Source organism: Balaenoptera acutorostrata, chromosome 11 (genome assembly GCF_949987535.1).
Source record: "Balaenoptera acutorostrata chromosome 11, mBalAcu1.1, whole genome shotgun sequence".
NCBI lineage: Eukaryota > Metazoa > Chordata > Mammalia > Artiodactyla > Balaenopteridae > Balaenoptera > Balaenoptera acutorostrata.
Genome location: NC_080074.1, coordinates 40,193,019 through 41,346,451, shown reverse-complemented (window position 1 = coordinate 41,346,451; position 1,153,433 = coordinate 40,193,019). Strand labels below are relative to the sequence as shown.

Genomic DNA, 1,153,433 nt, shown 5'->3' with positions numbered 1-1,153,433 from the left:
AATGTTGATTTTTGGCAAATTTATAGATTATTAAAAAAATGTTTTTCATGTCAGTTAAGATTGTGTTTGGCTGCAAGTAACAGAAATCTGACTACTGTTACTTAATCTAACAGCACTTAATTTTTCTGCAAAAAAAAGGTAGTCCAGACATTTATGCTGACTCAGTGATGCCAACAGTGACCTGAGTCCTTCTCTCAACCTTCATTTGTGTTTTCCTTCCTCATGCTCCTTAGATTGTTGGTCTACTTACAGACATATCATGTTTGTAAAAGATGTTTGCCAGCTAAGTGGGTCTCTTTTTATCAGGAAAACAAAAGCAGACATCATCTTCTGCTTGCAGGACTACATCACATAACCACCCTCCAGTTACACATCATTGTTTCTCACCAAGTGTCATAATTTCCCATGTTTAAACCTCTGCTTTGTCTTGACCAAACTTTAGTCAGACTTCTCTTTCCCAGAAGGCCCAGAACATCAGCTTGCCTCCAAGCCTAAACTAGCAATAAAATGCAGAACACTCCCACCTATCAGCTTATGCTGAGAAGTGGCGGACCACGAGACACATTCCCTGCCCACCCTCACAGAACATAGACTGCATACTCCCTCTTTTTTTACTGACTTCTCTTACTTATTGCTTACCCCCTCCTTCTAAAGAAAACCCTTTTTCTGTTTGATTTGGAGATTTTGATTTCTGAGATTGAAGAGCTCTCCCTATTGCAATAGTCTTTCTTCTAAATAAAGTCTCTCCTTATCTAAATCCAGATTTGTTTCTATTTGACACTTCAGTCTCTGGTTTGGGGGAATAAGGAGAAATGGGGAGTATTGGTATTGGGTATTAGGTCATGTGGAGTGTCTGCTGAAGTTTGTAAGCACTTGGCAGTGTTTAAGCACAAGCTGGCCTATTTACCAGCATTGTTATGTAAGGAAATCATTTATACATTGGGAAGAAGCTTAGCCTAGATGATCCAAATGTTCTCTCCAAATCTAGCAGAGTGTGATTCTAAGCATGGCTCACACATACCCTCAAATCAGCTTTCACTCAGAGTTCATATCTAATTTTAGTCAATTGGGAAAACATTTAGAGACAATAAAATTTAAATTAGACTTTAATCATGCATAGAATTTTGATAGTTGAGACAATAGTGTTACACATTTAGGCAGGAAAACACTCAGGATTTGTAGTTCATTGCTATGTGACTGTCTGGAATCCTGTATCTAACCACCAATGATTTCCCAACTCCCAGCTTTTGTGAAGAGAACAACTAAATTCAAGGTTCCCATACATGTTGATATTTGACCCCTACAAGATACATTCTTTGGTTAAAAACAAAACAAAACAAAACTTTATTATTCCCATTTTAGTTTAATCTAGTCTTGGTGAGAAAATAAAACCAGTATGCAATTTTCTTTCCTCTTGGTTCAAGAAAGCAATGGGATAAAACTGTATCTCGAGCTCATCGAAAGTCATTTAAATCATCCAAAAGCATCAAATATCTAATAATGTTTGGAAATAAGATATGAAAAAATCCTTCACTAATTCTCATGGAAAAAATAATCCTGTTTTATGGGTACTCTGAAAGGTGTTAATACAACTTTCCGACAGAAATATATGTAATTCAGTGTCTTAGCAGAAATGAATGCAATACTTCATTGCAATAAGGCAGAGACTGTTAAGAAAAATACATTGATAAAACTTGAAAAATAGTATTTTCCTCAAAACTCACCTCACTTTGTTTCATAAACACTTTTCAATTACATTAGCTTATTTGTTTCTTTCTGAATGAGTGAAAAAATTGTCACAATTTTTTCATATACTCATCTTGATACTATATATTGACATAATCATTTTAATAAAAAAGGGAGCAGAAGATCATTTTGGAAGTTTTTATCTAAGATTTTAATCCTACTGTTCAATTCTCTTTGTATACTTTAAATAGACTTTAGTATTTCCTGGTCTCAAACAGCAAGTGTTTTTAGACAGGCACCCCACATGAAACATTTCTGTCTTCATTCTAGGAATAGAATTCTTGTCTCAAATTTTACTTATAAAACAGCATTAGTAGGAAATTTATGCCATTGATTCATGAAGTAAAATATATCTTTCTCTGCAGAAACAGGAAGCTCCTTTTACTGATTTGTCTTTGTTTTGAAAAGTTAAAAAAAAAAAAAGGCAAGGTAGAGTAACGTAACAAATACCAGGTGGCCACCATACAAAATTGGCCAATACTGACATGTTAAAGTTTTGCTCTAAGTATCTCTTCACTTATTCATCTTTTGTGTTCTTTAATATTTTATAATTTTTCTTTGTAGGCCTCACATAATTTTTATTAGATTTACTCCTAATAGGTAGTAAAGATAAATATAACTTTCATTGCTATTGTGAATGTTTACATTTTTTATAGCATTTTCCAATTTGTTATTGCTTATTTATAAGAATTCTAATGATTTTAGTATGTTGGTTTTGTATCCAGCAAATTTACTAAACTCTCTATTAGACTGAATGATGTCTAGGATTGTCTTGGATTTTCTATGTAAATAACAACTATTTTGTGACTTTAAAAATTTTTGTATGCTTCATATTTATTTATTTTTTAAATTAAAATATTGGCCAGAATGTCTAGTGCAACATTCAATAATTGAATGATAATAAAACATTTGTTTTATTTCTGATATTAGTAGGAATGATCCTTACATTTTCTTTTAATATAATATTCCTATAGATTTTTGTTAGAACTTTATTAGATAAAAATGTTCCCTTTGATTCTTAAATTGCCGAGAATTTTTCAAATGATTATTTCTACACCTATTTTTCTTCATCATATAAACTTTCAGTTTAATAGATGTTTTATATTGACTTGCCAATTTAAAAAAAATGTGTTGTACAAAACTTGTATCCCAGAATAAACCTTTTTTGGTATTTCTGAGTTCTTTTTAAATATTCTATTGGGTTGAATTTGATTTCCATGATTTCTTTTTATTTCTTCTTGTTTCTTTAAAGGTGAGATTTAACTATAATTTAAGTTTTATGCTGTTGCCTGCTTTCCATATATGTTACATTAGATTCACAATATGAGTAAGATAGATTTTTTAACAATTTTTTTATCTTTAAAATATTTTGGTAATATAGGAATTACTTATACTTTTAGGTCTGCAATGATCTGTATTGAATGGCAATTTTAGAGAAAGTTTTTTCTCCATCTGATTAAATTTTAGTGGCTACTGGTCTATTCAGTTTTTCTACTTATTAAATCAAGTTCAGTAACATATTTCTTATACAGTTTTGCTCATTTCATCTATCCTTTCAAATATATGGACATAAAGGGGTTTATAATATTCTTTTATGATCAAAAAACAATCTCTAAACTACTATCACCATATTGCCCCTTTAAGAAATACTGTTTATTTATATCCTTCTTTATTTTTATAAATTTATTTATTTATTTGTTTTTATTTTTGGCTCTGTTGGTTCTTCATTGCTGTGAGCGGGCTTTCTCTAATTGCGGTAAGGGGGGCTACTCTTCATCACGGTGTGTGGGCTTCTTACTGTCATGGCTTCACCTGTTGCAGAGCATGGGCTCTAGAGCGCAGGCTCAGTAGTTGTGGCTCACGAGCTTAGTTGCTCCGCGGCATGTGGGATCTTCCTGGGCCAGGGATTGAACCCGTGTCCCCTGCATTGCCAGGCGGATTCTTAACCACTGTGCCACCAGGGAAGCCCTTTTTTTTTCTTTTTACTATTACATACTTTTTTCTTTATCAATCTTGCTAGAGGAACCCACATCTAAGCCTGTGACACATATAATTCTCCTAGCCACCATAATTATTTCAGGAATGGACATGTTGGGGAAGAAGAAATTTTCTTCTACTCTTCTAGGTTCTTCTGGCTGGTCCAAGAATGAAATCAACATGAGACCGATTAATAGGACAAAATTAAACTAAAGTTTAATAACATATATACATGGGAGAGATCCAGAAAAACTGAGTAACTCACCAAAATGGCTGAATCCCTCACCTTAAATACTATCTTCAGCTAAAGACAAAAAAAAAGGATGTTGGGGATAATGGGTTGGAACCTCAAAGGGGAGGAAGGCAATTCACATGGAGATGGAAAAGCAAAATGTTTGGTAAACAAACGTTTGCTGGGCCAAGCAGAGACAGTGGGACACAGAGAGGAATTTTAAGCAGTAGAATTTGCTAGATTCCTCCCTGTTTACACCCCAAGTTCATACTATAGTTATCTATGGTGACAGCTCCCTCCCTGGAACAGGTCCTCTATCTCTATTCTTTAGGCAGCTAGAGGGAAGGTCAAAGCTTCTTCCTGAGTCTTTTAGCCTTGATTGTTTTCAGCTGTGAATAATCCTCATGCTGAAGAGATATTTTGGGGTGGCAAATTTTGCTCCCCTACAAACACATACTCTAATATACAATAGTGATAAAGGGGGAAGAGTTTTCTGGAGCTTTTGGAAAATGTGGTCTCTTCCTTAGGAGATAGATACAAAATGAGGTGGTTTCTTCCTTCTGAGCACTTTTGAGCACAGATGTGTGGCCCCAAACTGCTCTAACCCGATTAGTATTACCTAATAAGAAATGGCACTGCTGGTTTTATAAATGAGGGTCTTTTTTCATCTTACTTGGTGATAATTCAAGCTTTATATTTTCTACATAACTAACTGAGATATTTCTTACTCAAAAACTATTATTTTCAAAATAGAACATTCAACTATAACTTTGAGAGGCAGGCTGTATAGTGAAAAATTATGTTGTCTATTCATTCAGCCAGTCTTTCTTTAATATGCATGTATTGGGTGCCTACTAGGTTTTAAGCACTGCAAGAGGCACAAATGATACCAAGAAAAATAAGATTCAATCCCTTCTCTGAAGGAATTTACAATGTAAGTGAGGAATACGGACAGAACCATTCATTCTAAAACAAACAAACAAACAAACAAACAAAACAACGAGTAAAATAGAAACACCAAGAGGGATATCCCTGGGAAAAGACAAAAGTGGCAATTCTGTGTCCTTTATAGTGAAGGAGGGATAATAAACAACAGGGTTTAATTGAACACTAAGTCTTTTGAGGTTCCTTAAATTTTGATGCAAAAGCGGTCAGATGTAGAGTTCGTTAAGACAAGTATCAGTTGTACTCTACCCATGGAAATCAGACTAAAATTGTGAAAACTTTTACTCAGAGGTACCTAAAAAACATAATACATTTAAATTTACAGTGACTAAGGACATAATTTCTAAAGTGATTTAGTAATTATAGCTATTACTTTAGAACCGTTAGTCATTACACTGAGGAATTATGGAATAAACAGTTTCCTGAGAATAGCTAAAATCCATGTTTTCCTTATTTAAAAAAGACTGGATTAAAAAAAATAAAACATTGGCTTGTGTTAATAGACACATTAATCAGAGAATGACTTATGAGCTAGGAAGCAATTTTTAAATTATGCTAATTTTAGGGTAAAATTTTAGGGTATACGCAAACATATAACATTTAAACATCAACTATTCCAAGTATTTATTCAATGTTAATTTAATAACATTGCCATAATGCTGTATTATTATTTATCTATAATTCATCCTTCCTTCCCCCTCCCTGTTGTGATTCATTGTGGTCCTAGTGTAATTCCCTGCCCATTGACTTTGGTGTTGGCCATGTGACTTCCTTTGGCAATGGGATGAAATGATAGTGCAGTGAGAATGTACCAACTCTAAGATGAAGCCTCAAGAAACGTTAAATGATTTTGCTCACCCTTCTTGGAGATCCTTCCCCCCATAAATGAGAAGCACTTGCCCTGGGTATTTGGTGGACTAGAATGACAAATACATGGTTCAGAACCTAATCTTCAGTCTGAAATAGAGCTTTCCCAGCCAATCTATAGACCTGTAAGCATGAAATAAATTCTTGTTTTAAGCTATGGAGATTTGGGGGTAGTTATACAGCCTATGTCGGCAGAACCCTGACAAATACAGATTGTTAACTCACTGTCTCTCAAATCTATCTTTGCATGAGGATGATGAAGAGAAAGAAATTAAACTGGTGCGTTCTCTGTGCTAGATACTACTTTAGGTATATAACACATATTATCTCATTTGTAGTATAGCTCAGTGATCACAATCTTAAGTTTTATCAAGCTTTATCACTTATTACCTGTCTGTCCTTGGGAAAGTTACTTAACACCTTGGTGCCTAGTTTCCCTGTTAGTAAATAGGAAAAATAGTAGAATCTATCTCATTAGTTCCTTTATGGTTTGTATGAGATTTTAAAAAGACAAGAAAAACAATTGCCAGATACATAATAAGTACTCACCAAATGGTAGCTACTATTACATTAATACTCTTTATCCCAGACCAAAGAGGCAAGTTTTGTTAAATCAATTTTAATGATTAAAAAAAGAAGATAAGTAATATTCATTATTCTTGCATGGTTTTGAACTCAGGTTTGCTTTATTATAAAGTTTGTACTTATTACATATACTTGTGAGTTAGAAATCTCTTTCCCCTACAGATCCTACATTTAATAAAAATCTATTAAGGCTTTTATTCATTTAATACCAGGATGCTTTTGCGCTAAGGTATCTAATTATTTCAATATGCTCTAAAATATATGGAAAAAACTAACTAAAAAGATAAAGAATAATTCCTATGAAAAAATATAAAAGGAAATAATGGGTTTTTAAAAATTTTATTTTATTTATTTATTTATTTTTTAATAATCTCTTTGCTTATCATCTTGCTTTGTACCCAAGGTTAAAGCACTGCATGTATGTAAATTTTTTTTTCACACACACACTGTATTTTATTTTTACAAGAGATAAATAAACTGACACCAAGCATTGTAAATGGATGACCACAACAAAAGCAACAATGATTGCAATTACCAAACATGAAACACACTCATACTATGTCATAATATTGACATTCAGTCCAGTAATCCTCCACTGTAACAGCTCCTTTACTTTGCAGTAAAAATTGATTTGTATATTTTTTGCCTCTGAGTCCTTGTGGGATATTTTTTTATTATTATTCAAACAGAAAGTCACAAAAATTATAATCATCCTCATCAGTTCACTCAGTCCCATGTAATTAATGTTTCTTTTTTATCTTGATCTATTGTTAGCACTTTTATGAGTTCATCAGTTTTCCATTAGATTTCTGAAAATGCTTATTCATTCAGTTCAGCAGTTCAGTCAGTTACCAGAAACCTGTACTTGTCAGAGTCTTTTCCATGAATTCCTTGAAGATGAAAACCTTTTATAGGAACATTTTTGCAAAAGCATCAGAGTACACCCAGAACTGTCTGTAAATGACAGAAGACTTAAAAATGACCATGATTAAAGATTTGATGAAAGTTCATAATAATGCAATTGACAAGGAAATTTAGTTATTTCTGAGATATATATTTTAAAGTAATAACTAGAATTATGACTTATTATACTAGAAGATATAAGATTTTTAGAAATTTCATATAACGTTTGAAACATTTATATTAACCTATTTCCATACAAATAACCCAAAGAAAGTTTAGTATTAGTTGTTTTGTTTGTTTATACCACAGGTTCTTTTTTTTTTTTTTTTTTTTTTTTAGCCATGGCTTTTATTTATTTATTTATTTATTTTTGGCTGTGTTGGGTCTTCGTTTCTGTGCGAGGGCTTTCTTCTAGTTGTGGCAAGTGGGGGCCACTCTTCATCGCGGTGCGTGGGCCTCTCACTGTCGCGGCCTCTCTTGTTGCGGAGCACAGGCTCCAGACGCGCAGGCTCAGCAATTGTGGCTCACGGGCCCAGTTGCTCCGCGGCATGTGGGATCTTCCCAGACCAGGGCTCGAACCCATGTCCCCCGCATTGGCAGGCAGACTCTCAACCACTGCGCCACCAGGGAAGCCCCAGGTTCTTATTAGTCATCAATTTTATACACATCAGTGTATACATGTCAATCCCAATCGCCCAATTCAGCACACGACCATCCCCACCCCACCGTGGTTTTCCCCCCTTGGTGTCCACACATCTGTTCTCTACATCTGTGTCTCAACTTCTGCCCTGCAAAACACTCATCCGTACCACTTTTCTAGGTTCCACATACATGCGTTAATATATGATATTTGTTTTTCTCTTTCTGACTTACTTCACTCTGTATGACAGTCTCTAGATCCGTCCACGTCTCAACAAATGACTCAATTTCGTTCCTTTTTATGACTGAGTAATATTCCATCATATATATGTACCACAACTTCTTTATCCATTCGTCTGTCATGGGCATTTAGGTTGCTTCCATGACCTGGCTATTGTAAATAGTGCTGCAATGAACATTGGGGTGCATGTGTCTTTTTGAATTATGGTTTTCTCTGGGTATATGCCCAGTAGTGGGATTGCTGGATCATATGGTAATTCTATTTTTAGTTTTGTAAGGAACCTCCATACTGTTCTCTATAGTGGCTGTATCAATTTACATTCCCACCAATAGTGCAAGAGGGTTCCCTTTTCTCCACACCCTCTCCAGCATTTGTTGTTTGTAGATTTTCTGATGATGCCCATTCTAACTGGTGTGAGGTGATACCTCATTGTAGTTTTGATTTGCATTTCTCTAATAATTAGTGATGTTGAGCAGCTTTTCATGTGCTTCTTGGCGATCTGTGTGTTTTCTTTGGAGAAATGCATATTTAGATCTACTGCCCATTTTTGGATTGGGTTTTTTCTTTCTTTAATATTGAGCTGCATGGGCTGTTTATATATTTTGGAGATTGATCCTTTGTCTGTTGATTCGTTTGCAAATATTTTCTCCCATTCTGAGGGTTGTCTTTTCGTCTTGTTTATGGTTTCCTTCGCTGTGCAAAAGCTTTGATGTTTCATTAGGTCTCATTTGTTTATTTTTGTTTTTATTTCCATTACTCTAGGAGGTGGATCAAAAAAGATCTTGCTGTGATTTATGCCAAAGAGTGCTCTTCCTATGTTTTCCTCTAAGAGTTTTATAGTGTCTGGTCTTACATTTAGGTCTCGAATCCATTTTGAGTTTATTTTTGTGTATGGTGTTAGGGAGTGTTCTAATTCCATTCTTTTACATGTAGCTGTCCAGTTTTCCCAGCACCACTTATTGAAGAGACTGTATTTTCTCCATTGTATATCTTTGCCTCCTTTGTCATAGATTAGTTGACCATAGGTGAGAGGGTTAATCTCTGGGCTTTCTATCTTGTTCCATTGATCTATGTTTCTGTTTTTGTGCCAGTACCATATTGTCTTGATGACTGTAGCTTTGTAGTAGAGTCTGAAGTCAGGGAGTCTGATTCCTCCAGCTCTGTTTATTTCCCTCAAGACTGCTTTGGCTATTCGGGGTCTTTTGTGTCTCCATACAAATTTTAAGATGATTTGTTCTAGTTCCATAAAAAATGCCATTGGTAATTTGATAGGGATTGCATTGAATCTGTAGATTGCTTTGGTTAGTATAGTCATTTTCACAATATTGATTCTTCCATTTCAGGAGCTTGTTATATCTCTCCATCTGTTTATGTTATCTTTGATTTCTTTCATCAGTGCTTTATAGTTTTCTGAGCACAGGCCTTTTGCCTCCTTAGGTAGGTTTATTCCTAGGTATTTTATTCTTTTTGTTGTGATGGTAAATGGGATTGTTTCCTTAATTTCTCTTTCTGATCTTTTGTTTTTAGTGTATAGGAATTCAAGAGATTTCTGTGCATTAATTTTGTATCCTGCAACCTTACTAAGTTCATTGATTAGTTCTAGCAGTTTTCTGGTGGCATCTTTAGGATTTTCTATGTATAGTATTATGTGCTCTGCAAACAGTGACAATTTTACTTCTTCTTTTCCAATTTGTATTCCTTTTATTTCTTTGTCTTCTCTGATTGCCATGGCTAGGACTTCCAAAACTATGTTGAATAATAGTGGTGAGAGTGAACATCCTTGTCTTGTTCCTGATCTTAGAGGAAATGCTTTCAGTTTTCCACCATTGAGAATGATGTTTGCTGTGGGTTTGTCATATATGGCCTTTATTATGTTGAGGTAGGTTCCCTCTGTGCCCACTTTCTGGAGAGTTTTTATCATAAACAGGTGTTAAATTTTGTCAAAATTTTTTTATGCATCTATTGAGATGATCATATGGTTTTTATTCTTCAATTTGTTATTATGGTGTATCACATTGGTTGATTTGCATATCTTGAAGAATCCTTGCATCCCTGGGATAAATCACACTTGATCGTGGTGTATGATCCTTTTAATGTGTTTTTGGATTCTGTTTGCTGGTATTTTGTTGAGGATTTTTGCATCTATATTCATCAGTGATATTAGTCTGTAATTTTCTTTTTTTGTAGTATCTTTGTCTGGTTTTGGTATCAGGGTGATGGTGGCCTCATAGAATGAGTTTGGGAGTGTTCCTTTCTCTGCAATTTTTTGGAAGAGTTAGAGAAGGATGAGTGTTAGCTCTTCTCTAAATGTTTGATAGAATTCACCTGTGAAGCCATTTGGTCCTGGACTTTTGTTTGTTGGAAGATTTTTAATCACAGTTTTAATTTCATTACTTGTGATTGGTCTGTTCATATTTTCTGTTTCTTCCTGGTTCAGTCTTGGGAGGTTATACCTCTCTAAGAATTTGTCCATTTCTTCCAGGTTGTCTAGTTTATTGGCATAGAGTTGCTTGTAGTAGTCTCTTAGGACGATTTGTGTTTCTGCAGTGTCTGTTGTAACTTCTCCTTTTTCACTTCTAATTTTATTGATTTGAGTCGTCTCCCTCTTTTTCTTGCTAAGTCTGGCTAATGGTTTATCAATTTTGTTTATCTTCTCAAAGAACCAGCTTTTAGTTTCATTGATCTTTGCTATTGTTTTCTTTGTTTCTATTTCATTTATTTCTGCTGTGATCTTTATGATTTCTTTCCTTCTGCTAACTTTGGGTTTTATTTGTTCTTCTTTCTCTAGTTCCTTTAGGTGTAAGGTTAGATTGTTTACTTTAGATTTTTCTTGTTTCTTGAGGTAGGCTTGTATAGCTATAAACTTCCCTTGTAGAACTGCTTTTTCTGCATCCCATAGGTTTTGGATCATCCTGTTTTCATTGTCATTTGTCTCTAGGTATTTTTTGATCTCCTCTTTGATTTCTTCAGTGATCTCTTGGTTATTTAGTAACATATTGTTTAGCCTCCATGTGTTTGTGTTTTTTATGTTTTTTCCCCTGTAATTGATTTCTAATCTCATAGTGTTGTGGTCAGAAAAGATGCTTGATATGATTTCAATTTTCTTAAATTTACTGAGGCTTGATTTGTGACCCAAGATGTGATCTATCCTGGAGAATGTTCTGTGTGCACTTGAGAAGAAAGTGTAATGTGCTGTTTTTGGATGGAATGTCCTATAAATATCAATTAAATCTATCTGGTCTATCGTGTCATTTAAAGCTTGTGTTTCCTTATTAATTTTCTGTTTGGCTGATCTGTCCATTGGGGTAAGTGAGGTGTTAAAGTCCCCCACTATTATTGTGTTACTGTCGATTTCCTCTTTTAGAGCTGTTAGCAGTTGCCTTATGTATTGAAGTGCTCCTATGTTGGGTGCATATATATTTATAATTGTTATATCTTCTTCTTGGATTGATCCCTTGATCATTATGTAGTGTCCTTCCTTGTCTCTTGTAACATTCTTTATTTTAACGTCTATTTTATCTGATATGAGTATTGCTACTCCAGCTTTCTTTTGATTTCCATTTGCATGGAATATCTTTTTCCATCCCCTCACTTTCAGTCTGTATGTGTCCCTAGGTGTGAAGTGGGTCTCTGGTAGACAGCATATATATGGGTCTTGTTTTTGTATCCATTCAGCAAGCCTGTGTCTTTTGGTTGGAGCATTTAATCCATTCACGTGTAAGGTAATTAACGATATATATGTTCCTATGACCATTTTGTTAATTGTTTTGGGTTTGTTTTTGTAGGTCTTTTTCTTCTTTTGTGTTTCCCACTTAGAGAAGTTCCTTTAGCATTTGTTGTAGAGCTGGTTTGGTGGTGCTGAATTCTCTTAGATTTTGCTTGTCTGTAAAGCTTTTGATTTCTCCATCGAATCTGAATCATATCCTTGCTGGGTAGAATAATCTTTGTTGTAGGTTCTTCCCTTTCATCACTTTAAGTATATCATGCCACTCCCTTCTGGCTTGTGGAGTTTCTGCTGAGAAATCAGCTGTTAACCTTATGGGAGTTCCCTGGTATGTTATTTGTCATTTTTCCCTTGCTGCTTAGAATAATTTTTCTTTGTCTTTAATTTTTGCCTTTTTGATTACTACGTGTCTCCATGTGTTTCTCCTTGGGTTTATCCTGTATGGGACTCTGCGCTTCCTGGATTTGGGTGGCTATTTCCTTTCCCATGTTAGGGAAGTTTTCAACTATAGTCTCTTCAAATATTTTCTCGGGTCTTTCTCTCTCTTCTCCTTCTGGGACCCGTATAATGTGAATGTTGTTGCGTTTAATGTTGTCCCAGAGGTCTCTTAGGCTGTCTTCATTTCTTTTCATTCTTTTTTCTTTATTCTGTTTCACGGCAGTGAATTCCACCATTCTGTCTTCCAGGTCACTTATGGGTTCTTCTGCCTCTGTTATTCTGCTATTGATTCATTCTAGTGTAGTTTTCATTTCAGTTATTGTATTGTTCATCTCTGTTTGTTTGTTCTTTAATTCTTCTAGGTCTTTGTTAAACATTTCTTACATCTTCTCGATCTTTGCCTCCATTCTTTTTCCGAGGTCCTGGATCATCTTCACTATCATTATTCTGAATTCTTTTTCTGGAAGGTTGTCTATCTCCATTTCATTTAGTTGTTTTTCTGAGGTTTTATCTTGTTCCTTCATCTGGTATATAGCCCTCTGCCTTTTCATCTTGTCTATCATTCTTTGAATGTGGTTTTTGTTTCACAGGGTGCAAGATTGTAGTTCTTCTTGCTTCTGCTGTCTGCTCTCCTTATTTATTTTTTATACAACAGGTTCTTATTAGTATTCTAGTTTATGTATATTAGTTTATATATGTCAATCCCAATCTCCGAATTCATCCCACCACCACCACCCACCCTGGAAATAATGTTGTTTTTTTTTTTTTAAACTTTGGGTTTTTTTTTTTTAATTTTATTTATTTATTTATTTATGGCTGTGTTGGGTCTTCGTTTCTGTGCGAGGGCTTTCTCTAGTTGCAGCAAGTGGGGGCCACTCTTCATCGCGGCGCGCGGGCCTCTCATTATCGCGGGCTCTCTTGTTGCGGAGCACAGGCTCCAGACGCGCAGGCTCAGTAGTTGTGGCTCACGGGCCTAGTTGCTCCGCGGCATGTGGGATCTTCCCAGACCAGGGCTTGAACCCTTGTCCCCTGCATTAGCAGGCAGATTCTCAACCACTGCGCCACCAGGGAAACCCGTAAATAATGTTTTATCTGAGGAAAAAGAAAGGGGAAATGTGGAATCTCTTTCTAATTATATAGAGCATTTTAAGAACTTTTGTGTTTTTTAAAAATATACTAAGGTAAAGAGTGTCATAATCCAGTGTACTCATAATCCAACTTTAACAATGCATGTTCTTGAGGCATATTAAAATTCAGAAGTTAATCATAAGATGTAATAAAACAAGTTAATTACACTTTGCTATGGATATAAAAAAGTAATTTCATTATCTATTGCTGTATAACAAGTTGCCTCAAACCTTAGTGGCATAAAACAACAAATATTTATTATCTTACACTTCCTCTGGGTCTAGGATCTGAACACAACTTAGCTGGGTGCCTGTCCGTCAAGGTCTCTCCTGATGTTTCAGCCTGTCATTTTTTTTTAAACTAACTTTTTTTTTTTTTAATTTATTTTTATTTACTTATTTTTGGCTGTGTTGGGTCTTCATTTCTGTGCAAGGGCTTTCTCTCTAGTTGTGGCAAGCGGGGGCCACTCTTCATCGCGGTGCGTGGGCCTCTCACTATCGCGGCCTCTCTTGTTGCGGAGCACAGGCTCCAGGCGCGCAGGCTCAGTAATTGTGGCTCACGGGTCTAGTTGCTCCGCGGCATGTGGAATCCTCCCAGACCAGGGCACGAACCCGTGTCCCCTGCATTAGCAGGCAGACTCTCAACCACTGCGCCACCAGGGAAGCCCCAGCCTGTCATTTTTGGTCTCATCTGAAGTCTCAAGTGGGGGAAGATTTAATTCCAAAGTCAGTAACATGGTTGTTGGTAGGATTGAGCTCCTCACAGGGTTCAGTTGTTTGATGGCTTGTTAGCAGGAGACTTTCCTCATTTCAGGTGGCAGTATTTAGTTCCTTAACATTTATTGGCCAGAGAACTTCTTTATTTCCTTGCCATGTGGCTCTTACCATAAGTTAGCTCACAATGTAATAACACATTGTGAACAAATGAGCGAGAGAAGGAGAGAGAACAGGCACCCAAGGTGGAGGCCACAGTCCTTTTTTACAACCTAATCTCAGAAATGAAATTCTTGTTACTTTTGTTGTATTTTATTTGTTAGAAGTAAGTAAATGAGTCTAGCCCCCACTCAAGGGACACAGTGTGGGAATACCAGGAAGCAGGATGTTGGCAGCCATCTTGGAGGCTGCCTCCAGCAGGTTAGGTATAACTTTAAAGTCTAAGATGTCCATAAATACAGGCAATAAGCATTAATGAAAAATTCTTCTCTGACTTATATGGTAACTGTGTGATTGGCAGGTGGCAACAGGGTTCTGGGCATGGTTATGGAATCTAAATTCTCTAAGCTCTTTAAGAGGATATCATTATTTATCTTATATCAAACAGACCAGTATTTTTCAGTCAGTGATCTATAAAATCTTTGGGTGTTTAGAAATATTTTCATGTTTCTGTACGTTTAGAACCATAAGGTTTATAAAATCTATTTTTTTATTGGGAAATTTAAACAGTTAAATCTAAAAGAAATTTGTTAAATGAATCACTGAATGAGTGAATAAATGAAACTCACTCATTTGCCTGTTAGGCATGCTGATATGATGGGTATAATTTAGGAGTCTTTGCTCTGACATTAGTCATTTGAAGAAGGAGATGTTCTTTGAGTGAAAATTAATTCTGGTTACTATGCACTCTCTTACAAATTTTCCTAGGACTAGAATATCTAGTAATTGACACAGTATTTTTTAAAAGTTTTTTTCTCTGAAACAAATACTAATTTTCTGTTTGCATTCCTATAAGTTTGCTTTCAAATTATATTGATATTTTGTTGTATTTGAATGACATGAAGGTTTCCTATGAATTGTGAATGGATAAGTTTTGCATTCAGGTCTCAGTTATGTTTTCCCAATGATTGATGACATAGTGAAGTTAGGATTTTACTGCCCAGTGCAAAATCAATTTTTCAACTAGAGTAACTGGCAACTGTAATGAGTTTGGAAAAATCTTTTCTGATTTCATGCTGAGATTCCATTATCTGCATTTAGAGATTGCTATGTACACAGATGCACAGTACCAGTGGAATGCTGTGTTTCTGTAGTTGCCCCAAACCATTCAGTGGCATAAAGTTTAAATGAGTGTCCTAAAATTACAGCCTTTGGAGAGCCTTAAAAGCCTGGGAACAAATTGTGTCATGTCAGTTAATGTAGATGTCTTCAAATCTGGGATTTTATTTCTCCAGAGTACATGTTTTACTTGGGAAACTTCCAGAAATAATAGGCTTCTAGTACCCAGTGAAGTCTCCAACTAAAAATGTTCCTAAAATGTCTGTGTTGAGAGGAAGCTAACTAATTCTTCATTGTTTCTTTGGATGTTCAACAACGCCAAAGCAAAATATATGTATTGCATTTCATAAACTAGAAGGAAATTAGTATTAAATTTTACTTGCAAGTTGCAAATATTTTAGCACTAATATTTTATTCACATTGCCATATTCTTTAGTGTGAATTAGTTCATTTAAAAAATATTTGATGCTGAGTTAATCAAGGGTTTTACTAGTAGCATTGATAGGAAAGTTTAAAATTCCTGTAAGAGTAAATTTAATAATTGAAATCTCAAATCTCTATAGTCATGATAAGTGCATTTTATGTAAGTATTTTTTCCCATCTCTTTGGCTTTCTCTCTTCGATTGCATCCTCATGACACTAATATGTGTTTAAAAGCAAAATAATTTATTTGATCAATTAATCCTCTTGTTTACATAATGATAAAATAATCCACTGTTTTTTTCCCACAAAATTTCTTGAAATCACCAGTATTCTCCATCCTATATTGTATTTACAGACTTGGAATGTTTAAAAAAATTGTTCTGAAGTTGACAAAAGGGAAGTCAATTTAGTACCTCTTGGGGGAAAAATAAATCTACTGCAAAGCATGCAACATGAAGGAAAACTTGTGAAGAAATAATGTTAAAATATCCAGAGGTGAGAGCAGAAAGAAAATTGTATATGACCTTGCATTATCCATCCAACTGAAGCAGGGCTGCACAAAATGCCATTGAGTTTTCCCACTGGATAGAACTCCATCATATTACCTATTAGGGAGGTGACAGACTTTCTACTTACGTTGCCTTTGTGAAAAACTCCCTAGAGTATTAAATTCAGTCCTGGACAACTCAATACTAGAGAAATAGAAAGACTGAGGGGGGTTTTGAGAAAAACAACACATTGTATGAAATATCTTAGGATCATAGGGCTGAAAGGAACCCAGAAAAGTCATTGAATCTCCCAGCCTGCCTCTGGGCATGATTGCATTTAAACCACTGAATCTCCTTTGAGAAAGGAAACTGTACATTTCTACTGTTTTAATATTTCAGATGTGTATTTGGCACACTTAACCTAAAATCATTAGACTATAACTTCTTTGTAAACTTGTTTTTTAATTGCAGTGAAGTGAACAAATTTTAGGTTTAAAGCTCCATGAATTTTACAAATAAATATAGTGGGACTACAACCCAAATCAAAATAAAATACCACATTTGCCCTGGAAGTTACCCCATGATAGCCAATTAAAAAGCAAAAAAAAGAAAGAGAATGTAGGATTGCATGAAGATGCATTTATTGGGAAGGCCTGAAATTGATGTTATTTCTCCACACATTCTGTTGGTCAAAATTTAATTTTGCTACAGGAGTTCCATTAACTATAAGAAGTTGTAATCTTGTTGATTAGCCAGGATGTAGAGACTATAAGTTTGAACACCTAGTGAATCTCTGGCACATACTAAAAAGTATTCTATAGAAAGGTTTTTAGAAAGCAAGGCATCTCAGTATCATAATTAAGTTAGCGTATCTTGACTGTCTCTCTATTAGAATCAAAGCTATGTCTGTGCTTACCATTTATTTCTGATTTTGATTTTCTGTATATATGTGTGTGTGTGTCTATATATATATATATATATATATATATATATATATATATATGATGAATTCATTCCATCTAACTTTTTGTTAAATTGAGTTCCTTTCATATAAATTTTGTTATACTGATTTCTCAGTCTTTTATAGAATCCCAGAGTTGAAAAAGACCACAGAGGTCATCTGGTCCAATCCTCATCCAATGCATAAATCGCCTCCAGCTGGTTAAACTCATTTTTAATTCCAAAGCTATTCTCCAAGCTTCTAGTCATTTCATCAGCAAACTTAATTAACGGGGACTCTATTCAATCTATTGACTCATGAGGCCAACTTAACAAAATTAATAAATATATAATTTGGCTGACTGCACAGTGAGGTGAAAGATTTCAGAGTAATGTGCATTACTTCAATGCCTGTAATTCCTTCCATAACATTACCAAGCAATATTAGATAATCCTAAATTCACTTTGCTGTGAAAAAATAAAAATCTGTCTAGTTACAACAGCATGCTATTGGGAGATCAAAAATATTGTGCTTATAAGTAAAATGTGCTAGATGGGCAAATTAATGTTTCAGATGAACCACAGGAAGCAAAGAACACTTGAAATTCAGTAACTTCATGAATTTTTTCTTGAAAAATGTATCATATTTGAAAAGCTACCATGATTATGGACAAAGCTGCCAATCTTAAGTACCACTGTTTATATAAACTGCAATATGAAAACTATTGGTATTTCCTGGGCTTGTGCAGTTCACAGACATTTGGTCCTAACCAGTATGTTCGTGTATAAAACTCAACAAAGAGTAAAATTAAAAATTTCAACTTGTATTATGTAACATTTGAAATTTAAATAAGGTAACAAAGATGCCATTGAAAATACCTGATCCCTAGTTATAAGGCAAATTGGGTAACTTTATTTCATATTGACAAAAGTATTTTCTTTTTCATTAGCAACATGAGTTTTCATAGGTCATACCATATCCAGTGAAGATTTCTGACTGATCAATTGCATGTGAAAACTTGCTTCCCTACAGAGGCACAATAAAACCCACACTGTGATTGACAATAACTGTTATAAGTTACTTAAGGTGCAGATCATGATAATGATAAATATTTTACCAACTTTTAAGTTTCTTATTGTTAAAGTAAATTTTTGATGGCTTCAGAATGACTTTTTCAGACACAAAAGATTATTCAGAGGTCAACTTTGGTTTTTAGAATATATATTTGATTTCTTAGAGGAGATAGATCTTTAAAATTTAAGCTTAGTTTACAAATTTTTTTTTTTTAAGATTTTTTTGATGTGGACCATTTTTAAAGTCTTTATTGAATTTGTTACAATGTTGCTTCTGTTTTATGTTTTGGTTCTTTGTTTTTTTTTTTTTTTTTTGGCCACCAGGCATGTGGGATCTTAGCTCCCCGACCAGGGATTGAACCCTCACCCCCAGCAGTGGAAAGCGACATCATACCACTGCACCGCCAGGGAAGTCCCAATAAATATTTTTATTCTGCTTGCAAGTCTAACAAATATGAACAATCACTTTTAAGAGGGTTTTTGATTAATATGTAGTCTCCTTCCTAAACTTGGAAAATTAAATCCCTTTAAATATTTTAAATTGTAATTATAAACTTTAAAATATTAAATTTCTTCTTTCTGTACTTCAGTTACCTAAGAGATAAATCTTCTAATCCATTATAATTAACTTAGGAGGGTCTCCACAAGGAATATTTTTAGGGTTACCTTCTTAGCTAACAAATATTGCTTATCAACCAGAGATCTAATTCAGGAATACAACTTAAAGATGCTCAGAACCAGGGTGATTTGAGTGTTTTCTTTTGCATTCTTCTGACAGCTCTAATGGAACCCCTTCTTACAGCCATTTACCACAGACTCCAAAATTTGAAGAGAACATTGGGTTAGGTAGCCAAAAAGGAAGGTTTGAGCCTTATCAAATTGCTTAAATTACAAGTCAGGTTAGAGTCTGTAATCCTCTGTGAGGTGATTATGCCACTGTTTGGATGTAACTAATATATTTTCTAAAACATTTAACTCTGAATTCTGTTTATATTTTCTTTCTTATCTGTTAGAATCTTTTCCTACAAGTAATAAAATAGTATTTTACTGAATTTTAAATATTTTCTCCTGATATATTTGTGCCTTATAGTCCCAGCTTTTAAAGTCATTCTACTGAATTATAAAATTAAACATTTTTGTATTAATTTTACATGCAGTCATCTGCTTTACTAATTTCCTATTTTATGCCTCAAAGTTAGCATAAGTTGGGGTTAGAGAGTAAGGGTGAAGAAACGAAGTCAGCCTTGATCACCAAACACCTCGCAGTTATATTCTTAGATTTCCCTGGTATTTCATCTCTCTTATAGTTCCAGGTATATCTTACAAGGAACTTTCTTAAAGTAGTATGAGTTTTCTATCAAGGAGCATTACTAGCTAGAACACATCCGTAAAATATACTCACACTCTTCCTGTTTATTCAGGGAAGGCATCAGACCAAAGCTCAGTTTGAGTAAAGAGACCAAAGAAGAACAGAGGAATGTATTCTATGTAGCTAGTTCTTCAGTGGCCTGGTTTCATCTAAGGGCAGATTTCAGAGCACCCAGAGTCATGCTTCCCAAACTGGAGTATCTTCCAGATGACAACTCATGCAAATATGTCAATGAGTTTTCACAGCTGTAGGATAACCAAAGCACATTTCAGTTCAATGCCAAATTTCCCTGAGTTATTTAGAGAAAAAAAAAAAAAAAAAAAAAAAAAAATATATATATATATATATATATATATATATATATATATATATTTTAAAAAGTCCTTTAGCCCTGAAGTTGGATCTTTTTTTTTTTTTTAATTTTATTTATTTATTTATTTATGGCTGTGCTGAGTCTTCGTTTCTGTGCAAGGGCTTTCTCTAGTTGTGGCAAGTGGGGGCCACTCTTCATGGCGGTGCACGGGCCTCTCATTATCGCGGCCTCTCTTGTTGTGGAGCACAGGCTACAGATGCGCAGGCTCAGTAATTGTGGCTCACGGGCCTAGTTGCTCTGCGGCATGTGGGATCTTCCCAGACCAGGGCGCGAACCCGTGTCCCCTGCATTGGCAGGCAGATTCTCAACCACTGCGCCACCAGGGAAGCCCAGAGAAAAATATTTTTGAATGTATATTCTCTTTAATGGTATTTTAATGCACACTCATATGCAGTATCAGTAGAATCCCACTTTACTACGTCAGCCAATCTCAGATATGTTTTGACAGTGTGTTCTTTTGTAATACTAGGGAATTCCATGGGATAGTTGTATCAATGTAAATAGGGTATACTATTTTAGAATAAGCAACATATGCCAATGTATGGCATGGATGTGTTGTAATAATTGCTTATTGAAATTATCGAGGATGACATTGAAAGTCTCTTTTTGGGGACTTCTTTGGTGGCGCAGTGGTTAAGAATCCGCCTGCCAATGCAGGGGACATGGGTTCGAGCCCTGGCCTGGGAAGATCCCACATGCTGTGGAGCAACTAAGCCCGTGCGCCACAACTACTGAGCCTGCGCACCACAGCTACTGAAACCTGCACACCTAAAGCCCGTGCTCCACAACAGTAGAAGCCACTGCAAGGAGAAGCCCGTGCACCGCAACGAAAAACAGCCCCCGCTTGCTGCAACTAGGGAAAGCCTGCACACAGCAACGAAGACCCAATGCAGCCAAAAATAAATAAATAAATAAATTTATTTTAAAAAGTCTCTTTTGAAAATTTTATTTATCACTTTATAAACCAGTTAAATTTTGGTTTTCACTTTAATTACTTTAAAAAAACCCTTGACTCTCAAAAATCCACTCATCCTCCTGCTGCAATTATTATAGATCAGATCTTTTGGTTACATGTTGTATTGCTTAGTTCCATTTTCTCAGTGACAGTACCAAATAGTCCGAGGTTGTGATTTAGTTGCATCGATAATTTACCATTTTACTACGCCTTATTTTAAAAATATGTGTTAACTCGAAACAATAATTCAGGAATTAAGAAACTAAAAAACATTAGAAGTATGAGAATGAATTTGCTAAAATATGTAACGTAATACAAAAAGTTCAAAGGAACATTAAATTATTAAGACAATAGCAAAGAAGATACTATCATCATTCTAATCAAACATGAGACTTGATGGTAGGTGGTGATAAACAGTCAAGAAAGAGTAGGATGTACTCACATGCTTATTTAAAATATGAATACAAAAAATGAAATATCATCCCCCTGAGCAAAAATTATATAAATTCACCTCTTTTTTTGTAGTAATAACCATAACATAATAATCATGAATTTAAATGAAAATCACCAAAATATAGGGAAAAGAAGAAAAGTGTTGTTTATAGGATACAATAAAATAATAACTTGATCAAAATAGCAAATAAAAATTGCATGAATCTTATTTCAGGGTCAGCTTTAGAACTACCTAAGATGGTTAAGTTCTAGATTAGTATATGAGTTTGCCTTCTTAGGTCGTTATTATTGTAATTATTATTAAACTATTATAGAAATGGACAAAAACGTTTGGGTCAAAATGAAGCAGCAAATTAAAAAAAATAGTCTTTGTTAAACAATGCTATCTAATTACAATTTAAATGTAGTGAAAAACATGTCGGCACAAGTGGTTGAGAGACTATGGTGATTCTCTCACCATTCTTTCATAGTGATTTACGGTTGTATTACACAATTAATATAAATTATTTGTCCTTTGCATTCATCTTTTTTTTGATAAATTTTATTTATTTATTTATTTATTTTTGGCTGTGTTGGTCTTCGTTGCTGTGCTCGGGCTTTCTCTAGCTGCGGTAAGCAGGGTCTATGCTTCCTTGTGGTACGCAGGCTTCTCATTGCAGTGGCTTCTCTTGTTGCAGAGCACTGTCTCTATGCTCGCAGTCTCAGTAGTTGTGGCTTGCGGGTTCTAGAGCGCAGGCTCGGTAGCTGTGCCATGCAGGCTTAGTTGCTCCTCTGCATGTGGGATCTTCCCAGACCAGTGCTCAAACCCGTGTCCCCTGCATTGGCAGGCAGATTCTTAACCACTGCACCACCAGGGAAGCCCTTATTTGTCTGTGATATATTTATATTTTATGATGATATCTGTGATAACATGAAAATTTGAAGAATGAAGGATGATAAACTACATGATGAAAAAAGATAGGATATATAAAGATGACACTGATTTTTTTAAAAGATTTTTTTGATGTGTTTTTTTAATTTTTTAAAATTAATTAATTAATTAATTAATTAATTAAGGCTGAGCCAGGTCTTAGTTGCAGCATGTGAGATCTTCATTGTGTCATACAGGATCTTGAGTTGCGGCATGCATGCAGGATCTAGTTCCCTGACCAGGGGTTGAACCCAGACCCCTGCACTGGGAGTGCGGAGTCGTACCCACTGGACCACCAGGGAAGTCCCGATGTGGACCTTTTTTTTTTTAATTTTTATTTATTTTATTTTTATATTTTTGCATTGGATGAGACTCAGTTTTGTTGTTGTTGTTGTTGTTGTTTTAATTTTTATTTATTTATTTATTTATCTATCCATTCATGGCTGTGTTGGGTCTTTGTTTCTGTGCGAGGGCTTTCTCTAGTTGCGGCAAGCGGGGGCCACTCTTCATCACGGTGTGTGGGCCTCTCACTATCACGGCCTCTCTTGTTGTGGAGCACAGGCTCCAGACGCGCTGGCTCAGTAGTTGTAGCGCATGGGCTTAGTCGCTCCGTGGCATGTGGGATCTTCCCAGACCAGGGCTCGAACCCGTGTCCCCTGCATTGGCAGGCGGACTCTCAACCACTGCACCACCAGGGAAGCCCCGGACCATTTTTAAAGTATTGAATTTGTTACAATATTGCTTCTGGGTTTTTTTATGTTCTGGTTTTTTTGGTCGCGAGGCATGTGGATCTTAGCTCCCCGACCAGGGATCAAACCTGCACCCCCTGCATTGGAAGGTAAAGCCTCAACCACTGGACCACCAGGGAAGTCCCTGACATCGATTCTTTAAAAACCTTGTTCACTGAAAAAAAAATTGTCAAATTTGCATGAAAACAGACTGGTATGATAACCCACGTTAAGGTCATTGTATATCTTCTTTATTTTTCTTCTTCAAAATTGTCTGGCTATTCTTGTCTCTCTGCATCTTCACTTCATTTTAATAATCAATTTGTCAAATGTCACAGAAAACTATGGATTTTTAATTGAAATTTCATTGAAATTGTATACATATATTTGAAGGAAATTGATATCTTTGCATTACTGAGTCTTCCAATCCATGAAATCCCTCCAACTATTTTTGCAATCTCTAATATCTCTCAAAAATATTTTGTAGTTTAGTGTATAGACTGATTTTCTGTATTTTCCTTTCTTTTACTGTCTTTGCTTTAATCTAAATATATTCTACTAACTTATCTATCTCCAACTAGTCTTCTCTTTAGCTGTGTCTAATCTGCTGTCAATGCCGTCCATTGAGTTATTTTTGATATTTATTGTATTCTTTGCTTCTAGGTTTTCCATAGTTTCCATAGTAATTCTTCTTCATAGATCCTGGTTATATGCTGATATTAACCATTTAACTAACCCCCCCACGTCAATTTTCTTTAATATATTAATCATAGCATCCTTAAAGTCAAAGCCTGATATCTCTAATATCAGAATCTCCAGTAGATTTTTTTTTTTAACTCTTGATTGTGGTAATTCATGTGTCAAATGTAGTGTAGTCTATTGCTGTGTCAGGTTATTTTTGATTGCATGCTGAAAATTATATATGAAAAATTATAGATATAATTTGAATCTTTTGAAGATGTTTTTCTTCATTGAGTATTTCCTCTTGCCTGTAGCAGGATTTAGACTAGGAGAAGATCATTTAAGTCTGTCACAGATTAAATTGGCTTTCTGTCATTATGAAGACCATTTCTGATTCTCCTTTAATTCTTTGGTGTAGCCATTCGTCGAGCATCCCAGTTGAAAATTTGAGAATGTCACCAGGTTCCCTCCTCATTGATAGACTCTATATACCTTTTTTTTTTTTTTTTCCTTCTTTCTAGCCTTTTGAAACTGCTAAAGGCTACTCAGTGGCTCATCCATCACTGATGAACAGTCATATGCTGCCAGGACAAAAAATGCACTAAATGTCAGACTCTCCCTCTGCACTTCTCATCAGGATCTTGGGTATAAGTTTGAGTACCTTAGCAGCTCTCCCATTTCTTCAAACAGATGTTTTTAATGTATATTATCCATCTTTTCCTGTTGTTATTGGTGAGAGGATTGGTCTGATACAAGCTAGTTCATTATAGCCAGAATTAAAAGTGGCGCTCTTACCTCTTCATTTAAGAAAAACTTCAACTAGTATTTATATGAGACAGTCATCATTACTAATCAGTGGTTCCTAGACACTCATAGCAATTTTATGTAACTTATCTCCTTATGAGATGTACATCAAAATTTCCAGTATTAGTGACCTGTTTTACATCATGTTTTCAGTAATACTCTGGGCATTACTCCTGTGTGATCATATTAATCTCTTGCCATATTTTCCCCACATACTAAATTTTATTGTGTTTAAGATAACATCAATTTTAAGAAATAAAATGTTTTATATCATAATGTAAAGAAATAATGCTATCAGTTATAATTATGTCAAAATTTTAAAATGCTTCCTGATTTCAGAAATGCCAAAATGTTAATAATATGAAGCTATATGAACTATAAAACTATATATAGTTTCATACAATAAGAAAAATAGTTTTTTTAAAATTAAACTTGGGATCACAAAATATTGGAAAACAAAGAAATAAAAAATTGCCTATCATAAAAATCTGATACATAATGTGGGTTTTTCTCAATTCAGTCATATTTTTGGAGTTGATAGCTGAACTAAAAAGCATCATTAATTAATGAAGTAGATATAAAATTTAAAAATTCTTTTATGATAATTAATATAAAACTTTTGCATTTAAAAATAAATACACAAACATATATTATGTAATAGGGTACAAACTTTTTTAAACATGACACACCAAAAGTTCTTTTGTGAAGAATTTGAGAATTACTGATTATGAGTAATGGGTAAATTTTGCATCCTTTTAGAAATTCTTTAAAATAGTGATCCTGTAATATATATCAAGCAGTAGTTAACATTATTATTAAACATTAGTATTTTCCCCAGTGAATGAAACATTATTATTCTCCCCAGTGAATGAAAGCTTGTCTGAATGAGTGAGAAGAAGGATATCATAAGTATGCATATATCATTTTAATTCCTGATTTTCATTAATTCATCATGTATTTAATACTACTGCACCAAGCAGTATAATGAATGCTGAAATTACAGTTCTCACTGTATTACCTGGTGCTAGTGGTACACTGATGCATGGTTCTTGCTCCCAAAGTATATAACACATAGTAATGAGAGAATCAAGGAGTTAATATGCCATGTTAAAAATCATATGATAAAGAGTATTATGGCAAAAAAAGCAAGATGGTAAGGGTATAATTCCATAGAAGATGCGCTAGTTCTCCACTGCAAAGTAAAATTCACTGGGCAAATATGCTAGGTTTCCAGTGCTCTAATCTTTGAAGGCACAGAGATATGAGAAAGCATGGCCTATTTAGTCTGACAGTGTTTGGTCTGGCTAAAGGATTAGAATGTTTGAGAGTGAGAACTAGAAATTAGCATTAGAGGGACAATCACAAGCCAGCTTAAGTTTTATGACCTTGTCAAGGGATTGAGAATGTACCATGTAGACTTAGTGGGGCTATTAAAGAAGTGTAGCAAGGGATGGCCATAAATATGATGGGATATGGCAGTTGTTTTCCAAGATCTGTTGATAGTAGAATTGTAGTAGTAAGTGCCAGGTATAGCTCAATGTGTTTTACATGTATGAACTCATTTGTTCTGCATAACAATCCAGTGGGGTAGCCCCACTCTTTCTTATCTCACTTAACAGATGAGGACAGGCTGCAAGAAATTACATAACTTGTCCATATTCACACAATTTGAAAATGTTGAATACGGCATTCAGTTGACATTATAACTTCAGAGCTTGAATTCACAGCCTCTCCTTTAAGCACACACTTGCTACTCAATGGAAGTCCACTAAGCAGCATCACTGACATCTTCTGAAAGCTGTGGGAAATACAAAATTTCAGACCCCACCCAGACTTGCATTTTAACAACATCTGCAGGTGATTTACATGCACATGAAAGTTTGAGAAGCATGGCACACTGCTTCTGCATCCCAGGCTCTTTTTGAAGAAGATCTTTCTGGGATAATAGGCCTAAAATGCCTTTTGTTCCTATGGACTTTGTTCCAGTGTTTCAGTCATAGACAGAGATTACAGCTAAGTAATATCAATAAATCTGGATGAACATTGGCAAACTTACTTTGGATATTTTGCCTGCTCAGTAAAAATGCTTGTCATGTGTCTTCTGCCTTTTCCGTTTAAGTAGGAGCACCAGATTTGGAGGTGAAACAGGCTCAAAAGATACATCATGAAAAAAAAATATAGCATTACTGTGCTTCCCCAGGGGTAAGATAAGTATCACCGGATGTGAGACAGATCATTTTAGTTGGTACATGGACAAGATGTTACACAGCAACAATTGAGAACATAACTCCATTTTCAATTCTCTCTCAATCCTCTGATCAACTCAGATCAAGCATTTTTGAGACTCTATTTCTCTTAACATTTTTCTACCATTGTCCTTCTTAAAAAGAGAGAGAAATAGCTTTGGGCAGGTAATAAAACAAAGTGGGATTTTTGCCAGTGTTTTGGTTTTGTTGCATTTTTGTTTATAATCATTTTATATTTATGGGTTTGTTTTCTTTTTTTTCCCTTTGTTTCTATATTTACGGCTTAAAGGATGATAGATTTGAAATTCCCTTTAAGATAAAATTTAAGTAAAAATCTGTCCTTTTTAAATAAAGTAATTAAGACAGTAATAATATAGTTGATATGTGGATGTGGAAAACACTGTGATGGACGTGTGTTAAAACTGAAGATTAAGACCACTGATATACAGGGAAATCAGTGTTAAAATGTTTTAAAAAAAACTAAACACATGAATCCATGACAGAGCTTATTCTCAAAGAGTTTAAAGCAAGTTTAAGGATCATTTCAATTAACAGTGTCTTTTATTTCCCTTTGTCTAGAGTGTGGTGTTATCTGAATGTCCTTCTAGGAGGGCAAAGGGTTTGGGTCACCCTGTGACTCACCACTCTTCCTTCCAACCAAGATGACACCTGACTGGAAGGAGGAACACAATGCAGTCAGTTGAGATAGGAACACATATTTCCTCTTGACAGGAGCACCAGTCTTTTCACTCTCTGGGAGGATCCCTAAAGACAGTAGCTAGTGGCTTCTCAGCTCACCTCTACCACATCCCTGACCTTGTCCCTTTTGGAGGAGGACCAAGAAATTCCAGGATGAGACAAAGAATAAGATGCATTATATGAAAGATCCTTATGTAGAAAAAGTGCTATACAAATATTGATTAGGCATATGGTTATTATTTTAAGGCAAAACATCTTCCCCATATATAGGTACCAAATGGAATAAGGGGAAATTTGGACTCTAACTTACAATCTTGTTTTTTTTTTTTTAATCCAAAGCTTATTTAAATAACAACTAACTCCTTCTCAGACCCACTAAGATCTGTAAATCACTATACTTTTTAATGCTGAGGAAAAGAAAAGATTACCTCTAAGTGCTTCAAATCCCAGCAGTGTTTTTAATGAACCAAGCTTGTTTTTAATCAATACTTAAGCTATGGGGGTTTTATTTTTTATTTTTTTATGGTGTTGCTTTTAGATTTCTGTGCTTACAAAGAGAAAATAACAAATGCCATGCTTGGAACAGGGAAGTGACTTTGATGCCACAAATCAATGAGAAGCAATGTTTAGCTAAGTATGACAGATAAAAGTGAAAACAAATGCCATTTCCCAATCTTACAAGAAATCACCATTATGAGGCATCATCTGTAGGTGGGCACCGGAAAAGGTAGCTTTTGAGCCTGGAGCTTTAGGTTGTTTGCAGAAATCTTTTCAGGTTAATATGAGTGAAGTGTAATGCCTTCCAGAACATTAAACCTGTCTTTAATTGTTAATCTCTTTTATTTGTAGACCATTTTATTTTGTACAAAGTGCCTTTACCTCACATTGTATCATTTAAATCTCACAACATTTCTGACAGGCAGACAGAGTGGGGTTTTATTATACTCATCTCATAGATGGAAAGTTGGAGATTCAAAGATATTAAACAATTAGCCTAAGGTCATGCAAACTGGTAAATGGTAGAGCACAACGGGTACATAATTCATGTGGAGTCTGAGGAGAGAGAATTTGTTCTTATTTCCTAGCCAAAATGTCCTCCGTGGGTATATTGAAGAGAAGGGGTTCAGTTTCAAATATAAAAGTAATTAGGTGCAAATTAAATTCTTTAAATCCAATGTAATCTTTATTAATTTATTCAACTAATAGTTATTATGTGCTGTCTGCATGCTAGATGTAGTTCTGACGTTGAGAAGAGGGCAAAATCCAAGACAGTAGCAGTCCCTGAGTTTGAGAACTTTACAGTCTAACAAATTATGATTAAGCATGTTTTTAAAATTTATTTATTTTATTTATTTATTTTTGACTGCAGTGGGTCTTTGTTGCTGCATGCGAGCTTTCTCTAGTTGCAGCGAGCGGGGGCTACTCTTCGTTGCAGTGCATGGGCTTCTCGTTACGTTGGCTTCTCTTGTTGTGGAGCATGGGCTCTAGGCATGCAGGCTTCAGTAGTTATGACACGTGGGCTCAGTAGTTGTGGCTTGCAGGCTCTAGAGTGCAGGCTCGGTAGTTGTGGCACACGGGCTTAGTTGCTCTGCGGCATATGGGATCTTCCTGGACCAGGGCTCGAACACGTGTCCCCTGCATTGGCAGGCAGATTCTTAACCACTGTGCCACCAGGGAAGCCCATGATGAAGCATTTTGTTTGAACATTTATTTCCAGTTTTCCTATTGAGTAATTTGACATGTACATTCAAATTTAAAATGGATAAAACTTGACACAGCAATTTTACTTTTAAGAATTTATCATAAAGGGTGACCAACATGGTGGTATAGGAGGACCCTGAGCTCACCTCCTCCCGTGGGCACACAATAATTAAAACTATTTACAGAGTAGCTATATGATAATGACCTAAAGACTAGCAGAAAAGATTTTCCACAACTAAAGATATAAAGAAGGAACCACAATTAGACAGGTAGGAGGGGCAGGGATGTGATACAGTCAAGACCCACACTCATGAGTAGGCAACCCACAAATAGGAGGATAATCATAACTGTGAAGGAGATCTCTGAGTGACCCTTAGAGATATTTTATTTTATTACATTTTAATTTTTTTGTGAAGGATTACACATGTTCATAGCCAAGTGGATCTATTGGTCCATGTCCTGTCTGGAGAGTCCCGGCATCCCAACACCCTTCTTTATTTCATCCTACCTCTGCCCCCTTCAATCCAAGCTGGCAGTATTTCTGCTTAAGTGACTGATTGGATCCATGGGTTACGTGTCTAATATCTCCAGCAAAAGTTTGTACAGTCAGACCTTGGCCCTGTTTCAGATCACACTATCTGAACAGGCTGAAAAATTTCCAAAACATAAAGTTCCTTTTTGCTTAACAGTTCCTTTTAAAATTTATCTATTTTTCACTCATTTGCTATACACAACAAAGAGAAACCAGATTACATCCTCAGCACTTTGCTAGGAAATCTCCTCAGCTAATTATCCAAGCTTATGGCTTAAAGTTCCACTTTCCACTCAATAGCAGAAAATAATTCAGCCAAGATTTTTGCCACTTTACAAAAGAATACATATTTCGAAGAGTGGCCAAGATGGATTCAATGTATAATGGATAAATTCCTAGAAATGTATGATCTCCCATGACGGAATCAGGAAGAAATACATAATAAGAACACACCAATTAACAGTAATGAAAATGAATCAGAAGGAAGAAACTCCCAACAAACCAAAGTCTAGGACCAGACAGCTTCACTTGGGAATTCTACCAAACGTTTAAAGAAGAATTAACACCTATCCTTGTCCAACTATTCCCAAAAAATTGAAGAGGAAGGAATGCTTCTGAACTCAGTCTATAAGGCCAACATCATCCTGATACCAAAACCAAAGACACCACAAAAAAGAAAATTGCAGGCCAATATCACTGATGAACATAGATGCAAAAATGCTTAACAAAATATTAGCATACCAAATTCAGCAATACATTAAAAGGGTCATACACCAAGATCAAGTGGGATTTATCAAGGAATGCAAGGATGGTTCAGTATTCACAAATGTGACGCACCACATTAACGTTTGAAGAATAAAAATCATATGCACCTCGATAGACGCAGAAAAAGCTTTTGATAAAATTCAACATCCATTTATGATGAAAACTTTCAACAAAGTGGATATAAATGGAACATACCTCCACATAATAAAGGCTATATATGACAAGCCCACAGTTAACATCATACTCAATCGTGAAAACGTGAAAGCATTTTTTCTAAGATCAGGAACAAGACAAGGATGCCCATTCTCACCACTTTTATTCAACATAGTATTTGAAATCCTAGTGACAGCAATCCAACAAGAAAAAGAAATAAAATGTATCCAAACAGAAAAGGAATAAGTAAAACTGTCATTGTATGCAAATGACATGATACTCTATATAGAAAATCCTAAAGATGGCACCAAATAACTATTACACCTAATAAATGAATTCAGTAAAGTTCCAGGATCCAAAATTAAAGAAATCTGTTGCATTTCCATACACTAACAATGAACTATCAGAAAGAGAAATTAAGAAACAATCCCATTTACAACTGCATAAAACAAAATAAAATACCTAGGAATAAATATAATCAAGGAGGTAAAAAACCTGTACTTGGAAAACTATAAGACATTGATGAAAGATACTGAAGATAACAGAAACAAATGGAAAGATATACTATGTCATGAACTGGAAGAGTTTCTATTATTAAAATGACAATACTCCCCAAGGCAACCTACAGATTCAATGCAATCTCTATCAAAATACCAATCGTATTTTTCATAAAACTAGAACAAATAACTCTAAAATCTGTATGGAAACCTAGAATAGCCAAAACAACAAGGCTGGGGGTATCATGCTCCCTGATTTCAAATTATTACACAAAGCTACAGTAATTAAGATATAGTACTGACACAAAAACAGACACATAGATCAATGGGACATAATAGAGAGCCCAGGAATAAACCCACCTACTGAATGGGAGAAGATATTTGCAAATGATATATCCAATAAGAAGTTAAAATTAAAAATATACAAAGAACTCATACAAGTCAACATCAAAGAAATAAAAACAACCTGAGTAAAAAATGGGTAGAGGACCTGAATAGACATTTTTCCAAAGAAGACATACAGATGGCAAACAGACACATGAAAAGATGCTAAACATCATTCATTGTCAGGAAATGCACAACCACAATGAAATATAATCTCACACTTGTCAGAATGGATTTGTTTTAAAAAGACAACAAATCAGTGTTAGTAAGGACATGAGGAAAGGGAACCCCCATGAACTGTTGGTGGGAATGTAAACTGGTACAGTCACTATGGAAAAAAGTATGGAGGTTCCTCAAAAAAAAAAAAAAAAATAGAACTACCAAGTGACCTAGCAATTCCATTTCTGAGTATTTTCCTAAAGAAAATAACAACACTAATTTGAAAAGATATATGTACCCCTATGTTCATTGTAGCATTATTTACAGCAGCCAAGATATGGAAGCAACCTAAGTGTCCACTGATAAATAGAAAAGGAAGATGTGATTTATATAGACACACACACCTATATATGTGTATATACATACACACACACAATAAAATGTTACTCTGATTGAAAAAGAATGAAACCTTGCCATTTGCGACAACACGTTTGGACCTAGAGAGCACTATGCTAAGTGAAATAAGTCAGACAGAGAAAGACAAATACTATATATGATCACTTATATGTGGAATGTTAAAAAAACAAATGAATAAACATAACAAAACAGAAGCAGACTCATAGAACAGAAAACAAACTGGTGGTTGCCAGACAGGAGGGGTGGAGGAATGAGTGAAATAGGTGAGGAAAATTAAGAGGTACAAACTTGCAGTTATAAAATAAGTCACAGCATGTACAGCATAAGGAATATAGTCAATAATGTTGTAATAACTTTGTATTGTGACAGATAACTAGACTAGTCTTGGTGATCATTTTGTAATGTATAAGAATACTAAATCACTATGTTGTGTACTTGAAACTAATATGTATTGTAAGTCAATTATACTTCAATTAAACAAAATTTATCATGGAGAATATCAGACATACATGCAATGCATACATTGGATGTTCTCAGAAATTTGTAGTGATAAAATCTGAAAATAATGTATGTTCATCAGTAGAGGAATAGTTAAACATATTATGATATATTCACACAAGGGATTATTATTTCACTATTTTAAATAATTATGTTGATTGATAGTTATGGATATTAAAAGCTGCCCATAATGTATTATTACTTTTAATAAACAAGTTAGAGATTGTATTGCTTGTTGGATCAAATATATGTAATACTATTAGTGTATAAACTTGAAAGATTTTCTGAAAAAATAGCCAAATATCAGCTATTACATCTTTGAACTTTTAGATTTCTACTAATTTTGCTTTGTTTTTAGGCTTTTTGTATTGTTTCATTTTTAAAAATAAGCGTGTTATATTTTATGATTAAAATGATAGCATTTTATTTAAAAATAATTCATTAAAAATCAATTATTTAGGGCTTCCCTGGTGGCGTAGTGGTTGAGAATCCGCCTGCCAATGCAGGAGACACGGGTTCGAGCCCTAGTCTGGGAAGATCCCACATGCCGGGGAGCAACTAGGCCTGTGAGCCACAGTTACTGAACCTGCGCATCTGGAGCCTGTGCTCCGCAACAAGAGAGGCTGCAATAATGAGAGGCCTGCGCACCACGATGAAGAGTGGCCCCCACTTGCCGCAACTAGAGAAAGCCCTCGAACAGAAACAAAGACCCAATACAGCCATAAAAGAAAAAAAAAAATAATTAATTAATTTTAAAAAATCAATTATTTAAAGAACATTCAGTCTTTTTATAAATTTATTTATTTAATTTAATTTATTTTATTTTTGGCTGCATTGGGTCTTCATTGCTGTGTGCAGACTTTCCTCTGGTTGCGGCGAGCGGGGGCTACTCCTCATTACGGTGCACAGGCTTCTCATTGCAGTGGTTTCTCTTGCTGTGGAGCACAGGCTCTAGGCATGCGGGCTTCAGTAGTTGTGGCACACAGGCTCAGTAGTTGTGGCGCACGGAGTTAGTTGTTCTGCGGCATGTGGGATCTTCCCGGACCAGGGCTCGAACCCATGTCCCCTGCATTGGCAGGTGGATTCTTAACCACTGCACCACCAGGAAAGCCCCCATTCAGTCTTATATATAATGAAATGTATTGTTAGGAAAATTGTGATATGTACTTTATGATTTGAATGTATAAGATCTTTTGTTTATATTGCCTTGTTCCATTTTTCAGATTATCTTTTTATTTGAATTGCTCCATTTGGAGTCTGTTAGATTATAGCATATATTTGATATGCTGGAAGGCCATATTGGTATCATTCTTTTACATGAACTGGGTTATTCCTTGGACCGCATAATATTCTCTTCTTATGGTTAGTTTCTTACTATCAATTTTTCTAAAAGGAATAAAAAGGGCGGCTTCTTTTTCAACCACTATCAGAATTGTGCTAAAACCTATGTGAAAACTTTTGATTTAGCATTTAGTTTATATTTCTTTGCAGGTAGAATTTTTCCAGAGACAAGCAATTATTCTTCCCAAACGCCATCTAAGAGGATACAATTTCTTCTACTTTCTAAAACCTGATCTTACACAGTAAAAATGCCAGTTTTGCTTTGTCTGAGATGAATGCAGAAAAGAAGATAATCTGTTTATTTAATGCTTTGGTTTATATGATTCAGATTTCCTGAAGCTTTTATTCCCCCTTTGGAACAGTTTGGGAAAGGAGTTCTAAACTTTTATTTAGTAGAAACTTCTGTAAATTCTCACGTATTGTGTTTAGATTGTGAAAGGTGAAGGCTGTGCCATTCTTGATATAAATGAACAGGTTCTCTTACTGACATGGTACAATACATCACCAAAGTTTATCTACTGTATCAGTGCCAGGGACTGGAAGAAAAGGGGGATATAAATAAAATTGGAGAAGTCATAACTTTGGGCTCCTAACCTCAGGACTCTGGTCAGTAAACTCTTTAATCTCTGTGTTGAGAAGAGTTATGATAACATTGAGGGGAAAATAAACGTGTGGTCTGTATTGCCAACTCCTCATCTAGGGAGTGATGCTTGTTTTGTATTTTGACTTGGTCCAAAAGATCTATGTTTTGAGGCTGGCTTCTCCACTCAGTGTGTATGCTTTAAATGGGAATGAGCAATCATTATTTGCCTTGATCAGAGCCATGTAATTATCTTATTGTAAACAGAATGACATTCTTCACATTTTCTACATGGGGATGGTGACATTGACTCATTAATGGTGGCTACTTCAATGTCTTCCTCATCACAGCTCCAGTAGCCACCATTAATGAATCAATGTCACCATTGGATCAAGGATAAGAATAAGAAAACCAATGAAAGCCAGGAGTAAAAGTCTCCCATTCTCATCCCTGCAAGCTAGACCAGAATTCGCTACTTTCTTTCTGTTACAGAACAAGGAAAGACTGAGAAAAGAATGCCTGTTTCTATCTTCAGAGCCAGCAGAAATTATGTACGGATATTTACCAAACACTTGAAATTGAAAAATTTAAGGCAACAGCAAGTAGGACCTGATTTCTTTGTCTATAGAAATGTATAATAAGACCTATGGAGAAAAGTGGGATTCGAGATACGTTTTAGAAGTAAAGAGCAGAGACAGAATAAGCAACACACTCAAATGACACCACAGGATAAAGGAGGGAGTGAGGGAGTGAGGTCTAGTTCAGGGTGCAGTATAATATCCTACACCCCTCCTCCTGCTAAACCTCTACAGCTTAGGTGAATTGCCTATGTCCTTGAGTAAAGAAATACATAAAAGTTCATTGGAGTCCTGTATGTGTTCAATTCAGATAGCAATGACCCTTGAAGTGATAACGTTGCCTACCCAAACCTGTTTACATAATGGATATCACAGGCTGTTGGTTGGTATTATTGATGGTGAGGTGCCTCTACTCAAGATGATGCAACTGAAGATATTGCAAGCTTGATTCCTGGTCCTCCAAGGATGGTTAGGGCCACTTTGTGGGCCAGAAAAAAGGAGTTTCTCAGGAAAAAAAAAATTAAGAACACTTAAATAATACCTTATTGTCCTTTATTAATGGTTCAGGTAGGTCCTTGGTTATTTAAATGGCAGCATATACTCATCACCCTTATAGTAAAAGTGAGCTGAATAGAAAGTAAGCAGCATATACCCAAAACCCGTTCTGCACACCATAGGACACAGAAACATTTGGAGGTGCAAGCAGTTGCCTTCAGAACAGTGTGGGGCTGAGTCAGCGCTCCTGCCCAGCAGTCTGGAGTCAGGACTTGGTTTATAGGTGGCAGTTGGGGAAAGAAATATAGATGTTCAAGTTTTATATAATGTGTTGGGTTTCTTCTCTCTTTCACTCAGAAACCTAGGTGTCCCTTTTTTGTTTGAATCTTTTAGGTTGCAAAGAAAAGGGATATGTAATGGAGGCTTATTATAAGGATTTGCAGGAGGAAAGGGCAGCTAGAATTTGTGAAAGGCAGCAATTGCCTTTCAAGCAGGCCTTATGGAGACTGGTTTGACATTTGGAAGCTGGAAGATTGTTCAGCGGAACTCACTGATTCCTCAGAAGCAGGCATTTTTGCATGGTGTTCTAGTGCTCTATGATTTGGGTGACTTTTTTTTTGTTCTCCCTGTCTCTCTGCTTCTAAGATTCTGGGGTCTATAAATACTTTTTCACTATTCATCACTCTAGCTTATGTTTATCATAGCATCTGCTTTCTCAAGGTTTTTGCAACTATTTTCTGAGTCTCTCTGCATGCCTTAGAGTTACAGGAGAATCTGGTTCATTTGGAACTTCACCATCTGGTTCAAGGAATACCCAATGAGCAGGGCTTTGTGTCACAGTAGACTGGTGGCTGTCCTATACTTTGGTAAAGTCAAGGGGGCATAGCCAACATGCTTGTGAAAAATTGGACAGTGAGGGCTAGCCATTCAAAATAATTCAGCTGAAGACATTCCAGATTGATTCATGGCTCCTCAGAGAATACTTAGAGATACCCCGGGGGTCAGAAAATAGAGAAACATTTTAGGTGCAGTCAACTTTGGTTAAAGGGGAAGGCACAGCTGTCTATGGTCCTGGATGCCACTTGCCCAGTCAGAGGCAGCAGTGAACATGGACTTTTTCCTCAGAATCGCCTGTAGGAATAGAAGGCATTTGGGTTCTTTTCTTTTTTTTCTTCCATTCCTTCCCAGACTAGAAATAATATAATAATGAAATGTTTATAAAGTTTCTTAAGAATGAGGACCCAGGGTACCAGTTGTGCAGAGAGCTACTGACCAGGAAATGGATGGCCTGGTGGGATCTGCTGGCTGGTGGCCCTGATGAAATGTGGATCCTCTAGCAACAAGAGGTGTGAAGAGAGAGGACCTTCAAGATGGCAGAGGAGTAAGACATGGAGATCACCTTCCTCCCCACAAGTACATCAAAAATACACCTACATGTGGAACAGCTCCTACAGAACACCTACTGAATGCTGTCAGAAGACCTCAGACTTCCCAAAAGACGTGTGGCTGACAGGGTCTTGGTGTTCTGGCCGGGTGTCAGGCCAGAGCCTCTGAGGTGGGAGAGCCGAGTTCAGGATGTGGGACCACCAGAGATCTCCCGGCCCCACATACTGTCAATCGGCGAGAGCTCTCCCAGAGATCTCCATCCCAAAGCTAAGACCCAGCTCCACTCAACGACCAGCAAGCTCCAGTGCTGGACACCCCATGCCAAAAAACTAGCAAGACAGGAACACAACACCACCCATTAGCACAGGGGCTGCCTAAAAATCATAATAAGTTCACAGATACCCCAAAACACACCACTGGACGCAGCCCTGCCCACCAGAGGGACAAGATCTAGCATCATCCACCAGAACACAGGCACCAGTCCCCTCCACCAGGAAGCCTACACAACCCACTGGGCGCAGACAACAAAAACAACGGAAACTACGAACCTACAGCTTGCAAAAAGGAGACCCCAAACACAGTAAGTTAAGCAAAATGAGAAGACAGAAAACAACACAGCAGATGAAGGGCAAGGTAAAAACCCACCAGAGCAAACAAATGAAGAGGAAATAGGCAGCATACCTGAAAAAGAATTCAGAGTAATGATAGTAAAGATGATTCAAAATCTTGGAAATAGAGTGGAGAAAATACAGGAAACGTTAAATAAGGACCTAGAAGAACTAAAGAGCAAACAAACAATGATGAACAACACAGTAAATGAAATTAAAATTTCTCTAAAGGGAATCAGTAGCAGAATAACTGAGGCACAAGAACGAATAAGTGACCTGGGAGATAAAATAGAGGAAATAACTACCACAGAGCAGAATACAGAAAAAAGAATGAAAAGAATTAAGGACAGTCTTAGAGACGTCTGGGACAACATTAAATGCACCAACATTCGAATTATAGGGATCCCAGAAGAAGAAGAGAAAAAGTAAGGCACTGAGAAAATATTAGAAGAGATTATAGTTGAAAACTTCACTAATATGGGAAAGGAAATAGTCAATCAAGTCCAAGAAGTGCAGAGAGTCCCATACAGGATAATCCAAGGAGAAACATGCAAGACACATATTAATCAAACTATCAAAAATTAAATACAAAGAAAAAATATTAAAAGCAGCAAGGGAAGAACAACAAATAATGTACAAGGGAATCCCCATAAGGTTAACAGCTGATCTTTCAGCAGAAACTCTGCAAGCCAGAAGGGAGTGGAAGGACATATTTAAAGTGATGAAAGGGAAAAACCTACAACCAAGATTACTCTACACAGCGAGCATCTCACTCAGATTCAACAGAGAAATTAAAACCTTTACAGACAAGCAAAAGGTAAGAGAATTCAACACCACTAAACCAGCTTTACAACAAATGCCAAAGGAACTTCTCTGGGAAGGAAACAAAAGAAAAGGAAAAGACATCCAATAATAAACCCAAAACAATTAAGAAAATGGTAATAGGAACATACATATCAATAATTACCTTAAATGTAAATGGATTAAATGCTCCAACCAAAAGACATAGACTGGCTGAATGGATAAAAAAAAGACCTGTATATATGCTGTCTACCTGAGACCCACTTCAGACCTAGGGACACATACAGACTGAAAGTGAGGGGATGGAAAAAGATACTCCATGCAAAAGGAAACCAAAAGAAAACTGGAGTAGCCATTCTCATATCAGACAAAATAGATTTTAAAATAAAGATTATTACAAGAGACAAAGAAGGACACTACATAATGATCAAGGGATCAATTCAAGAAGGAGATATAACAATTGTAAATATTTATGCACCCAACATAGGAGCACCTCAATACATAAGGCAAATGCTAACAGCCATAAAAGGGGAAATCGACAGTAATACAGTCATAGTAGGGGACTTTAACACCCCACTTTCACCAATGGACAGATCATCCAAAATGAAAATAAATAAGGAAACACAAGCTTTAAATGATACATTAAACAAGATGGACTTAATTGATATTTATAGGACATTCCATCCAAAAACAACAGAATACACTTTTTTCTCAAGTGCTCATGGAACATTCTCTAGGATAGAACATATCTTGGGTCACAAATCAAGCCTTGGTAAATTTAAGAAAATTGAAATCTTATCAAGTATCTTTTCAGACCTGAACGCTATGAGAGTAGATATCAATTACAGGAAAAAATCTGTAAAAAATACAAACACATGGAAGCTAAACAATACATTACTAAATAACCAGGAAATCACTGAAGAAATCAAAGAGGAAATTAAAAACTACCTAGAAACAAATGACAATGAAAACATGACGACCCAAAACCTATGGGATGCAGCAAAAGTAGTTCTAAGAGGGAAGTTTATAGCAATACAATCCTACCTCAAGAAACAAGAAACAACTCAAGTAAACAACCTAACCTTACACATAAAGCAATTAGAGAAAGAAGAACAAAAAATCCTCAAAGTTAGCAGAAGAAATCATAAAGATCAGATCAGAAATAAATGAAAAAGAAATGAAGGAACTAATAACAAAGATCAATAAAACTAAAAGCTGATTCTTTGAGAAGATAAACAAAATTGATAAACCATTAGCCAGAATCATCAAGAATAAAAGGGAGAAGACTCAAATCAATAGAATTAGAAATGAAAAAGCAGAAGTAACAACCGACACTGCAGAAATACAAAAGATCATGAGAGATTACTACAAGAAACTATATGCCAATAAAATGGACAACCTGGAAGAAATGGACAAATTCTTAGAAAAGCACAACCTTCCGAGACTGAATCAGGAAGAAATAGAAAATATGAACAGACCAATCACAAGCACTGAAATTGAAACTGTGATTAAAAATCTTCCAACAAACAAAAGTCCAGCACCAGATGGCTTCACAGGTGAATTCTATCAAACATTTAAGGAAGAGCTAACACTTATTCTTCTCAAACTCTTCCCAAATATAGCAGAGGGAGGATCACTCCCAAACCCATTCTACGAGGCCACCATCACCCTGATACCAAAACTAGACAAAGATGTCACAAAGAAAGAAAACTACAGGCCAATATCACTGATGAACATAGATGCAAAAATCCTCAACAAAATACTAGCAAACAGAATCCAACAGCACATTAAAAGGATCATACACCATGATCAAGTGGGGTTTATCCCAGGAATGCAAGGATTCTTCAATATATGCAAATCAATCAATGTGATACACCATATTAACAAATTGAAGGAGAAAAACCATACGATCATCTCAATAGATGCAGAAAAAGCTTTTGACAAAATTCAACACCGATTTATGATAAAAACCCTCCAGAAAGTAGGCATAGAGGGAACTTACCTCAACAGAATAAAGGCCATATATGACAAAGACACAGTCAACATAGTTCTTAATGGTGAAAAACTGAAACCATTTCCACTAAGATTGGGAACAAGACAAGGTTGCCACCTCTCACCGCTATTATTCAACATAGTTTTGGAAGTTTTGGCCACAACAATCAGAGAAGAAAAAGAAATAAAAGGAATCCAAATAGGAAAAGAAGTAAAACTGTCAGTGTTTGCAGATGCCATGATACTATACATAGAGAATCCTAAAGATGCCACCAGAAAACTCCTACAGCTAATTTATGAATTTGGTAAAATTGCAGGATACAAAATTAATGCACAGAAATCTCTTGCATTCTTATACAGTAATAATGAAAAATCTGAAAGAGAAAGTATGGAAACACTCCCATTTACCATTGCAAGCAAAATAATAAAATACCTAGGAATAAACTTACCTAAGGAGACAAAACACCTATATTCAGAAAACTATAAGACACGGATGAAAGAAGTGAAAGATGATACAAACAGATGGAGAGATATACCATGTTCTTGGATTGGAAGAATCAACATTGTGAAAGTGACTATACTACCCGAAGAAATCTACAGATTCAGTGCTATCCCTATCAAACTGCCAATGGCATGTTTCACAGAACTAGAACAAAAAATTTCACAATTTGTATGGAAACACAAAAGACCCCGAATAGCCAAAGCAATCTTGAGAAAGAAAAACGGAGCTGGAGGAATCAGGCTCCCTGACTTCAGACTATACTACAAAGCTATAGTAATCAAGACAGTATGGTACTGGCACAAAAACAGAAATATAGATCAATGGCACAGGATAGAAAGCCCAGAGATAAACCCACGTACATATGATCACCTTATCTTTGATAAAGGAGGCAAGAATATACAATGGAGAAAAGACAGCCTCTTCAATAAGTGGTGCTGGAAAAACTGGACAGCTACATGTAAAAGAATGAAATTAGAACACTTCCTAACACCATACACAAAAATAAACTCAAAATGGATTAAAGACCTAAATGTAAGGCCAGACACTATAAAAGTCTTATAGGAAACATAGGCAGAACACTCTATGACATAAATCACAGCAAGATCTTTTTTGACCCACCTCCCAGAGAAATGGAAATGAAAACAAAAATAAACAAATGGGACCTAATGAAACTTAAAAGCTTTTGCACAGCCAAGGAAACTATAAACAAGATGAAAAGACAACCCTCAGAGTGGGAGAAAATATTTGAAAACGAAGCAACTGACAAAGGATCAATCTCCAAAATTTACAAGCAGCTCATACAGCTCTATATCAAAAAAACAAACAACCCAATCCAAAAATGGGCAGAAGACCTAAACACACATTTCTCCGAAGAAGATATACAGATTGCCAACAAACACATGAAAGAATGCTCATCATCACTAATCATTAGAGAAATGCAAATCAAAACTACAGTGAGGTATCACCTCACTTCAGTCAGAATGGCCATCATCAAAAAATCTACAAACAATAAATGCTGAAGAGGGTGTGGAGAAAAGGGTACCCTCTTGCACTGTTGGTGGGAATGTAAATTGATAGAGCTACTATGGAGAACACTATGGAGGTTCCTTAAAAAACTAAAAATCGAACTACTATACAACCCAGCAATCCCACTACTGGGCATATACCCTGAGAAAAACATAATTGAAAAAGAGTCATGTACCACAATGTTCATTGCAGCACTATTTACAATAACCAGGACATGGAAGCAACCTAAATGCCCATCGACAGATGAATGGATAAAGAAGATGTGGCACATATATACAATGGAATATTACTAAGCCATAAAAATAAACAAAATTGAGTTATTTGTAGTGAGGTGGATGGACCTAGAGTCTGTCATACAGAGTGAAGTAAGTCAGAAAGAGAAAAAAAAATACCGTATGCTAACACGTATATATGGAATCTAAAAAAAAAAAAAAAGGTTCTGTTGAACTTAGGGGCAGGACAGGAATAAAGATGCAGACGGAGAGAATGGACTTGAGGACACGGAGAGGGGAAAGGGTGATCTGGGACGAAGTGAGAGAGTGGCATGGACATATATACAGTACCAAATGTAAAATAGATAGCTAGTGGGAAGCAGCCGCATAGCACAGGGAGATCAGCTCAGTGCTTTGTGTCCACCTAGAGGGGTGGGATACGAAGCGTGGGAGGGAGACGCAAGAGGGAGGAAAAATGGGAATATATGTATATGTATAGCTGATTCACTTTGTTTTACAATAGAAACTAACCCACCATTGTAAAGAAATTATACTCCAATAAAGATGTTAAAAAAAAAAAAGATGATGGGCGGGCAGTCTGGAGGTCTGCGTAGGCCGCGTAGGCTGCATGGACGCAGTCTTCCCTTAGGGGAGAAGGATACGTGCACAGCGCCTTCCGCCCAAGAGGAAGTTTTCGCGGGACAACTGAGAAGCATGATCTTCTGTCCCGACTGTGGCAAAGGTATTGAAGCAACATTTAAATTCTGCCCCTACTGTGGAAAACCTTTTCCTACAGAGGAGCATGAAGGGTCCCAGACCTTTGTCAAACCGTTTATGCCATCCTCCCGAGCCCTCCAGCAGATCTCGTCAGCTCTCCCTTTAAAAGCCATGTTGAGGACTTCCCTGGTGGCGCAGTGGTTAAGAATGTGCCTCCCAGTGCAGGGGACATGGGTTGGATCCCTGGTCTGGGAAGATCCCACACTCCATGGAGCAATTAAGCCCATGCGCCACAACTACTGAGCCTGCGCTCTAGAGCCCATGTGCCACAACTACTGAAGCCCGTGCACCTAGAGGCCATGGTCCGCAACGAGAAGCCTTTGCACCGCAATGAAGGGTAGCCCCGCTCTCCGCAACTAGAGAAAGCCCGTGCGCAGCAATGAAGACCCAATGCAGCCATAAATAAATAAATAAATTTATTAAAAAAAAAAAAAGTTGATGGTAATGAGAATACTTCTTTTATTTACTGTTTATTTTGCAGTTATAAAGTAAAATTTTTATGTGAATTATCTTACTTAATTCTCACAACCATGCTATGATATACTCAATTTTATTATATCTATTTTGTAGATGAAAAATTAAGGCTTAGAGAGGTATAATACCTCATCCAAAATTACACAGTTAATTGCCTGAACCTTACCTTAGAGTCTGGCACTTATGTCAAGCTTTTTGGGGAAGAGTAGCGACATGTGGAAAGGAATATGATGAATTAAGCCCTGTGTTTTACATTTTATCTGTAAATTGGCATATTAGTGGTATGTGTCTCATAGAGTTTTGCATATTAAGAGTAAGTAATGTACCTAAAGCATTTAGCATGTTGACTGGACCTACAAAAAACAATAAATGCTAATTATTATTATTAAATTTTTTATGAAATGATTAGGAGTAACTATATTTGGAATAATAGGTGTGCAAAGGTTTTATTTAAGTATAAATAATGTAGTGTAAGCAGAATTGAGACACCGCATCTTGCATCTTACTAGTGACTAGCCACAGGGCAGACTATGGTGCCACTGATGGGAACATCACTTGACTGTCTCTTTACTGTCTAATAACTTTAGTTATGTCTTTCTTTTCTTCATACACTCTGTGATCCTTCTTACTGCCTCTCTCTTTCATCCCTTCCTCCATACTTCTTCACATTGTCCAGCAATTTTCCTATATGTTTTTCTGTGTCATTTACCTCCTCAGCTCTTAGAATTGGCTGTAATATTGCATTTAGGAGCCTGCCTGGGAGTTGTATTTCTCATATAGGGCCTTAGGGATTGATCTCTCCCACCAAAATGTTAATTGAGCAATATAATTTCTAATAGGAGTAAGATGAAAATAGGTAGAAATGCCCTCCTGCATCCAAAATCCTGAAAATTCAGGAGGAAACATTTTATTTTATTTTTTTAATAAATTAATTTTATTATTTATTTTTGGCTTCATTGGGTCTTCATTGCTGCGCGTGGCTTTCTCTAGTTGCGGCGAGCGGGGGCTACTCTTCGTTGCGGTGCGCGGGCTTCTCTTGTTGCAGAGCATGGGCTCTAGGCATGCGGGCTTCAGTAGTTGTGGCTTACGGGCTTAGTTGCTCCGTGGCATGTGGGATCTTCCTGGACTAGGGATCGAACCCGTATCCCCTGCATTGGCAGGCGGATTCTTAACCACTGCGCCACCAGGGAAGTCCCCAGAAACGTTTTAATTTATTTGTGGGGAAATTGTTTTTCAGTGTGGAGTCCCTTTTTTCAAAGTTACGTTTATGTAAAGATATGTTTGATAATGACAATAACTTGCTAGTAGACATATTTAATGATGTTAGTTCCTTGAGAGGAGGCTGTGGTCCTTGTCCTTGTATTTCCAGCACCTAGCAGAGTGCACATAGTAGGTGCTTAAAAATTGTTGAAGAAAAAATAGAGACATAAATAACAATAACTAGTTAATTGTTATGTAAGTAACATTATATTAGCATAATTATAATAATAATTACAGTGTGTGAACCTGTACTCCTGTTTTAGACAGTATACCTATTGACAGTGTTCAAACTCAGGTCTCATTAATTCTGGGAAATCTATGGACAGAAATACATATACACCTCACAAACACAGCCTAAACCTAATTTAATCAATAATTTAAATACTTGCCTCACTCTGGAAACCTAACATTGATGATGGTATGCACAAATCTATATGACTTTCTAAAGAAGCCCAATGAAGCTTTTCAGAACCGCTCTACTCCCTGAAAATGTCCCAGGGATAAAGCCTTAGTGGACTCTTTTTTTCTGTTTGCAGGCATGTTTTAACTGGCCTACTTGAAATATTGTTAAGAAGCTTAGGGAATCCACAGTTATTATCCGAGAATTCCACGTTTATATTTTTGGTTATAGCAGAGCGACTTTAAAATTTGACTTATAAAGAAAGACTTCTGAATACCAGATGATTAATATTTTACATAAACAAGGAGCAAATCGAGAAGCAAAGGAATTCAGTACCCTTACTAAAATACAATGACTAATGTGCAAATATGGGAAAGGTCATTGTATTTGATGCTCACATTATGCATAAAGAGATGAGGCTTCTTTTGAAGTGTTTATTGTAGTGATTTGCCATGGGACTGAGTTATGAAATCAATGCAGAGTCTCTGAGTCCTGTAGTAACACACTAGTGGCTTAGTACAACCTGGGACACACACAATCGGCTATTTGTGAACATACTTTATGTTTAGAGAAGAAAAAGGAACTAGCCATCTATGGACCAGATGAGTAACCTCATGATAAAACGTAACAAAATAAAACTGTGAGACAGTCGACATCTCAATATGATTTGATTTAATCCTATCTAGTGAAAGATCATTTCATGGGCTTTATCATGGGAGTGTTAAAGTAGAGGTTTATTAAAGGGAGCATAGAGTAGTATAGTGACCTGATAGATTTAGTCAGAAGACATGAATTCACTTTATGGCTTTCTTCCTTCTCCTTTTGATAAAACTGGGCAAATATCAACCTCGTTCAGCCACTGATTCTTCATCTTGAAGATGGTGGAAACAATATCTACTCACCTATCACCAAAAAAAATTTTAGGCTAAAATCAAAAAAAAAAATTGTAAAGTGACCTAAAATACTAGTTAATCTTCAAAAGTAATAATTTTCTTTATTGCAAAGGATTCATAAGAGTAAGATATTCTTAAAGACCACACTGAAATAAGGATGGATCTTAGGATACTTGCTGACTTCTCTATGGCTCTTGCAGGATCTGTCAAGTTCTGAAAGATGTTTGTGCATATGTGGCTTTAGTTTCAGTTCTTCATTTGACCTGTTCATTATTTTTTGTGTCACTTTTTGAGGGCCAGATTTCCCAAGCATTTTACCATTTATCTATTTTACCATTTATCTTTTATGCATCTATGCAAGAGACTTATGTGTGCTATTTTTGAATGTTTTTAAAGGAACTATTTGGAATAGTTTTATTCTTTCTATTGATTTTTTTTTTTTTTGGCTCAGTTAATAGGTTGCCACATTACTTAGTGAGTCTAAAATTGAATATCCTGTTTGTATATCTGAAGCAGGTAATGGGTAATTATTATCACCTTGAGGCTGGCAATATTCACTTGAGAGTAAAAATTACATTGATCCTCTGATTTGAGTAAAAATACCTTCTACAGAAAATGTTTATGATACTTTCTTCTAGTCTTTTTTTTTTAACTCTTTATAACTGTCATATTTCAGTTCCACAAAAAAATGAGTTTATAGTTGTATTGAAGACAATTATCTCCAAATAGTCTTTGTTTAGTTATTTAAATCATTTCTATAATTGAGAAGATGTGGATTGGTTTTAGCTAATGACATAATTTTCTAAATACTTTAATGAAATAAACCTCTCCATGCAGTTCAGGTATAACTAGATTATTTAATGAAATACCTTGAGAAAATTGATTCAGCAGTCCTGGGTTACCAGCTGTGTAACATTGGGGAAGTTAGTTAATCTCTCTGACCCTCAGTTTTCTCTTCCATGAAATAGTGAGATAAATAATAATACCCAGTCTAGTTACATAGATTTGTGGTTGAGATCAAATGATGCTTATACATTGTACAAGGATGTACTATAAAGTTTTAAATATTACATACACATTTTAAAATATTAGCAGATATCTTTACCACACTAAAACATCATTTAAATACATTTCAATGTGGAAGGCTCTTTCCTTCTTGAAATGCCTTTGTTGAAAGAAAGGCTACCAATTTCTGACTATCTTTTTTGTTTCCCTCTATTGTATGCTCTTTCTCTGTATCTCTTCAATGTAACTATTAATATCCTTTGGTGTTTGATCTGCCCTCTTCACTCCTTATAGTCCACTGGTTGGAATTTTTCTCTCATTCACTAATCCATCTGGCATGACAGTCTCCTGAATCATATTCCTCATTGTGGAAAATTGTAATGGCATTCATCCAATCATTCATGCCAGAAATATTTCTTCTTTAAAGTCTCTCTCAACTTGGATTGTTACAAGAGCCACTTAATTTTTTTCTTCAGTCTCACTTCAACCCAAATGAATCCTCCACCATTCTGTTTAAGTGAGCTTTCTCAAATACTTTTGGACTCTGCTTTCACATGGTTTGTAATTCCGTATGTTTTTTGATGGGTTCCTGTAGAGGACAAAGTACAAACTCCATATTATGGCAAACATTTTTCATACTGTGTTCCCATATGCACCTCACTCCAAGTAAACAGACCTGGTGGGATTTCCCAAAATAGGGTATGAATTCCAAAACTCTGTACCTTTGTACATGTCCTTTTCTTGAAATGACCCTTCTCCTTTTCACCCCTCATTGCCAGGGAAAATGCTCACCTCAAACATAACTTTCTCGAGTTTTACCTGTGTCAAGACACTACATGCCTTTGTGATTTTATGAAATCCTTCGCACTTCAGGACTACAGCCTTTAAGAAGATTCCATTAGAATTATTTTTCTCACATTTGTGTTCCTCAGTAGGCTGAGCTTATTCTTCTCTGGTCTTTTTTTCTACTAAAAAATGCTTGTTAAATGTTTACTGATAGAATGAATGAGGGGTAATGCAGTTTAGTTTTTCATTTCTTATCACTTCCAAAATAATAAGGCTAGGAGAAGGCAAGGAAACTCAGGAAACAGGAAGAAGGCAAGGAGCTGGTGATAAGCTGCCATCAGCCTTGACGGAAAGAAACCTCTTTCCCTGTTTGTTATGTGCTTCAGAAGAGATTGGTTTTGATTCATGTTGTTTGTGACAAGTTAGGGCCTGTCCTCTGTTCCTCTATTTTGTCTTTAAAGCATATTTGTAGACACCATTATGTAATGAATAATATATCACAATAAGTTTTTCTGAGGCTTCAGATTAGTAAATGGTTTTCTTTTCATGGAAGCATTAAAAACTAGTGATTCTGACAAACAATACTTCTCATTTTTGAACAATAGATTTCCTTTCTCTCTCTAATCTAAAGATCTCGTGGGTACATTCAGTTATTACAAACATCAGATAAAAACATATTCTGAAAGAAGTATACATAATACTTTTTATTTATGCTAGGTTATTTGCCTGTGACATTATATCTATTTTTAAAGACCAAAACCAAATGTCTGAGTAATACATTAATAAGATTTAAAAGCAGCACACTGTTATCAGAGAACCCTGAAGTACAATGGCATGATCATATTCCTGAAGCCCACGATCCATCATGACAGGAAGCTGGTGTATCATATTGTCATGGCAACAGGATGTCTTCTTAGGTTTAAATTTGTTTGTTTGGCAGATCCATAACTTTAAAAGCTTATCCAAAGCTTTTAAAGAGCAACTTGTATTGCTTTCATGGTTCATGCTGTATGCTAAAAATTGATGGCTATTTTGCAAATGGTAATTTGAGCGTTCTTTACTTTTGTTCTTTTTGTCTCTAAAGTGCACAGTTATCAGACTAAAATGGTTATGCCTGAGTGTTTTGTTTTGTCACTTGTGCAGCTTCAGTACAGAACTGTTGGGGGTAAAGATTTGTTTCCCTATATTTGCTATGCAGAGACTCTGGATTTAGGCTTTTGGATGTAAACATGTATATTCTTTCACTGAGGCAATAATGATGAAAAGCAAACAGCTATTTTAACCTCCTGAATATTCCAAACTTAATAAGCTTACCGTGTTGTTCCGAAAAGCCAAAACCTTGCAGCACTCTCAGTGCTTTCTGCATGGCAAAGACAATTCTCTTGCCCAGAGAGTCTCTGTAAACACTGAGGAAAAACAATGATCAATGGTCCTGCTCATTGCTTTAGTAGAATGTCCTTGACACCCTTCACATTGTAGCACAAGGCTGACAGTTGGGTTCTCATTTGGAAGCAGCGAACAGAGAATCAGGGGAGTAGGAGTCACAAAGGGTGAGAAGGAGAGAGTGAGGGAGAATGGAGGGATGGGAGAGAGACAGACAGCGAGAGAGACAGAGGGAGAGAGCCCTTTGTTGTTGCCTTCTTTGCAACTGTTAACCCCTTAGAGTTAGAGATGGAAATTTCCCACATCAACATGTGCTGTATTATCCCCTCCAGTGAAACAAATTGTTTTTGTAAGTTAGCTTTGTCTTTAAAGAGGCATACAGATGAAGGTTATGAAGTGAATGTGAAATAGAAAAGGCCCTCTGTGATGGTGTTAATACTGAATCAGGAGGAAAGGCATCTGCAGATTAAAAAAATTACTAAACTGGGAACTAAACTCGACTGAGTTTTTTTTTTTTTTTTTTATTGCCAATTATTTGTCTCGGGGTATTCCTATATGGGTGATGAAAAAGACAAGATGCAAGATATTCCATAGGTTTTTCAAGTGGATCTTGGGTATTTTTGTCTTGTTCCTATTTTTGTTGTTTGATTTTTTTTTTTTTTTTTGGCTTCTTTCTGGATGTAATAAAGATTACAAGAGTTAAAATCTCGGAATTTTTATGCTTGCGTATCTACTATCAGTTTGCCAAGAAATATGGCAAATGAAATATGACTTTATAACTTTCATAAAGTCAGTTCCATTATTTATAATTTGATTTTACAAAACTCAATTTGTGGGTCTAATTGTAATTAGTATTCATATCTCCTTCTGAAGCCCTTAGCCATATGCTTTAGGAAAGAAAATGAGGAATATTGTGTTAGATAAGAATAAAGAAGCAACCCTTTGTTTGGTCAGCAAAAATTAATCCTTCACGTCTATAGTTGGGAAATTGACTAAGCTTCTAACATCCCTGGTGATGATACAGTATGCCTATTGCAGAAAGATAGTAACATTTTAATATCACATCAAGCCAGACATTCAAGGGCATGGTTTACTCCAGGTTCTGGGTATATATTGTACATTTTTCTTTTTGTTTGCTCAAGTCTGGGATTATTTATGACTATTAGAGTCACTCAGTAGATCTTTGGTGGCTTGAAAGAGTGGAGACTTGCTGTAAACTTCAACTTTTCCTAAGAAAAATGCTTTTGGTAATGGAAAAGTTTTTAAAGAAATATTTTTCTGTTGGGAATAAGTATCTGTTGGTAATACCTTAATAATATTAAGTATGCATCCTTAGAATACTTTTCACAGAGCCAGGATTTTATTTGAGCTGTGTTGGAGGAAAGGTCCATCTGTGTAAAGTACAGCTGGACACCTCTCTATTCCATTCTTCTACCCCAGCCCCCTGACCACACTAAGAGAAGACCAAGCTCAGACTCATCTGAAGGAGAGAGAATCCTCACCAGGAACAGAGACTGTTTCACTTCTTCAGTGACTCTAGTTGTGAGGAATAGTCAATCAAAGTGTAGTTGGTTGAAAGGTGATGTGCCCCCCTCTTCCCCCCAAAAAGAGACACATCCATGTTGAATCCTTGGAACCAATTAATGTCACCTTATTGGAAAAATGATTTTTGCTGATGTGATTAAGAATCTTGAGATGAGATCATCCTAGATTATTGCGTGAACCCTAAATCCAATGACAAGTGTCTATATACAAGAAAGACAGAGGGAGGTTTGAGACAAACAGCAGGAAAGAAGATGATGTGACCATGTAGGGGAGATTGAAGTGATGCAACCGCAAGTCTAGGAATGCCAACTGCTACCAGAAGTTGGAAGAAGCAAGGAACAGAATCTCCCCTAGAGCATCTGGAGGGAGGTTGATCCTGCTGATCCCTTGATTTTAGACTTCTGACTTCCATAACTGGAAAAGAATAAGTTTCTGTCTTGTTTGGTGATGACAAGTTTGTGGTAATTTGTTATAGCAGCCACAGGAAACTAATGCACAGAGGATCACCAGATCTGACTCATATGTGATGGTTGCTGCTTTGCCAGCATCCCTTCTCCCACGCCCGCCCCCATATCAGCCTGTGCAGAATCCCAGGAGGGAAGAAACTAGTTAGAAATTGAGGAAACCATCATTTTGGCTTTGGCTTTGAGTTAATGCCTGCTTCCTTCTGCAAACATTCTCCTTTGGCTGTTATGCATCATCCTGCTCCAAATCCACCAACTTTAGCATCATTGGCTTTTGCTTCTAATTTACATCCTCCCTCTGCGTTCCCTTCTTTAACCTCAGTATGCCAGGTGTTATGTCAATAAAATGTAGTTTCTTCTCAATAGAATATTGTTTGTGTCTCTTAAAACCTCTAAGGTTTTCTTTTTTTTTATTTTTTTTGAATCACAGCTTTTGCAACTTCTGGACTTTTCTCCAAAAAATTCTAGGTTTAACTAAGAATTGATCATAGAGGAATGTCAACCAAATGGAATATATAGAAAAGGGCTGGCTGCCAAATGCAGTCTCTTCTTTTGCTTCTGATTTTAGTGATCAGTGTGGGTTTTTTTCCCCCTTGTCATTATCAATATCCTTTACGGCTAGCACCTGCCATCCTCCTAAAAATCATAGCAGTCTGAATGAACAGTAACTAGTGAGTTTGTTTCTTTTTAGCAATTTTAGGTCAAAAGCTGTTGAAAGATTCTAGTCATAGAAAAATAGGAGATCTTGGCTTGTCTTAATAGCAACAAATATAATTTCTGAAGCATTACATGAAATAACTGACTTAGAAGAGCTGGATTGTTTACTCATGTTTGCTTTCACATCTAGGAGACAGAGATATTACTCTAATGGCAGTGGTTTAAAGGATGGACAAGGCTATAAACTCTCATGGCTTCATCCTTTGCCACCATCTAATACGTAGAAATGTAATGGCAGGGATTAGACTTTAATATATGGTAGCTGATAAAATTGATTTTTTCTGAAACATATTTTGATTATGTGTATAGAGCATAGAGCCTAATGGCTAACAATGGACAAAAGTTTGATGAAAAATTTGATGCTTTCTTTGGTAGCACCAGGTAAAAATCCCATTTAGCAATGATGTGGTTGGTCATTGTGGAACTGCTCTCTTACATAATAGTTGGAAATTGTTTTAATAATCCAGCACTATTCTAAGTTTAAACAGGAATCTGCATGATAATTAAGCTTGTGATCTTTTGAATTAGATAGGATTAAAAGTTTGGCTCTGAAACATATTCTTAGATTTGTGTGTCATCCGACTTAATTATTTGTTCCTCATTTTCCACGTTATCATTGGGATGGTTATAATACCTATGTGAAAGAGTTACAAAAATTAAAGGAGGCCATGTATAGCAAACACTTAGAACAATGGGTGTCATGTAGTAAGTGCTCAGAAAATGTGTATTATTGCTTCTTCTCTGTATCAAACCTTGGAAATTCTTAACTATATTTTTTAGTATAAACCCAGAGAAGATGAAGAGGAACATGTAAACTGGTGTGAGTTAAGCATTTCCTGCCCTGCTCTCAAGCTCTTGACAATAATTTAGGGAAGCAATAAAATCTGAAAACGGAATTGATTAAGATGCAAAAGAAGAGAAGATTTTTCCATGAAGTGACAACTAATTTAAAATCTAATAAAAATAAGGACTGAATTAAAGTCAACTTAGAAAGCTAATAGCATTAAAGAATGCTTAATCAATGGAGGTCTTGAATTTACAACAGTTGTACTTTACTCCAAGATAAAACAAAAGTATGATAAAGCAAGACAACACTTCCCCATAATTTTTGTTTTTATCTTTGTTTTTATGAAATACTAAGATAATCAGAGATAGTAGAAGGAAGAGAGGAAAGAGAAAGAGCAATCAGTAGTATTTCAGGGCTTGGCGATGGGGAACGTTAGGGATTTAGTCCTTCTAAAAATACTAGAAGACAAGTTGCATTACTCTCACTTTATAAGTGAAGGTGTAGGGGAGGAAAATTTTTCCTCTACCCTTTTGGGTTCTTTTGGCTGGTCTAATGAAATTGACATAAAACAGATCAACAGGAGAAAAACAAATTTAATGTTATATATAAGGGAACCCCACATACATGAGTCTCCCAGACAGTCAGGCAACTGAGGCTTATATGCCATCCTGAGCTAAGGAGAAGGGGGTAAGGGTCAGGGCTTCAAAGGAAAGGAAGACAATTCACAGGAAGACAGGAAGAGCAAGTGTTTGGTAAACAAGTGTTTGCCATGCTATGTAGAGATAACGGCACACAGAGAGGACTTTGAACAAATGGACCCTGCCTGCTCCCCGCCCCCCCCGCCCCCCTGCACACCCCCCCCGCCCCCCCACCGCTTACCACACCTAGCCCACACTCTTTGTAGTAATCTCTGGTGATAGTTCTCTTCCTGGACCAGACCCCCCGTCTAAATTCTTTAGCAGTTAAGGGGGAGGTAAAAAGCTCTTCTTGAGTCTGCTTGCTGGGCCTTGATTATCTTCAGCTCAGAATAATCCACATGCCAAAGTGGCACATTCTGGGGCAGCCTGCCCTGGACCCCATCAAAGTAATTGAGGCTCAGAGAGGTTAAATAACCTGTCCAATGTCTTCAGGCTCTAAGTGGTTAAAAAAAGTGCTGTCCACCTTACCGGAGTTTAAGGTTGAGTTGATAATAATCAATGAATAGGAAATCTGGGGAACAGTTTCACCTGGTAGAACTGGGCTTTCTCTTTTTCTTAATGCTCTGAATTTAGTTATCTTAAGGTATTTATTTATTAGTGTTCTGAATGGTGTCATGGGGGAGAAAACAAACAGAATATATGAGAAAACAGAGAACTGTTTTCTCTCTCTTGGATTAAAATTCCTAGAGAAACAATTCAAAGTGGATGGGACATTACCTCACCAAGGTTCATCTCTGATGTCAGTTCAGATATCCTGTTACTTTGGATAATTTAGGCAAGTAAGCCAACAGGTTCACATAAAATAAGAAATTCCAGGCTTTCAAAATCTGAGCTCTGAGCAAACCATATTTTGGTTTGGAGGTTTGGTTTGTTTTACTGGAGGCAGTAAAACATTTAGTCATTAAAAATATATTTAAGAGTGAGAAAATAATTTTAAACTCAGTTCTTGGTGTATACCCTAAAGCCATGGAGTCCTTAAACTGTGGTCCTCATGCCAGCAGCATCAGAATCTCTTGGAAGCTAGTTAGAAATGCATATTTTTGGACCCATCTGTAGAATCAAAATCTCTGGGGTGGGGCTCAGCAATATGAGGTTTAACAAGCCTTAGGTAATTCTGATGCACATTAAAGTTTGAAAACCACTGCCCTAGAGATGCAGATGATTAAATAAAGGGAAGGAGAAGGAGGGAGATCTATGAATGAGAATGCAGAGGTTTCTCTTTCTAAGGAACAAAGTGGAACAGTGATAGGAAAACAAAGGGAAAGGTCATCTTAAAAAAAAAGTCTTTAGGAAATGATATGACTTAGACACACTATCAGGGATCCAAAGGTGGGCATTTGTCTTCTTGCACCTCACTGCGGAGGAATGCAGAGGCAAAAGGACAGAAATCAAAACACAAAGAGAAAGTCAAAAGAGGCCTTGTGCCCACATTCTGCTTCCTAATACAACCAAGAGCAGAAACCTCAGGAGTTTCTGAGCATTGGGATGATGGTGCAGATGAGCATAGATTGCTCCCGTCTTCAGACCTTGCTGAGGGGTCTTGGAGTCAGTACTGCAGGTGACTGAGCTGGGGTGTTTCTGTCTGGACTATGTTCCTGAGGTCTGCCCTCCAGCCTTAGGATGAATGTGTAGGATGTCTGAGGAGCAATGTGAGCACTGTTTCAGTTTGATGGTCTTCAGTGGTCCCTCTGCCCAATGTGGCTGTGCACCTGAGCCTCCTCTCTCATTGCTTTGTGAAATACTGTTCAAAGCCACCTTGTTTCCACCTGTCAGCACCCATCAGAGCACTTTGAAGTAAATGCCAACCAGTTGTGGTATCTGAGAGGAATGTAGTGTTGGTGCTGGAGCTCCTGGCATGATAATGCAGAAATTATAGAATAGAATCATGCAACTAGCCATAGTTCTTGAGATCTAATCCAGACTCCTTGCTTTTCAGTAGAGGAAATGTAACCATGGAGAAATTAAGTGACCAATACAAGGTCACACATTAGTGGAGCAAAGACAGCTCCATGCTTCTGGTTTTAATTTACTCAACAAATGCTGATTAAGCATCTATTAAGCGCTAGGCAGTAGGTGAACAATGATAAATAAGACAGTCCTTTCTCTCAAAACTCTTGCCACCTAGTGGACAAGCTAGGTAAGAAAACAAGCGACTATGTGGAATTTAATAATTTTAATGATGAAGATAAGCCTATGGCACTCTATGATCATGCAAGTGGGGCACCTAAGTCAAATCTGGAGGGTGTTAATGACTGCTGTGGCCCAATGACAGCTCTGTGCTGCCTGTCCCTTTCCTTTTTGAGTGGGATTACCTTTGGCTGTCATCCTATGCTTGCTTCACCATTGTATGTTGGGTGTGTGGGGAACGGATAAGCAAAGAAGCCTTGTTGGTTCATAGGTCTGCAGTTTGAGAAGCACTGTCCCCCAGGAATTGCACTTGAGGCTGATTTAAATGAGAGATCCGGGGCTTCAAATCAATCTCATAATGGGATGAGTCTGTGGAGCTCTTGGGAGGAGGATGAATATATTGCAGTGGCCAGAGGGCAGACTGTGGTCAGTAAATTTCAAAATGGTCATCACCAAGTCCTTCCCTAGCTATATGTGCATGCTGATCTTCACATCAAGATGTGATATCTCATTCTCCTCTTGTTAAACCTGGACTATCCTGTTAAATCAGGTCAATAAAACTCAGCAGAAGTAACCTTTGGGGACTTCCAAAGTTAATTCATAGGAAAGCTCATCATTTCCACCTGGGACTCTGGGAGCATTGTGTTTGACGTGCTCCCTCTTGGAACCCAGCAGCCATGCTGCAGAAACCCAAGCCATATGGAATGGCCACAGTTGACAGCCCTAGCTGAGCTCCTTGCCCACAGCCAGAATCAGCTGCCAACCGTGTGTGTAGATCATGCTGGACATCAGCCTAGGGAAGTCTTCAGATAACTGCAGTTCCAGGCCAACATCTGTCTGCAGCTGCACGAGAGACCCCAAGTGAGAACTGCCCAGCTGTGCCCAGTCAACCTACAGAACCAGGGGAGATCACAGTGACTCATTTAGAGCCCTCGAGTTCTGGGATGGTTTGCTATATGGCAACGGACATCTGAAACACCATGTTACACGTAAGGAAGTTCAGGCCTAAAGACTTTAAGTAACTCGTTAGAAGCAACAGAGTAAGTCACAGAGCCTGAACTTTAAGATTAGAGTTAGATTATTTCATTCCTCTGCATTCCCTCTTAACCATTATATTTTATTTCTTCCTACTGTTAACAGCTCAGACCCTCACTATATGACCTTGATTGAGCCTCATTCTTTATCTGTGAAATGAGACTAGTAAGTACACTTAGCTCATAATTTTTTTTATGCCTGTATGTGTGAGATTAGATGACTTGTCACAGGTTATATAACTTGCAAAAAGTTACAACTAGAATTTGAACATAGGATGTTTCTTACTCCTAAATTTGAGTTCTTAACTATTACACAATACTGCTTCCTAAAATTAGTAGAATGAAGGCCTAGTGTGCCTTCACTGTTTCAAGAACATTTTCATAAACTTCAGCATCTAACTGTGGTAAAATTCAGAGGAATCGAAGTTCTTAGAGTAGCGGTTGGGAAATGCTTAAACCATCCATGAAGAGAGACCAAGATTGGGAATCCCCTTAGTGCCTTTTTTTTTAAAAAAAAAAAGGCTTTATTGAGATGTAATTAACATCCAGTAAAATTCACCCTTTGAAGTGTATAATTCAATATTTTTTCAGAGAAGTGTGCAGCCATCACAACTATCTAATTCCAAAACTTTTCTTTACCCACAGAAAAAGAAACCCTGTACACTTTAGCAGTCATTTCCTGTTACTCCCTACCCCTTAATCTCTTTTTTAAAAGATTTTTTAAAAAAGAAAATATTACCTTCTCTATTTCTTCTTCAAAATATTAATAGATGTTTAAGGGCTGTTAGAGTGTAAGTGCCATGAATGCACAGGGAAAATCTGATTTAATTAGAGCTGTGTCCACCAGAGCCAGCACACAGCAGTAGTACTCAACGCGTATTTGTTGTATGCATGTATGTGTCCTGTAACTGATCTTCCTTACTAGCAGATTTTTGTAATTCCCCAGAATGAAAGCCTCTGCTGAAACCCTAATTAGAAATGGGGTTCTCTTCTATAGTATGTGCAAAAGCCCAAATGACATCCTCACTTTCCTACCTCGCGTGTAACATGCATCAATCGTTAACCCAGGCCTATAAATTTCTTGTTCCTTCACTAGTAAACCCATGTTGGTGTTGGAAACTACAAAAGAGACAGGGTTTCCTATACTGTAGCCACACAGATGTTGTTATGGACTAAATTATGTTTTCCTCCCACCCCATATTCTTATGTTATAGCCGTAGCCCCCAGTATGACTATTTCTGGAGATGGGGCCTTTAAAGAGATAGTTAAGGTTAAGTGAGATCATAAGGGTGGGGCCCTAATCCAATATGACTGGTGTCCTTTTACAAAGAAAAGAGACACCAGGGATGCCCATGCACAGAGAAAAGTCCCTGTGAGGACAATGTGCGTGAGCCATAATGGCTTCCCTGTATGGCAGGAAATATCCATGATGCAGCCTCCTCATCCTTTATCCTGAAGACAGAGATTGAAGTAGCCCTTGTGTTTTTCACTGAGAAGATCATAGGTTTCCCTCTCTGCTGCTCTATTATTGCAGATGACTTAAAATGTTGCATTCTAATTATTTAAAATATTTTTCATTAAGAAATAACTATTCAATGTGCATCCTAGGATAAGTTTCAAACAGTATATAATCCATGCAACCTGAGGAAGTTTCATTTTTAATAATGGCATCAAACTTTGTGTAGTACAAAGTGAATTTAAAACTTTAAAAAATAACCCTAAGATAATGTGAATAAAGTATACCATCTTTACAATAGAAGTTTTACAGAATTTTGAAACAATAATTTCTCTAATGGTTAGACTTAGTAAAGACTCAGAGTGCTCCACCTTATATAATAAATGCAGAGACAGTAAGAATCTGAAATATGTAATAAACAAAGAGGCAAAGTAGGAGACAGAATCATACCAGTGAGGCAAAGAGATTCAAATGGAATTATGATGAGTAGGTGCTGAGCTTATGTCTTTTTAGCTGTCAGTGTTTCAACATTTAGTGCATTTTTTTAAGAAAAACACTCAATACAAATTTCAGAATGACAAAAGCCACTATTTACATATAGATCCATAATTGGAGACTAACAGGATGAAAAATAATAGACTTTGTGTACCATTCCTAAAGGTTGTCAACTTTCAAAGGTGCAAAGCCTGCTGAAGATGTCTTTTCCTAGTTTCCTTGAAGTAAAGTTTTGCTAAAGTTGGAAATAATTGCTATGAAATCCTAGTTCTGGTGAGTCATTCTGGTAGTGTGCAGTTTGACAATAATGGAAAGAGACCATTTTAAATCCTATCTTGCAAGGAAATATGAACCCAATTCCCAGCTAAGGATACAGGGTCTGGGAGTTCAACTGATTTGATGAGGGTCACCCAATGATAGGAAATAGAGAATTCAATCTCAGGCATATCTAATCTTAAAGTCAGGACATTTTCCTACTGTACCTGTCATATGGTCAGAATGTTCTGATGCTAGTTAGGGAGTATTAAATTGTCAAAGGACTCCTGAATGGAAAATATGCAGCAGGTATTGAGATTCTTCCTTAATTCACTAGATTTGAGAACAGATTAAACAGTCACACCAAAACATAGAAGGTATCCACTGTAAAAGCTTATTGTTTTCCCTTGAATAATGACTATGTAAACCACCTGCAAAAAAGCAAATATAAGGAATGTATCTCTGAATATTCTTGTATACTGAAAGTGTCCCACATCAAAAGGAGCAGTTCTAATCCAATAGCAGTTTTGCTATAGTATGTGTTATATAGAGCATGGTTAGTGAAGACAGAGCTATGCTTATTAATGGGAAAGAAGGGATAATTATTTATTTCATTTTTTATTCTGCCCAATGATAAACTCTTGTTCATAATCTAGGAATTATAATCTGGACTATCACAGTGTAAGATATGGCAGATATGGTAAATTCTCCACCCATAGCTAATCGCCCTCTTCTTTACTAACATTTCCCAAATTTGGTCTAGGAGGCAGTGTGCCCAGCTCAAATATTTGCCTCCTGCAATCCCCGTTTAGCTGTGGGTGGCCATCCAAGGCAGTTCTGGGAGACATCTACTGGGTGAGGCTTATGGGAAAATCGCTGTTATCTTGAATAAAAGGTGTAGGTACATTGGTATGTCCCTTTCGTCCTGTTCCATGTGTGTGGCAGCTGTCTTTCGATAATGAGGATGATAGACCCACTCTAAGGATGGCAAGGCAAAGCAAAACAAAAATAAAACAAAAACAGAAGTCTGGCATATGGAGTGACGGTGCCAATCTTAATTTATTCCCTTATTCTCTTCCCAGGCTTATTTTTAGGTGAGAGAAATAAACCCATTTGATTAAAGAAAGTTTTATTATATGGAGTTGAATGCAGTCCCTCAAATGATTCACATGTTGATATCTAACAAAATCACAGTATTGATAATTACCAGTGGCTCTGAATCAACCTCAGTAACATTTCAGACAATAATTCACAGAGCTCTTTCCTATCTTATTTAATGTTTTTATGATAATCTGGTACAATAAATCAAAATCTACTGTGTTAGTAGGTAATAAAAATATAGTTCCACAAAAACATAATGGAATTCAAAAGGAGAAGACATATCAGCGAGTAGGTACTAATAGTAAAGACAGTGATTTACAGTAGCAAATAAATAGCTTAGAGAAACAGTAGAGCTTTTCTTCTGCATCATGAAGTAAATATAAGTTATTGTTATGGTTCTGTGGTGAACAACTAACCTACTTACTAAGTACTTACTACTTCTTACTAATTACTGAATATCACATGGAGGGATTGGAAGATAATCTTTCCATTCTAATTTGCATTAGTCAGACTCTTCCTGGATTACCTCGACCCTCATAGGGTTTTTCAGCTGGGCCTGAGAATTAAACTGACATAAAACAGATTAACAGGGGCAAACAGCATACAGATTTACATTAAGTTTTACATGACATGGAAGCCTTCATAAGGACTGAAGACCCAAAGAAATCATGAAACCTACTAACTTTTATCTCACGTTGAACAAAGAGAGGAAAAGAAATTGTAGAAAAGTGACTAAACTATGTGGGGAACCTAAAGGAACATAAGAATGATTTTAGCAAGGTCTATACAGAATTCTCTCAGTCTCAGCTTCTTGTCCTTAATGATACTACTTTCCTTCTCGTAAAGAGATGATATTTTTCATGTTGGAATTTCATCTCCTGGAAGGAAGATCAGACTGTTGTTCTTGTATTTGCTATTTTTCAAGTGTTTTTAACTCAAAATTGTCAATATGCCAATGTAGGATATTTTGGGGTGACATGCTTCAAACTCCTTCACTGTACAGTTTATGTGCATACTTGATCATTACATTTTAAAGAAATGCTGAGAAACTGAACAGAATCCAAAGGAGAGTGACAGTGACATAATGATTAAAGTGCTGAAAAGTAAGTCTTACAAGAAAAGGTTAAAAGAATTGGCATTTAGCCTGGAGAGGAGTAAGATGGTCACTATGCTCAACTATATGAATTTTTTTTGGTGTGATGCTGTGGTAGACTGAAAAAAGCATTAGTAACTCTTTGAGAGAATTCTTCATTGTCTATTCAATACCCATTTCTTGAATGTTACTATGAGTCAGGACCTGGACTAAGTAAATAAGTCATCGTTCTTTAAGAATTTCACAGTACAGGATACTACACTGATACAGGATGAGGATAGTTGAATTTCTTAGGGTAAAGGCTAAGTTGCTTTATCAATGAGATCCTCAAATATGGTTATTCAAATACTATAGAATGCAATTATCCAGTCACAGCTGGTGAGGCTGACCTGCTCCAGGAGGTGTTAGGGAAATGGTCCTTGTACCAGGTCTCTCCGCCCTCAAAGGTAGTACGCTTGTCTATGTGGTTGAAGCTGGGTCACCACCCACCCGTGGAGGGTGATAACAACCCCAAATGGAGGGCATCGATTTATTTTAGGAAAGTGAGGAGGAGGTTGCTATTAAGCTCACTGGCCTTGTTGTGAATTTAGTCATATGACTATATCTAGTTACAAGGTGAGCTGGGAAATATTGTCTCTAACTGGGCAGCCATATGCTCAGGCACAATCATATTATTATGGAAGAAGGAGAGAAAGATGTTAGGAAACAACTAGCAGTTTTCCATAGATAAGAAATATTAGCATATCAGTATTTCCAGTCTTAAAATTATGTGGCAGGCAGCCTACAATGCTGCTGGATAATTAAGATATACTTTGCCTAAAGGCTTAAGGGTGAGTTGATCTTGTCTATACTATGTGTAAAAGTGTTGGGGTTATTTTTGGCCATTTCTGACAACTTGGTTTTTAAAGTCTTTTTGGTCTCTGAGGATTTCTACCTGGAGAAGTCTAGAGAATACCTAAAATTTCTTAAATTCTATGAATGAAAGATATGATTAGAGAGTGAATTTGGTCTTGGGTTTCTGTGTTTATCTTCTTGCTATGAGGCTTCTTGTCCTAGCGAAACCTCTTCCCCTAACCAATGTAGGATATTAGAACCCAGTTATGTTCTATTCAGCTGTTTTTGTAGACAAAGCACTTGGGTCACCATACTCTCCTAACATCTAATAAAGCTCAAGTGTAGAATTTTATTGAAGTCTCCCTGCAATGGATACTCTTTATCTACATTTTTTGTTTGTATTAAAATAATTGTTTTTCAATTTAAGCAAAAGTTTAAATGGGTATTTTCTACAAAATCCTATCTGATCCTGACATCATATGCAGTACATTGGCAAGGTCTCATATGATTTAATAACGTTGTCAGGCTCAGAATTAATTTAGTTCAATTCTTACAGTTCAAATTCAATAAGCATTGTAACAAACAATTTTATAATACATGGAAAGACTTTTTAAATAATCAGGTCAAAAACCAGACTCTCAAAAACCCTTCTAATGAAATTGTTTTAATTTATCCTCAAGAAGATATTATTTCAAACAGAATAAATCACATCCTGCTTCATGCTGTGTTGTATTTTTTGAAGAATGACATATATCCTCTATGGCTTCATCTTATAACAATAATTGGAGATAAGAATTCTTTGAAAAAAATAAAAAACACTAGTTATTAGATTAGATAAATTAAATATTATTAGATGTATTGGATTAAATTATTAAATCTCATGTTGACTTTCTAAAACAGTGATTTTTAAAAAACGGTTATATTTGCATAATAGACTTTTGAATGAAATATTACTTTAGTTAAATAATCACTTTTTCTAAAAAAAAGAAGGTTCCAGTAAACCCAAACAAAATTAGTTTGACTATTTTTTTGTACAAGTTGGCTAACTGACTAGTCATTTGAGTCAAGATGTTTGTATTTATGGTGCATACAGTTAAAGCCTGTGTATATTAAAGTCCCAGTCTCACTAACTCCCATCTAATAATGTCACAGTTTATATAGTCTTAAGGTGTTGAGACTCAAATTATATATTACAAAGTGATTTAGTCAATCAGATTTCTGTGGCTAAAATATGGTCTCCTGAAAATTTACATTTTCAGAAATTATAGCCTTAGCACTTGCAGGACTATTTTAAATAATCACCGAGGAGAAGAAAACTTAATGTTCTGGGCATAGCAGAAACTATGTGCACTGAAAAATTCAACCTGCCTTTTATACACAGTTGAAGTGATTCTTTTCAAATTGTTTGGTTATTTTAAATACAGTCATAACAAATTTCTAAATAACTGATTCAGATCTGTCACTACAATATCCAGACTATCTGATTGCTGTTCAATTTTTTTCCATCTTTTTGATTTCTTGACAACTGCCTAGATTAATGCCAATGTGATTGGAATAAGATTCCATGTTTTAATGCTGGGATTCACTGCTATGAGTAAATATTATAAGTAACTATTTTCTTGCATTTATGATATTGTAGATAATGGAAATATGTTCCAATACAGTGTTGAGATCAACTATAAGGTTGTCTGGAGAGATGCGTGAGGCCTGGCAATCCTGTCCGGCTGCATCTTAGTAAATCTATTTTGGTGAGGATGAGAATAAGAAGGAAGGTTGTATTTGCTTGTTTGCTTTTAACCACATTTTGCCTGGGATATTTCTTATCTCCTTAGGTCTCTGACACACTTCCAATTTTCTTCTGAGGCAAACTTTTCAGCAAAATTATCTGAGGTAGCTTTTTTTCTCTCTTCTTCCTGACCATCTCCAAAAGACCTGGATATGGTTCAAATGATTCTTCCATCTGTTTCTTCTCCTAATGCCATGACCTCAATCCTCTTCTTTAGAGTTATATCTCCCTTTGCACACTAATTATTGCCTAGACCTGGCTCATGTTTGCTTCCCTCCATCTGGCTTGGTGACTGTGCTGTGCTGGATTCTCTCTAGAGCAGGGAGATCACGTGAATTCTGTTCTCATGCTCCATCCGGGTCTCATGAACTCCCAGAATTCCATGTTGCTACAGCCCAGTCTATGTTAATTTTCTTCTAGGACAAGGCTGGGGCATGTAAAGTTATGGGAAAAAGTGAAAACAGGAAAAAGAAAATCAACCATAGGGTAGTGGTTAAGCCAATTATGGTGTATTCCTGTATTCCCTCAATTGATAGATGTTTTTTGTTGTTTATCTTTCTCAGTCTTTTTTTTTTTCAGTTCTAATTTTATTGATTTGAGTCTTCTCTCTCTTTTTCTTGATGAGTCTGGCTAATGGTTTATCAATTTTGTTTATCTTCTCAAAGAACCAACTTTTAGTTTTATTGATCTTTGCTATTGTTTTCTTTGTTTCTATTTCATTTATTTCTGCTCTGATATCTATGATTTCTTTCCTTCTACTAACTTTGGATTTTGTTTGTTCTTTCTCTAGTTCCTCTAGGTGTAAGGTTAGATTGTTTATTTGAGATTTTTCTTGTTTATTGAGGTAGGCTTGTATTGCTATAAACTTCCCTCTTAGAACTGCTTTTGCTGCATCCCATAGGTTTAGGATCGTCATGTTTTCATTGTCATTTGTCTCTAGGTATTTTTTGATTTCCTCTTTGATTTCTTCAGTGATCTCTTGGTTATTTAGTAACGTATTGTTTAGCCTCCATGTGTTTGTGTTTTTTATGTTTTTTCCCCTGTAATTGATTTCTAACCTCATAGCGTTGTGGTCAGAAAAGATGCTTAATATGATTTCAATTTTCTTAAATTTACTGAGGCTTGATTTGTGACCCAAGATGTGATCTATCCTGGAGAATGTTCCATGCGCACTTGAGAAGAAAGTGTAATGTGCTGTTTTTGGATGGAATGTCCTATAAATATCAATTAAATCTATCTGGTCTATTGTGTCATTTAAAGCTTGTGTTTCCTTATTAATTTTCTGTTTGGTTGATCTGTCCATTGGGGTAAGTGAGGTGTTAAAGTCCCCCACTATTATTGTGTTACTGTCGATTTCCTCTTTTATAGCTGTTAGCAGTTGCCTTATGTATTGTGGTGCTCCTATGTTGGATGAATATATATTTATATTTGTTATATCTTCTTCTTGGATTGATCCCTTGATCATTATGTAGTGTCCTTCCTTGTCTCTTGTAACATTCTTTATTTTAAAGTCTATTTTATCTGATATGAGTATTGCTACTCCAGCTTTCTTTTGATTTCCATTTGCATGGAATATCTTTTTCCATCCCCTCACTTTCAGTCTGTATGTGTCCCTAGGTGTGAAGTGGGTCTCTTGTAGACAGCATATATATGGGTCTTGTTTTTGTATCCATTCAGCAAGCCTGTGTCTTTTGGTTGGAGCATTTAATCCATTCACATTTAAGGTAATTATGGATATGTATGTTCCTATGACCATTTTCTTAATTGTTTTGGGTTTGTTTTTGTAGGTCCTTTTCTTTTTGTGTGTTTCCCACTTAGAGAAGTTCCTTTAGCATTTGTTGTAGAGATGGTTTGGTGGTGCTGAATTCTCTTAGCTTTTGCTTGTCTGTAAAGCTTTTGATTTCTCCGTCAGATCTGAATGAGATCCTTGCTGGGTAGAGCAATCTTGGTTGTAGGTTCTTCCCTTTCATCACTTTAAATATATCATGCTACTCCCTTCTGACTTGTAGAGTTTCTGCTGAGAAATCAGCTGTTAAGCTTATGGGAGTTCCCTTGTATGTTATTTGTCGTTTTTCCCTTGTTGCTTTCAATTATTTTTCTTTGTCTTTAATTTTTGTCAGTTTGATTACTGTGTATCTTGGCGTGTTTCTCCTTGGGTTTATCCTGCCTGGGACTCTGTGTGCTTCCTGGACTTGGGTGGCTATTTCCTTTCCCATGTTAGGGAAGTTTACGACTGTAATCTCTTCCAGTATTTTCTCGGGTCCTTTCTCTCTCTCTTCTCCTTCTGGGACCCCTATAATGCGAATGTTGTTGCATTTAATGTTGTCCCAGAGGCCTCTTAGGCTGTCTTCATTTCTTTTCATTCTTTTTTCTTTATTCTGTTTCGCGGCAGTGAATTCCACCATTCTGTCTTCCAGATCACTTATCTGTTCTTCTGCCTCAGTTATTCTGCTATTGATTACCTCTAGTATATTTTTCATTTCAGTTATTGTATTGTTCATGTTTGTTTGTTTGTTCTTTAATTCTTCTAGGTGTTTGTTCTTTAATTCTTCTAGGTCTTTGTTAAACATTTCTTGCATCTTCTCGATCTTTGCCTCCATTCTTTTTCCAAGGTCCTGGATCATCTTCACTATCATTATTCTGAATTCTTTTTCTGGAAGGTTGTCTATCTCCACTTCATTTAGTTGTTTATCTGGGGTTTTATCTTGTTCTGTCATCTGGTAAATAGCCCACTGCCTTTTCATCTTGCCTATCTTTATGTGAATTGGTTTTTGTTCCACAGGCTGCAGGATTGTAGTTCTTCTTGCTTCTGCTGTCTGCTCTCTGGTCTTTTTCTCAGTCTTTTGCAATTACAGAAAAATATTACAATGAATAGCTCTATAGGTATGTTGTATTATATATATGCATGTAAATTGGCAAAATAAATTCTTAGAAATAGAGATAGATGCATCACACGGTAAATGCACCTTGATTTTAATTTATTTTATTTATATATTTATTTATTTTTGGCTGTGTTGGGTCTTCGTTTCTGTGTGAGGGCTTTCTCTAGTTGCCGCAAACGGGGGCCACTCTTCATCGCGGTGTGCCGGCCTTTCACTGTCACGGCCTCTCTTGTTGCGGGGCACAGGCTCCAGACGCACAGGCTCAGTAGTTGTGGCTCATGGGCCTAGTTGCTCTGCGGCATGTGAGATCTTCCCAGACCAGGGCTCAAACCCATTTCCCCTGCATTGGCAGGCAGATTCCCAACCACTGCGCCACCAGGGAAGCCCCATGTTGATTTTAATAGTCATTTTCAAGTGGCTGCACAGACGTTGCATCATGCTTTACTAATAGTGTATTAGAGGAGTTATTTCCTTACAAATTGTCTAACAGAGCTTATTGTAAATTTTAGATTTTTGCCATATCTATATAGGTTAAAATTATATCTTGCTATAGTTTATAGTTTGCTGTTCTTTTATTCTGGGAGGTTGATTATGCTTTCATATGTTTAAGAGACTAATTTTTCTTTTACCCTATAAACACTAGGTTCATATTATTTGTCCATTTTTCTGTTTGGTGGTGGTTTTTTACTTAATTTTTAGAGCTTTTTATATATTCTTTCTTTGATATTTATTAGGTTTGTTTGTTTGTAATTTGCTTTTCTTAGGGTGTTTTTAATCATGCAAAAGTTGAATTTATAGAACTTTCAGTGGTGTGTGGAATTGAGGTCATAATTTGGAAGGCTTTTGGAGCTCCAGAGGCACAATCAGTGTGTGGTACTTATATAGTTTGGAAGGCTTTCTCTACTTCAGGACTTTAAAGAAATGTGCCCATGTTTTCTTCTAGAATTTACATGGTCTTGTTTTCCCTTCTAGACTTATGTTACCATCTGTTCTTTTGCTCTGTAACAGTGTGGCAATTTACTTCTGACTCAATTTGGGTTCTTATTAAGAAAGGGGTCAATCCATAGTATAGAATAAACACATAATAAAATGGATTTGAGTTAATAAATGTGATTTTCAATCCATTTGGAAAAGTAAGGAAAGACTCCAACATGTTATAAAAAAATGAAAGAAATTATTTCTTGTTGGTTATTTCTGGATAACTGGTGGGAAAGTAAGTATATCATTGGAGTCTATTATAAGACTACTCTCACTGTTTTTTTCAAAGTAGCTGTTTTCTGTGAAAGAAATGGGAGTCTATTTTCAGACAAGAAAGGACTAGAACACTTTTAACTACCTCCAGTTATATTCCTAGCCAGGCATAGAAGAGAATGGTTGAGAGTATGGCACACCAGGCACACCTCCCTATTGGTTAGGTTACTTTGGGGAAGTCATTTACCCCTCAGCTTCAGTTTCCTCATAGGTGAACTATAGAAAATGATGTTTTTTTTCACAGCACTGAGAGGATTAAATGAGATGAGACAAGCACAGTGCCTGGAACATTTATAGTACATATATTATATATTTAATAAATAGCTATAATTAGATATTGAAGTTGGATTTTATTTTAGATGACTCCTTATTTTAAAAAAAGATTTTGAAATATTAATAGGAACATATACATTTATGTTAACCAAAAGTAGAGGCAGCATTGGAGAATATGAGAAAACGAATCTTCAAATGTACTGTTTCATTTCCCTTTTGAAAACGGCAACTTTGGTCTATTAGATGAGGCCTTGGAGATGTTCATTTCCAAGGTATTTGGAGAATAACCATGCAAGAACTCACTAGCTGGTGACAGTAATTCAGTTGGTTTAACATCTTTCTAGTGGAATCTAGAGTAAAATATACAAAACCAGGTGATAAATTTTGAAAGCGGCTCTGGTATGGCGATGTCATGCATTTTAAGTGTACATCAAGCTTTCTGAAGACAGCTGGGGATGGATGGTCCATGTGTTGGTGTCACATTTTTAGACATGTTCCCAAGGTCTCATTATTTTGTCTCTTCATTCTTACACTTCAGCAGCTAGAAATGGTTTTGCTACTTCAAAATCCTGTGATATCTCTTTACCGTAAATTTAGATTTTAAATGCCATTGTCACTTGCTGAATGCATTTGTAAGGAATGTGCAAATCAGCAAGTCTTTTTCAAGTGTATTTTGGCTGAATTATCTTTATTTAATGAATAGTTCCGAAACAAAAGGCATGGGTGATACTCATTATCCTTCTTTTGTTCTTGCTGCCTTGGCAAAACTACAGGAGACAATTGGAAGCAATCAATTGTTCTAATTTATGAATAGTGATGAATTTTTGTTACCGTGGCTTCTAGAATTTGGCTTTGTTCAAGCTGCTGTTGAAGAGCTAGAGCTATAGAAATATAAATGGTATAGTAACAGAGTGAAAACGTATTCACACATAGACACAGATTACACCTTGTTCAGACAGTGACTGATTATTCTCTGTTGATAGAGAATTTATTTCAGTAGTGGTAAAGAAATGTTGAATAGCAATAAAAATAACATTCTTAAAATCCCTATATAATTATAAGGTTTGTCAATTATTACTATTAATAAATACAGAATGCAGCATTCAGCTTTAACATTCATGAGTTGGGTGAATATAAAAAAATTAACTGCTGTGAGCCTCCATTTCCTCATGTGCTCAGTATGGGTAATAGTACCTATCTCCTTAGATGATTATGAGAATATGCATCTAAAGCTGTAAGCACAGTGTCTGGTCTGTAGTAAGCACACAATCCAAGTTATTCATGTAAAGATAGAAAAAAAGAATGCATGCTTATTTTATGGGCATAGATTCTTCATGCCTCTCTATGTGTGCATTCATGTGAGTTTATTTCAGACATGAAGCTTATTGCCATACTTTTATATTTATAGATTAGGTGATTGATTTGATAACAATTATCAAAATAAAAACCATATATAAATTTATATTTACAGCCAGCTTTTTGTTTTGAAAGTCTGTTTTTAAGTCTGTTTGTTCAAGGATTCAAGTTTTACAAAGGATGAATAAAGGTTATAGTTCTTTTTGCAAGTATAAGAATGTGATTATATTCTCTGGAGCTTTAAAAAAAATTCATCGTCTTTTTTTATTCTTGCAAATATATGTTCTATATGGCAACTTTATCTAAAATAGGCCACCCACTTTATCAACATTGAAAATCTGTGGAATCAGGTAGTGCACCAACGTGATGTTCTTTGAGTTTATTTTAAGGCTATGCTATCCAGTAAGGTAGCCACTTATCACTTATGGCTATTTAAATTTAAACATAAATTAATTAACATTTAATGATAATATTAACTTTTAAAATATTATTTGTTAGCTAAATAATATTAGAAATTTAGAAATTTATTAGAATTAGAAATTTCTGTAGTCATACTAGCTACATTTCCAATCTTCAGTAGTCACAGGAGCAAGTGGTTATTGTATTCAACACAGATGTAGAACATTTCCATCATTGCAGATAACATGGTCAGGGTTATCTTAGAGAATCTTAGGATCTACTCCATTACAGATGGAGTAATAGGCTCTGACTTTCTGTGGCTTGAGATATTTTTATAATCAGACCCTTCTCTAATCTTAAATTTAAGGTTTTGAATGAATTCCCAACCTTCTCCTGCATTAACATGATACTAGCTGGCATCTGGCATGGATGCTATTACCTTGATTCAGTGATCCTCAATCTTGGCTGCACATTAGAAGAACTTGGGGAGATTTTAAAAATCTAGATCTCCAGGCCACTGCTACATCACAGACCAGTTAAATTAAAACCTCTGGGGAGGGGCAAGCAGACATCAGGATTTTTAATGGCCTCTCAGTGAGTCCAACAACTGGCAAAGTTTGTGACTGTGGATCCAGCCACACAGATCTGGTTTTCCCATTTGCAACTCATTTTTCTTATCACTTGGTGATTATGTAGTATTGTAAAGGTACACAGCTCTTTCCACACATTGCATGATTTACTCTTTTCCTTTAAGACAGTGCTAGTATGCTTTATGTACATGCAACATTCTTTTCTCACAAATTGCTTCATTTTATTATAACTATTTTCATTCCAAATCGGAAGTCTTCTTTACCAGGAACTTTTCACATTCTCACTGCCTTTGCATTTTTGAAGTGCTGGTGAACATAAGTTCATAAAATACAAAAAACCAACTCTAAACAGGAAAAAATGCAAAATAAAGTAAAAACCAGATTGAGGAAAATAATTTGATCTTATATACCCTTCTTCCAAATGCTTGTAGAGTCAAGAGTTAAGGTGCTTTGCCGCAGAGGCAGCTTTTGTACATGCACAAAGCTTCTTAATTTAAAAGTTTATAAATGTAGGAGTGTCTGTATTGACATCTTTCCAACCAAAATGATTTTCTAGGAACAAGTTTTAAACTACCTGATTATTTTGGGAAGGCTTATGATGCAAAGAAGAGTTTATATTGAGAGCTTTAGGCAAATGCTAACATTTTCTTAAAATAACAGGTGAGGAAAATCTGTGGATGGTGATAATTGAGAAATAAACTTGTTAAATAATATTTTAAGCCCATGTGCCACTGAAATTGTATTTTGTTCATTTACCAAAATAATCCAATTGACAGAAACTGCTAGTTGTTCCCCAATATCTATTCTTCCTTTTTTTTGCGTAGTGGTAACAGTTTCTGTTGACTGTATTAAGATCTTTCAAGAGAGAATGAAAAATAAAATTAAAATTTTATATATTTAAAGGACCAAATACTACACACACACACACACACACACACACACACACACACACACACACACACAGAGGGCAAATGCTGAATCTTTATGGGGATGAGTGAATACATTAGTTTGAATATTGGTTCATCTCAGTAGTAGAGAGCAAAGATAATAGTGTCTTGATCAAAAAGGAATTTTTTCTCCTCCACATGAAAGCCTAGGAAATTGGTCCAGGCTAGCATGGTAATTCTATAAATATCAAATATCCAGGCTCCTGTTTTGTTGCCCTTTCATCTTTAACAAACAGCTTCCATCTCATGGTACAATATGGGTTTTGCTAGTCAGAGGAAGGGAGAATAAAAAGTGGGAAAAAGAGGCTACATTTTTTTCTTTTATGGCCATGATTTGGAAATTGTCCATGATAACACCATTTATATTTCATTGGCCAGAAATTAGTCACAAGACCATACCTTGCTGTGAGAGAAGTTGGGGAATGCTATTTTACATAGAGAAGCTTTGTGATTAAACAAAAATCCTATTACTATGTGAGAAGGAAAAAATGGTTTTGAGAGGAAAGTGTCAGTCTGTACAATAAGGCATTCAAATATCCAGACACACTCCTTCCTCTTCCTTAAGTATCCTTCCCCCAACCCCCTCCTCAAACAAGATATCTACTTACTGAACTCAGCTCAAAATCTAGTGTTTCTGAAGGATATACAGTCTTCCTCTTTAGATCACAAGCCACAGTTTCAAATAAAAATTTTATCCATGGCCAGTTTCAGAGTCTGGCTTTTTGTTGAGAAGAACCCATACAGAGCTAATTAGAAGGGAGAAAACAGCAAGTGTTGCTGTTTAGACATCTTCTGAAAATATTATTGTGCTGCTTGAGTGGCCATTTTATATTGCTCATTAGAAAATGAAAGTTATAAATAGTGACAGTGAGATACCACTATGGGTTCAGTTGTCAAATCACATTTACAAAATCCAGAGATCTGACCCTATATCAAACTTTTCTAATTGTTCAAAGGAAATAGAGGTGAAATATGGTGAAGTCTGGGACTGATAACACAGTATTCTACACCTTTCCTTACAGCATTGGTATTGGGTTGGCCAAAGAGTTAGTTCAGGGTTTTCATAACTTGGAAAAACCCGAATGAAATTTTTGGCCAACCCAATATTGACCTTGGCCCAGATTTAATATATAAAGTCTCTAAGGGATGCATGTAGGGCATTGCTGACACAAAGGGAGATGTGATGGTTATAAAACTCTTCATTTTATACTCTGTTAATTATGTAGCTGACATGGCACTTTGTAGCTGACCATGCCTCATAAATCCATAAATTCTAGGTTTGTTTACCATTAACAATCTGCACAATCAAGTTGGAATCCGTTAAAAGCATGAAGAGATAAGAATTCTCCATTACCTTTGTACTTGTAGCTACTAGGAAGATGTTTAATTAATGTGTTTACTTAGAGATTTAATCCAGTCATTATTCCCAAATAAAGATAGATTATGCAAGGGAAAACTGTAATAGACCATAGAACATAAAAGGTAAATGTGGGATGGCTCCAAGCTTGGTTTAGAGACTTTATTATGACATCAGGGACCCAAGTTCTTTCTTTCTGATCTGCAGTTTCAGTGTGTTGACGTTTATCCATAAGTTTGTTTCCTCATGGTCACTGGAAGTCTGCCACAGCTCCAGGCAGGACATCCTTTTTTTATGAAAAACAAAAATGTTTCCCAGGAACCTATCAGCAAACTTAACCTTGAGTCCCATTGATGAAGACTGAGTCACCTGCCCACGCTCTACCTGAGAGAGATTGAGTGACTGTGTGGCATCTTCTGCCTCTATAGCATGGAAAGTAGAATAAATATCCTAGCAAAGAAGAATAGGACAGACGAGGGAATGGCTATTGTTTAAGCAACTGAAAGTGGCCTCCTCCACACCCTATAAATTTCATTTCTAATAAAAGATATAAAGAGCAAGGTTGTTGTCTTTTCTATAGCTCTGCACAAGGCTTCCTAGCCCAGAGCTAATTTGCTCTACTGAACTTCGGTGAAATTTCATTTAAAACTGCCATTGACTGGAAACATTGAGGGCTACACATGAGAACTCACTTACGGAGTTAACTCAGGAGATCCGTAAACCAAATGAATCTCTAAACAGAGATAAAAAGCAAGTCCCAAAGACGGTTCAGGGGGATTTTTAGAATAGTGGTATTATATTGTCTGTATTAGTATTCACCATCACTATGAAAAGGTCTATAATTTAAAAATAATGCTGACATAATGTATGTGAGCCTGCACACATTATGTGAAAAATAAACTCTAGGTAGTTTTGTCATCATTGAACAAATTAACCTGAAAGTACTTTAAAATTCACAAAACTGTTCTGCATGATGATACATATATTTTAAGTAGGTCATATAAAGACATTCGTTCAGTTACCATTTAAAAATATTTTAATCATTTTTTCTTCTTCATTAATGTTATGGTACCCGCAAAAACTAAATTAAAGTTCATTATACTCAGTAGTAATTTTGTTCATATTAAAAGAAAAACTATGTGACTTTCTCTTCTCTGTAATTGAGGTTCCCAACTATATAAGGAAATTTTGGATCATTCTAATGGTTACCAATGAGACATACCAGTATAGTAGGAATTCCTTAGCATACTGTTTTGTTTTTTTTTTTTGGATAAATTTCTCATACTGATCAAGTTATCAACCAAATTAATTCTACCTGGTTGCTTTCAAGCAAATGATTGTTTAGCATTGGGGCAACACTTTTAGTTAATCACTGAATCCTGCCCCAAGATTGAGGGTTTCTGACACAGAACTGGGGGGAGAGACAACTCTAGTTAATAGGCTGTGACTGGCTTACTGGAGGTGAGAAGGTACAATCACCCTAATGTAACAATTGTAATAGAAATGCAGGATAAGAAACAGTGTAAGGGAGGGAAGGGTGTGCTATAAAAAAGGGCTTTAAATTCTGAGACTTTGAAACCTTTGGGAAAGCTGAAGAGATGATAGTTCTTAAGATTCAGTGAGAAAGTGGAAGAGACCAGTAGTGGATTTGGGTAAAGAAGAATAAAAGGAGACTCAGGAAATGACCTTACTGTTAAGACAAATATTGTCTGTGGGATATAGAATTGTGAGATGGAAGACTTAAATGATGGACTAAATCAATATTGCCTTCCCAGCTTCATTTCCTATGTTCATCCTTTCAGTCTTTAAATACCTATTGCACTTTGCTCATGCATATCTGAATCTCTGGCTCCTTTAAACCACCATACCTATTCTTAGAGCTCACTGCATAAAAAGAGAAACTGATCTCTCACTTCTGGCTGCCTAAGTTCTGAAGTGCTTTCACAATGCAAATCTGATCATGTTACATCTTTGCATCAATGACTTCATTGGCTTTCCACTGGTCTTATGATAAAGACCAAAATTCAGAACATGACCTACAAGACTCTGCATGACCTAACTCTGACCTGTCTCCCCAGCCTTATCACTGCCTGTCTCCATCAACCTACTCTCCTTCACTTTCTATGCTCTTGCCCAACTGGCCTCTTTTTGGTTTCTTCAGTGCCCACTTCAAGGTCTTTGTGCATGCTCTTCTTCTCTTCTCTTTTGCCTACCTCCTTGTCCTTCAGATTTTAGCTCAAATTTACCTCTTCTTTTCACAGCACTTATCAGAATCGGTAATTACATATTTGTGTAATATTAATATTTGTCTCACAACCAGCAGTGAACCTATTTCTAGATATCATAAAAACCTGCATATGTCCAGCAAGCAGTAAGGACCGATCCAGTAGAAACTTATTTGCAAGGGGCAGAGAGTATCCTTAGAGAAAAACTCATTCTAAAGAATAGATTCCCAATGGAGATGGGATAAGGCAGCGTTTCTCTGAAGAGGCACCTCTGAATTACATGGAGGGGGACTATCTTTAGTTGTTGCATATTCTGGCATACCCTTCTCCAGAGATATGGCCCAGTGGATGCAAACACTGTAGGAGGTTATTTATTGTTTGTCCATGATGGGAAGATGGTGTATACTTTAAGGCCGTGAAGTGGAAAAGATCCAGTACCTCCTCCCCATTCTGTAATCTCAGCTTCTTATCACACTGAAGAGTATAGAAAGCAATCAGGAAATAACTTCCACCACATCTACCATGACGCCCCTGCACCTGTATCCCTATGCTCTGTATTCCCTGCTGTTACTATGGATAAAACGCACCTGCTCCTGCCTAAGGCTAACTCTCCTGTTTGCTCACTTGATCCTACCCCATCTTACTCACTGAAGAAGATTTCTCCATTCATTTCCCCCACTCTATCCAGTATCTTTATTTTTCCCACTTGACTGACTTAATCCCACAGACATGAAAACACACTGTGATACCAACCATGTTAAAAATGAAACCACAACTTCTTGATCCAGTATTTATCTCCTGCTGTCCTCCCAATCTCTGCTCATTTATATAACTCTTTGTAAAAGTCATCTATACTCTGTCTTAAATTTCTGTCCTCCCATTTTCTCTTGAATCCTCTCCAGTTAGTTTTTCATCCACACTACTCCACTAAAACACACCTTATCAATGTTACCAAAGACCTCCAAACTGCTAAATCCGGTCAATCTCATCTTATAAAAACCTTGAGGAGAATTTGACACTCAATTACCCTCTCCTTCTCAAAGCTAATTTTTTTACACAGCTTCCAAAGCACTATGGTTACTGACTGTTCCTTCTGAGTCTCTTTTACTGGTTTCATCTCATTCAACTCCTCGCCTCACAACGTTGCTGCACCACAGAGCTCAGTCATGGTACCTCTCTGTCTATGCCCACTCTCTAGAGGGACCTCACTGAGCCTCATGGCCTTAAAAAAAACCGTCTGAAAGACACCACAGATTTCCAAATGTGTAATTAGAAGCAGATTTATATAACCTGCAAATCTTTCAGCAGGTATAACTGGATGTCTAACGGACCCCGCAAACTTAGTAAGTCAAAAACCAGACTACGGATGTTCCTGTCTCTTCCCCCGGTCTGTTTCCACCACAGCAGCCCAGCGGCCACAGAGGTCCCTTTAACACATAAGTCAGGCCACGTCACTCCTCTGCTCAAGGCTTTCCACTGCTTTCTTATCACACCGAGAGTAAACTCTCAAACACGTCCAACGGCTTATAGACACCTGTATCAATCATCTGCACCTTTTACTTTCCTGGCCTTGTATCCCACCATGGTATTCAAACCGTTTTTTCCTAAATTCTATATTTGTCTGTTTGGCATCCATTAATCGCAGGGCCAATCTAATGGCCAAACTCGTTTACATCTCCCCGTAATCCAGTTTTTGCAGGCACATGAAAATCATATTACAAACCCTCTAATCTATACTGACTCCATACTCCTAAGCCCCTCTTTTTTTTTTTTAATTTATTTATTTTTGGCTGTGTTGGGTCTTCGTTTCTGTGCGAGGGCTTTCTCCAGTTGTGGCAAGAGGGGGCCACTCTTCATCGCGGTGCGCGGGCCTCTCACTATCGCGGCCTCTCTTGTTGCGGAGCACAGGCTCCAGACGCGCAGGCTCAGTAGTTGTGGCTCACGGGCCTAGTTGCTCCGCGGCATGTGGGATCTTCCCAGACCAGGGCTCAAACCCGTGTCCCCTGCATTAGCAGGCAGATTCTCAACCACTGCGCCACCAGGGAAGCCCGCCCCTCTTTTATTTAACTCTCACACACCACTTCAGGATTTCTCCTGCCCTAAACCAGTCCAGGGTCAGATACCAGACAACTACAGACAGCCCCAATAATCCGAAGTCCGCTGGAATTATTCAAACTGGCCAATCCTAAAGTGTTTACCCTGCTTTCCTTGTCTTCTCCACAGAAACCCCGGTAAAGGCTGTGTCCCTGTGCTTTCCCCTCATTCATGCTCTGCCTCCGGACCAAACCTAGTGCTTCCCTGTGTGGCTCTGTGTGGTGTGGCGTGTCGTCTTCTCTCCGGAACCATCAGCGGTAAATTCTTCTTTCGCGGACATAAGCCAGTCTGTGTTAGTCATCTTTAGAAATCCACACCCAGGCACACATTACGCTGTTCTCCCCCCATTTACTCCCCGCAAGCCACACCGGTCAATCCCCTGACAGTCCCTCCAGTGAACTAAGCATGCTCCCCTCTCAGGCCCTTTGTCTTGCTCTGTCATTTGCCTGGAATAATTCTCATCTCACAGTTATTCACGGGCTTCAGTACTTCCTTTCCTTCAGAACTTGCTCAAGTATCTTCTCAGCAAGGCCTTCACTGAGTCCTCTTTAAAGATTGTGCTTTCCCCTCACCTCCCCCCACCCTATATGGACACTATTCTCCTTAATCTATTTTGTTTTCCGTAGAAGGTATCCCCACTGAAAATATGACCGATTTGCTTTTCTAGAAACATAACTAGAATATAAGCTCCATGAGGAAAAGAGACTCGTTCACAATGCATCTCCAGGGCATAGAACCATATTTGGAATAAAATAGGCATTCAGGAAATGTTTATTGGTTGGAGGAATGAATAAGTGGATGGATATGGCCACTCCCAGGTTAGCCCAAGAGGCTGTGGACAAGATGATCAGAAACTAAATATTAGTTTCCTATCTTCCTGTCGTAATGATCCCACCTTGCCCCAGTCTCCTATCACCCCTAGATAGGTACATGCTTTAATCTGATTAGAGAGGGGATTGGATACACTTAAATGTGAAAGAGAAAAGCCGCTGTACATAGAAAGATATATTATTCCCATTATAAAGGAATAACTAAAAGCAACAAAACAGAACCAGAAAAGGGAGACAAATAGTCCCCCTTAGGCTACCCTGAGCTGTCTGATAGAATGGCAGTAGCATCCAGTGAGACCCCATGGGGCCCAGGCGACATGAAGACACTAGAAGTTAACTGGCATTTTATTTGTTCCAGTATCTTACAACAGGATATTGAATTGAATTGTGTTCAGAAATATTACATATGATGAAAACAAAAGTCTAATGGTAGTCCTGACACTACCCAGTTTCTTGAGGGCTTCCTCTCATCAGAGATGCTGGCATCTCTGACCTAAAGAGAAATATGAGCTGCAGTGATACTTTCTTTCAAATATTTATACACCGATTTGCATGTAATGGTGTACTTTTTACTCTTTCTAGACGGTAGCAAATTGATTATCATATGGTTTCTTCAGTTTTTCACCCAGGTATAAAATTTAATTTCTGGATTAATTTTCCTGCCTCTTCTCATGCAAAAAATCTTTTCCAGTTTTAAGAACTTATGTTGGCCCACAAGATACACATTTTCACTTATTATTTCTACCCATATATTTTATATATGAACACTGAAGGATTCTGTAAATGAATATGGAGGTAGGCTTTTCATGGTTGTGGTCTTCAATTGTTCCGCAGCTGGGTCACTAAAACCTAGAAAGAACCAAGGCAAGTGAATCCCATTATCTCATTAGTTAATGCTGTGTTTGCAGGCTACAGTTTTTTCACGCTTGACCTTTAAGAAAAATCCACTGAATGATTATGCTGTGTCAAGCAATGTTAGGTACTATTTTATGGCAGCAAGAATGAAACAGTATACATCTATGCTATTATCCAGTGGATGTGTTTTTTGGGTGGTTTAAAATTACATAACTTAGAAATTCAAATAGAAGTTTAAATACAAAAATCTGATTGACTGGAAAGTGGAAACATCAAATTGATGCAGCAGGTGGTTCCAACCATTATGTAGTCATGGCCTAGCTATTTCTTTCTTTAACACTCTTGTTCATTTTTCTCTCCCTACTTTCATTTTCTGATTTAGAGCTTTGTTGGTTTTCTTCCCATCTCCAGTCTTTTCCCCTTTCAATTAATCTTTTATATAGCTGCAGAAGGATCTTTCTACATCAGTGTATTAATATGTGTGTCCCCCCTAAAAATCCTTTGAAGGTATCCCATTGTCAATGAAATGAAGTCCCATTCCCTAGCATGGAATCCAAAGCCCTCCCAACTTCATTCCACTGAATTTTGCTCTTAGGCCTTTATCCTTCCTCTACGTTACTTTTTACTTAAACCACGATATTCACTGTTCCCTCTAGAGGATATGAACTTTTTTTTAAACCTCTTTGTTTTGCTCAAGCTGTTTTCTCTGCCTAGAAGGCCTGAATCCTATTCATCCTTTAAAATTGCCACTCCCTTCATGAAGTCTTTCTAACTACTTCTGGTTGGTATTAGCTTTCTAGGGTTTTGTGGGGTTTTTTAATTTATTTTTTTACAAATTTTTTAATTTTATTTATTTTATTTTTGGCTGTGTTGTGTCTTCGTTGCTGCAAGCAGGCTTTCTCTAGTTGCAGAGAGTGGGCTTCTCACTGCAGTGGCTTCTCTTGTTGCAGAGCACAGGCTCTAGGTGTGTGGGCTTCAGTAGTTGTGGCTCGCAGGCTCTAGAGCGCAGGCTCAGTAGTTGTAGCTCATGGGCTTAGTTGCTCCGCGGCATGTGGGATCTTCCCAGGCCAGGGCTTGAACCTGTGTCCCCTGCACTGGCAGGCAGATTCTTAACCACTGCGCCACCAGGGAAACCCTAGAGTTTTTACCTATAACACTTTAATAGCATTTATAACATTCATCATCTTAACTGTTCATTTCAACGGTTTATTACATTTCACATTAACCTACATGCTTGAAGTCAAAGACCATTACCAATCCATAGCTATGTCTTCTATAGTACCAGTTTAGAACTTTGGATGTATAAGACCCTCAAATATTTACCAAACTGGAATTGATATACTTATATATAACATAATGAAGTTAAATAATCTTTCCTTTGTTCATGAATTTCCATATGTTTGTTTTATTTTTTATTTTTCCTGTCTTTGGAACAGCCTGGCTAGGAATGAGTACATACATCTCCCTGACAGGTCTTCTGTCAACATTTTCTCACAGAGATCTAATTTCAAATGTTTAATGTCTCAGTCCAGTGTAGTATTGAGTAATACTACATTTTAATGCACAGATCATAAGAATCTTAGTAATTAATGATAAATGAATAAATAGAAACACAATACTCACAGGTGATTGCGTCATTTTTAAGTTCCCTCCTTTTGGTCTTGGTTTCGTCTTCCATAATATGATATGGATGATCCCTACTGTCATTTCAGACCTGTGCATCCTGTTTTCATAGTGTCGTCCATGAAGACCCAGTCCAAGTTTACCACTTTGATTTTCATATTTTAAAGTTGATTATTAGAGTTGAGTAAGCCATTTCTGGTAGCAGCGTTGCATTCATTAGAGAGACGATCACATTACCAGCCGTCAGCCCCCTTCTGCAGGAGGACAATAGATGACCTCTCAGGTAGGAGCACATCCATCCCAAGTGGACAAGCCAGCTTGCCAGTATCGTCTCTCATCTGTCTAGAGAAATGAATGAAATTGAGGAAGTGAAACTGCTTAGTAAGGTCTAAAGCAGTTGTCACATCTAGGGGATCATTATTATTAGTTTTGTCACCAGCTTTATAGTGCGATTATAAGGCCATGACATTTTTGTTTTAAGCAAATTTACTAGCAATTATACATCTGAATGAGTTTTAGGCTCTTCAAATAATATTTGGGAAGTTATCTACTTATCTCAATGATGTGGCTATAGCATTCAAACATGATTTAGAATCCATTAAAAAATATAGACTCATCGATGATGGGCTCACTGTGACTGTAAAGAAAACCAGTTGTCTGTACGGCGTCCTTGCACACACTAAAGCTATATAATGCTAAATACATAACTTTGGACAATTAAACATTTAATAAAGGATGAAGAAGAGATGGGGAACTTAACTTCACATAAGAGAGACGATGTAACATTTTTGCCTTCTGATTTGCTGCAGTAAGAACTAATTATACAGTACCACCTATGAACTATTTGCACCAAAAATTTGAATCTGAGTCTTATCAGCATCTAAATACCAAAATAACAGATATACACAGGAGAGATATAAGATATAAAAGATGTACACAGGACATTACATGGTAAGGTGGTATAGTTAGTAAAATCTATAATTTAGAAATTTCTATACGACTAGTAACTCAGGTTCTTTGACCCATCAAAGGGACTATGAAAAAAAAGAGGACCTGGGAATTATTATAGATTGAAACAGATTTAAGTGACAGACCAACCAAGTGCTAAATGTTGAACTTGTTTGTATTCTAAACAAATCAACTATTAAAAGACATTTATGAGACAATCAAGGACAGTTAAACACTGATGGGATATTTGATAATTCTAACAAATTAATTTTACTTTGAATTTACATGTGACAATGGTTTTATGGTTATATTACAAAACAGAACATATCTTTTAGGGGTATGTACAGAAATATTTACTAAAGAAATGTTATAATTAGTCCAGAATTTGCCTTCATATGCTGTAATAGTGTAGAGTGAAAGAAGAAAGTAAGAGACGAAATGATTTCCTGGGGGAAATGTTTCTCAGGTGAACCTCTCCCCATTAAATCTTCAGAAGACAAGATGCGAATGTACATATTGTCTTATTAGAGTCCTAAATAAAATATTTTTATTAAAAAGTTAAAAAAAAAAGACGAAATGAGAATTACAGAATGTTGTAATTGATGAAGCTAAGTTATAGGTGAATTGGTGTTAACTACATACTTTCCTCTAATTTTGTGTATAATTGAAAATTCTCATAGTAAAAAGTTTAAAATAAAAGCATAAAGCAGACATATAAAGAGAAATAAAAGGAGTGAGAATATTTCTGGACCTCACGACACACTAGCTTATAGAAGATAGCCCAGCTGCTGTCCTGCCCTCGGGTTACACAAGATGTCCTCAAACTCCTCTTTCTTTAAATTAAATTTGCACTGAGATTCTATTTGCAACTGAGATCCCTAATACATCAAGCCAGACAAAAAGAATGCTAATGAGCCTCCTTAGTAGTCATATTAGACAACTAAAAATGTTTCAGTCTACTTTAAAAATACCCTGTAAAAGATGTGCTTTATATATATATACAAACTGCTTCCATTCAAGTGTCAATCATTTCTTTAGATGAAGATTCCTGGGCTACATATTGAGCATATTTATAGTATAAACTAAAATTAAATAAAATTGGGACTACTGAAGTAACACTAAGAAAAAAAAAGAAAAAAAGAAAATGAGCTAGAAATACTCAAATTAAATCAGTGATTCTCAACCAAGGATAATTTTGCCCCACAGGAGACATTTTGCACTGTCTGTAGACAGTCTTGATTATCACGACTTTGAGGAGGGGGTGAGAGGAACCAGGGAGGCTAATGAGTAAAGGCCAGGGATGCTGCTGACATCCTACAATGCACAGTTCAGCCTCCCTCCCTCCTCTTCCATATACAACCAGAGATTACCCTAATTTATTCAAAATAGCCTTAGTGCTAAAACCATGACTTTACACGTGAGGCAGTCAGATACTCCTAGAATTTCTTCTTCTTCTTCTTCTTTTTTAAATATTTATTTATGTATTTATTTTTGGATACATTGGGTCTTCATTGCTGAGTGCAGGCTTTCTCTAGTTGCGGCGAGCGGGGACTACTCTTCGTTGTGGTGCACAGGCTTCTCATCGCGGTGGTTTCTCTTGTTGCGGAGCACAGGCTGTAGGTGCGCAGGCTTCAATAGTTGTGGCTCGCAGGCTCAGTAGCTGTGGTGCACAGGCTTAGTTGCTCCACGGCATGTGGGATCTTCCCGGACCAGGGCTTGAACCCATGTTCCCTACATTGGCAGGCAGATTCTTAACCACTGTGCCACCAGGGAAGCCCTAGAATTTCTTCTTTTATTTTAGCACTCTTAATATGTTTAGCACTACTTACATTATGTACATCATACATGAAAATATAGAAAAGCTTTTTTGTTTTTAATTAAATTTGGGAAGCAGATATGTGTAACTGAAAAAAGTTGATCAATAATGATTGCTTCCTAGGAAATCAAAAATTTTCTATCTTTCAAATTTTATCTTTTTACACATTTGGAGTCACTAATTCTCTGCCAGCTTGATGACCTACAAATAGTAATTTTACTATCTGTCAAAGTTAGAGATAATTTCTGTATTAATTTTCAGCTGATCTAGAACACGATTTATAAAATAGTGAAAATATGTATTTTAGATGTTCCTAGCTGAAATATTATTTCATTTTGCAGTCTCTAGACATAAACACTTTATTAATAACTTAATATCAAAGTTGGTTGAAAAGTTATCTCTTATTGTAATAATAGTATAATATTCATTTATATTTAATTCATAAAATATACTACTAAGAAAGCAGTGTCTTATCTTTTTGGAGCCTCAGTGTTTTATTTAAAACCCAGTATGTGTTTTAGATATTAAAACAAAAGGAAAAGAAGAACTAAAATTTTCTCCCTAATTACCTGTTATTATATAAATAATATATGCCACCTTTTAGTGGGATGGGAAATGCTATTACTTAAGCTATTTTAAAAAATAATTTATCAAAATATGCCATGGCATTTTAAAGACATACCTAAAAATATTTTACCCTTAATTTTCTTATAATTCTTTTTCCAAACTGCTTTTCAGACATTCTTGTAGACACCTGGTTATATATGAGTATGCCCTCATATTTCAGATGTATATTTTGTAAATGTTATTGCTAGATTTTAGTTTTTTAAATCCCATCTATCTTTTCTGCTCAACAGTTGAATTTAGTTCATTATTTTTTATAAATGCTATATTAATATTTGCAATTACTTCTACCATCTCACTTGTACTTCCTATCCATTTTCCCTTCCTTTAGGTATTTCCCCATTATTTATTGCCTTCTTTTTTTTTAAATTGAGGTTTTAGTTTTAAATTCTGTTTTCTCCCTTCAACTAATTTTGGAAGTATACTTCCTTTTCCTATTATTTGTTCATCATAGTTTTCACATGCATGCTTAAAATCTGATGTTAATATCTCTATAATATTCTTGAACCTTAGAAAGTTTTACAACCATTCCCCACCAGTCTTAAAGTCATTCATTACAAAATTGTAATTCTGTTATTTTTTACCATAGCCTGGCTGTCTTAAATAACAGAAATTTGTTGTCTCATGGTTTTGGAGTCTAGGTATCCAGAATCAAGGTGTCAGTAGGGTTGGTTCTTTCTGAGGGCTGGGAAAGAAGAGTCTGTTTCAGGCTACTCTCCTTGGTTTGTAGATGGCCATCTTCTCCCTATGTTTCTTTGTGTCATCTTCCCTCTATGCAGGTCTCTGTGTCCAAATCTCCCTTTCATAAAGACTCTAGTCCTATTAGATCAGGGCCCACCCCAATGACCTCATTTTAACTTGATTAGCTCTGTAAAGACCCTACCTCAAAATATGGTCACGTTCTGAGCTACTAGGGGTTAAGGACTTCAGTATATGAATGCCAGGGGGTGGGGGGGGGGATACAATTCAACCCATAACACTACCCAAATTTGAAATTATTATAATGATGATTATTAATTTTTACTGTCAAGGTTTGTTTAAATTTATCCATGTTTATCATTTTATTTTTTCTAAAATGAAATGTTAGATTCTAAAATATTTCTGGATATAATTCCTTACTTCCTCAAAACAAGTTATTTTAGGGAGATTCTATTTGTAATAAACTACCTACCTTTATCTGGAAATGTCTTTATTTAGCCTTGGGTCTTGAATGATAGTTTATCTGTGTACTTGATTCTGGATTGACAGTTACTTTTTCAGAAGTTTGAGGGTATTGTTCTACTGTCTTTTGGCTTCTTTTGTTGCTATTGGAAGTCTCGTGTCAGTGCCATTTTTATTCCTATGTGCGTATTACATCTTTTTCCCATAATTGCTTTGAAATCCCCCCTTTTATGAATTTTTACTGTTATAAGTTTAGGTTTTGATTCATTTTTATGTATCTAGCTTTGGATTTGTTAAGCTCCCTGAACCTGAAGAACTGCATCTCTGTAAATTCTAAAAGTTTTCAGACATTATTTCTTTGAAAATTTTGCTTTTCCTTTTATTTCTCCTCTTTGAACTGCAAGACATTTCTTATTATGTCTCTCATGTCTTTTCATCTTTCTTTTATATTTTCTATCTCTGTTTTTCTATGGCTTTGGAAATATTCCTTACCTTCTTATGAAAGCATCTCTGTATTTGTAAGTATTTGTTGAATTTTATCCAATGTAGGAATTTTGTTTGGTAAGGTTTTTCAAGAAAATTCAGTTTTCCATAAAATTTCATTTCTAATCCCTCCAGAGCTCAGGAGAAGTGTAAAATAGAGGCCTACATATCATATGTGTACATATTTAAATATCATAAATTAAGTCATTAAATAAAATATGTTCTATCCTCCAATCTTGATAAGCCTTTATAATGATGTGAAAAGCCAAGTTTGAATTTAGAATTCTTGTGCTCTTCATATATCTGTGCTAGAATGTGGTGGTACAAAGAAAGCCATGTCCTAGCCCCAGGGCCCCTGGCCTGTAGCCTGCTGCCTGCTCCCCTTCTCCATCCACAATTGCATCCCTCCCATAATATAGGGGATTCCCCCACTTGCATGTAGACGTGACATCCATGCATCCAAGCTCCATCCCTGCCCCCATACACAGCTCTCCCTTAGTTGCCCCTCCAGCCTAAGAATGTGAATACCAGTGGTTCAGTCTGCTCTTAGGATGGTCAACTCAAGGAAGAGACACAAGAAAAATGTGGATCAGGCTAAGGTCACATAGGCATAGAATTTGGTTTCCTATTTACCCAGAGCACGATCTAGAAAAGCAAGGCTAGAGACTCTGGCTGGGTAGGTCTCCTTGAATCTATATTGCTTACACTTTGAAAATGGGCATGGCCAGAACAGGATCATTTCAGGCTCTCCAAAGTGCAGGACTTGGGCATAGGCCTCTCATACTTAGATCTGTGGTCATTATTGGTCTTATATTGCTGAACTATCCATTCCTTAAACAATCAGGAGCTTTTCCTGCTTTATCATGACCAATTCTTGACTCTTCTGAAAGGTTTTTTGATGGCTTGGAAGATAGATGCCAGTCATCAGGAAGTCTCCACTGTGAGCTATCACAGGTGCTCTAGCTCCCAGCCTGTAAAAGTCAGAAAATAAAACTTGCTTTAGCATCAGAACCTGATACTTAAGGATGCCTGTTACTTGGCTTGAGCAAAATCACAGTCCTTGCAAATTGAAAGAATGAAAATGTTTACCCAATTCAGCACTTCTATATTTTATAAATATGGTTGTAATTGAAACGGAGTCAACTTTAAGTTTGGAAAATGCCAATGAGTCAGAAATACAAGATGTGAATGTTTAATGGTGACTTTCCTACAACACTGTTTGTTAAAGTCTCCCCTTTCATACTCCCAACCTTCTCCCTCCTTCCACTCCCACGGCACCATGTTTTCTGGCTGTTATGAGGACTTTCTTAAACTTATGTTTATGCATTCATTTAGGAAACTTTCATTAACGTGTTGTTATGTATGACGCTGTTCTAGATGCTGGTGTAAACAGGATGAACTTGGTATAGGCAATATTCTTAAGGCACTCATGATCTAATAGAAAGGGCAGCTATAAATACAAGCAACTACAGTGCCTGTGTTAAGGACAAACTCTAGGTAAGAGTGAGATTTTAAGGAACCACAGAGGAGTGAGGTAGCAGTGGGATTACTAAAAGGAGGAAACCGATTCCAGATAAAGCAGATGCCATGAACAAAAGTTTGGGCTAGATCACATGTTTAGGCTGATTGAGCATCACTCAGTGTTCAAGTACAAGATAAAGAGGAATGGGATTTGATGCGAACATAGCTTCAAATCCCATACCAGCTTGCACAGATGGAACTAATGTGGTTTTCTATGTAGATCATATGAGCCAAATAACACAGTTAAGTCAGCCTGATTCCTCTCTATGGTGGCCAATGGGAAGCATAGGTAGGGGTAAAGGAGAGGGTGAACATAAAAGAGAAATAATAATTCTAAAACATAATCATTTAAATGCCATCTGTTTGGAATTACCCTTTGTCTTCTAGTAAATGTTAGTAGAAGTATCCATACTTTATGAAATAGCATCTTCTAATGGTAACAATGGTAAATTTGTTTCGGATTTTATACTGTTTTATGTCAAAATACTGGCGCTATCAGACCAGTGATAAGCAAATATGGAGTGTGATTGATAGAATAAAAGTGAAAAGTGGTAAATATGTTAGATACAGTCCTCATTACAGGGTGGGGGGGGCAGCTGGAGAAGGAGCAGAGAGTCCTTGGTATCTTGTCATGATAGGCAGAATAGCACCTGATTACTCTGAAATGGATTCGCTATTTTATATCTGCTTTGGAAATACTTATGGAAGGTTGCGTTTGTTGTTTCTGCAACGAAAACTCTTAATGGCATATGCTATTTTACAAGCAATTTTATTTAAATAACAATAATTAATGAAAAACCCAGAAGCATCAAAGTTCAGCACCAGCACCTTCTCTGAAGAGTCAGTGTATTTCCACAAGCCATATTTTTAAAGTAAAGGTTTGTCTCAGATTCATTTTTGTTTGAACATTTGTAAAACCTTGTTCACTGTTGAAATTTTTATCTACTGAGAATCAGTGTTTATTTTCCTCCAGATTTCATGTAATTCCAAAACGGAAATTTAAAAAAAACCTTTAAAAAGAGGAAAATAATGACTTTTTAAAATATGTACATTTATATTTTTTCTACTGCGAAGCCATATGAAGTACACCCTCAGACCTGTGCTAAGAAAAAGACAGCTGCTTTTTCCTGTCCTAGTCATGTGCTGGGGATAAATCCAGTCTGAAAAGGATGTGACTGTGAGCTCAGAGGGATCCTAAGAATTTGAGGTCAATACTAATAGGGGTATGAATATTTATTTTGAATAACAAAGTAGTAGACTGTAGTTAACCCTGCAAGGTGTGAAACCTGCTGAAACTATTCACAGTCATGTGTTAGTGCCTGCAGGTGCTTGCATCTTTAAGCTTTTTATCTCTGATTATGAAAGACTCAGTATTCAGTTAAAGGCTGATGGGAGAGATTAATTTCCCCTTTCTTCTCTTTTGTCCTCGGTGTTTTGTCTTGTATCTAGGAGTAGGTTTGTTTTTTGTTCCTGAAATCATCCTGTACCTGAGATTATCACCAAATGTAAGCCTCGTTTGGAAATCAAGGATGCAGAATTAGACTGATGGATACAGAGCTTAAACTTGCCTTCTAGACTCATAGATTTAAAACTGGTGGTTTTGATGCATTAATGAATGGAGAAATTAATTTTGTGGGTTTGAATAGCACTTTTATTAGAATAGACTAATAGAAAAAATCGGAGGGTATTACAAATAGTTAGGGTAGGTTTCACGTTAAATTTTTCTTTCAGTTATACATGCAAATGAATGGAAAAGACTGCTGGATTTTCCCCAGATGCCTATTGTCCTCTTCTCAAATGATAAGCAGCTGCATTTTAACTACATTTCTCAGCTACCCTCTAGCTATGTGGTCATATAACTTTGAAGGGTACCAGAATATGCCTCCACAAAATATGCCTCTTTGGCATATGGGTTTATTTTGAGCTAAAGGCCATTGAAAACCAGGGGAGGTAGGAAAAGCTCTAAAAACAGGGTGCCTGTTTTCCCCTTTGTAAAGGAAATTTCCATTTGTAAAAGATGTCTCCCTGTCTCATACCAGGAAGAGGAGAACTCTTACCCATCTGCTGAGAAGGCACCCACTTAAATCTGCATAACAAAGCTTAATAAACAACCCTTGTTTACCATACTTATCTGGTCACCTACCCTTAACTTGCCTCCCCTGCCCAGAAGCCTCAAGCCCCTTTTCCTTTGTTTAGCCTAAGATGGTATATATGCCTAAATTCTAACCAGCCCTTTGGGTTGTGCCTCAATGGGCGTTCCCATGAGTATATGCACAACACACATGTTAATAAACTTCTGTATTTTTCTCTTGTTAATCTGTCTTTGGCCAGTCTAATTTACAAGGTCCCAGTAGTTAAACCCAAGGTGGGTAGAGGAAAAGATTTTTTTTTTTCCCTTCCCTACAATCTAATTCTGGTTAAAGGGATAAGAACAGAAGTGAATTATCCTGCTTTTGGGTTGAGCCTTTGAGGGAAATAAATGGGACCTCTTCCTTCCTCTGACTTCTACCTTAGCTGGAAAACAGACATATTGGTGACCTCTGGAGTAGCCAAAACACTAAATAGAAATCACATATTGAGAATGACTAGACAAGGAAGTTAAATGAGGCTGGACCCCTGATGGTTACGGAACCTTCCTATCAGCCCTGGACTTCCTCGCTGTCTCCTAATTAAGAGGTAAATGAACAACTCTCCTGCTTAAACTTTTATTATTTCAGATTCTTTCTGACCATAGTTGAACTGATATTCCAATTCATACAGACCATGGTACGCAGGAGTGGGGCTATAGGAACAACACCGAAAGTTATTACATGGCTTAGTTATTAGGTGGTATGGAGCGAGGACACAGATATTGGACTGGAAAGCTGTTGATAATAAGTATGTTGTGGCAGAACATTAACCAACTTTGATGTGGAGAGATCTTGGATATAAAGGCTTTAATACGATCAAGCCTTTGACACATATTCTTGTTGCCTATTGGCTATTTATTCTTTTCAGATTCTTTTTTTTTTAAAATTTTGCCATGTGACAAGGCCTATCAGAGAGGTGAACTGAAGTTAGAACAAGCAAGGAGAAAAAAATAAGAGAGAATGAAGCTCTAGCAAGGTAGGCTTTCTGTTTCTTTGGCCTGCAATCTAAATGGACTGAGAGTCTTAAAATACAGGGCTTTATAAATCAGTCCTGACAGGAAACAGAGGTGTTTGTGCCCAAACTGAGGCAGTGATAAAATGAGTCTCTAAATCAAGAAACAGTCTTGGTTGGAGATAAGACTGGACAAACCATTAAGACTACCAGACGGTGGGAGCCAGCCCAGGGGGAACATTTGATTAAGGACCTTGCCTTCCTACTGAAGCCAATTGTTTTATTTAGCCTTAATGTGGTCACTATTAAATTGAGCAAGAGAGTGATTGACAGGGCACAGAAACAAGTAAACAAAAGACCGGAATTTTGGCTAAAAAGCCAACATACAGATGAGAATTTTGCCTTTACTTATTTGCAATCAGATTTGATGGAAATAAAGAGTCCATGGACCTTCTAAATTTTTTTCACTGCATTGTGTTACCAAAGAAATCATGGGCCAGGCTTGTAGAATTCTGTTACAGTTCACCCCTAAAAGTAAACTTTGTCTCCCTAAACCCGTCCAACCAGCACGAATCAACCTACCAACATTCTAAAGCTTCCAAGTTGGGAATATTCTCTAATGCCTACTTGATATGCGGCCATGGAGATAATGGACATGTAAAAACCTCCCTGAAGGCAAAGTCAGACATTGGCAGGATAGTGACCAAGGAGGTATGCCCTACAGAGTGGAACCAAGAGCTGCTAGGTAGCTAGCTCAACACAGGAAATTATTCCAGTGCTGTGATAGTAAGTCCAGCTATTGTGGTGCTGTTCTTATTCTTCCCTTTTTAGAACTGAGTTTTTTTTTTATCATGTGTGTTATATTATTCACCACTTTATGTTAGGTTGGGGGATCAGGACAGATAACTCAATTTTGGCTTATAGACTGTCAATTCATGAGAAGCCACTCCCAGTTTTGATAGATACGCACATCACCCAGAGATGCTAGATTACCTGGAACAGGATGCAGGACCTAGATGGGACTTTGGAGTTGTCTCTCTTGGAGAGTAGGAGGGCAGGAATGTGTCATAACTATGAATGCAAAGGAAAATGTGACCTGAATTGGCAATGAGGGCAAAGACTGAAGTAGACTTCTTCACCAGCTATTCTCCTTTTCTGTTGCAAAGAAAACTCCCTTTCCACTGAAATCCATGCTCCCATTTATAGTAGAGAGTTAATCTTGGGAAGTGGATGCTCAGCCAGGGACTACATTTTCCAGCCCTTCTTGTACCTAGATGGGATCATATAACGACTTGCTAATGAATGCAAGTCCACGTGACATGTGGAGTCTGTCATTTCTTGGCCAAGTTGTTTAAGAAACACGAATACCTTTTGTGTCCTCTCTTCTCACTATCCCATGACTGGAAAGGAGAGTATGGTGCCTCCCACACCCGCAACAGTAGAATCCATATATTGAGGATAGCAGAGCCGTTATTCGCTTAGGTCTCTGAAGACTTGCCAAACGTAAGTGAGAAATAAACTTTTATTGTGTTTGACCTATTTTGCATTTGGAGGGACCTCTCTCTCTTTTTATTTTTTTTAAAAATAGCAGCTAGTATTACCCTACCTTTTACCCTACCCTACCTTTTTACCTATAATATAATATTATTTTGGCACATGGCTACCCAACTAAAGCCTGTGTTTTCCAGTCTCTTTTGTATCTGGATGCGGCTACATGAGTAAGTCCCGCCGCTGGGGTATGAACTGAAGTGATTCGTGTAACTACTGTAGCATGCCCCTTGAGAGAAGAGGTATGTCCTTCTCTTTCCTTTTTCCTTTTTTCTACTAATTGAGTATGGCATGGTGATAGGAAGTAAAGCACCCATCTTAGAAAAAAAAGTGGTCTGATCAGGAAGGTGGAACACCAAGATAGAAGGAGAGGTCAACATTTCAGGCCTGGGCCTCAGATTCGGAATTTTACATGAGAGAAGTGAACTTCTTTCTTACTTAAAGCATCATTATATAACAGGTCTCTGTTACAGCATATGAACAGATAGCTTACTTTATGCATGTACATATGTGTGATTGACAATAAAATTTATTTGTGTTGTGGGTTGTATTTTTAAAAAAGTAAGTAGACTGTTGCATTGTATTAATTCTATTCTTTTACTCTGATGTCCGTTCATTTTTCCTAAGCATGCTCTTCTTTATGTCTCCTCAGTAGATCAAGGGCTCATGAACTCTATGCCTCTCTATGGTAATTATGCTGACATCCTCCCCTAAAAGTGATCTCTAATCAATGTATAGAAGGAAAATTAATTTTCCCTTTATCCTTCTAGGTTCTTGGCTGAGACCCTCCCTGTAATAAAAGACATTAATGAGAGAAAAACAAACAGAACTTTAATAACATGTATACCTTCTGTATACATGGGAGATACCTAGGAAAACTGAGTAACTCCCCGAAATGGCCAAAACCACCACCTTAAATACCATCATCTCCAGCTAAAGACAAAAGATGTTGGGAGTGGCGGGGAGGCAGTTATGGGAGGTTACTAGGAAAAGCACAGTAAACCAGGGTATGGTGGTTATACAGATTTAGGTGTGTGCCTTCTCCATTGATAAGAGTTTCTAGGGATTTGGTCATCCTCCTCTTCCTGGTACAGAGAGGGAGACACCCTTACAAATGGAGATTTTGTTTATAAATGCAAATGTCTCTTATAAAGCGACAACTTTAACTTGGTTTTCAAAGCTTTTCCTTTGTCTGCAGTTTCTTAAAAATAGCCATCCAAGATAATCCTTATACCCAAGGGGCATATTTAGGGGTGGCAAACTCTGCTTCCCTTCATCAATTATTCCAAAGGCTTGGCTAAGGAGTAAGGTTTCTACCTATTGTGCCTAAAGGATTGGACAGGTATAGTAAGCCATGAAGGGATTCACAGGAAGCCTCAGATGTTCCCTGTACATAAGGGTAAGACCCTTGGAAATCCCATTCATTGGAGAGTAAGGTTTAGAACTTTTGAATTTTAATGCAAGTAAGGTTGACTTAATTTTAGCTCATGTCAATAAATTACCCAATCCTTTCTGAATGGGAATAGCATAAAGGTTGATGAATAATAAATGAGTAGCATTACTGATGCTTATATATAGCAAATAAGTTAAAAAATTAACAGAACAAAAAGAAAAATACTTGACTACATGAAGCTATATTTCTTGGTAGTTTATGATTTATTTGTACTTTCCATATAACCCAATGATTAACTGTCTTACTAAGCAGAGGTCAAATAAATGTGGTTTAGTTTTTTTTTTTTTTAATTATAATATTAACTATGCAGAGACCAAAGCTTTTTTGTTTTTCTTTTTAAAATGCAGCAACAGCTCTGAACCTTATGGAAAATAAATATCAAAGACTAATAAAGGATAAGTGCACTAGTCTATAAAATAAGCACATAAATCAATCAGTGCCACTCACTGTTCCACTTTAATATCTTATTTGCCTTCCACCAAAGGAATGTAGGTAATAGAGCCTTAAAATCAACACTTTTGTTGACTCACTTGTACATGTGTTTTACTCCTGGGTGCCTGGCTAAGTGATTCTTTACAAGTTGGGAAGCATCTATGGTCTGGTATTCCTGGGAATAAGATCTTGCAGAAATGAGGACATTCAACTGGGAGATAGGAGATTTGTGTCTTTTGGATCTACCACTAATAAGTTATATGACAGGGCAAATTGCAGCAATACTGGACCCTCATTTCATCATCTCTGCAAGGAGCGGCTTATGCTTGATGAGCCCCCAAACCCCTTTGGGTTCAAATTATGACTTAAAGGCAATAAAATGTAACCAAAAAAGAAAGTGATACAACATAATGACAGAACCCTATTTTGAAGGAAAGAAATGTATTTAGATGTGTATGTATTTTTGCTTTGGGGAAAAAACCCGAAGTGTAGAAACAGGACTCCACACTTATCTTAGAAACAGTCTCATTACTTCCAATTTTTTTTAGGTGGTTATGGGATCTTACCTCTTCCTCTCAGCTCGACAGCAAATGACTGTAAAAATTTTATCCCCCAGGTGGCAGTGCAGTATTCCAAGTTTAGAATGGTCTGGTCCAGTGCTCTGGAAAAAGGCAGAGCAAACTTGTCCCTGGCGCATTTACATGCCATGTTTCTTCCTTCTGGAGGAAATATGCTATAATTCTGATGTAACAAGACTTGAGTAATCAGTCATTTCTGGGTGAACACAGCAGCTATCCATGTTCATGCTTGTGTAGCACCACCACTATATTTAAAATTTTTATTTTATGTGTTATTTTATCAGAATTTGGAAACATTTACTAAATGTAATAGGATTAAGTAACTGCTTAGCAATTCTTTTTAAAAGCTACAAATGAAGTGGATAGCATCCACCATAACCTTTACTTAAAGGACTATAAGCTTCTTGTACTATTATCGTTGCTGAGACATGCTTATGAGACATATAAAAACAAACAAATAAAATAGCATCACATGGAAAGCATGAAAAGAAGTCAGGGAAGGGAAAGGGACACATTTCAGTTTTATGATAAAAAGCATGCAGGAACCATTTGGATCAAAACGATATCTGGTCATTTGTATGATGGTCTAAGAGATTAGAGTGAATCCTTTAAATTTCTACTATTCATTGGAGAAATTAAATTTTATAGATTTATAGTACTAAAGCAATATTCATTGGCAATGCCATGAAAGCAGCATAAGATAGGAAAGTAAAAATTAAGGAGGCTATGGAGGGTCATCTTGAAAATATTTTGTTTTGACGGGTTGTGGAATGTGGTCACTTTTTTTTTTTTTTTCTAGAGATTCCTTTACCTTTAGGTTCAATGAAGTCTTCTGTCCAGTTTTGTATTTCCTAGTAAGAAAAAGGATTCATGTCACAGAGATTATGTGTAATAAAAATAAGCTTATTTTTAACCACAGAATTTGGGTTATTTTATTGGATCTGCTGCTTATGAATTGATCGTCTGCCAATACCAGAAGCATCCCAAAGGAATAGTCAATCATAGTATAAAATCTTATATACTTCTATATGTAGTTTTCCAAACAGTACTATACTTCTCTATGCAGTTCAATTAAGGAAAAATCCATATATGCACTGTAATATTCTAATCACTGCTTGGAATACAAAGAAAAATAAGATATATCTGCCTTCAGTGAGCTTTATACTCTAGTGGGATGATAAGCAAATTGCAAATAACAATGAACAGAGCAGGAATTGTAGAAGAGGCAACATGGTAATAATAGTGGGCTCTGGAGCCAGCATGCTAGGATTAAAATCTTGGCTCTGTCTCCAGTATTTGTGTAGCTTTGTTAAGATTACTTTTTTGGTTTCTTTATAAAGCAGATGATTGGATATTTATCTGAAGGAAATGAAAACACTAACTCGAAGAGATATCCACACCCCCATGTCCATGCAGCATTATTTATAATAGCCAAGATATGGAAACAACCTAAGTGTCCATTGATGATGGACAAATGGATAAAGAAAATGTTACACACACACACACACACACACACACACACACACACACACAATGGAATATTATTCAGACATAAAAAAGAAGGAAATATTGCCATTTGTGACAGCATGGATGGACCTTGATGGCATTATGCTAAGTGAAATAAGTCAGACAGCAAAAGACAAATACCATATGATCTCACTTATATGTGGAATCTAAAACAAAACAAAACAAAAACCAGAAAAAGAACTCATAGATACACAGATTGGTGGTTGCCAGAGGCTGTGAATGGGGCGGGAAGTAGGCAAAATGGGTGAAGGTTGTCAAAAGGTATAAACTTCCAGTTATAAGATCAGTCATGAGAATGTAATGCACAGCATGGTGACTGTAGTTAATAATATTGTGTTAAACGTTTGAAAGTTGCTACAAGAGTAGATCTTAGTTCTCATCACAAGAAACAAAATTTTTTAACTATGGTGATTAATGTTAACTAGACTTATTGTGGTGATTATTTTGCAGTATATACAAATATTGAATCATTATGTCATACACCTGAAACTAATGTAATATTATAAGTCAATTATATCTCAATTAAAATAAAAAAGCAGATGATAAGAGTCTCTATCTCATAGGGTTTTTTTTCATCTTTAAAAATTTTATTGAAGTATAGTTAGTTTACAATGTTGTATTTCTGCTGTACAGCAAAGTGACTCAGTTATACACATATATATACATATTCTTTTTCATATTCTTTTCCATTAAGAAAGTGAGTTAATGGAGTGAAGTCCTTGGCACCTAGCAAATTCATTAACAGTTAAAAAAAAGTCCCGGGGGTTAAGAGAAGGGAAAGACGAGTAAAGGAACTAACAGTTGAAATTAGCCTTTAAAGATACCCTTTAAGGACTGTCAGTGATTTGTTAAAGTGCGGGGATGGAAAGGGCACTGCAGCCTAAGACAGCAATGTGCCAAATGTTAGAGGAAGAGGAAGGAGCTCAGTTTGGCTGCATGTAGAGTAGGGAGGAAGGAAAGTGTAGGTTCAAACCTACGGGTAAAGGACAATTTGCACTGGGCTAATTTGGAGATACTGCTTAATCACAAAATAGGGGATGTCACTGAAGATTCTTTTACACAAAAGATGGATAGTCAGAATGATGCAGTAAACATATCATGCTGGGAGCCCTGTGACAGAGAAACTGAGCACAGGAGGAACTAGATACGGGGAGATCAGAGATGAGAAAGGCAACATCTTTCTCAGAATAGGAGAATAGGAGTGGCTGTTGTCATCGCTTAAGAATCATGATTGATTGGCTTGCCAACTGATGGAAAAATTGCATTATCTACAGAAAGGCCCTTTCAGGATCCTACAAATTTTCACTTGCCTTTCCTATCAGGATGCAGAAGTCTGCTCCTTCTCCCATATATATAGCATTTCAGATGCAGAGTTTAAACATTCTGTTCACAGATAGCTAGATTTATCAACAGGCCTTCTTCCATGCTTCCTGAACACTCCAGACCCAAACATGGAAGGAACCTCATCTTTTTTTCATAACTGAAATTTGTTTTGAGGAAGATTGAACTGGTTGAGGCTTCTAAGAACAATCTTGGTTTTTTTTCCCCACTTAGTTCCTTTTTGGTGTTCCATCAGTGATGAACTTGACCTGCCAGCAAGAGACCTGTTAGATGGAGAGAGCACAGGGTTTGCCTTCCTCCTTTTCTCTGCCTCTTGTTTCTTTCTTTTCTGCCTTATTTTCCCTTTCTACCTGCCTCTGATCTGTTCCTTACAGATGCATGGAGGTACCATCCACTTCTGTCCTCCTGCCTTCTTCCCAAATGTAATCAAAATGTTTTAGCACTTTCCTCTCCTTCTCTCTTCCCACCACTGAAGCCAGAGGTCTTCAATTAGCTAATGGGCCCTACTCTGCTGAACAAACAATGTGAACTGAAATAAAGCAACAGGCAGTCCCGATGGGATAGTGATTCTTGCTCCTTGTTGCAATTGTGGAAGAAGTACGTGAATTACTGAATAGAGACAGTGTGATCTGAACTTCTGAGTCTTCACTAGAATGAGTTCAATGAGAAGTCTCTGGAGGAGGAGTAGTAAATGGCTTTGATATGAGGCCTGCTGTAGGAACTCTCCCAACTCCCAGCTTCCATCAGAAGACAACTGAAAGAAAGACTGAAAAGAAAAGTTTTAATTAATGAGAAGAGAGAACCAGGAAATAGCAGACTTTCAGGAAGCCAAGCTGTTCCATCACATCTTACATCTCTGTGGTCTCATGGTCTCTCTCCTGAGTACTCCGGTTACTCACTTCAGCAGTTTGGTTTTATTTACTTCTGTCTGCATATGACCAAAGGAGGCTGCACGCTGAGCTCCTAAATTGACATGTCCTCAGTTCTGGAGGTCAGCTGAGGAGGATGAGAACCTGGGCCAGCAAGAGTGACCTACTCAGTCGTGGTCCAGTTAACTTGGGCTCTGGAGCCACAAGACAGGACTCATAGGAACTGTATTGGTCATGGTGTGATGCTGCTGTGATTTAAAAAAATCAGTGGATTTTGAGACTTTGGCTTCTCCTACAACGTCAGAGTTCTCCATTGAATCGTCTGCAGCGGGGAAGCTAATGAGTAAAGAGAGAGAGCAAGTGGAGGAGCTCGTGGAAGGAGTTTCGGGCCAACCCTGGAAGAGGCATTCTAAACATCTACCCATTTTCCATCACCAGGGCTCAGGCACTGGACCTATCTAAATGTAAGGGAGGCTGGGGAAGTCAGTCTGCCCATGATCTCAGGAGTAAAGCAAATGGAATTATCTTTGCCACAGGGACCATGCTTGTTGGTCAGCAGAGGAGTTGTTGGAAGAACAGTGTTGGGTGCTGGGCAAATGCACCGAAGATGTCTTCTATTATGAGACAACCACCTGGCTTTTCCTGGGGCTTCAGCAATGCCTTGGTTGACTTGCTCAGCTCCTGCAGTCTAGTTTGAATCACTTGTTTCAATGGAATGATGTTATTTTCTGACTGCGTTCAAGTGAATTTAAGAAATGACTTGACTTCCTTTCACAGCTACTCATCTAGGTTCTCAGACTGTTTACTGGTAATCTCTATTTCTTTTTAATGTCACCTCTAGGGGAGAAAATCCTATTTCAGCCAGGAGATTTCATTCTGTAATTACATCACAAAGAATCACTTCATAAGGAAGGCATTGACTTTGGATTTCTGTCAGCTTCAATTTAAGTAGATGGAAAACTATGGAATGTATACCATAAACAACAATCTTTTTTAAGCTTTACAACCAGGAAGATTTCAGCTCTCCAAGTCAGCTGGCAAGCCTAGGACCTGCTCATCAATCCTCTGCCTGAATAGTTCAACAAATAAACACTTTGTTCGTAAAACACAAAGTGGATATGATATTTCAGACAGGAAAGAACAGAGCCATCTCTCAAAATGAGGTTTCGTTGTTTCAATGCATCAGATTCCCACCCTTCCTCCCTCCAGCTATCCCAGCAAGGCTGGCTGCAATTGCTCTGTGTGCTAAACTTCCAGAAATCTATACTAATCAAAGCTTTAAACTACCTCTCCTGTTTAACAGAAGTCTGCCAGGGGATGTGCTGTGGGAGTGTGGAAGGAATCCTAGCTGTTAAAAACCATGTCAGCCCATCACAGAAATGTGATTTCTACTAGCACTATCATGCCCATATTAAAAATTTAGGCAATGAGCCTTTTCATTTCTAGTTACCCACTTCTGCTGCTAAAGCCAAAAGAGACCCCTTTGGTATGCGTGCCAGTGAAGTCCACAGTGCATTGTAGGAGTACAGGTGTGCGCGCTTGCAAGACTATAGATACTGAATGTGCACGTTGCTATGTGGACAGGAAACTAATCCCTAGGTTGTTTGTCTTTAAAGAAGCCAAATACCGTATCAAGGCAATATGCCTAAGCTTATGCATTTTCTAAGCCATTTAAAACAGTTTAGAATAAATACATCAGGTTTCATGGACCACAGGCAACTGACAGGAGAAAACTTCTTATATATATGAGAAGCTGAAAATAACGGAGCATTTTGTTTTGAATTATAAATAATATATTTAAAGACACCACAACCTCCCCCTTCCCATTTGCTACACCAGAAATCTGGGAGGCATTCTTTCCTCATTTTCCACACCTAATTTGGTTATAAAGACCTACTACTGAGGACTTCCCTGGTGGTGCAGTGGTTAAGAAGCTGCCTGCCAATGCAGGGGACACAGGTTTGAGCCTTGGTCCAGGAAGATCCCACATGCCACGGAGCAACTAAGCCACAACTACTGAGCCTGCGATCTAGAGCCCGTGAGCCACAACTACTGAGTCTGCGTGCCACAATTACTGAAGCCCATGCTCCTAGAGTCTGTGCTCCAACAAGAGAAGCCACTGCAATGAGAAGCCCGTGCACTGCAATGAAGAGTAGCCCCCGCTCACCGCAACTAGAGAAAGCCCGTGCACAGCAACGAAGACCCAACGCAGCCAAAAATAAATAAATAAATAAATTTAAAAAAAAAGACCTACTACTGAGTCTATTTTCTGCAACTCACTTGAATCCATCTACTTCTCTTCCACTTCACTGCTGCTGCCTCATGCAGTCTCCATCATTTCTCACTGGAGATCCTTCTATTTGCTACTCAAAGTGAGGACCTCAGCTCATCAGCTTCAGAATCACTTGGGAGCTTGTTAGAAATATGGAATCTCAGGCCCCACTCAGACCTACAAATAAGTAGGCTCTGTATTTTGAGACGATCCCCAGATGATTTCTGTGCGTGGTCCATTTTGAGAAACACTGATATGTCTCCCTGCCTTCAGCTTTATCTACCTCCATTCCATTCTGAACACTGAAACCAGAGCAATCATTATATCAACAGAATTCAAAACTGGTCGTGTCACTATCTTGCTGAAACCGTTTAATGTCTTCTCCTTGTCTTTTAGCTAAAGAACAAAAGCTTCGAATTAAATTTCTAATCCCTTTATGACCTGGTTCCTGTAGCTTCATCTCATAACACTTTCCCTCCCCATACTTAATGCTGTAGCCATCTTTGTTCCAAATGTGATTTAGTTTAAATGTCAGTTTGTTAGGAACCCTAACCTCTGAACCCCTAGGTCTCATCATATCATCATTTCTTGCCTTGCTGTAATACTCAATATTGTATTAAACTTCTTTAATGCAAATACTTCCAAATAAACCTTAATATCCATGAGGACAAGGACCATGTCTGTCTTGGGCAAAGCAGTGCTCAGGCAGTGCCTGGTACTTAGGACAGCCATTGGCACATGGCAGTTGTGAAAGAAGCACCAAATGAAGTAACTTCTCATGAAGATGAATGGGCAGTTTCCCACATCTTTAAGGATAACAGTCTTCCAAAATTATGATGCGCTGTCACAGGGAAGATGGATCAGACTTATTCTGATGGGTTCCAGAGGGCAGGATGGTACAAGCAGGGCTCGCAAATGACTGTACTGCTACATCTTAGCACATGGTTGGCACGAAAATATCTGCTGAAAAAGTGAACCAGAACCAGTAAATAAAAGTCTTAGGAAGAGAGAAATTCTTAAACAGATAACTTAGTATCATTTATCAGGTGCAAAAAATGGAATTGATTGTCTTGTGAGGGATCTCAGATTGTATGACCACGCAAAGGCAGGATATGGACTAAACATTCTTACCTTAAGAAAGTGGTTGAAGTAGATGATTTCCTAGGTCCTTTGCAACTCTAAAAATCCATTGTTTTATCATTTCCTCTGTAAGGGGAAATGGTGTTAATCGTAAATGCTAGCCTTAATTTTTAAAAATGTGACTCATCATTGTTAATGATTGTATCACTATTTTTATGCAGACACTGGGAAGTAAGTTGTTTATTTAGTATAAGCAAAAGGACACTGACATCAAATATGTCCCTCTTCGCTTGTCACTGGTCCTTAAACTCCACCATTTGAGAGTCATTCCTTGGAAGATGTTTCTTCTTCAGGCACCAAGGTTACAAATGCAAATGTCACAGGAGAGGCAACATATTTGACAATTATCCATAGTTTCCAACTTTGAGTCTTTTATGAGAACCTATTCTTACAATTGAGAGTAAGTGATGGAGGGAATACGGATAGAGTATTAGCATTTAGAATGTCAGAGGACTCGATATATTTTCAGCTAAAATAGTTCTCTATCAGAGACTGCTTTTTGATACCTCAGTCTAAATTATATATCCCTTTATGTGATTTTATTGCCTATATCAACATTCCTCATTCAAAATATATTTATTCAGTGCCTATTATGTACTAAGCACTATTCTAGGTACTTTAGATACATCAGTGAACCCAAGAGACAAAAACAGGCAAAAATACCTGCTGTTGTGAACTTTGCATGGTAGTGAAGTGTGGTCCAAGGACCAAGAATTCCAGCGTCACCTAGAAGTTTGTAAGAAATAAAGAATGTAAGTGTCACCCAGACCTACTAAATCACGTTTGGCCTTTTAACAAGCTCCTCAGATTAATCTTCTGCATGTTTAAGTTTGAGAGACATTCTTCTGTGTACCTGTCATTTATTTTGGAGTATTTTCACATTTTTAAATGACTTCTCTGTTTATTTGCTGAAAGCCTGTTTGCCCTACTAGGCTATAAGCTGTATGAGGTCAAGGATTAGTGGTCAAAGATGGAAGAGATGGAAAAATGTCAGTAAAAAACCTCATCTGTTATTCAGCTCTGCCAAGGAACAGACTTCTCTTTTCAGTCTCAGCAGCTGATTCACCTACTGCTCAGCAGAGAGGGCAATGGAAACCTCTGCAGGGGAATTAGCTAACATCTGTGAATTCTTCTCCACCTTCTGTCTCAGCTTCGTCATTTCTTGTGTTTTTAAAAACTCCCGGGCTTCCCTGGTGGCGCAGTGGTTGAGAATCTGCCTGCCAATGCAGGGGACACGGGTTCGAGCCCTGGTCTGGGAAGATCCCACATGCCACGGAGCAACTGGGCCCGTGAGCCACAATTACTGAGCCTGCGCGTCTGGAGCCTGTGCTCCGCAACAAGAGAGGCCGCGATGGTGAGAGGCCCGAGCACCGCGATGAAGAGTGGTCCCCACTTGCCTCAACTGGAGAAAGCCCTCGCACAGAAACGAAGACTCAACACAGTCATAAATAAATAAATAAAAGAACGTGAATTTCTTTAAAAAAAAAAAACATAAAAATAAAAAAATAAAAACTCCCATGTAAAAAGTACTAGCATAAGAATATTTGTAATAAAATTTGATGGTACTCATTCCCGTAGATTAAAAAAAAAATTCCTGTGGTTTGTGGTAACCCTGCCTCTGCTTTTATCCCTGCAGTCCTCATTGAAGATTTTCTCTTCTATTCTAATTTGTAACATAACTTGGTCCTCTTTAACATGGCTTTGGGGAGTGATAGGATTACCCCTAGATGGTACTTTCTGTAGCCTATATATAGCAGGGATTGGCAAACTATGTGGGCCAAATCTGACTGATCCCCCCATCTATTTTTTTTTTTTAACATCTTTATTGGAGTATAATTGCTTTACAATGGTGTGTTAGTTTCTGCTTTATAACAAAGTGAATCAGTTATACATATACATATGTCCCCATATCTCTTCCCTCTTGCATCTCCCTCCCTCCCACCCTCCCTATCTCACCACTCTAGGTGGTTACAAAGCACCGAGCTGATCTCCCTGTGCTATGAGGCTGCTTCCCACTAGCTATTAGTTTTACACTTGGTAGTGTATATATGTCCATGCCACTCTCTCACTTTGTCCCAGCTTACCCTTTCCCCTCCCTGTGTCCTCAAGTCCATTCTCTAGTAGGTCTGTGTCTTTATTCCTGTCTTGCCCCTAGGTTCTTCATGACCTTTTTTTTTTTTAAGATTCCATATATATGTGTTAGCAAACGGTATTTGTTTTTCTCTTTCTGACTTACTTCACTCTGTATGACAGTCTCTAGGTCCATCCACCTCACTACAAATAACTCAGTTTCGTTCCTTTTTATGGCTGAGTAATATTCCATTGTATATATGTGCCACATCTTCTTTATCCATTCATCTGTTGAAGGACAATTCGGTTGCTTCCATGTCCTGGCTATGCTAAATAGAGCTGCAATGAACATTTTGGTACATAACTCTTCTTGAATTATGGTTTTCTCAGGGTATATACCCAGTAGTGGGATTGCTGAGTCATATGGTAGTTCTATTTTTAGTCTTTTAAGGAACCTCCATACTGTTCTCCATAGTGGCTGTATCAATTTACATTCCCACCAACAGTGCAAGAGTGTTCCCTTTCCTCCACACCCTCTCCAGCATTTATTGTTTCTAGATTTTTTGATGATGGCCATTCTGACCGGTGTGAGATGATATCTCATTGTAGATTTGATTTGATTTCTCTAATGATTAATGATGTTGAGCATTCTTTCATGTGTCTGTTGGCAATCTGTATATCTTCTTTGGAGAAATGTCTATTTAGGTCTTCTGCCCATTTTGGATTGGGTTGTTCGTTTTTTTGTTATTGAGCTGCATGAGCTGCTTGTAAATCTTGGAGATTAATCCTTTGTCATTTGCTTCATTTGCAAATATTTTCTCCCATTCTGAGGGTTGTCTTTTGGTCTTGTTTATGGTTTCCTTTGCTGTGCAAAAGCTTTTAAGTTTCATTAGGTCCCATTTGTTTATTTTTGTTTTTATTTCCATTTCTCTAGGATGTGGGTCAAAAGGGATCTTGCTGTGATTTATGTCATAGAGTGTTCTGCCTATGTTTTCCTCTAAGAGTTTGATGGTGTCTGGCTTTATATTTAGGTCTTTAATCCATTTTGAGTTTATTTTTGGATATGCTGTTAGGGAGTGTTCTAATTTCATTCTTTTATATGTAGCTGTCCAGTTTTCCCAGCACCACTTATTGAAGAGGCTATCTTTTCTCCACTGTATATTCTTGCGTCCTTTATCAAAGATAAGGTGACCATATGTGCATGGGTTTACCTCTGGGTTTTCTATCCTGTTCCATTGATCTGTATTTCTGTTTCTGTGCTAGTACCATACTATCTTGATTACTGTAGCTTTGTAGTATAGTCTGAAGTCAGGGAGCCTGATTCCTCCAGCTCCATTTTTCTTTCTCAAGATTGCTTTGGCTATTCAGGGTCTTTTGTGTTTCCATACAAATTGTGAAATTTTTTGTTCTAGTTCTGTGAAAAATGCCATTGGTAGTTTGATAGGGCTTGCATTGAATCTCTAGGTTGCTTTGGGTAGTCGAGTCATTTTCACAATGTTGATTCTTCCAATCCAAGGACATGGTAGATCTCTCCATCTATTTGTATCATCTTTAATTTCTTTCATCAATGTCTTATAATTTTCTGCATACAGATCTTTTGTCTCCTTAGGTAGGTTTGTTCCCAGATATTTTATTCTTTTTGTTGCAATGGTAAATGGGAGTGTTTTCTTAATTTCACTTTCAGATGTTTTCATCATTAGTGTATAGGAATGCAAGAGATTTCTGCGCATTAATTTTGTATCCTGCTACTTTACCAAACTCACTGATTAGCTCTAGTAGTTTTCTGGTGGCATCTTTAGAATTCTCTATGTATAGTATCATGTCATCTGCAAACAGTGACAGCTTTACTTCTTCTTTTCCAATTTGGATTCCTTTTATTTCTTTTTCTTCTCTGACTGCTGTGGCTAAAACTTCCAAAACTATGTTGAATAATCGTGGTGAGAGTGGGCAACCTTGTCTTGTTCCTGATCTTAGTGGAAATGGTTTCAGTTTTTCACCATTGAGGATTATGTTGGCTGTGGGTTTGTCATACATGGCCTTTATTATGTTGAGGTAAATTCCCTCTATGCCTACTTTCTGGAGGGTTTTTATCATAAATGGGTGTTGGATTTTGTCAAAAGCTTTCTCAGTATCCATTGAGATGACCGTATGGTTTTTCTCCTTCAATTTGTTAACATGGTGTATCACGTTGATTGATTTGCATATATTGAAGAATCCTTGCATTCCTGGGATAAACCCCACTTGATCATGGTGTATGATCCTTTTAATGTGCTGTTGGATTCTGTTTGCTAGTATTTTGTTGAGGATTTTTGCATCTGTGTTCATCAGTGATATTGGCCGGTAGTTTTCTTTCTTTGTGACATCTTTGTCTAGTTTTGGTATCAGGGTGATGGTGGCCTTGTAGAATGAGTTTGGGAGTGTTCCTCCCTCTGCTATATTCTGGAAGAGTTTGAGAAGGATAGGTGTTAGCTCTTCTCTCAATGTTTGATAGAATTCGCCTGTGAAGCCATGTGGTCCTGGGCTTTTGTTTCTTGGAAGATTTTTAATCACAGTTTCAGTTTCAGTGTTTGTGATCGGTCTGTTCATATTTTCTGTTTCTTCCTTGTTCAGTCTCGGAAGGTTGTGCATTTCTAAGAATTTGTCCATTTCTTCCAGGTTGTCCATTTTATTGGCATATAGTTGCTTGTAGTAATCCCTCATGATCCTTTGTATTTCTGCAGTGTCAGTTGTTACTTCTCCTTTTTCATTTCTAATTCTATTGATTTGAGTCTTCTTCCTTTTTTTCTTGATGTGTCTGGCTAATGGTTTATCAATTTTGTTTATCTTCTCAAGTACCAGCTTTTAGTTTTATTGATCTTTGCTACCGTTTTTTTCATTTCTTTTTCATTTATTTCTGATCTGATCTTTATGATTTCTTTCCTTCTGCTAACTTTGGGGTTTTTTTGTTCTTCTTTCTCTAACTGCTTTAAGTGTAAGGTTAAGTTTTTTATTTGAGATGTTTCTTGTTTCTTAAGGTAGGATTGTATTGCTATTAACTTCCCTCTTAGAGCTGCTTGTGCTGCATCCCATAGGTTTTGGGTCATCGTGTTTTCATTGTCATTTGTTTCTAGGTGTTTTTTGATTTCCTCTTTGATTTCTTCAGTGATCTCTTGGTTATTAGGTAGTGTGTTGTTTAGCCTCCGTGTGTTTGTATTTCTTACAGATTTTTTCCTCTAATTGATATCTAGTCTCATAGCATTGTGGTCAGAGAAGATAGTTGATACGATTTCAATTTTCTTAAATTTACCAAGGCTTCATTTGTGTCCCAAGATACAATCTATCCTGGAGAATGTTCCATGAGCACCTGAGAAGAATGTGTATTCTGTCGTTTTTGGATGGAATGTCCTATAAATATCAATTAAGTCCATCTTGTTTAATGTATCATTTAAAGTTTGTGTTTCCTTATTTATTTTCATTTTGCATGATCTGTCCATTGGTGAAAGTGGGGTGTTAGAATCCTCTACTATGATTGTGTTACTGTCGATTTCCCCTTTTATGGTTGTTAGTATTTGCCTTATGTATTGAGGTGCTCCTGTGTTGCATAAATATTTACAATTGTTATATCTTCTTCTTGGATTGATCACTTGATCATTATGCAGTGTCCTTCTTTGTCTCTTGTAATAGTCTTTGTTTTAAAGTCTATTTTGTCTGATAGGAGAATTGCTACTCCAGCATTCTTTTGGTTTTCATTTGCATGGAATATCTTTTTCCATCCCCTCACTTTCAGTCTGTATGTGTCCCTAGGTCTGAAGTGGGTCTCTTGTAGACAGCATATATACGGGTCTTGTTTTTGTATGCATTCAGCCAGTCTGTGTCTTTTGGTTGGAGCATTTAATCCATTTACATTTAAGGTAATTATCAATATGTATGCTCCTATTACCATTTTCTTAAGTGTTTTCGGGTTATTCTTGTAGGTCTTTTCCTTCTCTTGTGTTTCCTGCCTAGAGAAGTTCCTTTAGCATTTGTTGCAAAGCTGGTTTGGTAGTGCTGAATTCTCTTAGCTTTTGCTTGTCTGTAAAGGTTTTAATTTCTCCCTCAAATCTGAATGAGATCCTTGCGGGTAGAGTAATCTTGGTTGTAGGTTTTTCTCTTTCATCACTTTAAATATGTCCTGTCACTCCCTTCTGGCTTGCAGAGTTTCTGCTGAAAAATAAGCTGTTAATCTTATGGGGATTCCCTTATGTGTTATTTGTTGTTTTTCCCTTGCTTCTTTTAATATTTGTTCTTTGTATTTAATTTTTGATAGTTTGATTAATATGTGTCTTGGTGTGTTTCTCCTTGGATTTATCCTGTATTGGACTCTCTGTGCTTCCTGGACTTGATTAACTATTTCCTTTCCCATGTTAGGGAAGTTTTCAACTATAATCTCTTCAAATATTTTCTCAGTCCCTTTCTTTTTCTCTTCTTCTTCTGGGACCCCTATAATTCGAATGTTGGTGCGTTTAATGTTGTCCCAGAGGTCCCTGAGACTGTCCTCAGTTCTTTTCATTCTTTTTTCTTTATCCTGCTCTGTAGTAGTAATTTCCTTCCAGGTCACTTATTTTGTCTTCCAGGTCACTTATCCGTTCTTCTGCCTCAGTTATTCTGCTATTGATCTCTTGTATAGAATTTTAAATTTCATTTATTGTTTTGTTCATCACTGTTTGTTTGCTCTTTAGTTCTTTTAGGTCCTTGTTAAATGTTTCTTGTATTTTCTCCATTCTATTTCCAAGATTTTGGATCATCTTTACTATCATTATTCTGAATTCTTTTTCAGGTAGACTGCCTATTTCCTCTTCATTTGTTAGGTCTGGTGGGTTTTTGCCTTGCTTCTTCATCTGCTGTGTGTTTCTCTGTCTTCTTATTTTGCTTAACTTACTGTGTTTGGGGTCTCCTTTTCGCAGGCTGCAGGTTCGTAGTTCCCATTGTTTTTGGTGTCTGTCCCCAGTGGCTAAGGTTTGTTCAGTGGGTTGTGTAGGCTTCCTGGTGGAGGGGACTAGGGCCTGTGTTCTGGTGAATGAGGCTGGATTTTGTCTTTCTGGTGGGCAGGTTCATGTCTGGTGGTCTGTTTTGCAGTGTCTGTGGCCTTATTATGGGTTTAGGCAGCCTCTGTGCTAATGGGTAGGGTTGTGTTCCTGTCTTGCTAGGTGTTTGGCATAGGGTGTCCAGCACTGTAGCTTGCTGGTTGTTGAGTGAAGCTGGGTCTTGGCATTGAGTTGGAGATCTCTGGGAGATTTTCGCTGTTTGGTATTACGTGGAGCTGGGAGGTCTCTTGTGGACCAGCGTCCTGAACTTGGCTCTCCCACCTCAGAGGCACAGCCCTGATGCCTGGCTTGAACACCAAGAGCCTGTCCTCCACACAGCTCAGAATAAAAGGGAGGAAAGAAAGAAAGAAAGAAAGAAGAAGATAAAATAAAATAAAGTAAAATAAAATAAAGTTATTAAAATAAAAATAAAAAATAATTATTATGAAAAAAATTTTTAATAAGAAAGAAAAAAGAAAAAAACAACGGACAGACAGAACCCAGGACAAATGGTAAAAGCATAGCTATACAGACAAAATCTCACACAGAAGCATACACATACACACTCACAAAAAGAGAAAAAGGGAAAAAAATATATATATCATTGCTCCCAAAGTCCACCTCCTCAGTTTGGGATGATTCGTTGTCTATTCAGGTATTCCACAGATGCAGGTACATCTAGTTGTTTGTGGAGATTTAATCTGCTGCTCCTGAGGCTGCTGGGAGGGATCTCCCTTTCCCTTCTTTGTTCGCACAGCTCCTGGGGTTCAGCTTTGGATTTGGACCCGCCTCTGCGTGTAGGTTGCCTGAGGGCGTCTGTTCTTCTTTCAGACAGGATGGGGTTAAAGGAGCAGCTGACTCGGGGGCTCTGGCTCACTCAGGCCGGGGGTGGGAGGGTGGGGTATGGATGCGGGGTGAGCCTGCGGCGGCAGAGGCCGGCGTGACGTTGCACCAGCCTGAGGCGCGCCGTGCATTCTCCCAGGGAAGTTGTCCCTGGATCATGGGACCGTGGCAGTGGCGGGCTGCACAGGCTCCCAGGAGGGGAGGTGTGGAGAGTGACCTGTGCTGCACACAGGCTTCTTGGTGGCGGCAGCAGCAGCCTTAGCATCTCACGCCCGTCTCTGGGGTCCGCGCTGATAGCCGTGGCTCACGCCCATCTCTGGAGCTCGTTTAGGTGGCGCTCTGAATCCCCTCTCCTTGCACGCCGCGAAACAAAGAGGCAAGAAAAAGTCTCTTGCCTCTTCGGCAGCTCCAGACTTTTTCCTGGACTCCCTCCCAGCTAGCTGTGGCACACTAGCCCCCTTCAGGCTGTGTTCACGCCGCCAACCCCAGTCCTCTCCCTGGGATCCGACCTCCGAAGCCCGAGCCTCAGCTCCCAGCCCCCACCCGCCCCGGCTGGTGAGCAGACATGTGTCTCGGGCTGGTGAGTGCTGGTCGGCACCGATCCTCTGTGCGGGAATCTCTCCGCTTTGCCCTCCGCACCCCTGTGGCTGCGCTCTCCTCCGTGGCTCCGAAGCTTTCCCCCTCTGCCGCCCGCAGTCTCCGCCCACAAAGGGGCTTCCTAGTGTGTGGAAACCTTTCCTCCTTCACAGCTCCCTCCCACTGGTGCAGGTCTCGTCCCTATTCTTTTGTCTCTGTTTTTCTTTTTTCTTTTGCCCTACCCAGGTATGTGGGGAGTTTCTTGCCTTTTGGGAGGTCTGAGGTCTTCTGCCAGCGTTCAGTAGGTGTTCTGTAGGAGTTGTTTCACATGTATTTCTGATGTATTTGTGGGGAGGAAGGTGATCTCCACGTCTTACTCTTCCGCCATCTTGAAGCTTCTCCCCCCCATCTATTTTTTGAATGACCCATGAAGAAGGAATTTTTTTTACGTTTTTAAATGGTTGAAAAAAAATCAAGAGAAGAATATTTCATGGCACATGAAAATTATATAAAATTCAAATTTCAGTGTTCATAAGTAAAGTTTTATTGGAACACAACCATGCCCATTCATTTGCTGTTGTCAGTGCCTGCTTTCCTTCTGTAATGGCAGAGTTGAGTAATTGAAACAGAGACCATATGGCCACAAAACCTAAAATATTTACTATCTGGGCCTTCACAAGTAAAGTTTGCCAACTCCTGCTCTATAGTAGCATTGTCCAGTAGAAACATAACATGAGCCACATTTGTAGTTTTAAATTTTCTGATAGCCACATTAAAAAAAAGTAAAAAAACGAAAAAGACCTAGGTGAAATTAATTTCAAATATATATTTTATTGAGCCTAATATATCCCAATGATTATTTCAATATGTAATCCATCTTAAAAATTATTAATAAGATATTTTGCATTCCTTTTTTGTACTGAGTCTTCAAAGTCCATTGTGCAGTTTACATTTACAGCACACCTCCATTCAAACATGCCACATTTCAAGTGCTAATAGGCACATGTGGCTAGTGGCTACCATATTAGCCAGTGAAGTTTTATAGGATGTAGCTAAAAGTTGAGTAATTTATCTTAATTGTAAGTATGGATATAAAGTTATTATAATATTAAAATTCAATAATATCCATGATAAGAATATGGCAGAAGGAAATTATACCTCATAGCTTATAGCACCCCCATTCTCATGTATCAAGGAGGCAAAACATCATGGGCACATGGGAAGTAACATCATAAAAGCTAAGTGTCCAAACTTCTTGGTCTTCAAGTTTGCATTACAGAGAAATTTTTTTCTAATTTTCTGGAGAGAGCAGCAAAACCTTGATGGGATAGAATTTATTTGCCAGGGGAAAAAAGATGGATTTAATCTGTGGATTTGATTTTTTTTTTGAATGCTCTATAGAAATGAATTAAAGGAAAAAAATGAGAGATACAGAGAAACTTCATCTAAAAAGTGCAATTGTAGCTTATTGCGCAGGGTAATCCATTTTAAACAGACCACTGAGGTGACCACCCACTATTAAAAATAACTTGTTTGAATTAGACTCCTTGAAAATAGGACACTGAGGACATTTTTAATATGGGCCACCCTTTCCAATGAGAACTATTTTTACAGTCTCATATAAGGCAGTATGGCTGGCTCTCAAAGTCTGGAATTTCTTTCGTATTTAGCATGCAGAATAGCACCTGACAGCCTTCCAAGTTACTAAAGGAAGGCCTCTGTCTTAGTCCTTGCCTTCACTTACCATCTGTTCTTTTTCAAAACCCCAGTGCCTCAGCTGTGCTGTGGAAATTGACAAAGTTAATGACTTCTAGCTTTGGCTCCTATTTCTGAGCATTAGGTAGCTCCAGTTATCTTCCACTCTCTCAATTTCTCCACCGGTTAAATGGGGATAATGATGATCGAATGATGTGCACAATGTAAGCAGGGGTTAGAAGTGTTCCGTTTCGTCTGTCTGCTTAGATGGAAAGAACATGGTGTTGTTTTAGTGCTGTAGAAAAACCAGAAAATGCCCTTTGCTATTTAGCAAGTCGTATGCTTCTCCTGGTTTAAAAGATCCAACTTTCCTTAATTAAGTTTGGCAACAAATGGGCATCTCCTTCAGGTAGAACCTGCTTCATAACAAAAATAAAAGGATTTGACAAGGCATTGGGACAGTTCCCAGTTCAGTGCAGGGCATAGAGGATAATTCAATGAAAGGGATATAAGGTCTGAGAAGGCAACGGATGACTCCTAATTTTAGGAAGCAACAAAGCATGTTTGCAGCAGACAAAAGTGAGCCTCAAACAAGAGGATTTTCCTGAGGAAAAGACACTCACACCTGAAGAGGGTTCTAAGTTTTAGTGTTTGTTTGATGTGGCCCTACCCTGTGCTGACAAAAAGCATTTTTGTGTGTGTGTGTTATTCCTTGTGATTCTTCGCTCTTTATGGCCCTGAGCCCTGTAATGATGCATCATTTCTACAGAGGGCAGGGTGTGCCTTATGATGGATAAGAGCGCCCACAGTGAGGGAGATTCATCATCTATTACAGTTGAGTTAATTGAAGTGACTCTGCCTGTGGCCAGTTGCCTGAAAGTACCCTTTAAAAAAGAATCTGGATATGACCTGACATGCACTTTATTTCTGGAATGTGGCTGGCCCTGCCGCAAGAACCTTAGGTAAAAACCACTAACCAAGTGGTCAACTAAAATGAGAAGCAAAACTATGAGAAGATGACCTGTGACAATTTGGATGTTTGACTCCCTTTAGGAAAAGAGTAAAATGTGAGTCCTAAGAGTGCCCATTACTACTAACCAGGCTGGAGAGCAGCTGAATATGTCGTCAAGAGCACCATTTGGAAATATCTGAGTTTAATGGCATTATCAATGAGTTTGTCTTCATAGGTCTGAATTATTAGATAATAACAAAGGATATCCCTCAAAGTGTTCTACTTTGGTATGTAAGATGTAAACTTATCTCTTCAACAAAACTTAACAATATTGTAAGCCTAGAAAAAAAGCCTCTAGTTGAACGTTGCATTACTCTATAGCTAGAAAGCCTGGAGAAGTTCATTAGCCTGATCTGAGCCTTTCTTTCCTAAACTTTTATGTGAATGTACATTGAACCTAAAGAGTTCCAAGGCTGCATGGTCCAGTATGGGAGCCACGAGTCATGTGTGGCTATTGAGCTCTTGAAATGTAGTTTTTGCAACTGAAACTAACTTTCAAATTTAATTTTAATTCATTTAAATTCAAATTTCAAACAAATGCAGTATAAATTTAATATTGATTACTTACTGAAATGAAATTAGTTCAAATACCATATTAAAATTCATTTCTCTTGCGGGGGGGAAGGGATAAATTAGGAGCTTGGGATTAACATATACACACTACTATATATAAAATAGATAACCAACAAGGACCTACTGTATAGCACAGGGAACTCTACTCAGTATTCTGTAATAACCTATATGGGTAAAGAATCTGAAAAAGAATGAACATATGTATATGTATAACTGAATCACTTTGCTGTACACCGAAACTAACACAACATTGTAAATCATCTCTACTCCAATAAAAATTTTTAAAAAACCATACACACACACACATAAATATCTGGAAGAACACACACACACACACACACACACACACACAATTTATTTCTCTTGTTTCTTTTTACTTTTTCTTCAACATGGCTATTAGAAAATTTAGAATTGCATATGTGGCTCTCATCATATTTCTTGTGGACAGTGCTATTCTAGAGAAATAACTTCCGTTCAAAATCCTACTTCTACGGATATTTATAAGAATGGCTATAAATGCTCAGTAGAAATATTAATGAATTATATTTGTTCTCATTTCTATAAATATATATTTTTTTCTTTTTCCCATTTTAAACGTTAAAGCAGTTTTCATAAGAGGGAACATATATTCTAGATGAACAGGGATAAAAATATCACGTTCCTTATGACTATAAGCTCTTTATAGTTACTCTTTATCAGTGCCTCCTCTGCAACTCCGGTAGAGCCATTTATCTTAGATTTAACTTTCCTCTTTTTAAGAACATGCTTCAGACACAACTTTCAAAGATTAAAGACTCCCTTTAAGAAAGTTACTAAATATAATAGTTCTCTCTAAGTTGAAGAACAAAAGTGATAAATGTTTGCCAACTTTGTGTCATTTGAGGAGAATACATTTTCTAGATTTTGAAAGAATTGAGATATTTGCTTTTTCTTCGTCAGCGGGGGGATCTTGGTGTTGCTAGATCTTTAAGAGCAGTGTCTCAACCTTTCCTGCACAGTCCCTGACATTTAAAGGCCAGGGCAATCAAGCCTATCTCAGAGGTGAAAGCTGCCAGTTCAAGGTTTCATCTGCCAGCTTCTCCTAGATGCTGTATCCGTGGCTAGGGATTTAAGATCAGCAGGTCATAATTCCTGGAAAGACAGCACAAAAGAAAATGCACTTAGATGGTTCCATGTGGGCTGTATCTTTCCTGAACAACTAAGATTGATACCTAGGCTGACATTGCACATGCTTGCAAATGGCTATACTTATCAATTCAGATATTATTGAAAATAATATTGCCATATGAAATTACTTTCTTGGCTACATAGTAGTTTGCCTTAGGAAAACATCTTTATTGCAGACATCTTATATTTGATCATGCAAATGGGAAGCTTGTCTCCTGTAGTTCAGAATAATACACTACATTTTTGAGGGTTGAGATGACTTATTTTCTTTGGTATTTTTTCCATGTTTACAAAAACTGGGACTTTAAGTTTTTGTGGCTGCCCTGAACACTGTCTAATCAGCGTCCTTCAAATTTCTCTGTTTAGTTTTTTTATCTGGTCTTTGAGTGAGAGAAGTCTGGCTTCTTTTCTGCATACATTTCTTACTTCTAATGATTGTAATTTCAACTAATTTCCTGAAGATCAAGAAATTTCCTTTACCCTAACTGCTTTTGAAGAGCTTCTGAAGGCTTATCACTCAACAGTGAAACAGCATTGTTATAAGTGACTGCTTATATTCATGAATATTTCACTTCTCTGAAAAGAGAAAAGGTAGAAATGGTTCACTGAACTGAGAGTGTTTTCAAACTCCTTTTTCTCCCCTTTCTTAGAATGATAATCACTAAAAATATCTTTTTCTAGGGCAAGATGTTTGTGTTTTCCTGGCGTTATGACTCTCCTCCATTTGCTGTCCTGGCTGATGACTTGTGGCTGAGGTACGTGAGCACAGACTATCTCTTCAAGGGGAAATCATTTCTCACAGGCAAGTCAGAATGACAGACCTTGCAAATACAGATATTGTTTTGGTACGGATGTGAAAACAAAGCATATCCACAGTCACACTTTGGTTGCCCAGTGTAGCAGGGCATCTACCACGGTCTTCTTGAAGACTAATCATCTGCTATATAAAGATAGAATGTGAAGATTACAGGTGGCCCAGACCATCTTTTTAAACATAGCATGCAATTAAGGCCTCCACAGTGCAGCACAATTAGAGAAAATATCTCGATATTTTTATTTTCTTAATCTGGTCCGGTTTGCTCTTTTGTTGCCTGGCATTTTATAAAACCTATTGAGCTGGGAATATCCACCCATATTTTAGTGTGAAAGAAGATTTCTCTAATTGTAAATCATTCTTAGAAAGTAGATTCTGAAGTTCTTTGTAATATTTTTAAGAGGAAAGGTGATAAAATAAAACATATTAATTCCTTTCCGAGGCTACCAAGCAGCTTATTGGTATGGCTGTTATCTCTCCTTTCCCTCTCTTCCTCTCTCCCTCTCTCCCTCTCCCTTGCCCCTCCCTTCCTCTCTGTTTTTCAGGATTTCTGATGCTAGTATCATTTCTTGTCCTCACGAATGACTGGGCATATGAAAGCGTTTAAAATTTTAACACCATTAATGCCATGGCACCTAGCACCTCCGTTTAGTTTGGATATGATCTATCAGACACGTTATGTGGCAGAAAATAGAACAAATAATTCTTATAAGTCACAATAAAAGGTCATTAGCAACTACCAGAAATGAAGGGAATACTGAGCTGTTTACACTGTAAAATCACTTCTTAGTACCAGCATTTCAAGGACAAAATGAGAAGTGAAATGGAAAATTTGGGCTTTGGACCAAAGAACATTTCCCTGTGTTTGATTTTTCTCGTTGGACCAGGGAGCAGTGCTTTTTTGTTGTTGTTAGAAAGAAAAAATAAATAAATGTATGTGCTTCTTACAGAAATAGGAATAATTATATGTGGCTTCACCAATTATGTTCTTCACTCTTGCTTCTCTGTACGAAAACATTCTAAAAGATGAAAGCTCACATTATTGCAAAGTCATGGATTAAACTTGGGTGTGATAATTTTATTTCATAGAGTTGGATCAAATCAGGTTATCAAAGGGAATTTTTAAAGCAAAACAATCTCTATGTCCTGTTACCACAGTACCAATGATTTGTTCATCTTAAATTAATTCCTTACGATAAATGATCCTATTGAATAACATTTTTTTGAGGTTCTGATATGTGAATAATGGCGAGTCACTCTGTCAAAACAAATCATCACCTATTTTCAAGGCGTATTGAAGAAGGTATATCAGACAGAATAGTCTAGGTAATTCTGTGGCAACAACAACTATAAAATTTTAGTGGTTTACTAGGAAAAAAAAGAGATTTATTTCTTTTTCATGCTACATGTCCATTTCAAGGCAGCTATGGTTTTACTTCAGACATTATCTTTATTCTAGGGTCCATGATCAAGTTGCCATTTTCTGGAACACAGCCAATTGATTGAGTTGACAAAGGCAATAAAGAAAATGCAAACCATGCACTCACTGTTCAGAAGTGCTGCCTGTCACCCTACTCACATTTCATTGGTCCAAACAAGTCACATGGTCAAATTTGTTAAATAGATGTAGCATCCTCCCACAAAGATAAGCTGTGACAGGAGGCACCACATATGTGTGAACATAATAAAATCTACATAGAGACTATATATCTTGCTCAGATAGGGAGATAAGAACTAAAACAAGAGTTAATGCCTTTATAGTTTTCCAAACCAATTTCTTTTACTATTTTTCACCTTAAATACATAATTGCCTCAGCTACACATACCAAAAGGAAATCACCATGTTTATGTTTTGAAAACCTAAGTCAGAATAAAAGAGTAAGTTATATCTAAATGCTTAGAGTAAGGGAAAGTGCAAGTTGAAGTGTGAAGGGAGGGACAGAATCTGATTGTCCCTCCATTAGGATTAAAATTAGGATCAAGTTGTTATTGGTCAATTTACCAAATAAAATCTTGGTACATTTCTGTTCCAGATCAACTAAAAACTAGGTACAACTATTTATTATAACAGAATTTTACTATAGTCCAATATATTTCGAGGTTAAAATAGATTATTTAATAACATTTATTTTGAAGATAAATACATAGGGAGACAATTTCACAGGAGTTTCTGATACTTTGCCATAAATATTTGGTATAATAGTTGTGAAAGGGGCTGTGAAGAATTTATACACTTTTATAGACATTTCTTAATCAGTCACCAGTGTATTTTTACACAGCTATGCCCAACGTTGGGAAATTTTGGAGAAATTTATTCACATTTGGAGGAACGTCTTCTCATACTTCTCTGTTTCCTTATCTGGAAATCACTTCATGTAATTTGGCATTAATATTCTAGTCCCAAGTAATCTCTATGACTGCTCTCTGGGAAAACGCTCTCTCCAGTTCTGTATTCATAAGTTTTCCTCGTTTCCTTATCTTCATCGGATTGCGCATAATGTTAAAGTTGATCAATTTAGCTCCAATAATATGTTTTTTTTACTACTTGGTGGAGTAGGGAGCTTTGTTGTATTTCAAAAATTCAACACTAACAGTAGCTACTATTTTATAATACTTGGTAAATATTAGTGTTTGTAAATACTGGACTTGAAGGTAAGTCAATCCTTAGGTACATGGAAAGAGCTACTGATTGGGGAGAATCTCAGAGGTCCTGAGAATTTGAATCAGAGCCAAAAGATATTGAGGGGCACATGGGAATTGAGAAGCTGAGTCACTGTGACTTCATTTTTTTGCTGTGATGTTTGTGTTCCTCTTTATCTTACTATATATTTATGGAGCATGGCTAGCGTGTTTGGTGATTTATAACAACATATATGAAACATGAATCTGTACTCTCAAGAGCTCAGAAACTGAAAATGAATAAATAAGTAAATAAAAAGAATGGCAGGCCTGCAAATAAACAATGTAGTATGAGGAAAAGTGTGCCTCTTTTTATTTACATTTAATTTTTCAAATCTCTTTTAAATCATCCCTGTGCAAAATATACATTGTCATGCTCTCTTTCTGGCTTATCTTAACTGCAGTGTTGTGGAAAGGACAGATAACTATTTCCTTTCTGCACAGTGTTCAAGGTTATCAAAGCAGGGCTTTGTCTTATTATCCTCAATTTTAGATTTAGAAGTTGACTCTCATTAGACAGTTGTTTCCTACTTTGCATGAAATAAAACTATGATTTTTAAGCCGTGACTGGTTCACAACATTTAATCTGCAGTGGCTAATTTGTCTTTAATATAATGGGTGAACATTTTGTGATCTTAAATGTTTTGGTTTAGATTATGTTATTTTATTTATTTATAAACATAAAATCAGATGAGATATCACAGTTGAGGCTTTGGTTTGTTTATTTATTTATTTATTTTAAAATAAATTTATTTTTGGCTGTGTGTTGGGTCTTCGTTGCTGTGCGCGGGCTTTCTCTAGTTGCGGCGAGTGGAGGCTACTCTTCGTTGCAATGCACGGGCTTCTCATTGCAGTGGCTTCTCTTGTTGCAGAGCACAGGCTCTAGGTGCGCAGGCTCCAGTAGTTGTGGTGCATGGGCTCATCAGTTGTGGCTTGCGGGCTCTAGAGCACAGTCTCAGTAGTTGTGGCACACGGGCTTAGTTGCTCCCCGGCATGTGGGATCTTCCTGGACCGGGGCTCGAACCCGTGTCCTCTGCATTGACAGGCGGATTCTTAACCACTGTGCCACCAGGGAAACCTGAGGCTTAGGTTTAAATAATCGAAATAGACTATGTTAAGAGGGAGACTTCACAGCTGAGGATGAGGTGTGGATTTCGGGTTATAAAGCCCAACAAATATTGTGAATATAACTCTAAGTATACAAGAGAGACTTAGAATTTTTATCTCATGGATATTACTATTTTGCTTATCTGTTTGAAACCAAAATTTAATATCAAATTCAGGAAATTAAAGTAAATATCACTGAGTAAGCATGTGAAGCATAATGTGGTATGGACACTGTATAATTTTTTTTTTGAAGTACAGGGTATTTGTAATATTATATTAGTTCAGGTGTGCAACATAGTGTTTTACATATTTTTATAGATAATACTTCATTTAAAGTTATTATAAAATATTGGCTATATTCCCTGTGCTGTACAATATATCCTTGTAGTTTATTTACTTTATACATAGTAATTTATACCTCTCAATCCCCTTCCCCTGTCTTGCTCCTCCCCACTCCCCTCTCCTCATTGGTAACTACTAGTATCTGTGAGTCTGTTTCTGTTTTGTTATATTCATTCATTTGTTTTATTTTTTAGATTCCACAGATAGTATTTATCTTTCTCTGTCTGACTTATTTCACTATGCATAGCACACTCCAGGTCCATCTATGTTGTTGCAGGTAGTAAAATTGCATTTTTTTATAGCTGAGTAATAATCTATTGTGTATATATATATATATACCATACTTCTTTTTTTTTTTGGCTGCACCACACAGCATGTGGGATCTTAGCCCCTGACCAGGGATCGAACCTGTGCCCCCTGCACTGGAAACGCAGAGTTCCAACCCCTGGACCACCAGGGAAGTCTCACCATGCTTCTTTATCCATTCATCTGTTGAAGGATGCTTAGGTTGCTTCCATATCTTGGCTATTGTAAAGAATGCTGCTATGAGCATTGGGGTGCATGTATCTTTTTGAATTAGTGTTTTAATTTTCTTCAGATAAATACCCAGGAGTAGAATTGCTGGATCATAGAGTAATTTTAGGTGTTTTTTTTTGAGGAAACTCCATACTCTTTTCCACAGTGGCTGCACCCACTTACATTCTCACCAACAGTATACAAGGGATCCCTTTCCTCCACATCCTTGTCGACATTTGTTATTTGTGGTCTTTTTGGTGATAGCCATTCTGACAGATGTGAGTTTAGATATTCCATTATAGTTTTGATTTGCATTTCTCTGATGATTAGCAACGTTGAGCATCTTTTCATGTACCTGTGGGTCATCTGTATGTCTTCTTTGGAAAAATGTTTATTCAGTTTTGCTGTCCATTTTTTAATTGGGTTGTTTTTTTTTTTTGATATTGAGTTGTATGAGCTGTATATATATTTTGGATATTAACCCCTTATCAGTCATATCCTTTGCAAATATTTTCTCCCATTCAGTAGATTATATTTTCATTTTGTCCATAGCTTGCTTTGCTGTGCAAAAGTTTTAAGTTTAAATAGGTCCTATTTGTTTATTTTTGCTTTTGTTTCCTTTGCCTTGGGAGACAGATCTAAGAAAATATTGCTACAGTTTATGTCAAAGAATGTTCTTCCTATATTTTCTTCTAGGAGTTTTATGGTTTCCAGGAGTACATTTAGGTCTTTAATAAATTTTTATTAAAAAAATAAATATTCAAATATTTATTATGGGTTTAGTTTTGGGCTCTCTATTCTGTTACATTGATCTGTATGTCTCTTTTTGTACCAGTACCATGCTGTTTTGATTACTGTAGCTTTGCAGTGTGGTCTGCAGAATGGGAGGGATATACCTCCGGCCTGTTTTGTTTTCTCAGGGTTGTTTTGGGAATTTGAGGTCTTTTGAGGTTCCATGTAAATTTTAGGATTATTTGTTCTAGTTCTGTGAAAAATGTCATGGTTATTTTGATAAGGATTGCATTAAATCTGTAGGTTCCTTTGGGTAGTGTGTCCATTTTAAAAATATGAATTCTTCCAGTCCATGAACATGGAATATCTTTCCATTTCTTTGCATCATCTTTAATTTACTTTATCAGTGTCTTATAGTTTTCAGAGTATAGGCCTTTCAACTCCTTGGTTAAGTTTATTCCTAGGTATTTTATTCTTTTTGATGTGATTTTAAATGGGATTATGTTCTTGCTTTTTCTTTCTGATGGTTCATTATTAGTGCATAGAAAATCAACACATTTTTGCATATTAATCTTGTATCCTGCAACTTTACTGAATTCATTTCTTAGTTCTAATAGTATTTTTGATGATGACGTTAGAGTTTTCTATATATAGTATGTCATCTGCAAATAGTGACAGTTTTACTTCTTCCCTTCTAATGTGGATGCTTTTATTTCTTTTTTTTTTGTCTGATTGCTGTGGCTAGGTTGTCCATTACTGTGTTAAATAGAAGTTGTGAGAGTGGGCATCCTTGTCTTGTTCCTGGTTTTAAGAGGAAAAGCTTGCAGCTTTTCACCATTGAGTGTGATGTTGGCTGTGATTTTGTCATAAATGGCCTTTATTATGTTGAGATATGCTCCCTGTATACCAACTTTGATGAGAATTTTTATTATGAATGGATGTTGCATTTTGTTGAATGCTTTTTCTGTATCTTTTGAGATGATCATGTGATTTTTATCCTCTGTTTTGTTAATGTGGTGTATCATGTTGATTGATTTGTGGATATTTAATCATCCTTGCATCCCTGGAATAAATCCCACTTGATCATGGCTTATGATCCTTTTTATATATTGTTGAATTTGGTTTGCTAATATTTTGTTGAGGATTTTTACATCTATATTCATCAGAGATATTGGCCTATAATTTTCTTTTTTTGTAGTGTCTTTGTCAGGTTTTGGTAGCATGGTAATCATGGCCTCAGAATAAATTTGGGAGTCTATCCTCCTCGTCAGTTTTTTGGAATAATTTGAGAAGGATAGGTATTAGCTCTTTTTTACATATTTGGTAGAATTCCCCCTTTGAAGCTGTCCTATCCTGGACTTCTGATTGCTGGGAGATTTTTTATTACTAATTCAATATCACTGCTAGTGATCAGTCTGTTCAGATTGTCTATTTCTTCCTGATTCAGTCTTGGAAGATTCTGTGTTTCTAGAAATTTATCCATTTGTACTAGGTTTTGCAATTTGGTGGCATAGAACTGTTCTTAGTATTCTATTATGATTTTTTTGTATCTCTGTGAGATTGGTTGTATTTTCTGCTCTTTCATTTCTTCTTTTGTTTATTTGGGTTCTCTCTCTTTTGTTCTTGGTGAGCCTAGGTTAAAGCCTGACCCTCAGGTCTTAAAGCCCGACCCTCAGGGCTTCTGCTTCAGCACCCTGAGACCTGACCCCACTGCTAATAGGGCTGTGGCAGCCACAGAGCACAGGAGAAGCCCCAGCTCACACCTGGCTCTGACTCTAGCCACTCCATCTGCAGTCTCCCCTCCCACCAAGGTGATACCTGCCAGCACATCTATCTGCAGAAACTGACAGAAATATTTTGATTCAGGAAAATATAGCAAAGATTTAACTTTATGCAGATTCAAATGCTTTCTACCCCGTAGAAATGTCCAGATGTGCAAATACAGGCATTTACTTTTATATTGCTAATAAAGTATATATACATTTTCTTGATGAATGTGCTAAAATAATGCAATCACTTCATGATAAATAAAAGAGAAAAAAATTTTCCCAAAGATAAAGTTTTAAAAATCTGAAAAAATTAAGTTTTTAATCAAGGAAAAGAAATTAACATGAGTTGATGACTGCTGAGAACTGTTGACTGTTCCCTTGTATTTGGAATAATGGAATTTCATACTCTAGAAAAAAACTGAATTCACATTTGTCTTGTTGTTTTATAAACATCATTTATATGGTCTATTTTTTCTGATATCTGAATTTCAGACAAGTGCAAATATTTCTCCATATAACTGAAAAGGTATTGTACTTTTACAACCATATATATGGACCAGTAAGTAGCATTTAAGCCAAGATACAGTATTTCTCTTCTGCTTACATAAGATTTTTATTCTGAAGCTTAAGCACTGTTCCATGGGCTAATGTGTTATATGAGAATGGGAAGTTACTGTTTTACATTGAGAATCACTTCTGTAATAAGCCTTGCTATTATTAGCTAGAAAACACCTCCCAGAAGGCTCTGCTCAAGCATTACCTCTTCATTGCACTACTCCAGGCCTCTCAGTCATTGTTTCTTCATCTGTGTCTGTGTCTTCCTAGCATTTTATATATGTCTTTATTATATAACTTAACTGTATATTATGTGTCTTTCTCTTTCATGATACTGGAAGCTCTTATTTTTAACTCTTTCCTTTTTAAAATGATTTGTTTGCTTCCCAAATTTAATGCTATGAAGACAGGTTCTTTAAAATGTTTAACGAATCAAATAGTGAATACTGTTTCTATCATTTAGAAATGATAGAAGGAGGGTAATTATTATCCCCATTTTAAAGAAGAAGAATCTGAGAGATTTTTATGAGTTTATTGGAGGTGTGGTTTATCCAGGTTCATACGGTGAGTAAGTATAGATTTGGGACTCAGATTTACATATTTTGCCCCTAAGGCCTTGTCCTCTAAATAGCAGAAACATGAGAATTGATACCTAAAACATTAAGACAAATAGAGCAAAAGCTAATGAAACATTCAAGGGACTGAAATGATTGTGGGGGTGGTATGGATTAAGATCAAGCTATTGTTTTTATTTTATAAAAGGAACATTTCAAAATTTGGGATGAAATTATTACATTGTTTAATCATTTAATGTACATACCCCCTTCATAATTCTGTAATAAGAAAAAATAAAGACCTTTTTCAATAACTTACTTCCTTAACATTCTCTGATATCTTCTCATTTTGAAATATTACTGGATCATAGAATTAGAAGAAAATGCATTCCTACACTGGGTGATATCTTTGGATAGTGCAAGAGTTTCTAACAGGCAATGAAAATGAGAGTTAGTGAAGACCCTGAAAGTGTAAGAAAAATTTTATACATGTATATGTTTGTATACACATTTTTCTGGGAAGAAGTTTATAGATTTGATGAAATTTTCAAAGTTGTTCATGACCATGTAGAGGAAAGAGCTTTGGAATAAGAATTGCTTGAATCCCATTTACAGACTCCTGTATATAAATTGCTTACCTTATGGGGCTGATGGGGAAATTTAATGATATAGCATAAAAACTGGTTTTGGAAGGTATAAAAATGCATGCAATATATAGTAGTTCTTATCCTCATTCATTGCTTAAGGAATAAAATCTACATTTTCGGCTTGGCGTTCAAGAACATGGATGAATTTTATCAAGCTGCCTTTTCTGTCTTCTTTTTCCCGTACTCTGTTCTCTAGTCAGACTGTATTATTCACTCTCACAGGATACCCACATTCTCACTCCTCTGGGTTCTTGCTAATGTTATTCACTCTGTCCAAATCCCTACCTGCCAATTCATCTCATCTAAATTTTGCCCAAATGTCAAGGCCCATTTCAACAGCTACTACCCCAATTAAACCTTTGTTAATTTCTCCAGGAAGAACTTTTTAAAAAAACTCCTCTCAATTCATTGCACTTTGTAACCTCTAATGATTTTTAATATATTTTGTTTAACAAAAAGGGTATGTATGTATCCTATAATTTCTCTCTTAGCCTACATGCTCCTTGAATCAAAGACCACATTTTCCTCAACTTTATATGTGCCTGAAACTCAGAATAAGAACTTACAATAAGTTCTCTGGCATGAATGATACAGAAATTCAAATTCAAGAAATAAAATATTTCCCTTTCTTTCAGAAGAAAATCCAATGGACCTTGCGTAGCACCTATGTCAGTGCCTGAGCCTACACGTGCACAGTGTCTTAAAATAATTTAAATTTGTGGGTTTTTTTTTTTTAAAGAAAGACATTATAGTATGTTTTATAAAGGTAGTTAACCTTGGCTTCAAAGTAATGAAACTTCCACTAATGTCAACTATAGAACCTATAATGTTTTCCTCTGTGTTACTTTTGGCCATTAAAGTGATTCTTTTGTGAAATTACTTTTGTTTCAGAACTGGCTGTCCAGACTGCCTAATCAGATTACCACCCACTCGCTTCCTCACAAAGTACAGCTCCCTGATCTGCTCTGATTTCCAACTCTCTTTGTTTTTCAGTAGCTGAATATTTCAAAAGAAAATGTTCCAGGGAACACTACTGTAGAATATTAGAAGAAATATCTTGCCAGTGGGAAGTCATTGCTCTTCTACCCCCTCATAATTCCACAGAGAAAGAATGAGAGTTCAAGAATTTTTTTCCCAGTAAAACAGGGGTCTGTAAAAGTATACCCTGTTAATAATCAGTGTTAACAGTGTGTATTGGTTGATGATTTGATACTCTATAGGTGCAACAACTTAGGTGTTGACCTTTCACTTCTATAAAGGTCTTCACTCTGTGTAGCTGGAAACTCAACTTTAAGTACATCCCTACTTTCCAGAGGTCAACATTTGGCAAAGAAGCACCTATCACAGTTCTTAATTACCTTTAGTGTAGTTTTTTCTCCTTTCACCTAAAATGTTTCTTGAAGGAGAGAGAGAGATAGAAAGAGAGAGAGAGAGCCCAAACTATGTTGGGGATAGCACTCAATGAACTTAGGTAGAATAAATTTCTTGCCTGTGATGAAACCAATCAATCTCAGGAACATTGAGAAACTTATTTATCGATCATAAAGAACATTGCAAGGGAAAAGATATGAGGAGAGATTACAGTTATCACAAAATGGCTCTAGAAATTGGCTTCCCTCTCCCAGTGAGTTGCTGCACATTGTCTTTATCTGTTTATCAAAACACTACAGTTGCAACAACAGATGAAACTACAGGAAACAGAAAACAAACAGATACACACACACACACACACACACACACACACTACAAGAAAAAATCCCCAACAACCTTTTAGTGGGAAATAAAACATTTTGATGAGAATTCCTACAAATCTTTAGGTTAAAACAAGATTTGTTTAAAAGCAATGAGATTTTAATAGACCTTGATAAAGCTTGATTTCACCTGCATTAATCAAGTTGCCTCTGCCTGAGAATGTGACGGCTGCACTAAGGTATTTTTAGAACCGTTTTATTACACATTTCATGCCTTTACAGCATGTAGTTGCTAATTTTCTTAATAAGGTCACCTTTCCGTAAATGGCGTGTGTTTTCAAATTCATGTGGGGTACTTGCCTAAAAATTGGGCCAATTTATGTGAGCTGAGGATCCTTATTTTATCCCTTGTGTCTTTCTCATTAGAGTATACCCAAATCTGAAGAAGAAAATGACATTGGCAGCACTAATTCTTATTCATTTCTGTCTTTCTCCTTACAGTCCAATAAAAGAATGAGTCATGTAGGCATTAACTTCTTCCCTAGGTTCTTCATATTTGGAGATCTTCAAAAGCAGGGATAACTTCCCCCTTTCTTTTGTGCTGATACACAGCACAACAGCACAGTTTCTCCATAGAAAAGAGGCTCAATACACCTTGTTGACTTGGGGCTGGAGCCCCATAATCAAGTGGGGAAAGATGAAAGAAATGTTCAGACTTTCTCACCTCAAGGGAGAGGCAGAGTGAGAAAGTAGATCCTGTAACCCTAGCTGATGAGGGGTTAGGCTTACGAAGCAAAGGCTCTCTCATTTGGAGAGCTGGCCAAGTGCATTCCTAGCATTTTAACATCAGCTCTGCCCGAATATATGGACTTGGTTATTTCTCTAAAAAATCAGGAGGGACTGGTGATCACTTCCTCTGAATGTCTTGGCCCAGGTTTTCCTCCACTTGTAATTTTCATCCCCATGTGAGTCCCTTAATAAAAATCCTAAACCTTTTGCCTCTGAACTGTCAAAAAACACATTTCAAGCTGAAGGGTGTTACGATTTCAAAGATAGTTTCCACTAAAGATAATGAGTGTTCTAGAGTGCTAATTGAAACAGCAGGAGAAAATGGTTACTTTCCAGATAACCCAGGGGAGTCCTATGTGCCAAGGTGATGGTATACATAAGCTAGACTAATGGATTTTGGTTTCTTAAGACACAGACCAATTGCAGAAATTTTAAGAAGAAAACTTTTTTATGCCATGAAAATTTGATCAACACTATTTATAAATTAATATAAAAAATCTTTTTAACACAGATGAAAGGACTCTACCATGTGTTAGTACTTCATTTGTTTAGAATCTGAGGTATAAATACTCTTATTTTGATGTGCAAGTTTTCTTTGATATTAAATCATTACTTAGTGGATTATTTTGATTTAATTCACATCTTTAATATCTGAGTGATACACAGAAACTATTTTGCTTTTAACTAGTTCATTCATGAATTAAATATTTATTGGAAACCTACAAAGAAGACAAAGTGAGGTGGCAAAGGTGAATTATACATGAATCCTGCTCTCAAGAATTTACAAATCAGTAGAGGGTAAAACACATATATATAAAACTATAGTGAAAGTAGAAAGTGCTAAATACCATATAACAATACAAAGTACTATTAATTTCAATGTGTTTGGTCAAAAATTTAATGAAAACTCATATCTCCATTGTTTTGACTTGTAAATAAAGCTCGCTAGATATAATTGGCTATTTGAAGTTAGAAAGTCTGCAATTCCCTCATCCTAAATATCAATTCTTATTACACAACAATATAGAAAATAGCAAAAATTGAAATGAGTCAGTTGTAACCTCATAACAATAAATGTAGCAATAATCATCCCGAGAGTAACTGAGTTATGCTTAGATAACTGAGGTATTTCTGTATTATATGTCAGGTGTTCTTAAATAGTGAATAATACATTTTGCCATTCGATTTTAAGACATAGATTACAACCCACAAGGCTGAATGATCTTAGTGTTTTGGGGAACTGAATTAATTGTCATTATAAGAACAAAATTATTAATTTAAAATTATTAGAAATAAAAAAGAACTTACCTGTTATACCACAGATTGCTAGTGTTTCCATTGCTTACAAGGAACATGGTCTTTACCAAGGTTAAAAGAAATTGAATTTCCTTCACTAAAGACAATTAACACAAAAGAAATTCAACCCAAATGGAACTGGCACACAGAGGTGACATTGTGATTGAATAGGATTTATGGTTAGGGGGCCTGGGTTCAGATCCCAGCTCTGTGGATTGGACAAGCCAACCGACAGACTGAAATCTACAAACCCACTTCACAAGGTTGATAACATTAAACAAAAGGGTGTTGGTAAAAGTACATTACAAACATTAGTTGTTTTGTATTTATCATTGTTTTTTCTCTGAAATTCTTGTATCTTACATTTAATATTTATCTTTATACCTAAATGGAGACTTTTTTTCCACAAACGTAATGCCCTCTGATTACTGCTGTCTTTATAGGAGGAGAAATCACCTGTCCTCCTACAGTTTGGTTTATCTTCATTAATTAATTCCAGAAGAGAAAGTATTTTGGGTTCTTATGTATTTTATTAATTTTTTAGGTATATCATAACAAAGTACCACAGACCACATAGCTTAAAAACCAGAAATTTTATTTTCTTCCAGTTCCAGAGGCTGGAAATCCAAGTTATATGCTTTCACTATTTTTTTTTTTTCTTACCAGAAACATTGAAATTTTTATATGGCATTTGCCACTTTATAATTTCACTATGGTTTTGTATGTGCATGCGTTACCCTCTGTTGACTTGTAGATTCCTTGAGATCAAGATTTATGTCTACATATAAATGTAAGTAAAATACTGGAAAGTATTTCTTACTGGAAGATATTCTGTTTTGTTCTATCTTTTAAAGTGGAATTATTGCCCCAAAGCACAATTTCTTTCAATAAGTCAAGAAAAAGAAGGCATCTATTCAAATAGCAAACAAATCAGCAGGCATCTAATGCCAGTCTAGTGCCCTCTGGAGATGCTCTATATTGGCTAGCAGTCTATTTTCTTCTAACCATATGGTTTCGTGCAGATGATTTAGCACGAAAATAGCCTTCTTCAGTGAATAGTGGTGCCGTGTGCAGAAAGCTCGCCCTTCCTTTTTTAACCTCTCACAGAGGTGTAACCCCGCAGGAAAGGCACCGTCCTCTAGCAGTAGTCAAAAACTGGATGTTATAGATTTGACAACTCACTGAAATGTCACGGAGAATCATTTTCTAAATAGAAATCCGGCATTCCTCTGTATTAAGGTTCAGAACTTCAGCAATGAAACACAAGCTCTCTCTAGATATGTGGGGTTATTATTTCATTTCAACACTTTTTAGCATTTTAATATTTGATTCTGCTGGTCCATTAAACCAAGGCAAATGATGTAGCTTGCTATTTTTTTCTCCTTTTTCTTATCTTTTGTTTGTTTAAAGAACGGAGGCTTGTGGCGGATAAATACTGGAAGCATTTATTCACTGTATTGCCACAGAAAGGATACATATAATGCTATATGGTCCTAAATCTCCTTCTGGTTTTATCGCATATTCCTGTGAGACTGGGAGAAAATGAAATCTTTTCAAACCGTAGAATTTATGTTTATAAAATGGAGGCAGGTATAGGAAATTATAGTCAACAGCTAATAAAGAGATTAAATGTTAAAGCCAATGCTAAAAACTAAGTCAACTTAATAGTGGGCTGATTTCTAAAGAGCAGGTCAAAGATCCTGATTAATTTGTTTAATAGTACTATTCAATCATCCATTCACCAAATATATCTTGTGAGGCATTATTCTACACTCTTGGGATATACCAATGAATAAAATAAAAACCTTTGCCCTCATAGATTTTATATTTAAATAAGAGGAGATCTGCAACAAAAAATAAATACAGATACATAAATGCTATAGTTATGTTAGAATGACAAAAAGGAAAGAGGAGAGCAAGTTAAGGTAAATTGGGCATTAATTGGGCCTTGGGCATTGAGCAAGTTAATGAATTGGGCATTTGGACTTGAATTTTAAATGAATGGTCAGATAGGGCCTCAAAGGCAGTCGTAGGCCATACCATTTTAATAATAGAATAAATAGTGCCTAAAATGAATCATTTTCTTTTTTTTTTTTTTAAATAATTATGGTTTTTCCATTTCTTTTTGCCAGGGATTGTTTTCTTTGTTGTTGTTGTTGTTGTTGTTTTAAATTAATTAATTTATGGCTGTATTGGGTCTTCGTTTCTGTGTGAGGGCTTTCTCTAGTTGTGGCAAGCGGGGGCCACTCTTCATCGCGGTGTGCGGGCCTCTCACTATCGCGGCTTCTCTTGTTGCGGAGCACAGGCTCCAGACGCGCAGGGTCAGTAGTTATGGCTCACGGGCCTAGTTGCTCCGCGGCATGTGGGATCTTCCCAGACCAGGGCTCGAACCCGTGTCCCCTGCATTGGCAGACAGATTCTCAACCACTGCGCCACCAGGGAAGCCCAAAATCACTTTCTTATTAATTCTTCTTCCTTAAAAATAAAATCAGTTTTCAGAGTCGGGTATGAAAAGTTTAGCAAAACACGGTTCGCATTTAAGATATTTGATTCCATAGCATATTTCTTTGTACATGTGTTTAATAAATGGTGGTGCTTTACTACTGTAGTTTTCCTTTGTCCCTGTCTGAGAAACCTGATTTGAACTAGCTAACTAGTTTCCCATCTCTATCTCCTAACTTTAAACCTGCCCCTCACAGTTCAGTTCTACATCTTTAGACATGAGAATGTCAGATACTGCAAAAATAAAACAAGACATTTCTTTTTTCTTCCAGGCAACTCTCTGTAGTCTTTGTTCATTTCTGTCTAGATGTCATGTGACATAAAAGGAAAAGAAGGCCAAACTTCAAAATAAAAATTATCAATAATAATGTGCTATCGAATAATCCCAAGGTGCATATTCTTCCAGGTTAATTTGCTCTTAGCAATGCTGGTGCCACCAATTCAAGTTTTTGTGGCCGGGTCTTAAAAGAAAATCCCTAAGCCTAGGAAATGTTAGCAAAAGGGCAGAATTGTATTTTTAACGAGAGAGGCAAAGCAAGATAAAAAAGCACAAAGGCAGAGAGGGTACTTTGCAAATATATAGTGCTCTATGAAGCTGGCAAAACATTATGAGACATCTAATTTCAGCTGTCAAAGGGGCTCACATTGATTTTTGTGTTCATTGTGTGTACTCTTAGGGTCCTCTAAATGGAGTCTTATTTACTTGGCTCTTCTATAACCTATCTTTCTCAGGGGAAAGTTAATAGCACTTTCTAGTAGGAAAATAGGAGCTTAGTTTAGACTGGAATAGTTGAGAGTCCATTTTGCTTCTGTTTAGATTCAAGAAAATGAAAAGGCTTAGACTTTGTCAAGGTAAAGAAATCAACAGAAATCCAGGAACCCTAAATCACTGCTCTAAAAATGCACACGTTTTTGTCCTCCTGCTACATGCTTTTGTTAGTATCTGATCCATCTCTTTTCAGCCTCCCCAACCCCTGATTGCACAAAACTACTTCTGAGAATGAAAGGAATATCATGACTCAGTTAAAAATAGTTCTTTTGTAAGAAAGCGTTTAAAAGCTGGCCAAAAATTAAACCCAGACCCTGACCAAAAGAATCTGTTTAGAAAATATAATCTGTACTAGGGATGACTCAGCTCTGTTGTCACAAAATATTCCTTTCCTAAAATACCTTGGCACTAGCTTATTAAAACAAACCATTTTACTATCTTACTTTTACAGTATGACTTAGTTATTCTAATGGTACTTATAAATAGAAAATGTAATTGTTTTCCTTTGGACATTATATTTTCTTTTGTCATTTTATATTAAGTCTGTTTGTTGCAGACTGCAGGGTTTTGTCTTTAGAGCTCTTGTAATGGGTTTAATGAATCATTTCAACTTCTGATTTGTGTACAGTGTAATCCCAAATATTACACTTTAGAATCTAATCATGCTTCCACTGGTCTAATTGTCTAAAGATAAGACATGTCAAGTGATATTTTACAGTTTAACTACACCAGGAGGAGAATAATTTTGTAAAGCTCCAAAAATGATTGCTTTTCTGCAATCAACCAAACCTTCAGATTGGTGGGAGTATGAGTAACCATTGTGTTTACTAAGTCAAAATGTTCAATCTGTGAGTACTGATACATATACATATCTGGAACAGGGCAGTTTGGGAGTTTGCATTACATCATTCAGATCCCCAAATGTCTGTTTCACATGCTCTGTAGTATAACCCACTTGAGTGGATTCGGAACAAATTTCATGATGATAGACAATGTAGAGAAATCTCTCAGAATTCCTTCATTGGGTATCCCAGAAATCTTAAAAGGCTGCTAATTTGGGGGAAACATTCCCAATTTCACAGATACAGTAGGACCTGTTTTAAATGCATAACAATTCTAGAATGTCAGAAGAGACACCTTGGGGATGACATGTTGGCCCTTTGAACGCAGCAACTCCTAGCACAAGGGTGATATGCAGAAATCTTGGGAAAGGGAGATAAAATAAATAGTGTGGAAGAAGTAGTAAGTGAAGTCCAGTACTTGATGACTGAAAAAATAAGCCTACTTTTTCCTTAATGAGGCAAACTTCTGCAATCTTTACCTCAAAAACCATACCATACCAGTAGCCAGGCCTAGAAGAGGACAAAGAACTATCAGTAGCATCCAGATGGCTGGACCAATATAAGATATCTTTTTCCTTCCTAGCATTTAAAACTCTATGTGAAGATTTGTCATGACAATAAGGATGATTTCATTTGTGCTTTGCAGAGACCTTTAAGGAAGAAGGTATGGGAACTGATGCACCTACAATGCATGAGTGCTTTTATATGCATTACCTAATTTCATCCTTAGATTAACTCCCTGAGCTAAGTACGGTTTCCTTTAGGTTAGAAATGAGGAATATGACGCTCAAGATCATGTAAATTGACCAGTGACAGGCCTAAAAACTGCTGCAGCTAATCATAACCCTGGTTATAAAAGCGTACTCCTTCCACCTCAAAATGCTGTACTGTGCTCAGAACTTGGTTTAGATTAAGTTATTTATGTCACACAGCAAGCTATGACAAAGATATCATGTCTTATTACTATCCCGTATTATCCTCATTTTATAGAAGAAGAAACAATTAGAGGTTTAAAGGAGTGGTTCCCCAAACTCACTCACCATCAGAATCGCATGAAAAGTTTTTAAAAGTCTTGACTCAAGGGATCTATGTCTATTCTTTTCTAATCAGTCTTTACCAAAGCCCAGGGATTTTTAATTGTGTACAATTCTTCAGGTGACTCTAACATACCATTAGGGTTCAGAAATACTGATCAGTGGACACTTTTAATAGTTGGAAGATCAGGGGCTTGAACCCTCATCTGTCTATTTTTTCCTACTATGTGAAGCGGGGACATAGGTTAGATTTACATGTTACTATCAATTTATTGACACCAACTTAACTCTTACAATAATGCTCAGTGGTAAATATTTACCTGCTGGTGCTTAATGGCCACACATACAATTACATGTTGTATTATTTATTGTTGCATAACAATTTTACTGCAAACTTATCAGCTTAAAATAACACACATAGGGGCTTTCTACTTCCAGGAAGATAGAGTAGTTGTATATTTTTTCCTATCCCTTCTGCTAAGTAAAAGTAAAGTACCTGGACATTTATATATAAAGCAAATATCAGACTGAAAGGTAGAAGACAGACCAGCATGGGAACTCAGGTCCTAAAGAATGACATGGTTGTGTGTTTTCTGGGTTTCCTTTTGTTTGTGTGTTTGTTTTTTTAAGATGTCATTGTTTATTTCCCAACATGATAGTTTATAATTTAATCATGTTCTCCTTTTAAAAGCAGCTTTATGGAGATATAGTTCACTTGCCATACAATTAACCCATTTAAAATGTGCAATTCAGTAGTTTTTAATATACTCACAGATATGTGCAGCTATCACCACAGTGAATTTTAGAATACTTTCATTGCTACAAAGAGAAACCCCATATCATCTAGCTATTATCCCCTACTTCCTTATCCCATGAGCCCTAAGAAACCACTATTTTACTTTCCTTCTCTATAGACTTGCCTATTCTGGATATTTCATATGAATGAAATAATATATGTTTTTTGTGACTGGCTTCTTTCACGTAGCATAATGTTTCATTCATAGTGTGGCATGTATCAGTACTTCACTCATTTTTTTTTTTTAAATGATTGAAGTGTATTCCCTTGTATAGATACATATGTTTATCCATTCATTTCTTGATTAACATTTAGTTTGTTTACACCTTTGACTAATATGAACAATGCTGCTAGGAAAATTCATGTGCAAGTTTTTGTTGGAACACAATTCTGGTTTCAATTCTTTGGAGTATATACCTAGGAGTGGAATTACTGGCTCATATGGTAATTCTATTTTTGATTTTTTTTGAGGAACTACCAAATGTTTTCCATGTCACCTGCACCACTTTACATTCTAACTAGCAATGTATGACATTTCCACTTCTCCATATCATCACCAACACTTGTTTTTGTCTATTACTACTACTACTACTACTACTACTACTCTCCAAGTGGGTGTGAAGTGGTATCTCACTGTGGTTTTGATTTGTATTTCCCTGATGATTAATGATGTTGAGCATTGTTTCATGTGTTTTGTTGGCCATTTGTATATATTTGGAAAACTGTTTATCCAAGTCCTTTACCCATTTTTAAATTGGGTTGTCTGTATTTTTGTTGTTGAGTTGTAAGAGCTCTTCATGTATTTTGAATACTAGCAATATCTTATGAGACATATAGTTTGGAATCAAACTAGGAATTGATAGGAAAAAATAGGAAAATTCCCAAGTACCTGAAAAACTAAACAGTGCATTTCTAAATAATTTATAGATAAAGGAGAACATCTTAAGAGGAATTTTAAAACATACATTGAGCTGAATGAAATGAAAATACTACATACTAAAATTTGTGGGATACAGCTAAATCAGTGCTGAGAGGGAAATTTGTAGCACTAAATGAATATGTTAGAAAAGAGTAAAAGTCTCATCTATAATCTAACCTTCCCCCCAAAGAAGCTAGAAAAAGAGGAGCAAAATAAACCCTAAAGTAAGCATAAGGAAAGAAATAGAGATGAGAGCAAAAATCAGTAAAATTTATTGAAAAAAAAAAAAGAAAAAAATCTGTTACCCAATTATGCAAAGAACTCTTAAAAATCAACAATAAGAAAACAATCCAATTACAAATGAGCCAAAGACCTTAAGAGACAGCTCATCAAAGAGGATATACAGATTGCAAATAAGCATATGAAAAGATGTCCAACATCATTTGTTACCAGGGAAATACAAATTAAAACAACATTGAGATACCACCACAAACCTATTAGAATGGTCAAAATCCAGAACACTGGCAATACCAAATGCTGGCAAGGATGTGGAGCAGCATGAACCCTCGATCATTGCTGGTGCGAAAGCAAAATTTTACAGACTCTTTGGAAGATAGTGCAGCAGATTCTCATAAATCTAAACATGTTCTTACTATGTAATCTAGCAATTGTGTTCCTTGGCATGTACCCAAAGGAGCTGAAAATTTAGGACCACACGGAAACCTGCATATGAATGTTATTGCAACTTTCTTTACAATTGCAAAAACTTGAAAGCAAACAAGATGTCCTTCAGAAGGTGAAAGGATAAATAAATTGTGGTACATCCAGACAGTGGAATATTATTCAGCACTGAAAAGAAATGAGCTATCAAGCCATGAGGAGACATGGTGGAAACTTAAATGCATATTACTAAGTGAAAGAAGCCAATATGCAAAGATTGGCTTTTCATATACGGTATGATTCCAACTATATGACATCTGGAAAACTATGATGACAGACAGTAAAAAAGATCAGTAATTGCCAAGAGTTGTCAGGGTGCTGGGGAGTTAATAAGTGGGACACTAAGGATTTTTAGGGAAGTGAAAATACTTTGTATTATACCATAATGATTGATGCATGTCATTAGACATTTGTCCAAATCCATAGAATGCACAATACCAAGACTGAACAGTAATGTATACTATGAATTTTGCGTGATTATGACATGTCATTGTAGGTTCAGCAGTTCTAACAGCTGGTGGGGGATGTTGACAGTGGTGGAGGCTATGCATGAGTGGCGGCAGGGACTATATGGGAAAGCTCTGTACCTTCCCCTCAATTTTGCTGTGAACCTCAAACTGTTCTAAAAAAGGCTTAAAAGAAATGAACCTTGACCTAAGTCTCACACCATCTACAAGATTAACTCAAGATGGCTTGTGGGTTTAAATAAACATAAAACTATATCACTTTGAGAAGAAAACATACGAGGGGATCTTCAGGATACAGGGTTAGGCAGATCGTTTTTAGACTTGACACCAAAAACACAATCCATAAAATGAAAAATAGATAATTTGGACCTCTTTGAAATGAAAAATGTTGTTCTGGGTAAGACTCCGTGGCTTGGATTTTCATCCTCTTAAGAGATTGGGAGACAATATTAGGAAACCATATATCTGACAAAGGCATAGCATCTGGAATATATAAAGAACAATCGACATTCAAACAAGCAAGCAAATTAACCCATAGAAAATTGACAATGGGCAACTGCAAAATGGAAATAAAGAGATATTTCACTGAAGTGGATATACAGATGACAAGGAAGTACATGACAAAATGTTCAACATCATTAGACATTAGGGAAGTAAAACCAAAAAGAAATACCACTGCTCACCAATCAGACTTTAAAAAAAAAATGACCATATTAAACGCTGGTAGGGATGCAGAAAAACCGGATCATGCATACATTGCTGGTGGGAATGTAAAATAGTACAGCCACTCTGGAAAACAATTTGGCAGTTAATTTTTTTAAAAAAACACTAAATATGCAGCTACTATACAACCTAGCAATTGTACTTCTGGGCATCTATCCCCGAAAAATGAAAACTTACGTCCACCAAAGCCTGTGCTGAATGTTTATAGACTCTTTATTTGTAATAGCCCAAAACTGGAAACAATACAGATGTCCTTCAAGGAGGGATGGTTCAACAAATTGTGGTACTTTCATACCATGAAATCAAGACATGAAACAACCTGAGTGAATCCCCAGGGAATTATGCTGAGTGGAAAAATACAATCCAAAAAGTTTACATAATGTGTGATTCCATTTACATAACATTTTTAAATGACAAAATTATACAAATGGAAAATGTATTAGTGGTTGCCAAGGGTTAAGTAGGGGTCGAAGGTGGAAGGGAAGTGACCGTGGCTGTAATCGGGCAGCATGAGGATTCTACGGTGATGGACAGTTTTGGTACCTTGACTGTGTCATTGTCAGTTTTCTGGTTGAGATACTATACTAGAGCTTTGCAGAAATGTTTACATTAGGGAAAACTGGGCAAAGGGTACAGAGGATCTCTCAGCAGTATTTCATACAACTATAAGGGAATCTATAATTATCTCAACATAAAATTTTAAGTAAATACTCACATTTATTAGCTCACATTTTCTGTGGGTTAGGGGTCCAGGAATAGCCAGCTCAGTCCTCTGCAGGAGGACGAAGTGTCAGGCAGGACTGGGTTCTCATCTCAAAGCCTGACTTGGCATGAATGTGCTTCAAACTCAGGTAGTTACGGCCAGCATCTGCTTTTTGTGAATTGTTAGACTAAGGGCTTCAATTTTTGCTGGCTGTCAGTCAGAGACCACCTTCAGTACCTTGCCAGGTGGGTTTCCCCAACATGGCCATTTGCTTCATCAAAACCAGCAAAGGAGAGAGACTCTTAGCTGGACCGATGTCATAGTCTTACGTAGTCATATAATCATGGGAGTGACATCACATCACATTTTCCATGTTCTATCGGGTAGTCCCATCACACTCAAGGGGAGGGGTTTCACAAGGTCATGAGTACCAGGAGGCAGGAATGATTGGGACTTTCTGAGTCCTGAACATATGGTGATACACATTCCTTTCAAAAATCATTGGTTTTTGTTTAATCGGGAGTATGTTTACTGCTTTCTTAAATACTTGGCAGCTGTATAACATGATTTAAAATATTATCAGCTATGTTCTACATTTATAATAGAAATAGAACTGAAAGACGCTAGCACATTTTTACCATAGGAAGTAAGATGTATTCAAACAGGCTGGGAAATATTACGTCTTATTTACATTAGATATTTTTAGACTATATGTTAAATCTTTTGGACATCTAGAGAACTAGTTATATTGCTGTGCTTGTAACTTAGTAACCTGAAGAGTTAATGTAATATCCCAAAAGGCAACATTATTATTTATGCTTTGGATGAAACTTCTATTGTCTTTTCAGGAAACTTCTTAGTTGCCTTGAAAAGCATAGAAATCTTTTCAAAATAGAAAAAAATATTCCACATGACATCTTTTGTAGAGTGAATCCATTCAAGTTCCCAGTGACCCAGTAAATATATTCAAAGTACAAATCACTAATTAATACTTTTCAGATTTTTTGTAAAAATTTGCATTGTTGACCTCTTTTTATATACTAGAATATTTATTAGAAATATTAAAATATTTCCTTTTTAGAAAATTAGGATATGACACTTTCATTCTTCTTGTACTTCTTTTGTGCCCCAGGGTTTCTTAAATATTCCTTATGGTACTTCTGAAAATAATTTTCAGATTAATGCCGAAATAATGTAGATCATCTGGAAGTAATAATGATGATAAAACCATCATCACCATTATCATCACATGAATAATATCTGGGTGGCTCTAATCTCTGTAACAAAAAAATATGTGAGATCAGAAATGAACAACTCCCTCTGCTTTCCTGCTCCTCGAAAAAGAAGAAAAAAAATGTTCTCCTCCCTCTAGCATATTTGGAGAGAAAGAGATTTGTCTTATATCTCTGATGAGTCATTCCCCATATGGTCCTTGCTTCCCTGGTCTAGCCATGCACACTGAAGCTCAGGCTGCTTTGCTCTGAGCCAAACACTGGCCCCTTTTGCATCATCCCTCGTGGCACCACTCAACCAAGACTGCTGATGGGAACCGTCTTGTACTAAAATTTGGGAGATAATAGGGGCATTTGTCACACATTAGTGAACAAAGAATGACTTATAATTGTGATAGTCAGGGTTCTTAAAAGATTTTTAGCTTTCTCTGAGTTGGAGAATGTGTCTTTGACCAGTATTCTTATCTGACCTCTGCCTTTGTCTGACCTGTCTATCTCCTGTTTCAGCTGCCTGGAGGAAACTCCCAGATGTGTTTCTTTATTCTTCAGAGCACTCTACTATCCTCCTAGGTCACATCTGTAAGGCCTTGGCTTTCATAATTCTGAAAGCGCCTATCTAGATGTTTTACTGAGTAAGAATAGTTCTCTGTTTAAAAATAATTCTGGTATCTTCCCAAGGCATCTAACTCAAACTCTTGGTAGGTTTAAAAAGAACAACTTTCCATCCAGCTTCGTAATAATAACCACTACCATTCACTGAGACATAAAATACTCATAATTATCATTTATCGAGCTCTTCCAACATGCTATGGACCTTGACCATCCTATGTGTTTTACACTTTACATATTCTGAGTCATTTAATTCTCAAAATAACTCCATTATTGTTCCATTTTACAATATAGTGATTGTGAGAAGAGGCTGTATGTTTTAAAAGCATGTGTATCCTAACAATACTACCAGATAAAAACTTTAATATCCCAAGGTTTCAAGAGTAGGGAACTCCCATATATGGAGTTTTGATAATTTTCCAGCTAAGTGGGAGAGTCAGGTGTTTCTGGCTACAGAATCTCCCAAATTAATCACAAATTAATATACAAATCTGGATTCCTTTGAAGAAAGCTGTACACTTTTGTGATATTATCTGTTGTGGTAGCTAGAATAATGCCCCCACCCCCCGCCCAGATATCTACCTCTTAATTCCAGCAGGAACCTATGAATAAGTTAGATTACACGACAAAGGGAAATTAAGATCATAGATGGAGTTAAGGTTGCTAATCAACTGATCTTAAAATAAGAAGATTATCCTTGATTATTCAATGGACCCAATGTCATTACAAGGGTCTTTTAAATGTGGAAGAGGGAGAGAGAAGAGTCAGTGTCAGAGTGATTTCATTTAAGCAAGACTTGACTGGCCATTACTGGCTTTGAAGATGGGAGGAGAACTTGAGTCAAGGAACACAGGCAGCCTCAAGAAAGTGGAAAAGGTGAGAAAATAGAATCTTTCCTAGAGCCTCCAGAAAGGAAGACCACCCTGCTGACACCTTAATTTAACCCCATGAGATACAGTTTTGGACTTCAGACTTCCAGAAATATAAGATAATTCATTTGTATTGCTTTAAGCTACTAAATCTGTAATTGATTACAGCAGCAATAGGAAACTAATTCATCTGTTTTGACTTTTTATTATCTCTTAGTCCATTGTTCCCAGCTTGAAAATTATTATGTTTGATTGATGTGTCAGTTGACACATGATACGACACTATCTCTGTTTGACAGTTTTCCTTCCCCTTGACACTTCCAAGTAGCAGAACTTGTATTTTTGTTTCTTCTTGATCCTAACAAATTTCAATGTCCATTTTATTTGTCATTAAAAAACCCAACTCATTCTTCTTTGGAATTTAGGCTTCCATACTTTATTTTAGCCAAGGGAAAAGAAGGTATGGCAACAAAAGTTTCTTTAGATGGATGAAGCCCAGAGGAAGTGAAACATAAAAATTGAGTGAGAGTTTTTTTAGGTAGAAGTTGTCTAAGTAAAGGAGAGGGAGTGGGGGTATAGTCAAGGCAGCCCAGTGCAATAACATGGTCCAAAAAACAAGCACTCAGAGTGGAAGATTACTGGAACAGACACTGTAAATGAGGCAGGGGTGAGAGATGAGATTGGAAAGGATCGTAAGCTAGATTATAAAGGGGTTTGAATATCCTTCTAGGAAATTTGGATTTTATCTTGGAGGCTGTGGGGGATCTGGGAGAATATTTAACCAAAAAGGAACTTGATCATGGTTGAGTTTGGAAAGTAAAGGGTGGAGACAAGGTAGTGAATGGAATTATGATGCAAGACAAGCCTAGAGGCAGGGAAAGGAGTCAAGAGGATTTTGGGTACACTAGGGAAAGGGTAACAGTAGTTACAACACATAGTGGTGGCCCTGGGGATTGAAAGACTTAGAGAGATTGGAAAGATATCAAGAAGACAGAAACAGTAGTACCTGTTGACTAAATATGGGCTGTGAGAATGCAAAAGCAATTATGTTGGTGCCATAGACAACAAGATGTATGACAAGTATGTTCACCAATCTAGTGAATATAACAGATTTATAGAGATAAAGGTGTCGTGTCTGGTTTTGGTTGAATTTGAGTTGCTCTGAATCATTGTGTTAGAAATGTGAATCACTATCACTTTTTCCTGGATTTTTACTCTGTGTTCCTGTTGTGTCCTGCTGAGTTTTCAGGACCTAGTTCTTGCAAGCTGTTAAATGATCAAAGTCTTCCTTTGGCATGTGTTGTCCTAGCCTCTGCCAAGTGATCTGTGACCATGTGCAGACCTCTTTTATTATTTCAAGTCCACTTTTGTGACTCCTTAGCAAATTAATTAAACAAAATAATTAAACATTGAAACATCATAAAGACATAGTGGGGAACCACTTGGAGACTTGATATTTAATAAAGAAGTAGTGGTACACAATGAAAGTTTAAGAAATAACAAAATGATACAGCTGAAGCAAATATGATAGACAGTGACATCACAAAGGCTGTAAGAGGTCAATATGACATTTGGGACAATTGCTGAAAAGATTTTATTGACTGCTTCAATATTGTGCTTCAGCCATAACTAAAATCTGTGAACGATTTAATAATGTCAGATCAATGACAATAGAACCTGTTAACCTACTGTTCTGTTTATTGAGTTGAATGGGGCAATTATTTGCACCTCATAAAGTAAAAATAAATTGTAATTGGACTTGTTCTAGTATTAAAGGCTTCTTGTTAATATTTATTGAGGATTACCTACTAACATCTAGTTCTGTGCTGAAAGTGGTGGAAAAATTAAGAAAAGTATAATACGGGATCCCTGTGCCCAGTGAGCTGATATATCTCTTAGGAGAGACTAGATTAACAAGTATAAGAAACCATTAAAATTATTTAAAAACTTAAATAAAATCAATTATCTATGTTTTATATATGAAGAAATCAATAAATGCTAGCTAAATTCACCTCTAGTATTTTTTTTATTATTATGACAATTCCAGAGAGCAAAATATTATTTACTCTATGGAAATGGTATAACTCCTTGAAAAAATATTTCCTATATATTGCTTGGAAGATTGTAAAGAGTAAGGATTACGTGTTGTTTAGCTAACCAACCAATGTATCAAAAAGGTACATCTACTAATTGCTGATTGTGACATTTCCAGCATGTAACTTTTGTGTAATTCAGGAATATCCTGTATAAATGAGAGGGACGTGATGCTAATTGAGGTTTGGGGCCTTTGAAAATCTCCCTTTATAAACAACCCCAGAACAATGACTTCCTACAAGGGACAGTCTAGGAGAGCCTGTCTAACATGTTAGTCTCTGCTCTGTAGAGCAAATCCTTTTCATGCCTTAAAAAAGATTGTTTTTTGATATAAAGGCACATTTAATCAGACCTTTGAAAGTTTGAAAAGTGTCTGTGAAGGTTTGCTTCTCAGTGGATTGGAAATCTATTAGTATATAGCCAAGAGGTCACTGAATAGCAGAAATAAGATTTTTCAAGGGTTCCGATGCAAAATCTGATGGGACATACCAAAGTACTGTATTTTTAAAAGCATAGCACTGAAGCTCTTCTAACAAAAATAAGACTAACAAAATACATGCTCATGAGCGTATTGCTGTGGTCATGCTTCCTCCATGTTGTAGTAAAAGTTAACCAACCTTGCAGACATTTGAAAAAAATCTGGGAACTTATAAAAAAAATATTACCATCTAGGAAATATTTTAGTGGCATTGGGCATAATATTTAATGATTCTGGCTTCTTCCAAACCCATTATGAAACAAAGTATGTGCTTTATTGTCTGTCATTTAGTTGAGTTGTATTTCTGTACATTTATAAGCCATGTTCGTAATGATGTTTTACCAGCCCACAAGACATAGTAATGCCTTTTGTATCTTCTTTCATTTGGTTTGATGCTGCTAATTTCTAAAGTGCTGTCCCTATTTTTTAGTTTAATTCCATTTCCATCAGTTTTCCACTCTGCCATCACAGTAAACTCTTTAAAATGCAAAGCAAATCATGTTACCTACTGCTTCAAATCCTGCAACGATCACTGTTACCAGGAGGATAAAATCCAACACGAGAAGCTATGAAATGACTAGGGCAAATTACTTGGACAAGCAATCAGTGTATGTACACCAGCTGCCATGCTGGCCGCCACACTGGTCCCCCCAACACAGGAGGAGTGGTGCAACCATCAAAGTGAGATAGCAATTGGGAGATGACAGTTTCTAAGGTACATTTATTTTTATGCCAAGAGTCCAGGTTAAGCAAATTCACCCCATAAATAAAATTTTGCCCAATGTCTCATATAATTAGAATATACTTATTTATAATTTGTACTCAAATTCAAGAAGAGTTAAGTTTGCTTATAATAATATATTTTACAAAGAACTGTTAAAATGGAGATAAAAAGAAAGATGAGAAATCATATATAATATAAGACAGAGGATATTACTTCAGTTACCTTTTTGTTAATATACCCCGATTCCTCCGTGTTTCTCTAATCCTGGATATTGAGTGCTACAAGTAGATATGTCTTCCTTCTCATTTTCCCTAATTTTATTCTGCAGAAGTGGCATCCCTTTGTACTTAGTTATTCCTGTTTACTTCCAATTTCCTCTGTGCTAACTCCTTCCTTTCAGAACTTGGGGTCCACATTCTTCCATGAATAAGGGTCATTACTCTCCACAGATACTACCTCTTTTGAGCTTCTTTCTTCTCAAAGTCACTAAACCTCACAATATCAGTAAAAAAGTTCAATATTCTCAAGGGAGAACCTAGGATTTTTTTTCTTTAATAAAATTCATGCACTCTACTTATAGCACTTTCTTTGCTATCTTGAAGTTACCTACCTACTTCCCAGAGGAGATTTTAATTCTTCTTTCTGCACTGATTTCAACATTTGTTTCATAGTCCTTTATTCTATACTGTATTTTGACTTTGTATTTGAGACTTCTAATTATCTCCCAATTATGCAGACTCCCAATATGCAGTCTTTACTTCTTCTTTTTAATAAAGAACCTGATTAGATTTACCAGAACACACTCAGCCAGCCAGAGACTATATATCTCAGCCTTCCTTGCATCTGGTCAGTGGGCTATGAGCATAAGAGCTGCCCCACTTCCAGATCAGCTGCTTGCCTAAAACTTCCCCTTTGCTTCTTGCAAACTGGTTCATGAACCTGATGGAGAGAGAACTTGGACTATTTGGAAAAGGAAAACACCCTAGGGGATGGTAGAGGAACAAAATAGAGAGAACCTGAATTTCTGGATTACTTTGTGGAGTTAAGCTTCTACCAATACCTGATTGTAAGTTTAGGGAGTAGTATACTTAGTGAGTGTATTTGGGGGCCTGTTGTAAAAGCAACTTAGCCTGTACCCAACATAACTGACAAAGCATCTTGATGATAGTTCTAAAACCTCTGAGAATATGTTCCTTCTATCCAAAGACTACCATTTCTTTTTCCATCTCAGCCACCCATATATTTTAGTAATCTCTGTACTCCAAGAAGTGAAATATCAAAATCCCCTCTCCGGTTGTGATCTATGTACCTTAATTGTTATATACTTTAACTCTCTTCTTAGCACCATAATTCTACACTAACTTGCCTCTTTATCTACCTGGATGCCAATTGAGGAGGAATATCAAGAAATAGAGTAGTCAAGGGAGAAAAAGTAAGCATCTGTTTGAAAAAAGAGGGAGGAGGTATTTACCAATATCACATGCTGCTGAAAAGTCAGGTAAAATGAAATGTGCCCATCAGAGGAAGGTTGTAGATGGATGTAGAAAGTTCAGGGATGTGGTGAGTTTAGTAGTTGGATTACTTGGAGGAATAAGTAGATATAGATGATGTCATTAATTCTAGAGATCTGTAAATGAAGGGGAAGAGCAAGTGAAAACTAATAAATCTTACTCTGTATCACATTTCAATCACGGAATTCCCTTACTTTCCTTACTCTTTAACTCCATTTTTGTTTCCCCTGCGTTTTCCTAACACTTATTTTTACCCAGTCGGTGACTTTGTCTCCCACCTGATTCAGAAGACTGGAATGGTCTGTTGGATCAGATTTCACTGCTCTCAATTATTTCCTTCTCCTTCGCTTAGAAATGTTCTCCATGTATGTGTCAACTGAAAAAAATGTTCAACCTAAAAGTTGAGAGTTATGTTTTATTTGGCAGACATTCTTAGGACTTCAAGCCTTAGAGGAAGCATCTCAAGTAACCAGAGAAAACTGCTCTGAAGAGGTGAGAGGAGAGCTAGGAAATATAGGAGTTTTGCAACAAAGGGCAGGTAGTCGGAAGGACAAAAGATTATTGTTAATTAAAGAAAACCAAATAAGTTAAGGAATTTAGTGCTTTTCTATGTATAGGAAGATGCAAGAGTCTGGACTCACTGAAATCATTCCTTTGGTATGCACCCTCAGCTATCTGGGGCCAGCATCCTGTGTTTTCACATCCTGAGTTTTCTCAAGCTGCACCCTTGGGGTGGCTGCAGTCTGATGACTGCTAGATGGCAGGTATTCTTTGTTTCCTTCCTAAGTTTCCCCAGGGCTCACCATCAAGTGACTGCAATTGCTGGTGCCTGGGACATCTTTTGTTTACTGATATGGCAGATGATATTTTATTTCTCATATGTATAATCTCACTCTTCATTTCCTTTTTCTTTGAAGAAGCCTCCCTCCCTTGTTCGTTCTACAGTCCACAACTGTAAGCATGATTTGTTTTCAACCACTTCCTTAGACTTTGACCTGTCTCCATCCCCAGGCTATCCTTCTATATTGACGCCCTCCTCTTTGCCTGTAGTAAAAAATTCATGTCTCTTCATCCTAAATAAAGTTCTTACCTCAACCTTGATCGCTTTCAAGCTGCTTCCCTCTCCTTTCTTTAGTTACCAAACTTGTTGCAAGAAGAGCTATGACTTGTTGCTTCCTTTTCTCTCACTATTCCAGAGTGCCATGTGACCTGGCATCTTTTCTAATGTTCTCTCTCAAAAATTACAGTGATCTCCTAATCATCAAACAGTATCATCTGTCATTATCTGCCTTAGCCATTCTGTACGCTTCTTTCTTTTTGCCTTTTTTGTCCAAATTTTTAAAAATTTAAACTTAATTTGTCAATAGAAATAATATCTACTTACTGTAAAAAATTTTGTAATATGCATAAAGTCATTAAAGTGACTCATAACATCAAAAATAACCACTGGTAAGGTTATTATAAATGGTTTTGGTTTTCTTTGTAATCTCTCATCTGATCTATTTTAAAAAAATGTTTCCATGGTTCTAAAAATTTTTACTGTGTGTTTTTAAGGTAAAAATATATAAACTCAATTCTACCAAGTACATTGTTAAAACATGTTATTCATTTTTATTTAGTATAAGAAATAATGATGTATACTAAATCTGCCAGTGGTATGGTATATCTGTCAGTTACCCTTGAATTAATACAGATATTTTATACATTGTTGTCATTTAATATGAGCATAATATTCATCCCTATTGCCTTCATTTATATTATGGCTTTCATTTATAAAATGTGACTTTATACATTTGATGAATCTTAAATCATACATTGTCTATTATTAATACTGTCACTCCTGATGTTTTAAAATTCTGTTTATGTAGATTTGCCCATAGTTTTAATTCTATTTGCATACCATTTTGTATCATTTCCTTTCATCCACTTATTCATTAATTCCCTCAAATAATATTTATTTTTGTGTCAATGTTGTGTCTTGTACTAATGATATAATGGTGTATAAGACAGGCCCAGTGCTTGCCTTCAGAGGGCTTATAGTCTAGTGGGTGATACAAATAAGTAAACAGATGATTATAGTACAATTGATAAGCATAGTAGTGGGGAAATTCTGTGTGCTTTGAAAACATGCAATGTGTCTCTGAGCTAGAATTGAAAGAGTAGGAAAAGGTTTCTAGAATGGGGACAATAGGAAGAACTCAGAGCAACAGGTAGGGAATAGAACAGTAAACACCACACAATACATGATTACCCTCTCAACTGTGTAAAGAAAGTTGGGCTTTATACTAAGGACAAAGAGAAACAAACCATGAATCAAAGCCTTTCTTCAAAGGAATGAAAAGATGAAAGTGGCACTTCAGAGAAGATCATTCTGGTTGCATTGTGGAGAAGACTTGGAGAAATGCAAGATCGGATGCTGGGAAAACTGTAGGAGGCTATTCAAGTAATCTAGAAGGGAAGTAATTATGCCCTAAGCTAAGTGGTGGCTCTGGGAATGGAGAGAACTGAAACATTTGAGAGATATGTAGGAGGAAGAATTTTATCTAAATGAAGATTTTGTTAGTGGTTGAATATATGAGTCTGGAGCTTAGGAAAGAGACCTAAGCAGGAGACCAGGATTTGAGTGTCATAAGCATGTGTGGTAGATATTCATTGGAGCCTTGTGGCTGGATGGATAAGCACATCCAAGGAAAGTGTGTAGAACAGAGGCTCTAAGACAAAATCCCAGGGAGGGGCAACATATAAGGATTTAAGGCAGTGGAACTCAAGGCAGAGAAAGGAGTGGAGGTGGTAAAGCGAGTTGAGGATTCCTAGGGCTAAGAGTATGCCCATGGAAAGAGTGGAGAGTGTATGGCTTAAAACAAAGAGCACAGGACTTCCCTGGTGGTGCAGTGGTTAAGAATCTGCCTGCTAATGCAGGGAACACGGGTTTGAGTCCTGGTCCGGGAAGATCCCACATGCTGTGGAGCAACTAAGCCCATGCACCACAACTACCGAACCTGCGCTCTAGAGCCCGTGCTCTGCAACAAGAGAAGCCACTGCAATGAGAAGCCCATGCACCGCAACGAAGAGTAGCCCCTGCTCACCGCAACTAGAGAAAGCCCGCGTGCAGCAACAAAGACCCAACACAGCCAAAAAAAAAAAAAAAAAAAAAAATGAACAGCACATTATTCCTTTGTTTTGGTTTCTTTCCAGTCATATTTATTTTTGAAATCTCAAGTAACATTTATTATTCTTAAAAATAATAACAAGGAGTAAAATGTTTAGGCTATCCAAAGGAGGTAGGTGGCTTTTTAAGAGGTGAGCAATAGAGTGACCTTGGCCAGAGGACTTTGGAGTAGGGAGTGCAGGACTGAATCATCAATAGGAGATGAAGAAATGTTTGAAGGCAGAATTCAGCTGTGAAGAGAGGAGAGTGGTATTGAGCTAATAGAAAGGGGAAGCAGGATTGAATCGGTGAGGTTCCTTCTTAAAATGGGAAACTAGAGAATGTATAACTAGTGAAAAGGAGGATTCAGAAGAGGGAAATAAAGTATGATCTAGAAAACAAGTCACTTCGAAAGAAAAAAAGGGATGTCAGAGCACATGTGAGCATTGTCTTTAGATAAAAGTTGTAACGCCTCTTCCCTTGAAACTGGAGGGAAGGAAGAATGATTAAGTTATGCATGGGTTTTTGAACTTGGTGAAGCTTAGAAGTAAATTTCACTCTTCTGTTTTATCTTAGAATTCTACCTTTTTATAGAGAAATTTAAATAATTTTCATTGTTTTAAACCTATGATGTTTTATTAATCTTATTTAGGTATGCATGTGTGTGTATATGTATATGTTTATATATATATATGTATAAATATGTGTCTGTATGAACATATGTATGTATGAATGCACATATGATTGTGTGTGAATGTGTTTGGTATGAATGTATATATTTTGTTTGCATATGTGCATGTGTGTAGGTTCCAGGGAGCATAATTTGGAGGTTAAGAGTGAGCTCTGACCAGGACCATGTGCTTCTAATCCTGGACTCACCATATACTAGTTGCGTGACCTTGGGCAAGTTACCTCACTTCTTCATACTTTACTTTTCCATCTGTTATGATGAAAATAACAATAGTGTATATTTCATGTGGTAATTTTAAGGGTTAAATGAGATAAGCCACACACAAAGAAAGCAGAGCATATAATAGAATACTCTCTATGTTATAGTTATTATTTAAATTTTTACCCTTTCTCTATTTTACATTTTGATGCTTCCTTTTATTTACTTTTGCTTCCTTTTACATATTTTTGTTTTGTGAAGACTCTGTTGTTTTTTATATTATGTACATATTTTGAAATTAGTATCTTATTTCTAATCCAAATTTTAAAAATAATTTGTCCTATCTATCTGTCCGTCTGTCTATCTACCTACCTACCTTATTTTCCATGTTGAATGAAGATTCTTTAGTACTTTGGAATATAGGAATTTAAAGCTTCTGTGATCTTCAAACTTAGCCTGGTTTTAGGTGATATATTCATTTAAAACAATGTTAAAAATCTCTTTAAATAAGAACTGTGCATGCCTAATATTTTTGCAAACACATTTGCCACATTTTAAATGATTTCTATATAAATACTTTCTGTATGTTTAACTCTTTTCAATGCCTATCACCAGACTTTCCTCCCACAGTTTGCCATCCTCGCACTTGTTGTTACATTCATCAATCACTTATGAATCTTTTTAGAGAAACTTTTTCAAAATCATGGTCTATTTTATGACACTTTATGCAGGTATCACCTTCACATTTGAAGAGCAGCTAGGCAGAATGTAGAAATCATTAGTCTTAATCTTTCCCTTCAACCTCTAGGAATATTGTTCCCTCATGCTTTGGCATTTGTTGTTTGAAAGGAGCGTTGGGCCATCATATTTATTTCTTTTACTGTGTTTGAAGCATTCTTTATGCTTAGAATTTGCCAATGTCATCAGGCTAGTTTGTTGTTGTTGTTGTGTTGCTTTTGTTATTAATTTGCTTGGAACATTGCTAGTCTCTCAATATCAAAACACAGATTTTTAAAAACTGGATGATTTTCTAGGATTTCTCTTTGATTATTGTTTACAGTCTACTTAGTCTGCTTTCTTTTTGGATATCTCTCTTATGTAAGCTGCATTTGCATTTGTCTTGCCATTTTCCTCATTTTCCCTCTCAGTGTACTCTCTCTGCCCTTTTCCTCTGGATTCCTCAGTTTATTCTAAGTCCTGCCCTGTAAGTCACTAATTAAATTTTCTGTGATGTCAGGCCTGCTAATTATTGATTCAGACTAAAGTGTTTGTTTTTTAATTCAATAAGTGTGCTGTTTATCAACAGTTTTTCCTCATCTTTGTCATCTGTTTCTATTTCATAGGGGCAATGTTTCACTGATTTGTTTTTCTTCTATTTTTTAAGGATAATGTGAATCTACCGAGTCAGACGCTGTTCTTGTATTGAAATGCTTTCTTATATGCTGCTTACTTTTTTTTTTGTCAAGTATCTTTAAAAAAAAGAGTACATTTCATATAGTTTTTCAATTATTGTAAATTATAGTATTGCAATTATATATTGCTCTGGGTTTTGTCACAAATTGTCACAGTTCTCCATCCACATCCTTCATAGAGTATCCCCTCAAGTTGCCAGTGCTTCAATCTTCCTCCTGAAAATCTTAACAGAGTGTCTCACTTCTCACATTCAATTAACATGTCCAAACTAGACTAAGAATCATCATCTTCTTCTGAAGTCCCATAACAGTTATATTATAATTCTGTCAGTCATCCAGGATTAATCAGAGTATCTTTCACTCTTCTTTTTACCCTTTTTAAAAGGCAGAATTCCCAGTGTTTCATGTGGTGTTTCCTTTACATGTATGCCATTCCTTCTCATGTTATACATTTACTCCATGAACAGCTCCTTGGTCTTGTCCTACTTCAAAGCGACCTGAGTAATATTATCAGGTTGTTCTTTTTAACACTCAACTCCAGTAATGTGTTTCTTCAGAAGCTTTCAGGTACTGAAATAAGCAGTGAGACAGACCACCCTACAGAACAAACAGGAATTGGCCACAAGCCAGGTGTGCAACTCTTAAGTTGGTCAAAAGATTATCCAGAGTACACAAGGTTCACTAAGTGGAGATTGAGAGGGAGTGGAGAGGAAAGCTATAATGTGAACCTCGGTTCCACCTACCATAGGGAAAATTGGGGATGCTTTTCCTTCACCTAAAGTACAGAAAATGGGGGGAAGTCTTAAGACCACTCCAATATTTTAATAAGCATCTTCTGCAATTTTGGGGGGACAGACAGAGTGGGCAGATAGTTGACTCCTACTTTCAAAATTTTTAAAGTGGGAAAAAAATGACTGGATAACTATTCTAATAGCTAGAGCAAAGAAGCTGTTTTTGTTGTGGCAAAGAATGATGAACGCTTGAGTGTTTTCCAGGAGCCACAGGTAGGTCAGGAATTCAAGGAAGTCCATGAGAATCATCTTAGATCTTGTGTAAAGGGCTGCCTGCAGGAACAAACAGGTGTCAGTTTCTGGAATCTGGATGATGTGGGTGGTGGAGAGAGTAATTGGGTCCTCAGAATAGAGATTCTTTTGTATGGGTTTAGGGAACCCCAGTTGAAAGATTGTCAGTGATTGAGCAAATTCCTGAAAGCCAGTGAAAATGCTAATGAGGGTAAGGGTCTGCTCTAGACAGCTGACCAGCCCAGTGAGTGCAGCTCAGGACAGTAAGGTCTGTCTTTTCTTCTCTTCTGCTCTGCCCTTCCTGGGTTTAACTCTACTGCGATCAGAAACTAATATTTTCCAACTGGGAGAGAGAGGAGCTCAACCATCTTCCTTCCCTTACTCTCAGCTCCCTCTTCTTCTCTGCCTCACCTCTCCACAGTGGATCTTTTGGGTGGGAAGAAAGGATACAAGTCAGTATTAAATCAAGTTGGACTTCATATTTTACTTATAAAACTAAGATAGTAACTTTCATTTGAAGTGACCATTTTCTTCGAATGACCAAAAGAATCATAAGATTGAGTTTTCATTTGGTAGAAAAGAAACAAAAAAATGCATTCCAAAAACAATGGGAGACTAAAATAAAATTGTTTTATGATCATATCTTATGAGTCATACTTGTCCAGTGTACCAGTTACATAAAGAAATTTTAAGAACTTATCTGTATTTGAGAACTATTCTCCACATGCTGAAAGAATAATAATCTGAAGTGGAAGAGATGAATCAGGAAGACCATCCCTTCCTATCTAAGTCTTCTTTATCATCTTTATCTTCTTCTTTATCAAGGTACCACCTCAGACATTAAGACACTACTGATTTCCTTTCATTGCCTTTACCATCCAATCAAAGCTGATCACTCATTAATTCATTCAGTAGATATTTATTGGGTACCTACAATGTTTCAGCTATTGATCTGATGCTTGGAATGCATCAAGGAATGAAACAGATAAAAATCCCTATCCACATGGGGTTTACATTCTAGTTGGTAGAAATGGACAATAAACTGCACACATGATACCCTAGTAACTTTCACAGTACACCAGAAGATAATAAATACAATAGAATAAAGAAAACATTAGAGTAGGGCAAAAGAATTTGAAAAAGATGGTTTGGAGACAGTATCTCAACTTTGAATAAGGGAGTTATTAGACCTCTTTTGAAGATGAGATTTGAGCCGAGTCTTGAGGGAGGTGAGAGTGTTAGCCATGTGGGTATTTGGAGGAAAGAGAGTTCCAAAGCCTTAGTGTGGGATTGTATTTGGTGATTTGTGAAACAGCAAGCAGTCCTATGTGGCTTGCTGGAGAGGAAGAAAACTTTCCTCTACTCTTCTAGGTTCTTTGGGCTGGTCTAAGAATTAAATTGACATGAGACAGATTAACAAGAGAAACTCAAATTTAATTTTGTACATATGGGGACCCCATATGCATGAGAGATTAGAGACAGGAAGGTAAAATGTGCTATATATGCCATCCTGAGCTAAGGAATAGATTAGGGGTTTGGGGCTTCCAAGAGCAGGAGGCTCATTCACAAGACGATAAGAAAAGCAGATGTTTGGCAATTAGATGTTTACCCCAACGTATAGATGGGGCCACTTACATAAAATTTATCTCAGGTAATTACTCTTTTTAAATTGGGGAAAAATCCCCAATTTAAATTTTTTCTCTGTAGTTGAGGGAGGAGCAGTGGTTTCTCTTGAACCCATAGGGTCTCAGTTGCCTTTATCTCAATATAATCCTCCTGCAAAAGTGACACATTTTGGGAAGGCTTGCTCTGAACCCCTACAGGCTGAGCGGGGTGAACTAGGGGGAATAGTATTGGGTTGGCCAAAAAGTCCGTTCGGGTTTTTCGTACTATCCTACGAAAAACCCGAACGGACTTTTTGGCCAATCCAATAGTAGGAGATGAGGTCAAATGTATAATAGCAGCCAAAATGTGTAGAGCCTTGAAGTTCATTGCAAGGACTTTGACATTTATACTGAGTGAGGAAAGAAACAGCTAAGCAGAGGAGTGACATACTCTGACTCATATTCTAAAAGAATTTTTCCTTTCATCTTCTGTAGCCTTTTTTTTTACTAGTCATACCACATTTACCATAGTTGACTTTTTGCAGTGTGGTTATTTGTGTATGTTTCCTCTTTTAAATTACAAATTCACAAATGAAAGAGTCTAGATCTTACTCAACTTTGTATCAGGTATAGAGAATAGCCAGTACTTTGCATATAAATAATAGTCAACCTGCATTTGTTAGAATATGGCTTTACGTTCCTTTAGGTGAGTGATACTGATGTTGTTTGGCATTCAGAGAATTGTTTCATCAACTAGAGTATCTGATTATCCTGGGCTCATTATTCTCTTATGCCAAATAGCATAAAATTGCATTTTCTATATATTTGACTCTAGTATGGAAATTTGGCCATTCTACTCTATCCTATTATTCTCTGTAATAGCAGACGGTTCTTTCAGGTCTCAAATCAGAACTGGATCTGATTTTTTTTTTTTTTTAATTTGTTGTCTTCCTTCTTAATTTTCTGGTTTCCCTATAGGGCCTGAGCTTCCTGAATATCTTGTTCATTGTTGAATCCTTAGTGTCTAGTTCACTGTTTGACACATAGTTAAGTAATCTTAGACATTGTTGAATGAATACATAAAAGAATGAAAATAGTGTCACATTATCGTAACATTCTTTACAACTATAAAGGACCATCCAATTGAATGTGAATCATCCAAGTTTATTTCCATATGTCTCATGGCTAGAGGCAGACTTCTAGAGTAAATCATGACATTTACATTACTTTGAAAGAAATTAAAAAAGAATGAATGAAAGAAGAAAGAAGTAAGGAAGAGGAAGGAAGGAAGGGAAGAGAAAAAGAAGGAAAGAAGGGAAGGAAGGAGAAAGGAAAGAGAGATGGAAGGGAGAGAAAGAGGGACAGAGGGAAGGAGGTGAAGGGAAGCAGAATTTGCCACCTCAAAATATGCCTCTTTGGCATAAGGATTATTTTAAGCTGGGTATTTTTTAAAAACAGCAGACTTGGAAGAAGCTCTGAGAAGCAAGTAGAAGTTACCCTTTTATAAGAGACATTTACATTTGTAAGGGAAATCTCCCTTTGCAAGGGTGTCTCCCTCTCAGTTCCAGGGATAGAAGGGCAACTAAATCTCTAGGAACTCTTATGATGGAGAAGGCACGGACTTCAATCTACGTAACAATCATACCGTTGTTTACTGTGCTTTGCCTGATAACCTCCCATTAACAGACCTTCTCCCACCTCCAACACCCCGCTCCCCAACATCTTTCTTTTGTCATTAGCTGAAGATGATATTTAAGGTGGTGGCTTGGGCCATTTCAGGAGTTAGTCAGCTTTCGTTGGTCTCTCCCTTATAAACAGGAGGTATACATGTAATTGAATTTCTGTTCCTTTTTCTCCTGTTAATATGCCTTTTTATTTCGAGGGGGCTCAGCTAAAACCTAGAAGGGAGGAAGGAAAATTATTTTTCCTTCTCCACGGGAAGGAAGGAAAGAGGAAGGAAGGCAAATTCCTCATTGCTGCTGAGGCTACTTCTCTCTCCATATCCTTGTAAGTTTCTCACCTTGTCTTTTGCATATAATGTGTTCCATATTGTTTTGTATCTCACCATTTTTAATGTTTAAGCAGTGAAAGGTACATTATGAAATAATACTTCTGACTTGCTTGACATTAAGTGATCAAAAAAAAAATCCATTCCTCAGAGGGATTTTTATTCTGTAATAAAGAATAAAAAACTGTGGCTGCTTGTCAAGAAATTGGTGAGATTTACCTAGCCTTTTTTATGTATTAGGCAGCAAGCATGCAGAACACAGCAGCCAAGAACCTAGTGATTAATGTAGCTGACTGTAGAAATCAACTCCAATGAACTCACTTCATTGTAGAATGCTTCTAGACCAGAACTTAATAGATACTTCCTGTTTTCATCTAGTCAGCCTGCTGTGTGCAAGATGAATGCAGGTTTAGATAGATTCATTATATTATTTGGAATGTTCTGATCTAGAGAGGTACAAATTTAAGATTTGAACAACTCAGGTTCATATGACTTTCAGAGATGGCAAGGCACCAGGGCCATTATTTCGATTGCAATGGAAAACACAGGATTTCCAAAAGCATCAAAGAACTGAAATCTTTCCTGCCGACATCTCACACAGTCTTGTAAGTGTCAAAAACATGTTATCTGTGGTTCTTTTCTGAATCTCACATGATAAATATAGCATCAGCTTTGTCCAGGAGGTAAGGAAGGAATCCTGCAGCAAGGCATAAGAGAGAGGTAGAAATACAGAGGTGAACAGAACTGCTTTTCCCTGCAAAGTGTAATTCAGCCTTTTTGAACTAAATTGTCCAGACATTCACCATTTTCTCTGTTATGTATAGTTTAACATTAAAAAAAATACATAAAAGGAAAAAAAAAGAAAATAACAAAATGAGCCTTTTACTGAGACTTTATCAGCAATTTTGTTGACGTGGATCACAATTTCTTTTCATAATATGATCCAGTTATTGCAAGAAACGTTCTGAATGATTTTTGTCTGTATTTTGCTCAAACTCTATTATTGGCAACACTTACCTGACCATATTAAGACACCAGCTTCTTTTATGTCCTGTCATTGTAACAGATGCCAAGTAGACAGGTTCTCATAGGTTAGAGCAGTTATCTTGGAATTAGACAACCTGGATTCCAAGGCTGAGTTAAATTCTGACATGTCCTACCACCCGCTTTTGGTTTGGCTTTGATAAATCATTAATTGTTCTTATCATCAGCTTTGCCATCTATAAAATGAGGATAAGGATAAAACTATCTTTAATGGTTGTTATAAATATTGAAGAGAAAGTGAATGTAAAAACACTTTTTAAACTATTAAGAAGACCTGCATATGTGTAGGGTGATACTACTATTACCATGTGGCCAAACCTTAAGCCCATATTATTTGTGATTGTGCAGAGGTTACCATTTTTTTCCCTGTTTACTTTTAAAATAGATCATTGCTGTAGTGGGTTGACTAGGGCCTCCAAAAAAATATATGCCCAAGTCATAATCCCTGGAATTGTGAATGTGACCTTATTTGGAAAAGGGTCTTGAGATGACACCATCCTGGATTTGGGTTAGGCTGTACATACAATGACAGGTGTCCTCGTAAGAGAATGCTAGAGGGAGATTGGAGACACAGAGATACAAAAGGAGAAAACAAATTTCGGAGGCAGAGATTGGAGTTACGTAGCCCTAAACTGAGAAGCGCCAAGGATAACTGACAGCCACCAGAAGCTAGAAGAGAGGCAGGGATGAATTTTCCCTCAGAGCCTCAGAAGGAACCAACTCTGCAGGCACCTTGATCTCAAACTTCTGGCCTCCAGAATCGTGAGAGAATACATTTCTGTTCTTGTCAGCCACCCAGTTTGTGGTGATTTGTTACGTGGCACCCCTAGCAAACGAATACAATTTCCATGACGGTATTGTTACAGTAACCAGCCTGGACTATTTCTGAGCTTAATGAATGTTCTCTGGATTCACAGTTAATTTTAATTAGGAAAAAAAAAAAAGACTCCAAGATGCTTTTCAAAGTGCATCCCATTTTACACCAAAGGGTATGAATCTGTTTGAGTAGAATGATTTCATCATGGAGATTCTGAAATTTGTTCTCTTTCTTTCAAAGGTCAAATAAGCTAAGCTTCAATTCCAAAAGTTACATTTCATGTTTGAAGTACAGAGTTATACTCTGTTGTTGCAGCTTAAGGAAAAATTATTTGAAGATATTTAGGTTCCTTTGGCAACCCCTTCAAGAGTAAACAATCCATATGTCCATAGTTTCATTTTTGGTATGCATAGATATTCCAAACATTATTTTATATACTTGGCATTATTTGCAAAAATAGTTTTTAAAATCACATTCTTCAGATCACATTACCTTAGTAATAGACTTAATTATTAAATGTAATTTGTTAGAGATTTAACATTTAATTTTTAAAATATTTAATGCATATCAATAAGTAAAATATGTGACCCATTCACATTTCTTAATATAATACTTATATTTTTTTTCATAAAATGAAGGAGAAAAATACTTTCTACATCTTCTATAACAAGCCATGCTCCTGATTCTGTCTTTACTCTTGGGAAAAAAAAAATAAATTAACAAGGTGGAAAAAGTAAAGAGGATCAGTTCTACTAATCACATTTTTTGGATTTGTTTTCTTTTTACTTTGTATAAACAGCTCTTGCTGACCTGATCTCATTTATCTTTAGCTCCTTACGAAATTAGGGAGGATAGGGGTGGGAGAGGTTCATAAAGATAATGTGCAGACATTCAGCAAAAATACTACGAAAGTTCCCTGCTATTCTTCTGGATCAGAGTGGGTCTTGTGAATGAATCACTGTACAGATAAAGAAAGGTTCTCAAAGATTCCTGAAAATGGATCTGTTTGAATCTTGTCAACTGGGAGGAGCTCTAAGGAGAATGCTCAGGCCTGTCCTTGGGCCTTTCTTCTTCTTATGTTTAACAAGAAGCATTAGGCCAGGGGTTCCTAACCTTTTTTGTACCATGTACCCCATTGGCAGTCTGAAGAGGCCTATAGATCCCTCCTCTGAATTACGCTTTTTGTTTTAACTTTTTATTTAAAAATAATTGTAGACTCAGAGGAAGTTGCAAAAATAATACAGTCTGTTAATCCTTCACCCCACTTTCCTCAATGGTGACATTGTATGTAACTGCAGCACAATATCAGAACCAGGAAATTGACATTGGTACAATACTGTTAACGAGAGTGCAGAACTTATTTGATTGTCATAGGTTTTACTTGCAGTCATCTGTGTGTCTGTATATGTATTTATCTGTGTATCATATTTTCGTCCCGCATTGTTGAGATTGTTAACTTTGAATTATTGTCTCATGCTTTATTTCTCATATCAGATCTAAATTTATCATCCAGCTACGCTTTCCACTCTATATTGTCATAATATCTTCCTAACATCATCTTTATAATTGTCTCAGATCTATAAATGCTGATAAAAATTTATTGATGAGAAAATGATAAGAGAAAGTAAAAAAAGTAAAACATAGATCAAATATTCAGCCCACTTGTATGTATAGAACACTTGGTAGGTACAAAGAATTTTTTGCTTAGAAACTGGGAGATTGTCTTCCAAAGAAGAAAAATTCAACTCCCATGGCAAAAGCCATTAGAAATAATTTGTCAAAAAGGAGAGGAGAGTATTAAAAATTTATTGTAAGAATCTTTTATTCTTTTCATGCTATTTAGAAGTTTAGAAGTTAAGGAATATTACTTTGATTGAACACTTGAATTTAAGACCCAATTTTGGCTCTATGGCCTGAGGTAAATCACTTAACCTCTTAGAGTCTCAGCTTATACAGCTGCAAAAGAGGAGACCAGATGCTTTAAAAGTAAATGAACACAAAATAGTTTTTTTTCCCATAAGCTATGACACGTGTATCTTCAGCAAAACCATAAAATAAGGAATGTTCTCTTTGGGATTCTATGTCCCTTTGCATTGTGCCACTTTGAGTTGGCACTTTTACTGAACTTCTTTTTTTTCTTTTGTTGGGGTTTAGTTGATGTACACTATTATGTAAGTTTCAGGTGTACAACATAGTGATTCGCAACTTTTAAAGGTTATATTCCATTTATAGTTATTACAAAATGTTGGCTACATTCCCTGTGTTGGACAATATAGTTCTTGCTGTTCTTACATCCTTCCTTTAAATGTCCTACCATTGTACCCTATTACCTAGTTGGCCTTTTTTTGAAGCATGATATGTCCCAAATAATACTTGACTTCAGACCTCTATACTCCTTTAATGAAAAATTATCACCAAGCCACTTTGGGAAATACTTCCTCAGTCTTTATCCTCTAGCATCAGTATGTTTCTATTTTATGTAAGTATCCCACCAGACCTCCTTTTAGGAGAAGATATCTGTAAACCTATTCATTTTATTCCAATATGGGAGTTGGGGTAATGCTTTTACATACAGCTAACTTATTTGCTTTTTAAAAAATCATAGGCTTCCCAGAGAAAGTGTCTTAATGGAGCAAACTTTTCTTCCATAATTGTATTCTATAAAATATGACGTGCAGGATTTTGGCTATACAAAAAATCTTATTATATAAGAGAGTCTATTTGTAGGCCATCTACGTTATTCTACCACATTTATTTATGCATACTGATCTATTTTTTCATATCATTTTTGTCTTAGAAAACATTTCACTCTCATTTTTGACATTAAAAAAAATCTGATTCCGCTTAATTTTTCAGCTAACAGAAATCTGTTTTCCTGCCTGAGCAGGGGTGGAAAGAGACAAAATCAGACATTTTCATCATGGCAGTTCTTATTCTCTTTCTTAGCTTTCCCAGGAGCTAGCATTGTCACTGCTTGATTGGTGACACACTTGATTTAGGATTGAGCCTCTCCCACGTTTTACATACCACTTCTGAGTTTTGCATCTGATAGACTGATCTGACATCTATCATAGTGGCCTCCTGTCAGCACCTCTTCTACATTATCACTATAAAATTCTTACACATACTTTATATCCTATCATTCTTACAACTATAATGATCTTCTGAAAATTTGACTTTCCAGCCTCAGCATAGACACTCTGGCTCCTGATAGAAAGGACTATAATTGTTGTGACAACCAGAATGTACACAAGATCATCATCAACTCTTTAGCTATAAGACTCCCCATATTGATCTGACACTTTTTCTTCCATTATCTCCCCAGTTTCGCAAACCATACGTGGCAGGTAACATTATTCTTTACAACCTCTTGGAGGAATAGAGAAATTAAATGACTCACTTACCACACAGCAAACCTAGATCTAGTCAGTTCTCCTGTGTTCGAAACAAAGAGTTTTAACTGTAATATCTTCTAGTGCCCCATCTCATATGAGACAAGTCATGTTTCACGTATGAGAGTAAATTTCAGCTTCTAAAACACTCATGCCATATCAACGTAGTATCTTCTACAACTCCATCACAAATATGCCTCTACTCAAAATCTAACAATGGATCCTTATTTTTTTTTCAGATTATTACACTAAACCCTTCCATGATCTGCTCCCTTCTCCCTTAATTTGTACATTGCCTACTACATTTGCCCTCAGTCAATCTATGCCGACCCCACCCCCCACCCTGCCTCCTTGATATTTTTCAAACATACTGGGCACATTTCAACCTCAGGGCTATTGTACTGGCTGTTCTCTCTGCCTGAATTTTTCCTCTCCGAGATATTGACCCCTCAGATATTCAGATGTTTCCTTCTCAATAAGTCCTACATTGTTGATTACTACTTTTAAAATTATAACCCCCTCCCCCACTTCAATCCTTCTCACCTTGCTTTATTTTTTCCATTGCAATGATCATCTTGAATATACTGTGTTAGTTACTTATTTGCTATGTTTATTGTCTGTTATCTGTATCCCTCAACTAGAAGTTAAACTCCTCAGTGGTAAGGGTTTTTGTTTGTTTTGTTTGCTGGTGTCTCCACAGCACCTAGTAGGGCTCAATAATTGTAGGTTGACTTAAGAAACACGCACTCTGCCAGGTTCTCTATAATAGAGGTTTGCAGATGCCAGCTTCGCTTAGAACTCAGGTTTGGGATACTGTCTATGTTTCCCAAGGTAGAGGGTTAATAATCCTGGAGCTCCCTCAGAAGAGATAGTGCCAGAACAACAAACTCACTTTTGCAGCTTGAGGGAAATCCAATTTAAAAAGCCACCATTTTCTATAATAGGCTATAGCTTGATAAAAGATTTTGAAAATAATTTAAAAGCTTCCTGGTCAGCATTACTTTTATCAGCTGATCTATCTCTATACTGTGGCTCTTATTTTCAGCTTGGAAATTGTAAAATGCTTTTTTTCCCCTGGCTCTAAGTCTGAGGAAAACAGTGTCTAAATGCCATTTCTCTTAAGATGGATTGAGTAAGCTATGGAGAGACCCACTTGCAGCATTTTAATTTTTACATTTCTCACTAACTCAAAGGATTGTCTAAATTCATGGGATTAGTTTGCAAATATCCAGTGTTCTTCAGTTAGATATGTATGTGTAAATGCCCTTGTCTCCTCTGTGTGTGTGTGTGTGTGTGTCTGTGTGTGTGTGTGTATCTGGTGAATTTGTCATTTAGGACTTTAGTATTTGTTTCAGTGCCTGGAAGAGCATTTTAATTGTTTTCATCTTGCAAGGGTGCAGTCTCTTCAGAGAGGTGGTGCTTCACTTCTCATGCAGGATACAATGCTCAAGGTTCACTCACCATCACAGAGCAGCGTTTCCAATCAGCCTAAACAGTGATTACTTGAAAACAAATGGGAAATCTTTTAAGGACTCTTGGCTTCTTCTTTTAAGAGATACATAGGAGAGAAAAGATGGCCAATTAGATATTATCCTAACAAGCCCCGTCGGAAGGATTCCTCTCCCTTTCATCAATTTACACCTTGCTTTCCTTAAGATGTCGCCCAGAGTCAAAGGGAACTTATTTCAGCTGGATTGCCCAGAGGAGATGCTAATTGAGAGCAGTGGTATTGTGTAGCAATTCACTGGCTCTGTCATCTGTTCAAATTTGTTGATTTACTTGGAAAATGAGAAATGGAAAGGTGCATTTGTGGATAAGCACTTGCACTTTTTCGCATTTGTGTTGGGCACTGAAAATAGAGGTGAGGAAGTCAAAGAATTACACACACACACACACACACACACACACCCCCAAACAAAAATCACAGGCATATCTCAGGGGAGCTATCTGGTCCAATAAATGACATGCTAATTTTCTCTCTGAGTATTACATTTTTGTTCTCCCTGAAGTTTATCAACAAATAAATGATAACGGCGACTTACTCATTCCAGTGTTTCATGGAGCCTGAGAACAAATACATCTCTTTCTCTCTTTTTTTAGCCAAGCTAAAAAGAAAATTGACTTTCTTTCAAGATGCATATCAAGTGGAGGAACAGTGCACTATTTGGCACAAGCATTAGGTGCCCTATCAAGCTGTTTCTCAACGTAGCTCATTTTCTTGAAAAGTCAGGTTAAATTAGTTAAATCACAATAAGGAGAATGTCTGCAGTTTTAAAGTCAATTGTAGTGATTCTGAAGCATTTTTACAAGTGGAGCAAATTAGGATCTGGCCCCTGAAACATGACATTATTTTGGAGCATCACACTGATGAGCTGAGCTAACAAAGTCTCCTTCCCGTGTGGTGTCTGGATGCGCAATACGAAGGGACCCCACGCTCGGGAGGCGGGGTGCGGTGCGGAGCAGGTAGGGAAGTTTCAGAGAGAGCGATCCTTTCCTATGGGGTGTGAAAACAAAGGTGATCCTTTGTTTTCAAGTAAGGATGGGCAAACCCTTTCCATAGAGGGTCAGATAGGAAATATTTTAGGCTTGGTTGGCCATAGGGTCTCTCACAATCATTCAACTCTATCAAAACTGTACTGCGGAGGCTGGGTTCCAACAGAACATTATTTATGGACCTTGAAACATAATTCTTCAAGCGTCATAATATCCTCCCTTTTAATTTTTTTTTCCTCCATTCAAAAATGTACAAACTATTCTTAGCTCACTAGTTGTATAAAACCCAGGATTTAGACCAGGAGCTGAGCCCCGGGTTGTTGACACCTGTTCTAAGGCAATAGCTGATGTGTGCAAAGACTAATGATGGAGATCTATACGTTTTTAAACTCAACTGGACATGGGTTGAGATTTTAACAAATTGGATTCAGTGCGAACAGTCTATGTTACTGCTAGTCGATCTGGCAAAAGTTAAAATTTTCAGTGGCCCAAAAATTAATAGTAAGAAAGACTTCTTGCCTTTTGTGGATTTCTTTAAGCCCTGATGACCATGAAATCAGCTCTTAATATACAGAGGAACAGTCCTCAATACATATCAGAAGTTTTAGTTACACATCCCTCTTACAGGAAGTAAAGAGAGTTATAATACAGTCTCCTGCATTCATGCTCCTCGCTTCAAATATAATCTCTTTCTCCGGCTCTGTAACAGCAGTTTTCATTATCATTTAGTGACTACAATGTGCTAGGCATTGTAGTAAACACTTCAGAGATGTCATCTTATTTAATCCTCACAACCCTTATGAATGTTTATAATTCTCTCTCTAAAAGTGATGAAACTGAGTCTTATATAGGTTACATAAAGTGCTGGAAACCACAGTGCTAGCACAGTGTGGAACTGGATTATGAAATAGGACTTTCTACTTCCAAAACACAATTTAATGCTATTTTTTCCCCTATAGCTATCAGCACAATATTAGTATATCTATAGGTCTCTAAGGACTCTTCAGATCCTCAGACTGTGAAAGTCTAAAGACGCGTTTCATTTTTAAAGAATGATTAACTAATGTATTAATTTATTTTATTTATTTAATTTTTTAATAAATTTATTTTATTTTTATTTATTTTTGGTCTTTGTTGCTGCACGTGGGCTTTCTCTAGTTGCCGCGAGCGGGGGCTACTCTTCGTTGCAGTGCGTGGGCTTCTTCTCGTTGTGGTGGCTTCTCTTGTTGTGGAACACGGGCTCTAGGCGCACGGGCTTCAGCAGTTATGGCACGTGGGCTCAGTAGTTGTGGCGCATGGGCTTAGTTGCTCCATGGCATGTGGGATCTTCCCGGACCAGGGCTCGAACCCGTGTCCCCTGCACTGACAGGCGAATTCTTAACCACTGTGCCACCAGGGAAGCCCACTAATGTATTAATTTAAAATTTTGATTTCTACTATGTGATGGAAACTAGGGCTGATCAGGTAAATGAATTATGATCCCTGTCCCAAAGGATTGATTATTCTAGCAGAAGAGACAGAGAAATATAATTCTCTATTCCAGCAAAGGTAGGTATAGAAAGTAGATACAGAAACGTAGATTCATGAGTGATTAATTTAACTGAGAAGAATGGAGGGCTCTGGGGACGCTTCACTGAGTTAATGAGATTGATCAAGACCTTGTAAGAATGGAGCATGAAGGAATGATTTCTGCCCACTAGATTGATTTATTTATAGCTGTAGTTTCTAATATTCCATAGTTAAGGCAGCACTTGGACCTGTAATATTTGTTTCAATACTTCTGTAAAAATTGGATTATTTTCCAGGTGTGCATTTTATCTAAATAAGATAAAACACCAAAAGCTTTCCAAACCAGATCAAATATTAACTCTCTTTGGCAGATATCAATTAGAACATCAAGTGAGTAATCACTTATACTTCTGAAAAGTACCATAAACTATAATGGAAAGAATAAGAAGGCTAAAAATAAAGTCCAGTGATACTTTCTTCATACATTTGATCATTTATTTAGCCAAATACTTATCATAGTAAATGCCTGTTGGATGCTCATGACAGTTTTGGGTGATGAAGATATAGTGGTGAATAAAAAGAAAATTCCCTGATTACGAGAGCTTACATTCTAGGATAAGCTAAATAACAATATGTAAAACATGAAATAAGAATTTAAAGAATAAAAAGTAGTCTAAAAAATTTTTTTAAGAACCCAAAAAATTATGGTAATGAGATAGAGAGTGAACTAGAAGGAGAGGGGCACTTTTGATAGGATGGCCAGAGAAGGCTGTTCTGAGAAAATGATATTTCATCTGAGATTTCAATGGATTTAAGAACTCAAGTATGGGAAGCCTGGACCAAGGTTATGTCAAATACAAGGGAAGGAGCTTAGTAGTGTCTTCCAGAATCAGAGAGAAGGCCTGCTTAGTAGAATATACTTACTAAAAGCAAGGGAAATGTTTATGAACTAAGGTGGAAGGTGATATTAATCTTTACCATTATGTTAAGCAGTTTTGGTTTTATTTTAATTGCACTAGGAAGTTATTGAAGGGTTTCATGAAGTGATGTGATATATGATTTATAATTTATTAACTTTGCTGTTGAATGGAAAAATGAAATGTAGTTGAGCAAACGTAGAAGTCTATTGTAGGTGACTATTAATTTGCACTATGGGTGGAAATACTTTGTACCAATTGTCTGCAGTAATAATATAATAATTTTTATGCTCCTAAATCAATCAAAATGTTTTCTTGAATTTGGGGGTAAAGAGAATTGGCCAATTTGCAAATAAATTTGCCTATTGGCAAATGGACCAATTTGCACATAAGGGCTATTAACATTTACAATAAGATGGACCTACATCTATCATAACTGAAACCTCACTGACATGTTTATTGAAGGCAATTATCAAGATTCTAGTCAAAATCTGATTTTAAAATATTTGTTGGATATCTTATTTGGACAAAACACTTTGTTTGGGCCAGGAAGAATATGAAACTTCTTACTATGTAATCCCTATCTTTAAGAGCATGGTGCTTTTGTCCACGTTGCTTGCAAATTTTCCAATTCCTTTCTTGGTAAATGAAATGTTTTAGCTGGCCAGCTCTAATTAATGGTCCATTTCCAATAGCATCTTTTGCTGTGATGAGTGTCACTTTAGTGCACTCTCTCAAGACCCTTCACTCGTCACAGTTAAAGTTGTTTTGACAGTCCTTTATTGACACAATTCAGGACTCTTCATAAGTCCTGGTCTTACAGTGTCTACTAGCTAAGTGCCTGGTGCATAATTGGTGATCAGGAAGTGTGGAAATGAATGATACCAGAGGTTATATAATAACAGCTGTTATGTATTGTGTGCTTATTAAAAGTCCAACACTGTCCTAAATGCTTTTGCAACTCTTTATTTCATACTTCTTATAGATGAGGAAACTGAGACACAGTAAATATAAGTAACTTTCCCAAGTTCTCCCAGCTAGTAATCGGAGCAGATATTGAACCCTGGCAACCTGACCCAATAGGCTGTACAGAGCTGGGTCTTCTGTCCTTTGTCTCCGAAGTCCTGAATTGGGAAGATTTCCTATCCTTTGAGTTACCAGGGCAAAGGGAAACCTGCCCTTGACTACCTCTCTGGCCACACCATTTGTTATATACCCTTTGCACTCCAGGCTCCCTCATAGCTGGGCCATGCCAAGTTCCCTGGATGCACCCCTGGCTCATTCTTTTGTGCCTGAGAACCAGGGCATGCTTTGTGAGCACGCTACCTGTGCAGTTGTATGGGGTCCCACACATAAGAGGGACCGTGCTTGGTTGAATGCTGTGCTGTAGTGCTCTCAAAAGTCTTAATAATGTTATTTTTGAAAGTGTGTTTTATTAGTGAAGTTCAGAGACAAGGGAGCATGAACATGAGTGGAGAGAATTAATACAATATGTGTATCTGACTTTGCCTGTTGCTCTGTTAGCCCGTAGGATTTGAGATGTCCCATGAGTGCAGGATTCTGGTGGACCCACAGTGTGTCAAAGTTCAGCACAGGGCTTCCCTGGTGGCGCGGTGGTTGAGAGTCTGCCTGCCGATGCAGGCGGCACGGGTTCGAGCCCTGGTCTGGGAGGATCCCACGTGCCGCAGAGCGGCTGGGCCTATGGGCCACAATTGCTGAGCCTGTGCGTCTGGAGCCTGTGCTCCACAACAAGAGAGGCTGCGATAGCGAGAGGCCCGCGCACCGCGATGAAGAGTGGCCCCCACTTGCCACAACTAGAGAAAGCCCTCGCACAGAAACGAAGACTCAATGCAACCAAAAATTAAAAATAAATAAATAAATAAATAAATAAACTACTCCCTTAAAAAAAAAAAAAAAAAGTTCAGCACAACTCCAAGTAAAGTACTTGTATTAAGTCTACAACTGAGTCACCAGGGACACAGATAGCCTGAGAGACCACACTTTCCTGTTGAAACACAATTTGCTTTAAACACAAAAGGAAGACAATAGCATTGTGAGAAACTCAGAATAACAAGGGATCCTATCATGTCCTTTGTTACTTGTGTTACTTCCCAGTATTAGCCAACTATTTATGCTAAAAATGATGACATAGAAGAAAAGGGAAAGATAGAACAACCCACAGTTCCTTTTTTTCCCCAATCCTTCTCCTTCCTTCAGTAAGTCTGAGAGTGTTGGTAGACTGTGTGCATATCAAAGAATGACATAAAAATGGTTGAGTTAGATTTTTGCAGCACTTGCATCGTTCTGGTAAGAACAAAATATGTATGCACATGCAAGCTATGGAATACAAATTGTGTAATCCAGTGATTCAGCACAGGACTTAAATGCTCTTACATTTTCATTTAAAACTGATATTACAAAAAATAAAGATGAATGGTACAACTAATGCTAATAATTTAAAATTTTGATTTTACTTAGAATGACATGAAATAGCAAATAATAAACATGATGACCAGTGGAAGAAAGACTATGGAAGAAAGGAAAAGCTTTATATTTTAGTATCTTTAACACTTTCCTCCCTGCTTTTCCAACAAAGGGTCTGATGCCATATTTTCATTTTTTACTAGGTCCCACAAATTATGTAGCTCTACTTAACACATACTGTTCCTATAGTCAGCAAGCCAGGCTTCCCTAGCCTACCTGGCAAATAGCTAAACAAACTTCAGATCTATCTCAGATGATACCTCCTCAGTGATTCCTTCTCTATTTATGTGACAAAATTAGGTGTTTCATTTTCTGTGAACTCACAATAACGGGTACCTCCTAACTCATTCATATTAATTCATTCCACAAATATGTGGTGCCTACTATGTGCCAGGCACTGTTCTACGTGCTTTTTGTACTTTTCTTAGTGGCAGTGTCCTTCTGTTGTGTTTGCTTTTTAATCTTCCTGCTCAATATAATGCACTTGTAGACAAAGACTGTGTTTTGCAGTCGTCAATTTGTTTATTCATTGAAAACACTGTTGAGTGCCTACTAAATATCAGCCACTGGGCTTCATCCATATATATATATATTTTATCCCCTGGAACAGCAGTGTGTGAACAGAAATTGATAATAAATAAATATTTTGTAGGAAACGAAATGGATGAAATAAATAGGAGCCATAAATGCAGCTGAATAAAACTCAATCATCATGGGCTTGAGTGGGAAAAATAAACCTAAAGTAAAGAAATGTATTTATCCATGATGATTTTATCAGTTATCTTTCATCTACATTTCTTAGTTCAATGCCAGTGACTTCAAATAGGCTTCTGACGAGTTCCATCAGTTACCTCTGAGTCATCAAATGGCAAACTTGGAACAGCAGTGGCAGAATCCTGGATGGCAGTGCCTATCAGCAGAGAAGCCTGTCCTGCTGCCCTTGAATGTCACTGAACTGGATGTGGGCAAAGGGCAGATAACAGCAAGATACCCAAGAAATTATTAATACATAAGAAGGGAACAATTTTTTTTAATTTAAAAAATGTCCTTAGGACAACCTGGAGCATAATTTCAGTCAAGAGAGCATAGCTGTGAAATGTTGTGGTGGAGAGCAGCAGTGTACACAGTAAGTCAATATGCACCATCAGAACAAGAACAATTTTTTGATCCAGCAATGGATGAAAAGAGGCAGGACCACAGGCATCAAGTTGCCTTGAATTCAGGCACTGTAATAACAACCCAGAGAGATTTTTTTTACTTTCTTCATGGGAAAACTATTTAGGGAGGAAAAAAGCAAAGTGAAGCAAAGTGAGGTGAAATGTGGAGAGGAATGGATGATGGAAGGTGAGTCTAAAGAGTTATGCTGATGTCAGACCGTAGAGCCTCTTACATGGTGTTGCTAAAAATATTTACTTGTATTCTGAAGTCAGGGAAGGAGTTAGCAGAGGGTTTTACATACAGTAGTTCCCCTAGATAAGAACCTTCGAGTTGCAGACTTTCAAAGATGCAAACATGCATTCCATCAATGTCAGGTGTGAGCGAAATTGCAGCTCGCCTTCTGTCTCCTATTGCTGATGATCCTTCAGCTCTACCATCTCCCACCTCCTCCCCCTCCTCCAGTCAGTAACTCTTCTTGCCTGTTCACTTGATGTCAGCCCCTGTATGCCAGCTGTTGTACTGTACTACTGTGCTTTTCAAGATACTGCACTGTAAGATTAAAGATGATTTCTTTATTTTTGTGTTTATTTTTTATGTATTATTTGTGTGAAAATATTACAAACCTTTTACAGTACAGTACTATATAGCCGATTGTGTTAGTTGGGTACCTAGGCTAACTTTGTTGGACTTAAAAACGATTTGGACTTACAAACGTGTTCTTGGAACAGAACTTGTTCATAGGTAGGGGACTTACTGTAGTCGAATTAAGTGACTATGTTAGCAGAAGGGCAGAGTGATGGAGTACAGTTTTAGAGCTGAATGAGTTTTAAGTGAGCCAGGTGGATATTTTGGGAATAGCATTTCAAGCAGAGGGAACAGTAAGTACAGCTAAGAAACTGCAGGGTGGGTGAAGTAGCTGAAATGGAGTCATTAAAGGGGAGATTTGTAAAAATAAAATATAAAAATTTGTAAAATATAAAAATCATGGAGGCGGTCCAGAGGAACCAGATCACAAAAGAGCTCATAAGTTGTGGTTGGGTCTTTGATGTTTATTCTAATTTTATTCTAACTCATTGGAGTGTTCTGAATGGTTGAATGGCATATCTGTTTTCTATGTAAGGAGAATCAGTTTGACTCTCCTGCATAGACTCAAAAGTAGTAACAGAGAAATTGGTGAGATGATAAGAGACAATAATGGCTTGTTATCAAGATTTTCATGACAGAAAGTGGTGGTAAGTAGTAAGATGTTTTTTACCTGTTAAGTTTGAAATACATGTTAGACAACCCAGTAGAGATTCAACTGGGCAGCTGTATGTGATTTGCATTGGAGATGAAACTATAGACAAAGGAGATCTATTAGAGAATGTTATGGGAAAAGAACACATGCAAACACACATGCACACAACAGGAAGATAAGGTATTTTAAGTCTGTTAGGTACCAAGAATGGACTTCTACTTAAATTGTATTATTTAATCCCCATCATAACCCTGTAGGGGAAAGTAGTATCCCCATGTTACAGACAGGGAAACTGAGATGCAGGAAGGTTAAAACTATCAAGTGGTAGAATTTTTATTCTAAAACCTGTGTTTCTATCATGACACCTAATTACCTTCTCAACAATGAAGGAATAAGCAGTTATGGTATACAGCTGGGGGTAAAATGAAAAGTGACAACCAAAAAGAACGAACAAGTTACAAGTTTTGGAAACACCCATTCTCACGGGACTGTATTCAGAGTATGAAACTATGCAGGGGTACGTGGAATAAAGATGGGTCATTCCTGGATTTTCCCTATAAATGTTTGTCCTGACTGAAGTCAGTACTTTCCATCTTCTTAAAGGTGCTTTACTTTCAAGAATAGAGCAATAATTAGCGTAGACAAAAAAAAAAAAAAAAAAAAAGAAGGGCATAACATAGATTATGTGGCTCAAAATTAGGTCCTTTATCTCTTCATAGAAGTCTGCCCATTTAATAATTGGATATCTGTGATATTACTTGATTAATCTCTGCCTCTTCCATCATAACTTAAGTTGTCTGAGGACAGACTTCTTTGCTTTAACCACAATTATAACCCCAGGCTGCAGCACAGTGTCTGATACATTATAAACACGTATGCAATGTTCATTGAATGAACTAGTGAGGAAATAAAAGACTGTGGCAAAATTCACTTAGATTTCATGGTGCAGCCTGACTCTGCCTTTCTCTGGGATTGTCCTTCCTTATGACAGAAGACCAGGCATGATTCCATTTCCAATATTCTACTATGAAATTCAAGGCAGTGACCAGAAGAAAACTGAGGATAAATTTTAATTTGGTGATTGTGAATGATACTGTTTCTAGAAACATATTTAATAAGCTCTTTATGCATATTTTTTTCTTCGTTTACCACTATATGCTTGACTTCTTCATTTCATATTCCCCTTTCCTAAAAGAGAGCTTGGTTCAACCTCCCAGGATAATCTTAGTAAACATATGTTAAATGAATGAGTAAACCCTGATAGGATTATGTACTGATTTAAAGCTCTGAAAAGCACAAAAACTGCAGTGATATAACAGGTTAAAGTAAATGCAGCTGCTATAATGGGGTATATGTTAGTTTTTATATTGTTCTTTACCTTGTAATGACAATCTGAGGGCCTAGATATTCAGGGACTTCTTTTGATGTGCCTAAACCTTCTTTGATGTGTGAAATTCTTGGAGCTATAACATAAAGCAAAAGTTTGAATATAAGTTATTCAAAGAAAGAATGTAACTGTGATAGGACAGCATGGGCCTTGCAGAATTTTTTAGTGAAGTGAAAAAAGGCTTTTCAAAGCCCAGCAGTCGCTACTATGTATCTCACCCAGTGTTTCAGCCTGCAATTTCAGATGTTGTGCAAACTCGGGTAGAATATACCACCACCAAAAGAACAGTGGTGAACCTTGCGCCACTGAACAAGAACTGAACCTTGCCTCTTGCTGATAAAATATAAAGTGTAAAATAGCAAAGAAAATTTTAGGCCAAGACTTCATCTTCAAAAGACAAAACATGTGGGTTGCTTCTTAGCAGGAGTGAAACATATACATTTCAGTGGGAAAACGGGAAGTCAGAGGTCACAACTGCTGTGGAACACATTTCAAGGTGGAATCAATATCAAAATGATCATTGAAGGTACCATGGAGGGTACAGAGGGCCAGAGCAATAATGTTTCAGGACTGTGAAAGAAGAGGTGAGAGAGGAAAAGCTTTCTGTCTGCCAGGTAAATGTGCTTTTATTTTTTAAAGAGTTTATCCTCAAATATAAAGCACCATACTCTAACAGTTTCAAAAATGTTTTCTAATAAAAATTCCTAAAAGGGGTATAGAAATACAAATATCCCTTCTCTTATCGAGTAGTATGATCCTAACACATATTCACTAGGGCACAGTCATGATTGATGAGGTTGATTTCATGTGGGGCATTGGAGAGTCAGGAGGAGGAATTAAGTATGTCAGGCAAGACTCTGACTTGCGCAACTGGTTAATTGGTGATGCCATTCGCTGAATTAGGCAAGACGGGAAAATGAATTGATTCTGGTGAAAGATGAGGCTTTATTTTGGACATGGTCTGGTTGGGGTATTTGTTTTGTTCCCTACTAAATTACCAATGCTTAGCAGAGACCTGACACCTAGCAGTTGCTACATAAATATTTGCCCAATGAATGAATGAATGGCATAAATGGAACTGTTAAAGATAGAGTTGGAGAGATTTGGGTTGGAGACTTAGATCTGGGGATCATCAGTACTTAGGTGGTAATTCATGGGAATTTAAAAAGAATGAGCGTAGACGGAAGTTATGAGTGAACGACAGCCTTTTAAACTAACCTTTGTTTTCTTACGGGCAACAGATTACTTATCTGTAGTCCCTCGAGTGGGGTAGACACCTTTTAGGCTTTCATCCAGGTATAGGACTTTTTGGAAATGGTTCCATTGAGAACAAGAGAATGTGCTTGGAGTCAGTCTTGTGCCCTGAATGAAGGGCAGGGATTAGGAAGAAGCAAGAGAACAAGATAAACATTTGGAGCTCCTGTTGATATTGTGCTTTTACAGCTTTCACAGCCAAATCATTTAATCATCATATCAACTTTGTGGGGGGGAAGGAGGGCAGATATTAAGCTGGCATTCACCATCTATGCCTATCTGTTCTAATTGTCTATTGTTCTGTGGTGATTGGTTGGAACTTGTACTTTACTAATTGCGAACTATTTTGACCATCACCCTTGAAGGTAGGCATTGTCAGTCATATTTCACAAACAAGAAAAATGAGGCTCGGGGTCTGAAAGTCCAAGGTCATAGGGCTTACAATTATTTCAGCTGAAATGCAAATCTGCTGGACATTTATACAATTGAAGCCCAAAAGCTTCCCTCAGTTTCTTTCCTGGAGCTTCCAGCTCCCTGTTTCTCCCATCCCCAGTGGTAGAGAAGAAACTTGTGTGCTGAGGGCCCAGAACTCTGTCTACATGGACTGTGGTCTCTGTCATGCTTGCCTCCTAGATGAAGATGTACTTAACGGGCCAGTGGTTGTTTCTAGCTGGAACTCCCCATGAAATAACGAGGGGTATTGCCTGTTTCTGTGCAGGTTTGGGGAGTCTTCCTTCATCCTGGCTGGTCCGCCTTCTTACTTGCGCTTTTAAGTCATTGAATCTAAAGAACGTGACTAAAGCTCTCCTCCTTTGTTCTGCTCTATCCTGCCTTCTTGTGGTTGCCCTCAAACCAACACAAAACACATTTTAAACACGGTTTCCTCGCAAGACAGAATAGATCTTACGTAACAAATCACTACAAAGGAGACTCTTGTTGTCTGTGCTCTTTGAATGGAGTCTAGATGTAATACGTTTTAAGTGTGTAGACAATCATGAAAGTGGTGTGTCAGTAAAATACTGAGTAGCATAGTTAAGTGGGGTCTGGAATTACTCTGACAGGGAATGTTCAGAAACAGATGACAGGTACTTAAAGGGATTCATTTAGATAATTTAAATTGCTTGCATATTGTGTATAAAACATTCTATCTTCTTTAATAATGAGCAAAAAGTTGAAAGACTAATGGAGTAGGTAAGACTGAAAAAACCCATTTCCAAAGAATCCTTTGATAAACTTCACCTAAAATTTACATTTTATATTTATTATTCTTAAACATAAACAAGCAGGTAGAGTTTTTGAATTATTTTTGTTCTAACAATTCCAATTTGTTTAAAATACCTTTCGCTGAAACTTCTTTCAAGCTGCAATTAAGGGTATTTTTTAAACAGTTAAAATCAAATAACAGAAACCCTTTAGATAGAGATATTCTTCTCAAGGGCTCATAGGAATAACTTTTTAAAAAGTTTCTGCTGAAAAATCAGCCGTAATGGCAACAACAGTATCACAAATTCACAATTTTAATTTACATTACATTAATTAGCAGCACATAGATTAAAATCCAAGAAAATGTATACCTGTGTGGTTATGTGAGCGGGTATTACTGCAGGTTTGTCAGTGTTTTCATTATTTCGGAGAGATTTAGCATTTACTCATTTGGATCTTATGAGCCTAGAGATTATCTGGGGAAAGTGTGAGTTATAAACTGAAAATATTTCTAACATCAGGCCCAATTGTGCATATAAATGCTAATTTTAGGGGCAGTGGAAGGTAGGATCTCCAGAGTTAGTGTCACCTCCTCTGTCTCCCTCCCCTTCCACACCCAATCCTTTAGATGACCAGTAGATTCTACTAAGTAAATGATTTTGCCTTTACTTCTCCTCATGAACTCTATCAGTTTAATTCAGGCTATAATCTTTTGCCTTGACTCCGTTTTCCATCTCTCCTCACCCCGATTCTTCAGTCCGCTACCAGAATTCCTTCTGTTGTCTGTGTTTTGTTTGTCTTCGATGCTAAGCCTTCAATGCCCCATTTTTTGGCCTTTTCGATGAGGGCACCAAATTCCCCTAACCACTGGATTGTTTTTAGGTGGGCATTTGGCCTGTCTCGATCAGTCATCCTCTCTCTGCTGTCCCCTCTCAACACGCAGCACAGTGATTTGTTCAGGGATGGGACTGTAAACCAAGACGGTACAATCAGATTGACTCTTGGATGTGCAGTATAAGCTACAGAAGAAATACTCTCATTCTGCTCAGGGTAGATCCTGGGAGGATGAGACTCTGGAGTGGTTGGTAGCAGTCTGGCCACTTGAAAGAACCTTGAGATCTGGAGGAGCGCTAAGGTAAATGAACACTGTTTCCTTTTGGATTAGTACCTGGAAAGAATATCGCTCCAACTCGCTGACAGTTTTCTTGCCACCAGGTGGCGCCTGAGATAAAAGCGGCAGGGAGGAAAGCAGAGATGTCAGAGTCTTGGGAGCACAGTTTAAACGCCTGGTTCAACCAGCTATGGAAGCTACTCCCGTGAGACAGTTTTCTTTGAGATTTCTATCCCTTGCAACCAAATATTCCTAGCTGATCCGCCTTTAGACTAAGAATAAAGCACTTAGCAGGGCATTCAAATCCCTTTACAATGAGGCTTCAATCGTTCTTTCAGTATCATCTTTCTCTGCTCAATAGCTACACAATCCACTGCCTAGGCAGGCTGCACTTCTCACCAGTTTTCCATCCTTTAGTATTTGTCTTTGTGTACTTGGTGAACTCCTTATTTTCTGACCAGCTCAAATATCACCTTTTCCAATATTATTTTCCCAAACTCCCCAAGGAGAAATTACTCTCTTCTTTTGATTCCCAAAGTTCTGGCTCATATTTCTGTTATTGTGCTTAAAACACATCTGTTTCTTGTTATTCTCGTCTACTTATAGCTCCATTATTGCAAAGGTAACACCTTATTTATTTTCATATCTATACTGCCTAGTACAGTAACTGGGGAAGCTCAGTATGGTGTTCTAAAGGTGGGTGGTGAATAAGTAAAAAAAAAAAAAAAAAGTCCAGAATATTTGAAATTGCCAACTTACTTTTGGAATTTTGCCATTGAATGCCCTGTTAAAATGCAAGTGAGATCCTGAAGAGTATACGTTAAGCAATTCTTAGCCTTTTGGATTTATTTTAAAAATTTGTCATCTGTTTTAGCTGATTGAGCTCTGGTCCTCCCCAAACTTGATTATCAGAATCACCAGGGATTCTGGTAATCATTCTGAATCATTTGGATTCAGCACATCTAGGATGGGGCCAGATCTGTGTATATTTTTTAAAAATACCTAGGTGATTCTGATTCTCAGACGTGTTGATGAAATACCACGCTGACACATTTAGAAAATGGCATTTTAAATTGGGAAGCTTAAACGATGGAGTAGAGAGGATCAAGAAAATCTTGAGACATAAATTGACTTAGAGTGGGGGAGGGATGCAGGGAGTCAGCACTTGGCACTTAGAGGAAAAGGAGGAGCAATGGGGGGCAGGAAGAGAAAAACAAGATGGAATTAGTGTCAAAGACAAGAGTTTTACTTACTTCTCATTTTCTCCCCTTAAATCGTTTTTGATTTTGCAAAGAATAGTCTTTTTCATGTATTTTCAAAAAATGAAATCATTAATCTGTGGTTGAGTTTAGAGAAGTCACTTATTTATAATTTTACTTAACTTGCTTACCATTGTCTCATATATATTATACACTAAGTCGATCGTGTATTTGATCAATAGAACACGAGGTTGGTTTTTGTTTTTTATTATATTTGTAAACTGGAATCTCTGTATTATAAAAGACCCTGGAGATTATAGCAGTGCTATCAGAGTAGTGAGAAGAAAAGTCACTGAGTCTCTAATAATCTGTTGATAGCTTTGACCTGAGAACCTTTTGTAAATTAGGTTAAATATGCTAACATTTGGAAAAAACTGGAGGATTAACTTTTAAGCTCATTAGTTCTGCAAATGGCTAAGAAGTAATGCCCAGCTGCTAAAAATAGATCAATTTCTTTTTCCTGAAGGCTTCAAATGGCATGTTTATTATGTCTGCACTTAGAACTTTTCTTCCTTTGATTTTCATTTATGTTCTCTCTTGCCTCTTTAAAACCTTCCTGAAATTATCGAACAACTCTATTTTATTTATTTGTTTGTTTGTTTGTTTATTTATTTATTTATTTAGGCTGCACTGCACAGCTTGCAGGAACGGGATCTTAGTTCCCCGACCAGGGATTGAACCCAGGCCCTTGGCAGTGAAAGCACGGAGTCTTAACCACTGGACGGCCAGGGAATTCCCCTGAACAACTCATAGAAATACTAGTAAAAGCAAATGTGAACGCTCACATCTGTAGTCTCCTATCTTTGAAAGCAATATTAAAATTGTATTCATGTTTGACTTAGTTATCTTTTAGGGGAAAATAATTATTCTTCCTAAATTTATAAAATTTCCCATGACTAAGAGCTTGGCAGAATTAAAAGACAAAAATTTAAGCAATTAATTGGCAGACTATGTGCATTTTGACTTCTGAAGTTCACAACTGAGAATGAATTGGCATGTTGAATAAACTTATAAAAAAGTGTAGGCTGTTCAGGGAAATAAATGCCATATACAAGCTCATTTTCACTTATACTGAGAGTTACACCCATTTAAGTAATTTTTAGATCAATATTTTGTTATAAAAGTGTTAGACTAATTGAAAACTCTTTAACTATCAAGGTTGCTAACATAATACTTTCTGAAGCTAGAATTACTTATTTATGATATATATTTAAGTAGCAGGAAAACTTCTAAATTGCAAACTAAGCCAGTTTTGACCCAGCATTTCCTTACCCCACGTTACAGTTATTTGGTATAATTTTCTTTTGTTCCCCAACTTTACTGAGATATAATTGACATTTAACATTCTGTAAGTTTAAGGTGTACAACATGATGATTTGAAGTACATATAGAATGTGAAGTGATTACCCCAAGTAAGTTAGTTACATCCATCACCTTACATAGCGATTTTTGAGTGTGTGTGTGTGTGTGTGTGTGTGTGTAAGAACAATTGAGATCTACTCTCCTAGTAAATTCCATGAATACAATATAACATTGTTAACTATGGTCACCATGCTGTACATTAGGTCCCCAGAACTTATTAATATTATAACTGAAAGTTTATACCCTTTGACCAATATCCCCCATTTTTCCTACCCCCCAGCTCCTGGCAACCACCAATCTACTCTTTGTTTCTATGAATTTGGCCTTTTTAGATTCCATATATAGTAAGGTTGTATAGTACTTGTCTTTCTCTGTCTCACTTATCACACCTAGCGTAATGTCTTCAAGGTCCATCCATGCTGTTGCAAATGGCGGAATTTCCTTCTATTTCATGACTGAGTAGTATTCTGTTATATATATATACCACATTTTCTTTATCCATTCATCCACTCAACACTTAGGTTGTTCCCATGTCTTGGCTATTTTAAATAATGCTGCAACAACAATGGGGGTGCAGATCTCTCTTCAACAGAGTGATTTCATTTCCTTCAGATATATGCTCAGAAGTGGAACTGTTGGATCATATGGTAGTTCTCTTTTTTAATTTGTTGAAGAATCTCCATACTGTGTTCCGTAACGTTTGTACCAATTGACATTCCCATCTGTAGTGCACAAGTGTTCCCCTTTCTCCATATCCTCACCAATACTAGTAATCTCTTGTATCTTTGATAACAGCCAATCTAAATAACAGGTTTGAAGGGATATCTCATTGCAGTTTTGATTTGCATTTCCCTGATGATTAATGATGTTGAGCACCCTTTCTTGTATCTATTGGGCATTTGTATGTTTTATATAAAAATGTTTATTTAGGGCTTCCCTGGTGACACAGTGGTTAAGAATCCGCCTGCCGGACTTCCCTGTTAGCGCGGTGGTTAAGAATCCGCCTGCCAATGCAGGAGACATGGGTTTGAGCCCTGGTCCAGGAAGATCCCACATGCCATGGAGCAGCTAAGCCCATGAGCCACAACTATTAAAAAAAAAAAAAAAAAGAATCCACCTGTCAATGCAGGGGACACGGGTTCGATCCCTGGTCTGGGAAGATCCCACATGCCGCGGAGCAACTAAGCCTGTGCACCGCAACTACTGAGCCTGCAAGCCACAACTACTGAGCCCATGTGCCACAACTACTGAAGCCTGCACACCTAGAGCCCATGTTCCACAACAAAAGAATCCACCGCAATGAGAAGCCCGCACACCTCAACGAAGAGTAGTCCCTGCTCGCCGCAACTAGAGAAAGCCCGCATGCAACAATGAAGACCCAACACAGCCAAAAATAAAATAAATAAAATAAATAAAATTTTAAAAATGTCTATTTAGGTCCTTTGCCCATTTTTGATCAGATTATTTGGGTGTTTTTTTTTTTTGCTGTTAAGTTGTATGCATTCTTTATATATTTTGGATATTAACCCATATCAGGTATATGATTTGCAAATATTTCTGTGGTATCATTTATGTCTCTTCTTTCACTTATAATTTTTTAATTTGAGTTATTGCTCTTTTTCCTTGGTTTGTCTAGCTAAAGTTTTGTCAATTTTGTTTATCTTTTCAAAAAATCCAACTGTTTTTTTATTTTTTTTTTTGTCTTTTCTAGTCTATATTTCATTTAATCTTCTCTGATCTTTATTATTTCCTTCTTTCTACTATCTTTGGACTTAGTTCTTCTTTTTCTAGTTCCTTGAGGTGTAAAGTTAGGATGTTTATTTGAGACCTTTTTTCTTACCATAGGCATTTATCGCTATAAACTTTCCTCTTAAAACTGCTTTTGCAGTATTCCATAAGCTTTAATATGTTGTGTTTCTATTTTCATTTGTCTCAATATACTTTCTGATTTACTTTTTGATTTCTTCTTTGACCTATTGATTAATCATTCAGGAGTGTATTGTTTAATTTCCATGTATTTGTGAACTTTCCTCCTGTTCCTGATTTCTAATTTCATACCATTGTGTTCATCGTGATATGCAGTCAGTCTTCTTAAATTTGTTGACTTTCTTTGTGGCCCAACATTTGATCTATCCTGGAGAATGTTCCATATGTGCTTGAGAAGAATGTGTATTCTGGTTCTGTTGAATACAGAATATGTCCATTAAGTCTATTTGATATGTAGAGTTATTCAAGTCCATTGTTTCTTTATCGATTTTCTGTCTGGATGATCTTTCCAATGTTAAAAGTGGGGTAATGGTTCCCCTACTATGATTGTGTTGCTGTTTATTTCTCCCTTTAGTTCTATTAATATTTGCTTTAAATGAAGCTGTTGTTGGGTCTGCAGTGGGATCAGTGGTTAGCAGGCTTGTTACAAGGGGTTTGGGATCACCTGGATCCTTTATGGTCCCTAGATGAATGGGACTATCTCTAGGACCTTGTTCAGTAGGGTGACACGGGGACAAGGATTCACTTCTGGGTCTGAAGTTGCATCCTTAGACTGCAGGCCTTTTACCAGGTGCATAGACAGGTGGTATCCTGATGAGTAGCTGGGAGGGTTCCTTTGTCAGGTCACTGGGTATGTTCCTGAGTAGGCAAGACTGGATCCAGATTATGGTTGAGAGGGCCTGGAACTGAGTCCCAGGGCTACTTTGGGTCCACAGCCAGGGTTGAGGTCTACACACCTTGCTATGGAGGCACAGATGGGCTCATCTTCTGCCAGGTCCTTGGACAGGCAGCAGTGAACCCTGACCATGACTGGGAGGGACTGAAGCCAGGTTAGAGGGCTGTTTTAGGATCTGTAGTTGGACTGAGGTTGGCAGGCTTACTTCCAGAGGCACAGGCCAGCACGCCTCCTGGTGGGTCTGTGAAAGCCTGACTAAAGGTGGACTGCTTGTGAACCACAGCTGGGAGAGGTTGAAGCTGAGTCATAGGTCCATTTTAGGAGTTGCTATTAGACTGAAGTTGGCTGCCCTGCCTCAGAGGTCACTAACAGGCATGTTTCCCAGGATACTCTGGGCCAGCAGGACTGTTTATGAATGGGGGCTGGAGCACAATATAGGGTAATTTCAGGATCTCTAAGGGGCCACCAGGTTTCCCACCAGGTCCCTGTGCCAGTGGGACTGCTCATGGACTGAGGCATATAACTTTCAATCATATTCTCTGCTTCCACAAAATAATACTTTGCTAAACTAAATATAGTATTACTGAAATAGTAATACTTGAGAAGCAGTGCCAAATTGAAATAATGCGTTTTCTCTCTCTTTTCCCTATACATTTACCATGCTACAAGCAGGCCTGTATAATCCAGTTAAGTTTGAAGAGGGAGTCTAAATCTTTATTTTCTAGTTAAATGGATGGCGTTTCTAGTTAAGTGGATGAATAAATGAGTGCATAAATGCATGAATGAAATGAAGCCTACACAACAATGATGGAAATATTGCTGGCTGCTCGTTTATGACAGTCCATAAAAGGACTAGAGTGCCGATCAATGGAGCTCTTAAATTGCTCTTCTGGTAAAGCAAAAATTTAACCCTGGTGCTGAAAGCCTAACAGAAGGTGTTTCTCTTGGACTTTGCCTTTGATATCAAGCCTGTTTGGTCCACATGATGAACTTAAATTGATTGCATCTAAGATGGTATATGTTAAATCATGAAAACACTGGCCTTCAGAGAATATTATGAATTATTTTTAGGATAGAAATCAGGTTATTTGAGAAGGAGAGAATGAGAGAAAAAGAAACCAAGAGAATAAGAGAGGGAGAGAGCACTTCAGTTGAGCAAAGTCCTTTGGAAAAGTACATTAAGAAAAAAATATACATATATAACTAAGAAAAAAATATATATAACTAGGTCCATCATAGCTCTATAGCCATAATAGTGGTTATATCTGTGTTTCAGATAGTTTTATTTTCTTCCTTTTTGTTTTTGTATTTAATTAGTTTTCTGTTTTGCTTTTGCAATCCATGATAAACAAAATTGAATCAAAAATAGTTTGAATGAAAAATATCTGATGTTTGGTAAATCGTTAAGAGTAAAGTCCTGATGGGTTGACAAGTTCTGTTCTGTATTTAGTACACCTTCTCTTTTAATTTTAACTATAGAAATGACAATAGGCATTGGAAAGAAAAATATCGTTTGAGGCACTTCACCTGAAGAATGATTGCACGCCCTTACTCTTTATATAAACGAAATATAAATGGTCGATGTAAAGTATTTCCCACTTAGTTGTGACTTTAGGAAATAAAGGTTATGGGAAATATTTCCTAAATTGTGTTCAATGGGACATTAATATCCTGAAAATTTGCTAATAGACGTTCCTTAGAACAAGCGTTTTATAACCAAATGAATTTGCGAAACTTGAAGTTAAACAAAATTAAACAGGCCAGTAGTTTCTCAGAGCCATTTCATGTAATAATATGCCTTGTGATTCTCCAGGAAGAGATACAATGTGTAATGTTTCCTAAACTTTCACCAAGAATGCCCATTAATGCTTGTTATAGTACAGTTTAGGGGAAAATATGATGGAAGATTTCTGCAAATACATTCAAGCAAGATGTAATATTTTGCAGTGGTTGGTTATCTCTAATTTTACTTTTAAATTGTTTTGGTTCACCTTTTAAAATTCATTTATATCCTCAAACATAAAATTATCTTCCATTGCTTTCTTTTTATTGAAAATTATTTTTTATTTTTAAGTTTTTTCTTATTTTTTTTTACAGAGCAAGTTAAAATTATTTTATTTGTGTCTTTCCAAGTATTGCTACATATCTGTAAAAGTGTATTTAAAAAAAATTTTAGTGAAATAAAAAAATTGCTAAAATGAAAAATCTTCCTGATGAATAACATACTTTATGAAATTAATTTAAAAATCTGATTAGAACTATTAACATGTAATAATTGGTGATAAGAAATTACAACTCAAAATTTAACTTTAGAAATACATCATTATAAAAGCACAGTGCAGGGTTATAGAAAAAATAGTGAGATAAAAGAGGTGAGAGGTAGTTGTAAAGGAGTTGAGGGCTGGTTGAAATCTTACTGTCTCCTGTTTAGTTATTCTTTTTTTATTTTTAAATTGAAGTATAGTTGATTTACAATGTTGCGTTAGTTTTAGGTGTACATTAAAGTGAATCGGATGAGTATATACATTTTTTTTCAGATTATTTTCCATTAAAGTTTATTATAAGATATTGAATATAGTTCCCTGTGCTATACAATAAATCCTTGTTGCTTATCTATTTTATGTGTAGTAGTTTGTATCTGTTAATCCCATACTTCTAATTTATCCCTCCACCATACTTTTCCCCTGTGGTAACCATAAATTTGTTTTCTATATCTGTGAGTATGTTTCTGTTTTGTATATAGATTCATTTGTATTATTTTTTAGATTCCACATATAATTGGTATCATATAATATTTGTCTTCGTTTGACTTACTTCATTTAGTATGATATTCTCTAGGTCCATCCATGTTGCTGCAAATGACAATATTTTATTCTTTTTATGGCTGAGTAACATTCCACTGGGTGGGTGGCACATATTTTTGTGTCGTTTGTAGTTCCATATAAATTTTAGAATTATTTGTTTTAGTTTAGTGAAAAACGTCATGGGTATTTTGATAGGGATCACATTAAATGTGTAGATTGCTTTGGGTAGTATTGCCATTTTAATAATATTAATTCTTCCAATCCAAGAGCATAGGATATATTTCCATTTCTTTGAATCATCTTCAATTTCCTTTACCAGTAGTTTTTAGCATATAGGTTTTTCACCTCCTTGGTTAAATTTATTCCTAGGTATTTTATTTTATTTTTTGATGTGATTTTAAATGGGATTGTTACTTTTTACTTTCTGATATTTTATTGTTAGTGTAAAGAAATGCAACAGATTTCTGTATATTAATCTTGTATATTGCTACCTTGCTGAATTAATTTATTAGTTCTAATAGTTTTTGTGTGGAGTCTTTAGGGTTCTCTATTTAAAGTATCGTGCCATCTGCAAATAATGACAGTTTTACCTCTTCCCTTCCAATTTGAGTACCTTTTATTTCTTTTTCTTGTCTGATTTATTTGGCTAGGACTTCCAATACTATGTTGAATAGAAGTGGTGAGAGTGAGCTTCTTTGTCTTGTTCCAGGATTTAGCAGGAAGGCTTTCAACTTTTCAATGTTGAGTATTATGTTGGCTGTGGGTTTGTCATAAATGGCTTTTATTATGTTGATATATTACCTCTGTACCCACTTTGGCAAGAGTTTTTATCATGAGTGAATGTTGAATTTTGTCACATGCTTTTTCTGTGTCTTTTGAGATAATCATGTGGTTTTTGTCTTTCCTTTTTTAAATGTGGTGTAACACATTGATTGATTTGCATATTTTGAACCATCTTTGTGACCCTCAATTAATCCAGCTTGATTATGGTGTATGATCCTTTTCATGTATGCTTGGATTCAGTTTGCTAATATTTTTTTTAAAGGTTTTTTGTTTTGTTTTGTTTTTTAATTAATTAATTAATTTATTTTTGGCTGTGTTGGGTCTTCGTTTCTGTGCGAGGGCTTTCTCTAGTTGTGGCAAGTGGGGGCCACTCTTCATCGCGGTGCGTGGGCCTCTCATTATCGCGGCCTCTCTTGTTGTGGAGCACAGGCTCCAGACGCGCAGGCTCAGCAATTGTGGCTCACGGGCCCAGTTGCTCCGCGGCATGTGGGATCTTCCCAGACCAGGACTCGAACCCGTGTCCCCTGCACTGGCAGGCAGACTCTCAACCACTGCGCCACCAGGGAAGCCCCGCTAATATTTTATTGAGGCTTTTTGCATCTATATTCATCAAATATATTGGCCTGTTATTTTCTTTTTTTTGTAACGTCTATCTCACTTTTGTATCTTGGTGATGTTGGCTTCACAGAATGAATTTGGGAGAGTTCCCTTCTCTTCAGTCTTCTGGAAGAATTTGAGAAGGATAAGTATAAGTTCTTCTTTGTATATTTGGTAGAATTCCCCAGTGAAGCCGTCTGGTCCTGGACTTTTGTTTGAAGAGAGTTTTTTAAATTACAGATTCTATTTCCCTTCTAGGATCAGTCTCTTCAAATTATCTGTTTATTCTTTACTCAGTTCTGTCAGGCTTTATATTTCTAGAAACCTGTCCATTTCTTCTAGGTTGTCCAATTTGTTGGTATATAACTGTTCATAGTATTCTCTTATGATTTTTTGTATTTCTCCAGTATCAGTTGTTATTTCTCCTCTTTCATTTCTTATTTTGTTTATTTGAGTCCTCTCTCTGTTCTTGGTGAGCCTGGCTATGGGTTTGTTGATTTTGTTTATCCTTTCAAAAAACCAACAGTTGGTTTTATTGATCTTTACTTTTTTATCTCTTATTTAATATTTCTTCTCTGATCTTTATTATTTCCTTCCTATGGCTGACTTTGAGTTTTGTTTGGGAGGGAACAAATTTTTCTAATTCTTTTAGGTTATAGGATAGGTTGTTTGAGATTTTTCTTGTTTCTTGAGGAAGGCCTGTATCACTATGAACTCCCCTCTTTGAATTGCTTTTGCTGCATCCCATAGATTTTGTATGGTTGTGTTTTCATTGTTGTTTGTCTTGGGGTATTTTTAAAATTTCCTCTTTGACTTCATCATTGACTCATTGGGGTTTTAGTAACATGTTGTTTAGTCTCCATGTGTTCATTTTCCCCCCATTTTTCTCTGTGGTTGATTCCTAGTTTCATGCCATTCTGATCAGAAAAGATGTTTGAAATAATTATACTCGTAAATTGGTTGAGGTTTGTTTCATGACCTAGTACGTGGTCTATCCTAGAGAGTGTTCCATGTGTGCTTGAAAGCATGTGTATTCTTATTTTTTTTTTTGGATGTGGTGTCCTGTAGATAGATGGTCTGCTGTGTCATGTAGGAACTCTGTTGCCTTATTGATTTTCTGTCTGGAAGATCTGTCCATTGATGTCAGTGGGATGACAGTGGGGGTCTCCTACTGTTATCGTATTCCTATCAATTTCTCCCTTCATGCCTGTTAGTGTTTGTTTTATGTATTTAGGTGCCTCTATATTGAGTGTATATGTTTTAACAAATGTAACGTCCTCTCCTTGTACTGATCCCTTTATCATTGTATACTGCCCTTCTTTGTTTTTCTTTACGGACTTTGTTTTAAAGTCTATTTTGTCTGATATGAGTATTGCTACTCTCGCTTTTTTGTCATGTCCATTTGCTTGAAATATCTTTTTCTCCCCTCACTTTCAATCTGTGTGTGTCTTTCAACATGAAGTGAGTCTCTTGTAGGCAGCATATTGTAGGTTTTTGTTTTTTTAATCCAATCTGCCACTCTATGTCTTTTGATTCGAGCACTTAGTCCATTGACATTTAAAGTAAGTATTGATATTTATATACTTACTGCCATTTTAAATCTTGTTTTCCAGTTGATTTTTTAATTCTTTTTTGTTCCTTTCTTCTTTTTGTTTTTCCTTTTTTGGTTTGATGTTTTTCTTTTGTATTATGCTTGAGTTCCTTTCTTTTTGGTTTTTGTAAATCTATACATTATATATATTTGGCTTTTGATTTGTGGTTATCCTGATTTTCAAGTATGTTGACCCACAGCTATATCTACTTACTTTAGACTGATAGTCATATAAGTTCAAGCACATTCTAAAAAATTTACACTTTTTACTCCCCTCTGCCACATTTTGTTTTTATGATGTCCTATTTTACATCTTCATGGTTATCCTTTTGTTCTTCATTGTAGTTATAACTGGTTTATTTTTTATTGTTTTTTAATCTATATACTAGCTTATTTAAGTGATCTTCAATCCTTTTATATATTTGCCTTTCCTATTGTGGTTTTCCCTTTCCTATAGATTCTTCCTTCTTTTCTGATTAGAGATGGCCTTTCAGTATTTCTCTTTAGCCCTTTTGGGGGTGAAGTCTTCTCCCCAGTTGTTGGAGTAGAGCCCTGAGGGTCAGGTTTGATAAGCCTCCATTGCCCTTGAGTACATGCTCTATCCCAAAGGAGGTGAGCACTGAAGCAAGTGAGGCCCCTGTGGTCACAGTGAACCTATGTGCTGCCTGTGCAGGCATACGTGGTTCTGCCCAGAAGCAGCCCAAGGTTGCATCCCTTTCTTTATTGTGTTTGTGCAGACCTAGTGCTAGGCTGTGTTGTCAAGTGGGCTGATGCTGGAGTCTGGGGTTCTGTGGCTGCAGGAATTGAGGTGGTTTTGCTGCCAACAGGCACCTTGGCTGCCTCTGTGTCAGGCCTTTCCCAGGACCTGCCTGCCCCAGAGCTGGCTCCAAGCTGTGGTTTGAGGTGGGTGGAACTGGAGTACTCCTGCCAGGAATGAACAACTGAGTACTCCTTCCCAGGAGTTGTCTGCCTGAGACATGTGTTTCTGTGGTGTCATCCAGCATGTACGCCAACCAAGTGTTCTGCTGTTGGACCTGTCCCTGCTCTGTGAGTGCTGACAATGGGCTCTGAGGTTTGACCCAGACTACAGCCCAGGCCTTTTGGGTTGTCTCCATGCAGCTAGATCAAGTCCTCTCCCAGGGCCCATCTGCTGGAGCTTCAGTGCCTAGTCAGTGCATGTACTAGTAGCCCGATCTGGTCTGTGTTTCGGGCTGGGTAGTGCAGCAAGGTGGCAGACGTCAGCACCAGTCTAGCTCCCTGACTGCTAGCAAGCCAGCATGTGTGCACTCTCGTGAGCAGAGTCCAGGCTTCTCCAGCCCCTCTATCTGTCCCAGCGGACCTCTCAGCAGACAAGGGTGTTCCCCAGGGTGAGGGCCTGCCCCTGTGGACCTTGCCTCCTTCACACATTCCTCCCAGGGGTGCCAGTCCCATCCAGATGCCTATTTTTTCTGTCCTATGCAGTTACATAGAGATCTTTTATGCAGCTCTGGTTGCGAAAGAGATCTTCTGCCAGTTTCCAGCTGGTTTTTGGTGAGAATTTTTCCTCGTAGATGTATTTTTGATTTGTTTGTGGGGGGATGTGAGTTCCATGTCCTCCTACTCCGCCATCTTGATCCTCCTCCACATTCTTGTTATTTTTGAGAAATTGAACGATTATATCCTTTTTACAAGAAAGATAGCTTGTTACAAACTGTATTTGCTCACAGTAAGAAATATACAGAACAGTTATTTATTTTTTAGCTTATTTTTGATTATAAAATTCCCAGGCATATGAAATGACATAAAAATAATATAATGAATACCCGTGAAAATACTAGCTTTAGGAAATAAAATATTACAATAAAGCTGAGTTTCCCTAGTCCCCCCTACTCCTCATAATATCTCCAAGAGGTGACATCTCTTAAATTCCAAAACTTCACGTACAGGTTTTTGTATTTGTACTATATGAATGTTTTATGTGAATGGTACGATTTTGCATGTGTTCATCTGTACTCCCATTTTCCCCCTCAATAGTTTGCTTGTGAGTTCTATGTTAATGCTTTCAAGGCCACCATGATAAAACATACTTGGGGTGAGTGGCAAACTCATAACTTCCTCATGTGGGAGTCTTCATATTGGTTAAGGCTTAGTTTGTAGCTTAATATGTGATAAATTATCATAAATGTCCCCTTTGTTCCTGAAACATCTGTATTCTCCAATTTTGAATGCTGTTCTATGTATATGATACATGGGCATATGTTTTTTTCCTTTTGGTTCAATCTTCTATAAACTCACACATTTATTTTGTCTATTGATCTATTAACTCCTAAGAAAGATATTTAAAAGTTTTCTGCATCCAAGTATATACAATTTCCTCATTTTAACTTAGCTTTGTTAATTTCTCTTAGTAATTCTTTCACTTTGTGCTTTATGTCCTTTTTAGTTTGCATTATTAAGTACAAAGTGATTTAGAATTCTTATATTATGTATACCTGATTAATTAAACTATTTGATTGTTATATTGCGTCATTCTATTTTATCTTTAGCGGTGTCTTTCTTTTTTTTAAGTTTAAGTCTATTTTGCTTGATCGTAATATAGCTATACCAAATTTTCACAGACTTGATTGTTAGTATTTATGGGCCCTTTTGTTTTATATTTCTCTTTAAACAATATAACTAGGAAAATTTAGCACAAACTGAAAATACATATTTTTAACTAATAAATTGGATTACTTTATATTTATTGTGTTTATGAATATATTTGTACTTATTTTTAATAGATGCATTTAGCTTTCAGTTTATCTTGCTTTTTCTTTTTTTTTCATATTAGAGAGACTTCTTTTGGAATGTTTGAGGTATTTTTAAAGTATATGTTTTCCTATACTGATTTGGAAGTTGTACCTTGATTCTATTCTTTAATAGTCACTCTTAAACATTTAATGTGCATATTTAACAAAAACCAAAGTTAATCAATATCCCTGTGTTCCTTCTGAATAATATAGTATTTACGGGCCATTAGAGAATGCTTTGACTTCCATTACTTTCTTTCAATTTCTATAGAACTGTTTTCCAGTGTTCTAATTCCACAAGATCAATTTTGATTTTTGTCTTTCAAATTATCATTAATTTTATTGCATTATGGGTTATCGTTTGCTTAGGTTTACCTACACATTTATGATTTTCTTTGATCACTATTACTTCTTGCATCTCACTTTTTCCTTTTTGGTTCAGTTTCCTTCCAAGAGTTCCTTTATTGAAGGTCTATCAGTTGTTAATGCCCAGGTTTTGTTTTTCTGAAATGTCTTGATTTTACCTCCTTTCAGGATTAACAGTTATTTTCATTCAGAACTGTGTAGCACTATTCCATTCTCTTCTAGCTTCTATTCTTACTCTTGAAAAGTTTGCTTCAGTCTACTTGCTGTTTCTATGATGTATCTAGAGAGTGACAGAGAAAATTAACCATTGGGTCCCTGAGTCATCTTGCACTCAAGAAGCTGTGACTCATGCCCAATTCTCTGTCTATTATACAGAAGTCACTGCTACCTCATTCTCCTGAAAGCCCGTTGATTTAAAAGTGATTTAACCCCATGGGTACTGGGAAATTTTATTAGTAGTCCTTCTCAGTTTCAGCTTTACCTCTTGCTTCCCACACCACTCCCTTCACTGACAGTGAGAGAGTTAAACATCTTTAGATCAAAAATCTCAGAACAGTTCAGATGTAGTCTCTCCATTGGCCATTAGATTGGGAGCAAGCATCCCTCTGAAAATTTGACAATTAGGCCACAAAGGTGCCTTGGTTTTTTGGCTACTAGAGGAGCCTGGAAAATAACCCATCTTTTTTGCTTACAGTGCGATTCGCTAACTGTTTTAAGAGAAGGCTCAGCTAGACTAAAATGACTCTTGAGCCATTTGAAAGAGCTGGATATGCAATAGTGAGGTTTGAGAATCATATAAAGGAATTGATTGGGCTTCTCTATGTGCAATATATTGATGAATTAGGCATTTACTTTCTGAGTCATTAGGGCATGTTAGATTTGGTGCAGGTTAGAGAACACAGTAATGCTGCAGTTTCTCATGACTACCAAAGTGGGTAAAGAGTACATACTTAAATTAATAACAAGACTATTTTGAAGCTAGACCCTTCAAAATTTCTCCTGTTGTTTTAAAAACAATGTGTATAAAGGGGGGACATGCATGCAGATGACTTGAGGCATCTCACAACTTCTCATTTCTGTCCTTTATCTTCTCTGGCTCTTAAGTGGTTAAATTGACACTTGGATTCTTTTCTCAATAACTCACATGCTATTCATGTAATCCATATGGTTTCCAAGGAAATCATATACTACCTGAAATAGTAGGTGCTGTTATTACCACTGCAACTACACTTAGATCCAGGGTAACACTACCTCAGAGGGAAGGCTCTCCTTCTTGAAACGGGAGCTAGTCACCAGGAGGGAGTCTGCACAGACCAGTTAACTTTATGTAGGTTAGTTACAGTCTGCTTCCTACTGCTGCCATTAACCTCATTCTCTCATGGAAGTGGTAGTTCTGGTCATCAGTCACACTGTCCAAGCAAGACCTTTCTTCAGCATCACTCAGCCCTGGCCAACCACAATCTCTTACATATCTTTTCTCCTCCCCTCACTGGCACAAAAGACACCAGCTTTACATTTCTAAGTAAGGCCTTTATCTGTTTCTTGGTTTCCCTGTGTGTTGCTTTTCTTTAACGTGGGCCTTTGTCTAAACTGAGCAACCATTTTTTTCCCATTACCTGGACCAGATTTTATCATGTATTGACCAGTCGCTTTTTCTTCCCCAGACTCCTGTCATTTTCACATGTCCAGTCAGAATTCTCCAATCTCCATCACCTCATAGTTTTTTCATTGCTTGCCTTTGTTTGTTTGTTTATTGAATTGTTTGGGGAGGGGGAAGAAGGGAGTGACTCAATAATTTCTATAATCAAAATCATTTCTGTTTGATTTCCATGATGTTTGCCATTTGTGTTATTGTTATCTGAAACATTTGAGTCTTTAAGTTTTCAACAGTGGTTTAAATAAACAGAATCATTCTCTGAGAGAGACTTCTTTAACACTAAGCTGCATGAAATGACATTGAAAAATGACATGCCAGCTCTCTGAATAGGGCGAATGCATGAGAGTTTTATCATGAACATCAAGAAGGAGGAATGGAATTTAGGCTTGATGTCAAATCAGTGTCAAGGTCAATTAAATCAGTTGATTAAATGGAGGCATTTTATAGAACCTATATCAATAAATATAGTAGGTATTGATGTAGACTTAAGAGACTTGAAATGGAATTGTTGAGGATTTAAAAATACCTCTTGAAGCATTTCTTTTTTTTCCCCCTTAGAGCACCCAATTGAAATTTTGTGGCACATTTGCAAAGTAAAAATGGAATTGCATGAATTATGCACAGTGTTCTTAACTGCACATAGTCTCTGTCACTGGAACCATCGTCACCTACCCCCACATCTTGTCTCTCCATCCAAAAAAGAGACTATTCGCACTATTAGACATGCCATATTGAATTATAGGGAAGAAATATGCAGAATATCCAGCTCCCTACATCCCAAACTGAAGCACTAAAATTGCACATTGAAGGTGTTGTTCAGACAAAACCCACTAACTTCCCTTTGATTTTTATGGTAGTTTATGCTGTCTGGAAATTATGGGCTGGCATTTCAAAGTAACATTTTAGAAGAGGAAAATGGATATTTTAGAAGAATATTTCTTTTGACATACACTGTGTCAGAATGAATATTTTTTTTCCCAATGGTGAAGATCCCTGTGTTCTGGGTTTTATCTTTGAAGGCAGAAGAGATGGAAAATAGTATGTGACTTAAATACATCTTTCTGTATCTTAACTTCCAACTGTTTCTTCATAGAATGGACTGTGAAAGATTAATTTTACAGCTACTTAAAACTGTCTGAAGATGAGAAGTGGTTTCAGTAAGAAAAGTAGAGAGTAAATAAAGCTAACATGCCAAACGTGAATGCCATGAAAACTGAACAGAACACAACATGGATTAACTGATTTGTTCCACTCCATTAAGTTACATTGAAGTTGGAGAAGTTTGTAAGACTTTGATGTACATGGAGGTAAAAGTGGTATGTGTTTTAATCAAACTGAATACTGATTGTTCAAAGGTCTGAAGGTGAATAATGGTAGTGCAGCAGAGTAGTTAGAAGAGTGTGAGCTTCTCATCCCAACTCTGTTATTTACTAGTTAAGTGCAGGCAAGTGACTTAATATAAGTCTTATTTCCCAATCTATCTGCCACAGGGTAACTGTTTATTATATGAAGAATGAGAAGTAAATAAATCATTATCAGAACTAAACAAAATGAAAGAACTCAGCACAATGCCTGGCATCCATATATTAAGTTCTCAGTAAATGCCACTTCTTATTATTTTAATTTATTATTATTATATGACAAAAAGATGATCATACAAGCAATAGCCAAATTCTTATTTTAAACTTTTCCAAATTTTTTTTTTTTAAAGTGAGACATGGTTGTATCAACGCATTTTTTTTTAAACTTTATTTATTTATTTATTTATTTATGGCTGTGTTGGGTCTTCGTTTCTGCGCGAGGGCTTCCTCTAGTTGCGGCAAGTGGGGGCCACTCTTCATCGCGGTGCGCGGGCCTCCCACTATCGTGGCCTCTCTTGTTGCGGAGCACAAGCTCCAGATGCGCAGGCTCAGCAATTGTGGCTCACGGACCCAGTCGCTCCGCGGCACGCGGGATCCTCCCGGACCAGGGCTCGAACCCATGTCCCCTGCATCGGCAGGCAGACTCTCAACCACTGCGCCACCAGGGAAGCCCTTCCAAATTTTTATAGTAAATTAATTCTCATCATAACTTCATAGATGAAAGTTACCATAAACTTGAAGAAACTGTGGAAAAATTATTTTTTGACATTTTTATATTTTCTCAACTCTGCTGTATCCAGTTCCCTGATTATTCATAAGCTGTGTGCATTTCTTCTGAAAGTAAGTACTTGTCAGTCCTCCTAATGGCCTCCAAGGAGAGAGATGTCAAGTAATTTATCTGAAGCCTATTTTGGTGTTTAAACCTGCTGAGCCCATGTCTCTACAATTTGACATTCAGTGGAAGCTATAAATGATGATCATATCATTAGGAAATCAGATCCACTTCTCAAAACATTCCACTGATCCATTCGTTTCATATTCCTGTATGAGGAAATTTGTATACTCAAAATGGGTGTGTGTGTTTGTATGCATGTACATTCAGGATGCCAAGTCTGAATCTTTCAGTGGTCTGAAGTGGAGTCTTCTCATGGAGTAGCTATGTGTTTATATAATTTTAGCCAAATAACATAATGCATTTTATCTGTGTCTTACCACATCCAACACGTCCAGTACTTTGCCTTATTTGATTATATATGAATATGGAGAGACATCTGAAAGGCCTGTTTTTTTTGGGGGGAGCTTTTGACTTGTAAGAATATGTTATTATACACTTAATTTGTTGAACATGCTGCTTAACTTTTTATTTATCTCCATCTATACCCACTAAGATATATGTATATATTTATAAAATATAATTATCACTTGCTAAATACCAGGCACCCTTCTAAGTGCTTTATGTATGCTAACTCATTTCATTAATTCCTATCACAACCTTATGATTTAAGTACCAATTGCTGTTTTACAGAAGGGGACATTTTAGCACAGAGAGATTAAGCAATTTACTCAAAGACACATAGCTAGATTTAAAAAATAGATAGACAACAAGGATATACTGTATAGCACAGGGAATTATAGCCACCATCTTATAATAACCCACAATGGAGTATAATCTGAAAAAGTACTGAATCACTGTGCTGTGCAGCGGAAAACAACACAACCTTGCAAATCAGGTATACTTCAATTAAAAAAAAAAAGTATACATAGCTAGTAAGTGGTTGAGTCAGGAATCAAACACAGGCTGCATGTCAGAAAGGCATATCTTTAATTGGATAAAAAGTTCTACTATTGTAGATTTTCAACTCTCCCTAGATTCAGGACTTCTGATGACATGTGTGAGAGACCAACTTCAACAAGATTAAGAATAGAAGAAATTTATGATAAGAAAGTACAGGACAGAGATTCCTCATGAACCCGAAGGTAGGGTTCAAGTCTCAAAAAGAAGGATTACAATTAGGAATTGGCTGACCTTTAGAAATCTTGTAGTTTATCTCTGTATACCTGTTGTATTATTTCACACTCAAGGGTGAACTACTTTGATTTCTTGGCCTCTGTGGTTTGTGGAAGATGGCTGGCTTACATTTGCATAACCACATTTAAAGGATTGAAAAAAATCTGCTAACTTTGAACTTATTTTACAAGTCTGTAGTCTCAGGGGAGAGAAATTCAGAGAGAGAAGGTTGAGTCAAATATATAATAAGAGTTTAATAAAGTTTGGACATAGAGGTAAGGTTATGTACTGTAAACATGATTCCCTAGTTGCTTCCCTTTCATGTTTTTGAGGAGTTAAATTAAAGGGTCATAATGAGTTAGGCTGATACCATGGTGGAAGTCTCCTACTCTCCCTTCACATGCCAATGTCTCAAGGAAAGCTCTGTGTCTCAGACATTACAGGAGGTGCAGTATTTATTTCATATCCACTCTGACCTCCCCTGTCCCAAGTTTTCCTCACTGTATTTATGCCTTAATCTTTTGTCATAGTTATTTTCTGAAAATTTTTTTGACCTCTTCCAGAATCAACTATTATTACTTTGAATCATATTTCTGCATTCTGTTGATATTACATTTATACCTGAATATGCTGCTATTTATAATTTTAGTAAGGTACTATTTATTCTAATATTTACAAGATTCATAAATACTATCCTTGGCTCCGCTTTTAGAATATTACTCAGTACATTGTCCTGAATAGATATACATATACTGAAGCTATAACTCACCAGGTGGTACCTTTTAAACTTATCAAACAAAAGCCGAGACATAATGAAAATCAGTGTGTGTTTATGTGTGTGTCTTTGTCTTTAGTGGGAGATTAAAGGGGCATAGTGATTTGTGGGAGCTATCAAGCATGGAAGAAATGTCTCTTTCTTCAAGTATATGTACTGCTGACAGAAATGGGGGGAAATAGAACCTGTACTCACATCTCTTAGGATCTTGAGGATTCTGCATAGGTTTTAAAACGTATAAGAATCAACTGAAATGAACGCAATCATCTATTGCAGTGTCTATTTGAGCACAGTTTTAGAAGTTTGAGGTTTTCATGCCTAGAGTTCTATTAATTTGCTTGACACACTATTTTCCCAGACTGTGAAAATGTTCCTACTGTCTACTTCTGTCAGCTCCCTATTTAATAGGAGCTGGCAGTCAACGTGCAGCTTGAGCTAGTGAGACTCCTCAGAGGACTCTTAAGGACATCTGTTGCTAATCTCCATTCCCTCAATTTCCTGAAGATTCAATCCCCTTCCCCACCTCTCTCACTCTTAGCAAATGATTTTACTTACAGCTTTCCTGAGGAGATGAAACTTATCTGACATGGATTGCATCATCTTTAGTTTGTGTTCTCACTCTCATTATTTCCTACCTCTACTGAGACATCACTCTATCAAATATTCTAAGCTTAAATCTTTTTTTCCTTTTGCCAATTAACATGAATAGACTCCCTCTGTTCTAAAAGATATCCCCTAATATCTTTGTATGGTGACATATCTTAACTAGACTTATTGTGGTGATCAATTTGAAATGTATAGAAGTATCAAATCACTATGTTGTTTAACAGGAACTAATGTAGTGTTGTAGGTCGATTATACTTCAAAAACAAACAAACTCCTAGAAAAAGAGATCAGATTTGTGTTACCAGAAGCAGGGGTGGGATGGAGGGGCCATGAGGGGAGGAGGAATTGGGTGATTGGATGAAGACAGTCAAAAGGTACAAACTTCCAGCTGTAAGATAGATAAGTACTAGGGATATAATGTACAACATGATAAATATAATTAGAACTGCTCTATGTTACATATGACATAAATATCTACACTTGCTACACTTGCTAACATAAATATCTACACTTGCTGCCCCCACTTCCTCACTACTGGCGTTTTAATTGGGCCCTTACAATCCACCTTTTACACACTCTACTTTTCTTAACTTGTTTTTACCAGGTAACGAACTACTCTCATAATTTTCCAGTGCTTAGGGAATATATAAGATGCATCTCAATTTTACAAGAATTTAGTTTTAGAAAAAAATAACTACTTTTCATCAAGGTAATTTAAAAGTGTGTTGAGAATAAAATTATTAACTTAATTACAATATATTGTAAAATAAAACCCAATAAGAAGTAATAATTCCTGCCTAAATTGTAAGTCTATTATCACAAGAAACAATTATAAATACAAATAACTGAAAACAAATATAATGAAAGGAAATAATATTGGTACACAGTAGGGCTGTAATACATAAATTGAAAAAGACCTGGGAGGATTAAAAATTTTACACTCTGTCCCTTGCATGCCTTTGTTACCTGCAGCTGTTCCTCCCAACCCCCTATTGAACTTAATCTTATTAATTGTTTCTTTCACCTTCTTGATAAATCAAATTGCCAAAACCATGGCTGTTAAAGTACAAGAACAATTCCTCCCTCTTTAAAACAAATTTTGACCCACTATTTCTTAAATTAGCTGAAATTTAGATAAATCCCTTGCTAAAAAGCTATAGAAAATTCTGCCTTTTTTTCCCAAAGATAATCACTGGTCTTCTGAATAAAGTCTTATAATTAATGGTGATCTGTATGATTTTTTCCCCGCACAAACTGTGAGTTGTTTTATGACATCTTCTGTGTAGTCATAGCAGAGAGAGGTGAGAAGAAAGCCTGTGTTTTTGGTGTCATATCCAAGAAATCATTGCCCAGACCAATGTCAAGAAGATTTTCTTTTATATTTTCTTCTAGGAGTCTTACAGTTTCAGATCTTACATTTAATGCTTTAATCCATTTTGAGTTGATTTTTGTGTAAAATAAGCATTTAATTTAATTTTTTTGGATGTGGATATCCAGTTTTTCCAACACCATTTATTGAAGAGACCATCCTTTCCCCATTGTGTATTCTTGGTACCCTTGTCCAAATTCGACTGATCATATATGCATGTGTTTGTTTCTGGTCTCTCTATTATGTTCCATTGGTCTATATGTCTTTTTTAAATGCCAATACCATACTATTTTAATTACTTTAGCTTGGTAATATACTTTGAAATTAGGAAATATGATGCCTCCAACTTTGTTCTTCTTACTCAAAAGTACTTTGGCTATTCATGATATTTGTGGTTCCATATGAATTTTAGGATTCTTTTATCTGTTTCTGTAAAAATATGCCATTGGGATTCTGATAGTAATTGTATTGAATCTGTAGATTCCTCTGGGTAGTATCAACATTTTAACAATATTATTTCTTCCAATCCATGAACACTGAATGTTTATTTATTTGTATCCGCTTTATTTTTTTTCATCGGTGTTTTATAGTTTTCAGTGTACAAATCTTTCACCTCCTTATTTAAACTTATTCCTAAGTATTCTATCTTTTGATTGTTTATATAATTTTCTTTTTGGATAGTTCGTTGTTAGTATATAGAAATGCAGCTGATTTTTGTATGCTGATTTTGTATCCTGCAACTTTTCTGAATCTATTTATTAGTTCTAGTGGTTTTTTGGTAGGAGTATTTGGCTTTTTCTACACATAAAATTATTTCGTCTTAAAACAGACAGATATAAGTTAACTTCTTCCTTTCTGACTTGGGTGCCTCTTATTTCTTCTTCTTGCCTAATTGCTCTAGATAGGACTTCCAATATTACGTTGAAAGAAGTGGCAAGAGTGGACATCTTGTCTTGTTACAGATCTAAGAGGAAAACCTTTGTTTCTGACTACTGGGTATGATGCTAACTGTGGGCTTTTAATATATAGGGCTTTTAATAATTTATTGTGTTGAAGTAAGTTCCTTCTATACCTAATTTGAGAGTTTTTTTTTTTTTATCATGAATGGGTGTTGAATTTTGTCAGTTGATTTTTCTGCATCTATTGACATGGCAAGTGATTTTTATTCTTCATTCTGTTCATGTGGTGTATCACATCAATTAATTGGTGTATGTTGAACTGTCCTTGCATCACAGGGACAAATCCCATTTGATCATTATGTATGATCTTTTTAATGTGCTGTTGAATTAAGTTTGCTAATATTTTGTTGATGATATTTACAGCTATGTTCATCAGGGATATTGGCCTATAGTTTTCTTTTCTTGTGTTGACTTTGTATGGTTTTGGTATCAGGGTGATACTGGCCTCATAAAATAAGTTTGAATGTTTTCCCTCTTATATTTTTTGGAGGAGTTTAAGAAGGTTTGGTATTAATTCTTCTTTAAATGTTTGATAGAATTCACTTGTGATGCCATCTGGTCCTGGTCATTTCATTTTTGAGAGTTTTTTGATTACTGATTCTGTCTCCTTATTGGTCATATTGGTTAATGGTCTGTTTAAGCTTTCTATATCTTCTTGATTTAGACTTGATAGTTTGTATGTTTCTAGAAATGTATCCATTTCTTCTAAGTCATTTGGAATATAATTGTCCATAATTGCCCCTTGTATTTTTTACTTCTGTGGAATCAGTTGCAATATATCCTCTTCCATTTCTGATACTATTTATTTATCTTATCTCTTTTTTCTTAGTTAATTCAGCTAAAGGTTTGTTGATTTTATTTTTTCCAAGAACCAGCTTGTAGTTTTGTCAATTTTTTTCTTGTTTTTCTATTCTCACTTGATTTATTTCAGCTCTAATCTGTATTATTTACTTCCTTCTGCTAACTTCAGATTTAATTTGTCCTTCTTTTTCTAGTTTTTTGAGGTGTAAATATATGTTGTTTGAGATCTTTCTTCTTTTTTTAAATGTAGGCATTTATCATTATAAACTTCCTTCTTAGTACTGTTTTTACTGCATCATCTAAGTTTTATTATGTTGTGTTTGCACTGTTATTTGTTTTGTGTTATTTTTGAATTGCCCTTTGGACTTTTCTCTTTGACCTAATGGTTGTTCAAGAATTTGCTATTTAATTTCCATGTATTTGTGAATTTTTCCTTTTTTTATAATTAATTTTTAGATTCATCCCATTGTGGTCAAAACTGTTACTTGGAATAATTTCACTCTTCTTAAATTTGTAAAGACTTGTTCTGTGACCTAGCATGAGCTCCCTCTGGAGAAAGTTCTGTATGCATTTGAAAATAATGTATATTCTACTACTTTTGGATGTTCTGTATATGTCTGTTAGATCCACTATACAATGATGTATAGTGTTTTTCGGGTCTCACTTCCCTTATTGATTTTCTATCTGGATCATCTATTTATTTTGGAAAGTGGAATATTAGAGTCTTCTACTGTTACTATATTGCTCCCCATTTCTCCCTTTACATCTGTCAGTGTTAGTTTTATATATTTAGGTGCTCTGATATTGGGTACATATATATTGTAATTGTTCTATCTTCCTGTGGAACTGACCCTTTTATCAGTATGTAATTACAAACTTTGTCTCTTGTGACAGTTTTTGACTTAAAAATCTATTTTGCCCAATACAAGTGTAGCCACCTTTGCTCTCTTTCAGTTGTTATTTGCATGCAAAATTTTTTCCATCATTTCCCTTTTAGCCTATGTGTGTCCTTAAATCTAAAGTGAGGACTTCCCTGGTGGCACAGTGGTTAAGAATCTGCCTGTGGGGAGATTGGTTCAAGATGGCAGAGTAGGAGGACATGCTCTCACTCCCTCTTGTGAGAGCACCAGAATCACAATTAACTGCTGAACAATCATTGACAGGAAGACAATGGAACTCACCAAAAATGATACCCCACATTGAAAGACAAAGGAGAATCCACAATGAGATGGTAGGTGGAGCGTGATCACAATAAAATCAAATCCCATAACTGCTGGGTGGGTGACTCACAAACTGGAGAACACTTATACCACAGAAGTCCACGCACTGGAGTGAAGGCTGTGAGCCCCAGGTCAGGCTTCCCAACCTGGGGGTCTGGCAATTGGAGGAGGAATTCCTAGAGAATCAGACATTGAAGTCTAGTGGGATTTGATTGCAGGACTTCGACAGGACTGGGGGAAACAGAGACTCCACTCTTGGAGGGCACACACAAAGTAGTGTGTGCATCGGGACCTAGGGGGAGGAGTGGTGACCTCATAAAAGACTGAACCAGACCTACCTGCTGGTGAAGGAGGGTCTTCTGCAGAGGCGGGGGGTGACAGTGGCTCACTGTGAGGACAAGGACCCTCGCAGCAGAAGTTCTGGGAAGTACTCCTTGGCGTGAGCCCTCCCAGAGTCCACCATTATTCCCACCAAAGAGCCCAGGTATGCTCCAGTGTTGGGTTGCCTCAGGCCAAACAACCAACAGGGAGGGAACCCACCCCCACCCATCAGCAGACAAGCAGATTAAAGTTTTACTGAGCTCTGCCACTAGAGCAACACCCATCTCTATCCACCACCATCCCTCCCATCAGGAAACATGCACAAGTCTCTTAGATAGCCTCATCCACCAGAGGGCAGAAAGCAGAAGCAAGAAGAACTACAATCCTGCAGCCTCTGGAATAAAAACCATATTCACGGAAAGAGAGACAAGATGAAAAGTCAGAGGGCTATGTACCACATGAAGGAACAAGATAAAACCCCAGAAAAACAACTAAATGAAGTGGAGATAGGCAACCTTCCAGAAAAATAATTCAGAATAATGATAGTGAAAATGATCCAGGACCTTGGAAAAAGAATGGAGGCAAAGATGGAGAAGATGCAAGAAATGTTTAACAAAGACTAGTAGAATTAAAGAACAAACACATAGAAGAATTAAAGAACAAACACTTAGAAGAATTAAAGAACAAACAAACAGAGATGAAAAATACAATAACTGAAATGAAAACTACACTAGAAGGAGTCAATAGCAGAATAACTGAGTCAGAAGAACGGGTAATTGACCTGGAAGACAGAATGGTGGAATTTACTGCCGTGGAAAACGATAAAGAAAAAAAAGAATGAAAAGAAATGAAGACAGCCCAAGAGATCTCTTGGCCACCATTAAATGCAACTACATTCACATTATAAGGGTCCCAGAAGGAGAAGAGAGAGAGAAAGGCCCGAGAAAATGTTTGAAGAGATTATAGTTGAAAACTTCCCTACATGGGAAAGGAAAGAGCCACCCAAGTCCAGGAAGCACAGAGAGTCCCAGGAAGGATAAACCCAAGGAGTAACATGCAGAGACACATAGTAATCAAACAGACAAAAATTAGAGACAAAGAAAAATTATTGAAAGCAACAAAGGAAAAATGACAAATAACATACAAGGGAATTCCCATGAGGTTAACAGCTGATTTCTCAGCAGAAACTCTACAAGCCAGAAGGGAGTGGCATGATATATTTAAAGTGATGAAAGGGAAGAACTTACAACCAAGATTCCTCTACCCGGCAAGGATCTCATTCAGATTTGACAGAGAAATCAAAAGCTTTAGAGACAAGCAAAAGCTAAGAAAATTCAGCACCACCAAACCAGCTCTACAACAAATGCTAAAGGAACTTCTCTAAGTGGGAAACACAAGAGAAGAAAAGGACCTACAAAAACAAACCCAAAACAATTAAGAAAATGGTCATAGGAACATATATATTGATAATTACCGTAAACATGAATAGATTAAATGCTCCAAAGAAAAGACACAGGCTTGCTGAATGGATACAAAAACAAGACCCATATATATGCTGTCTACAAGAGACCCACTTCAGACTTAGGGACACATACAGACTGAAAGTGAGGGGATGGAAAAAGATATTCCATGCAAATGGAAATCAAAAGAAAGCTGGAGTAACAATACTCATATCAGATAAGTAGACTTTAAAGAATGTTACAAGAGACAAGGATAGATACTACATAATGATTAAGGGCTCAATCCAAGAAGAAGATATAACAAATATAAATATACATGCACCCAACATAGGAGCACCTCAATATGTAAGGCAACTGCTAACAGCTCTAAAAGAGGAAATCAACAGTAACACAATAATAGTGGGGGACTTTAACACCTCACTTACACCAATGGAGAGATCATCCAAACAGACAATTAATAAGGAAACACAAGCTTTAAATGACACAATAGACCAGATAGATTTAATTGATCTTTAGTGGACATTCCATCCTAAAACAGCAGATTACACTTTCTTCTCAAGTCCACATGGAACATTCTCCAGGATAGATCACAGCTTGGGTCACAAATCAAGCCTCAGTAAATTTAAGAAAATTGAAGTCATATCAAGCATCTTTTCCAACCACAGCACTATGAGATTAGAAGTCAATTACAGGGAAGAAAATGTAAAAAACACAAACACATGGAAGTTAAACAATACGTTACTAAATAACCAAGAGATCACTGAAGAAAACAAAGAGGAAATTTAAAAATACTTAGAGACAAATGACACTGAAAACACGATGATTCAAAACCTATGAGATGCAGCAAAAGCAGTTCTAAGAGGGAAATTTATAGCAATACAAGCCTACCTCAAGAAACAAGAAAAATCTCAAATAAAAAATCTAACCTTACACCTAAAGGAACTAGAGAAAGAAGAACAAACAAAACCCTAAGTAAACAGAAGGAAACCAATCATAAAGATCAGAGCAGAAATAAATGAAATAAAAACAAAGAAAACAATAGCAAAGATCAATGAAACTAAAAGCTGGTTCTTTGAGAAGAGAAACAAAATTGATAAACCATTAGCCACACTCATCAAGAAAAAGAGGGAGAGGACTCAAATCAATAAAATTAGAAATGAAGATGGAGACGTTACAACAGACACCACAAAAATACAAAGCATTCTGAGACTACTACAAGCAACTCTATGCCAATAAAATGGACAACCTGGAAGAAATGGACAAATTCTTAGAAAGGTATAACCTTCCAAGACTGAACCAGGAAGAAATAGAAAATATGAACAGACCAATCACAAGTAATGAAATTGAAACTGTGATTAAAAATCTTCCAACAAACAAAAGTCCAGGACCAGACGGCTTCACAGGTGAATTCTATCAAACATTTAGAGAAGAGCTAACACCCATCCTTCTCAAACTCTTCCAAAAATTGCAGAAGAAGGAACACTCCCAAACTCATTCTATGAGACCACCATCACCCTGATACCAAAACCAGACAAAAACACTACAAAAAAAAAGTAAATTACAGACCAATATCACTGATGAATATAGATGCAAAAATCCTCAACAAATTACTAGCAAACAGAATCCAACAGCACATTAAAGGGATCATACACCATGATCAAGTGGGATTCATCCCAGGGATGCAAGGATTCTTCAGTATATGCAAATCAATCAATGTGATATACCATATTAACAAACTGAAGGATAAATACCATATGATCATTTCAGTAGATGCAGAAAAATCTTTTGACAAAATTCAACACCGATTTATGATAAAAACTCTCCAGAAAGTGGGCATGCAGGGAACCTACCTCAACATATAAAAGGCCATATAAGACAAACCCACAGCAAACATCATTCTCAATGGTGAAAAACTGAAAGCATTTCCTCTAAGATCAGGAACAAGACAAGGATGTCCACTCTTGCCACTATTCTTCAACATAGTTTTGGAAGTCCTAGCCACGGCAATCAGAGAAGAAAATGAAATAAAAGGAATCCAAATTGGAAAAGAAGAAGTAAAACTGTCACTGTTTGCAGATGCCATGATACTGTACATAGAGTATCCTAAAGATGCCACCAGAAAACTATTAGAGCTAATCAATGAATTTGGTAAAGTTGCAGGATACAAAATTAATGCACAGAAATCTCTTGCATCCCTATACACTAATGACAAAAAATCTGAAAGAGAAATTAAGGAAACACTCCCATTTACCATTGCAACAAAAAGAATAAAATACCTAGGAATTAACCTACCTAGGGAGACAAAAGACCTGTATGCAGAAAACTATAAGACACTGATGAAAGAAATGAAAGATGATACAAACAGATGGAGAGGTATACCATGTTCTTGGATTGGAAGAATCAATATTGTGAAAATGACTATAGTACCCAAAGCAATCTACAGATTCAATGCAATCCCTATCAAATTACCAATGGCATTTTTTACGGAAGTAAAACAAAAAATCTTAAAATTTGTGTGGAGACACAAAAGACCCTGAATAGCAAAAGCAGTCTTGAGGGAAAAAAAGGGAGCTGGAGAAATCAGACTCCCTGACCTCAGACTATACTACAAAGCTACAGTAATCAAGACACTGGCACAAAAACAGAAATATAGATCAATGGAACAGGATAGAAAGCCCAGAGATAAACCCACGCACTTATGGTCAACTAATCTATGACAAAGGAGGCAAGGATATACAATGGAGAAAAGACGGTCTCTTCAATAAGTGGTGCTGGGAGAACTGGACAGCTACATGTGAAAGAATGAAATTAGAACACTCCCTAACACCATACAGAAAAATAAACTCAAAATATATTAGAGACCTACATGTAAGACCGAACACTATAAAGCTCTTAGAGGAAAACCTAGGAAGAGCACTCTTCGACATAAATCACAGCAAGATCTTTTCTGATCCACCTCCTAGAGTAATGGAAATAAAAGCAGAAATAAACAAATTGGACCTAAGGAAAATTAAAAGCTTTTGCAAAGCAAAGGAAGCTACAAACAAGATGAAAAGACAACCCTCGGAATGGGAGAAAATATTTGCAAACAAATCAACAGACAAAGGATTAATCTCCAAAATATATAAACAGCTCATGCAGCTCAATATTAAAAAAACAAACAACCCAATCCAAAAATGAGCAGAAGACCTAAATAGATATTTCTCCGAAGAAGACATGCAGATGGCTATGAAGCACATGAAAAGCTGCTCAACATCACTAATTATTAGAGAAATCCAAATCAAAACTACAATGAGGTACCACCTCACACCAGTTAGAATGGGCATCATCAGAAAATCTACAAACAATAAATGCTGGAGAGGGTGTGGAGAAAAGGGAACCCTCTTGCACTGTTGGTCATTGATACAGCCACTATGGAGAACAGTATGGAGGTTCCTTAAAAAACTAAAAATAGAATTACCATATGACCCAGCAATCCCACTACTGGGCATATACCCAGAGAAAACCACAACTGAAAAAGACACATGCACCCCAATGTTCGTTGAAGCGCTATTTACAATAGCCAGGTCATGGAAGCACACTAAATGCTCATCGACAGACAAATAGATAAAGAAGCTTTAGTACATATATACAATGGAATATTACTCAGCCATAAAAAGGAAGGAAACTGGCTCATTTGTAGAGACGTGGATGGATCTAGAGACTGTCATACAGACTGAAGTAAGTCAGAAAAGGAAAAGCAAATATCGTATATCAACGCATATATGTGGAACCTAGAAAAATGGTACAGATTAACTGTTTTGCAAGGCAGAAATTGAGACACAGATGTAAAGAACAAATGTATGGACACCAAGGGGGGAAACTGGTGGTGGTGGGGGTGGTGGTGTGATGAATTGGGAGATTGGGATTGACATATATACACCAATATGTATAAAATGGATAACTAACAAGAACCTGCTGTATAATTAAAATAAATTTCAAAAAAAAAGAACCTGCCTGCCAATGCATGGGACACAGGTTTGATCCCTGGTCCAGGAAGATCCCACATGCAACGGAGCAACTAAGCCCTTGCACCACAACTACTCAGCCTGAGCTCTAGAGCCTGTGAGCCACATCTACTGAGCCCATGTGCCACAACTACTCAAGCCCGTGTGCCTAGAGCCAGTGCTTCGCAACAAGAAAAGCCCACACACTGCAACGAAGAGTAGTCCTCGCTCGCCACAACTAGGGAATGCTCATGTGCAGCAAAGAAGACCCAATGCAGCCAAAAATAAATAAACAAAGAAATACATTTATTAAGAAAAAAATAAAGTGAGTCTTGTAGAGAGTGTATAGTTCAATCTTGTATTTTTAATATGCATTCATCTACTCCAAATCTTTTGATTGGTGAGTTTAATCTATTTACGTATATAGTAATTATTAATAGGTAAGAGCTTACTACTGCCATTTTGTTGTTTTCTCTTTTGCATTTCTTTTGTTCCTCTCTTTCTCTGTTGCTGTCTTCTTTTGTGACTTACTGTGGTTTTTCCCGTAGTGATATACTTCTTTTCAATTTACCTTTTTTGTATCTACTATCATTTGTATGTGTATGTGTGTGTGTGTTTTCGTGGTTACCATAAGGCTTGCATAAAACTTCCTATAATTATAAGTCTATTTTAGGGTGATAACAAGTTCAGTTGCATACAAAAACTTTATACTTTCACTCTCCCCTACACTTTATTAGTGCCAGAATTTACTTACTTTTATACTGTATATCAAAAAATAATTCTTTGTGGTTATAGTTATTCTTAGTATCTGTCTTTTAACTTTTATACTAGGGTTAAAAGTGACTTATGCAATACCAGTACAATATTTTTTCTCTCTATGTCTATATGTTTATCTTTATTAATGAATTCATACTTTCATGCACTTTTGTGTTGCTGTTTAGTGTTCTTTCATTTCAACTTGAAGAGCTACCTGTAGAATGTCTTGTAGAGCAAGTCTAGTGGTAAAGAACTCCCTCAGTTTTTGTTTTTCTGGGAAAGATTTCTCTCTTCTTTATTTTTAAAAGATAGTTTTGCTGGATCTAGTAGTCTTCATTGGCACTTTTCTTCCTTCAGCACATTGAGCGTATTATCCCAATCTTTCCTGGCTTGAAAGATTTCCGCTGAAAATTCTACTTATGGTCTTATGAGGTCCCCTTGTATGTGATGAATCACTGTTTTTCTCACTACATTCCAAACTCTCTCTTTGTCTTTGATTTTGACAATTTAATTATATTTTGTTTTGATGTAGAACTCTTTAGATTCAACATTTTTGGAGTTCTGTGGGTTTCATGAATCTGGATGTCCATTTTCCCCCCTAGATTTGGGAAGTTTTCAGTCATTATTTTTTTAAATAAACTTTTCACCCCTTTGTCTTTCTTTACTGCTTCTGAGACTCCCATGATTTGGTTCTCTTTGATGGTATCTCATAAGTTCTGTGGGCTTTCTTTATTATTTTTCTTTCTTGTTCTTTATGTCTCTCTGACTAGATAATTTCAAATGACTTGTCTTTGAGTTTGCTGTTTCTTTCTTCTGGTTGATAGAGTCTGCTGCTACTGATCTCTAGTGAATATTTCAGTTGTAGTCATTGTATTCTTCAGATCTAGAATTTCTGTTTCATTCTTTTTTATGGTTGCTGTCTCTTTGTTGAACGGCTCATTTTTTTTAAAGTATTGATTTTCTGATTTCATTTAGTATCTATTTGTGTTTTTTGTGTTCATTAAGCTTCATTAAGATGACTATTTGAATTTTTATCAGGCAATCTGATCTTTATTTCTTTAGGGTCAGTTACTCGAGCTTTATTTTGTTTCTTTGGCAGTGACATGTTTCTCTGGCTTTTCATGATCCTTGTAGCTTGCAATGGCATTTGTACATTTGAGGAAGTGCTCACCTCTTTTAGTCTTTACAGACTGGGTTTGACAGATAAATTTCTTCATCAGTCAGCCCAGTGTGAGATTTTTGGCAGGTCAACTGGTGGAGTCCGTGAGTGCATGGGCCTGGTGCCAGGGCCCATGAGCAGGTGAGCTAGAGGTTTTTATATCTTGAAGTGTACTAACTGCCTTTTATTTTACTCTAATACTTATCTTGGGGTCCCTTTCTGAGAGTATGAAGTATCTACAATATTTTCCCTATGTGAAGGTAGTGGAAATGGAATATAATTTATTGTTAAATTATTTTTATTATGCAATATTTGATACATACAAAAGCATATATTCTATTAAAGATATTATCTACTCAGGTACATAGGGAAAATAAAATGTGTTGATCAATTTTGAATACAACCTCACAAGTTACTTGGTATTCCTTTATGGGCATGTACAAATCTGAGTTCTAAGAATCAGACACATTAAAAAATAGATTTCATGAATCTTGGCTACTTTTGACTCTGTGCAATTATAAAATAAGGCAAATGCTTAGGAATTTTGTATATCACTAAATTCATTTAATTTTTTGAATGTAACAACTCTACCTATCAAATTGTATGGACAACTCCTGATCTTTCTTGGCATCCAGCAGGCTTTTTTAAAATTCCTATTTCTAAAGTGTTCTGAAAAATCGTCAGTGCCTTTGTGGGCCAGTAGCACAAAGGATGTATTGGAATGTGTTTTTGCCTGAACTTTAATAAAGGCTTTAGGAGATGTCCGATGCATCCCAAAAGAATGCAGAGAAATATTTTGCATGTGTCTGATGATAAAATGAAATGTGGTCCCCTGTACGCTGTAGGGAGCAGTAAAAAAGTAGTCATAAAATGTTGTTTTTCTTCCTTCAAAGATACATTTTTAATTTAAGTTCTTTGTTGATTTTCATTATATTTGTATGTAATTTGTTGGGGGTTTCTTTGCCAGCCTATTTCTATACATTTAAAGTTTTACAAGAAAATGAATTCCAATACAATACAATTCCAATATTTTAAAATACAGTTATGTACTCTGTTATATTAGTAATACATTTATTTATTGCAGAGTTACTCAAATCCAATTCAATAACAAATATTTTATTGCTCAGGTAACAGAAAATGTCTGTATTAATAAGATTGTCAATCTTACACTAGGAGAAAATATATTGGTAATGCTGTTATTTCACTGTTAATTGTTAATTAGGTGGGGGCAATGAGAACCTTTGGGTAAATCCTAGAGCCCTGTAAGTCCCCATAAGTTATAGAAGACAAAAGAAAGGGGAAAAATGAAGTTCCTGGCTTCCATTTTTCCTCTAACACTTTGGAATACCCAGCTCCAATTATCATCTCTTTGGGGAAAAAATTGAATCAAAACTCAACTTCCTCAATTTTAAGGTGAGAATAAAAGAGTCTTGAATACTAATAGGAAGTTTTTCCATCTTCCAACTAACTATTTTGCTTTGATTTGTTTTAGATAGTATGTGCACATTATAGATATTAAGTAAATAAGTGTTGATTTGAACTTTATTATATTCTCTACTTTTAAATTTTTTTGAGAAGAAAATTGGGATTGACATATATACACTAATATGTATAAAATGGATCACTAATAAGAACCTGCTGTATAAAAAATAACTAAAATTCTAAAAAAAAAATAAAAGAAAGAAAGAAATTTTCTTCTTTTGCTTCCTGAAGGAACTTATCTTCCTGTAATCCTTGGGACAACCTCTGGAAGCTCACCACTTTTGCTTCCTTACCATTTATTTCCAGTTGAGGCGAAACCTTACATTTCATCACTGCTTGCTTCCTGGTTAAATTTGGGACAGTCTAACTATTCATGGTTTCTTCATTTCAAAGGAGAAGCTTTCTTTTCAGTGCACAGGTATCATCCTTTAGAAAATCAATCAGGTAAATGTGGGTGAAATATAAACATTAAACTCCATGGGTCATGCATTCCAAGTTTAAAAGCTATGTGCTTCAGTTGGATCTGCTGGGGATAACTATTTCATATGCATCTTCTGTATACAATTAGCCCTTGAACAACAGGGGTTTGAACTGTGCAGGTCCACTTATGTGCAGGGTTTTTTTTCCCCCCAATGTATAGGTATTACAGTACTACCCAATCTGTGGCTGGTTGAATCTGTGGATGCAGAACCGAGGGTCAAAGCATAAAGTTATAGTTAGATTTTTGCATGGGGGTTGGCGCCACTAACCCTTGTGTTGCTCAAGGGTCGATTGTACTTCACACTAGACATGGAACAGATTGTTTTACTTGGTATAGAACGTCACAAAGTTTTTTCTTTCTCCAACAGGAAAGAAAGAGATCATTAAAATTTTCATAACAAGTTGGTTCAATTTAATTGATTAATATGGTTTACAACTTAACTTCTATCCTTGTATTAATCACAAAGTTCTTATTAAACTCCACAAGGGAACAATATAAATTTTAATATTTATATGAAACATGAACTTAATAAACAAGATTTTGGCTTTCCTGCATTCAAGTAATCATTTTCTTAATGTAATAAATGACAATCATTTCTATAGATCTTAAAGAATAAAAGTCATTACAGATCATCCTTGATGATCTTAGTACAAAACTTTCTAAGTTGCTTCCCTAAAATACTTCCCACAGAGTATCGTTCTTTCACATCCTAGTCGTAGGTCAAACCAACATACTCCTTTTGGAATAAAGACTAGGATTTCTTGGACATCTGGGGAATTATTATTAAGATAAATATACTATTTATGTAGAGGAAACTATGAGCAACTTTATATAATTATATAAAAAAATGAATGTTGCATTGGACCTTAACATTATGCACAAACTGGTTTCACTTTTTAAAAAATATATAAAGAATGGTAGTTGAATGAAAATGGTCAAATTGTGTGGAGGCAGCTCTAACCCAAGCAGAAATTAAATAGGGCACAGTACAAAGGTTTACATTTTTGTAAGAAGAAAGAGAGGATTCCTCCCTTTTCAACATGTAAATGTGTTTGGCCCAAGGCAAGGCAAGAGAATTACACACTTGGACTTTTTCCTCATAAACAAAGGTGTTGCTGTTTCAGCTCTGTAGCAATTTTCTAGGCTATGGTTTTTTTTTTTACTATTTTTGATATGGAAAAGAAAGACTTCTGATATAGCTCTGAAAGCTGGACAATCATTTTTTGCCACAAGCATACTATATTATCAATTTGGTGCAAGGCTTGGAGAAACTGAGGTGGTCACTTCTTAGTACAGATGGGAGAAAGTTTACCTAAGTCTGCACAAATAAACACTGTTTTCAGCCTTTGTAGAGATCATCAATAATTCATAAATCTTCAGGAAATATTTGAATCAAGAATGGATGTTTCATCTTTTTCTATTATGTTAATTTAGTTGTATATTTTTGGAATGGTTCATTTTATTAACTCTCTATTCATCAAATCCTTGTCCTTAAGAAGCTTTCCTCTAATAGAAATGTCACTTTGTTTTTCTATTCCATGAGATGAATAGTCTTTGCAGCTAATCAGCAAGCAACTATTGTGTGTCTGTTCTACACCACATGAACTCTAGGTATGAATCCCAAACAATACCATTTTAATATACAAGGGAGACAATACAAAAGATCCTGAAGAAATTGGCAAAAATGTAAGATAGTCTATGTAAATTGTGCAAGTTCTGTCTATTTTTAAGGGCTATATTATGTGATATAAATGTATGACCATATGTTACAAAATCAAAATCAGGACCCATGTTCCAATAAATTATTTTTGCTTTATTATTCGGTCATACAAGCTCTCTGAGAGAGGTAGTGTTAAGTGCTTAGTAATGGAATTTTCAGGATATTTTAATGGCTTATGGGGATAACAGATATTTGCAATTAGATTTGTCCCTAAAAACCTGATATATAAACATACTTTGGATTTTCAAATATAACAAAGAATAATGAAAATCAGAACCTTACTATTCAGGTCTTTATATTCATGGGCCATCATAAAAGATGCTTTTCTCATTTGTGTTAGTGAAAAATTTATCGTGGATCAATGTTTGAGAAGCTGGTGTTGGAAGTAATCCAATAAGACTTTATAGACACAATGAGCTGGATTTCTCAAGCAAAATGGATTTCGGTAAACAGAGGAAGGATCAGAAGACATTTCAGGACAGAGGGATGACATGTTTGAAGAAACAGGGTCCAGGAAGAATCTAGCTCTTTTGTAGAACTATGATAAAGGTGGGACCATTTAAGTAAAAAGTACATGTTGTTGGTTAGTAAACATGAGGAATCATCAATGAAGTAAATCAGGATTATGGAAGGCTTAGAAAACCAAAGTCTAGGCATGGTGGATTACCTGGGTTATTTATACATTCCTGTTGCAGTACGGCATAGAATCAAATATAAGATGATTATGATGACTTTATCTTCTTCCTTTAAAAGTTATGCTAATGATGGATTGGTGTATTTCATGATGACTATACTTTGATACTGTTCTAAAATTTGAGTTCCTTTTTTTTCCTGATCATTTAAAACACATAGAAACAACTTCTCCTCTTCCTTCTCCTCTTTCTCCTGCTCCTGTTCATCCTCCTCTCCTATCCCTGTCTCTCTGTTTCTCTCTCTCTCTACACACACATGCATACATATACACATATACAGTAATCAGATAAACTTGACTGACTATAAGAAGACCAGTTGCTTACTTTCACAGTGTTTCTTTTGGTTTTCCTATGATGCTGTAATTTTCACCCTTACTCTTATGTCCAAAGTATGTTTTTGAATAATAGAACAAAAACAAATCCCGCCCTAATTATTGGAAGGTGGTGGAAGGAAAATAATATGTGTGAAGTGAAAGCTACTTGATAATCACTAATCTGGTTGCCTTACCTGCACACATTGATTTAATCTTCTAATCAACCACAGTAAGGAAAAATTATCTCCATATTACAGATAAGAATATTAAAAATCAAAGAGATTAGTCAATTTGCCCAAGAGTACTCAGTAGGTATATGTCAGAGGCTGGACTTGAACCCAGATCTTTCTGGCTCCAAAACCCTTGTTCACTTCTCTGTACAACTCTTTGCTCAAACAAAATACTACCACCATATAGGGTCCGTGATCTATAAGATTAAAATTTCATTAATCTGTTTGAAGTAATTCAGTGAAGTGCGTTTTTGTTTTACATCTTAATTATGGGCCATGAAACAGTCACTTGTCAGTTGTTTTAATGAAAAAAAAATCCACAGTAACTGATTAGAGTCTTTATTTGTCTGTAAGAAGCCGTAAGATAAGTCAGGAACCATGGCACACATGACTTCTGTTTGTAGTTAACAGAGAAAATAAACTACAGGCAGTTTTCCTGATAATAAAAAGTGAAAGCAAGGGTCTAGCAGAAAAAAAGAGTTAGCAAAATAGAATTGTCCTTCTTCTCTTTATGACCCTCTTCTATCCATATTGTTACTTCTAATTCTGTTGTTATCTGAACAGAGGAAGGTACGAACAGAAAAATCACAGTCTAATCACATGCTGAACTTTAACTATGGTACCCTGATCAGTGAATTTCCTGTATAATCAATGCCTCCCTCATCTACTTTATCTCTATGTATCAGGCCCTCCTAACTACCTGATAGTTTATTAAGGAAAAGAAAAAAACTAAGCTTTTCACAGTTCTTTTGTTCTATGCAGTAATTATCATTCTTGCCTCATTCACCAACCCCAATTACTTCCATTGCTTTTCTTAGAGAAATAATATCTGCTAGCATTTGTTCAGCCCTTAACTACATGTGAGTCCCTACTTGAAGTACATTACAGGTGATGGCTTACTTATTACTCATACTTAACCCTACAAGGCTCATGTTCTTTTGTCATTCCAGTTTTATAGATGTAGAACCTGAGGCATAAACTGGTTATGGAGTAGGGATTTGAACCTGGGCACTCTGACTACAGAGGCCAAACAAACCCTACGTTGTACTTTTCAATCTTAGTAAAAAACTTAACCTGTCTCACTTCCATTATTGGTGATTTGTGTACAGTATTTCCTAACTTGCAGAATTGTCAAGATTAAATTAGATAACTTATTAAGATTATTATCATGGTGCCTGACACAAAACACTTATTATATATTTAATTTATTTATTCTATTATACTTATATAATTATATATTAGGCTTAATTATATATTAAATATAAGTAAAATATGACTAGTATATTTATTATCTTCATTATCATTGTGACATGCCTGTTCCCTTCTATTACAGGTACAGGATAGAATTTGTTGCTTACTTTTGTGCTCAAGGTACATAGTTCAGTATCTAAAATATACCAGCTAGTTAACACATGTTTGTTGAACCAATTAGAAAAGTACAAATTACTTAATTAGTGTCATGTGTTTTTTTTTTCTTTAAAAGTTTCTTTCTTTTCTACGTTTTTATTGGAGTATAATTACTTTACAATGTTGTGTTAGTTTCTGCTGTATAACAAAGTGAATCAGCTATATGTATACGTACATCCCCATATCCCCTCCCTCTTGCGTCTCCCTCCCACCCTCCCTAACCCACCCCTCTAGGTGGTCACAAAGCACTGAGCTGATCTCCCCGTGCAATGTGTGTCATGTGTTTTTAAAGCTAGTTTCAAAATTACTTTATAATTTCCACATTATAAACGCTTGTGGAATGAAAGAATTTGATGCCCCTTAAATTTCTTAAGATGGGATATACAATATGTCCTTTAATGAAGGGTAGAGAATAGTAAATTTGGGTTGTTAAATTAATTGATAAATACTAAACATTGGGGAGTATATAAAAATGTTCCTGGTGATGTTTTCTATAATAGCTGTCCTAACAGTGCAACCTTCAGAAGCTCTCACAGATATAAAGCCTAGATATTTATTTCACAGTGGTTGCAAAGTGAGATTTTTTTTGTCCACTTGAAGTAAATAGCAGTAATGTACTTCCTGAGAGTATTTTAATTTAAGGGGAAGGTATTGTCAGATGATGGAATATATTTTTAAAACTGATATATTGGTAGCTTAACATTTAGCATCTATAAATACAAATGTCAAATAATTGCAGTATTGTAACTATCTTATAGTATCATATATTACTGATAATTTTTTAAAGAAGTGACAGTCTTATCAGCCGGTAGATCTAAAGCAAAATCAGTGAAAAAGGTCTGGGGCCTATGAAAAGAGGTCAGTGTGGTGGCACAGTATTGAAAGTAGTAAGTGAATTCAGAAGCACCTGACTTTTTTCCTCTTTTTCCTCATTCACAGTCTCATTCAAGTGTGGAATTTCCCTTTAATTATTATCCTCTTTCCTCCCATAACTCATGTGTTTTCATAATTCTGTTGCTCTCTCCAGTGTTCTTGTGTGGAAATGGCATTTATACATTTGAACAGTTACTTAACAAATGTTTATTTAGTGCCCACAAAATGGATGGATTTTGGGTTGAGACATTCATGGGTTCAAATCCTGACTGGACAACAGAGCAGCTGAGTGATTTTTCTTTTCAATTATCTAATTACCAATTACCTAATCTCTGTAATGGGTATAGTGATACCAAACCTCCAAGATTGTTGTGAGAAATAAAATGTTGCCACATATGGGTGTGGGGTGTGTGTGTGTGTGTGTGTGTGTGTGTGTGTGTGTGTGTGTATATGAATGATGAATATTACTCAGCCATAAAAAAGAATGAAATAATGCCATTTGCAGCAACATGTATGGACCTAGAGATTATCATGCTAAATGAAGTAAGTCAGACAGAGAAAGACAAATATCATATCACTTATAAGTGGAATCTTAAATATGACACAAGTGAAATTATTTACAAAACAGAAATAGACCCACAGACATAGAAAACAAACTTATGATTACCAAAGGGGAAGCAGGGGGGAAGGATAAATTAGGATTTTGAGATTAATGTATACATACTACTATGTATAAAAATCAACAAGGACCTACTGTATAGCACAGGGAACTATACTCAATAATTAGTAATAACCTATAAGGGAAAAGAATCTGAAAAAGAATATATATATATATATATATATATATATATATATATATATATATATATATATATATAACTGAATCACTTTGCTATACACCTGAAACTAACACAACATTGTAAATCAACTATACTTCAATAAAAAAATTGTTGCCAAATGTGAAGAAGACCACTTGAAGTCAACCTTGGAAACAGGCATAAAACACACAAATAAAACAAATAGAAGTGGAAGAATGAATTTTATAAACTGTACAGAACAATTCAAATCTTTGAAGAAAGAGAAGTAGAGGTATCTACCCATTTTCCAGGGATATGTGGCATTTCCTACTTTCAAATCACCGTTGACAGTCTAGGTCAGAGATTATATAAGTAGTGAGAATGCTAAGAAATAAAATTAAGGAGAAAATTTGCTAGTGAAAATTAAATTATTTACAGTAATCAGAGTATGCCAGTCAGGATTTAGGGAAAGAAACATCATGGAATAGGGTAAAAATAGGTTTCTTATACAAGGGGAATTAGAGTGAACACAGCATTATAGTCAGTATGGAATGTGTTCCTACATTTCCAGTGCTAAATCTCATGATTCCTCTTGATTTAGTTCAATTAATCCATTTCATATTTGTGTGAAAGGTGGACTCTAGCAGGATTACAATGGGATCGTAAGGAGAGGGAGGCTTTAATTGTAAAGTGCACAAGAACATCTAGGATTGAAAGAATTCCTCAAATTTAAAAATGATTACTGATGTTGATTATTATTTACCTTATATTGTTAAATAATATTCAGTGTCCATTTTATAATGGACCTTACAGACACCTTTTATGAAAAATAATTATCACAAACATGTCTGACTCTTTCTTCCTTCTCTCAACTCTCTGCCCTCTCTCTCTCTCAAATATTTTGTCATGAACACTGGCATGTACAACAAGCAATAATTCTATAGAGGATATCTGAACAATTTGTACTTTGAACAAAACAGTATGATGTATACTCTTCTTTCTTAGAAGTAAACTTTCAAGAATGTACAAAACCCCAGGAAACATACATAGAGACTCAATTTCAGAGCTATTGAACATGTATTTATAGTTAATGACATCTTTTAATGTGAATCCCTGTATTTGTCTGAAGGCACAAGAGTCTGTCAACAGAGCATCCTAATAAATCCTTGATGCCCTGAAAAAATTTTATATTTTTATTTTTTCTCTTAAACTGTGTTTAGACTGATTAGGAATATATGATTCATGCATCCTTAGCATGCCCTTTTTACCAACAGGGACAGCATCTTCAGATATGTAGGAAAAATATGCTTATTAAGAACACATGGTGGAGTGGACACCACAAATATAGAGTCAGGGGAACAGGGGAAGAGATTATAACTCTGCAACACGACTTTGGTTCTTACAGCTTCTAGTACAAGGACTGGCTTTTGTATCCCATTAGGCTTTTCAAAGAATATAAGAATTCTAGAAACCCATAGAGAAAACACCACTGATCAGATGGCTTAATGTGAACATGAAAGATACTCCCTTCACAGAAATAAGAAAAACAGATCTTTTCTAGAATGATTGGGAAATATCAAGAAAAGAATGGAGGAGGATGTAGAAACAAATTTCCATGATACTAGCAGGTCTGCATAAAATGTGAAAGAAGAGGTATTGGAGTCACAGAATCAGTGGAATGACATGGCAGGAATTCTGGCCATAGCATTGCCTGTAAGTCTTCCTATCTTCTCTTGAGTTAAGAAATCTTCCCCACTCTACCTTATGCCACCTACTGTTCAGTGCTTGCCTACACATCCTTGTAGTCAGGGTAAGCACAAATAAAATGGTCCACAATACAAACCTGAGGGACAGCTAGAAAAGTTCCTCTGACTTAAAATCCTTCTGCTGTAATACTGTCTCAGAGATCCAGTACTTTGGGTTATTAAGCAAACTCCTTTAACCTGCAATACTGTTGGGAAGAACATGTAATAATAATAAGGTAGATTCATATTGGTGTAGCTTTCCAGTTTACAAAAAGCACTTTCTCATTTTCAAATTATTTAATGCAACAGTTCTGGCTTATTATTTTCACTTTGTAGATGAGGCAAGAGACAAGAATGATTAAATAACTTCTCCAAAGTCACACCAGGAACACATAGTAGAACCAAGACAAAAATACAGGATATATATTGTTAAAGGGATTTGTCCTTTTATCAATTCATTCAAGAAATGCTTGTTTAATATCAACCACTAGGCCTTGTGCTAGACACTGGGATACCATAGAAAACAGGATACTCATAGTATACTAAAAAGTCATACAGCCATATAGTAGGGGAAAATATGTGTTAAAGCAAAAGCTATTTTTCTCATCAGAGGAAGAAAGAAAAAAAAAAGAAAGGAGGGGAGGCAGGGAGGGTGGAAAGTAAAGAAAAGTTGAGTTTCATCAATTATCAGGAAGGAAAGGAAATTAAGAAGGTAAAACTAGATTTTGAACATAAAGGTTTTTGAAAAATATTCAGCATCCTGCCTCTTCTCCTTGTTGAAACCCTAGGTCAAAGTGATAGAAATCCCAGAGAAGATTAGGGAGTTCACAGAATAAAACAGACTCTACCTGGTTTCCCAGAGAGTAGCCCAAAAGACAACAAACCTTGTAGAGAAACACTAGACCTACTTGGGGCCTGAAAATAGAGGTATCCCTGCTGATGGAAGAGTGACATACTCCCGATTTCACTAACGTGTGGAGTCTTTAAAAACAGACACCAAATAGCTCTGGATCGAGACAAAGAGGATCTTGAGACTATGGGCCATATTGAAACAGTAGAGTAGCAATAGGTTGTGTCTCATAATAATATTGACCAGAAGAGATGATTTGTGCTTTAATGGAAACCAGAAAATACAGATGCCAGCATCTGGGTCAGATTTCTCCCCTAACCATGGTTCACATCAAGATGATGAGTTGCCTTTATTTAGCACAATTAACTCTTCCATAGTATTTTGTACTATGGAATTCAAGAGTTATATTTAAAAGGGATAAAAAATTATGTTTTATTTTTGCTCAACTAATTAAACCACTATATTAAAATTGATAATGAATATCAAACATCACTATACTTAATGTTGAAACACTAAAAAACATTTTTCAACACTTTCAGCAAAAAGACAAGGATATCTGCTATCACTAAAATTATTCAATACTGTTCTGGAAGTTTATAAAATGCCATAAAAATGCAATAGAAATGATACCCCCCTTTATCACTGCAGATAAAACAACTTTCTCATAGAAAACCAAAAATAATTAACTGAAAAGCTTTTAGAAATTGTAAAACAGTCCCCAAACTGGCTGGTTACAAAGTATACATAGAAAGATCAATATATGTCACAGTATTCAAAAGAATATGATTAAAGACTTAAATATAAATAGCAAAGCTAAAACAATTAGGTGACATTGGAGAAAAAAAATCTTTATGAGTTTTAGTAGATAAATCCTAAAATGAAACTATTTATATTTTTCTTTGGACATTTATTATGTTTTTATTTAATCGTATATTTTAATCATATGTATCAATCTGTCTAATTATATATATGTTGATTTTAGACTGATATATGACTAAATTAAAATGGACACACACATATAATTATGTATATTGATATAATAATTAAATAAAAACAAATAATGTTCAAACACAAATATACTGGGAGAAAAGGTTTGTGGTACACATAACAAAGTATATGTATTCAGAACATATAAAGAACTTTGCATATAGTAGAGTAGATGAGTGTGCAAACCCTGGAGACACCCAGTTCGACTGAGTACCAGCTGTGTGACTTTAGAAAAGTCCTTCAGCCTCTCTAGGCTCAGTCTCCTCATTTTGTAAAATGGGAATAAAAATAGTACCTACCTCGTCGACTTGGTATAAAGACTTATTAAGTTCATATTTATGAAGTCCTTAGAACAGTATCTGGCACATAGTAATTACCATGTGTGTTTGTTAAATAAATTAAATGGCTAATAAAATGATGAAGAACTCACTAAAAAATGACAAATCACTTCTTAGAAAAGGTCATATGAATAGCTAATAAAAATATAAAAAGATACTTGACTTCAACCAGTAAAAAGAAAAATGCAAGGCAAAAATCCATCAGACTGACAAAAGATTTAAAATGTGTGATTATCCAATTCTCAAATGAAGAAAAATAATAATTTGGAAGCAATTTTTGAAGTTTCCATTTAAATTTAAAATAATATAAAATCTTTCTATCTAAAGGAAATACTGATGCAGTAAAAAAAAAAAAATGTACAAAGATACCCATAGCACTACAAACTATAAGAGCAAAAAAAGTGACTAAAATGTTCAGTGGCAAAATGTAAAATGGTATAGCCATGATATGACATACTAAGCAAGGGTTACAAAAGAATAAAGGAAAAAATATTATATATATATATGTAATTATATATAATATATCCTAGGAAAAGCAGGTCATAAAAATGCTTAAATTATCTAAAAGAAAAAACTCAACAAACAATACTATGAGCTTTCTATGACAATTTTAATATTTTAATATGCAGAAAAAATAGGTAAATGATAATACTTATTTCTGGGGAGATGCTATTCATAATATCAATAACATTAGGAATTGAATTTATGAGAAAAAAATCAAGTAAAAATCCCTGTAAAACTTCACAGATTAAAGCAAAAGAAGACTTGAATACATGAAGAGATATACTGTGATTTTGGATTGAAGACTCAGTAGTGAAAATAGACTTTCCCCCTAAATTAATTAATACTATCTTAGAATAGCAATGTTAATTTTGACTTTGCAAAATATTTATAAAGTTCATGTGTAAGAATTAGGAAGAAAAATCACCAAGAAAAACATTTCAGAGGAAAATATGGCTAGAGAGCTTATATTGCCAGATATTAAGGTATATAATAAATATATAATAATTGAAACGTGTGCACCACAAATGTAAAAGGAAGTATTGTATTGTCTATAAAAGTCTGTATTAGTTTTCTATTGCTGCTGTAACAAATTACCACATACTTAGTGGCTTAAAAAAACACAAATTTATTATACAACTGGTTTAGAAGTTTAGTTTTGCTGGACTAAAATCAAGATATTGGCCTACTGGGTTCCTTCTGGAGAATCTGGGGGAGAATTTATTTCCTTGTCTTTTCCAGCTCCTGATGTCTATCTGCATTCCTTGGCTCCTGGCCCCTTCCTTCATCTTCAAAGCAAGCCACTTCAAAGCTAACATCTTCAAATCCACGTGACATCACTATGGCACTCTGCTTTCATCCTTATAGCTTCTCTGACTTTAAGGAATTTTATAATTACGTTGGACCACCTGGATAATCCAGGATAATAGCCTATCTCAATGTCTATTGCTTTACCTAATCACATATACAAAGTCCTTTTTGCCTTGTCTGAGATTCCAAGGATGAGGTTATGGACTTTTGGGGGCCGTTATTCTGCCTACAAAAAGCACATGACAATTTATGTAAAAATAAACAGAAACATGATTATAAAATCTATGTTTAATGTGAAACATATGGAATATGTATTTGCCACCACCTCTGTTAAGATAAGGAACATTTATCTCACCCCCAAAAGTCTGTTATATACCATTTTAGGCACTCCTCTTTCCCTCCACAGGCAATCACTGATATTCTGTCTGTCACTATAGATTTGATCTGCCTTTTCTAGAATTTCATATAAATGGAATCGTAGAGCATGTACCCTTTTTTTTATATCTGGTCTCTTTCATTGTGCATAATGTTTTCTATAGTTTAATCATTGTATGCATCAGTAGTCTGTTCTTTTTTATTGCTGAGTAGTATTTCATGATAGGGATTTACCATTTGGTTTAGTTAAAGATACAGGCATAATTCTAAGACTGTCTCCCAATGACCCTCACTCTTGTATAATCAGCCCCAATCTGAGTGTGGGTGGAACCTGTGTATATGATGAGGTATCACTCCTACAATTATATTACATTATATGACAGAAGGGGATTATTCCTGGTAAGCTGAAATGAAGCATGGGAGCCCTTTAAAAGAAGAGGATTTTCTCTGGCTGGTTGCAGAACAGAATTTAGAGATTCAAAACATGAGAAGGTATTACTTGCCATTTCCGGCTTTAAAGATGGAATGGGCACATACCATGGAATGTGGGTAGCCTTTAGAAATTGAGAGGGACCCTGCATCAACAGCTCGCTGATGAAAACTTCAGTTTTAGAACTACAAGAAACTGAGTTTTGTTAACAAACTGAATGATCTTGCAAGAAAATTCTTACCCAGGGCCTTCAGATTAAGAACTCAGTCTGGCCATCACCTTGATTTTGGCCTTCTGCAGATAATTTACTGGCATCTGCCTGGACTTCTGACCTACAGAGCTATAAGCCAACACAGAGGTGTTGTTTTAAACCACTGAATTTGTTGTAATTTGTTACGATAGAAAATTAATATCCATTCGGCTGTTAATGAACGTTTGAGTTGCTCTCAGTTTGGGCTATTATGAACAAAGCTACAATGAATAATCATGTAAAAATCTTTGTGTAGATGTGTGTTTCCATTTGTCTTGCAAACATGCGTGGAAATGGGATTGCTAGGTCAGTTGGTAGTGTATGTTTTTCTTTTTAATAAAAAACTGCCAACTGTTTTCAAAAGTGGTTGTACTATTTTATATCCCTATCTGGAATGTAGGAGAGTTCCAGTTGTTCCACATCTTTGACAACACTGTGTATTGTCAATGTTTTTAACTTTAGACTTTTTTGTGGGTGTGTAGTAGGATCATCATGAAATCATTACTATAAATCATTATTCTGAGTATCTTTTCATGTTCTTATTAGACGTTTGTTCTTATATTATTTCATGAGTTCTTTATATAGTCTGAATATAAGACCTTTGTCAGACATATAATTTGAATATAATTCTCCAACCTGTAGCTTGCCTTTTCATTTTTCTAAATATATCTCTCAAAAAGCAGAATTTTAAAATATTATTAAAATTTAATTTTTTATTTTTTAAATTTAAAGTTGGTTAGTGTTTTAGGGTGTCCTGCCTTAGAAACCTTTACCTACCCTGATATTGGGAAGATTTTCTCTAATGTTTTCTTCAAGAAGTTTATAGTTTTAGATTTTATGTCTAAAATCTGATACATTTTGGGCAGAATTTTATATTTTCTGTCTGGTATGGTAGGCCAGATTCTAAGATGTCCCCCAGGTTTTCACATCCTTCTGGAATACACCCTGCATAATCCTTGGATCTGTGAATTTGATCTCCTTTACTCTTATTATTATGTCTTTTTAAAATTACTTTTTATTGGAGTATAGTTGATTTACAATGTTGTGTTAGTTTCTACTGTGCAGCAAAGTGAATCAGTTATACATATACATCTATCCACTCTTTTTTAGATTCTATTCCCATGTAGGTCATTACAGAGTACTGAGTAGAGTTCCCTGTGCTATACAGTAGGTTCCTATTAGTTATCTATTTTATGTATAGTAGTGTGTATATGTCAATCCCAATCTCTCAATTTATGCCTCTCCACCTTCCCCCTTTGTAACCATAAGTTTGCTTTTTACATTGGTGACTCTATTTCTGTTTTATAAATAAGTTCATCTGTACCATTTTTAAGATTCCACATATAAGCAATATCAATGATATTTGTCTTTCTCTGCCTGACTTAACTTACTCAGTATGACAATCTCTAGGTCCATCCATGTTGCTGCAAATGGCATTATTTCATTCTTTTTTATGGCTGAGTAATATTCCATTGTATATATGTGCCACATCTTCTTTATCCATTCCTCTGTCGATGTACATTTAGGTTGCTTCCATGTCCTGGCTATTGTAAATAGTGCTGCAGTGAACATTGGGGTGCATGTATCTTTTCAAATTATGGCTTTCTCTGGATATGTGTATTAAGTTATGTATATGGCACAGTTGACTTGAAAACAGAGAAATTATCCATTGACCCTAGCCTAATCACATGAGTTCTTTAAAAGCAGAGAGTTTTCTCTCGTGGAAGATGAGGAAGGCAGGGATATTCACAGTGTGTGAGGGATTTGACCTGAGGCAGGTTCTCCTTTACTGAGTTGGAAGGGCCTGTAAGGCAAGAACTGGAGACTGGCCTTTAGGAGCTGAGGCTATTAGCTTCCTTCTACTTTTCAAACAAAGAAACTGAAACTCCAAAGCTTCGGCTGGCGCAGAGCTATTAAGAATACTGATTCAGAACTCAAAATCCTTTATCTCTGACTCTAAATATTGAAAGAATGCCTTTCCATGTTGCCACACTGACTTCCAAATGTTTAATCTCTCAACTCTGATGTATAAAATGCAATAATCAAGGTGTAAACATTCCTAAATTATAAGATCAGACTGTCACACAGTGCAACAATATACGAAATTAGTACTGGTGTACTTAAGAAAGAGGAATAAGAAGAGTCTAGAAGCTCTTGGTTTCCCAAATTTCAACCCCCCACATTACCGCCACCATCTGATGCTACGCATTTCTCCACTGGTTCTGAGTTTCCTGTCAGAAAGGGATAACCAAAGCATTTGGGGCTAGTTACATAGTAATTGATACTCTTTGTTCTTTTATGTCTATATGGATAACCTGGAGGTTTTTTTAAATTATAGATTTGGGTTCAGTAATTTGGGAATGGGCCCAGGAGTCTGCATTTCTAACAAGCTCTTTGGTACTACTACTGTTCCACAGAACACATTGAATGTTGAGGAGTTAAGAGTGTTTTTTAAAAATCACAGTAGGGAACTTGAATTCGACAGAGTGTAGGAGCATCCCAGCAGAAGTAGAGCCATTTCATGCTCCCAGTGATACTAATATATTCATATATGAATAGCTCCCAAATGTTCAAATAATTTATTCAAATAGATCTTTGAAACTCACCTATTTATTATGTGTAAGAATCAGTAACACTAGAATGAAGTGGGTGGTGGCAAAAGTCATATTTATAGTTCACTGAGATGGTTAGGACTTAGGTTCATATGAAACATTATAAAATTAACCTTCAGGAAAAGTGATATCTTGTCTCTTATGAATTTCATTTTATTTCTTCTTTTATGTTAAAAAACCCGAAATAGTTGTTCATCTGTTTTGTAGCTGAGTTTTAATGACAGAGAAAATATATTGCTAATTTGTGATATAATTAATGTATTTATTTTTGTGTGTGTGTGTGATTAGTCAAAAATTAATTTAGAGGGAGTTTATTAGGCTTTGGTAATAAGCTCAATCTCTGGCTCATGCTTTGGTTTTGAAATGTCAGTGACACATTGTGATCTATCATTCAGTCAATTGGAAAAAAAAATCAGCCACACTTGAATACTCTGAGTACCTTTTTGTTTGTTTTTTAGACAAAAGGGTATTTGAACTGATGCACAAAACATTCTTAAAAGTCATACATTTGTATAATGGAATATATTCCTCCTTTTGTTGATATATTTCTTGGAGTATATAGGTTTTATGGACAATGTCCTATGATGTAAGAATATTTTTTAAATAACGTCTTCAGTAACAACTTCTTAAAGATTCAGTGGAAATGAACCATAATATTAATTACACTTGCAAACACAAATTTATAAATTTTTCTCATGAAAGTCAGATTTTGAGTGTCACAAATTGATGCAGTTTGATTAGTCTCTTTGGGAACCAAAAGAGTATATATATATTATGGGCTTAGGTCATGCTGGGACAGGAAGTCTCTCTGGGGAGAAAATTAGTTTGACTTAACATGGAAAATTTCATAAAGGTGAACTTGTTATTCAAATGAAGATTTTGTCTATAAGCAGTACTTCATAAAACCAAAAAGAGAGTTGTTTACCAAGAAATGCAATTTTAAGAGCTAGTTTATGATGTTTATGAAGTAAACAAAGTTATGTAGTTTCATTATTTCACTTTTCTCTTTTGCTGTGTTACCTGATTTTCTATTTATATTGATAAAAGAATCAAGTCCAACAATGCAATTAGATTGCCAGGGACAAAAATATGTTTTAAAATTAAATTTAAACTTTTGGTCCATTTTATTCTCTTAGGATCTGAATAATCAGCATTCCTTTTTTTTTTTTTTTTAATCACAATTCACTTGTGCCATGACAGCTGCCATGACTAAAACATGCCAGTAGTTTTTTCCAAGTCCTTTGGGAGTTTTCAAGTCTATGTAAGAGATTATTTCTCTTATCATCAATGAGAGGCAAGAGAGGCCCTAATGGCAGTTTTTCATTAGCCTTATCTTTGGCTTGTCAGTGCAGTGCAATTCAAACATCAACAGCTTGAAAGTCAGATTTTTCTGTGTCCCATTTACTAGCTGCATGGACTCAGATGATTCTCAACTACTCAGTTTTCTCAGTCAGCAATAATAATAATAATACCTTTCTCTTGGAGCTATGAGGGTGATGAAAAAGAACATATATAGAGTACCTAGCACGATTTCTGACCCATAATGATATCAATAAACTTATTTATAGTCTTCCTTTTTTTCTATTTTCTGTCCCTCTCCAACTTATCAGGTCCTTAACAAAATAAATTGTATTAATTGTCAGTATTCTGTACTTGGCAGAAAACTTGGTAGATGTCTTCTCCAACTCCTTGGAAAGTACTTTGCATTCTATATTGGAAGAGAAAAGAAACCTGATCCAATTGTGAATCATGTTGAAAGAAAATTGTTTCATGTTCATATGAGTGAGGCTAAATTCATAAACTTCCTAAAAAAGCATATGTTTTACTTCTAAACATAATTTTAAAATATTTAATAGCTTTCCACTTTCAATCAATTTTGAGTAAATGCTTCCTAGTTGTTTTGATGTCAACTCACTTCAAATTTTTTCCTGCCGCTTATTTTGATCTAATAGTGGACTTGTCTGAATAATGTGTTTATTTGGAATACTAAGCATTTGATAATGCTATTTTAATGATAATAAGACATTTTTATATAGACCATTGGTAGGTAGGCATGAGGACGTTCAGGAGAGCATCTGTATAATAATAGCAAAGTATTTTAGCACAGGAAAAGCAGGATAGTGATACGGATTTTCCTCCGATTAGGGCAAATTAGTGGAAGGGAGGGGAATCTCCTACATTTACATTTAAGATTCACTTGATCTAAGTTCCTGGGCTCACCTAAAGGCCAAGGAATCTGGAGAAAAAATGAGGAAACTATTCTAGCATACTTCTATTTAAAAATGCCAGTAGGACCAATCTCTTCATAGAATCTCTAGAAGGACAAAGACAGATTAACTTATTCTGTTAATTCATTCACTCAAATATATTTACTGAGCCCCAACCATGTGCCTGACCCTTTTGTGATACATCAATATGCCAAATAGAGTACAATCCCTGGCCCTATGGAACTTACATTTTAGAGGAAGATTTGGTTGGACAAGCAAAAAGTATTAAATACAATAAATATAAACTTTGCTTAAAGGTGATTAGTGCTTTGAAAAAGAAAGAAGAGGAGGTAAGAGGGCATTCAAATATTATGAAAGAGGGTGACTCATGGATGATGATTTTAAGATTATACTAAACAATGGACTGGGAAGTTTCAAACACAATGAGAAAATGGTTGCTTAGTGTGTCAGTCAAAGTTCTCCGGGGAAAACAAGACAGAAATTTATTAAAGTTTATTAGGTCAGCCAAAGTATCTTCCAGAGAGACAAAGACTAGCCAGGAAGAATCCCCAACTATGCCACATGAACGGTGGTAGAAATCACTGTCGTCCCCAGCCCGCACAAATAGCATAGTTCTGAGTCCACATGGTCTGTACCTACGGTGTTAATACTGTCAAGACCACAGACTGCCACTGCCGCTGCTCTCGAAAGGTCTTACTCCCCGACCCCATGACTCACTGAAGGATGGCCTCTGCACATGTCTACTTCTTGTTTTTCCCTGCTTGTCTCATAAACAGTCCTCTTGTTTCTGCTGGTTGCCTCACACAGGTGTGTCTAACCGACAGAATCTAGGTCACCTGCCTATGTCCTAGCAGCGAGGAAGGCTGGCACAGTGAGTCCTGGGATAGTCCTTGAGAAGGATAGAACTCACAATGTGAGAAATCACCACCTCCCCAAAAGTCATTCAAATGATTTGGGGCTAAGCAAACATGACAAATACACACGACCGCTAGGAATCATTGATTAATTTCTAAGCCATATCATCTTACTTTTATGTTTTACCTTATTCTTAATTATTGATTTTTTTTTTCTCTCTCAAACAGATTCATGAGAGTTTAGCTCTGTGTCTTTTAATTAGCTGGGTTTTGGAACATTTTAGTGTTTCAAGCAACATGGATTTTTCTTTCATGTAGGATAAAGACAGAAAATTGGTTGATATTGATGATGATAATGGTTTTCATGGTGATTATATTTGAATATCTATTAAACGGTGAGAGAAGTTTTCTTAAAGATTACAAACCAGTTGTAGTTTTAAACACAAAACTCTAGATTTTGATATGCTATGGGAAGTAGGTACTCTAATTTAGCAATCTCTCTTTTAATATATTTATTTCTCCCTAGAAACATTAAAAAATATATTCCCCTCTCCTTCACACCTGGTAAGATTAGAGGATAATAGAGTTCAGTTATGTGTAAAGAAATAAATTAATTAAAAAGAAAAAGTATATGCAACTATTGAAAATAACAGTTGTAGAATTATATACTATGAACATCCATGTAGGCATTTTAGTTATGATTTATGAACTATATATTTTCATTTATGGACGATAATATTTTTCTGCTTAGCTTTTCTCCTCCTTTCATTAACTTAAATCTAATCTTAATAGTTCTCCTCTATAAAGTATTTACAAAGAGTTCTTAAATACATACATTATTCATTTAAATACTTTACATATATTTATAAAGAAATCAAGTGCACATAAATAATGAGTTGTTTCATAATTTTTTTTACCTCATTTAAGTAAAATGGAAGTGAGCCGAAAACTGTTGTGAAATATCTTTCCTGAAGAAAGATATTCAGAAGAGAGTTTTCATTATTTAGGTCATCGTTAATGAAAGGCAGGGAGTGAGACTAAAGTCATGAGTCAGAATTAGAAGCGTGGTTCGTGTGAATATGTTGAGGAACTACAGGTAAATTGCATTGGAGAGAGGAAGATCATTAAAGAAGAAACTGTTTGGCATAAAGTGAATACACTGAAGGATGGAGTGCACATTTATTGGAGACAAATTCTTCCTTTGATATCATTTCCAGACCCAAGCTATTTCGGGGCTGCCAGTGTTCCCTACAGAGTCACCCCTTTACTCTCGGGGTGATTTAGTTCATATACCTGACTGTGATGGAAGGAAGCATTCTTTTTTTTTTTTTTTTTTTTTTTTAACACAGAAGGCTGTTTTTTTTTTTTAATTTTTATTTATTTATTTATATATATTTTTTGGCTGTGTTGGGTCTTCGTTTCTGTGCGAGGGCTTTCTCTAGTTGTGGCGAGCGGGGGCCACTCTTCATCGCGGTGCGCGGGCCTCTCACTATCGCGGCCTCTCTTGTTGCGGAGCGCAAGCTCCAGACACGCAGGCTCAGTAGTTGTGGCTCACGGGCCCAGTTGCTCCGTGGCATGTGGGATCTTCCCAGACCAGGGCTTGAACCTGTGTCCCCTGCATTGGCAGGCAGATTCTCAACCACTGTGCCACCAGGGAAGCCCAGAAGGAAGCATTCTAATTGTGGCCTTTGTGAGACTGTAAAGCAAATGGTCCTTACTTCCATGGGCTTATTACTGGATGTTTCTCTGCACCGCTGGCAGAAAATTGGGCGATGCATGAGTTCCTCTTGAATTAGTCAACCAGACTACAACTTAACCACAATTGAAAAGACTTTGTAACAGTTGCCAAGGATGTTTGGACAAGCCAGATTTCCACAGTTCCCACAGGGGAATCCTGACACACTTGTCACTTCCCCAATCAATCAGTGGCCTTGTTGTTTTGCTAAGTTTCCCAATGGCTGGACTGCTCTCCCCAGAGATTCTGAGAGCCTGGCCAAGAGGGGGCTGGGCAGTCTGCAGAAATATGTACCACAGCCAGGATTGTCAAGCTGCATGAGTTCTCCCTTGAGCTAAGAAACTTCAAACACTATCACAATGCAATGCCCAGGACTATAAGCAAAGGAATTTTCAGCATAAAGCCTCTCCGTATGCTTGGCAGTGTAACAGATGCCACATGCAGAGAGATTAATCTGATCATTATCCAAAGAAGGAAACAGAAGGGAGAGCCTGGCCCGGCACGCCTTTAACTACGTCAAACACAACAACAAAGTAAAACAACAACATTCTCTTTGGAACATACTTACTTTATCCTTCTCAGTACTTTCTCACATGTATTAGCTCATTTGACTGTAACGACCTCACACGACTTGAGACAATGTGGTAAGTGGCTGCGCCCAGGATTGGGAATGCTAAAACGTGGAGCCAAGCCACCATTAAACCTGTGTGTCGTTAGCGTCTGAGTGGCATTGTGCCCAAGGTAACGTGAGGATAAATGAGATGAATGAGCCAGTGCTTTGTAAACGGTCTGCAGATATAAGGCAATGATATTATCGTTGAAGTGGACCATACCCTGGTAAGAAAGGCTGTAAATTATTATTCATCTGACCTAGGGCATCTGTGAAGATTCCCAGAAATGTATGAAGAAGGAAACCCAGTCAAAACCCAGAACCCTCTAGTTAAGCAGGGTGAGGATTTGAACTCTCCTTACTTGGGCTTTAAAGGAAAAGATGACCCTTGAAACCTGGAGAAATCTAGGACATCTGGGTTATGTAAGCAATTCTGAAATGCAGCAGTTATTTTTGGTCAGGTAACACTGCAGCAAAGTTTTTGTAATTCTGTTGTATGTGAAATAAACAGTACCTGTTCAGGTACTGGAAGTTGAATGACGGTGCTTATCTGTAGAAGCAGCAGCTATGAGGTAGCAGTTTTGACATGCCTATGAAGCTATGGACATAAGGAGAGAGAGAGAGAGATTATTATCCAACAGACAGTAATTTTATTTTCAGACTCCAGAGCAGTTTAGTTTCAATTTCCCATGATGTATTAAATGTGTGTACATGCATATGCACACACATCACAAATGCAAAAAAAAAAAAATGCTTACTATAGGGCAAGGCTCAGGAATTTGGATGAAATTGTGAACAGCACTATTGAAGCTGCTCTAATTTTAAATTCCCTCTTGCAGCTGCACCATCCTGCCCTATTCTCTATGAATACAACACATTGATTTAAATAAAAATAGTTATCTGCATCATGCTTCCCTGTACCAGCTGCAGAACTCTTATAAACCTTTGATTTACTCTCTATTAGTGGTATAGAAATAAAGCCATTTAAGATGAAAATAGTAATGCCTCCTATTCCAGTTCCCAGATCCTGTCAAGTTTAACCTAATGTCAATTAATGTGACTGGTTTTATATATTCAGCATCTTGTAATAATTTATAATGAAGAAGGATATATATGTGAATATATATATATGTATATATATATATATGAATCACTTTGTTGTACACCAGAAACTAACACATTGTAAACGAACTATACTTCAAAAAAATTTTTTTTTAATTTTAAAAATGTAACTCGTTTTATATTTAACAAAGGAATAAATCTGGTTCTTTCTGTGAAGTAGAGAGGAACCTTTCTGAACTCTTCTCCCGTGTTCACAGGTTTTGTCCTAGAGTTGACTGTAGAGTTGATGTCCTTTAAAGCAGTTCCTGAACACCTCCACATGTTTTTTCTTTCTCCTTGTCCTGCTAAAGCTTCTCTTTCTCCTATTCACCACTGGAAAAATCTGTCTTGACAATACTTTTTATCTCCCCCCTACCCCCTGCCATAGATAGTACACAGAGACAGAAATCTCCTTAAGTGCCCCTCCTTTCTGTTTCCAAGCACTATAAGCCCCTCTCTAGAGTAACACACAGCTTCATTAAACTCCATATGAGCAGAGGCCATACCTGCATTTCCCCCATTGTGTATCCCTAGCCCACATAACTTGGTAGACCCTTAATAAAAAATAATTGAACAGATGGAAGACAGGAATGAGTGTATTGCCTGTGTTCTTGCCTAATACCCTGCCTAGTACAAAGCAAGTGCTTAGTAAGAAATATATGTTGAAGAAGCAAACCCAGTGTGTTAGAGTGGTTTTTCTTATCTGTGTTGACCATAAATGGAAGAGAACAGTGAGGGCAAGAGAGAAGATATTCCCTTCATTGTTCTCACTGGCACTAGAATAAACTTAATAGTACCTATGGTAGTTAACAGCCATCTTGGTTCAAACCTTGCTCACCTATCCCACTTCATCTCTTGCCCCTCACCAGACTTCCACTGCCCACTGCACAGCTGCAGACCTAATGTATCCCGCTCTCCCTTTGCCAGGTCATTGCATGTTTTCCCTTCTATGAGAAATGTCCTTCGTAATCTCTCCACCTTGCTTTCTCAGCCGTCAGGTCTTAGGATCAAAGCCACTTTCTCAGAAGGTCATTTCCTGATACACCAGGTTGATATTAGGTGAGTTTTTCTGTGTTCCTTTTGCATATTGAGCTCACCTTGCTTTCATAGCCATATTTTGTTGTAAATTGTGAGATTTCTGGTCCTTTAGACACTTTTCTACTGGATGACTTAGAGCGTCATTTCATTTAAGATAAAGCCCAAGATTCGTAAGTGTGGAACGCAAGGTTCTAGGGGATCAAACCACTCTTTGCCATTCCAGCCTCATTTCAGCCTTAGGATCTTTGGCCATAATGTTCCTTCAGGTTGAAAAATTCTTCTCCTTTCCCTGAAAATTCCTTTTCATCTTTTAGTCTTCTCTCAAAGCCTCTTCTATTAACCCGGTAACTAGTTAATTCCTAGTTCTAAATAGTCATTGCAAAAATAACTTATCACTGTGCAGCTAACTATAGTGACCAACACAAATAAGATGTAAGCATATCATATTTTAGTTAAATCTATAATGCTTTTACAAAATATTCAGTAACTCTATGCTTTAATAAAAAGGTCTAATACTCTGCGGATGCATCTCAGATTTATGTGGACAGATTTTTACTTCTCTCTTCCTTCTCATTAGGCTGTATAACAGTTCAGACCCAGAGGTTTGTTGTGTTGTTCTTGTCTCCTTATATTAATGAAATCCTTCAACAAGGATATCAAGGTATTTAAAAGGGAAAATGTTGTTTAGCCCTCTGCAGTTGAGAGTGCCCGAGTTTAACGCCCACATCAATAAATAATCACTGCAAGGTTATATTATTCATCTGGACAAATTGTATAAACTAGATACTCATTGTTTTAATTAAGCTCCAGAGCTATTCCAATTAAGACAGCTGTAGAAAAATGTGAAGGGAGAGAAAAATGGAAGTAGGGCATTTGAGTTTCTGAGCAAGGAGAAAATGATGGGGGAACCGAACAATCAATTCTATATTATATAACAAGTCAATTTGAGAAGTCAAATTGCAGGAACTGGTTGTCTCGATTTTCTATACAGCATCTAGCATACTCTTTGCCTTAATGATCTGAGTCCTCCTTGTGCCCAGAAACCTATATAGGAAGGAATCAGAGCAGCTTAATAAGCCTGCTGTGCCGATACATGAAATGTTAGAGATAGGAATTAAAATGTTGCACAGAAGGCACTGGTGAGTCAGTAAAGGGATTTAAAAGAGAAGAATAATGTGTGATTATTTTATTTGAGGTTTAAGCTGATTGAAGTCAGGGGTAATTAATAATACCTCAAAAAAAGATTTAGAAGTATCATGGACTTTGTCTCCTACAGATGTAAGAAATGATAACATTAACTATTCAGATCAACCACATATTAAGCTCCTGCTATATGTCAGTTGTTCAACTATAACCTTTCTATATTTTATCTCTAAGCTTCCCATAACTCTATGAGATTCACATCGGTATTATTATTAGCATTTCAAATGTTAGGAAATTAGTAACTGCCCTCATGTCATATACACATCAGATGTCAGAGCTAGAATTTGAACCCAGGACAATTGCACACCCCAAACCAGGCAATTTCTTAGCCACTTAGCACATATTATTTAATTTATTTATTCTTGGCAACAATCCTGTTGAGACAGCATCATTATCCTCATTTTGTAGATGATAAAGTTGAAACCCAGAAGAGTTCAATAACTAACATAAGGCCATATCCTCAGTCAAGGGTGGAGCTCGGATTTGAACCCAACACAGTTTTTTTCAATCCTGTGCACAGTCTTTCTTTCTACTAGATTAGCTTTGATGTGCTAATCCTATGCCATACTCTAGTGACTCTGTGGGTGAGGAAGCTAAGAATCATTTTACTTTTATATAAGAGAGTGATTTTCAAATGGGTAGGTAAACAGGTCCTTGGAAATTGTGGCTACACATAATAGGGATTTCTTAAAATCAGGCTCACTCACACAGGCTTACATTTCAATATGATTTGCTGTTTCCAAATTATTTCAATTTAATATCTATGCAGAGGAGATAAGTTGATGCCAAGGACTGTTGGATCAAGTTGCTGAAATTCGGAATTGATTTATTAATTAATTTACTATAGCAAAATCTAGCCTCTCCTGACTAAAAAAATATCTGCCTTCTTCATAATTCTGTCACTTTCTTGCCAAGTAACAGTGGGAAAGTTCTTTCATTTTTCCATATTTCAGTACCCTTGTCTGCAAAAAGGAGGTAATAATAATGCCAATCTTATAGGAGAATTGTGGAATTAAACTAGTTAATATACTTATAGTTCTTAGACTAGTGTCAGTACAAAGTAAAAATTCTTCTTTGGCTTCAATCCCCCATTATCTCAGATGCTTGTAGATAAAAAAGGTGAAACACTTTGTATGGTCTAAGAAGTTAACCAGGATCTTCAAAGTAGTCATTTCAAAGCCTCTGCTGAATTTTTGGACATGTAAAGGGAAGACCTAACCAGAGTTGACAGCAGGGACAATGAAGAGCTCAATTGCTCTGCATTAGGAAATGGAGCTTAGTGTCATTATTGTGTTTATGTCTGTAGGTTTTTGCTTTTGTCATGAAAGAGATGAGAAAGGAGGAATGGGTTACATGGAATCACTAAATCTCATAGTGGCCCAAGGACAAGAAATAATAATCAATTTAAAGATGTTTCTGTCCCTCTGATGTAAAACCATATTCATCTCCTCCAAACTTTCAGTCACATAGACACCTTAGTAAATATTGTTCTCTTTGTTTCATTGTTTTAGTGTTTGCCTTTGATTTTTATTTTATGGTTGCAATCATTTTTTGAAGTCAAAGAATGGAGTTGACAGTAGTGCCATAGCAGAGGTAAAGGAGAGTAAATGGTAGTCACAAATAGGAGCCAGAGAAAAATGCTGTAGAATGTCATCTGTAGCCTAACTCTGATATATTCATAGTTGATTGCAGTGTTATCCACTAATATCCTGTAATATCATTATTGGAAACTATAAAAAAGTTTGTTTATTGGATAAGAGATCAAAAAAGGAAATGATACCAATGGCATCATACACCTAGACTCTCCATTCCTCCATCCTTCACCCAGGGGTAGAAGACGCTCATGAGTCTGGTATGCTTCCCCTAGGGATGGATAAAGCTTCTAGACCATGGCTCAGTCTTGGAGGTTTCCATATTTCTACTCAAGAGGTAGCAGACCTTCAGTGGGTCATGAGAATGGAATGAATATATGGTCAACCCAAGAAACTCCTGTCTGTGATTGTTCAGAATTTTCATTGACCCCCTTCCCACTTTCAACCCAAACACCACCTGTCTCTCCTTCCATCAGATGCTAATGATGAAATTAGATCACTTTACTGTAGGTAAAGTGGAAAGAATTTAAAGTCAGACAACTCAAATGTGAACACAGATTATTCCTGAACTACCACTGTTTTCCAAGGCTCATTCTCTGAGATTTTGAGGTATTACTTCATTTCTCAGGGATCTCTCCCCTCAAAAGTTGGAGTACTGATTATTTTCCCCCTTTTTTTTTTTCATAAATCTTGTTACTACTAAGATCCTAAATGAGCTAATATTGATGTCAAATCTTGCTTCATGACTATACTTTTGCTGCTTGTAGTGATATAAAGTTCTACTTTAAATAGGAAGCAGGGGAAGAAAAGTCATTTTGCCCTCACATAAAATTCATATTTAATATGGAAATACCAAGAATCCACTGTTGTAAGGATGAATCAAATGTCCTCTCTTAAAGGAGTTTTCATTACTGTAGGTGAGATAGGTGCACAAAATAATGATAAAATTGATTTGGGTATATTGATAAAATAATGGTAAAACTGATGAGTATAATTTAGAAATTAAAAAAAATGTTATTGGAATACAGAGAAGAGATTGCTGACTTCTAAAGGCGTGGAATGTGATGGAAAGTAAGAAAAACTGTTCTGAGGACGTAGTATTTCAGCATGTTTCATGGGTTTTGGATTAATGATGGATCTGCAGGAAGGGCATTACTAGCACAAGACATGAGCAGATCACAGAAGCAATAAATCAAAGGATCAGAAGCAATATTTTGCCGTAACTGGGAAACGAGGTGTATAAAGGGAAGTAATGGGAATAAAATTGAAAAAAAATAATTTGGGAAATGTTGAATACCAGGCCAAGACATTTGGGTCTGTTTAGTATTCAGTGGAGAGCTATTGGAAATTTTGAACAAAAGACTTACAAGGTCAGAATGGAGATTCAATAATATTAATCTGACAATAAGATCTAGCGTGGATTGGAATGGGGGAGATTTTGGAGACAAGTTGGGAAACCAAGATAACATTTTGGGGGAATGGTAAAGATAATCTAAGTAAGTGCAGAATATGAGAAGGAAATGAGCCTCAGAATCAGATCCAGTAGGACTTGGTCACTAATTAGAATTTGAAGGTAAAGAGAAGAAGGAGTTGAAGATGACTTAATCCTAGAATCAGTAGTAGAATTAAGGAAGCCAGAAAAATAAACAGGATTGGGGAAAGGGAATTGAGCTTGCAATATACTGACTCTGAAGCTTAAGTAGAATATCCAAGTGAAAAAAATCTAAGAGAAATTGGAAATACAGTTTGGACTATGAATTTCTTTGGGGAAGTAAACAGAATATTCTCTTTTGAGAGTTTTAAAAAATTTATTTTTAGATAAGCCTGCAGTTGCAGTTCAACATAAACTAGGAATAGGAATGTTTAGGATGGGGAAGGAACAGTATTGCTTTAAAATTATTGTATTAGATAGCCGATAAATCTGATTGGAAAATACCTTAGAGATGCTTACAATGCATGTTTTCTATTCCTAAGTCAGAGACATCTACTCTCTTAAATATCTCTTGGAAGACAATTTCAATTTATGTTTAAAATTGGAATGGTCAAGAAACGACCATTGTAACTCTTATAATCTAAATCTCATCTGTTGTAATTTAAGACTATTTACACTCATTTTTAGAGACATTTTCTATTGTTAAATTGCATCTTTTACTCAAATCTTATTCATTACTTACTATGATTTTAGATCCGTTTTTGCATTAATCACCTTCATATTTATATTTGCATTAATCACCTTCAAATTTACTGAGATGTATTGCCAGGACTTTCCTATTATTCCTTGACATGTTTAAAAGATTTAAATTCTTCTCTGTTTCATTGTATTTATAGTGTACTTTAGCATAGCATTACCTTGATGTCTGGTTGAAATAAGTTAATGTTTCAGAAATTTAATGAAGGTATTAATGACAGAACACAGAAAATTTCTTTTAACTTTTTGTAGTCTCAAAGATTTGAAGGCAGAAATTAAGGATTACTTTGGAACAACTGCATTTTGGGAATGTTTTCTTTTTGTTTAAGTCTGACCTTAGGCATATATAAGTCTTTTAAGTCTTTAGTGTACCAGGATCCTCCTACTCTACATGTAGTTTTATGATGTAAATATTTTTCTGCATTAGGCAAATAATGTGGCCATTTTATCTGGATATTAACTGTGAAATATATCTATGTATAAAGGAAATCTAATCCCTTCAAAATATGTTAATAATTTACTTTCCTTTGGTCATAACATAGATGCATATCTGTAGAATGCATGAAAATGTAAAATTTTATGTCCTGTTCTCTTGACATTATTTGAAACAATGCTCTCTGTCCTTTCCCTTTTTAATAGACTTTTTTTTTCCACTTAACTTCAGTGACATTGAATACTAATGGTTTTTTTAATATCACTCTGAACTTCCTGATGAACATCTGGTTGACCTTCTCTTTTCACTGTACATACCACTCAAAGAAAGTTTATCAATTCCCATGGCTTCATCTACCTTTGCTAGTGATTCCCTAATTTTCTGCCTGGTGCAGAAATTACCTAGCCATCTTTGACTCTTTTATATGGACATATCCTGTCCATTCTATACCATAAATACTCTCTGTGCACTCCCCACTGACCCCATTGCTGCTACTATTATAGACTGTGATGTTATCATCATTCTGTGGATTGTTGAAATCAACTTCTAATTGACCCTCTTACCCTGTCTCTCATTATCTACCTTGCTATGCTGAAGAATCTAAGACATACCTTTAGCATGCACCCAATTTCCTCCAGAACTTTATTAACACGCCAGTCAAGGCTCTGAACGTGCTTGCCACAAACTTTTTTCAGAGCCAACTCAAATCCTCTCCCCACCTATAAATATTACTCTTGATTGAAGAGAGTGTACCTTGGGCCTCTTGCCTCTATTCCTTTTCTTATGATCTTCCGTATTCCCAAGATATACTCCCACTCCCTTCTCTGCTTTACAAGTTCTTACCCATTTTTAAAGGCTTAGCACAAATATCACCTCCTGTAGTTTTCCTTGATTCTTCTGTCAGAATAACTTTATCTTCATCTGAGTTTCCATAGACCTGTGTATGAACCTCCATTATAGAACTCAGCACGTTGTACTGGAGGGAATAGTTTTCATACCTGGCTAATTATAGTGGACTGAGAGCTTCTTGCAGGTAGATGTGCCTTATTTCCCTAGTCCCCAATGCCAAGTATAGTTTCAGAAATTAGCAGGTTCTCAATAATTGCTTGAATCACTATTTCATCATATGGAGAGGCATAGAAGAAACAACTGTCTCAAAGGAAGGGTGGAGAAACAGACCCAAGAGGATTAAAAGCAATTGAACTTGAATTTTTCTCACAAAAGTATTGCTATAATCAAGACAAATGTCATTAACGGGGTACAGAGAGTGAAGCGGCAGCCCTTTGGAGTGCAAGCTGAACTTGGGGAGGTGGTTCTATTGCTACATGGTGGGGGAAGTGGGTTTGGTGAACAGCTAGCTAGACTGGGCAAGTGAAGGTAGGAGTGAGAGCAGCACATGAGTATTAGCAACAGAAGATGTCCTCTAAATTAAGGGTCTAATTATAAAACAGCTTTACCGAGATTCAGACATACAGACTGCCCTTAGCCACCCACTGGACAAGGTCAAGCCTTTTTGTACTCACATCTCTCTTCCCTGTAATATCTGTTCTCTTATTCTTTGTTCTTCCTTTCTTGTTCACATTCTTCCTCCAGATTAAAAAAAAAAAAAATGTGTATGGGGTAGGGAGGGAGTAAGACTAGGGAAAACAACTGATAAGAAATAGTTTCTTAAGGTTTATAAATGCTGTTCTTGATGCACGCTTTCTTCCTTTGTAAGCTACTTCTCCACACATCATACATACTTAAACACAGTATTATAGGATTTCATGTTTCTTTGTTTCATCTTCGCAACAGATCAGCAGTATGATTCAGGATTCATGTCAGTGGACCAGTGTCCTGTGTGCTCCAGAAATGAAAGACTCTGTCCCTCTAAGTGGACTTCTTCATGCCTTTAGTGTTTGTGATTCTCTCTGCATTCAATATGTCAACTTCAAGTTAAATTGTACCCCAAGTAGCACAGTAATTGCATTTGATGCCTGGAGAGGTGAACATCAATTAGTTACAAGTGTTCAAAAGGCTTCTGACTGGCAGGTTACATTATTCTTGTATGAGGATTTCATATTGCTTTGAAGGCGTTTTCAGTAACCTCAACAGGTGGCAAAACTTTTAAAGGATTTCACCACTTATCTTTGCCACCATTCCCTTAGAGCCCTAGATTGATCTACAGTGTCCAACAAGGCCTGATACTGGCCTTTGTGGATTCAAAGTTTTCTTTCTTTCTTTTCCCTCTGTTTCAATTTTTGCCAAAATTGATAATATAACCATGTGGAGGAAAGAGCTTTAATCATTTACAAGGAAGGGCTCAAAAAGTCAAAGTGATTTACAGCAGCTTCTCAAATTTTCATGTACCTACAGATCACCTGGGGTTTTTGTGAAAATGCACATTATGATTCAATCAGTCTGGGGATCACCTTAGATTCTACATTTCTGAAAAAGTCCCAGGTAATGCTGATGTTGCAGATCTATGGATCAAAATTGGAGTGACAAGAAATAGTATTTCAGTGGTCTGCAAAGCTAAAGGTTAGTCACAGGCTAGGACAGATCCACAAATTTAGGTGTCTCATTTTCTGATTAGTAGAATGAAGTCTAGTATATTGTTTAAAAATATAAATGTTGTTAGATATCCCTGGGTCCACTAGTAGCTACTCATAATTGCTCCATCTTAACCCTTGGCAATGAACAAATTCTAGTGGGAAGCGCCAGCACTCCTGGGATCTGGCCTGAGGAGACTTGCTCTTAAGTTCTGGAGAACAAATGGAGCAAACACGAAATTTGACATAATAATTTGCTTCATAGTTGTATTATTGCATAGCCTCAAAGAAATGTGGACCTATGGGAACGTCCCTGGTATATAGCAGAGTGTCTGCCATTTGTTTATTTCTCAATAAATGTTGAATGAATAAAAGAGTGAAATAATCTCTAATTGTTAAAAGATGTTGCTAACCCATGGCCTACATGGGTTTGAATAGGTTAATCTTCCTGCTAGACATATTTTCTTCTATATAAGTGTATTAAATAAAAGATGTGCTCTCCCCCCAGATAATATGAATGGGCTTGTTGAAAGACTCTCACTATACAAACATATTAGAAATGATGTGGGTTCAGGAAGTAATACAAAAAAGAAATCACCAAATGGAAGATAGGATAACTCAACTAGTAATAATAAGTAAACAAATGGAAAAAGGTAACACAGACAGTGAAGCAATAAGAAGAAATTGCATCTAATTAAAAAATAGGATAACTGATTCACTTTGTTATAAAGCAGAAGCTAACACACCATTGTAAGGCAATTATACTTCAATAAAGATGTTTAAAAAAAATAGGTAAAAAACATTGTATCTAACACCAACTATGCATGGAATGTGTTAAAGAGTGAATGGATAAAGAAACAGTTATTATTCTTTCCCACACCCCCAAACTGAATGCATGTTTTTAGGGAAGAAATGCATATTTCTACAATAGAGAAAGCAAAAACTTTTAACACTAGAAATAATACATGTAGTATCATGTCTGTTATCTCAGTGCTGAAAATTAGAAATTATGCAGCCACAAGTAGTGTAAAAGGGAAACTTTCACTTACAGTAGCATTTGTCTAGGGCTGTCACCTGATGGTCAGAGGAGGCAGGGTGTTTGGTAGGTGATTAGGTCATAAGGGCAGAGCTGTCATGAATGGGATTAGTGCCCTTATAAAAGAGACCACTGGCGAGCTCCCTCACTCCTTCCACCATGTGAGAGGTCTGCAGTTTGCAACCAGAAGTGAGCTCTCACTAGGAACCTGACCATCCTGGCACTCTGCTCTTGGACTTCCTAGCCTCTAAAACTGTGAGGAACAAATTTCTATTGTACATAAACCACATAGTCTATGGTATTCTGTTATAGTAGCCCGAACAGACTAAGACACTAGCTACTTTTAAAGCTCTGATGGTCTTTGTTTTATTCTTTACCAGTCACTGAATGGGTCTATTTCCAGGAGGTGGTATATTTGTTAAGGAGGAAAGCATGTTTCAAGTATCAGTTAAGTTGACAGTAGTCAGATAGTCTCCTTCTATCCCCAACACAAGATGAATGATGCGATTAGGACAAATCTAGGAGATATTTTAAGGGTTGTAAAGATGTAAACTCAACTTGAATGGCAAGAATGCACAGCAAATGTTTCCCCATTTTCTCCCAGTTAAACTATGAACTCTGGTAGAAAGAGGACATGGGAAATAAACAGCAAACAATGTGCATGGTGTCAGATGACATACCTACATATTCTGGATATGATGGACTTTGTCTTGACTATGCCATATATATGAAAATGTTTCCAGATAAAGTTGAAACATCATACATTGTGGGAGATGTTAGATTAGATATATCTATCCATTCATGTATCCATTCATTCATTCAAGAAACATGTATTGAGTGCCTATTGTGTATCAAGCAGTATTCTATTATTCTTAGGAAATAGTAAACAAAAGTGAAAATCCTTGCACTCTGTGTTTGTGTATAAATAGAAATTTATAAAAATAAGTAAATTGTAGTGTCATATAGTATGATATAGTGAATATAGTCTATGGAGAAAATGCCATCAGAAACGGGGAATGAGAAGTGCTGGGAATGTGGGTTGGGAGAGTTGCAATTATAAATGGGGTAGTCATAGAAGGTTTGGTTGAGGAGGGGTCACTGAAGAAGGTGAGGAAATGAGCCATATGAAAATCTGAGATCAGAGGTCCAGGTAGATGAAACTGCAAAGAGTTATAAGGTATGAACGTGCCTCGGGTATTGAGGAAAGGGCAGTGTGGCTGTAGCAGAGTGAGCTAAAGGAAAACTAATAGGAGATGTGGTCAGAGAGGTAAGGTTGGAGGGTGAGGAGAAGATCCTGAAGAAAAACGAATCAGAGACGGGGCATGGGGAGTGCTTTATGTGTGTGCATATGTATGGTGGTGCAATTATAAATCAGGTGGTGATTATATGTAATTTTTGAAATATTGGCTTTAAATTTGAGTAAAGTGGGAAGTTTTGGAAGGGTTTTGAGCAGAGGAAAGACATGACCTCATGCTATGGCAGAATCAATTTGGTCATTGTGTTGGGAATAAATTGAAATGGAGTGATTGTAGAAATAGAGACCAGACTGAAAAAAATCCAGGTGAGAGAAAACTGTGACTTAAACTAAGGGGTTAACAGTGGAGATGGTGAGAGGCAGTTGGATTCTGGATATATTTTGAAGGTAGAAATGGAGATATTTGCTGATGGATCTAACGAGGTATATGAAAAAGATGAAAGAAGTTAATTAAAACTTCAAGATTTGGAGGCTTAGGAAATGGAAGGTCCAGGATGGAGATATAAATTTGGAAGTCATCAGCTTATAGAGACAGTGTTTAAAGCCAGGAGACTAGATAAAAATAATCTTGATATGAAAGAGAAGAGGCTAAAATTCTGAGTTCTGCAATGCTTCTGTATCAATAAGTAGTTGGAGAAATGAGCAGGAACCAGCAAAGGAACCTAGGAGGGAGGGGCTAGTAAGGTAGAAGAATGAATTATTATAGTAATATTCTCAGTGATAAATAACTCCCAGTCATATACAGAAGAAACCTCCAGTAATTCAAAAGTGACAATAATGTTTTCAGAACTCTATGTATCAATATACAAATAGAAAAGAAAGATGGAAAGAAATGTTTTCAGAACTCTATGTATCAATATACAGAATATAGAGAAGAACAGTTAGAAATGTGGTGAGATCCCATCATCATCATTGTTATTAACAATGAAAATGACAAAACAAGTACCATTTAAGTTACAAACTTTATTTAATCTTCATAAAATTGTGATTGAATTATTCACACTTTTTTTGGAAAATGAAGATGAGAAAGGCAATTAACATTATCAAGGTCATTCAGGTACAAAGGACTCAAGAGGAGATGGGAGTTACAACTGGAATTCAGGCACCAAGTGGAGTAGAAGGCTGTAACTTTGAACTTAGAACATGCATTTTAATTAATTTACAGTTGTTCGAGTAGCACACATTCAGCAGAGTGTTAAATATAAGTACAGTTTAAAGAATGATTATAAGGCCAATATTAGTATAACCACCACCAAAAGCATAAAATTGAATATTGTCAGAATTCTGGAAACTTTGCCCCTTCCAGGTCAATACCTTTCTACTCATCCCAGTGGTAGTCACCACCCGGGTTTCTTTATTGTTCTAACTAATTCTTTGTTGTTCTAAGTAATTCTGCGACCTACGAATGAACACTTAAACTATATAATTATTTTGCTTACTTTTGAACCTTATATAAAGAGTGTCACACTCTTTTTAGTATTTTGGGTTGAGAACTTCAACAAACTGCATCAAACATAGCTATTAGGACTAAGAAGTAAGTGTTGTCAACCTGACTTGGTTGTTTGTTCCAGGAAATCTTTGCTCAAAAAAGATAAAACTATGAACCAATGAATAGCACCACTGCTTGCTTAAGAAAATTTGTGCCAAAAAATATGAGACAACTGCTTTAAGACAATTCAAGACCATCACTTTGCTGTGTCTACTAGTCTGGAAGTTTGATGTCACACACTTTGCAAAATCCAGTCAGTTTCCTTACTGGAAAACCTCACTTTAAATTACTTGTGCCAAGACCTCAAGATCCTAGAAATAGCCCTCTTCTGACTCTCACCTTCTCAGTCACTGCTAAGACGTTGCTGAGATAATGTTTTCCCTTACTGCAGTGACTCTGGTAAATTTAGCTTTTCTTTATTAACAGGTTGTCTGATGATGCTTTAGGGAGTTCAGCAAACTTGGGGAACTTTTGGGGGAGTCCCATTGAGATCAATTCAAGACTTCCTCCTTGGCATGTTCCAAGAGGCTTGATTCAGAAATAGTGTGCTTCTCAGAGGTCCTTTGAGCCTTCCACTCAGAGATCTGTGGAATTAGTCTCACAGTGGATCTCAGCCCTGATCTCTTTTCTTTGAGCTCCAAATGTGAGGTTTATTTTGTATCCCAGAAGGTAAGATCATTTAGGGGAGGCTTTTGGTTTCTTGATCAGATTTGAAATCTCTTTCTTTTGGTGGAAACATATCTTGTGCCTGCAAACACTACTGTGTGTTTTGTCTGTCCTTTTCAATTTAGATTGTAAATCTGTAAGAAACATACTATAGGGAGAATATGGACATAAGCTGAATAAGTCTGTCCTCAAAACAAATTCTGAAAGGCTCTTCAGGCGTCCCTTGGGCACACTTTGCCTTGGGTCAGGTTTTCAGAACCTTATAAGCACCTTCCTCAATTGTTTTTGTAACTGACCTGTTTAGTTCTATCTATTTGGATCTGAGAAATTTATTGGGCCCCTGGTGGGTGATAGACAATCTGTTGACTAATTTCTTTATGTATGGGCACCACTCTTAATGACTGTTGCAATTCTCATGGGCTATTCACATTTAGGTCTTTAATCCACAAGGAACTGGTTTTTCTGTAAAGTGTGAAGTAAATATTTAATTTCATTCTTCTTCCATATGTATGCATAATTTCCCAGGACATTTATAGACAAGTATGTCTTTTCCCACTGATCTGCAATGACATTTCTGTCATATAGTGTGTCACTGTATGTGTAGGTCAGTTTCTTGGCTTCCTGTCATGTTCCTTTTTTCTATTTGTCTAGCACAGGATTATCAACCCACTGTTCCAAATATTTTTATAATAAGTCTTGATATATGTTAGTGCAATTCATCCCAATTGGTTGTTCTCCTTTGTGAATGCCTTGGCTGTTTAGATCTCTTTCACTATTTAATGCAGTAAAGAATAACCCTGTCAACTTTGAACCAAAAAAAAAATAATAATAATAAGGAATTTGTTTGGGATGGCATTGAATCCATAAAATAATATGGGGAGAAGTGACAGTTTTTCATTATTGAGTATTCCTGCCATGAACATGGTATATCTGTATTTATTTAGGTCTTTCAAAATATCTCTCAATTAAATTTTATAATTTTATTTACCAAAATTTATATATATTTGTAGATATACTCACAGGTATTTTGCACTTCTGATTACAAGTGGTATATCTAAAAATTTTGTGTTTTAAATACTTGTTGATGATTTATAGAAAAGCCATAAGTATTTATATTTTTACTTTCTTCCTATCAACCTAATTTCTTTTATTAATTCTAATAATTTACTTGTAAATTCTTTTGATAATACAGATCACAACCACAAAATACAGATACCATCACTAAACAATGAGAGTTTTGTTTTTTCCTTTTCAATCTTTAGTCTATTTGTTTATCCTTTTTGCCCTGCTGTGTAGTGAGGACCTCTCAGGTAAATGCTGAATGAAAATGTTGCTGATAGAATTAATTTCTAGTCATCATATAAAGGGAAAGCTCTCAGCATTTCACTGTTAAGTATGATATTTGCTCTAATTACAGTGAAGGTACTATTTAGCAGATTAAGGGATGTTCTTTTTATTCAAGTTTGCTAAGAGCATTATTTGAAAAGTGGTGAATATAAACTTTTATTGATGAATTTTCTCTTCATAATTACACACACACACACACACACACACACACACACACACACACACACACACACTTGGTATCATCCTCCCTGCTCTTCTTCTGATTCTACAATCAGTCTATCTATTGGTCTCTACCTTCAAAATGTCCAGAATTTGACTACATCTCACCATCCTCAGTGCCACTACCCTTGTTCAAGCTGTTATCATCTATCACTTGGTTATTTAAATAGTCTCCAACCTAATTGAACTCTCTGTCTCCACCCTTGTGCAGTCAGGGCAATATTTTGAATATATAAATTAATCAGACCACATGACTTTGTGACTCAAAACCATCCAATCGCTATCCTGCTCACTCAGGATAAGAGCTAGAGTCCTGACCGGGACCATCAAGTCTCTTCAGATCTCCTCCCACGTCTGCCCCGTGTGTAACCTCTCTTACTTTATTCTCTATCCTCTTCCCTGGTTCTCTAGACTCCAGCACAGTAGCATTGTTTCTGTTCCATGGATATGCCAGGCCTGTTCTTAGGTCAGCACTTTGCAGTCATTGGTATACTACTCAGAACACTCTAATCTATCTGCATGCCTGATGTCTTCATTTCCTTGAAGTCTTAACTCACACGTCATGTTTTTATTGATGACATTTCTTTATTGATGACCTTTCTAAACACTATAACTTAAAACTATGCATGTGGCCCATTCATACCTTTCCCCTTATTTTTTCCTTAGCACTTATCAACATGCATCATACCATAAATTTGACATATTTTTTACCTCCCTCTCTGCAAACTAGAATGGAGTCTGCACAAGGGCAAGGCTTTTCATCTGTTTTACCCAATACTATATTTTCCAAGCATAGAACAATGCCTGGGATGTACCGTGGTGGAATGAATTAGTTAATTATTGTATTTTTAAAAATTTCTGAAAATCTACTTTAAGAAATATGAAATGTCACTCTGTACAGTTTCCTATTCTCTGCACATACTTTCACATTTTATTTCTTTAATCTAGTAAGTGTACTATACTTTAATCTGTGTCTGATAATTCCAACATCTAAAATCTTTCTGAGACTTTTAGCTCTTTTATTTCTATTGGTTCTCAAAGAAAGTGTCGTTTCCTTGTGTCCTTAGTTTTGACAGGGAGTTACCCCAGAGAGTATTTGCATTTCCTTCTGACAAGCACCTACAACACAATTTCTCCATACTTCATTAAACTCAATGTGTAACATTAGGGTTTTTGTTGTTGTTGTTCTTGTTTGAGTACATACATGATCTCATTTTGTCATAGAGATCCACAGAGCACCATTTGAGGATTTTTTTTTTCCCCCTTTCGGCTTTGCTTGAAGCTAAGGTGATTTTTCATGCAGTCTCTTGGGGTGGAGGTGGGGGAACGTTTATTTATGACTTGCTCTTTCACTAAAGTATAGACATTTGGAATTCCAGCGTTCTCTTCTGTTGGACTTCCAAGCTTGGCCAGTGATTGTGTTTGATTTTGGCCCCCATTCTCCAGCAGGCTATCAGAAGGAAAACTCAATTTTGCTAGTTTGGTGAATGCTCTCAAGGTAAATGTGGTTTCATTGATATGCTTACCTCTCTTAGTTTCTACCTTCTCTTTGATTTACTATCTTGCCACATATTTAAAACTTTAAAAAGGATTTTTAAAACAATGTGAAAAGCACTTCAGTTGTTTTCAGCAGAAGGGATAGTCGAAATAGCTTAGCTCATCATATTACTGGAAATAGGATTTAAATATTTCTTTTCAATTGTTTTATAAAAGTAGCATAAAAATATTATGAAAGATTTAGAAATTTAAGAAAAGGAAACAAATCATCTAACAATGTATCATACTAATACTAACTGAATTGGCATTTTAATTAGTGTAATATAATTTTTAATTCATAGTTTAAAATATGGTTTTTGAACTTTATGCATGATTTTGCATTGTTTTAATAATTTAATGTCATATCAAGAAGTAGTAAATCTTGTTGCAGCATTAATAAGTAGTTTTTATGTTATAGGGTTGATTAAGAACTCAAAACTTGGAGTCAGATTGCTTATTTCTACTTTTTCACTTTTACTGTGATCTAGAGTAGGCCATTTAAACTCTGTTTCTCAGTTTTCTTGTCTCAAATTTGGTTATCTTCCTAGAGTTTCTGGGAGGAAATTAAATGAAATGAGTGATACATTTAAATATGCAGGAACAATATTTGTCACACAGTAGGGCCTTAGTAAATGTTTATTTTTATAATCAATTTTCATATTTTAATAGCTATATTTAATCTATGCATCAAAATAAAATCCAACTCATAATTTTTTTAATTTTATTGAAGTATAGTTGATTTATAATGTGTCAATTTCTGCTGTACAGGAAAATGATTCAGTTATACATATATACGTTACCATATTCTTTTCCATTAAGGTTTATCATGGGATATTGACTATAGTTCCCTGTGCTATACAGTAGGACCTTGTTGTTTATCCATTCTGTATTTAATAGTTTGCACTTGTTAATCCCAAACTCCCAATTCATCCCTTCCCACCCCTGCCCCGCCACCGTGGCAACCAAAGTCTGTTCTCTGTCTGTGAGTCTGTTTCTATTTCGAAGATGAGTTCATTTATGTAATATTTTAGATTCCACATGTAAGTGATATCCTGTAGTATTTGTCTTTCTTTTTTTGACTTACTTCACTTAGTATGATAATCACTAGGTCCATCCATGTTGCTGCAAATGGCATTTCATTCTTTTTTATGGTGAGTACTATTCCATTATATATATATATATATATATATATATATATATATATATATATATATATATATATATATATTTACCATTTCTTCTTATCCATTCATCTGTTGATGGACATTTAGGTTGTTTCCATGTCTTGGCTATTGTAAATAGTGCTGCTATGAACATTGTGGTACACGTATCTTTTTGAATTATAATTTTGTCCAGATATATGCCCAGGAGTGGGATTGCTGGATTACATGGAAACTCTATTTTTAGTTTTTTGAGGAACCTCCATACTGTTTTCCATAGTGGCTGCACCAACAGACATTTCTACCAATAGTGTAGGAGGGTTCCCTTTTCTCCACACCCTCTCCAGCATTTGTTATTTGTAGACTTTTTAATGATGGCCATTCTGACAAGTGTGAGGTGGTACCTCATTGTAATTTTGATTTGCATTTCTCTAATAATTAGCAATGTTGAGCATCTTTTCTTGTGCCTATTGGCCACCTGTATGTCTTCTTTGGAGAAATGTCTATTTAGGTCTTCTGCCCATTTTTTGACTGTTTTTTTTTTTTATTTTTGTTTTTGTTTTTGTTATTGAGTTGTATGAACTGTTTGTACAGTTTGGAAATTAAGCTCTTGTTTGTCACATCATTTGCAAATATTTTCTCCCAGTCCGTAGGTTGTCTTTTCATTTTGTTAATGGTTTCCTTTGCTGTACAAAAGCTTGTAAGTTTGATTAGGTCCCATTTGTTTATTTTTATTCTTATTTCTGTTGCCTTGGGAGACTTGACCTAAGAAAACATTGGTATGATTTATGTCAGAGAATGTTTTGCCTGTGTTCTCTTCTAGGAGTTTTATGGTGTCATGTCTTATATTTAAGTCTTTAAGCCATTTTGAGTTTATTTTTGTGTATGGTGTGAGGGTGTGTTCTAACTTTATTGATTTACATGCAGCTGTCCAACTTTCCCAACACCACTTGCTGAAGAGACTGTCTTTTCTCCATTGTATATTTTTGCTTCTTTTGTTGAAGATTAATTGACTGTAGGTGTGTGGGTTTTTTTCTGGGCTCTCTATTCTGGTCCATTGACCCATATGTCTGTTTTTGTGCCAATACCGTGCTGTTTTGATTACTGTAGCTTTGTAGTATTGCCTGAAGTCTGGGAGGGTTATGCTCCCAGCCTTGTTCTTTTTTCTCTGGATTGCTTTGACAATTCTGGGTCTTTTATGGTTCCATATAAATTTTAGGATTGTTTTTTCTAGCTCAGTGAAAAACGTCATGGGTAATTTGATAGGGATCACATTAAATCTGTAGACTGCTTTGGATAGTATGGCCATTTTAACAATATTAATTCTTCCAGTTCATGAGCATGGTATATATCTTTCCATTTCTTTGAATCACCTTCAGTTTCCTATATTAATGTTTTATAGTTCTCAGCATATAAGTCTTTCACCTCCTTGGTCAGGTTTATTCCTAAGTATTTTAGTTTTTTGGTGCAGTTTTAAAAGGGATATTTCATTGTCAGCATAAGAAAATGCAACCAACTTCTATATGTTAATCTTGTGTCCTACTACCTTGCTAAATTTATTTATCAGTTCTAGTTGTTTTTATGTGGAGTCTTTAGGGTTTTTCTATATATAGTATCATATCATATAATTATTTTTTATGCTGGTTTATTTTGGATTTTTTTAATTGGTTTAACTAATATAAGTAATACTATGATGGGCACCACTGAATATCACTTTTCCCCATATTTAAATTATTTCCTTAGGAAAATCTCAAAAAAGAGTTATTTTGCCACTACATGCATATGTTTATTGTTTTAGTACATAGTGCCAAATACAAATTCAAAAGGATTACACTAATGTACAATAAAAGCTTTGCCAAGCTTAAGTTTTCTAATGTTTAATTATTACTAATAGAAAAAAATTTTTTTTGTTATTTTGATTTGTGTTGATTACTGGTATGAATGAACATTTTCTCAAATGTTTGTTTAGTATTTGTATTTCTGCTTTTGGAAAGTATCTATTTATTTGCCTGTTTGCCTTTTAAGTTTTTTCCTATTTATTTTATGAGTTTTTTTAGATAATAAAGAGATTAACCTTTGGTCTGTCATATTTCCTGCCACTATTTTACGATGTTGTTTGACTTTTAATTCTAGTTTCTGTTTTTGCATGCTTTTATCATACAAGTATACTTTTAATATATTTGCATCTGTAGACACTTTCCTTTAGACTCTCTCCTCTTGCTTCTAGATTAAGAAGTTTCTTACCCTGAAGATATTTAATAGACAGTATTTTTTCTTGTCTGGCTGAAGTTTAGAGTTTACATTAGACTGTTTGGTTAAAAGTCAGTTTTTTTGGTGTATGATGCTGTGTAGAGAACCAAACTAAATCTTTTTTAGATTGCTAACTATGTATTCCAAATCCATTCATTAAATAACTGCCACTCCATTGATCTGGGATGCTTCTTTTATATTAATTTAGTAGCTGTGTTAAGATTTTTAATGTGATTTTCATTTTTTTCTTCAGTGTAAACCAATATATTTATGGTCCCTGGACTATCTTTATAATAGGTACATTATATTTTGAGATAGGGAAGGAGTCTCTATTAAATTACAAATTTTCAGTAAACAGATTTTGAGGTTATCAATTATGTACCTTTGTGCTGAAGGATAGGTATCCTCATTCATTAATAGCTGCTGAGTGGAAATGAGATCAAATCATTTAATTTATCTTTAAAACTATAGTAAGTTGGATTGGCACATAAAGAAAAACTCTCTCAGTATTAGAGCTTTTCAAATGGAATTGACCACTTCAGGAAGCAATGAGTTCCCCATCACCGACTATAGTTAAAGAAGATGGTTAAATAAGAGCTCATTACCAATTGGAGGATTTTCATAAAGACTCCTTGTTATTTAATACTGGAGGGCTCCAAGGTCCATTTCAGCTTTAAGATTCCATGTTTCTTTAATCTACCTATGAATAAATATTTTTCACAATGTAGGACTTAGAGGACAGGAGTATTTTTGATTAACTTTTGAGTAGCTCCTAAACCACAGAACAAATAAATTGTTTCATTTAATTCTATTGGAATTGCCAAATTTGCATAAATTCTCATCAAGTTTAATACCTATACTTCCTCTTTTTTTTTTCTCAATAATAGACAATAAAGTTCCAGGGAATAGGTCCATACCTAAGAGAAACACAAGCCTGTTTTAGAAGTTCCCTAGGTAGTTTTAGAAGTTGAATAAAATAATTAACTGGATTTACCCAACAGGAAAGCCCAACAGGGGCTTCATGTCATTACTGAAAGGAGAGATAGATGTTACCAGACTTTAAGGAGGATAATGATGATGAATCCGTAAAACCATACATAAGTTTCATTAAAAGCAAAGTTATATCTCATCTATTTAGATAATTGAGGAAAAATACAATACTGGATTATAGGATATTTTAAATAAAAATTTATAAAGCAATAAATCAAAAATTTAATAAAATATGACCATTATAGAAGAAAAAGTACATTTGTTCTGTAAAATAAATTGTTTCAACGAACAGATGAGTGTAAAGTATAATTAATATAGGTACTACATTTAACATAGGTGTTGCATTTAGGATTAAAAAGTTTAATTTCCCTCATCATTTGAAAAATATTGATGGAATTGTAACATATTAATGTGCCTATTAATCTTTTTCTGTGATAACCTAAACATTAGCCTGAACCCTAATTAATCAAAAAAGTTAAGTAGGTGGTTCTCATTGATGAAATTTTAATGCATTGATACATGTACTGTAAAGCAAAGAGGATGCCTTAGAATAAACATCACAGTAGAGGCAAGAGTCTGTGGCTTTTAACATGACTCTCAGGAGAAGCTCAGCCATGAAATTTCTGCATCCCTGACTCCAAGAAACTTGGTAAGCAGGTCACAACAAATTGCATATTTTGGTACCTTCTATTCTGCTGTATGTCTACAGACACAACCTGAACTGCTTACATGGTACAGATGGCTCACAGTTCCTAGAACAAACACAGAGGAATTTGTAATATATGATCATCATTTCAAAAAGTTTGCATTTATTTTCTTCTTTGGAGGAATCATTTTGTATAATGTGACTACTAAAGATAATTTTCATTGTAAAACGTAACACACATTCACAAATGCAAAGTGGTTTTATATTTTTGAAAAAGAGCATCCTTATTTTCAAATAAATTGGCATAGGAATGTAGGTTAAAAATGACAGAAGTAAATAGTGTTTTAATATGATTATTTTGTAAGGAACAAGATGGAATTTTTTTGCATCTCAGTTTACTCAACTATTCAATGAGAATGATGGTAATACCCAGTTCACTGGGTATTGAAAAGATTAATAAATATAAAGCACAAGTGCTATATTAAATGCAAAGCATATATTTATTATTGTTCCTTGAAGTTTAATTAAGTGAGATACATTTTTGTTCAGTTTGATGTATGTTTATAAACTTGTGCTAGGCACAGTAGAGAGGACAGGGTGGAAGAGACAGATATGAGGTTATCCAGTTATAATGTAAGATGGACCATGATGCTAGAATAAATTGACAAGGGAGACATGTTCCAGCCTAGAGGTGGGGGGATGGTTGAGGAAGATGAACTAGGGGGAAAGGTTTAAGCAGTTATCCATGTTGTAGGCTTCCCTAGACCAAAAATATTCCATATAGACATAATCCAAACTTCCCTTTTGTACTCTCTTAAGTAGCCCAATACTCTACCACTAGAGACATCCTTGGTTAGGTTCAGAATCACTTAAAACATATTAATTTTCCAACTCTCTTCCAAATATGTTGTGCCCTTTCATGTCTCTAGGCCTTTAAATGGGCAATGGTCCCTTCCTGGAATGCATATTTTTTCTCCCTTCCTGTCCACTACAGACTTTACCTGAAAAATTTGCACTCCCCCTCCAAAACCTAGCTGAAAATCACTTCCTTTGCATAAAATTCCTATAAAAGAACATAGGCAGAACACTCCTTGACATAAATTGTAGCAATATTTTTTTGGACCTGTCTCCTAAGACAAAAGAAACAAAGGCAAAAATAAACAAATGGGACCTAATTAAACTTAAAAGCTTTTGCACAGCAAAGGAAACCATTAACAGAATGAAAAGACAACCTACTGAATGGAAGAAAGTATTTGCAAAACATATGATCGATAAAGAGTGAATATCCAACATATATAAACAGCTCATACAACTCAATATCAGGAAAACAATCTGATTCAAAAATGGGTAGAAAACCTGAATAAACATTTTTCCAAAGAAGATATACAGACAGATGGCCAACAGGCACATAAAAGATGGTCAACATTGTTAATCACCAGAGAAATGAAAATCAAAACCACAATGAGATATTACCTCATACCTGTCAAAACGGCTATGATCAAAAAGTCTACAGATAACAAGTGTTGGCGAGGATGTGGAGAAAAGGGAACCCTCCTAAGCTATTGGTAGGAAATTAAATTGGTGCAGCCACTGTGGAAAAGAGTATGGAGGTTTCTCAAAAAACTGAAACTAGAACTACCATATGACCCAGCAATTCCAGTCCTGAATACCTAACCCCCAAAAATGAAAACAGTAATTCAAAAAGAAACATGCACCCCTATGTTCATAGCAGCATTGATTACAATAGCCAAGATATGGAAGCAACAGTAAGTGTCCATCAGCAGATGAATGGATAAAGAAGAGGTAGTATATACATACAATGGAATATTACTCCTCCCTAAAAGGAATGAAATTCTGCCATTGGCAACAACATGGATGGGCCTAGAGGGTATCACTGCTTAGTGAAATAAGTCAGATAGAGAAAGACAAATACTGTATGTTATCACTTATATGTGGAATCTGAAAAATAGAATGAATGGATATAACAAAAGAGAAACAGACTCATAGATGTAGAGAACAAACTAGTGGTTACCAGTGAGGAGACAGAAGTGGGGAGGGACAAGATAGGGGTAGGGAATTAAGAGATACCAACTACTATGTGTAAAATGAATAAGCAACGAGGATATATTGTACAGCAGAGGGAAATATAGCCATTATTTTGTAACAACTTTAAATGGAGTATAATCTATAAAAATATTGAATCACTATGTTGTATACCTTAAGGTAATGTAATATTGCAAATCAACTGTACTTCAATTAAAAAAAAAATCACTTCCTCTATGGAACCTTCTTCAAATCCTGCAGTACGGTGAACTGCCCTTTCCTTGGAGTTCTCACAACGCTTTGCTCTGTGTCCTGTGATGTATTTATCAGACCATATATCATAATTTGTGTGTACTATCTAAAACAGTGTGGAGATTTACCCCCAAACAAGGACAGTATCTTACCTATATTGTATTTCCTAAAATCTAGTGTGTACTGTGTTTCTAAGAGATGTTTTTGCTTGAGTTGATGGATATAATAGCTGAGGGAGTAAGAGGGGGCAGTCAGAGATAATGAGAAATCTTTAGGAATGCCAGTTCTAGGAAGACACCTGGAAGCAAGACTCCAATTACCTCTAGACGAGAGGAAGGGTTTCCAGGTGTTGGAAATGGCTGCAGAATGTTAGATAAAATTACAAAACAAAATGCATACTTCTCAACTCTGCCCAGGGCAAGCCCTGAGAAGAAGGTCCTGAAATTTAAATTGCTGTTCCTTGAATTGTACCTCCTCCCAAAAAAAGCCATCAAAGACACATTGTAGTAGACCTTATTGAATTTTACTATTTCTGTTTCTTTTATTCTGATTACTCTCCAGGAGTTTAATTAATGTGTTAAGTTCAATTTTTAAGTGTTCATGCTTCTTATAGTGCTTTTTCCCTTTCTGGTGAAATTTTGCAAAAAAAGTCTTTACAAATTTTAAAGTAAAAAGCTTACATTTCTCATTATTAGTTCAAAAACATGTATTTTTTTTTAAATCAAACCTGAGCTTTGTACCAGATCAGTACTAAGCTAAGTCTGACTGTGAAGGGGACAGAATCATACAAAGATGTCAAAACATGGTGTCTGCTCCCAAGGAGCTCATAAGGTCATAGGATAGTAATGTTTTTTAGCATTTTATAGATAAAAATACTTTCATTTGCTAAGTCTCATTTCACTTTTTTTATACAACTTATTTCTTATCATTTATTTTTTAACAGGTAAGGAGGCTAAAAGTAAGAGATTAAATGACGACTGAGGTCACAGCTATTAAGGGGAAGAATATGGACTTGAAAATGGGTTTTTCTGACTACAGATCACATAGCCTTTGGACAGCATCCTACTTTGTTCTTTTGCAAGACTCATAATCAAATTGATTAAGTCGGACCTCAGAAAACTCAGTTTAACATTGGAGACAGGCACATTTCCAGTGTTACCATAGAACTCATGATATATATATAAAAGACCCAAAAGGGATGAGGAGCTATAAGATTTGGAATTGAGATGAGAAGGAAATTTCCTGAAGGAGTTGATTCTTAAGCTGAATTTTGAAGAACAAGTAAGTTCTAACTTGAAAAGGATTGGGGAGATTGCCTCCATGCAGTGAGGACTGAGTGTATATGTATACAGAGGTATGTAGAGACAGAATACATGTGGGGAAATAGCGGTACTGCAGAGAGACTGAAATAGAGAAAGAAGAGAAAGGAGGAGTGGAAGGCGCTGAGTTAGGAGGCAGACAGATGTTAGCTTTTAAAGAGGCTGACAGACTGAAAAGAAATCTGTTTTTTTTGTTTATGGAGTGCGGACCCCACAGAAGTGTGACATGACCAAATTTGTATTTTGAGAAGTTCATTCATTCAGCACAGTAGATGATTGTTTGGAGGGAGGACAAGGATTGTTTGGAGGCCCAGACAGAAGGAAGCCATCACAGTCACTCAGGGGAGGAGGAAAGAAAGTTTAACACGCAAGAATGGCAGTACGAATGGAAAGGAAAGGACGTGGAAGATTAGGCAGGCAAATATGTATAGAACTGATAAGTGATTTTATGGTTGAGGTGAGAAAGAAAGCAGGATCTATGATAAGTCTCAGGTTTACCGCTTAGAAACCAAATGGATTGTGTTGCTGTGTCCTGAGAGAGAAATTTGGAGCAGGTCTGAAGAAAAGATACAGTGAGTTTAGGATGGCATATGTTGGATGTGATGTATCTTTGAGGCACTCAAGGCAAGATGTCTAGCTATCATTTGTTGTACAGAAAGCAGTAGAACCCAGGACTTAGGATTGCAGTCTGTGAAGCTAAGGTGACTTACATTTCAAGCCCTGCTTACCACCTACCAGCTGCATGACCTTAGGCAAATTATCTAATATCTTAAAATCTTATGTTCATAACTAGTAAAAAAAAAAAAAAATGGGTTTAAAATAATTACCTTAAAATTTATTTTGAAGATTAAATATGATCACATGTGTAATTATTTATGGTCTGTCTTCCCAACTGAATTGTCTGCTTTTTGAGAATAGAGACTATGTCTCTTTTGTTTAATTCTGTATCTCAGTACCTGGAACCATACTTGGAATGTAGTAGGTACTCAATACATACTGAGTGAGCTAAATGACCAAATGCCCAGAGACTCTTCTGTAAATAGCAGGTATAAGTATCATATAGGATGTTGGAGCTTAGCAAAGAGGGTTGGGAAAGAGAATGTATGTAAGTAATTGGGTGTAGGTATGGGTTCATAGCAGTCACTCTGTGGAGTTTGTACACAAAATGTATCCCTGAGGAAAAGAATTTTTAAGGAACAACTGAAGGAAAAGGAATCTCTGCTGCTATGACTCTTGACTATATCCAGCTGTTCTTTTTCTAAGCTTATCAAATCTAACACTCTTAATATCAGAGCTGGTTCCTGGAGACACCCCTTCACCTGTTAACACCAGACTCCACATGGTGAATTCTTCCATGATGTGTGTTGGGCAGTCAAGGGTATGTCCCACTTACAAACTGGTGATCCTTCTTCAGGCGACCTACTGCCCATCTGTCTTCTGAGTTGCCGGGTTCCACCAGTAATATTCAAGAGTGCCCTTGGCTTTAATGGGAGCATTTAGAGCACAGAGAGGAACAGTTGCTCCTTCCATGCATTCCTGAATATAGCAAGCTGTAGGTGTTCCCTCTATCTGGATCCATCTCACAACGAACTTCTGTGCTGCTGTTACTAAAATATGGGACAACTGTGACATCTTTAGATGGGAGAGTCTAATTTGTTTCATACTAGTCTAGATTTAAGTTTATAATTAAACTCAGAGAGGTGACAACATTGTGGGTGTGTGAAGTTGTCTTCCTGCCAGCTGTGTTTCTCTTTTTTGCTTGTGTGGCAGAGAAAGTTGTGCTGTGCTTTGTGAACATGCACAACAGTTGGCTTTTTGTCAACAGCTGGCCGTTTGGGGTACATTCAACTGTTCTTCAGTCAGATGACAGAAATGTCTTAGGGTGGTTCTTCAATCACAACCAAAATAGTTTTTTTTTTTTTTTCTGTATGTCTAACTGATAACAACAATAACAATCATTTTCTAAGCTTCTATTACACTGCAGAACATGAAGAAGACAAGGAGGGTAAGAATGCAGACCTGTTAAGGAGTTGCTTGTTGTGATCTAAGTACAAAGTGCTAGTGACCTGAACTAAGATAGGGACAGTGGGATTAGAGGGAAATTAAGGGATAAAAATGTAGAAGGAGCTGTGAATTTTATGACTTGGTGCTAGATTGGGGGATAATAAGCAAGAGGGAGAATCAGTGATGACCCACTCCCACCCTCAATGATTTTAAGTACCCCATTTACATGCTCTATGCACTTTTCCTCTTATGATAGTCCTAACACCTGTTATTTCTTGTTAAATTTTATTCTTCACTGTTGGGTTGAACCTGAAGGAAGGCAGGGGCCACCTCTGTCTTGTATACTGCAGCAGCTCCTTAGCAGCTGGTAGACTGAATACAAGCCATTCACCAAGGTGTAGACCACAGAGGAAGGGGTGGGTTGGAATTGTGTGAAGAAAATGATAGTTATGGACATATGTGAAACATTCAGATGGAGCTGTGTTGTAGCAAAACTGAGACAGCAGTCTGGACTCAGGAGAGAGTTCTGTGCTGGACATTTAGATTAAGGAACCATCAACATTTAGACAGTAATGGAAATTATAGAGGCTTTGCAATCTATGGAGAATACTTAGGGTGAGAGAAGACAGCCCAGAACTCTGGGAACACTGGGACTTAAGGATAGATAGAGAAAATCCCACTTTCTTTAAAGAAGTTAGATTTCTCTCTCTCTCTTTTTTTTCCCCCTTAAACCAAGAAAAATCATTTATTATCTCATAGATTCTGGAGGTCAGAAATTTGGGAGTGGCTCAGTTGGACAGTTCTGGCTTCGGGTCTCTCATGAGGTTGCAGTCAGATAATGGCTGAGGCTGCATTGCCTGTAGGCTTGACTGGGGTGGAGGGTCCCATTTCAAGGTGGCTCCCTCACATGGTTGGCAAATTGATAGTGGTTGTTGGCTGGAGGTCTTAGTTCCTCTCTACATGGACCTCTCCACAGAGCTTGAGTGTCCTTGTGGCATGGTAGCTGGCTTCCCTCAGAGTGAGCATTTCAGAGAGAGTGCCAGGTGGAAGCTGTATCCTTTTTATGATAGTCTTGGAAGCCACATAGTATTCCTTCTGCCACATTCTATTCATTAGAAGTAAGTCACCAGTGACCCACATTCAAGGGAAGTTAGACTTCTCCTTAAAGAAATTTAAGTCAACTGAGGAATTGAAAGCAACCTCTGGGGTTAGTACCAGAGATCTCATTGATTACCTTGCTAAGGGCAGATTCTATAGGGTTTTGGCAATGAAAATGCATTTGTAACAGGTAATCTGGCTTCTGCCACTGTCTATTTTGTAATGGCTATTTGCCTTTATGCCAATTTAGAATCCTTGTCTTTCTCTCTACACCACTGCTCAGGGTCTATGCTTTCAGTACAGAGCTTTCTTCAATTCTATTCCTAAGGAGGTATACTTTACTCCAGGAGAGATCTTTTAAAACGCTGCCTCTATATTTTACGTGTGACTGTTTTTTTTCTCCTGTTGTGTACATTCGCTCTCTGTTCTTTCAGACATGAACGAGGCACTCTAATGGTTTTCTATGAGTTTTTATGAGTTTCTAATAAGTTTGGTAGACAGAAGTGTCCAAGCTGACCCACAAAAGACTTATATAGCTCTTAGAAACTTCAGTGTGAAATACCACAGGTATCCTTGACTTGAGAAACTCAGTGTTTTTCTATCTAAATTTTAATTCTTCCGTAGGTGAAGACCATTCAAATCCATCTCAGATTGTTTAGGCTAGAGGTAGAGGAATGGGCAAAAGTAATAATCCGCCAACATGCCAGTCACATCTGAACTAAAGTGAAACATATCTTCAGTAATTCTGAACTTTAAAACAGTCATCGTCTACACAGCCATGTTCAAAATAAACTCATCACCAGATGTTCTGTGTATGCAGCTGGAGAAACTGATGCAGGGAATAATGAAATCCATATCAAAGAGCTAACAAAGCATGGCAGGAGAGTTCAGGCAAAGATTTGCTGACAAAGATCTTTGAAGAGCGATAAGCTTTGCCTTGATACACAGCAGGTGTGCCCATTGGACGAGAATTAAGTCATCTTTTGATGCCAGCAAAGGGCCTTGTTTCTACACTGCTATCAGGGAGCATCGACTCCCCTTAGCTGCCTGGAATATTACTAAATTGAATCCTGGCTGCTATTGTGGCAGATAGAGCCTGAATATTTGTAGAACTTCAATTATTGTGGGCATACCATGGGGCTTGAGGAAGAAATTATTTGCCCCCTAATGTTACAAATTTAATTTTCTTTCTGAACACCTGCTAAAGAACTAACTAAATCATTTGCCAGTGTGAAATATATCACACTGAAAGTTGATAGTGGCTGTATTTATTCTCATTGGAACCATATTTCCCAAGAAGCCTGCCACAGTCTATAGAGCCAGGGATGAATTTCTTAAAGAAGGTTTTTACAACAGTTGGATCTTTCCAGGCTAAAGAGAATTGTTAAGTTTTTACAGGTTACACATAGTAGTCAGAATAGTGATTAAAATGTAGAAAGACTTCAGATTTTTTTTTAATGGTACATTTGTCTCACATTTTAAGTCTCTCAGCTGTAAAACCATCATGTGCAATCATTACACTTTTACTCAAAGAAGTCCTGATTGCATTCTCACCAACAGTCTCCACAAACAAGTCTAATAATTAATAGGTAGGAAGACCAAACTGTCCTCCTACTGTAAAAGGTAGGACAGAATTAGGGCAGACATAGTTTTGGGAGGAAACTTAGAAACTTTACCTTGCTTCTTTGAAGTTTCTACTTTGCATCTCCTTGATACTTTCCTAAAATAAAAAATGAGCTACTGAGGCTAAAATTAGAGAAATAAATTATTAATATGTACATTAATTAATATTTGCATTAATTTTGCAAATCTCTGAGCTGTAGAAAAGAGAAAAAAGCTAATTTCATACCTCTGGTATCCTCAACAGTATACATGAATTTGGGGAAAATGTTTTAAATATACCTTGGAACACCTCTGATCTGTAAAAAAATTTTTTTAAATGAAGATAATGGATATAAATCTGATAGTACTGTCACTATAGTTTAGCATACTTATTTACTTTGGGATATATATGCCAATAAAGTCATGTTTTGGGAAGAAACGGAAATACATTTCTAAATTGAAAATGATCTTTAAAGTAATCATTTTGGGAATTACAGACATTTGGTGAATTCCTCTTTGGGAATGCCTTCAGAATCAGAGTCACACATGAAATTCAGGTTTTATTTTATAGCAATATATTTGGGACCCTAAAATGTATTACCAAGATGTCACATATATTATTTGTAGAATTTGTCAGAATACTTTTTATTGATTTAAACCAATCTATTATACTCCCAAAGTACAATATCCAGTATGACCTAAATGTATAATACAGAAAATCATCCCCCCACCCCCAGTCCCTTGCCATTTCTTAAAAACAGATCTAAACTCCGAAGTACGAAGGCCAGGTAAGTCAAACCTAACTCAAGGCAGATCTGGGTCATTGTCAATTTTTAAGTAGTCTAACGTATGTCAGTGGGACACAGGAGCAGGACTTCTGTATGGCAGACTGCCTCAAATTCCATCTGTAGAACTGTAACAACTCTGGAGGTCTACCTACCATGATACCAGAGGAGCTGGAAGCAGTGAAAGTATTGGCAAGAACATAATTCCAATCCTTAGAGGGAAATGTAACGAAGCTCTTGATATGCTGCAGGTTTGGGTCCTCAATATTCACAAACTAAGAAGAGATACCATTATTGTTGCCTGTAGGTAGACAAGGCTGATGCAGATAGGGACACAGAGTGGATGAAAATGGGCCTTGAAATATTTTAAACTAACGTGCTTTAGAACCTAAAGATAACTTTGAAAGAGGTGTATGATGATACAATTTGAATGGAATTATTTGAATTGGAATCAGTCTTCAGACTTACAAGTTTGCTACTTCGAAGTGCCTCATCATCCATCTGGGTGTATAACTTCCAGTACGTTGTTAAAATAATACTACCCTCTTTTTAAGGTCATAATGCTTATGTTCTTCTGCTTCTGCTGTGTGGATTCTAAATTCTCTGCATATTCAAGTTTGAAATTTGCTCTAAAGAATAATAGGCATACTATGCCCCCCAGATCCAAATTGGATTTTTAGTATTTTTTATGCTATTGGAATAAACTATAAGAGCATCACCTGGATCTGCTCTTGCACAGTAAAATTTCTAATGTTTGAGATACCAAGGTTTTATGTATTATATTAAAAATATACTCTCCACCAATAATACTCCAAAAGGCCAGCTGAGATTAGCTCAACATTCCATAATTTCTCCCTTATGACCTTTATTTACTCCTATTAATTGTGTGCATATCTGTCTTCACAACTGATTTTAAGCTCCTTTAGGGGTATGGACCATATTTCACTGAAATTTATATCCTCCACATAATCTAGGGGAGTGTTTTCTATTTTATCATTTTTATTATTAAAATCTTTAGGGCATATAAGAATTCGTGTGGATTTAAGGACAAAGTGCAAAAAAAGAGAAATGTGGGAAGGGTGGGTCCCACCTTATAGTCCCACACAGCTGCTTCCCTAGGCAAACCGCATAAGCAACAGTTGTTTTCCTGAAAGAGCTATGCTACGTATAGCTGCTCCTGTGAGTTTACCACGGCGAGGGAGCTCTTAGGAGACGCTCTAAAATTATTGCAGTGAAGTAGTAGAAAGCTACCTTATAAGGTCTTGTTTGCTATAACTGAAGATAAGACTGGTAGTAAACTGGGCAACAACCAAACTGAATTATTGTTAAACTGAGGACCAATAACCAATAGGAGTTGATGAGCTGAGAATGTATATGTCAGAGGAACAGGACAGAGGAACTGCTGATGTACACACAACTGGACAAAATTAGGAACTACTGCAAGGCTAGTACCACCCCTCCACCTTCATCAGGTTAGAATTTTTCACACCCTGAAGGTTGTGGCAAGATGGAGGTGGAAGCACAAATTCCACTCACATTAAAAATTTTTCACTACATATTTAAAAAAAATTTTTTTTGGATATGCTGGGTCTTCGTTGCTGTGCGCGGGTTTTCTCTAGTTGCGGCAAGCAGGGGCTACTCTTTGTTGCGGTGCGCGGGCTTCTCATTGCAGAGAAGCTTCTCGTCGCGGAGCACAGGCTTTAGTAGTTGTGGCATACGGGCCCTAGAGTGCGCAGGCTTCAGTAGTTGTGTTGCGTGGGCTCAGTAGTTGCGGCATGTGGGCTCTAGGGTGCGCGGGCTTCAGTAGTTGTGGCACGTGGGCTCAGTAGTTGTGGCACACGGGCTTAGTTGCTCCACGGCATGTGGGATCTTCCTGGACCAGGGCTCGAACCCATGTCCTCTGCAGTGGCAGGCGGATTCTTAACCACTGCACCACCAGGGAAGTCCCTTCACTACATCTTAAATGAAGATTGAGCTAAGATGGAGGTAGGAACATGAAGTATTTATGTTTTATGCCTCTTCAAGCAGAAAGCTGAGATTATTTAAAATGTTCATGCAGAGCAAGAAATAGAAACACCAGAAAGGATCAAGTGGCACTGACTTTGGAATATGACCAGGTCTTCAGTTTCAGGGGGAGAAAGAAGAAGAGGGAGCTGCTTGAGGAAAATACTTGGAGTAAAGAAAGAAACAGAAACACTATTCTCTTTTAGAAATATGTGGTAGTTAAGTGCTTCAAGTTTTGTCTTTATAGTTAGCCATCTAACTCCTTAATGGAATTAGAGTACTTAGTTGGTTTCACTGTTTGTTTTACATTTTAATTTTATTTATTTTTAATTTTTCTTAATTTTAATTTCAATCTCTTTTATTTTCAAAACCACTAAGCTTTATTTCTTTTAAAAAAATAGAAAATAGTTGGGCTTGTATTAGTTTTCTTAGCTCTGTTAAAAGAAGATTGAAAATGGATTATGAAGTTGCTCATTCATGAACAATCAAATATTGCATTCTTTGCTGAAATGACAGCTTTTGGTTAATTAATTATGTTGTAGGCATTTACACTTCTTCTGTGGGCAGTGCGCCATAGCACAAGTTGCTCACATGAGCAGCTTTAAGAATATTCTACACTTAATACTCACGTATTATACGGACTTCAGCTAGTTAAAAAGTGTGTTTCTTTTTGTTAATTATCATCCCTTCCTTTTGCTTACTTCTCTGGAATCTTTGCTCACGTAAACCTAAATGTCTACTTGTTCTCACCAAAGACATGGAATAAATCGTTCTCTCAGAAAATTGCACTGTTTCCTAAGCTTTCAATTTCCAATGTATCCCTGAATTCTTCACTCTCTACCCTTGACACATTCTCTCACTTTTAGTTTGTGTCAACAGCTCACCCTGCCTTATCAATCTCTCTTGTCTCTTCTGTTGCAGAAACTGCCCATGTTAGGAGTGGTGGATATAAGATTTGAGCTTTAATTTCCAATTCCATATGCTCTTTGACCGTGTCCTAAGGAAGCTGAGAGATTTCAGTATCCCATTTTTTTTTTTCCCTGTTGCTTTTTTTTATATATATATTTTTTTTAATTAATTAATTTATTTATCTATGGCTGTGTTGTGTCCTCGTTTCTGTGCGCGGGCTTTCTCTAGTTGCGGCAAGCGGGGGCCACTCTTCATCGCGGTGCGCGGGCTTCTCACTATCGCGGCCTCTCTTGTTGCAGAGCGCAGGCTCAGTAATTGTGGCTCACGGGCCCAGTTGCTCCGCGGCATGTGGGATCCTCCCAGACCAGGGCTCGAACCCGTGTCCCCTGCATTGGCAGGCGGACTCCCAACCACTGCGCCACCAGGGAAGCCCCCAGTATCCCATTTTTTAAGCAAGAATTTGTTGTAAATAAGTCTGGCAGACGGCCACAACACCTGGGACAATTAAGCCCCAGGAATGGATGAGTAGTTTTCTAAGGTGAATAGAATTTCCATCTGTTCAAATGGCACGTTAGGGGTTTAGACAAGCCAGTGCTGGCTGCTCGGGGTGTGTGCCTTCCACAAGCCTACTTTTTGGTCCCCCAGATACTTCCTGGCTGTCCCGCTAAAAAGTGGAGAAAGTAGGAAAATAAATACTTGCTCTTTTTACTGCTCTCTGGCTGTTGTGAATGGATAACTTAGGCTTCTTTGGGTTTAAGAAATGAGATCAAACAGTTTTCATGAAATTCCACTCACATTTTGAATGCATGACTTATTTTGGTTTATTCTGTTGTAGAATATTCCAAAGCCAGAAGTAAATGCTAAAGAATAAATTATCCCATTTAAAAGATATGGATGTACCACGTAACAGATTGTGGCCACAAACATTCTGAGTCAGACCTTCCGCTCCAAATGCCCCATCATCCCCTACACCCAGGCAACTCTCTAATTAATGTGTGATGGAATCATACCAAATCAGTGTTAGGAATATATTATTTAGAGCCTAGGTTATTATTTTGAAGGTCTGTTGCTTAGGGTAAGCCACAGAAAATCAGTGAATTAGGCAGGATTTTTGTTTGTTTTCTGTTTGAGGACGTACAATAAGTTGGCTAGTACAAGGAAGCTCTTACATCCTTGCAAACTCCAGTCACATTGCCATGTAAAGTCATTGCCAAGTTTTCAAAAATGAATCTGGACTGCTATTCTAATTCATGACTGTTCCGCCTCCGTGACAGTTGGCGCTCGCATTTGCAGGGGACACAGCTGAAACTGCGGGGTGGAAGTGTCATTGCACTGCTAAGGTTTTGGATTTTGTTGCTCTGAAGAACTCGTATGTCAAAGAATAGCAGCTTCTCGGTCTTCTTCTCTCCCCATCAGCAGCTGGTGTCTACTTTTCTCCCTACTTCCTCCAGACCATCCCCTCCCCAGCATCATTTCTGGACTGTAACTCTGCCTTTCTTTCTGCATTTTTTTTTTTCTTTTTGGTAAGCGTATTGACTTATATGGTTTGCTGATAATTCCTGAAGATGCATTTGCAGCCTTGAATCTCAGTGCCTTTCTGGCTTGAGTATCTGGGCAATCTTATGGCAGTACTTGGAGAACCCTCTAAATGCTGAGACCTGACCTTTCAAACAGTTGAAGTATTGACCACACCAGATTTACACTTGGCTGTGCCATTTGCTAACACTGTAGATTTAGAGCATATATTTGACCTATGCTAACTATCTATTTATTTATTTATTTATTTATTTATTTATTTATTTATTTTACATCTTTATTGGAGTATAAATGCTTTACAATGTTGTACTAGTTTCTGCTGTACAACAAAGTGCATCAGCTATATATATACATATATCCCCATATCTCCTCCCTCTTGCATCTCCCTCCCATCCTCCCTATCCCACCCCTCTAGGTGGTCACAAAGCACCAAGCTGATCTCCCTGTGCTATGCGGCTGCTTCCCACTAGCTATCTGTTTTACATTTGGTAGTGTATATACATCAGTGCTACTCTCTCACTTCGTCCCAGCTTCCCCATCCCACCCTGTGCTCTCAAGTCTGTTCTCTACGTCTGCGTCTTTATTCCTGCCCTGCCACTGGGTTCATCAGTACCACTTTTTAAAATTCCATATATATGCGTTAGCATATGGTATTTGTTTTTCTTTTTCTGACTTACTTCACTCTGTACGGCAGACTCTAGGTCCATCCACCTCACTACAAGTAACTCAATTTTGTTTCTTTTTATGCCTGAGTAATATTCCAATGTATGTGCCACATCTTCTTTATCCATTCATCTGTCGATGGACACTTAGGTTGCTTCCATGTCCTGGATATTGTAAATAGTGTTGCAGTGAACATTGTGGTACATGACTCTTTTTGAATTATGGTTTTCTCAGGGTATATGCCCAGTAGTGGATTGCTGAGTCATATGGTAGCTCTATTTTTAGTTTTTTAAGGAACCTCCATACTGTTCTCCATAGTGGCTGTATCAATTTACATTCCCACCAACAGTGTAAGAGGGTTCCCTTTCCTCCACACCCTCGCCAGCATTTATTATTTGCAGATTTTTTGATGATGGCCATTCTGACAGGTGTGAGGTGATACCTCATTGTGGTTTTGATTTGCATTTCTCTAATGATTAGTGATGTTGAGCATTCTTTCATGAATTTGTTGGCCATCTGTATGTCTTCTTTGGAGAAATGTCTATTTAGGTCTTCCGCCCATTTTTGGACTGGGTTGTTTGTTTTTGTGATATTGAGCTGCATGAGCTGCTTGTATATTTTAGAGATTAATCCTTTGTCAGTTGCTTCATTTGCAAATATTTTCTACCATTCTGAGGGTTGTCTTTTCGTCTTGTTTATGGTTTCCTTTGCGGTACAAAAGCTTTTAAGTTTCATTAGGTCCCATTTGTTTATTTTTGTTTTTATTTCCGTTTCTCTAGGAGGTGGGTCAAAAAGGATCTTGCTGTGATTTATGTCATAGAGTGTTCTGCCTATGTTTTCCTCTAAGAGTTTGATAGTGTCTGGCCTTACATTTAGGTCTCGAATCCATTTTGAGTTTATTTTTGTGTGTGGTATTATGGTGTGTTCTAATTTCATTCTTTTACATGTAGCTGTCCATTTTTCCCAGCACCACTTATTGAAGAGGCTGTGTATTCTCCATTGTATACTCTTGCCTCCTTTGTCAAATATAAGGTGACCATATGTGCATGGGTTTATCTCTGGGCTTTCTATCTTGTTCCATTGATCTATATTTCTGTTTTTGTGCCAGTACCATACTGTCTTGATTACTGTAGCTTTGTAATATAGTCTGAAGTCAGGCAACCTGATTCCTCCAGCTCCATTTTTCTTTCTCAAGATTGCTTTGGCTATTCGGGGTCTTTTGTGTTTTCATACAAATTGTAAAATTTCTTGTTCTGATTCTGTGAAAAATGCCATTGGTAGTTTGATAGGGATTGCACTGAACCTGTAGATTGCTTTGGGTAGTATAGTCATTTTCTCAATATTGATTCTTCCATTTCAGGAGCTTGTTATATCTCTCCATCTGTTTATGTTATCTTTGATTTCTTTCATCAGTGCTTTATAGTTTTCTGAGTACAGGTCTTTTGCCTCCTTAGGTAGGTTTATTCCCAGGTATTTTATTCTTTTTGTTGTGATGGTAAATGGGATTGTTTCCTTAATTTCTCTTTCTGATCTTTCGTTTTTAGTGTATAGGAATGCAAGAGATTTCTGTGCATTAATTTTGTATCCTGCAACCTTACTAAGTTCATTGATTAGTTCTAGCAGTTTTCTGGTGGCATCTTTAGGATTTTCTATGTATAGTATCATGTGCTCTGCAAACAGTGACAGTTTTACTTCTTCTTTTCCAATTTGTTTTCCTTTTATTTCTTTTTCTTCTCTGATTGCTGTCACTAGGACTTCCAATAGTATGTTGAATAATAGTGGTGAGAGTGGACATCCTTGTCTTGTTCCTGATCTTAGAAGAAATGCTTTTAGTTTTTCACCATTGAGAATGATGTTTGCTGTGGGTTTGTCGTATATGGCTTCTATTATGTTGAGGTAGTTTCCCTCTATGCCCACTTACTGGAGAATTTTTATATAAATGGGTGTTGAATTTTGTCAAAAGTCTTTTCTGCATCTATTGAGATGATCATATGGTTTTTATTTTTTAATTTGTTAATATGTTGTATCACATTGATTGAAGAATATATAGAAGAATCCTTGCATCCCTGGGATAAATCCCACTTGATCATAGTGTGTGATCCCTTTAATGTGTTGTTGGATTCTGTTTGCTAGTATTTTGTTGAGGATTTTTGCGTCTATGTTCATCAGTGATATTGGCCTATAATTTTCTTTTTTTGTGATATCTTTGGTTTGGTATGAGGGTGATGGTTGCCTCGTAGAACGTGTTTGGGAGTGTTCCTCCCTCTGCTATATTTGGAAGAGTTTGAGAAGGATAGGTTTTAACTCTTCTCTAAATGTTTGATAGAATTCACCTGTGAAGTCATCTGGTCCTGGACTTTTGTTTGTTGGAAGATTTTTAATTACAGTTTCAATTTCCTTACATGTGATTGGTCTGTTAATATTTTCTAATTCTTCCTGGTTCAGTCTTGGAAAGTTGTACTTTTCCAAGAATTTGTCCATTCCTTTCAGGTTGTCCATTTTATTGGCATATAGTTGCTTGTAGTAGACTCTTATGATCTCTTGTATTTCTGCAGTGTCAGTTGTATTCTTTCCTTTTTCATTTCTAATTTTATTGATTTGACTCCTCTCCCTTTTTTCTTGATGAGTCTGGCTAATGGTTTATCAACTCAAAGAACAAGCTTTTAGTTTTATTGATCTTTGCTATTGTTTTATTTGTTTCTATTTCATTTATTTCTGCTCTGATCTTTGTGATTTCTTTCCTTCTACTAATTTTGGCTCTTCTTTGTTTTTCTTTTTCCAGTTGCTTTCGGTGTAAGATTCGATTGTTTATTTGAGATTTTTCTTGTTTCTTGAGGTGAGCTTGAATTGCTATGAACTTCCCTCTTAGAACTGCTTTTGCTGTGTCCCACAGGTTTTGGATCATTGTGTTTTTGTTGCCATTTTTTTCTAGATATTGTTTTTATTTTCTCTTTGATTTCTTCAGTGATCTCTTAGTTATTTAGCAACATACTGTTTAGCCTCCATGTATTTGTGTTTTTTCCTGTTTTTTTTCCTGTAATTGATTTCTAATCTCATAGCATTGTAGTCGAAAAAGATACTTGATTTAAATTTTCTTAAATTTTCCAAGGCTTGATTTGTGACCCAAAATGTGATTTATCCTGGAGAACATTCCATGTGCACTTGAGAAGAAAATGTATTCTTCTGCTTTCAGGTGGAATGTCCTAAAATATCCATTAAGTCTATCTGGTCTGTTGTGTCATTTAAAGCTTATGTTTCCTTATTTATTTTCTGCTGGATGATCTGTCTACTGGTGTAAGTGGGGTGTTAAAATCCCCCACTATTATTGTGTTACTGTCGATTTCTCCTTTTATGACTGTTAGCATTTGCCTTATGTTGGGTGCATAAATGTTTACAATTGTTATATCCTCTTCTTGGATCGATCCCTTGATCATTGTGTAGTGTCCCTTTTTGTCTCTTGTAATAGTCTTTATTTTAAAGTCAATTTTATCTGATATGAGTATTGCTACTCCAGCTTTCTTGTGATTTCCATTTGCATGGAATATCTTTTTCCATCTCCTCACTTTCAGTCTGTATGTGTCCCTCCGTCTGAAGTGGGTTTCTTGTAGACAGCATATATAACGGTCTCGTTTCTGTATCCATTCAGCCAGTCTGTGTCTTTGGTTGGAGCATTTAATCCGTTTACAGTAAACATCGATATGTATGTTCCTAATACCATTTTCTTAATTGATTTGGGTTTGTTTTTGTGGATCTTTATCTTGTCCTGTGTTTCCCACTTAGAGAAGTTCCTTTAGCATTTGTTGTAAAGCTGGTTTGATGGTGCTGAATTCTCGTAGCTTTTGCTTCTCTGTAAAGCTTTTGATTTCTCCATCGAATCTGAATGAGATCCTTGCTGATTTGAGTAATCTTGTTTGTAGGATTTTCCCTTTCATCACTTTAAATATGTCCTGCCACTCCCTTCTGGCTTGCAGAGTTTCTGCTGAACGATCAGCTGTTAACCTTATGGGGATTCCCTTGTATGTTATTTGTTACTTTTCCCTTGCTGCTTTTAATATTTTTTCTTTGTATTTAATTTTTGATAGTTTGATTAATATGTGTCTTGGTGTGTTTCTCTTTGGGTTTATCCTGTGTGGGACTTTCTGCACTTCCTGGACTTGACTGACTGTTTCCTTTTGCATGTTAGGGAACTTTTCGACTATAATCTCTTCAAATATTTTCTCAGACCCTTTCTTTTTCTCTTCTCCTGGGACCCCTATAATCCGAATGTTGGTGTGTTTAATGTTGTCCTAGAGGTCTCTGAGACTGTCCTCAATTCCTTTCATTCTTTTACTCCCTGGCAGTTTTTTCCACCATTTTATCTTCCAGCTCACTTTTCCATTCTTCTGCCTCAGTTATTCTACTATTGATTCCTTCTAGAGTATTTTTAATTTCAGTTATTGTGTTGTTCATCACTGTTTGTTTGCTCTTTAGTTCTTCTAGATCCTTGTTAAATGTTTCTTGTATTTTTTCCATTCTGTTTCCAAGATTTTAGATCATCTTTACTATCATTACTCTGAATTCTTTTTCAGGTAGGTTGCCTATTTTGTCTTCATTTATTTCGTCTTGTAGGGTTTTACCTTGCTCCTTTGTCTGTAACGTATTTTTTTGTCATTTCTTTTTTTTTTTTTTTTTTTTTTTTTGATGAGTGGGGCTGAATTCCTGTCTTACTGGTTGTTTGGCCTGAGGCGTCCAGTGCTGGAGTTTGCAAGCAGTTGCATAGAGCCGGGTCTTGGTGCTGAGATGAGGACTTCTGGGAGGCCTCACTTTGATTAATATTCCCTGGGGTCTGAGGTTCTCTGTTAGTCCAGCAGTTTGGACTTGGAGCTCCCACCACAGGAGCTCAGGCCCAACCTCTGGCCTGGGAACCAAGATCCCACAAGCTGTGTGGTGTGGAAAAAGAAAAAAAGTAAAAAAGGAGCAATACAGTAACAAAGAATAAAATCAAAATAAAATCAGAAAGATAAAAAATATATTAGGAAAAATAAAAATTTATTTGAAACAACTGCAACAAGGAAAATAAAACCACAACAGAAGAAAGAAAAAAAAAATAAATAAAAAGCCTTGGCTATGGGGGGTGGAGTTTAGGTGGGGGTGGAACTTAGACAGGGGTGGGGTTTAGGGTGAGGCAGGACCTAGGCGGGTGGGGGGTGAATTTTGGGCGTGGGTTGGGACCTAGTCTCAGGACCCAAGCTGATGGAAAAGGCATTCGGGGTGGGGCCTAGGTGGGAAGACGTTCAAGCATGGGGCAGGGCCTCTGCTTAGGACCTGCGCAGAAGGGGAGAGGCAGCACTTCCAAAGGAGGGCCTCTGGAGTGTGGAGTTCCAGAGTTTGGAAGTAAGTCCCTGGGTGAGGTTGTGTGGGTGGGGTTTAGGCCCAGTGCAGTTGGAGGGGTCTCAGAGGGGGTCTCTGAGTGTAAGTTAAGAGCCCTGGGTGAGGGTGTAGGGGTGGGGCTTGGGCTCTGCATGGCAAGAGGGAGGTTCCTAGGGCAGAGGATTGGGCCTGGGAACCCAACAGGCTCCCCATTGCCTAAGTGGACAGAGAAAGCGCCGGCTGCATTCCGTTCCTCTGTGCCCCCCCACTGCCCTGCTACAGTCTCCCACAGGGTCTCCCCTGTCCTGCTGGACCCCTAACCATGGGTGGGTCCTGCTGGGTGTAGGAACTCCTCTGCTCCCCCAGCCCCCCCTCAGGGGAGGCTCGTCCCAGAGGTCCAGCCTTTACTTTCGCTCCCCCTTCCCTCCCTCCCACTCCCTCAGGACCCACATGGCTGGAGGGGGCCTCGGTAGGCAGAGGATCAGTCCCGGGATCTCAGCAGGCTCCCATGGGTCCAAGTGAGCAGGGGAAACCTGGCCATGCTCCCTTTTGATCCTCTGCCCTCCCAATGTTCCCCCAATATCCCCCTTCAGGTGTGGGATCCCTTCCTCTCCTGCAGCCACCCCTCAGGGGAGCCAGTCCCATCCCACCTCCACTTCTCCTCCCCCTTCACTCCCCCCCCATGCCCCATGTCCTACCCAGTTGCTGGGGTTTTCTCCCATCCACTTAGGTGTCTGTGGTCCCCCGCCAGTGCCTGGTAGGCGCCCTAGTTGTGCGGAGACACGAATTCCGTTTCTTCCTAGTCCGCCGTCTTGGCTCCACCTTCCCCCTATGCTATTTATAAAATGGAAATAATCATTCTTTAGAAACCTCACAGGGTTATGAGGCTTAAATGAAGTTGAATCTTTATGTTTGATATAGTAAATGATAAACAATTGTATTCTTCTCACTGCCAATCTCCTAATTGTTGTAAACTTCCAACTCTGGAATTATCCTTAATTTTTCACGCTTTTATCTTCTAAATCAAATCCATCATCATGTTCTATTAATTAGGGTCCCCCTCTTTCTCTGTGTCGATGGCTACATTTTTTATTGGTTCAGACCATCACTGTAAACCAGGAGTAGTGCTGTATTTTATATCCAAATTTCTTTACCTTTTTTTAGCCCATTTAATATAATTAAATTTTCTTTCAATTTAGCAAACATCATTTTGAACCTACTATGTGCCATAAAGATTACTAGGCCATATTGTAAGTGGCCTTGGAAGACACTATTAGTTAGAGCTTGGGCTCTGGAGCTGGATTGCTTGGGTTCAAATGCCAGCTCAACTATTTATTAGCTATGTAACTTTGGGCAAGTTAGTTAATATTTCTTCATTTCAGCTTCCTTGTCTCTAACAAGGATATAGATAATAATCGTATCTCATGTCATAATGATTATCATAAGAAATAAAGGAAATGGTGCATATAAACATGCAGAAAGCACTCAATTATTAATTTTTCTTATTAATTATCTTTGAATTTTTTTTCAGCATTGGCCTCCCATTTTGATACCTACAATGACCACCTCTTCAATATAAATTAAATTGGAGCCTCTGTATTTGAGTTTTCCATTAACTTCCTTTTAATCAGTTCTCACTAAATTCTTTGACACCTGCATAAACACAGGCATCTAGCCTGATGGCATTTAGTCCATCATCCCTAGACTTCCGGTCACCGACAGGGTTTCTCCACAGCATAGATTCTCTGTCTTAGTTAAGCCATTGTACTTATTCATGTTTCTTTATTTTTATCTGATGTAGTTCTAGATTCAGTGCATTTGCCCAAGTCATTCCTGTTTTTCATTTGTTTATTTTTTTGCGAATTTCAAGCATTCTGCTTTGAACTCGTTTTTCAAGAATCTTTCCCTTACTAAGTGCTCCTAAACTAAGCACTCTTATATTCCCTCTGCCTTTAGAATAATTATGTTCTGCTTGTGCTATGTTGAATCCCTTACTCCATAAGCCTAAGTTTTTCTGCTCCAGTCATATTAGTCTCCTGCTATTCCTGAAACATGCCAAGCGTTCATCTATCTTAGGGTTGTTGCATCTGCTTTTCCCTTTAACTGAAAATAATGTTTTTCTCTAGACATATGCATGGTTTATCGTCATACTTCATTCAGGTCTCTGCTCAAATATCACTACCACAGAGAGTCACCCCATCATCCTTACATGCTGTCATTTTTTCTTTGTAGTATTTGCTATAGGTAGATCTGATATTTATCTATTGTCTTTTTTCCTCACTAGGGGGCAGGGCCATTGTTTTGTTTTGTTCCCTGTTCTATCCCCAACTCCTGGCACAGTGCCCTTTAAATAGGAGATTCTCAATTAATATATATTGGATGGATGAATGAATAAATTGTAACTTGACATCCCCCACCAAAAATCATTCTAAATACTTAAAATATTTATGGACAATATATTTGATTTTATAACATACCACTGTATATTGTGATATTGATGAAAACATGCTGGTTTTAGGACAAAACTGACTCAAAATTTCAATTTCTCAATTATTATCTGAGTGAATCCCAGTAAATATTTCTCTGAGCCTCAACACCGTTATGTATAAAATATAGTAATACTCACTGGGACGATTAACTTTATGTCAGCTTGCCTGGGGCATAGTGTCTAGTTATTTGGTCAAACACTCGTCCAGATGCTGCTGGGAAGGCATGTTTTAGATGTGAATAACATTTAAATAAATGGACTTTGAGTAAAACAGATTACCTTCCATAATGTAGGTGGACCTCAAACAATCAGTTGAAGGCTTAAGAGGAATAACTGAGGTTTTCAAAAGGAGAAACACTTCTGCCTCAAGACTGCAGCATAGAAACCCTGCCTGGATTTCTAGCCTGATAGCCTGCTCTAAGGCTTTTGGACTTATCACCCCCACATAATGCTGTTTGCCAATTCCTTGAAATCTCATATATTCTTATTCTCTCTCCCTCCCTCCCTCCTTCCCTCCCCCCACCTCATTCATATATATCCTCTCTCCATATGTGTGCTTATATACATACATACATATCATATCATATTGGTTCTTTTTCTTGGGAGAACCCTGACTAATAAACCTACCTTGCCTGATTGAAGTTGGGATTGAATGAGGCAGATTGTTTAAAACTCTCAGTAAATAGTACTGATTTTTATTACATAGTCAGTACAGTAAATTCTTTTGCCAGGTTATTGTGCCTGCCACATAGTAGGTGCTCAATAAGGATATGATGAAAGAATGAATAAATATTTTCCAGAACAAATATTATTCCAGAAGACTGCAAAAGTTCTTACGTTTTGGTCACCATTAATCATTTCTGAATAGTCTTTTTGGCTGAATGTACAGCACATTGCATTCCCTGTAAAGGTCTAAGGAAGCCTATTCATATGCAACATCATTCACTGAAAATAAGTCAGTATTTCTTTTATGATGGCAAAAGTACTGTTTGTGAATGAAAGGAGGTCGAGTGCCAAATCACTCCATGAATCTTCTAGCAATTTTTAGATAAATCTCATTTTCTACATCTGAAAACACTTTCTAAGAGTGTTTTGAACACTACTTAGCTAATTGGGGCAATGCTCTTTGAAAAAATATACGTATTATACTAATGTTAAGTATTTTGATTCAGATGGAAATGGGAAGTGGCAAGGTATCTTTTAAACGTTTGAGCATCTGGCAATGAAGTACACATATTTGAAGAATATACAAATTCAGATGGGGTTCTAGTAAGAACGTATTTTGTTTCAAAGAACTGAGAAGATTGAAATAGTCACTGTTGAAGTTGAACAGATTTCATGGATTGTAAAGGTATTTTGCAGTATATGGACTTGGAGGCTTATCAGGCGCCATCATATTTGGGGTTTCCCTCAAGGTATCAACTAGAAGACTCGGAGATAGACCCATGTGGCAGGGATGGCAGAACAAATACCAGGACCGTGTTAAGAGTCTTTAGTGCCAACCAAACACATTCACCAAAGGCTAGGCTCTTAAGAGAGACAGTTAGGGAGAAGATGAGAGGAGGAGGGAATGATTGAAAGATCCAAAATGAGACGCTGGAAACCAAATTGCTGCCCTCAGTTTTGCCCAGTTTCCCAGCCAGAGTCTTCCAAAAGAAAACGGTATTTTTAAACTCCATTGACATTCTTACCGTGGTGGAAATATCCTGAAATTCAGCAGAAATTTGAATTTCTACATTGTTAAGCCTTAATGTATGACAAGTTTCTAATCCTACTGCCTCTGTCTTTCCAATGCCCCCGGATTTGATAGTTGGTCGTCAATGTCCTAATGAGAATGTTTTTGTTAATTAGGATAGGAAAATATCCTAAAAATATGAAAATATCTTTACCACTTTTAAATATGCTTGCATTATAAACCTACTCACTGGAATAACCAGCTCCTCAAACATCATTAACTACTTATTTAAAAATTCATTTTTAACACTTTTATATTATATCAAGTTTTATTGCAACAGATGCTGAAATAAGCCTACCAGTTTCATGGGGATTTTAGTGACAAGATAGGGGAAATGTCTAGACTTCAGTTCTTTTCTCAGTACTTGAATTCAGGCCAACTACAGGATATCAGCTTCTACATGTGTTCAAGCTCTCAGATTTTTTTGTTTTAAATGAAAGTTACATAGATTGGAACATCAGTGCATTGGAGATATTTGAGGGAAAGAAAGAGGACAATAAAAGAATAAAAGCGAGTTCGTGGACTTCCCCCTAGAATCCTAGATTCCCTAAATGACATAAAATGTCATGTGGCTATGTGTGGCTAGATAGTGACATTTTGGACATAAATTGAATCCCCTGTTTGAAAGAAGAAGAGAGATTTGTCCTAGAACAATAAAGCTTGCAAAAATGAAGTACTGCAAGCTGAACTGTATTTAAAACTCACTATATATATGTATAACTGAAAAACTTTGCTATACACTTGAAACCAATACAACATTGTAAATTAACTATACTTCAATAAAGAAGCATAAAAAATAAAAGAGATGAAAGAGAAAAAAATTCACACTACACCTTTGTGCCATAAGGATTCGGGAGTTGTCCCCCATGTTGTCTTGTCAGTGCTCATTTGACTTGTAGTGAGCACATGGCAGGGAGGCATCAGAGCATACCCGAGAGCACACACCACCTGGGAAGCAAGTGGAGATGGCAGTAGCAGGGTAATAATTAGGGTGGCCTTGAAGGGGAATGGCGTTACAGGGGGTTGAGACTGTTCTCCATAGCCAATCACTGAGATTTACTGCGGTATGAGGAAGAGGTCAGGGACCAGCAGAGTGACTTAGGAAGAACCATCCAGGGATCTATTCTAACCTAAATGATCTGTAATTTGAGGGATCCAGTCTCTGAATGCTCCCCCAAATATATCATCATTTTTCACTAAGCAACATGAAATTTGCTACAAATGACTGTTCTGTTGATATGCAGAGGTCTGAAGTGCCTTCAATCTGACAACACTGTTCGATAGGCTTTGAGACACCACTCAGCATGCGTATTTTTTAACAGAAATTAAAATAGTTGCCTCAAAAGCTTTCAACAGAGGGGAAGAACTTCCCTGCACCCCTATCTCTTTAGTTTATATCTCTAAGTTCCATTGTTCTGTGCATAGCTGTCTCTTGGGGCTTTTCAGAAAGCCTTGTCACCAAAGTTAAAAATATCTGCCAAACTGGATTCTAAGAACAATGCACATCTTTACTGATTTTTTGCTTGTTTGTTTTCAGTTTTGCTAAATTGCAGATACATCATTCTCTGCACAGCTGGACCCTGTGCTCTTTCAAATACTTTTCCCTTCTCAGAAGTTAAAAAAAAAAAAAAAAAAATATATATATATATATATATATTTGCCAAATTATCTTTCACCAAAACATACCCCCCAAAAATCATTTTATTAATTCTTTTTATGCTTCATGGTGACAGATCTAACTTCAGAAACCTGTCACTAACGGGCTAAATAACCTGGTATTACTTCAGACAGGCAGCCAACGTGTTGGCCACAGGTTTTGTCCAAATGTGCTCAATAAAACCCCACACCCACAGTAGTCATTACGCAATAGAGCTATGGATATTGTCAGAGAATCTAGAGACCATAAAAATCTGTATGTTGTATGCATAAATTTGCATATGGAATTAAAGAGGTCTTCAAGTGGGAAATTGTGACTTCGTGAACTTAATGCTTTGATCTCAGTGGTCATATCTGGACATCTGAAATTTACAACTGGTTGTGCCATGATACTTGGGAAGAGTTGGGTAGGAGTGAGAACATTCTTAACAATTATCAGGGGACTAAGCTTCAGATAATACACATAAGCACAAATGGACAGAAAAGGTCTCTGCTGTTCTGTTTGTCTCCTTTTCCACAGGTACAGGAGTCTAACAATGTAATTTTCTATTTTAATTAATCTGGTAGCCACAGTTCAACACTGGCTAGTGGTAGAGAAAGAACTGGACAGCTCTTTCTGACTTAGTATTTTCGTACTTTTCTTCTATCATATTGTCTTAATATGATAAACCATAACTACAATAAAGGAAAGAATTTGGAGACAATCCACATTAATTTTACAAGTACTTAGATCTCTCCCTCTCGGACCCCACAGGAGCTGCCTGAGTGATCGTTCATGGATACTGAAAATAGCCAACAATTTTTTATTCATACAACTTAGCTTCTGAGAAAAATACATTAGGAAAAGGCTTGCTCTGGATTTTCCAGCATGCAAACTCCATCAAATCAGTTCAACATGCAAAAACAATTTAATAAAGCACTTACAGACTTACTTCCCCTGGGCCCAAGGTCATATGTAGAACTGAGGAATTGAAGGTTTTTCAACACTGTTATTGATTTTCAGTCATTTTTAACTTAGCCAGACCAAGTAATATTGACATGTACTAAATACAACTCTTAATCATTAGGATGATTAAAAAGAACATAACTTTTCTAAACAGTGTTTTACATTACTTTTAATTTTACAATCATAACATTTTCATTTATTAATTTAACACATACTTATTGAAAATAAACTGTGCTCCAGGTTTTGTGAAAAGGTTTGAGAATATAAAGATAAATAGCAAAATCCCATCCCCAAGTTGTTAAAAAAATCTTAGTGCTTAAAAGGAATTGCAGAGAGCTTTTAATCCATTCTGTCACAATATCCTTCACAGTTGCTGTCACATATTTCATGGAAAGGCTGGTGGCGAAAGCCCCGAGGGGGAGAATCAGAAGTCCTGAGTTTGAATCCTGGCTTTGTCCTCTGCTTGCTGAGTCACCTTGGGTAAGTCAGTGAAGACTGAAACTCTTTTTTTTTTTTTTTTTTTTTAAGTATTTGTTTTTATTTATTTATTTATGGCTGTGTTGGGTCTTCGTTTCTGTGCGAGGGCTTTCTCTAGTTGTGGCAAGCGAGGGCCACTCTTCATCGCGGTGCGCAGCCCTCTAATTATCGCGGCTTCTCTTGTTGCGGAGCACAGGCTCCAGACGCGCAGGCTCAGTAATTGTGGCTCACAGGCCTAGCTGCTCCGCGGCATGTGGGATCTTCCCAGACCAGGGCTCGAACCCGTGTCCCCTGCATTGGCAGGCAGATTCTCAACGACTGCGCCACCAGGGAAGCCCCTGAAACTCTTAAATTTGTTTCCCCAATTTATAAAATAGGGACTCGGGATGTAATCATACCTATCACTTAGGGTTATGTAAGAATGAAATGGATTGATACCATGTCAAATGCCTAACAGAGTGGCTTGCATGAAGTCAGCATTATAAATAGTAGCTATCTTCAAGGAGTTAACAGCCAAATTAGACAGCTCACTCTGTTTTTCAACAGTTCTCATTGTCACAAGGTTCTGAAATTTGCCTTCCTGCGAATTCCGACCCCTGGAACTCATTATGCTCACTGGAGCAGATAAGTTTAATTCTTTCTTCCACATGAACACCCTTAAGACACCAGAACACAGTTTCCACCCTTCTTGAATTTTTCCCTGTTGAGCATCTGCAGTGAACTTTTATTGTTGCTTAACTAATTTTTCTCAAGTATAATGAATATATTAAAACCTTCAAAACCATTTACGCTGGAGTGAGAATCAGTATAGGATGGAACGTTTCATACTGAATTTAAATCTGTTTAGTAATTGAAATCAGAAAATAACCTCTCCTCCAAGTTTTACTTAGAAGATAAACCTCCATAAACTTTCACCAAGGCAGTAGTTTCCTAGTCTATTTCCAGCCTGCTTACTGAGTCATGTTCTAAATACAAATCTATTTCTCTATTGGTTGCCATAAATAAAACTTCCCAGCTTACTTAGTACAGTGGTTCCAAACTTTTTGATCTACTAACCCCTTTACACCCTTTAAAGTAATTGATGATCTCCAAAAGCTTTTGCTTCTGTAGGTCAAATCTATATGTACTTACTGTATTAGAAACTAAAACTGAGACAATTATTAATTCATTTAAAATGCAAGAGATTTATTATATATTAACACAAATAACATATATTTATGAAAAATAATATCTTTTCCCAAACAATAAAGATATAGTGAGCAGAGTGGCCTTGCTTAATATTTTTGTAAAATGTTTAATGTTTAGCTTAATAAAAGTCAACTAAATGCTTCTGCATTCAACCTGTTGTGATATGTTGTTTTGGTTGAAGTATGTGACAAAAATCATACCTCACAGAGATTTGTAGTTGGAAAATGAAGGAATATTTTAATAGTCTTTTTCAGATAATTGTGAATATCCTTCTTTGGTATTACACCAAATCTCAACAAATGGTAGTTTCTTACAGGGTAGTTGAAATGTGTGATCTCAAATGATGCCCATGACATTTTTTTTACTCTGTTAAATTAAAATCTATTTATCTAACTTGTGCTTTAAAAGGAACTTTTACCCATGTGTGATCTTGTAATACCATGGTTTGATTATATGAAAAAATTGGTTCACTAAGTTATACAGATATTCCAAAGGTTCATGCATTTCACTATATAATATCAAGAAATCACATTCACTGATACCATCCCAAATCTCATTTTTTTAAAGAAAAATGTTGTATACTGGGATGCTGTTAAGTTCATGGTGGCAGATACAAGTTTTCCAAAATTCTAATTTTCTTTAAAATTTGAATTTTGTCATTGGCAACAAATACTACTAGTTATTTTCCTTACAATGACAAGTTCACTTTGTTCATTTTCAAGAAAATGCCTGCCAAACAAAACTCATTTCAACATGTTGGAACACCCTGAAAGAGTCTTGGGGACCCCAGAGGTCCATAGACCATCCTTTGAGAACTGCTGTCTCAGCTTTTAATAAGATCTCCTACAATTTGCAGCCTACCTTCCTGCCCTACCATATGTCTAATCCTCTCTGGTCTAATCTAATCTATCTTTTGTCTCATCTGCTCTGCTCATTTTTTGGCCAAGATTCATGAACTCTTTCCTGATTTTTTTTCCATGTATTATTAAAATATTATTAAGATAATCACTCCCTCCTTGAGTTGTTACTATATGTATCATGTACTTTCTCTTAGCGTTGACCTTGCATAGTTGCATTTGTTTATATACCTATCTCTTCCTTTTAGACAGTTAGTTGCTCAAACACTGGGACTCAGTCTTGTTAGTATCTATATCAGAAGATAAATACTAGATCTACCAATTATTAGCTTGAACAAGTTTTTTAACCACTCTGTGTCTGATTTCTCACCTGTAAAATGGAGTACCATTACTTACTCCAGAGAGGACTGAAAGAGAAAATGCATATATCAGCTCAAAATACTATTAAGTATGATCATTATTACTACATGTTTTTGAGGGATTACCCCATTGATGAGGTATTTCCTGTTTTAATATCAAAAGGATTAATTATATTTGAGTCTATAACATTGTCTGAGTTTACAAGGGTTTCTTGTCTTGTATTTTTTATTTAGGGCCTAAATTCTAGACAGTGATTTATTGGGGTAATTTTTGATCTATCGTGAGTTCTTTTTGGTTAGCAAACATTTTCAGGTTAGATACCTCTGTCACTGTGTTTATTCTGTGAAGTACCATATTTTAAGCACATGTATGTGGTTCAGGCTCTTACTGATGCAGTCATTCTAGACCCCGTCCTCTACCTAACCAAGAAATCTCTCACATTACTCCTCAACTCTCATCCCTACTGCTACCATTTCAGGGTTGATCCTTATCCCTTCTCTTCGGGACTTTTCCAAATAGTCTCCAGTCTCTCTCACCTACAGTTTAACCTCCATTCAGATTCTGGAGAGTGCAAATTCTTCATAAAATGCTAATATGACTAAAAACCTATTTTAGCTACCTGTCACACACAAGATGAAGTCCAAACTCTTTGGGGTGGGTATTAAGGCTCTTTATATTCTCACCTCTTTATTTCTTGCTAAACTGACTTCTTATTCATTCTCTTAGCCCTACCCCACCCCTCATGCATCTGCTGTGTTGAGCAACTTGCAGTTCCTAGAATATGATATATCTATATTTATTGGCTCCAATTTTTTTCTATTTCTAGGCTATCTTTCTGAAAATTACCACTAAGTCTTCCAGACTCAGCTCTTTTCTGCTCTGATGTCATTCTGCTGTGACTTTCTCCTCTCCCGTGTTTTTAGGCTCTGTATCCTATGTTATAGCCCACACAGTACTTTGTTACCTCTATTTGTGTTTATATCTGTCTTCCTTCATACACTAAGACATATTCACAGAACCTGCCAGTCATATGCTCTTCCAAGAGAAACTATTCCCCCTCAGTCCCTGCTATATAAAGATCTATGACTTGGACCACTAATTCTGTTCTCCTGGCAAGGTCTTCAGACCAACTGACAGGAAGGCAGCTAATCCAAAGGATGCTCTGTGATCTATGACTTAGGACTAATGGCATATCAAGTGTGAACATTTGAGATAGGCTGAACAGGTCCTCTTGCCAAATTGAGTTGGAAAGAACTGAGTCATAACATGAAGTTGAAAGAATTTCTAGGAGTACTTTTATGAGTCTCCTCCATATCTACTCATCTGCTTCCATCTGTGTACATACACCCTGCCTCCCTACCTTTACCAAAGGTGTACTAATTGACCATTCTTAAGGCCAACCTCTCCACTGGAGCACTCAATCCTAGCCTCTCTTATTTATTGGAGAACACCAGTCTAGCAGTTCTCTCCTTTTCTCCTACCTTATCTTTTTCCCCTTCTGATAAATCATTCTCATCAACATACAAATATGCTGTAATTTCTTCACTCTAAATATATATAAATATTTTTCTCCTGAATCTACATCTTGCTTTAGCTACTGTCTTATTTCTCATCTCTCTTCTGTGGAAAAATTTTCTGGAATAAAATAATCTCTAATAGATAAAATCATAGAGTTCTCTACTTTCCTGAACCTGCTCTAATCAAGCTTTTACTCCACCACTGCAGAAGTTAAATTTTGGTCATCTTCTTCCTTGACAATTCAGAGGTATTATACTGGTAGTCAAGTCTTCTACCTTCAAATACTTTCTTCACGTGTCCTTCAGGAGATCACACTCACCTGAGTGGCCCTCTACCTCACTCACCCTCCTTTGTAGCTTCTGTTTTCTCCTTGTCTTCACGCATCAAGGTAATTATTTTCTCTGTCTGTACTGGCTCTGTTAGTATACTCATTGAGTCAGGTGATTCTATAATACACCTATACACTGATGATTCACATATTTTAATCTCCAGTTCACGCTACTGCCCTCAACTCCAGACTCCAAATGCCTCCTAGATATACCCAACTGCATGTCTCCCAGCCTCTGCATTTCTCTCTCCCAACAATAATTTTATTAACGCAGTAGCCAGAGTAATCCTTTTATAAAGTTAGTCAAAGGCTATTACCCTTCCTTTGTAGCCCTCTCATGCAAAATAAAAGTCAGAGTCCTGCTGTGACCTCCAGGTCCCTACAGGATCTGTTCTGCCTCTTTCCTGTTATCTCGCAGACTTCATCTTCTACTATCTTTCTCCTCGGTCTCAGGACTCCCATCAAGCGTGCTCCTGACTCAGGGGTTTTATGCTTGTTCTTACCTCTCCCTGGAATTCTCTTCCCTTAAATATTTCCTAGGGTTAATCAATTCCCTTCAGAACTCTGTTCAAAGTAAAGGATCCTTTATTAGTGAGGCTATCTATGACTCCCTGCTTGAGATGGAACTACCCCTTTAACCACTGTGGTCCATCCTTCTTTGCTTTTTGCTATAGCACTTTATCAGATATACACTTTTATTTATTTGCTTAAACTTTATTTATTTGTTTACCTTTTTATTATTATAGGCTCCTAGAATATAAGCTTCATGAGGGCAGGGATTTTGTCTAATTTTTTGCCTGCTGTATCTCTGACTGATACAGTCTTAATGTTCCTCTCAGCTTGACTAAACTTCAGACAAGTTTATTCCTGACTATGGGCTGCTGACCTCCCTTTTCTTAGAGCTTTTACTTTAGAAAACTTGCAACTGTAAATTTTTTCTCTGCCCCTTTGAGATGTAAATTTTCTCTCAGGCTATTGCCAGTTTAACAACCAAGGGATGACTTTCTCAAGGACCTGGGAACCATGCCTTTGAAATGTAATCATCAAGAAATACAGAACTACTATTCCAGTTTCTGTGGGAGGCCAGGAACCTAACTTCTTTCAACAAGCACCAAGTAGCAAACACAGATGGCCTAATGGCGTAGACCAACTTCCCCCTTAACTTTATGTAGTACTTTTCCACTACCTCATCCCAGTGCTTAAAAACTCTCCTGCCTTTTGTTAATGGAGTTGAACTCAGTTCTGTACTGAAATCCTCTCCCCTATTGCAATAACTCAAATAATACTTGTCATTTTTTAATGTTCCCAGTGAAATTTCTGTTTTACATCCCTGTACTTTCTTTTTAACATTTCACGTACTGTGCCTGCACATATTATGCTTTTAGGAAATGTTTGTTGTATGGGTAAATGGATGCAAAGCCTCATAAAAGCTAAAAATTTGAGAGGGTAGGAAAGAGGAATAGAAGATAAAGACTTCAGTAGACAGAGGGAGAATGAAAGAGTATATGCTTAGAGAGTAGGCAGAGGGAAGGAAGGGGAGAGTGAAAGAGCAAAGCAGAGATGACCTGTGGGCTGCCTCTGTCAGTTCCTGGTTCACATATATATATTATATATATATATGTATATATACACATACATATACACTATTAGAAAGTATTAGAGTATATATGTGTAGTGTATATATGGAATGTATAATAAGGATATATTTTATATATAATTAGCATATAACAGTAAATATATCCTTACAGTACACCTGCTTCTTCTTAAATTTAGTTGAGTGAATTTTCTAAGTCACTGATCCTAGCTACTAGATGAGGCCAATTAGAATTCTCCATTCCCGTGATCTCTTATACAAGAACCCATCTTTGAATCTGGAGTGCCTGGCATTGTACCTACTGCGTATCAAGCATTCACTGGCCGAATTTTAAATTAAAATATAAATATATCAAGTCTTACTTTTCTACTATCCTCATAAGTAAGTCTTCCGTTTATGAGGAGATTATGGACAAAATATATTCTCTGTGGTTAAGATTGAAAAGAGAGTTATTTAATTGTCTTACCTTGGGATAGAAATATTAACTTCAAATACCAGCAGAAACAAATCAAGTTCTCTTGGAGTTGGCTGTTGTTAACTGAGGCTCCCACCAATTTCTGGTTGTTAGAAGTCAGACTTGAGGCAACTTAGTAAACCTCTAGACCTACTAATAAAAGAAAAATATATTTAGATTTCAAGTTCCAATTTCATTATTACTTCTTTACATTTTGCCAACATAGGGTGCCTGGTTTTGCTGGAAAATCCAATCAAAGCTCTCAGAGGAAACAGCCAATAAATATGTAGTATAGAGATGCATTTTCCCTTTGTTTGAATGACCCCTTTACACTATGGCTTTTTCCAATTCTGGAAAATTTCTGGAAAATTATTTTTCCAATCTTCCAACCAAACACGTACAGCTCATTGAACAGTCTTATGGAAATTTCATTAAAGTTACCATTGTCCTCATATGGCAGCAGATCTTGTTCCCTTTTCATATGTATTTGCAATCTAGGAGGCAGAAAGTTGTTCTGCAGAGCTTCATATGCAATCTTTTGCCAGTTGATAAACTCTGTGTCAGTTCACCACAAAACAGGACTGCCCTCCCTCAGAATATGAAAGTCTTTCATATACTTCTCTTTTGACCTCCAAAGCAAAACAACAGGTATCTAAAGGATTCTTAAATCCCCAAAGCTAATTATTGTAGCAGTTTGGTTGAACAGGGAGATTGATTTTATGCTTCTATTTTATCAATCTCTTTCCGTTGAACAACTTCTTGTGTGAAATATTTCTTTTTTTAAGCAGTCAAGGGAGATGTGAGGCAAGCATCTGTTTTTGACTCTTATTCAGGGCTTCTTAAGGACGAGGTCCAAAGGGATAAGTATCGAATGATTCATCATAAGACTAAAGATATGGAATTTACTTCTTTTTCTAAGGTCTGAATGTCAAAGCCAAATTGAGATTCTTAAAGCAGTCTTCAGCCATAGAGCTATAAAGAACAATGCTCTCTACCCAATTCTCAGCCAGTTAGGCCTGCCCCAGTTAAATGCTAAATACAAACCAAGCACAGACTACAAGAAGAGAAGCCCGAGGGGCTGTGTTCTGCAAAGGGGTCAAATACAGCAGTTCAAATCAGTCTCATAGTGTCCTGGTTGCTTAGAAAAGTGTAGTATATTGAGTGTTATGGATGGTCCAGTGAGACTACAATGTGTTTTATTCTGCCCCTATTATGTAAAAGGATTCAGGGAAGGTTGGAAACAAAATACATATAAATCACCCACTTGGGTGCATGCACACGCATGCATTTAATTATCTAATGATCTGCTTTCATTTGACAAAAGCAAAACTATTCAGTGTTAAAGATTGCATGACCCCTCAGGAGACAAGGTTTGGAACATCATTTATTAACGTTACAGTGAAATGCTTAAGTATTTCATGTTTTCATGCTCTATGGGAAATGTGATCAGATGGCAGCAATAAAAAATGGGATTTTCCTGATCCTCACTCCAAAATCTTGTTTTTCTTACTTGTCTTACTTTAGCTTTTAATTATATTTAACACTTATTATTACATATTCACAAGTAGGTAGGGCCTATAACCTGCTGAGACATGTTACATCTGTCCTTTCCTAGGAGAATTTCTTCAGACATTTCAAGTAAACTGTTTAGATGTCTTTTCCACTTTTCAATCTTTGGAAAAATTATGGGAAACTTGTGGTTTGATTCAAGATTTGGATAAATGTAAAATCTCCCAGAAAATATGGCTTGCTTAAAAGTTTAAAATGTCTTATTCATTGCAATTACTGTTAGGAGGAATTTAATTGAACTGTGATAACTGCTATTTAATAAGTGTTATTATAATTTGTACTACTAAGGAAAATATGGTAATCAGGCTTAGAATATGATGTGTGGTCCTGGTTAGCATTCCGGAAATTACTAAGGAGGCTTGAGCAAGGAGTTGAGGCTATAGTGACTGATATGCAGAAAAGTATTAGGACCATGTATCTGGGAAGTAAAAATATGGTCAATAACTTAAATTTCTATACCACACATCATACATAAACATATTGATGTCTCTGTTCTATACACTGAAGGAGTGCAATATTGGTGCAGAAAATGAAAAGTCTGCTAAATTCCCTACTGAAGTCAAGTTTTTCTTGATGATAGACCAATGAATGATAGAGGTAACACTTAGTATTTTTCTGGTAGTTCATTCAGTTTCTGTTAGTCATTTAAGACAGCTTAAAGGAGCTCAGGCTTACTAAGGAAAGTGGGATGGATATGTTTTGGGAGTTATACACCTATGTTATTAATACCAAAGTAAGTAAACAGTGTGGTCAGAGATATTAGAACTCTCTCAAAAATGTTCAAGGGCTTCCCATTATGTTTAGAATAGTTGAACTCCTTAGCATGGCCTTTATCTCCCAAATCACTACCTATGCTTTTCTTCTTGGTCACTTTGCTCCAACTACATGGGTCTTTTAAGTTTTTGATCATTTCAAGACTTTTCTTCAGGTTTCTGTCTAGGCTCCTCTCTCTGTCTGGGCTGTTCCTGCCCTGCCCTCTGCATGGCTCTCTCCTCTCATCCTTCGGGCCTGGTGTAAGTATTGTAGCCACATTGTGGTTTTCCCTAACCCCTTATATAAGCAGGCTTTTCATGTCAGTTTCTACTCTTTTTCTTTGCATATTAGCTTCATTAGCACAATTCATTATCATATACTTACCTATTTATTTATAGGTAAATATCTTTCTTTTCCCATTCTAAATTATAATCTTGATGAGAACTACTATATTAAAAATTCTAATATGTAGTAGGGGCTCAATAAATATTTTAAGAATAAATGTGAAAGAAAGGAAGTGATCAAAAAAAGAGGGTTGCAGACCAATATCACTGATGAACAAAGAGGCGAAAATCCTTGACAATATATTAGCAAACTGAATTCAATAATATATTAAAGGGATCATATGCCATGATCAAATGGGATTTATATGAGGGACACAAGGATGGTTTATTATCCACAAATCAAACAATGTGATACACCACATTGACAAATTCAAGAATAAAAATCAAATGATCATCTCAATAGATGCAGAAAAAGCTTTTGACAAAATTCAACATCCATCTACGATAAAAACTCTCAACAAAGTGGGTATAGAGGGAATATCCCTCAACTTAATAAAGGCCATATATAGCAAGCCCATAGCTTACGTTGTATTCAGTGGTGAAAAGCTGAAAACATTTCCTCTAGGATCAGGAAAAAGACAAGGATAACCAATCTCACCACTTTTATTCAACATAGTATTTGAAGTCCTAGCCACAGCAATCAGACAAGAAAATGAAATGAAATGAATCCAAAATGGTAATGAAGAAGTACAGCTATCACTATTTGCCAATGACATGATATTATATATAGAAAAACCTAAAGATGCCACCCCAAAGCTACTAGAATTCATCAATAAATTTGGTAAAGTTGCAGGATACAAAATGAATATACACAAATCTGTTGCATTTCTATACACTAATAATGAACTATCAGAAAGAGAAATTAAGGAAACAATCCCATTTACAATTGCCTCAAAAAGAATAAACTACCTAGCAATAAATCTAACTAAGAAGGTAAAAGGCCTGTACTTGGAAAACTATATAAATCACTGATGAAAGAAATTTAAAATGACACAAACGGATGGAAAGATACATCATGTTCATGGATAGGAAGAATTACTACTGTTAAAATGACTATACTACCCAAGTCAATCTACAGATTCAGTGCAGTCCCTATCAAAATATCAGTGGAATTTTTCATAGAACTAGAACAAATAATTCTATAGTTAGTATGAAAACACAAAATTCCCCACATAGCCAAAACAACCTTGAGACAGAAGAGCAAAGCTGGAGGTATAACACTCCCTGATTCCAAACTATACTACAAAGCTACGGTAATCAAAACAGTATGGTACTGGCTCAAAAAAAGACACATGGGTCAATGGAACAGAATAGAGAGACCAGAAATGAACCCACACTTATATAGGCAGTTAATCTATGATAAAGGAGGCAATAGTATACAACAGAGAAAAGGCAGCCTCTTCGATAAATGGTGTTGGGAAAACTGGACAGCTCCATGCAAAGGAATCAAGATAAACTACTTTCTCACATCATGAGCAAAAATAAATTCAAAATGGATTAAATACTTAAATGTAAGATCTGAGGCCATTTAAAAAAATGGTCATGAAGAACCTAGGGGCAAGACGGGAATGAAGACACAGACCTACTAGAGAATGGACTTGAGGATATGGAGAGGGGGAAGGGTAAGCTGGGACAAAGTGATAGAGTGGCATGGACATATATATACACTACCAAATGTAAAATAGATAGCTAGTGGGAAACAGCTGCATAGCACAGGGAGATCAGCTCGGTGCTTTGTGACCACCTAGAGGGGTGGGATAGGGAGGGTGGGAGGGAGGGAGACTCAAGAGGGAAGAAATATGGGGATAAATGTATATATATAACTGATTCACTTTGTTATAAAGCAGAAACTAACACACCATTGTAAAGCAATTATACTCCAATAAAGATGTTTAAAAAAAAAGTTCTAGAAGAAAATATGGGCAGTATGCTCTTTGACATCAATCTTAATTATAATTTTTTTTGGATATGTCTTCTCAGGCAAGGGAAACATAAGCAAAAATAAACAAGTGGTACTACATCAAACTAAAAAGCTTCTATTACAGTGAAGGAAACTATCAACAAAACAAAAAGGCCACCTACTGAATGGGAGAAGATATTTCCAAATGATATTATCTGATGAGGGGTTAATATCCAAAATATACAAAGAACTCATGCTACTCAACATCAAAAAAACAACTCAATTTAAAAATGGGCAGAGGATCTGAATAGACATTTTTCCAAAGAAGACATACAGATGGACAACAGACACATAAAAGATGCTCAACATCACTAATCATCAGAGAAATGCAAATCAAAACCATGGTGAGATATCACCTCACACCTATCAGGATGGCTGTTATCCAAAAGACAACAAATAACAAGTGTTGGTGAGAATGTGGAGAGAAGGAAACCCTAGGCACTATTGGTGGGTTGTAAATTGGTACAGCCACTACAGAAAACAGTATGGAGATTCCTCAAATAATTAAAAATAGAACTACCATTTAATCCAGTAATTCCACTCCTGTGTATATTTCTGAAGAAAATGAAAACACTAATTAGAAAAGATATATGTACCCCCATGTTCATTGCAGTACTATTTACAATAACCAAGATATGGAAGCAACGTAAGTGCCCATCAACAGACAAAGGGAAAAGGAAGAGGTGGTATATATATATGTATACATATATATATATGTGTGTATATATAGAGAGAGAGAGAGCAATGTTGTTCAGCCATAAAAAGAGAATGAAATTTTGCAATTTGTTACAACATGGATGAAACCAGAGGGTATCATGCTAAGTGAAACAAGTTAGAGAAAGACAAACACTATATGATTTTACTTATATGTGGAATCTGAAAAACACAACAAATGAACAAGTAGAACAAACCAGAAACAGAGTTGTAGATACAGAGAACAGGTGATTACCGTAGGAGAGGGGTGTGGGGGGAGGAAAGAGTAGGTAAAGACGATAAGAAGTAAAAAGTTCCAGTTGCAAAATAAATGATTCACAGTTATGAAATGTACAGTGTGGGGAATATAGTCCCTAAGTATATCACATCTTAGTATGGTGACAGATTGTACTAGGACTTAATTGTGGTGATCATTTTGAAATGTATAGAAATATCAAATCACATAGTGTTGTAGGTCAATTATACTTCAAAAACAAACAAATGAACAAACAAACTCATAGAAAAACATCAGATTTGTGGTGACCAGAGGTGGAGAGTAGGGAGAGGGGGAGTTGGATAAAGGCAGTTGAAAGGTACAAACTTCCAGCTATAAGATGAATAAATACTAAGGATGTGATGTACAACATGATAAATATAATTTACACTGCTGTATGTTATATATGAAAGTTAAGACTGTAAATTCTAATAGTTCTCATCACAAGGGAAAATATATTTTTTGTTTCTTTAAATTTTTATCAATATGAGATGATAAATGTCTACTAAACTTATTGTGAGAATCATTTCATGGTGTATGTAAGTCAAATCATTATGCTGTACACCTTAAACTTGTACAGTGCTGTATGTCAATTATATCTCAATAAAACTGGAAGAAAAAAGGAAAGGAAGTGGTCACAAAAAGTGGTTTCACAGATATGGTAACATTTTTCTCATTTATCAGTCTCAATCCCATGATTTCTTATAGTTGTTTTTTTTTTTTTGTTCCTTTGTGAAGAAAATTCTTCCAACCAAAGGGAAAGGAACTAATATCCAGGCTAGCACTAAAACACTAAAAAAGCTCTCTCAGAAAGATTAGACTGATCTATTTTACTGTCTATCTATCTACCTCCCTCCCTCCCTTTATCTCCATCTGGGGTACACTTGTAAGGATATTGAACCATAATCATCTCTTTCTAATCATTATGGAACAGCAAATGTTTGTGAAACGATTCCCTGCCACAGGGCAGGAGAGAAAGGACCCTAAAAGGAGAGAAAGAAAGATGGTTAAGGTTTATCACTTCAGTCACTTTGAAATAAGTGAAAAGAAGAGACCACTTCTACCTAATCGTTATTTACCTTGTAATCCTTTACTTTTTGAAAATTCCACCCATAACAACTTTAATCCGTCCCAGTGTAGGAAATGTGATCCACCAAATTCTTATTTCTCTCTTTTAGAGTGAAATAAGGGAAGAAAGAAGTGGTGAGAAGCCATACTCTTTCTAGAGTATGTCTAGCAACCCTTTTGCACTCGAAGAAATGCAAATGGAAAGCGAGTTGTGCTAAATCATGTATCTATTTTTGCATTCTATCTTCAAATCCACTTCTCCTTCCACCAACACGACCATGTCTGGTATTGCTGTAGAAAATCTGGGTTTGACATAAATATACACAAAAATTTCTAACATAAAAAAGAAATTTCCAGCATAAACATAACTTAAAATAATTGAAGTGAAATTTTTATTAGGAAGAAGATAAGGTAGTTATTGCAAGGATTTTCATTATACCTCAGAATAAAAGAAGGTACAAAAATGCATTTATTACTCCTGAGTCCTTGGTAATTAATGTTTGAGGATTTGACAGGTAAGGAAGGTCATTTCTTAGACTAAGTGTGCCAAATCACACTGATTTCTGTTGTGGACCCCTGACCTCATAGGGCAGGAAATTTCCACAAACAGATACTCCATACTTGAAGATAATTAGAAACTCCAGGTTGCTTGGCATCTAGCAAAGCAAAACATCTAGAATATTGATTTGTAAAAGAATCTAGATATTTAGGGATTGTGTAGTCTAAATCTCTACTTAAAGTTGGCAGAAATTGTGTTTTTCTGATGAAATAGATATTTATAAATTCACAGTACCTTTCTCCCTTTTAAAAGTTGTCTGAAATTTTAGAAAACATTAAAAACTGTAAAGTTAGCATATCCTAGTTATATAGGGTATGCTCTTGGCATTGTTTTGTGTAAGTTTAGTCTGTTACTTCACTGTCCTTTATATTTTATTATATAAACCTAAATTACAATTTCCTTGTGCTCCTGCTTTTTTTCTCTTTTATAGTAAATGGCTTCATAGTTCTTTGTAAAAATCCAATCATCTCTCTTGTCCATATAAACCATTTTCTCAGAAGAGGTTATTTGCTTTGAGAGCTCACATCATTCTTGAAAAATTCTGCATGTCTCTCCCTTGTAGTTAAAGGTAAACTGTTGTACTTCTTGGAAAACAAAACTACTGAAATCCTAGCTTGTAAGTCAAATAGTAGGACACAGTGACTCTGCAATGTGAAAGGTCATTTCATCATACCTGATTAGATAAGATATGTAGCATCTGGATAATTGAAATAAAACCTAAATAACAAACCAGTTGAATTTCAGTAAAATTTTGGAAAAAATTGTGTAAGTTGTCCTATATGGAACAAATTAAATGCCGTCTTTAAGTGGCCTGTTCTTATATCAATATATCAACAGAGCAGAATAGGGTTATTTAGTGAACTAAAAACCAAAAATGAGTCACAGTGCTAGTTTTAAAAGCCCACATGTTATTGAAATATAAAGACAGTTGTATAATTTCCAAAAGCTACCAATTATTTGTTTCTAGAAATCAAGGGACCCCTTGGCTACTGAACTGGCTTTCCTGGAAGCAAAATGTGGAAGTGTTTAGGAATCTCTTATATTTGTTTAAAAACTTGATGCTATTTTATAAACAAGTTTGCAGTCGTTCAAAAGAGGTTAAAAAAATAAAAAAAAGAAATAGATGCTGTTAGAGAAGCATGAGTTGGATTATACTGAGATTTTCAGGCCTGAAATGGGCAGGGAAAAAAGTACACAATGCAGATTATCTATGGAAAATGAGAAACCTGGTATCAAGGATTTTGCTATAAGTAGCTGGTTGCCATGGTAGCAAGAAGTGAATGTAGATACTAATGGGGAGCAAAATACCATGTAGTGGTATCAGATAGGATCAGAGTGGCAGGAGAGAGTTTTATTTTCCTTCTAATTAGGAAGGAAAAAAAAAGTGAAGAGTGAGGTTGGCTGGGACAGATTCTAATGCAACTGAAACAAATCCAAAGTAGTCAGTGTATTACTGCAGGCTTATGGGGAGAGCCAGGTCCGGGTGAGAGACTCCTACTCCAAGCTACTAGTGATGGGCTACCTCATAACCACCCTCTAGATGCGGGAGAAAGACAAGGGCTGAACAGTTGGATCCCGGACTTGCTATGCCTCTGGATTTAATACAGATGGTCTCATATATGAGTTTTGTACACATATATTTGTGTCTTTTTAATTTTTTCAGAAGTAGTTATACTTTTAAATTTTAGACACGAGTGGATGAATGATGCATCAGTAATAACTTTTTCTGAGAAAAAAAGTATATTTTACTTTTAATATATTACGCATACAACTTGTTTAAGAAACAATAAAATGTGAAAATCTATTATTTATTTTGTCATGACAGAAGTTCTATACATACACATAACACCGTCTAATGCAAAATATAAATTGTAATCTAGATTAGCATCAAGAAATTTCACATACTATGTTTTTTATTTGCTCTTCAGATTTCTTCAGATTTCATGAACTGTCATCCAAATGGGAATCTTACCACTCTGCTCCCTCTCAGAATCCTTCCCTCTTTACTCCTCCCTCATGTCCCTCACCCAGCCCTGCTCCTTGGTACAAGGAATGAACGTGAGGGGTTAGTGCTTCTTCAGGAATCCCTGGCCTCCTCCCACCTTCTGAAGTTTGAGAATATAGCTCTTTCCGGGACAGTTTGCACTTTCCAAAACACCTTGTCCTCCTTTGGCCAAAAGCCCTGTCCTCTAATGAAAAAGAAGAGCGATCCTTTTGGTTTTAACATGTGCATATAACCAGAGAGGCAGTGACTAATGCAAGGGCTTTGCTTTGGCCCATTTTGTCTCACTGTGCCACGAGGGACACCTCCTAACCATCTGTATGTTTCTGAGATTCTTGCCTTGTTCAGAGACACTTGGCCATATAGGCAAGCATATACACAATCAAGTCCGGTGTGCAGTTTCCTTGCTAAAGCATGAGCGCTCTCTTAGGGGTTTGTCACCCAAGAGGCAGTCCCTTTTTGAAATTTGTGCAAAAGTACCGCCTAGGCTTGTTAGCCGTGACTCGGTGAGCTGCTGGTCACAAGTGGGGAACTTCTCCCCAGATATAGTTTGAAGCAAGGATAGACAGACCTAGGTATGGATGTTATTATATCTAGAAATCCTATAGGAATCTGGGTATTTTTCTTCAGCAGCAGTAGAAGCAATAAAATGATAACAATAAATAAATATCATTCATTCAGCATTTACTATATACCTTCCTCTGTGCTTTATCTGAATGATCTCAAGATCTCATTTAATTCTTAAAATAAACTTGTGAGATGTAGTTTGACTCCTCAAGTTTCAAATAAGGCTTAGGAAAGTTAAGTACCTCATCCAAGGACAAACTTCTAGTAAGCGGAAGAAACAGGATTCCCTCTGAGGGCTGACTGAGGCCAACAGCAGGACTCTTAATGCTTTGCTTTCCTGATGCTTCCAAGTGATACAAAACCAAACTTCTAAGAATTCGCCCTTCAAAAGTGCCAGTGACTAAAGCGCTGTGAGAACATCATAGTCCCAGACACAATGTATCAGTGGATGTCTGCTTGAGAGATGACACTTGTTAAGAATGGAATAAGATCAGAATTCTCCTCAGTCATATGTATTTATGTATAAAGTTAATGGTAAAGGAAGACCATATAGTCATCTAGATAAATGATGTCCCCCTAAAAATATCAGCCAAATTCAACACTCATTCCCTCTAACTCCTACCCACACACAAACACAGAACAGGAAAACTAAAAGAAACATAAAATATTTTTTGAGCTAGAGGTAAAATAAAGCAATATATGTGTAGTCAGTTTCTGAACTGACCTATGTTGCTGAGTAATACATGGTCTTCATCCTTGTGTCTTTTATTGTCTTAAATAATTTAGTATAAGTCCTCCAATTGTGTTCTGCATTTTAAAATTGTTTTGAGACTTCTAAGTCCTTTACATTTCCAGATAAAATTTAGAATCATCTTCTCAATTTCTACAAAAATAATTGAATTACTATTGGGGTTGTGTTATTTATATATATACACATAAATTTGAGGAGAAATGATATCTTAACAATGAGTCTTTCAATCTATAACCATGATATGCACTTCCATTTATTTAATTTCTCTGACCAATCTTTTGTAGATTTCAAAATATAACTGTTGTACATATTTTGTTAATTCACGCTCGGTATTTGATGTTTGTTGGAATTTTTGCTTATTGTTTGTTAAAAATGGTAAATGGCATGTTTTATAATTTTTTGCTAGCAAATGAAACTACAATTGTTTTTTTGTATATCAACTGTGTATCCTGTGTTCTTTCTAATTTACTTATGGTTTCTAGCAATTTTTTATGGATGTCCTAGGAGCGTCTTCATATCTGATATTATTTGCAAATTAAGAAAATTTCATTTCTTCCATACAAATTTATATGCCTTTCATTTCTTTCTCCTGCTTTATTGCACTAGATAGGACCCCCAGAACAATGTTGAATAGAAATGGTGAGAATAAAACTCCTTTCCTTGTTCTTGATTTTAGGGGAAAAGTATTCTGTAGTTCACATTTAAATATGATGTTAGCTCTAGGTTTTCATACATATCCTTTCTTAGATTGAAGAAGTTTCTTATATTCCTGATTTACTGAGAAGTTTATCATAAGTGGGTATTGAACTTTATCAAATGATTTTTTAGTATATGATCCTCTTTGGAAAGACATAAGGCTTTTATTTTTTTAGAATGTTTATGTGATAAATTATTTTGATTGGTTTTTGAATGTTAAACAACCTTATATTCATGTCATAAACTTATTTGGACATAATGTATTACCCTTTTAATATTTTGCTGAATTCAATTTGCTAGTAATTTGTTAAGGGTTTTGCACCTATGTTTAGGAGGGATGTATCGTTCTCTTGCTTTCTTTGCTTGTAATGTCTTTGGCATCAGGATAATGCTGACCTCATACAATAAGTTGAAAGATATCTCCTCCTCTTCTGTTTTCTGGAAGTTTGCATAGATTTGATATCATCTCTTCCTTAGGTGTTTGGTAGATGCCGCTGAAGGCATCTAGCCCTGGGGTTTTTTCAAAGTGGGGAGGCTTTTAACTATGAATCTGATTTATTTAAGAGATACAGGGTCACATAGGTTATCTATTCCTTCTTGGATGAACATCGGTGGTTTGTATCTTTCAAAGATTTTGTCCTTTTCACCTAAATTGTCAAAATTATTGGCATAGAGTTGATGAAAATATTTTGCTATTATAATTTTATAATGTCTGTAATATTTGGAAGGCTATCCCCTTTTATTTCTAGTATTGTAATTTGTATCTTTTCTCCTTTTTAAAAATTAGTGTGGCTAGAGGTATGTTAATTTTATTGCTCTTTCAAAGAAACAACTTTTGGATTTTTTGTTTTTGTTTTCTGTTTTAATGCTTCTTCTTGCTTTAAGTTTAATTTGCTTTTCTTTTTCTAGACTGTAAATATGGGAAGTTAGATTATGAATCTTAGACCTTTCATATTTTCTGATACAAGCACTTATGGTATAAGTTTTTTTCTAGGTGCTGTCTTAGCTGAATTAAATATATTTTGATATTTGTGTTCTAATTCACTCAATCCAAAATATTTTTTGAAGCCCAGGTTCAAAACTAGGAATCATCTTTGATCTCTTTCTTAACTCTTTCTAATAGCTGATCAGTTTTCAAATCCTCTCAGTTCTACCTTTGAAATATTTATTAGTCATAGCGTCTCCCTGTTGCCAATGTCACCACCCTGGCCAAGGCCCAATTATGTTCACCACTGATCTCTTACAACACCTTTAAATCATTTTTCCAGTCACCCATTTTTCCTCATTCACTTCATCTTGTCCATTGATATAAGATGTCTAATAATTAAAAATGAAAACAGTAAGCAACTGGTTTTTTCAGGGCTATACTTAGATTAATGGCAAATGAATCAAAAACCCTAACTTTTCAGAAATCTGATCATGTTCATTCCCTTTCCCCAAAATATTAAAGACATTGATTTCTCCCTAAGTAGTTTCAATTCTTTCTTATAATATTAAAGGCCCCTCATGCAGCTGTGGAGCCCTTTTTTTTTTGCCTCAAAGGATCTTCATTTTCAAATCTGATATTCGAAAGTACTAGGTACATAGAGCAAATTGAATCTGCTACAAGAAAGATAAACAGGCTTCCAGAGACACCATGGCCAGATCTCCTTACCCCTCCCACAAAACTCTCTCCCTTCCACCTCCCCTGACCAGAACCAACTGGTCCCAGTCTCATCTCAGCTGAGCCCAGCTCAGCCTCACGGCCTGTCTCAACACCCCTTTCATGCTTCAGACCAAAAGTCTGGTTTGGTTTTGTCCGCTTGCCTGAGGGTGGAGAACACTGAAGACTGGGAACATACCACCACTTATGGAAGAATTTTAAGTGTCTTTTTTATAATTGGAAGTTCTTGAGGAACAAATGATGTATGCTAAATCTCTTTGAAAATCATGAATTAATATTCCAAAATTAGGACTTACTGGTATTAGGCCTTACCAAACAGAATTTGGCTCTTTATAAGAAAGAAATTTTTGTCAGTAAATGATGTCCAAAATTGAGTAGCTTGGGCAGTGAGTGCTCTCAGTGCCTGGAAGTCTTTAAAAGTATATTTGATGTCAGTGGATGGGAATGCTGTAGAAGAGATTTAGCTTTGATTGAAAAAGTAAAGCAGATAACTTTGATAACCCTGCCAGATATTGAAGTGCAAAACTTCATAAGTAATGTATTCTAACCACTGGAGTGCAGGAGTTCATGACGGTGACTGTTTGTATCTATTTCTGACCAGCTTTATGTTCAGTGGCATCATGTTGACATCTTGAAATCAGCCACAGCAGATGTAAAAATCAGCAAATACTTTCCAATCAGGACATTCCCTCTGATCAGAGGGCCAGTGGGTCAACATTGAAACCAATGCTTTCAACAAAATTCAAGCCAGTAGAATATTTCCATTAATATATCTACCTAGCATTTGAGAATTAGAATAAAATGTAGGTTTTTTCTATAACATAAAATAAAAGTCTTTCCCAAGGACCAGATTAAGTCACTTAGGAGACCTAAACTGAAAAGATTACAGTGCCCAGCAATACCAAATCATGAAAATATGTGTAAGGAAATCCAGCTAAAGTCTTTTTCATCTCCATGCACAAGAAAGAATTTTGACACTTCTTTGAAATAATCACATTTTTTAAAATGTGGTGCTTTTGCTCTTTTAGTGACTAAAATATCTGGTTGATATTTAAAATTAAAGAATTTAAATCTAAGAATTAAAATTATGTTTAGAAAGGAAGACTGACACATTTATTTTCCAGTATATGGCATGGTTAGATGGATGAATGGATAGATAGATAGATGGATGGACGGATAGAGAGATAGCTTGATAGATACATATTGTGTCTTTTAATTTCATTATTAAAATAACACTATAAAAAAGGTGTAACTTTCCCTATTTTTATGTTTGAAGAAAGAGACTCAAAGAGCTCTTAAGGAGCTCTTTTAAGTAAATTAAAATTTTAAATGAATTATACTTATCAGTGTTTAGAGCTTTGATTTTATTCCATCTGACTGAATGCAACTCTTCTTCTATATATTGCATAAACACATGCTTCATTGGATGTAGCTCCTTATAATCCCTTAGGGATTTAATTTTTTATAACATTGTATATACACATGTGACACAAAAGGCCTTCTTGAAGGAAGACATTTTCTTTATTCATTATTGTTTGGCCCACTCTCTTTTTAAGTTCTAGTTCCATTTATGGTATCTAAAAATATTCAGAATATGTTTATTAAATGAATGAGCGGAAGATTAATAGTATTCTTATGTCCTTTCTGCAATGATTACTTCATGACAGCACTGTTCTCTGTTTACTATTTGTAGATATATGAAGCAGATACCCATATACTACTTCATTTTACTCTCACAACTGAATAAAGAGTTGATTCAGCTTATGGATGGAGGACAAATACTTTGCTTAAATTTATTCAAATAGTCAATGGCAGAGACATAATTATAGAGCCAGACAACTTCTTTGTCATACTCTACATGGATACTTTTAATTCTGTAAACCATGAACAATTTCCTTTGAAATTTTATTAAAACTTGAATATATAATTTTACATCAAAATTTTAATGCATAGAGTACATAAATTTAGGACTGGCTACATTTTGGTATAATATGATTTTTGAAACCCAAAGAAATCTTATTTATATCATAAAGAATACTTATTATTACATGAACATTTTGTATATCACCTATACATTTTTTTCAGTTGTTTGATAGTTTCTTTTTCAACTGGCTGTACTTTTCAAAGCAACTAATTGGTAACACATCCTTTTCCAAGCTTTGAAATGATCATCAAATGGAAGAACATGAATATGAGTCATAAAATATTAGTTTTATATTATTGATAGCTCTCTAATTATCTCTGTGTTCACTCCTTTGCTGGAAGCATGTTTTTCTCCTTACGCAGTCATTAATTTTCACAAGTATGAATTTAAACCATCTCAAAATTATTTTCTTTTGGTATGTCACACTCCCCACCAGCAGGGTTGCCTAATTTAATGATGGTGGTGGAAAAAGACTGAATTAATTCGTTTTTGGATAAATACAGTAACTATATATATATTTTTTAAACTTATTTATTTTATTTATTTATTTTTGGCTGTGTTGCATCTTCGTTGCTATGCATGTGCTTTCTCTAGTTGTGACGAGCAGGGGTTACTCTTCATTGCGGTGCGTGGGCTTATTGTGGTGACTTCTTTTGTTGCAGAGCATGGGCTCTAGGTGCGCGGGCTTCAGTAGTTGTGGCTTACGGGCTCTAGAGCACAGGCTCAGTGGTTCTGGTGCACGGGCTTAGTTGCTACGTGGCATGTGAGTTCTTTCCGGACCAGGTCTCGAACCAGTGTCCCTTGCATTGATAGGCAGATTCTTAACCACTGCACCACCAGGCGAGCCCAGTAACAATATATTTAATTTTTAGAAGAATAAATAAAACCTCAGATATCTATAGTGAGAATGAAAATATATTCTACCTATAGTACTATTCCTCTTTCTTTGGATACTTATCTAAGACCTTGTAGATATCATCACACCAAAATAAATATGTACTGGCTAATATCAACAAAGGAAAGAATTTAAAGAATAATTTTTCTTATAAGTAAGACTATACAACATTGTCAGACATTTATAGCATATAAATCTTTGTAGCTTCATAACTAAAATTTACTGTTCTATGAACTTGTCTTCCAGTATATACCAAATAGCATGTAATATATCCATATTAATTCCTAAAACGAATATAACTAATTAAAATAAAATATAAGAATTAAATAAAAGAACATTAAACGTAAAAATATTCAGGAGTTTAGATACATTGTATCATCTTACAGTGTCGGATATTGCAAAACTAGTTTCCATTTGGATTTGCCGATTCTGTTTTTATCAATAGCAAGCAATTGTTTCTGTAAATTAATATAATTGTTTAAAATTTCAGGATCATTAACAGTAATTATCATGAACAATAAATATAAGTAATATTTTGCACGTAGTACTGAATTAGGAGAGAATCTTAAGTGGGGTACACAAGTCAATCATAGAAAATAAACATAGGTATCAATAAAATTGTCAATGGAAAACTTATGATTAGATAAGTAGTGTCCCTTATATGCTAGAGGTTCCTGGCCTCTCATCACAGGGAGAAGAATTCCTTTCCTTCTTCTCTTCCAGTGCTTATTCTTAGGGGAAAAGGCTCCCTGGTATAGCAAAATGAGTAGGGGCTTGGGAATCAAAGGACCCGTCAGTAAGGAAATCCTTGTTAACACTAACTCAATGACAGGACTCTTGGGTAAGTCTCAAAATCTGATTCAGTGTCATTTCTGAGTTTTTTTTTTTTTTTTTTTTTGCTTACCTGTAAAGTGGGAGCAAATAATATCTACCTCACATGGTTGTTAGGATTATTAAACAACAAACACATAAACATGTTACTTTTCCCATCTTAACTAAGCTCTTTCTCTACTCCATTTCCACTTCTACAATTTCCTCATTTCTCTGCTCCCTTTTCCAGCAACACCCCTTGAAAGAGATTTCTATAGTTAGAATCTTCAGTTACTCTCCATTTTCTCTTAAATTCACTCCAAGACTTGTAACCTCTCCAAAGAAACTGCTCTTGTCATATCTGCACTAATGGCCACATTGCTAGATCCAAAAGTCAGTGTTCAGTCTTCATCTTGTCACAGTTGATCTTTCGTCTTGGAAGTACTTTTAGTTACGTAGCTATGATGACATCAAATTCTTCCTACATTACAGGCTACTTCTTAGTATCTTTTGCTGTGCCTTCTCATCTCCCCAATTTCTTAATTTTGGAGTTACTCCAAGCTTAGTTCTTGGACATCTTCTCTATCCACCTAACTTCTTGGTGACCACAGTTTCTATGCTGACAATTCCCAGGTTTTTTCCTTCTAGTCTGTACTCCCTCCAGAACTCTCCAGAATTGTGTATCCAACTGCCTTCTAGACATCTCCTGTTGAGTATTTAATAGATATCTTAAACTTAACCAAGCCAATATTAACCTCCTGATTTCCCCTCCTACATTTTCTTTGTCTGAGTTTTCTCCATCTCACTTAGTGGCTACATCCATCCAGCAGTTCAGGCCCCACACCTTGAAGTCATCACTGACATATCCAGTCAGCTGGGAATACTTTTGGCCCCAACTTTAAAAATAGCCAAAATAAGATATCACTTCCTCTGCGATCTCTCTAGTCCAAGCCGCCATCTTTCTCTCCTGGATTACTGCTATATCCTAAGTGGTCTCTGTTCCTCTTCTTGTCCTCCAATGTTTCTTCTCAATCCAGAATAATAAAAATTTTTTTAAACTATAAGTCAGATCATGTTTTTTATCTGCTCTGATCTCTCTAATGACTCCCGTATCACTCTAAGTAAAAAGTCCTTAAAATGGTCTTCAAACTCTATATAATCTGGTCTGGCATTAATTTTTGGACTTTTTTTTGCAATCATTTTTTCCCATTCTCATTTATCTCTAGCTACACTGGCTTCTTTGCTGTTTAGAGAATATCTCTACCATGTTGCTACCTAAGACCTCTGCTGTCTTGTTTCCATTCCCTAGAATGCTTTTCCTCTACATACCAGCAAATTTTCAGCACTTCTTAACTCCTTCCCCAACTTGATTTATTTCGGTTACACTCATCACCTTGTTACACACTGCATCATTTACTTCCCCAACAAGAATGAGAGTGTAGGCTCCATCAGGTTTAGGATCCTGGTCTACTTTGTTCACTGCTACATTCTCAGAACAGTGTCTGTCATATAGTAAATGATTAATAAATATTTGTTCATGAAATGAATGAATAAGAAGGTACTTTGTGAAATATAAAGCATTATGAAAACAGAGGTTGCTATGTTTTTCCTGGCATTACAGGAAACTATTAAAATAATTAAGCATCTACCTAAGCAGAGCAATCAGCTCTGGAACTCCAGTACATTGCTTTGGAAGGTACATAGGTAGCAGGGATGTAACTATCCTTGCCTACTGTATTTACACTCAGTTATTATATAAAATATACATATTCTATATCTTGTCTACTATACTTGTACTCAATTATTAACAGCCTGACCTGCTATTAGAATATAAGCATTTTGAGAACAAAGACAATAAAAAACCGGCCAGCTCAATGTTATGTGATAACGTCTTAGGGATTGGTTTTAGCCCCATTGAGTAGAAATATATTAACAAAAAAAATGCTATGAATTTAAACAATGGTTAGAAGAATCAAACTAAAACTTACAGCAGATTTAGAGGAAGATATGAGTGAGCTTCCTTAAAAGTCTGTGTTATATTGCTACTTTCTGAAAACTAAGCCTTTTTGACAAGGAAACAGCATTGGTTATGACAGAGAATTTGTATAGTTATAGTGTTCTGAGTGACAACGGCAGTGCCCAGCAACCACATTCATATTTTTATTGACTGTTTCTTATTCACTGTTACATGCCTCGAAGCTCTTTATGAGATATTATGTACCGAATCTTAAATACCTTGGACGAGTGCAAGGGGTAAATCTGAGTGACAGGGTTCCTGTTATTTCTTATATTTACTTTGAAAGCCAGGACAGAAAACTTTCCTGGCAGAAGATTAGCTATAATACAATATTCTGAAATACATTGTGATAAAATTACTGTTTTAAGAATGAGCCAGGAAGAAAGGATTCACAGTATTTTCTTCCTACTCACTGTAACCACAGCAACCACAATTGTGACTTTGTATTGGAAACCTTTCATAAGCCACGTAAGCTTTGCGTGGGGAGAGAGAAAAGTAAACTTGGTAAAACCTCCTCTCCTCAGCTCAACACTTAGCGTCTGAGTTCTGTACTTAGTGTCTTAGTTCTGTATTCATATTTACAGGGTCATTGCCACTGTCTTCTCACTGTTTTTCCTGATTCCAGGCTCAATTCTTCCCATTTTCCATGATGCGGTTGGAGCAATTTTCCTAAAACAATTACGGGTTTGTTTTCCTCTGTTTTAAGTCTTTAAATGTCTGCTACACTACAGTCAGTGTAGAGCACAGGCCTTCCAAGAGCCTACTTCCTCAATCTGAAGGTGATGACGATGATGAAGATGATGATAACAGCTATCATATATTGAGCATCTTATTTATCTAGACACTGTGAAGATACTTTAGATGCCTATTTCATTTAATCTTCACCAGAACATTACACAGTAATTATTATTCTCTTCTTCTAACAAATGAGACTCAGATAAGTTATTTAATATGTTCCAAGTCACCCAGCTAGTGAGTGAGTGGTGGGTCAGTGCTTTGAGCTTGTCTGACTTCAAAGTTCATGTTCTTTCCTCTGCAATCATACCTTACAACTTAGCCAATGAACCTACCTGGAGTTCCCCAGATGCTTCTCAAGGTGTATATGCCCCTATGCCTTTGTGCAGTTTGCTTGTATAGTCTAAAATACTCTCTCTCCTTGATCACTTGGAAAGTCATTTTTCATCCATCAAACAGCTAACACCTCCTTTTTCTCTGAAGCCCTCCCTACTGTCCTTCCTGCTTAGAGGCGTTTAGGTAATCAACTCCCTCCACTGCCTTCAGTAAGTCCTGTGTGTAACTCTGTTATACTACCTAAATTATCACATTAAGGATTAAGGTTTGCATATCTGACTCAATTTTTGGACTATGATTTCCCTTAGGGCAAGTATCATGAATTATTCTTTATACATTTTATGCATTCTATAAAAGTGATTTTAAGAAATTCCAAAGCATTATCATCAAAGTATAAGAAAACTGCTTTGGAAACAATTTCATTTTGCATGTTTTGTGCATTGCATCACCTTCTGTTGTGAGATATTTATCTATGTTTAGTCGTGGAAACCGCTACTTATTTTTTTAATCTACTCTTGTGGCATCTCTGAATTGGATTCTTTGAGGATCAATTTCCCTGATGCTCTAGGCTAGTTAGGGTGTTTCCCTTGTGTTGTTTTGTGTACCTACTTTTGCTTGTGTGGCTGTTGACAGGCCTGAGATGTGTTGGCCTTCGGGTGCTGAGGCTCATGTGTAAGTCTGGGTTCACTGGGGAAACCGAAATTATGGTACCATTCTAGTTAACATAGAAATTTCCATAAAAACTAATAGAATGAGTAGCCATTACTGAATATAGCATGTTGCTCATGTGAATGCAGTCTTTTAGATGGTCAAGGTAGAAATGAAATGTCAAATATCTCTGCTCAGCTATGTTCACTTGTCTGCTGCTTGCTTAAAAGGATAGTGATTTTAGAAGGCACAACTTGTTTCTGTTTTTCTGACCTTGGTTTCCCTTGGTCTAGCTTGTGTATTTCAGTTGTCTCTTTTTGGTCAAAAGGAATCTTCAAGGACCTAATACCTAGGCATAAGAGTGAACAAAGTTTCCTGCCTCTGTAATTTGGAGCAGGAAGGAATAGATGGTGTTACGAGGAAGACCATCCTCTATGATTAGCAAACTTAGACTATGATCTCTCTTTTTTGTACCCTGAGTTTAAAAATACACTCTACAGATACTGAGTAAAGGATAAAATATTTAATACAGAAAATGAGAATTGCATTCTCACTATTACTATAAAAAAGAAAAAAAAACTAGAATTTTAAGCTGAACATCTTTTGAAACTATTTGAGGATTACATAGACAGATATTTATAGTTTTGGATGTGCCTGCATTCAATAAATAATTTATAATAGTTTATGAGTACTTACTATGAGCCTGACATCATGGTAGGTGCTTTAATTACTACAGTAAATAAGATTAATTTCTTCTCTCAACAATCTTTGGATTCTAGTTGATGAAACAGATATATACAAAGATAATTATAACACAATGTAGGGACAGTTGAAATACGCTATCTTATTATAATGCAGATCAATGCTTCCAGAATAATCTTAAAAAATAAAACATGTTACACTCTAGTTTCAAACCCTTGAATATTCTTCTGTTGTCTAATGAATAACCTCATTTTGAGGTTTGCTGTGATCTAGACCCTGAACACTTTGCTAAACTTATTCTTAAAGAACCATTTTAACACTCTGTGCCTCAGCCATACCAAGGTACTGTGCTTGCAATAACCTTCTCTTCCTCTGAAATTGTGTACAAAATTATTTGATGTGATCAGGATATAATATTACACGTGCCAATGAGTTATATGATGTTTGACTCCCCAACTTGTTTTAAATGCTCAGAAAGATAAAACCCATGACTTAGATTTATTCTAGATTTATAGTTTTTCCTGACCCAACAGTTAACAGTACTAAACACGTATGAAGTTGTGCTATACAATATTTAGAGTGATGAACAAAAAAGCAACAAAGAGAAAGGAAGGAAAACTTAGTAGAGAACAAAGGTGAGAGGGAGAGAGAGAATGGTGTTTGGCTCCAAAGACTGAGACTCTATAACTGCACGTGCTGTCCACTACAGTTGCCACTAGTCATGTGTCTATTTAAATATAAATTTAATTAAATAATTAAATAAAATTAAATTACTCAGCCAAACTAGCCACATTCTATGTCCTTGCTCTCTATATGTGACTAGTGCCTACAGTGCTGGAAAATGCAGAACGTTTCCATCACTGGAAGAAGTTCTAATGGATAGCACTGATACGCAGTATATGATCAGTGCTGTTCTTACATGCTGATATATTTCAAAACTTTCAGAAACCTTCAGATATTTTAAAAGTAAATAGCATTCGAGTTTCAAGTAGTGTACAGAAGAGAAGCTTAGTGTATTAAATTAACCCGATATTTATGGTAACTGTTTGAAACCTCTCTTTTGTCTGCAGAAAGCCACATTTTAATAACACAGGTCTGCTATCTAATCACATAATATACCTCTTCACGCACGTACATGCTTTGATTGTTAAGAGAAGACCTGATGGCCCAAGGAAGATTGTTAGTCAATATTAATCGTTTGTAACCACTTATCTTTTAAGAGGTGCTTGGCTATATAAAAGTTAATATATCTTAAACACAAAGTTAATGTAGGGGTGACAGATTTCTGACATACATACCAAATTTTATATTCATTATATTAAAATGGGTATTTAACCCAACAGAATAATCTGTAAACAAATGAAAGGTAAAAAATGGACAGCCTGTTAAGGCAGCAAAATGATTGTGAGGAGAACCTTGAAAAAAATATTTATGTACATTTAGGCAGGTATTCACTAATCCAGTATTTTGGTTTCATCATTTACACAAAGCTAATACCTTGTCTAAAAGTTGGCATACTTAGGGGAGGTAACTGTTTTGATAAGGATGGCTCAAAAGTTGAATCTTAGCAAATGTCCAAACATTTCTAAGGGTCTCTCATCTTACTGAGAAAATAAGATTTGAAATATATGTTAATAAAGCTCATAATCAGGCCATTAGGTGTTAGAAGCACTTCTTTGCAGGGAGTTGTTATATATCAAGTTAAAGCAATATTTGTCCTATGTTATTTATATGAATATCATTTCAAGGATCATTAGTAGAGAAGTGGTGACAAAGATGAATGTCCTTTTGTTGTGAAAGAAAGAGGGTAAATTAAAATAGTGTACTTTGAAGCTTTGAAACTGAATTTTAAGAATATAGTCCTGCTTGCTTTGATAGTTTTGAAATCTGAAGTAGCTGTTAATCATGTCATCCTCAGTCAGGTACAGTTTTTAATGTTGGATGCAGCTCTTATAACTCGTTATGTATTATATTTCACATTAGAAAACTGAAAAGGGCAAACTTGTACATATCTTAAGCATCCAGGTTGACTATCTAGAATTATTTAAGTGACTTTTATTTTGTATTAAAGTTCTTTGAACTTTTTGTTTTTATTCAAAGAGAATGTATTCCAAGGTAGCATTTAAGAAAATCATGATGGGTATTCTTGGGGCTGTTGTACAATTTTTATTCTATTTTTAAAGTATTCACAATAATGTAGCTTCCTGTAGTTATTCCCTGTCTCTGAATTAGGAACAATGGAAGACCTATTTTTTTTCTTCCTTCCTCTCTTTTTCCTCCTTTTCTTTTTATGAAGATTTAGTGAACACCTACTCTGGGCCACAGACTGTAGTAGGTGTAGGGTCATTGGCAGTAAACCCAACAGAGATGTTCTTTAACCTCTTGGAACTTACAGCATGGAACAGGCAAATTAAAAATTTATGATGAGGTGCCGACATAATTCTCACATCATATTATATTATAGAGGCAAATTAATATCACAATTAATAAAAGTTATAAGCTGCCAGAGGAATCCAGTAATACTCTCTAAAATGGATTCTTCACTATATCACTTTGCTTGATATTATTTGCAACCAAGAGAAAATTCAAGTCACTTTGCTTTTAAAAAATAAAGGCTTAAATTACCTCCAAAAATGGCTAAAGCGGGGAGGGTATGTTTCCATCAAGACTCTCACCTCTACTTCATCCCCTGCTGGCATCCCTCAGGCTGGAGCTGTTCCTGGCCTCAGAATAGTACATCATAAAACCAGAGAAGAGAGAAACTTTTTCAGAGACTCTGATCAATCTTTATAATTCTCATCAAATACTCACCAATTGTTCTGTCAATCCCAATAAAATCAGGGCACAGAAGCAAAGAAGGGAAGTTCCTAGAAGTTAACTGGGCTACTCCTGGCAGAAAAAGGAGAAAATCAAAGTTGGGGTGGCCATTAAGATTCATTCTTTTCAGCATACCTTGAAGTGTACTGAACATCAAATAACATAAACTGCAATAACTCTGAAGGTGAGGAAATAAAGGGCAATCCTTTTATAAAAGGCTTGGTTTTATGGTCCTTCTTTTATAAGAAAAAGAGGTATAAAATATTATATTACATACTCTCCAGAAAATTGTTTATCATTTTAAAGACTTAATTCCTAGGTGGGCATTGCATGTAGAAAAACTCTGGCAATGAACTATTAGAAGATTTATCAAATTCAAAACTAGCTTATCCTACTACCTTTAATGATTGTGTATGTTGTAACATGTGGTCCAAAATCTCATTGCCACATCTTGATCAAGACTGGGAATGAGGATTTACAGCCAGTGCTTCACGTATGGTAAATAAAAAGTATATATTGGTTGCTATTAACATTACTGTTACTGTTCGTGTTTGGCCATTCAGTAAAATGCTTGACTTTCACTAATTCACTTAATAACTGTGTGGCTCAGTTTCTTGATCTCAAAAAAAAAATTAGGCTATTGAGACCCTATTGTGTAACTAAAAACATTTCAACGGGCACAAATCAAGATAATGTATGTAAAGTCAAGATAATGTATTGATGAACAATATACAAATGTAAAGTAGTCACATTATCTTTTGATTAATAATGCAGAGCCATAAATCTTGGTTATCAAACATTAGGAAATTTGTTTTGCATATATCAAAGATTTCATATTACAGCGGAAGAGTTGGTCAGAGTAGTTAACAAGTAATTGCCTCAAATATCACTCTTATCTGGGAGCTGTCTGTTCTCCTCAGTCTGACTCTAAAAGTATTCTCTTGGTAGTTCTAGATGATTAAGGCTGAGTTAAACTCAGTGTGTTTTCAGTGCAAAATATTCCACTCAAGGTGCACAAAAGCACTCCTTACCTACACAGCAGCCAGGGCCGCAGGAGGTCAGTGCTCAGTGACGGAGGCGGGCAGGGAGATTTGTTCCCCTTTAGAGCCTCTTCCTAGGTCAGATGCCATATAGGCCTCTGACATTTGAGAATGTATCTTTTTTTTCTTTTTTCGTTTTCTTTCTTTTTCTTTCCCCATACAGCTTTTTCTTTTCTGGCATTGAAGTGTTCTATTCATTTCCCCAAAGAAGCAACAGGGAAATGAACTGTAACAAATACTGTTTATTTCTGGAATGAACACCCTCAAGTCCTAGAGAATGGCCTGGGATTAGAGAAATCACGGATAATCTTAAAAGAAATCATCTTTCCACTGAACCAAAGGAGCAGAAAGCACGAAAGCTGTTGTAAACAAGTTATGATTTTAATATAAAATTGCCTTACTGAAGTGGTTTGAGTTCTTTGCAGAGATGACACAGAAGTTTTAACTAAATAAATCCATATAAAAAAAAGGTAGTTGTAAAAAATATTAAATGAAGAACTTGAGAAGAGGCTAATTTCATGTTGCTTAGATGACAGCTTAGATCAAGTGGTTAATGTTTTTAATTGATCTTTGATGAGAACCCTGAATCATAAATCCAGTTAACATATACATGGATGTATCTATACAATCAAATAAATTTATTCCATATTTTATTAAAATGAGAAGCCCTTCTGGAATTAAAAAAATGTGGATGTACAGAAATGAGTCTCTTTAGATAACCCAATTATGAATTGCTTAAAATAATTTTGTAATAATACCATTGCTTGTCACGTATACAGAATGCTAGTCATCTGTGAATAGTTCAGTTATAATTAAAAGTATTCTACTAAAAATTCGTCAGGAAGATATATGCAAATTAGTACCCTTTTTTATTGCTTTTTTTTTCTTGACAACTGAATTCTTTTCTTTCTCCCAGGTATGAATATAATACCAATAATTTATTTTTAGGGAAATAACTTCTTTAATAGAGAGACAAAGGAATTTTAAAAAAATTTTTTATATAGCACGTTTTTATGAGTTATCCATTTTATACATATTAGTGTATATATGTCAATCCCAATCTCCCAATACATCCCACCACCACCACCCCCAACCACGTTCCCCCCTTGGTGTCCATACGTTTGTTCTCTACATCTGTGTCTCAATTTCTGCCCTGAAAACTGGTTCATCTGTACCATTATTCTAGGTTCCACATATATGAGTCAATATATGATATTTGCTTTTCTCTTTCTGACTTACTTCACTCTGTATGACAGTCTCTAGATTCATCCACGTCTCTACAAATGACCCAGTTTTGTTCCTTTATATCGCTAAGTAATATTCCATTGTATATATGTACCACAGCTTCTTTATCCACTTGTCTGTCGATGGGCATTTAGGTTGCTTCCATGACCTGGCTATTGTAAATAGTGCTGCAATGAACATTAGGGTGCATGTGCCTTTTTGAATTATGGTTTTCTCTGGGTATATGCCCAGTAGTGGGATTGCTGGGCCATATGGTAATTGTAGTTTTAGTTTTTTAAGGAACCTCCATACTGTTCTCCATAGTGACTGTATCAATTTACATTCCCACCAGCAGTGCAAGAGGGTTCCCTTTTCTCCACACCCTCTCTAGCATTTATTGTTTGTAGATTTTCTGATGATGCCCATTCTAACTGGTGTGAGGTGATGCCTCACTGTAGTTTTGATTTACATTTCTCTAATAATTAGTGATGTTGCTCAGCTATTCATGTGCTTCTTGGCCATCTGTATGTCTTCTTTGGAGAAATGTCTATTTAGATTTTCTGCCCATTTTTGGATTGGGTTGTTTGTTTTTTTAACATTGAGCTGCATGAGCTGTTTATATATCTTGGAGATTAATCCTTTGTCTGTTGATTCATTTGCAAATATTTTCTCCCATTCTGAGGGTTGACGTTTCGTCTTGTTTGTAGTTTCCTTTGCTTTGTAAAAGCTTTTAAGTTTCATTAGGTCCCATTTGTTTATTTTATTTTATTTTATTTTTTAATTTTATAGCTACTTTATTTATTTATTTATTATTTATTTTTGGCTGTGTTGGGTCTTCGGTTCGTGCGAGGGCTTTCTCTAGTTGCGGCAAGCGGGGGCCACTCTTCATTGCGGTGCGGGGACCGCTCTTCATCGCGGTGCGCGGGCCTTTCACTATCACGGCCCCTCCCGTTGCGCGGCACAGGCTCCAGGTGCGCAGGCTCAGTAGTTGTGGCTCACAGGCCCAGCTGCTCCGTGGCATGTGGGATCTTCCCAGACCAGGGCTCGAACCCGTGTCCCCTGCATTAACAGGCAGATTCTCAACCACTGCGCCACCAGGGAAGCCCCCATTTGTTTATTTTTGTTTTTATTTCCATTACTCTAGGAGGTGGATCAAAAAAGTTCTTGCTGTGATTTATGTCAAAGAGTGTTCTTCCTATGTTTTCCTCTAAGAGCCTTATAGTGTCCGGTCTTATATTTAGGTCTCTAATCCATTTTGAATTTATTTTTGTGTAGGGTGTTAGGGAGTGTTCTAATTTCATTCTTTTGCATGTAGCTGTCCAGTTTTCCCAGCACCACTTATTGAAGACACTGTCTTTTCTCCATTGTATATCCTTGCCTCCTTTGCCATAGATTAGTTGACCATAGGTGCGTGGGTTTATCTCTGGGCTTTCTATCCTGTTCTATTGATCTATATTTCTGTTTTTGTGCCAGTACCATATTGTCTTGATTACTGTAGCTTTGTAGTATAGTCTGAAGTCAGGGAGTCTGATTTCTCCAGCTCCGTTTTTTTCCCTCAAGACTGCTTTGGCTATTTGAGGTCTTTTGTGTCTCCATACAAATTTTAAGATTTTTTGTTCTAGTTCTGTAAAAAAATGCCATTGGTAATTTGCTAGGGATTGCATTGAATCTGTAGATTTCTTTGGGTAGTATAGTTATTTTCACAATATTGATTCTTCCAATCCAAGAATATGGTATATCTCTCCATCTGTTTGTATCTTTAATTTCTTTCATCAGTGTCTTATAGTTTTCTGCATACAGGTCTTTTGTCTCCCTAGGTAGGTTTATTCCTAGGTATTTTATTCTTTTTGTTGCAGTGGTAAATGGGAGTGTTTCCTTAAGTTCTCTTTCAGATTTTTCATCATTAGTGTATAGGAATGCAAGAGATTTCTGTGCAATAATTTTGTATCCTGCTACTTTACCAAATTCATTGATTAGCTCTAGTAGTTTTCTGGTGGCATCTTTAAGATTCTTTATGTATAGTATCATGTCATCTGCAAAGAGTGACAGTTTTACTTCTTCTTTTCCAATTTGTCCTTTTAATTCTTTTTCTTCTCTGAATGCCATGGCTAGGACTTCCAAAACTATGTTGAATAATAGTGGTGAGAGTGGACATCCTTGTCTCATTCCTGATCGTAGAGGAAATGCTTCCAGTTTTTCACCATTGAGAATGATGTTTGCGTGGGTTTGTTGTATATGGCCTTTATTATGTTGAGGTAGGTTCCCTGTATGCCCACTTTCTGGAGAATTTTTATCATAAATGAGTGTTGAATTTTGTCAAAAGCTTTTTCTGCATCTATTGAGATGATCATATGGTTTTTCTTCTTCAATTTGTTAATATGGTGTGTCAGACTGATTGACTTGTGTATTTTGAAGAATCCTTGCATCCCTGGGATAAATCCCACTTGATCATGGTGTATGATCCTTTTAATGTGTTGTTGGATTCTGTTTGCTAGTAATTTTTTGAGGATTTTTGCATCTATATTCATCAGTGATATTGGTCTGTAATTTTCTTTTTTTGTAGTATTTTTGTCTGGTTTTGGTATCAGGGTGATGGTGGCCTCATAGAATGAGTTTGGGTGTGTTCCTTCCTCTGCAGTTTTTGGAAGAGTTTGAGAAGGGTGGGTGTTAGCTCTTCTCAAAATGTTTGATAGAATTCACCTGTGAAGCTGTCTGGTTCTGGACTTTTGTTTGTTGGAAGATTTTTAATCACAGTTTCAATTTCATTACTTGTGATTGGTCTGTTCATATTTTCTATTTCTTCCTGGTTCAGTCTTGGAAGGTTATACCTTCCTAAGAATTTGTCCATTGCTTCGAGGTTGTCTATTTTCTTGGCATAGAGTTGCTTGTAGTAGTCTCTTAGGATGCTTTGTATTTCTGTGGTGTCTGTTGTAACGTCTTCTTTTTCATTTCTAATTTTATTGATTTGAGTCCTCTCCCTCTTTTTCTTGATGAGTCTGGCTAATGGTTTATCAATTTTGTTTATCTTCTCAAAGAACCAGCTTTTAGTTTTATTGATCTTTGCTCTTGTTTTCTTTGTTTCTATTTCATTTATTTCTGCTCTGATCTTTATGATTCATTCCCTTCTGCTAACTTTGGGTTTTGTTTGTTCTTCCTTCTCTAGTTCCTTTAGGTGTAAAGTTAGATTGTTTATTTGAGATTTTTCTTGTTTCTTGAGGTAGGCTTGTATTGCTATAAACTTTCATCATAGAACTGCTTTTGCTGCATCCCATAGGTTTTGCGTTGTCGTGTTTTCATTGTCATTTGTCTCTAGCTATTTTTTGATTTCCTCTTTGATTTCTTCAGTGATCTCTTGGTTATTTAGTAACGTATTGTTTAGCCTCCATGTGTTTGTGTTTTTTACGTTTTGTTCCATGTAATTGATTTCTAATCTCATAGCATTGTGGTCAGAAAAGGTGCTTGATATTTTTTCAGTTTTCTTAAATTTGCTGAGACTTGATTTGTGACCCAAGATGTGATCTATCCTGGATAATGTTACGTGTGCACTTGAGAAAAAAGTGTAATCTACTGTTTTAGGATGGAATGTCCTATAAATATCAACTAAACCTATCTGGCATATTGTGTCATTTAAAGCTTGTGTTTCCTTATTAATTTTCTGTTTGGATGATCTGTCCATTGGTGTAAGTGAGGTGTTAAAGTCCCCCACTATTGTTGTGTTACTGTCAACTTCCTCTTTTATAGCTGTTAGCAGTTGCCTTATGTATTGAGGTGCTATATTGGGTGCATATATATTTATAATTGTTATATCTTCTTCTTGATTTGATCCCTTCATCATTAAGTATTGTCCTTCCTTGTTTCTTGTAACATTCTTTATTTTAAAGTCGATTTTATCTGGTATGAGTATTGCTACTCCAGCTTTCTTTTGATTTCCATTTGCATGGAATATCTTTTTCCATCCCCTCACTTTCAGTCTGTATGTGTCCCTAGGTCTGAATTGGGTTTCTTGTAGACAGCATATATATGGGTCTTGTTTTTGTATCCATTGAGCAAGCCTGTGTCTTTTGGTTGGAGCATTTAATCCATTCACGTTTAAGGTAATTATCGATATGTATGTTCCTATGACCATTTTCTTAATTTTGGAGGGTTTGTTTTTGTAGGTCCTTTTCTTCTCTTGTGTTTCCCACTTAGAGAAGTTCCTTTAACATTTGTTGTACAGCTGTTCCTAGGTCTGAATTCGGTTTCTTGTAGACAGTATATATATGGGTCTTGTTTTTGCATCCATTCAGCAAGCGTGTGTCTTTTGGTTGGAGCATTTATTCCATTCATGTTTAAGGTAATTATCGATATGTATGTTCCTATGACCATTTTCTTAATTTTGGAGGGTTTGTTTTTTTAGGTCCTTTTCTTCTCTTGTGTTGCCCACTTAGAGAAGTTCCTTTTAAATTTGTTGTAGAGCTGGTTTGGTGGTGCTGAATTCTCTTAGCTTTTGCTTCTCTGTAAAGCTGTTGATTTCTCCATTGAATCTGAATGAGGTCCTTGCCAGGTAGAGTAATCTTGGTTGTAGGTTCTTCCTTTTCATCACTTTAAATATGTCATGCCACTCCCTTCTGGCTTGTAGTGTTTCTGCTGAGAAATCAGCTGTTAACCTTATGGGAGTTCCCTTGTATGTTATTTGTTGTTTTCCCCTTGCTGCTTTCAATAATTTTTCTTTGTCTTTAATTTTTGCCAACTTGATTACTCTGTGTCTTGGCATGTTACTCCTTGGATTTATCCTGTATGGGACTCTGCACTTGTGGACTTGGGTGGCTATTTGCTTTTCCATGTTAAGGAAGTTTTTGACTATATTCCCTTCAAATATTTTCTCAGGTCCTTTCTCTCTCTCTTCTCCTTCTCGGACCCCTATAATGTGAATGTTGTTCTGTTTAATGTTGTCCCAGAAGTCTCTTAGGCTGTCTTCATTTCTTTTCATTCTTTTTTCTTTATTCTCTTCTGCAGCAGTAAATTCCACCATTCTGTCTTCCAGGTCACTCATCTGTTCTTCTGCCTCAGTTATTCTGGTATTGATTCCTTCTAGTGTAGTTTTCATTTCAGTTATTGTATTGTTCATCTCTGTTTGTTTGTTCTTTAATTCTTCTATGTCTTTGTTAAACATTTCTTGCATCTTCTCAATCTTTGCCCCCATTCTTTTCCCGAGGTCCTGGATCATCTTCAGTATCATTATTCTGAATTATTTTTCTGGAATGTTGCCTATCTCCACTTCATTTAGTTGTTTTTCTGGAGTTTTATCTTGTTCCTTCATGTGGTACATAGCCCTCTGCCTTTTCATCTTGTCTATCTTTCTGTGAATGTGGTTTTTTCCCACAGGCTGCAGGATTGTAGTTCTTCTTGCTGATATGAAGGAATTTAAGGTTTACAGTTGAAGTACCTGACCTAATTCAATCAGCTAGTAAATATCACAACCAGGGCCAGGTATCAAGCCCCCAGTTTTCTGTTCTCTTATCTGCCTTATGTTACCATTCATAGAATGAGCCTAGAAATAATTTAAGCCAAACTTCCACTCAACATATGAATGCAGATTACCAAAGTGTGAAAAAGAGACCTTTCTTTCTCTGATGAAACAGAGATTGGCACACCATCACCTATTTCACTTTTAGATATTTCTAACTTGTTAAGTTCTTTCTAATATTAAGCTGACAGTTGCCTTTGGACAACTTTCATTACAGTACATTAAAGAATACATCTTCTTTCAAAAAGTAAAAGTCAATTCTTATAATACTTCCACCCCCCCCCAACTCAGTATCTCATTTTTCAAGTCAAAACAGTTCCATCAATTATGCACTGAATGCAGTAGGCCCTCAAGGATAACCTGTTGAAATTAATTGAAATGAATTGAGTTATTTATGGAGTCTTCACCATGATTTCTTAAGTATAATTCTTTAATTGACCACCTGAAATTTTGCACTTGGAACAAAAACAATTCAAAAAAAAAAGAAGAAAGAAAGAAAAAGAAACACAGACACACAAAAAAAACAAAAAACAAACTTAATTCTAATACACTTTGAGCAATAAAATTATAGTGAGGTTTTTAAAATGTTTCTTGGTTTTATAGTAAGGTGTATAAATGTTGTTCTTGCTGGATAACTTGTGTTCACAGGGATGGTCTTTTGGCGTAGAGCAGAGAGGCTCCAGCTATAAAGTGACCACAGGATTATGACTTCCTTAAATAAATTAGCTATATTACATCTAATACCCCTTAATGTTTACTATATTAAGCCCTACAGTTAAAGACTGCTGTTATAAGAGGCATGTCCCAAAGGGGTTTGCTTGTCTCTCTGTAAACCCCGTTTATTATCTCTCATATGAACTAATAGTAGAACCTAGCCAGCTTGCTTGCCTCAAGTTTCTCCCCCAATTCATTCTCCATATTGATAACAGGATTATTTTTAGAATATACATCTTCTTATATTTTTGCTATAGGTAGAACTTGAGTTCAACATACTTAAAAAAATAAAATTGAGGGGATTGGTCAGATTATGTAGGGCTCTGAATTTCAGGTCAAAGACTGGGAGAAATTATATAGGTAATGGAAAGTCATTAAAACTTTTAGAATAGGATACAAATATGATAAAAATTTTGACCTCCAGAAGATTATTCTGGCAGTGCCTGACGGAAAAAATTCTACAAAAGGTAAACTGGAAGTAAATCAAATAGAAAAATTTCCCTTTGTTCTCTGCTCTGTTACTGATAGACTGGGGCAAATAATTTAAAAAAAAATTAATCTTCTACTTTCTAGCCCATAAAATAAGGTGATTCCACTATTTTATGAAAAACAAATATATGTATTTATGTGATATTTCAAAATAAATGTGTTATCCCTTCAAAGAAAAGATAAAGTAACAAGAATTATGGTGAAAGTATAGTTAAGTACTGCAATTTTTAATATCATTATATAAATATACACATTTCAATATTATAACTTCTCAAATACTCCTTTAGAATTAAAAATAATGAAAATGTAAAAATGATGTCCACATTAGTACATTGATTAAGATAAGTGAGGTTTAAAAGGCATAACCTATTGCTTTGTTGATGGTAATAGGCGGATGGGAAGTTATAGAGTCTGTATGTGAGCATAATAGATAGAAAATAACCAAGAATATGAAACATCAGCTGTACAGCTTTTATAATTTCCATTCAGTTATTAATCCCATCAGTTTAATTTAAAGCAATATACAATGCAGTGACAAAACCAATTCATGGTTACCATGGTAAATTCAAACATATAGAGAAAGCCAGCGGTGAATCAATATTTCAAACATTCAATTATTAACTCAATCAGCTTCGGTTAAAGGACCAACTACTGTATTACACAGGCAATTAATAACTACCGTAGAATAGCCAAGTGTTTTGTACACTTTCTCATTATTATGTGTAAGGAAAGACTTTGACAGTATTATCCACATTACATCACCCACCACAGGGTCACCAGAACTGCAAGTTCTTATTCTAGGGTAGCAAAATATTTTAATTTATAATATAAATAAAAGTAAAAGTTACAAGTATTAACCTAATAGGTTTTAAATATATTTTATATAAAGGATTATAGCAATTGATAAAAAAATGACTATTCTCTTACCTCTCTTAGTCACAGTGAATACTATTATGCATAAGGAAACCTATTACTAAAGTTGAACAACAGCAGTAATTCAAATTTCATGGCTAGATTAGTAAAAAAAAAAGAAAAAACTCATAAACTTTTATCAATCAATATAAATTTACTGATTTTCTTAACTTCAAGGTGCCAATATCAATATCACCCAGAGCTCTCTCCACACCCCACCCAGTATATCTGCACACATGCATGCGTGTGTGTGTGTGTGTGTGTTTAATGTGGACTCAGGGAGCAGAAGAGATGAGGTAGATATTACGCATCATTAGAAGATAAACATCTAGAAGCCAAGAATTTCGGTCCCTTTTGATTACTGTTTTATCCACAGTGAGACACAGAGTATATTAATACAGGATATCTGTTCAATGAATGTAAAGAAAATGGTTTCTGATTAAATAAATGGATTTCTGGAATAAGTAATAATGCTGGTTTTTTGAGGCGTTGGGATCTCATCAGTGAAAATAATTTTAAAAGGGCAATTCCATAGATGTTTGAAGCAAAATAACCTAGTTACATATTTTGCCAGATCAATATCATTTGGATATTTAGGCTCTCAGAAGTACATTCTGTAAAAATTGCTTCTCATTTACATTTACACGTTTAGTTGGTCTTTAGAGTCCATAGTTTAAAAAGAATTTTTAAAGTTCCCTACAAAAGGAAAAAGAAGTGATCTGGCAATAAACAAACTACTCAATAGTCTAGATGTTCACATCTAATCCTTTTGGTTTCTTTGATTCCTTTGTACATAAAGTATCAAGAAAAAGAACCAATATATATTCTTAAAATCAGACTTCTGAGTTGTGGTCAAGATTTTGGTGCACAGGAAAGGCAAATTCCCTTTCAGAATGCCTTTAGAGTGAGAATTTTTATGTTAGTTTATCAATTTTCTTTTATTAATGTATGAACACTACTCAAATTTTTCTCATTTTTGGTTGATTACTATGGGTTTTGCTATCATTTCTAACAGTCTTGGAAGTTGTCCATTCATTATTAATTTAATGAACAAGTACAGACCACCTCTTCTGTGCCATCACTCAGCTAGATGATGCATATTCATGATGCATAGAAGATCTCGTGATCTAGTCAGAGCAGGTAGGCAATTAAATGGTATAGAGGGCAATTTAGGATCCTGATCAGAGAGAGTTGTGGCCTAAGAAAGAATGCTGTGAAAGGTAGATGGTGAAGGCCTGTAAGAGTTGAAGTTGTAAAGTTAGCCAGGCGTAGATCATTTTAAAAACCTGTTTTATTTAGATATTTTCAACAGGCAATGGGCTGCAGAAAATGGCATGACAGCTAGTTTGATGAATGAAAAGTTGGCAACACTGTGGGTGATAAGTGCAAGAGAAAAGACACTAGAGGCAATTTGACAAATTGGAAGCATAATTTGATAGATAAGCCCCAAAATGATGAAAGCCTGACTTAAGTAGAAGCAGTGGAAATGCAGGAAAGAAAACAACCTTGAGAGATGATAAGCTGATATAATTGACAGTACTTGGTCATTCTTGGAGGTTGGTGACAAGGAAGAGTCTGGAAAGAATATAAAATAACTTGGGAGACTGGATGAATAACAATAGCATTCACTAAGATGGGGATAACAGAAGAGAGATTAAGTTTTGGAGGAAAAAAATGATATCAACTTTTGGGTACTAGATTTAAGTTGCCAAATTGCAAGTAAAATTTTCCAGGAGGCAGATAAATGTATAGTGTTGCAATTCAAAAGAAGTCTGGGGAAGGATAACATTTGAAAATGATCAGCATAATTAATAACTAAACTATGGGAGAAATGATGTTATACTGGAAGAGTGATGAAATAGCATTCATTTGTTTGCTTGTTTTTGTGGGAACAGTCAGGAAAAAGTCATGTATCGATAGAAATGCCATTCATTTATTTATTTTTGTGGGAAAAGTCATGTAGAAAACAAGAAAGTTATGTGCCTCACGTGTTAAGACTGCTCAAGCAAATGACTTTTAAGAAATCTGTATAAACAGTAAATAGTTATGGGATGCAGAGAAATTGTTAGGGATATTTGTTCACAAAGAGGCATGCAATTGACTTTTCCCTTCCTTCAGATTTCCTCCTTACTACAGTATAATTTCCAAGAGAAACTAAGGGTATCTTTCCCTTATTCTCTGGCTGCACATTGGAAATGGATTTAAAAGATCAAATTGTTTAAAAGGATTATTGAATTCACTTTTTAATATTTTCTTAAAAATGAAATTCTCCATTCACTACCCTGAGTGTATGAGTTAGAACTCTTCTGCGGCAATGAATGAAAAACCAAAATCAAAATAGTTTAAACAATGAAGAAATGTATTGACTCACATTACTAACGGAGTAGTGATAGGGAGAGGCTTGTTGATCCAGTGATGTAGTGATATCATCAAGGACAATGTGCTTTCCATCTATATGCTTTAACCTTGGCTTCATCCTGAGGTTGGTTCTCTGAATGTTTCCTCATGGTGTTAGGATGGCTGCCAGTAGCACACATGCTTCCATGTTCACATCAGAGGTGTAGAAAGAGGGGCTTTCTGCACCTCTTTTATGAGCAAGAAAGATCAGTCCCCAGAGCTTCCAAATAACCTCTGAGGAGAGGTTAGTATCATTGGCCAGCATTGGACTGCTTGATGGGAATTACTCTTACACAAATCAGACCCGCTGCTAGAGTTGAGGGGTGATGTCAGATTCACTCAGCCATATGACTATTGTAGGAGAGGGTAGAAATGTATACAAATTCAAGATCTATTAGGACAACATAAAGTGGAGTGGTTGTTTAGGTAGTCAGTGTCTGCTGCGAGAAGCTTCCATTCTAAATTATAAATATTCATAAGGCTAATAGTTTAGAAAAATGTATCAAGAAAAGTGCTAGGCACTTTATATGAAATAGCACATTTAATTGTCATAACACTATTTAGGTGACATGATTATATCCATTTTGCAATTGAAGAAATGGAAGTTTCTAGAGATTATGTAATTTACTTGTAGTCCAACAAATGCAGGTCTCGATTCCAGCTTGTTTATCTCCCAAGCTATTTGCTATGACATTTCATGCAAGTGCAAGGAAAACTCTTTATCTTTCTGCCTCATTTCCCTTTTGTTAATAAAGATATCGTTTCTTTCCAAACAATTGGCTGAGGACTGCTTGGTGACCTCAAATCTTCAGATGCCTGAGAAACATCACTCATATAAGAAATCTCCTCTTTCGTATTGTGACTTTCCATCCTAGAGGTCCAGGAGCATAAAGTCACATGTTCAGAAAACCGTGTAGATTCCTGGAGTCTCTCGTACACAACACAATACATGCAGCAGTTATACTGAGAAGCAGGCACAAAAATAATTCTCTCACAGCTCTTCTTTATTAGAGGTGCTCGGAAAGAGGGACAAGCCTGAAGCTTTCTGCTGGAAATATATTTGTTTCACAAATTAGAACCGGTAAGGTGGATCAGAATTTAAACTCAGGCTGCTTCATGACAGCAACTCTTCTAGTTTGGCAAAGCTGCTTAGGGATCCCAGCCTTTTAAAGGAATGAGATAGCAGAAAACCGTTCTTTTTCTTCACTAGCTATCCATTAGGCAAAGTGAAGGAAAATCTCTTTTATATCTGACCTAAAAAATGAGGATGGAGAGTTTCTTTTATGACACGTCTCTTTATTAAAAAATTTTCATTCTAGATGAGAGAGATCTGAGAAGTGAACAAAAATGCTGACTATCAAAGCCTTCATTTGAAGATGCTTGTTATACTCTAATTTAATAAATGGCTAACTTCATTCCTTATATTACTTGATCAAAAGTCCATATATCAAAAATTTGAATTAAGAAAGTCTTGGTTTTGATCATTTTAATGCGGTTAATTGGATAGTTTAGGAAGTGATAGGAAAATTTCAGTCACTAAGCACAATTCCTAGTTGGGAAGGAAGTAAAATGCAAGATAAACCAATGTTAGAGAGGAAGAAGATTAATTATTTTCTCTTTCAATAAGCTATTTAAATATAATTTATTTTGTAATGGAAACTGTTCATTTACTTTAAAAACATATTTAGTACATGCAAGGAGTTATTATCCATAAAATGAGATTTGAATCCTGCCATAAAGTGGCTGATAGTGGATTAGGGAAATGAGATTTGTATTTAAATAACTAAAATACAATGTAAAATTGTAAGTGCCATATAAAAGGTGCCAGCAAAAGTATGGTATTGCCAAAGGAAAAAGTATTCAATTGAGTAATCAGGGAAGATTTGGTGGGCGGGTAGACCTTGAGCTGAATTTGAGGATTTGGACTTGCAGATAAGAAATGAATCTTCTCTGCAGGGAGTAGCAAGGTCAAGACGCAAAATAGGAAAGCAGGGAGTATGAATAGCTACAAGCTGGTACATCAGTCTGACTGGAGGAGGGTTCTGCAGGGCAGTGCCTGGGTCCTTGTTTCTTCTTGGGAGAAGAACCTGACCTTATCTAAGATTAAATTTTTTCTCATTTGGGCTTTAAGAGGTAGTGATATGTTCCCAGTATTAAGTGTTGTCTCCCTAGGCACATGGACAAAAGCAAACCAGACTTTTGGTCTGAAGCATAAAAGCGTTGTCGAGAATGGCAGTGAGGCTGAGCTGGGCTCAGCTGAGTTGAGGATGGGCCCAGTTGGTTCTGGTCAGGGGAGGTGGAAGTGAGAGAGTTTGGTGGAAGCGGGGAGGAGATCTGGCCATGGTGTCTCTGAAAGCCTGTTTATCTTCCTTGTAGATTAGATTTGCTCTATCTACCTAGTACTTTCAAATGTTAGATTTGAAAATAAAGATCGTTTGAGGGGAAAAAAAGACTCCATAGCTGCATGAAAGGGAGTGAATATTATAAGAAAGAATTGGGACTACTTAGGGAGAAGTCAGTAAGTCTTTAATATTTTGGGGAAAGGGAATGAACAAGGTCAGATTTCTGAAAAGGTTGGGTTTGTGATTCATTTGCCTTTAATTCTTCAGTATCTAAGTATAGTCCTGCAAAACCAGATGCTTACTAAGTTTTCATTTTAAATTATTGGACATCTTATATCAATGGACAAGATGAAGTGAATGAGGAAAAACAGGTGACTGGAAAAATGAATTAAAGGGGTTGCAAGAGACTGTGTAATTGGAACTTGGCTAAGGCAGTGACGTTGGCAATGGGGAAAGGCTATGACTATTAAGTATTTCAAAGGTAGAACTGACAGGATTTGAAAACTGATCCGCTATTAGTGTCAAGGAAGAAATCAAAGAGGATTCCTAGTTTTGAACCTGGGGTTTGGGAATTTGATGGTGTAAAGAACATACCTATATAAGGAAGGCAACAGGAATATTTTGAAGAAAGATGAAAAGTTTAGTTTCAAGTATGTGTTTAAGGTGACAGAGATATATTTTAGATGTTTAATAATAAATAGTTGGACAGGCAAGCCTGAATTTCGCATGAAATAAGGGCGAGAGATGAATACTGTGGAGGCATTTGAATCATGGTGATTGAGAAAGGAGAGACTAAATAAAATTGAGAGCCAAGGGCATATTTTGAGGAAATCTTTCTTTAGGAGGGTTTGAGGAAAACTTGAAAAAGTTTTTATAGACATGATTTCAATAAGCTACTTTATTTTTGGCAGTATTAGAAATTAATGAGATAATAGGAAGCAGAAGTTAGGACTATACTTGAACTCTTTCCAGGAAAGAGAAATCCAAATTCAAGTTTAAGCACCAGGATGCAAATCCACAGAAGAGCCATGTTTGACTTATCACTCTCTCTTCATTTTCTTATACTTAGTAGTTCCTGAATAAATATATAAAGGTATTTGAATTAAATGGATTAAATAGGTTAAAAGTCAATAATTTATTGTGAAATAATTACTTTCTCTGTTCTTTTGTTTTTTGGGTTTTATTTTATTTTTTAATTTTATTGAAGTATAGTTGATTTACAATGCTGTATTTAATTTCTGCTGTACAGTGAAGTGACTAAGTTATACATATATATTCTTTTTCATATTCTTTTCCATTATGGTTTATCACAGGATATTGAGTATAGTTCCCTGTGACCTTGTTGCTTATGCATCCTATATATAATAGTTTGCATCTGCTAATCCCAAACTCCCAATCCTTCCCTCCCCTACCCCTCCTCCCCTTTGGCAACCACAAGTCTGTTCTCTATGTCTAAGAGTCTGTTTTTGTTTTGTAGATAGGTTTATTTGTGTCATATTTTAGATTCCACATATAAGTGGTATCAAATGGTATTTGTGTTTATCTTTCTGATTTACTTCGCTTAGTATGATAATCTCTAGTTGCATACATGCTGCTGCAAGTGGCATTATTTCATTCTTTTTAATGGCTGAATAATATTCCACTGTGTGTGTGTGTGTGTGTGTGTGTGTGTGTGTGTATACACACACATACCACATCTTTATCCATTTATCCATTGATGGACATTTAGGTTGCTTCCATGTCTTGGCTATTGTAAACAGCACTGCAGTGAACATTGGGGTGCATGTATCTTTTTGAATTATAGTTTTGTCTGGTATATGCATGGGAGTGGGATTGCTGGATCCTATGGCAACTCTGTTTTTAGTTTTTTCAGGAACCTCCATACTGTTCTCCATAGTGGCTGCACCAATTTATCTTCCCACCAACAGTGTAAGAGGGTTCCCTTTTCTCTACAACGTCTCTAGCATTTACTATTTGTAGACTTTTTAATGATGGTCATTCTAACTGGTGTGAGGTGGTACCTCATTGCAGTTCTGATTTGCATTTCTCTAATAATTAGCGATGATGAGTATCTTTTCATGTGCCTATTGGCCATCTGTATGTCTTCTTGGAGAAATGTCTATTTAGGTATTCTGCCCATCTTTTTGATTGGGTTGTTTGGAATTGTAGGAGCTGCTTGTATATTTTGGAAATTAAGCCCCTGTTGGTCGCATCATTTGCAAATATTTTCTCCCAGTTTGTAGGTTGTCTTTTTGTTTTGTTTATGGTTTCATTTGCTGTGCAAAAGCTTATGAGTTTAATTAGGTCCCATTTATTTATTTTTGCTTTTATTTCCGTTGCCTTGGGAGACTGACCTAAGAAAACATTGGTACAATTTATGTCAGAGAATGTTTTGCCTATGTTCTCTTCTAGGGTTTTATGGTGCCATGTCTCATATTTAAGTCTTTAAGCCATTTTGCATTTATTTTTGTGTATGGTGTGAGGGTGTGTTTTAACTTCATTGATTTACATGCAGCTGTTCAACTTTCCCAACACCACTTGCTGAAGAGACTGTCTTTTTCCCATTGTATATTCTTGTTTCCTTTGTCAAAGATTAATTGTACATAGGTGTGTGGGTTTATTTCTGGGCTCTCTATTCTGTTCCATTGATCTGTATGTCTGTTTTTGTGCAATACCATGCTGTTTTGATTACTGTAGCTTTGTAGTATTGTCTAAAGCCTGGGAGGGTTATGACCCCTGTGTTCTTTTTCCTCAGGATTGCTTTGGCAATTCTGGGTCTTTTATGGCTCCATATAAATTTTAGGATTATTTGTTCTAGTTCTGTGAACAATGTCATGGGTATTGGATTTTATTTTTTAAATTATAGGTTTAACATATGCAAATTGTAAAAAATTCGAACAAAAAGGATAAAGTAAGTAGAAAAAAAGTGAGTAGGACATTACTGTGAATGTTTTGTATTATATTTTTAGACATTTTTATATGCAGTATATATATATATTTATTCACTTATTTATTTATATTGGAATTTACTCTTTAACTTTCACAATATATTATGGGAGATTTATTACATTAGTACATACACATCTATCTTACTGTTTTTAATAGTGTGAATAATGTTCCATAGTGTGATGTACAATGATTATTTTTACCATACTACTAATGGGCACTTAAGTAGTATGCAATTGTATTTGTTCATATTTAGCAATGACAATACCTTGCCCATTCTTATATAAATATCTTTATGTACACGTGTGAATAATTTTGTGAGATAGATTCCTTTTAGTCACAGAATATACTCATTTCAAATTTTGTTATTGACAAATTATCCTTCAAACAAGCAGTATCAATATAAAAATCTTTGCAAATGTACAAGCAAATGTGTAAAGCAACTTGACCACACATTTTTTGCTTATTGCTATTTTGACAATAAGGAATTAAGTATCCAAGCATAACTTTTATTTTAAGTACTGAAAAAAAAATTCCTTTTTGAAATCTGTGAACAATGAACAAGTATTTTCTGTAGTGAAAATATGCCAGACTATTTTTCTCCTTCAGTCCTCAACTCCTGATTCCACTAAAATATATGTGTTCCTTGAAAGGGTTGGGCTGATTGCAGGTGAGTTGACTATCACAGGTGTGGTAATTCTAACAGGAAAAAACCCACGTATGTCCAGGGGACAATCAGTTAATAAGAATAAGTGAAGTTGGCCACAGTTAATACAACTGGGATTCTGAACAGAAAGGATCACATACCTAATATAGCAAAGGCATTAAAATTTAATTTATTTAATTTAATTTAATATTATAGTAATTTTCATATTAATATTCCAAATTCAATGTTATTTAATACATATTTTTAAATTATGCCCATCAAAGCACTAAGGTCTGTGAGACAGATTCTACCAGCATGATGCTAGTCTTGATTCAGTTCTTAATAGTGATGCTTAGGGCCCAAATTGGGTCTGACTGGACGACTCCCATGCTATTCCGGTATCTCTGATATGGAAGACCCTTGGCTACTAGAGAGGAGGGAGGTTTTAGAGGGCTTCTTCCATGTCTGCAAAAGGGTAATTTGATCTCCTCTGAAACCCTAGTATTTGTCTTATATATTTTATATTTATTAAGCAGTGTAGTTAAAAAATATGTAAGTCTATTACTCTGTAAGTTATTATCAAAATTTTATAGCTTGGAAATTAAAGATGCCCAGATAAGTAACTTGCTCCAAGTTTACATGCAAGTAAATGGCACCAACTTAAATTTAATGGAAGATCTAGTGCCCTTTGTAAGATACCACAGTTATTCCTGTGAGTACCTGAACTGATTTCTAGAGTGAAATTCTCTGGAAAAATCCCATATCATATCCCAAGCTTCTCTACATTGCATGTTTAGGCATCAGGAAATTAAAAGGCCTAAGTGGTTCAGGCCTTGTCACTGTGTGGGCACACACAACTGACAAATAACCATTCGGGGTAATTCATTACCTCAGTATGAGCACTGGAGTGTTGTGCAAAGCTAACAACTAAGAAAAACAAGCCACAAATTGTAAGGACTCAATCTTTAAACCATGTATTCCTGTGGAAAATGAGAAATAACAACCAAGTTACTAGGAATACAAAAGTGATAATGTATATTTGAGAATGTTACAGTCCTTTTGAAAGGGCAGTTGTAGAATTTTGTGGAAGTTACTAGAGATTAGTATGTTTCATGGGTAATAAAAATTAAATGAATTCTAACTAGCTCAATAAAATGACCAAAACTAAATTGGAGAAAATAAACATTTAAATAACTTTAAACATGTCTAACCTCTTATTTATATCATCCCAGCAGTGGTGCCCCTCCTGTTTATTCCTGCTTTACAAGTCATTTTAAACTATTGATTCCCTGACATCTATAAAATCAGCATTGTTTCTTGCCTAATGTATTCATATCACCTTTATCCTCCTATCCATCCACATGCACTTCTTATGTTTCCATAGCACTGAAATAAGAGGAAATACCTGGATAAGAAAAAACCTGAAATGGTGAAAAGTAGAACCAAAATTCATTTCATTTGTCTTAGAGACTTGCTATGTAATTCTCTTTAGGGCCAACCTCATCCATTTGAAAATATATACTCATTTAATATTTGATATACACAACAGAGGTATATTTAGTCACCATATGCTAACTGCTATAGCAAACTATTCCTAAATCTCAGTGACTTAATACAATAAGGTTGTATTATCTTTCTTGTGTCATAGACTGTTGTAAATTAATTGTGAGAGGAAAGGCTATGCTCCATAAGTCATTTAGGGACTTGGGCTCTTTGTGTCTACGGCCACATCATCCTCTGAGGCCTTTGAGTCCTCCAGTAGGTACATTATATCCTCATCTACTTTGAGTGTGATCAATCTTTTTAGTTTTAGCCGTGCTACTAAGTTTGACTCGGTAAAACTCATTGTGTTGTTGTTGTTGTTTTTTAACATCTTTATTGGAGTATAATTGCTTTACAATGGTGTGTTAGTTTCTGCTTTACAACAAAGTGAATCAGCTATACATATACGTGTATCCCCATATCTCTTCCCTCTTGCGTCTCCCTCCCTCCCACCCTCCCTATCCCACCCCTCTAGGTAGTCACAAAGCACCTAGCTGATCTCTCTGTGCTATGTGGCTGCTTCCCACTAGCTATTGGTTTTACATTTGGTAGTGTATATATGTCCATGCCACTCTCTCACTTTGTCCCAGCTTACCCCTCCCCCTCCCTGTGTCCTCCAGTCCCTTCTCTAGTAGGTCTGCATCTTTATTCCCATCCTGCTCCTAGTTTCTTCATGACAATTATTATTTTTTTTAGATTCCATATATATGTGTTAGTATACGGTATTTGTTTTTCTCTTTCTGACTCACTTCACTCTGTATGACAGACTCTAGGTCCATCCACCTCACTACAGATAACTCAATTTCGTTTCCTTTTATGGCTGAGTAATATTCCATTGTATATATATGCCACATCTTCTTTATCCATTCATCTGTTGATGGACACTTAAGTTGCTTACATGTCCTGGCTATTGTAAATAGAGCTGCAATGAACATTGTGGTACATGACTCTTTTTGAATTATGGTTTTCTCAGGGTATATGCCCAGTAGTGGTATTGCTGGGTCGTATGGTAGTTCTATTTTTAGTCTTTTAAGGAACCTCCATACTGTTCTCCATAGTGGCTGTATCAATTTACATTCCCACCAACAGGGCAAGAGGGTTCCCTTTTCTCCACACCCTCTCCAGCATTTATTGTTTGTAGATTTTTTGATGATGGTCATTGTGGTTTTGATTTGCATTTCTCTAATGACTATTAATGTTGAGCATCTTCCATGTTTATATATGCCATCCAAAATGTTTTCTTAGGTAATATCTCTATTCAAATATCATGCCTATTTTTCAGTTGAGTTTTGAGAGGTAGCCCTTTCCTCTGATCCCTCAGTAGTAGCTCTGTCCTCTCTAATAGAGGAGATGGCTCAGCACCCTGGACCTGTACCCTCTGGATTTATGTTGACAGCAGTAGCCCTGCAGACCTCTGAGCCACATTTAACATTATTCTTTCATTTTCTTAAAGGAGACAGGTGTTCACAGCTGAGTGGCTCTCTTGGCCCATATCCTGCCTGTAGAGTCCCAGAATTCCAACAGCCTTTTTCATTTCATCTCATCTCTGCCCCCTTCCATCCAAGCCAGCAGTGTTTCTTCTTTAGTGGTTGATTGGATCCATGAGTTGCATGTCTAATTTCTCCAGCAAAAGTTTGTACAGTCAGACCTTGGCCCTGTTTCAGATCATACTATCTGAACAAACTGAGAATTTTCCAGATCATCAAGTTCTGATTCATTTTTGCTTAACAGTTCCTTTTAAAATTTATCTATTTTCTCTCACATTTACTATAAGAAACAAGGAGAAACCAGGCTGCATCTTCAACACTTTGCTAGGAAATCTTAGCTCATTATCCAAGTTCATCACTTAAAGTTTCACTTTCTACCCAACGGCAGAAAATAATGCAGCCCAGATTTTTGACACTTTACAAAAGAAGAAATATCTTTATGTGTGGCCAAGATGATAACGCAGAAAAACCCTGAGCTTGCCTCCTCCTATGGGTTTACCAAAATTACAACTATTGAGTAACTATCTGTGAGAATGACCTGAAGACTAGCAGAAAAGATTTTCCACAGCTAAAGATGTTAAGAAGGAAGCACAATGAATGGGTAGGAGGGAATGAGACACGAATGAGTCAAGGTCCATATCCTCAGGTAGGTGACCCACAAATGGGAGGATAATCACAATTACAGAGGTACCTCCCCAAAAGTGAGCAGGCCCTAAACCTATATCGGGTTCCCCATCCTGGGGGTTCTGCACTGGGAAGACAAGTCCCCAGAACATCTGACCCCAGTGGGGCTTGTTTTCATGAGAGCTGGAGGGCTGTGGGAACAGAAATTCTGCTCTTAAAAAACAAAATTGCACATGCCCTAAGTCCCAGCACACAGGCAATAATTTGAAAGGAGCCTGGTTCAGACCCACTTGCTGATCTTGGAGAGCCTCCTGGCTCTACTGCCTAGGCAGTAGGCAACTAGGACTCCTCCTGGGACATAGATCCTGGCAGCAGCCATTTTGGGGAGCTTATTCTACCACAAAATCACTGGTGTTTCAAGTGCCATTTTGGAGCCCTTCCTCTAATCTATTAGCACTGAAGCTCAGTCTTGCCCACCAGTGGGCTGCCTGGTTGCAAGGTTTGGCAACCAACTGTGCCAGGGACCAACCTTGAATACCAGTGCACCCACAGTAATTGGCTCCACCACAACAGAAGGGCTCGTGCAACCACATAGGAGATACCCCTAGAGCATCTGTAACCAGAGAGGAGTGTGCCTCTGGGCCCTGTAGGACATCTCTGATATAAGGCCACTTCTCTAAGATCAGGAAATTAACCAACCTACCTAATATATACAAATAAACACAGAGAAGTGGACAAAATAGGAGACAAACAAATATGTTCAAAATGAAGGAACAAGACAAAACCTCAGAAAAAGAACTAAGTGAAATGGAGATAAGCAATCTACCCAATAAATAGTTCAAGGTAATGGTCATAAAGATGCTCAACAAACTTGGGAGAAGAATGGATGAATAGAGGAGAAGTTTTACAAGTTAGAAAATTATAGAGAAGAACCAAACAGCTGAAAAATACAATAACTGAAATAAAAAATACACTAGATGGAAACAATAGTAGATTAGATGATATAGAGGAACAGATCAGCAAACTGGAAGACAGAGTAGTGAAAATTACCTAAGCTGAACAGAAAAAAATAAAAAAAAGATTTAAATGAAGATAGTTTAAGAAACCTCTGGGCAACATCAAGGGTGTTAACATTTGCAGTATAGGGGTCCCAGGAGAAAAGAGAGAAAGAAGTAGAGAACTTATTTGAAAAATAATAGCTGAAAACTTACCTGGGAAAGAAAACAGAATTCCAGGTCCAGGAAGCACAGAGTCCCAAACAAGATGTACCCCAACAGGTCCATACCAAGACACATTATAATAAAAGTGGAAAAAATTAAAGATAAAGAGAGAATCTTAAAAGCTGAAAGAGAAAATAAGCTAGTTATACACAAGGGAAATCCCATAAGAACATGAGCTGATTTTTCAGCAGAAACTTTGCAGGCCAGAAGGGAGTGGCATGATATATTCAAAGTGATGAAAGGAAAAAACCCAAAACCAAGAACACTCCACCCAGCAAGGATATCATTCAGATGAAGGAGAGAGAAAGATTATTACAGACAAGCAAAAGCTAAAAGAGTTCAGCAACACTAAACTGGTTCTTCAAGAAATGTTAAAGGGACCTCTCTAAGAGGAAAACAAAAGCCACAAGTAGAAATATGAAAATTATGAAAGGAAAGATCTCATTGGTAATGGTAAAGGCAAACATGCAGTGAAAGTAGTAGGTCAACCACTTATAAAGCTAGTAGAAGTGTTAAAAGACAAAAGTAGTGAAATCATCGATAGCCACAATAAGTAGTTAAGAGATACACAAAACAAAAATGTAAAATATGACATTGAAAACAAATGTGGGGCAGTGTGGTAAAATGCAGATATGTTAGATTGCATTAAAACTTAAGAGATCAACTTAAAATAATCTCATATATATTTGGTTGTTATATACGAACCTCACAGTAACTACAAACCAAAGCCTATAATAGATACAAACACACAGAAAGAGAAAGGAATCCTGACATAACACTAAAGATGCTTATCAAATCACAAGGGAAGAGAGCAAAAGAAGAAGAAAGGAACCGAAAAGAACTATGAAAAGAACCAAAAAACAATTAACAAAATGGCAATAAGTACACACTTATCGACAATTACTTTGAATGTGAGTGAACTAAATGTTCCAATCAAAAGCCATAGAGTGGCTGAATGAATAAAAAAATCAAGACCCATATATATGCTGCATCAAAAAGAAAAAAAACCCAGGGATGAATGAAATGCAATCCCTATCAAAATATCAATGGCATTTTTCATAGAACCAGAGGAAATAATTCTAAAATTTGTATGTAAACACAAAAGACCCCAAATAGCCAAAGCAATCTTGAGAAAGAACAAAGCTGGAGGTATCATACTCCCTGATTTCAAACCATGCTACAAAGCTACAGTAATTAAAACAGTATGGTACTGGCACAAAAATAGATACAGAGATCCGTGGAACAGAATAGAGAGACTAGAAATAAACCTACACTTATATGGTCAATCAGTCCATGACAAAGAAGGCAATAACATACAGTGGGGAAAAAGACCACCTCTTCAATAAATGGTGCTAGGACAGCTACATGCAAAAGAACAAAGCTGGACTATTTTCTCACACCATGTACAAAGATAAAGTCAAAATGGATGAAAGACTTAAATGTAAGACTTGAAACCATAAAACTTCTAGCAGAAAACATAAGCAGTAGGCTCTTTGACATCAGTATTAGCAATATTTTTTTGGAACTGTCTCCTCAGGCGAGAGAAATAAAAATAAACAAGTGGGACTAAATCAAACTATAAAGCTTTTGTACAGAAAAGGAAACCATCAACAAAACAAAAAGGCTGCCTACTGCATGGGGGAAGTTATTTGCAAATGATATATCTGATAAGTGGTTAATATCCAAAATATACAAAGAATTCATACAACTCAACACCAGAAAACAAGTAATCTGATTAAAAAGTGGGCAGAGGACTTGAATAGACATCTTTCCAGTGAAGACATACAGATGGCCAACAGACACAGGAAAAGATGCTCAACATCACTAATCATCAGGGGATGCAAATCAAAACCATAATGAAGTATCACCTCACACCTGTCAGAGTGGCTATCATCTAAAAGACAACAAATAATGGTGTTGGCTAGGAAGTGGAGGAAAGGGAATCCTTGAGTGCGGTCGGTGGGAATGTAAATTGGTGCAGCTACTATGGAAACAGTATGGAGATTCCTCAAAAAATTAAAAATAGAACTGCTGTATGATCTGGCAGTTTCACTTCTGGATATTTACCTGAAGAAAATAAAAACACTAGTTTGAAAATATTTATGTACTCCAGTGTTCCTTGCAGCATTATTTACAATAGCTAAGATGTGGAAGCAACATACGTGCGCATTGATAAATGAATGAATAAAGAAGAGGTGGTATATATACACAATGGAATATTTCTCAGCCATAAAAAAAAAACTTGACGTATGTGATAACATGGATAGATCTAGAGGGTATTATGCTAAGTGGAATAAGTCAGACAAAGAAAGAGAAATACCACATGATCTCGCTTATATGTGGAATCTAAGAAACAGAACAAACGAAACAAAACAAAAACGGGCTCATAGATACAGAGAACAAATGGGTGGGTGCCGAAAGAGAGGGGGAAAGGGGTGGGTGATATAGGTGAAGGGGATTAAGAGGTACAAACCTCCAGTTATATAATAGTTAAGTCACAGAGATATAATATACAGCATAAGGAATATAGTCAATTATATTGTAATAACTTTGTATGGGGACAGATGGTTACTAGATTTGTAGTGATCATTTCATAATGTTTGAAAATTTCACATCATTATGTAGCACACCTGAAACTAACATAATATTGTACATCAACTGTATTTTAATTTTTAAATTAATATTATATATAAATATACTTATAAAGTTAATAAATATTTCAATTAAATATATATCTATTTATTTAAATATACATATTTTGTACATAGACATCATCATACTGTATATAAATTTCTCCTTTATTGTTGTCAATACATTTCAGACTATTTTAATACACATATTCATGCATATAATTCTTTTTAATATTCACATGTTATTTTTACAACATACTGTAAATATGTTATATTTTATAATATTTAGTTTCACATTCTTCTCCATCTTCTAATGGTGCTATAATCTTAGGGCGAGTTACTTAATTTTTCTGTACCCCAGTTTCCCTATTCAGAGAAAACTGATGCTGATAAAATATCTCCCTCATAGGTTGATTATAAGAATTGAATCATAACCCATGTGAAGCCATTAGTACAATATCTGGCAGATAGTAGGCGCTAAATAATTGTTACCTATTATTGCTGCTTCCAAGATTCCATGCCAGTCCTTATGCCTTTTACCAGAACTCCTGGTTAGGAACCATTCCTTTTGGCATTGTTCGGAATGAGGTATTCCTTCTACATAGAATCCCTCTGCTCTTGTTAAGTCCTCATTTATCCAGCACTTTAGCCCGTCACTCAGGTGATCATAAAATTTACCACTAACAATGTGGAGAAGCAATTCTGGATTATATGGCTATCACTTTTCACTGTCCTAGCTGTTTCCCTCTTCATCTACCAAATGCCAGGCCCCACTCCACATGGCACCCTCTGGAACTGACAGCCTCTGACACATTGCCCAGAAATATCTTACTGTAAAGTAGCTATGCCACTTCTCAGTGGCCCTGATAGTCAACCCTGTAATATGACACCCTAAAAGGTCTCCATCTTCAAAGTAGCAAAAAAAAAATTTAGTTCAAAATAAAATTATTTTTAATTCACTTAATTTTCTTTTCTTTCTTTCTTTTCTTTTTTTTTTTTTTTTTTTTTGTAGAAAAGGAGTAAAAGATTGACATGAGATCAAAGAGTGTTAGACTGGTAAATTCCCAGAAGGTAATAAACCATTGCTTTGGAGTGCAGGGTAGGATAAAATGTATTCTCATCTAAAATGTATTAATACAAAATTGATTAATCATTAAACTTATCAATTTGATTCACTAAGTTTCAACCAAATAAGCTGTCACTGAAACAGAGCTCTATAATTTGGATCATAATCTGATAACTTAGTCAGTAATCAAGGTGTGAATTTCTTAAATCACCTCTAGTTCAAATTCTCTAGTAAGACCCATTTGGACAGGCATAGAAAATAATTTGATATTTCTTAATTTTCAGTCTCCATTTATAAAATAGCAATGGTGTTTAACTCTTTGACATAAATTTTGAGAAAACTGAATTTGAGGAATTTTCTCTCTCTTGCGTTTGGTATGCTTATACAATTGGCATCTGTTTTTCAAGAAATAAGGTGAGATTTTGCTCTATTTTTAAAATTGGGTATAAGTCAATTTATGGTTAAAGATGCAGCACACTCCTTGGCTTTTCGGACAATTCTTTAGAGAAGTTTGCTTTTGAGAAGGTGGCTGCATGAATATGTCTCCCTTCGCCCCACAGAAGCAGTTAAAAATCCATTCGGAGGTTTTAAGCAAAGTTCACTTGATTGTAGGTCAGTACCCAGTGGATAAATCACAGAATTGCTTCAAATAATGTACATGATTTGCTTTCTCCCTGCTGAGAAGAAGGTCTGAACTGAGAAAGCATGAAGTAAGAATTGTTTCCTCACCCCTAAGGTTAATGCCCCTGTCACAACTGAAGTCACCATCAAGGAAACACAGAGAAGTAGCTTAAAATGCAACTGTTTTCATCAATCTGCCACAGGCGGCAGAAAACAAATGATCGTGGATCCTATCTGCCAGCGGCAGGGTATTTGTTAAAGTACAAAGATAAGAGAAAAGAAGGGACAAGAAGTCCCTTGGCAAAAAACATGAGTGAAATATGCCACCAAAAGTGCAGGGCCTTCCAAAAATAGTCTCTTGTGATCACTGAGGCCCGTTAGGGTGGCAGAGTGTAATGTTTGGGTGAATGTGTTAGGTGTAAATGTTCCCCTTTAGAGTATTAGGCTATTGACCCCCTGCTGCAAGAATAATCTTTCTCAAGCACCATTTTCATCATGTCATTCCTACTCAAGGACCCTTAGGGCAGAGCACCCTGGTGTCTACCATATTAAATCCAAACTCTTCAGCTTGGCATCCTCAGTGGTCCTCTCCAACTGATCTTTGCCTCTATTGCACCAGCAAACAGGCCCTCTTCAATCCAATTGGCGTGCTTTTCTCTGTATAACTTTTTTGGTAGAAACTGGCTTTAAGATTCTGCTTCTCATTCTCCTCCAGCCTTGAATGTTCTCCTTATTCCCAAAGGTACACACTCCCACATATACTTCTGTTCCATGCCTGTTGAAGTCTCTGCGATTAGCTTTGAAATTGGCTTCCCTCAGGAAGTCTTCCCCGACTAACCTTAGTCCTATTCTGTTCATTTTGATTCTGCGTCCCTCTTCAATTTGTACTGTTTTTCCATATATATTCTTCACTGTGAGTTTCACTTCTATAAGTTTGTTGCCCCAAGCTAGAGTCAAAATATAACAATCGTAGCATGTTTTATGTTTGTTTTCCCAGTGACTTGATCATCATTCATTCTTTTATTTCTTCACTAAATGTTTATTACTTAATTACTCTATGTCAGGAACATTGCTAAATTCTGAGTCCAGAGAATTCCCTGGCGGTCCAGTAGTTAGGACTCTGTGCTTTCACTGCCAAGGGCCCAGGTTCGATCCCTGGTTGGGGAACTAAGATCCTGCAAGCTGTGTTGTGGCCAAAACAAGCAAACAAACAAAAACAATACTTCTCATTGTCAATATTAAAAAAAAAATTCTGAGTCCAAAAATAGACAATAAACTGTTCCAGTTTGGGGGGATACTTAAATTCTAGTTGATTCAAGACCAAGGTGTTGTGTGAGCACAGAAGAAGCTCAGGTAAAGTTTTCTGAAAGAAGCAGCCTCATCTTAACCTATATGCATTACATTCAAAATAAACTAGGAATTTCTGGGGAGCAATAAACAAGATGGAGAATCTCTTTGATATAAAAGTAATAAAAAATTTGTGGAAATTCAGAATATAAATGTGGTTCTTAAAAACCTCAATCTTAGCTTCATGTTAGCACAAACATTTTTCTTTCATGGGACGATTTGCTGAATACAAGTTTATTTCAGAAATTTGATTTCTCTAAATAAATGCCATGCTAGGTATTGCATGTTATAGAATTGTTTAGAATTGACCTGCTGGTCTCAGAAATTAACATTATGACCCTTCATGGGTCATAAAATTTAGACATATAATCACCAGATTCTTAAACCAGGTAATAATGTATAATATGATGCAGAAGTATAGCTGCTACTGTTATTATGTTATTGAGAAATAAATTATTTTAGGACAAGAAAAAGCTTACAATAAAAATCAGAGTTTCAGTATACAGACTTTTAATCTGTATAGTTGAATAGACTTATTTTTATTAACATAGTCTGATTCTTTTATTTCTTCCCCCTTAATTCGTTTTGTCATTTGCCGGTCATTCAAAGGTACTTAAATCTCATGTGAGCTACAGAGCATAAATATATGAGATTTTTGTCTTAAACGTTAATTCAAGATATTTAAGTTGATGACTCCATTTTGGAAGCTATATTGTTCATTATATATATGTATATTTATACAGAAAAAGCAAGAGATAGAGGGAGAGAGAGAGAGAGAGAGTTGGATTGATTGATTGATTTTAAGGTATTAGCTCATGAAGTTATGGAGGCTGGCAAACCCCAAATCTACAGGGTGGTCCAGCAGGCTGGAGACCCAGGGTAGAATCAATGTGAAGTTCAAGTCCAAAGGCAGTCTGCTGGCAGATCTCCTTTTGGGGGCGGGGGGAGATAAGTCTTTATTCTATTACAGTCTTCAACTGATTGGATGAGTCCCACCCACATGATGGAGGGTAATCTGCTCTACTCAAAGTCCATGAATTTAGACTATTAATCTCATCCAAAAAAGCATTCTTATGGAAATATCCAGAATAATGTTTGACCAAATATCTGGGCACTGTGGCCCAGCTAAGTTGACACATGAAATTAACCATCACAGAAGTCAGAAGTTTTCTTCTTTGTCTTATTTTAGACCTTATTAAAAGTTACGGAGAGAACTGTTTTCAAGGCTTATCTTTTGTCTTGTTTTGTTTTTAATTTAATTAATTAATTAATTTTTATTTTTGGCTGTGCTGGGTCTTCATTGCTGCGTGTCGGCTTTCTCTAGTTGCAGCGAGCGGGGGCTACTCTTTGTTGCGATGCTTGGGCTTCTCATTGCAGTGGTTTCTCTTGTTGCAGAGCACAGGCTCTAGGCACATGGGTTTTTGTAGTTGCAGCACGTGGGCTCAGTAGTTGTGGCTCGTGGGCTCTAGAGTGCAGGTTCAGTAGGTGTGGCACACAGGCTTAGTTGCTCCGCGGCATGTGGGATCTTCCTGGACCAGGGCTCAAACCTGTGTCCCCTGCATTGGCAGGTGGATTCTTAACCACTGCAACACCAGGGAAGCCCCAAGGCTTATCTTTTGAATTCATATGACTTGACTACAGGCTCATGAATCAAAGTCCCCACCACTACCACCTCATCACAACCACCACATATGCTTAACGTTGTCTCTGTATTATTCAATGAAGTGTTTTCAACTCTGGCTAATCAGCCAATAAAACAACCTAAGTGTTCATCACGGATGAACATGGATAAGGAAAATGTGCATATATAAAATGGAATATTATTCAGCCACTAAAAAGAAGGTTATCCTGTCATTTTTGACAACATGAATGGATCTTGAGGCTATTATGCTAAGTGAAAAAAGTCAGACAGAGAAAGACAAATACCATATGATCTCACTTTTATGTGGAAACTAAAAAAAAAACTCTGCAAACTGAACACACAGATACAGAGAACAGATTGGTGGTTACCAGAGGGAGGGGTAAGGGGTAGGTAAAATGAGTTGAAGGTAGTCAGAACTACAAATTTCCAATAATAAAAATAAATAAGTCCTAGGGATGTAATTTATTGCATGAAGACTATAGTTAATAATACTGCATTGTACATTTGAACGTTGCTAAGAGAATCAATCTTAAAAGTTCTCATCACAAGAAAACAATTTTAAACTATGTGTGGTGATGGATGTTGATTAAACTTATTGTGGTAATCATTTTGCAATATATACATGCATCAAAATCATTATGTTGTACACCTAAAACTAATATAGTGTCATATGACAGTCATATCTCAATAAAAAACAACAGCTTATATATATTGAGTCCTTATTAGATTCTATGCATTATTCCAGGTACTGTCCATAGCAGCCTGTTCTTGCGAAGCTTACATTCTATTGAGGACCACACACAACAATAAATAAATAAATGAACATAATAAAAGATAAAGCAGTAATAACTACTCTGGAGAAAAATAAAGCAGGGCATGAGAATAGTAGGGAGAACTATTTTAGACAGGGTGGTCAGGGAACCCTCTCTGTGAAGGTGATGCTTCTGTTTCAACAGGAACCTAAAGAAATGTTGGGAGAAACTAGGCAGATATCTGGGAGAAGTATGCTATATTCAGAGGCACTAGTAACTGAGACATCCTGAGCTGGTTCTGACTTGCTGTGTTCAAGGAATAGCAGAGGCCAACTTGGCCAGAGCAGTGAAAGGTAGAGGAGAGGTAAGAAATGACGGCACAGGTAGCCAGGAGCAGGTTGTAGTTGGGGTCTTCAGGGACACAAGCTGTATAATCAAGTACACTGCTATGGTGATTTTATTAATGAGCAGAGAGAAAAGGAATTTTGGATCTTATTGTAAAATATAATAAAGATGAAGTTTTCAAATGTAAATACCTGTCTGGGCTGGCCAGATAAGGAAATGTGTGAGGCATGTTGGTGGAAACTGATGATCTGAAGAGTAAAGGCCTTGTCAAAAGGGGATTTCTTATACCAACTTCTAGCAAATTATCATCATGCAGGTAATTCAGCTGTCAAGCTTTAAATTTGAGACTTCTGATAAAATGGTTTGGCATGTTAATTATGTGCATTATGGAAAGAAACATACATTTATTATACCTCCTCTCTATGCCAGGCATTGTAAAAGTAGATTTCATACCTGTTCTCGTACAGTCTTCACAATTATATTGGAGGTACTTTTCAAAGAATAACAGAGCCATGCCAGAAGGCAGTTCCTACTTTAAAAAATCATCAACAACCATGGCAGTAAGTTGGAGGTCTGGACTGACACATACTCTATCACATAGTTAGGTCAGTGAAATGGTATGTGTAAATGAGACTCATCCAGTTTTGTCTGAGCCACCATGGTTTGATGGCTGTCAGTACCAGAGACTTATGCATAAATTTCAAAATTGTTTTCTGAGAACTAGTTAAATATTCTGAACTCTTCACATATATCAAGGTTATAAAATAATTGAGAGTGAGAGTTATTTTTAGAAGAATTTCTTTCTTGTAAGCTATGCTATGAGCCCCACTCCCAGAAAGAGAAGGGATAAAATTATTGATCCATTACCAAAAGCCTAGGAAAAAAGAATGGCTTTCATAGGATTAACTCAGGAAACATTTGTCTTCTGAATCCTCTTTGGAAAATCTCAAAAGCCAGAAATGACTGAGTAATATTCCATTGTATGCATATACCACAACTTCTTAAACTCATCATTTGTTGGTGAGCATTTGGCTTGTTTCCATGTCTTGGCTAGTGCTGCCATGAACATTGGGGTGCATGCATCTTTTCAAATTAGAGTTTTCACTTTTTCCAGACATATGCCCAGGAGTGGGATTGCTGGAAACTATCTTAGCTCTATAGTTTTTTAAGGAACCTCCATATTGTTTTACACAGTGGCTACACAAATTTACATTCCCACCAACAGTGTAGGAGGGTTCCTTTTCTCCACACCCTCTCCAGCATTTATTATTTGTAGACTTTTTGATGGGAGCCATTCTGACAAGTGTGAGGTGATACTCCATTTTGATTTAGATTTGCATTTCTCTAATAATTAGCAATGTTGAGCATCTTTTCATGTGCCTGTTGACCACCTGTATGTCTTCTTTGGAGAAATATCTATTTAGGTCTTCTGCATTTTTTTTTGATTGGGTTGTTTGCTTTTTGATATTGAGTTATACAAGCTGTTTGTATATTTTGAATATTAACCCCTTGTCAATTGCAGCATTTGCAAATATTTTCTCCCATTCCATAGGTTGTCTTTTCATTTTGTTGATGGTTTCCTTTTCTGTCAAAAGCTTTTAAGTTTAATTAGGTCCCATTTGTTTATTTTTGCTTTAATTTCTTTTGCCTTGGGAGACTGATCTAATTTGCTACAATTATATCTGAGAATCTACATCTACAATATAGAATCTATATCTACAATTTATATCTGAGAATGTTTTGCCTATGTTCTCTTCTAGGAGATTTATGGTGTCATGTCTTATTCTTAGGTCTTTAAACCATTTTGAGTTTATTTTTGTATGTGGTGTGAGGGAGTGTCCTAATTTCATTGATTTACATGAGGCTGTCCAGCTTTTCCAACATGATTTGGGGAAGAGACTGTCTTTTCTCCATTGTATATTCTTGCCTCCTTTTTTATAGATTAATTGACTGTATGTGGGTGGGTTTATTTCTGAGATCTCTATTCTGTCCCATTGATCTATATGTCTATTTTTGTGCCAATGCCACACTATTTTGATTACTGTAGTCAATACTGTAGTATTGACTGAAGTCTGGGACAATTATGCCTCCAGCTTTGTTCTTTTTCCTCAGGATTGTTTTAAAAAAGAATGAAATGTTGCCATTTGCAGAAACATGGATGGACCTAGAGAATATCATACTAAGTGAGGTAAGTCAGGCAGAGAAAGACAAGTTTTATATGATGTTACTTAAATGTGGCATCTAAAAAATGATACAAATGAATCTATATACAAAACAGAAACAGACTCACAGACATAGAAAACAAACTTATGGTTACCAAAGGGGAAAGGGAGGAGGGGGAGGGATAAATTAGGAGTATGGGGTTAACAGATACAAACTCCTGTACATAAAATAAATAAGCAACAAGGATTTACTGTACAACACAGGGACAATATTTAATATCTTATAATAACATAATAGAAAATAATCTGAAATATATATATAACTCAATCACTTTGCTGTACGTCTGAAACTAACATAATTATTGTAAATCAACTATACTTCAATTAAAAAAAATAAAATGGGAAAAATGATACTTAAAAAAAAGCTAGATATGGGTGATTTGATGGCAGAACTAAAATAGAATAGCTGCTGCATTATTACCAGCTTGTGGAAAATAATGCATAGACCACTTGTAGCTGAATAAGTGAGCACAGCAGCATGGGTTATATTTGATCCTGTACAAAGGGGAAGAAATCTAACTAGTATCGCTAGATATCTACTGACTGCAGAAACAGTACAAAATGAGCTGACAGTACATCACTTGTATCAAGGGAAATGCAGATAATGACCCCAGCAAAGGGGGATTTCTGAAGAACGTACGAAAATGTTCCACGTGAGAGAATCAGTTTAAACATTGGCCAGGCTCATAGAACCTGAAGCCAGCTTATGACATTAGCAGTCAAGTAAGAACATCACCGCTTATAACTCTACCTTTTCTATTCCCCAACCTGGGAAAGTGCAAACTTTCCTCATGACGATAATGTTAATATGTAGAACACACAACTGTTTAGTATCAATAATAATTTCAGTAAATGTTAATAGTTATCATCTCTGGATCAAACCAGTACAATTTAACTCCTTATATATAACTTGTCTTTGCCTAAAGGTAAAAGTCCTCTCAAACTCTTCCGCAGATGTTCCTTAAGCCAGGGGTTGGCAAAATGTTCCTGTAAAGGGCTAAATAATAACTATTTTATACTTTGTAAGCTAAATGGTCTGTCACAACTTTTCAACTTGGCCATTTTTAGTATGAATGCCTCAAAGACAATATATACATGAGTGGGAGTGGCTATGTTCCAACAAACCTTTATTTACAAAAATAGGCAGCAGGTTGGATTTGTCTCAAGGGCTATAGTTTACCCATGTTTGCCCTACGTGGTGGAAACAGTCGTATTCCTCAATTTTATATGAGTATTTTCATTATGATATCCTTGAAATAGTGAGTAGTCCAATTGCTGAGACAACCAAATATCATAGCTACTTAACATTAGCAGTAACTGAAACCTTAGCTCTACTTGGCTAAGCTATGCTTTTTTTGCCCCATTAGTTCCAGTGCAAGATTTCAAACTTTCTATAATTATTCTATTTATTTTGTTTTTTTCCTACAGTATTTTGGTGAGCTGTGCCACTTTCTATGATTTAATTTACTTGACAATTTCTACTACCTAAACTTGATGTTGTTCTCTCCTTTAATAAAATAGATTTACATTTGAATCAATAATATACCTCTAGATCAGTATAACTTTAGATTTCCTATATAAACAATCTTAGTGAATCAGTTGATAGTCAAATATAATATCTACATGTATGTATGTTTCTGATCTGGTAGGTAGATTAATGCCTGGAAAATATCTCTGTGTCCAGTAAAATCTTTTCATGCTTGAAGATTGGAAGTTTCACTTCAGGTACTTTGTCACATTGGATAGACTGTCCAAAATCAAAGAAGTAAACAATAGTTATAACAGTGGTCTTTAAAAAATAAGCTTAAAAAATAAATTTAGCTCTTGTCACTTGTAACATTGCCTGTATTTGGCCTAAGAATCTAAGGAGGCATTTGATTAACTGATTTTCAGGTTGTGACTCAAAGTAAAACTGTGTATTACATATTTTACTCTTACAAAAGTAAGAGTAAAATTATCTCAGAAATACATCAAGCAGATTTTGGCAATTGAGGAATCAATTATTGACAGAATATTTAAGCCGATGATCAGAGAAGAAGATTACTTCCTCAGAAAGTAAATTTATAATATGATAATAGTAACATATCCTTGATCTCAGAGAAATAAAAATAGATAATAAAGCAAATGTAATAAATTGATGAGTTATTTGTTAATTTAAAGTGGGGGAACTGATCAAATTGAAAGTTTTGTGGGTTTTGTTGTTATTATTGTTTTGTTATTACTAACATTTGAGTTAGAGTGAAAACGACTTTATTTTATTTTTATAAATAGATGCTAGGTCTAATGCCCACATTCTTAGAACTTCAAAAGTGATTTTTTTCCTCCAGTGCTGTGTATGGCAGGCTAAAACAATTATTTCCTCCATAAAACATTTAGTAATACTCTGTAAAACATAACAAACACTCTTTCAGATGCACAGTTGAGTTCATATGAAAGTAAAGGAAATACTCAGGGTCCAAAATCAAATAGGAGTCCAGAAACTAGAGTTGTCAATTGGAACTGAAGCTTGTGTCTGCCCCAAGAGCCTTAACAGATTTCAGAAACATAGAACCTAGGATTGTAGAAGCTACCAGGAGGGTAAAGAACTGAGGTCCCCACATAAACCTGAAATGCTTGCAAGGCACCTGCAGTGAAAAGGAAGACTGAAGAAAAATCTATTTATTGCTATAAGGACTGGAAAAAAATCTTATTTACTGCCCTATGGAGGCGACAAGAAAACAAGTTTGTGTTGATCTGCAAGAAAGAAAAAAGAAAATGCCTGAGAATTAAAATCCACGGTACTGCTCTTCTGCATGTTTGATGTTTGTGCTTATATTACCTGCAAAATACAGAAAATGATAAAAAATGAATAAATTGCAGTGGTCACAAGTTGATAGCTCCCAGAGATATGTGGCAGGAGTAAAAGCAAATTCTTCCTTGAGGGACACAACTTCATGCCAGGTCTCAAAGAATTTATACAGTTAAAGCCTAATGAAACATGGATTCAGAAACCAAAATTACAGAGCACAGAAAGAATTAACCTACCATGAATGAAATCATCAGAAGCAACAGGAAGCATAATTAAACTTACAAGAGTATCATATGATTTGAAATAATATAAAAAGAGTGTAAGTCATATATTAAGTATATATGGAAAAAAGAAGCTACAAATATAAGCCGGGTGGATCTGAAAAGAAAAAAGAAAATTAGTAGCAATGAAAACTATACTTTTAAAATTAAAACACAATGGATAAATTAAAATGCATGAGACCCAGCTGAAAATAGAATTAGTGAACTGGAAAAATTAATCTGAAAAATTACATAGAATGTAACAAAATAAAACCAAAAAAGAAAAGCATTCAACAATTAAGAAAATAGTCTTCACCACTACACATGAACCAGTGCAAAGCAATTACTTATTCTCTGAATATGTGCAACAATTTAGGCACCAATTAAATTTAAATTCTACAACATTGTATATCAAACCTATGAAAAATAGCTGAAGTGGCACATGGAGGAAAACACACACCTAACCACTTGCATTGGATAAAATTATCAGGCAAGCATCCAGCCAAAGAACTCAGAAACAAAACAACAAAATAAATCCAAATAAAGTAGAGGAACTGGAGAAATAAAGATAAAAGCAAATATTAGAGAAGATTAATAAAACCATGAACTTTAAAATTTTAAAAGATACATAATAGATGGATTTTTGGCAAGAATAGTTGTGGTAAAAAGAAAATATATGAATAAATATTACTAAAAATGAAAAGTGAGATAGAATTACAGATAGGATAGAGAGTAAAAATATTAAAGCAAACATTAGGAAAAACTCTAGACCATTAAATTTTAAAACATATGAAATGGTACATTTCCTAAAACAAAGAAGTAACTTATGTAATAGTGACTGCAAAAGAAAGTCTGGATATATTTTTAATCATTAAGGAAATTTAGTCAGATTAATCAGTAGCTACAAATCTATCCATCAAATACTATGAATATTAAACTACTAGGCCTGTATTATTTTACAAATGAATTTTAACAAACGTGTACAGTGCAGAGGCCTAATAGTACAGATTAGCTAAAGAGAAGTAATATTCACCAATTCTTCCTGTGAGATGAGTGTGATCTTGATGATAAGCCAAAATATAAGAGAAGAAAATTATAAGTAAATAGAATTTGTAAAAACATACAAAAATCTGAAATAGGTATTATTAAGTTCATTCTGACAATATGTAAAAGAGATTAATGTATCAAACACAGGTGGGTTTATCCCAACAATGCAAAAATGTTAGAAAATCTGTCAGTGTAATTCTCCACATTGATATTGAAACAAATAACAATATGGCCATCTCAACAGACTGATAAAAAACATTTGATAAAAGTTAGCACTCATTAATACTAAAAATTAATGATAAAACTAGTAATAAAATTCTATTAAACTGGGAAGAGATTTTAAATTCCTTCTTCTGCTAAAGGAAAACTACTTAAAATTAAAGAATGTCACTGACAAAATTTATAAGCATTTCCTTTAAAGTCAAGAGTAGAGCAATGAGGTCTATTGTCTCCATTTTAATTCTATCTGGGATGGAAACTCTGGTGAGTGCAAAAATAAAAGTGGAATAGAGAAGGAGAATAAAAATTACAAATGAAGAAAAATTATAATCATCCACAGATAATATGTTATCACATAAAAGACTCAAAAGAATGTTAGAAATATATGAATGTAGCAGGGTGGCTATTTATAAGGTTGGTAAAGAAGAATCAATGGCTTTTCTACATAACTTTTAAAAAACATAATTTGTGAAGTTCACTTACACTAGAAACAAAACTATGAAATAACTAAGTATAAATGCAAATGATGCTTCAATTCTCAGTGGGTTTTTCATGAACTTGAGAAGCTAAATTAAAAAATATATATATATTTGGGAGAGCAGATGGCCAAAAAGAGACAACTCAGCCTTTTTTTAAATTTTTTATTTTATATTGGAGTACAGTTGATTTACAATATTGTGTTAGTTTCAGGTGTACAGCAAAGTGATTCAGCCATATTTATATATATCCATTATTTTTCAGATTATTTTTCCATATAGGTTATTGCAGAATGTTGGGTAGAGTTCTCTGTGCTATACATTAGGGCCTTGTTGGTTTTCTATTTTATATATAGTAGTATGTATATATTAATCCCAAACTCCTAATTTATCCCTCCCCCCCTTACCTTTCCCCTTTGTTAACCATAAGTTTGTTTTCAAAGTCTGTGAGTCTGTTTCTGTTTTATAAATAACTTCATTTGTACCATTTTTTTTAAGATTCCACATATAAGTGACATCATATGATATTTGTCATTCTCTGACTCACTTCATTTAGTATGATAATCTCTAAGTCCATCCATATTGCTGCAAATGGCATTATTTCATTCTTTTTTTGTGGCTGAGTAATATTCCATTGTATATATGTAATTAATACCACATCTTCTTTATCCATTCCTCTGTTGATGGACATTTAGGTTACTTCCATGTCTTGGCTATTGTAAATAGTGCTGCTATGAACATTGGGGTGCATGTATCTTTTTGAATTATGGTTTTCTCCAGATATATGCCCAGGAGTGGGATTGCTGGATCATACGGTAGCACTATTTTTAGTTTTTAAAGGAACCTCCGTACTGTTCTCCATAATGGTTGTACCAATTTACATTCCCACCAACAGTGTAGGAGGGTTCCCTTTTCTCCACACCTTCTCCAGCATTTATTGTTTGTAGACTTTTTGATGATGGCCATTCTGACTGGTGTGAGGTGATATCTCATTGTAGTTTTGATTTGCATTTCTCTAATAATTAGTGATGTTGAGCATCTTTTCATGTGCTTTTTGGCCATCTGTATGTCTTCTTTGGAAAAATTTCTATTTAAATCTGCCCATTTTTTGATTGGGTCTTTTTTTTTTTTATATTGAGCTGCAGGAGCTGTATGTATACTTTGGAGATTAATCCCTTGTTGTTCACTTCACTTGCAAATATTTTCTCCCATTCTGTGGGTTGTCTTTTCATTTTGTTTATGGTTTCCTTTCCTGTGCAAAAGCTTTTAAGTTTAATTAGGTCCCATTTTTTTAATTTTTGTTTTTATTTTTATTACTCTAGAGGTCGATCCAAAAAGATATTAGTGTGATTTCTGTCAAAGAGTGTTCTGCCTATGTTTTCCTCTAAGAGTTTTATAATATGCCATCTTACATTTAGGTCTTTAATCCATTATGAGGTAGCTGTCCAGGTTTCCCAGCACCACTTATTGAAGAGACTGTCTTTTCTCCATTGTATATTCTTGCCTCCTTTGTCATAGATTAATGGACCATAGGTGCATGGGTTTATTTCTGGGCTTTCTGTCCTGTTACATTGATCTATATTTCTGTTTTTGTGCCAGTACCATACTGTTTTGATGACTGTAGCTTTGTAGTATAGTCTGAAGTCAGGGAGCCCGATTCCTCCAGCTCTGTTTTCCTTTCTGAAGATTGCTTTAGCTATTTGGGGTCTTTTGTGTTTCCACACAAATTTTTTAAAAATTTGTTCTAGTTCTGTGAAAAATGCCATTGGTAATTTGATAGGGATTGCACTGACTCTGTAGATTGCCTTGGGTAGTATAGTCATTTTGACAATATTGATTCTTCCAATCCAAGAATATGGTATATCCATCCATCTGTTTGTGTTGTCTTCAATTTCTTTCATCAGTGTTTTATAGTTTTCAGAATACAGGTCTTTTGCCTCCTGAGGTAGATTTATTCCTAAGTATTTTATTCTTTTTGATGAGATGGTAAATAAGATTGTTTCCTTTATTTCTCTTTCTGATCTTTCATTGTTGGTGTATAAAAATGCAAGAGATTTCTGTGTATTAATTTTGTATCCTGCAACTTTACTGAAATCATTGATGAGCTCTAGTAGTTTTCTGGTAGCCTTTTTAGGATTTTCTATGTACAGTATCATGTTATCTGCAAACTGTGACAGTTTAACTTATTCTTTTCCAATTTGGATTCCTTTTATTTCTTTTTCTTCTCTGATTGTCATGACTAGGACTTCCAAAACTAAGTTGAATAAAGGTGGTGAGAGTGGACATCCTTGTCTTCTTCCTGATCTTAGAGGAAATGCTTTTAGCTTTTCACCATTGAGTATGATATTAGCTATAGGTTTGTCATATATGGCCTTTATTATGTTGAGGTAGGTTCCCTCTATGCCCACTTTCTGGAAATTTTTTTTTTTATCATAAATACGTGTTGAATTTTGTCAAAAACGTTTTCTGCATCTATTGAGATGATCATATGGTCTTTATTCTTCAATTTGTTAATGTGGTATAGCACACTGACTGATTGGCAGATATTGAAAAACCTTTGCATCCTGGGATAAATCCCACTTGGTCATGATGTATGATCCTTCTAATGTATCGTTGGATTCGGTTTGCTAATATTTTGTTGAGGATTTTTGCATCTATGTTCATCACTGATATCGGCCTGTAATTTTCTTTTTTGTGGTATCTTTATCCGGTTTTGGTATAGAGTGATGGTGGCCTCATAGAATGAGTTTGGGAGTGTCAATCTTGAAAATGAATAAAAGGTGATGAGAATTTTCAGTTACTAAGATTTATTATTATATACTTATTATAAGATATCAAGACTTATTTTGAGTAAATTATATTTGTGTATTTCTGAAAACTTGATTTGTGACAGCAGAAACGCTACAGATTAAGAAGAAAGAATGGACTGTTTAGTAAAAAGTGTCTGTCAACTGATTAATCATATGGAAAAGAAAATACAGTTAGCATCCCACCCTACAATACACACATAAATTGCAGATTGATTAAAAATATAAGTATGAAAACCAAAATTTTTTAAAAAAAATATTACAATGGCTTTTGTTAGGGAAGGATTTATTAAGATACAAAAAGCAATAACCATGAAAAAAAGACAGTTAAATTTTCTGCATTAATATTAAAAACTTCTTTGGGAAATGTGACAGATACAGGTAGAAGCAGGTAAAAGATGTTGCAATATATGTACCTGACAAAGGATTAGTGCACAGACTATATGAAAAGCATTTCCAAATTAATAACAAAAAAGTATACTGGAAATGTGGGCAAAAGATACATTTTGATGGAAGAGAGAATCCCAAAACCCAAAAATATTATGAAAAGATTTATCAATTGCATTAATAATAAAGGGAATCCAAATTGAAACCACAATCATATCTGATTTTACACCAAATTGGCCAAAATAAATACTCTAGTGATTTTAAAAGGTGGATAAAGGAAAACTACACTGCTGACAGGAATCTATCTGGTATAGCCTCCTTTGAGACAAAGTTGACTATACTCTATCTGGTAAATAAAAAATGAATTTAACCTATGAAATTCCACTTTCAGATATATACTTTAGAAAACTCTTTGTACAAGGAGACAGACATCCATGGTAGCAATGTTATAATAGTCATAAATAAGTGTAGCATATTTACATAATATAATACTGTGTAGCAGTGCAAATAAATTTCCTAGAGTCACATATATTAACACTGATGAATTTCATAAACTATATTGAATAAAGCCATTCTTTTTTAGGAGTAGCAAGAGAATAAAATGTGCCTGAGAATTACAGATAAAAAAATTTAGTTTGGTGTTTCCTTCTGAAGAAGGAGTGAAATGAAGGGATTACACTCTGTACGTAAACTGGCTGGTGTGTTCTTGGTATTGTTTATATGTTTTCTATTGCCTGAAAATTTTGAGTAGAATGTATAAAAGAAGGAGAAAAAGCTACTTAAAATGTTTAATATTTTTCCTTTATTATCTTATGGTCTACCAGTCTATGCTACCATTTTAAAATTCTCATCCCCAGAAAAATCTTGGCGGAATTCCTTTGTGGATTAGTCACTCCGTTACATGGATTTTTAGTTTATATATCTCTATCCTTACCTCCTAGTTCTTGTATTTTTCCAGATTCACAGTACTTCTTGAGAAAATAGTGTGAAAGAGAAAGTGTAATATTTGCTCTACAATAAAAAGTAAAGAGCACCATAAAAATCTCTGTTATATCCATGAGTTTCATAGACTTGTATCAAGAATAGATTTGAGCTCTGGAAGCAGTTTGGTCTTTAGAGGAATACTCGAAAGGCTGAAAGCTCTTCCATGAAAACAGAATTAGTGAAGCCCTGTTCAATCATTTGCTGTTATAAAGTGAATTAGAGCATGTGCGTATAGCACATCTTGTCCTATTTAATTGAGGGTTGTAAGCATATTCAGTGATGTAAGCAAGGAATGAAACTTGGTTTGGGCAGGGATGTGATATGATTTTTAAAAAAATATGTATGTAAAAAATACAAACAACCACAAACCATGAAATTAAGAATGAGACATACGTAGGCTAAACAGAGGAATTTGGCACTCATATTCTTACTAGCAATCTAAAAAGGCACTAAGTGTTGCTATATAGGAGACTGATTAATTGTTATAAAAAACTAGAAAGTATGAAACATAAACAAGCATCTTTGACAGAGGGGAACACCAAACTAAAGATGTAATGAGGAGGAGATTATCTATAGCGTGTGACTCGTAGAAGATGCTGATAAAACTTCTTTGACATACAACATCCAAAGAAATTCTAAGACTTGTGTACAATTAAATGGCAGTACAGGGCCCAACATGGCTTTAAATAATACAGTCAGTGTGTAATCACTGTTGTAGTACTTGGTACAACTCAACTATGTTGCATGTGTTCGGGGGCTAGATTGTCAAAAAATTGTCAAACAGCTATGATATGTGAGGAAGTGATACATTTTGTTGCTTGGGAAGCAGAAACAAAAGAAGACACAGCCTGCTGTGACAGCATGTAGCATGACATGGCACAGTTGTAGGACAATTAATAGGAGCAAACTACCCAATTTGCTTCTAGCAATACAAAATGAAGGAGATCACACTGTGGGCAAAGAGGCAAAGTTGCAAGTAGTGATAAGTCTCATAAACTGGATGCAGCTGTCTCCCAAACGGCACTCTTAATGGTAGAACTTTGAAAAGGAATATTCCTTACACATTTTAATTTGCAGACCAGAAATAGTTTTGAACTTCCAATGTGTGCATATAAAAATGTGTGTATTTTTTAAAAACCCAGATTAATAAACATGCCAAAAGAAAATTAAATAATTAAATTATAATAGAATTTAAGAAGTAGTTAAAAATAAGCACCATTTATTGTGGTAGATTTCTTGCAGAGTATAAGAGAAATATTTTCCTTATAATTCCTAAAGATTGATTCACCTGAGATGTTTATAAATTCGCTGTGGAGGCAAAATGTTTGTAGAGTCACCGTAAAACATTTTAACGGAAAATATTTTACAAGTGTATTAAACTCAGGAATGAAGACAAAATGTGTAAAAGGTAGAGAAGATTTCACAGAGTATAAATTACTTGAGATGGTCCATGAATGCTTTTCAGGACTTGGATGAGTGGATTTGAATGGAAAATGTCTTCTGTGCCTTAAGAACAGTCCATGTAAGAGCACAAAAGGCAAGAATGTCCCTAGAGTTTGCAGGCAACCCTCAAGAAAGAAGCCTGACTGAGAAAAGTACATTGAAGTCTTGGGAAATGATGTTGGATAGCTGCAGTGGAGTGAGATTCCTGAGAGCTTTGAATTGAATTCCTGGGTGAGGAATATCAGTTTTATCTCACACAGGAGGGGGAGACATTCAATTATATGAACTGGCTTGATCAAAGTGGGGTTTTAGTAAGATGTATCTTTCTTTAGTGTGTAAGGGCTGTTTGAAATGGGAGGTTAGAAGCTCAAGAGAAATAGGAGATATTTGCCCTAACTCACCTAAGTGGTTAGGACCTAGGCTACAGGTAGGGCCAGTGGTAACAGGAAATGATCAAGTCTATTCACATGCCCAGTTACTCTTAAATTTATTCATTTTTTTTTCATTCAGTGCATATATATTGAGCACTTTCTATGGGCCAAGTTCTATTCTAGGTACAAGAGATACAGCAACGATCAAGTAAAACAAGGTCCCTATTCTCAAAGAATATACATCCAAAGACCATGGAAAAACAAAACATAAATAACTTTATAAAGTGTTTTAAAAATGGTGAAAAAATAAAGTAGAATAGAATAGAAAGTAATGGGGAGAATGGCTAGTTGAGATTGGGTGTGTGGTTAGGGACAGTCATTTGAGCTGGGTCCTGAATGAAGGGAGGGATGAATGCTGAGCAAAGAACGTCCCAGGTGCCAAGGAAATCATACGGAAACACTGAGCCAGAAGCATTCCTGGTGTGGAGATTCATTACACACAGCAGCATACTGAAAGCTCTGACAAGTCCAGCTTTAAAGAATGTTTAGTAAATGTTGTTAGCATTTCTCCAATTTGTTTGATTCCAAACTGTCTTTTGAAATTGTTGGGGCTGTTTTTCCTTAAACAACAATTGGTGTGTTACCCTAGACATTTCATGTCAAAGTCCCAATCATTTAGCAAGTTCTGTCTTTATTTTTTGTAAGATAAAAGATGTGAACGAGAATAAAAATGTCACTGCTTAGTATATTCTTTGGCTCAGAATAGTACATTTGCATTAAGCAAATGGAAATGCCAGGTGTTATTATGATAGTTCCTCTAGACTAGCTCAGTGATAACACTGGCATTGCCACCACACTACTTCAATAACTCTCAACTCACTTTGAATTTATTTATTTATTTATTTTTTGGCTGTGTTGGATCTTCGTTTCTGTGCGAGGGCTTTCTCCACTTGCGGCCAGCGGGGGCCACTCTTCATCGCGGTGCGCGGGCCTCTCACCACCGCGGCCTCTCATTGCAGAGCACAGGCTCCAGACGCGCAGGCTCAGTAGCTGTGGCTCACGGGCCCAGTTGCTCCGCGGCATGTGGGATCTTCCCAGACCAGGGCTCGAACCCGTGTCCCCCGCATTGGCAGGCAGATTCTCAACCACTGCGCCACCAGGGAAGCCCCCAACTCACTTTGGAACCACTTCCCCTGTCAGTCTCATTGTCTTCTGCCACCTTCTGGGTTCATCACATTTTACAAGCCCCTGCTGGAGTAACTTGGAAAGCAGTTTCATCCAGTTGCTTCTCTGATCAAGAACTGGTTCTGCATTGGTTACAAAATAAAGTTAAAACTTTATCTGATATTCAAGGCTTTTTTCCAGTTGCACTCCAATCTGCTCTAAAAATCTTATCTCCCACATTAGCCCAGCTTGAAATTTCCTACCCATTACCTGTGCTCAGAGTTCTGCAGCACCTAAAATAATATCCTCTCCCCCTAATATAAATCTAATCCACGTACTCATATTTCAAAGTCCATTTCAAAGCCTAAAGGCCTTTCTTTAAGGCCTTTCATTTCCATCACCCAGCTCACAATTCTTTCTCTTCTCTCTCAATTTCAATGACATTTGTTGTCTGTACTATTAATGTGAGATCTACATATACACACACATACATTCATGTTTTTATTATACATATGTATTTGTTTATATTATGATTTTCCTAGTTATGAGATTATATGCATGTTTGTCAACTATAACCTGAGCTCTGAAAGGCAAGAATGATTATTTACTTCTTTTATTTCTATTAACACCAGAAGAGTTAGCTAATAATAAATACTCAGAATATATATCAATTGATTAAACACCTACATAGAAATTATAAACAAATACAATTCCTGAATTTGCTCATATAGTTGTTCTTAATTGTTCTTATTACATCATTAGTTAGTTTCAGCTTGTTCCGTAATAATTTTCCATTTTCCCCTCTTATTCCACACATACTTGATAAAATGTATTCTGTATATATTCTCCTTGTCTCTCTCTACATATACGTATGCATTTGCACATATATATACATACCACATAGGCAAATTCCCTCTATATATAACATATATCAGATATGAGTTACATATGACATAGTGTTGGTTTCACAACTTGATGTCACATTTACGGATACTGCATAGGTTATCATTGATTTTCATTTCTGAGAATTAAATAGACCAAAGGTTGGCAAATCTGATCCATTATCTGTTTTTTTAAATAAAGTTTTATTGGCCACAAAAGCCACACCCATTTATTTACATACTGTCTATAGTTGCTTTCCCCCTAAAAGGAAACGTTGAGTGGTTGCATCATGGAGCATATGGCAAACAAAGTCTAGTGTATTTGCTACGGCCCTTTACAGAAAAAGTTTGCTGATACCTGATACAAAATAAGAGGAAATGTAGTGCTTTATGTTTGCGTAGTTCTCAAGACCCAGGTGTCATAGACCGATTGATGTTCTTCTGTTCAACTTCCCCTTTTATTCAGTTTTAATAGGAGTTTGACACCAGACACATAGACCCAGAAGGACATTATTTGCAAATCATCCTCTTGTTGCTCAAGGCATTCTGTCTGAGTTATACTGGTCTTGAAAATGTGGAAAATGTTATAAGGAGATATCAGAAGGTGTAGAAGTTGAGCTTAATCCAGAATTATTTTCTTCCAAAGTTCTTTTGATTATGGAAAGCCTAATTAGCAAGCTAAATCATAACACGAAGAATGTGTTTGCTTTGCAAAATCAAATCAATTGCACAATTTATGTTCCCTGCAGCTGCTACTTCCCATTTTTATAGAAGCAGCTCCATCCCAGCTGTGGATATGAGCAGTTATGCCTCCTGCTCATTCATAGTGGAGATGTTTCACACCCATCAATACGGATGCCAACAACCAAAGCTTGGAAGCAAATTTCTTTAAAAAAAAAAAAGAGGCTAGTATTTTTGAAATGAAAAAAAAAAAAGAAAATATAATGTACTGTAGGTTTTTGCAAGCCTAAGGAAATATAGTAATATATAGTATTACATATTAACATATCAATTTCAAGGTTTATTCTGTTAACTTGGGATTTGAATTATGATTAATATTTTTCTGCATCCCAAACTGACACATTAGATTACTAATTTATGACAAATTCTAAAAATATAACATTGAAGAGTAATATCTTTCTTCCTTTATAACATAACCTTAAGCAATGAAAGAGAGGATAGACCTCCTTTTAAAGAGACAACAAGCACCTTGTTAATAAGTTAGCAAATAAACTCATTTGACATTTTCAGTAAATTCCATTGACTTTGTCACATGCATGCATATATCTGTACAGTATCTAAGGTATGGGTTTTGTCTCAGTCTTTTCGGTTTTGCTTAATAAAATATTACTTTGTTTGCTAAAAATATGCTTTGCTTAATAAATCTCTGGCAATTAGTCATGTTTCTATTTTTCTGGTTTTATCAAACATTTTATTGTATTAGTATGCCATTAATTCTGGAATATAGCACAAACAGTGATATTAAACAATCCCAGAATTGTAAGAATATGAATTCTTGCTGAGTAAAAGCAAGACATAAGAACTGCATGTAGTGAAATGTAAGTTCAGTCACACAGTAGCTTGGATAATAAGTGTAATGTATCCTTGTTCACAGAGCAAAATTCTGAAATCACTCTCATTAACTTTTCCTGTGTGTTGAGAAGTTAGTTGAGAGCTGAAATATTAGTCAAAATTAGTTTTCATGCATTAGCATAAGCACATTCCGCATTTTTTATTGTTATACATTTGCTAATTTGCCCCTCATATTTCTAAATTTCTGCTTTTACTGTGGTAAGAGAATGTACTTAAGGATATCACAAATTGATTCTGAACAGGACAAAGGAATAAAAGGAGAACATACAATCACTATAATCACGTAATATTATTTGAAAGTCTAATCAATTTGGAATTTGTACATTAGCATAAAATTTTTATTTGTGCATCCATCAATTACTTTTGAGCTGACATATTCATTTAAAACTTAAAGAAAGAGTATGCATGTGGCGTGTCTTAGAATGCCATTAGCACCAGTTGAGGAAGTGTTCCTGGTCTTCTCTCCATATCTGAGTCATGAAGGAAGAGATGTATATACAGATAAGAGAAACACTTGATGAAGTGTTTCCCTACCTAGGAGTAGGGAAAATTCAGTGGTATTGATTCATATTTCATAAAGTATATTCCTATCATTATATCACAAAAGTTAAAAATATTACAGTTCCATAGTTGAATAATTTTTGGAAAACATTCCATATTATTTCCCCTGAAAATTCAGTGTTTATGTGGGTATTAGAGGGTTTGAAAAATCCTCATTCAAGAATCCTGCATTTTTTGTTTTGTTTTGCTTTCCTTTGTTTTACCCTTCATATGCCTTTCATTCTCCAAATTCATTTAATCATAAAATGCTTTTTGTAAGCGACAACTCTTGATATCATCTGGAACAAATATTCCGAGAAACATGTTGGGAAACATGGAAATAGGTCTTTGGAAAAACAGGTGAAAACACACATGGAGGTATGCAAAGATGGTGGGGTACTGGCCAGTCTCTCACCAGATTTGTTTATAGCAGATGCCAATTCTAGGTTCACTCGGGTGTTCTCTGGTTAAGAGGTGACCACGCAAAAGAAGATGCTCAGAGGGAGCTGGGAGCATAACAGTGACTCTCAAGCTCCTTAGATGGGTACTTTACAACTGGCAGGAACCTTTCAAGGAATGCCCTATTGTCCTCTATGATACTCTAGGAATTTCCATCTGCTAAGAACCACATGCTTCCTAAAGGCAATATCCCTTGTTGAACCTAAAGCCGGGGCCCACCATTGCACCATCGAACAGTAAAAAGTTTACAAGACACACTTCTTCCCAAACCAGGGGTCTTTGGCCCTTTGGTAATTAAATTAAACATTTATGGAGACAACTAACACATGTGTCCAACCGTGTGTTAAAGCTGGAGTCTGAAAAAAAATGACAAAATAAAAGTCTCAAAAGAGTAACAGATTAGTGTAAGAAATAGCCGTAGGGACAAATAACCACAATAAAATCTGATAAATGCTGTACTAGTGGAATAATTAAAGTGTCACAGGAACACAGGGGCGAGGGAGACAATACATTCCACGTGTGGAAGACAGAGGAAGAAGGTGGCTAAAATTTCACAAAGTAGGTGAAATTTCATCTGAAGTAATGTAATAAGAAGTAAAATATTTTTATAGAAATTATTTTATAATAAATAAGATAAAAAAAAATATTCACTCCATGAAACAAAAATCGGCTAAGAAAGCTGCTGCCTAGTACAGAGCCAAATCTTTAAGTTGGGTCACAAACCACCAGGAAAAATTCTTTCGGATAACGCTGCCATCTATGTCTAGCTATAGCCTTGAGCAATAATGGCTACTGGTATAGTATAGTCACTCAACAAATGTTTTTGAGAATTTACAATGTGAAGGGCATACTTATTAAGTACTAGGCATACATTTGTAAACAAGACACAAACCTCAGGTTTAAGATTCTAAAAGTATAATGCAAAAAAATGCAAATAAGCAATTAAAGTAAGCATTTTTTAAATGTATGCAAAATGCTGCCTGATTTGGTAAGTCGGCTCATCGTGTTTATGAGAAGTTTACTATGTAGAGACAGATTGGTGAACAAAACATCAAACATTCTGGTCATTGCCCCTAGGAATTTATAGCATAGATAGACTTTGAAAGCATTCTAATTCCAGTTGAAGGTGTATGTGTATATATATAAGTATATGTAAGTGTGTATGTGTATATATATATATATATATATATATATATATATATATATAATTTATATATAAATTATAACTTATATGTTAAATCAACATATAAATTTATATATAAATAAATGTAAATTTATATGTTGATTTAATATATAAATTATATATATATATAATATAACATTTCCAGTCATCTCCTTTGAAAAATAATCCAATGGTGAGTCTCAATTGCTATATAGCCAGTGGTGCAGCTTCAAAACTTCAAACTGTATCATTGTAAGTATTCAGTGCATATTATGCAGGAGTCCCTACACTTACCCATCGCAAGTGAAGCTCTCTGGTTAATACCTCCAATTTGCTCACTATTGGAGAGTTTTCCTCATTGTGCCATTTATGTTTTGGGTATTTTCTGGTATTACTAGAGGCCTTTAGGAAGAGATAGGGATGGGATAGGTAGATGGAGAGAACTTCTATATTCTGTTGTCTCTTTTTTTTTTTTTTTTGGAATTTTCTGTTATTTATTTTTTTATCCAGCAGGTTCTTATTAGTTATCCATTTTATACATATTAGTGCATATATGTCAATTCCAATCTCCCAATTCATCACACCCCTCCCCCCGTCGCTTTCCACCCTTGGTGTCCATACGTTTGTTCTCTACATCTGTGTCACAATTTCTGCCCTACAAACCAGTTCATCTGTACCATGTTTCTAGGTTCCACATATATGCGTTAATATACGATATTTGTTTTTCTCTTTCTGACTTACTTCACTCTGTATGACAGTCTCTAGATCCATCCACGTCTCAACAAATGACTCAATTTCGTTCCTTTTTATGGCTGAGTAATATTCCATTGTATATATGTACCACAGCTTCTTTATCCATTTGTCTGCTGATGGGCATTTAGGTTGCTTCCATGACCTGGCTATTGTAAATAATGCTGCAATGAACATTGGGGTGCGTGTGTCTTTTTGAATTATGGTTTTCTCTGAGTATATGCCCAGTAGTGGGATTGCTGTGTCATATAGTGATTCTATTTTTAGTTTTTTAAGGAATTTCCATACCGTTCTCCATGGTGGCTGTATCAATTTACATTCCCACCAGCAGTGCAAGAGGGTTCCCTTTTCTCCACACCCTCTCCAGCATTTATTGTTTGTAGATTTTCTGATGATGCCCATTCTAACTGGTATGAGATGATACCTCACTGTAGTTTTGATTTGCATTTCTCTAATAATTAGTGATGTTGAGCAGCCTTTCATGTGCTTCTTGGCCATCTGTATGTCTTCTTTGGAGAAATGTCTATTTAGGTCTTCTGCCCATTTTTGGACTGGGTTGTTTGTTTTTCTAATATTGAGCTGCATGAGCTGTTTCCATATTTTGAAGATTAATCCTTTGTCTGTTGATTCATTTGCAAATATATTCTCCCATTCTGAGGGTTGTCGTTTCATCTTGTTTGTAGTTTCCTTTGCTTTGCAAAAGCTTTTACGTTTCACTAGGTCCACTTGTTTATTTTTGTTTTTATTTCCATTACTCTAAGAGGTGGATCCAAAAAAGATCTTGCTGTGATTTATGTCAAAGAGTGTTCTTCCTATGTTTTCCCCTAGGAGTTTTATAGTGTTCGGTCTTACATTTAGTTCTCTAATCCATTTTGAATTTATTTTTGTGTATGGTGTTAGGGAGTGTTCTAATTTCATTCTTTTACATGTAGCTGTCCATTTTTTCCAGCACCACTTATTGAAGAGACTGTCTTTTCTCCATTGTATATCCTTGCCTCCTTTGTCATAGATTAGTTGACCATAGGTGCGTGGGTTTATCTCTGGGTTTCCTATCCTGTTCCATTGATCTATATTTCTGTCTTTGTGCCAGTACCATATTGTCTTGATACTGTAGCTTTGTAGTATAGTCTGAAGTCAGGGAGTCTGATTCCTCCAGCTATGTTTTTTTCCCTCAAGACTGCTTTGGCTATTTGGGGTCTTTTGTGTCTCCATACAAATTTTTAGATTTTTTGTTGTAGTTCTGTAAAAACTGCCATTGGTAATTTGCTAGGGATTGCATTGAATCTGTAGATTGCTTTGGGTAGTATAGTTATTTTCACAGTGTTGATTCTTCCAATCCAAGAACATGGTATATCTCTCCATCTGTTTGTATCATCTTTAATTTCTTTCATCAGTGTCTTATAGTTTTCTGCATACAGGTCTTTTATCTCCCTAGGTAGGTTTATACTTAGGTATTTTATTCTTTTTGTTGCTGTGGTAAATGGAAGTGTTTCCTTAATTTCTCTTTCAGATTTTTCATCATTAGTGTATAGGAATGCAAGAGATTTCTGTGCATTAATTTTGTATCCTGCTACTTTACCAAATTCATTGATTCGCTCTAGTAGTTTTCTGGTGGCATCTTTAGGATTCTCTATGTATAGTGTCATGTCATCTGCAAACAGTGACAGTTTTACTTCTTCTTTTCCAATTTGGATTCCTTTTATTTCTTTTTCTTCTCTGATTGCCATGGCTAGGACTTCCAAAACTATGTTGAATAATAGCGGTGAGAGTGGACATCCTTGTGTTGTTCCTGATCTTAGAGGAAATGCTTTCAGTTTTTCACCATTGAGAATGATGTTTGCTGTGGGTTTGTTGTATATGGCCTTTATTATGTTGAGGTAGGTTCCCTGTACGCCCACTTTCTGGAGAGTTTTTATCATAAATGAGTGTTGAATTTTGTCAAAAGCTTTTTCTGCATCTATTGAGATGAGCATATGGTTTTTATTCTTCAATTTGTTAATATGGTGTATCACATTGATTGACTTGTGTATATTGAAGAATCCTTGCATCTCTGGGATAAATCCTACTTGATCATAGTGTATGATCCTTTTAATGTGTTGTTGGATTCTGTTTGCTAGTATTTTGTTGAGGATTTTTGCATCTATATTCATCAGTGATATTGGTCTGTAATTTTCTTTTTTTGTAGCATTTTGGTCTGGTTTTGGTATCAGGGTGATGGTGGCCTCATAGAATGAGTTTGGGAGTATTCCTTCCTCTGCAATCTTTTGGAAGAGTTTGAGAAGGATGGGTGTTAGCTCTTCTCTAAATGTTTGATAGAATTCACCCTTGAAGCCATCTGGTCCTCGACTTTTATTTGTTGGAAGATTTTAATCACAGTTTCAATTTCATTATTAAATTTATTTCATTATTAAATTCATTTTATTATTGAATTCATTTCAGTCCAATCACAATTACTTATGATTGGTCTGTTCATATTTTCTATTTCTTCCTGGTTCAGTCTTGAAAGGTTATACCTTCCTAAGAATTTGTCCATTGCTTTCAGGTTGTCCATTTTATTGGCATAGAGTTGCTTGTAGTAGTCTCTTAGGATGCTTTGTATTTCTGTGGTGTCTGTTGTAACTTCTCCTTTTTCATTTCTAATTTTATTGATTTGAGTCCTCTCCCTCTTTTTCTTGATGAGTCTGGCTAATGGTTTATCAATTTTGTTTGTCTTCTCAAAGAACCATCTTTTAGTTTTATTGATCTTTCCTATTGTTTTCTTTGTTTCTATTTCATTTATTTCTGCTCTGATCTTTATGATTTCTTTCCTTCTGCTAACTTTGGGTTTTGTTTGTTCTTCTTTCTCTAGTTCCTTTAGATGTAAGGTTAGATTGTTTATTTGAGATTTTTCTTGTTTCTTGAGGTAGGCTTGTATAGCTATAAACTTCCCTCTTAGAACTGCTTTTTCTGCATCCCATAGGTTTTGAATCATCGTGTTTTCATTGTTATTTGTCTCTAGGTATTTTTTGATTTCCTCTTTGATTTCTTCAGTGATCTCTTGGTTATTTAGTAACATATTGTTTAGCCTCCATGTGTTTGTGTTTTATGGTTTTTTCCCTGTAATTGATTTCTAATCTCAGAGCGTTGTGCTCAGAAAAGATGCTTGATATGATTTCAATTTTCTTAAATTTACTGAGGCTTGATTTGTGACCCAAGATGTGAACTGTCCTGGAGAATGTTCCGTGTGCACTTGAGAAGAAAGTGTAATCTGTTGTTTTTGAATGGAATGTCCTATAAATATCAATTAAACCTATCTGGTCTATTGTGTCATTTAAAGCTTGTGTTTCCATATTAATTTTCTGTTTGGATGATCTTTCCATTGGTGTAAGTGTGGTGCTAAAGTCCCCCACTATTACTGTTGATTTCCTGTTTTATAGCTGTTAGCAGTTGTGTTATGTGTTGTAGTGCTCCTATGTTGGGTGCATGTATATTTATAATTGTTATATCTTCTTCTTGGATTGATCCCTTGATCATTATGTAGTGTCCTTCTTTGTCTCTTGTAACATTCTTTATTTTAAAGTCTATTTTATCTGATATGAGTATTGCTACTCCAGCTTTCTTTTGATTTCCATTTGCATGGAATATCTTTTTCCATCCCCTCACTTTCAGTCTGTATGTGTCCCTAGGTCTGAAGTGGGTGTCTTGTAGATAGCATATATATGGGTCTTGTTTTTGTATCCATTCAGCAAGTGTGTGTCTTTTGGTTGGAGCATTTAATCCATTCACTTTTAAGGTAATTATTGATATGTATGTTCCTATTCCCATTTTCTTAATTGTTTTGGGTTTGTGTTTGTAAGTCCTTTTCTTCTCTTGTGTTTCCCACTTAGAGAAGTTCCTTTAGGATTTGTTGTAGAGCTGGTTTGGTGGTGCTGAATTCTCTTAGCTTTTGCTTGTCTGTAAAGCTTTTGCTTTCTCCATTGAATCTGAATGAGATCCTTGCTGGGTAGAGTAATCTTGGTTGCAGGTTCTTCCCTTTCATCACTTTAAGTATATCATGCCACTCCCTTCTGGCTTGTAGAGTTTCTGCTGAGAAATCAGCTGTTTACCTTATGGGAGTTCCCTTGTATGTTATTTGTCATTTTTCCCCTGCTGCTTTCAATAATTTTTCTTTGTCTTTAATTTTTGCCATCTTGATTACTATGTGTCTCTGCATGTTACTCCTTGGATTTATCCTGTATGGGACTCTCTGCACTTCTTGGACTTGGGTGGCGATTTGCTTTCCCATGTTAGGGAAGTTTTCGACTATAATCTCTTCAAATATTTTCTTGGGTACTTTCTCTCTCTCGTCTCCTTCTGGCACCCCTAAAATGCAAATGTTGTTGCGTTTAATGTTGTCCTAGAGGTGTCTTAGGCTGTCTTCATTTCTTTTCATTCTTTTTTCTTTATTCTATTCTGCAGCAGTGAATTTCACCATTCTGTCTTCCAGGTCACTTATCTGTTCTTCTGCCTCCGTTATTCTGCTATTGATTCCTTCTTGTGTAGTTTTCATTTCAGTTATTGTATTGTTCATCTCTGTTTGTTTGTTCTTTAATTCTTCTAGATCTTTGTTAAACATTTCTTGCATCTTCTCCATCTTTGCCTCCATTCTTTTTCCGAGGTCCTGGATCATCTTCACTATCATTATTCTGAATTCTTTTTCTGGAAGCTTGCCTATCTCCATTTCATTTAGTTGTTTTTCTGGGGTTTTATCTTGTTCCTTCATCTGGTACATTGCCCTCTGCCTTTTCATCTTGTCTATATTTCTGTGAATGTGGTTTTTTCCCCTTAGGCTGGAGGATTGTAGTTCTTCTTGCTTCTGCTGTCTGCCCTCTGGTGGATGAGGCTATCTAAGAGGCTTGTGGAATTTTCCTGATTGGAGGGACTGGTGGTGGGTAGAGCTGGATGTTGCTCTGGTGGGCAGAGCTCAGTAAAACTTTAATCCACTTTTCTGCTGATGGGTGGGCCTGGGTCCCCTCCCTGTTGGTTGTTTGGCCTGAGGCGACCCAACACTGGAGCCTACCGATGCGATGGATCCTGATGCACACACTATGTTGTGTGTGCCCTCCAAGAGTGGAGTCTCTGTTTCCCCCAGTCCTGTTGAAGTCCTGCAGTCAAATCCCGCTAGCTTTCAAGTCTGATTCTCCAGGAATTCTGCCTCCCATTGCCAGACCCCTAGGTTGGGAAGCCTGACATGGGGCTCAGAGCCTTCACTCCAGTGGGTGGACTTCTGTGGTTTAAGTGTTCTCCAGTTTTTGAGTCACCCACCCAGCAGTTACGGGATTTGGTTTCATTGTGATTGCGCCCCTCCTACCATCTCATTGTGGCTTCTCCTTTGTCTTTGGATGTGGGGTATCTGTTTTGGTGAGTTCCATTGTCTTCCTGTCAATGATTTTTCAGCAGTTAGATGTGATTCCAGTGTTCTTGCAAGAGGGAGTGAGAACATGTCCTTCTACTCTGCCATCTTGAACCCTGTCTCTCTGTTGTCTCTTTTTTCTTTAAATTTTTGCACATAGGTCTTGAGATGTCATTTTTAGTAACATTTACAAACCATTCTCTATTTCTTTCATAAGTAAATTCTGGATACGTGTCATGGGGTAAATGCAGCCTAGGCTGCTATGCTGTGTATATTTAAGTAAGATAACATTTTAAATTGAATAGATATATATAAAATTCTGGAAAAAAATAAATACACACATACCCTTTCTTCAGACGAACAATTTCTTTCCCAAGAAGCACAAACAGTTCAAAATGAATCTGTTAAGTCTGAATTCATCTTTGTACAAATTCAGTTTACAAACAGTGACTCACTCCTTAATTCTTAACATGGTAAAACTTCCCTGAAAGTTTTATTTCTGCTGCATAATTAAGGCATGATATCTATGTTGTTGAGATCTTGTTCTTAAAGGTTAGAGGAACATCTTGCAATGTGGCACAATACCTACTGTCAGGTGGCAGAAGCATCCCAGGTAGATGTTAACAAGTGTGGATGATCATACCTCATCCCACGCCAAGTTTTTAGCAGTAAATATGTCTGCTTTCCAGGGTAGCTAGTGTGCCCTCCTCCACACACATGCACACTCTTCTTTTTATGCAGAAATCAGAGATGATTTCTGAACTTTTCTTACATTTCTGTATTTCTTTAAAGAAAAACACCCTCAATTTCTTAATAATCATCTACTAATTAACAAAGGAGCCAGATGTAACAGTGACATTCAAAAACTACTAATTCCACTAAGAGGAGAGTATCTGATACATCTCTATTTATTTTGATTTTACTTTAAATTTGCAAAAGACAGTGGAAACAATGAAGGCAACTTCTACACTGAATTCAAGTGGAAAAACAGATGAAATGATAATTTATCACCAGATGGAATGGTTGAAAATATAGAACAGAAAGTTGTTAAAAATTTGCCTTGCCCTACATACTGACAAGAATTTATAGGTCTCAATACTCTATATATTTCACATTATACACATTTTTTCAAATGTTACTGTTAATTACTGAAATGTAAATGTGGTCATATCTGAGGAGTTGAAGGCAGTTTTGCCAGCACTGGAAAGTTTATCTTTTCGAAAAGTCTCCTTCCTTATCTTTGTGGGGTTTTTTCTACATTAATTTACTTTTCTTACTTGATTTACGAAGTGGTGACCATCCTCTCCAGCACCTTTCATCACATTCTTTCAGAGAGTGTTCTTATAAGATGTAAGGATTCATTCTGAGCACCTGAGACATAGCTCCAGAGCAGCTGTTGCTTGTTAAATCTCCTCTTGTTTTCTGATTATTAAATTTCAGGGTTAAAGGTAGACTGTTGCATCTCTAAGCAATATTCTAGTAACACATTCATGAACACATACACAGCATTATAAGCTTCTATTTCCATCAGACTTTTAACTGTTCTATTTTAGTACTCACTGTGGTCTTAACCAGGGTAACTATAGAATGGTCCATACTTACTTACCTATATTGTATTGAGTCTTTTAACAGGAAAGGACTACATCATTGTGAAATTCATAATCACAAAGAAAGATAGTTAGAAACGTGCCTTAGACTTCAGCAATAAAATATTTTAACAAAAATTGTCATAATCCTTCTGCCTGGATAATCTTAAAAGAAATATAGTTCAAGAATATCAGATGATCAAAAATGAAATTATGACTCTACAATTACAAATATTTTCAATTAGTAAGACCTGAAGTGTTATACAAATTAACTAAGAAGAAATTTACAAATAAATTAAGATTTTCAAATAGTTATATACAGGTATACCTGGGGGATAGTGCAGGTTCAGTTCCATACCACCATAATAAAGTGAGTCACAAGAATTTTTTTGTTTCCCAATGCATATAAAAGTTGTGTTTATGCTATAGTTTATTAAGTGTGCAATAGCATTATGTATAAAAGAACAATATATATACCCTAATTAAAAAATACTTTATTGTCAAAAAATGCTAACCATCATCTGAGCCTTCTGCAAGTCATAATCCTTTTGCTGGTGGAGGGTCTTGCCTCCAACTTAATGGCTGCTGACTGATTAGGGTGGCGGTTGCTGAAGCTGGGGTGGCAATTTCTTAAAAGAAGACAACAATAAAGTTTGCCACATTGATTGGCTCTTCCTTTCATGAATGATTTCCCTGGAGCATGCAATGCTGTTTGATAACATTTTATCCACAGTAGAACTTCTTTCCACATTGGAGTCAATCCACTCAAACTCTGCTACTGGTTTATCAACTAAATTTATGTAATATTCTAAATCCTTTCTTGTCATTTCAGTAATCTTCACAGCATCTTCACCAGGTAGATTCCATCTCAAGAAACCACTTTCTTTGTTCAGCCATAAGGAAGCAAATCCTCATCCATTCAATTTTTTAAAAAAATATATTTATTTATTTATTTTTTGGTTGCGTTGGGTCTTCGTTGCTACACGTGGGCTTTTCTCTAGTTGTGGGGAGCGGGAGCTACTCTTTGTTACAGTGTGCGGGCTTCTCTTGCGGTGGAGCACGGCTCTAGGTGTGCGAGCTTCAGTAGTTGTGGTGCACGGGCTTAGCTGCTCCACGGCATGTGGGATCTTCCCGGACCATGGCTGGAACCCGTGTCCCCTGCGTTGGCAGGCGGATTCTTAACCACTGCGCCACGAGGGAAGCCCCCATTCAAGTTTTTTTGTGAGATTGCAGCAACTCAGTCACATCTTCAGGCTCCCCTTCTAATTCTAGTTCTTTTGGTAGTTCCACCACATCTGCAGTTATTTTCTCCACTGAAATCTTGAACCCATGAAGTCACGCATGAGGGTTGGAATCAACTTCTTCTAAACTCCTGTTAATGTTGATATTTTGATGAACCATGAATATGTTTAATGGCATCTAGAATGGTGAATCCTTCCCAGAAAGGTTCAGGTGACTTTGCCCAGATCCATCAGAGGAATCACTATCTATAGAAGCCTCACAAAATGTATTTCTTAAATAATAAGACTTGAAATCCAAAATTACTCCTTGATCCATGGGCGGCAGAATAGATGTTGTGTTAGTTTCATGTGTGACATGAAAACAATATTAATCTCATTTACATCTCCATCAGAGCTCTTGAGTGACCATGTGCATTGTCAATGAGCAGTAATATTTTGAAAGGAATCTTTTTCTTCTGAGCAGTGGGTCTCAACAATGGGCTTAACATATTCAGTAAATCATGTTGTCAACAGATGTGCTGTCATCCAGGCTTTGTTGTTCCATTTGTAGAGCACAGGCAGAGCAGATTTAGCATAATTTTGATGGGCCCTAGGATTTTTGGAATGGTAAACAAGCATTGGCTTCAACATCAAGTCACCAGATGCATTAGCTCCTAACGAGAGAGTCAGACTGTCCTTGGAAGCTTTGAGGTCAGGCATTGACTTCTCTTCTCTAGCTGTGAAAGTCGAGATGGCCTCTTCTTCCAATATAAGGGTGTTTCATCTACATTGAAAATCTGTTGTTTAGTGTGGCCAGCTTCATTAATAATCTTTGCTAAATCTTCCAGATAACTTGCTGTAGCTTCTACGTCAGCACTTCCTGCTTCACCTTGAACTGTGATGTTATGGAGATGGCTTCTTTCCTTAAACCTCATGAACCCACCTCTGCTAGCTTCAAACTTTTCTTCTGCAGCTTCCTCACCTCTCTCAGCCTTCACAGAGTTGAAGAGAGTTAAGGCTTTGCTCTGGATTTGGCTTTGGTTTAAGGCAATGTTGTGACTGGTTTGATCTTCTCTCTGGATGACTGAAACTTTCTCCATATCAGCAAGAAGGCTGTTCCTCTTTTTTATCATGTGTGTGTTCATTGGAGTAGTAGTTTCCTTTAAGAACTTTTCCTTTGCCTTCATGACTTGGCTAACTGGCACAAGAGGCCTAAATTTTGGTCTATCCCAGCTTTCAACATGCCTTCCTCAATAAGATTCATCCTTTCTGGCTTTTGATTCAAAGTGAGAAACATGCAAGTCTTCTTTCACTTGAACACTTACTTAGAGGCCACTGTAGGGTTATTAATTGGTTATTTAATATTGTTGTGTCTTAGAGAATAGGGAGGCCCAAGGAGAGGGATAGAGATGGGGTCAGTGGAGCAGTCAGAACACACACAATATTTATAGATTTTCATCTTATGTGGGTGCCGCCCATGGTGCCCCAAAACAATTACAATAGTAACATCAAAGATCACTGATCACAGATCACCATAATCATAATAATGAAAAAGTTTGAGATATTGAGAGAATTACCAAAATGTGACACACAGACATGTGAGCAAATGTTCTTGGAAAATGACACTGATAGACTTGGTCGCTGAAGTGTTACTACCAACCTTCAATTTGTAAAAAACACAATATCTATGAAGCACAATAAAACCGAGGTATGCCTATACAAACAAGTTAATATATAGAATAATGGCTAAGACCTATGATGGTTAAATCTTTGTAGTTTGAGTTTGAAATTCTCCTCTCACACCAGCTCTGTGAGTTCAAGCATGTTATGTAAGCAGTCTAAGCAACTGCTTCCTCATCTGTAAATGGGAATAATAAAATTACCCATCTCAAAGTTTTTTGATGATTAAATTAGATAATATTTATAAAACAATGATCTCAGTGCCTGGTTAATAATAGGTACTTGATATATTCAATGTTTTTGGTCAAAAAGGAGAAGGGTCGCCTAAAAAGATAAGTATAAAAATTAACATGAATAAAATGGAAAACTGGGGACTTCCCTGTCAGTCCAGGGGTTAAGATTCCGTGCTCCCAATGCAGGGGGCATAGGTTCGATCCCTGGTCTGGGATCTAAGATCCTGCATGCCACACACTGTGGCCTGAAAAAAAAAAAAAATCAGGAAATTGGAGTATCAAAGATGGTAAAACTTAGAAAATATTCTAAAATAGAAGGCCCACAACCTCACATCTTACAGGTTATTGTTCAAGTCTCACTTTCCTAGGGAGGCCTCCCTCCCTATCGGATTTAAGATTTTGAGCTCCCGCCCCCATCCTCACACTCCCTATTCCACTTCCCTTTGTAATTTTCCCCATCAGGCAGCTAGACCAATACCTGTCCTCTAGTAGGTGCTGATATTTGTTGAATGAATGAATAAATGAATTACAGATCAAGTAGAACAAAGATGGAGTAACCTCATTGCTTAGGGAAGGTGATATAAAGTTAAATGATGACAGAAAGACAGCACAACTGTTCATCTTTACATTCATTTTCTTGCATAATGAAAATGGAAATACGGAAGTTGTCCTCCATTCACTCCTCTGTTTCACCTTCTAGATTGTATCAGTCACTCTGTTGTGTCCTTTGATTATATTTCCCGTTTCTTGCTCTCCATGCTTTATTTTCTTTTTTAGCATTACAAAAATCTCTAAATAGGTTTGTTCCTTCTAGTGCCGACTCTCTCCAATTTAACCTCCACACTGTCAGGAGTGATATTTTTAAAACACATAATCTGATTAGGTTAGTCCCTTATTTTAAGTCCTACACTTGTTCTTTACTTTTTTTTTTTTTTTTTTTTTTTTTGGTAAATTCTAAGTTCCTTAGAAAGGAGTGCAAATTATGACACAGTGCAGTATTATTCAAACAATAGACTATGATCAATTAGTGGTTCCAAAATAAATTTACTCTTTTGTTGTTAACAACAGTTCTAAAAAAATTAAATAGATTATACTAGAATAGAAATATCTAAATAAATCACACTTATAAAGGATAACCATAATTTTTGGAATTGAGATAACACACACACACACACACACACACACTACTTTATGACATGAGACACATTTCTTACTGTGGATTGAGGTAAAAAAAAATTACTTTGAAAGCCACTGGCATAGTGGTTAAGAGCATGGACTCTGGAACAAGGTGCAGAGCTTCAAATTCAGTTCTGCAATTTACTAATTGTGTAACTTTGGGTAAATTACTTAATATCTCTGACTCCAGAGATATTTATGGGGTAAAATATAGTATCTACCTTTGTGATTATTTTGAAGATAAATGAATTTATATATATAAATTGTATAGAAAAGTACCTGACTCAAAGTATATATTCAATAAACATCAGCTATATAATTTGGAGGGTTTTTTCCCAGTATATGTTCATCTGGCTCCTAGTCTAGCTCTATAGCCTTACCTTACTTACCCTTCCCTTCCACCTGTGCTTCACTACATCCTATTTGAATTACTTAACATTCTTTGAATGTGCCATCAAGTTTAGCACCTCATAACTGAAGAAGCTGGGGCAGAGATAAGTAACTTACTTTGCCCAAGTTCACAGGGCCAGTTACTCTGGTGTGCTGAAGGCCAAAGCTCATGCTCTTAAGCACCACACCACGGTGCCTCTATTGCCTTGGCTATAACCATCATCACAAACATCTAAACTTCCATCGTTCTTACTGATCTTTGTTGGGCATCACTTACTGAAATTCCCAAGTACTTCATTATATATCTGTCTTTCATATTAGATTCTCTTTCCTGTATGTACTTGAAATGCTCTTCTCTCAGAAGTTTCCCTGGAAAAGTCCTACACATAATTCTAGATTCTGCTCACAAACATCCCTCTCTATGTGCAGCTCCTGGCAGACACAATTAGTCACATTAGTAATTTAGTAAATTCGTCAAATTAGTAATTTCCGTGTACTCCAAAAATACTTTGTGATTTCCTCTAACAGTATTTCTCAGTTTGTGTTATCGGGGACAAATAAAACAAGTCACATATGAGATGCCAAAAAACAGGTCACTGGTCAAACTTGGGGAATGCCACACACTATGCCTTCTTTTGCCTAGGAAAGTCACAAAGTGTGTGTGTGTGTGTGTTTGTATGAATATATATATTTTAAAGGCTCAGAGAAGACCTGAAGGAAAGATGGCAATTTTTCTTTTGTATTCCGGATTTTAAAAATAAACATTGAACCATTATTTTGGTGTAATACTTATTAAGTATTAAGCAACAGCTTTTGCCAATGCTGTACTGTTAGCCTTTATTTTCCTAAATTGGGATTCTTTTCCATGCCTACCTCTTTCTCTTGAGTAACTCTAGTGTGTATTTGTTGTTTTGGCTGTCCATTGTGGTAATACCCTCCCTGTTTTGGCATAACCCTTAAATATTTGGGCAATGACCTCACCTACTTCCATGAAAGCAGAAAGAGCTATATTACCTTTTGATACCTAATTACCTATTTTTATCAAGAAATTTAATACTTAAGAGGAAAATCAGGAAAGTACAAGGATATTTATTGCTATTTTTAGCAACATCTATGGCTATCAGTAACCAGTAGTAATGGGGCCATTGTTTTCCTATGTTGCTCAGCTTATACTGCACAATAAACTACTATAGAAATCTCAGTGGCATACAGCAAAAGTACTTGCTTCTCACTCACGCGTTGCATGTTAACTGGGGCTCAGCTGATCTCGACTGCGCATGGCTGGACTTGGCTCCAGGCCATGCCTAGCGTTTAGGATTTCTCCATATGGCTCACATTTTCTGGGACAGCATGATACCTGGTGCATCCACATTCCAGGCACGATGCAAACCTTTGCTCTATCATGCCCACTAATATCCCATTGGACACAGCAAGTCACATGGCTAAGCCCAAAGTCAAGAAGCTAGGAAATAACACTTTTTCTACCAAGAGACCATGGCAAGGGTATGAATGTATAATGTTATTACAAGGGAATGGAGAATTGAGAACGTAATATAATCTGCCACACATCCTAAGCATACATGTCCGTGGCTGAATCTTCATTGAACCTTAACTCCCTCTGTTCCTGCTAGGGAGTTTTTCTAGTCCTCCTGCTGATTCAGTGAGCTACTTGCTATCCTTCAGCAAACAGTGACATTTCAAATAATATGGCATCATATGGGCATGTGGGAGAGTCTTTGGGTACAAAGATAAGATCCTCAAATAACATCAGGAGACCATGGCCTACCCTGTATCTTAGTAAATCCAAATTCTGACTCATACATCTTCTCCATGATACACTTTCCCATCAAATATTTTGTTATAGGAAACATTGATCATTATATAGGATATGATTTTTTAGGAATATAAGTTAAAAATAATAAATATCTTTATTAGGATACAACTATTCTATTCTTTTTTTATTCCAAATTTCTGGTTTGTAATATCTTTTAAACAAAGATTTTCACCAAAATGCTCACATCCATAAGTATGAATTGGAAGTAATGGTATGTATGATTTTTAGTTGCTTTTTTTCCTATTAGAAACCAAATTTGATGGGGGCAGGGGGTGGGTGTGGTCTCCAAATACTTACATTGGTAAGCCTGAAGTAATTGAGTTGAGTTTCAAACAGTCAGCAGTAACTGTTACTTTTTCCACAAATGTAATATTCTTCTGGATCTCTAAATATGTAACTGGTGCTTGCTAATTAATAATATTAGTTAATATTAGTAGGCTTAATATTTAAAAGAATACTTCTTCATTTGAGGGCAGATAGTATATATGAGACATTGAAAGAAAGCTAGTTAACCATGAAATATGAAACCAAGACCTGGAATGAAGAATATTTCCAGTATATGTGGGAAAATACTCGTAAACCTGATGATCAGTCCATGTGAATTATTCTCAGTGCTCTGCCTTATGGTTGGAAATTTGAGCATGCAGAGTAATGCACTGCACATCTGTGACTGCTAGAGGGAATTGAGTGAAAGCACTACTGTCTATCCAAAAAGAAAATAGCATTATAAAATACCTTGTAATGCAAGATAATGAGCTGATATGATTACAAGCTAATAGACTCCATTACAGTACACAGTGCCACTCTGGGGTCAGTCTGATATTCCTCTTCTTTCACTCCAGATGCCACTCAGCTATTATTTTGTCTCTCTCTTTTTACTGTCCGTGTGTAGATTTACAGCTAGTTTGTATGTTTAATTTTGTTTCAAAAAAAACTGTTGGTGAATTCTGCTCTAGGTTGATAAAAATCCATGCTTTGTAAGCTCCGGGAAGGAATATTGACTAACTGGTGAGGAGCTGCGTCATTGAGAGACCTCGTCAGTGGCCTCCACTCGTGTCACCATCTGCCGCAAAATAGTACTGTTTCTTCAAACTGCAATTCTTTGTTCTTAAATGAGTAATTCTTTGTGGCAAATTAGATGTGCCATGGAAGCTATGTCAGTTAAAGTTTAAGCTTAGCTGAACGTAACAGAAAACCCAAATATAGCCGATTAAACAAAGTGGGGTTTCTTGTTCTGTCAAGAAGGATAAGTTAGCGAGTAGACCCTCCTAACTTCCACTTACATCTCATTGTCTGGAATTTAGCCACCTGGCCAATGCCACCTGCAAGGTACTATCTTTTAATTGGAAATACTGTCACACTCAACTAAATAATAAGGAAGAAGAGATAAATGGATATATAGTAGGAAATTAACACATTAGTCACATATCAAATCCAACAACAGCAGTCTTGGAAACTAATGGTAAGAGAATGCCTCATTTGAAGAAAGACAAACACAGCCAGCAATTGGGCTGTAATCTCATTTAATAAGACTCATAGAGTACTCCAGGTGACTTTGGAATAGAGTACTTTGAACTGTCAAAGTATAATTATACCCTACAGAGTTAAACAGACAAGGAAGATTTTATTCATGAGAAATGCAATAAAGGAGAGAGCTGGAACTAAACTCTGCTGCAACAAAAGATGGGAGATGTTTTAAACACTCCGGTGAGCTAATGGAAAAGTACTGAAAGTCATCGGGTTGAGGGGAGCTTGGTCAATGTGATTAGGCCATCTGTGTTTGCTAATTGGTGCTTATCAAAGTTAGGTTCCTACCATCCCACAGAGACTAAGAGAGGAGAGCTATCTTTCTTGATGATTACTTTTCAAAAGGATGACTCTCAGGTCTTGAGAAAGACATTTCTGAGTTGTAAAAATGACAAGAGGCTTGGAGAAGATTTTCATCAAAGGGGAGATGCTCTAAGAAAAGGGAGTTCAGGAGCTTATTATGGTCAGGAAGAAACCTGGCTAAGGTTTAATCAAGCCAAGGGGAACATTAAGGACCTCTTGGTCAATCTCATTGACGCTGTTTGGAAATGCTAGACCATGGTGATGATAAAAAGCAGAATAAATTTAAGTCATTAAAAAAATTATTTTTATATTCTCTAGTCAATATACCCCCTTGTTGCCAAGGATATTTGTCATTGTTATGGGTTGCACTCTGTCCGCCTCAAATTTGTATACTGAAGTTGTACCCACAGTACCTCAGAGTGTGACCTTATATGGAAATAGTAGAAATAGGACTGTTACAAATGTCATTAGTTAAGATGAAGTCATACTGAATAGGGTGGTCCTCAAATCTAATATAACCAGTGTCCTTAAAAAAAGGGAAGATTTGGGCTCAGAGACACACACAAAGGAAGACTGTCATGTGAAGATTGGAGTTATGCTGCCACTGGCCAAGAAACTCCCAGAAGCTAGGAGAGAGGTATGAAACAGATCCATCCCTAGCAGCTTCCGAGGGAGCATGGCTCTGCTGACACCTTAATTTCAGACCTCTGGCCTCCAGAACGGTGAGATGATAAATTTCTGTTCTTTAAGCAGTTGGTTTTTGGTACCTTGGTAGACAGCCCTAGCAAACTAATACAGTCATTTGTTATTTCTTAAAAATTATCCACAGCAAGTATTGCAAAAATTGAAAAACTGATAAAACTGAATGATAATTATATGTAGACATGCCATGTTATTCTCTGTGCTTTTTTTCTGAACTTGAAAATGTCATGATTTTAAAAAATAGAAGTAAATTGCAATCCTCAAATACATAATTAATAAAATGGAAAAGGTATTCAACTAAGGAAGCTAGAATGTGAATATTAAAAACTCAGCTTCATGGATGGTAAGAGGAAAGTCCTAAACAGTAGTAAATCCTGAATTAGTACACTGAAATTCAGTGCAATTAAGAAAATTATTCTTTAAGCTTAAAAAGCAAAACTCTGAAAAATCAAATTAATAAAAAAGATTTATAAACAGAAAATACGTGAAGAAGACATGGATTATGTAAAGATATACAGAGATAATTTATTTTCTTTTTTTTAAAAGGTGTAGTTTTTTTTTTAACATTTTTATTGGAGTATAATTGCTTTACAATCGTGTGTTAGTTTCTGCTTTATAACAAAGTGAATCAGCTATACATATACATATATCCCCATATCTCTTCCCTCTTGCGTCTCCCTCCCTCCCACCCTCTCTATCAAATGAATAATGAAACAATTGGCAAAGTTGTATATTAGTACATTTAAATATCTTGAGAATGAGAATAATTTTCTAAAAGCTATGAATCACCTGATATACATCCAGGAGAAAAATCCTAAAATCCCATTCTTATACATTTATAATGTGGAGAGTATATATCATATAATTTAGAAAAGTGGAATACACAATTTAAAATATGATCAAGGTTTCCTCTCACACTAGACTGGGAGCTTCTTGAAGGCAAGGGTTTTATCATGTTGATCTTTGTATTTCTTAGCACTTGGTCCAATGTCAGGCAGTTTGCAGGTATTCAAGCAATGTTTTTCTGAGTAAATATAAGAAATAAGCATTAATCCAGTGCATGATAAATGTCAAATATATGGCACAAAACAAAATATGGTAGGGAATCAAAAGAGAGCAAGATTGCTATGTGAAGTTTTCATTGCATCAGAGTACAATGGGAAGCTTTGGGTTCACAGACTATTGGGGGCCAGTTGCTAGCTGTGTGATCAAGTTATCTAATCTTTCTTAGCCTCCATTTCTCCGAGTGTGAGGATTACCAACTTGAGTTCACAGGGTTGTCTGGAGCCCATAATGTGCCTGGCTGATACAGGTGGTCCATGAATGTTGGTTGCTTCCCTCTTCTGCACTGTTTACACTGTTATAATTGATTCTTGACCAGCTCTACGCTTCTTGGAGGCAGAGATGGTGTCTTACTCATTGGTACTATTTCATAGCATAGAACAATGAATAGCACAAACCATGTGCTCAATAAATAGTTTTGATTAAAGAAGAAACTACATGAGGTTGAAGGTTGGGTTGCATTTGGATATATATGAAGATGTAGCATGATGGTGAGAGGGAATAATACTGAGAATGAAAAAGGTGAAGCATAAATAAAATGTGGGAAGTAAAATGATCTAGGCAGAGGCCTTAGAAGACAAGTCAACCCAAGTAGATGATTCAAGTAAGAGATTTCGCAGAAGAGTGAGCAGAAAGTAAGGTGAAGTCTTAACTATGAAAACATGAGACTTTAAGATTCTGTCTTATATAATGAGGAGCAAGAGAAGCATTTTGAGCAGAAGTGTGACATGTTCTTTACCTCAAGATTAAAGAGTGTTCCCCAAATTCGGGCAGAGTGAAATAGAGGTTATTTGAAAATAGAGTTTGATTTTAATCACTGAGGACACTTAAGAGAAATGTTATTATTAATCATTGATGTGGTATGGTCCTGAAATAGAGTGATATCAAAAGAAATAAACATGAAGCATTGGATGTAATTAATATTACATGATAGATTATCGAATGTGATGGGGAAGGACATGGAGAGCATGCAAAATAAGAACAATGAAAAATAAGCTTGAGAACAGAAAAGAATTCAGAGAGAAGATAAATTCAGCTTTAGACAGGTGATGGTGGTGGTATATCCAAATACAAAAGCCGGGTAGGCATTTAGGGAAGTGCGACTGGATGGACTCAACAATTACATAATTACCACAGAGGTGGTAAGTTACAAGATTAGAGTAGATGAAGACATTTTAACTCAAGATACAAAAAAGTAATAATAGAAGGCCAAAGTTTGGCCTTCAGGAGAACAAAGTACTAGATGTTAGGAACCAAAGAAAAAGCACACAACCTTGTATGTTTTACAGAATTCTGATCTTTTTTTTTTTTTTTTTTAACTAAGAACAGTGCTTCAGGGAATAACTGAGTCCTCTTTTATTTTTTTTTTAACTAAGAACAGTGCTTCAGGGAATAACTGAGTCCTCTTCAGATCTATTTAAGGCAATCATTGTATTTTATATTTTTCTTCTTTTTTAAAAATAACTTTATCAGGGAGACCTCCAAGATTGCAGAGGAGTAGGGCATGGAGATCACCTTCCTCCCCACAAATACATCAAAAATATATCTATATGTAGAACAGCTCCTACAGAACACCTACTGAACATTGTCAGAAGACCTTAGACTTCCCAATATGCAAGAAAATCCCCATGTAACTGGGTAGGGCAAAAGAAAAAAGAAAAACCAGAGACAAAAGAATAGGGATGGTACCTGCAACTCTGGGAGGGAACTGTGAAGGAGGAAAAGTTTCCACACACTAGGAAGTCCCTTCACTGGTGGGGACAGGAGTTGGGGAAGCTTCGGAGCCACAGAGGAGAGCACAGCAACAGGGGTGCAGAGGGCAAAGAAGAGAGATTCCCCCAAAGAGGATCGGTGCCAACCAGCACTCACCAGCCCAAGAGGCTTGTCTGCTCACCTGCCAGGGTGGGTGGGGGCTGGGAACTGAGACTCGGGCTTCAGAGGTGATCCCAGGGAGAGGACTGGGGTTGACTGCGTGAACACAGCCTGAAGGGGGCTAGTGCACCACAGCTAGCCGGGAGGGAGTCCAGGAAAAGGTCTGGACCTGCTGGAGATGCAAGAGACCAGTGTTTCAGGATGTGTGAGGAGAGGGGCTTTTGCTCCATGTACCCACAGACGGCACAGCACTGCCTAAGTGAGCTCCAGAGAAGGGCATGAGCCGTGGCTATCATCTTGGACCCCAGAGGTGGACAGGAACTGCTACCGCTGCCACCAAGAATCCTGTGTACAAGCCCAGGTCACTACCTACAACCCCCTGGGAGCCTGTGCAGCACACCACTGCCAGGGTCCTGTGATCCAGGGCCAATTTCCCTGGGAGAACACACAGCACACCTCAGGCTGTTGCAACATCATGCTGGTCTCTGCCGCCACAGGCAAGCTCCAACCGGCATTCCAGTTATGACTACCATACCCTTCCCTCTCCCCAGCCTGAGGGAGCAAGAGAGGCCTAATCAGCTGCTTTAACCCCCTCCTGTCTGGGTGGGGAAGAGAATGCCTGAGGGCGGCCTAGAAGCAGAGGTGGGGCCAAAACAAAAGCTGAACCCCAGGAGCCCCAGGAGCTGTGCGAACAAAGAAGAAAAAGGGAAATTTTTCCATGCAGCCTCAGGAACAGTGGACTAAATCCCCACGATCGGATTGAATAAACCCTGCATCTGTGAAATACCTGAATAGACAATGAACATTCCCAAAATTGAGGTGGTGGACTTTGGGAGCAAAGGTAGAATTGGGGTTTGCTTTCTGTGTTTGATTTGTTATTGGTTTTATGTTTATCTCAGTTTAGTTTTTAGTGCCTGTTTTTATTGGTGGGTTTGTTTATTGGTTTGGTTGGTAACACAATAGTAGGGAACTTTAACACCCCACTTTCACCAATGGACAGATCATCCAAAATGAAAATAAATAAGAAAACACAAGCTTTAAATGACACATTAGACCAGATATACTTAATTGATAATTATAGGACATTCCATCCAGAAGCAGCAGAATTCACTTTCTTCCCAAGTGCACATGGAACATTCTCCAGGATAGATCGTATCTTGGGTCACAAGTCAAGCTTTGGTAAATTTAAGAAAATTGAAATTATATCAAGCATCTTCTCCAACAACAACCATGAGACTAGATATCAATTACAGGAAAAAAACTGTAAAAAATACAAACACATGGAGACTAAACCATACGCTACTAAATAACCAAGAGATCACTGAAGATATCAAAAACTACATAGAAACAAATGACAATGAAAACAAAAAGAGCCAAAACCTATGTGATGCAGCAAAAGTAGTTCTAAGAGGGAAGTGTATAGCAATACAAACCTACCTCAAGAAACAAGAAACATCTCAAATAAACAACCTAAACTTACACCTAAAGCAATTAGAGAAAAAGAACAAAAAAACCCCAAAGTAAGCAGAAGGAAAGAAATCATAAAGATCAGATCAGAAATAAATGAAAAAGAAATGAAGGAAACAATAGCAAATATCAATAAAACTAAAAGCTGGTTCTTTGAGAAGATAAACAAAATTGATAAACCATTAGCCAGACTCATCAAGAAAAAAAGGGAGAAGACTCAAATCAACAGAAATGAAAAAGGAGAACTAACAACTGACACTGCAGAAATACAAAGGATCATGAGAGACTACTACAAGCAACTCTATGACAATAAAATGGAAAACCTGGAAGAAATGGACAAATTCTTAGAAAAGCACAACCTTCCAAGACTGAACCAAGAAGAAATAGAAAATATAAACAGACCAATCACAAACACTGAAATTGAGACTGTGATAAAAATCTTCCAACAAATAAAAGCCCAGGACCAGATGGCTTCACTGGTGAATTCTATCAAGCATGTGGAGAAGAGCTAATACCTATCCTTCTCAAACTCTTCCAAAATATAGCAGAGGGAGGAACACTCCCAAACTCATTCTACGAGGCCAACGTCACTCTGATACCAAAACCAGACAAAGATGTCACAAAGAAAGAAAACTACAGGCCAATATCACTGATGAACATAGAGGCAAAAATCCTCAACAAAATACTAGCAAACAGAATCCAACAGCACATTAAAAGGATCATACACTACGATCAAGTGGGGTTTATCCCAGGAATGCAAGGCTTCTTCAATATATGCAAATCAATCAACGTGATACACCATATTAACAAACTGAAGGGGAAAAACCATACGGTCATCTCAATAGATGCACAGAAAGCTTTCAACAAAATTCAACACCCATTTATGATAAAAACCCTCCAGAAAGTAGGCATAGAGGGAACTTTCCTCAACATAATAAAGGCCATATATGACAAACCCACAGCCAACATCGTCCTCAATGGTGAAAAACTGAAACCATTTCCACTAAGATCAGGAACAAGACAAGGTTGCCCACTCTCACCACTATTATTCAACATAGTTTTGGAAGTTTTAGCCACAGCAATCAGAGAAGAAAAAGAAATAAAAGGAATCCAAATTGGAAAAGAAGAAGTAAAACTGTCACTGTTTGCAGATGACATGATACTATACATAGAGAATCCTAAAGGTGCCACCAGAAAACGACTAGAGCTAACCAATGAATTTGGTAAAGTAGCAGGATACAAAATTAATGCACAGAAATCTCTTGCATTCCTATACACTAATGATGAAAAATCTGAAAGGGAAATTAAGGAAACACTCCCATTTACCACTGCAACAAAAAGAATAAAATACCTAGGAGTAAACCTACCTAGGGAGACAAAAGACCTGTATGCAGAAAACTATAAGACACTGATGAAAGAAATGAAAAATGATACAAACAGATGGAGAGATATACCATGATATTGAATTGGAAGAATCAACATTGTGAAGATGACTATTCTACCCAAAGCAATCTACTAATTCAGTGCAATCTGTATCAAACTACCACTGGCATTTTTCACAGAACTGGAACAAAAAATTTCACAATTTGTATGGAAACACAAAAGACCCTGAATAGCCAAAGCAATCCTGATAAAGAAAAATGGAGCTGGAGGAATCAGACTCCCTGACCTCAGACAATACTACAAAGCTACAGTAATCAAGACAGTATGGTACTGGCACAAAAAACAGAAATATAGATCAATGGAACAGGATAGAAAGCCCAGGGATAAACCCACACACATATGGTCACCTTATTTGTGATAAAGGAGGCAAGAATATACAATGGAGAAAAAACAGCCTCTTCAATAAGTGGTGCTGGGAAAACTGGACAGCTGCATGTAAAAGAATGAAATTAGAACACTCCCTAACACCATACCTCAAAATAAACTCAAAATAGAATAAAGACCTGAATGTAAGGCCAGACACTATAAAAGTCGTAGAGGAAAACATAGAACACTCTATGACATAAATCACAGCAAGATCCTTTTTGATCCACCTCCTAGAGTAATGGAAATAAAAACAAAAATAAACAAATGGGACCTAATGAAACTTAAAAGCTTTTGCACAGCAAAGGAAACCATAAACAAGACAAAAAGACAACCCTCAGAATGGGAGAAAATATTTGCAAACAAAGCAAAGGATTAATCTCCAAAATATACAAGCAGCTCATGCAGCTCAATATCAAAAAAACAAACAACCCAAGCCAAAAATGGGCAGAAGACCTAAATAGACATTTCTCCAAAGAAGATATACAGATTTCCAACAAACACATGAAAGAATGCTCAACATCACTAATCATTAGAGAAATGCAAATCAAAACTACAGTGAGGTATCACCTTACACCAGTCAGAATGGCCATCATCAAAAAATCTACAAACAATAAATGCTGGGGAAGGTGTGAAGAAAAGGGAACCCTCTTGCACTGTTGGTGGGAATGTAAATTGATACAGCCACTATGGAGAACATTATGGAGATTCCTTAAAAAACTAAAAATAGAACTACCATGCAACCCATCAATCCCACTACTGGGCCTATACCCTGAGAAATCCGTAATTCAAAAAGAGTCATGTACCACAATGTTCATTGCAGCACTATTTACAATAGGCAGGACATGGGAGCCCTAAGTGTCCATCGACAGAGAGATGGATAAAGAAGATGTGGCACATATATAGAATGGAATATTACTCAGCCATAAAAAGAAACGAAATTGAGTTATCTGTAGTGAGGCAGATGGACGTAGAGTCTCTCATACAGAGTGAAGTAAGTCAGAAAGAGAAAAACAAATACCATATGCTAACACATATATATGGAATCTAAAAAAAAAAAAAAAAGGTTCTGAAGAACCTAGGGGCAGGACAGGAATAAAGATGCAGACATAGAGAATGGACTTGAGGACACCGGGAGGGTGAAGGGTAAGCTAGGACGAAGTGAGCGAGTGGCATGCACATATATACACTACCAAATGTAAAATAGATAGCTAGTGGGAAGCAGCCACATAGCACAGGGAGATCAGCTCGGTGCTTTGTGACCACCTAGAGGGGTGGGATAGCGAGGGTGGGAGGGGATATGGGGATGTATGTATATGTATAGCTGATTCACTTTGTTTTACAGCAGAAACTAACACACCATTGTAAAGCAATTATACTCCAATAAAGATGTTTAAAAAAAAAGTTACTAATAAGTAAAAAAAAAAAAAAAAAAAAAAGAAAGAAATAACCTAGATTAAGTTTTGCTTATGTTCATGAAATAAGCTAGATTTTAGTTTTCCTTATGTGGTTTAAATGGTTTTGTCTGTTCAGGGCATTCTCAAGTTTGGTCTTAATCTATATTTAATTTTAATGCTTGGATAAAGTTGAGTTGTGATTTGTGAGTTTTCCCTACTTTAGTTCAATTTACTTAATAATTAGTGTCAGTTCCTCTCATTCTGTTATTGTTTTCTGACAGTCTTGGTTTCCAAAGTAGTGAATCTTATTTTAACAATTTACTTTATGGATATCTTAGTAATCGGTTGAGAGAGGTTGTATTAGAATCTTCTTGTCAGAGACCATTTTGAACTAGAAACTATTTATTTTGTTTACTTAGAAAATTGTGTGACATGATTGGATAAAAAACTAGAGCTGGGGATGCTGGCCTTGGATATTACATTCCTTAACAGAGAAAGCTTTTTACCACATTTCAAAAACTGACTTTGCCCATCACCTGAGACCTATATCAGTATATACAGGTCACCACACGTCACAGGTGTTCAATGAATGTGTGTAGGCAGCTACTTTCCTGAGAGTGTTTCTTATAGCAAAAATCCTTAAAAGAGATGTCTGTACATACTTTATCATGCTCACTCCCTGGGTAATAACATTTATTCCATGACTCCAAAATGCTATCAATAATAAAATGGGTCCAAAACTTATAACTGTGTCTCTGACCTCTTCTTTAAGTTTGGACTCGTTTAACTACCACTTTGATGCCTGGTAGGCGACTCAGAAGAGAAGTCTTAATCACATCCTACCTTTTCTTTGCAGGTTGTTTCTGTCTCAGTAAATGACTCTACCATTTATGTGTTGCCTAGGCCCAGTTTTTTTAAACTGAGGTATAATATAGTGTTATATTAGTATAATTTCAGGTGTGCAACATAATGATTAAATGTTTGTATATTTTGTGAAGTGATCACCATAGTAAGTCTAGTTAACATCCATCACTATATATAGGGAATAAGCCTCTTTCTCATAAATTCTGGGCCCTTTTCAAACAGCTGCATCTGCCCTAGGCCCTGTGGCATGTGAGTCCCTGTGCAAGTCCTTTAAAATTTGTTTCTCAGTTCACCACAGCCCCTCTGGTCTCGTGAGCATGGGCCCCGTTAGTTTTCAAGCTAGATGTTTTGGGGGCCTGTCTCTCAGGTGCAGGTCTTAAAAGTTGACGTGTTTGTTGTGTGGTATGAACCCTTAGCTCCTCAGGCAGGAGCTCCAGGTTCGAGTTCCCTCCTGATTGTGCCTGGTAGTGCTGGCCAATGGGGTTTATGGTGAGATTACATCTCAGCCTTTCCTAACTACTTACATGTGTTTGGGGTTTTTTATCATTTGCCCGATAGGGAGTTGCTCTGCAAGTTTCTTAGGTTTTCTTTTTTTGTTTCTTTTTTTTTTCCCCCAGAGGATATTGTTCCATTTGTAGCCATAGGTTTAATGTGACCATGGGAAGGGGTGAGTTCAGGATCTTTTTATGTCGCCATCTTTAACCAGAACCTAAGGCAATCATTATAGAAAGATAATTTGATGAATGGTTTCCTATCATGTGTGTTTGCTGCTTGAGCATGGGTCTTTGCCATGATTATTCCTGATCTACTTCCCAAAACCATATAGTGAGTTTTGTGTATTCATACAGGTAAAAGTTAATAATGATGGTCCTTAAATTCATCTCTTGTAAAATGGTTATAATTATATACAAATTTTATGAAATAATTTATAGATTTGTAAAATTTATAATACTTGGTAAACTTTATGTATAAATGAAATTAAATGGCAAGTGTTATTTTAATCTGAAATAATTCTGATTATTTAAAAGTATTATTCAGCATTCTTTCATCTCTACCTGTGATCTGGATGAACCAATGAGTATCCTATCCTTTACAAATTAATCTCCAATTAAGAGCTGCTCCTGGGAATGTGGATGCTGATAATTTTAATCAGGAACTGTGAAACAGCTGATTTCATTTAGTTCTTGACTCTGGTAGAATTTCATGGACTCCCAAACATAAGATTTTTTTTTAACAGTAAAATTCAAAGCAACCCAAAACAACTGGATATATTACTTTTAAGGTAACTCAAACAGAAGTGTATTTTCTGTGTACTTTTTAATGCCAGCCCTGAAAATTGAATGCCTAGATCTTTCCTGGTAGAATAGACACTAGTCTATTGTTTCTTTCGTGTTTTGTTCCAGAACATTGTAACCTTTTAAATGAAATACACTAAAAAACACTGTAATATTAGAGTGTTTAAAAAAAAAAAAAAGCAAAACGGCAATGGAAAATTTCAAGCCTACACACAGGGACTACACAACTCAGAATCAAAGTTTCTTAAAGAATAAAAAATGAAAAAGATAAGAGTAAGAAGTTTTCTTCTGAATGGTACAGTGTGTGCCTCCCAGTCACATAGAAAATTGTCTTCGACTGGAAGCTACTTATGACAAACACAAAGACTTCTGCTTAAATGCCAAAAGATTCTGCCAATCTCCGCACAATAGCGCGGTTAGCTGACAGACAAATGTTAAACAAAGCTCTCTCACTCTGTGACTTCCTGTTGATATGCTTCATAAACACCTTTCTTCCTAAAACAAAAGACCAAGAAAAACCTGGAAGACTTCTTTGCAATTCATATAGGAGGATGCCATCAGTCCTAATCCCAGCTCCTTGAGGGTGTTTATCCTTCAACTTTCAAGCTATACAATATACAGGTTAATAAGAGGACTTTTGCTTCTGCAAATGCAAGTCACCGGTAAATCAGTGAACTAGATAATTGCCTGTATTTTGAGAGAAATATTAGAAACATGAACTAAGGATTTCTGTAGCAAGATCCCATTTCAAAAAAAATGTTTGAGAAGCATGGCAAAATAATTTTCATCAATGATTTTAATTAAACCTCTAAAAGTTTTGTTTTTTCGTTGTTGTTAGGTGAATAGATAGCTGCCTGGAGGCCAAACTGTTATGTTTGTTTGTTTCCTTTAGATTGAGGTATAAGGGACATAGAACATTATATTAGTTTCAGGGGTATAATATAAGAATTCAATATTTTTATAATTGCCAAATTATCACAAGTCTAGTTAACATCTGTCACCCTACAAAGTTATAAAATTTTTCTTGTGATGACTTTTAAAGTTTATGCTTTTAACAGCTTTCAAATATGCAATATAATATTAACTATACTCCCCACCCTGTACATTGCATTCGTATTACCGATTTATTTTCTAACTGGACATTTGTACCTTTTGACCCCCTTCACCCACTTTGTCTAGCCCCCATCCCCACCCCTACTGCTGGCAACCACCAATCAGTGCTCTGTAGACAGAGCTCTTTTTTTGCTGTTATATGTGGATTGTTTTGAGTCCACATATAAGTGAGATTATACAGTATTTGCCTTTCCCTGTCTGACTTACTTCACTTAGCATAAGGCCTTCACGATTCATCCGTATTGTTGAAAATGGCAAGATTTCATTCTTTTCTATGTCTGAATAATATACACCACACCTTTATCCATTGATTTATCAATGAACACTTAGGTTGTTTTCATATCTTGGCTATTGTAACTAATGCTGCAGTAAACATAGGGGTGCATATATCTTTTCAAATCAGTGTTTTCACTTTCTTCAGATAAATATCCAGAAGTAGAATTGCTGAATCATATGATAATTCTATCTTTAACGTTTTTGAAGAACCTCCTCTGTTCTCTGTAGTGGCCGCACCAATTTATATTCCCCCAAACAGTGCACAGGGGTTCCATTTTCTTTACATCCTCGCTAACACTTGTTCTTTCTTGTCTTTTTGATAATAGCCATTCTGACAGGTATAAGGTTATCTCGTTGTGGCTTTGATTTGCATTTCCCTGATGATTAGTTATGTTGAGCATCTTTTCATGTACCTCTTGGCCATCTGTATGTCGTCTTTGGAAAAATGTCTGTTCAGATCTTCTCATTTTTTAATTGGATTGTTCTCTTGCTGTTGAATTGTATGCGTTCTTTATATATCAGAAACTCTTCTTGTAAGTACTGTGGCTACGAAATTTCTCAGAAAGCCCCATGAACCCTGGTTGGTGCTGGTACTTTCCACTTCCCATCACATATGGCCCTCTCAAGAATGTCCAGTTTACTCCGTGTTTTATGGGTCTCTAAACCCATGAAACATCTATGTGGACACCTGGACATCTATGTGATGCCACAGGAGAGCCTAGAAACTGTTTTTCTCCCATCTTACCTGGAGAAGGTAATGTTGTGTAACAAATTCTACTTTTAGCCAAGTGCAAAGGAGAAATAATTTTCTCATCCTCAACAAAGAAACCATCTGGATGGAGATGGAGGGAGTGATGAGGAAAGCTGTACTCCCTTCCTCGTGGAGTTTGGAGCCCATTGCATTGAGGCCTGTAAGAGGAGCCCTGATGTGTCACTTGCTTCCCACACATCCCCAAATGGTTTTCTTAAATTTGCAAAGCAGACATCTTTCATTTTCTTTTCCAAGAAATGAAGTTTTAAAGGTCAACTATATTAGAGAGAATTTAAGGGTTCTTGAGTAGCTGATTCTTGAAAGAAGAAAAGCAGTCTTGCATTTTTGTCTTTGAAAATACATTTCTTCTAGCTTCTTAAGTCTTCTATATCTCAAATGCTTGACTTCTGAGCAAACCTAAGGCTAACAGGGGCCGGGTTAGTTAAACATTAGAATGTGTGGAAATACTTCTGCTTTCTTTATATTACTGATTTTTCTCAGCAAATGCTGTAAATTTCTCATAGAGAAGAAAAAAGCAATAGGAGAAAGATTACCTAGAAAATCTTCAATTAATTTTTTATAAAATCCCCTATTTGGTAAAAGACTTACTGGCATAATTCCTATTTGAAAAATTTAGGGGGAGCATCAGAATTGGAAAAATAAATAAAATATTTCAGTAGAGTCAGAGGCAAATAATCTGTATTCCTTAACTATGTGAAGCAGGATTAAAGCAAAGATTGGAGTTGAGGTTGAAGTAATTGATCTATGTCCTTGTGATACCACTATTGAATACTTATCATATTTTTCCAGAGGATTTCAGATTGTCTTATCACCAAGAAGACTAAAATGAAAAGCTAGCAATAGTGCAAAGTCCAAACTACTCTTTCTCTCTTTACTTACTACCCCAAATCTTACATAAATGCCTACTCTCACTGCAGTCACTCTCTGCTCAGCCTCTCGCTCGCCTTAGAACTTTGTAACCTGAACTCTTCCTCAGTAACTGTGAAGACCACAAGGGCACTGCTTGATACACATAACCAATGCCTTCCTAAATTGCCCATCCAGAGTCTCGCCCTAGAAAACCCCAAACTCCAAGGATAAGAGCAGAATTGAGGTCCCCCCCAAAAGTAAAGGGGAAGTAGAGAATCTAAGTTTATTAAAGCAAGTTGAGAGGAGCAGCCCTTCCTATCCCATCCCTTTCACACAACCCCAAGAAAGGCAATCACTATTATGAACCAAGCTCTTGAAATTTTACTGGCCACTATGGTAATTGGTTGAACTTTGTAAACTAAGGGGTAAAAAATCCAGTGTTCGTGAGGATGATCTCTCCTCTCTCTCTTTTTTAGTGCAATTGCTGAAAGGATGATGGAGAAAAAAAGGATAGAGGGAGTTGTTTTTCCTTTGAGAAGCTGAGCTATTTTGTTGTATATCTTTCTCTCTTCCCCTTTTCCTACTCCCCATCCACCCTTGCTCTGACTCCCAAACTACCACCAAAATAGAATGGCTCTTGGAGGTTTGCTCTCCACCTGGGGGAGGAATACTCTGTCTAATTTGCATTCCCTCCCTGTGTGTTTGTTGCTTGGTTTGTTTTGAGAAGGCAAATGAGTTAACGTGGGCAAATCTGTTTCACTAGGGAATAGAATACCTGTTTCACTAGATAGAGCCCCAGCTTGGAATAGCAACATACTGTGCATACTTCTCCCCATGATTACTTTTCTCTTGGGAACTTCATGTAGAAATGTTTGTTGATCTAGAACAAGTCTAAATAGTGTAACAATTTTAATTTTAGCTTTCACATGATGATATTTATACCTGATCCTTGTTTTGAACTATCTTTAATGTGCTATTTTTTATAAATATTATTCCAGCCTACCAACATTATTTGACTTTTGCATAGGAGCAAAATACTGAATTAGGTTTGAGAGAATATGAAATAATGCTACCTCTAATGAAATGATAACCTAGTTTGGAGGATTAAACATATACATCAATAAATAAAATAGTAATAATGACTGAGAGTAGAAAACAAAACCTGAAAACCTTACAGTCATCTGAGGAAGAGATTTTTTTTTTTTTTCCATTTAGGGTTATTAAGGACGTTTCATTAAAAAGGGTAGAATTTGAGCAGAGTCTTGATGAATTACTGAAATGCTAGTAGTGGAGTTTACACTAATGGTTATTCCTTATGATGAGAATGACAGAAGAAAGGCAGGAAACATTGGAAAATGATATATACCTCAAACTAAAGAGTCAATTTGTGTGAATAATTAATACAGTGGTAAGAATTATAACTTAATATTTAGAATGGAATCAAATGAATCTGAGATAATCTGAGCTCTTCGCAATTTATTCTGAAGGAAAAGAGGGTCTACTCATGGTTTTGGAATAGGGATTCAAATTAATGACATAGAATGTTTCATTTGGTAATGATATGCTTGCTACTTCTTCCCAGACCAAGCCCACATCTTCTCTGTCCATTAAAAGAGTCCCTTGTTTACCCTTAAATATATCAATACTATTTCTAGAGTGTTTTCAACTTAACATACAATGGACCGTGCCCTGTCCAAACCCTTTAATGGTTCCTTGATGCTTATGGGATAAAGGGAACATGATTTCATGTGACTTCCCAGACCCTCCATGCCTGGGAGACTGCATATGCCTAGAGTAATGTTCTGCCATTCTCCACATGAAGAGTATATGATATTATTGGATGAGAAGCTGAAGAAAACATTAAAATGTGAAAACTGATGTAAGTAAATGTTATACAAGGAAGGGAAATTGCACTTGACTTTATCCGGAGTGACTCAGAAAATGGGGGTAATAATTTAAAAAGCAAAACCAGAAGAAATCTGAATTGAGAAAGAGAGAGAATCATTTTACATTTCTACTTGTTGGGTGTGAGAAACTTGCAAAATTACTGGGTAAAAACTTCCTTCTTGAGGTTGATAGTTGGGGCCCAGAACTCAGTTGTGAGTAAAAGTAGATCTAAAAATTGGATTTTGATAATGTTAGGCATTATGGTGAAAGTGGAAGCCACACAAATTATGAAAATTGACAAGGAAATTATGGAGAAAGAAAGTGGTACCAAAGATCCTTTTGACATTTTATAATGTGCACAATTAGTAAGTGGGTGTAAGGGACACCTAGAGCAAGAGACTGTAATACATGTCTCCTTCTCATGAGAACAGAGACTTTATTTCAATCCTGCTGTATTTCTGCTCCTGTAACAGAGCTTGGCACATGGGAGAATTTTAATAGGTCTTTGTTAAAATAGCTGAATAAAACATAAAGGCATAAACTCACATGGTACTGAGACATTTTCTTGTAGTGAGCATTTTAGTATTTGGAAATGGAGAAAAATAAATGAGGTATTCAGGATTCTGCATGGAGGACTTCTTAGGAGTTTCAGACCCATTGCTGAAAAGATGTGTCTAGAAACCCAACTAAGTTATGAGGCAAGTAATGCTAGAAGGGGATTATAGGCTTGGAGGAAAAGGAGAGTGAGGGACCTGAGACCACAAGGAGAGGAGACACTAGTGTTTTGCAAGCATGAAGAATTGGGAGAGGGGGCATTGTGGAGATTGTAGTAAGGGACAAGAAATTTTAAATTCAAGATCCTGTCTTAGCTCCTTTTTTCTCTCCTTCAGTGATTTATTTTCTGTCTACCCCCATGACTTCAGTTGTCATCCAAATGAAATATACTGAGTGCCTGGCTCAAGAGAAGAATTCAGTGAAATTTGGCTATCACCTTTTCTGTATTATTATTTGTTTATATGCAAAGGCTTCCCACGCAAGTTTTCTGACTTCCTTAGATAGCTCCAGATTTATCATTCCAATGCTGACCTCAGACATCTCAGATTTAACTTGTTCAAAATAGAATTTATCAGTACTTTTCCAAGGAAAAGCTTTTGTTCTTTCCTGTGCCACAGTAAAGTGCATTGTAAATCCAGTCTTACAAGTTAAAACAGAATCATCAATTACCATTTCCTTTTGGTCATGGTCACATCCAGCCATCACGTCCTACTAATTCCCATTCAGAAATATCTCTAGAAGCTGACTTCCAATCATCCATACTGCTACCTGTTTAGTTTAGGCACCCGTCATTACTCCCCTAACCTATTAGAGCAGCCTTCTGTTCCGCTCCTCAGCTGTTTATACATCTAGACTCTTCCCCATACTGTTGTCATTGCTGTTTTTCTAAAACTAGAATCATGTCACCAACATTGAAGATATCTGCTGGCTCCTGATTGACCTCAGGATAAAACCATCCATTCTTTTGCTATGCACTACTCATTGTGCTGGAGGCCTGGGGTACCATGATGAGCAAGGCAGTTGCGATCTACCTTCTTATCCTGGCTCCCATTACTTCTTCATGATCATCTACAAGCAATTCATCACCATGTTCTCTTTTCCTTCCATACGGGGTTATTACCATCTAAGAGCATTCTGGGCTTTTTCACAATTTCACCTTTCTGTACGTGCTGATCCCATCATCTAGGAAATAATACCTACCAACATTCAAATGAAAAACTTCTCAAATGCCATTCTTTGTCTGAAATGTGCGTATGTCCATGGCCAAGATATTTCCTCTTACCTGTCCTAGGACTCTGCTTATGCTTCTATTATAGTACTTATCATGTTTATCTTTCTCTTTTCCCTTTACCGTGACTTCCTGTAAAAATTTGTATACCTAAAGCATAATACAGTGCTGACACATCGTATACACTGAATGAGTGTGAAGCAGTACTGAGAGGCATTTGAGTATTCTGGGGATCAGTGAAGTCAAAGAAAGGTACAAGCACAGATATTGCAGGGAAACAAACCTAAGTTGAATTCTTAAGTCAGTAATTTTTTGTTGTAGAACAAGAGCAGTCATTCAACAACCTTTTTAAAAAGAAACTTACTATATTGGAAAATTTCAAACAATACCCAGAATCAAAGAGCATAGCGTTATGAACCTCCCTCATGTACTCATCACCTGTTGTCAGTTATTACCAACATGTCTAAGCTTTTCATCTATACCCGGTCTCTTTTCCCCCTCTCCTTCTGAACTATTCTGATGCAAATCCCAAACTTTAATCCATCCATCAACTTTAATCCATAAAAAATTTATCACGTATCACTGAAAGATGTGTTCTCTATTTTTATAAGAACTTATAACATCTCAAAAATTTCTTAATGTCATCATTCAGTCCAAAATTTCCCAGTTATTTCTAAATAAGCAAGTGTTCTTTAAATAACTATTTTTGTGAATCAGAATCCCAATTTCCACATTTCATGTATTGATATGTCTTTTAAGTATCCTGTGGTAATTTCCCTCTTTATTTCCTCCCTGATATTGCTGTTAAAGAAACCAGTTTCTTGTTCCTTATAGAGCAGGGCTTCTCAAATATTAATGTGCCTGTGAATCACCTTAGAATCTTGTTAAAATGCAGATTCTGAGTCAGTAGGTCTGGGTTGAGGCCTGAGAGTCTGCATTTCTAACAAGCTCCCTCCCACCTAGTGCCAGAGCTTTACAGGCCACACTTGCAAATGTGAATGTAGAGCATCTTACATTCAGGGTTTTGCTAATTTCATCTTCATGATGTCATTTGCCATGTTCCTCTGTACTTTGTGATATCCTGTAAACTGACAGTTGTATCTAGAATTATGGTCCTCCAACTTGGCTACACAATTGCATCACCAAGGAACTTTACAAAATCTTCATGTCCAAGTCATACTCCAGACAAGATATTAAGCATAAAAGTCCTTAATTCTTTTATTGACCAGTTTGTAGAACAATGAGTTATTTCCCTATCATCTTCCAAAAGCTTTTATTTAAATGTACTTTAAATATATTAATATATTTGTATCTATGCATCTATATATACATATAAAATCAGAATTCTTAATAGAAGGAGAATTATATATTTTGTAACATGTGTTGATGAATCATTTAAACGTAAAATAGGTTGTGGTGGTGGTGGTCTTTTCTTCTTTTGTCTTTGCTTTTGTTCTCTTGTAAGGGCTGTAAAAGCATGAGCGTCTCAGTGAAAATGTGCCATCAGTAGCCGTAAGTACAGCTTAACACTTGGCACTGACATCTCTGCCAGGGTCTGACCTTCCCATGCCTGGGCTTCTGCCTCCCCAGCTGCAAGTATGGTTGTCCCCTCTGAAGCCTGGGGGCCCCGAGTGGTTCCAGAGCAGTTGCTCTTCACTGCAGCTCGCAGATTAAGGAAATTATTTTCCGTGTGCCCAAAGCTTTCCTCGTCCCTTTCTGCTTTTAGACTAAGTATAGACTTTTACCAGACAGGAAAATTCTTTTATCTTCTAAAACAGTGCTGCTTTCAGTTCTGCATAATTCTTTGAGGCAAGGAAATAGAGGGTCTTGCTCACTGTCTAGGAATAGAAGAGAGGAGGGAAAAATGTGGAGAACAAAATTAACTAAAAAAATTTATTTTCGATCATTTATTGTCATTGATAAGAGTATTTTGTTTACATAGCTTTAAAGAGAGCATTTACATTAAAACTCAGCATTAAACTTTACTTTATGGGAATGTGGATGGTTAAACATATGTGTGAGCCACTGAAAATTTACAGTTGCTGAAAACTTAGAGATAGTATTTTCTTATGTGTATTTGTCCATAGTAGGGCAAAGATTTTAATCTACAATCTGTCTAGTAATCAGAGAGGTAGTGTTTAAGCAATGTGCTTCAAATAAAAATAATACCCTTGAATGTAATAATCAACTTCAAAAGAGTTTTTTGTTTCTGTAATTTTACAGAATGGGATTTTAAACTTAAAACTTATACAAGATCAGGGTACTTTGGAACATTTGTGTAAACTAATTCTGATTGTCAAACCCAGAGGCTTAAAATATAATGAAAACTAAAGATATTGCCAGAAAATGAACCATACTGTATGGTTAGCTAGAGGCTAAATTTTTTTTCAACTGCTGCTGTTGAATTTATATCTGTTATTCTCTCACCATGATATCATGAAATATATTGAAGAGTGGGTACTTTAAAAGTTTAAGTGGTATTATAATTATTACAATTAGCATAACACTTCATAAGTTACAAAATATAGTGAATGTATATATGCTTATACACCAATTCAAAAACTCATTCAATCCTTACAATACCCCTGGGAGACAGGTGCTACTGTTATGATACTTTTACTGAGATAGAAACTGAGGCTCAGAAGAATAAAGGCTCATAGCTGGAAATCAATCTCTTGGAAACTAGAGCTCAGGTTTTCTGATTGCAGATCTTAGTGTGCTTTTTTTTTTTAATGCATAGACTAGATCCAGATGAGATCTGATCTGAGAGGCATAACTAGGTTTAGAACTAGTCGTATCTCTGATTAAATAATCAAAAGTGATTTGCTAATGATGTATAACATACATAATGTACATTTAGATATCACATTTAAAAACTTAAAGTATCTTTACTGCTTCAGTCTTATTTTAGTCTTCCAAGAAACCTGAGTTAATAACTTCAACACCCAACTAACAGATGAATAAACAGAGGTCTAATGAAGTTATAGAACTCATCTAAAATTATTAAAAGATTCACTCTTTCTGATGTTCCAAGGTAACTCTTTCCACTGAAACCACTTCATTTGTAAATACTTATCAAGCCTAAAATTTACCAACAAGATCTGATTTAGTGACCTTTAATCATTTTAGGAATATAGAGCTGTTTAAACTTCTATGGGGAAAAATATGCATATGAGAAAGTAGATTTTTCTTTTATAAGGGAAAAAACCCCAAACCCTGCCTATGTCTGCAGTTTGTAATAATACAAAACTTGCCACACTGCTTTATGTGTACTGCTACTAACCTTTACCCTACTCATTGATTTAATCCTTTAGCCCAACATTTAGTCATAAAGCAAATTATGAAATAAACATTTGGTAAAAATGAGAACAGACATCATTTGTTTCCAAAGGTAAGTCTATTGACCTACTTACAAATTACCCTCTGAGAAACATCATACATCAGGACTTTGACTGTTATCAACGTTATGCTTCCAGAATTTTCTCTTTCTCAGATGGACTTGGCACGGAGAAACTGAGCATGTGCAGATGAGTCCCCAGGGCCTCATGAGCCACACAGCTGTGCAAAGCTCTTCTCTTGAAGTGAGTTGGGCTGAATTAGAAAGCTTTATTTAGGTCCTTCTATGAGATGATTCAGGAGGGAAGTAGTTTTCAGCCCAGTTACCACCAGCTGAGTTGGGAAATCTGTCTTGATACCTCCATCCTCTTTGAATATCTGAAGCTTAATGGAAATTGGGGAGGAGGACTCTGATATTTAAAAAGCAAAATATTCAACTAGGTCTCACACTAAGCTTTTAGGCACTTCTGATAGAAGAAAGTAACATCATTGCTCAGAGTGACACCAAAGATTCAATGTGAATCAAATGTGTTCTGATGATTCTGAAAGTCTGCTGGAAGCTTTAGACAACCCATCTGCAAGTTAGCCATGTGACTAACCAGAGGTGACTTCAGAACTGCCAGTTTCCCAAACAGGGAAGCCTTCCAAAGAGCCATATGCCACTAGAAGTGTCTGTCACAATTTAGCATCTGAACGTAATGCTTGCTTTCCAGCTTAAAGAAATGGTAAAATGCTTTAGCTTCCTACTGGAATTCTCTCTGCATTCAATTAAATTATGTTATTTAGTGACCAGAGGGTACAATAAGTAGTTATGGATATTAAAAAAAAATTATAAATCACTAGGAAACAGGATCCTAAACTTCAGAAGTACATAACCTTGTTGAAATATAGCAGTGTTACGGTATTTAACTGCTCTAAACCTTCCTAGTCCTTCAAGGTCTTAATTCCTGAATAATGAAACCCAGGCATAAGAATGGTACTAAACTATCATGTATACAGGTACGACATAAATATGTTTGTGCTCCCAGGGCTGTTTGCATGTTAACAGAGACCAAGAAACCTTAAGTCAAAATAATGACACTCTAGGGAATTACTTTCAGGCACCAGTGAACAGGTGGGAGAAGTGTATTTCAGGGCCCTGGGCCCTGTTTAGCATCCCAGAAATCATATGACACGAACAGATGACTTACTCCAGCTATATGTAAATTTGGCCCCTGAATTGGGACTATCATGGTCCGATTGCCTATAAAGCAATAATAATAATATGATAGAATATTTTGGAGCTGTACATTATTTGTTAATACATTATTTTATTTAATATTAACAACCTTGAGTTATGCAGAGCACTTAGTTTCTCTACACCCCTTCATTTTTTTTTTAAAGGAAAAAGGCAGACTCAGGAGGTCTAGATTAATTTCTGATAAATGACAAGCCTTATGAATTAAAATGAACTTCTGGGCTGAAAAAGCTGAGCACTCATTGGTTATGGTAGTGCATCCCAGAGGTATGCTTGTCTATCATAAAAGGAACATTTTTATTGAGTGGAAAGTGAAAATGGTAACCATTGCTACATTGGAAAGTGCTATGAGCATGAAATGTAGGGTAAAACAAGTATAGAGAACAGAAAAAAAATTAAAGTGAAAAGAATTAATAAAACTAAAGGAAATAATGAAAGGAAAAATTAAACGAAAGGAAATAATAAAAAATGTCCCCAGCTATTCTAATGCATGTTTTTATTATTAGGAAAGGGGAGAAAATTGCTTGTGACCTTCATATTTAAAGATGTTTCCCGACCTACTCTCAGTGAGATATAGACTTTACATTGTGAAAATTGTCTTGCGAAACAACCAAAAAAACAAAAACAAAAAAAACCTCAAAAAAACCAAACCTCACATTCTTAACAAAAATACCTAGTCAGCTGCTGCCAAATGGTGGCAGAGACAGACAGAGACATCCACAAAGCAATTTCTCCCTGCATGCATAAAGTTGTTGCTTAAGGATCAAGCCTGTTGACTGGATTCCATTAATTCCATTTTATAATATACTCTATTGACTACCATTGAGATATATCCACGATGCAAATAAAATTGGGAGAAAAGAGGAACTTTCAGAATAGTTAGAAAAGTACTTGAAAGCAAGGATTAGGAATAGAATACTGAACAGGATAAATAGTCAGAGTACTCAGAGGTCTTTCAGTACTTTCTGATATTTTACTTCCTAACTAGTTTTCTACCATATTCCTATGTACATATGGTAAATAATTTTCCATATTTGTAAATGTAAAAGGTTAATAGATTAAGTCATATTTTTAAGCCTTGATAACACTATAATATTGTGGAGGAGAGATTAAAACATTGAGGTTTCCATTCCATTTTTCCAATGTGCTTTTAGGAAAGCTCTAATATGTAACATCACTAGGAATCATGTCAATATGCTTCATGCAGATTGAACAAAATGTATCTAAACATGAGGAAAAAGATACATTGGGAAATTGTGTCACATTAGCTAAGATGAAATCCTCCAATTTTTACCTCCATACATATCTAAGATTTGGGGTAAACTTTAGGCCTCCGTTAAAGGATAACCTAATTGGTTAACACAATTATCGATGTAGCTCATGTTCTGTTGCTTATGCCAGACTCTTAAAGGAATAATGAGATTAGTTTAAGACAGGAATAAAAGGAGTTCTGAAGGTTAATGAAACCAAGGGTAGCAAAGAAGGAAGATGTCAGTTCTGGCAAACCAGCTGCGTATTTCGGGTACAGGAGCATCTGTCTCCTGTCTGTAAGCCTATTACTATTAAATTTGTCAAAGCAACAGCACCTAATGGAGCTTTATTTTTGTTTTCTCCAATAGAAGCACGTTTCTTTGAAAAAAGTTGACAGAGGATTCTTAAGTTCATGGAAACCTCGTACTTTAAAAACCTAGTTTCCTTTAGACATCCTACCCTTAGACCTTTTGTTTATTGCCTTCACTAAGTCTGACTACAAAATCTGAGTATGGATGTTTAGGGAAAACCCATTGAGAGTACCATCTGTAAGGGACTACTCGAATAGAGAAGAAGTAGAAGCCCAGCATGAGCAGGCTATGAGATTCCTGAGGGCCGAGAAAGACAGCATAGCCAGAGGGAGAATCTCAATTAAAGTCAATGAGGAAACCAAATATCGCCACAGAGGAAGAACTGAGGATTGGGAACCAGGTACCTGAGCTTCCTTTACCAAATAGAAACATGCCCCCATCAACACTGGGGCACAATCCTGTTCCCTTCAACACCGGTAATGGTGTGCTAGGACAGATCAATTGTCTTTGCAATTAATCCCCTTTGTTACTGACTTGCTGAGTACAAATTCCAGTATACTCTGTGTACTGCTTAAATTAAGCACCGTCTTTGTAACAGATAAATCCTGAAATATTAGAGGCTTAAGCTAATAGCTATGGTGGAATTGGCTATCTGTCCAGCAAAAATGTTGACTCTCTTTCCTTGGAGTAGAGTTTTTGCTGGGAAGCAACTGTCCAGTTGAGAGCTTGATTTTACAGCCCCATGGAATCAAGGGAAGGGGGCATCTGACTAAGTTTGGACCAATCCTGGTAGAAGTGACTTATCTCACTTCTGGGCATATCCCCTAGTTAGGGGACCACCTCACATATGCAATATACTCTGTAACTTCCCTTCTCAACAGCTTGTCAAGGTCAGGGAAAATGGAAACTATGTATAGAAGATGGCAAACTTCTTTCAGCTGAATTTCTAAGTGGAGTAGCCCACCTGCAACATTTGAGGTTTATGAAATTTGCAAACTGACCAATTCTTGATCTCTCTCGTTGATCTAATGCCTGCTAAATTGTCTATTCTATTTTCATCCTCCTTCCTAAGAGCTACAGACAAGGGACTGGCTGGTTGCTTTCCAAATTATTATGTGTGACAGTTTGACTCAATGTTTTGTCACTGCCTAACATGGAACAACAGCTTTCCAAACACCAATGTCAGTTTCCTAGTTACCCAATACCCAACTACTAAGCCAGTGCCACTTGCTTTAGTTTTTGGGCTTTTTTAATGATACCACACCACTTCTTTTTTTTTTTTTTTTTTTTTCAGTGTATTACTATTCTTTTTTTTTTTTTTTTTCCACACACACACACTGTATTTTATTTTTACAAGAGATAAATAGACTGACACCAAGCATTGTACATGGATGACCACAACAAAAGCAACAATGATTGCAATTACCAAACATGAAACACACTCATACTATGTCATAATATTGACATTCATTTCAGTAATCCTCCACTGTAACAGCTCCTTTACTTTGCAGTGAAAATTGATTTGTGTATTCTTTGCCTCTGAGTCCTTGTGGGATTTTTTTTTTTTAATTCAGACAGAAAGTCACAAAAATTATACTCATCCTCATCAGTTCACTCAGTCCCATGTAATTAATTTTTTTTTTCATCTTGATCTTTTGTTAGCACTTTTATGAGTTCATCAGTTTTTCATTAGAGTTCTGAAAATGCTTATTCATTCAGTTCAGCAGTACAGTCAGTTACCAGAAACCTGTACTTGTCAGTCTTTTCCATGATTTTCTTGAAGATGAAACCCTTTTATAGGAACGTATTTGCAAAATCATCAGAGTACACCCAGAACTGTCTGTAAATGACAGAAGACTTAAAAATGACCATGGTTAAAGATTTGATGAAAGTTCATAATAATGCAGTTGACAAGAAAATTAGTTATTTCTGAGATATACATTTTAAAGTAATAACTAGGATTATTACTTATAACATTATACCAGAACATATAAGATTTTTAGAAGTTTCCTGTAATATCTGAAACATTTATATTAACATATTTCCACACCACTTCTGATACCAGTTTCTTTATCAGTATAAACACTAGAAGTGGAGTCTTAGGGTTAACACAGTAACACAGTATCTCACTTAAATAAATGCCAAATGACAGCAGAGAAAGCGAGAGTTCTATTTGACACAGTCATTCAAGGACCCAGGCTGACAAAGGTTTTGCTATCTTCATGTGGTTTCCAGGTCACCTTGGGAATCAACATTCAAGCCCAGACAGGGCGAGTGGTAAGATAGTGCATGTGGAGGGTATACGGAATGTTTCAAGGGCCAGGCCTGAAAGTACCACATTACCAGCCCTACCTAGATGCAAGGGACATGTGTAGAAGAGAAGTCTTGGAAACAGTTCCTGGCTAGGCAGCAACTGCTCAAACACCACTATACCATAGTCAAGACCTAGTCATCCCTGCCATATTTTATGGCTATCCCAATAAAAACATCAATAACAACAGCAAAACCACAATAATCAGAATAATAAAAGTAACCACTTACTGAACATCTACATGCCAGCCTTTTATAAAGATCTATTTTAATCCTCACATGTATCTTTTAACATAGCTAATATTACCAATTTAAAAAAAAAAAAAGAAAAGAAAAAAAGAAACTGAGGGGGCTTTGCAATTTGGCCAAACTTCTACTGTGATACTGTAACTCACATTTTAAACTCAGCTTTTCTTAGGCCAAAATGTGTGATCTTTCTGCACTATACCTGCCTATACCTTATCTAACAATAATTTAGAAGCTCTGGTTAATAGGATGGTCAGAACTGAAAATAGAAATAATAAGTATGACTTTTAGAAATTAAAAGGCAAGAGTGTTTTATTTTTCATGTGATGTGCATATGCCTAAAATATTCAGTAGAAAAATGTCATAAACAAATTCAACAGCTTTCCTATATATTAGAAAAAATTGCTATTTTAGTGCTTAGAATTTAAATGAAAATATTTTGTAAGGCAGTTGTTTCACCCTGACTATTTTTAGAAAGTTATTCTAAGCCAAAAAAAAAAAAAAAATTAAGTATAGAAAAGGCATTAATTACATGATGTTTTCTAGCTTTATTTATACAAATGAAAGACAGGAGGTAACATAAATATTTAGTAATACCAGATGCATAAACATCCTCTTGATGTAATCTCACACAACTCTAAAACTTGATCATATTCATTGAAAATACTATAATATATAAAATGCATATGTTACAACAAATTTTAAAAAGTATACTAGTATCCTCTTTATATAACATTAATCAAAACAAAGCATAGGGGCTTCCCTGGTGGTGCAGTGGTTGAGAATCTGCCTGCCAATGCAGGGGACACGGGTTCGAGCCCTGATCTGGGAAGATCCCACATGCCGTGGAGCAACTAGGCCCGTGAGCCACAATTACTGAGCCTGTGCGTCTGGAGCCTGTGCTCTGCAACAAGGGAGGCCGCGATAATGAGAGGCCCGCTCACCACGATGAAGAGTGGCCCCCGCTTGCCACAACTAGAGAAAGCCCTCGCACAGAAACGAAGACCCAACACAGCCATAAATAAATTAAAAATGAAAAAAAAAAAAACTGACTCAGTAGAGTCTTTAAAAAAAAAACAAAACAAAAAAAACAAAGCATAATGTATAGAAAACCAGGATAACACACCAAGAATTAATTGTGGCTATTTTTATGTAAAGGGAAATTGATTGCTTTTTTCTTTATTTCTTTAATTGGGTATTTTTTTTTCTCACAAATCTCTTGCATGGATGAATTTTATAGTGGAAAATATCTGACCTTTTATTTCAATGAGTGTGGCAGGGAATTATATTTGTAAAAGTAAGAGTGATTAATGCAATTATCATCTGCAATCAGCACTCTGGGTATAACACCTTCCATGACCTACTCAGTAAATGCACAATCATAAAAGTCTATGATATGCTAAGTAGCTCCTTAAACCCTATCAAAGTATGTAGCCCTAAATATTTCACTTTAAACTAGTTCTGTTACTTTTTCTTATATAGAAAATTAAAGTTCTGAACTCTTAAAATATTATAGTTGTACATCATGTGTACATTCATCATCCGTATCATTGTCATCATGTAGATATTTAACATAGATACTCAGAAGATCTATATATGTTGTTCCAGACTAGCCCCCTAACTAATCCAAAGACTTCTGATATGCTTTATATTTGATGAACTATTGTACATAACTTTTGCCGAGCAGTCTCATCTAAATCTTCTTTGGCCAATTTATTCTAAAGGGAGGGCAGAATTACATATTTTTATAGCAAAACATGTGCCTAATTGAAGGACTGCAACACCATTATTCATTTTAAGAATCCTTATCCCATGAACCACTATGCATTTATATCTGATTTTGATACTTTATAACTTAATTACCTCCCCCATGCTGGAGAAAGCCTTGGTAAGAGAAACTAATTTCAAAGTGCTATGAGATCCTGACCATTTGTCCCCAATATTTTCTATTTCCACCATCTCTTTAAATAAATTATTATAGATCAATTTCCTAATTCACATCTTGTTTTAGTCAAACTCTTTTTTTCAATCCTGATATCATCATCAAAAGAACAAGTCAGATCCTCTTTAGCAAAGGACCTAAATTTTTATTTGACATATCAAAAACTGAACTATGATTCTCCCTATTGTCAATGTACTATGGTTCAATTCACTCCTCCACTAAAAATTCATATTTATTTGTGTTTTTTCTCGAACCCGAACATCTCATGTGTCAATCCCTTCTGGAAATCTTCCCTGACCCTGTAGGCTGAGTCAGCTGCCCCTTCTCAGTGTTCTAGTGACGCCCATGCTTCTGCCAGCAGTGCGGAAGCTCCATTACTTTAAATGAATTGTAAACTAATATATGACTAAAATGCAGGCCGCTCAACATGGCTTCTACCTAAACCATTTATTGACTCAGACATAAGTCACATAGGAAGGAAAATGGCCATTACATTAGATTCATGAAAATCCTAGCATCTAAGATCATGTCTATCTATATGATCCTCTGAAACGTGCTACTGTGACTAAGACCACATAACCAATTTGTAGTGTCTGTACTCATCGAGAAATCAATCAGTCCCAAAGCCTCTAAGCTTTAAATGTCTAGTACCCAATAATGTACTCCCATTATTTCCTCATCAAGCTTGTCAAACATGACTAAATCACCTCTACGCACAAAGTTCTTTAGTCCTAAACTCAGGCCACAGGAATTATACATGTGAAATAGACAAACTGTAGAGTCACGGAACATGAGACAACTGCCACATCTGTGGGAATGAGAGCGGTTAAGACTCAAAGATGATCTTGATTGGTCCTTTTGTTCTTTGCTGATTTGAAGCATCTTGAGATCTCTAGTCTTCTCCTTTCCCTTTTCAGGGGAGGAGATGGAGAGGAATGGGGGAAGGGACCTCAAATTAAGCTAAAGGCTGGCTTCAGGTCCATGAAAGAGAGGTCTTCCACAGGAGCAATGGCCAATGAGAAGAGGTTGGATAAATATCATCTGATCAGACTCTTGTGTTCTCTAAAAATGTTAACAATGTTAATGACTACAATCAAAGGATGTATTCTCAGGGCTTGTTTACCAAAATTATCGATGAACTAACCTTGGAAGTACTCCATTTTGGCACAAAAGGGGTGCGATTCCTTTAACATGAGGTATATCAGAGAAGACAGGACCCACTGAGTCATCCAGACACTCTGAGGAGCCTTTCAATGTGCCCTAATGCTTCTTTCTCTGGCAGCTAGCCAGAGCACTGCTTTTTCTGTCAGAATCCTTAACCCACTTAGCACTCTGTTTCTGGGCCTGGCCTTTTGTTTGTTTGCCTTAAGCCTGGACTTGATTTAGTTAGACAAGCAGCCCCAGCCAGATCTTGTCATTCAGTATCACTTCCTGACTCTTTTTATTTTATTAATGTCATTAATCTGTTCCTGACACCCTGGAAAGAGTTTGTCAATGCTCATCTTCTGCATACATAAACACTTAAAATTCCAAGATAAATCTAAAACAGTTCAGGTTGGATTTCACAATATTTAAATATATTTAATGCTCACATGACAAGCTTGCAATTTAAAAGAAATGTATGGAGAGCCTTTTTCTAAGGCAAAGAAGCCTGAAAGAAAACTGGGAGTCATGTGTATTTGAATAAGGATTGCCCTTGGAGTTAGGAGAGTCAGATCTGGGTCCCAGCTCTCACAAAAGCTTATTGTGTCATCTCAGGCAAGTTAAATCATCTAACCTTTCAACTTGAATTTCTTGTCTTTCCAACTGGAGTGTTTGGACCAAGTAATCGCCATGTTCTGATCAACTTTAAAATTTTACTAAATTATGTTATACCACCACCTGAATTATGAGCATCCAGACTTTACATAACTTAAAAACACAAATGACCCATGACACACAGAAGACTGCAGTTCTACCTGTGAACTACACCTCTCACCACACACGTCACCCACCCAAAAGTTGGAGGCTCTTGCTCTGAACAGAGACAATTGTAACTCACATGAAATGAGACACTGGTTAATTTTCCAATCTTAGGCTTTTACACACATTAATTCCTTACCTTTAAAAGGTTGGATAATTGTTGCTTTTTTTTTAACAGAGTTGTTACAAAGATGCAGTAAGATAATAAATATTCTGGTGCTAGTATATCTGGAGAGAGAATAGAATGAATTTGATTTTTGACATCTAGATGGAAATAAAATTGCCTATAGGCCATTGACTATTATGCTTCAAGACATTGAGCTAGGTGTGAAATTGGTATTAGTCAAATAATTTGTCTGTTTATTTTCTTCATTCCCCTCCCCCCACTATTCTCCACCGTCCCTAGTGAGGCTAAAAATTGATCTGTAGCAGATCTCATGCTCATAATTGAATTCACTGTAGTATCTACAGCATTTGCACCATATTTAGCACATTGTAGGGCTTCATGTTTGATGGAAGTCACGGGAGTTTGGCAATACCCAAGAAGGAATGGGTTAAGAAGAAAAATTCTGGGGGCAGTTAGAAGGCTATTATAGTAATACAATAGAAATGTTTATGACTTAGAAAATATTATTAGCAGTGAGGCTAGAGTGAGGTGGATGCAATTGAGAGACATTTGCAAGGTAGAATCATCAGTACTAGGAGATTAAGTGGATGTGAGTAGAAGAGAGAGAAGAGTCTGCCAGGTTTTTAGCTTGAATTGGGTAGAAGATGGTGTCATTTACAGAGTGAGTAGAGGTTTTTTACATATTAAATCTGAGATGACTGTGAGCTATCCAAATGTCAAACAGATGGTTGGATATGCGAATCTTGAAATCAGAAGCAATGTGAGAGCTCTAGAAATACAGCACTCAGATTATAAGTGAAGTCCTGGAAGTGCATGGCATTCCATAGGCATTCCATAGGTAGAGAATAAGAAGAGAATCTAGAAGAGGCTCCTGATATTTTCAAACATTTAATAGTAGCGTTCAGAAGGAAGAACTGATAATGAGACCAATGAATAGATGACGGAGATATTGGAACAAAATCTGGAGAGGTGGTGTCATGAAAGCAAGGGCGGAACATATTACTAATAAAAAGGAGTGATCAGCTGTATCAAATGAAACTGAGTTCTGAAGTGACGAGTCCTTGGAGATATCCATTTGACTGAGTAACATGGAGCCCATTGGTGAACTCGGTAAGAGCAGTTCCAGTGGAATAGAAAGAGGAGAAGCTGAATTGAAACCTATAGAGAAGTGAATGAGGGATGAAGATGCTGAGACACTTAGCATAAACAACTTTTTGGATATTGCTAAGTTTGACTGTTAATGAAAAAAAAAAAAACAGAGTAGTGAAGAGAAAGGACCATGGTGTGATAAGTGAGGGATAGTTTTTGTCTGTTTATTGGTTTTTAAATATAGGCAAAATGTGATCATGTTAAAATGATAATTGGAAGGAGCTGATAGAAAGGTCAGGTTTGAAAATGTGAGAAGCGGTAAGTGAAACAACACAGATTTTTTAAATTGAAGCATAGTTGATTTACAATGTTGTGCCAGTCTCTGCTGTACAGCAAAGTGACTCAGTTATACACATAGAGACATTCTTTTTTTATATTCTTTTCCATTATGGTTTACCACAGGATAGTGAATATAGTTCCCTGTGCTATACATTAAGACCTTGTTGTTTATCCATTCTAAATGTAATAGTTTGCATCTACTAACCCCAAATTCCCAGTCCATCCCTCTCCCTTCCCCTCTCCCCCTTGGCAATCACAAGTCTGTTTTCTATGTCTGTGAATCTGTTTCAGATTTGTAGATAGGTTCATTTGTGCCGAATTTTAGATTTTACATATAAGTGATATCATATGGTATTTGTCTTTCTCTTTCTGACTTACTTTACTTAGTATGATAATCTCTAGTTGCATCCATGTTGCTGCAAGTAGCATTATTTTGTTCTTTTTTATGGCTGAGTAGTTTCCATTGTATATATGTATCATATCTTCTTTATCCATTCATCTGTTGATAGACATTTAGGTTGGAAACAACAAAGTTTTTGAGAGGACAAACAGATGGGATTCCAAACACAGGTAGAGGAGTTATTTCTTCCATTGTAAGTAGAAAGAAAGAAAAAAACTGTAGTTAAAGATAAAGGAAGGGTTAGTAAATACAAATCAAGGTGGTACCCAATCAGTGGCATCAGTTGAGGGTGAGAAGGAGAATTCAGAGATTTGAGGAGAGTAGAGAAGTACAGAGTATTCACTGGACAGAATAAGAATGTTGTAGAAGAAGAAGAAAAACCAAAGACATTCCATGAAGAAAAAGGAAAAAGGAAACATCAGAAAAAGTAAGAGTGGAAGCAAGGGAAAGGAATCATTAAAGAAAATAGACATGGTCGTTGGGCGGAAGCCACTGCATCTCACTCCATTTCCCCACATGTTGCATCATTAACAGATCATTGCATTCCAGTTTTTCACTGTTCCCCATTACCCCATCTCTTCTAACTTTTCCAGTTAGCTCCAGAAGATACTTTACTATTTCTTGTTGGCTTGGATGGTTTCTCCTTTCTTTGTTCAATTCATAAGACTAAGTTTTACTGTAGTTATGGTTTGTAAACTGTAGTGTCATGCTGGTAAAAATACCTTCTTCAGGGAACAGGGCAATCATATTTTGAAATGAAATAGGCATAATAAATCATGGCTGACCACCAGTTCCAAGCAAATTATAGACTCAATTCCCCCATCTATCTCATTAGCCTCTTTAACTTGATTCTACTTTAGTTTAAGCTCCAATGAGTCAGAATGTTAAAACATTTTCAATATTTGTATCATTTTCTTATATATTTGGAGATTAGCTCCCTTATCAGATTTATGGTTTGTAAATATTTTCTCTCATTCTGTACATATTAGCATTCTCAAGTTCATTGTAGCACTATTCACAATAGCCAAGATCTAGCAACAACCTAGATGTCCATTGATGGATGAATGGATAAGGAAAATGTGGTATATACATACAATGGAATACCATCCAGCCTTTAAAAAGAGCGAAATTTTGCAATATGCAACAACATGGATGAATCTTTTTTTAATTCATTTTTTAAAGTTAATTTTTATTGGAGTATAGTTGCTTTACAATATTGTGTTAGTTTTTACTGTACAGCAAAGTGAATCAGCTATACATATACATATATCGCCTCTTTTTTTGGATTTCCTTCCCATTTAGGTCACAACAGAGCATTGAGGAGATTTCCCTGAGCTATACAGTAAGTTCTCATTAGTTATCTATTTTTTTAATATAAATTTATTTACTTATGGCTGCATTGGGTCTTTGTTGCTGCGCACAGGCTTTCTCTAGTTGCAGCAAGCGGGGGCTACTCCTCCTTGCGGTGCGCGGGCTTCTCATTGTGGTGGCTTCTCTTGTCGCAGAGCGCAGGCTCTAGGCGCGTGGGCTTCAGTCAAGTATGTGGGCTCAGAACTTGTGGCTTGCGGGCTTTAGAGCGCAGGCTCAGTAGTTGTGGCTCACGGGCTTAGCTGCTCCGTGGCATGTGGAATCTTTCCGGACCAAGGCTTGAACCCGTGTCCCCTGCATTGGCAGGCAGATTCTTAACCACTGCGCCACCAGGGAAGTCCCTAGTTATATATTTTATACATGGTATCAATAGTGTATATATGTTAGTCCCAGTATCTTGAGGACATTAGGCTAAGGGAAATAAGCCAGTCATAATAAGACAAATACTGTGTGATTCCACTTAAATGAGGTATCTAAAATAGTCAAATTGATAGAACCAAAGACTAGAATGGTGATTTCCAGGAGCTAGGGGTAGGGGGAAATGATGCGTTACCAATCGATGGGCATATAGTTTTAGTTCAACAAGATGAATATGCTCTAAGGATCTGCTGTACAATATTGTACCTATAATTCACAATAATATGTTGTACACTTATGAATTTGTTAAGAGGTTAGATCTCATGTTAAGTATTCCTAATATGACTAAATTCTAACAGTAAAATAAAACTTTAAAATATTTATACTATTTTCATATTAACAGTATTATAAATAATTTGCATAGTACAGAAAACCATAAAGAAGAAAATAAAAATCACTCATCCCATCACTCTTAGATGATCCCAAATTACTTGATACTTAACCTACTGGTTCTTTATGGCATGCACACCCTTTATACTTTAAATAACACAATCCTAACAATATGGTTTTATTTTTTCTTAAAAATAACACATTACTACAGCTCTATTTGTCATGAAATTAATCAATGTAAGTATGTTACATGTGTTTTAGGCACTGTAGATACAAAGGTTATCAAGACACAAACACCAGTAATGTCTAAATTGATAACGTATGAATAAAATATAATAAAAGAGGTATGAATAAAATAGTGGAAAATCAAATCATTAATTCAAAAAAAGCATCACAGATGGGGGAAGTACCCTCCTGAGATCTTTATAAGAATTAACAATCCTATGAAAGAAGCATAATTATTTCCTTAATTTTATACATAAGAAAACTGAGATGTAGATTTCAAGCGAAGTCACACCGCTAACATGTGATGTGGCCAGCATTTAAACACTGGTGGTCTAATGGCAGAGCCCATGCTTGTTTAATCACCAGGTGATGCTTTTCTTTTCACCAACAGGACTTTATTTAGCAGAAGGTAGGTACAAAGGCAAGACAATAAAAGTCCATGATCTACTCCAGGAAGAGCCAAATGTTTTCTCCAGTAGTAGTAGAGGGTCAGTGTAAGGTAATGGAAGAGATGAGACTGGAAAAGTGGTTGCAGGTAGATTATTAAAAGCATTTAATGCCATGGTAAGGAATTTGGACTTTATTCTGTAAGCAATACAGGAGGCACTGAACGATTTTAAGCAGAGGAAGACATGTTTCTGCATGGACTTCCAATTTATAATATTGGTATCACCAGTCTTAAAGTTAGAAATCACTTTTTAATTATTTTCTTCACATCATTGTATTTTAACTTTGCCCCTCTAAGTTATTAACAAGAACATTAACAGTAATAACAGCTTAGATGGAGCAAGAAAATCTGAACCTAACTCCATGGGGAAGTTGAGAAATGTTAGGATGGGTACTATGCAACTTTGTCTAGATATAAATGGTTTCAGAGCTTTTGCCACCGATGGCAGGACCATCTTCTTCCTGTTTCTTGTGTTGCCCAGGTAGCCTTGGTCTTACTGTAGAAGCTGAAGAAGGCACAGGTCAATGAGCCATTAGCTTTAAAGATTAAGATGATAGAGCTGATTAAGTAAAGGAGTGTACATGTACTATTGGAGAGAATAGTTCTGATGAGGGGATATCTTCTGGTTACTCTGCTACAGTCAATTTTACTGCTTTATGACTCCAACAAATGCATTCTTTAACTTCATCTTCACTCCTTGAGGAAAACACAATGATTTTACTAGAAAATATAATAAAATTTCAAATCAAGGATATAATTTAAGATGTCATTTCCGAAACTTGAAACATTTTACTTATCCACTTGGAAATCTGTCTTTTGGTTTTCTGTGATATTAAATATCATATAGAAGAAACATTTTGGAGATTTAACAGTCTTACTTATTTTAAACCAACATTTGCAGTTTCTACCTAACCCTCTTCAAAAAACCAACAACCAAACAAACAAAAAACCCCAACTTTTCCTAGAGCTATTAATTGTTAAAAAGACTTGAAGTTTCAGATCTTGATTTTTTTCCCTCCTTTCCTCTTTCTAAGTAGGAGTGCCAGAGAACACCAAAATGACAAAAAGATGTGAAAAAAGGCATAAAGGATAGAGCTGAATCATTTTCAGAACACTGATAATAGGATTTGTGCATGCTCTATTTTAACAGGTACACATTTAAAGGACAGATCATATTTTCTTATCTGACAAATTAGACCATTTCCTTTCTTAGTGAACTGTAAACAACCAGCCAAACTCTATGAGCTTCCTTTGATTTTGCAACTGAAAGCTGTAGAGCTATGGACACTGTTATCCTGCTTCCTAGAGACCAAAGGTAATTAGTCATGGTTTGCCAAAAATCCAGTCTCACAAGCAGAATATTAAATTAAGATGAATAAGTATGCCCGCACAGTTAGGAAACTTAAGCAGCAGAACAAATAAAAAGGGAAAGAAGTTTTGCTCTATTGGGTAGATGAACAGCTAAAATTGAAGCTTGAATTCTAGGGCTGAGCTCTGCCACTTCCTTCTTATCTGTTTATGAGAAACTGTTTAAGCCAGAAAAGCCCCTAGGCAAACATCTCACGTTATTTATCTCTCCATTTTATCCCTCTCCTGTCTCTCTGTTCTACACATCACTGGTTAACTCCATCACTAGCTGCCTCTTTTTTAATCTAATTCACACAAAGGTAAAAGTGAGTTGATATTGGTGGATGATGTCTGGACCAAGGAAAGCTTATCCCAAAGGAACAAGGCTCTAATAATGAACTTCAGGTAGTACAACATCTGGATACTGTTCTGAGGCAGATGAGTTCAGGGCGGTTCTCCCAGGTCTCAGGAAATGCTCATTACACAGCATGACTTTGCTCTTCTGAGTACCGTCACTGGATCTAGACTACTTGGAATGGAATCCTAAGTTCACTGCATGCACACACTTGGTAGCAGCTATGGAAATGTGCTTGGACACAGCACTTCTTCCCTTTGGTTTTAGCGTCCTCATCTCTACGGCTGAAAGAGTAATAATGCCTATCTTATAGCGCTGTTGGAGGATTAAAGGAGTTTCTAACATGTAAAGTGCTTACAACTATTTTGGCCCCAGCAAGTACCCAGTAATTGTTAGCTGTTTATTTATTTATACATTTTCTCAGATTTTCTTAAGGAAAAAGAAAGATGACTGACATCAGGTTTGGTATCCTTTCCCAAGACATTATTATTATGAAGGAAGAACATATGGTAACACTTTGACTTATGATTTATGGGTTCAAATATTTGCAATCCCCTTTGCCAAGCTTACTATTTTTACTGAGCGCCTCCTCTTAAAAAGATGGTGGTAGAGGTAAGAGAGATGCTGTGTCATGATACAGTAGAAAATGGCTTGGACTTAGACTTATCTTAAAGCCTTGCTCTGCCATTTAAAATCTAGGTAGTTTATTAAGTTTCTCTCTTAGTCCTCTGTGAAACGGAGGTAGCAGATGCCCAGTTTGTTGGGTCATTGTGGTATATGGAAGATAAAACTTATCCATAGAACCAAATAGAATATTAAAGAAGGAGGCTTTTGGAAGGATATAGGGTCAGCCATGGTAAAAATTATATATTTCCATTTCTACTTTCTGCTAGATAACAGTTCCTACCAAGTGATCCATTAAGTGTTGACCTGGACTGAATGGGTACTCCTTTCATAATGTCCCTTGGGAAGACTAATCAGCCAATGTGCAGCATTGAGTAACTTTTTCTTCATGCTTCTCCTTTGGCTTTTATAGCAACTTTTCTGATCTTCCTCTGACTTTATTGGCTGCTCTTTCTAGGATGGTTTTTGTGGGCTTATCTCTTTTTAACCATTTAAAAGTCCAAGTTATTCAGTGTTGTTTCCTCGTCCCACTGCTGTTCATACCCTCTATCCCCCTCGGATGATCTCAGTAGCTTCAACTGCCATTAACAAGCAGGTTATTCCCAACACAAACCAATCTCCAGGTCAGCTTTCTCTCCTATACTTTGGACTAACCAGCTACTTGATGCAAACCTCCATGGGATATTCCACAACCATTTGGAACTCAATAGTCCAGCACTGAACTGAACGCCTTCCCCAGATTTCAAAAAAAATGGTTTTTTACATTCTGTCTTAGAAAGTGGCCCTATTATCCACTCGTCATTCAAGCCAGAAACATAGGAAACATCTTAGAAAATTGCTTTGTAACCTCCATTATCACCTCTTACATAGTCTTCTTCCTTAATATTTCTCACAGCTCCAATCCACTCCCCTGTTTTAATTTAGTCCCTCATGGCTTCTTGAACTGTGTGAGTTCACAGCCTTAAATTGGTCCCCCTATGTTCAATATCTCTTCCTCAAGTCTTCCTCACATTGTGACCATAGTGATGTCTCGTAAGTCAAGACTGACCTTGTCTTTCTCCTGCTTAAAAAGTGTAATGGCCTCCCCCGCAACACACATAATTGTAATGGCCACCATAGCTTTTATGCCGAAACTTAAAATATTTATAGGCTAGTGCATAGGTATTTCACACTCTTGCCCTTGCCTCTTTCCAGTCTCAGGACTGGAATGTGCGTGCAGTATCCATATTTATCAGCCTGAGGTCACAGGACAGTTTCTGATAGAGATACAAGGAACAGCAGTCAGATTCAGGCAGTGCAAAGAATTACACTTGAGATACTCCTTCTCTCATACCAAACTGCCTCCAGAGACAAAGGAAGGAGGCTACCTATCATTTGGGAGTTGTTGGCTGAGAATCCAAGAGGTGTTTGTGACACACTGTTTAAATAAAATTCGTTAGAATCCACAAACTGGTGTGAGCTGCGTGGGGTAGAGGGTATTTGGATTAATTAATGGTGTATTTTCAGACCTTAAACACTTAGGGTGTAGGAATCATATATTAATGGACTTTTTATACCTAGTGATTAATACAAAGCCCAGCATATATTAAGCACTGATTAAATTATTTAGAGAATGAAAGAGAAAGCAAAGAGAGAGGACACTATGAGCATGTATTTGACTCTGTACTCACTTTTTACATTTCCTTCTTTACGAGAGTATTCAGTGTTGTAGAAGATGAAGAAAGGAAAGGAGAATATTAACCAGAATTGTTAAACATTTTATTTTGAGGGTAGTATTTATATACAGTTAATGCACAGTTCTTAACTGTACGGTATGATGTGTTTTGACAAACGTATACACCAGTACAAACACCACCCCAATCAACATAAAGAAAATTTCCATCGTACTTTTTTCATGCTCCTTTCAGGCAATCCCCCACCCAAACAGCCACTTTGCTGATTTCCAGCACCATAATCCGTTGACCTGTTCTTGAGCTTCATATAAGGGGAATCATACAATGTATACATTTTGTGTTTGGCTTATTTTGCTTATTGTCTTTTAAAAATTAATCTGTGATGGTGAACGTATCAACAGTTGGTTAGTTTTCATTGCTGAATAGCATTCCATTGGATGAATATAAATATACCAAAATTTGTTTGTACATCCACCTGTTGATGGACATTTCTACCCCTACCCAACACCCACTCCCAAATTTTTGGCTCATAAATCTCCTGTGAAAATTCTTATACAAATCTTTCTGTAGACATAATCTTTTCATTTTTCTTGGGTAGAAACTTAAGAGTGGAATTATTTGCTCACATGCTTTGTTATATGTCTGAGTTTGGAAGAAATTGCCAAACTGCTTGTCAAAGCAGTTGTAAGATTTTACACCTCTCCCAGCAGTGAACGAGAGTTCCAGTTGTTTCGCATTTTCATAACACTTGCAATTGTGTTTATAATTTTAGCCATCCTAGTGAATTTTAATTTGTGGTTTTAATTTGATTTCCCTGATTACTAGTGATGATGAGCATCCTTCTATGTGCTTATTGTATTATACAACTTCTTCTGTGAAAAGTCTGTTCAAATCTTTTGTCTACTTTTTGAGTTATTTGTAACTTTATTGAGATGTGAGACAATTATATATAAATATATATAATGGATATGTAAATATATAATCCGTGGCTTATTTTTATTTTAATATTGTCTTTCAAAGAGTAGAAATTTATAATTTTGATGATGTCCAACTTATTATTTTATGTTTATTGCCATTTTAGTTCTAAGCAATCTTTGCTACCCCAAGATTCTGAATGTATTCTCCTATTAATTTTGAAATTTTGTCAATGCATAAGATAGGAGGTAGGGTTCATTATGTTCCACGTGGATATCCAGTTGGTCCAGATAATTTTTTGAAAAATTTCCTTTCCCCACTGAATTGTTTTGCCACTTTATGAAAAATCCATTGACCGTATGTGTTTGTCTATTTCTGGACATTCTATTCTGTTGTACTGATCTACTTATCAGTCCTTACACCACACCATACCATTTGACTGCTGTAGTTTAAGAGTAATTTTTAAAATTAAGTAGCATAAGTGTGTTCTTTCAAGACTATTTTGGTTATTTGATGTCCTTTGCACTTAATAATTTCATACATATTTTAAAACCACCTTGTTTTATTTCTACCAGAGGTAGGGAGGGAGGTAGGGAGGGAGAGAGGGAGGCAAGGAGGGAGAGTGCTTGCTGGGATTTTGATTGGAATATTAACAAGGTTGGGTCATCCAATTAATAAAATGTAATATTTCTCAACTTATTTTTTCCTTAGTTTCTTCCAACAGTGTTTTATAGTTTTTCAGTGTAGAGATATTAAATATTCTTTATTCAGTATATCTACTTTTTTGTTATTAAGAATGTTATTGGTTTCTAAGTTTCATTATCCAACTGTTTGTAGTTTATAAAAATGCAATTAATTTTTGTATAGTGTTCTTATGAACTACTAATTTGCTTAGTAGTTATAGCATTTCTTCTTTCTAATAGATTTTTAAAATTTACTATGGAGTAAGTTATGTTGTCCATGAAAAAATACTATATTAATCTTTAATCTTTACTATATATATATATTTTTACTTGTTTTATTGCACTGAATGGGAACTCCATTACAGTATTATTAGAAGTCGTGAGAACGGACAATCTTGCCTGTTTCCTTTAGAAAGGAAAATACTTAATTATTAACTATGATGTTGATTGTAGATTTTTTTTTCTCAAGGTAACCTTTATCAGATTGAAGAATTTCCCTTAGATTCTCAGTTTGTTGAGAATTTTTATCGTGAATGGGCATGGAATATGATCAAATGCTGTTTCCACACCTATTGAAATGACTATGTAGTTTTTTAAATGTGGTGTAGAATTCAACAGTGAAGACTTTTGGGCCTAATGTTTTACTTGTGGGACAATTTTAAATTATGAATTCAAGTTATTTAAGGTGTAAGGCTATTCAAAATCTATTTGTTGTTGGATTAGTTTTGGTAACTTGTGTTTTTCAAGGAATTCGTTGGTTACATCTGAATTGTCAAATTTATTGGCATAAGATTGTTCATAATATTTCCTTATTATTCTTCGAATGCCTGTAGAATCTATAGTAGTGCTTAGTCTTTATTCCTGATATTGGCAATTGGTATTTTCTCTTTTGTTGTTGTTGTTCATTGTAGCTAGAGTTTTATCAATTTTGTTCTTCTTTCCTACAGATTGGTTTTTAGTGTGATTGATTTTTCTCTGTTTTTTATTTTATAATTTTCTGATTTTATTTTTATTATTTACTCTCTTCTGCTTACTTTGGGTTCAGTTTGGTCTTTTTGTTGTTGTTATCTAGCTTTTTAAGGTGGAAACTTGGATCAAAGATTTTAGAACTTTCTTCTCAGTCTATACATCTTTTCTAGGAACTCTGTAGAAGCTGTCCTTATACTCTGCTCAACTATGAAGGCTGATAACTCCTTGGAATTCAGTTTATCAAGGTTTCTTTGCAAATGCCTTTTCCTAATCCCACAGAGAAGTATGGTTTTTATTTTGTGTCGACTTTTCTTACTTCTATCGTGGGAGAAAAGATCTTTCAAATCCTTTACTGCTTACCTCTTAGTAGAAGTTGATTCACTGGTTCTTTAGGTGTCCTGAACATACTGATGTTCTGCTAACATCTGGTTTAAAAATATTCATATATTCTTAGCATCTTTCCCCATTTTCCTAAATTAATGCTAAGTAAAAATCCTGGCATGCTTACTCTGAAATATCTCAGAAAAAAATTACCTTAAAAAACAAAATGGAAATACGAGATTTAGTCTTTCCAGGCTAGAAAACACCCAGTTAACCATTTTATTTCTTTTCTCTAAATGAGTTGCTAATTTGTTAAATTCCAAGGGAAAGTTATACAGTATCTCTCCCACATCTTTTTATTTCTGCTTTAAAAATTTGTTTTAAGTAATAAAATGTGCTGTAAAGTGACATTTTATTCTATCATAAGATTCTTGTATCAGATATTACATCTTTTTAGGTAACATTAAAAAAAAATCTTTTCATGAATGACAGCTATTACTTCCATTCCAGAAAGTGTATACTTTAATACTCAGAGGAATTTCCATGGATCCCCAGAGGGGGTCTATCGTTGAAGATTAATCATGTCAGATCACCCTACTGTGAGAAGCTAAAGCCAAGCACACGTGATGATTTCATTTCAATAGATTTAATTTTCTTCTTCTGACTGCCACTTTACTCTCTGGTTGCATTAGAAAAAGGCATGGTTAAAGGAATCCCATTGTGAAGAGAAAGCAGGAAAAAGCTTTGCTACAAGGCAAGAGCTAATTCTCTATTCTGTAGGGACTGATACTCTTCTATCCTTCAATAAAAGCGAATGGCTCAGTAGGCCTCATGCACTAAGCTAATCTAGGAAGAAGTTGATGCTTATTCAATCCAGGATTATTCTTAAGTGCTATTACTGCATATAAAAATACACTTACACCTACTTGATGTAAAATATGACTAAGGTTTTTAAAAAACCAACCTACTGACTTTAGCCTTATCAATATTACATAGACATTTGCAAATGTGATAGTATTTGAATCAGATGCTACTGCATATCAGTTTGGGTTTTTACAGCAAATGATGATACCTGCTAATTAGAAAATGAATACATAAATCTCTGGCATGAAAATCAGCCTTGTATTATTCCCAAGGTCTCCTAAAGAATTAGAAATATGTAACTGATGCTATTTAAAAATAATTAAGTGACTGCTGTTTACTATTTAGAATTCAAGCATCCTAATAAAAGGACATAAGCTTTCCTAGCAGGTATTTTTGCCAAACATTCACAAGAGTAAGAGCAATTTCCTTTTGATACGAGTAGTGTGTTGGCTAAAGGCACTGCCACCCTATGGTTATCAATTCCTACAAGGGGAGAGAAAACCATGAGTAGAGAAAGAAAGCAAGTGAGAGAAAAAAGCAGCATAAAATTTGGAGACAAAGTTCTTGTATAGGGAAATAGCAGAAAACTTTTTGTGAAATTCAGTTGTGTCAGTTGTGGAGTATGAGTAATGAGTGGTCAGTGCAAAAAAGACCCTCAAATAACTTCTCTTCACTTAATTACATACGGTTCAGTTTAGATGGTTCATTTTAGTTAGTTAAAACTGAAAAATCATAGAGATCATAATGTTAAATTACTTACAGTTGCATGAAGACATAGAAGTTTGAAAATTATTTTGCTTTACCAAATACTGCTAATATAAAAATCATATGCTACTGTTTCTGTCATTTCAACTACAACCATATCCGCTCTCAGTTTTATTTGGGATGATGATCTGCATGTAAAGGCAAAAAGTTAATTCATAAAAGCGATGCACTGTTCTCATGATGTTAAATGCAACCACGTTTATGTATAGGCATATTGGGTTTTATGTAAAACACATGTGTTCAAGAGAGATTTATTCACTTGACATCCTATTTACAAGTGTTTGAGTATTCTCTAGCATTTGAGTATTGTTATATATGTTGAATTTTTAAGTCTACTCGTGCTGAAACCATATTAGTTTGGGTCTAAGCAAATAGAAAGTGTACTGCTCTGAGTTATTTCTTCTTAATGTAATAGAATTTAGATTAAACCCTAAGAGTTGTATATCAAACATCTATTATGAAAGCTCTCTACTGAAACTTCAGTTTGCTCATCAGAAAAAATGAGTATGACCTATATGATCTCCTATTCCTCAGGTATTCTGATAGTGTGATTGTAAATGTTGCTCATTACAAAGGATAGAAATTGGCATAATTTTGTTACCTAAGGGAGTTCTATCCAAATGTTCTCAGGTTTCATCTGGTTTCATCTCTAGGCATTTGTGACCTTTGAGAGATTTGGGAGCATCAGGAAGAAGCTATGGACTTTTATTTTTGAAGGTTAAAATACATTGCTCCTTCCTTGTAAAGAATGAATTTTGACATTATGCACAGGTTTGTTCATCAGAAAAGGGGATATAAAACTAGGGTAGCCATTTGGCTTACAGACATATCTTTACTTACTTGTGAATTCTAGAATAAAGCCGAGCAACTTCACAACAGTAAACATGATCCAATATTTACTGAACACTAAATGTGTGCCAAAAATTCTAAATGCTCTAATATTCAAAGTTTTGTAATCCTCAAAACAATTCTTTAAAGCAGGTATTATTATTTTTTTATTTTATTGAAGTGTAGTTGATTTACAATGTTGTGCTAATTTCTGCTGTACAACAAAGTGACTTATACATATATATATTCTTTTTTATATTCTTTTCCATTATGGTTTATTATAGGATATTGAATAGTAGGACCTTGTTGTTTATTCATCCTATATATAATAATTTGCATCTATTAATCCCAAACTCCCCTTCCCTCCCCGCTACCCTTCCCCTTGACAATGATGAGGCTGTTCTCTATGTCTCTGAGTCTGTTCCTGTTTCATAGATATGTTCATTTGTGTCATATTTTAGATTCCACATATAAGTGATATCCTGTAGTATTTGTCTTTCTCTTTCTGACTTACTTCGCTTAGTATGATAATCCCTAGGTCCATCCATGTTGCTGCAAATGGCATTATATTATTCTTTTCAATGGCTGAGTAATATTTCATTGTGTGTGTGTATATATATATATATATATATATATATATATATATATATATATACCACATCTTCTTTATCCATTCATCTGTTGTTTCCATGTCTTGGCTATTATAAATAGTGTTGCTATGAACATAGAGGTGCATGTATCTTTTCAAATTATAGTTTTGTCTGGGTATATACCCAGGAGTGGGATTGCTAGATCCTATGGCAACTCATTTTTTAGTTTTTTGAGGAACCTCCATACCATTTTCCATAGTGGTTGCACCAATTTACATTCCCACCAACAGTGTAGGAGGGTTCCCTTTCTTCCACACCTTCTCCAGCATTTGTTATCTGCAGAATTTTTTTTAAACATTTTTATTGGAGTATAATTGCTTTACAATGGTGTGTTAGTTTCTGCTGTATAACAAAGTGAATCAGTGATGGCCATTCTGACCATTGTGAGGTGGTGCCTCATTGTAGGTTTTTTTTTTTTTAATTAAATAATTATTTATTTATTTTTATTTATGGCTGTGTTGGGTCTTCGTTTCTGTGCGAGGGCTTTCTCTAGTTGCGGCAAGTGGGGGCCACTCTTCATCGCGGTGCGCGGGCCTCTCTATCACGGCCTCTCTTGTTGCGGAGCACAGGCTCCAGATGCGCAGGCTCAGTAATTGTGGCTCACGGGCCTAGTTGCTCCGAGGCATGTGGGATCTTCCCAGACCAGGTCTCAAACCCGTGTCCCCTGCATTGGCAGGCAGATTCTCAACCACTGCACCACCAGGGAAGCCCGGTTTTTTTTTTAATAAATTTATTTATTTTATTTATTTATTTTTGGCTGCGTTGAGTCTTTGTTGCTGTGCACGGGCTTTCTCTAGTTGCGGTGAGCAGGGACTACTCTTCACTGTGGTGCACGGGCTTCTCATTGCAGTGGCTACTCTTGTTGTCGATCACGGGCCGTAGGCACGCGGGCTTCAGTAGTTGTGGCATGAGGGCTCTAGAACGCAGGCTCGGTAGTTGTGGTGCACAGGCTTAGTTGCTCCGCAGCATGTGGGATCTTCCCGGACCAGGGCTTGAACCCGTGTCCCCTGCACTGGCAGGTGGATTCTTTTTTTTTTTTTTTTTTTCATTTCTCTAATAATTAGCAATGATGAGCATCTTTTCATGTGCCTATTGACCATCTGTATGTCTTCTTTGGAGAATTGTCTATTTAAGTCTTCTGCGCATTTTTTGATTGGGTTGTTTAGTTTTTTGTTATTGAATTGTATGAGCTGTTTGTGTATTTTGGAAATTAAACCCTTGTTGGCTGCATCATTTGCCAATATTTTCTCCCAGTCCCTGGGTTGTCTTTTTGTTTATGGTTTCATTTGCTGTGAAAAGCTTCTAAGTTTGATTAGGTCCCATTTATTTATTGTTGCTTTTATTTCTATTGCCTTGGGAGACTGACCTAAGAAAACATTGATATGACTTATGTCAGAGAATGTTTTGTGAGGCAGGTATTATTGTTCTATCCATTTTACAGATGAGTTACAAGAGATTAAGTTACTTGCACAAGGTATTAGTAAGTGGTCAAGCTGAAGATCCAACCCAGGCATTCCAGCTCTGCAGCCTGCATTTAAAATCAATACACTATAGTGTTTCTATGGAATACATGTTAAATTGAACACTGTCAATAATAGTTCCAGATCATTGGTTTTATTTTTTACCACCAATTTGGATAACATGGATCACCTTAGTGGTCTGTGGCAGCTGAGTTCTCCTGCTTGAAGAAAAGTTCCCCAGACCCAAGCTATCAGGGTCTTTCCTTTCTAGACCCTGAGCTATTTATGTACTCATTCATCTCTTAATTATCTGTCATGAGCCAGTAGCTTAGTGAGCTTGGGCTCTGATAACAAAATATCATAGACTGTGTGGCTTAAACTGTAGACACTTATTTTCTCACAGTTCTGGATGCTAGAAGTCCGAAATCAGGATACCAGCGTGTTTGTGTCTGGTGAGAGCCCTCTTTCTGATTTGCAAATGGCTGCCTTCTTACTGTATCCTCACATGGCAGAAGGAAGAAGCTCTGGTGTCTTTCCCTTCTTATAAAGGCACTAATCCCATCATGTGGGGGGGGGGGGGGGTTCCACCCTCATGACCTCATCTAAACCTAATTGCTTCCCAAAGGTTCCACTTCCTAATATCATCACTTTGGGGGTTAGGGTTTCAACATATGAATTTGGGGAAGCATAAACGTTCCATTCATAACAGCCAGACTCTGCTCTAGGCACTGGGGATATAACATGAACAAGTCAGACAAAAAGCCTTGCCCATGTGGAACTTAAAGTTTCATGGGGAAGATAGATGATAAGCAAGATAAATAAAATAAATAGACTGTAAGTGCTAAGGGAGATAAAAGGCAGAAAAGAAGGTTAGGATATATAGGGTGTTGACATTTTGGATAGGATGGTTAAGAAAGTCTTCTGAGAAGTTGACTTTTTTTTTAACATCTTTATTGGAGTATAATTGCTTTACAATGGTGTGTTAGTTTCTGCTTTATAACAAACTGAATCAGCTATACATATACGTACATCCCCATATCACCTCCCTCTTGCGTCTCCCTCCCACCCTCCCTATCCCACCCCTCTAGGTGCTCACAAAGCACCGAGCTGATCTCCCTGTGCTATGCAGCTGCTTCCCACTAGCTATCTATTTTACATTTGGTAGTGTATATATGTCCATTGCACTCTCTCACTTCGGCCCAGCTTACCCTTCCCCCACCCCATGTCCTCACATCCATTCTCTATGCTTGTGTCTTTATTCCTGTCCTGCCCCTAAGTTCTTCAGAACCATTTTTATTTCTTTTTGGATTCCATATATATGTGTTAGCATACGGTATTTGTTTTTCTCTTTCTGACTTCACTCTGTGTGACAGACTCTAGGTCCATCCACCTCACTACAAATAACTCAGTTTCATTTATTTTTATGGCTGAGTAATATTCCATTGTATATATGTGCCACATCTTCTTTATCCAGTCATCTGTCGATAGACACTTAGGTTGCTTCCATGTCCTGGCTATTGTAAATAGTGCTGCAATGAACATTGTGGTACATGACTCTTTTTGAAGTATGGTTTTCTCAGGGTATATGCCAAGTAGTGGGATTGCTGGGTCGTATGGTGGTTCTATTTTTAGTTTTTTAAGGAACCTCCATACTGTTCTCCATAGTGGCTGTATCAATTTACATTGACTTAATCTAAATAGGCTAAATGGTGGGAAGAGCCAAAGCAAAGGGCTTGAGGGGGAGTGTGGCTGGCTTCTATGAGACAGTGACAGAGCAGGGTGTGTCAACTCATGTGAATAAGGGAGAAAGTGTTAAGAGATGAAGTTAGAGACATAAAGGAAACCCAGACCATGAAGGTCCTTATAATTCGTAATAGGAACCTCAGAAACTCTTGGAAGATTTTGAGTGGAGGAATGACATGATCTGACTTTCATTTTAACAGAGTATTTCTGGATGGTCTGCTGAAAATAAACTGAAGAGAGGAACAAGAGCTGAAGCAGAGAGACCAGTTAGGAGGCTATCACCTGTCAAATTATTAAAAGAGATGAGGCAAATGGGTGCTAATCATGTCTCATCTGAATCGATCAAATGTTTTGTTTGCTGCACAGAGAAAATTTGAATGTGATTTTAAGGCTAATTTGGGAAGACTTGCAAGAAAGTTGGCAAAGTGTACAAGGCATTAATCTCTTTTGAATTCTTTCAAAGATGAAAGACAACCTCAAATTGGATGTAAACTGCATATGCATACTGAAACTAAACTGTGGCAACAAAGCCATACTTCAAATTCTATAGGTTATCTGCTGGATAGTGTGCAACTTATACTTAGATGAAGTACTCCAAACTTCAATAAATATTACCTATAATCCTAAGTATGATAAGGAGTTTAGATTGTGGATGGGAACATTCTGAAGAATACCACTAAATTCTCTTGCTTGGAGGTTAATAGTGGGATATATTTGTGGACTCACTCTCATTCTGTAGAATAGGAAGGGGAGGTGAGCAAGAGATCTTCTGACCATACAAGATAGCCACGATATTGCATTTAAAAGGAAAAGGGGAGACTGTAATTATAGCTGGGTCGAAGGAGAAACAAGGAAACAACAATGTGGGGACATTCTGGGTCAACAAAGACATTCTGTGTTAAATATTCAATAGAAAAGCTCCATGAGCCATAGAAAATCACATTAGATGGAACTTTTTCCAAGATGGTATTCACTCCTAAAAGCCCAGAAATGAAGATCTCATCCTAACCTACACTGATGTGACCATGCATGCCAATAGGAGATGAAATTCAATAAATCTGGAAGAAAAGCTGAAAGAAGTTGGTTGCCGAGTGCCCTGTCTCCCTTAGTATTTACCCCTCCCAAAGCTAAATAACCCTAATAATTGGAGGAAGGAAAAATATCAATAGCATCGAGGACTTCAATTTAAAATATTGAAGTGATGCCATGATAAGAGGTAGGGAAGAAAAAAGAGGATCTCTGTGCAACATTTAGGGACAATGACGGGCCTCAGTGGGACTGTTTTTATTAAAGGCAAAATTAAAAATAAATGCAACGTTAAATTGATGCCATAATTCTTCAACAGAATGAAAGAATATACCTATGCTATATGTAAATTCATATTGGAATTTTACATAAATACATTTACCTAAACACATTTTGGAATTTTAGGAAAGAATTGCTTTACCCTTTCAGGTTAATAAAAGACAGGAAAGGGTAAGATGCAAAATACCAAATTATCCATTGGAGAATGAGCTATCAGAATGAATATTTAAATTAAAACAGATAATTTCAAAATCATACTGAAAAAGAACAGAATTTTATTAGTCTTCACTCTATAGCTTGCCAGACAGACTTGAGGAATATATGTATATACTGAGGGAAAGGGAAAATAAATGAATATTGGCAATGCAGTAATTGTTTTAGACAAAGTTAAATAGGTGAAGAAGACTTTATTCAAGGCTACTGCAATAGGAGTAAAAGATGCGAATGCAGTCTAAACTGAATTCTGCGGATAGAAGTGGCAGAACAGTTTTTAAGGGCTGAGTATGGGGGACCATAGACCATCTTCTCATACCTTCATCACAAGAGATAGTCTTACAGCTTGGAACAAGGCAAGTTAAGCTCCTACCCTCCTATAGAAACTGAGAGATAGGGATACTCTCTCCCTTGTTTATTACATTTCAAAGAGATGAATCCCAGGTCCTTTAGAGAAAACAGTCTTAGGTTGTAAAATCAGCAAGAAGCTTCTAAAAAGATTTAAATCACAAAGGAATAGAGAAAGACTTTATAATGACGAGTTTTCTAAAGTAAATGCTCTAAGTAAACAGAGGAGAGAGGCCTCTGTGGTTAGGCTATCTGGATTTTGTAAGGCATGTGAGAGGGAGGTCAGAGGCAGGAAGATGCCTGTCTAAAGTTTAGTCAACCTGAGAGAAAGGTTAAGGTGGTCTTGGTCAATATAGATGATAAGGTAGTTGATACGGAGGGCCACAAAATGAAGATTCAGTCCCCCGATAGGTATAGAAAATACTTTCAAAGACATAATAAAAGGATAGTTCCCGAAATCAAATAACACCTAGATCAGTACATATTTAAATCATGTTCTAGGAAAATTTAACACCAAGATCTATCTTGATGAAATAACTAAACTTTAAAGATTAAAAAAAAAAGATCCCACAGTTCTAGGGGGCAAAAACATAATAAAATTGCAAAGGATGAGAAATATTTAGCCAGGCCAACTTCAAACCTCAGACCAGCAAGTATGGGCCATTGTCATTAGAGTATTTTCAGGGACTGGTCAGATTGCAGAGAGAAATAAATTCCAGTTTAAGAAATGTTATGTTTATTCCCCTCTCTACTTTTTAAAATAGCTTTATTGAGGTGTAATTGATATCCAATAAACTGTACATACTGAAATGTGATAAATTTCAACATATATATGAGTATGTATGTGTGTGTGTATATATGTATGAAATCATTACCACAGTAAAGTAACAAACAATTCCATGAACTCTTTAAGTTTCCCAGTGCTCTTCTGCAGTCCAACTCTTCCACCACCCCACCCCCAAATAACCACTGATCTGCCTTCTGTAATTATATGTTAATTTGTATTTTCTAGAATTTTACATAAATGAAATCATACATAGTCATGATAGTTATTAGTCCCACCATACACTCCTATTATGCAGTTATAGGATTGTATTTATAATGTATGTGAGAGAAGATAATGGGGCATTTTTCACTTACCACTTTTGTTTTGAGAATCTCTCATGTTTGTTATATGAATCAATCCTTCTTTTATTACTGAGTAGTGGTATAATTACACAATGGAGCACAATTAGATTCACCTGTTGGTTGTCATTTGTGTTGTTTCTAGCTTTTAATAAAGAATCCCAAATAAATCTCACATGAACATTTGTGTACCACCAAGTCTGTGTGGAAATAAGCTTTAATTTCTTTAGGGAAAATACCTAGAAGTGGAAATGGTATGTCATAAGGTAGTTTTATGTTTAATTTTGTCAGACTCTGTTACCACCAGCAGTCGGAGAGTTCCAGTCATCTATATCCTCACAAACACTTGTTATGGCCAGTTTTCCTAATTTTAGTGTTTCAAGTGGGTGTTCTATGGTATCATGCTGTGTTTTTAAATTTGCACTTCACTGATGACTAAGGATCTTAAACATTTTCTTCCTGTGTTTACTTGGTATTAGGAAATCTTCTTTGAAGTGGCCATTCAAAGATTTTATCTATTTAATTATTTTAATTGGGATGTGTATCTTTTTATCATTGAATTGTGAAAGTTTTTTATATATTCTGGATTCAAGTTCTTTTTCAGTTATTTATTTGTTAATATTGTCTCCTAGTCTATGGCTTGATTTTTCATTGCCTTAACAACTGGTTTTAAGAGAAGTCTGTAATTTTGATAAAACTTCATTTATCAGTTGTTATGTGGTTCATATTTTAGTGTTTTTTCTCAGAAACCTTTTCGTAATATAAAATCACAATTTTTCTCCAGTGTTTCCTAGAAAAGCTTTATAATGCTAGCTCTTACATTTAGAGATATGATTCATTTCAAGTAAAATATTATATATGGTATGAGGTAAGGGTCCAGATTCATTATTTTGTGTGTGGAGAACCAATTGCTCCAGCACTATTTCTTGAAAAGATGTTTCTTTCCCCATCGAAAATTGCCTTTGCGCCTTTGTGAAAATTAATTGGCAGTACATAGATGACTCTTTTTCTAGACTCTCGAATCTCTTCCATTGTTCTATATATCTATTTTTCCACCAGTACTACACTGTCTAGATTACTGTAGTTTAGTAGTAAGTCTTGCAATCTGCTAGTATAACTCCTCCAACTTTGTTTTTCTTTTGCAGAATTGTTTATCTGTTCTAGAAAACTTCCATTTACATGTAGATTTTAGAAATCATCCTGTCAATTTCTACCCAATAAAAAGTCTTCTGTGATTTTGATTGGGATTGTGTTGAATTGTAGGTCAAACTGTGGAGAATCTACCTCTCAGCAATAATGAGTCTTTCAATGTATGATTATGGTATATCTCTGAATTTTTAAAAATATCCTTTTATATTTCTCTCAACAATGTGTTGTATTTTCATTATAAAATGATTAAAAATACTTATCAAATTTTATGTTTTAATTCTATTAGTTGTATTTTAATTATATTAGTTTTAAAATTTAAATCATCAGTTATTACTAGTATATAGAAATAGATGTTTTAATATTAACTTTATATCCTCCAACTTTGCTTTTCTGTGGATTCTTCATGCACTTCTTTTTTCCCCAGTTTTGAGATATAGTGACAATTTAAAATTTCATGAATTTAATGTGTACAACTTGATGATTGATAACACATATACATTGTGAAATATCCGCCACACTGTCTTTATTTTACGTCAGCCTTTCCCAGATGGATGTTCAAAAATCAATGCATCCTACATCCTTTCTCATTACCAGTTTGAAGATTCATTTCATATATTAGCACATTAAAGTCTTAAATTCCACGCAAACATGTAGCTTTTTAAAACATTTTCCAAATGTATTTGACTGTAAAACTTTTTTGAAGAACAACTTTTAATATTGCCCAAACTATCGTAACATTTTCTAAAATTGCTGCCTTAGGTCATTTGATCAAAAGATTGGCATCAAAAATTGGGTGTTTGGAGGAGATGAACACAGTGGCTGTGCATAGAATGGGCTGGAAGCCAGGAGATCTTACCAACTAGAAGGCCATTGAGATGGTTATTTCAATAAGCCAGACAGGAAGAGATGAGAGCCTAGAGAGTTATAAAGAAGGAACTGATGAAATGTCTTACTTACTTCCTGTTGCCTGAAATGCCCTGTTCTCTCCTTTCCAACATGGAATTTACAGAATTGTTCTTGTTTGAATAACTACAACAAGATTATGGTGGTAGCATCTACTACTTAACAAATTATAACTGCTACTTTCCCCATCGTTTCTGTAGTCCCCTCACCTTCTTTATTTGAATTGACATGCAACTTATTACCAAGAGATTATTCAGTTTAAATGGATATAATAATTTGCTAATACTAAAAATCAGTGTTGGTAAGCTCTGCCTTCATATGCCATTTCTAAAAATTACTATTTGTTTTATAACCTGGGTCAAATCCTACTTCTTTATAAATAATTCCTAGACCATGCTTTCGTATATTGACTCTCTGGTCTCTGAATTACTTTAGCATTTATTTACTATATTACTGTAATGTATCCTGTCTTAATCTGTTTTTATTTTATATACTCAATCTTCCTACTCATCTGTATTGTAATTGTATTCCATGGAAGATAATTGTTTACCCTCCTGCAGCACCATCTATAGACCTATTGCACTGGGTACAAGATAAGTAAAATTGATTAGATTTAAATATTCTACTTCCTTTGATTTTTCTATTATTTGATAAATAAGCTGTGAATTTTAATGAAATGTTCTCCATACATTGGAGAGAAATGGAATGGAATAGAGTATTTTCTCATGGAAAGGTAATTCCCTAAGCCTCTAAAAATGTACACTTTAAAAAGAATGTGTATATATATATGTGTATATATATATATATATATATATATATATATATATACACATATATATATACACACACACACACACACACACACATATATATATATATATATATATAATTTGAACTAGTAGGAAATTGTAATTGTTTGACATTGACATATAATTAATTTAAAGAAAAGTTCACAAGGTAATTGAGAATACATAACCAAAACTATTCAGCAGGGCTTCCCTGGTGGCGCAGTGGTTGAGAATCTGCCTGCTAATGCAGGGGACACGGGTTCGAGCCCTGGTCTGGGAGGATCCCACGTGCCACGGAGCAGCTGGGCCCGTGAGCCACAACTACTGAGCCTGCGCGTCTGGAGCCTGTGCCCCGCAACGGGAGGGGCCGCGATAGTGAAAGGCCCGCGCACCGCGATGAAGAGCGGTCCCCGCACCGCGATGAAGAGTGGCCCCCACTTGCCGTAACCAGAGAAAGCCCTCGCGCGAACCGAAGACCCAACACAGCCAAAAATAAATAAGTAAAAAAATAAATAATTAAAAGTAGCTATAAAAAAAAAAAAAAAAAAAACTATTCAGCAGTAGAGTTTCTATGGAGATGAAAGTTTCATATATTTTATTATCTTCTAGGCAAACATAAATGAATTCAAACCAAGCATTTAAGTTGCCCACCTACCCTTTAGAAAATTGATTTCTATAGGAAAAAGTACAGGTACTAATAGCAATTTATTAGACTATAGCTTATGAAGAGTAGGAGGTTGGGATAAAAATATCGCATGTGGTATAGTGATGGAGTAGAAACTCTGGAGTCAATGGAGTCATTGAAATTTGGTGTGAATCACAGCTTTTGTTTTGCTAGTGATCTTGGGCAAATCACTCTATAACTATCCATCTATCTGCATATTTTGAAAATAACAGCACTTTCCCCCACAGGATTGCTGTGAGGCCTATGAGAGAATAGTTGTAGATAGTTGTAAAGAGTAAAGAAAAGAAGTTCTATTTTTATTTTTGTATAATTCATTGTAAGATATTGTGGGATATTTAAGCAAAATAATTTCTCAACAGAGAAATAAAACATCTGAATTAGTTTTAGGACAATTAGTGTGAGATACTTAACACATTAAGTATTTAACTTCACTGAATCGTTTGCTCTCTGTTGAGAGGAAATATCATGGGCCCCATAATGATTTTTATTGAATTTTCAGAAAAGAGTGTTTGCATAGTCCAAAGTTACAAAGTTTTTCTCCTATGTTTTTTCTTCTGTCTTTACCTTTAGGTCTATGCTCTATTTTGTGTTAACTAATTTTTATGTGTTGCAAGGTGTGAATTGAAGTTCATTTTTTCGCATATGGATATCCAGTTGTTTTAACATGGTTTATTGAAACAACTATCTTCTCCCCACTGAATTGCTTTTACACCTCTGTTGACAACAGTGGTCCACGTATGTGTGGGACTATTTCTGACTTTCCATTTTGTTCCGTTGATCTGTTTTTCTATCTTTACACCAATGTCACACTGTCTTGTTTGTTGTAGTTTTATAAGAAGTTAGGTAATATTAGACCTCCAATTATTTCAAACTTATTTGCTATTCTAGTCTCTTTGCATTTCTATTTAATTTTTAGAACTTATTTACCAATCTCTACCAAATTACCTATTCAGTTTTGATTAGGATTATGTGAAATTGATAGATCAGTTTGGTGAGAACTGGCATCTTAAATTACTGAATCTTCCAGCCCACGTAGAATGTATCTGTCTCTATTTAGCCCTGTTATTTCTCTCAGCAACCTTTTAAAGTTTTCAGATATTTCATATCTTGTGAGATTTATCCTTAGGTATTCATATTTTGAGGCTATCATAAATGGTATCACACTTTAAATTTCAACCATTTTGGAAATCAATTTGGAAATTTCTTAAAAATTAAATATACTTCTGACATATGATCCAGCCATTTATCTTGTAGGTATTTACCCAAGAGAGATAAAAGCACATATACATAAAAATACTGTACAGCTTTATTCATAATAGCACAAAGCTAGAAGCAACTCAAATATCCACCAAAAGGTGAGTGAATAAACTGTGGTATATATACGTACAATAAAATAAAACTTAGCAATAAAAAGGAATAAACTATTGATCTAAAGCTAGAACATGAATGAATCTAAAAATAATTATATTGAGTGAAAGAAGTCAAACAGAAAAAGAACAATCTGTATGATTTCATTTATATAAAGTTCTATAAAATACAAACAATCTATAGTGGCATAAAGCAAATCATTGGTTGACTGGGAATAGTGTGAGAGGCTGGGAAGGGATTACAAAGAAGAAAAAGTAAAGTTTGGGAAGTATATTGTTTTGCTAGGACTGCCACAACAAAATACCATAGGCTGGGTGGCTTACACAACAGAAAATTATTGTCTCAGTAGAAGTTCAAGATGAGGTTTCTCCTGAGGTCTCTCACCTTGGCTTGCAGCTGGTTGCCTTCTTGCTGTCCTTGTATGGTCTTTCCTCTATGACTGTGAGCATCCCTGGTATCTCTCTTCTTATGAGGACACCAGTCATATTAGATTAGGGCCCCACCCTTATAACCACTTTTAACCTTAATTAGCTCCTTAAAGACCCTATTTCTAAATATAGTCATGTTGGGAATTAGGTCTTCAGCAAATGAATTTTGGGGTGAACACAATGCAGTCCATAATATTCTACCCTGTCCCCCTCCCCCAAATTTATGGCTTATAGCTGTGGGTCTCTTTTACTTAAATGTGTGTGTTCCCTTACTATAATAACCTAAAGCCTTGAAATACTGTGTTTTATGTCTATGGCTAACAGAATTATTTCTAGTTAGTTTGCATAACAGATGGTTTTACATAACTTTCTAATAAGGGGTAGCAAGATCAATATAGAGAGAAGCTAGCATCAAACCACAGATCAAAATGAAGTGCAAATTAGAGTTGGTGAATATCTTTGAGAATTAAGTTGTTAAATACTGTGCTATTTTAAAAATTCACAGCTAGCTGTTTTTCCCAAGTTTTACATAGGTGCTCTGCCTGCTGTTTGCTTATCACTCAATTCAGCAATATATCTCCCAATTGTTAGTAAGCCTTTGATTTGGTCTGAAGTGGCTGCTCACCCAAATGGCAGGCCTGAATTATGTAGTGTAATAATTAATGAATATGCACTAAAGTAGTCTCAAGGATTCAATTAGTAAATAAAATAAATTTAGGAAAAAAATAATAATTTGGAGAGCTCTCTGCATCTGACTCCAAACAATAAACAGGATTTCTTATACATGCTCTTATTTTCCTTTTCAATATCCTATTTCTAGCTCTGAGGTACTTACAAACTTGTTAGTATTTAACAAGGGGAAATAGGGGGCCGTAGCATTCATTATAAATGGAATGTGTCATTCATATAGAAGAGCAAATAATTATGTGAATGAGATATAAGGTATTTTAATCATAAGTGCAGCACAAAACAGTCTCTTCTTTTGTAGACACTACCTACTTTTCTTCTTAAATGTCATCCATATTTATCAGACAGCATGGTTCTTGACATTTAGGAATTTTTTTTTTTTGAACTGTAACTGAAGCTTTGACAACAGGAGCTAATTATCAAGGGACTAAAGAGAAACTTCTTTTTTTTTTTTTTTCAAGCAGGAGGTCTCAGTAAAAGTGTGAATTATCAGTCATTTGAGATACTCTGTAGCCGAGAACTTTTATCATAATGTAGTTAAATCTCTTAAAGCATTTAATAGATCTTAGAAGTTTACATGGAAAGTTTCAGAAATTAAGTTTAACTTGTTAGACAACTTTTTCTGTCTTTCTGTGTTAAGTCATCTATGTACATCATATGGAAAAATTGTTTTGAAAAATTTCCACAAAACAGAAAGTCTTACTTGAAGTATATTATGGAGATAATTATTTCCCCATGAAAATTACATTGTAACAAATGTTCCAAATGTCTATCTTTGGTTATTCAAATTAATCTTTTAAAAGCCCCATTTCAAAGTTCATTAATGACTAGTCAACTACAATATTTTCACTAGTTATGTTTATAGATTGTTTATCAGCAGTAATATTATAACTATTTTCCTGCTCTTAAGCCAGTTCATATCATGAAACATATGTTAAGAAATCTCAGGAAACACTGGTGAAAAAGTATTTACTAGGAAGCTTTTAATAAAAGTTGTGGATTTATCAAGAATTGTGAAAAATCTGAGATTTTATCCTCCTTCAAGGTAACAAGTTAGCCTACAACAGTTTTATAAATGCTGGTACAATACACAAGATTCCTGGATCAGAGACTAATGATAGTTTATTTCTGACAGCAATCTTAGTAGACAAAGTATAATTTCTGCTTTGATTCCCTGAGCCTCAGTTCTCACAGGGTGAGAGGAAGAGGACCAGTTGATGTTTGCATATACAGTGGGTTGGATTACAGGAGAGGAACCCTAAGTTTAGGTAACCTAAATATCTTATAATGGACAGTAAGAGAGCCTGGCCTTTTTTCTGGAAGCAGACACTATCTTTATCTTCCAAGGTTGTTTCCATTCTGGAAAATAGTCTGGAAAAAAGGCAGTACCTCTGAACTGAAGATATGGAAAAACATGAAAGATCCATGGAAAATTGTCTCCCAGTAGTATTTTCTTAGGCATGTATCTTTACTCCAAATAGTAAACTCCTCTAATGGGTATTGATCATGTGGCTGACCAAAAAAATTTTTAAAGACCCAGTATATTGAGATCTATGAAATTAAACTAATTCATCAATTCACTTACTATAATTTAGACATTATAAGTAAAATTTTTCACATTCCTACACCAAGGGAAAGTTTATTGTTCTGAGCAGTACATAAAGTAGTTGGGGGCTTTCTGGTTTTTGTTTTTGTTTTTTTTTTTCCATTTTTGGTTTAACAATTCTTGTTTCTATTCCAAAGTTCCTTCCTTAATAAATACAGTTAATTTCTTTCTTATTGAAGCTGTTATTGATGCAGTTTTTGTGTTGGGAATACTGAGACTCTAAGATTAAAAGTGGTCAGCTATACTTAAAACAATAGAGAGAAATGGAACAACTCAAAAATCCACAACCATCTGTCCCTCTGTTAATGAATTACAGTCCTTAAGGGTCTGCTAAAAATCCTTTTAAGCTGACTAAAGTATTTTAAATGTGAATCTTCAGAAAAATATTAATTTTTAAGATAATGCTGAGCGGCAGCTATGCACTAAGAAAATGTGTAACTTAAATTATACTATAACCAAGCATATTTTAATATAAATACAAGTAAGGTATGAATAAACGCTAAAACAGACAATGTGATGAAAATAACAGAGCCTGAAAACAGCCAATATTTGATATTTTGGGGGCACTGACAGAGTATGACTTAACATTGTGCTAAGGATGGGGCAGTTAGCTCTTTGCTGTAGATAGCTATGGGGTCTCCTGCTTTTATACTATGCTTAGACGTGGTTCTTGTCCTAGGTTTTATGGCCTAACACTCAGTATTCTCCTGCCTTAATCTTACCCATGAAATATGGGATGAATCAGTAGGAACGATGAGGAATAGCAGCCCTGGGATTAAAAGCAATCAATAACAGGGAGTGGTATCTAAGCTAAGCACACTGATGGATGTGCTGGATATTAGGGAGAACAGCTGCCCATGGGATGCTTGGTCATAGCCTTTGCCCAATAAATGCAGTCTATATTGGATGGACTTAAAATGACCCAGCTGGATACTCTCTTGTGATTTTCAAATGAAATACAGAGATGTTAATAGGGGATGCTTGATTGTGAGGAGAATGAACATGATATGTTCATTTGAGTTGTTACTTAGCCTGAATCACAGTAGAACATTTTATTTCTATTCTCTCTGATGCTCGTGCACCTTCAAGTCATGGAAACTCTGAGTGGTATCCAGTGACCATACAATTGCTGAGATGGCTTTCCATGTGCTCACTTCTCCCTGCATTGATAGAATAAATGCTCATGAACTGAAACAAATTGAGTACATATCTTCCCTCCGAGGGAGAAGAATTTCCCTGATAGGCAAACGTGGATTAATTACAACTGAAGTATATAGTTTACTGAATGGTTAATTTAATGTCAGTAACACGCAAAATTGCACATACCATATAATGTAAGTCTATTGTAACTTCCAATCTCTCCTTTGCAGGAATCACTGAAATAGTTACTCACGTGTGGCTAAGGTAAATTGTGTCCCCATTAGTCGAGTAGAGTCAGCCTTTTAGTACTCAGATTCTCTTCTGTATCTACGTCATTTCTCTAGAAAAACATTTACTATCATTTTGAGGAGATTCTGTCTCTAGATTTGAAGCTACTCAAAATACAATTCTAATTAAAGGAACTTTATAGAATGAATTTATATAACTCTAGGTAATTCTGTTTTTAATTGTGTTTCCTTTAGATTTTTTAAATTGAAATATAGTTGACTTACAATGTTTTAGGTGTACAGCAAAGTGATTCAGTTATACATATATTTATTCTTTTTCAGATTCTTTTCCATTATAGGTTATTATAAGATACTGAATATAGTTCCCTGTGCTATACAGTATGTCCTCCTGCTAATCTATTTTATACATAGTACTATGTATCTATTAATCTCAAATTCCCAATTTCTCCCTCCCCACCCTTTACCCTTTGGTAACCATAAGTCTGTTCTCTTATGTCTGTGAGTCTGTTTCTGTTTTGTAAATAAGTTCATTTGTGTCATATTTTAGATTCCACACGTAAGTGATATCAGGTGGTATTTGTCTTTGTCTTACTTCGCTTGGTACGATAATCTCTAGGTCCAACCATGTTGTGGCAAATGGCACTATTTCTTTCTTTTTATGGCTGAGTAATATTCTGTTGTATTTAATTGTGTTCTTACTGGCTTTCCCCCTTTCAATATAGTTCTCAAAATGCCAGTGCCAATTTGCCCCCCACCCCACAAGAAAGTTTGTTGGATATTCCACAGTACACTGTAACTTTGTTTTTACTCTCTCTAGGAATATAGTAATTTGCTTATATTTGCAAAATCACTGTAGCAGATCTCTTTCCCTCTAAATTTAACACCTATTTATGTTGCTGAAATCCACAGGGATGAGGAATGAGTTGGAGGGTGAGTGGTTCTTCTCTTCTCTGGATATTTTTAAGAAAGAGAATCTCATGGAGGCCCAACTGAAATTCTCAACATGTGCACAAAAGTGCAGTTTCGTGTACATCACTGTATTTTACATTTCTTCTAGTTTTAGTGGTGTCTCTTCACCGTCATAGCCCTGGTTTTATTGTTTAACTATTTAAAAATCTCTGGTGTACAGTCTATAATTTTTAACTTAGTACATCAAGGTAAAATTTTAGCTGAAAAACTGCTCTGTATATAGATGTCTGGGAAAAGGGGGAAAATAAATCTACCAGTGAAAGAAATTACTTTGCTATTTAAAATTAAATTATCTCTCTTAAAATTAGAAGGAAAGTAATACATTTTAATGGAAAAAATATGGGCTTATGAATTAGACAAATAGAACTCAAAACTTGGTTCTCCCATCATTAAGTGTACAAACTTGAGGAAGTCATCGTGTCCTCCACGCCTCAGTTTCATTATCAGTAAATTAGGACTAATAATACCTACTTTGCAGAGGCTTTTGAGATTTATGCCATTATGTGTGAAAAAATGCTAGCTGAATTGTTTACTCTTAATAAATATTTTTAAAAATCAACTTTGATAAAAGAATTAAATTTTTGGCGATCCCTTATATATTGTACATTTCTTTCTTTTGACCTTTTGCTAATCAGTCTCTTCATAACCCCAGTTATCTTTAATATAATTTTAATTATATTATATATTTAATATAATTCTTTTATTTATATAATTAATTATATTTAATATAATTTTAATTATATTACATTTATATTAAAGATAACTTGGGTTATAAAGAGAGTTTTTCCCTCTGACATGTTAATATTATCTGTGCTTTCTTTAAGTTTCCATCATAATTTGCTCTTTTTGGTTGAATCTTCCTTTCTGGTGTGTGTGTGTGTGTGTGTGTGTGTGTGCGTGCATGTGCGTGTACGTGCTCACACACATGAGCACACAAATATCTGGATAAAAGGCACAGCAGATGATGAGTTGCTTTCTCTGGGAAACAGCATAGCAACTAGGTGAAGGGCTGCAGTTATTTTAACTATATACAATTCTGTGCAGCATGTGTTTTTATAATATGAAATACTAACATAAAATAGTCATAATTTACTATTAAAATATTTAAGCTAACACAGTGCTAGTTTTGTCTTTTACTCTTTGACTTTGAAAACATTAAATTTTAAATTTCTTAACAATCCCAACTACCTTTAAATTTATGCAGTGATCTTCTCTTTTCTAAGACCTCTACACCATCTATCGGTCTCTTTAATCAAGAGACAAAATCATGTTACTTTATTATTTTAAGTTATTATGCCTCTTTATGTCTCAATTGGAATATTGATTTTTAAACCCCTCACCAGAAAGACTGTTCTTTGAGTATCATGTTTTCTTTTTTTGCTTTGTCTATAGTAGTACTGAAATTTATCATAGTAGTGACAAGTATTATACAGCAATGATTTTCTTTATTTAGATTGCATGTGGTCATAAACAAAGCATTGATCACACACACGCCTACAAGTCCAGAGAGGCATTGTAAAATAGCTGCTGTAGTAAAAAAGATTACAGATGCATTGTGTCTCATAACATTTGCAGTTTTGTGATCTCCAAGGAACCTTTAAAAAATAGATTTTCTTTACAGCTGGCTTACCTAGGCAGTTCTTTTTTGATTACAGAGTGTCCTTCTTTCTCTTTTTCAAATCTTTCAAAAAGCAGCAACACCTGAGTTCACCAAACGATGTCATTACTTATTCTTTATCACGCAATTTTATAAACAGTAAGCTTTTTATTCTCATAGTTTGACTAAACGATACATGTACAAAGCAGGGCTGCTATTTAGCCCATATGCACAATTTTCAGTCATGCCAGATGTTCCAGATATTAGAATATATGAATATTTCTGAACTGGAAGAAAAAGAGCCACAAACCTCAGCTGCTTCAGTATCTGCCCCCAGCACATTTTGTCCATCCTGTCAAGACTGCAGCAAGATCTAGGGCTGATGAGGGAAACAGTAGGTCCTCCAGAACTCGCCTGTTGATTGCTGTCATAATCCTTGTTAAATATTCTAAATAGCAAGGGATGTTGGGTGGAAGTTAAATATGTACTACATATTTTTTATTAGAATTTTTTATAATTTGAATGAAGTATACAAAAGAAGTTTACCTGAGAAAACCATTGCATCTAAGGCCAAGAAAGTGGGCTATGTCCTTATCACCCGGACCTTTTTGGTTCGGTCTAGTTTGGAAATGTTCTCTGGCACAGTTATAGAGGTCTTGCTGTCTATCCAGTGATTCCTTGGACACCAAGGCAGGATCTAGAGTTGAGGTTCCCTGGATTCAAGACTTGATTTTGTTACTCCACTAACTGTGACACCTTAGGTCTCTTATTTAACTTCTCTCTGCTGTAAAACAGTAATACTAATTATCCCTGCCTCATAGGACTGTTATGCAAATCATATGAGATAATTAATGTAAAGCATTTATAAAAGTGCATGGCACATATTATGTTCAGTAAGTATTAGTAATCACTGCTGTGTTGGTGGTCAGTGTTGTTACTACCGGGTCATATTGCTGTCCCTCGGACCAGATGGTTTCTCGTGATCCATAAAGTTACACTTAGCAGCTTTAAGAAAGTGTAAGTAATTGTTATACAACCTATTCTGGCAGAAAGATCTCCAAAGTAAGCATTATTTTCGGTCTACTAAAAAAAACTTTCTGTAAAACAGTACTAATTATCAAATCACCTTTAATTTAATAAAATGTACTAACAATATAGCATTGTAATAATTTGATTACAGTCTAGTCTCCATACTTGCCCTTCTTCTCTCCTGCTCCTTGAAAGAAAATAATATATTTGATGAATAGCAACAATCAGAAGAACTACTATGTACTTAATATTTAAATACCTTGATTCTCACAGCACTTCTGAAAGGTAGCTATCACTATTCCCATTCTACAGATGAGGAAACAGATATCAGAAAGGCTAAATACTTTTTCAAAGTTATGGAACTAATAAATTGCATAATTGTACTCCCAAATCTATGCTCAGAGCATTAAGCCATTTGCAAAAGTGTTCAATGAATAAAAAACCACTATAAGATCTGAATAGAAAGACCTGTGGCAACAGTGATGCAGTATACCTTCAAATTAAGGGCTATGGGCAATAGTAGCATTCGTTTAGCCTTGGCATCAAAATTATTTTTTTATATTTTGTTTTGCATTCACAAGACAAATCCTTGTTGACAGTTTTGAAGTAGATTTTTTAATCACAGGATATTCTTTTATTAAAGTGACCAAAAGCTTTGAATAGGAACAAAAGGACATTTTAGTTTCAAAGTGAAAAAAGTAACCATATCTAATATAGATAACGTTCCTTTTTAATATATTTAAAATAAGAGAATACCCACAAATTGCAATAACTATTTTAGATTAATATCACCTAATAGGATAAATATTTATTTGATATTGAATAACTCATTTATAAAATAATGAAGGTTCACCTTATTCTTACCTGGCATATAACTGTCTTTAACATCTATAATAATTTATCTACTTGGCTTTGCTTTATTTCCCATATTCTGTCTTTCCCTACTCATTTCCACAGTTCTCCTTTACCTTTACATTTCTGAGTACCTAATGGTGCTCTATTCTAGCTAATGCACTATTCTATCTTTGGAAAGATCTTGACAACCCAGGGGTTTCTGATGATGCTGAAAATAACTCATCTCTCTGTGATAAATATAAGATCTAATTAGAAGCTAGAGAATAAGTCCAGAGGGAAAAGATTTGAATGTCAAGGTGAGAATGATATTTTTTTCTGATTCTAAGACTGTTAGTTTTTTTCATTATTTAAAAAAAATCCAGAGACCATACAATAAGAGATCCAGTGTGTTATGATTCTGCCATTTAATTTGATTTTTATTTTGCTTTTCAAACAGGGTTTAAATCAAACCTAAATAATTAAATCAAATAATTAAATGCAAAGTTTGAGATGATCCACTAATGCATATTCTCTGCAATAACCATCATCTTGAATCGATCCTTTTATCAAGGGGGTAAAATTAGATTATTTCTTCTCTAGCTTAATGTGAATATTTAGTACATCATTTATGAATGATCAGTGTTCATGGAAAAAGTCCACCTTGTGAAACTGAGCAACTTCCCAAATTGGTACTATTAATTGTTGCTTCAGAACATCTCAGCTCAAAAAACAAAAGAAATAGTTAATCAGTGTGTAACTGTGTAATTTTATCAATGAAATTAGCTGGTACAACTACTTAAATTTCTAGACTCTTTTGCTTTTTGAAGATAAAACATTCTCTCAATTGCCAAAATTCAGCTTTATGCCAAGACAATAAAGTGCTAAAATTAAATGCCATCCTCATTCTAAACCATTGAAAAGACAAGCCCGCTCTTATTGAGTAAATTAAACAAAAGACTTTGACATCAGAGGATCACTGAGAAAAATGCCCAAACAAAAGCCTGTGTGATGTGAATCAGTAAATCCTTGAAAAGCCCTGACCAAAGACAAAAACATACTGTAGTATTTTAATGTATTTGGGGAATTTTTTTTTTTTTTACTTACAGAAAACGGATTAAAGAGGGCTTGAAATGTAGGTGTCTTTATTCAAAAGCTTATCTATGAAAACAACCAATGGAAGACATACATCTTTTCAAAACTTACCTTTTCATAGACCTTCAAGATTGTACAAACCTGGGCTAGTCAAACAGGTTGTAACTCACAGAAACCCATGATCTGACTTGACTCTCAGTAAGGAGGAGATACTGCTAGAGCACGGTTGCTTGTCAAACAGCTTCCTATGCCCAGACTAACAACGCTGTGTCCATGGCAATGCAATTAGCACAGCATCCTTTGAGTTTAAGGAATGAAGAAGCATGCTATGTTACTTCAACATTCTTTGCCCTATACACTCTCTTGTTCTGTAGTCTCATACCTGAGAATCACTGGATAGAACTAAATTATCAAATGGATAGCCTCAAAAAATGTATAATTACACTAAAGTCATTCATCAGTCCTGATAGGAGCTTAATCTCAAACTGAGTGGTACTTAACTCCAGACCAAAAGAATGGAATTTGAGAGACACAGATAAGACATGCTATCATCTGTTCCCTAAATTCTCAAAGTTTACTTTCATATTAAAGTCATCAGGCAGTAATTTATTTTGATATAGGCAGGAAGTAATAATTGTCCATTATATCAGTTCTTCATCTCTTGCATCCTTTATAGATTATCTTTTTAATCTTTTGAGAACATTGTCTATTAATTGTTCATTGTCCTTAGAGATAGCATTGAATAGCAGAAATTTCAGAGAAATTCAGAATAAGAAAATCTAGATTCTTATCCTGGCTCTGATGCTTACAAAGACTCTAACCTTTTACAAGACACTCAATCCCTTTGGGCCTCAGTTTTCTCATTCAAAAAAGAAGCAGGTCGGACTAGGTAGTTCCTACCACCTTACATGGATCCAAATGTTCATAAATTTCTGAAGATATTCTCTCTGGTACAGGGTGGTAGTGTGTGTCTGTCATTTCCCTGTTGTCTCTCAGCTCCAAACCTATCACTATATACCTTTGCTCTGTGATGCTCAGGGCTGGGACTCTGCAAACTACGTTTCTCTTATGCCACCTGGTTTCCAGTTAGATTATCTCAATAGGAAGCAACAAGGCTGTTTGTTTTTTGATCCTTGAACAATGTCGAGCTGTTGTACATTGCTTAGCAGTTGGTTCCAGTCTCCAGCTTCTTTCGAAACTCCCACTTCTTTTTCAGCCCTCTAAGTTTAGTCATTGTCCTATATTAAATTCTTCATTATAGTTTCCAGTTTTTTTTGTCTGGACCTATACTAATACTTAGATTATGGGGCAATGGATAAAGCTGTATGTATCAAGAGATAGGACCCATGTCTATCTTCTTTACCTTGTTCACTGCTGTATTTGTGGTCTAAAACATAGTAAGCTCTCAATACATACTGAGTGAGTGAGCTGGACTTTTATAGACTAGTAACCTTAATTCAAGTTCCTGGCCTTACCACTTAAAAGTTCTTAAATGATCTTGGGGAATTTTCCTAACATATCTGATCCTCAGTTATATAATCTAAAAACCAGAAAAGTAGACATTGTTTTTTGTAATTCCTGGTTATTTGCAAAAAACCTGTCTTAACTTAGTTTTTCGTACATACCCAATATCCAGCAGATTGTCTGGCTCATGGTTGGTATTCAATAAATTTGTGTTAAATAAATGATGAGTGAAGGCTGCAGGCAATAAAAAGATTTTTTTATGATTGATTGGAGCATGGTGGGTGTTTGAAAAATTTTGACTATATCATCTTATTATTTTTGTAAGATTCAGAATTCCCCAAAAGATAGATAGTATGTGTGTAAGGACCATGTTTCCTATAGCTCTCTGTTCTCGACGTGTAGCATAGCACCCAGGCGTATGGATACTCATGGAGAGTTGAATGAAGCATGTTACTAATAATGCTCAACTACAGTAAATGTGTCATCTTGCTCCTGGTTGCAGTCATCTCCTTTTTAATTACTGTAGCTGTATTGTGTATGAACATGGTAAATTTTTACATTTAAGAGCTTAGGGCTCAAAACATATCTCCACATTAATTACTAGCTGTTAACTTCTCTTTTTCACAGCTTTCTCATATGTAAATGGAGATTCTAGTAATACTGTTCTCATAGAGTTGTTTTGAGGATTAAATAAATGACTACATCAAAAGTTTTTGGAGCAGTGCTAAATATATGGTAATCGCTCAGTAATACCAGCGATTGTTCTAGAGGCATTCATTCAGAGTTGCTAAAATCTTATTTCTGAACTCTATTATTGATAATACATATATACTTATAAATAGTTTTGAGCATCCACTAAGTGGCCTTAATTTTTCTAGTGAACATAAAAAATTGTGTCATGATCCAACAGAAATCCAAACCTGAAACTTGGCAAGATTTCTCCCTCCTATCTTGTACATCTAACTGGTCACTGAGGGTTACACAAATGAACCAAAGATGACCTCTGTGCATTGACCCCCAGGTTGTAAATTTCTTCACTGCAAGCTGAGACCTGTTAGCTCAAAAGCCTGCCAACACCAAACTCAAATTTTCATAACTCCAATTATTTAAAAAAATAGACCATCCAAGCAGTCAGTCCCCAGATCCCTTTTTACTTTCCTTTTTTTTTTTTCTTTTTTTTTTTTTTTAACATCTCTAGATCCACCTTTTAGTTTTCATCCTGGCTGCAATTGCTATGGTTCAAGACTCATCATCTTTAGCCTCAACTTTTATACACACTACTATATATAAAATAGATAACTAATAAGGACCTACCGTATGGCACAGGGAACTCTACGCAATACTCTGTAGTGATCTATATGGGAAAAGAATCTAAAAAAGTATGGCTATATGTATATGTATAACTGATTCACTTTGCTGTACAGCAGAAACTAACACAACATTTTAAATCAACTATACTCCAATAAAAATTTATAAGTAAATAACTAAATTAAGTAGGCTAGTAACTGGTTTCTTGCCCCATCCAATTTTACCTTCCATAAACTGTCAGGGTGATCTTCTCAAACATAAACCCAATCGTATTGTGTGCTGCTTAATATCTTTCATTAGCTGATTATAACACTGTGACTTTGTTGAACTGAAGTGGGTAATGTGACTGTTGACTTCTAAGCTTTTAAAGTAACATCTGTATATATATATGAAACATAACTAAAACAATAAAATACAATATTGTAAGTTGTAAATGATGTGAAAAAAGACAGGACTATCGTAAAGAGAAAGCAAATTCATAATTACTAGTCTATGACACATAAAAAGACCGCCAAAGAAACTTTCAAAGATACTTTTGAAACAATACATTGAATTTAAAGTTATGTGAAGTATATTACAGAGATTCTCAAATAGGTCTGTGTTATTTTCATGTTCATAAAGGGTGTCACCACTGTATAAAAGAGTTTAAAAAGCACAGGATTTAAAAAGGTAGTAGAAAAGAATAAAAATAGCAATCTGTCTTCCAAATGTGCAAATTTACATACTCATTCTAGCAAAACTTGTTTGAGTCAGGTTGTATTCATTTGTCATCTAAGAATTCATAAATCAATCCTAGAAACAATATTAAAAAATTCACTTGTGAAATTATTAATCCTTTTTTACCACACCATTTTCTAATAGCTAGAATCCTTTACGTCTTGGAAAGGTTGAATTCCAAAGCTATCCTACAGTATTTGTTGATTTATTTGACATCTAATTGTTGAGCTCTTTGCTTGGTTCTAATAATATAAAGATGAATAAAAATGGTCCCCAAGTTATAGCAGTTTATATTTACAGGAAAAAAAAACCCCACATATAACCAAATAGTCTTCCAACTGAATGAAAATGACTATGCAGAGTTTTGTCTATACAAGATACAGGTATGGTTTAAAGGGGTTATAATCAAGTTCCTTTAGGTGAGTGGAGAGAGAAGTTGCAAAGAAGAAATCTTTGACCTAGATCTTCAAGCAAAGGGAAGCTCTTTGAAAGATAGAGTGGTTGAGAGGAAGGTTGCTGCAAGGTGACTAGAGATTAGCCCACTCTGGGACTCTAATTCCTGGATGACATTCATACTATAGATATCTGATTGTTTTTAAGAAACAAATTCTATGTAATATTTTTCTGGCATGAGCTTCCAAGTATAGCCAAGTCTAACCTTTGAAGTTTAGAGAAGTTTTAAAAAGGAGAAATATATCTAGACATTTTACCTGTACTTTTGTCTTTGGGAAAGTGTTCTTAAATTATCTCAGGTAGATTTTTACCATTTTGCTTCACGTAGAGTGGTATATAAACTTCTCACAATTGGCAGTTTAAAGGAGAAAAATAATATGCACCCTAGAGATTAAATATGATAAAAATCACCAGGCCTCAGTTTCCTCATTTGTAAAGGAATGCAAAACCACATACAACATAGGGTAGCAGAAAGGATTATTACCTATGTAAAGTGCTTAAAAGAGTGCCTGTCACACAGTAAACTCTAGGTAAGTGTTATTTATTACACTATTCTGAATACTCATACATATTTTTTCAATGACTCTTGAAATAAGACCAAATAGACTATTTTTCATGTCGTTACTTTGACTATATTTCTTGTTACCTTAATATAGACTTAGTTATTCACCATAGAACATTTAAAACATTTATTTCATTCATAACATGTTACTTATGGGTTAATTTAAGGTGGTCTGAGACGCTCTGTACCCAACCTATAACTTCCTGCATGAAGGGCCAAAGATGGCATCAGGGTATAAGTGGCTCCTGTGACTTCCAGCCCCGGAAGCATGTGGAGAGTAAGGGAGGAACATGGTTGGAAAGATACAGAGCCAGAGCCAGTCTGTGAAAAGCCCTTCCAATCTTACAGCTCATATATGAAAGAGATTTGACAAATGTTTTCCCAAATTAGATGGTGATTCTTAAAAATCTATGTAATATTGCCAGTAATAGGTTATAAATCTAAAGCAATCATTTCTAAACCATGAAGAAAAAATTCAGTCTACTCTGGTAGAAAAACTAAGGTCTTTTTTCAATTCTCTCTATAGAAAATGATTTACAAAGTTGCCATCATGGGAAAGTGGCATCATCAAATCAGTAAGTTTGCAGCCAAAATTTGCAGGCAAAAAGTCTTATAAAAGTAGTGTTAGTTAATGAATAAAAATATTGCTTTATTTCCTCATTTTTGTGATATTTGTGGTCTCAACTTTTAATAAGTTGTACTTTGATTTCTTCCTTTATTCTCAATAAGTAACCACACTGCACCAATTTTTACTCTCAATTTTGCAGTATTATTTTTTAAACAGTGGCCCTCAAATGGTCTTAGTTCAGAGCCCCTCTTTCTGAATGATGTTATGATATCTGATTGACAGTAGAGGAAAGTGAGGCACAGAACCAAAAGTCACATAGCCAGTAAGTGAGAGAGCAGAGCTAAATGTATACATGGTACATGTGATGAGAAATGCAAGGATAACAACTATGTGTAAGGAACCCAGGGAAAACAGATCAAGTGCCCAATGCTATTGAGAAAAATGATAGGAAGAATAAATTATATGTATTTGCAGCCCAGAGAGACATATCTTTGTGTACCAAGCAGGTTGAAGGGAGGAAAAGAGACTGGCAAAAGTGTAGAGATTGAGTGAGGAGATTCTCTGAGAACAGTTTGGGAGGAGGTGGGGAAGCAAAGCCAAAAAAGGGAGAGGAGAAGAGGGAATAAGAAAGAGATGAGAATCATGGGAGAGGAGTGCGAGAAAATAAAGCTTTTGGTTTGACTCAACAATCTGTTAGTGTTCTGCCTCCAAAGAATAGACGCCTACTTGAAATTTTGTATTTGAGTAATATTGTGTGAGGAACATATGTGAAGTATCTAGTGGAAATTTATAATTTGGCTCCCTTAATGTGAGCTCGCAGTTGAAAAAATTAAGAAAAATAAAGAAAATTTGATCATAAGAAGGAAAAAATAAAAACAGTGGTTATTCCAGGTCTAAGTAAAAATTGTATACTTTGTAATATACAACAAAATAGCATCATTATAGCCTAAAGGGAGTTTTAAGCTAAAGCTCACAACTTCTGAGGAAACTTGGCTTATATTACGATGATAAGAAATAGATTTAAACAATGAAAAGTACCCTAATCACTTAATTATATTGCTGCAAGGAAACACCAAAACGAACATAATCTGATGACATGAAATATTTTTTACAGATTATTTAAATGTGTCCAATTGTTTCTCCTATTTTCCCCCTAAATTAGTTGATAAAAGATATCTTAGTCAAAGGCTGAGCCATGAACCAGAAAGCTGTTTATAATATTGGCACGCATTCCTTCATTTATTCACTCAAAAAATATTCAGTACCAATTGTGCTCCAAGCACTGTGCTTTGGACAAATGATGGTGGAGACAAAAAAAAATAGCTAGCGACACCAGGCACAATGGCTGCTCTCAGGGAATTTACATACTAATGGAGGGACAGGCATTAATGAAATAACTACATAAATGAATATACGAATACATTGTGAGATAAATACTATAAAGGGAAGTAACCAAATGGGAAGACATTCCTGAGGATGTGTGTACCTGAAGTGGAAGTGATGGAGAAAGAATATTTTAGTACAGGGAATCAGTCATGTTGAGGTTATTGTGCCTTAGCCTAAAGAAAGTAATTTAAAGGTGGAGATTGGATTAGGAAAAGTGTGAATGAAGAAAAGGTAGTTATAGATGACAAGTAGGACAGAAGACCAACAGTGGCAGCTTGGGTTAGGTGGGAGCATTGGAGACAGAGAAATGGAAGTATTCAAGAAGTATTTAAGATAAAATATAAAAGATTTAGTGATAGACTGATTATAGGAGGAGTGATGATAAAGGAGGGCAGTGTCAGGAATGACTCATTCAGTTTGTGCTTCTAGATAAATGTTTCCATTTATTAAGATGGAAAACACCAGAAAGATGGGGTGAAAGGATGGCAGACATAAGGAAGGCTATATTATTGGGATTACGTTAAACTATTCCAAAGATCCACTGCTAACACAGCATTACACTACGACTCCAGGCACTACACCAAACCACAATTACCTCTAATGATAAATGGCCATACAGGCATAAATCACTTAGTAGTGAGCAGTATTTCATCATCTTCACAGATAATTCTATAATAGGACAAAGGGAAGTGTAACAACGCAGATTACGTTCCGTTCTTTAGTTAGATGGTTTCTTCTGGCTTATATAATTGTTAATTTGGTAGCAGAATGGAAACAGAATATGTAAACATATGCAAGGACCAAGTTAGCCTTTTAAAAATCTATGCTAAATGTATTTTTCTTTACATTATTCCTGAGTAGCCTTCCTGGAAAATATAGCTGGTTTATTATAATAAGTGTATTGATCTCATCTCCAATATAATTTAAACCAGAGTAAGACATTTCTTCTCAACAATAAAACAAAAATCTAGTTAGTCTTCATACGTGGCTTCAAAGTTGTTTATATGTAAAGAGAACCATGCAAGAAAATTATCCTTGCATATCCCAAACTGCATTTTTATATATTTCTCTTTTTTTGGATGATTACTAGCATATAAACTGGTGAGAATTATTTATCTCTATTCAACATTCAATAGATTTCAGCCTCTGCCAGACAATAATGTATTTGTTAATATATTCTTCTGAATATAATCCTAACTATTATAGCCCCATTACTTTCCAAATTTATTTTAGTCCTTTAAGTGTGGATTCTAAGAACAGATGTTGAATACACTTCAGATTTTGGTTCAATCATCTCATTCCTCATAGTGTTAAAAACACAATAGGTCATGGAATTTTAAAACTTAGAGCTAATTTCAGATGAGAAAATCAAGGCCCTGAGGAATGAAGCCAGACTTGCACGGTCACAGGAAGTTCCTGGCCAGATCAGAGCTCAGAGCTCGGCTGTAGCTGCATGGGTCCAGGCCTGTGTTTCTTCTGCTGCACTACACACTGCTTCTCCACTGCAGTGGCCCCTGAGGCCATTTTATTTAACACTTACTAGATGCTGTATCAATTTATTGATAGTATCTCTAATGTTTGCTCACCTCTTATCCCACTTTTACAGATGAGCTCCCTGAGGCATAAAGAGATTAATACTCTACCCTAGTAAAGGGTGGAACTGTTATCTGACCCCTGAAATCTGACTTGTGCATCAGTGCAGTTAACCAGTATACCACGCTGCCTTTTTAGAAAAGCTCTCAAAAAAGCTGAACCTGAAAACGCTGCTCCTCTTCTAATAATTTTTTTACTAACTTTATATAAAATATACTTTATTTCATCAATGTGAATATTTTTCATTGTTAAAATGCAAGAAATTCTCATGAAAAATTAGTAAATAACATCTGCTAAACTTAACATACTTATCTCCTCACAGACTGACATTCTTTATATTCTTCAGAGGAAGTCTTATTATTCTGACTATTGAGCCCAGTGTGAAGTCAGCATAGAATTCCCTAATAGCCTTTAGAAGTAGAATAAATTAATTCAATGAAGGTTCTAGTCTGGTTAGTTTCCTTCCCTTTCATAGTGAGGAAGTAGTAAAGTAGTAAAGTCCAAAATAGACTCTTTATAAGCTTATCATAATATACTTATTTGAACCACATTCAATCCTGCGTTTTTTAGAAAGTCTTCCATTTAAACATCATTTTTTATTGCTGCAGATGTATGTAGAAAAAATATTGCCTGAACTGCATTAAAACCAGCTGATGTTTTATGAGATTTTCTACTCTGATATTCTCTAGACATTGAAGATCTGTTAGAACAATGGAGAAATATGACAAAAGAGGAGGAAAATAATTATTGAACTAGGTGCTAGATATTTTCATATATATGATCTGTTTATCATAGCGCTAAGATATTTACATACATACATTTCCTTCATTTTGCAAATAAGGCAACTAAGGTACAAAGAGGGAAAATACAGCCCACAGCCAATTAGAGACAAATTCAGGACCCAGGTATAGGAATACCTGTAAGAGAGCTGAAGCTTTCCCCACTGTTTTATGCCAGATAGTCTGCAAGTGTATAGATAGTGTCTAAAATTTCCAAGGAAAAGAGAAATAAGGGGAAAATTGGCTTAAAGAATCAGGAGCATTTTATGGGACGGTATGTAGAAGGGAGAGGTGATGTGGAGAATAGTATGGGTGAGAGTGAGAAGCAGGGAGAGAGAGAGAGAGAGTGAGTGAGAGTGAGAATGAGAATGAGTGAGAGAGAGAGACACCACACACGGTGGGAGACAGGGAGTGTGGGGAGGAGAGGTTGGAGTTCCAGAACGAGAGGGGAGAGAAAAATATTTTCCGGGAGTTACTGTATGGCATAGATGAGAGATAGAGAGTATCTAATGCTGACATGTTAAAAATTGCCTTCACAACTCATGGACTTTTGTGTATCTTTAAAGCCAGAGCAAAGATTTAATTTTTCTCTGATAGAATGTTTTACTTATTTTAATGTAATTTTGCATAAACTCTGGAACATATGAGTCCTCAATATTAGTGTTACACATTAATGATCTATACTGATGATAAATTCATTCATAGATATTCCTCCATATTACCTTCTGCCCTTTTTAATTCTTTGTACTACAAGGGAAAGGTAGAGAAGATGAAAGACTACCCTGGACTTAGAAACATACCTATAGTACTTTTTTACACTATAGGAATGAGTGCAAATACAACATATTAGCATTTTGGCTAAAATGAAGAATGTTGAGTTTTACAATATTTTGAGTTGTTTAATGTAAGCATTAATAGTGAAAAGTGAGATAATTAGCTACCGTACATCTGAATGGATATAGAAAATATGCTTCTCTCATTCCCCAACGTTCTTTACAGATACTCATCTCTATGCTACGATTCCCTTTTCCCAACCTTTGGATGTTCATCATTTATTCATTTGTATATCATCTGTTGGTCCAAAACTTCCCTGGTTTTGTTCATCCATCCACTTAACAAAAAGGAGTAAGTGCCTACTCTGTGCCAAATTCCCCATGGAGGACTGCCTCTTGCTCCTGCCCTATTCCTTTGCTGCTTTGTGAGCTGGTTATCTTGTAGTAAGCAACAGAATAAATATAATTACAATGGATCTTAGACTTCCTTCCCTCTCCTAATGTGGGACTACCTACTATATCATTATAAAAAGATGGTGAAACAATTTCAGCCCAGGAAGATATGTTCTATTTTTAAGCAGAAAATATAAAATAGCTTTTAGGAACTTACCCCTTTTCAAATGAAATAGCCTCCTTCCACTAAGGCTTAAAAGTGGCTTAGAAATTTGAAGAGAGCTTTGCAGTTTAAAAGAAAAGTGTAGAAGGTGAAAAGCCTTCTCAAATTGTGGATTATATGGGGGATTGGAAATATTTGGGTCATGAGTCCTCTAAATGCCCTTAGTTTACTGTTGGCTACTTATTTAGTGTCCCAAGGAACAGAATACACACCCTTCCCCACCATCCTTGGAAGATACCCCAAGATACTAACGAGTCAGCTCTTAAAGAGAAAGCATGTTTTTCACATATAGCTTCAGAAAATTGTAGGCACTCTAGGAAAAATAGAAAAGAATAATAGAGCCTTTAAATGAGATAATCAGGAAATTTAATATACTACTATAATTTTAAAAATATATCTGTAAAATATTTAACATTCTACTCTATGAACAGAGATATGTTTATAGAACATTGTTTTAAATGTTGATGCGGCAATTATAAAACAAGATCTCATTCTAAGCTGGAGGTAACAGTTTAGAAAATTTCCCAAAGTTGTTATTTAACTAACCAGATTCTCTGACCATGGTAATGTAACACTAGAGTACAATTTTTAAACTTAACTAAAAAATAACTACACAACTTTTTTTTTAAAACATCTTTATTGGAGTATAATTGCTTTACAATGGTGTGTTAGCTTCTGCTTTATAACAAAGTGAATCAGTTATACATATACGTATGTTCCCATATCTCTTCCCTCTTCGTCTCCCTCCCTCTCACCCTCCCTATCCCACCCCTCTAGGCGGTCACAAAGCACCGAGCTGATCTCCCTGTGCTATGCGGCTGCTTCCCACTAGCTATCTATTTTACATTTGGTAGTGTATATATGTCCATGCCACTCTCTCACCCTGTCACATCTTACCCCTCCCCCTCCCCATATCCTCAAGTCCATTCTCTAGTAGGTCTGTGTCTTTATTCCCATCTTGCCACTAGGTTCTTCATGACCTTTTTTTTTTTTTCCCTTAGATTCCATATATATGTGTTAGCATACTGTATTTGTTTTTCTCTTTCTGACTTACTTCACTCCACAACTTTTAAAATACAATCTTGATCACAGAAAAAATTTTAAATTTCAAATTACACTAACAGACTACTCATTTAGTTTTAGAACATTGCATATGAAAATTTATGAGATGCCATTAAGAGTAGCTATTTGGGCAGCAGTGGACATCAAGTTTAATAGTGAATTGTTAGTAATGCTGTCTAATCGAGCTTTCCACAATGATGGAAATGTTCTCTGCATTGTTCAGCATGGTAGCCACTAGCCACATATTACTATTGAGCACTTGAAATATGACTAATATAACTAAAGAACTGAATTTTATGTGGAAAATTCATAGTGAAAAATGCTCATGTTATTTAATATGAACTAATAGAAACAAACTAAGCACTCAGCTCCAAAGTTTTTTTTAAAAGATATTAACATTAGAATTAAAAATTGCTTAAAATTAGAAGTACATTAGAATTTATGAGTAAATCCAAATTCAGGCAGAGTATTTAAAGAAAGTGAGAGGCCACCCCTAAAGTCACACATCAAGAATGAGAAAGACATTATAACCAAAATGCAAAGATGTTTTTTAAAGGATAAAAGGAGAATCTCTTCTAATTGGGAAATTTTCAGTAAATGTGGCAATTGTCTAGCAAAGTATATATTATGAAATTGACTTGAAAATGTGTTTGCATCACTTAACCATTTTTTAGAAAACCCTAAAATATGTACTAGACCAAATTTTTTAAAGAGGTAATTATTTAGGTATGTGACATGTCCCATATCGTTGACAAAGATTAAATCTTCCTAGAACTAGTTTCGAAAGCTAAAAATGGTTTGATATGCACTCTTAACATGTTATTCAAAGAATAAACTATATTTTAATGTAAGGCATAGAAGGAAAATTCCCGAAAAAACCTTTGAGAATTTCATACAGCAGAATGAAATGCCACAAACAAATTGTACTTGTCCTAGGAAAGCAAGAATGACTAACATTAGAAAAAAATATCTTTATTAAATCTATCATACAAAGAAGTTTAAGAGAATTTATTTTTTAAAAAGCTATAATCATCTTAATTAATTTGATGAAATTTAACATCTGTTCCCTACTCCATTAACTAGTGTTTCCAAAAACATATTTCTCCTAACATGAGTGAAAATTACCCATTTGGACCAAGAGTAGACATCAATTTTAGTAGTAGAATTCTATGGCAGTGCTGTCCAATGCTTATAGCAATGGTAACGATGTTCTCCTTACTGTCCAATAGAGTAGGCACTAGTCAAATGTGGCTATTGATGAGTTGAAATGAGGCTAATGGTATTGTAGAGCTACATTTTAAATTTTATTTAATTTTAAACAATTTAAATACCATATGTAGCTAGTGACTACTATACTAGAAAGTGCAATCCCAGACACAACCCTCTTTAATTTGTGAATGTATTTAGGGAGTGCCAGCTAAGTACCATGAACTATGCTATGTTCTGAGGAAACGAGGGTGGTTGGATAGACCTCACTCCTTCCATCATGACACTAACTTTCAATTTATCTCAATATAAACAGCAGTATTATTAAGAATACTCACAGATTTTATTTTCCATGTTGATCTTCTGAAAAAATATGCAAAATTTGAAAGTAAAGGTCTAAATAGAAATTTACATCTATTTTTATATAAATAAAATTCCACTAGAATGAAAGCTTCTTGAAGTCTGGGTTTTCCTTTTGTTCACTATTATATGTCCTTGCTTTAGAACAGGGTATGGAACACAGAGAACATTCATTAAATGAGAGAGAGAGAAAAAAAAGGAAAGAAAGAAAAAAAAAAGATAGGAAGGAAAAAAGGGAGGTACTGAGGGCGGAAGGAAGAATAAGTAAATGTTTTTTCTATCATATCGTACAGTGTTGGATTATGGCATTGGTATTAAATTATATGTTTACATTGATAAGATAATGTAAGAACAGATAATCCCTGAGTTGTGTATAAGGCTATATCTGTTAGGTCCATATAAGATTGCTCCAAACATTTAATACTAAGGTGTTCTAGAGGTGTTAAAGGATCTTTTAAAATTTTTACCAAAGCAAATATATTTCGGGATTCCCTATTGCTATTAATTACCAATTTTATCTTATTCTAATCAAAGCGATTTGCAAATCAAAGAGAACTATAATGTATTTAATACTATTGCTGTTAGAATTGAGTCTTATGTTCAACAAACTTACCAAATACTAAACTGGGAAATAAAGAGAATGGCAGGCATAATTAACAAGTCATTTGAGGAGGTTGGTGATCTTTGGAGACAGGAAGGTCTGGACACCGTGAAGGTCAAAATGACTGCAACTCCATGATTTTTAAGGTATAGTATAAGGAAAGAGGATGTACTTTAGAGTTAGATTGATCTGAATTCTGATTCTTTCTGTGCCAAGTACCGATTCTGTGATTAGATTCACCATCTGTAAATTGCCATGATGATAATACTTCACCAGAATGGTATAGCTGTTAAATCAAATATTGTTTTAAAGCACTGGGATTGAGTCTGACACATTGTCAGCATGTAATAAATGCAAATTCCAACATGGATACCATCTTTCCTTGGCTATTACCTCCTTACTCTCTTAGCAAAATGGTTTATTCCATGTTCAGATAGCATTTTGCACGAGGACAGTTTCTTTTCCAAATACACCCCAAATATCACCAGTAGCTCATTGAAACAACAGTGTTAATTATCATAGGAATATCATATTTGCTAACATATTTGACTTTTCATTGCAATATAATCTTTTGTTGTAGAAAGTTCTTCCTTTTCTTGAAATTCTAGCCAATTACAGTGGGAATCTTTCTTGCCCTTCAAAAGCCAGTTGTGGGTAAATTATAAACAAGATCATACCTAGTTTGGTACAACTTTTACATGTAACCCACATCCTCTGACCTTCCAAGAAATAAGTGAGCCTTATCAATTCATAAATGTTACTTCTCAGCAAAGTTCTGTCTATACTGAATTCTTTTGAAGAATTTCCATTTTGACCTTGACGGACTCTTGCATTATTCCTTCACAGTCCTTGATTGATCACAGGGAAAAGTAGGTTGGGCTCGAAAAATGAAAGATGAAGTAAGACTAAGACAACATTTCAACCCAATTTTTACTTATATTCATGTTCCAAAAATGGAATGAAAACTGTAAAATGCCAAGGATTCATTTTAAAAATAGATTTTAATGGAATAAGGAGAATGTTGTATGATAATGTCTCATTAAAATGTAAAGAAAGTAAACTTGAATATTAAAAGTGGTACTGAGTGATCCCTTATAAGCTCTGTATCTCCCTTTCTGAGGATGGCAGGAGGAAAAAAAGTAGGATGCATTCTATATTTCATTTTGAGATGCTCTGTTTCATTTCAGTCTAGACTCAATTTTATTTTAAGATTGACAATGTAGCCTAGCTTCATAGTGCATTTCTTCCAAAAGCAGTGTACTGAAACAACATTGTAGTATCAATTCATTTTACATGGTTGATTGTGTAATTATATAATTAGAAGAACTGTAAAGAAATCTTTCACACTTCTGCCCTGGTTGAAGAAATAGCTCCATGGGATAAATCTTTAAAACATTAAAGGATTTAAAATATAAGTGTTGTGCTGGTGATTCATGCAGCCCATAATAATTTGGGTTACATTTATCATTTAGCTATACAGATTGATACTTGAGTAAACAATAATTTCCTTGGAGAAAGGTAGGCTTAGATATTTCTTGACTTACTATAGCTAATAACAACAGTTAATGATGAATATTAAAAACAATAGTTCTCAAAATTTATTGTATATCTGAATCACCTGGAGAGCTAATAAAATTCATATTACAGTCCCCACAGCCTGATGTTCAGTTTTAATGGATAAAATTTGGCTCCATGAATCTGCATTCTGAATAAGCCTCTAGGCTCTTTTGTTACAGGTGGTCTTAAGACCACATTTTGAGAAACACTGGAGTGGAAGACACCCTTCCTATGAGTCAATTCAATGAAGAGGTATGCATCTGTATTGCATTTATAATGGGCATAAATCTTTGTCTTTATGTCGTCAGAGACAACTTTTAAATGCCCCTAGATATAAAAGACACCTACAATGAGATGTAGTAAAAAAAAAAATCCCAGAAATAGTGGAATTTCTTGCTTGCTTGTTTGTTTTTCCCCAGTACTGTAAACAATAACAATCCGATGACATAGATACTGTTGAGGACATAAAATTATTCCATTAACATAACCATGAGAATTGAGGCTTTATCAGAAATCCAGAAAACATGAAATAAGGAGGTAATAAGAAAAAATAAGAGAAGCTACTAGCTTCTGCTTTGCCAGAATGGGAATCATAGAAAGAGCAAGAAAAATCAGAATACAGTGGTCTAGAGGAGACTGTTTCAGGTTTCAGTTTCAGTTTCAACGCGTAAAGAGCTTGAGCTTGGAGGTCCTCACTTTTATCCTTATAACCAAAAAAAGCTGAACACACAGAAAATCAGTGACTTTTCTTGGACCCATCAGAGAACCATGGTTGCAGGGCAAACCAACACTGAAATCTGGAAGGACAGAGCACCCTCTCTCCCTCTCTCTCTCTTTCTCTCACTGAGAATCACATCTGAGATGTGCTTACTTGGAGCAGAAGACTGAGTCATAAACTAACTGGTAGAACACTTACATTGTAATTTTGACAAATTGTTAGAGGTTGAGTGTGGACTATTATAAGAATGAGAAATTCCCGGGGGATCCTCTACTCTAGGAATCCCGCTAGGTTCTCCTGTTGAATATCTGAGAAAGATCCCCTCCTGGATCTGACAAGGGAAGGGTAAGAATAATTATTATGAAATACAGCCATTACCTTTTCCATAACAAAAGCCTGCCCTCCAGGAAACAATTTATGAGCCTTATCTCATCTGGAAGAAGAGAATTCCTCCATACCCTTTCTGTCTCACCTAAGAGGCAAGGGGAAGATACATAGTCAAAAGGGATCAGAGCTTCTAGGAAATAGATTGGAAATGGTACCATAAGGGATGGGAGTAGAGGTGGTGGTGGTGGGGTTTCTATACCTCTGGAGAAACATTTTTGAAGGTCACAGCTCACACAAGCCCACTAAAAGACTGATATTTAATCATAAGGTTATAGGGGTATCCCTCTCTCCAAACCACATCACCACACCAACAGGAATTCATTGTAATAACAGTGAGTCATAGCTGAAAAACTCAAGACACAGACTCTGAAGCGGAGAAGGCCTTGTCACAGAAGGCCAAAGTCAAGAGAGAAAACAAAAACAAAGATATTGGGTGAATTTGAAGCCTTGGGCACTTATGACTAGGGCAAACATTAAACACAGCCAGATTACCACAAATCTTCACTTTAAAGGCCTATGTACCTCAGTTACTAGTAGCTAATATATCATGTCTTACCTTTAGCAAAAAATTGCAAGGTACCCCAAAAGGGAAGCAACTAAACAAAACAATCATCAGAACCATACTCACGTATGACACAGATTTTAGAATTATTTGACAGAGAATTTAAAATAGCTTTGATTAAAATGTTAAGACTTGTAATGGGGAAAGGAGGCAACTTGTAAGAACAGATGGATAATGTAAACAGATGAAAACTTAAAAAAAAAAGACATCAAAAGGAAATGCTACATATAAAGAATACGGAAACAGAAATGAAAAATACCTTTGTTGGACACATCAGTATACTAGAATGGCCAAAGAAAAAAATCAGTGAGTTTGAAAATAGGTCAGTGGAAACTTACCAAACCGATATGCAAAGAGTAAAAACAATGAAAACATATTGGGTTGGACAAAAGGTTCGTTCATTTCTTTCTGTAAGGTGGCTCTAGTAGCATTTAGTTGTCTTTAACTTCACTTGAAACAATTTTGTTAGATTGTATGTGACAGCTGTCATATCAGCGTGCATTTAAAAAAAGACTTATCAAAATTGGTGAATTTTTGTGTAGCTATTTTAATATTGAAGATGGAAAGAAAAAAGCAACATTTTCGGCATATTATGCTTTATTATTTCAAGAAAGGTAAAAACGCAACTGAAATGAAAGGTAAAAACGCAACTGAAATGCAAAAAAAGATTTGTGCAGTGTATGGAGCGGTGCTGTGACTGATGAAACATGTCAAAAGTGGTTTGTGAAGTTTTGTGCTGGAGATTTCTCTCTGGACGATGCTCCACAGTTCGGTAGACCAGTTGAAGTTGATAGCAATCAAATCGAGACATTAATTGAGAACAATCAACATTATACCACGAGGGAGATAGCTGACATACTCAAAATATCCAAATCAAGCGTTGAAAATCATTTGCACCAGCTTGGTTATGTTAATTGATTTGATGTTTGGGTTCCACATAAGTTAAGAAAAAAAAACTTTCTTGACCATATTTTCGCAGGTGATTCTCTACTTAAAAGTAATAAAAACATCCTGTTTTTAAAACAAATTGTGATGCGCAATGAAAAGTGGATATTGTACAATAATGTGGAATGGAAGGGATTGTGGGACAAGTGAAATGAACCACCACCAACCACACCAAAGACCGGTCTTCATCCAAAGAAGGTGTTGTTGTGTATATGGTGGGACTGGAAGGGAGTCCTCTATTATGAGCTCCTTCTGGAAAACCAAACGATCAATTCCAGCAAGTCCTGCTCCCAATTAGACCAACTGAAAGCAGCACTCAATGAAAAGCATCCAGAATTAGTTAACAGAAAACACATAATCTTCCATCAGGATAACACAAGATGGCATGTTTCTTTGATGGCCAGGCAAAGACTGTTACAACTTGGCTGGGAAGTTCCAATTCATCTGCCGTATTCAGCATATATTGCACCTTTGGATTTCCATTGATTTTGGTCTTTCCAAAATTCTCTTAATGGAAAAAAAATTCAATTCCCTGGAAGACCATAAAAGGCACCTGGAACAGTTCTTTGCTCAAAAAGATAAAAAGTTTTGAGAAGATGGAATTATGAAGTTGCCTGAAAAATGGCAGAAGGTAGTAGAACAAAAGGGTGAATATGTGGTTTAATAAAGTTCTTGGTGAAAATGGAAAACGTGTCTTTTATTTTTATTTAAAGACCAAAGCCACTTTTTGGCCAACCCAATAGAACAGAACATTCAGGACCTATGGGACAATTTCAAAAAGTATAATAAATGTGTTATTGGAATACAAGAAGAAGAAGAAAGAGAAAAGGAGGCAAAAGAAATACTGACTCAATATAGCCAAGAACTTTCCAAAATTAATGAGAATCTCCAAACAACAGATTCAGGAAGTTCAGAGAAAAACGAGCAGGACAAAAATTAAAACATACACAAACAGAAAACCACCTGTGCATGTAATTTTCAAACTGTAGAAAACCAAAGACAAAGCCTTCAATAAAGCCACAAAAGAAAAATACTTTACCTATAGAGGAAAAAAGATAAGAATCACAGTGGAATTCTTATCAGAAGTTTTGCAAAGAATAAGTTAGTCAAGTGAAATATGTGAAGTGATCAAAGAAATCAACCCACCCACCTAGAATCTTATATACAGCAAAATGATCCTTTAAAGGTGAAAGAGAAATAAAGACTTTCTCATATAAACAAAGACAGAGGGAATTCATCACCAGTAAAACTGGCCTGCAAAGAATGTTAAAAGCAGTTCTTCAGGCAAAAAGAAAATGATAGAAATCAGGACCTTGGATCCATATAAAGAAAGGAAGAGCACCAGAGAAGGAATAAGTAATGATTTAGAAATATATTATTTTTTATTAATTTATCTAAAATATATCTGTTTAATTAAATTAACGATAGTGACAATGTATTGGGTTATTATAACATACGGATAAGTGACTGATAGCAATATCCCAAGAGATGGGGAAGAAGAATTGTGAATATATTATTCTAAGTTAACTGCACTGTATGTAAAGGGGTATAGTGTTATTTGAAAATGAACTTAGATTAGTTAAAAACATATACTGCAAACTCTAGGGCAACCAGTAAAAAAAAGTTTTCAAGAAACAGAATTAATATGCTAAGAGAAGAAATGAAGTGGATTAATGTAGAAAATGTTCAATTAAAACCAGAGAAATCAGAAAAAGGGGGAGCAAAACAAACAAAAAAAGTTACAAACATGGTAGATATTAATCCAACTAAAATAATAATCACTTAAAATAAGAATAATCTTAGTGTACTAGTTAAAAGACAGATTTTCCAAGTGGATAAAAATATAAGATCTTTTTGTTGTCTACCAGAAATGTGAATTAAGCATAAAGACTCAAATAGGTTTAAAGGGAGAAAGAAAGATATGCCATATTAAGCCTAATCAAAAAAAAGCAGAAGTAATATTTTTATTTCATAAAGAAGACTTAAATCAAAGAAAATTAGCAGGGATAAAGATAGACATTGCATAATGATAAAGAGGTCAATTCTCCAAGAAGGTCTAGCAATCCTAACTGTATTAGCTAACAACAGAGCATCAAAATTTGTTAGGCAAAAATCGATAGAACTTGGTGTCAGTGAAAACAATGGAGAAAGGACTTCTGAATATTCTCTTTTGTAAAAAGACCACTCAAAATTGCAAAATTGGTCAGAATAAATTTTTCCAGGATGTTGGAAGCTAACCAAAGGCCTGAAGAAACCCAGGAAGCATTTATGCTAGAAAAACAGCCTTAAAAAATAACAACCCAAATTCTCAGTTCATCCTGGAAGCCACCTGAAGGATCAGAATTTAGCTAGAGCTATTTCAAAATCTTATTCCTAAAGAATTGCATTATTTAACCTGTCTAATGGTTCCCTGGAAGATCCCACTTGCAAGTCTATTTGTATCTGACCTAACAGAGAGCATACCCAATACCAAAAGCCCTTTCTCCTAGAGGAGTTTGTTGAAAACAATTACAGTGAGCATTCTAACTTCGTAACTGTATGAGGGGGTGGATAACAGTTGGGGCAAACAGTAGACTAACTGAAAAGCCTAAAAGGAACTTCTGGTGAATAATGTGTGCATAGGGGCTTTGAAACACTCTGACATAGTCCTAGGGATCTAGAAAGTCACATACATGCTGTGGACACGCTCAGGAAAAGATCTGAGAAGGCCATAAGCTCTCACCTCCAGCTGACTTTAAGGCTCAGTGAAAGCAGGAAGTAAGACCAAGACAGAGATGTCAACTGCTTGGCTGGGCATAGCAGGCATGCCTCAGCATGCACAGAGTGCCCTGGTGAAGACTGGGAGAGGTTACTGCTTCCAGGAATTGAAGACAATCTGTCTGGTATTAACAAAAAGATTAAACAAATGACCAATGATCTGACAAATGATTAAATAGAAAATTCAGTGGCCAGAGACAATAAAGAATACAAACTTTACAGAAAAGTCACTAAAACAAACAATAACAAATGTAACAAGTAGCAACAACAACAAACCTTGGGGAAAGGGGAGACAATGATTTCCAGAAAAGCCATATTATATTATTTTAGAGGTCAAGTTTTCACCATAAAATTATGAGATATGCAAATCAACAGGAAAGGATGCCTTATAAACACTAAAAATAATTAATAGGATCTACACCTGAGGAAAGAACTATTCCTGAGGAAGCCCAAACATTGGAATTTCCAAAGACTTCATTTTTTTAAAGTTTTTAAAATTTTTATTTTATATTGGAATACAGGTGACTCACAATGTCGTATTAGTTTCAGGTATACAGAAAAGTGATTCAGTTATAAATATACATGTATCTATTCTTTTTCAAATTCTTTTTCCATTTAGGTTATTACAGAGTATTGAGCAGAGATCCCTGTGGTATACAGTAGGCCCTTGTTCGTTGTCTATTTTATTATATTTATTTATTTTCTGTGCTTCACGAACATAATTTTTTATTTGCTGCATGGAATAAAGACTGGGGAAGGGAGACACAAAAGTTAGAGACACTAGTTAAGAGGGTATATGTTATTACAAGGGTACAAAATAATAGGAAAGGGCAATTACAGAGGTAATTAAGAGAGAAAGGCAATTCAGGAAATTGTGTTTCTAACTGATAGACTTCCAAGAATTGTTTTCTTTATTTTTTTTAACATCTTTATTGGAGTATAATTGCCTTACAATTTTGTGTTAGTTTCTGCTGTATAACAAACTGAATCAGCTATACATATACATATGTCCCCTTATTCCCTCCCTCTTGTGTCTCACTCCCACCCTCCCTATCCCACACCTCTAGGTGGTCACAAAGCACAGAGCTGATCTCCCTGTGCTATGTGGCTGCTTCCCACTAACTATCTATTTTACATTTCGTAGTGTATAATATGTCAGTGCTACTCTCTCACTTAGTCCCAGCTTCCCTTCCCCCTCCCGTGTCCTCAAGTCCATTCTCAATGTCTGTGTCTTTATTCCTGTCCTTGCCCCTATGTTCATCAGAACCTTTTTTTTAGATTCCATGTATATGTGTTAACATATGGTATTTGTTTTTCTCTTTCTGCCTTACTGCACTCTGTATGACAGACCCTACGTCCATCCACCTCACTACAAATAACTCAATTTCGTTTCTTTTTATGGCTGAGTAATATTCCATTGTATATATGTATCATATCTTCTTTATCCATTCATCTGTCGATAGACATTTAGGTTGCTTCCATGTCCTGGCTATTGTAAATAGTGCTGCAGTGAACACTGTGGTACATGTCTCTTTTTGAATTATAGTTTTCTCAGGATATATGCCCAGTAGTAGTGGGATTGCTGGGTCATATGGTAGTTCTATTTTTAGTTTTTAAGAAACCTCCACACTGTTCTGCATAAAGGCGGTATCAATTTACATTCCCACCAACAGTGCAAGAGGGTTCCCTTTTTTCCACACCCTCTCCAGCATTTAATGTTTGTAGATTTTTTGATGATGGCCATTCTGACCAGTGTGAGGTGATACCTCATTGCAGTTTTGATCTGCATTTCTCTAATGATTAGTGATGTTGAGCATCCTTTCATGTGTTTGTTGACAATCTGTATATCTTCTTTGGAGAAATGTCTATTTAGATCTTCCGTCCATTTTTGGATTGGGTTGTTTGTTTTTTTGATATAGAGCTGCATGAGCTGCTTGTAAATTTGGGAGATTAATCCTTCGTCTGTTGTTTCATTTGCAAATATTTTCTCTCATTCTGAGGGTTGCCTTTTCATCTTGTTTATGGTTTGCCTTGCTGTGTAAAAGTTTTTAAGTTTTATTAGGTCCCATTTGTTTCTTTTGTTTTTATTTCCATTTCTCTAGGACGTGGGTCGAAAATGATCTTGCTGTGATTTATGTCATAGAGTGTTCTGCCTATGTTTTCCTCTAAGAGTTTTATAGTGTCTGGCCTTACCTTTAGGTCTTTAATCCATTTTGAGTTTATTTTTGTGTATGGTGTTAGGAAATGTTCTAATTTCATTCTTTTACATGTGGCTGTCCAGTTTTCGCAGCACCACTTATTGAAGAGGATGTCTTTTCTCCATTGTATATTGTTGCCTCCTTTATCAAAGATAATGTGACCATATGTGCGTGGGTTTATCTCTGGGCTTTCTATCCTGTTCCATTGATCTATATTTCTGTTTTTGTGCCAGTACCAATATGGTCTTGATTACTGTAGCTTTGTAGTATAGTCTGAAGTCAGGGAGCCTGATTCCTCCAGCTCCATTTTTCTTTCTCAAGATTGCTTTGGCTATTCGGGGTCTTTTGTGTTTCCATACAAACTGTGAAATTTTTTGTTCTAGTTCTGTGAAAAATGCCAGTGGTAGTTTGATAGGGATTGCATTGAATCTGTAGATTGCTTTGGGTAGTATAGTCATTTCACAATGTTGATTCTTCCAATCCAAGAACATGGTATATCTCTCTATCTGTTTGTATCATCTTTAAATTCTTTCATCAGTGTCATTGTTTTCTGCGTACAGGTCTCTTGTCTCCTTAGGTAAGTTTATTCCTAGGTAATTTATTCTTTTCATTGCAATGGTAAATGGGAGTGTTTCCTTAATATCTCTTTCAGATTTTTCATCATTAGTTTGTAGGAATGCAAGAGATTTCTGTGCATTAATTTTGTATCCTGCTACTTTACCAAATTCATTGATTAGCTCTAGTAGTTTTCTGGTAGCATATTTAGGATTCTCTATGTATAGTATCATGTCATCTGCAGACAGTGACAGTTTTACTTCTTCTTTTCCGATTTGGATCCTTTTTATTTCTTTTTCTTCTCTGATTGCCGTGGCTAAAACTTCCAGAATTATGTTGAATAATAGCGGTGAGAGTGGGCACCCTTGTCTTGTTCCTGATCTTAGAAGAAATGGTTTCAGTCTTTCACCATTGAGAACGATGTTGGCTGTGGGTTTGTCATTTATGGTCTTTATTACATTGAGTTAGGTTCCTTCTATGCTTACTTTCTGGACAGTTTTTATCATAAATGGGTGTTGAATTTTGTTAAAAGCTTTTTCTGCATCTATTGAGATGATCATATGGTTTTTATCCTTCAATTTGTTAATATGGTGTATCACATTGATTGATTTGCATATATTGAAGAATCCTTGCATTCCTGGGATAAACCCCACTTGATTATGGTGTATGATCCTTTTAATGTGCTGTTGGATTCTGTTTGCTAGTATTTTGTTGAGGATTTTTGCATCTATGTTCATCAGTGATATTGGTCTATAGTTTTCTTTTTTTTTTGACGTCTCTGTCTGGTTTTGGTATCAGGGTGATGGTGGCCTTTTTAATGAGTTTGGGAGTGTTCCTCCCTCTGCTATATTTTGGAAGAGTTTGAGAAGGAAAGATGTTAGCGCTTCCCTAAATGTTTGATAGAATTTGCCTGTGAAGACATCTGGTCCTGGGCTGTGTTTGTTGGAAGATTTTTAATCACAGTTTCAATTTCAGTGCTTGTGATTGGTCTGTTCATATTTTCTATTTCTTCCTGGTTCAGTCTTGGAAGGTTGTACTTTAATAAGTATTTGTCCATTTCTTCCAGGTTGTCCATTTTATTGGCATATAGTTGCTTGTAATAATCTCTTACGATCCTTTGTATTTCTGCAGTGTCAGTTGTTACTTCTCCTTTTTCATTTCTAATTCTGTTGACTTGAGTCGTCTCCCATTTTTTCTTGATCAGTCTGGCTAATGGTTTATCAATTTTTTTTATCTTCTCAAAGAACCAGCTTTTAGTTTTATTGATCTTTGCTATCATTTCCTTCATTTCTTTTTCATTTATTTCTGCTCTGATCTTTACGATTTCTTTCCTTCTGCTAACTTCGGGGTTTTTTTTGTTGTTCTTCTTCTTCTTTCTCTAATTGCTTTAGATTTAAGGTTAGGTTCTTATTTGAGATGTTTCTTGTTACTTGAGGTAAGATTGTATTACTATAAACTTCCCTCTTAGAACTGGTGTTGCTGCATCGCGTAGGTTTTGGGTCATCGTGTTTTCATTGTAATTGTTTCCAGGTAGTTTTTGATTTCCTCTTTGACTTCTTCAGTAATCTCTTGGTTATTTAATAGCATATTGTTTAGCCTCCATGTGTTTGTATTTTTTACATTTTTTCCCTGTAGTTGATATCTAGTCTTATAGCATTGTTGTCAGAAAAGATACTGGATACGATTTCAATTTTCTTAAATTTACCAAGGCTTGATTTGTGGCCCAAGATATGATCTACCCTGCAGAATGTTCCATGAGCACTTGAGAAAAAGTGTATTCTGTTGTTTTTGGATGGAATGTCCTACAAATATCAATTAAGTCCATCTTGTTTAATGTGTCATTTAAAGCTTGTGTCTCCTTGTTTATCTACATTTTGGATGATCTGTCCATTGGTGAAAGTTTGGTGTTAAGGTCCCCTACTATGATTGTGTTACTGTTGCTTTCTCCTTTTATGGCTGTTAGCATTTGCCTTGTGTATTGAGGTGCTCCTATGTTTGGTGCATAAATATTTACCATTGTTTTATCTACTTCTTGGATTGATTCCTTGATATTTATGTAGTGTCCTTCTTTGTCTCTTTTAATAGTCTTTATTTTAAAGTCTGTTTTGTCTGATATTATAATTAGTACTCCAGCTTTCTTTTGATTTCTATTTGCATCGAATATCTTTTTCCATCCCTTCACTTTCAATCTGTATGTGTCCCTAGGTATGAAGTGGGTGTCTGGTAGACAGCATATATATGGGTCTTGTTTTTGGATCCATTCCGCCAGTCTATGTCTTTTGATTGGAGCATTTAATCCATTTACATTCAAGGTGATTATCGATATGTATGTTCCTGTTACAGTTTTCTTAATTGTTTTGTGTTTGTTTTTGTAGGTCTTTTTATTTTTTTGTGTTTTCTGCCTAGAGAAGTTCCTTTAGTATTTTTTGTAAAGCTGGTTTGGTGTTGCTGGATTCTCTTAACTTTTGCTTGTCTGTAAAAGTTTTAATTTCTCCGTCGGATCTGAATGAGATCCTTCCTGGGTAGAGTAATCTGGCTTGTATTTTTTTCCCTTTCATCTCTTTAAATATGTCCTGCCACACCCTTCTGGCTTGCAGAGTTTCTGCTGAAAGAAGAAACTTTCAAAGGGGATTCCCTTGTATGTTATTTGTCGTTTTTCCCTTGCTGCTTTTAATATTTTTTCTTTGTATTTAATTTTTGATAGTGATTAACATGTGTCTTGGCACGTTTCTCCTTGGATTTATCCTGTATGGCACTCTCTGAGCTTCCTGTACTTGATTGACTATTTCCTTTCCCATATTACAGAAGTTTTCAACTATAATCTCTTCAAATATTTTCTCAGACCCTTCCTTTTTTTCTTCTTCTTCTTCTGGGACCCCTATAATTCGAATGTTTGTGCGTTTAATTTTGTCCCAGAGCTCTCTGAGACTGTCTTCAATTCTTTTCATTCTTTTTTCTTTATTATGCTCTGTGGTATTTATTTCCACTATTTTATCCTCCAGGTCACTTTTCCATTATTCTGCCTCAGTTATTCTGCTATTGATTCCTTCTAGAGAATTTTTAATTTCATGTATTGTGTTGTTCATTGTTTGTTTGCTCTTTAGTTCTTCTAGGTCCATTTTAAACTTTTCTTGTATTTTCTCCATTCTATTTCCAAGATTTTAGATCATCTTTACTATCATTACTGTGACTTATTTTTCAGGTAGGCTGCCTATTTCCTCTTCTTTTGTTTGGTCTGGTGAGTTTTTACCTTGCTCCTTCATCTGCTGCATATTTCTGTGTCTCCTCATTTTGTTTAACTTACTGTGTTTGGGGTCTCCTTTTCGCAGGCTGCCTGTTCATAATTCCCGTTGTTTTTGATGTCTGCCCCCAGTGGGTAAGGTTGGTTCTGTGGCATGTGTAGGCTTCCCAGTGGAGGGGACTGGTGCCTGTGTTCTGGTGGGTGAGGCTGGATCTTGTCTTTCTTGTGTCACTTCTGGTGGTGTATTTTGAGGTGTCTGTGAACTTAGTAAGATTTTAGGCAGCCTCTCTGCTAATGGGTGGTGTTGTGTTTCTGTCTTGCTAGTTGATTGGCATGGGGCGTCCAGCACTGGAGCTTGCTGGCAGTTGGGTGGAGCCAGGTCTTAGTGCTGAGACGGAGATCTCTGGGAGAGCTCTCGCCAATTGATCCCACATGGAGCTGGGAGGTCTCTGGTGGTCCAATGTCCTGACCTTGGCTCTCCCACATCAGAGCCTCAGGCCTGACACCAGACCAGAGCAACAAGATCCTGTCAGCCACCAGCAGGTAGGAGACAGCTAAATATGGAAGCATCTGAATGGCTTCTTAAGTGATGGGGAAGATGTGATGCCTGAAGTACACAAGCTCAAATCTCACAGCTTAGTTCTATGAACTTGGACGAGACAATTAACTTCTCTGTGCCACAGGTTTCCTTTCGTGCAGCACCTCCTTGTCCCAGAGGCCCAGTCAGGTGCAAGGGAAGGGCTGTCGCTCACAGGCTGTGCAGGGAGGAAGCCTGGGAGCCTGGCACAGGACCGAACTGCACACGAGTGGCTTGGAAATGTCTATATCTATTCTAAATAAAGCAGTGTGTACATGTCAATCCCAAACTCCCAATCTATCCCTCCCCCCACCCTTCCCTCGGTAACCATAAGTTCATTCTCTAAGTCTGTGAGTCTACTTCTGTTTTATAAATAAGTTTATTTGTGTTATATATTTTTTTTAGATTCCACATATAAGCGATATCATATGATATTTGTCTGTCTTCGTCTGACCTACTTCACTTAGTATGATAATCTCCAGGTCCATCCATGTTGCTGTAAATGGCATTATTTCATTCTTTTTAATGGCTGAATAATATTCCATTGTGTGTGTGTATGTGTATATATATATATATATATATATATATATATATATATATATATACACATACACACACACACACCACATCTTCTTTATCCATTTATCCATTGATGGACATTTAGGTTGCTTCCATGTCTTGGCTGTTGTAAACAGCACTGCAGTGATCTTTGGGGTGCATGTATCCTTTCAAACCATGGTTTTAACCTGATATAGGCCCAGGAGTGGGAATGCTGGCTCATATGGTAGTTCTATATTTAGTTTTTTCAGGAATCTCCTTATTGTTCTACATAGTGGCTGCACAAATTTACATTCCCACCAACAGCATAGGAGGGTTCCTTTTTCTCCACACCCTCTCCAGCATATATTGTTTGTAGAGTTTTTGATGATGGCCATTTTGACCAATGTGAGGTCATATCTCATGGTAGTCTTGATTTCCATTTCTCTAATAATTAGCGATGTTGAGAATCTTCTCATTTGCCTCTTGGCCATCTCTGTGTCTTCTTTGGAGAAATGTCTATTTAGATATTCTGTCTTTTTTTTGATTGGGTTGTTTGTTTTTTTGACATTGAGTCCTGTGAGCTGTTTGTAAATTTTGTAGATTAATCCCTTGTAGATCACATCATTTGCAAAATTTTTCTCCCATTCTGTGGGTTGTCTTTTCATCTTGTTTATGGTTTCCTTTGCTGTGGAAAAGCTTTTAAGTATAATTAGGTCCATTTGTTTATTTTTGTTTCTATTTCCATTACTCTAGGAGACAGATTGAAAAAGATATTGCTGCGATTTATATCAAGGAGTGTTCTGCATATGTTTTCCTCTAAGCATTTTATAGTATCCAGACTTACATTTAGCACTTTAATCTATTTTGAGTTTATTTTTGTGTATGGTGTTAGAGAATGATCTAATTTCATATTTTTACATGTAGCTGTCCAGTTTTCCCAGCACCATTTATTAAATACACTGTCTTTTCTCCATTGTATAGTCTTCCCTCTATTGTCATAGATTAATTGACCATAGGTGCATGGGTTTATCTCTGGGCTTTCTATCCTGTTACATTGATTCATAGTTCTGTTTTTGTACAAGTACCATACTGTTTTGATGACTGTAGCTTTGTAGTATAGTCTGAAGTCAGGGAGCCTGCCTCCTCCAGCTCTGTTTTCCTTTCTCAAGATTGCTTTGGCTACTTAGTGTCTTTTGTTACTCCATACAAGTCTTAAGACTTTTTGTTTTAGTTCTGTGAAAAATGCCATTGATAATTTGATAGGGATTGCATTGAATCTGTAGATTGCCTTAGAAAGTATTGTTATTTTGACAATATTGATTCTTCCAATCCAAGACCATGGTATATCTTTCCATCTGCTTGTGTCATCTTTGATTTCTTTCACCAGTGTCTCTTTTCTAATTTGGATTCCCTTTATTTCTTTTTCTTCTCTGATTGCCATGGCTAGGACTGCCAAAACTATGTTGAATAAAAGTGATGAGAGTGCACATCCTTGTTTTGTTCTTAATCTCAGAGGAAATGCTTTCAGCTTTTCACCGTTGAGTATGATGTTAGCTGTAGGTTTGTCATATGTGGCCTTATTATGTTGAGGTATGTTCCTTCTATTCTCACTTTCTGGAGAGTTTTTATCCATAAAACAGTGTTGAATTTTATCAAAAGCTTTTTCTGCCTCTATTGAGATGGTCATATGGGTTTTATTCTTCTATTTGTTGATGTGGTGCATCACACTGATTGATTTGTGGATATTGAAAAATACTTGCATCCTGGGATAAATCCCACTTGATCATGGTGTATGATTCCTTTAATGTATTGTTGGATTTAGTTTGCTAGTATTTTGTTGAGGATTTTTGCATCTATGTTCATCAGTGATATTGGCCTGTAATTTTCTTTTTTTGTGGTATCTTTGTCTGGTTTTGGTATCAGGGTGATTGTGACCTCAGAATGAGTTTTGGAGTGTTCCTTCCTCTGCAGTTTTTTGGAATAGTTTCAGAGGATAGGTGTTAACTCTTTTCTAAATGTTTGATAGAATTTACCTGTGAAGCCATCTGGTCCTGGACTTTTGTTTATTGGGAGATTTTAAATCACAGTTTCAATTTTAAAACTTGTGTTTGGGAGATTGTACCTTTGTAAGAATTTGTCCATTTCTTCTAGGTTGTCCATTTTATTGGCATATAGTTGCTTGTAGTAGTCTGCTATGATCCTTTGCATTTCTGTGGTGTCTGTTGTTACTTTTCCTTTTTCATTTCTAATTTTATTGTTTTGAGCCCTCTCCCTCTTTCTCTTGATGAGACTGGCTAAAGATTTCTGCTCTGGTCTTTATGATTTCTTTCCTTCTACTAACTTTGGGTTTTGTTTGTTCATCTTTCTCTAGTTTCTTTAGGCATAAGGTTAGGTTGTTTAAGTGAGCTTTTTTCTTGTTTCCTTAAGTAAGATTGTATTGCTATAAACTTCCCTCTTAGAACTGCTTTTGCCATGTCCCATAGGTTTTGGGTCGTTGTGCTTTCATTTTCTTTCTGTCTCTAGGTATTTTTTGATTTCCTATTTCACTTCTTCATTGATCCACTGGTTGTTTAGTAACATAATATTTAACCTCCATGTGTTTGTGATTTTTACAGTTTTTTCTTGTAGTTGATTTCTAATCTCATAGCATTGTGCTTGGAAAAGATGCTTGATATAATTTCAATTTTCTTATATTCACTGAGGCTCACCTTGTGGCCCAGCATGTGATCAATCCTGGAGAATGTTCCATGTGCACTTGAGAAGACTGTGTATTCTGCTGCTTTTGGATGGAATGCTCTATAAGTATCAATTAAGTCTGCCTGTTCTAATGTGTCATTTAAGACCTAGGTTTCCTTATTGATTTTCCATCTGGATGGTCTGTTCATTAATGAAAGCGGGATGTTAAAGTCTCCCACTATTATTTATGTTTCTGTCGATTTCTCCTTTTAAGGCTGTTAGTGTTTGCCTCATATATTGAGGTCCTCCTATGTTGGGTGCATTTATATTTACAATTGCTTTATCTTCTTATTGGATTGATCCCTCAATCATTATGTCACGTCCTTCTTTGTCTCTTGTAACAGTATTTATTTTAAAGTCTTTTTTGTCTAATAGGAGTATTGCTGCACAAGCTTTCTTTTGATTTCCATCTTCATGGAATACCTTTTCCATCCCCTCACTTTCAGTCTCTATGTGCCCCTAGATCAGAAGTGGGTCTCTTATAGACAGCATATATATAAGTCCTGTTTTTGTATACTTTCAGCCAGTCTATGTCTTTTGGTTGGAGCATTTAATCTGCACGAGACCCTATGTGTGCCCTCCAAGAGTGGAGTTTCTGTTTTCCCCAGTCCTGTGGAATTCCTGCAGTCAAACCCCACTAGCCTTCAAAGCCAGATTCTCTGGAGGCTCCTCCTCCCAGTGCCAGACCCCCAGGCTGGGGAGTCTGACATGGGGCTCAGAATTCTGAGTTCAATCCTGTGGGAGAACTTCTGTGGTATAATTATTTTCCAGTTTGTTGGTTGCCCACCCAGTGGGTATGGGATTTGATCTTATCATGATTGTGCCCCTCCTACCATCTCATTGTGGCTTCTCCTTTGTCTTTGTATATAGGGTATCTTTTTCGGTAGGTTCCAGCATTTTTTTTGTTGATGGTTGTTCAGCAGTCATTTGTGATTTTGGTGTTTCTGTAAGAAGAGGTGAGCTCACATCCTTATACTCCGCCATCTTGTCCAGGAATTTTCCAGACGAAGACTTTAATTCAGCTATTTTAAATATGTTCAAAGAGCTAAAAGAAATTGTGTCTAAAGAACTAAGGAAAGTATGAGAATGGAGTTGTTTATGCTGCAAATTTATATACAAAAATACTTAAGGTACAAATCTAACAATATGTACAGAATATGTATAAAACTATAAAATGCTGTTGAAAGAAATCAAAGAAGAATAAATAGAAGTCCCTTATTCATGGATTGGAAGACTCAATATTAAGATGGCAGTTCTTCCCAACTTGATCTCTACCTTCAGTGTAATTCAAATCAGAATCCCAGCAAACTATTTTGTAGTTTGAAACAGTTTTTAAACTGATTCAAATATTCAAATGGAAAGGCAGTAGCCTAGGCTAGTCAAAACAATACTGAGGAAACTCAGAAAGATTCTACTACTTGTTTTTAAGTCTTACTATAAAGCTTGCAGTAATGGAAAAATAATAAACACACACACAGCTCAATGAAACACAAGAGAGAGCCCCAAAATAAACATGCTCAAATATAATAAACTAATTTTGGACAAATTTATAAAGTCAGTACAATAGAGAGAGGTTAATATGTGTAACAAATGATGTTAGAACAATCGAACATCCATGTGCCAAAAATAAAGTGAACCTAGACAAAAAGTTTACCTCTTTTACAAACAGCTCAAAATGGGTCTTAGATTGTAAAATGCCAAACTATAAAAATTCTAGAAGACAACATAGGATACAATCTACATGATCTTGCATTTAGTTCTGAGTTTTTAGATATAACACCAATAATGCAATCAATGACAGAAAAATCAGATAAATTGGAGTAAAGTAAAATTATCTGCTCTGTAAAAGATATTTGTAGTAGGCTCAGTAATCTTTTCCCAAAGACATAGGGTCCTAATCCCTCAAACAGGTAAATGTTTGCAGATGTGATTAATGTAGGGATCTTGAGATGGGGAGATTATCATGGGTTGTTTGGTAGGCCCTAAATGCAATCACTAGTGTCTTTTTAAGAAAGATGTGGAAAGAGATTTGACATAGAAGAGGACTATATAATTAACCATAGATGCAGAAACTAGGGTGGCTACAGGCTAAAGAATTCTAGCAGCCTTTAGAAATTGGAAGAGACCAGGAACAAATTCTCCTCTAGAAAGCATCTGGAGGTCGATTTGCCCTACTAACACCTTGGTTTCAGCCAGTGAAACTGATTTTGGACTTTTGCCCTCCTGAACTGTGAGAGAATAAATTTCTGCTACTTTAAGCGTTTGTAGTAATTTGTTTCAGCAGCCATTGTAAACTGATAAACACTGTTAAGAGAATGAAAAGACAAGCCAAAGAATGGGAGAAAATATCTGCAAAATGTATACCTGATAATGGACATGTGTGCAGAATATACCAAAAGAAAAAAAAAAAAAACCTTAGAACTCAACAATAATAAAACAAACCAACCACTTTAAAAATGGGCAAAAGATTTGAAAAAAATGCATCACCAAAGTAAATATAAATATGGCAAATAAGTATATGAAAATACGTGCAATATCATATTAGTAAAATGCAAATCAAATAACAGTGATAAAACACTACTCTTTTAGCCATTCCAGTAGATATATAAGGTAATTTTTTAAAACGTAGACTACCAATTGATGGTAAGGAGAATTCTCATTCATTGCCAGTGGGAGGGCAAAATAGTACACCCACTTTGGAAGACAGCTTGGCAGTTTCTTGCAAAGCAAAACATAGTGTTGCTATATGCTCCAGCATTGTACTTCTAGATATTCACTTAACTGTTGTGAAAACTTATATGTACACTAATCTGCCTGAAACTGTTTATAGTAACTCTATTCATAATCATCCAAAACTGTTGCCAACCAAGATGTCCTACACCAGGTAATGGATATACCACCTGTGGTATATCCATGTAATAGAATATTATTCAGCAATAAAAAAGAATGGACTATCAAGTACACAGAAAGACATGGATGAATCTTAAACGCATATTCCTAAGTGAAAGATGCCAGTCTGCAAAGCAACATATTTTATTACTGCAGTTAAAGGAAATTCTGCAAAAGCAAAACCATAGAGGCAATGAGCAGACCAGTGGCTAGAAGCTTGGGGGATGGGAGAAGAATAAATAAGCAAAGTACAGGGGATTTTTTATGGCAGTGAAATTATTCTATATGATACAGTAATGGAAAACACATGACACTGTGTATTTGTCAGTATCCACAGAACTTTACTATACAATGGTGAACTCTCATGTAGGCAAATTTTTAAACTACTAAGGAAGTTAAGGGATCTCTGGATGAATGTGGGATGTGCCCAAAAGAAAAAAAAAGAAACTGTAAGAGAGGTATGAAACAGCTTCATTGATTAGAGTGGGGTAATAAGGTGCTGACCTAAGTAAGTAACTTTGCAAGCTGAGTGTTGTCTGTATGACTAAAGGCAAAAGGAACTGTGCATGAACACTCTACTGTAGTTGATAAAGTTGGTTCCCACGAGGTGTGGGTTAACAATTCTGAAACCACTATAGATATTGGAATTGAACAATTAAGTAAATGGAAGGGGATGGTGGGAATGAGTTTTGTAGCTGGTAAAGTAGAGGTTACATGAAAACAAGGGGAGGAAGCTAGAATGACCCACGTGGTTGTGGATTAGAGCAGAGACATCAGCATCAACGCACATCCCACTTAATGTCAGTGGAGTTACTTGCATTTAGAAATATTTATAGATATGTGTGTACATACAGATTAGTACAGGTACATGTATTTCCTTGCTCCCTCAGCTAAGGGAAAGCTGTACAACTTTGTACAAATAGTCAAAATTGTTGATTGTGATTTTTGAACTTCCTTTCAAAATTCAAGACATTTTTATTGTTTGCCATTCACTCATTCAACTAATATTTACTATATGTCCATTGTGAACCAAGAATGTTCCACCCTGAGGATATGAAACCAATAATGTCATTGACCTCATAGACAAATGGGAAAAACATTCAATAAACAAATAGTTATATATATATAATATAACTATATCTATATCTTCAATGTATTAAAATACTTCTAAAGTAAGTAAAGGAAAATATTATTACCTTAGACCGAAATTTCAGAGCAAGAAAAATATTCAGGTCTTTGACTTGGTATTTGACATCTGCCTGAAGTAGGAAACATCTAGCCTGATGATGACATCTGCCAGCAGTAGGAAACATCTAGCCTGATGATTGCTTCATTAATCCAATTATGCTCTCAATTCAAAATATACTTGTTGACACCTAATATGCCATATATATATATATATATATATATATATATATATATATATATATATATATATATATATATATATATCCTATTTAGGAGTTAGAAATATCCATTCATTCCCTTATTCAACATTTATTGAGGGGTAACTGTGAGACTATTTCTAGAAATTTCCGAGATGAATTAGACATATTTCCTATCCTTAAATAGGTCAGTATAACGGGAAAGAAATACAATACAAAAAATTTAAATCCAGTCTGGCAGAATGTGCACAAAGTATTATGGAACTATAGAGCATATCATCTAACCTAGCCTGAAAGCCAAGGAGGATTCTTGTTATATGCCTTTTCTGAGCTAAAAATTTGAGAAGGAAGTTAGGCTTCAGAACCAGGCAGGAAGAATATAAGAAGTGAGGACGTATACCACAGAGAGAGTATGAGCAATGGGAAAAGAAACAAAACGGAATGTGCAGGAAGCTACACAGTTTAGTGTGGCCCTGACTTTTCAGGAGGAGGGCAGGAATGGTAGGAGATGATGTTGGAGAAGGAGGAAGAAACAAGTTTGTAAAGAGGCGTCAGCCATGTTGTGGAACTTTAATTTTGTACTGTGGGGATAGCACACGGATTTTAAGTTGGAAAATGAAATGGCTAGATTTAGAGGTAAAAGATGTATTTCTCTCCTTGAGAATCTTATGGCCTCAGAAATCAACTTTCTCTTTATAGGAGGTGTGTTGACCTTATCCTTGAAGAAATCCAGAGTTTAGGAATAGAGTAATATATTCTTGACATCATACCAATGCTAAGGAGAGATACCAAGGACTCAAGGAAAAATAAATACAGTGAGAGTTATCTTAGTAATTTTCTTTTACAAGAAAGTTGGGACTGTGAATTCTGAGTTCCAAGGCTGATCTTTAGAAATATCTATTTTAAGGATGGAACATTTAAAGAGCAGGATATCTCTCTAATGGGTTGGCATGTGTAGGAGGAGTATTTTTTGTATATTCTGTATGATCTGAGCGGGATCACTCAAGTGGTCACAAGCAAAGGATGATCATAATTGAAATTAACCTTTTGGTTTCTTCTTACTAAGGCTGTGCCTTTTGGTTGGCATTATAAAATGCTTAACACTTGAAAGCACCTTCTTTTGATGTTGCTACAGTGATCACAGAAAAATATAACTTTCCTCTCAGTGAACTAAATGAAGCAAATTATAGTGAGGGCTACAAAGAAGAAAATTACATGTTGTCATCAATTTAGGCAATAGAGTAATAATTTTAATAAAACTTTCCCTATTAATTTTGTCAGTCACTCTCTGTGTGTTACCACTGGATGACTAACCATCCCAATGGACTAGACAGGCTCACGTTAAAAGTTTTATTCTTAGGCAAAAGTTTTCCCAGAGCTATCACAGAATTTATTGTTCTCACTCATTTGCCAAAAAGCATAATGTAAGTGACACAGAATAAACTCAGAAGAGGGTTATGAAAAAATCTGACAGTGCACTGGGTTTCCGATTTCATATGCCACAGAATCACCTGTGAAGGTTGTTTAACATATAAATGCCTCAGTCTCCATCTCTGTCAGTCTCAGGAGGCACCTACACTTTTAGTGCATTTCTGGTGCACTCTGAAGTTTAAGAATCAGAGTTACAAATGACAAAAATCTTCCAGTATCAGTTTGGAAAACTGATTTTAAAATTTTAGAGCAAGAACAAGAATGCCTCTTTGCTGCATGCTTAAACATAAAAATTTATAAAATGTTAAATTATTTTTAAACTCTGCATGTCATCTAAAAGATCAAAATTTACAAAGATGAACATAGTAACTAATATGTTTAAGCAACCTAATATAATAAAGGATAAGTTAATTAAAATAGAAAATAACTGTAGTCTCGCATGAGAATGCCAAATGCAAATCAAGGTATGCTTTTTGTGTGAGAAATGAGAATATGCCTATGCAAACTTTGAAAATAGTAAATTTATATGGAAAATATAAGCATGTATATATTGAAGTAATAAATTCATCATGTATGTAAAAAAGAAAAGGTGCTACAAATTATGTTATGGGGGAGAAAACCCAGAAGAGCAGTCACCTCTAAAACTGGATTTTGATTCTCTGAAACCATTGGTTGTTTTTTGTTTTTGTTAAACTTGTATAGCGTGAAGAAAAAATATGTATATACATACCTCAAGCAAGCATATGCTTCAAGTTTTTGGATGTTGGTCCAAAGAAAACTCAGTGTTTATGTGCAAGGCAAACATTTCACATTTTTTAATGTAATCCAGTTTTTGTGGAAAGGGTCCGTTCCCAATATATAAACTTTTCTCAGTAAGGCTGTGAGATTTCCACCTGTCTCCTCAGAAATAGTTCATAAAACTAAATAAGAGAATTTATTTTAAGGAAAGTATGCATTAGCCTGTGACATCTGGTTTGTTTAGTGACCCTGTAAATGCCATGGGCCTATCACTTTAAACTGATGAGGTTTACATAACCTTAATTGAATTATCAGGGCATTGAAAACAGAAGGGACGAGAGAGACTACAAGGCGAGTATTCCAGGTTCTAACTTCTGCTCAGCTCAAAAAGTCAATCTCCTGTCAGACTTTTGGAGATTTGTGCCTCCCTGGGGCTATTGCAAACTTCTAGCCTCTGCTCTTTCGATTAAGTTGTGCAGCTCTCAAACAAATGCAGAGGATAACTTTCTGAGTGCATAGAAACAAAATGTGGAGTCTGAAGCTTTGCTAAAATTTGAAAATATCAGAATGATTTCCCCCAGGCCTGAAAATGCTCTCAATGTTGCAGTGAAATTCAGCCAGCCCTATGCTGACATGGAGTGACCAGTATGAAAATACACTGGACAGTGTATTTGAGACTGCTAAGACAAGAGGCACGGTGGACCAAAGCATCAATTTAATGTTAGAACTAGATTCAAATCTGAACTCTCATACTCTGTGTGACCTGAGCTATGGTCTCTAACCCTTTTTCCTCATCTGAAAATGGTGATGATATATATCTTGATAGAGTCTTGTGATGACTAAATGTTGAAATTCATATAAAGTATCTTTAAAAATGTCTAAAAATAGTTATCTATGAGTAAGAAAATACATAGCTAGAATCATTCATTCCAGGTAAGTTTACTGATCACCTCGTTTATGTAATAGAGATGGTAGGTTATACCAAAATTCTTTGTGAGCATCTGTAACATTTTGAGGAGCACTTTAGAACGCCTTAGAGAATATCTAGTATATCTAGGTATAATTAAGCTTTCAGGAATAGGAAAGGGATCCACCTCTGTCATATGCAGAAATGTCCAAGAAGTTGAGAGGGACTACAAATTTACAGTGACAAAAGATTAAGGCACTTTCTCTCAACTGTACTGAGAATCTCAGAGAAGATGGAGAAGATAGAATGTTAGAATGATTCAGAATTAGGGCATTGTTGTTGATGTTTGTTTTGTTTTTCCAGGCAGTTATAAAAGATCTAACAGAAGCAGGGTCATTGAGAGTGTGGCAGGGTGTAGTTGAAGCCAAAAAAAAGGTATTAAGAACATGGAATATTAAAGTTTACAATTTGGAGGTAGAACTTTTGGGAAATATAAGCAGTGTCTAATGTTTGACTGTGGGTGTGTGTGACTTCTGCAAAGAAGAGTTGCTGGCTCTTGAGTTAAGGAAGTCAAGAAATTCTAAGTCTAGAGGCTAGAGATGGAGAGACACACTCTGGGTCAGCCTGACACAGCCTTCAAAGGCTATAGATTCGACCAGGATGGTAAATAATAGTATCAAGGAGAGATGACAAGATTATATGGATACATGTCAATGGATATCACAAATCTCAAAAGAGAAGGGTTCTTAATATCAAGTTATAAGTTGACAATGGTGAACAGGAGCTAAGTGAACACTGACAACACCACTATCATCATCACCACCACAATTCTGATCAGAGAAGCTAAGCTGAATGGAGCCAACAATATGGGAAGTAATTAACAGCCAAGGAAAAATACTGGAGTAAGCAAACTGTGAAATCGTTGAGTATGTAGGAAAGTTTGTTGACCATGAAAGGGTCATTCCAGAGGCCAGAGGGAAGCGTTAGTAGGGAATGGAACAGGGAGAAAAATGGAGTAGGGAGAGGGTGCACAGAATATATGGGGATGAGGTTACAAGAAAAGAAAGGAGGTATTTAATGTAGTATCCGAGGATGAGGTATGCGGCTACTGTAGGATGACTTGATCTCAGAGATCCCAAAGGAATTCTGGTTTAATTTTTTTCAGTGTTTCTGTAGTCCAGGTGGTTCGGATGGCTTGTTTGTTGGTAAGAAGTATATTGTATTAGTTAGGTGCATGGATTGTGGGGTCAGATCATCTAGTTACAGGTCTTCCTGCAGTGCTGACTCACTGTGCAACTTTAATAAGTTACTTAATTTCCCTGAGTCTTGGTTTCATCATCTGTAACATGATCAGAGTAGCAGGTTCATCATAGAGCTGTAAGATTGAATGTCATCATGTGTATTATATTAAGATTTGAACTTGGCACAAAATTAGCACTTTGCTTTCACTATTACTATTTTTGTATGTATAAGAAGATGATGGCTTTTATTTAAGGTTCAAACAGAACATTCAGTAAAAATTGTGATGTCTTACTCATAATCAGCAGAATTGGTTTTAATTAGTTTATAGAACACACACCTCAAAATAGAAAAATCAGGAGGCTGTGCAGAGTGAGAGGATTCAGGCTTCTCGTAAAGAGCCCATCTTACTGGTCACCTTTGCAAAGGAAAGCTTAGTGAGGAACAGGGAAAGGGGTGCAAAGGAGATTTCTTAGATTCAAGATTGTTCCCTTTATCTATTGCTGCAAAACAAACCACCCTGAATTTGATGGTATTGAAAACAACATTTTAAAAAAATATTCTCTCTCATAGTTCAGGGGTTGATTGATCCCAGTCAAGTTTCTCTCCCTTAGGGTCATTCATTTGACAAAAGTCAAGACAGTGAGTGGAACTGGAGTCATCTCAAAGGCTTCTTTTTTAAAATCCATTCTTTGTTTGACAGCAGTTTTATATTTACAAAATTATTACAAAGATAGTAAAAAGTTACCGTATACTCCACACACAGTTCCCACTACTATTAACATCTTACATTAGTATGGTATTTTTGTCACAAGTAATGAATCGATACATTAGTATCAACTAAAATACATCATGTATTTAGATGTTCTCAGTTTGACCCTAAGGTCCTTTTTTCTGTTCCAGCATTTCAGCCTGGATAACACATTACATTACATACATGGTCGTGTCTCCTTAAACTCCTCTTTGGCTGGAAGAGTTTCTCAGACTTTCTTTGCTTTTGATGACCTTGTCAGTTTTAAGGATTACTGGTCAGGTATTTTTGTATACTATGCCTCAGTTGGGATTTGTTTGATGTCTTTCTCATGTTTAGACTTGGGTAATGTGTTTTGGGGGTGTAACCCCAGAGACAAGGTGCCGTCTTCATCACAGAATGTCAAAGGTGTGTATTATCAATATGACCTACCATTGTTGTTGTTACCTGTATTCATTTCCTAGTACTGCTGTAGCAAATTACCACAAACTTCAGAAGATTAAAAAAAATTATTACCTTACATTTCTATATGTTACAAATCCCACATGGGTCTCACTAGGCTAAAATCAAGATGTCAGAGGAGCTGTATTCTTCTCCATAAGCTCTAGAGTAACATCTGTTTTCTTGCCATTCCAACTTCTAGAGGCTTCCCACGTTCCTTGACTCCTGGCTCCTTTCCTCTGCCTTCAAAGTCAGCAATGTGGCATCTCTCAGTGCCTTTCTTCCATAATCACGTCTCTCCCTCTGACTTTCCTCTTCTGTCTCCCTCTTCCATTTTTAAGGACCCTTGTGATTACATTAGGTTCAGCTGAATACTACAGGATAACTTCCCTATCTTGAGGTCAACTGATTAGCAACCTTAATTCCATCTGCAACTTTTAATTTGCCTTTGCCATGTAACATAACATATTCATATGTTCCAGGGCCTACAACATGTATGCCTCTGAGGCCATTATTCTTCCTACCAGATTAATCTTGATCACCTGCTTGAGGTAGTATTTTTTCCCCTCCCTTTCATAATATACCCAATGGAAGAAAGTCACTATGCTCAGTCCATTCTTAAGGACTGGGAAATTATGATTTTATGCTTCCATAAGGGCAGAGTATCTATATGAGTTACTTGGAAGGTTTTATCTATTTTTTTCCCTTTCATTTATTACTCAATCACTGGTTATCTTTATGGACTCATGCATATTTATTTTATACTTTGGATTATAACCTAATACTACTTAGTTTACTTTGTTTCTCAAGTTTTTCCAGCTTGGCTGTTGGGAACTCTTTCAGATGACTGCTGTATCCCTTAGACATATCCTCATAATTGTGGGTTTTGTTTTGTTTTTTTAGCACTTTCTTACTTTCTGGAATTATAAGATGCTCTAGGCTTGTTTATATACTTCCTTCTACATTCTAAGAATCAGCCATTTCTCTTGTTCCTTTTATTGAAGTCCAAAGTCTGGGTGCTAGGTGTTCTGGTTGCTATTAGGGTGTCATTATTTCTAGGGCCTTTCAGCTCACAGAGCATGGAGATATATATATTTGTGCACTAACCTGTGCATATGCACATATTTACACGTGTTTTTATATTTAGCCACCTATATCTATACTAAGCTAAATATGAGTTGATACTGATATCTCTAAGTCTAATCAGTTACTACATGGATCATTCTAGCTTATTCCTCCTGCTTATCTATAACCTCCCACTCCAACATTGAGAAACCTTACTCCTCCCACCCCCTTCCATTTCCTTAATTGTTCAATTTCTGTATACATATAAAATGGGTTCAGAATTGTTAAACCCATATGCTCATGGGAAATAACTTTATCAACTAGAATGCAGTTCATATGTACAGCTCTCTTTGCCTTTAGTGGAATATACGCCCCTCATTTCCAGAGTTACTTAGCTCAGGAACTTCTTCTCCCATCCCATTTAGTGAGGTGGTTTCATATAGCTGTAATATAGTTACATGTTTTGGTTACACTTAGCATTTCATCCCATGATTCCTCTGAAGCCCTAAATAATTTCACAAATATTTGCATACATTGAGATTCACTCGTTGTGCTATAAAGTTCTATGAGTTTTGACAAATGCTTAATGTCCTGTACTCACCACTAGAGTGCCACACAGAAGAGTTTAATCACCCCCAAATTTCCTCTGCTTCATCTATTGCAACCTCTATGCCTTGAACTCCTGACAACTAATGGTGTGTTTTGCCTTTCCAGAATGTTATATAATTGGTATCATACCGTATGCAGCTTTCTCAGATTGGTTTATTTTACTAGCAATATGCATTTAAGATTCATCTATGTTTTGTATGGCTTGATAGCTCATTTCTTTTTATTGCTAAATGATTTATTATTGTATAGATGCATCATAGTCTGTTCACTTATTGTAGGACATCTTGGTTGCTTCCAGTTTGGGCAATTATGAAATGTCTACTGTAAACATCTGCAGGTTTTTGTGTAGGCATAGGTTTTCAAATCAATTCGATAAATACATAGAAGCACAACTGCAGGATTATATGGTAAGACTATATTCACCTTTGTAAGAAACTGTCAAACCATCTTTTAAGTCATTACACCATTTTGTGTTACCATCAATAGTAAATGAGAGTTCTTGCTGCTCTTCATTTTTACCAATATTGGTACTGTCAATGTTTTTAGATTTGGGCCATTCTAATAGATCATTGTATTATCTCACTGCTGTGTCAATTTGCAGTTTCCTAATGGCAGATAATGTCGAACATTTTTAAGATGCTTATGTTGCCACTTTTGTATCTTCTTTGATGGGATGTCTGTTCATAACTTTTGCCAATTTTTTAAAAATTGAGTCATCTTTTTTTTTATTGCTGAGTATTAATAGTTCTTGGTATATTTTGGATACAAGTCCTTTATCAGGTATGTGTTTTGTAAATATTTTCTCCTAGTCAGTGGCTTGTCTTTTCATTCTCTTAACAGTGTCATTTGTAGAAAAGAATTTTTTAAATGAAGTACATCTTTAATTTTTTTAAATTTCATGGATCATACTATTGGTATTGTATTTAACAGCTCATTGTCAATCCAAGGTCATGTACAATAGATGTTGTTTTATGTTTCTATTAGAAATTTCATTACTTTGAATTTCACATTTAGGTCTGTGATCCACTTTGAGTTAATATTTTTTAAATGCACATAGTCATGTTTATAAAGATATACCATTTTTACAAGCTGGAATCATATTCTACATACTCATTTGTTTTCATTGTGGCAAAATCTGTATCTGTGCAAAATAAAAGTCTTGAAAGTTTAATCTTATGCCTTTTCACTGATATACATAGAACCATATAACAAATATCCCAATCAAGGTATAGAATATTTCCATCATCCCAATAGGTTTGCTTATGCTACCCTTCAAGTAAATTTCTCTCCTCATATTTTGATTTTTACCACCATAGATAATACTGCCTATTTTTGAATTTCATATAAAAGATACGATACAGTATGTATACTTCTGTGTCTAGTTTCTTTTTTTTTTTTTTAATTTATTTATTTATTTTTGGCTGTGTTGGGTCTTCATTTCTGTGCGAGGGCTTTCTCTAGTTGCGGCAAGTGGGGGCCACTCTTCATTGCGGTGCGCAGGCCTCTCACTATCGCGTCCTCTCTTGTTGCAGAGCACAGGCTCCAGACGTGCAGGCTCAGTAGTTGTGGCTCACGGGTCTAGTTGTTCCGCGGCATGTGGGATCTTCCCAGACCAGGGCTCGAACCCGTGTGCCCTGCATTGGCAGGCAGATTCTCAACCACTGCACCACCAGGGAAGCCCTGTGTCTAGTTTCTTTCACTCAGATACTGTTTTTGAGATGCACATATGTTGTTGCATGTACAAGTGGCTCAGATTTTCTTTTATTGTTGAGTAGTGTTCTGTTTTATGAATAAAAATATATTTTTTTTAATTTTTATTTTTATTATTTATTTTTAAGCTGTGTTGGGTCTTCGTTTCTGTGTGGGGGCTTTCTCTAGTTGTGGCGAGCGGGGGCCACTCTTCATTGTGGTGCACGGGCCTCTCACTATCGCGGCCTCTCTTATCACGGAGCACAGGCTCCAGACGCGCAGGCTCAGTAGTTGCAGCTCACGGGCCCAGTTGCTCCACGGCATGTGGGATCTTCCCAGACCAGGGCTCGAACCCATGTCCCCTGCATTGGCAGGCAGATTCTCAACCACTGTGCCACCAGGGAAGCCCGAAATAATTTTATCCACCATCTTGTTAAAGTATATTTGAGTTGTTTCCAAGTTTTGGCTATTACAAGTATTAGCAAAAAATTGCTGCCAAAGTGTTTCCCAAAGTGGTTATACCATTTTACCCTTTCACCTGCAATATATAAATATCCTCTTGTTCCACAGCTTTTGATATTGGCAGTCTTTTTTAACTGTGATAACATACATATAACATAAAATTTACCGTAAGTGACATTTAATACGTTAACAGTGTTGGCAAAACCATCATCACTGTAGTTCCAGAATATTTTCATCACTCCAAAAGGAAACCTAATCCCATTAAGTAGTCACTTCCCATTCTTCACCTCCCCCTGAAATATTTTTTTCTGTCCAATCTCTCTCTTCTCTTTATTGGACCCAAGTAAGTAATGATAGACTGCCAAACATTGCCCTGTAAAAGTCTGTATTCTTTTTCAATCTTTCTTTTCCTTAGGTCTTCTGATGTAATTATTTTATTAATTTGTCTTTAAAACACTTTATTTTTTAGTTTCCGATCTGCTAAGTCCATTAGGTACTGAAACTTTTTTAGATATCATAATTTTCAGTACTAGAATTTTCATTTGATTCTTGTTTATATTTCTTATTCCTCTGCTGAGGTTTCCTATCTATTTACTCATTATATCCATCTTTTATTTAAGTCCTTGAGTATTTATAATACTTATATTAAAATCTTTGCCTGCTAATTTTGACATCTAGGTCATCTTAAAGATGTTTCTATTACCTGCTTTTGTCTTTATTTTGTGCCATATTTTCTTCTAATAATATTTTTAAATTATATTATGGTATTATGGCGATGCTGTAGACAATCTGAATGTTGTCTTCCTTAAAGAGATCAGACTTTGTTTAGTTAGGCAGATCAATTACTATCAGATAATTCATTTTAACTTGTCAGAATGTTGTGTGTGTGTGTATGTGTTGTTTTATTTTTACTCATCTGTACATAGGTTCTTCAGCTCTCAGCCAAGGACACGTGGGGAACCTCTATGCAGAGTTCTGAGCCCACCTCTCTGTGCAACTTTCTCCTTTTCAGTGCTCTGCTCAATAAATTCAACAGCATCTCTGATATCTGCCCTCTCAGCGTAGCAAGACTTCTGTGCTCTACTTACACCCATCTTCTTGTAGCATAATCTAGAAAGAAACCACAGGCAGAAAGCAAGAGAAAATGTGCAGTTCACCTGGTGTGTCTCCCTTCTCTTGAGAAGGAGGTATGTAAACAGTTTTCTCTAATATTCTGTACAGTTTTATAGTTGTTTGCAGAAAAAGAGCAAGTCTAGTATTAGTTACTACATGATGACTAAGAGAAGTCTTGATTAGGGACCTTTAATCATTTAACATTCACACTGTATTATAAAATGATAATAATTGGTATTCATAAAAATATTTTTCTCCATTCTTGAAATATTTTTATTCCAAGGTAATACATACATGTCTCAATTTTTAGCTTTGCTGTATATTTTTTTCATATTTTTTCCATGAAGCATACTGTTGGTTAAAAAATCAATTTAGAGGGGTTTCCCTGGTGGCACAGTGGTTGAGAGTCTGCCTGCCAATGCAGGGCACACGGGTTCGAGCCCTGGTCTGGGAAGGTCCCACATGCCGCGGAGCAGCTAGGCCCGTGAGCCACAATTACTGAGCCTGCGCGTCTGGAGCTTGTGCTCTGCAACAAGAGAGGCCGCGATAGTGAGAGGCCTGCGCACCGCGATGAAGAGTGGCCCCCACTTGCCGCAACTAGAGAAAGCCCTCGCACAGAAACGAAGACCCAACACAGCCATAAATAAATAAATAAATAAATTTTTTAAAAAAATCAATTTAGAAAGGTAATTTAGAAACTCCTTGAAGGGCAGTAATTATATTCTGTAGCAATAAAATAGTAAAGAGAGATATTAAATATTGGAGTTGTAAGTTAAAAGAATTAGGATGATAAAAGAGGAGTAGTGTTATGGGGGAATGACATAAAGAAATTCTACTGAACCCCTTCGGTAGATTATTGTGTGGAGGCTACTGCAAGGTCTAAATAACATAATAATGCTGGAATAGGGGAAATTAGAGGGTAAAAGATAGGAAGGCTCTGCTGCTTTTATTTATTTATTTGACACACTTCATTCAAAAACCTCTTTTTCATAAAGGTTGTAGAAATGTGAATAAATAGAATAAAAATAGATTATTAAATCAAGGATAAGGAAAAATAAAATCTACGTCAAAAATTAAAATCTGGGCTTCCCTGGTGGCGCAGTGGTTGAGAGTCTGCCTGCTGATGCAGGGGACGCGGGTTCGAGCCCTGGTCTGGGAGGATCCCACATGCCGCGGAGCGGCTGGGCCCGTGAGCCACAACTGCTGAGCCTGCGCGTCTGGAGCCTGTGCCCCGCAACGGGAGGGGCCGCGATAGTGAAAGGCCCGCGCACCGCGATGAAGAGCGGTCCCCGCACCGCGATGAAGAGTGGCCCCCACTTGCCGCAGCTGGAGAAAGCCCTTGCACGAACCGAAGACCCAGCACAGCCAAAAAAAATAAATAAATAAAATAAATTTAAAAATTAAAATCTAAGACCATGTTAAAGGAGCCACAAATTTGGCTATGAGATTCCTAGTAAATAAAGGAAGGAAGAAAAGTGAACACAGCATCCTTAATGCTGAAAAAGAAACTAGATAATTAGGAGAACATGTAAGTGAGTGAGTGAGTGAGTGAGTTTTTTGGTCCCAGCAGCAAAGAAAGATTTCTCTGATGGGTTCTTACAGAGGTACCACATTTAAGCATAGCACCCTTATATTAAAGACAAGTACACAGTATGCTCAAGTAGTGTAATTACATTTTCTGATACTCAGGGGTAGTGCTCTTTAATTTACAATTTACTTAATCATTCCAACAGAACTATATTGAGAAATGCTATGTTTTACTAGATAAAGATTGGATGGTATGGTGTATTTTATCTGCAATATTTTGTCCTTAATATTACTTGTAAATACTCTTCAATTTTTTTTTTGCATATTCAGCCATATGCATTCTTTCTTCTATGTGTACATCATGTAGATATCATAACTGACTGACTGAATGATTGGACGGATGAGTTAGGAGGACAAAAAACATTCAGATCCTAAATAATAACTTCCTATGTAGGAAGCAAAAATCTATTCCCTGTAATGACAAACATTCACTTACCAGTATGCCAGTTGGCCAAATGGGAGATTTAGGAGCAGTAATCTTCCAGAAAAATACTGGATCAAGGTTTCTAATTGACCTTTTTGATATTTATTATAGTTCAGTCTTCTTGCTTCCTAGCTTTCTTTAAACCCTGAAATGTTGAGCCTATGCTCATCTCAACAGGAACTTTATAGCTTCAGCCTGCCCAGATAGAAGAGCATATTTGCATAGCATGAACTTTATATCGACTCTTATGATTCCTCAGACAAATGTCTTTGATATATTTAAAAATGAAAATCCATCTCACAAAACTGTGATGGAAAATTAAAGACAAACTTTTATTTTCATCACTTCTAAACTTCAAAGGCACCATCTTGGTAGAGCAAGAAAATTTTAACACTTCTGACTCCTACACTTCTTGGTCATAATCCCTCAGTGGGTAATCTTACATTGGGAAGGTAATAATGAATACAGATTTTACTTATTTTATTTGTCCACATGTCCTTTACTTTACTGTCCATCACACGAGTATGAGTCAGTTTTGTTCACACAAAGGGAAAAATTTAAATGACCACCCAAGTTATAAATACTATAAAGAGATCAGGTAAAGGAGATGGAAGATTTTAGTAACTAAAGAAAGGTTTTCACCAACCTTTTCCTGTGCAACTCTATTAAAAAATGTACTTCAGATGATCTCATACTTGTAATTCTAGAAACTAGATGAAATGTTTATCAGAGCAAACTACAAAGCAGTTTATGTCATGACAAAGTGACTAGACAAGACACATAGGAGAATGTCAGGAATTATAATCTGACATTAGAGTTGATATTGTTCATGGTTGGATTAATTAAATGTGATTACTAAACCATTTTTTCTCTAAATCATTGATAGGATGATTTATATGAACACATTTCATAAAAACATAAGCAATCTTTAAATGTATGATAAATAATCCTACTTTGTCAAAGGATTTTTTTTTTTTTTTTTTTTTTTTACTATACTGCTGGATATTTTATTTGGTATTGGATATCTCTAAAGAGATAGACAGATTTTGGTCTCTGATAGATTTGTATATCAGTGGTAAGCAAGATTTATAAAATTAACAGAGAAACAACCGATATTTCCTATTTCCTGGAATATTTTATTGACTTTTTATCTAAAATGATCGAAAAGGTTATTTATTAAATGGTCTGTGGACATTGCCTGCTCCAGTTGTAGTTCTTTAACAAACTTTTTATTTATTCCATTATTATTGGTATATTTTGTTCCATCTTCAATTTTGGTCTTTTATGTTTTCCTAGAAAATCACCAATTTAATAAAATCTTAAAGTGTATATCAGCATAAAATAGTATTCCTAAAAATGGGCTTTTGGAGATACTAGATCCAGGAATTGATAACAGATGTGCTAAGAGATAAGTATTCCTTAGTAAAATACATTTGCATATTATAACAGGGAAATTAGAAATCAGCAATATGCCTTAACCTATCAGATCTTCTGAAAATTCCTAGAGTCAAAATATCTCCTTATTTTTGTTTAGTTTGGAATTTCCCAAACATACTTGAACATACTTCTACCATCACACAAAAACATACCTATAAATATACTGTAAAACAAGGCTTTGTGGGACAGTGGTTTAGAAACACTTGAATGCAGCAGATATAAAAAGTGATCTCCCATACTCATTCATCTATTTACTATATATTGCTTTTGTAATTGCAAGATAATGAATAGACATTGCAAAATATATACAAATATAAATGTGAATAAAGTTAGTGAAAGTTTTTATTTCTCTACTTCCATTTGTGCTTCCTTCTATGGAATGCTAAATGGACTAATTATTCACATATTTTTTCCTTAATTATTCAGTAATATATTAATTTAAATATATATAATTAGTTCCTAACTGCAGATTTTACTACATAATTTGTACTTTTTTATTAAAATTTTTTCAAATTCTTTTTTGGTTTCTCCTTTGAAACAATAATTGTTTGAGACTTTCTTTTCTTAACAGTGAATGAACGTTTCTTACTTAAACTTTTTTCATTAATACCTAGTTTGTTATACTGTAATTCGCTATTATACCTGTATAAATCTGACTTTTAGGAGCTGATTGAAATATTCATTAAGCGTAGCCTGGTTTATAATAAGGTTTGTAAATATTTGCAAAAATATGTATTCTTTCCTTGCAAAGTAAAATATTTAATTTCAATCAATTTATTATATTAATAAGTTATTCATTATACAATATTCTTACAAAATTCATTCAAAAAAGCACATGAAAATGTCATGATTGTGGTTGTTCCAGGTAAGTACACGAATAAAGAGAGGGATGAAAGAATTAAAGGTATTTGCAAAGGAATATTATCATTGATAATAATGACATTATTTTAAACATCCATCAATGTATCTGTTTTACTTAATGAGTCTGCCCATGCTTTGAATGATACTTTGAACAATTCAACCACCATCACTTTTTCTTCAATTTTTAATGAGTTTATAATGTGTTTGCTTTAAATTGTTGAGTCATTCATTCATTCAGCAAATATTTACTGAATATCCATCATATTCTAGACATTTTTCTGGGTGCTGTGGATATAGTAGTTAATGAAAAAGACAAATCCAAAAGTCCCTGCTCTCACTGAGCTCATTTTGTAGTCTCATAGTACCATCTTTGATGCTCTGATATTTGACACTAAAAGATAATGAAAGGTCTGTATTAATTTTGGCTTGTCCTTTTATTTGTATGCCTATTTAGTGTAAGTTCTCAACTTTTAATATTTGCACTTCTGCTTCCTTAAGTTTGTACTTTCCTGGAAAAATTTTACCTATACTTTGATTTTTTTGTTTTTTTACTTCTTTCTCCAGTTTCTTTGTTGATTGTCTCTTTTATGCAAAATATACTATTCTTTTATATCCTACATTGTTTGTTCTATTTTAACTGTTTATTCTGTTCAGTCGCTATCTGTTGGTACACAGCCTGAAGCAGCCAGCTTTCTAGTCTCTGGAGATAGAGTGGTGTGAAATACATCCAAGGTTCTTACTTCCCTGAAATTTACCTTCATGTGGGAGAGGCAGATCATATTTTAGATATTAGTAAGCACTATGAAGACAATAAAGCAAATGAATGGGATAAAGGGGATATGAGATATTCTGGATAAGCGAGCAGAGAAGTTTTCTCTGAGTAATTGCTAATTTCTGAATGAAGATCCAGTGACGCAAAGATTTAAGAGAATAGTGTTCTAGGAAGAGGAAAGAACAGGTGCATAACATTTAGGAACTGAAAGAAAGCCACTGTAGCCATATTGCATGGAGCAGGTGAGAATGAGGTTAGAGGGTATGCAGGAGCCAGATAACAAACGCCTTTGGATTTGCAGAGTAAGTATGTAAGAAAATATTAAAGACTGCTCTGTTTTGAAGTCTGGCCTCAAATCTGAGAACAGTCAGTGCAAAGTAACCTGTCATTCTAGGTATAGAACTGTCATGCCGGACATATATGAGAGGGGTCCAAATCTGGTTCTGCCACTGCTAATCTGTCTCCCACCACACATTTAATGAGCAAAAGCTAAGCGTTCCTTAGAGAGGATAGTTTCTCTGAAGAGAATGAGGAATTCTATGGAGCGCAGGTGTCTTCCTCCTTCCTGCAGGCATAGACCTGTCACTCCCTCCCAGCCAGGGAAGAAAGCTCCCAAGAGCACGTTCAGAAAGATTGATCCGTGTCCTGGAATTGGAAAGGCACTGCGACCGGTGTCCGTGTCAAGGCTGAGAAACAACTGAAGGCCAGAGGCTGGCTGGAGGGGCCTGGTGTGACAGAGGGGAGGGAGACGTCCTGGAAACAGACTGAGGTTCACAGTATGGCTGTGGGTTTTCCTGTAGAACGTTCTGGGGAAGGTAGCTAGGTGAGAGTAAGCCTGATGGGACACAGCCCCAGTGATTGGGTCCACGTGGTGAGGTCCTCCTGAAAGCAAGACAGTGGGAAGGTCAAAACTGATCACCAGAGGCAGCACCACACATATCAGCCTGCTGCAGGTGAGACAGTCCAGTGACGGGGTCTCCAAAAGGCCCACCAAAGCACCTCACGGGCAGAAAAAGCAAATAAAACGAGATTTAAATTTCTGACACCAGCACGGTTCCAGGTTGCTGGACTACAATAGCACCTTCCATGTAAGGTTGTGCACTTGGGATTTCTCACTCCTGCTGAGGCTGGCCTAGCTTGATGGGGAGGAGGCCAAACCTTGGAACCCATCCCCTTTCCGCGTGGTGGGCTGAGTCAGGCATCAGTGAGGGGAGAAGAAAAGAAGCTTTGAAAGGAAAGAGGAAGTCAGCTTTTGCTTTAGATCAAAGTGGACTTTCTAAACTAGAAAATGACATTTTTATTCAATATCTGAGAGCAACTAAAAATCTATGAACTCGAGATGGTATTCAGGAGCAGGAGTATGAAAAAGTCTATTTTAATCATTGCATTCCTACAATTTTATTTTGTTCAGTAAACAGCCTGGCAGGGCTTTAATATACTTACTTACCTATATTTTAAAATCTAGATCCATTTATTTTCATAAGTGACAGTATTGGTCTTTCTGCATGTTTAGTCTCTATTTTTGTTGATGTTATCTGCGAAGTACATTACATTCTTATTTTTTTAATTATTTACTTTCCTACTAATTATTTAATGTTTGTATTACTTTTAGCCATAGGAATTAATTTTTAAACTAAATCTTTGCTTCTGTGTCTCAACTTAAATCCTTTTAAAATCACAATCTCTTTATTCTTCCATTCTTCATGTCATTTATCTCTCAGTCAATTGAAGTATCTCTTTGATTATTTTTTAAAAAGAAAGTATATTGGCCTCCTAATATCTGAGAATGGCTTGGCATTATCTTTGAGAAGAATGACAATTTGGTTGGATAAATATTTTCTGAATGTACAATCTTTTTTACTTTAAAACTTTTTAAAATATTCAATATTGCACAGATGCCTGCTGAAAATCTGATTTGGGTTCTAAGGGTATTTGTACAGATTTGTTTTGTTTTGACTGCATCCGGTATATTACCAGACTTTGTCTAGGATTTGGTCTCTTTTCCTTAGTTAAAATTGCTTTAGAAAGAAGTTCAAGGACTTTCTTCAGGTTAGCAGTGTTTCTTCTTACATTTATTTGATCACTGCTTATAATCCATCTATTCTGTTTCTCATTCTGAGAGCTGTATTATATGCAAGTTTAAACTTCTTATATCTTGTATGAGCTGGTCTCGAGAACAAGCATCCCCTGCTTCGAATCTGCAGTGGCAATCAAGTTATGAGTGTCTTCCTTATTGCTTCTCCAGCACTTGTGCTTTCATATAAGAAGCTCATTCTGCCGGCATTACTAACTAACATAGATTCACCACAGCTTCAAAAGACTGGCTTTTTTTCTAACACAAAATTTTCCTCCATTTTTTTTCTTCTTTTTGGCCTTTTCTGTGGAAATCTGGGAGGGAGTTATATCCATCTGTATTCTAATAACAAGCCTATCCAGACAAAAAGCATTTATTTTACGCAATGTTTTAGTTGCACCCTTGTAGAACTGTCTATATCCACGTTACTGAATGTAATGCCTAAGAAACATTTATATAAGTAGAATATAGGCTTAAAATCATGCACATTAAAATCTTATTTTTTCATTTTGATAGGCTAAAAATTGCATCTCAGCATTTGAGTAAATTTTAATTTTCTCTCAGTGAGGTTGAACATGATTTCATAAAATAACTTGGTGTTAATAAATTGTCTTTTCAGGTATTTGATCTTTTTTAAAACTAGGTTCCAATATGTCACATAAATTTGAAAGAGTTCTTTGTACATTAAGTGTACTAACGTCACATTTTATTAGTTACAGTAGCCTCACCACTATAAAAAATAGACCCTTAAAAGAATTGTCTCCTATTTTGTAGAGACTTTTACTTTACATAGTTGAGATTATTTCATATATGATTTTAACAGTGGTCAACAAAGGAACATTTACAGGTTTTATCTTGGACAAGGATTCCCTTTTTGGAGACAGTGAATAATATTTTTTGTTTGTTTTACTTTCAGCACAATAATTTTAAGTGGGATCTTAAAAAGACAGGAAATTTCATGTGAATTGTAGGATTAAGGATGTGGCTCAAAAATCAGATTTTCCCTTAGGAAAACACAAATTCAGAACCAATATTTATCCAGTCCACATGAGAAAAATTTAACGAATTGAACGACTTCCCAAAGTCAGGAACCAAACTTTATGAAAACTTTAAAAAGTTCTTTTATCTAAAAGCCCCCCCACCTTTTTTTTAAGGTTATGGTTTTTCTTGTGTTTTTCTCTGTGAAGCTCCATGAAGACAGAATCCACTTCTGTTTTGATCACCAGCTTATCCCAACTCTTGGCAGAGTAGCTGATGCATACTATCATATTAAAATATTTGTTAAAATATAGCAGAGGGTGGAACACTCCCAAACTCATTCTACAAGGCCACCATCACCCTGATATGAAAATGAGAAAAAGATGTCACAAAAAAAGAAAAATACAGGCCAATATCACTGATAAACATACATGCAAAACTCTTCAACAAAATACTAGCAAACAGAATCCAACAGCACATTAAAAGGATCATACACCATGATCAAGTGGGGTTTATCCCAGGAATGCAAGGATTCTTCAATATACGTAAATCAATCAATGTGATACACCATATTAACAAATTGAAGGAGAAAAACCATATGATCATCTCAATAGATGCAGAAAAAACTTTTGACAAAATTCAACACCCATTTATGATAAAAACCCTCCAGAAAGTAGGCATAGAGGGAACTTACCTCAACATAATAAAGGCCATAGATGACAAACCACAGCCAACATCATTCTCAATGGTGAAAAACTGAAACCATTTCCTCTAAGATCAGGAATAAGACAAGGTTGTCCACTCTCACCACTGTTATTCAACATAGTTTTGGAAGTTTTAGCCACAGCAATCAGAGAAGAAAAAGAAAAGGAATCCAAATCAGAAAAGAAGAAGTAAAGCTGTCACTGTTTGCAGATGACATGATACTATACATAGAGAATCCTAAAGATGGCATCAGAAAACTACTAGAGCTAATCAATGAATCTGGTAAAGTAGCAGGATACAAAATTAATTTACAGAAATCTCTTGCATTCCTATACACTAATGATGAAAAATCTGAAAGAGAAATTAAGGAAACACTCCCATTTACCACTGCAACAAAAAGAATAAAATACCTAGGAATAAACCTACCTAAGGAGACAAAAGACCTGTATGCACAAAACTATAAGACACTGATGAAAGAAATGAAAGATGATACAAACAGATGGCGAGATATACCATGTTCTTGGATTGGAAGAATCAACATTGTGAAAATGACTATACTACCCAAAGCAATCTACAGATTCAATGCAATCCCTATCAGACTACCAGTGGCATTTTTCACAGAACTAGAGCAAATAATTTCACAATTTGTATGGAAACACAAAAGACCCCGAATAACCAAAGCAATTTGAGAAAGAAAAACAGAGCTGGAGGAATCAGGCTCCCTGACTTCAGACTATACTACAAAGCTACAGTAATCAAGACAGTATGGTACTAGCACAAAAACAGAAATATAGATCAATGGAACAGGATAGAAAGCCCAGAGATAAACCCATGCACATATGGCCACCTTATCTTTGATAAAGGAGGTAAGAGTATACAATAGAAGAAAGTCAGCCTCTTCAGCAAGTGGTGTTGTGAAAACTGGACAGCTACATGTAAAAGAATGAAATTAGAACACTTCCTAGCACCATACACAAAAATAAACTCAAAATGGATTAAAGACCTAAATGTAAGGCCAGACACTATCAAACTCTTAGGGGAAAACATAGGCAGAAAACTCTATGACATAAATCACAGCAAGATCAATTTTTACCCACCTCACAGAGTAATGGAAATAAAAACAAAATTTTAGAAATGGGACCTAATGAAACTTAAAAGCTTTTGCACAGCAAAGGAAACCATAAACAAGACGAAAAGACAACCCTCCGAATGGGAGAAAATATTTGCAAATGAAGCAACTGACAAAGGATTAATCTCCAAAACTTACAAGCAGCTCATGCAGCTCAATATCAAAAAAACAAACAACCCAGTCCAAATATGGGCAGAAGACCTAAATAGACATTTCTCCAAAGAAGATATACAGATTGCCAACAAACACATGAAAGGATGCTCAACATCACTAATCATTAGAGAAATGCAGAACAAAACTGCAATGAGGTATCACCTCACACCGGTTAGAATAGCCATCATCAAAAAATCTACGAACAGTAAATGCGGGAGAGGGTGTGGAGAAAAGGGAACCCTCTTGCACTGTTGGTGGGAATGTAAATTGATACAGCCTCTATGGAGAACAGTGTGGAGGTTTCTTAAAAATTTAAAAATATAACTATCATATGACCCAGCAATGCCACTACTGGGCATATACCCTGAGAAAACCATAATTCAGAAGGAGACATGTACCACAGTGTTCACTGCAGCACTATTTACAATAGCCAGGTCATGGAAGCAACCTAAATGTCCATCAACAGATGAATGGATAAAGAAGATGTGGCACATATATACAATGGAATATTACTCAGCCATAAAAAGAAACGAAATTGAGTTATTTGTAGTGAGGTGGATGGACGTAGAGTCTGTCAAACAGAGTGAAGTAAGTCAGAAAGAGAAAAACAAGTACCATATGTTAACACATATATATGGAATCTAAAAATAAATTAAAATGGTTGTGAAGAACCTAGGGGCAAGACAGGAATAAAGACACAAACGTAGATGTTGGACTTGAGGACACGGGGAGTGGGAAGGGTAATCTGGGACGAAGTGAGAGAGTGGCATGGACATATATACACTACCAAATGTAAAATAGATAGCTAGTGGGAAGTACCACATAGCACAGGGAGATCAGCTCAGTGCTTTGTGACCACCTGGAGGGGTGGGATGGGGGGGTGGGAGGGAGACGCAAGAGGGAGGAGATATGGGGATATATGTATATGTATAGCTGATTCACTTTGTTATAAAGCAGAAACTAACACACCATTTTAAAGCAATTATACTCCAATAAAGATGTTAAAAAATAATATTTGTTATAAATAACAAAATCTTAAAGTTTTATGTGTGTGTATGCTGTGTGTTTGTTAATGGTATATTCAATAAGCGTACATAGGTGGTATGTTTTCTAAGCCCTTGTATATCTGAGAAATTCATTGTCTTCTGACATGGAAGACTTGGTTGTTTATAAAATTCTTGTGTTTTAAACATGTTTGTTCAACACCTTTAAGTGTTGTCCAGTGCCTTTTTGGCATCTTATTGTGGATGAGTATAAAATTCAAAACTACTTTTTTGACCAAAGTTTATAGGCTTTTGTTCCCATCTCTTTTTGAAATTTAAACCTTTAGTCAGGACATGTTTTGATTTGGATCTTATCTAATTTGGGTGGAAGCATAGTGGTTCCCTTTTAACTATATACTTAGTTACTATTTTAATGAAAACAATTTTCCTCATTTCTATTTATAAATATTATTTCTGTTCTTACTTATTCTTCATGCGCATTTATAATTCTTGGTTTATTCTCCATTTTCCTTCTTTCATATTCACTACTTCTCTCCTTCTACTCATTTCCATTTGTTAACTTTTTCTTTACAATAATATGAATGATAAGAATAATGAGAAGGAGGGGACTTCCCTGGTGGTCCAGTGGTTAAGACTCCATGCTTCCACTGTAGGGGGCGTGGGTTCGATCCCTGGTCATGGAACTATGATCCTACATGCCCTAAGGTGTGACCAAAAAAAAAAAAAAAAAAGGAATAATGAGGAGAAAGAGGAGATGTAGAAGGAGAAGCAGCAGAATCAAGGCTCTGCCACAGGGAAATAAAATATAAACGCTTTAAAAAGAGCCTCTTATGCCAAGGGGGATATACAAATTTAAATTGTCAAACTTACCAATACTAATAATTGTTATTTATCATAATCTATGGCATGATGTTAAAGTAGTACTCAGAGCAAAATTCATAGCACTAAATGACTATATCAATAAACATGACAATAAACAAATTAAAATTTGTTCCAAACAGTGGAACACTTATTCCCTTAATTCAGGGGTCCCCAGCCACCAGGCCATGGACCGGTACCGGTCCGTGGCCTGTTAGGAACTGGGCTGCACAGCAGGAGGTGAGCAGTGAGCTAGCGAAGCTTCATCTGCTGCTCTCCACTGCTCCCCATCGCTCACATTACTGCCTGAACCATCCCCCACCACATCCGTGGAAAAATTGTCTTCCACAAAACCGGTCCCTGGTGCCAAAAATGTTAGGGACCGCTGCCTTAATTCCTGTTCCTTTAACCTGGATCCTAGCAAGGGGAGACACATGAAGCAGACCTGAAGTCAACCTACAGAGCTAAGCCAGACTGAGACCAGAGGAGTCAGGCAAAGCCACAATCAACCCATCAAGCTGAGAAGAAGAAAGAAGCGCTTATTGTGAAAGCCATTTAATTTTAGGGCTGTTTGTAGAAAAAGTTGACTGATATATTGAAAATATATTGAGAACATATTAGAGGCATTTCTTCAAAGTATAAAACAAGTATGCCACTATTATCATTATTACTTAACATCGTACTGAGGTGTTAGTCCCTGCATTTAGAAAAAAGAATGCAGTCAGAAGAATAAAATAAAAAATGAAAGGAGTTTTACAGTTTATGTGATTATATAACTGGAAAACCAAAGAAATTTAGTGGAAAAACTACAAAACAATAAAAGAATGTGGTAAAATAACAGGAAAAATACATATAGGAATCAATACAAAGAAATCAGTTATAAGATATGCCAGAGAAAATTCTGTTTTCTGTGGTAACAATAACAAAAAAGCAAAAAAAATACTTAAGCACAAAAAATTAAAGTTGTGCAATAACTATATGAGGAAAAGTTTAAAACCCCAGAAGACACATAATAGATTTAAGCAAATCAAAAATAAAAACGTATATTATTCTTGGATATGAAAATTCAACATCATGAAAATGCCATCTCTTCCTAAGTTGCAAATTTGCATGATTTCTGTAAAAATGTCTATAGGCTTATTTTTCTACATAAAGTATAAAATTCATATAGCAAAATGAAGAAATAAGATTTACCAGGAAACTTCATCAATAAGAGGAATATTGGGGGATATAACCCTACCAAATATTAAAACATACTATAAAACCTCTATAATTAAAGCAGTTTATTGTTGGTGCAGACCTACAGTGGAAAAGGTTCATAAATCCACAGATAGGTACGAATACATGTGGAAATGCAGTATATGAAGAATGAAGCATCTCAAATATGTGAGGAGATAAGAACTTTCTGCTAAAGATTGTTGCGACTTTGTCATTTGAAAAGAGATAATATTGGATTCATGTCACACCATACTGCACAATAAATTCCAAATGGATCAGAGATGAAAATGTGGAAACTTAAACCAACGTGTACTTAAAGAAAGCCTGGGTAAATTGTTTTATAACTAGAGAAAGGGGAACACTTTTAATTATGTCTCAAAACATTACTAGATTTGAGTATATTAAAACTTGCATTCTAGAAAACACTAAAAAATAAATTAAAATTACATACTGAGAAATAATTTTTGAGGCATATAATATACACAAAAGGCTAATTGTTCTAATATATAAACTATTCAGAGAGGAAGAAATGAAAATAACTCTTAAACATGTGAAGAGACAGAAAACCTTTTTCAAGATAATGAAAATAAACATTAAAATTATATTTCTAAGCTCTTTTGCAAAAATCTACAAATTTGATAATAAACTCTTGTATGGAAACAGGAAGGTTTAGTCATTGCTGATGGGAATGCAAAATAGTTCAACACTCACAATGAAGAATGTGGGAAGACCTAGAAAAGTTGCTGGGCATTTACTAATTCATCTGATAGTCCCTTTTCTAGGATTCTATTCCTAAGATGTACCAGCAAAAGTATAAAATTACTTAGGCAAAGAGACTTCCCTGGCTGTCCAGTGCTTAAAACTCTGCGCTTCCAATGCAGTGGGCATGGGTTCGATGCCTGGTCAGGGAGCAAAGATCCCACATGCTGCGTGGCCCAGGGTTGTGGGGGGGGATTACTTAGGCAAAAAGTTATTCTTTGTAGTCTTATTTGTAGTGGAAATGTATTGGAAATGACCCACATATCCATCAGTTTGGACCTGATTGAATAAATTATTCTCTGCCTACACAATCAAATACAATGCAGCTGCAAAATGGAATGAAGAATATCTCTAAATTGATATGGAGGAACGTCCAAGACATAATGTGGAATGAAAAAAGGAAGATGCCAAACAATGCACATAGTATGTTATCCTTTGTGCAAGAAATATACTAATATATATACTCATATTTTCTTACATTTACAAAAATAATCACTAGATGGGTAAATAAAAAAAATAGATACCTGTAGAACTGTGGAGATAGAATAAATGGTTTGGTGAAAAAAAGTCACACAATACAGTTACTACTCCAACATTTTTGTTACAAATCTTATATTTATGGACAAAACGTTAGAATCACTGGGGAAAATAAGGGAAAGGCATCTCTACTTTCTTTAAGGTGAAAATGTTTGCATCCTTTTTAGGTCACAGTACCAATTTGTTCTTAATTAAAATTTATTGGCTTTGTGGTTACTGGAAATTCTTCACAGAATCTGTCAGTAGATTGACTTTGAGTCTTTCTTTTTCAAAGTGGTAATTTTCTTTTCCTATCTTTTCATGGCATCTTAGAAAAAAAGTTGGAGAAGCTATGCATTTTACTACTCACAAAATTTTACACAATAATTAAATTATGAATTTTTAATTATTTTATTTTTATGATATATTTGTAAGATCTGACAAGATAAGTGCTACTCAGTCTCCTTTTTATCAAAAAGCCATTTCAAAATGGCTTGGCTAATCTTTATCTATTTTATGTAGTTAATATTCCAAGTCATTCCTGCAAAAAAAGAAACATTTTCCCATTTGAGATTTTGCTTAAGATTGCCTAAACTTATTAGAGAAGACTTTGGATATTTATATCATTTATTCTAACTATGGAGACTTTATAAAGTTTCTCTCATAGAGTTTGGTTTTTTTCATAATTTTATAGTATAGTTTCATCATATTTATTATTAAAACATTTCTGAATATTTTGTATATTTTTTCTAGTTGTTATACAGGGCAGTTATTTATTTTGGTATATTTATTTTGTACCTGGGCCCTTTGCTTTCCCATTAGTTCTAATACATAGAAAAGCATGTTGTCTGCAAGTATTTATGACTGTGATGTCAAGTTTCTAAAAGTAATAACAAATACATCTGATTTGTGGCTTATTGACTTAATAAAACGTGAGACTGGTAATTCTCCTTTTCTTAAACTAAATTATTGTAAGAAAGCTTTCAGAGTTACATTTAAATATAATGCTGACTGTTCTTCAGAGTAAGAGAGAATCCATCTATTCATAAGTATACTATTGGGGACTTTCTGTGATATCCAATTATTCGTGCCCACTTTAAAAAGTGGGAATTCCAGCAGAGCTCTTAGGAACACATTCCAGTAACTAATAATCCTCATCATCAGGGAATATCTTTATGTGTCAATTAAATCCCTAGTGTTTTAATTCAAATCAACTACTTCTTAGACTATCCCTCATTAATTGAGGTAGCTCATTATCAACATTTTGTTATATCTCTCAAGGTTCATTTTTCTTCATATAAAAATTGTTGCTCCTTTTTCAATTATTCTCATATATGCTTCAAAAATGCTCAGTGTAGAGTAGGTTTATCTGAACAAATGCATCATGAGATAAATTTCATTTACTGTTATTACATCCCTTATAAAACCATATTTATCATGCCTGAAAAGGTTTCTAGTGGCCCTTCGCCTGATGCTTTAAATCACTTAGTTATCATTTTCAACTTTATCACACAGAAAAAAATGCTAATCAAAAGAGATTATTCTAATTTTACTCTAAATAATCCTTAAGTAAAATCAAGGAAATTAGGAAATAAGATTTCTGATGAAAGTAACTATACATAGAAAACTAGTTTAGTTATGTAAAATTATATTTTAAAGCATTCTGCATTGGAGGTTATATTTTCTAACAATAAGTTTTTATGGAGCTTAGATAACTAACTAAATAATGTTTCGTGATTTAGGCAAAGGTATGTATGAGTACTGGAAAGTATATATGAATTAGTATGGACTTTGTTAAATACATAATATCAGTAGTTAAACACATAGAAAGGCAATAAAATACTGATAATGTGAACATTTTTCCAACTTACATCAAGGAATATATAGTTTGAAATTTTGACTTTATATAATAAGAGGAAAAGTTTTTTATTATATTTCTAGACAAGAATTAGGTAGCCCAACACTGATATCATATGTACATACTTGGAGCATTGCTTTCAGAAACAATTCTAAAGACTTGAAACAGATACATAATTTTGCTTGTTTTAATTGATCACTAGTTTCACTGCAGTATAATAGATTCTGAGTAAAAGTGTGTTGGATTAAAAAATGAATTTGTGCATTTATTAAAATCAGCGAAGTATATTTTTATTATGAAAAGATTCTGAAGCATACTATATCAATGAAAGATTTACTTTCATATTAATCTTTCATTTATTTAAAAATTAATCAATTTGTTTCTTGAAGAACTAGAAATTACTAATGTCTGGATCACATCATCTGACTATAATTTTCAGTTCAGTTCAGTGGAAATAAAAATGACTTTTTCTCTTGATAGTCCTCCCTTTTGACTATCAAGGACTATTTTGCTTCAAGGACTGTCTTTATCAGTGGAAGTATAAGCTGAATATAAACTCTTATTTTATGCAAATGCAGCTCTCACTGGGTCTAAATCTGTGAAGGACAACTATTTCTTCTTCACAGATTGCCAGTGACCTAAGAGGGAAGGGGAGGAGAGCTTCCAGCAGTCAAGTAGAAGAATTAGTATAAACACTGTGTCCACTGTCATCTCCCATCATGATTAAAATCAGAAATCTTTCGTGTCACTAATTTAAATAGGTCTTTTGTTATTTTATAAAATCCAATAGACCATTCAGTATGACTGGATCAACTCTTTCCCCTCATCACTGCACCAGTGCTGTAGTTTAGTCATTGTAAATCAATTCTTCCCGTGTTCCTACAGCCTAAGCAAAACTGAGTTGAAATACAGGGAAAGATGGATATTGTTGGTAGAAACCAGAAAGATATTTTATTCATTACTTTTGCTTTTCATTCTTCTGATTAACTTGGACTTTTCCAAAATTGGTTGTAGAGCAGTTGTTAGTGTGATATGGGGGAAATGAAGTATAACTGATGGTTGACCCTGAAGTTTAAAATCTTTACAAATATTGTGCCATTTCATTTTGGGAACAAGCTAGTGAGAGAGTAAAGACATTTATAGGTAATGAAATCTGATAGTCAGAGAAGATAAATTTAACATGGTTCTTCTGATTCCCAAATATTTAAAAATTATAGGCACTGGAGAACAGCTGAGGACTTAATGGACATAATCCCTGAGAAATAAGCAGGTGTAAGATTAAGCAAACCAACATTTTACAGCTCTTTCTTTTTCTTACGATTCTAAACATGAGGCAGAAGACTGAACACAGCACGGACCTGGAGAAAAGGCCTCTTCTAATAGGCAGAGAAAGAGCACAGCTTTAGGCTGCTTTCAGGGAATAGAAAGACAAAAAACAAACAAACAAAAAAACATAAGGGGCCAGGATCTCAGTCAGATGGGTGGTGCAGAGAATGATGTCAATACTGTGTCAGTTTGTACTCAAGATATTTGCCAAATTTTAAAGCTGCGTGGGACAAAATATAAGAAGCCAAGCACAAACTCTGAAAAATTAAAAAAAAAAATTCAGTAGTGTCTACATGTTAAGAAAACTAGCATTAAGATTCAGAACTCAGCATTGAACACTCCACATATAGCTGGAGGTCTACATGTCAAGGAGTTTTCCACCTATGTTTTCTTTTAGGAGTTTTATGGTTTTAGATGTTACATTCAACTCTTTAACCCATTTTTAAGGTTTTTGTGTGTGTGTATGATTTAAGATAGTGGTTGAGTTTCATTCTCTTGCATGTGGCTGTCCAGTTTTCCCAACATTATTTATGAGGATATCACCCTTTCTCCATTGTATTTTCTTGCCTTTTTAAAAAATAAATTAATTGACCCTTTATGCATAGGTTTATTTCTGGGCTCTCTATTCTGTTCCATTGATCTATGTATCTGTTTTTATGCCAGTGCCATAATGTTTTGATTACTATAGCCTTGTAATATATTTTGAAATCAGAAAGCATGAAGTCTCCAGCTTTGTTCTTCTTTCTCAAGATTGCTTTGGCTGCTCAGGGTCTTTTGTAGTTCCATACACATTTTAGGATGGTTTGTTCTAATTCTGTGAAGAATGACACTGGAATTTTGATAAGGATTGCATTGAATCTGTAGACTGTTTGGATAGTATGGACATTTTAACAGTATTACTGTTTCCAACTCATGAACACTGAACATCATTTCATATATTTGCATTTTTTTCAATTTCTTTTATCAGTGTCTTACAGTTTTAGTATACAGATCTTTCACCTCCTTGATTAAATTATTCCTAGGTATTTTATTCTTTTTGAAGCAATTATAAATGGGATTGTATTCTTAATTTCTCTTTCTAGTTTCTTATTCATGTATAGAAACACAACAGATTTCTGTATGTTAATGAAACAGTAAATACATACCTATTCATAATTACTTCAGATCTCCAGTTAAAAGATATAGAGTGGCTGAATGGATTAAAAACACAAGACCCATCTTTATGCTGCCTACAAGAAATTCACTTCAGATATAAGGAGACACACAGATTGAAAGTTTTTTGGTGGAATCTTTAGGGCTTCCTATATATAATATTATATCATCTGCAAATAGTAGCAGTTTTACTTCTTCCTTTCTGATTTGGATGCATTTTATTGCTTTTTTCTTGCCTAATTGCTCTGGCTAGGACTTCCAATACTATGTGAATACAAGTGCCAAGAGTGGGCATCCTTGTGTTGTTCCTGATAATAGAGGAAACGTTTTCAGCTTTTCATCATTGAGTACCATATTAGATGTGGGCTTGTTATACATGGCCTTTATTATGTTGAGGTATGTTCCCTCTATACCCACTTGTTGAGTTTTTATCATAAATGGATATTGAATATTGTCAAATGCTTTTTCTGCATCTATTGAGATGATCATATGATTTTTATTCTTTTGTTAATGTGGTATACAACATTGACTGATTTTGATCAATCCTTTATTGAACCATCCTTGCATCCCTGGAATAAATCCCACTCGATCATGTTGTATAATTCTTTCAATGTATTGTTGAAATCAATTTGCTAATATTTTATTGAGGATTTTACATCTGTATTCATCAGTGATATTGCCCTGTAATTTTCTTTTCTTGTGGTGTTCTTGTCTGGTTTTGGTATCGGGGTAATTCTGGCCTTGTAATATGAGTTTGGAAGTGTTCCTTCCTCTTCTGTTTTTGGAAGAGTTTGAGAATGACTAGTGTTAATTCTTCTTTGAATGTATGGTAGAATTTATCAATGAAGGCATCTGATCCTGGACTTTTGTTTGTTGAAAGGTTTTTGATTGCTGATTTAATCTCCTACTAGTAATTGGTCTGTTCAGACTTTCTATTTCTTCATGATTCAGTCCTGGTAGGTTGTATGTTTCTTGGACTTTATCTATTTCTTCTTTTTTTTCCAAACTGTTGGCATATAATTGTTTATTGCAGTCTCTTATAATGTTTTGTACTTCTGTGGTATCAGTTGTAACATGTCTTTCATTTCTGATTTTATTTATTTAGGCTTCTCTCTATTTCTTGGTGAATCTAGTTAATGGTTTGTCCATTTTGTTTATCTTTCAAAGAACCAGCCCTTAGTTTCAATGATTTTCTTTTCTGTTTTTCTTTAGTCTCTATTTTATTTATTCTTTCCTGATTTTTATTATTTTCTTTCTTCTACTAACTTTGGGCTTTGTTTTTTTTTTTCTATCCTTCTTTGAGATGTAAAGTTAGGTAGTTTTTTGAGATGTTTCTTGTTTCTTGAAGGAGGACTTTATTACTATGAACCTCCCTCTTAGAATCGCTTTTGCTATATCTCATAAAGTTTGATATTTTGCCTTTCAGTTTTCATTTGTCTCAAGGTATTTTTTTGTTCCTCTTTTGATTCCTTTGGTTTTTCAGTAGCATGTTGTTTAATTTCCACATATATATGAATTTTCCAGTTCTCTTCTTGTAATTGATTTCTGATTTCATATCATTATGGTCAGAAAAGATACTTGATATGATTTCAGTCTTCTTAAATTTAGTATGACTTCTTTTGTGGCCTAGCAGGTGATCTATCCCAGGGAATGTTCCCTGTGCACTTGAGAATTCTATTGCTTTTGGATGGAATGTTCTGTATATATCTGTTAAGTACATCTGATCTGATGTGTCATGTAAGACCAATGTTTCCTTATTGATTTCCTGTCTGGATGATCTATCCATTGATATAAATGGAGTGTTAATGTCCCCTCATATTATTGTATTGCTGTCTGTTTCTCCCTTTAAGTCTGTTAATATTTGCTTTATATATTTAAGTTCCCCTATGTTGGGTCCATAAATATTAACAAATATTTTCTTATTGTATTGACATTTTACATTGACATTTTAATCATTATGTGATGACCTTCTTTGTCTCTTGTTAGTCTTTTTTAAAGTCTCTTTTGTCTGATGTAAGTATAGCTACCCCAGCTTTCCTTGATTTCAATTTTCAGGGAATATCTTTTTCCATCCCTTCACTTTCAATCTGTGTGTGTACTTATATCTGAAGTGAATTTCTTGTAGGCAGCATAAAGATGGGTCTTGTGTTTTTAATCCATTCAGCCACTCTATATCTTTTAATTGGAGAGTTTAAGTAATTATGAATAGATATGTATTTACTGCCATCTTTTTCAATCACTTTCTGCTTGTTTTATAGTGCCTCTCTGTTCCTTTCTTCTTCTCTTGCTCTTTTCCTTTGTAGTTTAATGACTTTCTTTAGTGGTATGCTGATTACTTTGTCTTTATCTTTTGTGTATCTTCTGTAGGTTTTTGCTTTGTGGTTACCATTAGGCTTACATACAACAAGTTATATTTGTAAGAGTCTATTTTAAGTTGCTAACAAGATCTTAAGTTTAAACATCTTATAAACCTCTATATTTTTACTCCCCTCCAAATTTTATGTTCTGTTGGTCATGCTTAACAGAATTTCTTTTCTTCTGTTGTGTGTGCACTGTAATGTATGAAATAGCTTATGTTGACAAAAACTGAAAATTATGATAGTTATGTATATATGTCTTTGAAGGTAAAATAGAGCTCTCAGTTGACTTAAAATGTGCATGCAGCATGAATGAAAAATAAAACCTTTGTTATCTATGCCTCTGGATTATGTTACTGGGAGTTACTGATGTGTGACCTGACCTTATCTTGTCTGATACATTTCCCAAAATGATCTGACCATACATCCACTCTCTACCCTGTGTACTGCTTCAGACATACTAGTCAGAAGTTGCCTTTTCAATGCCACTTCCACTTATTGCCCCATTTAACATTGCCACTTTCCCTCTACCTGGCTTAATTAATTATGTATAATTTATTACCATCTAATATACTGTATATTTGATTTTTAAATTTTGTTTCTCCTTCACTAGAACATGAAGATGACACTTTTTAAAAAATAGTCATTTAAAGATGTAAAATATAAATAAATAAAAATAGTCCTTTTTTTTTTAGAGAGAAGTTTTTGGTTCACCCTAAAATTAAGAGAAAGGTAAGATATTTCCCATATACCCATGTCCCCACACAGACACAGCCTCCCAATTATCAACATTCCACACCATAGTTAAAATTAATGAACCTACATTGACATATCATAATCACCCAAAATCCATAGTTTATGTTACAGTTCACTCTGGGTTTTGTACATTCTATGGATTTGGACAACTATATAATAACATGTATTTATTATTATGGTATTAATAGTGTATTGTCATTGCCCTAGAAATTCTCTGTGCTCTGCCTCTTCATCTCTCCCCACCACAACCCCTGGAAACCACTGATTTTTTTTTTTTTTAACTGACTCCAAGGTTTGTCTTTTCTGGAGTGTCATACAGTTGTAATCATACAGTATACAGCCTTTTCAGATTGGCTTCTTTCACTTAATAATATGCACTTAAGTTTCCTCTATGTCTTTTCATGGCTTGATAGCTCATTTCTTTTTAGCACCAAACAATATTCCATTGTTTGGATGTACCATGGTTTATTTATCCATTCATCTACTGAAGGATATATTGATTGTTTCCAAGTTTTTTACAATTATTAATAAAATTGCTATAAATATCTGGGTGCAGGTTTTTGTGTGAGCAGAAGCTTTCAACTCCTTTGGGTTAATACTAAGGAGTGCAGTTCCTGAATTTTATGGTAAGAAAATGTTTAGCTTTTCAAGAAACTACCAGACTGCCTTCCAAAGTGACTGTACCATTTTACATTCTTTCCAGCAATAAATGAGAGTTTCTGTTGCTCCACATCCTTGCCAATATTTCATATTGTCAGTGTTCTGGATTTCAGCCATTCTAATAGATTTGTAGTGACATCTCATTGTTGTTTTAATTTGACATATGATGTAGAACATATAATTATTGGCCGCTTGTATATGTTACTTGGTGGGTGTCTGTTAAGGTCTTTGACCCCTGTTTTTAATCAGGTTGTTTGTTATTGTTGAGTTTTAAGAGTTCTTTGTATATTTTGGATAACAGTCCTTTATCAGCTGTGTCTCTTTTGGGAAACATTTTCTTCCAGTCTGTGGATTGTTTTTTTATTATATTGACAGTATCTTTCAAAGAGCAGAATTTTTCATTTTAATTAGGTTCCAGTTTATTAATCATTTTTTCATGGATCATACCCCTGGTATTGTATCTAAAACATTATTGCCAAAACCCAAGGTCATCTAGGTTTTCTCCTATGTTACCTTCTAGGAGTTATGCAGTTTTGCATTTTATATTTATGTGTATGATCCATTTTGAGTTAATTTTTGTAACGGGTTTAAGGTCTGTGTCTAGATTCATTTTTTTTGCATATGGATGTACAGTTGTTCCAGCAGGGCTTCCTGTCTGTTTTTAAACTGTTAAATCCCCATTGCCTAGAAAAGTGCCTGGTGCATAGTAGGCTCTCAATACATATTTTTAAATAAAAGACTACACATTTTAGTATATGTGTGATCACAATAATAGAAAAACAGAATAAAAATTCATTTAAATTAAGAAATATTCTTTTTTCATATATGACTATTGGAAGATAATTTCATACCAGCAATTCATTTATTTGTGAGTTCACATCTTAAGGGTTTTTTTTTTAATCTAAGAGCTAAAATCAGCAATTTTGAAGGGGTAGGAAATTTAATTATTGGGTGAGAATGAGCTACTTGAAAGAGGGAAAGAATAGGGAATGAAAACTAGTGTGGCCAGATAACCAAGGAATTAAATATTTGAGTCCCAAAGACCTTCATGGCCAATACATGCTAAAGACTAGCTGCTGCACTCACTTTCTAGAAAACAAGTACACCTCTGAGAATCTCATCAAACTCTGGTCAATGAGTTGGATCTTTAGAACCAGATTCTACTGGTTTCAGACAAAACAATATAGCATTCATTTCACTCAACTGGTTTAGGGCAAATTCATATTCATTAGGGAAACATTGTAGAATTCTTATTCTGTTTCAGAAAAACTGCTAAATATTATCATTTTAATTATGTTATTTAATCTTCATTAAAAATCTTCCAAGAGACAGCACCAGTGTTGAAATCCAGCACTGATTGACCATGGAGCACAGAGAGTTTTGTCAGATACAATATTGTGAGGAATAAATATTATAGGTAGATACCTCACTAGAAGATTAGGTGAATCCCAATAGGACATAAAGGGCTGTTTTGGTTACCTAGAGAAAGGGGTGGAGGAAACTTTGTTAAATGCCAAATTGTATGCATAAAAAACCTATAAGCATATTTTTCCCATCCTATGGATAAGGAATATAATCCTTAGTTGACCACGGTCACAAAGGTAGAACCAAAATTCATACCACATTTTTCTGTCTCCTAGTGCAGTGTATCACAAACATTAAATTGCATAAGATTAACTTGGCTATATTGTTAAAATGCAGGGTTTGATTGCATAGGTCTAAAGTATGTCTGGGATTCATTGTTTCTAACTCGCTGGTGATGCAGATATTGCTGATTATGTTTCACACTTTGAGTAGAAAGATCATAAAAAGAGTTGAACACTGAGATACTGAAAGGATGATAAATGCAAGGTTAACTGTTTGAATATTTGGAATCATCACAAAAGGAATAATTGAGTTCTCATCCTTTTTTCTACTAAAAGATGGCAAATCTCAGTACACAGCAAGTACTTTTGTTCCACCTCTACTACTAGAAACAATCACAAGGTGAACAAAATAAGGGGATAATTAAAACAATCAACTACAGTAAGTCCCCTACATACGAACCTTCAAGTTGGGAACTTTCAAAGATGTGAACGTACATTCACATGTCCAGTCACGTAAGTTGGTTCACGTGTCTGGTGTACATTGTCACATGCGTGCATCCTCTACAAGTGGTTGTGCTTTTGTGTACTTTACTGTACAGTGCTGTATAGAGTGCAGTAGTACAGTATCTTTATTTCAAGCCCAGGATGTCAAGCGTAAAAGCAGCAGTGATGTAGCTGGTACTACTCTACTTTTCAAGGTACTGTACTGTAAGATTAAAAATGTTTTATTTTTTGTGTTTGTTTGTTTTTTATGTATTATTTGTGTGAAAAGTATTATAAACCTATTACAGTACAGTACTATATAGCCCATTGTGATAGTTGGATACCTAGGCTAACTTTGTTGGACTTACGAACGCGCACTCTCGGAACGGACCTCTTTCATATGGAGGGGACTTACTGTATACCATATCACACTCCACTAGGGCAGTAGGAGGTGTGGTGGAAAAGCCCTTGAGTTTCAGCAGGGTTTTGCATATGGTTTTCATATCAGTTCAAGTAGGGTTTGGTGATGCTTTTTCTCCCATAAATAAGAAGTCATGCTGTGTACTGAGGAGGAAGGTAAAATACACAGAAATAAAAATTTTCTTATTTCCTACAGAAATTAAGCATGATTAAATGGGATTGCCTAATCATTATGTTGAACTAAGTTTGCAAGTTTTTAGATATTTCATTAGATGTCGCTCCCCCTGCACACACAGACACATACCTGCCTAGTAACATCCTAGTATCAAGTAGATACTTAAGAGAAAAACCAGATCAAATACAGATAAATAATTTACTCTTCCCCTGCATATCTGAGATATACTGTGAGTTAAATTTTGCAACTTTAGTGTATAAATATTTGGAATATAACTCATTCATGGCCTACTACCTATGTCTTTAAAATGTTGTTAAATTGTTTTGCTTAATTAGAAAAATATCTATTTTGATAATAGCTGATAACAGTATTCAAGTATTATTTAGAATAACTCACTACTAATTTTATGACAGATTTTACATTATATTGGTACTTCAGTGAATGTAGCTTTTAAAAATTGTGTTGAGTTTCCTTCAATGGTTATTTAATAATAAATATAATCAAGGTTTTTAAGAAACATATATAAACTTGAAAAAAAGTATTAAAAAATGGTGTTTGTATTGCTTTTAAGGACCTCATTTATAGTTGCTATGATTGAGTTATTCATATGCAACTAAAGAATCAAATTTTATTTTCCTTTACTGTGGTTATTATAGTCAAACCCACAAAGCTATTATTTTATTTTTAATTGTAGTCTTTTCAGTTTTGTGTGTTTCATTTTTTTTTTTTTTTTTTTTGGAAGTTGATAAAGTTAACTGTCAGTTTTCACCCCAGGGTGAGAGTCTCATTTTCTAGAACTTCTGAAAGCTCAAGAACCATACTTCTTCATGAGTTTTTAAAACATTATTTTCTTTTGACTTGCCATGTAAGAATATTGGAAGTTAGTAATAATAATAAGCCCATTTCTATGGAAATGGTCTATATTATTTAATCAATCTTTCTAGATGCTGAACAATTCATGAACTTCTTGTTGAAATTCAATAAGCAGTTCATGAATACTTGAAAAGAGAGATTCGGTTTAAAAAAATCAGAAACTGGTAAGTTCTATCAGTGACGAATGCTCTCCATCAAATTCAAACTGGTTATGAAACAACCCAGTTTTTAAACTCATCCTGAGTGCACTCACAGCAGTAAGAATAGACAAGGTACGAAATTCATTTACTTAGGTGATTTGTAAAACAGGCTTTCTGAACACAATTCCAGAAGAGGAGTTCCAGAAAGGTTTCAAGCCATGGTAGCTTCATTGTAATTAACGTACAGTCTCCCAGAGAGATTTCTTAGAAGGTCAACACTCATTGTGGTATTTGTTAGTAATTGTCTTTTTTATTTTACTGTCACACCTTTTAAGTTCGGTAAGGCACTTTGCAACTAAAAGAATGTCTTTCAGAGAACCTTGAAGAGGATGGTGTAAGGGGCCTGGTACATATCTGGAGTGTAGGAAAATAAAATAAAATCGTATTCCTCGTACTATCCGTGTACATTCTTATTCTGCCATAGATACATTTTTAATCGCTCTCCTTAAAAGCTTGATCCAACAGCCTTAGAAATAAACAGCTCTCTATCATGATCCTATTATAAGTGAACAGCCTCTCAATCCTATCCTGATTTTCAGAAAGAAAAAAAAAGGACATTTAGAAATCGTTCTGAAATATAGTTTCTACAAACATTTCCGGTGGGTGATCTTACTAGCCTGTTAAACATTTGTAATCACACAGAGCCTAAAATATGGAACTGCAAGCATGTTAGCAAAGTGTGAAATCTCAGTGCTCAGAAGACATCCAACACTCACAATGAGCTGATTTCCAGAACTGGAGCTGCACCAGCTCTCCAGAGAGCTAAAGCAGCCAGTCCGCCCTCCTATCTCCCTTGGAGGATAATAGGTGGTAGCAACAATCCATGTGGGCGGAAACTGAAGAAATAGAAGGATAAAGTAGAGGAGGAGGAGAAGGTGGCACACGCACGGCAGTGATGGAATAAATGACACAGTTTGAATTCAACGCGTTTCTGTTCCTGGTTTTAGACTGATGATGTGCACAGCATTTTTTCCCCCCTCCTTTTTAAATGATCAAACATAATCCTTACTAAGCACCTGGCTGCCTTGCTCCTAGACTGCATCGGTGTCTGTCTCCTTTCATCTACCATTTTAATGCAAAATCTGAATGCAGTTTCACTGCTCTAAGAGATTTGCTGGGAGCCCACTGATATTTTTCCAAGAACGCTTAAAAATACATCTTTGTATCAGAATTTCAAGCACTGGAATAATAAAAGAGTGATGACAAGAATAAGCAAGTGGTTTAGGGAAAAATCATAATCTACTTCCCCAAAGTAATGGTATTAAGAATGCTATTGCTAGCATGAGTCATGGTTAAATTAGTACATAATTAAAATGAAATAATAGATTATGATAACTGTTATGCTTTCAGTTTTTCTATCTCTTTCTCCAAAGGGGTGACAGTGGCGAAGAATACAGGAAGTAGTGTGATTTGTTTGGGATGAGATGAATAGTTTAATTACACAAAGAAATTTTTGGTTGGTTTGGATAAATATTGAAAATTGTGTTATATCAATATATCAGCATGCCCTTTTCTTCAACAACGCAAATATTTAAATCCCCTTTGTCTGTTCATGTGAATTCAGCCCAGCCACCAGTTCTGTACCTGGTTGCAATTAGCTATAAACACATAATTCCCAAGGTAGACTGTTTCAGGCTGGGTGGAAAGACTTAATACTTCTTAGACACAGTCAGATAGTTTATTGCTGGTATGAAGGCCTATGAGCCCTACCACACAGGAATGTCTACAACAGCACTTGTTTCTGACTATGGCTACATTCTTCGTAAGATAGTCCACTATTCTGTCATTATTTTAGTTGAGGCTATACACGAAGCAAGGTGGGAAGATGTGAAAGCCTTAAAGACTCAGGTTCTTTGGGGTCCTGAAGACAAGCAAGTGGCCACTCAGCCAGGTTCGTGTCTAAGGCCTATACCATGAATCAGAGCCTCCAGTTATTTGATGTGCCCACTTCCCTTTATTATACATGAAAGCTTACATAAAAAAAGAGGGGGGGCTTCCCTGGTGGCGCAGTGGTTGAGAATCTGCCTGCTAATGCAGGGGACACGGGTTCGAGCCCTGGTCTGGGAAGATCCCACATGCCAAGGAGCAACTGGGCCCGTGAGCCACAACTACTGAGCCTGCGCATCTGGAGCTTGTGCTCCGCAACAAGAGAGGCCGCGACAGTGAGAGGCCCGCGCACCGCGATGAAGAGTGGCCCCCGCTTGCCACAACTAGAGAAAGCCCTTGTACAGAAACGAAGACCCAACACAGCCAAAAATAAATAAATAAATAAATAAATAATTAAAAAATTAAAAAAAAAAAAAAAAAAAAAAAGAGGGGCCATAGCTCTCCAGGAAAGGGCAGGTAAATATAAACATAGAAAAGTAGTCATCAAGTTGAATATATACCTAATTCTGACAGGACACTTGGTCATGGAAAAAACAATCACAGTGCGAAATTGATGGAATTAAAAAATAATTACACGTGGGAGAAAATGTCCAAATAGCAGCAGAATGCTTTGGGGAATTCTCCATTACAAGTGTGGGTGTAGACACCACCTTATTTCATTTTTGATAAGTGTTTTTACAAGTTCCACATTTCAAGTGTGTTCTGAAGTCTGCTACAGAGCTAATGTGAAAATAGCCTAATTCTAAAATTATACTCCTGTTTCTGTTACTGCATATACCTACTTTTGAAAATAATTAGACTGCTTAATATCTTGAAAACTTATGTTGAGAAATCTAATGAGTAAAATATTCACCAGGATTTCCATTTGACAACATGTAAAGTAATGGATCCCAGTACGATATTTATGTTACAAGATTGTAGTCTCACATTTGACAAAGATTTTTCCAAATACAGACTAAGGATCTTTGGTAGACCATATTATTTTAGCTGTGTTGAACACTGTCAAATCATCATAGAGTCTGATAAAAGTTGATTCAACTAAAGATCTGGCTCTTCATATAAAAGATTACAGTTAATCTAAACTCTTAAAAACTCTCAATGGATTGCCTCAGACTCATAGAAAATATATTTCAGTTTTAGAGAAGTTAACTATTTCAAAGACAGTCTATCTAAATACTTTTATAGCTTTTAATCTGTACAATTTTTTTGTGAAGTAGTGTATACTATTGATTAAGATCATGGGACATGGGTTCAGACTGACCTAGATTCACTCTGTGGTCTACCACTTACTTGCTTTTTGGGCCTGGACGAATCTCATAAAATCAGAGTCTTTCTTTTCAGATTTATTAAATGGAGATGACAAAAATTTATCTCATAGAAGTTTTTGTGGGGATTGAAATAATATAAAAAGTTATTTAGGACAGTGGCTGGTACATGTGAGATGATGCTATTCTTATTACAAATCAAAAATAAAAGTTAAATTACAATGGATTAAGTTGTAATCTCATTAGAGAACATCGGATTAGTTGTGAACTCACTATAGAATACCATTGTACTATGCTGGGAAATTAACATATGCCTCTTAATAACCTGTGCCCAAATTTTCAGCATGGCCAGGTACCAAGAGTAAACTTTGAAGAAGCAAATTTCACTGACAATTACATGACTTGAACTAGCTGATCTCTAGTATCAACAGTAGTATTGACCTAAAATCAGGAAATTTAATCAGTTCATATTCAAAAAGAAATTGAGGCAATCTAAGATGTAAAGAAAATCAAGCAAGAGAGAAAAATAATCTCATTTCCATGAACTGAAAATAAAAATATCAGAGGTATTTAAGATGAGGTCTTACCCTCCACCAATAAAAATAGAAAGAGATGGAGAGAAAAGGAGAGACTAGGTATTACATGAGTCAGCAATTCACATTGGAAGTTTTTCATCTTCAGGTCAGTAGATCAAATATGATCTCAGGCAGTGCAGAAGACTCTAAATATACCGGTTGTTTCTGCTTGAAAAAGACAAGGTATAATTAAGCTCTCATCCACCCAGGTCCATACCAGACTCAGCTTACCCAGGAATGAGTCACAGCTCTGATGTGCTGATTGCCCTGGGCAGCGCCAAAGCAGTGATTAAAGCTCAGAGCTTAGGAGCTGGAGGGAACCTCTGCATTAATTCTCCTTCACGCTTAAATTAAGGCTGACTCTTGAGCAATCAGTGATTGCTAGGGATTTAGGATGGTCTTCTGCAAACCATCCCCAGGAATTTATGCCAACAGGCTCTCCACTGAGCAGATGAAGTGCGGGCTGGGGAGCTCTAGGGCTAATTTGTTTTTCATATATGAGGAATGTTTTCAAATATAAATTATTATCTGTACTTTAAAAGTTGACTGAATAAAATGAATTTTCAGTTAACCTACTCTCCAAATGGTGTGTAACATATAAACAACTGAAGATACAAAAACATTTCTTTACTCAACATATGACTAAGTTTATTCCATTGAATAAAACATTACTTTTTTTTCTGGACTCTATCATAATGCTTAAATCTTATTCTGTCACATGGGAAGATTTTATTGTAACGATAAAAAAAAAAAAGCCTTTCTAAACTGCTCAAAATAATATATTTTTATTTAATTGGCCCAGAAGATTATAATGGATACTGATTACTTTTCACTGGTTCGGCATGATGCTGCTGCTTGGGTCACTGGCTTAAGTTTCACATATCCAGATTATCTATATATTATCCATGCATTGTGTATCCAGGTTACCTATAAATATCCATGCATCATGAATCCAGCTGTGCATACAGAAAGATTCTATTCCACACTCAAATTTGTGCACAGTTTCACAACTGGTAAGATTTATAAAGCACCTACCATATTAAATATGTGGGAAGGATTGTACTTAACCCATCACCACTGTTCATTGCTCAAAGCGAATATAGTTGGGGGAGTTATAAGGACAAAATGTGTTTATGTTCAAAGTGACTCAGATATATAGATTTGATTCTGAACCTCCATATACTTTTAATCAAAGATAGTTTGAACAACAGACTTTACATGCAGAGTTTATATTATTATCTTAGTAAATAAGTTCATTAAAAAAGCATTTGAACAAGGTGTATTTCATTTTCAGATATAAGGTAACTGGAAATGCTTTTCTTCTGATAGAAAGAGTATACAGTGAAAGAAACAGTTCATCATGCTTAAGATCTCCCACTCTGAGGCGGTGCTCCTCTCATATGTTCATCGTTTCTATTTCTCCAATTTGATTAAAGGGTCTTGAATTGTGAACTCAATAATAATAGCCTTGGAGTTCAATTCAGATCCTGGTTCATACTCTGGAGTTGACATTCCAGCTGTCTCATTTGGGGCAAGCGTTTAATTCCTCTGAGCCTTGGTTTTTTATTTGGTAAAATAGTTTGTAAGCTGATAAGTTTATAAGGTATTTTTTTAAAGAAATCAGAAATATTCCCTGAATTCTCTCATAATGCCTAGCATAGTGTCAGACTTATTTAACTTAGCATAAAGCCCTCAAGATCCATCCATGTTGTTGCAAATGGCAGGATATCATTCTTTTTTATGGCTGAGTAATAGTCTATTTATATATATAAATCTCACATTTTGGGACACAGGTTTTTTCTGTATCTTGGCTGTTATAAATACTGTTGCAATGAATGGGGATACTTATATCTTTTTGAGTTAGTGTTGTTTTTTCTTCAGATAAATTCCCAAAGTGGAATTGCTGGATCTTGTTGTTGTTCTATTTTTAATTACTTTTAGGATTCTCCATACTGTTTTCCATAGTGGCTACACAAATTTATATTCCCACCAACAGTGCACAAGGGTTCCCTTTCCTCCACTTCCTTGCCAAGACCTGTGATAATAGTCATTCTGATAGGTGTGAGGTGATATCTCATAGTGGTTTTGATTTGCATTTCTTTGATAATTAGTGATATTGAACATCTGCTTATGTGTCTGTAGACCATCTGTATGTCTTCTTGGGAAAATGTCTATACAGAGCCTCTGCCCATTTTTTAATAGGATTGGTTGTTTTGATATTGAGTTGTATGAGTTTTTTCTATATTTTGGATACTAACCCCTTATCAGACATATGGATTTGCAAATATTTTCTCCCACTCAGAAGATTGCCTTTTGATATTGTTGATGGTATCATTTGCCATCAGAAACTTTTTAGTTTGATGTAGTCCCACTTTATTTTTGCTTTCATTGCTTTTGGTGTCAAACCCGAAAAAAAAAAATCATCACTAAGACTGATGTCAAGAAGCTTACCACATATGTTTTCTTCTATGAGTTTCATGGTTTCAAATCTTACATTCAATTTTTTAATCCATTTTGAGTTAATTTTTGTGTATGATGTAAGACATTGTACCAGTTTCATTCTTTTGCATGTTTCTGTCCAGTTTTTACAACACCACTTACCGAAGACACTATCCTTTTCCTAGTGTATTTTCTTGGCTGTTTTTTTTTTAAATAAATTAATTGACTATATATGCGTTGGTTTATTTCTGGGCTCTCTATTCTGTTCCACTGATCTATATGTCTGTTTTATGCCAATACCATACTGTTTTGATTACTGTAGCTTTGTAATATAGTTTGAAATCAGGGTGCATGAAGCCTCCAGCTTTGTCCTTCTTTCCCAAGATTGCTTTGGCTACTCAGGGTCTTTTGTGGTTCCATACACATTTTGAGATGGTTTGCTCTATTTCTGTGAAAAATGACACTGAAATTTTGATGGGGATTGCATTGAATCTGTAGACTGAGTAGTATGGACTTTTTAACAGTATTAATTCTTCCAACTCCTGAACACCAAACATCATTCCATATATTTGTATTTTCTTCAATTTCTTTTATTGTCTTACAGTTTTTAGTGTATAGATCTTTCACCTCCTAGGATAAATTTTTCCTAGGTTTTTTTTTTTTTTTTTGAAGCAATTGTAAGTAGGATTGCATTCTTAATTTCTCTTTCTAGTTTGTTACTAATGTATAAAAAATGCAACAGATATCTGTATACTGATTTGTTATCCTGCAACTTTACTGAATTCATTGATTAGTTTAACAGTTTTTTTGGTGGAGTCCTTAGGGTTTTCTATATATAATACTATGTCTTCTGCAAACAGTGAAAATTTTACTTCTTCCTTTCTGATTTGGATACCTTCTATTACTTTTTCTTTCCAAGTTGCTCTGTCTAGGACTTCCAATACTGTGTAAATAAAAATGGCAAGAGTGAACATTTTTGTCTTCTTCCTGATCTTAGAGGAAAAGCTTTCAGATTTTTAGCATTGAGTATGAATAACTGTGAGCTTGTCATATATGGCCTATATTATGTTGAGGTACGTTTGTTCCATATCTATTTTATTGAGAGTTTTTTTTTTATCATAAATAGATGTTGAATTTTGTCAAATGCTTTTTCTGCATTTATTGAGATGGTCATGTCATTTTTATTTTTCCTTTTGTTGATGTGGTGTATCATGTTGATTGATCTGCAGATACTGAAGTGTTCTTCCATCCCTGGAATAAATCCCACTTGATCATTGTGTATGATCCTTTTAACGTATCATTGAATTCAGTTTGCTAATATTTTGTTGAGGATTTTTGAGTCTGTATTCATCAAAGATATTGGCCTATAATTTTCTTTCTTGTGGTATCCTTGTCTGGTTTTGGTATCAGAGTAATGTTGGCATTGTAATGTGCATTTGGAAGTGTTCCCTCCTATTTTTGGAAGAGCTTGAGAAGAATAGGTATTAATTCTTCTTTGAATGTTTGGTAGAATTCATGAGTGAAGCTGTCTGGTCCTGGACTTTTTTTGTTAGGAGGTTTTTTTAAATTGCTAATTCAATCTCCTTACTAGTAATCAGTCTGTTCAGATTTTCTATGTCTTTATGTTTCCATTGGAAGGCTGTAGTTTTCTGGGAATGTATGAATTTATTCTACAAAGCTCAGTATTGATATATAAATGTCAAGGTAGTCTCTTATAATCCTTTGTATTTCTGTGATATCAATTGTAATGTCTCTTTTATTTCTGATTTTATTTATTTAGCCCTCTCTCTTTATCTTGGTGATTCTAGTTAATGGTTTGTCAATTTTGTTTATGTTTTCAAAGAACCCAGCTCTTGGTTTCACAGGTCTTTTCTATTGTCTTCTTAGTCTCTTCTATTTATTTCTGCTCTGATCTTTGCTTTTTCTTTCCTTTTAATTTTGGACTTTATTTATTCTTCTTTTTCTAGTTCCTTAAGGGGTAAACATAGGTTATTTATTTGAGATTTATCTTGTTTCCTGAGCTAAACATGTATTGCTATGAAATTTCCTCTTAGAACTACTTTTGCTACATTCCCATAAATTTTGGTGAGTTGTATTTTCATTTTCTTTTACCTCAAGATTTTTTTGATTTCCTCTTTGATCCATGGTTGTTCAGTTTAATGTTGTTTAATCTCTACATATTTGTGAAATTTTCAGTTTTCTTTTTGTAATTTATTTTTAGTTTCACACTATTAAGGTCAGGAAAAATACTTGATATAATTTCAGTCTTCTTAAAATGTTTAAGACTGGTTTTGTGGCCTAACACATGATCTGTTCTGGAGAATGTTCCTTGTGCACTTGAAAATAATATGTATTCTGCCATTTGAGGAGGTAACGTTGTGTGTGTGTCTATATATATATATATATATATATATACATATATATATATATATATATATATATATATATATCTGCTAAGTCTAAGTCTATATCTGCTAAATCTAAGTCTATCCGGTCTAACGTGACACTTAAGCTGATGTTTCCTTGTTAATTTTGTCTGGATGATTTATCCATTGGTGTAAGTGAAGTTATATATCCTTTTAAACTACATATTTAAATTTTAAAATTAGTTCTTATATTTGTTCTTACCTTAAAAAAAATCAAAGGAGGTATATATAATTATTTAAGGTTAAAAGTACAAGATATAATAATATCAGTGAGAAAGATAAAAGGAAAAGTACTTCAGTGATTAATGGAAATTATGGATATATTTTCTTCATCTGCTGAATATATATATATATATATATATATATATATATATATATATCTTTTAAAACTTTATAATTACTCTTTGACTTTCAGTGACCCAATGTATTGAAAACCCCAAAAACTAAAAAATAAGAACCAACATCTAATGAAATTTCCAATAAAATGTATGAACAGATTTTATTCTCTCCTCCTTCTCTCTTCAGTACCAGATTAATTTCTTTTCTGTCATATACAGCTGTATTTCACATTGCTTTTAGGAGTGAATTTGCATACTTTAGATCAAGTACTGTTTCTATCTCTTTATGTTATTTAACTGAAAAGGCAATCTTAATTTGCAGAAACTTATTTATTAAAAGAAATTTTTAATTTTTTTCTTAAAATTTTCATCTTTCAATGAGAGCTACAATATGGGAAATAATAGAGTTTTTTTCTATTAATGTCTAATTAGATAGTATAGTGTGAAAGTAATTTTAATTTGCATGTCACATCTGGAATGCAATAAAAATTACATAACCATATGGGAGATTTATTATTTGAATGAAAATACACTAATAAATTGAAATACTGAAAATATGTGTATATGGCTTAACCTTAGTAGATTATTTACTTGGGCAATTAAAAGAATATTTAAAAACTCAATTCTAACTCAATTTAGTAAAATAATGCAACATGGGTATGTTAATTTCTTTAATTTGGTACTTTTAAATTTATTTCTTTGTAGCCATCATTGATTTCCAATTCTTGTTTTCATATCATGTTTTTCTTCATTTTTTTCTGTCATATTATTTATTCAGATGTCTGACTCTCCAGCAAAAGCTGTACCTTTATCAACTGATATTCACATTTAGTTCACTACACTGTGTCTAGTGAAGGAGAATCATGTTTATTATAATAAACAAAGAAATAAATAATGCTATATATATTTCACAGGCTATCATGTGGATCTTAAAATTCTGTGGAAGAATATTTAATAACAAGGTAAAATATTTTTTAAATCATCTAAAATAACCAAAAGCAGGATATAAAACTTATGTAATCATCATTCCAATTTTATATATAAATATATACATATACATATAAAAATTCCAGAGATTAATACACCAAAATAATATTCTATATGCTAAGGGTGTTGGGAGCTGGAAAGTGAGGTTAGACATAATATTGCTTTTCTTCCTTATATATTTCTTTATTTTCCAAAATTTCTACAGTGAATGTATATTAATTTTTACAAGTTATATGCATTTAATCATGTTTTAAAATATATTTTGAATAGTGGATTTATTTTTGAAACTAAAAGTATGTAGTTTAAATTATTAAAAGTCATTGCCTTACTTCATTCATATCTGATCTGATATTATGCCCTGAGACAATAATGTACCTTTTATTACTCTACCAAGAATGGAAAGTACAGCAAAATACCTTTTTTACTATTACAAATTGAGGAAAAACTAATTACTCCATCTTCTCTCAATTACATCCCCAATTGAAAATTGCATATCCTGAGTAGAAAAAACAATGGTGGAAAAACTGTAACCAGTCACCTTCAGAGTATTTCAATATGAAGACCATGTTCATAAAATTTTAATCTCTGAAAGAGTTACTGGTTTCCAGTTCTATAGCCCAAAGGGGGGGAAAAAAAAAAAAAAAAAAGATTTTTTTTAAACAAGGTTGACAGAGCACAAGATAGAATAATATTTTGATCTTACCTTTGGAACTTTAGTATGGGCTTTAAATCAATGCACAGAACTTTTTTTAATTTATATATATTTTTCCCTTTGTGAAAGTAATAAATGTTGAAAGGTTCTGTAAAATATAAGTGCCGTTTGATACATTGATAAAACAAAGCTACAAAGAACATATCGGATAGACAAGACCCAACTGAGCATGAGTTTTAACTGTAATCTTAGCTGACATTTATCTAAAATTGTCTCCTACTTTGTCATTACACTGTTATAGGTACAAGTTTGAGCGGCCCATAAATCAGAGGTTCTCTAATTCTGTCTGAAAAATCAAAGTTGATTTATTTAAATTTATCTGAAATCCCAAAGCCCTTAGAGAATGGATGATTAAATAGAGATGTATGGCTCTCTGCAAGGTAGCCGACATTGCACCAGGGTCTATAAAAGCTCTATACTTGCTCCAGTCTTTTATCAAGGCTCTCTATTTCAGAATAGAAGGTTATAAAAAAAAATAATCTTCACTTTATTGAAAAGCTTCAACCCATCCTGATTTACTCGCACAAAATTCCATGTAAACTGACCTTGAGGAGCCTTCTAAGATAATGCCAACTACTCTCTTAATGAAATTTTCTGTTCAAGAATTTTACCCGGGAGGTTTAGAGATGGTTTTATCTCTGCTTTGTACATTGAGATTCTGAATGGTTAGGTAAGTTCTCTAGTACATTGTATGGCTCATTGCCAGGTTCCTGTCTCCCAACTTACCATGCTAATAATATTTTCTCATTCACCATTCATGGATATAAGAGGAAAATGACATATATGCACATATATTGAAGTACTGCCATCCTTTATTACATTTATATTTCTAAGTGTTTGATTTTCAAAACAAAGGATTTAGGTCCTTTAAGTAGCATCCAAAAGAAACCAAGGATGAAAAAACTCTTAAGAAACCTTGAACAAATCTGAGTTTGAATAACTATGTGGTTATATGTCTTTATGCCTGATACACTCCTATTTGAAACTTTGATCCAAATTTAAAATCTCCGGTTAAACAAATTTTTACATAAAGAGTAATAGCAGTTGTTTTGTAGTTCATTTAGTGCCTCAGTAAAACAAAATTTATTAACTTCAAAGTCTCCAAAAAGCATTGTTTTTTCTTACCTCTACTTGTACTTTTAAAACTTCAGTCCATTATTTACTCTAAAAAAGGAAAATACAATTTAAAACTTATTTGCCAAGATTACCTACTAAGGCAAGTATGTTAGTGAAATAAACATCTTTTTAACCTAAACTCATCTGAAAGATGAAAATTCCAGAATTTATAAGGACAACCTCCATTATGAATTTCTCTTATTAAAAGAAATCCTTATAAATTGTTCTCATAAAAGTTTCAGAATTATGCTAGTTGCAGGAACTCTTCATAAATGTTACAGGGACTCAACGTTTTCACTTTGTAAGAGCACTATTTTAGTGTTCATACTTTGGCTGATTCCCTCCCACAAGGTCAATGTGGGGTGATAAATAGAAAACACCCATAAATGAAAAAAGCAACAACACAAAGTGTCTAGGGTTCTGTTTTGAACTAGTATGTGCATCTTGTGTAAGGACTGGGGGACAAGGCAGGGAGTAGAGTTTTTGGCTTGGGGCATTGCTGTGCTGCAGAAAGATAAAATAGTAAAAAGAACTGCTGGGATTATGTTGTTGCTTTTCCTTGCCAATGATTTTGGGCAAACGGTGCCTGCTTGACATTGGTAGTGATTCAAGGTACTCTCAGGATTTGTCAGGAGTAAAATTGGAAGCCCTATGTATTTAAGAATCTGATAAGATAGATTAAAATAACTAATTTTAGGCAGGACTTCCCCACCCCTCCTTTTCTAAACTTACTGGACTGATAAACTCTAAAGAGAGTCTCCTCCTAATGTTGTCTTGTTGGGGGAAAGGGTAAGTGTAAGCCTTTTCTGATTCTAGGTAGTAAAGAGTGAATTGCCTGTGGTTTTCTAATGACTCTGGGTCTTCATCCTAGGTGTTCATTTGCTCTGTATCCCTCAGCTGTTTGGATCTGTCATGTCCTTCCCACATGTCTGACAAATAGCTGATATATGGAGGGCAAATGAGCTCACTGGATAATATAAAATAAAAAATCAACCTCTCCCAATACACCATTTATTAAATGAACTGTCCTTCACTCTGAAGGTAATCTTGAACTAACAGATAAAATCACCCAAACTCTTTTATCCTCCATCCACAGAATAATCCATTATTATTGGTCCAGAAAAATATTACCAAGCTTATCAAGAACAGTAAAAGGAACCCATTAGTCATAAAAAGCTAGTATGAGAAGAAAAGATAAAGTAAAAATCAAAATTTTTCAGCTGAAGAAATACTCCAAACCACAAAGAAGAGAAAAACTGGTACATAACATCAATATGAATTAAACCTAATTAAATAACTGTCACAGATAAGGTACACCAGATGAATCAGAAATTCAAAAACTGAGAAGTGGAAAACAAATTATTCATTGGAGAAAAACAGAAAATCAACTCAGAAATAAATATGGAGATAAAAAGTATCCAAGGGAGAAAAAAATATTACTCAATACACAGTGATAGATACAGAAAGTAAAAGAACAAAAATGAAATCTGAAAAAAAAAAAAGGATTAAATTATGAAAAAAAGAAGGCAGGCACAGAGATCCAACATACATACATACATACAATTGGAATGGGAAGATCTAATAAAAACAAAACAGAACTTTATAACAGAGCTAAATATTAAAAATTTTTCTGACATAAAAGCAGACCTGCCCTTTCTACTGAAAAGGTCTATCTTTGTACCTAGAAAAATTAACCTGGAAGGGTCAAGTCCAAAATATATCAAAGTAAAATTACAAGAAAATCTATGCCTCCAGAACAAAACAAACAAACAAACAAAAAAGAGAAACTAAGTCACTTACAAAAGGAAGAAATTGATATGAATAAAACTTCTTTTGTGAAGTGTCTGTTCAAAACTTTTCCTGTTGTTTAAACTAGGTTGGTTCACTTTTTATTGAGTTATGAGCTGTTTATATATTCAATATTAAAATATTTTATCAGATTTTGTTTTCAAATCTTTTCTCCCAGTTTATAGTTTGCATTTTTGCATGTGGCTGTTAAGCACTTGAAATGTGGCCAAGTGTGACTAGAAAACCGAATTTTTTAAAATGTTTGATTTTTAAGTTTTTTTTTTAATTGAAGTATAGTTGATTTACAGTGTTGTGTTAGTTTCAGGTGTACAGCAAAGTGATTCAGTTATACATATATATGTGTATGTATATATTCTTTTCAGATTCTTTTCCTTTATAGGCTATTATAAAATATTGAGTTTAGTTCCCTGTACTATATAGTAGGTCCTTGTTGGTTGTCTATGTTATATATAGTAGTATGTATATGTTCATCTCAAACTCCTAATTTATCCCTCTCCCCTTTCCCTGTAACCATAAGTTTGTTTTTTATGTTTGTGGGTCTATTTCTGAGAAAACTGAATTTTAAAATTTTATTTTATTTTAGTTAATTTACATTTAAATAAAATAGACAAAAGAAGTTATATGAATGTCCAGTCAGCGCATAAAAAGATGTTCAACACCATTGATCATTTGGGAAATGCAAATTAAACTATGAAATGCTACTATAAATACACTAGTATGGCTAAAATGAAAGAAACTTGTGATAACAAGTATCTGTGAGAATGCAGAACAACTGGAAAGCTCAAATATTACTGGTATGGTTTCCGCATTAGAATATACTTTGCCAGTTTCTTATAAAGGTAAACACACTTACCATATGACCTAGTAATCCTAGGGTATTTATGCAAGAGAGAGGAAAATATACATCCACTCAAAGACTTGTACATGAAAGTTCATTAAATTTTATTCTTAATTCCCACAAACTGTAAACAACCCAAATGTCTGTCAACTGGTGAATAGATAAACATATTGTGCTTAGATAAAGAAAACCTGAGATAAAAAATCATAAACTATATAATTGTGCTTATATAAAACTCCACAAAAGGCACATTTAATAATCAATAATTGCCAGGGTTAGGGTGGATGTGTGGAGGGGATTTAATGCAAAAGGGCACGATGTAACTTTTGGGGTGATGGAAATGTTCTCTGCAGTAACTGCAGTGGTAGTTATATGAGTACATATATTTGTCTTCAAACTTACTGTGCAATTCACTTAAAATTGATGAATTTTACTGTGTGCAGAGTATACCTCAATTAGACTGATTATAATATTCCTAGAAATGAATGATTATAAAAGCAGTACTTATAAAAACCTGTAGAATTCTGCAAAACCTATGCTTTGTGGAAATCTTATAGCCTTAAATATATGTATTAGAATGGTAGGAAGCATCAGAATGAATGAATTCAACATTCATCAGGAAAAATAATTTTAATTATTATAGAATACACCCAAAAGAAGAGAAACAAAAGAGGTAATAAAAGAAAAAGAAAAATTATAATATATTATAAGAACAAATATTAAAAAGGCATTAAAACAGATGAAAACTAAAACATTGGCAAGGTGACTCAGATTTTCATTGGTGAGTTTGCTGGTGCTTATTACATTATTAAAATATAATAAATACCAAACAAAAGTGTGCTAAGTATTGACAACGCTGGGCATGTTCAGTGAACCAGGGTTTATTACTCATCTCATTCTGTGCATCGTAAGTACAATGGAGAAAAACGCAGTTTTGAAAAACCTTGATGTTTTACTTATAGACTCAAATAACAATAACAATAACCTAATATTATTTTTTAGATGTGTATTTATTTCAAGATGATATTGTATATTTGAATTTTCTATTTGAGTTTTCTATTTCTATTTTCCAAATTTTTGAGAGAATATCTTTTAAAGAAAATAATAAAATTAATAACCATGTTAAATTTTATTATTTTTATTACTATTTCATGAATTTTTGAAATATGAGGATGAAACAACATGATACATGTTTGTGTGTGATTACGAATAAGTACTGTGAAATATTTCTGCCTAGGGAAGTTCTGGTAGCATGTATACACATACACACACACACACACACACACACACACACATATACATATATGTGTTTTATTTTGTACGGTATATATACCTTAGTATATTCCACATAAATGTACATATGTATTTTTTACACTTTCATTGCTCATTATAATAGTGGTAAATAATTTTTTAAAGGTTGCTGATATAAGTACTTATCTCTACCATTGAAGAAAAATGTGGCATATAGAGAAGGAGTACAGTTTATGAAGAAAAACAGACTAAAACAGTTATGAAGTAAAACCATTGGAGAATATCAGTGTTAGCCCATTGCTTTTTTAATGCATGTGATTACAAAAAGAGAAACGTAGTTTTATTGCATCCTTCACTCTTTGAGACATGTAATTAAAGCACTTCTTCATTTCTTGGCAGACCCAGGGTTCTTTCATCTATGTTCCTACTATAGTGTGGATTCTTGTTATCATTTGCAGCCAGTCAGTGGAGAAAGAAAGAATGTGCAACCGGCCACCCATCTTCTTAACCCTTGTCCCTGATATGGCACAGAGCATTTCCCTTTTATCCCAATGCCTATAATTCAGTGACATGTTCACACCTAACTGCAAAGAAGTCTGGGGCATGTAGTCAATTTGCGTGCCTAGGAAGAAGAGCAAATTGATTTCAGTAAACCACAGTCTCTGACATAGAAATCAATTCTGTGCTGTATTTTAACATCTGAATGATGTTAAGTGAAAAAGCTGAGTTTCTGTGGTAGAAAATACCTACATTATGGTGTCATAAGAATAGGATGAATTAAGATTCATTATACCTGGGCCCTATGCTGTCTCCACCTTTAACATCTGAGTAAATAGGCAAATCATTAAACTTTGGTGAAATTCCATTTTGAGTTTTGTGACTGAATTATCTCTAAGATTAGCTACAGCTCTAAAATGCTATAATTATACTTTTAACAGTTTTTGAGGTGTTGAGTGAGACTTCAATGTACAAACTTCCAGCAAATTGGAAAAAGGTGATGAGTACTTTATAAAATGAATATTAAGGTTCATATGGATGATTTTTATTACATATCAGAGGTAAACTATTCTTTTTCTAGGAATTATAGTGCAAGTAAGTATCGATATTACATACCAATTCATTTTAGTCACAGTTTTTCTTAAAATTCAATATTTTTTCACCACTGTGTACTGACACCATTATTTCTGGCACATTGTAGGAACTCAGTAAATATGTGCTGAATGAAGAAATGCATGAATAAATAGATAAAATGAATTTAAATAAAATTTAACTCTTATAGCCTGAATTTGTATCAAAAGTATCACTTATGCTACAGATCATCTCCATGATTAATCAAAAAAATACATGAATAAAATGCACATAAGAAAATACTCCTATAAAACTTAATACTTAAGTGCAGTACACTCTGCCTTTTTCTTCAGAGCATGTTGTAAATGAATTCAGATTGGTCTAATAATTAAACTAAATCTAGCAAAAATCTGAAAAATTTAATTCCACAACTGGGACTGGTAAATGCACAGATATTACATAGTTCAAATGAAAAAGACTTCATTTTCCATAACGGATTACTTACCAGAATTGATATTTTTGGATGAATTTCCTAAGGGAAAGACCTAGAGAAGAAACGTAATATGTAAATGCAAAGAGATTTAGATTCTGAAGCTGGCAGAAAGCTTCAAGACACTGTGTGATAATTGACACATTTGGTCCTTTCATATTCTTGAATATAACTATCATCCCACTCCCACACCAACTTAGAGGAGAGTTTTCTTTTCTCAAATACTTATGGGAAGGAAAATGTTGCTTATATTCAAGTAAATGCAGGCAAATTTTTCCCACATATTTGTCTAATTCATTTTTTTTAACATCTTTATTGGAGTATAATTGCTTTACAATGGTGTGTTAGTTTCTGCTTTATAACCAAGTGAATCAGTTATACATATACATATGTCCCCATATCTCTTCCCTCTTCGTCTCCCTCCCTCTCACCCTCCCTATCCCACCCCTCTAGGTGGTCACAAAGCACCGAGCTGATCTCCCTGTGCTATGCGGTACTTCCCACTAGCTATCTATTTTACATTTGTTAGTGTATATATGTCCATGCCACTCTCTCACTTCGTCCCAGCTTACCCCTCCCACTCCCCGTGTCCTCAAGTCCAACCTCTACGTTTGTGTATTTATTCCTGTCTTCCCCTAGGTTCTTCAGAACCATTTTTATTTTTTTTTAGATTCCATATATATGTGTTAATATATGGTATTTGTTTTTCTCTTTCTGACTTACTTCACTCTGTATGACAGACTCTACGTCCATCCACCTCACTACAAACAACTCAATTTCGTTTCTTTTTATGGCTGAGTAATATTCCATTGTATATATGTGCCACATCTTCTTTATCCATTCATCTGTTGATGGACACTTAGATTGCTTCCATGTCCTGGCTATTGTAAATAGAGCTGCAATGAATATTTTGGTACACGACTCTTTTTGAATTATGGTTTTCTCAGGGTATATGCCCAGTAGTGGGATTGCTGGGTTGTATGGTAGTTCTATTTTTAGTTTTTCAAGGAACCTCAATACTGTTCTCCATAGTGGCTGTATCAATTTACATTCCTACCAACAGTGCAAGAGGGTTCCCTTTTCTCCACACCCTCTCCAGCATTTGTTGTTTGTAGATTTTTTGATGATGGCCATTCTGACCAGTGTGAGGTGATACCTCATTGTAGTTTTGATTTGCATTTCTCTAATGATTAGTGATGTTGAGCATTCTTTCATGTGTTTGTTGGCAATCTGTGTAACTTCTTTGGAGAAACGTCTTTTCAGGCCCTCTGCCAATTTTGGGATTGGGTTGTTTGGTTTTTTTTTTTGATATTGAGCTGCATGAGCTGCTTGTAAATTTTGGAGATTAATCCTTTGTCAGTTGCTTCATTTGCAAATATTTTCTCCCATTCTGAGGATTGTCTTTTCGTCTTGTTTATGTTTTCCTTTGCTGCGCAAAAGCTTTTAAGTTTCATTAGGTACCATTTGTTTCTTTTTGTTTCTATTTCCATTTCTCTAGGAGGTGGGTCAAAAAGGATCTTGCTGTGATTTATGTCATAGAGTGTTCTGCCTATGTTTTCCTCTAAGATTTTGATAGTGTCTGGCCTTACATTTAGGTCTTTATTCCATTTTGAGTTTATTTTTGTGGATGGTGTTAGGGAGTGTTCTAATTTCATCCTTTTACATGTAGCTGTCCAGTTTTCCCAGCACCACTTATTGAAGAGGCTGTCTTTTCTCCACTGTATATTCTTGCCTCCTTTATCAAAGATAAGGTGACCATATGTGCGTGAGTTTATCTCTGGGCTTTCTATCCTGTTCCATTGATCTATATTTCTATTTTTGTGCCAGTACCATACTGTCTTGATTACTGTAGCTTTATAGTACAGTCTGAAGTCAGGGAACCTGATTCCTCCAGCTCAGTTTTTCTTTCTCAAGATTGCTTTCGCTATTCAGGGTCTTTTATGTTTCCATACAAATGGTGAACTTTTTGTTCTAGTTCTGTGAAAAATGCCAGTGGTAGTTTGATAGGGATTGCATTGAATCTGTAGATTGCTTTGGGTAGTAGAGTCATTTTCACGATGTTGATTCTTCCAATCCAAGAACATGGTATATCTCTCCATCTATTTGTATCATCTTTAATTTCTTTCATTAGTGTCTTATAATTTTCTGCATACAGGTCTTTTGTCTCCTTAGGTAGGTTTATTCCTAAGTATTTTATTCTTTTTGTTGCAATGGTAAATTGGAGTGTTCACTTAATTTCAATTTCAGATTTTTCATCATTAGTGTATAAGAATGCAAGAGATTTCTGTGCATTAATTTTATATCCTGCTACTTTACCAAATTCATTGATTAGCTCTAGTAGTTTTCTGGTAGCATCTCTAGGATTCTCTGTGTATGGTATCATGTCATCTGCAAACAGTGACAGCTTTACTTCTTCCTTTCCGATTTGGATTCCTTTTATTTCTTCTTCTTCTCTGATTGCTGTGACTAAAACTTCCAAAACTATGTTGAATAATAGTGGTGAGAGTGGGCAACCTTGTCTTGCTCCTGATCTTAGTGGAAATGGTTTCAGTTTTTCACCATTGAGAACGATGTTGGCTGTGGGTTTGTCATCTATGGCCTTTATTATGTTGAGGAAAGTTCCCTCTATGCCTACTTTCTGGAGGGTTTTTATCATAAATGAGTGTTGAATTTTTTCAAAAACTTTCTCTTCATCTATTGAGATGATCATATGGTTTTTATCCTTCAATTTGTTAATATGGTGTATCACATTGATTAGTTTGCATAAATTGAAGAATCCTTGCATTCCTGGAATAAACCCCACTTGATCCTGGTGTATGATCCTTTTAATGTGCTGTTGGATTCTGTTTGCTAGTATTTTGTTGAGGATTTTTGCGTCTATGTTCATCAGTGATATTGGCCTGTAGTTTTCTTTCTTTGTGACATCTTTGTCTGGTTTTGGTATCAGGGTGATGGTGGCCTTGTAGAATGAGTTTGGGAGTGTTCTTCCCTCTGCTATATTTTGGAAGAGTTTGAGAAGGATAGGTGTTAGCTGCTCTCTAAATGTTTGATAGAAATCGCCTGTGAAGCCATCTGGTCCTGGGCTTTTGTTTGTTGGAAGATTTTTTTTTTTTAATAAATTTATTTATTTATTTATTTTTGCTGTGTTGGGTCTTCGTTTCTGTGCGAGGGCTTTCTCTAGTTGCGGCAAGCGGGGGCCACTCCTCATCGTGGTGCGCGGGCCTCTCACTATCGTGGCCTCTCTTGTTGCGGAGCACAGGCTCCAGACGCGCAGGCTCAGCAATTGTGGCTCACGGGCCCAGTTGCTCCACAGTATGTGGGATCCTCCCAGACCAGGGCTCGAACCCGTGTCCCCTGCGTTGGCAGGCAGACTCCCAACCACTGCGCCACCAGGGAAGCCCTGTTGGAAGATTTTTAATCACAGTTTCAATTTCAGTGCTTGTGATTGTTCTGTTCATAATTTCTATTCTTCCTGGTTCAGTCTTGGAACATTGTGCATTTCTAAGAATTTGTCAATTTCTTCCAGGTTGTCCATTTTATTGGCATATAGTTGCTTGTAGTAATCTCTCATGATCCTTTGTATTTCTGCAGTGTCTGTTGTTAGTTCCCCTTTTTCATTTCTAATTCTATTGATTTGAGTCTTCTCCCTTTTTTTCTTGATGAGTCTGGCTAATGATTTATCAATTTTGTTTATCTTCTCAGAGGACCAGCTTTTAGTTTTATTGATCTTTGCTATCGTTTCCTTCATTTTTTTTTCATTTATTTCTGATCTGATCTTTACGATTTCTTTCCTTCTGCTAACTTTGGGGGATTTTTGTTCTTCTTTCTCTAATTGCTTTAGGTGTAAGGTTAGGTTGTTTATTTGAGATGTTTTTTGTTTCTTGAGGTAGGATTGTATTGCTATAAACTTCCCTCTTCACACTGCTTTTGCTGCATCCCATAGGTTTTGGGTCATCGTGTTTTCATTGTTATGTGTTTCTAGGTATTTTTTGATTTCCTCTTTGACTTCTTCAGTGATCTCTTGGTTATTTTGTAGCATATTGTTTAGCCTCCATGTGTTTGTTTTTTTTTTAATAAATTTATTTATTTATTTATTTATATTTATTTTTGGCTGTGTTGGTTCTTCATTTCTGTGCGATAACTTTCTCCAGTTGTGGCGAGCGGGGGCCACTCTTTATTGTGGTGCATGGGCCTCTCACCGTCGCGGCATCTCCCATTGCAGAGCACAGGCTCCAGACGCACAGGCTTAGTAGTTGTGGCTCACGGGCTTAGTCGCTCCGCGGCATGTGGGATCTTCCCAGACCAGGGCTCAAACCCGTGTTTCCTGAATTGGCAGGCAGATTCTTAACCACTGCGCCACCAGGGAAGCCCGTGTTTGTATTTTTTACAGATTTTTTCCTGTAGTTGATATCTAGTCTCATAGCGTTGTGGTCGGAAAAGATACTTGATACGACTTCAATTTTCTTAAATTTACCAAGGCTTGATTTGTGCCCCAAGATATGATCTATCTTGGAGAATGTTCCATGAGCACTTGAGAAGAATGTGTATTCTGTTGTTTTTGGATGGAATGTCCTATAAATGTCAATTAACTCCATCTTCTTTAATGTATCATTTAAAGCTTGTGTTTTCTTATTTATTTTTATTTTGGATGATCTGTCCATTGGTGAAAGTGGGGTGTTAAAGTCCCCTACTATGATTGTGTTAATGTCGATTTCCCCTTTTATGGCTGTTAGCATTTGCCTTATGTATTGAGGTGCTCCTATGTTGGGTGCATAAATATTTACAATTGCTATATCTTCTTCTTGGATTGACCCCTTGATCATATGTAGTGTCCTTCTTTTTCTCTTGTAATAGTCTTTGTTTTAAAGTCGATTTTGCCTGATATGAGAATTGCTACTCCAGCTTTCTTTTGATTTCCATTTGCATGGAATATCTTTTTCCATCCTCTCACTTTCAGTCTGTATACGTCCCTAGGTCTGAAGTGGGTCTCTTGTAGAGAACATATATACAGGTCTTGTTTTTGTATCCATTCAGCCAGTCTATGTCTTTGGTTGGAGCATTTAATCCATTTACATTTAAGGTAATTATCGATATGTATGTTCCTATTCCCATTTTCTTAATTGTTTTGGGTTTGTTATTGTAGGTCTTTTCCTTTTCTTGTGTTTCCCGCCTAGAGAAGTTCCTTTAGTGTTTGTTGTAAAACCGGTTTGGTGGTGCTGAATTCTCTTAGCTTTTGCTTGTCTGTAAAGGTTTTAATTTCTCCATCAAATCTGACTGAGATCCTTCCTGGGTAGTATAATCTTGGTTGTAGGTTTTTCTCCTTCATCACTTTAAATATGTCCTGCCACTCTCTTCTGGCTTGCAGAGTTTCTGCTGAAAGATCAGCTGCTAACCTTATGGGGATTCCCTTGTATGTTATTTGTTGTTTTTCCCTTGATGCTTTTAATATTTTTTCTGTGTATTTAATTTTTGAAAGTTTGATTACTATGTGTCTTGACGTGTTTCTCCTTGGATTTATCCTGTATGGCACTCTCTGTTCTTCCTGGACTTGATTAACTATTTCCTTTTCCATATTAGGGAAGTTTTCAACTATAATCTTCAAATACTTTCTCAGTCCCTCTCTTTTTCTATTTTTCTTCTGGGACCCCTATAATTCAAATGTTGGTGAGTTTAATGTTGTCTCAGAGGTCTCTGAGACTGTCCTCAATTCTTTTCTTTCTTTTTTCTTTATTCTGCTCTGCAGTAGTTATTTCCACTATTTTATCTTCCAGGTCACTTATCTGTTCTTCTGCCTCAGTTATTCTGCTATTGATCCCTTCTAGAGAATTTTTAATTTCATTTATTTTCTTGTTCATCACTGTTTGTTTGCTCTTTAGTTCTAGGTCCTTGTTAAACGTTTCTTGTATTTTCTCCATTCTATTTCCAAGATTTTGGATCATCTTTACTATCATTATTCTGAATTCTCTTTCAGGTAGACTGCCTATTTCCTCTTCATTTGTTAAGTCTGGTGGGTTTTTGCCTTGCTCCTTCATCTGTTGTGTGTTTCTCTGTCTTCTCATTTTGCTTATCTTACTGTGTTTGGGGTCTCCTTTTCACAGGCTGCAGGTTCGTAATCCCCGTTGTTTTTGGTGTCTGTCCCCAGTGGCTAAGGTTGGCTCAGTGGGTTGTGTAGTCTTCCTGGTGGAGGGCACTAGTGCCTGTGTTCTGGTGGATGGGGCTGGATCTTGTCTTTCTGGTGGGCAGGTCCACATCTGGTGGTGTGTTTTGGGGTGCCTGTGGCCTTATTATGATTTTAGGCAACCTCTCTACTAATGGATGGGGTTGTGTTCCTGTCTTGCTAGTTGTTTGGCATAGGGTGTCCAGCACTGGAGCTTGCTGGTCATTGAGTGGAGCTGGGTCTTGGCCTTGAGATGGAGATCTCTGGGAGATTTTCGCTGTTTGATATTACATGGAGCTGGGAGGTCTCTTGTGGACCATTGTCCTGAACTTGGCTCTCCCATCTCAGAGGCACAGCCCTGATGCCTGGCTGGACCACCAAGAGCCTGTCATCCATACGGTCATGTGGCTGTAGGTAGGAGGCCTCAGTTCCTTGCCACATGGATTTCTCCTTAGTGCTGCTTGAGTGTCCTCATGACATGGCAGCTGACTTACCCCAGGATGAGTGATCTGGCCCGCGGTCCCCAGGACTGTCGCGGCTTTGGCTTCTGGGCCCCCTCCAGAGCCAGCAGCTTCAGTGAGGCCGTCCTCCCCGTGGGCTCCAGGGCAGTTCAGTGACAGCGGAGGGAAGAGACCCCAAGCCAGGAGTTCCAGCTCTGCTTCTAATTCATTTTTACATTTGGTCACTGTTTAAAATATTTTGATTGTATATATTTTATTTACCAGGTTTTTGAGATATAATGGATATATAACATTATGTTAGTTTCAGGTGTACAACATAATTATTCAATATTTGTATACATTGTGAAATGATCACAATAAGCCTAGTTAACATCCGTCACCATACGTAGTTACAAAATTTTTTCATGTGAAGAAAGTTTTTATAGTCTACTCTCTTACCAACTTTCAAATATAAAATAGAATGTTATTAACTATAGTCCCCATGTTGTATGTTACATCACCATAACTTATTTATCTAATAACTAGACATTTGTATCTTTTGACATCTTTACCCATTTCACTCACACCCCCAACATCCCCCACCTCTGACAACCACCAATTTATTCTTTGTATCCATGAGCTCAGATATTTTGTTAGTTTTTTAGATTCCAAATATAAGTGAGATCATATGGTATTTGTCTTTCTCTGACTTATTTCACTTATTGTAATGCCCTCAAAGTCCATCCATGTTGACATAGATGGCAGTATTTCTTTCTTTTTTTAGGCTGAATAATATTCCATTGTCTATATAAAGCACATCTTCTTTAGCCATTTATGGACACAGGTTGTTTCCATATCTTGGTTATTAGAAATGATGCTACAATGATCATGGGGGTGTCTATATCTTTTTGAGATTTTTTTTGTTTGTTTTCTTTAGATAAGTACTTAAAAGTGGAATATGCTGAATTATATAGTAGTTCTATTTTTAATTTTTTGAGGAACCTCCATACTGTTTTCTATGATGGCTGTACCAATTTACATTCCCACCAACAGTGCACAAGGGTTCCCTTTTCTTCACATCCTCACCAACACTTGTTATTTCTAGTCTTTTTGATAACAGCCAGGTGTGACAGGTGTGAGGTGATATCTCATTGTGGTTTTTATTTGCATTTCCTTTATGATTAGTGATATTGGGCCTTTTTTTTATGCATGTGTTGGTCCTCTGTATGTCTTCTTTGTAAAAATGTCTGTTCAGATCCTCTGCTGCCCATTTTGTAATCATATTGTTTGGGTTTTTTTTTTTTTTTTTTTTTTTTTTTTGCTATTTAGTTGTATGAGTTCTTTATATAGTTTGGATATTAACCTCTTATCAGATATATGGTTTCCAAATATTTTCTCTCATTCAGTAGGTTGCCTTTTTATTTTGGTGATGGTTTCCTTTGCTGTCCAGAAGCTTTTCAATTTGATGTAGTACCACTTGTTTATTTTTGCTTTTGTTGGTTTTGCTTTTGGTGTCAAATCCAAATATATGTGTGTATATATATATATATATATATATCTTCACTAAGACCAATGTCAAGGAGTTTGCTGCTTATGTTTTCTTCTAGGAGTCTTATGTTCTCAGGTCATATATTTAAGTCTTAATTCATTTTGAGTTAGTTTTGTGTTTTGAATAAGATAGTGTTCCAGTTTCATTCTTTTGCATGTGGCTGTTCAGTTTTCCCAGCACTATTTACTGAAGACACTGTCTTTTTCCCATTGTATATTCTTGGGTCCTTTGTAAGAAATCAATTGAACATATGTGTGTGTGGATTTATTTCTGGGTTTTCTATTCTGTTGCATTGATCTATATATCTGTTGTTATGCCAATATTATACAGTTTTGATTACTATAGCTTTGTAATATGGTTTGAAATCAAAAAGCATGATGCCTCCAGCTTTCTTCTTCTTTCTCAAGATTGATTTGGCTATTCAGGGTCTTTTATGGTTCCAACTTCAACAAATATTTACCAAACATTTTCAGAGCTATAGGTCTGAATACATACTAGTGACATAAAAACACAAAGATCCTGCCCTCATACAATGTATAATCCCCAATAAAAAACTCTACATTACAGTATTGTATTAAGTAAAGGGAGTAAATAATTTAGCATTCATCAATTATAGAAAAGCAAAATATTAGAAAATTTAAATTAATATAAAGAAGAGATAAATTTCATGTAAAGAGTTAAATGAAGTGAGGTAATGGAAAGTTTAAACCCCATTTTCTTGGCCTCTTAGTATCCAAAAACGTGTGAAAATGCTAGAAAAAATTACTATAGATCTAAAAATAGAATGAAGCTAATTTGGAAGGTAGGTATTGTGAATTCCATTAATTCATTTAATCATTTGGTGAGTATTGATTGAGTCCTTACTATGGGCCAAACATACAAAGGTTAAGATATTGCTTAGAAAAGAAATAAAATAATTACAATACAATGTAATAGAATTATAAAAAGAAGCACAAAACTGTAGAGAATATAGAATGGTCACTTAATATAGGCAAGCCAATGCCATAATTTAATAGAACTTGGACATGTACGAGAACATTTCCAGGAGAATCATTGTCTAAAATAGATATGGAGACCTTCAAGATGGCAGAGGAGTAAGACGTGGAGATCACCTTCCTCCCCACAAATACATCAGAAATACATTTACATGTGGAACAACTCCTACAGAACACCTACTAAATGCTGGCAGAAGACCTCAGACTTCCCAAAGGGCAAGAAACTCCCCATGTACCAGAGTAGGGCAAAAGAAAAAAGAAAAAACAGAGACAAAAGAATAGGGATAGGACCTGCACCTCTGGGAGGGAGCTGTGAAGGAGGAAATGTTTCCACACACTAGGAAGCCCCTTCACTGGCAGAGACCAGGGTGGGGGGAAGTTTCAGAGCCACGGAGGAGAGCAGAGCAACAGGGGTGCAGAGGGTAAAGCGGAGAGATTTCCACACAGAGGATCAGTGCCGACCAGCACTCACTAGCCTGAGAGGCTTGTCTGCTCACCCACCGGGGCAGGTGGGGGCTGGGAGCTGAGGCCTGGGCTTCGGAGGACAGATCCCATGGAGAGAACTGGGGTTGGCTGCGTGAACACAACCTGAAGAGGGCTAGTGCACCATAGCTAGCCAGAGGGGGTCCGGGAAAAAGTCTGGTAGTGTCTAAGAGGCAAGAGACCATTGTTTCGGGGTGCATGAGGAGAGGGGATTCAGAGCACCACTTAAACAAGCTCCAGAGATGGGTGCGAGCCGCGGCTATCAGTGCAGACCCAAGAGACAGGCATGAGATGCTAAGGCTGCTGCTGCCGCCACCAAGAAGCCTGTGTGCAAGCACATGTCACTATCCACACCTCTCCTCCCGGGAGCCTGTGCAGCCTGCCACTGCCAGGGTCCTGTGATCCAGCAACAACTTCCCCGTGAGAACACACAGCATGCCTCAGGCTGTTGCAATGTCACGCTGGCCTCTGCTGCCGCAGGCTCGCCCCGCATTCCATACCCCTCCCCCCACCCCCGGCCTGAGTGAGCCAGAGCCCCCTAATCAGCTGCTCCTTTAACCCCGTCCTGTCTGAGCCAAGAACAGACGCCCTCCAGCGACCTACATGCAGAGGCGGGGCCAAATCCAAAGCTAAACCCCAGCAGCTGTGCAAACAAAGAAGAGAAAGGGTAATCTCTCCCAGCAGCCTCAGGAGCAGCAGATTAAATCTTCACAATCAACTTGATGTACCCTGCATCTCTGGAATACCTGAATAGACAACGAATCATCCCAAAATTGAGGTGGTGGACTTTGGGAACAACTGTAGATTTGGGGCTTGCCTTCTGCATCTAATTTGTTTCTCTTTTTATGTTTATCTTAGTTTAGTATTTAGAGTTTATTGTCATTGATAGATTTGTTTATTGATTTGGTTGCTCTCTTCCTTTTTTTTTTATATATAGATATATATATTTTTTTCTTTTTCTCTTTTTGTGAGTGTGTATGTATATGCTTCTTTGTGTGATTTTGTCTGTATAGCTTTGCTTTTACCATTTGTCCTAGGATTCTTTCTGTCCGTTTTTTTTTTGTTGTTGTTGTTTTGGGGTTTTTTTAGTATACTTTTTAGCACTTGTTTTCATTGGTGGATTTATTTTTTGGTTTGGTTGCTCTCTTTCTTTATATTTTTTTATTTTTTGAAAATGTTTTTATTTTTAATAATTTTTTATTTTAATAACTCTTTTCTTTCTTTCTTTCTTTCTTTCTTTCTTTCTTTCTTTCTTCCTTCCTTCCTTCCTTCCTTTCTTCCTTTCTTTCCTCTCTCTCTCTTTCTTTCTCTCTTTTTCTTTCTTTCTCTTTCTTTCTTTCTTTCTTTCTTTCTTTCTTTCTCTCTCTCTCTCTCTCTCTCTCTCTCTCTCTCTCTTTCTTTCTTTCTTTCTTTCTTCTTTCTTTCTTCTCCCTTTTATTCTGAGCCATGTGGTTGACAGGGTCTTGGTGCTCCAGCTGGGTGTCAGGCCTGTGACTCTGAGGTGGGAGAGCCAAATTCAGGACACTGGTCCACCAGAGACCTCCTGGCTCCACATGATATCAAACTGCTAAAGCTCTACCAGAGATCTCCATCTCAATGCTAAAACCCAGCTCCACTCAACGACCAGCAGGCTACAGTGCTGGACACCCTATGCCAAACAACTAGCAAGACAGGAACACACCCCCACCCATTAGCATAGAGGCTGCCTAAAATCATAATAAGGTCACAGGCACCCCAAAACACACCACCAGATGAGGTCCGACCCACCAGAAAAACAAGATCCAGCCTCATCCACCAGAACACAGGCACCAGTTCCCTCCACCAGGAAGCCTACACAACCTGCTGAACCAACCTTAGCCACTGTGGGCAGACACCAAAAACAATGGGAACTATGAACTTGCAGCCTGCAAAAGGAGATCCAAACACAGTAAGTTAAGAAAAATGAAAAGACAGAGAAACACACAGCAGATGAAGGAACAAGGTAAAAACCCACCAGACCAAACAAATGAAGAGGAAATAAGCAGTCTACCTGAAGAAGAATTCAGAGCAATGATAGTAAAGATGATCCAAAATCTTGGAAATAGAATGGAGAAAATACAAGAAACGTTTTACAAGGACCTAGAAGAACTAAAGGGCAAACAAACAATGATGAACAACACAATAAATGAAATTAAAAATTCTCTAGAAGGAATCAATAGCAGAATAACTGAGGCAGAAGGACTGATAAGTGACCTGGAAGATAAAATAGTGGAAATAAGTACCACAGAGCAGAATAAAGAAAAAAGAATGAAAAGAATTGAGAACAGTCTCAGAGACCTCTGGGACAACATTAAACTCACCAACGTTCGAATTATAGGGGTCCCAGAAGAAAAATAGAAAAAGAAAAGGACTGAGAAAATATTTGAAGAGATTATAGTTGAAAACTTCACTAATATGGGAAAGGAAATAGTTAATCAAGTCCAGGAAGAACAGAGAGTGCCATACAGGATAAATCCAAGGAGAAACATGCCAAGACACATAGTAATCAAACTATCAAAAATTAAATACACAGAAAAAATATTAAAAGCATCAAGGGAAAAACAACAAATAACATACAAGGGAATCCCCATAAGGTTAGCAGCTGATCTTTCAGCAGAAACTCTGCAAGCCAGAAGGGAGTGGCAGGACATATTTAAAGTGATGAAGGAGAAAAACCTACAACCAAGATTATACTACCCAGGAAGGATCTCATTCAGATTTGATGGAGAAATTAAAACCTTTACAGACAAGCAAAAGCGAAGGGAATTCAGTACCACCAAACCAGCTTTACAACAAATGCTAAAGCAACTTCTCTGGGAAAGAAACACAAGAGAAGGAAAAGACCTACAATAACAAACCCAAAACAATTAAGAAAATGGGAATAGGAACATACATATTGATAATTACCTTAAATGTAAATGGTTTAAATGCTCCAACCAAAAGCCATAGACTGGCTGAATGGATACATAAACAAGACCTGGATATATGCTGCCTACAAGAGACCCATTTCAGACCTAGGGACACATACAGACTGAAAGGGGATGGAAAAAGATATTCCATGCAAATGGAAATCAAAAGAAAGCTGGAGTAGCAATTCTCATATCAGACAAAATAGACTTTAAAATAAAGACTATTACAAGGACAAAGAAGGACACTACATAACGATCAGGGGATCAATCCAAGAAGAAGATATAACAATTGTAAATATTTATGCACCCAACATAGGAGCAACTCAATACATAAGGCAAATGCTAACAGCCATAAAAAGGGAAATCAACATTAACACAATCATAGTAGGGGACTTTAACACCCCACTTTCACCAATGGACAGATCATCCCAAATGAAAATAAATAAGGAAACACAAGCTTTAAATGATACATTAAAGAAGATGGGCTTAATTGATATTTATAGGACATTCCATCCAAAAACAACAGAATACCCTTTCTTCTCAAGTGCTCATGGAACATTCTCCAGGATAGACCATATCTTGGGTCACAAATCAAGCCTTGGTAAATTTAAGAAAATTGAAATGGTATCAAGTATCTTTTCCAACCACAACGCTATGAGACTAGATATCAATTACAGGAAAAATTCTGTAAAATATAAAACAGATATGGTACAGAAAATGGGCTAAATTTGGACTAAAGATTCAAATCTGGCAGCTCAATGTGAAGTTGGATATGTGACATCAACTCTCTGAGTCTAAATTTCCTCATACATTTCAAGAAGTTATACCTACTGGAATGGTTGTTGCAAGGATTTAATATATTAGCTAATGGTCTAGTATATGGTAGACCATTAGCTTCTGTAAATGGCGATCAGTTTTAGGATTATTTGCAGAGTCTTAAACTCAAGTAAGAGTAGTCAAGGATGTTTCAGATAAAGAAAAGCACAAATGGCATGAGCTAGAATAATAGAATGCCTTTATATTAGGTCCCTAGGGAACAGTTGACAAGCTGCTAGTAGGTGGACTGAATAGAGAAAAGAGTACAGGGAATGAATTCATAGAGGTGAAGTGTTGCAGTTAGATAGTGAAGGACTTGTGTGATATTCTAGGGAGTGATGCAGAATCAAATTTCTGTTACAGAAAATTATTCTGGTGGCAACTGGAGGGTGAATTGGAGATGGAGCAATATGGCAGTTATAGAGATCATATACAAGGCATTTGGAGGCATGCATTCACTCCTCCTGTGTACCAGGCACAATGATAGGTGATATTGATGCATAAATGAAGAGATAGCTACTTTTAAGTCCAGGAGAGAAATAGTGAAGCATGAAATAGTGGAAGCAGAGGTAATGAAGATTTGGGAGAGCTTTGGAAGCATAATGGACAAGAGTATATGACCAAGTGGGTGTGGGATATGAGAGACAGAGAAAAGTCAGGATGACTCTGGAGCTTCTGATTGAAGCCTGTGGGTAGGCTACAGGCAGGACAGCAGTGGGGAAGAACATGGTCTCCAGAGACTGCTTGGGCCCAAATCCTGGCTTCATCATTTTGTAGATGACATACCTTGGGTAAGTAAGTAGCTCCTCCACTTACTAGCAATATGCCTGGGATGGAACAGGGGAGACTTGAAGCTCAGTAAAGTGAAGAAATCTCCCTAGAGTAAAACTTTTGATAATATATTAAAGAGCTTGAGACAGAAATACAAACAAGGTATGTGGTTAACGCTTTGGCTGCTTCACTGCTCAAAGCCGGAGCCTCTAGCTACATGTGGCTATTTAAGCTTAAGTTAAGTTTAGCGCTTTAGTCACACTAGTCATACTTCAAATGCTCAGTAGTTACATGTGTCTAGTGGCTGCCATATTAGCCAGTTGTACAAACTATTTTCATCATTACACAAAGATCAACTAGACAGCACTGGGTTACTCCAAGAACTTATAAGGAGCAAGATTAGAGGATTTTAAAGAGAGGTCTGGGGTTCCTGAAACTTTTAAGGTAAGCCTACAGTGCAGAAAAATTTGTTCTATGTGAATGTTTACTGAAAGCCCCTCTCTGCTGAAGAGACTTAATCAGGCACATGAGTGTACTTGGTATTCGTATATCCTTCAGTCACATTCTATCCACCTGATGTTTGTCCAGTGGGTTAATAAACAAACAATATTCATCAACTCAACATCAAAGTTCTCCACTCAATCAGTGCTGACCTTGCTGTACTACACATAAGAACCCAATTTTTCAGTAAAAACCACCATCTCTGAACCCCCAATTCAATACCATACAACATAGGGTGCAGCCAGCTAGATACCTGGTATCAAGCTTATGACATTGGACAGCTTCTATTTGAAGGAAGCTTGGAAGAGACATGTACTCTAGATTGAGATTTGTTTTCTTTGCTCATCATGTTATGCCAGCACAAACATTCATGGGCTTGCTAAATGCCTTATCCACTCTCCTGGTGTGATGGTATCATTGCTTTAAGGAAATCATGTTATGGAAAAAGTAAAATTCAAAACCTTATCAGTTAACTGATCATCAAAAAGCAGCTGGTATTATAGCATGATAAAATTTCTATTAAAAATGCATTTCTCCAGCACAAGGAGTCAAATCATTTTTAGGCTTGGACAGTATCTCATACCTAGAGGATGTGGTAAATGGTTTGTATTTTTGTCATCTTTTTCTCATAACCAGAACTCAAGTGTCAGGTCTCCTAGCATGGAATTTGACATGCAGCCTGCCCTTAGGAAACCAAATGATCCACTTGTGTGCTTTTTTGTTTTTATTTGTATAACTGAACCAATATCTCCACCAATTAAAAACTGATACTGCTACTTGGGCTTTTGGGGTTCTTCATGCCACTTACTGAACAATCCCAAATGGAAGTTGATATTGTTGATATGGGCAGTGGATCTGTTTTAAGAAAAACGGGGTTATAATTCCTACAGTCCAGGAATTCCAACCCTCCTTCTTGTTCTCTACATATTCTCTCTTTCATACTTATTACATTCTAACATTATATAAAATTTACTCATTAGTGTTCAGTGTTTATCATATATCACTTCATGCTTAAATATAAGTGACTCAAGGACAGAGATCTCTGTCTTCTTTTGTCTACCAAAGATTTCCACTGTATAGAATCGTGCCTAGAATGTATCAGTTATTAAATATATATATATATATTTTGAGAGAATTGAAGCATGAATGGAATCAAAGACTCCCCTAGTTTCAACTGTTCCATTATAAAAGAAATGGAAGACTATTGCAATCCATTACAAGTACAATAACTGTAAAGCTCACATCCCACGAGAATATTTTGGGTCATCCTTCAAAGTTGAAACAAACAAGCATGGTCAAGTTTCTGGCTAAAGGCAAAAGTAATAATGAATTGGCAAAAAAGTTAAAAACCATGAATATCAACTATGGCCGCATGACAAAAGGGAACCACGCCTGCAGAAAGAGAGTAGATTGTTTATGGTTGTATTTTTCATTCTTTTCTCTGTTTTACTAGCATTTATAGATCATTTTTATTGAGATGGGTTAATAATAGACTTAAGGAAATAAAAGGTGCCACCTAAAAATCTTGGGCTTAGACACCTAAACTCTTACAGCTGTCTGCAATAACTGATGAGATTTGTGGATTGTTTGCCTTTCTGGGGGGAATTGGGTATGTTTGCAGTTTTAAGGTTGATTATGTTATGGGGGAATATTATTTTTAGAAATGTAATATAGTTAGAAGATATATGAGGAAATGAGGTAGCCAAGGGGGTAATTTTGTAAACATTTCATGGTTTGGGGTACCATCAACATTGACCCCTCCTTCTACTGGTAAAAAAGGAAACTTCATGTCTAATATCTGTTTCATTTTTCACTATGGAGACTGAGGGAAATGGCACCTAATGGCAGCAAATGTACATAAAAGTATCTAAAGCTCAGCCTTGGGTGTCGTATCTGAAATGAATTATGTAAAGGCAGTAAGATGGTTGGTATTTATTAAATAGCTGTGACTGTGTCCAGACACAGAAATACCCTGGCTATTTATTTAGCAAGTATACATATAGGTCTTACTATGTGTCAAGTCCAGCTCCAAGTGTTTTACAAATATTAACTCATTTAGAAACTTGTATTAGTCTCTGCCAAATATTCTGGACTTGTAGTAGGATTGTACTCTCTGATGTCCTTCTGGTGTAACCAAGTGACCAGTCTGGGCCAGGGAGTTTTAAGTAGAAGGGATGTGTGTCATTTTTAGGCCTACCAACTAGTTGTCAATAAGATACCCTCCAGCCCTCTTTCACCTTTGTTGTGGCCATTGATAATACTCCAGAGAATGGCTCCTCCTTCAGCCTGGATTTAAGAGTGCAGATGACGGACCTGTCAGTTAGCCAAACCATAATGAACATGTTCCATGAGCATGAAATGAATATTTTAAAGTTAGTGAGATTTGGGGGGTTGTTTGTTACCAGAGCATAGCTTTCCCTAGCCTAATACAAATTCCTATGTGGTAGGTACTCTTATTCCCATTCATAGGGAAAACCGACCCACAGAGAGGTTAAGTAATTTCCACAAGGTCATACAGTAGGAAGCAGGATTCAAGTTCAGCTAAGTTAGCTTCAGAGCCCATATTCTTAACTGGTAGGCTCTGCATCCTCTATAGGCTGTCATTTATAAAAGACGGTTTCTGTCCTTTCTGATTTTTGTACTTCCAGCCTTGCCTTATACCTGTGTACCTTCCAAGTCTTTCCATTAGCTCCCCATTATTAGCATGGGCACTCCAACAAATAAAATTTTTCTTTCTTAAAATAGAGTTGTTTTGGTGCTTATAACCAAGAACCCCAAAACAAATATGTGAATGCTTTTACCTATTAAAAGCAATAGGTATTCACTGAAGGAGTTTAAGCTGATGAAATACATGATCCAATTGTATTAAAATAAGCCAAATAACCTGTTTTAAAAAACTAAAATTAGAAGTGTATTTTACAAATTAGAAGTGTATGGAAACAAATTGATTAAATATATTGACAGAATGTCTCAAAATTTCCCATAAATCTCAGAGAATTTTAAATATTAGAAAAACACAATATGGTGATACTGTGTTCTCATTACGATGCTAACCTCAAATAATCCCAACTCAGGCATAATATATAGTCTCTCCAATCCTGAGAAATGGTTTCCGTAATGGTGTGACTAAGGAAATATATTCTGAAAGCCCCACAGAGCTACTTTTCTATTCACTATTGATTTTTAAAGTGTTTTCACAAGTTCTGATTATATGTTTGGAACTCTATTTTAAAGGTAACAAAATAAGTTCTGAAAAAGCAAGACTGGATTTAACATCTAATAAAACTGCCAATTGCTTTTCAATTTGTTAGTTGAAAAAAATATCTAGATAGTAAATTGAAAGTTTTTATATCTATCATTGAAAAGTGGTATTTGTCTCCAGACTAAGATAGAAGTATGTTATGCAGAAGCCTAAGAAAATTTTTATTTACAATGGCTCACACTCAGTACCTATCTCTTAGAAGTGAGACAGTACATCAATACATATTGCCAATTCTGTCTTTTATTGTTTCCATAATTGCCAGACTCCTTGTCAGATTTTAAAAATCTGAAAATAATCAAAGCAAAATAGCAATTTCACCCATTACACTTGAAAATTTCAGCAACAGTTCCTTGTTATTTGTATATACTGAGCCCTTCCTCGAGAATATAGGTCTAGATGTTATCACATAAAACCAACAATAATTTTTAGGTTTTAGGGTTCCCAAGATAATAAAAGAATATGCAGATAATAGATTACAAGGAAGATAAATTTCTTTTAGGCTGTGTAAAAGACAGAAACTATGCTTATAATGCTTTTTTCTGCTTTTTTGTAGAAGAGTTGGATATATTCATTTTTATGTGTGTATGTTTATTGTGATTTGCTATTATGGGTTTTTTTTTCAATCATCCCAATTGCAATGATTTCTCCTTTCTAAGTGAACAGAGAATATTAATAAATCTAGGGCTATTGTTCCCAAGCGAGTTTTGCCAGAAGATCAGTTCATTCTTTTCTGTAAAAATACATGTACATGTTTGCACTAAGGAAGGATGAATTAACATATGCAAATCCTATGATTTTTTTTTTTTTTTTTTTGTAGATCTTGCTTCATGACCCTGTTGTCTTAATCTACTTAAAGTGAGGTTTGTCCCTTTGTTTCAGGTCTGATAAGATTGCTAAGCAAGGACCTTTGTCTAGCAAGTACTGTTGGGAATAAAATCTAGGGATGCTGTGAATAAATTTGGGTCATTAACATAACCTAGTCATGCTATAAATTTTTATCATAACCTCTCTTCAGTGGTGATTGGAATGGTCTGAGATCTGCCTGCTGAGGTATAACTGTAAACTAGAGGCTACCTCGGTTTGCCCCTGTACACAGGCCTGACAGCTAAGATGCCCAGGACCACTTAGACCTTGAAGGTGTCGACTATCAGAAAGAGGCCTGAAAACAGTCATGGAATAACTAAGTATGGTCTGGATATTACTTTGAGCAGAAAGAAGTAGTTTGGAGGCCCCAAAACAATGAATTGACAGTGTCTATTTAGAATCCAGTAATAAGCACTTGAAATATGAGCAATTAAGGTGATTTTAATACTTTTTACTATATTTCTCTGATAGTGAATATGAAAGGACTGGGCTTTTATTGTTTGTGTTGGGAATTTTATTGTTCTCATTAATTTCACCAACTGTCTACATTCTTGTTGTGTGATTATTACATGAACAAGAATGTAAGAGTGAAAAGAACAAGCATTAATTCAACTAAGGTTACCTTTGAAGTCTGTCGACTGTACATTGTCTTAGTGTCCTAATAAGGAGAGAATATGGTTTATAATTATATTGTTTATTTACCTAAAGAACAGGAAGATCTAAACATATGGCTCAAACTCACAATTAGATGATTCCTTGCAGTGAGCTCAGTAATCCTTGATAATTTTATACAAACTGACATTTGGCTAAACCTGTGACAAGGAAAAAAGCAAATTTTCTTTGGAAAATAAGTGAATAATCTCCTAGGATCTAGAAACTGGGCAAAATAGGAAGTACAGGCTAAAAATTAAGACTTTCTGTCTGCATATAAGCTCATAAGTTTTATAGCACTTTCCTTCCTCCAGATTTTCAGCAAGCCTATAATCTACAGCAGCCCTTAGATCCCATTCACTTTGCCTTATGCACTTGTTTATTTTTCTTGAAAATTCCCCAGACATTTTTCTTAACAGGTGATTTTTCAATGAAATGTCATTTTGGCTTTTTGTGAGTATCCTTAGTGGCATGTACCAAATGACTCATTTCATTTGTGACCAGAGCCAAATTCAAATTTAATTTTCCAGAGGGGACAAGTTAATGTATAACCTATTGTGCCACCTGGCATCCTAAATTAAATTTCCTGAAGTGTTTTCACTGAAAACAGAATCAGGTTTATTGTTTTGTAAAGACATTTTCAGCTGTCAGCTGTGACTTCAATCACTTTTTTAGTTATATAATTAACCCATTTGTTATAATTAATAAGTAATAAATACTCAGAATTCTGAACTAGAGAAATACTAAAACCTCTTAACTGAACTTCCATTATTCATCCTATACTGAGATTTGTGCCTCATGAATACTATCCTAAATTGTTCTTTTGAGGTTCAAACCCAAACCAATTTAATTCCAAAGCTCATATATTTTTCTATTACATGATGTTTGAGTTAAAGGTGTTTTGTCAATGCTTATGGAAAGCATGAACATTATAAAGTTAAAAATAGAAGAGTTTTCAGACCACTTCAAAATGGCATCTAGACACAAAGTCGTAATAGTATTGTATATGTTAAAAAAGTGAGACTTAATAAAGTTTCTTTACATAAAGATTTCTGAGTTATTAAGCCACTTCCTGTTCATAGTAGCCTGGTATGTTACCAAAAGACTATAATTATAATATAATATGTGTCTCACCAGTTTACATTCTAGCAGCAGCTTGCTCATTTATGTCCAGATATTCAAGATTGTTCTGTATGTTTGACTAAACCCTGAATGAGCCATTTTAAATAGTAAACAACATATTTTACACTGCATTATTTTGAAAAAAAAATAAGAATTTATGAATTAAATGATATTTTGTTCTCTATTCTTATTTTAGAATCAGTTATTCCCTTTCTTATTCTTCATCAGAAGCTAAAACTACAGACCCTGAATCAGACAAGGCTTTAAATTCCAGGCCCACAATCTCTTAGCTGAATAACTTTGGGAAGTAGTGTAACCTCTCTGGGTTATAGTTATACAATGGGAATAATAATAATAATAATACTGACCTCATTTGGTAATTAGGAGCATTAGGCAATTTTTATTTATGTAAAGACTTCAAATGATATCTGAGTACTTAAAAACATCATGTACTATTATTAGTTGTTAAAGTTTTCATATTACAGTGCCTTAGCATATTAGCTAATCTATCAATCTGTAATACTCAATTCTCAATCACTACTATGTTTTTTCTTCATTTCTTCCGTTTTGCCTCATTTCTTCTGAGCACAGGTAATAAATAATAATTGTAAAATATTTCAAAATAAGGAAAATACATGATGTCTTCATCCAAAAACATGTTCTAGAAATATTTGGGGTGTTTCTTCTCAGTCTTTTCCCCCCCTAAGTATAATTTACACTGTGATGATCATATTGCATATAAAATTCTAGGTCCTGTTTATTAATATAATGTTATCAAAGAAATCTCTTTACTATAAAATAGACATCATGTTAATGGTTTAAGTTATGAGTATATACTAGGTTATTCAACAGTCTGTCTATTGTGAATCATTTAGTTTACTTTCATCTCTCTCTCTCTCTCTTCTTTTTATCATTATAGCTAGTGCTACGGTTTGTTCATTCACCAAGTAAGAGTCTTTTCTAGCCAGAGGATACAGTAGGGACCAAAGGAGGCAGAATCCCTACCTTTGTGGAGCTAATGTCCTAGCTGGGAAAGGAGCAATAAACAGATAACTCTACATACGTTTAAAGGAATGACATGTGCTTTAAAGAACACTAAGACAAGATATGGGTATAAATGGTGATGGGGAAGTTCTCTTTAAGACAAACTGAATTTGCAAAGCCTCTCTGAGGAGATATTTGAACAGAAACCTGAATGAAATGATGATTAAATTATAAAGTTTAGTGCATAAAACTTTTTTTTTTTTTAATTTTTATGTATTTATTTATTTATTTATTTATGGCTGTGCTGGGTCTTCGTTTCTGTGTGAGGGCTTTCTCTAGTTGTGGCAAGTGGGGACCACTCTTCATCGCGGTGCGCGGGCCTCTCATTATCGCGGCCTCTCTTGGTGCGGAGCACAGGCTCCAGACGCGCAGGCTCAGTAATTGTGGCTCACGGGCCTAGTTGCTCCGCGGCATGTGGGATCTTCCCAGACCAGGGCTCGAACCCGTGTCCCCTGCATTGGCAGGCAGATTCTCAACCACTGCGCCACCAGGGAAGCCCCATGCATAAAACTTTTTATTGCACGTCTTTTAAAATATTTTTAGTTTCATATGTGCCTGAAAATCAATAAACTAAAAACCTAAATAATTTCATGTCACATCCTGAAGTCACTCCCCAGCAAGCATTTAACATAAAGAATTTATAACATTATTCCTTATTAACAGTAGCAAAATAAGCATATTTAACTCACTGGTTGACATATGAGAGGTTCGAAATATGACTCAGAGTTACATGATTACTCAGGCCAGTTTTCTTGTCTGGTAGGTTAGAGATCATGGATCTAAAAACCAATTTTGGTTATATATATTTTTTAGCAAAATCCTCATAATCTGTTTATAAAAGAAAATCAACATCAGTGGGTATGATTCAAACATGTTCATCTCTTTGGGTTCAAATTATTAGCAACAGCGTTCCTCTATATTTTTATACTTATAAAACAATCCAAATTCTCCTGTGGAATTCCAATAGACAGAAACCTGTTATATTCAACAATATGTAACCTGCAAAGGATTTCTGACAGTCAGGGTGCATGATGGAGAGTGCCTTTGCTTAGACCTTTACATAATCACTTACAGTCAGCCTTCCTGGAGAAGTTCCCATATTTAGCACTACAGCTTTTTGATCATAATGCAGTAGGACAAATGTCAGGAAATACACTCCCATAAAGTGAAATAAATCTTGTTCTTTAACCCAGAAATGACTATAAACATTACCTTCATGGAAATTTCATTCATTTGCATATTTTCAGCTTCTGTAAGGAGAACAGAATGAATGACAATTAGGTGGTGGTATTTTTAATTGAGGACAAGACTAAACCTTACTTATCAGGTTCTCACATAGTGCAGGCTGATAATTTTGGTCTGTATACTATAGTGAAAACATGACACATTGACCTCAAAGTATTTGAGGGCTGTTTAATTTTCTTTCACTGAAAGAAAAAATAAAATAGATTTTGGTAAGCTGTCTTGACGGGAAAAATTCATACAATATTTACATATCTTTTTTTGTAGTATGTTTATATATTTTGAGATCAAACAGCATTTTTCCTTTAGTTTTCTTTTTAAATAATATAGCATTGTAGGTTTCAATCTCACATAGATGGGAAGATTCAGAGCTTAAAACAACTAAACAAAGACTTAGGTACATGTACAAGCCTCAAATTGGAAACACATCAGATTCAAGAATGGAAAATGGTGAGTAAGAAAGGGAAGGAAAACAATGAAATGCGAACAGACCTAGAAACGATAGAGGAGAAGTATGTTAAGAACGGGCAGAAAAGTGTCAGAAGTACCATGAGGAGGAAAGTGCAGAGAGAGAAGTAGAAAAATAGACATAAATACTGAATAGAAAGAAGTAACAAGGCAACAGGGAAAGGAAGAGAAAAATAAATGTCAGTAGAGAGGATTATCTCAGTCCTCCAAAAAAAAAAAAAAATCAGAAATGACAGAGAGGGGAAGTAAAAGAAAAGCTAGAAGAACAGGCAAAAGAAAAAGAAATTCCAAGTCAAGAATCTTTTGACTGAAAGTTGTATACTCACCACAACTATGTTGCAATTAATTAATTAAGAAGAAAATATCTCATAAAGACACAAAAGTATCTCAGAGAACACAAGTCATGGAAGTTCAAGCAGGTCTTCCCAATGATTAGCACCCAAAACTGGAAAACTGACAGTGTCAAGGATTCTTTCTTCCATTCTTCCCTTTTTTCATTCTTTGCTTTCTGCAGACTGGCTTCTGGTTAGAAGTTTGGTTTTCTTGCAGCTTCCACTTTCTCATCTACTCAGTATAATCAGCATCAGAGACTGGCTAGGATTTCTGAATTTTAATCTCAAATTATCATAGGAGTTTGTTTAACCCAATTGGATCAAGGATCTACCCCTAGTATAATAGGTTTAATCAGCATTCACCAGGGAATGATAATTAAATTGAGATTAGTCAGTCTTCTCCCTATGAATTGTGGAACAATTCTTAGGAAAGGAAGCAGTGGAATAGGTTGAAAAGTTCAAAGATATCAACTTCTTAGAAATAAAGAAGATTAACTAAAGGAGTGATGGAAAAAGAATGCTTATAGGTCAGTAAAGTAAAAGGAGTATTGAAAGAAAAGCAAACAGAGGAAGAGAGAGTAGTAGAGATGATTACTATGTTAAAGAAGAATCAACCCAATACAATTATAGTACTTCATATTGATTTCAGCATTTATAAAAGTTTCATAACACCACAAAACATGGTTTCTAGCTCTACATTTATAGGGAGAATGGAATATCTTCTCTTGAGTTCACATAATTTGTCCTCTATGACTGACATCTATTGAGGGCAAGGATTGACTCTTTTTTAAAAAAGTTTATTGTGGTAAAAACAATTTAACAAGAGATCTGTCCTCTTAATAGACTTTTACATGTATAATACAGTACATGTAAAGTATTGATTACAGGCACAGTGTTGAATAGTGGATCTCTAGAACTTATTCAACTTGAATAACTGAAACCATATACTCCTTGGTTAGCAACTCCCCAATTATCCGTCCCCTCAGCCTTTGGCAACCACCATTCTTCTCTCGCTTCTATGAATTTGACTATTTTAGATACCTCATGTAAGTGGAATCATGCAGTATTTGTCCTTCTTTTACTGACTTATTTCACTTAGCATAATGGCCTCAAGGTTCATCCATGTTGTCACATATTGCAGGATTTACTTCTTTTTAAAGTTGAGTAATATTCATTGAATGTATGTATATACCACATTTTCTTTATTCATTCATCTGTTGATGGACACCTAGATTGTTTGCACATGTTGACTATTGTAATAGTGCTGCAATGAACATAGGAGTGCTAATATCTCTTCAATATACTGATCTCAATTATTTTAGATAAGTACCCAGAAGTAGGATTGCTGGATAATATGGTAGTTCTATTTTTAACTTTTTAAGGAAGTTCCATACTGTTTTCTATAGAAGTTGTATTATTTTGAATTCCCAACAAAAGCGTAGAGGGTTCCAATTCCTTCATATCCTCATCAACACTTTTTGTCTTTTTTTATTTATTTTTTTTTTTGAGGGGAGAATAATAGCCATCCCAACAAATGTGAGGTAATAACTCATTGTGGTTTCAATTTGCATTTCCCTGATAATTAGTGATGTTGAGCATCTTTTCATATGTCTGTTGGCCATCTGTATGTCTTCTTCAGAGAAATGTATCTTCAAATCTTTAGTCTATTTTTAAATCAGGTTATTAGGTTATTAATATTGCTGTTGAGTTGAAGGAGTTGACTATATATTTTAGAAACTAATCCCTTATCAGATATATGGTTTGCAAATATTTTCTCCCATTATATAGGTTGCCTTTTTGTTTTGTTTATTGCTTTCATTGCTCTGCATCTTTTTAGTTTGATATAGTCTCACTTGTCTATTTTTGCTTTTGTTGCCTGTACTTTTAGTATCATATCAAACAAATCATTGCCAAGACCAATGTCATGAAGCTTTTTTCTGTTATTTCTTTTAGGAATTTTACAGTTTCCGGTCTTATATTTAAGTCTTTAATTCATTTTAAGTTGATTTTTGGGTATGGTGTAATATATAGATCCAATTTTATTCTTTTCATGTGGCTTTCCAGTTTTCCCAACACCATTTATTGAATAGACTATCATTTCCCCATTTTGTATTCTTGGCATCCTTGTTGAAGATCAGTTGGCCATATATGTGTGGGTTTATTTCTGGGATCTCTATTCTGTTCCATTGGTCTATATGTCTGTCCTTTTGCCAGTACCATACAGTTTAATTACTGTAGCTTTGTAATATAGTTTGAAATCAGAACGTGAGATGCCTCCAGCATTGTTGTTCTTTCTTAAGATTGTTTTGGCTATTTTGGTTCCTTTGTTGTTCCATGTTAATTTAAGAATTGTTTTTTCTTTTTCTGTAAAAGAATTCCATTGAGATTTTGATAGATATTGCATTGAATCTGTAGATTGTTTTGAATAGCATGAACATCTTAACAATATTGTCTTCCAGTCCCTGAACATGAGATGTCTTTCCATTTGTTTGTATGTTCTCTAATTTCTTTATCAATGTTTTGTAGTTTCAGTGTACAACTCTTTCACTTCCTTATGTTTATTTTTAGGCATTTTATTATTTTAAAGCTATTGTAAATGGTACTGTTTCCCTAATTTACTTTTCAGATAATTCACTGTTAGTGTATGGAAACACAACTGATTTTTTTGTTGTTGTTGTTGATTTTGTATCCTGCAACTTAACTGAATACATTTATTAGTTATAATAGGGTTTTATATTTTGAAGTCTTTAAGGTTTTCTATATATAAGATTATGTCATCTGCAAAAAGGGGCGATTTTACTTCTTTCTTTCTGATTTGGATGCCTTACATTTCTGCTTGGTCTGGATAGAACATCTAGTACAGTGTTGAATAGAATTGCCTAGAGTGGGCATCCTTGCCTGTGCCTGATCTTAGAGGAACAAATTTGTTTTTCACCAGTAAGTATGACAATGACTATGGGCTCTTCATATATGGCCTTTATTATTTTGAGGTAATTTCCTTCTGTTCCTAGTTTGTTGAGTGTTTATGATGAAAAAGTGTTGAATTTCGTAAAACACTTTTTCTGTTGAGAATATCATGTCATTTTTATCTATCTATTAATGTGGTATATCACATTAATTGATATTCATATGTTGAATCATCCTTGCATCCCAGGGATAAATCCCACTAGGTCATGGTGTATGAAATTTTTAATATGCTTTTAATTTGGTTTGCTGCAATTTTATTGAAGATTTTTGCATCCTTGCATTTATCAGTGATACTGGCCTGTAATCTTCTTATCTTTTGTTGTCTTTATCTGGCTTTAGTACTAAGGTAATGCTGGCCTCATGATATGGGTTTGGAAGTGTTTGCCCCTCTTCAATTTTTTGGAAGAGTTTGAAAAGGCTTAGCATTAATTCTTGTAGAATTCACCAGTGGAGTGTTCTGGTCCTGGACTTTTCTTGTTGTAAGGTTTCTGATAACTCTTTCAATCTCATTGCTATCTATAGGTCTGTTTAGACTTTCTTTTTCTTCATGACTAAGTTCCAATAAATTCTATATTTCTAGGGATTTATCCATTTCTTTTAAGTTATCCACTTTGTTGATGTATAATTGTTTATAATAGTCTTTTATGATCCTTTTTATTTCTGTGACATCAATTGTAATCTCTTCTTTTTAAGCAGGTTTAGGTTTACAGAAAAATTGTACAGAGTACAGAGAATTCCCATAAATTGCCTTCCCTTCCCTTCCTTCCAGTTTCCCTAATTATTAATATCTTGCATTAATGTGGTCCATTTGCTACAATTGATGAGCCAATATTGATGCATTATTATCAATTAAAGTCTATAGTTTATATTAAGGTTCACTCTTGTACATTCTATGGGTTATGATAAATGTATACTGGCATGTATCCACCATTATCATTTCATACAGAATAGTCTCACTGCCCTAAGAGTCCTTTGTTCTCCCCCTATTCATCTCTCCTCCATTCCAACCCCTGGCAATAACTGATCTTTTTACCTTCTCCATAGATTTGCCTTTTCCAGAATGCCATATAATTGAATTTATGCAGCATCTAGCCTTTCAAATTCACTTTTTTCACTTAGCAATATGCATTTATGATTTCCTCATGTCTTTAGTGGCGTGATGGGTCATTTTGTTTTATTCCTGAATGATATTCCATTGTATGACGTACTACAGTTTGTATATCCGTTCATCTATTGAAGGACATCTTCCAAATTTTGGAAATTATGAATAAAGCTGCAGTAAATATTCATGTGTAAGGTTTTTGTGGACCTAAGTTTTCAACTCATTTTGGTAAAAACCAAGGAGCACAATTGCCCTTCTTTTTCAGTACAGTTTTTATATCTGGTAGTCCTACCTTGATAAATTGTAATTTCTCCTTCATAGCTAACTCCTGTGCCTGTGATCCTAATTTCTTTTTTTTTTAACACATTAAAATATGGATATTTTACTGAAGATTTATCTCATGGGTAGATGGGGAAGAAAAGGTATAACATATAGCCCAGACTTAAATCCTTATTAGACATATTCATTCTTAATCTACTGCTCCCTACTTATAAGCAGGAAGGTGATTTTTTTTTTTTTCTGATTTTTGGTACTCCCAGTTTCATCCTGGTTTAGACTTTTTTTTTTTTTAATTTTTATTTATTTATTTATTTATTTATGGCTGTGTTGGATCTTCATTTCTGTGCAAAGGCTTTCTCTAGTTGCGGCAAGTGGGGGCCACTCTTCATCACGGTGTGCGGGCCTCTCACTATCGCAGCCTCTTTTGTTGCGGAGCACAGGCTCCAGACGTGCAGGCTCAGTAATTGTGGCTCACGGGCCCAGCTGCTCCGTGGCCTGTGGGATCTTCCCAGACCAGGGCTCGAACCCGTGTCCCCTGCATTGGCAGGCAGATTCTCAACCACTGCGCCACCAGAGAAGCCCAGACATATTCATTCTTTATCCTCAAAGTTCTTAAAATGAGCAAACCACCCCTTCTCTTCATTTCTCATTTTACTTTTTTTAGTATTTCTTTCCTTAGGTTATCTAGCTAAAGTTTGTCAGTATTGTTTATCTTTTCAAAAAATCAACTCTTTGTTTTGTTGATTTTTTCTTTTCTATTCTTTATTTTATTTATTGCTGCTCCAATCTTTTTTATTTCTTTCCTTCTGCCAATTTTGGACTCAGTTTGTTCTTCTTTATCTAGTTCTTTGAGATGTAAAGTTAGGTTGTTTGTTTAAGATCTTTGTTTTTTTTCTTTTTTATCCTTTTAAATGTTTATCACTAAACACTTCCCTCTTGGTGCTGTTTTTGCTGCAACCCATAAATTTTGGTATGTTGTATTTTCACTTTCATTTTCTCAGGATATTTTCTAATTTCTCTCTTGATTTCTTCTTTGACCCATTGGTTGTTGAAAAGTATTGTTTAATTTCCACATTTTTTTGATTTTCCATTTTCCCTCTGCTATTGATTTATCATTTCATTCCATTGTGTTTGGAAAAGGTACTTTGTATGATTTCAATCTTACTGAATTTGATCAGACTTGTTTTGTGACAAACTAGTGATTTATCCTGAATAATGTTCCACGTGTGATTGAGAAGGTTGTTATTCTGCTGAATGTTCTGTATATGACTGTTAAGTTCAGTTGGTCTATAGTGTTGTTCAAGTTTGCTGTTTCTCTATTGATATTTTGTCTCATTGTTTTATCCATTATTGAAAGTGTGGTATTGAATTCTCCTACTATTACTGTGTTGCTGTCTATCCTCACTTTAATTCAGGAATATTTGCTAATGTATTTAGGTGGGTACATATATATTTATAATTGTTATATCTTCCTGTTGAATTGATCCTTTTATCATTATTTAATATACTTTGTTCCTTAAAATTTTTGACTTAAGTCTATTTTGTGTGATATAAGTGTAACTACCCCTGCTTTCTTTTGGTTTTCATTTGCATGGAATAAATTTTTCCATTCTTTTTTTTTCCAGCCTATGCATGTCCATAAATGTAAAGTGAGTCTCTTGTAGTCATCTAGATGTTCATTTTCTTCCCCAGATTTGGAAAGTTTTTGGTCATTGTTGCTTTGAATAAGATTTTGGTTGTTTCTCTCTATGTTCTTCTCCTGGGACTTACATAATGCATATATTGATCTTCTTTTTGGTATCCCATAAATCCCTTAAACATTCTTCACTCTTTTTGCTTTTTGCTCCTCTGACTGGATACTTTCAAATAACCTGTCTTCAAGTTGCTAATTATTTCTTCTGCTTGCTCTAGTTTGTTGTTGAGCTCCTCTATTGAAATTTTCAGTTCAGTTACTGTATTCTTAAGTTCCAAAATTAATGTTTGGCTATTTTTATAAATTTCTATCTTTTTGTTGAAATTCTCACTTTATTCATGCATTATTCTCCTGAGCATTTTTAGCATTCTTATAATAATTATTTTAATTATCTGTCAGGTAATTCATATATCTTCACTTCATTAAGGCTAGTTTCTGGAATTTTACCTTGCTCCATTTTTTTAAAATCATATTTCCATACTTCTTCATTTCCTTTAACTCACTGTGTTGTTAGCTACACAGAAGAAAAACGCCAACTCTCTCAGTCTTTGCACATTGGCCTTGTACAAGAGATGACGTTCACCAGTCAAGCCAGTTAGAGCTTCTGTAGTCCTCTCAAACATTTGTGTTAGTCCAAATCACCATTTTTGTTTTTAGGTGCCCCTAAACAGAAGTGAGAGAAGTCAATCCCTTTGGTGGTAACTGGATAAATTGTAACACTGAATGTGTGATCCAAATCTTTTCCTCCCTAGGGAGAAGCTGGGAGGTAGGGTGGCTTTTTCTTTCCCCCCACTAGCTCTGTGTTAGTCTTGAGTAGCTGTGCTGAGTGCATGAATTTTAATTTAAATTGCTGCCTTTGTTCTCTGTGGTCCCAGGAGTCTAGCATATGTTGATCCTGTCAGCACTCTGCAAGAGATGAGATAGAAGCCAGTCCTGTGGGCAGCATGCAAAAAAGTTGGGATACTATATGTGTGGTCTAATTCTTTCTCTCCTCATGGATAAGCTGGCAGCTAGGGGTTTCCTGTCAATAGCATGGCACTGTTTCAGGGAAGGGATTATGGCAAGAGGATGTCTCCAATTTTACTACTAGTTTTTTTTGTAGCTGGTTTTTATACTTGTCCAGACTGCAGGAGCCCCTCAACTAGTTTCTGGATTTCTCACAAAGGGAATTTATCTGTGTATTTCTGTTGAATTTGTATGCTGGTGGTGGGTGAGTCCAGGGGTTCCTCTTCTGCCTTCTTGCTGATGTCACTTAAGTCTTATTTGTTTTTATGCCAGCACTTCACAGAATGCCAAGCACTTAATCAATGCTTATGGATTGATGACAGGAAATCATATACTATTGCCTTTTGTGCTGTTAGCTGATTCATTGAATCATATACTCATTCAAAAAATAATTGAGTTTCTCCTGTTTACTAATCATTTTTTTCCTAAATATGAAATATTCACCATCAGAAAGATGAAGATAACATGGCTTACTTGACACACTCAATGCATAAAATGCTCTAGGTTAGATTCCTTGATGAAGCCAAATAAAGAGTGTCCTTCTTTATTGCCTGTATCCTAGATGAATTGGGAGGCAAGAGAAGAGGCCAGCAGATGGAGAACCAAAGTATCTCCTTTACTGCTGATAAAGGTTAAGAGGAATGACATAATGGAAGAATCAAAATTGCTTTGCTCACTGAACCCATAGAAATAGAGCAATATACCAACTGGGAAGTTTTGCATTGAGCCAGTGACCCCTACAAAAGAGTCTGCCACCAGAGAAACAAGGGCAAAATGTGATATCTTATGAACACGTTCAGAAGGAAGGAAACAGGAATGGTTTACCCCTACAGCACTTCAAATTAGTGTATACAAGTCTAAGTTATAATGAGTGAGATGCATTATCTAACACTGAAGTCAAAATGTCAATGAATTACAAGAAAAAATTAAATGAGAACCAAAAATTTTACTAAATTTTGTCTTAGATAAAGATTTAATTTCACTCATTAATGATATTGATTTCTGCTTGTAATTAATACATCATTACAGTTTTTATTTTTTTCTTAATGACAGCAGCTAAGGCTCTGGTTATAATTCTCCTACATTAATTTAGTGGAAGCTATCCAATGGCAATCTATTAGATTTTCCCAGTTAAATTAACATGATGGACTTTTAATGGATGTTTTAATAAACATGATCAAGAATATTGTGAAATCACAATCACTCTCAATGACATTTTTGACTTTGTGTAGTAATAGAGTTCTCAGTCATTGATTCTGGTCCTCTGAGAAACAATTCAAAATGAATTATTAATATATTTTTCTAGTGTTAGTAAGAAAAGTGACAAAGAGAACATATACTAGACCAGATTTAACAAGATTTTTTTAAAGATAAGCTATTTAATTAGCTAATCTAAAGTTTTTGTTTCATGTCATTGTGATTATCCAGGTCTATGATCTTTCCCAATAGAATACAGATAGAAGAGGTGAGATTTGATTTGGGATTGAAAGAATAATAGATAGGTCATCTATTCTTATTTATAAATTTCCTGTCTTAGGGTCATGTGTTCAGATCACTCACAAAGACAGATTTTGAGCTTAGCTTAACCTAACTCAAAACAGTGTTTCCTCCATGATATAGATTATTAAAACCTTCAAGTCCAATGGGTGGCTGTTTCTCTTCACTCTGTGAAAACACACATTTAAAGAGAAAGCTGCTAAGTTGCATGCTGAGATTCTCCTAGGACATATTTTAAAGAAATTTCTGTAGGTGGTTGAGAGTTGTCCTTTATGTAGCTGTGGTAAGATAATGAAAATTGCTTACTCTGGGAACATTGACTCTATCATTCTTAAATTATCTGTGTACTACTTAAATAGTTTACATTGCTGTAGAGATAGAAAGGCTCACAGTTATGTTTCCATCCTGCCACCATCATTGCCTATAAACACTGGGTACTCAGTGCAAGCAAAGCAAATTGTGTCATATTTTTTGTTTTAAATTTTCATTACATTTTTATTACTTATGTAACATATTGTCACTAAAGAAAAAATAAAGTATACATATAAAAGATAAGAAAGAATTTAGGAGAATTATTCCTGTAACCTAGCATTTAAATATAAACCCTATTAACATTTTAGTTAATAACAATTCAGATATATTTATATGAGTATATGTGTTTTACTCATGTATTTATTCAGCAATATATTAAAAATCTTATATTTTCTAATTGAATACAAATAGTGTAGAAAATTAGAAAAAGAAAGAAAAATATAATAAATTGGAATTACTATAAATCGTTGCTCTCAGACATAACTACTGGAAATATTTTAAGATATAGCTATATATCTCATTTTCCCAATTTTTATCCTGAATAACTGGTATAATTAAGTAAAATATTAAGAATATATTCCATGTCAATAACTGTAGAGAGACTTCAGTAGCCTAGTGATCAAAATCATTTTCCCAATTCAGATTGCCTGACTGCCACTTTGTTGTTATGGAACATAGGACAATTACATAACTCTATTGAAACTCATGTCTGTATTGGAAAATAATAGCACCATCTACCTCATATAGCTGTTGTAAAGCAAATAATACATAGTATTTTATGTAACATAGTATACTATAAAATCTTATAATTTTATTTTATACTATTACTGTGTATTTTGTCATGTGTACATATACCAGAGTCTATTTAACCAACTCTATTTTGATAAACTTTCAAAGCACTTCAGATTTTTCACTATGAAAGAGAATGTCTATGATGAAGATTCTTACACATGTATCCTTATACATATATTAAATTATTTTCTTAGAATACTTTGCATGTAATGGAAAGTTAAGTCAAAGATTATTCATTTGAAAGAATTTTAGGAATACTGAAATTTTCTACTTAAAAACTTTTTAATTACATCTATTATGAATAAAAAGAAAACTATGAACAAGCACATAAAGTACCAGAATTCTTCTTAATAATAACAGATGCCATTCCTTTTACTTGCATAGAAGAACAAAAGGACTTGTTCAATTTGTTCGCCTTTTATTGTTCATAGTAGTTTTTTAAGATCTTTGTACTTCTGTGGTGTCAGTTGTAACATCTCCTCTGTAATTTCTGAATTTTACTTGAGTCTTTTTTTTTTCCTTGGGGAATCTAGCTAAAGGTTTGTTTATCCTTTTTTTAAAAAAACAGCTCTTAATTTCATTGCATTTTTAGACTCTGCTTATTTCCACTATGATTTCTATTATTTTCTTCATTCTACTAATTTTGAGCTTAGTTTGTTCTTCTTTTTCTAGTTCCTTGAGGTGTAAAGTTATGTTGTTTTATGAGATCTTTCTTTTTTCTTCATGTATGGATTTTTTGCTAAAAGCTTCCCTCTTAGAACTGCTTTTGCTGCATCCCATAAGTTTTGGTATGTTGTATTTCCATTTTCATTTGTCTCAAGAATTTTTTTTTTAATTTCCCATTTGATTTCTTCTTTGACCCATTGGTTCTTCAGTAGCATGTTGTTTAATCTTCACATATTTTTCAATATTCCAGTTTTCTTCATGTAATTGATTTCTAGTTTTTTACCGTTGTGATTGAAAAGATGCTTGATATGATTTTAGTCTCCTTATATGTTATGAACTAACATTTAATTTAACTTCTCACTTATTTTTAATTCCAGATAATTTTAGAAAATTACTTTCTACACTGATATTTTCTTCTGAGTTGCTTCTTAAAAAGCTTAATAATAAAAGTCAGTAATGGAGTTCAGAATTCTATCCATGAAATTTATTCTCTTGTCCTTGTTGATATTGCCTAAAAACTTTGTTGACATTCAGGCACCTTAATTTTAGTTCTTTGGAACATTGTCTTCATGACCAAAGGAATGTTATCCATTATCTAAAAGTGAATTCCTTCTCTTACATATAGAGGGGGGAAAACGTCTTGATTTCATGAGGTATCATTTTGTTTGATTATTTATGCAATTTCTAAATAATCAAAACTGTCTAAATAACATTGGTTAAACTATTTTAGAGAAAACCAAAATGCTATATGAGACAAATGAGTTATTCCAATTGCTATATGGAATTATGATTTTCTTTTCCCTATGCAACACCCATTTAATCTTTTATTGAAATGTCTATAGTGTTATATCCCTTTAAAATCTAAAGTTACATTATTTATATTTGACTGAAATGTTTCTGCTATTACTATTCTTCCTGAAAATGTATTTTTTTCATTTTTACTTTTTCTAACCTAGCTCCTTTCCTCATCTTGTGTTGCAACTTAAAAAGTATCTCTCTTTTAAAAAATTCTAAATAGAAGAACATGTTTATCAAAGGGTTTTTAATTGTCATACTTTAGATTTTACCAATTTATACCAATTCCATAAATTTGTTATTGTAAGTGAAGTTTTCCAAACTCAAATAAAGTACCTATTCGAAGACCATGGCTTTATTATTCTATTTTTATAATTCTTAAATAATTTACAATATCAATATCTTCCACTTTAGGTTATACTGATATTTTATTAAGTGAAATAAGGTATTAAAAGTGCATAGTATCATCACTTAATAATGCTGACTAAGTTGTAATTTTACTATTGCTGCTAGATGATTAAATACTGAAGCTCTGTTTATTTGGGAGTCTAAATAAAAAGAGCACAGCTTCAAGTATCATAATCACACAGAATTTTATTTTCTATGAAATGAGGTGGAAATAGAAGTTAATCGTATTATTGATACCATTTTAAAACTCTGACACATACCAGAAAGGCATTTATGTGAAATGTGCAGTGAAGAAATGAGAAAGTTTATCAATATTTTTAACAACAGAAGTTTTTCTAGTGTACAAAAAAAGAAAAAAAAAGAACTTGTTAAAGAACATGCCTGAAAATCTTACACTAGGAAATACTTCCATAATGACTTTGAATTGGGAAACTTTCTACAATCCATTGGAATGAAAGTAAGAGAAGTGAACTCCAGCAGTAGTACATATTTGAGAGCAATGAAATCTCTTCAGTACAAACATTCATATGCACTTTGAAAGACTATAGAAAAGACATTATTGTCATGCTTTAAAAATGAACCTATAGTTACACAGGGAAATTGGCATATGTATGTTCCTCCATCTTTTCCTGAATCTCGCCTAATACAAAATTCCCATCTCTATCGTCCTGTAAAGCTGGAACCTATAAATCCAGAGGATTTCCAATAGTTTAAGTTAAAAATAACTTTAAAATTACCCAGAAGCAAATGTTCTAAACTGACTTGGATTTAGGAGCTACTTAGCTGTAGTCAGAGCTTGCACAGGTGCTGAACACTACAATTCTGAAAGCACATAGAAAATTTAGAGGACTCTGTGATTAAGGGATTGTAAGAGGAAGCTAAAGAAACAGGATTATAATGTAAAACAAACAAACAAACAAAAAAACAAGAACAGAATAAAAAGACCTCAGTGTTCCTCCTCAGACTTAATTTGTTTAATATCGTAGAGACTGAGGGAATACACTGATATTTTATTGAGGAGGCCCATCTCTACTGTGATTCCTGAAAATGGCTCAGGTTTAACTATGGGGTCAGAGAAGTTAGACTCAGTATAAAAATGAATCAGTAAATTTCCTATGTAGATGCTAAAGTGCAAACAGCTCTCTTAAAGAAAAAACTTCAGGGCAGCTCCTCGTCAATATTCAGTTAGAATGCATATTCCAAAAGTATTCCTTGATCCCTCTTAACCATACTACACACAGCCATCAAAAGTGACTTTCTTGGGCTTCCCCGGTGGCGCAGTGGTTGAGAATCTGCCTGCCAATGCAGGGGACACGGGTTCGGGCCCTGGTCTGGGAAGATCCCACATGCCGCGTGGCAGCTGGGCCCGTGAGCCACAACTGCTGAGCCTGCGAGTCTGGAGCCTGTGCTCCACAACAAGACAGGCCGCTACGGAGAGAGGTCCGCGCACCGCAATGAAGAGTGGCCCCCACTCGCCGCAACTGGGGAAAGCCCTCGCACAGAAATGAAGACCCAACACAGCCAAAAATAAAAATAAATAAAATAAAATAAATAAATAAAAAAAAAAAAGTGACTTTCTTAACACATAAAACATATAGTGTCATTCTCTTATATCACTCTCTCCCTCTGGGCACATGGGATCATCTGTATTTGTTTCACTGATTTTTAAAATGTGGCAAAATATATATAACATAACATAAACATATAACATAAAATTCACCATCTTAACCACTTTAAAGTGTACAATTCAGTGGCACTTAGTACCTTCACAATGTTATTCAATCATTTCCACTATTTAGTTCCCGAAAGTTTTCATTGCTCTAAAAGGAAACCCTATACTTATTAAGCTGTAACTCTCTGCTCTTCCCTCTCCTCAGCCTATGGCAATGACTAATATGCTTTGTATCTGTATGGATTTAAGTATTCTGGATATTTCATATAAATAGCATCATAAAATATGTGGCCTTTTCTGTCTAGTTTCTTTCACTTAGCCTAATGTCTTCAAGGTTTATTCATGTCGCAGCATATATCAGTACTATAATACTTTTCCTGGATGAACAATATTCCATGGTATGTATATACCACAATATTCTTTCATCAGTTGATGGAAATGCAAATCAGTTGAGTTGTATGCACATCTTGGCTATTGTGAATAATGCTGCTGTGAATATTTTTGTGCAAGTCTTTATTTGAATATCTGTGTTCAATGTGGAATTGCTGGGTCATGTGGCAACGCTGTTTTACCTATGAGAAACAGACAAACTGTTTCCACAGCAGATGCACCATTTGATATTCCCACCAGCAGTGTGTGAAAGTTAAAAATTTTCCACACTCTTGCCAACGCTTATTTTCACTTTTTTTTTTTTTTTATGATAGCCATCCTAGTGGGTATGAAGTGGTGTGTCATTGTGGTTTTTATTTTAATTTCCTAAATGACTGATGATATTGAGGACTTCTCATGTGCTTTTTGGCAGTTTGTATATCTTCTTTGGAAAAATGTCCATTGAATTTTTTTGTCCATATTTTAATTGGGTTGCTTGTCCTTTTGTTGGTAAGTTGTAAATATTGTTTATATATTTTGGGTACTAAACACCCTGATCAGATATATGATTTGGGAATATTTTCTACCCATTTGTAGGTTGTCTTAACTCTCTTGATAGTGTCTTTTAATGCACAAAACTTTAAATTTTGATGAAATCTGATTTATCTGTTATCTTTTGTTGTTTATGCTTTTTTTTTGTCATACCTACGAAATTATTGGCAAGTCCAAGGTCATGAAGATTTGTCTCTTTTCTTCTAAGAGATTTAGCTCTTAACTTTAGGCCTTTGAAACATTTTGAGTTAATTCATATATGGTGGGAGGTAAAGGTACAACTTCATTCTTCTGCAAATGGCTATACAGCTGTCCCAGCACCATTCATTGAAAAGACTGTCCTTTCTCTTATTTAATGGTCTTGGCACCCTTGTCAAAAATTAGTTGGCCATAGATATTTGATTTATTTCTGTACTCTCAAGTCTGTTTCATTGGTTTATATGTTACCCTTATGCCAGTGCCATTGTTTTGATTACTGTAGCTTTGTAGTTAGTTTTGCAGTCAGGAAGTATGATTGCTATTTTGGCAGTTCAGGGTTCCTTGCAGTCACATGGTAATTTTACAGTCAGGTTTTCCTTTCTGCAATATGGTCATTGGACTTTGATAGAGATTTCATTGATTCTGTAGATCACTTTGGGAAGTACTGCCATTTTAACAAAATTAAATCTTGCAATTCATGAACATGAGATGCCTTTGTGTTTATTTAAGTCTTTTCTATTTTTCAGCAAAGTTTATTGTTTTCGATGTGCAAGTTTTCTACTTTCTTTGTTAAAATTATTCCTAAGTATTTTATTCTTTTTGATACTTTTATAAATGGAATTGTTTGCTAAATTTTTTGATTGTTCATTGATAATGTATAGAAATACAAATAATATTTGTGTGTTGATATAGTATCTTGCAACTTTTATTTATTCTTTTTTTAATTTAATTTAATTAATTTATTTTTATACAGCAGGTTCTTATTAGTTATCTGTTTTATACATATTAGTGTATATATGTCAATCCCAATCTCCCAATTCATCCCACCACAACCAACCGCACCTGCCCCCCCCCCATTTTTTTCCCCTTGTTGTCCATACATTTATTCTCTACATCTGTGTCACTATTTCTGCCTTGCAAACCGGTTCATCTGTACCATTTTTCTAGATTCTACATATATGTGTTAATATATGATATTTGTTTTTCTCTTTCTGAGTTACTTCACTCTGTATGACGGTCTCTAGGTCCATCCACATCTCGACAAATGACCCAATTTCATTCCTTTTTATGGCTGAGTAATATTCCATTGTATATATGTACCACAACTTCTTTTTCCATCTTCTTTATTCATCTGTCGTTGGGCATTTAGGTTGCTTCAATGACCTGGCTATTATAAATAGTGCTGCAATGACCATTGGCGTGCATGTGTCTTTTTGAATTATGGTTTCTCTGGGTATATGCTGAGTAGTGGGATTGCTGGGTCATATGGTAATTCTTATTTTAGTTTTTTAAGGAACCTCCATACTGTCCTCCATAGTGGCTGTATCAATTTACATTCCCACCAACAGTACAAGAGGGTTCCCTTTTCTCTACAACCCCTCCAGCATTTGCTGTTTGTAGATTTTCTTATGATCCCCATTCTAACTGGTGTGAGGTGATACCTCATTGTAGTTTTGATTTCTCTAATAATTAGTGATGTTGAGCAGCTTTTCATGTGCCTCTTGGCCATCTGTATGTCTTCTTTGGAGAAATGTCTATTTAGGTCTTCTGCCCATTTTTGGATTGGGTTGTTTGTTTTTTTAATATTGAGCTGCATGAGCTGTTTAAATATTTTGCAGATAAATCCTTTGTCTGTTGATTCGTTGCAAATATTTTCTCCCATTCTGAGGGTTGTCTTTTCATCTTGTTTGTAGTTTCCTTTGCTGTGCAAAAGCTTTCAAGTTTCATTAGGTCCCATTTGTTTATTTTTGGTGTTATATCCATTTCTCTAGGAGGTGGGTCAAAAAGGATCTTGCTGTGATTTATGTCATAGAGTGTTCTGCCTATGTTTTCCTCTAAGAGTTTGATAGTGTCTGGCCTTACATTTAGGTGTTTAATCCATTTTGAGTTTATTTTTGTGTATGGTGTTGGGAGTGTTCTAATTTCATTCTTTTACATGTAGCTGTCCAGTTTTCCCAGCACCACTTATTGAAGAGGCTGTCTTTTCTCCATTGTATATTCCTGCCTCCTTTGTCATAGATTCATTGACCATAGGTCTGTGAGTTTATCTCTGGGTTTTCTATCTTGTTCCATTGATCTGTGTTTCTGTTTTTGTGCCAGTACCATATTGTCTTGATTGCTGTAGCTTTGTAGTATAGTCTGAAGTCAGTGAGTCTGATTCCTCCAGCTCCATTTTTTTCCCTCAAGACTGCTTTGGCTATTCGGAGTCTTTTGTGTCTCCATACAAATTTTAAGATTTTTTGTTCTAGTTCTGTAAAAAATGCCATTGGTAATTTGATAGAGATTGCATTGAATCTGTAGATTGCTTTGGGTAGTATAGTCACTTTCACAGTATTGAGTCTTCCAATCCAAGAACATGGTATATGTCTCTAACTGTTTGTGTCATCCTTGATTTCTTTCACCAGTATCTTATAATTTTCTGAATACAGGTCTTTTCCTCCTTAGGTAGGTTTATTCCTAGGTATTTTATTCTTTTTGTTGCACTGGTGAATGGGATTGTTTCCTTAATTTCTCTTTCTGAACTTTCATTGTTAGTGTATAGGAATGCAAGAGATTTCTGTGCATTAATTTTGTATCCTGCAACTTTACCAAATTCATTGATTAGCTCTAGTAGTTTTCTGGTGGCATCTTTAGGATTCTCTATGTATAGTATCATGTCATCTGCAAACAGTGACAGTTTTACTTCTTTTCCAATTTGTATTCATTTTATTTCTTTTTCTTCTCTGATTGCCATGGCTAGGAATTCCAAAACTATGTTGAATATTAATGGCGAGAGTGGACATTGTTGTCTTGTTCCTGATCTTAGAGGAAATGCTTTCAGTTTTTCACCTTTAAGAATGATGTTTGCCATGGGTTTGTTGTATGTGGCCTTTATTATGTTGAGGTAGGTTCCCTCTATCCCCATTTCCTGGAGAGTTTTTATCATAAGTGGGTGTTGAATTTTGTCAAAAGCTTTTTCTGAATCTATGGAGGTGATCATATGGGTTTTTTTCTTCGATTTGTTAATATAGTGTATCACAACGATTGATTTGCATATATTGAAGAATCCTTGCCTCCCTGGGATAAATCCCACTTAATCATGGTGTATGATCCTTTTAATGTGTTGTTGGATTCTATTTGCTCGTATTTTGTTGAGGATTTTTGCATCTATATTCATCAGTGATATTGGTCTGTAATTTTCTTTTTTTGTAGTATCTTTGTCTGGTTTTGGTATCAGGGTGATGCTGACCTTGTAGGATGAGTTTGGGAGTGTTTCTCCCTCTGAAATTTTTTGGAAGAGTTTGAAAAGGATGGGTGTTAGCTCTTCTCTAAATGTTTGATAGAATTCACCTGTGAAGCCATCTTGTCCTGGACTTTTGTTTGTTGGAAAATTTTTTATTTTATTTTATTTTATTTATTTTATTTATTTTTATACAGCAGGTTTTTATTAGTTGTCTATTTTATACATATTAGTTTATATATGTCAATCTCAATCTGCCAATTAATGGCACCACTACCACCCCCTCTCCCCACTTCCCACCCGTGGTGTCCATATGTTTGTTCTCTACATCTTTGTCTCTATTTCTGCCTTGTAAACGGGTTCATCTGTACCATTTTTCTAGATTCCACATATATGCGTTAATATACGATATTTGTTTTTCTCTTTCTGACTTACTTCACGCTGTATGACAGTCTCTAGGTCCACCCATGTCTCTACAAATGACCCAATTTCTTTCCTTTTTATGGTTGAGTAATATTCCATTGTACATATGTACCACATCTTCTCTATCCATTTGCCACAGTTGCAATTTCATTACTTGTGATTGATCTGTTCATATTTTCTATTTCTTCCTGGTTCAGTCTTATACCTTTTTAAGAATTATACCTTCCTAAGAATTTGTCCATTTCTTCCAGGTTGTCCATTTTACTGGCATAGAGTTGCTTGTAGTAGTCTCTTATGATGCTTTGTATTTCTGCAGTATCCATTGTAACTTCTCCTTTTTCATTTCTAATTTTATTGATTTGAGTTCTCTGTCTTTTTCTTTTTTTTTTTTTTTAAGAATGGGATTCTTTTTAAATTAGTTTTGCCCACTGAATTGTGCTTTTATTTATTTATTTATTTATTTTTTGGCTGTGTTGGGTCTTCGGTTCGTGCGAGGGCTTTCTCTAGTTGTGGCAAGTGGCGGCCACTCTTCATCGCGGTGCGCGGGCCTTTCACTATCGCGGCCCCTCCCGTTGCGGGGCACAGGCTCCAGACGCGCAGGCTCAGTAGCTGTGGCTCACGGGCCCAACTGCTCCGTGGCATGTGGGATCTTCCCAGACCAGGGCTCGAACCCGTATCCCCTGCATTAGCAGGCAGATTCTCAACCACTGCGCCACCAGGGAAGCCCTCTCTCTGTGTTTTTCTTGAGGAGTCTGGCGACACCTTAACCTTTAGGTGTAAGGTTAGATTTTATTGTTTTGTGTTGTTTTGTTTTGCTAAAAGGTAGCTTTTTTAAAATTTATTTATTTATTTATTTATTTTTGGCTGCTTTGGGTCTTCATTGCTGCATGCAGGCTTTCTCTAGTTGCAGACAGTGGGGGCTACTCTTCGTTGCGGTGTATGGGCTTCTCATTGCGGTGGCTTCTCTTGTTGCGGACCACAGGCTCTAGGTGCTTGGGTTTCAGTAGTTGTGGCATGCAGGCTCAGTAGTTGTGGCACATGCGCTTAGTTGCTCTGTGCCATGTGGGATCTTCCTGGACCAGGACTCAAACCCATGTCCCCTGCATTGACAGGTGAATTCTTAACCACTGCACCACCAGGGAAGTCCCTAGATTGCTTATTTGAGACTTTTCTTCTTTATTGAGGTAGGATTGTATTGCTATAAACTTCCCTCTTAGATCTGCTTTTGCTGCATCCTATAGGTTTTGGATCGTCATGTTTTCATTGTCATTTGTCTGTAGATATTTTTTGATTTCCTCTTTGATTTCTTCAGTGATCTCTTGGTTATTTAGTAATGTATTGCTTAGCCTCCATGTGTTTGTGTTTTTTACATTTTTTTCCCTGTAATTGATTTCTAATCTCATAGCATTGTGGTCGGAAAAGATGCTTGATATGATTTCAATTTTCTTAAATTTACCGAGCCTTGATTTGTGACCCAAGATGTGTTGTATCCTGGAGAATGCTCCGTGTGCACTTGAGAAGAAAGCGTAATCTGCTGTTTTTGGATGGAGTGTCCTATAAATATCAGTGAAATCTATCTGGTCTATTGTGTCATTTAAAACTTGTGTTTGCTTATTAATTTTCTGTCTGGATGATCTGTCCATTGGTGTAAGTGAGGTGTTAAAGTCCCCCACTATTATTGTGTTACTCTCGGTTTCCTCTTTTATTGCTGTTAACATTTGCCTTATGTATTGAGGTGCTTCTGTGTTGGGTGCATATATATTTATAATTGTTGCATCTTCTTCTTGGATTGATCCCTTGATCATTATGTAGTGTCCTTTCTTCTCTCTGGTAACATTCTTTATTTTAACGTCTATTTTATCTGATATGTATTATCTGGAGTATTGCTACTCCAGCTTTATTTTGATTTCCATTTGCATGGAATTTCTTTTTCCATCCCCTCACTTTCAGTCTGTATGTGTCCCTAGGTCTGAAGTGGGTGTCTTGTAGACAGCATAAATATGGATCTTGTTTTTGTATATATTCATCTGGTCTATGTCTTTTGGTTGGAGCATTTAAGCCATTCACATTTAAGGTAATTATCAATATGTATGTTCCTATTACCATTTTCTTAATTGTTTGGGGTCTGTTTTTGTAGGTCCTTTTCTTCTCTTGTGTTTCCCACTTAAAGAAGTTCCTTTACCATTTGTTGTAGAGCTGGTTTGGTGATGCTGAATTCTCTTAACTTTTGCTTGTCTGTAAAGCTTTTGATTTCTCCGTTGAATCTGAATGAGATCCTTGCTAGGTAGAATAATCTTGGTTGTAGGTTCTTCCCTTTCATCACTTTAAGTATATCATGCCACTCCCTTCTGGCTTGTAGAGTTTCTGCTGAGAAATCAGCTGTTAACCTTATGGGAGTTCCCTTGTATGTTATTTGTCATTTTTCCCTTGTTGCTTTTAAATTTTTTTTTTGCCTTTAATTTTTGTCAATTTGATTACTATGTGTCTCGGCATGTTTTTCCTTGGGTTTATCCTGCCTGGGATTCTCTGCGCTTCCTGGACTTGGGTGGCTATTTCCTTTCCCATGTTAGGGAAATTTTCAACTATAATCTTTTCAAATATTTTCTCTGGTCCTTTCTCTCCTTATTCTCCTTCTGGGACCCCTATAACGCAATTGTTATGTGTTTAATGTTGTCCCAGAGGTCTCTTAAATTGTCTTCATTTCTTTTCATTCTTTTTTCTTTATTCTGTTCCACAGCAGTGAATTCCACCATTCTGTCTTCCAAGTCACTTATCCGTTCTTCTGCCTCAGTTATTCTGCTATTGATTCCTTCTAGTGTATTTTTCATTCCAGTTATTGTATTGTTCATCTCTGTTTATTTGTTCTTTAATTCTTCTAGGTCTTGGTAAACATTTCTTGCATCTTCTCAATCTTTGACTGCATTCTTTTTCCAAGGTCCTGGATCATCTTCACTATCATTATTCTGAATTCTTTTTCTGGAAGGTTGCCTATCTCCACTTGATTTAGTTGTTTTTCTGGGGTTTTATCTTGTTCCTTCATCTGGTACATAGTCCTCTGCCTTTTCATTTTGTCTATCTTTCTGTGAATGTGGTTTTCCTCCCACAGGCTGCAGGATTGTAGTTCTTCTTGCTTCTGCTGTCTGCCCTCTGAATTGGTTTATTCTTCTAATAGTTATATTGTACATTCTTTCAGATTTTACATACATAAGATCCTGTCTTCTGAGAATATAGTTTTTGTTATTTCTTCTTTTCCAGTTTGGATGCCTTTTATTTATTTTTCTTGCCTAATTGCTCTAGCTATAACTTCCAGTACAGTGTTCAATAGCAGTGCAAAAGTGGAATCATTTTCTTTTTCCTCATCTTAAGGGGAAAGCTTTCACTATTTCATTATTGAGAATTATGTCAGATGTGGGTTATTCATAAATGCTCTTTATCTTGTTGAGTAAGACCCCTTCTATTCCTAGTTTGTTGAATGTTATCATCATGAAATGGGGTTGGCTTTTGTGAAATGCTTTTTCTGCTCAATTGAGAAGAACATATTTTTTTTAAACTTTCCTTCATTAGTTGGTCATATTATATTGATTTTTGCATGTTTAGTTACTCTTGCTTTGTGGAATAAATCCCACTTGGTCATGGTGTTTAATCCTTTATATAGGCTATTAGATTCATTTTGCTAGTATATTATCCAGTATTTTTGCATCTATGTTCATAAGATATATTGGTCAGTACTTTTCTTGTGATATCTTTGGCTTTTTGCCAGGCTAGCCTCAAAGAGTGTGTGAAAAAAGTGTTTCCTCCTCCTTTGATTTTTGAAAGAAATTTGAGAAGGATTTGAGAGAATCCTTCTGTAAAAATTTGGTAAAATTAACCAGTAAAATGATCTGCTCTTGCACTTTTCTTTGTCGGCAGGTTTTGTTGGGATCTTTTAATTTTCTGAACACTAATGATCTGAGCACTTTTTCATGTTCTTATTAGCCATTCACACTATGTGAAGCATGTGTTGAACTCTTCCACCATTTTTTAATTGTTTAGCTGTCTTTATTATTGTGCTGTAAGTATTGTTAATATATCCTGGACACAAACAGGATATAGGTTTGTGAATAATATTTCCCAATATGTGGCTTGCCTATTCAGTTTCTTAAGTTTCTTTTGAAGAGATTTTTAATGTTGATGAACTTTAATTTATATTTTCCTTTATAGTTATTAGTTTTTTCTAAGAGGCTAGGAATTCTTTAATTGTTCTGAATTTAAGTCCTTTGTCAGATATATGCATTACAAATGATTTCTCTCAGTTTGTGTTCTCTCTTTTCATTCTTTGAATGTTGTCTTTGATGATCAGAAATTCTTAATCTAATGAAGTCCTTTATGTCAATCTTTCCATTAATGGTTAGCTATTTCTGTGTTGTATTTAAGAATTATTTGCCTACCTCAGGCTGATGAAGATGTTCTTCTGTGCTTTATTCCAGAAGCTTTACTGTTTTTCTTTTCACATTTAGGTCTATGATCTATTTCCAATTATTCAATTGGATAAATGTATCTAATTGGTTTAATGTCATTTGTTGAAAATAAATCCTTTCCCCCACTGAATTAGTGATGTGCCTTTGGTACAAATCAGGTGACTGTATATATGTGAGAGTGTTTCTGGACTCTACTTTCAGATCTGTTGGACTATTTGTCTATTCTTGTACCACTAATACACAGTTTTGAATATGAGGCTTTATAATAAGTTTCATATCTACTATTGTATGACTCTCAACTCTGTTAAATGTATTTGAGACTTTCACAGAAAGTATAAACCTTTTTAGCTCCATATAAATTTTTAATCAGCTTGTCAATTTACATAAATTGATATTGAATTTTATCTATAAATTTATATGGGAGATTTTGGCATCCTATTATTTATTCCTCCAATATAAGGGTATGATATTTTTTCATTTATTTATGTTTTCTTAAATTTTTCTCATCAATGTTTATAATATTTAATGTAGAGATCATAACCATATTTTGCTAGATTTATTTCTAGGTATTTAATATCCATTGATGTTATTGTAAATAATGTAATATTAAATATCACTTCTAATTATTTGTTTCTAATAGATACAGAAATTATTTTTGTATATTGACCATTTATGAAGAAAACTTGGTAAATTCATTTATTAATTCTAAGACTGTAGATTCTTTTATAGTTTCTGCATATAGAAACATGTAATTTGTAAATAATGACATTGATTTTTACATTTCACATGTAATTTAAATTTCATATATATGATTTTAAAATTTCATAATATATAATATAGCTCACATATTTCTGTGTCAGTGTGGTTAGATGAGAAGTCCATTTTCCAGAATCTTCTCCTATGTATAATGCCTAAATAGAGTTGGTCCAGAGGTACTTGTGTACGTATGGAAGGCAGAAGTGAAGCTGTAGCTATTGTTCTCTGAAGGTCCTCATGCTTAGATGTGGTATCAGATAGAATCTGGCAGATTACATGTAACAGAAAGAACCTGGCAGTTTCTAGTTTGTTCTTGCATCTGTCTATTCCATGTCCAGCTCTTCTTCTCAATAATGCTTACAGACCCATAACCAGACCCTTGGCTGCAAACCTACAGAAATAATAAGTAGGCAACAACTTTCCATCAGTCTCTCCATAAACTTCATGTGTTAAATCCTTCTGAAATCCTAAGCTTGTAATTATAAAGGATAAATAACTTAAACCACTAACAAGTTTTCAGAAAACAAACAACAAAAAATATTGTGAGGCATTCAGAGGAAAATACTTTTAATGGAGAAAGGGTAGGAAATAAGTTTTTACCTTATGATGGGTTGCCTGGAAAATATCAGAATTGAGACTTGAGTCAGTTGATAAAGAAATACTTGTTTAAGACATTTATTTAAAGAAAAAAAAACACTATAATTAAACCGTAAACAATTTATTTTGTATTTAGAAGTTAAACTTCTTTCCATTTCTGGGGATATTAACAGTGTAGATTGCTTAATCATTTTTTATTTTAGCAGTGTTCAATATGTGCTTTGCAAACAGATAAATGCTACAAAAATTTAAAGTACTGTATAAAACTTAAGATCCTATATGTTAAGTTTGAGATTAAATACATCTATTCTAATTGAGATTAATTAAAAATTCCAGTTCATTTGTTTTTCAATGTTTTGAAAACTCTGCAGTTTAAGTGAAAGTATAAACACTTGGATTGCTCAGCTGAGAAACCCATACTTAAGCAGGGAAATGGAGACATTTTAAAAAGAATAAAACAATTATAAGCAATAATCACTAAGTAGATTGTATGAAGTTCATAATTCTTTCATCATTATTTAAACAAAGTCAAATCATAGAAATATCAATTGTGTACACTTTAATTTTTACTACAGTCTCTCTCTTATGAACAAATATCTAACATTGCCTTAGGAACAGGCAGCACAGCAAAGTTAATTTCCCAAACTTTAGGTCAATTCAAGCTTGGTTAAATTGCTGGTATTTACTGGTTCTTTGCTACCTGTTTTCAAAGCAGTCCATGTTCTTTCTCTTTCACCTTCTGTTAGTCAGTTTCAAAGTCTTCTGATCTATTAGACGTGTACAGAATCTGCTTCCCATCTGCTCATCTCAACACCACTGATGTTAAATTCTTAATCTTTTTTTTTTTTTTTTTAATTCTTAATCTTTAACCCAACATCACCACAGTACTTTCATCTCTTGGGAAAAACTTATTTGATCATTGAATTAAAATGGCTACCTTCACCTAGTTGCTCCACGTTTTGTTCATGATTACTGATATACCCTGAAACTAGCCCTAGACACTCCATTCTAGATTTGCCTGGTTTCAATGTGTGCTCTGCCACTACCAATGCAGAAAGTAGAGAGGGAGACTGGGTAAAACAAAAGACATTGCATTGGTAGAACCAGGTTATACTCCCTATTACCTTTAATTGCAAGCCTTTTAAACAATGTGACCCTCTTTCATCCTCTGTTAAGTGGGAACAATGGGAATGACATCAGAGGACTATTACACTAAAATGATATGGGTAAGAAATACACTATAAAACCCAACATATTACCATTATAAAATATGCTAATTTTGAAAATATCTTTTTAATATTCTGAGATACAGCACTGATGTTTTTCTTCTTTAGAAACCATATTTAAAGTGGCAGTTAGGAATACTCAACATGGGATTATTATTACTAAACTTTGAGCTTGTAATAGATTTTACAAGTTTTGTGAATTCTCTAGAGGAGTATTTTGAGAGTGTTTCCACTTAAATATATATGTTTAAATTCCAAACAATTGCCTTACAAACAAACTTTTTATTTATTCAATATTTTTTTGTTTATTATAAGTAAAGGTATCTCTTCATGGTATTCTTTATATGAAATTAAGATCTAAGGAACTTTTTAAACAGGGTTAAAGTTGTTGAGATATCAGTATGCTTGCTTATTCCCTTGTTTAAAAGCATATGCTAGCAAAATAATAGAAATGGTGAGAATTTTTCTTATTTCTATGAATTCAATCATAAATCAACAATAACTGTCCCCAAATTGTTATCTCTAACCTTGACCAAATTCCCAGACCTGAGAATTACTGACTTAAGTGACATCACCAGATCTCCTTTCCATAGGCAACTTAAACTCTAAAACCCCACACTGAACTCACATTCTTTTTAAAGCATACTTTTCTCTGTATTTGCTCTGTAGTCAATGACTCTAATAATTATTCAATTAACCAGCTCAGATATTGAGACTCTTGTCTAAATTCCTCACTCTCTACCACCTTTGACCTGGAAAACATTTAAATACATGTTTTTAAACATCTCCCAAATGTGTCTCATCTTAAACGTGTCATTATTACTGACTTCACTCAGGTCCACATACTTGCCTAAGACAGGAATCAGCAAATTTGTCTTTGTAAAAGACTAGACCACAAATATTTTAGGCTTTGTAGGTCATATAACTTCTGTGAGTACCAAATGCTTATCTCTGCTATGTGAAAGCAGCCATGGACAACAGACAAACAAATGGGTGTAGCTGGATTCTAATAAAATTTTATTTACAAAAAGCAGTTGGACCTTGGGTTGTAGATAGACCTTAACATGAACAAATTGGTCTAAGAGAAATTAATCTGCATGCCAAAATAAACTTCAGTACACTTTAAAGGAAGACAGTAGTATTCAGACATTTGACAATGTAATATTCACAATGTCCTGTATCCAATAAAAAAATACTAGAAAGAAGAAGGAGGCAACTTTGACACATAATCATGAGGGAAATCAATCAATAGGAAAAAACACAGAAATAATAGATGATAGAATTAACAAGGATTTCAAATGAGATAAGTTCATGCTTAAAGGTAAATATAAACATAACAGAGGGAGAAACAGAAGATATAAAACAAATGACATTCTGAAGCTGAAAGCACAATATTTGAAATGAGAATTGATAGACTAAATAACAGATGAGATACCGAGAAAAAAAAAAAACAAAAAACCCGTGTGTATAAGGACATAGCAAAAGAACTATTAACACAGAAGCAAAAAGAGTAAAAGGGAGGGAAAACCCTTGAGTTTTGGATACCTGTGGAAAAATATTAAGCAGTCTAACATATATAGAAGTGGAATCCTAGAAAAGAGGAAATGTGGTTGGAATGAGAAGAAATATTTTTAAAATTGTCAGAATTTTCCCTAATTTGATCGAAACTCTGTTTACAGATTAAAGAAGCTCAATGACCCCAAGCAAAATAAACACACAAAAAACTGAAACCAAAGAAAGCATATTGAAATTGATTTGAAAAATGAAAATCCTAAAAGCAGTCAGAGAAAATGAACATATTTTATGCAGGCTGAGAAAGAAAAAAAAAAATCATTCTCATCAAAACCAATGCAAACTAGAAGATAATTCAATGATGCTTCTAAAGTCCTGGGGAAAAAACACATATATTATCAGCCTATATTTCTATGTTCAATGAAAATATACTTCAAAAATTAAGATGAAATTAAAGACATTTTTAAACAAACTAAAGTTCAGATAATTTGTGAATAGCTGTCTTGTACCACAACAAAAGTTATAAGATGTTTTCCAGGCTGGAGGAAAACCCAGATAAAAACAGAAATGCATGAAACAATGAAAAAGAACAACAAAAGTTTGTGGGTAAATATAAATGAATATTGTACAAAACTAATGATAATGTAGATTTAAAATATTTGTATAATTAGAATAAATTGTCAGATTTATGCTACTAGTGGTATAGGAATAAATGGGATTACATGTTCCTAAATTATAGCATTATTGAGAAAGTGGTAAATATAAAAATGTGTATGTGATTGCAATAATTAAAGAGTATATGTTATATAAACACTAAAAGAATAGTAAAAATAATGAGTTGAATCAACCATATATTCACATAGAAAAAAAATGAATATTGACCCCCAGTCTGACACCATGCATAAAAATCAATTCCAGATGGCTTACTTATTTAAATGTTAAAAGTAACTAGCAAATCTCTTAGATGAAAGCATAAGAAACTGTCTTCATAACTTCAGAGTGAGCAAAGATTTCATATATAGGGCATAAAACAAGCTATCCATAAAGGTGTGATGTGAAAGGTTGTGCTACACAGAAAAAAGAACACAGACCCAATACATGTTATTTGATGCTTTAGTAACCTTGATATCAAAACCAGCAAGTACAGCTCAAGTGGAAAATTATAACTGAATCTTAGTCAACAACAGAAATGCAAACATCTTAACAGAATATCATGAAACCAAATCCAGCAATTTATTTAAAAAATAGATTTATATTAGAGTTAATTTATGTCAAAAGTGAAAGATTAATTCAATATTAAAATACATATTAATATAAATCACATTAACATATTAAGAGGAAATTGCCCTCTCAGTAGATGCAAAAACAAATTAAAACCTAGAGAAAATTCAACATCTGTCTATGATTAAAAAATAAAAAAGTAAACCAGAAATAGGAGAGAACTTCTTTGCCTTATAAGGAGTTTGTCAAATACTCTACAACAAACACTTATTGGTAACACATTAAAGGTGTTTTCCTTAAAGTTAAAATAATAAGGATCTTTACTTAAGTGGATCATCTACCCAATGCAATAATCAAGCAAAAGAAATGAAAATAATAGATGTTGAGAAAATTGTCATTATTCATAGATTTTTGTCTCCAGAGAAAATCTAAATAATATCCAGATTATCATTATTAATTAGTTTAGCAGCTTTGCTACAAAAGCCAACTTCATTTTTTATGAGGAAATGCAAGTTTTAAATGGTAGAATTTACCTTGAACAATAAAAACTGGTACTTAAATCTGGGGAAAAAGTGCATAATGTCTCTGATAGAGTCAAAGTCATAGTGCTACCAATTTTTTCGCAAATTAGTAAAATATATAATAAATGTTATCAATAATATTAACTGGTTTTTTTCTGGAAATTTACAGGGCAATTCTAAATTATATGAGCATGCTTAAGGTGAGCAGTCAAGACACTTGGGGAATAGAAGAAAGAAGAAACAGTGGAGGAGGAGGAGTGGGGAATGCTTTTAGATATCAAAATCTATTATAAAGTTACATAATTAAAGCAGTGTACTGTTGATGCAGAGATAGATAAGAAACACACATGCAAAAATGAAAAAGTGATCTAGACAAAGCTAGCATTGCAGGTTGATGGGGGAAAGGACAGGCACTCAATAACTGTGCTGAGACAACTGGTCATCAGTAGAAAAAAAAATAAGTTCTATCTCAAGGTATATACAAAAAATATTTTAGATATATTGATGACTCAAACATAAAAGTTTAAATATTTTTAATTTTATAAATATAGAGACTATGAAGTGAAAGAATCATAGGACTGGGCTATACTAAAATTAAGCATTTCTCTTCATTGAAAAAAAACAGAACAAAATGAAAATACAAGCCACAAGTTGAGAAAAGATATATGCAATACATATAACCAACAAAATATTAATACAAAGAATATATAATGAACTCCAATGAATCAAAGACCAAAAATAAAACATGGGGAAATGATTTAGAAAAGGCATTTCACAGAAAAGGAAATATGAATGGCCAATAACATATGATATTATTCTCAACAAATTTCTCAGTAATCAGAAAAATACAAGTTAAAAGCTCAAAGATTTATCATTGATCTCCACCAAATAAGAAAAATTGTTTTAAAAATTTGTTGTGATTTCTTTTCTCATTCCAAATAAATATACACTTCCATTCCTATTTTGAGGCTATTTTTAAATAGCAGATGACATGATACTATACACAGAAAATCCTAAAGACAGCACCAAAAAAAAAACAACTAGAACTCATCAATGAATTCAGTAAAGTTACAGAATACAAAATTAATATACATAAGTTTGTTGCATTTCTAAACACTAACAATGAACGATCAGAAATAGAAATTAAGAAAACAGTCCCATTTACAATCACTTCAAAAAGGATAAAATACCTAGGAATAAATCTAACTAAGGACATAAAGAACCTGCCCTTGGAAAACTATAAAACACTGATAAAGAAACTAAAAAGGACACAAACAAATGGAAAGCTATACCGTGTTCATAGGTTTGAAGAATTAATATTGTTAAAATGACCATACTACCTAAGGCAATCTACAGATTCAGTGTGATCCCTATCAAAATGTTGATGGCATTTTTCATGGAACTAGAACAAATAATTCTAAAATTTGTATGGAAACACACACAAAAAAACCCCTGAATAACCAAAACAATGTTGAGGAAGAACAAAGCTAAAAGTATCAGATTCCCTGATTTCAAACTATACTACAAAGCTACAGTCATCAAAACAGTATGGTACTGGCACAAAAACAGACACATAGATCAATGGAACAGAATAAAGAGACCAGAAATGAACCCACGTTTATGTGATTAATTAATCTACAACAAAGGAGGCAAGAATATACAATGGGGAAAAGACAGCCTCTTCAACAGCTGGGAAAACTGGACAACTACATGCAAAAGAACCAAATTGGACTAATTCCTCATACCATACACACACACACACACACACACACACACACACACACAAACACACACACACACACACACACACACAAAAGAAAACAAACTCAAAATTGATTAAAGGCCTGAATGTAAGACCTGAAACCATACTCCTATAGGAAAACATAGACAGTATACTCTTTGACGTCAGTCAGCAATATTTTTTTGGATCTGTCTCCTCAGGCAAAGGAAACAACAAAAACAAAAATAAACATATGGGACTACATCAAACTAAGAAGCTTCTAGCAACAGAATGAAAAGGCCACCTACTGAATGGAAGATGTTAATAATATTTGCAAATGATGTACCTAATAAGGAGTTAATATCCAAAATATACAAAGAACACAACAAATTCAACATCAAGAAAACAACCCAATTAAAAAATGGGCAGGTGAAAAAAAAAATGGGTAGAGTACCTGAGTAGACATTTTTTCCAAATAAGACATACATATGGCCAACAGGCACATGAAAAGGTGCTCAACATCATCAATCATCAAGGAAATGCCAATCAAAACCACAATGAGATATCACCGCACACCTGTCAAAATGGCTACTATCAAAAAGACAACAAGTAACAAGTGTTGGCAAGGATATGGAGAAAAAGGAATCCTCATGCACTGTTGGTGGGAATGTAAATTGGTTCAGCCACTGTGGAAAACAAAGTATAGAAGTTCCTTAAAAAAATTAAAAATAGAACTATCTTATGATCCAGCAGTTCCACTCCTGGGTATTTATCTGAGGAAAAAAAAGACACTAATTCAAAAAATATGTGTACCCCTATGTTCATTGCAGCTTTAATTACAATAGCCAAGATAGGAAAGCAACCTAAGGGTGTCCATCGATAAATGAATGGATGAAGATGTGGTATACATACAATACAATATTACTCAGCCATAAAAAGGAATGAAATCTTGCCATTTTTGACAACATAGATAGACATGTAGGGTATTATACTAAGTGAAATAAGTCAGACAGAGAAAGACAAATACTGTATGATTTCACTCATATGGGGGATCTAAAAAATAAAGCAAATGAGTAAATATAACAGAAGAGAAACAGAGTCACAGATGTAGAGAACAGACAGGTGGTTGGCAGAGCAGAGGAGAGTGGTGGGGATGAGAGAAATAGCTGAGGTAGATTAAGAGGTACAGACGTCTAGTTAAAAAATGAGTCACAGCTATGAAATATACAGTGTGGGACATATTGTCAATAAAAAAAAATTTGTTGTGACATTTTTCATTCCAAATAAATATACACTTCCATTCCTAATTTGGGGCTATATTTTAAAATAAGGTCCCTAAATTGTAAAAACCTCAGATCTATAAAACGTGGGTCCATTTCTTATTCTAGGTGTATACCCAAGAGAAACTCATGCACATGCAAAACAAAAGACATGTTTGAAACTGATTATAGCAGTACCATATGTAATAGCAAAACAATGCAAATATCTATAGACAAAAGAACGGGTAAAAAACAATGATGGGGACTTCCCTGGTGGCACAGTGGTTAAGAATCCGCCTGCCAGTGCAGGGGACACGGGTTCGGGAAGATCCTACATGCCGCGTAGCAACTAAGCCCACGCACCACAACAACTGAGCCTGTGCTCTAGAGCCCATGAGCCACAACTACTGAAGCCCGAGTGCCACAACTACTGAAGCCCAGGCACATAGAGCCCGTACTCCTAACAAGAGAAGCCACCGCAATGAGAAGCCCGCACATAGCAATGAAGAGTAGCCCTCGCTCACCGCAACTAAAGAAAGCCTGCGCGCAGCAACGAAGACCTAATGCAGCCATAAATAAATAAATAAATAAATAAATTTATTTTTTTAAAAAAATGATGTATTCATACAATTGAATACAATCTATGAGTTATAGTGAATAAACTTCAGCTACATGGATGAATCCCAAAATGTACTCAAACTAAGTGTGTTGAAGGAATATATATTACTGCACAAGTCCATTTATAAAAATCCAAAAAAAGGAAAAACTGAAAATGACAATTTTTAGAGTTACATATATATGTGGTAAAACTATAAAGAGTAGCAAGATAATGGTAAACACAAAATATAGGATAGTGGTTACCTTGGTGGTGCAGGTAAGAGAGTATCAGATGAGGAAGAGCAAATGAATGATGGCAAAGGTAATTTTCAATACTTAATTTCTGAAGCTGGATGGTGCATATACTGGTGTCTTTATTAATAACATTTAAACTATTCATACTATTTCCTAATGAACATTTCTAAGAGTTCTAAAGCCAACAGCTAAAACTCAGTAACCTTATTCATTAAGAAGGATGGCTGGCAAAATATCCCTTTTCTGGTTTCATGCATTTCCCTTGGTGATGATGAGACAGTTATATTAATAAGTGTTATTTAAGCTATTCCTTAATCCATAAATCTTTCCATTTACTCTGTATTTTTGGAGCCTACTAGAGAAGGATTGGAGTTCTTGAAGTAGTCACAGTTATTTTGAATACATCTTAAATTTCTCTTGATTGTCGTGTCTTGGGGATTGAGATGTGCTGTGTGATATTGGAGAAATTAACATTTCTGTTTCAATTTTCTCAAAAATATTTTAAATATTTATATTCCATTGACTTCCTGATACTCAAATCTATTCCTCTATTCTTGCTTAAGATAGAAAACACAGGGACACACATAATGGACAACCATGGTCCAGGAGATGTCATCATCATGGCATCCACCATAGGTTTCAACTACCTTGGGGTGGAAGCATGCTCACAGACCAAGAGACCAATCACTCAGGCTCCTGTTACCTCTGTCAAGTCTTCAATATCCAAAAGGGAAGCATGCCCAGATCTATGAGAGACTTTTATTCTGGGGTTAGAGGTAGAGAACCTTGTGTCTTTCTTATATTTCCTCTTTGTTCAATATCCAGTAAATAAACTTGTCCTTCAAAAGCCTGCCAGTTTTGATGCTTAATTTAGTATTAGGTGAATTAGAAACAAATGGACCAGGTTGCATATAAATTGTTGAATCAAACCCAGATAATCCGTTCTATAAAAACCCTCCCAGGAGTGTACTAGAATGAATCAGACGTATTTGTGTTTTTCCTGCCTTCTATCAAAGCACTAAGCACCATTCCAGAATCAAATTTTGAAGTCTTGAATGTCTGCCCTGCTTCTCTCCTAAACAATATTATTAAAACACTTTAGCTTGTTGAAAACACAGAATATTTCTCCTCCTCCACAACCTCACCCTACCTTAACTCTCTCTATGGCTTTTGATAAGTAATTAATCCCTCTGGACACACTTTTTTTTTTTTTTTTTACATAAATTGAAGGCAGTAGTTGAGCTATGATTCTCTTATGTGTTCAGTTAAATAGAATTCTCCCTCTGATTTGAAAGGGAATTAATATAAAATTTAATGTTGCTCTTGCTTTATTAGCAAAATTGCTTTTGCTACAGTATATTTCTGGGGTGATAGGGTATTTGAAAAATATATCACTTGTTTTCCTTCTAAAACCTTTGGCTAACATTAACTCAAACTACTTTTTATTTTGCCCTTGAGATAGATTCACTTAAATATTATTTTCCTTTTGCTAACCTCAACAGCCTGACACAGTATATTACTTTTTGAGTCACTGCCCTCCTTTTCATTTTCAATATTTTCTTAGCCATAACTTTAAGAAAAGGCTTTTGTAAAGCCACATTGAATACCTCTAGCTCTTTATTTTCTTTTCTGTGAAAATTGTAAAGTATTGTAGTTCAATGATAGAACTCTTACTCTCTGCCCTAGAGACTAAGCTTTGACTTGACTCCCATGTGTTCATTTTCTTTCTTTCCTCTTTCAATTCTAGATTCTCTTTATTTAAAACTTTGGGTGTCCAGTTTAAAAATCCATGTGGTTAATTTCTTTTTGTCTAATTCTAAAACGGCTCTGATGTTTTCTCCTTACCAGTTGGCTATAACATCATTAGCAGTACTATCAGGCCAAATGATTGTGAGAGAAAGGAAACCAAAATGGATGGCTACACTGTCTTTAAGTGTTTTGAAAACATGTGGTCGGTTCCACTGGCCTCCTAAAAACCAAAAACATCAGTGTTCATATTTTTAGCACTAGAATAGATTTTGCTTAACGAGTAATATAAACTAAATGTTAACAGCAAAACAATACTTAAGTGCACATTCTCTAAAACTTATTCATCTCCTAGAAGCTTACAGTCTAAGACCAACACATGCAAGATAGAAGACTATTGATGCTTTATGTATAAACAAGTTTTTATAACATGGATTAACTCTCTTCTAACTTCAACGCTCATATGTAAAGAGTGTCCACCTCACTGTTGGCTTAAATGGATTGGATTATGGGAGGAAGTCCCATCTCCTAGAAATCTGAAAAACAAAAACAATGGCAAGAGGAATGACAATGATAAAATAATAATAATGGCTAATGTCATTAAATCCTTGCTATGTGCTTGGAACTAGCACTTTATATACATTGCATTACTTAATCCTCACAAAAAACCCTAAGATATATGCTGTGTCCTTTTGTACATATTATAGATGAGAAAACTGAGGCTTGGAGGGGTTTTGTACATTTTTCAAGATCACATAGACAATTAGTGTGGAAGCTGGAATTCTATCCAGATTTTTGCTCCAGAAAACATTTAATCAATCCTCTATCCTGGAAAGAGGGGAGAAAAAAGGCTGTATCTTGAAAGGCAATGGCAGAAAATGTATAGCTATAAAAGAAAAAGAAAAAGAAAATATGAATTTATAGAAACAAAATAAATCTATACAGGCAAAATATGGAAAAGTTGGTTATTTTTTCATTTTTTCACAACCCTGAGAAATGATACTTATGAATAGATTTTACCAATTAGTGTGGTTATTAAAGATATAAACTAATGATATATGAGAGTGTTAATTCAATGGAACTCTTCAGTACCATTGATCAACTAGCATATACAAGCCTTTTCAGCAATGTGGAGAATTTTCTTGATATCTCTCTTGTGTGTTCTTTCTGTGGTCTATACAAAACCTTGGCTAAGTTTGCACTTAATGAATTTCTAGTTTCTAAAGTCTCGAATTCCCACTCTTGCCATAAGACACACTCTTCTCCTCAGTGCCCCAATCCAATTTAATTTCTATTCTGATCCTGTAGCCTAACATAGGTGGCAAAGGGAACATTAAAGTAATAAATAGATGAATCCATTGAAAAAGGAATAAAGAAAATGATGACAAGATCTCAGAGCAAAAAATGTGAAGAAAAAAATGAACAAAGGTTTTTTTTTTACTTTAAGCAAAGAATGAGGAAACAAAATGTTGAATAAAATAGATAAACACAGTTCTGAAAATAGCAAATATTTTTTTAAAAATACAGGATAACCAGGGGATGAGCTCAATCTCAGTAGCATAAGACATAGAGATTTCTAGATTTTAAAAGTACCTGAGGAACTGGATAAAGACAAAAGACAATTGACCTGATCTTTCTTTTAATGGAGGTGAGTCTACTATAAAGTCAAAGAGATGATATATACTCTCTGCAACAGAATAGCATGATATGTGAGCCCAGGTGGAGGTCTTTAGATCACTCCCAGAGTTTGGAGCGAACATAAGAATAGGAGAGAGAATAAAAAATCTTAGTTCTGTAAAAATTACAGTGTATATATATCCAGTATGTAAGTGGAGTCTTCCTAATATTCATGATCAGAAATGCTGTTTATTCCAAAGTTAATCACAATATACCTGTAAAACCCATTCTTATCTTAGCCAGCAGTCTCCTGCAAGGAACTTTGGGATGTAAACATCTAACACCATTCTTGTTGTTTAGGATTCTGACCACTGAGAGAGAGTTGATTATTGGGTAGGATATGAGGTAGACAGGAAGAGAAATTGGCTAAAACACTGTTAATAGGATCAGAGTCTGGAACAGAGATTAATATGGAATCATATTCTACTTACTAATTTCTTCTAAAATAAGTTTACTTGTTTCTACATGCAGCTATTGGACACAGCTTTTAAAAACAAGCAGCTTTTAATTATTGGAACATAGAGAATGTGCTAGGAGTATTTTTTAGAATAAAGATCTCTATTAGGTGGATAATATAATGATCCTCACGTGAGGACATTTACTGGAAAACAGTGTTAGGTAATTGATTCTTCTTTTTCTCCTCCCCCTCACCCCTCAACCTCCTCATTCTTTTTCTTCCTCATCAAATACTTAAGTTGATTTTAAACTAACATCTATTATCTTTCTCCATCTATGAAATTATTCTAAGATTTGAGGAATATTTTTAAAAATGGGAGGTACATATTTACATATAGTAACAATTTTGGAGAATACACAGGTATTTGTCATTAAAAGGATTAGTTTATATCAAGTTGTCTTCTTTTCCCCTATACTTAGAATAAGGATCTTAATCTTAAACATTACATAAATTGGAGAGATTTAATTAAAACTTGAAGAAATGTGTTACTGTTAATTGAATTCTTGATACAGTTACCTTTGCAAACCAATGTTAATGAAACTCCAGTTCAAAGTGGATGGGTTTGGGGAATTGAGATAGCTATTTATTTCCTTAACTGAGATGCCGTGATCATCTTCTCAGTAAAATAAAGAACCCCAGTTAGGAGAGTTCTCATTTGTAGCTATTGATCAAGTTTACACAAACTGGAAGTATTTCTAAGCAAAACAAATCAGAGATTCAAAGTCCGGTAAACAAGGTCAGTGAGTGAGAGACAGAAATGCTCCTTTGCGTTTGGAAAGACTTGCACCTGTGGAGCAGAGCCAGGACTTGGTCCTGCCCCGAGCCAGGTTCCGCTCCGCCCCTTGCCTCGCTTGCTCTCCCTGCCCCCCACACGCTGAACCTCCCAGTTTGGTATCTCTCGGTATTACCAAGCTATAAATTGCCCTAGAGCTTAGAGGCAATCAGGTCAGCACCGCTGTAACAGGGGAAAAGCTTCTTACTCCCGAGCAGAGTCGTTCGGGGGAAGGAGAGGAAGGAGGGAGGGAACCCACGCTTTAGTCGTCACTGCGCTGGCAGGGGGTGGAGAGATGGGGGAGGGGGCTGGCAGAAACTGCATCCTCAACAACGTCGCCCTTGACCCAAGTCTACAAACTTATTGGTCGCCTCAGTGGAAACTCCCAGTGCACTCTCCGCTGCCTGACAGCCCCGGCTGCTGGGTGGAGTCGCGCTTCCCGGCCCCACCTATGGGAAGGAGCGTCCCCTGCATCTCCGATCCGCCGCACCCTTTACGAAAAGTCTCCAGGTACCTAGCAAGGCTCAGATTATTCTACCCCCGCTTCCACCCCTGAACCCACACGATAATATTATCAGCCTCCGACAGCCCAGAGGGCCACCTTCCTGTGTCCTCAGTTTGAGGACACTCTTGCGGAATCCTTTCTTTTCCCCGCCCTGCTTTGCTTTCACAACTCCAGCGGGTCAAATGGCCAAAGACAAACTTCTGCCTCTCCTTCCCGGCTCCCACATTTTCGAAAAACCCACAGCCTGCGAACCCACACACATCGGAACTCCTAGGGTGCTGTTGCAGTCCGGGCATGCTCAGTATCAGGGCAGGTTTTGATTGAAAGTAAAAAAAAAAAAAAAAAAAAAAAAAAAGAAAGAAAGAAAAGAAAAGCTTTGTATTATGCAGTCTCCCTCTCATGTGCTTACAGCTTGCTGAACAGGTTGCGGGGCATTCCTGCGACTACCCAGAGGGTTTATCTGGTGCCCTTGATTACGTCTCCTTGGCATCTGTACCCCCTCGTAGTTCCCCCCCCACCCGCCAACCCTTCTCAACCCCCCCTCCTCAGGTCCCTGTCCGCTGTGGGGATGGAGAGACACTAACAGAACTGGGATGGGCGCTGTTGGCTGAGCGGATCCACCTATTATTAGTGCGCCAGGATTGGCTCCTCGGCGCAGCGTACCCCAGGTGGAACCAATCAGGCAGCCGGGGCTGGGAGCTGATGGGCGGCCGCCTCCTCACTGGAGGGATTCCTGGAGAAGCTGCAGTGTGGGGATGCTCTAGACCGAGTACTGCCCCCAGTGTCTCTCCACCTCCTCCTCCTGCAGCGGCGGCAGCAGCGCTTGGCAGCGGCAACTTGAGACTGCGCCCGGGGCAAGCCCCCCCCCCAGGGTGGTGCTCAACTGAGAGGGGGGCTCAGTGCCCGAAGGGGTGTGTGTAGGGTGGGGGCGGCCAGCTGGGACCAGCTGGTGGCCCTGGAAAACCTCCCACACACCCACACCCACACACCCCTTTTGTGTTGCAGGCTGCCCCTCCAAGAGCAGAGGCAGCGAGAGGACGTGTGTGCACCGGTCCGCACGGGGACGCGGTAGGGACGGAGCCCCGCACCACCTCCTGGTTCTCCCTCCAGGTAAGACAGCGGGACTGGCGGCACAGCCACCTCAGCGGTGCCTATTTGCTTGAATCCGTCCGTAAGATTTTGTTCTCGGTACTCTTGGGTTTTGGCGGTGGGAGACTGAGACCTGGGCAGGGAGCCCCGGGTGGCCTATTGTGAGCGATGTAATGAGACCACATGTGCCTCTCCTGGAGAAGCACTTTGCACAGCGCCCGTGATTTAGAGCCTGGAGTTGATGATGTTGGTCATCCCCCATCTTCTTCTTTCCCTCTTTCATTTCCTCTCCTCCGTCCCCCACCCCCAATCTCTATCCTTCACCTCCCCCCACCCCCCAACCCCTTTCAAATCTCTCATCTTCTCCCTCCTCCCATCCAAAGCACGCACAGGGTTTCTTTCTCCTCCTGGAGAGGATTGCCTTTTCTCAGAGGAAAGACGGAGGTAGTGATGAAAGGAGAAAGATTTCTTTCTGCCTAGGGGAAAAAGAACAAGATAGAATACGAGATAGAAAATTAGAGTACCAAAAGCAATTAAACTGAATAAAGGAAGTAGACAAGCCATGCAGCCCCGGCTGCCAGAGAGGGGAAGCGTCAAGTTTGACTTGATCTTCTGCTTGCAAGGGGCTGTGTCTCTCACTAGATTCCTTCAAATGGAACAAAAATAAACCACTGATCCAACCCACTTTCAACTGCTTAATTGCTGTTGCTTTTAAGTGCCCACATCTGACTTTTCCTGGTTCCATCTGTCCTGCGGGGCTGACGATTTGGTCTTATCCATCACTGGTAATGTCTGAACTTGGAGAGGTTTCTCGAGTGGAGAAAAAAATTTTAAAACAGATTATTACTTTCCTGAGGTTCTTTGGCACGGCCTTTATGTTGGGGGGCAAACAAACAAACAAAAAAAAGTAAAGTTTCAAAACATTTGTTAGTGACACCAGTATTATCAGGAGGCTTGGATTTCTACTTTGAGAAAGCTAATCTAGTTAGCTTTGTGTACATGGTGATTTTGACTTTCTTGAATATTAACCTTTTGAAATAAAGCAAACATTTAACTTTTGTGTTAAAGCTGCATTTGCATATGAATTGTGATTTCATTCTACCTTTCTGCTGTTTGCATTTTTTTGCCCAGATATCAAATTCATGCCTTACTGTATTTTCTTTTAATAAGTATATTTAATAGATGTAAACATGATGCTTATACAATTTCAGTACTCGATTTAGAAGGCGCATGGAAGCTCAGTTGGCCAAGAAGCCTCTTGTACTGGGACAAAGTTTAGAAAGTAATGGTAGGAAGATAGCATCAAATTAAAAAATCTTGAAGGGGAAAATATTTTTGCTTTCATGTCTTATTATAATACAGAGAAAGGTATCAAAACAGCTATGTGCCCTGGCTGCCTGCGTGATAGGTCAAGTGAAAGGGACTTGTTGGACAGAGCCTTGACAGCAGCCTCAGAAATTTCTAATTCCATCATCAATGGTATAAGCTTTCCTTTCCTATTATTCAGCTAAGTGATGACCGTCAGATGGGAGGAGATAGAGAGAAGTGCTTAGCTGAGTGTAATGGGAAAGCATCCCAAGTGGATCCTACGTGAGTGCAGAGAAATCAGCAGATGTTAGTGTCCAGATATATCTTTTCCTTTGATTTATCAGGGGAAATGCCAAGTCTTACATTTTTTTTTCTACGTGTCCACTTCGGATAAGAAAAGGGAGCCTTCTTTCTCAAGTCTGCCTGATCTTCCACACTAATCTATGTACCCCAGAAAGTATTTTTTTCACCACGTATCTTCAGTGGACAAGTTTATACACTAACCTAAAGAAGAGCTGCTTTCATTTACCATCAACGTAATATACGTTATTTTCTAAACCATTTTCCATTTGAGACACTTATCTTTCCTATCTAAGTAGAATTACCTCGAGTCACAAAAACAAGATCTTCTTTCTAGGGCTTTGACATTTAAATGCCTTTTTTTTTTTTTTTCTTTTTAATGTAGTATCTCTGTTGAAAGCTAAAACTAATTTTTAGAGGTGCCACCTTTTGGTTATAAGGACAAAAGGACAATCGTTTAATTGCCTTCTTGTGTACAACTGAATTAACAAGTTTAGACATGAAAAGATACAGAAAAAGGAAACCAACTGCTTTTCACTGCAAGAGAAAGATTTTACTTGCTTATTTCTCCACTGTCTTAGGAAGGGTAAAAGTTTGGTCTTGGTTTGTGATGTTTATGTTCAGGACTCTTAACAAATGCTAATTATAGCAATGGCATGTAAAAGACATGCATATGAGTATTGAGTTTTTCACATACAAAAAAATTAAGCCTTTATATACCAGAAGTCAGAACTAATTCCAATATATATTGAGTGGATTAAAGTGAGACTTTAAATGATATATTATGGGAAATTATTACCCTGTCATTGCACAAAATGTTCTAGTGTAACAGTTTCATACAACCTTCATCTTTTCTCCTTTTAAAAGAATATCTTAGTAAATCTTACTAATGTCTTAGAGCAAATATGGTAATTAGACTTTAATGTATTTTTATCAGAACTAAAGGTTGCTACCCTACAGAGGAAATCCTAAAATGCTAATTTCATAAAATACCACATGATGGAGAGTTGTTACAGAGTAGTTTTGAACTTTATTTCATAATGGAGAATATTAGTTATTCTGTCTGGTCAAATTGTCAGAGAGTTCTAATTCAGAAATATGAAAATGGTTAGCATGGTATGTACAAGATTTGCACATTAGACTTGGTGCTAACTGAAAATAAAACTAGAATATAGTAGCTTCTCTTAATTGTACTTGCAAAATGAACTGGATGATTAATAAATAAAATACAGACTGTGTTAGATCTAAAAGCTAATTCGAACTTCCTCTTTGCCTAATGACACCATAGACATAATATCAATTCATTCTTTTGAGTTCAGTATACTAAATCAATTTATAGTGAATTCCCAAAACAGATTTTTACAGTCATCTAATCTTAAAAAACTCACACTTAACACAGACAATTATGTGAGCCTGAAATACTTATACCTCTTAGGATTTCCAGTTTGTGTAATAGCTAGGAAGAGATACCATTAACTCCAAATTGGAACATAATAATTCTTTTCCTAATGGTAGTGATTAAATGATTTGGGGAAGAGAAAGTAAAAGTAAACAGTTTGATTACATAATGGAGCAAATTTGGTCTACTATTACAGAAAACCAAGACCAAAGTTAGACTTTCTGGCATTAGAATAATGTAGGTGTGGGTTTTACAAGTGTTTTGCTAAAAACTAATGCTTTCTAAAATGAAATACCTGAAACACTTGTGATTTAAAATAATTTTTAATGATTTGCTTGTCATAAATACATCCGTATCAAAAGTTTAATATATGATATGCTTTCTAACTGAATTTGTTTGCCATCGAAATTGATCAAAGCTATTTAAATAGGGATAAAGTATATGGCAGTTTAAAAAATAATTTCAACTAGCATTTAAGGATATATATATACGTATGTGCGTGTATATATGTATGTGTATGTGTGTACATATATATGCATATTTAATTATGTAACATTTTCTAAAAGGATTTGAGACTAATGGACAGCAGCATATAATCTGCTGAAACTAGAGAGTACTCCTGTAAAAAGTACCATTTAAAGAAAGATGACAATGTCTTGGAGATGCTTTTAATATTTCTTTGGTTGAAAAGACCGGGAGTACTCAGAGGCAAAATTAATGGGGGTCTAGATATTTTCCTTTATACAGCCCTTCTGTGGCTTAGGGAAAAAGTGATTTTTATATGAATCATGTATTAAAAAAAAAAACAAAAAACACCTCTCAGTGCAAGATGCACTTTTATATATAGGTAACAAACTGAAATCACATTTTCACATGATTTGGACATAACAGGACATTAAAGTTTCCATCTTTCTAAGATTTCTTCAGTGTTTCTTTCAACATTTGCATAAAGGTAAACTTGTTCTTAATCTTTTACATAATCGACATGATTATCATTGCTTTTTCAGGTAAGGGGGTTTAGATTGGTATCTTAAATAATTCCTTTAGGAGTGATCAACATTTTTCCTAATAGTTTTATAAATTTGATTCAAATCTCTCCATTCAGTGTGACCATTTTTTTAAAGCAGGAATTTAATCTTTCCAATCCGAAGAAAACAGTGTTTTTCCTTTAGCTTCTCTGTCATTTTAGGAGAGTTCTTGAAGAGCCACTTTTATATTGACTATAAGATGCACTGTGATAGCAGGGCATATGAACATCGTTCTACTCATATATGTTAGTAAAAAAGAAATGTATTTTAAATAATATTGCAAGTATAGTCATGCTATCTATTGGAAATAAGAGAGCACCCAGTCCTTTCTTGCTATATATGAATAAAACTTCAACCTTTGCTAGATTGTTTAAAAAAGAACAGCTCTTATTTTAAAGTGTACAACGCGAAATTATTGCTATGTTATAGAAGGAGTAAGCACCAAGGATGTTATTTCCGCAGTTTTAAAAATAATTATAGAGGTCCTATTGCAAAGAAATTTTAAAATATCCACTTTCTAAATCTAAAAACAATATTTAAAAGAGTTCTAAAACAAACTGAAACCTAGCTTAGCATAACAATAGCACATTTATGACTGTGTTAGAAAGAAGTATTCGGCTATGTCTTTGAAAAATGCAAAGCAGATTAGAAAATGTTTCTGTACTCTCTATAATTGTTGTATTTAGTTAAACCACAACTTCTAGTTGTTTAGAACTAATTCTGATTCTCTTTGGGTTTGTTTTGTCTCTACAAATACACTCAATGCTTGGAAGGGATGTGGCACTCGGGTTTCCGTAACTTACCAGTAATGTAAATGAGAGGTGGTCAGAGTTCATCATTTTTGGTTACTGCTATCGTGGAGATAAAAAGAAAAGATACCGATCGTTCCTATACTGGTCTCACATGTAGTATGTTGAACATATTAGTTATACACATAGGGAGTCATTTTGTTGAAGAGGAGCCCTGGAAAATTGGAAAGCTTATGAAGATAATAAACGCCTTCTATATTTTAGCTGTCTGTACAAAATGGGAGCTGGAAATTTTCCATGTAGAATGAGAGTGGCCTTTCTCAGCTAGTATGAGAATCTGGTGAAATAATGTGGTTTCTGAAATAATTTGGTTAAAGTACCATTTCCTAGCAGCCCTGTCAGACAACATTTCATTGGAAATACTGGATTACAACCCCCCTGCAGCAGCCCCCAAAACTGCGCCTAAGACAGTTAGCTAAGTGCCTCAGTCAAGAAGGAATTTTGGTCGAAATAGCCATTTAATCAAATCCAGCTATGGATGGTACTGAAACTTGGTCTTGCCTCATCCCATTAAACCTGTTGTTTCTCTATTTGCTCAATGTAGTTTTGCTTATAATTCTAAAGTGCTTAGAGTTCATATAATGCAGTATTATTTTTGTCAAAGGATATTATACAAGTAAAAAGAGTTAAGTGTTGTTTCCTGCAATAGATGAATGTTTTCCTTTTCTTTCTAAATCATTCACCTAGCTAATCAAGGATAAAATGCACACAGGCACTTAAACACAAATAGAATCGGAGAGTTACTTAAATATGAAAACTTCTGATACTGCAGTTGCTTAAATGAGACATACTATCTCTTGTCCTCCTCCTACACCCTCCCAGACTACAGCCAACTTTTCTGTCGCAAGCAAATAAAGGGGAGAGCAGGCAAACCCACCTCACACCTCTGGGCACAGTTCCTTGGGTGTGGCCTCCAGGGGACAGCCTCCTGTTTTTACCTGAGGCCCATCTCCCTCCTGGGCCAGTCTCCTTGCATATCAGCCCAGGCCCCGCTCTAGCTGAAAGCAGATCATTGAATTCAGGAATTGCTACTTTGAGATTTATTGGCATATTTTCGTCAACATGAAGGCAAAAGCACACGGAAATACTAAGACAGGACGTACTCAGCTGTACCAAACTTTGCGTTAACACTTTTCAAATGTGATGTTGAATCTTCTATAAGATTTAGATAATTGATAAAATAGTTTTTCTTTCATGGAATTTCTTTTGATTACTCACAAGTGATCCAAGCAAAAGATGAGATTGTTAAACGGTGAATCCGTATAACTTTTTTACTTGTTAGCACCAGTGGACAAAGCTGAGATAATTATTTAAAATAATTTCAAATCCTTCGATTGGCTTTAATACATCCAAAACCCACCTGTGTCTTGTTATGGAGGCCCTTAAACATTTACATACCTCATCCTGCTTATCACAGATAATTGAGAACTGGTTTGTACATCTACAGAATCTCTGGATATCATTGTGAAACATCACATAGGGTTGCTTTTAGGATGGATTATTACTAATCTTTTTTCAGGCATAATTTTATGTGAATGTAACTAAGTGTAAACAACAATATAGCATCACAGCAGCAGACTACACTCACTAAAATGTCAATTTGGAATTGTTTGCTCTTTCCTTGAGAAGGAGAAAGAGTCGATTAAGTATGTTTTTTCCTGATGATGTTCTGCCCCCCAGCATTCTATGTATTATAAACAGCGAATAGGTGCTTGTTCTCCACCTATGAAATATGGAAGCTGCTTATTTTTGTGGGGGAAGTCATTAACAAATGTTTTTTTAGACAAATGACTTAATGGCTTTTGAAACAAGGACAAATGATATAACACAGGTTACTAAGGCCTAGCTAAACTCCTCTAGCAAGCAGGCTCTGAGTTAGCAAGATTATTGAGAAAAGTTGACACAGTTTCTCAGGAGAAAGGCAAGGTAGCAAAGCTCTGAATCTCTGTCTGACTTGGAGTGTCTGCCAGATCCTTGTTTACAAGGCTGGCTTTCTGCCTAATCCCTAACATTTTTATCAGATTTGAGGAATGAATAAAGTGAACCATTGGGCCTTAGAGCATATTTCTAGAGCACTAGCATCTTTTTATAAATAGAATAACATCACTATCCTATTTTAGCCAATGTCCAGAATCCAAGGCCACAAAAATTTTATATTTAAATATCTATAAACCAGACCATTATATGCCTAAAAATGCTTGCGTTTTATCTGTCTGTGGTACAGGAAATTCTTATGTTGAAAGCTTAGTTAACAACATGACAGTACAAGTAATTTACCTATTTTTCGTGTTTTTATTAAATTATAATATTAAATTTAAAATGCCAAACAATCACCTTGAGATATAGTTGAGTTTAACGATTCAAGAAAGTGACATTTCAACAAAAAGCCAACGTATTCCTAAATTCTCCAACACCACCCTGCTTTTAAATTGTGGGAGGAAAAAAGTACTTCATATGCAAGTTTCCAGTTTTGTTTTGTTTTTTTCCTGTGGAATCATAGATACTTTCGGAACCATTCCTAGATACCACAAAATGAATATTAATGATAGGACAGAGCCGACTCCTTCAGGACAGTGGAGTAGACAAGTTGTTATGCCTTTGAGAATCTGTTTCATCATTTAGATATTGAACACATAGCAACAGTTTGATTTCTCTGACTTCTGGACTTTTAGACCCGTATGTGTTGGAGCGTGTTACTACTCACTGCCAGAGTAGAAGAGATTTGTTCAGCCCTCCAGCTAAGAGCGTGATATAGCAATTCTCTTGCATTCTCTTCCTTCCCCACCATTTTGTTCCTTTCTCATCTTTTTTTTCCTGCCCTCTTCTTCCTTCCTTTCTTTTTTTCTTTCTTATTCATCTCCTAACGAATCATTTTCCCCTAGAATCACTGGGAGCTTGGTACTCTAGGCCCCATACTAATCTCCACCTGCTGAATTTAGTTTTTGTCAATAACCAAGTTTGTATACATTTCAGGTTAGTTTCACGAAAGGTTTGTATAGATAAATAAGGGAGCATCGTCTTAATTTGTTTAAGTAGTTGGCACACTTAAATGGAATGTGCCGTGATTTGAATGTTTTTAAGGCCTTACATGTAAAGACTAGCCCACTGGTAATTTTTAGAACAAAATTGATTGAAGAGAGATAAAACAATAATGTTTAAAATTCCAAACGGCATGTACTTTTAGGCACCTTTTTTTCTCTGTTTTGTTCTTCCAGTGGTAACTTTTACATCATAGTTTTCACAACAGTTGTATCTCACTGTATTTAAAAAATATTATGTTGCCTTATTTGATTTTGATAATGGAGAGATTCTCCATTTTACAGATGCAATAAAGGAGACTCAGAAGTTGTTACCTGCCTGTAATTACACACTTAGGAAGCCTTTTATAATTTTCACCTGCTGAATCATACTGCCTCAGCAGTTAATCAAGAAAAAAGTCAAGTATATTTTTAAACTTCCTCGCTATATAAGAACTAGTTTGCTATTTCTTATCAAAAATAAAAACAAAAATCTAACGTCCTCACTGAATATTGGATATACAGTTGTTATTCTTCCCATTGAAAAGAGAAAGACAATTTAATATACTGTCATTACTTCTGTGACTCTAACTTTGGAATAAATTGTATTTTAAAATTATTCAAGGAACAATTCTCTAATCCATAAGACAATTCACCAATCCTGAGTCACTAGGCTCAGTTGGCCTTTAGTCATTGCTGTATCACTGTGGTATTAGATGTTACCTCATTTGTTTCCTTATTTGTAAACTACGGAGTCATAAGCCATCTCCTAGAGTACACAGAAATGTGATGAGGAAATGAATGTTGTAGCTTTACTAGAAGCTTTCCAACCTCATCTCTCATTATTTTTCTCATTGGTACTTACACATACAACTTCTCACTGTTTCCAGAACCTGACATTAATGGAAGTTGTTGTATCTACTGGTGCTTTTTCTCTCCTATTTCAAGATAGAAAAGGCTAAGCAGGGAACATACTCAAGCCCCAATTATTATTATTTTTTTTTAAGAAATTCACGTTCTTTTATTTATTTATTTATGACTGTGTTGAGTCTTCGTTTCTGTGCGAGGGCTTTCTCTAGTTGCGGCAAGTGGGGACCACTCTTCATCGTGGTGCGCAGGCCTCGCACCATCGCGGCCTCTCTTGTTGCGGAGCACAGGCTCCAGACGTGCAGGCTCAGTAATTGTGGCTCACGGGCCCAGTTGCTCCGTGACAAGCCCCAAGTATTATCCAGCCCTAATGTGAAATCCATCAGTTGGCAATTCTTTATGCTAAGAATCAAACACATTTAGAAATGATTGCCAATAGGTATACACATTGCAATGTGGATTATCATAATTGACTTTCTAGCTGATCTGATAGAAGGAAACAGAAGTTTTAATTGGGAAAGGCTTATAGAAAGAATGCAAGATTAACTGGAACAGAAGACAGGTATTGGGATTTATGGACAAACACAAGTTAATCATATTCTTGTGTTCTTACTATGATTCCATTTAATATTCTCAAGAATTTTTATGAGACTGGTACTAATTTATCTATAATTTTTAGATGAGAAAAATGCGGAAAAGTAACTTGCCAAGGTCATACAACTGTTATGTAGAGGGAATTGGATTCAAACCCAAGCAGTCTATTTCTAGAGCCAATACTCAACCATAAGAAATCATAATCATTAAACTCCTCAGTGGTAGAAGATGCAGAACAGTTGGAAGCAAACAGATAGAAGTGATCAAAAGAAATTGAAGAGTCATAAGCAAACTGTACTTCATAGTTTGAGTCAATACGACCATCATGGCAATGTGCTAAAAGATTGAAACTTGAGTCTCATAGCTCTGGGTGTAAAGACCTACTCTGGCATGGTGAGCTTCAGTAATATATTTCACTACTAAAAGCTTCATTTCACCAGGAATGGAAATGTAATAATGTTTGCAAATTGTCTGGTACTCTTAATAAATGGCAGATCTGACCACTCTTGCCCCCTTTTTTTATTAGTCAGGAACTCTTTCACTTTCAAAAATGCCACCTAACTCAACATGGTTTAGAGAGAAAAGGGATTTTAGAGCTCATGTTACCATAAAATCCAGGAATATTCTGGATTTCATCATAGCTGGAAATAGGAAATCAAGCTATATGATCAAGACCAGGCCTATCAACCCCCCACCCTCCCACCTATCCCTACCTCCTCCTAGAAAAGAAAATTCTACTTTTCCCTGCCATTGCTTTATTTAGAATCAAGCTCTTTCTTTACAGTGGTAAGAATGTTCCCAGGGAACAGGCTTACATAAGAAATCTCCATGTGAAGAGAGCATCGTTTTTTCCAAAAATTTCTAGGATAATCTTGACTGGAACAACTGAGTCACTTGCCCCAAACTCATCACTATGGTGAAGGCTGTGAAATACCATATTTTTCTAAGCTGAGCCTTGTGTCATCCCTGGATTTGAGAGTTGTACAAAGCATCACTCAACTACATAGAAAGAGAGTGCTGCTGTTAAAAGAAAGGAAATGATTAGATTTAGAGCAGGCAAAACAACAAATGCCTAGCTCATAAGGTATGGGCACTGACCGGTCGAGAGGATGCCTGCTGGCATTAATGCTGGAGCAGGCTCCTGGAGGACCCTTATTTTTCCTGACACTAACCCCTCAGTTGATGGGGTAAGATCCAGGGAATTCTAGGGGAAGGTCCATAGTAGTTGAGGATGTAGAAAGGAGTGGCCCTGAGAAGGCTTGAAGCAATGCCATTTACAAACAGGTGTGGATGTAGTCAATAATTAAACAACTGGTATGACTATAGCAGTGTGAAAAGGCTGCCTATCAGGGGCTAAGGGCTGAGTTGAGTGTCATTTAACTCTAGTTGGGTCCTTGCCTTATTGCCTTGGCCTCTTCTTTTTTAATGCAGTGGGAAAATACTTATAGGATTTGAGGATTCTTAGATTCAGAGCTCAGTAGGTCTGAGAACTGCCAACTAAAGATATGTACAAGGCCACCTGTGTATATGTCAATACCTCAAATTTTCGTTGGTTTTGAGTAAGGCTGGTTATTTTCAGGAGTTTATAGAGTTTTATTTTATGATTAACCTAACTACCTATGTATTGCTACAGATACAATAAAATAAATTTGCACAAAAACACTATACATTTTTCCTTGCTATACCCCAAACTGAAAGAGAATTATTTAGGAATAATGCACTCCCTCCATAAGCACCAGGGCGTGCCTGTTATATGCCAGGCGCTATTTTAGTGCTGGGAATATAGAAGCAAATGTAGTAGATAAGTTCCTTGCTTTTAGGGAGCTGGCATTCTAGGGAAGGAGACAAAATAGTTAAAAACAACAACAAAAGATAACTAAGGTAGTTTTCAAATAGTGAGAAATGCTACTACATAATAAAACAACCTAATAAAACAGTAAAATCAAGGACTCTGGTCAACCAAAACTATATAAGTTGAGGCACGAAAGGAGAAGGATCCAGCTATGTAAACATCAGGGAGAGAGCACAGTAGACAGCAGAAATCCTAAGTGCAGAAGCTTGGCAGTGGGGGTGAGTTTGTTCTACTTACAGAAGAGAAAAAAGCAAATGTAGCTGAAGTTGTAAAGATGCTGGCTTCATGAGTGTAACCCTGCTTTAATATTTTAACTAAAAGCAAACTACAAACATTATTAAGGAAATTTTCCAAACAAGATGATCACGTCACCTCAACATTATTTAAATATATGTAGTATCCTATTTCTGTGTAATACATTTCCAGTCTATGTAATCATGCTTACACATTTTATGATTACAGTCATGGAATGCATACTATTTCCACCCTGACTTTCAAAATGCACTCTCAGGTGACTTACAGGCATATATTTTTATCTTCCATTTTCTCTAGAAAGGTAACTTCTTTTCTTTTATGACATAGATTCCTTAGACACTTTCCTTATATCTTTTGTTAAATCTTAATAACCATTCTCCTTTTGCCCTCATTTCTAAGGGAATTGAACACACAGCCTACCCTCAATTTTATTGTTTCTCTAAGTTTAAGTGAACACCTTGGTTTTTTATCACAATAATGTTTTTTTCCTCAATTTAATTTCCTTTTGAGTATATGTTTGATTATATCCAACAAAATTCAAATTTAGATTTTGAAACAAAAGTAAATAAATACTGAAAGCATAATGAAACAAATCATTTTGTGTCGATTATCATTTAGACAACACGGGTCTCAGAGCATTAACCGGAAATTATTTTTCCTCTCTCTGGTTTCATATCCTGGTTTCAAGAACTCAGTAACCCAAGTCTACCTAGGTCACTCTGTGATAGTAAACTGGGTGCTTACAGAGGCATATTAACATTGCGAGTGGTACTGCAGTACCACTCCCTATGCTGCAGCAGTAATGAAGTAATAATAACAGTGTCAATCTTAAATGGCCCTCTTTTTTTCCCTAAGACTCCTATAGACATTATATGCTGATAATAACATATTTTGTAAAGGGAGTATTCTTTACTGAATTCACACAAAATCACCTATATGTGAATATAGCAAGAGTGTTATAATGGACCATTCTTGTCAGTAAGTGATAAATTCTGTTTTCCTTATCTGTGGAAACCAGGCTCTTTTGTATCCTAAATATCTTATGTTTTTCTATATCTGTACATATATATACTTGCATATATAGTATATTTGGATTTTTTAATGTATGTGATCACTCCACTAAGTGCAAGTTTTTCAGGATTTTGCAGTCATGTTTGTATATTTTTTATCATCTTTTGACTCTGCAGTGCCTGACAAACAGTAGGAAGAGAGCATTCCATAGAATGTTTATTGAATGAGTGAATGAATCCACTAAATCTATATTTTCTAATGTTTTTGAATGACATCCAAACACAGTATGCTTTCAAACACACATACACACTATATGAACAAAAGTTCTATGAAGTATTTCTTACTGGTGTTGTATTCTGATACCTCCTTTTCAATTCTCTTTTTTACCTAATTCATTAAAAAAAATACTGGTCATGACCAACAAAGTTAATGTAACAGCATACCAATGGATAACAATCTGTAGTTTTAAAAACAGTTTCCTAAAAAAGTATTATCAATTTCAAAAAAGTATAGTATATTTAAGATTCCATTAAGCATACATAAGTATAATATAATGGATATACAGGAACTTGCAGTGGCTTATTTGGAACATAAAGTATCATCATACTGTAAATAAATGAAAGTTAATAGAATTCCCAGACCAAAATGCTCTTGCTGTATTCACATATAGGTGATGCTCTTGCTGTATTCACATACAGGTGATTTTGTGTGAACTTACACTGTATTTTTTTAAACCCACAATGAATCTGGCACCAATGCTGTTACTGGTCATTCTCAACCAAGCAGATTTATGTTGGTCTGCTACCTTCTGAGGAATTCAGTTAATAGCCATTAGTTAAAATAAACTTTTTTATAGACTAGAGGAAAATACAGAGATGTGATAGGAGATTATTTCTGTTTCTTTAAAGTAGTGAATACAGAACTAGTCTATGGAACCAACAGACGATGAAGACTGAGCATAAATATTTAGAGTTTTGTGTTCAAATATAAAAACAAGCAAATAATATAAAAACCCTCAATCTGTCACTAAGTTTATGATATGGTGATTTTACAATATGATCTCTCTGATACCTTTCTGTGCTAACAGGAGAGGATCTGTAATTGATCATGATATTTCTCTGCAAGGTAATAGACATTCAAGTGGCTCAGCACAGTAATGCTTCTTTGGCTTTCCTACTATCCATGTGAGTTTTCTCATGATAGTGGATAAGTTGGAGATTATGTCCTCAATCTTTCAGTCATTCATCAAGCTGCTCAAAAATATTTAAGAGTACAAACTCTCAGGCACTGTCAACCACTTATAGAAGAGTGTAGTTCAGTTAAGAGAGACATCATAAGCAAGTAGTGATAATATATTCAGATGTGAGCTGTGAAATAATCAGGATAGGGCAGGAAATGCTATGGTAACAAACAATAGGAAAACCTCAGTGGCCTAAACATCTAAGCCTTATTTCTTGCTTATACTATGTAACCGTTGTGGAAATGTATGTGTGTATTTGGGGGAAGGGTGGCAGAAGACCCTCTGATTTGAAGTCATTCAGGGACCCAGAATGTTGAGAGCGTCAATGACTTATAACACTGTCATCTCAACATAATGACATTAATGATACAATGACATTAAGGATTCATTGCAGTTGGGAGGAAAGCTCTGGACAGTTTCTCACTGTCCAGTGAGAAAATTAACTGCTTTGACCCTATAAGAGGCATATACAATTTCTGGTCAGAGACCATTTGCCAGATCCAGTCAACGTGGCCTGTAACTACACGGGCATAGGAAGTATAACACCCTCCACCCCAACTTGGGCCTTAAAAGGAGAGGATATTGCCAAGTTCTTGAAGCCTCTTTTATTAGCTGCAACAGAAAAGTGAAAGCTTTTTGAAAGCACATGAGAGTGAATGATCAGTTAGTCAAGACAGCTACGGCTTCACAGAGGAGGTGATGCACGGGCTGCACTCTGAGGGACCTTTCTATTATCATGAAAGATGCTTAGTTCATTCTTTAATGAAATCTTCTCTTTCTCTCTCTCTCTTTTTTTTTAACCTGAATCTCAAACACGGGATATGTATTTTATTAAGAATGCCAGCACTCCTGGTAAATTTGGTGGGTGAACTAAATCATTTCTGTCTTACTAGGAGTGCTGACATATAATACAACTGTCAATTTAACAAATCTATTTGGATGTCTCAAAGACACCTCATATTTACCATGGAAAAACTGAACTTTCAGTGTCTTTGATCCTAATGAATGATTCTGTGATCCATCTAGTTGTGTTATCTAGAAACCTGGGAGTCATCTTTGTTTTCATGTCTCTCATTCTTAACCCCAAGTCTAAAATATATGATATCTTTATTATTTTTAGTTTATCAATATCTTTTAAATCTCATTATTTTTCATCTCCATTGCCACACCATAATCAAACCAACCTTGCCTTCTCAATTCTACTATTCTTACTTTGACTTTCAAGTGCATGCGTTTTCTGGCTCCTCCTACTCACCAGCCTAATTTCTCGTATTGTTTCTCTCATTCTCATGCTCAGGCCACATTGACCTCCTGTCGAGTTTTAATATTCCAAACTCCTTCCTGCTTCAGGGCCCTAGTACATGCTGCTCCCTATGCTTGGGTTACTGTGGACTGTATTTACTATTGGCAGACACTAACGATGTAAACTCAGCAATAAAGTATGGCCAGCTTTTTAAAAATAAATTTTTATTCTTTATATACAGAGTAAATGTTCAGTTTTTCCATATTATGAGTATGAATATGTCACTTTTCAAAATTACTGCAGAATTGTCAAGAATTGGCAATCACCGTGGGGTAGAAAGGGATTTGAACAGTAATTGAAACTTTTTTATGGTTTGGGAAACCCTGAGTATAAGTTTGAAGATGTTGAATAGTTAGCTGCTTTTAAAGAAGAAAATGTATTTATAAATTCAAATCTTACAGGTGAGGATACTGATGAAACGAAATTTAATTGAAGGAAATCTTCAGTGGGATATAGAACAGTGCTTTAAATATATATTGCTAAAATTTTAACCTTAGGATTTTTTCCAATTTGAGAACATGTTTCTTCCAAATCATGCCATCATAGAGTTTTTTTCTTGTTTGTTTCTTTTCTTTGTAATGGGAACACTCTGATCTTACATCCTCTGGGTGGGAAAACACACTTTCAGAAAATACTTGAAAAAATGCAGTGAAAAATAAATCTAGCTAAAGATAAAATAGTGAGACTATAAGAGAAATACAGGCTGATGTGATGTTTTAAAATCTCTGATTACTGAGATTACTCTGATTACTGAGACTGAAAAATCTCTGAGATTGACTGTGTTAAGAAATCTCTTATATTTATGTGTATATTTCTGTACTTTAGTTCAAACAGTAATTCACTCTTATAAAATTATAGCAATGAAGATTAATGTTTATCATATTGTTTCTTATTATATCTTCAATGTCAACTGACCTAGCAGTGCTTAGCACTTTACTAAGTAGGAACTTAAATATCTTTGGTGGACATTGCTGGATGAATCATCCTCGTTGATGTTTTTTTCATTTGTTTCTCACGCATTTCTATTTTTCTTCAAACTTAATGTTTGGCCTTGGTAATGAATCTTCATGAACTGGAATTAGTTATAGTTGACTCTTATTTCATTCAAGGTGAAATATGACTTACTTTCTTTAATCAGCCTTTACTTCTCTAGAATAAATCATCCCAGTAGCTCACTACTAAGTTCCAAATGAATGTGTGCTAATTTAAATGTGTAGATAATTAAGAGTAAAAACATATAATAATTTATTCCAGTTCCACTTTAATGGGGCCACTATTTTGGATTATTTGGGTCAATGCTAACTATCTTTGAGATAGATAATCAATCTTTTGCTTTACTTTTTCCCTTTCATCTCTTCTCCACTTTTTCTTCCTTCTCTGTTTTTAACCATTTCCTCAGTTTTATCATAAATATCTATTGCACTCAAAGCACAGAAGAATTCTATTACTAAGCCAAAAAAAATATTCTTTCTGTATGGATTTTAAATATATGTTTAATATTCTACATTGGAAACTGGTATTTTTTAGAAAATTATGGTTTATTACTAGTAAAGAGCAATGTTTTTAAAGAAATATTTTAACTCGATTTTTTTTTTTAATTGAAGTATGGTTGATTTACAATGTTGTGTTAGTTTCTGGTATATAACAACAAAGTGATTTAGTTATACATATATATATACATATTTCTTTTTCATATTATTTTCCATTATGGTTTATTACAGGATGTTGAATATAGTTCCCTGTGCTATACGGTAGGACCTTGTTGTTTATCTATTTTATATATAGCATTAACTTGATTTTTAAATGAGAAAGTATTCCCTAAAAATATTTATAATATTAAAATAATCCAAAAATATGTAAATTGAAAAGTAAGTCTTCTCTCAAACCACTTGTTGTCTTCCCAAAGGCAACCATTGTTAATAACCTCTTATATCCCCTAGCAGAAATATTATGTCTGTATGCAAACATACATCACATTTAAAATTAATGTTCCATTATATACACAATGCTCTGTACATTTTAAGTTATTATATAATTTTATTTACATTGGATAATATTTTATTTCATACAAACTACAATTATTTCATAATGTACATAATATATTTTACATGTTAGTAAGAGTTATAGCTAACACTTTTGGTTAATGTAACATGAACTAATTCTATAAAATATGTTAATTGCAAGTGATTCAGTTTAACTTTAAGCTAAATCAGTTTTATAATTTTAAGTATTTTCTGGTATAATTTGTGATGATTGTGACAATTCACATTAGATATATTAAATGATTATAGATTTGATCATATTTAAGGATTTTTATAAAGTTTTACTTTTCTCATATTGCAAAGTATCTGTCAACAGATATTATAATATCTTGTTTAAAATGAATAATTATCATTAGAGAGCATAATCTTCTATCGTATTTTTAATGTTCAGACACTATCATAAAGAACATTTTATAATCACGTTTATTATGTCTTTGTTTGGGGGCTGCAATATGTTAATCTTAAGGATTTTAAAATATTTCAAAATGTAAAACATTAAGAATGATCTTGCCTGTTTTGGGTGCATGACAAGTATTTTACAACAGAAAGGATATGGAAAATGTTTGAAGGAATATGAAGTTTTTAGGGGTCTTTACAGAATATGTTTGATTTAATAATAATAACTTACATGTAGAGAGCTTTAATTAGATGCCAGTTGCTATTCTAAGTATTTACTCATTTAATACTACTTCAAAGTCTTTGTGAGGTGTGTACCATTATTATGACCATTTTGGAAATGAAAAAGTTAAGGGTCAGAGAAATGATGCTATCTGCTTACAGTCACGTAACTGTTAGGTGTTATAGCTGGGACTCAGTTCCGTGGGGGTGAGGGGAGGGTGGCTTTAAAGCCAATAGAATCTAGATTATTTATTCTTTCATTAATTCAAAAACCTCTGAGCATTAGTTCAAAATTATTCAGTATCAATAACTTTCAGCCCTCCAAGAGCTTATCTTTTAGGGGGGACAGAAAAGAAGTTAAGTGGAGAAAAGAAAGAAAGGAGAAAGGAGAGAGGGAGGGAGGAAGAAAGAGAAGGATTTGTTGGTAGTATGTTTTATCTTGGTAAGTACTATCAAAATAGTCAAGATAAAAAAACAAGGAGAGAGAGCAGAGAGTGCCAGGTTGTGGTGGGTGAGTGAAGATGAAGGCAGAATGCATTTTTAAATAGGGTCCTCAGTGAAGGTCATAACTGAGCACAGATCTGAAGGAGGTGAAGAATTAAGCTTTGGTAAGAGTTGGGACCATGCCTGGTGATTCAAGGAAAGCAAAGGAGGCAATTGCGGCCCAGGTGAAACAGGCTGAGAAAGCACCAAAAGATTATTTGAGAGGTAACATGAGGGCAGACGATGTAGAGCGCTGGGTCAACTTTGGCTTTTATGCTGAATGAGATGGAAAAACCATTGGAGGGTTTTGAGCATAAGGGTAACATGTTCCAACTTAGATTTTTAATGATCATTTTGAATAGAATGTTTTTGCTAGAATAGACTGAGTGGGTTAAGGGTGGAAGCAAGGAGGAAATATGCTCTTTGTAGGTTTATGTTTGAAATGAAATTGCCTGCACCTTCTCTCTCTGTTTCCTAGATCTTGTGGCCTTTAAGTACATTAAGAGAGCAGTGGAAAGCTCAGGAATATGTTACCACAGAATGTTTATGAAAAAAATGGGTTTAATTTCCATCATAGAAGGTTATCATAGCACTGTTTTTTGTGTTTGTGAGTTTGTTTGTTTGTTTGTTTTAACATCTTATACATGCATTTCCCAGCCATCTTTGTCTTGAGGCAAGCAGATAAAAGTTGGTCTAACTTCAAGGCATCTGGGAAAGTGGCAGAGAAAATCTTTTTTTATTCTTTCTATGCTTGAAAGACTTACTAAAGCACTCTCAAACATTAGAGGAAGAGAAGCATTAAGGGTTCATGAATATAGAGTGAGTGCAATTAGTTCTAAAAGCCATCTTCCATAAGATACCTGGATTGACATTGCTTTTCAAGAAAATTGTTTCCAGACAAAATGCTTTTGCTTTTCCATATTTTACATTTAATTTCATTTTAAACAAAAATAGATCAATATCAACATTCCAAATGATATCCACCGTACTGAAGGCCGATTTTGAGACTTAGAAGACATTTGATATAATGCTCTAAAATTAGCCATCATCCAAATAGTGCTTATCATAGTCAAATGCGTAGCAACGAATTCAGAATTAAAAGATATTTATAACCCTTATAGCTGAGATGATTTGTGTTTTAGTCAGTACATACTCCTGATGTTTCAGTACACCGTCAGCAAACATTTTTCCTTTGCTTGCTTACTATGAGATGAGCATTCAGCCAGATATTCTAGATTTTGTTAAAGGCTTTTTTAAAAGGAGACTGTAATATAGTTAAAAAGCTAAGAAAGACCCACAAAATGCTTTCAGGGAAAAATGTAAAACAGTATATTATTTATTGCTGAAGTGGGGAAAAGGAATATTTAAATAAAAGACATGGTGGATAAACAGGTATAAGCTGTTTAAGGTTAAGTCATTCAACAAGACTTCATGATCTATAAATGCTATTTAGTTGTGTGGTCTGGGAATTCCAAGGGGTGGAATTGAGGAGGTAATGATCTCCAATGACACTTGTACTTTATACCTTATAATATAGTTGTTTGTGTACATTATTTCCCTTCCCTATTACAGTATAAGCTCCTTGATAGTTGAGAAGATATCTTAATTATCTTTATATCCCAAACAATATCTCACACATAGTTGATATGCAATAAAAATTTACTAATTGTATGAAGTATGTGCTTTCCCCTAAGATGCTAAAACATAATTTCAATATCTAGAACTTTCATTAGGAGAAATAGATTATTGCTTGCTTGAGAGCACTGATTATGTTTCCCAAATGTGATATTCTTGGCTTATTGAGAAAAAGCTTACCTTTTTGGATGGAATATTTAAAATTAACTAAATTTTATTTCCAAAGAGGCATGCTTAAATTTTACCCCCCACAAATTATTATTAGTAGAGTATTTAAACTAAGTTATGTTAAGATTATAGTTAGTAATCAAACTTACTACATATGAAAAATGAAATATTAATTAGTATCATTAGTAGTAGTAATAAAAAGTATACATTAGTGCAATTTCCAATATAAAAGTATTTTTAAATCATTTTTTTTAAATAGAGGGTTTTTGTTTCAATTTTTATGATTTACAAAGATTACGTATTGCCCTTGTATGTAGAAGACTACATATCTGACTGTAAAGTACGTGTAAGTAAAGTAGGTGTAAGTAAGTAGGTTTAATAAACATATTCAAGCTGCTGAGATAATAAAACATTCAACTTAATAATAAGGCATGTAAAGTGATTAGTATGGCAGTTGACACAAAGAAATGTTCAATAAATGATAATTATATCTATAATTGCTATTATTATTCTTACTAATCTTGTTGGAGTTGTTCACTTTTGAAATGCTTCAGAGATCACTTTTTGCATTTACTTTCTGAACTCTTCTTCACTTTACATTGTTCAGTATACCTCTGCCTGGTGATTGGTTCATATCTTTGGTAGCTTCTGAGTCATGCTTTATCAGGAAACCAAGGGTGTGATTTGCATCCCAGCATATCCTCCTCCTTCCTCCTTCTCACTGTCACTTCTATTTTTACTTCGGAGCACAAGGTTCTTTAAGGCTCATCTTGTATTCTGAGGTTTCCCGCATCCACAGATTTACTACCTGCTTCTCTATAAGAAATGTGTACTTGGTAATAAATCCTTACTAGAAAAAGACCGCTGTAGCTAGGTTAATACCTAAGGACAAAGCTTTTCTTTTTTCCTAAATCTCCCATTCTTTCCCCTCCTTGAGCTGACTGTTATCAATTTTCTGCCCCAGTTCTCCCCCAGTGCCTGATCCAGTTAATCTTGTTAAACCAATAAAAAATGATTTGGTTACCTGTAGTTTATCTGTTGAAAAGCATATATTGAATTCCTACTTTGTCCAGGGATGTTTGTTAAACACTAATTCAGGATATCTTATCTTGGCATCCATGTTGCCTCAAGGGTTTCAGAATATTTTCCTTGAAATTATGTGGAAAACGTGGTGTGCATGTTTGCAGGTATGTTTTTACTGGGGAATAAGCTCATAGTTTCCATCAGATTGTCGAAGGGTGAAGATGCCAAAAAGATCAAGTTTCACCCACAACAGAGGCAAAAATGCATAAAACACATTCCTCTGGTTGAGGAGCTTACAATACAGGTGAAATTAACAGGTAAATGACAGTATAAAAATAAGGGTGAAGAGTATATAGTACTCTTGGGTAAGGAGAAATAAGTAAGGAGAAAAATCTCTTAGAAATAAATTGGTGGGAAGAACTGGGACTTCATCTGGGTTTAGAAATAAGTTATAAAGTTTTATGGGACTTCCAACCTGAGGGAAAAGAGTGAACAAGTCCTTGGAATTAGTAGTATTGATTAGAGTGTCTGGGAAGATAATGAAGAGCCTACTTGAATTATATTTGTTTATAAATAAAAGTGTTGTTGAGTACATGATATATTAATAATTGCCATGGTTTAAAATGTTGAATAGTAAAAATATTCATGGCAGATCATCTTTTAGCTAATCTTCCTTAGATTTAAAAACATTCAGATTCTGAAAACCTTAAATATTCCTCAAGATTTTTTTCTGTAAAATAACAATGATCAGCATGATATGTCATTAAGATAAAGACACTATGGCCCATTTCACAAAGACATGAGGTACAGTTCTTCAATAGTAAGTTATATTATAGCAGCTTACACTGACCTAGACTGAATATTTTAATTTTCTTAAATATATCCAGTGCATTTTGTTTCTAAGCTTCTGTTTTATCCAATTAGAAGGGAAAAAAGTTCAAATTTCATGGCTTAAGAGTGTAGACATCTGTACTCGAACATCACAGTACTATCTCAAAATTAAGTATCTTAAACTGGACCGTGCATGACCCTCTTCTTCCTTCAACTCACGTCATCTTCATCCTCCCTTTCTTTCCCTTCCCTTCCAAACTTTGCAGTGTCTCACTTGCAGTCAGTCTTTCATCTTCCAAGTCACTCATTCTTCCCAAAATTGATCCCTTCTTCCCGGAAAACTTTCTTCATCTTCTCCTTGTACCATATTTTTCATCTTCATTCCCCACTCACTAAAATTTCCATTGCCTCGGATCTCCTATCCAGAGTCAGACTCTTTTTCCTTTCCATCAACGTAAATATTGTCCTACCCTCAAGGCTTAACTGAGAAACCATCAGCTAGAGTGTTTATAGATAAGAACTATACAATAGTAATCATGCTCCTAACATGAATACTTCTAGCTTTTAGGTATGTAGATAGTACCCTGTTTTATACTATATTTTCTGTTTGGATTTATGTAGAATTAACCCTGCTGATTTTTTCACATATACATATGTTACTTATCTTTCCACCTTAACCAAAATCTTTTTGCTGGCTGGATCAGGTTTCCTATTCCTGGTTTTTTTGTTTGTTTGCTTTGTTGTGTTTTTCATCCATCAGATCATTAGGCACAAAATGGGCTCTTGACGTATAGCTATTTTAAAAACACAGGCAAGATTTTAGGAGAGAATGACACGTAATCAACACCCACATACATTGTAATTTACACTGTACATACAAAGCATTTTCACATACTTTATCTCATTTACTAACACTATTTATCATCATCTTCATTTTGCAGATAAGGAAACAGACTTGGTCAGGAATAGGAAACTAGTCAATACCTGACCTGAGCATTAACTCAAAATGTCTGCTCTATACCCAGCTTTCCATGTTAACATAGCTGCCATCTAGGGCTGCATTTTATAAAAGAAAGTTAAAAGACTGAATAGTTTGTAATATTCAAAGGGCAATAGATCTGGAACAAATTTGTCAAGATAGCTAACAAGTTCTAGATGTTGCTGAATTGTAAAATATCCACCATGAAATGACAGTTAATTGGAATTTACTTATATATGGAAGGAGGCATTTTTGACAACTTTTTAATGTGTAAAACTTATAAGATATCTCAGAACATGTAGGATAAAAGGAAACTTTGTTGGTATTATCACCAGAAACATGTGACAATTTGAATTGTGCCCAGGAGGGAGATCACAAATCACTCCTTTAGGGATATCCATTAAGCAGTCTTTCCTCTCTTTAAAAGCTAGGTAGTGGGTACCAAAATAAACCAACCTCAAACTTAGATGCATGTCATTTCATGTGTGTCTTCTTAGATCCACAAAGCCAGTGCTGTTAAGCTCAAGTGCTGAGAATTGTTCAAATAAATCCTCCTATGTGTGACAAATAATCAAGAGGTAAAAGTCTAAGAAAACTACGAATAAGTGAATAATAATAATTTTATATATTGGCAGTTTTCCATTCTATTTCTCTTGATGTATATTCTTTTTAGTCTTAGTGCTTATGAATCAAGCATATTTGGTATTTGTAGGATACAAATGCATATTTGATTTAGCAACATATTTTCTCTCCAAAAGTTATACCAAGGAAAAAAATTTGATGACAAATATATATGTAACAATCAGGGTGAAAGTTATTTTTGAGAATTCTGCAATATTTTAAAGATAGCTACTACATATGAATCTTAGTTTGAGAAAATCACTTTGAGCAAAAACAAAGTCAAATTCTAAAATTGAAAAAATGGTCCATATAAGTATCATCGTGATGCTCTTATGATTGGTGTTCCCTAGTAACTTAGTTGCTTAACGAGGTTATTCTGCTGATGACCTTTGCCATCAAAAATGGTTACCAAGCCCTGTGAGTATTGTGCAGACAACTGGATGCCCGCCATGATTGTAGCCAGTATGAGCGCACCGAGCACGAGCACACAAATGAAAACCATTCCACATTATTCGCAGGCAGTTGCAACATCAAAAGCAAGCGTGATTAATAGTTAATGACAGGTTACTTCTTTCAATCTACTAATAATGATTCTTGCCTTAATTTTTTTTGACTTTCCATTGGCTAATTTATCAAAACTTATAGATTAACACAGTAAAGTTGTTAACATCTAGACCAATAACATTATTTCTGAATAGAATACTATACATATGTCTAAATTAAACTTTTTTAAAGTTTGCAAGGTTTGTTTTCAATACTAAGCATAATTTTCAAAGCCAGGTCATCTAGGTACATACATTCCTCTTCATTTGTATTGAAGAGGAAGCAAATCTAAGTACCAACATTCACTGAATACCTGAAAAATAAAAAGACTGATAATTTTGATACTCATGAAATCCAAGCTTTTAAAAGGGGATATTATAGAAAAGTTGAGTCAAAAATATTTAGCCTTCTACCCGAATAAAATTTAATATATTGATACTATGATTTGTGCTGAAACTTGACCAGCGGATAATGATGTGTTGCAGAAAACAAACTTCTCTGAAGTGAAACTAAACCTAACCTTAAAGGTAGTTCAAGACTGGATTTATCTCCTGTCATATAGATAATCAAAGCAAACAAATAAACCAAAACCATGATGCATTAAGTTAATAAATTAGAAATGAGTTTAAATGCATACTATGTAGATACCCATTTCTGTCATCACCAAAGTAATGATACAAAACATAGTAAAATGTCCTCTATGTTTCTCCTTAAGATCTCAGTTTTCAGGGCCTCTCATGCACACAGACCCTTCCGAGATCCCGGGGGAATAGGGAGGCTAGCAGTGGATATGTTTTTTTTTTAGTAAAATTTGTAAAAATAAAATATTTTAACCATAATTAGTGAGATAACTCTGTCCTTTCCACCTAACTTTGTATTCCTATTGCTTTTGTGATTTTTTTTTTCCTTCAAAAGGGCCCTCAGAATTGCATAAGTGTCAGGAAACTCAATGCCTGGAACTGCTCCTATATGCTTTCCCTCTGCCTAGATCTCTCTCCCCTTCATCCCTACTTGTTAGAATCCTACCTAACATTCAAAGCCTATTCCACATACCTCTTCTTCTATGCCAGTGTTCTGATTTGTTTATAGGACTTTGAACCTATTTATTTTCAGTGTTAGTCTTAATTTATGGCTTGTGTATGGTTCTTCTTGCTTTTCACCACCCACATAGTCTGGTAACAATTGGCTCCAGCCTAATAGACTCTTGGAGACTCACTCCCAAGCCTCATGACTTCCTAGTTGTGTGACACCAGGCAAGTCACTCATTCTCTTGCTCCCTCTGGGACTCAGTCCCTCACTATCAAATGGGCATCAAAATAATAGTATTCTCCTCATAGACTTGTTGTCAGGAGTAAATGAGATGATTAATATTAAGTGCTTATTAGGAAGCTTGGACAATAGTAAAAACTCATGAGTTAGTTCTTACAATTATGATTATTTAAGTAAAAATTTTAGGTTTCCATAGCATTCCATAAAATACTGTGAAAATAAATATGTACTGACATGAATTATTCATGACAGATTTAATTATTTCAGGCTATAGGATCATTTTGAAATACAAAATGAGAAAAGACAAAAAATGTTTCTTTGTAAAACTACTTTATGACATTTAGGATTAGAGGATTAAGTAATCAACATGGTAAGTAAAACAATCAAAAATCCTTTGATGTAATATTTATTCTAAGTGCTTAATGTAAAATAATGTTAGTTTTAGCAATTACTAAAGAGTTGGCATTTGTGTACTTCCCACATAATAAACAGACTCTAAAAAAACACATTTGGTGGTTTGAACTATGGCATTTTCATTTGAAAAATAAAATATGTTAGCACAGAAACATTTTCATTTCTCTGTGATTGACTTATTTTAAAAATATTTTTAAAGGTATTCTATAAAAATACTCTTTTTTTTGTTAATCCATGTTTTTGATTCCAAAATATTTAAAATAAGACATATATTTGAAGTCATAGGACACAATAATGAATGATTGTGATATGTGCAAAGTATTTGAATAATGAAAGCTAATTCTAGTCTATTAAGGACAAAAAAAAGATGCAACACTTTCTGTGTCAAATGTTTTCTTAAGTTTACTCTGTATTTGGATCTATGGGCACCACTGCAGTTTATAGCCTCTTTGACTGTTTGGAGTTCCAAGGTAAAGAAATCAGGCCTCCTGCTATACTGGGGACCTTGTGAAAAATGTAATGGTATAGGAGAAAGAAAATGGCCAAAAGACACCTAAGGACAGGAGGCAAGCTTAGCTATTTGGCTGCCATGCAATGGGCAATTTCCTTACCCTTGAGCCTTTTCCTCAAATATAAAATGGAAATCATTATACTAACTTCAAAGGTAGATGTACATAAAGCACCTAGATCAATTTCTGGAGTATAGTCTGTGACTTTACCATATAAATAAATGAAGGAAAGAATTTGTTTCTAGAAATCCAACTCTAAGTATCACAAAATCCCTTTCTTGTTCTTTTTTTCCTGAGCATTTAGTTTAAAGTTAGAACTGCATTTATTCTTTTCTAACTTTAATTGCTACTTGCCCTGTTTGCATGAAGAATTGGCTATTTCAACAGTCGTGCTAACTAGTGAATGAGTATTGTCTTCATAGGAATTACAAGATAAATACATTGAAAAAACGTGCTTGAGAGAAAAGAGATATGGAAACACATGATAAATAACTAGGGAAATGTCTCAGGGTGAATGATGAAGAAGAACATTTTAGGTTTTTTTGTTAAACAAATAAAAAAATGTGGTCAATGGAACAAGTATAAATCTCCTGGAAGAAGAAATTTATCTGAGACAACCCAAAATTTTATCTAAAACGCATGCTTAATATAGGGGATAACAAAAACATTCTGAGACACAGATGGGGAGGACTTAATTTGAAATGAACAGCAACCACTGTCCCTGAGGGGCAAATGTCCCCAAACTATTTATGCTCATGTAAATAGAGACTTTACAGTATTTAGGAGTCAATGATATTTCTTTTTTTTTTAAAGTTTTATTGACGTATAATTGATTTACAATGTTGTGTTAGTTTCAGGTGTACAGCAAAATGAATCAGTTATACATATACATAAAGCCACTCTTTTTTAGATTCTTTCCCATATAAGCCATTACAGAGTATTGAGTTGAGTTCCCTGTGCTATACAATAGGTCGTTATTAGTTATCTGTTTCATATATAGTAGTATGTATATGTCAATCCCAGTCTCCCAATTTCTATTAATTGTTTATAATGTAGATACCAAAGTCATTTAATTCTGTTTTAATTTAAAACAGTATCAAATATAAAATATATTAAATACTAAAAATTATTTGAAAAGAAGGTATTTTTGAATTAGCTTCATTTCTCCTTGATGAATACAAAAAGGAAAAAAAAGTGATTTTATATATTTTACAAAGGATAATAGGAATTTTAGAGTTCAATATATAAAAAATATTTTCTACAAAAAATTGGTTTCAATTAACAGAAACCTATAATTAGAAAATTTACCTTCCTTAAATCTTAGAAGCTCGCAATAATGCACTTTAGTCTTTTTGACCTATGTATAATATCTAGATTTATGACAATACCTATATGTAATATCTAAATAGATTTATGACAGTGTCAGCAGTCAACTAAAAGACAAGATGTTTAAATTTTTATTTTAAACTTTTCTTAAATTTGTTACATATAGACTACAGAAGTAGCAGACCATGCATTTAAGTATGTAATACCTTCACACTGATTAATCCAAAATGTACCATGAAATAGCTTTTGTACTTTGTTTCTTTGAAATACCATTTGAAAAATATTCAGGCTAATTTATTTTTATCAAATGTCAAATATCAGGATATTATTAATGATTTTTTAGCTTAAGAGAAAAACTACTTTCCTTTCTCTGTAGTTCAATGGTATCAACATAGAAATACTACTTTATAAACTATCCTCAGAGTACTTCGGGCAGAATTAAATGTTTAGTGACTAGAAGTTAAACTCTTTTTTATTAGACCAGGTCTTAGATGTTGTTCAATCCCAGAGGTGGATCTTCATCATTGCATAAAACTTTGTAAGCCTGAAAAAAATGACAGTTCAAGACTGTCTAGAGGCACATGAAACAGTTTGTCTTGATCGTTTAAAAGGAATAGACAGTTGATGCTTTATTAATGATTTAACTAGATCCCATCCACTGATTTGCTCTGTATAACTAATAAGGATCCATATAATTTATCAAGTGCCACAAGGTAAAACTTATACTAGGGCTTTTCATCTATCATCTCACAAAGATCATACTTAACCTATGGATAAGTGTGTACTACAAAATAAATATTTGGTAGGGGGAAGGTTTCTCTTCTCAGTTGTTTTGGAGTATTATGTTGATCAGAGACTATAGTGCTGAGGCTCTGGTATTTTTAATTTATTTACATTTTTATTGAAGTATAGTTGATTTACAATATTTTGTTAGTTTCTGGTGTACAGCATACTGATTCAGTATTTTTGTAGATTATATTCCATTTGTAGGTAATTACAAGATGATGGGTATAGTTCCCTATGCTATTCAGTAAATCCCTGTTGCATATCTATTTTATATATAGTAGTTTGTATCTGTTAATCCCACACCCCTCATTTGTCCCTCCCTTCTTCCCTCTCCTGTTTGGTAACCATGTTTGTTTTCTGTATCCGTGAGTCTGTTTCTGCTTTGTATATACATTCATTTGTATTATTTTTTAGATTCCACATATAAGTGATGTTATTTTATTTTATAGAGTTAGTCCACACAACACTTCTGCATGGGCAGAGATGAAATTCCAAAGTTAGGAAATGAACTAAAGATAATATAAAAGTTCATTTGGAGCTTGTGCTAGGTATCCTTCCTCATCTTTAGCTCCCAAAGGGGTGGAACACCTCAGACTGAAAAATCTTACTAACCAAACTCCTAACCTTACTAACCAAGAATTTCTTAAGGCATTCATGAATGCTTGAATGTCATTGATTATAATTCATAAATCTTTTACCCTGTCTGTATGGTTAAAAAATGTTATATGGAGTCAAATTCTTATACTAAAACTGTACTTAATAACTATACAACCTTGAGTAAATTACTTAACCTTCCTGTCTCATATTTCTTACCTGTAAAATGTGAATAAGAATAGTACTACCTATAGGCTTGTCTGGAGGATTTAAGTGACTTAATAAACACCAATATTCTTGGAACAATGCCTCGAAAAAGGTAACAATAACTGTTAATTATTGTGATTGTTGTTGTTTTGTTGTTTTCTCATATACAGGTTGATCCTATACCAGGCCAAGACAATTCAGTCAAATTGAGGGGGGAAATGTTAGTCAAATAATGAGTTGGTGCCGGAACTCATTTTACTTTCTGTTTGGCTGTTTAATCATTTTGTTAAAGAATGACAAACAGCATAATCTCTATTCTCAAAATGTCCTCAGCCTTCTGATCTTCACAGAGTCACAGAAAGTAGGATTTGAATGGCTTTCATCTAGTTTGTCTTAGTAATAGACCCACAGTCCATCAAGAAACAAATGTCATTCTATGGCCCTAGTTAAACAGAATTCATGATTGTTTTTTCCCCTAGGACTGCATTGCAACTGCAGATGAGAATGGCATCATGCCAGTGGGCCCTGCCAGCTGGCTTTCCACTGCATTCTGGGTTTTGGAGAACAGGAGCACAGATATTTTTGATTCTGCAGGCCAATTCGAGCACAATTTACAATAAGGAAGAAAATATTTAACAGCAATTTCATATGCAGTGAAGTTATATCTTTAACATTGAAAAAATGCAGTTTTTAAATATATATCCTTTCCAAATGGATACTAGCAAATTATCAGCTAAAAAAACTGGGTATCTATAACAGAGCATGTTTTCCAATAGTTAACTGCAGATTCAGTAATGATACAAAACGATATAGTTGTTGATATTGAAATGTTTCATTCATTCCTTTCATTCATCTCTTCAGTACGTAGTGCCTACTGTGTGCCCAGCACGTAACATGAGATGCATTCACTTCATTGTTGCTGGTTTTGAGTTGGCAAATTCTGATGTGATATTGTTTCTTATACTAGACTAGTTCTAGATAATAATGCTCACTAAATATCTCCATGTTCATATAAAATATGAGATAACATTTCTCATTTAACTCAATATTTAAGGCTATCAATGAATTCCTCATGAGTGTCTCTAGTGTAGGACTTTGCTTTATCCTCCAGTGTATTCCTGGAGCTAGAACAGTGTCTGGCACAAGTTAAAATATACAATGCAATAAATAATTGAGTGAATAAATATGAAAATATAAATAATCCTGAATGTCAGTTAGGGGAATTGAGGTAATGATGTAAAGCTACACACCCTGGGAAAAAATGTTTTAATTTCAAAATCTATGTGATATTCTCCAGATAAATTTTTTTTCCATTTATTATATATTAAACATATATTAATGTATTATTTGGTTAAGAAAATGTGTTTCTATAAGTGTAGATGGATACAACCTACACCATTTTAAAGTTTTTAAAATATACTTGTGAAATATTAACATTTTTCCCCAAAAGAGATTTTTCTGTTTTTTTTTTAATCCAAGATGATTTTTCTCTTTGAAATTTAATGTAGCTCTTAAAAATGTTCTATTCTCTCTATTTGATCTGCAAACTTAACATAATTGGATTTTTTTGAACCTGGTTTTTAAAACACTATGTGAAAACCTTCTCTCTAATATACTTAATTCAATATGCTTTATATTTTTTATTGATTTTTTTAATGAGGCTCAAATAATTTTATACTTAGATTATTTTATAGGTAAAACAGAATATTCTTGCAATAGGAAGACCTTTTGAAGGAAGTCATTAATTTTGTTACATAATTGAATTTAGCTCCTAGTTTTTTATCTGATACCTTTAGAAACACAAATTAAGAAAATTATATGAATAGACAGGCTCCTTATCTAAATTAAAAATATCATTACCTTGTAATTGTAGTATGGTAAGACCAAACACAAATATGACAAAACAGCTTAATCTAATAATTGGTCATTGAAAATTGCTAATAGACCCTTTGGTGGTGATTAAGAGAGGCAGTAGATAAGAATAGCTGTATTTTGGTAGTTTTCTGGTAAAATGTTTTGATGGGGAAAAATAACCGAAAAGATGGTTATTTACTTATTTTATTCTTTCATTCAACAAATATTAATTTGGACATTTTGCCAGGCACCCTTCTATTATCACGGCTAGACTAGGGAACAAGCTAGACAACATACTGTTCTCATGAAACTTACATTCAAGAGGACAGGACATATATATGTGTTAGCATACGGTATTTGTTTTTCTCTTTCTGACTTAATTCACTCTGTATGACAGACTCTAGGTCCATCCAGCTCACTACAAATAATTCAATTTCATTTCTTTTTATGGCTGAGTAGTATTCCATTGTATATATGTGCCACATCTTCTTTATCCATTCATCTGTCAATGGACACTTAGGTTGCTTCCACGTCTTGGCTACTGTAAATAGTGCTGCAATGAACATTGTGGTACGTGACTCTTTGAATTATGGTTTTCTCAGGGTATATGCCCAGTAGTGGGATCGCTGGGTCGTATGGTAGTTCTATTTTTAGTTTTTTAAGGAACCTCCATACTCTTCTCCATAGTGGCTGTATCAATTTACATTTCCACCAACAGTGCAAGCAGGTTCCCTTTTCTCCACACCTTCTCCAGCATTTATTGTTTGTAGATTTTTTGATGATGGCCATTCTGACTGGTGTGAGGGTGGGAGGGAGATGCAAGAGGGAGGAGATATGGGAATATATGTATACGTATAGCTGATTCACTTTGTAATAAAGCAGAAACTAACACACCATTGTAAAGCAATTATACCCCAATAAAGATGTTTAAAAAAAAAAAGAGGACAGGACAGATATTAATAAGTACATAAGTAAATACATATGGTGAAATCTGGTAGCTTTAAGTGCGAAAGAAGATAAAACAGGCTAGAGAGTGACTGTGGAGAGATGCAGCTAGTTTTGAATGAGTAGTCAAGAAAGTCTCATTTGAACTGAGAGGAGGAGATGCCAGCCATGTGTCAGATGCTCTAGGCAGAGGAGCTAAAGGCCCTAAGGGAGTGTTTGAGAGATGGAAAGAAGGCACATTTGACAGGAGCATGTAGAACTAGGGAAAGGAGGAGAGAGGATGCTAGATATCTCTAAGTAACACCCTGTGGAAACTATGAAAAGAGTTGGGCTGCACTCCAAGTGCAGTGGAGTATTGTAAACAGCATAGTGTCAGGCTCTTCTTTATAATTTTAGAAAAAAAAAATATGTGAAAGAATATTTGTTCTATACTTTTTAAAGTCACATACATTTGGATCCCTGTTGGCAATGCAGTCTTATTTCTTAATTTAAATACTCAACGCTGTCAAAATGCACATAATTTTTAATTTAATGTGGTTTGTCAGAACACTCGAAGGCAATTAAAATCATTTGACATACTATTTTCCTTTTTGTCCATTTTCACAAATGCATTTTAAGTTCTTTTATAATATTTCAATTAAACAATATCTAATCCATTTATTTAACTATATCCTTCCTACGTAGAAACGTCACACATTATTTTCAAAGGTATATGCATAAGTATGTCTATCTGGCTGACATGATATTAATTCATTGCTTCTCTAGGAAGGACAGTCATGAACAGTGTTTTTCTATTCAACCATTTAACCATAAACATTTTTCATGATGATAAAATTTATGTATTTTCCAGCAACAGAAACTTTGAATTGAATTTGGACCTCTTAAAAGAATTTTTGCCCAAAGGCGATAATCTTCTTCCTTGATTGATAAAGATTAGAATTGGTTACTGAGTTTTTGAGATTTTATTTTGGTATAGCATTTTTCCTTTTCTTTATTTTCCAGACATGAATAACTGCCAAGCAAACACTGCATTTAAACCCCTGAGAAGTTCAAAAGGGTTTGGAGACAGCAAAGGGAGTTCTTTTACATTTCATTATCCTCTATAATTAACATTTCTGCCTCAGCATTAATAGAACTAAGCTTTTGTCTCCTTTTGATTTTCATTTTAGTGGTTGAGGCCATTATTATTTGTGCAAAAGGACAAGCTAGCTGTTAAAAGTAGCCCAAGTGCAAATTGGAGGGTAATTGAAGGAGATAATTTGCTGTTGTGAAAATATGTCCAAATATTTGTTCATGTCATTGTCAACAAAATGGTGATCATCGGACCAAGCTAATTCGCTTTCCCAGGCACCAACTGGTTGTTGTTGAGTGTTTGGCCTTCACAACACTCATGGGATCACATCCCATCATATGTGCTTGAGACAGTGTCTTTAAAACAGAAGAAATGTGGGTGCTGCTTCTTTACCTCTTCATCCTAAGAATTATTTTATATTTTAACTGTATGCTATAACCAATCTTTAACTTTGATCATATAAGGATACTTAATCTTAGCATTATGTATGTAACTATGCCCATTGATTCTCGGAAAAAGAAAATTCATTTCCTTACATAGATTTTTAAGGACCCAATTGAAGATAAGCTCAACATATAACAGTAGTCACACCATAAAGAGTACTTTAGGGATATCTCTGTAAATTCTAAATACATCAGGCAAATAGTTCATAAGACTATATACAGGGTGTTATATATTTCTAAACTATGAAGAAAAATGACATAGATAATACAAATTGGTAGACAAACTGAAATATGAAAGTAAAAAAAATTTATTAGTTATAATAGCTGTCACTTACTGAATATTAGCAGTACCATTAATGAATATTGCTATTTATTTTTTCCCCAGGAATTTTCTGTTTTTCTAAAAGGTAGAAGACGATGAGTTAGTTAACAACCAAATAAACATCTTGAGTAGATATCAAATAAAGCTATATGAGAAATTTAAATTTATTTTTCATCCATGTAGGCACATACACATTAACCTAATTGATACTTGATTATTTCACTGGTAGTTATTTGTTTTTGCTTCATCTTGACCCTTCGGAGAAATAATATTCTGTCCTCTGATGGTCATGGAATTTGTAGCCTGCTCTGAAAGACTCATCACAACATGTTATTGACAATCTGAAGTCTCAAAAAAACATTGGATGTATCCAGTATACAGCATTTGGTGTTTCCAGTTTTCTGAAAATAATTGGTGGGACTGTACAATAAAGCAGGGACCTTGAAATTCAGATCTTACTATTTAAACCCTAGTAATATATGTTGCTAGGAGCTGAATTGGGGTTAAAATATTGTCAGCTGAATTTAGCCACAGTTGTACAGAATCAGTTTTAAACTCAAAGAACAGATAATAATAATTTATATTACACCTTGTATTAGTTCAAAGCTGGAAGTATAATATAAAGTTATTAAATCTCAAATCAATCGTTCAAGGTAAACATGGGTATATCTTTGGCATTTTATGTCAAAAAGGTAGGAAACCGTCTCTAAATATTTAATATTTTATTTGTAATATTTGTGCTGCAGAATAAATAAGATATAGTGCTTTTTTTAATACTTTCTGCATTTGTTAAATTTTTTAATTGGTTAAAAGGATACACAAATATAACAATTTCAAAATGAAATTGTTATTTGGGATAACAAATATTTATGATAATGATATTTAGGATATTCTGAACTACAGGTATATTTTTACATGTAGATTATAGGTATATATTTATATAAACATATACATTTACAGTTCTCATAATCTTGTATGATAAATAGGCTATCATTTTATAGGTTGTTAACTTAATGAAATATATAATGTAAATAGTTATACATATATTTATATATAAAAATATCATGAATTTTTTAGAGTCTCCAAACCGTACAGTTCTTTGTATTCTTTAAGCCGGGAGGCAATATAGATACCAATTTATCTTTATTCCTGTTAAAGAATCACAAAATAGACCCTCTGAATCTATATGATACAAAACTTGATCTATCTGATTAATGGAACCAATAACTAGTGTATTCAGAAAAAACAATAAATTAAATAATTATGCATCATAAGAGTATCAGAATCCCAATTAACTAAAATTGTTATAAGTTGAATTTATCAATCTTTATTTTTTATGTTACAATTTGAAAAAGCAAACTGGAAATACTAGTGTGTATTACATTTTAATTTATCTTCTCTTAGAGAAATTTGCCATTAAGTATTATAAAATATCAAATCAGTCATTATCTGTAGGTGACTGAGCCCTTAAGATAATTGTATATTAATTTTCGTGCGTGATTCATCCATTAGAAAGCTTATGCAAAGTTAGATGTATTGAAGACAGCCACCATTACCCCATAAAAAAATATAAAAAATAATTGCTCTCTAAGGATTTAATGTCCACCTATTCTGGGGAAGTCAATATATTGGATCTGTAGTAAATAGAATCAGTGAATCTAAATGTGGACATGCTGAATTTCTTTAATAGTATGCATTATTCTAAAGAACTGTAAGTGAAAGAAGGTAGTGTGTGCAATGCTATGATAAGGAACTACAACTACTCAATTTTAATTCTCATCTGAAAAGCATACAGAATTTCACAAATAGTTGGGGAATGTTGGAAGAAAAGAGAGTTTTAGCTTAAATGGAACTGTATTTTAACTCTTTAGTTTTTATTTGTTTTAACTTTAAGTAAGGAAGATAATAAGAGTATTGCTGGCTCACTGAGCACTTTCCATGAGCAGGTGCTGAACTAAACTCACTACTGCTCAGAACATTTTATAAGACAGATATATATATATGAGACAAATAAATACAGGAGACAAAGCATGCAGAAGTAAAGTTGAACCAGTTTTCGAAATTAGGGTGATAGTCATACATTGCAGTTAATTAAATTTGTATATGTTAATCTAAAGAATATTTCCACCAGATTGGCTAAATGTTTTATAAATAATTTCTTATTGGACATTTGAAAATTATTTACATTCTTAAATTTGGAACAATTAATCATGTTTTCATCTTTCTGTAAATCTCCTTGAATACTAATGAAATCTTGCAAAATGTAGTATGTATATTAAGTAATTTATTAAAGGGAGATTACAGGTTATTCAGGGTTTTTTACGTTATTAAAATGGAAGAATCAGTGGAAAAATTTTCATTTTTTCTTTCTCTACAAGAAAGAAAAACATGAGATAATGCAAAAAGGTAGCAAACTAAGGTTAAAAATCATAGAAAAGATGGAAATTGTCTTATTTCTCTACACAGTGAGTACCTTAAGTACCATAATAGAGGAAGCAATTGCTCTCAATTTTCAATTTAAAAACAGACTAAATAAAGTGTTAATTATAGGAATGTTAAGTAAAATAAATCTACTTTCAGTATTTAAAGGTAAAACATAATGGAGATTTCAAAGAAATTTGTTATCACTAATTTATAGTGGTTTAGGTTCAGCATGACCTTGAATCTATTAGTTAGGCATTAAATTTCTTTTCTGTCCTATGAATTCTGGAACAACTTTAAGCCTTAGGGCAGGTAAAATATGAACAATAGTTTTCTCAAAGGTAGTTACTTTTTAAGTACCACAAATAGTTATTTAGCTTCTCCTGGGAAACTAGAGCCATCATTCAGCATCCCCTACTTCTGACTCTTCTTAATTTAAAAAAAAAAGTCAAATTTTAGCTGATAAAGATAAGAGTGTTGGATATTTTGATAGTTTCTTTTTTTTTTTTGACATTTAAAAAAAGTTATTTTACTTGCCTTTATAATCAAGATTTTTGAATAATACCTTCTATCCAGAGTAATAAGCTAATGCATTTTAAGTCCAAAAATTTTGTATTGTCATCAATGATGAAATTTAGAGTAAATATAAAAGTATTATTTTCACAGGTTTTTAAGTACTTTTAAAAAAATATTTAAATGACAAGACAAAACACAAATTATACTAAATTTACATTAAAAGATACTTGGATAGCTTCGTAATACAGAACGTTGCACAGGCCACTTGTTCATACAAGGCGATAAATTCTGTAACCATTCACATGGCCCCGGAAAACTGCTCTGTAGATCAGCTTTTAGCATCAAATTCTTTGGAAGTTTGCTTACCTGAAACTATAATTGTCAAAAAATAAATTAAATTATATCTGTGTTATTAAAATTTGTTAATGATGAAGATGCAAGAATGTTCAATATGCTTGCTTAAAAATATGCTTTTTGAGACTTGCAAGATAAAGCTTGTATGTAAGTAATTTTTATTGTTGATATATGCCCGCTTCCACAGCAGCAGTATTATCTGGCAGGACCTAAATGAAATCTAAAGTTAACCTACCTGTTAAGTTAACTTTTACAAAGCCTACAGTATGGTTTCACACAGAGGTTGTTTAATTCAAAAAGCAAAACCTGAGTTGCCATTGTATTGGAGTAGATGCTTTGCTATAGCAGAAGTGGCTTAAAAATATAAAGTAGGATTAGGAAGGGAAACTTCTCTGGATAGAAAATTGTTAATGGTGGGGTCCCTAAGTGAAACAGTTGTGCTCACAGAAAAATATCTGTTCTTTTAAAGTGGACCTAAAGTATTTTTTTAAGATAAAAGGCAACTTTTTTAGTGCAGAGAGTTTAGTTAGACTTATGGTACATGTAAATATTAATTCAGAACCTCCAAAGATTAGGGATCCATCCTGGAGACACAAAAGTTGGAAGGAGATATTATGAATATTTAGAAAATGATTAAGATTATGAAACATAAATAGAGACATTATTCACTCTCATCCCTATATTGAGATAAGACCATAAAAAATAATTTTGGATAATTGAAGAAATTATATTTGTATATAGTAATACATATTTAATATATATGTAAAATTATATTTTACACAAGTAAATAGTTAAGTTATGGAATGAAGAGACAGAAAGACTGAAAGTGTGCAATAGACTTCAAAGTTTTGTACTTAAAATGGTCTATCAAACTATCATCACCATGCTGTACATTATGTCTCCAGAACTTATTTATCTTATAAGTGGAATTTGTACCTTTTGACCCCCTTCACCCACTTCGCCCACCTAACCACTCCCCCCCCAACCCCTGCCACCTCTGGCAACTACCAATCTGTTCTCTGTATCCATGAGCTTGCTTTTGTTGTTGTTGTTTTAGATTCCACATATAAGTGAGATCATACAGTATTTGTCTTTCTCTATCTGACCTATTTTACCTAAGTATAATGCCCTCAGGGTCCAACCATATTGTCACCAATGGCAAAATTTCCTTCTTTTATATGGCTGAATAATATTCCTCTGTGTGTGTGTGTATATCACATTTTCTTTATCCGTTCATCCATTGATAGACACTTACGTTGTTTCCATACCTCGGCTATTGTAAACAATGCTGCAATGAACATGGGAGTGCATATATCTCTTTGAGTTAGTGTTTTTGTTTTCTTTGGATAAATACCCACATGTGGAATTGCTGGATCATATGGTAGTTCTATTTTTAATATTTTGAGAGACCTCCATACTGTTTTCCAAAGTGACTACACCAATTTGTATTCCCACCAACAGTGCACAAGTGTTCCCTTTTCTCTTCTTCCTTGCTGACACATTATTTCTGGTCTTTTTGATAATATCCATTGTTACAGGTGTGAAGTGATATCTCATTGTGGTTCTGCTCTGCATTTCCCTGATTATTAGTGATGTTAAGCATGTTGTAATTGAAGCTCAACATCATTGAGCATTGATGGCCAATGTTGGCCATCTCTGTATGTCTTCCTTGGAAAAATGTCTATTCAGACCCTCTGCCCACTTTTTAATTGGATTATTTTTTTGTTTTGCTATTGAGCTGGATGAGTTATTTATATATTTTGAATATTAGCCCCTTACAGATATATGATCTGTAAATATTTTCTCCCATTTGGTAGGTTGTGTTTTCACTTTGTTGGTTGTTTCCTCTGCTGTGGAGAAGCTTTTTAGTTTGATGTAGTCCCACTTGTTTGTTTTTGCTTTTGTTGCCTTTGCTTTTGGTGTCAAACCCAAAAAAATCATTGCTAAAACCAGTGTCAAGGAGCTTGAAAATTGTTTTTCAAGTTTTCTAGGCTTCATATGTTATACTTAAGCATAAAATGCCTAAAGCCCTATACTTGTATTTTCTAAACAAACTGCAAATGTTATTGTCGGTTATTAATTACTGAAACCTTTTTAAAGAACGATTTGTGCATTAAAAATCTTCAAAGCAGGAACAATTTGGAAAAGGATAAACCACTCATTTTTATACCTCTGACCTTTTAATTTATATCTTCTACCATACATTACCTTTGCTTTGCTTACTGTTTATTTTAATTTCAGTTTCAGTAAAATAAATAAGTACCTGAATGTAGGAATCCTGTTCTCTTTGAGGGAAATAACCTTGGAAAAGGAAAAATAGATTCTTTGACCTATTTAAATGATTTAAAAATTACAGCACATTACAGTGCTATTAAATGTTGTAAATAACATAAAACCTACTTAACTCTCTAATATGGAGAAGAATAGTTCTGATTATATGAGATGTAGCATCAAGGAAGTTTGTTTTTTTTCCAGAGAGGTTTGTCATATTTTGTAAACACTGATGAGTTTTTCCTTTACTGAGGTAAGATAGAAATATTCATAATTGAGGAGTACTCCTCCTTGTCATATATTTCAAGGAATCTGAAGAAATCAAAGCAGTATTTTTAGCGTACTCTCAATCAAGCCAGTGAATAAAGATATGAATTAAATAAAGAAATTTGTATATTTAGAATGTACAATTATAGAACATGTTTCTTTTAATAGAAGGAGGGGATGGATTCAGTTATGTTCAATAATATTAAGAAAGTCTTTAAACTCTAGAAAAAAATATTATATTAAGTGCTGATTACTGATTTTATTCTAGGCATTTATGTATATATCCCAAAGAAAAGGAAGGAGCTATCATGTAAAAATACATTTCCTCATGAAGAGTGGAAGGTCATTCAAACATTCAGCCAATAGCTCTGGGTGCCTGCAAAGTGCCAGGCTGAGTGCTGAAGATATAGCAGTGAATAAAACAATAAAAATGTCTTTCCTCATGGAGTTTATATTCCAATGTGGAAGGCAGACAGATATACTAAAAAATAAAATATTGAGCATGTCAGATGGCAGCAGTGCTATTGAGAAAGAAATAGGGGGAAGGGCCTACCTGCAGCAGGAGTGTGAGTCGTCCTGGGCCACCTACTCATACAGTAACTAAGAGGAATGACACAGAAGTGAAATTAGAGCAAACAGAATTTGTTCTGCCTGTCTTCACACAGGGAGTGATTAGACTGGGAGTGTTCTGGAAGAGAGTCTCACCAGGAGAAAGCAGTGTTCTGGGCTCCATCTTCTCTCTGCCAGAGCACACAGTATCCCTAGGTCATATTGATCATTCTGCCATTTCATTCCATCTCATCACTGAAATGTCGATTTGAGTGCCTGCTATGCCAGGAGTGTGTTGTATCTTGTGAACATAAAGATGATGAAGACCTCATAACTGCACATGAAAAGCTCAAATTCTGGCACTTCAATAATACTACTGGTATAACTCTTTGATGGAAATTATTTAGAGACTAGATTTTCATGTTTTGATTCATTAGAGTATGTATTTATGGTAAAGTGCTCTCAGAATGGGAATTTAACCTTCTCGTGTTTAGGTTCTGGGGTAGGGGCTTCATAAAATCAATAAAATATTCCCAGGAGTTAGATATTATGATTCTTATTTTAAGATGAGAAAAAAAAGAAAAGGTATCCAAGTTCATGTGGTAAGCAAGAAGCAAGAAAGACTATTGAATCCAGTCTTCATACTTTCTGTCAAAACATGATGTATACAAAAGCCACCCCAAGAAAGAGATTCATTTGGTAGTTTGATATCATCATGATTGCATGTATAATATGGAAAAAAAATTATGTGAAGATGTGTTAAATCAAAAGATAATGCCATATATATATATTCAGAACAGCATTTCTCTAATAAAGGACCAAGAGATGGAGCTCCTCCAAGCAAAGTGATCAAGTCTAGGTGATGATGCTTACAGATTTACATCCTCAAAGCACTCCTCCTTTCCAGAAGTTCCATACTTATTAGAGCATTAACTACTAAATTCTCCTTTTATGTACTGATGGAAGTCTCAAAAGACGAGCTGTCTGAAGCCAAAATATAAAATGCCATGTGTAGTTAGGTCAAAAACTCTGATCTACCTCCCAGTTATTACTGTCATGAAGCTACTTTTTATTTTGTCAAATGAAATAAAAATGTGAGTTTGCCTATGGCTTACAACCAGAAAAGCCCCCAAAACCACAAGTTCTTGGGACTTAACAGAAGCAAAATGATCAAGGTGGTTGCTTACATAAAACGTTGATTTAATTCTTTGTCTGATGCTTTGAAAGGAAGGAATAATTTGAATTACCTCTCAGGTATAGAGGGGAGAAAGTCTTTTCTCCAACCATTTCCTGAAGTCTGACTCTGCAGTATTTGGAACTGCTCAGCCAGCAGCCACGTCGTTGCATAGAAAATATGCAAATTACATTTTATGCCCAAAAGGTGTAAAGAATTGGGTTTATTAGAAATAGAAATTTTTAGATCACACTAGTCTTATCTTTTTTCTAGTTTCTTCATCTCCTTGTTTACACAAAGACACATACCCTTTTGTATAAATCACTCTCTCTCTTTATATATTTATAAACTCACTGTGTTGCTGGCAAGTGATAGAAAGCCAGAGTTTTCAGAAACTCAAGGAAAAGAATCTGTCAAAGGTTCTCTGGATTGACTTTCACAGGCTAGCGGCTCAGTCTTGAGTAAATCACTTCACCCTGCTTAGCCTCAGTTTCCTCATATCCACAGTATCCAAAATTGTGTAAAAATTCTGTTTACTCATTAATATTCATGGAATTTATAATTTCCAAGCCCATGGGGTCTTTCTTATTCCATTATTCTAGTCAAAATATTATATTTAAACTTGCAGAATTTGAAGATCAGTGAGATTTTTTTGAGTACCGGTTATATTGTTTCTAAATATAATGTTACCGTAAGGGCACGTGGTACAGCTTCAGAGATAACAGAAACTGAGACCACCGTGTCTGCCAGTTTTGATGATTACATAGCTTAACAATAGAAAGCTGAACAGAACTCAACAGTTCATTTTTAGACCAGAATTTGTGTTAATCATTTTGGTCTACTGATAAGAATTTAAAGCCATGGTTTTTTCCCCCTAATCTCTAAAGCATAATCGTGCCATGTTCCAATCATGATTTGATGTTTCCAGTTTACCCTATTTTACTCCTTATTTCTGTAAATAAAATAGGCTTAAGAAAATGTTGGAACTATAATGGATAAAGAAGGACTCATGGACAGGTTGAGGGCAGAATCTACTATTTTGGCCTTTAGAAGAATCTCTACGTATCTGGGTTGAATCTCTTACCTGGCATATCTAGGAAATCAGTTTCGATACTTCACTTAGGAATGATCAGTTTCTAGTACTAGTTTCTAGTATTAAACATTTTCTAGTTTCTAATATTAAACATTTTCACAAAGAATTGATTTAAAATCAGAACACAATTTATTAATGTATAATTAATGCCATTTCAATCAACCAAAATGTTCATAATCTCTGCAGGACAAAGAAAACTTGGGAACTACATTTTATTACAGAGAAATGTTTATCTTACTTGACTAAATGTTCATTTATTCAAGTGGTGTTTATTGATTTCTTGCTCTGTGCTGGCCATTTGGGATACAAAGAGGAGCAAAAACAAGTACAGCCTTTGCCTTCATGAAAATTGCAGTCTAGAAAAGGAGAAAGAGTAATTACACCATGATCACAGAAAATGTTAAGTTACAACTCTGAAAAATGCTACAAGAGAAAGTAAGATATACAGTGTTCTGAGAGCTTATTGTAAAGACATTTTGCCTTACTGGATAATCCAGGCTTTACTGAATAAGGTACACATGAGCTGATATCTAGAGGACAAACTGGAAATTAACTTGGTGATGCATACGGGGGAAAGAATCCAGGCAAATTCTTGAGAAAGGGCAGACAAGGGACTGAAAAGACCACTGTGCTGAAGTACAGGGAATGCCTAAGAGTATGCTCTAAGAAAAGATTAAAGGAGTAGAGAGAGATCATATAGAGTTTTTAGGACATGCCAAGATTTGTCCACGAGTGATGGGAGGCCACTGAGAGGTGTTGAACAAGGGAAGGAAGTGATCAGATTTTCATTTTCAAATGATCATCCAAGCTGCAGTGTTGTGAGTGAACTAAAGGGACACTGAGGTGGATGTGGATAGATTAGTTCGTTGTCAAGATGAGTTGTACAACTTGTACAACTAGATGAGTGTCGGTGTTATTCATCGAGATAGAAAATGCACCTAGTGGGTGGGAAGATTGTGAATTTTATTTTGGACATGAATGTGTGTTTGAAAATAAATCCTGGAAGAGATGTCTTATAGGAAGTTGAATATATTGCCTTAGAGCTCAGAAGAAATCATTTGTGTTTAGGTCATATTGCAAACGGTGGAAGTGGAAGAGAGCATAGAATAAAAAGAGGGCAAGCCTAAGTCTGAACTTCGAGGTACTCCACTGTTATAAATGTTATAAATGTCTATGTACACACAAATGAACCCACAAGTAACAAAGAGCTGGCACAGTGGAAGGAGTATGATAAGACAAATGTGACAGATGACCAGGGAAGAATATGTTTTGAAAGGAGGGGAAGACATCGTCTATGTCAAAAACTGCTGTGACATCATCTAAAATCTGAAAAATGTTTATTAGATTTAGTGACAATGGAAATCACTGGGAATCTCAGCAAGAACTGTTCCAATGGACTCAGGAGACCAGATGCCAGAATGATGGGTGAGGAGTAAGTGAAAGTTAAAATGGACATAAGTATAGACAGCTTTAGCCTCTCTAATACTTTGTGATGATGATGTTGGTGACTTCCTGGGGAAGTGAGGTGACTTAATTCCCAGGAAACACTTTTGCCATTGCCTTATTTCCTGTTCTCTCTTTATTCTAAACAAGTCAGTAATGGAGTCCTAGAGTGTATCCCCACTTTGTTAAATTACTGAAAGCAATGAATACTTGCTCACTATACTAATTGTATTAATAGAATCATAAAGTCTTCCACAAGGCTCAAAGCACAACATAATTGATGACATCTATGTCTAACTTCCTATTTCCATGAATTCCTGGGTGAGTTTCTCTGATATTTCTGTAAGTTTCCTCTGTAGAATGTATGCAATGGAATTTAGAATTGGGGTACATAAGAAAGATAATATCAGGGATGGAATATTGGTATGGGTCAGTTGTGATATCTCAGAAAATGAGAATGGATTTATTATTATACCTTTACTCCATTGCCTCCCTCCCTTCTTTACTTCCTTCCTTTCTTCTTTATCTCCCTCTTTACTTCCTTCTTTCTTTCCTTCTTTTTAAGAAATGAACACCTAATGATTGTTCTGTAATATGCAAAGTACTAGCTGATAAATAGTAAAGGTAAATGAAGAGTTAAATGATAAGTACACTGAAATTGCTAAAACAGAATACCTATGTCAGAATAAACAAAGATAAGATTGAAGAGAATGGGATTAAGAGAATGGGAGTGATAAATACTTTTGAATGCAAGGCTGTGATATAGTGATGAATAGAACGTTATTAAGAAAATAAAACTTAGAGATTATCCTAGAAGTTCTGCACAGGTCTAAAAATAAAGAGACGTTGGTTATCGTAATAATCCTAGACATCAATTTTAGGAAATGAATATAAACAAGATGCATTATGCCATGGAATTATTCTCAAGTCTCAGTAATCCCTGGGAACATGTCACAGAGAAAGGCAGTCAATTTGGAGTCAAAAGGAGCTTTACATTCAAGATACATTGTGAGGGAGATATTTTTAATAAATAAAAGTATAATTTGGGGCTTATTAGGTATCAGGTGTGGGTAGGACATCCAAGCACACATATACTGAGGCAGAAGAAAATAAAACACATGTAGAATTACTGTGCAGGTATCTAAACTTTTTCTCAAATACTTCTTGGGAAGGCCCACTCAGTAACCGGAATTTTCTAACATATGCCATAGATTGATAAAGACAAGTGAGAAAGTCCATTGGTTGAAAACATGTTACAAATCTATTTAGTTACATTTACTTACATCAGAATGGAAAATTAAATTTTACTTTTAGTTGTAAGTAAAATTCTTTTAAGTTTATTCATTGCCAGTATGTGCTGTTGAGTCTGTTCTCAGAAGACATAAGTAAAACATCTCAACTTTGTCATAAGCAAACATACACAGTACTCTTGATTTCCCATAGAAATCTTAGAGAGATAACTTATTTTTAAGGAAGCCAATTCTAAATTTCTTTATCCTTTAAAGATATGTTTTATTTATTTATTGTATTTCCTTTTGTTTTTTTCTAATATAATTTTTAATCATACTCACTTTTGATCAGTTTCTACTTACTGTGAGATCTAACAGTGACCAAGAATTGTTAGATAATTTTAGACTAGGGAATTCCCTGGCAGTCCAGTGGTTAGGACTCCACGCTTCCACTGCAGGGGTCATGGGTTCGATCCCTGGTTGGGGAACTAAGATCCTGCACGTCGCATGGCATGTCCAAAAAAAAAAGGAAAAAAGTTAGACTAAGCCAAACACACTCTTTTTTTCTATATTAGTTGAGTAAACACTTGAGTAGAGCCTTAAAGTTTGAAGAATGATATTTCTTCAAAAAAGTATCAAATTTCTACTTAATATAATACTACTTTACTGATATTTAAGAAACTTTTTGTACTTTCTCTCTAGATCTCATAATAATTTCAAGTGCATACATGCTTGCAGAATGCTCTAGTATGCTCATTTTCCAGATTATTTGAAAAGTTTCCCAGCTGATGATAGTTATGATTTTTATAAAATGCAGAATTCTTCCTTCATTCCTTGCTCTGAAGAAATCTTTAAGTAAATTTTACCAATATGTGAGTTGTTAGGGGTTTTTGTTGCTGTTGTTGCTGTTTGGTTCTTTGCTTTCATTGAATAATAATCAAATCTTTTGCAATATTTACTTGATCCGGTAATATAGATGATTTATTTGACTCACAATGATGTAAATAGGAAATGATTAAACCCACAATAATTGAAATTAATTATTAATCAGTGATCTAGATGATGAACAAATTAGTCTTCTGCATCGCTAGTCACATAAGTGGGGAGATTGAAAGGGTGTAATATATTCCTATTCAAAAAATTTAATTGTGTCTCTAGGAGTCCCCTAAAACTTTAAATATCTTTGGGAAAACTGGGTATTTTGGAAAGGGCACTAAATTGGACTTACCTTGGGAAAATCAGTTCTTCATCTTATTTAGTTTTAGTTTTTCATATGCAAAATGCAGATAATAATTTTTACTTATCATACAGATTGTTCTGACTCAAGTAAGGTAACATATGTGATTTTTTTAAACATAGAAAAATGGCATTAATCTTCAATTAATTATTCTTTTGCTCACCTGTCAAATCCATCCCTTAGTAAAATTCTGAGGAAATAGATATGGGTCAGTTTTCAAAAAGGTTTTGGGAAAATGATTGTGGGACTTTGACATTGGAGAAATGGAGACTTTAGTAGAAGTACCCTGGAAAGTACTTCTGTGGGTGGGAAGAAGGAAGTTGTGCTAATACTGAAGAGTGAGGTGCATAATGGGGGATTAGAAACACAGTGAAAAGGAACTTCTATTTCCTGGTTTTGTCCCTGGAATCTATTCTGATAATAGCCTGTGACCGTCTACAGCAGATGTTTTCATGTGTTTAGCCACCAAGCAGTTTAATGAGTTAAGCCTACTTTAACAGCAACAAATTATAGAGTAATTTGTTTTCTTTTATTGACGCACATATTATATATACGTTTCCACTTTAATGTCCTCATTTGCATAAGTTTAAATAGGCATATGAATTACAGCTCTGAGTCTGATGTGCAATAGTGTATGGGTCCGTACACCTTGTGATGTCTGCTAAAGAAATATAGAGCTCAAATGCTGTACCAGAAACATTTCTTATTTTTCTCCTTATAAAACCTCTGAATTTAACTCAATCAAGAATGCTATTTTCTACGTCTTTTCGTGCATTAATTCATACAAATGAATATCTACTTTTGTGAGAGATGTATGCATAATACATTGTACCTATCCTCAATTTACATGCCATCTAATGTAAAAATAAAACACGTACAGATATTTATAATACAAAAATGAAGGTTATAACTACCACGTGGGTAATACAGAATGAATGGGGGTTCCAAATAGGGAGTGATGACTTATCGCAAGTTGTGAAGGTGGGCATCTTAGAGGAAGTGCCTTTTGAGCTGTATGTTGAAAGATGACTGATAATCTCTTGAAAAAGGCAGACTGGACATCAATTATGAGCTATTGAAAGTTTTAGAATCAGATGGTACTATCATTAAAGAAATGCTTTAAGAAGATTGAAGTGGTGGTTTGAGCCAGATTGGTTAGAACACAGGGGATGATTCTGCAGATAAAAGTGCAGTTAGGGGACTATTTTAATAATAGGTCCATGATTCCCAAGCACCGGTTCCCAAGCACCCCTGCTACAGAAGCATCTGCAGAGATTTTCTAAACAGCAAACTTCCAGGTCCCTCCTGAGACTCTGATTCAGTGGGTCTTAGTTAGGACCCCAGAAACAATATTGAAAACCCATCAGTGATTCTGATGCATAGCCAAGGTTAAGAATCACAGGTTGGAATGATAAACCCTCTGGCCTTATTAGTAGAAACTAGAATTAAGTTAATGGGAGAAAAAAGAAACAAAAGTAGGAATGCCATAGAAGGTATTTTAGCTGTTAATAATTACCCAACATTCAAATGACAAGTTTTACTATTTGCAGTTTGTAAAATGCACTTGTGGAAATTTTTCTGTCTTGTTTTGTTACTATATTTATAGAGCATTTTAAATCTATTTTCCTGCCATTTTGTTCCTCATTTGACATCACAACAAATTCTGTCAGAATAAGTTTCAAAAGTGTTTCTTCTACTCATGCTGACAATAATTCTGAAGTTATTTTAAGATTTTAAGCCTTTTGCAATTGCACCGAATATTTTAAATTGCTACCATAGATACTTTTAGAAAGAATAATATCAGCTGATTAAGAAAGAAAAGCATTATGTTTGAAACAGTTTTCCAGGCTTTGCTAGCCACTTTCCATCTCAAATTCTCTATATTTTTATTAAGATTCCCAAATACATAACAATAGAGACTGATTTATTTTTAAATGTACGTTTAACATATTGGTATTTAATTATGCCGTGTTTATGGGGATGTTTTATTGTAGAGTTTAATCAGATGTTTCTGGGTCTAAACGAAATCCAGTCTTATTTTAATTAAATGGTACATGGTGCTAAAAATGATAGGAAAAGCTAAAAGAAAAGAACCCCAATGGAAGACTTGGGTTTCAGTTGTTGGTTTTTTTTATACGTAAAGTAGCTCAGCTCTCTAGTTGAGCTAGCCAGACAAGATTTGAAATCACGTATAGGACCCATTTGTTGAGCCAGGATTTTCTCTTATTTAGTTTCACTGAAATGTCTGAATAAATTACTTAGCCAAATGTATGGTTTTCTTTTTTCTTTTTTTTAATTAATTAATTTATTTATTTTTGGCTGTGTTGGGTCTTCGTTCCTGTGCGAGGGCTTTCTCCAGTTGCAGCAAGCGGGGGCCACTCTTCATCGCGGTGCGCGGGCCTCTCACTATTGCAGCCTCTCTTGTTGCGGAGCACGGGCTCCAGACGCGCAGGCTCAGCAATCGTGGCTCACGGGCCCAGTTGCTCCGCGGCATGTGGGATCTCCCAGACCAGGGCTCGAACCCGTGTGCCCTGCATTGGGCAGATTCTCAACCACTGCGCCACCAGGGAAGCCCTATGGTTTTCTATTAAATTATATTGGAATCATGGCAAGACCAAAAATCTTATATGAAGTAAGTGATGATACAGGTAATGCAAATAAGCTCATTCAAAACTTTTTTTTAAACAAATACTTGAGGAGGGCTCAGATTGGTTATTGAAACCAACATTCTTCTGATGACATTTCTCTTTTTTTTATTCCAAAGTTCAGCCCAGTTAAATCCATTTATTTCCCTTCTATCTTACCTTTTTGTTTATGGGCCAGCAAATATAGTTAGTTTATTGCTTAGTATTGAACTGTCTCTTTGATCTATACAGTTTTATTTTACTGTTGATGTACCTAGAAAAGGAGCATAGTATTCTTTATTTATAAGTACCTCAGTTAGTTGTATCTATTGAAACTATGAAAACCCCTTTTTAATTACAGCTAGAACTATATTCTCTTTCCAAGTCTCTGGGCTTACTATTTATGAAAACAGTGTTTAATTACTGTTTTGCCACCTCATTTCTTTTCTAGTAATATAAACTTGAAAACCTTTTCACAGTCTCAGTATAAATTCTGAAAGCAGTTATAACTGACCCCGTGCTTTATTAGAAACTTCTTTCCTATATTGAGGTGAAATGTTTTCTTATATTTCTACCTATAGCTCAACCCCTTGTGGCTAGACAGAACAAATCATATTCCATGCAACAGCCTTTCAATTATCTGAAGATGGGTATATTCATACTTCTATACCATCTCTGCTCCAGGCAGTTTTTCATGAGTCATGTCTTTGATTTCTTTACCATCCTGTCTTCTGAATATAATCCCAATTAGTCTTTATAATCAAAGCTGACTGTAGGACCCTGGCATCACAGAATAAAATAGGACCAACACTAACTTTGTTCTTGAGAATGTATTTGCATTAACACCTCTAGCTACCCAGCCACACATACACTTACCCATCTGATCAGAGTAGCTTCCAAAATGATTATTTCATCATGTTGGCTCATATTAAATTTAAAATAAACTAGAATGTGGGCCTGAGATAGAACTCAAGCATCAACTGTCGGATAGATCAAAGAAAAAATAGCTACATCTTAAGAACTCATGTTCATATTAAACAACAAATCTTTTAGAACTTTTAAAAGCCATACATTGTTAAGAGATTTTTAAGTCCTCTGTAAGGTTTTTAAGTACTCCCATATCAAATCCTATAAAAAATAATTTATCTCAGAAATGTACAATAGTAACAGGGATTTTTTTTTTTTTTTGCTTAAATAAGACAGTGATGCCATAGGTGCTCAGAGTGGGCTTGATTCTTCCAGGGAAGAGACTGAGAAAGCATTGATGTGAGAAGAGCCTCTCTCTTGCTGTTCTCTCCATTCCGGGCTGGTTGCCTGCCAAAGCCTCATTCCTACCTGTAAAACTGCCAGCATCAGTTCATGCAGCAAGCCTATGTAATTTGCTTTTCTGGGGAGCTATATTAGGGCAGGGTTGACTGATTGAGAGAACTGAAAGCTACAGGCTCTGGGACAAGAGGGCTTTCCTGTGGCCTTATGAGCTGGTTGGTCCTTTTTCAAGCTTGAGAGATAAAACTCTTGGTAACATAGAAAAGACCTTACTGGCTAAACTGACAGTGCTTTCCTGAACAGTGCAAATGACCCTCATAGCAGGTGCGTTATTCATGGAGCATTATTCATCAGAGCACCACCTAGACAAAAGCAAACGAACAAAACAATATATAGAGAGATTAGTTGGGACCAAATTTTATATAAAGGATGTTCCTTGTAGAATTATTTATAATGGGGAGGAAAAAAGATTCAGTCTGAATGGCCAGAAATTATAGTATTAATTATAGGACATCCATACAAGGAAATGTCATGCATCCTGTGTGGTGATGTTAAAGAAGAACCTTCAATTTCTATAAAAGTTGATGAGATCCTAAATCAAAACTCAAATTTCAAGGCAGTATTATGGTGGCAGCTTGTTAAAATGCATAAGTGATGTACTGGGAGAGAGATAGTAATTGAGAATGAGATGTGGAAACAGAGAAGACAGGAAGGATTATCAAACAAAATTTTAGAATACTATTGCTAGACGGTAGAGAGTTATTGATGACTTGTTGATTATTTTAGTTTCAGTATTTGTGCTTATATGTGTTATGCAAACACACAGACAATGAAGTTACTGCTTTTGTAATAAAAGCATGTATAATTTAAAAACAATTTTGACAGGTATAAAAATAATGTTTTCAGGTTCTAAACAACAGAACCCAGCTCTAGGGAACTTGAAAAAAAATGTGTTGGAAGATTATCAGAGAACTCCCCAAATCTGCTGAATCCAAGATTGGGAAAGATGTCAAGGGAAGCAGGATACCAAGCGAGGCCCGGACAGCTGAATACAGACATGGAACAGGCAGAACAAGGGAATGGCCTGCTTAGAGCTCTTCCATTGGTACCTTTTTCACTGCACTGTGATCTGTGCCATGGTCTCTTGACACCTCTGTTCCTGTGCCCAGAATAATCACTAACTCTCCTTACATCTTTGCCTCACTTTGTTAAGATACAAAAGTCCAAGTTGGGATGGTGTATATCAGTGGCCCATAACCCATAGTATGTGTCCATGCCCAAGCTTCCAGGGCCCTGCATGGCTATTCTCTGCTTCCCTTGGCTTCAGGTGGGAACCCACCTCTTATTTTGAGATTTCTGTCACCTCCCTCCAGTAGAAAGCTTGTTGGATGCTAAGTAGTAGCAAATGTTCTGTACATCAGATGTTGGAAGAGTTAGTAAAATATTGTGTTAATATTTCTCTGGAGATGCTTAAAAGCCTTAAATAAGATCCTTCAAATAGATTTTTATCTGTACAAGTAAGTCCAATTGTGTATGCCACAATTCCTAAGACTCTGGAATATTTCAGTAATGTGTATTATGTAGCTCAGGCATAATAGAAATGCATTCTCCTGGAGGCCAACACACGAAACGATTTATGTATGCATTGCCAGCGTCGGACACCATATATTAGTGTCAGTATACTGTAGAGTACCATCAGGATGTTTTTTGCTCAAGAGAGCTATGAAATTTAGTCCTTTTGAAATACTAAGGCAGAGTGAACTACTAAGCTAACTGCCAAAATCCAAATTTTAAAATATATACAAATATTTTTATTTTTTGAGGGATATGTAGGAGCCTGTCTTCTTTTGGTTAACAGACTCAAAAGAAAAATGTCAGTTAAATTAAAGTCATGGGAATCCATGATTAGGTTAATAACGTAGTGACAACGTCTTGCTAGTAAAACAATCATACTTAATAAGGGTGTTCGCTGCACTTTTATAAGATGGTTTACAAGGTCACAAAGAAAGTTATAGTTGTAGTACCTGCCACTGAGTTGTTTTATGAGCTAATAGATAACATTCAACAGATGAAAATGAAAAGGCAGAATATACATCATAGATAAATGTATGACTATATTATTTATAAATGTGTGCTAACGGATATTGGAATGGCTTAAACACACTGAGATTACTTTAATACAAATTCAAGAAGCAGTTGAGTTTTCAAAAATTCAGATGCTTTTCATTTCTTAATTTTATGCAGTCAGATGTATTTTTGTAAACTTTGCAACCGAAAGATCTCTAAATAAGCATTTTTAATTAAAAGTCCCCCATACCCACTTTGAGAGTATTTTTTTCATTGAGGAAAGGGGGAAAGAGCCCATTAAACATTGCTGTTATTTTGTATGTATAAATGAAGTCTCAACTGGCAATTCAAAACCTTCTATGATTTGCTCAGTTGAAATTAATTCTCTTCCTTCTCCTCCGTGTTTCCCCTGAACTTTGCTTTTACCCGTATTATCTCATTTAAGTTTGCATCATATGATGATGAGAATAACAATAATAATGAACCCTTAGTGATTAGGAAATCAAAGTTTAGACAGATAGCTAATTTGTTCAAAGTTATGCTGCTTATAAATAAAATAGTAAGATTCAGTCTTAAGCAGTCTGACTCTGGAGTCCATACTTTCAATCCCTGCACTATTAATTGAATATATATTTTCTTCTCTGGATCTTTAATTTTTAGAAGGAAAGGCATCCATCTTATTTAGTAATAAAACTTTCATGATACTTAAGACCATGATGACCACAAAATAAGATTAAAAGGAAACAAATCAAAATGTTCAGTATAGTTGTTATATAGTGTGATTATAAGTAATTAATTTCATTCTTTTACTACTTTAATATGTTTTCCTAATATGCTGTAATAAATAGAAGTCAGCATAAGAGATAGTTAAGAGTAGGAATTCTGGTCAAACATACCTAATTTCAAATTATTTCTCCCTCACTTTATGACTGTTTATTTATGGCTTCAGTTATCTAATCATAAAATGGGTATATTACAATGGAAACGGTATTTAAGACTGTTGTAATAAAAATACACTTATCAGAGTATCTGGTAGAAAGCAATCAATAGAAGCTAGCTATTATTTTTAATAAAAAAATACTTAAGGAGAGAATACTAATAATATATCATAAATAAAGAATACTGAAATTTATGGTCATTGATGAGTCTTTGAATCCTTAAAATGGATTTTTATCCATACAATAAATTCTAATTTTGTGCACTAAAATTCCTAAAACTCTGAAACATTTCAGTAATGTGTTTTGTACAGCTCAGGTCATGATTGTAATGCTCAGGGTGGATAGAATAAGTAAAAATGCTACTTACAAAGATGCACCTGACCAGACTTCTTCCTTTTGGGTATGCTACCATGATACAATCATATTTAACAATGAACAGTGTTTGAAATCAATTTATATGTATACACAGTATGTTTACATGGTATTTCTGAGATTATTACAATGTTATTTAACTAATTTTATTTGGAATTTCTGCTATGGCTTGAATCACAAAGTGTTGCAGAGACAGGGTCAGGAAAAAATAAAAGATGGTGAGAATGAGGTGAAAACTTTAAATAAATAATGCCTGGATTTTATAAATAAGCAAAAGAGTATCTTTTTTACATGTCTCTGTAGTTCATGAAAACTGTATTAGAACAAGTTTAGGTCTAAGAGAAGATAAGAGATAATATTTTTAAATCAACACATCTTTTACTATCACTGCAGAAATTTCAATATATTTTATCTTGCATCAAAAAATTACATCTAAATATTTCTTTATAAAAGTTTCCTTAGGGCTACACAAACCCAGAGAGGTACAGAATTACTTGACTTTTCTCTGTGCAATCCTAAATCAAATGATGTTCTCTCAACTATGAGATTCTGTGATCAATTTGGAGGTCTTGAACTAGGATGTCCCTTATACTGACCATAGGAAACAGTTCTCCATATTCGTTATCATTTTCCCAGTATGTACCAGCATGTCCAGTACATACTATGTGCTCAACAAATATATAATGAATGCATAACTAATGGAGTTACATGGCATAAAGATCTTGGAATTACAAGTCTTATCTTCAGTCCTGGGCTTTGCCACTTGCTGATTATTTAGCTTTGGGCAAGTGATTTAACTTTTTGGAATGTAAATTTATGTATCTGTAAAATTTTAAAAACAATTTTCCTAGTCTCTGTGAAGGAGATACATGTAAATTATCTTTGAAAATTATAAATGCTAACCATTATAAAGCCATTTCTAAGGCAGAATGACAATGACTTAATATCGTGGAATCATAGAGTCTCTGTATTGAAAGAGACCTTAAAAGTCATTAAGTTCAACCACACCACTGGTACTTGATTTTCTTCCTAAACAGGGATGTAATGGATATGAAATGCATATTTTATTTTATACATAAGGGATTTTTAATTCTGCCCCTGATATGACCCAAAACATTCCCTTTGACTTATAAAGGAGTGATATTTTCAGTACTTTACTCCACACTTTTTTTTTTTTTTTTTTTAAAGGAGGTGCAATTTATTTTTATTTATTTATTTTTGGCTGTGTTGGGTCTTCGGTTCGTGTGAGGGCTTTCTCCAGTTGCGGCAAGCGGGGGCCACTCTTCATCGCGGTGCGGGGACCGCTCTTCATCGCGGTGCGCGGGCCTCACTCTATCGCGGCCCCTCCCGTCGCGGGGCACAGGCTCCAGACGCGCAGGCTCAGCAATTGTGGCTCACGGGCCCAGCTGCTCCGTGGCATGTGGGATCTTCCCAGACCAGGGCTCGAACCCGTGTCCCCTGCATTAGCAGGCAGATTCTCAACCACTGCGCCACCAGGGAAGCCCACTCCACACTTTTAAACCACACACAATTCCATGAGGTAGACACTACGTTTATCCCCATTTTAGAGATGAGGAAACCTAAAAAAAGAATTGTAATGTTACTTGCCCAGTGACTCACAGTGGGTAAGTTGTAGAGCCTGGACTTGAACCTAGACAGTCAGGATGGAGACAGTCTTGTGTCCATACTCCTAACCGGCACAGTGCACCCTCCCCAGGTGAAGTGGAAGGCGGGAATATTCTCTGCTCCCTGCTTGCAACTGTGGATGGATATAGGGAGCATCCTATGAAATTTCATAACAGTCTGGAGTCTAGACCAGCAGAGTTCCATAGAACTTTCTGAGATGAAGGAAATATTCTGTATCTATACAGTCCAGTATGGTAGCTAGTAGACACCTTTGGCTTTTAAGCACTTGATATGTGAATAGTGTGATTGAGGAACCAAATTTTTAATTTTGATAATTTAAGTTTAAATAGGTAGATGTAGATAGTGGTTACATAGTGACCACATGTTGAACAATGCAGTTTCAGGTTCTAGATCAATGCTTCTCTTTTTTTTTTTTCCTCCTTGGTATATATGACAGCTGGCATTTATTTGTGAGACACTCTCCCATAAATGGAGCCTGGCAGGACAGAACCAAGTAGTGGCTAAGAATTTAGAGGCTGAAGTTAAGCCGACTTAAGCTCAAATGTTGGCTGTCGTGCTGAATGTGTGGCTCAGAGTGTGGAGTTGACTTACCCTTAAACTAGGACAGTAATTAAATTACATCATTGAGCTTTTTAAAAACTAAAAAAAAATTATTTGACATAATTTCAGAGTTACGGGGGGAAATGCAAGAATAGTACAAAGAATTCCTGTGTACACTTCACTTGGAATCCCCAAAGTTTATTACTTTTTCTCTCTGTCTCTGTCTGTCTCTGTCTCTCTCCCTTCCTCTCTGTCTCTCTCTTCCTTCCCTCTCTCTTTTTCTCCCTTTCTCTCTCTGTCTCTCTCTGTGTATGATTATTGCCCTGAACCATTTGAGAATAAGTTGCAGGCATGATTCCCCTTTCCTTTTTCTAAATACTTGTGTGCATTTCCTAAAAATAAAGACATTATCTTAGATAAGGCAGGAAATTAACAGTTACTAGTCATAATACTATTATCTAATCTACAGACCTTATTCAGTTTTCAGCCGTTGTCCCAATAATGTCTTTTATATCCAAAGCAAATACCATCTTATGCTTTGCATTCAATTTTCATGTCTCTTTAATCTCTTTTACTGTAAAACAGTTTCTCAATCTTGATATTGTTTCATGACATAGATTTTTTTTAAATGATGTAGGCCAGTTAGTTTGCAGACTGTCTCTCCGTTTAGGTTTGTCCTTTGTTTCCTCATAATTCGATGTACTTGTGCACTTTCATTAGGGATAAGAAAGCTATGATGTGTCCTTTGCTCTGCATCATATCAGGAGGCATATGATGTCCATTTGCCCCATTATGTTGGGCCATTATGGTGATATTAACTTAGATCACTTGGTCACTTAAATAAGTTTCTATCTACCAAGAACATGTTTTCGAGTTAAGCTTATAAATTCTTATAATTATTTATTTTGATGCTCTAGTTGTTCCAGATTTGGGTAGAGAGAGCCCCCCTCAAGCTGGCCCTTATATCCTTTTGACATGACTCCATCATTATTTGACTACATCCCTAATTTCTGGCATAAGAAGTCACTTCAGACTCATGTTTTATCTTCCCTGACTACCTCCTGGAATCAATAATTTCATCAAAATACTTCAGTTTATAGGAGTAAAAGAACGGTATTTCGAAAGCAAGATCTTAGAGCCTGGTGGACTTGTTGTTGCTGCTGAATGTCATTACTTCTAGGCTTTTTAGCAGATAGAACTAGGCTACACACACAGAGATGGGTGTATGTACCACCACACATATACATACATACATATACATATGTAATTTCTTCCTCCCTTCCTACCCTCCTTCCTTCTATCTATATCATAAAAGTTGTAAGTTCAAACTGGTTCAAGTTCAAACAAATTCAAGTTGGTTTCAATTCCAACCAGCATCATGGAGTTAATTATATCTTTCCTCTTTCCCACATTTGTAACTCCCTTCTCTGACAGTACAAGACCTAGATCTCTTTATCCACAATATATTTATTTATTTGTTCAGTCCGAGAATACATAGAAAGTAGTTTCAAAATTATTAACCAATAAATCTGAAAAAAGATACCTGCTATGTACAATTCAATAATTGTTTAGAGTTCTTTGTGTCTTCAGACTGAGGATATATAGTCCAAATATGCAAAGTCCAAATAGTCTAAAAGTTACCTGAATTCCCCCCCTCTGCCCCCATGCCCAATGTGGCTATGTTATACATTTGATATAAAAACATGACTCTGTTCATATTTCTGTTTTGGGTTTTTAGATTTGGGTCCCTCCCCCAAGTGTTGTCCATTTTCTTTTTTTAAATATGTGAAACATTAACCATTTCCAAAAATTAGAACTTTACCAGAAATTCTACTCAGAGAAGTGTTATCCCAACCCCCTCTTCCTTCATAGAACTGTTTTGAGGAATAAATAAGATTATAAATGTTTAGATTTTTACACACTACCTGGTACCTATTTAGATTCCAGAAAGTCCCATAATAATATTGCTTTACCTTTGTTCGTTTACACACTCCTCAAATACTTCATGCATTTTCCTCCCATCTATGAAACCAAACTGGAAAGCAATTGTGTGAATAAAATTATTCTCAACCTTTGATATTTTAGATCTTACCAGGAACAGATTATGTTGATATCCTTATCACAACTGATCACAAAACACTATTGTGTTTAGTTACCCAGTTAATCAGTGGCCTATTGTGTTTCTTAAAAGAGAAGAATATGCTTACTGTCTGTGGGATAAGCATAATGTTCTTGCAGGAATTATGTAGAAAACATATCACAGTAAGACCTCATTTCAGTGATGCCTTAAACAAAGCTGTAATTCTGTATGAAGGTAATAATTGTTAGATTGAACTGAAACAAATAAAGAATCCTGAGACATGTCTCAAGAAATAAGTGAGTTAAGTGGAACTTCCAAGTATCATCACCAGGTTGCATTCGGGTTCTAGCTGCATGCTGAACCCCAGGAATTTCTTGGGATGCTTTAGAGACCCAATCTTTGTGTAAGGTTATTTTTATAATAAATTGGTTTCATTGTCCTCAATAATTCAACTATAAGTTTTGCTCTAAGACTATTGCAGGTCATGATTTTTCTTAAATTTTGTATCTTGCATCCATTGTGAGCCATGTCCCATTCCATAATTCTGACCATGGGATCATGCCTAAATTTTCTTTGCCTTTTTGAAATGCCCTTTCCAAATGTCTACAGTATGTTTCTAACTAGTTGCTATCTTTCCCCTTCTTGTTGGTCTGAATTAAGCATTGAAGAGAAATTATCCTAATAACTTTCTTTTCCTTCTCTAGATAAAATTGTTAGCAGGGCGAGGAAAACATTTGTTAGCTTTTCCACTTTCATTACAATAAGATTTGTAGTAGATGGCAGAATTTAACCCCCCCATTGCTACAAAGCTTGCCTTTCTCTCACCTGATCTTGTGATTATCATTAAGAATAAGGCATCCATAGCCTCCAGCCAACCAGGCATCTATAGCACCGTGCACCACCTTAATAGGATGCTTCTGTCTGCCTTTGTGTTCATTTATTCCAATGCTGTTCTGCATGCTTCTGCTCAAAAATCTACAGATTTCTCAATACCTCATTTTTCAGTATTTCTCCCCATTTCCCCTCACTGGGGTTTGAAAGTATGCATTTGAACTTGAGGTAAATAATACTAATTGGCACAAAATTTTTTTTAAATTCTGTTGTTATAAGATGGGGACAAAGTGGTAGCTTAGAAAGATGTAACATCATAGCAATGAAGGAGTTTGGGACATTTTCTCTTCTTAGCGCATCTCATTAGTAACTACTGCATGAGTCATTTGTATTCCATTTTAAAGTATAAATATTTGATTCATATCCAATTGGGAATAATTTATGTAAGATATAGCATACAGTGTTTTACCTCTGTGTATAAATCATTACCCCTGCATTTAATCATTGCCAAGAGATCGTATAATTTAGCAATATAGATGATTTTATATTTGTTTCTAGGCTTCTTTTACCTTTGGATCAATTAAATAATTTAATATATTCACCACTTAATGCAGCTTTTTTAAAAACTGAAGTAAAGATCATAGAGGAAAAACTATGGCCTTAGAAAAGTTTGTGACTTCATTAAATAGCAAAAACAAAAAACAGCAGGAAACGTAAGTTTTTTAAAAATCCAGAATTTGGGACATAGAAATGATACCACACATAGGGCAATCGCAGGAAATCTGAGACTGTCCTTAAGACATGTCATGTTGTTACTGACAGTTATACTAAAGTATATAGTGAATTCTAACACATTCTGAATCATGAATCCAATCGCTCGGGTTTGGCTGACTGGAATTATCCCAGAATAGCGCATGCATTCATTTTGAGAACAAAGAATATGAAAGCTAGTATTTAATTTCTCTTGTAATCATCTGGAAATATGGTAGATAGTTTTAATCCAAAATTTCCTGTATGAGAAGGGAATAAAATGGAAATAATGCTGTTGAAGTTGAAGATCAAATTCTATCAGCATGAACCAGGAACCTAACATCAAACCAAAGTTCTCCTTCAGAATCCCAGAGTTTGAAGATGCTATGAAGTCCTGCACTGCAGGAAGAATAATTAAACAATGTTATCAGTTGGATTCTGTCAAATAATCTGGTGTTATTTTACCATAATAGCTCTAATTGATCTTTCCATAATCTGAACATTGTAACTTGAATGTGACACTGCCTTAAATGCCCAATAAAGTGCCAACACAGAGGGACCATTTGGGGCCAGATCCCAACCTATTTCTAATTCAGTTCTATCCTATTTTATTCTATTCTATCCTATTCCATTCCATTCCATTCTATTGACTCAAGCGAGTATCTGCTAGTTACAAGGTAGTTTTAAGGTGAAATTTAAGATTTTTAACTAAAAAAAAGTGTTAAAATAGGGTTGTAGAAAATAATATAGTTTTATCCTATATCTGAAATAATTAATAATAATACTAAATCAAAGAATCTGTATAAATACACAAAAAGTTATTAACAGCAATTATTTTGGGAGAGGGTAGGAAGACTTTTTATTCAGTAATTTTACTTTCTAATTTAACAACTTTGTAGTGCGTGATTATCAATTAGCAGTTATTACCTATCTGATTAGGAAAAGATAGTTTTTCAAAAGCTAAACTTTATAGAAAAGTCAAATGATGTAATGAAAAGTCATAGAATTTATAGTCAGAAAACATGGCAACTGTCTAGTCATGTGACTTGGTAGATGTCATATATTTCTTCTGAGCCTCAGTATTCTTATCTGTAAAATGTGATTGATAATAAAATTACCAAGGTAAAAAGTGGTTGAAAATATCAAAATGCAATGTATGAGAAAGTACTTTATAAGGTCAAGTATCAAGATATATTTGGTAGTTATATATGTACAGTTTTATGCTGACTTATAGGTACTTATTGATAATTCAGAGAGAGACATATTGGGTAGACCTATCTGTAAAAAGGAGCAAAATTCTATAAAGAAAACTGACAGTGAAAATCTGAAGGCAGAGGTGGAAGGAAAAATACAATGGAAATATATCAGAACACATTTTCAAAAAAGACAGAATGCAGCCCTGGGAATAGGGAGGAGAGAATTAAAAAAAAATTAACATGTTAAACAAAAAAGTCAGAAACTGGGGGAAAAAATAGATAGAGCTAATGACTAAGAGACTTTTAGAAATAGCACTAAGCTGTGAAGCCTAAAATGGTCATTAGATTTGGGAAGGGTAATTGAGGCCTCTGGCACTCTTACATGCTAAAAATGACTAAAAGACAGAATGAAAATCTTTTCTAGGACTGTCAACTTAGTTATGCTATATAGCTGGAGGTTGGAGAGTGGTTAAAGTTTGAAAATAATTAAGTGATATAACCAGGATTTGATCTACTGAATTCGATTTGACTCTTCAATGGCCGAAGGTTAAAATGATCATCAAGTAAAGCTAAGGCATAAGTTGTCATGTGAGACATCTAAACTCAGATCCTGGTTCGAGCTTGCTTCTGCCCATAGAACTGAGGACTTCAATCCATGTCTTGAGAATTCCAGTTGGTTACTTAGGAGTGAATGAACGCGTGTGTGGCCATGATGGATTTATTTATTTCTATCCTAGGAGTTATTTTCATAGTTTTCCTTTGAGAATTCTAACAGACTTCTACCAGCTTCAATTGTTCTGTGTCTCTGGCTGCTGCCTACGTTCTGTCAACAGAGGTGGGCCAATTTCTCTGATACTGCCTCTGCAGAAGAGACAGGAGCTTTGGGGGGCAAAGTGTGCCTATCATGCAGATAACTTCCCTGATCTAACCAGGTAGAGAACTAAGCAGTCAGGAGAGGTAATGTTGGTAAAAGCAGAATCTATTTTCTGTAGCCACCTCTCCCATCCACGTAGGAATAGCTAGCACAAGAGCCACTTTCTATAAGAATTCCTAACATTTGACATGGCTTGACAAGGATGACTCTGATAGACATTATCATGTCTGAATCTGTGCGTGGCTGAGTTGACCAGTGTGTTTGGACAGCCACTTTCCCTCGCTGCAAAGTATGTCTCCTTTTTATCCTTAGTGGTATTTTGGTTTATGCCCTTGTTTGTGAAACTGTGAGAGGCTAAATTTGGTTCTTCCTCCAAATCTAAATATCTTCAGAATATAATCTGAATATCCAAATTTAGGGTTGGGTTGGGTTGGGCTTCCTCTTATATTTATTTTATTTGTTTATTACCATAATGACTTCCCTAATAATTGTAGTTTGTACCCTAGCCTGAGAGCGGCAACTAGGAGAATATATGCCTGCTGCCTTTATGCTCTCTGTACCTCAGTTTCTTCCTATATATTCGTGGGAGGTATGTCAGTGTTTTTTATTTATCTCATAGGATTATACTGAATGTCAATTAGGTGTGTTTTAAAACACTTACAAAGCTATTTGTGTCCCCCAAATTATCTACTCTTATAAAAATACTAATTTTAAAAGGATCCCTGTGGTAATGAGGTTTATAATTAAGCTGTCAGTTTAAAATATTTTGATTTCAGTTTTATTTAAAAAGGAAAATCCAGAGAATGGACTTGAGGACACGGGGAGGGGGAAGGGTAAGCTGGGACGAAGTGAGAGAGTAGCATGGACATATATACACTACGAAATGTAAAATAGATAGCTAGTGGGAAGCAACCACATAGCACAGGGAGATCAGCTCGGTGCTTTGTGACCACCTAGAGGGGTGGGATAGGGAGGGTGGGAAGGAGACGTAAGAGGGACGAGATACGGGGATATATGTATATGTATAGCTGATTCACTTTGTTATAAAGCAGAAACGAACACACCATTGTAAAGCAATTATACTCCAATAAAGATGTTAAAAAATAAAATAAAATAAAGTTTATCATACTAGCAAAAAAAAAAGAGGAAAATCCACTTCAAGTTTGCTATGTGAAGTTTTGAAATTTTGTGTAAATGCTAACATCACATGGAAATCACATTTTGTACAATTTTATAGCCACCATTTTTTTTTTTTATCTGACTGTTCATGTAATTTTCTTTTTAGTTGCCTTCAGGGAACAATATGAGAACTCTACTTAGAGCTTATTTAACTCCTATCAATTCTTATCAATAAAAATCAAAGATTATACAAAATTATACAAACATTCATTTGGATAAGAGGCAGTCCATTGAATTCTGCTAAAACAGTTTTTATATTAGAACTGATTCATTTTATTTCCTCACTTCATTTATAGGCTACTAAACTCTTACAGCCTTCTGAAACACAAAAATTGAAAAAGTCTTATTCATGTAAAAAAATTTTTAAATTCTACATAAAGCAAATGTCTGTCATATCAAGATGTCCAAAATTATAAAGGTTATCAGGCATCACTCTTGGTAGCCTTGGAAATTATTTGTTGGATTTTTGAGGAAATCCTTTAACCAGTCAAGTTGAGTAATATTTTTAACTTACTTTTCTCTGCATTAAAAGGATATGCCTGTTAAGATATATCTAGGTCATACATAATATACTCATCTGTCTTCTACCACCTCTGTGGGTTGAGATGCACATGGTTTAGGTGAATCTGTGTGACGAATATTAGAGCAATCTTGACCTCAGTGTGTCAACTTCTGTGAGTCTGGCGGTTCTCAAAGAATTTGTTGGCTGAGCTATAGAGTCTCTAAGAAGCTCTAATTTGAAGAAGGAAGACTAAAGTTTGTGGAGGGAAAGTGAAAAAGGTTGAAAAAATACATATAACTTCCTAAATAAAAATTTTGTCATATAACATCAAGAGTAGCCCAGGAAAACCATTCTTATGGCTTCTAAATCCTTGAATCCAGCAATATAAAAAATTTTTATTTTGATTTAGGTTTAAATGTCCAGTTTCTTGAGATGTCAGTTTCTTTACAACCTAAACCACTTGTCAAGTTCAGACCATGGGGAAGAATATTACTACTTTTCAAATACAGATTTTAAAATTATTTTACAGATTATTAAATCCATTCCATATGAAAGAGTAGAGATGCAGGTCAAACATCCTCTACTTCATGTTTTGGATCCCCTGGGAGATAATCCATTTTAGGAATCGTTTAATACTTTCTGAATACTTGTCATAAACTTCCATCACAGATATTTTTTCTTAAATCTGCAAGGCAAGTTGTCTTTTTATATGCTTGTTTTGCCTCTTTAAGAGAGAAAAGGAAAGAGAAAGAAGAGAGAGGGAATGGAATTAAGATTTAAAGAAACATGCCTGGTTTGTGTGTTTGGTGCTTTCCAGAAACAGGAAATTTATTAGAAGAAATTGAGAGTAATCTATATTTAAGGGAAGCAGTTTATATGTCTTATTGGCCATGGTTTCCCCAGTGAAAGAATGTTTAATACATCTTTATTGAGTAAATAGGCTTGAATAAAATCTATAAATTTATAAAATATTTTTGTTTGATCTTTACGGCAATCCTTTGGGATGAGTAAAAGCAATATTATATCTCTTTCTGGTGTTGTCGCTAAGTTGGCTTCCTGACCCAAAGTCAGTATCAATCCATTCCAATTGTGAAAGACCTAGGAGTCTGAACAAGCAGGAATTGAGATGTTAAAACCACTGGTTTTATCTCACATCTGGAAGTGAGAAGACCTGTCCAAGCATGGGTTAATTGTTTATATGGTAAAAAACTAGATGTCGGGCTTCCCTGGTGGCGCAGTGGTTGAGAATCTGCTTGCCAATGCAGGGCACACGGGTTCGAGCCCTGGTCTGGGAGGATCCCACATGCTGCAGAGCAACTGGGCCCGTGAGCCACAGTTACTGAGCCTGCGCGACTGGAGCCTGTGCTCCGCAACGGGGGAGGCCGCGATAATGAGAGGCCCGCGCACCGCGATGAGGAGTGGCCCCCGCTTGCCGCAACTAGAGAAAGCCCTCGCACAGAAATGAAGATCCAACACAGCCATAAATAAATAAATAAAATAAAAACCCAAAGTTTAAAAAAAAAAAAAAAAAAACTAGATGTTGAAGTGAAAAATCTAAAGCACTAGATATGTTAATTATAATTAAATATGAGCTGTTTTTGGAAAAGGTACACTGAAATTTACTACAGAAAGAATCCAAGACTCTCTCTGCTGAAGTTGGTATACAGCCAACTCTTTAGAGAATAGTACAAGCACAGGGAACAGCTGCAGGACCCCCAAATTCTTGGAGGTAAAGAATATCTAGAATTTAGGTAGATATTATTATTATTATTATATCTATTAATAATAAAATATAATTATTCTATTATTATTCTATTTAGAATAATAGAATTTGTGGATTCTAACAGGTCATCACATGTTGGTAACTGAGGTGTGAAAAAACAAAGGACCATACTCTGGCTTGTACTCCACAGAAATCACGCCTTACTTGTAACTTTAGATTTGGTTGGATCCTTTTCCAATGAATTAAGGGCAGCAAGCATTAAAAAAAAAACACTAAAATTGAACTCAGACAAATTTAAAATGTGAGATCTAAAGGTGGTACATTCTGGGCCTAGATAATTTGAATTCTGTCTTTGAACAGAAGGGCAGCCATGGGGAAATTAGGCTTCTTCTGATGACATCAGAGGCATCTCATCCCCTGGGTGTCAATGGCCACATTTAGAACGTGGCTCTAAAGTCCGATGCAGACTCTCTGCTGATAAGTTTCTGAGAGGCAAGTTTTTGGGTCTCATTGATTTACTGAATCATTCATTCAATTAATAAATTTTTGAGTTCCTGGAAGGAGCCAGTGGTATGCTAGGCCATACAGCTACTGCATAGGCATGGCTCGTGTTTTGTGCAACCTAAATTTTGTTGCTTTGGTAAAGATAACATTACTTCCGAGAAGGCAGGCTAAATATTATAGAAAAGAACAGAACAGAAGTAGGATGCCTCCATAAAAGGAGGCAAATACGTTAGATTGGAAATTGAAGTGTGCGTTCACTTTGGGTAAATAAAAATATGAGATTAATTGCTCTTATATGGGTAATTAAATGGGGGGCGGGGGGAGGTGTTCCCATGATGTTAATCCTTTCTGAGATTAACATGCTTTTATATACTGGTTTCAGTTTGTCATTTGCCAATGAAGGCTTTTAGATAGCATTTAAGAGAAATCTGTACAGGTCAAAATGAAAAAAGAGACAGTCTTTCCTAGCAGAGCAAATTGGTAGAGATAAGAGTATACATAAATTATGAAATTTTCTGTAAAGTCATTCGAAATGGGTATATTCTTCTGTGGCCACCTTAGCTATATATGTATCTCAGAGCAGAGTAAGCCCATCTAGATCATATCATCTAGAAACCAGTATTTGAGTAGCCTCATAAAGTATTTCAAACTATGAAGTCTCAAATTTCCTTTGATGTTAAAGAAGAGAGACACAGTAAATAGGTAAGATTTTGGATATAAGGTAAAGAAAAGTTGGAAGAAAATTATTTCATTATCATCAAAATCAATTATTGAGTTTCACTGTATTTATAGCTCTTCTTTTAGAGTGGTAAAGTTAGGAGAAAATTTAAACATTTTCTTCTAAGAATGTACAATTTAAAAGGATAATTTTAATATAGAAAAGGTTAACTGATGAACATATTCTATTTAGGAATGTTTACTTAGATAAGGACAAAGTATTCATGTTTCCTTCAATGGTAGTTGAATCAGCAGTATCTCTAAGTTTGCTAATAACTTGAACACTATGATTTTGGACTTGAACCCTAAGGAGTCAAGTTCAAATGATGACTTGTATGTTCTCTATTATTTAGTTGGGAAATTAGACCTGGCTATTTAAGGTTTCTTAAATCATCACATATATGTTACATATTTTAAACAGCTTTCAATATAATTCTTGTGAATTGGCTTTACAGGTATGCCTGTTTATTTTTTTAGATTATTTAGGAGATTATTTAGCATTAGAAGGTAGGTTTAATTACAATTTTTCCTTATAAAGTAGGCAAACTTTCATGTTTACTAAATAATAAGAAATATAAAGTCTTTATTTTTTAGTGAATGTGGAAAATAATTTTCTCTGAATGTAACCCAGTCTGGTAACTTTGCATAAACAAGCCCTAATTCAAAGCTATTGCAACAGGAGGGAGAGACCAGAACTCAATCTGAGCTCTACTCCAGGGGAAAAAAAGGGCAGGAGAGTTTTAAGAGGTACGGTGCAGGCCTCTAAGTCCGCCTTTGTTTGCTAATTGGATTTACCTACAGGAAAAGGAAGATAGTTTTACAACTTGGAGCAAGGCACCTATCAAATTTAGGCTTCTACCTTCCTACAGACACTGAAAGATAGAGGTACTGTCTTCCTGGACGGTTACATTTCAAAGGAATGACTTCCAGGTCCTTGAGAAAGACATCTGTGGGTTGTAAAACTGGCTAGGGCCTTTGAAAGATATTTACATTTCAAAGGAGCAGAGAAAGATTTTACAATGATATGTTTTCTAAAGTAAATGCTCTAAGAAAAGAGAGATCAAGAGCTTAGAGTCAGGCAGATAACTAAAGTTTAGTCAAGCTGAGGGGGACCAACTTGAGCAATATATTATGTCGTGATTATGTTATAATTTGGACTTCTTCTCCAAGGTTCTTTGACTGTGGACCTCTGGGTGTGACTCATTTGGACTTCTGGAAAAGGGAAGGAACAATAGGGATGATGCTTTGGTACTCTTCTTTACTCTGTTACCAACTATTTATGTCTTGAGAAGCTGCCTTTGGGGCCTTTAAATTTTATAAGTTGAGAAGAAATTAGATATTTATTCTAGTAACAAACAATAATGAAATTATTGGAATTGCATAGATTATCATAGAAATACAATTAGTAGTAGGATTTTTAGTACTTGTGTTGAACTTAGCCATCATGATGCATAGAAAAGAGATGTTGTTATACTATAAAGATAAGTAAATTAAGGTAAGTTATGCTGAACAATTACTTAAACAGAATAGCCTTATTCTTATACTAGCAGCTTCTTACCTTCAAACTGGAATTAAAAGAGGAAGTGTTTATATGTCATCCTGTTAAGGAGACAGTGATAATTATAAATTCTCGTCCTCCTTCAGAATCTTAAACAAAAAGCCTTACTTTCTGGAAAATTCTATAGTCCTATAATGCTGAAACTTTATTCAGAATAAAACAACTCATAAAAATGTTGATTAAAAAAAGAACTACCTAGCTAATTCTTAATTCTCTGAAAGCTAAAGCTCTCTAATACCTATTTTTTGAATGCTGTTGAGGGTAATTAGATATGATTTTCCAGTTATTGGGGAAAGAACAGATGTGACCGGGATTGCTGAGATCATAATTTTATGGTGCTAATGTGATGCTGACCGTGTGAGGGGATGTGAAGATGAGGCAGTTAACAGTAGATGTAAGGATTTGGAACTGGGAGTCTTTGAACTATATTTGAAAGAATCAGAGCAAGGGCTTAAAGTCATTTTATTTCTCTTTTTTCTTCTTTCTTTGTTTCCTTCTGCCATTCTTATAGCAGCTGAATTCTTGGGGTCTCTCTCCTCACTCTTCCTTTCCAACGTTTTCCTTCTATTTCTTTCTCCTTTAGCACTGCTCTTTAAGAAAATAGGACACTGAAAGAATATATAACGTCAAACAACCATCAGGCAGCAGGTCCTAATGCCAGTATTCAGTAAGCCATGTCTGAAGACTCAACCTTTCCTCTGGGTTTGATAGGATAAAGCTAGTCGTGGAAAAGGAATTGAGAAATGTGGCTCTACTGATAAGGAAACATCACCATAAACTATGAATTAGCAGCAGGTCACTGGATTTACATCTGGAGTGCTTCACTGCTATTATAATGCCTTTTTTACTCTTTGACGTCTATGGACATATCACCTAGGATAATGACCCTCCATCTATTTGCACAGGTGCAAGGAAATAAAAAAAGGTCCTAAAATGTACATACAGACTCACACACACATAAGCATGCCTGGCATACTAAATTATAGAAAAGAATAATTCATCAATAAAGTAAATGTTGTGAAGTCCTGTGATTCATCATTCATGATTCATTCATAACACAAATTAAAAAATAATTTTGAAAGAAGCTGACAGATTGGACCAGAGGCATAAATCTAAGCTATCCGGGCAGTATAACTCTGCACAGTAACATTATGGGAACAGCTGCTATCTTTGTGTAGCTCACACCTAGGTTGTTTTTGTAGACCCTAATGATGACAAAACCAATTAGCAGATTAGAAATTGCCAAAAATCAGGGATGCCTTGCTGAAGAATCTCTAAAACTGAATAGTATTTTGGCTAATGCTATTCTTTGTTCATCTCAGGATTTATAGAATAAGAATGTTTTGTGTGTAAACATCTGTTGCTTCAGGGGAGCATTCATCATGCAGTTGCCAAATGATATAGACATATGTGCATATGGAAAGCCTCAAGATCTGTGGTACTGCTGGATTTCTTAACATAGATTTAAAACTTCTAATCAGGTTTTTTTTTTTTTAGAGTAAACCTACTTTATAAAATGAACTGTTGAATAGTTTTATGTAAAAGAAAGCATTTCAAAGGATATTTCATTTAAATGTAAATGTAGACTATGCATTATTAAAGAGAATGTGGCTTTTCATATTCTTGTTTTTCTAGACACCTGGGATCAAAGTCACCTTTTGACTTACACAGTAAGCTTCTAAACTTAAATCTTACTGTTAGGGATTTAAGTTCCTTATTTTCACTGTTAAAAGACAAATGCTACCTAAAGCTTTATCTGCAGCATTAATTTTCCTGTAAAGACAGGGGAACTGAATTAGCAGGGGAAAGGGTAGGACTCTGAAACACTTAGGTCGTAGCTTTGGAATCAGAGCTCTCAGCAGTTTCATGCTTTGTGGATAATTAAAATCGATACAAAATAATTACACAGCTGGAAGGATCTCCAGATATTTAATCCAGTCCCTTTCCTCCAGGAGAAACTAACTCTAGTCTAAACCAACGTCCACCCAGGCATTTAGGTTACATGAAAGAAATAGGAACCCTAGATTTACTTTCTGCACTTACTATGAACATTGCAAATGTGGCCTGGTAATAAGTGTTCAGAATGAGATTATTATTATTATTATAAAGACGATGTAAGCATCATAAAATAGCCTTCTGCAATTGCAAGATAATCAATGGAAGGCAGTGATGGCTAAAATGACTGTCATTTTTAGTGTTTCTCATGTCATATCTTAAAAGTCCAGATCAAGTGCTATTCCTCCCTAAAATCTTACTAATCTCCATATCCATTGGTTTATTTAACTTTTGGTACCTTTATTTAGTAAGGCTTTAGGATATATACATAAATCTATAATATGAATATAGATAGCTGTATAAAGTAGCTTTTGCCATCTCTGCACCTTAATGAGAAGTCCTTGAATGCTAGTTGCCAGAGCCTAGCACAATGCTCTGTACTTAGTCATTACTCAGCAAATGCTGGTTTTTAATATTTTTCTTCTAAATCTGGTTGAAGCTAGTTTTCTTTATTGTTCTGTCCTCAGGGCAGGTGAGGACAATCATGAGAAGTGTTGAGTCTCCTGGCTGATTTCAGTTCTCTATTTCAACATTATGTTTCTCTTTATTTCTTTTTTAAGGCTTGTTTTTTTTATTTTATAGAGCTCAAATATTGTAAGAACAAAATAAAACAAATATTTCCAAGTTCCATTAATGTTCCACTTTTTTCAAGTAAAATTTAACGTGACGTAGTTAGTCTACAACAAAAGATTTTTAGATGATCTCTTGGAGTTCAACTTTATTTTTTAGGTACACTTTTCCTAAAGAAAAAGGCCATGGTTCTTGAAGCTTTTGGTAAATCAGTAGAATTCAAAAATTGTAAAGTAACGTGTCAAGTTAGATTAATGGATTAGTCCAAGGCATCTACAAAGTTTTAGGGAAACAATGTTATTACACTCACTACATGCTTTGAAAAAAATAAATAAAAGAGAACTTTTCATCAATATTCAATATTGGGCCACCATATGGAACTGCACCCTGTTCACACTCATCATGTTTCCTTTAATCCTGCTGTCTTTGACTAGTGGTCAAAATACAAGATTTCTATTACAGAAAATATTTCCCATCGATTGTTATTTTTACAACCAACTGCCTTCGCAATCTCTTTTCTCTATTCTGTGACCTACATTCCACATTTCTTTACAATATATTCTTTCTTCTTCCTTTAGCTAATAAACTTCCAGTTCCTTCACTTGCCAAGAAACAAAGGCAACTCAAGTGGAGGCTGTACATTCCACTACACCCAGAAGGGGATGGGGGAGTGGGGAGGTGAGGGCTGAAAATGGGAATAACATTCTAAATTTCCATTTGTGTTCAAATACCATCACTTTCTTTGTCTGCAAGACCCTTACTCTGCATACACATCCCAGACACACTGTCTTCTAATCATTGAGGACACTGGAATCTGGCTCCCTATCTTCCTTTTGACCCCCAAACCCAAGCATCCTTGTGTATAGCTTCAGTGTCATTATGGTGAACGCATCAATTTATCCCAAGAAATTTTACCGACACTTCACTCAACAGACATCATCAAAACTCAAATCCAAAGAAAAGAATGAATCTCTCTTTCTCTCTTTCTCTCTCTCCCCCATTCCCTCCATTCAACCTCCATGCTCTTCAACCCTATAATTACCTACTTAATTTTCCTAAAGCACCACATTAATCCATGCAGTCACTGATTCCTATTGCCACATGTTCAGTCTTCCTATTTCTGGTGTTCAAAGACCGTCAAAATTGGCCCTCAACCTTTGTCTCTAGACAATTTTTGTTACTTGGGCAAGATTATAACTAATCCAACAATTCTCCAAATATGCCTAATTTTCTAGACTTCTAAGCCATTCTCATGGCCTCTGTCAATTGTGTCCTACCGTCCCCCACAAAAAAAAAAACTACTTTCCTTTAAGATCCAAATGGCCAGTAGTCTGTGACCACTCCATATGAAAGTGTCTATGTTCTTCTCAGAAGTTCTGTGGATTGGGTTCCACTGTTTGAAAGCATTTATTTCTTTGTTTTGTGGTTAAATGTAAATTTATCTAAGTCTCCTTAATTGCCTAAAAGGTAGAACCAGCTTACGGTGTTAGTAAAATAGGGTATTAGTTCAGTGTCTACCTCTAATGAGCTCTTTCTGACTTACCACTTCACCCTACTGAACTACAATTGTATATGTATGTAACAGGAGAATGAGGACGTCGATTAAAATGATGTGTTAAATTTTGTATGTGTTCTATGAAATTATCAGAAAAGTGGCCAGGGCGTTCTATGTTTATTATTTCCATATCACTCTCTTTATAGTAGGCTAAAAATAGTAGCTATTCAATAAATATTCATTAATATTCACTGAATAAGGAGGAGATATTTACTATTTTTTTTTTTTAACAGAGCACAGTAATTTTTAAGGAGTCAATAATCCACTTAAGGATACAGTTCTCAGTCATCTACCCCTTCTTTTCATCACATCTGTGATTAGATTTCTCCACTAGCTCTGTCTTCTGGGCCACATCTTTAGCCTATGGCAAATACTAAAACTGGTATAAAAAGCATGGCATATCAGGTTTGAAAAACCAGACTTCTAAGTTTTAGTGGCAAGTTGTACAATGCCACAATTTCTTTGAAAAGCCTTTGCAAAACGCTTCAATTACACCTCATCATTATGGTTCTTGTGCCTTCCTGGATATTTCTCTAATAAACTATATAAAACTCACCTTGTTACTCACCATTAACAAAGCTCCATCACATGGTTCATCTTGTTTGAACCTCATAATAAATCAGAAGTTGTACCTTCTTCCTGTCTCATTGGTTGCCTCAAGTTGTAAATTTTGCATAATTATATAGATTTTTCTTCAAATGATGATATCTTATAAACATGGCGAGTTATGTCTTCTAGAAGCCCATACGTTCTGGGGTTTTTACATTGATAAGAAACATTGAAAACTTAGTTCATTTTTACAAAGATTTCAGAATTTTAAACATCTCTGAGAAGGGTTATATGCCAACAGATGCTTAATTTTCAGTGTAGCCCACATTATGCAATGCCCAGAGGATGTTTTTTCTTTTTTAAATATTTAAATAACAGTAATATTGGCAAACACCGTCTTCTCCCCCCAGATGTGTAATACAGGAATGATTTGTTGGCTACTAAAGAGATTAAATTTCATTTGTCTTTGCCCTAGAGATAAAGACCAAGTAAAAGATGGAAATATTTTTGATAAGTAAGTTATCACAAACAGCATAGTTTCTACTTAAAAAGTAAAAAAAACTAACTCAGCCTCGGGACTCTAATTTTATTTGTGTGCCGTCTAATATTTGTAAGTGGACTTCACTTTAAGCTTGTTTATCCTGGCAGTTCAGAATGCAAATATAACAAAATTCCCTGAAAAAAAATTTTCAGCTGATCAAAACCCCTTAAAGAATTGTTTAAAAGATAAGTTATTTTCTTTACTACAGTAAGTAAAGTATTATTGTGATCAAAATGTGAGAGAAATAAAGTTAATTTATATTAAATACAGAAAGGAATAAAAATAACTCATAATAAATTCAAAACAAGAATGTACCTTATTTATAACTAGCTTACCTTATTTATCTCAGTATCTGAATCTTCCTTTGAATGTAATTTTGGAGGAATTGTGCTTTTCTTGGCTGAGGTTCTATTTTAAAACACACACATATAATGTTGTTGACAATGTAGCCCTCCATCCTAATAACCGAGATTAATATCCAGTGACATATCTACACTCCCAAATGTAAAATAGCTAGTGGGAAGCAGCTGCATGGCACAGGGAGATCAGCTCCGTGCTTTGCGACCACCTAGAGTGGTGGGGTAAGGAGGGTGGGAGGGAGATGCAAGAGGGAGGGGATATGGGGATATACGTATGCACATAGCTGATTCATTTTGTTATACAGCAGAAACTAACACAACATTGTAAAGCAATTATACTCCAATAAAGACGTTAAAAAAAAAAAGTACTTGAGATTAAAATAGAATAATTGTGAAGTAAATGTGGTTTTTTTCCCCTTAGACTTGGGACATGATTCAGCATTTAAAACTTTTAATTCCCCAAAAGATGTTACAGAGACAATTCAGCTGTTGGATTTGTTTCAGAATAAATAAGGGACTTAATATAATATGCATATAATATCCATATGTGTACATACATATAGAGTCTTACATATCTAACCTATGTATCATGTGTTGATATATTTTTTCCTTTTTTAGTGTGCACAATTTCAGGTCATTCAGTGATATATTTAGGCAAATGTTACCAAGCCTCTCTCCTCTGTTCAGGAAATGAGATCAGCAGTGCTTATGGGAAACGCACATGGAATCATCAGTCTTTGGTGCTCATCTAGTCACATTAGCATTGTGCTTCACTAATAATGTGGGGTTTGGTACAAATCTAATGATATTAATGGGGAACCACTTCTGTTTGTATAGAGAGAGTAAATGGTGGATAATTGTGCTCTGTCTGCCCTTATTCAATCCTTTGTTCACTCTCCCACAGCCAACATGCCTCCCATATCCCACCTGAAACTGGAGGCAGCCTTTCTTGGCTTTTCTACTTTTTCTAATATTTCTTAGCCTTGTGGGAGAAGGTAGGAGGAGGAGGAATAGAAGAAGTCTAGTTCAAAATATGCAGTTTCCTCTTTAATGTCACCACTGGACTTGTTCAAAGAGAAACTCAGATCCTTTTTTTTCTTTTTTTAAAGTAGTATCCAGACAAAAGTTTTAGGCGGTAACTCAGGTATGTAATGTTACAGCAGCTTTATATTTATATGTTAGAGAAATCTGTATATTTATATGTTAGAGAATTCTAACATAAAATCCTTTTTATTTATATTTCAATAAAATGTCCTTTTAAAAATATTTAAAATCTGAAAAAAATATTTCCCAAAAGATAATCTCTCTTACAAGGAGGGAACACATTTATTCGTTCCACAGGAATTTGCTGGGTGTCTTGTATGTGCCAGGCATCTCCTCACTGGAGATACAGTAGGAAAAGGAGGACAAAGTTCCTTTATCCAGTAATACTTAAAGGGTAAAAGCTTGTATTTATAAGAACTGGAGCTACCCTTAAAACCACTGGACTCAGTAATTCTATAGTGCCCATAACATCTTACACTAAATATGTAGTAAGTACTTTAATGATACATTTCCTCACCAAACTGGAGGGCCATTACATGTTTAGCTAAAATATCTCCACTTTGGAGTGAACAAACAAAAGCACTGAGTTTGATCAAAATGTAGAAGAGAAATATCTATTTGTTATGAATCTGCCTCTTCGTATAAAGGATATAAGAATTATTTACATTGTATATACTGGGAAAAAAAAAACTTTGCAAGTTTTGTTTCCAAAATGTTTCGTGACATTAATTATTAACTACGAATTGTTCGTATATTGTGATGGACTACCACTTAAGGTGTTTTTGTTGCTGTTGTTGTTTTTACTATTCCTGAAAGATTTGCAGCTACTTTACCCCATCAGCTTGGTTTCTTTCTCCTCTCTCCTGGAGCCCTAGTTTCCTGGCAAACAGCAGGAATGTTATAGATTTAGGAATTAACCTTCAAGAAGGTGCTTTAGATGGCGATGTCTCCATGTACTGCTCAATTCTTTAGTCTCTCTTTTGGGCACAACTTGGCAAAGTGAAAATATGCCAAAAGACGGAGAGGAAAATATTTTGCATTGGAAATTTTTCCTTTTCTTGAAAGAAACATCACTCACATTTAGGCTAGATTATATGCCACGACCTGGAATTGGAAACCTAGCAGCTGATGAATTGGAACTTTTCTGTGAAACAAGCCAATTTAAGTTAGAGTCATGGAGTGTTCACACAGGCTATCAAATTCAACCAGATGAAACAGTGCCTGGCAAAAGTTTGACTGAATCTAGAAAAGAAAAACAGATTCACTTAACAGAGAACGGCTGGTAAGAGATTAAAATTTTTAAATATGTACTAAAATTACTGTTGTTCAGGCTGATAATTTCTCAGTGCTGACAGGCCACAGAAAGGCTTGATATAGCCGGTGTAGCTTTGGAGACAGGGATTTTGTTTGGTTTTTGTTTCTATGTTTTATTCAAATTATTGTTGTTCTTTATAAAACTGCTTGGGTCGTTTTTATTAACGTAGGAGAGCCTGGACTTGTTGCAAGAGATATTGTCTAAAGAGTGATAGCACTAAAGGCCTTTAGTCCCTATATGGATAAGAGAAAAATAACTAAATTAGGGTAGGTCTTTTTATATAAACCAATTTTAACAAAACAATCTTAGTAAGTACTTTAATCTAATAAAATATCCCCATGGTCAAGTAGTGTTTTAAAATACCAGCTATACATTTTCAAGTTTATTTTTTTTCAGAGCTTTTAAAGAACCATAGAAATACTGTATGTAAAAAATGAATAAATCCAACAGTAGTGATAGAAAAGGATACAAACATAATACATGAAAGGTCCTGCAACTTACTTTAACCACCTAACTAAGAAAAGTAAGAACACTATTTCTCAGATAATTTTTTTAAGTCAATATTACTACAACTCTCTATATTAAAGGCTCTCAAAATGAGGGAATTAGTCATGGAATAACATTTTCTACAATTAATGGCATATTTAATTTTCTTATTTAGTCATATTGCTTTCTTTACTCATAATCAAAATATAATTTAGAGAATGTATTATTTCATCTAAAAAATTAACAGCTGGCTTGTAAGAAAGACTTATGTCAGATTAATTACTGCCTTTTTAAATTTTATATACTGTGACAGAAAATTAATGATGCCTGCAGTATTTAGCATAGTTCATAACCCACATTTCAATGAAAATATACTGTTATTAATGATAAACATTGCACAGATATAATATACATGAATTGCTGTCCATTTTATGTCTGTTCTGTATAATTCTATGAAATGAAGCTATATTCATTCTGTTTATTAATTAAGGCTTCAGGGATTAAAATTTGCATTCATTATATTCATGTGTATATAAGATTATATGAATTTAATCAACTCAAGGCATGACAAGTAGTGTTTGACTGACAGTTTCTTCAAGATTCTAATCTGGTCAAGAATTTATTTCCCGTTCATTTTATCATAGACATATGAGCATTTTAAATTAGACTGAACACGTTAGCATTTTAGGTAGTATCCATTCCCTTCATGCTCCCTGTGCCAAAAGCAAGGTAGTGTCCACAGACAGACGTGGACTTGTATAGTGTCCACAGAGAGATGCTTCCATAGCATGCACTGACATTTAAAGCATGATATCTCCAGTCTGGTGTCTCAGATGTAAGTTTCTTGCACAGTTTTAGTTAAAATCCCTTTTTCCTGTAATGGATAGCAGGGCCCCTTACATTATAGTATATCAGGTGTAAAATTCCAGATTCTCAAATAACATCACCTCTTTCGTTTTTAGTCCTACTGAATTCAGTCATTTTCTTTATACCAGTGGCTAGTGATTGGCTATGCCCTCTCCAAACCAAGGACTATAGTAATAAGAAAGACATGGTATATCCCTGGACAAATATGGGAACAGTTATTTTTGGAACCATAGACATAAAAATACTAAAAAGAATGCCTTAATAGTTTTCCTGTAGAGGATCCTTTTGGAAATACAGAATTGCTATGGAATACTTAGAGGAATATTCATAAATAGATTGTATGAATAGTCAAGATTTCTACATTAATAATGAATGTGAAGTAAAGTTATTTCCGTAAAATAACACCAAGTAATATTTGCAGAGCTATGATAATGAAAAAAATGTATCCACTGGTTTCAAGATAGTTCCAAGTGAGTTTAGAAGGTGTGAGTTGTCACAAAATAATATAGCTAAGTTTTCAAAACCTTAAGTAATACCCAGTCTGAGAGACTTCAATCACAACACTATTTCATTTATAATTCACTTTTAAGTGTCTGTATTCCAGAGATTGACTGACAATGGCAGGTGTTTCTGAGTGATTGCTGAAGAAAATATCTAAGATGAGATACAGCAGAAATAAGTCTCTCTAAAAGAAGAGAATTAAAAGAAATCAGGTCGGGAAATGCATTTTTGAGAAAATACAACAGACTTTCAAATCTCTCTTTGAGGCATATGCCTCATATTGAAAAGGAAGCATTTGAGGAAAACAGAGATGCCAGAGAGAATAGATAGGGAGTTTCCCTCCCATTAGCCTGAACAGGGTACAGAGGTGGAACTGGGCAACCTAAATTACATTGAATAATCTGAACTATAAAAACCTTTGGGATATGAATTTGCCTCTACTTTCATAGGAACAGAGTAGATGTACATGAATATTATAATCAATATTTGTGCATAGTGACAGAACAAGATTATGTTTTCAAAAGTTAGAAATGTTTTAGCATTTTTCTGGGAAGTCATAATTCTCAAAATTTTCAAAAACACAAAGAAAAAAGTAAAGCCTTTCTGGAATGGTAGCTCCTAAAAGTAACTAAAATTGTCAGTTTGGTGTGAATCCTTTCAGACTTTTGACAATATGTAAATATATACATTTACATTAATGGGTTTTTCTGTAATATCCTTCTGTAGATTAATTTTTTACTCAATCATATAAGATACAAAATGTGTGAATGCATAGGAACCTACCTTATAGTTTTGACACTACCATGTTTCATTAAATGGATGCACCATAATTCACTGAAGCTATCCCTTTCTGAAGTATATTCATAATATGATAATATAAGCAATCATAAATTCTAGTGTAATTTAGGTTTTAACACAGTTTCTGATCAACCCCAGTGATGAGAAGGGACTTCCTTCAGTGGAGAACATTTAAAGTGCCAGCCAGTTTCTCATAGTATTTTATGAAATCACAACCACCTTTGGATGTAGAAATCATGAGCTTCATTTCACAGCACAGAACAATGTGTTTCTGAGAGGTTAAAAAGTTTATTGCAAGACACAGCTGGTTGGGTAAAGAATCTGAAAAAGAATGAATATATGTCTGTGCATAACTGAATCACTTTGCTGTACACCTGAAACTAACACAACATTGTAAATGTTGTAAATTTACAACATTGTAAATACTCCAATAAAATTTACAACATTGTAAATACTCCAATAAATTTTTTTTTTAAAAAAAGATAACTTACCCACTCATTCAACCAGAAAACTGGTGGGTATGCAGAGTTATCTCCCAGCCCCTGGGGTACAGGCATGCCAAATACAGAAGAACCCTGTCAAGAAAAGATATCCAAAAAATGTGGGTAGTGTGTCCCTCCCATGTCTTACAGGAATGAAGGCCTGCCCAGAGATGATCTTTTTGGTTTCAGGATCCATTTATATCTTAAAAATTATTGAGAATTCTAAGGATATTTTGTTTGTGTGGGTTGTAATCTAATACATCAATATTTATGTAGTAGAAACTAAACTGAGAAATTTATTTACTAATTCATTTTTAAATGACAATAATAACAAACCCATAGCCAACATTTTTAATTAAAATATGTTTTGTAAAACAAACGAGACAAAGAGCTAGTAAATGACAAAGCTAATATTCAAAACCAGTTATGTCTGACTGATTCCCTGTTCTTGACATGCCAACAAACTGTGAGAAAATCACAAGAGTATATGTTATTTCATCATGACCTTTTAGTCAGAGAGTTTCATTCTCAAGTTGTTTTCCTTAACTACAGAGCCCTGGATTTAAGAGAATTATTGAACAAAATTGTGCCATTCTTTGTTTCCTCTAACATCTGTACCAGGAAACCTTGTTGCTTAGACCAAAATGGAGGAGTCATTGTACTGTCACCAAAGTACCAACTTACCAATAGTGTCATGAGGATTGATGGGTTTCTGTATCTTTACATTTTAAATATAAAGCAACATCACTCATGGACATCAAAGGATAAAGTTTTTTCATCTAATACAATTTTATACTAATTTGGAGGTAGTTGTTTTTAATGGGATATGAGATAATCCTCTATGTAAATAGGGAATGTACTTCATCCAGAATAATAGTGAAGTCCAGACGCTCAATATGTGGATTACCTCTTTGCCCTAATTCAGTATAATCCTGCTGGTGTCATAATAAAGCCTCAAATATAATTTTTTTTTTTTTTTTTTTTTTTTTACAAAACAAAGACTTTTCTTTTGGATAAAAAGTTGTCTCCTAATTATCTACAGGTCATTCTATTATGGAACCAGGAACTTCATTCATTGGTTTATTAAGCAATTGTTACTGGATTTGTGCTAAATCCTAGTGATATCAAAATAAATTAGAAAAGAGAGTTCATGTCTCCATTCCTCCAGCAACTACCAGTGTGATAAGTAGGGAAGGGACATGAGCAAGGAATTGATACAAAGTATGATATAAAGTGAAATGACAGCCCAGTGCTAATTTTGAGTCCTAATACAGAAGACATATGAGAAATCGTGTTAAATAAGGTTTCAGGACAACAATATTGTGGGATTTAATATTATAAAACTTTTTAAGTAATTAGGATAATCCCAGGGAAGGGGGGAATGACTAGTTTAAAAGGTACTGTTTAATATGTGATGTCAGTTTGTAACTGCATAAACAAAACGTCTGGTTAACGTTAAAATAAGACTCTCTTAGTCTGTGCTTTGAGTCAGTGCAGTGAACGAGTTAGTCAACCCCCTATTTGGCATCGTGTTCAAAACCAAATGACTGACCAGACCTTTTGTTCACCTGAGTGGACCTTTTGCCATCACCTGGTCACAGCCGCCATGCAGCCCCTAGTGGTTTGGCTACTAGAGCGCTTGCCAGAGCTCATGTGTCATTTAGGATGTCCCCAGCCTCTGCACGTCTGTTTGTTCTAATGACCACACTCAGCAAGCCCCAGCTTCCGAAGGAGACTCCACTAATTAGCTTAGTCAATACAGCATCTGGTAACTGGTTGGTGGGATAAACAAAAAAAGACTCCTGAAGTGAAGGAAGGAAAAATGAACTCTCCAGGCCACGAAGACCAAAATGAAATTACGAGCCATCAACCCAAAGCCATAGAAGCTTCATCACATACATCAGCCCTGTCTTTGGCACTGCCTGGCACTCCATCCTGGGCCAAAATGCAGATAATTGCACTTATACAATGCTCAGCACTTCAGTTTGGCGTCAGTTTCATAATATAATAAAATTTATCATTTGTAAGCCCGTCTGCTTTTTTTTTTTGAAAAAAGCCCGAGAACAATTTGATCTGTCCTGCTAACAGCAGACGCTGATGCAGGTGGTTTAAAAACAAAGCATTTAATCAGGCAGGGTTTTACTTAAACTACTTGATGATTCATCAGCCAGCCTCTGCTCATTGTCAATTGTGCCTCTCTGAGCTCTTATTTATAGAATATTTAAAGAGCCTGGACTACATGTGCCTCTGTCTTGGGTTCTATTGTACTATAAATTGTAGTTCCAATTTGTTTCAAATGCGGCGTGGATTGTCAGGATGCCATGACTCATGCTTGGTTCAGATGAATACTGTATAGTAGTTATACCGAAAAGCACAGTTTTCACTATTTATTTATTGGCAATTCTAGAATATTCCTAGACTACAGTTTTCACAGGTTTTAGCCCCATAAAATCATTCTACTCCTACATTTCCTTATGTTCATTTTCTTCACAGCGCAAAATTCAATCAATGGCTTAATGAACACTGTGTAGATTCTGGCCCCCTACAATGGCCATTGCCATATGAGGTTACTCGGGATGACACAACCCTGTATCTATCAAGAAAAGAGACCAACATTTGTGGTTTTCCCTAAGGAGACACTGCAGATTTCTTGAATCACATTCTGTATCCTTAGGTACTTTTTTTTTCTTTAAGCTAACTATTAAAAACAAAAATCAGAATCAGATGAAAGAAAGAAAAATTTAACTTTAAATGACAAAACCAGGAGGACAGAAAATTTTATTTGTCATGCTTAGTGCTTAATAATTGCAGTGAAATAGATATTAAGTTTAATTCACCCCCTAGGCTCCCTAAAAGCAGAACAGTCTTTCATCTCTGCACCCTCAGCCTTTAACTGTGTCCCATAGTAAGGACATAATAAAGATTAGTGGCAGGAATGAATGATTCTGGAAGACAAGTTATGTGGCTATATCATTGGGAGGCTGGAGAAAGTTAGAAAAAATAGTAAAGTATAAGAATAGGACTGAAATAGGATGATTTAGAGAAGAGTTGAAAAGGATATATAATTATCCAGCCTAAGAGTTCGCCTCTATCTTATTTCATTCGGGCTGCTACAACAAATCACCAGATGGTAGCCTTTTCACTGTTCTCACATGGTGGATGGGACCAGGGAGCTCTCTGTGGTCTCTTTTATAAGGGCACTAATCCCATACATGTGGGTTCTACCTTCATGACCTAATCACCTATCCGAAGGATGCATCTCCAAAGACCATCACATTGGTGGTTAGGATTTCAAAATGTGAATTTTGGGGGATAGAAACATTCAATCTATAGCAACCTCCGAATGAACCACCCCTCCTCAGAGCACATATTGCTCATGTGCAGCTATGTCACCCAGCGCATTTAATTGTTATAGCTCCTAGGGGTGCTTCGATGGAGTGTGTTCATCTTCTCATTCCTAGCACAGAGTGTGGCACGTGAATGAGTATTCAGAGAGCATTTATGGATGGACTGAACCAGTGCATACCCAGTATCATTATCATCACATCCTAAGGTCTTTCCCAGGTTAAAGAGAATTGAGGTGTTGTGTTGAGAAGTTAGGCAAATCGTATAATGCACCAGAAGCAGTGTCTAAAAGAATAGGCATCCAGCAAACACAAATTTTGATGAAATTTGACAATTTGAACCACAGTATGAAGTTAAAAAAACACAAATAGGCTTTGCCAGAAGAAAAAAAGGTTTTTGAAATTTTTCATTAAAAATTCAAGAAGAAAAGAAGGTGGGGCATGGAGAGGGAGAAAAAGAAGTAGGGAATATGAGGGAAGAACCAGAAAGAGTGAAGACAGTGGATCAGATTTTTCATTAGGTCTAGCCTGGTTTGCTTTGGAACCCTAACCAGGGATGATTTTTACCTATTCAATTTTCAAAAGCAATCCTTAATGATATTTCAATGCCCAATAATATTTTATTTATATTTTAGAGTCAGTGCTATCCAGGAGGATTATTCAGATTTACATGGCAAACAAAGGTATTTAATAAAAGTCTTGGACTACTTGGAGAATCAGAGAGAGATTTCCTCTAGCTGCTTCATTTGTAGCCTTAGAGAAATAATGCATTAATCTGCAATTAGATCATGTCATCTTTCAGGATGTTTAGCTAAGGTGAAACGTGTAATTAGACATTTTAAATTGCGTGTCACCACCCACAGGGTTGACACATGTTGTTTTCTCTTCGGTACAGTTCTGTGTAAGGATTCACTCAGTATATCCAGAAGTCACCTTGACCATGAAAATAAGGCTCCTGCAAATTACAGCTTCAGAATGAAATCAAACGTTATCTTCCATTATTTGTGTATTCCAACCTGAATGAACATGCATTTGATAAATAAGTTTTTCATTTTGCTTACTTATTAATTTAACATACATTTTATATTTGAGGATAGCTTAAGAATTATCAAAATGACTAGCAGATAATGATTAAAAATAGTCCCACATGTACTCAGTCCACGTTTTATTATGGTAGGTATAGGCATGGAAAAGAGGCCTTAAAAGAGAGAGAGAGAACATATGTAAATATCTTCTTAATATTGAACCCAGTTGAGTTTCCTCAGTTTGTTGTACATGTGATAATTACCCTGGAGCATTTTTTTCAATAATGGCATGTTTGTTATTATAAATAACTTTATATATGTATTTTTTCATTTGGGATTTTTGTAAAATATTAGCAGGTGAGGGAAAAGAAATAATGTAACCCATCTCTATGTGTATAATAATGAATGCTAAATGTTAAAGACATATCTGCTAAAATACACTTAAACAAATGCAGTATGGCCTGCTTTATATTTCTCTACCCTTTTATTGCAATGTTAATCAGGAATTTAAATTTTATTTTTAGGCATGGTATCCTGAGTACTATGTGAAAAGGAAGTGATGATGGAATTTTTATTTTAGTGTTAACAGCAGTTTTCAAGGGACCTAATTAAAATCTTTATCTGAACCTTGAAGATGGGAAGGCTGTGTGAATGCATGCACTGAGTTCATATGCCTTTTGAGATTTTCTTTTCAATTTTATAGTATAAAATTTCTAGTTTTTTTTATACTTTCTCCTATAAAAACAGTATTTCTTGTTATCTTTAAATACTGCTTTCACTTAAAATGACAGTTAAACAGAGTTTCTAAAATATTTTGAAATACTTTAAGAGGGAAAAACCTACTTTTCCAAGTGTTTAACAATAATTTAGGAGTTCCAATAATTTTAGGAGTTGCCTAGCCACTATACATATTAAGGTGATGTCTGGATGATTAGTAGGATCAGAAGATAAGAAAAGTGTTGCTTATTTAATTTTCAAGTCCACCATTCAGGTTATGTCAGTATATCTTGAGTGGGGTAATACTGCTTGGTCCTCAATGCTTATTGGTTGTATAGGTGTTTATTTAGTATCTTTAGTGGACTTAGTGTCAATGAACTACACCTTTATAATGACCAGGAAGAAAATAATCTTTACTTGACCATTACCTAAAAGTTTTATGGGACCATGCATTTTACTTTCTGCCAAGACATTGTGTGGGTATATGTAGGTAAAGACTAGGGGCGGGGGGGAGGGCAGGGGCGAGAAACACTGAAATACAATGTCTGTTGGCTCTATGGTTACCTAGCAGATCAATAATATTTTCTTATGTCTTTCAAAGTTTCAAGGTCAAACATATATTAAGATTAATATTTTTCTTTGGCTGAAAATCAATGAGTGATCAGCATAGAATGGAGTGGTGTAAGACAAGTGGTGCGAGTCAGAATGGAAACTCCTATAATATGAGAAATTTTGTGTTAAAATGAAGTTGCTTTACTCGTTTGAACTTAGGTCTTATTTTTCTGAATGAGAATGTGGTGTGTAGGGATTTGGGAGGAAGTGCCTTGGTAATCATGGAGTACTAACATTGCTGGAAGGACTGGTTTTGTGTGTATGCTTGTGTGTGTTTAATAAATGTGAAATAACATTCTGAGAGATAGCTGGAACAATTTAATACAAACATTAATGCAAAGTGAACAAAGATTCTGGAGGCATACTGCTTGAGTTTGAATCCTGGCTCCTCCACCTGTTTTTTCTGTGACAGGCTATTTATTTAACCTACTTGCACCTCAGTTTCCATCTCTGTAAAATGGGGATAATAACAGCAGCTACATTATTAAATTGGCTTGAGGATTAAGTGAGTTAATATCCCACTCCCTCCTCTTCTTAGAAAGGAAAATTCATATCCCACTCCCTCCTCTTCTTAGAAAGGAAAATTCAGGGGTTTTTTGTGTGTTTTTAAAGGATGTATCCTAAATACCCAAAACAATGGTGGCAATCATTTAAAATTGAAAATACCCATCAGAAATGGAGAAAAAATGTGTTTCTTAACCACTGGCAAGGACATTTATGCATAGGCTCTGTGTTTTAGTAGCAGCTTACTCCAAGGTGACTGTGTTACTTACTGAGATTTGACCTCTTATATGGTTGATAAATTAATCAGTAAAGAATAATTACAGAACACTGAAAAATACAGATTACCATCAGAATCAAAATTTGCCTATTATGGTGAGTTCCCTTCAGATTTTCATGGAGAAAATATTGTCTTAACATCACAGTTTACTGGACTAAGAAAGTTGGAGGGATTTTTGTTTGTTTTGTTTCTTAATGACAGACACCTTAAAAGATTTTGTTGTTGTTCAGGACCATGAAGTCCATTATGGTAAAAAGCTAATCATTTCCTGAGTTTTTTTTTTTTTTTTTTTTTTTTTTGCTAAATACTAATATCAGTTTACGTAAGCTTGATAGCCAGCCTTGATCACGATTGATTACACAGCATTTGAAGTCATTGCTCTAGTGCTAATAGTAAATCTATTTTGTACTGTGTAACCCCTTAAATATCCTTAATTAAACTGCCTTTGCTCCATGGAGTGTCACCTGCTTGTAGACCAGTAAGAGATCTCTCTCTTCATAACTGCCCCTTCATAACTAGCACAGTGCCTGGCTCAGAGCAGGCTGTCAGTAAATGGTGGTTAGATGAACAAATCATACTAAATGAAAAGGTGTCAGTCCATTTTAATTTACTTCTACTTTACTGTGCTTAATTTTAAGGCATAATAAAATTGATATTAAGACCTGCAGTAAAGGCACAGTGGTGGGAAGCCTAGGAATTGAGGTACCATCAGAGTTATACGGCAATAAAGGACCATCATCACTTAGACGTGGCTCAGATCTATGGAAATTGACAACTAGTGTAGAGAATTGTATTATCGACATTGCCTACACCTGGGTAATATGACCGCTGAAGCACTAACTGTGTTCAAGCACTGAACTCAATACTCATTTCAACTCAGAAAACTCTATGGGGTTGATTTTATTAATTGTATTTTGCATCTAAAGGGACTCAGAAATGTTAAGTCATTGGCTCATGGTCACACAGCCAGTAGGTGGGTAGAGACCAGAATTGGATCCTGTGTTTTTCTACATGAAAAGCCTGTATTCTTTGCTTTTCTTTGGGAGTCAGAATACTCAGAGCTGGCCCAAATACACTACACGTTTTCTTTGACTCAAATGAGTCATGTGTACAATGGATAAAATAACAAAACACTGAAGATCTTAATATTGTAAAGCATTTCAAATAATACTCCCCAAATAAATATGAAAATCCTGCAAAATGAGGCAAAGCAGTAACCATTATACCATTTTATTTGGTTAAGAAATCATCTAAAAATTTAAAGTCAATTTAGTCAACCTGCATTTTTATTTACATTCTAGCATTCAGATAGTTTTCATTTCCCTCAGTTTCCTCTTATCCCCTAAATCCTTACGTAGCTTCACTTGAGATCATAGCTTCTTCTAATTCCGTTCAAGGTGTAACTTTTAAGGAAAAGAAAAGCCATTTTTGAGTGTACTTTTCATCTTTCCTTGTGAAGAAAGTTATAGTTAGAGATGAAGTTTGATCTCCCTTCTCCAAGTACCCTTTAATAAATGGATTATGCTTCTGAGGCCCAGATAGTTCCAAACCACAAGAACCCTGAGTACAGAGCTGTCACTGAGAAACCAAGGACGCAATAGATACTTCAACTTTCTCTTTTTAATTTAGTTTACAAATCCAAATACAGCAGAAGTTTGCTGATCACTTCCTTGCCATATTTTTGTTTGTTTGGTTTTTGTTTGTATTTTTCTGTTTCTACATTCCAGTGTTAGAATTCGTACCTAGCCCCTACCAGGCAAGTTCAGGCACTTACCAAAGATCATTCAAAATACTATGTATTATTCTTTCTAGTGATGGAGTTTTATTACTTGCAGCTATCATTTAAGTAAAGGAAAGTGCACTATGTTTTGATATCATTTTGTATCTTTTGTGCCAGCATGAAAAACATTCAAGATCCATTTAACATCAATTGAGAAGAACATTTATAGGACCAAAGAGTCTGTTGTATATAACATATTTGAAATTATTTTATATGTAAACATTTATTCTTATAATATGCTAATTTTGAACTTGAGTCTCTTAATTATTCAGCAAATTATTCAATTTATTTAGTTAATTTTTATTTTTTAACAAACTGGTAGAAAGCTGTATATATTAACTAGTAGAAGTATTGTGTGGAGCTTAAGCAGCATTCCAAAGTATTGAATCAGCTGGAAGAAAGATTTTCTTATTAAATATATGCATTACGAATGTATTTGGAATAAAATTATATGTAACTGCAAATGCAATATTTTAAGATGTTTGCTTCAAATTATGAAAATTATAATCTTATTTAAGAGCAATTATAATCAAAAAGCTTCCTCACAAGGAAATACTGGTTTTAATATGCTTCAAACACCCTTTAATCCTTCTGCCGCCATCTGTTATTACAAACATGTTGCTTGTGCTACCTTAAAATGTAAACGAGGGTGTATTCCATTAGAAGGACTTCTTTTCTATATGAACACAAAAGAGAGAGGTTAATAGATGCAATAATTCTGATGGATGATTCTTATAAGGGGCCCCTAAAAAGAAGCAATCAATCAAACATATAGGTTCTAGCTTTTATTACAGAACAACAGATGTCGGGGCTTCTTAAGAAAATGTGTACCCATCACAGAATACTGCTGAGTTCTACCCTGTTTGAAACTAATAAAAACACAGTTGCAATGCCAGCTATGTAAGCTAGGGAGGAATTCAGTGGAAAAGTGAGATATCAGAAATGCTTTCAAGTCCTTTGAAATTGTAAGTGCATTTGAATGTTATGCCGTGAGCAGGGAGGCTGCATGAAGTGATTCTGTTTCTAAAGGTAGTTCTGAAGAATCTGAACTACAGGATTCAAGAAACAAAGAAACACTACTGGTGATTTTGAAAACCAATACAAAGCTGAAGTTAGGAAGACCTGCATTCCAGAACGGTTTAAAAATGGCACATGATTTCAGAGTAATTTAAATAATTTTAAACTCTTATAGATACTTGATTTTACAGTCTAATAGTTAATATCTTGGTTTTAAAAAACAATAAAAAGGCAACTTCACTACTTGCAGGCTTTGTTGGGAGTTTTGCTTGTCATGGAAGAAAATAAAAGAAGAAAGTAAAAGAGAAAATCTTAATAGTTCGTGTTTCAACCCTGTTCGACTCCATTCTTTGAGAGTTTTTTCTAATCTTTAGCCTTTCCAGATTTTCTCTTAACAAGCATTTTAAGTAATGGCATGAATTTTAGGAATTCTCAAAATATTTTCTGCTATAATTTAAATATATACAGAATCTGGCAGTACAGTGATCTGTTCATTTCTTGAGTGAGTATGTTAAGTATATTTAATCATTGGAAAATAGAAACACCTTTCTGACTCAATTTTTTCTCACCTAGTTCTTCATCTCAAAGAAGAAGTTCCTTTAGCAACCAATGAAATCACTTGGTGAAGCAGGTGTAATGGACAGATGTCTTAATGTGCTGCCTGCCTGGGACAGCACAGTCTATTGGAAAAAAACAGGAAGTAAAGATGCCGGAGCAGAGTAATACATTAGTGTCACATTAAGAGAGGTTCATGAGATGCTCTGGGGGACACAGAAATGATTCTACATAGATCAGTGGGGTTAAGGATGGCTTCTGAGAGATGTGATTAGGAGTGAGAATCATTTTTGAAGGATTTCAACTGAGAAAAAGTTAGGCTAGCCAAAAATTTTAAAGAAGGGCCTGCCATGGTTTTCCCTGGAGAATTAAAACACATCAGCTTATACTTGAACTATAAAACTTTCTTTTAGCTCATGGTCTGCCTACATACTGGCAAAGGAACGTACAGTGGAGAATATAAAACTATTGCAGTTCTATTTTTAATAGCCCAGTATGGATCTGTAATCCATCAATTATATAAAGTTTTCCTTAAATCCATCAATTATATCAAGTTTTCCTTAAAGAAACTTATCTTTTCATTCTACCTCTCTGAAGTGTGCATTTCTATACTCGAAGGCCCATTTTGTGGACTATTTAGTATTTGTTTTGTTGTCTTAATTTTGCTGTTTCAAGCTTTAAGCCGTTGTTACTCCCATAAATTCTAGTGATTCAAGATTTCTATGAGCAAGTTCATGTTGACCCAATCGACTGCCTTCATGTCTTCATAGAAGTCGATTATATCCCCCTTTGTCTTCCTAAGTGGAGATATTATCTTCGCAACCCTGTCTCCTGTAGCAGTCTGCTTTTCCTCTGAATCGCAAGCAGTCTGTCATATAAGAGAAATGAGAAGGTGGTTGTAGGCATTGCCTGAATGGTGAGCAGTTCTTATGCATTACTAATGGCAACTTGAGAACTACTTAGACAGAAGGACTCTTAGCACCAGATAAAATGATCATCCTTCCAGAAGATGGAAGCTCTATAATTGAACTGGAATAACCGTTAAACACTACATCCCTTTCTTTTCTGCTTGATGTGTCATATTTTGGTAAGGGAACATAATCATTTACTACATATCTGATGCTATACTTTAGCAAATTCATAGTAAAACCTTTTGACTCATGAGTTACATAGAACCAATCAGAGGCCAGATGTAATATTGTTATATACCTGTAGTGTTTTTTAATGTCACATAACCTACTATAACAAAAGTGTATTGAGATAAAATATTGGATTGTGTTTTTTGTTCTTTTATAGGGTTTTTCTCCTTTTTTGGTTTTAAGGTTCATTAGTGTGATTTTGTTTTTCTTCAAACTTTTTGATTGTGATGATACGGATAGTCTAGGCAAGAAGCTTGGGTCACTTAGGGTATTATCTCATAGGATTCTTACAGAGATTAAATAACAGTACAAGATAGAGTGTTTAGAGAACTGCCTGGTACACAGTAATCACTCAGTAGCATTCTTTTTAGGGCATTATAATTAAATATTATCTATCGCTCCATAGGTCAGTTACCTTTACTTCTCTCCAAGCAGATTTATCCTAGGTCGCCTATAAATGATCAATAAAAACTGAACAACACTGCTAGAAAACTAGCTCAAAGTCTATGACCTAAATATTACATCAACCAAGTATGTCAGCTTTGTAAAGAGATTGGAAAATATGGCATCTGTGAGTCTGTTTGGGGCAAGGAAACAGGGAGTTGGCCTGTGTGTGTTCTCAGTCCTAATCTATATAGGATATTCTGAAAGCAAGCTGTCATTCAAACTTTTTAAAAGAATTGGCTTATATATAGGAACAATGAATTTATTTCATAAGGTTTGGTAATAAATAATTGTGTCACTTAACTCTTCCATTATTGTTTCCCTGAGATCTATTCACCATACCACAGCCAAAGTGGTGTTTTGAAAATTCAGCTCTGATTAAGTTACTGCCCCCTCCTACCCCACTTATAGCTCTTTTTTTAAAAATTTTATTTATTTTATTTATTTATTTTTGGCTGCGTTGGGTCTTCGTTGCTGCACGTGGGCTTTCTCTAGCTGCGGCGAGCGGGGGCTACTCTTTGTTGTGGTGCGGGGGCTTCTCATTGCGGTGGCTTCTCTTGTTGTGGAACACGGGCTCTAGGCGCACAGGCTTCAGTAGTTGTGGCACACGGGCTCAGTAGTTGTGGATTGCGGGCTCTAGAGCGCAGGCTCAGTAGTTGTGGCGCACGGGCTTCGTTGCTCCGCGGCATGTGGGATCTTCCCAGACCAGGGCTCGAACCCGTGTCCCCTGCATTGGCAGATGGATTCTTAACCACTGCGCCACCAGGGAAGCCCCACTTATAGCTCTTTAATGATTTTATAAAGTTTAAGAAAAACAGTCCAAAGTCCTTGCTGTGACATACAAGGACCTCTGAGATCTGAATCCTCCTTACCTTCCCAGCCTACAGCTCCTCACTCCCACTGTGCTTTCTGCGGTTCAGTGGCCCTGGTCACGGGCTCAACACGTCAGAAACTTTGCACATGCTGAACCACCTCCCTGGAATGATTTTCCCTACAGGCCTTGCTCAACTAATTTTTAATTCTAATTTTGATCTCAACACAGTGCCTGGCACATAATAAGTGCTCCAAAATACAGGCAGCATAAATGAAAAAGTGAATGTTTAATGGAATGTGTACTTTCTCAGAAGCTCTGTAATAAAGGATCATTTGAAATTTTTTTCATTAGCAGTTTTCCCTTTATGTCACTTTATATTAGAATAAAGTTCAAACTCAATTTAAATATTCCCTCCTTTGGATTCACATTCATGTATCTGAATTGTTAAAAGAGTCTTACCATGTTAGTAGAGAAAAAAGTCCTTTATCTGCTAGTATGTTCTTTTCAGATTTAGGGTTAATACATTAATAAAGGGCAAGGGGTAATACATTCTCTCTCTAGAATTTTAGAAGATTTTGAGAAAAGGTCCAAAACTTAGCTCACCAAAAATGGAATGACTGCATGTATCAAACCTATATTGAATGGTAACAATTATAATAGTGAATATACTGTACATGATATAAAAACTGTCTTACAATTTGTGTTCTAAGGAAGATATTGTGAAACTATAGCCAGACAGAGATAACTAAGTAAAAAAAAAAATCTTGAAAGGAGAAAAACCATACATGGAAGCTTCACAATATTAATCTTTTGCAATTGCCCAAGTTCCCTCTCATAGCAGCCTTGGTTGATTAGAATGAGGAACTGTGAGTAAGTAGAATTCCTTTGAAAGAAAAAGTGTTTGGGCCCCAGAAGCTGATGAATTTTCTTCTATTCTTAGGGTAGCAAAAAGAAAGAAAGGTAAACTTCTGAGCTTTACTCTCTATATTAACAAGGTTGTTGTGACCAAATGAATGTGAAGAATTTAGAATACGGTACAATTCTAAAGTATTGACATGAGTAATACTTTTTTATTAACTATTAGTAATGTCAATACATTCTGTATGCTACTGAGGAAATTGATTTATTTTATGTACACTAAATAGAAGTGAGACCCAATTAGAAATGAGAAATTATTCCTAATCTGACTTCTAAACTTTAAAACATTTGTTCATAATTTTAAATCTTTCAAGATTTCATTATTCATTTTTATCTCTCTCTACTTGTTAGTTTCACACATCTTGAAAAAGAATATTTGTTGTCTGAATTACTTTTTATAAAATAGGAATTAAATATTGTCTGACTTTTTTAAGCCTTTAAAAAATGTATTTTTTTTTAGTTTATGAAGATGCTAGTTGGTGTGTGTGGGTGTGTGTACCTAAACATCCCAAAATGTCCCACACTACTAATATGAGTAACAATTAGAAGTGCACATACAGTAGTATTACTATGCTTATTCTCTGAGTTATTGTGTACCATTATATTTCATTATATTTTATTTCATTGTCCACTGTATGTTCTCACTCTGTCTCTGAAGGAACACTCTCAAGAGATATACTTTGAATCTGTAACTTACTTGGCTTCTTGAACACACACTCTACTTTTAGAAGTTTCTACTACTTTGTCTTTCAACACAATGCTCCCTTCTTTTGACTATTCTTGGGTATATTACATTTTCTCTGTCCATCTTGTATTAAATGTTGGTTTTCTTCAACGATAGTTAGCCATTTCCTCTTCCTACATTTCATTTGTTCCCTGAGAGATTTCAGCTATTCCCTTAGCTTGTTTTTACATCTCTACAAACAATCTCAAATCTCTATCCTCAGCTCCCAAATTTGTTTTTTATTCCTTAGTTTTGCAAATTAGAGAGGGTAGTTAAGAGTGTGGACTTTGAAGACAAAATGCTTGGGTATAAATGTGAGCTTTACTTATCAGTTAGGTGACCTTGTTCAAGTTATTTAATATCTTTGTGCCCCAATTTCTCGTATTGCATGGTATGGCTGTGAGAGTTAACTACATATGTAAAATTCTTAGAATAGAACCTGACACATAATAAGTCTTCTATTAATAAGTGCTCTGTTAGATTCGTTGTGCTGTCATTGTCATTACTGATTGAGCAGATAGCATGAGCAGGGAGACATAATACTGAGCAAAGGAAACAGGACCTGACCCCTGCTCTCCTGGAGCATATAGTCTGTAATCCTCTTTTTAGCTTCCCACTAGATTTGTGTGCTTGGTTGGCCTCCCGGTATTTCCAATACAAGATATTTAAATCCAAAACAAGAACATGCTTCCCCCTCAAATCTACATCCAATCCTCATAACACTTAACATCTTTACAAGGGTCACCTAGTAAATTGAACATTACTTCAGTTACATTTTACAGGAAACAACTTTCTGAATGTCTCACAGGTGTGACATGGGTCAACCACTTGCCAGTGATCCCACAGCATAAGTCCTGGAGCTGACACTTGGACCAAGATTGTTCTTCAGGCCCCTTCTGTACAAGTCACTGCCAAAGATACCATGTTTCCTGGAACCTGGTAGAACATCAATACATATTCTTGAACTAAATGAATGTAATGAACCCTAATTTATTAATTCAGAGTTTACATTTTGACTGTGTCTATTTTATGTTCTGTTAGAAGACAGGGAAGTGGGAAGGGACCAGTATTTTCTGAGCAGGAAACATTTATATACCTTAATCATTCATTTGTCATACTTCACCTCATTCTATCCTCGTAACTCTAAGACTGGTACCATTATCACCATTTTAAAGATGAGAAAACTCGGGAGTTTGAACAATTCTCTTAAGATTCCTGAGCTGGTACATGTTAAAGTCACTATTTAATTCCAAACCTGTCTAATTCTAAGGACCTGCAATGTTTCTACTATGTCATCTTGCCTATTTACTTTGCCTGACAATCTATGGAAAATAGTTTCCTCTTACACCATAGTTTTAGCTTTTCACAACATATATGTCAAGCATTCTGTCATATCACTTGTTTCAGATTAAGTCAGAATAAGAACAAGGTAAGTCACCTATCTATTTATTTACAGAGCCTTAGACAGAATCCAGAGGTATGAGTCAAAAACTTAAGGATGTGAATTAATCCCCTATTATATATTTTTGATATCATATTGGAGAAAGTACTTATTCCTCCTGCATTCTTGTTATACATATAAAACACTAAAAAAAGTTAATATTCATAAAAGCCTTGTCTTGCTAATAACTATTGAGAGAAATTTAAGTGAAATAATCATTGGCTTCTGATAACATGTGACCATTAAGTCAATATATGCTTCTACTCTCTTTCATTTTTCCAGTATATTATTGAACAATTCCTTGTTCAAAAACTAAATATCAAGGATAACAAGTACGATATTAGCTAATATTTGAGCATAAACTATTAGGGACAATGATGTAGTTTTATTTTCTTGTGTTACAGTAGAGAAAGGCATCTTAGCCAGACTAGCACAGTGATGACATATTTTCTGAACTGTTTTTTCTCACATATCTTACGCTTAATTTAACAAATATTTATCAAATGCATACTGTGGGCAAGGGGTCACTATGGAACGTACAAAAGAGGCTAGAATATCATTTCTCCCCTTGAGGAATTCATAATCTGGTGGCAAAAGCAGACTTGTATGTAATCAACTGCAGTATCTGGAAGAAAAAAAGTACATCTTTTAATAGCAACACAAAATACTCTGGTATTGTAAAAAGAGCAAGGCTAGAGGGCAGGGCACTGTGGAGCTTGGAATGAAGTGGCACGATATTAAATGGAAGACATCAGTTATGAAGCTAAAGCACATATAGGCAATAACATGATAAGAGTCTGGATTCGTCAGTGGACTGAGAAAGCAGAAGGGAAAGAATATCAGGGACATTTCAAGGGAAGAATCAATAATATGTGACACTTAATCAGATGTGGGAGTGGAAGTTAGGTGGAGTCAAAGATGAATTTCAGTTTTCTTATCAGATACTAAGCCAGGGAACACAAAATAAGAAAAAGCGTAAGGGAAATGTGCAACATTTCATTTGAGGTTTTTGGGTTTAATATACCAGTAGGACATCTGTAAGTAGATAGCCAGCAGGAGAAAATTTGGGTCTAGAATATAGTGAGGAGGAAGCAAAAAAAGGAAACTACAATAAAACACAAAACTACAGGAACCTCCCTGGTGGTGCAGTGATTAAGAATCCGCCTGCCAATGCAGAAGACAGGTTCGAACCCTGGTCCGTGAAGATCCCATATGCCGCAGAGCAACTAAGCCCGTATGACACAACTACTGAGCCTACACTCTAGAGCCCGCGAGCCACAACTACTGAGCCTGTGCACCACAACTACTGAAGCCCGTGAGCCTAGAGCCCGTGCTCCGCAACAAGAGAAGCCACCACAATGAGAAGCCGGCACACCACAACGAAGAGTAGCCCCCTCTAACGGCAACTAGAGAAAGCCCACGTGCAGCAGCAAAGACCCAATGCAGCCAAAAATAAATAATAAATAAATAAATAAAAATTTTTAAAAATAATAAATAAAACCACAAAACTACAAAAACCAAAAACTACAAAGACCAAAAACTACAAAAACCAAAAAGTATGGGCATTGACACAGAACCAAAGTTTTGAAATGGTGGAATGGTGCTTAACAATCTCAATAATGCAGAGAAGTTGAAAATTGAGAATTAGGTGTTAGATTTGACAGCCATGAGATGCATGATGACTTTAGTATAATGAATGAGGAAGCCGAATTGTTGAAGATTGAATAGATATATGGAAGTAAATGCAGAAAAGTTCACTATGAAAGTTTTATAATAAAGAGGAAAAAAGTGAGTAAAGGGTAGTTGATGCAGAATTAATATTTTGGCTTAGTATGGAGAAAAATGAACTTGTTTATAAACTAGTAAAAAACAAAAATAGAGAAGAAAAAGAATAAAGATTCTTAACTCAAGGTCCATAGAGTAGGAGTCTATTTGGGACTTCAGGTTGGTTTTGATCTCTTAAAAGCATAAACAAAATATAGAGTGTATGTAAATTTTTATTTGAAGAGTCATGAGATTCTCATAAGGATCTCTACGTCTCACTGAAACCTTCCAAAAATAAATCTTGGAATCTCTGAAATACACAGAGGGAACATTTTATGGACAATACCCAAAGAAGCAGGATGAAATTAATTCAAGAGGATGTATATTCTACACCATTTCATTGAAAATTTCATCTGTGAATCTCAAAGTGTTCCATGTATGTTTAAAACAAATTTGAAAAGAATAACTCATATCATCTCTTAATTTACTCTGAATTCTGAAAGGAAAATAGACCTAAAAGGGTCATCACTGTACATATTACCTAAGAGATAACTGAGCACTTGCCCAGTCTGTGCCAGGCATAGTGCAGGGGGGACTCAACAGTTAGGCAGGACACCTAACTTAGAATTTAGTGGAACCATGCCAATGTGGGATTCAGTAATGGTTTAGCAGACAAACCATCTAAGCTAAAACATGAAGAACCCATTCATTCAACAAATGTTTATAGAGTGCCCATATGAGCCAGATAGTGTCCCAGGTGCTGGTATTATGGGCATGAATAAGACAGGAATGTCTGCCTTCATGCATTGTAACAAGAGGGAGACAAACAAATGGACAAATGAAAGTCTATAATATCAGGTCTTGATAAGTGTTATAAAGAAAATATACGGGGTGGGGGTGGGTATAGTGGCAAAGGAAGACTTCCCTACAAAGGTGACATTTGATAAAAGATGGGAATAAACAGGGCTTCCCTGGTGGCACAGTGGTTAAGAATCCGCCTGCCAATGCAAGGGACACGGGTTTGAGCCCTGGTCCCGGAAGATCCCACATGCCACGGAGCAACTAAGCTCATGTGCCACAACTACTGAGCCTGCGCTCTAGAGTCTGTGAGCCACAACTACTGAGCCTGCGTGCTGCAACTACTGAAGCCCGTGCACCCTAGAGCCCGTGCTCTGCAACAAGAGAAGCCACAGCAATGAGAAGGCCACGCACCGCAAAGAAGAGTAGCCCCCACTCGCCACAACTAGAGAAAGCCCGCGCACAGCAACGAAGACCCAACGCAGCCAAAAATAAGTAAATAAAATAAATAAATTTATTTAAAAAAAAAAAAAGTGGGAATAAACAGAGGAAATGAGCCATGTAAATATCCAGGAAAAAAGATGTGTGGTAGAAAGAACAACGGCCCTGGGTAGGAACATGGTCTGTTGGGCTGGAGGAATCGCCAGTGTGTCTAGAACAGACTGAGGAAGACAGAGATGAGGAAGGTATATGAGGCCAGAAAAGACTTATGAGCCATGTTAAGGAGTTGAAATAGAAATAAGTCAAGTGAGGATTGGAGGGAGTAGCTTGACTTATTCCAGAAGTTTGACTCCTTATTGAAGGAGAGTGTGGAGAAATGAGGTTGGAGATGGGGATAATAGTATTATCATTTTCGTAGGATAGAAAGGACTTGATGAATGGTTTACTGCCAACTAGCCGTCAACAGTACACGAGAAAACCAAGGTTTGCAGATCAAAGACATCACTAGATAATTTCATCATCCAAGATTCTCTACCAAGAGATATCAATTGTTTCTTTCTTTATACAAGACGCTGTATTGAGTACAGTGCTTTAGATTGAAATGGGTATATTCTAATATAGTAGCTTTAGATAATTTTATAAATTTTCTTACTTTGCAGAGCCTAAAGTTCTGAGAGTTTTCAAAGTAAACATATTTCACTGATTTATATGTACATATTTTAAAGAACATGAAAATAAAGTAGACTGATTTTTTTAGTTATTCTAAAATTGGTTTTAAACTTTATAAAAATTTCTAACTTTGATTTTTTGAGTGGTTCTCTTTAGTACATAATGTTTTTAGGAATATAAAATAATTCTAGGAACTAAAAATAAGTACCCTATTCTCCCTTCCCCCATATAACTGATGGACTCAAAATGTTAGTGATTCTTGGGTAGCTTTAGTTGTTGTAAATTATGTGCTTTTACATCTGATTTAAGAAATAGGTAAATGTTTAATTGTTCAATTGAGATTGATACAGTTGTCTTCTACTTGTGTTATCTTCTTATTGCCCAAATCATACATAGAAGATATGTAATTTTTAAAACAATATAGGTAATTTATAAACTTTAGAATGAGAAGTTTATGGTTACTATTACATGAGCAAGCTATTTCAATAGGGGCTTCCTTATTCTATTGCATTGTACTTGCTTAAGTCTGGGTTTTCTCATATCTGGGTTCTTATGACACTGACAATGTGATGTTAAAAATGTGGGACTAAATATTTTGTGCAAAATAAACTGTTATAAAGTATACCATAAATTTTTTTACAACTTCATTTATTTGTTTATTGATAGGCTCTTTTCTCATCAAAGTTGAAAGCCTCTTTTGTAAATTATAAAAAATTTTATTGTGACCTGGTTCATTTAGTACTTACTTACATGAAAAAAGCTTGAACTTGATAATAATACAGAGCCATTCAAACAAGGTCAGTATACTCTGCCTTCGTTATTACAGTTAATTTTTCATGATTTTTGTTGTCTTTTTAGAAAGTTTACATCTTTTACAATTTCTTACATTTTAAATACATTTTCTAAAATATTTACTATGTATATATTTGTTCATGTCTTTATTTTTGTATTTGGTACCCCAACATTGGCATTAGTATAGAATTTAGCAAATACTGTAGTAACAGAGTTTTAATTGAATTTTGCAAGAACTTAAGCAACATGAAAGCAGGGATCTGATCTGTCTTGTTTGCCTCTGTAACTTCAGACCTACAAAAGTGTCTAGCACAAGGTAGGTGCTCTATAAATATGTTAATGTAAAGGAGAGAAGAAAGAAGAGATAGAGGACAAGAGAAAGGGAAAGATGAATTAATAAGACAGTTTTTGCCCTGAAGAGACTTAGAGGCCAGATAAGGAAATAGGACATGTGCGTAAAAACTAGAATAACAATACAGTGATGTACCCTCCAATATACCATAATTATATGTGCCTTCAGCGTTCAAGAATGGGAACCTTTAGGCTGAAGTGTTTTTAAATTTGAAGTTGTGTTAACTTGATATTAAAAAGAATAATGATGTCAGTAATGGTAACATTAACACTAGCCAACCCAACAGAGCTTATTATATGCTAACATTTCAAGTGAATTAATTTATCCAATTCTCACAATAGCACTATTGGGTAATTATTATTATTATATTTGTTTTTTTAGATGAAGGAATTGAGGATTATAACTAGGAAGTTCTAAAGACAGAACACAGCGACAACCAAAAAATAAGTCTGTGAAAGCTCAATTCAGTCCTTTACTGGAAATATCACTCAAAAAAAACCTTTTTTTCATACAGCATTTATTTTTGCATTTTACTTTCATTTATTTTTTTTCCTTAAATTGGATTTATAGTAAAATAGTAATAGTTATAAATAAGTATAACAATATAAATATTATTTCAAACTATTTAAAAACTCCAATTTATTAAATAGCACAAATGTTAATTATGCTTCTTTGAAAAATTTATTGAAAGGGTATCTTTATTTTATTTATTTTTTTATTGAATTATAGTTGATTTACAATTTTGTGCCAACTTCTGCTGTACAGCAAAGTGGCTCAGTTATACACCTATATACAGTCTTTTTTTATATTTTCCATTATGGTTTACCAGAAAATACTGATTATATCAATAGTTCCCTGTGCTATACATTAGGACCTTGTTGTTTATCCATTCTAAATGTAATAGTTTGCATCTACCAACCCCAAACTGAAAGAGTAGCTTTGAAACAAGCAGCTAAAGAAAATCTAAGAACATGTCAGTGTTCTGCTGATTTTAGCATTTTGTGTCTCTAGATTTCTAACCTCACCTACGAATTATTGTTCATTCTCTTTCCCTGCTCCACTCATACATGTAAGAAAGTCTGCTAGAACTTGAGCTGTGCAGAATAAAATGTTAATCTCTTGGCTTATTCAATCCAAGAATGATTGTAATACACTTACAATGATTGTAATAAATTGAGACTGTGACTGACTCAGATAGTGGCATAAAATTATTTACTTGTCTTTAGTCTTATATAATGCATTTTATATATATATATATATATATATATATATATATATATATATATATATATATATATATATTTAGGAAAAGCACACAAGCATGGAAGATATATATATAATGCACTATATATAATATAATTAATATATATTATATATGCATGATATATATAATATAGAATGCATTATACATACATGCCTTCCATGCTTGTGTGTTTTTCCTAAATCTGTTCTCCCAGTGACTTTTACCTGCACTTCAGATCAGAGTTCACCTAAATTCCCACAGTGGTCAAGTATTTCTAGTGTTGCTAGTTTGTTATCTAGTAATTAGCATACCACTAACAGTGGTCAATAGATGATGGCATAAAAAAATAGATTATGTGCATCATGGCCAGTTTTAGCAAATCTCTAGACTAGATTCCTTTCCTAACTAAATTTATCTTATAAAGAGGTCCAAACATATTTTGAATAATTTAAAATCAAACGTGAAAATACATTTACAAAAGAAAAAAGAAATATATTCATTTGTCCTCAATAACAAAGGAATAGAGAAACTGAAGGCAATCAGTTGAACAAAAACAGGTTGTTAAAATTCACAGTGTGTTCTATGTTGAAATTTTAGAAATAAAAAAGAAAACGATGAAAGCAGATGCACTGTTTTGTGGATTAACTCAGACAAGAGAGCCAAGGCTTTCAAACGCCTTCTGATCAAGTTACAAAGAATAATGATATAAAATTCTTTGTAGCTTTTATCCCACATTGACTAATATGGTAAAAGATTTCTCCCTGGCAATTTTTTTGCTTTAAAAAAATCCAAATAAATTTTAATTCTAACTATAAAGCAAAAACTTGTTTTTCTAAGTAGTTAATGGTATTTTAACATTGTATCCTTAGAAGTAAAGTGCTATGTTGGTTTGACTTGGACGGTGTCTTATAGCAAGGAAATATGAAGTCTGTAATGAAAAAGGTACTTTTCACTCACTGGATTGAGAATCAAAAGACATGAATGACAGCTTCTGCTATGCTACTAATAGGCTATGGAAACTTGTGCAGGTGAAGTTCCATTTATGAACCTTTTATTAAGGAGGGGAATCACTGACCCCTTTAGAGAATCTGGTGAAAATGCACAAATACATAAATGCGTGCAATTCTATGTAATACTTTAGGGGGTTGCAGTCTTCTTGGAGCTATAGTTCCCACCAATAGGTAATGAAACCAACGACTAGATAATTCCTAAAGTCCTTCCACATTCTATGTTTCTAATACAATTTGCAAACATTTTGTCTTAAATTATTTTTTAACAGGGAAAAAATTTTTGAATGGTGCAAGAGCCTACCTCTCCTGCTTTCTCCCCCACTTTTTGCCTTTGCACATTGCAAACAAGATTCTTCTTACGCAATTGTCTTACAGGGCATCTTGCCATAAGGATATTCAAATGTAATTTTTCTTTACACTTTCATGTCTCAGGTAATTTGGCTGGTATATTGTCTGTGATTTGCTTATACATAAGGTCAAAAACCTGACCCCTGTTAATAATACATCATAAACTAATCATTTATATTTTCTTTACCAAGGTTCACTGAACCATTTAACTTACACTGACTACTGCAACATTAAATTTTTCATATTAAAGTGTACTCAAATTAACCTTTTTAAATTACACTATAAAAAAGTGAACATACGTAAGTAAAAATTAAGGGCACCATAAGCAAATAAGTTGGGCAGTTCTTCTTGGGAAAACTTTAGCTTAAGCACATTCCTCTAGATTATTTAAGTTATTTGGTGTATTACAACAATTTGTATCTAACCCAGTAAAATTTATAGTACATGTGTTCAATGGAAGAAAATAATTGATAAATTAAACATCTCACTCTGTGGAGGCAGTCTATTAAAATTCCTAACTTATTAGATATTTTATTTTGTCTATGAGCTTTTATGAATTCATCTGTATCATAAAAATATAATCTTTTAATATTACAAAATGTGAAGTACATATATTTGGTTAATTCCTCTAAGTTCCCCTGTCAAATAAATGGTACCAGAGAGCCCTTTATCTGTATCCATTTCTAAATTGATAACTAAAAGGATTTAGAGTTTTATGAAAATATCAAGAGAATTTACTGAAAAATGATTGACTCTTACCCTAAAATGAGTGAACCTAAAATCTAAGAGAAGTAATGTTAGGACAAGTATATTTTGCTTTCAAGTTAGGTTCTTCATCTTTTATTTTTTTATTCATTTACTTTGCCCAAATTGGTTTATTTATACCTTTTACATAAGCTACAATTATAAATACTTTTTTTTTAATTGAAGTATAGTTGATTTACAATGTTGTGTTAGTTTCTGGTGTATAGCAAAGGATTCAGTTATATATGTGTGTGTGTGTGTATACATATATATATTGTTTTTCATATTCTTTTCCATTATGGTTTATTATAGAATATTGAATATAGTTCCCTGTGCTATACAGTAGGACCTTGTTGTTTATCTGTTTTATATATAGTACTTTGTATCTGCTCATCCGAAACTCCTGATTTATCCCTCCCCACCCCCTTTGGTAACCATAAGTTTGTTTTCTATGTTTGAGTCTGTTTCTGTTTTGTAAATAAATTCATTTGTATCATAGTTTAGATTCCACATATAAGTGATATCATATGATATTTGTCTATCTCTTCGTGATTTATTCACTTAGTATGATAATCTCTGGGTCCATCCATGTTGCTGAAAATGGCATTAGTTCATTCTTTTCTCATAACTGAGTGGTATTCCACTCAGTTGATACGGTAGTATCTTCTTTATCCATTCATCTGTCGATGGTCATTTAGGTTGTTTCCATGTCTTGGCTATTGTAAGTAGTGGTGCTACGAACATTGGGGTGCACGTATCTTTTCAATTTAGAGTTTTCTACGGATATATGCCCTGGAGTGGGATTGCTAGATAATATGGCAACTCTGTTTTTAGTTTTTTAAGGAACCTCCATACTGTCTTCCGTAGTAGATGCACCAATTTACGTTACTACCAACAACGTAGGAGGGTTCCCTTTCTCCACATCCTCTCTAGCATTTATTACTTATAGACTTCTTCATGATGACCATTTTGACCGGTGTGAGGTGATGTCTCATTGTAGTTTTGATTCGCATTTCTCTAATACTTAGTGAAGTTGAGTATCTTTTCATGTGCCTGTTGGCCATCTGTATGTCTTCTTGGGAGAAATATCTGTTTAAGTCTTCTGCCCCCTTTTCGATTGGGTTGTTTGTTTTTTTGTTATTGAGTTGTATGAGCTGTTCGTATATTTACAAATACTGTTTTTAATGACGAATCACCAGGAGCACATTTTATTAGTCTAATAAGCTCTACATTAGCATGCAAAGCTGACCTGGCATGAAAGTAACTTAGGGATAAAAATAATAGTAAATGATTGCTAGCATCAGGAGACAGTTTTCTAAATTATCTATTCATTTATACATTCAACATGTATTTGTTGAGCTACGACTGTATAGAATAGTAGCCATATGATGTTCTAGGCACTAGATAAGCATCAATGAACCAAACTGAAAAAACCTTGAGCTCTTACAGATTTTTGAAGAGGTGGTCGTGGTGCCAGGAAGAAACAGACAAGCATATATGTAGCGTAATGATAAGTACTGGGAAGAAAAATACAGCATTACTGAAGAGTTAAGAGAACAAATAAACCTAGACCTATTCAACATCAGGGAGTCAGAAAATTAATTTTTAAATCAATACGAGAAATTTCACTCCTAAGAATAGGTAAAAGAAAGTTGTTGTTTTTTTTAATAGTGATAAATATCCTCACCCCAATCCATTATCCAAAGAGTAACTAAAGGGAGTCGATGCTTCAGTGGCTTCCAGGGTCCCCTCACCTAGAACCCTCATCAGAGGCTGCCCCATGCCTGCCTCCAGCCTTGATACCCCCATACCTCTCCACACTCACTACATTTCAACCACATTGACCCTTTTTGTCGTCCTTGTTCCTCAAGCATACGGAGCTCAGGACTTTACACATATATTGTCGTATTTTGAATCTACCCCTTTACCCCATCCTACCCGTAAATCCAGCTAATTCCTGAATGTGATTTCTGCAAGGAAGCCAATTCTGGATGAAGCTCCCCTGATCTCACTTTCCCAGCATCTTTACCTGTCCTTTTTGGAATTTATTACATGTAAAGTATGTAATGACACATGCTCTGTATGTATGTTTTTATCATCTCTCTCTTTCATTAGCCTGCAGTCTCCATGGGGCGAGGTGAGGTGGGCACTAGAGGCAGCCGTTTGTCTCCTTTGCCAGTGAGCGTTCAGTGTCTTGCACCCTGCCTGACACGAATAAGCATTTAGAAAATCACTTCTGAGAGAAAGAATGAATTTGTATAAAAACTGTCTTAGGTTTACAACCCATGGTTTTATGTAACACATTGTAAAGTGGGTTCTGGTGGGAGCTGGTAATATCCTTTTAAACCATGTGACTGAGCTAAATAATTCTAGTTGAATCTTTTGTTTTAAAATCTGTGTTGCATACTGTTCCTGCCCCAGACTCTGCTGGAAGTCTACTGCTTGCTTGTAGGCTCATAGCTCCAATGACAGATGTTTTTTAATCTTTGCTATTTGGCTTCCAAAATGGGTATATATTACTAACTCATGTATTCTCACCAACATTTAGAAAATGACCCTGGGGGCTGTGATCTGAGAAATCAGATACTTTCTGGGACCTGTAGCTATGGGAAAGAGGTTTTTAATGCTTTCTGGTGGGAAAAGTCATTTTATGCTTGGAACCATTGTTGAAAAGAAGATCCAATTGTGAAAAGCCACAGTTGTGTAAACTATTAAATAATTCCAGGGAGTGACATAGATCAGGACTTTATTGTTTTATCCGCTTACTTCACGTGTGTGTGAAGGGCACACACATAGATGTGCATAAACACACAGTGTTTGTGATGTTTTCTGCTTCATTCCACATGAGAACTTAGAATTCTCCTAGAGGATGGGAAGAATCCTTTATCGACGCCTACCATATCCTACATCTCCATTGTGACGCTTATCTATTTGTAGTAATAATTTATTTTATCTCCTTACCTGTCTCGCCAATTCTTTCAGAAGCAAGAAACTATCTTTTTTCATTTTTTAGCCCCAAAACCTGGCCAACAAAAAGTCCACAATAGACACTCAATTAATATTCATTGAATGAATCACAGATTATAAATAAGTACCTATAATGGAAATAGCCTGAGCTGGAGTCAACCTTCCCTTGTCTATCTCAGCCAGGCAAAATGGAGCTCAGAAACCACTCAGAGAATTACACTGTCTTATGTAGCATCTTCTCCTTTAAACCAACAGCTAAGGTTTTCCCAAACCCAGGAAACCCCCAAAAGATTTTCCTACACGGATTTATGCCAGAACGATTCTGGTCCATTAGTTGGCAAAGAGGACTCCTTAATAACTTCAGAGGAACTGTAAAATTCTATTCAGAATATAATGAAAGCTGCAGGAGATTGTGTATTCATTTATCCTGAAGTAGGAAAACTTGAATCCTCAAATAACAGGGTGTTGCCGTGTTAGCTTCCTCCAGAAAACTGAAACTTCAGCTGTAAAGAGAGCAGAATGGTCTGATTAGTATCAGAGCTGCTGGAATCTGCAAAGCCTCCATTCTTAATTGGAGCTACAAGATGCAGCTGATAACTTAAAGTCTCCCTATGTGAGTTTCTGCATTCGTGGATGAATTCTGTTACTTTAGTGTTTTTGAGATTCCATATTCTAAAATCATTATTTTAAAATCTCAAATATAAGATAGTACCATAGGTTGCTCTGTATCTAAGAATAAATACATGCAATAAAAGAGTATATTAAAGAAAACAGAAAGAATAAAAGGAAGAAGGAAAGAAAAGAAAAAAGAATGGAAAAGAAAGGAGGGAGAAGAAAAGGACAAAGGAAGCAAGCAAGGAAGGGAACTATTAGAATATTTGATAGACCTCCTCCACAACTCAGATGTTTTTGTATGTGCAGTATTTCAATGTCCTTCCTAGGTACATAACAATGCCTTTCTTTTTTATTAGCACGGCTGCAGCTGCTGTTGCTTGCAAAGAGATTCACAAATCAAAATAGACTCAGTTAGCTTTTCAATAATTCTAAAATATGAGGGAACACTGCCAGAGAAGGACAGCACTCCAGTATCCTAAACAAGGAGTCGTGTTAGCAAAACAAAGTATGAATTGCTTAGAGATAATCCCCCTGGGTGGTAATTCCACTGGGTGCCTTCTGTGGCGGCACATGCACTTTCTCCTCTACGGAGCAATGCCATAGAACAGGCTATGTCAGAAGAAATAGGAAAAAAAAGTTGCTTTCTTGAAACATTTCTTCTTCTAGATTTTTCTTTATGTCCACATGATTCATACCTCTTGGTTCTTAGCCTGGAGCATGTAGCGCAACCAGGAAACGAGGAAGCTAGAGCTGGATGTGAATAATGAATGGACCACATCAGCAAAAGTCTATATACACACTCAGTAGCAAAGGCGGGTGCGGAGTTGCAGGCCAGCATTTTTATGAATTTTTTCCATTCTTCTCTTTCTCTCAAGGGAAACCAGGAAAACGAACTAGCAAGAGCTTGACAAACGCCTGGCTTTGAATTGGAGACCATTCACCTGCCTATTGCTTCATTCCTGGAAATTTCATTGCAACTAAGTAAGGTACGTGGAAAAAAACCAGAAACTTTGATATGTTTTGTTGATGAACTTGTGATATGTGGAAGAAAAATGCATTTGTGTGGAAAATTGGAGGACTGTATCTCTTACTTCAAAAGAATGTTTAGTATTTGTCATGTCTTTTGAAATTATTACTAGTATTAATGCCCTTGACGTGCTAGTTTAGTTGATGGGGCACTGGCCACTTATATAACATTTTTGCTTTCTCCCACTCTTGTTTTGTACTTCATCAAATCCAAAGTTGTCATGGTTCATTATCTGTAGATGATCTTGAGCAGCCTTGCATTCTAAAAGAATATGTCATAGCATCTTCCTCTGTGCTTTTGTGCCCTGCTGTACAGATGATAAATTAGCAACAATATTGGGTAAGGGGTGGGAGTGGAGGCAGATTTGTCTCAGGCTGATGTTTCTTTGTGCCATACTATGCCTTACTCTTTCCTATATGCCTAATTCAACAATGAAGTACATATATCACATTGTGACTATTACATATGTTAGAGTACATAATTGGGGTTGTAGAGTATCTGCTTGAATGTCCCAACTAATGAATTCCGTCAAATTCAATTATCATTCTTAGACTCTTCATTAACCAATCAAATTGCTTCTTTGGTCTGTCATTTCTAACACCCTTTCACTCGGCATAACCACAATTCTCTGAAGTAAATTGGAGATGATTAAATTATCTCACTAATCATTATTGGGAGTCTCATGTTACTGAAGTTTTGGATTTCTAAAGAATCGTCTTTCACATGATTCTCATTGTATACAGGAGAAATAATGTTATAGTATGAGGCCGTGTCTTGAACTTTATTCTGCTATTTGCATCTTAGTTTCTTCCTGAGGAAGTTGGCTACAATAGGTCTCCGATACTAAAATCATACAGAAATAAACCAACTCTACACTCCTATAAATTCACCATCTTATTAAATAAATCTGTCCAGTAGGCTTGTGTTATAACACAGTTCTTCACCTTTGGGGAATGAACCATTTGAATGCTGGAAGTTTCTCTTATCTCTGATTCAGTATGATTTTACAGGATCACAGTTGTTATTGCTGAAACATGTTCTTTGCTAATTTTTATAATCTCCTTACATAGATTATTAAAACAAATGAAGTGGTTCTGAAAGTGCATATTACCTAGAATCAAAAGTTTCTTTCTTAGGCAATAATTGTCACTGCTAATATATAATGGTTATTTCAATCATTTTATAATGAAAGGCACAGCTGATGATCTGACAGTGTGGTACTTACCATACAGTTCTTAAAATATTCCCATTTTATACTCTTCTACTTTGCATTTTAGAAACAATTTCATCTTCTACTCTGCAAATATTTTGAGACACATCTCAAAATGTAACCTGAAGCCAACCTAAGAAAATATCTATTCCGGGTTCCATGCCAGACGTACTTAATCAGAATCTTTGGGAATGGGCTTTAGAACCAGCATTTTAAATATGTATATCAGATCATCCCAATGCACTCCAAAGTTTAAAAACCACTACTCTACAATATGACAGTAAGGAAACAGCCAAGAGGAAAACATTTTAAAGCTATAGACATATAATTAATATAAAAATATTGAAAATAAATTAGGATTTTGATTTTTTCCTACATATTTTTATTTCCTAGGAGTGTACAAAGGACTTTAGACTGTTTCTTTCCCCTTTCATTTGAGTTGTAAACATTTTGAAATTAAAAATTAAATGTTAAAGATGTTAAGGGTATGAATGTCTATCAACTGAAAAGTTTCCCAAAGTTGCCAAATAATAAATGATCTCATAGTAAAGGGTATTAAATTCATAATTTCTACAATTATTATTTTCACATTTAAATCTTTAGTTTTATAAAGCTTTCTAAATATCAAGTCATCCTTTCAATATTAGATATGTCTAATAAGCATCACTTCTTTAAAAATTCCAGCCTGTACTTCTGTTATGGTTTCTACTCATACAACTCCTCTGGGTGTCAAACTTTCAAAAGATAATTTATTGGTACAACTAAGTAAAATCTTTTGGCTAAGGGTACCCCATTTATTCATAAGTGAATATTTTTCTTTTATCTAATTTTAGTAAGGGAATTTCCTCATAGCTTTATTTTTAATGCAAAAATGTCAGACAGTTTGCCAACTTAATATGCCAAACTCTGAAGTATACATTTAAGTTAGAAGGGACAAAGAACTTTCTTCTGAACCATGAAAAGACAGAATATTGTGATTACCTCTGACACTGAATGAGAGCAAAAAGTAACATTAGATTTAGTAGGAAAACTGCAGAGACTGCTTGACCCATAAAATTAATTCTTGCTTCCTATCTTGTAGAATCCACTGAGACAAGGGTCTAAAAGGCGAAAATGCTCAAAATCTTTAGGTTTTCAGGTGTAGTTATTTTATAAAATAAATGTGTCCTAAAATAGTTGGAATAATTGTCTTCCAAATTCATATGAATCTTTTTATAAATAAAAATATTCTTGGTTTTCAACTGGTTTTAAAAATCACTTTTACAATACAGGCAGGCACTAATTTCAATTGGATTGTATTTCAAACGTTTAATTTATAAGTTAAATATTTAGAACTCAAAATGTTTTCACACAGAAACAATGTTATAAATGATGTTAGATGCTCACATTCAATTTTTTTAATCCACAAAATTATAGTCAAATTATATGATTTGTTAAAAAAAAAAAAAAAGCTCTAAAGTGGAAAATAGTAGAAAACAATACTATGTGATTCTAAAAAGTAAACCAATTGAACAAAATATTTTTAAAAATTCTTATTTACTTTGAATATCGACACTAAAGAAAAACAAGTTTGGTTATAAAGTAAATGAGAAACTGAAAGAGAGGGTAGGATGTTTTTGTAAAACACAGAGAAACTGGTTATAACATGAGCAGTATTCTCCTGAGCAGAGGAAAAGTAGATGGAGGGAAGAGATGCAGGCCAGAGATAGAGCTTGAGGGGCAAGTGGTCTCAAATGCAGGTTGCCAAGCAGTATTAAACTATTAAATAGACAGGATGCTCATTAATGTTCATGTTTATAGCTCAAGGAAACAGGTGCATTCAGTTATTTTTAAATGAATAGATACATATTGTAGGTACACATCCATTTAGAAAGCAGATGAATAGAGGAAGTGTTTAAGCAGAGACAGCGAGCATGAATGCTAATTCAATGGACACCAAGGAATAATGGAAAGAGAGAACTGGTGATCTCATAGCCTTCTACCAACAGCTTTTTCTCTGAATGACTCAAGCCGCCACTCAAGGTTTTATTGTACCCCACTTTCTAAGGAATTCTATCCTCTGTGTCTTTCAAAAAGTTCAGCATCATGTTCAATTGGATCAAGTTTACCTATTTGCTGCATTTACCCCTACAGGTGTTTCTTTAATTTGCCAAATATTTCTTGAATATCTACTGTGTTTTAGGCACTTTGCTAAATTTGCTACTTTTAACCCAGACATTAGACCAAAAAAAATATTTTGTTCCATTTGAATTTTAGTATTTTCTGTTTTACTATTTCTCTTTCTTTTCTATTCATTAAATTTGGATGGTTTGAGAAAACAGGAAGCACCTGTACCTGTCATGGAAGACAGGAGTCTGAATAACCCAGGGAATGAGGCCCAAGTAAGGGCATATCTGTCTTATTCTTCCTCTGTTCTTTGGATGTCAAGGAAGTCTTAGCAGCTCTGAGTCCCCTTTACCTTCATTTAACCTAAGGAACAAATGGTAGAGATGGAAAAGCAAGCAAACTAAAATTCTTCATTCAAAGAAAAATTGATAATTTCAAAATAAAGGCCTGTAATAATTAGCATCTCTTGTTTTGGTCAAGCCTCACTACTAGGCTAATCTGCAGTGTAAGAAAAAAGAAGTTAGATACCTTTCCTAGAAAAAGGGCCTGTAATACTTCATCAGTTCTAATTTTTGGTAAAATAAAATGTCTAAAAGAAAAGTTTTCAGAATCTCTATTACCGTTGAGGTTGAGGCACAACAGAAGTTATCATGTAGGCTCCTAAAATCCCTCTTCACTCTGGAAATTCCACTAGGAAAAAAAAATGGTTCATTTTCCATTGAAGAAAGTTTTGAAGAGATTTTTAAATGTAAAGCACCCTTCTTTTCCATTCTATTCTCAAGTTACAAGAGTAAAGGGTAAGATGGAGTATTGGCAACATTCAAATGAGTCTTAGGACAGGAACGGTCAATGCCTGGGTTGAGTTATCTCCATCTCTACTTCACAGTTTTCAAAAACTACTAGGAAAACCTGGGCTTAATGAGACAACAATGGTATTGCCACTCAGCCTTGTATGAATTTCCCAATTGCTTTTGTTCCCTCATCCCTTTGAAGTGATACTTCGGAATTGCTTGACCAGTCCTATATCACCAGTTATCTTCACATATAAGCTTGTTTGATGTTTCCTACACTTAGGTTTTCAATCAGTATATCTTCGTCCTCTACTTTCCCTTAGCCCAACAAACCTGTTCATCATGGAACCTGGGTTCACACTTCCTATGCCAGTCAGCATTTCCTATGCCAGTCAGTCTGCCAAGCCCTGTGTCCAGACCCCTGTTCTGTGGAGATTTCATGTTAGTGGAGAGGCAGACTATTAACAAGAAACAAACACATAAATATTCAGACCCACTAAAATAGTGGTCATCCAGTAACTCTAATCATATTCTTCTCTGCTTTTCTTTCCTCCAAGTTGTTTACAGTCAATGATCCTACTCTTTTTAATCTCACTGATTCTTACTGTTGTCAGTTATGCACTAAAATCAATCTGATCCACTTACTTTAAGTCTTTTTAGTCTTTACACCTCCTTAAATGAAATGTATAAATTTGCATATTAGATAAAGCTATATTGCCTGAGAAATCTAATCCTTAAAGCTAGGCCTAAGTAATGCCACGGTGGCTACACTGTGGCCATTATGGAATCTAATACCCCACAACCCAGGCCACCAAAGGCATCGTTTCTGATCCTGAGATTTTTCTTAATTACATTTCCCAGTGACTAAGTGTCCTGTTCTGGTACACATCAGAATAAATCTTTTGCTCTGTTGTTGTGTCTGGCAAAGTAACTTCACTATGGATGAAATTGGACTAGCCACTTTTAAATTCAGTAAGGATTGTGTGTATCTAGTCAATATAAAAGAATAGACTTTCGAGAATTCATTGTGGTAATAGGAAGGAAAATTACCTACTTGAAGATATTAGATGTAATTCAGGAAATAGATGATAAGAAAAGAATATATAGCAATTTCTGAGAATGTGTACACTATTTAAGAAGAGATAAACCAATACCCTGAAAAAGTTATACAAATTGGACATTAGAAGAGATAAACCAATAGACTGAAAAAGTTATAGAAATTGGACATTAATTCTTTACAATTTTCTTTACACTTATTATCACTTAAAAATAAACTAATAACATTAAAATGCAACATTTAATGAGAGTAGAACCACTCTAATTTAATAATAAAAATGATTTTTATATTTGCTTATGCTGATACTTATTTCAGTTTAAAAATATTTTGTGGAGAAGTTAATACTTTTTATTGTAATTTAATGAAAGCAAAAGTTGTATTGCTCTCATTAGTTTATTTAGGGTTGATTATCTTTTTTATTTGAAAATATTTTTGCCAATTTTAAGGCATTTAAAGAATCTTCACTTTGCCATACATTAAACCCCCTAAGTAATGTGCAGCTAAACATATCTTAAACATATATACCCAGGAGAATAGTACAGTTCACAGGAACATCAAAGAGAACTTGATAGAATCTTCTAGAAAAACTGAGCCAGAAGGAAATGTATAAAATAGATGATAGGATATTTTCAAAACCCAGTAAGAATGTGAGGTCACAGGGGGATATGTTGAAGGACATAAAATTGTTTCAGGTGCGATAATAATGAACTCCGGAAAGCTATCCTTTTCCTAACATTGTGAAATTCACACAGAACTATGTGAAGCATCGTCTCATTTCACTGTATGCCTCTAGGTTAATCACTGATTACCAATTCGTTTCATACCTGAGATGAGGCCTTTACCACCTCTTGTTCATACATACATATCTATAGTATTATCACTATAAATATTTCTAAATATGTAGATCAACAACACATTAAAACCCTGAAAATCCTCAAGGGTGAGAAAAGAAAGAGAGCTCGAAGGCAGAGCAGAAAGACGAAGAGCTGATGTCATGACTGAGTAGGGAGAGGTCGGTCCCTTATCAAGTCTCTAATGACTACAGGACTTGGGTCTAAGCAGGTTCGAGATCTGGAACTGAAATTCTCACATAAATTCAGGATCAGTGAAGAGCTGCTTCCTTCTTGATGAAGCAGCAAGAAAATTGCACCCACTGATCCAGAGAAGTGACTAGAGCTTATCTGCCTAGGAATCTAGATGAAATACAGGGAAAAAAATAGTTCTACTGTGACAAATCAAAACACCAGGCTTTGGCATATGTCAGTATGGGGCTTGAATGTATATTATTCACAGTGCATGAATCCTCCAAACGTAATTTATATAAACTAATGGGAACCTACAATTCTGTATGGAAACATGTCTGAACCAGGCACACAGGACTCTTTAAGAAAAAAAAAAAAAAAAAAAAACTAAAATGAGTTTACAATTAAATGAATAATGATAAAACCACACATGAGAATTATCCAACATAACAAAGCATAATGAGGCACCATAAGCAAGAGCATTCAAATCCTAAAGTTTTGAGATAGCTTAACAATATGAAAAAAAGCATAAACTAATCATTTAAAAAATTATAAAAGTAAAGAAGGAAGAAATAGAAACCAACAGTAAGACACTATGAAAACAGATTAGCAGATCTGAAAAAGAACCAAATACTCATAGAAAAGAAAAATATAGTTTTCAAATTAAAAACTTTAATGAAAACTTTTAGGATGAAAAGAGAAATGACCTAAGACGATATTAATGGACTGTGAATTACATCTGAAGAAATTTTCTAGAATGAGCACAGAATGTTAAGAGATGGAAAACTTAAGAAACATAGAGGAATAAAATGAGAAAGCACACCAATATCTATTAGGAATTCTAGATGGTTAGTTACAAGATAATAGCTGAGAATTTTCCATATTTGAAGAAAGCTATAATACCATATAGAAAATCATTCCCAGCCACAAACCAGATAAAGAAAAACGAATTCAAACACAGACATTTTAACAAAGCCACAGAACTCCAAAGATAATGCAAAGATCTTAAAAATCAATTAAAACAAATAACATATAAAGGAGCAAGGAAAAAATAATAGATATCTCATCAACTACAATAGACAAGATGACAGTGTAAAAAATAATTTCATGTGTTGAAGGGAAATAACTAGCAAGTTCCATATTTATATTCCATATTTATATAAACTATTTTTTCAATAATGACAGCAAAATCAATGTACTTTTTCAGAAAATGATTAAAGAAGTTCAATACTCATAAATAATTTTGAGTAACAAAATATATATTATCTGCATTTTGGTGAAACTCTGGTTTTCAGCCTTGAAAACTTGGTTATTCTAGGATTCACTAAACTAAAAAGACATCACTGGGCTTCCCTGGTGGTGCAGTGGTTGAGAATCCTCCTGCCAACGCAGGGGACACAGATTCGAGCCCTGGTCCGGGAAAATCCCACATGCCGCGGAGCAACTAAGCCCGTGTGCCGCAACTACTGAGCCTGCACTCTAGAGCCCGCAAGCCACAACTACTGAGTCTGTGTGCCACAACTACTGAAGTCCACATACCTAGAGCCCGTGCTCCACAACAAGAGAAGCCACTGCAATGAGAAGCCCGCACACCACAACAAAGGGTAGCCCCTGCTCACAGCAACCAGAGAAAGCCTGCGCACAGCAACGAAGACCCAACGCAGACAAAAAATAAATAATAAATAAATAAATAATGATTTTTTAAAAAGACATCATCAATGGCGTATTGTTACAGACCAAGCTCATTGCTGACATATCTTTATATGTCAAAAGGTTGAAATTTTAATAGCATCAGAGAGGTGCCTTTTTGATAGATAGTTAAGTGGCCTAAAATACAGAAACTGCACTGTCCTGATCATTTACTTCTTCAGTTAGCTAGTCTGTAGCATTGCCATTCTTCTGAACAGGAACTTCAAATGTAAAATCTTTATGTTCTCCTAAAATCATTGTTACCATTCTTGACCCATCATTAAATGTAAACTATTGCATTTCAAAATGCACATCCAGACATTTAAATGTGTACACATGTAAATGCTTATCTTGCTCAACTATTCTGTAATAGTGTGAGAGATATATAAATAATCAATAGTTAAACCTATAAACCATCTTTGTGCCAAGCACACTTAGTAAATATAGGATAGCTGAGCTAGAGATAAAGAAAAAAGACTGTAGGGGTAATTGAAGTAAGTTCTTGCCAGACAGCTTATGATCATTAACAACTTCTTCATGTAATAAAGTGACTCTGTGAAGGAGATGGAAGGGCACGAGGGAATTCTAGCACAGGAGCAGACCTAATGACTGAGCGGTTTAGCAAGAGTGTGTTTTTACCCAGGACAAAGCCTTAAAAACTAGAGACAGACCAAATACTAAGACAAAGAAATTTGCATTAGTACCTTATCTACCCCTTAAATTAGATAGAACATTCACAAATCAATTATACCCCTTCTTGTGCCTGTGATGTTTTCTTATGCCCTGGACAGAATTTACTAAGATAATTAAAAACTCAGAGCATCCTAGCCATACAATGACATATAAACATTCTCATTCTATTTAATTCTTGAAGCTAATGTGCTTATTTATTATGATGATCAGAAATTAGGAAACATAAAGGATGAATTTAATAGGAAAGTATTAAAACATATTCATGAAAGGAACATACTGCAAAGACGAATTAAAATTTGCTGTCAAATATGTAGAAAATTAGATGGAGTTTTTGGTTTAAAACAGCTGAAGAGCTGGCAATATTCTACTATTAAAAACCAGCATTATTCTAAGATATTCAAATAGAAACATAAGAATAATGCTGGACAGATCACTGTATTAGAGAGCCTAGTTCTAATTTAGATCCATAATTGAAACACAACATCAAGAACTAATACAAGGACTGACATATACACACTACTATATATAAAACAGATAACTAATAAGGACCTACTGTATAGCACAGGGAACTACTCAATACTCTGTAATGGTGTATATGGGAAAAGAATCTAAAAAAGAATGGATATATCTATATGTATAACTGATTCATTTTGCTGTACACCTGAAACTAACACAACAGTATAAATCAACTCTGATCTAATAAAAATTAAAAATAAAGATTTAACAGAGGGAACTATATTCATTATCCTGTAATAAACCATAATGGAAAAGAATATGAAAAATAATATATATGCATAACTGAATCACTTTGCTGTACAGCAGAAACTAACACAACATTGTAAATCAACTATACTTCAATAAAATATATTTAAAAATAAAATAATTAAAAGAAATTTAGAAACAGCAACAAAACCAAAATTATTTAAGGTTTGAGACATCACCTTGTCAGAAAAGACTAAAGAAATTTCAAGATGTGAAAATGAGAAAAAGAGACGCATCAGATGTGGATTTAAAGTAAATATAGGCCATTACAAGAAATGTCAGACACCGAGGCCCAAAAGGGAGAAATGTGTTTAAATTGTCGGAAAGATTAGCAGATGAGAGGATGTGATGTTCTACAGAAGAGAATGCTAAAATTCTGTTCTTGAATTTATTGAAAAGAACAGAAAAATTTTATACAGTTCTGCCTGACAGTAAAGAAATACATGTTTATAACACTTCCAAATTCTCATATATTTATATTGATAGATAAGTTTTGACACTGTATTTGGGTAATTAATTGATTAGGGTAATCCACCTGAAGGTTTTCCTGAAGTAGAAGCACAACATTACAAGTTTCTAGGTGATAAGTTATTTTATGACTTTGTTATTACATGGAATGAGCAACAGGAGAGTCCAAAAACGTAATCTTCCCCCCCGAAAAAAAAAATCCATTTCCAAAATAACTCCTGTCAAGATGGCAGCCAAGTCCAGAGAATGACCAGATTAATCATTTGGGTTTTGTGGTTGTTTTGATGTTGTATAGAAGGAGAAATGATCATTCTGTGATGGTATTCAAGGAAGTGCTCCTACACAGATACACTTAGCCCGTTCACCATCCCTCACAAACCCCCTTCATAAAATGGGAACATTCCAGGTGGAAGACAGATAATAAATTCTTTATGTTGTTTTAGAACCTTTAATTCTAAAAATATTGGAGGTTTTTATGTGCTGCTGTTTTACTTCTGAGTATAAATGTAAGGAAATTGTTTTATAATTTAGTTTTATAATTTAGACCCTTGAATAAGGCTTATAAACTGATTTATGGTCATTATGCTTCAAGTTTATTTTGGATGCAAAATGTCTTACAGAATCTACTGAAATCAACAAAGGAAATAATTTCAAAAAGTGTTCATCCAATAGAAATTCTCTGTGGTTAGGAAAATTTACACTAATCTATTTTTGCTTACCGACACCCTTGTTCTTTTGTTTTTAAAAGCACCTTTGGGGGAAGGAGAAAATTTAAAAGAACACAAAGGGAGGAAAAATTACATAAAACTTTAAAAATTGTATGGACTCTTGCCTGCTTTTCACATGGACTACTGTCTTATACTTATTTAATCTTCTCTGATTGCATTATGTTGTGAATGGGCAGGGTAGTGTTTTGCCACCAGTTTCTTCTATACAGGCAAGAGCTTTCAAACCAAAAATCTAACAGGTTGTGTTTTTATTTTATTATTTTTAAAATTTATTTATTTATTTATTATTTATTTTTGGCTGCATTGGGTCTTTGCTGCTGAGCGTGGCTTTCTCTAGTTGCGGCGAGTGAGGGCTACTCTTCATTGCGGTGCGCGGGCCTCTCACTGTCGCGGCCTCTCTTGTTGCGGAGCTCGGGCTCTAGGCGCGCAGGCTCAGCAGTTGTGGTGCACGGGCTTAGTTGCTCCGCGGCATGTGGGATCTTCCCGGACCAGGGCTCGAACCCGTGTGCCCCGCATTGGCAGGCGGATTCGTAACCACTGCGCCACCAGGGAAGCCCAGTTTGTGTTTTTATACTGAAAGAAATGTCTCTGGTGAATAGGGAAGATGATTTATATGCATACATCTAACCTTATAAAAAATAATCTTTGTGTTTACCATAAAGTTGAATTTATATTGCTATCATTTATTCCAGTTTCTTTTTGTGTATCTCTAATACACCATTGAGTTTGTAGATCTTTGGTACTTTAGAACATATGACAGTTCAAATAAATCTATTGTGTTTTCTCCAAAATTTTTTTAAGTTTATAGTTTTTCTTTTTTTAAAAAAAATGAAACAAATAAATACATGGTTACAACAATTTTTGCAAAGTTTCATCTAACACACTGTAGTGACTAAAAATTGCCTCTGCCTATTATTTATTGTTCAGAAAGTAAAATTTAAATTAATTAACAGTTCTATGAAGAGTAAAAGTTATTAGGTTTCTAATACTTACAGTTCTTTTTTGTATATAATGAAATTCAGATTTCTTCTAAAAGGGAAGAATCGCTCTTCCACAGTAAGAAAGGCTTTCTATTCATATCCTGAAACTACATTTTTTAGCTTGTGGAATATAAATCATCCACTTGCTTGGTATGGATGCAGAAATTTAGTTCACGAAACTGAATATATATTTGTTTATATGTCTCTTTATAATAAGATTCTGGACTGTGATGAGTGGTTTTCCATACACACATGAAGGATTAAATACTTAGCTTTCTTTTTTCCAAAAATGCCATCAGCATTATCAGTCTCTGAATATAGGTGGAAAACTGCCTCAGTGTTTCTGATATTTCTTTTTTCAAAAAAACCACAATGCAGAATGAATAAATACTAAAATTTTATAAAGTGTGATCATGAAATAACAAAACTTCTTTTTTTCAAAAAAGCTCATGTACTGAAATTTATATTCAAATGAATGTCGTCCTTCACTGTGGTCACCTTGGATTTCAGAAATGCTGCTGCTGTTCAAAGTATTTTGTTAACACATTTTGGAGTCTGTCTTTAGAGCCAGTTTGTGCACCAGGAAGCATTCCTCAAAGAACACTGGGAAGTCAGACACCATCCATGTCTGCTACAGGAGACATTGGCTTTAAAATCACATGATCATGGCAAATGTGAAGGCAGACTTTCTGAAATGCATGTTTCTTCCTTTCTTTTTCTTTCTTTCTTTCTTTCTTTCTTTTTCTTGCTTTTGTGAATATATTTATGTACGTTTTTCAAAAGCACTAAGCCTACAGCCCTAAGATACTCAGAATGACATTCTGTGCTTCCTTTGACCTGAGATGTTTCTTTTAATGAGTCTGTGCCCTCTTCAAGCAAAATAGGCATTCATAAAGTATATTTTTATTTTAAATAGTACTCTTTTTTCTGGACAGAAAGATATATCTGTCACATAGGAGGAGGGTTCTGAGGCTGATGGAATCATGAGATCACATGTTGGTTAAAGAACTTCATAGGCTATGCCCAGAACATTGGATTCTTTTAAGATATTTAAAAAAAAAAAAATCAGGAAACACAGATTTTTCAGGCTAGATCAAGGATTATGGGCTCATTGTTTTACTCACTTCTTATTATATCATTTAGTTATATCCTTATCCCGGACAAGTATATAAGGTCCTTACTAGAACCCATAGAACTATACATGACCTGCCCCTGCTACTGCTCTTAATGGGATATAAAACTTTACCAGAGCCTATAGTACTCTGCATACCTAATTACTGGTTAATATTCACTTTGCATTAGGGATTTATAAAATGGACCCTAAAAAGCCAGTATATGCCGGGCCCACATGGGTTCACTAGTGTATTTTACCAAACATGTAAGAGAGAAATTATACCAATTCTCTAAAATCTCTTCCTAACTCATTCTGAGGCCCACGTTACCCTAATACCAAAACTAGAAAGACATTACAAGAAAAGAATATTGCAGACCAATATCTCTCATGAACAGAGATGCAAAAATCCTCAACAAGAGCCAGCCCCTGAGCTATCATGCCAGGTGAAAGAGGTAATGGAGCTGTGGAGGGATGTTTCACCTTCTACTACAAACTGTTCATTTATTCAACCAAAGTTTACTGAGTACTATCCTATGTGGTCGAGAAGTCAGACTGGTCACCATCCCTCATTCAGTCAGTCACTTATCAATTAACTTATCCAACAAGTATTTCTTGAACATCTACAAGGTGTCAGGCATTATACCTGGTACTGGGGAATGTATCAGTGAGCAAAATAAACCAAACTCCTGCCCTCATGGAGCTTACGTTCTACTGGGGAAACAGACGACAAACAAGATATACTCATAAAATGTAAAACATGTTAGTGACATGTGTTGAGGAAATATGAGTGTAACATGTATGTGGGTGTGAAATGTACATAGGTTGTTCAGAGATGGCCTCACTGAGAAGACGACTTTATGTAGAACCCCAAAGGATGCAAGGGAGAGAGTCTTGACAACGTCTCCTGGAAAAGAGAAGGTAGAAGGAACAAGGAGACAAAATAACTAGGAGGCCAGTGAAGGGTGAGGGAAGAGATGTGCTTGGTGATAAAGTTGAAGAGTTAGGTGGAAACCTGGTCACGCAGGGCCTGGTGGGAAATGGCAGGGAGTTTGGATTTTCTACCAAGTGTAATGGGAAACCATTGGAGGGTGTTCAGTGGGAAAATGCCATGCAATGATTGACTATTTTAGAAATTCATTCTTACTTCTTTGGAGAATATATATTTAGGTGTCAAAAGTACAGGCAGAAAGACCAGAAGGAGGTTATTGCAGCAGTGCAGGTGAGAAAGCTATCAGAGGGTTAGTAGCTTTGATTAGGCTCATGGAAGTATAAAGGAGAAAAGTAAAAAGACTTGAGACATATTTTCAAAGTAGAACCTATATGACCTGTTGATAGATTGGTTATGGAAAATAAGAGGAAAAAAGTTAAGAATTATCCTAGATTTTTGCCTTGAACAGCTTGGTAAAGACATTCACGATGATGGGGACGATCCAAAACAGGATCCAATAAGGGAGGATAAATAGAGTTTTATTTTTTACATAGTAGGTTCGAGATTCTCATTGGAGTGTCAAGGGATGACAAAAAGGCTCTTAGGTGCAGGAGGCTGGGCCCCAGGAGAAATGACTGGGATGGAAATATCAAAAGAAGATTTGTATTAAGTAGGATGCTCTCAGCAGCAAATTAAAGAACACCTTACCAGAAGCTGCTTAAAGATAAATATTACTGACATTTGTTTTGTCACTTTACCATGTCTGTTTATGAAGTTTAACTTTAGAGTTAGATCACTCAGCAGATAATTGTTGTAAAAACCCTGGGTCAGCCTCTATGAGAGTCTCTTGGCCTGGCCGCCAGGTATGCAGTGCCAGTGCAGCCATCCAAGCATATGTCTTCAAGTGGCAACAGAGAAATCAGGGTAAAGGAAAGTAGAGTGTGCAGCCAAAAAGGGTGGTCTCTTTTTTTCAGTTAGCTTTCTTTTCTGATTGGGGAGCAAAATTTTTTCCAGAAAATTACCAACAGATTCCCCCATGTCTCTTGTCCAGAGCAATATCAAATGCCCACCCCTTGCAAAAGGAAATAGTATTATCTAAATTGATAAGACAAATGTGTCATTTCTTATAACCCAGATTCCATCATTAATTTTAAAAAAGCTAGGCTGTCTAAGGAAGGTAACCATCCATGTCTACTACAGGAGGCATTGGCTTTAAAATCAGGACAAATGATGTCACCAAAAATATATCCACTGTACACTCAAAATATTTCACCCTCTCTCTACAATACCCTTTTTTAAATGGCCACTGGAGGAACGAAATCTAGAGTATCACCTACAAATTAGTTGCTTCTAGAAGTGAAAGAAAACCATAACCCAACAAACTTAAGCTGGCTGTAATGAAGATTATCTCTCATCACAGATGAGAATTACACACACACACACATACACACACACCATGATTTCCAGTAACTTCATGTTTCTTGTTAGCTTAAGGAAAACCACAGCCTAAAATATCATAATCTTACATATATTTAGTGGACTTAAACTCAGCAGATCTGGATAATAGCCATTTTACCTTCATGAGCCATAACTGTCTCATCTCTGGGCTTTTGCTCTTGCCCTGCCCATTCTACCTGGAAATCGCCTCCCTTAGATCTTTGCGGGGCCAATCAGTTCTCATTATTTGGATGAGAATGTCATTTTCTTAGAGCCTCTTACCTTGACCACTTTACTGAGAGCAGCCATACCTGTACCAAGTCCCCCCATATTTAATACGTATTTAAATAACACAGAATTTAATGCACAGAAGTTATCCCTAACTGAACATTGTATATATTTTTGCTTGGACCTATACGATGTTTCCTCCCCACCCTTAATTAGGTCAAGAACGTCTGTTTTCTTCTCCATGGGCTCTTAGCACCTATGACAGCATGTGCTATGAGGTAGATACTCAGTCAAGATTCATTTGTGCTTCTGTAAATGAGGATACTTTGAAAATAGCGGGCCTATATGATCTTTAAGAATACATATAACACTTATATTCTGTGATTCCTGAGAAGATTTTTTTTTTGAGTGACATTTGTTGGAAGTTTTTTTTTTCCTGATTAAGAAAATAAATTACATGTAGAAATCATTCTTAACTCACTGTTCTATTAGTGCCTATGACTTAGCTGATCTTCTTCTTTCTTTGAGAGACTTTTTTCCTTTTAATCCACATTTTCTACTTCAAAATATAGGATGAATAAAAGTACATGACTGTGTTTTCCTAGACATAGTAGTTGGTTTAAGGTGGGCACTAAATGCAAGAGGAGCCAATCGTGAAACTTTTTCATACGGTTGTAATCATTTATGTGCATATTCATGTTTATACTTGTAGGCTCTTAACCTATGTGCTCCAGTGCCTCTTAATTTGGAAATGGAATGTCTTAACAGTGGCCTACAATTTTATAATATGTTTTTATAACTTTGAAATTAATCATCTGCCTATGAGCCAAGATATAAATGAAAAATTTCCTGGGGAAAAAATGTACCTATATTTCTGGGCTTACAGGTCTAAAAGATATAAATTGGAATATAGAGAGGAAGAATAGCTAATATCACAAGGATTATTTGAACTGCCTTTGCTAAGTGACAGTAACTGAATTCGATATTAGAATTTTTCAGATGAATAAGATGTGATTAATGCACTTGAGTGTTCCACAGCCTAGTTGGAGATTATAGGTAGTGTGTGAAGTGAAATAAACAGGAAGGAGGACAGGATGTGTCTAGGATAAATGAGACCCAGGGAAAGAAAGTTTTCTGAGAAAAAAATAGAGTTCAGATGTAAACATCTGATTCAGGGACTGTGCTGGAAAATTAATGAAATCAGTAGGCAAAAGAGACATTAAATCAGCCTAAGAGGGGGGATATACAGATCTGTTAAAGAATCAGAAATGGGACAATCAGAAATACTGGAAAGAGACTTAGAAAATTTACAGAATGGAAGACACTGAATTCCAGAAAATAAGTTTCTGGGCTTGTGCACCTTTTGTAGAGGGTCTCTGCTAGTATTTGAACATGAGCTTGTGTACGTGACTGTGTTATGCGGCCTGTGAGCATTGCCTCACCTCCCACCTCTATGAGTAGGGTTTATAGGTATTAACTGTTCATTTGTTTACTGAGAATCTCCCATATGCCAAGCACCCTGGCAGAGGCAAATAAAAAAGACCACTGTCCTCAAAAAGATCGTAATCTCTGATTGGGGGATAAGTATTAAGTAAGCAACGTGATAAAATATACTTGCCACAATTTCCTATTATTGCAGGGTTTTGGTTTTTTTTTTTCTTTCTGATGTCAAAAAGTAATCCAAGCAACCCATTGGCATTTAAATCATGTATATCTAGTTTACACTGTCCTTCCTTACAGTTGCTTTGTTCTATTTGTTCTATTACAGAAAAAAACAATGTGAGTTGATATCTACATGAGTTTTTAAGTACAAATTCTTATCTCTGTCTGCCATATCACACTGTGTTGTGAGAAGTCCGAAATTTAGGTTCTTTCTTAAATTTAATTATCTGGTACTTCCCTACAATAGTCTGTCTCTTATTGACATGTCAAATTTCATTTTGTTCACATAGCTTTTGTGTATGTCTACTTGATATTGATAACAGTGGCTGGTGTAAGAGCTTATCTGCTTTTGATTCTGAAAATGTAATAAAGAAGGAAAATACAAAGGAACAGCCACATGTACTCGCTATTCAAGCATCCATCCAACTTTTGTATCAAACTAATATTGGGAGAAACGTGGGCTGCATGTTGCAACTCAGTCTCACTGGTATCAAAGACAGACACCAATGGCAAGGGACAGCACGTCTGTGACAAATGTGTGAAGGGATGAATTATTGAAACAAAGCACGTGAAAGCGGTCTTATGAGGATCTGTGTTTGACTTAGGTACAATAATTTCATGAATGTGTCCCTTTGTATTACGTTACTTTTGACTTCAGAACAACAGCATTTTTCTTACCTAACAATTTATGAATAAAAATGACATGAAAATAAGAAGAGATATTACCCTTTAGTGCTCCATTTACTCCATTTGAATAGATCTTAAATAATTATCAAATTAAAAAATATTTGAGGGAAAATATAGTATTAAAAGAAACGCTAAGAAGTTATGTAGTTCTTGCCTAACTCTAGGCAGTTTTGAAATTAGTAAAGGCCTTCTAAAAAGGGAATCTTACATCTTATAGAAACACTTCCTTCTATCTGACTCAAATGCTTTATTTTCTATAGTAACCCTATGTTTTCTTTTTCTTAGAAAATTAGTAGTAGAGTATCATGTCTTTTGGGTCTATAGCTAACACCAAAAACACTGTAGTTAATTAATGTAGATATTTAAAAATTGTGGACCCCTAGATAATTAATTTTGTTTCCCTTGGACTTCGCAGATGAAAGCAAAATTCAATGATGTGTAATTAGAAGAAGGGCAGAGTTAGTCCTTTTGAATCATTTTATGTGAAAGAAGATTTTCATCATTTATTTAAAATCATAAACTGACATTTTTATCCAAGAAAATTCTAGAGGAAACATTTTGATTTTCAAATGTGATTAGAAAAACTCAGACATTCAGCCTTGCCCTTTCTATGAACTCTTTCTCAGATTAACAAGTTTTCTTGATCTCATCATTTGGGGTGCTGTTTATAAAACTGATAGCTGTACGTAAGCACTGAATCTTTTTATAGATTTTATAAAATCATGCTGAATTGTTTTGTGGATAAGTATGTTTGTGTCAAATTGATTTGGCTCTCCGTGGATTACTGTTTGAGGAAAGGACTGATCATTTTGTAGTGAGGGTCATTTTGTGAAGAGCCGTTATTTCCTGGAACCTTAATTTTGGGGCCCCAGAATGTAGACTAGGGACCAGGCTCTTCACCAAGGCCATTGTCCTGTTCTTGCCATTGCCCTTTCCCCAACTCAAAGTCACCCTAGTAGTCAGGAAGATTCATTTACAGGGAAGAGAAACGAATAGCTCCTTCTTATCTATGCCCCAGAGCAACAAACAGCAAATATCACCCAAAGTCACTGCGGATGGACGGAATATTCAAAAGTTTTAGAAGTGGTTATGTCTGGACCTGAATCTGATCTCTGCCAGTTCTGTGTGACTCTGGGCAAGGTGATTGACCTTTCCAGCATATTTTCCTTTATATGCAATAATTTTAAAGGGTCCTCCCAACATCATTCCAAAGACAAAAACTGAAGGTAGATATGGTTCTCCAAACTATTCTGACTTCTAGTTTATCAGTGGCGTGAGGTTCTATTAAGATATAACTTAAAATAGTGCCTGTTAAATGGTGGATGGTGACCTATTAGTGGGTCATGGAACCAAATTAGTGGTTTGTGACAAACATTTTAAGTGGAATAAAATAGGACAAAATCAAAAGTGTAAGTTACATCAGATGTGGTGAGGCTTAGTATTGCTTTGTGAAACAATTATGTATTCAGTTATGTATTTGCATCGTGTGACTGAATTGTGCTATAAAACGTATTTCTTACTGATGTCGTTGCATTAAGTAAAGTAGCTGAGTTGTAGACGTCCATGTGTAAGTGATGTTTAGAAACTCACCATGCCCATTCAGTTGGATGCTTGTGAGAAGAAAGCAGATAGATTAGTGTATTCTTATTTGGTTTACTTAAGAACCGCTTTTAGGCACCTTTCCTCAAGATCCATGGTGCTAAGACTACTGCAGAGAGAATTCTCTATTTGTTTCCTCTTCACACTTTGATGTTTGTTCTCTGACATTTTTGTGTGAGCCCCACGATGGCTACTTTGGGCTAATAAATCCTTGTGCACCAACTCACAACTCTTACATTCTGATAGCGCTCTCTCTAATGACTTAAAGCCTGTATTAGATTTCTCTGTTTCCTAAAACAGCATATGAAACTGTTGGACCTAAATTATCCTGGACCCCGAACTCTGAAAGAACATATAATCATAGGAAAAATATATTATCAGAACAAGCAGGTGTGCTTGAATATTGACTAAGCTGCTTAATCTTTTGGGCACAGTATGTCTTGCAAAGAAGGACAGTAATGTTCAAATACCTGTTCTTTTATTTTCTGTCAGTTTGATATTTTTCCCTTCAGAATAATCATTTTCCACTTTCCTGATGAAATCAGTTTCATGCATCAAATCAGCCATCCTTGAATATCTGAAGCCTTTGACATCAGGTCCTGTAATGCTGTTTTACATATTGCTTGCTAATGTGGATGCCTGGTCAGAAATTCAGCTGTTCCACTGGGACCCCACTTTTGTTTTTCTAGGAGCAGTTGAACATCCATAGCATCCAGCTTCTGGAGAGAAAAGCTTTCAAACTAAACAGACTGTGTTCATTTAGGTTACAACATATTCTTTAACCATATGAAACTGCTATTTGACTCATTTTGACCTATAAAAATGGCAGTTTCATATAGTTCAGTCTAATATTATGTTTGAAAAGACAATATCCTGTATTCAATTTACATTTCCTTTTAAATAGCCAGACTCTGAGTTCAGCCAGCATGAGATATGGGCTGATGCTTTTCTTCATTCTTGTATTTAGTAAATATTTTCCTCAGTTCCAACTATGTTCAGAGCACCAAGCGTGTGGTAAAGACAAAGATAAAGCCGACAGATGCTTAAGAATCATGTAATATTTTTTCCGATTGCTAGTAGGCTGGTGGCAAAATAAAGTTATATCCTTCTTTTCACTCATAAAGTAACACAGAACTTGATAGCCCATTAAGGTATGTGGTTTTTCTTAAATATGGGCTTAGTGTGGTATTAGAATCATCAAACCCCTTCCTATATTGTCCCTATATTTATTTCCTCCTGAGTAGATACTCTCTCCAATCAACCTGCCAGTGTCATTTAGTCTTTCCTAGGTATCTGTCCCTGATCTTTAAATACTAGTGATCTAGTGTAAGAATTTAACCGCCTAAAGTCTCACTGCATCTTGAAGCATTAACAAAGCACTAAGGTGGCTCTTCAACGTCTTAATTGCACCAGCCACAATCAATAAAATATTACAGTTGTTCCTATGTTATTGTTTCTTCGTTTTTGAGGTGAGAATGAGCGGATATCTTTGTAGTTTGCCTCTTTGTAAGATAGTCACTGCATGGCCTGTCTGTTGCTATTTCTAGTTCTTTTCACGTTTACTTTAGAAGTTGCATTATTCGTGGGTTTAGTTTTATTTTGCTTGGAGGGAGTCCTTTGCTCTGTGGTTGATAGTTTTGAAATGCTTGCTCCCATCACTATCCAGTGTGGCAGGGCTTTTGTTTCCTTCAGAGACTCCTCGTTTTGTTTCTTCCAAATGACCATCCCACCCGCCACTGCTGCACTGATATTACCAAACTATAGACTGAGGACAACAAGGCAGTGCAACCATGGCAGTGATCCTCAGCCTTGGCCGCACGATGAAATCACCTGCTGAGCTTTAAAAACACTGACGCCTGGGTTCTGCTCTTGACATTCTGAATTAATTGGCCTACACTGAGGCCTGGACATTAATATTTTTAAACATTTCCCAGAGGGCGTCTAATGCACAGTGAAGTCTGAGACCCACTGATTAAAGTTTTAATAAGAGTTCCCATGTCGAGCTAGCTATGTGTCTTTGGTCTCATTGAAGCTGGTCCAAACTTTGAAATGAGCTAAAAGCTAATGTGTATAACTTCTTTTTAGTAACCCATTCTGATGATTAGCTGGTTACTTTATAAAGGTTTTACCATCTGCCCTACATTTATCAGAGAGGAGTTCAAATCTCAACAAGAGTGAGAAATAATATCCATAATATTTAATAGCCCTGAAGTCACTCTTTGGGATCCACAGCAAGATTATTTTACACACCTGACACTTTGGGGAGCTTTTCTGAGAGTAATTAACATCTGTGTAAAGATGTAATCACCTGAAGCAGCTATGTAAGCAAGAACAATCTCAAGAGCTTTTCATTTCTAGCAGCAAAGAAATTGTACTACAGCAGCATTTTGCCAGCAGAGCTTAGGACATCAGTGTAGCCAGTATTAGAATGAAGCATTGGAAGACTGAATAACAGAAAGAGATTAATTTCTATTAAATATCTACATCTGCTGGTTCTCCCAAGTAGATTAGACTGGAAAAGCCTAATGGAGGAGTTTACCCAATCTCCTTTGATTCTGTGCACAATTCCTGCAGTTGCTACCAAGGTTCCCCAGAAAAAAAAAAAAAAAAAGGAGTAAGAAGTAGCCCCAAACATGTAACCAATCCCCAAATTAATTGCTGTTTGAATGAACTGTGTTGTTATTTGTGTTGTCTTAATTTACATGGACATTCTTTTGTTAAGAAAGAAAGATTTCTTTTACTTATGTAACATTATACACTTTTAGAATCAAAAATTTTCCTGAATTTCTGAACTGAACTTACTGTTTTCCATCTGTCAGTTTCACTAATAATCCAGGTCTTTCTCCATCCATTATTGTTACAGAGAGGTCTACAGATAAAATTATGGGTATAATTTTACCCCTAGCTACCTTAATGTCATTTATTTTAAGAGAATTGGAAGGTCTTTGTCAGCTTTTGCTGTTACTTTTATGTGTCTCTGCCTCAGTGCATTCAGTAAACTATTAAAAAAATAGAGACTAATAGTAATTTTCAATGAATATAATTTTTCTGTTTCATATCTAAGTCCAGCTGCTTTCAAGAGAATCCCTTGATCACCTCTACAGCCATGATTTGGGCTTAGGGAAATGTGACTACGCACTGATTTCCACCTAAGGGAAAGGTTGCTTCCAAGATATAGGAGAGCCTTGCAAAAACACATTTCTTTTTGAGTGAAAGCTATACTATATTGATACCAGTTAAGAAGAAAGCATGAAATGGAAACTCTGCTAGGTTTCTGAAAGTTCTGTTTTACTACAACTTTATTAGAGCCCTGGGGAAGAGCTTCAAACTTCCCGTAGTGGTTAGTTTTGATGCTAATAGTATAGGGTATTCTTGAAGAGCCTCAGAATTCAGAAGGACCATATTGACACTCTTAGGTGGTCAAGAGATTGGTTTCTAAATACTACATCAAACAGTATATGTAAGAATAACCTCAAAGCACAGTAAGAGTTGAGGATGCTATAGAGTCGTATATCAAACCCTAAAATTCCATCCGTCTGCCTTACCCTACCCAACCAAATCCAGTTTGGCAAAATACAGAAAATGGATCAAATAAGTCAGAAAGATAAAGAGCAAACATAAACTCACACAAGTGGCTTTGGAAATGCAATGCTTAAAAGAAAGTCAGAGAAACAGGGATTAGATTGTTCACAGGATAAATATAGGTCTCGTCACAGTATTAAGTAAGAATCTTTGAATGGCAAGCCACAGAAACCATTTGAGCTGGCATAAATCTCAGTGATATTTTAGGAAAGGCACTGGGGTATCTACAGAATCCAAGGAAGCATTAAGCTTTCACACCTCAGGGAGAGCGGGATCCAGTGCATCGACAGAGATCTCAGGGGCAAGAATATGTTCTCCGGGCTTCTAGAATTCTCCTCGAGGCCCAACAGTTTAACTCCCAAATTAGCAGGAAAGTAATTTGATTTTCCCATTTGAGGTAAAGGGCCTATCCTGTATTAATTAGCAATAGCCCAGAAAGCTGTTCTTGGAACAAAGACATGGCCCTTGGGAGTCATTCCTATGGACAGTGTGGCTGTTCTCAACTAGGAAGGCCCAGACAGATAATCCATAATAGGATTCTATTATGAATATTTTCAGAGAGTCCTGAAAACAAAAAGAAGAGATCATCAAAATACAGGGACATCTGTGGATCATGTTATTCCTGAAGCCTCAGGCCTTTCTATTTTGCCTAAATTGTCTTATATTCGTGACTGCTAATGTTAAGTAATTGTGCCTTGAGAGAAGGTGGTCATGTTCTGCTTTGTGAAAAATAGGAGCATGAACGATCTTGAGAATGGGCAGTTTTTCCTTTCCTCTTGAGTTTGAGTGAACGCAAGAGGAGGAATGTGTACCAAGATGACCCTCTTTCTTCCCAGAAGCTGACTTGTACCCTAAGCCTATCACTTTCCAATTTCTTTTCCTCTTTCTCGTTCCCTGTTTTGGAAAAAGAAAGAGAAGACAGAGGAAAGAATGGGGAAGAAGAGAGTGTACCTTGCAGAGGACACCATGTTCCGTGGATTCCCTCACCCAGGAACCTAGCGGAGAGTTAGAGGAAGCAGCTGCTCCAAGGAATAGTTCAAGACAGTTGACTCTGGTCCTTTCAGTCACCCCGTCCCTCTCTTCAGTGCCACACATGCCTAAAACGACTTTTCAAGAGCTCAGAGGCTTCAGTCCACATTTAACAAGGAAGGGCCAAGTGGATTTAAGCTCAAAACAAGTTAGAAACTGACTCATATCAAATTTTTGCCCAAGACCGAGTTTTGAAAGACTTGGAGAGGAACAGAAGAATTATAACAGCCCAAAAGGAAAAAGGGGGAAAAGAGCAGGATCTGAGAGCCTCCCCAAAACCCTTGCTCTCTTCATAGTTTACCCGGTGCTGTCCTTGATTAGAAGTCATTTTATTTTGTTTGCCTATGAGAAATAAAAATACTGACATTAAGACCGAGCATGGAGATATTTTATGGATATTGACCTTTAAATTAGGTGAAGGGAGAGTTAGGAGTTCAAGAGCACAGGGGTCAGGATTTCATTAAGAAGCAACTTTCATTTGCTCTCCTTGGCAGGTAACCCTAAATGTGTGAATTCAGTGCCATCCTTATTCCTTATCCAAAGTCACCACTCTTTGTCAGGGAAAAGTGCTGCTTGCTTTGTCCAGGCCACTGGACTGGAAACTCCATGAGGGCAGCGACCATGTCTTCTGTGTAACAACTGAATACCCAGCACCGAGCATGGAGTCACTGAGTAACATGTGCTGAAAAGATACTAAGTCATGAAGCAGTGTCTAAACCACAATGTGACCTTGGGGAAATGCGGGGAGGCAGTGTAGAATTAGCACAGTGTTTAAGAACGAAGACCCTCGAGTGAGTTAGACTGAATTGATTCAAATCATGACCGCCATTTTCTAGCTTTGTGACCTCTGCTGATTTGTTTAACCTCTCTGAACTCGGTTTCCTTCTCTGCAAAACCGGAATAATAATAGGCGCTTCCTCCTGAGATAGTTCTTAAAAATAAATCAGCTATTACACATAAAGCATTTAGCATATTTCCTGCTACACAATGAGTGCTCAGAAATGTTAAGTATAGCAAGTTGTCACGTTTAGTTATATGCAAAATCCAATCAAATTTTGTAAATCCCCTGAGTTTAGTGTTGGTAGAAAATTTCACTCTGTTACATTTATTACTCATCAAGGGATGCGTGGAATAAAGAGAGGTGATACAAAGGTCCTGCTCTTGGCTAATAGCAGTGAATTTCTAGAGCCGCAAGGCTCCATGATTATGTGACAGAAAATGGCTTATTATATAGTTCTTCTATCAATTCACCAATAAATACGTTATAAAATATTCCCACAGGAAGCTCTGATTCACCAAGGGTTTTTAGACATTCATATCTGCTGTTTTTCTTCCAACACTGGCATGATTGAAAAGCATTAGCATGCTTCTGGCTCTGACTGTGAGTGTTTTGGAACCTGCATTTGTAACTCCCCCCATAGAAGAACAGCAAGTGATTTGGAAGCAACATAATGGTATGATTTCTAAAGGGAGATTGTTTTGTGTACCTATAGTTTCCTTTTCTGGGGTTTATCTTTAAAGAGTCTAGATCTTTGACATGCTTTTATATTTTTTGTCTAAAAATGGGAGACTAACAGCAATGCTCAAAATCAGGATAACCATGGTATAAACTGCTTCTGACAGCCCTTTCAAGGACAAGTTCAATTCTGACTTGTACTGCCCTTGCTTTTATAATCCTTCCAGCCTGGCAGAAATAATCTATCCTGGATTAAATTTACATCTATCAGAACATATGTACTTAATAGCAACTAAATTAAAATAATCCCATATTCAAACTTTGAACTTGTGTGTTTGAAAGAGCAAAGGTATGTATCATGCAGGGTCCAGTGCAGTCCTTTGCCACTGTATCAGAGATTTTTCAGGAATCAGTCACTGTTAGTAGTTAATGTATTCAATATGTTAGTGCAAAGGCGGGGAAGGGATCAGCGCTGAAATGTAGAAGCTGGTTAATATTCCTACAGAGAATTCATTAACTTCAACAAGATGTGGTTTGAGAGAAAAGGTTTTAATCACCACACGTTTTAAATATGTACTTGTACTTAATAGGTGGCAGGATTTTGATTATACAATTGGGTATTTCATACGGAGAAATGCTGACTATTTTAAACATATCAGTGAGGTTAGTGGAAATACACAAAATATTTGAAACGTGAAATAAATGCAAACATTACTGATGTTAGATCAGATTATATTAAATTGGATTAGGGTATGTTAAAATATAGGACAGAGTCTATTTCAAAAGTAATTCAAAATTAATTCACCATTACCAAGCTGTGATTCAGATGCAAAGCAAAATGGAAAGGAGAGTGCTGTTCTTCTTCTTCAGCTAAGCAGTGGAAAGATTAAAAACTGTAAACTTACTCCTTGGAAACAAAATACCTCTCTTGCTTTTGAACATAAGTGGTTTTTTAAAAATCCCTTTTTAGAACTGCCTTAACTACTTCTTCATTTTGAAGATATGAAGGTTTCTGTCCTTAAAAGAAAATTATACTTTGTGTCTACACTTGAAACTATCAAGGTTGATGCTGGATTGTCTAATAATGCCTTAGTTACATACGCTATCCTGGGGCCAAAAGATTCCAATCAGTACTTTGTTTTCTGTGTAGAACGTTTTGTCATCATCTTTTCATGAATTGAAAATACTGTTGTTGGACCTTTATTTCGATGTCTATTGGTGAAATGTCTATGTACTGAGACACTCCAAGAAATGCCAACTTAAATTCCCAAATACGTCTTTACTTGAAAATAAAAAGCGAACAATAAACAGAAAATTGTCTTAGCCAAATTAGCAACAGAAATCATTTCAAATAAATTATGTAACTGAATATTAAAGAATTCTAAAAGTTAAGACTTCCAATGTATTTGCCTTTGAGTATCCTTTTTTAATAGTCAGGATACCACTATTGTCTACACCTTAATTCATTACTATTCTAGTATAAAAATCACAGTAAGCTTAAGGGGCTCTCGGACAATTCGTATTTAACCCTTAAAATAGCTAAAAGCTGCCAGTATGATAATCAGTTCCTCTCTTTTACATGTTATATTGGATAGACTAAAATGGTGATATTTTACAAATCCTTTATAAAGTTCACTTCGGTTAAAAAGAAAAAAAAAAAAAAAGTCCCCAATCTCACTAACAAAGCCACTGCTAGAGTGATAGTAAAACCTTCTGGAGTTTCATCATTCATAGATAATTTAAAGAACATCAACTGTAGATCCTATGATTAATTAGATTTTAAAAACCAATGCTTAGGGATTTTTTTTATTAGTATACATTTTAACTCTAAGCTGTTTTATAAATAAGAAGAAAGTACAAACATGTTATTTAAGAAGAGAATGTGACCAGAGTTGAGAAGACTAAAGATGTTACATTGCCATCCCTACAATCCGTTCTATTGGTTGGAAAGATTGTGTGCTATTAGTGGCTACAGAAAGGCTGCAAGGAAGTGAGCACACCACCATTATCTGACTAATTGCTTTGTGAAGTGCTTTTAGAAAAACTGAAACTGAAAGGCACTCTAAACTACCAATTTATGGTCTATTCTTGGTGTCAATGATGCCTGAGAGAACAGCACATTGTAAAGTCTGTTTTTCAGATGAGAATATTTTTGTCAAAGTGATGTGGATTTTCAAATACAGTCAGCCCTCCGTATCCAAGTGTCCCGAATCTGCAGGATTCAACCAAATGTGGATTGAAAATTTCCAGAAAGTTACAAAAAGCAAATCTTGACTTTTCTGCACCCCAGCAACTATTTACATAGCATTTTCATTCTATTTACAACTATTTACATAGTATTTACATATGTCTTTTAAGTAATCTAGAGAGGATTTGAGGTATATGGGAGTATGTACGTAAGTTTTACGCAAATACTATACCATTTTATATTAGGGACTTGAGCATCCTTGGATTTCGGTATCTGCAGGGGTCCTGGAACCAATCCCCCGGGATAGTGAGGGACAACAGTACTCGTGATCATCTGCTTTTCATCATGTGAAATTTATCATGTGCATTCACTTTCACTTCAACTGTCTTCATCCAAATAAATGTTCTTTTTTTTTTTTGGCACTTGCTTCAAAATTAAAAGAACATAAACAGAGTACGTGGATTTATTTCAGTGATTGGATTAACTGAGAGGTTTTGCTTTTAGTAATTTCAAGGTTTTCTAATTCCATTTTAAGAGTGTGCTCTGCTTTAATCATCTGCGTGGTAAAATCACTAAAATGTTTAAGGAAAAAACTGCTGTTGCAGGTTGCATAGAGATGTTTGCAGATCCTTTTTTTAATAAAAGGATAGAAATATGTATACCTTTTTTTTCCTCCTTATACTTTTCAAAAAATTAAAGAGATTTTACTGTAATTTTTTACCATAATCTTTCACTAGTTAAAAAGAATGGCAGAAAGGCATGGATGAGATAAATTTAAGGGGATCAAGGGAAGCACGTCAGTACAGTGTGGTCCCTCCTGGCCAGAAAAATTATAAATTAAAAGTCATCCTGGCGTGTGCTTACTGGTCACTTATAATAATTTTCATTTATGAACAACTTGTTTACCTTAAGTTGAAATTTCTTTGGCAGAAAGAATAACAATGCACTTGTGAATGCAAGAGGAAATATTCCTGGTTTGGCTTTTTCTCACATTGTCATTTTTTTGTTTTATTATGAGGGGAAATTTTGTTTTGAATAAAGTTGTCTCATCATTTCACAGTTTTAAAAGTTTTCTCAGATGAATGAAATTTGGCTTTTGAACCTCTCAAGTTCAGTATCCAGGTAGCGAGTGAGCTACACAGAAAATGGTCTCATGCTGTGTTTATTGAGATGTCCTGAACTCTTGCCCTGAGCTTATTTCATTTATATTCCATATCTATTCAAACTATGAATTTAGTTTAGCATCACTAAGCACATTACATTTGCTTAATGACTGTGTATTCCTTGAATCTCAAATTCACTAAGTCACTCCTTTGGGATTCTCCTATCATGATGAAGCAAGGCAAGATGAGAAAAAAATGGGATCCAACATAAAAAAAACAGCTTGAACTCTTATTCACTTTGTTTGGAAAACGATTTCATGAAACCTGTAGTATTGGGCTTTAAAAAATAAATATCTGTTATATTAAGATCAGTATGTAGCTTTCTTTTAAAATGAGTAGAAGGTACATTTGTGCTGCACCTTTCACCCCCTAAGGAGTGTGTTACAGACTCTATACAGAGCACAGAAATTACTTTTTCCATCACTGGAGTGGAACAGAGCAGTTGTTTAACCGAATACAACAATACTGCAAAATCACTTAAGAAAGGAATTGAATGAGAGTACAGCCTCCAAAAGAAGCGACAGGGGGGATTTAAGAAAAGCATACTGCAATCTCTCAGCTTGGAATGTGGCCAGGACATTCAGGCCAAACACTCCAATCTTTCCCTGAAACATTATACAGTAGTGCCTTTGACCCATGATCAGTGTCTTGTCATTTTAGTGTTTATCACATGTGACATCTCCTGGATCTAGTCCCTTGATAATTACTAGTCCAGAACTGATCCAGAAAAAAAAAAATTCATTTAATGACTTTCCGATGTCCACTCTTCTAATGCACCTGGGTTCCCACCGTCAGGTCTCCTTGCAAATGTCACCAGTCCTAGCCAGTGTTAGTAGGAGTGTAATGCATGTGTTATTTAAAACCCAAGGTGTCAAAGTTGTAGGTGGTAAGATAGATTTTTCTAATTTCAAGTAAATATAAATAGATCCAAGCTTAAGACATCAGTGCAAAATTAGAAAGATTTTGAGAGATTCAGTGAAGCCAAGTGAATAGACGTAATATGTGTCATTGAGGGGTTGTTGTTTGTTTGTTTCCTAATAAAAAGGCTATACTTTCATTTACATTGTATTGTAGATCTTTCCAAAGTCCTGAAGGATAGTGATCATTCTACAAATGAATTTATTTTGAAAAACATGTATATATACTTCATTTTCCATTTTGAAGATACACTAGACATTTTCAAAACTTCTGACCTACTCAGATTTTATCTTTCGATGATATAATCTTCTCAATTCATTAGTACATTGGACAGTCCCTTTTCATTTTTCATAATTCTATAGAAACTCTTCTTCTGCTTTGAAGTCAGATTAGAGCTATTTCTTTTTTCATCTGGCAGGTTTGAATCAGCACTCCCTCTGAAAGGATTAATTTCTTTTGTTCCAATTTTAAAGTAACAATTGCCAGCATCTTAAAAAATATCAATTATGTGGAAAAACTGCCATGCGCAGAAACCATAATAAAATAGTTAACCTTCGTCTTTAAAGTAACTGTGATGCCACCAAGTATTCAATTTTCTATGCTTTCAAATATCTAATAACCCTGCTTTTTTAACCTCATATTCTAATCAAGAAAAGACAATCACATGTAATTTATATATATACAAAGCAATATGAAGAAAACATGCTTATATTCATTTAATTTTGTTTGATTTATAGTTATTTGTGGTGAAAGTTACCAGTTGTCTAAACTTCCCAAAGTAATATATTTGGACATTTAAAAGTAACTTAAATTTTTAATGAAAATAAATAAATTAGATCATAATATAAAGGTGATGACAATTGCAATTTCTCTCTAATAATTACAACATGTAATTAATTTAGCTAATTCTTACTGACTTCTCTTATGTGCCTAATAAATTCCATGATTTGGATATAAAGCACTTAGAACAGTACTGGGAAATATTGAGCTCTGTACAAATTTTATCATTATTATTGTTTACTTTAGTTAGTGTAAGTAATTGTATTTCAGTAAAATTTCAATAATATCTTATGTTTAAGTTGTTTTGTTGGGTTGGAGCTAAAGATAAAGAGAAATATTTGATGTTGCTGTTGGTTTGGTTTATTTCAATAGGATGGTAGCACTTAATACAAGGGTGAAAATCAGAATGCAATTTGATGTGGGAATTTTTCAGGTATCTAGTATGTCCCGTTTCCTTTAAGCACTTTATCTCATTTCACTTCACCACAATATTATAATGAAAAAATTATTATTTCCATATTTAGATGAAGAAAACAGAGCAGAAAGGGGTTCAGTTACTTACTCAATGTCACGTGATTATAAATGATAATTCAAAGTAGCTGACTCCAAAACTCTCTCCACTCAATAATGACACTGATTTGGTGACTAATATGTTCATATGCTCATTTTAACTTCGGATGAGAACTTACACAAAAACCTGAAGCTTAGCTCTGCATGTGTAATACTTCCATGAGAAGAAGGGTTTCCTAGAACATAACTTGAAAACCCTGATAGATGGCATCTCATAAAGAATCTAGTATCCTTACTGTGTGAGCACAACAAAACTTTCTGGTAGCCCTCGCATTCTAGCAAACAAGAAGCCCCCTCTAAAACTATGATAATTTTCCTTGCCCCAGCGATACACGATGAGGTCAGCAGAACCCCTTGTTTCAAGGGTCCCAGCCAACCTTATGTGTTAGAGGCCAGCTATAGACTTTAGAAAGGGAGCATGAATGAAGTCACAATATGTCTGAACCCATTTAATGTTTCAACATGACAGTATTTTATTCATATTATAAAATCAATTAAACAAATGTTTATTAATAGATAATAAACATGGATTATCTCTGTGGGATTACCCACAAAGATTAAAAAACATGGATGTTTAAGGTCACACAAACCTAGATCGCAATCCTAGTTTTCCTTTTACTAGTTCTGGATCTAAGCAAGTCTTTGCAACCCACTAATGTGCAGTTTCTTTATAGGAAAAACAAGGCTAATAATAGTCTCTCTCTCACAGGGCTTTTGTACATTAACATGTATTAAATGAGATAATACATGTAAATCACAGTGCATCTGATCCATAGGAAACACTTCAGAAATTATTTTTGTTCACTTACTAGCATTATTATTAATATATACCGGATTGTATACAAGATCCTTAAGAGCAGATAGACATGGCCCCAACTTAGATATAGAGGTTATGGATTGAAAAGATAGGCAAACAAGCATGGCCGTGCAGTTTACCAATTACTATGCTGGAAGAGGATTGAAGTCATCAAGAGTTCCAAAAGGTTCAGTTTAAAAAACCATTCCAAACTGAGAACTGGTCCCATCAAAGGTATGCATTTCATGCAGGTCCCAATCCAGTCCCACATCTTCAGATTGCCCTTCCCACCATGGACACACCTGAGCCCTGGTGGATTAATATCAGACACCTAGGGTAGTGCTGTGGTTTTGACAGGCACTCTGTTTGCCTACCTTTCTTTTCTCTAATTGGTTTGCATTGAAGGGTGATGGTATGCCTTTTAGGATGCCAAAAGATTAGACACCTTAGTTCCTAAGAAATGGTTGTGACTGTGGGTAAAAAAAACCTAGAAGATTTTTTACTCAAGGTCCTCTTCCAGGGAAGACCAAGCTCTTGAAATTGACTAGAAATATCAATTCCCATTCTAGCTTGGAGAGGAAGTGATGGCATTCGTTACTTTAGGATTTTCTATCTCAGGCAGGTCTACTTGTACCGATGTATGAAGATCACTTATATAGGGCATGGGAATTAAAGTATTCGATTCTGGGTCATCAAGGGAACACTTAGTTAGGACCGGCCAATGCAGCAGTTTGCCAACAGCTGGCAACTGTTTGGCCAAAGTTGCCAAGGCCAAAGGGTAGCTATTATGCAAGGAGTGGTTTCCATAATAAGTTGTAATTGGAGTGTACCATGAGGGGACGAGGGAAGGCAAAAGTGGCAGTGACCATGAATGACCTCCAGGCAACAGGTGCTCTTTTTGGAAAACTAGTCATATGACTGGGAATGATGGCATTGCAGGCTTGGATGTTTGGGTTTTCTTGTCTTTTGGCAATCAGTAAGGATGACTGTTTGGGGCCGTCTTCTGAGAGTCCCTGAAATGACGTCTCTCCCACCTGTTTTTGTTTGTTTTTTTTTTTTCCTTTTGTTTTGTTTTGGGTTATCTAAAATGTACTATATAGGATCGTTAGAGATTCACAGAAGATAGTCTCGGAAAGCTTCAGAGCTTTGTTTGGTAAGTTTGATTCTAATGCAGGATAAGAGGGAGGTCCTGCAACACAGTTCCCACTTTACCCATGATGAGCCATGTCAGACCATATGGTGAAACACATTCTTATTGTGGTTAATAACTTTGAAGCACAGTTTGGTTGCAAGTAATTAAGATGTTATGCATTGATGATTGACTTCAGTAAATCTATAGCTCCTGCTATTTTGTTGCTTTGTACATGTTTAAAGCTGCCAAGAGAAATCTTAAAAAAATAAATATCCATACAAATATACAAAAGAAGTCCACACAAATATACTCTTAAGGTGCTCTACCCATTAACATTTCAGTTTGTGGACATTTCAAGTGTTTTCAGCCTGAAATTATTCACAGTTACCTTGTTGGCCATTTTTCAGCAAAAGGGCTGCTACTGTTGACAGGCATGGCAGCCAGCCAGGAGAAATTGGGCATAGAGGAGATGCAAATTTCCCCTCACAGTTAGGTGAGGGCAAATTATGCAATTAAGTATGGTAGCTATTTAAATCCAATTGTAATTCAAGGCCCATCTCAAGTCCCTCCCCCTCCTCCATGAGGCTTTTTAAATTACTTCAGGCCCTGATGACCTCCCTGTCCTCTGCACTTCTATAGCTCAGTTTATTCAGGTAGTTATGAAATTTAAATGAAGATGTATTTTATAAGTTTATGTGTAAGTTAGTCATTTGGCACGTGAAACTATTTTCCAGGAGTTGGGAAAAAACATATTTTATGTGGTGGTTCTATTTTTTTCAGTCAGCTTTGTTACAATTATTAGGAAATTATTGCCTAGATCAGTCCCCAGGGCCACCAACCATCACATAAGCAGTGACAGTACTGCAGGAACTTGATGTCTTAAGGACTTTTATGTCCCCATATTTAAGAGTTCTCTTCCTCTTAAATTAACATAGCATCTGAACTCAGAAGGTTGTTGAAGGTCAAGTTGGGAGTGGAAGGGAAAAGATAGATAATACTTATACTGTTTTGTGTTACATATGTCAACTTTCATCTCCTGGGAGGTGTCAAGAAAAGGCTTTGGGAGAAGGTGAATAGAAGATTGAGAGGTTCAATTCTCATTAGAAGGGTAAGGAGAGATTTTCAACGCAAAAGCTCATCAAAGACAGAAAAGAATTCTGGGAGGAGATGGCTTCAGAGATTGGGAATGTATCTGGATGATTGGTATGGGTAATGGTCCCCTTCATTCATTCAACATTCAACTCACAAATGCTTACTAGACGTCAGGCACTGGTTTAAGGAGGTACTTGGGCATACAGCAAAAATATGTTAACCAGGATCCCTGCCCTCAAGGAATTTACACTCTAGTGAAGTAAAAAAAGAAGATATACCCACATACATATAAATAGTTATGACTGTGATTGGAAAAAATCCATAAATACATAAATGCAGTAGTGAGTGGTGAGTTGAGGGTGAACGGCCATTTATATACAATGGTCACAGAAGGCCCCTCTGAGATGATGACCTCTGAATCGAAACCTAAAGAGTAATAACCATCCTGGAATATCTGGAAGGAGAGGGTTCTAAGCAGAGGGTTCAGCACATGCAGGAATCCTGAGGCAGGAGCGACCTTGGTTTGTTCTAGGGGCAGAAAGAAGAAAAGTATGAGGAGTTCAGTGCAAGCTGAAGGAGAGTGTTAGGTGAAATAGGCAGGGGAAGTATGTACGATCCTATAAGCATGAGAAGTGGTTAGATTTCATTCTAATTGTGGTGGGGAGCCACTGAAGAATTTGAAGCAGAAAAATGCTATGACCAAGTTTATATTCGAGAAGCTTATACAGGCTATTGGATAGAATATAGACTCCTTTCTATAGGTAGAAAGGAGTGATGTTAAGAGACAAAAGCATTTATCCAAGGGAAAGATGAAGGTATTGTGGTCTATGACTGTGGCTGTGCGGATGGGGAGAAGTCACATTTGGACTTTTGTGGAGGTGGAATAGGTAGGTTTGATATAAAGATTAAGGGAAAGAAAGGAATCATAGATGATTCATAGTATCCTGGCTTCAGCCTCAGGTTGGATGCATAAGGTGTTCCAACTGATGACTGTGCCATCTCCCACTGTTCACTCCTGTTTTTTGCTAGTCTTATTTCCCCAGATAATGTCCTCATGGATAATTGCCCCATTTTATTCGTGTCCATAGTGTTTACCATAGTAGGAGTTGAATACAAACTCATTGATTTATTTTCTCCACTACTTAAACAAGAAAATATTACTCAAGAACAATTTTCTTCTATAGGAAAAACATTATGGTGACATTTTTAGAAACTTTAGCATTGCTTTAAATATATTTATGCTCCCAAGATTACTTATAAGATTATTACTCCGTTTAGACACCTTATGTCAAATTTAAAATCTGAATTGCTCGCTTTCATTAAATGTTTAAATTGCACGAAGAATACCTTTCTGGTGACCGTGTGACAACTTCTGTTGAGGCTGGTGTGAAATACAAGATGGCATTTTAAAAGCTTTATAAGTTTTTCGTATTTTCCATGAGAAAACCAATATCTATCAACGCTTGTGTATTGTGTATTTCTAAAACAATATTTTAAATCTTAGTGGTTTTATCTTTACCATTTATGTAAATATCCCTCTGATTTTTTTTTAAATTTTCAATAGTTTATGCAAGGCCATCCACCCTGTGAATTGTCTAAAGCACTAGGCAACCCTACTTTCCGTTTTCCCCTGACACCCAGAATAAACTTTGGTTGTCTGCACACTTCATTATTGATGAGTATTAGCAAAGGCAGCAAAGCAAATCATAGCTATTAATACTAAATTACGTGTATTAAGTTCTTACTTGCTTCCTGGCACCATGATAAACACTTGCATGTTTTATTTCATTTAATCAATGTAAATACCCTATGAAGTAAGAAGCATCATTATCTCCATTTTACTGATAAAGGCTGAGACTTAGAAAGAGTAAGGCTGTGCCTAAGATCACCTAGCTGTCAATCAAAAGAACTGAAGTAAATGTAAATCCACAACTCAAACTCTTAACTATAAGGTATATTGCATATTGACATAAGAAGGTCAATCCAGTTGATATTTTGGTTATTTTTATAATTTGGTTAACTTTAAAGGTTTATATTTTCTAACATTTTGAGAGTCTGTGCTTTAACCTGTGTCTCATTTTCTTTTCCCATCATTATCAATTCTCTTTGTTTCTTTATCCTTTTATTCTACCTTTCTTTCACTATCATGTTTTCTCCCTAGCCCAGATTTGGTGCTTTACTCCATAATACTTAAAGCTCTGCCCAGAGAAGGCATTCTTTGTACTTCATGACACTTTGCTGCCATTGCTGTCACTATGTTCTTTCCTGGATTTGCAATCCTGAGCTCCAAGTGTATTTCCAAGATTTCTTAACCTGCTTTTCAGTGTCTGTGAGTGGAATACTGCTGTGTGGAGTCTGGGGTCTAACCAGAGTCTTTATGGGTTTCTTTTTATTGCTAAATGGATACTATGGCATTCGTATTACAGTAGTTTGTTTCTTTATCCCGTTCTTTCAATATTTTTCTAGTACTATGGAGAAAGAGGTAGAAAAATCAATAGAATTAAAATTGAAAAGAAACTGTGACAAGATGAAAATTGGACAGAAACAAATTGAATGATTTTTTTTTCCAGTCTAAGTTGAAGATTATACTAGATGTCTCTCGCTTCCCTTAGAAAATAGAAGATGGGGAATATGTCATATGTATCCTGTCCTCACTTTGGTTGCCTTCCATGAAATCCTCCATTTCATTCTGAACAAACTCTCCTCTCAAAATCATTTCCCCTTATGTGTTTAACACAGGAAGTAAGTTGTCCATAATAACATTTTCCACTGCCTTTTTTTTTTTCATGAAGATCATACCTTTTGCTACTCCTCTTGATATGAAAGTGAGGAGGGAAGTCATCCATATTTGAAACCCCCTCTTACCAAAGCCCACTAAATTATCCTTTACTATATTCTTTATTAAATCTGGATTCTCGATTAACAACTTCAGTATCTCCTTTAATGCCTCCAAGACACCCAGATCCTGATCATTTTACTCTCACCTATACTTGCTCTATGTCTGCAATATAGACTTACAGAGTCTTGTTCTGCAATCAGTTGTTAAGCCATCCCTGTAGATACTCAGATACTTTTCAGGACCCCATCCTAACTACTTCATTATTTTATCTAAATTTTCATTATTTATCTCAATCTTTGAAGACAATTTTCTTCTAAAGCTAGATCCTCTGAATGTACTCTTTATTTAATACCCATCTAATTCCTGATTGCTAGCATGAGGATGCCTTTATTTTCCAAGTCTACTTGATTTCCTCTTCAAGGGAAAGATGGAGGCATTTTGGACTAGGATTGTGGCTGTAGAGAGGGTGAGATGTGGCCAGATTTGGGCCATCATGCCAGTCATTGTTGAGAAGTTCTACCAGAATTTGATGTCTGTTTCTTAACATTAGCCTAAAAAGTTGCTTTAGGATCTCATATGAAACCTTAAATGAAATATCTTTTCACTGGTAAAGAGGAGGTTAAAAGAGATCATAGTCTTCAAGTAATGGGAACATTTATTTAATATTTACTGCATATATTTTTCATTCAGTAAGTATTTACTAAGTGTCAGGTGCTCTGCTAGATATTAACAATTCTACTGAGCATAAAGTAGACAATGTCTCCCAGAGTTTACTAATAACTTAGAAGAAAAATAATCAGTTTATTACAAAGAAGTGTGATGAGTGATTTGGGAAGTTACAAAGGTTTGTGGATCTGTAGCAGGAACATTCTGTCTAGTCAAGAAGGCAATGACATTTCATTTGAGGTCTAAAGAACAGTAAGAGTTAATCCTATCCTAGTGCTAAAGAGAGAATGTTGAAAAGATAGTGCCCCTGACCTCAAAGAACTTAACCATACAGGTGTGTATATGCTTTCTGAGAGAGCTTACTAGAAATAGTTCAAATAAACTAGGAAAAACTTTTAGACCAATGGCTCTTTGCACTTAAAATTCACCTGAGCTTTATGGGGAAAAAAAAAAAATCTATGACTAGTTGCCGCCCCAAATCTCCTGAATTAAAATTACTTGGTATAAATCCTGGGAATTTGCATTTTATAAGATCCCCAGTGACTCCTATATTTATGAATGCTTGGGAATCATTGCCTAAGATTTAAACATAGGTTTTCTTGAGAATCACCTATGATGTTTTCTATCTGCAGGTTCTCTGGGCACACTTAAGAACTGGAAAGTTTAGAACTAAGAGGCCCAGGATCTTCATTTGTAGGCATCAGTCCAGTTGATTCTAGTTCAGGGGTAGGTGGACCATACATGGATAAGCAGCATTCTAAAGTTGTATGACAACATTATCTGTTACAGAATATTATGGACTAGATATTGATTTAAGTTTTAGAAGAAGACTGGATCCAATCACCTGAAGTGTATCTTACTTTCTGGCCACATCTAGCTCAAGCCATCTCCCATTCAAGCATAACTGAGCAGGTACTACTGTGATATACAAATGGCAAGCCACATTTCATTGTTCATAAAACCACAAGTGTATGCAGATTTTCCAATATGGAAGGAAAGGAGCTGGGCTTTTCCATTCTCTTATTTGTTTCTGTGACACTTCTGAGATCTGTAGAGTCAAGTCACCATTATATAGCTCTTGCTTTCAGAAAGAGTCAAGAAAAAAAAATGTTATAATATCTCCTGGTTCTTTGTGAAGTATGTAGGCAAAAACTGATAGCTTTCTGTAGACAAGTGTTCATTCCTTCTGATAAAAACAGAATGCACCTTTTAGCTGCTCCCATGCCTCTTCCCAGGTGGTCACTGCTCTGCAGCCAGAGTGCTAATTTTCCTTCCATGGTTTCTCATCACTCTTAGGATGAAGTCATTTCCTTAATGAGACCTACCATGCTCTATAGGACATGCCCCGACTCACCTCCAGCCTCATCTCCCCTCTTTCTTGGCCTCAGTAAGGATGACACGCATGCCTTATGGTCACATGGCACCTGTTTCCATGCACTCTCGTCTGCCTGGAGACCCCTGCCATCTCTGCTTGCTTCCACATCGGCCTAACTAACACTCATCTGTTTCACATGGCAGCTCAGGAGTCACTTAGAGAATCTTACCTTGATTCCCAGTCAAGGTCAGTTTTATCAACATTATTTCTGTCTCCTAGGGTGCTTTTCTCAGAGAGTTATTGTATATACTCCTTCATGAGTTTATTGGCTTAATGTCTCCTTAACTAAACTGAAAGCAGAACCTGTGTGTGTGTATGTGTGACACATACCACATTGTCTACACATAGTAAGTACTTAATAAATATGTGTTGAAGATGTGAATGAAGAGTGTAAAAAACTTGAAGAAAGTCAGAGTATTTCAGAGTAGGATCTCAATCCATCCAGTGGGTTCATCAAATATTTATTCAATATTTGCTATGTGCTGGACACAGTAATAAGCACCAGGAAGGCACAGATGGATTAACTGTTTGTGAGCTGTAAACACAACACACACTCTCAGTTTTAGGCAACTTTCTTCCCAGGAGATGCTGTTGAATCACCCATTTGTGTAAGTGGTAGCTCTTCCGAACTCATCTGCAACTTATCTGCGAGCAACTTGGGCATATTCCATTTCTATTTCCTCTGTTTTCCCCATACAACACCTAGCCCATTTCCAGGAGGTCCAAGTAAAGCACTCAGTCAGGCCCAATTCTAGAAACAAACCAAAACGTCAGATCAATTCTTGATATAGTATAAGAAAAAGTACCTTTTTTTCTAGATAGTTATAGAATGTAAATGCCAGCAAAATATATTAGAAGATTAAATAGTACATTGTTTTTTTCATATACAAATGAGATTCATGACTATATCAATTTTGTTTGAAAAAACAAATCTAGGGTATTTTGACAACTTCTAGTGAAAAATCAATTCAGATACTTTAATCAGAAATAACTCTCATAATAAGTACCATTTATTTTTTCTTAAGTCTAACCTAAAATCTGCACTCAAATGTGATTGGAACTCTTCAAATACTTGATACCATTTAGAATAGTGTTTAGAATTCTTCTTCCCTCTAACCATTCTATGTCATGCCTATATTTGGTGGAAATATTTCTTCTCTTTGAAAACATATTCTGAAATCTTCATGTCAAGTTTAAGTTAAAGATTCAAAGCTAAAGTTGTACTCTAATATAAGCTTATACTTCATAGACCTGACTCCATTTTAAATGTTTGAAATATTGTCCCTTTGTTTTAAATAACAATAAGTAATCACCTTTTCATTTGCTTTTCCACTTTTTTGTTTAACTGTGCATATCAATTGCCACCAGATATTGTCCCGCTGGCAATTTCTTTTGTTGATTAATATTTTTGCTGCCTTTATCCTCACTACCTTGCCGATGGTTTAGACCAGAAGAGTCAGAGCCTAAATAGCCAAAAGAATAAAACTGTATGCAGTAAACAGACTTAGCCAATAAAGAGTATATTTATATTATTACAGTTTTATGCAGCCAGCAGATCTGTGTCCGATGGAGCAAAATAAATATTAGAGCACCTGTTTAATAAATGAATTCAAAGCACATAGTTTTTGAAAGCACTCAGTTCTTCATAAAGGCAATTTGTTCAGAAGGTTGTGTGAGTGATACAGTAATATTCTTATTCTACCACGTTTATCCTTTGTATCAATAATCTTCATCATTCATATCTATTGAATATATAGAGCTAGCGTTTATTTTTGCCAAGTGAGGTAGGCTAGGATTAGCTACACTTTACAAACGAAAAGAGGTAAGAAGAAGTTAAATGACTTTGCCAAGGTGACACAGTGAGTACACAACAGATCTAAGATGAAAACGAAGGGCAATGAGCCATGGTGCCTCCCTTCCTAGGAAATCATTTATCAAGCGCTTATTCCAAATCAAGATTAACTGGGTTAGGTGATAGCTCTTCCTCCACCAAAGCACATTCAACTAATATAGCTGAGATCTGTTATTTGTGTGTTACCATTCTAAATAGAGTGTGTAATGAAAAAAAAAAAAAAGACAAAGTCAAAAAAAGTTGTTTTGCTCTAATTACATCGAAGATTTTATATCCTTTCACTATCACAACATCTGTGTGAGGTAGAGCATTTATAGTGAATTTTCTCACACATTATGTCCAGATAAAAGCTAAAAAGAATAGATCCATGGCTCTTCAATACTCTAATCTCTTACCTGTTGTTTCTAGAATTAAGGCTGCATTGAGTGTGTTTCCATAAGCATTAAGTTTTTCTTTGGGGTCACATTGTTCCTATTTAAACAGCTGTCCTCAGTTCTGCTGTCATACTGGTTGTAATTATATTTCAACTGAAAACTATTGCTGAATTTTTATTTATAACTTGGCAAAGGAAAGGAACCTAAACTACCTAGAGGTCAGTTTTTCGGAACTGGGATCAATTATTTACTAAGTTCACTGGTGTCAGAAATATTATCCTGTGGTATATTTATAAATTTAAAGGGGAAAAACTCAATTACAAAATCCATGAGCATTAAATGGGTAGCAATGCTTTCTGCAATTGGATTTGAAATGGATCTTTAAACAGAGTAAAAGTTGTTTCTCACGATGTCTTGGAGGAGGGCAGTGTTTATGTCACGTTCTTGTTTATGCTTAGGATTTAAATATCTGCATTCGGTCTTCTATTCAGTTTGTAACAGCTTAAAAAATAACTCCCAACTAGGCATAATTTGGGAAAATTATATTTTATTAGAAGAATAGGGTAGTATGATGGATAAAGTCACCCATAGATCCAAATTTCACCATATACTAGCTAAAATCACTCTGGACATTTGAAGAGACAAAGCATTGGTCTCTTGAATTATCTACTCCCAGATCGGGACAAAGGGCTTACTGTATTCATATCCGTTCTCTCACCCACTTTTGAAGTTACCAGCTGTGAAGATTTGTTGACCTATTTGAAATCCCTTATGGGAATGGCAGGGAAGTACGGTGACTATATAATACTTCACAAGATTTCCAAAGGTGTTGTGAAAGAGAACAACCTCAAGACAGCTAGCTGAGACCTGGGAACTGTTCTGCTTTCTCATAGTAGATATTTACACTTAAGCAAAATATGACTTCAGATCAGGAGACAAGAATATTAGAAATAACAGTAGTAGGCACATTTCACACTTATTTGAATTAGGCACGTGGTTTGTGCCAGGCACTGTGCTAAATGTTAAGAAGATAGAAATAACTAATCATAGCTGTTATCTTCAATGAGCTCACTATCTAATGAAATAATCAGGTATGTAAGCAAATAATCATAATGGAATAGGAGAGTCTAATTGAGGCATGTAGTGATAAACCAAGAAACATCAAATAGGGTAGTTTGAAAAAAAATAGTGGAAGTTTCACTGAAGAGATAATGGCTTAATGGTTTTTCAAAGGTTTTTTTTTTTTTTTTTTTTAAATAACAGAATTTGTAGATAAGCAGGGGTTGTGAGCCATATGTGAAACACTACCTGGAGAAATATAAAAGAGCATGACACACTGTGGGTAGAGGACTTCAACAGAGTCAGAACATGTTGTGAGAGTTGGGAGCCAATGTGGGAAGAAGAGGTTGAAAATATAAAAAGAGAGGTTGATAAACGCCGTACATGCTCGGCTAAAGAATTTCAGATTGTTGAAGATTTTTAACCACAAAATTGACATGATTAGATTGCACTTTGATAAAACAGCTCTGTCAGCAAGGTAATAAATGGATAGAAGGAGTAACGTGAAGCATTAGAAATTAGAAACTAGTGGTGGAGAATCTAGTAAGGAAGCCATGGCAATGGTCCAGGCGGAAAGTGAAGAGGTCAGTAGAAAGGGTGAAAAAGTAATTGATTTGAAAGAAAACTGCTAGTGTTTATTAGAAGGGTAGTATGACACAAGTGGCTATGAATAAGGAGGGATGGGAGGAGACCAAGTTTCTTTTATCCGAAGGAGGAAGTCTAGGTTTAGGGTAAAAGATACGGCTTTTCAAAGTTTTTTAATATCCATTAAATTATTTTATATGATAAAAATTTTGAGTGAAAACCAAGGGTCAACATAAGTCATATAAATGCCTAGAGAAAAAGACTTGCTGTTTCGGGGTGGGGAAGTGTCTATAGCTGGGCAGAGGGACTTCGCTGGAAGAAAAACTGCCCCTTCGGGATATCATCGCTTAGCTTCAATAAGCAAGACCCAAGACTGGCTTCTTTGATAGTTAAAGCATTTCTTTAGAATAATTTGGAAAAGATACATGTTAATTATCAGTTCCAGGAATTGCTAGGTGTATGACCTTGTGTGAGTTTCTTGGACTCTCTCTGAGACTCAATTTTATTATCCTTAAAATGGAAGAATACCACCTGCCTCACAGAATTATGTCAAGGATTAAATGAAATAATACAGATAAGGTGTCTTAATGTCCTCCTTAGCACATAATAAGCACTTTGTAAATGGTTGCTATTTGTCAAATTCCTGTTGAAAGTAGGACGTTTGTCAGTTAAATTAAGGAGTTGTTCTATCTCAGTTTCACATTCTTCTGTATCTTGTTTCTCTCCTTTATTCATTCAGCAAGTAGTTTTTGAGCACCTGTCCTTATCAAAAACATCTGGGGGGACAGGATTGCTGGTCATGGTCTGACAGTCTAATGGGGAGAGAAATGCAGTCAAATAAATACAGTATAATATGATCTCATAGTTTATAAATATATGGGCATAATATTTCATTAATGTGTATTCTGCTAATGTTTTTTTCAAATAATTTAATTTGGGGGTAATTCTTGAAACTGTTGCAGAAATTTGAAGCCCAGTTGAGTTACCCAAAAGGTAACTAGTTTGAATTACCATCAGCAGTTCCAGAATTATATTGTAAAACTTACAGAAGATATAGCCACATAAATAAATTTGTACAGTGATGACTCATAATTATAATAAATGCAAGCATTGTAACTCAGAGTGTCTACCTAATAGTTGGTATTGTACCTATTAATAGTTGGTATTGGTATAGATGTAATGATCAAGAGTAGCCAATATGAGAGACTTTTTTTCTATGAAGCATCTGGCTGGTAGTACCATGTTTGTTGGTTTTAACTTTGCTAGGCAAAATGCCATTTGGGGTTTTGAGGTTTTTTTTAAGAAGCGGAGAAACAACCTTCAGCATTTTTTTCTTACTAAACTCCATTCATGCCAGAGAAAGAGAAAATTGCTGGCTGGAGAAACCAGAAGCCAAATTTGCAAGTGAAGTCAAACAAAATACTAATAAATTCTTGTAATATGTATTAAAATGCTTTCATTTTCACAACCCATTTAACAAGTAGGTGTTTCCCGCTATGCAAAAATACATTAATTTTTTTTTCTTTCCACACCTCTACAAATTGCTTTTGTGTAATATACTGCACCATAGGATATTTACTGAGAGAGCTGATGCAAAACCTCATTTTGAGAAACAAAAGCAGTGTCAATTTCTATGGCAAGAGAATGAATACTACATTCCAAGTTGATTTAGGATCTGACACTTCAAATCTAAAATAAGTTACTTGGAAGGCTCACTATCTTTTTTCCCTGACCTTGGGTATTCACGGCATTTGTGACCTTGAATGAAAATGAAGTCTAATACTAAGAATGTTCTTCATCAGCATGAATTAGCAGTTTTTTAATGTATGTTTCTGTGATCATCAGTTTATTTTCCAACGTGTAATTTCTATCTCCCTAAATCAATTTACCAAGCAGCATGTTGCGAATGTGACTCATTTCATCTGTGCCTGTGCTTAGCATTATGTTGCTACAACAAGACCACCTGACAGATTTTTGAGCCGAGGAAGTTGTCCATTTCAATTAACAGGACACCCAGGACATTTCCCTGTCAGGATAATGAAAGTATGCACTAATTTGCCTCCTCTCTGAAAAAGAAGAAAATATTATGTACTGTTAAAATGAAGTCAACTTCCTTTTTTTTCAGAACACAAAGTCTTAGCATAAAATGAATATAAATAATAGAAAATTATACATAAAAATATACAATATATATTATATGTTGTATGTATTATGTATATTATATGTGTGTGTGTGTCTGTGTGTGGGTCTGTGTGTGTATTTTTTTCCTCCACATTATAGTGTATGTGCCAGGCATCCTTTCCTAATTCTTCCACGTCTATAGAAAAGTGGATGGATTATGGACACAATCATCAATTCATAATGCTGATATGACCTGCTGTTACCTGTCCATAGCAATAGATTTGTGTTTCCTGTGCTTTGGAGAGGAAACATGTAGAAGAAAATGCATCATTCTAATGTTTAAGTATCGTTTACTTTATGAACCCTTTGAAGAAACCTGCAACGTTTAATTCCTCCTAGGCTATGGCTAAGCAAGGCAACCTAATGGGTGGTAAAGTAGAAACACGGTATGACAAAGGCTCCAACTGGTTTCATGAAGAATTGATGCAGTTTTGCAATAATGCTTTAATAAGATTAGAAACTCTGACATTGTCTCATCCTCCATCAACATTGGTGCATGCTGGACTTTTAATATAGTTTCACATGTAAACCTTAGGTTTTCTAGTCCAATTCAACTTCTCCAGGTTCTATTCTTGATAGATCTCTTTTTGTTAATAGTTTTTGTAAGCCTACAGGAGAAAGGAGAAAAGGGAAAACAAAGTGAAGCAAAGCTCCTTTCAACTATAAAAACGTCCCTACAAATATATGCGGGCGCTCTTTAGATATACCATTTTGTATGGTTAAGCTTCACAAACTCATCTCTGCAGCAGGCTGCACATTTAGCTGGGAGACAACTGAGTTATAAAATTCGTTTTGGACCGTTGAGAAAAGAAATGGAGCTAAAGGTTCGAGATTCTATCGTGAGCCCATAAAATAGGAACTTTTCCTTCTTCTGGTGAATTTCTCTCACTAATACTGGTTTATTTTCCTTTGTATGGAGAATGGTCATTATTAAGACACCTCGTAGGTTTCCTCCATGCACAGTGGCCCTTAATTAAAGTTGTGCATAGATATGTAGTGATGAGATGAGCCTGACGTTTTGCAAACACCTCCTTTCTTTAAAAAAAAATCCAATGATTATTTTATAGAAAAAGAATAATAGTGTTATACAATTTGGGAGCTGAAAAGATGGATCTAACCCCTCAGTAAATCATTTTAAAGATGAAAACTACTGTCCAAAGAGGTTGATTTGCTCCAAATCAGAAAGTTATCTAGTGATGGGAGAACAGACAGAGTGCCATCATCTGCCCTCTAGGAAAGCATTTTACTCATCAGTGTGCTTAACAACTTGACAATAAAGTGAGGGATTTAGAAAATGTATAGTTTCTAAACCTAGACTTTTTAAGGAAATAATTTATCATAACTCATATTTTTATTTTATCTTTCAAAGAGCTGGATTTGGTCTAAGTACCAAACTTATTCATTAACTTTTTTATTCTATTGCCAAAATAAGTGCATTTCATATATTTTAATGTCTCTTCTGCTTTTTCAAAGCATCTCAAAATCTGCCATTTTGTTTTGTCACCATAGCTCTCCAATTAGGTAGCTATTCATATCTTCTGTATTTTGTTTTTTCCCCCCTCACTGAGGACACTGAAAAATAAAGAGGTAAAATATAAGCCTACTAAGTTCACAAACCAATCTATACAGACAATGACAATATAACTGTGTGTCAATGAATTTGTAGAAGGAAGTATAAAAGAGGAAACTTACTTATACCAGCTATTGACTGACTTGTGCTAAGCTAGTAGGAGAAGCTTTATACATGTTATTTCATTTAATTCTCTGTGAAAAAGCATTATCTCAATTTCCTAAATGATATACTAAGTCTCAGACAGGGTAAATAATTCAACTGAGGCCTTAAAACCATGTAGAGGCACAACTAAGATTCAAAATCAGGATTTTTACTACAAAAACAAATGCTGGGTCTTCTAGACTAGTGGTTCTCAAATTTGGTCTGGGGACCCCTGCAGGCCCAAAGACCTAGTCTATGAGATCAAAACTATTTTTATACCTTTCCAATCTCATTGCCTAATGATTTTACAATGCTTTCCAGAGGTTATGTAATGTATAGCAACACAACAAATGGACTAAAGCAGCAGACATGAGACTTCAGCTACCTTCTATTAAGATAGAGATTTAAAAAGATTTGTAAATGTGTAAAACAATGACATTGCTTTCACTAATCTTTTTGTTTTGGAATATAGTTATTTTTTAAAACATGTTAACTATATTAACAAGTTATATTTTATTATTTTAATAAATTAATAAAATTTTACATTTCTTTTAATTTGTAATAGGTTATGTATATGCAGACGTAACACATATGCAACAGATCTCATGGAATCCTTGATAATTTTTTAGTATAAAGGAGTTCTGAGACTAAAAACATTTGAGAACCACTATGTTAGATGAAGCCTCCTCACTGAACAAAATAACCCAGGACCTGTCTTTCAAAGGACAAGAAAATCTATGTGTACATCAGTCTTAGTGCTAGAAATGACCTTTAGATAAAACTTTGCTGCCATGTTGTTTTTCACTTAACTTATCCTAGAAAGAAATCAGTAATTATTGTTCTTTTCTTAGAGGTCCTGAGTTATGAATTGTCACTATAATCAGATATTTAAATCTAACTCTTTTGACTTAGTTTTAGCAAAGGTCTCAAAGGCCAAGGAGGAAATGAGAGGTGATAAAACCTGCACATTCCAAAGTGAGGGGCGGTAATCTACATAAAACTTTCAAAGACAATTTTTAAAATTAGTTTGACAATACCTCTCTTACCTGGATGAAATAAAAGGGTCGAAGTAGGAGAAGCCAGGTTGTTGGAAACTGAATAATTTCTTTAAATATAGTTGTTAGTGTGCTGAGTCTTTATGGGGGCAGGAAAAACACAGCTTCCCTCTCGCCTGAAACCTAGAGAAAAGGGGCTTTAGAGAGACCATCTGAAGATCCTCACATGATGGAGTCTCTGTGGCCCTGCAGTTGATGCCTGGCCCACAGTAGGAAAAGCCAGAATGTAGGATATTGTGACTGGCTCAGGCCTCAGATGGAGGAACATGAAGAGGCTTCACTGAGAGCAGTCTGGACTCAGAAGTTGACAGGGCCGAGTATGGTGAGCATTTCCTCTGGGATCAGGTATTGAAGAAACAGCCTGGAGTTGTTGTTTTTAGTAATTTTAAAATGTTTCATTATTATATATTGTATAATTCATAGTAATACATTTATTATTACATAATTATGTTATTTCATTCCTACAGAAAAGTTACAAGACTACTGCTAAGAATTACCATACACTCTTTGCTAAGATTCAGCAATTATGTCTATGCTGGACCATTTGCTTTATCATACCCTTTCTTTATCAGTCTTTTTCCATGTGCGCGTGCGCACGCATGCACACACACACACACACACACACTTTATTTCTGAACCATTTGCCTGTAAGCTGAAGACATCATGCCTCTTTATCCCTAAATACTTTAATGTGTATTTCCTAAGAATAAGCACATTTTCATATATAACCACAGTGTAGTTATCAATATCAGGAAATTCCTCATTGTTATCATAGTATCACCTAATCTATAGCTGGAATTGTTTCAAATTTTTCCCAAGAAGGGCATCCTGACCCCACCTAGGGGTAGAAATGCTGACCTCCCAAGGGTTGAGAGAGGAAGTATGAAGGGGGAACAGATGGAAATGCATAGGTCTCTAAACCAGGCTTGAGTGACTGGCAAGGATTCTAGGAAATTGGGATTGGCGATAGAAAGGACTCATTCACTGAAGAACAATTCAAAGATTTATTTTCTGGGAAATGGGGTTGAAAGAGGTACCTAGCCGACCAGCAGCAAGGCAAATTTAAGCACAGATTGGAATGCACCTATCACAGGCTCCTGGTTGTGCTTTCTCTTTATTGTCAGAATTGATTGAGGAAACCAGGGCTATGCTTCTTCAACAGATAGAGATTGTTCATGCTCAGTGGCCAAGACTAGCTGCTGTATCAATATCCAAAGCCAGAATTTTGCTTAACAGTATGTATCTGTAACATATCTTTACCATTCTAGAGCTATAGAGACATTTATTCATTTAATTATCAAATATTAACTAAATGTATACGTTGTAAAGTCCTAGACTAGGAATACATTCCTGCAGTCTCAACATTCAGTCATTCATTCATTTATTCATTCAACAAATACTTTCTGAGAAGTACCATGTACCAGACTTTCTAGGTGCTAGGAAAATAGTATTTGACTAAAATGGTCAAGATTCGTGCTCGCCACGAAGTTAGTTAGTTACTTTCTAGGGTGCATTCTGTTGTCCTTGTTGAGCTTATTATCTCTGCAAGGGGGATGCTGCAAAGATGTTTTGTTATATCTATGCTATAGTTTTTATGCTGTAATGATTAAGAAAGAATTTGGATCAGAGAATGAAGCTAATGGAGAATTTAGTCCAGCTTTTTTCCCCTGTGATGATGTATTGTCCTCTTGAAGTCCTGCTGTTTCTTACATATTTTATTTTTTAATAGCTCCAGGATAATAACTACTTAACCCTGCATTTATTATGACTTTTTGACAGTCAATTGCAAAGCAGAATACACTTACTTATTTTTTATTTATTTATTTTTAATAAATTTATTTATTGATTTATTGATTGATTTATTTTTGGCTGCATTGGGTCCTCGTTGCTGCGCACGGGCTTTCTCTGGTTGCGGCGAGCAACAGCTACTCATCATTGCAGTGCGTGAGCTTCTCATTGTGGTGGCTTCTCTTGTTGTGGAGCACGGGCTCTAGGCACACGGGCTTCAGTAGTTGTGGTGCGTGGGCTCAGTAGTTGTGGCTCACAGGCTCTAGAGCACAGGCTCAGTAGTTGTAGCACACAGGCTTAGTTGCTCTGCGGCATGTGGGATCTTCCCAGACCAGGGCTCTTTTTTTTTTTTTTTTTAGTGGTGCAACAGACAGTGCCAAATTTATTTTGATTTTAAAGTAACATTTCAATTGTCATCTTTCTCTACGGATATACAGACACACACTGTAATGACTCGTTCAAAGTCTGGAAAATGAACCCGTGTCACCTGCATTGGTAGGCGGATTCCCAACCACTGCACCACCAGGGAAGCCCCAGAATACCCTTATTTAAAATATGCTTATGAGGGACCTGGCTCTGCCCCAGCAGCTGAGAGGAGCTGGGTCTCCTCAGGAGCCACTGGAGCCTTGGCTTCTGGAACACGCAGGGCCGAGGCCATGCTGACAGCCCCAGCTCTGGGGCGACAGGCATCAAGTCCACAGTAACGGAAGCCTGGTCTCCTCAGGACCTGCTGGGAGGTGGTGCCACTGAAGGAAAAGGGTCTTGGTGCTCCGGCCAGGCGTCAGGCCTGAGGCTCTGAGGTGGGAGAGCTGAGTTCAGGAATTGGTCCACCAGAGACCTCCTGGCTCCATGTAATACCAAATGGTGAAAGCTCTCCCAGAAATCTCCATCTCAATGCTAAGACCAAGCTCCACTCAACAACCAGCAAGCTACAGTGGTGGACACCCTATGCCAAACAACTAGCAAGACAGGAGCACAACCCCACCCATTAGCAGAGAAGCTGCCTAAAATCATAATAAGGTCACAGGTACCCCAAAACACACCACTGGACACGGTCCTGCCCACAAGAAAGACAAGATCCAGCCTCATCCACCAGAACACAGGCACTAGTACCCTCCACCAGGAAGCCTACACAACCCACTGAACCAACCTTAGCCACTGGGGACAGACACCAAAACCAATGGGAACTACGAACCTGTAGTCTGCAAAAAGGAGACCCCAAACACAGTAAGTTAAGTAAAATGAGAAGACAGAGAAACACACAGCAGATGAAGGAGCAAGGTAAAAACCCACCAGGCCAAACAAATGAAGAGGACATAAGCAGTCTACCTGAAAAAGAATTCAGAATAATGATAGTAAAGATGATCCAAAATCTTGGAAATAGAATGGAGAAAATACAAGAAACGTTTAACCAGTACCTAGAAGAACTAAAGAGCAAACAAACAATGATGAACAACAAAATAAATGAAATTAAAAATTCTCTAGAAGGAATCAATAGCAGAATAACTGAGGCAGAAGAATGGATAAGTGACCTGGAAGATAAAATAGTGGAAATAACTACTGTAGAGCAGAATAAAGAAAAAAGAATGAAAAGAATTGAGGACAGTCTTAGAGACCTCTGGGACAACATTGAACACACCAACATTCGAATTATAGGGGTCCCAGAAGAAGAATAGAAAAAGAAGGGGACTGAAAAAATATTTGAAGAGATTATAGTTGAAAACTTCCGTAATATGGGAAAGGAAATAGTTAATCAAGTCCAGGAAGAGCAGAGCGTGCCATACAGGATAAATTCAAGGAGAAACTCGCCAAGACACATATTAATCAAACTATCAAAATTTAAATACAAAGAAAAAATATTAAAAACAGCAAGGGAAAAACAACAAATAACATACAAGGGAATTCCCATAAGGTTAACAGCTGATCTTTTAGCAGAAACTCTGCAAGCCAGAAGGGAGTGGCAAGACATATTTAAAGTGATGAAAGGGAAAAACATACAACCAAGATTACTCTACCCAGCAAGGATCTCATTCAGATTCAATGGAGAAATTGAAACCTTTACAGACAAGCAAAAACTAAGAGAATTCAGCACCACCAAACCAGCTTTACAACAAATGCTAAAGGAACATCTCTAGGCAGGAAACAAAAGAGAAGGAAAAGACCTACAATAACAAACCCAAAACAACTAAGAAAATGGGAATAGGAACAAACATATCGATAATTACCTTAAATGTAAATGGATTAAATGCTCCCACCGAAACACATAGACTGGCTGAATGGATACAAAAACAAGACCTGTATACATGCTGTCTACAAGAGACCCACTTCAGGCCTAGGGACACATACAGACTGAAAGTGAGGGGATGGAAAAAGATATTCCATGCAAATGGAAATCAAAAGAAAGCTGGAGTGGCCATTCTCATATAAGACAAAATAGACTTTAAAATAAAGACTATTACAGACACAAAGAAGGACCCTACATAATGTTCAAGGCATCAATCCAAGAAGAAGATGTAACAATTGTAAATATTTATGCACTCAACATAGGAGCACTTCAATACATAAAGCAAATGCTAACAGCCATAAAAGGGGAAATCAACAGTAACACAATCATTGTAGGGGACTTTAACACCCCACTTTCACTAATGGACAGATCATCCAAAATGAAAATGAATAAGGAAACACAAGCTTTAAATGATACATTAAACAAGATGGACTTAATTGATATTTATAGGACATTCCATCCAAAAACAACAGAATACACTTTCTTCTCAAGTGCTCATGGAACGTTCTCTAACATAGATCATATCTTGGGTCATGAATCAAGTCTTGGTAAAATTAAGAAAATTGAAATTGTATCAAGTATCTTTTCCGACCACAATGCTATGAGACTAGATATTAATTACAGGAAAATATCTGTAAAAAATACAAACACATGGAGGCTAAACAATACACTACTAAATAACCAAGAGATCACTGAAGAAATCAAAGAGGAAATCAAAAAATACCTAGACACAAATGACAATGAAAACATGATGGCCCAAAACCTATGGGATGCAGCAAAAGCAGTTCTAAGAGGGAATTTTATAGCAATACAATCCTACCTCAAGAAACAAGAAACATCTCAGATAAACAACCTAACCTTACACCTCAAGCAATTAGAGAAAGAAGAACAAAAAAACCCCAAAGTTAGCAGGAGGAAAGAAATCATAAGGATCAGATCAGAAATAAATGAAAAAGAAATGAGGAAACAATAGCAAAGATCAATAAAACTAAAAGCTGGTTCTTTGAGAAGATAAACAAAATTGATAAACCACTAGCCAGACTCATCAAGAAAAAAACTGAGAAGACTCAAATCAATTGAATTTAAAATGAAAAAGGAGAAGTAACAACTGACACTGAAGAAATACAAAGGATCATGAGAGATTACTACAAACAACTATATGCCAATAAAATGGATAACCTGGAAGAAATGGACACATTCTTAGAAAAGCACAACCTTCCGAGACTGAACCAGGAAGAAATAGAAAACATAAACAGACCACTCACAAACACTGAAACTGAGACTGTGATTAAAAATCTTCCAACAAACAAAAGCCCAGGACCAGACGGCTTCACAGGTGAATTCTATCAAACATTTAGAGAAGAGCTAACACCTATCCTTCTCAAACTCTTCCAAAATACAGCAGAGGGAAGAACACTCCCAAACTCATTCTGCAAGGCCACCATCACGCTGATACCAAAACCAGACAAAGATGTCACAAAGAAAGAAAACTACAGGCCAATATCACTGATGAACATAGATGCAAAAATCCTCAACAAAATACTAGCAAACAGAATCCAACAGCACATTTAAAGGATCATACACCATGATCAAGTGGGGTTTATCCCAGGACTGCAAGGGTTCTTCAATATATGCAAATCAATCAATGTGGTACACCATATTAACAAATTGAAGGAGAAAAACCATATGATCATCTCAATAGACGCAGAAAAAGCTTTCGACAAAATTCAACACTCATTTATGATAAAAACCCTCCAGAAAGTAGGCATAGAGGGAACTTACCTCAACATAATAAAGGCCATATATGACAAACCCACAGCCAACATCGTTCTCAATGGTGAAAAACTGAAACCATTTCCACTAAGATCAGGCAAGACAAGGTTGACCACTCTCACCACAGTTATTCAACATAGGTTTTGAAGTTTTAGCCACAGCAATCAGAGAAGAAAAATAAATAAAAGGAATCCAAATCGGAAAAGAAGAAGTAGAGCTGTCACTCTTCACAGGTGACATGACACTATACAGAGAATCCTAAAGATGCTACCAGAAAACTACTAGAGCTAATCAATGAATCTGGTAAAGTAGCAGGATACAAAATTGATGCACAGAAATCTCTTGCATTCCTATACACTAATGATGAAAAATCTGAAAGAGAAATTAAGGAAACACATTGCAACAAAAAGAATAAAATATCTAGGACTAAATCTACCTAAGGAGACAAAAGACCTGTATGCACAAAACTATAAGACACTGTTGAAAGAAATTAAAGATGATACAAACAGATGGAGAGATATACCATGTTCTTGGATTGGAAGAATCAACATTGTGAAAATGCCTGTACTACCCAAAGCAATCTACAGATTCAGTGCAATCCCTATCAAACAACCAATGGCGTTTTTCACAGAACTAGAACAAAAAATTTCACAGTTTGTATGGAAACACAAAAGACCCCGAATAGCCAAAGCAATCTTGAGAAAGCAAGACGGAGTTGGAAGAATCAGGCTCTGGGCTTCAGACTATCAGACTATACTACAAAGCTACAGTAATCAAGAACATATTGGTACTGGCACAAAAACAGAAATATAGATCAATGGAACAGGATAGCAAACCCAGAGATAAACCCATGGACATATGGTCACCTTATTTTTGATAAAGGTGGCAAGAATATACAATGGAGAAAAGACAGCCTCTTCAATAAGTGGTGCTGGGAAAACTGGACAGCTACGTGTAAAAGAATGAAATTAGAACACTCCCCAACACCATACACAAAAATAAACTCAAAATGGATTAAAGACCTAAATGTAAGGCCAAACACTATCAAACTCTTAGAGGAAAACATAGGCAGAACACTCTATGGCATAAATCACAGCAAGATCTTTTTTGACCCACTTCCTAGAGAAATGGAAATAAAAACAAAAATAAACAAATGGGACCTAATGAAACTTAAAAGCTTTTGCACAGCAAAGGAAACCATAAACAAGACAAAAAGACAACCCTCAGAATATGAGAAAAAATTTGCAAATGAAGCATCTGACAAAGGATTAATCTCCAAAATTTACGAGCAGCTCATGAAGCTCAATATCAAAAAAACAAACAACCCAATCCAAAAATGGGCAGAAGACCTAAATAGACATTTCTCCAAATAAGATATACAGATTGCCAACAAACACATGAAAGGATGCTCAACATCACTAATCATTAGAGAACTGCAAATCAAAACTACAATGAGGTATCACCTCACCCCAGTCAGAATGGCCATCATCAAAAAATCTACAAACAATAAATGCTGGAGAGGGTGTGGAGAAAGGGGGACACTCTTGCGCTGTTGGTGGGAATGTAAACTGATACAGCCACTATGGAGAACAGGTTCCTTAAAAAATTAAAAATAGAACTACCATATGACCCAGCAATCCCACTACTGGGCATATACCCTGAGAAAACCATAATTCAAAAAGAGTCATGTACCAAAATACTCATTGCAGCTCTATTTACAATAGCCAGGACATGGAAGCAACCTAGGTGTCCATCGACAGATGAATGGATAAAGAAGATGTGGCACATATATACAATGGAATATTACTCAGCCATAAAAAGAAACGAAATTGAGTTATTTGTAGTGAGGTGCATGGACCTAGAGACTGTTCTACAGAGTGAAGTAAGTCAGGAAGAGAAAAATAAATACTGTATGCTAACACATATATATGGAATCCAAAAAAAAAGGTCCTGCAGAACCTAGGGGCAGGACAGGAATGAAGCCACAGATATAGAGAACGGACTTGAGGACACGGGGAGGGGGAAGGGTAAGCTGGGACAAAGTGAGAGAGTGGCATGGACTTATATATACTAACAAATGTAAAATAGATAGCTAGTGGAAAGCAGCGCATAGCAGAGGGAAATCAGCTCAGTGGTTTGTGACCACCTAGAGGGGTGGGATAGGGAGGGTGGGAGGGAGACGCAGAGGGAGGAGGTATGGGGATATATGTATATGTATAGCTGATTCACTTTGTTATAAAGCAGAAACTAACACACAATTGTAAAGCAATTATACTCCAATAAAGATGTTAAAATAAATAAATAAATAAAATATGCTTATGAAATATTTCTTCAGGCAGATAGAATTCATACATTCATAAGCTAAAGCCCACATGTATGCACATTAATTTATTTTTATGAATACCAAGTGTGAGTGTTGTTTTCTATCCAACGTTCTCTGTGTGGTTTTACCATTTAGGCAGCGCTGAATGTCTAGAAGTATTTTGACATGGTACACGTACTAAACACTCAAGCCTGAATTCAGAGTAATTTTCCCTTAAAATTACTTAGAGGCAAAAAAAAGAAAAATTATCTGAGCCATCATTACTCTTACTTCAATGTGAATCACGAGCCTCATCAGCATGATTCCATTTCCTCTAAGTTCACTCTAAAAACTCTTCAACTCAAAGCCAAAATATAATGATATTTGCTTGTTAAGCTTTATAGAAGCATTGGGAAGCCTGGAAATGCGGGTTAAATTATATTGAACCTTGGAGTTTCTAATATCCATTTTTAAAATCATTAGTAACTAAGTTTAATGGCTTGCTTTGGGATTGTCATTCTAGACTCAGATCTAGAGAGAAAAATCTGAAGTATACTTTGTGTATTATTTTACACTGTAAAATAAAAATGTAATTTGCTTTCTTGATCATATGTGTATGTGTGTATATATACACACATACACATTGACATAGACACATGCATATACACATATATATACAACATGCATATGACATAAGTGTATGTGCATCTATGTGTTTGTATGCATATATGTAATATACATGTATATACAGGCTGTTTTATTCTGACACGCATGCAATGTATACACATATATATGTTTATATACATTTGTGTGTGGAAGAGCTATTAAGCAGTAGAAAGTGATAAAGACTATCTGACTCTACATCTTTTTCCTTCTTTTTTTAAATGCCAAACATTGTACCTGTGTAAGTGACCTTTTGAGAAGGTTGGTAATATTGATGCATATGTACATTGTTGGAACTTGTATTGTGATATTGCTAAAGAGAAGTAGCTTATGTCTACATATGAGTGTGCAATTACTTCAAAATGAATCTTCCTTCTCAGTGCTAGATGTAAGCTACTGAAAATCGATATTAAAAAAGACCCTTGAAATATAAATGCTGCGGCATAATAATATTATAGTGAAGAATTATATTTTAAATCTTGATTTGTTAATTTTATGCATGCTTTATTTTAGTTTCTCTTTTCTTAAGGAAATATTACTATTCAAGCATGTAAAATTGCTTGCTTTTCTAATTCTAAGTTAACAGATTGGCTACAGCATTTATGCTTCTATTTGAACACTTTCAAGAAAGAAGAAAGTTATTAACCCATTCAGAATAGGAATTATGTCTGTTCTATAAACATATTTCAAGTACGCAGTTATTATTGTTTCCCGATCAAGGAGACTTTAGTGTCCCGGTTATAGAAATGAGGAAGATGAACACTCAGAGATACTTTCCTTCTGTGAGTGTTTAATGCATTTGTTTATTGATCACTGAGAAAAAAATTGCCCATTCTCATCCATTTAACGTGTTCTTTCCTGGTAAAGAAAATGCCATTCTGCAGTTAGGAAACAACAACAGGCCATTATTACATTAAAAAAACACTGTGCCTTTATTTTATTGGAATCACTTAGTTTATTTGCCTGATTATTTGTTTTCAGCTATTAGAATGTATTTAAAGCTGCTTGAAAACCCACACAGCACTGGACACTGATGTGTTCCTTTTACACCCTTTAGTAGACACCTTGAAATTCTCCACATAATTTGGAAAATTATTTGGAAAATGCTTTACTCTGCTGTGTTAAGGGAACTTAAGTTCTTGTTGTTTTGCTGTTTCTTGAGCACAGCCAACATTCCCTGCCTCAGACATGGCGCTTCCAATTCTCTCCACCCAGAAGGTTCTTACCTGGGTGCCCACACAGCTGTCTTCCTCACTTTAGTCTCTGTTCAAATATCTTTCCAGAGTGGCTTTCTGGAACCACCGTACCTAAAATAGCCTCTCCAGCCTGCTTTCTGCTTGATTCTTTTAAATCTTGCCTACCTATATTTTTCTTCATAGCCATTATTACTACCTGGAGTTATGGTGATTCACTTTCTTATTGATTCCATGAGGATAAGGATCTTATGTGCTATATTCACCTCTCTCAACAGTGCCTGTCATATTGGAGGTGCTCTCAATATTATATATTTTATATATATTTATACTTATATATGTATCAAACCCATGCTTAATGTAGAAAGCAAGTTGAAAACCAAAAGATTTAGGCAAGTAACAATCACACACACTTGAAGCCAATTTATGATTGAATAATACCATACCCTAAGTATCCGAAAAAATGAATTCCTTTTTTCCCACGAAGTAGGCAAACTAAAACATAATATACTCTAGTTATTTTAACTTGTAACAAAAGAATTGTTATTTAAAAGCATAAAAAAGAAGCTTTATTAAGATAAATTCTATTTGCAACAATTAATTTAAACGTATGGCATCACAAACCTTTATTATTTTGTAATTGCTTTAAATAAATAGAGACCAATTTAGCTATGGGATTTGCATTAACTACTGGCCGAGTTTTAATGGTCAGATTGCCTGTCTGTGGATGGCGAGATCTCCTTATACCTTCCCAGGCTATATTTATTTGAGTTTGCCCATTTCTTTGTATAGGCATAGTATGAATTGATAAAGATCTCTGTATTTGATCAGGATAAAAGAGCAAAAGAGGAATATTGAATATCACCAAATCCATAGGACGAGATTACTGCTTGCTTGTTCAAGTAATATTATAGAAATACATGGTTATTTTAATCATCTCAAAGATGTCTCCATGAATAATGTGTTAGAAAACTTCAGAAAAATAATGCATTGTTGGTTGACAAGCCACTTCAAATTTCCTTTCTGTGGAGTTATTTGTGTTCTATCATCCAGTCAGACCTTATCAGATATTTCTTTACTCCAATAGAAAAATACACTTTTCAACATAATCTTCTCATATTATTGTTGTCCTTCTGAGACTTTAAGTGTAAATTCTGTAATATAATACATGTTCCTGGCCAGCCTAATGCTTTAGAAGTTCAAAATCCAAAAACACATAAATAAACTAATATGGACAGAGCTAAACTAATATGGATAGAGCATGATGATTGGGTAATTCAGTGAAGATTTTATGCTTTTCCTTAAGTAAAAACTACACTTTACTGCTGACCTTGTCTCCAGAGCAACAGAGTAGTTGAAATGGGAATAAGAAATAGAAAATGCATGTGGGGTTCCTGCCATTCAGTGTGGAATAATAACAGTAATAGATTTTCTAAGAGCATTATTTCAAAGGGCTCTTTACGTTAACAATCATCACACAAATATTTTTTTTCCTATATTCAGTGGTTGGAACATTACTCTCTTACTCAGGAAGCTGTACAAGATATATTTGGCTTTGGAAGTCCTACATGGTAGTAGGATACTTTCTCCTTCCTAGGTAATTTCTACTAATGCAGATATCAATTATGCTTTCAGACTTTTCAATATCTTGCCCTGTGTGTTATGGGTAGTGCAGATTGGTTTTGTTTTATAGCCTTTGTTAATGCGTTTGCAGATTGCATTGAAAGAGTCTGAGAAAATTACTCCATACATCAGCATCAACAGTGCAAATTGTTTTCTTTTTTTTTTTTAAATCTACATACTGTGCTAGTGTACTACACTGTACAAATCAGTAAAAAAATAAATAAATAAATGATTAAAGTTTGTTCTGGAAAGTTTTAGGTCTGGAGCAAACGTACCTTTTGAATGCTTCTCAAAATTGAGCAAGAGAAAGGGAAGTAAATAAAAACGACTATGAAACCAAACATATATGCTGCTCTCTTCCTACCATCCAGATTCAGAAATACTTGTGACTTCTGACTTGGTGATTAATGTAACATCACTTGTGAAATCAATGAAAGTAAAATATTTTCCATACATGCATTGCTTTTCTCTAGCTAATGAACCTTAAATGAAGTTCTATTTATATAGATGTGCTAAGTGTGAACAGAGGAGGTTACTTGGTAATTGTAAGTTAATTAATTATAGCTGTAATAAATGCTTCTTTAAGAATTCCTATGGTAACATTTTGCAAGTAAAGATAATGTTATAGCCAACTGTGTTATCAAGATAATGCTCTTCTTTACTCAGCCATGTGTAGAAGAATAACCTTAACTGAATGTTGCAATGTTTCTAACCTGCATAGTATAAATTCTAATACATTTAAGTGCCATTGTGCTTAATTTTTATATCAGACTTGCTTCACTGTCTCCGTGTACTTTTCTTTTTCCCTCCTGGGTACAGATTGTCTATGCCACATAGAACAAATGATAGGACATTTTGTTAAATCAGGTAATGTCTTTCTCTTCCATGTGTCATGAATTTCAGTGTTACGAACACTTTCATGGAAGAAACAAAAACGTTGTACACTTTATAATACACTTTCAAAAACTGCCTAACAATACTTTGTTATATTTTACTCAAATATTTTTATAGCACAAAGTGAAATAAAGCATTACCTAATCAGAAGACTACTACCCAATTGCTTTGCTACATTGATCTTCTGAGAAACCTGCATTTGCTCCTTGTTGCCTTCTGTAATCTCATTCTAAGATTGTCTACAATATGGTCCAACCTACTTTTCCAGCCTTATTTCTCTCTCCTTGCATACACCTGGTTCTCCTGCCATACCAGCCTACTGTCTAGAAACCAAAGATGCCTAGTGCTTTTCCTCCTCCATCGCTTTGCTTCTCCATAACTGGTCCCTCTGAGATGCTTTGCCCTATCAAAACTCAAACAAAGAATAGATCTTCCATGTACCCTAAGCCATTAGGGCTTTTGCTACTCCTTTGGATTTTAGTTTATATACAAAGAGAACTCATTATAGTCTGCTCTGGGTAAGAGTTGTGAGTGGGTTCAACGCTCCCTCCCCCACCTTACCTTCTGGGTATAAATTTCTTGGGATTTCTCATTTTTGTATTCAGAACAGTGTTAGGCAGGTGCCTTGCCCACCAAAATATTCCATCAGCAAAATCCATTAAATGAAAATATATCATGAAGGGATTGCATCATTTGCTTTGGTGAGGCTTTCACAGAATGAAAGAAATAAGAATAGTTGTTTAAACAGTCTTATGTTTAAATTAAATGGAGGGGTAAAGTGATAGTGTCAGCTCAGAAGTACACCTACATTGTCCTTAAATAATGACTTGATTTAGGTGAAACAGGTCAGTTTCCTTCAGATGTGTATCATGTCTCCAATATTGTTGCTTCAATTCTTATCTGCAGCCTGCACTCACCTCCCATGATCACCATCTAGACTTTTGGAGCTATTGCTCATGTATATACACATACATACATATATGTATATATGTATGTATCCTTATTTATATTTTCTTTATTCCAGAAAGAATAAAACATTTGTATTTAATAACAGAATAAATGCTCATCCAATTTTAAGGATTGATTTACATAAATGACACCTACTAAATAAATCCTTGATAAAAGAGAGATGAATTCAAATAATCTCAAAATAGTATCATTTGCAATGAATTTAACTATGAATGCCACAATTATTTGATTCCTCCCATGTTAAAAGTCTATTTTAAAAGTCGCTAAAAACATTTTCTTGACCTAGAGAGCTTGTAAATTTTATTATATACCTCCTGCAAATACTTCTGATCATCAATTTTAAATAATAATATTAAATTTGAGGTTGTGGTACACTGTGCCCGATGTGTTGATTGGGTCTTCTATGTTAACTTCTTTTCTTGGCATTTGCTTCTTTTCAATAAAGGAGCATGAAAACCGTCCAACATAGAAACGGCCTCTTAGGACCATGAATAATCTGGTATAGCTTATCAAAACAATGCAGAATTTTATATTTTAGGCTTGAATGTCCCTAATTCACCAAGACAGTCACCTCTCACCCCTTGTTAAGGTGATGATCCATGTTAGTTCCCTATCATGTAACTTTTATATTAGACACATCACAGAACTAACCTGGCTTTTTCTTGTAGAACCTAAAAGAAAAGTGAACAAGTACACAGATAATGGGCAAAAGAATAAGGTTTGAGAGGTAGTAGTTTTCTACCTGGGAGAGAGAGAATGTGGAATAGTATAGAATAAGATATAATATTCTCTGCTTGAAATGTCTGGAGTTTATGATACAACCGCACCATCAAATTGGTAAACTAGACTTTTAGTGAGAGGGTACTGCATAGAGAAGGGAGACTGATTGGGTTCTTCAAGTGTTTAGTTCAACAGACATTTATTTAGAACCTCATATATGCCAGGCAATGTACTAGGTGCTTCCTAGTACATTGTCATGGAGTTAAACAACCCCAAAAACTTTAACATGATGTACTAAGTGCTATGATACAGATATGAATTGGCATTCTATTGGACAGAGACCTTTTCTTCTACTTCATTTTGTTCCACACAACTCCTGGAATGGTACTACAGAAACACAAGGACATTTGTTGAGATTTGCCTGATTAGAGAGATGGAACTGTGACTTGACTTGGGGCCACCTCCAGTATACGGACAGTAAGACTGATTTGTATTCAATTTGGAAAAGGTCTGTGCTTCCCATCAACCTCTGCCAACCAAGTTTACTATTCTTAATATAATTAGCATTTAAATGATTTCATTATGTTGACATTTTAGTCCGTGTTATGATTGCTAGTAAAATTAGAAATCCACATGTGGTAGATGATACTACATAGACTTCATTGAAGTCTGTTAAAGTGAATTATTACATGATTAGTTTCTGAGTCTCCCCTATATCAAAGAGATGGAAGTGATGATAATAAAATCAGTTTCTTTTCAAAAATGACATGACCTTAAACTATAACTGAAGAGGAAATTACAATGCTAGGGAATTCTATGGCAAAAACCAGAACACCACTGAGAAACATAGTAAAAATTCACTTGCTGTAATATGTAATTCCAAAAGAATTTTTATGTTAAATTGAAGGTTGTTCTCTTCAGCTGAGTTTTCTATCAGTGGGCCCAAAACTCAGGCCCTTATAATCCCTGCCTAGAATCCTACCTCCAAGGGAATTTCCCTGTTCTAAGGACTTAGTTCTAAGGAATTAATCTTGATCGTATTCCTTTTGTCAGTGAAAATTAGTTGCCATTCACATTAGACCCCTAAAGGATCAAAGAATAGAAGCTGAGAAACCAGCTCACCCATGTTATTGCCTCACTGGATCTGTTGTTATTCCATTCATTATATCATTTCATGGGTGAAATGAAAGTCTTTTTTCAAACCCAAGTAAAATAGTGTCAAATTTTTAAGTAAAATTTTATTGAACTCTCCTCCAAATTTCTAATGCTAGATCACTCAACTGCTTTCTCTAGTGAAAAATTTAGTGTGACTTAACTATACATTCCCCATGTAACTTGTTGGACATTCTTCATTTCTCTCAAATATATTTAGGTTTTTAAAACATCTTTGAGTTCTTGGAGTAAATCATTAATTCAAAATTTTATAGGATTGCATTTATGGTTATTTTAAGAAAAATAATTTTATCAGAATCAAGTGGTTTGTTCTTATAGCAAGTGTCTTATTTCGTTTCTTCTGCCCTTTGGTCTTTTCTATTTATCAATTTGTTTTCATCCACTGATGGGGGATGTTGAGTCTGGTGTTTGGAAACTGACTTCATGTGCATTCACTTTTGGAGTGGAAATCCCATTCTATTCTTTGAAATGCTTACCATTTCCAATACCCACACATCTAATTCTAAGAACTAGTTTTTAAAATGTGTTTTCTCCAAGTAAAGTTTTTTGGTTTTGGTTTTTTTGTTTGTTTGTTTGCTTTTTGTTTTGTTTTGTTTTTTAATTTCTAAACCTCTTAGAATTAAATAAGCATTGTCCATTTAAAGAGTTGAGAGTTTGGCTGTTTGAGTTAACACAAACTTTTGTGTTTTGGGGTCATCACATAACATCTTTTAGCCATCCCCCTGGTATTTATTTAGCTCTTAACTTAGATATTCACTCAAATTTGGTTGACTCTAGTTAGAAAATGTATCTCTAGACATCCATGACCATGCAACTTTTACTTCCTGCCTAATCCGATGTGAAATATGTAGATGTTTGTAGGACAAATGTTTTATGCGTCTCATAAATATATCCTTGAAGGTAATCCCACAATAGTAAATCCTCATATGTAGATGAAACTATTATGTTGATTTAGAAATCTTTTGTTTAATGTAGGAATAATGCGATTCAGGTAAAAGTTCCAGGAGTAGTAATGAATTTACAAAGGTTACATGCTGAACATTCCTTGAAAAGACTTCTACTTTTAAGGCTTTTTACGCTGCAGAGATTAGATATATTCAATTACTTTTAGAAATCAAAGATACCTCAATAAATCAAGTAATCTAGTCTTTTTCCTTAGGGTAGGTATTGTGTTACCCCATCTTACAGATGAAGCAATTAAGATGCAGAAAGCATGTGAATTGCTTCAGGTGATACACACTGAATAAGTAGAAGAGGAATGTCTAGAAAATAGGCTTTTTACCTTCTCAAAGTCCATTCCAACACTACAGAGACTTTGTTGCAAAAGAAAAATGGGATTCAGATAGAGAGCTAAATGTAGATACTAACTCTTACCACTTACTAATTCCAAAGAAGTTGTGACCTGAGTTTGCTCCTAGGCAGAGATTTAACACCTACTTCACCATGTCCTTGTGAAGATGAATGTGATAAATATATGCAGTTTGCTGAGTGCAGCTAATTAAATAGCAGTTATACTTACTTTTTTTAAATCATGCTGCTTCTCCAAAAATAAGCATATAAACCCCGACAATGAATCTTTGAAGAGGGCAGTTTTCATGTGAATATAAAGGCCCAGGATACTATAAGCAAATTTCTGTTGATGTTTTTTAATGTACCAGTAAGAAAGAGATAAAGAAGACAATGTCTTGAGAACTAGTTTAATGTGAGAAATCACTTATTTTCTATTTTATCTCTACAATTTTTCCCCAATTAAATAGAAGTGACTGAAGACCACTTCTTCTAGGCTATGGTTTTGTCACAGCTGGCCCTGAACTTCCAGCTTGGTACTTTCCCATGGTGCTGAACTAAACTCCAAACACAACAGAATTTGAGCCAATTAGCATAGACCTGTAAAGATTTCATGCCGTATCCCAACATCACGCTTATTTGGTCATTGAACTTTGTTGGGCTTGAATTTGCAGCAAATCCAGGTTTAAATGTCATTTTCTCTCCTTCAGTCTTAAATCTGTATACAGAATTGATGCCCCACTCCCCCTACCCAACCTCAAAAAAATTGGGAAAGTTGAGTTAACTTATTTTCATTGCTTGTCACTTCATCGTGTCTTATTAGGACAGGTGCGGTTTTTATAGCTACCTTGGAGCCCTTTGCAAAGATATTTGGTTGGCTTCTCCTTTTCCAGCAATTATGTCAGCATCTATGTTATGTAAATATTCTCCACAGTCTCTAATTGTTGCAGCACCAGAATCTGTAGAGAAATCAAAACCCTTTGAAAATAGTCCAGTTCGTTTGTGTTATCTTTCCCTTGTGCCTTCCTCCTCTTTTGTACCCCTGGCTGCCCACAGAGACACTAATTCTGCCATCATCAGCGACCCTCCAGCTTTCTCATAGTGGTATCACCATCAGTGGTCTTGATTTGAACACAGAACCATAAGAAACATTCTGCTCTCTTCTGACAAAGCTGGGAAAGTGGCCCCTCTCACCTCTCCGATAGATCAGACTGGATTGGCAAACTAATTTCAAGTCATAGATTCAGGTGCCTTTCAGGCTATTTGACCAGGTCTTTCTAGTTAAATAACAGTATACCTTTCATCCCCCTATAATAGGTCCTTGGCCTTTCTTCCCAAAAATGCCGAGAGGAATAGGTGCTGATAAGAAAGCAAGGTAGGGGATCCACAGAAGTCCCAGGATCACCAACCATGGTTAATGGCCAAGAAGTCATTTTTTGGTATCTGCCAATCAGTATTCCAGTATATTTTCTGAGCTCAAAATATACTCTGCCCATCTCCATCAACAGATGAGTGTTTACCATGCATTTACTCATTTTAAGTACCACCTTATTGTAGGGAAACACAAATGCATAGCACATGCCTCCTCTAGTAGTCAACTCAAAATCAGCATAGATGGGACTGGGGAAAGTAATGAGTAAGGACTAAATTATGTGTTACTGAATGTAAGTGCTCCACAAGCTTGTAGGAAAGAAAACATGAGGAAGCTAGTGGGGTTTTTTTTCAATTTGTTTTATTGAAGTATAGTTGATTTACAATGTTGTGTTAGTACAGTAAAGTGATTCAGTTATACATAAATATAATTGTTTGCATTTGTTAATCCCAAACTCCCAATCCATCCCTCCCTTACCACCCTCCCCCTTGGCAACCACAAGTCTGTTCTCTATGTCTGTGAGTCTGTTTCTTTTTCATAGATAGGTTCATTTGTGTCATATTTCAGATTCCACATATAAATGATGTCATATGGTATTTGTCTTTCTCTGTCTGACTTACTTCACTTAGTATGATCATCTCTAGGTCCATGCATGTTGCCGCATTATTTCATTCTTTTTTACAGCTGAGTAGTATTCCATTGTGTGTGTGTTTGTGTGTGTGTGTGTGTGTGTGTGTGTGTATCTATCTATCACATCTTCTTTATCCATTCATCTATTGCTGGACATTTAGGTTGTTTCCATGTCTTGGCTATTGTAAAGAGTAGGAAGCCAGTGTTGGTCATCAAAGGCATCATGGAGGTATCTGCAACTGTGCCTGGTGGGTCTTGAATTAAATAGCTCTTCATGGAATTAAATATAGATCCTAAGACTTTCTTCAGGACTTTCTTTCAGGTCAGTAAGATGGACAGTAACAATTCTATGACCATGTAGTAACAATATTTCTATAAACTCCTGCCATTTCATGGCTTCTTTTGAACACTTTCCACTTCTATTCACTTGGGAACTCTAGATGTGGAAGCAGTGAGTGTGTAGTGTCACAATAATAATAAAAAGAACAGATAAAGATTTCTACATCTGCATGCTTCTATCAGTAGTATATGTAAATGTCACTTCACACATGCCAAAGCCATAAAGCACATTTTGCATTCTCTCTTCTATATTAAAGTCTCTTTCGATGGAATTTATTTCCCATTACTTGAATCAATGCATTGCTCTTTTATTCATCTTTTCTTTTCCACCCTCCATTTGTTTTCATTTAAAACTCATATCTGGCTATTCTCTTCTACAAAAATGTTCACAGTTACCCATTTTAATAAACAGAACCACATACAGAAATATTTAGAAATGGAAGGCACCTTAGAGAATCACCTTTTTCCACACTCATGGCTGATGAAATTGAGGTTAAAATAGATTAAGGGGTTTGCCTAAAGTCACACGCTAGATAAGACAGAGGCAGACTAGGATTATGACACTTAATTTTACTTTTATCAATATTCAATATTATTCATTCAACAAACATTTATTTGTGTGATAGGAACAATTCTAGGAGCTGAAGGCCAACAGAGGCTCCCCTAGGCATAATTCTGGTCCTGTGACTCATGTTTCTTCAGGTTTCTTCTCCCTTTGCTGTGCTCACTGTGGCTTTCTGCTATACCTTTTTAAAAAATTGTTTTATTTCTTCATGTATTGATAGTGTCCTTATCTTCACTCAGTCCCAATTAACTTTCCCAAGCTTTTCATTTAATTAATTCCCATCCTCCTTTTCAAGGTACAAACTTGCTCTCTCCTGGCTCAGTGCCATTCTGCCTCATTATCAGGCCCCCATTCTAAAATAATTATTTTGAGTATAATGAAAATGTTAAACATGGTTGAACCCAGTATGTGATTTGTTATAACTCTGACTGTCAACAGATGTTTTATAGTATGTTTTGACTTGTATAATAAAGTGTCACATCAAAAAAATGAGCAAACCCTTCATCCTTCCCCCCACCCACCCATTTCATTCTTTGTTGGTAAATATTTGCTTCTATCGTAATGAGGACAGGCTTGTTAGACTTAAGCCTCTTAAGTGACTGTGAATGGTTAGATACAAAACATAGAAAATGTTCTTTCGTCTAATATGAGGTACAATCTTTTGGCCTTCTACCTTCCTTTAAAGGAAAGTCCATATTCTGTGTTATTGCCTTATTTACTGTTCCTACCAGCAACTATAGTGATTGCATTTAGGTACAGAACATTTGTTTGTTTACTCTATTACTTGATGGAATATTTTTCTTTTATCACCTAATATTCTCTAATAGTTACCCAGATAAATGTCATTGTCTTATCTTTTGTAGCTATAGACAGAATAAAACCATCTTGTGCTTAATGATCAAAATAAGAATAGCCACAGTTCGGTGTAATGTTTTGTAGAGATACTGAAAAATGGCGTTTTATATTTATTTAATTTTTTTAAAAGATAGTTTTAGGTTTTCTTTTTTTGGTTATGTTTGTTTTGCTATTTCAAACTCTCATAAAGCATTGCAAGAATAGGACAGGAAGTTCTCATATTCCCTTTACCTTGATTAACCAACTGTTTACATTTTATCCTATATATCAGTTTCTCTTTCTCATAAAAAATGATATACATATATATACATATATATTCTTCATATTATATATGTTACATATGTGTGTGTATATATACAGTTCATAAACCATTTGAGAATAAGTTGGAAACATGGTGTGACTTATCCTAAATACTTTAGCATATATATCAGTGTATTTCCTGAGTACAGGACATTCTCTTACATTACAGAGAACAAGAATCAAACACAGGCAATTTATCGTTGATGTAATACCATCATCTAATGCATAGTCCACATTCAAATTTCATCCACTGTCACAATAATGTTCTTAATGGCTAATTGTTTTTTCCCATTGGTCCAGGATCTAATCTAGAATCATGTAAGCCATTTAATTGTCATGCTGTGCTTTACTTTTTTGTTTAAAAGCTTGCATTCAGTCACTAATGACCTGGATAGTGTCTCTTTTTAAAGTAGTTGCTGCTTGCTGACTACTGTTCCAAGAATAGGAATTTAAGCCAAAAGCTGTCTAACAAAATCCCTTAGGAATAATGTTATCTGTGCCGAGGAAACGGCACAACAACTTTGAAACCCTGTCGTGACGACAAGTTTTGGCATTTCAGTAGGAGACAGTAAAGAGAACTCTGAGTTTAGCAACATTTTGCAGTTCTGAAATTTAAAACTTGGAATAGAGATTCTGTTGCCATTCCAGTCAAGGGATAATGTTTACCAGTAGCCATGTTGCACAGATTCACAGTGCAGACTTTAAATCCAACCCTAAATAAATATTTAGCTCAATGCTGTGTTAGTGAATGCTCAGTTAAAATCAATGTCTTCATCAAAATGAAATACTGGAGATATTTTTTAAAGTTTGGATGTAAATATTAGTTATTTGTCATTTTTTAATCTAAGTCCCCTTTCTTAAAAAGCTGTGCATTTTTAAATGTCTAGCATTAAAATGAATATAAGTAGTTCCCTCCCCCCCAAAAAAAACAAGAAACACTGATCTGTAGTATTTATGATGCCTAAAGCATGCAGTGTTTTGCTTAGTTCTGTAAATAGAATTATGATTAGGGCTACAAGGCTTCCACAGCAATTTCTAGCCACTGTTGAGCAATAGTGATACCTAAGTCTCAGACAATTTTCTTCTTTCTCCATGTCAGGCTTGCTTCTAAAACTAGATTAAAAGAACATGAAAGAGCCATCAGTTTTACTGACTATGAATACATATCATGTATTGTGAAAATTATATGAACCTACCTACCTAAACAGATTCATTTTGGTTTTTTTTTTAAGTATTGTAAAAACAGGCAAAAGTACCAAGTACGAGGAAACTGAGTCAGACCTACTGATAGCAATTACACTACTGAAAAACCAGATGGTTGACGGGAGGTGCAGAATCATCCCGTGTTATTTTCACGTTTTCCCTCTAAAAGAGAGAGAGATGTTTATACATGCAAGAGACAAATTAGCTACCAGAAAAATACTATGCACATCCATATTCAGCACGTAGATTAAAAATAAAATAGTTGTTTGTTCCCTACAGTAGAACAGGCGCTTGCCCATTCATCCTTGTGATAGATATGCATGCAAAACCAAAATGAAACCAAATCCCTGCAGATGGCTCATAAGTCACAAAAACTTTAATCCTTTCATTGCATCCCTTTGGGAAGCCTGTCTCTTGGTTAGTAATAACATGCAATATGTATAACGTCAAATATTCTCTTAGTTTTTTAGTAGAAAGACTTCATTTTTTCTAACAGATTTTTGTCCCTGTATTTCATATAGAGAGCTTTATGCCACTCTGTTACCTTAACATGTACGTCCATAGAATTCTGTTGTAGCTTTTGTTTTAATAAGAAAAGTGTCAGTAAGCAGAAACTATGTATGGAAATCTTATCTAAAATTGATTGTGGCTCAGAGTCATATTTTAAGAGGCAGGCAGGTAAATCTAAGGTGCATTTTTACATTGCTCTTTCTAGTGGATTTTGCTAGAAAACAGTTGAGTTTCAAGCAGGACTAAAATGAAAGGAGACCTTGGAGTCTTAACCATTGAACAGATGCAGTAAATGCAGCTTTGGAAATATAGCTGTCACTTCACATCTTTTCCACTGAGTACCTATGTAAGCCAATCACCAGAGCTGCTGTCATTATAATATTTTTGTACTTTTGTTGAAAATAGACGCTGTGAGAACTCTATAAACAGAGTAACGTGCCTATTATCAACCTATTTTTAAATACTTCTTTCCTTCTTGATTTTCATTCCATTTAAATTTTTTGATGACCAAAACTGATGAGAACTTATAATAAAAAGGTACTTGTCTCTAGCACTGTGAAATTGTTCATTTGTGAGTTGCTAACTTATCAAACCAAATCAGAAATTCTTGATATCTTTATAACATTAAAGCAGTTCCTGATATTGACTCTTGGGAAGGATTTAATTTTCTTATTCTTTAAACTGACAGTTGTACTGCTCTCTGCGATGCTGTGAGATTATTTTTCTCTTTATCCCTGATGGGATTTTATATATATGTGTGCATATATTATATATATAGTATATAGGTGTATAAATGTATGTGTATGTACTTATACACATAAACACACACACTAGAATAGTTTTAGGTTATATCCGAACCTTGATATGGCTCCGAAAATAGGCAAATAGGTAGAATATATTGAAGTGCTCAATATAGCAACAGGCATTTAATTGACTAATAATTGTATGATTCCTTTTTAATGAATAAAATAATGCAATATTCTCTAACAATGTCTGCCTAACTTAGTAGAATTTCAGTTTTCAAATGGAAAAACTATAATGTAGGGAGCATAATGAACGTCCACAAAATCAGTGTATAAACTATGCACAGAACCTTGATCTCTAAATCTTCAACTTTAAAATCCCTATCTATCTATCTTATACTATATCTACTAAATATATATATGATATTGTATTGTATTTGGATGTATATAGTGCAAGATGTTTAAGTAGAAATATTAAATAATAAAATGAATCAGTTATAATTCATGACAATATGAAATGATTCTGAACTATGTGTACTCACCTAACCATTGTGCATATTGTTTCCTTTTAGGAAAAAAAATACCTGAAAGAAAGAAAACAAAGAACAAAATACCCCAGAATTCCTAAAGAACAGTAAGTACTTTAACGAGACAATGATTATACTAGGGCTTCTATAAAATTAGAAGACCTTACAAATTTCTTTTACAGAAATATTCACCTTTCTATTTTCTAAGATAAGAAACTAACATACTAAGTAAATAGAGCCTTCTAAAACTCAATTTCAATTTACTGGAGCAAACTGAAAATCATTTATCCTATAATCCTCTTAGATAAGAGGCCAGTGTAATCCTTGTGATACATATATGTGGCAGAAAATTTTTATGTTGATTCCATCATATCTTTTGACTAGCATCGTATCATTTTAAATTCTATAGAAGAAAAACAAGTAATAAGTACAATTTAATCAAAGTACCTCACATTCTCTGTATGTGATACAAATTTTTTTTCACTTTCAACAAAATTTTAAGCAGAATCAGTACAGTTGGTTTGTTTATCGTCATTAAGTTAGAATTATTAAAAAATGGCAACCATCTGCAGGCATTAAAGCAGAGCTTAATCTCATTAGTACATTTCTTTCCAATCTTCTCACAACTTAATTATGACGTGTATTTCCTTACATAGCTATTATTTGTTAGTAATAATTGCTTTCCTAAATATGTTTTTATTAAACAAAATTAAGTGCATTCTTGATATCATTCTTTCTGGTAAAACTAGTAATATTGTATTGATTTCCTAGATGTAAACAATTACATATAATGTAAACAATTATAAATTTTGAATATGTGAATATCAAAAATAGTAAAATAAATATAGGAAAGCAAAATCCACTTTGGTGACCCATGGTATATCACTTTTAATACCATGGTAGTTTTGAAATGAGTTTGCAAATGCACTTCTCTAAAATTTAAAACAGAAATGTTGAAGTAAAATGTAGTGAAGTAGCAAAATGATAGATCTATATCTTGATATATATCAAAATAGAATAAAGTCCAAGGGAAAGGCTATAAGTGTGATATAAAAAAAGAAATTCATGAATAATTTTTCTAGGATATATACAAAGTACACTTACATAATAAGATTTTCTAACACCCAAAGAACTTTAAGATGTGATTCATGCATTAAATGATTAAATATAATTAATCATGGTAATGATGATATAAATGCAATTTATCTTAAACTTATTTTACTTTTGAAGTGTGAGAGAAGCAGGAAGAAAAGGATTTTCTTTTACTTACCTATCTGAATATTATCCCTGTGCTGCCTCACTTTATACAAAGTACTTTACCTCACTTTTTGTTGTGGTTATGGATGGCTATACACTTTCAGTTTTAATCAGAGATTTATAAAATTCAAACTTCAGAGCTTTCAAAAACTGTTCCTTGTTTTAAAAATGAAACTCCAAATATGTGAATTGCTTTTCTGAGGTGACATAATATGTTTACATCGTCTTGGGTATAAAAAGGATAATTTAAGAATTAGATTTTTCTATCATGTTTAAAAAAAAAAAAGCGCTGCCAATTTGAGTGAATTGCAGAATATGAAATAAATGGGCAATTTCTTTTTGACATGTTTTATTGCCAACATCTTACTGACCAGAGAAAGTCAACTAAGTAATTCAGCCAAAACATAACACCTAGAAATTGTCCCACAAGAAGTCTAGCTTCCCTTTAAGATTTGTTTTTATGTAAATAAGTCAGTTTTTAAACATAATTTCAATTCCTTACATTACTTATTGGGGAAAAGGTTGGATTTTTAAATGAAAACCATACATTTTTGTTTTAAGGTCTTTATACAAGAGCCAGATAATACCTACCCTAGCCTCTCACAATTTCTTAGTCATCTTCTTATAATTTTATTGTGACAAGCTATCAATGGCTTTTTATCTGATCTGATTAATCTATAACTTATTTGGTCTGTTATTCAGTGTGACTTATATAAGTTATTTGATTTGAAATGTAATTTTCAATAGGATTTAGTATGGCATACTTTGGAGGGACCTGATTCAAGTGATGACATCTTTTGCTCATTTGGAATAATCCTAGGGAAAATAATGTGTTTCCAAGAAAAAAATCATGCCTTTTCTTGGTGCATTTTGTGGTATGGGGCCGTTTTTCCCTTCAGTCTTTGTCTTTTATTTAACAACAACATGTTTAACTACTCATAAATAATTGTAAGGAAAAAGTGACTCTTTTTAAGATACATATCATCTGATTTAATGGTTCCAGAATTCTTATGCCCTAATCCTTCCTTCTATTTTTTTTTTAATTTTTCTTTTATATTGGAGTATAGTTGATTAACAATGTTGTGTTAGTTTTAGGTGTACAGCAGAGTGATTCAGTTATACATATACTTGTATCTATTCTTTTTCAAATTCTTTTCCCATTTAGGTTATTGCTGAGTATTGAGCAGAGCTCCCTTGCATTACAGTAGGTCTTGTTGGTTACCTATTTTAAATATAGCAGTGTGTACATGTCAATCCCAAACTCCATATTGATCCCTGCCCCCTCATCCTTTCTCCCCAGTAACCATAAGTTCATTCTCTAAGTCTGTGAGACTGTTTCTGTTTTGTAAATAAGTTCAATTGTATCATTTTTTTTAAGATTCCCCATATAAGCGGTATCATATGATATTTGTCTTTGTCTGTCTTACTTCCCTTAGTATGATAATCTCCAGGTCCATCCATGTTGCTGCAAATGCCATTATTTCATTCTTTGTAATGGCTAAGTAATATTCCATTGTATTTATGTACCACTTCTTCTTTGTCCATTCGTCTGTCGATGGACATTTAGGTTGCTTCCATGTCCTGACTATTGTAAATAGTGCTGCAATGAACATTGGGGTGCATGTATCCTTTCGAACCATGGTTTTCTCCAGATACATGCCCAGGAGTGGGATTGCTAGATCATACGGTAACTCTATTTTTAGTTTCTTAAGGAACTTCCATAATGTTCTCCATAGTGGCTGTACCAGTTTACATTCCCATCAACAGCATATGAGGGTTCCCTTTTCTCCACACCCTCTCCAGCATTTATTGTTTGTAGACTTTTTGATGATGGCCATTCTGACCATTGTGAGGTGATAGTCATTGTAGTTTTGATTTACATCTCTCTAATAATTAGTGATGTTGAGCATCTTATCATGTGCTTTTTGGCCATCTGTATGTCTTCTTTGGAGAAATGTTTATTTAGGTCTTCTGCCCATTTTTTTAATTTTTTCTTTAATGTTAAGCCACATGAGATGTTTGTAAATTTTGGAGATTAATCCCTTGTCGGTTGCATCGTTTGCAAATATTTTCTCCCTTTCTGTGGATGGTCTTTTCGTTTTCTTTCTGGTTTCCTTTGCTGTGCAAAAGCTTTGAGTTTAATTAGGTCTCATTTGTTTATTTTTGTTTATATTTCCACTACTCTAGGTGAGGGATCAAAAAAGATCTTGCTGTGATTTATGTCAAAGAGTGGTCTGCCTTTATTTTTCTCTAAGAGTTTCATAGTAGTTGGTCTTATATTTAGGTCTTTAATCCAGTTTGAATTTATTTGTGTGTATGGTATTGAAGAATGTTCTAATTTCATTTTTTTACATGTAGCTGTCCAACATTTCCAGCACCATTTATTGAAGAGACTGTCTTTTCTCCATTGTATATCCTTGCCTTCTTGGTCACAGATTAATTGACCACAGGTGCATGGATTTATCTCTGTACTTTCTATCCTGTTCCATAATCTATATGTCTGTTTTTGTGCCAGTACCATACTGTTTTGATGACTATAGCTTTGTAGTATAGTCTGAAGTCCAGGAGCCTGATTCTTCCAGCTCAATTTTTCTTTCTTGAGATTGCTTTGGCTATTCAGGGTCTTTTGTGTCTCCATACAAATTTTAAGATTTTTTATTCTAGTTGTGTGAAAAATGCCATTGGTAATTTAATAGGGATTGCATTGAATCTGTAGATTGCCTTGGGTAGTATAGTCATTTTGACAGTTTTGATTCTTCCAATCCAAGAACATGGTATATCCTTCCATCTGTTTGTGTCATTTTCAATTTCTTTCATCAGCATATTAAAGTTTTTGGAGTACATATCTTTTGCCTCCTTAGGTAGGCTTATTCCTAGGTATTTTATTCTTTTGATGTGATGGTAAATGGGATTGCTTCTTTAATTTCTCTTTCTGAACTACTGTTGTTAGTGTATAGAAATGCAATAGACTTCTATGTATTTATTTTATATCCTGCATTACCGAATTCATTGATGAATCTAGTAGTTTTCTAGTAGCATCTTTAGGATTTTCTATGTCATCTGCAAACACTGACAGTTTTACTTCTTTTCCAATTTGGATTCCGTTTCTTTCTTTTTCTTCTCTGATTGCTGTGGCTAGGACTTACAAAACTATGTTGAATAAAAGTGGTGATAGTGGACATCTTTGTCTTGTTCCTGATCTTAGAGAAAATGCTTTCAGTTTTTCACCATTGAGCATTATGTTAGCTGTAAGTTTGTCATATATGGCCTTTATTATGTTGAGGTAGGTTCCCTGTATGCCCACTTTCTGGAGAGTTTTTTTATCATAAGTGGGTGTTGAATTTTGTCAACAGCTTTTTCTGCATCTATTGAGATGATCATATGGTTTTTATTCTTCAGTTTGTTAATGTGGTGTATCACATTGATTAATTTGCATATATTGAAGAATCCTTGCATTCCTGGGATAAATCCCACTTGATCATGGTGCATGATTCTTTTCACCTATTGTTGGATTTCGTTTGTTAGTATTTTGTTGAAGATTTTTGTGTCTATGTTCATCAGTGATATCGGCCTGTAATTTTCTTTTCTGTGGTGTCTTTGTCTGGATTTGGTATCAGGGTGATGGTGGCCTCATAGAATGAGTTTGGGAGTGTTCCTTCCTCTGCAATTTTTTGGAATAGTTTTAGAAGGATGGGTGTTAACTCTTCTCTAAGTGATAGAATTCACATGTGAAGCCATCTGGTCTTGGACTTTTGTTGGAAGATTTTTAATTACAGTTTCAATTTCATTACTTGTGATTGGTCTGTTCATATTTTCTACTTCTTCCTGGTTCAGTCTTGGAAGGTTATACCTTTCTAAGAATTTGTCCATTTCTTCTAGGTTTTCCTTTTATTGGCATGTAGTTGCTTGTAGTAATCTCTTATGATTCTTTATTTCTGTGGTGTCATAACTTTTCCTTTTTCATTTCTAATTTTATTGTTTTGAGCTCTCTCCCTCTTTTTCTTAATGAGTCTGGCTAAAGGTTTATCAATTTTGTTTATCTTCTCAAAGAACTAGCTTTTAATTTCATTGATCTTTTGTATTGTTTTCTTCATCTCTATTTCATTGACTTCTGCTCTGATCTTTATGATTTCTTTCCTTCTACTAACTTTGGGTTTTGTTTGTTCTTCTTTCTCTAGTTGCTTTAAGTGTAAGGTTAAGTTGTTTATTTGAGGTTTTTCTTGTTTCCTGAAGTAAGATTGTATTGCTATAAACGTCCCTCTTAGAACTGCTTTTGCTGTGTCCCATATGTTTTGGGTCATTGTGCTTTCACTTTCATTTGTCTCTAGGTATTTTTTGATTTCCTCTTTGATTTCTTCAGTGATCCCTTGGTTATTTAGTAGCATATTGTTTAACCTCCACATGTTTGTGTTTTTTACAGTTTTTTTTTTCCTTGTAGTTGATTTCTAATCTCATAGTGTTGTGGTCAGAAAAGATGCCTGATATGATTTCAATTTTCTTAAATTTACCGAAGCTCACTTTTTGGCCCAGCATGTGATCAATCTTGGAGAATGTTCCATGTGCACTTGAGAAGAATATGTATTCTGCTGCTTTTGGATGGAATGATCTATAAATATCAGTTAATCCATCTGGTCTAATATGTCATTTAAGGCCTGTGTTTCCTTAGTGATTTTTCTGTCTGGATGATCTGTCCATTGATGAAAGTGGGGTGTTAGAGTCCCCCATTATTATTGTGTTACTGTCAATTTCTTTTTTATGGCTGTTAGGAGCACCTCAATATATTAGGCAAATGCTATGTTGGGTGCATATATATTTACAATTGTTATATCTTCTTCTTGGATTGATCCCTTGATCATTAACTTGTGTCCTTCTTTGTCTCTTGTAACAGTCTTTATTTTAAAGTCTACTTTGTCTGATATGAGTACTGCTACTCCAGCTTTCTTTTGACTTCTCTTTGCATGGAATACCTTTTTCCATCCCCTCACTTTCAGTCTGTATGTGTCCCTAGGTCTGAAGTGGGTGTCTTATAGACAACATGTATATGGGTCTTGTTTTTGTATCCATTCAGCCAGTCTATGTCTTTTGGTTGGAACATTTAATCTGTTTATGTTTAAGGTAATTGTTGATATGTATGTTCTTATTGCCATTTTGTTAATTGTTTTGGATTTGTTTTTGTAGGTCTTTTTTCTTCCCTTCCTCCTTTGTTCTCTTCTTTTGTGATTTGAGGACTAACCTTAGTATTGTGTTTGGCTTCTTTTTTCTTTTTTGTGTGTGTATCTATTGTAGATTTTCAGCTTGTGGTTACCATGAGGTTTTGCTATAGCAGTCTATATATAAACAAGATTGTTTTTAAGTTGCTGGTCTTTTAATTTCAAATGCATTTCCAATATCCTGCATTTGTGCTCTCCTCTTCTCGCAGTTGCTGGTTTTGATATCATATTTGTGTGAAAATGATTTCCTACCTGTACTGTATATCTGTCTTTACCAGTGAGCTTTTCCGTTCATAATTTTCTTGTTTCTAATTGTGGCCTTTTCTTTTCTGCCTAGAGAAGTTCCTTTGGCATTTGTTGCAAAGCTGGTTGGGTACTGCTGAATTCTCTTAGCTTTTGCTTGTCTGTAAAGCTTTTGATTTATCTGTCAAATCTGAAGGAGAGCCTTGCTAGGTAGAGTATTCTTGGTTGTAGGTTCTTCCCTTTTATCACTTTAAATATTTCATGCACTGTCTTCTGGACTGCAGAGTTTCTGCCGAGAAATCAGCTGATGACCGTATGGGGATTCCCTGTATGTTTGTGCTTTTCCCTTGTTGCTTTTAATACTTTGTCTTTAATTTTTGTCAATTTGATTCCTATGTTTCTTGGCATGTTTCTCCTTGGGTTTATTCTGTCAGGGACTCTTTGCTTCCTGGACTTGGGTGACTGTTATTCTTCCCATGTTAGGAAAGTTTTCAGCTATTATCTCTTCAAATATTTTCTCAGGTCTTTTCTCTCTCTCTTTTCCTTCTGAGACCTCTATAATGCAAATATTGATGCATTTAATGTTGTCCCAGCGGCCTCTTAGACTGTCCTCATTTCTTTTCATTCTTTTATGTTTATTCTGTTCTTCAGCAGTGATTTCCACCATTCTGTCTTCCAGGTCACTTATCCGTTCTTCTGCTTCAGTTATTTTGCTATTGATGCCTTCTAGTGTAGTTTTCATTTCAGTTATTGTATTGTTCATCCCTGTTTGTTTGTTCTTTATATCTTCTAGTTCTTTGTTAGACATGTCTTGTATCTTCTCAATCTGTGCCTTCATTCTTTTTTGAGATCTTAGATCATCTTTACTTTCATAACTCTGAACCTGTTTCAGGTAGATTGCCTATCTCCACTTCACTTAGTTGCCCTTCTGGGGTTTTATCTTGTTCCTTCCTCTGGGACATATTCCTCTGCTGTCTCATTTTGTCTAACTAACTTTCTGATTGCAGTTTCCATTCTGCAGGGTTGTATTTCTTCGTGCTTCTGCTGTCTGCCCCCTGGTGGGAAGGACTGGTTCCTGTCCACCAGTGGGTGGAGCCGGGTCTGTTCCTCTGGTGGGCAGGGCCATATCAAGGGGTGTTTATCGGGCAGCTGTATGCTCAGGAAGACTTCAAGCAGCCTGTCTGCTGAAGGGTAGGGCTGTGTTCCTGCCCTGTTGGTTGTTTGGCCTGAGGCATCCCAGCACTGGAGCCTACAGGCTGTTGGGCGGGGACAGGTCTTGGTGAGAAGGGGTGGCCTCCAGGAGGGCTCATGCCAATGAGTACTCCCCAGAACTACTGCTGCCAGCGTCCTTGTCCCCACACTGTGCCACAGCCACCCTCACCTCCACAGGAGACCCTCCAATACTAGCAGGTAGGTCTGGCCCAGTCTCTTATGAGGTCACTGCTTTTTTCTGTGGGTCCTGGTGCTCACAAGACCCTGTGTGCACCCTCCAAGAGTAGCGTTCCTCTTTCCCCCAATCCTGTGGAATTCCTGAAATCTAACCCTGCTGGCCTTCAAAGCCAGATTCTCTGGGGGCTCCTCCTACCATTGCCAGACCTGCAGGCTGGGGTGCCTGACGTGGTGCTCAGAACTTTCACTCCTGTCGGAGAACTTCTGTGGTTTAATTATTTTCCAGTTTGTGGGTTGCCCACCCGCCCCAGGTATGGGATTTGATTTTATCGTGATTACACCCTTCCTACTGTCTTGCTGTGGCTTCTCCTTTATCTTTGGATGTAGGGTATCCTTTCTGGTAGGTTCCAGCATTCTTTCTTTTGTCAATGGTTGTTCAGCAGTTAGTTAGTTGTGATTTTGGTGTTTCTGTAAGAAGACGTGAGCTCATGTCTTTCTACTTCACCATCTTGTCTCTGCCCACACTGGATCCTTCCTTCCTCAAAAAAAATGACTCTGAATAATAAAAGGTATATAGTTTATTTCTTTAAAATTTTATAAAATATTTCTGAAGAGAAATAATCTGAATTAAAATGATGCTGTCAAATATGTGTTAATATATGTCTTAACCTCCAAAGATTTCATGAGTTAGGGGTGTCAGTGCATGGAGTAAAGCATGATATAAGGTGACTATTTTTCTTGTCTTTGTCTGTAGCATACATGCTTGTATTATACACCCATGACTGACTAGTAAATGAGCTTTTACAACTTTTATTAGAATCAAACCTTACAAATGAAAGATGTTTCGGATAGGAAAGCCATACAGACCTCCTATAATTTTGCTTCAGAGCCCATAGCTTAAGAATGATTTGGTGGGGACTTCCCTGGTGGTCCAGTGGTTAAGACTTCACCTTCCAATGCAGGGGGTGTGGGTTCTATCCCTGGTCAGGGAGTTAAGATCCCACATGCCTCATGGCCTAAAAACCAAAATATAAAACAGAAGCAATATTGTAACAAATTCAGTAAAGACTTTAAAACTGGTCCACATCAAAAAATATATATATATTTTAAAAAAATTTTTTTTAATTATTTGGTGATTAAAATATTACTACAGATCTTTAGAGCACATTGCGCTTATATTTCACAAAAACTTTTTGTGCTTAAGAAAGATAAGGAAAATAAAGAAAGAGGACCATTGGATATTGTATTTTATATTAATAATTTTCCTCTCAATTGCTGAACACTTGATGGTGCTTTCAAGAACTCAATGGGTCAGCTCTTTATAGACTCTAAACACACTGGAAAATAATAACAAAGAGGGTACATTTAAAAAATTCAGGTGCTCAAGCATGCTTCTGAAAAACTATTCACATTACCCTAGATTTATTAAACCTCTTTAAATACTATTGGGAGTTGATGTTCTCACTCAAGGCATGACTATTTTTAACAATCTTGCTTTCCTGGCACACCAAATAGAGCAAGAAGTTTTCAGTAAGAAAGGTCCTAATGGAAAGCAGATTTTTAACTAGGAAAGGGTTTGTGATTCACTGGAGAATAAACATTATTTGTAAATGCTCTGCTCAAGCTTCATTTAGTCAAACCTCTCTTTATTTGAAGTAGTTAAGTCCCTGTAATCAAAAAGTATAGACATGTGTGTGTGTGTGTAATAGTAGCATAGAGCTAGGAAATTACTTATTAAATTACTACTGGATAACAATAATACATACATACAATCTACCATCAGCAAAAGTTAAGCAATTACCTCTTTGATTCTCTACTTTTTTTAATCTAGATGATGAAAAAAAAAATCTGTCCAGTCTGCTTCCTGAGACTCTCTGAGAGCTAACTGGATTGCTGTAGTGATGTTATTACATTATTTTATAAAAACTTATACTATGTTACTGTAAAAAGAACAAGTTCCTTTTGTGTGAAAATTTGACTTTACTGTTTTGGGAATCCAGTATTTCATTTTACAACAGTCCATTGCTGATGAAATCAAAGTTATTGATTGACGTCTGTTTTAGACAATAATGGTCATCCAGAAAACAATTCCCTTTTCCTTGAATTTATAATTTACCCTTAATCCTGATCAGCTTTCTCACACATAGACCTAAGAGAGTTCTTATAAAAAAGGAAGAGTGTTAGGAAGGGAAAAGGAACACTTTTTGGGCTCTTAGTTTGTGTCACATGCTCTACTAATTATACAATTAAATTTCATTTGATTATCAAAAGTACTCCTCCTATGTTATCATGGGTTCATCGATAATGAAAATAAGAACTGACAGCCTTATAAAGTTAGCCTAATTTAGTAAGCAGCAGTTTTACCGTTTGAACTCAGGTCTGTCTGATTTACCCCTTTTCAAGTTATCACTCTTAAATAAACATTTAACAACTGGTGAAGGCAAAGCCTATTTCATTTTTCTGTATGAATGATGGCATGGAGAGAGGAGGTGGAAGTAAAGAACATATCACTTTTTAAAATGTAATTTGTCTATGAAGAATACCTGATGTACATATAATACTACTTTATCACTTATCATCAATAAACATTAGCTTGCATCATGCCTATTTGTCCTTCAGATGCTAAAATTAAACCATGGTAGGAGAATTTAATTATTAAAGACAGCTATCTTTAGATAGAAAAAGTAGAACCAAAATTTAAATGAATGATAGCCATAAGTGTAAAAGATCACCTAAAGAAAAAGAACTATATTTACTCTATTTTTTTGTTTGTAAATTAACAAATGATGTTCACAGTATGTGCTTCTTAGATTTTTATGCTTATGTTATTATCTGGACTTATTCCCTTTAAAATCATTGGTAAAACTTTAGAAATTTATCCCTTTATTCATTATTCTTTTTTTTTTAATTTATTTTTATTTATTTATGGCTGTGTTGGGTCTTCGTTTCTGTGTGAGGGCTTTCTCTAGTTGTGGCAAGCAGGGGCCACTCTTCATCGTGGTGTGCGGGCCTCTCACTATCGCGGCCACTCTTGTTGCGGAGCACAGGCTCCAGACGCGCAGGCTCAGTAGTTGTGGCTCACGGGCCTAGTTGCTCCGCGGCATGTGGGATCTTCCCAGACCAGGGCTCGAACCCGCGTCCCCTGCATTGGCAGACAGACTCCCAACCACTGCACCACCAGGGAAGCCCTATTCATTATTCTTTAATATTTGCTAGTGAGTGCCTACTGTCTACACTATCCCAGGTGTTAAGAGATATAGAAGCGACCAAAGCACAGCCTCTGCCATCAACTGGCTTATATTTAGAGTAATTACAAATACTGGAATGTCTATTTTATAAAGAGAATAATAGTACTTTGACTTACAGTAATTTAAGATTCTCATATGATTAACCATGTTCAGAATCACTTTATGTATTTATTTACTAGATGACTGAGAATTTTGTTGCTTTCTTTGGGACATTGGGTATGATGGGTTTCCCACAATCATTACTATTAATGGTAAAGCAAAGCTAAACAAATTTCGTGACTTAGGGCATTTTCTAGAACACTAAAGAAGGAGCCTTCTGTAATCATATCATAGCATTGTACTGGCTTTGGAAACTCACTCTCTGCGTTCAAATCCCAGCTCCACTGCTTATTAGCTAGATATGGGATTTAGGGCAATTTAGTAGACCTCATGATTGTAGGTACTACACTGAAGTTAGCTATTATACTTATTCAATAGAAGTCGATAGAATTCAGTCCATTTTTTATTTCTAGAAACATTAAGCTTTGATTTGGATGCTCTTATTGAAATTAGTCTTTGTTTTGTTCTGAAAATTTTATCATCTTTCATGACTCAAATATAAGCTGTATAGTTACAAAAGAGAAGGGAAATGCTTTAAAATCAGCAATATGGTTTTAAAGATATGTGAAGTCTAAAGTTAATAAGACTTCAAAACAAATGATTCAGCCGAGTGATTAATGCTAATTTTGATCTGCTCTAACATTGAGATTTATTTACATATTTGTCAGCACCAGGGCATTATTATGGGTTGCATTATTCATTTGTGTAATTAAGAACATTGGCAGTGGAGGAAGGAGCTGCATTCAGGTCCTTTTTCTGCCACTTACTTGCTGTATGACCTCAGGAAGACAATTTAACCTCTTTGCCTCAATGTCCTCATGTATTACAATGGAGATAATGAATCCTATTTTATAGGCTTCATATGAGAATTCCAGTACATGCTTTTTAAGTGTTTTTTACAGAAGTTAATACAGTAACATCAGCAGATAGTACTTCTGTTGTTATATTTGCTATTAAAGATATCTCCTTTGCAATATTTAAGGGGCATTTTTTTAAAATCATAAACCACATACAAGTCTGCAAGGAATAAAGAGGAAGGAAAGTACAAAGGATGAAGAGTAATGAAGGCTGGTTAGAAATCCTGAATACAAGATGAAATTTGGTTTCGATACAGTAGTAGTCTACCATGAGCCCTCTCCTAGAAGGCCTCTTCCTCCTTAAAGCAAATGCTACTGAAATTAGACAAGGTCAATAGCATGGCTCCCTTTCAGAGAGGTCAAAAGTAAGACTTGAGACATTTTGGTACCCTTCACAACAGGATGCATGCTGATTTAGCTTACTTGTAGAACCATGAAGACTGTCAAAAAGTCTTTCTACCCTACCAAGAAATGCATTCCTTTGGGGTCACAAATGGGGTCATTTTCTCCAGAGAAAATAACCCTAACCCAACTGTAGGCTGAGCAGGTTTCCAGAAATAAATTATACCCAACACATGCTATTACATGCACCATTGTAAAGTTAAGGGCAGTTTTATGCCACTGCATAGCAAAATGATACACTCTTCCTTTAAAAAAGTTACATAAAATTTTGTATGTGATATCTAAAACTGAAATCGCAAAATTATTCTTTCACCAAGGAAACATCAGATAACAACACTTCTTATTTTGCTGCTTTTTCCCCCACGTTAAGGAATCAACTGAGTTTCTCCTCATTTTAGTACCTCACCTATGTTGTTAGTAAATTTCATATCTACCATTTTAATTTCCTTTATTGTTTGTCATTCTTTTGCAAATATCATAAAAGTCACTTTATAATACTGACCTGGAGTATCAATACCACCACCACTCTCCTTTTGATGTTGAATCCTGTTCTGCCTCTAAAGATAAGTATATCCCAGTCTTAGTAATAATGATTCATTTATCACCAGAATGTAATTCATGATAAATATCTTATTTTTCTCTTTTCCTTAAAAGTTAATCCTTACATAAACTACAGACAATTTTACTTCTTTCCTATTCTAAAATATTAAACATCTGGTTCAGCATATGCTCCATTGTACATTTGAGCAATTTATGTCTCCTTATGGCTAATATGAATTGCTTAACCCTGCTATTGTTTTTATTTTCCACTTTCAAAAGTATCCTGGCAAAGCCTATGTTTATGAAGTGGTACAAAATGTTTCAGACTGAGGAAGGAAAGTCTCTAAACAAATGCCCAAAGTGCATTGGTTTCCTAACTCGATGACCCCCAAAGTGGTATTATATGAATTTTCAACAGTCTGAAATGTAAAAAATAATTCTTATTTTGCCAGTTGCTCAGGGTTTTTGCTTATCTATCTATTTGATTTTGGCATGTAGCATTGACACATTCGCTTTAACATCTCCTGGGAAGTATTTATTTTTTATTAAGTATGCAATATTTGAACATTATTTAGCCTTGAATTTTCCTTCTCTTTTGTACTTTAAAATACATTTTCCTCATTTTAGAGAAGGTTTTCATAATGCCCCCCCATTATGTCTTAGAGCATTTTATATGTGATAGTAGTTATAATATCATTGTATTCTAGAATGCAAGATTTTTAAAAATTTATCTGAATTATGCCTATTAACATAATTCTAGAAAAAGATGGGTTTGCATAATTGTGTAATTATTAATATGCCCATTGTTTCCAATTATGATGAGATTTGAACAATTGTCAATATAGTTTACGAAAGGTAAAGCCAAATTTGTTATTGAGACAGCTACAGAAATGGAGAAAATACAGGCAGTCCCTCACCTATGAAAGAGTTATGTTTTCTTTCTATTTCATGAGATAGATATTTACTCAGAGTCATTGCACAAACAAACCCATGAAAAGCCACAGTCTCCGCTGAGCCACAGTATTTAGAGCATTGGGAATGGGGACGGGATGAGTGAAAGGGGGACAACAGCAGAATGTTTCTTCCATTTCTTCTGACACTGAATTGAACCTACCCAAAATTTGAAAAATAAGTAAAGCTGGCTTTCCATACTGCCTTATCTCTTTCTGACCTTTGCTTTTTTCCTGATGTAATTCTGCTTCCCATCTAAAATTCTTGAGATGCCTTTTCTTTAAAGCAGTTTCAGCTTCTAATTTCCTAACCCCACTTTTCTCTTGGTCAGCACACCTCAGTGCAGCTGGTATAGGGAAGCTACTAAGAAAAAAGGAACCGGCTCGAAGTATTCGCACCAGCCCTGCATTATCTCTGCTCTCCCCCAACCCCTACACACAATAGTGTTAACCCAAAAAGCAAATGACATAGGGGATTTTACACAGTGTGAGGTCCTGAAATGGTGAGCTTAGATGGTATGGGCGGAGATATTTGCGGACACAAACTTTCAGTTCATCGCAACCATCTATACCAACCATTCTATTGGGACGACTCAGATCAAGAAAGTAACACTTAAATTTTAATTTTCAATTTGTGTCATAACTAACTCTGGATGTAAATATAATTAGTAATGATGAAACAAATGCTGTGTTCTTTCTGTGCTGGTAACAACAGTTATAGAAGTGGCACAGTGAGGCCAAGCCAGCCCACGCCTCTGTCCTAGGACTGACGGCAACGGTGGCCACCATTAACTGAACACTTACTTCCCCCTGAGCACTTTACATGTACTTTCCCCTATTTCACAAACGAGCAAACTGAGAAGCAAACTAACTTTCTTAATGTAACATATCTTATAATTTTTGAGCCAGATACAGAATCAAGTCTATATAGTGCTAAAACCCGTACTCTTAAACAGACAAACTTCAGACTTATACCAAAACAATGTTTGAAGAATTTCTCTCTGCATGAGAGGGTGAACTCCCGAGTGTGGTAGGCGAATCATCCTTGTGTCCCAGACTCTGTGCCAGAGTTCGTGCTAGTGCTAGTTGAACCAAACTGATGACTTTTTTACTCAGATCTATCATAGTGGTGGCTTTATTGAAAATTTTCTTTTCTCTTATTTTTCCTCACCAAAGCTTGATTAATCCACAACCCCAAACACTCCACTCCAATAAGGTTTTCTTTTCAAGAGTTGTATCTTTAGCCCTATACAAATTTGTCATTTATTTTGACCTTTTTTTAATTGTGATAATATACATAATATAAAATTGACTGTTTTAACCATTTTTAAGTGTACAGCTCAGTGGTATGAAGTTCTTTCTCACTGTTGTACAACCATCACCACCATGTACCTCCAGAACTTTTTTCATCTTCCCAAACTGCAACTCCATATCCATCAAACAATAACTCCCCATTCCCTCTCTCCACAGCACCTGGAAACCACCATTCTACTTTCTATCAATTTGACTACTGTAGGTATCTCATATAAGTGGAATCATGCAGTATTTGTCCTTCTGTGTCTGACTTATTTCACTTAGCAAGGTCCCCATGTTATAGCATGTGTTAGCATTTTTATCCTTCTTAAGCCTGAATAATATTTCATTGTATGTATATGCTACATATTGTTTATCCATTTATCCTATAATTGATTGAATAATGTAGCTGTCCAATGTGGAATTTTTTGCCATTTCTTAACTTAAGATGCAAGTATAGAAATGCAATGAGTTTGTGACTTCTAGGACAGCTATCCTTTTATGTCATAAACTCTAAAATTAATCACAGAACGCTAGCTGAGTATAGGCAATCAGCAAAAGAAATAGATGAGTTTAAGATAATTAGGGTGTCTGAATCATAAATATGCCATGTTTTAACTGCTCCGACTAGAATTAGCCAGTCTTCATTCTGATTATCTGATATTTTTACACATCAACTTTTCTTTAGAAGATTTGAGAAGCCAGCGGTATTTTTAAATTGCCATTTCTCTAAAAATAAATAGAGGATTGTTGATTCAAAATAGGAATGCAAATTTATAACCTTCAACTTTTTTAATACTACCATTTAACTTCTAATCTGTGTATTATGAAATATTGTTCAAGAATTACTGGATGAATCTTAAATCAATAAGAAAGAAATTATTCATCCCTGCATGTTTTCAACAAATGTTTCTTATGTGCTTACTATTTTTACAGCTAGCATTTACTGAATGCAAGATACACACACACACATATGTTTATATCTGTATATATCTATCTTCTAATAGATGAGCTTTATCACCATTTTTACAGCTGAGGAAGCTGAGGGGCAGAAAAAGTGATTTTCACAGCTAGTAAGTGGCAGAGTTGGAATTCTAGATGCAGGGCTGTTGCTCTCTGCCACCTCACACTGTCCCGCCTCTACATGCCATGCATGGTGTTATATGCAGGGCAAGACACCATCTCCACCCTGGAGTAATTCACATTATAGTGGAATTGGTGAACATTCTAAAATTCATCATAATAGTACGATAAGAAATACTTGGAATCCAGCTGGACATGACTTGACTTAACATCGCCTGAAAAATTTACAGAATAAAGGGCAGTCCATCTTGACCTTGCATGACTTGCTTCCATGCTGGTTTTCCACTTTGATTGCTAAAGAATTTACTTAAGCACATGGTATGGCTGGTTAGGGTTGAGGCTGTAATGAGATCATGAAGGTCAAGTTCAAGTGTTTGTTTGAAGTTAATCTCTAGCCAGTGGAAAACCACTTTTTTAATGTTGTTATTTTTTCTGCTTAAATCTCTCATTCTGTAGAAGCCTTAGTAATAGTAACAATTTTTTAAAAAGATAAGCTTCAGAAAAATAATTTTTGTTAGCTTGTTAATGTTCTTGCATTATAGAAATGAGGCAAGATTTAAGTGTATGACCTTGGCTTTTGTTCAGAACCATCCCTTCTCTCGGGTGCTCCTCAACAGTATGATCCATAATAACCTTTCATTGCTATTTTCTGACCTGTTGGGCGAGGCACTAAAGCCTGCTTCCCAAGGTCTGTGTTGCTTTAAGTTACCATAGTGAGGAAATTTCACAGTGCTGTCATGCTTTTGGTTAATACAGTTTTGTGTTTTGCTTGGGAAAGACAATTCTGATAGTGTCCTACTGATTCAGATGTTTTCTGACAGTAGCTGCCTACCAGGTTTGCCTTCATTGACTTTTCAATGTTCTGTTACAAATAACTTGCATGTACAATTTGATATTGAAGGGCATAGAAGGTTCCCCACTGTGCATGAAGTTGGAGCAGCTGAGTCACGGGGTGGTGAGTGCTTATTATCATTCTGAAATCACCCATTTGTCCTAGGCTGTTGCCATTACAGAGCTGCGTTTTCTCTGTCATTCTTTTTTCTTCTCCCTGTTTTATTCTTTCAGACATTCCAATGAGCCTCTTATTCTTTAAACTTCATTCTTAGAAATTCCCCATGATGAGTGAGACTTGAGATATAAAGTCATAGGTGTTATCCTATTTTTTTGGACACCTGGAATCCACAGTATATTGAATTGCAAGTACGTATTTTCTTTGTTAGTAATTTTAAAAGAAACCTTTTTTTTGATTCTTCTAAAACGGTGGATGGTTAGAAATGTCTGTTAGTTATAATCATAATAAAAATCATTTAATGAATGCCTACCACTTGCCAAGCTCTGTGCATAGCAATTTTCACATGTTATCTATAATTTTGACAACTCTACAAGGTAGGTTATCAATCAATCATTGCCCCATTTACAGATGAGGAAACTAAGACTCTGAGAGATCAAGTCACTTGCCCAAGATAATAATAATCACTTCTCTCTCTCTAATCATGCTTGACTTTTAGTATCTAAAATGATAGTAATTAATAGTGTTTGGATTTGCGGAGCACTTCACAGTTTGCACAGCAGTTCACATACGGTACCTCTTTTAACCTCACAAAACTGGTATCTATACTTTCTATTTCGTCTTATTCTCTGTAAGACCATTTTGAAGCTCCAGATTCTGAAATGGATTATGAATTTCCTTGGGCTGAAATAGCACCATTTGTTAAGTTAGCATCATTTGAAATAATAGCTTCATTTCTACCACGACTAGTTTATGTTTGTATTTTAGCAGCGGAGAAGGCAGTTGGAGAACTTGCCTGTTGATACCCTTGAAGAATTCGGGGGCTTATGCTTGCTTACCCAGACAATAGCTGCCTAAAGCAGAAGCATAATAGTGTTTTTGAGACCATAATTCTCTGCCCAAGAAATCTGTGTAAAAATTATACACATAGCTGCTATTTTTTACTGTCTCCTACCAAGATCCCAGCCTACAGCATCCTTGCCATTTAAAGACGTTCCAGTCTATGCAGACTGTTCCCATATCTTCATGTATACCAAAGCATCCTATTCATTCATATGCATGAAGAGACATGGGGAAGAGGGGGAGGAAATAGACAAATGCACAGAGAGAGAAAGGACACCTTACAGTATTACACAAGGATAAGGTTACAGGAGAATCGATACTAAGTACATTTCTGTCTCATCACTAGTAGTTCCAAAACTCAATGACGTTAGATTCTCTGACATAACTTCGGGTGGAAAATACCAATTGGGTAATGGGAACGACAAATACAAAAGTTTAAATAGAAGAAAAAAATAAAACAATTAAAGCCACATGTTATCTCCCATCCCCCATGGACCACAAAACCACTCTACTCATCATTTCAGAAAGTTCCCTATTCTTTCAAACAAACACCAGAGCTTTGGCTTGAGAGTTTGACCCCACTTTTCCTGACCTAACCTCCTCCTACGCTGAGTTTCTCCCTCTCATCTATATTCCCAGAGCATCTACCACAGCACCCCTCGGATCGGCTGGATGGGAACAGAGTCAGCCATCAGTAGGGTAACCTTGCCACCTCCTCACCCCCATCATTCCAGAGAGCAGTCCAGCGCTTTGAGCACAATGCCCAGCATACAGCAGAGGATTCTACAGCACCAGACCCTGTGCTAGTTCTGAGGGTTATCCTCAAGCAACATTAGAAGAAAGGGAATGAAGAAGGGAGGAATGAGAGAGAGGAAAAAGAGACGGAGGGAGGGAAGGAAGGAAGGCGGAAGATATAAAAAACAATGTAATGATTTAATCTATCATGTAGTTTTTCATATAAAACAGTTTTTTCAGCAAAGACATTTATTTGAAAAAATAAATATTTCAGAGTCATTCAGAACTCACAATGGGGATGAGGGAAATGAGTTTTATGTAGGACTAGAAGTCAGATCTTAGATTTGTTTTCCCACTAATTTGGAAGTTTATTTTTCTTATTACTATTTCCACTTTTATTATAAGACAAGGTCTTTGTTCACTCCTTAGCTAACAAATTTTAGAAACAGACTATTTTATATGTTTTTATAATGTAACAAATAAAATAAGAAGGCAAAAGAATTTTATCATCTCCCAATCTACAAATTACTGCATTAAAATATTCCTAAATAATGTAAAATCCACCGTATAAATGTGTGAGGGTGAGTGTATTTTCTTTTTTGGTCTCTGGGAGACTGATCATGCTAATTGATACCAGTGCTCCTAATAGGAACTAACTACTCCCCAAGGAAACACCATTTACTATTCATTCTCCTGCTCAGGCGCTCTGTAGCTTTACTTTCTCCTTTTTAAAATTTCTCAGCCCTGCCCTCATCAATCCTAAGAAAACTCCTGATTTTTCTATCACTTCTAGGCCTTGAGGGCTTGCATGCTACCATTCTACTGCTCTTCATACATTCCAACAACTAGAAACTCACGGATAGAGTGTTGATCATAAGACACATTGCTCTGCTTAATGATTGAGACTTGATTCCAATTCTTGCTATACTTGTGGGCAGACAATGTATTAAATAAAAAGCCGATGTTTTATTTTTCTTCCTATCTATCTATCTATCTCTCTGCTACTCAAAAACAAATATCCCAGGAACAATAGTTAGTTAGCAGTCACGGAAGGCAAGAAGATTAAACAGAAAAATAAACAATCTTGAGAAAAAGAAAATCAAGGATGATTTTTGAATATATATAATAGTACCTTGAAATGTATTATAATCACTTCCTAATTTCTAAATCAGATCTGACCAACACATACCCCAGTATCTATTGAAATCTATAGGTCAGTCAAATATTAAACAATGAGAAAGAAAGGAATATTTATTAGCCTTTGTGCATTTATAGGCGTAGAAGATGCTGTGTGAACTTGTTTGAATTTTTTGTCTGTTCATTATCTTATGGTTTCAATTAGTAATGAGCAGAAAATTGAAAAAGATGGAAAAAAAAGAGGGAGAAGGGAAGAGGAAAAAGATCAAGGGTTGCAAAAATTACAGAAGAACAAAGTGGTTATTTATTCACAAGATGATAGAAAAAGAGATATTTCACAAAAACGAGTTGGATTATGGGTTGGAGGGAAAAGACCACACACATGCACAGCCACGTACGCGCACATGTCACCCTCACATGTGATCTACTGACCACACACAAAGATGTACACACATGCACAGACTCCGCCTCAGATGTATCAATCATCCACACACACAAAAGCACAGACTACACACTTGCTCATTTGCTCATAAACACACACAGACACAATAGAGTTGTGCTCCCATATCTCATAGTGTCTCCCCTTGGTCCTCAGTGCTCTGGGGGCAGGGATGGGGAGAGCGGGGCTCACAGTTGCCTAGGACTGGCCATGCGACCAGATCTGTAAAGCTCCACTATCTTTGCTATGCTGCACCTTTATATACTGCTGTACAGTATCATTCCAGAAAATCTTAAATTTAGTCTATATGCTTCAGATATCTTTTGGTTCCTAAAGCAAGTTCAGTGACCATCTAGCATGAGAAAGCAGAGTCAGTGCCAAGGAGTTATGAGCAATATTGCATTCCCTTGCATTAAATATTGTGGATTATACTTATCTAATGCTGAATTCATACAATGGGAATAATAACACTGGCCTAATGAGGAATAAGTGAAATAGCGTTTGTAACACACCTAATACAATGCCTGGTGCATAAAAGATGCTACCAAAAAAAAAAAAAAAAAAACAATGCAGAAGGGCGAGGCGTCATTTTACCTTTGTTGATAAAGATTTCCAGCTGCTCTTGGTTTGGTTGATTTCCCTCATATAATCTACTAGCTTAGACCTTAAATAAAGGAATTGCATTTTCCAATCTGATCACCTTTTAGTGTCCTAAGAAATATTAATAAGGACTACTTAGTCCACATTAATCTGTCCCTGAAATCTGAATAAAACTTTAAAACTTTTGGGCTTCCCTGGTGGCGCAGTGGTTGAGAATCTGCCTGCCAATGCAGGGGACACGGGTTCGAGCCCTGGTCTGGGAAGATCCCACATGCCGCGGAGCAACTAGGCCCGTGCACCACAACTACTGAACCTGCGCATCTGGAGCCTGTGCTCCGCAACAAGAGAGGCCGCGATAGTGAGAGGCCCGCGCACCGCGTTGAAGAGTGGCCCCTGCTTGCCGCAACTAGAGAAAGCCCTCGCACAGAAACAAAGACCCAACACAGCCATAAATAAATAAATAAATAAATAAAATTAAAAAAAAAAACAAAAAAAACTTTAAAACTTTCAAAGGTAGTTCAGAAATACACACGAAGTAAGTGTTACTTATATATTTCCTCAAGGCAGTCAGTTGAGTATGATTTTAGATCATATATCCATGCACTGGAGAAACCCTTCTGCTATGACAAGCTAGTTAAATTGTGAGATTCCCCCCAGTTTATAAAAATAAACATGCTATTTTAAAATTAAGCATTTTTTAAAATTCTTTGAAACGTTAAGAAGAGGATAATGTTATAGATGTTGGTTAAAGGTAGTTGTATGGAATTAAAATCATATAGCTCATGACTATTTGTTCAGACGTCCCTCCTACGAAAATAGAGTTCTTATGTGTACTGAATCCTCATAGTTGACTTTAAATTCTGCTTCCTGTATTAAGTAGAAAAATAGAGTCATGGAACTGTGGAATTGGAATTTGGAAATATGCATTTCAATGCCATTTAAATATTAAAAGTATTAGGAAACTATACTGATACACAGGCATTTTTAAGAATCAGTTCTAAGTCATTTTTTAAATTTTAACCTTTAAGCTTCTTTACTTGGAAAAAATTTCATATAATTTTAAGATCATATAAAAACCATAGTGTTCTGAACGGCTTTATGTGAACTTTGAAGCAAATAACAAGGTATGAACCCAAGCAAGGCCCCAGATGATTCTCTCTAGCAGTTAGTTTGTAAGGAGACCTTGTAGTATAGACTTGTTGGGGTTTCCAGGTAAAACATCAAACGCCAGCTGTACTTTCATGCTCAGTGGTGTAGAAAGGCAGAGAGGAGAAGTAAGGATGTGGGCACCAGGTCCTGGGCTTTAAAGGTTCACGTAAACTTCCCCAATTCTTTATGCTAGCCTACATCCTCCTCTAGGATCAAACTGCCCTGGGCTACAAACTGAGACTCGGAGAATATATTTGTTCATGACCACACACACCAAGTACAAACTGATGTAGAATATGTTATGTACTTGCCTGTTTCAGGGTTGAGTGTCATCATTCGGCGTTTTTGCCTTTACACTTTTATTTCCACCACGACACACCCATGAGGCAAGTCTGAAAGAGGAAGGCAAGACTTCACATCATTCTTAGAGCCCCTGCCAGGCTTTGGATTTCATTCTTATTAATTTGGGTTGTAGTTGCAAAAAGCCAAGCCAGAAATGACCTTTGATTATTTTATGAAACCCAAACACACTTGTCAAACCCAACCATGCAGAACGGCGCAAATTAAGTCAACTTTCACTCTGGTTTTGTGCCAAACGGGATGAAGCCTCTGGAGCCCTGGACAGCTCTATTTCCTGCTTTCAATTTCAGAGAGTCCAATTAGTAAATCAAACTTTTAAAAGCTGTCTAAAATAATTAATTAGTTCATAATTACTCAGAAGCATATTTTATAGTGTACTCTAATCTACTATCTGGTCTAAATGCTTGAAAATGGTATCAATTTCATTATTAAAGAATTAATTATAATTGGGCATAATCCTTTGGTGATGGAGGGTGAAGAAAAACATACTCTAGGGATAAATTGTTCACATATGTGAAGTAGATAAATTCTTCCAGAGCTCAAGAGTGCTAGCTGTGCCCTGGAATTATTTTCTGGTTTTCATATTATTCCGTTTTAAAAACCTTATAAACATCACCCAACAAATAAATGCCTCAGAGGAAAACAGGGCCCTCTGTCTGAATGTGTTCGTCGCACATGGACAAGTTATTTTCCTCCTACTCTATCCAAAGCATTTCTGATCATCATTACATTGGTACAATAAAGACAAGGAGAATGCATGTGTCGTATCAACCTCTGTACTAAGGAGTTTTACCCACATTATCCCATTTGTTCTAAAAATATAATGTTATAAGGAATGTGTCATTTTTACAGATTGAGGAGGAGAGGTCCGGGGAGACTGAATGATTTTCAGAGTTAATAAGGGCAAGATCTAGGAATTGAATTTAGGCCTATGTAATTCCAAATCTCACCTTTTTTTTCTTTTTTTAAACTATTTCAGGTTTGTTACATTGGGGACCCTAGTAACAAGTTTTCTTGAGGGTTCATGAGACTTTTTAAAAAAATTCTGTCCTTTCATTTCAATGATAATTTAAAAGTATATATATATTACCACTTATGAATACAAAACAGCTACTTGGCAGTGATCAATCAAACAAGAAAAATATTTTAATACAATATAATTTCAGTTGTTAAGTCATGATTTCTCAAACAGGGTCTTCAAGCCCCACTGAGGGATCCTCAAAGATTTTTTTTTCCTGAAAGACGCCTACGCATGACTTGTGCTTATAAAACCATGTCCTGCACTACCATAGAATATTTTGTATGGACTCCTGAGTATTTTTAATTAATTCTTCAGATTCCAGATTGCATTTGTCTATTTTCACAAGCGCTAATGATCTTCAAACCCTATGTGTTACCAGATGTAAAAAATATCTAGTCATAAACTCTTGAGTTTGAATTGTATCATTGTTTGTTATGGAAAATTTTCTTTGACCAACCATTGGGAGCCAACATAAGTATCCAAAGCAAGAGCAATTATTTGCTCAAATGATGCTTAGCGAAGATAATACTTGTTCTTTTATGCATTTAATATTCCTTTTACTCAGTTTAAACCAGGCCCCTGAGTTCTCCTTTATATATTTTTGTTCCTGGTTTACATACATTTTAATGAGATTCATGAAGCCTGGTGTCATAATATCTTTGTCCCTTTTATATGCCAGTACAGTGTGCTTTTATTTGATAAATAGCTTTTTTCAACTGACATTTTAGTGCCACATTCACAAAAAATCAAGCAAAAATGCTAAATACAATTTGGTTTGTCTGTGAGGTAGGGTTTTATAATTTCCATCAGAAAAGCTACAATGGAAAAGATAATATATGAAAGCTGGGAAAATATAGATAATTACCTCACATCCTAATATTTACACAAGACAATGTAACTTCTTACCAATTACAAATAGAAAAATATCTTTTAAAAACTATATTATATCATCCCCTAAAGACTAATTCTCAATTTTATTAAGATTCAACAATAGAAATCCTTTCTGAAAATTAACCTAAAATTTCTCATTTGGAGTGACTGACAGCTTTTTTTGCTTGTATTCTGCTCCTAAATATTACTATCTTTTATATAAAGGCTCTTAAGCTGCATGAAGACTAACTTTCCCCAATCTTGTCTTTCATGGACTATGGAGAAAAATGCCATAAGGTAAAAATGTTGCTGTTTCTTTAAGCTCCTACTCATTTCTTTTTAATGTTTCTTTTAGGATCTAGCAAATCAAATAAGAAAATTTAACTTATAAATAGTAATAACACCTAAGATCAATAAAGCTTACCTGTGCCCATCCATGTCAGAGAGAAAATATACATATGAACCATTTCAAAATCTTCTTGCATATTTAGGCCAAAGAGTATTATAAAACTAAAGCTGTGGACTTCAATAAATCAAAGGCAGCTAATCATTACAGTTTTATGGGTAAACTGTTGTAGTGAATTAATGTGTTTCTCAGAAGAGAAAGAATAGAGGTGGCCAATGCTTATCTATAAATGGCAATGAGTAATGTGAAACCAAGAGCACAGATAATATACCTGTTAAGGGTTTCACAAATGTATAAACCACAAAAATCTTAGATTCATAAACAGACAAAGTAATCAAGAACATCTTTTAAACACTGTTGTCTTCCTAATTTTTTTTAGGTTTTAGAAAATATATTACATACATAAGTAAAACCATAATGCAGACTTAAGTGCTTATTTAAAATGTATTTTTGGAATGAAACTGGGTCATTTGTAGAGGCGTGGATGGACCTAAAGAGTGTCATATAGAGTGAAGTAAGTCAGAAAGAGAAAAGCAAATATCGTATAATAACGCATATATGTGGAATCTAGAAAAATGGTATAGATCATCTTACATGCAAAGCAGAAATAGAGACACAGAGGTAGAGAACAAATGTATGGATACTAAGGGTTAAAGGGGTGGGGAGGGAGGAATTGGGAGACTGGGATTGACATGTATACATTACTGATACTATGTATAAAATAGACAACTGATGGGAACATACTGTATAGCACAGGGAACTCTACTTAATGCACTGTGGTGACCTAAATGGGAGGGAAGTCCAAAAGGGAGGGGATATCTGTATGTGCATGGCTGATTCATTTTGTTGTGCAGTGGAGGCTAACACAACATTCTAAAGCAACTATACTCCAATAAAAATTTTTAAAAAATAAAATTAAATAAAACGTATTTTTGAAAAATTAAGAAACTTTTCATTTTTCCACATATTTTTATATTTATGAATTTTTTTAAATTTTTTAAATTCCTATTTTTATTATTTGCACATTCCTATTTTTCCACAACTGTGTTTGAGTGTTAAGACTGAGTTTTTTCTTTTTTATGGACATTATAACATTAGCTTTAATAGTAATTAAAAATTAACATTAAAGTATAAAAAGGAATCTAAAAATTCCTGCTAAATAGAACGATGGCTACTAAAGACCATTTGTAGGTGACTTGGCATTGACAGAAAAGTATACAAGTGTGGATTTAGTCAGATGTTAAAATTCCTTTCTGGAACTCAGTCCTCTTGGCAAACATAAGTATTGTGTAACTCTTTATATTTTAATTGGAGAAAAATGCCTGTGTGAAAGGATAGTTTTTACTTTTTATCTTTTCCAGCAGCATGTGCTGCTGTTTGACATGCCAAATGGTAAAATCAGAAAGAACTGAATTAAATATCTCATTGTCCAACAGATTGAATAAATTATAAATAAAATAAATACAAAGAGAGCCTCAAATATAACCTTGAGCATAATGCTTTGAAGAGTTGTAAGAATTTTCAATATGCCTTCTATTTTCATCCTCTTAAATATTTCAAAAGCTACTTAAGGTGTCATAGATAAATAAATAATAATGCTTCCATTTTAACTATAGCCTATCTTTTGAAAGCTGTTTATCACCAATTCCTGCTATTTTATATAATGGGCCTACCAACCTACAGAATGAATGACATCCAAACTGACCAGGGCAGACTTAGGAAGCTAAGTACACACCAGTGCAAGAAGAGCAATTTGTCTAGTCATAGGATTTTTGTCTTCAAAGTGCTTTACAGGCCTCAAGAAATTCTAACCACACCCCAAGAGGTAATTTGCTATTACTGACAATTTATGATAAAAAAAACTCTTGGCTATCTCTAATTTGCCCAAGGCCAAAGAAAGTCAGATTAAGGTTCTTGGCCTCAAGTTTTTAAGTCTGATTGATTATTTGGATTGCACTTTATTTTTTAACCTTAAGTTTTTTAATTATCTTAGGAATTTGGCATCATTTGCTACTGCAAACCTATACTTGTTACTTGAGATTACACTTCTATTTTAAATTCCTATTTTCATCACTAACAGCTTTTTAAGTTTTTCTCCTCTTCTTTTCCCCAAGCTTTATTTTCTTCCAGAAAATTTAACTAAAGAGTTGTATTAAAAAACTGCTTGGTCGTATTTCAATTAGTCAAAACTTGACATCGATAACAGTTGCAAGTGAAGAAAATTCTTCAAGCTCTGTGAACAGAAGAGTAGATAATTCAAACCTAGGTCCCCCTCAGATCACAGTCTGAATATAGGAAGAGAGTTTTGCCTTTCCAAAGTGAGGAGGTAAGGACAAAAGACAACATGTGACTTGAAATCCTGATCCTCCCTTTTTAAAGATACTACCTCTGAACTCTTAACTCGAGAAACAATATAAAAATAGAGGGAATTCAGTCTTTGTTCAACTTTGGGTTGGTGTTTAAAAGCCACAGACTCTTCAGTACATTACTGGGCTGAAGTGTAGAGAAACCTTTGTAAATCAGTACTACTTATTTAAAAAATAATTTGTTGATTAATTCACAACACTTTATTTACTATCTTTTATGCCAGACCCTATTAAAAGCACTGGAGTTATGGTAATAAATGATATGAACTTTGCCCTTAAAAAGCTTAGTCTAAGAGAGAAAGGGAGAGGAAAAAGGAAACAACAACAAAAAAACCTCTAATAAATCTGTGCTAAGAGAATACAAGGGAAAAAATAACTACTTTTGTGGACAGTAAATATTTCAGACTGGAAAACTGGATCCCAAAGAACAAATGTTTATTAAATGCCTACTGTATTTCTTTCCTAGGACTGCCTTAAGTTATCAAAAATTCGGATGGCTTAAAACAACAGAAATTTATTCTCTCACAGTTCTTTGATCCAAAATCAGAGAGTTAGCTGGTAACAAGGTCCTACTGTATAGCACAGAGAACTACATCCAGTATCCTATGATAAACCATAATGGAAAAGAATATTTTAAAAAAGAATGTATGTATATGTATAATTGAATCACTTTGCTGTACAGCCAAAATTAACACAACATTGTAAGTCAACTATACGTCAATTTAAAAAAAAAAGAGTTAGCTGGGCCCTGCTCCCTCCAAACTCTCTCAGGAAGGAGCCCACCTTGCGTCTTCCAGCTTCTGCTAGCCCTAAGCATTCCTTGCTTTGTGGCAGCATAATTCCAATCCCTGCCTCTGTCTTTGCATGGCTGTCTTCCATCTGTGTCTCTGTCTCTCTCCCTCTTCTTATAAGGACACCAGTCATATTGGACTTAGGGCTCACCTAACTGCAATATGACCCCATCTTAACTTAATGACATCTGCAAAGACCTCATTCCTAAATAAGGTCACATTCACTGGTACCAGGGGTTAGAACCTCAACATACCTTTCTGGGGGAAACAGTTCAACACATGACACTAGATACTCATTAAAACACTAGGTACTTGTCCTCCTTGGTTTAAAAAATAATAATGGTTTCATTCAAAAATCAGACAATAAAATAATTCATCAATTTTTTACAGTTTGCAGATCTATGTATATGAGCTTTTATACATACAGTTCTCAGTATTTCATTATTGTCTGTAGCATTTACTATTTTGTCTTTAAAGATGAAGAGGATTCTCTTTCTGAATAAGGAAAAAGATAAACTAGATTTAAGTAGCAATTAAAGATAGGGCTGAAAAAGAACAATGGCTCTCTAATACAGACTTACTGTGGCTATTGTGGGACGACTCTCACTGGTGATTTACTGAAATAGGTAAACTAAGGAAGTGAAATGATGAAATCTTGCCCACAGTAGAGAAAGGGTACTAAATGACCTCCTGGAGTAACTTCAGTGGCAGTCATTTGAATACAACCAAAATCTAAAATGTTTGAACATAGTATGACACATAAGCAGGAATGCTTACATAAGACTGACAGATTTTACCTTTAAAAGGTATTTACATATATAATGCATGTCCAATCTGAAAATATATTATTTTGTGATATTTGAGTTTCCTACCGTCTCTCAGAAGGCACAAATGGTACATAGAAGTATTTGCAACTTTTTGTGTACTGTAGTTGACTGTTATAAACTTACTGTACTCAGCAAATTCCAAACTATCTACTGGACACTGCAGAGAAACAAGACTTCTGCCATGACACCAAGGAGCATATTATTACTATAATATGCTTTATTCATATAAATAAGGGCCTTAAGAGATTTCACCAGGATGAGAACTACAGGATGGGGTGGATATTTCAGGAAAAGAGAATGATTAATTAATTCATTCAACCAATATATATTGAGAACCTGCTGTATGCCAGGCACTGGGATTTCAGCAGTGAACACAGTGTTCCAAGTTCTTGTCCTCAAATAGCTTAAATTCTGGGGTGGGAGGGAGGGGGAAGGGGGGGAGGGCCAAGAGGTGTCATCAGAAAAAATACAGCATGCCCTGTTAAGTTTGAATTTCAGGTAAACGACGAATACATTTGTAGTATAAGTATGTTCAATACAATATTTGGGACACTTGAATAATTATACAATGAATAAGTTTTCAGTATAAGTAATGACAAGTAATAATCTTTTAGTATGTCTGATACAATATTTAGGACACACATACCAAAAATGTTTTGTTGTTCATCTGAAATTCAAATTTAACTGGGTGCCTTGTATTTTTATTTGCTAAATCTGACAATCCTAAGGTAGGGAGAAAGAAAATAAACATACAAAAATTAGTATGCCATAGATGATAAATACTAGGAAAAAAAATAAAGTAATGTTAGGAGAATTGGGGATGCTGCAAGAATACGGGGTCGCCATTACATTTATCAGAGAGAAGGTCCCTCCAAGAAGGAGATATTTGAGCAGAGACCTGAAGGAAGTGAGGGTGTGATCTACACCACTACCTGGGTGAAGAGCTCTCCTGGCTAAGGAGACAGTAAGTAAAAATCCCTGAGGCTGGAATACTGTAGGCTTCCCAGGGAACCAAGAGTCCTGTATGTTGGAACAGAGGGAGCAATGGGAAGGGCAAAATTTTTATTGCCCTTTCAGAATTTATTATGAGTCAGAACGAATTCTTTGGCATTACTCAAAATATGACATTGAGTTGTATGTCTGTCCATCTCTGTCTCTTTGTTCCTCTCTTTATCTCTGCCTCTCTGCAAATGCATGTGTGTGTGTGTGTCTATATGTAAGACATATATATAGAGAGAGAGGGAGAGGCTCAACACAAAGTAATGTCTGCTACAGGGAAAAATAATGAGCAACTTAATTAATCTGGGCCTTATTTACACTTGTGTTGTCAATTTTGATCATTTGCTTATTTAACTAAAATGTTCAGCTTTCATTACAGTCATTAGCTTCCATCTATAAATAATAATGTATTCATATTCTGTAAGTATGTTAGAGTTCCACACATTTTGCAGCAGAGACCAAGATGCAGGGAGTATTGTTATTTAATGAAACCTCTCATCAAACCCTGTGGATTTACTAGCAGTTGGTTAACCTTCAAAATAACACCACATATTGGGATTCTAATGCCCAAATTTGTTCATCTCATTCTTGGTTTTGAAAATTGGCCTCCACTTGACATTGTCACACTGCAAACTGACCCTTCTCTCCCAGCAGCCGTTCTCTCCACATGGAGGTGGTCTCTGTGGCCCCAAAAGGTGGATTCAGCAGTGCCCCCATTTTAAACATCAGGGATTTAAATAGCTCTCAATCCAAGGGACACTTGTACAACATTTGTGTTCCTGTTCTGCCCCATTCTTGTGTCTTAATCTCTGACTTGGTAGCTTCCCGATATTCCAGCCCCTAGAGGCCTGGAACATGACCTTTCTCTTGTTATTAACGCTTCTATAATACACTTGTTTTCTGATCTCTGGCCCGGTTCTTGAGATCATTTTGCCTACTGATACAATTTTCTGAATAAAATGTCAGAGTATTAATCATCCTTCACCCCTGAGTTTTGCTCACTCAGGAGCCAAGACATCCCAAATCAACTTCTCAGACTCCCTTTCTTGACTTTTCACTTGGAATTTTGTGCTGCTATTGTCATGATACCTGACATAAGTCATGGTTTGCTTGATAGACTGACTTCCTCTGAGCCAGCATGGGGATCTGTTCTTAGTGTGCAAACTCAATTCAGAATGTGATTCCAGAGGAAACTTACACAAGCCTCTTAGATAGCCTCATCCACCAAAGGGCAGACAGCAGAAGCAAGAAGAACTACAATCCTGCAGCCTATAGAACAAAAACCACATTCACAGAAAGATAGACAAGATGAAAAGGCAGAGGGCTATGTACCAGATGAAGGAACAAGATAAAACCCCAGAAAAACAACTAAATGAAATGGAGATAGGCAACCTTCCAGAAAAAGAATTCAGAATAACGATTGATAGTGAGGATGATCCAGGACCTCAGAAAGAGAATAGAGGCAAAGATCGAGAAGATGCAAGAAATGTTTAACAAAGACCTAGAAAAATTAAAGAACAAATAAACAGAGATGAACAATACAATAATTGAAATGAAAACTACACTACAAGAAATCAATAGCAGAATAACTGAGGGAGAAGAACGGATAAGTGACCTGGAACACAGAATGGTGGAATTCACTGCTGCAGAACAGAGTAAAGAAAAAAGAATGAAAAGAAATGAAGACAGCCTAAGAGACCTCTGGGACAACATTAAACGCAACAACATTCGTATTATAGGGGTCCCAGAAGGAGAAGAGAGAGAGAAAGGACCCGAGAAAATATTTGAAGAGATTATAGTCGAAAACTTCCCTAACGTGGGAAAGGAAATAGCCACCCAAGTCCAGGAAGCGCAGTGAGTCCCATACAGGATAAACCCAAGGAGAAACATGCTAAGACACATGGTAATCAAATTGGCAAAAAATAAAGACAAAAATTATTGAAAGCAGCAAGGGAAAAACGACAAATAACATACAAGGGAACTCCCATAAGGTTAACAGCTGACTTCTCAGCAGAAACTCTACAAGCCAGAAGGGAGTGGCATGATATACTTAAAGTGATGAAAGGGAAGAACCTACAACCAAGATTACTCTACCCGGCAAGGATCTCATTCAGATTCGATGGAGAAATCAAAAGCTTTACAGACAAGCAAAAGCTAAGAGAATTCAGGACCACCAAACCAGCTCTACAACAAATGCTAAAGGAAATTTTCTAAGTGGGAAACACAAGAGAAGAAAAGGACCTACAAAAACAAACCCAAAACAATTAAGAAAATGGTCATAGGAACATACATATCGATAATTACCTTAAATGTGAATGGATTAAATGCTCCAACCAAAAGACACAGGCTTGCTGAATGGATACAAAAACAAGACCCATATATATGCTGTCTACAAGAGACCCACTTCAGACCTAGGGACACATTCAGACTGAAAGTGAGGGAATGGAAAAAGACATTCCATGCAAATAGAAATCAAAAGAAAGCTGAAGTAGCAATACTCATATCAGATAAAATAGACTTCAAAATAAAGAATGTTACAAGAGACAAGGAAAGACACTACATAATGATCAAGGGATCAATCCAACAAGAAGATATAACAATTATAAATATATATGCACCCAACATAGGAGCACCTCAATATATAAGGCAACTGCTAACAGCTATAAAAGAGGAAATCTGCAGTAACACAATAATAGTGGGGGACTTTAACATCTCACTTACACCAATGGACAGATTATCCAAAGTGAAAATAAATAAGGAAACAGAAGGTTTAAATGACACAATAGACCAGATAGATTTAATTGATATTTATCGGACATTCCATCCAAAAACAGCAGATTACACTTTCTCCTCAAGTGCTCACGGAACATTCTCCAGGATAGATCACATCTTGGATCACAAATCAAGCCTCAGTAAATTTAAGAAAATTTAAATCATATCAAGCATCTTTTCTGACCACAACACTATGAGATTAGAAATGAATTACAGGGAAAAAAGTGTAAAAAACACAAACACATGCAGGCTAAACAATACGTTACTAAATAACCAAGAGATCACTGAAGAAATCAAAGAGGAAATCAAAAAAATACGTAGAGACAAATGACAATGAAAACACGACGATCCAAAACCTATGGGATGCAGCAAAAGCAGTTCTAAGAGGGAAGTTTATAGCTATAAAAGCCTACCTCAAGAAACAAGAAAAATCTCAAATAATCTAACCTTACACCTAAAGGAACTAGAGAAAGAAGAACAAACAAAACACAATGTTAGCATAAGAAAAGAAATCATAAAGATCAGAGCAGAAATAAATGAAGTAGAAACAAAGATCAATAAAACTAAAAGCTGGTTGAGAAGATAAACAAAATTGATACACCATTAGCCAGACTCATCAAGAAAAAGAGGGAGAGGGCTCAAATCAATAAAATTAGAAGTGAAAAAGGAGAAGTTACAACAGACACCGCAGAAATACAAAGCATCCTGGGACTACTACAAGCAACTCTATGCCAATAAAATGGACAACCTGGAAGAAATGGACAAATTCTCAGAGAGGTAAAACCTTCCAAGACTGAACCAGGAAGAAATAGAAAATATGAACAGACCAATCACAAGTAATGAAATTGAAACTGTGATTAAAAATCTTCCAACAGGGCTTCCCTGGTGGCGCAGTGGTTGAGAATCTGCCTGCTAATGCAGGGGACACGGGTTCGAGCCCTGGTCTGGGAAGATCCCACATGCCGCAGAGCGGCTGGGCCCGTGAGCCACAATTACTGAGCCTGCGTGTCTGGAGCCTGCGCTCCGCAACAAGAGGGGCCGCGATGGTGAGAGGCCCGCGCACCATGATGAAGAGTGGCCCCCACTTGCCACAACTAGAGAAAGCCCTAGCACAGAAACGAAGACCCAACATAGCAATCAATCAATCAATCAATTAATCAATAAAAAAAAATTTAAAAAAAAATATATATTTAAAAAAAAAAAAATCTTCCAACAAACAAAAGTCCAGGACCAGATGGCTTCACAGGTGAATTCTATCAAACATTTAGAGAAGAGCTAACACCCATCCTTCTCAAACTCTTCCAAAAAATTGCAGAGGAGGGAACACTCCCAAACTCATTCTATGAGGCCACCATCACCCTGATACCAACACCAGACAAAGATGTGACAAAAAAGAAAACTACAGGCCAATATCACTGATGAACATAAATGCAAAAATCCTCAACAAAATACTAGCAAACAGAATCCAACAGCACATTAAAAGGATCATACACCATGATCAAGTGGGATTTATCCCAGGGATGCAAGGATTCTTCGATGTACACAAATCAATCAATGTGATACACCATATTAACAAATTGAAGAATAAAAACCATATGATCATCTCAATAGATGCAGAAAAAGCTTTTGACAAAATTCAACACCCATTTATTATAAAAACTCTCCAGAAAGTGGGCGTAGAGGGAACCTACCTCAACATAATAAAGGCCATTTACGACAAACCCACAGCAAACATTCTCAATGGTGAAAAACTGGAATCATTTCCTCTAAGATCAGGAACAAGACAAGGATGCCCACTCTCACCACTATTATTCAACATAGTTTTGGAAGTCCTAGCCATGGCAATCAGGGAAGAAAAAGAAATAAAAAGAATATAAATTGGAAAAGAAGAAGTAAAACTGTCAGTGTTTGCAGATGACATGATACTATACATAGAGAATCCTAAAAATGCCACCAGAAAACTACTAGAGCTAATCAATGAATTTGGTAAAGTTGCAGTATACAAAATTAATGTGCAGAAATCTCTTGTATTCCCATACACTAATGATGAAAAATCTGAAAGAGAAATTAAGGAAACACTCCCATTTTCCACTCCCACAAAAAGAATAAAATACCTAGGAATAAACCTACCTAGGGAGACAAAAGACCTGTATGCAGAAAACTATAAGTCACTGATGAAAGAAATTAAAGATGATACCAACAGATGGAGAGATATACCATGTTCTTGGATTGGAAGAATCAATATTGTGAAAATGACTATACTACCCAAAGCAATCTACAGATTCAAAGCAATCCCTATCAAATTACCAATGGCATTTTTTACAGAACTAGAACAAATAATCTTAAAATTTGTATGGAGACACAAAAGACCCCGAATAGCCAAAGCAGTCTTGAGGGAAAAAAACGAAGCTGGGGCTTCCCTGGTGGCGCAGTGGTTGAGAGTCTGCCTGCTAGTGCAGGGGACACGGGTTCGGGCCCTGGTCTGGGAGGATCCCGTGTGCCGCGGAGCGGCTGGGCCCGTGAGCCACAATTGCTGAGCCTGCGCGTCTGGAGCCTGTGCCCCGCGACGGGAGGGGCCGCGATAGAGAAAGGCCCGCGCACCGCGATGAAGAGCGGTCCCCGCACCGCGATGAAGAGTGGCCCCCGCTTGCCGCAACTGGAGAAAGCCCTCGCACGAACCGAAGACCCAACACAGCCAAAAATAAATAAATAAATAAATAAATAAATAAATAAATAAGAAAATCCTTTTAAAAAAAAAAAAAAGAAAGTAAATTTAAAAAAAAAAAAACGGAGCTGGAGGAATCAGACTCCCTGACTTCAGACTATACTACAAAGCTACAGTAATCAAGACAATATGGTACTGGCACAAAAACAGAAACATAGATCAATGGAATAGGATACAAAGCCCAGAGATAAACCCACGCCCCTATGGCCAACTAATCTATGACAAAGGAAGCAAGGATATACAATGGAGAAAAAACAGCCTCTTCAATAAGTGGTGCTGGGAAAACTGGACAGCTACGTGTAAAAGAATGAAATTAGAACACTCCCTAACACCATACACAAAATAAACTCAAAATGGATTCGAGACCTAAATGTAAGACCGGACACTATAAAACTCTTAGAGGAAAACATAGGAAGAACACTCTTTGACATAAATCACAGCAAGATCTTTTTTGATCCACCTCCTAGAGTAATGGAAATAAAAACAAAAATAAACAAATGGGACCTAATGAAACTTCAAAGCTTTGGCGCAGCAAAGGAAACCATAAACAAGACGAAAAGACAACCCTCGGAATGGGAGAAAATATTTGCAAACGAATCAACGGACAAAGGATTAATCTCCAAAATATATAAACAGCTCATTCAGCTCAATATTAAAGAAACAAACAACCCAATCCAAAAATGGGCAGAAGACCTAAATAGGCATTTCTCCAAAGAAGATATACAGATGGCCAAGAGGCACATGAAAAGCTGCTCAACATCACTAATTATTAGAGAAATGTAAATCAAAACTACAATGAGGTATCACCTCACACCAGTTAGAATGGGCATCATCAGAAAATCTACAAACAACAAATGCTGGAGAGGGTGTGGAGAAAAGGGAACCCTCTTGCACTGTTGGTGGGAATGTAAATTGATACAGCCACTATGGAGAACAGTATAGAGGTTCCTTAAACAACTAAAAATAGAATTACCATATGATCCAGCAATCCCACTACTGGGCATACACCCAGAGAAAACCATAATTCAAAAAGACACATGCACCCCAATGTTCATTGCAGCACTATTTACAATAGCCAGGTCATGGAAGCAACCTAAATGCCCATGACAGACGAATGGATAAAGAAGTAGTGGTACATATATACAATGGAATATTACTCAGCCATAAAAAGGAACGAAATTGAGTCATTTGTTGAGTCGTGGATGGATCTAGAGACTGTCATACAGAGTGAAGTAAGTCAGAAAGAGAAAAACAAATATCGTATATTAACACATGTATGTGGAACCTAGAAAAATGGTACAGATGAACCAGTTTGCAGGGCAGAAGTTGAGACACAGATGCAGAGAACAAACGTATGGACACCAAGGGTGGAAAACCACGGTGGGGTGGGGATGGTGGTGTGCTGAATTGGGTGATTGGGATTGACATGTATACACTGATGTGTATAAAATTGATAACTAATAAGAACCTTCTGTATAAAAAAATAAAATGAAATTCAAAAATTCAAAAAAAAAACAACTAATACTAAACTTTCTTTGGGTTATTTGTATGGAAATATGTTAATATAAATGTTTCAGACATTACATGAAATTTCTAAAAATCTTATATATTCTGGTATAATGTTATAAGTCATAATTCTAGTTATTATGTCTCAGAAATAACTAAAAAAACAAAACAAAACAAAACAATGTGATTCCAGAGGCTGCTATCCCTATCTGCCCTCATTGGATGTGGCGGGGCCAGGACACTGGGGCATAAGCTAAGCCCGCCCCCCCTTGTGCCCAGTAATCGAACTGGTTGGATATTGCTCCTTGTTTCTTGCTTCCCAAAGTAAGAATAACACCAACATTACTACATACTTTACTCTGAACCTCAAATCAAAAATGTTATAAATAGCTCACATCTCAAGGGTCACGAATTAGAGTCACCATATACATATTGTTCTGTACTTTCAGAACCAGGCATTAGAAGAGCCCTGTATTTGCAGAAACTAGAACTTTAAAACATTTCTAATCATACTCTTGCAGAAAAGATAACATGACTTCCTCCCTCTCAATTCATGCCATCTTTTGCTTCCTGGCCAAAATAATCAAGGCTTATTGAATTTCATAATGAATTTCTCTTTTTGGTCTATGGACCCACTCTCCACCTTTGTTACATCTCTTTTGAGTTTTTCCCCTTACACCCACTAGAACGTTTCCTCTTTGTGCTAGTCCAAGCAGGCTTTTCTGTCTGCCTCAGGCCAACATTCAGCTCTTTCTTCCCAGCAAGTGTCTGTCTCTGAAGTCTGATGCAGAGCTTAGCCAGAGAACCTTTCCGCATGTAAGTAAACAGAGCCATGTTTAACTAGGTCTCAAGATGAAACACATAACTGTCCTTTTTGCTGTGGGGAAGTGCTTCTGATGCTTTAATATTTATGCTCTAGATCTAAAATACCTACGATTAGTTCTGTGAACCTAATCCCCAAGTCTTAGTTTCCTCATTTATAAGATACTGGCTATGTGATCTCCAAGGTCACCTCCACCTCTGCGGTCTGTAATGCAATTATTCATCACATTCGGCAGAGCCTCTCCTCTTTATAAAACTCAAGTCTATGGAATCAGAGAGAACAAAAATGATCCCAGGCATGATTTTGCTGTCAGGATTTCTACCTTCATAGTCATATACTCCTTTTTAGAAAACCATAAGAAGGGGTAACTATGCAAATTAGAAATAAATATATATCTGACAATTATAAATCACAAATTATATCAGCTTTAAGAACAGAGAGATTACTAAAATTTCCTAAGAAGAAGTACTGTGACATCTTATATATTGTTACCTTTTTATTTTCTGTCAATTCTTTACTGCTTTATTTGGAGTCGAGTTACATACACAGTTTTAGATTTTTCAAAGTTAAGCAGATCAGATGAAACATAATCGTGATTCCTATTCCTCTGTTTTTGCTTTCCATAGTGGATGCTTTAAATGTAAAACATTCAGTGTGTCTATTTACAAGACTATTAACTGTGAGGAATATTTGTATCATAAAACTCACACTCCAGGATTAGCTATACATTAATAATGTTTTAAAAACTTATTTGAAAGTGAACACTCAGCCAGTCACATTGTCTGGGAGGTCCCAAATAATTGGAATGGCTTTTTTTAAAAAAAAGTTAATTGGAATTTCTTAATTTTCTGAATAAATGGGCATAGTTCACCCATGGATTTGTCTTCTCCATTCTCTCACTTGCTGAATCTACCCTATCAATCAATTCCTGAGTCATTCTTGATGCAGTGCAAATGTTTAATAGTCATCCTCAACCCAGCAGTGCATAGGGTCTGGAATGCCTTACTAATATGCTCAGCAAGTTTTAGCCCTGCTTTTGTTGCCCAGCTCTAGCCACTGCATTGACTTACCATAGAGTTTCTGCTTCAAGTTCCCGATAGACCTGAGCCCCTGTAGAAAAAGCCTTGGTCTCACTGGCTCTTGTCAGCCCCACCTCTAGAGAACAAGAAGCTGCTTATTCCCACAACATTGCCATGTTCCTTCCAGGAATGGGCTCCTCAACCCAAAGTCGCAGCACTGCCATCCAGCTATTTTGACCTTGAACTCGTTCTTCCACAACTGGCCCACACATACTATTGGATGCAACACCCACAGTAACCACACAGAGATTTGCCATTTTACGCAGGACAGCCCCATGGATAGGTCTGCTTTCCAGTTTCAGTGTTTTGTCCATATCTGTTTCCATTGCCTCTTGTTGGTGAAATGGCACTCTGACCCATTCTGACATTTCCAAATAGGAGGGGAAAGTACGTAATTGTTTGAACCATTCATGAATAACTTGGACATTCAATGGGAAAGTAATCAAGACTGTTTATGAGTAGTCCTCTTTTAAAATAAAATGGTATTAAGCAAAGGATTGAGGTGGTCGACCATGCTGTATTTGCAAAGATAAATAAGATTTAGATAAAGACATAAACTTGGACAAGAGCATTATGTACTTTTTGCTTTTCAATCTGTTTTTGCTTTTCCTACATGTTGTTAGCTGAAGGGGACTTTTAAAAAGCTAGTTGAAAATAATGACACATCAAAATAAGCATTGGGCCATTCAACATTATCACTTTAATCTTTCTGGCCCTTTTAGAAATAATATGCTCATTTTAAAAATTACATGCCTTCTTCTGGTAATTGTTTGCATGTAAATTTCAAATCATTAAAAAGTACTATCACATTTTTTTTCTGGTTCATTTTCTGACATATTTCTGTACAAATGGGTATATTAGTAGGAATAGGACAAAATTTTTTAAAACTAAAATTGAGCATTGTATTCCTGGTTTTTAAAACTGCTGAATCCCATGAAAGAAATGTTTTCTAAGATTTCTATAAGCTATTCATAGAACCATCAAATTAAGGTGGCCCTTTTTTTTTTTTTTTTTAACTCACTGACCACTGTCCAGTTCTAACTTAATGACCATCATTTGATGGGCAGAGCAACACTGGGGAAAAGCATGTTGACTGCAGAATCAGCAGAGCTGGCAGCTAATTCTGGCTTCTCCACCTACCTCCGCTCCGCTCCTGGATCTTACCCCCGCTAGCCCACCAATTCTCTCATCTCTAAATAGTCAGAATGTCAGTATCTTTTTCTTATTTGAGGGTCATTGTGAGAACAAAAATAGACAATATATATAAAGCACTTAGTTCATTGCCTGACACATAGTAGGAGCTTAATAAAAAATTATTAACAACTAACATTAATTATATATATCTGGAGTAATTCAGGCAGATGTTATAATGCAATGCTCAAATCTGTTCTAATTATACCCATGCCTTTATTAAAAGCCTTTCATGCTTTCCATTATCTTATCTAATACTAATCAGTTGTCTTTTACAGGTAGAACCCATGGCTAATTTTTAAGGGACAAAATATTCTGTAAGATTCTATTTTATGCCAGAATCACTTTTTTTCAGAATTATATATATTATTATATATAAAAGCCATTATAAAATATAATTATATATTGCATAATTATGTAAATTATATAATATAAATATATGATGTAATTATATTATATATGAAAGCCACATATATATACACATACATATATATATATACATATACATATATACACATACCTCTACAGGGAAAGAGAGGGGAGTTGTTTCCTGGTTTAGATTTTCACAAAGGTCTTATATGTATTGGCTTCCCCCGGATGCTAATGGATACTTAAATCACATGATACAACTTCACAGAGAGTCAACTGTACTCAATGCAATGTGATAAGTAAACTCAGCTATGTGAAGGGGTAGAATTAAAAAGTCATATGAATTAGGGACTTCCCTTGCGGTCCAGTGGTTAAGACTTCGCCTTCCAAGGCAGGGGGTGCGGGTTCGAGCCCTGGTTGGGGAGCTAAGATCCCACATGCCTTGTGGCCAAAAAACCAAAACATAAAACAGAAGCAATATTGTAACAAATTCAATAAAGACTTTAAAAATGGTCCACATCAAAAAGAAAAAAAAAAAAAAGAATGCAGAGATATTTAAAAAAAAAAAAAAGTCACATGAATTAAAAGACTGCACAAGATCCACCTAAAAATTCTTTTCTGACAGTGGACTGATTTAGGCTACACCTCAGAATCCCCAGCACATTTAACACTTCTGATTTAGGGTATTTTTGGAATACCCTACAAAGTTTGGAGAAAAAAAGAAAGAATAGAAAATATTTAACATAAAATCACAGTGAAAATAAATAAGACTAATACAGAAACTATTGTCATAAGCTGTAAAGAACATGAGAAGGATATTCCAACTGATTTTAACCTCTCCCTACAGCAGATTAATAGAGTGATAATTCTTATTTTGATATCTAATCCATATTAAAGACAGTGATTTAAATGGTGCCTGTGGTGTATGGAGTATTAGATATATCAAAGGCCCTGAGTCCAGGCTATAAAAACCTTACAACTTTATAAGATGATTGGCATGTATTTATGGGATTATTTTTTTAGAATATGGAACAGGAAATTTTATCTAGCTAAATTTAAATTCCCACTAATAGATTTTCATCTCCTTTAAATTGAGATCTGTATGTTATTTGAGTTAACTACCTAGATATTTTATATATAGATATATCAAATAAAATTAATGTATCAGAGTATGATAGTAGAAATGACATTTTCAGATATTTGAATTTGTTTGTTTTTAATTATAGCAGTGTTCTCTATCAGCTACAGAAACTGTGGAATATGTATGTATGTTATAAACATAAACATAAATAACCTTATTCTTTTGAAAGACCACAGTAATTTCAAAGAACTATTTGCTGTTGATATGCACTAAAATGAAACACACTAAAGTGATAAAACAGACTTTGGATCTTAAGGTTATAGTGACTGCTATTAACATTGAACAGATCCAGAGACATGAAAAATGGGCCGTCTGTACTCTTTGCCGACTCAATGAGAATATCTTATAAACAAGATCAGTACTTGTGGTTAGCTGATTGGTATGGATGAAGAGAACCTTAAATTCACAGTACAATATTTTCTATTCCTCATATGTGAGTCATCGTTGCAAAAGTAAAACCTTCACTTCCTCAAAAATAAATCTCCTGCTGTTTCAATGAGATCGAGCATTTCAATAATACTCATTTTAAATTTAATATTATATTATTGGGTCCTACAGAAAAACAGGCAGAGGGTTTAGTATGTAGACATTTACCCATTTATATAACATCATTATATTTGGGCCAAAAAAGGGAGAATTCAGCAAATTAGTTATTTCTTTTTACATTGTACCGAACATCTTGAGACATCTGGAAGTTTGACCATCACTAAACTTAATATGATTAAGCAAGCATTATATTTTTTATCTAAATGACTTGGCACCTAAGAGAAACAGATTTAATGATTATATATTAACCTTCAATTCCAAGGAAAATTAGATAATTTTCTACTGTGAAACATAAAGAGAAGCCATTCACTACAATAAAATCTGTTGCCTAAATCTGTATCTGAAAGAAAACATAATTGATGCCAGTAGATGTACGTATATTGATCTTTAAGACAAATCACAAAAAAGATGGTGAATTAAATATATGTTAAGTTTCATTAGGCTAAATTTCACAAGCGAAAACTTGATGAGAAAGATTTACTGGCTCCCACATCGGTGAGCAGCAAGGACACCAGGCAACACTTAAACTCTGTTAAAGCCTTTGGGATCTTAACACAGCCACTCAGGGCTTCTGCTTGGGTACCACAGCTCCAGAGAGGCAACCTAGCAGCCATAAGGATGCTGTTAGACTAATCGAATCGGTCTCTTCCACTGTCAATACTTCGTCAAAATAGTCTAAGATGACAGATCGGTCAGGGAATTTAGGAGTCTTGCCAATGGGCATGAGATTAGAAAGTGTCAGGTTGTAGCTTTATGATAAGAGCAGACTGAAGGGAAAGTGAATGCAACTAAATGGAGATTCGGAATCATGCTGCCAAGCTGCTTAGATAGTAAAGCTCTATATCTGGGCAGTGAGGAATCTGAGTGTGGTAGGAATGGAACTGACAAAGTTTGAGACTGAAAAGATTAAAAAATAAGAGAGATTGGAAGAGCTATATATCATGTCAAAAGCAATCATTGTATGCATATATATGTATATGTGTTTGTGCAAACCTGTACACGTAACCTATGTGTACCTATCGCATAACCTATCGCATCCTCCTCCTCGACTCCCTCATTCCAACTCCCCTTCCAGGGAAGACCATATAGCTACAAACATTTTAAAGCCTGTGTATAAAATCTACAAAAAAAGAAAAAAGTATATTACTACATTTCTACCTATATGATGCAATATGGACATTGTTATGCTTCACAAATTCACTTGTTGTCCAAGTTACATAGGAGGCCTACTCCTGTATCTGGTAACCGGTCCTGATTTCTCTCTTTATTCCACAGTTTCTTCTCCCTATCAAATTATAAATTGCCTTCTGCTATTTGTTTCTCCGATGTAGCATATTCTCTGTCAATTCAAGTACTTCTGCCGGCTTCCCTTGGGAGGTTCTAAGATGACAAATGACTGCTTTATCATTTAATTCATCTCACTATAAAGGAGTGTTTGTTTGTCATTATAAGCTTCTTATTTTCTTACACTATAGCTGGCTGATTGTGTGACCGTAAAACCTTAGTTTTGTTGTATCTCAATCGTCTCTACAGAATACAAATAGTGTATACATTTTCATTAAAATGTCTCTTACTGAAACTGTTGTGGCCAAGATGAACAGTGTAGTAAGCTGGGCCTCAAATATATTGGAATGCTGGTGGGGATTCAACATAGATTTGGTGGGGAGGGCAGATTCTGACCCTTCTGTAGACACTACCTAAAAGTGGAAGTCACATGGCCTTTTATCCAGACATGTATACTTTTTGGTTTATCAATATTCACAAAGGCTTATAAACCCATCTTCAGCTCAGTGGTCCGCAAGAAGTAGCCTCAGTTAGCATCAGAGAATAGCAACCTCCCAGATATTGTAAGGAAATTTAATCTCTGATTTCTCAATGTAACATAAATTTTTGTATACCTGCTCTATCCCAGCAGTACCATAGTGTAACTATGAACAGACATGGTTCCTTTCCTCAGGGAACTGACAGAACAGAGCAGAAGTCAGACAATAAAAGAGGAGAAAATAACATATACATAAATATGCACCTTATAAAAAAACCATTTCTGCCGTGATAAGAGAATCACTGCTAGGGAATTCTGAGAAGACAAGTAAAATATATTGCACACATAAACACACACCTTAAAATAAGATCAATGAAAGAAACAAATTGGTCAATGATAGAGAATAACTACTGGGTTATTATGGGAAGATGATAGCTTGAATATATCCCTGCTACCCTTGCTGCTACTGTATCTGACCCAAGCAGCTACCTAGGCTTCCTGTGCTGCCGGAGCCTTGAAAGAAAGAGCACTTGGGGGAATTTTTGCTTCATGAACCGAGGAAGAGGCAGGGACCAGTGGGGAAAGGCCTGAAGGGAGGCCCCAGTGAATGTGGTAGATGCTGGCGAAAGTTTGGCCTGCAGGGTGGATGAGCAAAGTCTGCCTTCAAGAGTGGTCCTTGCTGGGTCTACCAGTCTCCCCAGGCCTTGAGCAGCTTCCGGGTGAAAGAAGGATTTTTTTAATCATGAAACAAAAAAAGCAAAAACCATGAAAGAAATGATTATTCAACATGACTGTACTAGGAAAAAAACTTATATAAAAAGAAACTTTAAAAAGTAAAAGGATAAGCCAGATGAAGAAAGTATATTTTTTTAAAAATCAAATAGCCTAGAAGAAAAATGGCCTAAAGCATTTTATTCAGAGAAAATTAGAATGCCAATAAAAATATCAAAAGATATTAAAGCTCACTAGTAACTTCTGAAATACTAATTAATAGATACTGACCCAAATTAATCTTACACCAAGGTGGTAATAAAGATGTAGAAAGGTAAGACTCACAGACGTTATTGGTTGAAGTAGAAATTAGTACCACTACAGAGGAGAGCACCTTCAAAACACCTGGTAAACTTGAACATGCTCACAAGCCCTGATTCACTAGCTTTCCTACTAGATGAATGAATTCCCTAGTGAAACTCTGGCACATTTTTATAAGGACTTACATGCAAAGATGCTCAGATCTGCTCCCTTTGGGGGAGTGAAACATAGCAACAACCTGATTATTCTTCACTACATAAATGGATAAACTTTGTTCACACGGTAGGATAGTGAACCAAAATGAAAACAAATGAATTTACATATATTGACCTGAATAAATTGCAATAAACAGGGTGATTTTGAAACACCAGGTTGAATTTTTAAAATGTATTAAATGATTTGAACTTGTCAAAATGTATTCAATGTAAAAAATATATTTATAAAAAAAGTTATATAAAAACTTTAAATGTAGAAAATAACATGATATATATTGTTCATAGAGAGATCCATATTTTACAAAATATAAAAACTGGACCTAGAGACTGTCATACAAAGTAAGTCGGAAAGAGAAAAACAAATATCATATATTAATGCATATATGTGGAACCTGAAAAAATTGGTATAGATGATGTTATTTACAAAGCAGAAATAGACAAATGTATGGATACCAAGGGGAAAAGGATGGGTGGGATGAACTGGGAGATTGGGATTGACGTATATACACTACTGATACTATGTATAAAATAGATAACTAATGAGAACCTACTGTGTAGCACAGGGAACTCTACTCAATGCTCTGTGGTGACCTAAATGGGAAGGAAATCCAAAAAAGAGGGGATATATGTACACATATAGCTGATTCACTTTGCTGTACGGTAGAAACTAACACAGCATTGTAAAGCAACTATACTCCAATAAAAATTTTTTAAAATTATGCATACATCTACCAATGTCAGGAAAGTGATTACAGCTGAGAAGGAAGGGAGGGGAAAGGAATGGGACGGTCATTAGCTACATGTGTAACATTTGATTCTGAATGAGAAAGCACCTTGACACAGAGATGTCAGCATGTCAGTATCTGTGCACGGAAGTGGACGTCCTTCGTAATATTATTTTTATTTGATGAAATCACGATTATAGTGGGAGATTCACAGACACACCTCTTAATAAGAACAAAAACCACAGTTTCTCAAGGAATAAGGTAGAGTTGAAAGGTCAAATGTCATAGAGGTGAAGAGGACAGGGGCTTGGTGGTGTGCTTTGGGATCAGGTGTGGAAGAATCCAGATGCCACCACTTACCAGACCTGAATCTTTCAGATAGTTATTTAACCTCTTGAAGAATCGAAGTTTTCCTCTGTAAAGTGAAGATAATAATGGAATCTACTTCCATGGTATTATTGTGAAGCAAAATATACTAATGTAGCATATATAAAAAAGTCGGCACTGTGGCCAGAATAAATGGTCCATAAACGTTGACATAGTCCATTCATTCATCAAGATATTATTAAAATTCCCAGTCTAAACACATAATGTCATGAAGATATTATGAGGGCAAATGGAATGATATGGTAATTTAATAACAAGAGTTAATTGAATATCCACTAGGCTCCAACACTTTCCATAATTTACCTGTAATCCTCCAAATAACCAGGCACAGCAACTCTTATCCTGTGTAAGGAGACCCAGGTCCTAAGAGGCTCAGTGTTTTGCCTAAATCTCCAAGCTCATGAGAGTTGTGAGGTCCAGATTAAAGCCGGCATCTGGCTTTAAAGCCCAGTGATATTCAAACTGGGCTTCCATTGGCTATGGCAGCTTTAAAATGTTTGAGAACTATAATTCTACACTATCTTACCTTTCTGCATACTAGTAGATACTTCCTAAGGTTCAAAGAAAGGCCAATATGTACTTTGGTGTCAATATAATATTTCAATTATCATATACAATATAATGCAGGTAAGGTTTAAGAACAACACTGCTTAACCTTAAGCATGATTTTTTTTACTGTTTTACATTGTGTATTATAGAATTTGGTATAGATGAATTAGTTGACAATAGGTTACTGACTTAATATGAAATAAATATATACATACATACACACACACATGAAAATAATGCAACAATGAACCTTATGTTTGAAAACCTTACACCAATCTCTTCTCATTTTTAAATAAGTTTATATGCGGTGAAAATGCAGCTAACCATGTCCCATGTCCCATGTCCCAGGGCAGGAGACTTCTTCAAGTGCTCCCTGTAGAGGCTACTGAAGTGTTATAACCTCTTTCCGTCAGTGGTGTGAACCTTTCTGAGGGCTCATGGTGGCATGGAAAGATCTGACCTAAGTCAGGGGAGCTGGGTCCCAGTTACACAACTACCATTCACCAGGAGGAGGTCTATAACACACCAGGGAACTCTGAGCTTCACCTTTTCCAGGCTTCAGCTTTTCTTTCAATATAATGGAAGCATTGGTCAAAAGCATGGAAGTAGTTTTCAAATGTACTTTAAGTCCTAGACCCCTTTGTTTACTTAAAATTTTAAGCCAAAGTCAAATATGTCAATTTGAGCCTGGAAAGTGGACATTGAGAACTCTCCCCAAATCCTTGGACACATCTCCAGGAACACTCTGGAACAATCCAGAGATAAGTCAGAAAAAATTAGTGGACAAGATGAATTCTAAGATTAAATTAACTAAGGAGAAAATTGTGGGCCCCAAAGTATGACCAACGTGGTTTGAATCTCAGATCCTCCACTTACTAGTTGTCTTACATTGAGCGAATTAACTAACTGGTATAAAACTAGTTCCCTGTAACCTACCTTATAGTGTTATTGTGAATATTGAATAAGATAATGCATGTGAAGCACTTAGAAAAGTGCCTGGAACCTAAAAAAGAGATCAATAAAGTAACCTACTCATCAATTTACCACCACCACCATCATCATCATTATTGTTATGAAATTAATCAAATGTACGAAAAAAAAACCTAGCAGTTGCCTGGCACAAGATGTGTGTGTATTACACCTCCATCATTTTTCCTACTTTTATGCCAAGATATCTACCCTATATTGGGCTCTAGAAGCTGTTAGATTATATTAAAAGGTAATGATGAGATAGCAACCTCAAAACACACTGATGAAAGTTATTTTCTGCAGATTAGAATGAATATTGAGCTAATGGTATTTTTGTGAGAAACTTTCCTCCATCCCCAGTAGTTTAGTATCTGCTTCTCTGGATATTTTAGTGGTTGAGACATTCCTGGCTACACAGGAATGTGAACTGTTCATTAAAAGAAGAGTCCTAGTCACTGCCTTGTAAAGATGATTCTGACAGCCTAGTTCTTTATGAACTATTTGTGTGTTGGCTTGTCCAGACTTTGGATGAGTTGGCTGCTGAAGCAGAAAAATCACCACCAGGCTTGTCATATATCATTGATGCAATGTGCCTTTCTATGTGCCTGGCTGAGCAGCTTCCAATGACATTTGACATGGGGTTTTCTCCCAAGGCCATGGCATGCTGTGTGCAGCAAATCTGAGCTAAAAAACTAGTGTATGGCTGGGTATTCTTGGTAGGCCTCCAGGCATTTCACGTTCATTTATAAAATGCCTTCTTTCTACTTCAAATTAATCTTATGTTCTTTCCAATCACCATTGTAATACTCTTTTGACTTTATATTCTGACAAGCATGAAATAGCCTGATAGAATTGAACTGCAGTATAAAAAACCAGAGTTACTACAGTCAGAAATAAAAGTCAAAAACCAACTCTGCAAATTTACCTTCACAGCTGTGTTAGTGCACAGTTCAGGCCGTTTCTAGTTTTAGGACTCTACATTACCTCTACATTATGTCTTTGTGTTGAATTAAGTTGTAGGTATTATGTTTACAGAGCAGTTAACCTGTCTCCAAAATTCGTAACGCTCCTGGATGTTCTCTGACTTTCATTGCAAATGGAACTTCAGTGTTGGTTTATGGAAAAGCTACTAAAACAACAGAAGGACAGTTATCACAAGTCTCTTTATGAAAAGCATTAGCTTGTGGTAATTAATCTGAATAGGACATTTATTTTAGTTCATCTAAGCAAATCAATCTAAATTTTTTTTCGTCCTGGATATATCGTTTAATGCCCATTTAGGTTCAAATATTATATTTCTTTAAATTGTTAGTCCTAATGTATGCTGTTGGGTGATCCATTCATTTAATAAGCACGTATTTGGCACCTCCTTTGTGCCTGGCTTTTGGAATTCAGAGGCAAATGGCACAAAGTTTCTGTCCTCAGAGGGTTCCTGGTCTGATAAAGGAGGAAGAAAAGTAAACAAGAAATGTGTACGGTGCATCAAAGTCCAGTGGTAGTAATGTGTACCAGGCAAAGGGGCGACAGAAGAGAATGGGAGTTCAAGGAAGGCTTCCTGGAGAAAGTAATCTCTGAGTCGGACAAAAAGGGGTAGGGACTTCCCTGGCGGTCCAGTGGTTAAGACTCCGTGCTTCCACTGCAGGGGGCACGGGTTTGATCCCTGGTCAGGGAACTAAGATCCCGCCAAAAAAAAAAAAAAAAGGGTAAAATGATGACAGGCAGTGATGGGAAGTTTGTTAACCAAAAGGATCCAAGTAAAATGGAATTGAATTAGGGAAATTGAACAATTTGTATGGGGCTTTATGTTTAAATAACACTTTTATGTATTCACCCACTCATTTCTTCCCTTGAGGTATGCAAACCAATATCTATCTTATTTTATAAGTTAGAAAACTGGCTCTCAGAGTTCCCACTCAGTGACTGTTACCTGAATGAGATAAATCGACAAATATTTACCAAGTGCATAGTACCTCTCTGTGCCTCAATTCTTTATCTGTAATATTAGCATAATGATACCTCTCTCTTAAGATTATTACGAGGAATAAATAATATATGCTAGTAACATAGAACACTGCTGGGCTCAAAATCAGTGTTATATAAGCCAGTTATTATTACTAGTAGCAGTAGTAGCAGAATGCCAGATACTGTTTTAAATGCTAATTGTGAGCAAAACAAAAGCTCATTTTCATGGAGTTTACAATGTAGCTAGAGCAGACAAACAGATGGAGATGGTAAAAGGAAATGAAGTTGAAAGATTTGCTGGAGAAGGGAAAGGCACAGATTGCATAGGAATTTATAAGCATGCTAAAAATTTAGAATTTTAAGCAAAAAAAGATCTAACTTATGCTTTGAATGAATTACACACTGAATAGATTGAAGAAGGGCAAGGATGGAGAGAGTAGACCTGGTAGAAGATTATTCAGAAAATGGTGGCTTTGGGTCAGTATTGGGGGGGATGGGGGCTGAGTGATGAAGGGGTGCAGAGAGAAGTGGTCAAAATCTGGATATATTTTGAGGGTTACCAGGCAGAATTCACTGAAGGATTGGATACATGGTGTTCAAGAAAAGTAGATTCCAGAATTTTGGCCTAAGCAGGTAGATCAAAGCTAGCATCTCTTGAGATGGAGAAAGATTTATGAGGAAGACAACTGGCAGCAAAACTCGAGATTTTACTTTTAAACAAGTTAACACTAAATAAATTGATGAATATATGGTATTGCAAAAGACCAAGGGATTGACTTGGGTTAGGAAAGATGGATAGAAATAAAATGAAGAAAGATACTATGATGGCTTGAAGATCCAAAGTGAGAGGTGGGAATAAGACTCAGAAAAGAGAAAGACTGTTAGGTTCTGAATCAGGGAAGAATCGGGTAATGAGGATTAAAACTGGAAAGAAGTGATCAGCGCGTGGACTGCTAGGGTGAACAATTTAAGCTACATTTACTAGTTGATTGGCGACAGTTAAAATTTTCAAAACAATTTGAACTAAGGATCTTCATGTTTATCATATTATATTGAGCTAACTGTTTATGTGGTTTGCTCTCCCACTAGATTATAAATTCCCTGGTACCCTATTCACCTTTGTGTCATCACTGCCCAGCACAGTGCCTGGCACATAGTGGGTACTCAGTAATTGTGGAAGTAAATTGAAAAGAAATGGTTTGTGCCCATGTAGAAACTCTAATTGAGATTGTAGGTTTCCTGGGTCTGCTGTTGTATAAATTCAAACCACTCATGCTTGCAGAGCATTTGGGGTTGCTGAGAAAGTTCCAGATATCTGCTTAGCACCACAAAGAAGGGGAACCCTCACTTCCACATCCTACAAACAACTCTTAGCATCCTGCTACTTCCTTATTTTGCCTCATACCAGAGTCAAGAGAAACATTTCAATGTGTCTCTTACATTTAATTTACTAAACTCCAGGTCAAATTGAACCCTGGTCTACTTGAAGAAAAATACACAGATGTAGTTTCTCCTTCCTTGTGCACGTTCATCTATCTTTACTCTAATTCACTCAAAACTCAGAGCAAAACGCATCTGCATCGAAACATTTGTATGGCATTGATTGTTCCCCATGTGATTATGCCAACAACAACAGTGTGAAAACATGGGGGTGGAAATCATCTCTGTAGCTTCTCTTTTGTGGGTTTACACCCTAGTGAGGTAGGACAGATAGCCTAAGATGTGTCTCTACTTTTCTCTGAGATTTGTCTTTTCAGTAAGAGTGTACTTATTATACCTCCTGCTTGCTTTTAGCGAGTGATAGATTTCTTGAAGATAGAACAGATTCTTTTTCACTTGAAAAAAAATTTATTTTTGTTGTAGTAAAACTATTTCATTAAAAAAGTTTTTAAAGATGTAAGACTAGATGTGATTTTAAGCTGGCACAAACTGTTCAAATTTTGATAACAATAAATCAGATTAGAGGTGTAGGATACCATTTTGTTTTCCGCTAGCCCCACTTACAGCCAAGTGCCCATCATTCCAAACTATCTGCCTCCATCTTTGTTCTTCTTCCTTCTTCCCTCTCCCCTACTATTCTGATCTCCCGTAAGACCTCTCACACTTTCTTATCTTATCTGTCAACCCAGTGATCCCTCATAGTTGAATATTTGAGACCACTGGAGAAGCCTAAGCAGTATTGGAGCTCATGAAAGTTATATTTGCTAGGTGTATGGTATACCTGCTCACAAGGATCTTCTAAACTCCTGAGAGACAAGACACATAAACAAACTTTACTAAGTGTGATTCATGCTTCAATAGATATCATCCAGAGGAGAGGGCTTTGACTTTTTCTGGGTCAGTCAAGGAATATTTCACTGCAAAGGTGATATTTAGCTGAATCTTAAGGGATGAGTAAGAGTTTGCCAATGAAGGAAGGCATTTTAGGTTTAAAAAAAAAAAAGCAATATGATAAAGGGAATAGAGGAAGGCAATGATATGATCCATTTGGAGAAAAGAAGTTAGATGGGACGGGAAGGAAGAGTAGTGAAAGGTGAGGGACCAGATGCTGGCTGGGCAGATGTTAAAAGATTGTGAGCAGAGGCATGCCATCATCACAGCGAAACAGTATGGAAGATGAATTAACATAGGTACTAAGTTCACATAAAAGTCTATGGCCATAGTCACTGTGAGGTGGGACAGAGTCAAGGGAATTAAGAGGCTGGACGGAATCAAGAGATTTACAGGAATCAGAATCCACATCAATTCATGACAAAGTGCAGGAGGGCAGGATGAGGGAGAAAGCAGAAGTAAAGGTTTTAATTCCCAGGTGCCATTAACCAAAATAGAGAATAAAAGATATTGGCTGGGGTTGAATCAGCATGAGGAAGATAATATAGCTGATTCTGGAACTGCTGAGTGTAAGGATCCTGTGAGCTAACCTGAGTTATATATTTGGGAGTCTTTAATAGGCAGAAAGGTTGAAGTCATAGGTGTGGATGTAGTGACTCAAGGTAGAACACGTAGCATAAAAAGGGACATGGGATGAAACAAAAACATTTGACACTGTCCCAAGAGCACAGACTTGTTCCTTTACCACTCTAGTCAAATTCCAAGAGCCCCTGAATGGGCCTGGTTCCTCTAAATTAGTCTAAGGGATGTCAGCCATACTTCTGAGAGATCTCAAATATATATTCCCTGGTTTACAAAATTCAAGTAAGATATTCTCATCCTTTAATGATGCATGAGACTGCCAGACAGTCCATTAGCCAGAGGTCGCTGATATCATCTAGCCACAAGGTTTAAACCTCTGAGGTCTTAGAAAGCAGTTCTCCAAGGGGCTGCAGAAATGTAGTTCTCCTTTTCTTATGAATACCCATAGGAGCTGGTATCACTATAAGATACTATGCAATCTAAGTCCCTCTGGAAAATCAAAATGCTCATAAAATATGCTAAGATCTTGTCAAATAAGGCCTTACCCAGCCATATTCAAGGAGGAAAGCATTCCTTCTGACTTCTGATAAATGGCCTATTTGCTTTCTCCAAAAAATAATGTCAAAACATATCACAACTATTACTCTATATTTAATAATGATGGAAATTTTAACTTTCAAGGATCCTACTTAGAAACCAAAAAGCAGGACTTTCAAAGTTACATTGCTTGTTTCTGTGTGCGTGTGTGTGTGTTGATTTTTTTTTAACATCTTTATCGGAGTATAATTGCTTTACAATGGTGTGTTAGTTTCTGCTGTATAATAAAGTGTATCAGCTATACATATACATAAAAAACAAAAAAGGTGGGGAAAGGAGAAATTCCTCCCTCTTTCTTCTTACCCAGTTGCTTGAGCTGGGGCATCTATCTTCTGCCCTGGGCTTCCATGTTTCTCAGGCCTTGGGACTCCAACTGATTTACACCACCAGTTTTCCTGGGTCTCCAGCTTGCAGATGGCAGCTGGTGGATTTAAAAAAAAAAAAAAAAAAAAGTTACATTGCTAGTTACTAAGTAGAGAATGCCCTTGCTTTCCTCACCTCCTTCAGGGTGAAACCAGGAGGTTAGTCACTTTAGTGTGTGTGTGTGTGTGTGTGTGTGTGTGTGTGTGTGTGTGTGCGCATATGCACACCTGAAATCCGATAGATAGTCCATGATCTTTTAAAATTTGTTTTGCTTTCCCCAAAAGTTTGTTTGGTTTTGTTTTTACTTAATCACTCTGGGCTTACGTTTCATCTTAGCTACCATTTAATAAGTTTCTTGGATATGCCAAACCATAGGAGTTTTACATTCTTTATTTCACCTCCTCTTCTGTTACTTGTATGAATCAGATGTTAGCATGGAGTTTTATACATAAATCTGAATCTGCAAAAGGCTAACCAACTTGTCCAAGGTCACACATCCACAAAGACATAGAGCCAGTGTCTGAAACTAAGTCTTTGTGACACAAAAGCCCCCGCTTCCAGACACATGGGATGAACTTGCCCAGAGAAAGAGACTACGTGAGGATACAGCCAGAAGGCACCATCTGTAAACCAGGGAGAGAGGCCTCAGGAGAAGCCAAACCTGCAGATACCTTGATCTTGGACTTCTAGACTTCAGAACGATTTCCCAGGAGCTCTATGACCCTGTGACTGTGATTACTGGATTACAGCCAAGGGATAGGCAAAGCTGACCTTCAGCAACATTACTGATCTCTCTTATTAGTAGTAATAATTATAAGGAGATTATCTCAGAATTTCTATGTGAACAATCATATTGTTTAAAAATAATGACTTTTTGAGAAGCAAGAAGAACTACAGTCCTGTAGCCTGTGGAACAAAAACCACATTCACAGAAAGATAGACAAGATGAAAAGGCAGAGGGCTACATACCACATGAAGGAATAAGATAAAACCCCAGAAAAACAACTAAATGAAGTGGAGATAGGCAAACTTCCGGAAAAAGAATTCAGAATAATGGTAGTGAAGATGATCCAGGACCTTGGAAAAAGAATGCAGTCAAAGATCGAGAAGATGCAAGAAATGTTTACCAAGACCTAGAAGAATTAAAGAACAAACAAACAGAGATGAACAATACAATAACTAAAATGAAAACCACACTACAAAGAATCAATAGCAGAATAACTGAGGGAGAAGAACAGATAAGTGACCTGGAAGACAGAATGGTGGAATTCACTGCTGTGGAACAGACTAAAGAAAGAAGAATGAAAAGAAATGAAGACAGCCTAAGAGACCTCTGGGACAACATTAAACGCAACAACGTTCGCATTATAGGGGTCGCAGAAGGAGAAGAGAGAAAGGACCAGAGAAAACATTTGAAGAGATTAAAGTTGTAAACTTCCCTAACATGGGAAAGGAAATCGCCACCCAAGTCCAGGAAGCGCAGTGAGTCCCATACAGGATAAACCCAAGGAGAAACATGCCGAGACACACAGTAATCAAATTGGCAAAAAATAAAGACAAAGAAAAATTATTGAAAGCAGCAAGGGAAAAACGACAAATAACATACAAGGGAACTCCCATAAGGTTAACAGCTGACTTCTCAGCAGAAACTCTACAAGCCAGAAGGGAGTGGCATGATATACTTAAAGTGATGAAAGGGAAGAACCTACAACCAAGATTACTCTACCCAGCAAGGATCTCATTCAGATTCGATGGAGAAAGAAAAAGCTTTACAGACAAGCAAAAGCTAAGAGAACTCAGCACAACCAAACCAGCTCTACAACAAATGCTAAAGGAACTTCTCTAAGTGGAAACACAAGAGAAGAAAAGGACCTACAAAAACAACCCCAAAACAATTAAGAAAATGGTCATAGGAACATACATATCGATAATTACCTTAAACGTGAATGGATTAAATGCTCCAACCAAAAGACACAGCCTTGCTGAATGGATACAAAAACAAGACCCTTATATATGCTGTCTACAAGAGACCCACTTCAGACCTAGGGACACATACAGACTGAGAGTGAGGGGATGGAAAACATATTCCATGCAAATGGAAATCAAAAGAAAGCTGGAGTAGCGATACTCATATCAGATAAAATAGATTTTAAAATAAAGAATGTTACAAGAGACAAGGAAGGACACTACATAATGATCAAGGGGTCAACCCAAGAAAAAAATATAACAATTATAAATATATATGCACCCAACATAGGAGCACCTCAATACATAAGGCAACTGCTAACAGCTATAAAAGAGGAAATCGACAGTAACACAATAGTAGTGGGGGACTTTAACACCTCACTTACACCAATGGACAGATCATCCAAAATGAAAATAAATAAGGAAACAGAAGGTTTAAATGACACAATAGACCAGATAGGTTTAATTGATATTTATCGGACATTCCATCCAAAAACAGCAGATTACACTTTCTCCTCAAGTGCACACGGAACATTCTCCAGAATAGATCACATCTTGGGTCACAAATCAAGCCTCAATAAATTTAAGAAAATTGAAATCATGTCAAGCATCTTTTCTGACCACAACGCTATGAGATTAGAAATGAATTACAGGGGAAAAAAACGTAAAAAAAACAAACACATGGAGGCTAAACAATACGTTACTAAATAACCAAGACATCACTGAAGAAATCAAAGAGGAAATCAAAAAATACCTAGACACAAATGACAATGAAAACACGACAATCCAAAACCTATGGGATGCAGCAAAAGCAGTTCTAAGAGGGAAGTTTATAGCTATACAAGCCTACCTCAAGTAACAAGAAAAATCTCAAGTAAACAATCTAACCTTACACCTAAAGGACCTAGAGAAAGAAGAACAAACAAAACCCAAAGTTAGCAGAAGGAAAGAAATCATAAAGATCAGAGCAGAAATAAATGAAATAGAAACAAAGAAAACAATAGCAAAGATCAATAAAACTAAAAGCTGGTTCTTTGAGAAGATAAACAAAATTGATAAACCATTAGCCAGACACATCAAGAAAAAGAGGGAGAGGACTCAAATCAATAAAATTAGAAATGAAAAAGGAAGTTACAACAGACACCGCAGAAATACAAAGCATCCTAAGAGACTACTACCAGCAACTCTATGCTAAAAAAATGGACAACCTGGAAGAAATGGACAAATTCTTAGAAAGGTATAACCTTCCAAGACTGAACCGGAAGAAACAGAAAATATGAACAGACCAATCACAAGTAATGAAATTGAAACTGTGATTAAAAATCTTCCAACAAACAAAAGTCCAAGACCAGATGGCTTCACAGGTGAATTCTATCAAACATTTAGAAAAGAGCTAACACCTATCCTTCTCAAACTCTTCCAAAAAATTGCAGAGGAAGGACCACTCCCAAACTTATTCTATGAGGCCACCATCACCCTGACACCAAAACCAGACAAAGATACTACAAAAAAAGAAAATTAGAGACCATATCACTGATGAATATAGATGCAAAAATCCTCAACAAAATACTAGCAAACAGAATCCAACAACACATTAAACGGATCATACACCACGATCAAGTGGGATTTATCCCAGGGATGCAAGGATTCTTCAATATACGCAAGTCAATGAATGTGATACACCATATTAACAAATTGAAGAGTAAAAACCATATGATCATCTCAATAGATGCAGAAAAAAGTTTTGACAAAATTCAACACCCATTTATGATAAAAACTCTCCAGAAAGTGGGCATAGAGGGAACCTACCTCAATATAATAAAGGCCATATAGGACAAACCCACAGCAAACATCATTCTCAATGGTGAAAAACTGAAAGCATTTCCTCTAAGATCAGGAACGAGACAAGGATGTCCACGCTCATCACTATTATTCAACATAGTTCTGGAAGTCCTAGCCACGGCAATCAGAGAAGAAAAAGGAATAAAAGGAATACAAATTGGAAAAGAAGAAGTAAAACTGTCACTTTTTGCAGATGACATGATACTATACATAGAGAATCCTAAAAATGCCACCAGAAAACTACTAAAGCTAATAAATGAATTTGGTAAAGTTGCAGGATACAAAATTAATGCACAGAAATCTCTTGCATTCCTATACACTAATGATGAAAAATCTGAAAGACAAATTATGGAAACACTCCCATTTACCATTGCAACAAATAGAGTAAAATACCTAGGAATAAACCTACCTAGGGAGACAAAAGACCTGTATGCAGAAAACTATAAGACACTGATGAAAGAAATTAAAGATGATACCAACAGATGGAGAGATATACCATGTTCTTGGATTGGAACAATCAATATTGTGAAAATGACTATACTACCCAAAGCAATCTACAGATCAACGCAATCCCTATCAAATTACCAATGGCATTTTTTACAGAACTAGAACAAATAATCTTAAAATTTGTATGGAGACACAGAAGACCCCGAATAGCCAAAGCAGTTTTGAGGGAAAAAAACGGAGCTGGAGGAATCAGACTCCCTGACTTCAGACTATACTACAAAGCTACAGTAATCAAGACAATATGGTACTGGCAAAAAACAGAAACATAGATCAATGGAATAAGATAGAAAGCCCAGAGATAAACCCACGCACCTACGGTCAACTACTCTATGGTCAACTACAAAGGAGGCAAAGATATACAATGGAGAAAAGACAGTCTCTTCAATAAGTGGTGCTGGGAAAACTGGACAGCTACATGTAAAAGAATGAAATTAGAACACTCCCTAACACCATACACAAAAATAAACTCAAAATGGATTCGAGACCTAAATGTAAGACTGGACACTATAAAACTCTTAGAGGAAAACATAGGAAGAACACTCTTTGACATAAATCACAGCAAGATATTTTTTGATCCACCTCCTAGAGTAATGGAAATAAAAACAAAAATAAACAAATGGGACCTAATGAAACTTAAAAGCTTTTGCACAACAAAGGAAACCATAAACAAGACGAAAAGACAACCCTCAGAATGGGAGAAAATATTTGCAAACGAATCAATGGACAAAGGATTAATCTCCAAAATATATAAACAGTTCATGCAGCTCAATATTAAAGAAACAAACAACCCAATCCAAAAATGGGCAGAAGACCTAAATAGACATTTCTCCAAAGAAGACATACAGATGGCCAAGAAGCACATGAAAATCTGCTCAACATCACTAATTATTAGAGAAATGAAAATCAAAACTACAATGAGGTATCACCTCACACCAGTTAGAATGGGCATCATCAGAAAATCTACAAACAACAAATGCTGGAGAGGGTGTGGAGAAAAGGGAACCCTCTTGCGCTGTTGGTGGGAATGTAAATTGATACAGCCACTATGGAGAACAGTATGGAGGTTCCTTCAAAAACTAAAAATAGAACTATCATATGACTCAGCAATCCCACTACTGGGCATATACCCAGAGAAAACCATAATTCAAAAAGACACATGCACCCCAATGTTCATTGCAGCACTATTTGCAATAGCCAGGTCATGGAAGCAACCTAAATGCCCACTGACAGACAAGTGGATAAAGAAGTAGTAGTACATATATACAATGGAATATTACTCAACCATAAAAAGGCATGAACTTGAGTCATTTGTTGAGACATGGATGGATCTAGAGACTGTCATACAGAGTGAAGTACTTCAGAAAGAGGAAAACAAATATCGTATATTAACGCATGTATGTGGAACCTAGAAAAATGGTACAGATGAACCGGTTTGCAGGGCAGAAGTTGAGACACAGATGTAGAGAACAAACGTATGGACACCAAGGGTGGAAAACCACGGTGGGGTGGGGATGGTGGTGTGCTGAATTGGGCGATTGGGATTGACATGTATACACTGATGTGTATAAAATTGATGACTAATAAGAACCTGCAGTATAAAAAAAAAAAAAAACAGCTCTTTTCCTTGGCAAGATGGCAGAGTACGACTTGACTACTCGCATCGTGCACTTTTTGGATCGGCATCTAGTCTTTCCGTTGCTTGAGTTTCTCTCCGTAAAGGAGATATATAATGAAAAAGAATTGTTACAAGGGAAATTGGATCTTCTTAGTGATACCAACATGGTAGACTTTGCTATGGATGTATACAAAAACCTTTATTCTGATGATATTCCTCATGCTTTGAGAGAAAAAAGAACCACAGTTGTTGCACAACTGAAACAGCTTCAGGCAGAAACTGAACCTATTGTGAAGATGTTTGAAGATCCAGAAACTACAAGGCAAATGCAGCCAACCAGGGATGGTCGGATGCTGTTTGACTACCTCGCAGACAAGCATGGTTTTAGGCAGGAATATTTAGATACACTCTACAGGTATGCAAAATTCCAATATGAATGTGGAAATTACTCTGGAGCAGCAGAATATCTTTACTTCTTTAGAGCGTTGGTTCCAGCAACAGATAGAAATGCTTTGAGTTCACTCTGGGGAAAACTGGCCTCTGAAATCTTAATGCAGAATTGGGATGCAGCCATGGAAGACCTTACACGGCTAAAAGAGACCATAGATAATAATTCTGTGAGTTCTCCACTTCAGTCTCTTCAGCAGCGAACATGGCTCATTCATTGGTCTCTGTTTGTTTTCTTCAATCACCCTAAAGGGCGCGATAACATTATTGATCTCTTCCTTTACCAGCCACAGTATCTTAATGCAATTCAGACAATGTGTCCACATGTTCTCCGCTATTTGACCACAGCAGTCATAACAAACAAAGATGTCCGAAAACGCCGGCAAGTGCTAAAAGATCTGGTCAAAGTTATTCAACAGGAGTCTTACACATATAAAGACCCAATTACATGGGCTTCCCTGGTGGCGCAGTGGTTGAGAATCTGCCTGCTAATGCAGGGGACACGGGTTCGAGCCCTGGTCTGGGAAGATCCCACATGCCACGGAGCAGCTGGGCCCGTGAGCCACAATTGCTGAGCCTGCGCGTCTGGAGCCTGTGCCCCGCGATGGGAGGGGCCGCGATAGAGAAAGGCCCGCGCACCGCGATGAAGAGCGGTCCCCGCACCGCGATGAAGAGTGGCCCCCGCTTGCCGCAACTGGAGAAAGCCCTCGCACGAACCGAAGACCCAACACAGCCAAAAATAATAAATAAATAAATAAATAAAGACCCAATTACAGAGTTTGTTGAATGCTTATATGTTAACTTTGACTTTGATGGGGCTCAGAAAAAGCTAAGGGAATGTGAATCAGTGCTAGTGAATGATTTCCTCTTGGTGGCTTGTCTTGAGCATTTCATTGAAAATGCCCGTCTCTTCATATTTGAGACTTTTTGTCGCATCCATCAATGTATCAGCATTAACATGTTGGCAGATAAACTGAACATGACTCCAGAAGAAGCTGAAAGATGGATTGTAAATTTGATTAGAAATGCAAGACTGGATGCCAAGGTTGATTCTAAATTAGGTCATGTGGTTATGGGTAACAATGCAGTCTCACCCTATCAGCAAGTGATTGAGAAGACCAAAAGCCTTTCATTTAGAAGCCAGATGTTGTCCATGAATATTGAGAAGAAACTTAATCAGAATAGTAGATCAGAGGCTCCTAACTGGGCAACTCAGGACTCTGGCTTCTACTGAAGAACTGTACAGAAAAAATGAAAAAACTGTAAAAGAAAGGTGAAATAATAAAACCATTATACAAAGGTGAAACATTTTATAAACAATTAACATATTTAGCATAAATTTTGGAGAATTTGAATAAAATTGGCTATGTTTCAAAAAAAACAAAAAAAACAAAAAAACAACTAATACTAAACTTTCTTTGGGTTATTTGTATGGAAATATGTTAATATAAATGTTTCAGACATTACATGAAATTTCTAAAAATCTTATATGTTCTGGTATAATGTTATAAGTCATAATTCTAGTTATTACTTTAAAATATATATCTCAGAAATAACTAAATTTCCTTGTCAATTGCATTATTATGAACTTTCATCAAATCTTTAACCGTGGTCATTATTAAGTCTTTTGTCATTTACAGACAGTTCTGGGTGTACTCTGATGCTTTTGCAAAAATGTTCCTATAAAAGGATTTCATCTTCAAGGAATTCATGGAAAAGACTCTGACAAGTACAGGTTTCTGGTAACTGACTATACTGCTGAACTGAATGAGTAAGCATTTTCAGAACTCTAATGGAAAACTGAAGAATTCATAAAAGTGCTAACAAAAGATCAAGATGAAAAAAAAATTAATTACATGGGACTGAGTGAACTGATGAGGATGATTATAATTTTTGTGACTTTCTGTTTGAATAAAAAAAAAATCCCCCCCAAAAAATAAATAAATAAATAAATAAAACTCATTCTGTTCAAGTGTAAAAGAAAAAAAAAAGAAGAACTCAATCTAAGATGCAAACTATCATATATAGGATGGATAAACAACAAGGCTACTGTATAGCACAAGGAGCTATATTCAATATCCTGTGATAAACCATGATGGAAAAGAATGTGGATAAGAATATACATGTGTATAACTGAATCACTTTGCTGTACAGCAGAAATTAACATAACATTGTAAATCAGCTATATTTCAATAAAATTTTAAAAAGAAATAAAAAAGAACTGGAGGCAGCAAATATCAATAGAAAAGAATCCAAGAATACTGCCAGAGTGAAAAATAATTAAAAATTTTTAATAATTGCTACCCAGGATTTGTTGTTTTGGTGTATTATTATGGGCTATTGTCCTTGGGAAATAGTTTTTGTTTATAATATATTACAGTGTTATATGATAGGTTATTATCAAAAATATTGTGTTGACATCATTCAATGAAGTCAAAATAAATTTTTTGTAGTTTGGTCTATTCCACTATAAAATATTCATCTCCAAATGTACCTCAAACTATGAAGAGTTCTTTTTTAGAGTTTAATAGAGATTTATTGAGAAACTACAGAAAGCATATAAATAAGGAGTTATGGTGCCTACAAAACTGAGTAGGAGACCGTACTTACCCTCTAGGAATTTACAAACTAGCTGAGGAGTAGGATTTTAAAAGACACAATATGCAATATATACAATATATAAATGGCATGTTCCCTAATAGTTACAAAGTGCTAAGTTATGACCTATCAAAGAAAAGAAGGATCATAAACCAGTATGATTGGGGAATAATAGTGAAGGTGCAGAGCTCACTGTTTTTTTTAAGTGGTGGCTTTATTTTGGATACTGACTGATTGGTAAGCTTTTAATAGAGATCTCTTTGTTCATTAAACAATTATTAATTTAGCACTCTATTATGCACCTTTTCTAAGGCTAGGCAGAGTGATTGAATAAAGCTGACTAGACCCCAACTCTCATTCATTCTAGTAAACAAATTCTGATATCGATAAATTCTTTACAACAATAAAATAGGATAATATCACAGTGAATGAGTTGGCTAAAAGAGGGGAGAAAAGGGCCTTTTTTTCAAGGTAGGACTTCTGGAAATATGTCTCAATAAATGATAAGTGATTAATCTGAATATTAAAATAGATTTTAATAAAATATTGAGTAAATATTCGGCATGAGCCCAGACAGGATTCAGGCTTAGCCATTGAACACACATGCACTTTAGAAGCAAATGGCTTGCCTTCAAGATCTAGCTCTTCTGCTTTCTAGTTGTTAGCACTGGCCAACTTTCCTATTTCTGCAAGCCTCACTTTCCACATCTTTATGCAAACATAACGATGATGCCTGCCTTACAATTTGTAATGAGTACTAATAGGTATAATGTATTGTAAAAGGCTTAGCCAAGTGTTTGGCACTAATAAAAGTGACCATTTTAGAGCATTTGGGGGAATACAGTTTAGTTCAGCTTGACTGTAACATATGAGGAAGAGTAAGGGAAGGTAAGTCTACAAATATAATTGAAACCAGAATAAGCAGAATGTGCAACACCAGCCTATTCCTTAAGCTGGAAAGAATCGTTAAATGTTTTTTGAGCAGGGAAGTGATGTCTCAGTGCTAGGCTTTTGAAAGATTAATAGATCAGTTGTTTACAGAATATTTTGGATACTGGAAATACAGAAGTAGAAAATCAGTTAAGAAGCAGTTTAATTACTCCCACAATAGAGACCAAAACAAGAGAAAGGATTGCTGACATTATGGAAGTCAAGTTGACAGGACTTTGTGACTATGTGAATGAGTACAGGCGTCAAGGCTGGGGACCTGAGAGAATAACTGAATAGAGATGGCAATGAAAGGACCCAGTTTGAGTCAGAAGAAGATGACTCAGCTGTGGGCACACTGGTTTGAGATTCCAAAGGATACCCAGCCAGCAGTGGAAAATGTAGAACAAAAATAAAGGGGACAACACTAGTTAGAAATGTAGGTTAGAGTATCATCAACATTCAGATTGTAGCTGAAGCCCTGAATGCTGGCAGGATAGCTCTGCCAAGAGAGAATGGAGATAAAAGAAAAGGATGCTAAGGGCATAGTCCCAATGTCTGAATATATTTCACTAAAGAAACTAGAAGAATGAGTCTGGGAATGAGACGGGGAAGGGAGGGATCCATGTGAACAAAGGACAGCCAGTAGACACAATGAGCAGATTCTACATGTCAATTGTTGTATGTAAATAATACCTAAATAATGAACTTAAACACTTTTATTCAGATATTTAGTTTATAGGATGCCAAAAGAGCTAATTTAAAAATTGTTGATAATGCTTTTCACTCATCACGAAAATGATGTAAAATTCTTGAGCTTTGTCTTTTTTCTTGTATATATCTAATTTATTTACAAAGTCCTCATAGAGAGGTCTTTTTTAAAATGTTCCATTTCTAAAATATAGAAGCACTTCTTAAGGAAATTGTGAAATATTCAGACTTAGCTGAATAGCTACCTAGAAAATAAGTCCTGTCAACAGCATGAAAAAATTTTCCTTTGACATAATAGCTAAAGGCGATGAAATTATTTCCTCATTAAATGGCTCAATTCCCAGGGTGGCATTAGGAATGCATAATATATGAGGTGTTATCACAAAAGCCTTTTTTTTTTTTACTGCTACACCTCTCCCCTTACTTTAACTTTAATTATGATAGAAACAAGGTATAAACAAAATCAGCAAGTATAAATGAAAATGATATAGATTGTTTCATATCACTAGTTATTCACCCCCATATTTCACATTGTGTTGTACAGACCAGAATTCAAGTTAATAGGGGAAAAAAAGTTTTTCTCCTTCAAACAGGCAGACTTATTTATATAAATAAAATTATGAGTGAAATAAAAAAAATAGTAGAACTGATATAAAATATTGAAATACATGCTATGACCAAGTATATGTTAATAAACCTGAAAATATCAATTAAATAAATATGTGGAAAACTAAAAATGATCAAAATTAACTCAAGAAATATATAACATAAATAGAGCAATAAACCAGATGAAATTATTATTATTATCAAAGATTTCCAGAGCCAGAGAGTTTACCAATTGAATTTTTACATTGGAGTAATAACTTATTATATTATTTTCTATAATACAGAAAGATTAAAATAGTTATCCATTGTTATTCTTGATGATTTCAAAATTTCATCAACATGAATAAACATACAACAAAAATTCATGAAACCTCAGCAATTAACAAAGTTGGATACAAATGTACTAACAAGTAATTCCAGTAATACATTAAAGGTATAATCCATTATGATGAAGATAGGTTTGTTTCAAAAAAAATTAAGTTAATTAAATCAGTGAATTTGATAAAATTTTACATTCTCGTTAGAAGTATTACCGTTAAAATTAGAAACACGGCATGCTTATTCCCTCCATTTTAGAATAAGATAAATTGTCATTCTCTAAAGAGCACATGCTTATCTTCATAGACTAGTCCCAGAGAATTATCTAAAAACCTATTAGATATTCTTAAAGACTTTAGCTACAGGAATTTAGGTACAATATAAATACCTGAAAAACAGCAACTTGAATTTGTATCACCAATGAGTAGTTACAAGACAGAAATAATTACCAACTAAGAAAAAATTAAAATGTATCCAGAAATAAGCCTTAAAAATTTGTGGCAGCTGTGTCAAGGAAACTATAAAACTTTATTTAGAGATAAAAAAGGAAAAAAATTAAATAGGAAGATGTACTAGATGGGCTCCTGGATGGGAAACTTAAATATTGTAAAAATATGAATTCTTTCTAACTAAATTTAGAGACCTAATGCAATCTTTGGTAATATGTCATTGGAATATTTTTGAGAATTTGATACATGGTTCTAACATTCATCTGGAATAATAAGATAGAAGAATGACTACAATAAAATGGCATCACTTTTTTTGTGTAAGATAAGAACTAATGATTTTCTTAAAAGAACAAAAGATGAAGACATGCACCAAGTTGATAACAATACTAATATCTTGAAGGCAGGATTAAAAGAACTTGATGGAAGGGGGAGGCTTTTTTTTTTCTTTGTTTCTATATTTTTTTTTTAGTGGGAATGATTTTTACTTTCTTCTGACTGTAATTTTCAATTTTTAAAAGATCCTATTAAAACAATAAAAAATGATCCTATTAAAACAAAAAAAGGAAATATTTTAAATGAATATAATGAATGTTTAGTATGTTTAATATAAAAAGATATATTTCATTTCAATAATAATGCTAAATTATTCCAGTAGAAACTTTAATATTACTAGATAATTGGCAAAAGAAGAAATTTCCTTGAAAGTTCACTATCATTATAACAAAATAAATTTAAAACAAAATAGAGATACCATATTTATCTTTTTGATTTTGTGGTTTAAAATGTTAATATTTACGACTGATAAGGTATAGTGACAGAGGCCCTCCCAGACTCTACTTGTAGAAATGTAAATGGGTCAGCAGAAATCTTGCCTGTGAGATCACAATGCATTTTGATTGTCCAACTCACATATTTGTGGATTTTTAAAAATTCCTACAATATTTACACATTTAAATATTACAATATTAATATATTCTACACTATTTACCTATTACTTTCATAATCAGAAAAATAAGCATTTTTAAAAACTCAATAAAGTTGTTTAATGTAAATTCAGCAATTAGGATTTTTTAATATGGTATTTCTTAAATCACTGCTTTTCTTAATTTGTGAGTGACAGACATGGTTATGGCCTCAATTCCTCTCCCCAGTAAGTTCATTCATAATATTCTAGTAACTGAAATGAAAATACACAACTTTCTTCTCATAGGGATGCTGGGTGATAGGTATAGTAATAACTGTAATAATATTAGTAATAGTCAAAATATTTAACATTACCATATGCGGGGTACTGTGTTAAGCTCTTCAGAGGTATGAACACAGTTAATCATCAAACCCTATATGGTGGGTATTATTGCCTTTACCAATTTACAGATAAAAAACTAAGTGTCAGAAAAGTTACATAAATGTGCAGGACAGCACCGTGACTGGAGATGGGATGCCAGGATCTTATGCCCTGCTAGACTGCTTGCTTGGCATTTTTTTTGAGAGGTCATGTAACTTACTTGAGCCAAAATGTTCTCAACTCCGCTGTAAAATGAAAATAATAACACTTGGCAGTGTTGTGAAACCAAATGACGTGATATATATGAAAGCACTCTGAGTAGCAAATTCTGTAAATTTAAAACATGATTGTAGAAAAAATGGAGTTTAGTTTAAGTATTTAGATGAGGGTTCCTTTCTAAAAAGTATCTTTCTTAGTGTTATCAATTATTTTTCCCTGTTCTTTTACAAAATCTATGCTATTTTGCAGGAGAAATTGTTGTTCTTTGTTGAGTACATTGTCCACCCAGTGTTGCTAGTTAGAATTTTACTACAGACCAACCAATCCCAACCACAGACCTGTCTTGTGTATAAGACTTTAGATGCAGCAAATAATAATAATGTATCTATAGCAAGTTCTCCAGTATATATTACTACTGCCAAAGGACCCCTGATGAGATGTGAGAGAAAAGAAATTAACCATTTGTGATTAAAAATGTAGTGAACACTTTGCAAACAAGTATTTTTTCTGACCTTAATTAAATTTTGCTTGAATTACATTCTATTTATGATACCTCGTTGCCCCCTAATTTCATCTGGGTAAAATGTTCTTCCTGTTGTCTCCTTTTGACCTCTGGTCCATTTTACAAGAAGTGACTAAAATTTTAAAGCCTTTTTTTTTTTTTTTTTTCATTTATGACAACAAGATTGAAGGAAAACTGCCATGAGTACAGAGTCCTACATGAGAAATAGAGATCTAGGTCAATTTTTCCAATGGGGAAAAAAAAAGTGGGCTGACCTCCAATATTACCTCTTGCCTTTTCTCTGTGATAAGGTACAGTAAGAACCAGAAATGAACTTGAAAACAAGAAGTAGCTTCCTTTAGTTCCATAGCAACCTATGAATAAAGACTTCAGAAATCTATCCTTCTCTAAAATAAAGATTTTATGGGGTTTAGATCTTATTTTGAGTAGTTGGAGACTCTAATCACTTAAAATCATAGGAAATCTGGAAATCTAGAAAATATTTTATTGTGAATTCAGGTATAATAATACATTTATACTTTAATTCTAAAGCTAATTATTGATATCAGAAGTTTGCTTCTTAGTTAAACACTGATTAATAAAATGGATTTTTAATTTTATAAACCTTAATGCTTGATTTAACAGTGTGGTTTAACCAGTGTTTATAGATATAGATACAGATATCAAAAAAGAGCTTTAAACATGTATGCACTTGAAAATAAAGTATAAATAGAAGAGCACAGAGAAATTTGCTAGTTATTGGTTCTTAAATAATAAAGCTAACAATTGTTAAACTCTTACCAAGTGCCAGATGACTTAGTTATCACAAGTATTACTCCCTTTAATGCTCACAATAATTTTATAAATAATTAGCATTGTCATTTTAAAGTCAAATGATTAAGTGACCTGCCCAAGGACATGCAAAGATAAAGTGATGAAGTTGGACTACACTCCCATTGGTCCAACTCTACAAAGAGTACTCCTTACCACTCATCCACACTATGGGTACTTTACTTACTTGTTTTTTAAAATAGTCACTATAGTGTAGCGATCAAATGTAAGAATATTGTGAATTTAAATCCTCCTCACTTAAAATGAAAAAATACTAGTTTCACTGCAAAGAAAATCCTGAGGTGACTCCATGGTCTACAGTAGTATTCCTAACAAAATTTGGGATAGGAGGCTGTGAAGCAAAGAAGGGAAAACCTTTAGAGGAATATAGCAGAATCCAAGAGGGCTGTTTTTATACTATGCTCACCTCACCTCCCAATTCCAGTATTTCTCCCTATTCTTTCTCATGCATTATGTATGTATGTACCGTTTCAAATACTCTTCCTCTTCCTGGAACACGGTTTCTGCTTCTACCCTACTTCATGGCTAAGTTTATCCTGCGGGTCTCCACTCACATGTTACCTTCCCCAGGAAGCCTATCTGTACAGTTAGGGTGTCCTTGCTCTTGCTCATAGCACCCTGTCCTCTTTCCTATCATATAACGTCCCTCTCTCTCTCCCTTTCCCTCTAACACACACACAGTATTTTAATTCTTTACTTATATGTTTGTCCGTCTAGCCCATCAGATCCTTCCAAACAGAGACAATGAGTTTTTCATTCATCTTATTGTAGTCATAAATTTTAAAAAGAAAAGACAACTATTATTTTTATCTCAAGTGAGTACCACAATGCCTGCCAGAGACTCAACATTCAAAACGTATTTGGTGAATGAACAAATATATTTCAAGGCACCCCACAGTTTTCAATGTATTTTCTCATGTGTTCCCTCATTTAATTTTCATGTTACACCTCTGCTGAGTGTAATATTCTTATTTTTAAATAACGAGAAACCCAAAATGCAGAAAAGTTAAGAAACATGTCCAAGGTCACAAGTGCTACAACAAAACAAAACTGAGACTGAAACTTATGTCTTTGGACTCTGTCCATTAGTGTTTGCCTTACAACTAAGACGAGAAATCAGTCTCCTAGGAAAGTATGAGGTATACTTCTGGCATACCACATTTCACTCTCTGAAAAACTTTACTACATTGAAGTGGTAGCATGCCACAGAAATTTTTAACTGTACATTTCAAGCTTAGTGGACAAAATAAGAGTTTTCTTCAATTCAGTAACTGTTTATTACAGGGCACAGAGGTAGTAAATAACAGAGACAATCTTTGCCCTTCATGGAACTAAAAGTTTAGTTGAAAGGATTAGAGAAAAACGCAAATAATTTTAACTCAAGGCAAGAAAGAGATGCTACAAGAGAGTCAGTAGCTCATTGGACAAATTAACTAACTAATTCTATGTGCCAAGCTTCATGCAATGGGTTAGATATATGAAGATTTAAAAATGGGATTGTGGGCTCCCAAAAGAAAGTGATATCCAGTGGGTTGAATTAAGAACAGAGTCATGTGACGGGGCAGTGGTGGTGGTGGTGGGATGAATTGGGAGATTGGGATTGACATATATACACTAATATGTATAAAATAGATAACTAATAAGAACCTGCTGTATAAAAAAATAAATAAAATAAAATTCAAAAATTAAAAAACTAACTAAATAAAATTTTTTTAAAAAACAGAAAAAAAAGTTCGTCCCTCCCCTTAAAAAAAAAAAAGAACAGAGTCATGGAAGTGGTAGAAACTGAGAGGAAGCTTAGAGAGCTGGTTGACTTTCAAAGAATAAAGATAAAGGTGGTCATTCTGGGAGCTAAGGAGACATTAGACAAAAGCTACAAGATAGAAACATGTGGGGCATGTTTTGGAGAGAACTAGTTTAATTAGAGTGTTAAAGGGGGAAAATGGGTGAAAAAGAATGAAATGTCAGGACCTTATATGCCAGACTAAGGAATTAATTCATAATTTGATAAGTAATGGGGATCCAATGAAAATTTTGAGCGGCAGAATGACATCACTCGAGGTGGGATTTGTAAAGATTTATCTACCTGGTGTATGTAGGATGCAGCAAGAACCTGAAATTTTCAAAGCTAAGGATGATAAAGCAGCATCATTTAATTACACCATTATAGTACAGAAAATATTTAGGTGATCTAAAATAAACACATTCTTTTATTTTATTCCCTGAAAATAGATGAAACAATTTTAAGAGAGCCCCACTGATGAGTTTTCATACTAAACAAAAAGCCTATCAGGGTGAGAGATTGCAACTCAATATAGGTAAATTAGATTTGTTATTTCTTGGAACGAAACTCCCTTTGGTAGTTGTAGAGAAGTTCTATTGCAGATTTTAAAAGAAAAAGAAGAACATGAAGCACACAGCAGTTTTTCATAGTTATTACAGGTGACATCTAAACTGGCAGAGTGCAGACAAAGAAAAGGCATATAAATTAGACTAATAAAAGGGTTTCTTTAGACTCATCCATGAATACCAACAGAAGTATATAAAGAGATAATGAACTTGTCTAGGGTAACTACTGATAAATGAGCAAGCCCAGAGTATCTTTAAATTCCAAAATGTATTTCACAGGAAGGTCAAGTCACTTTTGATTATTATTTTCAAAAGGAGTCATTTTTAGGATATTTGTGTTTCACATATAAGTTAGCCAAAATATTTTATGTATTATTATTTTAATTGTATTAATAAGTATGTATCACTAAATATGACTTTAACAACTGACATCCCAACATGCCTTAGAGATTTAATGATGCTTTTATCAAATAGAATAAGAAGATACTTGTCCTAGTGCTATACCATTGAAACTTGCACTTACGGACATTTAATAAATAGTTCTTTAATGATAGATATTTTATACTAAAGAGATATGGCTTACAAACTATATTGTATTAGGTAGCCCCAAAACTCTCTGTGTTATAAATTCCGTGAGATGATCTGCAAAAGAAAGAAATTTTCTATTGTCAATTACATTTTGGAAATTTGCATGTCTCTTTCTTTGGAGATACAAACTACACATTAGCATAGTAAAGTCTGATATATCCTGCCTAAATATAAAACCTATTTAACTGCATTCAACCCAGTGCTTTCCAATCTTATGTGACCATATAATCTATTTATTTTCCTTTCACATCTATTCATATTCCATGCTGACTTTAGGAAATATTGCTAGCAAACAAAGAAGACAGCATTACATATTAGGGAAATGTGAACTTTTAATGAAAGATCTGCTCACCACTAACCCTACTTCCCGAAAAAGCTACTGGCATTCTGGTCTGAGTCAACCCATGGGGTACTCAAATTTATCATAGGTGCTCATGGGGTCCCCATAGTCCTATTTAGCCCTGCCTCAAAAATGGGACATTATCTCTGATGATTTTGTCTCCCCATCTCTGTTGCCTCCATCCATTCATTTGATCAATGTTTTCTGTGTTCTGACTCCACGACAGGGAGCATGATATATTCTGGAGATAAATAGTATACAGACCCCATGGCCCTCACCTTCACTAAACTAGTGGAAGAAAGAGACAAGGAAAGAGCCTGATACGTTTCTGCTAAGGAAAATACCTGCGCTGTGGGAACACAGATGAGGAGCATCCGTACCGCTTTAGTGGATTAAGGTAGTGCTGAGAATAAACTGAAATCTGAAGAATAAGTGAGAGATAAGATTGTCATGCAAGGCCTTGGTGTGGAGAGCTTGACTTTTAGGAAAAAAGTAAATGTGGTACTTCACTCCATCCATGCAGTATGGATCCCAAGGGAAAATCTTTCTTATTATTGAATTTTCCTTCTCAGAATAGTAGAGACTATTCAAACCTTGGTACCTGCAGGATACTCCAAAGGTGAGAGGAGGTGGCATCATGCCTTTTAGAAGCTTGACCCTCTGCCCCTTGATTAGGTAACTGCTGTTACTTGGAGGCAAGAAGCTAATGTTGGAATCACCCCCACCTGCCCACCGTGATTTAAGTTCGGAGCTACAAAGAGCCAACCAGCTAACCAACAACTCCTCCCACAGTGGTTCCTCTGTGGAGAAGTTCCTTCAGGCAGCATTTGACTCTGAGTCATGAAGGCAACCATCAAGACCAGAAGCACTTCTTTGAGACAGAATATAGCTATTTGAAGTATGTTTGCTAAATATGGGATGTGTTAGGATACTGCTGGCCAAGCCTATATGGATGTTCATTTCTTGTCAAAACACTGATTTGTCTGTCACAGGAAGGTCTACTGGATTGTGAAGTCAATGTATATGTCACAAATGAGCAAAAGAAAAGAGTACCTAAAATTGAAAATGTCAGTATTATTCACACAAACTCAAAAACACCAAATTGGCAACACTCTAATAAACTGAAGATGAAAATGTCTTAAAAATGAGAGACCGGAATATGTTTTTATATGCATTGATTCTACATTTTCAAAAGGAAACAGTCACAGGAGGCTGTGAATCATTTATCATCCTGACCAGACCTCTCCTACTCTTTTCTCTTTAAATTTGAAAATGGTGCAATTATTCTGTTATGCTTCAGAAAATAGTAAATTATCTCCAATTATTGCAGATTCATAGTAGCAGTAAAATGCTTGTGTAGAACAACACACTTCCCATGGTCATCTTGGAATTTATTACAAGATTATAAAATTACAACTCTGAAAAGAGTTTCAAAAACATGTCTAACTTATTTCCCTTGCCTCTGGGCAGGACTGAGTTGCAAATAATTCCAGAAAAGAATAACTATCTAAAGAGACGGTCGAACGATTATTCTTGTTAGCTACAGGGTTCAATTACACTTATAGAGAGACAAATATTTTTTCCCATATGCCACAGTTCTTAATGTTTCCTTATGTTTATATTCAGCTAAATTCTCCAAAAAAAATCACATTCTATCATATCAATACAAGTGAATGGTCTCTGAACAACAGCAAAACCACAAAATTAAGTAAAGAAATCTGTCAATGACTTTACCCCATAAGCTTTTGAAAACCCTTTCATTTGTTTGCCTTGATATTTCTCGTCTTGTCTAAAAGACAGCACTGGCTAGACAAATTTTTAATCACCTCTACGTCAAGGATTTTTAAAATGTCTTAAGAGTGGAAGGATAATCTACCCTCTGCACAAAAACATTTTGTTATTCCCACAGAAACCATAAAGTAAACATAGCTTTTCCTCCACTGACATTAGAGGATATTAGTGATTTTCTTAAATTGTAATTTAAAAGTTTGTTGGGAATCTGGGAGATGCCAGATGCCCCCTAAAGTTTTAACATAGTGTACTATTCTCCTTTTCTCACTCAGCACACCATCAAGGCTCTCCTCTAGAGACTGTCCTTCCACAATTTAGGGCTGCTTTGAGGACTTCTAGAACAGTTCTGAGACCGTGTATTTGTTAGTCAAATCTGTATTCAATTCCTACGAAGTTTCTCTCTTCCCCATACTCTGAAAGTTACAAGGAGCAGACGGGTAGACGCTAGTGATATGAACATAGTAGCGTACAACCTCTGGCGTGAGAAAGATCTGTTTGATACCCGGTTCTGTCCCTAACAAGCTAGATGACCTTGGAAACGTCATTTACATTGTCTGAGTTTCAGACCCTTTGGCCTTTAAATGGAAATGATAATGCCCACCTCAGAGGGAGAATACGGATTGAGATAATCTATGGAAAGCAAATAGCAGCCAGACACATTGGTCCTCAATCCATGTCTGCAGTTACCGTTTTCTGTCATTGTCGCTGGTGTTCTTGATGTTAGCATTACTGTGTCTGTTGGGAATGATGGGGCACGAAGGCCAGAAAGCCCAGGGGAATTTAGGATTGGTATCAGTGCCCCCAGAGAAGTGGTTGGGATGCGTACGATGTACAGTGGGGGAAATGCTGGGAGACTAGTAAGAAAGCAGAGTGTTTCCTCCACGTATTGATTTAAGAGGCACACAAAATCGCTAGCAAAGCAGAAGACCCTCTCATAAGTATCCCACCTTAGGTGGAGACACAAGGCTCAGGGTATTAACGTAACACACCCAACATGATTGAACAAGGACCCAAACCCAGGATTTCTGCGTCCAAAGTCAGTGCTTTGTCTGCTTATACCAGATGCCTTTTAGGACACCAGTCCTGCCCATAATATTCTTCCCCAGCCAGCCAACCTCCTAGTCATTGCCTATTTTTAACTCCCATTGTATGTTATACTCACTTTATTTCAGCGTAAATATTTGCTGTATTCTATCTCTTTCTACTGAATTTTGAGCTCCAGGAGGTCAAAAAGAATTTCTTGTGCATCTCTGTATCTTAAGGCCTATATCTGAATCTGAGTTCCACCTCTAGGATCGGTGGGCAGGTCACTTCTTTCCACTCCAGTGAGGGTGGCAACTAGGGCTCTCTCTGGGTTCCTTTAGAATCCAGAAGCACCTCTGTAAACGGAGAAACGGGCACGTAGAGATTGGTGAATAATAAAGAGTAATGAAAAAGCCAGGGTATAAAATTTAAAGTGTTCCAATTCTAGACTAAGGATAAATTCTTGAGCTTGGGAGTTGCTTCTTGAAAGTTCTCTTATTAGAAAGATTACTCTAGAAGCAAAGTACAAGGACAGACTAGCAAGAGATGGGGGTTCCAGTAAAATCATCCATAGGCTAATTAAATTCCCTCTTCGCGCAGTTTTACTGCAATTAAAATATAAAATGTCTGTGGACACTTTTGATGCCTTGATACGTATGGAGAAATACCATATTCTTAAGTGGGTTTTCCGTTTCCTTTTCTGTGCTGTCGTATAATGCAGTCATGAACCGCGGGGGCCCACAGTGCTCAATGTCAAATTCACCAAATGCTGTTCTGCACGTTCCCTCAGCCAATTTATTTCAATTTCCGAAGGAGCAACCAACTCCACAGTGGATGACTGCTGACTGCAGTTCCACACCATCACTCTTCAGGAGTAAACTCCAGTCAAGCAAAAAAGCTCCCACCGTGTGAGCATGGATGCAATCAGTCCCTTGTCAGCGGCAGCAGCTGTGGGCCTAGGAGACCCCATTTTCTGCCCATGGGGTGCAGAGCTGCAGACAGCTTATCTGCCTCTAATACAGGACTGGATTTTTATCTTTAAAAAAAAAAAAAGCTATAGAAAAGGTAAGGGAAAATATATAGGTTGCACAGAGAAGATTATCAAACTGGTCTTTATCCCATGTAAGAGCTAGGTCATATTTATAGCGTGGTTGGTGGTAGCCAGATATCATAAATGCTTATGTTTATTTTTGGAAAAAATTATAGAACTTTCAGGGTAACAGCTTAAAACTTCTAATTTTCATGGTTAGGGGGTTAGAGCCTAAATGTTCAGAAATTTTCCACAAACGCTATCATCAACTTAAAATAGCTGTATTTACTAAATGAATTTGTGTTGAGATGGACACATGCGATAGCAAGTCTGTGGCCCAGAGCCAGGAAAGCTTTACCTTTGTCCATTTGACCTCCCTGCTCTTGCCTCTGACTTTCTTTATATGCTGATTCCATCAAATAATTTGATGATTATAGAAATGATCCTTGACAAGATCCTTTATTCTTGAACTATATTATCATTTACCCTATCACTTTGCACTTGTGAATTGCATGTTAGAATAAGCCATTTTGCTCTTTCACATGTGTACTTATTATTGGTTATGTTATTGTCACACTCTGGCTAAAATTATGATTTTAGTAAAGAAGTGGATGTTTCTAGAAATGAATGCACAACATGGAGGTTTTTCAAATTTTGACTGTACATCATAAGGGTAAACATTTTTCAAGTGCAATGTTAAGGGAAATTTTTTTCATGTAATTTGAATCGACAAGCCATTTCATTCAAGTCTACATACAATTTTCATGTGTAAGTAGTGGCGCAAAAACAAATGGCATACTGTCTATTCTTCTCTTGTTTAAAATGACAATCGAGTTTACCATTTCTGCTATGTAATAAAGCAAACAGCCCTAGTGTAGAAATTAGAAAGAAAAAGGAGCATTTAGTGAACATCAAAGTTGAGTCAAACACTGTACGTGTGTTATCATCTGTAAATTTCACAACACAAAAATCAAGTAGTTATCTGAGTTTCCAGGGAATTAAGTAATTTAACGAATGTGTCCTGCTGGCTCTTTAAATGCTCTAACTCCACAGGCTTCTGTCCTGAGTACTGTCTTTTGCTACAGTACATGATTTTCCTGGGTGCTCTCATCTCTTTTCAGGGTTTCAATTGCTGCTTGTATACTCCAATTACTCTCAAATCCATTATTTCCCACTGAAACGTTTCTCCCAAACCTCAGACCCAAATGCCCAACTGCCTAAGATATCCCTCCCTTCCCTGCTCCTAGACACTTCCTCCTCCAAATATCCACTAGTGGTTTCCCTATTCTTTCTACTCTGTTTCCTGTGTATGTTCCCCATATACATTAGCTGAGTTAAATCAACACATTAAACAAAGGACTCAATATGAAATATTTATGTTTATCGAAAAGTTATGTGACATTTCATGTGATCAAATATGTGATTCCAATAAGAGAATTTCCTTAAACATTTCATTCTTATACCTCGAAAGCCATACAGGCATCATCTGATCCAGATTCCTTGCTTTGCAGCTGAGAATCTGATGCTAATAGCAGCAGTTCAGTCTTTCACTCGTGATTGTAATGGCCAGTGTCAGCCCTGAATCCCAAGTTCCCTGACCTGGGAGGAAGTTCTACTGGACCTTGTAAACTCCTCCTTTGTTCAAAAAGTAATGATTTAGGAGTGTGAGCCAGTATTTAGAGTAGTGAGCTATCATGTTTCAAATCAGCAGAAATCATCTATGTGTCGTCTCAGATTATCCCTTATGGGAGAGTGGGGCCTTGGTCCATATTGTCACACGGTCTTCCATATACGCTCCACGGTTGGGGTCAGTTTCTCTTCCCTGCAGTGGCTCCTAGCCTGTATTTTCCTTTCCTTCTCCTCTGGCAAACCCATTTCCCAGTCATGAGGACCCCATTGTTCACATCCACACCACTCACTGCCCTACCTGACTCCCAAAATGTGGCGCTTGAGTTTAGCTACCAGGAAACATGCTTCACGTTACCTCTTTCCCAGGCATTTCTGGACTTGGGGTAGGAATGTTTTTGGTCTATAGAAATAGGCAGCCTCATATGTTAACTGCAAATGAAAACTTGCTTTGTCTGTTGGGTTTTCTAACATCCTAGAACAATCTGGAATAAAATGTAGAGTGCATTTTTAAGTGACATTGAATAAATCTAAAAAGAAAGGTAGACTGCTATTTGATTTTGCTAGCCTATTGTTGATTTCAGAAGCAGGGCCTCTGTAATGGTGAATTCAATTTTACACTTTTCTTCTCTTCCCACTCAGGGCTCATTAACCCTGTAGTCACTCTCAACCTGCACCATCATCCACAAGCTCCTCTCTTGCCCATCCCTGGCTATTTATGCCTTAGGTTAGCTTTAAGGTCACGTTTATGAGTCTGCTAAACTTCCAAACTTAGCCACCTGAGATGCTACTAGAAAGGAAATGTTCTTATTAGCTGCTTTCAAAAAAATTTTTCTGGAGCTCAAGTAGTGTTTTTAACACCCCAAGGAGAGACCTTATAGAGAGAGGAAGTCAAGCCTTATATTTGCTTAATTAGTAACTACCTGTTAAGGTATTGAATGATGTACAACATAGTAGATGCCATGCAAGTAAACTAGCATTTATTGAGTTCCTAATACATGATAGCCAGACATAAACAAAAATGAAAAGTCCTGCTTGCCCTGGTAAAGGGGAACTTAGAAAAGCTGCATTTTTAACCACACACTTTAATGAAACTGTTCCCCTCTGGTCATTGCTTTTTAGCACTTTTTGTAGTAGATGTCTTCTGTCTATCATGTTTCCTGGCAAGATTTTTAAGATCTTTCAAATTATAGAACTATAGCCTGTGTCTTAAGCATATTCTCTTTCTTCAAGCCCATCATCACTCACATAATTAGATATAAAAGACTAGAAATTTCTTTGAAAAAAGGTCAATAAAAAGATTCACACTCCAAATCAGTGTGTGAATTTTTAACTAGTTTCCTAAAAATTAATTTCTGGGGAAGTTTTTCAGTTGGAAAACTTTCCTATAAATTGGGCTATTTTGAACTTGAATATAGCTAATTCAGATTCCAAACGTGGTAAGTAAAGCAAATTTATGTGGTCATATATATGTTCCATTCATTTTTTTTCTTTTTTTTTTAAATGGGAGCATAGTTGCTTTACAATGTTGTGCTAGTTTCTGCTGTACAACGAAGTGAATCAGGTCTATGTATACATATATCCCCTCCCTCTTGGACCTCCCTCCCCCCCCCTCACCCCATCCCACCCATCTAGGTCATCACAGAGCCCCGAGCTGAGCTCCCTGCGCTATACAGCACGTTCCCCCTAGCTATCTATTTTACCCATGGTAGGGTATTTATGTCAAACCTAATCTCCCAGTTCATCCCACCCTCCCCTTCCCGCCCTCTGTCCACACGTCCGTGCTCTATGTCTGTGTTTCTATTCCTGCCCTGCAAATTGGTTACCCTCTTGCACTATTGGTGGGGATATTCCATTATTTTATTGCCAATAAGTTAAGTTTGCTAAGTTTGAGAGACAGATATGAAAATGTCTGAAGGATAATGATGTTTAAAGTGATTATTTCCACCAAGTTCTTAGTAAATAATAAATTCTCAATTATTTTGAGAAAGATTATTTTTATCTTCCCCATATTTCCCTAGCCTCCCAGCAATAATTCTAACTATTAATCTAACTCGCTCTATTTTTTTAAATAAATGATGCCATCTCCTAAGTAAGGTGATCATTAACATCCATCATTTTTATAAGCAGTTTGACTGAAAATGAAGAATTATGAGGAGGGGAGAGCCTAGTTTTACAGGAGAGTATTTCACCCTTCCTTTTGGAGACAAGTTCTACAGGGCCACCCAATGTGTGTTTAATTCAGTTATGATGGAGAAAGAATGAAATATCCTTCAAAAGCTTCAAATCAACTTGCCATTTAATCCCCATGTTTCCAATAGGCTCTAACATTAAGCAAGAGAAGCAGCTCTTGGATTCCTACCGTAAGCTCCCATCTGTCTAAAAAGTTGTCCAATGCTGGCTGCCTTAGCATTGCAGGTCCCACCATCCAGTTCAATTCTTTGGGCCATACCACTGTTGCTGAAGGCATCCATCTCAAAGCACTGTGTGTGTGTCGGGGCTGGGGCAGGGGGGTGCGTAGTAGTTTGCAAGAGAGAAAATAGAAAAGAATAAATGTCCCATTAACAAAGTTATAGAACTGATTTTCAGATTCCTTAGCTATCACTTCAGAAATCAGGGAGGGGGGTATGGAGAATCTTATAGAAAAAAAAATAGGTAATTATGTTGAAAATAATAACACCTAATGGTTGATTCTTCTGATCCTCTAGATACTAACAGCATCCCCACTCTACAGATAAGGAAACTGAGGCTCACAGGGACTGAGGAACATATTCAAGCCTGTGCTTGAAATCACAGCACTGCATTATGGTAACACAAACATTTTGTTCAGTTACATTTTAGAAGCACATTTACTGCATAAATCTAGTTCTTTTGTGCATATAACCTTACTATATTTTTTTCCACTGGCTAAAATAAAATTGAAGCATTTTACATTTCCTTAAATGACAGTAGGTGTCTAAAGATTTAGTTTTCCATTTTTGGTGTTAGAACTCAATGAGCTCCAATTAGTGATTCCCCATAAACCTGAAACAAATAAACAGGAATGGTTTTTTAAAGTTAATAAAAGTTCGTTATTTCCTTGACCAGTAAATTAAGAAAAAAGGAGAAGAAACGTCCAGAGTAGCTCTACTCTTCCCCTAAAATGAAGAGGAGACTAATGAAGGACTCTTTCAGATACCAATGGGAGAAATATCTTTCCCTGCCTTCCTTCTTTTTCGCTGGTGCTCTTGTCGTATTTTTAACTAACACTTATCAAGCACATGCTATGTGCCAGACACTCTGACAAGAACCTACATTGATATATTCAACAACCCCATGAGGTTTTCAGGAACTACATCACAGTGAAATTTTCAAACAAAACTCTCGCTTGTACAGAAGACCAGGATTCACATTCTAAAAGCTCATCTCTAATTCACATTTTTGACTCTGCCCTAAGCATAGCCAGAAGTCTATTGCCTTTCAAATTATGTGGCCTGCCTTAGGGAAGAATTCCCCAGCACAGATATAATGTAATGGGAATAGCATAGACACCCAGCGTTTGAATACACTCTGCAACTTTCTTGTTTTATGATCTTGGAGACAATACACAACCCCTCAGAACTTCCATTCCCTCATCTGAAAAAAAAAAAGGATACCAAACCCAAGGAATTATCACGAGGAAGAATTTAAATAAGCCATAGATAACCTGGAAATAAGAACCCAATGAAATAATTTTTTTCATCATCATCATCTTTATTAGATGGTACTTTCTCAGATTCTTTGACCAGAAAATAAGAAGGACTTGAATAGACAATAAGACTTCTCCATGGAGTAATTGTATACATTGTATATATAAAACTATATATTATTGTCATTTTATACTTGGTGACTAGACAATGATATCCCTATTCTTTTTTTCTAGATTATCAATCAAATGTCCAGCATATAAAGATTTGAAAAGTTAAGTATGGAGTAGTCTGAGTAAAATTAAAAGTATTAATTCACTTCAAGTGCAGCTGAGGGAAAAAAAGATTTGAGGTTACTCTAGGAAAGAAAGGAGGGAGAAGAAGAGATAATTGAGAGAGAGGAATAAAGAAAATACGCTAGTTATTTCTTTATTCTCTGCCATTGTGTGATTTCTTTACAGGGATTAAAGCATTGACATATGCATCCTTGATTCTTGTTATTTCTGATGAAGAGTAATCCATCCCTTCTACAGTGTGTGTCTTAGGGCTTAGCAGATAGCTTTATTTCAGAAAGTTATAACACAGAACCTTCAAGAAAAAATGGGTAGAAACTATTAAAAACTGCATAAGCAAAAAATAACATATCTTTTTTTCTTCTTCTTCCTAGTTGAGGACTCCATTCTTTGGCAGACATTGTAAAGTAACAAAAATGTTTAGTCAGAGTCCTCAGCTTATATATGAAAAAAATTGTTTTCTCTCAACTGCTCCAATATCATTATCACTTCGTTAATAGGCATGCCACATTCCTAAATTGGGAACATTCACTCTTCCTGGAACAGGCAGGCCCCAGATTCCTACTGGTTTCTGCTCAGTCTACCTTATCAGAGATGCCTTTCCTATCTACTTCCTAGGCAGCAATTCCCTCACCCCATCACTTGCTACCCTCTTATCCAACCTTTTCTTTATTTTCTTCAGAGCACTTATCACCATGTGACATCTATCTATTTAGTGTTGTTCTCACCTCATGAGGATGTAAGCACCATAAGAACAGAGATTTTCTTTGGTTCACTACTGTATGGCGTGAAGGAGGAATTCAGTGATTATTTGTTAAATGAGTGAATGTAAAGAACTATTGAAGGAGCAAAGGCCTGATTAGGTCTCAGAGACTGGAAAAAATTAATATCAGCACATTTAAAATAAAGAGCTTATATCTTTATTATGTAGTCCTTGTGAGTGTGTGTATATGTGTATATATACATATATACAGAGAGAATGTGTGTGTGTATGTGTGTGTATATATACACACGTATCAAGAGAGAGAGAGAATGGCACTACTAAAGGTATAACATGCTAGAATCGTCACTCAGGTAACTCCAGTGACAAAGTCACTTTGGAGGCTATATGCAGTGTCAAATGACCTCGTTTAGGGTGTCTATCTGGACAACTTCAAGATGGTGTTGGTAAAAATATATTCAGACTCAGAATAAGATAGGGCCCCAGATGTCCTGAATTACTGGGTGAACTGGTATGGAGGAGTACTAGAGTGAGAAATACAGGAATGCTGACTCTGTTACCATATCTTGGACTCAGGATTGTAGTTAAGGTAGGGTCTACCAATTACATGAATTCTGTTTGTCAACCTTGTGGTGTTGTTAGTACTGAATTCACTAAAACTTGGACTTGCAACTTGAGAATTAGCACCTAAGCTATTTGATTACAATTTTGTGTCGTTCAGATTCATGGGAGACCCCCATCTAGGACCACACCTCACCAGGAGGAGGCCGTTGAAATTCTGCTGGTGGCATCTCTCAGCAGTGAATCTATTATCTCACACAATTAAGATTTGGCTCCAAAGTTTTATATCCTGTTCAACAAAATAAAGACTTAAGAGTGATCCAGACCTACCTTCCATTAAAAGTAGTCAAATGACATTTGTTACTTAAGCATAATCCCTTAATCCCTTAGAGCCTCACCCCCATCACCCAAGCTGTTCAGAGTATTCTTCCCAGTGGCAGAAGCAAATTTTTATAAGTATAATTTTCTCTATTTCTTACGATCCAAAGATATATTTTAGTGCCACTTACGCATTGGTTTTCTGGAAAATGCCTGACTAACCTACCCTTAATCTGACTTTGCCTTAACTTAGCACTGGTTGCAAGAAAGATATGGAAAAACTCAGAAGGACTGTTTCTATCATGAAATAAATTGAGGGTCAAGAGTTTAGTAATGTTTAAAGGCAAGAGCTTTGAAGCTAGCCGGGTTTGTCTTATATCTGAATCTGAGAATTACAGCCATATGAATATGAACAAGCTATTTAATATTTTAAAGCTTGGATTTCTCAACCATAAAATTGGAATAATGACAGCACCTAGCTCAGAGAACTGATGTGAGGATACTGGGTAAGTACTGGGCAAAGTTGTCATGACGACTGGGAAGAATAATGGGCATGAAATGACTATCATGGAGCAGGTCAACATGCCTATTTCCTTCTCTTCTCCTTTCACTTGGGAAGGATCCAGTCCCTGGTACTCTCTTGTGCTACCAAAATCCTGCCTTGGTATGGCTGTTTCTGTTTCCAGCTGTCTTTAATCTGCCACATACAAGAATAAAAGCTGAGAGGAAACCTAGAAAATAATGATTACCTTGTCTTTATTTATTAAGAGCAATAGAAGAGGCCTTTTCTTAGGAATAAATGTTGAATCATGTTAGCAGGAATGACTGCTATTATTTAATATCGTTTAAATTCAGCTATTTAGGAAATGAATTATCTAGCCAGGTAGAGAGACAGATAGAAAGATGTAGATAGACACATAGGTAAATTAATGCTTGGATGGAAAGAGAGACATAGACTCATACACGGGTGGATGGAGGAACAGATAGACAAATAGGTAGATATATGCATGGATGGTTAGGTAACAAATAGATTCAGAAAGATGAAATCATATATGGTTGGATGGATGGATAGATAGATGGATGGATGTTATGGTATGAATAAGGTATGAGAAACATCATGGTATGGAACTCAAGGTAAAGAGGGAAATTCTTAGAACCCTATCTCCCTTTTGAATTACAGCCAAGCATACTTATGTTTCAAGCCTGTGATCTTCAGACTGTAGCATGGTGTACTCAAATTACAAGACAAACCTGTTACGTTTTCCTAGAAATTCTATAATTAAGTATTTGGGAGGAATTTTTTGGTTTTGTTTCAAAAATTCAAATATATAATGAAATAAGGTACAAATGCATAGGTATTTTTTAGAAAAAAGCTCATGTGGTTTTATGTTAGAAAAGCATGGCCTTAGGTTACAATCCCCTAGACTGTCCTAATGGTATCCCTTCTTTCTTCTTTGTCTTTATGGGCACTTTGGTTGAAAATTTTAGAAGTACATTGTCAATCAAAGGGTCACAACAGTTGGTGTGGTCTGAAACACAAAGTCTTTACAATTTTTGTTTTCTTTTTATTTTAGCAATGTATATATTAATTTTTTGCTAAGACCAAACCCACGTGCTATTAAGGTCATGCTGATCTGATGAAACATTAAGCAGAACAGGCTGTGAGGTACAGTGGAGAACAGGACACAATCTGCTATGAGTAAGAGAGAAAAAGCACAGATGGATGTCAAGGCAAATACTCAGTAGACCCGTAAAACTTCCCTTCATGGGTCTGTAAGAGAGTACAGTCAGGTCGAAGAAAATTGTATGAAAATGAAGAGTCACTACTGAAGGAATTGAATAGTGCAGTGACATGGGTGCTTTCCTAAATCCACGTAGGAACATTGATGTACTCTAGGAGGAATTATATTGTAAAATATACTGCCTCATTCACCATATTTGAGTATGAGTTTCTACAAATTTAGTATCTGAAAGTGTGCTAAAAATGCAAAATGGTTGGGAATCTCCGGGTTAAACTTTGCAGTTTAGATCAGGAGATTTACTGACACCTGTTAGCAGAATACCATAACCAGATGGAGACAGTGGCTTTTAATAAGTGAATCTAAGTATAAATGTGTAAAATTCCATTTAAGTCACAGGACTTTGGATGGAATGTAAAGCTATATCAAAGATGATTCAATATGTGTACATTATAAACATTTTCAGAGATATTTTATTTTGCAAATGGATTCAGACCTCTGCAAATGGACAGATGAAGAGAATTACATACAAACAAAACTCAAATAACATTTTTGATGAAAAGTTTGCAGATCTTTCTCAGAAATCCATATATAAAGAAGTAAATTTTTCTTTGTACATAAAAATGTGGGAAATTTGCTAAGACTCATCAGGAATTCCTGGGTATACAGTCATAGCAATCAGTGAAAATTTTTTTATGATCTGGAAGGTACTCTTTTTCAAAAACTGAGTGATTTCTCACCTATAGTGAACTGTAGGTGACTATACAATTTACATACTAAAGTAGGACACTGTTGAGAGTTAGAGGCAGTGCTAAACCAAATTAAAAGGAATTGCTTGATCTATACCTGGCTTTGCCATATGCATACTGGAATGCATTCACTCTAGGAATAATTGCCATTACCTGGAAATCATCTGTCATCCCACGCATTATATTGTCCATCATCAAACCAGTGGGGACCCATCATTATTGCTCCAAGACAGTTCATGCGTGTCATGTTTCTGTACATCTTGAGAGCATAGAAACCAGCTGCCTTGGTTCTCAGTCTTTTCAAGAATGTTTGTGTGGCAAAAGCTTTGGAAGCTAGAGATCCAGAGCAAAAGTTAGGCTGGTTAGCTTGCATATCATTACAAAAGATTCAGGTTTTCTAAGCTTAGGATTCCTCATCTGTGACACAAATCCCATATGTGCAGAACATCCGCATAATCCTCGTGGGACCTGGACCGTCAGGGAGAATTGACACAAATATGAAGCTCATGCTGCTTGCTGTGACATGAATAAAAGTCCTTTGTCTTTGGCCCTGGAGTTTCATGTCTTCTGCCAGTAACCATGGATCTTTAGATGGCTAACTTGTTCACTTACAAGTAGGGCAAAATCTCAGCCACTTCATAGCTCTTAACACACATGGATAGGGCAAGAGCAAAACAAATAACCATTGTGTTAATAATATTTAATCTGAGTCCTAGAAAGGGCATTGGACAGGGGTCCAGAGATAAGTAGCAATCCCACTAGACTGCAGCCTTTTTGAGTGAAAGAACAAATTACTCCATTTCTCTCTGGTCCTCAATTTTCTCATCCATAAAGTAGTCAGAGGAAGGAGGTGGCCTTTTAAGGTCCTTCTGATTCTAAATTATTTGCATTTGTGATTCTTTCAGTATGTCCATAGCTCTGTCCCTCATTCCCACCACATGATTTATAGATGCATCTTATGTACATATGATATGTGGTATATGGTATATGTGTTAAAACTCACAGAATATTAACATGCAGAAGCCCCTTAGAGACAGTGTACTCTAGATATTTCCATAACTATGCTCTGATAAATCCCAGGATTCTTCAAAGAAGATTTGGGAACTCCAAAATTCTTGATTGGTTTATTTTTCATGTAAGTATAAACTAGTTTTTAAATTGAAACAAAACCACATGGACACTGAAACGTGTTGTAAGCTAAATGCAACCACGTAGAAGACCAACAGCGAGGGAACATATCCTCATTGACCTTACAAAATGCAAGTGCCATACAGTCCAATTTCTAAAATAAACCTACACTGATAAAATTATTTCTTTTGACTGCTATTTAAATGAGTTATAAACAACAACCGCTTTGAAATGCTGACTTTATCAATCAGAGACATGAAACACTGATGCATTACAGGACTATTAGTCTGATGAAAGGGAGTATAATGAATTGGGGTAAAGAAGAGAAGTAGAGGCAGAAAAGCTAACTATATATATATATGTGGAACTATTATAACTATTTGAAGCTTATTTTCCTTTTGAGTTGAGGATCCTATTGTTTCTTTTGAGGTCATATAGTTGAATACTGCAAGAATTTGGAGTATGGGTTTACTACAGTAGCTTTTGTCCCTACTAGCAAAATCATTATTAAAGGTTTCCTTGAACATAAATGTTTCCTTGAACAAAAAGTTTTCTTTTGCTCTGGCTTGGCACTGCTATCCCCAAAGATGAAGGGATGGATCTGAACTTTGGAGGAACAAGCCAGAATGGAAAAGAGATGTGTATAAAAGGCAATATGGAAAAAGAAACAGAATCCAATGGCTGATTCATGTGCAGAAACACTTAAACATTGCTCTTGCATCTCGGTGACTGGGGAAATGATGGCAACTTTGATAGAAACAGGAAAGTTGAACAGAGTAACCAGTTTTGAAAGCAAAAATTATGAGCACAATTTGAGAAAGTTGGAATTTGAAGAGATAACAGGCCACATGGTATAAATCCCTAACGAACAGGCCAGAATTCAGGAAAGAGGCCTAGCTAGAAATATGGATTTGGTAGTCATCTGTGTCCACAGATTGCAGGCTTCAGATATCAGAAATTAGCTTTTATTCTTGAATCTGGAAGTGCCAGTAATGCTGGCAATTTCCTGCCACTCTTTCCAATAAAAAAGTCCACATTCTGATTTCGCTGTGACTCAGTAAACTGCCTCAAATCTCATACACCATTTTCCTTGTTGGAGGGTGTCAAACCCAAATCTACCTTCACTTTAAGTGTAAAAGTTTTTAAAAATAGTGTTGTGCATTTGTAAACTGAATAATTACATCTTCCTTTCCCTGAGCAATATGGAAGTGTGAAAAAAATAATAATAAATCATCTTCACCAATCAATGCAAGTAATTCAGGTTTACAAAGCCATGTTTGAATTACTATAAAAGGAAAGGAAACTTGACAATTTCTGTTTGATTGTGGGATGTGTAGCATCATCAGAATGACAAGGTAAATGCTGAGGAATATTTTTCTAAATATTGGAAGAATTGACTGGGTATTCAGCAGAAGCTAAGTGAAAATGTCAGGGTAACGATTACGATTTTGCACTTCAGCACACACTGACGATTGGGACGTGCGTCATGAAAGTATGAAATCGAACTTTCAGAGACATTGCCTGTACTACACTATACTTGAATGCTCCTTTATTTTGCATGCAAGATTTTTTTTTAATATATACTCTTTTTAATAGTATGTTATTTGGTTAATATATATGTCTCACTCATTAAATTTCATACCTTGAATTTGAAGGTATTTTTTCTATCTTTGTTTCTTTGTAAGTATAAATTTATTCTGAGCTTTTCTCAGATACCAGTAAATAAGTAACAAGTGTTCAGTGAGTATCTACCATGTGCCTACCACAAGGTTGAGCATTATGGAATTTCAAGACGGAAGAAATTAACAACCACTGGGGAAGCAAGTGTAGATACTCATAAGTGTTCAACTTTCTATTCTGTGGCAAGGAAGATTAAGAGTTGGGTGCAAATACCTCCTTGGTTGACATGAGCATCTTGCTTTTGATCGACAAAGACACTTATGGGAATATCAGCTTATCCTACTCCATGGCTTTACTTTTAGGGCCACAGGACACGGGCTGGTGGTGGTCAGTGGATGATTATTCTCTTGGCAGAAGTCAAAGGATTGCAGGGTTCAGGTGTCTTTTGGAGTGGTTGAGTTTCTGAACAAATAAGATCCTAGCAAGAGCAATTAAAACAAGCTCTTAATTAAAAGCTTTTGGTATCTAAACTTGAGGAAAGCAAATCAATGTGGCAAGCTTTCACTCCAAGTCATATCATTGCTCTGAAGCCCAGAAGGGTAGCCTGAGACAACACTGTCTGGAAATTTCCTGAATGCCTAAAAGGACTTGGGTTGAGTTCAGTCTAGACTGGAAAATATGCCTCTGTTTAGAATAAATGGTGAATGTTTAAGTTTAACATTTAGACAGAAAATCACTTAATTTTCCATTATTATAGAAATAAATGGGGCTTCCCTGGTGGCGCAGTGGTTGAGAGTCTGCCTGCCAATGCAGGGGACACGGGTTCGAGCCCTGGTCCGGGAAGATCCCACGTGCCGCGGAGCAACTAGGCCCGTGAGCCACAACTACTGAGCCTGCGCGCCTGGAGCCTGTGCTCTGCAACAAGAGAGGCCGCGATGGTGAGAGGCCCGCGCACCGCAATGAAGAGTGGCCCCCGCTTGCCGCAACTAGAGAAAGCCCTCGCACAGAAACGAAGACCCAACACAGCCAAAAATAAATAAATAAAAATTTAAATTTAAAAAAATAATAATAAATGTATCATTCTCATTAGTAGACATCCTTTCAGCTGCTGTCTATTGAACTCTTATGAGCAGCCAGACATCTGCTGACTGCATTATCTTGGTTAAACTCACACCATGTTATAGATTGGCACTCTATCCCATTTTTACAAGGGAAAAAAAATCCTGGAGAAGTTAAGTAACTCGTTCAAGATCCATCACCTCACAAGAGGTGAGGCTCAGATTAAAACCCAAATATGCTGACCCCAAAGTCATCGTGTTAACTACTAGCTGGTACTACCAAACTTGACCAGCAGTGAACTTCAGGTATCACATATGAGTGTGCTAGGTAAATTAGTTCCTGACTGCATACAAGACCTCTACTCTCCAAGCATTTTTTTTTTAATACCACACATTACTGATGAACTCTTTTCCACAGCTTCTAATAATAACACTATAATAATGACAATTATTATTAAAGATGGCCAGTGTATCTCTGTAATTTTCATTTTTAATATGTTATCTAATGCAGTTTTTGCATAAATAATTCTTCTTAGCCAATAATTTATTGCTTTTGTTAAAAGAAAAAAATATCTATAAATGAGCTTATTACACGTAAATGGTAAATCTCTTCTATTTATAGAAAATCATGTTTCTTGTGTTTTTCATTAATTTTAACGGCACTGATCAACCTTAAATATGGACTCCCTCTACATATTAAAATTGATTTTTCTCTACATTTTTAATTCTGCAGCTATTACGTATCTGGGAAACCAGAAAAATGTTCAATTATTTTCATTATTCCACCTATGTGAGGTATGGCTGGTCATTTCTGTAGGTCATATCAAATATTTGTTCCAAAGTATTATTACTTTGCATCCAAAAACATCAATAACAACAAGAGTTAGATCTATCATTTATTGAATGACTGATATGTTTTAGGTACTACACTTAGAACTTTTTTTGTACTTGGCACTTTATATCCATTGTATCATTAATATCCACGACCATCCCATAAAGTAGCTATCATGACCCACAATTATACAAGAGCAATGTGGCTCAGAGTTGTTAAATAACTTTCCTAAGTCATAAATTAGAAATGACAAAAGCTGTTTCCAAAACCTGCCTGCATCCTGACACTGAATTTTTAGCCTATCACCATGCTCCCTCCAAGATACCTTTGAAAATATTGAAAATTAAACTATCAGTGTAAAAATAAGATCTTGAGCATGTTCCATTTTTGGTTTGTACTTCATAAACATTTTAACAGATACCCTTTGATCTTAGGGGAATAAAAATTAAAGTTAGCTGTAACTCTGTAATTTGTTTCTTTATATATTCAGTATCTTATCAACCCTTTGTTAGCATGGCTGACCTTTCCCAGCGCTGGTATTTATGTAGAGGATCATGCTTTTGTATTAACTATAGACATTTCTGTCTTTACCCCTGCACAAAATCTCTTTCCTGTCACGTTGTTAGCAGATATTTATTCCACTCTGCAAGCAGTAATGCATAAAAATATGACTGTAGATATGCATGTCCTTTCTCAAGCCCTAACACATACTGATTTAACCATCACGTCATTCATAGATACTTATTTCATCATGACAAGTAGAGCGACATATATAATTAATATTGATTTCCCTGATCTTGCCTGAACCCATACAGCTTTCACTAGTACAGACTGATAGAGAAACACTTTACCTCTGAAACTCTCTGGCGTTTAAATATTTAACTTCCATTTCATAGCTCACTAAATATTACTGGGGTACACAAAAAAACTACCAAAAAAGCCATAATTCAAACTAAGAACTTGAGAAATCAACTGAAGCCAAAAAATCTTTAAGATTTTAAAAAGATATCACTAGAAACTTACATTTCAGCATCAAATTTATATTTCAATCTCAGTGAAAGAGACATAAACATCATTACTCTTTAATAAAACCGTGAATAATATTTTGTGGTATTTCCTAAATGCAATAATACTAAGAACTAGTAGTCTGTTAGAATTTAAACCTACTTTCCAATTTACAAACCGATCACTCTCTCTGACTTTCATTCACTTCTTCCTTTTGACCACAGATCTGCAACTTTGGGCAAGTTACTTAACTTCTCCAAGCTATCTTTTCCTCATCTTTAACACGTAAAATAAATCCATGGATTAAATGAAAATATGTGTGTGCATTATATATATATATCACATTTATTGAGATAAATATATTCATTAACTATCAGGAAATAGATATTATATGATATATATATGTGTATATACATATATATATATCACACAAACAATGCCTGCCATACAGGCATAGTAGGGTCTCAATAAGTGTGAGTTCCCTCCCTTTTTCTCCTTTTCATATATGTATTGTATACTAGGTACATATCTGTTAAATATATTGTACTTTATCACGTACTATAAAGTATAGGTATACTCTAAAGTATAATGTATAAATATACGTTATACTTTACCCTATACCTTATCACCTCTGTATCACACACTATATATATAATTTGCTAAATACATTGTATTTTGCAAGGCTTTCACTCAGGGTGGGACCAGAATGAGGCACTTGCTTCATGTACAAAACTTAAGGTGAGGGACTTCCCTGGTGGTCCAGTGGCTAAGACTCCGCACTCACAGTGCAGGGGGCCTGGGTTCACTCCCTGGTCAGGGAACTAGATCCCACATGCCGCAACTAAAAGAGCCCGCACACCGCAACTAGGACCCAATGCAGCCAAACAAATAAATATTTAAAAAAAAAAAAAAAAAAAAAAAAACTTAAGGTGATGCAAAAAAAAAAAAAAACATAATCAAGTAAATAATATTTTAATGCAATTTTTAAAAATCAGAATTTATCGAAATTCCATGATGAACAAAATATCAAAACATTAAGTAAGGGCAAAATCAATATTACTGGTCTTTCCTTTGCCTTGGGCTCTTATATGGCTCAGCCCAGCACTGCTTTCACCAGAATTACCTAAGCATGTTTCCGAGCTCTCAGCCTCTCCGTGGAAAGAATATTCAGCATGTCTGTGTTCTTAGTCCAGGGCCTCTTGCATTAGGTAGCTCACAGCCTCATTTTTTTTTTCCCAGTTTGAAGCTGAAAGGTTTAAGGTTTGAAACTAGAGATAGGAATACAGGCTGAAGTCTGAGCTGAGAACTTGAGAAATCAAGAATGTGAGAGGGCAGGGCATCACAGAGATCTAGTGATGAGAGAGCTTTTGTTCTAGAACTTGCCAACCTTGAAAAGGCAACAGACTACTGTCTCTTTGCTCATCCTGCTTCAATTTCCTCATCCAAGAATGATTTCTGACTATGACATGTTTCTGTAATGATTTGGGGAGGCACTAAATACATTTCTGGTTCTTAGGCCTATGAAGATAACGGAGCACTCCATAGTTATTTCCCTTTCTATTGGACTTGGTTGGGGGGGAATGCCTTGATGAATTACAATTATCTAAGTACTCAGCATATGTAGGCATAGAGTTGATCTTAATAGTGCTTTTGAAAAATGAGAATGGGTACATCCTCTTTCTACAATGTTTTCTTATTTCATATTGCACCTATTCCTAAATATTCAAATCAGCCTCTACTAAAGCCAAATTGTAGACCAAGTTAGTGCTTGATGTGACTTGGTTTTGACTGATTCTCTCACTGAGACAAGACACATTGCTCTCTTCGGTTTACCCCAGGGGAAAGAATTGTATCACCAGTAGGCAACCCAGGAAACAGATTAACCAAGCCATGGAGTAGAATGAGTAGGTGACGGTGCTTCTATCCCTCAGTTACCAAACTATGCACAAAACGTATCTGCAGTTAGTGTGGCCATGTATGCAGCATTTTGGGTGAGCTATGGATGGCAGGAAAAGACCACATGAGCCTACAGAAAGTCCCTGGTTTATTTAACAAGAATTCTGAAATTAATGGGAACGCCGCGGCTCCCCACAGCGGGAGCAGGTAGGCAGCATATGGCTTTCCTCTTGCCTCTGGCTTCCCTGAGGGGCGCACAGCTGCCAGAGATGCACTTCATCTGGGGAAGGCCCTGCTAGCGCTGAAAATACAGCCACGTTCTTCTATGCCACAGTCTTTCAAAACATGGAGTCTACGACACCGGGGAGACATAGGCTAATAACCTATGTGCTTCCGTTAAGGGAATATTTACAGACTTTATAGACTCTTCATGTTCTGCAAACTCTCCCCAGGAAGCTCACATTTGCTTCTGGTATAGAAAGCAGAGTCGGGTTTCCTTCACAGTATATCTGCCTCTAGAATTCTGGTATCTCCAAAAACCATTTTCTAGAACACTCCTTGATACAGACTTAGTACACTTTAACTAGGTGGTTTCTACATACAGTTTGGTCTGAAGATAACAACAGATTAACTTCTCTGAAATATATTTAGTTCTTACCACATGCAAAGTTAAGTGCCTATTGAGTTCTCAGAGCAAATGAATGAGTTTGGACCCAGGCATACCTAATTTATAAAAGACTGTGTGTTTCATTACCATGCATTAGAGTCAATTGCAATGCTTATCAAATGCAGAATTACTAGGCATCTCCCTAGATTTACTCCTGAATTATAATGTTTGGGGGTGGGGCTAAAGAATTGTTATTTTTCTGAGTTCCCACTTGACTCATGCACCCTCAAGTTTGAGCATCACTGATTTGCATCCTGGTTGCATTGACTCCTTTAGGATTTGAAGTTCTGATTATCTTAGGAGGAGAAGTCCGTAGGTTTACATGTTACCAGTACCATTGTGACAACTGTCTTTGCCTCCCTCAAAAAAACCATATACTCTCTCTCTATAGATAGATAGATAGATAGATAGATAGATAGATAGATAGATAGATATAGATATACACACACACATATACTCTAGTCACTACCCCAAGCCGAGTTCAGCTTGCCTATATCATAATGAACTGCCAGTCAGGGTCAAGGGAGTCAACTTCCTAAGTGTTCATCTTGAAAAAAAGTAGCCCAGCTTTTTCACCTTGCCTTCTCTCTTGAGTTTTGTTAAAATAAAGCCTATTCTTATCTGTGGAAACCAGCATGTTTTGCCATCTGTCTCCTTGCAGATATCAAAGTTCTATAATATTTTTCACTCAGCAACAAATATTTATTTCACCCCTCCTTATGATGTTTATTCATCCTCATCTCCCCTTCCATGCCAGTTTTCTGTGATCAGATTCAATCTATGCATTGGCACATTAATCTATTCTTTATGCTTCATTTTATTCCTAATTTAGGCTTAAGGAATTTTATATTTTAATATCTTGTGATGCCCTATAGATTCCTTATTTCTTTAAAAAAATGTACTCCTTTAAAAATGTACAAATAACATATTTGTATCTTTGCTGCTTCTTAAGTTTATTATTTGGATGCATGAAATATTACATGTGGCATTAGACAGACATGCTAAAATGGATGGCTTAACTAAAATAAGCTATTTTGTTTACTTCCATTAATACTACTGTGGTTATGTAGATTAACAGATTTGAAAAACATGAGGAATATATGCTAAATTATTTTGCATTTCCTTTTTTTTGAATTTTTGAACTTTATTTTATTATTTTATACAACAGGTTCGTATTAGTTATTTATTTTATACATATTAGTGTATATATGTCAATCACAATCTCCCAATTCATCCTAATTATTTTGCATTTCATAGCACAAGTAAAACCAATGTTCTAGTATTGTTGATGAAAAAGAAATCATTGAGTAATTGGGGCAAAGACTGAAAATATTTAGGTTAGTAATGATTATTTGAATGTGGAAGACCAGGTATCTATTTAAAAAACAACACATGTGAACCTAAAACTGCTCTTTAAAAAAAAGTTTTTAAAAATATAAGCTATTTAGAAATATTTCATTTAACATAATTAAGGTGGGCTCAGGAGGTTATTTTCATTGCTTCTACTGCTTTCATGATTTTTTGTAGTTTATGGATCCCATACTTTCTAAGGAGTATCATGGAGCTGTAAGAACACATGGCATTAGTCTACATAATTCATTAGGTTAAACAGTCTATGTCATTGGCTTGGGTTTCTTTCTTCAGGGTGCTCCCAAAGCACATCAGGACCCAGCTCAGCTAGCAGCAGTTTGAGATAGAGAATTAGCATATAGTTTCTTAGGGAATGGCCTTGAAGGTGCTTGAGTAGCTGCCTTGTGTGAGGCCTGAGCAGAATTGCTGAGAGCCAGAGAGGAAACAGGGTCCAGGCAGTAATCCTGCGTGACTGTGTCTAGTTTGGTATCTCAGGAAAGGAAATGTCAGGATTACTGTTGAGTGATGAACACAGAGACAGTGCAGATCAGTGTTGCATCTGAGGCCCGCAGCTCGCTCACGTTACAGCACACTTGTGCAGAATTCCAAAGCAGCCCCTGTGGTACCAGGTAAGCATCTCACCTTCATTTCTACTAGTGTGAAGTACTGAAAAATCATTGAGAAGTTAAGACCCTTCTTTGCTACCACTTGATAATTTACATTATTCACCTTTTTATGAGAGGGCTTAAAAATGTACATTTTCTAGAGGCTACTAAAGATGGAAATAAATACATGGCTGGCTGGGTTAAGTATACTGAAAATGTGGCCAGAATAAAGAAAAACAAATCAACCTACAATGTAGACCAACCATGAGAGACTTAGCAATAAGATTTTTTATTAATCTCCCACGCCAGGGAAACAGACACTTACTAAGACAAATGAAATAGAATGTTTCCATTTGGCAAAATGCTTGGAGGTGGAGACAAATTTAAACAATCAAATGTGAACATTAGTAAAATGAGAAGAAATAAGACACTATAAGCAGATCACAATTTCATATGGATTTTCATTTGTCTTTTGAGCAGCAGAATAAAATGACTGTCACTGTTTTAATCACTTGAGAACCAGAATTCTTTTCAGAGTTTTATCACTTATTGTTGAATGTACCTGTGTTATGAGTCCAAGGTCCAGGTTCTGAATCAGAGAATCATTTATTTGATTTGTGTCAGCCACAGATTGCTTGAGGAATGTCACTTTTGCTTACAGAAAACTGAAATAGGCATAGTAGGATGTATTCCTATACTTCAAGTGCATTTTAAGACAAGAGGTCAAACTCAAGTTGTCCTTAGACAAGTGAGAAGCAGAAATAACAATACTTCAACCACTCGATTTTTTTTGTGTAACCTTATGGTTTATGATTTTGAGAAAATCTTATGTTACCAAAAAAGATGGATGATTAGACATAGAGAGTAACATACATTTTTCTCTGATGATGCTCCAAAAATGGATTCTTAAGAGCAGATCCTATTAAGATCTTTTCATGTTGCTAGGAGAATTGTTACCATAGAAACAATGGTACTAGTAAGCATCACTTACACACACATAACACATAACCTCAAAAGTAATTTAATTAAAATACCTTTAGAATTTTATAGTGTTGTCTTTTGCAGCATTTGTGTGTGTGGTACAACTTATTAAGCCCTTTTTTAGGCAAGCATGAGGAAATTTGCCCACTGCCAGCTTTTATTAGTTTAAATTCTCACTCACTTTGTTACATTGAAGTTTTATCTTTCTTCAGCATATAAGGCAGAAAAAAAACTTTAATATTCTGAACTCAACTGTCAGTCATTCTTATTGGGAACATTGAATCACAGCAGTGGTGGGTGCTCAGCCCTGATGGGATGCCATAATCAAATAAGAAAATCAAAGAAAACTTTGGCACTGCTACAGATTTAAGTCATGCTTTACCCATAACCTCATAATCTTGAGTATTATTTTGAAAACGCAAAATCACAACAGGTAGCCATCCTCAAATTCCTTAAAACATGCTTCTGGATTTTTCATTAAAAATGGGCTTCCCTGGTGGCGCAGTGGTTGAGAATCTGCCTGCCAATGCAGGGGACATGGGTTCAAGCCCTGGTCTGGGAGGATCCCACATGCCGTGGAGCAACTAAGCCCATGAGCCACAACTACTGAGCCTGCGCGTCTGGAGCTTGTGCTCCGCAACAAGAGAGGCCGCGATAGTGAGAGGCCCGCGCACCACGATGAAGAGTGGCCCCCGCTCGCCACAACTAGAGAAAGCCCTCGCACAGAAACGAAGACCCAACACAGCAAAAAATAAATAAATAAATAAATAATTTTTTTTTTAAAAGGTAAATATTTAAAAAAGAAAAACCACAAATTCTGATCAAACGGAAGAGAGTTCAGCTCAAGCAACTTTGAGAAATACTTTTCTACTTTTTCCCTTAAAAGTATAGTTAATAAGACTCCATTACATTGATTACAGGCCCATAGTTTACTGTTCAAAGAGTATGCTAGCTCTCGTTACAGATCTCTCTAAAATCAAAAGCTTGAAGTCTGAATTCAGGATGTAAAGTGTTAACATATTGCCAGGAAACAAATTGGGAGAAGAGTTCCCATGTCTTGGTTGGGAAATTGTGCATTGCTTGTGGATACCCTGAACTACTGTAAGTTGGGAGTTTTGGAGGGGTGTTGTGGAAGATAAAGCACACCACACTTGACCCCTGTAGGCTTCTGCTAATGTCACACCCATCATCACCTCTTTGACCTACCATTTCCTCCAAAATTAGCTCATTTCGCTTACTATAGATCAAATTCCTTTTCAATATTGTCAATAAAGTATGCTATCTGTTACTGCAACTATACAATAGACAGGGCACCAGAGTTATTTCCCCTGAATTCCAAAAGCCAACAGCAAAGCAGAGTCAATAACACCTGTTAACACGGCTGATACATCCAACAGCTGACATAAAATACTGCCTCAATGACATAGAGAACAGAGACATGGGCCCCCCAGACACAAATCTCTTCCGTGACATTCCTTAGTGAGACACTCCCTCATTTTCCCACCAGCCAGGAGGGCATGGCTTAACAATCTTGTCAGGCCACACTGGGATGAGGGAAGGGGGCTTCTAACTGTCTCCCTTTCCAAAAATACCCTGACCCCAGGCATCCATGGCCCACGTGGCACAATTCCACTTACAAATGACTGAGCTAGACAGCACCAGGAAGTGATCCTTCCACCAGACCCCTCCACCTGCGTAGTCATGACAACTGCTAACCCAGCACTGAGAACACCAGAATACTCCTTAACCCTCTTCACAGCCTGGCTCCTTTTGCGTTGAGAACCTTGCCTCCCAGGGAGTTATCCATGGGATAAGCCTCCAATAGGCTTTCATTTTAAACTAGCAAGAACTCTGTTTTACCTTTCCAGGGTGGAAATAGCCTCGTATCTCCCTGCACCACCCAAATCAAAAAACTTCTCTATCCCATTTAGCTGTAGCCTGAAGGCACTTTCTAAGTTTTATATCATGTCGGTGTCCTCCATTGTATTCAGGGCTTGGTACTCTTAGTAATCAAGAGTATCAGAGTCTGACCTTGCCCTGGACAACTTGCTTTCCCTATAGTCATCATAGAAAGAGCAAGAGCCTTGATATCAGCAAATCTCTAAGCCTCCGTTTCCATATATAGAAAATTAAGAGCATAACCTTACTCCATAGCATTGGAGTATTAATGAGGATTAAACTAAATAATGCATATTCCAGCACAGTATCTGGAATAGAAAAGCTCTTAAAGAGAGGACAGCTTCTACATTATCTGCAGAACTGGTCGGAAGGAAATCGGACTAATATCTCTAATTGTAATCAGTTTTACTTGAGCTTATTTTACAATTCACTTCTCTTTGTGACTATCATTCATGAATCTTCACTTTGAAATCTAAAGTTAATTCAAGTTCCAGGTGGGTGTTTTCCAAACTTGATAGAAGGAAATACCCATGGGACAGCAAATATATCAGTAAAAAAAAAATTACTGCTACAAGAGGCAACGAGAACACTGTCGGTCATAATTTAAGTAGTGCAATGTAGAAAAATCATAAAATCAGAGAAACCAAAAATTTTTAAAGCCTAACAAGTCATCAGTTCTGCTTGCCCACCCCTTAGGGTTTTGTCCAGTGTTCATCTCTAATGTTGTAATGATAAAGCTGCTTCTGCTTCCCTTGAAAAACGCTCATAATCAACGACTCTTACTGTCAAAGACCTTTCCTGATAGACCAAATTTTATATTTTCTTTCATTCCATTCTATTATTTTTAGTTATGACCCTGAGTACTTCCAAACTTTGTAATTCTGCCCCTCAGACTTCCATATACTGGATGGCCAACCTAGTCATTTTTTTTTTTAATCTTCATGATTTCCTAAAGATTTTCTCTCACTTACTGTTCTCCTTTGATCAAATCACCAGTGCTTATTTACATCTTTTGTAATATAATGTTTGCAGTCCCTACCATTTATTAGTGTAAGGTTTTGCAATTTCTACTTTTAATTAAATTGCCTCAGAAGACAATTTAACTTTAGCCCTTTCATTGCATTGGCAAGTCCTTATTTTACTTATCTTCTGTAATTCTCAATCTCACTTATGTCTTTTAGATCCTCATAGCTGTGTACAAAAGAAGAACTCCTGAATGCAAATGTAACACACATTGCACACTGTGTCAAAGCTCCTTTGGAGTTGAAACCATGTCATATAAGCCTATTTTGTGTGTAAAATCACATAGCTGAGTGTTTTGCATAGTAGTTGCTCAATAAATGTTATATTGCATTCTCTTCTCACACAGCAAGTTGAAATAAAAGCGATAACTCTCTTGAACTTCAAAGGTAAACTAGTAAATTTTACTAAATTAGAAAAAAATAATTAAGACTGTTTTAGAGAAACTTCTTAAATCAAAACTTATCTGTGCAAAAATTAACAATGGAGATTCATTTAAACTCAACTTTTACATTGCTGTATAAAAGCTAGCCACAGAATGATAAGCAATGAAACTACCTAAGTTCCCAAAGAATCACCAGAGGTTCTATTAATAGCATCTGAAAGAAATATTTCTATAAGCCACGCCACAGAGGTTATGCTTTTATTGGTGTTTATTTCTTCATTTCAATTACTCTTTCTTTTTCTCACTCTGTTTCTTACCGTCTTGGAACCATTTGTCATAACTACTCTTGCAAGTGCCCTAGCATTGCACTGCAGTATCAATTTCATATTTCTTTAGCAAACTTTCCATGTCAACTTCCAGATGAGTACTTTAGACTTTTAAATAAGCCTACTTAATGAGCACTCCTATAAATTACTTTGCATGGATTTCATCCCTTTTAATGCTCTGATAAGACCTTATGCTTTTCCTTCATATAATCCATCACAAAGGTAATTATGTAATTATTTGTCTGTGTATTTCCTGAGTCTTCAGCTAAATTGTAGGCTCCAAGAAGGGAGTAGCTATATGTCTTATTTACTACCCTATCTCTATCTCAGCTCACTACTATGTGTCTAGCACTGTGTCTGGCATTTAATAGTTATACACTAAATACTTATTGAACAAGTGAAGAAATGAATGAGAAGATGGATATAATTTTATTCTGATAAAATGTCCATTAGTTTAAGCAGTTGATAAATTAATCTATGTACACCTTCACTTTTTAGTATTCCTTGCATGGTTATGAATGGCCTAGAAATATAAATACGAGCTTACCTTTCTTTCATCTATGTCTAAAGAACAGCTAGTGATTTTCCCAAACTGCTCTTAACAAAGATATTGGTGGACAAAATGTATTGGCTTTCCTGCTGACTCATTTCTCACCATTGGAACTCCATTCCCTTAACGGAGCACCCAGCAGGGAAACAGGTGCTGCGGGAATGAGTTAAATTATACCTGAAGAAGGGAAAATGGCTTGGCATTGAGGAAATAATAGCTAGACTCTTTCTTTAATAATAATTAAACAACAGGTCAATTAAGTCAAGTATCCATCATTTAGGTTAAATATCATTGCAGCTGTTGATGTCTGGAGACTGAAAGACTGACTGATATAATTCCTTATATTTAAGTTTCATAGGAGATATCTTTATTAAATGGGAAAATTCTACTCATAGTCACTAGTCAATAAACATGTGTAGTGTTTACTATGCAACTTATGACATGTCTTTGTTTTAATGTTAATATCTATACTGTATTTAACAAGTTCAATGCTAAAAGCAACTATGCTGTTTTTTCTGCATATTTTCCAGTGCCCAAGTTGCTTGTGGCTTCTGCACTGTGGATTTTTGGAAGTTCTTTTCTCAATATTTATTTCATCAATTTATTAATTGACTTTACAGAACAGTCTCCACTCTAAAAAAGTATCAAGACCTTATCTGCTCATTACCTCAAATCACTTGAGATAGCAACAAATTAACAAATTCTATAATTTGTACTATACATGCCTAATAGTACATTACCCAGTGTTCTAAATCTATGTGGCTTTGGTTCATCTTCATTAAAAATCTGTTTTTCTAACTTTATTTAGAGTGTTAACTTTTTTAAAAATATGATTTAGTATACCTTATCATTTTGTTTTACATAAATTTTAAAGATTGTTATCTCACAGAACTTATCAAAAATACTTAAATTAATGCCTTATTTTTTAACAGATTCATTTAAATCATTTTGTTTATGGCAAGAACTATTTAGCCATACTAAACATAAGTCATTTAAGAATTAGTAATAAGTAACAGGTATACTTGCCAGCAATGTACAAGATGCCATCATCATTATTTTTTTTCAACATCTTTATTGGAGTATAATTGCTTTATAATTGTGCATTAGTTTCTGCTTTATAACAAAGTGAATCAGCTATACATATACATATATCCCCATACCTCCTCCCTTTTGCACCTCCCTCCCACCCTCCCTATCCCACCCCTCTAGGTGGTCACAAAGCACCGAGCTGACCTCCCTGTGCTTTGCGGCTGCTTCCCACTAGCTATCTATTTTACATTTGGTAGTGTATATATGTCCATGCCACTTTCTCACTTCATCCCAGCTTACCCTTCCCCCTCCCCGTGTCCTCAAGTCCATTCTCTACATCTACGTCTTTATTCTTGTCCTGCCCCTAGGTTCTTCAGAACCAATTTTTTTTTTTTTTTAGATTCCATATGTATGTGTTAGCATATGGTATTTGTTTTTCTCTTTCTGACTTACTTCACTCTGTAGGACAGACTCTAGGTCCATCCACCTCACTACAAATAACTCAATTTCATTTCTTCTTATGGCTGAGTAATATTCCATTGTATATATGTGCCACATCTTCTTTATCCATTCATCTGTTGGCCATCATTATTCTTAATGCTTTTATGTATTAAGATTTTCTCCTCTTGGCAAAAACCCAATGAGATTGGCATCATTATCAACAGATCTGCTTTGCAGCTAAGTAAAGAGCGGCAGAAAAGGTTTAAGTAACTTTCCCAACATCACAAAGCCAATGATTCAAACTCAAACCATTGGACTCCAGAGCCCAAGATTTAAATAATTATGCTATCTACATTGCTTCTCTTTACACATATAGTATTTTAGGTCCTGGAAAAAAGGGAAAAGGAAATAGCAAAAGAAACAACCAACCACAACAAATGAAAAACACTTCAGACCTCAAAGAACTTTTAATCATGAGAGAATTTACAGCCCAATACGTTAACCACCCTTCTAGCCCTACACATATTCCCACAAAGAGACTGAACACACTCACAGCAAAAACACTTTATACATATACCCATATACACACTTAAAAGTACAAAGCAAGTTACAGGTGGATGTAAGTTAACCTATGTGTAGGAAACAGTTCATTAGAACGATCAGAACTAACAAGTAGAGATTATAAACTATATGCCAGGCCTTTTCCATATACCATCTCCTGTAATCTTCATCACTTTATAGAAGATAAATCTGAGGCTTAAAGAAGTTCAGTAGTTTGCTGAGGACCACACAGGTGACTGTGAAAGAGCTGGAATTTAAACCAGGTTCTGAGTCCAAGCCCTTGACGTCACCACACCACAGTACAGAAAAGACTAATATACGCCAGAGATGCACCACAAAAGCCAGTAGGAGACGCCCATAATGAAAATCAGTGTCTCCACTTCAGCAATTCTGGAAAATAATAAACTTCAAAATATGGCCTTATGGAGTATAAGGTAGAAGAATGGTCAGAGCCTGTTGAAATTCACCAGAAAATATTTTCTGAACGTTATTAGATCTGACCTGGGGTTTTTGAAAAATTTAATTGTGATATATGTCCACAAGGTAAAGGAGAGAGGAAGACTAAATAGCATATTATCTACTTTTTAAAAATACATAAATCTCCAGAATGTAAATATAGTTTATAAGATGAACCTTTACAATCATCACCAAAAATTACTAATTAAGTTGCCTACTATTTGTTCTCCTCTTGCACATCTAAGCTAATTTCACCCTTATTCTTAACAATTATCTCTTTTATTTTCCAAGTATTTGAAAACACAAGCCTTTAGCAAATATACTTTTAGTGTTCCCCTAATTGTAGATTTCCATGAAAAGTAAAAGACAAGGAAAGGAGCTGAAGTGTGTATACTTTAAAGTCTACACCTGTTTTACTCTAAATTTAAACTGATTTTTCTTCTATCTTTGTGAGTGCTGAAAGTGGGGAAAAGAGTTTATTATTATAATGTTCATTGTAATGACTATAACATAGGTTTGAACAATTTTAAGTAGGCTTTGTAAAGTTAAACCACATTAAAAGGCCTTAAATTCAAAAGTTTGTCCACTAATAACTATGTTTCTTAGAATATGTGGCTCAGTGCCATATACTAGTAGCTACAATATTTAACTTGAATGGTCCCATCACAAAAATTCAAAAATGTCAACTGATAGAAAGGAACAGTTACATCTAATGAGTTCATGAAAATCTGTGAGATTCACATGAAATATTAATCCTAGGGATTTTAAAGTTTTAGTATTTGTAAGTCAGGATGACTCAAACTTATAGTCTTTCAGGGATGTATAAGGGAATCTTTATTTGGTGAAGTTGCAATGAATTCCAGCACTACCATATAATTGGTTTGAAATAGGAGCTTTTGATGCCGCATCTGGAGAATAGAATAATATAAGCCACTACAGGTAGTAATTACTGAAGGTAATTGTAATGCAGCTTGAATTGTAAACATTAATGGGGAAAAAAAAAGATTTCTAAGCAAATAAAAATCTCAAGCATCAAAAAGACAAAAAGTGTGTGATAAATGGTTCATTTAGGCATGCAGTGCTGTGTGGGCAAAATTGGATTGCAATCATAGCCATTTCAAAAATGAAAACATTAGGAGAAAAGAAAATTGGACAGAAATGGCATGGAAATTACAGCCTTTGATCCATTCTGAAGAACCTTTTTTTTGAAGCATCATCATGAGTGGGCAGCAAATTCCTTCCAATCTCCTGTTAAAACCTTTATGAAAGCCTAGAGACTCTGAGAGAGAAATAATCAATTTGGGGCAGACAATGGAAATATTTTTTAGTGATAATCTTCTTTTCCATAAAACTGTGCAAAATTAATTCTACTGTTAAATTGCTACTTGATTTTTCAATTGACACTTTTAATTTCAGGAGAAAATCCTTCCTAATTATCCTTGACCTGTCCAACTAAAGATCAGTTAATAAGCACATACTTCATGGTAACTATTGGGTTGGCCCAAAAGTTCATTCGGGGTTTTGGTAAGATGTTACAGAAAAACCTGAACGAACTTTTTGGCCAACCCAGTAACAAAGAGATGACACAATTTCACATAAATAAAGACTATGTTGATGTTCCTGGTGTTATATTGTTGGGAATATCATGGGTCCAAGAATTCTGTGATTAACAATGCACACATAGGAATGTAAGTGGGCATTATTCTATGGAAACAGATCTTTGGCCCTTATAAATGATGCATTATAGTTTCCAAAGACATGTTGTGCTGGGTCTGTATTTGCAAAAAGTCAAATTAATTCTTACAGCTTTGAAACAATAATGATCATAGACTTGTTCAATCACTGCTGAAATGTCTGTAATTTGATTCTAAGACATTAATATTGAAATTACCCATTGGCTTTCTTTAGTAAATACTTGTAATTAGTCATTTCATAAGGGTTTTTAACCTATTTGTTAAATCCAGGTTTGTAAATTAGCTTCCCAATAATCATTTAAATTATTTCTTACAAATAAAATAATTTTAGATTATTATCTGGAAGAATGTTACATCCTGATGTTAAAAAGGAGAACTATTTGTAAATAAGTATAAGAACATTACTTTACCTTTCAGTAAATAGCAGCTTTAATCTTCTGAGAAGACTGTTTAAATCAGATTTGCAATGCCTGAAGAAAAATCTTGGTTTATTTTATTTTATTTGACTTGACTACATTCTGTTTTCATTAACATTTTCTATTTGACCTTTTGAGTTATAGACCCCTTCTAACCTAAAAAGATGTTATTATGAAAGAAGAATGTGTCTGTTTGTTTTTTTATCTTTGAAAGTGAGTACTGTTTTATTGCTATTTGAAAGTATTACTTAGAAGATAGTGGTGTGAAATTTCAAATGAAATGACAAAAACATAGATTTATTTTTCTGTCAATGATTTTTAACTCAACTTTGGGTGAAGTAGTTTCTTACTAAGACTCGTTAGCTGTGTATAATTTCTGTAAGCAAAATGACCCATTTTTATAACATTTTAAGGCTTTCATGATATTTTTTCTAAATTATATCTATGAAGTTTAAGTAGCATAAAATAATTTTCTAAATAGACTTTCTCTTGAATAATGGCAACATACAACACTTTTTTTTAATCTGAAAGAGATGAAAAATCTTGCCTTGGTCCTGGAAGAACCCATAATCTAATGGAAAAGATGGACAAGGGGCAAATTGAAAAATTGTATGATGACTGCTCTAAGGGTGGCACTTAAACATCACTGCCTCAGGGACTGCTAAACTAGGTTTATCCCCTTATAATATACTACCTTAGCACACTAAATTGTCCCTATTAAAAAATACTCCACATTCTGTATGGCAATTACTTTTTCAAATCTGTCTTCCTGATAGACCATAAACTCTATAGGGACCCATATCTTTTTTCTTGTTTACCATAGTATCTTCAATGCCCAGCACCGTTTCTGACATGTAATAGCTGCTATATGCATTCATGTTGAATAAATGAATGAGAGTGAATGAATGAATGAATGAAAGGTATAAATAGGATGTTCTATTATTTAACTCAGACCAGACCATTTTTAAGTGAGAACTCAACTAAGCCGTAAAGGAAAGTCCAGATGAATATGGAGAGTGAAGACATAACACATATAAATGTACAGAGGTGACAAGGAGCACAGAGCAGTCATCTGGAATGGCTAGAATATGCATAGAAATGCGAAATTACAGTGATGCAGTATATTTGGTTTTTATTTTCATCTTAACATTTTTCTCCACATCAAGCAAGTAACCCACTCCTTGCCTAGAGGGTTTCTTTCCAGGGAAGAAAAGAAAAACAGCCAGAAGTCAATAACACTGATTGCTTTTGGTAAGAATATAAATACATTGAAGAAATACACTTAGTTCCAGAAAAAGGAGCATAAGGGGAGCATGCTTTGGAAGACAAGGAGAGAGTAAGAAGAGAGACTCCTTGAGACAAATAAGGAAAGCTGGTTTGTCAGTACCTTAGGATGACGGTAACGATTGTAGCACAGACCCAGAAGCTGCCAGCTTCACCAAAGATTCCTGTGCCTGAAGCATGGGATGGAGAGCAGAGAGCTACTGGGGTAAGAAACCCACTGAGAGACCATACTGGCTGAAACACCGGGCATCGCAGGGGTGACCAGGATGAGAAGATGAATCGTGACCAGAGGAACTTCCATGATTTTGGCATTCTGCAATTCCCCAGGACTTCGGAATAACCTTGAGGCGATAAAGTCCATATTTACTAAACTTGACATTCCCACCTGCCAGGAAGCATGGAAGCCTAGAGCCAGTTTTAAAGTACATTTAAGAAAATTAAGAAATGCAATATTTCTTGTCATTTCAATTTGTAACTTTAGATTTCTTACGTGCTACTTAACCAAGACAGTTAGGTTGAAAGGCATCATATAACAAGCTAATAAGTTTCAACTTGATTCTGAGGAGAGTCAGCCATTCATGGTTTTCAATTAGGGAAATTACAGGTTTAGATTAACATTTTATAAACATCACCCTAATGGTAATAGAAGTTTGGATTGGATAGCAACAAACTAGTGGGAAGTCGCCCAGGTATGAGCAATAGTGCAGTCAAGAGATAATGAGTTGAACTTAAGATAATAAGGGTAGAAAGAAACTGATGATATGAGAGATATTTAGAATATAGAACCATCATGCTCGGATGTGCATGGTGAAAGAAAAAGAAATCTCAGGTAACTCCCAGGTTTCTGGCTGGCCTGGGGGGTTGAGAAGGGGAGGAGGAGGTATCACGTTATCATTTGTACGACAAGAATATGAGGTGTGTGCTCCTGAAAGAAGGGAGAAAATTATCTGGAACACAAGAGAGAGGAATTTGGGGCTCATCAGTAAAGTTGAAGTTTGAGGCATGCATATGAGACCTAGCCCAGGAAATGCAGAGAATAAAAGGGCTGAGAAAGGAACTCTGTGCATTCAGAGAGAGAAGTTCTGCAGATGACTAAGAAGGAGTGAGCAGAATGCTAGAAGAATAGTAAAGAATGCTATCACAGAAAAAACGAGAGGAAAAATTTTCAGGAAGGAGGAAAACAAATGTCAACTGTGTCAGATGTGATAAAAGAAAAATAAGCAAGTAAAACAGATTTTGGAAAATTTGAACAAAAATAAATACCTGGCAAGGAAAATAGATTTTGGAAAATCTTGAATATGAGATCTTAGATGACCTGTGAGAAAAGAATTGTTATGATAGAAGGAGGTGTGGAACCAGGTTTCAATGAGTCAAGAAGAGAATTCTAGGTGATGAAATAGATACTTTATATTTAAAGTTTAATCAGAAGGGGAGATAGACACTCAGGCCTCTAAACGGGTTTTAGGATCAAGGAAGCCAAGTGATCTTGTTTTCATGGGGGAGATTGGAACAGTTAATATTGTGGAGGGTGGGAAGGGAAAGTAGAGGACAAGAGGTTAAAGAGAAAATAAAGGATAAAGGAATGGTAGCCTGTGGCAGCAAAAAAAAAAAAAAGCAGAAAGAGACAAAATGCAGATAGACACAGAAGAGAAGGAAGTTAGAATCCTTTTGAAATCAGAATCACTTCACGTCTGTATAGAGCAGGAAGAAGTGAATAAAAAGTGCAAAATGTCAAGGAAATTATTGCTTGTTTGCCTCTATTTTTCTGAGAGAAAATAGGCAAGAGAGTAATTGTCTATTTTGTGAGGAATATTTTGTAAGGACTTATCTATTTTCATATTATCTAAATCTCTATGGTGTCTATTCTATGAGGAATTATATAGCGGAATCTCTGTTCCATGAGAGAAATTGTCTGGTGGGAGTGAGGACACAGTTTGGAAGACTGAGTTCAGAAGTGAACATAGTTAATATTGGAAGGACAGAGGGGAAGGGGGAGCTGACAGGGGTAAGTGGAACACTTACAAGGTAAGTTTTGCAAAGAGCTTTCCTATTGGGCCTCAACTCTGGACGTTAATTTACTAAAGACAGTTTACAAAAAGCAGGAAAAAATGTAAAAAAAAAGTAAGAGAAGTTGAGACCTAGGAGGAACCTTAGGTTTCATCCAGCCATATTACTCTGCTCATTTATATGTAAAGTAACTTGAGACCTGATGGGTCAAGTAACTTCCCCAAAGCTCAGCAGTGACACCGTACTCCAGTCCCCTCCCTGCTGTAACAGAAGTCTTTCACTCCTGCAGTTGCCTCTTGATAAATGGCCTTCATCTACACATAAGTAAAATTTACCAGGAGGCTTATTTTGCAAGATCAGCAGAGCACACAGAGCCTAGAAGCCACGTATACAAGCTTTTAAATTCATCGTTTTCTCTGAATCCTTACCTCCTGTTCAGTTTTCAGGAATTGGAAACTGTCTGTGGCTAAACACCCTAGTTAGTAAGTATATATACACTTAATTTCACTGGTGAAATCTCATGACTTAGTCCTTTAAAAAGGACATACCTCAATAAACATATTCTTGGGGATTTTTTACTCCAAAGATTGTTTTGTTCTTAGCAAATACAGGAATAATTTCATGAACAGCTTATTTAACTTCTGGAGGATATGACATTACCTACCTTTTGAATACTCTTAGGCTATATTTTCTCAGGGACAGTTTTGCCTGAAACTGTTAAACAACAGCTTCGTTACTGAATTTCTGGCATGAAATGGATGTCCCAAATTGAGTTACAGGTTGTTTTTTGTTTTTAATTTTTTCAGTGATTATAAAATGCCTTTTCCCCATCCCCAGCCTTTCCTATAAGTACTCCTGGTGTTCCCTATTTTTTAAACCTTCTAAAGGGGAAAAAAAAAGAATCTTCCCAGCTTTAGGCAAGTAAAAATATCACATTTTATAAATATGAACTTTAAAAGAGTATCAGTGTGTTTCTGGTTTGCACTTCACTTTGATCCAAAGAAAAAACGCAGGAGTTTAGAAAAACTAAGCAAGCTCCAATGATCAAAGCAGGGGAGCCCACAGAAATTTTCCATGTAGGAAACAGAGAAGAATTTTGGTGGATCAATATCATGTAATATTGTTAACTTAAAAAGGAAAATCTATTTTTTTTCGTGATTGAAGAAATACTTAGCATCATCCAGCCTTAACACTCTCCTCAACAATTATACATATGAAAATTCAAGAAAATTCAAGAAAGGGAATCGTAGTTTACCTTAAAAGGTGAACTACATTTATCTGGACAATGAACCACAAGCACCTATGTCCGAAGTCTTGATCAATGGCCCAACACAAGACATATTATAGTGCAAACTATAATGGTGGAGGTTGGGAGAGGTGGGGCCAGGTTCCAGGCCAGGGTCTCGGGATTTAGCCAAATTACTTAATTTCCCAGGTTCCTCAGTTTTTGTCATCTGGAAAATGGAAGCTTTAAACTAGATAGTCTTTATGACCCCTTCCATCAATAGGATGCCAATCAGCCCAAATTCTCCTGGATTCAAATTTTTAACAATAAATTTATGACTCTGGCTAACTTTCAGCAAAATTACGGATGGGGGAAAGATCCATTGAACATACAGGAAAATTCTGTTCTGTTTTACTATCTAAAAGAAAAATTGAGCTATACTTTTTAGTGGTTTGTAGACTACCCTAATGCATCTATGTCACAGAATGGCTATGATTAAAAACTCAATTTATGAACGATAGGGACACATTAATTATGACTGGAACAATAAACCTAAGCATAGAAGAGATAATATGATATGTTTCTGTATAAATTATCCCACCATAGGAGAATGCTGATTCAAACTTTGTAGCACTGGTAATCCTTCTTTCTCTGAAATGGTGTGACTTTCAAATAGTTTTACTTTATTGGGTGGACTTCACAGATGATAAGTTTGTTTTCTGGCATTAAAAAATCATTCAGTTGTCACCACAGTTTCTTAGGGAATTTGCAAATTCAGAGGTCGTTATTTAAAACGAGTCATCATGATGGTGCTATTTCTCTCCCAGTGGTCTACCCATGTATTCAGTTAGATATCTGAGGTTCAGACATGAAGTCAAGTTGCATGTTTATCAATTGAATGTAAAAGATGTACCACCTGTAAATCACTGTGGCTAATGATATTGTCTCTATTTTACAGTAAGGGAAATTGATGTTCAAAAAGGTTAAAGAACTTATAAGGCCAAGCAGATTTTAAGGGGCAAGTCTGAGAATTGAGCCTCTGACTTTAAAAACTTCAGGTCCAGTATGTGTTCACTGTATTATATAGTCTTCAACTACCTTCTCCTAATCATTAGTGTGACTGGGATTTACGGGCTTGTATTAATACTAACCTGATTCATGATTAAATTTCTCTGGTATAAGTCAGAGTTAAAATACTCAAAGGGACATTACGCAGCCACTGAAAGGTTACGGTTTTAGAAACTACCCCCCAAAAGACTATTATTTTAGGTTATTTCAGTGTTAACCTTGAAATAATAGTTAACACTTCTTGAGTGCTTGCCACATTGCTCTGAGAACTTTACAGATAGGAATTTATCTAATCCTCAGAATAACTCTTTGTCATAGGTACATTTTTTTCCTCCCTCTTTAACAAACGAGGACTCTGAAGGACAGAAAAGTAAAATATAAGCTAAGAGGTCTGACCCCTGAGTCCATGCTCTATACCACTCTCGGGTCGGGATAAGAGGGAAAAAGATCCTATCATTTCGTTCAGTTACGTACTTATATAGTACACTCTGGTGGAAAACAGGAAAAATTGTAGAATGAAGCATTGAGAAAATATTACCGTCGGAGCATGTGACATCAAAATGGTGGCCACATAGTGACAATGGGGAGACGATTTGAAATGCCTAGAAAAAGAAGGGACCCTGAAGACAAATTGCTTCATAGCTTCATTTGGGAATTTGTGATGATAAATTCAGAAGAAAAGGCATATGGATTTGGGCCTTTGGAATCAACATGACAACCAAGGTGTGGGGAGAAAATTGCTGTTTCTGTGCCACTGAAGGTACCCTGTAAGCTTGGAGGTACTCATTACTGAATCTATTTACCAGTAAACTTACAAAAGAGCCAGGAAATTCTCTCTACTCCCACATGAAACAGCCATATGGCCATGGCGCAACCATTCCACTCCCCCAAGCTCTTATGCTCCGGATCCGATAAGCCAGGAAAAGTAAAGATAAATATTTGACTAAATGGAAAAATGAGATTGCTCTACTTAAAATATGTAATGTCTTCTTAAAGGACATACTAAAGAACGTACTTATTGCCACGAGGGCCAAACAAATGCAAGAGAGATGAAAATAAAGCAAGATGGTAATTTTTCAAAGGAAGAACTGTTTAATCAAAAAGATAATAAAACATTAGAATGGGCTGCCAAGAGGGATTGTTTAGCCTCTGTTTCTGAATATCAGAAGTGATGCTGTTTATCCTTATTGATTAAAAATTCAGATGTCTAAAGGTAAAGGCTCCCTAGAATCCCACTATTTAATAAAAAAAATCCATATTTAGCTATAAACATTGTCTTGAGGCATCAACAATACAAACATGCTTGAATTTCTCTGTTGACATTGTATTCTTTTAAAACAGAATAAAACTTTCTTTTCATCTAAGGCATTTGATGCCTTCATCTAGGCACCAAATCAACTGTACATATTTTGTTTAAAATCTGTGAATAATTTAATAGTGTCCTCGATTCACCAGGTGATGTCTCTAAAGGATACAAGTCATGTTTAAATGCAATTTATATATCAGGAAAGAGCCTATCAGAGTTAACGATTCCGTTAATGCACTCTTTCGAAAAATTAGAAGTACTTGGTTCAGCTTTAAAAATAGGCATTAAAATGGAATAGTTTTCTCTGGCAAACTTTTAGTGGTAATTTCAGAAGAAAAAAAAATGGAATTCTTCTGTTGCCTTCAGACCCCTTTTGAGTACTCCCTATTTACAGAGTAGGACTTAATGAGTATTTTTAACTAACATTCGATGAGAATTTGCTAACAATTATGTAACTTGAGTATTTGATTTGGTTGCTGAATCATCAACTGTTATTTGTATGGAGCAGATTACCCAGTCATATGTTCAGTTTCTAACCAACATTTCCAGAGGAACCACATATTAAAATTCATGTGAGTCTAACCTTTGGTCATTATACACCTACATCAAGTACTGTGTGCCAATTGTGTCACACATATGACCTCATACTAAGAACAACCTTGGGCAAGATGGGTACCATTATTACTCTTTTTACAAATGACAAAATCAAGACTCAATAGGGTCTTACAAAATGAAATTCTTTTTGAGGCTAATTCAGGTAGGTCTAACTACAAAGCCCATGATCCGTGCACAAGGCCACATGGCCTCATTTTTATCAGGGAAAATCACTAGGTACTCATTTGATACACAGTCTGCTTTTATAGGGTCATTATTTGTGGGTGTGTTCATTGCTTTGAGGTAGTTCGCCTTCAGAGGCCATACTCACCCCAAGCTGCATGAAAAATACAGGCTGTTCCATTTCTTTAATTCATTTGTTTATTTATTTAATTAAAAATAGTAAAAAATTTAACACATCTTAAAGCCCTTATAGGATGCAATCACTGACATCACTCAGAAAAGGGTCCTCCTTGGCAAGCATTACAGCCAATTGCCACGAACAAACACTTCCAGGTCACCTTTCCCCTCACCAAGACAGGCACGAGGTGTCCAAAGCATCACCTCCAAGATTGGCTCAGACAGGAGAGAGATAGATTGATGGAGAGGAAGCAAAAGGAGTGGCGTCAGAGGAAGGTGCTGAGAAGAAGATGAAGAGTTCAAGTAGGACCACTAGCATGATCATGGGACACAGCCATCATTCCTTCTCCTGCCACCTCTGCTCCCCACTGTTCTTAGGACCCCATCCTTTCCACTGCCAGGCAAGCTTGTTCCACAAGACAAAGTGACCTACTTACAGTTTATTGCAAGGGAAACTTTTGGCTGTGACCTTTAACAGCACAATGTTCTATAGGCATGACTATCGTTCACCCTTTGCATTGATGTGGCTGATTGGAGTTATGATACCAAGTACGCTCCTTGGGCAATTAAAAACTGCAAAAGACAGACCGTCATGAAGTGAGAGAACCGAAATAGCTACCTCAGGCACAGCCTCAGTCCCACCACTATTTTAAGATTTCCTGTTCAAAGTAGTAGGTGACAAGAAATCCCCCACTTAAATGAAACTCATATAATTCCCCGCACAACCTTTTAGGTATTTGCTGTTAACATCCCCATTTTACTGATGGAGAAAATGAGGCCCAGACAGGTTAATTTATCGAGCTAGTAAGGGCTGAAGCTGGGACTCAAACTCAGGCAACCTGGCTCCAGAGTCCACAATTTCAGTCACCTTGCTGTAGAACTCTAAAAATAGAGAGTGACCCTCTCCAGGGCATCCAGGAAATACTTCTGAGAGATGATGTTAGAACTGAACTCTTAAAGATAGGTTGAATTTAGTCAAAGAATGGTCTTTCAAGGCAAAACATACAGCACGTACTGAGTCATGACAGTTTGTTCAGGGAACACTGATACAGTTTGTAAAGATGGCATTTAAAGTGCGTGGGAGAAATTAAGAAAGGCAGGGAAATTCCATTAGGACAAATGGGGAAGGGCCCTTTATGTTATGCTGAAGAAATTTGAATTTTCATCCTACGAACAATAGAGAGACAGCAGAGATTTCCAAAGTAGGTAAGGAGAAGTAAACTTTAAGTTGAAGTACAGGCTTGAGGATGCTGATCAAATAATAGAAAAAGTCCAAAGTGGCAATTAGGTAGGCTTAGGGATTATGCAAAGATGTCACAGTCAGCATTTTGTTTTTAAGACACTGTTCTGGCTACTGACAAAAAAATCACTGGGGAGGGAGGAAACAGAGAGGCTGGGAAGGTATTCAGAAAACCATTAGCATGTTTCATCAAATCCAAGGCACCACTGATTTTAAAGTGCATGATTTTAAGAAATACTAAGAAATAAAAATGCCTACAATTAAACACCATCTATCATAAAATGCATTCCAAGTTCACAGATGTTAAAATGTAGGAGTGAGTGCATCTTAGAATCTATGAAAGGTGGTATAATGACTCAAGCAAAAGTAGGCTTAATTACTGATCCCAGTCACTGAGTTAATTAGAACCTAAATTCACTGAACAAATACTTATTGAATATTGGTATGTAGAAATATAATGGAGATGTTGAGAGTAAACGGCAGTAGTGACTAAGGGCAAGAAGTGATATTGGATATAAGATCTCTTAAAAATAGACTTGTTGAGCTTTGTTGTACTACTGAATGCAGAAAGGGAGGGAAGGAGCTTTAAGGATAACCATTAAAGGTCTAAGAAGGCTGACAAGGTGATGTCTCTAAGACCACAAGTATAAAAAGATGAAAATATTAGGCTGTGACATCATGAGCTTGGCTGTGAACATGCTGAGGTTGAAATAAAGATAGGACTTGCATGTGGGGATGTCAGCAGGTAGTTAGAATCAGTGCCTGGCTCCTGTTTAGGAAAGAGGACAGGGTTGGACAAATTGATTTAGGAAGCATCCAAGTGATGTAGTGACACTGTGGTAGTAGATGGAGTCACCTACAGCAAGTCTCACCAAGAGGTGATGTTGGCTTGAACTAGGGGAAAGCCTTAGGAATAAATGAGAGGAGATGGATTCAAGAAATACTATGAAGATAAAGTTCCTCAGTCTTGATACTGATAATCCTTAAGGGTTGGGAGAAAGATGATTCCGTTGGGTGATATGGGAAGTTAAGAAGTATAGAAGTTTGGTTGAGGAGGAATAAAAATTGCAATTCTAGATGTGCTGTGTTGGAAGTGCTATCAGGATATGCAAGTGAAAATGACCTAAGAGTAGTTTAAAATGTATAGTCTGTATTTCTGGAGATGGGTCAGATCTAGAGATATGAATTTGAGAGTCATCTATTCATAGTGAAAGTTGCTGCTGTGGTATAAAAGACTGCCGAGAGAAAAATAGGGATGGTAGAAACAATTCAACCATAGAACCTTAAAGAAAGTTACATTTAGGTGGAAGAAATAGTGCTATCTTATCCTAAATAATATTATTTAATAAGAAATGACACTATTTAATAATAAAATGACTATGATTTATTGAATGCTTATATGTATGAGCCATTTCACATTTGATATTTATAATACTTCTAAATAACTGAATGGTGGATACTCAAACCTCCATTTCAAAAATGAGGAAAATCTGAGGTTTAGTATCTTTCCCAGGGTTACACATCTAGGAAGTGGCTGAGTGGGGATTTGAATCTAAGGCTCTTGCTTGCAAGCTCTCCTGCTTCCTAATGCACTCCCAGCCTACACAAATCCCATCTTCATGTCACTGTCAAACATTGCTCCTCTTCTTTACAGAGCACATGTAACATATCCAAATGCCCAGAGAGGACACAAGTAAGTAATGTGTTTCAGAGACTTGAGCTGGATCTACCCCTAATGGTATCTGGAATTGTCTGCTTTTGACACTGCACCCTTGTTTTGACTATGAAGATATATTCTTCACTTCTACAAAAAAAAGTTTTCCTTAAAAAATGTGGTCCTCTTACTCTATTTTCATTTTTCCCACGTTTGATTGAAACATGGAAACAAATATTTCTCTACCATAAGAAAACAACGATGTAATGAGATGAGAGCAAAAGATGCTTGAATTCATTTAAGGGAAATGGGGGGGCCTGAAATTTTTGCTGCTTTTCTCTTTAGAAACAATTTTTAACTCTTTCTTTATATGATGGTTAAAAATTGTAAATGAACAGTTAGAAAAAAAAATCTCTGTTGATTTAATTATATAGCTTACATGGTATTTAAATAGCCACATTTATTACATATTTGTAGCTTGAGAGGATTCTTCACAAATAAAAGCTTTTCTATGGGCTGGGCACCATCCCAACTCAGATTTAGAATAATGTGGGAAAGGTTTTGTTCACTAAACTTATTCCAAATTTTCTAAGGTTCTATATTGTTGAAGGAGGCTATGGTTGCTGATTTTATATGATGGTGAAGACTCTTCTATTAAAATGTGTTTCACTGAAAATCTATCCTTTGAACAGACGCATAAGAAATTTATCTTGATTGCAGTGGAAGATGGCAATTTGGAGCAATTATTTATCCTTATAATAACCCAAGAGCTTTTATCATCAAGCACTTGCCATTTGAAGACCTGACTCCCATTCCTAAATAAGTGAATAATAATCTGCATGTTTAATCCTTGCAATACAACTTAATCTTTTGCTAGCCTATTCTATGAGCTAATGAGTTTATATTAAGTGGAAACTGAATTGTCCACCTTCTCTGTATTGTTTATACAGATATATATTATACATATGCAATAGGATGAGCACCAAAGAACTTTTTCTTTTAAACAATTATATTATAGGAAACTTTCTTTAGCTGCTTCAGGCTAAAATCTAATTATTTACTAAAAGTTCACCCACTGAATTCCTTAAGTTTTCCTTACCTTTTCTCATTTTGACTACCTGACTTCTTACATGAAAACATTTTACTGTTTACAAAAATCATTACCCTCCCTTTTCAAATGGAAATGGTAAACCAAAGACAATGATCAAAACTGGATATTATGCCAGATTCATCAACTTGGGGGTTCCAAGATTTGATTATACAAAACATGGAACTGTACTTGGAGAAAAAAAGTTACTTTTACATTTTCTGGAACTTAAGAGCCATGAGACCTGTCTTCGCAAAACACCATTTTGATACAGATAATTTTTCAGAAGGCAACTTAGGATTTTGAAACATATACCAGTTGTCAGAATCTATAAAAAGTTCTGCTGGTAATTAGGTTTTTTTTAATTCAATTCTGGTCAATTCTACCATAATAATTGGAATAGAATGCATTAATAATGAGCATAAAAGTTTAATGCAATGCATAGAATAGCATAGCTGATTTTAATAGTGGTCACTTCTTATTCTATGTAGGGAAGACCAAGCTCTATATTGGTGTACAAACCATGGAGGCTATCTGGGAGACAGAGATGCTATTCTAAAAAAGAATATTTTAGGGAGAAAAAACAGGGTGTTGCATGGCCATCTAGGTCATATCGTTAGACCAAAATTTCATTTAATTTTATTTTTGCAATGCCCTACTAATGGTTCAATAGCATCACAAGCAGCCTGAAATCCTGGGTGATAACATGTTCTTCTTCCAGTTTTAGAAATCCAATTGAATCAAAATAGCTATAAAAATACCTATACCTCCCTAGGTCTTGTGAGGATCAAATGAGATAATGTACATGAAAGCACTACGGATGCTATACAAATGCTAGTCAGATTCTAAGGGAAGGCTTTTTAGAGACAGCTTTGGGACAGTAGAAGGATACTGGGATTCAGTGTTGGAAAAATCTTAGTTTTACTAGCTCTGTTTCCTTGAGCAAATCATTTAAAATTGAGTCTCACTTCTGTATACGTAAAACAAGTAAAATAATTTCTACCACAGTGCTGTTTCGTAAATCACCTTCAAACAAAATGAGACCTATAATGAAAGTGCTTTGTAAACAATGAAGCACGATACTGGTATATTGTTATTAGAGTGGTTATTTATTAAATATAGAGAAGGCAAAATAATGGTTATAACAAAGTAAATTGTTTAATTAGAATATCTGTTTAGAAAGGCTAGGCAATTGAAGTGAGTTCTTTGTTAAGTACTTATCAAATGACCATCTCAGTGTCCCTATGCAGAGGGCAGAGAAACGGTGGACAAGTCCTGGACTTAAACATCTTACCATTTCAAGAAAGTAAGGCATACTTTAAGTCTCTACAAGAGGTAAAGGAAATTTTTAAAAATGTGTCCACATTATAAGCCACTTGAATGATTAAATCTGTCACCTAGCTTCAATAATACTTGTTTGAGAATTAATTGCGTACAAAGTATTGTCCTATGCCCTGATCTGTGGGAGTGTATGAGTGTATGTGTGGGGTAGTTGGCGAGGGTGGGAATGAAGTTGAAATGTATACTACAAAAGAGTGTGAACATATGGTTCCTCCCTTCCTTCGACAACCTTATTCATTTGTGAAACTTTAAGATTTTATGCTATGAAGAAGCATAAAATGAATGTCAAAAGACTTGTACCAGGATATATTATTGAAACATATTGCACCTGCTACATAGAAACAGGTCTTTATTTTTACGAAATATAAACATTAAAAGACTAAATTGTCAGGTACCAAATATTTGTAGCTATACATTCCCCAAAGTCCAATAAATCAGAATTAAAACAAAGGATTAAAATATTATGTTAAGGTCTAACACATATGTATACGCTTAACTTCTTAGTCTTCTAGTGGTTTGTTTAGACAGGGAGCTTAGAAGAGTCAGTAAGATCTGGTGGAAAGCCTTATTCGAGTGACAGTGTCAAGTTGTCTCACTGAACCTCAGCTTCCTCGTCTGTAAATGAGGAAAGTTCTAACTTGTTAGGTTGTGATAGGATTCAGCATTCTAATGAACAAAAGTGATCCAAACTGTGCCAGACAAGTGCTTGGAGTTTAAGAAGTAAGCAATAATGTTCAGCAAGTAGGACTCTCCTTTTTGTTTTTTAAACCTCTTAATCCCATACCCCTATCTTGCCCTTCCCCCCTTTCCTCTCCTCACTGACAACCCCTAGTTTGTTCTCTATACCTATGTCTGTTTGTTTTGTTATATTCATTCACTTGTATTGTTTAGATTCCACATATTGTGATATCGTACAGTATTTGTCTTTCTCTGACTTATTTCACTTAGCATAATACCATTCAAGTCCATTCATGTTATTGCAAATGGAAAAATTCCATGCTTTTTAATGGCTGAGTAGTATTCCATTGTGTATGTATGTATCCACCACATCTTTATCCATTCATCTGTTGGTGGACACTTAAGTTGCTTCCATATCTTGGCTATTGTAAATAATGCTGTTATGAACATTGGGGAGCATGTATCTTTTCAAATTAATATTTTTTTCCTTCAGATACATTCCCAGGAGTGAAACTGCTGGATCATATGGTAGTTCTACTTTTGTTTTTTTGAAAAGGAATCTTCAATTTTAATAAACCCAACAAATGATGTTTCGATCTGGCAAAGATGGGACACCTTGCTCTAAATTTAATTATTCTTTCTCTTTCCCACAGAATACTACTAGTTCTTACTGGTAAATCATTAGTATTTACAGAATAAAGACATCTCTTTTTCATATTTTAGATGCTTTCAATATAGTCACTAGGAAGACAAAGTACAGTATTTGTTATGGTTAGAAAATAGCACACAGTTTTCTAAATTCTTTTTCACTGAAAGAAATGTTTCAGACTAGTGCTTTGTCCTCAGAAATATGTGAGTTTGGGTATATTATCACGTTATTTGAGGTTAACAAGGATGTGATGCTTGAGGTCATAACTAGCTATTGTTTACTAAATGTATATAAGACAAAGGGAGATGAGAGGCTAATTATCAATAGATTTGCCTTACGTAGCAAATACCATTTTCTACTTTAACTTGGCCTCGATGATAATAATCAGCAGTCAAGTTTCTAAACAGCTTTCCCATACCCTTTTAGGCCATTAGTTCCCTCATCTTTAAAGTTTTCAATATTCTTTTCAAGACATCTTGAATACTTGAGCAACAATTTTCCGTGTTTGCAGCAATCACCAGTTGAATGCTTTTGTGAATGGGAAATTAAATGGATTTTCAACAATGTAGATACTTTTAAATGAGAGTCCCGATGAAATTATGGATGAATCAAGGGACAGCGGGAAGTCTGTGATTTTCTGCATTTGCAACTGTCTTTCTAAAAAATGTCATCCTTAGCTCTCAACAGATATGACCCATTAATGCCAGTGCCTCAATATTTTTTAAAATAATTCTTATTTTTTAAAATTTTTTTATTGAAGTATCGTTGATTCACAGCATTATATTAGTTTCAGATGTATAACGCAGTGATTCAATATTTTTATAGATATACTCCATTTAAAGTCATTATAAAATATTGGCTATATCCCCTGTGCTGTACACTATACCCTTGTAGCTTAGTTATTTTATACATAGTAGTTTCCATCTCTTAATCCCCTACCCCTCTTATGCCCTTCCCCCCTCCCTCTCCCCGCTGGTAACCATGAGTTTGTTCTCTATATCTGTGAGTCTGTCTCTGTTTTGTTAAATTCATTCGTTTTATTTCTTTAGAGTCCACATATGAGTGAGAACGTTTATGGCTTCAGAATTTCACACAAGAACAGTCAGTAAAGTAGCCAACTTTATACATATACTCTCAAATTGTATAAAGGGCACTAAATATGCTACTGGTTATTGGAGGACTCCTACAAAATATTTATGCCCTGACTTCTAGAAGTCTAAATAAAAATGGTATAAAAAAAGGTTTTAGGGGCTTCCCTGGTGGCGCAGTGGTTGAGAATCTGCCTGCTAATGCAGGGGACACGGGTTCGAGCCCTGGTCTGGGAAGATCCCACATGCCACGGAGCAGCTGGGCCCGTGAGCCACAATTGCTGAGCCTGTGCGTCTGGAGCCTGTGCCCCGCAACGGGAGGGGCCGCGATAGAGAGGGGCCCGCGCACCGCGATGAGGAGCGGTCCCCGCACCGCGATGAAGAGTGGCCCCCGCTTGCCGCGACTGGAGAAAGCCCTCGCACGAACCGAAGACCCAATACAGACAAAAATAATAAATAAATAAATAAATAAATAAAAAAGAAAATCCTTTAAAAAAAAAAAAAAAAAGGTTTTAAAATCTAAAGAGAATATAAGAACTCGTACAGGGAAAAATAGAAATGTATACAATGTTATTTAGCTACCTGCTTGTTTTTGTCACTCGCATCTGTGAGCAGAACAATTTAGAGGGCCCACAGATGCAGTGAGGCAAACAGAAGTCTAAAGGCCTCTCTGGAAGAGGATAGCATCAGCGAGGGCTCAGGGGGGATTCGTCTGCCAGGGCTGCAAGCAGATCTGACCTATTGGTGGTGTGAGCTAAAGCAGCTGTCTTTGAAAGCTGCTCTGGCATTTGCCATCTATGTTTCTGAGGAGCATGGCAGAAGAAGATCAATAATTAGAGAAGATGATTCCTGCTGTTACTAAATAACCGCAGAAGAGGAAGAATCATTTGACCTTCATATTAGTCACATTGCTGTTTATAAAACAGGTCTTTCAAATTAATTCCCACTCACTAATTTCATATATTTCTTCCAGAATTTAACTATTCATTCAATAGAGGGTTAATCTGACAAAACCATTGCATGATTTTCCAGAAGAGGGGTAAGATAGCAGAGTGATGAGAAACACGGGGTCTGGAGCTGGACCCGGTGGGTTTAGATCTCGGCTATACTCCTTAGCAGCTGTGTGACTTCAATAAACTATTTAGTCTCTCCTAATCTCAGTCTCGTCATCTGTAAGATCAGGGTAATGTAATGTCTCCCCTCTTATTTTAATGAGAAGTTTAAATGATAGAGTTGTCAAGAAAGCACTGACAATATCTGGTATTATAAACACTCAATAAATGCTAATTATTAAGGTTTCTAGGCTGGAAAGAGGTCATTTATTTTTAAGGTATATTTTATTACTACACCATGCAAATCTGTATCTCTTTTCTTGATTTCTGTAATAGAGGAAAATACTGTCAAAACTGAAAGATTCAAAATGAATTAACCAGGTACCTAATTCATTTCTAAATAGAGACGTAGGCATTTTTAAATTACAATGTTTTTAATTCACTGGAGTTTTATAACTATTGTTCATAAAATGCTTTGAACTAAATGCTTAAATTTCATATTTTAAATTTTTAAAACATAAAATGTGTACATTGGTAATCTAACTTAAGGTATATTGGGACTTCATTTTAAAATGCTTCATTTTTTAAAGTGGTATGGTTGAGAAGACCAGAATAAAATCATTGTGAAAAATTATGAAGACAGTATCTGACTGGTGAGGTTAAGGTAGCTTTACTGTCTATTTAAAAGCAGGCCTTAGTAATTGGAAAAGATTAGTTAGCTCTCTTTTGTGGGTTTTTGGCTGTTATTGTTGTTTTGGGTGTTTTATTTGTTTGGCTTTCTCCTAGAATTTTCTTCTAAAGAATGGGATTAGTTATATATTGACAGTCTAATATGATGATATTTAGAACACCCTGCATTAAATTTATGAGCTAAAAATATTATTCATACTTAGGATTTATCAATTTTCTAGTGAATTAGAGTTTGCCATTTTTAATAAGTTTTGATTCTGGACTGTCCATGATGTATCCTATACTTTCAGTTATTTTTAGAGAATAAGACATTTTCTCTTAAGCCTATGACAGAAGCAGCTTCCCTTAGAAATACCATGATCATTTGACAACAACACAGAGTTCTAAATTCTAGATGCCTTTCTTACATGGGTATCACAGTTTAATTCAATGAATATGTATCAATATGCTACTACATATAACACAAGTCAGTAAGAGTTCTTGCCCTCAGAAAAGGAGTTGTGCAACTAGAGATGCCCAAGGAATAAAATTATGTGACATAAAAGGCATACCAACTCTTAAGATTTAAGGGGACTGGTTAATGACGTCCGTATCTTTTTCCTCCAGAATTCAGAACCATATGAGACACTTTGTTACAAAGCAGAAACTAACACACCATTGTAAAGCAATTATACTCCATAAAGATGCTAAAAAAAATAATAATAATAACCATATGAGAAGTAGGCTGAGGTATCAAGCTACTGAAGATCAAAAGGGTAGGTTTAGGGAGCATATTAACTGCATTACGAGGCTTAAATGTGTGGCCTCAGTGTGGTTCCTTGAACTGAGCTTGCAATTCAAATCTACAATGCTCCCTGAAAGTGCAGACTGTACCCCTGTAAGTTCACCGCACATCCAAGAGCATGCATCTCTCTGTGGGAAAGCAGATGCACAGTAAGAACCTCAGACACCCTGGGCCAAGCATGTTCAGTTCCTTCTCTCACATTTATCAATAGGGCCAGGCATTCCTCCCCTGGGGAAGACGGATGGAGAGAGGAAGCCAAAAAGACAGAAACATCACTCCTTTATTTTTTCCTTGAAAGAGTGCTATGGAAATTCCCCCTTCACTTGGTGGGGTATGAGAAGTGAAAATAAGTGTTCTTGTCCTAAAGGAGACAACATGCATAGGGGTTCAAAGAAGAAAGAGTCCAGAGGGTTGGAATGATTAGGAAACAATTCAGAGAGTAGATAGTACTGGGGACATGCGTTTTAAAGGAGTATCAATTGGATAGGCAAGATGAAAGAATGGGGCTGCCATGAGGAGCTGGTAGTAAGTCCTAAAGAAAAAGCTAGAAGAATCTTCAAGCATCAGAGAAGAAGACCCATCAAAGTTGACACTGAAGTGAATTTTTAATGAACTTCAAACGCTTGAGACTTTGTTAATATTTAGGAGGCAAGAAATAGGCAGTCATCGTAAGGTATTTAAGATACCGTAAGGTGTTTAAGATTAGCAAGCACATGCGGTGTATATTTAAGGTGATGTAACATTCTATGGGAATAGTATATTATTAAATAGATATTGTGAGGTTCAGGCTCAATTGCTGGATAAATGAAACCAGCACCTATATCACACACTAGAACAGGTAGTAAAGGAAGAAAATAATGAACAGATTTATAGGGGAAAGAAGACAGAAGGCTATCCTGAAAGAAAGGAATTTTGGAATGTATAATATGGAAAGTGGATCACTGCCCAGAGGTGAAGCCCAAACCATAATTCCAAAACTCATTAGAATCAAAAAATAAAGGAATTTCGAGGGCCAGATGGCAGAGAATCATCAATGGACGTTGAAATCACTAACAATGCCTCTAAGGATGTTAGACGAAATGCAGTACAAGCCAGTGGAGGAAGATGGACACCCATCCTAGAAGTCATGGTGACGATGAAGAATTAAATAGCATAAGTACAGAAAATATAAGTGGTTTAAGAAACTGCTGGTAGTTAATTGTCTGGAATTAGTATTGAAATAAATTCTCCTGGCCTTATGGAAAATAAGAGACTAAGAGGCATCAGGGGGAAGCTGGGTTTCAGTTAATAAAAGATGAAAAGAGTTTAGAAGAAAGATTTGAGGATTCATTACAAGGTGCAATCAAATGCAGGCACTCAAATAACATACTATGCATGACACAGTAATAAGGGAATGGGCCAGAGTGTAAGTGACCTGGGGAAGAGGGGCAATCTAGATAGGAAAAAGGATGCAGGAATTATCAACAGCAAGGATTAAGGAAACGACGGTTTGAGAAAGAAGCTCCAGGGACCTGTTGACAGTACAGGAGGCAGCATAGTTGAATCATTTTCAGTCCTCTGGAATGGCATTGCCAGGTCACTTTGGGATGTTGAAAAATTATATTCTTTCAACACCTTACAATTAGGAACAGGAATTGGCATCATCCTATTGGCACTCGCTGCTAACAACCAATGTGGGAATTTTTAGAGACAAACACATGGTCTCACCAACACATTCTAATGTAGTCACAATGCCATCCAGTGGTTAGTTTGGTTACTTTCACAGACACTGTCCATCTCTCTTTAAGAATATATTTTATTTTATAGTGAATATTCATCTAAGTTTCAGCAGGCTTTTAGGAAAAGCATTTTATTGTATCTTCAAAAATCACAGAGGAGAGATTTGATTTGTTATTTACTTATAAGATAATGGAGTTACACCCAGCTTGTTTTCTATATGTGTTATGCTCTAGGAAACATGATTTAGCCTGTCTTCTATCGAAATTAATGCAATAAAGAACCATGAAATAATGGGCCTTACACTGTATTCAATTTTAGTCCTAATAGAAACACACGGAAAATAACATCTGCGACATAGGCCTGTTTGAACATAGGAAAGTAATGGATATTTTCTGCTATGATTTTATTGGTGTTCTGGGTTACATCGCTCACAGAATGCTCATCAGTATAGTAATAATATGGTCCATACTTTGACTTGACTTATATGTAGTTTCAGTTTGTCTATACGTTTACCTGGGCAAATTTAGCAGGGAGACTTTCATTTGGTTGCTAACAAAGTAGGATAAATCAAGCTGCCATTAGCAGAAACCCTTCTCAAAATTTTTATAAAAGCACAGCTTTCAAATTCATTGCACATCTCTTTAAAAATATATTTTAAAGTAATTTTTACCGACATCCTATTTGGGATATGCAAACATTTGACAATAAAATTCTCCTTTGCCACAAAAATTCATTATTTGAATCTCTATGGTAAATTAGCTTTATGAAGTAGCTACTTTATTTTTCTATGAAGCAAAGGCAAGAATAGAGACAGTTTCATCATCTTTATCATTGTTTGTATGAGGAATCACTAAACAGTTCAGTGGTGGGAAGCTATGAAAAGGCCTTTGGTTTACGCCTTTATCAGTAGGCATAAACATAACTACACCACCCTAGTAAAATGTACATTAATATCTAATATTGTTTCTAAAGACCTAGAGGGGTAGTGTCACCACAGTCAACTATGCTGTACTGATGCAATATTTTAAACCATTTCAATTTGAAAGTGATTGGAGCCATTTGTCATTTGATTATTTTCACACTATTTGTCCTTAGACTGCTTAAATTCAATTCAGAAAATACAGAATTGATTTGGAGAAGAAGGCGGTATTGACATAAACGATGGCAATGTCTGCAGATTTTCAGGGCTGGGGGAGCAAGAGATCAAATGCTACCCAGACTGAGAGGCAAAACTGATGACGACAATCAAAATAGAAAACTTTATGGTTCATACGAGTTATTGCATTTGATCTTAACTCATGCAGTTACATACTCCATTCTACTTATCAATATTAAATTAATACTAAATAATTTTTCTACTGAATTCTACCACTCTACAATCTGCTTCATGCAATGAAATTCTGGTTGTTTGGTTGTTGTTACTATTTTTTAAACTTTACATTTGGAAAAATTTTAAACTTACCAACACAATTGAAAGAATAGTACAATGAACACACTTATACCCTTTGCTTATGCCAAATGGTAACTTTTTGCCACACTTGCTTCGTGTATGTGTGTGTGTTCACTTTTTTTTGGCTGAACTATGTGAAAATAAGCTGTAGGCACTTCATCCCTAAGCTACTTCACTGTGTATCTTAAGAACAAGAATACTCTCCTACATAACCACAATACCAGTATCACACGCCTAAAACTTGAACATTGGTGCAATAATATTATCCAATATAATACCTAAATTTAAATTTCCCCAATTGTCCAAAAATGCACTCGATAGCTCCCTTGTAAAGGTACACTTCAACTTTTACAATGAATATCCCCAGATACCTTTTACACGATGTTTTTTAACATCTATGAATTCTTGCCTGAATAACTTATTATGCTGGGTATTGCAAAACAAGGTGATTTTCTAATTTTACCATTTCTTCTACATTTTGAGACAGCATTCTACTGTAAAGAAGAAAGTTCTTTTCCTTTTATTTAATAGTATCACCCTGGGTTCATGGACTTTTTAAATAATTTATTACAATCATTTTACTTTTTCACATCCACATTGTGCCAGATGTGGCGAGTAAGGGCCCCGAAGACCAGCTCCGTGTCTTTCTGACACATGCCAACCAATATGGGGCATATCCTTACATTCTTACACAATGAGGAGCTCTAGGCCCATCCAGTACCTTCCCTGCCCCAGACTTAAACACAAGAAATCTGTTCTGCCTTCCCTCCCCCATGGGTAAAGGTATTGAGAAACCAAAATATACTAATTTTTACTGGAATATCATCTTCTAGGCTCTTTTGGTGGACAGAGCTAGGTTTTTTTTTAAAAGAATACATTCAAACTTACACCTCTAAGTCAAGTTTAACAACACAGGATTCTTCTTCACTTTTTTCCATTCCATATGCATATTCCCACGTCCCACTGTGAGAACACCAATTTCTAATATCATCCATATATTTCTCATTTGCTCTATCCTACAATACACAAAAGCTTCAGAATTACTACACCAATAGCAGTAGCAACAAACCTGCTATGTCAGATTCAAGATTTTTAAACTATTCTTTTATGTCCTTAGATTATGTATCACTAAGGTGTTTCACTTAACAATGCATCTTGAAGCACTCCATATCAGTTCATAGAGATATCTTTTATTCTTTTTGATGGTGTTATAGTACTCCATTTTATGGATACATCAGAATTTACTCAACCAATCTCCTATAATTTGGCATTTAAGGGTTTTTTCCCCAATATTATGCCACAATGACTAACTTTGTCTATTTTGTTTTGTACTTTCGAAGGTGTACCTTCAGGACAAATTCCTAGAAGTGGGATTACAGAATCAAGGGTTACCAAGGATACTTTTGTCAAATAGTGCCAAATTCCCCTCCATAGATATCGTGCCATTTTTCACTTCCATCACTGTACTTCTTCAAATAACCAAATCATTATTTCTCCCTGAAAACGCTAATTATTTAAATAATATTAAACAATTAACAATTTTATAGAACAACTGTAAGAATTCCTTGCACACCCACTTCCTGATTCCAAACTCAAATTTAAATTATATACGTGGCAGATGTATATAATCCACAGAAACAGAAGGACTATAATACTAGACAAACCTGGACAAGTGGTATATTTTGAAATTGTAGTATTTATGATTATTTTTCTCTTAGACTAGTTAAAAATACAAAATAAAACTAAATAATTCATATAATGGAAATGTAGAGTGAAAAGAAATCTCAGAGATTGATCTTTATGAATTATATTAGAAGAAAGTGAAGTACTTACAACATAACCATGATTGAATGTACATTATAGTTATTTCTTGGAGTATGACTATCTGTATAGTATATATGCTACTCTCACTCAAAATATAATCTTTTCTGTCTTAATTTTTCTTCTAGGGTTCTCAGTCTCTGTATCAACTTTATACCTTCCTAGATTTCTAATATTTCTATTTAAACAGTTCCTAAGATCTCACAGTCCGATTTCTTAGTTCCCATTCCCAGGCCACAAAGTGTGGAAGACCAACCCATGTGACTGAACCACTATAGATTTCCCTCATGTGACACCAATGGGCTTTCACTGCCACTCAGCAGTACTTCCTTCTCCAGGCTCCAGACGTCTGAAATTCACCTTTCTACACCTTTTCTTTTAGCTGATGACCTTGGTTTTTACTTTACTTGAAAACCAAGGGCATTCAATTTGTATTCATACCAATTCTATCCTCCATTCCTTGTAACATCATTATTTTCACTCTTCCTATTTCTCTTCCTGCAGGCTAACTCACCCCTTCTCACCTCCACACACCTGCACTCTTCCCCTGGAGCTGTGCTCCATAAATCGTCTCCTTTTCAGCTTACAATTTGTTAAATCTTTCTGTCTTCTGGCAACTTCTCTTTGTCTCCACACATGCTTAGGACTCACACATTCTAACAACAGCTTTCTTCACCTTCTTAACTTTGAATTGTTACTTTTTCTTGTCCTTTCAATGGCAAAATTCTTAAAGTCGCTGTTTTAAAAATCACAGCTTCTGTTTACTCTCTTGTCAAGCCCTTGTAATCTGGCTGCCACTTCACAGAATATGTTCTTTTAAAAGTTTCTAGTGACCTCTAAACTCTAATTCCAGTAGTCTCTTACTGTTCTCCATCCTTCTTAAGCTCACTCCAATGTTTGGCACTATTGATTGATTTCCTCTTCAAACTCCCTTAGTGAGATCATCTGGACTCTTTGTTATCAAAGAGTTTTCCTCCTCAACATTCCCTCTCCCTCTTGTTCACTAGTTCGTCCCAACTCCTAACATTAGGGATTTCCTAAAAGTCTTCCATAAGGTTTATTTGAATAGTTCATCAGGTAAACAACGTGTTGGAAGACCACACATGAGGATGTTTCCTGGATTGTGAAAATGGCAGAATGCATACTGGGGAGCTCATTGCACAAAGCCTGAGAGTTACAGGTATATAGATAGGTTCAGATGTAGTATATGGCAGCAGATAATAGATAGGCGACAGGTATATATAGGTTCAGATAATGGGCCCTGTAGTTCTAAGACTATTTCTTGGGCCAGTATGTATCACAATATTTGTGGGCCAGTATTTCTCAGGCAATTATATATCCAACAACAGTTTTTAACTGACTGAAAGCAGAGGTCTGAACTATAATTTTAAAACATTGATAAAATGTTAACCCTTCTTTTTAGCCTTTCTGCTGAAAAGATTTTCTTTTAATCTAATATCCAAAAGCAAACTGCATCATATTACTATGTCTAAACTGTGCTTAGTTAAATCATTAATAATCATCCATTACTTTTTAGAAATCAGCTCTATTTCTCCATTTTTAAAGACCTAAAAATTTTGAATAGGTTTTTTTCTACAATAAAAATACTGTTACAGCTTCAATTGACATAGGTCAGTTTCTGATGTAACCTGGTCTTTATAGTAATCACTCAGAATAAGAACCAAAAGTGTCACATTCCTTCAGTCAGGAACTTAGGCAATATTTAATCACACATCCATTGCCTAAATTACAGCAAATATTTGTTGTGCACCAATCATATGCAAGTCGCTATTAGGGCATTAGGGATTCAATCTAGACAAAAATCTTTGCCCTGAGAGCGTACACATTTCATCTGAATGAATCAGACTGGCTTAGATGTTATGGTATTTGTAGCTTATACCTGTCCTTCCCACAGTGGGTGGTGCAGTATAGGGTGTACCAGCTTTAGTGAACCCATTAAATTGGGCAGCTAGGAAGATATTTATCTTCTATAAAGGGGAACTCTTCATCGTGGCCATGGTTCAAAACTAAGGGTGATCTTGACCCAGGGGACTTTTGGCAATGTGAGCAAACCATTTTGGTTGCCCAAGCTGATGGGAAAGGGTTCCTACAATGCACCGGACAACCTCCCAAAGAATTATCCCATCTACAATGTCAACAGTGCCAAGGCTGAGAAACCGTGCTCTGGGCAAAAGGACTCATGTGGCTTGGGTTCTCTCTTAGAAGAGGGACATAAACCACATTCTTCCACATCCTTTCTCCTACTTCTGACCATATTGATCTCCCTTCAAGTTTATTTCTCTGATCTTTTTTGTTCCATGGGAAAACATATAATATTCAACTGAGATCTGTACCTTCTGTTTTTCTGGGCTGTTCTCAAGGGTCAATCAATGCTTACTAAAGTTTTCGAGCAAGGACTAAGGTAAATTCTGTGCCTGCTGGGCATAATTATAAACAACTTCAGTTTAAAAATCTCCTAACAGGAAGCACAGGCGCAATCTACAAATTGCAATCTTCTTCTGGTGTGTTTGTGCCCTCAGCAGCTCACAGCAGGGCCAAATCAGTCTCCATCAGCCACCATTTTTCTAGCTACCTTTCTAAAATATCAGAAGCAACAACCTCCCAAGGTGAGGAACCATTCTGCAGTTTTGCCTACATGGATCACTATTTTTCCCCGACAGTGGTTATGCTGCTATAAAATAACTAAGTTATTATTTAATTCATGAATAGAAGGGCAAGTTAATCACGTTATTCTTTAGAAGTGTTATTTCACATGGTACAAAATTCACAGGGGCCTTGGTTGTTAGTCCAAAATTCACTTGTGTTTTTCCTTTCTTTTAGATACTGCCTAAACGTTATAGATTATAATGTCATCATTTTACCTGTATAACTCTATGGCAGGGTATAAACTAAGTCACGTAACTGTTGAACTCCAGATGGAATTTATACTTTTACTACTTATATAACATTAGATAACTCATTTAACCTTTCAAGGGCTGGATTTAGTAATGCATTAAATAAATAAGTTGAGCTAGTATCTGGCATGAGAATCCTGGGTTTGAATTTGGTCACACAGCCAGAAACTGGTGATGCCATCAGCAAGTCATCCCACCATTTAGACTCTAGAGATTATAATGTGATTACTTCGAGTATTACAAAGCTATTTGCCATTGCCGCTGTCATCACCAGATGGTTATCTTGAATGGGTCTTCTGGTAATACAGACACAACTCAATATCACCCTAAACTGTATCTGAGAGATGATATCCAATATTCAGGATGTCTGAATTGGCCAAAATTAAGTAGGGTTTTAAATTCTGTGTTTCAGCTTTTTTTTCCCCTAGTAAAATAATTATACTTTGTAGGCATATAAGTATAGGGGTGGAGATATAATTTTTACCCCAGCGGTTCCAAATTTCTTAACATGCACATCTATTTTAGATTCACTAGGAACTACTAATACATTGTAACCAAAACACTTTTTAGTAGAGGTCGAATATTTTCTCTGAAAAGTCTCCCATCTCAGAATGTGTCTTCTTTTCTGTCCTAAAACTGTATGAGCTCTGTTATTACAGCAAGAACACCTTCACTAGCAAACAAAAATGTCACCCAGACAAAGAGAGGTATGGAGAGCCAGGTCCCATCCACTATGACCTGGCATTTTGGTCTGTAGTTACTGACCATCAAGAGTGATGTCATTCATTTTTAGAAAACCCCATGATTTATTAGTCCAGAGCAAGAAGAGGGACACGTTTGTGGGTGGGTGGCTGGAGTAGAACTCGGACATCATTTCTAAATTCTGTGATTTTTCCAATTACCTGTGCTCCCCAAGAAGTCAATCACCACTGCTTATAAAGAGTCACCCATTTGACTGATAAATAACTAGGTTCTGAGGGAATATTAAAATGAAATTAAACACTACTTCATTTACACTTCACCTATCCACATGCATTTCAATTTATCCAGACCATTTTTCTAGGCACTCCTGTTGAGTACAGTAAAATCTCCACCTCCATCAGGTACGTTTGAGGCCAGATGCACGTTGGAGTGATTCTCCATGTGATATTTCACAGAATCACCAACCCACCTTTCCAGTATCCCTTCTGGGTTAGATTTCTTCACAATACCCAGATAACAAGTAGGCAGGCTACATCTTATTATCCAGGTTTGCACTGTGGAAGGAATGGTCTGATTCTCAAGAAGCTGACACCTTTCTTGGATATAAAAGATATGTAAAAGAATAAATAACCCACTCCAAAAAATACTATGATGGTTTACAGCAAATCAATTTGCTATAAATGTGATTTACTACAAATCATCATAGTACCAGCTATCTTCAAGCAGTATGAACTAAAGGTGTAGAAGAGTAATATATAGAAGAAATGGTTTGAAAATACCCATGATTATGAACCAGTTCCCCCTAACCCAGTAATTTATCATTTAATAGTTAGGTATTTTATAGCAAAGTTAACTATACATACTTTTTCTATAAAGTACATCCTATATTTCCATTCTTGGCCGATGAAAATTTAAGTGAAATCCTGCAGTATATGTCAGGAATTGAAGTGTTTTATCTTCTAACATTTCAGTCCCCAAAAAGAGTTCATTTTGCTGCTGTAGCATTTTCATCCTATATTTCCATTCTATATTTCCTATATTTCCATTATATAGTACATCCTATATTTCCATTCTTGGCCGATGAAAATTTAAGTGCAATCCTGCAGTATATGTCAGGAATTGAAGTGTTTTATCTTCTAACATTTCAGTCCCCAAAAAGAGTTCATTTTGCTGCTATAGCATTTTCCATATCATCTTTCTTTGTTCAACAAGTTCCTTCCAATCCTCTTTTCCATGAAACTACAAGATTTGCTTGAGGCTCAAGGATCCCCACATATTCACATTCTTCTCAAACTTTACTCTTGTCTTTCTTTCCCTGTAATTTTCTAGTATCTCCTGGATTTTACACATCAAGTATAAAATTCAGGAAATTCAGGTACTTTATCAGTTCTGCACATTCAAACTTCCTGGTATTGATTTCACCTTACATGCATCATACCTATAGTTGGTTTACATTTTATTTATACTGCACATAAACTATTTCTTTGTAAAGACTATTTTTACAGTACAGTGGAGGGTGCGTAGGAGACTTTGGTTTTAATCCTGCAGAGCACTTTCCTTCCTCAAGCATAGAATAGAAATGTTGAAATTGTGTTCATTTTCCCAGAACTTATTATGATGTGTATGTTTTTTATTCACGTACCCTCTAATTTCTTACTCTCCCCAGGTCTAGAAAAGAAATTGAACTGTTAGAATTCTTTCTTTGAGAGAAAGGAAGTAATTTTATTCATGAAGTCCATTTCAATTAGTAAAAATGTCTCTGAGTGGCTGATTCCCCAGAGATTAAATGTCCAATAAGCAGTCAAGTAGAAAGTGGACTCCCATCCCCCTGGTTTCTCACACCATACGTAAGTGATGGCATACACTTCCTCCTACCAGCTTTCTCCTGAAATTGTAATTTGTCATTTTCTAAGGACTAGACAATTAAGGTCTGAGATTCATTTTCACTGCAAATGAATAATTAGTGAATGTCAATTTCATGTTCTCTTAGTCCATGGAAAAGACAAAAGCAGTTATGTTACAATGCTTAACAGGCTCTCTAGCTACGATGACACACCAATTCTTGGAGATGATAAACATAAATATTATTATTGTTTTCCTCCTTAAAAGATCATCTAATCTGGTCTCATTGAAAAGTTTACTTAACATTTGTCTTCTCTATGTATAACTTTAGGAGTGTTTTGCTAATTAGATGCAAGAAATATAGTCACCTCTTCTAAACATTATTTTATTTACACTTGGTTTTAGATTTTTTTATTGTTTCTTTGTTTCTCCACCCCCTTACAGCACAAGGTATCTCAGACCCCAAGCAGCTGCCATCTGGCTTGTTTTACATAACTCTCTAAGGCCATTCAAGTGGCAATATACCAGTGAAGAATAAAAATATATATATTGGATAGAGCCCAGGAATTGCACCCAAAATAGCTTTTGAAAAGTCATTGAGCATAACAGTGGAAATAATAAGGAGGTCATAGCAGCAGCTGCTCCGGGAGCACCGGAATAATTCTCCCATCATCATGCCGCAGGTACAGGCGGAAAGCAATGCTTTTGGAACCTCCACTTTCTCCTTTAGTTTTTATGCCTATCATTCAATCTCAACAGCTGACAAGCACCTGGGGTTCAATTCCTTCAGGATTTCATAAATTCACACTAATTTTGGCAATTTCCCAGTTGTAACAGTGAGAACCTTCCCCCAAGTTGGGCAAACAGCTTTAATATTTCATTGCATATTCATGTATCACCCCATGTTATTTTTAGTCTAATGGAGAGAGCAGACGAGGCTTCATAAAAGATTAGTAGGAGCCCTACAAATAGCTTTCTCACTGTTCTAATAGATTTTGGGTTTTTTTTTTCTTTTCCTGAGAGGGCAGACAAGAATTCCCTTCAAAGACAATGTATTTGGTAGTGAACAAAAGGAAAACTTCAAACCACCGAGAATCTCCTTGATATGTGAGAATATCTAATTTTGATTCCCCCAAGACAGCCAGCCACAATGTTCACCAATTGGAAGGCACCAGTTAATCTTTACTTTCTCTTTCCCCCCAGTTCTTCCCATTTGCATTATTTAAAGGGTGTGTCATGTTTCATTATTTCCACATTTCTTTCCGTGAGATATCAAAATCGCATTGGGAAAGAGCTATATCTTAAAAAAAACAAAAAAACAAAAAAACCAGACAATTGGAGATCATTTTTTCACACCGTATAGGTGTCTTGTAACTTTTATATTTACTGTGCTGTTTTTTTACAAGAATTTTCTATTCCATTTCCCTTATTCATCCAGAGAGTTTTATAAGATTGTATAGCGTGTAATATAGTGAAAAGCCCAAAATAATAGAAAATATTTTTAGAATGGAGACATTCTACAAATGACAGATTTTTCCATTTTAGGCCTTATGAAAAATGGATTTGAAACTTATAAAATATGTATCTGGAACATCTGAATGCAAGATTTTTTATTGGATTTTAGAATTCAGATCCATGACTTAAAAGCCATTTCCTTTTTCTGAAAGTAGCCATGCCGAATTGATTTTTAAGGAGAAAGAAAGGGTGTAATTTGGATTTTAACCCTTTTCTAAGGACTTACAGTTTTCACTTATGCTGACTTCCTTTATTCCCATTGCATCCTCATGGATCAGGGAATGCATGTGTTATCATCACTCTTTTACAAGGATGAACTTTAGGCAGAGCTATAAATAAGGCTTCATTTTCCTTTGCTCCATTTCACCTTTTCAGTTCTACATCTCCTGTTATAGACGCAGTGTGGCTTTCTAGCTAACACTCTTTTTTCTATCCTGAAAGAAGGGTCTTATTATCTTATAACATCACTCAAAGAGAACTTGCTTTCCCCGCCCCCCCCCCACAGAGAGTTAAAGAAAGGAAATAATCAACCCAAATGAATGAATCACTAATGGTAGAACTTCAATAATGAATGTGAGATAGATATCTAGGAGATATCGCTGAGTATTTTCCAAGTCTTTGAAAATGTATGGAGGAGTAGGGAAAGTCCCATTTTGTTATTCCTATGAAAACCAAAAATCTGAGTATTCAATCACTAACCCAAATTTTATAATCTTGATTCTCCAACTTTGAAAGTAGTTCTTTCTCGGTCAGACGTCTTCCTTCTCTGATGGATGCATCAACTTCCACTAATTTTTAGTACAGTTGATGGAGTAAAAAAAGAAGCTAACTGAATATAAAGATGACTAGGTTGGAAACCAAAAATCCAAGTCTAGTCTGATTTGCCGCTAACTAGCATTCTGACTTTTGGAAGCAGCTGTGCCTTTCTGGAAGTTATTTTCCTCCTCTAAAATTAGGAAGCTCAAGAATATCTTTTTTAATGGTTCTGCAACAGTCTTCTTGGATTTAAGCTTGAACTCTACTACTCTACTAGGTGTGTGATCTTACACAAGCTATTTAATCTGTGTATGGTTTACTTTTCTCATCTCTAAAATGGAGATGATTGCAGTACCTACCTTGGAAGGAATTACGTCAGATGGAGTAAGTATTTAGTTAGCTTCTAATAATTTTTAGCTATTACTTGATTTTTAAGAGCTAAATTCAGGTTATCACAGATACATTAAACAGTTAGCATAACTGAAAAATGTAAATATGATTTTAGATATTTGTATAATAGCTGATGTTTATCAAGTGTTTATTATGTGCCAAACATTGATTAAGTCCTTCATTTGTAAATATCATTTAATCCTCTCAATAACACAGTGTAGAAGATACAATTATCTTTGGTTTACCAATGATAAAACAAAGGCTTAGACAATCACACAAGTAAAAAAAAAAAAAAAAAAAAAAGTGCCGGAGGTGGTGGTGAACAGTTTTTTCCCCAGAGTTCACTCTTTTAATCACTGTGCTATCCTGCCTTCCATGCTAGAGTCTTCTGCCTTCCATCTAGATAACCAAACCCTAATTAAATGCAGCACTAGATCCTAATAAAAATAAACCTTCTCATCTTTTGAATCATTTTTATGATCCCTATTTGATTTACATTAAAAAAAAAAAAAAAAACTTGCCAGTGGACTTTTTTGAGGCTATGAACCCATAAAGTCAAAAAATGTTTTCAAATACGACTCATTATTCGCCTCCATCCTTTCCTTTCAGAATCACATATGAAGGACCAAGTTTCTTGGGAATCTCAGAGACTTATTTAGATCTAGCCTGGAATTCACCTAAAGCTAGATAAAACTAGTGGTGCAACACTTCACTGCACTGGGAAAGAACATCTGTTTCATTCTCCAGATTAATTCCCTTCTTTCAGAGAAATGACTTTCAGCTATTTTAGATATATGTGCTTCATTTGAGAAGCAATTTATATTCATTCAGTCACAGCCATCATTCACTAATATCATGGATTGATGGACTTAAAAAGCCTAGCTTTTCATTAGTTCTGTTTGCAAGGCTAATTTTTATAGCATTGGATTATTTTACTTCCAGTTGCTCCTTTTTCCATGACTTTGTGTCCCACAATCATTCTTTTGATAGAGTAATCTATTACATGTTTCTATCTAAAAAGATGTGTTGATTCCCTTCGTAATGAGAGCAGGTATTTACAAAAGCCAAAAGGTTTATGTTCCCTGTGCTAATTTGCACAGAAAGTTCTGTGAACCCTTTCACTTGGCAATGAGACTATTAAAATATGAGTCTTGGGGGCTTCCCTGGTGGCGCAGTGGTTGAGAGTCTGCCTGCCAATGCAGGGGACACGGGTTCGAGCCCTGGTTCTGGGAGGATCCCACATGCCGCGGAGCAACTGGGCCCGTGAGCCACAATTGCTGAGCCTGCGTGTCTGGAGCCTGTGCTCCGCAACAAGAGAGGCCGCGATAGTGAGAGGCCCGCGCACCGCGATGAAGAGTGGCCCCCGCTTGCCACAACTGGAGAAAGCCCTCGCACAGAGACGAAGACCCAACACAGCCATAAATAAATTAATTAATTAATTTTTAAAAAAATTTTTAAAAAAAAGTTTTAAAATATGAGTCTTGGAACAGAGAGGATCAGGAATTTAGTTGCTTGTGTAACACGTATTATTGGCTCCTAATTTGCACTGAATATATGTAAACTCATTGCTCCATTTCTCAAGTATCCTATTATTTGTTTACTCTTGCAGCTGTTACTGCTAAATTCAAATTAGTCACAGGATCTCTCAATATATTACTATTCCTTTAGCTAAAGCAATGATGATAGGGGTGGATGGATGGATAGATAGATAAATGTAGGTATTACTGATCCCTATCTAAGTCCACATACATAAAGGATTTTTCACTTGTTAAATTGTACTTATCAAGAACATGTGTAAAACAATCTAATTGTTTTGCTGTTTATAGGCACACCATGAAATTTTCTTCTGAAGCAGTAGATTCTAGTACGTGAGGAGCCTTGGAAATAAAGAAGAGACAATTCCTTGTACTGATGATTCCTACTGATAGAAGTATTTCTAATTACAGTATGACATCCTCTATCTTAGTTGCTATGCAATTAACATTTTCTCTTTTCTTCTTCCTCCCAATACACTTATACATGAGGATCTGTGGGTTTCATTACACCAGGGTGATTAGGAGAGATATTTGGTTGAGATTTTAAGGTAAATTTTGACTTCAAAAATGAGTGATAAGTTATTTCTTTCTTCCTGGGCATTGCTATGTCCCAGGACCTTCACCTATACATACGGTCTCCTCATTTAATCCTCCCAGCAACCTGTGAGGGACCTGCTGATCTAGTAAGGAAACTGGGACATATGCCCTGCATGACTACAACTAAGACATAAAATGATGACTGCTATAAGCCAAGTACAGAGACGTATAACAATAGCTGTGCAGAAGAAAGTTTCCTTCTATCTGAAGAAATTTTTAAAAGCTCCTTGGAAAGGTAACATTACCGTCAGATCTGAGAGGAAAAAAGGTATTTCTAATGTTACTTTAAATCCTATGACTTCCTCTTCCCTTTAGACGTGTATCACTAATGTTATTCTTGTGGTAAACAAACATAAACGAGATAAGAACGATACCTTGGCAAAATGTGAAATGAAGATGAGGGAGCAAGGAAAAAAGGAAGAGAGAGAAGGTAGGAGAATATTGGAAGGACCTAACAAGGACTATGAGTATGTGTTTTCATGAAAGAGAGATTGTGAAAGATAGAAATAAGAAAGACCTTATTCCTAATCAGTCACAAATAAGAAGGTGGGGGAGAAGGAAAGTCATGGTTTAATGTTCCCTTGATACAACCACCAGTTGACACCGCCAAGGCAGTCTAGTTTATTTGTTGCCTGAGTTGACCTTACTAGTGTCAGGGGAGAATCTGTCTTCTGATCTCATGTGTAAGACATTCCAAGCTCAGATGCTCATTTCTCAAGAAAAGAAGATGAAGTAAGAAATGCTTCAGTTATTGATGGTCTTCAAGTTTTCTAATGTTAATACCTAGTATACGGAGAAAAGGGATGTGAAAGAGGACAAGGCACCTGTTTTAATGGTGGCAAAGGCGGCCTTTCTCCCACAGCTGAGTGATCTTGCTTATGGGTGAAGTCTTTTGTGAAATCATTCTGGCTTGCTCAGGGGCCAGCCTTGTTGAGTGTCTCTCACCATTCCTAGAAGGACAAAGTAACTACCCCCAACATCACCCGCAGGGTGTAAGAACTGATTAATGTGAGTGCATTTACCATTTATCATTTATTCAAATATTATGACTCACTGACCTCTAAGAGAATCAAAGTAAGCATTTTTTTTTTGCCCTTCCTTCGTTTCAAATAAGTTGATATCAGTAGCTGTGCTTCTCATAAATGGATTCTCTAGAACCAATTCCTTTCACAACTGTGGTCTCTCAAACTAGCAAATCATATCTGAACTAAAGTTAGTTCTATTCAGGTGACTCTACATTCCATTCCATTCTACACAATGTCATAGTCAGTGTACTACCCTAAGGACCCCAAACAATTTCTTAGTAGCCTGAAAGAGTTCCTATAACTTTCCAACAAATTTCAGAAAAAACATAGGATAATGAAATAAGCCCAAGAAAAGATTTTTTAAATATCATCTTTATGCCAGGGATTGTTCTAGACCTAAGAAGATGCAATGATGCCACTACTGGACTCTCAAGGAGTTTACAATCTAGTATAAGAAGAATATGTGTAAACCAATATGTACTAAGCAGTAGAACATATGAGACACACTAGGGAAATAAATGAATTCTGACTGGATGGCCTCAGAGAAGAAGGAAACAATTGACTTAAAACTTGAAGCATTAAAAATATTCAGATAGTAAAGAATTAGATGGGGACAGAGTTTAGGTAGAAAATTTGCTGCAACGGAGGTAAATTACTTATAGAGCAGAAATTCAGGGGTGTTTCACACCAAGAATTTACTTTAAATTCTCTTTAAAGTATTTACTTTAAATTACTTATTTCTATATTTTCATTTATTTACTATTATTAAGATCAAGACATCATGACCAAAATATATCTTATTTTGTATAATACATGAAAAATTGATGATACTAACTTTAAATATGTTTATTTCATTTCTTCATCAAATTTCAGAACGTTTTCGCTCTTTGTGGATTCATTTTGTTTTTGTTTTATTCTTCTCTATTTCTTCGGTATTTTAAAATCCCTATGTGCTGATAAATCATAGAGCGTACTGGAATTATCGGATGCCCAGATTAATTTAAAAACTGGAATTTAAGTAGAAATGTAATTGGCTATAAAATGTATAGACTCTTACTATGGTAATCTTCTAACTTCTGTTGAACCCTGGATTTCAAGTCTCTGCTGACCAGTGAAACTTGTTGTTTCAATTCATTCAGAAGGGTAGTGTCTTACGCAGGGTGAGCATCTGAAGCAAAAATTATCTATAGTCTAAATGACCTTTGAAAATTAGCCTACCATAAAATTCAGTAGGCTGCTTTTTCCTGTTTTTCAGTAAATCTAACACAACATTGAAAGAGATCACTGTTCTCGGTGAGAGATTGAGGTGAAATAATCACCTGAGTTAGAAGCCATACTGTACGAAAAAATTTAATTGTTGCTTTTTTTTTTTTTCTGAGTGGGTATGGTTGATGTCACCTAAGTTTTTTTGTTTTTTTTTTTTTTAATTTATTTTTGGCTGCATTGGCTCTTTGTTGTTGCGCACGGGCTTTCTCTAGTTATGGTGAGCGGGGGCTACTCTTCCTTGTGGTTGGGCAGGCTTCTCATTGCGGTGGCTTCTCTTGTTGCGGAGCACAGGCTCTAGGCACGTGGGCTTCAGTAGTTGTGTCACGCAGGCTCAATAGTTGTGGCACACGGGCTTAGTTGCTCCGCAGCATGTGGGATCTTTCCGGACCAGGGCTCAAACCCGTGTGCCCTGCATTAGCAGGCGGATTCTTAACCACTGTGCCACCAGGGAAGCCCTCACCTAAGTTTAATTAGAACGCTACTGCAGTGGTCCTCACAGATAACCATGCATCAGTATCCCCTGGAGAGTTGTCTGTTGAACTAGCTTGCAGAATTCTACCCTCAGTAGGTATAGAGTAAGGCTTGAGAATTCACATTTCCAACAAGTTACCAGTAATGGTGATGCTGCTGGTCCAGAGATCTCATCTGTGTCCGTGTGTGTGTGTGTTTTAAAGATACCCACGTGGGGCTTCCCTGGTGGCGCAGTGGTTGAGAATCTGCCTGCTAGTGCAGGGGACACGGGTTCGAGCCCTGGTCTGGGAGGATCCCACATGCCACGGAGCAGCTGGGCCCGTGAGCCACAACTACTGAGCCTGCGCGTCTGGAGCCTGTGCCCCGCAACGGGAGGGGCCGCGATAGTGAAAGGCCCGCGCACCGCGATGAAGAGCGGTCCCCGCACCGCGATGAAGAGTGGCCCCCAGTTGCCGTAACCAGAGAAAGCCCTCGCACGAACCGAAGACCCAACACAGCCAAAAATAAATAAATAAATAAATAAAGTAGAAATAAAATTTAAAAAAAAAAAAATTAAAAAAAAAAAAAGATACCCACGTGTGCAGCCATTTTCACACACACACAAAAAAATCTGCTAGCAGCTACCAGCTGCAACCTTATGGTCTCAAGGTCTCCCCCATGTAACTACGCAAGCATTTTGGACCCCAATCAATCCTTGCTAAGCAAGCATCCTTACTTCTTGCCAGCTCCAATCCTAATTCTTAACAACTTATGCAACTTTTTGGTTTTTGCCTGTGTAAGCCTGCCCCATTTTGTAGCCCAGCAGAACACAATTCAAGTGCTTCTTGAATCTGTTGTCTCCCAGGCTACAGTCCTCTATTTGGCTCAAATAAAACTCTTTTCTATTCCAAAAAATTGAGATGCCCTGTATGTGTGCATCATTCAGCCAACTACATTCTTTCATCTATCAATCCTTTCTTTGTTATTCAGTAGTGAATATAACCACTTCTGCGCTATAGAGCTGTTTTGATGTGCAAAGCTGGCAAAACCAATTCTCAGCTGCTGGGAATGCCTTAAATGCTGAGGTCAAATTGTCAATAGAATCCTGCCTGGGTTGATTTAATGTCAGGAAGATAGATATAAAAGTGGCATTTCAATAAGCTACTTTGCTAAATTTTAATAACACAAATTCTGTTAACCTTGGAGCCCTGATTTAAATACAAGTAAGTGAGGAAATCCCTATTGTTAACTAAGCCCATTTTGCATATTTATTGCTATCCCTTTTAATTTGTAAGGGCATATCAGGCTTTAATGAAATCTATTCTCTACTACTAGGTCTTTGACTTTGCCTTTTCCACTTGTTACATTAGATGTAGATGCCTGATGTGACTTTACTAGCAGCTTACCTACATTTGGAGAAACTATGAAAACATTTGAAAAAGTGCTTGCTCTCATCCTGTCATTCCTTTCTTAACATTCTCGTTTTTTCCTATACTTGTCTATAATCTGTTTTCAAAGTCCAAAAATTTTAACTTGCTTTTTCACTCCACCAAAATGAAAATCATATCTATATTGATTTCACTATTTAAAAAATAAATGCTGTATTTTGTTGAGCTCAGTACATTCAGTACTGAATGTGTTCCAATTGTTTTAATTCAGAATTATCCTTTGTGCAATCATATACCTAAAAAAAAGAGAGATAACCCTGAAATAAGAGAATACAATGCAAATAAGCTGGGATAGGGGAGTGTGAGAATATAGAAATTTGGAAACGTGGAGACTACTTGACAACCAAGAAGATTATCACACTGTCATCATCAGGCTTTGGGTTTGATTAAGGGGAAGGAAGAGGATGCCCTAAGTAGCATGGGGAAAGACTCAGAGTAAAGATTTAGATATAACAGATTAAAATGTGACAAATTCACAATTTCATCAAGTGACCTACCTTGTTTTGTTGTCTAACTTGGAAGGAACTAAGGTTGAAAATATATAAATATGATATAAAAAATTTAAATATAAAAAATCAAATTACCTACTTTTTCCCCTTTTATAAGTCTATGTAAAGTTACAGAATACAAAGTTAAAACATATCTTACTTTAATTGCTCTGCCTATGGATTTCTTATAGGGAACTGCCTTCAGTGGCATGAAAAATCTAAAATTGCTTGCAATGTTTATATTTGAAGTCAATACATTCTACTTATTCATTCATTCAACACATATTTATTAAGCAACTTCTGTGTGACTCGTGTTGGGTGACTCGTGCAGGAAATAGAGTTGTGAACACACATCCCTTGCTTGGCCTGGTTGTTAAAGTATACCAAGGAACTGCTCATAGCAATAACATGCGTTGACTATGGAACCAGAAGTTCATGGACCTATCATGCAGTGTATCAAGGGGTCCTGGTCCTAATCATGATGTCTGGGTGCTCCTGGCAAACTTAAGGAACCCTAATTAAGAATTAAAATCACATGTGGAAAAACAATCGGTCTAATCTATATATTTTTTTCCTTCAGCAACAACTACAGAGAAGAAATGTGTCCCTTTAACCTCTGAGGTGGTTATTTTCCCTTTCAGCAGAGGGGGGAAATTTTCACATCAGAACTAACTGTTCTATGATTGATTAATAGCTTCCCTCCTGTTGCTGTGTGCAGCCAGGAGGACATGCATTGCACACACAACAGGAGGTAAGAGAGTCAATCAATTAGGGGAACAATTAGTTCCAGTTTCTACAATTTATTTGAGGCTGTAGATGAAATTGCCTGAAAATATTCAGAACATTAAAGATGAGTGATGAAACCTAAAGAAATAAATTTATATTCAAATATCAGAGGCAGCTGCTTAGCTGACGCTGCTGTTCTGCAGATAGGCTACGTTAATGCAATAACAATCATAATTTGGCAGCAATTAATAAATAGACTGTCCAAACCAGTCAAGTTATGTTCATGGTTTTGGAAGGCTGCTGATTTTAGCTTTGACATGATGTGGCTGAAGTATTCCTGAAAAGCTCAACGTTATTAATAAATTTAAGAATGCAATTCTGTGACTCCCTTTCTATGGGTCGTAGGTTGGAAATTTCAGGAACCAATCATTCAGTGCATCCTGCCGTGTCTTCTTTGGGGTCCATATTTAATTCATATTTGTATTTAGAAAAATGCAATATGTAGGAGTATTCTCAAATTTATGAGATTGATGCAAACACAACCAAGAAAACGTGAGACGACTTGAAGTAATGTAATTTGATGGGATCCTCACATAGAATTCTAGATTTAGTCCTCATTGCAATATCATGGTATAGAATTCAAGTTAGGGGTAGAAATCAGGTGGGCCAAGGGTGATGGTCTAGCTGCAGGTGAACTTAGAGTTATATCGCGTGCAGTATAATCTGGAAGTCTGAGCCTAGGGTCCCTCTGGTCCAGGGAATGAGACAACAGAAAGAAATAAAAATGGTCAAGAACACTTCATTGAGAACAGTGAAATAAGCAAAATGTTCAGTACATTTAATACAAATTCTTTTTCTTTTAAAGCAAGATATAAGAAGGAGTTTAAAGCCATAATTCTACCAAGTTTTAAGCTTGGAGATTTTCCTATCCTTACCTAATAATCATCAAAGCTACCTCAGCCCAGAATGTACATCCCTGATCAGTTTCACATAGCTACTAGTTTGTTCAGACTTCAGTAATGAGTAAATAAATTATTGATGTTAACATGTGTGTATGTAATAATATTTAAAGCCCAAACACATTCTGAGAGTAATGCTCTAGAGTTACTCAAATTTAATCCCTCAGAGAAAATTTACATTTTTTAAAAGGTAGCACTGTTACTTTGATGAATGCGTAATCTCTTGCTGAAAACTCTGATGGATACAAATAGGACAGCTAAGAAATAAGGCAGGCAAATAACATCACTATCACCCAGAAAACAAGGTAATACTAACAGAGAAAATTAATTCTAAATATTAAATCTATTTCTAGACCAAAACAGGAAAGAATTCATCTCATCTCACACAAGTTTTCCTAACCTTTAAATAAAAATCTGGTAGAAATGTGTTAGAAAATTCCATTTTGTAATTCAATTCTAGAAATTAACTAAGAAGAAAAGCAAATTGATATTCCCAGCTCCTTGTCTGTGGTGTTTTAGTACTCACATCAACTTTCGTGCTCTAACTAATTTTATTAATCCCTCTAGTTAATGAATAAGTAAATCAAGAGCAGGGAGAAAAATAATCCATCGATTGCAGGAACAGTAGTAGAAAATTTTTAGAAGTGGCCCACAGCTACGAAAGTGATCTTGTCAGCATTGCTTTGCTATCTTGTTAATATTCTAATTTGTTTTATTGTTCTTCATAGAGCAAAATGTTTCACAGTTAATCTTCTACGGTACTTTTGTTTCTAAGCTCTCTTTAAAAAATGGATTTGGCAGTAGCCAAATATTTGAAGATAAATTGATTTCATGCAATACACAGAAAACAAGTATGTTATTGATATAAATGGTTTATTTGTAGAATTACATTAAAAATTATTTTGAAACAGCATGATCCCTCTCTGGACGGTATTAGAATTTCATGCCTAAATCAAGTTGAACATTAATTTATGTGAGTTTTTTTTGTCATTTGCAGTAGTAATGAATGTCTATGAGTGGAACGTCAGGGGAGGGACTGTGTAGATAACAGCTTCGAGAAAAAAGATATACGTGTGAAGTTCATGTGGGAAGAAATTGCTACAGATTTCTCTCTTTCATTCCTATTCTTAAAGAAAAATACTTAAATTTAAGGACGTCAGTCCTTTTCTTTCAATCTGATGGATAAAAGCAGAAGACTCAGGCCTAAATTATAAATTACATACGCAGTCGAGCAAATGCCCAGACATGATGGAGACAGACCACAGTAAGAAAGAGGAAGGCTCCATGAGTTTTGGGAACCACAAACCTTGGACACTGACATTCTGAAATCAAATGACATTCTGATATCGATTTCCAGGCTTTTTCACTAGGGCAGTATTTATAATCTTTAACCAGCATGGCCAAGGGAGAAGTCTCAAGGGCAGTATAGACTCCTGCAGTCGTTGCCTAAGTTGTTTTTTTTTTAATTGAAGTATAGTTGATTTACAATGCTGTATTAGTTTCAGTTGTACAGCAAAGTGATTCAGTTATATATTTTTTTTCAATATATTCTTTTTCAGATTCTTTTCCCATATAGGTTATTACAAAATATTGAGTATAGTTCCCTGTGCGCTATACAGTAGGTCCATGTTGGTTATCTATTTTATATATAATAGTGTGTACATGTTAATCCCAAACTCCTAATTTATCCCCTTCAATGCCACACCTTTCTTACCTCATCTGGAATGCTGTTTTCTCATTCAGAAAGCTATTCAGTCTCTGATGATGGATTTCTACAAAGTACCATCTGAATCAGCTGATTTTTACAGAGACTCTTCTTCTAACACCCTCTGCAAAATGCTGGCTGGCTTCTTTACTTGTTATCATGAATAACAGCATGATTTTGTAGATACATGTTCTCTCTTTCAACACTGAATGCTCCCTATCCTTTTTCTGTCTACCAGCTGCCTTCTCTCTTCACTGTCAGCATTTTGTGATGAAAAAGATTCAATGACAAAGTGTGCCTAATATTGTGTAGGGTTTACATTCACTCAGGATTTGAAGCAGGCCCCCGTTCTTACTGTTCAAATGCCGTATCACCTCTGCTAATCCCAATTCTCTCCAAAATGGAACTTAATCTGATCTAACATGCAAAACTCAGAAATGCATCCAGAGCCTACTCGTGACACCAGAGAAAAATGAAGAATGGTGGGCAAATTCACCTAACTTTACCTAAGTTTATATGTTTCACTCCCTCATACCAGGAAAATGAAGTATCTATTTATAAAAATGTTATAAGTATATATCCTAAAAACAATCAAATTTCTACCATACTGGGGTAGGGATTGAGACTTTGTGCTGAATATTGCAAATACAAATATGAATAAGACCCTATCCCAAAACTCAAGGGGCTCAGAGGCTGGTAGGAAAAATACATACATAAGCAGATAATGATGACATAATTCTAGAAATTTAATAAAAATACATTAAAGTCCTCATTTTTTCCCTTTTCCAACATAAAGTAGAGGAGTCTTTTTACATATTGAAGAAAAGGGGGTGTGTTTTCATCAGAAGTATAGACAGGATTTCTGTTCCTGGTGGTTTATTAACCACAGAGATTATTTATGCTTCCTTCCAAAAGCTATTGAAATGGTAGAAAAGATATGAAAAGAAAGGGGTGAAGTACGTAAAACTCTGGGCAACATGAGAGTACCTTAACAAATCAGAAATTGAGATACTTCCAAAGGATAGAAAGCATTTCATAGTAATTGATCAGGACACCAGATCTGAGAAAACTGTAATCCGGAAGTACTTGATGAAAATACAGTCCAGAGAGAGGAACCATTTTCCCCAGCCGGCCCTAGATATTTTATCAAATTGATCCAGCACTTTTGCCTAGAGAGTAATTGCAATGGAGTAATTTATTAATGGAGAATTGCCGGCTCACAGCTGGGCAACCGACTCTAGTTTATACAGAGGTAAATAAGGCCACTCGGAATGCACGCTGAGTAATGTGGGGAGAAGTCTGGGAAGGGTTTAGGACCAAAACAGAAGCAGAGCAAGGTACTCTGAATCTCAAAACGATATTAAGAAGAACAGGAATAGCCCTTCTGTCAGAAATAAAACATGGCCCACTCCCAGAGAAATGCCTTCGTCACCTTGATAACCGAGGTCACTCCTAGCCTACCTGCTGCCCAGGCATCTGTAAGACAAGCCTGCTCGTCGGTACACTCCAACCAGGTGCACTGAGCTCCCGGTCAAACCCTCCATTCAGAGGAGAGGCTAACAGGAAAAGAGACTTGCCCAGTTTAGGAGAAATCCATATCAGTCACTAATACTAATCAACACAAGGTTCAAACACAGACATTCTGGCTTCAGAGCCTATGCTCTCATCTAGCACATAACTGGTCTAGATATGCATTGGCCCAGTATACCTAACTTAGTAACAGAACCTGCCCCCCCACACCTATGTCATATTTCCAATTATTGAAGGGAATTTTTTTAATGTCAGGCAAATATCCAATTGGTGAAACAGCTACCTATACAAATATTGAAAAGGTAAAAAAATCAAGGAAATGTATTTTGGAACCAGAGCATTACCACATGGACCAGTCATTATTCCACGAATTCATCCTTAGATCCGATCCTGGCTCTTTCTGATTCTCAAAACTTTTAATTTCTGAAGCAGCAGGGCCTCTAGAAGCCTCATGGTTTTCGGGCTAATGTTCTTACAGCTGTATTGGAATTGCTAGTGCTAGGAAAGGGTGATTCCCATATATGTACGACTTGGAAATTGGGGCTTCTAAATGGGTGCCTACCTCTCAGTGTCCTATAACGCCTTGCCAGGGCCACAGAGCTTCAGAAATTTTAACCAGTTTGACACAGAATCCTGAAAAATTCCTTTGGTAGCAGCTGCCCTTTTATTGAAAATTTGATAAATCTGAAATATATATTTAGAGCCTACTCCATTAGAGAAAAGGGAACAACCTCCATCGAGAAACAGAAAAAATTTTTTTCATTTCTTTCTGAGTCTAATTGATGTCACTATGGGAGCAGAGGGTAGAGAGGTAAACAGAAAAATTTGGCCATATTCCAGGATCTGGCCTTAAAAGTGATAGACTTAGAAAATGATTTTGAAAGTTATCTTTCAGTATGACTCACACTAACCAATTCACAAGAGACTAATGTATAAACTAGAATGCCAATACTTGTTTAGGGACTAGACATCTAGGCATCTCTTACCTGTATATTCTTTCCTAGCAGAGAAATCTACATGCAAATAATACTATGTTAACTTCATGAATCAGAGAAGGAGAAGCTCCTTGCATCTAGCTCTGTAATAGGGATATATCAATATTTGCTACAGGAACAAGATGATGATGATGATCATCATCATCATCAACACTGCATTAAAACAATTGTTATCAACTACCACTGAGTGCCTGCAATGTGCTTATTCACATTTTATCTAATTTCATAATAAATATATAAGTTGTATACTATTATCCTTTTTAACAGGTGAGGAAACACTGGCTCAGGGTGCAAGTAATGTGCTCTTGTTTTTTATAGCTAAAAAAGGCAACAGTCAGAACTGAGATCCCTCTCAAACTGGCCATCCTAGAGCTCATGTGTGCTCACAAGGTCCTTAACAGTACCACTTACCTTGTGAAAGTCTCCTCTTCCCTTGATGGATTCTCTCTTTTTTTTTTTTTTTAACACCCTAATTCCTACATTTCATTATGAATTATTTTTCCTTTAGGTATGTTGTTATTACTTTCACCTGTGTAGCTTTAAAGTTTCTCGTAGAACTATATTTTGCCTGTTCTTTCTGCCTCTAGCCCTGATAATTCTGTGATTTGAAGTTGCTGTTGTAGAAATCCTTCTCATATTTCAGTTTGATTTTATAATTTTACTCCGTTAATTTTAGTGGTGCTTTGCTGGCATTCCTACCTTTTCTTTCTTTGTTAGGCACAGAACTTTCACACGGTCCTTTTGGTTTGGGGTTTTTCTGGTTGCTGTTCTTTCTCACTGATTTTGTCTTTGATTGCCAAAGCCCCTGAGTGATTTCTAAAATCAAAATCTTCAGTAAACAAGTGGAATGATATTAAGTCATATCTCCTATTTGATTCTATATTTCACCTTCTAGAATACAAGGTGACTTTTAGCTGATTGAAATCAACACTCATATTTTATTCATGCTATCAGTGTACTTTTATCTTAGTAAAAGTGTTAGTTTATCTGTAATATGATATTCAGTGATGAATCTGTAAGAGAGTGTCCTCACTCTGAAATGTCTCCTTAGTCAGTTGGATATTAATTGACATTCGGCTACTGCTATTACCTGTTTTAAGGAAAAGCAGTTGCATATTAATGGCATGGAAGAAAAAATAGTTTGGCTAAATATAAACATTTTCTCCCAGTAAGTGCATCATCGTTTATAACCAGATTGATGAAATAAAACATGTAGTTCTAACCATCAATGATCTTGAGCTACACAATGGGGCAAGCTGCAAATCTTCCCTGTACCTGTTGTTTCACAGTAAGGTAGAGATGCTTTCTACTTAAGAATATTAAAAAATTGTGGTAATATGGCATTCTGAGATTAAAGGTCATCCAACAACTTTCAAAGAGGAAGATGGGCCATTCAGGACAAGTACTTTAGATCACTTTTCAGTTTTCTTTCAATATGTCATAATATCAAATTATTCATATGTTTGGAAAAAAGCCTAAAGAGATAAGAAGACTCCCGACAGAATGACTTTATTTTGATGCAATTATAGTGTCTGTAATTACTAAATCTACAATGAAAAGGCAATTTGACTCCATATATTGCTGTCATTAAGCCAGAATGCCTGTTTATTATGCAAATGAGAGGGTATTTATAGATCGTGCTTCTCGATGCCAACTATTACGCTGAACTCTTTCTTTGAAGACCTAAAATGTAAACTGCTATATATTCATCAGTCTTATCACTGAGCCACTCACATGGAAATGGCATTAAGTCCAATTGTTGGCCAAATGTAAGTTAAAAAAAAAATAAAGGCTACAGATACTGATTTTTATCAAAGTCACATTTTTCACAGTGATGCTTAAATGTGAGATAAGGAGGAGAAGCCAAAGAAAAGGAATCCACTAAGAAAGGTAACTTCAACTAATATCGTACACAAGGACACTGTTGATGAAAACTATACTAAACTGATCTATGTAAGATTTCCATTCCATATCTAGGTTTTCATATCTACCATTTTTATCAAAAAATAAAAAAGGGAGACTTTGACACTTACTGTATCATTTTTAGAATGCTACAAAATGCACTTGAAGTCTTTATAATGCATCTGAAAAAGCTCTTTTGCAAACTTTTCTTGATCATGACCCTGCCATCTTACCAAAATCTTGGGAGGCCCTTTAAAGCTATAAAAGTTCTCCAATATTGAGTGGTGCTTTGAAAATAAATTACAGTTTTTGAAACTGCATTAGTAGAGAAATGGGTGTACAATAAATGGATTACTAGAAAAACAATGTTAAATTTGTGAATTTATTATTAAATGCTTTTAGAGACATCTCTGATATCCCAATTTCCAAGATTTCTTTCCCTATTATAGGTGGGAAATTTTCAATTTGTCTAAGAACTCTTGCTTTTCTGTCTCATTATCACAGTATTTCAGTACTTGGGTTTTGACTTGGATATGTTTTGTTTCCATTCTTTTATTCTCTATATTATAGGTCTAAGGGGGGAAATAATCTAGCAATGAATATAGTTTTCATTTGGCTCAGGGATTCATTTTTACTTTAGCTAGTTCTTCTGAAATTTATGTTGACTATAATTGCTAAATGTAATTGTGGTGATTGATCTTCTGGGAATGAGAAACTCAGTTTGTTTAAAATTTTATACAGTCTATTACTTTATAATACATTATTTGTAAACAATGCTCATGCTTTCTCTTCATTCTTTAGGAAATCTCTATTTCATGTACTCTAAGAAACTATTAATTACAGGATGCAGCATGATTTTATATACCACTAAGAAAAAATGCTGCACATTAAACTATGCCCAAAAATGGTTTCATATCACTTGAATTTTTATTTTGTACTTATTGAAAGGTCATTGACTTATTTAGACAGATTTTATTTTGTGTCATTTTTCTGCATACAAATGAGGAAAATAAAAGAGATGGGTTAATAACTTGCAAAGATTTCTAAATCTGTCCTCAATTCATAGTTGATGATGCCCATCTTTTCTTACACACCATTTTCCTTTGTGCCATCAATAGTGTTCGATAAAGCATCTCTTTAAATATTGTTCCATTCGTGCTTCTAAAATCTTCCAAGCTGTTTGACTCCCATTCTGCTAGTTTTGAGTGTATAAGCTTACAGTAGAAAGCTTCAGACACAGCCAGGATTCAGATCCCTTCCTCAAATGGCCTTTAAATGATTTGTTACTGGGATATCAATAGGAATAAGAAGACAGTTGAGTGTGCACAAGCCTGGCTGACAGTGATAGTGAGATGTCATAGATTATAAGGCAAATAAATCCTCATTTCAGAGGTGCAAAAACATGGGGGAAAATTGTAATGTGGAAAAAAAACTGTATTCACAGTTGAATGTTTTAATCTCTCCACTATCAATGAGTCACCATGGCATTTTTCTAAAGCTACACAATAGGGGTCCCACATCACTCTACATCATCGGTTCTTTCACTTCACACACATACCCAGTTATGACTGCAGAGCAGACTTAGTAACAGAATTCACCACCTCTGGCTATAAATTCAGATATTCCAGGAACAACTAAGCCTCGTGAACCCACACAGTAGGTTTTACTTCTAATCATGCTTTCCTGATTACAAGGTACAGATACTCAGATTACTATCAATATTAGTATTTGCAAGATACTACATCCTGAAACTCAGAACTGAAAACCAAGCCAAAGGAAGCAGGAAAGCCAGAGGGATGAGGCTGCTTGGTGGTCACAGATTTGAGCCCTGGGATCAGCTGCATTTGGAGTCCCGGTCCCCGCACTTATTAACTCTGTGACAATGAGCATGGTTCTTCTCTTCTCTATGCTTCAGTTTCTTTAGGGTATTTCATAGCGTAAATTCCTGAAGGAGAGAATCTTACTGGCCTCACTCACCTTTTCATGCTAAACAGTGTCATTAGCCTCAGGCCAGCATCTAAGTGAGGTGCCCTTGAGTCAGGTACTCATACCTCCTTACATCTGCTGTGCCCATGGCTCTTGGGCGGTGATCATGCAACCTACATGGACTCTTTTCCATCGTTAGAGTCTGTAAGCAGGACAATTTCAGTGGAAAGGGGCTATGGGTGGGCATTCACATCTTAAGTACATCTCCCACCACCATCTACAGGATCCACAGTCAGATATCTCCTCAGAAAAAGAAGTTTAAAAAATTTTTTTAATAGATACAAAGATTTTGAACAAATTGGGCCAGCTTGGAAATCAACCCTAGTAATAATGACACTTTCACCAAAGTACATTATTATTTTTTTAAACAATGAAAATTAGAGTAAGACAGGAAAATAACTGAATTCTTATTATTAACAGTGTCCTTCCACCTTTAAGGAAGAGAAGTCTTGAGGAACTGCTTTTGCTTGTCTTGGGGAGACAGGAATGGAAGGGGGTAAACACTGGACAACCTGGAAAACTAAATTGTGTAAGATAAAGATAGGAAATAATTCACATTGAACATATGAAAACCAGAAGTTGGTAGTCAATTCCAATGTCTAGTAGGAGTAGCTGACCATTTAAAAGTTTGACCTCTGGCTTTTAATACAAATGTTGCTTTTCTGCTCTTTGGAGCCCCTAACATATGTACCCCGCTCTGCTTACTCCTTTTGGACCCAGATTTCCTAATTCCTGGTCCTACAGTTTACTTCTTATACATGCTTTCCCATCTGCTCCCTGGCGATCAGAGTAGTGTTTCCAGTTGTCTAACTGTGTCAGGAAGGTAACTGCGAGTTGTAATTTACCACTATTGGTGTCAAGAGATGCCATCCTGGGGTCTGTTTGAGTCTCCATAATGGCAGGAAGAGGCAGCCAGGAGAAACTCAGAGCCTGTCTCAATGGTGTGAATTGGCATCTTACTCTCCTTTTCGCTGACTCCACACAAGGTACAGGACTCAGGAGACACACATAACATGCATCAAGTACCCAGTACATGATAAGTAAGACATAGCAGTAAATAAGTATGGTTCTCCCCTTCGGAGAAAGAAAAGAAACTAAGAAAGAAAGAAAAGACAAAACTAAGGAGAGCAGGAGGATGTCGATTGGAGAGGAGAGACAGAGAGAGAGAGGGGGCAGAAAGATAGGAGAAGGAAAACCAACATAGCTGTAGGAGGCTGCAGAGAGACAGGCTTGGAAGAAGGGACAGAGAACACATAACAGCACCTTCTATGGGGCTAGGAAAGGGAGATCATGATGATGGTTTCCATGGACATTTACTTATTTCCAAACTCATCAAGTTGTACACATTAAATATGTACAGTTTTTGTATGTCAACCATACCCCAGTCATTCAATATCTCCTAAGGGATTCTTAGGAGATGCAGCTGGTGAGTGTTCAGTATTCCTCCCTCCTCACATTTTTCCAAAGACACCTTCAGCATAATAACCTCTACACCCCTTCAGTGTTTGTACTGTGATATTTGTAGGACTGGGGAAGAATGTTGATTCTTTTTTCAAAGTAAAGCTAAGCAGCCCCATTTGTATTTGATTTGCAAAGGCATCTATGAGAGATACTGGCTGAGAACCATACTCTTAAGCAGAATTCTCCCTGCACCTCTTTAGGAGACTTTTGTGATGAGATAAAGGGGTAAAATCTGGAGCTACCTAGATCTATTTTGAATCAACAGATTGCAGATACAGGGCTCAGGGGCCTGTATGTTTTATGGTTTCATAAAGGTAGGCTGCGTGCTATGCTTCCATTTGCTCCAAGGTCTGATAAACAACCTTTCATCTCTCTCCATTTTACTGGGACTAACACCGAAAGTCAGCCATGACTCCTGCCATGACAGGGGCCGTACAACCTCTGGCTGTCCTCCTACTTCCAGCAAGAGAAACTATGTAAACCGAAGAGACGCTACACCTCAAGCCTGACATTCCAACATTTGCAAACTCACGGAGGATTTTGATCATGCTGCTAGAGTTCACTAACTGCCTAAGGATCCTTGGGTTTGGAAAGAATTTAAATGAAACTTTTGACAGTGTTGTGTTTTTTTTTTCCCCAAAATCTTTCAGAGTGGGTGTCATAGGTGGGATTCCCAGGGAAGCTGCTCTGAGTCAGAGGTAGCTTACTGGGGACTGCTTTCCATGTAAGGGAGTGGAGGAAGCAAGGCTTAGACAAGATGCAGTTACCACAGCCTTCAGCTGATCCTACAGGGCTCTTCAGAGATGAACCAGATTAAGGCAGGGGGACGTGCCTTTACACCAGCATCCTAGTCATTGCATGTGGGCTGTCCCTGGAGAAGTGGGTTTAACCTTGGACAAAGCAGTTCCCTTTACCCAAGGGTGATTCTTTAGGAGAGACTCCTCAGCTGTGAGCTGTCAGCAGGCCCTGAGACTGAGGGCCTCATTCCTGAAAGGGAGGGAAGGATGCACAGGGCATCTTCTTAGGGTTTTCACCTACACTTACAGAAGGTCAAGGGAAATTCGGATGGAATAAAATGACTACATTCTGCCCTTCATCTCAAAAATACTTTATAACACATTCTGTGATATCTCCTGGACTCTGTAATAATTTCTGCAAGAATTACTTTCAGTTTGGGGCATTTCTGCATTCAAAGACTTTTTCTTAGTAATAATATATTCTTCAATATTTCTTTGACCTTCTTCTCCTGTTTGCTCTTTAATTTTGCACGTTATTATGATAAAGTACAATACTTAAATAGAGATGGAAATAGTTCTTTCAACAAAAATCATTATGTTTATGCAGTATGATAGACTATCTCACTATAAAATCCAAGAAATCCATATCAATTTATGGACCTAGAGATAGACATAATTAAAGTCCTCCTAAGTAGAATAAATGTAAGGGACAGAGGGAAGTTGTCATGGCAACAAAAAATCCTGATTTTCCTCATTTTATACCACAAATGTATTAACCTTTATGATACCTTAAAATTTCTTCTACATTCTATTTTAACCAGTGGCCATTTTGCATATTATATTTGCTAAATATGTAGCTGAATCCTTCTTTCTTGCAGTTTTGCTTTTTACATTACATTGTAAAGTTTTTATTTTTAATCTGGCATTAAGAAATAAATCTCTGTCTGCAAGGTATAGTTTTCTCAAGAGCAAAACAGTTTTAAAGGCTTTTTCTTCTGTGTAATTTAAAATAATTCAGGTTTATAATATACTGACAATGTAAACATACGGGAAAAAAACAGTGAGTATCCTATCACAAGGTTGACATTTTTAAGTGTATCTTTCCAACCTCTTTTATACAAAAGATCTTATCTAGAGAAATTGGACATACTTTATATAATGTTTCATAATTTGCATTTTCATCTAATACTCTAATGTATTTCCAGGTTTGTAAATATTTATCTTTAAGATAATTCTAATAACATTATTTTATGGATTACCATAATTTAAGTCTCTCTGTTAGGTAGTTTCTGGTCTTCTAATACTATAAATAAGTTACAACAAACATCCTTATATTAAATGAATTCTTTACTGTGAATTCCTACAAAAAGAATGAGTGCTTCTACAGCTTTTAACATGTTCTCTTACTTTGGCCTCTATAAAGTATTTTTCAAAACTATGGTCTTTACCCATTGCCAAGTTTTTGTATCCTCACCTTCGCATCTATATTTATCCTCATTTACAATTAATATATATTAACTTTCAGTTTTTTGACTATTTGTTAAATTAAACACTTTTTTTTTTGGTAGGAGGGATTTGCATTTCTTTCTTTTAGAATTGCTTGCTTGTGTCCTTTGTACCCAACCTTCTTCTAGGCAGGAATTTATTTTTCTATTCAATAATATTTCTCTTGGCATATTCAAGATGTTAAATTCCACTTTAACAAACTCAATGACTATACCTCAAAATTAAGCAGTCTCTTTCCTATTAGTAAGATGACTTGTGTTTTCTATTTACTGGTAAACCAATTCAAAAGAAAATCATAAATACCTTTCCAGTACTGATTTAATTGTTTCATAATACTTAAATGTTATTACTGGAATAGACTAGTGGAAGGAACTTTGGATCAGGCTAAATCTGTGTAGAACAAATCACTTAACCTCTCCACAACCATTTTTTTTCCCTGTAAAATATGATAAGTTACTTTTCAGGGTTGTAATGAGAATTGAGGATATTATACTTAAATATCAATGCCAGCATTTTGGCACATAGTAGGTTCTTAATAAATGGCATCTTTAGTTTTTCTTAGCCTCATTTAATGTTATTGTATCTTAACAGGTCCCTTAGCATAGTGATTTTCCAAACTGTAGGTCGCAAACCAATAGTTGTTTGTGAAACTAATAAATATAACTAGAATTTTTTACTAAAACAGAACAGAATAGAATGGAATGTATCAGAATATTTCACACATAGTAAGGGCAAGTTTCTTTATGTGAAATGTGTTCCATATTTAACATATAGGGGGAGAGTGTGTATACTGGAGCACAATACACAATGTACTTCTTACTAAGGGTCATAGTCCAAAACTTCTTCAAAAAAACCACTATTTTATTAGATTTTAGTCTCATAGCATACAAGTCCCTTATACTAGTAGCTAGGACACCTAGGTTCAAACCTCAACTCCACTAATTACTGCTATCTATCTTTGAACCAATTGCGTAACTTCTGTATGCCTTAGTCTCCTCACCTGTAAAATGGGTGCTAATTATACTTATCTCATGGGAATGGTGTGAGAACTCCATGAGTTCATATATCTCAGCCACTTAGCATGTCCTCAATAACTGTTGGCTGTTTTTATCAAGACTTGAGTAGAGGGCTTCCCTGGTGGCGCAGTGGTTGAGAATCTGCCTGCTAATGCAGGGGACACGGGTTCGAGCCCTGGTCTGGGAAGATCCCACATGCCGCGGAGCAGCTGGGCCCGTGAGCCACAACTACTGAGCCTGCGCGTCTGGAGCCTGTGCCCCGCAACGGGAGGGGCCGCGATAGTGAAAGGCCCGCGCCCCGCGATGAAGAGCGGTCCCTGCACCGCGATGAAGAGTGGCCCCCGCTTGCCGTAACTAGAGAAAGCCCTCGCACGAACCGAAGACCCAGCACAGCCAAAAATAAATAAATAAATAAAAATAAAAAAAAAAAGTAGCTATAAAAATAAAAAAATAAAAAAAAAAAAGACTTGAGTAGAACATAAATTGTTTTACTAAATAAACAAACAATGCCACCTGCACTAAAGTACATAAGAGAGTATAAAGTCATCACATTAGTCAGGACTGAATAATAAGCTAGTTTTTCCACCTGCAAAGTGATGCTTCTTGTTAAGCATCCCTAAATATGCATTTTCGAGAGCCATGTAACTGTTCTTAGTTTTGTTATTTACAAACACTATCTCTCAAAATATAAAGGAATGAAATTAAATTCAGCAATTGGTCTTTCTTTGACAGTATATTAGATCCTTAATTGCCCATTATATCTTTATAATTTGTGAAAGACTTTTAATTTCACAGTGGTATACATTAAGTAAAAGAAGCACTGTCTATATATTTCGTACATAATCTTTTCTTGATTTTTAAAACAATCAGAAATGGTAGGGATAATGTCATTGGCTAGTAAGTTCCAAGTTTATAGGTTTTACCTTTTTTGATAAAACATCTTGCAAGCTGTACCTTATGTCTGAAGAGAATTCTTTCTGGAAATTATAGAAACATTCTTTGCTTCCTTCACAACAACAACAAAAATACTGCGTAAGCTTCAAGTGCCTTTTCTAAATGTTAACTCTGTTTAATAAAAGCCTTATTTTTCCCAAAGCCATTTAGATCATTCAACTTATATATACAAATGTTTTATATATATTCCAAAATAAACTGGGGAAATATGAAAATATTTAACAATCCAAGAGAAAGGACCCAAACATCTCCGTGCACAAAAGCTATAAACAACTGTGTAGCCATATGGAGGGAGCAGCCGGACGTCAGGCTCAGCCCAGCAATGATATCCCACTTCCAGAACATGACAGAAATTGAGCTGAAACAGACAATATACCTTTAATTTAATAATGACACTGCTGTATTTAGCTATTCTATTTAGCACAATCGTTTCCTTTAAATCCCACAGCAAACCATAATTCCTCAAATATCCTCAACTATCCTGTGGAGATAAGTAATGATAATCACATCTGGTGATTCTCATAGCAGAGGAATGAATTCATTTTTTAATACACACAGATATTTTATGCACATGTATGTGTTTGTGTGTGTGTAACTGTAGTCTTGCTAAGTCACATGAAATATGAGTTAAGGCATCATCAATATCAATAGCTTCACCTAGGTTGTGCAAACAGTACTCCAAATTTTTGCAGGGAGACAAGAGCCAAAGCTAAACAGAATCAGAAAATCAGGGAAAGCTTCTGGAAAGTGACCCTGAGTTAGAAAAAATAAAATTTTTTCACAATCTGGAAAAGTCTGAGCTGCCAAATGCTATTAGGGAGGGAGGGATAGATCAATCAATTGATTGATCAATTAATCAATAGAAGGAACAAACTTGCATGCCAGACATTGTGCTAAATTCTTTGCATGGATTAAAGCCTTACATACTTGGTATGATTACTCTCCTTTTACAAATGAAGAAACTCAAGAACAGAGAAGCCCTGAACCCCTATCTGTCTAATTCTACCCCTTAGGATTGTATTAGTAGCTACTAGTGAAAAATTCAAAGCTTTCAAAAGAGAACTAATCTATTATAAAATTTGATTATCTATGTATCTCAGCCTCATCCTTGATCTCCTTTCAGGAGACCCAAAATGTCTAGATTTTGATTAAGATTTTAATAAATCCCATACATTTGAGATTATTCTACTTTCAACTGTACTCTCACTAAATATGTAAGTAGGCGTAATTAATGCACAGAAGGTTTGAAGTCTATAAAAATCCTTTATCTGCTTGCTCGTTATTTCCATTTCTTTGCAACTCAAAAGGGCTTTATGGGTCCATCAACTTTCCTGCTGAGACTGTGAAGTTAGGCCCAGGCCTATTTGTATTTATCTATTTCTGCCCCAAATCATGTCCACTCTCACCAGCACAGTCTGAAAACTTACATCACACGGTAAAAGTATTTAAGTCCAGAATACGTTTAGATTGGAGAATATGACTTCATTTGTACCCCTTTAGAAGACCTTCCTTACATTTATACAGCACTTCACATGTACTTAAGAAAAATCTAGGCAGGGCAGGTTTCGATTCTTCATATTTCAAAAGATGTGTAAATTAAGAAGTTTAATGCCTTGTCAAACTTCATTTAGCTAGTGAAGAAAACTAGAACTGTTTTCTGTATTCAAGGCTAAGATTTTTTCACTGACTACCTTAAGGATTCATTTTTTAAAATATTTTGAAGATAACATTTTAAATAATTGAATAAATTTAATAATTTATATTAATTATATAATTCAATAATATAATCAAACTAAATAAACTGAAATAATTAAAGTCATGTTTTATCATCAGCACCTCGGTCCATATAGTCAATCATGCCACATTTACAGTGGCTTCAAAAATTCACCCAGCAAGACAAGTGAATTATTGATCATAGTATTATCTACAGTAAATGTCAAAAAAACATAACTGGGCAGAAAGCATACTATCAATAAATGAGATTCAAGAACTAATTTCAGTATAACATTCAGGAATCTTAGAGTATCAATGTTACAATAAGATTCTTTACAACCATTTTAAAATTTACTAACATTTTGAACGTGCTATCATTTATAATTTATCAACACTTCCAATATAAATATTTGGTCTCTCCTTTTCGAAAACGCAAAACATTTAGAGTATAGAGCAGGTATGTTGTCAGCAATTGTTTCATGGACATTTCAGTAGGATATGGGTTAAAAAGTTAAATCTATATAGCAAATAATTGCCTGTATAACTAATAGATTTGACAGTTTCATTTTATTGTTAGGAGAAAATGCTTTCAATAACTATGTCTGGTCTTACCTTCTGGGGAAGAACCTTCTCTGTAGTTCCATAAATATTTCATGAACCAACATAAAGTAATATGCTAATGACAGGCTATTTACCCAGCGAGCAGGTGCGCCCTCTGATGTTTTTTCATCTCTAGAATAGCGTTGATGTGGGGTCAGTTAAACCATGTTGAGTTGTTCTTTTTTTTTTGCTTCCCTCCCCTCACAGTTTCACCTGAACCTAAAATGGTGAGCGAGAGTCATCATGAGGCCCTGGCAGCCCCGCCAATCACCACTGCAGCGACTGTTCTACCAAATAATGCCACAGAGTCAGCCAGTCCTGGCGAAGGAAAGGAGGATGGCTTTTCTAAGCTGAAGGAGAAGTTTATGAATGAGTTGCATAAAATTCCATGTGAGTATTGTATATTGTTGCTTGAGTAAAAATCAATGGTTGAAAATCAACGTACCCATCGGGAGAAAAAGAATTCCTCTTAACCTAAGTGTACATTTGATTTTTTATTATTGGAATAGTAGTATTCCAAAAGTAAAATGGAATATTCTTGGAAATGGAATATTCTTCTTAAGGATTTAAATATACTTAATACATGAAAATCCAATTTATAAAAAAAACGATCTTGTGTTTAATGTAGGTGGGCTCTTTTTTAAATCTTCTTCAATGTCTCTTTCTCCAGAGAATGTTAACGTTTATGTGTTGTGTAGTTTAGATTTGTATTTATGAAATCATTCCACTGTAAAGCTTATTCCTAAGCAATAGCTAAAATGTACTTTCCCATTATTACGAGTTTGGTTTTCTTTCACTCATCTGTTAATATTTCAAAAGCTTTTGCACACTTTTTAACATTTTCTTTGTTGTCATTGGGAAAGAAACAATAACCTGGACCTAAGTTTATTTGTGTGGGTATAGCACTAAGTCCAACCAGCGCCATTTAATTTAAATCATAAACTACAGGTTGGTCTTTTTTCTTCAGAGATGAACATTTACTATGCACCAGACACTTCTCTAGGTTCTGGGAAAGTAAGTTTTGGCCCTCACAAAGCTTATATTCTAGTGGGGGAAAAGAAATAATCAGTAAGGAGGCAAATGTATATGATACATCACGGAATGGTAAATAATATAAGGAAACAGGAGGAGAGTAAGTGGGAAAGGGAAGGGGGTAGAGGGTAAAAGGTCATTATTTTTTAGGATTATCTGAGCTAATTTCCTTTGTAAGGAAACCTGGAGAAAGTAGGGGAGAAAGTTCTAAAACCTGTGATATACAAAGGCCCTTAGGCAAGAATCTGCCTGCAATAGCAAGGAGCTCAGTGTGCCTTCGGTAGAATAACACAAGGTAGAGGATGGCAGAAGACAAACCTGAGGCCCCGTTATATGGAGCCTAGTGAATTGTTCTAAGGAACCTGGGTTTTACTCTGAGTGAAATAAAATGCCTTCGCAACATTCTGAGCAGAGGTATCCTATGATCTGACGTAGGTTTTTCTTAAAAATCACTCTTGAAAATGTGCTTGTGTTGAAAATGTGCTTAGAGGGGCAAGGACAGAAGATAAAGCAGGCTGTTGCAATCATCTAGATGAGAGATTTACCAAAGTTATAAGAGTTATTCTATAAGGACATTGAGAAACTAAATGAAAAGTACAGGGAATCAATTTCTTATCCTCCCAGGAATTAACAACTTGTTCATCTGTTTGTCCACCTTTAACAAATCCAAGAGACACTCTTAGCTCAGTTGTCAGTAATTTCCATTCCCAGCATGAAGCTCCAAAACCTAGGGAAGATGGAGATGGTCCAACAGAGCGATCCCTAGGATGGGAAACACAGGCTCTCAGGTTCTCTTCCTTGCTCCGCTGCTGAGCTGATGGACTGATTTGGGTATCTTTTGATATGACTTTGAAGTCATAACTACAGGGCAAAAACCAAATGCATCTGTCATGGGGGCAAACTCTCACTTGAATATTTTATCGAAATGCTTGCTCTAAAAGAAATGTGTTAGAGGGAAGCAGAGAAAGAAAAGAACACCACCAAATCAAACGCATATTCTGCCTTGTCTTCAACACCCTTTCCTTCTCTGGAAGAGTAAACAATATGAGAAGCAATGGCAATGTTGATAACAGTGAGATTTAATGTTCCCCGTGTATCCACACACCCATTCTCTCATCTCCTTTAGGCCTTCACCCAATAGCATCTTCTTAATTAGGACTTCCCCAACCATGCTATTTAAAATTCTAACCCATTTACCCCACCCAATCTTTGCCAGCATTTCCTGCCCTCTCCCTTGCTTTATTTCTCACTGTATTACTTAGCACCATGTGAAATGCTATGTATTTTATTATCTGTTTTTCAATTGCTCTGCTCTCTCCAAAATAATGTAACCTCTATGAGGGCAAGAAGTTGGGTCTGTTCTATGCATAGTTTCATCCCTGGTGATCCTTAATATATACGGGGCACTCAATATCTATTTGTTGAGTGAATTAATGAATGAATCAAGGTTGATTTAACTTATATCCTGAGCCCCTCACTCTTAGATTTTGAGGCCTTAACATGCTGAAAATTTAAAGCATATGAAAAAATTTTAAGATAAACAACAACGTCCTACTGTATGGCATAGGGAACTATATTCAATACCCTGTGATAAACCATAATGGAAAGGAATATGGAAAAGAATGTATAAATATGTATAACTGAATCACTTTGCTGTAGAGTAGAAATTAACACAACATTGTAAATCAACTACAATAAATTTTTAAAATTTAATTTCTAACACCAAAGAAAGCATCATTTCAATGCTTGACTGTGTCATTCACATTGAAAAAACAAGTTGTTTCCATATTTATAGTCATAACTCCATCTTTTAGCCTTCTCCACTTAGTGCCAGCTATTACTTTATCCTTTCCTCCCTGTGCATCAGCAGGAAAAGAATCAGCTGGGAAAAAATATCTATGCAACTCTCCCTTCATTTTTTTTCTTTCCCTTGGCTAATTTTATTTCATTCCTTCTTCCCAAGCCACTATCCCATTCCTGTGTTTCTTTCTTGGGCACTGGGAATTAGCCCAGGAAATCAGCCTTCCTCCATGGAGATTTGCTTTTGACCAGCAACCTAAAATAATAGAATGTCAGAGGATCTAGGTAACACCTCTAGAAATATTATGTTGCTTGCTCCCTCCTTGATTTAATGGGAAGAAACAACTGAAATACCTAAAATTTTTAAACGGTTTGGTAAATAAGTTTAGGAAAACTAAATCATAAATACAGCCATGCAGGTTTATGATAAATATTGTAACTGCGAATTTTACACTTTCATTTTAATCCATCACAATTTTTACTGCCCGTGTAATTGAAATTTCTAATGGGATTTATACACAGGGAGCAACACTCAACAGAAATGAAACAGATCCCTAAATCAAATTCCTTTAGGAGCATATGTTATATAAAGGTTATCACTTCTGACTTGGCATAATACGGTGATGCTAATGACAGGTAACAAATTAGAATATTAATTGATTCCCGTCTCTGAACTAAATCTTGGCTCTCTGGCAGATGTGTTTTTCGCAAAATTGATAGCAAACAGCTTTAGTCTGTCACTTGAAATTCCCACTTGTGAAAAGAGAGGTATCACAATGGCAAGGAGTGTGCATGTCATTAGTTGGGTAATCTGCAGAGTCCAGCACGGAGCATATTCAAACCAAATTGCCTGATGATATCATCCACAACACTATGGAGTGTCAAATAAAAAAAGGAAAAGGAAATGGTAAATGCTGAGCATTTTAATCTTTCAATTCATTCTGCACACTGTTATCTAAATGAAGCAGACAAGGTTTTTCAGAATGTTTCTTTATTTTGCAACTTTGATTTTAATATGACTAGGGCCATGGTTGGTTTGTAAAGCATGAACCCGTGTCATCCAAATAGCTGTGATTAAGGTTTTGACATTCATGAGCTTCTTGAAGTCAAGTGCAACTTTCCTGAATCACAGCAGAAAACCAAATAGCCAGAACTTGACTCTGAGTCTAGAATAAGAGCAAGTGGGCTAACGGTAGTTATGTAATTTGTGCAGAAATACTATTGGATAGACAGTTTAACACAGGGATTAAAAACACAAGCTTTGGTTACAGACTACATGGGTTCAAATCTTAGCTCTGCCACATCCTAGCTCTGTGACCTCGGGAATTATTTCATCTTTCTGTGCTTCAGTTTCTGCTAGTATAAAATGGGGATTAAAAATAATATCTCCATCATCTGGTAGTTGGGTAAAGGCATCAATGCATAGGAAGGGCTTAGAGTGTCTGGCACAGAGTAAACATCCTATAAGTGTTAGCTATTATTAGAGTCTAGTTGTCATTTTTAGCAAGTCCATTTCTCTTTCAGAAAAGCCCTCTATTCAGGTCAGACACCCAAATTGAGAAAATTCCAGAAACTTTGCAGCCAAATATTCAAGTATTGCCTTCTTTAAACACATTCCAAGGATGCCTGTTCTAGGAAAGACAGATTCCTTCTTGGTGTTTCCTCTTCCCATCATCTCTAATTTTCTTTTTTTCCTTTGTAATTTCATTTTCTTACTCCCTCATTCCTTTTAGCCTACAGGTATGCTCAAAAAAGTCCACATATTTGCAAGTGCCTAGTGAAATTCTATGCATCGTAGGTGATTCAGAAATGTCAGTTTCCTTCTTTCATGCTCTAAGATTTTCTTCTTCCCTTACCTCCTCCATCACCCACCATTCTCACTTCCTCCTTCATATCTACATCAAACTGATTGGAAACCATAACCTAGATCCTGACATCTATTTCTTCAACTTCCATTAACAACTCAGCTTCTTCTCTGATCTGCATCGTCAAGTACTATTAAAAGGGTCACCAGGTACTTCCTTTTGCACAATTATGAGGGTGATTGTCAAACTTCATTTAGTCAGATATTTCTGTGTTGTCATTATGACCAGCGGTCATCATCTGAAAAATGTTGATTTCCAGGAGTCTACTCTCATTTCCTCCTCTTCCTTCCCTCCCTCCTTATTCTCATTCATTGACTGGTCCTCCCTTTTCATTACCTTTCCTTCCCTGAAGTGGTAGATGTCATGGTTTCCAGGGTTCCATTTTTAATCCTGTTGCAGTCTTATTCTCCATGCTTTCCCTGGGCCATCTCATTCCCCTGGCTATTCAGGTAAGAAATTTCACTATTATCCTTGTCTCCCTGAGCTATTGCACCTCCAATTCCACACCTGCATTCATTTAAGTCCTGTGAAATCTCCTCCTAAAAAACCTCTCAAAACCAGCCAGCACTTTGCTTTGCTTTTCTCTCTTCCTGGATTCCCTTACCCAATTAACCCTGACACGTTCTTTTTTTTTTTTTTTTTTTTTTTTTTAATCACTCAACCAGTTCAGATGTTACCATTTAGATGAGAAATTCCCTCATTTCCCAAAGCAGAATTGTTTGAGTCATCCTCCAGCCTTCAAAGCTCTTCATTAAAATCTTTGTCTTGGTTACCTTGTTTTGTTTGGTTATATCTGTCTTTCTCACTGAAATGTAAACTCCTCAGAGGCAGGGACAATTTCTTACATGCATTCGTATCCCCCATACTTTGAAAGTATCTGCTACCATGCTAGAAACTAAACTATAGGTATTGCCATATTACAAATATTAACATTACACCAAATACTGTGGTTCTTGTACCATGCTTGCAGAAACTATGATCTAGAAAGCAACAGTTTTCAAACATTTTAGCCAAGGATCCCTTTGTTCAAATAAAATATTATACAGAAACCTCTGTACAGCAAGTCAGAGCTGCCTTGGTGAGTAAAGGCATCTTCCTCACTCACGCTCCCAAGGTTTATTAGCAGCTACAAAGACACCCGGCTGTATGGAACACAGTTTGAAGGCAGTGGCCTCAACAAGTGGTAGATATATCAGTGTTACCCCTCACAGCAATAACCAGTGAAACTCAACATCCAGTAGTGATATAATTGGTTAAATATGGCATAAGCAAATATTCATCCATGAGGAAAAATGCAGTCCAGTAACTTTGTTTTCCCTCATGGGGCTGCAGAATGAATATAATGCTACTGCCATATGTTAGTGTCAAGAACACTATGTTAATTCAAGAAGATAATTTCAAGAAACGTAGGAAGAGAACCCTTAGGAACATACAGTAATACACAGCATGTGAAGAACAATAATTACTGTAACGACTGCCAACGTTCATTGAGCACTTAGCACGGAAGCAAGGGCTGTGCATTCTGTGAAATCAACCTCCATTCTGCCCTGTAAAATCTCTACTAGGTGTGAATAATTATTATTCCCATTTTACAGATAAGAAAGCTGAAGCCTAGTAAGGCACACATGGTGCAGATTGTAGGTGCAGGGCTGTGTCAGGAAAATTTTTGCAGTTTTTTGCCTTCACAATATGTCACAAAGACTGCAAATCACCTCCACTGTTGCTTATCTCCACTGACTTGAAACTCTTAGGGCTCTATGTGCCTGTTCAGAGATACTGGTTGGTATTTGATGTTCTTCTCTTGTTATTTGTTTTACTAACTGAATACTTGGAATACAAGTTTAGTACTAATTCAGCGTTTCTCCTTGGTTTGAAAGGCAAGTGTTTATTCACTTTATGTTTCTGCATTTCTTTTATTGGACTCACTCTAACAGACTGTCATGTGAATAAATAATCCATTGCTACCTAAGTACTAAGAGTTAGATTCTGTTGCATTGTATAGATGAACTCCCCAAATATCATCCACTGACTCAGCTTCAGCTCTCATCTGTTGACTCAGTACTTCTCACACTTCAGAAAAGCACTGGCTGAAATGTTAAGTGAAATTATTCATTGTTAACCTCTACTAAATTGAAATATCTATGAGAAAAAAGTTACAATGCTGATGAGTGCTATTTTCAGAGCAAGTGCTTTGCAATATTGAGTGACTTCATCAGTGCAATGCTGAAGGAATCTATTTGGAACAAGGACACTTAGAGATAAGGGTTGCTGTTCACAGCACAATGTAGTGATTCATGCTTACACTCAATAAACGGTTTAGTTTAGTTTAGTTATATCATTTTTCAAGTTTAACTCTGATTCAAAATGTAGGAAATGCATATGTGTATATGTAAGTACAATGTGAATTCAATGTGTGTGTATTAAGAGTTACCATGAAAAAGTTAATCCTAGGGCAGAAAGTCAGTTTGGTTCTTAAAATTTTGAGTTGGCACTGCCCCCTACAGGATATTATGAATATTCATTGGGCCGTTTTTATTGTGCTGAAAAATGGGCGTGAGGGGCGGCTACTGGCATTTAGAGGCCCTGGGCCCGGGAACCTACACATCTTCCAACATGTGAGACAGTTTCGCACAATGAAAAACTGTTCCACATTCTGCACAAATTTCACAATTTCCCTGGGATGTGCATATAGAAGGAACCCCTGTTTATAATTATCTGAACCTAGAATGACTTGACATACAATGTGAAAGTGTTTTTTGCGTGGCTCTGATTTAAACTGAATATTCTAGCTTTTATTCTAATGTTTTCCTAACCTCTGAACTTTCACTTGCTCCTGACTTTTTGCAAATCTTCTGTCTTATTTCTCTAATTCCAAACATCCCTTTGAGCAGTTGCAAGCATTTGATTACTTCATCGTGTCTTCTAGTAAAGTTCTGTCTGAAGATTTTTACAGAGAACTGTGAATTATTTCATTACAAATTACTTTATTATTTCTCCTCTATTATAGTTAGCACATTTTATTGATTTGTAAAATTTATGTGGGTATGTTGTATTATCTATTATTTACTCTGAGTAAAAGGATTGTTATAAAATACTCGTTATACTACTGATTTTAAAGAGCAAGTGTGTAATCTGACTCTATCAACATCCTGTATTCAATGTACAAACCTAACAAAATTATATGCTACTGATGCTGTATTTCAGGAAGGTTGTTTAAACGTGTCCTTGAATTTTGTTTCCCTCTTGGAAGCCTATTATGCAGAAAATTCCCCCAAGAAATTCATGCCTTTAAAATTAACTAATGTTGTGAGATTTTATAAGCCTCCAAAGCGTAGGTAATACAGAGTAACAGTAAGCACCTTAAGCCACCAAGTGAAGTTAAGATCTCAGCGAAGTTTCTAGACCTTATTTAGCTATTCCATTAGCATTTCAAAGATATTAAGTAAACACACCTAAGAAAAATAAGGGGAGTGAACAATATTTTGGACATAGATTAAAAATAGCTCAGGAATCACCTTGCTGAAATACTGTACCAATAGATAAATACATTTAAAAATAATTTTAGGGGCTTCCCTGGTGGCGCAGTGGTTGAGAATCTGCCTGCTAACTCAGGGGACACGGGTTCGAGCCCTGGTCTGGGGGGATCCCACATGCCACGGAGCAACTAGGCCCGTGAGCCATAACTACTGAGCCTGCGCGTCTGGAGCTTGTGCTCCGCAACAAGAGAGGCCGCGACAGTGAGAGGCCCGCGCACCGCGATGAAGAGTGGCCCCCGCTTGCCGCAACTAGAGAAAGCCCTCGCACAGAAACGAAGACCCAACACAGCCAAAAATAAATAAATAAATAAATTTTAAAAAAATAATAATAATAATAATTTTAAACATCTATTTCTCACCACATAGCAGTTGCATGTCAAAATACAGGCTACATTTTCACTCAGGGAAGTGTGACTATAAATGCAAATCTATAAAGAAAACGGCAAAAGGAAAGAAGCTGAGAGACTGCTTTTTCTCCTATTCTAATGACTATGTAGATCTTTTATTGCACTGCTGACCTGTCAGGTTTGTGCCAGTTTCTATTAAATTAGATAAAGAATTTAGAAGCGGAAACCAGAGGGAAATTATGCCACGTGCCATTATCTTTTTAGCACTCGGCTTTATTTTTCTTTGTTTTGATTTCCATTTCTGAGAATACTGGAATAAAGAGATTTGAACTTGTTATCTTCTCAGTCCACATGCCTCCTCAGTCTGCCTTTTAAGTGAACTTCGATAACTTTGAAATAAAGATTAAGAAGATATTGGCCCATTTACAAGTTTCCTCACCAAGCAACACTTTCATTGAAACCACTGTCCTGGAGGAATCTCAAAATCACTTCAACCCTCTTCCTTTTTCTCTTTCAAGCTTTTTACATACATACAAGTTTGTTTTTAAGGCAACAGTAAGCTACAAATAATAGAAACATATCTAACAATTATGCCATTTATGGAAAGGAGTGTGTACCTGTCCACAAAAACTTAGAAAAGAGCCAGGATCTCATGGTAATAAACTTGATAGAGTTACATGGTTCAATGCCTTGAAAGTAAAATTTTATTGCAATAATTTTTCTTCATAAGGATTTGGATCAGATTCTTTAAAATCAGTAAACTATTGCAGTAGGTTAAAAACACTGCTGTTATATAAATATTAGCCCCTGAATTCTTCTGTACACTTCAGTAGCCTTAAGTTTTAAGACTTTGACCATAATTCTAAATTAGTCACTCAGAGGCTCTGGTCCAGTATTAGTTATTAACCCGCAGTAGGGGAGCATCGTTTGCTACAATAAAAGGCCAGAGGGTGAGCTCTGGAGTTGTTCTGCCTTGGTTCAAAGTCCCAATTCTGCCATTACTACTACATGACCTTGGGCAAATCATTCAATCTCTCTGTAAAATGAGGATAATAATAGTACTTACCTCTGGGAAGGTGTGGGCAGTAAAGTATTAATATACATAAAGTGCTTTAAACATTGTCTGGGATATAACATGGGCCATGTTCAAAATTCATAAACTCCAAATGCCTATTTATATAGCTCCTACTGTGTGCTAGGCTGTGTATGCCATGCTTAGGAACTAAACTAAAGCACATCTTTTTAACTTGTTTCTGGCTTCAGTAGCATTACAGGCTCAGAATTTTTCTACCAGAAGGACGTCTAAATTAAACTGTCTTAGCAAGACATCAACAGTACTGTAAGATATGATATGGTTTTTGCATACATTCCAGTCTCATCGGCAATTATTCACCCTCACACAGTTTGTTTCGTCAATACAGAGACTCTTAGAGTTACTGAATTTATTATCCACATCGTCCCATGCTTCCAGGTCTTTGCACAAACTCTCTCCTCTGCCTGAAATTGCTTGCTGGCCACTGCTTGTCTAGCTGGACTACTTTTAGTTATGCCTAAGAACTCAACTCTTTTATAAAGGTCTTCCTTTCCTCATGCTACCAATCCCGTAATCTAATATTCATCAGCAATTCTCCCTCTGTAATAAGTCTGTGCTTTACATATGTTCATAATGTTTACTTTCTATTTTACTTTTGTTTTCTCTCTTAATATGAACCAGTCTACGTGAGATCAGAACACTGTCTTTTCATCTTTGTGTCTCCAACCTCAGCGCAAAACTTGGCTCATAGTAGGCAGAATTATTATTCTCCTTTAGCTCAAAAGATCCTACATAATTATATTAACAAGAAAAGGGCTTCCAATCATAGATACAGAGGACAGATTGGCAGAAGCCAGAGGCAGGCGGTGGGGTGGGGAAAATGGGTGAAGGGGGTCAAAAGGTACAAACTTCCAGTTATAAAATCAATCAGTCATGATGGACGGATGGGGAAGTAAGTTACAGCATGGTGACTGCAGTTAATAACCCTGTATTGTATATTTGAAAGTTGCTAAGAGAGGAGATCTTAAAAGTTCTCATCACAAGGAAAAAACATTTCTAACTGTGTGTAGTGATGGATGGTAACTAGACTTATTGAGGTGATCATTTCACAACGTATACAAGTATTGAATCATTATGTTGTACACCTGAAACTAATATAATGTTATATGTCAATTATATATCTATTTTAAAAAGGGCTTCCAAAGGGGTATCACTGGAAAGGCGTAATAATACTACTCAAAGGTGAAATTCAACATTATGCTGGACTAAAGATGGGCCACCCTCCAGATCCCTCTTGCTTTCCCCTCAACCACTCAGCCCTTCACAATCATCTTTTCTCGCCTTTGATTTTTCTCTCCCTTTGCTCAGCCTTTGTCATCTGCTGTTTTGTTTTCTTTCCTCCTTGCCTGTGTTGTATCAGAATGTTAGGAACTGTCTGATTCTCTCTGGCCTGGTGGCAGCCCCGTCTGATTCATCACTGAGATACAAACAGCCACCCAACTGGTCCTCAGAGTACACAGTTCTCCCCGCAAGTATTTTTATACAAGTGGAGACCTGGGACTTAATACTAGTTTCATGTTTTAGTTTTTAAAATAATGCATGGTCCTGCAATGCCCAGGAAACAAGATGAGCTCATTTCTCTTAATGATTGCTGAGCCACACAGCCCGGTTTCCTGTGCGTTCACCGAGAGAGTTCAAAGGTATCGCTAAGTGTTGTGTTACAGCGGCTTTTCCCAAACTGGGTACTTTTGTGAGGTTTTCTCTGCTGACTAGCTGTTTATAGGAAACTTGTATGAGTCTCCCTGTTTCACTTATCAGCCACACAAAGCACAGCCCTTTGGTCTTTTGGGGACTGTTGCTGCCGATAAGGCCACAACGGTGGACATCATTTGAAGTGGTGCTTCAAAATGGTCTTGCCAGCCATCTTCTGCCCACACTAATTGGAACTGTTCCATGTCACCTCACCTTTCCACAGCTGCTGTCATCCATCCACCTGCCTTTTCCATACCTGTTAATGTGGCTCTGATGTGATTTACCTGGCTGTCTTCCAAGTCCTCATCAGCAGAGACTCTGTTCTGCTATTTTGCATTCCGTAGCCTTCACCTCTAACAGCAACGCTACTGATGTGAAAGCCCAGGTACTCTGGTAAGAGTTCGAGTTTGATGATCTTTCTAAAAGTTGAGCACCACGTGATTTCACCAGTGCTTCAATTACTGGAAAACGGATCATTTCCCGAAGTCAGTTCTGCTGCTTTTATCCTCCATTGGAGCTCGATGCACCTTTGCTTCTATCTGGATTCCCTGATTCGGCCATTCATTCCGCCCGGGACAGTGGACCTGTCTGTACAGACACCCAGTGCCATGTGCCTCAGACACCCAGCGCCATGTACCTTACCCTTACTGATACTCTCCTCTCCCTTGGTTCCTGACAATTTAATCCTTTTTCTTTCTGAGTGTTCTTTTTCTCTTTGCCTCCTTCAATCACTAACAGATAGGTACTTACCAAGGATCTGCCTTTGGCATTCATCTACTGCTATGATTTCTTCATAATTTCAGGACTTTCAATATTCTCTTTATGTAAATCATACCCTAAACTCAATCCCCAGTCTTGATGTCTTTACTGAGCTCTCCCCTTCTGTTAAATTAACCTTATTAAGGAATGATTTACATACAATAAGATGCACCCACTGCAAATATACAGCTCTGTGCATTTTGACAAGTATATGAAATGTAATCACCCCTCAAAAAAATGCCTCTAGTCCCTTTCCAGAAATTCCTGCCCTGGTTCTAGGTGACAATTGATCTGCTTTCTGTCACTATAAATTATTTTTGAGTGTTCAAGCATTTCATAAAAATGGAACTATGCACTGTGTAGTCTTTTGCATCTGGCTTCTTTCACTGAGCCTAATGTTTTTGAGATTCATCCATGTTCTTTTATATACCAGTAATTCGAAATTTCTTTTTATTGCTCAGTATTCCATTGTATAGATATCCACAATTTGCTTATCTATTAATGAAAGTTTAGGTTGTTTTCAGTTTGGAACTCATAAGATAAAGCTGCTGTAAATATTCTTGTGCAAGTCTTTGAGTTGAAATATGTTTATGTTTTCTCTTGGGGAGTACCTAGATGTGGAACTGCTGAGTAGTAGTATAGAATTTATTTTTCTTTATGTAAAAAAAAAAATTGCCAAACTTTTCCTAAAATGACTGTGGTATTTACATCCCATCAGTGATGTATGAGAGTTCTAGTTGCCCTGTGCCCTTGCCAACACTTGGCATTGTTGGTCTTTTTAATTTTAGCCATTGTATTACAGGTATCGAGTATATCACTGTAATTTTAATGTGCATTTCCAATGGTAACTCAAAATGGATTGTAGATCTAAACATAAAAATTAAAATTGTAAAACTTCTAGAAAACATAGCAGATAATTCAATGGTCTTGATACAGGCAAAGTTCTTTTTTCCCAGCTTTAGTGAAATATAATCGATAATATAACATTGTATAAATTTAAACTGTACAATGTGTTGATTTTATACAAAATGATTACCACCATAGCATTAGCTAATACTTCAATCTCATCATATAATTACCATTTCTTTTTTGAGCTGAGAACATTCAAGATCTACTCTTAGCAAATTTCAAGTGTATAATACAGTATTATTAGTTATAATCACCATGCTGTACATTAGATCCTCAGAACTTGTTTATCTTATAACTGGAAGTTTGTACCCTTTGGCCAATAACTCCCCATTTCCCCTACCCAGCAATAGTCTGCCTAAAAGGACACCAAAACCATTAACAATAAAAGAAAAAGTTGACAAATTAAACTTCTTCAAAAGTAAAGACTGCTTTTTTGAAATGCAGCATTAAGAAAATAATGCAGGGGGCTTCCCTGGTGGTGCAGTGGTTAAGAATCTGCCTGCCAATGCAGGGGACACAGGTTCGAGCCCTGGGCTGGGAAGATCCCACATGCCGCGGAGCAACTAAGCCCGTGCACCACAACTACTGAGCCTGCGCTCTAGAGCCCACGAGCCACAACTACTGAAACCCGCACGCCTAGAGCCTGTGCTCCGCAACAAGAGAAGCCACCGCAATGAGAAGCCCGTGCACCGCAACAAAGAGTAGCCCCCGCTCACCGCAACTAGAGAAAGCCCACGTGCAGCAAGAAAGACCCAGCGCAGCCATAAATTTATTTATTTATTTATTTTTTAAAAAAAGAAAGAAAATAAAAAGGTAAATCATAGACTGAGAGAGAGTATCTGCAATACATATATTTGACAAAGATGCTGTTTCTGGAATATATTTTTTTTTTAAACTCTTACAAACCAATACAAAAATGAGCAAAGATTTGAACAGATATTCAGTCAAAGAAGATATACATGACCAATAAATTCATGTAAGGATCAACTGCATGATCATTTACATTCAACATTTTTAGTCATTAGGGAAGTGCAAATTAAAACTACAATGAATTTCATTTTTAAAGCTCTCTTTAAGATCCATTCATCTGTGTATGCCATTTGCATATTTTACTAAATTGAAATTAGTATATCCCAACTAAACTCACCTCCTTTTTCCCCCCAGGAAATACACACACACCTCTACCCTGAAGCTCAAAACCCTAGCGTCATCTTTGATTCTTCCCACTTTTTGTCCCCATTGTCCAACCAGGTAACAAGTCCTACTGCCTCAATCTCTGCCTTCTCTCCTGTCTATTCTCACTGCCACTTCTCTATTTGGGCCATCCATCTTATTACAGTTATTAGGACCTCCTAAGAGATTTTCCCATAATCATCTTCCCCTGTTGGCCAATCCATTGTACATAAATCTTCCAGCTGTTTCTTCCTAGAGCTCTGAACACACCAGTGCTTTGCTCAGAAACCTTTAGTACTTTCCCCCTTACCTGATTTTTGAACTCCTTTATCTGCCATCCAAGACCCTCTGTAGTCTAGCCCCAACCTACTTTCCCAACCTCATTCCAACTTCTTTGAACTGAACTATTCACTGTTCCCCAGAGACATGCCTCCATTTCCTGCCTTTGTACCTCAGTCCATGGTGTTCCTACATTTGAAATGCCATTACCCCCATCTCTGCATATCCAAGCCTTCCTAACGTAAATGATAAGGCTCAATTCAAATGCCAGCTCTTCCGTCTTGCTCCTCCTGAATAACCATTTTACTCTTTCAATATACTTATCTTCTACTATGTAGTATTATGCTCATATCTTACCTTCCTTACTAGATTTTAAGTTCTTAGAAGACAGCCTCAGACTTTGACCCATTTTTTCATATTTTAGACTACATGCTATGTGCCTTACAAAGGATAGGCAGTCAATAAATGTGTATGGTGTGGATGAATTGCTTGGTTGTAGAATACAAAATAGAGTAAGTTATCATTCCTATAATCTAGTAGGAGAGATAAGATATGCATAGAGACAGTAACAGTGTAAGACAGTAGAAATGTGTAGAGGAGTCATCAAAGATGAGCCTGGAAATGTAATTTGGAATTAGGTTAGAAAGGGCCATCAATATCAGGCTAAGGAGTTTAGACTTTATTAAATCGTTAAAGAGGAGCCAGGAACCATTCAAGATATTTAAACATGGAAGTAACATAATTATAGTTTTGTTTTAGGAACATCAATCTGACAGCAGTGTGTGGGCAGGAGAGATTACAAGGGGAGAGCCTGGAGAGATGGACCAGGCAGGAAGGAGGCAACTGAAGGAACAGTAGAGATAATGAAAGTATAAATTGATGTGGAAAGGAAGGCACAGATGTTCAGACTCTGTGAACATGCAGTTGACAGACACTGCAACTGGATCTGAGAGTGTGTAGGAAAAAATATATATATATAATTCCAGAGTGTCTGGGTGATCATTCCCCAGTGATGCCCTGTAGGGAATGGGGAATGCAAGGGAGAGTTCAGCATTGGAAATTGAGGTTTGGGGAGTTGACCACATATAAATTTAGGTTGTGAAAGTGGATAGTTGTCATAAGTAAGAATGTGTGGGATGGGGGGGGGAGTCAATGATAAATTCTTAAAAATATAAAAGTCATGGATGAGTAGTGAAATTGATGGCAGGATAAATGAGCTGTCAGAGAGTAGTGGGTAAAGCAGAAGTGCAGAGTGTCATAGAAGCTAAGTAAAAATTTTCTGAGAAACAGTAGCCAATTTGATTCAAAAGAAATGTATTGAATGTACTGCTTGAAATTTGGGAAAACAAAAATGACTAAAGCATGCAATCTACCCTTACCATGTTTTCAATATAGTGGGGGAGAGGGAGCAGATACCATCGTCATCATCATTACCAGTATTTTTGAGTGATTAGTACAGGACCTCACCTATGTATTAAATTATTATTTGACCAGTTATTCCTCATAACAACCTTGTTGGGTATGTATTTATGATTTTAATTTTATAAAGGAGTAAAGCATCTCAAAGATATTAAGCAAAATGTACTCTGGTACAGGGCATAATGAAATAAGTATTAAAGAAGGGTGCAAGTAAGCAAAGCACAAAGGAAGGAGAAATGGTATAGGAGCAACAGAAGGAGTTAGTAAAGAAAGAGGTGCCTTTTGAATTAGGCCTTGAAAGAGAGGATTTATACAACCAAAGAACTGGACAGAAAGCCATTTCATACTGAACAACATGAGTCGTGAGTGCCATCACAGAGTTTGATGGTTAACAGTTTGGTTTGGTGTGACTGAATTGTAGGACACATTGAAATGATGTTGATGCAAATCATGTGACCCCATTTTTTAGAATATTTAATGCTTGGCTAAACAGGTCATACTTTATCCTGCAAACCATAAACCTTTATGGGATTTTAAAAAACAGAGTGTGGGTCCAACTAATTTTTTTTTTTCTTTCTTGATGATCAGAAGAAATAATAACAGACATAAACATCCAGGCATGGCAAATGCTGCAAATAGATCATGGAAGCTTATGCTTAAGAAAAGGCCAGTGGATGTAGAGCTCTTTGTTGACCTTGGAAAGCCTCGTTTCATCAGAGAGCTGGCATCAGACGCTGGCTTGCAGGGTGTGAGGTGAGGAGTTAAGAAGTGAGAAAGAGGAGTTGAGAAAGTGAAAGCAGTGAGTGTGAACTGTTCTCTCCCATCATGGGACAAACAGAATGACGGCTCGTGCACTTAGCAGGATGAAGGGGAACTGGATAAGTGCTGAGGCAGGGAATAGAATGAGATGAAATGACAGAGACTGTCATTACCATAGGCAAAGTGAACTCTTTCCTGGCTCCTTCTGAACGCCACCACATATCCACACCCCATCACACTTCTCTCCTAATTTTTTTGCAACAGAAGTTACTTGTAAACCTGGGACAGAAAAGTTGGTGACAGTCTACTGAGAGCTTCAGTGTTAGAAACTCTTCCCAATACATTCAAATGACTAATTCACTGGGATTATAAAGTGTTGCTGAGACCACATACCAATATGTTTGCACTATTTTTCCTACTACATTGATCAGAGTCTCCCTTCCCCTGTTCTTTCCATAAACCTCATGCTATGGCACTTGCCAATTTTGTTCTTATGTGAGAGCTAATTGTCTTATTCTTCCAGGTTAGTCTAAAATTTTTTTTTGGTGGGGGGAGGCAGAAAAGGACATTCTCATATATATTGCTCCTGTAGATACTAAATAATTACTTATTGAATTAATTTTGGAGTCTGTGTTTCACTATTATAAATACATGCAAAGAATTGGTTTGCAGAGAGATATATTAGTTTCCTACTGCTGCATGAAAGCTTACAACAAACTCAGTAGCTAAAAACAATACACAGTTATTATCCCACAGTTTACGTGGGTCAAGAATGCAGGCACAGTTTAACTGAGTCCTCTGCTCAGGGTCTCACAAGATTGCAATCTATGTGTCACCTGGACTCCGGAAGAGAGACTCAGGCCCCTCTTCCAAGCTCCTTCAGATTTTTGGCAAGAATTCATTTCTTGCAGTTGTAGGACTGAGACTCTCAGTTCCCAGAGGCACCCTTTCATAGGCTGTCTGCTTCTTCGAGGCAAGTGGAAGAACATCTCTCTCACCTCAGGAAGGGTCTAGTCTCTCTTGAAGGGCTTTCAACTGATTAAGTCAAACACACTCAGGAAAATCTTGCTTTTGATTAATTCAAAATCAACTGACTTAGGATCTTCATTGCATTGGCAAATCCCTTCACCCTTGCCATATATAGTAACATCATATCACAGGTCTTGCTCACAGTCAAGAAAAGGGAATTCTACAGGATGTGCACATTAAGAGTGCTAAGAGGAATTCGGGATGTCTTGGGAGCCATCTCAGAATTCTGCCCGCACAGATATGGAAGGGGAAACAGAGCATTAGGAGAGAGCAAAATAATTTTTCTTTAATGAAAAAGCAATAGATATTTCCTTTTCTCTAGTATCCATTTGCACTATGTACATTTAATTTTTTTTTTTTTTTTTTTTTTTTTTACAAAATTAAGAGGATTTGAACTGGAAAGCATCATTCATTCTCATTTTGTTCATTTCTTCTTTGGTGGCGGGGTGAGGGGAGCAGATTCCATTATCACCACTAATATATATTTTCACAGGGTTAGCAGCAGCAGGGTTAAAGTGCTGAGATGTTTCAGTGCAGATTCTTTGGTATCTGAGCAATGTTAAAGGGAGTGTGAAAGCTAAAGCAGTTTGCTGTTCAGAGCTCTCAGTCTCGCAAATTTTTCAAAGGTTATATTTTGGTAATGATAATGAGTTCACATCAACAGGTTTCATAACATCTGTGAAATGAAGGATAGGGAGAATTAGTAACCAAGGTCATTCAACTACTAAGTAGCAACAGAGGATTCAAACCTAAGCCTGGCTTTTAACTTGAGCCAAATCCAAATCCATCCAGGTTCTTAACTCTTGCAAGATGCTCTCTCCTCCCAAAACACTCATAGTAAGACCTTGTGTTGTATGTAATAAGTAACTTGTATATGAGGGTGCTCATATACATCCTCCCAAAATTCATATGCTGACACCTAATTCCAATGTGGTGGTATGTGTAGGTGGTCCTTTAGGATGTAATTAGGCCATGAGGGTGGAGCCTTCGTGAATAAGATTAGTGCCCTTATAAAAGAGATCCCAGAGATCTCCCTTGCTCTTTCTGCCATGTGAGGATACAGTGAAAAGACAGCTGTTTATAAACCAGGAAGTGGGCTCTCACCACACACACAGAATCTGCTGGTGCCCTGATCTTGCTTCCAGAACTGTGACAAATTTCTGTTTATTAGTTACCTAGTCTATGACATTTTTGTTATGGCAACCTGAATGGACTAAGACAAGTTATTTGCCACTTTTCCCCTTGTCTCCAAAATTTGAAGACAATCAGTTTCCTATTTCTTCATTTTTCCATGACATTTTTCTCTTTTCAGCTTGTTAAATGGAATTTTGTAAATTACTCAAGTATAACCACATGCTTGCTCACATTTCAGTAACAAGCACAACATCAGGCAGTGGGCACTTTTTTCACACTGATGCAACTGTTCTGGTAAATTAAGATAAGAAACTTGTTAAATCCTTCTTGTGTCTCTATTTATTAAAAATATTCTAAAACAAAATCAGTGCAGCAAGAATGCATTGGAGGACCTTACTCAGGAGCAAGGATTGCAGATATTGGAGATGCAGTGCAGAAAATTTCATCCCTCTTCCCCATTTCCAAACTCAGCAATCATGAAGCTTTGTGAGCGCCAAGCAGGAGGTCTCTGAAGTTAAGCCCATCCCAGAATGGCATGCGTTGTTGCTTCTAATGATTGACTTTACTTGAAGTATTAATTATCAAAAGTCTACTCTCTAAAAGTGCTATGTATCCTTATCTCAGAAAGGGAAAGCAAAGTTAACAGGGCCATCAAAGAGTGGGAGGAAAGGCAATTTTACAGATTTAGTTAGCATGGAAAAGGAAGAGGGGAGGGGAAGAAAATGGGGGCAGGGAGTAAAGTTACACCTAATAAAGCTTAAGAATCTAGTATAGCTTTTATGATGTAAAAGCATGATGCTATATCATGCTCTATCATAAAGTAAAAAGAATTAGTTATCCATTTACCCAGTTTCACAGTGGACTCTAACACCACATTTTCAAATGTGTTAGAACAATTGATCAATTCATTTCAACTCCATTCTCTGCAATTTGAAGTACTGCGGTGAAGGCTTTCATACTGATAATTACCAGTGTTCTCTGCTCTTTTCCAGGCCTAAAATTAAGGTGCCTTTGTTAATACCTTCATCACTATCATTGGCTTTGCACATTGCTGCCCCCTTATTATTTTTACAATTTGCTAAAGCTTTTTTTTTCTGTTTGGTAACCTTGATCCTCAAGAATTTTCCGCCTGATTTCCTTTACACAGTCCTTTAGCAATTTTTTCTCTCTTCATAGAAATTCTCATTTCCTATATACTAATGCAGAAAACACTAATATTTGATCATAAAACTAAAGGGATCTATACTAACCTTTCCCCCCAAGTTTTCACATATTTCACTCTAATTCTTGTTGGGCTTCTAATTTTACTTTGAAAAGATTTTTTTCTAAACTGAGATTTCTCTCTTTAGTTTCTTTTCTTACATGGCAAAAATGGAAAAAGCACTTTAAAAGTTATTCTAAAACTTAGTCTGTGAAGTAGGTGGCAGTCTTAGCAAGGAAATGTAATTCCTGGAAATTGTTTCCAGTGAGTGATAGCTGTTGTAACTGCGAAATCTAGTGTAAGCAATGAGTTTTTTCACCAAAGGAATGACTCAAATTGTTATATCTCTGTGTAGAAGCCATGCTTTAAAAAAAATACCACTTTCTCGTTACTTGGAAACTCAAATATAAATAAATAACCTTTAACCTTCCTTTGATTTCTTAAGTAGAACACTATATTTTTGTGCAGAGTTTTATAAGAGGTCATGTTTATGGGAAGAAAAATATAGCTGCAAAAAAATGGTGGTAAAAAGAAGAAAATAATTCTGAAAATGATAATAAGCTTTTGCAATTTTGTTAATTCTTACCAAGATTAAGACAAACTTTTCTGAAGAATAACTTAGGAGAAAACCTCGAACTAGTCTCTAGTTTCACTAAAAATGGTATTTTATAGAAACTATGCAAAAACTTAGTAGACTATAGATTCTGGAGACCAGAAGACATATAACTGGTCAATCCCAAAAGATAAGGATCCTGTTGAGAGTAGTGGGTACAATAGATGTTTTAGAACATGGCAATTGTTTTAAGCATGAAAATTAGAGGTGGAATGAAAATCAAAGATGATTAAAACTTTAGGCCTAGGGAAAGTTGAGAGAATGAGGGAGCAATGATTAAAAACTGGAAATTTTGAGCATGTATTTCATAATGGGAAATGGGAATGAGACCATAAAAATGAATAGAGCCCAGTCATCGATGGCCTTGAATTCCAAGCATCACTGGGGACCACTGAAGTATTTTGAGCAGAGAAGTAACCTGGCCAGAGCTTGTGCCATATCCTCTAGGCTTGTGTTTTGGAATGAACTGGGGAAGGGAGAGGCTGAAGAATGGGAATCGATTAAGAGGTGATCCAAGTATTCTAGGCAGGAGGTAATAAGAGCCTGACCTGACTAGTAGAAATAGAAATTCAAAGAAGGAAATACATGTAAAAGGTATTATCCCCTTTTCCAATCTGGTACTTATTTTTTCCCCCATTCTCTGGTTCATGTTGGCGGTCATTCCCTCATCAGTTCTAAATGTGTGAATTCTGCACATCTTTCATGATACCATCATAATGAGGCCATTCCAATTCTTCTATACTTTCTTCTATTATTTCTCTGAATTTATTTTTTTTACTTTTGTCTCTGAAGCAATTATTATTAATTTTATCTTTTATCATAGTCACCTCTGTTGACCTCTTATCTCACCTACTGTGAGTTCCTAGAAGACTGAGATGATGCTTTAGTTTTGGTCTACCACCCTTATCCAGCCCAGTGGCTAGAAAGTAAGGGTTCAGTATAAGGGTGACAGTATTTGCTGGGGGTGTTATGTGGATAAAGTGCAGAACTAGCAATATACACTTGCTGGAAAGTCAAAGAATAACAGCAAGAGTTTCAAAGGAGGGATTTTTTTTTAATTTAAAAATTTTAAATCTGTCCCTAATTCCAAGTGTCATTAGAGATAAGGCAAAGTGAAGATAATTGAATATAGTGATTATTTATCACCTGTGAACTTCCAGAGTATAGTTTTTATAGAGAAGATATTAAGACTTCAGGAAAGGTGTTCCAAAGTCAAGGGCTATCAGGCCTCTTTGCATAGCTATAAACCAAATGCATTCTCATTTCTTCCATTTACCAGTACTTTTGGTTCACTGTTGTTAAAAAGATATCAGAAGTTGCAAACCAGCAACTTATGAGGTGCAACTTATGGAATAGAAATGCTTTTTCACATAGATAGCCTTTACAGTGTTGTCTTTAAACATTCTTGGCATAAACAGTACATACTACTGCTGAGATATAGAGGGTATAATGAAACATAGCACAAAGTCAAGGACTCACAACTCTTTGCTATGAGAGAAACAATTTATGAGGCATTATTAAGGACAGTGGGGTTATTACCATCTCACTAGCAAATGGAAAAAATAAGATCATATATTCCCTTCACACATGGCAGATTGTTTTGCAACCACCTACACGTTGGCAGTTGATCACTCAGTATTGAATGAGTGCCTGGTGTGTGCTCAATGACCTTCAAGAATGCACAGCAATGGCAGTGGGGGAGAGTCACAACACAATAGATGCTTAGCGCACATAGACATAGATACTCAAAAGGCTCACAGTCATACAAGGCAAAAAACACACATTCAAAGAGTTGGAGAACACTTTCCAGGGCAGGGGATCAAAAAAAGCACGGGAAACTATAGTTAAAAGCATGAATTTGCACTGAAAGTGCACACAATAGAAAAGTACTAAGAACCATCTTGTAGGATGAAAATATTCCTCTTGAGAAAGTACATTTTGAGTTGGGATTTCAGAAAATGAAGGTCAATAAAGATCTTATTGGTTAAAAAAAAATAGCAAAAAGTAGTCAGACTGGTTGAATCAATTTTTTAAAGTTCACTGAGGCTAAACCCATTTGACCCAGTTAGTATCACAGGACACTTTAATCCCATTCAGGATGCCCCTCGTTGTAGCAAGTGAATTAGTCACATGAAAAGGATGGTGCAAGACTAATGACATTTCTGTGAAAATACTCAAAGTAAATTCTCCATTGATGGAGAATAGCATTTTTAATAATGAGAGGAGTGAGATAGATGGAGAGTACAGCAAGATTAGATTTCTTAAAAAGTATGTTATGAAGAAACAAGGACTCAGTAGAGGGAGAACATCGACTGGGCAGTTGATGGAGAACCTCCATTGCACCTAACATTTTTAAAAGGGGAAAACATACATACTGGGAAAAGAAAAATTATTTGAATAAGAATGTGAAAGCCAGAGACTTCTCTTGTCTTCTTGCTTAGAAATCATCATAGCAATTCGGGTATGAAATATCAAAGGCATGGAGAAGAATGGTGTTTGTAAAAATGAAGAAGTCTGGAGTCTCAAAAATGCCAAAATGGGTGGCAAAAAAAAGATAGAGAAGGCAAAACTAACCTGAGAATAAAACTAGAAGAATGATGAAGTGATGATATGTTTAGCAAAATGCAAAAACTGAACAGCAGGGCTTCCCTGGTGGCGCAGTGGTTGAGAATCTGCCTGCTAATGCAGGGGACACGGGTTCGAGCCCTGGTCTGGGAAGATCCCACATGCCACGGAGCAGCTGGGCCCGTGAGCCACAATTGCTGAGCCTGCGCGTTTGGAGCCTGTGCCCCGCGACGGGAGGGGCCGCGATAGAGAAAGGCCCGCGCACCGCGATGAAGAGCGGTCCCCGCACCGCGATGAAGAGTGGCCCCCGCTTGCCGCAACTGGAGAAAGCCCTCGCACGAACCGAAGACCCAACACAGCCAAAAATAAATAAATAAATAAATAAATAAATAAATAAATAAATAAGAAAATCCTTTAAAAAAATTTAAAAAAAAAAAAAAAAAAAACTGAACAGCAGCTCAGGTTGGGTACAGACAGGCAAGACGGGCTTGGTTCTGGAACATTTCTGGTTTCAGATATTGCTGAAACAAACACCTTTGGGTCAGAAGTTGAAGTCAGCTGGAGACCCTTGGCATATAGGAAATCATAGTTGAGAGTTAGCCTCAAAAACAAGGTAGTTAATGGGATCAAATCTAACATAAAAATGATTGTACAAAAAAAAAATCTGTGAATCTACTGAGAATTCATGAAATCAATTGTTTTCAGAGGTAGAAGATACTTGACAGAAAAAACTGATTTCATTTTATGTATATATTTTATGTATTGTCCATCTCTCAAGCATGTTCCCTGGAGCTATGTGACTTTTCCAGGCTCACAGGTGTTGAAGGGTGACAACTATGCAACTTACCCCCTATTGTCCTCATGTTTTCCCAAAAGTCTTCCATCCAAAGAGTCAGAAGTGTGGATGGTGAGAAGACAAAGCCATCTAGAGGAGACAGATCCTAAGGGACATATGCAACTATAATGAGGGACTTGGTGCTTAATCAGATAGATGGAAAAAGATCAAAGTTCAACTATTTAGGCAAACGCCCAGCAAAACACTGAGCAAAGCTAAGTGGTAAGTATTTCCAGGAAGGAGGAGGTGTTAGCAGGAGCGGAACCAGAGGGATGATCTCACTCTTCTGGATGGACCAACAAGAGAAGATTAGGTCCCCAACCCTGGAAAAACTGGAGTTTAAGACTTTTCATCACAACAGCAGTTTAGAAGAATAAAACCCCATTACAGAAATTGAACTAGAATGTTAAATATTAAGGTTTTGAAGGCCAGACTCTGGAAGTGGATCTCCAAATCAGAATAAGGCTAATAGATAGCTAGAATTCCTTAAAGCCCCCAAACAAGAAACCGGTGAGGGTCAGAACCATCTAATAGTAAAAATAGTTCCCATTAATTTAGTAATTATTAAGTGCTTTACCTGAATCATCTTATTTAATCCTTATACAATCCTATAATACAGGTATTATTATTTCCATTTTAGAAAGACTAACTTGCTCAAAATTTTGCAGCTAGTATGTAGCCAGGAGGATACAAAATCCATATGTGTGTGACAGAGAGAGACCACTGCCTGGATAAAAGGAGGATTCAGAACAAGAATGAACATGTTATAACAACACTCCTCCTAGAAGTCCTTCCAGGAAAGAAAAGGCCATTGCTGAGTATGTCTGCCTTTCAGGATAAGTTACCTCCCAGTATGAGAGCTCTTAGCTCCTGTTCTCACAAACCCTTTATCAATTAATAAAATCCCAGTATGTAAACATAGTCCTACTACTGCCATCAAGGACTCCTCTGGAATACTCAAGGTGAAGCCCTCTTATATATCAATATATCAACTCCCTTGAGTCATTTAAAATATTTTAAATTTGAGAGCAATTCTCATGCACAACTGTGATATATCTCTGGAGATGTCTATATTGCTGCAGTATAGATAGTTTCTAATAAAAAATTTATGAATGAAATGTACAAGTCAGTGACTTAGGGTAATACAATTTGGGTCATTCCATCATAATAGCCCAAAGCTAGAAGAGTCTTCACACGATGAAATGGGTGATCAGCATTCTTTTGGTGAAACCCAACGCTAATTTGTGTACATGGTGAGTGATTTTTTTTGGTTCTTGGAACTAACAAACACCCACCTACCCTGGCTCCCACATAACTGTGTCCTCAAGCTCAAATGATGTCATCAGAACTCAGTTTCTCTCTTTTCAACCTTTAGCATGGATTTCTTCAATTTTTACTTCCCTCCTAGGACGACATTGTCCACATGGCATCTGCCCAGCAGCTCATGGCTAACATTCAGCCAGTGTAGCAACACTCAGTATAAGTGACTTTTTCACTCATTCAACAAATATCAATATATGTTGAGTGCTTACTATGTACCAGCATTGCTCTAAATGTAGAGATACGTCAGTGAAGAAGAGAGAAAAATCTTTGCCCTTGTGTTATCTTTTCTAGATCTACTATTTGTAAGAATAGTTCCAGGTCTAACTACTTTAACATCATGTGCCCATCCATGCCGCAATCATTATGCTCTGGGGGAATGGAATGTTCTCGTTCACCAGACCTATGACTTAAACCCGTGCTTAAAGAAGGGAAGACAGGATCAGTAACATTCAAATCACCTTAAGACTAAAAAAGAAGAATTGGGGTGCTTTTACCAAACAACAAATGTAAACCTAGGAGGAAAATTTTTCAATTAAAACTCCAAAATCCAAATTCAGGGAGTTTAGATGAAGAAATCTCCCCTGAAAACAAGTAGAACTTGCTCAGATAAAATTTTTGAGTCAAATTAAGCTTCCAGAATCATCCAGTCTAGACGCCTCCTCGTTCAGTCCATGAACACTAAGAGGAAAATAGTCTTCCAATGAAAAGTAAATGGGGTAGAGTCGCACTTCCATGGATAATAGCTATCTGCAGTCATTGTCTGAATATAAGTTTTATTTATATAGAGAATTTCAACATCCACCCAGTGAATAGCTATGGGCTATGGGTCCTTCCTTCTTGCCACAGACAGTGGAAGTTATGTTCAATTTTGTCTCACCCCAGGTGAGGAGAGCTCAAGCTATTAGTGTTTGAGACCTCAGGCTTCATAATTTATAAAATTTATTTTGCTCTTCTGTGTCATGGAAGAAAAACTGCCCCCTGTGCTTTGGGAAAATTGATTCAAAATTTGCTTGTCTAATATACTGACTCCAGATAACTGGATAGTAACTGATAAGATAAAACTTCATTGGGAAATACTTATTTTTTCCAACAATAGTGTTATGGTAGTTGTACTTGTTTATTTTTTCTTAACGTGCTAGATGATAGGCAGATAATAGGTGTGTGTATTTGAAAAGCAAAGTTATTAGACATTTATGACATAGTTAAGAATGTTGATTTTTGCAGCTGAACTGCCTAAGTTAACATCATGACGCCGCCAACATTAAGCTACTAAATGATCTTGAGCAAGAAACTTCTCTGAAACAGTTTTTCAGAGTATGAGAGTAATAGCACATTATAAGATTGCTGTACATATTAAAGATATTAACATACATCAAAACTCAGCACAACAGCTGATATATAGTTAACATTCAGTAATTTTCGTCATCATTATCCTCATCATACTCAGGATGCTTTTTCCTGCAAGTAACAGGATTCTCATCTTAAGCTGATATAGGTATCGTCAGTACTGATTGTCCCTCCTTAGGGGCACTGGTATAGTTGCACTTCCTCACCTTATTGTAGGTGAAGCTGTGTCACTAGTTCTGGGAGGTTAGGTTGTGGGTGAAAGTCACGTGTGCCTCTTCTGGGCTAGAACATTTGATTCAGATGTGAGAACATCCAGAACTCTTCCTTCTGGAACCAAAACCAGCAATTTTGGAGATGTACTTGCTTCATCAACCCACACCTTTGAGTGACTACCATAAGCAGAAGCCCCTGCTGATGCACAAAGACCTCTAGCATGAATGAGAAGTAAGCCTTTGTTGTTTTAAGTCCCTGAGGTTTGGACTGTTTGTTACTGCTGCATAATCAAACATATCCTGACTGATGCAAGCAACTTACACAATGAAGCATTTAAGTGTCTCATATAAAATAAAGTCTTGGGGTAGGCAGTTCCAGAGCTAGTTTACAGCCAGGAACTCTGAGTTTCCTTTGACCGTCTCTGCATAATTGCAAGATGGCTGGGGCAGCTCCAGACACCAGACATATCAATATAACAATCCAATCCAGAAGGAGATGGTGGGGAGAAAGGCAAAACGGGTCTTTTCCCCTCAGTGCTACCTCTTTTATCAGGGAAAACATTTTTCCCAGTCGTCTCCCGCAGATTCCCCTTAAATAGTATTGGCAGTACTGGCTCTTATGTCCAACTCTAGACCAATTAGTGACCAAAAAAAAAAGGAATTACAAAACTGATTTAATTCAATCATAATTCATCCCATAAATCTGGGGAAGGCGCCTGCTATTCTTGAGTATACTAATCCCTGCATGATACCTAAACAAAATCGGTATTCCTTAGCAGAGAGTGAGAAAGAAGAATGGTTATTTGTCTAAGCAACCAAGAGTATCTTTCCCAAGAGCAATGGCCTTTTACAAGACTTCTTGTAAAACTGAAAGAGGACTTTTTAAAATGACTTTCTAAAATGACCTACTTACAGTCAATGCAGTTGTCCCAGGAGAGGATTTCAAGTCTACTGAGAAGACTGAGGTATAACTGGTAAACCCCTCTGCTTGCATATTTCAGTGGATAATGTGGATTTCTAAATAGGCTTGCTCAGCCACCTTGTTAGACAGACACCTAATAATTTGGTGGACACTGAAGTATGTTAATAGGGAGAATGTGTTACATGAACTAATTATTTAGATTATGATTATCCCAACGTTAAGCAGTTCTTGAATTAAAATATATGCCTAGAATACAAGATGCATAGCAGCTTATTTTGTTCTAAGAAATGTAGGAAGAGAAGAGGTTACCAGAGAATGATGATCTACTCTCCAACCCCCTTCCGGCTTTGAAAAAAATCACAATTTACAGTTTAAAAGCATGGATTCCAGGGGCTTCCCTTCCCTGGTGGCGCAGTGGTTAGGAATCCGCCTGCCAATGCAGGGGCCACGGGTTCATGTCCCGGTCCGGGAAGATCCCACATGCCGCGGAGCGGCTAGGCCTGTGAGCCACAACTACTGAGCCTGCGCGTCTGGAGCCTGTGCTCTGCAACGGGAGAGGCCGCGACAGTGAGAGGCCCGCGCACCGCGATGAAGAGTGGCCCCCGCTCGCCACAACTGGAGAAAGCCCTTGCACAGAAACTAAGACCCAACACATCCAAAAATAAATAAATAAATAAATTTATTTTAAAAAAAGCATGGATTCCAGGTAAAAGCTAAAAGTTGGTGACTTCCATGTCTTTCCATAACATGATCACGCAGAACGGCAAGAGAAACAGCAAAACAAATTCCACCTTGTGGCACACATTTTCCTTACTAATATTTGCAATTCCAATTTCTAATAGCACAGGTATATTTAATTGCTTCTGAATGTTGGAATGCAAACCCACTTAGTGTTGAAAATAGGAGCCCAAAAAGGAATCACAGGCTCTGTTGGCCTGCAGAATCCCATAGCTGCAGGCTGATTTTAATGTATCTGGGGAATTTTTTTTAATTCTTGGCCATCATGCTTACTTTAGAACAGCATTTAAATTATTAAACCATCACCATCTCAAGCACAAATGTCTTGCCGACACTTGTGACTTCTGAGTTATTTGTGTTACAATTGCAAGAGTTCTACTGAATATTTTGAGCACGTCTAGTGATGGAAATGTATATTTTTCTCATGCTCCAGTTCCAAGATCTTTAAAAGGGGTTGGTCAATAAATCCAAATCATTTTTATTTTTTGACCAAGAGATCTCTACCACTGTTAATAGTAGGTATCCTTCCAAAAGATTCCTAACAATAGGAATCCTTCCAAAATTGTAATGCCAATTACTCTGCCTGATGCAGAAGAAAAGTGCTATTCATTAATCTATGTTTCTTATTTGTTTATCCTACACTTGAATTTCCATCTCTGAGTAGCAACATTACAAAACTTAAATATTAGGATACTGTACTTTTTCCCTGTATGTATCCATGATTCACCTTTAAATTAACTTTAAGAAATCTCAAACCTAAGCTTGCTAATATAAACTTTAGTATTCTTTCCAGTAGAGACCACTTTACTAACAAAAATAGCTTCTATCAACTTGCTAGAAGAGTCTCTGTGTGGCCATAGCTGAGATAAACGACCTTGAAGATGTAGAGCAACAGAGACAGTTTTGTTAAATTTCACCTTAACAGGTATTTAGCAGCATGTATCAAAATTCAATTTTATCCAAAACTGAAGAAAATGTATTAAAAGTTAGAATAAGATAATAACTCACTTTCAACTTTGTAGACAAAGGTATATTAATTGAGATGTGGAAAAATAGTCAACTTCTATCCTTCCAAAACTGTCAATCAGCATGTTTGATAGTTGGACACTTGACTTTGATTAGCAGTCACGTATTAAGGTTAAATTATGTTAGTTTCATGGCTGGTACTAACTAAATTATCATCTTGCCAATGGTTATTGCAACGAGGTCACACTTCTGGTGCAGAACAAACAGAAACCAGGAATCTATCATCATCCCACTGGAACATTACTGTTAAATGAACCAAGAAAGAAAGAATAGCATCTCACTATTAACCTCAAATACTTTTGGAAATGGATGTTCACATCCATATCCTCTCTGATAGCCTGGGTTATGGCCTTGGAAGTGAAAATCCCTTGCTGTGTACATAGTGGGTCAAAAGAGTAGGAAGAAAACTAAGTCAAACTAACTCAAAACTAACTCAAATGCCTCACAATGACACCTGAATTTCCTCTGATGCTTAGCATTTTATTTCCCTAAGGGTGAGACTGCTTAAAGGAGAAAAAGATCAACTTCTCAGATGAGAAAGCAAATTAAACAGTTAAAAGAAATAGAGATTATTTTGTTTTGCTTTGAAAATAAACAACACATCTCATTCTCAGAAGACGACCAGCTTAAAGTACACCTTTATTTTACGTATCCCTACGAATTGCACATTTAAGAACACTACAGAATAATGATTCTGATTTATTTGGTTTCAAAATGATTGTGACAGTGTTGGAAGGCAGGGTTTTATGTTTCCTTTCTTTTGTTTTTCTGACTTAGCATCCTGACTTTCAAACAATCCAAATGAAATGAGGATGCCAGCTAGACAAGGCATGGAGGTGGGAGACTCCAGAACCGCATCACTTTTGTTAACTAGGATAGTCCTTCCCAGGATAGACAGAGTGACTGCTGAACTACATAGAATACACAAAGCATGGATTTCTGGGCATGTGGGATGTCTTTAGGTAATTTGAGAGACAAATCACGTACCGTGCATTGACTGCTCTGCCGTGGCTATTTTGCTGAGGCTATTTTGACTCTTAACACTGAAAGTTCAAATTGCTGTTAAGATTTCACTATAATGTGTGCTGTGGTTCTCTTAGGAATGAAGAGTTAAATCTACAAAGTTCCTAAGAACACTTATGTAAAAGCATAAGGAAATGCGCAGGAATAAAAAATAAAAAAAATTTGAAAACACTTAATTTCATGCAGAGTTTACCTCTTAGGAAGAGAGAGGAAATGCAATCAGAGGTGGTCCTGTGTGGCCTCAGCAGTCATCATCTTTTAGTTCTTCAGCTTGCTGTGAGGTAAATGGACATCACACTTTATTCCTTTTTGCTTGACTTAAATTGCAATAATGTTTGAAAAAATTAAAGTCCATGTAGTATCATGTGAACATTCATAATGAAAAAAGCTGAATACAAAACTGCATGTGCTGTGAAGGCAACTCTAAATAATATGTGTATAAATGAGGATAAGAAGGGAAAATGTTAAGAGGTGACTTGATAAAATAACAGAATTATGAGCCATTTGCATGGAAATTGCTGAGAGATATGACTTGAAAGTTTGGTGATCAAGAAAGGGAAAATAGAGCCTGAAGAAAATGGAAGTTTCTTTCACATAAAACAAAGGAAATGTTCAGTATAAATCAATTTAAATATTCAGTATATAACCAATATGAACCTGGGCTTTTTCTTCCTCCTCTCCCTTGTATTCACCCCATCATTTTACATTCTTTCAATTAAAGAAAAAATCTTCCTTTTCTGAAAACATCTGGAGTTAAAATTCAGAGTTCTACAAGAAAATATAATTCAGAGCTCTAAATTTAAAGCAAGGTGAAAGTACATCCACAGTTTTTAAATATTACAAACACGATAACTGGCATTCAATTGAATTTCCTATTTCTTGCATATTCTGAATTTGATATAGTCTAACACCTGTAGGCTTAAAGCTTAACTGAGGCATGCAAAATAAGACAACGATTAAATAAAAGGAGAATTTCTCACTGCTATCATAACTGTGACATTAGAAAAAAAAAAAACTCAGCTTTACTTTTCCAAAGGGACTTGATTACATGGAGATATATGTGGCGAGGAGCAAACACACCTCAGAAAGATTTAGAAATACTTATTTTTCCTACAGGAATTCCCAGCCAGAAAGCAAAACTTGCTGAGTCCAACTGGCAAAAAGATTCTTCTTTGTTCTAATGTCACTGTTCCTTATTTCCCATGGCCTTGAATAAATTCAAATGCAGCCTTTGTTTTGCTAAAACTCAGAGTAGAACCTCTCCATTTACCTACTATTGTTCTGTTGCATTTACTTCATTCTGATCAATTTCAGTCACGCTCTCTTGGTTGCTTTGAAATTGGCAGGTATTCTAAATGAATATCTTGTCAGGACTGGTGGAAGTAAATAAGCAGTTAGAGAAAAAGGCTATTTCATTGAACTGCAAAGAAAAACAATCTTAAAGACTTTGTTCTTATTCTTCTGCCTTTAATAACACGCAGTCATAATATTACAGAAACCTTCTGAGAAGAAATTTTTGTTGGTGGCTTTACTTGACATACATGCGCACCAAAATGCCTTCAGAAACTGATGCCCAAGGTGCTCCCTCAGAGGACCACAAATACAATAAAGTTCCATTTGAGTGTAATGCTACTTTAACAAGGAATTCAGATTTAATTAGGAGTTTGAGATTAACATATACACACTACTATATATAAAATAGATAATCAACAAGGGCCTACTCTATAGCATAGGGAAATATACTCAATATTTTGTAATAACCTATAAGAGAAAAGACTTTGAAAAAGAATATATGTATGTATAACTGAATCATTTTGCTGTACAGCAGAAATTAACATTGCAAATCAACTATACTTCAAGAAAATAAAAATTTTTTAAACACGCAGGTTTCTCAAACAGGAATTAATGTACTTTAAAACCATAGGCTTAAAACCCAGTGAGACAGTGTAAGTGACGGCCAGGCATCATTGCCAGCCAGGCTTTATTGCCTCTAAGATTTCATGAGCTGTGCCAGATCTGCTCTTTTTTAAAAAATTCTTTCAGTACATATCAATCCTTAAAATTAAGAGATTTCTACTTCTCTGCCCCCAATATTTTCAGTCTCTTCTGCTATACTCTGTTTATTTTTGCTAACTCTCCCTTCATAGAAAACAGGTCTTTAATTCTCTTCTAGGTCCCACTGGCTAAGATTTAAATGTCTTCTTTACTTGATGCTGGATTAATGCCAAATTATCTATATTCTTTCCAACTTGTAGCAATTACACTGGGCCAATTTTCTTTTCCTTTAATTTTTGACAGGCAAATAGAACCAGGTCTCTAGAGGAAACCCAGCAGGTTTCATATAGTTTATTGCTTGGGTCTAATCATTTTAAATATGTTACCAAGAAATACTTTCAGGATGAAAAATATTAAACTTTAGAACAGAATTTGATATATATTTCTTTTTATATAAAATGGGAAAGAGAATTAGCATTTATTAAACCTCATCTATGTGCCAAGTGTCAGATGTGTTACCTCATGGAATTCTCTCAATTATTATTGTGGTATTATTACTCCCACTTCTCATGGAGAGAAATAAAGGCTCAAAGAAGAAAAAGACTCACTGCGCTTTAAACTCAGGGTTCTTTGACTGCAAACCTCTACTACCTTTTAGTATACCATGATGAGTTGAAGTAATATATAGAATTATAATTGATTTTCTATGAATTTACTGTTTCAGTTATTAAATATCACATTAAAATTCACACAAAAATATTTACCTTAACTAAAAATCAAATTATATTGACATCATGCCAAAATAACTGTTCTATGAGGAAAATTAATCCAAATCTATTCCCGTCTAGAAAGGTAAAACTCTTAGGTGTTGCTTTAGAACAATAACCAAATAATAATTATGTTTCAGCCATTTTAGAAACTTTTTTTCCATTACTGTATATTAATTATGATTCTGATCAGTTGTGTTAACAAGACTTTTTCTCCTTATACTTTGCTTTTTTTTCCAAGAAGCCTATTTTGTTTTACGCCATAGTTGGACTTTTGCCTAGAAAATTACAAAATCACTTAAAACGAACAGTATTTATCCCATCTTTCTGAAGGAAAATACTTCTGTCTAACTCCAACCTCATGACTCGCCCCTAATATTTTTCCAGCCGTAGGTGTCAGCATCTGCTGTTGTAAAATCTTTGGTTTTGATTGGGGGAGACTGGGGTGAGGACTAGAGCAAAGATCACTTTTTACATTAAACATTACGTAATCACGCCACATGTCCAATTACACAGATGACTGGAACTTTACAAAACAATCTGCCTCCTTAAGCTCATCTTAATCATTTTCACATTTGTATTCTTGAGATTGTACCTGAGATTCTCACCCTTAACAATCCTTAAATAAGGCAACTGACACACTTCTCACCAGGTAGGAACCTGGAGGTGACAAATGCTTTCTCTGCCTCCTTCTGAGCACTGCTGAAGCTGAGATAGGTCTCGACTCTTCTTCTCCTGGAAACGTACGCAAGCCTCAGACCACTTACAACCTCCCCTCCCTGTTTCACCATTTAGATGACTGCTCAGAGACAATCAGAAAAAGTGCCAAAGAACGTATCACCCCAAATGGCTTCCCCAAACTCTGCACTGTATTCTTCCCTCTCTTGACTCCCCCGCATTATCATATATGCATAAAGCAGCCCACAGAGGCGGTAGAGTGAATGGAAAAGAGAAAACCAAGGCACAAGGCAGCACCATGTGCCTCAAGAAGGACCAGGAGTGATGTTAGGAACCCTGGGTTCAAGGAGGGAGCTGACCCAGGTTAACATAAACATAGGGTCACTTACTGCCCCTTTTGCAATGTCCATAGAATGCGTCCTTAGTTTTGTTCCATTTGTCTCAAACGCATGGTAGGACTTCAAAGAGCACCGATTAACGAAATGACTTAGTACAATCAGTTGCCACTTTTAAGTCAGCGAGCTATCCTTCTGAGGTTAGTGGAATGCTTTTTCAATAGGAGATAGCACTCTCCATTCTTTTTTTTTTTTTTTTTCTCAAGATCCTTCTTCTGATAACCTGTTTTATGTTGAGTGCTCTGCTATTTTCTTCCTTTCTGTCCATCAATATTTAATTTAAAGTAAACATCTTTTTCTGAGATAATAGTTTGACCTTTAGTCAAAAAGATTTACCCACATCAGTTCACTGAATTCTCCATTTTTTATTATTTCATTTAAAATCATTAAGATGAACTTCAAATATAAAATTTTATATTACTTGAAAGGCATTTGCCTCAGTATGTTAAGAAATGGATCTACTATCCTGTTCCAAAGAATCTTAAGAGGCCACTAGTCTAGTAAGATAATTCTATTTCTTCCAAGCAATATCTGGATTTAGTGATCCTCCAAGCATACATGTTAACATTACAATATTTGTGCAGGGGCCAGGTTCTTGACTTTGATGGTTACATATAAGTAAAATACTGGGGAAAAAAAAACAGCTAAACTTCCATTAAGTTTCATAGCTTTCAATCTTTAAAGAAAATCCTCTATTTCACTATTTTACTAAATCATATTAAAATGTAAATTTCAGCTACTGTTTCAATTCTAGTCAAAACCACCAAAAGAAAACTATAGCTCCTAACTTAATTTTCTTGAAAATAATGAGCAAAGACAGCAGAAAATAAAGGTTTTCTGTAAATGAATATGACATTGGAATGATTTAAATAGCAAAGGACCAAAAATTGTGATCCTAGATAAGTTTAAATCCCAACACCATTGATTGATTTGAAACAGGAATTATCAGAAATTGGATTAGTAGATAGAGCTTGATGTTCAAAAGACTGAGCTCAAGATTGGGCCATAGTTTTTTCCCAGAATCTTAGGACAGTCATTATTTTTGGTACTTTAGATTTACCATCTATGAATGAGGATATTACCTAAATGAAATAATAAACCCAACTATTTTATAAATTATTCAATGGAAACAAACGGTATAAAATCAAAGTTGGTTCTTAATAAAAATTGATCATTATAACTTAAATGTGTATGTAAATAGTTACTGAACAATAAATGCTGAATTCAAGATAGCTTTTCAGTCACTTATAATGCTTGGCCAATTTTTAAGAAGAAAAAAAAACAGCATCCAGAGCATGTTGTTATTAATGCATAAGCACTATAAAATGGGGCGTGTGTTCAAGCAAAATCTACCATTTAGCCAGTAGAAAGAGTAAATCTTTCCACTAATATCTTTACTGCTATGTTAAAAGGCTTACCTCAGGAAGTGTTAGCTGGGCTGACAAATTATTGAAAATACGAAGCAGTACATGTTTATTTCCATTAATACAAACTTAATATTATTCTAATGCTGCTTGCATTATTTGAATAACATAAACAATTGTTGGCCAGTGCGATTCTGAAGGACAATTATTTATTTTCCCCCAAAGTTTGATCTATTCATTCTATTATTTATCCATGAATAGCTTGATCACTACCAAAATGCTTTGCATTTCAGTTTTGCAACAGCAATCTTTATTTTAGAATGTTACCCTGACATTCGGATATATTGTTAAGGCAGAACACTTTGAGCGTACTGGGAATTGTATAATACATACAAAATTGCTTGTATTTCATCTTTTATCCACGTAACTTTCAGAACTTGTTTTTTCTGCCAAGTTTTAAGCATTTTCAAGTTGTGAAATTTCATAGGAATTGCTGGCAAATAATACTAACTGACATTTAAAACTTTCCTTCATATTATCTACCATTCTAAGCACTTTGCATGTCATAAATTTATATATCACAAGTCAGAGTTTATATCATTATCTCCTTGCTTCACCCACCTCCCCTGTTACAGAGGGTGAAACTGAGGTTCAGAAAGTTTAAATAACTTGATCAAATTGATTTGGCAATTTAAGTGGCAGAACTTGGAGTCAAGATCCATGATCTTTATTATATCTGATGTTGCCCTGTTACGATTATCAATAATATTTTTTGACAAATGATTTTCATTGATTTGGCATAAAGAATTAACAATTATTTCAGTTAAGAGAAGCCTGACAGTAATATACAAATATGTTCACAAAACTAAACTCTTCTTAGAAGTGATATAATTAGTGAATATTTGCTCATTTGTCAATGTGGACACGAAAGAATGCTACAGTATATAAGAAGAACATGAAAATCGAACCCCAAAGACTTAGGTCTGATCTCAACTCTAAAAGGAGTCACATTACAGGAACCATAGTTCAGATCCTCAGTGTTCGGATCTGTAAAATGGAGATTATGGTGTCCACTTTAGCTACTCTACAATTTGGCTTTTAGGGTCAAATCAGTTGAGGTAATGTGAAAGGGTGTCATAAAATGAAAGAACCATATAAATGAGAAATTGAATTAGGAAATACTGCAGGGGCTGGATATAAGAAAGGAAAAGGCATATCAGCATTACTAGTACGATTTTAATCGAATCTTTTAAGGAGATATATGACATAAAAATCATTTAGAAAAAATAATTGACAGAAAAAAATAAGCCAGTTTACTGCTTTTTCCATAGTCTATCTGGAATAAAAAATAAGGGATGCTTGCACAGATTTTCTAAATAATCTGGAAAAGTTGATGTATATCTGAAGGTTTATCATGATTTAATCTGTAGTATTTTTTTTTAAGTGTACATTTTAGTTTCAACAAGGTGTCCAAGGAACCAGGCCCTATGTGTAAACAGTATTTGAAGAAGCCTGTCTCTGTCTCTAATTATACTTTCATTTATTCAATAAGCATTTACTTAAGACTTACCCATGTACCCAACCCAACTGATACTTCATAGAAGGCAAAGGAAAGGAAGCTATCAGTATCCCTCTTCAGATAGCCTCATGTTGAAGAGACAAATCACAAAGCTACTAGAAAACAAGGATCAATACGTGAGAATACAAGTCAGAAGGCATAAATGAATGTGGATGAGAGACAATGCAAAGGGCTCCTGCGTGGTATTACTCAGGTAGATATTTGGAGGAAGTCTATTGGGAGTCACTCAAAGGAAGAAATAACTGAGTTTGACAAAGAGAAGAGAATAAAAGGAATTCTACATTCTTAGTGGAGATCTGTGAGAATCTACAAAGACCAACCAGATTTGCAGGGCCTTGAGTTCACATGCTCACTGCTGCGGTGCTTAGAAGCACAAGCTCTAAACAGAAGAGAAAGAATATTTAAAAGGAAAAAAAAAATAAAGAAAAAGTCACCATGTACAAGATTGACCAGCATAGGGAAACCCCGTCAAAAGCAAGAACAGGAAATAAATCAAGCATCATGGGAGCTGTAAACTAAAAATGAAAGTTCACATCCAAGAACCAGGAAACAAAAAAAAAGAAATGATGCTACAGATTGTGAATTGGACACATAAAATTGCCAAGGAGAGAAATAGACTGAGACAAACAGAGAGAACAACAGTTGGAAAGGAAAATTAGTAAGTGTGGTCTGTAGCAGCAGCAATCCGTTGGATCATCAAGGAAAAATGTCCTGTGGATAGCTAGACAAGCGAGCGGCTTTGTTTTCACCGTTGTCTACCTGTCACTTTGTATAGTGATGAAATTAATGAACCTGACTCTTCCCTTTCATGACTCGAAAGACTCGAATGTCCTGCCCTTCTTCGCTCATGCATGGCAACCACACGGTTCTCCTGTCAGTACAGTCAAATCTCTCCAAGTTACAGGGAATTCTAAAAACGCATCGTTTGCTCCTAGAATAATAAACAGGAAATACAGGGGAGAAAAATCCTTCCAAAAAGCAGGTAATGAAACCAAATGGGCTTTTTGTTTGTCTGTTTCTTCTGTTATAAAAGTGCATAGGGAAGCAGGGAATATATCTGCCCATTTACCTGACATTCTTTTATCGTAATTGGATTTCATCCTAATAACATCAAATTGCTTAGTAAAGAAACAAGTAGATTCTCAACTATTGAATTATTCCAAAGTTAACAACGGGTGCCGTATTCAATTCTTGGAAAAGTCTCTTTTTTTCTTGGCCATCTTTGCCAAAGACAGACAACAGATTAAAGACCTAGTTGACCAAATTCAAAGCATCACAATAAAACCAAATACTAATGGGATCAGAATCCAAGAGATGCTTAATTTGAAGCCTTAGCAAACAAAAGTCAAGAAGAAAGTTAGCTTCCGCTATGGGAAGAAAAACCTGAGACGTAATTTTTTCTTAGTTTTGAACTTAGGAATCAAAACTCAAGAGAGACATGCTACAAATGTTACAGGATAAATGAATTTCCCTTTAACCACAAAATTGTGTTGTCCACGGTATGATTGAAAACTGTTACAAATCTCCAAGAGCTTCAGCACTGATTAGCAAATGAATTGCCTTCATCTCTGCCAATTTACCTGGCATCCCTCTATGTTTACCAACACACTTGTCCCTGGAGGCTGCAGAGAGCAAGCTCCTGAGCCAACTCTGGAGCCTTATCTAAATCCTCTGAAAGTTGTGAGGGGGGCTTATCTCTACCTGAAGACCCAATGTCATTTGCCATGTCAAATTTCAGACATTCCAATATTGTGAAGATATGGATGACTTGGCCTTATCGTTGAAAGCAGACGATTATTATAGGCATTTTATAAAATTAATTATTTGGTTAATACCTGTGCAGATAAAATGTTCTTCAGTCAACTACTTTTTGTTACCAAGACTGATCCTTGCATTCAGCCAGAAACATCAATAACCTTAATAAGTTATTCAGCAGGGACTGTGAATTGGTTCAACAGAGCAGCACATACTGAAATCAGATCAACGGATAGAGATCCTGGTAAAAATTTATCAATGTATAGGTTGTGATTTTGTGCATATCAAAGCAATGTATCTTACTGAAGTCTTTTTATGTGTTAACTTTATTAAACTTTAAAGTTTTTAAAAATAATTCTAAACTAGTGCTCCTCGGACAAGTAGAATAAGATTGCTGTGACTATATAGAATTAGAATCTAACAAAAGGCCCCATTCAATTTGGCATTTCACATGCTATCTGGTATTGCTCACAATTGCTTCATGTCTGTTAATCAAATCTGCCCAACTGGACTGCAAGCTGATTATTTATTTCAAACTTCACTATTCCTCCAACGTGTTGAGCATTACTGTGTTAAATAGACATTCAAATGGATGAATGGATGAGCGAGCCTCTCTCCTACATTATTTTTTACACAATCCATCCACCTTAAAAAGCCACCAGTAGCTGACTCAAGTCAATGACTTGGATCATTTTTACAGTATATTTATACAGACACATCTTCCAGTTTGCTTTCTGTCAGGGGCTCATATTGAAAAACTGAACAGATCTACATTAGAGGAAATGTGAAATGTGTTCTTAAGAAGGTAATTCTGAAGGGTATTTAGGGAAGGCCACGTGTGTTTACCTCAAAGAAATGTCTTTCCATTTACTATGATAAAAAAAATCTAATGTAGATTTTCACAAGTCCGTGTCTTATTGAGAGCTTTGTTTAGCAAGGTAGTCACTGGGTGATAAGTTAGATTAAAAGGAGTCTAAAACCCAAACGAAAGGAAGGAGAAAGGAAAAAAGGGAAGGAGGGAGACAGACAGACAGGAGGGGAGGGAGTCAGGAAGGGAAGGAGGGAAGAAAAGAACTGGAGTCCCCAAAACACTATTTTCACTGTGTACCAAGCAAGGATTCAAAGCTCACCTCAAGACTCACCTCCTCCATGAAGCCATCCTTGAACTCTAGGACCTTTTATCTTGCTCTTCTCTAACCTGCTACCTAACGAGCCCACTACTCCACTGAATTCTGTGTTTAACTCTGTATTGCCTCCTGTCTCCTGTAGTTTATTCCTGGGAGTTAGTCTTCATAAGCTCCTAGATAAAGGGGCCCATCTTCTCTGGGTTCTGTTTCCCCACCACCCCCAGCATAGTATAAGCACACAACAGACTGCCAAGAAGAAATAAGTGAAAGGTTAAATGACCAAATCAAGAATACATTTTCCCTAACTCACTAATCTTGAATTTTACTCTGATGCTCTCAGAAAGGAGTTTTTACTTCAGAGTCCAATGGTCTTCTAGACCTAGGGAACTGTAATCTCCACAAGGGTACCACACACTCCCAATTGTGTGGAAATTGAAACAAACACACAACACACACATACACATATTTTCCCATCAAGAGCCCATAGCTTTTGTCATATTCTAAAAACAGCATACAATTCAAAGGGGGCTTAGAACTACCATTCTAAAGAGTGAAGAAAAATAAGTTTAATACCCAGAAGCCAAGAATGCACGGTCTTTGAAGCCATTTCGGTCTATAATGAGAAATTCTTCATTCTGACCTTTGACTGGTTGGTTTAATCTTAAGCCATATTCTGAATTACTTCATACACTATTTCAAATCTTGCATTTAACAGTCTGTCCCCAGAGGTGTTTAATGAGTGTATTAATCCACATATTTGCAGAACTTTTTTTTCCATTTGCATTCTGTAATTTAGAAAAAGCTTTAAAATGCAAGGCTTATTTTCATTTTTTTTTTTTTGCCAATTTTTGAAAAATGATTATCCTTGTCTGTTTTTTAATAATTACTTATAAACAGTCTAAAAGCAAAGCTTTGACATACAGATTATTTTTCCTACTGGTTAAGAGCAAAATTATTATTTTTCTATTGTATTCTGCATCTTGCATCAACGTATAATGATCTAGAAAGATGGATTGTATGGGGTAAAACTAGAAGTTGGCGAAAATCTTCAGTAAATGTCAGAATTAAGCTTTTATATAAATTATTCATAAAATGAATTACACACACCTTAGTGCAGTGGTGAGGCACTCATATGACAAACAGAGATACATCAAAGGTAGAAAATGCTTGAAGATATTGCTGAATTTTTGCAGTGGCCATAGCAATGGTATTACCTGTGTATCTTGAAGCTCTTGGCTCAAATAACAAGAATTGATATAAAAGTACAAGCTTTCATTTCTCAGAGAGGAAAATATGGCTCATCCTGTGAAAGAGTTACGAATTTAAGGTTGTTTCTTAATATGATAGATGGGAATGAAATGGAAAGATAATGCAGAGCTGTTCCAGAAAGTGAAATCAAGGCAGAAAGACAAAAAAACAGTAAGTTTTGTCCTCGATTAAACCCTGAACCCAATGAGTAAATCCACCAAAGTTTGCCAGCCTAGGAGACTGCAGTAGCTAACTGGGAGTGAGGAAGGAGAGGATCAGAGCCGAGGACATGGGATTGAGTGGCTGACCCACATGGGAGGGTGGTGGGCCTCAGAGACTGTCCACTTCTCTCCTACTTGAGCTCAAGAATGTGGGGACGTGGGTTTCTTTCAAGCCATTCACTGAGCACCATTAAGCAGATAGTACTGAGTCAGGTATTTCAGAGAGGGGAAGAAAAACAGTCTCTTTGGAGGTGAGAGCTCAGAATTAGAAGAGCTTGAGCAGGCCTCCCTTCAGCCATAGGGCACTTTGTGTAAATTAGAAAAAGCTCTTCTCACCAACTGCTTATTCCGTAGGTCTGAGGCACAGCGCATGTCTGATGAGTAGATTTCAGATCTGGGAGCGTGAGGTTGGCACACGTGACTGCTGTCAGTAATGCTAAAATTTTCCCTTTTATAAATGTACTCTCTGAAATACCCTTGTTCTTGGTGAGACTTTTATCTTTGATTTCACCATATATTAAGGAAAAGGATATTTCTTGCTCTATTAAAGAAAAGGATATTTGGAGTGTCTATTTTTTTTTTTACGTATATGTCAGGGCCCCTTAAGTAAATAATTTAAGAAATGTATTTACTGCCAGACTCCCTGTGGGGCGGTGAGGCAGGAAATGAGGCTTTTCGGTTTGAGAGTTACATTTTTACTGTAGAAAGAATATTTACTAGTTGAGTTCATCAATAAATGTACCCCTGGAGTTCTAAATTTGTCCACAGGGGCATATTAAGCCATGTAGTTTCCACCTGAAAATGTACTATATTGTGGTCTGAGTACTGAGCTTGGCAAATACGAAAATTTACTTTTTTAAAAAAGTAAATTAGACCCAGATTTAACACCTGGGAAGTCAATAGAAAGCTTCATGATTGCAGAAACCATGCTTAGCACTGTAGCCCAGACCTGAGAAAAATGCCTGACACACAGTAGATGCTCCATAAATATGTGTTTGATTAAATAATTACTTTTTTAAACTGCTGACTTCCCATGAAAGAACAGCCTCTCTTGATAAGGGAAAACAGTTGTTTGGGGTTTTTCCAACAGAAGACCAGCTAATGAAAATTTATTTCTAACTGGTTCCAAATTATTTTTATTGTCTTTGCATTAAATATCCGTGTTTCGTGTCATGAAAAATCTACAAAGAGCTGAGTTTTAAATCAACAAGAAGTGAATTTCATGTGTAGGAAGGAGTTTATTAAATACCTTTTATACATTTTTACAGGTTTGTCTCTTTATTTTTACATCATACGTCTTTTTTATGCCAGTCTAACAAATCACCCAATGTATTATACCACATAGTCCCCATTTCCCACTGGGTGGGAGGGGGAAATTTTAGCAAATATATGCAATATTTTTATTTAAAAATCTGTCAACACTCAGTGAGACTTGTGTTGAGCCTTGAAAAATAAGTATTATTTAAATGACTAAAGAGGAAGAAGAAAGGCCATTTCAGAAAAGAAGGAATCTGCTTTAGAAAAACATGGGGGTAGAACTGAGCAAAGTACAATGAGTTGCCCTGTCTGACGGGACTACAGGTGGTATAGGAGAACAGTGAGAAAGAAAGGTGGATAGGTGGGGTGGGCCAAACACAGAGGACTGTGAAAGCTATGCCCAAAATGACTGAAAAGTATGTATGAGAAAAGTTGTGTTCATAAATAACAAGGTCCTGCTGTGTAGCACAGGGAACGACATTCAATACCTTGTGATAAACCATAATGGAAAAGAATATGAAAAAGAATGATATATATGTATAACTGAATCACTTTGCTGTACAGCAGAAATTCACACAACATTGTAATTCAACTATACTTCAATAAAATTTTCTAAAAAAAGAAAGTTTTGTTCAATGACAATAGATGGGTAAAATGGAGAGAAGAGATAACTGATGGGAAGGGAGATCAGATGGGAGGTAATGTCAGGCCCAAACCTTCCAAGTCAAATAGATGTAAAAAAAAAAAAAAAACATATAAAATGTATCAAAGAAGAAATGACAAGACTTGCCAATCAGTTGGATCTGGGAATTAGAATTTCCACGTGGTTCCAATGTCTAAGAGGCAGGAAATTATAAAAGCACTGACAGAAGCTACATAGCTGGTTTGAGAACTGGTTTGAGAAGATGATGATATATTCATAGGGAACATTTCCTAGACAGTTGGGAACACAGTTCTAGAGAACAGAAGAAGGAACAGTAACTGACCTACAGTTTAAGGCATGGGAAAGGATGTGCTCATTAACGAGGGAACGTGAAGATGAGCACAGAGCTGAACGCCTTGAATAACAACTCCATCTAACGCTTGAGATTGGGAAAGGAAAGAGAAGAAAATGTCCGAGCCATAGAAGGAGGTGCTGGTAAGGGTAGTAGAAACAAAGGCAGAAGAAATTTTCAAGAAGGAATACATGATCAAGATTTTTTCATACCATTGACAATGTAGTTTGGGTTTAGCCAGAAGAAAATCACTGGCTATCTCTGAGAGAGTCTTGAGTGCACTGTTAGTATCATGAAAATGGTTGCAGAAGGCATAGATAAAAACGGTGAATAAGAAGAAAAGATCACCACATATACAGAAATAGCCCCCATTAATATTCCAATTGCATAGTCATCTATATACAGCATGTGTTATAAATCTCTTGAGGTCTGCTTTATCTCTATTGAGTTTCCTATTGCTGCTAGAATTACTTACTACAAAATCACTGGCTTAAAACTACACAAATTTATTATTTGGAGGTCAGAAGTCCAAAATGTGTTTAACTGAGCTAAAATCAGATTGTCAGCAGGGCTGATTCCTTCTTTCTTCCCAACTTTAGTGATAGGTAATTAACAAATAACATTGTATAAGTTTAAGTTGTACAACATGATGATTTGATATATGTATATATTGTGAAATGATTACAACAATAAGGTCATTTAACCTACCCATTACCTCACATAATTACCATTTTGTGTGTATGTGGTAAGAACATTTAAGATCTCTCTAAGCAAATTTCAAGTATACAATACAGTACTGTTAACTACAGTTACCATGCTGTACATCAGACACCCAGAACTTATTCATCTCATAATTGAAAGTTTGTACCCTTTGACCAACATCTCCCCATTTCCCCTACCCACCCCCAGCCCCAGGTAACCACCATTCTACTCTTTGTTTCTATGAGTTCCAACTTTTTAGGTTCCACATTTAAGTGACATCACAGAGTATTTGTCTATATGACTTATGTCTCTAACTTCTCATTTAGCCTGATGCCCTCAAGGGTCATCCATATTGTCTCAAATGACAGAAGGAATCTTTTTTATGGATGAATAATATTCTATTTTCTTTATCCATTTATATTCTTTATCCATTTATCCATTGATGGACACTTAGGTTACTTGTATATCTTGACTATTGTGAATAAAGCCGTAGTGAACATGGTGGTGCAGATATCTCTTCAAGAGAGTGATTTTTTGTTTCTTTCAATAAATATCCAGAATGGGATTGCTGGACCACATGGTAGTTCTACTTTTAATTTTTTTGAGAAACCTCCATAGTTTTTTTCTTTTATAATGACTATGTGAACTAATTCTTTTGAAGCTGTAAGAGAGAATCCCTTTCCTTGCGTTTTCCAGCTTCTAAAGGTCACCTACCTTCCTTGGCTAATGGTCCCTTCCTCCATCTTCAAAATCAGCAGCACAGAATCCTCAAATCTCTCTGATTCTGAAACTCCTGCCCGCCTCTTTCACTGAGAAGGACCATAGTGAATACACTGGGTTCATCTGGATAACCTAGGATAATCTCGCCATCTCAAGATCCTTAATCACATTTGTAAAGTCCTTTCTGCTACGTAAGGTAACATAGTCACAGGTTCCAGGGATCAGAATGTGGACATTTTTGAGGAGTCATTATTCTGTGTGCCACAAAATCTAAGTTAAAACATCAGAAGCAGAATTGACTTTGACTTAATTCTTATGCATTGGTTTACCTTCAGGTTAAATGATATGTGAGATTAATTCATTAACTAGAAGATGAAAATAACATTTTTAATGGAGAGCTTTTAAATTAGTCTATTATTTTCTGCCAAAAGGTCCTTAAGTTAAATGCTAAAATTCATGTTATAAAATTCCATTTAATGATAGTTGGGTAGCAATAACAATAAGCTGATAGCTTTCTGCCAGTAGCAATATTTTGAAGAGCCTATTTTTTATTGAAACTATATTTTATATTTAAGTAAAATAAAGAAATAAAGAAATCACTCTTGGCAGCATCTTTTGCTGTTATTTATTTTCTCCATTTTTTTTCAAAAGTAAAATGTCCTATTAAATAGGCTTCACAGCCCCACAAGGATTTTTCCTTTGTATACATGTATAATATGCATATTTTTAAACTAATAATGTAAAAATATATTTCAGTTTCTCCCACTATTCAATCTATAGTTTTTCCTTTATAAAATTGAAGGGATAATGAACAAAACTTCTGTGAAGATTACATGAGATAATGTATGTAAAGCTGCAGCACAGCTGCTGGCCCATAATAAGTAGGTCTTCAATAAATTTTTAGCATAATCCAAAATATATTTCACAAGATTTGCTCACCAATACTGAAACTTATTTCTATAAATGCTACAAAGTAATAATACTGTGGATGGTGTTTCTGACAAAATTCTCAAAACTTAGTTGCTCTACGAAATAGAATAAGATTGTTAACATGAAAATTTAATTTAAATAACTGCATTTAATTTAAAATGGTGGTTTATAATTAACTATTCAGTCCAGTTTTCATATGGGTATACAAAATGATAGCATTAAGGCTTTTTTAAAATTCTATCTAAAGGTACCAGTAAGTTGTGAGGAAATTTTTGCTAATTTCATATATTCAATATAGCATATTCAAAGTTAAAATTAAGCTATTCAGAAGATCAGCTGAAAGCAAATCTAGAAGACAGCAGCACTATAAGAAATAGAAGTAAAAAATAAAATTTTTTTCAGTGGTTATAATTCACCTTCAAGTTGCACTATTTCAAATTTCTTCCTGTAATCCTATGTTCCTATCTCTTTACCTCCTTTAAATAATGTTCCTGTGCTTTCACTGTCTATTTTCTTTTCGTGAAGTTGTCAAATGATCTCTGTCTTGCCCTGTGTAATTTAAGAGACTTTTATGTAGCTCTCTGAGAGACTATCACGCAAGTCCGACTAGGAGAATAATTTACGAGGTTCAAAATGAAGGGTCATTATTCTACTGTCTCACCCGCAGTGAATACACAGGCTCTCTCCTTCACGCATGGCAGGGTTTTAACTAGATCAAAAGAGGTAGAAGCTTTTAAATGAAGTATTGTGAATGCTATCATTGGTTACATAAGCTCCCTTTACATTTTTTTAAAAATATGATTGCTTAATGAGATTAGAGACCTATAAGAAAGCATGTCTTTGGGTATGGGCTTATCTGTAACTTTCACACAAATCTTTCTTTGGCTGAAAACACAATTTCAGCAGTTATGGTTTTATATGTCCTTAGGGTAACATCTAGTCATCTTTCATAAGCTAGAATAATATGCATAGTAAGTCTTCTTCACTATGAAGCTAAATGCAAAAGGAGCCAAGAGAGCGGATTTTCTCAGTTTTGAAATTAATTTTTAGGTGTTTTTACGTCATCAAAGTACTCCTACTTGTGTTCAGCAATCATTGATATTAATGATGTTTATGTAGCTAGAAGAAATAGCACTTTTTCTTACCATTTCAGTAACCAATGTCTTTTTTGATTACAACAGGCAAATCTAATTACTGCTTCTTGTGATTAATCTCAATAGTTGAATGACTTTCTAGACAAACTGAAATCCTCCATGTTTCCATGAGACCTGATTTTTTATAAGCACATGTGTAGGGGATGCCAAATGAGAAAATGGAGTTACTTTTAGTAGCTGGACAATGTGTAATAGAAAAAAATGCTTGAGTGTCTTTATTTGTGTATGCTTTATTAAACAGACCCTGTAAATCTGAAGTCTACACTCTTATCTAAAAATTCTCTCTTCCTCCTCTCAATTTCTTAGCATATCCATCAAACTCCTCTCAGTGTATTCACCTCTTTCTTTTTATATATTTATTGATGTGCATTTTTTTATGCCCCCGTAGGTACTCTGAGCTGTGTCACCCACAGTACTTAGCCCTATGCCTTGAATATTAAAAAAAAAAAAAAAAGCTAATATTAATTGAATTTTTGCTGTGTGCTAGATGCCATTCTAAGATTTTTAGTCTATTAACTCAACCTTGAAAAGAGATGAAATGGGTACCACTATTATCTTCATTTTATAGAGAGGGAAACAGCAATTCAACACAGGTAATCTGGCCAGTTACAAAGCCTGTAAGTGGCCAAGCCTGAATCTAAGCCTGGGTTTATAACCACTGCCCTACCTCCAGAGACACTGCATGGGTAAATCTCCCCATGATCGACTTTCAGAGCACCAAGTCCTTCTTCCTAATCTTCACTACTTTTAGGACTTTACATTTGTCTTTCTGTTTTTTTGATTAATATCTACCCCTTCCACTGTGCCCAGAACATATTAATAGAACCTATAGTATTTGATAGGTGAGTAATGGCACCTAATATTAAGTTTTTGTCATGTGCCACGTACTGCATCTTATTTTAATCTTCAGAAAGACTATCAGGTACCTACCAATTTACCTCCACTTTAGAGATGAGGATACTGAGACAGAGAGAGGTTAGGCAACTTGCCCAAGGTCACACAGCCAGTAAAATGGTGGAGCCAGGGCTTGAACTCAAAGGCCAAACTCCAGAGGTAAGCGCTGAAGAAATGAAGGAGTGGATCATTGAAAATCTAGCTTGGAGGGGCAGGGAAAGCTGTAGGGAGGAGATGACATTTGACATGCCTGGAAGGGCGAGGGGGAAAAGATAGAAACACTCTAGGCTGGGGAAACAACATGGATAAAGCAATGCAGAACAGTGTGCCTGGAGCTCAGTAAATACGAATGAATGAGTGAATAGCTTTCTTTACAGCCCATGAATTTAAAGGTTTCGCAGATGTAAATGCTTTATTACTAATAGTCTCTGCATTTTTTTTCTTTCAGTGCCGCCGTGGGCCTTAATTGCCATAGCCATAGTCGCGGTCCTTTTAGTCCTGACCTGCTGCTTTTGTATCTGTAAGAAATGCCTGTTCAAAAAGAAAAACAAAAAGAAGGGAAAGGAAAAGGGAGGGAAGAATGCCATTAACATGAAAGATGTGAAAGACTTAGGGAAGACCATGAAAGATCAGGTAATGTATTCATTCCATGTTTCTTCTTAGAATTTTATCAAAAATTTAAGAATAGACAGTTTATTAGTTTATGCCAGATAAATACAGAAATAAACAATATCTGGACACTTGTCATAGTTGTAGAAATGCTCTGCAATCCTTTCAGTCATTACTCAACATCCCAAAGTACAATGGAAACATGTGTTTAGGGTTTTCCAGTCTCCTAAGCACATAAACCAGGAAAGGGCATCCATGACCATCAAGGCCAAATTGGTAGGCCCAGCGTATTGGAATGATACCTGAATATTTGTATTACATCTGTTTAGCCTGTCTTAATTGTGCCTAGAGTTAGAGAAACAGAATAAAGAGTATCTGTTCTTCCTCTTGGGCGGGACATCTTTTTATCATCATCACTGTTCATAATCACTATTAAATACTGAGTTTTATAGCTATTTATCACACTTGATGAAAGCTACCATCCCTATACAAACATCCAGCTTAATTATGAGTGCTCAGGAATAATGAGTTATACAAGGGAAGGGAGAGAAGTATGAGCTGGTTCTAAAGAATGGGGTAGAATTTTAAGGCAAAACTCTTCACTTAGGGACAATTAGAACCAGAATGCAGGTTATAAAATCCATCTGGCTGAGTTATCTTCCCAAGCCCAAGGAAGCAATTTGAGTGTTCTTTACACTGTTATCTATCTTTCCTAAACGAACTAGGTGATTTGGTTCAGAATAAAGTCTACTATTAAATAGGTATAATAATTAAATGTCTCTTCATTTCTCTATTGGAATCATATTCATATTGGATATTTCTAAGGAACAACTTATTTCACATAAAAAGTAAATGTAGGGACTTCCCTGGTGGCACAGTGGTTAAGAATCTGCCTGCCAATGCAGGAGACACGGGTTCGATCCCTGGTCCGGGAAGATCCCACATGCCGCGGAGCAACTAAGCCCGTGCACCAGAACTACTGAGACTGCATTCTAGAGCCCACGAGCCATAACTACTGAGCCCGTGTGCCACAACTACTGAAGCCTGTGTGCCTAGAGCCCGTGCTCCGCAACAAGAGAAGCTACCACAATGAGAAGCCTGAGCACTGCAACAAAGAGTAGCCCCCGCTATCTAAAACTAGAGAAAGCCAAACTAGAGAAACCCAACGCAGCCAATAAATAAATAAATAAGTAAATTTATATTAAAAAAAGTAAATGTGAAGATTTTTCAGAGAAATAACATTTTCAATTATCAATGCTTCCCTTCAAATAATTCAAAATTTCAATTTATTCCCTAATAGCAACATATATAGGCAGTTTTATAAATTCTTCTTATACTATTACTATTAACTGAACTCTTAAATATGTGAATCTCCTTAAGAACAATTTAGTTAAGGAAGGTATTTTTAGTACATTTGTGTAGTTATCCACACACTCAGGACACTAATCCCTCTCCCCAGCCTGAGTTTTAAACACTTTTCTCAAAGACACTGTAATGTCTCTTGACAACAATTTCACATAGGCTCATTTTTCACTTGAACTTTTGCTTGATTTCAGAGCCGTAGAATGAATGCTATGCCTGCACTCACACTCAGAGAGCTTCATCCTGAGCTCAGAGTATCAAGGGTTATGTCTTTCTCAAAGTTTCTAATCACAGCCACAGAAGCCCAGGTGCCAGTGTTCAACCACAGACGTCTAACAAGGATTTTTCTTTTCAGTTTATTTGTTACATAGAAACTGAAGCTTTAAATCACGTCTTGTTTTATTTCAGCATTTTCTGTAACCAGCAGGACGTGATACAGATTTCTTTAGACAACGTATTTGGGAGATTAATAATAGTAGTAATAATCTTCTAGATGGACTGAATAATTTGTATGTGAATTTCAGCTATGTCTGTGAAACATTGGAAATATAATACTATCATTTTCATAACTACATTAAAATTCAAATGTGGTTTTCATGTATGCTAGAATTAACAGTTAAAAACACTAAATAATGTTAAATGATTACTACAGCATTTCTTCCTAGGGCAAGAAATTTGTATTTTTCTTTGTGGAATTTGTTCTGTATGATGTAAGACTACTTTATAGAATAGTAGCAGTGTTTATTACCCCTGTTATGACATGGATAAATGACCAAGATCTCAAAAATAGTAAATACAGAAATCAGTAAGTTTTACCATTTCACTCCACATAAAGAACTAACAGAAATTCAAATTTCAATATTCATGACTATATGTCTCTATGATAAGATTTTATAACCAAGGAAGAACTTTTAAATATTCTGCAATAACAACAAAATGGTAATGGTAGATAATATTTGTATACAGCAAAGGATACATGTTTAAGAGTTTTATAATAGCTTAAAACTTAAAAGCACTAAAAATACAGAGGGGCAATATCAACTTGCAAAGTCAGAGGTCTGAAAAGGTCATTTCTCCACGGTTTTTACGAATGTGTGTGGATATTTAAATTTTTATTTCTTCCTTCTGTGTCCTCCTTATCTGTGTTATGTCTCATGACTGTTCTGGACTGTCCCTTGCGGTAGGTTTCCTCTGCTATTAGACACCCCTAGTCAACGCTCAACTACATTTAGTGGCCTGGCAGCCGGCGCTCCACAGCTGAGGGTGTACCATTCTGACACACATCAAGAGGCTGAACTAAATTGATTTTTTTTTTAAGATAAAGGGTTCTCATTTTAAGATTACTGATTAAATAGAACAGTATTAGAAAGCTCAAGTTTTAATTGATGGGCACAGAAAGAAAATTTAGTGTCGTATCCTCCCTTTTTAGCATGCCTTATCAATTCCAAACCTGAACAATTTAACATAGAATGAACAAATGCACCTTCTGATGGTTTATCCAAGCACAACTAAACACCTTTTGAATGTTGAATCAAGCCAGAAGCAGGTGCACTAAATTTTTGAAATTTAAAACAAGGTCTTTTTCCCAACACAGCTTTTTCCACTACAATTTATCATACTCTCAGAACTGCTGGGCTTACATGCATTTTCCTCTGCATTTTGTTCCTTGGTGCATGTGGTGGGGAGACTACTGCTCTTGAGATATTATAACAGCTGCTGATTTAATAGGTCTGAATTTAATGTAATGGTACAGAAAACGTCTTGCTTAAGCTCGGCCTTTGGGACAAGAATAGACTTAATCACTTCACTGATAAAACAGTGGCACTGAGAAATTATCAAAAATTTAGCCCTATTCCATGCAGAATAATTGCAGAAATGGTCATGCACCTTTCATTAGGGCAAAAACCACTTAGAGAGAAGGCGATTTAATAGCTCAGCTCTTTCAAATGACACTGAGCTGAAACATGATATGTAAATTGTCAGTTCTGAAAGAGATTTTGAAAAAGTATTTTAATCCATGAAAATTTTTATTTTTATGATGGAGTGGTGTGAAGATTTTTCAGACAAAAATGTGCATTAAATAGTTTGCTATTAAAAAAAAAGTAAAATGTTACAGGAGGCAAATTACCTGCATCGCCATTTTCTCAACACATCTTTTCAGACAGTATTAAAGACTGACGCACAACTGAGGTTTTGAAAGGGCAATGTGGGTTCACTGCAAGTCCTCCACTTAAATTCAGTAGTCTTTTCCTGTTACTTTACTATCATTTTTCTATTAGCGACACCCCAAGTGAAAAGATTAATATTAATTTTTAAATAATTATGTTGTTTTCCTGCCTGTGGCTATCAGTAAAGCAACATTTTACTATTCAAGGAAACATCCAAGTATAAACTTCCTAATTAAACGGTGTATGGCTAACCAGATTTGAAAAGGTTTCTGCACAGATGTAATAATGGCAATTTTCAATTTTCCAAAGTCATTGTAGGCTCCTGAAATTTTTCAGGAAGAACAAAATGGGAGGCATCTCCAACTACAGCTCAACTCTGTTTATCATCTTCCCACCCTAATGAGTTCTAGTAAGATGATACCAAGTCTGTTTTTTGGGATCAAATTAGAGTTAGATGGCTAGAGCCAAATTGCAGTCTTGTCAGTTCAGAGACCGAGGGTGTCATCTTGAGGCACCACTGCGGGTCTCTGTATGAATGGATAAGTGAACAGAAGAGATTTCTCTGAGCAGAGGGAAAAAACCATGTAATCTGGGAGTTGTGGGAGGTTGGATGGTAGAGCTATAGTCTAATGACTCTGAAGCCTTTCTGAAGCCTGATTATACTTCTGTGCATTTGAGTTCTAGAAGATTTCTCAGGGTTAATTTGATCACTGACAGGAGTGAAAATTCTTTTGCTTTGTCAGAGATACAAAGCCTACCACTCATATGTCTTACCTTCAGTTTTGTGAGATTCTATAGTAACACACACACACACAAAGAAAGGCAATGAAAATGCCATAACCAAAACCTAGGAGAGAATATTTGTGGTATATAACAACAGAAAGATTGAGACCACTAAAATACAGAGTCTCTACAAATCACTAAGAGGCAAACAACACAATAGAAAAATTAGCAAAGGATGTATTATATATACATATTATACAAAAGATTATTACACAGGTAGTGCCCAGAAGAAATAATACAAATGGTTCATATAAAGGTTTTTAAATTTTCAACCTCAATAGTGTTCAGGAAAACGTAACATTTTATCATTTCTCATTTCGAATAATAACTACTTATAGATTTCTAATTTTTTTCTAATTCTTTAAATCAATAAGAATGCACACCCCCTAGAAACAAAATTTCTAATATTTATAATCTTTATAACCTTTGATTTTTTTGGAGCAAACTTTTTGCATTTATTGGGAAAATACGTTATATATTTTTATTTTTAATAAAGAGGAACATTTGAAAGAATTTTATGAAATTATGAGCTTTCTAGTATTTCAATTTATATTACACTTAAGTTTTAGGTTATCAGGAACGTTCAATTGGTTTAAACTGAATTTTGAGAATTCTGTGCCATGATTTTTGCTTGTTACCACAAAATTAATTTTTATACAAATTTCAGTTTGACAGAATTGCAAACATAACTCCTTTTACCTTTTGGTATCAAACAGACCCGTAAGTCAATTTAATTCAGCCTAGCTTTCTGTGGAGCTGTAATGAAAGTAAAACAGTAAACTTAAACTGGAACTGGGGTAGATTTTTCTCTAAACATGCATTTGCTGGTGGCATGGTTTTTTTTTTCCTCTTTTCCCATAACCATTACAAATGTATACGCAAAACACAGGAAATTACAATTTTCTAAGAATCACTTACTCAACTATCTTTTTCATAGGAAACAAGGCAAGAAAAGGCCACCCATTTCATATAAATTACTCCACTGCATGTAACAAGGGTGTTTTACATGATGCTTAAGATCTCTTTTAAACTACATGAATGTGAAAACTGGCCTGGTTAATAGCATGTTTATCATACCTCCGAAAGAAGCGATTTTATCAGAGCCAAATATAACACAAAGTTGATGTTTTCTTTGCAACAACTTTACATTTTTTGCTTGCAATATTCTGAGGGGCTATTTCCATTGCTTCCATGTTGCTTGCTGATTGGGGGGAAAAAATTCCGTGCACAAATGGAATTTTAAAAAAATATGTAAGCAGCAGATGTGAATGTGTGTCAGACAAATGGAGATTTCCAGCATCTCAGTGCTTGCTTCTAACAGCTTGGAAGTATAACCACAGGCCCAGTGTCATTTGAGTTCTGATGAAAATTCATTTGAATTCACATATAATCCATTTCCCTACTCATAGGCCCTGAAGGATGACGATGCTGAAACTGGATTGACTGATGGGGAAGAAAAAGAAGAACCCAAAGAAGAGGAGAAATTGGGAAAACTTCAATATTCACTGGATTATGATTTCCAGAATAACCAGGTCTGAGGGGGAAAATGTCTTGTAATTCCATTACGTTTTCTGAAATTACCAACTAGAAATTGAAACAAGATACTTCTTAAAACATTTGGTTTGCTACGAGGGGAAAATGCAATTATCAAAGCTATTGATGAAATAATTTCTAAGTACAGGCGGTCCCCTACTTGCTAATTTAACTTCTGGTAATTAGAATCCACGGTGTTCAGCCAATTACATCTACTTATGGCACTTACAGCAGGCAGGCGGAATACAAATTAACTTGAAGCCATCAGTCTGATTCTGAGAGCTCCCAATCACAGATCCCTCAGGCTGAGCTACAACAGTCTTCCTTGGAATTCATGGATTTAGCTCCAAACAGGGCAAGGGACCTTTGAGTTAGACCACCAATTAAGCCAAAGTCTTCAAACAAAAATTAACCATTTGATGAGGAATCAAAGATTAAAAAATTGACTTTCCATGAATTTCAATGGCAAGAATGCCTTATATAATATGATACTGGCTAAACCTCCTAGCACAAATGAGTTAACAGCTCTAGAAAAGTAGAAAGACCATCAACTTGACTTCTAGTGCCTTTGCATGCTGCCCTGCTTCCGGAAAAGTGACAAGGAACTAAAGGTTGTATCAAAACAGTCCTTCCTGCTTTAAAAGCCGTGAAGTGCCACCTAGATGAATGAAAATACTAGCTAGCTTTTATTAACCGCCTGTTATAATGGTAGCTCAAAGATAAATGTTTAAAAACAGTCTCTACCTAAAAAGACCTTCTAGGATCCATGACTTTGATGAAGATGTCTCTTTACCTTCTGAACTGTTCAAGAAATTTAAAAGCTAGATAAGAATTAGCTGAGTTAGAGATCAGGCTCTTAAAAATCTATAAGACACAGTTCTTTTCCAACTAGGAGAGCTTTATTAAATCTCTCCAGTTTGATCAGTTCACTGACCTTTCGGGGTGGGGAGGAACTTGATAGATGTAAATACAGTTACTACCTAATGCAGCAAGTGTTAATTATGTCTAGTTTGAGGAGGAATAAACAATAAATAAATCAAACACCAATACTCAGCTTTGGTGACTTATGTCCAAAGTCAGTAATACTGTGAGCTCTAAACAATGGCAGAAATTCTGGACTTTATTTAGGAATTGACTGTTCAAATAATGTCTTCACTTTTTGAAGTGTCCAGAGGGTTCCTCAAAAAGAACATATTGAAACGTACCACCATATAATAAATAATTGTATTTAATTAGCTTCATTACAGCCCTAGCTCATTATTTTATAATACATTCCAGAAAACTACATGTTGGTTACAGATACAAGCTAATAGGTATGGATTTATACAGAATTATAGGTATACCATTTCTAGTTAATTAAATAGGGCATTTGAGGTCATTTTTATCGCTGCTACCAAAATTTGATCATTAGGGATTGGTTGAGAGCAAAACTGCCTATTATTTATATATTCTACAGAAGGTCAAGGTCAACTTACATTATCTTAACACAAAACATCTTTTCCAGAAATATAACCTGCCTTTATATATGTAGCCAACAGTTTTCTACTAATTTATTCTACTTTCATATTTTCCAGTAGAAATCTAGTGGATCTCATCTTGGTTAGTCATAATTTTGAAACTTCTACATTGGCTTTGAGTACTCTAAGTATCATTTTATAAGGTAGTATTTTTAAGAATACAGCACTGAATTTTTTTTACTCAAATATAATTTGAATGCATTTACTCTTCCTTTTCTAGCACACCCATTTTAGAAGGTATTTCATTCAGAGGATCTAGGGTATTCTACCTGATAAATTGTTTTAATAGTATGCATTTATTTTTCCAAATGTTCTCCGCTAATCTGATTTATAAAATGATTCCTATGAGTCATGGAAGATAAAGTCTGAGGAATTTCGTAGATAAGGCTGTAATCAAATATACACACTTGCTTACCAAAACTAAAAGATAATCCTAAAAGTCATCTAAGAACCTTTCATGGTGGAGAGAAATGTGATACTTATCTCTCAAGCAGAAATCAGAGGGGGGTTGGGAGAAGTAATTCCACCTCTATCAACAAGATACCCCCAAATCTTTAAAGTACAGATGATCAAGTTTGAAAGAGTTTAGGCTATATCACTAGTGCTTTCCCTGCCCCAAAGAAAAAGTATTACAAAAAGTGAGGAGAGAATATAATCTTGCTTACTCACATTGCTATCCAAAGGCAAATTCCAAATACCAACTTGGCAAACCAAGACACAAACTGTTTGCTTTACTAATCATGTCTTTATAAGCTGATGTCTATTTTAACCATTCTTTGACCATCTGTCTACGTTTTGTATACCTACAATCCAGCATTCTTATTGCTACCGTTGTATGATGAAGTCACAAAGATATTGAAGCATTAACATGGAAACAACAATCTTTAAGGGTACTGGTCTAGGTTAAAAATTGAGTCAACTAGCCAAAGTGCACTTATGCACATGGTGGGTCCATTTTGTAGAAAGTGGATGTGACTTTTTCAAGGAGGTGACTTGCTTTTCCACTCTATTGGTGAAAAAGGTACAGACTCAGAAGTTCAGACCCTGATGTGAACAGCTATGAAGTGACTGCATTTTCTGAAGAGCACATACCTTGAATAACAATAAGGGAGTCTACTTTTGTTTCCCATACGGACCTAAACCAGTCTGTTGACACAGCATGTCTGATGGCAGGGCATCAGAATAGTCTGCTCACACCTTCTGTTTCCTTTGCAAAAACATTATCAGTGCCAGCCAATACCCGCATTCATAATAAGAGATAGGAGTGTATCACTGAGAAAACCAGACGTGAAGAAATGCAGAGATTTCTGCTGTATTTGAAAAATATCAGAAACTTAGTCACTTAGCATTAAAAACAATAACTGTAATCTCCCCTTCCTTTATATGAAGCTAAAATTATATTTCTTTGACCCCATGTCCTATATTTAACACAGAATTTAATATACAATAATCATTTTACTCTAAGTTAAAACAAGAAGGAGCCAGCACACAGGTAAAGGTCAAATATGATAGAAGCTTGAAAATCTTATTTTTATCTCAAAAAGCTACCAAATTCTAAGAAAATTTCTATTTAGCTGCTCTGAGGGTTTGGTTCAAAATAAGAATTTCCTACTTTATAATTACAAGCTTGTGATTGTTTAACAATTTCTTTCCACTTACAAATCATGCCCTGGAAAGAAAAATAATGCACGAGGGCTTTTAGCAACTGGAAAGTTATTTGATTGCAACCCTTTTGCAAATATGAATTCCATATTTAACTGTAATCAGCAACCTTTTAAAAGCCTCTTTTGTGTTTAAAACCAGGCTTCCTAGAGCCTGCATCTGTCATAATTGGGTTTCTGAAGTCTATGTAGCTCACTTCATTTGCCTTCTGTGTTCAGATTCAGAAGAGAATAAAAGTTTATTAAAAGCAAAGAACAAAAGGGAAAAAAAATCACAATATGCAGCAGTGTGAACACATCAATCTTTTCCAACATGTCCACCAATGCCAGTGTTTGCTGTATCCTGCCTCTCATTTCAGCTGCTGGTAGGAATCATCCAGGCTGCCGAGCTGCCCGCCTTAGACATGGGGGGCACATCTGATCCCTATGTGAAGGTGTTTCTGCTGCCAGATAAAAAGAAGAAATTTGAGACAAAAGTCCACCGAAAGACCCTTAATCCTGTCTTCAACGAGCAATTTACTTTCAAGGTAATTTTTTTTTTGTACTTACTAATGAACTTGTCCTGTTGTTCTAGATAACAGACTGATCTCATCCTGACACATATAGAGACCACTTGACCACTTGTTCAGAGACTCACAAATGATTCTATTCAGAATATTTAAGATTCTTATCTTCAATGTAATGAGGACTCTATATTGCATTAAAATTTGGTCCAAATAGGATTCAGCTCAGCTATTTCAGAAAAAAAATATGGACTGGGATAGAACTAGGATATCATTCATATCTAAAAAGTGAGTTCAGCTTCAAGTGTGTCTGTGGACCTGAATGTTTCCCCCTCTCTAAAATAAAGCCAAAAGATTTGTAAACTTTTTCCAGGTTTCCAAGTTCCTGAAAATAAATCACGACCACAGAATAAAGTAAGCTATGCAACATTATTTAAATGGTGCAATGAGGTGTTACTCTCGTTGCAAAATTTTTTGTGTACGGGGCAATTTGAGTATGCTAAAACATTCTGCTTAACCCACCAGTAAAAAGCACATGAACCCATTGTTTTTTTCCATCTCTAGCATTTTTCCCTTACTCTTGGCTCTTCCCTGGTGTTCTTCATCTTGTTGAGACACCTCAATTAACAAGCAGTAACAAAGAGGAATTCTGGCCACATAATAACCCAGCAGGAAAAGGTGCTTGGCAGGTCTCAGGCATCTCTGCATATAGTTCTCATCCTGAAGTCATGCATAAAAACAGTCTTTTGGTAGATATGTTTAACATGTGAGGGACTTCCCTGGTGGTGCAGTGGTTAAGAATCTGCCTGCTAATGCAGGGGGCATGGGTTCAAGCCCTAGTCCAGGAAGATCCCACATGCATAGCAACAAAGACCCAACTCAGCCAAAAATAAATAAATAAATTTACAAAAAAAAACACGTGAAATTTTTTGAAATGCATTACTTAAAACAATACATGTCTGTGACTATGCCAGGGGGCAGATTCAGAATCACCTGTCTACCAGTCAGCCTTAGCGATAGCACGCACCTGACATTAGCAAACATCCTGGTATGAAATAAATGGATGAGACTGAGGGCATGAGTCATTCTCATGAACCTTGTTTCCAATTTTGTAAAAGAACGGTATCTTTCTATTCACTCTAAAATTTGAGTTTTTAAGACAAAAAAAAAAAAAAGCCCTCATGTACTGTCAGCAACTCTGTTTAAAATCTGTACTTTTCTAAACCCAGATAGTTAATGCGGAGTAGCAGTAAAAACCAGCTTATGAAGAACTAATCATTAGGGTCAATATACCACAGGACATACAGTGAAAACAAAACAAAAAAATATTGCAAAAGGTAATTACAATCCTTCTATTTGACTATGTACTGATTTTAATTTAGGTCAGTAGTTTCTAACCACAATTTAGTCAGCACATTCTTAAATTATCTGAAATATTGTGGGGCTTTGTTTTTGTTTTGAGTTATCTATGTTATTTCTTTTAAAAAAGTGTATTGCTAATAATTTTTAGTAATGTCTATAACTTCAAGAATTATAATCATTGAGATTTTGAAATTGCCTATAAAATTTAATAGGTTCCATTTTACTTCAGGAGTGTTGATCACATCATAAATCAATCCAAAGTACAATATATTTTGATAGATTTGAGAAATATACCACCGTTTCTAGAGAACTAGTTAATTTTTCCTTGTAGGCCTTGTAGATTATGCATCTTAAATGCCAATAGGCTGTATGATACAGGAATGGAAGCAAAACAGTTTAAAGAGGATTGGCTTTAAAATTGAGTTCAAATCCACTGAACATGAACTTGACATGCCCCAAATGAAATACTCCTTCTTTTCTCCACAACAAACTACCATTTGAAAGAGCTACTCATCATTCAAACAGTAAATATTTATTAAGTGCCTACTGTGTACCAGCACTGTGCTAAATGCTTTACATGTATTCATTTGGCCTCAACCAGCCCCTGTGGAATAGACACTGTTATCGTCACTTTTTGATGGATGAAAAAGCCGAGGTTTATTTACTTGTCCCAGAGCCATCAGCTGGAAAAAGGGGGAACCCAGGCCCAGACCTGTCTGACCTCAAGCTCAAGTTTTTGACTAATGCCATTTCAGTACAATCACCAAAAAATCTAGAGAGATTTCAGAAATAAGATGAAACTTTCAAGAGTTCATCCCTACTCTAAAATTCCTTATTTCTTCCTTTCAAAATTGGCTCTTTGGAAGGGTTTATTTTTTCATTCTAAAGTGGAAAATGTGTTGTGCCTTGTTTTTAATCATAGTATTTTAATCTGATTCCAAATAGATGACAAATGATATAACATAAAAACTCTTTGGAAAAACCAAAATTTCTTGTATATATTGCAGTCAAATATTCTTCCTTCTCCTTTCCTTCTTAATATACAGAGTTAATTGAGAAATGTTTGCTGGAGCATAACACAACTATTTACACTGATAAAATAATAGCAAGTGTCTGAAAATTGATCAAACCTTCAATACAAGTCTAAACAACTTCTTAATTAGGCATTTCTTCCCAGTTACTGAAGTGTAGCTTACTTGGATTGCCCTGCTTTCTCTGAATATTAAAAATGTCACTAATAAATATCCCAACCCATAGCATCTGTCCCAGTTATATTTGAACAGCTGGAGAATTCATCAGTTCTTGGCCTTTTGCCACTGCTCATCCTAAACAGTGTCATACCTAAGAATGAACTTCAAGATCTAGATTATAATGCATCTCTGATATTCAAAACAGCAATTTTCTAGTCAGCTCCTGTCAATCAGTAAATTATTTTAAGGAATAGGTGAGGCACCTTGTGAATTTCATGCCAATCCTTGCAGACTCCTAGCATGCCTGTTCATATATCACTGCTCCATTAAACTATGACATCCAAATGGCCTGAAAGAGCGGGAACTCTCCTCAATACTCTGTAATGGCCTATATGGGAAAAGAATCTAAAAACAGAGTGGGGGGCTTTCCTGGTGGCGCAGTGGTTAAGAATCCGCCTGCCAATGCAGGGGACATGGGTTCGAGTCCTGGTCCGGGAAGATCCCACATGCAGCAGAGCAACTAAGCCCGTGTGCCACAACTACTGAAGCCCGCGCACCTAGAGCCCGTGCTCCGCAACAAGAGAAGCCACCGCAGTGAGAAGCCCACACACCGCAACGAAGAGTAGCCCCTACTCACCACAACTAAAAGAAAGCCCGTGCGCAGCAACGAGGACCCAACGCAGCCAAAAATAAAACAAATAAATTTATTTTAAAAAAGAGTGGACATATGTATATGTATAACTTATTCACTTTGCTGTACACCTGAAACTAACACAACATTGTAAATCAACTATACTCCAATAAAATTTTTTTTAAAAATGAAAGAGTTAATAGAACTTTTGAAACAACTTATCTACCCCGAGTAAGTTGCACCCTGACAGTATAACTTATCATAAAAATTACAGGGCTTTCCTGGTGGCGCAGTGGTTGAGAATCTGCCTGCCAATGCAGGGGACACGGGTTCGAGCCCTGGTCTGGGAAGATCCCACATGCCGCGGAGCACCTGGGCCCGTGAGCCACAATTACTGAGCCTGTGCGTCTGGAGCCTGTGCTCCGTCCGCAACAAGAGAGGCCGCGATAGTGAGAGGCCTGCGCACCGCGATGAAGAGTGGCCCCCGCTCACCGCAACTAGAGAAAGCCCTCGCACAGAAACGAAGACCCAACACAGCCATAAATAAATAAATTTAAAAAAAAAAAAAACAACAAAATATTCTACAAGAAAAACTTACTTATATAGTCAAGTGCAATTGGCTTGGTTTATTCTTATATTAATCTTGAAGTGTTTCTAGCATGACTAATAGTATGAGCTATTATTAATAATACTAACAGCTTCTAGAACTTTGGGATAAAGTGATAAATCACTATGGTAAGTCCTCATTTTGTCCCAAGTAATTTAAGCCCCAAGCAGTTAGTTAAATGATTCAATTTAAGGAAAAAAAACCTGAAAGCACAAGTATCTCCCTGTTCTGTTTATCCAACATAAATATTAAAATTAAAGACTATAAACAGGTAACATGTTTTAAGCATTTTTTGTGACCAGATATTTTGTCCTCATCTTTTTATTTAGGTGCCGTATTCGGAATTGGGTGGCAAAACTCTGGTGATGGCTGTCTATGATTTTGATCGTTTCTCCAAGCATGACATCATCGGGGAATTTAAAGTCCCCATGAATACAGTGGATTTCGGTCACGTAACTGAGGAATGGCGTGATCTGCAAAGTGCAGAGAAGGAAGAGGTAAGAAAAACATTAGCATTTCTAATATGACAAGCTGTACTCGCCAGTTGCCACTCACATACTAACCTATTGAGAGGTGCTGGGGTGACGTGAGCGATGTGTCCCTCCAGCTGCTGACAGCTGGCAAAATAGTGTCAGGGGATTGCATAACCTCGTAGAAAAGTATACTGATCTTCTGGGTCTTATTTGAAAGAAAACAAAGATTTGTGCAGGTCTACAGATAATTCCCCGGGGTTGGGGGGACAGACAGACACACACACACCACTTCTAAAAGCCTAGAAAATATTACATACACACACACACACACACACACATCTGCTTCTTTAAAAGGACAGTGAAAAGTCATCTTATCCTTTGTATTTTTCCACAAAGATTTTATGTTTTCTACATAGATTATATAGCTATTAAATAGAAATGAAATGGCACTTTTTCCTTGATTATTGCTGCATATTACAGACAGTTCATTGTTTCTCCTAAAGATATCAGAGCACAATGGGTAAAACATCAAATAAAATTCACAAAGGCAGATATTAAATCCCCTTTTTAAATGACTCACATTTTTACAGTATTCTTCACATTGTTTTGCCCCAGGTTTAATAGGTTAGCCCAGGATTTTTCTGTGATTTAAAAAAGGGAATTTCAGTATCCTTAGTGCATTTAAACTGCATAATAGTCAATTCTATTTGATTATGCTATGCCAGTCTGACACTAGCGCTTTTCTGAGCCAATGTCTCAACAGGCCAATACCAGAAAAGCAAACAACTCTCAGCTTCTCTGAATTCCGAAAGCAACTCCTTTTCCAACCATTTTTTGGTTCCTAACATGGGTTTATAATTACCCACGGGATTGCCAACAGCCTTTGTCATTTAGGGTCACTAGACGCCTTGGATTCTGTAAGGTGGGGTCACTTTGGGGCCGCCAGGGAAATCAGAAAGTAACCCAAGCCTTCAGAGAAACTCAGCCAAGAATATCACCTGGGAATCCTTTCAACCTAAGGTTTTCTGTGACCATTATTATTATTAAGTGAGGTTTTAGAACAGGTTTATTTATTACTATACTGAAATTGAATTTTATTAGTGCTCTAAAATTATTACTTGGTTGTAAAAAAAAAAAAAAAAAGAGTCAAAATTATTTGAGTTAAGCTCTGCTTTTTCTTTGGAAGGAAAAAGTTTAGTCAAAATTAGATTCTTGGATATTGACATAGATTTACCGCCCCTGTGGATAGAACCACCCAAGGATAATATGGAGTTTTTAAGTTTTACAACTTTTTAAAGTAGTTCTTCCCTATGCGTAGACCAATATCTATATTAAAATGCAACATCTGTGTGAAAAACATTTAATCCTTTAATCACAATGTTGCTAGTCATTTAACAAAGTAGTGAGCTGTTTCATTGAATTTTTATATTTTATTGACATATTTGACTTTGTAAGTTCCTTGTGGCTGGGGGGTAGGGTGGGACCATAACAAGTATTTATTAACTGATAGGTTTTTGTTAATTGATTATTGGTTGGCTTCTTGGTTGAGTATCCAGATAGGACCCACTTGTCCTTCACAAGCCCACCTGTCCGGAGGGCATGGCTCATGTCCCTCCCCTCCAACTGGTCACTATCAAGTGGTATGGGATTCCAAGACTACACCCCTGGGCTTCTGAAAAGTTGGTAAATATTTTTGTCTGTGTTAGGAAATGTGATCCATCAAGCCATTTTCTTCTTTAAAAAATTCTTTGAATACGGGCAGAGTTTGATACTTCACACTAAGCTGACAGGTTTGACGCTAGAAGCTACAAGTTTAGGTAGACTGCCCAAAAAGAATCACGTTTTTATTCTCACCCCTTGATTTGCCCGTTTTCTCTCTTTCATAACTTTGTTCCTCCTCATCTTCTCTCCCTATGAAAGATTTTTTTTGTGATCCAACTTATTCAAAATGATTCACCATGCAAATGTTTATTATGTACTGCTATATTCCTAGAACTGTGCCAGGTGTTAAAAAAAAAAAAAAGAAACGTGAAAAGGGTGGACACTGCTCTTGCTTTCATGGAGTTTAGTGCTGTCTCATTTTCCTCCCTCACTCCAGTTTTTGCCTTGCTTATTGCCAGCTAGACTGATTTCTAGTAGAAGTCTTGCCTTAAAGATCAAACACTCCTGGGTTTCAATCCCTACAGATCCATTTACTAGCTCAGAGACCTTAGACAAGTCACTTATGCTCTCTAAACTTCAGTATTTTTTTTTTAATCTAGTAAGTGGTCTAACATTATCTTACTTTACAGATTAAATAGGATAGAGTATAAAGTACCTAGCATGGAGCCTGCTATTTCACATATTCAACAAGCAAGAGATCTCCCATTCTTTCTTCTTGACCAATCTTTTTTGTGTCCTTTCTTTCTTGTGCTTTCATCTCCCTATTTGTTCTACTCTTTTTCCTCTATGTGTATTGCTCTATTCTTTTCCTCACCACCACTGTACTTACTGAATGTCTCTGGAGATTTTTAATGGGAAATAGTTCTATAACTGTACTTTTAAACTCTGGAGGCTTTCCTCTTTGGTATCTACATGGGAGTAATTTTTGGTTTTCAGTTGAGTGACTATTTCCTTTTATCATGATATAGGAAACCTTATAAAACAGATGTCTAGCTTATAAAGTATCTCTGGATGACTAGATTCAGGTATAAACTTTCTCCTAATAAATAAGATTCCAATTACATTTTATGTCTAAAGAATTACTTCTCACTGATACGTGCTCTCTTTTTCATGCTACTGTTCATTAACTAGAGAAAATTATAGTTGTTTGAATAAACTGAAGTCTTAGATTGACTTTAGTTCTCACGGTTTCAAACAAAATTCTTTTTCCATTTTATATGAGCAATTTTGTTTAAGATTTTTGTTTTTCTTTCCTCTAAAGTGTTAAATCTTGTTTTTAATGTCATAATGAGTGAAAGATACCAAAGAAAGTGAGAAAAAGGAATCCAGCTTTGGAATCCAGAAACAGCTTTGGAATCTAGAAACTGAACCGCTAGTCATTAATAGTCTGTTCAAGGAGAGACTTGGATTTAAACAGGTTAAATACAGCCCACTAGGATCCAACCCCAGGGTTTTGATAGCATGGGGTAGGCTTTGTTGTTGAAAGTTAAAAAATATAAAAGTTATAAGATGATGAAGCAATTATGTAAGTTAAAGGATTATGTGTTATCTTAGTGAGCAATTAAATACGCGAACAATTGGGGAGAAACTGGAAAGGAGCCTTATCTAAAAGTTACTAGCACATGTTTGAAACGCAGGGGGTGTTGAAGAGAGAAATTAGGCCAGAAGAGCTTCAACAAGCACACAAGTCCCATTGTTAGATTCTAGCCCCTGGAGAAAACCTCTCTGCTGAAGTTTCCATTCTGACTTGATGACGTTTTTATGACTAACGCAATCCAAGTCCCCTTACTAGTAGTTTAGGTTCACTTGCCTTTTTTTTTTTTTTTTTTAATGTTGCATGACTGATGATCCAGTCTCTTTCCACCTCCTAACAGATGAAGATGGAATCTGACCTTGCAAGACAGCTAAACCTTTCTCTTCCTTTTGTCTCTTTAAAACAGAAGTCCTATGAGTTCCAAGAGATGGTTACGCATAAAACCATTGTCTTAATTTTCCCCCTTTTCAGGTTAAGGCCTCAAACATCATCCTTTATAATCAGTATATACAGTTCTTCCATTCGCAAAAGGCTTCTAACATGTATAGCCTCAGGCTACCTGCTGAATTTTTAAGATTTTCTTCATTTTAATCATTCAAGAATATTTATGTCATCCATAAGTCAAACCTGAAGCCAACCTCCAGACATTTGGAGTAATCCATTCATTTAATATTTTCACTTAATTACTTCAAATGTTATGATCAACAGCTATGACTCCATTTTCTTTTTTAATGAATTTTATTTATGATCATTGCAGCAACTGTATCAGTCCTGTACCCCAGCATCAAGTACATCTTCAAAGCATTTAGACCCTTTTTATTTTAGCATTTGTCCCTAAATTTTCATCCCTATGCCTTCCACTACTACTTTTTAATCCTTAAAAACAGCATAAAATACCACCAGAATGCAACTGGATCCCTTTTTTTTTAAGGAGTCTGTCTCATAACTTGACCAGTACTATTTTGTCTCCATTAGAAAATGTCCATCACCTCTGCTTTGTGTAGAATTCGTTAAAGAGTGATTTTTAAATGAGATTCTGTAATCTAGTACAAATGGAAAAAAAACTGATTGCTGAATTAAAACAAGTTGGGACATAATTTAATTAGGACCCAAGCAGAAGGGAAGAGAAACTACTTTAGTGCCTTAATAGAAAATCAATTTTGCAAGAAAATTTCACATTTTTAAGCTTAGTTAGAAAAACATTTAATTCACAGAAAAGCATTTGGAGAATACATATTCAATCAAAAATCCAAAGTTTTTTTAAGCTTATGATAAGTTACTTGATATTCCTTTGGAATGCGTTCAAGTCATTATTCCTTATGGCATCTCTTTTGTCCAAGGATCATGAAAGAACTGATGCCGTTTCTAAGTATACTTAGCAGTCAGATGGCAGCTCACGCCCTCCAAGAATCTCCGCACAACAAATTAGTGCCCTGAACGAAATCCTTATAAAAGGTTAAGTGCAGGAACTTTAATATGGAAGCCAGTAAGAATCTTCCTTGTCACTCACAAACTATCACGTTAGAGAAATGCAACGAAGACACTCATTTTGACCCACAGCATTCCAGGAAGGTATACTTATTTTTACTTGTTCATTGTCTGTCTTCCTCACTGGACTGTAGGCAGCGTATCTATTGTTCCCAACTGTGAAACCAAGTTTAATCACAGAGGCAAGCACACAGTAGGTGTAAAAAAATATTTTCGAATTAATGAATGGGGCAGAGTTGCTTATTATACATGAGAGATGCTTCAAAACTTCCATTTTAAAGTCCATGTTATAGTAATTGTGTTCTTATTTTACAAATGAAGTCTAAAGTATTCTGAAAAACCGTCAATAAAATATCTTAGCACCAAACAATGAAAGTGATTTAGTACCCTTTTGTCTTTTCGGTCTTTTTGTATCAAAGGGAGGCAGTATAGATGCTTAGCAAAATCACTCTAGTTGTTTTTGTTGATGGTCACGAAAATGATGAGTTTCTCTCACTAATTTTTTGGGGGGAGGTGAGGGGTAAAGGCTTATTCAGGATCTCTTTCCTCTCTATAAACCTTTTTATCCTGTTTCCATGATGCAGGAGAGCTTGTGGCTCAGCTTAATTTAACTTTAATTTAAAGTTAAGATTTAGTTAAAGCTCTGATTTGAGTCTCTGCTGGCAACACGGAAATTTACCCAGAGGGAAATGGGAAAGAATCAGTTCCAAGGAGAAGTCCAAGAATATGAACAAAATCTAAGTTTATTGTATCTAGAATATTTGTTGCTAGTCAGATCTATAATATAATAGATATAAAACAATTCAATATTATTATATTAAGACCATGATATATTTTAGTGTACTGAGTATCTATGTGTCCATTTTGTGGTACGTGCCACATAATAGTTTCCCTTTAAACTAAGTAGAGTTGCATTTGATTTCTTCATATGTCTTTGGCCATAGCTGTGGTTTACTTGCATCTGAGTTTGGTCAGAATTTCAATCACCAATTATAGCTGTATTGCTATGCATAGTAAGTATTGTTGGCTTCATGATGTGGTTTCTAAAAACGTCATAGGAAAGAACAAATAACTGGAAATATCCTTCTAGCGTGTAGGACTGTGATTTGATTGCCTTTCTAGTTAAAAAGGCTTTTCAGGCACAAATGGATGAAAACAAATTCTCACTTCACTGAGATTCTAAATGAAAATTTGGTATCATTTGTCTGCTAAAATAAAAACGTGAGAACTTGAGCTTCAGTTTTTTGGGGACTTAACTGAGGACTACAGCCCCAGAGACAGCCTCTCAGATAGCTCCAAGGAACTCTCAGGAGGACATAAGGGGGGAGGTTAGTATATATGTGATCTTGGCAAAGGGGTTTGGCAATCAAACGTGCATCTTTATAGAAGGTTGCTACTAGCCGTGAGGAAAAGACATCTCAGTTAATGATTTTAGTGCTTTAAAGTATGGGAAGATGCAAGAAAATTTGGGTTCATAAGATTTTCTCCTGAAAATATCTAACTATCTGAAAACCTTGTTCTGCCAGTTTTCCCAGAGCACAGAGTGCCTCATTCCTGATCTCCACCCTGAGCTCCTTTCAGGGTATGTTAAAGGTCAGCAACTCCAGTAGCTGACTCAATCCTTGTAGAACCAGACAGCAAGCGACATTCTTTAGTTGGCCCTTTTTTTTTTTTTTTTTTTTTACTGTGAATTCCCTAGAAAAAATAAATTTAGACTCTAAAGAATTAAGTGGAGGGAGAGACCCTGGACATTTTCAAAATGCCCTTTGACAACCTTCCATGGTTCCCCCATTATCATACCTTAACCTACTGCATTACCCTCCCCTTCACAGCTGTCATTGCCCAGAGGCCTGGATTTCCAGCCCAGCTCCCTCGTCTCCAAAATTCATCTTATTAAAAGCTTACCTTAACTTCTCTACCTAAGTTATAAACACCAATAATAATAAAAGCTACTATTTACTGAGAATCTACTGTGTGCCCACAAAAAAACTTCACAACATTCTTCAAAAGTGGCATATTAAATCTGTTTTACAAAATGAGGGGAAAAACATACCTGAGCCCAGGAAAGTCTAAGTAGTCTGTCCAAGTTCACACAACCAATGCCAGAGCTAAAATTCAAACACCGGTCTTTCTACTTCACCACTCTTTCTACTTCACCATACCATCTTCTTTAAACAGTCTCTCTCAGTCTCTTTAGCCTCCAAGTGTAGCTATAAACTCAACTTAAATGCAAAAAAAAAAAAGAGCAAAACCAAACTGATACAAATTAGTTTTTCCTCAGCTTTGGCTTGTTTACTTTGGAATTTCAACATTTGGTCAATTTTCTTTGACAACATTCAACTGATTAAAATCTACATATATATTTTCCCTCTCAAGTATTATAATACACTGCAAAGGTAACACAGCAAAAGAAAAAAAAACAGTAAATAGCTATGGCATTTTTGTTTCTTCTTCATAATATTTCATAAATACTTAGCATGAATTCCTGTCCAGGATACAAAGCCCTAAAATTCAAAGGTACTCATTAACACAAACATGTTATTATTCACTCATGATTGCTGATGAATCTAATGAAGGCAGAGGGGTTTTGCTTTCCAATAAAAAAATGCATTAAATAGAATATAAATTCCCATTCATTTATTCAAAACATATATTGAATATCTGTGAAATTACCACTGTAAAGTGCATAGAATGGAAGATTAAGATTCACATATGGGAAACGGTCAATAATAGTAGCAAAATTTCATAATGAAAATTAACAAAAGCAGTTTCATAAAGAGCCAAATCTGAAGTATAAATTACAGGGTACCGTATGTTTTAGGCGCAAAGAAAAGGTACAGACAGGGAGGGTCCGTGGAAGAGTTGAAAAAAGTGAGCTAGTCTTTAAAACTGAGTAGAATTTGAATAGGCAGAAGGCAACTAAGAATGCCTTCCAAAAGCTAAGAGGTGAACAAGAGCCAACTGACAGAGCTATAAGACCGCCAATGACAGGCCCAGGTAGAAGTAGAGTGAAAGCTTGAACAGATATCCTGAGAAATAAGATTGAATGAAATAGTTTAGTGACAGTTTGTCCCTTACAATGTCAGACTGATCAACCTAAACTCAGGACACTAAATAAAGCTTGTAAAACTTGTTCTTCCCAAGGACAAGAGCTGGAATATGAAAGTCAGCCCCACCTCCATACCAAGCACTCTACTAAGTGCTTTTCTCACATGATCTCAGGTAATCCTTGGTGCAGTCCTATGGGGTCATTCTTCATATCCCTGTTTGGGATTGGCCAATCCCAACTGGCCCAGTGCACCCAGAAGATAAGCACCAGAATAAAGATTTAGACCTAGGTCCGACTCCCAAACCCATTCCCCTCTCTACTCTGCCATATTGCTACTTAATTGACTAACACTCAGTGAGTCCGAGGATATTGCCAATCTTGTTTATATTCTTATCCCCAGTGCCTGGCACTGTGCCTGGAACATCCAAAGTGCTTAAATAAGTATTTCCAAGTGAATCGGTTGGACAAATTAAAATAAAATAAAAATTTTCTTTTACAAACATGCATGAGTCATCCTTCCACCCTCAAGGAAGTCATCTTTGAAGGATACCCAGCTATTCCAGATGTACTGCCTATATGGTACATATTTTGAATTCCAGGCCCTCTCTGCAAAAGTCTTTCTCAGTATACAATAGTCTTCTCTGTCCTCAGTTGTGGCCTGCCTTTAAAAGGTAAGTTTGATTGAAATGGTCATAAGCTGTTTCCAAGTATGGCCTATAAGGTGATGATCCAACTGAGTAAAATAGCTTTAGTTATTATGATCAAGTAATGAAGTGGATATTCTTGTGAGACTTCTATTCTGACTCTGACCAAAATGTTTTGAGCAATAACATCATTATATAGTCTCTCAAATGGGTCACTATGGGAAAAATCATCAAGAGATATAAGTTCTGGATACATGTAGTGCCAAGGAAATCTGTTTTAATAGAAACGAGTGTAGGTGTTAGTTTTCTTTTTTATTTAAAGAATAAAGAGCGAGAGTTTTCAGTCAAATTTTAAATAAAGTAAAGTGGTTTAGAAGCATGGATTTCATGAATATAGATTGGAGGAGTGTAAAGTGAGGAGTGGGAGTTGAAATAGGAACAAATAGAAAACAAAAGAAGAGTGAGAAAAATGATATAGACAAGCGCAATCTTGCCTCTATCTGGCTGTTTTACTACTGAAATAGCAAAGATGATTTTGAGTGGGAAGCAATGTCATCAATGCAGGAGAATGTCTCGTTCTGTCCTGTCCTCCAATTCCACACATTTGGATCTTTTACAATGTCATCTTTTCTGGTGGCTCATCATATGCTTTGGAACAATTTTTTTTATTATCTTGTTTGTGACTTCTTCAAATAAAATGTTTTCACCTTCCGCTTTACTCCTGCCTCGCTTTGAGCAGGCCAAATGTTTGTATTGTGAAATCTTTAATCCATTACAATCTGTCACCCTGCAATTAGATGAAATGTCAGCAATTCATTTGTACTATTTGTACTAAAGAATAAGGGAGAAGAATGAGGACTTGCTGATAAACAAGAATTTAAATAATTAAAGGATGAAAGAGAGGGAGCACGCATACACACATGCAAACCTACTTGTTTTACACGTGGCTAAGGTTCTTTCCAATTGTGAACAAGAGGCCTTCAATACTGCAAATTACTTTTATTCCTTCATTCTTTCATTTATTCAACATATATTTATTAGGCCTCTTTTGTGAGTCAGGGACTGTACTAGCTTCTAGAAAAACAATGGTGAAGATAAACAGACCCATTAAGCGTAGTCAATTATAATTTAATGATGAGAGACAGTACTACAAGTAGATAAAAGCCCTGGGCCTGGACTCAACTGATGTGTATCCAACCATGACTCCACTTACTATTGGTGTCCTTAGGCTTGTTACTTAACCCTTCTGTAAAATGGGATTAATATTACCCACCTCCATGAGTTGTGATACACTCTAAAAGATAATTCATTTAAAGCACTTAAACAATACTTGGCACCTAATAAACTCTCAATAAATACTAGGTTTTCTTATTATGGAAAACACTGATCAGAGCCTTTATTTCCTTGCCGCTGAAAAAGCACTGCTCTGACCACTAGACTTATATACTTTCTTTTGTGAGGAGACTGAGACAGCCTTAGGGTTCAGAGGACATTAGCATACAGTTCTGATGAAAGACAGGATATTCGAATTTAGCCCCCATGTGTGAGAAAATGTGGATAAAGACAGTCTGTGGATGAAGACAGACTGTGGGTGAAGACATGGAGAAGAGGTCACAAGGCCAATCCAGGGTAAGGCTTAGCACGCATGAGTGGAAGGTGGCACTAACACCATGTGGTCCCAATGACCACGCACTTCTCTATGCTCCGACACCACAAAAAAGAATTTAAAGTCCAAGCCCTACTAAATCAAAAAGACTGTGAGTAACAAGTATTGGTGAAGATGTGGCAAAATTGAAACCCTCACACAGCTCTGAAGGGTGCAGCCACTTTGGAAAACAGTTTAACAGTTTCTCAAAATGTTCAATAGAGAGGATTCGTATGACCTAGCAATTCTACTCCTAGGTTTATACTCGCCCCCCAAAGTGGAGACACATTTCCACACAAAAAAATTGTAGAAGAATGTTCATAGCAGTATTTTTCACAATGGCCAAAAAGTGGAAAGAATTCAAATTTCCATCAACTGATGAATAATTAGACAAAACATGCTATAGTCATACAATAGAATATTATTCAGCCATAAAAAAGAATGTAGCACTGATACGTGCTACAACATGGATAAACCAGAACGGCCAAATCCACACAGACAGAAAGCAGATTAATGGTTGCCCAAGGCTGGGACTTGCAGGGTGGGGTGGGGGGCAGTAGAGGAGGAGGGATGAGGAAGGACGGCTAGTGGGTATGAGTTTCTTTGTGGGCTGATGAAAATATTCTAAAATTAGATAGTGGTGATGGTTAACACAACTCTGAATCTACTAAAATCCACTGAATTGTATCCTTCAAGAAGGTGAATTTTCTAGTATGTGAAGTATATCTCAATAAAGCTGTTTTTAAAAAAAATGTTATTTCAGGCACTGAAACCCTCATCATGGAAGCACGATGTTCTGGGTTGACCTGGGGTTCCATTTGAAACAGAACTGATGTATGCTGGGAATCCTCTCCCAATACTGTTTCCAAAGTTGAGGGATATTTCCTCAAAATATTCCAGTCTCCCTTTAAATCAGAACATTTGTCTGCAAGATGCTGCTCTTCACCACCACACCTCTTGATGTAAGGTCAATGCTCAGACCCCTTGGATAGATGAAGAACCCAGACTCAGGCCACGTGGCTAGCCAGTGAGAACTCGGGATTCAGACACCCTTTCTCGGATTCCAAAGCCATTTTCTATTAGTCTACTCTCTCGTAGGGTAGAAGCTTTAGGGTTGCTCGTCCTGACACAAGAACAATGTTCTAAATATGAGAACTACCCCCTCCCTTTTCCAGTCTGTCTTCCTACAGTAGATTCTCAGAGATTCCTCCAGTCATTTCCTTGCTCTTTTCTGGGCCTTGACTAGCAACGCCATGCCTTTTTTTAATTGAGGTAGAACTTGACAAATAATAAAATGCAGATATGAAGTGTACAGTTCAATGTGTCTTCACAACTGTATACACCAATAATAAGCACCACTCCAATCAGGTTGCAGAACATTTTTTACCCCCAAAAGGTCCCACATGCATCTTGGTGTCTCTACAGGAATGCACTGTGATACTTACTCGAATGGGATTCAATAGTTTTTTTCTCCTCATTCTCACTAAGTGCCCTGATAATGCTCAGTATCACCTTGATCTTTAACCCACAGCGTATTGTCTCCGCCGTACTGTACGACTGGCACCTCACTACACACATCCCTGTTTTCTAAGTGTCAGTGCCAAGCCACATTGTACCGTTACATAAAAAGATGCCTTGTTTACCTGTTTTGTTGTCTACAGAAGTATAAGTTCCTTGTAAGTAAGGAAAGTATTTACTACTTTTGTACATCCCAGTAGTTAACTCTTAGGAGAACGTGTGGCAGGGATCAAATGAGGACAGAACTCGGGCTCCACATCCCATCAACTCTCCGAGCCTCATTTCCTTATATGTAAAATGCTGTTGAAAAATGTAGAACGATACGTACTTACATGTTTGAAATTTATTTTTCTTGGTTTCTTTCCAATGATTTTTAGAAAATTCATAGAGCTGTGCAACTGTCAGAACAACCTAATTATAGAACATTTCCATCGCCCCAAAAAGAAACCTTGTGCCCATTTGCAATCACTCCCATTCCCAGCCCTCATCCCCAGGCCACTATTCATCTACTTTCTGTCTCCACGGATGCCTATTCTAGACACTGCCTATCAACGTAATTCTACAGTATGTGGCCTTTAAAAAGTTATTTTTCTAACCCAGGTCTGTCTGCTGCCAAATGAATTCCTAAAGTAAACAGATACATTGAGTAGAAAATCACTTGCTCTATGGGGGTGGAGCTGGGGGGAGATTCATTGTTTCCAGTACCATTTAGCAGTTTCAGGAGTATTTTTCCTCTCACTGTAGCGCCACTGACAGTCTCAGTATCTCTTTCACTCACTCCTGTCCGCTCTTTCCAGATTTCAAGTGCCTGAAGACAAAGAGGAATGGCACCTAAGCTTTTGGGAAGACTGATGGGAGGTTTCTGTCAGTCTACTGCAAACAAAACTTCTGGCACTTGGCGTCCCCTGCCAGCCTTATCTCCTTCTCTTCTCTCTTTTTATCTCTTCAGGAGAACTCAGGGAACAAATAAACCATTTCGATTGCTTTTCTGCTCCCTTTTAAATGTCCCCCAAGTTGCTAATAACGTGCAGTTATTTTCTCCCTGATGGAACACAGCAAGACTGTGAAGCAGGCATGTATGTCAGGGTGCTCACGGTGTCTCACCTGGCCTCCAGGAGCTGGCGGAAGTCCAGCCTGGAAAACACAGGAGAGCACCGGGCAGGAGAAGGACCCAGAGCACAGCGAATCCAGCCTTGGGCAAACCACCCAAAACGCTTAGCGAACAGTAATTAGAGAACAGCTTAGAGAACAGCTCTTAGAGGTAATGCCCTTCATCCTAAAATGAGCCCCTCCTTTCAACATCCCTTTTGAAAGTACCTTCTAAAATCAGTATTTTTGTTTTCGGGTGGAACATAATTAGTTTATATGCAAGAACAATTTTCTGGACTTCAGATAACGCTGGAGTGTAGAGATGAGGATTTGTGAGTGAAATATGAGGCCCTACAGACGACTCTATTAGAAGGGAAAAAAATTTTTTTTTGTTTTAAAGATACTTCTAGTCACGTCTCCTCATTCTCTAAGCTGCAAACACTCTGGAATGTGGTGAGAGGTTATTTAGCAAACGTGAACCAACTGCTCTTCAGTTTAAGGTGTTACTTCTGCATGTATAAATCAATATTCCGACAAGGTGCTTCCCTGAATTTTCTCCTTCTGCTAGTGTTTAAAGAGAGCGGAGGGGAACTGTCTTTTAGGAACCAGCACAGTGTCAGGAATTGTCTGTTCTTAATTGTATCTCGGTGTCAGAAAGCAGAAATAGAGTGAGATTAGAATATTCAAATAGGTCAAGAGTCTGGAGTTTTGTGTTTTGATTTTTGAACATATTTTTGGATAGCCTAAGTCATAAAGAGAGAATGTAGACAGCAGCCTTTGAAATGCTTGCCTGATTAAAAAAAAAAAAAAAATTACCATCAATGTTTAACTTAGAATTTGAGGACAGACGTGTGCTGCTTCTTGAGGTCATTGGCTTTCCAAGTACCATCATGCTGATGCTCTGTTTATATTGAGGCCACATTTGAAAATTACATCAAGGCTATGAAACCTGAGTGTCACAGTAGGATTGCCTAATTTTAGGGGAAATTATCTTTTTCTTTTTGGTAGACAGTATTTTCAAAGCTCTGTTAGCTAGAAAAGCCAGGTAGAGCACAAACTTAGCTTAACTGTGTTTAAACTCACATCTACTGAGCTTGTGTGGGGGGCAGACGCCGTGTTAGGTGTGTCAGCTCATTGGTTCCTCGCAGTGACACTCTGGGGTACGTACCCTCCGTATCCCCAACGGAGAGACAAAGAAGCTGAAACTCAGAGAAACTGAATAGCATGAGGCCATGCGGCTAATGCGAGGCCTGGGTTCCAGACATGGTCCGACTCCAGACACACATCACCCATCACGTGGGATTGCCTCTAACTGAAAAAGAGGTTACAAGGCCTGCATTAGGGATGACGTTTCAGTCTGCAAACACACACCCGCTCTGCGCACGCTCTGTACTTTGTTTCTCTTACTCTTATGCTCTCAACTCCAAGGCCACCACCCTACTGTGCAAAGAGGGCTGCAACAGCTTGCCTCAGTTCAACACCAATCCCAATTCCCAACCCTCTTAGCTGTCCCCCAGCTTTCTGGGTCAATCTTTCTATGACATAGATCCATCTGTGACAGATCCACATAGGATTCACATGTTTCTGTTTCCAAGTCTCTCTATTCCCCATCTTCCCATCTGTTTCATTCCATCCTATCTCAAGTTCCCGGCAGGAGGAAGTAATTGCTTCCATCTCTTTCCTCACCTTTCCTGATACCAGGTATGATGGTGAACTTGGAGTTGGACATCTACCTTGTAACTATCCCTAAGACACCAAAGATCAGTGAACCATTTTCATCTTCTCCAGACAGTGTTTAATAAGGTATACTTGAATCTAAGAGAAAGTTCTTTGTAAAACAAAGTATCTTTATCTGCTTAGAGTTTTCTAAGCCACTGTGTATCACAAAGCAAGAGAAGCTCCTTATTAGCACCCGATACAGAAGATTTTGAGCTCTGTAGAATTTCTCAATATTTTTGTCACTCCGAAATAATTTTTAAAGAGCAGTGAATCTGCCAAAAAGGGCTGATTCCTTTATGAGGTACTACAATTTGAAACCTGGCACTGACCATCCTGCTAGATTGCCACTTCAAAACTCTACTTCTTATAAGACAAAGAATAAGAGGGAAAGAAAATGCATGAGCTACCTCTTACAAAACCAGATGATTACTAAGTGCCTGTCATCCTAAGTTTCCAATTTAGCCTTTCTTCAAATCCAAATATTTAATATTTTGAGAATAAAATTATAGCATTCCTACCTGGAAATTTATGTCATCTTTATATGAATTAATTAATTTCACATATACCTTAGCCAAATTTTTAAACACCTTTTATGTTAGGTCTGAATTTTAGCAGGATAACTAGCCTTTATTAAATGAGCAGTGGCTGCTGTCATTGTCAATCATGACTTCCAAAACCTCGTATCAGTCGGTGCCAGACCTGGTTTCCTGCACCAGGAAATCATCTCTATCGGGGGATTTCTAGAGACCTTGATTCTCACCACCACCCCACAAACCCAGCCTCTTCCACCTGCTGGTTTATGGTCTCTCTCCAAAAATTTCCTAACTTTGTAATTCTAATTGCTGATCCATTCCCTTGGGAGGTAAAACAATTTACATATTTAATTTAAATATGAAATAATTAAACACATTAGCTCAATTAAATCTCACAGACTTGTGCTCTACATATTATGCTAAATGTGCAAATGAGGAAACCAAGACTCACAGAGGCTAAGAAACTTGTCTGAAATCACATAACTAGGAAGTAATGACCAGATGTTTAAATGGTTTGCCGTAAAGTCCATGTTAATTACTATTTATTCTATTTTTAAATTCCAAAGTGGAGCAGCGACTCCACGTCAAATTCCTGGGGTTGAGAGTTAGGAATGGTTCAAGCCACGTGTAAAGGGACCTGGTAATTCACTTAGGAAAGAAATGTAGCATGTGACAGTGGTGACCTTTAAAAAATGGGTAGGGGTTTTCCTGAAGTAGTAATCAGGATCAGAAGGGTGCCTATTTAAATAGCATACATGCAGTTTGAATTCTTTTTCTTCCTTTTTTGGTGTGCTGGGGGAAAGAAAATTGTTTATCCCAGTGACTGTGACTTCATATCCAATAGTGCTGAACCTCAAGAGAGAAAAGAGATGAGACAGCTGCATTTTAACAAGGTTGATTTAGGCCAGAGCTGCTGTTTGGGGCCTCTGGTTTGAGTCCGAGATAAGTATTTACCAGCATGTACTACTATACAAGTCACCAGCGGATGATTTCATGCAAGAACCCAGTACACAATCACAAGGATCAAACCCCCTTTCAGATCCTCATGTTCAGCACATGATGAATTCAGTGCCCTGGGCTAGAACTTAAGTAACTGGGAGCAAACACCAGCTCAGCAGGTGTCATTTCTACAGGAAGATAATGCTTGATACATTGTGTGATCTCCTGTACCTGAAGCAGGAAGCCACTGCCCAGCCATTACGAGTGTCAGGACAGAAGACAGAAAGAAAGGCTGGGAGCCCAACAGGGAGGGTCTAGTGGATTATTTCTCTCTGGGCGTTGATGTGGTGACCTGCCATTGCCCACTGCCCTTCCCATTCTCAGCATACTCGCCCGCCAATGTTCTCTAAGAAAATGCTTCTGGGTGCCTCCTTTCCACATAAAATCATATGCACTTGGGCTCAGAACCGAGAATGGAAATGGTTCATTTCCCAAATGCAGGTTCTGGCACACCTAAATAAAGATTTGTACGCAGTAAGCTAAAATCTCCCAGAGAGTTTCAAGCATCAGTTATTCAAACATATTCTCGGACTGTGAAAATTAAGGATTAATATATCCCTGAATGGAAACTGCTAGTTAACATCTTCTATGCTTTATTCTTCCTATTAAGTCTGGGATTATTTTCTTACTTTTAAAAATGCTGCATCTGTTTGGATTATCTTTTTTTTTTTTTTATAAATTTATTTTTTTTTGATTTTTTTTTTTTTTTTTTTGGCTGCATTGGGTCTTCGTTGCTGCGCACGGGCTTTCTCTAGTTGCGGCGAGCAAGTCTACTCTTCCTTGCGTTGTGCGGGCTTCTCATTGCGGTGGCTTCTCTTGTTGCAGAGCACGGGCTCTAGGCGTGCGGGCTCTAGAGCGCAGGCTCAGTAGTTGTGGCGCACGGGCTTAGTTGCTCGGCGGCATGTGGGATCTTCCCAGACCAGGGCTCGAACCCGTATCCCCTGCATCGGCAGGCGGACTCTTAACCACTGCACCACCAGGGAAGCCCCTGGATTATCTTTTGTGTCCCATATATTTCAGCTTTTATTAGTTCATATTTGTCCCCCCAAAATGTAGATTAAATAGTGTAAATCTTAGACTTATCATCTATCTGTTTTTATGAGTTTAACAGTAAATATTAGTAATATTGCTTTACATTTGTGTGATGCTTTCATGTGCTCTGGAGACTACTGGGAACCAGCCCTGTGCTTCCAAACCAAATTCTCTCTCCCCTCATGTCTCAGGGCTGTGGCATCTATGGAAGTTGCCTATCTGTTTTGGGCTCTTAAAATAGAAGAACCACAATCTTTCTCTGAGAGAACTGAATAATCAATGTCCATTAATTGAGGGTAAGATATCCATTTGAGGCAGCTTAGAATGACCTTCTGAAGCGACTAAAGCCTAAATAAAAAGGCGTTTAAATGTGGCATGGAAACCAAAGACACCCCTCCTGGCAGTGTGCAGTGTTGAAACAGCTACCTCAAAGAGCCTACCTCTCTGGAGGGTTTTTAAAAAATAAGCATTGGGGCATGGATTTATAGTCCTGCTTCAAGGAAGGTAAGGGGACAGACAAGGCGATTTCTCATGGGATCTACCAGTCTGGTGATTCATCAAAGAAGTTGTTTAAAAAGCAAAACCATGAAAGAAAAAGAGCTATAGTATCAATCTAAACCAAGGCTTACATGTACTTTCTCTTTTTTTTTTTTTAAACTTCTAATCTCTGCCTGCATTTTCATAAGACCTATCACAGTAGGACATACCCTCTACAATTACTTTGACAAACAATGGTATCAGTACTTAGGTTTTTAGTCTCTTTCAAAGTAGTCAATTTTTGACAGTGAAAAATAGCAGAAACTGATTCCTGAAGCTCTGACTCCAGTAATAGATTTGGAGAGTTGATTTAGCAGAGTGGCTTTCCCTATATTAGCCCCTGGCTAACTTTCTTGGGCAAGTGCCCACAGGCAGCAAAATTTCAGTGGGAACTTACACAAACGCAATAAAAACAAAAGTTATATCGTGTTGACTTTTCTACCAGGTAGATTGTAAAAAAAAAAAAAAAAAAAAAAAGTACCAGTTTCTTAAAAATCTATTTTTAATGACAGTTATATACAGCAAAATATTCTGTCCAGAGATGAGATTTCACATTGTAGAGTTCTTGCAAACAGAAGCAGTAACAAGCTGAGCCTCTGGCCATCCTATCTAAACTACATAGAAATTCATATTCATGGAAGCCAACTTTAACTTATAATTTCACACATTAAAATGGGCTTAGTGCTCAAAAATAGGAAAATGGCTAATTATACTACCACTTAATGGAATATTAGGCATTAGACATAATTATATGGAAAAATGCTTTCATATGTTAGGCAGAAAAAGCAAAATATAAAATTTTATACATAGATATATATGCTTGTGTTGTAGGTTTTTTAAATATTTGCATATGGAAAAGATAATTTGGGGATCTATGAAAATGAGATTATTGTTTTAGGATGCTAAGATGGTATTTTTGGTCCAATTTTTAACATACATATATAAATGTAAATATACACACACACGTACATTTGATATAACAAATGACCACTTTTTCAAAGTTCAGTCTAGTATATTCTGGTTTCCGCACAAGTTTTTGTTTTTTTTTAAGTGCTCTACAATGAGTTTTAAGAAAATGCAGGTAAACCCACATGCACCCTCCTTCATTCACTTCTCTGCTCATAAGACCCCTGCCAGCTGCAATACCCACATATTGAATGGGTTTCCATTTTAACTTGTATTCAGCTGATGAGTTTTTCTTTTCCTTTTTTCCAAATGAGTTTGCCCCAGAAATTTTCCCCTAGATTATTCCAGAAAAGCATATAGTATTTGCCCTTAAGTAATTAGAAAATAGGAAGGTGAAAAGAGATTAACATTTAAAAATAAGAGAGAGCGCCCCTGCCGTGCTTCTGTGGCGTTTGAGATGTGCAGTATCATACATGTCTTGCGTCACTGGCAAAGTGATAAATCTGGAAGGGGCTATGAAAAGTTGTGTGGCTGCAATAAAATCTTGACTGGCAAAGAGAAGTTTCTGTGGTGAATGTTTCCATGCCCTACAAAGGAATGGGGCAAAATAAAAAGATCAAGGCTTATACCTTGGGTTAATGCCGCAAAAACTATACTATACTGCGCATACCTTGGGTTAATGCAGCAAAAACTATAAAAAAAATTTCAGTGCCACTGAGATGCCATCACACAATCATATTGATTCAAAATGCTTCCTTGAAGCATGGATTTTCAAGCGTTTGCATTTTTCATGCCAGCCAACTTCTATTCTAAGTAGCCATCAGATTTTCATAACCTTCTCCTGGCCACCTCCAGAAACTGTGGTGGTTAGCAGGTTTGCTGCACTGCAATGAAACCGAGTAACCTTTGGATATTCTGCTGTAATGCCTGAATCCCACTTACGTATCTTTACAGGGGGAGCCTGAGACTGAGGGAGACTGAACCATGAATTCATTTCTACATGACCTTTGGCCTGCTTCTGACAGCTAAGGAGATTTGACTTCCTGGCTGGCCTACTAGAAGCTCAGGGAATGAGACTTCCCAGTATTTACTACGTCATTTTCTAAATCACAGCTTCAGACAGAGTATGATATAGTACACCTTCTTGGTGGGGAAAAGCCATGTTATGGCCTAGAGGGAAAAAAAAAAGCATATACCCTCATTTCTTGTTAGATGCGGAAAAACAAACCATTGGGTGCTGAACAGGAAAATAAATACTGTTATGCACCTAGCTTCATACCAAAAAGATATTACTTTGTTGACCTTGCTTGCCTTTTCAATGCCAACTTCAGGTCTATTTGTTAATGCCAGCTTTGAGTAATTCAAAATGTATATAAAACCATTTTCATGAAACCTACAGTTCACGGAAGACAGAGAAAAGTTTGTCCATTTCGTGTGAGGCCTATGATTTCCCTCTTTCCATACTGATTTATATAGCTGCAGGGAGGACTCATGGATCAAGAAGGGTCTTAGTCAGGTAGACCTTGGTTCAAACTGCTTCTGCTATTCATGACTGTGCAAACTTGGAGAATTCAGCTAACCTCTCTGCACTTTAATTTCCTTATGCCTAAGATAGAGAATACAAAACTCTATCACAATGACAATTATACCTCAAGAAAAACCCTCATCACAGACTACTATAATAAGGTGCTACATGTCAAAACACCCAGAACCAGTAAGCATGCAATGAACACTAGCTTCCTTTCTCTTTTTTCTCCTTCTACACTCTTGGGCTATTATAACTTACACAATAATTGTGTTACTTAAATTCCTTACTACCTCTTTCAAATACAAAGTCCATATTTATTGTTACAGGGGAACAAATACATAAAGCTTAAATCATATTGTGTCATATTTTTTAAAGGGTAGCCCAACAAAATGGGACCAAGATTTTCTTGCCATTCGTACACAGTTAATTTTAGCCTTTATTTTTTTTTTAACATCTTTATTGGAGTATAATTGCTTTACAATGGTGTGTTAGTTTCTGCTATATAACAAAGTGAATCAGCTATGTATATACATATATCCCCATATCCCCTCCCTGTTGCATCTCCCTCCCACCCTCTCTAGCCCACCCCTCTAGGTGGTCGCAAAGCACAGAGCTGATCTCCCTGTGCTATGCAGCTGCTTCCCACTAGCTATCTATTTTACATTTGGTAGTGTATATATAATCCATGCCACTCTCTCACTTTGTTCCAGCTTACCCTTCCCCCTCCCCGTGCCCTCAAGTCCATTCTCTAGTAGGTCTGCATCTTTATTACCATCTTGCCCCTAGGTTCTTCAAGACCTTTTTTTTTTTTTTTAATTCCATATATGTGTGTTAGCATACGGTATTTGTTTTTCTCATTCTGACTCACTTCACTCTGTATGACAGACTCTAACTCCATCCACCTCACTACAAATAACTCCATTTCATTTCTTTTTATGGCTGAGTAATATTCCATTGTATATATGTGCCACATCTTCTTTATCCATTCATCTGTCGATGGACACTTAGGTTGCTTCCATGTCCTGCCTATTGTAAACAGTGCTGCAATGAACATTGTGGTACATTACTCTTTTTGAATTATGGTTTTCTCAGGATATATGCCCAGTAGTGGGATTGCTGGGTCATATGGTAGTTCTATTTTTAGTTTTTTAAGGAACCTCCATACTGTTCTCCATAGTGGCTGTATCAATTTACATTCCCACCAACAGTGCAAGAGGGTTCCCTTTTCTCCACACCCTCTCCAGCATTTATTGTTTGTAGATTGTTTGATGATGGCCATTCTGACCAGTGTGAGGTGATACCTCATTGTAGTTTTGATTTGCATTTCTCTAATGATTAGTGATGTTGAGCATCCTTTCATGTGTTTGTTGGCAATCTGTGTATCTTCTTTGCAGAAATGTCTATTTAGGTCTTCTGCCCATTTTGGACTGGGTTGGCTGTTTTTTTGATATTGAGCTGCATGAGCTGCTTCTACATTTTGGAGATTAATCCTTTGTCAGTTGCTTCGTTTGCAAATATTTTCTCCTATTCTGAGGGTTGTCTTTTCGCTTTGTTTATGGTTTCCTTTGCTGTGCAAAAGCTTTTAAGTTTCATTAGGTCCCATTTGCTTATTTTTGTTTTTATTTCTATTTCTCTAGGAGGTGGGTCAAAACAGATCTTGCTGTCATTTATGTTATAGAGTGTTCTGCCTATGTTTTCCTCTAAGAGTTTGATAGTGTCTGGCCTTACATTTAGGTCTTTAATCCATCTTGAGTTTATTTTTGTGTATGGTGTTAGGAAGCGTTCTAATTTCATTCTTTTACATGTAGCTGTCCAGTTTTCCTAGCACCACTTATTGAAGAGGCTGCCTTTTCTCCACTTTATATTCTTGCCTCCTTTATCAAGTATAAGGTGACCATACGAACATGAGTTTATCTCTGGGCTTTCTATCCTGTTCCATTGATCTATATTTCTGTTTTTGTGCCAGTACCATACTGTCTTGATTACTGTGCTTTGTAGTTTAGTCTGAAGTCAGGGAGCCTGATTCCTCCAGCTCCATTTTTCCTTCTCAAGATTGCTTTGGCTATTCGGGGTCTTTTGTGTTTCCATACAAATTGTGAAATTTTTTGTTCTAGTTCTGTGAAAAATGTCATTGGTAGTTTGATAGGGATTGCACTGAATCTGTAGATTGCTTTGGGTAGTACAGTCATTTTCACAATGTTGATTCTTCCAATCCAAGAACATGGTATCTCTCTCCATCTGTTTGTATCATCTTTAATTTCTTTCATCAGTGACTTACAGTTTTGTGCATACAGGCCTTTTGTCTCCTTAGGTAGGTTTATTCCTAGGTATTTTATTCTTTTTGTTGCAGTGGTAAATGGGAGTGTTTGCTTAATTTCTCTTTCAGATTGTTCATCATTGGTGTATAGGAATGCAAGAGATGTCTGTGCATTAATTTTGCATCCTGCAACTTTACCAAATTCATTGATTAGCTCTAGGAGTTTTCTGGTAGCATCTTTAGGATTCTCTATTTATAGTATCATGTCATCTGCAAACAGTGACAGTTTACTTCTTTTCCAATTTGGATTCCTTTTATTTCTTTTTCTTCTCTGATTACTGTGGCTAAAACTTCCAAAACTATGTTGAATAATAGTGGTGAGAATGGGCAACCTTGTCTTTTTCCTGACCTTAGAGGAAATGGTTTCATTTTCTCACCATTAGGAACAATTTGGCTGTGGGTTTGTCATATATGGCCTTTATTATGTTGAGGTAGGTTCCCTCTATGCCTACTTTCCAGAGAGTTTTTTTTTATCATACATGGGTGTTGAATTTTGTCAAAAGCTTTTTCTGCATCTATTGAGATGATCGTATGGTTTTTATCCTTCAATTTGTTAATATGGTTTATCACATTGATTGATTTGCATATACTGAAGAATCCTTGCATTCCTGGGATAAACCCCACTTGATCATGTTGTATGATCCTTCCAATCTGCTGTTGGATTCTGTTTGCTAGTATTTTGTTGAGGATTTTTGCATTTATGTTCATCAGTGATATTGGCCTGTAGTTTTCTTTTTTGTCACATCTTTGTCTGGTTTTGATATCAGGGTGATGATGGACTCATAGAATGAGTTTGGGAGTGTTTCCCCCTCTGCTATATTTTGGAAGAGTTTGAGAAGGATAGGTGTTAGCTCTTCTCTAAATGTTTGATAGAATTCGCCTGTGAAGTCATCTGGTCCTGGGCTTTTGCTTGTTAGAAGATTTTTAATCACAGTTTCAATTTCAGTGCTTGTGATGGGTGTGTTTATATTTTCTATTTCTTCCTGGTTCAGTCTCAGAAGGTTGTGCTTTTCTAAGAATTTGTCCATTTCTTCCAGGTTGTCCATTTTATTGACATATAGTTGCCCGTAGTAATCTCTCATGATCCTTTGTATTTCTGCAATGTCAGTTGTTACTTCTCCTTTTTCATTTTTAAATCTGTTGATTTGAGTCTTTTCCCTTTTCTTCTTGATGAGTCTGGCTAATGGTTTATCAATTTTGTTTATCTTCTCAAAGATCCACCTTTTAGTTTTATTGATCTTTGCTACTGTTTCCTTCATTTCTTTTTCATTTATTTCTGATCTGGCCTTTATGATTTCTTTCTTTCTGCTAACTTTGTGCTTTTTTTGTTCTTCTTACTCTAATTGCTTGATGTGTAAGGTTAGGTTTGTTTGATATTTTTCTTGTTTCTTGAGGTGGGATTGTATTGCTATAAACTTCCCTCTTTGAACTGCTTTTGGTGCATCCCATAGGTTTTGGGTCGTGTTTTCATTGTCATTTGTTTCTAGGTATTTTTTTATTTCTTCTTTGAGTTCTCCAGTGATCTTTTTGTTATTTAGTAGCATATTATTTAGCCTCCATGTGTTTGTATTTTTTACAGTTTTTTTCCTGTAATTGATATCTAGTCTCATAGCATTGTGGTTGGAAAAGATACTTGATATGATTTCAATTTTCTTAAATTTACCAAGGCTTGATTTGTGCCCCAAGATATGATCTATCCTGGAGAATGTTCCATGAGCACTTGAGAAGAAAGTGTGTTCTGTTGTTTTTGGATGGAATGTCCTATAAATATCAATTAAGTCCATCTTATTTAATGTGTCATTTAAAGCTTGTGTTTTTTTATTTTCATTTGGGATGATCTGTCCATTGGTGAAAGTGGGGTGTTAAAGTCTCCTATTATGATTGTGTTACTGTCAATTTCTCCTTTTATGGCTGTTAGCATTTGCCTTATGTATTGAGGTGTTCCTATGTTGGGTGCATAAATATTTACAATTGTTATATCTTTTTCTTGCATTGATCCCTTGATCATTATGTACTGTCCTTGTCTCTGGTAACAGTCTTTATTTTAAAGTCTATTTTGTCTGATATGAGAATTGCTACTCCAGCTTTCTGATTTCCATTTGCATGGAATCTTTTTCCATCCCCTCACTTTCAGTCTGTATGTGTCCCTAGGTCTGAAGTGGGTCTCTTGTAGACAGCATATATACGGGTCTTGTTTTTGTATCCATTCAGCCAGTCTATGTCTTTTGGTTGGAGCATTTAATCCATTTATATTTAAGATAATTATCGATATGTATGTTCCTATTACCATTTTCTTAATTATTTTGGGTTTGTTTTTGTAGGTCTTTTCCTTCTCTTGTGTTTCCTGCCTAGAGAAGTTCCTTTAGCATTTGTTGTACAGCTGGTTTTGTGGTGCTGAATTCTCTTAATTTTTGCTTGTCTGTAAAGGTTTTAATTTCTCCATCAAATCTGAATGAGATCCTTGCTGGGTAGAGGAATCTTGATTGTAGGTTTTTCCCTTTCATCACTTTAAATATGTCCTGCCACTCCCTTCTGGCTTGCCGAGTTTCTGCTGAAAGATCAGCTGTTAACCTTATGGGGATTCCCTTGTATGTTATTTGTTGCTTTTCCCTTGCTGCTTTTAATATTTTTTCTTTGTATTTAATTTTTGATAGCTTGATTACTATGTGTCTCAGCATGTTTCTCTTTGGGTTTATCCTGTGTGGGACTCTCTGTGCTTCCTGGACTTGATTGACTATTTCCTTTCCCATGTTAGGGAAGTTTTTGACTATAATCTCTTCAAATATTTTCTCAGACCCTTTCTTTTTCTCTTCTTCTTCTGGGACCCCTATAATTCAAATGTTGGTGTGTTTAATGTTGCCCCAGAGGTCTCTGAGACTGTCCTCAATTCTTTTCATTCTTTTTTCTTTATTCTGCTCCCTGGCAGTTATTTCCACCATTTTATCTTCCAGCTCACTTATCCTTTCTTCTGGCCTCAGTTATTTTGCTATTGATTCCTTCGTGCCCCCCGCCACCATCTCCCCCAGGGTCCCCACATCACCGCTGGACCCCTAACCGTGGGTGGGTCGCTCTGGGTGTAGGAACTCCTCCCTTCCCCCAGCCGCCCCTCAGGGGTGCCGTCCTGGAGGTCCAGCCTTTACTTTTGCTCCCCCTTCCCTCCCTCCACTCCCTCAGGACCCACACGGCTGGAGGGGGCCTCAGTGGGCAGAGGATCAGGCCTGGGATCTCAACAGGCTCCCGGGGGCCCAAGTGGGCAGGGGAAACCTGGCCACGCTCCCTTTTGATCCTCTCCCCTCCCAGTGGTTCCCCAGTTTCCCCCTTCGGGCATGGGATCCCTTCCCCTCCCCCAGCCGCCCCTCAGGGGTGCCAGTCCCGTCCCTCCTCCACGTCTCCTCCCCCCTCACTCCCCCCATGCCCCACATCCTACCCGGTCACTGGGGGTTCCTCCCGTCCCCTTAGGTGTCTGTGGTCCCCTACAGGGGCCTGGTAGGTGCCCTAGTTGTCTAGCCCAATTATTGAAAAACTCAACTATTTTGACTTTTTACAGTGTCTGGCAATCCAGACAACCTTTAGCTCAGATTAGCCCGACTACAGCATGGAGAGGAAACGTATTCAGGCTGAGAGGCCTGTGACAAGCTATAGTTAATAAGTTCTCCATGGTGTCAAAAGTAATAATAGTAACATGCCTTTGTGAGTTAAATTAATTTTGGTTTGTGCACTGGCCTGCATATAAATGTGAATGACATTTCCAAAAATGATAAGGCAGGAGCTGAGAAAGAACCAAGTGGTAAAGCAGAATGAGATGCGCTCACTAGAGCAGGGCCGCTCACTGCAGGCATCTGGGGGCGCAGGCAGAGAGTGCAGGGTATTATTACAGCAAAGGTGGCGCCGTGGGGGGAGGGGTTGTTTTAGTTCATTTTTCCCTTTACAAAAAATCCGGAAGAGAAATTGTGTCTTTAGAGAAACTAAAGATATTTGACATCCTGGCTCCCTGTTTGGTAATGAGAGAGCATCTTCCTGCTAATCTCTGATTTCACGTGTCTTCAACCCACAGATATTTTTTTCCCTCTGCCTGCAAGAGGCAGCTAATTGGTAATAGCTTTTAAATGAATGACCCGTCAAGTGGCATTTTAAAGCCCTAATGGTTGTGTTCATTTCAGAGACTTCTTTGGATTCCCACACACATACCCTGCCACTGGCACAGATAAATATGCTGTCTGCAAAGAGTTAAAAGATACATGTTGAACCCAGGAAGAAAAGGTCTTAGGATGACCAACATAGCTGGTGTGATATCTTGTCTTTTTCTGTTTGAGCTCTAATAGTTCAAGGGTTGCGACCAGAAATCAAATTATAAGGAAAATGAAGATTTCCCTGTTAAGTGATTACTATAGATAGGGACTATATAATAGTTTATATTATGTAATTATATAATAGTTTTATATAATATATTATAATAGTTGATATATAAACTTAATAGTTTAAGGAAGAACTATATAATAGTTTAAGGAAGCTGTGTGCCTCCTCTTACTATAAACTTAACAATTCAGTCTAGGCCTCATCCTGTAGTAATAAGTCTTCACATTTCTTTCATGTATCTGTCAACACATTTTTTTTTCCTGTCTGTTCAGGAGTACTATTGATATACCACCCAATTTTTAAACTTGTATATACAACTTTCTTTATTTCAATAAAATGAAGAGCACTGTATTCTAGGCTATACATATTGTTTGATATCCATAGCCATCCTACACAGTCTTGGAAGTATTATCCTCATTTTTTAAAGGAAAAGTAAAGGGATTCCCCACAGTCATACGCCCATTAAGTTACCAAGTCTGCATCTTAACTCAGGTCAGTCTGAGCCTGTGCTCCTGTCGACACATAACCATAAAAACCCTTGCCCTGTCTTCCAGCAATCAATTCACTGTACGTGCTAAAGGCCTCCTATATAAGCAACTATGTTCTGTACCTTCTACATTTAACTATGCCAAACGAAAACACATCAGCAAAGGAAATAGCTCCTCGGTGGAAGACTTTTCCATTAATCTGATGCCTCAGTTCAACAACCTATCTACAGATCATTCTATGCTGGGCCCTGGTGATACAGAGATGAATTAGATACAGTTTTTCCACTCAAGGAGTTCATAGGCAACAAGGAAGGGATGATGCTGTCTGGTGGTGAGGAGTTCAGAAGGGATCATTAGAATATGAATGAGGTGGGTTATAAAGGATGACTAGGAATTCAACGGGTCAAGAATAAGGAGTTCCAATCAGGGGAAGAAGGGTGAGCATATGAAACATTCAGAGAGAAATAACGTCTGGCTACGATCTAGTGCATGTGAGAGGAGAATGATGGGGGCAGGGGCTAAGCCACAAAAATAAATAAGGGTAATATTTTAGTGCTTTGAATTTGGAAGTTAACATTTTATTCTGATAGTTGGCAACCAGGAGGGTATTAAAGCTGCCAGTGGCTGTATCAGCTCTATGGCTTAGAAAGCTAATCCTTTGGCAGTATGACGATGAATTGAAGGCTCTTGCTTCCAGAGGCAGAGTTCATGAAATTACGTGGCAGTGAAAGTAAGAACTCAAATTTGAAAAAGTGTTTAAGAAATGATTTATAGAACTTTGTTTTCAATTAGACAGAAGAGTGAGGGCTTGAAAGCCATTGAAAGTGATTCCACCTCTAGCTTGGTTAACTGAGAAGTGAGCAAATGGGGCAATAAATGAAATTACAGAAAGATGCATTAATTTTAAGGATAAACATTAAGTTCTATTTTGGACATGTTGATTAAAACAGAATTCATTTCCATTTTAGATCATATTAACACCCTACTTCTCCCCATCACAAACTTGTTTAAGTGCTTTATATATCATATTTTATGTTCTCCTAAATAGTACCCTACCCACCATCAACCTACATTGCTTAAATTTTCCTGATTCCATCATCTCCTTAACAGTCTAGTATTTTTCTAAATTGCTTATAAATAAAGCCAGAAGTCATGTCCTTTCTTCAAAGGAAAGAAATCTCCAAAGGAAAAAATGTCCTGAAGAACAGAAAGTGAAGAAAACAACCTTCATCCTTGCCATTGAGCTAGTACATTTTCTAGCTTCCTCAGGAACTTCCCAATTTCCATTTCCACTCCTCCCAGTGAGCAGCCAAGGATAATAAACCATTACAAGCACCTGCTCCTTCCTGAACTGACCCAAGCTCAAGGTCACTGAGGGGTGAAGAGGGGGACAAAATCCAAGCCACGTTTTACCCAAGGATAGGATTCAGTGGACTTCAACTCGGAGAGACCCACCGTGTGAGGAGACCCTGAGCTCCCCTGCAGAAGCAGGACCTCAGGCGGGGCCCAAGTGCAGTGAGATGGGCATCTCCACATAGACATCTTACCAGGCCCCCCAGCTGGCTGTCCACGTCCACAGCTCTTCTGTGTGTCCAAGAACAAACTCACAAGAGGGCTGACTGAGAGTGAGAAGTCTGTATCAGCTTTCATATGACATTATCCTTCTGCTAATTAATACAACAAAAATATGAGTGTCTGCTATGTGCCAGACACTGTACCCCGCACCAGCTGAGTAAGGAACACACAAAGATGGATATAATTGTATTTTGTAAAAACTCATTCTTAATTTTTGATGGATAGAAACGCTAAGAATAAAATAACGAGCATGCACTATGCACTTAAACCATATTCTAGGCATCATTCTAAGCACTTGATGTATCTCCTCTCATTTGATCCTCACAACCACCAGTTGAGATCAGTACTATCATTATCCCCATTTTATCCAGTAGGAAACTGAGGCTTAGGGAGACGAAACAACCTACCCTAAGTCACCTAACTAGGAAGTGACAAACCAGGGTTTCAAATCTAGGTCTATCTGACTTTAGACTCCAGCTCTAAACCTCTACTACCTGTAGCCCAACAGGTGCTTCAGCCACAGACCCATCCCTACACCGTATCCATTGACCTCTGGCCACATGAGAACAGAGAATACGGCACTTATCATGTGTTTAGAGAAGGTGGCTTGCTTTTATATGTTTCTAATTCACTGCTTAAAATAATCCCTTTCTTGCACTTATTTATCCTTCTTTTTGCAGAAAGCTTATCCTTCTACCTATTTTTTCCTTATTTGACCTCACCAAATCCCTATGAGGAGAAAAGAATATAATTGATTACCCCCTTCTGATTCAAGATGATGTAATACATCTCCTTTTAGTCGATACATTTAACTCAGGCAACCTCAAGAACGGAAAGGAGAATCAGGGAGCCTGTGTTTGGACGTACTTCTGCTCCTCTGAGAAACCCTTTCATCTCAAAAGTCTGCAGATATCCATGGAAGACCTTGAGACGGTCATTCAGGCATTGTAGCCTGCTGACTCCTGTGCACTCAGGAAGACATGAAAGCAATTACAAATTGCTTAACAGAGGATGCATAATATTAGAGATGAAGAATCTGGCTGTGAACACTTCCACCAGGGAAATGCTGCCATGTGACTTTTTTTTCCAGTTCAGCACCTTGTGCTAATAGTATCTTACAGGCTTAGTGTCAGAGACTATTGAACAATGACCCAATATAAAAAGAAAATTAAACTTTCACGAGATTTGCCACATAGAAGAAAAAGCATGGACTTTGATGCTTAACAAACCTGTGTTCTGGGTTCTAATAACCATGTTACGTTAACAAAGTCACTCCACAGGGCTGAGCCTCAGTTTGTCCATTTACGAAGTAGAGATCATGATAACCTGTATTTCATGGCTGTGAAGATATGGAATAAATTATATGAAGTATCCAACACATAGAAGCTGATCTGTAAATGGCAGCCCGATATTAACAATGACTAACATCTATTGAGCACTTCCTTTGTGCCAGCTTCTGTATGCATAGCACGTATATTCACTCTTTAATCCTCACAACAGTCCTTTAGTTGATTATCATTCCCATTCTACTGATAAGGATACAGAGTCCCACAAAGGTTAAGAATGTCCCCAGATCACAGCTAAGTAAGTGATAGGTCAAGATTTGGACTCGGCAGCCTTACTGCAGTATTCACTGTGGTACTAACTGTCTCTAAAAATCAGTTTTGAGAACTTCATACCTTTCAGGAATAAAAGCCTAACCTCCGGTCCATTTTCCTTTCTTGATGTACCTTATTTGGAACCATAGGAAACTCTTTCTCAATGACCCCATGAAAAATTGTCTCTGGTTACCTCTAGTAAGCTGTTCAGTTTTACCCTCACACACAAACGAGTATTCTTAATTTATACTAGAAACAACTTCTTTCAGAAAGATTTCCCACCTGACCCTGTACCACTGTCACCTACAAGGGACATCATTGGCTCATTTCTCTCCCTTTAATTCACTCTGAATAAGTTTGAAAGTAACCCTTTATAGTATAATATATTCTTTACATTTTTTGTGTTTTTTTCCCATAAGCTTAAACCTATAAGACTCCTCTATCTTCAAAAAGTAGTCATATGTATCTATGATTCATCGTCTTCAGACAAATCTTTTCAAATATTTCAAAGACTCTGACTGCCTAATGGCTTCTTTCAGATAACAATTTTATACACATTCTTTTTAGCTTCAAATTCAAAATGATGTCCCTTAGATTTCACATATTCTTTCTCCAGGTCAAAAGATTTGGGGGGGGGGGTCATCTGAAGTTTATATGGTGATTTTTTTAAATTTATGTCATTTTTATTTATTTGCCAAGAATATGCATGAAAGCAATGGAAATAAGGATTACCTCAGGCTCTTAATTTGTCCCTTTGCAGAATTTATTGAACAATAATGGTTACTACTTTTCTAAGAAAGAGTTCATGGAAATCTGCAAACTACTTTAAGGTACAGTGTTGGCAAACATGCTTTTATGGGATTTCAAATGTGAAAAAGTTCTCCTTTTAAATTTTTATATTGGGACATCCCTGGTGGCACAGTGGTTAAGAACCTGCCTGCCAATGCAGGGGACACGGGTTCGAGTCCTGGTCCGGGAAGATCCCACATGCCGCGGAGCAACTAAGCCTGCGCGCCACAACTTCTGAAGCCCGCACGCCTAGAGCCCGTGCTCTGCAACGAGAAGCCACCGCAATGAGAAGCCCGCGCACCACAACAAAGAGTAGCCCCCTCTCTCAGCAACTAGAGAAAGCCTGCACGCAGCAACAAAGACCCAACACAGCCAAAAATAAATAAATAAAATAAATTTATAAATTTTTAAAAATTTTATATTGATCTCCATTAACAGGATATCACATAATAAAATCCTAGATAAAAACTAAATCCTAACAAAATGATAAAAATCACCTGATGAAATTGGTCAGAAATTTATGGGTCCGTTTTCTCAGTCACATTTTCTAGAAGCTAAGTTTCCTTCATTAAAAATATGATGTTCAGGGCTTCCCTGGTGACGCAGTGGTTGAGAATCTGCCTGCCAATGCAGGGAACACGGGTTCGAGCCCTGGTCTGGGAAGATCCCACGTGCTACAGAGCAACTAGGCCCGTGAGCCACAACTACTGAGCCTGCACGTCTGGAGCTTGTGCTCCGCAACAAGAGAGGCCCGCGCACCGTGATGAAGAGTGGCCCCCACTTGCCGCAACTAGAGAAAGCCCTCGCACAGAAACGAAGACCCAACACAGCCATAAATAAATTAATTAATTAAAAAAAAAATTAACCTATCTTTAAAAAAAAAAAAGATGTTCAAAGTTGAAAACCAGAATGCCATTACAAATAAAAGAGGAAAATTATCACAGTTTAAAATGCCTTGAGTTACAATTGCATAACACACGTTCTTAAAAATTCTTTTAGTCGTCATTTTGCATAAAAATCTGTGATGTCCTTTACATAACAATAAAAACAAAAACCTGACATCTCAGCAGGTCACTCCAGCTGCCAGTCTGAATACATGCAAAATGAAGCAAATAAGATACACCTATGTGCTTTCTTTGTCTGAAGAGGATAGCTTCCAAGCAAATTCACATCACACTCGTTTGCAGATAGACTATATTTTTGCACTGTGTGATGTAGTGACATCCACATTTCCATGCAAGGGACCATTGAATTCCCTAATGATCTGATTTTCTTAACAATGAGCACCAGTGAACTTTCCCCTAGGCAAACCAGATGGAAACGAAATTGTTTCTGCAAAATGAACAATTTGTGAAATGTTGGCAAATTGAATTCCAAACATACTTAGAGATGATCTTGACTTCCTCTGTAAGTCTGCCACAACACGCAGTGCATTTAAGGCCTGCATGAGAAATACACTAATTATCTGCATAACCTTTAAGGAAAAATAAATGAGAACAGAAGATCACCACTGAAGAGAGAAAAGCTAAAAACTCTGATAAAGTAGTAATATGTAGATGGGACCATTTCACTAAGAAACTGAGAGATTAATGTAGATGTTGTTAGAGGTGTTCACTCATCACCTTTGAGATTGGTGATCTATTTTGTGAAGGGGGTAACTCAAGTTAAGCAAATTTCTTCACTTTGCTTCAAGTCAGCTACATAGCCAAGATGAAAATATAAATTCAAATGCCTAATCTATATGCATATAATTTGCAACTCCATATATTTTCATCTTTATCTGAAAACTGAATTAACTGGGCTGTTCATGAGAAAGATTTTGTTTCCATTATCCACAATCTGATTATATTACTATTTTCACAGTGACACTGAAACTATCAAGTAGATGCAACATGCTTGTGGTACAGAAGATGGACTGTACTTTTTTATCTCAAGTAAATAATCCTTACAAATCTCCTAGTATTCCATCTATGGAGGGTTACAACGCCCCTGGAAATGGCCATAGTCATAATTGGGATTTGTACCTATTCAGAAATTCAAATATTCCACCTCAGCTATTATATCATCAAGTAATGAGGATTCTTTTGCATCTTTACAAGAGCCAGCTACTCAATGTCTAATAATGAAGTAGTGGAAACTATTTAAAAATGGTTATTCTACTGATATTAAACTAGTAAAAAAAAATGATATTAATACATTTCGTGTACAGGTTTAGTATATTGAAGCTCTTTTCTTTGATTTCATTTTATTCTTACCAGTTCTTTACTAGAAAATGTAGTTGCATTATTATATATAAATCTAGTTAGAGTTTCTCTCCAACCAAACTAGCCAAATTCCCAGTGTTACTCACGTATCATTTTTAAAACCTATTCCCAAAGAGTAACTGTTTTCTCTTTGGCTCTTTTATGTTTTTGTCCTGTCTAGTTTTTCTGCTAATGATACTTATACGTTGTCCTTGGCATGTCTACTCTCTCAGAAAGCTTGATCCCCAAGATTCCACTTCCATATTCTCTTTGCCTTTAATAAGAAACCCAAATGATATCTTAACTCTAAAGAAATTTTATTGTCAGCTATGTGCTAGACAGTTTTTTGTTTTTGTTTTTACATCACTAGTGCATATAGCATAGCTTTTCATTTTTTCCCCCATCAGAGTCTTGGCCAACTGATTCCAAATTTTTCTTACAATAGCACAAAAACTAAAAATTGCCGTTTTCTCTGTCCTATCCCTTTTCTACAGTAAGACACAATGGCTCTTGACCTGTAACTTTATATCGACTTTTAACCATATGGCAGACACTTTGTTAGGCAAAACTGATGAAAATATAAACCTTGTTTAATGAAAGAGGCAAATAGGGAATAGGCATCTTGTGTATAATATTACAAGTGCTATACTGAGAGTTTAAAAAGGTGTCATTGAAACACAAATAGGGAAGAAAAGCCAAACTCTCATGAGAATGGCCAGGGGATGACTCAGTAGAGATGATAGCTGAGAATTAAGAGGAGTCCAGTAGTAAAACAAAGGGAGGGAGGTTATACCAGGCAAAGGAAGCAGATGTCCAAAGATATGAAAGCGCAAAAGAACATGGTGCAATCAACAACATGCAATAGTTCTTGTTCTGTTGCCTGCAACCCAAAATGAATTTGCTTTCATGTAGTAACATTTCTGTTGTATAAGTGTGCATCTCCTTTGCTATTTCTTTATATAATACTTTTATCATTTTCCTTTGTATATCCATGGGCTTCATCCTCTGCTCTGGTGTCATCTTCATAGGTTGTCCTTTGTATTTTCACAAATCTGTTCAAGTGAGACCACCCTTTCCAAGAGTCTGTCAGAAGGGTGGTTGTGTTTAACCTGAACCCTCCTACTTCTGCTCTCTTAATTCTTCTTGGAGAACCAGAACAGTCAGAAAGCTGGTCTTCTTCCCCTGCTACAAATTCACACATCTAACCCATAATCCATCCCTTTCCAAAAATCCATCCCCCAACTCCTGTGGCATTCTTCCCCTACTGATGGGTATCAAGAACCCCCAGACCAATCTCTTCAGGAATGTTCACTTCCTTATTGTCAAGTACTTGCACTTTATTGGAAGATAGAGTAAACAAACTGGCCTTTCCCCCACCCCTTACTCTCTTTTTCAAGTTTCTTTTCTCTCCTCTATTCCTTTCTCTGTTTTTTTCCCCACTGCCTTGCCTCTCCAACCTCAATTTATTGGCTTTTTTCCCCCGTCTCCTCTCCTTTTTCAAGGCTCCCATTTGCTATGGACAGACCCCTTGGCAAGCTGAAGCCAGAAGTGGAAAAGCTGGACTTGGCCCCTCTGACCTCCCTCACCTTGCTTAAGTGGCTTTTCTCCCCTTGCCAGCTTCTGTGTGACTAGCCTAGTGCATAGCATGCTCTTTTTGTTGCCTTCTTTTTGGTTCTCTTCTCCATGATTGTAAGCTCCTCTTGGCTCACAGGTGGGTCTCATGTAATCCTCACGGAAAGAAAGAGCAGGTACGATTCATCTATTCTAATGGTGCAGGAAGAATTTGCTTGCAGCGCCCCCCTGAGGTGGTTGGTGGCAGAACTCAAGTCTAAGGAGCATTTACCTTCCCTTTCACCCAGACCTCCCTAAGAAGAAGGAAAACCTTCCTGGGGCAATGGTGTCTCCTACTTGTGTGGTATTACCATTCCTTCTAGATTTCTTGGTCACCACCCCAGAACTAAAAAGGGAAAGTGTTCTTTGGATAAAACAGCACCTTGGCTTCTGAGTTCTCTCTGTCAAGACCCTATTCCCCCATGGTACCTTTCATGTTAGTTAGGATGCACCAGTAAACGTAGCTATGGAGTGACAGAGGTCAGGGTACTAAGTCTTTGCAGTTGTTGAGCATGATTAGTAAACATTTAATGCTGCTCTACCAGAAAGACTATGTATAAATCATTCAAATGCTTATCTCTGCCAGTAAAAATGACACTGCTCAGAGTTGAAAGTGCCAAACTATGCCTTCCAAGGATTACCTGGTATTGTTTTTCATGACTGCTCCAGCACCAATGGCCCATCTTCTGGCATATTATTTATTTACAATGGCTTCCTTTATAATTGCATAGGTCAAATTTGCGTTTTTATGTAGAAATAGGTTGCTCATATTTCAAAATTACTTAGTATCCACACTTCCGGTTTAAAAGAAGATAACGCTGGTTTCCATAATCCAAATAACTATCTGGAAGAGGCCCCAAAAGTCACATGAAGACAAGAAAATAGAATATTTAAAATTGGGTCTGACCTAGAAAATCAAGGACATGTAGTTAACAGGGAGAGAATGTTAAAGGAACAAAGCAACTTGGTCTCTTTAGATACTTTCCACAAACGTTCTTCATTATTTCCCTTCGCTTCACATGTCCTCATACAATTGGGTCATTCACCTGGATTCCTACTTAGGCTGACTAATTAAGGCAGCATCCCTAGCTATGGAGACATACTCACCATCTTTGGCGATTTTGCCCGTCTCCACTCACTTGGATAAATCTTCCATAACCCAAAGAATTGTCAACTAAAATTTAATACCATGATGGATTGCCATGTCATCCTCTAGGGGGCAAAACAGTGTTTTATATTATTTTAAAGGACTCCTAGAGATCTAAAGCTTTAGGGGAAGGGAATGAATGGTGGAATTTCAGGCCCCAAAGCACACTACAGAATGAAGACTCTTTTGACAAGGACATTGCCGGGACTCACTTTCCATTCTACATTCTGGTCGCATTCCCCTACCCGCCACTTGAAATTCACATTTGAAATTAACCACAACAAATTCCTCTACCTTCTCTATACTGGTCCTTCCAAATATATATTTCTAAAATGGCACTAACCATTTTATGTTGAACTTTTGTTTTTATGCTTGTCCCCCTCAACACAGAGTAAGTTTCTTAAGGTCAAGGACAAGTTTTCATCATCCATTCTTCCTAGTACCTTGCACCATGACTGACATATTGAAAACACAAAATAAGCATTTGGCAAACTGAATTAATGAAATATAAGCATTGCTCATTTTCTACTAACCACAGAAAGTGAAATGGATCACTAATCATACTTCTGTAAACACTGTTTAAAATTCATTCATTTATTTCTATTAATTATGTAAGGCTAGGCTACAGTAAGAAGTTGGCCCAAACATGTAATGGTTCAGCGAAAGAAATTTATTTCTTGCTCACTCAGCAGTACAAAGTGGTTCCACATTGGCAGGTAGGGTTCTTTTACTGTGCCATTTGGGGATCCTGGCAAATTGAACTTCTGCCATCTATAGCATGTGGTTTCAAAGGTCACAGAGGTCACTGCCACAGTCATAGGAGAGAAGAAAGATCATACAAAGTAGTTGTGGGGGATTGAGTCTAGAGGGGCACACTTCACTTCTGTTCACAGTTCATTGGCTAGAATCCAATCACAAGACCTCATCCAACTGCAAGGAGGGCTGAGAAATGTAGTCTAGCTATGTGTCCAGGAAGAAGAGAATGGATTTTGACAAACAACTAGTAGTCTCTGCCAGAGTTGAGCACTCAAATATGTATGCATTCTTTGTCTCAATGAATATGTGCTAATCATGTCTTATATGCCAGGACTATGCATATAGATTAAAAGGGTACTGTGTAAAGATGATCAAATTCATGTAAGTGAGATACAATCCAGTAATCACACAAATCAATATCCGATTGCTGTATATCATTACAATTACTGGGCATGATTATAGTAGAAGATAACTATAGTCAAAACTTCAAAAGAAGAGTATAAGGAACGACTAAAGAATGTTTAAGAAAGGCTTTATTTAGTCTGGGAGTCAGGTAAGGCTTCTCTAAATAAATGTTGAGGTAAGGTCTGAAAGGTGAGTAAAAGTTACATAAAAGGGAGAATAACAAAAGGACAGAAGGTGTCAAGCAAAAGGAACTGTTCATATGGTGGTGCTAAGAGTACAGTTAACATGACTTATTTCATGATATGAAGAAGCCTGATATGAAGAGGCTGAGGAGTAAGCAGGAACAAGACCTTGAATAATATTTTAACTGGTAGTAAAGTTGTGGGTCTTTTTCCCGAGAGAGATAGAAGACCTACTTGAGGATTTTAAGTAGATTTGTTATTTAAGAGGCCGACTTTGCCCACTATATTCCAGGAGTAAATTGAAGGAGAACAATTTAGAGACTATTAGAATATCCCAGATGACAGATTATTGGATTAGGGGGTAAATACTCTAATATTGAAATATTAGAGATTTATTGGAAAAGGCTGGAAACAAGTGAACCCACTTGAGAGATTTCTAATAGGTAAAATCAGATCTCTAAAGAAGTCAATGGTCGGTGATAATGCCCAGTTTTCTGGCTTTAGCAACTGTTTGGAGGCTGTTACCAATACTGAAATAGAGTGAACCAGGCTTGTGAGAAATGTAATGAAATTCAGTTTTTGGCATTTGAGTCTAAGATCTTTATGTAACGTACTAATGTGGAAATGACAAGTAAGCAGTGGATATATAAGTCTGGAGTCCAGATAAAAGATCTGAACTGAAGAAACAATCTTGGGAATCACTTCTGGATTGTTAACTAAAGCCATAGACTGGATAATATCAGTTTAAGAAGAAAAGAAATGAGCTTGGGCTAGAATCAGTGGCCAGAGAGGCAGATAAATCAAGAAAGCCTCCAGAATTACAGAATCCAGGGAAGAGAGAGAAGTCAACAAATCCTGCTGAGAGTTCAGGTTAATGAAACCTGAAAAATATATATGACCTACCAAGATGGATGTCATTTGAAAACTTGGCAGAAATCATTTCAATTCAATAAAGTAAGGAAGAAATCAGTAGAACATGAACAAATAGGGACAGTGATTGTAGGCAATTCATTCAAGAAGTTTGGCTTCTCTAGATAGTGCCTATTTCAACTACCCTCTTCCCTATATATGGCACTATGTATGGGGAAGAAGGTAGTTGAAATAGGATTTTTGTTATAATAGCAAGCACTCACATAGTACGTTTTATGTGCCAAGCACTCTTCTAACTACTTTACTTTGTCTTGTATTTTACCATGTTTATTTTGTTCCTTGGTTTTGTATGCTTTATTGTGTCCTGGTATCTAGGACAGTGGTGGCCCATAGGAGATGCCCAATAAATGTTTGATGAACAAATATTTAATGCCTGTGTCTCAGTCCAGTACTCTCTCCATCACTCTGTACTGCACTGTACTGTTATTTTAATAGGCATTTTGATTTTCTATTTTCATCATTTTTAGAGCACTTGAGAATATCCACTTTTCTGCTGTTAATTCTTATTTCTAATAGGACTACAAGTGTATCTCTTCATCAAAGTAGAAGTGAAAGATATAGTGAAAAAATTTTGAAGATATAAATCATAAATAGAAAGCTGTCCTTAATTAAATTACATACATTTTATACTTATAGAAGAGTAACTTGTTTAAGCGCTTAGAGACTTTGCACATGTATCCCCGTGCCTGGAACATTCTTGCCCTGTCCTTCAAGGGGTTCACATTGACTCTTCCTGTGGAATCTTCCCATCTCAGCTCAGGTATTGGCTCTTCAAGCACACTTACATGTCACCAACCCCCCATAGACACTAGCTCTAGCTGAAAGGGGAAAGCTGAAAGACTTGTCCTAAAGCTACATTTGCATGGCAAGCACATTTGTTTTACAAAGGATGTTTATTTGGGGTGGCTGGAAAAATTTATCTTTGATTATTGGGGGTATAAATCTCCAAATAAAGTCTTCCTTCCTTAATTCTATCACTAGACCCTGGCAAGTTTCAACCTTCTCCTCTTTGTCTCCAGAGTATTTGTGTCACCTGTTCAGTGCAGTTAACACATGATATTGTTATTCTGTTTAAATTTGTCTTTCTACTACATTCTGAACTTGTTTAAAGTCATCTTATTCCTCTAGGTATCTATGGAACCTAGACTAGACCCTGGAAGAGTTTATGATGGAACTTAATCATTGCTTAGTAAGAAATGAATGAATAGTTGAATGAATACGAAGTTAATCAATTACATAGTAACCTCACAAAATAAGTATTAAAAGAAATAACATAGTCTCATTCTCCTGAACCATTTACTGTCCATTTGCACACTAGGCCAGATTCAGTCTTTTTAGCCTGGGTACATCCGCAGCAACATTTCACACTGTGACCATCTGGACCATTAGATGTAAATACCGATTTGGCAGATACTTCAGGGGTAGGAGAGTAGTTATGGGAATAAAATGAATTTGAAAGATACTACCACACAAAGGATATATTTAAAGCCACCCTATCTGTTATTAAAATTAAAAACCTGACATTGACCTTTCCTATAAATGAATAATATCTTTGTATTTTTACAAATGGAGAATACGCAAATAGTCTAGATTTTCATTTTGAGAGATTGGACTGCCATTTGTCTGTCACCTCTAAATAGATGCCCAACCTCAGAAAAAAACCTTCTATTCAGAGAGAATATCTCCAGTTTAACACATAGAAAAATCTTAAGATTAACATAAATAGAATATGTCCTTTTAAAATGTCATAGCATTAAGTCAATTCAGATACCTTTTTAAAACTCATTCAAAAGTACAGCATTTCCAACAAGTGTGTGAACTTAGCCCCATTTGCAAAGATCATTAAAGTGAACACCTCTCTTTACACATAAAATGATGGATGGTGCTATAAAAGCCAGCAAATATTCATTTTAATCAAGCTTTTTATTTACCCAATGGAGATGACCTCTGTTCTAGTATCTATAATGCTTTTCAAAAAGGAAAGGTATTACTGTAGTTGTCTATATTAAATCATTAATTCATGTCTACTCTACTCAGTGGATGCTTTTAAAAAAATATCAAAATTATCAAGCTGCTCAGAACAAAGGTGATTTCTGATTGTCAGCTCCATATTCTAAAAGAGCATGTTAATTTCTCTGAATCTCACAGTTGGAACTTTCTAACACTAACTGGCAGTTTCCACCTAGTGATCAAGGCAATTGACTAAAATAAATTATACATAAAGCTGAGATTTCTAATAGTAATAAGACCCCTTCATGAGCTAATCATACCAGCAAAAGCACTCATCTGTCGGCTGCAACCCCATAGGGTCTTGAAATTATCTTATAAAAACTACACTTCCAGAAATGTTTTCGTTTCCAGTTTCATGAAAGGACTAACAGAGCCATGTCTACAGCACTAGGAACAAAGAAAGACCTCTGAATATATTCATTAGTTGACTTGTTGATTAACTAGAAACACTGTTGATATATCGAGTACTAGTGTCCATGCTGTTTAGAAAACAAGACTGGTAAGGCTCTCTTTTCAATGCAATCAACCAACAGTTATTTCTAAGCCCCCTATCATGTGCCTTATAAGGTAGTATCAAGTACAATCCCTCTTCTTCTGGAGATTAGGGTGAGGGGAACTCACAAATATGAATAGGGGAAAATATCTCTAGGCACCATACTACTGGCTATAAAGCAATTAATTACTAGTAGAAATCCTTGTGCACTACGGAGATACTTAAAGATATGGAACTTGGACTAGGGCTTAATGGTTGGGGTAATTTAATTAGGCATAATAAGGGACTACAGACATTGTAGATGAATTTCCTAAGCAAAAATCTGGTGACGGGAAGGAAGATAGCTCATAGAGACGTAGTCATTGCTGTGGTGACCCCTCCACACACACAGAGTCTTGCACCATCTTCATGATGAAGGCATTTATTCCACTGGCCAAGAGTGTTGATGGCTGACACTCGTAACAACTGAGTTCCTCCTCCTTAGAATGTCCCTCACAGCTGAGGAGACCCTGGTCCAAGATGTGGGGAAAGGCCACATCCAAAGACTGGTGGATTCAGGAGCCTAAAACTCATCTCTTCAGAATTTAGAACATCTCTGAAGAGCTATTTTAGCTCCAGAACTTCCCATAGGATCGACTGAGGCCTTTGGTGTGACTGCATCATAGCCCAACTTCTCCACCCGAGCCATCCTGCTTTCTGCACTTTCCCACAGGTGTTGATTCATAGGACACATCCCAATCTCCCACTTGCAAATCAGTTTGCTTCCATGGAGAACCCAACCTGTGGATACTGAGGACATTGACTATAATTGATAGTAGGGAATCTGCATTTATTCCATCAATAGGCATATATGGCTCTGCTCTGTGCCAGCCATCTCTTGTGGATCTCATACTCTGGTGGGGAAAACCTCAACAAAATAGAACTTCAAGCAATATGTGCTAGGATGAAAAAAAAAAAAACCAGGGCATGGGGGTAGGTAGTGTGAGTGTTTAGGAGTGGATGGAACCTCTTCAGATAGTATGGCCATATAAAAGGTCTCTAAAGAGGTGATGTGTAAAGCAGAAAGCTGAGCAAACTAATAGAACAATCCATGATAGTATCTGGGGGAAGAATACTGCAGGCAGAAGGAAGAGCATAGGCAAAGGGTCTGAGGTCAAAGTGTACCTAACAGGTTTGGAGGAGAGGAAGTAAGATTGGGAGTATAATGGTAGGAGATGGAGGGGTCAGACCCCCATCTATAAGGCCTTTAAGTGTAAGGAATACAGATTATTCTAAGTGAAATGGGAATACATTGAAGGGTTTTGAGTAGGATTGTCTCATGACCAGGTTTCCACTTTAAAAGGATCAGTCTGCCTTTTGTGTGAGGAAGAGTCTAGAAAGGAGCAACAGTTGAAACAGAGTGGCTATCAGGAGGCTGTTAGAGAAGTCTAGTTCAGGAATTATGTGATGATTTAGACTTAAGGTTACCAATAGTCATGGTTTGCCTGGGACAGAAGTTTCCCAGTATACAGGACTTGTGAGGCTTAAACCAGTAGAGTCTTAAGCAAATGAGGGTGGTTGGTCACCCTTCTTGAACTAGAATGATGGCCCTCTAAATGGGGAGATACGGTCAAATTCAAAATATATTCTGAAGATTGAGTAGGTAATGAAGTTGAAGAAAAAGATTTGGATAGTTAGGGCAAAGTATAGAGCTTCTTGAAAGCCAGGAAGATGGGTTTGGACCTTTGAAAGATTAGCTTGGCATTAGTATGCGGTCTACATTGGACTTTGGTGAGACTATGACTTAAAGAAATCTTTGCTCAGACTATTTCAAAAGAGATGAGAGAAGTATTTAGGGCATAATCTCACAGAGTGGAAATGGAGGTGGAGGGGATAGCGGTAGTGGTGGAGGCCATGGTGTAGGGTGATGGTAGTGATGGCAGCAAATGGTAGAGATGCAGGTCATATTGGAAGTGGAGGTGGTGAGGGTAGAGGTTATGCTGATGATGGTGGCAGAAAAAAGTGAAAGAAAAAATACAGTTGAACATACATTACCCAAAAAAAGAAATGCCAAGACTTGTGGGCTGAATGACTAGAGGAAAACAAAAGGTAAGGTAGCCACTGGAAACAGATTAGTTAGTGACCCTGACAGGTAAGGGTATTGAAAAGGCAAACAGTTGAGGGGAGGGTTTGCTAATGAACATCCATTTAGTAAGACAATCTAAAAGTGAAAGGAGAATATCCTAGTGGGCGGTCAATTAGGAATATTAGTTTCTATCATTCCAGATGACAGTCTGATAGTAAAGAAAACTCAGGATCAAGTCAAAAGCCTTTGAGCATTAGCTCCATGCTGACACATCAGGTAACCTTATGTAAACCGAGTTTAAAAATTTTAAAGCACTGAAAAGCAACTTCAGTTGATTAACATAAAAATACATGCTTAATTTGGTATACCAATTATGATGATTTTATGAGCAAATGAAATCTTACATGTTCAAGTTCCTAAGTTAATGAATTAAATGGAGATCTGTAAAAGGTGCTAAAATAAGTACTTTTCTCTATTTCCCTTTCTCCCAAAATATCCACTTTGAAATTCAGTCACTCATACTTCCCCCATCCCATAGCTTTAAAATTACAGGTAACTTGACATATTTCTTCTACTTGAGGTATGGTTTTTCAAACTGCAACTGCTTTCTTCTGAAACTAAATATGTAAAATCTTAAAGATTCCCTATATATCCTAAGATTGAAGAATAAAAGTATACTAGAAGTTATGACAACTCTTTGTTTAGAACACCTGAGATGCCTATAAATTGTGGAATTAGATTATGGGCCATGAAGAGCGGCGTCATTTAAGAGAGAACACCTGATTAGGATGCTTAGAGTGATGTAGTTCTCCAGCATCCCCCCAGGAAGGCTATTGTGGCAAATAGACTCCTGCAAAAAGAACCCTCCTGATGAGCATTTCTGAACAGCAGTTTTGTTAATTTACCTTTCTTTTGTCTCCTAAGGTTCAGGTGAATTTGTCCATCCTTTGTATTAATTTCTGTGCTATCGAGGCCTGTTCTGTATTTTCAGAGACTATGAAATGTAATCTAGTCCACTAGATTCCCCTGATATGTACATTAATTCCTAGGGGTGAGTAGGCACATTAGAAGTAACTATTATCTACACTAGTGGAAGAGAGGTATGACCTAGATAATTCAAAATGGGGGAATTAGCTCCAATTTCCATGTATTTACTTTTTGAAAATATGTGGAAAGTGATAATTCAGGGAAGGACCTTGTCTTCAAGGAGTTTTTAGTCATGTGGGGAAATTAAGACATGCACAGTTAGACCAAAAAAAGTCCGTAGTAACATAAGAGATATGTGGGTAAGGTGCTATGGGAACTCAAGGAATGAAAGAACCATGGCTATACACACATGTGGTGATATTTTCAAAAGCATTACATAAGCAGAAAGTACCATTTCTCTCTTCCTCTCTCTCTCTCTCTCTCTCTCTCTCACGTGCGCGCACGCGTGCACACACACAGACGTTGAATATATTACTTCTCACCTATCGATAAATTATAGAACAGGTAGATACCCTTTCCTTTTTGAAAGATGGATTTAATGAGTACCCAAAAAAAAAAGGAATTGCATTTTCTTAATTTGTTGGATTACATCTAGGCAGTTAATTTAGCCAATTTAACATATGTCAAGACACAGAGAAGGCCAAAAACAGCCATATTAGGAGTCCAACAGGAGAAGACCTGAGGCTGTGGCCTTCTGTACCTCATTCCTATGTTAGAAATCTAGCTGCAAAAGTCTGACACAACCATTACCTTCTTTGGAATTACTATTGGAGGGGGGGTGGGCAGGGAAAAGATACAAAGAAATAAACCCTGATTTGCCATACATATACTTAATCCCGTATGTCAGCGAGCAGTCTAGCACCTCCAGCATCTGAGAATACAACAAACTGCACACCCTTGCCCCGTCTCTCATGCTTTTAAATATGAATGCAAAAATCTTCCTCATGTTCAATTACCAAAGTTCTTAGTTATCCTAAAGAGTAAAACACTTAAGGGGGGAGAACCCATAGGCGTCTTTTCTGAAAAAGAAAATAGTTCTATATAACATCATCATTTTAAACTCTTCAGTTATTCAGAAATGCTCAAATATAGGCTTGGTGAATGTTCTTGATACTAAAATATGATACCAATGAAATAACGTGAGGGTATATGAGAAACTTTGTGTTACTGTGTATTTCACTTTTTTGACCCACCACTTAGATTTTTATAAATTTTAGGATAAGGAAAAAGAAAGTTAGACCTCACTTGAAATGAGTAAAACTAAAAGTGCAAAAACTTATATACGTTTTTGCCTTTTTGCCTTTCTGCTATTAGGAATTTACAATTTCTCATCAATAAATAGAATTTTAATGGAACACGAAAGCAAGTCTTTTTCCCCCAAAAGTCTAAGTATTACACATAATCCTATTTGAAATGTCAAAAGACAAAAAAGTAGGTAGGTTGATTCTACCAAAAAAGTGTTAGGCTCTTTTCAAAGCTATTTAATCAAGTTATGAATTTTTGCCAAGAGTTTTGCAGTACTATTCAGAAAGCAGTCTCTTAAAAAGTCGTCTTCGTCCCATCTCCTGAACCACTGAATTATGGATATATTTTGATGAATATTAAAGTACAGATGAGCTACTTAAAAACTGAAATGAGTTACAGTCACTCTTGATGACACCTTAGTGAATGAAAGACCACTGGGTAAATGCCAGTGAACGTTAAGAGTTTTCAAATTCTAATTCTCATAATCCCCCTCTCTGAGGAGTTTACAGTGTTTATGTACAAACCACATTCACCTTTATTTGAAAAATTACTTATACTTTCTTATTTGTTTTCATAGCAAGAGAAATTGGGTGATATCTGCTTCTCCCTTCGCTACGTACCTACTGCTGGCAAACTGACTGTTGTCATTCTTGAGGCAAAGAACCTGAAGAAGATGGATGTGGGTGGCTTGTCTGGTGAGTCTGATGTTTACTGTGTTTTTTGATGCTGTTTCATCGTGGATACCGAGTGCACAGCACACGTGCCGCGATGCCCCACCCCTTAACTGGTCACAATTCCCTTTCCCATGGAGCCTGGAAGCAGTGTCAGAATTCATCCCAACACAGAGACCCAGGAAGCCACTCTCAATTTATTAGAATTAGCAGAGAAGATGAAACCTATTTTCCCGCTTCACAGCCCAGGTATCAATTGTGAATCCTATAGCTCTGAAAGCTGAAAAACTGCTTCTCTTTTGAAAGGCAACACCTATGACCAATTATAATTTTGTTCCTTTTTTTTGGTTTTGTTTTTTGGTCAAAATTCATTTATGATATGAAAAATACTGTTTTATCTGAGGCTCATTAGGTTAATAATTTATATAATAAAAGACAAATATTAGGTAAGTATATAGCCTAAGATAGTTTTTAGCAATACTGTTTTGTGTGAACATGCAGCATTTCAAATATACGTGAACAATAAAATCTGAGGGTGAATCCTCATGGTAATGCATTTATTCTCTACAGCTTATGTTGGGGATGGGGAAATTTTGGGATTTAAAGTTCTGTACAACCCAATTTTAGTTTTAAAAAAAGTGAGTAAAGTATATTCTTTTTTTTTTTTAAGTGAGTGAAGTATTTTTTTTTAACACCTTTATTGGAATATAATTGCTTTACAATGGTGTGTTAGTTTCTGCTGTATAACAAAGTGAATCAGCTATACATATACATATGTCCCCATATCTCCTCCCTCTTGCGTCTCCCTCCCACCCTTGCTATCCCACCCCTCTAGGTGGTCACAAAGCACAGAGCTGATCTCCCTGTGCTATGCGGTTGCTTCCCACTAGCTATCTACTTTACGTTTGGTAGTGTATATATGTCCATGCCACTCTCTCACTTCGTCCCAGCTTCCCCTTCCCCCTCCCCGTGTCCTCAAGTCCATTATACTTGCTCAAAAGCAAAGTCAGCTCAAGGACTTGTCATTTCCACAGCTGAACACAATTGTTTTTATTTTCTTCTCTGTGTGATTAAATCAGTTATACTCTTGATCTTCTAGTAACTCATTAAAGTGTCAGGAATTTTCTTGATATGGCACAGGGTCAAAAATAGACTGTAGTTGTCACTGTTCATGGCTATGGAATTAGAACCAACATTACTGGTTATTCAGCGCTTTCTCTAATAAAAATATTGCAAACTTCGAAAGGTCACCCTCATGCAGCATGGTGATTTTATATTCTAAAGTATAACAGCTAAAATATGCTAAAGCTAAGGTTCCACTTACTGAACCACTAATTTGTCAACCAAATTCTCCTGGTGCCTAAATTTACTTCTCTTTATAAATACATCGCCTGGGGAAACTGCACTACTTCTTTCATGTCACTAAGACCCCATTTAAAACTTGCTGCTTTCATTGCCTAATGGCATTAACAGAGCAAGTTTCAAGCAATGAGCAGTTTCTTTTAAAAATGTAGAGTATTTATTGTGCCTAAGATGCAAAATATATGCATACACATATGTATGTGTCTATACACATCCACCTTTTCCTGGCTCTGTCCAGTAAAAAGGCCTAGAAACAAAGACTGACCTAGTAGCCATGACCATCCCAGAACCAGAAATGGTGTGAAAATACAATTTCTCACTAGAAGAACCTGGAGCTTATTGGAGAAATGGTAGATTCCAGGTGTGGCAAAGGAAGGTATACAAGACAAGCCTAGAACATCTCGTCATACCAGAAAGCAAGGAAACTATCAAAGACTAATGGGGTCATGTCAACAGGCTTAAGAGTCACCTTGAAGAGGCTTCCACTGGCCAAAGATGTGATAATTTGAACATCAGTAATAATAATAAATGCAATGTATTTAAACCTAAAACAAAAGAGTATTTAATGTGCAGATAAATTTTTAGGCACGAGAACAGTTTACCCCCAGAATTCTACTTAGTATCTTGAAGTCTGACCTCAGACGCCTTTGACCTTTCCGCTTCCTTTGGTTCAATAGCCAACTATCATCATATAGTTCTCTGTATCCTCTCTCCCACACTCCTTTCCAAACTCCTATGCCAACCACCTCCTCATCACCTCTATCTAGTGCTCTCCTGGTCTTCCTCCCAATTCACCTTACACCCTTCTTCAGAGTTCCAGAAGCAACTCTACCATGAAGCCAGTAACTTCAGGGTCCCTTATTTGTTCTGTCTTCTCCCAAAGTCCTAGAAAGGAGTCCCCATGGTCACAGATAGATATTTCACCCACAATTTGTTAATCACAGTTTGTGCCTCTTGACACTCTGACGCTTCTTCCATCATCCATCTCTCTTGTTGTTCAGCAGCATCAGAGAGGCTACAGGCATTTTTGAGGTTTAGCTATGGGAAGCTGGGTCTAGCAGGACATTATTTATGTGGCTTGCAGTCATAACCATGTGTAGTTGGGTAATTGCTAGCTATCCCAGTGAAGGAAGGGCTCCTGGCATGACCCCTACTACCCATTGTGCTAACTCAACACTGTGACATGAAAGGGGCAAGGCCAGAGGTCATATCTAATTCAATCTTCGTAATTCTATAAAAAAGAAAAAAATATATTCTTTTTTCAAATGCCAAATTACATTTGCTGAAAATAGCTAGTTAACTGGAACCAAAGTGGGCTGTTTTGCCAGGGTTTACAATTATAGTAGCTTCACGACCCACCTAACCCAGTTCCACCCCTAAATTTGAATTACCTGGAATGATTTGGTCGAACAGTTAAATATTAAATTAAGGATATTTAGCCTTGAAATATCCTTAAAGAGTCCTAATCATATGGGCTTCCTGCTGCCTGTAAAATTAAGTCATAATCACTCAGGTCTACATAATATAGATACTTCCAGACTACGCCCCACCATATACCTATATTTGAACCAAGTTGACCAGCACACTAGTCCCCAGAACAGGCGATGGGATTTGCTGCCTCCTGTTTGCTTAAGTTGTTTCCTTCACCTGGAATCTCTTCCATCCACCAAGGTGTAGCTAAACCCTATCCATTCTTTTTTTTTTTTTTTTTTTTTTTTTTTTTATAAATTTACTTATTTATTTATTTTTGGCTGCCTTGGGTCTTCGTTGCTGCGTGCGGGCTTTCTCCAGTTGCGGTGAGCAGGGGCTACTCTTCGTTGCGGTGCGCGGGCTTCTCACTGCAATGGCCTCTCCTGTTGTGGAGCACAGGCTCTAGGCACGCGGGCTTCAGTAATTGTGGCACTCGGGCCCAGGAGTTGTGGCTCGTGGGCTCTAGAGCGCAGGCTCAGGAGTTGTGGCACACGGGCCTAGCTGCTCCGTGGCATGTGGGATCTTCCTGGACCAGGGCTCGAACCCACGTCCCCTGCATTGGTAGGCGGACTCCCAACCACTGCACCACCAGGGAAGCCCAACCCTATCCATTCTTCAGGCCCAGCTTAAGTCTTATTTCCTCCATCCATTGAACAACTATGTATTGTGTCCCTACTTTATGTTAGGCATTGTTCTGAAACCAGGTTTACATCAGTGGATAAAACAGCCAAAGGACCCTGCCCTCATACAGATTACATTGTAATGTGGGGAAACAGACAGGAAGCCAATAAATAAGAAAAGCACGTTGTACACCAAGAGGTGATAAGTGCTATGAAGAAAGCAAAGCAGGGAAGTAGAATAAGGAATGTTGGGGGAGACGCTTTAAATGGGGTGGTTGGAGGAAGACCCGTGAGTAGGTAACCTTTTGGCAACAACCTGGAAGAGGTGAAGAAGTGAGCCATAGGGGTGCCTGGGACAGACAGCATTTTACGTGGAGGGACTCAATGAAGACTTTTTTGATCCATCCTAAAAGAACAAATTTTTTCCTTTTTTAAATGCCAGTAGTTTGTTTTCACCCTTCAAACATCACGCTTCTCTCACTAGACTGTGCTCTATATTTGTACATCCCACCATGCCCGCACTGACTGGTAGCACTGAGCTGAGCTGCTGAATGAATAATCAATTATTTACAAAGGAGCTATGGCCTGAAAAAACAAGTCTTGCATTTCAAATTTGTTTAACCTACTTACCATTAAAATAACTTTAAGCACTTGGATGGTCTGTCTCAAAGCAAGTTGACCTATGTCCAAGGAGACCAAAATTATATAACGAGGTCCTTCCAGGTAATTCAAATGCCAAACTACATTTGCTGGAAATGGCTAGTAGACTGGAACCAAAATGGGTTTTTTGCCAGTGTTTAAATCCCAGTCTCCCACTGTTAGCAATTTGACATTAGACAAGTTATCTAGCTTTCTAAGCCTCAGCTGCATTATCTGTAAAGTGGGAGTAATTAGAGAATCTTATTTATAAGGTTATTGTGAGAAATAAATGAAAGCACACTAAAGTGCTTACTATTATTGTAATTATTTCTATTAGTAACCTTATCAAATCTTGGGCTAAATATGCAAAATGTGAAAGCAACCAATGGATAGTTTAACCAGTTCCTTGATTTAGTGGGAAAAAAGTTTGATGGGATTGGCTGGTCAATTCAGACAAAGAGATATCAGTAGACACCTGTATTCTAAGTCCCAATATCAAATTAAGACAATATATGGGATTAAACAAAAAATACTGAAGAAGAAATAGGAACATCTTTTAAAATAATTTCTTACTACTCTTCAACACAGTCAGTTTCTTTCTTTTCTACTGTGTTAATTCAAAAAGCATGGCTCCAAGATTTTGCCTCTATCATATACGCAATATAACAAGCCATGCAAATCCCAACTCTTACTTTACAGTGACAAACTTGATTGGACCATTCATATATCTACAGTAGACACTTGAACTTTGATGCTTCCTGTTCTAGCGCTCAAGTATTTGTGAGCACCAGCTAGGGGTTCTGAATCTAGCTATTTGTATTGAAATCTTGAGTCTTGCAGGCTACAAGGCTGTTCTTCAGGTGCAAGTAGGTGCAGTAGGAAATGAGCAGCTTTTGTGCCCTGTACTTGGAAAAAACTCAAGCCTCCTGCCTAGTAACCACAACTTAATATACATCTGCACTTCTGGAGTAAGTCTCCCTTCAAATAAATGTTTTCGTAAAAATTGAGGTAGAGTATGAAGAGTGCCTTAGTCCATTCAGGCTGCTATAACAGAATACCATAACATGGGTGTCTCATAAACAGAAATATCTCACAGTTCTGGAGGCTGAGACATCTAGGATTAAGGTGCCAATAGGTTCTGTGTCTGATGAGAACCTCCTTCCTGGTTCACAGATGGATATTTTCTCTGTGTCCTCAATGTGGTAGAAGGAGCAAGGGAGCTCTTTGGGGTCTCTTTTATAAGGTCACTAATCTCTTCCATGAGGGCTCGACCCTCAAGACCTAATCACCTCCCAAAGGTCCCACCTCCAAATACCATCGCATTGAGGACCCTGTTTCAACGTATGATTTTTTAAAGGGACATTAACATTCAGTCTATAGCAAAGAGGTCTAAGAAATTGAAAGCATCAGAAAAGTTGAGAATTCCTAAAGGTGTGAGGTTCTATATATGTCTTGCATTTTTTAGCTGTATAATTTTTATATTCGAATTTCTACCCATGTAGACTCACAAGTCAGAAATAACTAGATACCTTGCTCCTAATTTCTTGTCCCTGAATATGTTACAGTTACTCTTCTCAGGTTTTTTTTTTTGGTCATCCCAGAAATTTGAGACTTCTGAGTACAGCTTTAAAGAGGAATGTCAAGACTCTAAATTCAGTTTAGGCTTTACATCACAAGTTAAACAAAATTCTGAAAGTTTTCCAACAAGTACATAACTGTTCCAAGAAGAAAAGACAAAACTTCTGAACCAGCAAAATGGAAGTGATAGTAAGCTTTTGAGTTTCTGTATTAGGGAGAAGTTCTAATTTTCAACTTTAATCTGAAAATTGTTTTCAAGTGTTAAGAAGTCATTAGCACATAGTTATAAAACACTTTACTAATTTAGAAAACCTTTTCTAAGTTGGTTTTCTCACGTGGTCCTCAAGATAGACCTGTAAGGTAGTTTCTGAAGGTGATATTCTCAGAAAATTGAAGCTTAGAGACACTAGATAATATACGTAAATCATCTTGCTCCACGTCTGTCACATACATGGCATTGAATACTGGCCATTGCTTTTGTCGTTACTGACATTCAACGTCACCTAATTTGTAGATGGTAGAGCTGGGACTGAAGTCCAGGTCCTACAATTCCCCAACATAGAACATCTCAAAGACTGCTCCCTTTCCCTCTTCCCCTGAAGCTAGGACAGAATTCTTTTGAAATGTTTCTAAATGTTTGTACTGCTAGGAACCATGGCAAGTAAATCAAGGTAAAAATCTGCAGCCCTGCCCCCTTGATATGGTTTGTGTTCACCTATATTGTGAAGAGAACATCAAAAGTATGACAATCATTGGCAGCAAGAGAATGCTGGGAAAACATAGGAAGGACTAAAATGATATGCCCCTATTCCAGCAGTCTGCTGGAGGTCAAGGACCTGGAGAGGTAACTACGAGGTAGGATCAGGTCAAAGACATCCTGAGGGCTGGTTGGAGAGAGCGTGGTGGAAACTGTTCTCTCTTTTTTGATTTACTTTATTTATTTATTGAAGTATAGTTGATTTACAATGTTGTGTTAATTTCTGCTGTGCAGGAAAGTGATTCCATTGTACATATATGTATACATTCTTTTTTATATTCTTTTCCATTATGGTTTATCTCAGGACATTGAATATAGTTCCCTGTGCTATACAGTAGGACCTTATTGTTTATCCATTCTATATATGATAGTCTAACCCCGAACTCCCACTCTGTCCCTCCCCCTTGGCAACCACAAGTCTGTTCTCTATGTCTGTGAGTCTGTTTCTGTTTCATAGATAGGTTCATTTGTACCATATTTTAGATTCCACATATAAGTGATATCATATGGTATTTGTCTTTCTCTTAGTTCACTCAGTATGACAATCTCTAGGTCCATCCATGTTGCTGCAAATGGCATTATTTCACTCTTTTGTATGGCTGAATAGTATTCCATCCTATATGTGTACCACACCTTCTTTATCCATTCATCTGTCAGTGGACATTTAGGTTTTTCCATGTCTTGGCTATTGTGAATAGAAACTGTTCTCTCTTACCATCTTTTCTCCCTTTCACTTTCCACACCAAGTCCCACCTCCAGTCCTCTTCCTGGCCGTCCCCAGACCTGTCTCATCACTATGGAATTTATACTGCGAAAAGCAAAGAGCAGGGGTAGAGAGGTCCCCCAAAGCATCTAAGTTCCAAAGGAAAGGGCGATGGATTTCACAAACAGCACCACCTACTTGAGGGAGATGATGGGAGAGGAAGAAAGGAGGCACACGGTGGTAAAGAAGTCACCACTGCTTTACAGCAAACTGCCAGTGTGTGGACAAGCCCCTGACACCTAACCCGGTATGATTGACCATGCTTCCCCAGCCCTGCTGGCCCCGCCCCCCCCCCCACACACGCACTCCTTTCCTTTCTTCAAGATGTAATTTTTTTTAAATTTGTTATGGGTTTGTCTTGTCATTTCTACTGTCCTAGAAATAGAATTTGGAAAATAGAGCCAATTTAAATTTTGGAAGTTATCTAGGAAAGGGCAACTCACCCAACCTTGGGGAATCACTAGATTCCACATAGAAACCATGAATGAGCACAGGCCTATCGTTCTTTCAAGCACCAGACATCAAGATGTGATATTCTACCTACGTCAGAATCATCCAAGGTACATGTTAAAATTTAAGATTTCACGGACCACCTCAGACCAAACTATAACTGAATATCTACGGCTGGGAACCTGGAAATTGCATTTTAAACATTCCCCCATGTTATTCTTATGCATCTTAATAGGAAACTATATAGGGAATGTATAGAGTTAGCTGAAGCTAGGGTGGGAATCATATTGCAATGTATTTGTTTGAAATCAACGCATTGAACAACTTGCACTTACAATGTTTGTCAATTTATGTCACAATTCTTTTTTTAAAAAAAGAAAAAGTAAACTATGCTTTAGAGGCTTAAATTCTACATCATAATTTTTTAGCTGAGGTCCAGGTCAGCCCAACTCCAAGTTATAATTTTTATCAGTGATATAGAATACATCCTTTGCTTCATCCACTGGAATTTCCTTAAGAAGTCCTTTTTTTTTTTTTTTAAATCAGTTCAGTATCCTCTTCCCTGAGAAATACCTTGCCCACATATCTAAATTACTGTCTTTTCTTCTTCAGTTTTTTCCAACCAAAAACAAAAGCAATAGGCAGTTCCTTTATACATTCATGATCACCACTCTTAACTGTCCTTCCATTGGTGTTGAAAGCATGACAAAGAAAACCACTCCAAATTCAATTGATTTGGACTGAAAGACACTAGTCTGGGAGCTGGGCCAACAAATCAAGTGGCAAAAACTTATTGAGCCAATTAGATAGGGATATGCAAATTAATTGGCCATGATATCAGGGTCAAGCAATAACATGCAAATAAACTGGCATCTTATTGAGCTAACGAGATAGGAGTATGCATAATAAGTTGGCCATGATGTCAGAAGGCTTCATCCTAATTTTAGGCTTGAATGTTATAATATAAAATTCTGTGACACTTCAAAAGGCTTAATTATAATATTGATAAAATAGTCTGAATCCCTAAGATGTGAACAAGTTGATCTGAAAAAGAAATGACAAGTCTTTAAACTGGATCATCCTACAATGTGAGATCCAGCCACAATTACCACAGAATAGAGAGAGATGCTACACCTGAAGGAATAAGTGGTTTGGATGAAATGAGAAGAGGAGATGTGGGATGTGGGGTAGATTTGATATCAGAAAAAATGAATGATTAGCTGAAACGCATTAGTTCAGAACAGCACAAAAACTCCTAAATAAGTCCTTTAGCCGGCAGGTACATATCAAATCATACAACAAACATTTGAATACCCACTCAGTGCCAGGCACTATGCCAGTCCTTGACTAAACAAGTAAAAATAACAGCAGACCCTCACGTAGCACAATGTGAGCCAGACATCCTCCTAAACGCTTTACGTGTGCTAAGTGATTTAACCCCCACTTACAACCCTATGAGGTAGATACTATTTTTAATGCTATTTTATTGGTAGAAGTAAAGCACAGAGAGGTAAGTAACTTTCCCAAGGTCACAGAATCAGTATTTGGCAGATTTAGGATGTCAAGCCAAGCAGTCTTCCGACTCCATGAATAAAACTTGACTCCTCAGGCATTATCCTTCCTCACCAGGTTCAACCTGGATGACAGATGGCTAACTACCTGTTATAGTTTGAGAGATGGCCAAAAATGCTACCTGATTCCAAAATTCCTTCATGCCCAAACTGAAATTAGACCATGGAAGCCACTAATATAAATTCACTGGTTGATTGTTCAATTAGGTTTTGGTTACTTAGATGGCAAAGACAGGATCAATGAGTTCATAAGATCAGACATCAAATAGTAATAGATTTCCAGGCTGAAAGGACCATGTCAGTTTCAGTGTACAGACTGGTATGTTATTTTAGTGACTGATTCTTTATGCACAAAAGAGGACAAAATACAAAACAGTGTAGTTTCAGCTTATTAGTGGTAGAGACGTAGGGATGTTGCTAGAACAATATGGAAGAAAGCCCAAGTCTAAAGGATTTGAGTGCCTATTAGGTGGTAGAAGAAGACTAAAGAAAAATTTTACCCACTACTCAATATCAAGGGCTGATTCTGGACAACAGTGTGTATGATATGATTGGGATGGGGGGGAGATATGATTTAATAGTACAAAAGCTTACTGCCCCTATAAAGTGCTATGGGACTCTGTGGGCCGATATTACATGTTTAAATAATAAGACTGAAGAAACTTGAATTGCAACAGACAACTACCAGGAAAATAGAGCTCAGCTGGACAATGTTAATGAGATCCACATATGGAGAAGTGCAAATAGTTCCAAAGAAATCTGAATTTTTACTAGTCACCTTGAAACTCCAATTTTGAAGGTAACATCCACATTTCCAGCCACTGAAATTCCAAGCTCAGTGAATCAATCCAAAAGAAAAAGAAAAAAAACAAACCTTGCTAGGCTGAGTAATCCAAAGTGTGATAGATGAGCTTCAGTGTAGTCAAGCTTAGAAGTAATATATTGAAAGGAAAAAAAAAAAAGTTAGAGTATAAAATAATAGGGTCTATTATAAGCCAAGAAAAGTCACGTAGAGCCATCCATTGAAGACATTTATCAAGTGTGCCACTACAACCAAAGAGGCTTGGTGTTGTTGTGGAAGATTTTATAAATACGAGAGGGAAAAAATGCCCTGCCTTTGTCCCAGACTAAAGCTCATTCACGCGTGGAGTGCCTGCGGTTACAGTCTGACCTTAGGAAAGAGAGCGGGGTTAAAGGACCAGCTGCCAGACAGGCGGCTAGCGCAGGGATGAAGAGGCTGTGTGTGAGAACAGGCTAAGAAGATTGCGACTTTGTAGTCTGGCAAAGGAAAGCTGAGCAGAGATATGATTAAAGTCTGAAAATCATGAAAGGTAGAGCCAGAGTAAGACCTACCTGTTTATCACGTCCCACAATGCTACAATTAGGAAGTGACTTTGATGCTTGAAAGAGAATAGATAAAAGGGAGGGCCATTGAGAATCATCTCAAAGGCACCTTTCTGCTCAAATTGTTCATCACATTTTCTCTGCTACTTTACAGTTCGGTAGTAAAACTTGTTGTTCTAGGAGATGGAATGGGTTAAGATCAATGTATGGGTCTGTTTTGAGTTATAGGCTTGAAAGGGGACATCTCTAAACCTTTATTGTATGTTGTCTTGTAGGACCCCCAGGTGCCTTTCCATGAGTAACCATCAGAAACAGACCCCACAGCTGCAAAGCTCACTAGCTGTTCAACCCAGAAGGGCTATATTTGCATCCTTGAGTTTCCATTCTATCCTCTGCTCTCCATTCAGTATGTAAGAAAGGAATAGGGAAGGTCAGATTTAATAGGTAATTGCACCGGCAGGATTAAAGCCCCAAAATACTTTTGTTTTTAAAACTGTATTTGGTGGGCTTTAAGAGATTTTATTATCTCTATTATATGTATTTGATAATGTTTTAAAATAAAACTATTAAAAATATATCACATTTGTGTCAACATTATAAATTAACTATACTTAAACTTTCAGAAGTTAAAAAAATATTGCAAATATCTTTGCCATTTTTCACTTCCTTTTATGAGACTGCCAGTTTCCCATTCAGCCTGGAACAGTTAGGTAACAAAAAGGGGAAATACTATTGAGTCTGAAACACCACAACAATGCTCAGAGAAATAGAAACATCAAAAACAATCTTTTTAAAAAAAAATTACACTTTATTATAGTCACCTCCACTTTCAAAAGGATATACTGTTTGTATTTGGTCCCTTAATCCCTTATTCCTAATTTGTTATAAATTTAATCATTCTTTTTCCTTCCTTTTTATAGCCTTGCCACTTGCTTGTACCAAGAGCTACTTTGAGAGCAGAGATGGTGTCTACATATGTTTGCCTTGTCAGAGGCCCTGGAACATATGTGAGGGGGCATACTTCAGCTTCCCTGCCTAAACAACCAGTTACAGATTTTAAGATTCTGCCAATCTAACTGGTTATTTCTCCTTCACCTTCCAACTGATCTGACTTAATTTCTTCCATTTAATGAAATCCTTTCGGCATCATAGAGTAGTAATTGTATAATAGAAACAGCAACTAAGAAATAAGATCAGAAACATAACATGTAGTTATTGAAATTGATTTCAGCTGTCATTTTCAGATTTCTTTTTTCCTTTATTCCCCCACTCCCTTAGTAGTTTTTAAAAAAAAAAAAAAAAAAAAGGGAAACAGATTATCTCCAGGAAATAAAGGAAAAGAGTAACCCAGAAATGCACGCGTTACTATAGTTATTCCTCAGTGAGGGTCATAAAGACATTTTCCAGTGAAGAAGTAAAGACAAAAACCGTCCCCTAGTCACAACTTTAGCCCAGCATGAACAGATAAGGCCATGACTCAGCATCTTACTTGTTCATTGCTTTATAGACTAACTCCTTATAAAAGTCAAGAGACCATAGCAGCTCGTTGCCTTTTCCAATTCGTAAGGGCCTAATTTTTGCTACATATCATTCTCAATGCTCCCAGGAAAACTAGGAGGTTTTCTATAACTTTTTTCTTCTACACACACACAAAAAAAGATTTTAAGTGTTTCCTTAGGAAATTAACTTTGTAACTTGAAAATATGAGATCAGCACATTATTTGATCTCCTTGGGAAAGCTCAAACTGCTTTTGCTCAAAACTAAAGCAACATGGTGACTGACTTAACTTCTAGACTTCAAACTACTGATTTCAACCAACAATACGACAGTGTGATTAACTGTCCCATGTGAACCAAAAAGAGCTGAATGCATTTAGTGATAGCACACTTGCAGAGCTCATACGCGTACATATGGAACTGTGAGATGTCACAGTTATCTACAGTTGTTACAGCTGCCATTTGTTTATAGTATTATAGACTTTCATATCCTAATTAAGGAAACAAATGCTTTCACACATAGCACTGTTAAACTATTTCCCTCAATTTTTAGTTTTCAAATTATAGAGAAGCTTAATAAAATTAAAATAACCTGTAACCCCACCACTGATTTCAAATGGAAGGTAGAAAATTAAGCCCCCAAACTACTCCCTCTAATCCCTTTCCATGCAGATAGTTCAGTGTCTCAAGGAAACAATTTGAAACTTCACATCAAGATTTTTTGATTTATATAAATTATATACGCACATATAATATATGCATTTTATAAAAATGAGATCATAAAAAATATATTATGTTAATATTTTTTCACCTAGCAATATATAATAGAATCCTTCTAGGACAGTATGTATAGATGTGACATTACTTCTACTAGTTGTATGACATCTCTTTGTTTGGATGTACCATAACATATTTAGTAATTCCCTTATAAATATAACTGTGAGGAAAACTATTTAACTTCAAAGGACTTGAAGCAAGACCTAAATAGAATAATGTGCTCCTGGGTAGTACTATACTATAGTAAAGATGTCAGTTCCTTCCAAATTAATATTAAAGTGCCATTAACAGATTGGAAGAAACCAAAGGCATTAATATCCCTATAATACATAGAGTTTCTACAGATCAATAAGAGAAAGAAACACAATGGGGGAAATTTCCCATTTTTTTTTTTTTTTTAATGTTTCTAAATTTTTCTCACTGCTTCTTATCCTGGCTCCTGTTGCTAAAAGGTAAAATATTACGTTTATACAGTCTCATCATGCCCTCTAACTAGGAAAGGATTTTAAAGTAAGATGCAATTACCTTAAGTTCAAAACCTAAAACTGTTGCTTAAAAAGACAACCTTGACTGATTGCAAAGAATACAAAAAAAAAAAAATCAGGTCATTAGCGTGTAGATTTTCAGATTTTCATCAGCTATATTTGCAGGCGTTTGAATCCTTTAACACACTCAGTCCAGCAGCATTGTTTTGATAGCAAGTTGGAGATATCTGCGACAGTCACTATAGTCAAAGTAAAAATATATACCTTTACAAAGTCAAAACCAATATTTTTAAGAAAATTTCTCAAGTTCTAGATTTTACAAAACTACTTAAACATGTGAAAGCTACTTATACTGAAAGTTGCCAATTCAAGGTGTAGAAAATACTCTTGAGTTTTATAGTACCTTCTTTACATGCAGTGAAAACATTATAAATGAAAGCAGCCTAAAGAGCTGTATTATATTATAGGGAAGTTTCAGTTTACTTTAATTAGATACCTATTTTAATCTTAACTGGAAGGCGTGCTCATGTTTTATATAAGAATTTCACTGAAAAATTTTTAAGAAGAGTTTTGTGGCAGAGAAATTTTTTTTTTGTGGCAGAGATTTTAAAAGAGGCAGTGAATGCTTATGAATTATGCAAGTCTGAACTTTCATTTTAATAACTTCATTAAAATATAAAACCCTTAAAAGCCTCCCAATAGGAATTTAACTTTATAGAAAGGCTTTATATGTGCCCTGACCTTGCCAAAAGGCATGCCTTAGGCATGATTTAACAGTTATTACAGGGCAAAGCCTAATAATAAAGACCCATCTGAAAATACCAGCATTTGTCCTTGCCTCCTCGGCCTCCAGTGGAGTTGCAACTCAGCCGTAAACGGACCGTCTCCTGAGAGACAGCAGGATGCAGTGGGAAAGCAACAGTAACCGCATTGGAAAATTTGGATCTGAAGCCTTTTAACCTTTCTGATCCTGTCTTCTTGTTTATACAATTGGGGTATTAATAACAGCAAGGTTGTCACGTAAGCAAATGAAGTAATGTCAGGTGGAAACTCTGAGTTGACAGCACCATGTAAGTGTTGGTTATTTTTAAGCCAAAGACAGTTCTTGGTTGACTATTTTTCTCACCATATCCTGGTTCCTAGAAAATATAGTCCTGTATGGCTCATATTGTGTATGTTTAAAGAATGCACCCCCATTATTTGGATGGCAGTCACCTGCTAGGACTCACCTACTCTAGGAGAACATCCCAAGGCTAACAATTCCTGCTCCCCTCTTCCATTAATTCTTGGCCACAAGACCTTGTATATTTTATAAGAAATAAGACCAGTAGTGTATTTCTCAAGGATATATTTCTACCATTTTCAACTCTAAGTTATATGAATTTTCTAAGATACCAGAGTTCTCTCTCAAGTGGTTCTTTATGATCACAGGCCCAAGATTGGGCTAATAAATAGGAATACAGAATAGAACCTCTCTCATCCTAATTATCAAGTTCATGCCTGGAAGCTGGATAAACTCTCTCTAAAATGAAAACACCATAAGATGGAACCTGGTGTTGCTTTGTTAATTTGACTAGAAGGGGCAGGGCCTGGTCCCAGAGCAACTCTGGGGGAAGAAATGTGAAAAACTGTTGTGCCCTACAGCAGAGATGAACCCTCTATGTCACTTTGATTTGTTATTTAACTAATCGCTAATTTTGCCCACATCAGTAATGTTGAACTGTGTCTCTCTCAAACTAGCCACGCTGACCCAAGTTTAAACCAATTGCTTAGGAAGCATTTTCTGTGAAGCTAAGAACCTGAAGACTATCTATATTCCAGGGATAAGTGTCAGAGCTTCACAGGATGCTAAGGCAGATATAAACACGCGATTAGGAGGTATATTCCAGCTTGATCCTCACATTTAAAAAACTCTTTAAACATATTGCGATCAAGGCTGCTTTTATTTTTTAAAATCAAGATATCTTTAGTATTCCTGGAGTAATATTCACAAGAGAAGTATTACGTAAGTTTAGCCCAAAGTTAAAGATGCTATCCTCAAACCAAATTAGATATACAGATTTTCATGTGTAAATAGATACATCTTTTAAATTAGCATACCCACATAATTATAGCATATAGATTTTGATTCTTATAATTGCCACTTGAAATTTTTTTTAATCTAAACTATTCTAGCCATCTTTAATGCTGTAAGAGGACTTGGTTTTTAAAGCTACTAGAACTTAACATTTGCTTGCAAGCAAGATGCAGGAATGGGATTTTTTTTTTCATCTTGGGTGGGTTGATGGGCACAACGATTTTTATTTCTGTGTGACTGCTGCTGGTGTGGATGGGTCTTGCCATGGCCTCCCTAGCTTTTCCATTTGATCTGAAATGTAAAAACAGCAGTGAAATCGTCTTACCAACCGAGATCATTCATTTCAAAGATGAGACTCTGGCAACAGAGCTTCTATACACTGAGAAGTCTGGAATATTGCATTCGTTTCTGGAAACACACTTAAGAGGAGAGACTTTAACTCTGAAGCGAATCCAGAGGGAAATCAGGGTCATGCAGAGGGTAGATCCAGTCTCAGTTGAAGAACTGTTCAAGGAATTGGAGATGCTAACGCTACAAAAGAACAGACTTAGAGAGGACATGATGGTAACTGCCTGCAAATACGTGGGGAAAGAATTGAACTTACTCTCAACTCTAAGGAGCTGAACTGGGAACAGCGGGTATAAGCAGTGGCGATCCTTACTTGGTTCTTTCAATTTCAGCACCTAAGCAAAGGCTAGAGGCGAGCTTAGCAGAAACACTGGGTGGAAAATTGTGCTCTACTCACCGCTGTAGGTTAGGGGGTCAACCTGTTAAGTGCCTCCAATCTCCTAAGACTGTCTCATTTTAGGTGAGAACTAAAGCTCTAAGTGATCATGCTCAGCCTGAAGCTAGTATTAGCACATGGAAGAGCATATCTATTAAAGACAGATTTATCCCCACCAAGTAGGGATAAAAATTGAGGATGAAAGACTATTGCTGATAATGACAACGACAACGACAATACTATAATCTAGTAGTGTTTCATCCTAATCCCATGAAGTCAAGATTATCCCCATATGCAAATGAGGAAACGAAGCCTTGGAAAAATTAAGAGACTTGCTCAAGGTCACAGAGTGAATGAATGGCAGGTCCCAGCTCCTCACTCCAGCTGGGTCTGTTACCTAAGCCCGTCTGATTACCCACTACATTCCACTGTCTAGACGATGCACACTGTAATTTCAATTGGCCATAATCCCCAAACCGTAGAAACCTCAACCGTAGAAGATAATAAATGCTTTTGAGCTGCAAAATGATAGTTGACTCACAATTAATACCCTCTATAGATTACCGTGACAAAGTAACGATATCCAACTGTGCCTGCAAATGCCAACACATGCAAATGCCTGCGACTTCACAGATAAACAGCAAATGCCCTAATGAGTAAAAAATAACCGCTCTTTATTTTTTTCTGTGTGCTTATTTCTGCTGGAAAATAATGTCCAGAAGGAATTTATGTTCTTTCCAACAACTAAAAAGAAAAGAGAGAGGGAAGGGGGCGAGGGGCGGGGAGACTAGTGTTTACAAGTTTACATAATACACAAAAAGAGCAGCCATGAAACAGTGAGCTGCGGCTTCCCAGTGGGAAGACAATCACATGCAACCAGTGAGTTCCTGGGCAGTTTTAGTTTCCTTTAATCATTTCCGAAGTCGTGCCTCAAGAGGTGTAAGCTAAAAAGCTTCCTAACATCTTGCCTTTCTTTTTTCCTCCTTCTTTTTTCAGTTTGGCACAAAGTAGCAAGAAAAACAAAACAAACGAACCTGGGTAGAAGCAATTTAAGTATTTGCTTTCCCGGGAAAATTCCTCCGTTATTTTAGTCCCATCATCATTCATCTTTACCTTCGTACTGTCCACGTATTTCACTGGATCACAGGCTTGTCTTTCTTCGATCGTGTCCTATAAATGCCTTTCCTCGTTCATGAGACTGAGTTCTTTAATCGTCAGGGTTGCCAGGCACCCTATTTATTCCTTTTTCTGTGTTTCCAAGGCACACTGGAGTTACCCCTTCCCGTGATTTATCACATGCTGTAGGTGTCTCTGGCTCTTTCTGAGTTCCTTTTGCCAGAGACCTGACTTAATTCATTTTTGCATGGCCGTCATCTAGCACTGCCTAAAGTAGGGCCCCATAAGGGTTGAAATAAAATGAAAATACAAATATTTCATTTTATCCCATGTTGGGCTTAAAGTATGAACCGAATTGAAATGAATCCAATCAAAAGTTAAGTTGAACTGAATTGAATACATTGACATTATGTCACAATAAAATTATCCAGATTACACTTACACTTATAGACAAATTGATTAGCACAGCCCAACTACGATGTTGTGTGATTCTAATGACTGATACTCCTAGCATTACCTATTATGTTACCATAGAAAGGGCAATACATTTAGGCATAATATTATAGTTATTTCTTTCAACTGAGGCCATAATGGCAGACACAGTCTAAATCACTGTGTATTTAAAGAGTGGCTAGGAAATGTAGAACAAACCTCTGGAAGGTTGACAGTATATCTGAAAAAGCAAACGATGTATAAAGTAACATGAACTAACATTACACTATTGATTATACAGGAGGATTCCTCAAAACAAGTAGATTTTAAATTTCATTTCCCAGGCTAAGTCAACTTCTTGGTCCAAGATGTGCTGTCATCCCAGAGGGAGAGGAAGTCCAATCACCATCAGGTCATCACCTCGCTCCTCTCTTCTCATCGACTGGTTTTTAAAGCCAGAGATAATCAGCAAGTCAATCACCATCTGGGTTAAGCCCTACATTGGGTGCTCGAGATTCAGTCAATAAGATGGACATAGTCTGTCCTGCTATGGAGACTACAGTCTCAAAAAAGACCAAACAAAGTATAAAAATAATTTAAAACCCTATGTATTAGAAACAAAATCAACAGGATATGAAATTAAAGGTTTCCCTCAACCGATGGATATAGACTCTGATTTAGGAGTTATAGGCAATTCTTCTCAAAAATTCTCTCTTTCCAAAAGAGTTATTTACAAGACAGATAAACATTTTGTGAAAATCAAAGTGAGGACAGGGCTGAGGGGGAGCTACCCCTTCTTTACAATCATTGTTTAAGCAGCATACGGTTGTCTAATGATGAAATAAGTGAACATCAGTTTGAAGATCTCTAGTCAGTAAAGTTTTTGGAGCACCTTCTTCCTCACATGTTTATTGTAGGTTTATAAATTTTGTACATTTAATGTTGTAATAATATAAAATGGACATCATAAACTTTAAAAGTAAAAAAAGTAAAGCCTATGGTAAAAATAAAATACACATTTTACATTTATGAATGACAAAAATGTTATTCTCCCTTCCAATGTTACTAATATAACTACTGTGTTAGTAAATATGCGTCATTGAAAATAAAGTTTTAACCCTGTGACATAGCAACTCACAAGTTTAGTTCACTTAGTTCTAAAAAGAAGTGTCATTAAAAAAAAATACCTCACAAAGGCACAATATTTACTGTAAATTGAGATTCACAGTAAATATAAATCAGTAGATCACACTGACTGAAGTTTTTGATGTTTTTAAAAAGATTTTCAGTCACTTCTCTAACCTGAAATAGATCATTTTTACTTCGAATCATGTCTGACACTGAGCTCACTCGAGAAACAGTCAGTTCTGTCACATTCTTATTTTTCACTTGTGTGAAATACATTTGCATTATCAGGTTTTTAAGCCACCATTGTTTTTCAGGAATCACTTTAAGCAACATGCTCATTTCGTGAGGATTAGTTTGGTTAAAACTAAATATAATCCAGAAATACATATCACTTAGTTCACGTAAACTGCAGTACATAGCAAAACACAAAAAGCAAACAAGTGAGGGTCCCTCAGGCAGTGGTGCTGTCGTGGCCCCTCAGCAACCCTTGAACATTGCCTGTGAATGATGCCCAAACAAGGACACCACATTGTTCTGTACCTCAGACCGTAGCAACTCTCTAATCTGGTCTTATTTTTAGAAGAAAAAATAAAGCAGAAATTCTAATATTTTCTTCCCCATGGAGAATATTTAACTCCACACTGAAGACCACAGAAGACTCAAGGCTTCTAGTTAATACACCAAAAATCTGCCAATCATACTACATTTTCTTTTCCTTTCTTTTCTCTTACCACAGACAGAAAGATATTGTATCATGTTGCTTCAATTTTCCTTCCTTAAAAAAAAAAAAAAAAATCAATTATTTATTAACCCAGAAGCACAATGCATTGTAATTTATCAACTAGCGAATGAGATAAGTGTTTTAGTCTTTGCAGTCCACCTGGTTTCTTGGAACTATTCAATTCTACCCCTGTAACACGAAAACAGCCATAGACAATGTGAAGAAGAGATGTGACGGTGTTCTAATAAAACTTTATATAGGGACACTGACATTTGAATTTCATATAATTTCACATCTCATGGAATATTATTCTTCTTTCCATTTTTTTTTTCCAACTTTTAAAAACGGAAAAACCTCTTTAGTTCATGCCCACAAAAAAACATGCAGCAGGCAGACTTGGTCCATAGGCAATAATTTGAAGAGCCCCGAGGCCAGAGGAAGGGTAGGTAACCCCTACTGGGGTGTCATGGAGGCTTCCTGGAGAAAGAACTGTGTGAGGGGTTATGCAGCTAAGGAGGACAGGCCCAAAGCACAGTGTGAGCAAAGGCAAGTCATGTGAAACTAATGGGCAAGTGCAATGAAATTGCTGCAGCAGAGAAGAGTGAGAAATGAAGTTGGACAGAGAGGCAGGGCAGGATCGAGGGAATCGAATTTTATGCTCTGGGGGTGTTAGGGTGACACTGAGGGATCTAAGCAGGGAGTTTATGTTGGAATGATCAGCAGTGGGGAATTCTAGAATGTCAGTTCTAGCTCTGGCTGTGCAGTCAGTCTGACTTGGGCTAGGATCCCCATTCTGCCACTGACCACACATACAACTTCAAACTAGCTTCTTATCCCTCTAACTCTGAATCCCTTCATCCGAAAACCAAAGATGCTCTCTAGGTCCATCCATGTTGCTGCAAATGGCATCATTTCATTCTTTTTTATGGCTGAGTAATATTCCATTGTACTATATATGTACTACATCTTTATCCATTCATCTGTAGATGGACATTTAGGTTGTTTCCATGTCTTGGCTACTGTAAATAGTACTGCTGTGAACATTGGGGTGCATATATCATTTCAAATTAGAGTTTTGTCCAGATATATGCCCAGGAGTGGGATTGCTGGATCATATGGCAACTATTTTTAGTTTAAGGAACCTCCATACTGTTCTCCACAGTGGCTGCACCAATTTACATTCCCACCAACAGTGTAGGATGGTTCCCTTTTCTCCACACCCTCTCCAGCATTTATTATTTGTAGACTTTTTAATGATGGCCATTCTGACCTGTATGGTTACCAAATGGGAAAGGCAGGAGGAGGGACAAATTAGGGGTTTAGGATTAGCAGATACAAGCTACTATATATAAAATAAACAACAAGGTCCTACTGTATAGCACAGGGGACTATATTGTCTTGTAATAAACTATAATGGAAAAGAAGAAAGAAAACTAAAGATAATCCCTCCCCTAGCATTTGCTGTTCTCTGTTATTTGCTTCTCTTGTTGCACATGCTTTCACAACTGATAATATGAGTCACTGCTAACTGGTTGTTGGACTGATGCCCCTCTAGCTTTCAGGAACACGTCATTACCAATGTACACCAAGTGCCTAGCATTGTGTCTCACAGCAGGTACACAAAAGTAGTTAAGGAATAAATGAAACAAGTCAAAGCCAATATTCTCCCACCTTGTCATTCTATCATTGTCCATACATGCTTCTTGTTTTGCAAGGACAAATATGTTGTAACATTTATTTAAAACTTGGAACAAAGGCATTGAGAGAAAAATGATTAATCATCCTCTATACAACTATCTTATCCATAATAAGTTTGTTTTTCTGAGAGAGTTCTAATTACATTACATTTTGGTACATGGCTTTCCCCCCCACCCTCTTCCACTGAGATGCCTTTCCTTCAAGAAATTTTCTTAAACAGGCAATTTTCTAGTTTATATTGCACTAAACTTGAAGTGAAGTAGTATCTTTCCAAAGCACAATGCAGCAGGCTAACTTTTTAATTTAAACTCAGAAATAAGGTGACAAGTGGCCCATTTCATGAATGATCCAAATGATGTCTCCTTCCTCCTGTAAATTGCCAAAAGTCCTTCATATTTCACTATCTGATACCATAACACATAATAAACTGTATATATATGATTTATCTAGTCACAAGATTTTTAGGCCTCTTGCTCCAGAGCAAACCAGAAAGCAACAAAAATCTATGTTGATGTTTTGCTCAAATTGTTTCTTATTCAAGTTCATTCATTCAATGAATGTCTACTGAGCACCTACTATGTGCCGTGCACTGTTAAATCTTTCCTTTTAGGGATATTTGTGGAACATGTTTGACATTTTTACTTTCTAAAGAGCTTAATTCTTCACCACTTTATTTTTCCTATTATGTGTATGGGTAATAATGGCCTAATTAGAAAAAAGTCTAACAATTTCTAGGGATAGGATAAAATATAAAAAACTCATAGGACTGTTTAAGCCTGTGTATAAGCCTATGTATAAAATCTGTATAAATACAGATTTTAAGAAGCATGATCTTCAGTTTCTGTCATCCTTCTATTTTCCAAGTAATCATAACTGCATCTTGAAATCTAACCTCATTTACATATGATGGTGTTACTGCTTTTTTTTCAAGAGCAAATGCCTTTATTAGATTAAATGAAATATACTTAATGTTCTAAGTCATATACTTCTGCAACCAAAAGGTGTATGTCACACTTACATAGAGTGGAATATACATTTCAAAAATTCAAAAGCCTGTCATAAAGTGTTCACTCAAGACAAATTTTACTCCATAATCATACAAAATTAATCAATCAACCTTGAGTTTTAATATCTCAGTGTGACTTTAACAAAAATACTATTACACACATTTAGAATTGGTACACAAGGTATACAATTGTATGTTAAGCACTGTCTTGGCTTATATTTTAGCCAATAATAAAATGTAGTTTTTTTTTTTATATGACAGAGTTACTTTTGAAAATTCACGTTGGCCCTATCACCATTATTATATAAACAACTTAGTTCCCTTTCTCCCTTTTAGTTCTACAGTCCTTTAAGATTGATTATAAATTGAGAATATCCAGGATGCTAAAACGATATACAATTTACACAACATACCAAATCTGTTATTTAGAAAAACCTTGTCATTTTCTCAGGAGAGCTTATAATTACATTCCAACACCTATTTTGTCATCACTCCAGTCTTGACTAAAATTAAGCAGAAAATAGTGTATGTGAGAAAACAGTTAAATTCTATTTCTGAAAATGAGTTCTTTCCAAGAAAATTCTGTTCAAATGTGATGAGATCCCCAGGATTTTATAAATTTGCAGTTACTAACTTGTTAACCCAAATAAGTGGGGAGAGATATATTCATTCAGTGCCATAAATATATACTCTATGAATATATGTATATTATGTATATGTATTCCTATGATATATATATTTAGTCTGGATTTTATCCAAAATCCTAAGGATGACTTAACATTTTGGTGAAATATATACTATATAGACAAGATTTAAACACGAATATTCAACAAAAATAGCTGTTGAATCAATTGAGTAAATGTGGTTCAGTGTTTGTTGCCCCTTCTTCTTCCCGAATAGTTTTACTTGCTCATTGATTCAAAAAGTATAGCACACCTACTGTGTCGTAGTCAGTTCTGGAGGCTAAGGATACAGCAGTGAATAGAACAGTCAACCCTCCTTCATGAGACTGATATTCTAGAGGTCAAGAAAAACACTAAGCAAGATAAATGAGTAAACTACAAAGTGTATTAGATAATAAGTTTTTAGGAGAAAAATGGAGATGGAAATGTTTAAGAAAAGTAGTCAGATTCTGAATATATTTTGAAAGGATCTGAAGTCAAAACAAAAAGGAGTGCATGTTTGAAAACAGGGCTTGGGTCAAAATGTTTATTTTCAAAATGGGGGTGTGAATTGGGGAATCTGTTACCTTCTATATCCTTCCATGGAAATTTCCTCCTGAGAAAAGAAATGCATTTCATTCTAGTGTTCTTGTCATGTTTCTCATGATTTACATCCTCATTTTCAGTTCTGAGATTATGGTTTAGTAAATGGTCCTCAGACCCAATAAACTTATCAGCAGAGAATTTCTTTTAGCAAGTTAATCAAAATGCAGGCAAGACAATGGGATAGGCTTGAAATAACAAATCACTTGATTACTTAATTAGGTTAGCAAGACTGCCATGAAATGAAACCCTGTCATTTTTTAAAACCTCAGTTGAAAATATTCTGGGTAATGACATGTACATTTTCAAGGAATAAGGAAAATTGGCCCTTTTGAAGGTTACTAAAAGGTGCCAGCTGTGTACCTTTCCAAGGAGGCCTCAGAGAACTCTGAAAATACATAAGGGATTGGTTAATTATCTTAAAATCTCAAAGAGCAGTCTAAGCTACACAATAATATAGTAAAGCCACATAAAGCCTCCTGATGTTTTATGGAAAGTCCTAGTTAGCCCAAGCTTTTCGATTGGTGGAAATTTTTATTTCCAAGCTCAGTAGCAAACCCCTGGAAAGCTGTGATTTCAAATAAACCTCTCTGTTGTGTCTTTTGCCTCTTAATATAGTAATCATAGATAGGTTTGCATACTGAGTCATCATCTAGTGGAACTCTATCTTTGAAAAACATGTTTACTAAGAGAATACTAAAATTACCCAAAGGAAATATAACAATTAAAAAAAAATAGCTATTATTGAAGGTTTACTATCTTCCACTTGCTGTGCTTAATACTTTATATGCAGTATGGCATCTTATCACAACATACCTGAGACATGTATTATTTACCCTGAAAAGATGGCCTGAGGAAGATAAAATACCTTGCCAGGTTCACACCAGAGAGTGAGATGACTGAACCAGTAATCCAAACCCCGCCTTCTAACTCTACTTGGATGTTTCCTGACTTACAAATCTAAAACCCCTTTCTAGAAACAATATGACCTCTTTGGAAAACTTCTTTTCGAGTTGACCTATTTTACTTTAATTTTCATAGCAGATGGAATCTTTTAAACTAAGATTTTAACTCTAATCTTGGCTTTTCTTGTAACAATCCTTCAACTCCCCTGAAAATGGAGGACGTAACAGCACCTGTCATTTGGAGCTTTTGAGACAATATTAACAGCAGGAACTAATTAGCATACTCTGGAAATCAGATAGGGCTGGGAGTTCAGAGAGACTCTTTGGAAAGATACAATTTGAAATGTGTTCCCCCCGGACCATGTTTATTCACATGGCCCCCTTATTCAATCAGCCAATCAGGAAATATCTGTCACTCCTCTCTCTGCATCCAGTGTCAAAAGAGTACTTTCCCTAAAAGTGAAGAGGGCTTGTTTAGCAGAACTAGAAGCAGCCTCCCTTGCAATTTGCCAAGTGGAACTTTGCCAAAGCTTTCCCTCTCAACCCTATTATCTCCTAGAAACACCTACCTGTGCCTTTTGGCAAGACACCCAAATTTGAAACCCCAAATTTCCTGGACCTGCTTGAGCAATCCCATATTTAGGATCCCCATGTTAGAGGAGTGTAGTGTGTGTCCCAGAATGCTAAACCCACAAAAGAGGATTAGTAGCAGTGTGTAATACCATGTGGCCTGATTGAATAAGGTAGCAGGACCAGTACTCTGGGCTTACTGTGTGCTGGGCATATGCTCAACACTTGACAATCCTTACCCCATGATTCCTATGACAATTCTAAGAAATATACACTATCATTATCAACATTTTGCAGTCGAGATAACTATGGCTTAGAGACTTAAGTCAGCTAAAGCTCATGCCCTTAGCTAGTGCAGGATTTAATCGTTTTTATTTCTTTAAAAATGGAAGATCAATGGCCTGTATTATACAATACCGTTATTCTGAATTCCCTGATTTCTACTTTAAAACACAACAGTGTCAATTTTTTTTTTAAAGGATTATAGGTGCTTTTCTTTTGCTCTCCCCAGAAGGAACCTATCCTTCCTTCAAAGGTAAAACTGTATACGTCATCTTTACAGTTGAGAAGTAGTTGAGACTGTCTCAAGTTGTCATCAGATCAGATATTCCTTATCAAAGCCCCTTGAAGAAGATAGAAGGACCAGCATGGTTATAAAGTGCAGCACAACAAAAGCCAAAGACCAGGTAACAGCACTGCATTGAAATGCAGCGGCATCTGTGTTTTCACTCCCTATCTTAACACACAGCATAGCAGGGGGTTCGAAGGATTTGAATTCTGAATTTCTGTTACAATAACATCTGCCAAGAACAAGCCCTGAATGTACTATTTGTCCCCATAGAGAAAAATGAGGAGCTTATCATGCAGGTCTTTGTCAAGATAATACCAACACCTGTTGTCAGGCTAAAGATTTAGATACTCCTGGATGAAATGCCAGGTCTGCTGTGTGCGTTCGAGGAAGCGTGGTTGAGCTACAAATTGTTTGGAAGCAAGCCGATTTTAAGTTGCCATGGCAAGAAGATGCAGACAATGAGAAGCCTTTACATGAATATTTTCTATGTCTTGTTATGATAGGAATGTCCAGCTGAGGGGCACTTTTTTGGTACTACCAGTGACATGAACAGATAAAATAATAAACACTAATTACAGAGTATTATAATGATTTCTGGGCTTCACCTCAGAGAGGCATAGATCTAGCTAGGTAATTACTTCTCTGACAGATAGGTTTTTCCATGAGATTTGAGGATGATGAGTCTAGTTTATTGACCGCTGATGAGACCACAGGGGAGGAAGGTCATGAGGCATGCTTATTAAGAACATTTTAGTCAACATGTTTTTCAATCAAGTTGTCAAGGTACCCAATTCTGGTTAAAAGAAATGCTTCCTATGGAAATGACACAGTGATTCTCAGCCATGGGTGTCTGTTACTTCAGGGAAAGGACTAAACAGTAAGAAACTGTTCTCAGTGTGAAGTGCAAGTTGTTTCCTGAAAAGGAGGCCTTTGCCTATCGTGCTCTGTTTCTTCCTAGTGTGAAAGAGAGAGCCAGACTGTTTATTACACTTATATTCCCCGAGAGATTATTTTCCCCCTACCAATTTGGATTTAAGTTCCTACACAGTTCTGGATAATGTTTAGAAGGTACTCTGACCTCAGGGGATTTTCAAAAGTACACAAATCCATGTGCTTTGTTTCTTTCCACATCCTCTTGAGAATCTCCTCCCTTTCCCCACACCTTAACTGATTTTACCTGGAAAAGGGCGGTGGTAATTCTCCTTGTTATTTACCTATAGATAGTAAAGAATCTATAGAAGGAAAAAACCAGAAAATTAGAGAATTCAGAGAAGAAAAGGAAGCAAAAGAAATAAAGCTTTATCAAAAATTTGAATAGTACAGATGGGCTGCCCTTCTGGAAATGGTCTTATTAAAATGATATGGTTCTAACACTTTTTAGCCCTGTTACGAGTATAAGGATTCAGAGAAAAAAATGGTTTAACACTATGGCAAATGATTCCTACTTCCAGCACTGAGTAGAGATTCCTGGGTTGTGACGAAGTATAAATGTCACAGTGCAGTCCCCTCTTTCACTTACTAAAGAAATTCAGATATTGTAGAAATGCAAGCACATCTGGACTGCTTGTAAAATACGATTTTTCTCCCCAGTAGACTGTGTGCTGTTTGGTACTATTGATCACCTGGTATCTTGTCTTCTATGAATGGTCTAAGGGAAATTTAGCCACACCTAAACAGAGCCCTTGCAATGTTTATTCCTAGCATAATAGAGGTCCTAATGTGCTTTGCAGAACAGACACAAATTTCCGTTTCTTCCCTAACTATACTTCATCCTGTTCAATATGGCACAAGAGCAAAATAAATTCATGTGGTACAAATGGCTATTCAAGATACCAGGTTTGTTTGTTTTTTTAATTCAAAAAAAAGTGTTTTTCCTAAAACAAAAAACTCTTTGTGCTTCTCTAACTACCCTTTATGAACATTTTGCTGTTGTCCCTCACAGAATTTACAGAGTTAGACAAAACACACTGTCGAATGATCAGAATTTAATTAGGTTTTTTGTGGTTGCAACAGCTTTCCAATTCTTTCATCTTATGAAGGAGTAAATCCCTAGATTACTCAGACACGTGAAAATAAATTTAACTAGAGAGTTTTTACATTGCACCTCTCAGTTCTTCATCATGTAAAGCACCTGTGCCTCTCTAAAAGATGCGAATCCCTCTTTATTATTTTGATGAGCTAACAAGATGAATTCATTTCTAGAACACTGTAAAAAGTCAGTTGTGATCAATGGCCCCAAGAATATAACCTCTTCTGGATCATACCTATGATTTGGAAAATCTCTGTGGAAACTAGAATATATAGAAGTGTTATTTGTGTTGTAGTCATACAACTAGAGGGTTTACCCTCCTCTGGAGAACTTAACATTGAGGGTAGGCTGAGAGGTGATCATTTTAATATGGAAGATTTTTCATAAGTAAAGGAAATTGAGTTTTTAGTAGTTGAGGCAAATTCTCCATATGCATCATTTTTTCTCTCTCATTGAGTGCTGATCTATACAATTAACACAGCAACTGAAGAAAAGTTCCCAGCTTTGAAAATATCCAGCAGATTTAAGTACTGTTATTTACCATAACCCCCTCTTAAATATATGTTCATTGCAACTGCTAATAAATAAGCTTTTGTGTAAATGTCTTTATAGCACATATTTTATATACAAAATTGAAACCGAATTTTATCAGATTAGACTTGTATGCCAAAAATAATCTTTAGACAACCTCTTCCATGTCTATAATTCTCTAACGCTTGGGTATCAAAAACAAGACTAATTGAACAGGTTAGTGTTAAGATAAGTAGAATTTATTATCTACAGGGACCTGTAACCAGATTGGCCTGTATCTGGAATAAGTATAAAAAATATTCAGCTTGGCACTGGCATGTAAAATTTGTGAGTTCAACAAAAAAAAAATTTTAAGTGGCTTCACATTGCCTAACCATATGGGTTATGGGCAAAGATGCTATGGCCCTGAGATGCATGACTCTTTGGACAAACATTTTTGACACTATCCTGGGAGCTCTGGAGCACCATACACTTAGAGCCATGATGATGATTTTAATTTATAGTTCCATCATTTCAAGCTTTGAATAGAGGCATAAGAGCAAACAAAAATGAAACTTGATTCAGTTTTGTGGGCAGATGTGAGAAAACATCACCACTTATTATATGATAGATTTAACTGGCTTTCTCCTGAATTACGTAGACATTATGTTCCTCATCTGTTTATATATAGGTGTTTAATACCGAAGTCTTTGAATTGTTGTTTGATTGTTTATTCTTTTCAGCTAAGAGTTAGTCCCACCATGCAATTTATAATAAACAGCTGATGGGGCTGGGGGCAGGGTGGTAACTGGGACTCAGTGTGGAACAAGCTATGTCCAAAAACCATTTTTTTCCCAAAACTTCTACAGAGACAAAATCAGTTCTATATAAATTGGTTATTGGAAGTGAATTCTCAGGACTGTTTGTATATTTTGTTTTCTATCTATTTGTGGATGCTCAATCAAGATTTATGTATATTCATTGATTTTTCTAGTCTGATTAGCCTTTAAAATGTAGCTTGAATCTTTATGCTCACCCCCCCACAAATGTCACCCACAATTTAAAAAGTCATGATACCAAAATTACTGGTGGCAGAATGCCAGGATTTACAATTCAAAATGGTGTCAGGGCAAAATCACATATGCAGGCAATTATGGGTTTTAGAATAAATTAGTGTTTTAGGCTAAGGTTACCAATTCGAGGGGAGCGTCAATCAACTGTGGGTATTAATTCAATTACCTGTTTTTTAATTCAGAAAAATGTGTTGTATGTGAGAATAAATGAAAGAAATAAAGCCATGAATAGAAGCCACCACTGGTGTCTTAGTTGAGAGCATACGTGGTGATTCATAACTCTCCAAAGACTGCTGCTTTTCCTGCTCTTCTCAGTTCGCTGAATAGACTGGTCTATCATTAGACGAACCAAGCTAGAAAAATCCTGCAGTCAAAACGAAAACAAACTTTGTTATGAAAACTCAGGCTAGCCCAAGATTAAGGTAGGCCAGGTGAATGTCATTGCCACGGTCCTCTGATACTATCCTTGTGCTGTGAGAACTGCTACTTTAAATCAACGCTGGCATATCCTGGGCCTTTAGTTAACCCATAGGGTTGTCCAGTCCATTACCTTGCTATTAGATAACATTGCTTGAAACCATTCCCAAAGAAAGGTACCACAGCCCTCTTCAGAGAATTAGTTGATTCTTGACAAACCAAATATACATATATATATATAATATAAATATATATTTATATTTGAAAATAATAAATTTCTAACCAAAACAGGTGCACAAATTTAAGATTCCTTTGGAAGTAGCCACACTTGCCCCCAAATATGTCTTTGGCGTTTTTTTCTTCCCTTTTTATTTGCTTTCTATTGCATGGACTATCTTCCTACCCATTGTACTTTTGTTGAAAATATTAATAACTACTCTGCATTCCTGAAATTCCCTAGTGTTTGAGTCTTTAAATATCTATTATGATCTTAATCTCTGAAACCTAATAATGATTTACAAAAATTCTCAGTGCCCTTCCCTGAAGTTAGTAGCTTCTAGGCATCCGTGCCCAATCTCATGAACCCTGGGTCTGTGGGTGCCCCTGCAATATCCTCACACTTGCTTCAGCTTCTCCATCCCTTCCTCCCTCTCTTCCCCTGCTGTCTTGTTCATGGTCAATGTTTCTGTAGTTCTACCTTCTTCTCATTCTTCTTGATTTCTCTCCCAACATTAACCTCACATGTGAAAAACAGTCTATTGGAAGAATAACCTATTGCAACATTTTATAAAGTCATTCTGAATGCAATTGACATAAAGATGTCTGCCTGGTCACCTGCCTGTAGGGGATAAAGGAAGTGAATGTGTGATGGGAGACATAGGTATTATTAGAAATGACAATCATGGTTGATATCTTAAACTGAGATAACCTGTATTTATCTTATCTCCATTTTCAGCACTTCTGCTATCTGCACCCTCTTACCCATCTTATAACCTTTGAATATTTTATCTAACTAGTATCCTTTATAAAAGGAATATTTTTGCACATTATATGCTTTTGCTTGAAGAGACAGCAGTGGCCCAGAGAAGCCGCTGGGAATTAGTGGTAATTCATTAGTTACCTTCTGCCTCTTTTTTCTATCTAAGCTCAGTGGAAAAAGCACTAAACCTAGTTCTAGTCACAATTATACCACAATTCAAACCATAGGCATGGGCAAGTCACACAACTTGTCCAGGCATCAATTTCTCAAATGAAAAAAAAATTAAACTGTTTGACATCTAAGGTTGCTTCCATTTTTAAAATCAATGATTCTATTACTTTTTTTAGTTAAGGTTTAGGAAGCTGGCCTATCAAATGAAGTTACTACAAAGCGTAAAAACAAGAGAGAAATGATTTCAAATACAAAGCTATGTCAGCTGTGCAGACATTTTTGGAATATTTCTAACCAACCTTAATCACTGTTGTGTTATTCTATTATTTTTCTATGTGCATTTGATTAAGGATGATGCACAAATGTTTCTTTTTATGTGCATTCTATTGGGGATGCCAATTACGAGTTAACTTATTTTAAAGGTTGTTTGTAATGTCAATACAGTCTTAAGAAATGCCCAAATAATAGTTGCTAGGAGAGAGGCTAAGACGCCTATTAGATGGTCTTGGAAATTTCTATAATATCTGCAATATCTAATTATGTATAGATCCAGACTATTCATGCTTAATATCCAAGTAACTGCTGGAATTAGAATGGTTTGACCAATACATGCAATTAAGTGGACGTATTTTAACCCTTTTCTTGGGAAGTTCATTTTTGTAATATGAGCATTTTTAGGTGATATATTTAATCCAAAAATCTTTGACATCTCACCATTAAATTCTCATGAACACTTAATGTCATTTTGTTACATTAAAACAAAAGAGCCTCTACATCCTGTGCACACTTTTTCTTCTACGTTGTACAAATACTTAAACACATGTGCATGTAGCTGTAGGGGGACTATAGATGGAGTGGGGTCAGAAAACATCTGCAGTGCACTTGTAACATTTTTCCAGTTCCTCGGTCACCATCTTTCAACACTTTCCTTTACCTGTGTCTTTTTTTCTCTTCAACATATACACATCAGTACTTTGTCTTGCTTCTTTAAAAAAATAAATAAGGAACACTGATTTCAGGGGAAGGATTATATGCTTGAAACTATATACATTTTTGCAGTGGTAGAAATTTTTAAGAAGGGTATCCATATTCTATTCACAGAAAAACTTAAGAAATGGGTACTTCAAATCCCAATTTCCAGCACTAAATATATTATAAAAATTATACAAAGGAGATGATGTTCACGATTTCAGTCCTCTTTTGCTGAGCCTGTGACATACCTAAATCTTGCCGTTTAACAAACTCCAAAGGAACTCATTTTTGAATGCTATTAAGGATATGTATTCACAATACTTGAAACCTGGCTATCCTGTGTTTAGAAAAATATGCTTAGTCAGTAGATTTATCCTACTTGTCCATTATTCTCCATGACTCTCTATTTGCAACAGAATTGCATAATCAAGTTATTTCCATTCACATTTGCACGCACTGCCAAGAAATAAAAATGTGGAAATATCAGTTCTCTGACTCAAGGCACATTTATTAGATTATAGGAAATCTTACTAATCACAACTTCCAGCAACACAACGTCAACCATAGTTTTTGTATAAAGACACTGAATCGACACCCCGTTGTAAAAATTCTATGAGTAGTACAACATATCTTATACTCTTCCCAGTAACGTGTCCTCTGACAGATCTAGAAAGCCCTAAATTAAGTGAACCAGCCAATGAATACGAAGAACATTTTTAGTGATTTTTAGTGAACTTAAGTAATCTAAGATACTGCCATTTGCTAAGTGCTTGATATGAATCAGGCACTGTGCTAAGTGTTACAGAGAAAAATCCGTCTAACCCTCACAGCAACCCTGTGAGGTAAGTACTCTAATCATCATCATTTCGCAGATGAGGAAGCTGAAACTTGAAGAGCTTAAGTAATTGCCCACGATTACAGAGGCGGAGCTACATGTCAAGTTTGTCTGGCTCCTTAATCATTCTATCCTGCACCCTAGCTTTATGTTTATATTCAGGTTTCCTTTGCTATCTCACCATAAAATGCTGCCACCCTATCCTAATGGTTGAAGAGATTCAACTCCCACCTCTAGCACGTGTCATAGGACACAACTCTAAATGTAACTCTGGAAGTATCCAAGGATATTTAGCTTGTCTGCCAAGTTCTTTAGGTGGAATTCAGTCTTTCATGTGCTTCACCCTAGACACCCTAGTGCATTTGCACCCTAGTGCAAATTATGTCACCAGGAGCAAGGTGATAGTCGTTATGTTCAAGATCAGTCACAGTCATTAGGCCCAGAGGTTAAACAGTTGTATTCCATCAGCAGAGGGCATTAGAATCTCCGGGGACACTTGTTAAAAATGCAGCTGCCCTGACTCAGCATCTCTGGGATAGGGAATCAGGTATCTGCATGTAACAACTCCTGGTTATTCTAATGCAAAGTCCTGATGAATCACCCTTTGAGAAACATTAGCTTAAAAACATACAACACAAAACAAAGGATGAAAGTGGTTTTTGGAAACAAACAGTAGAAAGAAGCTTTCAAAAATTCCTTCCCAGTTCTGAAATGTATATGTCTGGGGATGCCAGAATCATAGTGCTCAAAAATTTTGAAAAGCCCCCTAAGAGTGCAAAAACCTAGTTTAATAAAGAATGACACAGTCCATAGGTCATTAACTCCAAAGGATGTATTAGTAAGATGGCCAAGAGCTAACATGGCCCATTTTCATTGTTTTCTCAATGTGGAAAAGATGTTGCCAAGAGCAAAGAAAAGACGACATTATCTTTTGTAACCACTGAAATAGAATCTTTAAGCTGATCCCCCAACAGTTTTGAGTAGACAGTAAGAATTACACATGATTACACCACTTAGGAAAATAAGAGAAAGAAATAAATGGATTTATTTTTATTCAGGATGGCTGATTTGTTGTGATCAGAAGTCAAGGAATTTTAAAATACCAAGGAGCGCAAACCTTCATGCGAGGTTTGGGAGACAATGGGCCAACTAAAATTAAGGCCATCAATACAGCAATTTTGTAAGCTATATGGCAAATATCAATACACTGTTGAAAGCTCTGCAATTTGTATACAATGTAAATTCTTCTCCAAATGTGTGCCACGTCCACACCACGTGAACAGCATGTGTCACCACAGAAATAACGCTCTTTGAAGAATGAGTGGACACGTGAGACATGACAACATGCTATTAATCATTGTTTCTCCAAAGAAGGAACAGTTTAGATATAGTTTCGTGAGACTATCTCCATGGCTGCCACGTTTTCAATCTTTTTAAAATGTATGTTTGAAAAACCCAAAATAGGCAAGTTTCTATGGGAATACGCTTGTGGACAACAATTTGAAAAACTAGTAGTTACAAACCGTTTTCTAAAAAAAATCCTTGTTTCCTCTCATACCTACAAAAACCACATCAACTTTTGCCATTGTGGGAAAACTACACGTAATAGGAAAAATAATGATAGAGAGTTCATAATTTATAGTAAAGCTATCAGCTGTACAAAGATTTTAAGAACATAGCAAATAATGCTGACTGCTGATACATAAGTGAGAATATTCACAGGTTTACAGCAAATGAGGACAGAAGATGGAGAATAATTCTTTACTCCCCACTTGACCCCATCTGTGACATACAATTTACTTGGAGTATGAAGAACAAAGAAAAAGAGTAGAGAAAGAATATCAAGCTGACGCAAAATTTTAAAAGACATATGTATATGTATATATACATATATATGTATGATGTACATAAAATAAAGAGATGATTCACTTTAGTCTCTCTAGTTCAAGAAATCCAAGTATATCTACTCTGACCCTGTCTGGATAGACAATCCTGAAAGCACTTCTTTAGACTTCTCTATCAGCCTCCATCCTCCCCTACCCCATCCCTCTCCGATTTCCTCTGCCCTTTGGGGAAGGAACAAAGACTGACCACGTCCCCCGATATTTACCCCTCTGCCAAACCCTAACATCTTTCTATTCTGTCATTCTGGGAGAGCGAAACAGCCGCCATTTCAATGTATACCTTCTTTCTGTCTAACCTGAAAGCTATAACAGGGACTGCATTGGAGAGGTGATGTATTATTTGGCTGCAGTCTGCTCTCATGCTTTACATCTGGTCACATGTATTATTTAAAACCAGACAGATACATAAACTGCTGATGTAGCCCAGATAGCTGGTTGATAACCAACTGGTAAATGCTAGGGGTATATAGCTAGGTATTAACGTGAATTGCAGTGGACCCGCAGATATGAATATGATTTGGGACATCACCAAGGCAGCTGTCAAAATGGAAATAATATTGCTTTTACTGAGGAGAAAAAAGACTGAAAAGAGTAAAAATGCAACTAGAAAATTACAGGAAGAAACTCACACAGTAAGTAAGATTTATCAGTGTTTATCAATTGCCTACACAGGTTAAAGATAGATTGCTATGACAGTATATAAAACAGTCTGCAGAATGATTCAGTAACCAAATATGAACCCATTTAAACTCATAAAGATCAATACCAATCAGAAGTTGATGACACATAACCCACCCTTTATTCTCACATCTCCTCTCAAGAGGTTAACACGTTTCAGAATTAATACATTTAAAGATTCTTGACTATTAGGATAGGCATTAATCTATTTGGCTTATGTTAAAGAAAACTTGTTTCAGCCCACATCAATAAACTGTAATACCTAACTAGAATTCATCAGAACAGATTTCTACTGCATCATTTCAAAAAACCAGATGTTTTCCCTCTTACTCAAATGCTAAAACATCTGGACCATAAATTTTATCTTACCAACGACATATCTACACAAAAGAGTTGTTTTGCTATTGAGTGTATTTAGTCATTAGATGGACTGCCTGTCTACATAAAATTACCTCCATAATTATCAGTAGAATTAAGATTAAATAGATTCTCATGATAACCGAAATGTTTTAAAACTACTTACACACCACTCAGTTTTTTATATCATTTCTTAATGCCAAGATGATTTTAAAGGACCAAGTACATAATTGACATTGAACACATCTGTCAAATGAGAGAAAAGAAAAAAGATGTAGAGAAGAAGACTGGTTATAGAAAAGACATCAATCAAAAATTCCTCTAAATGATTTAGACGTTTAGTTTAATTAAAGTAGAGAGCTCCACATTTATTATAGACTTCAGTAGTAATCTTTGATTTATGAAGTAAAGAAATTTCTTCTCCTAGTCTATATATAGTATACACTTTACTCAGAGTACAATGAAAGGAGAAAAAGTACAGGAAGCATACCAAGGGGGAGAAAAACAATTTAAGTTGATGCATATCATATCAAAAATAAAATACCTTATAATGAACTTAAAGTTTTTATTACCATACCACACTTGGTAAAGAAAACAAGTATCCAGATTTTCCTAAATTAATCCTGAGTAATAAATTCAGGGAGACTTACTTTTATAGTCCACAAGTCAACCATTGACAATTTTTATTATATTATGGCTGCAAAATACTGAATAATAGTTTGTACACTAAATTGGCTGCTATATCTAGGAATATAATTTTTAACAGGTTAATGTTCAGATATGAAGTTATTTATAATCATTTCTAAACCAAATATTTTAATACTTTAGAAACTGAGGTATTTATTATGTTTAACACTTTATAGGGTCCAAATAGTATGCTAACAGATTTCCAGGTAACAGTAAGGGATCTTTATACTGATGGCTAGATTACCCTAGTACAGGAAGGTTGGTTGATGTGGTTTCTGCCCTACATTGATACTTTTTCACTTGAATACATGCTAGGAGAATATATTTGATAATTTTGTAGCATATTTAAAGTAAATATTAAATATCTAAATATTAAGTTGAATATTATTCCAGTCTTTCTCAATCCTCTCAGTACAGAATCACCTTAGATTTTTAAAATATAGATACCCAGGCTCTATCCCAAGAGGAACAGTTGGCTGAAGGTCCCAGGAAGCAACAATTTTTTTTTTTTTAAGTTTCCCCAGTCGATACTAATCTAATACAAAACTAGATTAAATTCTTTTTCTGATTGAGAATAAAGGGATAGAGCTCAAGGAATAGAAGTTCTATAAATTCATATATATCCAGGCTATGGGACATAATCACAGATTAAATGGAGAAAATCGTAGCTAAAATATCAATACTTTGTGTCGCTTGGTTAAAGGCTGATTTTTTTCAGATAGTCTGTCAAATACTTACTGAGCATTTATTTAGTGCCAGGCACTATCATATAGATACCCGGAATAGAAAAGTTAACATGATCCTTCACCCTTAAGGACTTATATTCTAGTAGGGAGAGATAATAACAATTAAACAAAACCAAAAAAAAAAGAGTAAGATAATTTGGGGTGCCAGTAAGCGCTAGGAAGAAGACCAACAGAATAATGTAGAGGGTGAATGTGGAGGGTTGACAGCTCCAGTGAACAGAGACATTTGAAAATCTGGAAGAAAGTTTTTCAAGCAACAAGAAAAATGCCAAGCTCCTGAGATGGGAAGAACTGTTGTATGTTTGAGGAATATCTAAGAGGCTGGTATGGCTGGACCTTGGCACACCATTGAGAACGTGTAGGGAATTCGGTCTGAGAGACAGGCAGGAACCAGCTCTTGCAGGGGCTTAGAAGCCTTGGGAAGGTATTCGCTTGCATTCAGTTGCACTGGGGAGCTAGCCATAAAAGGGTTTTCAGTGAAAAAAAAAAAAAAAAAAAGACAATGAGGAGATCTGCCTGCACGTTGGAATATTGTTCTGCTTACGCTCTAGAAGAGGGTCTGCGGAGGGGGTCAAAACTGGGGGCAGCATCCTCATTGCACCAAGATGATGGCGGCCTGGTACTGGGAAGATTCTAACTGGTCCTCTAAATGTCTCAAGTAATGATTTTTTCTTCATCATTCTTTTAGATCAGAAACACCATACTACAAGTCTTAAAGATGTGGCCGGGTGGGGGGATACGATTAATAGAGAAATATATCAGGATGGTTCCTTTTTATAAGCATATGTGACATTCTAATCCCAACAGCTTCCAATCTAGGAAAAGCTTACACGATATTTTCCACTAGCAACTGTAAATTCTGAATTACTACATAGAATTGAAATCTCTCAAGTTTGTGTGTCTCAGAAAATTGTGGTGATTTTTAGTCTTATAACTGGATGAGGTTATGTTAATGCAACAAACATTAGATTCTGAATTGCTGTTTAAAGCTGAAAGTTGACCTAACTGAATTAATTTCTAAATACGAAGTATTTTCCTGTTACTATCAATTATATTCCATTTGTCATTTATTACATCTCAGAAAGCGATCAGTATGCAAGGTCGGTCTGATCCACAGAACAAGAGAACATGGGGGTAGGAGGGCCCTTGCTACAACAGAGGGTGAGCTCCTCTCAACTACCAGGGGAAATCTGTTCAAATGCTATTGAAGGAATTTCACACTTTAGGTGGATAGAATACTAAGGACTATGCTCTGAGTTCATGGCAATCAGTACTTTGTATTTAATAATTGATGTGGCTTTTCAGCAAGTACTGTCTTAAAAAAAAAAAATCCTTTGCACTACTGTGTTCAATTCTTAACTTATCCTGGCTTTGTATTGTCAGCCAACTTAATTTTCCTGATGACAGAGATCAGGTCATACGGCACATGCGTCTTAATGCCTTATTATGGTGCAAAATATGCAATAGGAAGTCAGTAAATATCCACTGAATAAAACACATTTAATACAATACGGTCCCTCTACTCCAGAAGCCGAGAATAGATTTTAAAATATGATTGAATCAATGTTAATGTATATTATAAATCAACATGTATAAAGTTTCATCAGTAACAAACATGTATCAAAACACTTCCCAATAGGATTTCTGGATGAGGAAAGTTTTCTGGGAGAACTCACCTAAATTAGTATTTCAAAAAGAAAAGGGCATGTTTTATAAACAATGAAGTTTGAGTAGAAGGGAGAACTTGATATTGGAAGCCAGAAAGACCATTTTTTCTGTTTCACGATTCCCTTAATATTTCTGTCACAGCCCTTCCAGTTGGTCTCTCTCCAGACCTCTACTCCAAATCACTGTCTCTAGCTCAACATGCAGATTAAAGCATGTAATTTCAGAAATTCTTCTCTGTATTTCTGCCTACTTAATTTCTGCAACATTAATACACAGTCCAGTACTGCCATGCTTGGTCTCCTTTGAAATCCTGCAATCATAATATCCTATAATTTCAAAGATATTTCTTTTCTTAGGGAATTGGGATAGGGCAGAAATGAGAAAGAATATTGATCCTTTCTTTGGTCTTTAAGTCTTAGAAGGGCTTTTGATATTGTTGTCTTTAAATGAATATTGTCATAGGACATTTTAACAAGTGATCTGTGGTCATTTGAATAATTTTTTGGCCTTTTAAAATTTCAGTCATTGTCTTCAGGAGATAATTTCAAAGAAAATATGATAAAAGATAAAGTAAAAATTCAGATGTGATGTTCTATTTAGAAATTATATTTTCTCTAGAATTAAAGTGTTCAAATATGTTGCCAAAAAGGAAAAAATAAAACCTTCAATGGATTTATAATAACTAGACGGTTCCTAGTATTACATTTATCTCATCTTCCATTATGTATTAGGAGAGAAAGCAGATTAAGTCTTATCAAGCACATTTGATGATTGCTGCCGGTTTGTTTCTAAAGGCACCTTTTCATGTATAGATGAGGAAAGACTAAAATTCTCACATAGTAGATATTGCAGAGTAAAGAAGTGGTTCTCAAACTTTGGCATAATTCAGAATCATCTGGAGGTCCGGTTAAAATGCAGAAATGCAAAATGCTCTGCTGGACAAACCACAATGACTTGAATGAAAGCAGTTTATCCAAGTACATTTCTCTCTAAAGCCAAGATGAGTAGAACATACCTAGTCCCCCACCTTCTCTCCTATTCTTGGGCCTCACTTCTTCAAATATTGAAGACACTAGTCATACCTTCCATCAACTTCAAACTCCCCACTCCACCCTCATTCCCCTATGCCTGACTATCCTTAATGTTTACCGACATAGTGTGATGTCAGAGAGAGAAGTGGGCACAGGGACCTGAGGCAAGATATCCATTTGAGCCATGATTTCTCCATCAAAACATAAACATCTACTTCTCCTGGCTATTGTTGATGACTTCAAAGAAATGATAATGTGTATAGAAGTAAGCATGACACCCAGCACAGAGGAGGCCTTCTTTCCTACTGCCTGCAAAACAAGTTTCCTTTCCATCCTTCTAGAACTTCTGGGCCCTACATGTCATCACATTAATCTCCTTGTCAACTCTACTTTGTACAGAGTGTACCAGGCAGAAAGTAGGAGAATGAAGATGGCTAGGCAGGGTTTTCAGTTTTTCAGAAAGCAAAGAAACACAAAGGGGGTAGATTGATTGCTGCTTGCAGGAAGGTAGAGGGCCAGAAATCAGAGCTCTAGAACCTTATGGCCATTTTCATCACCTCTGTCTGAACAGCTTATCTACAGGTAACCATTCCATCTGACGGAACACAACAGATGCAACCACCTAATGCCTGATACCAAGTTTTAGACCAAGGGCACATTGCCGAAAGGCAGGTGTTAACTTTGTTCACCTTTCCCAACTCGCTGTTGTCTGTGCCATTGCCATGTATCCATAGGATGCCCTAGTGTATTTGGTTTCCATAAAGTCCACGTGTGAACCTAGAAGAACTAAAGCTCTAATCCAAAAGTGGAACAAATATCTTCCTTCTATTTTCATTCGCTCCTTTAGACCAGGGGTCCCCAACCCCCGGGCCGCAGATCGATACCGGTCCCTGGCCTGTTAGGAACCGGGCCGCACAGCAGGAGGTGAGCGGCGGGCGAGCAAGCGAAGCTTCATCTGCCGCCCCCACCGCTCCCATTACCGCCCGAACCATCCCCTCCCCCCACCCTGGTCTATGGAAAAATTGTCTTCCACGAAACCGGTCCCACGCGAGAAAGGTTGGGAACCGCTGCTTTAGACCATAGCACAATAATCTATGGATGCAAGTCATCGTCCCATCAAGTTTGAGAAGCACCACAGTAGCCGTTAGGGACATGTCATCTGGGTGCCAGCTCTAACAAGCAATGTGACCTTCAATAAACCTTTTCAGTTTCTTGTGTCTGTGACCCCCATCCGGAAGATGGACCTAATGCCTCCTGGCTAATCTATTTTTTATTGTTATTATGCTATATCAAAATGCTTCAAGAAGTCAAACACGGGCAAATGTAACACTGATGGTTAATTTGAGTGAACCCTATTAACCAGCAGTCAATCATCAGCTTTCATATATACCACGTGTCAAGAACATGCTGTAAAATTCCCATGACGCTTTCACTTGACATTCATGAAGCGAGTGATATAAACCCCTTGATGATATAGCCTGAGACAAAATCCAGGTTAGTCACTTCTTCCACTCTGGAATAAATGTCTTTTCTGAGTACTTTTGTTGGCTAGCGGATTTCTGTAAAAAGAATTTTACTCTGCAATTTTATTTTGTTGCTCAGTAGGAGACTACCACATGAAAGCAAGCCATTAAAAATAATAGTTCAATTGCGAGCTTTTTAAGAAGATAGAGAAGAAGGTGGCCTGGTATATACTCAGAGCACTGTTGCAGAACGAGTACTGTGGCACTTTCAGAACGGTGGGCGGCTTCACAGAACCTTCTGACACTGGCGTTGACCCTCCAGCTCGGGTCAATCTACACTCCACCCCTCGCAAGCTCAGATAATAAGAATTCCTCCCGCGGAAAGTTTCCGCAAGGCTACGGACAAACCCCCTGGCACTAGCTCCCGGCTCGCCTGAAGCTCAGCCGCTTCTCTCGAGCTGCCATATCACCCTTGACCAGTAGGTGCTGCCATTTCAACATGTGTGATTTTCCCTTCCTGTCCCAACACAAGTTCAAGGTTTCCAGCTTTGGGAGATAAAACCTGGGTTTCAGGTTTGATGAAGTCTTTTTCACTGTGGTTATCTAGGATTGAGCCATTCTGAGAGCTCTAGTTTCTGTTCATGAAGCAAACTTTAAACAAGGCAGCCCAAGAACGACCCCTCTTGGATGGGCAGCCTCAAAAGGCAGATTTTTCACAGGTGTCTCCTCTGTGCTGCAAACCTAAATAGCCCCCTAAGTTCAATCGCATTGATGCCGGAGGCGAGGAAAAAAAACGAAACAAAAGATGAGAAGAGCAAGCTCAGTAAAGCTTATGGCTCTGCAAGGGCTCTTTTGATATAGAGATCTCTGTGAAAGCTCATTAAATCCTCAGTGTGTGAGGCAGGACTTAGGGAAAAGTCAAAATGAAGATAACAAGACGCCGCATCCACTCATACCGACACATTTGTAAAGCATTCCGGATACTCCGAGGAAATTCCACGCCACTCGCCCCTCATATTAAGGGCCTGAACTAGCTCTTCTAGTTAAACCACAGTCCAGATGAACAGTCACAGACTTGGGAGATAGTTTTGTTATAACATTGACCACAAACAAGACTATTAAAAAAGCAACTCAGAGCATGGTCCCCATGATGGAAAGCCTGTTGGGGTCTCTTCTTGGGCAAACAGCAGCCCCCATACACCGCAAATATTCAATACATCTGAATAGACGACCAGACATTAGGTGATAGGTATATGTGAGAAAAGCCAGTAAGTTCCGTTTTCCCAGTGCTTTATATTTACTGGAAAATACTCAAAAGATTTATCCTCAGACTTCAAGCAGAACTTGAATGGGAATGAAACCTTGTACTAAGGTTCTCCAGAGAAGCAGAACCAAGAGGATGGATATGTGTGTCTGAACAGGAAGAGAAAATTTAAGGAACTGACTCACGAAATTGTTGAGGCTGGGAGGGTAGGCAGCAGGCTGGAGAACCAAGGCAGGGTCGATGTTGCCGCCCTGAAACCGACGGCACTCTGCTGGCAGAATTCCCTTTTCCCTAGGAAAGCTCAGCCTTTTTCTATGATGGTCTTCAATTGGATGTAGCCCCACCCCGATGACCTCATCTTACCTTAATTCCCTATTTAAAGACCCCATCCCCAAATACAGTCACATTCTGGGGTCCTACTGGGGGTTAAGTCTTCGATATACGAATTGGGGGAACATGATTCAGCCCATAACAGGCCTGAACGAGTATCATTATGATCTAGAGATTAAGAAAGAAAGGTGGAGAGAGGTTGGTAAAAAAAAAAAAAGAATAAACGTGTGTGATTCTCCGCGCGTGGTCCCAGGCCCAGCATCAACAACACCTAGAAGTTGTTAGAAAGGCGAATTCCCGGATCCCACCCAAGATCGACTGCATCTGTGAGTGGGGCTCAGCAATTTGTTTTTAACAAAGCCCTCCAGGTGATCCCAATGAAGGCTACAGTTTGAGAACAACTATCTTAGAAGTTTCTTGATTATAACAACAATGCCACCTGAGAAATTTTCCAACCAATGTGGCTGTCAATAGTGTTTCATCTGTCTTTAAATATGAAGCTGAGTCATATTTTATAAAAGGGCCTTGGAATCCATTTTCCTCTTATAAATTGGAACTGAAGCCAGAGGTCCAGGGATAAGCATAATAGCAACACTGCAAAGGGACTTGGCCTCTGAGTACAGATTTCACAAGGTGAAAGCAAAGCTGTGGGGACCCGATAAAGCTAATTTATCAAGTACGAGAGCAGTCTAATAGCTGTCTGGCTGGCTGGAGGCCTCCCGTTACCTAATGCAATTCCCATGAATGGCAGACTAAATTAGAATGGTTGATCTTCATAAAATTCATCCTACTCTCCCTCTTAAAAATGAAAAACTAGAAATAGAACTAAGTGGTCACTTTTGAGCAAGAATCAAATTTAGATTATGCTACACTTGGCCCCAAAATATCCTCTTCACCCTCAGAACATTAGCCTCTGCAAATACACTGGATAGTAAGTGTATTTGGCCATGCCTCTCACCAGGCCCTTTATGAATCTGCACTACTGGGACTTCCCTGGTAGCTCAGTGGTTAGGAATCCGCCTGCCAATGCAGAGGACACGTGTTCGAGCCCTGGTCCGGGAAGATCCCACATGCCGTGGAGCAACTAAGCTCGTGCACCACAACTACTGAGCCTGAGCTCTAGAGCCCGCGAGCCACAGCTACTGAAGCTCGTGTGCCTAGAGCCCGTGCTCCGCAACAAGAGAAGCCACCGCAATGAGAAGCCTGAGCACCACAAGGAACAGAAGTCCCCACTCGCTGCAACTAGAGGAAGCCCGCACGCAGCAACGAAGACCCAACGAAGCCAAAACATAAATAAATAAAAATAAATAAATTTAAACAAACAAAAAAAGGAATCTACAGCATCAGGAGCAAAAAGGTTGAATTCACCTGTGAGTTATTTCCAAGCCTTGGTGGATGGTGAGATATATAATACAACAAGGATACCCATAACTTTTTATCTGGAAAAGTCAGCTTCATCTGAGGCTTCTTTGATGACCCCTCTTGAAATCAGAAGAGGATCCGATTTTCTATGTTCCTTCGATCCTCTTGCACATGGCCTGCACAGAGGTTTCTGTTTCAGGGTGGTGGTCATGCAGGACACTCAGAGTAGATGCACCTTGCCGTCTTCTTTTCCTCCATCTTTGACCACGTCTCCACCTCACAGAGACCTCTTCTGTCCAGTTCCCTCTTCCTGCAAACAACAGTCTTCACTTCCCTAATCCTGTTCACACTACTTTCTAACACTGGCCACCAAAAGATGCTGCTTCCAGCACAGGTTGACAGGGGTCCTCAGATGCGTGGGGGAATATTCCTGACTCTCACCTGGAATCAGTTTGGCCTGGGTATGACACTTGAATTTACAGCAAATGTGTGTAAAGGCAGTTCTGGGTGAGCCACTCTGAACAGGAGATGGCAGTAGCGGCCAAGGTATCTGGGCATCCTTCTCCAGTCCTCCTAACAAAGGGTATTTTCCGTCTGTTAATTCAGGGCATAGTTTTGCTCACTAAAGCCAAGCTGTGGACTCCACAACTATTGAAGGGCTAAAGATTGCTCAAATGGAAGGCTGAACAACCAAATGAGCAAGGTGGGGAGCTGTCACTAAGTCTCACCGCAAAGGAAAGGAGGCGCCCCAGAAAGCACAGATGCTCCTACTTAGATGGGCATCAGTGGAAGTCTGGAAAGGATTTGAGATCTAGTGCACAATCTTACGGTGACTTTGAGCAAGTTATTTAGCAGAATTGATTCAACCTGCGACCTCATGTGGCTTAAGGGGGTAAGGGGGTCCTCCTCCCAGACTTCACAAAGCGTCAAATAAGATCTAGGAAAACCTTGTAAACTATGACATGCTATAAACATACGAGGAAGGCATTTTTGTTGGCTTGTCCCTGCACCTCCAAATGTCCTAGACCACTTTTTTTTCCTTTGTTATTTTTTTTTTTCATCCAGGTTATATGGCCAGAAGCTGTTTGACCATGGGTCTATTATTTCTCTGATAATTATAAATTCCCAGAGAGCTACGGCACACAAATTACATTGTAATAGCTCTAAATTCTTTGCTTCATCCTGAGTCTACAATTATGCTCTCACCCAGGCTCCTGTCATCTGTTGTCTTGATTTATGAGAACTTCTGTCCTCTGATCTCCTCATTTTTTACCCCTGCCTCCTTTAAAACTTCTGAAATGTGGCTGCAAGGTCAAATTTCTCATCGTGCCAGCTTACATTCTCAGGTGTAATCATTACTGTCTTAATAAAGCAGGCAGTTAGTTCCACAATAGTCTAATTCACTAGATAATGGCTCAGCCCTCACTATGTAATCCCCATCCTGTCCCTTGCTAGGACTCCAGAACCACTGTGTTGTGGTTTGAAGTATCTCTTAATTTGTCACATGTATTATTTAAACATTTATTTCCAGTCAAGTACATGATGGATCAAGTGCTGCATATATATTAGGAAAATATAACCAGTTTCACCTGGAGTGAAAACAATAGCCGGAAAGTTTTCTGGTAAATTCCATATACTTATAGACCCCTCCCAAAGGTTGGAAAAAGAAAAATCTAAATTTTCAAGTATTGCAGAATCACTTTGGTATTAAGGTAGAAGATTTAGGAGGCATGCAAACCACAATTTTTGATGTAGTTAATAAGGCAGAGATATATTATTTCACTTTGCTCCACTTGTGACCTAGAGTGAATTATATCCACAGTAAAATTAGACCGAACTTGACTCTGGTACCTGAATGGCCAAGAGGTACAGAAATTTCCAGCACAGCTTTATTAGTGAGTGGGATATAACAAGACCATAATCTAAAGCCAGTCCTCAGTTTTATTATTTATTTTGCTGCCTTGATCATTTTTCTGCACTCATTTGGCTTGAAGGCACAGACATTCCCTGTTGATTATCTCGACTTGGCAGTTGGTTTCTGCTACACATTTTGATTCCTAATATGGTAGCAGGAGAGGGTTTTGTATGAGTTCCAGCGAGTTTCTCTGGGCTTGTGGAATGCAGTGAGGAAAGAATCCTACAGGGATGAAAACATGAACATTTGCACTGATAAAGAGAAAAAAGAAAGAAAGAAAAAGAGGATGTCTCTCTAAAACCTTTTTTTTTTTTTAATTTTTACTCAGGCCACTTTCATTTCTAATGTCTTACAGTTGGGGGATGGAAGGAATTAACTTTGTGTTTTTTAATTGCCTGTACTGTCAGACCATTTCAAAAATCATTTCAAAATGCCTGAGTGTTTTTATAGAAGCAGTGCTAACAAAAGAAACTTTTCAGCATCATCAAGGTTTAAATCCTCGAAGCACCCAATAACACTGTTCTCTAAATTAGCCACATAATGATGAAATCTGGGAAAATAAGTTGCATGTCCCCAAAAGAGAGTAATAGATTATTCTGTCCATTCACGGTACAAATTATACTGTTCCTCCTAATTTTTGTACCAATGAGACTTAATGCTAAAGAATCCATGTATTGATTGTTTCAGAGGTCAATACAGTTTTTCTCTCAAAGTTATAAGTTAGTTCACAGAAATATTCATTTGGTAAAAATTCCTTTAACAATACATCCCAGATGACAAACTTTCCTTTAGCAGTAGGCTCTTCTTTTTCTAAATGTATTTATTAAAAGCCTCTGTACTTTAATGAGCCACATTTGCACTGGTGTAAAAATGTCACTATTTTCATCATAATTAACATCCATTTAATGTTTAACTTTTATGTAATTAAGAGTTATATTTGGTGGCTATTCCCTCCAAATTGGCTATATCAACATTTGGGATCATGTCTAGATGGGCTTATCTGCTGCATCAAAAAAAAAAATCAACTAATGAGAGAGTCATCTAGAAATTCAACATGCTAGTGTAGATACACTTGAAAGTATGGGTGTTTTTTTGTTTTGTTTTTTGTTTTTTGGCCGCGCGGCGCAGCTTGCGGGATCCTAGTTCCCAGACCAGGGGTCGAACTGCGCCCCCTGTAGTGGAAGCGCAGAGTCCTAACCACTGGACCGCCAGGGAAGTCCCTGAAAGTATCGTTTTCATGATGCTCCATATCTTTTCTTTTTCTGGACCACTAATTCTTAGAAGCCCTTCCGAAAGGGTTCTGATCAGTTAGCAACAACTACAAACGCAATTAGTCTGTATATTGGTTAGGCCTGGGCATGGCTACAAAAACCTGAAAATCCCAAAATAATGCCCCTTTTAAAGGATATAGAAATTTATGTTTTTATAATATGAAGTACTGTGAAGGCCATCAGTCCAGAGCTGACATGGGGTCTCCATCCGTCACAAGCAGCCTATGGCTATCTTCCTCCTCTGCCATCCTCTGCATGTGGCTTCCATATCATGGACTCATGTGGCAGCTGCTACATCATGTGAGAGGGAAAAAGGGGGAAATAAAGTAAACCCATGCCCTTTAGTGAAAGTTCTTAAAGTCCCACATGGGTTTTCCACTTACAACTCAATGGTCTGAATCTAGTCTTGACCTGCCAGGGAAGCTGGGAAATGTAGTCTTTTATTTCAGCAGTGGGCCCCGCTAAAAATTGGGGTGCTAAAACTACGGGAAAGGGGTGAAGTGGATATTGGAGTAGGCAACACACAGTCTCCATCATAGATTCACAGGCTCCCTGACTTGCTCTCATTGTCAGGGTCATGGATGACTTAGCTTCTCCATGCATATTCATGCTGATTTATTTAAATTAGAAGTAGCTGTTGTGCTTCACTAATGTAAATATATATATAAATTATAAAAACTTTGAAAATGCAGATAATTAGAAAAAATTTTAAACTATCTTAAATTTCACCACCCAGAAATAGTGGGGTTAATTTTTTAGTACATAGTTCCAGGCCTACCTTTATGCACACCTGTGTATGTATATATATATGTATATACTTTCCATAATAAAGTTGGAATATACAAAGCATGCTAATCTTTAATCTGCTTTTTTTTTTTCTTTTTAAAGCTGAAATCTTGAGTGTTACATCTTTTTTTTTTTAAACTTTGGGTTTATTTATTTATTTATTTATTTATTTATTTATTTATTATTTATGGCTGTGTTGGGTCTTCGTTTCTGTGCGAGGGCTTTCTCTAGTTGTGGCAAGCGGGGGCCACTCTTCATCGCGGTGCGCGGGCCTCTCACTATCGCGGCCTCTCTTGTTGCAGAGCACATGCTCCAGACGCGCAGGCCCAGTAGTTGTGGCTCACGGGCCCAGTTGTTCCGCAGCATGTGGGATCTTCCCAGACCAGGGCTCGAACCCATGTCCCCTGCATTGGCAGACAGATTCTCAACCACTGCGCCACCAGGGAAGCCCTTTAATCTGCTTTTTTAACAAGATGTTCATGATATGGTGAACATCTTTCTTCATCGATAATCTTTTCAACATTGTTTTAAATGACTATAGACTATTTCTTTATATGATTATACCATAGTTTAACCAATATCCAATTGTTAAATATTTTAGTCATTTCAAATTTTTCTGTATTATAAACCACACTGCAATTAATATATTTGTCACTAAATCTTTTCTCATATCCTCAATTATATCCAAAATATACCTTAGAAGATATATTTTCTGATCAAAGATATGCATATCTTAAGGCTTTGGTATGCCAAATTCCCCTTTATAAAGATTGTTGACATTTTACATTGTTACCCTCCCATCCTAGTATATGACTGTACACTTTGACCAACAATGAACATTATATAATTTTTTTAAGTCTTTGCCAATCTGATATACCACAACGTGGAGTCTCATTTTTATTTGGATTTCTTTTATTTATTTATTTTTTGGCTACATTGGGTCTTTGTTTCTGCGCAAAGGCTTTCTCTAGTTGCTGAGAGCGGGGGCTACTCTTTGTTGCAGTGCAGGGGCTTCTCATTGCAGTGGCTTCTCTTGTTGCAGAGCATGGACTCTAGGCATGCAGGCTTCAGTAGTTGTAGCATGCGGGCTCAGTAGTTGTGGCGCATGGGCTTAGTTGCTCCGTGGCATGTGGGATCTTCCCAGACCAGGGCTCAAACCCTTGTCCCCTGCACTGGCAGGCAGATTCTTAACCACTGCGCCACCAGGGAAGTCCCTGGATTTCTTTGATTACTACTAAAGTGGAATATTTCCCCCTGCCTTAGATTTAGCTTTCTTTATTGTGAAAAGATAGGACATGAGGGAAAGAGGTTCATGGACTCAAATTCGGAAATACTAACTTTGAACTGAAAGGAACAAGTCCCTGGTTGTTAGATAAGTCATGCACGCTCATGAATGGCAACATAAGAGAAGAGGTTATCCTTCCATTTCAAGTGGCACTCAATGACGATGCCACCTGGCCATTTCAGGTAAGGTACCTCAATTTGTTCCTCATTGTTTAAAGAAGAAGCCACCATGATCTTGGTCCACATTGAGCTTAAAGGACAATGCTTCATATGTGACTTGTGAGTTTTCTCCCAGCCCAGTCCTTCCCTTGAGTTGACTGTCAAGCTCTTATCTCAGCAGAGTGGCAGGTAAAAGTATTCAGAGGGTCTCCAATTTAATTCAGGTAGTCAGCAAACCACAAGATCTGTCTGCTAACTACTTTCATACCAGATAGGATATCTCCTACCTAAATTTGTAACTGAGCTGAAAACAATTTTGTGCCTTTAAATATCTGATGATGCGCCCCATTTCGCTACCTCTGAAGCCAGGGTGATGCACAGTAAGTAGCCAGGTCACAGCACGCCAGTCAGACAGCTGTTGGTGTCATTTCCTGATGTTTGCTAGGTAGAGAACTTCACATACCTTAGGCACGTGCTCTCTGTGAAAGGGATTGATGTATTTTCTTGCTTGTGTGTTGTATACATTATTCTGGAGCAGTTCATCTCGGCAGCTTTTTAATCCTCTCTTTGTGCCTAAAAGCTAATTCGTAAATCAAGAGTTAATATAGGGCTTCCCTGGTGGCGCAGTGGTTGAGAATCTGCCTGCCAATGGAGGGGACACGGGTTCGAGCCCTGGTCTGGGAGGATCCCACATGCCGCGGAGCAGCTGGGCCCGTGAGCCACAACTACTGAGCCTGCGCGTCTGGAGCCTGTGCTCGGCAACAGGAGAGGCCACGATAGTGAGAGGCCCACGCACCGCGATGAAGAGTGGCCCCCACTTGCCACAACTAGAGAAAGCCCTCGCACAGAAACGAAGACCCAACACAGCCATAAATGAATGAATAAACAAATGAATAAATAAAAATTTAAAAAAAAAAAAAAGAGTTAATATAAGAGATAATTTGAACACTATAGGAGAATTCCCAATTAGACCATAAGGACAAAACTTCAGAAAACTGCATGCCTGAATGCTGAGGTGCAACTAAAAATAGGAGGAATAAAAGTATCCTTCATCCTCTACCAGCAAAACCAAAAATTAAACATTAAACCACAACTATCTCTTTTTCTCTGTAAGCCTAACGATTCTCTTCCATATATGTAAGGAAAGCAAATACTCATTTTTGTTTACAATTTAGGTTAGGCGTTGTACAGTGACTCACATGAGGCACACCCCAGAGAAAATTTAGTGGGCAATAACATCGAACACTACAAACTCATAGGATCGTAAGACACGGCTGGGGTTTGCCCATCCTCCAACTGTCTTGCTGGAGTATTTTTTTCTCCTTCTATGGGAGAAACTATTTAGAGTCAAGCATTATTAAGTCAAAATGCAAAGGAAGGAGAAAATGAATATGGGTTAATTGCATTCTGGATGCCACTGAACCACAGTTGGGATAAATTATTACCGTGGTATACAAACACATTGTGCATTCCAGGAAGAAGCTGGAGTATGGGTGTGTACCAGAAAGTGGCCGCAGATGAGGATTCTGTGTGTGTGTGTGTGTGTGTGTGTGTGTGTGTGTGTGTGTGTGTGTGTGTTGGCAGACTGAGCATGCATATTGATCCTCATACTTAAGGCTAAGAAGTCAGGACTTTGTCCTGAAGCAGTAATCTCCCAGAAGAGTTGTAGCTACCGTCCAGGAATGTCCCATTATATGCAATTTGGCACATTCTGTGTGATCTTCTCCCCTTGACTTTACTGCACAAAGAAGATACCTGCAATCTTGGTAGAGAAGTAAAACTCTTATTCCTTATCAGCAGATCTGCAGGGTAACAGAGGAAAGACTATGACAGGATCAGCTGTAGTTGTGCTGAAGACCTCTTCCTACCATCAACCACCTGGGGAGAAAAAGAATTCAGTCAATATAAATAAAGGGCAGACAGGCACCAACCTAAAGCAATGAACTTTTTGTAATAGGAGTGAAAAGAAGGGACCAATGAGGGCTACAAGAATCACAGAAGGCTTCTCTGAAGAGGGGATGTTTGCTACCCTAGCCAGACGTAAGGCAAAACCTTCAGGGTCCTGAAGAATCGGGTAACAGCAGGACTGCAGGTAACCATTTCTTCAGTAGGGATACAGTGATAGGCAAAATAGGCAAGTCTCTGATTTCATGGACCACCACAGAAAACACAGGGGCCTGTTTGTTTTGTTTTGTTTTGTTTTTTGCAGGGCCTTGTTAGGGTGCCTGCATCTGAAGGACTTAGATAACTGCCCCTTTTCAATGGCCTTTACTAATTTTCCATTTTATGTACTTCTATGTATAGAATTGTTTAAAATTCATTTTTCAATTTTTAAAAGTAATATGTGTTCATGAAAAAGCAGTAAAAACAGACCAGAAGTATAAAGTCTCTTCTCCACCCCCATACCCAACCCTTCTATCCAGAGATAACCACTGTTTCAGGTACATCTATCCAGAAATTTTCCATGCATATATAAGCACAGAATCTATATTATGTATAAATATTATCATACTATTTTATTTTTTTTTAAATGTAATTCTGCTATAGTGATAGCTCTATAATGTTGATACAGGAGAGACTTGACGAAGGCAATCTGGTTGGGAAAAGGTCTTGAAGCTCTGTTGTAATACACTTTATATAAAATGTAATATCAATTGTCAATATCAAAGAAAGGTGCGTGCTAGAAAGTAAGGAACAGTAAAGCACCACCAAGAAATTCCTTGGCTTTACCACTTAGGCATCTCTGCATGAGAGCACAGAACAGTTGCCTACCATTTCACTGTGTGAATGGACCATAATTTTTAAATCATACTCTAGTAGTAGATATATAGAGATTGTATGTAGTGATTTTTGCCTTCATAAGCAATACTTTTTGAATCTCTTTTTACATGTACCTTTGCATTCTTAGGAAAGGGAATTTAGAGCATAAAAACCTCCAAGCAGAATCCCTGAGTGGAAGGGAATGTGCATTTTAAACGTTGATAAAATGTTGCCATAAAATGTTGCCAAACTGCTCTCCCCAGACGTTTTTCCAATTTACAGTCAATGGGAGAGACAATCTGTATATTTTAGGATTCCCTTGGAGAAAGTGCTGAGCTAAGCTGCCACAGAACCAGTTATGCAAGCTTCGGATTCAAGATCAACCTACCTATTTGCAATCAGGATCCCAGCCATGCATGCAAGTTCAAGTTTCTCTGAGCTTTTGGGATCCCCAGGCAGTTTGCCTGAGTAGTGCAGCTAAACTGGAGTGGTATGGTGCCGCCTACATTAAGAATCATTTTTGTTTTCGCTTTCTGGAGTGTAAATACCTATTAAAGGCTTTTCATTCCAAACCTAGGGGAAATTCTACTGAGAAAGCAAACTAATAAGAGGGAGGGAGCTGTGAAGGCTAAGTCTGAGCTGTCAGGAAGGCAGACAGAAAGAAACAAGGCAGGGAGGCAAGGTCAAGAAATTGAAGAAGGAACTGGGAGACAGTCCTACGACCACTTTGGCCTCCTGAAAGAAAAGGTTTGGTAGATATTTGCCCGAAAGCCCCTTGAAGAGGATTCAGCATCAAGGCTGAATGGCAAAGACAAGAAGTTCAGCACTTTTGCTATTTTCCTCTCTCATGTTCAAATACTTCTCAGAAACATACAGCTTCATCTTCATTACCATTTGATGTTTATGTATATAAATCCTCTTCTAAGTAGACTTGGGGGTTTATATGCATGGTTTTGTGATAAAATAAGAGATAATCACATTTTCAAACATAAACATACGAATGATAGAAAAATGATAGCATTGGTAATTCAGTTTCACATTTTCTCAAGTATCTTTTTAAAATGCAGCTAATTATATACTAAGCCTTCTCATACATCATTTATGTTATTGATTAAATGTAAAAATGGAAGGAAAAAGACTGAGTCCAATTTATTTTTTTAAGAGAATGAGTAAAAAACAATCAGCCACATTAATATTTCAAACAACAAACAACTGGAAATTTATTTCTGCTCTTAAAGAAAAGTTTGGGACTAACAAATTCTTTTACACATGTGCTGTTGATGAAGAAAGGAGGGAGAAAAGGTACAATATGCTCCAGAAAATGATTACACCTTCAGCGAGATACGGAAGGAACAGCCCCTCTGTTAGCCAGTAAGGAAACCATGCTTATGACTTAGTAGTCACAAACAGCAAAAACACAACAAAAATCAGAAGATATACATATACGTGTGTGTACGTACTCTTTCTGTGCTTTGTTTCCTGTGAAACTGTACAACAGCAAAATATTTTTAACTTAATCTAAAATGTAAAGCCTGTATCAATTATCAGTCATCCAAAGTGTCTGTAGTACAATTTGAGTCAGCACGAGAACAATGGAACACACATTTTCATTCAGTCTTTTTTTTTTATCTTTATTGGAGTATAATTGCTTTACAATGGTGTGTGAGTTGCTGCTGTATAACAAAGTGGATCAGCTATACGTATACATATATCCCCATATCTCCTCCCTCTTGTGTCTCCCTCCCACCCCTCTAGGTGGTCACAGAGCACCGAGCTGATCTCCCTGTGCTATGCCGCTGCTTTCCACTAGCTATCTATTTTACATTTGGTAGTGTATATATGTCATTGCTACTCTCTCACTTCGTCCCAGCTTCCCTTTTCCCCACTGTGTCCTCAAGTCCGTTCTCTACATCTGCGTCTTTATTCCTGCCCTTCCATTAGGTTCATCAGTACTGGTTTGTTTTAGATTCCATATATGTGCGTTAGCATACAGTATTTGTTTTTCTCTTTCTGACTTACTTCACTCTGTATGACAGACTCTAGGTCCATCCACCTCACTACAAATAACTCAGTTTCGTTTCTTTTTATGGCTGAGTAATATTCCATTGTATATATGTGCCACATCTTCTTTATCCACTCATCTGTCAATGGACACTTAGGTTGCTTCCATGTCCTGCCTATTGTAAATAGAGCTGCAGTGAACATTGCGGTACATGTATCTTTTTGTCATTCAGTCTTTTCTGCTTCTACAGTTTGCCATGGATACCTGTGTTTTCCTCCTAATCATGTTTTCTTGAATTTTACTTTTATTAGGGTCAGGTATTTGAGAGTTTGGGTTTGGGGTTTGTTTATCTGTTGGTTTTTCTTCTTCCAATGACATACGACGTATTTCTAAAAGGCTTTTCAAGGAAACGGGAATTGTCACGTAGTAGTAAGTCCTGTTGCCCAGACCTCCTGGATAATCCCCCGTCTCCACCTCCACCTTCCCCCAGGCCCAGGGCTGCCTGGGTTCAGGTCTCACCACTTCTCTGTGATGGCAACAGCCTCCCAAAGCTGGGGGCCCTGGGCTCCTGCCCTGACCCTCCTTCTATCCTCCCCACTCCTGCCAGTGGCGTCTTCCTAAAGCAAAAATCTCACTGTGCCACTCTCCTGCTTAAAATCTTTAATTGGCTTTAATTAGCTTCTCACCACCTTCGTGGAGAAATCCAGATTCCTTAGAAAGCTCCACAAGCCCCTTGTGACCAGGCTCAGGCCTGCCTTCCAGATGCCATCACTGGCTCCTCGTTTACCCCCTGCTCAAGCTGAAACAACCCCGCACCGTTTCACACGTGGAGGCTTTGCGGGTGTTGTTCCTCTCCCTGGACGGTCATCCTCCAGCCTCCAACCTGGAGAACCCATATTTCATCCTCTAAAACGGTGCTTCTCGGGCCTTCCTGCCCACATGAATCTCCTGGGGATCTTGTTAAATAAGATTCTGCTTCTGCAGGTCTAGGATGGGGCCTGAGGTTCTGCATTTTTATCAAGTTCATCAGCATTACCAGGTAATGCTGAGGCTGGTCAAAACCCATGCTGACAACAAGGCTCTAAAACATTACTGTCATCCCTCCCTCTGCGGAAAAACTCCTCCCCTCCAAAGCTGGTCTGCACAAAGCTTCCTCTGTCCTCATTTTATATCCTGGGTATAGAATGTGCACGGATTCCCTTCCATGGCTCACACTATTGTAATTACTTGGTTACGTGTCTGTCCCTCTCACCACCTGTGGATCACCTAGGGCTGGAACTGTGACTGCTGCTTCCTTGTATTCCCCACACTCACATTGAGGCAGAATGTGCAGGCATTTCATAAAGGGATTTTTAACAGAAATTAGCAAGATCTTTAAAGTGCCCGGATGACCATCTGACACGGTGTTGTTAAAGATGTCTTTGCTGGATTGGAGGGTTAAACTAAATTCTCAGGTCTCAAAATCATGTTTGTTTGTTTTTTTTGAAATGTTGCTCCCACTGTCTCCAGTAGGGACGGGGGTGGGGTGGGGAAGAAAAGGCCTAGGACTATTTGATTCCTATTCGTTTAACCAGCATGGAAGTCTAGGCTAGGAGGCTGGCTAGGAGTTTGAAGAGCCCAGACCTGCTAGACAGTACAACAAGCTGATTATCTCTGTGGCCTCGAGGCTGACTTCCCCACCCCAGTCCCCCCCTCTGCTGCACAGAACAGCCCCACCTGTCTCCAGACACTTGGCTTTGCACAAAAGAATGAAGGAAAGCCAAGACCCAATGAATAATCTCCAGCAGAGCATCTGGGCAAGGAGCAGCTCATTAAAGACGTTTGCAGGTCTTAGTGGATAGAGAATCAGTAGAAACAAACAGCATCTGCCCAAGGTTTCTTCCATCACGTCACAAAGAGGAAAGGATAGGCCAGCAGTGACCATCCCACCCATGGTAACCAATGGTCCCGAAAGTTGGTCAATGGTCTCCAAGGACCACAAAGATAACAGCTGCAGCACAGTGGTTGTCAATGTTGAAGGTGTGCAAGAATCACCTGGGAAGCGATAATTATAAAATGTGAACACCAAAGACCCCACCCCAGACCAACTAATTCAGAATCTCTGGGGCTGGGCCCAAGCAGTCAGTAGTTTCTAAAACTCTCCAGGTGATTATAATGTGAAGCCAGTGTTGACAGCCACTGGTAGAGGGTGTCACCACATTGGACGCTTGAAGTGCCCCACAGGGGCCTCAAAATTGAACGCCTAGCCTCAGCTTAAGCACCCAACTAACTGGCTTGTGAGTCTTGTCCATTGTAGGCCAAATAAAACCAATCCAAGACGGTTTACCTTCTTCCTCATGCAGCAGGCACTCATGATGTTACAAATGAGAATTTCTTTATCTGCACCCGCATCACTCAGTTTCCATTAAGAAATTGGTAAATTGAGAGAGAATGTGAGCCCTCGAAAGAAGGAAGCTGAATTCATTTGGATTCAAATCTGGAACAGAATTTGAACAAATTTGGCACAGAAAGTTCCAAATTCCCTTTTTTCTAAGTCTTAATAACCTACCTTGCCTCCCTTCTTTTCCACCTGCACCCTCTCTGCACAAACCCATCAGTCATGGAGGTGAGCTCATGGCATCTGGTAGGAGGTCAGATGGGAACTTGACTGACAGGCAAGTCAGGCGGGGTCACACTGGTTGCATCTGAAGGTACCATGTGGGAGTTTCAAGATGGTGGATTCGGCTATATTCACAAGCACAGCCTCCTCCAGTGTTGGCGATCGTGCTACCAAATGTGAAAGGGCCCTCACGGCAGGGGCTTCAGACATTTTAGTTGAATCAGGATCAGAGCTCCTCAATTTTTATTTTTTTTTAACATCTTTATTGGAGTATAATTGCTTCACAATGGTGTGTTAGTTTCTGCTTTATAACAAAGTGGATCAGTTATACATATACATATATCCCCATATCTCCTCCCTCTTGCGTCTCCTTCCCACCCTGCCTATCCCCCCCCCAGGTGGTCACAAAGCACCAGGCTGATCTCCCTGTGCTATGCGGCTGCTTCCCACTAGCTATCTGTTTTACATTTGGTAGTGTATATATGTCCATGCCACTCTCTCACTTCGTCCCAGCTTACCCATTCCCCCTCCCCACGTCCTCAAGTCCATTCTCTACGTCTGCGTCTCTATTCCTGTCCTGCCCCTAGGTTCTTCAGAACCATTTTTTTTTCTTTTTAGATTCTATATATATGAGTTAGCATACAGTATTTGTTTTTCTCTTTCTGACTTACTTCACTCTGTATGACACTCAATTTTTTTTTAATGAAATATTTCAGGCCTTACGATATTAAGTATAATATAATGAATACTCATGTAACCAGTACACAAAAGAAACAAAACCTAGGGCATCTAATCACAATACCTTGGGTACCCTTTCCTATCCTTTTTCTCCCATTCTCTCCTCAGAGGTAACTGTTATCTTAAATTTGCTGTTTGTGATTCTCAGCCTAGTTTCAAGTTTTACGTTCATTATTCCTAAGTATGTTTTTATTACACATACAGTTTTGTTTTTGCATGTTTTCAGTTATATAAATGATATTGTACTCTGTGTATTTTATGTGTTTTCAAACTTTATATATACAAGTGGTATCATATTATGTATCCTTATGCAGGAATGTGTCTCTCCAAATTATATTCTTGAGATGAATCCATGTTGGTTAATGTGAACTTGTTACTTTTAAATTACTGTATAGCATTTCCTGGTAGGAATATACCCCAACTGAGGTTTACATTTTTCTGTTGATGAATATTTGGGTTGTTTCCAATTTCTTGCTGTCACAAACAGCACAACAAGGGACACTCCTACACATGTCTCCTTATCCAAACATGGGGGAGTATCTCTAGGATGTTTATGTAAGAGTGAGATTTCTGGGATGTAGGGAATGTACATCTTCAGCTTTTCTAGACATTACCAAATAACACCCTACCAGAAGAATATGAGCATTTCTATTGCTCACATGCTGTCAACACTGATATTGTTTAACGTTTAAGTAGTCAATTTTAACTGGTGTGTTTTTACCAAAAAATCCTGCAGGGGGCAGCATATCCTGGTGATTCCTGCTGTTTCTGCCGCATTACAGTTAATGGGTCCTTTCCTTCACTCCTTGAAATCCTTCAACCTTCTCTAAGTTAGTTACTCCTCCACCCGCTTTCTTACCTCCATCAGCTCCCGGGAGATATCTTACACTGACAAATATAACACCATCTGAAAGCTGAAAGCTCCCTCCCACTTTTCACTCCACATTCCTGGCACATATCTGTCTCCTGACAGGATGGGAGGGAAATAGAGACAAGTCAGTCTTGAATTAAAATACTCGTTCCAGTTCAAAGTAGCATTAAGAGAGGATGTGAGTGGACAGCAAAGTCTTCCACAGTTCTGGAGCAGTGGTATGCAGCCTAATTAGAAGGCACTGCACACTGGCAGAAACGGTTTATGTAAATTGGAAAATTGCTGAGAAGTAGGGAAAAGTATTGCAAAGCAGTGGTGGCTTTGTTTTTCTTCTGGAATAGAAGCTGTTTACTCCTTTGCTTTCTTAGTTACATTGTTGCTGGTTCCCTAAGGAAGAAAAAGAGTGTTCAGTTTCAATACACCTCCTTGAATTTCTCTCATTTATACTGAGCTGAAGTCTCTCGATGTCCAGAGCTCCATAGTGGGAATGCAGCCTACAAAGATGCAATCCTTTCAACAAAGCAGATGTGAAACTGAGCTGTGCTTAAAGATTGAAAATGGCTGCTTTAGAGGAGAGTTTATTGTTAGTACTTTCAAAGAGGTCCTACTGTCACCCCTCTGCTGGGAGTAGTTTTTCCTTCCTAGAACTGGATTTTTAAATTTCAGTACTTTAACATGAATGAATGAATGAATGATAAAATTGTATTGCTGTCCTTAAGGGGGAAATTAGGCAAATAAATATGATTTGCTTTTGGATTGACCACTGTTTTGAGTTATTAAATCTTCTCCCCCTCCATTATCATAGATCAAACTTTCTCCAAATGGAATCTATCAAATACTCTTATAGCAAAATGTTAATAGGTGTTCTGGGGAGTACAATTTATGTCAGTAAAAATGTTGGATTGAAGCATGTTTTCTACAGGAAAATCAAGTTTCTCTAATGCAAAAGTTTCTTAGAGTCAGTTATTTGCTGATATGTATTATAAATCTATAAGGCACGACTTACAGTGATTCTGTGTTTCTAAGTGGTTTGACCACAGTTCCCTTTTCCATGAAACACCTGACAGGATTAGAGTTCAGAAGACACACTTCGGAAAATGCGAGGATAGATATTCTAAGGTTGGCTACACCATCACCCCAAATCACTGAAACTAGAAATTCACGAGATCCAATTATATGTTATCCTTGACTGAAATTCTTTCATGATAGAACATGTCTTGACATGTTGGTTGGCATACACATTGCTTCTGTGTTGAATGTTATTGTGGAGATATTTGAGGGCAGCCTAATTTTTGCTTCCTTGTCTCTGACTTTTTTTCTGCTTCAATGCCTAAGGAATGTCTGTATTCTCGAACTTCAATTATTCAGTCAGGGATATGTTTGTAGTGTTGAGCATTCTGTTATCAATATGTCCTAGAACATGGTATACTCTTTCAATCTGTAGGCTTCTTTGTCTTTAGTGATACTTCCTTGTATGATATTTGCAAATACTTTTCCTGTTCTATTTATTGGATCCTCTTCTTCAGGGATCCTCAATTATGTTAAGTGCTTTGGAACTCCAATCTATTACCTTCTAATTCCTTTGCTCCTCTTGTATTCACAAGCCTTTCTTCTAGGTCAGTAATTTTATTTGCAGCCATGTTTATTTCATTCCCTGCCATGTCACCTTTACTTATTGTTCTATAATATTGTTCTTGTCCTCAACCTTCTTTAATTCTGTAACCTTCCTGTTGTTCTCTCATCTCATCATTGAGCTCATATTTTTCTGAGTGCATGTTCTCATTAACTTGATTCATAGTACAAAGCACTTCTGAGGAATTTTGTTTTGTGCTTTGGATTATGTTTTCTTTAAGAGTGAGGGTTTTATCATTCCTCTGCATGCCATGTTCCTTTCTTTTAAGGGTTGGTTGGTTTTGTTTGTTTTTATTTGGGAGCGTTGCCTTAGCATGTTTGGATATTTGTCTCTGTTTTGTTCCCCCCAACCTTGTTCTATCCAGACCTTCTCTTTGTTCTGACCAAGTGTACGTGACTTCTCCTTGACTCCATTTTCATTGACTCTGACTTGTTTCCACACTGAGCTATGGTTTGAGAACTTGGTATTGAATACCACCCACTTTCCTGTGGGGACTGGAGGGGAAGACTGTGTGACATCTGTGTGAATTAGACTGAAGGGAAGCTGTGTGACATCTGTGTGAATTAGAACTCCTGGATTCTGCTCTCTCTGGGATTTGATAGGAGTTTTGAACTAAGTTTTAACCCCTCCCTACAATCAGGACTCATATCCACCCTGAAGGGGGACACTCTGGGATTTTTTTTTCCACAATCATTCAACACATTTTTATTGAGTACCTATTCTCTACTAGGCACTATTCTAATCTAGGCACTGGAAACAAATGAGACAAAAATCCCCTTTCTTGTGAGTTTATATTCATTGTGGTATCTTGACTGATACAACATGGTATCCAAAAGAAGCTGCCCACTTCTGCCTAATGGCCATTCCACCACCCCTCAGTCAAAAGAGAGAAAAAAAATAAGGATAGTCATTCAGTTCAATTTTCTGTAGATTTGAGGGCAATAATGAAGGCTTAAGATTCATCAAATTCGCCAGTGAAGCTTCAGAGGGGCAGGGAGGAAGGTCAAGGTTAGGAGCTACACTGTGTCACTCCAGAATCTTCTCTTTCCCTGGCCTGCATTTTGCATGCATGTGTACATGCCCATGTTTTGTTTTGTTTCGGTGTCCATAATAGTAAGGGGCACTCCTTGCCTTAATTTGGTAACTGGTTTATTGTTTGGAAGGAGAGAGCTAGTGTTTCTTGGGGTTGGCGTTCACTTTTTTAGTTGTGAGAGAAAAAGGGAAGATTCTATGACCTGTTTTCACTCTATCACCTTCAGCTGGAGGGTTCAACTTGCTCTTTTAACTCTTAACTAAATATCCTATCTGTGGTCTGCAAATATAAAATTACCATGAATAGCTCCTTCCTCGTAATTATTCAAGTATTGAATACTTTAAGACTCAGATTTAAAAAAAGAAATCAACCTGAAGTGGTTTGGTTGGGTTGTGTGCCAGCTCCTCTCGGCTAAAATACATTTCAAGGACTTAAACTTGAGAGCACTTCTAAGAAGTTGGTTATTCTTATCCCTGGACACTAAAAAATGGATTCCTTCATATCTAGGAAACACATTTGTCAGAAGAGCTCTTCAATTTCGCGATACCTTATGCTCAAGATTTTTCTTGCACAATCCCATAAGAATCCAATCTCTCTTCTGAGTATGTCAAACGCCTACACAGTTAGTAGCAGGCAGAGACAGGAAGTGAGAATAAATACCTATCTCTAGACTTCTGCTAAGATATGGGCTCTGGGTTAGCATGAGAAACCCCAAGTACCTAGACCTATTTGCTGAACCTACACAGCAAAGAAATAACCAAACACTTGTGCCTTTTATTGTGTACAGTAAGAGACTGAGCATTACCTACAAATGTCTCCCAAATAAATCATACTTAATTCAGATTATGAAGAGAATATTTGATAAATGCTTTGAGAATATTTGATAAAGGGAATTTGAACGGCACTAGATTGCATCTTCTTGTGTCATTACCGTGTCTCTAATGTAATTTCCCCCACCCAGAAATGTAATTCTCAGCCAGTTGCCTTGAAAGCTGGTTACCTTGGAGATGATTATCAGTATTATGATGACCTATTTAGAGGAATTTCTGCATTGCCAGAAAACAAATAACCACAGAGAGAGCCTTACAAAGGAATGATGCTCGTTCCCTGGAAGCGCCTTTACAAACGAATGCCGTAGATGTGATGTATTATGTGTGTGTGTGCGTGTGTGTGTGTTTGGTGTAGATTTGTCCATAATTAGGATTTACATTTTTGTGGAATGGCAGTTGTCCTTAAGTACTTTAAGAGCAAAGAAGGCGGTAAAAACAGCAGCAGGAATAAGCATATAGACATCTTCTCTCTTCCTACAATTTGAAATGCATGGCCATGGTTGTATTGATTTCTCATCAGTGTTAACATAGTTTCCATTTGCCCAGTTTCTTTTTCTTGCTCAGGCTCTGTTTTTTGAGGATTTTCTAGGGGTGCTGGAGTGTGGTTGACAGGTGATTGGTGAGGATTGACTTTTACAAACCAATTGATTGACTGTTAATAGTTCCCAAATAAACTTATAGCTGCTATTTTGATTTCCTCAGAATTATGCCACAAAGTCTACATTCTAACTCTATTTGGTCTCCCATTTTTCTGTGAAACTAGTGTTTGTGATTATAGGCAGATTGGACTTTTTAAGTTTTTAAGTTTAAATGTTTTTCATTACTATCCATTACTATCCATTAATGCTTCACCTGCCTTTTTTTTTTTTTCTTTTTTGGAGAAATTTTTGGTACTACTTTAATGTGGACCTTAAAAAATTCCAGTGATACATATTAAACCTTTATTACGATCAAAGACACAGGAAAAAACAACATAAACCAAGCATTACCCAAAGTAGGGCCAATAGACCTAAATTTCCAAATTTAATATTTGTTCTTAGGTTTTCAGGTGAAAACTCACTCATTGTAGCTTCCTCCAAGGTAATAACAATGTGTCCATATTTCCCACCATCTTCTCAGATCATCTTGCAGAGCATTGGACCCATAATAAATGTTCAATAAACCTGACTCATCGTATAATTTGCCCTCCAAGAACTTCCAAAACCTTTTTACATTCCAACTCACTTTTCATCTGCTCATGTTCAGCAAGATTATGTAGGAATCTCCTTTTTTTAAGCAATATGCAGTAAGTCTGTTTTCAGAGAGGATCTTGAGTCAAGGTCAGTTAACTCATTCAGGCCCTATTTTCAATTTTTGTACTGTAGACCTGTCCTTATGCCTGAAATCGCATCACTCTGAACTGAGGGCAAATATCAAATTCATATTAGTTACCTAATTAAATTCTTTGGACTGTTCTGACTGCCATGTTGAAAATGCCAGTGTAAGAACATTTTCTTCCATTTGACTAAATATAACTCTTTCTCATTCAATATTTTTGAGAGGGAAATACACTGATAGTTTAATTAATAATTCCTTAGCTAAATTTTAACTCCTAAAATCTAGCACTATATTATTCAAATTGATCCTGTAAAATGTTGACTTCTCTCCATCTAACAGAGTTGTTAGGAACGGTTTTACCGAAAAAGCATTAACATTGCTTATTGGTATATGGCCTTTGACTCATTTATGCCATGTCCTAAAAGAGGCATTAAAAACACAGAGAGATTTTCTATTTAATTCAGAGACCATAAATGGTCTTAGAACATAATGTCTGCCCTCTTATTCATTTATTCAATAAAGATATTTAACTGTCCCTTTAAAATGGCTTTCAGATGAAGTAACAAGTTGTGAGTTGTTTGAAGTATCTGCACGTCCAGCACTCCTTGGTAAGAATTAACCCTTTTGAACCTAGGCTTGCATCCAAATCATCCAGAATATTTCCAAAAAGATTCAGAATCAGACCTCTGACTCTGCCCAACAATGCCACTAAATTAATTCACTCTGCGTTCTCTGGGATGGCCTTTCAAGGCAAATCATGAACTTGCATTAGAATATTTGCTTTGTGTCTAATCTTCACTCCTAGAGATGACAGTTCTTAACGTTTAACACTCGCCATCCTTCCCACCCTGATGCTAAACTGGGAAGAATGAGAACAGAATGTTCTAACCTCATCCATACCACAGGTGGTTATTCAAGGGAAAAAACATATTTCATGGCCTTTTGCTAGATAAACTTGCTTTACAAACAAGACAAAATCTTCTGAAGGATGATATGGAATAGCTTTTCTCCAAAAAGAGTTCATGACTTTATTCCCTCTGCTCTAAGAAAACTCATGTCCTACATTGCTAGTGATCTGACGCAAATCATGAGATTAACTCACTACCATTATTCCAGCTGGTCATTTCTGTCAAGTTCTATTCAATCTGGAGCAGCACCTGTTGGAGTGTTTCTGATGAGAAACTTGGGGAAAGGGTTGTTGGGTAAATGGGCTGTTTTCACCAAGTCCCATTTGCCATCCTTTTAGTGATTGATAGTCATCCTTAATGAAGATTATAAAAAGAGAAGCTGCTTTAAAATGGAGAGTCAAAAAGTTTCCATGAAGAAATGATATAGAGCTGAGCTTAATTACAGAGGTATAGGGTAGGGGCATGAAGAGGAGGCATTTCAGGCACGTGGCCCCAAAGAGGGATGAAACACAGTGTATTTAAGGTGCTGAAGGGGCCAGAGCAGCAGGGGGAGTATCCTGAGAGATGAAACTGAAGAGGTAGCTATGAGCCAGATCATTCAGGGTCTGTTAGTCTAGTTAAGAAATGTGAACACTAAACTTACAGTATAATTACTGGATTGAAAACCATGTAAGGAGTTATATCACGTTTTAATCATCCTTCCTTGTACAATGTATAGAGTCTAAAACTGATCAAGTTTCTGAATGTTAGATTAGGATGAATGTTCAAAGTCACAGGGTTTCTATGATCACTGATATTAACTGTCTGACCACAGACCCATCACTTAGTCTCAGGTCCCTCAGCTTTAAAATGGAGGTAATGAAACCTCTCTCTCAGGGTGGCCACGAAGAATAAGTGAGATAAAATACAAAGAGTGAAAAATAAAGTGCCTGCTAAGAATTTTTTTTTAATCGGAAAGAATATTCAGTACAGGCCTTAGATGTGGGCAAGAAGGGACCGTGCCCCGGAACCCAGAGTTTAGAGAGCCTACTGTGGTCCTCCTCTATCTGCACTTCCAGGGGATGAAGAATCCTCAAGACCAACAGAACAGAGAATGTTCATCTAGGGGCTGCACCCAACTCTCCATTCTAGACCGGGCTCTGGGTACCTGAGATCCAATGTTCCCTGCCAAAATGAGCTCAAGTTTATTCACGAGGTCTTTGAAGATTTTTTTCCCCCAATTATGACCACCTGAAGGCAAGTGCATGCCCCATGGCTGAGGGATGGCTAAAGAGCAGTTTGGGGGGACATGCAGGCTGGGGCGTCCCCATAGGTGTATGTGAAACTTCTTAGGGTGTGCGTGGGAGTTTAGCGAGGAGAAAAAGGGGGCCGTTTCCATTGCTGAACCCCAAGGAGTCTGAGAACTCTTGATTTAAAGCTGGACTTCCTGGTTATTATGAATGCTTATTTGTTAAGCTATGAGAATAGAAACTACATATTTTAACAGTTTGTGTTTTAGTTTATAACGTTTAACAATTTAGACATATGGTATATGGACTTGCATTTGCAGTTTTAACCTGGGCCCTGCAAATGTTACAGGCAGGTATATATGTATCCTATTATTTATAAAATCCTGCATATCACACAAAATTCCATTTCATTTAAACCGTCTTAAGATGTATGGGTTGCCTATTTATGAAAATCACTTTAGGGTAACCATGAAATTCCATTATGCTCAGGAAGGCTGGAAAAGGCCAAGGGAAAAAAACAAGTTCAAAGAAAGGCAATCCATCTAGTGACCTCTTTCCTTCTCTACACAAGCAAAAACACCATCCAAATATCACTGTATGGTGTTTTGTGAAATTGTACATCTATATGTGGAGGCGGAATGAAAAGAGGACATAAGAGCTGGTGATGTTTAGAACTAACAAAAGGTTACTTCTCTCTTTGTGACATTCATTTGGACTCTCTAAGTGTAGAGCCTCGAATTCAAACTAAGCATTTCCAACCAAGTGAAGGGTGTCATCTGCTCCAAATTCCTCTCACAGTCATTGCCATACAAATCATTTAGCAAGAAAACACACACTGTCTTACGCTATCTTTCCTACTACAAAAGGTGTGAGTTGATTTAAACTTAACTTTTCAGGAATTTCTGTCTTCTCCTCCCAACCAAATGTGAGCTCTTTGAAGAACAAACTGGGTTCTATAGTTTTCTGTAACCCCTCACTCTCTTCCCTAAGAGTTTGCTCAACAGATATTTATACCTCACTGACTGACGTGATCATTTAGCAAATATTTCCTGGATTCTACCATGTGCCGGACTCTGTGTCAAGCATGAGGGTACAGGATTGAACGGAACACTGGCTAAAAGATAAATGCCTGGCACGTAATAGGCACTCAGTAAATGAGAGACTGAGCAGGTGAACGAATAAATGAATGGATGAATCAATGAGTGAATTCTGTACCACAGAACTAAGGAATAATATCAAGAAAAATGGAATAACCACTTAAGTTATATTAAACCAAAAGTCATCAAAGTGAAAGACGTCAGCCTGTAGAATATCCACGATTCAAGAAAATGGAAAATGTGGGGAAAATAAGAGCAGCCCTAACATTTATACCTCTGGGCCATCGTGTGTGGCTCTGGAATCTTGCAAAGAATTAAACTGATCCATAGAAACCAAATATTCTATATAAAGAATTTGACTAACTCTAACACCCCAACTCTCACTTCTCCCAGATTTAGGGATGAAGGATCTTACGTGATGTCAATTCCATAGAAATCAGTATGCACAATAACATTATTGTGAGTTTTTACTGAGATCTGAAATACTGATATGCTGTGATTGACTTTAATCACAAATTTGCTTCATAAAAAGCAGTAAAATCACCACAGAATTATATTACTCCGTGTCATTTTCTTATATGCAGTATAATATTGAAGTCATAGTTTATTTTTACTTTCTCCTTACAATATTGTAAGAAAACCAGGTTACCAAGGTAGAAGTTGATCTCTCTTGCAAAGCTACTTATCTTCTTGACATGCAGAGCACCAGCTGATTTCGAACAGAGTTTCACAGCTTTATAAAATAGCACCATATTTGGCCATCAATGAACCAAAATAAAATGCCTCTCTAGAAGGATAAAGGAAATCAACATTTACATAAAGAAACTTAATAACAAGCCAACCATGGTGTTCAAACTTTTGTGTCTTTTTAAAATAGGGCATGCATTATTCATACTGTAAAATCTCAAACCAAAGGTGTAAAGTATGAATTATCAGCAATATCATGAGTCTTAAAAACTATTATCTCCTTTTAAGAAGAAAATGAAAGCCACTTTGTTCATCCTATTCCAGGTCAGCATGCTTAACAATGTCACTTAAAGGCAGGAGGGGGACAGCAAGGAAAAAGAAACCTTCCTGAGATCATGAATTCATCTCCTTTTTCAAGCAGAGAAAGAAGCAGTGAGACATTTCCAGCGAAGAAAACGTAGGGGCCATTCCCCCACTCCCTAGGAGACAGACCCAGGCACTTGACAAGTTCTAGAAGCAATTCAAAGTGAGGACATGGAGAGAGATTCCTCCACTCTCTATGGAAACATTTGCAAATCTCTCCCTCCATTATCCTAAGGCAGGCTCAGTCCATAAACTTTCTAATATTTGGACTGCAAAATGTCTAGAAGACACATAGATATTTTAAAGCAAGTACATGCAAGGAATAGGGAGTTAATGAGAGTGAAATCCATTCTGGCTGAACCAATCTGAGAACTGGGTGAAGCTGAAGTAACCCCACCACAGAGCACTAACCCTGTTCAGTCATATTAAGTGTAAGAGCACCTCTATTCTCACATTGTTTTTGTTTTGAACTCAGGCTGAATTGCCTGGAAACCTTCTCTATATGGATAAGGAGTAGCGTCCATTTATTGCCATGTTACATGTGCTTAAAAATCCCAGCAATGTTATCCAGTTACCAATGTTATCTCATCAAGTAGAAATGCCTAATAATTGTTAAAAAAAAAAAAAAGAAAGAAAGAAAGAAAGAAAGGGAAAGAAAGAAAGGAAGAAAGGATCTTACTAGTGATCTTTCATCTGGCATAAATAAGAGGCTAAGCCCAAATGTCCAAAAAAAAAAAAAAGAAAAAAGTCAAATTTGCTGTTTGCAATTTTGTTTGCTTTGCTGAATCCTTTGACTGTTTTTGTTTTTCCAATCAGCTCATACAAAGAGTTTATACATGGTCATTCCATGAAACTCTTTGTAGTCATCCAGAAAGAATCAAACATAATTACTACCGTTCCTTGTCTCATGTGTTTGCCCTTCCCAAAAGATTTTCCAAAGTCCAGGAAGAAGAGGGTTGAATTACAGATGAAGAATTTCACCTTCAATACTGAAAAGGAAAGATGTGGGTTTTGCAAACACAGTGAACCCCTTCCTCTACCAAGGGTGGAGCTCAAACCCTCACGCTGTTCTTTTACTTGCCCATAAACGCACCACATCTGGAAAATCTTTTTTGGCTGTAGTTCTACTCCATAGGTTTTGTTCATGCATTCCCACACTTTTAGTCAAGAGGCTGGCGGTCACGTACAGTCCACTTTGGCAACAACAAAAATGACTGTTGGAATTCAGTGGCTTCCTCTACCACGACCAAAAATGCTTTCCACTTAATTCATAACAATAGCATTTTGTGCTCATGTATTTGTCTCATCAAAGCACTCTGCCGCCATTAATGAGCTAAATCAGCCTTTGCTATTTTACAGTGTCTCACTACAATGAGGTTGCTTTTCTCTGTGGCAGTCACTTATGTCATGTTGTTTTCCTCTAGCAAACACTGAACTTAACTAATGTAAATTCATTTTTAAATTGTGGGCTCAGAGGAAAATTTTCCCAGAATATATTTTTAATGCTGCATCCTTACTATAACATTACAGGGAGCATTTTAAAAAATAAAGACACATAAGTTCTGCAATGTAGTCTTCTCTAAGTACTTGTAAATTATTTATAAAGACCCCCGTCAAGTAAATGTGTTGTAACTGCCAGTGATGGAAATGGAAATTGTCTGCTCTGTGAACCCTATTACTATTTATTTGTATACTGTTTAATGATTGGCTTACTGACGAAATACTCCGTCAGTGTACAAGAAAAAGCTGCAGTTGGCAAGGAAACTCTAAATCCTAAATCTGCCATGTTTTAACTCTGCTGTCTCTGCTACTGCTAGACCACTTTTTTTTTGTAATACTGATATGGTAGTTTAATTCAATGATAATTAGATTTATCTGTCTACTGTAAAATATACAAACATATACTTTTCTGCATTCCTCTAGGAAAAAAATAAGTTTCATGTCATGGACCACTTTTTACAAGTGCTTAATGGCTCATTCCTAGGAATTTGATCTCAAGTGGAAAGGAATGTCTCTCTGAAAATAAGTGTATGCACACTTTCAAGTTTAGACAGAGATGGAATCCTCAAGACCCTAGGTTGAGAAACTATAAACATTGGTTGGTTGCCTCCCAACTTCTACTCCCAGCATTCTTGGTAAGGGCCTTCTAATTCCTGTTTGAGGAACTACCATATTCTTCTATTCTTAGCCTTGTACTTAGGCTAGAGTTGCACCGACCCCCAACTCCAAAGGTAGGATTCCTGGCACTCCTGATTGGTTTGGGGATGGGCACATGACCCAGGACTAAGCCAGCTTTACTTAGCTCATCACATCATCTTCACCACAGGGATTAATATAGGGTTGACATTTCATCTATGTTTGTCCAATCAGAGTGAACTTGGGACTTTTCCTGGGAATTCTGATGTAGATTCTCTTTCCTTTGGATGGTATAGTGTGATGATATGAGACTTGAAGCTGGTACAGTCATCTACATCCTTAAGAGAAAAGCCTAGGATATCTTGGGGAGGCCACCATGTGGAATTTGCAGAGGACTCTGTAGAAAACAGTAGAGACACAGGTAAACCTGGGACCTTGATATTGTTGACTCTGTATTAAATAGGGAGCAGATTGAACTGCTGTAACAAAGAGGCTCCAAAAGATAGAATTGCTGTTTGAAATTCTTTATCTCCCTCATGTCCATAGGTGGGTGGGTGGGCAAGGTTGGTAGGCAGTTTGGGGCTGTGAGGTCATTTAGGAACCCAAGATCTTCCTACCTTGTTGTCCTGTTCCCCTGGAGTACTGACTTCACGTGGCAAGGTAAAAGCTGGTTCACTGCCCTCCCATATCATCCATGTTTCAGTTGCAAGAAAAAAGAAATGAAAAGTGGAGGGAGTGAAGCTTATTTTAAGGTAGGATTTACCAATTTTAGCTCTATTGATATTTTGGAGGTGATGATTCTTTACTGTTAAGAGCTGTCCTATACATTGTAGGATGTTTAGCAGAATCCCTGGCCTCTACCCACTTAAGGCCCATATCACCCCCCAAGTTATGACAATCAAAAATCTCCCCAGACATTGCAAAATGTCTGGGGGATGAAATAGCCCCTCCATTGAGAGCCACTGTTTTAAAGATATGCTGTGGAGTTCACACACAACACTTCCATTCACTTCCAATAGCCAAAGTTACTTATTTGGCCATACTGAGTTGTAAGAGAGTCTGGGAGAAATATTTCTAGCTGGATGAAATGGTGCCCAGGTAAAACTTAGGAGTTTCATTGCTAAAAAAAAGGGGTGGGGGAGGGAATTCCCTGGCAGTCCAGCAGTTAGGACTCCATGCTCTCACTGCCGAGGGCCTGGGTTCAATCCCTGGTGGGGGAACTAACATCCCTCAAGCTGCACCGCCCAGCCAAAAACAATAAGTACATTTTACACATCTTTTAAAAATAAATGGAAGGGAGAAAAGGATTTTAGGGGACAATTAATCTTTGCCACACAGCCCTACTTCTGGACTTTTCCACCATATATGGTGGACTGAAATGAGTTTTCAGTCACTTGAAATTTGGGACCTTACTTGATAAAAGTGCTACTTTCCTCTTCCAACATGATAAGTTGAAATTTACTGAATATTATCCATGGGGTGGGCGGGGGGAGCGGGAAGGTGAAAGGAATGATACCTAAAGTTACTCAGAAGCTGGGTACTGGCTCAGAAGGGATTGAACAAAACAGCTGAAATGAGGCTGTTTCTTAACAAGTCTTTGGTTGAAATGGAAAGGCTATGGTTACAAGGGCCCACGGGTCACTGTGGTAGTTAAGAAAGAAGACAGTATAATTATGCAAAATTGTCAAGATGAAAACTGCAGGCATCTTGCATTATTCGGCTTTGAACTGCTGCTTTCTAGTTCTCATTGTAAATACAAAAAGCCTTTAGTGGCCCCTTTATATCTCACACAAAAGGACCATTGCTTACAGCCAGCTGTTTTGCAATTATATTTCTATGAAGTTAGCATAATTGGACATTAGAACTGCCGAAGGGAAGAAGGGGGTGACAGTGTTCTTGGGTATTAAAGTAGAGTATGGAATAGTCATGGAAGGATCCCCCTTGTTACAAGGAGATAGTCTTCCCAGAGTTCATCCTGAAGCCAATAGTTCTGAATTCAAAACACATTTTCCCACAAGAATATTGTTTTTATGTTATTAGATAACCACAGAAGTCCTCCAATACCAGAAAAGAAAGAGATGTATGCTTTGCAATAGTACAAAAGAAAATGCTGCAGGGCAGAGAAAGGTTTGTCTGAGGGTTCTGACTGAGAAAATCATCAGTAAAATCTTCAGGGAAGAGGTGACTTTTAAACCACATTTACCATTGGGAAAAGATAGCATCTCAGGCTAAAGGACAGGCAGTTCAAAGATGGGACATTCAGTTCTCCGTGAGGACGAGTGAGTATTGACCAGGAGTGGAGCACAGGGTTTGTGGAAATGAGATGAGAAGTTAGGATGGGCTGTGAATGCTATGGTAGAGTTTGGAATTCTTTTACGTTGGCAAGTCATTAAAGGCTTTTAATGAGGGAGCTAGTGTGATCAAATGTCACGTTAGCAATTATAGGAAGACTAGTTTGACGTTGATGGCATGGTAGCAAGAGAGATTGCATTTCTGATCTTGAGATGTGGCAACAAGTTAGAGAGAACCAACAAGAGTGACAAGGTGAAGGGAAGTTGGCAGGATGTGGTGGCTCACTCTTCATGGGAGGTGGAAAAGGAGGAATCAAAGACGGCCCCAAATCAAGCTGGACTCATGACACGAGAACAGGTCAACAGGGGAGGTAATGAGCTCAGTAGGTTTCTGTCCCAAGGATAAAAGAGCCGAGGGAGTTATAGTTATGGCCTTATAGTACAGCGTGTGGGCTGCACTTATGTTTCTGCAAAGCTCACCCAACATGGTGTCCCTATAATTGAAGGAAAACAACTTACTGAATTTCATACTTAGTTCCAAAGTCTTCCTCCAAGGTTACTCTATATCCTTTTTTGGGAATGTATCTCTACATGTTGAAACTGTGCCAGGGACACCAGTGTTGGTGAAAACATTGCATTCCAGTGCCAGACTCTGTGGCCAGAAGCTGTTTAGCTGAGGTGGCAGTAATACTGAAATCATAAGGTTGTACTGCAAGGTGTCTGAGAAAAGTAGTGTGGAGAAAAATCCTATTAAATGTGTGCTAAAATAATATCAAATGTGATTAAACTTGAGAGTCTTGGGGCAGATGAAGGGAGAGGAGAAAATAAAGAAGGATCAGTAATGGTCAGAGAGAAAAAGAGGGGACCAAGGGAGAGTTTAGTGGGAAGAGTGCTATCTTAGTCTGGAGACAGATAGATAGACAGACAGGTAGGGCTCTGCTATAACAGAATACCACAGACTGGGTGGCGTAAATAATAAACACTTATTTCTCACAGTTCTGGAGGCTGAAAGTCAGAGATCAGGGTAACAGCAAGGTTGGGTTCTTAGGGAAGGCTCTCTTCCTCGTTTACAACTGTCTCCTCATTGTATCTTCACATGGCAGAGAGAAAGATCATCTCTCTTATGTCTCTTCTTACAAGACTCCACCCTCTTTTGATTGCCATACCCAACCTCCCCATTTCCATCCCTTCCATAGACAAAGCCATCAAATCAACCAAGCCTTTGTACAGCAAGGTGGATGGTAGAGAAGTCTGGAAAAGCAAGAAAATAGGGGCATATATGTGTCATCACTCTTCTTACTCCCTGACCAAAAGAGGATGGCGGATTCAGTGCATCCAGGGTAGATCAGATGGAGATGAGTGGGATGGGATGCAATGCCTAAAGGGCTATGTGTAGGCGGTAGCTAGAGCTAAATAGCATCAGGGCCAGATCAGACTACTGGGAATTGGCTGTGGGAAGAAATCCTTCAGAAAGGAAACTCCTACCACTTAATGTGAAAAATATATGTGAGAGGTCTTCCACTCAAAATTAATGCCTGAATAGGGACCAAATGAAAGAAAAAGATTGGCACCAGACCATAGTCTGTCCACCCCACGAATTATATTCAGAAGAGGCTGCCCAACTGGCAGAAAATGGCCCTTTCACCTTCAGAATTGCTCACAAGCTGGAGCTGACCAAGTAATCACCTAACCAGTCAAAGGTAGTCTACATCCTCATCCCTGAATATGGCCACTGAGACCAAAGTATTCATTTGGCCACCAACCTAGATCCTCTGCACTCCTTTCACATGGCAAAGTCGGTGCTCCCTAACCTCCACTGCCTAGGAGGTGAGGTGTAATAAGTGACTTAGCAAATCATCTCACTGTTGCTTTAACACAATGATTTCCTACCCCTCGCTCTGGATTGGAAAGAGTGGGAAAAAAGAAAGGAGGAGTTCTAAGGCTAGATGGAAGCAGAAGGAAGAAACCAGACTATAAATTTTTTGCATGATAGAAAGGAATTAACAGAAAAAGGTAGGAGGTATAGATACTACCTCTCTCCAGCAACCAGTAGGCATTACTATATTCCAAACAACAACAGTAAATCTCAGAGCTGAGGGCCTCCTTTTCTGTTTCCTCACTTTGAGCAGCATCAGGAAAGTAGATACTGCATACATAACATGCCCAAGTATATCCACGTTAGCTGGCCTCAATATCTGGAAAGAAATCTCCATAAATCATAGTTTTGACTCACACTATCCTAGAGCCTCAGTAATAAGATTCCACTTAGAACTCTCCAGATTAACTTTTCAGCTCTGTGTAATCTGATGTCTTGACTTCAGGAACAAGAGGAAACTATACAGGATGCTGAGTTAGTTTCCCACCTCACACCTTAAGACCACTTATACAGGTAGAAATGAAAGAAACCCTTCCTTTCTCTTTCATACCATACATGATTAAATTCTTCATTAATGAACCAGTTGCTTAGCATGGGTTTGCTTCTTTCCAGAAGTAAATCTGACACTTGGGGCAGCTTGGCTTATTCCTGCAGCCAATGGAATGACTTCTTCCCATTTGCTAATGGTGGGCGCCAGTTCTGCAACGTGAGTTGGGGGAGAGTCTGACACATAGATGCTGACTTAGATCTCAGCCCTTTCATGACACAATAATAAACACTGATCATTAATAACAATATGTTCCGGGCACATTTTGAAGCACCTTCCCTGTAGAAACTCAATTTAATCTTCACAACTCTCTGAGCAAGGTATTATCATTCTCACCACTTTAAGGTGAAGGAACTATGGCACAGAGAGCTTAAATAACTTGCCCAAACCACACAGCTAGCAGTACAGCCGAGATTCAAGTTAATCTGGCTCCAGAGTCTATACTTATAAACACTATACTAAATTATTTCTTCAACGTATCACAAAGAGCAGTAGGTTCAGAGTCATAGGACCTTGGTTTGAGTTCTTGGGAAAAAAAATTAGCCTTTCCAAACCCCAGTTCCCTCACTGGAATTGTTGTAAGGATTAAAGGAGATGATATAATTTATATATATATACCTAACATATATGTATATGATCTTAAAGTACTCTACAAACATAAAGGGACATTATTATATTAAACCTTGTAATGGATCTTACTGTAAAAATTATTCTCAGCTAAGATTTCATCCATTTTTACTAATTTTACCATGGATCCTGAGACATCTGTACATAACAGTTATCTTCTGATTGCATGCTCTGTGTTAACTTTTTTTAATTAAAAAATACTTTTTTGAAGGATTTTTTGAGGAACAATGTAATAATTTTTAGAAGATTGGAAAAAATATCTTTTTCCAAAAGATTGTTTTCTAGACCTATTTAAACTTGACTTTCATCATCAAACCTCGCTAGATAAACAACAGAATTATCTCTTCAGCTTTGGTTGTTGTATTAGTTTTTTGCTGCTGCCATGATAAACAATCAAAAACTTAATTTTTAAAACAATACATATTTATTATCTTATAATTCTATAGAAGTCTTACACAGGTGTCACTGGGCTAAAATCAAGGTGTCGGAAGGGTCGCGTTCCTTCCTGGAGGATCCAGGCGAGAATCCATTGCCTTTTCCAACTTTTAGAGGCCAACTGCGTTCTGTGGCAGTGTAGCCATCTTAAAAGCCAGTAGTGTAGCTTGTCTCTTACCCTTCTTCTATTGTCACATCTCTTTCTGACCACAGCCAGGAAAGTTTCTCTGTTTTTAAGGACCCATGTGATTAGATTTTGCCCCCTTAGGTAATCCCCTCATCTCAAGATCCTTAACCTTAATTACATTTGCGAAGTCCCTTTTGCTATATAAGGTAACATATTCACAAATTCCGAGGGTTAAGATGTGGTCATCTTTTGAGAGAGCTGTTTTTCTGCCTTCCATAATTGTGAACGTTAGGGACAAAAAAAAAAAAATGTTGTATATTAAAGAGGCTTGTCAACATATAAAAGTTTGAGGGTGACTTCATTACAGTGTCCTAAAATACCACCAAGTCATAACAGCTATTATGACAGAAAGGAGATGAAGTTCAGCTAGGCTGACTTCAGACAAAAAGAGGGCCGACAAATGGTGAGTGAAGGTAGCAGTGCCACAGTGACAACAAAACCAAATGATAGACCTGAAAATCATCCAAAATGAGGCAATGAATCTGCACTCTTTGTACCTGTAGTTTATTATTGGGAATAAAGAACCTTCTTTCTGATGCCAGTCCATCATTTTCCAGAATTGAAAGTTACACTCATATACTATTAGAGACTAGATAGACATCAGAAAAGAGTCCTTCCTTTCTACCACAGTTTGAAAAAAAGACCCTAACCTTTTTTAAGATAAATTAAACAAATAAAAGAAGCAAACTGTCCCAAGTCTTGCACCTGCTTCAATGGCAACAGGGATTATCTAAATGGTGTTGAAGAAGGGTTGTCAGTATTTAGATGATGAAAGGTTCCGTGAGTGCTTGTTTTGGGCACAGAATAAAGCAGTGCAGCCATAGAGGTACGGAGTCCCTGAGGACAGTAGCCCAACTTTGTAGCTTGCATATTTCCCCATGCTATTTACATGTTTACAAAAACCTAACAGATGTTTGAATGCCATGCATGGTGTCCAGCAGTTGTACTCAGGAAAAGCAACAACATTAGGGAGTCTCATTACAGCCTATTTATCATTTCCATAAAATTATGTCTTATTACGCAATGATCAGGATTTCTAAGCCACTAAGAAACTCTCAGTTGACAAGGATTTGCTTTGTGGAACAGCCCCTAAAACAGAACAAATTTAATTATACAGGGTCTTTACTCTGCAGGAGAGGTGATCCTTACTATAAAAAACGTGTGTGTACTTAAAGCATGGGTGTCTCATAGTTAGGTGGGTATGTTTCCATTTAGAAGACTCAGCCATAGTTAGGGAGACAGGAGCCAGGTCTAGATCCCCAAAGAAGTTACTAATGAACTAATCAAGGGATTAGGGCCATCTCCAAAGGGACCAGAATTCAGGGCAAGACTTCAACCAGAGGACACTTAGGAAATCAAGCCAATCAAAGAGTGGATGAAAATGGAGAAGACTGGAGAAAATGGAGACACAATGTAAGACTTTGGATGGCTGAACCAAGAAGATGCTCAAATGTGACCACCTTGGGTACATAACCTATCAGGCTTAGCTGTACAGTCAAGACTTATCCAGGCACAAAAGTTGAAAAAGAGTAAGACATCTGACAACCTGTGGAGTGGGAGAAAATATTTGCAAACCATATATTGGATAAGGGGTTAATATCCAAAATATATAAGAAACTCATACATCTTAATAGCAAAAAATAAAAATAAAATTTTAAAAATCCATTAAAAATGGGCAGAAGTTATGAATGATATTTTTACAGAGAAGATACATAAATGGCCAACAGGTACATGAAAAGATGTTCCAATATCACTAATAATCAGGGAAATACAAATCAAAGCCATAATGAGATATCACCTCAAACCTACTAGAATGGCTATTATCAACTAGATAAGAGATAACAAGTGCTTGCAAGATGTGGAGAAAAGGGAACCCTCATGCACTGTTGGTGGGAACATAAATTGGTGCAGCCAGTACGGAAAACAGTATGGAGGTTCCTCAAAAAAATTAAAAGCAGAGATACCATATAATCCAGCAGTTCCACTCCCGGGCATGCATCAGAAGTAAATGAAATCACTATCTCAAAAAGATATCTGCATTCCCATGTGTCCGTTGCAGCATTATTCACAATTGCCAAGACATGGAAGCAACCTAAGTGTTCATCAACAGATAAATGGATAATGCAAGTGTGGTATATATAAAACAGATTATTATTCAGCCACCAAAAAAGAAGGAAATCTGCCATTTTTGACATCATGGATGGACCTTGAGGGTGTTATACTAAGTGAAATAAGTCAGACAGAGAAAGACAAATACTGCATTATCTCTCATATGTGGATGTAGAATCTATTAAAAAGCCAAATTCATAGAAAAAGAGCGTAGAATAGTGGTTGCCAGGGGCTGAGAAGTGAGGGAAATGAGGAGACATTGATCAAGGGATACAAACTTCTAGTTATAAGATGAATAAGTTCTGGGGATCTCATGTACAGCATGGTGACAATGTTGTGTTGTATACTTGAAAGTTGCTAAGAGAGTAGAGCTTAAATGTTCTCACCACACACAAAACAATACTGTAATTATGTGAGGTGGTAAATGTGTTAACTAACCTTGCTGTGGTCATCACTTCACATATATATGTATATCAAATCATCACATTGTACATCTTAAACTTACACAACGTTACATGTCAATTATATCTCAATAAATATGGGGAGGAAAAAAAAAGAATAAGCTCTAAGTTACTGTCAGTCTTGGTTATGACTAAGATGGGAATTTTGCCTGTAAAGTAAGTTGCTTTGGTACCTGTATCAGGACGGATCTGCAAAGGCAAAGACTAACTCTGCCCATTCATAGCAGCCCCACACCTGCTCCTCTTCCAGCCCCCCGTCCCCTCTTGTAAGTATCATGAAATTATAGAATATCTCTGAATCATGGTCAGAAGTGGCAGATTCTGCTTTTGAAAGTGGGAGACCAGCAGTGTTACCTCTCTGACCTCACTGCCTACCTCTCCCCACCTTCTTGTTGTCTGCCTTGTGTCTGCCTTCTTGTTCCGCAGACACACAGAAGGACAAGCACCTTAGGGCTTTGCATGTGCTGCTCCTTCCGACTGGTTCAAGCTTCCACCACATCTTCCAATGACTCACTCCTTCTTGTAATTCGGTTTTTAGCTCAAACCTGGCCTCCTCGGTGAGAACCTTGTTGATCAGTTTTTCTAAATTACCTTGTTCTCCCCCAGGCATTGATCACATCGCATCAGAGTTCATGTTGAAATCTGAAATTATCTTGTTGGGTTTTTAATTTGCTTGCTCAAATGGCAGACGCACAAGGAATTTTCTTGTCATTTACTGTGTTAAATGAATAAACAGATAGTCACCGTGCTTCTCTTGCAAAACCCTGTGCCTTAATTAAGTTGATGAAGTTTCAACACATGAACACAGGAGCCATAAACATTGATTTGTGAGTATTTAGTATTTGGGTATTTTGTCAGTGCCAAGGAGCAACTGGAGACTTGACCATCTTTGTAAAAGTGCAAGGGGCTGGGATGGAGGACCTAGAGAACTTCATAAGCAAACAAGGTCTCTGAACCAAAAATCAGAGTTGCCTGTGAACAGCAAGATGGATTATCAGTAAAAAGGGCCTTTTTTCCCCTTCATTTGCAATTATTTACAGTGCCTTTTTTTTAACTGATCAACTATGTAGTTGGTAGACTTGGTTTCTCATCGCTTTGTCTGGCTTTTAAAGATATTCTTCATTTTGATGAAAATCTTCATTATGAGCCCCTGACTGGATGTAACATTAAAAACAAAAACCCCGAACAACACATATTCAAGTAATGTGGGCTTTGGGGCAGTGGGAAGAAGACAGGACTAAGAGGAAGGAGACCCAGATTATGAGGCCAGCCCTAAATAAGTTCCTCTGATTCATTCAACAAAAATTGTATACTACCAGGTACTGTTTAGTAAATTCAGTTAGTGAATATGACAGACAAAGTTTCTGTCCTTCAGGAGTTATGTTCTACTGGGGGATAGGAAGAGGGAGATAAAAACCACCTTTTCTGGTCTGCAGTTTTACCTTCTAAAAGTACAATATGTGGGCATTAAACTAGATTATCTGTAAGGTTTCTCCCAGCTCTACACATTCTGAAAGAAAGGAAAGTAATTTTGGAAGGTTTGGCAGTGGTTATTTTAGGGGAGTAAAGTCATGGGTGATTTAAGATTTCTTCCTCTTTTTGTTTATCATTGCTTCCTCATATTTTTTCTATAATAAACATGTATTACATATCCAATGGAAAAATGTTTAAGAAAACAGTAGATTTTACTATCAAGCCTGGGTACTGGCTCTTAATAGCCTGAAGGGAGGTCATTCACCTGTTAGTAATGAGAATCGTCTTACCCCTCCAGTGACTTACTTATTACTTTGCCTTTACCTAATGAGGCTTTGGGGAAACTGCTAAGGCAATCTTTCTGCTCCTTTTCTCATTACCTCTGTGTGTGCTACCAGCTTGTTCTCTTTTCCCTGAATCCTTGAAGCTCTTCTCTACCTAGAAATGTTCTGGCACAGATCCTGGTTATCTCTCTTTCTCTCTGTCTCATACACACACACACACACACACACACTCACACACACACACACTCAGACATGTGGCCTCTTGTCACCCTTCAATATTCACATCTTACTTTAAATGTTACCTCTGCAGAAAGGCCTTACCTGAGTGATCTAAGTATAAGAATTCCATTCTTCCCTTAGACTCACCATACCTCTGGGAGTCTCTAGCACACACCTCTCTGCTCTTTCCTTCCAGAGCACTCTTCTCAACTTATAATTTCATATATATTTCTTTTCTTTACAAACTTATTGTCCATTTCCCCCACAAGTCTGAAGTTCCATCCTGAAAACAGGGATGGTCTGATTTGTTCACAGCTATACTCCTAGGGCTTAACTAATATTGTTTGAGCAAATGAATAAATGAAAGAATGAAATGTCTCCTTTGTCCTCTCTCTGTCAAGAGTTTTAATTCCCATGCAGTGGTATACTGAAGCCAGTTCTTTGCCAGCTCACAAGAGCCAATTGTTAAATTTTCAGGAATTTAGTGAGCCAATTGTTAAACTGTTAGCTTGAAATCAGCCATGCTGAGAGTATTTATACCATGGACATTAGCAAATGCTACATGTCAAGACTTCTTTTTCCCAAAAAGCTGGTTTACCAGCACACCAATCCTCTCATCTCCTAAATCCAACTGTAAATATTGAGATATCATGGCAAAAAAACATGGCCCTTAGGTTACTTAAAATCTTTCAATAAAAAAACGCTTGAAATTTTAAAAAAAATACTAACTACATGCTATACAATTATTTTCCTGTCAGGAATACTTGGACTTTTTATAAGCTAAACTATAATATAAAAATATGTGTCTCAGGGCTTCCCTGGTGGCGCAGTGGTTGAGAATCCGCCTGCCAATGCAGGGGACATGGGTTCGATCCCTGGTCCGGGAAGATCCCACATGCCGCAGAGCAGCTGAGCCTGTGGGCCACAACTACTGAAACCCGCACACCTAGAGCCCCTGCTCCGCAACTAGAGAAGGCCCAAGCGCAACAACGAAGACCCAACACAGCCAAAAATAAATTAATTAATTAAATAAATTTTAAAAAATATATATGTGTCTCTGATTTCCTAAAGTTTTTGTTTCTGTTTTTCAGATCCTTATGTGAAGATTCATCTGATGCAGAATGGCAAGAGGCTGAAGAAGAAAAAGACAACAATTAAAAAGAACACACTTAACCCCTACTACAATGAGTCATTCAGCTTCGAAGTACCCTTCGAGCAAATCCAGGTAATGTCAAACATATTTTTTCTTCCCATTCAATTTCATTTCTTCAGATCACATAAATTAAACACGCAGATCTTGTGAATTATCAGTGCATATGCCTCCATTAGAACTGCTATTCTTATTCCATGCACATTTAATGCTCAAACTACATCAAGAGGGAAATGATAAAATATACAGCACAGGATGTGCTGATTCATCAGCCAAAAACAGCTGTCATTCTGTTGAGCAGAAATAAAGTAGGAAAAAGAACATCGACAGAACCACTCTACTAATTCAAAAAGTACATCCACAAAGGTTAAAATGTCAAGAGAAAATAAGCTTTCACTCTTTACTCCCAGGCCACAATATGTAATTCTCATTATCACCTCTTTGTAGCAAAAAAAAAAAAAGTAGTGATAAAGGAAATATTTTGGTTGATGCTAAATATGCAGCATCTTTAATCTTTCACTATTAAAAAATAATTAACAGTAGAAAAATTAGGCTAAGTTGTATTTTTCATTGTTTAAATTCAGCTTCCTGTTTCTGAGTTGGAATGGATGGTTATTTTTGTAAAGACAGAACCTTAATTTGCTAGATAATATTTGTTATGATAGGAAGTATCCTTTTAAAAGACCTTGTGGTTAACATGTTCAAAATAGGATGCTACATGTAGACACAGTGATAGCACATGATCTTATTTTTTTTTTTTTTTTTTTTTTTTTGGCCATGTGGCATGTGGGATCTTAGTTCCCCAACCAGGGACTGAACCTGCACCACCTGCAGTGGAAGCGCAGAGTCTTAACCACTGGACCACCAGGGAAGTCCCTGATCTTATTATTTTGTCATTCTTAAATATTTTTAGGTTTTTTACCTCATATTCATAGTTAGGCTATTGGATCCAAAGTTCGCATCCATTAATTATGGGCTATTCTTGCTAATCTTTAATGGGTATCAGAGAGTCAAATTTCTTAAAGCAACACTATTTTTACACTTTATAAAAAAATTGACGTGCATCTATCTTTTCAGTCCTATAGAAGTTTGCTCATGACTTGAAGGAGAGATGAAGGGTAGGCATCAAAACTACAGCATGGAACCTTCTAATGGTCCAGAATAACAAAATGCAGCAAATACTCTTCGGTTGCATATTTTTATTTTTAACCTAGTCTTAAAATACAGTACCTTAGGAATGAATCACACCTCTATTCCATGAAGAAAGCTAATGTAATAGCTACATTTATTGTATATTTATTTTGTACCTAGGCCCAAGGTAAGCACTTTACCTGCATAATCTCATTTAATCCTTACAATAACCTTATAAGCAAGGTACCATTATTACCCCAATTTTATATACATATAAGGAAACTGAGGCTTAGAATTGTCTCATATATAAAATAGGAATAATAACAGAATCCATGTCAAAGTGAGACTATGCATGTAAAAGCATTTGGAACGGTGCTGAGCACATACAAACGCTCAGTAAATGGTTCCCCTCATTCTTACTCACGATGCTAATGTTGTCTTTTATTCAAATTAACATTTTATGTATTAGAAAATGGATCTAACAATAAGATTAAAACAATATGTAAATCAGCACTAATCCAACAGAACTCTGTAAGGATGGAAATGTCATCGGTATTGTCCAATAGGGTAGTCACCAGCCATAGGTAGGTCATGAGCACCTCAGCCACTAGTGTAATCAAGGAACTTTAATTTTAATTTATTTAAATTTAAACAGCTACATGTGGCTAGTAGCTACTGTATAATATAAGGCAGTTTTTTAAGTCATCAGTAATCCCACCATCCTCACATTAGTTCATGGTTTTTATATAACCTTTCTTATATACATTTTCACATGGCAGCCGATTGTACATACTTATTTACTTTCAATAGCTGTTATATAAGTAAATGACATTGCAGAAGACACTGATTCCCTGTCCCCAGTCACTTGTTTACTAGCCTGAACCAGTGAGCTCACTGCTTTGGACCCACTGGCAACCTAAGACATCCAATTTCTCCAACAATTTATTTTGCAATATTTATTCAGTGAACTCTTTTTTGAGTTCTGAGACATTATTCCTATGGAAACTAACACCTCCTGGCATTTTGTGTTTTAATTCCACAAAACAATATGAGGCAGGACATTGAGATGAAAAATCCTATTGTAAATCTTCTCCTTTGAGCTACAATTCTATACCTTTAAAAAAAAAAAAGTACATGTCCCTTTTCAACTATAAATTCCAGCAAATACAAATATATTGAAAATGAAGCACATTAAAAACAAGATGTATGCTGGGTTTCTGGGGCAGCCTTTCAGAGAGAAGATAACATTTTGTCAGGACAGAGAGAATCTCAGCCCAATACAGAGTCCATGAGGCATAGAAATAATGAGCATGCCTTTGACTGCATCCCTTCTTCACTGCTCCTAAAGTCAATTTGTTATTTTCTTTCTTCTTTTCCCCAAGAGGCTGCTTTCCTAGTCTTTGCATTTCCCTAGAGAAAATAATTGAGCATTTAACATGCTATAATAGGGGCTTAGGTTTTATTTACCCTGAGGTTATAAGATTGCCTGTCTTTCTATCTGTCTCTACCCATATGAAATACATTGAGAGAAGCAAAATATGCTGATTTCCAAAAGCATATGAAAAGGTTGCAAACCACCCCCCACCAAAAAACGTATAGACTACATATGCAGCTGAAAAAATTAACCCAAGGCCTTTATAAGGGTATTTTGTCTTGATCGCTACTAATCAATACATTCCTAGGGGAAAGAATCAAAATTCACTCTAACTATTCACTCCAACCTCCAAAATCCTTGTTACTTTTGTGCATGACGACCCTACTGTCCCTGTCCCTCATTCCTTGCAATATGACTGCATCCAGATGAATTCGCTCGGGAAAGGTGCTCAGAACGAAGGTGATTCCGTTCTTGGTTTCGAATGCCATCCAGTGAATAGGTAATCCCCTTGATAATGGAATCAATCCAAGGCTGCACAAGGAAAGATGGAAATTTGTTTCCTTTACTGCCCATGTGTTGCATTTTACATTCTAAATTCCACTTTCAGAAGTGATCATTTTCTCGGATCTGAAGCTGTATGTTGGTGACATCTCTCAGCACATTCGTCCAATAATGCAGTCCTCAGAGTACAAAGCCCAGTAAAGGTCCACAGCTGGGTAGGATCTTCATCTGGCCCTGGCTTCCATCATTACATTTTCTGCTTCTTTTGACTCTGGCCACCAAATGCTACACATTCTACTTTATTCTAAATTTTTCCTTTATCTTTTCCCTTGGTTTCTAGATTGGAGCCATTGCCTATTTTGACTAAGCAAATTCATTACTTAGGAAGAACTAAAACATACTTTTAAAAAGTGTTTCTTTCGTGTCAAAATGGTATGGGTTTGCTTTCACCAGTTCAAAAAAGTAAGGCATTAAATAAACCCTCACAACCTAATGGAATCACTGGAGTAAATCTTGTGTGGCCTAAAGGGTTATTCCATTTGATGTCAGTGCTGGATACACAGTTACTAATAAATGCTTACTGAGAGAATTTATGAATGAGAAAAATTATCTTTAGTTAATTACTACTTTTCTAAGACTTTCACTCTGTTGTCACACTTTAATCTCACAATAACCATGTGATTAGCTGAAATTCTATATTTTATGTAAAACTATGCTGGCTCTTCCCACCTGAAATAGGATTGCAGTACATGGTTGCTTTGAAAATTTTAACCAAAAAAAAAAAAAATGATCTGAGTACTAATGCCAGAAATTTTGCTGATGAAACAATGGAAACAACTGGATTTAAAGGTGAATACAGGGGACTGACTTCCCTGGTGGTCCAGTGGTTAAGACTTTGCCTTCCAATGCAGGAGGTGCGGGTTCGATCCCTGGTCGGGGAGCTAAGATCCCACATGCCTCGCGGCCAAAAAACCAAAACAGAAGCAATACTGTAACAAATTCAATAAAGACTTAAAAAAAAAAAAAAATGAATACAAGTTGACATGGGCAGCCGGGCATAGTATTTTATAACATGGACTCCGGAAACCAAACCACTCACTTCTTTTTTTTTTAATTTTTTTATTTTTATTTATTTATGGCTGTGTTGGGTCCTCGCCTCTGTGAGAGGGCTTTCCCTAGTTGTGGCAAGCGGGGGCCACTCTTCATCGCGGTGCGCGGGCCTCTCACTATCGCGGCCTCTCTTGTTGTGGAGCACAGGCTCCAGACGCGCAGGCTCAGTAGTTGTGGCTCACGGGCCCAGTCGCTCCGCGGCATGTGGGATCTTCCCAGACCAGGGCTCGAACCCGTGTCCCCTGCATTGGCAGGCAGACTCTCAACCACTGCACCACCAGGGAAGCCCCCACTCACTTCTTATATGACTTCAGGCATGTGATTTAACTTCTCTGAGCTTCAGCATCTTATCTCTATAATGTCAATGTTGACAGGATCTATTGTAACTGAGTAGTTCACATGAAAGACTTAGAATTGTGCCAAAATTAACATTTACTGAGTATTTTGAAGATGCTGAAGAAGATGATGATGATGTAATAATGGCAACCGGGGCTGGACTCGGGTTTTCATGTTCAGGTCATTTTCCTCCTTGTCCTGGTGTTTGGAGATCGGGTCTTCTTATTTCCGACTGCTTTGATCTCAAGGAAGCTTGGTAGAAGGGCTTTATCTCTAGAGCCGGATGATGAATGTTTGTTTTGTGTCCTCTTTCAGAAAGTGCAAGTGGTGGTAACTGTTTTGGACTATGACAAGATTGGCAAGAACGATGCCATCGGCAAAGTCTTTGTGGGCTACAACAGCACCGGGGCGGAGCTGCGACATTGGTCAGATATGCTGGCCAACCCCAGGCGACCCATTGCCCAGTGGCACACCCTACAGGTAGAGGAGGAAGTTGACGCCATGCTGGCCGTCAAGAAGTAAAGGGAAGAAGAAGCCTTTCTGCATTTGCCCACTTAGTGCTCTTTAGCCAGTATCTGTAAATACCTCAGTAATATGGGTCCTTTCATTTTTCCAGCCATGCATTCCTAACACAATTCAGTGGTACTTCAAATCCTGTTTTAATTTGCACAGATTTAAACGTAGAGAGCCCCTAAGCCCTTCGTCATACCACTGCCCTCCAAATCTACTCTTCTTTTAAGCAATATGATGTGTAGATAGAGCATGACTGAAATTATTTATTGTATCACACCGTTGTATATACCAGTATGCTAAAGATTTATTTCTAGTTTGTGTATTTGTATGTTGTAAGCATTTCCTAATCTGTGTATATCTAGATGTTTTTAATAAGATGTTCTATTTTAAACTATGTAAATTGACTGAGATATAGGAGAGCTGATAATATATTATATGGTAAATATAGTATCATCTGCATTCCAGCAAAAATATCAACTTGTAAGGCACTAGTACAGTGAAACTGACATCTTAAAGGACAACTTAAACCTGAGCTTTCTATTGAATCATATGAGCACCAAGATACGCTGACACCACATATTCGGTGGATGAATCCAATTTTGTAGAATTTCTTCACAGGCAAATTAGCATGATCTGAGCAGCGTCCAGCCTGACCTCCAGGAAGTATAGCCACAAACCAGAATAGCATCTGTCTGTACATATGAACAGAGCTCAAGTCATGCTTCACTCTTACATTTGAGGAAGCAACTGAACAGGGGTCAATGATTTCACATTACTGCATATAGAGTAATGACATGATGGTGTTCCGTGTGTGTGTGTGTGTGTGTACGCGTGCATTTGTTTGGGGATGGGGTGGGTGGGAAAGAAGCTGAGGGGAGAAGAAGTCAGCATTTCTGAAATACTGCCTGACTATTTAAAAAGAAAAAAGTAGCTCTCCGTTAACACCTTTATACAAAATGTGCATCCTGTTCCAGATTTCACACCTACTATAACTTCAAAAGGTTTGCACATCAGACTTTGTAACAAGATATTTTATTATACAAAACCAGATTAGAAGGAATGCAGAATATTTTTAACACAGCAATCTGTGCTTATGACACAAAATTACTTTGTGGTAAGCAGACAGTATTGTAATCCCATCAAAAGAGGAAAAAATAAAACAATTAGCCATACTTCTGAATGCACTTCCATTAAGCCAAAACAGACAGCTAGTGATCTTTTTATATGCTCTTTTTACGTAAATAAGTTTTAATTTGTCCTTTAAAAAAAGGTGAAACAAAACCAAGAATAAGTTCTAGAAAACTGAAGCAACCTCTTATGTATACTAGATGCTTGATTTAGGAGGCGTTTTTAAATGTTTTCAGTGTTATTATGTAGTAAATGGCACTATTACGAAGCTACTAGTCATTCCATAAGAGTCTTAAAGGACTGCTCTGTGTAACACTGTGACTGCCCTGTGTGCTTAGACACGTAATGTAGTTTCCTCAGTGGATAGCACTCAATCTATTCCGTAGTGATATTGTAACAATACTGCCATTCCCTTCTACTGCACTGCCCAAGGTGTGTGTAGCACAAACCGTTCTCATTACAAAGGACCAATTCAGCACTGAAAAGCTATGCATAGGATAAGAAAGATACAAAGCATGGGGTGGAACACACAGCATTTTGTCAAGCACTGTGCAATATTCCATATTTTTCCCCACTATGTTAGACCACCACTTTGCCGAAAGGCAGCCCATGATCTCACGCTGCATGTAGTCTTTTCTCCCACTCACCTCTGCGACCCTTTTCACTCGCAGGCCACAGAGACTAGTGATGTTCTGAAGTGAAAGTTTTGTCTCCAAAAATACCGAAACAACACGAAGGAAAACTAAGCATTAGCCTCACGTTCAGACTTTCAGCTATCGCGCCATGGCTTTTACAACTGCAAAGAGAATTCACAAAGGGCTGATGGGAAGCTTCAAACACGGGGTTGGCTGTTTCCTGATAAAGCTACAATTCCTGTCTTGTTCTTTCCTCATCAAAGAAGAGGCAAGCCCTTTGGCCTTTCAGCCCAGTTGTAGCAAACTCCTTAGAACTGGGATAGACCTGGAGGACAAAGGGAGAATAACATCTCCCTCTTCCATGGATGGTCCATACTTTTTTTCAAAAGGTAGATAATAGAAAATGCACAAGTCACGATGTGAGGTTAAATACCAGTTTGAACAGAAGATTCAAATGAGACTCCTTCCAATGTAAAAGATCAGACCCTACCAAAGAGAGGGAGTTGACTGACTTTTTAAAATTCCTTGAATACCGGAAACTGACATTTGATTTCACCATATTTCAGCTTTAAGTTGTTCGCGCTGAAACCAACATTTTGAAACAAGCAGGTTCGAGCTGCTGAATACACATCATTTCTTGCATTAAAGCACGATTAATGCATTCTCTTGCAACACCGCCAGACGTGGGATATTGTCACGATAGAATTAGTTGGTACTACGCTGTCACAAGTCAGTGACCGAACCTGCTTTAAGACCAAGATTCATCCTCCAATAAGCCACATGTACCTTTCTGACAAAGCTGTGTAAAGTATTAGAATCTGATGCTCTAGAAAGATCCTAGTTGCCTTTGTGTATATTTACTGCCTGCTTGAGTGCTTCTCTGTGTGGGTTTTCTCTGTATCTTGTAGAAATGTTGGGGTGTTTTCTTCTGCCATACGGCTCGTGGCCCGCGGGTCAACTCCTTAGCTGTATCTTACCTTCATTTCTGATGAGGTAGTTTAAGTTTTGTTTCATTTCGTGTAGTGAATTCCACAGTAGTTTTCTGATTGTTGTTAAAAATGACTTAACATATTACACAGATATTCAATAAAAATGTTTTATTTCCTGTTGATGTCGCTGCCTTTCAACCCTTTTTCTTACCTGACTCTGGTGGGGAGTCCATGGCCTATTGACTTTGGAGCCTGCTGGAAGCAGGGGCAGCTAAACAAAAGCTTGCAGTGAATGCCACCCTCTGAGTCATGTCTATGAAGACAGAACGGCTGGAGGGAAAACAATGCCCAGAGAGCATTGGGCCGTTCCTGCCCAGTGTTCCTGGGCATGCCTTTCTCAACATGTGTCTCTCTGTTCCTGTTTATGATCAGTTCACCAGGCACACTTTCAGGCTTCCTGCTCTGCCCAAAATGTGTCCTCCAGGATTTTCATACTCTAGAGTCTGAGTCCCATAAGCCTCTCCAGAATGGAACTAAAACTAAGTTATTTTAAAGCCAGTTTTCAAAGGAGAGCATGACACATTAAATTCCCTGCCTACCACAATTACTAGGTAGAACAAGTAAACATCTTTCCCCCACTAAATGCAACATTTGTCAGGTGCCTGCTGTGTACCGTGTTTTTCCTGGGTGATGGAGATGCAACAAATGATGTAATAAGGTTCACCTGGTCCCAGAGAGCCCACAGTCTCAGGCGGACATGTAAATGCAGTATCCCAAGACGCTATGATACACCCTGAGTCCCTGAGAACTTTCACCAGACCAATCCTAGTGGACACGATGGTGTGCCGCCCCCACTCCCCTTCAGCACCTAGAAGCTGCTAGAAGCCTTGCCTGCTGACAGCGCACAGCCCCGTCCCTCTGCCCTCTGCTGAGGAGCCTGCCTTACCTGAGGTCACGCGTCCTCCCAGGGGGTGCAGCTCACACTCCGTGGCCCACAGCGGACCGCTTGCGCCGTCATGGCCGAGAGGGTTAGTTGATGGCGCTTTTGCAACCGCAGTGCCATTCGACTTCTGCTTGTGCCCCATCAGTCGTCCTCACTCCTCCACGGGTGGCGTTCCCAAGGGACCTCGCCAATAAGACTCCTCCTTCTCAGAATCTATATCCTGGCGATCCCAGTCTTCTCTGGGGGAAGAGATAGGAAGACAAGGTTCCTAGAGAATACAATACCAGAGGGAAATCCTAAAGAACTGGTAGGAGTTGTCCAAGTCCATGAGTGGGCAAGATTGTGGCAACATTTATCTCATTTAACAAGGCTCAAGGTTTACTCATGATAAGGTCTGTGACAGCATCTGTATCTTACTCCCTTCAGCAGCTTTTGCTGGGTCCTGCCAAATAAGGGTAAGGACTAAGCCCAAGCAGCTTAGACAGCCAGGGAAAAGGCCACCTAATTACTGTTTCTGAGGAAACAATTGGCAGAGGTCTAAATGTAAGTTGAGAAAAGAAAATTTGAGACCCGTGAGGGTAAGGAGCAAAAAAAAAAAAAAAAAAAGCATTATAAGTAAAATTGTTCAGTTTTCAATGGTGAGCATTTTGTTTTCCTTAAATAGCTCTTGACATTAGTTTACAAAAAGAATGTTTCTTAATGAAGTACCAGAAAGAAAAATCACCATATCCTTTTTTCAATGTCTGTATTTCAAATAAGGAATTTAATATAAGAAATTGGCCCCGGGCTTCCCTGGTGGCGCAGTGGTTGAGAATCTGCCTGCCAATGCAGGGGACACGGGTTCGAGCCCTGGTCTGGGAAGATCCCACATGCCGCGGAGCGACTGGGCCCGTGAGCCACAACTACTGAGCCTGCGCGTCTGGAGCCTGTGCTCCCAACAAGAGGGGTCGTGACAGGGAGAGGCCCGCGCACCGCAATGAAGAGTGGCCCCCGCTTGCCACAACTAGAGAAAGCCCGCGCACAGAAACGAAGACCCAACACAGCCAAAAATTAATTAATTAATTAATTTAAAAAAACAAAAACAAAAACAAAAAACCCGGCATTCGCCTTAAAAAAAAAAAAAAAAGAAATTGGCCCCATAAAAGATCTGAGAAAGCCAAGCAGAGACAGCAGGTTAACCCAGAGGCGAACAGATGCCACCTGTAATTACGTGCTAGGGCTGCCCTAACAAACCACCACAGACCTGGTGGCTTAACCAATGAAAATTTATTTTCTCACAGTTTTGGAGGCCAGAAATCTGAGATCAAGGTGTTGGCAGGGTTGGTTTCTTCTGAGATCTCTCTCCTTGGCTTGTAGGTGGCATCTTGTCCCTGTGTGTTCACCTGGACTTCCCTCTATGTGTGTCTGTGTCCTAACCTCCTCTTCTTATAAGGACTTGAGTCATATTGGATTCGGGTCCACCCTAATGACCTCATTTACACTTAACTACCTCTTTAAGCACCCTATCTCCAAATACAGTCACATTCTGAGGTATTAGGGGGTTAGGACTTCAGCATATAAATTGGGGGTGGGGCATAACTGAGCCCATAACACCACCTCTAAGGCTGGAAAAGCAAAATGGAGAAGAGATGTTAACGCAGCCCAGAACCAGAGCGGAGGGGCCAGAACCTGCGGGAATTAGCAAGGAACCACCACAGGGTCTCGGGTGCTGGTGTTGGGACCAACAAAGAGGCTCCCCGTTGGAGGCCCTGGAACCGCCAGAAGACCCTCTCCAGAAGCAGCAGTTCACTCTTGCTAGAGGAAAGCCAACAGAAGGGGGAAACAGGAAGAGAACCCCTTCCCCTCCTCTCCTCCCTTCCAGCTCAACCAGGGCCTCCCGCCAGCATAACCTCATCAGAGCCAGCTGGGCAGGGAGTCCGGGAAATAGCCTGCTGGGTCTTAGAGCCCGCCACCGCGTACATAGCCAGCACAGAAAGGTGGGAATGAGGGTGGAGAAAAAGCAGGCAAATGACTAATACTTTAGGTGTCTCAGTCCATTCAGGCTGCTATAAACAAGAACACCGTAGACGGGGTGATTTTAAACAACATATATTTATTTCTCACAGTTCTGAAGGCTGGGAAGTCCAAGATCAAGCCACCAGCAGATTGAGTGTCTGGTGGGAGGTGGTCTTCTTGCTGTGTCCTCACGCGGGAGAAGGGACAAGTGAGCTGTCTCTGGGGTCTCTTTTATCAGGGCACAATCCCATCCATGAGAGTTTCACCCTTGTAACCTAATCACTCCCAAAGCCCCCCATGCCACCTTCTAATACAATCACTTTAAGTGTTAGGATTTCAACATAAGAATTTCAGGGGGACATAAACATTCAGTCCATAACATTTGGAGACTTTTAGCAGCTGCATAGACTTTCTAAATGCTCTGGTTTCTTCCCTGTAGGATTCAGGTGTTCCTATCCGAGACACACCTGATGAAACAGGTGCAAGAAATCACATTCTTCCATTTATGCAGAGAGTTGACTAATACAGATTTGAAAATTCCAACCATGATTGCCGTTACCCACTCCCTGCAACACAACTTTATTACATATGCACAGGACTCTTTGATGTGTAGCAACTGATTTAAGCTGCACACAAATCTTTACTGTAAAACAGTCAGACGGTGACTTTGGAATTAGAAGGTAAAAAAAGCAGGAAAATAAAAATGAGAAATAGCCTGATACTAAATGTACAAAGAAATTTTCCAAAGCATACAGAATAATAATTATGCTGGAGGAACCATCAAGAGGGAGCAGTAATAAAAGCACCATGCAAACCTGCTGCTGATTTTTGTGTGATCTAAGTTCTGAGGCTGCCTGTAAGTTACCTGCATTTTAAAGTCTGCATTTCAGCCATACTGATTGATTCCTTCCCCCTCCCCAACCAATACATATCCCCAAAGTTCTCACACTCATCCTTCTTCTTTGACAGTAACCATCTTGCCAGCAAAGGCTTTTTCCCTGTGCAAAATGGACTTGCCCTCGCCAGGGCACACACAAGGTTAAAAAGGATTTTGTACTGGACAAGTCAGGGCTCACTTCCTTCTCAGCTGTCCACTTTACTTCGGTCACTTTCCTACCTCCTCTGGCCTGGGAGTGCAGAAAAGAGGTGACATCCTTTATAGGCAGGATTTTTTGAGTTGCCTGTGGAAGGAACCCAATTCAAGCTGGATTAAGGAGAAAAAGAGAGGGAGGGAAAGGGATCCAGGGGAGGAAGAGAGAAAGAAAGACAGAGACAGAGAGAGGAACTATTGGCTCATCTAACCAGGAAGTTCAAGTTATGATTCCATTCAGAAACAGCTGGATCAAGGGTCACAAACAATGTCATCATCCTCTTTCTCCCTCCTCCCCCGCCCCACCCCTGTCCAACTCTGTTCCCAGTTTTACTTCACTGTCAAGTTCCAGTGTCTCCATGATGGCCCCTAGCACCTCCAAACTTCTATTCTTCCAGCTTAGCACGCTTGCAGAGAGTGCCACTTTCACAATTACGTCGCTAAAGTTCCCAGACCTGACTTACATGCTTGGGGCACATGCCCTCCTCCTTAAAATAACCACTGTGGCCACATGATGCAGTGTTCACTTTGGCCAAGCCTAGGTCTTGTCCCAGCCCAAGAGCCACAGAGATGGAGCAAGGATAGTTACTCAAAGGAAAATCGGAGTGCTCTTACCAAGGAAGAAAAGTGGTACTAAGCAGACAAAAATAACATGCATCTACTCTTTGGCCCTGGTTCGCCTCTGCCCCAAGAGGAGGGAAGCTGAAGGTACAAACTCAGCTGGGGCAGTAGCCTAGTTATTTTTCCTTTTGGCCAAAAGCACTATCAGGAAGGAAATTTTGAAAGTATGCACCACCTTTCAACCACCTGAAAACATCCGTGTTCACCTTCCTACTTATTGCCAGGAAAACCAGTCAACTGCTATATATTTTAAGCAGCCTCTTTTGGAAAGCACTGAGATATGAACACAACTTTAGATTCCTGAATTTGTAAAAAGAATTTGTTATTATTATAGAAACTTAACAGGAAGAAAGGGAAATAGGAAAAATTCACTCTACATACCTTTCTTGTTTTTACAAATGGACTGACTGCCTTGGTCCATATATACAATCACCCTTTAAATGGTGATTGTATAGAATTTAGTATCAACTTCTTTCACTTAACGTGAAACACAAGATTTTTTTCTTGTCGCCACATAGTCTGGAATTCTTATTTTTAACGGCCACCTGACTTTTCTTCAGATAGACAAACAAAACTGTATTTGACCATTTCCCTCATAGCAGATGTTTAAGTTGTTACTAATTTGTTTCTTATATAAATAACATTGCAGCAATACTTTAGTGGAGATTTTATTTATTTATTATGCTATTAATCTACTATTATCTATTTTCTCAAGATAAGTTTCCAGAATTTTCCAATTTGGTCTCTGGAAGTTCCCACCAAAATGCACTGCTACTGGTGTTATGTGCTCCAGTTTTCCCACAGCCTTCCCAGCTGTGGTCATCATGCTTCGAATGTCTGACAGCTGTAGAGGGTCACGTTGCCTCGGTGATAAAAGGTCCAGAGCTGGAATATGAGTCTTTCCATTCCAGGGCCACTGCCCTCCTCACTACTCCAGGCAACTTGGCTAAAGAAAATCAATGGCAGGAGTAAAACGTTGGCAAAGAGCCTGAAAAGAAAGGACAGCAGGAGAGAATCTCAAGGAAGAGAAGGCCCAGGACGAGGAGGGTTCAGATGGGACTCCTTCCTCGTTCTCACCTTCACCATCAAATCCAGGGACTCTGAGAGCTGGGGAGTCTCTCCGGTCCCTCCCTGTTTCTTTAAACCCCTCGTTCAGGCTTGCATCTTATCTCACCATCAGTGTCCCAGAAGCCTCACTACAATCCCTCCCAACATCCAGCCTCACCCGCTCCAGCTCTCACTGCAGACCGGACAAAGCACCGCCCTGAGAGCTGGCAGCCTGGGTTCAAACCCTGTTCCAATCACTAAGCTACATAGCCCTGGACAAGCCACCTAATTCTGCAAATAAAAGATAATTGATATTGAAACCTGGTATAAAATAAGCATTCAATAAAAGGTAGTTATGGTCTTTCTGAATCTAGCTCAGTGTCAGTAAACTTCCTGTGTAAAAAAAGCTTCTGGGGAGCTTTGTGGGCAATATGTTCTTTGTGGCATCTTTTCTTCTGGCTGTCTGACAATCATCCATCCCTCCTTTCTTTCCAACCCTTTAAAGATGTAAAACCCTTTGCACTTGCTTCGGCAGCCCATATACTAAAAATGTAAAAACCTTTTGTAGTTCACAGACCAGACAGATACAAATGGCTGGAGTTTGCGGACTAGCTTCAAGTCACATCACTCTGCTTCTTAAAAACCTCCCCTGGGGCTCCCCTGGGGCTCCCCTGGTGGCGCAGTGGTTGAGAGTCTGCCTGCCAATGCAGGGGACACGGGTTCGAGCCCTGGTCTGGGAAGATCCCACATGCCGCAGAGCAGCTAGGCCCGTGAGCCACAACTACTGAGCCTGCGCGTCTGGAGCCTGTGCTCCGCAACAAGAGAGGCCGCGGCGGTGAGAGGCCCGCGCACCGCGATGAAGAGTGGCCCCCGCTCGCCGCAACTGGAGAGAGCCCTCGCACAGAAACGAAGACCCAACACAGCCGAAAATAAATTAATTAATTAATTTTAAAAAAGAAAAAAAAAACCCTCCCCTGTTTCCTCTTCCTTATAGACTTAAATTTAAATCCTTCAGCGTGGCATTCAAAGCTGTCTCCAGATATTAACCACGCCCCTCTGCCAGCCCCGCCCCATATCCCAGCTACATGATTCTCTGAACAAATCCACGTGCTCTTCCGGCTCCACACCTTCACTGATGCTGTCCCCTCCACCTGAAATTCCCTGACACGATCTGGCAGGTTGGTGAGTGACGTGGGAAGGGAAGGAAGGCTGTGGAGACACTCAGGCAATTTGGGGAAGGAGAGAGATGTGACATTTTGTTCCCAGTGCACTGTCTCTGTGAAGCACAGCCTAGGTTCTCAGGCTTAGCTCCTTAGTCCTGTGTTCTTCCAGCCACCCACGAGCCCCACATGCCTCCGACCGTTAGGCAAACAACCATAATCTTTAGAGTAATGATGCCTGAAAGACTCACCATTTTCCTTGAACATATTGAAGATTTTTTTTTTTAATTCAAGGGAAAATGAACATATTTCAGAATATTAAAGCACTGCTTCCTCCAGCAAATGTGAGACAGTCAGATGATTTATAAATTATAAAAAGGATGGGACAATCGGTCCTTGACTAATCTCCTGTCAGTGTCACAGTTGCCTCATTTTCCTACATTTCCCTAAAATCTGCACTGCTGTTTTCTCAGAGCCAGAACTCAGACTCAGGTGACCCAAATTAGGCAGGCTCGGGACAGTAATTTACGGGCTGAGTGACTCATTAACTCTGGCTTTGCCTCTAGCCGGGATGATCCCTGCATGTGTCCCATGGCCAGGAAGAAGCCACACGGCCTCTTTTGCCTCCCAACCCCCAGGACCCACCACCCAAGCCGGCATTTTTACCATGAAAAGATTCTCTTACTTCACCAGGAGCTCTTTAGGAAGAGATATACCACCTCTACATATTTATTCAATACTTACTCTGAAATAAGTGCTAATTCTTTGGTTGGGAGTCTCAGGCAGACTGGACTGAAGTGGGGTCCTGTTATGGACCGAATTGTGTCCTCCCCAAAATTCATAGGTTGAAGCTCTAACTCCCAGTCAGAATGTGACTGTATTTGGAGATATAGATTTAAAGAGGTGATTAAGTTCAAATGAGCCATTAGGGTGGGCCCTAATCCAACCTGACTGGTGTCCTTGTAAGAAATGGGTCTCATTGGGCTAAAATCGACATTGTGGCAGAGCTGATTTCTTCTGGAGGCTCTAAGTGAGAGTCCATATCCTTGCCTTTACCAGCTTGTAGTGGTTGCCCACATTCCTTGGCTGGTGGCCCCCTTGCTCCATGTAACAGTATCTCCTCTCTTACCCTTCCTCCTTCTTCCCATCTCTCTGACCGCAGTCAGGGAAAGGTTCTCCATTTCCAAGGACTCATGTGATTAAATTGGGCCCACCTGGATAATTCAACATACTAACCTCATCCCAAAGTCCTTAACCTTAATCATATCACAAAATCCCTTTGCCATGTAACACACATATTCACATTTCAGAGATCTTGCACATCCTTGAGGCCATTAATCTGCCTATCACATTGTGTTATTTAAATATTATTAAAACTATTAATTTCAATTTTTTAACTTTTCTTAATGTGCCTACTAAAATATTTTAAGGGCTTCCCAGGTGGCGCAGTGGTTGAGAGTCTGCCTGCCGATGCAGGGGACACGGGTTCGAGCTCTGGTCTGGGAGGATCCCACATGCCGCGGAGCAACTGGGCCCGTGAGCCACAACTACTGAGCCTGCGCGTCTGGAGCCTGTGCTCCGCAACAAGAGAGGCCACGATAGTGAGAGGCCCGCGCACCGCGATGAAGAGTGGGCCCCGCTCGCCGCAACTAGAGAAAGCCCTCGCACAGCAACGAAGACCCAACACAGCCAAAAATAAATAATTAATTAATTAATTAATTAAAAAAAAAAAAAAAAAAAAGAAGATGAGGTTCATTTTAAAAAAAAAAAAATATTTTAAGTTACCTATGTGGCCTTCTTTTGTGGCTCACATTATATTTTTATTGGACAATACGATATTAGAAATTGAGAAACACAGAGATCAAGACATTTGTCAAAATTTATAAATCCACTCAATAATGGTGCTAAAAACTTTGAAGTGGCTCAGGCTCAGGGCTCAGACTTCCCTTTCCATACTCATCCTGGGTGATCTCATCCTGCCTAATGACTTTAATGCTATTTACTCACTGATGACTCCAAAATTTTTATCTTCAGCCCAGACCTCATCCTTGAACCGTAGTCTCATATATCCAACTACCTACTTAATGTTTCACTTGGATGCCTAATAGCATCTCAAATGTAATATGTCTCAATCCGAACCCTTGTTCTTCCCCAGCACCAATCCCACTCTCCATCCCACCCTGCTGCTCATATAGTTTTCCCCCGTCTCAGTAAGGCCCCAAACCTCAAAGATAACATTGGCTACTCTCTTTGTTTCCTGACCCACATCCAATATATCAGCAAGTTCTGTCAGTTCTACCTGTGAAATACATCCAGTTTCTGCTCATTCTCGGTACCCTCCCACCTGGTCCAAGCCACCCTTGTCTTTCACCATGGTTCACTCAACAGCCCCATAACTTGCCTCTATAATTTCATCTTTCTCCCTTTCAGTTTATTTTTAATAGAGCAACCAAAGTTATCACGTTAAAACACACAGATCACATCATTTCTCATCTTAAAATTCTCCAATGATTTTCCATCTCAGTTGAAAGAAAAACTGAATTCCTTACCATGTTCCACAAGACCCTGCATGGTCTGGACCCCGGCTACTGCTTTGACCTCATCACTTACCACTCTCTGGTTGGCTTACACCACTCATTTGTACTTGCCTCCTTGCTGTTCCTCAGACCTGCCAAACATGCTCCCACCTCAGGGCCTTTGCACCTGCTGCACTTGCTGTTCCCTCTACTTCAGCAGTCATTCTCCAGAGAGCCCCATGTCTCGTTCCTTCATTTTCTTAGGTCCTTAATCAAACACCAATTTTCACCATCCTCATTTCTTCACCCTTTCCCACTACCCTGCTTTATTTTTCTCCATGAAACACCACCTGGCACACTAAATATTTTCTTGTTTATCTGTTTGCTGGCTGTTTCTACTCAAAGAAACGTATCCATAAGGACTGAGCCTTTCATCTGCTTTGTTCATTCCTATATCTCTAACAACTAGAATAGTGACTCACACATAGTAGGTGCTCAATAAATATATAAACTAATTGACTCGGAAAGAATTCATAATGTTAGGCTGAATAATTAAGAATGAGCTAGATAACCATGCATTAAATTTTTTTTTCAGAACTGTATTGTTTGGTTCTAACAGATCTTTAAAGGCATCTTTCAAGAGTTAGCCACCTTAGCCAATTTTCAGATAAGAGTCTCATTCTTCAAAGAGCTAGGGGTTTCAAATCCTAGTTGCCCTTTTGCCATTCAAAATCAGTTTTTCTTACATGGATAATTGTTTAAATCTAGTCTTTAGAACTGACAAGGGAAAATGTAGATAATTGCTATTACAAATAAAATGGAAAAGCAGCAAAAACTACTGATATTTTCAGTTCATTTAACCCCTAATCAACTGTCAAACAGAACATCCTTCTCAAATGACAGCTTCAGTTAGCAAACTAAGGGGCCTGCTTGTCTCAGGCTCCTGTCACATCAAGAGTCTCAGAAAGCAAACTAATTGCTTATCAGCTAAGAAGAACAGGAACAGGGGCATTATATTTTCTTATTACTGTACAACTTTATTTCTCTTTTTGCTAATGCTTTTGGAGCTGGTGATGTCAGATTTTGAATTGCATTTTTTTCATCCCATACAGAAAGCAGTGCTGCTTCAGAGAGGCAGAGACCAACAGGTGGGCTCCTAGATTGATTTGTGTCACATGAAAGATACTCACGGATACTCCTCGAAATACTGATGTGAGGGGACGATTGAGCAAGGAGTTCAAGAAGGAGGCAAGAGCAGCCGGAAGCAAGATGCAGGGGGTTTGAGGTTCCTAGTTAACCTCCACCAAGACATGAGATGGGGGAAAAAACCCAACCTTCTCTATGACTACCTTCTCTATTGAGTAATAGCATAGACCCATTAAAAAAATAAAAACTAAAAACCCACAACTTCTAGTCTAGAGTCCAAAGCCCCTAGAGATTTTGATTTCTCTTTCTTGGTTTCTAAATTCCTCTGCCTTATTTCTTTGCCTTCTCTCTTCTCTCTCTGTAGGACATTCAGTTGTTGTTTTCACTGATTATACTTTTTGTAAACAAATTTCTACTCTTAGTTTTTTGAGATAGTGGGATAAAGGGTACATTATTTCCCTTTTTACTTAGATTTTTTTATATTACTACATTTTGAAATTTAAAAGTAACAAAGAAGGGACTTCCCTGGTGGTGCAGTGGTTAAGAATCCACCTGCCAATGCAGGGGACATGGGTTCGAGCCCTGGTCCAGGAAGATTCGACATGCCGTGGAGCAACTAAGCCCATGCGCCACAACTACTGCGCCTGTGCTCTAGAGCCCGCGAGCCACAACTAGTGAGCCCGTGTGCCACAACTACTGAAGCTGGCACGCCTAGAGCCCATACTCTGCAACAAGAGAAGCCACCGCAATGAGAAGCCCACGCACCGCAACAAAGAGTAGCCCCTGCTTGCCATAACTAGAGAAAGCCCGCGCGCAGCAACGAAGACCCAATGCAGCCAAAAATTAATTAATTAATTAATTAAATTTTCTAAAAGTAACAAAGTAAATAGAAGATACATGTATTGGGAGCAAAAGTGAAAACCACTCTGATGCAGTCCTGGACACACTAGTACTTAAATGCTCTTTACATATTTTCATCTTGTATTAAAGTCATTCTTGGGAATTCCCTGGCCTTCCAGTGGTTAGGACTCCACAGTTTCACTGTGGAGGGCGCGAGTTTGGTCCCTGGCCAGGGAGCTAAGATCTCACAAGCCGTGCAGCGCGGCCAAAGTCATTCTTGATATAATACTGATCTCCACAAATATATGTCCAGAAAGAAAACCACACAATCTCTAAACTGAACTTGAGAGCAGGCACTTTGTCTTTTCATCCATTCTTTAATTCAATAAAAGCAATTATTGAGTGCTTAAAAATGCCAGGAGCTAAGTTTATAACCTGAGCAAAAGAGATACAATTTGTTCCTAAAAGGATTTTATTTATTTAATTTTTTTTGGCTGTGTTGGGTCTTCGTTTCTGTGTGAGGGCTTTCTCTAGTTGCGGTGAGCGGGGGCCACTCTTCGTCACCGTGTGTGGGCCTCTCACTATCGCGGCCTCTCTTGTTGTGGAGCACAGGCTCCAGACGCGCAGGCTCAGTAGTTGTGGCTCACGGGCCTAATTGCTCCGCAGCATGTGGGATCTTCCCAGACCAGGGCTCGAACCCGTGTCCCCTGCATTAGCAGGCAGATTCTCAACCACTGCGCCACCAGGGAAGCCTTCCTAAAAGGATTTTAAAGTGAAGGGATTGTTTTGTTTCTTTGCATCCAGGAGTCTCACAAATGCCAGGAATAAAGGGGACACTGGATAAATGTTGGTTTAACTAATTACTAACTGCCTTGGGTGCCAGGGCCTTGGTTCTAGTCTCCCCAAATCCCTGAGGCACTTTTTATTCAACTATTCTTTTTCCATTCAATATTTCAATCTAACCTATGCATTTGCGGACAACCTGCTCCCCCAGACAGTAAACACAAACCACATGAACAACTCTCTGTAGAATGGGGGTAGGAGATGGGAGGGGCAGTGTAGGAATCATAGATCAGTCTGTAAGTCACCGCCCTTTCTTTAGGAAGTTAGTATTGCTCTGTTTATGACCCCTGTAGGAGCTTAATACATAGAGATCTTTGATGAAAGAGTTAATGAAGGGGTATGTGCTATTAAAAATAATAATAATTCAGAACAAGAAGATAGAAATTAATACGGCTGGTTTTTTAAGGAAAAAAACCCTGCGTGTGTATTTGTGTGTGTGTGAAGGGGAGGATTCCAATGAATTTGCTGTTGCTCGAAACATCTTTGGAATTCCTTTCGGTAAAATTATTCATAAAAAAAATACCCTAAGGATAGGTTTAACTAAAGCTTTTGGATACAGCTGAGATACAAGGAATTTCTTTTGGTCAGTCACAAGATAAAATTCTACTCAGCATTTCTCATATTGAGATCCCTTTTATACTAGTCTTAAAAATAAACCAACAAAAGAGTTCTGTGGCCAAAAACGTTTAGGAACTACTTCATCCTATTCTCCACCCTGGAGATTTACAAAGCATATTTCTATTATGTTATCAGCTCTTCGCTGCTTAATTATGGATTCCCAAACTAATTTGACTAAGAAGCCTTTTAAAAAAAAAATTATGCCTATCAACATTGGAAAAAAATTTATTGAGGTATAATTGATATATAACAAGAAAATCTTGTTTTAAAGTAACACGTGCTTTTCTTGTGTAATTTTAAATTTTTTTCTAAAAACACTTGAACATATAGATTTTAGATATACCTCTTTTTAAAATCAGTTACAAAAATCAGTTACTGTAGCAAACATTGTGAGTTATATTTTCATATCCATTTTTCCCTTCTACCTTTACAAAACAAAACAAATCCCTTTTGTTCAATGTGGCAAAGTATTCAGCTACAAACACGCACCTAATCTACATCCCTTTGTGGTGTTGTGACCAAGTTTTACCAAATGAGATCTAAGCAGAAGTAACTAGGTATGGCTTCTAGGGAAGCTATTTAAAAGGTGAAAATTCTGCTGGTGTGCCCATATAGCCTTTTTCCTCTGTCCCTCTCCCCTGCCTGGAGCACAGTCATGACACCTGAGGGGGAACCAGCATCTTGCATCCGTGAGATTGAAAGCCACAGTCTAGGGAGAGTAGAGCAGCAAGATGGAAGCAGCCTAGGCGGCTGAGGGCATTATGGGGCTGCCCTGGGCTCCAGAACTTTTTTTTGTTTCAGAAAAACAAACTTCTTTCTTGTTTAAGCCATTGTCTGTCACATTTTCTTTTAATTTTAACCAAACATATTCCTAACCAAGAGTCACATTTATGATCACATTTCCCATAATTTTTATCTTGCAATGAGTTGTGTTTTAGACTTATTATTCTTGTACTTTTATTGTACATCACCTCAAACCCTTCTTGACAGTACGTAGAGTGTATATGAAACAATAAAAACATATGTATTTATAACCATTGCAAGCTCTACACTGCAAATTGCTGTAGGTCAGCAATTAGAAGTAAATGTACAAGTGGTCTGCAAAGATTTTTCTAAACCTGAATATTGGTCAAAGAATCCAAAACCATTAGTTTTGTTTAATGTCGTAGCAATCACCTTCTATAAATTCTGTTTGTAAATGTAGTTCTATTCATAATTTAAGTAAATGAAAATAAATTTTGTAGTGACAATTTTATTTCATCCTTTGTAAAAACTATAAATGTCCTTAAGTATTATTATCTTGGGTTGGGATGCCATGATCTAGATATACATCTTTAATTCTACTTTGTTCTTTTTGAATGGAGAAAATCTGACTTCATCTCAGTTCCCAGCACAACTGGCCTTGGGAATGCTGGGAAATGGATAGCTCTAAAATATGTGGGGAAATGAAGGGGATATAAATTGCTGAGTATTATCATCATCTTGATGGCATTGTAGTCTTTTTCTCTTCTTTAGACAGAGTCAGTGACTGGGAAGAGAGATATGATTGAACTCTGTAAGTCTATGTAAGAATGGAAGGGCAATAACCTAAGCCACGCTTGAGGTTCTATTGAAGACTGGCTGCTTTGCCATTGTTGCAAATTGCCCTGCAATTTTCAAAAGTAACTATAAAGACTTGAAATTTTTACCTGAGGAAAAGTGATGAGACAGAATCCAGGCTCCCTTAAGAAGTTTCACCTGACTGAAAAAGGGCCAAGAAAAATCAAGCCCACTTCTGGAAATTTCCATGCATATTAGTTCTTCATAATTACAAATGGATGGACTTCCCTGGTGGCGCAGTGGTTAAGAATCCGCCTGCCAATGCAGGGGACACGGGTTCAAGCCCTGGTCCAGGAAGATCCCACATGCCGCGGAGCAACTAAGCCTGTGCGCCACAACTACTGAGCCTGCACTCTAGAGCCCACAGGCCACAACTACTGAAGCCTGCACGTCTAGAGCCCGTGCTCCGCAACAAGAGAAGCTACCGCAATGAGAAGCCCACGCACCACAACGAAGAGTAGCCCCTGCTCGCTGCAACTAGAGAAAGCCCACACGCAGCAATGAAGACCCAATGAAGCTAAAAATTAATTAATAAATTAATTTTAAAAAATAATAATAATTACAAATGGAATTCTATGGAGTGCTGAAGGAATGTTGTCACTTAACGACTTCCTAAATAAACTGCCATAAAAAAAAGCATATTAAAGAGGAGTGATATTTAACATGTGGCAAGAGTTATCTGAGATCAATTACAACGAAGGTGCCTCTCAGCTTTGCATGCAAAAAGAATCTCCATTAAGTAATTGATTAACCCCAAAGCAATCCTGAACAACTGATACATTTAACAAACTTCACTGAAGGCCTATCATTTGTAATCACTGAGATTCACACAGAGGATATAAAAAGCATTTCTATGGCAAAAGTATGTAACCATAAAAAGTTTACAACTGAATAGGAAATTTAAGACATATATAAGAGCAAAATAAATAATGATACATAAACTAAGTTGCTGCACCCAAGTGACACAGCCAAAGGAACTACAGGAATTCAAAGGAATAAACAGGGTGTCCTGGTTAAGGGCTCTGTGAACAGAGAGAATGGGCTTGAGTCCCTGTTCCATCTCACTCCACCTTTGTGACTCTAGGCAAGTTATCTAACCTGTCTATGCCTCAGTTTCCTCATCTGTAAAATCGATTTAATAATTGTAACTACCACAAAGTTGTTTTAAGAATTAAATATGGGCTTCCCTGGTGGCACAGTGGTTGAGAATCTGCCTGCTAATGCAGGGGACACAGGTTCGAGCCCTGGTCTGGGAAGATCCCACATGCCGCGGAGCAACTGGGCCCGTGAGCCACAACTACTGAGCCTGCGCGTCTGGAGCTTGTGCTCCGCAACAAGAGAGGCCGCGATAGTGAGAGGCCCGCGCACCGCAATGAAGAGTGGCCCCTGCTTGCTGCAACTAGAGAAAGCCCTCGCACAGAAACGAAGACCCAACACAGCCAAAAATAAATAAATAAATATTTTTTTTTAAAAAGAATTAAATATGATAACATACATAAAATGCTTAGTATTGAGTCTGGCAAGAGTAAGTACACAATAAATATTACCCATTATAAATACAGCCGTACCTCAGAGATATCGCGGGTTCAGTTCCAAAGCACCGTAATAAAGCAAATATCACAATAAAGCAAGTCACATGAATTTTTTGGTTCCCCAGCACATATAAAAGTTATGTTTACACTATACTGTAATCTATTAAGTGTGCAATAGCATTATGTCTTAAAAAACAATGTACATACCTTAATATAAAAATATTGCTAAAAAAATGCTAATCATCATCTGAGCCTTCAGCAAGTCATAATCTTTTTGATGTTGGACGGTATGCCTCTATGTAGATGGTGCTGACTGAGCAGGGTGGTGGCTGCCGAAGGCTGGGGTGGCAGTGGCAATTCCTTAAATTAAGACAACCATGAAGTTTGCTGCATCAATTGACTCTTCCTTTCATGAACGATTTCTCTGTAGCATCAATGCTGTTTGATAGCATTTTACCCCCAGAACTTCTTTCAAAATTAGAGTCAATCCTCTCAAACCCTGACTCTGTTTTATCAACTAAGTTTATGTAATATTGTAAATCCTTTGTTGTTATTTCAACAATCTTCACAGCATCTTCTCCAGGAGCACATTCTATCTCAAGAAGCCACCTTCTTTGCTCATCCATAAGAAGCAACTCCTCATCCGCTCAAGTTTTATCATGAATTTGCAGCATCTCAGTCACATCTTCAGATTCCACTTCTAATTCTACTTCTCTTGCTATTTACACCACCTCTGCAGTTACTTCCTCCAGTGAAATCTTCCATGAGGGTTGGGATCACCGTCTTCCAAATTCCTGTTAATGTTGATATTTTGACCTCTTCTCATGAATCACGAATGTTTTTAATGGCATGTATGTAGTGACTCCTTTCCAGAAGGTTTTCAATTTACTTTGCCCAAATCCATCAGAGGAATCAGTGTCTATGGCAGCTATAGCCTTACACGGTGTATTTCTTAAATAATAAGACTTGAAAGTCAAAATTATTCCTTGATCCATAGGCTGCAGAATGGATGTTGTGTTAGCAGCATGAAAACAACATGAATCTCATTGTACATCTCCATCAGAGCTCTTGGGTGACCAAATGCATTATCAATGAACCATACCATTTTGAAAAGAAGCTTCTTTTCTGAGCTGTAGGCCTCAGCAGTGTGCTTAAAACATTCAAGAAACCATGTTGTAAACAGATGTGCTGTCATCCAAGCTTTGTTTTTCCATTTATAGAGCACAGGCAGAGTAGATTTAGCATAATTCTTAAGTACCCTAGGATTTGGGGCATGGTAAATGAGCATTGGCTTCCACTTCAAGTCATCAGCTGCATTAGCCCCTAACAAGAGAGTCAGCCTGTCCTTGGATGCTTTGAAGCCAGGCATTGACTTTTCCTCTCTAGCTATGAAAGTCCTAGATGCTATCTTCTTCCAGTAGAAGGCTATACTGTCTACATTGAAAATCTATTGTTTAGTGTGGCCACCTTCATTAATGATCTTAGCTAGATCTTCTAGATAACTTGCTGTAGCTTCTACATCAGCACTTGCTGCTTTACCCCGCACTTCTATGTCATGGAGATGATTCCTCCCCTAAACCTCATGTAACAACCTCTGCTAGCCTCAAACTTTTCTCTGCACCTACCTCACCTCTCTCAACTTTCATAATACTGAAGAGAGTAGGGGCTTGCTCTGGATTAGGCTTTGGCTTGAGGGAATGTTGTGTCCAGTTTGATCGTCTATCCAGACCACTACAACTTTCTCCACATCAGCAATAAGGCTGTTTCTCTTTCTTATCATCTGTGTGTTCACTGGAGTAGCACTTTTGATTTCCTTCAAGAAGTTTTCCTTTGCATTTACAACTTGACTAACAGGCACTAGTGGCCTAGATTTTGGCTTGTCTTGACTTTTGACATGCCTTCCTCACTAAGCTTCTAGCTTCTGATTTAAAGGGAGAGACGTGATTCTTCCTTTCACTTGAACACTTAGTGGCCACTGTAGGGTTATTAGCTGGCCTAGTTTCCATATCGATATGTCTCAGGGAACAGGGAGGCCCCAGAAGAGGTGAAGAGATGGGGAATAGCCAGTCAGTGGAGCAGTTAGAACACCTTTATCTATTGAGTTCCCTGTCTTATATGGGTGCAATTCTTTGCCCCAAAACAGTTACAATAGTAACACTAAAGATCACTGATCACAGATCACCATAACAAATATAATAATAATGAAAAGGTTTGAAATATTGCAAGAAGTGGCAAAATGTGATAGAGACGCAAAGTGAGCGGATGCTGTTGAAAAATGGTGCCAAGAGAGTTGCTTGACGCGTGGTTGCCACAAAACCTTAATTTGTAAAAAACGCAGAATCTGTAAAATGCAGTAATGTAAAGCATGACAAAACGAGGTATGCCTGTAATTTGGAGGCATGATAACTGAAGACTGGGTCTGTAACTGAACTGGAAGTCTTTCAGAAATGTTGTGAAGGATCCAATTTAAACAAGCAGAGGAGAGAGAAGAGTGAATAACTCAAATCTAGACCAACATAAGTAAATACAGGGAATTAGGAATGCACAGGGCACATTTTATTTATTTATTTATTATTTACTTTTGGCTGTGTGGGGTCTTCGTTTCTGTGCGAGGGCTTCCTCTAGTTGCGGCAAGCGGGGGCCACTCTTCATCGCGGTGCGCAGGCCTCTCACTATCGCGGCCTCTCTTGTTGCGGAGCACAGGCTCCAGACGCGCAGGCTCAGTAGTTGTGGCTCACAGGCCTAGTTGCTCCGCGGCATGTGGGATCTTCCCAGACCAGGGCTCGAACCCGTGTCCCCTGCACTGGCAGGCAAATTCTCAACCACTGCGCCACCAGGGAAGCCCAGGGCACATTTTAGAATTAATAAATTTGAAATCAGTAGTTCTCAGTTGTTAATAACTGAATATTGCAATAAAGAAAGAAGCAAAGGACATGAGCAGCAAAATCACAAATTAGGAAGTAATTAGGAAACAAACATATGGGAAAATATTCAGTCTTATTAGGAATCCAAAAATGCAAATTAATACGAGAGGAAGATTGACTCAAGATGGCGGATTAAGCACACAAATCTAAGTACTTTCTTAGCCCCAAATCCCAAAAATGACAGCGATGATATAAAGAAACTACAACAAAGTGCCATCAGCAGACTAGAAATGTTGTGAGATTCTTGAACTATAAAAATCACACTGCAGTGGATTGATGGAGGAAACCCAAAAGAGTATGGGGGGGAAAAAGACCACTGCAGTGATACTAGCCATTCTGGAGGTTATCCAAGTTCACAGGTAATTAAAACATGGAGGAGGTGGGATGATTAATTCAGGTAATTACTGCATAGCTACTATAACAGACATGTCCTGAAATCTCACTGGTTTAATACAATGAAAGTTCATTTCCCTTACTTACATCACGTGCCATCAGCAGCAGAGATGCAAACGGGCATTGCAGGGAAGGGGGCTGCTGCATTCTTCCCTGGGATAAAAATGAGTGCGGATACAATCACACCCTTAGACTGGCAAGTGGGGCCCCTGTCCTGCATTTTGCCGCTCAAGGATCCCTGCGCTCTGAAGCATCTTCCTTGAAATTTTCTAAGTCTCGTGCCTGGACCTGCCAGAGACAGCAGTGTCATCCAAGCAGGGCACTCCAAGTCTGGACCTGGTCCAGCATGGGTCCTGGTCACCAAAAGCCCCTCTGAAATTTTCCAAGCTCCCTCCAATAACTGGGAATGGCCAGGGCTGTCTGAATATTTTTCTCTCTTCTCCCCCTTTTTCTCTCTTCTCCCCCTTTTTCTCTAGGAGTCCAATTACATAGCGTTTAGGCTACTCAATATTGTCCCACAGAGCATGATGCCCTATTTAAGTTTTTTCTTAGGCTCCTTATTGTCTGTGCTTCTTTCTTTTGGATGGTTTCTGTTACTGCCTTAAAGTATACTGAACTTGTCTTCTCCAGTGCCTCATCTGCTGTTATGCCTACCTGGTCTATTTTTAATTTCAGATATGGTATTTTTTTCATCTTTAAAAGTTCCTTTTGGAATATATATCTATGTTCCACTTCTCTGCTCAACACATCATGTTTTCTTCTACCTTCTTGACATACAGCGTGTATTTATATAGATGTTTTAACGTCCTTTTCTGCTGGTTCTGTCATCTCTGGAGTCTGTTGTATTCCTTTCAATGAGGTTGGATATTTTCCTGGCACACAGATAAGTTACTGGAATAAGCTGAATGCTTTCAAGACTTACTTTTTTTTTTTTTTAATTAATTAATTTATTTATTTATTTTTGGCTGCGTTGGGTCTTTGTTGCCGCACGCAGGCTTTTCTCTAGTTGTGACGAGCGGGGGCTACTCTTTGTTGCGGGGCGAGGGCTTTTCATTGCGGTGGCTTCTCTTGTTGCGGAGCACGGGCTCTAGGCACACGGGCTTCAGTAGTTGTGGCACGTGGGCTCAGTAGTTGTGGCTCATGGGCTGTAGAGCACAGGCTCAGTAGTTGTGGCGCACAGGCTTTGTTGCTCCGCGGCATGTGGGATCTTCCCAGACCAGGGCTCGAACCCATGTCCCCTGCATTAGCAGGCAGATTCTCAACCACTGCGTCACCAGGGAAGCCCCAAGACTTACTTTTAAGCTTTGTTAGGATGTGTCCAAGCAGTCATTAGTCAAGGGTTAATTTAGTTCCAGTACTAAGATAATATTCTTTGGAGGTTTCTACCCAATGTGTATATAATGAGGTCTTTCCACTACGGCTTGTGGGAACATGAGCTATTCCCAGCCTGTTTGAATCCCAGTAATTTTTCCTCCTACTTCTTTTTTTTTTTTTTTAATTTTATTTATTTATTTATTTATTTTTGGCTGTGTTGGGTCTTCGTTTCTGTGCGAGGGCTTTCTCTAGTTGCAGCAAGTGGGGGCCACTCTTCATCGCGGTGCACGGGCCTCTCACTATCGTGGCCTCTCTTGTCACGGAGCACAGGCTCCAGACGCGCAGGCTCAGTAGTTGTGGCTCATGGGCCTAGTTGCTCCGCGGCATGTGGGATCTTCCCAGACCAGGGCTCGAACCCATGTCCCCTGCATTAGCAGGCAGATTCTCAACCACTGCGCCACCAGGGAAACCCCCTCCTACTTCTTTTCGATGGTTGTTTTTTCTGGTCTCAGAGAGTTCCCCTCTCACACTCAGCACTGGGCCAAAATCTCAGGAGGACCCATTGCTGCTCCCTCCCTCACTCCCTCCCTGTCTCCCTCCTTTCTGCCCGCCCTGCAGCTCCATTCTCTGGGGTACTCTGACCCACAAATTGTTGCCATCTTGGCCTCCCCAAACTCCAAGATCTGTCTCCACAATTAACTGGGACTGCCAGGTTCCTTCTTCCTGTGCTGTGGCCTGGAAACTGCCTCTGGGCAGTAAGCTGGTACAGTCACACCAAGTTTTGTGTGTTTGTTTTCCTTCTCTCAGGAATATATCTCTTGCTGCCTATTATCCAATGTTGGAAAATTATTGTTTTGTATATCTTGTCCAGTTTTCCAGTTAAGGTAACAAGGTAAATCTTGTCCCTTCATTTCTTCTCATACAGAAACCTCTCAATGTAGCTCTAATTTGCATTTCTCTGATGCTAAGTTCTTGATCAAAGTGTACATACATTTCAGAATTTTGAGAGATACTGCCTACCTGCTCTCTAAAAAAGGTGTTATAAATTTATATTCCACCAAGGGTTTTGGTGGAATCATTCCAGTACTAATGATTGCCAATCTTAAAACATTGGATATGGATAGATAGTAATAAGAATAGGAAATACAAATGCCTTTAACCATATGAAAATATGCTCAATCCTGTGTAGAATATAGAGACCAAAAGCACAAAATTAAGAAAAAAGCACTTAGTAGAAAAAAAGATGATGCAAAAAGAGAAAACATATAAACAATTTGTTATTAATCAGATAAGATATTGCATTCATAAAACAAAACCAGGATGCTATTTTTTTAAAGGGATTTTCAGAGAACAAGAAAAAAATGCTTTCATAAGTTAGAAATGTGATCACAAAAGTTAAAAAAAAAAAAAATAGAAGGGTTGAGGAAATTTCCCAGAGGTGGCACACTCACACATAAAAAAGACAAAGATATGGGAAAGAAGAGAAAAAGATAAGAAAAATAAGAGAGTCAATCCAGGAAATCCAATGCCTAAGTAGTACAAGTTCCAGAAACAGAGAAATAAACTGGAGAAAATCATCAACAAAATAATTAAGGAACATTCCCCAAAACTGAGATACCAGATTGAAAGGGTCCACTGACTGCCAAGCACAGTGGATGAAAATAACCTAGAATGATGGACATTATTGTAACATCTCAAAACACTGGAGCAAAGAAAAGATTCTATAAGTTTTCAGAGAGAGAGAGATGGAGAGGGGAAGGGAGAGAAGAAGGAGGAGGAAGAGGATGGGGAAGGAGAAGAAGAAATCCATATCACTCTGGACATCTCAGCAGCTACCCTCGAGGCTAGAAGACAATGGAGAGGTGGCTTCAAATGACAGCCAGTCTAGAATTCTATACCCAATCAAACAAGTGGGAAGATGGAATATAGGCATTTTTAGACACTCATGGTCTCAAAAAAAAAAATCTATCTCCCACTAACCTATTATTGAGTAAAACTGACTAATGAGTTCCACCAAAATGAAGACGTAAACCAACAAAGAGAAAAACATGGGGTTTAAGAAAACAGGAGGTCCAACGTAAAGGAAAGCATATGGAATCTCCAGGAGGAATGTGAAGGAAGATCCCAAGAAGGTAGTTACAGAACAAGTATAGAAGAGCAACCAGAACACTGTTATTCAAAAAACTGACACGCTGAGAACTACCATTAGCAAGATCCTCCTGCCTTTTTGCCATCATTTTAATCTGAGGATTGAAAGCCCAGATAAAGCCTGACCCAGATTCTCATACGCACTTGGCTTATTTGAACCATTCATTGATGATTCTCTTCTCTACTGCACACCTTGACTCTTGGATCAGCTGGGAGTACTCAACTCTTTCTAGAGAAATGTTTTGCTTTGATCTATTCCTGAAAATTTGAACTAGGCCATAGCAAGCTTAAAAGTGGAAAATACAAAGCAGTCTCTTCCCTTCATCCTATTGCTACTAGATAGCCAGTACCTGGCCTGTCTATACTCCTGCCAGATGCCCCAACTGTGGTAAGCCCTGCGTCCCAGGATTCACTCCTGACTGTGCCCCCCAACTTCCCAAAAAGGGGCTCCTAAAAACTTTCAGGAAAGCTGAGGCCAGGCCATGACCCAGTGACTCTGTGCAAGTTATATTTTCTATGTTTCATCAGTGGTAATATTGCCTTTTCCTTACACAGCTAGGTTTGTGCTTATGTTGTTGAAGGATATACACATAGGTGATAAATCTATAAAGAGAAACACCACAATGAACACAGAGCTAGTACAGTGGTTCCTCCAGAAGGGTTAAAAGTGGGTGCAATCAGACAGGGACCCAGAGCCATTTCTAAAGTGTTGCTAATGTTTTTTTTTTGTTTTGTTTTGTTTTTTATAAAGTATTTATTTTATTTTATTTATTTTTTGGCTGTGTTGGGTTTCTTTGCTGCGCACCGGCTTTTTAGTTACGGCGAGCGGGGGCTACACTTCGTCGCAGTGCGCAGGCTTCTCATGGCGGTGGCTTCTCTTGTTACGGAGCACGGGCTCTAGGCGTGCGGGCTTCAGTAGTTGTGGCTCGCGGGCTCAGTAGTTGTGGCTCTCGGGCTCTAGAGTGCAGGCTCAGTAGCTGTGGCACAAGGGCTTAGTTGCTCCGTGGCCTGTGGGATCTTCCCAGACCAGGGCTTGAACCCATGTCCCCTGCATTGGCAGGCGGATTCTTAACCACTGCACCACCAGGGAAGTCCTTGGTAATGTTTTAATCTAGTTCATGTATTACAACTTTTCATTTTATAATTACTACTTAAAATGTGCATATGCATTTTATACACACTTCTATGTGTGTGATACACTTCACAGTAAAAAGAAAAAATACATAGCAACATAATGATGTCCATAACTGGACAAGTAGGCCATGAAATTGAATGCATGCTATGATTACAGCTCTGCATTACATGACTAGGGAGAAAGAATGGAAGGCAGTTATTCCCAAATGAGAACAGTAAATTAGAGTTGAAAGATTATGCGTGATTTTCTCACAAACCTAACAGTTTTCAAGTGGCTTCAAATGCATCATCCCATTAGTCCTCGCCACTCTGTAAGGCAAAGATTTGTCGCAATGATCATGCTGCCAGTGGAGAAGCAGAGGCCTGCCTTTTTAACACAGCTCGCCCATAATCTCACAGTCAAGAAACAGCAGACCAAAATGTTCATTGCAGCTCTATTTACAATAGCCAGGACATGGAAGCAACCTAAGTGTCCATCATCGGATGAATGGATAAAGAAGATGTGGCACATATATACAATGGAATATTATTCAGCCATAAAAAGAAATGAAATGGAGGTATTTGTAATGAGGTGGATGGAGTTGGAGTCTGTCATACAGAGTGAAGTAAGTCAGAAAGAGAAAAACAAATACCGTGTGCTAACACATATATATGGAATCTAAGGAAAAAAAAAAAAAAAAGTCATGAAGAACCTAGTGGCAAGATGGGAATAAAGACACAGACCTACTAAAGAATGGACTTGAGGATATGGGAAGGGGGAGGGGTGAGATGTGACAGGGTGAGGGAGTGTCATGGACATATATACACTACCAAATGTAAACTAGATAGCTAGTGGGAAGCAGCTGCATAGCACAGGGAGATCAGCTCGGTGCTTTGTGACCACCTGGGGGGGTGGGATGGGGAGGGTGGGAGGGAGGGAGATGCAGGAGGGAGGAGATATGGGAACGTGTGTATATGTGTAGCTGATTCACTTTGTTATAAAGCAGAAACTAACACACCATTGTGAAGCAATTATACTTCAATAAAGATGTTTAAAAAAAAAAAAAAAGAAAGAAACAGCAGACCTGGGACTCAAACCTCTATGCCATCAACCTCTCTGTCCCACCCTTTCTCTTACCTTGATCCCAGTGACCTCACTAAGCCTCAGCTTCTTCATCTGCACAGTAAATAATAATGGTAATGGGGCTTTATTCAAAGAGCTATCAGGATCAAATGAAATAAAGCATGTCTAGCACTTAGCATACAACCTAACATACAGTAAGTGATCAATAACTGTTACATATCAGTAATAGTAATGTTAATATTAAGAATTAATTAGAGGGCTTCCCTGGTGGTGCAGTGGTTGAGAATCTGCCTGCCAATGCAGGGGACACGGGTTCGAGCCCTGGTCTGGGAAGATCCCACATGCCGCGGACCAACTGGGCCCGTGAGCCACAACTACTGAGCCTGCGCGTCTGGAGCCTGTGCTCCACAACAAGAGAGGCCACGACAGTGAGAAGCCCGTGCACCGCGATGAAGAGTGGCCCCCGCTTGCCGCAACTAGAGAAAGCCCTCGCACAGAAACAAAGACCCAACACAGCCATAAGTAAATAAATAAATAAATAAATTTATTAAAAAACAAAACAAAAAGGAATTAATTAGATAGTTGAGTTCAGTACTATTTAACTAGGCATTAGGCATATGAGAATGACTATGAGGTCATTGTCCAGGAGTGACAGACAATTAAACAAATAACAAATTCAGGAATCTGTAGAAAT

General features: G+C 36.3%; 2 protein-coding genes and 2 long non-coding RNA genes across 7 annotated transcripts; 2 read left to right on the top strand and 2 right to left on the bottom strand.

Annotated features, from left to right (window-relative positions):
* Nucleotides 1-590,762: 590,762 nt before the first annotated feature.
* SYT1 (synaptotagmin 1) lies at nucleotides 590,763-1,127,995 on the top strand. 2 transcript variants are annotated; one of them, XM_007194974.3, is made up of 11 exons: nucleotides 590,763-591,143; nucleotides 697,763-697,873; nucleotides 769,240-769,301; nucleotides 930,522-930,704; nucleotides 979,175-979,359; nucleotides 985,067-985,180; nucleotides 988,719-988,886; nucleotides 992,982-993,149; nucleotides 1,038,783-1,038,900; nucleotides 1,120,097-1,120,230; nucleotides 1,124,924-1,127,995. In XM_007194974.3, exons 4-11 carry the CDS (start codon nucleotides 930,539-930,541, stop codon nucleotides 1,125,128-1,125,130), a joined length of 1,260 nt encoding a protein of 419 aa, XP_007195036.1. In that variant the 5' UTR covers nucleotides 590,763-591,143; nucleotides 697,763-697,873; nucleotides 769,240-769,301; nucleotides 930,522-930,538; the 3' UTR covers nucleotides 1,125,131-1,127,995. The 2 variants fall into 2 exon arrangements, with proteins under 2 accessions (XP_007195036.1, XP_007195035.1); XM_007194973.3 differs by having other exon boundaries at nucleotides 985,058-985,180.
* LOC102997960 (uncharacterized) lies at nucleotides 791,987-1,081,499 on the bottom strand. Of its 3 annotated transcripts, none has more exons than XR_009009737.1 (3): nucleotides 1,081,372-1,081,499; nucleotides 822,884-823,001; nucleotides 791,987-792,069 (listed from the first exon to the last, which is right to left on the bottom strand). It is a non-coding gene; the product is annotated as an uncharacterized LOC102997960 (long non-coding RNA). The 3 variants fall into 3 exon arrangements; XR_009009738.1 differs by lacking the exon at nucleotides 1,081,372-1,081,499 and adding an exon at nucleotides 1,056,104-1,056,190; XR_452230.2 differs by lacking the exon at nucleotides 1,081,372-1,081,499 and adding an exon at nucleotides 1,048,961-1,049,120.
* LOC130709232 (eukaryotic translation initiation factor 3 subunit E-like) lies at nucleotides 828,879-830,694 on the top strand. The gene is made up of 2 exons (XM_057556803.1): nucleotides 828,879-829,767; nucleotides 830,094-830,694. The coding sequence occupies exons 1-2, from the start codon at nucleotides 828,890-828,892 to the stop codon at nucleotides 830,551-830,553; spliced, it is 1,338 nt and encodes a 445-aa protein (XP_057412786.1). The 5' UTR covers nucleotides 828,879-828,889; the 3' UTR covers nucleotides 830,554-830,694.
* LOC130709233 (uncharacterized) lies at nucleotides 1,084,674-1,130,165 on the bottom strand. Its single transcript, XR_009009739.1, has 4 exons — nucleotides 1,130,035-1,130,165; nucleotides 1,128,760-1,128,995; nucleotides 1,090,049-1,090,171; nucleotides 1,084,674-1,086,355 (listed from the first exon to the last, which is right to left on the bottom strand). It is a non-coding gene; the product is annotated as an uncharacterized LOC130709233 (long non-coding RNA).
* Between the last annotated feature and the right edge of the window lie 23,268 nt (nucleotides 1,130,166-1,153,433).

What these genes read in the sequence shown, in the direction of transcription:
- LOC130709232 (XM_057556803.1), top strand. Translation starts at nt 828,890, where the DNA reads ATGGCAGAGTACGACTTGACTACTCGCATCGTGCACTTTTTGGATCGG. An exon ending in ACATATAAAGACCCAATTAC is followed by an intron (nt 829,768 to 830,093) that starts ATGGGCTTCCCT and finishes AGACCCAATTAC; the next exon opens with AGAGTTTGTTGAATGCTTAT.
- SYT1 (XM_007194973.3), top strand. Translation starts at nt 930,539, where the DNA reads ATGGTGAGCGAGAGTCATCATGAGGCCCTGGCAGCCCCGCCAATCACC. An exon ending in TGAGTTGCATAAAATTCCAT is followed by an intron (nt 930,705 to 979,174) that starts GTGAGTATTGTA and finishes TTTTTCTTTCAG; the next exon opens with TGCCGCCGTGGGCCTTAATT. An exon ending in ACGAGCAATTTACTTTCAAG is followed by an intron (nt 988,887 to 992,981) that starts GTAATTTTTTTT and finishes CTTTTTATTTAG; the next exon opens with GTGCCGTATTCGGAATTGGG.